The sequence below is a fragment of the Heteronotia binoei genome, chromosome 6, assembly GCF_032191835.1.
Source record: "Heteronotia binoei isolate CCM8104 ecotype False Entrance Well chromosome 6, APGP_CSIRO_Hbin_v1, whole genome shotgun sequence".
Taxonomy (NCBI): Eukaryota; Metazoa; Chordata; class Lepidosauria; order Squamata; family Gekkonidae; genus Heteronotia; species Heteronotia binoei.
Genome location: NC_083228.1, coordinates 49,606,436 through 50,568,761, shown reverse-complemented (window position 1 = coordinate 50,568,761; position 962,326 = coordinate 49,606,436). Strand labels below are relative to the sequence as shown.

General features: G+C 40.7%; 3 protein-coding genes and 1 non-coding gene across 9 annotated transcripts; 2 read left to right on the top strand and 2 right to left on the bottom strand.

The window, feature by feature from the left end:
* Nucleotides 1-25,137: 25,137 nt before the first annotated feature.
* C6H10orf90 (chromosome 6 C10orf90 homolog) lies at nt 25,138-187,754 on the bottom strand. 3 transcript variants are annotated; one of them, XM_060241429.1, is made up of 9 exons: nt 146,835-146,974; nt 127,543-127,637; nt 121,150-122,260; nt 77,511-77,801; nt 67,243-67,439; nt 65,065-65,266; nt 31,405-31,468; nt 29,005-29,104; nt 25,138-26,228 (listed from the first exon to the last, which is right to left on the bottom strand). In XM_060241429.1, exons 1-9 carry the CDS (start codon nt 146,854-146,856, stop codon nt 26,190-26,192), a joined length of 2,121 nt encoding a protein of 706 aa, XP_060097412.1. In that variant the 5' UTR covers nt 146,857-146,974; the 3' UTR covers nt 25,138-26,189. The 3 variants fall into 3 exon arrangements, with proteins under 3 accessions (XP_060097412.1, XP_060097411.1, XP_060097413.1); XM_060241428.1 differs by lacking the exon at nt 146,835-146,974 and adding an exon at nt 187,096-187,754 and having other exon boundaries at nt 25,139-26,228; XM_060241430.1 differs by lacking the exons at nt 77,511-77,801; nt 146,835-146,974 and adding an exon at nt 187,096-187,754 and having other exon boundaries at nt 25,139-26,228.
* Nucleotides 187,755-359,237: 171,483 nt separating this feature from the next.
* Nucleotides 359,238-909,944, top strand: DOCK1 (dedicator of cytokinesis 1). 2 transcript variants are annotated; one of them, XM_060241424.1, is made up of 52 exons: nt 359,238-359,406; nt 421,262-421,345; nt 428,848-428,888; nt 431,099-431,154; nt 433,436-433,532; nt 440,431-440,579; nt 443,517-443,652; nt 445,031-445,188; nt 449,172-449,253; nt 449,415-449,550; nt 451,142-451,214; nt 453,933-454,012; nt 455,670-455,795; nt 457,790-457,914; nt 458,225-458,323; nt 461,247-461,319; nt 463,990-464,093; nt 464,821-465,004; nt 475,165-475,262; nt 477,539-477,628; nt 479,913-480,013; nt 485,066-485,191; nt 487,483-487,591; nt 501,930-502,000; nt 504,674-504,780; nt 519,079-519,206; nt 527,480-527,575; nt 684,317-684,418; nt 695,775-695,869; nt 757,149-757,227; nt 761,635-761,735; nt 773,220-773,278; nt 795,589-795,737; nt 802,681-802,766; nt 802,972-803,128; nt 811,198-811,238; nt 813,444-813,534; nt 822,010-822,129; nt 839,784-839,873; nt 848,690-848,794; nt 852,457-852,598; nt 853,115-853,193; nt 854,413-854,497; nt 855,900-855,986; nt 865,604-865,780; nt 867,830-867,913; nt 873,847-873,984; nt 881,660-881,805; nt 884,752-884,950; nt 895,982-896,132; nt 899,106-899,251; nt 908,787-909,944. In XM_060241424.1, the coding sequence occupies exons 1-52, from the start codon at nt 359,361-359,363 to the stop codon at nt 908,880-908,882; spliced, it is 5,580 nt and encodes a 1,859-aa protein (XP_060097407.1). In that variant the 5' UTR covers nt 359,238-359,360; the 3' UTR covers nt 908,883-909,944. The 2 variants fall into 2 exon arrangements, with proteins under 2 accessions (XP_060097407.1, XP_060097406.1); XM_060241423.1 differs by having other exon boundaries at nt 453,870-454,012.
* Nucleotides 553,673-635,832, bottom strand: INSYN2A (inhibitory synaptic factor 2A). Of its 3 annotated transcripts, XM_060241425.1 has the most exons (6): nt 635,102-635,832; nt 619,471-619,552; nt 606,744-607,944; nt 594,865-594,957; nt 571,047-571,118; nt 553,673-555,067 (listed from the first exon to the last, which is right to left on the bottom strand). In XM_060241425.1, exons 2-6 carry the CDS (start codon nt 619,538-619,540, stop codon nt 554,884-554,886), a joined length of 1,620 nt encoding a protein of 539 aa, XP_060097408.1. In that variant the 5' UTR covers nt 619,541-619,552; nt 635,102-635,832; the 3' UTR covers nt 553,673-554,883. The 3 variants fall into 3 exon arrangements, with proteins under 3 accessions (XP_060097408.1, XP_060097409.1, XP_060097410.1); XM_060241426.1 differs by lacking the exon at nt 619,471-619,552; XM_060241427.1 differs by lacking the exon at nt 594,865-594,957 and having other exon boundaries at nt 635,102-635,829.
* Nucleotides 705,656-705,819, top strand: LOC132574521 (U1 spliceosomal RNA). The gene has a single exon (XR_009555607.1). It is a non-coding gene; the product is annotated as a U1 spliceosomal RNA (small nuclear RNA).
* Nucleotides 909,945-962,326: the final 52,382 nt, after the last annotated feature.

The window sequence follows — 962,326 nt, the reverse complement described above, 5'->3', positions numbered from 1 at the left end:
GTGCTTAATCCTAGCGTTGGTTTGAATTGCATTTTATGCCATTTTTAAAATGTTAAGGGATAAAACGTTGCTTCAGTATCCCTCCCTGAGGATTGTTCTTTAAAATCTCCTTTCAGGTTGTGACAGCTGTCAGGAAAATGAGAAAGATATTACCTTTGTTTCTGACACACAATCACCCATCACTAGAACATATGTAAATGAATGATGTTTACGGTCTTCTTCCTTTATGATGGGGGGAGGGGGGAAATCAGCCTTCCAGAATATGAAAGATTAATTTCTATAACTGCATCTAAAAATCATGTGTGTCTAGATAAGAACACATCCACACACATAATGCTGATAGAAAATCATTGTCTTATTTGTAACTTTCCTGATTTTGAAAGAGTCCAGTAGCACATTGAAGACTAACAAATTTTATTGTAGCATAAGCTTTCAAGAAACACAGGTCTCTTCATCAGATGCAAGAGTGCTGTCAAGATGCATCTCTGAAGAGAGCTGTGTTTCTCAAAAGCATATGCTATAATAAAATTTGTTAGACTTAAAGGTGCTACTGGACTCTTTAATATTTTGTAGCAACAGACTAAAACTACTAACTCCTCGATCTGTGTTTCCTGATTTGTATACCTGATGTGTTGCTAAAACACTTTCAAAAATAATGTCTACATTTTTTTAGAAGTTTCTTCTTTGTAAATAAAATGTCACTATCTTGGATTTTGAAATATTTTACATATATGCTGATCACACTGAAGTCACATTCCTGAGCATTTTGCCAGCACTCTTGCACATGACCAGCTGAGTCAGTACTGCCACATTGCTGCTGCCATCCTACCCAGGCACTGGAGCATCTGATGTACCTTCCCTCCCTCTGGTAAGTTTAAAGACATCTTGGCAAGCCACAGATGTTGCACAGGGCTTGTCCAACTCTTCCAAGATGTTTCTCACGACAAGTTAGCTTAAAGGCTGTCCTGAAGTTTTTTGATATTAAGCATCAGCATACTGGTGTTTCATTGTGTTTCAAGATGAGCTCACCTTTTTGTACAGGCATGGTTTATGCAGTATATTCCAGTTTGAGCAGTAGTTAAGTGCATGGACTGTAATCTGGGAGAACTGGGTTTGATTCCCCACTTCTCCACTTGCAGCTGCTGGGTGACCTTGGGTCAGCCACAGTTCTCACAGAACTTCTCTCAAGAGCAATTCTCTGAGAGCCTCTCTCAGCCCCGCTTACCTCACAGGGTAGGAAGGGAAGGAGATTGTAAACCACTCTGAGACTCTTAAGTGAAGTGTGGGATGTAAATCCAATCTCTTCTACAATGCTTAAATAAATCTTTCCTTCTGCCACCATTGTCGTATCTACTAACAACCTGAATATTTGCAATTGTTGTTGAACTAGTGTGTGGAATATGCAAGTTCTGTTACATCTCAGATGTACATTATGGTGACCCCAGCAATGAGCTTTCAAGGCAAGTGGGGAGTAGAGGTAGTTTGCTGTTGCCTTCCTCTGCAGAGTCTTCCTTCCAAGTACCTTTCACAGCTTCCAAGATCTTGCAGGAGCAGGTTATATGCTGCCCTTTCCCTTGTAGAATAACTAGTATTTCTTAAAATGCAACTTTGGAGATTCTGCATTTCAACATTTCATCTAGTCACCTTCATTTGGCTTCCAGGACTTTGTGGCTGTGTTTCTTAGTATTTGGACTTCTATCCGACGCTAGGAGTCTATCTAGACATCCTGAGATGCCTGTAACCTTTCCACTTGGCAAGAACCATGCAATCATCCCTTTCAAAAATCTGTTTCCCTATTTTTTTTAATTGCCACTTCTACTGAGAAGATTCTTCATGCAAGAAACGAATCCTCAGTGCAAGAGAATATTAATCTAAGGGATTGTCTAAGGAATTAAGGGATTGTCTCCCTCTGTCCCGGTATGATATCCACCTGCTCCAAAATCTTTGTTCTTTGAACATTAGAGGACAAATCAGAATGGGAATCAGACTGCGGTAGGATAGCCATGAAAATCGCCAAACCATCCCAGTTTCCTTAACCTCCAGGTATCTGAGGAAGAGCTTATAGGAACGTTAGAATCTTACTGCATACACTGGCAGATGGATAGTCATGCATGTGACACTGTAGACATACCTGCTGACTTACTAGCCTGTTTTTTGGTCTTTAAGGGTTTTCTTAAGATAAACCATTTGTTTTGACAGTCCAATTAGATGAAGTTTGTTTCTGAGTTTTCTACAGTGGGAGGGAAGTTGGTAGGCCTCCACTTGGAGGCTTACTACTGAAGAGACAGACCTGGAATAAAGTTAGAACGCTGACTTAAATATGGCATGACAAGCAATGATTGCTTTGCTGTGGCTCAAATCAAGTATACGGGATCAAGTTAGACATACCAGTTGAGAAATTTGTCATTTTAAATTATGAGGAAATAACTAGTAGGAAGAAGGCAAACAGTTTGTGTCTGGGGGCACCTTTAACTCCAATAAAGTTTTAATCAAGATATTTTTTTTAGTCTTAAAGATGCTACTGGACTTGAAATTTGTTTTGCTGCTTCAGACCAATGCAGATACTCACCTGAATCTAGCTAGGATATTGTTTGCATTATTAGCTCAAAGAAAGTACAAAAGTACTAGATATTGTGTAACAATAAAGTTAGGTGTATATGCAGGTGAGAATACAATTTTAAACATGCAATGTAAATAAAATATTAAGTTTGCATACTCATAAATAACACTGGCAACAATCAATCATGACACTAGCACCAATCAGTCATACCTTGAACCATATATAGAATGCTAGCAGAATTCTGTTTCAACAAAGTTCTTCATCAGTAAAAATCTTGGAAATCTATGTTCAAGCTTCAAGTTGAGATGGAAACATATAATTTCATGGTTCAAATGACAAGATCACTTCATATGGTACTGTAAACAAAAGTTTTCAGGGACTCTGATACAAGATCAGCAGTTTTGATGCCTTCTGTAGGTGAGTATTTGCTTTTAGTATGCTATACTTGTATAGTTGAAAATAAAGCAGATGGGGAATCATATTTCCAGTGATTGCTTATTCAAAAGAAAAAAAAAACATGCAACTGCCTCTGTAGTTCTCACTGTTCCATGAAGCAGGAAACATAACAAGAGAATGTGTTTATAGAACAATATATTTTATTTATTTACTTAATTTAGTCCACCAAAAGCTTATTTTAAAAACTATTTACAAAGTTTCAGTTATCATTATGTCTTTCAAAAAAGTTGTACTGTGCACATTCTATATATCAACACTAGAATGGGAGCTTTCATCACCTCATCAGACAAGCTGTTCTCCCAGATCTCAGCCACAATAGAGTGTGTTTGGGTATAGGCCACACTTTCATAAGGTCCTCAGATGAACAAGCCCACTCTTTTGTGTTGTGTGTAAATCTCTTAGGACACAATTAACTGGTTTTAACTATAAAACAGAAGTTTACATTAATGATCATCCAAACCTACAAATATATCAAGAAATGTGAACTGGGACAGAAATGGGTGTGGGGTTGTCAAATGGCATACCTGGTTAAATTTGAAGAGAAGATGTAACAATGAATCCATGTCCATTTTTGTATGGATTATAATTGGTGGGGTTTTTCTAGTAGCCTTAAATATGTTGAATGTGGTCGTGAACTATTCAAAATGGCTTGTCTTCACCTATTAAAGAAAGAATAGTATCCCCATCTTTGTAATCATCTCTAAAATGCACTTTCAAGAGGGTGATTACCTAATAGTAATAATGGAAGTTTTCATATTATACCAGCAAATGCAGTAATTTCAGAACAAACTAAATACAGTTCCTTATAAATATATCAACTCTCCTGGATAATAGAAATGGAATTAGTTTTGGTCCTAGTAGTATGGCTGCAAATCACAACCAGGAAAGTGTACCTTAGTGGTGCTCCTTACAGAAAATAATATAAACAAATTAACAAACAATTTCAACAAAACAATGCAGAATGTAACTTTCACAGTGCTCAACAGAGAAAAATGCAGAACAATCTCACTTCAATGTAAGTCAAAACTCAAGTGTTAAAGATGTTGATGAATTTTTTTAAACCGTCATTTATATATTCACTTTTCCTTTAATATGGAATCTTTTTGAATGCCTTAATTGTGTCGAGATGCCAGTAACTGGTGGAAAATCACATGAGGATTACTTAGATTCAATGTTAGTACCATTATTATCTTTTACAAATTGAGAAACTTGCATTTTACAGGAATTGTGTGAAAGTGGATGGTAGAGTGATAATGAATTTGTTTTGTCTGTGAAAGCTCATTAAAAATATGAAATGACCCTTTGTCAAGCAGCAAGGCTTATGAATTCTCTTTGAGCTTTGTACTCAAAATATAATTGTTTCCTATAATACATATATGCGGATTTACAAATTGAGATATTTATGGTGATGAATAAGTAAATGACAATCTACTTTTGAATTTTATTTATATTCAAAATTGTTCAGCTTTATATGGGCATCCAGGGGGCAATAATTTCTTGTCCATAGTTGTAGATGGATCACAATTTCAATGCAGTGTATCAAGAATGTGGCATCCAGTGGAAGTCCCCCTATGACATTTTGAAAAAGTCCATCAGCATTGCATGAGCTTTGCAGTGTCTAAGGCCCAACTGCCAACTAGACTTTTCACAGACATGATCTGGGTATGATTGCCTGACAGGGCCTGGCAACTGGCAGGGGGATTCACCAGCAGCTGGGGTCTTCACCAGCAACATTATGATAGGGAGTGATGTCAGTGCGTCAGAAGGCCAACAAGTCCCCCCCCCCCATTTACTGCCACCCCCACCCACCTGCAGTCGGCATAGTGCCAGTGGGAAAGCACCCTCTGGAGGCAGGGGAATGGCAAGCCCAGTTCTGGGAGCTTCCCACTGGGAACTTAAGTCCTGGGTATGTGTGGGCTCAAATCAGTTCAGAACCATAGCATGCTTTGTGAAGCATTTATGCTTTTTATCTGCACTTCTTCCCCAACCTGATGAAGCTGCACTGGGAAGCCACTACTTGCATGTTGGGAAAACTCACCTATACTGATGGTTACTTTTAAGTTTCCCCAATGGGACAATTAGAAACTCCCTAAGGCAATTTCAGGTAAGGAAAATTGTGCATGAGAAGAGATGTAAGCACCTTCTCTCCACCACTGCAGTTCTAATCTAAACTGAGTCCCTGTACATCTGGGAATTTAGTTCTCAGCATAGAGCTCTTGGTATATATCTGTTCCAAAGTCCTTGTGAATGTGAACTTTATAACCTGTGAATTGGTCCTTACAATTGTGGGCTCTGCAGCCTCATTAGGCATCTAGCTTCTGGCAGTATCTGAAAGGGTTGACCCAATGCAACCATGAGTTTGCTCACTGCTGTTCTTCTGGCACTTGGAACCATTGGCAAATACTTGCTGCTTTCCCCTGCCATTTTATCTGTGCTTCCTGCAGCCTCTAGGTGAATTCTTCAAGTTCACACAATTATACTTTCAAGCAGTTATATTCCATTTGCTGAAATCTCATTTTCTTTTCTGCAACCAAAGTGCCCTATATTTAAGCAATACTATATTAAAATCATGTTTCTAAGTCAACATTTTGAATTTTATTGCTATTGTAAAGCAACCATGCTCATTGAAAGACAGAGAAGGTACATACTGATGTGTGTTTTTTATAAAACCAGAATTCATTTAAATGGAATTTTCTTTTAAAGACGATGATGACTCTTTAAAAGTCAATGTTTAGTTTTATGAAGCAAATCTCCAGGAACTGTTTTCCTGTTTCTGCTGTGTGATTTTTGAAAAGCCTGGTGTTTCGGTAGAAATTAAATTAGCATCTTCTAAACAATAATAGTTTGATTAATAAACTTATAGCCTGATCTTATGCATGCATAGTCAGAAGTGTCCCATTAATTCCAGTAGGACTTAGTCCCAAGTAAGTTTGCAACCTTTGATTTGCTGATGTAATCATTAAAACGGCTGAGTTTCATCCCAAATTGGGTGATACATTTTTTGAAATGACAGCAGAATTTTGGACTTCAGAGGGGAATTCTGCCAAACCATTGTTTCTTATTAGAATGATAAAGCACTGTAAAATTATATTCAAATATAAATAAAAGTGACAGAGCCATCTTGAAGTTATTCATGCATTTATAAAATATGAGATGCTGCAGTTATAATCTTTTGGCAACAGCCTGTCTCAAAATGAGACTCCTTTCTGAAAGAATAAAAGAATTTCATTAAGCAGCATTTATAGGATGCCACCAAGCATAATTCCGATTAGAAAGAACTGGGACATCAAGTGTATATATAAAGTTTATGTGCTCCACAACTTTGTAGTTACTGCCAGGTCTGAAGCTGTGGGGAGCAACATCTTAACTTAGCAGTTCTTTCATTGACCTGATTCTGCCAAGAATTTCACCTGCATATCACCCCTGGATTAGTCCAGTTGCCCACTCTCAGTGTAGTTTCTTCCTCATCCATATCAATTGGGAAGGCTAATGATCCCATTTCAGTTTAAGCAGTTAACATGAATTTGTATTGCTGTAGAGATGCTCTGAATAGTGACCCTTGTATTGCTGTAGAGATGCTCTGAATAGTGACCCTTACTTGCATAACGCCTAAATCCTGTCTTTGCTACAAAGAGCTCAGGGTATCTTATGTGTACTTCTAAGGCAACCTCCAACTAGGAAGCTTACAGGGCCAGAGCTGTTTAGCTCCAGCAGCAGAAGTCCATTGTATGCCTTCAGAGTTCAGAACATTCCCTGGGATAGCTGCAGCTAAATCTGTGTTCCCATGTACCTTTTAAAAATCTCACTTCTCCTCCTGACATCAACATATGTGCTGGGATTCAAAAACAAATATCCATAATTATTTCTACATTTTTACTACCCATGTTTCATAGCATGTTCAGTTACTTAATGCAAGAAAATATGGGGAAATGATCTAATATTTATTATTTTATTAAATCTCCTTCCCACACCATCATTCGTATTTGGATGGTTACAAATTTGGTTTATGTTGACTTTATAGTGAGGGCGTAGGGTAGGTTAGAGCTGAAACAGAATCATGTATAAAAGGCCACCAGTCTATTTCCATTTGACACCATCCTCTCCTTTTTTTTCCTGCAGAAAACTCCAGAGCTTTAAGGCTAGATCTGGTCTTGTTGCTACAGTGATAGACTACAGAATTTTCCTCAACTCTGTAAGGCATAGAAGTCCTGCCTCTTATCCCAGATGTTTGACAACCTGGTTGTGATAACTCTTGGGTGAGGAAAACCCACTCTGCATATGCTTAGAAGCACTCATCTTTTATTATAGATATCTTTCAGGACTATAACTTTATTAGGTGGAATCAAAATGAAAAATAAGCCCCTTTAAGTTCAAGAGACTTCTAAGGAAGCATGAATAGAATTGCTCCCTCTGCACAGTGGATCCTCAGAGCTTTTAAACAGTCTTAAATAGAAACACACAACACTATCTTAAGCAGAGTTACATCCTCTTAAGTGCATTGATCTTAGAAGGTTGTAACTACATAGTGTAGCACTGTTTTGTGCACACTCTTGGTCAAGGAATCACCAGGATGGTGCAGTTTTTCCTCAAGGGATCTAAGCAGTATCACATGGGCATTGGGTTGAAAGCTGTGATGATTCCAAAGGCTTAAGTAGCAGCTGGGCAGACTGAAGCCTGATATTTTAGAACCATCTCCTCTGTTTTGTTCTCAGACTATTCTGCTGCACTGTCCCATCAAACATTCCACTGCCCGCTGCATGACTTTAGAGTAACAAACCAATGCTTGGGCAAACAGAATCATCTTTTATATTATGTGCAGAGGTAAAACACTTTGAAATGTCATTTCCCTTCCTCTCAGCTTGTTATAGGAAGACAATCAATTGTTTTATTCTGCATGATTTGATATCTATATTCATATGTTTATATTCATGCATCCTTTTCAGTCTCTTAAAATGCAAAGGAGACCATCATATTCACACAAACAACCCAAGATTCTCCTGCTTTAGGGAGTAGGGAGAAATTTTAGAAAGCAATTTTACAAAGCATCTGGAATCACAGTAGTGATTCACTAGCAAATATAGAGACAAAGTGGTGGAACATGATAAGGTGTTCAGGTTAGCTCTGCATAGTTCTCCATGGCATCAAACTTTTTAAAGTACAATGAGAGTAAGGCAAACACTTGCCTACCACGAGATATTCCTAAGCTCATCAGCCAGCCTGGTATGCTTTTTCTCTCCCACACCTTCTAATTCTTCTGTGCTTGTCTCCCTCCATTTTCCAATCTCCTTCCTTCTTATCCAGTGTGGTTAAGAGTGGCATACTCTAATCTGAAGAATGGGGTTTGATTCCCCACTCCTCCACATGAAGCCTGCCAGGTGACCTTGAGCCAGTCACAGTTCTCTCAGAGTTCTCTCAGCCCCACCTACCTCATCTACCTCACAAGGTGACTGCTGTGGGGAGAGGAAGAGGAAAACATACTTATGTGTAGAAAACCTTTGCTCATATTATGAACAGAAAGGGTATATGTTGAGTTGGTATTTCCCAAGAATCTATCAAAATAGTAATATGATTATTTTAGAACAGTGTTATGAATCAAATAAATCTTTTCAACTATTCAGGCCAGACAACTTTGTCAACTTTGTTTTACATGACCATAATCTGTGATTAGTCAGATATCTCTCTAGAAAGTTGCAGGGCCTTCAGGAGCTCAATGGAATAGTTAACAGTGGCTGGCCAGAAAACAAAGAATATTAAGTTATGTTGAGTACATGGAAGGATGGAAGGAAAGGCTGAATGGTATGGCCCAATCTCTTCAGATCTCAGAAGCTAAGCAGGGCTGGTATTTTGAAGGGCAATCACCAAGGAAGATTCTGCAGAAGAAGGCAATGGCAAACCACCTGTTTGTCACTTGCCTGGACTGCCCTGTGCTGGGGTCACCATAAGTTGGCTGTGACTTGAGAGCACTTTATACACTTTATACACGCACATGAGGAAGCCCCATTTTGTTAATTCTTTAGACAAGAATCCAAAGCATTGTGCTAGGGAAACAACAGACAGAATCTAAAGATAGCTCTGTGCTTAACCAGAAATTATTTCTTTACAAAATCTATTTGAAAAATCCAGGACAAAACTTAGACTTCAGCAATCAAATCAGAAAGCACATATTTCAGCTCTACTAATAGGCCCAACTCTCTCATGAGTAGTAGAGACTCTTGAAAGTAATCATGATAATGAAAATTCCCATCAAGTACATATAATGTACACTGCTGAAAAATGCAGTAAAACATAACAAGGGCAGTCCCACATTTCATGTACCTTTAACAAACGGCCACTAAGTTTCCATTTCACAGAAAAACTAGGATTTTACATGAGTTTATTTGTTAGTATAAATATTTATCCCTTGATTTTCCTCTTGGGTCAAAGGAATACTAAAACATTATAATACTTAAATGCATTATAATACTTAAAACATTAAAATACTTAAAATTAAATACCTCCTCCTGTTTAAAAGATGTTTACCATTCATACACCCTCAAAAGCCCTGGCAAAAGGCAAACCCTGCAGCACCATCTAAAGATCTCCAACAAGAGGGCTCCTCTTACCTCACCAGGGGTGTGATCACATGAGAGATTTGGCCTAACCTAACCATGCCTCCCCTCTGGAATACACAGCATCACATGCACACATCTGCCTCCCAAGTAGGGTTGCCTAGTCCAATTCAAGAAATATCTGGGGACTTTGGGGGTGAAGCCAGGAGACTTTGGGGGTGGAGCCAGGAGACATTGGGGTGGAACCAGGAACAAGGGTGTGACAAGCCTAATTGAACTCCAAGGGAGTTCTGGCCATCACATTTAAAGGGACAGCACACCTTTTTAAATGCCCTTCTTCCATAGGAAATAATGAAGGATAGGGGCACCTTCTCTTGGGGCTCATAGAATTGGACCCCCTGGTCCAATCATTTTGAAACTTGGGGGGGGTATTTTGGGGAGAGGCACTAGATGCTATACTGAAAATTTGGTGCCTCTATCTCAAAAAACAGCCCCCCCGAGCCCCCAATACCTCCAGATCAATTCCCCATTCTACCCTATGAAAATCGATCTCCACATAGGGAACAATGAAGTGCCAGCAGACATTTCCTCCCTCCCCCCATTTCTGGCGACTCTGAAGCGGGGGATTGGCATCTCTACTCACAAGTTGCTGCCAACTTCTTCAAAGTAACACAGACACACCATCCAAGAGAAAGCCTTTCAATCAGAGACTGAAGCCTCCAGAGGTGGAAAGTCACATGGTGGCTGTGGGGGCGGGACTTCCCCCCGCCGGCCAGCTGACTGGAGGTGGGAAGGAGCCTGGGAAAGTGCAAGAACCTCCGCTGGGGCTTGGGGATTGGCAAGCCTACTCCCAAGTCTTGTCCATCCTTACCTTGTCTTAGAATAGACTGGGACCGGATTAAATAGCTACCGGGTACTTCCCAGTAGCAAATCTCAAAATTGTTTGTAGGGCATGTTTCCTGGCTGTCTGAATTGTGAGCCATGCTCTGCAGATGCCCCACATGCGCACAAGCAGTCTGAATGCTCCTTGTGTACGTGTGCAGCCAGTGCCTCTCCCGGTAGCAGGACAGGGGCTGTGTGAATGCCCAGGCATGCATCAAAGATGCCTGGGCCAGATTTCTTGTGTGATCACACCCCAGGAAATGCATTCCATACTTTATTTACTGTAACATTTAGACCGCATGTTTCCTCATGATTCAAGGCATGGGCAGAAGCTATGAGTTTGCAGTTCAAACATTATGCAGTTCACAATTTTTGCTTTAGTAGCTTTTCAAGAAACTTGACTATCAGTATGCTGATGAACTTAGCTCTGTGTTAAGGTGGAAACATTACACATCTTGTAGCAGATCTCTAGTTCTGTTCCAGTAGTAAATCAGAAAGGTAGCTGGGTGGAAGGATCGGTGGAAAAGTGGGAAAGAGATGCAGGCATCTGGGCAATGTACAGTACTTTGGTGTATTTAAAGTTATAAATATGAACTGCAGACAAATCCTAATGACAGCAGGTCACCTAACAATTTGCAAATTGAATGGGGCTAGATTCCACTTTATTCTGGATCTGCCATTTCTTTTTCCTGGGTGGCAGGCAGCTGCTATGTGACAACTAGTCTTATTTAGGTAGAAAATGTTTCCTAGTTCTTGATTTATATCAGATCCTGCTCATGGTACACTAGGCTACATAAATGAAATGCACTTCAAAAGTTCATAGCATATTCCACAGCAGCATGATAAATAACAATGTCTCCTGCATCTGCTTGGGGACACAATTTCAGTAGCAGAAATATGCCCAAGTAGAAAACTGGTAAGAAATAATCAGCCTTATTTATAGCTTCAGAAGATAGTGTTTGACATAATTCGCAACCCCTAATTAAATTTGTATGCACTCTAATATATGCATTATGTAGTTAAATTTAAGCTATCAACAAAGCTGTATTTTTTTACACAGCAAAAACAACAAAAAGATTAAACATATGTAGTCAGTAGTCATGCAAGTTATGTATATATTTAGCAACAAATTACAGTTAAGTAGGTTATCATTAGTAATTCTTTTTGGCATTCACAGTAACACAATTAGGCATGGACTAATATAGATACAATATATTAAAGTACTGGGTTACTATCATTAGAAATTACTAATTCACTTTTGCTGATATCATTGGATGACACTGATAAATTGAGAATATCCTGGACCATTAAAATTAGTATCTGTTCATTTTTTTCAAAGGTAACTAGAGCCATTGCATTTTTAGCTATTTCAGCTAACCAAAGATACAAGGGACAAAATAATAATCAAATAGGAAAGTTATCTAGGCAGGAAACTACTGTTTCCCTCTCTTTACTTATTCTTGGATATCTGAGGGAATCATTATGTTTCCTTTGAAATGCATTGTGTATTATATCAAAATAACCATATAGGGCTGCAGGAAATACAAAGGTAAAAGTTCATTTAATGTTTTGCCATTCTGTATCAGAGATCTGAAGTGAATTCTAGCTATGAATTCTAGCTATGAATTCACTCTCTGGAGTCATTTATTAGGCTCCATGGAACATCAGACTGAGCAGAGTCTTGCTTATAATTGCCCATTTATTAATATCTGGCTGTTGGAAAATGTTGAAAATATGCATGTGAGGAAATGTCTGGCATTAAAATTCTCTATATAAATGTGTTACACATCCATAGACAGATTGGCAAAAAAGTGTCATTAGCCAATTAGCATTTCTTGTTTCTATTGCGGAAATGGAGCCATTTCTCAGTAATTTATTCCACTTTTTAACCCAAGACCAATTCTATTTAGAACTATTTATGTTGTCATTGGTACAAATAGCACATCTGCACATTTTTTTTCAATATCATTTTGCATCTGGTAGGCAGATGCTGCTGCTCATTATCTGACTCTGTAGGTCACTGAAAATGGATGTTGAGCTATTCTGCCTCCTACAGATTTGGGAAAGTGCCAAACTGACTTGGAGAAAATGAAATGCTTGAATTTGTTATCTGTGCTTTTAAAAAATTCCAGAAACAAGTGGAATTGCCAAATGACATTGATTTTGCAGGAACATTGTTGTTTCTAAATGATGTTCCAAACACTGGATGCTTTTTCAAAAACTAATTGCTGACAATGTTAACATGTAATCTACTATTTCATCCTTCATCCTTGTAAAATCTGCAACCATATGAAGGACTGATCATCTGAGTCCTTTCTACAGTCCCCAGTTTTGGCTGCAGGACAATTTCACAGAAAAGACCACATGACTGGCTCTGTCCATGGGCCAAAATGAGTATTACAGTGTCCACAGAGCCATCCCATGGCCACTGACTCCATTTTTAGAGAATAATTTAGCCATTTAAAAATTGCTGCCAGGGCTGGGTCTCTGAACAATTTTTGAATGTCTAAATTCTTTAAAATGGCACTGGTGGCCATGAGTTGGCCACGGTCTAGGCTGATTCCGCATTTGCCATTTGCCTTCCTTTCGCTCCGGGGTTGTTCCATGCGGGCCTGATTTCCCAATTCTGCACTAGAAGATTTCTCCCAGATTCAATTCCCAATCTGTTCCGTGTGTTTTGATTCCACAGTACTGTTGCTCCCGGAGTTTCCACCATAATCGGAGCAATTTCCCCCTCCCCTCCCTCCTCACTCATTTATGCCCCTCCCTCCTCACTCATCCATGTAGTTACAACGTAACCTTTTTTATTGCGTTACGACATAACACCAGAGGCGTAATACCTGCAAAGTCACGTGTTTTCCTTCCCACCTGCCATTGGTCATTAATCTGCCCCCTGGTCTATTGTCTAAAGCAGGAAGCACACACTTCAGCACACACTTGCTGGAATGCTAAGCACACAGTTTTCAGGAAAAAACTATATAAAAAAAAGGAGCCCGAAGGGGGGGTGGTATCTAAAGTATTTTCCCCAGCACATCAGCAAAGGGCTATAAACATAGCCAAGTTCCCTCTTGAGGAACATGCGGGGGGCAGTGATGGATAAAAGTGGCATCAGCACATCTTAAAATTAGTTCGCGTAACATCGATTTTCATTTTGTGACGTAATGAAACTATTGTAAAAAAAAAAGTGTGATAGCTTGAAGTGCTTTCAGTTTGTGTGTGTGTGGGGGGGGGGGAAATAACGTGAATGATCAAATGTTTTGGCAGATTACTTCCCAGATAATGGAGGGCGCATTACCAAAATCTCGTGGAACACCATAAAGAGTGAGGGCATTTGAAAGTAAGGGATGCATTCGGGCAAAGAAGAGAATCGTGTTGCAGCGTTATGCATTGCAGCGTTGTAACGCAAAACCAGCTTTGCTTAAAAAATTCCTAATTGGATAATGGCGGACAATTTTAAAAGGGAGTAAAAGTAAGAGGGTGTGATGAAATAACTGGGCGGAATCAGGGGCGTGGAGTTATGTGGGTGTGTTCTAATGATGTAACAAGTTTGACAGCGCATTGGCTCGAGTTCTGCACATAAAATTCCGAGCCTCGGAACTGCAGCAAAAAAAAGATCTGGTATTTTTGCCGATCACCCTGATCCGGGGCGGCACCTCTTCGGAGGTGGGTCAAACTGCCACCCCGGGTCAAAATGTGCGGAAACCAACATCTGCCCCGGGGGAAACACAGCATCGGAGCCGGAGCAAAGGCTAATGCGGAATCACCCATAGCTTGGCCCTATGTGATTATGATCTTGGGGTGCGGTCACACTTACATTAAATCCATCAGCAACCCATCTTTAAAGCGCCGTTATTTCGTATGTCAGATAATCCGCCGCATCCTGTTTCCCGATCAGACAGATGCTGTTCCTATGGCATGCCGTGTTGATCCCGTCCCCTGCTCGATCACACAGTGCCCGCCGGAACTTCTTTCAGATGGCGGCAATCTGCATTAGCGCAGGCGCAGTGCTGGGTGCTAACAGGAGGGTTTGCGTGCTGCAGAGGGTGTGTTTCTGCTGAGCGCATGCGCGTTTGCAGTAGAGGGGTTTCCGGCTATTTAAACCTTTTTTTTTTGTTTCCCCCGCTGCTCTATCGATATATCGATATATCGTTGTGTCGAAATGGAATCTGATAGCCTTGTCACATTAGCGTGGTTTCGCTTTGGTGCTTGAGGTGTTTGTGTGTGTGATTTGAGGGGGAGGGGGAGAGAAGAGGCTTTGTTTGTCTTTACCCCCCCCCCCCTGCTCCATCCCGATCCGGTCCATAGGATGTCAACTTGAGGGGTTTTTTTGCCGTCGGGGATTCTGCTTGTCTGGGGGTTTTTTTTAGGTGGAGCATTGGGGATGGCGAATCCTCGAGAAAGCGGGGAGGGAGAGAGTTCTGCGTGCGCCCCGTCCTTTCTCGTGGCGGCGGGGGGGGGGGGGTTAGCTGCTGTTAGCTGCTGCGCTGCTGCGATGGATCCGTTCCTCTCCTTCCCATCCGAGCTCCTTAAAGCCCAATTCTGTCGCCTTACAAATGCAGCAGCGGAGACTAGAGATGTGTTTCTCCGTTTGCACTACTTTTCGGAAAAGATCGCCTCACATACTGGAAATCTCGATGCTCACATATCGAGATTTCGATATATCGCTATTACGCAATAAACTAAAATATTTTTTAAAAAAGGCAGGGCACGCACGTTTCGGAAGGCCCCCCCCCTTATTAAGTTTAGGAATACAGCCGCTAATAAGCAATTTTTTCGAGTTCCTTCCCTCGATGGCGCAGTGATATGCATTTTGTTTGTGGTGGGAAGCTGGAAGCGGGAAGCGCTGCTGCGACTCAGCAACGATTGCCCGTTCAGATGCTCCAGAGCGCTCAGGAAGCGCTCAGGAAGCGTCTTGTTCCGGATTAAATGCAGTAGCAAATTAATCCGCGAGCAAGGCGCATCAGCGTGGAACGGGCACGGGCTAAGCACGCTTCACAGATGTGGATGTGTGAACGTCAGGGTAAAATCCGACATGCTTGCGGGCTCAACTCATGCCCGTAGCGGGGTTTTTTGGACGTCTGACCGCACCCTTTAACTGTTACAGCTGTGTTATGAATCCTTAGAAAAGTGACTCCCACAGCACAGTTGCAACACATAAAGAGTATTTTGGGAATTCTAAAGTCTGTAAACATTTCAACATGTTTGTCAAGTTTTTTTAAAAAAATGATACAAAGCTTCCTTTTAGGTCACTGCTAGTTCTTTGTGATGACAGGACAAATGGCCAAGAATAGCAATGCCCAAATGGCATTAGGAGCCACAGTGTACCTTGGGATCCCTGTTGGATTGGTTCCAAAGCTATCAGTAGTAACAAGTGAGACTCTGTGGTGCAGTGGCAGTGTTGCCCACCTCCAGCTGGCACCTGGAGATCTCCTGCTATTACAATTAATCTCCAGATGGTCAAGATCAGTTCATCTGGAGAAAATGGCTCCTTTGGAGGGTGGACTTTATGGTATTATATCCTGATGAGGTCCCTCCCCTCCCCAAACCCTGCCATTCCCAGGCTCTACCCCTCCCCAAATCTCCAAGTATTTCCCAGCCCAAAGCAGGCAACCCTAAGTGAATATCATGGTGGTTACCTCTGGTTAGGAGGGTGAGTTCATTGATGGGCCTTTCTTGCCCTGAACTCTGCTGTTCTAAAGGACTAGAACCAAATATGCTTCTGGTTTTCTGAAGAAATTAAAAACATTTGCACATGGGAAGAAAAGAACAAGGATTAGGCTTAATAATAATATGCCAAGCTTTAGGACATCTCTCAGTAAGAAGCACACACATATACACATCACTTCTGCTGAACAGCTCTGAGGATTTTTCTGCACACTGCAATGCTTGTCAGCTGTGCAATGGATGCATGGCAATTATGGATACCTATGCTTCATGGTGCAATCATTACTGCATCTGGACTCTGAGCACCAGTATACATACTTTGGTCATTGTATGCTCCATTACCTCTACGACCTTCTGCTGCTGTATTGTTTCAAGAATGCTCACTCCTTTCTAAGTCCATTGACTTTAATGGAATTTAAAGGCTGTAATCCTGCTTAGAAGTGCACTGTTAGTTTCACAGAGGTGGAACTCCCAAAACTTCTAATTGTTACTTCTGAATATTTGTTTAAGAGGAATTGAGAACACAGGTATGTACCCCCTTTACATTATGTAGGAGCAGATGTATATCAATAGCCTCTGAGGACCATAGTCTGCTATTGCATGCAAACATGCTTGCACTAACATTCTCAGCCATTGCACAGAATATTCTACCAATGGAGATTGATATGCCCCTTCCCTTCTTGGCTCTTCAGTGAAATGAGGATGGATGGATGGATGGATGGATGGATGGATGGATGGATGGATGGAGGGAGAGAGAGAGAGAGAGAGAGAGAGAGAGATAATGGAAGGAAGGGAGACAGACAGTTTTGAAATCTTTATGAGTAAGAGTTAACACTATTTTCACCAGTTTTTGCTGCTTGTATAATGTGCTTTTTGTGGCTGCTGCTATTTATTTATTTATACTATATATCCAATTCTGAACATAGCCCCAGAATCCAGATTAAAAAAAAATCTGCACAGTAGGATCATGTACAAGTCTAGGAATCCCCAGGACTGCAAGAAAATATGAAATATTTTTAAAGCCTTGGTTTAAACAAAAATATATCCAAAACAAAAGCCATGTCTGTTTCTTTAAAAAAAAGAATGGCTCTGAAATCTCATTAGATTGTGAGTTCTCAGTGGCTATTTCAGGATTAGGAAATCCTCAACTAGGCAATCCCCAACCAACTAAGGCTTCCAATCCCTTCTTACTGTCAGCCCAGGGAGGATGGCAAGGGTCAGACCCAAAAAGGCAAAATAAAAGGAAAGAAGGGAGAAGAATGGAGCAAAAAAGAGAGAAGAAAAGGAAAAACTGATGAGGGGAACAGAGGGGGAAAGCAGGGCTGGCTGGCTGAATGATTTCAGCCAGGGGGAGAAAAAGATAAGGTAAATTGGTGGGGGAGAAAAGGGGTTTGACAGGATGAAGGAAAACTGATGATAAAGGGTGGGGGGAAAGGTAAGTGGGTACAAGGGAGAAGATGCAAGAGGCACTGTTGGGTGGGGGAAGAGAGAGAGCATGGGAAATTACATTTTCCCCATGAGTCCTTGTGGGCACTCCACTTGTTTATATGTATTATAATTTTAATATTGTTAGTGTTTTATGAAAGATTTTATGACTTGTTTTGTTTGAGAGAAAAAAGGTGGAATATATTATTCACCAATCAAACCATACAACTAGGTTCTGAGTATGGCTGAGTAGAAAAGTGCAGTAGAAAAGTGCATGGCTGAAGAAAAAGGGGGGAGGGGCAGGGCCAGTTCTAGAATGTCTGGCACCCTAGGCAAAACTCACTTCTGGTGACACCCCTCCCCACGTGCTGATAACATCACCAAGTCACATGGAGGGCACCCAATTTGGTGCTCCCAGAAGGCCAGCATCCTAGTTTGCCTAGTGGTAGGGCTGGCCCTGGGAAGGAGAGAAGACTGTAAACAAGAGGAGAGAGAGAAGATTGTGTATTCCTCTCCCACATGTCCCATTCGCTCTTAAAAAGGACCCTACCCCCACTTTCTGTGTTACTGGGAAGAACTGTGTTAAAATACATGGACCTACATCTTATTTGCTCAGCTAGATGCTCACCTATAATTTTGGGATTCTAGATAATACTGGCCTGTCTTTCTGGATGATTGTAGATATTACTGGGATAATAAACAAAACCTTGAAAACTCTAATGTGCTGTATAAATCCTTATTATGCTGGTGGTCATGGCAAGTGTGTGTCTATGGCAAAATTTAAAAGTTATCCCAAATCCTCAATAGGTGAGTATGTTTTTTGGGGGGTGGGTTGCACCTTTCTAGTCTCCTTTTACTTAAATCTGGCATTTATGTCTGCTTTTTTACTGTTTTCTAGATGCTCTACAGCCAAAATGTAATTATGCAAAATCTGCATTTGGCTCCCTAGTTGTCAGCCAATTGCAGGGAAATTGAGAACATCACCAGTGCCTGATGCTACACATACTAAGTAAAGTTTGCTGCTAAGGAAATATCAGGTAGTAGGAAATGAGGACAGAGTTGCCATTTTAGCAACACAGAAACAGGTTTTGAATATAAAGAAAAGCCATGCATCGTATTCTCCATTTACCACAACAGGGGCTCTGATGATTTTGTACATAAAAGGTAAAAAAGTAGTCCCCTGTGCAAGCACCAGTCGTTTCCGACTCTGGGGTGACGTTGCTTTCACATTTTCACAGTAGACTTTTTATGGGGTGCTTTGCCATTGCCTTCCCCAGTCATCTACACTTCCCCCCCAGCAAGCTGGGTACTCATTTTACCGACCTCAGAAGGATGGAAGGCTGAGTCAACCTGAGCCAGCTACCTGAAACCAGCTTCCGCTGGGATCGAACTCAGGTCGTGAGCAAAGAGTTCAGACTGCAGTACTGCAGCTTTACCACTCTGCGCCACGAGATTTATATTGTTAGATACTGTACTGACAAACTCTGTTCCTGTTAGTTCTACTCAGCCATTTCACAGTCTAAGTGGAGATGCATTTATTGCTTGTATTCTGTAATTGGGGATCTTAGAATGAGATTTATGGGTAAAACAAAGGCATTTTTAAAAAACTGGAATATTTTATGAACAATTCCTTGTGTGTACTGGAGTGCAAACAAAAACAGTCTGCAATTGTTTGCTTCAGTATCAAAGTATTTTTGAACCAAGTATTAGTCTCAAAAAAATCTTAAAGATGTACAGGCGTTTGTAGCTTCTCTGAACCACCAGCAACATCCCCCCGCCCCGCCTTATCTTATTTAATTTCTCTAAATAAGAGCAGGGCCAGCCCTACCACTAGGCAAGCTAGGTGACTGCCTAGGGCTCTGGCTTTCTGGGGGCACTGAATTGAGTGCCCCCAATGTGACTCGGTGATGTTATCAGTGCTTGGAGGGGGGGGGGCAGAAGTTAGCCTTGCCTAGGGTGCCAGACGGTCTCGGGTCAGCCCTAAATAAATGTCAAATTCATCATGAAAGATATTATCTTTAAAAAAGGAGAGAGAGAGAAATTAGGTCTGTAACAGGTGTGTGCGTTTCCGTATTGTCAGTACTTTGGCAATGACTTGCCACAGGCTTGCTGCTTGCTATGTTCCAAACTTAATATGTATCTGAAATTGTAATGTATTTTATCCTTACACTTGGAAAATTACAGTGCAGTTCTACACAGAGGTACTGTAGTTTAAGCTCATTGAAATGAACTGACTCGGTCTAGAGTAACTCCGTGTAGGATTGCACTGACATTAAATGGGAGGGGGGGGGATCTGAAGGAAGCAAATAGATGAGCAAACCTTAAATGTCAATAAGTGTTTATGAAATAATTCAAAGTCATTCTCAAATGTTATGCCATTTCAAATGTCAATGGAATGAATTAAGCTTGGTCCTGTGCAATGGGTGGAGGTCACCAGATAGCATGTGTTGTTGTGAAAATGCCCCACAGTGGGGAAGGGAGGAGATGAGCACAGTGCAAGTAACCAAAGCTCAGTTGAGATGGTGCCTTTTAATTGATTTAGAACAATTCCTGACATAAATATTGATATTATCCAACTAGTCCTTTGTGTGCAACTTTGCTTGCTCAGCTAGGAGGCAAACCAAGAAGACTCCCCCCCCCCACACACACACACACATAAAAGCCACTGAACTATGGGCTTGTTCCCACAACAGGTAGGATGAGGCATTGCTTCCTCATCTGACTTGCTGCAGTGCTGTATAGTAACTGGTAGGAGTTAGGGCTGAAATGCCACTGAATACATTGAAACTGAATCCAGTCCAAAACAATATGTAGAATGTTTTGCATGAAGCAACAGCTAAATGTACATTTGTATTTCTTCGTAATCTATCTGGCTTTTGCAATAATAGATAGATTGGATAGGTAAAACTTACATGCAAATATACTCATAGGTATTAATGTAAAATCTGTACATAAGGAGTCACTGTGCACTAGTTCTCATTCTTGTCCTTACAGCCTCAAGGTAAGTAATGAGCTCAGTTTCAAGACTGGTTACACCCTGAAGGGGCCAAGTATCAGACAGTGCAGCCAAGAGTCTGCATTGGATTTCTATATGATTCAGTCCATGATATAAAAAGCAGACTTTGGAGGATGGTGGAAGACAGGAGGGCCTGGCGTGACTTGGTCCATGGGGTCGCAAAGAGTCGACTGTGTGACTGAACAACAAGTCAGGCCGGGCCATGTGCATCATAAAATGTGATCCCAGGTAGTGGAGATGCAAAATTTATAAAGGACACAGGCAAATACAATTAAAGATTTTTTTTAAAAAAAATAAAAATAAAACATGCTTAAAAGATTAGCACTCTTGCAATATTTAACAGATAAATTGATAACTGATACCTCTTGTTCTGAATTATTGTATCAAAATCTGGAGACAATGTCTGTGCTGTCAAACTCTTGAGCTGAAGTGCTGTATAGTATCTGGTAGGAGTTAGGGCTGAAATATCACTGAACAAATTGAAACTGAATTCAGGTGCTGTTCAGGTGTGTATCTGTAAGCTGCAAACCTACTTTTGATTTATTGACATTCATTACAAAACTCTCATAGTCAATGCTTTGAGCCTAAGACCCAGAGGAAAACATGAAATGGCTGGGCATTGCAAACTTTTGTACATAATTTGCTTCATGTGCTGGTCAAGAACATGTGAAGGCACCATGACACAGATTGAAGGCTATGTATTTGATTACAAAACTATACTCTTTCCCAGGGCTTTTTTTGTAGCAGGAACTCTTTGTATATTAGGCTACACACCCTTGATGTAGCCAATCCTTCAAAAGCTTACAGGGCTCTTCTTACAGGGACCAGGGCCGGCCCTGCCACTAAGCAAACTAGCACCAAACTTCCCGGCAGGCCATCTAAAGCCGCCCTCCCCCCAATCACCTGATCAGCGGGTAAAGACTTGCTCAAAGTCAGTGCCACCGAGCCGGCCGACTACAGCGGGGAGGAAAGGGCAAGGGCCACCACCTCCTCACACTTCCTGGATGGGAAGGAAGTGGAAGGAGGGAGCAGCAGCACATGCCCTTTCCTTCCTGCTGCTGCTGGCCAGCCCGATGTTGCTGATCGTGAGTCTTTACCTGCCGGTAGATACTCCAGCTGAGACTGCACTCCCTTAGCTAAGTAGAGCTAACCAAGCCTTTTCTAGTCATTCATATTGCAAGGTTCTTTGACCCAAATTGTGCTTGTTTGAATCCTAACAGTTATTTACCCAAATTTAAGGACACTTCCAAAATGTGCATAGTTCTGTTGAATCCGCATTTCTTATTTTTTTTTTCCTTTCAAATATATGTTTTGCAGTGTCTCTAGAAAATCTCTGCATTTTTACACATTGCTATCCAACTGGCTGCAGAAATGTAAACAAGCTCACAAACCCATTTCAAGTGTAATTATTTCATAATGTACTTTCTGCCTGGAGCAAGAGATTAAAAGGCACAGAGCACGGCAGTGGGGGGCAAGCGGAGCATGGTGGCAGGGAGCCGGAGGGGGCTGGAGGCAGCAGCGGGGGAAAGAGAGAGGCAAACTAGGTGATGGCCTTCCCTTCAGGTCAATCTCAGTGCCGGGGAACCAGCGCTAGAGCACTGCACTCCCCAAAGGGCCATTTAAAGCCACCACCCCCCAGCAATCACCTGATCGGCAGGACTGATAGGATCGCTCTAGGGGCCTGATCCAGCCCTAAGGCTGCATGTTTGACACTCCTAGCTTAAGATCCTGACTAAACTGGTAGCCAAAAGCAGTTCTCGTAAGCATTCAGCCTAGCCAGCACACCCACAGCTCAGGTGACAAGAAGAGCATGAGGCAAGGGGCTACTTAGCGTCATTTTAGGCATATTTAAAACAGCTAATCAATAAATATCTTTATTGCATTAGCAAAATATTGCCATAGCAACCAACCAAATACAACAATAAGATAAAAGGGAACGAAGAGAAAACACAAGGCAGCATCCAGTACCTCATTCCATACTACGATAAGAAATCATACAATCCTAAAGTATCTGGAATAAAATGTCAATAAAAATTTTAAAACCTAAAAATCTATACATTCTAAACTTTTAGAACCTTAACAATCTAAATTTAAAATTTAAAACATCAACAAAATTTACACTACACTAGAAAAGAACTGAGAGTGATAATAGGGAGTGATCAATGAGGCGCGGTCTTCATTTTCTTTTCCATGACGACAGCCGCAAACCTTGCAACTTGAAAAGTAGTGTATTTATCTCTATCAGATAATAAAAAAACCTCGTTTCTCCTGATTTGACTACCCAAGAAGAGACAACAGAATAAAACCCAGAAACCTATTCCGTTCAGAGTTAAAATCAGGGCAATAAAACAGATATTGAGAGCAGGGGAGATACTGGATATGTGAATTGTACAAAAATAGAGTTATCATGCTGATTAAATTTATTTATTCATTTATTTATTAAATTCAATTTTAAACTGCCCTTCCCTGACGAGGCACGGCTCAGGACAGTGTACAACATAGTAATTCACATAGTCTATAATAAAACAACTTAAAACCATAAAAACACAGTAACAAACTAAAAGATGGTGGTGAAATTTCAGTAGTGCCAACCACCTCACAGGGAGTGGGAATGGCAGGGCCAGAAGGCTGCAACCATCGCTGTCATTAACCCCTCTCTCTCCCCATACAAGTAGGGTACCCAGGAAGCACTGTCACAATTATGAGTTATTACCAGTCACTCCACTCTAACTAACTTTTCCTTTTGCTAGTTAAACACTTATGCCACTTATGGCCTTACAGGATCAGTTCCCCAAGCAGCAGTCCCAGCAGAACATATAGATACTGTTCCAATGGAAGTCTCTAATATGGACAGTAAATATTGACTTAGTGGCTACAGTATGTCTGTTTAATGTAAGAGCCACATACAATAAATGTCAGATGTTTGAGAGCTGCAAGATGTTTGAGAGCCGGAAGGAAGGGAAGGGAAGGGAAGGGGAAAAGAGGTAGAAAGAAAGCAACTTTACTTTAACTTTTACTTTAAATGCATTCTCCAAACTGCCAGCTGGCTTGGCTTGGAGAAGTGATTTAAAGAGATAAATGCCTTTTCCAAGCTGGCCAAAGAGGCAGGTGTAAAAGAGACACAGTTTGGCCACCCCTGGTCTAGTGCATGTCACCCTGTGGGAAACCTCAAAAGAGAGGGGAGCTGAGGAAAGTACAAGAGCACCATGTGCAGATATTTGAAATCCATTTACTGTTTGCTACTCCTATGCAACATTACTTATTACTGTCCTTGTATTTCTTTGGACTCTTTGCAGGCACTCCACCAAGGATGGATAGGATAGACAGTGTGTATCTGTGAAGCCCCCAGGTCAAGGGACCACAGTTTCCATTGGAGGGACCATCTTTTCTCCAAGATACTAGAGATGAGGCAACACTCTAGAACTCTGAAGCCAGTACTTTGGTTCCTTTGTATTGGCAACTCCAGGGGCTAACCATTGCCCCGTGGCCTGGCCAGCTCACAGCTCCTCATCTCCACCTGTTTACACCTTACAGCTAGGGCTGCTCTCACCACTTGGGCCCTTCTCCTAGGTCCTTAAGTTCCTGCCCCTGTCCTCTGCACCCTTCCTGCAAGGCTAAATTAAATGTAACCCAACTGCCTGCATCAGGAGTGCAAAGCTCCTCCTGACTAATCTTGGAGTGAGGAATACTGACCTCTGAGGCTTCAGGAGCTGCAGTACCTTCATGTTGTACAAAAGCTCAAGACTGTCTCTCCACAGCCTTCAGCCAGTTTATCACTTTCAGCTGGGGCCTTCTGTCTCTTCACCTGGCCACTCCTAGTTCTTCTTTCCATGCTTCTGCTCACAAGCAAGCCCTTTCTCTCAAGAGGGCCTTTATCCCAGGGGAGATCTTTGCTCCCAAAGGAGCCAGGACTTTTGCCTGCTCCTACCTTCCTTCTGACACCCCACCTGCGTCTCCTCCATGCACAGCCACAAAACTGCTGCCTTCCTTAGACCATGTTCCTTTTCCACTGGTTCTCTCCAAAAGGAATGGAGACCTGGGCTGTGACAGTACTCTGGTTCCTGCTGTTTGTGTCAGTCTTTTCTAAAGAGAGTGGTTTTTTGTGTGTGTGCAGAGGCTATGCTTTCTTTGTTTCCTTCACCTGCTGTATTCTGTGTGCAGGTGGCAACGGATTAACAAGGAGGTGTGCCAGGATTGCTGCGCTATTCAGTTGCTTCCATCTATATCATCATGGGGGTGTTGCCAATATGCCACTCCATGACTGGTTGGATTGCCATGGATTCTATTTCTGCTGGGTAAGCAGAGGATAACAAGTACCAGTAGTACAGCCAAGAGCTTAGGTTTGGGCTGCCTGCTACATTATGAAAGTAATTGTGAAGCAATAATCACTTCATGTTACACAGAAGCAAGAAAAAGCACAGAAATATTTTCTTAATCAGATGTATAGCCACATTACTGTCCTGGCAGAAGGATATGGATTTTGTTATGCTTTGTTACAATGGCTTTGAAATTAACAATATCAAATAAAACTGACAAGATCTGGGACATTTTTCTACTTAGACTTTATTTCTTCCTTGTGTAAAACCAAGTTTTCTGTATTTCAGATGTACAATTTTAAATATTTTTGAAGGAAATATTACAAATGGTTTTAATTACATAATCTTTACACAAGCATTTTTTCTTGGTAGAAACCACTGAGTAGATTGGTGCCACTTTTTAAAAATATGCGTATCTATAAATACATTATGCCATGTGAAGCCAGGCAAAATTACATGGTGCAGCAAAGAACATGTTTCAAAAGCAGAATTACTACCTAGGTTCTAAAGAGTAGTTTTTAACAGGTAACCCTCTTATTTGGTTTACTATATAAACAAAAGTGAGGTCCTTCAGAAGCTAAAATATTGGTCCCTATTGTAATGTGAACCCTTAATTTAAAACTGCAGTTTAAATGATTAGGTGGTATTGTTATTTTAGCTCATTTCTAACCATAACAAAATGATATTCATTTTTCCTTACTTTCAAAACCAGCAAGCTTCAACATGAAGCCATCAGGAATAAATGGGAGTTATGGGTGGAATCCAGAAAATTATGCATGGAGTTCCAGTCAAGGAATGGATTTTTCTTGTCTCTCTCTTCTGGCTGCAGGTTGTGCGCACTCCCAACAAGTAGTTCAAGAGAATCAAGAACCCTCAGAAACAATCTGTGATGAGATATAAAGGGCTACAGCTAGAGCTGAAAATCTGCAGCAATTGTGGGCTACTGTTTTTCAGCAGAAGTGCCACCTGCTTGTGCATGGAATCTTGAATCCAATCCAATATATGTATACTATATACATACATATATATTTGGAGTGAGGGTTAACTTGCACAAATGTGACTCTATTAATAAAAAGCTGTCTGTTAAAGGAAGTAAATGCCTCATTAAAACTGCATAAAACGATTATTCCATAGGTCATGGACCGCTATATTCCACTGATTTTGCACAATCACTTGAACTTTTGTTTTTAAAAATTCAAGCTGTTTCTTTATATACAGGAAACGAAGGAAGTCTCCATATCATGAAGTTCCTGATAAGTCTATATGGCTTTTTAATTAACAAAGCCATTCGAAGTCTAAGAAGCATGGCCTGCCAAGGAATCTTAAATCGTATTTCTTTGAAGAAGCTGGTCCAGTAATTGCTACAAATAAAACAAATTAAACAAGTTTTAATATGTTGCTTTTCTCTGTTGGAAATACAGAATCAGCAGCCATACTGTTTACCCACACTGACTTGAAAGGGAGAAAATACCCCCTTTAAAAATATTATGCACAAACATGTTTATTACTGGACACAACTGTAACTTGCAAGCAAATGTAAGAGGACTCTCTCTCTTCTTTATGGCATACCTGAGGGGGGGGAAAAACTTGTCTTGCATTTGAAGAAATACAGTAAATTATGGTGTAATTCTAAACCTATTTGCAGTTTGATCCTAATAATGTTAATTTAGAAGTAAGTCCTTTGATGTAAGTGAAACCTGCTTCCAAGAAATTCTTCTAAGGATTTCAGCCTTGCTGGCATGCAGTTGCTACAGTAGTCAGCAGAGCTACTTGTGCCACTTCAGTTTTCAGAGGGGAAATCATTTGCACAAGAGCATATGTGAAAAATGAACCTCTGGTGAGACTTTTTAAGGATCCAGCCTTAGTTCTTATCTTCCACATGAAAAAAATGTAGGGTTGCCAGGTGTGACTCACTCAAGAAATATCTAGGGACTTTGGGGGTGGAGCCAGGAGCAAGGTTGTGACAAGCACAACTGAACTGTGAAGGGAGTTCTGGCCATCACATTTAAAGGGACCATGCTCCTTTTAAATGCCTTTCCTCTATTAGAAATAATGGATGATGGGGCACCTTCTATTGGGGCTCATAGAATTGGACTCCCTGGTCCAATCTTTTTGAAATGGGGGGGGGGAGGTTAGAAGAGGCAGCAAATACAATGCTGAAAATTTGGTGCACCTTCTTTAAAAAAGCACCCTCCCCCCTCAAGCCCCACAGGTTGATTATATATATATAATGGAGTGTCCAGCAAACATCCTCCCACTCTGAAGTTGGGGGAGGGCCTCCAAATCAGGGGATCTCCTGCACCCAACTGGGGACTAGATGTGAAAAAGGAGGCAAGGAGACCCCCAAGGTGGTAGATACTCCAGCTGAGACTGCACTCCCTTAGCTAAGTAGAACTAACCAAGCCTTTTCTAGTCATTCATATTGCAAGGTTCTTTGACCCAAATTGTGCTTGTTTGAATCCTAACAGTTATTTACCCAAATTTAAGGACACTTCCAAAATGTGCATAGTTCTGTTGAATCCTCATTTCTTATTTTTTTTTTCCTTTCAAATATATGTTTTGCAGTGTCTCTAGAAAATCTCTGCATTTTTACACATTGCTATCCAACTGGCTGCAGAAATGTAAACAGGCTCACAAACCCATTTCAAGTGTAATTATTTCATAATGTACTTTCTGCCTGGAGCAAGAGATTAAAAGGCACACATGTGGCTGCCATTGAAAGCAGAAGTCTCATGTTGTCTCCTCAGCTCTCTGTGCTAATATCAAGTAACCTTCGCACTACTTCATTGGCTGCCAGGGAGGGAGGGGGAGAGAGAGAGAGACCAAGAAAACTTGCTATGTGGTGAAATTGAGCCATGTGTTTTGTATTACTAGATGCTATGGAGGAGGGGGAAGGTGACAATAGATGTTGGCCTTTGAGTAGCAGCTGTGAATGCACACATATCCACAACATTGCTCTAGACTTAAGCCATCTGCTAAAGGAATTGTCATCCGGAGGACTGGAAGAGAGCGTGAAGGTGGGACAGTGGTGAGTTGGAGTAAATGCAGTGCAAGTAACCGTCCCTTCTTCCTTTGCTTGGCAGAAAGGGAAGGGAAACCTGCCAGCACAATTCCCTCCAGAACTGGACTGTGAACTGTGTTTCCTTTCACTGGTTTCTCAGAGCTTTACTGTATATTACCTTCCAGCATAAAAACCCATGATTAATCTGGGGTTACACCTGTGGGCATCTCCCCTTTCTTGGAATTTTAGCAATCAGAGACAGTGCAACGTTGCCCAAGATACAAAAAAATAAACTTAGATCTGACCCTTAAAATATGGATTTTTAACTTGGCTTGTTTACTGAGTAAGTATGATGGAAATCTGAATGTGGAATGGTATGGTATAGCCCAATCCTGACAGATCTCAAAAGCTAAGAAGATGATATTGGATTTATATCCCGCCCTCCACTCCAAAGAGTCTCAGAGCGGCTCACAATCTCCTTTACCTTCCTCCCCCACAACAGACACCCTGTGAGGTGGGTGGGGCTGGAGAGGGCTCTCACAGCAGCTGCCCTTTCAAGGACAACCTCTGCCAGAGCTATGGCTGACCCAAGGCCATGCTAGCAAGTGCAAGTGGAGGAGTGGGGAATCAAACCTGGTTCTCCCAGATAAGAGTCCGCACACTTAACCACTACACCAAACTGAGCAGATGACCAGGGAAGACAGAGAAGGACAATAGCAAACCACCTCTGCTTCTCCCTTGCTTTGAAAGCCCTTTGCTCTGGTCACCATAAGTCACATTTGACCTGATGCCACGTATATATAATTGAGTTATGACTGCATAACAGGGACATGATGGAATACGAAAAAGTGAAAGGAAATGTAAGAGAACACAACCAATGTTCCCTCTAAGCTGCAGTCTTGTGAGCAAAAATTCTACTTTGTGAGCTACTAGTGTTAAAGTTGTGAGCTACTGCATAAATTATTGTGCTCTGGGACCATTTTTCCTGAGCGAAGACAAAAATGCGTGAGCTGGAGGCTAAAAACCTGTGAGCTGGCTCACACTAACTCAGCTTAGAGGGAACACTGAACACGACCCTGTCGCTCTTCTTGAATGGTAAAGATTTGTGCTACAGCCATTCATCAGAGAATCATTACCTTCTTGAAGACTTCCACCCTCAACCTGTTGCTTTGTAAGATTATCTGTTTCTGTTTTTCTTCTTGTTTCTTCTTCACTTCAGGCAGGTTATTATAAATCCTGGAAGTTTAAAAAAAATCATATTTCATGTATCATTGCAGACCACCAAGCTTAATTGGCTTTTGAAAAGATGAAAACCTCTTCTGGCAGTACATTTTATGGCACATATTTTAATTATGTGAAAATAAATGTTTCTTACATGCCACTTCATAAAAGCGCCGGGCAGGTAAAACCATTTAAAGCAACAATAGCGACACTTACAGATTGAAATGTCTATGATTTCATGAAAAAAATTCTGTTAAGGATTAATGGAATTTTCATTTTTGGGGAAAGTCATATTTCCAGTTTGGAAGTCTCACTGTCACTGAAAATCCAAACTGTTTCTTTCAGCAACTTCACAGTTTACCCTTTCCACATGAAGAATGACAACCATGAAGTCTTGCCTTCTGGGGCCTGAGCTGCTGTTGAAGAGAATGCCAATCTATGCTGGCAACTGGGGTGGCCCAAGGAATTTTGCCATCCCAGATGCCCTCTTCTCATGTCACTCACCACCAGGTTGGCACCAGAAGCAGCACATCTTAGGGTTGCCAGGGTTTTAATGGATGCAGCATCACAAGAAAATTGTGGGTTTTTTTAAATGCAGCCTCATGTACTTTCCAAGAGTTCTAGCTAGTGACAAAGGATAGGTCTAGGAATCACTGGAAAGTCTGTGATAAAACCACAGAACTTCTGGCAATCCCAAGAGCTATCCTTAGTGATAACTAGGGGAAAAAAATCCCAGTAAGTACTGCCTCCACTCCAAGTGGTGGTGGGCAATGGGACCTGGGAACAAGAGATGCCCCACTCTCACTGGAGGCTTGGCAGCTCAAGTGGGTGCTGAATGTACCTTTCCTCCTGAGCTGTCTTTGAAGCAGGCAGGCTCTGAAGGCAGTGCCTCTGAGTCTATCTTGGTGGAGTGGCAATGGGTGATGCAGGCACAATTTCCCCCCATGCTGCCCCTGCCTGCATGTTAATCTTTCCAGAAATAAGAATACAAAAATAAAAAAGGCAGATCATGCACCTGCTTATCAGAATCCCTTATCATTGTGAAACTACTTTGAGAGTGATTTTGCATGACCTTATTGTATAGGCAAAAGAAGTGGAATAATTAAGAAGGTGTTAAAATGAAAAGACAATTGGGTGGAAGTAGGGATGGGCACGAACCAAAAATGGACTGCAGATTGAGGACAAACTGGGCCAGTTCAAACTGGTTCAGGAGAAAGTGCCCCCCATGAACTCTCCACAAACTTCACATGGAGGTTCAGGAGGTCTGAGGAGGGTTCATTCTTTCCCTCCAAGTCTTGGCTTCCCCAGGCATCCTGAGGGAGCCAAAGGGAGGCAGTTTAAACTGCCCCCTCCAAGCCTTAGCTTTCCTAGGTATCCCATGGCCAGCAGAGCCTATGGGGAGACTTCTCTCCGATCTTTCTTTGCTTTCCCAGCTGACCTCCCAGGGTTGGCTGGCTGGAGAAGGGAAGGGGAGAGGTCTCTCCATTGTACCCTGTGGGCTCATAGGGGACAATGGAGAGATTGTGGGCTGGAGAAGGGAGGGATGGCATTTAAGTGGCTTCCCCCCTCCCCCAGCCATGCAGCTGCTACAGGCCAGCTGAAGAAGGGAGCTGCTGCAAGGCTCCCCCTCCGTCCCCCTATCATGCTGCTGCTGTTGAGTGTTCCCAGTTTGCCTGCCACAGCAAGATAGAAGTGAGTTGGATTGGTGGTGGCTCCAACTACCAATATAGTTAGACAGTAAATAAACCAACTGTAACCAGCATGCAAGAGGGGTTTTTTGGTGGGGGAGTTTAACCATGGACCAGTCATATGTCAGAATATGCACAGTGCTTTCCCAAGTATAAGTGAATAGCTGTCAAAGTAAAGTGCAGCACTTGGAACACAAAATCAAGCAACTGCCTACAGTGCCAAAATTCTAGGGTCCCTGCACTGGCATGTCCTAGGGACAGAGACACTGCCAGAACTTTGGAGGAGATGCACAAAGACATCTCAGCAGTTTTCTGTCTGGGTGATACACCTAGCACCAGGTTAAACAACTGAGAGCCTTCCAATCTCCATCAGTAACCTTGGCCATAAACACAGGAGTAAAGGGGAAGAAGTAAACAAATGAAAACAATTAAAATGGGAGGGAGGGCAACACGAAGAGTAAAGTCTTGGTCATTTATTATGCTATGTTATACTGCTTGGCAAATAAAAAACAAGGAGAGAGGAATTTTCATCAGCCAATGGCAGCTTTCCTAGCTCCTCCCCAACAATATGGGAATTCATGGTTAGAAGATAAATTGAGATCAATGCAGAATTCAGATGTGTCTTACCTTTTTGATCGCATATGCATCTCTTTCTCAGATATGAATCTTTCTTTTGGCTTAAACAGGTTATCTAGTAACAGGAAAATAATTAAAATAGCACAGGTGATACTCAACAGAATTAAAAATTCATTTACTTGTTGTATATGAGCTTATACTAATACACCCTTCGACTATCATAGCTAAAATAGCAACCTATGTCTGCCAAGCTACCATTTGTAGATGCAACAGTCCCATCCCACTTCTGTGGAAGTCCAGTGCTTGCTTCTTTTCATGGGCTATTGGTCATGAAATGTTACCTGCTGGAAGGGGGATAATCTACAGCATACAGCAATTAATTCACACAATTCTTCAATGCTCAGCCTTGCACATAACAGTCCAATAAGAGTCTGTACCAGAAGGGTCAAAACCTGCTTGTTAGAGTTGCTTAGACTGGTTCAGTCTGGTCTCCCTTGAGGATGCTGACAGGCTACTTATAGTGCAATACTAAGCAGAACTACTCTAATCAAAGCCCATTTATTTGGTATTGTGTGGAGAAAAAGACCCCTAGTTTCAGAACATTGTAGTCACCCGTTTGGTTGCCAGGGTGCCTGGAGACTCAACTCACACACATCTGCCAGGAGAACTTGGGTTTTGTTTACCAGACTGTAAGGGACTTATGTGAGTACTAACAGCCACAATGTTGCAGCAGCACTCCGTGTCTCTGGAAGAGTGCTGACCAGGAGAACAGATGGGATTCCAGCCACTCCGTGCATGCACCATCTCGGCCGTTGCAGCGGAAGAAGTTGCGCCGCCAGGAACTGTCCGGGCAAGCGGTTTCCAGCCTTGACCATAGAATCCATATGGGAAGGCTAACATCACCAGCAGCTATCTTCCTGCAGTGCCAGACTCCATTACAGCGAAGCGGGAGGCTCACGTAATGAACACATGTCACCTATGCATAAGGCAATCAAGCTTATCTTAGGTGTGGATCCTGTCAGACTGCCTAATCGTTTGTCCAACGGAACCCAAGACAAAGGATGGTGCCAGCAGAGGAATTAAGAAGAGGAAGAACATCTGCACCCTGAGCCAGGTTTCTTTGTATAGATCAGGTGTTACCTTAGGTAGCAATTTGGCCATCTATTGTCACCTTTTAGATAAGTTTTGATAGCTTTTTAATCACCTCCACCCCAATAATTTCACCCATTATTTCCCTTAATGGTCATCCTGGATCTTCCCCCTTTGGCCCATTGTTACCTGGAAGTCCAATCAGGTAACCAGGGCCAGGTCTGCTCATTGGCCAGGTATGGGCATCCAATCAGGTGCCCCCAATAAACTGGCTATTGGCTACCGCATAAGTCCAGCCCTTATGGTCATTGAGGAGTCTCCCCTTTTTCTGAGGTCATGTACCAGCTGACCACCTGTCATCTGCCCCTGTACCTCCCATCCCCTAAGGGCTCAAGGTAGTCCTTATAACCACAGTCCCAACTCCCCACAGGTGTGCATCTAGTAGTATCCCATTCCTGCTGTTTAGATACATCCCCGATTCCTGATCAGTTGAGGGTCCCTTCCCCCTAGTCCTTATTTGTCGCCATTGGAGCCTTCCTTGAAGACTACGATCGGTAATTATCACCTTGTTTGTCCACCCTTATGTTACCTCTATGCATTTCTCTCTATTTTTATTAGGACTGTATGTGTATATGTATTTATTACCTTGTATGTGTGTTCTATATTTTTCTGTAATAAATTCATGATTGTTTTACTTGATTAGTGTCCTTGGTAAATGTAGCAATAATTTCTGGAAGTGGAATCCTGTATAAATAGATTCTAGATCCTTTTTAAGCCAAAGGTGCCCACCTGTCAATTCCCCAACCTCTTTTGAGGGCATTTTGGCTTACATTGTGAAGGCTATCACATAATCTGAATCTTTGCCCATCATGGTTGATGCTGGGGCAACAACTGTGTATGCCTTGCTAAACTAGGGTTGCCAATCTCCAGGTGGGGGCAGGGGATCCCCTGCTTTGGAGGCCATCCCTCCACTTCAGGGTCATCAGAAAGTGGGGGGGGGGATGTTTGCTGGGCATTCCATTATTCTCTATGGAGACTGATTCCCATCAGGTATAATGGAGAATTGATCTGTGGGTATCTGGGGCATTGGAGGGGCTGTTTTTTTGAAGAAGAGGCACCATATTTGCAGCATAGCATCCAATAACTCTCCTGAAAACAAACCCCAAGTTTCAAAAAGATTGGACCAGGCGGTCCAATTCTATGAGCCTTTAAAGGTGCCCCTATCCTTCATTATTTCCAATGGAGGGAAGGCATTTAAAAGGTGTGCGGTTGCTTTAAATGTGATGGCCAGAACTCCCTTTGGAGTTCAGTCATGCTTGTCACAACCTTGCTCCTGACTCCCAATGCCTCCTGGCTCTACCTCCAGAGTCCCCAGATATTTCTTGAATTGGACTTGGCAACCCTATATTAAACACAAAGACAACCCTCATCTGCAAGTTACTTTTAGCAATTACAGGAGGGGAGGGAGTAGGGAGGGGAGTGGAAGCTGGGGGAGGGAAGACAGCAGGAAAGTGGACTATAAATGTCTTCAACTAATAATGAGAGCCCCTTGGCACAGAGTGGTAAAGCTGCAGTACTGCAGTCGAAGCCCTCTGTTCATGACCTGTGTTTGATCCCAGTGAAAGCTGGTTCAGGTAGCAGGCTTGAGGCTGACTCAGCCTTCCATCTTTCTGAGGTCAGTAAAATGAGTACCCAGCTTGCTGGGGGGGGAAGTGTAGATGACGGGGGAAGGCAATGGCAAACCACCCCCTAAAAAGTCTGCCGTGAAAACGTTGTGAAAGCAACATCACCCCAGAGTCGAAAACGACTGGTGCTTGCACGGGGGACCATCTTTACCTTTAATTGGTGGTGAGTGGTTTGTTCAAATATGAAGCAGTCTTGCCTGCTACACCCTCACTATTTTGTACTTTCCAGAGTGCTCAGAGCTTGTTAGAAAAAGGGAAAGATGGGTCAAGCATAAGCCTCAACATCCAGGTGTTCCCACAGATGGTTTGCTGAAATACAGCCACACCTGGCCAGCCTGAAAGGGTTTCTCACTGTCACTGAAAATGGGTCTATCAGTACAAAGTTACACCCCTTTCTCCAATCTTTCATGTCCAAGTTTACATTGTCTCTTAACAGAAATAGCTAGAAGGATTATCATCTCCATCCCACCCATAACAGGAATTTGGGCTATAATGCAGGATGATTATTATATTGTATGTTTCTATCAGAAAGACAGATATGTTTAAAGGGGAGAGAAAGAAATGCCTGTATAAGAGTTCAGCTTATATATTGTAGTAGGGTGGAGAGAGCCCCTGGGGAAGATTGGCTTTGTCACAAAAAATGATGCTATTGTATCAGGGAAGATCCTAATAGACACCTTGAACTGTGGCCATTATTCATTGTTCCATGAATCAACATGGCTATGGATTCAAAACAACGTTCTACATCACTGAAAAGCTAAGAGCACAATGATGTATTTTAGAACATTTTCAGGCTCTGAAGTCACTGAAGAATTTTACTTTGGAATATTCTTAAATCCAGAGAACCATCTCCAAAAATTAACTCTAGGGACTTTAAAAGACAGCCAAGTTGGGGCAAGGAGATAACTGGAATCCACAGGCTCACAGTAATTTGTAACAAATGAAATCTCTTTTTATAACAGTTGTAGGAACTAATTCTATAATGTTCACTTTTAATAAAAGAATATGGGAGACCAGACCACACTATATGCTTCTGACTGTCTGCATCGAAGTTACTTAAAAGCAAGTCTCAGTGTCCCATGAGCTTCCAAGTAAATCATAATAATATGCATGCTTCATCTGAAGCAAGCTCCACTCAGTTTAATAGGGCTTTCTCATGGGTAAATGCATTGTATTGCAGAGATACAATACACTAATGTGCATGCTTGCTTGCTTGAACAGAAAGGGATTTACTTCTAGGCAGGGCTTTTGTTGTAGAAAATGCCCGGCAGGAACTCATTTGCATATTAGGCCACACTCCCTGATGTCACCATTGTTTTACATAGGGCTTTTTTGTAGAAAAAGCTCAGCAGGAACTCATTTGCATGTTAGGCCACACACACACACACACAACACCAAGCCAGCCAGAACTGTGTTCCTGTGCGTTCCTGCTCAAAAAAAGCCCCGCTTCTAGGTTAACATGCATAGGCTCGGCCAGTAGCCTGTGCATGAATAGATGGAAGTAAACTCTATACATATAATGGGGCTTAGCTCCAAGTAACCATACATAGGATTGGGCAGCAAATATTGTTCTAAGCATAATTGTTAGGAAAAATGCCACTGAATTCAGGGGACAAAACTGGATGTAACATCTGCCCCGGGTAACATTCCCATGCGCTCTGGGACCCAAATCAGGGTGACAGCACAGTATCAGGGAAGAATTTTCAGCTTCCTTCTGCTGTTTTCTCAAAATGAAATGGCCTGCACAACAATCCTCCCCCCCCCCTCCATCTTTCCTGTGCCATGCTCCTGAGTCTAATCAGTCCCCAGAGCACTTGGGAACATTAATTCACTGATGTAACATCTAGACATCTGTCTAGAACCCAACTCAACTTGTGGCAGACATCACATCTAGTTGGCCTTCAGTGTAACCTTTTCTAAGTAGATGTGTGCGCTGGGTTGTTTCAAGTTCTGCCCTCCAGGAGACTCAGCTAATCACTTTCATGGGCAGGATTGGAATGCTGAAGAGGGAAAAAAAAGGAGTTTAGCAGTTTAACTGCTGGCCAACTGGCAAAGTTGGGGTTTGTTGGATTTTGGTGAGACAACAGTTACAAGATCTGCTGGAATCTACTTGGAACTTTTGAAGGGTTTGGGGGCTGCTCCAGTAAAAAGAAGTTAAAAAGGGGGAAGCCTATCTGCTCTGTGTTATAACACTTGCGTGCTGTTCCTGTTTTTTAAAAAGTTTTTTAAAAATTAAAAGTCTTTCGGTTCCATGTTATAAATCTGAATCAGTTAAACAAGAAAACTACTTAGTAACTTTATGATTTCTCCTGCCCCAGCTCTCCAGTAATTTTGTTACTGTAATAATGAAAGGGCTAGAGAAAAAACAAAGAAACAACCAAGCCATGCACACCACTGAAATAAACCTGTTAATTAGCTGGTTTTATCAAAGCTACTGTGTGGTTTCTTCAAGTCTATACTCATAAAAAGCCATGTGAATACTGGGAGACAACCTGAGTTTAGGCATTTCCCTCACTGAGGTCTAGAAGACTTAGTGGTTGAAAAACTGTCAATTATGAAAATAAAAGTATAGTTTTTAAAAGTCTGTGGTGTGTGTGAAATTTAAGTCCCTACTTTCTAGGTATGCACAGGGTCAGGCTGATAGGCCATGATTCTACACAGCTTTAAGTTTGATTGAAATCAGTAACACTTATGCCCTGATATTTGTGCTGATCTCGTTATCCTGATCTTCATCACTGGAACTTCCAAACAAATAAATAAAAACAGGGCTTTTTTTTAGAAAAAGTCCAGCAGGAACTCTATTTGCATATTAGGCCACACCCACTGACACCAAGCCAACTGGAACTGTGTTCCTGCTAAAAAGAAAAGCCCTGCATAAAAATGCCCTGGAGTTGTTGTTGGCTTATTGTGACACAACATGACTTTTAAAACTGTGTGTGTGTTTAAGATAGTAACAAGCCAAAGAACTGCTTAGTTTGATACAGACAGGAGATTTGTTGCTCTGAATACAGATCTTCTCTCTGCAGGTTCTGTTCTAAGCTTTTAAAGATGCCACTTGTGTTTCATGGATATTTGTGGAGGCTGTCCCAAGCAACCAATGAATACAGGCATTTAAAGTAGCCACACCTAACAGCTCAGTTACATTCCATTTACAATTTTTCTGAAGGGAAAAAGACTGCTTTTTATGAACAGAACATTTTGCACAAGTTAGCCAGCGCACAACATTTCCCTCTTCATACTGATACGATTTAATAATAAGGAAAAGGAAGTGTTGCAAATCAAACAGTTCTTTAAAAACCTCTTTAACCATATGGAAATTCATGCTGCAAAACTTCAGAAAGTTAAAGTATACAGCATTAACCTTTTCACATTATAAATTGGATGTTTTGCCAGGTGTTTCAGTTCAAATACATTTGCATAGAAACGGGCAAATGGCAAACCAATATCCAAACACTGCAAACCTCCAAAGTATGTTGTCGAGACCCTTCATTCCTAAATGCTTTAGTTAAGTTTTTTTGAAAGAATGCCTGCAATCAAAACATTGTTTTTAATTCTGCTTCATCACTGGGCCATGCTTGTCTATATTCAACACTTTGGAAATAATCTTAAATAGGCCTATTGGGAAGTAAGTCCCATTTTAATTCTTACATCCAAGAAAGCCTAAGATTGTCAGCTGACCAGAAAACAACAATTATCTGACCTGCTTTTAATTTTTAAAGGCTTAACAGTGTCAATGTAATAGTATTATGATTAGTAGAATGCAAATGTTTGGTCCAGTAGTTCATAGATTACCAAGTTGTGCAAACTGAGTAGATAATTTGAGGCAAATCAATAGAAACTAGGGATAGAGTGATGTCTGTATGGCACAGGATTTTTATCTTTTCATTAGGTAGGCAGAACACGAAAATGGCAAAAGTGAAGGGATGGAAGTAACAATGTGAGAAAATGACCTCAAAAACCTACCCCGCCCTTCTTTGGAAAATTAAATAATCTATTTTGAGACAATATACATGGCCCTGTACTTTAAACATATAAGTAAAAGATGCAGTTCTTGTTCTAGCAGTACCTTAATAAGAGATTGATACACTTTTCAAGAAAATAAAATTATTATGAATATGACTGTACAAAGAAGGTTAAACCATGAGTGATTGAACAAGAGGAAATATATCAACTGCTTCTCAAAAGGAAAAAAGAAAGCCGTTACTATTTTGTCAAAAAATGTTATATGAATGTACTATACAAAAATTTGGTACCTCAGTTGGTCCATAGGAAAATCCAAACCCAAAAGTTTTTGTACAGCTTGTTATTAAGACTGACCAAAATAACACAACACAATGTGCAGGCTTTCAAGTTCTCCAGAGCTCTTCATCAGAATGGGAGTTTAAAAGGGCAAGAGGAGAGAAAAAACAGATCTCTTGGGTCAGTATTTTAAAACATGTTCATCATCATGTAAAAAATGCTTCACTGGTTCAATTGGCACATGGTGTGCTATCAGTTTGTACCCTAGGCATGCTGGGATCAATTTGGCTGCCAAAATGCAAAAAGAAGAGGAAGCCATCTAATTGAAAACATAACTGATAGTTGATAAAATATCCCTCTGATGCCAAATGGAATACTCAGGTCCCCTAAAGGGCTGAGAGGAAAGGAAAAATGTGTGTGTGTACTAGTTACAATTCAGGCAACTAAAGGTAAATCCAAATACAGTTCTGATTGTGGTGATGTTAAAAGAGGAATGCATATACAGAATCATATCAGATAAGTGACCATTTGTTCAAAACTGGAAATAAAACTAATGTTAAAAATCAGTGAACACACAAGGAAGATAGTATGATCCACTGAGGACAGAATGGGCATGAACTGAGAAAATTGAGGTTTGTCCCAGTTTGTGAGATCTAACAAACCACAATGAACCTCCCCTGGTTCGCAAACTGGTTTGGTTTGTGAGGTTCATGGATCTTCTCTCCTTTCTGCGGGTGGTGGCTCCTTGAGGGCAGCAGAATGGAAGAAGGGGAAGATCTTGCAAAAACCATTTAAAGAGAATGTTCCACTTAAATGGCTTTTGAAAGTGCATGCTGTGTGAGTGAAGCCCAAATAGGGAGTTCACCACTTCTGGGTGAGCTTGCTGCTTGGACTTCACTCAGTGATGGTGCCCACTAGCAAAAACCATTTAAAATGAATGTTCCCTTTAAATGGCGGCAGCATGACTCATCAAGTCATCAAGAAAGCTTTTAAACGTCTTCCCAGTTCCCTTATGAATTGCACCATGGCAGCGTGGCTTACAAAAACAATTTAAAAGGATAATGCCATCTCCAAACCCTGCCACCAGCACCAAAGTGTTTGCTGACATGAATCACACAAACCCACCTGGGAAGTTCATGGGAGATTTGTGGGGCTCCTGAGAGTAGAATGACATGAAACAAGGTTCATGACTCACAAACTGGGCCCAATTTGTGACAAACTTTGGTTCATGCCCATCCCTAGATAGGAATTATTTGCAAGATAACATTAATAAGATTATCATAAGTAGGGCTCTTTGAACATAAAGTGAAAAAAAAAAAGATCGCTTATATGCTGATAGTTTAAGAAACATTCAGAAAGAGACACAGCAACATGTAAACAGGAAGAAGTCACCATGTTTTATTCAAGTTCTTTAATTCTGTTGAGATTCTTGTTTTTAACAAATACCTCACCCATTAATAGTTTATTTGTGACAATTGGCCAGAGAGGCAAGGAAGCACCACCAAGATCTTTGGGCAGCAGACCAAGATAAATAGCTTATCTTTGTAACATATTTTAACAAATGCTAATGTTGGCCCTGAATAATGGAGATGAATGAGGTGCAAAACACATTAGCTAGTGGGAAACCCACTTAAAGCCACAGGGAAGATGGGTTGAAAAAGAGCAAAATAGGAGGTGGTTGGATTCTTGCCCTCCGTCAAAACTGCTGACACACAGAATGAATATTCATTGTATTTACTTTCTTCAAGAAGAGTTGCAAGTGTTGAAGCAAGACTGGGCATTGCATTTTTTTTTACCTGGAGGCCCCTACTCATCATGTTAATTATGTAGGTGTAGGTCAGGCAATCTGCATGTGCTCTGCCACACTCTTCTTGTTGTTATTTTCCATGTCTTGAGATCTTAGAACTCCAGTTAGAATTGTTAAGCTTTTATCCAGTTTAAGCTCTGCCAACATCATGGCTTGTAACACTGCCTGGTACAGTGATCATTTATTTAAAATATTTGTTAGCCACTATTCTCACTTGAGGAACTCAAGGTGGCTTACAATATAAGTTAAAACATCATTAAAACACAATTTTAAAAGTCACAGATTAAAAAACTTCGATAAGGATTGCCAATAATAAAAACTAAATCAGTCAAAATGCAGTCCTAAATAAACCATGGCAACCACCATGTGCTTTTATTGCATATAATACAACCTGATTCAGATACGCATTAAAACAAGCAGAAGCATAAGTGGCTTATCCTGACTCTTCATTTCTCCTGTATTGTGGGTGACATATATCCTACTATGGATGAGATCATGAACTTTTACTTTAGACCAAATAAGAAGTGTGAGCCACTTATGCCTCATATAGCACAGTCGTGAGGGACATTTGCAAACTGTGAAGACCTGCATAAACAATAAATGACAGTTTAGAAAGGTAAAGGTAGTCCCCTGTGCAAGCACCAGTCGTTTCCAACTCTGGGGTGACGTTACTTTCACAATGTTTTCATGGCAGACTTTTTACAGAGTGGTTTGCCATTGCCTTCCCCAGTCATCTACACTCCCCCCCCACCCAGGAAGCTGGGTACTCATTTTACCGACCTCAGAAGGATGGAAGGCTGAGTCAACCTCGAGCCAGCTACTTGAACCCAGCTTCCACGGGGATTGAACTCAGGTCGTGAGCAGAGTTTAGGATTGCAGTACTGCAGCTTTACCACTTTGCGCCACAGGGATTGAAATGACAGTTAAAACCCTCTAAATCTATCTGGTCCTAAGAGTTCCCCAGCAAACCTAGATCACATATGGTTTTGGCTTTCTGTGGCTGCCAACATCTTGTAGTAAGGAGAGTGTGGTAGTGGAAAACACATGCTCAAATACAGCTATGAAGCACATTGGGTGGCCCCAAGCTATTCTATAAATGAACTTTGAGAATAACAGATCTGAATGTTTATGCTTATACTTTGTTATTGTATCCCATAGTGCAATGTATAACCAAAGACAGAAAAATACTGAATGGTGCCTGAGCATCTGAGCATCAGATTGGCTATTAGTAATGCCTGGACAGACTGGGTGCCTAGATGGACCAAAATACAGAGCAGAAGTGAGTCCCTTCAAGATATGCAGGAAAACCTTTGATATCTTTTTGCTCTTGAAACAATAAATCAGAACCATAAAGACATAAGAAGAAACCTGCTGGATCAGACCAGTACTCCACCTAGTCCAGCATACTGTCTCACACAATGGCCAACCAGTTACTCTGGAAAGCCAACAACAGGGCACAAAGGCCCTCCCTGATGTTGCCTCTTGGCATTGGTATTCAGAGGTTTATTGCCTCTGGATGTGGTGGTTCCCTTTAATCACCATTGCTAGTAGCCACTAATGGATCTATCCTCTATAAGTCTGTCTACTCCCTCTTTAAAGCTGTCTATGCCTGTGGTTATGTGTCCAAGGGCAGCAACCCTGCCCTTGCAGTTGGGAGCAACTGGATGGCCAAAGCGGGCCCCTAATGCTTGGGATGTAACAGGTGCCTCTGAGGCCTGCCCACTGGCTGAAGATGTCATGTGCAGGCCAGGCAAGGAGCCACTTTGGGAGGTGCTGCCTAGTCAGTTGCAGAGCTGGGAAGGCCTGCTGTGTGGCAGGGGGACAGGGCCCTGTGCTGAGTCTGGGAATGGTTGGAGGTTAGGCGGATGTCAGCAACAGCATCTTCTCCGGGGTCAAGTGGGCTGGGCAACCCAGCCTATGAGATGTTGGGAGAAGGCAGAGCATGGGAGAAGGTCCAGTGGAGAAGGCCATTGGTGGAGGATGCCTCAACCCCACACCAGCTCAAAGGGCATTGGATGGATCTGCAGCTACCCCATACTCAGGAACTCCTTTATTAGGTGGGCCCAGGATTGCCAAGGAGGAAGGCCAAGTCTCTCCCACATAGCTAGGGAAGAGGTGTGTTATAGGGGAAAGAGAGAGGTCTGGATGCTGCTAATTTCCCTTCCTCTCTGTGAACTGAAGTGGACTTCTAGGCTTATCACAAAAGGGCCCTGATGGGTACAGAAGCCCTGGATGCTGGCCTAAGGGACACATGCCTGACACCATCACTACATGCTTTGGCAGCAAAATATTAGTTTGGCAGCAACATTTTAATCACTCATTGAGTAAAGTTAAGTATTTCCTTTTGTCTTCCCTGAATCCACTGCCCATCAACTTCATTGCATGCCTTCAAGTTGTAGTATTTTGAGAGAGGGAGGGAAGAATACCCTCAGTCCACTGTCTCTGCCCTATGTATAGTTTTATAAACCTCTATCATGTCCTCGCTTAGCAATTTCTTTTCTGAACTGAAAAATCCCAGACCCTTCAACCTTTCTTCATAGGAAAAGCATAGCAAAACAAATTATCCAGCTGCACATGGATAGCTGGAGAATTCAAATGGCAAGTGATGGGCATTGAAGATTGTAAGCAACTGCAGAACACAGAATGGGATTGTACTCAGCTTCTGTATACACAGAAGACTGGGGAGAAGAGACTGTAAAAATGAGAATGGTCACATCCTAACTTGCACAGATCTTGTACATCCCAGCATTGGTCAGCTAACTGGCACTATAACCATGCTTAGGGGCAGGGGTTTTTTGGTAGAAAAAGCCCAGAAGGAACTCATTTGCCTATTAGGCCATTACCCCTGACATTACCATTGTTTCACACAGGGCTTTTTGGTAGAAAAAGCCCATCAGGAATTCATTTACATATCAGTCCACACCCTTTGACACTAAGCCAGCCGGAACTGCGTTCCTGTGCATTCCTGCTAAAAAAAAAAAGCCCTGCTAAGGGAATAACTGTATTTATTTAACAAATCCATATGACACAGAAAGTACTTTCCAAACAGAACGATTTTCAGCTTCAATAAGCAGGGCTCTATGCAGAGTAAATTTTTTTTAAAAAAATCCATGTGCCACCAGCCTGCATCAACTGTGACACAGCATCACAAGTACTAATTCCTATGAATCTGCTCCACAGTTGATGTTCTGAAATAATAAACCCAGAACCATAAATTATTTTAAGTGCCTGTGTGTGTGTGTGTGTGTGTGCATGCACACATATCAAGTTGCAGCCAATTTATGACAATCCCAGCAAGGGGCTTTCAAGGCAAGTGAAAAGCAGAGGCAGTTTGCCATTGCCTTCCTCTGCAGCGTCTTCCCTGGCCATCTTCCTTCCAAGTACTGACCCTGCTTAGCTTCTGAGATCTGACATGATCATGCCATGCCTTGCCATCTTCCTCCCTGATTTATTAAAAATATCCAACATAAATTCTAAAAAACATGAAGGAACAACCCACAGAGGCATAAAATTGCTGAGGGAATATCTTCCTTAAAGGACTGTGTATGAGAACTATACATGATAGGACAATTAGATCCATGGAGGATAATACAAAACACCTCCCCAGATTTCCCACAAGTAATTTATTGAATACACTAATGGAAACTGTCAATCCAGTTGCTTCTAAGTACACAAGCAAATATGGATTTCAGAAACCCACGGTATGATAAATCCATAACAAGCCAATAGAAACTAACAGGCATCAAGTGCAGGGTTGGATAGCAGCTTTATGAATCCCTATATTGTGGTTTTCAGTAAGGAAACAGACTCCCAGAGGGGAAAATGGAGGTATATTAACATATAAAATAGCACAGACATATGCTCTTGCAAATTAAAAAAAATCTGTAAGTGTTTGTGTACACTAAGATCACAAGGCTGTTCATTATGAGGATTTAAAGTACTATAAACAGCTGGTAGCCCTGTCACTAAAGTAATTACATCACAGTTTTTGAGATTTAAATCCAGTTATTTGAACATTGTTTCTATTCAGTTCATCACAGTAGGATCTCTAATTTGTTCAACATAGTCAACAGCAAAGTAGTCTATCTTAGACTAATTAGCCTGCTTGAAATTAACCATAAAAATTATACAATACAAAGGCTACTAAAAGAGTTTCAGGTTGTTTGCCACTGGAGTGCTCTTATATGATAAAATCTTCTGCTGACTAAACATGCTAATTTTTCTCAAATTACCTTTGGCATCCTCTGAAATCCTCTACACAGACTACAACTAGATTTAGAAAACAGTTTTCTTGTAGAGATGAGAACGTAAACAGGAATTGCACAGATGTTACTTACATGGAAATAGTAGTGGATGTCAATAACCACTCCATATAGAATGGGCCATTAATTACAACATTGGCAAAATCAATAATGCAATTTATCTGCAAGCCAATGATCCTATATTCTTAATAGGTACTTTGTACGTTTATTTATTTAGACCATTTTTATGCTGCCTCTTCAATAATAAAATAAAATAAAAAAACTTCAAAAGGTATAGTTAAAATCCAGCATTTAAAAAGTCCCAGTGCAGCAGCAAACCCCATTCCTCCTGGTAATTGGGGGAAACGGGAAGCTGCGGGGGGGGGGGGGAGGTGCTACATCCCCAAACTCTGTCTCTATGACAAAGGAATCTGACAACCTTACTTCAGATCCTGATGGTCTAGATGTTAAAAAGCATGAGGGACATGACTGAACCCCAAGAGAGCCCACAGCATAAATACCATGGGACCAAGCAGCAGTCCCCACCCACACCTTCTAGAACTGACCAGTCAAGAAAAAGTGGAACCCCTGAAGTATGGTACCTTCTCCTCCCAATTCAGCTAGTCTCTCCAGAAGAATACCATGGTCCATGGTACTGAATACCACAGAGAGATCCAGGAGAATCAACAAGGACTCACTCCCCCACCCTGGCTAATCATTCATCAGGGTGACAAAGGTCATTTTCACCCCAAACCCAGGCTTGAGTCCTGTGTGGAATGGATCTAGATATAATCCATCACCTCCAAGACTGTCTGAAGCTGTGCAGCCAGTAGCTGCTCAAGCACCTTTCTGTTACATAGAGAGGTGCTGTTGTTTTTGTTGCAGAACAACACTAAAACAAGAAATGTGGGTTATGTGGCATAAACAGCTAATTTTGGCACCAGATTGTTAATGATCCCACACCTTGAGCTTTCAATGAAAATAGCCTTTGCCTTCACTCTAGTTTCCGAAGAACCCCTGTAGGGACAATGCCAATGTCCCTTGTAGGGACAATGCCAATGTATATACCCAATAGCTATCAATGGTGCTGAGGACATGCAGCAACATATAATAGAGATAGAAAATAATTATATTGGCAAAGTTGGGTAGTCAATATGTAGCAGTAGGGCCAGCAGCAGTTAATATAGCAGGTTCCAAATAGGTTGCCCTTTGTACAAATACTTTTCTTGGACCTTTAGTTAAATTATTGGTCTTTCTCATGACTGAAGGGTTCAGAATACAATTCATGGGTTATATATACACACAAATACAGTCTTTCAGTCACACAAGCTTCTGATCAGTGTAACAACATGTTTTCATAACAATCTAGTTTTTGAGGATATGATAAAGAAACCAGAACTGCATGGGCAGGAAATAGTGGGGTATACTTTTCTTATTATAAACAAACAATTAGAAAGAATGCATCCTGGAACTACACAGCTCTGTTAAAAGAGAAAGAGATAGAATGCATAGTATAAGCTGGTTTCCATCACATCACAGTGGGCTTCTCTGTTTTCTGAATACTGTTTTTATAGCTATTGTTTGGAAAGACAGTTCCAAGAAACCTGCATACAAACCATACATGGCACCATCCTGTCCTGGTTTTCTCCAAGTTGTGAAAATCAACACAAAGAAGGAGTTGGATGGGGACAAGAAGCAAACTTCTTTACCCTAAGGGGACATGTCCTCTCTCTTGTTTCCAAAATGGTCCTTATTGCCTTGCTGCTCAACTTCAGGGTATCAGGTTTTTTGTTGTTGGGGGGCGGGGGTTACATTAACATGATTCAGCACTACCAACGGGTAGAGTTTCTGCAGCAGAACATTCACTTCCAGGAACACTGTGGAATGGGAATATTCTTTTCTGTTTGGCTTAGTAGGCAGAACAGCAGTGAGATCATTAAACTATTCCCTCACATATCCCAGCTGAGCAGCCACAGCTAATGTAACAACCTGGGGGAAAGTTAGTACACTTTTAAAAGGCAAAGGACACACCTGTTGTTGTGTTAATATCATCCAAATACCAAGTGTATTCACAGACTATTTTGTATCTCAAATTTTAATTTGAAAATATATAAATGGAAGAGAGTAAAATGGAAGAAAGATTAAATGGCCATTTGGAAACACAGAGCTCCCCCTCCACTTTAATGGATGTAGAAAACTCCACACACATCTTTAGAGTTGGCTTAAGCAATGATGCATAAAGAGGTTTCCATATAGGAAGGACTTTTTACACATCGTTGTATTAGTGGAACTAGGGATCAGAACCACTGACAAGACATCTTTCTGCTCTTGTTACCTATGTGTATGTATAAAACTGAACAAAGAAGGTTGTTTATATGTGGACTAGCTGCTTATTAATACACAATGATTTGTCTCTTCCTTCATGATTCAATGCAGATTAAGAATTCCCTGCTACCTTTTCTAAGATCCTTTTCACATATAAATCTGCTTCAGTGATTATGAGAGCTTTTCAGGTTAATTAATCTGAATTAATAACAATATAAACACAGACTTGTGAAACTGCTGTCATAACAGGGCTTTTAAAGTGCAGAAAATCTGCCCTCCCACTCACACTGTGAGAACACAACAACAATTAATATTCAGTAAAAGTGACCTATAATATCAAATGGTGCATAACTGAGAGACTACAAAGTAGTTCCATTTTAAGAAATCTGGAAAAGTATTCTCTTGGAAAAGTTTCTTGAGAGACTTCTAGACACTTAGAAATTGTACAATAATTTTTTTTTGCTTACTGATACTTGTCAAAGTGCCTAAAAGCTCTACCTGGCTCTGCTATTCCCCCGATTAAAAAAGGAGACCCCTGGTAACACCAAAGGGATATGTGTAACAAATGGACAAAGTCCCTGCCCTTTCTGTCAACTACCAATCCCCTTTATTCTTGTTTTCTGTTTGTACAGGACAGCTAACAGCCAATCTGGACCCATGAGCAAAGTGGAAGAGAAACAGAAAAATCTCCTGTGGGCACCACTGGAATTCTGACAGAGTGGTAGACACAGCCACAAAATGGATACCACAGGAGATGGAGCTAACCACAAAACAGGTTGCAGACAGAGGAGCCACAAATACAGAAGAAGCCCAAGTGTAAGCGAGAATCTCTCGGCTTGACTTCGCGAACGAAGATTTAAGAAGGGTGCAGTAGTCCACGTCTGCTGCAGGCTCGCTGGTGGCTGACAAGACCAATGCGGGACAGGCAGATCAGCCACAGTGGCTGCAGGAAAAAGTCTGATTTGGGGTTGATGCTGTAGCAGTGCGATTCTTCCTCAATCTCCTTTTGTCCTCAAGACCAGCTATGCGTGCGTTCTCAAAGGAAGAGACAGCCTGGTGGATGGTGTGCCTCCATGCTTTGCGATCTGAGGCTAGGTCAGACCACTGGTGATGGTTGATGCGACAGGTGCCAAGGGATTTCTTCAAGGCATCCTTGTACCTCTTCTTTGGTGCCCCTCTATTTCGATGGCCGGTGGAAAGTTCACCATACAGAGCAATCTGGGGAAGGCGGTGGTTTTCCATCCTAGAAATATGCCCTGCCCAGCACAGCTGCGTCTTCAACAGCAGCGCTTCGATGCTTGTAACCTCCGCCCTCTTGAGAACTTCAGTGTTGGTCACAAAGTCACTCCAGTGGATGTTGAGGATGGTGCGAAGGCAGCGCTGATGAAAGCGCTCAAGGAGTCGCAGGTGATGACGGTATAAAACCCACGATTCGGAGCCGTAGATGAGGGTTGTCATCACAACCGCTTTGTAAACATTGATCTTTGTGCCTTTTTTCAGGTGCTTGTTGCTCCACACTCTTTTGTGCAGTCGGCCAAATGCACGATTTGCCTTTGCCAGCCTGTTGTCAATCTCCTTGTCGATCTTGGCATCTGAGGAGATGATGCACCCCAGGTAGCTGAACTGCTGGACTGTCTTCAGAACTGATTCACCCACAGTGATGCAGGGAGGGTGATAATCTTCCTGGGGTGCAGGCTGGTGGAGAACTTCTGTCTTCTTCAGACTAACTTCTAGGCCGAATAGCTTGGCAGCCTCTGCAAAGCAGGGCGTCATATGCTGCAGAGCTGATACCGAGTGGGAGACGAATACAGCATCATCAGCAAATAGTAGCTCTCGGATGAGTTTTTCCATTGTCTTGGAGTGGGCCTTTAGTCGCCTCAGGTTGAACAGGCTGCCATCGGTGCGATAGCGGATGTAGACACCATCGTCATCATCTAGATCTACTGCGGCTCTTTGAAGCATCATGCTAAAGAAGATCGTAAAGAGAGTTGGCGCAAGAACGCAGCCTTGCTTTACACCTGTGCCTATTGGGAAGGGCTCCGAGAGGTTGTTGCAGTGTCTAACTTGGCCTCGCTGGTCTTCATGTAGCTGGATGATCATGCTGAGGAACCTTGGGGGACATCCTAAATGTTCCAAGATTTGCCACAGGCCTTTCCTGCTAACGGTATCGAAAGCTTTGGTAAGGTCGACAAAAGTCACATATAGACCCTTGTTCTGTTCCCTGCATTTCTCTTGGAGCTGCCTGAGAACAAATACCATGTCGGTGGTGCTCCTGTTAGCTCTGAAGCCGCACTGGCTCTCTGGGAGGAGTTCTTCTGCAATGGTGGGCACCAGTCTGTTCAGGAGTATTCTGGCAAGGATTTTGCCTGCGATGGAGAGCAGGGTTATCCCCCGGTAGTTGGAGCAGTCTGACTTTTCCCCTTTGTTCTTGTGTAGAGTGATGATGATTGCATCGCGAAAGTCCTGTGGTAGTTTGCCTTGTTCCCAGCAGGTGACAAGTACTTTGTGAAGTGTGCTATGTAGTACTGTGCCCCCATGCTTCCAGATCTCTGATGGGATTCCATCAACTCCCGCTGCCTTGCCACTTTTCAGTTGCTTGATGGCTTTAATAGTCTCTTCTAGGTGGGGATCTCATCCAACTCTGTTTTCACTGGTTGAAGTGGGGTGAGGTGGATTGCTGAATCTTGAACTACGCGGTTGGCACTGAAGAGAGCCTGAAAATACTCCGACCACCAGTTCAGTATGGATGCCTTGTCTGTGAGGAGCACTTGGCCGTCTGCACTACGCAAGGGACTCTGAGCCTGATATGATGGGCCATATACTGCCTTCAGGGCTTCGTAGAACCCTCTTAAATCACCAGTGTCTGCACACAGCTGGGTTCTCTCTGCAAGCTTGGTCCACCACTCGTTCTGAATGTCTCGAAGCTTGTGCTGGAGGTTGCTACATGCAGCACGAAAGATTGCTTTTTTCCCGGGACAGGAGGGCTGAGCAAGATGTGCTTGGTAGGCAGATCTCTTTTTCGCTAGTAATTCTTGGATCTCTTGATTGTTCTCGTCAAACCAGTCCTTGTTTTTCCTTGTGGAGAACCCGAGGACTTCTTCAGAGATCGACAGGATGGTAGTTTTTAGGTGTTCCCAGAGTGCTTCTGGAGAAGGGTCTGTGGGGCAACTGGGGTCCTCAATTCTTGACTGGAGTTTTGCCTGGAAGGCAGCTTTAACTTCGGCTGACTGAAGGCTGCCAACCTGAAGCTTCCTCCGAGGGATACCTCCTCTCCTGGGTGTGGGTTTAAAGTGAAGACGGAGATTGCAGCGTACAAGACGATGATCCGTATGACATTCCGCACTGGGCATTACTCGGGTGTGTAAGACATCTCGAAGGTCTCTCTGGCGCACCAGAATGTAGTCGATAAGGTGCCAGTGCTTGGACCGTGGGTGCATCCAGGTTGTCTTCAGGCTGTTCTTCTGCTGATAGTGTTGGTGATGGTGAGCTGGTGCTCCGTGCAGAATTCTAGCAGGAGGCGGCCGTTATCATTGCAGTTGCCAATGCCGTGTTTGCCAAGTACTCCTTTCCAGGCTTCCGAGTCTTTACCTACTCTGGCATTGAAGTCGCCAAGGATGATCACCTTGTCCTCTGTAGGGATCTTCCGTACGAGGTTGCGTAGATCAGCATAGAACTTGTTCTTTTCTGCAGGATCTGCTTGAAGGGTTGGGGCATACACACTGAAGAGTGTTGCATGCTGCTTGTTTTGAAGTGGGAGGCGCATGGATGCGATCTGAGTGACCTGTTGGCAGGTTTTCGAGTTTGGAGGCAATGGAGTTCCTGACCATGAAGCCAACGCTGGGAATGGGGACTCCTGTTGTACACTGCTAGGTATTATCAGATAGGTCTGAGGCCTCAGAGAGTGAAACTGGAGTGACCTTGTCTCAGAGTGTGGCTTTGAGAGTAATCAGGCTAAAGCAGTACATTGTTCAAAACAGGGTTTGAGCCTCCAGGGAGTGAAACTGGTACTTCCTGTCTGAGGATACTTCTAGGTCCCAGAGCCTGACTTTTGAGAGAAAGGAGGCCAAAGTGAATACTAAAGAGGAGACTGTGTTGTCTCAGAGCCTAGTTTCTGTAGAAAGCTAGCTAAGAACTAGAATTTCCAGGGAGAATCTGGGGAAAGGCCAAAGAGTAACCTCAAAAACAGACGCGTGTCTATGTGTTACTTCCCGTGCAAGCACCAGTTCTTGCCGACTCTGGGGTGATGTTGTAAGCCAAAATGCCCTCAAAAGAGGTTGGGAAATTGACAGGTGGGCACCTTTGGCTTAAAAAGGACCTAGAAACTATGTATACAAGATTCCACTTCCAGAAATTATTGCTAAATTGACCAAGGACACTAATTGTGTAAAACTATTATGATTTTATTACAGAAAAATATAGAACACACACATGCATGATAGTAGACTCATATAACATACATACAGACCTAATAAAAATAGAGAGAAATGCATAGAGGTAACATAAGGGTGGGCAACAGGGTGATAATTACCGATCGTAGTCTTCAAGGAAGGCTCCAATGGCGACAAACGAGGACGGTGGGGAAGGGGACCCTCAACTGGCCAAGAATTGGGGATGTATCTAAACAGCAGGAATGGGGTACTGCTAGATGCACACCTGTGGGGAGTTAGGACTGTGGTTATAAGGACTACCTTGAGCCCTTAGGGGGTAGGAGATACAGGAGCAGATGACAGGTGGTCAGCTGGTACATGACCTCAGAAAAAGGGGAGGCTCCGCAATGACCATAAGGGCTGGACTTATACGGTAGCCAATAGCCAGTTTATTGGGGGCACCTGATTGGATGCCCATACCTGGCCCTGGTTACCTGATTGGACTTCCAGGTAACCATGGACCAAAGGTGGAGGCTCCAGGATGACCATTTAGGGAAAGAATGGGTGAAATTATTGGGGTGGAAGTGATTAAAAGGCTATCAAAACTTATCTAAAAGGTGACAATAGATGGCCAAATTGCTACCTAAGGTAACACCTGATCTATACAAAGAAGCTTGGCTCTGGGTGAAGATGTTCTTCCTCTTCTTCATTCCTCTACTGGCACCATCCTTTGTCTTGGGTTCTGATGGACAAAGGCTTCAGGCAGTCTGACAGGATCCACGCCTAAGATAAGCTTGATTGCCTTATGCATAGGTGAAATCTGTTGAGTACGTGAGCCTCCCGCTTCACTGTCATTGAGTCCGGCACTGCAGAAAGATAGTTGCTGGTGATGTTAGCCTACCAATATGGATTCTATGGCCAAGGCTGGAATCTGCTTGCCTGGACAGTTCCTGGCGGCACAACTTCTTCCGCTGCAATGGCTGAGATGGTGCACGCACGGAGCAGCTGGAAACCCATCTGTCCTTCTGGTTAGCACTCTTCCAGAGATACTGAGTGCTGCTGCAACGTTGTGGTTGTTAGTACTCACATAAGTCCCTTACATTCTGGTAGACAAAACCCACGTTCTCCTGGCAGATGTGTGTGAGTTGAATCTCCAGGCACCCTGGCAACCAAATGTGTGATTACGATGTTCTGAAATTAGGGGTCTTTTTCTCACAATGTCGCATCACAACGTTTTTATGGCAGACTTTTTTACGGGATGGTTTGCCATTGCCTTCCCCAGTCATGTATACTTTCTCCCTAGCAAGCTGGGTACTCATTTTACCGACCTCAGAAAGATGGAAGGCTGAGTCAACCTTGAGCTGGCAACCTGAACCCAGCTTCCGCCGGGATTGAACTCAGGTCATGAGCAGAGCTTAGGACTGCAGTACTGCAGCTTTACCACTCTGTGCCACGGGGCTGCTTCTATGTGTTATACTTGTATATAACTTCAAGCCTCTTTCCTGAACAACCTTATTCCACCCAACAATGTTAATAAAGATTATTAGGTTTTTTTCCTATTCACCTCAAGCCTCATCTGAAATAGCAGCATTTAGAAGCCATGAAGTTCAGTCTGTCAGGTGGGACCTGGGACAGAGACCATACTGGTTAAATTTCACATTATGTTGCCTTTATTCATACATCAATTATAACCCCAACCTTCACAGCATGCTATCTCCATTTTTATTTTGTAGAATCCTCTAGACTATGGCTTTCATATTTTGGGCCCCCAAACAGAGAACAGCTTGAATATACTTGTTGTGAACCTCTGACATGGTCAGGTTTGGAACACTGGAATACTCCTATCTGCATAGCTGTGCCTAGAACATCAGACAGTGGTGGTGGCCAGCAAATGCATTTTTATAATCCCATTTTGTATGAAGGCTGTGACCTTTTTATCTGATCAAGACCTGGCAACCAGTATTCATGGCTGTTGTAATGCATTCTCTATAGAGCTTGGTGACTGTCCAGAAGTTTCATCTCAAGCGGAACTCAATGTTCTGCCTCAAAGAGCATATTATTTCCAGGCACAACTTGCAGAAATTTGTTATCTTCAGCTCCTCATCCTTTGGAAGTTCATATTGAGATAATCTATGACCGACTTCTTTTAAAAAATTTCAATCCTGTGTAGGAAAAATTATGATTTGTGTAAGGACTCCAGGAGACTAAGGGCTGATTCACACTACACGGTCAGAGATGCAATGAATGAATCGTGGCTCTTGTTTTTGTGCATCACAGTTGTTTCAACCTATTATTACTTTTTTCAGATAGGTATCTTTCCATACTTTGTGAGCTAGCTGAGTGAATGATGGTGCAACCAAACAACCCTTCACTGTTGAACAGGTTGCAAAATGGGAATAATAATTGCTTAACCAACAGGGCTGCAGTGATCATTGTAAAGATCAGACCTCTGAAGGAATCTATGTTCCACCTAATTGATACAGTCATTTCTGCCATTATGACACTAGTTAAAAGCTCATAAACCAAATATTATATACAAATTTCTTTGAAGAACTAGATGAATGATGGGAAAGTTTCTCATTAGAGACATTTATCGTTAATAACCATTACAGGAGGGAAACTACAGCTGCTTGAATAATTAATAAATGTATGCAATATTACATTTTTATTATTTACAAAGATAAAAATTTTCTTCCGTAATAGTGCATGAAAGAGGATTAATTTTTTCTTAAGAACACCTTTCTATACTTGCAATTCAAAGGTTTTGAAAGTAATCTAAAAGCAATCAATTTCTTCCTCCACAAATGATGTTTTATGTTGTATTATGTAAAAAGGATATGCGTCTCAGAGGCCTTCCTTTACTAAAAATGAATGTTCTTGATTTGCGTATTGTAAATTCTGGACTCCCCCTTCTCTTTCCATGTTCTGTGGAAGGGCTTTCAAATATTACAAGTAGTAGTTTGAGGATTACTAAATAAGAAGTGATTTTAATAGCTATCCCATGGGACCATAATGTCTGAAATGACATCAGTTAGGCCTTGTAATCACTTTCACAGAGATCTCTTACTGTCATACAATTTATTCCATGTTTACCACAGATTTTATTTTATTTTTTAAAAGGAATGAAGCAATTTAGCAAAACCTGTCATCAGCATAAGCACAGGATGGCTCATCCCATGGAGATTGTCACTATAAGGCAGGGTATATAAATAATAGAAACAAATAAATATTAGGCAGCAGTTTAAAGCAGCCTTCATGAGGCAGCCATATCATGCAGTAGTGGCAAATAGTTGCCTGACTGTTGTTGCTCTTGAGCACATGGATCGAGTCAGCCTTCTATAAGCAGTGGCAAAGATTATACAACAAAGACTCCTGCATTACCGTAACGACTATGGGTTTGGATTTGCATCCCCCCACTCATGTCCCCTTAACAAGTCCAACACATTTATTGTGGCATGTATTTTCATCCACCAAGAGCCCACTTCACCAGATGGGAGAGATTTGGAGTTTGCTATTTTATTTTGGTTTTAACTGAAAATGTTATTCACTATTATTGTAAGCCAACTTGAACCACAAGGAGAGGCAAGCTATAGATGTTGCAGTAAATAAATAAATTAATTAATGCACAATGAAGCCATTAGGTTTTTAAGGCACCATAAAGTTCTGTGCCATTTTAGACATAACAGAATAATATAGCCATAATGAATTTGTCAGGATAGGCTGTATTGCACAGCTTGGGTGGGGGAGAGGGATGGACAGACCTATGTACCATGTAGCAAGAGATAATATTCCCTGTTAAGAAAAAATATTGCAGAAGTGTAGTGTAGCAAAATTAAGGTCCAGTGACACCTTGAAGACTAATAACATTTTATTTAAATATGAACTTTGAGAGTTACAGCTAACTTCTTAATCTAAAAAAATCAGTGGTAATTTTTTTTAATGTAATATTTATTGAATTCATGCCATCACCCTGAGAGTTGTACCTCAACTGGAATTACAAGGAAGGGGGGGGGCTCTCCCAACATCAACCTTGGCTGAATCCAAATGTCAGCAATAACTGATTTGAGATGAAAGATAAAATGTTTAGATTTCCATCCATTTGTAACTGCTGCAGAGGGCACCTTGAAACAATACCCTTTAGGGAGTTCTCCTGCCAAGTTTCATTAGTGAAGAAATGATGATTCGGTGTGTATTCTTTCCCTTCTATACTGAACTAAAGGATAAACAAGGATTTACCAAAGTTACAAAGGAAAGGAAAAGGGGTTTCCTTATTTGCTTGCTGCAAGAAGGTCATTTGTTTTTAGACAAAATTCATTTCTAAGAATTACAGTATACTTCTTCATAAAATATATCTGTTCCTAAACAGCCAGATCCTGTTAAATTTTACAGAAATCTGGATTATTTTCAACATAGGTTGTGTCATTGACAGAGAATTATTCTGCTCACAAAAGGAAACAGGCCATGTAATATGCATGTAGAACTTTGTACCTGCACCAGGGACTGCGGTACTGATGAGCAATCAATTCCTATATTTATCACAGCTGTGGCACTTATAGATCATTGTTCCTCCATGCAACTAAGGGCAACACACTAAGAGTTATTTGAATGAAAACAACAACAACCCTGTGTGGATAGGGTGAAGCATGTGACCAGTCAGTCAGCATCACAGCTGAATGAGGGTTTGAATTTGATCCCTATGAATCCTCCAAACCCAAAAAGTTAGTCACTGAGTAAGTGTACATGCAACTACAGCCTCACTATGTGATCTCTTGAGTACAGAATTAATTAGTTTGCAAAAGAAACATCGGCTTTTTCAGTACTTAAAGCTTTGTCAGCAGAACGAGTCAAGGCAAAATCCTTGTAACATATTTCTTTAATGAGGTATTTTTTCTCTAACTTGGCATAATTTTTTATTTCAGAAATCAAGACCTTTAAAAAAAAACCCCTAAAAGATTAACTAGAGAAATTGTAGCCAAGGTAGTAAATTCTACGCCTGTTTAAAATGCACATAGTATCATGACAAGTACAGATGGGCCTGTCCCCCAAATCAGAATTGGGATTGGGAAAGCCAAAGTATTGCCAAAACTCCTATTCAGTATTTGCCAAAAGTCCTATTCTGAGCTCAATCAGAAAAACTAATTCTCTTCCTCTCCATCCCTAATTTCCTTTCAGCCCTCTGTCATCCTTTCCTTTCATTCATCTCATTAAATGTGTGGCAGTTGGTGATACCACCCCCCCACACACACTTCTTCCTTCACATGCCACTTTTATCGGCTCCTTTTTGCTGCCCTCCATCTGTTTTCCTTGCTGACAGTCAAAAAGAAAAGGGGGTGATGCCCACTCTTATATAAGCTTCATATCCCTCCCTCAAATTCATCACAAAAAAGGCAGCATCATGCTATTCAGGCTCTTCTTTTTGCTTGCTCTGGCAAATCATGCTCCTTTCTCACCACCTCTTTGTGTTGAGGACTCAGGAGCTGTTATATCCATGGTAGAATCATAGGCTTGTATCCTGTTGAATTTTACTATGGATGGTACAATGTCAATCTGCAGAGCACAACTTTTTTACCTTTCTCTCCCACTGTAGATTAATAATGCCCCCTGAAATGCTCCTCCTGGGGGAAGGGGAAGTTAGACAGATGCTGAAGCAGAGGGGAGCTGATGAAAATCACTTCTCTGCCAAGTATCTGTTCAATGAGATCCAATCCATACAGTCCTATTTCATTATTAAATCTGGATTACAAAACTAAAACAGGTACTGATTGAATTAAGCAAAGGACAAATATAAGCACATCAATCAAACCATTTTTAAAAAGCAAAAAAGAAACAATTATTATCGAATCTGATGATGCATCTGATGAAGTGAATTTGGCTCACAAAAGCTTATGCCACAATAAATTTGTTAATCTACAAAAAGCCATAAAACTCCAGATTATTACAAACAGATTTCCAAATAATAATGACTCTATTTTGTTGATTATTTGAAATTGCCTTATAGGTTACACTGGTCTGTCTAGCCCTGACTGGCACCAGCTCACCTATGTTGCAGGAAATGAAAGGTCTTTCCCACTACCTGCTACCTGAGATATTTTAAACAGAGATACCAGGGACTGAACTGGTGACCCTCTGCATGCAAAACAGGTGCTTTATCATGGAGTCATGCCTTCTCCTGATACTATATTTTACAAGTGATAAAGAGCTTAGGTGTACACAATTTTATGCTTAGCTGGGTAGATGTGGATTATAGTACACCATTAGCAGGTATCGCTGTGAAAGGACAATTACTGAAATCCTTTCTACTTAGAAGCAGTGTAAAACAAGTCTGCCTTTGTTCTCCGTTGATATTTAATCTGTGCATAAGGACACAATCTATTGCATATGGCCTGACATGAAAATTCATGGCTTGTAAAAACAACGAAGAACAAAAATGCTGATGATGTCTTTCCTAGAGATTCTGGCACGTTCATGGAAAGACTGATAGGATTATTGATCAAAGAAATCAGGCCTGTTAGGATTTCATATAGATTTAGTGAGTAAAGAAGAAATTAAAAGAATGTGCATTGCAATGTGGAAAGACTGAGATTAAATAGGTAAAAGTTAAATTCATGACAGACATTAATTATTTAGTTAAAGTTTATATTGATCAACTAACAAAAAAGCCAAGGTAAAAATTAACTCAATGGGCAAAATTAAAGCTCTCATGGATGGAGAGAACTGTATGAATGAATAACTGGGCTAATACCTTCTTCTGTGTGTGGAAATGCATAGCAGGGGGAAAGCTTTGTTTTATTTGATCTATAATAAATCATTTTACATTTCTGATTTTTGATACCACCCTTTTATTTTCTGTATCCTTTTAACCATATAATAAAATATATTCAAGAAATAAATCATTTTACAGAAAACAAAAGTCTACCAATAAAAAGGGGCATCTTGCAAAAAATATATATATTTCACCTCTTTCAGACATCATAAAATATGACCATACCACAGTATTGACAGTTCTATGTCAGTGGTGGGAGAGAAAGGATGGTAATCTTTTCTGGTGCATAGAATAGTGGAGTTGGTTCCAGCCAGAGTCGAAAAAACGACTGGTGCTTGCACAGGGGACTACCTTTACCTTTTTATTTCCCTCATTACTACAGGCTGCCCATCCCACAATGCTTTTATCCATATATGTCCCATGTCCTGCAGTATGTACTTTTTGGTAATTATTTTTTTTAACCAGCAGAAAATCTTGTTGGTCCAACTTGTGCTTATCAGTATTATTTAGGCAAAAGAATCTAAGCATATTAAAAAATTTAGAACGAGGACAGGACAAAAGATAACATAATTTGGGGCAGAAGACTGACAATCCGGGACTAATATCAAGAAACATCACATTCAGTCATAGGTTGTTGTTTTTTTTACCACTGAGATTTTAAGATAGTTAATAATTCTAAAAATAGGTTTAGGGAAGGATTAATATAACCAGTCTTTATCATTTCTATAGAGGGGAACCTGAGTGACATAACAAGCAATACAAAACAAGACTTGAGGCCATCCTCTTGCTTGGTTTCAATATTCACAAACAACTGGATTACAAAAGTAGACAGAGGTCAAGTGGTCATGAGAAATTTGACCACTTTGGAGCCAGTACTGCAGCAAATGAAAGCTTATAGTGGCTTTTACTCAGAAATCTGTAATATATTGATAGCCATAAAACCATATGGAGATAAGTATCAAAGGCAAGCAGAGATTTATAGAGCAATATACCTGCTACACTGTAGAAATATATTTCTATGACAGGTCCCATAATTTTAACAAATGTAACATTTAAAAAACTTTTCTTAAAAATTGTCATTCTGGTATTATACACCTGTAACAATTTTTCAAAAAAAAAAAAATTACAGTGCCATGTCGGGGAAATGTTAGATAGCCCAAAGATGCAGGCTCCTTAATATATTTGGTGGCAGTGTAAAATTGTGCAAAACTGTTGAAAGGACATTTTAAAGCTGATCATATAAATTAAGGGAGATGAACTAGAGTTCATAAAAACAGATTTTGTTTACTTAAACATATCTGGTCTAATTATGAACAGAACATCCAAAAACAACTAAGAAATCCCTCTTGTCCTGAGCCTCCTGCCAATCTACAACAAGCTAGAGGAATAATTTTCTCCAAAATGTATTTTAATTTATCAGAAAACCTATATACTAATTTTTTAGAGCCCTGCTTGAGTTAGCACATAAGGCAAAAGCAACACAATAAAATAATAAAACTAGCAGCATAAAAACAAACCATAAGAACAAGCCTGGACATAAGAAAAGGAAGAAAATGTGCCAGTAGCTCAATAATACAGTGCTCAGGCTGTAAGCAGACCATAAAAACAGCTTTAAACAAAAAAAGAAACCCTGAATAAAAGCCTGAGTGAAAAAAGATTTTGGTTTGGTGCCTAATGTTAGTAAAGTCAGTGAAGTGAATCACAAGGGAGAGGACAATCCAAATGTAAGGTGCTGCTGCTGAAAAAGCTTTATCTTTGGTTGCCACCCACCTCACCTCCACTTTCTGACATTCATTTTTTCCCAGCCAGGGTCTGATACCAGGGGGTTCCTATTCTGTGAGAAAAATACTATAAACAACAAAACACAGCCAAATATGACAAGGATAGCGATTAAAACAGTTGGTTTCCCCTTGTTCATGCGCCCCATTTCAGTTAAAAAAAAAAAAAGATCCCACTACCTCCAGCTTGAGGATCATAAGAAAGAAGGGAAAATAGGGTTCCCAGGGATTGCCCAGCCACTGGTATGGAAGAGTTGCCCATGGAGGACAGGGACCTCATCCCACAAAGTACCCATTTTCTCCAGGAGAATCAATATCTGTAGTCTTGTAATTCCAGGGAATCCCCAAGTCCCACCTGGATGCTGGTATTCCTGAGAGAAAGGCACATTCACATGCCAATTCATGTCTTCCTATGTCTGCTTTGCAACTTGTAATTTTAATTGTGTATAGAACAGGATCTTTTAAAATATTATTGTTGAGAGGGATGACTCCTTGAGTTAAAGATGCAGTCCTTCATAATATCCTTCTAAATGGAAAGAAAGGAGAAGTTCGACCAAAAAATGTGTTCTCCTCTGAAACCAATGAAAATAATTTCAGACTGTTTAATTAATGTAACTTAAAAATGACCTCTAAATACAACTGGATCCAGTCATGATATGCTCAGAAACTGTAGGGGAAGTCCCTGGCATCATTGCTAGGCTGAATTTTTTCCTTGCATGCCTTCAAGTATGGAACAAGAATTGTGTTTTTTGAAGAGGTGATCTATTCCACCTAGAGCAGCTGATTTGGGATTCCTAACTTTAGAGAATCAAGGAAGTCATTACACATAGAATGTTTTAGTACAGGGGTGTCAAACTCATTTATTATGAGGGACGGATCTGACATAAAGGAGACCTTGTCGGGCCAGGCTATGTCAGGCCATGTTGGACCGGGCCTTGTGTGTACCTATTTAATATTAGGTAGCAGAGATATAAACTTTATAAAGGACACAAACACAATTAAAAATTTTGTTCTTAAAAAAACTTGAAACATGCTTAAAATATCAGCACTCATTGAAAGGAGCTTTCTTTGTATTTCTCCCATGGGATCCAGGGAACTGGACGAACGAAGCTCTGGCTCTTTCCTTCCTTCCCTAAGGGACTGGGGGGGGGGGAGGAGCTTCAATAAAAGGAAGAGAGGCTTGGCTCAGTAGCTCTGCTGTGCAATTGAGAGAGCCTGGCAAAGCAAGCTCTGCTCCCCCCCCACTTCCTCCCCAAGAGAGGAGCCTCAGCCAATGGAAAAAATAGACGTTTTGCTCTGTAGCTCCTGTGTGATTGAGCAAGCCTTGCAAAACAAACTGTGATGCAGATGGAAGCAAGCTAAAAGGAAGCAGACATGAACCAGTTACTCAGGGGCCAGATAGGAGCCCTCCAGGGGCCTGATTCGGCCCTGGGCCACATGTTTGACACCCCTGTTTTAATATCTATTCAAAAAAAGAGAGAGCCAAGAAATCTTTTTGATCTTCAAAATCCACAAGAATTTAGTCTAGAAGCACCTCACCAAAAACTTGCAACCCAAGAAGGATGATACTTCCAGGTCATTTTTTTATTTCGTATCCTCTAACCACACCCAAAGCAATACATTTCTTCAAGCAATTACATTTGCAGTTAAGATCCTTGCTTTTAATGGAATATCATATTGAGTGTGAAAAGGCAGTTGTGAAATCAAACTTACAAAAAGTTCTGAAGGACTATATCCTGGACATTAAACAGGAGCTGATATGTCCACAAATATGCTACTCTAGCAAAATCACAGACCTAGAGCACAGTGCCCGGAGCATCAGTGTTCTTCTTCAGTTATAATTCTTCCTTCCTTTCATGGGAAAGTTGTGGGGGAGAAAGTGTCATTAGCATATTGGACCCTAGAACTGTGATGGGATGTTGACCTAGAGTACTGCCATAACTTCTGTAAGGTCATTTGGGAGGCTGTAGAACCTACAAGTCACTTGAAGCTGACATATGATTTTTGCAGTCTGTGTTTAATCTTCCGTAAATAGTTGCTGGAATGTTGCTGGAAAGAAAACATGCATTGTCAGCTGTAAGGAACTTTAGAAATCCTCTAGAGAGCTGATGGGCTGAGCAGGACTGAGAGGACACTGGGCCTGAATATCCTGCTAAGGATAGAACTGAAGGGTGTAAGACAGACTTGCCCAGAATTACCTCCAAGAATGCAGGGGAGAAAGTTTGTCCTGAAACTCTAGCAGTGCAAACTTGTGCAAACATAACTAGGAGTAAACTTCAGTGAATATAGTGGGATTGATTCTAAGTAAACCTGCATAGGATTATGTTGTAGATCAGCTTTTACTCCTCACAGTAGGAAAACTTTATAGCTCAAGACTTCAAACCCTCAGGACTTCAAACTTCCTTCCCTGTCTGAGTTTCTGTCTCTTGTCCTGACAGGCAGAGAATCCCTGCTGTGAACCTCAAATCTTGGAGAGATAATCTTCCTCAGGGAAAAAATTGCCCCCCCTCAAGAAAAAAATGGAAAAATGCAACTATCTGTGGCTCTGTTTCCTATAGGCTGGATGGGAAGAATGGGTGTGTTCACACTACACTAAAGTTTTGCAACTGGATTTTTATTGTGTAAGAGCAGCAAAAATCCAATTGCAAAACACATTGTTTAGTGCAGTGTGAACACACCCAATGTATTCCATGAGTGGACTTATTTGTTTCCCACATAAAGCCTCAGTTCCAACTAACAGTTCTGCAGAAGAGACCACCAGAGAGCCTGGCAAGTCATTACTGGATTGGAAGGCAGAACAGGAATCCCTGCTCCTCATGCTTTCTCTTCCTCTTTGCTCTGTAGATGGTTGGACAGTTCTTGACATAAGTCCTTTATTTCCACAAGGCAGGAAATAGAACCAAATAAAGGAGGAAGGTGGCACCATAGAGACTTAGGGTCACACTAAACATTTGGGTTTTCAAAGAGTTGAGGCTGGGTTCCCTGGACCCAGCTTGGTTTTTACATAGCCATACAGCTGCAGGGAATAGCTCTATAAAGGTGAGCTGAAACAGGCTCAAAGCATCACCATGGGGCAGGACACCCCCCCCCCCCAAGCCATTTTCCATGCACTGAAACAGCACTGGGGAATTATTTTCCTGTTTTTGCTGCTTCACGTTCACAGAATGTTGCACACATAACATGGAAGATTTTTGGACCAGCTGTGGGAGAATACATCTAGCTTAATGGACTAGCCAATCTTTAAACTGCTTGTTGATTACTTATTACCCAATTTGTGTAATTTGCATGCTTGTGATTTATCAATTTCAGCATATTTTCCAGTGGTATAGTATATTACTATATTGGCCTTGTAGCTAACCTTTTTCTTTGCTTTGCATTTCTGCATGTGTTTGTCAAAAAAGATCGAATCTAGTTCAACTCAGAGTTCTCTCTCCCTCTCTCTCTCATTCACAACTAAACCTCCCAAACTAAATGATTGTGTTTGTATATACAATGGGCTTTGGATCTCTTGCTTTGGAGTTTGGAGGACACAAATGTGTAGCCCCCTCTGTCCCTTCGTAACACTGTTCCAAAAAAGGGTACTTCTCAGCAGTTTCAGGATGTCTTGCTGAACCTGTGAAAAGCGTCTGATAAGGGAAAATATAGAATGTAATGATTGATGTAGAAATCCATGGCTATTACTATGGTGTGGCCTGTAACAACAGGGCTTGTAACAACAGTGGGTGTCTAGAAATAAAATTTTGCAACAAAAGTGACTCCTGATAAAATATGTATACAGAAGCATTATTGATGCTTAAAAGTAAAAATATATATCTTAATTATAAGCAGAATAGGAGTATTTTGATATCTTTTAAAGTAATGTACGAGGATGAGATTATATGAAGATGATAACTCTTTGCTGTTCTTTAGTGTACTATTTAATGACGTTTTAAAATGCTTTAAAAAGAATTATTGTTCTAACTTGTAACAGTGCAAGGACAACATTCATTCTTAGAGATCAAAGGCTGGATTTAACACAACATTTCACTAACAGCGCAACCTTTCTACAACTCAAGGAGCCTCCCAGTAGTGTAACATACCTCTTCCATTAGAGCAAGACGCCTCACATAGGTGGAAGCAACCATGAATAAGAAGAAAGTTTCACTGCTAGCAGAATGGGAATGGAGGATCCAACCCTGAGCTTTTAGATGTAATTCAGATACAAATCTTCAACAGACAAGAATTTTCACCTTTGACTCCATCACTTTGTATGTATTCTTTATTTTTGTTTTGTTCTAAATAAGGGAACAGTGCACTTTTATTTTTCCCAGAAGTAAAAGGACTTGGGGAAGCTTGCAACTGGAATTCTCACCAGTGGGTAATTGCTCCATTTCCTGTCATAAAGCAAAGGAATACTCTTAAAGTTTAAGGAGGAAAAATAAGGATGAATCTCAGAATTCTGTTGATTCCTGTTGCAGAGAAAAAATTACCTTCTAGTAAACACTGGTTTTGTTTTGCAGCTACAGAAGGCACTTCTGAAGTATACTATAGAATAGCTCTGACATCCTACTTTACCATAGAAGTGGGGTTTTTTTGACACTGTAATGATTTTATACATTTTAGACATCTGTGTTGGTTATTTATTGTTTGAAGATATATGTCAGACAAAGGTATGTATGACAGAGCTTTGGGATTATCTACAAAAGTAGAATTTATTGGTAATTTTTACAAAACACACAGCTAGGTAAAATCTGTCTCTCTTTTGAGTAGTACCAATGGGGAAAAGGAGGGTGGAAAGAGCTAAACTCAGGGCTTTTTTTGTAGCAGGAACTCCTTTGCATATTAGGCTACACCCTCCTGATGTAGCCAATCCTCCAAGAGTTTACAGGGCTCTTACATGGTCTACTAAATGCTCTTGGAGGACTGGCTACATTGGAGGGGGAGGTGTAGCCTAATATGCAAATTAGTTCCTACTACAAAAAAAACCCTGGTTAAACTGATAGCATGGCAAAGGCTTGTGGAGAATATACAGAATGATATAGGAATACACTGGCTTGAATCACACTTACAGTTTCTGCAGACACAAGTATATTTGTTCATTCCTTCCTCCTGCAGCAGCTTAAAATGTCCCCCTCCCCAATTCTGCTCCTGGGAGGTAGGAGTAATAGATCAGAGGTCTCCTGTGTGTGTGTGTGTGTGGGGGGGTCGGTTAAAAGCCCTCCCCCACAATGCAACTGTAGAAATTCAAGCTTGTATGGTAACTTTCAGTGACTATCCACTAGATTACAACAGTACAGGAACTAACAATAATGAAATCTCTCACCCTTCCTCTCCTAAACTGGATAATTTCCACACAAAGCTAACATAAGAATATGGTATATTAGCCATCACTTAGAATTCTTTGACAGCCCTGGTGCAGGTACCGCAGTTGAACTCACCACTGAGAGGATGAGGAACCGTGTACTGCCTCTTCTTGCTTGTAATTGAAGAGGAGGAAAGTTTGCGAGAAAGAGCAGCTCCTTGTTTCTTTCCAGAAGCATCTCCCTGCTGGGCTTTCCTCAGCTGAACCATGTGTTCAAGTTTCTTCAGCCGTTCTTGTGAGCGAGAAATAAAGTGAGGTTTGTGAATTTCCAGAGCTTCCTAAAATAAGTGGAGGAAATAGTTTTGATTTAGGTGATAAATACGAAGGGCATAGTTTACCCCACTGCTCTACCAGGACTGAGTGAAAGGATAGCTTCTCAGGCATTAAGGTAGCATCCACTATGTACAGCAAATACCAGGAACTTTTCTTACAACCTGGATACAGAAAAAAATAGTCCAGCCTACTGAGTTTGTTTTTAGACTGTTATATTGTTTTTAGATTGTTTTATTATATGTATCTGATTTTAACCTTGTATTTTTGACTGTTGTTACCCGCTCAGAGCCCATTTGGGAAAGGGTGGGCTATAAATAAAAAATAATAGATAAATAAATATAAATAAACCTGAAACACTGCTAGAATAAACAAGAGTGGATATTTTATAAAAATCTGAGGGGGGAAAATATGTCTTGTTTTTATAATTATTGGCTCAAATGCATTGTAGAACTTGGGGGTTTTTTTATTTGTCCAAGGATCCACAAAGAGAAACAAGAGGACATAATTAATTGTTTTCTTAGACAGCTCTGGTATTTGGGTTCAGGAAAAGGGATCTATTGTGCTTTACCAGACTAGTTCAGAAAACAGCAAAATCATTTTATCATTATAAAGAGAGAAAGCCAAAAAGCAATATATTCTGTTCATTAAACATTCAGCCATTTTTGCTGTCTTCTCCTGAATGCAGAAATTTTCTGCAGTAGTTTCTTCATTGCCACTATCACAACAGGACTTAGAACTTTAGTGTGTCATGTGTAATATTTAAAAAGAAGAATGAATGTTTTCAATATTAGTTTAGAATAGTTTAATTTCAAAGCAAAGTCCTGTCCCGATTTGGTTCATATATTTATTCAGCTTTTTATTATGCAACAATTCCATAAACTACTCTAGAGATATGCTATCCCTTCCTTCAAGCAATCTCAAGAGCACTTTATAAAAGTGCTTGCCTTCAGCTGTGAAGGACACCTGACAATAATGATGTAAATTATTTCAAGAGTTACAGCACCTAGCAGATCAAAGGCAGTTGAACAAATGGATATCTTTTAATGCAGACATGAACAAAGCAATATCTTAAATTTACTACACTAAGATTATTTCATTCTTTCATAGAAGTTCTTCTGAATAGAGCTGAGCTGTATTAAACCTACAAGCATAACAGTAATTATGTTTGATGCGAAGAATCAAGATGATATTTTGTTTTCAGTTTTGCATTTCTCTTCAGGTGATGTCAACACCATGGTTTTGTCTCCACGTTTTCCAGAATCCATTCAAAACTACAAGGACAAATGGATAATGCTATCTGTTCACTGGAGTAGCACCACTCTCTCTTATGTAGACAGGTTTTCTGATAAAAGTCTCCAAAAGCTGCCCTATTGATACAGAAAATGTTCATTTCCCAATAGTTGGTATCTCATATGTAATAAACTGAGGCAACCTTAGTGTTTTTGGTCAATATACTATCCCATACCACTTCACTGAGCATGCAAAGAAACTGGTACATTAAAAAAATGAGTCTTATGATCCTCTTGGATCTTACAGCAATGCAAACAGCCTCTTAAAATGGGAGAAGGAGTATTTTCCTTAAGAGTTACTACATTTGACACTCAAGAATACCAACCACAATGGTCTAATGTGATCGTATCAACCTCTCCAGTAATTACTAATCTAATATCTGCAGTTATTAGGTTAATAATTTGGTTGGGAAGGTAATATAGGATTGTTAAAGGATGGACAAGAAAGGAGGGCTAACAGGAGCATTCAGAACACCGGATATTGAGATTACAAATTACTCCTATTCTCAACATATTCCCACTAGGGAAGCAAAGTGATTTGGGAACAGTGCCTAATAAATCTAAGTGACTTTGCTATTTTACTGATTTAAAAACAAAAAAGAGGAAATGTGACTTTCTGATTCCAATATATTCCCAGGAAAATAACCATTACAGTATTGAGAGTTAACATAGGAAACATTTTGATATTGTACCCTGAGAGACAGTGGGTTTGAAGGAATGTTCTCAGGCTCAGAGCAGACCTCTGGCTGCTGGAAGGCTTCATGTTTCTCATGACTAACATTTGGTACATGAACTGTGGAGGTTGTTGTTACCTCCCTGACCATCTCTTTCTTCTCACTTGTATTATATCCTTTCAGCTTGTCAGCAGCATCACAGAATTTGTAATCACCTTGAACGAGATAAATATTTATTAATAGGATACTATTTTTTAATATCTTTGGATACAGAGTTTAGCTTATTCAACAAGAGTGTACAGGAATATACCAAGGATTCCTTAAATTGAAGAGGTCAGGTCATGTCAGATATGACTCATGCTTACATGACGCAAGAAACACTTCATGTCAAACAAGATCTCATGATGAAGCTAAATAATCTGACTCCACCATCTGCTGGGGGTCTGCATGTTAAAAACTAAAATTATTGCCTAATGCTTTGCAAGAAAATAAAACATATTGTTCTAGTTGTTAAGAAAAGGTGTCTAATTGTGTTTTCTACAGACAGAAGGCGTTTCTGCCACTAAAAACAAGGGGGACCATTTACATCTATTTCCTCTTATCTTTGTAGACCCCCACAATGCTTCTTATGCTGTTCTCAGAATTTCTGGAGGCATGATTTTATGAACAGAGGTAAGTTCCCTTATGTGAATGCAGGATCCAATCCAACACTTTCACATAGCACTTTTTGAATATCCAAAGTACTTTGTTCACATTACCACAAAAAATCTTACATCAGCTCTGGAATGTAGGGGACATGGGAGAGTCATGATTGTTGGCCCCAATGTGATGATGCAACTTCTGGTATGAATCAGAAGTGATGTCAACATGCTCGTGGGGATGTTCTAGCACATGACCAAATCTTTACAGTTAAACCACAAAAGTTTGGAATGAGTGCTAGAGTGTTGCCCAGGTACAACAATGTCACTTCCAAGTCACACTGGAATTGTACCAAAACGTTTGGGATGACAATTGGGCCCTCCTCCCATTTCACTGGCCAGTTTCCTTTCACTGGTCATCTGACCGGTGCTGGCACATCTCTCACCATAAATTGGAAGGTAGGCCACTATTTTTATTGCAATATAATTGATTCCAAAGTGTAGTTTAAAGAGACTACAGGTATTAAGCAAGTATGGGCTTATTCGGTGCCTAGTTAAGGAACCGTCGAATCATATGAATGCTGCCTTGAGTTCCATGATGAAAATAAAATATTATAAATGACTATGACTTAATGCTAAAAATGATTTGATGAACTCCATCTAGTGAGCTTGAGGAAGAGGTAGCATCTTAACCAAGGACTCAGCTCAAACTCTTAAAGCAGCAAAACCATGTGCACTTATTCAAGAGGAAGCTTCATTGAACACAGGGGGTCTTACTTCTTGGTAAATGTTCTTAGGATTTCACTGCATGATATTATGCTATTTCAGCTTTCATATACTTTGAGGCTATTTAGATTTACTACATTGATCATGGAAAATAAAACAATGTGATTACAAACTAAATTTTCACCAGCCAAATTAAGATTATTTTCTAAATCTTGTAGTAGTTTTTTTTCACCACTACTGTATTGATTAGCATACTCTAAATCTCTTCCTCAAAAATGCAGACCAATTAGTTTGCTTGACATAGCTGCTAAGCTATATAGTAAACACCTGCTGTCTAAACTTGAGGACTGGGTGGTTGAGAATCAAATTATTCACCCTGTCCAAGCAGGTTTCTGGAAAGGATTTAGTACCATTGATCACTGCCAAACACTCCATCAATTGACCCTTTCAGGTGTTCAAGGCCCTTTGAAGACTTTATATGTAGCTTTTGTTGATCTGGCTGCCACCTTCGACTCAATTGATAGGAGCCAATTGTGGTCTAAACTTGCGGATATGAATATTGATAACCGCCTACTATTTCTGCTCCAAGAGCTACATAAGGATACGTATGCCCAAGTCAGAGTTGGAACCTTTGGCTCCCTCACTGACAGAATTCAGATTTGGAAGAGGGTGAAGCAGGGTTGCATGCTGGTCCCCTTATTATTCAACCTCTATATCAGGGGTGGCCAATGGTAGCTCTCCAGATGCTTTTTGCCTACAATTCCCATCAGCCCCAGCCATTGGCCATGTCGTCTGGGGCTGATGGGAGTTGTAGGCAAAAAACATCTGGAGAGCTACCATTGGCCACCCCTGCATATTAATAGCATAGTTGAGAGCTCAATTCACCCCTCCCACTTTGGGCCATCAAAAGATTTCTGTTCTACTTTATGCTGACAATATGGTCCTAATTTCACTTACAAAAATTGGTCCAAAGAGATTATTGCATCAACTAGGGACTTTTTGCAAAGAAGTTCACTCTATCAACTATGACAAGACCAAAGTAATGGTTTTCAGGATTAGCATACTCAATAATCCTATTTTTGTGGCGTTACTATTCTATGAGAAACTAATAATGCTAAAGTATAACTCAATTCATTTAAACCGTAATCCATCTAGTATGTTTTAAAATGTTTTCTTTATGTATAATCATGCTTGATTAATCTTTTATGGTAAATGTTTCTTGCATACGTTATAACCCAAAAGAGGAGTTTCTGTCCAAAATGTGAATGGCTATTTGCAAAAATACAGGATTAATCCAGAATAGCAAATTAAAATCAGAACACCCTTAAGCACCACTTTAACAAGTGTGGCAATAAAGATGGGCTCTCCTGCCAAACAGCATGATTTGCAGCATTAAACATCTGGGAAGAAAGCCTACTTCAGATTGTTTGTATCCAGTGATCAGTTGCAGTAAAGAGAGAACACTTTTTCTCCCATGTCATTCTAGAAATTTGATGCCACTTTCCAGAAAAACAAACCAACAGACAAAAACAAAAAGTTGGTTTCTGCACCTGTTTTACAACCCTCATATTGTTTCCCTTATTTTAGCACATTTGTACTGAGCCAGGAAAATTGTTCCCCCTGAAGTGAGGGTTGACACAAAGGCACTGGGCACTGCAGTGTGCTTTGGTGAGCACTGTCTTCCATATGCAGTGCCATGTCATGGTTGCTTCATGTGCTTATATTCCCACTGTGCATACAGGTCTGTTCCTCTGAGATTTGGGCACTGGAGCTCCCACCTGCATGCAGAGTGTCTGGATTGAAGTAAGGAATATGGATCAGGAACTGCTATTCTAACACAATTCTTTAACCCAGGATGCAGCACAAGGAGATCTAGGGCAAGTTTCAAAGATTAGTGGGGTTTTTTGAAGATACTAGAGTGGGTGAAAATAAGCAATAGCACCCCAATGAGCTCTGGTGGTCAGGATTCACTGAGAAGTGAGGCAGGAAGGGATAAAATACGGACTATAACTGAGAATTGATGGCAACTGTCTGGAAATTAACAGTGCAGTCCTAAACATATTGGTGTCCTAAACCCATATACTTCCATGGGGGGGATACTTTCATTTAGGATTGTACTGCAAAGTGAATGGGCATGGAAACACAGTTATAGCATGCATTTGCATTTATTTATTTATATCCTGCATTTCTGCCCAGTTTGAACTCAAAATGACTTTCAGAACATCTTTCTCCCCACCTCCACTTTCCACAACAAAAACCATGTGAGGTAGGCCAGGCTGAGAGTTTGTGAAACGCCCAAGGTTACCCATAAGTGGGGATTTGAACCTGAGTTGCCCAGGGTCCTAGTATACTGCTGAATCTCCTACACCATACTGGCTCTCAATCTGTGACAATCTTTCTCCAGACCTGATATGTGTGATGATGTCCTCTAAATTATGGAGCTCTAGAAGATGCCAGAAGAGTTAGAGTTGGAATTTAACATTTTGATGCATGTGGGAAAATTCATAAAGGTGGGTTTCCAAGTGGGCTGGTTTTTTCAAAAATAATATTATACAGATATCTCTCAATTGTCTGTGAAGATGAGTTTGACCCATCAACTATCTTGTCAGTCCATACCAAAGAAAATTACAATTCTGTAAAGCAGGGGTGGCCAACAGTAGCTCTCCAGATGTTTTTTTGCCTACAACTCCAATCAGCCCCAGCCAGCATGGCCAATGGCTGGGGCTGATGGGAGTTGTAGGCAAAAAAAACATGGAGAGCTACCGTTGGCCACCCCTGCGGTAAAGGAACCATATTTAAAAATGTGTACCAGAATGTAAAAAAATACAAAACAAAACTGTACAAGGAGGTGCTAAGGAAATTCCATTTGGAAAACTGTATAATCTTATATCTGACTATTAATAAGGCACGTTGTGAGGAGAAATACAATGGGCACTAGAGTGTCATGAATGAGTGTCATGGCCTTGGCAAGGAGGCTGGGGAGGTAAGGGAAAGATAGAGGGAGAAAAGGTATGTTGAAAGGCAGCTGTTGGGAAGGGAAATGCAGAACATGGGGAAATGTGGAGTAGGTTATCAGAGAAGGGGGTAGATTGAGAAGAAGGGACTGGGCAAAAGATATGGTGTAGATTGCTTTCCAACTCCTCCCCCCTCTCTGCAGCCTCTACCTAGGAAAAGTACAGTCTTTCTCTGCAGTGGGGACCAAAGCAGCTTACATCATTCTCCTCTCCCCCTTTTCATCTGCACAACAACCTTGTGAGGCAGGTCTGTAACTGGTCCAAAATCACCCAGTCAGCTTCCACCCAGGGTACAGTGACTCAGACTGTACCATTTTCTCCAGGGGAACTGATCTCTGCCATCTGGGGAGCAGTTGTGGTTCTGAGTGATCTCCAGGCCTCACTTGGAGATTGGCAACAATGTTCCCCAGGAAGAAATGGCTGTCTTAGAGGGTGGAATTTATGGCATTGTACCTGTCTGAGTTCCCACACTTCCTCAAATCCCACCCTCTCCAGGCTCCACCCCTCAAATCTCCAGGAATTTCCCAACCTGGAATTGGCATCCCACTCTCTTTCCCAGCCAACCATCAACCTACCTTTATCTGCCCTGCTTACTTCAGCTTTCAACCTCCTCCCCCTACAGTTCAACAGCTGTCCCTTTGGTGTAAAGTAAATAATCTTATTTTAAATATAAATAAGACGAAGGAAATTATAGTGGATTACAGGAAGAGTAGTTTGGACACCCAGCCGTTGTTTATTGATGGTGTTATGGTAGAACAGGTGACAGAATGGAAGTTTCTGGGAATTACCATGAAACAGGATCTAACATGGGGGGCAAATACTTTAGCTCTAGAGAAAAAGGCCCAGCAACGACTATACTACTTAAGACTCTTAAGATCACTACAACTGTCAGGGAGTCTGCTGGTTGCCTTTTATCGTAGTTCCATTGAGAGCATTTTATCTTATTGCCTCTGCGCGTGGTTTGGGAGCTGCACGGAAGCAGAGAGAAGGGTGCTCCAAAGAGTGACGAGAAGAGCACAAAAGATTTGTGGATGTTCTCTCCCCTCATTGGTGGATCTGTATAATATGGCATGTAAAAGGAAGATACAAATGATCCTAAGGGACCATACACATCTGGGCCATTTGCTTTTTGAGATCTTACCGTCAGGTAGACGATATAGAGTGTTGAAGGCTAGGACAAACAGATTTAAGGACAGTTTCTATCCAAGTGCTGTGGTTAGGTTAAATGCAGGGTTATGAAGGATTATCTGTTTTAGATGTATTTAATGGTTTAAATGGTTTTAATGGTTTTATGAATGTTTAATGGTTTTATGAATGTTTATTTAATGGTTTAAATGGTTTTAATGGTTTTATGAATGTTTATCCGTTTTAGATGTATTTAAATGGTTTTAATGGTTTAAATGGTTTAATGGTTTCAGATGTATTTAAATGGTTTATGAATATGTGTGTTTGATGTGTTGGTATGTTTGTGGAAGAGCACCTCATTTCGTTGCTCTCTTTTTGTTGAGAACAATGACAATAAATTCATCTATCTATCTATCTACCTGCAGCCTTTTTCAAGGAAAAGAACAGTCTTTTCCCCACAGTGGGGACCAAAGCAGCTTACATCATTTTCCTCTCCCCCTTGTGATCCACACAACAACCCTGTGAGGTAGCTTAGGTTGAAAGTATGTGGGTGGTCTGAAATCACCCAGTCAGCTTCCACAGTAGAAACCTGGGCCTAGCAGACCCTGCTCTGAAACACTGACTGACATGTCGCAATGCCTGTCATAGGGAGGTCGCTGCTGAACAGAAAAAACAGCCAGGCCTAGTGAAGTCATGCCAGTCAGGTGGTATTAAATCACCCAGAGGGTGCTGCCAGGCCTAGGGTAGGAAACCTCCAGGTGGAGGCTGAAGATCTCCTGATATCACAACTGAACTCCAGACAACAGTTCTCTTCCCCACTGGAGAAAATAACTGCCTTGGAGGATGGATTCTATGGCATTATATTCAGCTGGGGCCTCTCCCCTCCCCAAAGTCTGGCTTCCATAGACTCTAGCACAAAATCTCCAGGAATATTCCAACCTGGAGCTGGCAATCCTTGTTAGGACTGGCCTCAAGGAGTTCCCCCTCAGAGGACAAAATAGGCCTGGAAAGAGCCTCCCCCCCAATCATTCACCAACAGAACCAAGCTTGGTTGTAGAGCTGCCAGGTTCAACTCAGAAAATACCTGGGGACCTTGGAGGTGGAGCTGGGAGACTTTGGCGATGCAACCAGGAGACTCTCCCATTCACCCCCCTATAAATAAAAATACAACAGCACAGTTCTCCTGGATACAGTTTTCATTTCCTCAACCCCCAGCAGTTGGCTGCATTTCCACTAAATGAAAGTGAACACACACACATAGACTCTCACAAAGCAGCCAACATAAATACAGTTTGCAAGCACACACTTTTGTGATCTCAGTGAGAGAATTTACTCACTGGAACTGATGAATGTAACCATCTACTGTATTTCAGCCAGCTTCTTCAGAGTAACAGGAAAATGAAAGTAAGCAGCCCAGGGGGTGGAGTTTTCCTCCAAACAAGCAGAGGGACTCTGCTCACTTCTCTTCTAATCTTAAACACAAGACTCCATTTTCTCTCTCTCTCTCTCTCCCCCCCTGTACCTAGGATAAAATGTTATTGTTCTGCTGCCAAGGGATTTCATTTTTTTTTATTTATGTCTCCCTAGCTGTTTGGTTTTCCAGAGGAGGACAGGGATGAGTCCTCAGTCTGTGGCTGCTTCCTCCTACCAATCAAGGGCAGGCTTTCTTTCTCTCCTCTCCAAAGCAGTGCCTCAATCCACAGTCAACGGAACACAACAGACGTTGAGTGACGGCTGATGGGCCAATGTTTGATGAAGTGCACACCACAGCCAATGGGATAGCTCCGTTTTGCCAGTACCACTATGCTTTTATTATAGAAAGGATTTTGAATGGGCTCCCTAGAGCAGAGGTGGCCAAGGGTGGCTCTCCAGATGTTTTTTGCCTACAACTCCCATCAGCCCCAGCCAGCATGGCCAATGGCTGAGGCTGATGGGAGTTGTAGGCAAAAAACATCTGGAGAGCTACCCTTGGTCACCCCTGCCCTATAGTACTAATAAAAAACCCAGAATAGGCTAGGTACAGATAGAAGGCATTTTTCTCCAGAGCTGAGAAACCTTCCAGATTTGCAGAAAAAATCAAGAGATTTTCTTTTTTTAAAAAACCCAAAAACTGGGAGAAGAGGTAAAATCACCCAAATGTAGCACTATCTGCACTTGCACAGTCAACAAAAAGTAAAGGAATCTCACTACTAGGGATGTACATCTGGAGAAAAAAACCCAGTCTTTTTTGCTTCACATTTCAGAAAGGGTATAAATCCTATTATTTGATGGTATTCGAGTTCCCTGGTACCATTTTTGGAATCAGGTTGGGGTTTTTCTAGAACTCCAGAATTATTTGGGTTTTGTTATTCCCTATGGGGGGCTTTTATGGATAAGTAGCTTGGAGGGTCAACCAAATGACACTAAAATTGCAGAGGAGCTAGTGCTGCCTGTATGCTAACACCCCTCCCCCCCAAGTTGCAACTGCATTGGACCAAGTGATCCAACTCTACAGGCCCCTGAACATGATGCCCCCAGCCATCCTACTTACAGTAGTGCTGACCGGGAGGGGAAAATGACACTAGAAAAAGGCCCTAAACAGGAGTTGCCATCCCAGACCAGGTGAAACTCATGTCAGTGTACAGCTGCCAGCCCTGGTGAGATTTGCACCAGCAAGAAACTGTCATTCCTAAATTGGGTGAGATTCACACTATCCAGGATCGGCCATGCACAGGTCAGGCAAGATTTGAGCCAGCTACAAGCTGCCTTTCTGTTGCCTTGGAAACCTAATAGGGAAAAATCAGGCCTGGGATCCTTAAAATGCTACCCAGATATTCCCAGCTATTTCCAGAAATATAGGGAACCTGGATCCTGATATTCCGGAGAACCCCAAATACTGTTCTAGATATCTGAATATATCAGTAAGTTATTCTGGGGGTATTTATTCAGACTAGATAGATTTGAGCACACAGCCCTACTCTTGGATTACATAACAACCAAAAATACATTGTTAATGATGGCAGAAGAGTGTGAAGGTGGCTGCCTGTTACATTCAGGGGAAGGAAAGGGGCAGTAAGAGTGAGCTGGAAAAGGGGGGGTGGGATTAAGGAAAGTAGTCGGGCAGGCAAGGAATGTTAAGCAATAATAAACCAAGCAATAATACTTAAGACTGAAGTTCAGAAGTTTAGTTACTGGAATCAACAGTGTGATAACTTAGATAATGCTCCAACAAAGGTTGAATGTGAACTGAGGCCTTAACTACCCTTGCAAGGAGGTGGAGATGCAAGCCCTGCTTTTCAAGGAGCATGTTAGTACTTCTTAAAGGCTTTATGTCAATAAAGGCTGACTTGACTTGACTACTTCTTAAAGGTGGTGGAGGCAAGTATTCTGCAGGTATTAGGGTGGTTCTTGGCTTTGTGAGGACTGAAGAGTCGGGTGGACAGAGATTTCAGCAGGCTTTGCAGTGGGGATCCAGGGATGTATCCCAGGATAAGAGGGCTGGCTCAGCCTCTTGGAGCTCCTCAACCAAAGCTCTTCTTGCACACCCAAGGAGGTGACTCAACTGCCTCCTTCAGGTGCTCAGTCACCTCATTGTTTACATCTTTGGTCTTTTTGCGCGGCAAGGAGGAATCTGTGCTCTGATCCATGACACAAGACAGTGGCCACCACCTTATATCCCTTGGGTTTATACGTTATCATCTTGCCATCATGTAGTTTAACTGGGGTTTTAATATTTTAATTATATTAAAATTATATGAAATTACATAAATCATATGAAATCATTTCTTATATGTTTTGCTGTTACATTGTACCTTGCCCAGAGCCTGCTTGTGGGGAAGGGTGGGATAAAAATGAAATAAAATAAATAGCCAGCTGATGAACAAGTGTTTGGGCAGGGAGGACATCCAGGGAGCTGCAGGCTCCCTTTAAGTTTAACATCACTGGTGCTCAGTGCTTGCTTCCTCAGAAAATCCTCTTTCTTAGTACAAGAGGAGGGAGGGGAGGAAAAGGAGGGGTAAAGAGATGGTAAGAAAGCAGCCCTTTAAACACAGAGAGAAGTGCCTAAGCAAAAGATGTACCCACTGCATCCTACCCATTGTGCAGTTCTTTTTTGTGCTGGGGATGCTCTTCCTTCACTTCACCATGGAGCCATAGTGATCCAACCTACTGGGGAGGAGTTATATGCCTACATGCAGCTTCTCCCCACAACCCCGCAAGTGTTTCTAGTATTTCTAGGGCTGGAACTCACCAAGGCTACAAAGGGTGGATTTTTTTAACCATTACTAAGCGCTACTGAAAGATTTGCCTATATTATAAAAGAACAAAAAAGGGAAATAAACCAGATTCTTTGCTCTTCTGTGAAAAACCAAATAAAGCAAGCAGGGGTGGAGTCAGTAGCCAAAAAAGAAAGTGGTGGTGGTGGTGGTGTGGAATGAAATAATTTCCCTGTGAGCCTCTCATGCAAATAAAGCAGATTAAAAAGCAGTATGTTGTTTCTAAGGATGCTGTATTTCTATTTCTTATTTGGTCTTACAGGTTATGGTCAATATCTACAATGTATGCTATCATTTCAGTGAAACACAGTGCAGTCCTAAACATGTTTACTTACAAGAAAGTTCAATTGAGCTCAATTGGGCTTACTTCTGAGTAAGTGTGCTTAGCACTGCAGCCTCAACCTGTCTCTGAACTTCTTTTCGGCAGCATTTAAAAGCAGACATGTTCCTCATTAAATCTGTTGTACCTTTTAGTTTGATCTCATTTTAACATTCAGAGCTGCACACTAAAAGCTAAGGATGCAGCTTACCTTTTGGAAAATGATAATTCCTGTGGATATCATTCTCATCCAGTGCTGTTTTTAATAAAGCCTTTCCATGACACCCATAATCAGAAACAGATATTTTTGGTTTTAGAAAGCTTTGGGCCTGAATCTCTTTGGACTTCAAAGTGCCTTTGGATGGATATTTGTCTTTCAAAGAACTCCCACCTTCTGCTGTGAGCTCATGCTTGGATGACTGGTCCAGAAAGGAAGAAGGTGCTTCATGATATTTGTCTCTCTTGCACTGTTTTCTGCTGCTTCTCAAGAATGCTTGTGAGTCTATTAAAAATTAAGGAAGGAAAAATCAAAGCAAGACATAGGTAGCAATGTTTAAGATATCCCTTTATACTCAAGTTTCCTTCTGCAGACTTCCTTTTGATGTTATTTGCAGCACTGCTGGTATCATTTTTATTAAAAGTTTTAATTCATTAATATATCCTCACATATTTGAAACGGTGATGCTGTGTCATTGCAACCAGAAAGCAGCACGAGATCATTAGCCTCTTCACTTTCCTGCTCCCTAAACTGCTTTTAATCATGTTATTCTCTTCTCTAACAAGACTACCTGTGATTACATATTAATAGCTTCCTAGCCAGCATATATACCAATGCCTTACTTCCACAGTACAAGATTGTACACTATGCAACTTTAAGAAACCTACTGGGAAAAATAATTGTTAAGAACATAGGACATGCTTCATAAAATGTACACTGTCAGTATAAACCCAAATTTATTTTGTGAACACATTCCAGGGGCTCATTGTAGGTTTTATCCAGGTGTTCAACCACAATTTGCCTTTATCCAGTATTTTCTTGGCAGAAATTTGCCACAAGAAAAAACTTGACTTGTAAAGTTGTCGTCAGGTGTTGGGAAGGTGATTTCCACAGGATGCTAGTGTCACTTGGGAAGAGTTTCCAGACCTTCCGCTTAATCTTCCTGGTTGACACTACCTGGCTTGGAACGAAGCTTATCAGGCAAGAACTAGAACTTGTTCAGCCTTTGATGGCAACCAATCTTCCCTTGCTGGCAACTGACAGGCAGCAGCACCTTTTGAAGACTTCAAAGGCAAATAGTGGATACAGAATTTGGTACAGAACAGGGGTAACCATACTTGCTTAACATAAGAGCCACATAGAATAAATGATAGATATCTGAGAGCTGCAAGGCATGAACATCAGATGTTTGAGCGCCACAAGACATGAATATTGGATGTTTGAGAGCTGGAAAGAAGGCAAATAGATAGGGGAGGGAGGGAGGAGAGAGAGGTGGAAAGAAAGCAACTTTAACTTTAAATGCATTCTCCAAGCTGCTGGCTGACTTGGAGAAGTGATTTAAAGAGAGAAATGCCTTTTCCAAGCTGGCTGACGGGATGGTGGGGGCTTTGAGAGCCAAACGATATGTGGGAAAGAGCCAGATGTGGTTCTCAAGTCACAATTTGGCCACCTCTGGTACAGAATATAATCAAGCAATTCAATTAAAAGGAAAACTCTCAATGGTTATTGCCATGACTGTTAAGAACAAGCATAACTGGGATTCTCAGGAAAAACAGATGCTTAGTTCATGGAACACTGCTGATATATCCACTTCCCATGATTTCCTCAGGAATATATACTTGAAGGGAAACTAGAATCAGATATCCAAGACAAAAGAATGCCATGTCTTTGTATATTCCAGTGTGCCTGCTTCTGCATATTTTAACCAAAGAAGACATCATGCTGCATAGGAGCATGAGGAACACATGATGGCATCTATGACAACTCCAGCTGGATACTTTTGAAGGCCATTTTAATGCGAAGTTCAGTCAGTAGTAGAAACAGGACTGTAGCCAAGTCTACAGATGCTCGAATAGTAATTGTACAATTCATTAACTGTACATTAACGTTAAGCACTACCACTCAAAGTCCTGCATGAAATGGAGTCCCTTTCTAGAATTAATTCCAACATTTCCATGTAATACACTTCTGTACCCACCTAAAGTGCTATCATGTGACTCCCCTCACCCTTCTTCAAAGCCAGGCTTCTCAGTGTGTATCTGTGAAGGATACTGGGAATCAAAAACATATTTGAGGATACTTTTCGAGGGTACACTGGTGGGTTGGTAAACATAACAGCAGATGAATATAATATCTTCCCTAGTAACAACAGCTGTAGCAGTACAGTTCAGGGTTGCAACCTTCATTTATGAAGCTGGATAGGAGCTGTACCAACATAAAAATGGGTATGCTTTTCTGCAGATTTACACATTGCATATCAAAGCCTTATTGCTGTGGATTCCATACTTATGGTTTTAGGTTTCAGAAGCCAGGTTTGAAGCTACAGCAAAAAAGTCAGTTCGTTCTTTTCACATATAGCATTAGTTAATATGTATTGTGGGGTGGGTGTGTGTGGGATTCCACAGGGTTCAACTAGACATTTTTGGTGTGTTATGATCCTAAGGTGTTCACATGTATCCCTATGCCCTGTGCATGGAATCAAAGAGACACAGAACTAGCCAGACTAGAAAAGGAATATTTTGCTAGGTATAAAGTTAGTCTGTACTATGTTACTATACTTGGAAGAGAAAGATCTTCTATGGGTGTGCAAATGGGCTATTTTTCTCTTCCTGCACTGGTTGCTTAAACATTACTGAATTAAAGTAATAGCTCTTCTTGTCAAGAAAATAAACTGCTCTCTTGGAGACAGTAATTTTTAAAAGCCTTTAAGGGGATAGTTATTTGGCCTACATTGAAAAATTTGGCTTTAGCAAAGGTGAACTTGGAAATCAAAGACCTGTCTCAACCTTCCATTATTGGACAAGGTGGCAGAGCTACTCCTGGGATTTCTAGATTATTCATCCAACCATGACCCATTTCAGTATTTATTCCTTCCACCCTAGTCTCTTCTATGAATATTATTCAAGCAAGAGCCACAAGGAGTCAGTGGCCGGTTCAATAATCTCCTTTCTTAACTGGATTAGAGTAGGTCGCCTCTTAATTACAGAAGCAAAGCGGAAATAAAACTTTTTTTAAAAATCCATGGAGAGACTTGGTCTGCTTGGCAATAAGAGTTCTCTCATGCTGTGATTTCTATTAAATTGTAATGGTTTCACAGCAAACTCTTTCTATAAGCAGGGCTAGTTCAAGTTCTCTGGAGCCACTCAGCTGGAGCTTCATTTCATGTAATCATTCACTTCCCCGTCTCCTATGTTAAGGCCAGTTCTATAATTAAGCCTGCAAAATCCACATATCTTTTGCAAGACAACAGCTTTCGACACAGAGAAAGGATCAGTGGAGCACACTGAGAAAATAAGGGTAGCAGAAATATCTGCATGAGAGGATGAGTAGGGTACAGAGTTACAAGTCTGCAAAAATAGGTTAGATTAGGCTAGGTTTATTTGATTTATATTTTGCCTTCCTCAACAAGCACTGGAATCTGATTAATAAAACAATGGTAAATGGAAAGCCAGGACATGCGACTATGTGGGACAAGCAAAATATTTAAAATTTCCTTTCGCTTTCATATGCATTCATTGCCTCTATTATATTCCCACCTATTTTCTTTGCTACTTTTGCAGCATTGTATGATATTTTTGTGGCATTCTAACTTTTATGCCTTTAGGTCACTTATACACAAGAAAAACAGGCTTCAGTGTTACTGTCATTTTTACTACTGATTTTCATTTATTTGATCTGAGGTGACCAGAATTCTGGTCTGAGATGAACAGGAGATGACCAGAATTCTTTACCAAGTGCTACATAACCATAAATGAAAATCTCAGTGTTTGGATCAAATCAGAGTATTCATGAAGTTAGGTAAGATCCCCAAAATATACTCCTAAAATGTGGGGAAAGCATTTATTTAAAAGCTGTTTTCAAAAAGAAAGACATGGCAGAGTGATGTAGATGGACAATCCAAACCTGCTGGTAGAAATGGCAAAATGATAGGGATTGTAACACTGTGCTAGTATAGCAATCAAGTATATCCCAACTTCTGAATTTATTAACTAGTTTAGCAAAAATCAGAAGCAGATAGTAATGGTAAAATGGGTTGCTATGTTGGTTTCCATTTAATGCTCAAGTGGTTCAAATAATAACACCAGGGTCAGCCAGGTCTTTAACCAGACATTTCTGATCTGTGTACTGAAGTTTGTTGCAGTGAACCACTTGAAGATTCTGAGTGGAAGGGAAGTGGATAGCATTGTATTCTTCAGTATGATTCTAGTATTATTTTCTCCAGTATGACTTCACTTCCATAGAATCTGTGGGTTATCCCTGATTTGGCTTCCAGGTTTGGCAAACTATTATCTCCTGGTCTTTTGTCTTTATAAATGCTTTTGCTTTTCTACTTGCCTGCTTCTTATCTGCCTTTTGTTTCTTATTTGCCTTCCTTCTGCCTTTTTTCCCCAGCATTCCTTCCCAAATTCCTTTGGATGGAATCCTTGACATGCCCTAGGACAGGGGTGGCCAATGGTAGCTCTCCAGATGTTTTTTGCCTACAACTCCCATCAGCCCCAGCCAGCATGGGCCACCCCTGCCCTAGGATTAGGGCCAACCTGCTTATGAATTGATTTATATTTTGCCAAATTATATAGAACCACTTTGGTGCTTCTGCCAAGTACATTCTGTGGAACTTGAATCAGCACCCCCTCTTGATTGTGGTTGCAGTTTGGCATGTACCAACACTGTATGTGCACAGCTGCATTTCACTGAAACAATGTTTGAGATGCACTGAACATTACTTCATGGGAACTGAGGACAATCCTCTAAACTGGACATGTTAAATTGGAGCTGCACTGAACATTTCTTCATGGGAACTGAAGACAAGCCTCTAAACTGGAGGTGTTACGAGGGCTGGATCTGACACAAATGTCACTTTATTGGGCTAGGGTATGTGTGCCATAAAATGTAACACAAGTTGCTAGAAATATAAACTTTATAAGGGTGATTTCAGATATCAACTGGCAAAAGCATGTGAAGGACAATAGCAGGCTTGATTGGATTAGGAGTGATATGCAGAGGGTTAGTAGACATGGTGATACCAACGTTGGTAATGAGACAGAAAACCTAGGTCAAAATTGCATCCAGGAGGATGCAAGGAATACATGGACATAAGTCTGACATTACAAACAACAACATCCAGTTGCTGATCTAAGGGTAGTAGTGCTCTCACAAAGGGATTTCAATGGGAGATTAGAGAGACTGCCAAATTGCAGTTGATAATGAAGCTCAAGACAATGCATCTTCCTGGACTGAATTCAGAGCTAGTTTTTCTATCTCATTACCAATGTCTGCTATTATCATTTTGCATCTGAAATCAGTCTACTCTCCAAGATATAAAGACCAATCTAAATGTTCTGTTTGCTAATTAGGGTCTTTTTGAAAGAACATCCAGATAAGAAAAAAGAAATCCATTTAAAAAAAAAATCAGAATAAACCAAAATAATTTCCTTAATGTACATTGTGTTTGTCAGAAGAATCCATCCATCTACCCACCTTCTCACCCACCCACCAAGAAGAAGTGTGCTTGCACACCAAACCAGCTACCAGGAATAAAACGTTGTTGGTCTTAAACTGCCATGATGGAACTCCAAATTTGTTCTCTCTCTCTCTCTTGGCAGAGTGATGGGGGGGGGAGGAGCAAGCCCCAGGGAAGGAAGCGGAAGCTGGCCTACTGGGTCCCATCGGCCCTAATCCCAGTCCTCCTCCAATATTCACTTTGCTCCTTTACAGGAGTAGTTTTGTAGAAAAATAGGTGGTGGAGCTCGTCCAAGGATTGTTATGCAGCTGCACCTACTGTTCAATGTACAAAGTGGGGAGGAGGAGGGGGAACCATCAGAAAGGTTCAGGAGCTGAGCTCCTGCTGAATACGAGGCCTGCTTCTTTATAATCTAATGGTCTCACTGCCTCCTTGTCTGGGAGTACTTTTTATTACTGTTTTATTACTTTTTATTATTGATTCATTATCTCTTAGGCAATGTGTTCCTCAGGGTTTTTAAAAAATTGCTTTATTGTTACATTAGTTTTGCATAAATCTTGCTTTCACCCAGCATTGCATTAACCAAATCAGTGTCAGCAGTTTTACTACAGTAATACTATAGTAGTAAGACTGCTTACACCAGTAAAGACTTGGATTGCTACCTTCAGGATTGGAAATACCTGGAGATTTGAGGGTGGAGCCTGCGAGAGTGGAATTTAGGGAGGGGAAGAGCTTTGGTAGGGTGGAGGAGGATGGCACCTGGTCACAGGAGCAGGCAGCAGGTGCCCCCCTCCCTGTGCATGCTCCGCCACCCCCGGTGCCCCTTCCAGCCACTGCTGCACTCACCCTTGCCACCACCTACCTCTCTACCACCCTCTTCCACCTCACTGTCTTCCTGCCTTCTTCCCCATCCCACTTTTGCAGCTCCTCATTTATTTCCACACTGGAGCCCGTCCCTTCTAGGGATATCCAACTCATTCAGCATGGGTTGGTGTTTGAAGCAGTGCCCTGAAGACCGAGAAGTTTTCTGGGCAAGCATATTCACAACTCCCCCCATTGCTAGCCCCAGCCTAAGCCAGCCAGCAGTTTGGAGAACTGCTGCCAATTGACCTGGGGTTGAGGCCTGGCTGGGGGGGTGGAGGAAGCAGGACACAGGGGACTGGGAGGGCTCTCTCCCCCATGTCTTCTTTCTCTCATCTGTTTGCTTTCTTTCTCTCTCTATTTCTCTGTCTCCCCCTTCCTCTCCCCCATCTGTTTACTCTCCCCTCCCTCCTCTTTTACTAGGAAAGTACTTCTCTCCTCCCTCCCTCATCTATTCTTTCTCTCTGTCTTCCCCTTCCTCCTCCACTTGTTTACCTTCTTTTCAAGTCTCTTCTCTTCTCTTCCTTCCACCCCCACCCCAATGGCATTTGCTTGTTTCCTCAACCAAAAGGAAGGTATCAACTGTTCAAGACCACAATTCAAATTGGGTGGGGAAAGACAGTTTATTTTGCATTATGTTGCCATTCAGAATGTGCACACAATGCTATCAGTAGCCCTGAACAGAAAAAGACAGAATCCTGGATTATCTTCTGCATCCATGTTTGCAAATTTCTTGCTGACATGGTCTGATTGTTTAGAGGAGTGGGGGGCACAAGTAGGTAGCCTTGCCTAGAGCACCAAAAAGCCTGGCACCATCCCTGACTGGGATTTGGAGATAGATTAACAATTCCCAAACCATGTGCAATGAGAGTCTCTGCTGTGACTTGAAAGATTAAGCCACCATGCTGGATGTACTATTCTAATCCCCTAGAGTGAAGCAATGCTTTGTGAAGCATCGACTCCCCCCACCCCCATCACTCTGCCAAGATATAGATGATATCACTCTGATGGAGGAAATACAGATGTACTGGGATTCCCTGATACACTCTGCACTACAGTTAATAGTTGTGAAGAGACTCCCAGGAGCATTACCAGTGTTTTACCGGGAAGGAATGCATGAACTGGGGCTGTCTGGAAGTTGCAAGGAAGATGCTTGGTCAATAGCTGATTAAGAATATTTGAATATGAGAGCCAGTTTTGTGTAGTGGTTAAGTGTGCGGACTCTTATCTGGGAGAACCGGGTTTGATTCCCCACTCCTCAACTTGCACCTGCTGGAATGGCTTTGGGTCAGCCATAGCTTTTGTAGGAGTTGTTCTTGAAAGGGCAGCTGCTGTAAGAGCTCTCTCAGCCCCACCTACCTCACAGGGTGCCTGTTGTGGGGGGGAAGGTAAAGGAGATTGTGACCACTCTGAGATTCAATGTATAGGGTGGGATATAAATCCAATATCATCTTCTTCTTCTATCAGGTCTTTATGAGTGTCTGATGGCCGGAGTGTTCCTGAAAGTGTGCCTCCACTTTTAATCCAGAGAAACCTGTTCCTAAACACCCAAAAGTCTGTGAAACAAAATAGTCTTAACATTTCATCAAGCTATTAATATAAATGTAAGACTATGATGCATTCAAACTTGAAATTTAGTGAGGAAATTTCTACGTTTTCAGTCGTTAGCAGGCAGTATCTCTCCCCCTCCTGTAGGAATTAAATCTAACAGATCCCTAAGGAATTGACCAGGACAGGAGATAGAGTAAACATGCATTCATTGATAGTTACAAAGCGAAGCATCCTGTCCTGTGGCTGTTTAGCCTCCGAGTGGTAATACTAAAGTGGTGACACTTAGAAATATCAGTGGAGTAGACTGTATCATAGCCATAGCAATTTAAACTACTAAGCTCCATATTCTAGTTAGTGCCTTATACTTGGCAAACACAAGAGTAATTTGTGCAGTTGCATTTGGTAAACATCTTCTTTTACTAATCCCGTCTTTCAAAAATGACCAAAATCTGGCCCTTCCCTTCATATGAATACAGCAGAAATAAAGCAAAACAGCTGTCAATTAGTTATGATAAAGAATGCAGATGCAAATAATGTATAGGAAACAAAAAAAAAAAAAACACCCAGAAAGCTGCTCAGGAAGCTGAGATCACAAAGCTTACTTTTCATATTCCAGGAACAATTTCAGTTTATTCTTTGGGGAATAAGGAATGTATCACTCATTAGGACTATCTAGAGTTGTATTTCTAGCTCTCCAAGCAACAAACTGGAAATATATGCAACCCGCAGAGAACAGCTAGAATTGCAATTGGATGGAGATAGGTTTTTGCTATTATCTCAGTTGAAGAAAGGCTTTCATGCTAATGAAAAAAGACATAAAAGTCTAATGCAGCAAGAAACGTATAAGAACAAAACCGCAAAGAGAAAAAGCAGGATGCTAACATTAATAAAATGTTGAGTATACATATGAAAGAAAAACAAAACTTATGAACTGCATGCTACGGAGTTTCTAAGAGCACTCTGATTTTCAAGTTATTTAGAGTTCTTGAACTTTAATTCTAAACATCCTGGGTTGGGTCCAAATATTTCTGAACTGGATCTTTTCCATCTTCTTCATCAGTAGCCATTTGTAAACACTAAGAAAATTTGATGCTGAACCTTCCTGAACTAACACCCTGTGGAATGGGTGACCGACAAGGAATTGGGTAACATCAAATGCCTGCTCTCTTGTCTGAGTAAAGTGAGTCTGGCTCCTATGCTTTCTTCCCTATCTTTCTGCAGCTCTCCACCCAATGATGGATGGCATTTTGTTCAAAAGGGCCTCCTGAGCTTCAGTAGCTTTTGAAATGAAGTTAGATTATTTACACACAAATAGCTTCACTGGAAACTATCAACATGCTGAACTTGGACAAGACAAAAGCGTAACTCAAAAGTATGTTTGAAATATATTCTAATTTAAATTATTAACTAAAATAGAATTCTGATTGTAATCATCACTTAATAGAACAAGACTGGTCTAACATCTGGACTGCTCCTAGTTATACGTCTAGCATATATAACATAAAATACCAATCTATTATATTAATAATGTGATGGTATATACCACTGTCAACTTTGCATCATATTAGACATGAAATTGACCCCTATTGTAACAAACAGTGAAGGTTAATAGGAGACTACATGCATTGCTGCTGGTTGTGCCATTTTATAAAACAATTATGGCTCCAAATATCTCAAGAAATCAAACAAATTGTTGATATAGACTTATCTATGCATCCTGAGATATTTCTCTTAGGATACAGGTCAGATCCCACACACAACAAACAAAAAACTAAAACAGTCCATATTCTCATTTCAGCCTCATGCACAGTCATAGCATCTAGGTGGATAGATAGAGTGGCACAACAAACTATGGGAAAGTTTTATTATGTTAAAAATTTCAGCAAATATTTCTTCTTTATCAGTGTGGCAGGATTTATTTTGGGTTGGCCCTCTTTATGAAATTAACCATACTCTTTATGAAAGTAGCCATAAAGTGACAACAAGGATTCTAAGCTATTCAGCACTGTCATGCATTCATATTGCTAATATCAGGCACTTAGATGGAGAGCCTAAGTAGAAAATCTAGGTCAGCAAGAGAGTAGAAACTAGGGGAAAGCTGAGTCTTCTGAGGACAGGGATCTCCTTATATGGTATGGAGAGGAAGTAAGCAACTGGCCATCAGGATCTGCAGTACTGGAATGCATAACATCAGATCCTATCTGATGAGATGGATTTGAGCCTTTAGAAGCCCTGGACTTTTGAGCAAAGAGGGCTGATGGCATGAGAGGCAGGGACCTCTATGCTGCTCAGCTCAGAAATTAACAAGCCTTTGTTAATTTCAAGTCTGATCTGAATAGAGACAGGAGACTGTCCTTAGGCTGGTCAGGTCATACAAAAGGGACTTGGGACTTAGATTTTAAATGGAAAAATTTAACTAATAGGGTGAAGTCCCTGTTGGGACTTATATTTTTCAGTATGCCCTCTGCTTCATAGAACTATGCTTTCTGCTTGACTGAATTCTAACTGTGTAACTGTTTTGTTTTTCTATCCATAAGCCTTCTGTCTAAAGGAGAAACTGAATTGTACTAATGGTATCTAAACTGTTTTGCTTTTCTATCCATATATTTGAAGCCTTCTGCCTAAAGGAGAAACTTGGAGTCTATTAAACTGTTTTGCTTTTCTAAACTTGGAGTCTAATAAAGTTTATCTATGAGGTGTTAAAACTATTCGTGTGTATTAGCCTTTTGATAACTGCAGGTTGTTTTGGTAACCACAAGTTTTGGTTTTGGGTTTGTGTTGCTGGGGGTACAAAATAATTCCGGCAACAATCAGAGGTTCAAGAGTCAAGACTAATTGCAACTTGGTATCCTATTGTTAATTATCTAATTTTGAAAGAGATTATTCCTAAAAACAAACTGTACCACAAAATGCTATATTTCTGAACTAAAAAGTCTTATTTTAACTTTAATTGAGGATGTCTTACAGTCTAGTATTGGTGAACAGTATTCTTAGTTGTTGTATAATTTCATACCATTTCATTTATTGTTACCTATTTTGATGGATTGCGGATATATTTAATCTATTTTTATTTTATATGATTTTGTTATATCGATTCTGAAATAAAGTTTGAAAAATTAAAAAAAAAAAAGAAATATATCCTAACTACTTTACACAGAAAAAGGCCAACTAAAATGGAAACAATCAACATACAGAGCTAAACCATGGCCTATTGCAGAATTCTTTTTTCCTTTTAAAAATTCTTAAAATAAGCAACCAGACAAAGAATTAGCTCAAAAGCTTGCACACACCTCTGTGAATCTTGGTTGATCCTAATAATTGCATAGCTTACTCACCTTGTTCGTATTTTTTCCTCATAGACTGACCCAGTTGAATCTGTGAGTCATATAATTTTATGGAGCAAGTAATGCCTGTACTCTACTCATACAAAACTATTTTCTGCTGTTCTACTTGGTATTGGGGGGGGGGGGAATCTGCTCTTCAAAATACCTTAAAACAGTGATATTTGCTCAGTGGCCTGAAAGCCACATGTAGCTCTTTGACATGTCCCCACTAAAATTCAGGAAAGTGATTATGGCCAGTAGTGCTTGCATTTCACAAGTACCGGTAATTCCCACCTTGAAACAGCTGCATGTGCCGAAGTATCTGATTGTTATTGTTTTGATGTGCAACCTGTATTCAGGACAAGAGATTATTGTTAGGACAGCATGTGGAGAAACAAAATGGTATCCAGTTGGCAAATGTGGCCAATGAGGATGTTTTTTTTATTTTCCTGTCTCTTCAATCTGTATGCAGAACATATCATAAGGAAAGCTGGATTAGATTTAAATGAAGGTGGAAGATGGAGTAAAAAAAATTGGTGGAAAGAATGTTAACTATTTGATATATGCAGGTGACAACATATTACTGGCAGAAAACAGTGAAGGTTAAAGCAAAAAGTGCCAAAACAGGATTACAACTGAACATCAAGAAGACAAAATTAATGATTACTGGGGAATTACACAGCTACAAGGCTGCCAACGAACAAACTGAAATCGTTCTATATTTTCTATTCCTTGGCTCTATCATCAACCAAAAGGGATTCTGCAACCACAAAATCAGCAGGATAAGACTGGGAAGGCAGTCATGAAGGAGCTAGAAAAGTTTCTTAAGTGTAAGGATGTGTTGCTGGCAACCAAGATCAAGTTAATTCATGCCATGGGAATCCTCTTTCATTTCATGGGTGTGAAATTGGGCAATGAAGAAAGCTGACAGGAAGAAAGTAGATTAAAGAGAGTTTTATAGATACCATCGAACACCAAAAAATACAAACCAGTGGGTTCTAGACCAAATCAAGCCTGAATTCTTCCTAGTAGTTAAAATGACTAAACTGAGGCTATCATACTTTGGTCACAATATGAGAAAACAAGAATCAGTGCAAAATGCCAGGAAAAGTTGAAAGCTGCAGGAAAAGAGGAAGACCCAGCAGGAGATGGATTGATTCCATCAAGGAAACCATGGCCCTGAATTTGCAAGACCTGAGAAAGGCTGTTAACAATAGGATGATTTGGAGGTCTATAGCAGCGCCCGCCTCACGGACTCACTGGATCTCTTTAACTCAGTCTCTTCGGGGTATTTTACTTTGTTATCTGATGAAAATATAATTCACTTCGTAGGGGACCACAGCAGCTTAGTTAGTTTTTCCCCAAAATATAGGCTCTCGAGAACTTTAACTCAAACCACAGATTTATTATAACACAAAGTCTTTAACTTGGGAATATGGGAGATATTTACATGGGCTAACGTTACTCAGTTGTTTCAGGCTTTACAATAACTTTTCCTTTCTTGAGTCTCTCAGCTTCACAGTTCACAGTTTCTATATAACACACTCTCCACCTCTAGCAAGGTCTGGCCTCTTGGGAATGATGTGCCAAGTCTCACCCCTCGACTGGAGCCCTACTCCTAGCCCTTCTGGTGTCTCAGACCCACATCCGCTCCCTCAACCACCTCACTAGATCTTCAGAGTTGTATACAGGTGTCTGTGACTGTACAGGTCTTGACTGACTCACACTTGTTCCACACACAGCCCTCTTAGCTGGTTTTGTTGAGCTTGCAGTCAGCTTTTCTTCTCTTGAAGACTTTCCCGCCACTGTCCCAAGCTCTGTCAAAGAATCAGCTGCCCTCTCAGCCTCTGTCAGGCTCCAACTCTGACAGACTTCTGACAGGCACCAACTCTGTCAGACACCAACTGACTGAATGACTGCCTCAGCAGTTTGCTGTCACTCACAGATTTTCCCTCCCTGAGAGATGCGAGCACTCTGGCCCACACCCTCAGGTCACCTGACGCAGGCCCTGTGCGTCTTCAGTTTCTGCTTAACCCATGGCTTACCGTCACAAGGTCATTAAGTCAGAAGTGATTTGATGGCACTTCACACACACAGGGCTGTACTGCAATGAAATAATAATAATAATAATAAATTTTATTTGCATCCCGCCTCCCCACCCAGGCAGGCTCAGGGCGGCTAACAGCATTTCATAAGATATACAATAATAGATAAAACCGTAAATTTACAATATAAAACATTACATTTAACAACATTAAAAACCAGTTAATACAATTAAAATAACTTGGTCTGACAGTGCCAATGGTGTTTGACGCTAGTTCTGTCAGTTTATACAATCTATACAGTTTACACAGCGGTATAGTCTTTGATTAGAACCGCGTTAGCGGATCCTTAGTTAACAGCTTTCTTCAGCAGTCGAATATGCAAGTTTAAAGAGGGTAGTCTTGCAGGCCCTGCGGAACTGATCAAGGTTCCGCAGGGCCCGCACCTCCTCAGGGAGCTGGTTCCAAAGGGCAGGGGCCGCGATTGAAAAGGCCCGTGCTCTGGTGTTCTGGAGTTTGGAAATAATTCAGAATGCTTTAATATAGGGACCAAAACTGTGGACTAGATACAACAGTGTACTATTTTTCTGTATGTTTAATGTGGTGTGAAATATTTATGCTTTGTTTCAGCTCTTTTTCATATTCCTGCTTGTTTTGAAATTTCTGCTAACCCCTTATTGGATGTCCCTTCCTGTTGATTGTATTGATTTAATCTGCCTTAAATCTCAGTGAGAAAGGCATTTTATAAATAAAATGAACAAAACAAGTACGCTGCAGGTCTCCCCGAGTACCACTGCCTTCATAGGTACCCAGCCACTAGATATCAACTGACATATAGGTTAACACTGATGTGAATTAGAAAAACTGTATTGCATTGGTGTAGTGAGCCACAGTGAATGAATCCTCCTGTCAAAAGAAAAGTATTCTGATTATAATCTCCAAGCTAGTTTGTGCCCTATTTCCTTCCACTCAAGTAGCAGTGTATCCTTGCCCAGTATCATTACTTCTAAATTGCCCATTTATAAATTCACTCCCTTGATAAAATGCAGGGCTTATCTTCTCTATATATAACTCTTCTGTTTTTTCCACTTTCTAGGCCACATTACCTGGTTGATAATTCATGGGTTGCCTTTCTCCATCTTATCTGAGCAGCTGCTCACAGGCTATGAAGCAACTAATTTAAAGCTATCAAGAAGAAGAACAACTGATGGCCAAAATAAGCTCCATGTTTATGGCAGAACTTAACCAGTTAAACAACAAATGATTGAAAGGACATTAAGGCTGCCTGCTGCCTCATAAGAGGCTATGCTGCTTTATGGCTTGAGGAATGAACAACTACAGAACACACATAGAATGATAAAAATGCTGCATTGTGCTTACAGAGAGTAGCAGACATATTTATTCCTTTGCTACGGAAAGCTAGGTGTGTTCATACAAGCATTTTTGTCATTTACTGACTACAACATTAAGGAGTAACTTGCATATGTGAAGGCAAGTTCCCAGGGCACCATTCTCCTTCTAGTATAGAACAGTGGGACTAGCTGGCTGTATCCTCCTGAACTTTCATTCCCCCACCTCAGACCTGTGGATGGCAGCATAGCAAACTCTGTACCTGCACTACCACTGCTCTGAGCAAGCCAGGGCCAAGACCTTCCCTCTGTGCTCCAGAGGATGCCTGCGGCCTAAGGAGCAGTCATGTTGCCAACACACTGCTGTGGCTGGGTCAGGGCCTTCGCTCTCAGGCGCTGGAAGCTGGCTGAAGCAGCAGCTCTGGGCTGCTGTGTGCCACAGCAAGAAGCGGCCCTGCCAACATGGGTGCAGGCTAGGTAGAGTGGTGGCCTTTGGTTGGCCTGCATCTCAGGGTGTGCGCCTTGGGACAGGGCATGAAAGCACTTGGACCAGCCCTACAAATGTGAATGAAACCTCAGTCTACCAATAACAATACAACTTTTCTATGTTGCCTATTGTTAGGTCTTTTCAATGGAAGCATTTTGTATAGTGCGGTGTATTACGAGAGTAGGACTAGTATCTAGCAGGCCCAGATTCATATCCCCATTTGTGCGATGGAAACTCACTGGGTGACCTTGGGCCAACCACACTCTCTCAACCTAATTTACCTCACAGGGATGTTGTAAACATAAACGGAGATGAGGAGAATGATGTAAGCCACTATGGGTCCTCATTGTGGAGAAAAATAACATAAATATCAAGTATTGGGAAACATATGATAAGAAATCAAGTGATTTCATATGCATGTATGACCTGACAGGCGCTAAGATTTTCATTTTGCATACAAAGCAATATAAATTCAATCCTACGTATAATTATATTGCTCTGCTAGTACTAAACTAGCTGGCCACTGTATGATTGAAAAAGAAGTCACAGAACAGGGCCAACAGTAGATAAGACTGGAGTCTACATACTCCTCAGCTGTACAGAAAAATGTCACTTTGTAAATTAACTTTGGAGGGTGGAGAAATCCTAACAAGGACTAAAAATATGGGGGGGAATGGGGAGGGAAGGGGAAATTTTTATTATTTTATTTAGAACATGTATTTACCACCTTTACTTAAAAATGCTCAAGGCAGTTCACAATGCTAGAAAAACACATGTATAAGAATGTCAATAAAATATAAACATTAAGACAATAAAAGTATCAACAATTTTTTTAAAAAGGGCAAGAGTCCAATTTTAAAATGCCTTCTAAAATTTAAAGAAGTATTCAACTAGCATTGAAAGGCATGGAAGAAAGAGTTCAAAAGGCTAGGCAGCTACTAGCAGTTGTGGGGTTCCCATAGCATGACCTTCTTGGATGATCTCAGAGACTGGGCAGCTGGAAATGGTCCTTCAGGAAACTGGGACCCAAACCACTTAGGGCTTTAAAGAGCAAAAACAGCACATTATATTAAGCCCAGAAACAAACTGGGAGCCAAAGTAGTTGTTATATGTTTGTTATGGCAAGCTCCTGTGATTGTTCTAGCTGCTGCATTTCAAATCACATGATGTTTCTGGGCCACCTTCAAAGGCAGCATGCTTTTTATGGTAGATGCCACCAAATCATATGTGACTGCAGACATACACCTTCTCCAACCGAGTCACCTGAGACAAATCTAAGAACATCCTCAGACTGCAGGTTTGTTCCTCCATGAATAAAATTGAAGAGGTGCCCAGTGACAACTGAACAACTAACAAATTTTATTATAGTATAAGTTTTAGTGAATCAGAACTCAGTTAATCAGATGAATGAAATATCTATTCATAAGAGCTATATTTATATTTATAGCAAGAAACAATAAAAAGGGTGTGAATATTCAGAGGTAGAGAAGTAAAATGTCCAAAACTTTAGAAGTCATGGGGAAAACCATGGCTTCCCCCCATTTTTTCTGCCTGAGAAAAAAAAAGAAATATTAGGAAAACTTGAGATATATGCAATACTCATTGTTCTATCAAATCTAAACGAATTTTACTGCTTTAACAACATAAAATTCAACCATTTATATCTTACTTAGAATACTTAATATATAGCATTGAAATGTTTGACATATTTATTAAATTTTAATATTAATTCCTACAGATGGGCATGAAACGGGGAAATGCATTTTGGTTTGTGGCATGTACAGTTCATGAACCATGGACCATCACAAACTTTTTTTGTACCAGATGAACTAGATTGGCTCATGAAGTTCATGACACAATAGAATGCCCTTCCTTGGTGTGCTAGAGACACCAAACCTGCAGGAGATCTCCAGATGACTTTCTGTTATCTGCCCTCCAAGTCTGATGAAGATTGAATTTATGGGGTCCAACTTACTCGCAAGAAGGTGCTTTCTAGGGAAATGACAGGCACAGGTCCAGGAGATTCAGGAGTATATAGAGCAGATCCTGTGCAAGCTAGAGACACCAAACTCACAATGGATCTCTGGCTGATTCTCCTCCATCTGCCCTCCAAGTTTAGTTAAGATTGGGTTTATGGAGTCTGACTTACAGCCCCCCCAAAGGTGCCCCATCCGCCATTGTTTCCAATGGATGAAGGTCAAACCAGAGAATCTCTCAATTGAAACTTGTTACCCAGGGGCTCTGACTACACCCCAATAAGAGATGGGGTCTCTCAGTCTTTCACTCTGAATTGCAAAAAGCAGGCCAAGAGAGAAAAGCCATGATGGAATACAAATACAGCATGCAGACAGTGCGTGGTTCAGTAGAACAGCAGCAGCCCCAGGTTAAGTCCCCCCCCCCACACACACACACAGAACATGTAAAACAATGGATCTTAAGGTTAATGACTTAATCTCTGGCCAGCAAGTGCTGGCTAATCTGTCTCCAATACTTCTTCCTGACACCTTTTTGTGTTACTTTATGTTACTGTGTAGACCTATTTACACAACCCTCTCCTTCCTGCCCCCCTCCACTCAGAGTATCAATGTTAAATTATTGCCAAACACTAAATCATGATGGCTCTTCATGACCTGCTATTAATGGTAATTCACTTCTTTTGTCTTGAACTGGAAATCCATTCAGGAACCCAGGAAAGACCCATCAAATGACTATTAAGAATCATCATAGCTCTGGGAGGGTCTTTACCCCTCCAAATACTATAAAACATGAGCAAACCACACCTCCTTGTTCAGTCTGGGCACATAATCTAAGTAATGGGCCTCAGATGTGGCACAATGGCAGTGCATGTCTCCATCTTTAATTTCTAAATGGATGTCTACACATCTGCAACAGGTAATATCACCCTTTTCAATAATCCCTAAAATTCCCTGTCTCTCATCTCTATTTTCCTAGCTTTTGTGTGTTTTTGTACTTCTTTTGTGCGATTGTATTTTTACATATTTTTCTAAATAAATATTTTAAAAACTATTTTAACTTTGGAGTCTTCCTTCTAATACTTATTATTGAAATAAGATCAGCTCCTAGCTCTACCTAGGTCCACCTCTTGCTAATTCCCCCATCAAAAAGATGAGACCCCAGCAATTTTGCTAACAAACTGAAGGGGAGCATTTTTGCAAGCCCAGATGGACCAGTGCAATGCACCCAGCAGAACCTGTTGCACTGCATGCCCAATAGGACTAAGGTCAAACCACGAAAGTGCTTTTGAGGGAAATGTCAGGCACAGGTTCAAAAATGTACAAAATGGGCCCCCTGCAAGCTACACACACCAAATGTGGACCTCCCCCTACCTTCCACTTTTCTACAATCTATTTAACGTGCTCATGAGGTGGATGCTCTGTTACAAGGTAGACATTATTTCAAGAGGTAGGTGTTAGGTGAGGAAGCAGCCTACCCCCACCCGGCAGAGGGCAAAAAGCAATCATCTCACCAATGAGGTAAGTGATTGCTTCCTGGGTCCTCTACATAGCCCTTCTGGATAGCACCCACAGCACTCTGAATGTAGGGAGCCTTTCTTGAAGGAGCCTCCTGCTCCCCCTCTACTTCTCCCTGTTGAGAGGGAGTGGGCCTCTTCTTCCTTTCATGCTCGACATGAGCAGAGAGAAAGCATGGCTCCAGCAGGCAAGAGGAGTTTCCAATCATGAGGGAATGTGCTCTGCTAGTTCATTTAAGAAGTTCGCTGCCTCTCTCCGTAACTGTGAACAGCCGAGAAAAAAGAGGCTACAGAGCATTCTGATCCCATAGAGCAAAATGAAAAGTCTTTTACTGACAGCTAGCAGTGCTTGTTAATATTTGGAGGGCTCCTATTGGTGTTTCTCAGGCTGGAGAATTCTACATCCCTGTTGCTTTGGAGTTTTGTAATAGTTTAATTGAGTGGAGGCAGCCTGTCTGCAAAATGTAATCCTTCTCAAACACCATGAACTGTCACAAACAGCACCAAAGTTCGTGAAATATTAGTTCTGGGCACCCTTCCACGAACATTGCTTTGTGAACCACAAACTGGCCAAAATTCATGACCAACTTTAGTTTGTGAACCAGTTCATGTCCATCCTTGTTAATCCCTTAGTTTTGGAGAAGCAAAATTGTAAATATACCCAATACTTTAGAGAAACTGCAAGCTGCTGCACACCCTGTGCTATCCTAGTACATGTATCCTAAATTTTGCTGACTGGTTAGAGAGAGCTCAGTTATCACTGAAACTTACTTTTCCTCTGAGGCTTTCATGCAGTTTCTGCCTTACTGCCTTCTGATCCTCCCCCTCCCCCCAGCAAAGTAGAGCAATAAGCAACATGTTATCCAGTCTGTAGGTGTGTTATAGTGGTCTGAGGGAGAGATGAAAAGTCAACCACAAGGTCAACCACAAATCAGGTTCAAAGGACCACAGAAGGCATGTAATAGTTTAAAAGCAATGAAAGCCCCATGTGTTACCCTCATGAAGATTAGGTATCCCTTTACCTGCAGAAATGTCCTCAACCAGGGAGCTGTTACAACACAGGTAGAGGATTAACATAGTAGGGAGAGTACCTTGTGAGATATGATAAGCAGATTCAATAAGGTGGTACAGAGACAAGATAAAAATAAATCTGAATTAATTCTCATCTGTCAAGCTGAGACATTAGAAGTACAAAAGTTCAGGTCCTTGTTCTTTCAAGGAGAACAAAACCTTAACTAGACTAGACTGAATTATTCCCAGATCAGGTTTACCTGTAATGAACAGCAATTATGTCTGGATTAAGTTTCAGTTTATTCATCCCCATCCAAAACATCATTCTCTATAAGAATACTAAATATTATCAAAGAATGAAATATTTGGTCCTATAAAGCTACTGATCAAAATTCTTTCGGCATCTTGAATACTATTTACTCACCCCCCAAAATGAAGAAAGAGAAAGGTTTGTACCATAGACAAAACTCTACACTTTTAACTACGTAATAAAGAATTCAGTAGAAACCTAATAGGGGTGGTTAGGACTCCACTGTTAATTAATATAGGCCTTGGTTGGGATCTTATTAATTCATTATTTTTTTACCTTCAGTAATCTGCAAGAACATCCACAAGAAAGATAATAATGTCTTTAAAGGAAGATTTGTTTTCTTCAATAGCATATTGATTTTCATTATACATTAATATATATTTAAATTTTTTTGTTTTGCTAGTGTTATCTTTATTAGATTCTGACCTTGTCAAACTGCAATATTATTTATTTAGAAACTGAGAAACTGTCTACTCTGCCTTTCTGTTATCAACACACCAGCTAACAGGATAAAAAGAAATAAAACAATATAAAATAAAGCAACTAACAAAAACTTAGTAAGACAATTCAAAGCAATTTATAAAACAACCTCAGAACAGCAAGACATGAAACCATCTAAGTATAATCAACAATAAACTCAAAGTGAAAACCAATGGATCTAGGAATAGAACCACTGAAAGCCTACTAGAACAAGAGATGTGACCAGTTTCCAAAATACCAAAAGTGAGAGGATGAGGTCAGCCTCAAAAATCCAATAAAATAAATAAATGTGGCAAGGGTCCATGCACAACTCATACAGTTACACAGGCCAAAAGTGAACTTGATTGGAATGAAGTGGACCATATTGTGAAAGTATGACATCACTAGCCCCATCAAAGAAATAATTAGATCCTGGCTCATAAATGCCAGAGTTTGGGATGCTGGGGATTTGGCAATTCTTAGGGCTCAAACAGGCAAGATGAAGATCACAATCTCATTTGAGGAATAAATTGTATATATGTATAAAAGGTAAAGGTAGTCCCCTGTGCAAGCACCAGTTGTTTTCGACTCTGTATTTCAGCAAACCATCTGCGGGAACACCTGGATGCTGAGGCTTATGCTTGACCCATCTTTCCCTTTTTCTAACAAGCCCCGAGCACTCTGGAAAGTACAAAATAGTGAGGGTGTAGCAGGCAAGACTGCTTCATATTTGAACAAACCACTCACCACCAATTAAAGGTAAAGATGGTCCTCCGTGCAAGCACCAGTCATTTTCGACTCTGGGGTGATGTTGCTTTCACAACGTTTTCACGTCAGACTTTTTATGGGATGGTTTGCCATTGCTTTCCCCAGTCATCTACACTTTCCCCCCAGCAAGCTGGGTACTCATTTTACTGACCTCGGAAGGATGGAAGGCTGAGTCAACCCTGGAGCTGGCTACCTGAACCAGCTTCCACTGGGATCAAACTCAGGTTGTGAGCAGAGGGCTCTGATTGCAGTACTGCAGCTTTACCACTCTGCACCATGGGGCTCTTGTATATATGTATATAGTTTGTCTTTTGAATCTACAGAGATTCCATCAGGGATTCACTGTTGAAACCTGGATCCCTGCATATTTGTTAGTGTTTTGAAGGGAAAAAATGTCATATGTGCTTCTTGGCAGTTTGCCTAAAAATTTGTCAACCATCTCTTGTGGCACTGGTTGGTGCCAGCTGACCTGCCACTGCCAAGCTGTCTTCTGCTGTCGATCCTGCTACAGTCCGTGTTATCCAAGCCTATCTACACCCCCATCTAGGAGTAACCTGAACCCCAAAATGCCTTAATTTCTATCCAACAATATTTTCTTCTTGTTTGGATTTTTAGCTTGACAAAATTCAACCCTTCACAATCTCCATATATCCATTAAGGGTTTCTCTTTTTGCCCTAGAGTTTGATGGAAAGGAGAAATAGAGTGATGTGTGCCATTCGCATATTGAGAGCACTTTACCCAAAAATCTCTGGAAGACTTCTCCAAATGATTTTGTGCAAATATTTTTAATAATACAGGATACAAAACAGAGCCCAGGAGAATCCTATACTCCAAAGGTTAAGGAGTAATGGTCTCCCAAGGCCACTTTCTGAGACCTGTCTGCCAGGTTAGATCAGACTCATTGTTATCTCTCACTTCCATCCTGGCCAGACAGAGCAGAAGGACATCAAGGCTGATGGTACCAAAAGCTGCTGAGAGATCCAGGGTAACTAACACAGGATGCTTTCAGCAGCTGAACAAAGTTAATCAAGTAGGGCAAGAAAAGCAGTTTCTGTTCCGTAACTTGGTTGGAAACCAGAATGAAAAGGATCTGGATAATCCATAATCTTCCATAAATTCCTAGAATTGAGTTACATCCTGTTGTTGAAATTTATTCAAGTCAACAGAGTCCAATAAGGTTTTGTTTTGTTTTGTAGAAGTCTTATAACCATTTCCTTTAAATCTCAAACACTCTCAAAATGAGAGTTACCTGTGCAACCCACTGAGTAAAACCCTCACAGGCAGATTTAATTAGCCAGGAAAGTCAAAAGGACAATATAGAACATTCACTGTGTCCACATTTACAGACAGCAAATGCTGAAAGTACCCATCTGAATCTAACTAACAAGAAACATCTGGAAGATTTGCTATTTTCTGGAATGGCAGCTTTCCTTGAATAACCCAGTCAAGGAAAAGTTAGCTGTAACATACAGATCTTCATGCAGATGCTGCATGCAACATGTTCATGAACCTGTTAAATGGGGAAAGGAACAGCCCATATCAATTCTTCCATCATCTCAGAGTAAAGCTAGTGTGGAAAATAGTGGGGTATCTCTAGCAGGCACAGCAGGGCAACAAAAACAAACACAATTTGATCCAGGCAAAATGAAACATAACAAAGGGCATACATAAGGCTAAGGAACCAAAGAAAATAGCAAATGAACGGGATGACTACTAGCCTGGGGAAGAAGCAAGACATAGCATAAGTAGAACTGCTTTTGTTAATTTTAAACCAAAGATATATGAATTATATTACATATTGTACAAACTAGGATTTCTATGGGAAAGCAGTCTTACTGGCAGTGAAAACATTATGAATCTCTTAGCTCTAAACAGGTGTTAACTTGTCTGCACACGTAATGCTGATTTATGCCAAGAGTGTGAACCAACAATTTAGCACTGGACAGCTGGTAGAGAGGATGACACAACCATATTATAATGATTCTTTCAGTGTTCTGGTTTTACTGTTTAATCAGGTAAAATGAAGTTAACCCACTGATGAAAAAACAAGGATATTAGATTATCCGGCTGTTAATCTGAAACATCCAAAATGTAATAAATGGGCTGAAACGTGACATTCTATTTTAAAAACAGTTCATTCCAATTGCAAAAACTGTGCTAACAAGTTTTGAGGCACTGAGGCCAGATCCAGATTACCTTCACCACAATGAATTCCATAGAGTTGAGATTTCTTGTTGAGAAACGGGCTGTTTGTGGTGCACTTTTTAATCCTACTCTCTTTAAAGAGCAGGGTGGAAAGTAGGTGGTGCTGCCATCAGGAACATATGGGGCAGGGGATATATGGAAGCAGGAGGAAGGACAACCCATAGGGTTGCCAACTCCAATTCAAGAAATATCTGGGGACTTTTGGGGTGGAGCCAGGAACAAGGGTGTGACAAGCATAATTGAACTCCAAGGGAGTTCTGGCCATCACATTTAAAGGGACAGCACACATTTTAAAATGCCTTCCTTCCATAGAAAATAATGAAGGATAGGGGCAACTTCTTTTGGGGATCATAGAATTGGACCCGCTGGTCCAATCATTCCTAAACTTAGGAAGTATTTTGTGGAGAAGCACTAGATGCTATATGGAAAGTTTGGTGCCTCTACCTCAAACAACAGCCCCTAAAGAAGCCCCTGATACCCGCGGATCAATTCCCCATTATTCCCTATGGGAATCGTTCTTCATAGGGAATAATAGAGTGCCCAGTAGACATTTCTGTACCCCCCTCCCACTTTCTGATGACCCTAAAGTAGGGGGAGGGTCTCCAAACCTGGGGCTTGGCAATCGTCTCTCTCTCTCTCACACACACACACACACACTTACTGGGTCTGGTTCCTCCACAACGACATCTGAAAAGAACAGGGGCTATGCTGCTCTCTCTCTCTCACACACATACTCCCTTAATTGCTCTGAAATGAAAGCAAAACAAATGGAGGGACTGTGCTGCTGACCCTTCCCCGTGAAATACTTCCTGCATCCTGTTCTTATTTAAAGGCACATACACAAACACACACACATTTTGAAACAGGACCTGTTTGCAGGTTTCTAATCCTGCCAGAGATCTAGAGATACGTAGTGCCTGTGGGGCAGGGCTTCCCCCACCGGCCAGCTGACTGGGGTTGGGGGGAAGCCTGTAAAACTGAGGGATTCCCTGCTGGGACCTGGGGATTGGGAAGCCTAACAACCCAAGTGAAGGGAAGGGAACCAATTTATGGTTGTCCTAGAATGGGGTGTCAAACATGCGGCGTGGGGGATAAATCAGGCCCTCAGCCTCCTATCAGACCCCAGAGCTCCTGGCTGTCATCTGCTTCCTTCTCCCTCTCTCTTGCTTCCTTCTGCATAACAGCTTGCTTTGTAAGGCTTGCTCAATCGCACAGGAACTACAGAGCAAAGCCTCTATTTGCTGAGTGTCCTCCCTTGGGGGGGGGAAGATAGCTTGCTTTGCTAGGCTCCCTCAATTGCACAGCAGAGCTACTGAGCCAAGCCCCTCTTTCTTCTATTAGCTGAGGTTCTTCCTACTCCTGACCACCTGGGAAAGAGTCAGAGCTTCCTTTGTCCAGTTCCCTGGATCCCATAGCAGAGATAAAAAGAAAGCACCTTAAAGACCAACAAATGCTAATGTTTTAAGCATACTTTATTTTAAGTTTTTTTAAAAACAAAACCCTCCAAATTTTAATTGTGTTTGTCTCTGTCCTTATAAAGTTTATATCTCTGCTACCTAATCTTAAATAGGTACACACACGGCTTGGCCTGACCTGGCTTGGCCCAACAAGGTCTCATTTATGTCAGATCCGGCCCTCATAACAAATAAGTTCAACACCCCTGTCCTAGAAAATGTATAGAAAGCAGAAACCATAACAATTAGTATTGGATCAATACTCCTTGGTCAGACATATAACAATGAGTGGGGTCAGACCATTAAGATGGAACTCCCTCCCCCATGCATTTATATATTCAAACCATAAGTCCAGAAATATATGATCCAGCAGATGTGTGACTGATGCTGAAAAGAGCAGCTTCACTTCTTCGCCTGTCCTCTCTGTCCCACAACACAAAATGAAGTTACATCATGTGACTTCTCACTAAGAACATATGAACATAAAAGAAGCCATGTTGGATCAGGCCAATGGCCCATCCAGTCCAACACTCTGTGTCACACAGTGGCCAAAAAACCCACGCACTATCAGGAGGTCCATCAGTGGGGCCAGGACGCTAGAAGCCCTCCCACTGTGCCCCCCAAGCACCAAGAATACAGAGCATCACTGCCCCAGACAGAGAGTTCCAACAATACATGGTGGCTAATAGCCACTGATGTACCTCTGCTCCATATGTTTATCCAATCCCCTCTTGAAGCTGTCTATGCTTGCAGCAGCTGCCACCTCCTGGCAGTGAATTCCACATGCTAATCACCCTTTAGGTGAAGAAGTACTTCCTTCTATCAGTTCTAACCTGACTACTCAGCAATTTCATTGAATGTCCACAAGTTCTCGCATTGTGAGAAAGGGAGAAAAGTACTTCTTTTTCTACCTTCTCTATCCCATGCATAATCTTGTAAACTTCTATTATGTCACCTCTCAGTCCACGTTTCTCCAAGCTAAAGAGCCACAAGTGTTTTAACCTTTCTTCATACGGAAAATGTTCCAACCCTTTAATCATTCCAGTTGCCCTTTTCTGCACTTTTTCCAATGCTATAATATCTTTTTTGAGGTGCGGTGACCAGAATTGTACACAGTACTCCAAATGAGGCCACACCATTGATTTATACAGGGGCATTATGACACTGGTCGATTTGTTTTCAATTCCCTTCCTAATAATTCCCAGCACGGCATTGGCCTTTTTTACTGAAGTCACACACTGTCTCGACATTTTCAGTGAGTTATCTACCACAACCCCAAGATCTCTCTCTTGGTCAGTCTCCGCCAATTCACACCCCATCAACTTGTATTTATTGTTAGGATTTTTTACCCCAATGTGCATTACTTTGCACTTAATCTCATTTATTTACTCTGGCAAGATGGAATGCAGAACCCATTTGATCTGTCAGAAGATATTATGTAATGCTTTCATGGCTAGCTCATGTTTCTTTCACTACTGCCACCTCCCTGTTTCTGTGGCTTCTGACTGCCATCCCATGCTGCTACTGTCTTGAGAACTATATTATGCATGTGCATGTACAATTTATTTATTTAGGAAATGTATATTCTGCACTACCCCACGAGAGGGCTCAGGGCAGATTACAATATTATGATAACAGAATTAAAACTAATAAAAGCAGTGCATTAAAACAATTTCCAGCAATTGTCTAACCTGGAGCTGGCAACCTAATCTAAAGACAGCCTCACAGTCAAAGACCGATTTCAGGTTTGTAAGTACACCCACAGCAAAATATTATCTGTGTCATAGTTCACATTTTTCTCTTTCATACTTAATTCTACTTGCATGCATTTACATTCAGTATGGGAATCTAAGCATTAATGAGCTATAGTTACTCATAATAAATCCAAATGGCCACTATATAGGATCCTATGTCTTCATAGGTAACCTGAAATATTTTTTTCATTATTTCCTTTGCCCTTACCAGTAAATTCACAGGATTTTAAATTGTAGGGGTCTGTAAAGCCAGGAGATAAAAGCAAAGCTAAAGAGATTTTCTTGTTCTGTTCATCACAACCTTTAAAGTCCTGGCTAGAAAAGAACACTAACAATTCTGCTCAACTGCTGAAGGGGGGGGGGGGTGAGGAGAGAACATCCCTACTAAATGCATCAATACCACAGTGAGAAACTTTTATGTAAGAATTAATCAGCCCCATACTAATCTATGCATATTCACCAATGTTAAAACTATTTTTTTAAAATCACTGTTTGTTTTGCATACATCACAAAAATCTATATTTTATTGCATTCCTAATATCTCCAAAATTATTTTGAATGTATAACCCAGAGAAGGACAAGCATTCAGATCCTAAATAATAATTCCTGTTTGTTTGTTTTTTTACTTTTCTGAGAATGAACCACATATGCAGCAAATTGGGGCTTTAAACTCCAATCTGGAGGCACAGCCCATCCTCCCCTTATGTGATTATATTACTAACTATATAACCTCAAAAAAGATAAAAGACATGGAACTGGAAACAGAAGAAATATCCAACTAGTCAATGTTTAGATAATTTATATTTATAAAAACATTATTATGAAATTCAAAAAGCCAGCAGAACTATCCAGGTGATATAGTAATTATATTCAAAAAACAATCTTCATTATATAATTAAAAAGTACATGAACAATGTTTTCTTAGTTCTTTTTAAAATGCAATCTGTACAACAATATGTAAAATTTTAAAAATTGTTGTAAGCTCTCATGCTTTCTCTATTCAAATAAAAACAAAACCCCCTAAATTATCCTCATCACCTGCAAAACAATTATTCCCATATCTGGTATAGCTTACCCTGTATTTCCTAGACATCACGTAAGCAACATCTCAGCATCCAGATTTTAATTCTTATCTATAGCAAATCCATGCTTATTTAGGGTAGGACAATGAAGGACAACAGAGAGAGAAGTAAACATTGGCCCTTTCTACACTTCCTGCCTGCTATGGGTTTGACCCGCTCATAATTTTCCTTCAGCTCTTGAATAGTCCAGATTTTCCCTCCCAGTCTTTCTACATTCTCAGCTTGCTCCTCTCTTTCATCTGTTTATGTCATTGGGAGGGGAGATGAACCCCCTGCCTCGTCCTTAGCTCACTTGCTACCTCTCTGTCTCTCACTCACATGCAGCCATGCAGACAAGGCTGGCAGGCACATTCACATGCACCTCCAATCTCCTTTCCCCTCACACCCTAAGCAGAAGAAGGGGTGGAAGTCTTTCTTGCCAGAGTGAGTGTCCAGCAAGTTGTAATCCTATCTGGCTTGAATTTACATCAAACATGCTTTTCAGTACACTTTTTAAAATGAAGCAAACAGCACATGAGAAGTTTTTTTGGGAAAATTTGTGCTGTTGAGAAATTTCTCTTTCCATAGCAGCACACACACACACACACAAGCGCAGCCTTTCCCCCTCATGATGTACTACATATCCCAGCAGACACTGGGTGAGGGGAGGAGATGCATCCTGTAGGGTGAAAAATGGGCACATAATCACTAGAGGTAATGAGAGAAGTTGAGCACTGTGAGGAAACAGTTCTAGTTCAGGAAAGTTTGGAATTTGGCCCAATGCAAATGAAAGGAGCGTGGCAGCAGCACTTTGAGTAAATGTGGGGCAATCAGGGACTAACAGCTGATTGAACCAAAATAGATGTAGGAAAAGGAGGAAAACATGATAGGAAAGGGGGGTGAAAATAGAACAATTTGTGGAAGAGATATTACAATGCAAAGGAAAACAGCAGTGAAAGGGGGGCAAAGCACAGATGTAGAAAGCTTACATTTGGAGCAAAGCTTACAGCATAAAAAGATGCTGATGTCAGTGTAGTCTTCATGAGAATGATGATGAAAGAGTTTGTGATGTCATCCATACATGACCAAAAGATGGCTTTGTGGTCAATACCTAAGTTCTTTTGCTTGGAAATGCTCTACTGAAGTACACATCAAACTTCCTCTGTGTGTCTTTCTTGTCTTAAAAAGATCTTAAGTGTCTAAAATTACCTGTTTTATTTTGAACTAGAAATAGTAACTGGAATAGCAGCACCACAGGTGTGCTGGCAGACACCCACTAGGGTAGAGGCAGCCCTCAGGACTGCACTGCCCATGTAGTAGCAGGAGATGGGAGCTAAAGGTTTGTGAGGATTTAATCAAGAACAGAATCTGGAACCAATTTGATAGAGGCTGTGTTTGTGAATAGTCCTACAGTAAAGGTTTATGGAAGATTTTCTGTAGCTCAGAGGCACTGCCTGATTCATGGAAGCACTCCAATACACAATGGGGAGCCCATGTTTTTACTGAACCAGAGATCCTACAAAAACAGGCCAAGTGAGAACACTCTCTGCTTGGGCCAAAGGCCTGCCAAGGTTCTCCAAAATGGGTTTCTGTCTAAGGTTGCAAGACAGCACCCTCAAGGCTAGTTCCAGTCTCCTTCCTCTCCACGCTGCAATGCAATGTCAATGGGTTCTACCAGGTACAGTTATCTGCTTTTTTATTAGGCTGGCAGCATATGCCTAATCCTCTCGTCTCCAAAACCCACCCAAGCACCTTCTGTGTTACCCTTGTCCAAAATTCATTGCACAAGCCTTTTTCCTTTCTGCCTCTTTCCCCAGAGTGCTGAGATAAAATTAATCTCAAACATTAAGTAAGTAAGTAAGTTTTATTCTTATATCCCGCCCTCCCCCGCCAAAGGCGGGCTCAGGGCGGCTCACAGACATGGCGTGCCATGATTTAGATAAAATACAAAATAAACAATGATTTAAAATACAGTTCAATTACATAAATTAATTAAAATAGATAAGACAGGTGCTATAACTACTATCAATCTCAATTATACATACTGTCATACAATCATTACTGTCAGTTACAGTTATGCATAAAATGGTTAAGGCTACAAAACAATTTAGTCAATTTGGTCTGGTCCTGACTTAAATGCAAGCTGAAAGAGAAAGGTTTTGCAAGCCCTGCGGAACTGATTCAAGTCCCGCAGGGCTCGCACCATCTCTGGAAGTTGGTTCCACCATTGATGGGCCATTGCTGAAAAGGCTTGCTCCCTGGTTGTCTTCAGTCTAGCCTCTCTTGGCCCAGGGATTTGTAAGAGGTTTTGGGAGCTAGATCTCAGTGCTCTTCGGGGAACATATGGGGAGAGGCGGTCCCTAAGGTAGGCAGGTCCTCGGCCATATAGGGCTTTAAAGGTAATAACCAGCACCTTATAGCGAACACGGTAGACGACCAGCAGCCAATGCAGATCCCGCAGCCCAGGCCGTACGTGTTCCCATCTAGGTAGTCCCACCAACAGCCTGGCCACCGCATTCTGCACTACCTGAAGTCTCCGTGTTCGACACAAGGGCAGCCCCATGTAGAGGGCATTGCAGTAGTCTAGTCTTGAGGTGACCGTTGCGTGGATCACAGTTGCTAGGTCGTCGCGTTCCAAGAAACTGCCTCGCCCTCTTGAGATGGAAGAAGGCGGATCTAGCAGTGGCAGCTATCTGGGCCTCCTGTGGCAGTGGCGGCTATCTGGGCCCCCTGTGGCAGTGAAGTGAGATAAATTTATGATGTCCTGTATAGGGCATTAAACTATATAGCTCTTCCTAACACTCGTCAGGAACTGGGAATCCATTCAAAGTACGTAGGAAACCCCATCTCCTGGCTCCATTCTCTGAGCAAACAGAGAACATTACACTTTTGTGTCCAGCACCCGGGAAACATTCAACTCCCCCTCAGCACACAATGCGAATCCCATCAAACTGTTGTTTAAACCACAACACACCCTGTCATACCTTCGGGATACATTTTTGGGTACAAATATGCCAAGCGTTGCCCATGCTCAGTGCATTGTGTGTTCCTGGATCCAACCACACACCCAAGATGCTATCAATCTTGTCCTTCCTCTTATGGATGCCTGCACATCTGGAAAGGTAGTGTCACCCCTGTAACTATTCATCAAAGTCTCTATTTTCCCTCCTAATTTTCCTAGTTCTTGATTGTGTGTATTTTGATTGCTTTAAGCATGATTGTAGTCATACATATTTTTCCAAGTAAACATTTTAAACTATTTGAAATTTGGAGTATTCTTTCTGAAACTAGACCTTGGTATATATTAGGTGAGAGACAACTCCAAATTAGATCTACCTAAGTCTCCCTCTGCTGATTCCCCCCTCCCCTTATAAAAAGAGGAGACCCTAGCATTTCTAGTAACATTTCTGGGCACACAAATGTGGTGATCCCTTAGAATGTAAGCACAGCTCTTTCTCCAAGCCTTCCAAAGAAAGGCAAATGCTGAGATTTTAAAGAACACTCTGTGTTGCAACCCAGAATTTCAGTATTTCCCTCCAGTGCACATGCCTCCAAGTTTCAGATAAAAATTATCCTTCATTTCATTTTTTAAACTCCTAGGAAAGGAAATTCAGGCTTTCTGATGTTTTTACTAGAAAGAAAAAGATACTTTTCAATAACCATGACTCTCTGATTAAATAAGGTTTTTCCATTAGCACTCTCCAGTTCTATATGTGCTTCTCACAGATACATGCCAGGAAAACCTATCTACCCATGCTGTACAAAAAATGATCAGGACTTGGAGATCAGTCACTTTATATCTTCTACAAAAGCAGCAAGATGTGTTCCTAACTGACAGATCTTCAGCTGCCACCTGCTATTAAGCTCCACTATTCAATTGTAAGTCAAACTCCATTTGCAACCTGCAGAACCTACTGTCAAGAAATGTGACAATAAAAATTAAATGGAGAGCACTGGATGAAATGCAATTGTATAAATTCACCACTTATGCATAAATATTTGCATATTCAACAGCTTAATACTTCACACTCTGAATACATATGAAGTAGTTTCTGAAGCTGTTAAACTCTGCATTATTAATTCTAAGGAGTTTCAATCATACTTTTACTAAACAGGTCACTGTTCTGTACTTTACTAACCTCTACACAAGATGCCCTGACCTGGATAGCCGGATGTCATCAGATCCTGGAAGTTAAGCAGGGTCAGCCCTGGCTAGAATTTACATAGGAGACCACTGAGGAATACCAGGGTCGTGACATGGAGGGAGGCAATGGAAAACCACCTCCGAAATTTCTTGCCTTGAAGCCCTGTGGGGTTGCCATAAGTCAGCTGTGACTTGACAGCAAAAATGACAACACATACTGGAGAAAATACCCCAATTACTCCTTAGACAAGACTCAAACCAGAATATTCCAGCATTTCTTTCAATTTCAGTTTCTAATTCAGTGTCCAAATGACTGCGAAGATGAAGTTAGTTTTAAAGGGTTAGGGTTGTTACTATAGATCCTGATGAATTAAAACAGGAATTGAATAACAGACATAATAATCTCTTGCTTGTGAGTTTAGCAAAACGATTTGCTAGTCCAATTCAATATGGCTATTATTGGATCCTTATTCTTCTTAGCCTTAACTCATAAAAGCTGTATCCTAAGTAAGAGAAACTAGCATGCAAATTTACTAGAGAAACCCTGTCCCCATGCACTTATGGTCTTGTTAAGAAACACAGGACATAGTTCCGTTACTGTGAAATCATAAGAAGAGCCCTGTGTATCAGATCCACCTAGTCCAGCATGATGTTGGAGGATCTGGAGGGCCAACACAAGCAATTATTGAATCCAAGCAATTATAGTCAAAGATGTAATGCATCTGAATGTAGAGGTTCTTCCCTTTGGTCATCATGGTTAATAGCCATTGATGAACCTATCAATGTGTATATGATAGTTGCCATCATTTGGTCCACTGGAAATGAATTCCACTATTTTAACTACTCATTTGATAAAGTATTTTTTTGTCCATCTTGAATGTACTACCTGGAAACTTTAAAAAGCACACACAGGTTCTAGTATTATGGGAGAGGGAGAAAAGGGTTTTCCTATCTATCTGCTCCACCCTGGCATAATTTTGTAAAATTATATCCTCTCTTAGTCATCTTTTTTTTCTAACCAAACAACCCCAAAACTCTTTAGCCTTTCCTTACAAGAAAGGTAACCCAAACTCTTAAGCATTTTTCTTGCCCTCTTCTGCACTTTTTTCAATTGTTCAATAACATTATTTGAGATATGGTGATAAGAACTCTATACAGCATTCCAAATAAGGACACAGCATAGATCTGTATTATACAGGGGGATTACAACATTGGCCATTTGCTATTCAGATCCTTTCGTAATAATAATAATAACACTAAATATACATGCTTTACCAATCCTGCACACTGATTAGACATTTGCATCAAGTTATCCACTACAGCTCCAACATCTCTTTCCCTCTGAAACCCAAGTAGTTCAAACTGTCCTCTTCCAGGACGTTTTTGATCTGTGAGGGAAGTATAGTTTTAAACTACCTGAGAATGTTTAATTTGTATGTGTTCTATTGATTAACTTAATCTTTTCTATTGTTTTAAGTGCTCAGCCACCCTTGGGTCTCAGATGGGGCATGTGTGTATCAAAGTATTATTAGATATGAGACAATCAACTTTGTCTGTCCTACCTTGCTCCCTCTTAGAGATTGGCTTTTTTAAACAATCAAAGCTGGGAATCCAGAGAACCTCTTAAACTATTACAACACTATAGTGACATTTCAATATTTTAGGGCTTTAAAAATAAATAAGGGTGCCATGATGCCACCTATGACAGCACCCTCCCTTGAAAATCCTCATTATTTAAGGCACATGCATAAAAAAATAAACTGACTCCACAACTATGAAAATACACAGGGAGGACAAACATGTTGAAGAACCGTGGTTAAACTTGCTTGTGATTCAACTGCCAAAATGCTCCAATGCTTGTGGCTCAACTGACAAAAAAAAGGAAGTCAAGCATTTCATTTCACATTTTATTTGTATCCACCCCTCCCCGCCAAAGCGGCTCAGGGCGGCTAACAACAAGAACTTAATACATACAATGTACAATATATAACATTTCAACTACAATTGATTAAAATCTATTAAAATCCTAAAAACAAAGACATTAGTGTATTGGTGCTATATTCGCTGGCAAGTTTACTTAGCAGTTTAGCAGTTTCAGTCGGTGAATGCCATTTGGAACAAAATGGTCTTGCAGGCCCTGCGGAACTGTTCAAAGTCCCGCAGGGCCCGCATTTCTTCTGGAAGCTGATTCCACAGCTGTGGAGCCATAGCAGAGAAAGCCTGAGTATGGGTGCTCTGGAGTTTTACCTCTTTTGGCCCGGGAATAGTCAGCAGGTTCTTCCCTGCTGACCTCAGTGCTCTCTGGGGTTCGTACGGGGAGAGACGGTCCCTAAGGTAGGCAGGTCCTCGGCCATATAGGGCTTTAAAGGTAATAACCAGCACTTTGTAAAGAATCCGGTATGTAACTGGCAGCCAGTGCAGTTCACGCAGCCCCGGCTGTATGTGCTCCCACTTTGGGAGCCCCAGCAACAGTCTGGCAGCCGCATTCTGCACTAGCTGCAGCTTCCGGGTTCGGCACAGAGGCAGCCCCATGTAGAGGGCATTACAGTAATCTAATCTCGAGGTGATCATTGCATGGATCACTGTTGCCAGGTCCCGACGCTCTAGGAAGGGAGCCAACTGCCTTGCCCGCCTCAAGTGAAAAAAGGCTGACTTGGCAGTGGCTGCTATCTGGGCCTCCATTGATAATGAAGGCTCCAGTAGGACTCCCAGGCTTCTGACTCGGCGCGCCGCTTTCAGTGGCGCCCCGTCAAAGACCAGGAGAGGTATTTCCCCTCCCAGAGCGCCCCGACCCAAGCAAAGGACCTCTGTCTTCGCCGGATTCAGTTTCAGCCCGCTCAGCCTTAACCAGGTTGCCACGGCCTGCAGTGCCAGGTCCAAGTTCTCTGGGGCGCAGCCAGGCCAGCCATCCATTAGTAGATAGAGCTGGGTGTCATCTGCATACTGGTGACACCCAAGCCCATATCTCTTGGCAATCTGGGCAAGGGGGCGCATATAGATGTTAAATAGCATCGGCGAGAGAACTGCTCCCTGAGGCACCCCACAGTGTAGTGTGCATCTTTGGGAGAGCTCACCCCCGATTGCCACCCTTTGTCCCCGATCCTCAAGGAAGGAGGAAAGCCATTGTAAGGCTGACCCCCTAACCCCAACATCGGCAAGGCGGCGGGTCAGCAGCCGATGGTCGACCATGTCAAACACGGCTGACAGGTCTAACAACATCAGCACCGCCACACCGCCTCAATCCAGATGCCACTGGAGGTCATCCACCAAGGCGACCAGCACTGTCTCCGTCCCATGGCCCGGGCGAAAGCCGGACTGGCAAGGGTCTAGGATGGAAGCATCATCAAGAAAACCCTGCAACTGCGACGCCACTGCCATCTCTATAATTTTACCTAAAAACGGTAAATTCGAGACCGGTCGGTAATTTGCCAATTCAGCTGGGTCTGCTGTACTTTTTTCAAGAGGGGGAGGACCAAGGCCTCTTTTAAGGGCATTGGAAAACGCCCCTCCAGGAGGGATCTATTTATGATGTCCTGTAAAGGACATCTAAGCTCCCTCAGGCAAGATTTAATTAGCCAAGAGGGGCATGGGTCTAAATCACAAGTTGTTGGGCGTGCAGAGGAGAGGATTCCGTCGACTTCCTCCAGGCTGAGCGGGTCGAAATGATCCAGGACTAAACCTGAAGACAGGCACGGGGCCTCCAGTTCATATACTGTATCCAATGTGATGGGCAGGTCCTGGCGGAGCGACGTGATTTTGTCTGCAAAAAATTTCGCAAAAGCCTCACAGCCTATTTCCAATTCTCTAACATTTGGCCTGCCCTGGGGCAGTGTGGTTAAATATCCAATTGTTTTGAAGAATTGTGCCGGGTGCGAATTTGCAGACGCAATCTTGGTTGCGAAGTAATCTTTCTTCGCAGCCTTGAGTGCCATCTCATATGACCTCATAAGCGCTCTATAAGATTTTCTCGCCGCTTCGTCATGAGTGCGCCGCCACTGCTTCTCTAGTCGTCTGAGTCCTTTTTTCAGCTGGCATAACTCCAAGGTGTACCATGGAGCCAGCTTTGAATGAGGGTGCAGAGGACGTCGAGGTGCGATCTCGTTGATTGCCCCAGTTAGCCGATCTTGCCAGGCATCAACTAGGGCATCAAGGGAATCGCCAGGGAGCCAGGGGTCCCGAAGAGCCTTCTGGAACCGTTCTGGGTCCATCAGGCTCCGCGGGCAAGCCAAAATAGGCTCTCCGCCCTTACAGGGTTGGTGTGGCATCTCCATACGGGCCTTGAGGGCTAAGTGATCCGACCATGGCACCGCCTCCATTGTGATATCGCTCACCCGAATCCCGGACGCAAAGATCAGGTCTAATGTGTGCCCTGCCTGATGCGTAGGAGTCGTGATAAATTGAGAGAGTCCCAGTGTCACCATGGAAGACACTAGGTCCATTGCCCGACTGGAGGCCGCATCAGCAGCATGGACATTGAAGTCACCCAGGACCACAATGTCCAGCCCGACGCTGCCTCCATCAAGGATGGTAAGGCGCTGGCTGGTGCGTTAGGCGGACGGTACACCAGCCAGATCGCCAACCCCTCTCTGACATCCCACGCTAGGCCGCCACATTCAACGCCATCGATCGTTGGGGCCGGGAGAGCCCGGAAGGAGTAATCCTCCGGTATGAATAATGCCACCACTCCTCCCCGCCCACTAGCCCGTGATTGATGAAAGACCGAGTAACCTGGGGGAGTCATCTGAGAGAGAGCCACTGTCTCCCCCTCTTGTACCCAGGTCTCGGTCACGCAAGCCAGGTCTGTGTCCTGCCGAAGCAGGAAGTCTCTAAGAGTCTCGGTCTTATTATTTATAGACCTGGCATTGCATAACACCAATGATGGGCGTGGGCAAATCCTCCTGGTTCCACTACCTGTCACCGTTGGGATGGGAAGTAGACTGGAAGGGGGCCGAGCCCTGTTTTGTCTCGGTCCCCTTCCCTTACTCCTCTGTCCCCTCCCACTGTCATACCTTCCCCTCCCCAGAAGCACTGGAATCCCCTGGCCGGGCATCCACAGCTGTGTTCCAGTATGATCTTAGATTGTAATAAAATGGCCGTGCCCACCTAACTGGTTGTCTAATTCAGAGCGTAGATAAGTCCCCAGTCCACCCTCCACCCTCGGTTCCCGATTGTCTGACTTGCTACAATTTAGTCAGTTAATTTATCCCAAGACCCCCTAATCTTCCCTCTAATGATTAGTCAAATGATCATCTCTTTAGCACATTAATAAAATAGAGTCCCCCATACAGTCCAAATTAAAGTGCTAATGCAAATAAATAAATAGATCGATCAGTATGCATTTAAATAAATAAATAGATAATACATAGTGCATAATAATCCAATTGCTAATCAGTTCCTAATCAATTAATAATGAATCTAATTAGTGGTCACTAAACAATAAGGGAGCGGGGCTAATAAATCAAGGAAGGAGGGATAGGGCATTGCCCTCAATGCTAATTGGTGGTGTTAAAAAGTTAAAAACTGAGTGCCAAGATGGATAAAAGTCTGCAGTCCCTCACGGTTCTTAAAGTGCAGGTGCAGTATTTAAAGTGCCGGGACAGTTCTTAGGTGCAGGCGTTAGAGTGCAGACCTTAAGTGCGAGGACGATTTTAAATGCAGTCCTCAGATGAAGTTTTTTCAGGGTGGGGGTGGTAGCATATGAAAAAGGTCACAGATGCAAATAATTCAAGCATCTCTGTCGCCTTCCCATCTTTCTTTAGTACTCCTTTTATTCCTTTATCATCCTAAGATCTAACTGCCTCTCTGGTAAGTTTCCTGTTCCAAAGATATTTAAATAAATGCTTATTATTGGTCTTGATGATTTTAGCAATCTGCTCCTCCAATTTTTTCTTCACTTACTTACTTATTAACTTACATTTCTGTTGCCAGACTCTATGCTCTCTTCTATTGTTGTTGTTGTTGTTATTCACTTCATTGGGGTAGATCCTCCGCTTTTTAAAAGAGGCTCTTTTGAATTTTATGGCTTCCTTCACTTGGGCTATCAACCATCCTTTTAGATTTGGCAGTACAGGCATCGTTTTAGATTTGGCAGTACCTTTCCTAATCTGGGGAATGCATTCCATCTCAGCTTCAATTAGTGTGGTTTTAAATAGCTTCCAATCATCTTCTAGGGATTTGACTCTTTTTTCTTTCTTCTTCTTCTTTTGGTTGAATGTGTTGAATGTGTGTGTGTGCGTGTGTCTGCAAACATGCCTGGAAGTCATGGTGACTCTGGCAATCCCTACTGGGGCATGAAGGGCATTCAGAGAAGTGGCTTCATCCTGGTCCTGTTATTCCAAGGTCTCCCATCTAAGTACTTGCCAGGGTTGACCCTGCTTAGCTTCCAAAATCAAGATCTGATATCGGGCTTGCCTGGCCTATCCAGGACACAGCTAGGGATTTGACATTCTTGAGTCTTCCTTATTGCTTCCTTCTAACTAGTCTTCTTCCTTTGGTAATATCCCATCTTTGAAAATAAAAATGGTAGTGTTTCATGGTAGCTTTACACTGACAAGAATGCTGAACTTAATGGTATTGTGGTCACTGGTCACAACTGGTGCAACTATGTCTATATTCTGCACCAGGTCTTGAGCCCTACTCAGAACAAAGTCCAAGACTGCTACTTTTCTATTTGGGTCTGTGACCAACTATTCAAGTACACAATCATTTATGATGTCTAGGAACCTCATTTCTTCAGCATGATTTGAGCACATCTTTACTCAGTCAATGTGAGGGTAGTTGAAGTCACTCAGTATAACAATGTTATCTGTTCAGTCACCTCCCTCATTTCCTTCTCCATTTCATGATAATGTGGTAGTATAGCCCCATTATAAGATAACCTTTAGGGTCTAGTATCTCCATCTATAACGATTCTGTTGGGGACTTCATTTCACTAACTTTTCTATCTTATTTGCCTCTATGTTTTCTTTGTGATATAATGTAACATCTCCCCCAACATGTCCCTTCCTGTCCTGTCTAGAGATTACATACCAGGATAATGATATCCCACTGATTTTCCCCACTGAACCATGCTTTTGAAACACTATATTCAAATTCTCATTTAGTACCAAGTACCCCATGTCTCCATCTGCAACCTACTGAGGCACTGTTTTAGTTCCTGTCTGTAAATCACATTTGCCATTAATCCTACATGTGACTGTTAAAATTTTAGTTATTATTCTCATTGACTCCTGTAACCTGATCACGATACTATACTATGTATGGTTTTGCATTTTTTCAATAAACTTGTAAAAAAATTTTTTTTAAAAAGTACCCCATGTCTCCCATCTTGGCTTAGAGGCTTCTAGCACTGGCATTCAGACACATAAAACATGTTTCCCTCTCCATCAGCTCTTGCCTCTCTTGGTCCTTTCACTGGCCCGCCTTTTGTCATTGAACAGCAGGTTGGACTACATGATCTGCATGGCCCCTTCCAACTCTGTGATTCTATGATTCTACCAATAATAGCCTGAGCATCAAGAAGAAGAATTGCAGATTTATATTCCATCCTCTCTGAATCAGAGACTCAGAGCGGCTTACAATCTCCTTTATCTTCTCCTCTCACAACAGACATCCTGTGAGGTGGGTGGGGCTGAGAGGGCTCTCACAGCAGCTGCCCTTTCAAGAATAACCTCTGCGATAGCTATGGCTAACCCAAAGCCATTCCAGCAGGTGCAAGTGGAGGAGTGGGGAATCAAACCCGTTTCTCCCAGATAAGAGTCCACACACTTAACCACTACATCAAACTGGATCTCATTAGCAACTCTTATTGGCCCAGCTCCCCCAGCAGAAGTGCATTCAAAAGTATTGGATCCAAACCATCTGGAAACCTGTGTGCCTTCTTATAGACATCCTGTGAGGTGGGTGGGGCTGAGAGGGCTCTCACAGCAGCTGCCCTTTTAAGAATAACCTCTGCGATAGCTATGGCTAACCCAAAGCCATTCCAGCAGGTGCAAGTGGAGGAGTGGGGAATCAAACCCGTTTCTCCCAGATAAGAGTCCACACACTTAACCGCTACACCAAACTGGCTCTCATTAGCAACTCTTATTGGCCCAGCTCCCCCAGCAGAAGTGCATTCAAAAGTATTGGATCCAAACCATCTGGAAACCTGTGTGCCTTCTTATAGACATCTCCTTTTAAATTGTTAATATTATATTTAAGTTTCTTCATAAATGTCTTTAAACTCTTCCTCTTTCCTTTCTTCTTATACATAACTAATTATCACCTACCTGTAAGCACATAAGCTTTCATGCTTCATAGATTCCTCGCCCTGAATCTCAATTGTGATAATATATGAAACAACAGTGTTACTTTGGGGACAAATACTCGAACATACTGTATCACAAGGAATGCATTCATCTCTCACAATCAACATCAGTCTGCTGAGCTCTAAGTTATTAAACAGTAGAACCATGCTACATTTTATATGCAATTAGATTAGGTAATCTAATAGATCTTTCCTGTCTTTCAGTCAAAGGTATAACTCAGAACCAATTTTAATGAAGTCTCATAAATATTAACTCATTTCCTATAATCTGTCACTGCTAAATGGCAGACAAGTAATTGAGTACTCATTAATTTTTTTGATCCCAACAAGAAAGACCACGATCTTTTGGGTCATTATTAATTAGTTCTATTTATAACTTTCAGATATGAAAGAATATAATAAGCTTACAAAAAAAGGTACAGATGAAAACCACTCAAGAGACACATCCACATTTCTATAACTTATCAAATGGTCTTACAGTGCACAATGACCATCGGTCCATATAGTCTAATATTGTTTCCCCTCACAGGCAGCAGCTTTTCATTGTCTCTGGTATATATCTTTCTCACTCTTGATACCAAAGTCTTTTTCATTTGTGATGCCAGAACTGAATTTGGAAATATCTGAAGGTAAAGCATATGATCTCCCACTGAGCTACAACCACCCATTGTTCAAAGGATATAACATGCCCACAATAAAAATGAATGTAAACTTCTTACATTTTATAACTGTTTACCATGATTATTCCAAGGTGCAATGAAGTTGCAGGGTTGGATGGTATCAAAGGCAGTCAACTAATTCACCCTCTCATCTCTGATGCAGCAGTAAAGATATGATTACTATGGCACATAATGTAAGAGATCTTGCAGACTTATTTTAAAAATTCAAAAGCAGCTGTACAGAGGGGACCCTGAATGGAATCAGGACAACAGTCCATGGCAATTTCTCCTATGGTTCTCAAGTTTGGGGGGAAGAGAAATATGTATTTTCCACTCTCACAACAGCTTTGTCAGAAAGTCTGACCACTGATCTCCCACACCATATGCAGTCTGTTTTTTAAAGTTCAGTTTCACTGATCTCCCTTTTTGTACATAACTTAAATATATTTACATCTAATTAACAGTTTCCAGCATTAGAAAGCCCACCCCCTGCCACCTCAAAACAGGTGTCCTGACTGGCTCATCAACACTCAGCCCAAACCCCTGGACCTAGAAACCCAAAATTTGGGGAGTGTATTCCTTCCATGATGTCAGCACCCACTAGGAAGAGATTTTTAGAAATTCGACCCCTAAGGGGGTGAAAAGGGGTAAAATTTATTTTCACAAAGAAGTAAAACTTTGCTGTATGCTTGGCAAGCTACTGCCTGCTTGCACATCCGTTTTTCTGACTGGTCAGCTGTGGAGCTCTGTGTTTTGAGGTAAAAATCAGTTAAAGGAAATTGCAGACAGTTGAAGACAGAGGGAGCTCCAGTGATGCTGTTGTGGAACCTCAATCCACCCAAACTTTGCAATGGCTCCAGACTGTAATTGAAGGCATTCTACAGGAATGTCATTGAGGCCACATTGCTCACTGGCAGTGCTTGGGGGAGACAGTGTTCATACCACACATAACACTCATACCACTGGATAACCCCTTCACCTTCAGGAGGCTGCAGTCCCCCCTCAAGGTCTGCTTTGTTATGACCATCAACAAATCCCAGGGGCAGATGGTGAAGGTGGCAGGAATTGACTTCACAGAGGACTACTTCTCACATGGACAGTTCTACGTGGCCTGCTCCACAGTGAGCTCACTCAGCAGCCTGGTGATCCTAGCAACTGTCTAAATTGGCAGAACCAGCGCCAGAACAGTTTTATTGCTGCCAGATACATTTAATGTAACTTAAATTATGTATTTTAACTCAATTAACTGGTTTTTATGTTTAAATTTTTTAATTGTTAAATTTAAAGTTTTACCTATTTATGTTAATGTATGGAATGTTGTTAGCCGCCCTGAGCCGCCTAGGCGGGGAGGGCGGGATACAAATAAAATCTACTACTACTACTACTTAAATACTTAAGTGAAGCATGGCTTTCAAACTAGTCTTTATACAATAGCATGTAAATCCAAAAGTTTCTTTTATTTAAATAGCAAACCATCAAAGTAGAATTATTTTAAGTTCTTTTCTTAAAAACCTTTTTAATTGCACCGAATAGCGCATCTGTGACATGTGAGAAGAAGTCCTGCAGCCATGCAGATTTCTCTTAGTAATGTTTAACATTAGGGGGCTAAAGGGCGCAGCCACTGAGCTCAGCAGTGCAAGTTGGACTGCAGCCAGTATTCATGCTCACAACAGTGTATCAATGTTATTAAAGGAACAACACTTCAAGGCTACTTTCACATACATCCATTTAAAAAGGCATGGTAGCCCAAAACAAGTTGACACTGAGCCCTGTGGAGGATCTGTTAATATGGTACTCTTCATCCTGACTGGACATGACCCAGATTAATTCCAGGTCACTCAGACAAGAACATGACTTTTCTCTTCTCCTGTACATAATGTTTCTTTTCCTTCCTCTAAAATTGCTCACACAAGTCAGTTCATGCTATCTAAATGTCCCCCATACTTTTTATATTCTTTTTCCAGCAGACTGCTCTCTAGAGCCATTGCTGTGCACTGTAAAACATGTAATACATTCCACGCCAGCTAGTTGAAGGTTATAGGGTAAGCTGAAAGCCTCAGGAAGCTATCAGAAGTAATGATGGAACTTCTACAGGTTATCTGTCTTACTTTCCTGTATTACTGGCACAATGTGGACTACTTCATACCAGGCACAGTTTTCTAGGGGTGCAGAGAAGGCCCATTGCCCCATCTTGAGAAACTGAGTACAATTTCATTGTAATGAGAGCCATCCAATGCAATTAACTGTAAACAAAAGGTGGTTAATGTAGAAAAGTAAATATAATTTTAGCTTTTCTCATTAAAAAGATGAGATATGACTCAATGAAGGTTTCTAGCCAGAAAGGCAGGCTTCAGCCTGTGGTTCTGAATATTTTGTGTGGGGAAGGATCCCAGATATCCTGTGGAACCCAGCTTTGAAGGTGGGATCCCTGCACATGCTACCCATCTGCCTGTTCTATCAGCATAGCTCTGCATTTCATCCACACAGATCCTACAACCCTAGTAATAATTTTCTTTCTGGGAGTCAAAAGCAATTGCAGGGGAGACAGGAATCCGGGGGAAATTCAGTATGTTCTGCAGGCATTTGCAGGATATAAACCCTGATAGCTGGACATTTAAATATGCTTATATGGCTATTTCCTATGTTTTATCTTTGGGAAACAAATTATATTCTTTTTCATATACATTTTGCAGCCCCAAAAGTCATTTATTTGTTTGCGCAACATGCAGAAATGCTGTGTGTATGTGTGTGATGTTACTGTACTTGAAAACTGGTTTTAAGTATAAAATGAAATGGACCTAAGATTTACCATATGTTTATTTATTTATTTTACAAAGCCACTTTTTCTAATTACCTGCTAGTACAGTTAAAAGGATGATGGATTTACTCTGGCCTGAATATCTGATCCAACAAGCTTTAGTTTATTTAAGGTACTCACCTTCATCATAAGTCCAGTGAGGAATGAGGGGAGACAATGTAATGTGATTGTCACTTGGATTTTTGTCATTACTCTTTGTTAGCTTTAAGTTACTAAGTCCTTGAGGGCTATCCACAACTGACAAAGCTTCAGATGGAGAGGTATGTTTCCAGAGATATTCAGTCCCCAAAGATTCTGTTTCCAAGGTCTGTTTTCTATCCAAGTAGATCTCCTTTGGATCTGTATTCCAAATTGCTCTGAGTGGAGTCTTGCTATCCTCTGGGAGCTTTGTCTTAAGTACTTCTGTGATTAGTTTCCCATTAGCTAAACCATCTACTCCATCTGGCGTTAAACTGGTAGAACTGCAATTTATATTGAAAGACATTACTGACCTATGCATTTTTTGGTTGTTACTCTGAGTTTGGTTGATAGGCATTGTGAGTGACTTGTCTATGTAATATATTGTATTTGGATTCTGCTGGGGAATATGAAGGTGAACACTTGAAATGAAGGAAGATTGTGCCTTTTCATTATGGTTGCTTTCTGGGGAGACCATTCTGTTCTCTTTGTTTTCAGTGCTAGAAAGCCAATCAGAAGACTCCTTGCGCAGCTGTGTACAAAGTTCAGAAGGCTTCATTTTAGTGGCAGTTTGGTTTTGGGATGCCTGATTGCACAAAGATCTGGAGACCTGATCAAGCCCAGACACAGCTAAAGCAGTAGCTGTGCTCATTAGCAGCTTGCCTCCCTGGCATTGCAAACAAGAAGAGTCAGAAGCATCTGCTTGCGTTGTCTGGTAAGAAGGCGGAACAACTCGTCTAGCAGTGATTGTGATAGAAGTAAAGCCTTTCTTCTGGTTAGGACATTGTTTCTTCTCTTTGGTTTCAGAGTCTGTTCTGAATACACTGTCATCAGAAGATATCTGAACTAATCTTCTGGGAAGCATTATGAATGCTCTATTAATGTTGACTGAGCTATGATTAACCAAAGATTGGTTCATGTGATAAGCATCTGACTGGGTGATTACAGACTGCATAGTGAAAGCAGCCTTATTTTCTTTTGATTTATTCTCATCAATCATCTGTGAAATGACTATAGATGAACTCATTTTCATGTTTTGTGCCAGCAGAACATCCTGCAAAGAAAAGATCCAAATAATTATTAAAGTGCTCCACAGCAATACATTATTAATTATATCTAAGGAGTTTGTGATAACATCTAATAGGCTTATATGAGGCTTTCTGTTACATTTCCACTTCATGTAGTCTCACTTTAGGCCATTTCTAAAAGACGTGTGCATAAAACAAACTCAGAAATGCCTACACGAGCATGATGAATATATGGCCAATTACAAGCACAAATGATACATTCATAAAACTGTTTGAATGATTAATTGATTTTCTCTGTTGGGGTACATGGTCTTGCGTTTGTTTAACAATGTATGTGCCAATAGCAACTGTCAATTTCAGATTATAACCTATGCCACACTGTGCTTCCATGCTGATCTGCTGAAATATTAAAGCGCTTTAAGCACTTACAGCCTCCAAATGCATTGCAAAATGAATTACGTAGGTGGACTGTGATTTTTTGTGAAGTGTTTATGTGGGAGTTGGGTCAGCGCTGTTGCACAAAAGCATCAAGAATGACCAGGGGGGAAATTTTTCTACTCTAGTCTCGCACAAACTGCATGGAAACATTTTTGCAGTCATCTTGGGTGCCATTTATTTCATTCAGACTTTATTGTTTAATGTCCCTTGACTGCCAAAAAAACAGCGAAAGGCATATATCCAGTACTTATTAATGGTGACTATATATGTATATCTTTACTATCAGAATCATCGTCACTCTTGGCATATAGACAGGATTTCTTGCCGACAATTTTCTGGATAAAGCTATAATATACAACATACCGTACAGCCAAATTGTCCAGAACTGAAAAACAAAGATGAGCAATTGGATGTCTGCACGAAAGAGTGTATTTATCAGTGACTGCAGCTATATGTTTTCATATCCCGTCCTCTCTACCCCAATGCTACATTTGAAATGCAGCATAAATCTTGTTTTAAGTCAAGGTCTGAATCAGGAAATATACCTTTATTTAACTGCATAGTCTATACTGAGCGGTGTGATCTTGACTTTCAACTCTGATTTTTCTGTCTAGGCAAATCACCTCACATGTACCTGAGTGCCAATCCCTCTGCCCACAACTTTATATTTATTTTACAGGTTTCATAGTCACCACAAAGCAAACATTATGAAAACCAAGATGGCATCACACAGAGAACTAGTACGCTCTGTAATGGTACTCTCTATAATACTACACTCTGTAAAATGTAATGGCAAACCATTAAATGTACCTGGGGAATTCCAAACTCATGCACAGCAATTTAATTACACTTCTGCTACCATCGTAAACTATGGTTTCTTTGCAAACTAAAGTTCTCAATCATAACCAAATTACAGTCTGAGGTTTGGTCATAATTGAAAACTATGGTTTGCTACCACAGCAGAAGTCTTTAATAGATAGCTCAGTGTGCAAGGAGCAGGAAATGGAAGAGAGTGGATAAGTCCAAGAGTTACCTTTGTTCACAAAGTAGGAAACTTAAGCAGATGAAGTTTCCCCCATAATTCAAAGCCATGACAGAAAAATGCTTTCTCGCTCAATATCTGTATGACATGAAACTGTGAAAGGCACAGAAGAGGGGTCAGGGAAATGTGGCAACTTTACAACATGTATTAGAAGGCTGTAGGGCTATAAGTCGTCAAGATATTCTTCATATAAAAGTAGCTGGTGTTAAAACTGTCATCCTTCTTGTAAAACAGTAAACAATTCTTAGCAATATGTTTTCCCCCTCATTGTTTATTGTTGCTGCCCAAACCAGGCCAGAGTTGATGATATTTTTTTCTGAATTTGTTGGCCATTAAAAAAAAACTTTTGTAGAACACACAATAAATATCCTTATGAGGAAGCTGCATTGCTTTCATCTGCCTTTCAGTGTGGCTGCAAAGACAAAACTGTCTTCTCCATGAGGTGTAACACATATGTGTTGCTACTGGGGGATCACATATCTTTAAAAGTATTTGTGTTCTAAACAGGCAGAATGAACAAAAAGAGAAGCACAAGGTGGATTTCAATGTCATATGTGCAGCAAAGCACCTTGTGGTTTTCTAAAAACTGGATGGCTGTTCAAACTAATTATTAATTTGATCTATTACCAAAGGGTTGGATCTGTTGCATGCATGGAAATTACTGACATTTCTGAATTCATTGCCTTGCACAGTTTCTCTGAAAATACAGAAAAGGAACCAGATATAGCAAAAACTTCATTCAATCTATCTTCATCTTGATGAATAGTGGAGAACCAATAATACAGATTTTTGTTTTATAAATATGCAATTATATATATACTTACACTCATTTGTGTGTGTGTACATACATGTGAGAGAGAGAGAGAATAGTAATGCTCACCCTAAGTAAGAAGAGATTACACTCATTTATATACATTATTTCTTGTATTTCTAACCCACTTCTTTTTTCCAGATCAGGCATAAGTGTGTAAGTCACAGATATTCCAGCTTGTTTAGAGATGGATTTAAATATTACTCTTGGTAGAATAGATACAATTCTTCTGAGGCACTTGGAAAATGGCCTTGGTATTAGAGAAGTAGCATTTAAATGGCTTCAATTTGGTCTTTTTATATAACCTCTGCAGAATTTGGTTGCTTCTGATGTAGAATCTGTGGTATGCACATTTTTGTGTGAAATTCTGCATAAATCCATATTATTACTGATATTGCCGAACATCTGTGTAAGACTGTTGATTGATATCATCCAAAGCTTAAGTGTGGGTTATCATCTGTATGTCGATTGTTAATAGAGGTTCCCACTTTTCTCCTGAGCATCTCAGGACCCATAGTGGGTAAAGACAGGATAAAGTGTAAAATGACCTTAAACTTGAGGTAATATGTGTCAAACAATCCTGATTAGGGATGGGCACAAACTGCATTTTTGCAGTTGGGTTTGGTTTGTGGTTTATGGCTGAACCATGAAGTGATATGCCAGTTTGCGGATCAAACGAATTTGTGAGCTATTTAAAGTTTAAACTGCTGCTTTCTGCTCAGCTTTTCAATGGGAGCAGAAAGAAGAGGTTTCCAAACTGCTGAGTGTCAGGGACCACCACTCAGCTGTTTGATTTAAATGGCTTTGGACCATTTAAACCCTGCTTTCTGCTCCCCATGAAAAGCTGAAAAACACAGGTTTCCAAACAGCTGAGTGGCAAGGACTGCTACTCAGCTATCTGATTTGAATAGCTCCAAGTCATTTAAACCCTGCTTTCTGCTCTCAGGGAAAAGATGCAGGGAGCAGAAAGCAGGGGTTTCCAAACAGCTGAGGAGTAGGGACCACTGCTCAACTGTATGGGCACAAACTGCATTTTTGGTTTGGTTTGTAGTTCATAGCTGAACCATGAATCTATAAGTTGCTTTTCATGAAGAGCAGAAAGAGTAAACCCCTGCTTCCTACTCATCATGAACCACCACAAACTGCATCAAATTCATGGAAATTCGTGGTGGTTCTTCAGTTTGCAAACATTCTTTCACAAAACAGCCAAAATTCCTGATGAACTTTAGTTCATCAGCCAGTTTGTACCTATCCCTACCTATAATCCTTTTCAATCTGGTTTCATTCCTGAGGTTTTGGAGAGAGTTGTCCTGCTTACCAGAGTATGACTTCATTACTAATAGACTCAGTTAAGGTTAGGGATTTTATTGGAGCCAGCACTTCTGCTGGAAAAAAATAGTAAATCAGATGGCAAAAAGTATCATTTTTCTATTTCATACAGCATGGAAATCATCACCTTTTAAAGACTCAATTGACTTAGCCATGTTAATCCATACTATAGTAACCTTGAGAATGGACTTTTGTAACATGCTTTCTACACAGTACTGCTCTTGAAGACTAAGTAGAAACTTCAGTAAGTGCAGAACGCAGCTAGCTATCTTCACCAAAAAACTCTTATCAGGATTTAGAATGTTCATCCTCAACCATTTGACCATGGCTTCTAAATTCTGTCCAGACATGGATATTTATTCAATGTAATGTATAGCTGGGAGTCATCAGGAGTCAGCATTGCATACGGACACCATTGCCAACTGGCCATGACCACCTAATGTATTTTATCAACATCATTCTTACTACTGGCACAGTGGGCACTGCTCACCAATTAACAGTCATGAGCCAGATGATAATAGTGCTGGCTAAAGATGTCTGTTGCTTCTATTACTGCCTTGGGGTGCTTACTGCTTGCAACCTCCTAGTCATTGGTCAATCATCACAGTGGTCATACATCCCCACATGCCTCTTTGGCTGCCACTGATAGTCTGGCCCTTTGCTACCAAAATGACAGTTACTGGTACAGTAAGTAAAATCCATGCAAGTGAAGGGAATGAATAAGAGTTATTTTAGTAAAGTGTCACTTGCCTGTGGTGAATCAAAATTGTCTTGCAGTGAATCAATAAGAGGCAAACTCATTTACCCACTGGCACTGTTGCACTACCCAAGGAATATGCCTTAGTCATTAAAAGACAGGCCTGGAAACATAATCACTCTTATCTCAGCAGTCATTTAAAGCAAAAAGGTGATCGAGAGCTGTGTACATAACTGACATAGAATTGCATCGGAATTGATGACTCTCTGGCATACTAGAATGGGTATTTCCATGCCACATTATCAGTACAATCCTAAGTAGACCTTCTCAGAATTAAGTCCCACTGTGATCAATAAGGCTTATTCCCACATAAGTGTGTGTAGAATTGCCGCCAATGTCAGCTAGGTCCACAGCTCAGTCTTAAAAGGTTTCAATAAAGTTCTTTCACATAGGAGTACTAACAGTTAACTGAATACCAAATTGCTGTACACCTTCTGTGTTTATGTGAAACAATGTAAAGGTAGTGCAATGGCAACTCTAACATATGACACTCTAATGTTGTGATGGGGGTTGGGGGGAGAATCTTACATTTATAGGATTGGCTTTTAATTACTGCATCAAAATAGATCCCAAGAAAGAAGAAGCAGTTTGGAATTGGCAAACTTCAGTCCACAATCTGGAAAATTTGCCAAGCTCATTGGCTTGTAACATTGTACCAATTATGCTTTTTGAGACTGTGTTTTTCCTTCAGCCTTGCATGTGGCTTAGTCTTCCACAGAAATGACAAAATCTATGAATTAATAAATATGCTGCCACCAGAAATGCAACACTTTAGCTGCCACTTTATTTACTCTTTTGCTGAGTAAGTAAAATCTGACTAAATCACAAACAAATGGTGACACACTGAATTCAGATAAATTATCATTTTTTAAAGCTCAGTGTATTCTGCTGACTACTATGGAAGCTCAATGGAATCATATTTTTTTGGTACCTTTGAGAAGCTTGACTCTTTTTCTGCTGCATTATTATACTGAATATTTCTGCATGGTTTCCAAGCATTAATTTTATAAAGATTTTCTCTTCTTCCTAAAGAAAAAAGATGAAAGATAATAAGTAGCTTGCAATCACATGAAAGTATAGTTAAAATGTGAGAAAAAAGTTCAATTCTAGCAAAGGCTTAAGAATGTCCCTAATTAATTAAGATTACCTAGGAGCTATTTATCTGAGAAAACATGAATAACTGAGCTTACAGCCACAGTAGGTAAGATCCTACTGGGAAGCCATCACCACCATTTTGAGGTCTGAAACCAAAGCCCACCCCCTATCATGGGCCAAGAAGAGTTTCTCTTATGGAGTCTCCCTGGATGAACTTTACTTCAAATTTACAGCCTAAACAACAACCATGCTTTGCGCTAGTAATTGAATATATGTAGCTGCCTCAGAATGTTGGTCCACCTTTTTTTCTATTTAAAACATTTTTATTCTGCACACTCATCTCAAACCTTACTTCAAAAATTAAAACACTAAAACCATGACAGAATGAAATCTAGCAGGACAAAAATAGCAGGATATAACTAAGGAAAAAAAGACACCACATAAAAACAATCATGCTATAAAACCAAAACAACAAAATCTAAACATGAAAGCAAGGAAACAGTAATTGCCAACACATAAGCAGAGCTGGTAACACCAGAAACTCAGTAACTTTGGCTCTAAATGAATCACTACAAGAAAAGAGATCCAAAGTAGGGGTGTGCAAAAAAACCCAAAAACGGAATTACACGGATTCAGAAATACACGGGGCCAAAAAGATATGGAATACCGTGTATTTCCTATTACCGTACTCGGAATAGCTGCATATATGGTAGGTGAGTAGCTGTTTTCGAATATACGGCCCCATTATACCCTATGGCCATTGAAATCAATGGCAAAATAGGGTATATTGGAAGCCGCCTGGAGGGGGAGGGGTTTGAGGGAGAGCCCCCAAATTTGCAGGGGACCTTCAAGGGACTCTCCCCTACAAACCCCCCAAGTCCCAAAAAGATTAGGCCAGGGGGTCCCATTCCAGGGGCACCCAAAGAGGGTGCCCCTATCCCACCATTATACCCTATGGGCCATTGAAATCAATGGCAACATAGGGCATAATTAGAGGCTACTGGGGGGCGGGGGGGGGGGTTGAGGGAGAGCCCCCAAAACTGCCAGGAACCCGCAGGAAACTCTCCCCTATAAAGCCCCCAAGTCCCAAAAAGATTGGGCCAGGGTGTCCCTGTATTTGGGCTCCCCAAAAGGCCCATTGCCACCAATGATGGTGAAAGCCCAATTAGCCACTTCCTCCACTATAATTGCTGTGGGGAAAGTGGCTCTGGCCAGAAGGGGGTTTGAGGAAGAGGCCCCAAAACTGCAGGGCAGCTTCAGGGGACTTCCCAGCATGAAACCCTTCTGGCCCCAAAAGACTGCACCCATCAGTGGGCACCCCAAAAGGAACACTGCTCCCAATGGTGAGAAAAAACCAATTAGAGCCACTTCCTCACTGTAATTGTCGTGGGAAAAGTGGCTCTGGGGAGCAGGAGGTTTTGAAGAGAGCCCCCCAAACTGCTGTGCAGCTTCAGGGCACTGTCCCACACAAAACCCACAAGGCCAAAAAAAAAACTGGACTAGGGGGTCCAATTCCTGGGGCACCCAAAGCCAAACCTAACTTCACACCAGATAATTTCAAAGGGACCCAAATGCACTACATCCCTCTATCTACTCTATGAACCCTGCAGGCCTGGAACCAATATAAACCCAGTTGCCAACGTCACTGGCACACAAAACACAATCTGCTCAAGGTCTGCAGCAAACCCAGATGCCAGCTCTCCAGCCCTGCCCCAAACAACACAGGGAGAGCTGGCCAAGCACAACAAGCCTGCTGCTTCTGGGTCTCTCACCCAGGTGCCAGCTCCCCCCCCTCAAAAAAAAACCAGAAGCAGGAAAGGGACAACAGGAGAAGGCCAAAAAACTCAACTGTTAAAAAAAGTGGCCTTTTAAAAAATGAAAATTAGGCCAAATAGCGCCCCCCCCCCCCCAAGAACCAGAAGAGAAAAGGAACAACAGCAGCACAACACAGCAGCAACAAATGAAACACAGAATCCTTTTAAAACAGTAAAAAACTTAACTTTTAACAATACAGGAACTTTATCAACCCCCCAAAAAAACTTTCACTCTAACCGCAAGAAATCCAAGCCACCCAAATCAAGAAAACTAAAAGGACACTGCACTTTTAAAAGTCCTCTCACTAAAGTAAGATATGGGCAAATTGGCAAAGGCGGGAAAGAAAGCAAGAAGCTCCCCTGAAGCTGCAGAAGCTCCTTTCCCACCTTTTCCATTGACTTCCGTATACTTCCGAATATCTATACGGAAATATACGGGGAGCCATATACGGCTCCCGTTTAATGGTCTGAAAATGGAATCGGAAGTATACGGTGCCGTATACTTTCGAATCAAGGGTGATTCTGTGGTCTATGAGGTTCGGCCGAACCAAATGCACACCCCTAATCCAAAGGTGAGGAGGAAAAAAAAAACCCCTCTGTCTCTCTGGAAGTCATTCACTTTCCTTTGAAAATGAAAGCACAGAAAGTACAGACTTTAAAGAAGATCTCAACTGCAAGGCAGGTCCAAATTGGTGAAAGAGACCCTTTAGATAGCCACTTCCAGATTATTTAGAGCTTTGAAGGTAAAGGTAATTCGACCTGTGCCCAGAAGCAAAATGACAGCCAGTTTTCTTTCAGCACCAAGAATATACTTTTCTCTATCATCTACACATAAGAACATAAGAGAAGCATGTTGGATCAGTCCAATGGCAGTCCTACAATCTGTCACACAGTGGCCCAAAAAATTATATATATATATTGGCCACTGTGTGACACAGAGTGTTGGACTGCCATTGGACTGATATATATATATACACACACACACACACTCACACACTGTGGCTAATAGCCACTGATGGAACTCTGCTCAATATTTTTAATCTAACCCCTCCTGAAGCTGGCTATGCTTGTGGCCGCCACCACCTCCTGTAGCAGTGAATTCCGCATGTTAATCACCCTTTGGTTGAAGAACTTCCTTTTATCTGTTTTAACCTGATTGCTCAGCAATTTCATTGAATGTCCACGAGTTCTTGTATTGTGAGAAAGGGAGAAAAGTACTTCTTTCTCTACTTTCTCCATCCCATGCATAATCTTGTAAACCTCTATCATGTCACCCCGCAGTCGACGTTTCTCCAAGCTAAAGAGCCCCAAGCGTTTTAATCTTTCTTCATAGGGAAAGTGTTCCAACCCTTTAATCATTCTAGTTGCCCTTTTCTGGACTTTTTCCAATGCTATAATATCCTTTTTGAGGTGCAGTAACCAGAACTGTACACAGTATTTCAAATGAGACTGCACCATCAATTTATACAGGGGCATTATGATACTGGCTGATTTGTTTTCAATTCCCTTCCTAATAATTCCCAGCATGGCATTGGCCTTTTTTATTGAAATTGCACACTGTCTTGACATTTTCAGTGAGTTATCTACCACGACCCCAAGATCTCTCTCTTGGTCTGTCTCTGCCAGTTCACACCCCATCAACTTGTATTTGTAGCTGGGATTTTTGGCCCCAATGTGCATTACTTTGCACTTGGCCACATTGAACCTCATCTGCCACGATGACACCCTCTCACCCAGCCTCGACAGATCCCTTTGGAGTGCCTCACAATCCTCTGGTTCTCACCACCCGGAACAATTTAGTGTCATCTGCAAACTTGGCCACTTCACTGCTTACTCCCAACTCCAAATCATTTATGAACAAGTTAAAGAGCATGGGACCCAGTACTGAGCCCTGCTGCACCCCACTGTTTACCGTCCTCCACTGCGAAGCTTGCCCATTTATACTCACTCTCTGCTTCCTATTAATTAGCCAGTTTTTGATCCACAAGAGGACCTGTCCTTTTACTCCATGACTCTCGAGATTACTAAGGAACCTTTTATGAGGAACTTTATCAAAAGCTTTCTGGAAGTCAAGATAAACAATGTCTACTGGATCCCCTTTGTCCACATGTTTGTTCACCCCCTCAAAGAACTGTAACTGGTTAGTGAGGCAAGATCTTCCCTTACAGAACCCATGCTGAGTCTTCCTCAATAACTCGTGTTCATCAATGTGCCTACTCATTCTGTCCTTGATAATGGCTTCTACCAACTTTCCTGGTATTGAAGTCAGACTGACTGGCCTGTAATTTCCCGGATCTCCTCTGGAACCCTTTTTAAAGGGTTCTACCTTCCAGTCCTCAGGAATGGAGGCAGATTTCAATGAAAGATTACATATTTTTATCAGGAGATCCACAAGTTCAACTTTAAGTTCTTTCAGAACTCTTGGATGTATGCCATCTGGACCTGGTGACTTATTAGTTTTTAATTTGTCTATCAGTTGTACACCATCCAGCTTGCTGCTGTCTTTTGAATGTACTAAAGCTTACGAATCAGAGCTACTAAGACCCACTGCTAGTCCCAGATATTTCCTTTAAGACCCCCTTTACACAACCCAGAGTCAATTTGAACATTGTATAAAAATAAATCTCATCAACTTCCACAGGTCCCACACTGAAAGGGGCCACAGAACTGCATCCACCTAGTTCTGCCCTCTCAGGGGTCCTATCAACAACAATCTTCCATGGCATCTCCCATTATGTCATAGCAGCATTTTAACAGGGCACTAGGCCATAATGTCTAATGTGATCAGCAGCAGCTCAGAAAGGTCTCAGGTAGTGGCCTTTTCTGTCTTGATACCTGAGACTCTTTTAACTGGATATGCCAGAGAGGGATCTTGGGATCACAGCATGCGAAACAACTGCCTGATCTGAAGCCCTTCCCTAACCTGAACCTTCTTCCAAGTCACACTGGCGTATAACCATGGAAGGTTTTGTCATCGTCGTTGTGTTCCCTGTAATAACAAGCATAGCTCACTTGCTTGAGCCTTTTATCATTTTACTGCTTTTCTTCTACCATAATATTCCTTTCATGCCAGTTATATGCTGAAGAGTACTATTCCTGGTTGTGCCTTGTCCACACATGCAGCAGAGGGGAGGTGGTAGAAAGGACAGAGCCACTTTAGATCTGAATGTTCCGCTATGTAAAAAATCCCAATTCTGAAAATAAGAAACACTACAGTAAGCAAAGGCTAGAGAAGACATTTGTCCTCAGTGTGCTGGGTGATTTTTTAAAACGACAAATATCAAAAGTGGTATGCCTTACCTTTAGTATGAAATAGCAGGGTCCATTCTATCTCCTCAGCGTTTTACCACCTCAAAGAGACCAAGTCTCTCTTCTAAAGAGGATGTGGTTAGAATGAACAGATGAACAGGGCAGGGCTGGCTTTGATGATCATTCAGTTCCTTCAGGTCTTATGACTCTGAATATATATTTTTTTAATTTCTATATTTATAATTTCACCCTCTGCCAGAGCCTGAAACTGGAGAGCCTGAGGGTAAATTGCAAGAAGCAGAAATTTGACTATGATTTATAAACTATTTAGGGAGCATGAAGAGCGTGGGTGTGATTTTAAACATTTTTTTTTAAACCTTCTTCCAAATTCTTGGTCTACAACTCATCAAAATCAACCACAAAATTACACTTGTTTTACAGTACTTGCAGCAAATTGATTTGGTATAACAATAGAGTTGCCAAAGAAGACACATGTCTGGCAAGGGGTGGCACAGAGTCATTGCTCACCCAACCAGGGGCATGGCCAATGGGATAAAAAGGGCACAGCTAAGGTGTAAAATGGCACAACAAACAGAAAATACTCTTTTTAAAGTAAGCTACACAGCTATTGTATGTGCCTACAAGTTCCCCTCCCCCCCCAAAAAAGTGACACACCCATACACAATAACAAGCCAGCATGGATAAACATATCACAGTCTGGATTCTCAGCTTGCCACATGTACAAAGCAAGAACGTAAAATTAATATACCTTAAGCAGGTGAGAATGCTGTAGTTTGAATGTTTACTTACAAAGACACCATATTACAAAGCACTTGCCATTAAGCATTTAGAACACATTCTGGAAAATAATCAGTTTTCATGGATAGGGAACACAGAGTCTCAAACTGAATAAATAATCCCATAGTCAAGAAATCAACTCATGCACGGCAGATCTTAAAGAAAGTGCTGTGTGGCAAAATATCAGAACTCAGCAAGAAGAAGATGATATTGGATTTATATCCCGCCCCCCACTCTGAAGAGTCTCAGAGTGGCTCACAATCTCCTTTACCTTCCTCCCCCACAACAGACGCCCTGTGAGGTGGGTGGGGCTGGAGAGGGCTCTCACAGCAGCTGCCCTTTCAAGGACAACCTCTGCCAGAGCTATGGCTGACCCAAGGCCATTTCAGCAGGTGCAAGTGGAGGAGTGGGGAATCAAACCCGGTTCTCCTAGATAAGAGTTCGCACACTTAACCACTACACCAAACTGGAAGTAGCAAATTACTCAAGAAAGTAAATCAAAACACAGAGCTAGTGAAGTCCTAGCACAGAAAACTCAAAACCCAAGCAGAGCAGATCTTTCATGAAAGTAAGACATGCTGCACGAGTACCAAAACAACATTCAAAACCATGCTGCACAAATACCAAAACAATATTCAAAACTAGGGCTGGGCACAGACTGGGAAATCCTGGTTCTGTTCGTAAATCAAAGCTGAACTTAAGGTTATCAGTCTCCAGGTAGGGTCTGGAGATCTCTCGCTTTTACAACTGATCTCCAGCTGGCAGACATCAGCTCCCCTGAAGAAAATGGCTGCTTTGAAGGGTGGACTCTATGGTACTGGACCATGCTGAGGCCCCTCCACTACCTAAGCCTTGCCCCCTTCCAGATCCACCCCCAAAGTCTCCAGGTATTTTCCAACACAGACCTGGAAACCCTACCCAAACTGGTTCAAATGAAAAACTCTCCCCTGGAGGCCTAGAGCCTCTAAAATTGCAGGGGATCTCCAGCTGACTACTCCATGTGTCCACTAAGTTTGGTGAAGATTGGACTTTGGGGACCAAGTTAGGTACCACCTAAGGGACCCCCAGACAGCGCTTTTCAATGAGAGGTCATGCACTGGCTCAGGAGTGTACAAAATGACCCCTGGATGAGCTAGAGGCATCCACCTTGCAGAGTGCTTCCTGGGGATGTCCCTCCATATGCCCAACAAGTTATATGTATGTTGAATTTGGGAGGTCCAAGCAAGGGGCTCCCAGGTAGGTGCTTTTTGGAGAGATGTTGGGCTAGGGCTCGCACATGCATAATCCAGACCATCCTCCCTTTGACTGAAAATGTATTCATTTGTTAGGACAAACCCACCCCCCACCCACCCCAGGCCCAGGAGCCATGCTTAAGCAGTGGAAGGAGTGGGTGTTAGAGATGCAGAGGAAGGTCGCAACCCCAAGGCAGTGACTATGGAACTATTCGTGCAGAAACCCCAGTTAAAAAGTGGGAGGGGAGGTGGAAGAGCAGCAAGAAAGCCCCAGGCAGTGACTATTGAAAAGGGCAGGCAGCAGAACCCCAGAAAGCGGTGAGGTGGGTGACAGAGATACAGAGGAAGAAGGGAACCCCAAGACAACAACTGTGACACTATTTAGGCAGAAAACCCAGGAGAAAGGGGGAGGGGTATTGGAGGAGAGCAGAAAAGAAGCCCAAAGAAAAAACTATGGAACACTGCAGGCAGCAGAACCCAAGAAACTGGTGGGGTGAGATGGTAGTTAGAGATGCAGAGGAAGGGGTGTGTGTGAAAAGCAGTAACACCCTTTGCAGCAGAGAAATAAACAGAAAAAGAGGGGAAAAGAATTCATAGCATTCACAGGTAGTAATTTCTCTGAGGAAGGCTATAGTTTTGTAGACAAACACACAGCCCTCAGTCTGTGTTATGGTGCCTTCACATGTTCTTGACCAGCACATGAAGCAACTTATGTAAAAAAGCTCACAATGCTCAGCCTTTTATTGTTTTCCCCTGGATCTGTAATGAATGTCAATAACGATGGACTTACAGATACATACCTAAACAATACCTGGACAGCATACTCAAGATTGCTACAGCATAGACATTGCCTCCAGTTTTTGATGCAATACTTCAGAGAAAGAGGTGACAGTTATCAGAGACTGTTGAACAAAATATTGCAGGACTGCTACTGTTTTAAGCACATTTAATTTTAAGTAAAAAAAAATCTTTGTGTTTATCTGTGCCCTTTATAAAGTTTATATATCTGCAACCTGGCATTACATTTCACGACACACATGGCCTGGCTTGATAGGGTTGCCAATCCCCAGCTGGGGGCAGGGGATCCCCCGGTTTGGAGGCCCTCCCCCCCGCTTCAGGGGCGTCAGAAAGCGAGGGGAGGGGAGGGAAATGGCTGCTGGGAACTCTGTTATTCCCTATAGAGATTTACTCCTATAGAAAATCATGGAGAATTGATCCGCAGGTATCTAGGGCTCTGAAGGGGCTGTTTTTTGAGGTAGAGGCACCAAATTTTCAGTACAGCATCTAGTGCCTCTCCCCAAAACATCCCCCAAGTTTTAAAACGATTGGACCAGGGGGTCCAGTTCTATGAGCCCCAAAAAAGGTGCCCCTATTTTTCATTATTTCCTATGGAAGGTGTGCCGTCCCTTTAAATGTGATGGCCAGAACTCCCTTTGGAGTTCAATTATGCTTGTCACAGCCTTGATCTCCTGGCTCCACCCCCAAAGTCTCCAGATATTTCTTAAATTGAACGTGGCAACCCTATGGCTTGACAAAGTCTCATTTATGCCAAATCTGGCCCTCATAACAAATGAATTCAACAAACCAGAGTTAATTACTTAAGAAAATTAGCAAATGAATCCTCCCTCATGCAGGCATTCATACACAAAGATATCTCTCTTTCCCTCTGACCATCTGCTGGATGCTTTTGGAAGGTGATTGCTTCTTAGATTTTTGGCACCCATGACACTGAGTGTTGCCAGGGTGGGAAGACTTCTTGTCAGGACAGTCTCAGCCAATGGGCAACAGGGGCAGCTACCCTAGGCATGCTGGGGGGCGGGGCTGGCCTCCCATGGCCTCAGCCCCCTGACAAAGTGGATAAAGGAGCAAAAGAGCAGGCTCCCTCCACCACCACCAACACCCATCCTGTCCAGAGCTCAAGCCATCTGTTTGCACTGATTGGCATTCATGCCACCCCATCTGGGGTTGGCAGGCCTTGAGTTCAGCAGGGGCTCACAGGAGTGCATCTCCTGAACCTTTCTGAGGGTCCCCCCTCCTCCTCCCCACCTACCCACCTAGGGGGTTGGACTAGATGACCCTGGAGGTCCCTTCCAACTCTATGATTCTATGATACCTACCTTGTCCATTGAATAGTAGATGCAGCTGCATAACAATCCCTGGATGAGTTCCACCATCTAGTTTTCTACAAAATGACCCCTGGGGATTGGGCAGCTTGGCAGCTTGTCCCCACTCCATCCAAGGCTCAGGCAGCTGACTTCTGGTGACAGCTCCCATCTGTTTCTACAACCCTTGCTGGGAGTGGGAGTAGAGGGCCCCGCATAGGGGGTCACAGTGATTCTGGGGCTACATCCTAGACTTTTGTTCAGGACACTAGAATCACTAAGACAGCCCCTCCTGCTTGTGCTATCTACTATCCCATTCATTTGGAGCAACTATACAATCCCAAGTGGCCCAGTTACTGTCAACATAATGCCATGAGTATCTCGCCTAGGGGCCTGTAGCTTATGGATGGGCTTGGTAGCCAGCCTTTGTTTTCCACTACTAGCTATAAAGTCTAGTCGCGACACATTACCTTTAACAATAATATAATTCAACACTTTAATAAATCATATTTCTTCTCTAGCAGAAGTACAAAGAACAAAATAAAAAACCAAACTTCAATCTTATCTAAATTAATGCACACTTGAAGTTGATTTTACATAAAAGCTGTGATTAATTTTTTAAACTTTTTTACAGCAAGCTCAAGTGTTGTACAACATGTACATTTTCTGCTGAAGACGTTTTCTTTCAAAAGGAGGAGGATATTTTCATGCAATCCATAGCTTCTTTATATTTGGGGGTTTGCCAGTTCTACAAAATGCACATACTATATAGTCTTCTACATATTTACTAAGATTAAATTCATATTATTAAATTCATTATTACAAAAATAAATGGAACTGAGAGGTTTCCCTTGAACTGGAGTTCTGTGACACTTAAAGATTAACATATTTTTGCTGGCAGGGTTCATTTTTTCAAATATGGTTTTTACCAACTGGGTTGGGAGGAACAGTTTAGTGGTTTATTACATAATTTGAATCCAGAGGAAAAGTTCAGACATGGGCAGTTACAGATAAAATCTCAGGTAGCATGTCTAGAAATGACCTATAACTGAGACCCACTGCTATAATCAGAGTATATAATTTAGGGCTGTATCAGGGATCCCCAGTCTTTTTGAGCCTATGAGGTCTTCACGAATTTTGAGAACGGAAATGGTGCCACAACAAAATGGCTGCCATGGAGGGCCAGGGCCAAGTAGAAAATGGCTGCTATTGGTACATAGGACAATCACAGAATGTTGGGTAGTTGCAAGACAAGTGTCGTCCTACTACGAATTCAGTCATTTCTGGGTTCTCCTGGTTTCAGTGATGTAAAGGAAAGCCAGGACGGGCTCTTTGCTTTGAGGAAAAAGCAAATGGGTACCAGGAAATTTGTCAGCAAGTGCTAGGGCACCTGCAGTGGCCATGTTGGTGATCACTGGGCTAGATGAACCAAAGATCTGACTAAGCATAACACATCTTTATCTGTTGAAATCATTAGCCCTATCTATGCATAGTTATACAGAAATAAGTCCCATTAAACCTAGTGGGAGTAAATATGCATACGGTTAGACAAGTGCCTCTGGAACTCACTCACTGGCCACTGCATTTGGAACAGCTTTTTAGTCAAAATCAAAAACAAAGAAGAACTGTCTATTCTTATCTGAGCTGCCCTGAGCCTGGTTTGGCAGGGAAGGTGAGATATAAATCTAATTAAACCTAAACTTACCTGCCAAACAGGCCAGAATCAGGTACACAACAATAGTAGGGTTGCCAGGTTTGTGTTGGAAAATACCTGGATACTTTGGGGATAGATTTGGAAAGGGCAGGGTTTGGGGAGGGAGGGGCTTCAGCATGGTACAATATCATAGAGTCTACCTTTCAAAGCAGCCATTTTCTCCAGGGAAGCTGATCTCTGCCAGCTGGCGATCAGTTGTAAAAGCAGGAGATCTCCAGGCCCCACCTGGAGGCTGGCAACCCCACAGCTTTTTGTAGAAAAAGCCCAGCAAGAACTCATTTGCATATTAGGCTACACCTCCTAATGTCACCATTGTTTCACACAAGGCTTTTTGTAGGGAAAAAATTGCAGCAGGGATTTGCATATTAGGCCACACCCCCTGATGTCAAGCCAGCTGGAACAATGTTCCTGCTTTTAAAAAAGCCCTGGGCAACCCTAAACAAATTTCTCTCTCCCTACCCCACCCCCCCCCCCGAAAAAAAATTATCTTTCCTCCATCTTTCTTTCTGGCTGAGGAGACATCAGCAGAAGCTTGTTTTTGAGGAACAGAAAAGCATCCATTGAAAATGAAACTAAAAACTGCCTGCAAGTACTAATATGCAAAGCTCTTAGAAGCACTGCACAGTGAATTCCTTTTGAACAATTTCTGGATTTTCATACAAAGTGCTTCTGGAGTCAGATATGATTACTATTCATACAATCTTCAGTTTCACTCTGTACTAGTAACTAAAAAGACTGTGTATGAGGTCAAATGAAAATATGATGCATTCTACTAAGCAATATTGATGAGATAGGTATGAGAATGAGAGAAAAAGAGATGCCTTAAAGGAACCTGTCAAGAATTTCTGTCCCACTCAGCTTCTGGTGAGTCCTCATGTTTAGTGGTGCACCCATTTGAAAACACAGGCATGCTGGGAGTAGGGATGCCAAGTCCCACTAGCTCTGGGGCCAGCAGGGGAAACAGGGAGGGGATGTGTGTGTGTGGAAATGATATCACATTACAAATCAATACCAAAAGTCAAAACAACACTCTAGAAACTCTATAGGCATGGCACTGGCACATAGTGTGATGTCATGTCTGTTCCTGACTCCAACCCAAAGCTTGTCAAACTTAGAGCCCATTGGGTGCAACGGCCCGCCCAGGGCTTTAATCAGGCCCACAGCTCTTTTCTCACCTCTCCTGCCCTCATCCTTTGAAGCTCTGAATTCCCAGTTCCTTCAGCCTTGTCTTTGCCTGCTTCAGCAGGAAGCTCTTCTGGTCTTGCAAAGCTACAAAGAAAATGTGGAATGAATTTTCCATTAATGTCTCTGTGCCCAGATACACTATCTGGGTGTAGTCTATCTGGGCCCAGAGACCTTAATGGAAAATCCATTCTGCGTTTTCCTTGCAACTTCATCTGTGCTGCAATGTATTTCAATGAAGTGGAGCTCAAGTAGTTCCAACTTCCCAGCTTTCATATGGTCAGCTGAAGCTCTTGCTTGCTGGAGTAGACTTCTTGCAAATAAAGGGTTGATGCTTTGAGCTAGCTTGTGTCTGCTATATGGACCTGAGAACTGGTGCCTAGTCTCTACTCTAACCTGAGAACCCACAGCTAAAGGGAGATATTATACTGAGTAGACTGGGAGGGAAGCTTTCAATGCCCAGCCATTTCATGTTTTCCTAGGCTCAGAGCATTTTATATTGTTAGTTTCTGCTCTGATCCTTGTGCTTTTTCTTGATGTTTTATTTTAAAAATCGCATTGCCAAATCCCAATATTCCCCCACCTTTCCATTTTAAACAAAATACTGCAAGCATTTTAAGCATGTTTGTATTTTAAGTTAAAAAAAAACCTTTGTGTTTGCCTGTATCCTCTATAGAGTTTATATCCCCACTACCTGGCATTACATTTTATGACATGTATAGCCTAGCCCCACAAAGTCCCACTTATGTCAGATCCAGCTAGGCTTGCCAATCCCCAGGTCCCAGCGGAGGTTCTCCCACTCTCCCAGGCTCCTTCCCACTCCCAGTCAGCTGGCCGGTGGGGGGAAGCCCCGCACCCACAGCCACCATGTGCCTTCCAAGGGCTTCAGACTCCACTTGGAAAGGCTTCCTCTTGGGATGGTGTGTCTGTGTCTTTAATGCTGAATGGGGGCGGGGGGAGCAGGCAGAACAACATGGCTGCTTCCAGTGGCAGTAAACATCACCGAGTTTCTTGCATATCAGTAAAGAACTTTTGTTGACAGATTTTTCACAGATGTCTCCTCTACTCCATTCTCAGTGGAAATTATTGGTCTGTAGCTTCCACAGTTTAAAAGTAAACAAACTACAGAGCAGGTGTACTGTGCAAAACATTCTCTGATTTGGCTCTCAATCCCAAACACATGATGAAAAGTACTTCTAGCTTCAAAACACTGATCCATTTGTAGGCAATGGCTACAATCCACCCCAAAATTCTCTTACATGAATTTCAGTGAAATTGATGTGTTCTTGTGAAACTGCACCAAGTTTCCACAAGAGGAAAGCACAGACTCAGTCTACAGATGAGGAAAGTTTCTTCTGCAGACATGCCAAAATATACAAGGTTGGTAGTATATAAAACATTACAGCTGATGAGCAGGTAATCAAGGGCTTATACAAGAGAACTTGTCTATGGACAATACTCTAAACAAGAAGGATAATGGGTTCATGTTATCTCACTTTATAGTGGTCTGTTTTATGGTAAAAAGAAAACTGAAGACCTCAGCACAAGTATCTTCATTCTATGGAGTAACATATTTGCATGTCATTTTTTTTCCCTGTATAACAGTATCTTTTCAGTAGTGCATGCTACAGATGTGTATTTGGATATAACTGAGCCAAATGTATATCTGAAAAATAACTTATTGGCATTTTTTTCGGATATAATCAGGTCTCCTAAATATATCTGAAATTTTTCAGGATACAGAAAAATGGGTCTAGAAAAAACCCAGAAACAAATTGGATCCCTTGGTCCAGTTGACTTGAAATGGGGGGGGGGGGGTTATTTAAAAGACATGCGCCAGCAACTCTCCTGCAGTTTGGGTGCCAGTGCCTTTAAAAGCACCCTCTAGCCCCACCTCCTGAAAGATTTCCCATAGGGAATAATGGAGCCAAAAAATCTCAGAACCTCCCCCCCCCCCCCAGCCTCCAAAAAAACCCCAAACTGGATCAAGATACTATACTAGTATTTGGAACTTGGGAAACCAGGAATACTAACATTTTTTGACTCCAGTATATCCAGGTTTGGAAAAAGCCTTCCATCCCCCCCCCCCCCACACACACACACACCACCCACTGCTACATACCACCAGTGTATGTGCATGCACACACACTAGCTAGGAAGATATTTGATTTATGGACTGTTGTGTAATATGATTTCAGCATTGGCTTCTCAGAAGTTTTGGCAAACCTGTCATCAGATTCTACATAATTGGTGAAAGATATCCTGCTAATTCTGCATTATCTCTTGTGACCTATGATGAAAAAGTCAGACAAACAGTGACCTTATAAAGGGGAGTTTATGACTTTTTGTTTAAAAGGAAGCTGGTGTAACACTGGACTAAACATCTTTATTATGTTATGAGGCAAATGTCAGAGGAACAGCTATGGGTCAATCTTTGTGATAAAATGTGTTTTGCCATAACAATGTGCAACAAACAGCCTCTGTACCGATTTTTCAAGACTAAAAGCAAAGAAACACAGCCCTCCTGGTCTTTCTGCACTGTCTCTGTTGCCCACTGGGCTGTTGCTAGGCAACTTTGGGCTCCCATTCCCTTCCTCCCCTCCCACCTACTCCCAACCAAGAAGGTATCAAGCTTGAAGACTTTCATGCACTGAAAAGACTGTCACTCTGAACAATTTATTCTTGGAAGTGGCAGGTAGCCGATTACAAGCTTCCCAGCAGGGGCCCAGCTGCTTTACTTCTATCAGTCTTGTCTTCAAAAACCTGCTTAGTTGATATCCTAATTGGAACCCTTGAATATATTTTTTCACTTAGACAACTTCACACTCATTGTCAAAACAGCATGCAATAGTAGAAGTCCACATACAAAGAACATGGCAGGCTACATTAAATTGATTTGTGAAAGTTAACCCTACCGCCACTACCACTGCTACTTCTTGTCCCATGTTTGGCCTTGTAGGTTTGCCAGGTCATAACACTACAGTGACTGTAGTAGCTACAACTGACAGAACTTCTCCCTCTTTATACACTGATTGCATCCTACACCACCTTAACTCCTTCTGTCATGAGCCATGACGAGAAGGAGCTGGAAGGGTTAACAGACCTGGAAGAGTTGCCAGCCAGTTCCTCAGCTGAATAAACAGCAGCTGGCCCATCAATCACTCTCCAGGCACCAGTGTCAATCTCCTCCCAGCTCTCCTCCTCCCATCTCAAGAGTTCGAAGCAGGCTCCAGAAAGAACTTTCAGAGCAAAGACATGAGGCACGCCAATGCTTCAGATCTCTCAGCCCTGAGTTCTAGCAGAGTCACTGCCACCCAGGGAGCAGGCTGATTGAGACTCCCATATAGCTCCCACCCAGGACCTGGTAACCTTGTGGAAGCGACGTCTATTCTTTGGCTTGCATCCACGCTCCTTCCTGATCCTGACCTGCTTGATTTCCTCGGCGTCCTGATCTTTTGGCTCTTGGACATTGACTTATGATTCCGGTTTGTGATTCTGCATTGGTGACTTGGCTCCTGCTTGACATCCTGGACTTTGACCTTGGACTGGCTTTGGACTCCTGCCTGCCTGCACCCTGAGAACATGACACCTTCCTTCACTTTCCCTCTTCTTCCACTCTAGGATCGATGCATATCTTTAAGCCAGCTTACTTCCCCTCCTTTCTTCAAAACTTAGAAATTCTTTTAGAGAAAAAGGTATGTGAAGCCTCATAAAAGCCTGAACAGAAACTGAGAAATGGTATGATCAGAACTTTCTTTTTTTTAGGAAAAAGTGCAGCAGGAACTCATTTGAATATTAGGCCACACCCCCTGTTGTTCACACAGCTTTTTGTAGGAAAAGCCCAGCATGCCCCCTAATCGCAAGTCAGCCAGAACTGCATTCCTGTGCGTTCCTGCTCAAAAAATTGAAGAAAAGTCTTTTAAGGAACTTTTAAGAGTATCTCAGTTGCAGGTTACTAGTGCAACATCAATATACATTAGCAACATGCCTGGGCAAATAAGCTTTGAGGCAAGTGGAGAAGACTCTTCAGGGCTAGCACTTCTATTATCAACCCTGGTGGGTTCCAGCAACTACAGAGACATGTGGTTAACAGCAACAAGAACTTTACTGAGTTAAATAAAAAGGGACGCTTCAACTGAGGATGAGAAGTAACAATGGGTTTCAAAAGTAAGTCTTTAACACAGCCTTTTACGCTTGCCAGTTAAGCTGCAGGAATGCCCTCCCAGGTTCCAGCACCTTCTTCCCAAGGCTCTCCTGGAACAGTCAATATAACAAGTTGTTGGAAAGGAAGGTGCTCACCCCTGTCTCAGCCTCTAGATGTTGTGGAAACAGGCTAGATAGGTAGGTAGTCAAATTGAGCCCTCCTTCGTGTCTGCTCTTCTGCCACTATAACCTTTAAAGTGTAGATTGTTTTCTCAGGGAACTTCCTTCCCTCCACTCACACTCTCTCACAATGCTCTTTTTCCTGCACACACCAGGAGGGACAACATTCTGTTCACTCTTGGCACCATGAGGCAGATGGCCCTCTTGCCATCTGCTTCCATCCTTAGCTAGTAAATTAGTAAACTATCCTGTCTCTACACTCCAAAGTGTGCTTCTCAAATAGAGGAGTATTTCTTCAATGTGGCTCTGTGTAGCTCTGTAAGCTGAATGACCTGGTTAAGTGATGCTTCTGCATTTGTAGCTTTATTTAAGCACTCTGCTAACTAGTGGGAACTGGCCTAACTATACCAGTTAATCCCAACATAACTCTCTACCTTCAGTTTCCACAAGTCTTACTGCTGTCCCTGCAGCTCTCAAAGGCCTGTTTCTCCTACAATTTTTCCCACAGACCTTTCATCTCTCCTTTCCCTGCTAAGGTTGGTGGCCTATCAACCAGTAGGAGATGGGAGGAGGTGCATACTTATTGTGGGGGAGATCTTCACCATGACATAATGGCATCACTTCTGGCATGACTCAGAATTACCAGCATCACATCAGAGTGACACTCTAGTATTTGCCCTAAAACTATAAAGGAAACTCCATAGAGTTTTTTGAGCTAGTGCTAGAGTGTCACCCCAGTGCAATGTCAGCACTTCTGGGTAACACTAGAAGTGATGTCATCACACAGTGATGGAAGACCACCTTTCCCACATTTTGCCAGCCTGCTTCCACCTACTGATCAGTTGAGCATTGACAGGCATTGGTAACAATTACCAGGAGTTTGCCCACCATTAGGAGGCCCCCACTAAGCCCATTTCCTTCTCTTTTTCTATGCCCTCTCTCCTCAGGAAAAAGGCAACTATTACTTAGGTCATAGCTGTTTGAGAATGTAATCCCTCAGTAATTCCATTACACTAGACATTGTATTTGTTTTTATTTCTGTTGTTTGTAATTGGAACATATTTCCATCTGTAATATGTTTTTTCAGATCCAGTTTGGATGATCAGTTTTTGGGATTTTACTCCATGATAAATATATCTTTACTGATAAATGTCAGAGAGATGGTAGAAAGGGTTCCAGGTTTTTAGGCAATTAAAATAAACGTTTGGAAATTTAAACAAAATCAGATCATGTAGCATTTTGGAAACTACAGTGAAATGTGGTCAGATATGTGTATTCCATTTACATTGGAAGCAATCAATTAAGACATTAAAGGAAAGAACAATGGATCATCAGAAATAGAGAGATCCATCATAAGAAAGCACTTTGTTAGTCATCAGATCTGAATTTCAGCTGTGTTTGGACAGAAGAAAAGAGACAGAGTAAGGAGAGATCAAAAGGTATGAAACTGACTCCAAGAAAGCGGGCATTCAATCAATACATTCTCAAAAATATTTCTAGCATACAAATTACCTTAAATTGTGGATAAAACTGGGACCATTTCTTCTCTGTCCCTGAAATATGGCATACAAGGTCCCTTTTGTAAAGGTTACAATACTTCTCCCCCCCCCCCCGACCCCAAATCCAAAATGGATGGGAAACAAAGAGGTTACAGCTATGTAAATTTTGAGTTTACCTGTCCAATAAAACTGCCTGTAAAACTTCAGTCTGACATTTCATGGGCATAATCTTTTCCAGGAGGGATACAATTCTCTGGAAGTACATACAGAAAGCCCTGATGGATCAGACCAGCAGTCCAGCTAGTCCAGCAACCTGTCTCACATCTGTGGCCAACCAATTCCTCTGAAGGGCTAACAATTTGATCCAAACTGGATGTGGAAAATTATGCCACAAATGTATTTTTAATTTGAAACCAACAGAAACAAAAAAAAGTAAATTAGATGCAAAAGAAAAAAAGAATGAATACTGAAACAAACCCTCATTTGTATAACTCTACCTGACACAGGTAAAATTGATACTATAAAATGCATGGGGGGAGTGTTTTCAAGCACAATATGGAAGGGGGAGGGTGATATAGATGCTGAACTCTTAGCCCTATTTATATTTTTTACCCAAAATGCCTTCTCTCTAGCCATTTTCTGCTCATGAGCATGACTATTCCCCAAATCAAATCTTGCAAGGAAAAATGGAGAGAAGCAATTTTTTGGGGATGGGGGAGAGAAAAGTGGGGCATATGCTAAATACCCCTTCCTGCTTGCCTTCAGTAGTTTAAATCATGGTCCAAGTCCCTGTTCATAATTTCAGAGATGAGATTCATTGGTCTACTGTTAATTTGTCCACTTTGGCCTTGAGCACTGGCTCAGCTAACAGTGAGAATCTTAAAGTCATGAAGGTTAATCTTCAGGAAAGAATAATTATGTGGATTTTACCACCTCTCATATGTCCAGGACACATGTTGCTATTTTTCCTGCAAAAATAGACTATTTTATTACATTATTACGACCTCCTGCTTTTGTTCCTCTTTGCTAAAATGGTTAAGTTCTTTCAAGAGCAGATCTCATGCCTCACTTCTATAAAGCACCTAAAGAAACAGTATGAATAGTAAGTAATCCTAACAACCTTCAATCTAGAGTCCAAGAGAAATTATTCCCTTCCTACTCTGTCAAACATTTTGAAGATAATGGGCGCTTAATAAATAGAAGAAAAAAGCTCACCTTTGCATATTTCATGGATCATATTTCACTAAAGATTTAGAGACTACACAAGAAAAATAAATGGTACATTCAATGGATGTATTGTCACAGTTAAAGATCTGAGATGTCACCAAGACAATTCAAGTTTTCAGCCTTTCACCCCTGTGGCAGCAGCATATCAGTGAGGGCAAGCTTGTCCTGGAATGTTTAGACTATTATGTTGCCATGACATTGAAGCTAAGATTCCATCTTCAGAACTTATACGATCGCAAAAAACAATAATTTTAGATCCATTTTTAAGTGTCAGGAAACTTTTATAACAGACAATCATTCCTCATCGTTGGGCAATAATTAAAGGGATGCCCACAAACAAATAAGACAGCAGGGGTTTTCATTGGTTTTATAGAATAACTGCTAAATGTTGTCATGTTGTTTTCAGATAACGGTAGCTCATTAATAGTCTAAAAACAAAGCATAAAGAACAAATAAAGAACAAATGCTTTTATTCACAATCAAATCTATATAATTTATTATAAGTAATCATCTAAGCTTTCTTCAAGTGGATAACAGTCCCACTTTTTCTAAACCTGGAATAGAACTTGAACCATTATTTTAAAGTCAACACAAAACCAAAGCACAAGAAACCAACAAAAATTCAGGTTGCCAGTTTAATTTTTTTTTAAAAAAAAAGTTGATGTACTGGTAAGCTCATCGGTCCCTCCTAGAATTAATCAGAAATACATAAAGTCAATATTTGAGAGGCGTTGAAAGGTAATTTTGGGGCACTGATTCATCACTCTCACTCCCCATTCTGGATCTTCACAAAGAAAGAGGCCAGCTTCCCTTAGTGTTGCTGGAGGACATTCTGCCCCTCCCACACCCAGTCCAGTCCTCCTATATGTGATTCCTGTTCTCCAGACTCTCTTCTCGGGGGGGGGGGGGCAGAGAGGGGTGCTTGCCCTGGGCGTCACCGGAGAGGAGGGTGCCAAATTGGGTATGGAGTTCATTATATTCTATGGGCCTATAAGGTAGAATGGGACCATCGGGGCCGCCATTTTTTAATTTACCACCTCCCCCCCCCCCCGCCTCAAAAAACATGTCGATCCAGTCCTGACTCTTCTGCTCATTCCCTGCTGGAGCTGAAGAATGTGCATTGCTCACTATGGAGCCAGAAATCTTCTGGATTCTGGCATTAAACCCAGAGGTAAAGGAAGCGTTTTCACTTAGCTGACAAGTCCCTGCAACTAGTAGAACCTGAGTAGAATCTGGATATAAATAAAGCGATGCAGAGCTAGAAATCAGGTGATGTCTTCATTGTGCGCACACAGCTACACAGAGACATTGGGCGGGGGGTGATTTTTGAATAGATACAGGAGGCCAGATCCATCACAACAGGTACAGGCAGCCAGTCCCTATTTGCTTACATAATGCAAACTGAGGTACTGAAAAAGCAAAGCACAGGAATTAAATTAATATAATGAGCCATGCTTTACAAGTGCATTAATGAAGTAGAATATTCTAAAATAACTGGAGCCACTTGTGGTAGGGGGAAAAAAACAGAAAGAAGGGAGTCCCCAATACTTTATTTTTTAAACGAGAGGTGTCAGACATCATGCCTCGGTGGGGGATGAAACCTTCCTCCTCATTCTCAGTCTGGAAGTAGAGCAAGGATTAGTTGTGGATGTTTAATGATGAGGGAAGGACAACCTGCACCTATTCAGAAATATTCTGTATTTTTATTGTGGTGGAAAGTGCCATCAAGTCACTGCTGATTTATGGCAACCCCTGCTAGTGGTGGGGTTTTCAAAGCGAGGCACGATCAAAGGTGGTTTGCCATTTTCTGCCTCTGCATCACTACCCTGGTACTCCTTGGAGGTCTCACATCCAAATTCTAGCTAGGGCCAACTCTGCTTGGCTTCCAAGATCTGAAGAGACCAAGCTAGCCTGGGCTATCCAGGTTACTTAACTAGTAATGAAAGTGAGAGGTAATATAGTTTGAGTTGTCGAAAAGGGAAATCTACACATTTCAGCTCAGCTGGGAACTCACTGTTGGCTTTCAGCAAACAACCTCAGGGTCTCCCTATTCCATTAGATCAATACTGTAGGATGATGAACGGATTAGTGAGATAAGATAGGTGAAGAACTTTAATATTCTAAAAGTGTTATGTAAATCGTAATATTGCTTAATCAATTTTAGGAGTAAATTCTGGCACTGAGAAAAAGTTCTGGGCTAAATCTTCACAGGGCTAGAGAAATCATTTTCATGTAACAGGAAATGAAGCAACCTTAAATGAGCTCTGCATAGTAACAAATTCATCATATAAAGAAAGCAGAGGCATGTTTCTCTGAGGAAGATGTGTAGTAGATGAGTTTGTTTCTATTCTAAAGAACATCATGAGATCTGTTAATGGGGCTTGTGCAACTTGAAGCAATAGCTGACTGCCTGCAGAGATGATTATAGGATCCACTGTGAAACAGACGAATGAGCTCTGTTCAGCTATCAAAAAGCCAGGAGTTGTAAATCTCTTATTATAGGCACCATTAGAGGACAAGCTCTTATCAGGGGGCTACCAAAAATGTTATTGGTCTAGGTCTCATTTCTAGAAGGCCCTGGGCAGAAAGAAGTATCTCATCGTACTCTACAAAGCCATTATCCTTTATGCCTATTTAGTAAGATGAACAGCACTCTTTATGGAAAGCACCAGCAAAATGTCTGACTACCCAGAACATTTGAGAAAGGTAGCAACTCATTTTTCTATCTCTGTCCTTATGATTTTTTAAGAAAATGTGTTTTGCACAATTCTCACTCATTTTCAACAAATGGACTGGTTTAAACACAGAGAATAGAATTATTTCAGACCAAGGATTAAGGAAAAAATAGGATGTTTGTTCAGCAGTGAAGGTTCTGTTAGATGGCCAGTTTGTGTGCAGGAAGAAGGGCGTGAGGAGTATTAAACCAGTGTGCACTCATTTTCAATCAGAGGAGGAGGAAAGTTGGTTTTTATGCCTGTTTTTCTCTACTGGAAGGCGTCTCAAAGCAGTTTACAATCATCTTCCCTTCCTCTCCCCAGAACAGACACCCAGTAAGGTAGATAGGGATGAGAAAGTTCTGAGACAACCATGACTGACCAAAGGTCCTCCAGCAGGCTTCACATGGAGGAGTGGGGAATCAAATCCAGTTCTTCAGACTAGAGACCACCACATTTAATCATGCTGGCTCTGGAAATTTTTTAAAGATACTTTTTACAACCATGAAAAGGACAAAGGTTTGAAGCAGGAAAAACAGAAGAGTATCAAAGACTGAAGCATCATCAAGGACTCCTAAATAGTTTCCCATTCTTCTCCTCTCTGGTACCTGAGCTGGAGAACCAGATATGAGCCTCATATTGATATGTTTGTTACACAACATAAAACTTATAAAAGATGCCACTGTATCAATTACTTAAGGAATTTATATGCTGCCTCTCCAGAGTCCTGCTCAAGTTAGTTTATAAGTAAAAACAATACCATAAAAACATTAAAAATCATACTATCAATAAAAAATACCAAACACCAATACCAACCACACTGCTAGTATGATATACTTGTGCACATTCAGAAAGACAACCCCCTTTGGAAGACACGTATGAACTTTTTTACACCATTTTCAAAACCATTCAAGGTGTTATGCCTTCCTCAACCTCCACTGAGCACGAATACAAGCCCTGGGCAAACATCCTAGCTGCATGTTTACTCACTGCACAGGGAGGAAAAGCAGGCATGAGCATGCTGCCCACGCACCCACAGTCACTGAGTGGTCTGTACAGGGTGAACGTTGCAGAGGAAATGCCTGCATGCTCACACACCCTCTTTCCATGATCAGCACTGCTCCAAAACCAGAGTTTCTGATCAGAGGAAGAGGGCACAGAGTTACTGTTCCTCAGATCATCAGCTCTCAATAAGATTTAAATTGTGGAGCTACATGATAGAATTCCAATCTAGGTATGTCTTCTGAAAAACGGAGCAAATGACAGGATGTCCATTTATTTTCAAGGCTCCTTTGCAGATATGTTTTGCTTTTAACATGCAATGTGCAGTTATGGATTGGTATGATCATGAAAATCATCTATTCCCCCCCCCCCCCCATTTCACAGCAACAGGTTAGGAAGCACAGATGATCTCCAAGATTAAACAAAGCACAATTGTATAACAGTAAAGTAGACTGTAAGCAGATTTTGTGCTTATCTGCATTTTCAACAAAAGATAACTGGTAATTGCTTTTTTATCACTTGAGCTTTACATTTGAAAGTGGAGAGTACAGCAAAGCTTGATATCAGCTTAAATACTAGGTGCCTAGTTCCTTAACTTTCTATTCTAGTAGAGACAAATCATCAACCAAGCTTATTTTAAAAAAATAGATTCATGAATGACAAAAGAAGCAGCTAAGGATAATGTTTCGATCTCCAGAAATCATGTCTGCAAGAGAAAGTTTGAAATTGTTAGCCATACTGCCCATGTCTGAGCAGGACATCTCATACTAGGCAACAATGCCAGCCTTTCCCAAAAGCAAAATAAAAAAAAAATCACTGTTGCTTAGCAACCAATAAAATTCTCATGACCTTATATGTTTCACACAAACCAAAGAACCCAGAATCAAATGTAAAGAAGTAAAGGACTCAATGCAGAGAGAAAACTAATTTATCCATTTGCCTTCTTGCAGATTTACAATTGTGCAGAAGCTGACATGACGCTGAGGAATTTATGATATATTATATGAAAGTCAGCTCCCAGGTTTGGCTGCAATTTCAGAATTAGTCAGCAAAACTACAGGTGCAATGGACTTGTGGCGTCTTTGTTTTGAATGGAATTGTGACAAAACTAGGATGTCAGCAATTTCTGTCCTGCTGGCTATGGAAGCAGGGTTGCCATCTCCCTGGAGAGGCAGAGGTCCTCCTCTGCTCAGGAGGCCAGGAAAAGATGGTTTGGAAAGTTTTGTCCAAATGCTAGAGCATCCCCACTGCCCCCCCAGCAACATCCAGAAGCAAAGGGATTAATTTATCGCCATTCGCCAATAATGTCATTATGCCACAATACTGCAATAATGCCAATAAAGTCATTATGTCATTATGACTCTGGTGGTCCCCTTGTTAAGCCCCCCCCCCCCACACACACACACACAACTTCAAGGCTGTTTCTGGCAATCCTATGTGGAAGAAATAGCTCCCTCTGTCAGTCCAGTCCTATGTCTCAGAAACATCTATCAAGTTCAGCAGGACTTACTTCCTGATAAATATGTTTAGGATGGCAACTTTAATGAAAGAATGTCACTAGGTGAATGCCAAGGGGGAACATGCTTTGTATATGCTGGTAAAAGCTGTCTGTAAGCCTTTGTTTTGCTTCAGTGCTACTTTCAAGAAACCCACGGCATTTTTGCTTATCCCTAAAAGTTGTTGTGGAACCTAGAGGCTGAAGTAGACATATAAACAAGGCCTACAGATTTGTCCCTTTCACAACTATTCACAGTACAAAATAAGGTCACTCGTATCCACTGAAATACTTCCCTCAGCAAAAGGAATCTTAATAAATAGAAGACTAATTTAAAGATATCTGTGGCGAGGTGGGATTATTCCCCCTCAAGGTAAACTGGCAAAATAGTACTGACAAAATAAGTATAAGAAAATCCTTATAAGGCAACAGACAGTATTTGAAATGTTGACCAAAAATGTATAGCGAATACATGGTCTAGCTATGGCTGAGCAAAGTACTAACTACCATAGCAGCCAATGAAGCTGTGTTAATAAGCCAATAGTGCCTTGAGGCAGCTGCATATTGGTTTTTGACCCATTTCTGCAGAGGCTCGCAGAGCCTTGGGCTGGAATAACTTTATTAATCATGGACACATTCTAGACTTTTGTGAGGCAGGAGGGTCACTTACTGAAGTGCAAAGTTTCTTTTCAAAGTAAAACTGTGTGGAATTAAATACAGAACAGTGCATTTCAAAATAATGATGCTTAGATTCCATTTCATGGACAAATGTCTCAGTGTAAATAAGCATGTAAACTTTTGAATCTACTGTGCTATGTACAGCACTACATCCAATTGCATTTCTGTTCACAGGGATTCTCCATATCAGGATATGAGCATATGACCTGTGTCACGATACACATGAAGAAGTTTGGGTAATTTCCTAGGACTGAAAAAAGTGGTATCCATTTAGCTTGGACAGTTACCTGAGAATCATGATGGTCTCTGTGTGTTCTTATACTCTACAAGTGGGAGACTGGCAAGGATTTGTGGGGGGGGGATCTCATTTACTCCTCCCCCACTATTTCATCTTTCCCTTTTCTGAAAGGCCCCATAGCCTCTCCCCTATTCTGACTTCCTTCTCTCCTTCCCACCAAGCAGCCAACCTACCTTCATCTGTCCTTACATCTTTCAGCTGGGTGGGTTTTTTTCAGTCTGCTACAATGTAACAGCACATGGCCAAAGAAAAAATTAAAAATAGACTAGCTCACTGATGAAATCCAAGCCGGGAAGCCTCCCTTGAGAGCCAATTTGCTGTAGTGGTTAAGTGTGTGGACTCTAAACTGATGTAGTGGTGAAGTGTGTGGACTCTAATCTGGGTTTGATTCTCTAGTCCTCCACATACACCTGCTGAGTGACCTTAAGTCAGTCACAGTTCTCTCCAAGTTGCTTTCTCAAGAGCAGTTCTCTCAGAACTCTCTCAGCCCCACCTACCTCACAGGTGTCTGTTGTGGTGAGAGGAAAGGAAATGAGAAAACAGCAGTATCTCTGAAAGTTTTGTTCATTTTGTATGAGTTGTACATATTCTTGAGGCAAGCCAGCCAAATTTTGCTAATTTGTATGTAACCTCAGGGTTCTTATCATCAAGAAGATTTTTGAGAAATTGCAATTTTTGACGACTGGTGAAAGGTATAGTCGTGGAGAATGGAAGAACTTAGCAGTGAACATTATATGCCTTACAGTGAAATATGACATGCACTAAGGATCTGTTACGTCACCATAAAAAATAAAGCTTTCTTTATTAACTTCCAAAATAATACCAATATTTTTATTTCACAAGGAAGATCTAACTTGACTGTATGTGGACTGATATAATTTGTCACTATGCATATTTTCATACCACATATATCATGGTTTTAGCAGCCATTTTGTTGTAATCTGACCAAGCAGCTACCAAAATGAGTTCACAGCTCTGGCAAAGAGCAAAGGGAATTGGGCTAAAATGATGAGAATGCTAAATGTTGCTGCTAAAGTCAGGCTGTCATTTTCTTGTTGGGGGTCTGAAGAAGAGTGCATATACTCTGAATAAAATTTTGTTAGTCTTAAAGGTGCTACTTGACTCCTGCTTTGTCCTGCTGGGGGCAGTTAGTTTAGCTTAGTTTATTCACGGTCTGAGCCAGCATTTAGAATGAATAAAATCATACAAAGTTAAAACAGCAAAGCCATAAAACCAGAGATAAAATAAAGTAAAATACGATTATATCAAGGCATGACAGATACAGCAAGCAGACTGGTTAAAAATATTTAACCATTTCCTGTCTGAGCTGTTAGTATTTTTCTTATTCTTGAGGCAAGCCAGCCAAATTTGTTAATTTGTATGTAAGCTCAAGGTTCTCATCATCAAGAAGATTCTTGAGGAGTTGCAGTTTTTGACTACAGGTAAAAGGCATAGTTGGGAAAATGGAAGAACTTTGCAGTGAACATTATAAGCCTCACAATCAAATATGACATGCACTAAGGATTCTATGCCATTGCTGCAACAAGAACATAAATGTTCTTCAAACAGCATTTTTTGTATGTCCCCTCCACAACTGCTGAAGTGAGAACATCCCATTTCATAAGAGTGAACGTTCTCCTGTATTCATGGTTTGTTAAGCGTAGGGTTGCCAAGTCCAACCCCAGAAATATCTGGGGACTTTGGGGGTGGAGCCAGGAGACATTGGGGGTGGAGCCAGGAGACACTGGGGTGGAGCTAGGGGGAGGGGGAAACGGCGCCGGGGAGCGTGGTGAGCCACCCCGCAGCTGCCGCCTCTTCTCCGCTTGCCATGGCTGCTCCTCTGAGATGGGCTCAGGCTGAGCCCATCTCGGAGGAGCAGCCACGGCGAGCGGAGAAGAGGCGGCAGCGGCGCGGCGGCCTCTTCTCCGCTCGCCGTGGCTGCTCCTCCGAGATGGGCTCAGCCTGAGCCCATCTTGGAGGAGCAGCCACAGCGAGCAGAGAAGAGGCGACAGCAGCGCGGTGGCCTTGCCCGCTCCGCCTCTGGGGTGGAAGCAGAGGGGGGGGGTGGGGGCGGGGCGGGTGTGTGGCGAGCCGCAAGTCCGGGTCCTAGAAGGGCCCGGATTCACGGCTTGCCATGCTCCTTGCCTGCCTCGCCCTCCCCTTCTCTGGTTTTGCCTGCGCTGCTCTTGGCTGCTCCTCCAAGATGGGCTCCGGCTGGGCCCATCTCGGAGGAGCAGCTGCGGTGGGTGGGGAGGGGGCGGCAGCGGCGCGGCGGCCTCGCCCGCTCCAGGATCGAGCGTCTCGCCATGCTCCCCGGCGCCGTTTCCCCCCTCCCCCCGCTTCCATTTTTGGGGGGAGCGGCGGAAGAGGGTGGAAATCCTGGGGTCCCCTGCCAGGGCGGGAGGGTTGGGAAGCCTAGTTAAGCGGTATAGGTAGGGCATACGGATCACCCTGTTAACTGGTTCTATCAAAATACGCCATTTTGTTGAGCTATTAAGGTCATTTTGTCTAGTAACATCTAGTATTCTCTGTTTCACAATCTCCCTAGTATTGTCATAAGTAAAGGAGCTAAGATATTGTTTTGAAAGGCCTTAATAATGGATTTTATGTAGTTCATTCTCCTCGCCTTATTGAAGATCTGCATGATGATGACTATTGAGCCGTAACCCTTCTGCATGATCACACGGCTACCTGGTAGTGAATTGGGCCACTAACAAAGCAGTATTGTAGATATTCTGATTGGCAGCAGCTCTCAGGTTCTCCAGAATCTTTCATATTACCAGCTCCCTGATTGTTTAACTGGAGATGGCAGGGACTGAATGTAGAACCTTATAGATGCCAAACAAATGCTGTACCACTCAGCCACAGCCCTTCCCTCTGCTTCATATTAATACACTTATTGTAAAATGAATAAATAAGCTATTTAGTAACAGGGGCTAGTGATCACAGGAAGTGAGTTTTCAGTACCTAGTGACTTCAGAAGGATTTAGGAGGCTTTCAGATGAAATACACCTTTTGAGTAAGGACACTTGAGATTTTAGCATCTAGATGCCAATTTTCAAACCTGAAAATTTGAAAAAGGTTACTTTCACAATTTTCATGCTGATTTCAGGTTTCCTTTGGAAACTATAGAGTTACAAAATGTGCTTTGTCTTGGACTTGAAATAAAACTCAAATTTCCTCAAAAAACCTCACTGACAAATTTGTTTGTCTCTCCTGTTCTATTGAATTGATATTCTCTCTGCTGCTACCCTCAGTAGAATCATAAATATATCGTAGAACAGACCTTCACACTGTCTCTCATAACCATACAGTATAGAATATTCTTCCATTCCAAACTTTTGCTTTTTTCTATACCTAGAAATGTACTTTATAAATCTTTGGAACAACTATGTATATCATACAGGTCCTTTAAAACATTAATTTCCAAATCATGACCCACCTCTGTAACAGCATCATCAGACGCCTTATGCCACTGGACAAGTTGCTGATATTCTAGTATTAGAATCATTACAGTGAGTAAGCCTACCTTATAAGATATTTTCAAGAGCAGCATGAATATCCCAAGTAATTGCACATCAATTTTTTTTCATTCAATGTGACATTGAATCCAGAGAGGTATATAATCTTAAGGGTCCTATTCATCCAGCAGGGGTAATGATTTATCATGAACTGTAGTCTTAAGAGTCTGGAATAGAGACATGGTATCCCTATGGATTAGAACAATGAATGTCAATCATATCTTCTTGTAAGAGTTATCTTTTTCAAAATGATTTGCTAAAGGCACTGTCTGTGTTCACTTAGAGACATCTTTTGATGATGTCACATTTGATCCTTCACTCTTCTGTTTCTGTGCCCAATTTTTTATCTGTATAGTCTGACCCTGGGCACATAAACTTACATTTTAAAAGCCATTACAAAAATTGCAAGGCTTTAATTAAACCCTTCTGAAATCATGAAATTCCAGTTGGGGTGGATTCCAACAGTTTAAATGTTCTTTGGGGTTGAGGACAAAACTATTCCTATAACAAATATTATTACTGTGTTCAAGGTCAATTACATGCAACCATGATTTAAAATTTCTATGTCTCACTATATTTTCATTATTCATATTTTAATCACTAATGCATATTTCTGTATAACAGAGGTTTTTATTTGCTTTCTTGTGGTTTTCATTAAAAATAAAAAATGTACATTAAAATATTAACAATGGGTATTTTTTTGCTTTCATCCTTTGCTAGTAGTTTTACTTCCTATCATTTCTACCTCCAAACCACAGCTTCCCTTTTTTCAGTTGGTTGTTAGATGTTAAATGCCTCAGGTTTTTTCCAATACACCATCCAGCATTTCAAATATGATTGGTCTAAGCTGAGTGGTGAAGAGAAGAGGGCAGAATCTTCTCCTGTCTGTAAAACTCCCCTCCTGCTCGAACTAGACAGGGACAGAAGCACTGCAAAAGGGAAAGATCATTTGGTTCTCCCCTTCAAGATGGGCAGAGACAGATGCAATGTTTTAAATCTTTGCACTGCAATAAGGGAGAGCACATTTTCCTCCTTCTCCCAACTGGGCAGGGTCTGATAAAATGTTTTAACGTCTTCATTGCAACAGAGAGAGGAGAAAGAGCTGGTTTCTCTCCCTTTTCTCTGGGACAGGGAAAAGAGAAGGGAAATCCTGTGTAGTTCATTACCCCCATCTCTAAATGTACTACATCTTATTAAGTCAGGGCTGGATAGCAAAAATTTCCAGGATGGGAGGAGATCAGAAGAACCCAATTTCCACTTAATCAGCTGAGAGTCTCCTTCTGATTCCCCACCACCACCACTTTGGGCCAGTCATGGTTCTCTCAGAATTCTCTCAGCCCCACCTACCTCACAAGGTGCTTATTGTGGGGAGAGGAAGGGAAGGTGACTGTAAGCTGCTTTGAGGCTGCTTAGGGTACAGAAAAATGGAGTATAAAAAGCAACTCTTCCTCTTGACTTTCAAAAGTGAATTTGAGGGTGAGCCATTACTCATATTAAATTTTGAAGTGCAGCACCAGAAATGGTGCCTCCTGCCAAATTCTCAACTACCACACTGTAATATTCAGGAACTCTTACCATATGGGGTGCAGCTGTCATACAGTAATCATATAGAAACTAGTCTTGGTTTTCTATCCAGGATGATTTCTGGTGGGAATCTTTATTACATGGTCAAACCAATCAATTCTAAAAGGAAGTGTTACTGTTCAAGACCTCACACAAACCTTTGTCTGACCAGTGTAGTCCTCTTTAGTCTGAGTTGTGGGGCAAATCAGATCCAACTAGCTTTCCTAATTCCAGAAGTGGTACTGAAGGAAAATATATGCCAGAAGAGATTGTTGTAAAGAACTTCACTGCTCAGAAGAGCTGGAAATTAAGCATTGTGTTTTGCTGTGGCAATATTTGTAGCAAATTAAAATCCCACTAAAGTCATCTTGAGTGGATTAACCTGAAGTTCAGGCATTACTTGGATTTTAATTAATCATAATGACTGAGTTCAAATAATGTGACTGGCTTGACAAATACAGAAGAACGGGAAAATTTAAAGCTTGCTGTGTGTTGTCCAGACCTTAATGCATTCTCCTCTTCCTAGTCTTGACAGCACATAATAATGTTATGTAAGGTCACATATTCCTTGGCTAAAGCTATAATAGCAGATACAACTGGAGAGTTAAGGCTGTATCTCAATCATACTGGAATTCCTTTGGTTTTAAAGTTGCATCACCTCAAGTAAACATATGTATTTTTTTCATAAAGGAGTGTTCTATAAAAAATGTGTTTAGAATGTGAGTATGTTTGTGTGATACTCTTACGTGTATACTCTTCCCTCCCACAGTCAAACTGTTTGAGGTACATGAAAAAAAAGGTAAAGGTAGTCCCCTGTGCAAGCACCAGTCATTTTCGACTCTGGGGTGACGTTGCTTCCACATTTTCATGGCAGACCTTTTATGGGGTCGTTTGCCATTGCCTTCCAGAATGAACTGGCAAATCCAGGCTCTTTCTATTCAAAAACAGACAAATACAGCACTGCTTTGTAAACAAATAACTGGTATTAGCTGTGGTGTGAAGTAAGTGGTTTGATGACAGAGTTGGAAGAAAATGTGTGGGGCAGGCAAGCCCCCACCCCGGGATCGGTTCCAATTCACTATGACAACCATCAATCTCTTGCTGTGTATATTCTGAACCACTTCCTGTGCTTTTGGCTACCCAGGCAGGCAACTGAACTTTACTTTGTTTATACTATATCTCCAAGAAGTAATTATGCTGAGGCAGGCTGAAGTGGTGTCTTGAATCTTTTGTAATACCCATGAAATACCTGGACAACTCTTGCTATTCAGTGAACCAGCAGGGAGTGTTAGTAAATTCTAGTATTAAGTCCCATGGGAGTAAATCTGATAAATCAATAGATAGGTATGGTTTCAGCAGCAAAGGCAGTGATCATGGTAGAAACCCTTTGGTTCTTCTTTAAGCATTCAGGCAGCATACCTATAGCAATAACACAGAAGTTTCTTTTTACATGCATTGATTCATACATGTGCATTCAACAAATACACTGGTAGCCTTATTTAAAATACCTTGAAAGCAGGGCAATCAGTGTGAGGTAGGGATTACAGCATCAGACTAGGATCTGGGCGACCCAAGTTCAAATCCTCCACTCTGTCTTGGAAGACCATGGGGTGTCCCTGGGAATCTTTCAGCCAATCCCTTTTAGTCTAACCTACCTCACAGAGTGTTGTGAGGATATAAAATAGAGGAAAGACTAACTATGTTGTAAGCTGTCCTTGTTGGGGAGAAAAGTATGGGATATGAATAAAAATATATATCTAAATAGTACATATTCACATAGGAAACTCATTTTTGCAAAGATGGGTAGAAATAGTTATTCACCTAACTGCTACATAATGTGTCAAGTTATTTCTGATCACATCAGCTACAGCTCAGACATGGCAATAAAAACTCTATGAAATCTTTTTTTTTAAATAGTGTTTTTTCCAAAGTAATACCTGAGGAAAGGAAAGAACAGAACCCTCCAGAGAATAAAAATCAGAAAAGATTTTACATAATTCTGGATTCCCTTCATATCTACAACAGCTAACAACATGGATCCAGGACTCTGTCTGCACCTCTCATCACTCTGATGGCCACCAATCTATACTGCTAGTTCAGATTTAAGAGATTTCAATATTTATATTCATTCCCTTTAGCTATCTCATGTCTGAAAGGCTAATCAACAGTTCATTTTCCCAAACATACACACACTCAAGAAGCCTGACAGTTTTACTTGATGGTTCAGTTCCTGAAGAGCGAACTGAAACACCTTAGATAGATTAGGGCCTGGTTAGCAGCACAGGAGGGACTGGCGTGACTTTGTCCATGGGGTCGCAAAGAGTTAGACTCAACTGTGCGAATGAACAACAACAACAAAGCAGCACATTGTTCTGGCAACCTTGGAATGCAAAAACCAAACTATGTAAGAGGAGGTGTGGGGTCATGTGAAAAGAATTATTCCTATCCACAAGACAACCTTTGGCACTGGTATAGTGAAGGAGAGCCCCTGAATAATTAATTCATACCCCCAATAATAATAATAATTGCTATATTGAATAAGAGCATACTTTGTCTTGACGATGTTTGCTGTAATTTTCCATTAAAGAAGCTGGCCACAGCATAGCTGGTGTGTGTCTGAAGCTGGTTAACTAAGATAAGAGAAACGGCCTCCTAGAGGCAACTTGCTGTGATAGATAAGTAAGGAAACTTAGTCCTGGAAATTTACTGAGAGGTCCGTGAGACGGGACCCTTTGAAATCAGATACGCTTGTGTGCCTGCCTACTTGTTTTCTGTGTGAATAAAACTGTCTGTATGTAGAAGGATTTTAACTCAGTCATTCTGGGGGCCCAGGCCTGACTGATTACTACCTTTTGGTGCCAAAAGTAAACCTCGCTTCATACCAGTAAGTCTGTGCGGACCTTGTTATTTCTCTGCTTCATTTTGATTAATTGCCCGGGAAAATAACGGGGTAGGACATTTCCTTCCCCCTTGGGGTGGCTGCATAACTGTCCGCCTTCCACACTCGTGGCGAGAAGATAAAACTAGGCGCCACGGTCACATTTTGGATCGAGTCCAGCTCTCTCTGCCCTGGTGAAGGAAGGTGTCCGGTTCGCCAACCAAGATCCCATGCCTGGTTGAACCGACATATCCAGGAAATCGGAAGATCTTCAGGATTGTGAGTATGAATTGTCTGGGAATTCTGATTACCTCTCCTTAGGAGAGACGAAGGGTCTGATCACCCCTTAAGCTCTGTCTATTAGGCTCCGCTTTGGAGCTGAAGCACAGAAGCTAGGATCTGGGAAGGTTTCTGTGGTGTGTGTGTGCGTGTGTGAATAAGAGGAGACCCAGCCTCTAAGCGAGAGGTACTTTCTCTTGTGCAGTTCCCAGTAGGATGACCTCACTGGGTCACGAGAGAGAGGAAGTGAAAACTCCCAGGGCTCCCTGGCTGTCCAGACCACTTACTGGCAGCTGCTGTTTTCTGTTTTCCCTAGAAGTGTCTTGTCTAAACGTCTGGTGCCATGGGTGGAAATCAGTCAAAAACCCCGTTAGAGTACATGTATAAAAACTTCAAGGAACATTTCTGTAATGATTATGGAGTCAAATTGACTCCCGGAACTCTGAAAGCGTTATGTCAGAAAGACTGGGTGGCCTTACATGTAGAATGGCCGCCCGAGGATACCTTTGACCAAGGCTTGGTTCACAAAGTTTACAAGAGTGTAGCACAGTCCCCAAGACACACAAGTCAGTTCCCCTACATCAACAGTTGGGCAGCAATGGTGCAGAAGTCTTACTGGTGACCAGAAAAGTTGCAGAGGATGAAGGAAAAATGGGCTCAGAGGGCTGCTGCCAAAGCTACAAGTCAAGTTATGGCTTTGTGTCAGGACGTGTTAACAAAAACAACGACCCCTCCAAAGAAGGAAAAGCCCCCAGTGTTAGATGCCGAACCAGAAGACTCCTTGGCTAGTCCCCCACCATATGTTCCAGTGTATCCACCTCTCCCAGTGTCGCCAGCTGAAGGAGGTGCCAGGGCAGCGGAAGGCAAGGCTGAAGGCAAGAGCCAAGCGCAGATAGTTAAAAGTGCTCCAGAAACCTTTGATGAGGAGAACCAGGAAGTAGGGACGAGTGAGGAAGCCGGGGCTGTAAAAGGGCGAGCAAGATCTCTGCAAACTTTAAATCCAATCCAGCAGCTGTTTACTGAACAATTGTTCCATGCAACAGCCCCCTGATTCTCCATACCTGTGTCTAATAGTCAGAGGTTAGCTGCACGTTTCAGTTCGCCCCTAGGATTTTCCTCTAATACTGAACTCTCTCCCAGTACTGAGCAAACTTCCAGTCCCTCCACAGTCTCCTCCTCCGGGTTTTATATCTGGTACAGAGGACTCTTTGCTGGCTCCCCTCCGAGAAGTCCATGTCCCACAACAGCTCGCCATGGCACTGAAACCCAATACATGTACGTGCCTTTCACTTCAAATGATCTAGTAAATTGGAAGGCTCATATTGTAGCATTTTCTGACAATCCTACTCCAATGACTGATCTGCTAACCAGCATTATGGCCACACATCAGCCCACCTATGCAGACTGTAAACAGCTTTTACTGGCCCTCTTTACAACAGAGGAGAGAAGCTGCATTCTGCATCATGCCTGAAAGTATGTGGAAGGAAAAGTCCCCCCAGAAACTGCAGATAGAGGGGAGTGGATAAAAGCCCATTTTCCTGCAACAGACTCAAAATGGGATCCCAATGGCCGTGAGTCCAAAGAGTGTCCACCAGAATACAGACAGGCAATCTTAGAAGGAATGAAAGAGGCAGGCAAGAAGCCTATTAATACGTCCAAAGTCAGTGAAGTTCTCCCAAAAGTAGATGAGAGCCCTGAAGCTTTTGCTGAGCATCTGATGCATGCATTCTGAATGTATACTCCATTTGAGCCAGAAGCTGCAGAAAACTTGCGCATGGTAAATACAGCTTTCATTGCCCAATCTTATGCTGACAACCGCAAGAAGCTCCAGAAGCAAGATGGCTTTGCAGGCATGAATTTATCCCAATTGCTAGAGATTGCCTAGAAAGTTTATGCCAATTGAGATGTAGACCAGAAATGGAAGGCAAAAAGAAAAATGAAAAAGAAGGCTGATCTGTTGGCAGCAGCTCTGATTGGGCAGTCATCTGTGAGAGGCAGAGGAGCTGTCCAGGGGCAAGGAATGAAAGGTGGGAATCAAAGATCTTCAATGACTAATTTAGACCTAAACCAGTGTGTGTACTGTAAAGAATTTGGGCACTGGAGAGACTCATGCCCTAATCAACCCCCTCCCTCCGCACACAAGAGATCCATAGCGCCCCTAGACAGATGACAGGACTGGAGTTTAGAGGTCGAGGGAGCAGAGGAACCAGAGGGAGAGGCCAGGTCCAGAGTGGCAGATATCAGAGGAACGAAAAAGTGCCTGTGTATGGTCTGGCTGGACTGGAAGGATAGGAAGATTAGGACAGACCGGGCACCAATGGTCCTGGCCCCACAGAGATCCATGGACACGGTTGATATTGGGGGTCACGAGATTCCATTCCTTGTAGATACTGGAGCTTCACGGTCTGTGGTGCCTGTTAAAATTGCTCCTTCAATTCACAAATACATTAATATAATTGGAGCTACAGGGCACAAGCAATCCAGACCACTTCTAGCCAAACGAATTTGCACAGTAGGAGGCCATGTAGTCCACCACAATTTTGTCCATTCACCTGACTGCCCAGTGCCCCTGATGGGAAGAGACCTGCTTTCTAAGTTACGGGCCCAATTGACTTTTGAGTCAGAGAGCCAAATGAACTTTGAGTTGCCTTACATTATCTCAGAAGGCAAATTACAGTATCAAGGTGTACATGTTCTAGAATGCACCCGAGAAGAAAAGTGGCAGCTTTACCAACCAGCTCCTGTAATGGCCATGTCAGAAGCCTGGTTTCAACAATTTCCAGATGTATGGGCAGAGGAAAACCCGCCTGGGTTAGCAGTAAACCATGCACCTATCAAAGTAGAGTTAATCCCAGGAGCCATTCCAGATCGGGAACACCAGTACCCGATTCCCAAGAAGGCAGTAGCTGGTATCCAGAAGCACCTTGACAGGCTCCTCCATTATGGGAGTTTTATTGAATGCTAGTCCTCATGGAACAGTCCCCTTTTGCCAGTTCAGAAGCCGGGCACCGATGATTACAGACAAATACAAGATTTACGCTCTATTCATTCTTGCACACAGACTCTGCATCCTGTTGTTCCAAATCCAGATGTCTTGTTGGGACTTATACCTGCCTCAGCCACTTATTTCTCAGTGGTAGATCTCAAGGATGCGTTCTTTTGTTTAAGATTGGCACCTGAAAGTCAGCCACTGTTTGCCTTCCAATGGGAAGAGAAAGAGACTGGTAGAAAGTTACAATATACATGGACCCGTTTACCCCAGGAGTTCAAAAATTCACCCACCCTTTTTGGCAATGCCTTCAGTAAAGACTTGAGCCGGTTCCCAACTGTGCCAGGAGAAGTTGTGTGCCTCCAATACGTTGATGATCTGCTGATAGGAGCCAAAGACTTACAGTCTTGCCAAGATGCCACTGCTGCCCTGCTAACGCTCCTAACTGAGGCTGGGTATAAAGTGTCTCGGAAGAAAGCTCAGCTATGCCAAGAGACAGTGAAATTTTTAAGTTTCCACATATCCCAGGGCAGACAGCAGCTAGGCAGGGAGCGAAAAGAGACTGTGTGTGATATTCCTGTGCCCACTACTAGGTGCCAGCTGAGAGAATTCTTAGGAGCAGCAGGGTTCTGCAGAATTTGGCTCCCCAATTTTGCTATAACAGCAAAGCCCTTGTATGAAGCCACTAAGGGGGGAGAAAAAGCACCTTTTGAATGGACAGAGGAATGTCAAAATGCTTTTGAAACCTTAAAACGCCAGCTCATGCAGGCTCCGGCTCTGGGACTACCTAATACTGACAAGCTCTTTATTCTGTATGTGCATGAGCAAGAAGGAATAGCTGCAGGTGTCCTAACTCAATTGCTGGGACCCTGGCCCTGACCAGTAGCATACCTGTCTAAACAACTGGACAATGTGGCCAAAGGTTGGCCTTCGTGTATGCATGCCATATCTGTAGTGGCAGAACTTGTGAAGGAAGCCAATAATTCGGCAGTCAGCTTGAAGTGAGAGTGCCTCATTATGTGTAAATGCTTCTTGAGCACAAGGGGAACTATTGGTTCACTAATGCCTGCATGGTCAGATGCCAAGCTCTTATGTGTGAAAATCCCCGTGTGGAAATAGTGACTGTGTCAACTCTGAACCCAGCTTCCCTGTTGCCAACTCCTGGGGAAGAATTAGAACATGACTGCCTGGAAGTTATGGAAGAGGTCTATTCTTCCCGGCCTGATCTAAAAGATACCCCATTCCCAGATCCAGATATTGAATATTTCACTGATGGGAGTAGCTTTATCCAGGATTGGAAGTGCAGAGCAGGATATGGGGTCGTTACTCTAGAAGCAGTGATAGAGGCAGAAGCACTGCTGGTATCAACTTTAGCACAGAAAGCAGAGTTAATTGCCCTCATCAGAGCACTCCAGTTAGCAGAAGGACTGAAAGCTAATATTTACATAGACTCTAAATATGCTTTTATGACATTGCACGCCCATGGAGCCTTGTATAAAGAGAGAGGCTTGAAAGCAGGTCCAGCACTCCGAGATTGATCGGCAAGCCTTGCCCCAGCCACCCCTGGAAGCTGGCTGGTCTACTCATGGCCGAAGCTTTGAGGAAGTCATCTGGAGCAACATAGAGTTAGATATTTTCTTGTATTAGTTATTCTGAATCTCTTGAGCCTCCCTCAATATTCCTTGTGTTGAGTGTGTAACCAAAGAATCATGCATGTGACAAGCACTTTTATTGCTGTGCTCTTTTGCTGTGCTTTTGCTTATGTGTGTAGTTCTCAAACTATAAGATGTTCTAAATGTTGGGAAGGAGAGAGTTCACAATGCATGCTGCGTGTTCAATCTAGGGAAGTGTATGGGGCTTGCATAGAACAAAATACAAAAATAGTTTGTGTAAAACGTGGAGTCATATTATCAGGCAAAAATTGAAATATCCCATTTCAGGAGGGACAATACCCTATAGAGGGAGTCACCGCTGCCCAACTTCACTGTGGGCATGCTGGTCGGTTAATTTAAAATCTTACAAAATTAAAAAGCCTAACCCTAAGTTTAAGGCACCTGTCCAGGAGACTAAGAAAATTCTGTATAGGACTGTGTTTGATGATGCTCAGGATGAGAAATTTGTTATTCCAGAGCCTGGGAGTAATCTTTTTATAGCCCTGGTTGAACAGATAGTCGCCTCCCTAAATATTTCAAATTGTTGGGGTGTGGAGATCCGCTAATGAGTAAAAGATGGCCTTGGATTGGTACGGAGGCTTTGCCTTTAGACTTGGCTCGATGGAATAAACCTAGATCGACGTCAAGGCCAGAAGAGAGAAAAATTTGGGAGTTACAGGCAGTTGTGAATGGAGAATTGTGCATTTCTCGAGCTGTGCTGTGGATGAATGGAAAGCATGTTGGGCATTCTCTGTCCCACCGAACCCTGCTAATTAGCTCCACTAAGGAGAAACCAAAATGGGTAGAAGCGGATGGCACTGTTATAGAGGATTTTCAGCCATGGGAAAATATTAGCAGCATAAATAAATATTCCAATGCTGCTTCAAAGTCCTCTGATCAATGGATGGCTCCTGAAGGGTTATATTGGACCTGTGGTAAAATGGCTTATACTCGCCTGCCCAGGAGATAGCATGGGACTTGCATTATTGGAACAATATGTCCCAGCTTTTTCCTTTTGCCTTCAAATGTTGGTTCAGCTTTAGGAACCCCAGTGTTTGATGATTATGTTAGATCAAAGCATTCTCTGGACATTGGAGGTACACAGTGGGGAAATGAATGGCCCCCACAATGGATCATTGAATATTATGACCCAGCCACGTGGGTGCAGGATGGGTCCTGGGGTTATAGAACACCTGTGTATATGCTTAATCGAATTATTAAATTGCAAGCTGTGGTAGAAATTATAATGAATCAAACAGCCATGGCATTAGAGTTGTTGGCTAGACAGCAGGCCCTGATGCGTGCTGCAATATATCAAAATCGCCTGGCATTGGATTATCTGTTAGCTGAGGAAGGTGGTGTCTGAGGGAAGTTTAATTTTTCAAATTGTTGTTTAAATATTGATGATAGTGGAGAAGTTGTATAGAATATAGCATCTGAAATTTGTAAAATTGCTCATGAACAAGTGCAAAGATGGAAAAATTTGGATGTATCATGGTTTGGGCAAATTATGGGAGATTGGAAACGTATTCTATTCTTAATTGGCATTTCTTTTGGCGGCTTAATGTTATTGCCATGTTTAATTCCTATAATGAGGTCTAGTGTTAATGCTGTGAAGGCATTCACTCCCTTAGGGAAAAATGTTAACGTTATGTATATGTCTCCAGAGGAAAGAAAACAGTACTTTATTAACCTCTTTGAGGATGGTCAGTTTCCTTCAGACTAAATAAATTTTCAGAAGACTGAAAGGGGGGAAATGAAGGAGAGCCCCTGAATAATTAATTAATACCCCCAATAATAATAATTGCTATATTGAATAAGAGCATGCTTTGTCTTAACGATGTCTGCTGTAATTTTCCATTAAAGAAGCTGACCACAGCATAGCGGGTGTGTGTCTGAAGATGGCTAACTAAGATAAGAGAAACGGCCTCCTAGAGGCAACTTGCTGTGATAGATAAGTAAGGAAACTTAGTCATGGAAATTTACTGAGAGGTCCGTGAAGCGGGACCCTTTGAAATCAGATAAGCTTGTGTGCCTGCCTGCTTGTTTTCTGTGTGAACGAAACTATCTAATAATAATAATAATAATAATAAATTTATTTTTATATCCCGCCCTCCCCCGCCAAAGGCGGGCTCAGGGAGGCTTACAGACATGGCATTCCATGATTCAAATAAAACAATATACACAACAATTTAAATATAATCAGTTACATAAATAATTAAATAAAATAGATAAAATAGATAAAATAGGTGCTATAAATACTATAAGTTATGATGTCCACAAGATGGCTATGTAACTACACGTCAGTTTAGCCGGGTTCTATTTCAAAGGCAAGCTGGAAAAGAAATGTTATGCAAGCCCTGCGGAATTGGTTCAGGTCCCGCAGGGCTCGTATCATCTCTGGAAGATGGTTCCACCATCGAGGGGCCATTACGGAGAAGGCTTGCTCCCTGGTAGTCTTCAGTCTAGCCTCTCTTGGCCCAGGGATTGTTAGCAGAAGGATGTAGAAGGATTTTAACTCAGTCATTTTGGGGGCCCAGGCCTGACTGAGTCCTACCTTTTGGTGCCAAAAGTAAATCTTGTTTCATACCAGTAAGTCTGTGCAGACCTCGTTATTTCTCTGCTTCAATAGTTCTTCCTTCTTTTTCACAACACATCTGCAATCCTGCATGACTGAAGCAGCATGGAATAGAGCCATGGAGCATTACAGTCATGCTGCTTCTGTAATGTAACAAGTGACCATAACACTACTTAGAATACTTAAATGACAAACCTTCTGTATAATATTAATAATCACAATATAAAAGGACGCAGAGCAGACACTGAAGCAGTAGCGAGGCGGATCAAGAGAAACTGGTTGGATTATATATTACATAAATGGTTACAAAAACATAATTTAAAAAATCAGTAATACTATCCCTCCCTTCTTCTAGGATTTGAATGAAGGCCAAAAGGAAAATAAGATGCGTAAAGGGGCATCTGCATGAACATTCTCCACTGAAATTTCTATTTCTAAGGCACATTTCAGTAGAATTATTGTGAAATTCATTCTTTTTTGTGAGGAAATAACAATCCACAAAGGTCTACCACACAGATTTTTATATGGCATTGAAATGATCAGAATGTAATTTTACCTTCTTGAAGCATTCCACACATTCCACTTTCATCCTCTCAGCACTTGAAAGAAATAATAGAAGGTGAAGCCAAAGGAAAAAGAGATCAGTTGTGCTATTTCTTTTGAAGCCACAATCAACACTACAGAACTGAGATTCTCATTTCTCATTGTTGTATATTTGTTGTAGGCATTAATAACACAACCAACAAAATGAATTAATAATAAAGACAATTGAATCTGCAGAACTCGCTCGCCTCCTAAGTATGCAGATTTTTTTTAAAGGATCATGAAAAGCATGAGGGACTATGATATCTCTTGATGCCCTTCAGAAAAGGAGTAAAAAGGATCAGACACAAAAAGATCTGAGCTGCTTCCACACCAGGGTAATCTTCTGTAGTAGTCTGGTTGCTGATGCAGTTCTGTGGGATATCAACTGTGCAATGGAGAATCAAGACATCCCAAGGTAATCTGTTTTCCCTCCTTTTTTAATGGTGGCTTCCCTTCACACCCGAGGTGAAGGGGGTGTGAAGGGAAGCCCCCCCAACACATGCATGCTGTATTCTTATATGATCCCCAGGATTCTCCACCTATCCTGGGTTTTTTCATATTATTTTGAGGAGTATGGTAATAGTGCTGCATAGAAATAATGCAAATATATTTTTTAATTTTTTAAAAAATATATATATACACATATTTGCCAACACCTCTGAAGATCCCCTCTCTTCCTCTAAAGGCAGTGAGAGAATTTCTTCTGATCTTTTTTAAAGTACTTGAGTAATGTTAGCTAGGAATAATGCAGTACTTTTGACAACCTATAGCTCTATGGCACAGAGTGTTAAAGCTGCAGTACTGCAGTCCTGAGCTCTGCTCACGACCTGAGTTCAATCCCCAGTGGAAGCTGGGTTTTCAGGTAGCTGGCTCGAGGTTGACTCAGCCTTCCATCCTTCCAAGGTCAGTAAAATGAGTACCCAGCTTGCTGGGGGAAAGTGTAGATGACTGGGGAAGGCAATGGCAAACCACCCTATAAAAAGTCTGCCGTGAAAATGTTGTGAAAGCAACGTCACCCCAGAGTCGGAAACGACTAGTGCTTGTACAGGGGACCTTTCCTTTCCTTTTAACAACCTACTTTAAAACCTCCTATTTGCAGAGACTCCAACAATTCCATTCCCTTTGTCTAAAAGGCAGGTGATTCTCTTTTGTCATGCTAATTATTGCCAGGAACTGGCCTCTTGCAGTCATCTACAAATGAACAAGTCACTGATGAGCTCTTCATCATCCTGCAGTTCCACTGTATCCCCTTCAGACACAAGAAACTGTTCATACTGATATTGTCCTGCCCAAGAAAATGAAGTTTGTTGGGGTTGTTTTAAAGAATAGGCTGCTAACAGGTTGAAGTTATGTAAAAACTTCAACGTTCAGAGTTGGTAAGTGTAACGTGAGGCACACTGGAACAAAAAAATTCCACCTATAATTATAGACTAGTGTGATCTGAACTTGCTGAGAATGAAAGAGAAGACGATCTTGGGTTCATAGTAGATAGTTCAGTGTGCTACAGCAGTGAAAAAGGCAACCTGTGTGTTAGGAAAGGGATTGAAAATAAAATGGCCAATATTATAATGCCTCTTTTTTTAGCTGAGCAAAAGTACAGAAGAGGGCAGCCAAAATCATTAAGGGGTTAAAGCACCTTCTCTATGAGGAAAGGCTGAAGAGTCTGGGACTTTTCAGTCTGGAAAAAAAATATGAATAACAGGGAACATGATATATAGGGTAGAGACAGTTGACAAAGGCTATGGTCAGAGGACAGGGCTGGTGCAATCTGTGGCATATTGGGGGAAACTTTATGGTAAAATTGGCTTCTACCATAGAGTTGCTGCCCAGATACTAGAGTGTCATCCAGAAGCTGCTGGCATAATGACACTACTTCCTGTGCAATGCTGGTGATGAGGCTTAGGCCTTCTCCTTTCTCCTGGCCAGATGATTAACAGCTGTGGGTAGGGCCTGGCAGCAGTGTCCCTGCCTCTGCCAAGGAGTCTGGCAACCCAAACAGAGACTTTTTCAGCAATTCCTTAGAGAAGGATTGTCTGGAACCCTTAGTCAAACTGACTTTTAAATGATAGGCAAGAGAAAGTTAACCAACCTGTTAAGTAATCTTAAACATAAAAATCTTCATAGTTCAGTGTATTTTATATCAGAAAAAGCATTTAGATGGCTGTTATAAAAGGTATGCTTCCCAAGTACAGGATGCTAAAGAACTGGAAAACACTAAAAGATTCTTTGGGCCATACGTTCTACATTATTCAGATATGCAAAAGATCTTCACTTCTTTCCCCTTCCATTTTTGTTAACAAACTGATATGCTGCTGCTTGAATAGAATGGAATATCATATTAGGTGGTGCTGATTACATTACATACCTCATAAATAGCTAGGAGAAGAAGCTGCATAAAACTTCAAATGTTATGGGGGGTGCAAAGAGAAAAAAAAGATTGCAGCTTCTGAAAGTAGAACTCTCGGAGCTTTTACAAGAAATCATTGAAGTACCCTCAATTGTAAAGCCTCTTTAAAAGCATTAGACATTTTCTTCATCCTTTGTAGTAACACAAGAGACAACCAAATGAGCCGTGATTGGCCTGCCTTGCATGTTATTTCCTTTGTCCAAGGAGCACTATGGAGGACAATTCCAGATGGGAAGCTGTGTCACAGCAAAATAAAACAGGAATCTAATGGAACCTTAAAGACAAAACAAAATGTACTCCAGCGTAAGTTTTCAGGAGTTAGAGCTTACTTTGTCAGATGCATGAGCTGTCCATCCGCTAGGCAGACACATTTAGAAAAAGCTGCCAACAGAAAGGCAGTGGAGCTGTGCATGAGAGATGCATATCTCACCCCTTACAGATGTTCGGCTATATCATATAGAGGACAGGGGATGAGAGGAGCATATGAGTCAGTCTTACTAGGCTGCATTTTATTATATAACAAACTGACTTCATCAGGGACTGATCATTAAATTATCAGCTGGAGTAACCCTCACAGGCAGAATCTGAAATAATGCGACAGCTATCCAAAAGAACATAACATTCAGATTAAAACAGTGTCCAGATGAAATGCATGGACTGATACCCTTGCTTAAACAGCCTGAACTGCTTCAAAAAGGGGTGTGTGTGCTGAGGCGCAATGAAATTAGCATCAAGTCAAAATGGTGATTATTTTTCTGTTTCTACTTGAGAAGTGTCTAACATCTCAAAAGATACTTGTCATGCATCATAAATGTGAGCGAGGGAAATTGCAATAGAAATAACTCTTCATCTATACTCAAGTCAATTTCACATTCTAATCTACCATAAAACTGCTATGAAATTACACAATATTTGTGAATGCCTGTAAAGTTGTAAAAGAAGAGATCCATATTTCATCCAGAACTGGTGAAAGGACACCATGATCAGCCTCTAGCTAGGAATAAATCTCCATAACATTATCCCTTACAATACCTGTAACCCAATAGCATAGCAGCTCTCTCTGCAGTATGGCCAAAAGCATATGGGGGTGTGTGGTACATTGTATATCACTCTGTATGGATTTCTTATTTTATATAAGAAACCTTAAAGCAACAAACCTCACTTTTACTAGAATCCATTCATAGCAGCCAGCAGCATTGCTGCTAGGCTGCTGGAACATAATTTGACCCCCTGGAAGGGAAGGGAGGTCTTTTGCAGCCCGTTTGGGCGCACTTGGGAGGGGGCGGGGCTTGGCCATAGTAACGGTTAGACCATCCGCCCCCTAGTTCAGTTCCCCGTTGGAGATCGGCTTGATGGGAGCATGTGCTATCACTCAAGGCCGTTCTCATTCAACCGAGCTCAGGGGAGGGCCGAGGGAGCCTTTTTCTTTGCTCCTGCTCGGGCCCCATTGGTCGGGCTTATCAGCGATTGAATCGCTGATAAGTTGGGTTAGGTGTGGTGCAGCGGAGGCAGCTGTGGAGCTGGGGCCAAAAGGATCGGCAAGAAGATTAGGGCTTCTGCTTCTAGCCTCAACTTTAACATTTATACGGCCAGTTGTATCCCCCCCGAACCCTCCCCCTTCTTCATCTTCATTTCAGCAAAAAAAACCCCCCACCCTTTCCTTGGAAGGAGGGTTTATGTTGGCTTTCCCTTCCTTTAGAGGGAGCAGGTTTTCTTTGTAACTACCCTTGTGCTGGGTGGGAGGGGGTTTGTTTTTCCCCTTTCCATTCCTTCAGGAGAGGGATTGTTTTTTCAGATTACCCTTGTGCTGGGTGTGGCTGCCCTGGGCAGAGTCAGCCATATTTGGTCCACTTTCATCTACTCTTAGATGGCAGCCATATTGCTTCCCTGTCTTTTCCTATGGGACGGTGGCCATTTTAAAGGGCTGTTGGAGGGAAGCCATTTTGTGGGTTGATATAGTGTAGAATTACCATAAGGGGGCAATATCAGCTTTCTGGGGCTGTTCTTCAATAGTGAGCAGCTGTTTCTAAGGTGCAGTTTACAAGGGCTGTTTGGTGTAGTTTTGTGCAGTCTTATTTGCCCTTGATATTTGCTAAGATGTCTGGTAGGAAAGGGATGAGAAGATCCAAGGGCAAGCAGCCTGTGCCAAGGCCCCTAAGGCCCTGCCTAAAAGGCCACCACCGCCTTTATCTTCTTCAGATGAGGAGGGTGAGGACAAAGTTAATGCAGCTATTATGCAAAGGCTGAAGGCGCTGGAGCAAGCATCTGGTATCCCTCCCTTATACAGGTTAGGATCTGGAAAGGTTTCTAAGATGGCACTTCAGGTGGATATTTTAACTCGGTTCTCTATTCTGGAGGGCAGGTCTGCCGGAAACGTCGCAGGAGGAGCCATGGATCTTGCTGGTTCTGACGGAGGATCAGTTCCATCTCCAGGGGCTGCTGGAACTGGATTGGCGCTGGTGCCTACGGGAACTCTGGGTAAGGCTGCTGACATCTCACTGTCTTATACTGGGCTTGTTTGGCCTTGGGGTACATGGGGTCCTGCTGCCCCTACTGCACCTGGCATTGCTGTTGGGAGTTCTGGTGTATCTCCCTCCCCAGGTATGGGTCCTCAGTCAAATTGGGCATGGCCACAAGGTTAGTTTGGCCCCTATGGAAATTGGCCAGCTGAAGGCAGCAGGGGTTTGCAGGCTCCTTTTCGGGGGGGATGAGGCTTTCCTTCTCCCTAAGGGGCGGTCCCTTTTGCTGCCTTACCTTTCGGGGATGTAGCATTACCTTTAGGTGATCGTTCGTTGCCGGCGACAAAAGATAAAATCCTAAAGGGAGAATATGTTGATATCTTCTCCCTCCTGTTCCATGAGTTGAAGGATAAAGAGGATTTGGATAACAAGAAAAAAGAGAAATTGAAGAAGTGTAAAGTGGACCAGACTTGGGTCAATTGGCTGCTGTTTTTTTTTATATATATGCTGGTGTGATTGCACGCGCCCAGCCTTGGCGGGCAGCTGCGCTTATCCAGTATATGGATATCATTTATAAGGGGTACATGATGTTTAGTGGGCTCGCCTGGATTCAATATGATGAAGAATTCAGGATGAGGGCAGCTTTGTACCCTTCCCTTCAATGGGATCGCATTCACCAGCAGCTGTAGCTCCAAATCATGTCTCCTGCGTGACCAAATTTGGGTGACCGCTCAGATAGTGGTCATTTAGTGACCAGGTCAGTGGGAACTTCTTCAGCATCGTCATCCTCTTCCCGCAGTTCTGAGGGGCAGGTGGTTCAACCCCGCCTGCTTTGCTGGGAGTTTGGCTCCCAAGGAGTGTGAAGTAGAAAAGCTTGTCAGTTCAGGTATGAATGCCCCATGTGTGGTGGCTCTCACTCTTTTAGTAACTGCCCCAAAGCCCAACCTCGCAGGAACAAAAAAACAAAAGGTAGAGGAATTACCAGGCTGGAAAAGGGGCCCAGGCCGATAAAGGTGGGACCTCTTGAGCACTGGTTGTTCAGGTATCCGCGAAGGGTTGATACTGTTTACTTGTTAAATGGTTTCAAGTTCGGTTTTCGAATTCCTTTTCAGGGTCTCCGAGTTGCATTCCGGTCCAGGAATCTTAGTTCTGTTAAAGGTTTGGAGCATATAATCAAGGATAAGATTGACAAGGAGTTGTCAGAAGGCTGGATTTTGGGCCTATTTTCTAATCCCCCTGTGTCTAACCTTAGGGTTTCCCCTTTGGGGGTGGTGCCAAAAAAGGCACCTCGTGAATTTCATTTGATTCACCATCTTTCCTTCCCCAAAGAGAAGTCAGTTAATGATGGGATTCCTGAGCATTTATGCCCAGTTAGGTACACCAGCTTTGATCAGGCTGCGGTAAGGGTGCAGAGTTGGCCAAATGTGATATTAAATCGGCGTTTCGCCTTCTACCTGTCCATCTGGCTGATTTTGAGCTTTTAGGATTTTTCTTTGCAGGGCAATTTTACATGGACAGAGCTGCTCCATCTCATGTGCAGCTTTTGAGTGTTTCAGCAAGTTCCTTGAATGGGCTGTTTGTGAGAAAGTTGGTCTGCAGGATGTTGTTCATCATTTGGATGACTACCTCTTTGAGGGTCCTGCAGGGACTGGGCGTTGCACACAGTTGTTGTCTGGCTTCATTGAGCTGGCTGCAGAACTGGGGGTTCCGTTGGTTAAGGAAAAAACAGAAGGTCCAACCCAAAAACTTATCTTTTTGTGGATTGAGCTGGATACCCTGGCGCAGTTGTCCAGAATACCTATCCAAAAAGTGGAAGATTTGAGAAGTAGGATTAATGCCTTCCTTCTTAAGCAAAAGGTCACATTGCTTGAACTCCAGCAGCTGGTTGGGCATCTTAACTTTGCTTGCAAAGTGGCTGCTCCTGGACGGGCTTTTCTTTGTAGGCTATGTGATGCTATGGCAGGCCTGCGCTTGCCTCAGCATAGGATGAGGGTTACCAGCAGCATGCAGGAGAATTTGAGGGTATAGCAGGAATTTTTGGAATTCTTTAATGGAATTTCTTTTTGAAGAGATGACATGAGGCTTGAGGCGGAAGTTCAAGTCATGTCTGATGCTGCTTGGTCTTTAGGTTTATGGGTTTATTTCCACGGACATTGGTGCGCGGACGCTTGGCCAGATTCATGGGTTCAAGCAGGGGTGAACTGAGATCTCACATTTCTTGAGTTCTTTCCCATTCTTGTTGCAGTTTGGCTGCGGGGGAATTACATGTCCAAATGGGGCCCAAAGTGTCAATATTTTATGTGGTCACCATTATTTTCCAGCACTACCTTAACCCTCTTGGGCACAGAGTTCACCAGAGCTTCACAGGTTGCCACTGGAGTCCTCTTCCACTCCTGCATGATGACGTGGATGTTAGAGACCTTGCGCACCTCCACCTTCCGTTTCAGGATGCCCCACAGATGCTCAATAGGGTTTAGGTTTGGAGATATGCTTGGCCAGTGCATCACCTTTACCCTCAGCTTCTTTAGCAAGGTAGGGGTCATTTTGGAGGTGTGTTTGAGGTCCTTATCATGTTGGAATATTGCCCTGCGGCCCAGTCTCCGAAGGGAGGGAATCCTGCTCTGCTTCAGTATGTCACAGTGTATATTGGCATTCATGGTTCCCTCAGTGAACTGTAGCTCCCCAGTGCCAGCAGCACTCATGCAGCCCCAGACCATGACATTCCCACCACCATGCTTGACTGTAAGCAAGACACACTTGTCTTTGTACTCCTCACCTGGTTACCGCCACACATGCTTGACACCATTTGAACCAAATAAGTTTATCTTGGTTTCATCAGACCACAGGATGTGGTTCCAGAAATCCATGTCCTTAGTCTGCTTGCCTGCAGCAAACCATTTGCGGGCTTTCTTGTGCATCATCTTTAGAAGAGACTTCCTTCTGGGACAACAGCCCTGCAGACCAATTTGATGCAGCGTGAGGGGTATGGTCTGAGCACTGACAGGCTGACCCCCCACCCCTTCAACCTCTGTAGCAATGCTGACAGCACTCACACATCTATTTCCCAAAGCCAACCTCTGGATATGATGCTGAGCACGGGCACTCAACTTCTTTGGTCGACCATGGTGAGGCCTGTTCTGAGTGGAACCTGTCCTGTTAAACCGCTGTATGGTCTTGGCCACTGTGCTGCAGCTCAGTTTCAGGGTCTTGGCTATGTGGAACTTCCAGTGACCAGTATGAGGGAGTGATACCTTGTACCTTCACACTTGATACCTCGTACCACTAATGAGTCACATGACACCAGGGAGGGAAAATGGCTACTTGGGCCCCATTTGGACATTATCACTTAGGGGTGTATTCACTTTTGTTGCCAGCAGTTTAGACATTATTGGCTGTCTGTTGCATAATTTTGAGGAGATAGCACATTTACACTGTTATACAAGCTGTAGACTCACTACTTTACATTGTAGCCAAGTGTCATTTCTTCAGTGTTGTCACATGAAAAGATATACTTAAATATTTCCAAAATGTGAGCGGGTGTACTCACTTCTGTGACATACTGCAAATACAAGTGGCCCGTCTTTGAAAATAAGCCCTGGCCCAAAATCTATTAAAACAGAAGTCTACAGCAGTTCCTCTCAAAATATGAATTATATTCAAACTTTGCTAAGTGACTGCTATTTTTAAAATGCTAGATGCATGGAACAGTATTCAGTCAGTACTAAGAAACAACTTAAAATATTACCAGTCTTAAAGCAATAGTCTTGAGTTGTGGATTCAAACCTTGTAGGAACACACAGGACACTGGCACTTTGGGTACTCATGAGATTTTGGCTATGTTTTCTTCTAAGATATGGTAGAAATGGTGGAGCTATACATTAAGCTACTCATGGGGCTGATGTTTAAAAAGTACCCCATGTTAAGTTTCCCCCTCTATACTCCATACATTAAGCTACTCATGGGTCTGATGTTTAAAAAGTACCCCATGTTAAGTTTCCCCCTCCATACTGTATTCTAAATGTGAATATTTCTCCTCTTCTGTTAGCAGCACCGCTGTGGAATGTGGGCAGAAAAAGAGGCAACTTCTATACCAACAGATAGACTGAGGTTTGCTATACATGACAGAGGTCTGGGCTGACTGTTTGACCTCTGCCCTGCCCTCCACCCTGGACACCAGGAAGGACAGGTAAGGCTTCAGCAATGCAAGAAAGGGAGGCAGCCCTCAGTTCAGAGCTATCTCTGGAGAAGGTCCCACTATTTTGGGAGAAAGGCAGACTTACAAATATTTCAAATAAATAACTAACACTGCAGATTTGTGAAGAGGAAACTACTGGTATATGCTGTCTCACATAAAAAGATTCCTGCAAGTAAAAAACAAAAAAAAATCCTAGTGTATTAGCCATAGAATCTTCTGCTAGTAACAGTGCCAAAATTAAGAAAATGGAGGGTGAACGTTTGTACCAAAAGTTTTTAAAAACAAACAAAAAACAAAACTGGTTCTAACTGCAAGTGGCCAGTACAATTAATTTACAACATAACCAGTGTTCCCTCTAAGCTGAGTTAGTGTGAGCTAGCTCACATATTTTTAGCCTGCACCTCACACATTTTTGTCTTAGCTCAGGAAGGATGACCCTAGTGCACAATAATTTATGCAGTAGCTCACAACTTTAATGTCAGCACCTCACAACATTAATACCAGTAGAATTTTTGCTCACAGAAATCTGCATCTTAGAGAAAACACTGAGCATAACATGAATGCATTGTAAAAAAGTAGCCCTGCCTCAGCATTGGGCTGACACTGGACATTAGAATGGCTAGCTAGGCTCTTTTGAATATTGTTTCTCAGGAAGATGCTATAGTTCTTCTCTCTTGCAGCCAGATACACACTGATACAGATAATCCAAATCTTGGTTTAGATTTAGTAATCTCTGCTGATGGAAGGGATTTCTATCAGTGGAGCACAATTTTCTTACCCCCAGAATGACATAGGGAGCCAAAAGCAGGCTGGGAAATTCACAAAAATCATTCCTTCCATTTATGGAAATGTTTTACAGGATCCAACTCTTTTCTCAGGCTATCTCACTGCCTCTGACTTTGACCTAGCTAATTAGATATAAATTATTGAAGTCCACTGCTCACATGGTCGGAACTAAAATGCAGGGCTCTGGGAAAAATTTGAAACATATGACTATAAGAAGATGCCTAATACTAAATCATGCGATTGGTCTCTCCAGCTCAGTATTTACTATGGCTGCTAGTGAATCCCCAGGGGCTTCATCAGTGCCCCCACCTGAAACATTAAGTGATAGGGCAAATACATGAATAGGTACAGATTTTGAGTGAGGTCAGAGGACGTCAAAGGAGGACATGGGTAATTTGTCACTTTGTAAATTCTTAATTACACTATATTTCTCCCAGTTTGCATTTCTAGGACATTTTTAGAGGCTGAAAAATGCACATTCACTAGGAAGTTCCCCCTGATTGTTATTATTTGTTCTCCATGTTTGACATACGTTATTTGCCAACAAAATTTGAATGCAATTGTTCAAATCAAAGCATCTGGATTACAGTGCCTGGTTTTGAAGTGCTACTTCTTGAATAAGAACCATCATCATAGTCCAGTGGTCATTACATTGATAACCAAATATCACATATCAGAAGTCCTGATTCAATCAGTTGCTTTTGTACTAATAATCCAGCTTGATATTTAACAAAATACTTTTTGTGCCAGCTAGAGTGTTTCAAAGTACATTGGGCAAGGCATGCTGAATGAGTTATAAAATAGCAGGTTCCACATGCTTTCAAAAACATTTCAGTGGCCTACCAAAATATAAAAATTGTTTCACAGAGTAATATTATGTGACATAATAGTTTTCTATTTTGTTTCCTCTCTTTTCTTCATATCCATTTATCCTCAACCTACATGGTGATCAAAGCCACTGACTGCCAGTTTTGTACACAACTTAACTGTCAGTTACCTTTTCCCCAGTTACAGGAGACCACAGGACTACCAACTCATGCTGCTTCACCAGGAGAACTTTGTTATCATTGCACACTGGTGTGCACAACCAGATTCTCACTCAGTTGTGGTTTGGAAGCAGCACTGCAGGGAAAGCACTTATGCTTCGAAACTCAGCACTAATAGACTTCTGCCACAGCTGCCAGCCTGGTTCAAAGACAGGCTTAGGAGAAGAAAGAGCCAGAGAAAAGAAATAAACAGAGGGAAGATATGCCAAGAAATTTAAGGCATTGGATGGAAAATAAAGTGTGAGAAGACAACTGAAGGAAATAGGGTTGCCAATCCCCAGGTGGGGGCAGGGGATGCCCTGGTTTGGAGACCCTCCCCCCGCTTCAGGGTCGTGAGAAAGTGGGGGGAGGGGAGAGAAATGACTGCTGGGAACTCTATTATTCCCTATGGAGATTTATTCCCATAGAAAATCATGGAGAATTGATCTGCGGGTATCTGGGGCTCTGGGGGGGGCTGTTTTTTGGGGTAGAGGCACCAAATTTTCAGTTTAGCAGCTAGTGCCTCTCCCCAAAATACCCCCCAAGTTTCAAAAATATTGGACCAGGGGGTCCAATTCTATGAGCCCCAAAAGAAGGTGCCCCTGTCCTTCATTATTTCCTATGGAAGGAAGGAATTGAAAAGTTGTGCCGTCCCTTTAAATGTGATGGCCAGAACTCCCTTTGGAGTTCAACTATGCTTGTCGCAGCCTTGATCTTGGCTCCACCCCTAATGTCTCCTAGCTCCACCCCCAAAGTCCCCAGATATTTCTTGAATTGGACTTGGCAACCCTAGAAGGAAAAGACTAGCAAAGTAGGGATGAGGGACAGACAAATAAGGAAAATATTTCCATTTCCTTTCCTCCAGAGTTTTTTCATGCTTTCTGCCATCACAATAGAAACATGTAATGATATGATAATACCTGTTATTTTTTCTGGAGGTCCCACTAATGCAGGCTTTTGAACTGCTGAGGCTTTTATAGAAGTTAATTATTTGGAGTATGATATCATGAATGAACAATATCATCTTGGATTGAATGGAATCTTATGCTTCCATAAGATGTCATTATTATTTTTCATTTTTGGGTTATTCTCATGTTTTTCTCCACCTCTACTGAACAACAAAACAGGGCTGCATGACTGAATCTCTGTACATTATGCTAAACCCTACCCTACATACAAGTGCCTTAAAAGACTTGAGTGCCACTGTAAGAGGATTCCATGGTGATGAAATTGTGAAAAGCCAGAGTACCAGGAATTTTGCAGTCAACTAAAGATCTTGTGGGTGTGAAATTGCAGGCAATTACATTTGATCACTGTGTCAGACATTGCTACTGAATTTATTCAAATTTGCTGTAGAAATTGTTCCGGAGTACTTCAGAATACCAAGGGCCCTGATTAAAGCAAATTGTGTCTACAATATGCAGTGCTGCAGAAAGAGAATCTAGTCCAACAAGAGTTGTACATGAATTGAAAATGCCAAACATCACAACAACAACACAAATTAACTAAATGAAATGTCTCAGAAAATATTACTTAGGAGTTCCAAAGTCTTCCCAGAACCCAGTTACCAGCAATAGAAGAAAAAGCGGTTGATATGCCATGAAGTCAAAAAGTAAAATTAGTTCCAAAAAAGGTTGATGTAAATGGCAACCTCAATCAAGATGTAGATAAATGTTGCTGCTCAAGATTCAGCTATTTCTGCAGAAGACGGTAATCTGACAAGGTTATCTGCAGATCCCAGAAAAGAAAAATCTCTAAATGAGGAAAGTGATGTCTTTTGTTGACAAACTATCTTATAGGATAGAAGAATATAAACTTTCAGATTTCACAAATGTATCTATCAGAAAGGTAGCCAGATGTTGGCAATGCTGTCTTAGAAGCATATCCTATCAACAACAAGCCCAAGTCATCATACATCCAGCAGAATGAGGTAGGATATTCCTGCGGTAATAGAATTGGGGGATTGCAAGGGATGGAGAACCCAAGTTAAATGTTCTCCTGTGACAAAACTTCCTGCAAAATAAAAACTAGTACATCCAAGAGAAAAATTCTATGTTTGCCATTTGTAAGCTTGCTAGTTTTCCCCTTAAAAAAAATCTAGATGAACTTTGGAAAATGTAGTCCTAACTTGCCATTCTCATTACCACTACATTAGGCTGCATGTGTAGATTATATTTTATAACAGTCTTAACATTCCTTCTGATGTTATGCTTTTGCTAGCCTTGTGTTATAGGCCACTGGTAAAATGCTCATCTTCTTTTCTTATGTTCTAGCTATTCTGACTGGGGTTATTCTGATTCTAAAATAACATATGTTTATTCGCTAGGATGAGCATCAAATCCCCAGCTGCACTCCAGGAGAAAGGTAACACGTATACAGGGCCAGCGCTAGACTGCCTGGTACCCTAGGCAAAGCTAACTTATGACACACACACACCTCACATTAATAATGTCACTGAGTCACATAGGGGGGGCACCCAATTCAGTGCCCCCGGAAGGCCGGCACCCTAGGCAGTCGCCTTGTTTGCCTAGTGGCAGGCACATATAGTGAGATGTGTGATCTAGGAAAGTCAAGGCAGAGATAGTGAAGTGGCTACCAGCTGTCACTTTTTTCTCTAGCAGAAGGTCTTGCTCTCACCCTTGCAGGCAGGGAGAGTCAGAAGTGTCCAACACCAAATGGGGAGGGTGACAGACAACAGGAAGCTTGTGGTTGTTAACTGGAAATATTATTGGTAACTCTGTATTTATGTTTGGTAAATTTCTAGTAAATCCTGCTATAGTTCCCTTTTTTTCTGTAAGGAAGTCCCTAACTATCTATGCTTCCTGCTTCAATAAAGGTTTAATGAAATAAAGGAGGTATTTTATAGCAATCCATAGTGACTGATATCCAGGGGAAAGGCAACTTTTTTGATGATAGACTCCCTCATCCATGTGGCCCATGGTTATGCTACTCAAGTTACTTGAAATAAAAGAGAATGTGGAGTTCATGGGAAACCTTAGCTAGGTTGGGCTCTTGTACAAATTATATCAGAAACAGGATAGTCTGCAACCACCAAAGAACCTCCAGAAATGGATTTCTCAGTAATACTATTGAGAGATCTCTAGTCTGCCTCTTTCCTTGGGGGGGGGGGGGGGGGGTGTGTGTGAAAGAAAATGTCTGGTTTCCACTTCCAGGTGATCTTACTCCCTCCTCCACCTCCTTTCTGTTTTGATGGAGATGTTCTCCAGGACATTCTCAGTGGTCTAGCTCAGGTGCTGAGTCCAATGATGAGCAGATGAAGAGAGTTAGCCAACTCTACATGAATTTTAAAAAGTTTGACAACTAGCCCTCATACCATCTGATCAAGCACTGATCATTGACTGACCAATGTTGACTCCACAAAGGTCCTTAACAGAATTTTTTTTTCTAGGACTCTGGCATCCATCCTGGACGTTGAACAAGCATGGTCAGAAGCATGGTCAGCTTCAGGTATCTGCTGACCAGCAGCACCTACCACAGGCAGGGATAGGAAACTGTGATACCTAGACCACACTGAGGGAAATATCAACAGAAAAATAAACACTAAAATCTCTTTCAACACACTTTAATGCCAGCTATCCAGTGGTCCTGAAAAATCCTGAATATGTTCAGGATTTTTCAGGCTCAGTCATACCAGATAGCTGATAAATAGTTTGATCGCTGGAGAAGGAAATTCCAGTCTTTCTTGATACCATTTTATCGTCCCAAAATTTCATGCAGCTGTGTTTGTTCTTTAAAAAAGCCTCAAAAGCAGGAAAGCCATAATAGCTTCATAAGGACCCCAAAAGCAAGCAAACAGAACATCAAAATGTTCAGTTATGATTCAAATACATTCTGATCAGATATAGTCTCAAAAAAGATAATAAAGATTAGCATTATTTAAAATGGTACTGTATAAAGGTGTGTGTTTGGTTTTTCCAAGCCAGAAAAAAACTGAAAAATACTTTACCAATATTTTTCAGGTATTTTTTCTGCCAGATATCAGCTGGGGTATTTATCCAGCTATCCAGTATGACTGAGCCTGAAAAATCCTGAAAATATTCAGGATTTTTCAGGGCCACTGGATAGCTGGCATCAAAGTGTGTTTAAAGAGACTGCAGTCCCTTTAAACACATTCTGGGTGATGCTGTGGCTTGGAGAAGGCCTTTAGAATTCAGCCACGGCTTGCAAAAGGTATTTAAAAGGGACCACATCCCCTTGGAAACAATGGAGGGTGGGGACACCTTCTTCTATGGCCCACAGAATTGGACCCCCAATCCATTTTTTTAAACTTGGGAGGGGGGGTTGAGGAGAGGCACCAGCAGCTATGCTACAAATTTGGTGCCTCCACCTCAAAAAGCATTGACTATAATGATCTCATAGGGTATAATAGAGCTGAAAAAAAATCAGCAATTCCAAATATTTACCAAATCCAAATACCATACCAGTACTGGGAGTTGAGAATATTGCAGATATCAATATTTTTCAGGTTCGATATACCCAAACCCAAAAACATACCTGGCTGTTGTTGTTTTGCATACCCCTAGTGCTGTATAAAAACAGCATTGACAGTAAGTTTTATATCAGAGGAAAGGGAATAAATGCCAGTCCTGCCACATTAGCAATTCTTCTGCAAACAATATGTGGGCAGGTTAGATCATCCACATACTGACTGTAGACAAATTCATCAAGATCATTCCTATGCATCATTTTAAGTAGGAGAAAGCCATATCCAGCAGGCGCTAAAGGTAGCCTGCCTTTATGAGGATGGAAAATTGCTCATTGCACCTGCCAGAAAGGAATCAAGAGCAAACTCATTATCTTTTGCTAGGACCCAGAGGCATTTCAATAAAACCTCATGATCAGCCCTCTGAAAGGATACTAAAATATCTAATAAAATCAGCATGGATAGTTGACCTCTGCCCATTGCCAGAAGGATAGCATTAAACAAAGATCGGAAAGAATGCAATATCCATAATGCAATTACTATGGAATGAACCTACAGCTGTGCCATCTTCCCTGACAGCCCAACAGTCACAGCATGATTACAGCTCACCAAGCAAGGAAACATGTTGTCCAAGAGTGAAGGAGTCTCTGCAGCGCTGAAAGACCACAGGTCGATTATGATGTCATGATGCAAACAGTTACATGTACATTCTTGGGTATTTTTAAAAAATACCAAATGATTTCCAGAAATTTTTTTTTCTTTCCAAGTTCAGATAACAGTATACCATTTCTTACATTGGCAGGTACCCCAAAGCTTCCCAAGGGACATGCAATTTCAGAGAAAAAGGTATCCATATAATTTCCTTCACTCTAAACCACATGATGTTGCATTGGTACCTTAAAGACTAAAAAAAATGTTACTCTTTCAGATGCCACTGGATTCCTGTCTTGTTTTGCCGCTACAGAGAGCTACTCCTCTGGAATTACCACATGATGTTGACACATTTATCCACATATTGCTACACTATTGGCCAAAGTGGTTCTAATATACCCAGGATATTATTTTCATGCTGCTGGATGAATGGGAAAATGAAGGGATGTAGCATTCCTCTGCAAAGTCTTCTTTGGTGGTCTCCCATCCAAGTACCAGTACCAAGTACTGCTTAGCTTCCAAGATCTGATGAGACTGTGCTATACTATACCATACCATTGACACATTCTCAGATTTCATACTGCTAATCTCCACCCTCATTTCAATGAAGTAAATTTTTAATAGTATGGTGACATGTGACAGAAATCCTACAGAAATCCACTGCAGCATCCTCCCATCCTGTGACCACTTAAGTAACAGTATTGTTTATGATCACCGCAGTAGGTCCCTTCTGAAGCCAGTGACTGAGTTTATATCCTAGGAAGTCTGTGTTATGCCTTACACAGTAAAGGAGGCAGTTTGCCAAAGACCAGTTAAATCTACTCAAGTCTCAAGCTAACTAACAAGCTGCCTCAGACTTCCATGAGTGGGTGCCAGTTTTCTTCCAGTCCCACATCTTTAGACACGAACACAGAACTTGCACCCAAGTTACACAGTAGCACTTTCAGTTATAGTGTCCTGCTTTAACTGATTTTGTATTGCTATTAGCAGCATTTTCAGTCCATACATGTGTTTTTGTAAAAATCATGCTGTCTTTCAACACAAACCAAGAAGGTTTCTATAAATTAGAAACCTGAAGGAAAAGCCAGTAAACTTGAAGCAAGGCATATGCTAATACTGTTTTCACATAAGAAGATTAAGCCTGTTTTGATTTGCCTTCTTGTCTTGGGAGTTATTTATTTCAGTCTTTTTTTTTCTTGTAATGGGATAAAATCTATTTTGCAAGTTGGCATGTGAGTTTCTCCAAATTAATGCAAACCCATTATTTACATTTTGAGATGCTTGTCTTTGCTGCAGCAAGGCATATGGGAAAATGTTAACAATTTCACTGATGTTGACTAACAAATCAAAACTTTCAGGAGTTTTTTATACCCTGACTAATGGAGATAGATGCCTAACACCGCCCTCCCACTGTTTTGTGTCTCACAGACAGAGCATCTGTCTTTTTTGCCATTGGAAAAACAAGATTCATTAATAACGTTGCTTTCAAATGATGTATAGCAGAACATACATCCTAGAAGACAATTGTTCTAGAAAGCAGGATTCAGACTACATAACAAACACTCTAACAAATTCAAAACATGTTTAATGGCATCTTCCTGGCATTATGTATATGTTAAACAGAAAACTGCACAGAAATATCTAAGCACAAAGAAAAATAAAACAAACACCTGGATCATTTCGTTTTCTCTTGTTTACAAGAGTTTCTTGTTATCTACAAGAGTGGATTGAATTTGGTGCAATTTTGGTTTGCGAGAAATTGAATACTGAATCAAAAGTTTCCTTTACTTATCTAGTTAAGCTTCTGTTAGCCTTTGATTGACAAGGGAAAATATTTCGAATGTAAGAATCTGCTATTTCACTTTTATTCCATGGTATTTAATATGAAGGTGCTTTAAGTATTGATCCTTAGTATTTGCTTTTCAAATTGTTCTGTAGACACAAAATCTACCGTGCTACCTGCTGAGTTTTCAAAGGTTCACCAGACACACCACCAGACACAAAACACCGCTCAGCCACTTAGAAACTCAAAATACTGTACAACACTTACCAAGGCCATGCGGTCCCCCCCAGCAGGAGTGGTTAATGATGAAGTAAATTTGAGATATAAAGGACTTCCTTTCCTGGTTCCAGGCTACCAAGGGCTTTGCTCTTAAATCCATCTGGCTGTGTGTGATGCAGAACATGGGTTTTCTTTCCTGAGAAGGCATCTTGTCTCTTGAAGAGTTCTGAATGTTTTCCTACCTTGCCCTCGCTAGGCCGACAGCCACTTGTTGCAATGGTAACAGGGGAAGCCAGGAGCTGCCTTCTTCTCAGTCTGCTGGCATGAATAATTAACTTTTTTTCCACCTCCCCTCATTAGCATTCCATTCAAGCGACACAAATGAAGCAATTCATTTCTTTCTTTTGTCCTCGGAAGCTCACTGGATTAATGAGGGTTATCTACGAAGATAAGGCTTGGGCCTGCTGATTCATTTAGCCTGATTGGTTTGAATCTGTCTCTCTAAATGCAGGGCCCCCATTGCCCGCATATCAATTCTGGCTGCTGCATTTTTCAGCCTTCTGCTGGCAGGAGATCTTATATTCAGCCGGCAAGAATATCTCTCTGGCTGAAGCACATGAATCTTTCATTCTTTCAACTTTAATATTTAAGCTGATTGTGTGCTTTGTTTCTTGGTGCCTTGTGGAGCAAATACAAGGACTGATTAAGCACCTATGAAAGCTTGTTTTACACTTTATGTAACTTGCTTTTGACCTGACAGGTTAGAGATAAGGTATAGGTAAAGGGCACAAACTGTCTGGGTCTTTTGTGCAAACCCAGAGAAATAAACAGAAACTTCCCCAAAAGCTATCTGTGTCTAAATGTATGGCAATGGGCTTGTCAGCTTTGTGCTGCTGGCTTGTCCACAGTGCAGCTGGAAGCACAGCAGATGGTAGTAAACAGGGCAGAGAGAAAGTGCCACACATGTTAGGGGTGGAGCCTTGGAGGATTTGACCAACCATGGGTGGAGCCTGCAAAATTTAGCTGGCTAACAGTAGATTTGGGGCTGAGGTTGCCAACCACCAGGTGAGGCCTGGGAAATCTCCTGGTGTTTCAACTAGGGTTGCCAAGTCCAATTTAAGAAATATCTGGGGACTTTGGGGGTGGAGCTGGGAGACATTGGGGGCGGAGCCAAGAGCAAGGGTGTGACAAGCATAATTGAACTTCAAGGGAGTTCTGGCCATCACATTTAAAGGGACTGCACGAATTTTTAAATGCATTCCTTCCATAGGAAATAATGAAGGATAGGGGCACCTTCTTTTGGGGCTCATAGAATTGGACCCCCTGGTCCAATCTTTTTGAAACTTGGTAGGTATTTTGGGGAGAGGCACTAGATGCTGTACAGAAAATTTGGTGCCTCTATCTCAAAAAACAGCCCCCCCAGAGCCCTCGATACCCGCGGTTCAATTCCCCATCATTCCCTATAGGAATCTTTCATGGAGGTGCATGATGGCTCTGGGGGCGGGGCTTCCCCCGCCGGCCAGCTGGCTGGGGGAGGGGGGAAGCCTGTAAAACTGGGGGGTCCCCCTCTGGGACCTGGGGATTGGGAAGCCTAGTTTCAACTGATCTCCAGATGACAAAGGTTACTTTCCCTGGAGAAAATGATTGCTTTGGAGGGTGATCTCTATGGCTTTCTACCCCACTCAGGTTCACCCTCTCCCAAAAACTTGCCCTCCCCAGGCTTCATGAGTTGGCAACGCCATTCAGAATGGACCTTCGTGGAACAGGACAGGTGCAGCTGACCTGGTCTGGCAAGATATAAGCAAAGGCTGACAAAACCTTGGATTTGCTAGCTTTTCAGAACCAAGAAATTGTTACCTGCCAAATTCATTCTGCTTCTGTTTCATGAGACCAATAAAAAACAGACTAGTTAGCAACTCTTGTCTGTGTCCAAAGACATGCGGAGAAAAGGAATGAAACAGCAAGACTTCCAACATTATGGGTAACAAATAATGTGGGCTTTATTATGATTATTTTACTGGGATATGTTACTTATGCTGTCATTGGTATATGGAACACAGTTTAATCTCATTGTCGCTATATTATTCTGATGACATTTTGGGGGGGAAAGATCAAGTTTGTATTTTAAAATCTTCTTGGGAAAGTGGTAAAAATTAAATTATTTCATTTTTTCCTGTTTTCTTTATGCCACTTTACTTAGAAGGTTGTGTCTACAGGACTTTTTGTTTTTTAATATACTAAACAATCTCTCATAGTTTATTATTGCATCATTCAAATGCAAAAACTGATATATGGCATTAAACGGCAAACTCACCTTTTTTAAAAAATGCAAGTTTTCAGACCCTAAGATGAGTTTTTAAAGTGAGGGGCAATGCCCAACAATCTCAGAAACCAAGCAAAAGGGGCAGGGTTGAGCAGAATTTAGAGAATTAGGGATGTCAAGTCCTACTGGCCACTGGCAGGTATGGGGGCAGGTTGCTAGATCCAGGTTGCGAAACTCCTGGAAATTTGAGGATAGAACCTGGGGAGGACAGGGACCTCAGTGGGGCACAATGCCAAAAAGTCCACTTTCCAAAGCATCCATTTTCTCCAGAGGAACTGATCCCTACAGTCTAGAGATGAGTTGTAATTTGAGTTGTAACTGGGATCCCCAGGACCCAACTGGAGGCTGGAATCCCCCTCCAGAATAAAGGTGATGTACTCTCCTAGTTGACCAGGAAAAGCAAAATTCATTAAGCAGTTTGCTTAATAGCCACAACAGATACAGCTTGCAAAATTCAGATTACCATTATGTAATTTTTTTAAAAAAATACACAGAAATACACATAGCTCTGTACCTCCCAGTGCTCTTCATATGGGGAACAGCCAGATTCCATTAAAGGGCAGAAAGCCCCCTGTAGCTTATCTCGCCAAATGGAAACCATTCTGCAGAAATAATATGTTTGTTTACATCAGAAAAACCACTTCTTTCTCCCACATGTCCACTGTCTAGACATGGATTTGACTAAACCGATCCATGTGTTTATCACTACCCCAGCATTAATAGCATGCAGTGATATTTCTCCTGTGAGGCATACATGAGAATCAAATGTTTTCAGTATGAAACAACGACCTCTTTTAGAGAAAAAAAAAAAGATAAATGTAGTAAGCTATATTGGCATCTGAATGTAGGACAACTATACAGATTCCCTGAAAGACAGATACGTGCATTGCAAGTCCAAATCCCCACTTCAGATCTTCAAAACTATGAGTAAAGTCAGAAACTAGATTCACATATAGGGGTACATCTTATTCACATGCCCCTCCCCCATGCCTGGTGCATCTACCCCATATACAAAAGTAAACCTATTTCTTTTAACGCAGAGATAACACGCCATTGACAAGCAACCCTGGGGTCCTTTTGAACATATGAACATATATGAAGCTGCCTTATACTGAATCAGACCCTTGGTCCATCAAAGTCAGTATTGTCTTCTCAGACTGGCAGTGGCTCTCCAGGGTCTCAAGCTGAGGTTTTTCACACCTATTTGCCTGGACCCTTTTTTGGAGATGCCAGGGATTGAACCTGGGACCTTCTGCTTCCCAAGCAGATGTTCTACCACTGAGCTACCGACCCTCCCCTACCGTCCCTTTTCTGTGGCATATTTTCTTAAGCATATAACCAAATGTTATAATAAACACCAGGGCTTTTTTTCCCATAGAAAAATAAGTGCCAGAACTGTCAAGAAGGAAATGAAGGAGAAACACACAGGTGCCCCTCATGAACTTTTATGCATTTTTTGAGAATTTTGTTTCCACAAAGAGATTCCAGAACGCCATTCCATTATGTTGTCCCAGAAAAGAAAAGAAAAAAAGCCTGGATAAACACCAAGCATGGCAAAAACAGGTCTCTGAGTGGAGTGCATCTCCTCTTGAGATACGTGCATTTTTAAACAACACTATGCAGAAAATCTGCATGTCCCAAAGAAACAAACAGTGTTCCATTAGACCACTTGCTCTAACATTCACAGCTGTATTTCCCCATATTTTGGCAAAGTCGAGTCCTGCTTTATGAATGTCTCTTTTAAACCTCTGGGATTCTGCTCTTTAATCAGGAGACTCATGATTGAACAGGCCATACTCTCAGAGCTAGTCACAATGAACTCCTTGATTGCAGCTGTTGTTGTGAGTCACAACAACAGCAGTCCTGCTCATGAGTCCCATTCAAAGTCTGTCAGGGCTAGTTGCCTTGTGCTGCCAGTACAGGGCTACCCATTTTACAGCCCTTCATGATTGGTTGGTTTGGTTTTAAGCACAATAATTGTGCAGTTGATAGGTTATGATAAGATATAGATTTCTCTGGATATCACAAATTTACAGCATTCAAATTACACCATACGGATTTTTAACCGGAAAAAAAAAATGCAGCCCTTTCTCCAGCATTTACTATGACCACGAATATTATGTAGAATCCAGGGCTGCTAGGAGTGACAGGAAAGCATTTAAGTCTTGCCAGTGTTTGAGTTAAATAATATTGGATAGTGGCTTATATATACTGGATAATATTGGATCATCTGTCCAGGAGAGAAGATGTGTATCATTGTGGAGGAGCCTTACAGAACTAGTCAGGTCTAAAGCTTGATAGAATACAATAGAATATGAGTAGAACCAAAAGACAGAACTTTATAGATCACATAGTCTTTTGAGTCAGGTATTGAAGGCTGGGGGACTCTAGCCTATGATTCTGAAGACCTGTTTAGTCACAGCAAATAGCAACAACAAAGAACAACTTGTTTTCAAAAACATGTTTTTGCCCATCAGAGTATAACCCATGTGACAATCTTAGGCTGTTCCTGTAACAGTCAGACAATAGGGCTGGGTATGTATTCAAAATGACAGAAAGGAGTTATATTTGCTCCTGCACCCATTAATCTTCACAGTAGTCCAGCTTCCTTTGTTTTACCATTGTAAAGTTGAAGCATAGTTGACAATCAGGTTGGCACTTGCCTTTTGTGCATGTGGACATGCTACTGCTTTTTCAGCTTGCTTACAGTCTAAAGAAGTTTAAGATAACAGCAAAAACACAACAGATATAGACGTATTTTTAACAATGGTAATGCAATAAAACTATCCCAATATATTTGGACATAGCCGCCCTTTTTTTAGGGGTATCAGTTACATACAAATTATTACATTTTTTTTCCTTTGAGAAGGGGAAATTATAATAAAAGGGTGTTGAAAAAACTTTAATTCCTTGCTGCTAAAATAAATACTTTTGTACCTTCTGCCAGTTTTCACTGTGTTTTCTTCAGGCAGCACATCCCTTTTTTTATCACATCCAAGTTGTCTACTGCTCTTCCGAGCTAGCCCAAGTCTCCCAGATTTTGTTGTTGATTAGAGACATTGTCCAAGTTCATACATTCCTTAGAAGCCAAGAGCTCATTGTGTGAAAGTGCTGATTGCGTGAAGGTTCTGTTTGGGTTCTTGCCCTGAGAATCTTCTCACTTAGCTCTGATGGATATCTCTTTCCCAAGTCAATCTGACACTTTTCTCTCCAGCTGTAATTCTCATACTGGCCACTGGCCATCTATCTTTAGATCTCAAGCTGGGAACAGATGAGATCTGATGAGAACTTCTCCCCTTATCAGATTTTTCCCATCTACTAAACCTAAACATCTTTCTCGCCAGAATACTTCCCCCCACTCCAATCTTCACATCTAAAATTCACCTCAGATAAACTCTCTTCTACTGACCTAAATTCTAAGGCTCTAAGCTATTTTTCAAGTGCTTCAAACAGAAAAAAGACATGGATTGTTGACATACGGGGACCAATTTTAATTTTTTCTGCAACTGTCTGTTTATGTAAAAGTCCCACATCACATACATAGTTACTTGTTTGGGAGACTAAAGGGCTCAGTTATATCACTTACACCAGAGGTGGCCCAACTATGGCTCGGGAGCCACGTGTGGCTTTTTTACACATATTGTGTGGCTCTAGAAGCTTCCACTACCCCATCAGCCAGCTTGGAGAAGGCATTTGTCTCTTTAAATCACTTATCCAAACCAAGCCAGCCAGCAGCTTGGAGACTGCATTTAAAGTTGCTTTCTTTCTGCCTCTCCCTCCCTCTATTTTTTTGCTTCCTGCCTGCCTGCCTGCCTTACAGCTCTCAAACATCTGACATTCATGCCTTGCGGCTCTCCAACTTCTGAAGTTTATTCTTTGTGACTCTTAGGTTAAACAAGCTTGACCACCCCTGGCTTATACCATGTTATTTCCTCACCAGCTCCTGGTGAACCAAGGGAGCATCTGGTGGCTATTCCAAGTTCTTCTATGTAGAGTAGACAAGACTCAAAGAGTTTATGCTTTGGTCTGAAAACACTGCACTCCTATAGAATTATGGCATTTTATGTTGCTCATACAAAAAACATAATGGGGGAACACAGCAACTCCTAATATGGATTCTTTTAAGAGCTTGAGCTGTTCAGTCAGGGATCAGCGTTCTTGAGTTCAGAACTTGGGGTGGGAAAGAAGTCGGCCTTCTTTCTTCAGAGACTCCATAATCTCCTTTCCCTGTCCCTTGAAATATGCAAGCTTCAAGAAACTGCATGTCCACAATCAGGCTCCTGAGTCGCTGCTCAGGGTTAAAGGCATGATAGCAAACTTCTCTACCAGATGTGAAAGTAAGCCTGTATGAACTGGTACAACAAAAGTGATACTTCTCTTCTGGCAAAGTGACAAAAGTGATACCTCTCCTCTTCTGCTTTGAGCCTCTTGAGATACCCTGGTAAGAAATTTAGTTTCATCCCTGCTCTTTACCAAGAGCTCTGTCATGCTCAGAGTTTTAAAAATCTCATCCTCTCTTTTTCTGTCTACAACCATTGTGGAATATAAATAATTGCAGCCGGTAAAAAAATAAAATTAAATAAAACTCTGGGCTTTAATTTAATCAAAGAGAGTATTTATAAAGCTGTTTGCAACCTCCCAGAAGACTGTGACATAGAAACTGGGCTAAATCAAATTAGCATTCTATATAAAGAGACATGTGCCTGCCTACCACTTAATGATTATGCTCATAAGCCATTTGTACAAAAGAGGATAATAATTTCCTTTTTGTCTTGTTATAGTTCTCCATAATAAATAGGAAAAACATAAATCAAGTCAACATTTATTGTCTGAAAAGATAAGGTACCTGAAATAGACTCCATTTATTAATTTATTTTTTCTCCTGTAAGTCTTTAAATTTAATACAAGCCATTTAATTGTCTAGTAAACATTTCCTTTCTAATTTGTTCACAGCTATGCAGGTAAAAAATGGAATGAATGCCAAACTCTATGAGCATAGAACACAACAGCTTGACTTCAGGGATGGTTCCCCCCCCAATAGATTAATTCTTTGTTATGTTTGAATGACATGGGTGGTTAGTGTTTTGACACTTTACATCTAGAAACATGGTACAGCAGACTTGCTTAATCATAATATATTTATGATAAGGGGGAAATATCTATGATGGTTTTATTTTTCTGTCACTTCTTCAGTCAATGCTATTTTGGTTCTTTTGTCTGTCTGAAGAAGGGGATCACATACATACAGAAAGAGTGTGAACCACAGGTCTGTGAGGTCATATAGGTCATATAACAGCTAGGAAGAAATAAAACTGAGGTCTTGGTATCACCCAAAGTTTGATGGAATGCTCAGAAGTATGCCAGAAGTTACCAATGTACAGCAAAACTCTTATATTAAACAACTTCATTTCACTAATCTGTGACGATAATTTCCTTCTTACTAAAAAAAAGGTAGTATTGTAGATGATGATTGATAGTGAAAGGGAAAAGAATGACAGCCTTTCACTACATTTTCCCCCAGAATTAAACCCAAACAAAAGGTAACCAGGCAAACTAAGCTTGTTATTCCTGTTTAGTCCTTCAATCTGTTAAAAGCATATACCCAGAATTAAATTTTCCAACTAGATTTTAGTATGTGAATTGGCAAAATCTATTTGGAAAGTGCATTGAAAGTGGATTGAAAGTGCATTATTTAGTGTGTGTGCATTATTTAGTGTATTTAGCCTTTGAAAATGCATTATTTAGTGTATTTGCCTTTGTTGGTTTTAAAGGTTCCACTAGACCTAAACCTTGTTCTGCTGCTTCAGACCAATATGGCTACCCACCTGAATCTCAGTGCAGAATAATTCTTTTTTTGTAGCATTACCTCTAGGAAGTATTAACCTGTCCCATACATTCCCAGCATTTGCTTATGGCATTTTAGAAATACACATGAAATTCAATGACCAAAAAATCCACAAAGACAAGATATGCATTAAGGATAATTCAAATGCAAGGCGTAAGAACATAAGAGAACATAAGAGAAGTCATGTTGGATCAGGCCATTGGTCCATCTAGTCCAACACTCTGTGTCACACAGTGGCCAAAAAAACCCCAGGTGCCATCAGAAGGTCCACCACTGGGGCCAGAACACTAGAAGCCCTCCTACTGTTGCCTCTCCTCCAAGCACCAAGAATACAGAGCATCACTGCCCCAGACAGAGTTCCATCAATATGCTGTAGCTAATAGCCACTGATGGACCTCTGCTCCATATGTTTATTCAATTCCCTCTTGAAGCTGTGTATGTAAAACCAAGCCCTTTCTGCCTTTTGTCGCCTGTACAGCAATCTGAACCGCTGTGATCTGGAGCAGTAAATCTCCCATAAACGATTTAGTTGCACTTCACAATTTAGGAATAAAAAATGATTCAACTTTCATTTTTTAGCGAACTTTTACATTTAGTATTCAAATAACAAATAGAAGGTGGGGCTTCTAACAAATCCTATTTTCACAAAAATGTTACGGACACTATGCCACACAGGGCTTGTTTAGCTTCCTGATTTCTGATATTTAAATTCCACTAACTTAATGTCGTCTTTCTGCACTTACTACAGTCAATTTGCTGGATTTGAGTCCAGTAGTACCTTAGAGACCAACAAGATTTTCAGGATATAAGATTTCAAGAGTCAAAGCTCCCTTCATCAGATACTACCTTCACTGAGTTTATTTGCTTTTGAAAGGTAAGATGTACTGTGCCTGAATTCATATAGGTAACTCCAAAAGCTATAACAGTGAATAAATAATATTACTGCTAATAGTCCCAAGAACCTGTAACCCATGAGTGGCACGATTACGGGGCTGCCTTTTGATTGTTCTCATGCTGTTCAATAAAAGTAATTCTGTGCTGATAGCTTAGGCATCCCTAGACACTGTAATAACAGGTAAAGTACATAATTCAACTTTTAAAACCTGTGTACTCACCTCATTTTCAGTCCTTGCTTAAAAATCTCACAGTGCAACTCCAGTTCAGCTCAGGCACAGCTGTGTGTATTTCTACATCCCTTCTGAAAACTCACCATGAACTGAAATGCACCAGAATGAAAGGCCAAAATATATTCAGTTGCAAAAGACCCATCGATCTTTTCATCTTTTCTCTCATCCAGTAACATCAATGCATCATTCAGAAACACACACTTTCATACATGCTAAATAACACACTTTCAATCCACTTTCAGTGCACTGCGCAACTGGGTTTTACTGTGTGAAATGACAAAATCCACTCGCAAACTTTTGAAGTGGATTGAGACCAGGGCCAGCTCGCCCACTAGGCAAACTAAGTGGCTGCCTAGGGGACCTGGAGAGTAGGGGCGCCAAATTGGGCTCCCCACCCCCCCTCCCGGTGTCCCAGGCAAGCACCTAGTTTGCCTGCCTCACCTGCTGGCCGGCTGCTGCCGCCACCCACCCTTCCATTCTCTTCCCTTTGCATCCCCTGTGGCTCTGCACCCCCCTCACCTCCCCCCTTCCCTCCCCACCGTGCCTCCCCCCTCCTCCTCCCTCCCTTTGGACCCTTCCCCACCCCATGTCAATTTCAATCCTGGAACCAGCTCTAGCACCATGTTCTGGCTATCTAAAACCCTCCCTCCCTGGCTGATCACTCAATCACGGGTAAAACCACACAACACCCCCTGCTATTGACTCCTCCCCTCCCCACTTCCTGGATGGGAGAGGAGTCAGCAGCAGTGGGGTTGTGCTTTCAGGACACTGGTCCTGACAGACTGTAAGCACGTCCCAGCCCCACGGCATGGTTTTACCTGCGATTGAGTGATCAGCTAGGGAGGAGGGGGCTTTAGATAGCTGGAACGCAGCACTAGAGCTGGTTCTGGCATTGAAATTGACATGGGGTGGGGAAGGGTCTGAAAGAAGGGAGGTGGAGGAGGCATGGCAGGGGGGGGGAAGGCACGGGGGGTGCAAGCACTTGGGGGGCTCCAGGCAGCGAGTCTGCCTAGGGCGCCATGGGATGTTGAGCCACCCCTGATTGAGACTACATCATTTAGCACATGTAAAAGCACTCTACACTGTTTTTTAAGGACCTGTCATGATCCTAGGCCTAGTATGGCCTACAGGTCTGTGTAGAAGTAGCTACAGGGCCTACATCTCCCAGGATCCCTTCTGTCCCTCTGATTGAGTGGCAGAGAGTTTTGGAGGAAAAACTTGCCCAGAGGGATGGGACCTGGGAGGAAAGCATAAAAAGGCCAAGCTACAGACAGGGTGTGTTCTCTCTGGAGAGGCTGAAGACAGAGTGAGAGTTATTCTCTCTGCAGCTAGGCTAGGCTTCCCAAACCTCCCGCTCTGGCGGGAGACTTCTGGGTTCGCAGCCTCATCTCCCGCTCTTCAAAACTCTGGAAGGAGGGGTGGGGGTGGAGGGGGGGAGAACGTACCTTTAGGCTTCATGTTGTAGAGCTCCTGAGCCGTTTGCAAAATGTCTGCCCCTTTAAGGCCGGGCAGGAAGCAGAAAGGGCTTCTGAGAACGGCCCCTCCCTTTCTTTTGCTTTTGTTTTCACAGGAAGTAGAGTTGTCCGGAGGAAGATCTGGTAAGTGTGTGTGTGTGTGAGAGAGGGAGGGGGCAGGGGATTCCCTAGTTTGGAGGCCCTCCCCCCCTTTAGAAAGTGTGGCAGGGGAGGGAAATGTCTACTAGGCACTCTATTATTCCCTATGGAGAACGATTCCCATAGGGAATAATAGGAAATTGATCCGTGAGAATTGGGGGCTCAGGGGGGGCTATTTTTTGAGGTAGAGGCACCAAATTTTTAGTATAGCATCTAGTGCCTCTCCCCAAAATACCCCCCAAGTTTCAAAATGATTGGACCAGAGGGTCCAATTCTATGAGCCCCAAGATATGGTGCCCCTATCCTTAATTATTTCCTATGGAAGAAAGGCATTTTAAAAGGTGTGCTGTCTCTTTAAATGTGATGGCCAGAACTCCCTTGGAGTTCAATTATGCTTGTCACATCCTTGTTCTTGGCTCCACCCCAATGTCTCCTGGCTCCACCCCCAAAGTCTCCTGGCTCCACCCCCAAAGTCCCCAGGTTTTTCTTTAATTGGACTTGGCAACCCTAAGCTAGGCTACAGCCAGAGAGGGGATCTCTCATCCAAGGAGGATGAGTTAGTTTGAAGTTAGAATAACAGAACATCTAGTTAGTTGTTTCAGGGCTTTTTATTTCTTTGTACCAACCTTTACTGTGTTTACTTTATTCACTGCTGCACTAAAAAGTTTTACAGCCCACTTATTGTTTTTGAGCACTTATAATAAACTGTTGTTATTGTTAAACTGCCTGGGTCCCCACATCTCTTTGGTCACAGTTAAAAGGTACTTGCTAATATGGAAGATAGGGGGGTTGGTGAGTGCTCTGGGCATTCCCATACAGAGCTTTGGAATAGAGTCAGCAGTGAAGATCTGTGTACAAACCATGGATATTAAAAAATGTACAACTGGAAAGCAAATGTATTTCATACACTTCAATGTGATTTGCACAGATAAGGTATCCTAATTGTTCGGTCCCTTGTTTCTGCAGAAAATTTTGTCCCCTCAGAATGTCTGTCATGTTTCCTCAGGGCTAGACTTACTAGGGTGCCAAGTCCAATTCAAGAAATATCTGGGGACTTTGGGGGTAGAGCCAGAAGATTTTGAGGGTGGGGCCATAAGCAAAGTTGTGACAAGCACAGTTGAACTCCAAATGCCTTCCCTATGTTAGAAATCTTTTTTAAACTTGGAGAGCATTTTGAGGAATGTCATCAGATGCTGTGCTGAAATTTGGTGCCTCTACCTCAAAAAAAAAAGAAAAAGCCCCTCCAGAGCCCCAGATACCGCCAGATCAATTCTCCATTATACCCTATAGGAATTGATCTCCATAGGGAATAATAAAGTGCCCAGCAGACATTTCCCTCCCCCTCCCTCGTTTCTGATTACTCTGGAGTTGGGGAGGGCCTGCTTCCACCTGGGGATTGGCATCTCTACTCACAAATTGCTGAACTTCTCACTTCTTCAAAGTAACACAGAGCAACCAAAGGTTCAAGTTTACCTTTCTTATGCAAATGACCTCTGAAAAGATTGTGCAACCAACTGAGGGTCTGGGCTGTTTTCACAGCCATTGGGAGCAGCCATGTTGTTCTGCCTGCTGCCCCCACCCCCATTCAGCCTTAAAGACACCGACATCCCAAGAGGAAGCCTTTCCAAGTGGAGTCTGAAGCCTCCGGAGGTGGAAAGGCACATAGTGGCTGTGGGGGCGGGACTTCCCCTGTCGGCCAGCTGACTGGGAGCAGGAAGGAGACTGAAAAAGCGGGAGAACCCCCACTGGGACCTGGGGATTGGCAAGCCTAAGACTTACAGAGAAAGAAGCATTTCCATAACATATTTCCAGTCCCTTAATACTGATCTCTTATGTCTACTGACTTCCATTTAATGTATATCATTTGTCCATAGCCAAAAGCAGCCTTAGCTCTGCCCTGCAAAGCAACAGCTGATCAAGTGTCTCTCTTACATCTTTCCTTTATTTCAAGTCACTCTTGCCAACTAATGCTTTCAGACAACCTGAAGTCAGCTCAAGGAGCTATCTTCATCTGGTTACAACAAAAGCAGCTAACATGGGCCTATCATATATCACATGAAAGCACTTGATATGTGCCATTTTCTCTTCACCTGCAGTGAATCAGACTGCGCTACCAAGATATCTTGAAGGTATTGGCACTATCAACATTTTGCACTGCAGCTTTGATGGTTTTATCACTTGCTGACAAGCAAGGTAAGCCCCCTTTGAACACTTTATTTTTCATGAAATCAGCTTCAATTCAAATATGCTATTTCTCAGAGTTATGGTTGCCAACTATCCAGAAAAAAATATCCTATCTCTTTGGCAGAAGCTTAAAATGAAGAAATCTTCAGCTTTTCAGGTATTGAAGTTAAATAGCATCACCTGGTAATTGCTGCACATCAAGTGATATTAAAGGGACTGCAAGATGGATCCATTTTGAAAGTTTGCAACCCTGTTTGGAGTTCTGTCTTACAAAATATTCTTGCTTACTGACCTGAAAAACTGCTAAACTGTAATGGAGGGGGAATCCAGGGATTACCAGGGCTCAATTGAAGCTGTTGCTAGGCATGGCAAAACTTCCCAGGGAGTTCAGATGGCTGGAAGGCCTGTTGTAAATTAAAAACTTAAAACAGGTCAATTAGGCTGACTGATAGGATTATGTGCTGAGATCTACAAAAACAAAACAGCAATTTAGAGGATAATGCGTACATGCAATTCCCACTCTTATTGGAAGTTAATTTGAGAATTTCACAACTTTCTTTTCCTAATATTATTTTCATAGTGCCTCTGATGTACATGGAATTTTACAGAGTTAGCAGTCACACAAAATGCCTGCCAGCCTTTTTCTTCTTACTTACTGAAAAGCAGCCAATTTGATCAAAGCAGCAGAGAGGAGTAGAGGAAGAATTAACCCTTTTTCCCCAGGCCATTTTTCTATTCAGCTCCCCCCCCACCCCACCCCCCCACCCCAAAAAGGATGTTGATATATTTTAATTTATAGAAATAAAAGTATGGGTGTCAAGGAGGGTTGGGAACAGAAAACAATCACCCTGACTCCCCACTCCCAACCTGCCCAGTGTGACATCTGTAGACTAAGCAGTAGACAAGTGCACCTTTAAGACCAACTAAGTTTTATTTAGAATGTAAGCTTTTGTATGCTCTTAAGCAGACTTCATCAGACAAAATGGGAATGGCAAGCAGCAATACTTAATATAAGTGGACAGTGTGGAATCATGGGAATGTTTTTAGCAGATTAAAAGAATCACCAACAGGAATCTGTGTTTGTTAGTGTAGGACAAAACAGGGTTAAAAAAAGCATCGGAGAGTGATAAAAAGCAGACTGCTGTCGTAGGTGCAGGTGCCATAAATCTAGGTAACATTCTGGCTTTGTTAGTTTAAATAGAGGACATGGGTTCTCAAGAGATTACAACATCCATACAGTTTGCCATAAAATGGGTTCCCTATTGGTGATTCTTTTAATCTGCTAAAAACATTTGCTTGATTCCACACTGCCCACTTATATTAAGTATTGCTGCTTGCCATTCCCATTTTGTCTGATGAAGTCTGCTTAAGATCGTACGAAAGCTTATATTCTAAATAAAACTTAGTTGGTCTTAAAGGTGCACTTGTCTACTGCTTTGTTCTATTGCTTCAGACCCAAACGGCTGCCTACTGGGATATATCTGTAGGCTGACTGTGACTCATGATATTGAAATAAATGCACTTAGTCTTTAAGATGCAGCTAGATTTTTGCTTTATTTTGATGAAGAAATAGCCATTGTTAAGCAGGCTTTTCTTTCCACAGTGTATACCAAACCCCACAGCTGCATTTCATAATGAGGAAAAAAATACAAGCTGATACAAGTCCATGCAGGTTCATGCAGCTGATACATTAGTTTGACCCTAAATCTGGGGAAAACAGAAGGCAGAGGAAAAAACCAGGGTAAAAGTGGAAGAAGATGCACAGGCTTACATCTACTCAAGCTTAGGCGTCTTTTAGGGGTAAGGGTTCAAAGTCAAAGCTTTACAACTTTGCTGAAAAGATGGGTTGTGTGGATTTCACAGCAATATTGATGCAATATTTTTTCCAAACCGACCGTAGTTTAGTTCCCAAAACACTGAAGGATATATAAGATGGGAACAAAGAGACATAAAAATTACACTTACTTTCCTCATAGAATGAGCTCAATGTTATGGCTATCCCAGGGCTGATACTGAAAATGGCAGCTTCATAGTGAGTAGGGGTGTGCATTCGGTTCGGCCGAATCAAAGAAGCTGCCGAATCACCACTGATTCGGAAGTATACGGCACCGTATACTTCTGAATCCAACTGGGACCCATTACACAGGAGCCGTATACTTCCGAATAGATATTCGGAAGTATACGGAAGTCCATGGAAAAGGTGGGAAGGGAGTTGCTTGCCTCCTTTCCCGCCTTTGGAAGCCTTTTCCTGCTTCTCCCATAGCCTCCCTGGGATCAGGGGGGGAGGAGGGGGGGAGAGGAGCCCCAGCAGCCAATCCAAAGCATGCTTTTGCAAAATGCATTGCAAATGCATGTTTTGCAGGGCTGTTGCGTAGCTGATGGCTGGGCTAATCCCCCAGCCATCAGTAACATTGTTGTTCTTTTGTTCTTTAGTTTACTTGGATATCCAAGTAAACAGTGTTCTCTGGCCAATCACAGAGCAGTGCTATTTTTAGAAGTCTGGAAGCATTTCCAACTTATGGAGGATCCACGCTATGCACATTGCTAGCTGTGCAGGGCCCGGATCAGTCGTGGGTGGGACCCTGCCCACCTGACTCCAAGGGGGATGCGGAACCACCTGCAGAAGCACCACCCGGCGGTTCTTCTTAAGGGGGAGAAGCAGGCTGGTGCTGGGGTGCCCAAGAGGCCAACACCACCCAGCCAGGAGGTCTGTCCCATTGTGACTACCTCCAGAGCTCTCCAGGATGACCTAGGGTCAAGGTGACATAGGATTGAAGGCTTATGGGGGGGGCGGCCTCTCCACCCAACCCCCCCTTCAACTGTTATGGCCCCTCCTTTCCCTGCTGCTTTGGTGGCCCCCACTCTCTTCATTGCCACTTCTCTGGCGGCCCCCAATCTCCCCACTGCTCTGGCTGCCCCTGCCTCATTCTGCAGCACCTCCCCCTCCACTCACCCACCTGGTGATGGCCAACCCCTAGGGTCAAGGCGCCTCCCCTTGGGAAAAGTCACGTCAAGGCTGGTGGTTCTTACACTGCCTTTCCAGTGCGCTCAGCATATTTAGCGCTGACCGCCCGACCGGTGGGTGGGAGGGGGAGGCACCGTGGAGGATGAATGTATTGTTGCTCTGTATTGTTTTAATTGGTGGCCAGTTTGGTGTAGTGGTTAAGTATATGGACTCTTATCTGAGAGAACTGGGTTTGATTCCCCACTCCTCCACTTGCAGCTGCTTGAATGGCCTTGGGTTAGCTATAGCTCTCACAGAGTTGTCCTTGAAAGGGCAGCTTCTGTGAAAGCTCTCTCAGCCCCTCCCCCCTCACAGGGTGTCTGTTGTGGGAGAGGAAGGTAAAGGAGATTGTGAGCCTCTTTGAGATTCAGAGCGGAGAGCGGGATATAACTTCAGTATCATCCATCATCAACTTCTTCTTTACTGAATTTGTTTAAACTGTTTCATTTATTGATACTCTGTTATATGTTGTACACTGCCCTGAGCTCTCCAGGGGAGGTTGGTTTATAAATTGAATAAACCAAAACAATCATTACAGTGTAGCTCATGGTACAAAGTGCTTAAAATTGCTTTAAACATTTCTTTAAAAGGAACTATAGGTAAAACGATGAACTTCGTTGGGAGGGGGACTCTGTAACAATAATAGGCAGGACAGAGATTTTGGGAAGAAGGGAGGAAACTAAGGAGATAAAGAACAATTTTAAATAGGCTGTACTCAGAATCATAGGTCTGTTCAGTGAGACTTATTCCCAGGAATGTTTTTTTTTTAATTTCTTTCTTTTGAAAAAGCAGGGGAAAAGAACAAAGGGGTGGACTTAAAATCCGGCAACATTTTTTTAAAATGAAAACTGAAGTGAAGAAGAGATTGAATTTAAACCCCACCCTTCACTTGGTGTCTTAGAGCGGCTTACAGTCTCCTTTCCCTCCCTTCCCCCCACAATAACAGCATCCTGTGAGGTAGGTGGGGCTGAAAGAACTCTTACAGAAATTGCTCTTGAGAAGAACAGCTCTGAAAGAATTATGACTGACTGGGGAATCAAATCCAGTTCTCCCAGATTAGAGTCTGAGCACTTAACCACTACACCAAACTGGCAACCAAATTGGTGGCAAATCTACACATAAATTTCTATGATTCCAAATATCAAAAAATACATTAGGGTTTGTAGAATCTTTCAGGATCAAGTGCCGTGTTCTACTGGAGAAAGTGCCGTGTTCTGCTGGAGAAAGTTTTCCTTCCAGACGTTTCGTTCTCAGCTGCGGAGAACATCCTCAGTGGCGTTGCAGCCGGAGCAGGCGCTCAGACCTTCTTGGCTGCTGTGCATTGAGTGGGGCCAGGGCTGCTGGAGAGCTGCTATTTGTAGGCTGGAGGGGGTGTGATGAAAGGGCAATTGTTTTGTGGATGTGCCCATTGTTTGGTGGGGCTTCCTGGAAGGGTAGTGATAAGGAAACTGGCTGTTGAATGTGACCATTGTTCTGTGTTAATTGCTGGGAAGGTTGGAAGGTTGCTTCCTGGAGTTGTGTCCTTGCAAACAAGGGTTGATACTTTCAGCCAGTTTACCTCTCCTGAATGGACCTAACCTGGTGAGTACTCTAATATGGGAACCCACACCCAAAGGGGGATATTATACTGGAAAGGCTTTGCCAATCTGAGTAGACTGGTGGGGAGAAGTTTACAATGCCATTTCATTGTTTCCACAGAGTCACAGCCTTGTGCTTTTTCTTGATGTTTTATTTTAAAAATTGCATTGCCAAATTCCACTAGTCCTCTGCCTTTCCAACTGAAACCATTGGAAGGGTTTTAAGCATGTTTGTATTTTAAGTTTTAAAAAATATCTTTAATTGGGTTTGTCTGTGTCCATTATAAAGTTTATATCTCCACTACCAGACATATTTTATGATACTCATGGCCCGGCCTCACAAAGTCCCATTTGTGTTAGATCCAGCTCTCCTGAGTTTGACACCCCTGACCTAGAGCTACTTGATTCAATTCTCTGCTCCTTCCTCAAATCAAAAACTCTTTTGTTTTATGCTGGTGGCATAGCCACAATTTTATATTCAAACCTAGTCTATGAATACGATGCTTATGTACACACAATCTGCATCTCATGTATCAATTACATCACAGCAGAGAGAACTCTTCACTGAGGTCTGGAGGAGGAGGCCATTAGCTGTGTGTTGGCCTAGACAGTTGAAGGAAGCTTCAAAGTAATGGTAATTCTGTAGAGATTTGTATTTTCCTAAACTAAGGAACCTGTCCTATATTTTAACATATGATAGGGCATGTATAGAGAGAGGGACAGAAGAATTGCTTTTTATCCATTTCTTTTTAATCCCTTGCTCAATCTGGTGCTAAAAGTATGCTTGTAAACATTTTCTTTTTAATACATGCTATATAACATTTGATGCTAGAAGCAGTTCTCTACCTCATAGACCTCCACTGTCTTGAACACACTATCTGAAGCTGAGAGTCAGGGGAAGCCAGACAGTTGGCAAACGGTTATTCCTCCAAGGACGCCCAAGGCAATAATCTGTCCCCATGGTGACCAGGTGCTGGGCAGTAGGAGACACTGAGACAAGGCCTCTGAACTTGGAAGGAAAGTTGAGAGTCCTGTTGCTCCCAGTGGGAAATTCCAACAACTATCAGGTGGTGATGGCATGCTACATGAGAGTGGAAGAAAAGCTCCTCCAAGGAGCTGGGATTGGAAACCTCTAGGGCAGGTATGTCCAACAGGTAGATCACGATCTACCAGTAGATCGCGGAGGGGTCAGAGGTAGATCACCAGCCCCACTTGGTCTCATGGTTTGCTGGACAGGTGTTTGGGGTTTTTTTATGATTGTTTAGTGTGGTGGTATTTGATTATTGGTGCCAGTATGATGAATATTTATTTTTACTTTTAGAACAGCATGTGTGGTTTTGGCATCATCCAGAGGTGTTCAGTTCCTGTTGATCTTTAATACTTTGGGACAGTGACAGTTTTGGACCAGATTCAGACAGTGTTAACTTAGCACCTCAGCCACCCCAGTATAATGAAGATGAGTGTTCCAAAGAAGAGCAAAACCATGACATCCTTCAAGGTCAGCAACCTGATCGCAAAGAAATGCAAACCTTTCAATGAAGGAGAATTTGTAAAAGATTGTTTTCTTGAAGCAGCAGACAATCTTTTTGAAGGATTTAAGAATAAGAAAGAGATCATACCTGCTGTTCAAGATATACAATTGTCAAGAAACACCGTCGTGCGGCAAACAGAAAAGATGTGTGGAGACACAACTGAACAATTGTTGGAGGATGTTTCAGTTTGTGTTGCTTTCTCACTCCAACTGGATGAATCTACAGACATAAGAGACATAGCCCAGTTACTAGTCTTTATCCGGATGGTTTTTGAAGACTTCAGTGTTAAAGAAGAACTACTTGGAATGATTTCTTTAAAAGGGAGAATTACCTGTCAGGAAATATTCAGCTCTTTCCATTCTTTTGTGACAAAGTGTAATCTTCCATTGTATAAACTTGTTTCCATCACTACTGATGGAGCAAGAGCAATGACAGATGAAGTTAATGGTTTCATAGGCCTCTGTAGACAGCATGACGACTTTCCAGATTTCCTTTCTTACCATTGCATCATTCACCAGCAAGTTTTAGCAAGCAAGAGACTCAATACAAAGACTGTCATGGACATCACTTCCAAAATTGTAAATTCAGTTTGTGGAAGATCACTTCAAAGACAGCTTTTCAATCCTACTCTTGATGAAGGGGCAGCAGAAACCATTTTGCACACAGATGTAAGGTGGCTAAGTAGGCACAAATTTTTGCAAAGATTTCATGATTTGCTGAATGAAATAAAAGGTTTTTGAAGGAGAGGGGAGATGACAAAGCAGAGTTGAAAGATGAGGAGTGGTTATGTGATCTGGCATTTTTCGCTGACTTTACAGGCGAACTAAGGGATATGAACATTAAACTACAAGGTAAAAACAAATGCATTGGCGAGATGATGAGTACAGTTTCATCCTACGAGAGCATATTTGAGCTAATGATGACTGACCTTGCAAACAACACTTTTGATCATTTTCCTAATACGCAGGAGCATCTGGGACAATATCCAAATTTTGTTTTTCAGAACGAGAAGTATGTGACAGAAATCTGCTCTGTTATCAAGGAATTCGAAAAAAGATTCTGTGACTTCCAAAGAATTAAAAAAAGTTGTGGAGTATTTGTCATACCCATTCAAAGCAGATATGGACATTAAGGAAACTGCAGCTGCTATCAGTAAAAATTACTCATTGAACAAGGCATCTCTTGAAAACGAAATAGTAACCCTTAAAAATGACATTTTTCTCAAGACCTGTGCTGAGCAAGAATCGTTTTGGAAGCTGGTGCCTAGAGACAAATTTCTCAACTTGAGAAGATGCAGTGAAGCTGTACACTCCTGTTTTGGTTCAACTTATTTGTGTGAATCTGCGTTTTCCCATCTGAAAATGACAGAGTACACAGCGTTCCAACATGACAGATGAACATCTCCAGGATTCCCTGAAACTGGCCCTCATGCAATATTCACCCAACTTCAAAAAGCTGGTGGATGAAATGCAGGCTCAGATGTCTCACTACTTAGCAAGAGCGAAGTTTTAAAGATTGCGCAAGATCAGCCTGGATCAATACTTGACCTACATTTAACACAAATTACTCAATGAAAGTTAAATAAAGTTATTAAGATATTTAAAGAAAGTTTTAACAATAAAAATTTAAGAAAAACTGTTCACAGTTCTTTCTGGATCTTCGTCTCTCTGTTTTGTTTTTGCTTATTTTGCTTACCAGTAAATGACAGAAGGTGCATTGTAAATGGTGTGTGTGTGTGTGTGTGTATGTGGGTGTGGGTGTGTGTGGTGGAACCCAACTTTGGTGGGTTAAAATCTAATTCGAAACTAATTTGAAACTTTATTTTCATGGTGGTAGATCACCAGCACTTTTGTCTGGAAAAAATAGATCACGACCTGTTCGAAGTTGGACATGCCTGCTCTGGGAGGCCAGGGTGGAATAGGGCCTGCAGGCCAGAGCAGGCTCATTCTACCACAAGCACCATTCATCATGCTCCAGCAAAAGGGAAGGGGCAGCATTTTGCTCCAGCAAAAGGGAAGGGGCAGCAATAGTTTTCAAGTTAGGTTAGAAATCTTTTTCTGCACCTATTTCTTAAGACCATAAGAAGAACCACACTGGATCAGACCAGTGGACCATTCTGTCTCATACAGTGGCCAACCAGTTCCTTAGGAGGCCCAGCAGGGCATAGAAGCCAAGGCCTCCCCCTGATTTTGCCTCCTGGCCCTGCCATTCAGAGGTTGGTTGCCTTTAAACATGGAGGTTCCCTTTAGTCACAGTGGCTAGTAGCCACTGATTGACCTCTCTTCCATGAACCTGTCTAATCCTGTTTTAAAGCCTGTAGTCATCACTACATTCACAGGCAAAAAATTCTACATTTTAATCACTCTCTGTGCAAAGAAGTGCTTCCTTTTGTTCGTCCTGAACCTAAGTGTTCAGTACTTTACACTAAGATTCATTGGATGTCCTCGAGTTCTAGTATTTTGGGAGAGGGAGAAACTGCACTCTCATTTCTGTAGCCTGTATACCTTTAAAAATGCTGATAGTTGAATAAAGCTTTGTACTTGCTTAAGAGACAGAGACTGTCGAAATTCCTACCTCCAAGTCTTGCCGTGTCTCACATTACCAAGATCGTTCTTCTAGCATTAAACTGGTAAGAGGGGTGAATTCTGGGAGGCTGAGGTGACTACTGAAGGGAAAGGCCCTCCAAAGTTCTAAAAAAAGTTGGGGAGCAGTAAGGGATAATTACAGGAGGCATGCATGTTACAGACATAACAAAACATGAGAATGATGTGTAGACATATGCCACATAAAAAGGAGTCCATCTGGGTTTGTGCATGTTTGCTTACTTTTCTCATCTCACTGTCTCTCGCTTTTCCCTTTCCCATCTCTTTTGTCATTTTTTCCTCCGCCTTGCTGTTCTGTTCCTTTGAGTATCTTTTTGTCATATGTATGGTGATTTGAATGCGGGTGATGAGTGGCTGAATGTATGAAAAAGTTACAAGATTCATGGCACATATCTGGAAGGAACTTGTAGGGAAAGTTGCATTTCTAAGGATAAGCTGAAGGGGAGAGGGGCTAGTAAGGGAAAATACCCATGTAATTATACTGGTTTTATTGTCCTGTTTATATTAAAATTAATAAAACATAAAGGGATGGAAAGAAAGGGCTCATAGCTGTGTTATCTCTACTTTCTCCAGTTATGAAAAGTTCCAGGGCCACAATTACTCATTTGAGTTTTTTAGATGAGAGATTAGAGACTGCTGGAATTTTTGTGACATTTGCTTTGTTAAAAAAATATGCCAGTAGCAGCACAGTTGGAGGCATGGAGGCATTTCTTCAAGACCACAGAACCGCAATCCCACACCAGAACCTCAAAGACTAACATTTATGGCAGGGCATGAGGTTTTGTGAACAGTGACTCATGAAAACTCATAAAGGTAATACCCTGTGCAACCACCAATCGTTTCTGACTCTGGAGTGATATTGCTTTCACAATGTTTTCATGGCAGACTTTTTTACAGGGTGGTTTGCCATTGCCTTCCCCAGTCATTTACACTTTATCCCCAACAAGCTGGGTACTCATTTTACCAACCTCAGAAAGATGGAAGGCTGAGTCAACCATGAGCTGGCTACCTGAACCCAGCTTCCGCCGGGATCGAACTCAGGTCATGAGCAGAGCTTGAATTGCAGTACTGCAGCTTACCACTCTGCACCATGGGGCTCTTCTTCTGAAAGCTCATATCCTGCCACAAATTTTGTTAGTCTTTAAGGTGTTACTGGATTCTACCTCTGTTCTATTGCTACAGACAGACTAACATGGCTACCCATCTTGATCCAGAACCTCAGTAGGGTTGCCAGATCCTACCTTGTTGCTGGCAGGGAAGGGCTTTCCAGAAGTAGGGGGTGGGGTGACACGGATGTATGTGATGTTCTCAGTGTGATGATGTCACACAGAAGTGACATTATCACGTCAAGGAGGTTGCGTGGCAACACTCTGGTATTTTGGGCAAAACTCTATGGTTACCATAGAGTTGTGCCCAAAATACCAGAGCATTGCCACATGACATCCCTGGCATGATGACATTCCACACTGGGTGGTGACCACTGAGGGCAGGCTTCCCCGACTGGCCAGCTGGCTGGTGTCAGACAGGAACCCATGAAATTGGGGGATATCCCACTCCCACCTGGGGGCTGGCAACCCTAAACCTCAGAGAAAGATCCTGCACTAATAAGGAACTTCCCATGAAGCCCACCCCTTCCATACTTAAGGAAGCTGCTTCTTTACATAAATGCACACTTGCCTTTCCCCCCAGCAGGGAGGGGTCACGTTCTATTAAGTATAAATAAGTCTTGTTGCACCTTAAAGATCAGCAAATTTATTGAGGCATAAACTTTTATGAGCATGAAGGTGAAGTGGGTGTGGGCTCATTAAAACCTATGCTGCAATAAATTCACTAACCTTTCAGGTACCACAGGATTCATTATTTTTTCTGCAATAGATTCATGGGGTTATTCCTGTGGAATCTGTCTTCTCCAGACTCTCATTCAAGAGCAGAGCAATCAGGAGACTATCCCCTAACTATTAGTTCCCAGTCAGGAACATTAACATTAGTTTCTTGAAGGTCCAGACTCTAGTCCCTTTAGGACTAACTACAGTGATGTACCCATTTGGCACAGCACTACGTTACAAGATTAAAAGTGGGGTTGACACCTTTTGCCTGCCTAGTCTCAAGTGCAATTAACACCTACCAGAAGAGAAGAACTGACATGAGTTATGCTTTCTCCAGCAGCAGAAGAAAAAAAAAGCTTTACCAGCTGGTTTTATTTTATATTTAGGTACAGAGGCTTTGCCAGAACAGAAGGTAGTAGCCCTTGAAAAACATGTGAATTTGTTCCTGTCTTATAAAGCATCTTTTTTAAAAAAAACTTTGTGTTTGTTTTTTCCTTTAAACATCTGAAGACTGAATCAAAATTACATGTGACTCAAAAGTTGTTCCCTATATTTTAAAGAGTATTTGGACCGAATAACAATATTGAATATTTGCTCAGACTTGTGGGGGTGGTGAGACCACAATTATGCACATCCCTTCCATGTGATCCTGATCCCAGCCAATCACATTAAGCTGGCATTGATTTCAATAACTAACTGTTGCTGGCTTGCTGTGCAACACAGAAACCACAATCCAATGCAGCTTTTTTTATATTGTAGGCAAAAACTTGGTTACATTCATCCTCTGTTGATTTTTGGAAGGCAAAATGGTATTGTTGCCAAATGGTTTGGAAAATATACAAGGAAAAAAAAATGGCTGGTAGCTTTACAAGGTCCCTGTCCATCTCTCTTAGATGCTAGAACAGACAACTGCCTTCTGGCTCTGACTAAGGCTTTTAAAGATTTTAAGTGCTTCAGCGATGGCTTGGTACACAATTATACGCGGATTAGAGAACTGCTAATAGGGGATTTTTGCTCTAATCTTCTTTCAATTGTTAATATTAATTAAAGTGTGCTTTCCCCCTTCATTATGCAATATATGTGAGCAACTTCTTGAAAGCAATACTTTTAATTTACTAGATACCTTGCACTGGCTCTCTCTGGGAGGAAACTACACAGAATTGAAGGAAGCTTTAGCAGAAAAGTCAGGAGATTCAAAAGGACCAAAGATGATCTTCCACCTTGCTATGTACGCCATACAGTTTTTCCCGAACCCTTTACACATAGCAAGAGCCCTGTGGTGCAGAGTGGTAAAGCTGCAGTACTGCAGTCGGAGCCCTATGCTCACAACCTGAGTTCGATCCCAGTGGAAGCTGGTTCAGGTAGCCGGCTCAGGTTGACTCAGCCTTCCATCCTTCCGAGGTCGGTAAAATGAGTACCCAGCTTGCTGGGGGGAAAGTGCAGATGACTGGGAAGGCAATGGCAAACCACCCCGTAAAAAGTCTGCTGTGGAAACATTGTGAAAGCAACGTCACCCCAGAGTGGAAAATGACTGGTGCTTGCACTTTTATCTTTTTTTTTTCTTTCTTTTTAACACATAGCAGTGGGCTAGAAGTACAATCACTTTCCCTGGATGACAACTCCTGACCTCCCATCAACCTTCAGTTTGCTTATAAAGTCAGAAAATGGAGTGAGTTAAAAAAGTATTGGTATGCAATAACTAAATTAGGGACCTTTGACTAATCTTTTTGCCCTGGAATGTACTGTCAAGCAAATAATAGCAGAATTGTTGATTATATTGAGTAGAATTCATTGGTTCCCAGAGAAATACTGTATTTTTGTGAATGGCCCACTGAAGTCTACGACATGTCAGTCTCTTATTTATGCAGGCAGGGACTGCAGTTTAGAGATCCTCATGCACGATACTGGGCTGGATGGATGCTACTGAATGTGAGAACATCCCTTGCTGAATATATACCTGGTACAGTCAGCTTTAATGGGGGTGTGCATTCCCCACAGCACCCCTTGCTCATGTGGAACTCTTTCTAGGGTAGCAGTACAAATGCCAGCATGTTTCTATACTTAAATAAACTTTAATAGGTTAAAGTCAGAGATACTAGCTCACCTGGCTACAAACCCTGCAACTGCAAAATGGCCCCAAGTGAATCCATGGCTGATATTTGTTAGAGTGAGAATGATTTTATAATTATTTTGAAATTAAATTGATTCAAATAATGAGAACATCAGCAGAGGCCATCTTTTAGGGATGCCAGCCTTCAGTCAAGACCTGGGAATCGTCTGGAATTTCAGCTCATCTGCAGACTACAGAGATCAGTTCCCCTCAGGAAAACAGATGCTTTGGAGGGTGGAATCTATGCCATTGTACCCTGCTGATGTTCCTATCCTCATCAAGCGCCATCCCCAGATCCCCAGGGGTTTCCCAACCTGGATCTCACAACTGGTAGCCAGGATGAGCCTGGCAATCCTAGACTTATTCTGGGCAAAATTCAACAATAGACCCATGTAATTTCATCTTCATCCCCCTCCCCATTTATTTATTTATTTATTTAGTAGGCTTATATTTCACCCTTTCCCATATGGGCTCAGGGTGAATCACAACATAAACTGAACAACAATAAAAAACCAACAAGTTAAATTTAAAAACAATACAATAAAATTAGCAAACCAAGAATAGAACAAAATAAATGCATCACAGGCTGAAATGGCACATTTTACAGAATAAAGCAATTTTCAGCCCAAGAAGAAATGATGGTGATAATAAATAAGACAGCACCATAGTGAAACATGATGTCAGAACAAGGCTGTAAAGCATGATGTCACAACAAGGGAGGCCAACTAATGGAATCATTGCTGGAATAGGCTGCCTGCTGCCTTAACCAAAAGCCCAGTGGAATAGCTCCATCTTACAGGCCCTGTGAAATGGTAGTAACTCAGGTAGGGCCTGGATCGCCATAGGGAGCTGATTCCACCAGGCAAGGGCCAGAGCTGAGATAGTCCTGGCCCTGGCTGAGGCAAAACAGACGTCCTTCAGGCCAGGGGTGGTCAGGAGGTGTTGTGTAGCAGACTGCAATGGCCTCCAGGGCATATATGGGGAGAGGCAGTACCTCAAGTATATCGGTCCCAGGCTGTGTAAGGCTTTAAACATCAGTACCAAAACCTTGAAGTGGGTCTGGTATTCAACTGGTAGCCAGTGCAATTGGCGCAGCATCGGCCGGATGCTTGTCTGTAAAGGCAATGCAGTTAACAGCGGTGCTGCCACATTTTGCACCAGCTGGAGTTTCCAGATCAGCCCCAAGGGCAAGCCTGTGTAGAGCAAGTTACAATAATCCAGCCTGGAAGTGACCATTGCATGGATCACTGTAGCTAAGTCCTGGGGGGATAGATAGGGCACCAGCTGTCTGACTTGGCGAAGATGATAAAAGGCAGATCAAGCAACTGCTGTGACCTGGAGCTCCATAGTGAGTATACTAGTATACTTGAGTTTCATTTTTCCTGGCTAACTTTCCCAAATTAGACTATAACATAACTTTATCTAGCTTGATGACATGCACGTATTATTACTGAGAAAACTATTACAGCCAATGAGATCTTGTTAGATCAATTACATGTGGTGTCATTTAAAAAAAATTCACCTATGAGTGAAATAGGTCATTTATGAAGGGCAGATGGACATCTATAAGTAGTTGTTGAATTTTGTTTTATTTTTTGCTATCAGAAAAATGATGACAGACATTGTCAAATTTTTCATTGTATACACTGGGTAATATACCTTTTTTCATTCTCTTTTTTAATTAAACTTTTTTCAAAAAATGATATACAAGAAGTGCTGTCAAATATTCACAAAATCTTAATCCTTTAAATCCCCTTCCCCCAGACAAAAACCTATAACACATCTATACCATTATCCTGAGATCAGATTCAGACAAGCAAAGTTCAAGAAGTAGATACAATATGATCAACATAAAAAGCTGCAAAATAAACTCCCTACATAGAGAATACATACTGAAACATTCAAAAGAGGGTTAGCTTATAGAATGCATGGAATGCACAGGATGAACTAACTTCCCAGAAAAGGAGGGGAAAGGGAGATACAAACAAACAAAAATAAACACAACAAAGACAAAAGGAGATTTTTTACTTTTCCAGCCACCGACCTAGGAGAATGGCTTCAGGCAACAATGGGAATGACTCTCCAGTGATCGTGTTAATTTCATGAACAATGTCTCTCCAGAATTTATTAATTGTGAGACATTTTTTCAGTAAGATATATCATATCACCCCCACTGCTGCCCCAGCACAGGATCTTGGGAAATTGCCCATATTGCCTCATAGGTAAAACTGCTCTGGAACATTATGTATTCATGAGAAGAGGACAGTATTTTAAAGCCCCACTGACCCAGATTGTTGCTTCAATGAAACACACTTTCCTGCTCACTAAATAATACAGATTGCTGTCTTACTGTCTTTCTCAACTGTATGAAAAAGGGTTTTTCAAAAGGAATTTATGCTACAGGGCCCATTCACCACGGATCACAGGGGCCCTCAAACAGATCAATAGTGTTCATTAGTGTATGTTTAGGCTTCATATTTGACTTTCTGTAAGTCAATACATCGCCCTGAGCAGCAATGGGAAGTTTGAACAGTCCAGACACCCATCACTATACCAGAATAAAAATAGTAAACTGATTGATACAATTTAATTGTATTTATTTTAGTTTTGTCATTTTTTAAAAGATATTTAGGGGGGGGGAGAATTTTATTGAGAGCTATAGGATGGGGTTAGAGGGCTACTACCTCCATATTTACTACGTCTAAAAAAGGCAAAGATCTCAAACAGAATCTTAGCTATACTTCCCAATCTGCTTCCCAGAGGAAAGCACAACTGTAATCAGTTTTTTTTTTAAAGTATGTTTGTTATTTTTCTCAATAAGAAGTAAATTGCTGAGTGAACTTCATTATATGTTCATTCTTGATAAAATATAGATTTTACCCTCTGGCAGAGCAAGTAAGCAATACTATTTGCCTTTGAAACAGGTAATATCCGCAATGGTATGATATTTCCTTATCATCTTGTCCTAGCTGAAGTTTATAATCACAAGAGAAAAATCCAGAAAACAACTGTGGGGGAAAAATAAACTACTTTATACCTAATTATTAAATTGCAGATGTAGCAGCTGAACACTGCCTTACTTACACAATAGTGGAAGAGTTGTAAAAATTCATTTTTCACAGGCTGAAAGTCCTATACTTATTTATTTAGGAGTACCTTGTTGGGAGCTAAACATGCCCACAGTCAGTATGTGGCAAATGTGTTGTCCTTTCCTGCACAGGCAATGTTATTTGAAAACCTTGCTTAGGGCAAAAATTTCCATTTGATCAACCTGCTGAGATCCAAGACAGTTCTCAGAGCCTACGGTTGCCAACTGACACAAAAAACAAATCTAGTCTACTCCTCTGAAACTAGGGTTGCCAACCATCTGCAGTTAATTGCCCTGTCCTTCTAACAGAGGTTTAGTGTGCAGAAATGGGAAGTGGAAGGTTTGGCATGGAGATAAATAATATCTCCTAGGAAATAACATCCCATTAAGCCTCTAGTAAGGTCATTTTCTCCCAACCATTAGGCAACTTTACCTGAAATGGTAGCAAAATGGCTAAGTTTGAACATAGAGAAAAGCAGGGGATAAGTATCTAAGCAAATAAACATTGCACATTCAGCAAATGATCCCAACCAGAAAATAAGCCTCACTTATCACACTCACCTTTGTTCACACTCCTGAGAATGCATCAATGCACTCTCAACAGGTGTGGTTTCCTCCCATCTCTAGAGTAATGTAAAAATGAGTCACACTCAGGGAAATTCCTCTTATTTGCAGGTGAGATTCACCATCTCACTCTCAACTCTGCTTTCAAGATAGGACAAGTTTATATAATTATTTATTATATCTGATATGGCTTGAAAAGTCTTATCTCAGAAATCTTCATAACAGCCCTGCAAGGTAGGCCAGTACTTTAATGACACAGATCTATTAGCCTAAGGACCATGAGCTGAATCCCCTGAGATGAAATCACTTCCATCATTTTGTATCATTATCTGGAAAACACTTTTGTAACTGATAGGGTTACCTTAGGATCTGACCGAGCTAGCAAAAATTTCAATACCTACAGGCAAGGTAGTCCAATAACGTTACTATTATCACAGACTGCATATTTGGGTAGGAGCAAGAGCTGAGGCCAAGAGACAGTGGATCTGTTATGCCACCAAGTAAGCATGTGACAGATACAAATTTTTAACTATAGAACCTTATTGTTTCAGAGCTTCATCTCTTAGGAATTGCCTGTGTTGCATTAACTATAGGGAGTTTGTTCTGCCACAGTGTTATACACATGTGATACCAAACATAGAAATAAACATCCAGAGAATCCAGCTTCCATTTTACAAGAACCAATGAAAGCTCTTGGATGGACTCCTACAGCAGTTCATCAACCTAAAATTGTTCAGTGGCTTTAACAGGTACATAGCAAGTAGGTGCTTCCCTGCATAACAGTAGCTGCATATGTGGGGGTGGGGAGGGCACCAGTTGAATTTTTCCTTTGCATGAAGCAGCTCATAGGACAGAAAAGGTAACACTTCAGTTACTACTGTACCATACACAGCCAGGCTCTATGAGAAGCCCAACTATAGCCCATACAACATAATTGCACATCACTGTTATAAAATCCACATTCCATTTTAAAAAGCTGATTTTTTTTTTTTTTTTGCCTTCCTACATAGACAGTGGCACACAGGTATTTTTAATTTAAAAAATGTATTCCTTCTAGTTGACAGATCACTAATATTTTGAGAGACACATTCTCCTTTCCAACCAGCCTTCTCAAGAGCCTGGTGTTCTGCTTGCTCTGAGGGGCTTTTCCTTATTACAAGAATAATTAAAGTTGGATTTATGGAGAGCTTTGCTCTGCTAAATGGAAAAGCGAGAGCTGTGTGAGAGAGGGCACTGTGCAGAAAAGGTGGGTAGGTTTCCAATGACTGATTTTCATACAGTAACATTTGTTGGCTCATGTTGTGCCAAATTAATTGTAGGAGATTCATTATATCTGAAAGAACTTGGTGGCTTGATAGCTGTTGAATAGGCCTATTTCCAGGCAACTAATGGCTGATCAGGGACTTTAACCAAAGAACATTCATGTTCATTGATGACTGGAGATTTCTCCCTTTGGAAGGCAACACCCTTCAACATATGAGGGGAAACAGAGAAGCAGAGAAGAGTAGTTTGGTTTTTGAATGAAGGGAATGAGTTAGGTTTTTGCTGAGGCATTCTTGGCTCTCTTTGGGAACTTGGTAAAAGATTCCTGGTCGTGTACCTTGTTTTGACTGGGGTGTATGCCTCCAGGAGGTTCTGTTTGTATATATGTAAATAATTCAAAAATGCCATAATAGTGCAATCCTAAAAATACTTTCCTGGGACTAAGATCCATTTAATATACCTGAGTAGTACTGTGAGTAGACCTGCTTAGGCTTGCTCACTGAGGTTATGATCCTGAAGACACTTTCCTGGAAATAAGCCCCATTGCATAACATGGGGCTAGGAAGGCTCCCTAAGTCTTCCATGCAGTCTCTGTAATTCAAAAAAGAAAAATACATTTTTTAGCATTTCTTCTGCATTTCTTGCTGTTCAAGGTAGTGATGAGCACCTAACAGTATCAAGAGTAGTAGGCTTTATACCTTGTGTATCTTAGAAGATATGGTCTATTAAGATATGCCTAAAATGAACAGTTCTCAGACCCTAAGTTGTAAATACTGGTTAGGGAAGGGCAAGAACTGGTTCAAACTCATGACAAATTTTGTATGTTCATGCTTCACAAAGCCAAGTTTGTGGCAAGGTGACCAGCATGAACTTTCCACAAACTTTAAAGCTGTTAATGGAGGTTTGTGCAAGTTCATGAGCAAATACATTCCCAGACAGATTGTCTCTGCTCAGTCAAAATGTTTATGAAACTTCAAAGCAACAACTTGGAAGGCATGTAGAGGAGCTTCCAGGGGAGGTCTCCTGTGACTTCGATGTTTCAAGCTTGCACAGGATCTGTACACTCCAGAACCTCCTGAACAGGTGCAGGTTCAGGAGGTTCAGAAGTATATATAGCAAACTTGCAGGGAACATCCCCCAGATGCTCCTCTTCATGCCCTCCAAGTCTGGTGTCTCTAGATTGCACAGGATCTGGTCTATACACTCCTGAACCTGCATCTGTCAGAAGCATATAGATGAGGGTTGAACAAACTTGCTTAATGTAAGAGCCACAAAGAATAAATGTCAGATGTTTGAGAGCTGCAAGACAGGAAGGAAGGAAGCTAGTTAGCTAGCTAGATGGGGTGAGAGGTAAGGGAGAGGTGGAAAGAAAACAACTTTAAATTTAAATGCATTCTCCAAGCTGCTGGCTGGCTTGACTTGGATAAGTGATTTAAAGAGAGAAATACTTTCTCCAAGCCACCCAATGAGGCAATGGGAACTTCAAGAGCCACACAATAGGTGTGAAAGAGCCACATGTGGCTCCCAAGCAACAGTTGGACTGCCCCTCGCATAGATCCTGTGCAAGCGAGAGACACCAAACTTGAAGGGGATCTCCATATGACTCTCCTTCACCTGCCCTCCAAGTTTGGTGTCTCTAGATTCCACAGTACCCATTCTATGCATTCCTGAATATCCTGAACCTGTGCTAGTCAAGTTTGGTGTCTCTAGCATGTGGAGGGAGGCATTCTACCACCTCACAAGCAAAATCAGTTTGTCAGGTGGCTAAAAATTTGTGACAGTCTGTGGTTTGTGGTTTGTGAATGGGGCACATTTTCCGAGTTCATGCCATCCCTACTACTGATATAACTAAGGAGTATTCAGTGACTGAAACAGTAACATCTAGTGGATTTCCTTTTCTGTTCTGACCTCAGGGTTAGGTCCAGATTAAATTGGCAATTTGTGCTAATTGTCCCTCCTTGCTGAGGACCTCTCTCTTGTCATTCCTTGGGATCTCCTGTCCCCACAGAGAAGCATTTCTTGGAGACCAGTGGACTGCAGTTGGAGCATAGAGGCAGAGATGTTCCACTTTGCCACTGGAAAGTATAACCTGGGTCCAATCCAGTGTCTCTCTCAAACGACATTCAACTTTTTTAGAAATAAGTGTCTCCAGACTTATTTGGGTGTATTCATGACTAACAGAGCCTCTGTATTGTGAGTGGCAGATGATGGTGTACCTGCTGTTTTATGAAGGGTATGTTTTCTTTGTCTAGGGAAATGCAAGGAAGTTCTGGTTAGAGAAAAGAGACACCTGTGTCCCTCCAATTACTGAACCTGCTTGGCCAGCTGTCCCCTTTCTGTCACAAAACCATGATGTGTTTGCAATGCTAAAGAAAGAGTTCCTCACTCCTGCCTCAGACACTCTGTGCATTAAACAAAAACGAATTGGCCCGAAAAGTAGAACTTTTACATTTCACATTGATTTTTGCTTCACTTGTATCTAGGGTATAGTTCATTGTGCCACACTCCTGCAAAAATGAGAAAGCATGGGGAAGCAGATGTCAACAATTAATATTTTTGAATTACACTAAAAGACCTCCAGCATTCCTACAAGCAATATCTAGCCTTTCCAACCTTGTGATCCAAGCTGGGATCAAACAAAGCTTCTTTTTTATTTTTGGGCTTCAGTCCTAAACTTATTTACTATGGCGGAAGTCCCTTTTGACTTCAGTGGGATTTACATGCTTAGAAGTATACATGCTTAGGATTACACTGCCAGTGTTGGAACTAGGGATGGGCACAAACTGAATTACAAACCAGGTTCATCATGAATTAGGCCAGTTCATGGTCCACCCATGAACTACCATGGTTTTTGTGGCAGTTCAGTCAGTTTGTGACCACTGGGCAGCACAACTCACCAGTGAGCTTAGAAGGCATTTAAATGATTTCTGAGTTAATGTGTACATCATGCTGCAGTAGCAGTGCAACATGACTGATCTCAGAAGGCATTGAACTGCTATAACATTTAAATGCCTTCTGAGTTTTCTTGTGAGAGCTGTCAGAGCTTCTGTGAGAGGAGCAAAAGGCATTACTGTCCCCTCCCCTACAGTGAAGTTGCCATTTGCACTGGGTTTTTACCAGGGCTTTTTTTTATAGCAGGAACTCCTTTGCATATTAGGCTACACACCCCTGATGTAGCCAATCCTCCAAGAGGTTACAGGGCTCTTAGTACAGGGCTTAGAAGATAGAAGAAGATATTGGATTTATATCCCGCCCTCCACTCCGAAGAGTCTCAGAGCGGCTCACAATCTCCTTTACCTTCCTCCCCCACAACAGACACCCTGTGAGGTAGGTGGGGCTGGAGAGGGCTCTCACAGCAGCTGCCCTTTCAAGGACAACTTCTGCCAGAGCTATGGCTGACCCAAGGCCATGCTAGCAGGTGCAAGTGGAGGAGTGGGGAATCAAACCTGGTTCTCCCAGATAAGAGTCCACGCACTTAACCACTACACCAAACTGGCTCTCCTTACTGTAAACTCCAGAAGGACTGGCTACATCAGGGGTGTGTGGCCTAATATGCAAAGAAGTTCCTGCTACAAAAAAGCCCTGGTTTTTACAGTGGGTGCCACTTCTAGGTGAATTCACCACTTTGAATCCACTCCTGCATGTCCACTTCCAAAATCCTTTAAATGGGTTTTACAAACCCACAAATCTAAATTAGGTTGCAAACCAGGGGAGGTCTGCACCAGGACGAACCTCCATTTTCCCAGTTCATGCTCATCCCTAGTTGGAACTACCAGTATTAGATCAATTTTCTGTATTCTCACACTTGGAGTGTCTCTGCTCTAGGAAATCTGGGGTAAATAATCCTGCAGGAGAGACCCATTACCACAATCCATGGGAACTTCAAAGCTGGAGAGGCTGATGTCAAAATCAGCTAATTTGCTCTCAGAAATAGCTACCATTGATTCAGTGTACAAGACGGGAAGCACTATTCATTTCAAAAACAACCTGTGGCATAGTTAACACAGAAATTTGTTCAGTGCTAATTTCTTTGTCAGATGAAATGTTTGTTAGTATGCATATGGATCATTTTATTCCTGTTGTACTTTTAATCCAGTATTCTAAACCGTGAGCTATTGCATTATTTTATGAATCCATTAAATGGTTAAAAGCGCCCTCCTTTATTCTCTCACTGTTTGATTAGCTCTTCTGTCTCTACTAGCCTATTGGAACCTTACTTTCCTAACCCATGGAAGGTATTTTTATTGCCCAGCCTTGTATGAATCTTTCCATGAAGGGGCTAGTGGCCCTTTCAAGCTGGCAAGTACATTTGACGCACAGGTCTTCCCAACTTCACCAGGCTTGACATTCATAGTCAAGGTTAGGACTTCATCTCCATTTAAAAGCATTTCAGAACATTCGGAGTTTTAGATCATTTTTCACGGAGGCGGGGAAAAACAGTTTTCAGGGGAAACTAATATATTTCCTCTCCCACCCCCACCTTCCCCCTTCTCTTATTCTATTCACTTGTCTTCATCAATCACTGCAATTGTGCCAGTCAACCTCTTCTCATTGTGCCTTCGCCTTTGTTTGTTTGGGGTTTTTTTGTACACCTTTATCTTTCAAGTCCCCTGACCTCTTCTGTCAGATAACGGCTATGTGCAGAATGACCTCATTTCACTGTCGGGCTGACACAAGATCACCTAATCTTGCCTGTCTGCTGTCCAAACACCTGCTGTATGTTTCTTTTCCACTGAATCAGCATTTTGTCTCTCCGGCTTATGTGCCAAGCCCATCTTCCTTTTTGTCTTAAATTCTGCCACTCTTCTTTGTCACTTTCTATACACATCACACTGGCAGCTTTGATACTCCAGGAGGACCTATTTGAAGTTAATATTAATACAAGAATCAGGATTTTGCAAGTGTCTGATTTTGGTCAATATGTAATTATCAAATATATGCAAGCAATTAATTTAAGTACATGAAATAGTACCGATGAATTTAGTTTTCCATTGTCTTTTTTAAAAAACAACTTTTTTGAGTACAGGTGTTAAAAGTAGCAAAGGAAAAGCTTATCAGAGCTTTGTGAGAGTGGAACAAACAAGAAAATCATCTATTTCTATATTTTCTTTAAGTCAAAGTCCTACATTTAAAACATTACAAAATAATAGAACAAAATAGGAGTCAATTGCACCTTTAAGACCAACTTTGTTTTATTCAGAACATAAGCTTTCGTGTGCTCTCTAAGCACACTTCATCAGACAAGGAATCCGGTACAGTGAGCAAAGCCACACATAGCTGGTAGTCAGTGGCTCAGAATGCAAATTGGTACAAATTTAAGATCCAATGACAGTACAGTAAAATTATCTGGTAGGGAGTGGTTTAGAATGCAAAATGGTACAAATTTAAGATTCAATGACAGAATAGTAAAATTAGCTCAATTTGTTAATTTTACTCCTATTTTGTTCTACTACTTCAGACCAACACAACTGACTACTTGGATCTATTACAAAATAGTGACATTGTAAGACTTGAGTTTGGGTCCCTATGAGACTTCCAGGCCAAGCACATCTCCCAGTCTTATTTCTCTAAGGACCTAATGCATACTTTGAACACAAAATTACTTGAGATTTCACTGCAGAATAAGCATGCTGTTGTAAATGGTAGGAAAGTGTTTAAATGGCTTGTTCCCCTCCACACATGCACAATATGAAAGGCTCAACCAGAGAAGAACCAGGCTCTTAACAATGTATTTTCTTGTAGGAAGAGTAACAGTATCTGTGAAACTTCTTCAAAAGCTCCACTAAAATGAACTGATGCCAGACAAGAGCACCACAGGACTGTTGTACATTGTGCACAGCAGCACTAATGCACAGACTTGAATGGGCACTTGCTGGTGAACTGGAGGTTTGAAATGCAGGTGGCGTGGGAAGAGACCTCTGTGCTTTCTAAACAGCATTTTTGGGCAAGAACAAACTAGTAGGGATGGACACAAACTGAGAAAATGTGGTTCAATTAGGTTCACATCATGCCTGGTTCATAAACCATGAACCATCACAAACTTTTAGGCATTAAACAAACCAGTTCAATTTGTGAACAAACCAGTTCAGTAGAATGTACCCTGATGTGTTAGAGTCACAAAACTCACAGGGGATCTCTGGCTGACTCTCCTCTACCTGACCTCCAAGTTTAGTGAGGATTGGATTTGTGGGATCTGAGTTACAATCTTCCAAAGAAGGTGGCCCCATGAAATTACTAGCTGGAGAAATGACAGGTGTAGGTTTAGGAGGTTCCGGAGTGTACACAGGGGTGGAATTCTAGCAGGAGCTCCTTTGCATATTAGGCCACAAATCCCTGATGCAGCCAATCCTCCAAGAATTTACAAGGCTCTTTTTTGTAAGCTCTTGGAGCATTGGCTACATCAGGGCAGTGTGGCCTAATATGCAAAGGAGCTCCTGCTACAAAAAAAAGCCCTGGTAAAAACCCAGTGCAAATGGCAACTTCACAGTAGGGGAGGGGACAGTAATGACTTTTGCTCCCACCCCTGAGTATACAGAACAGATCCTGTGCAAGTTAGAGACAGCAAACTTGCAAAGGACCTCTCCCTGGTGCTCCTCTACATGCCCCCCAAGTTATGTGCAGATTGGACTTACGGAGTCCAAGTTATAGCCCCTCAAAGAAGATGCCCCCAGAAAGTGCTTTTGGGGAAAATGTCAGGTGCAGTTTTAAAGTGCAAGCTACACACACCAAATACACAGGGAATCTGTTGCTTTGGGAAGCTGTTGCTTTGAAGTTTGGTAAACATTTTGATTGAGCAGAGACTGTCTGGATATGTATCCATTCACAAACCACTATGAACAGCTTAAAAGTTCAAGGAAAGTCTGTGCCAGTTGACCTGTCACAAGCTTCAGTTTGCAAACCGTGAGACCTTGGAAACAGTGTCCTCGTCTCTCATAAGAACGCGGTGGCAGAGCAGTTTCAAGGTTTCCTGGAGGATACTTCTACCCTTGATCCCTTCCAGTCCAGCTTCCATCCTGGTCATGGGGTAGAGACTGCTCTGGTCGCCCTCACAGATGACCTTAGAAGGCATCTGGATTGACACGGGTCAGCGCTGCTATTGTTATTAGATCTCTCAGCAGCTTTTGACATGGTCGACTATGACCTCATGACCCACCACCTTGCTGATGTTGGAGTTCAAGGGGTGGCCTTACAGTGGCTTTCCTCCTTTCTCCATGGTCGGGGACAAAGGGTGGCAATTGGTGAGCAGGCCTCTCAGCAGCACCCACTTGAATGTGGTGTGCCGCAGGGAGCTATTCTCTCACCAATGATGTTTAACATCTATATGAGCCCCCTTGCCCAGATTGCCCGAGGTTTTGGGCTGCGTTGTCACCAATATGCAGATGATACCCAGCTCTATCTGCTGATGGACGGCTATTCAGACGTCGCCCCAGACCATCTAACCAGGGCTTTAGAAGCTGTGGCAGGTTGGTGGCAGTTAAGCTGGCTGAAGTTAAATCCAGCTAAGATGGATGTCCTGTACCTGGGTCGGGGGGGGGGGGAGGGATCAGGATTGGGTATCCAACTACCCACCCTAGATGGCACCCCTTTGGTGCCAGCTCAGAAGGTGAGTCTGGGGGTGACTCTGGATGCCTCCCTTTCTATGGAATCTCAGGTCACAACAGTTGCGCGATCCGCCTTTTACCATCTGCGGCAGGCCAAACAGCTGATGCCCTATCTGACATCCCAGGACCTAACAACAGTGATCCATGCAACGGTCACTTCCAGGCTGGACTACTGTAACTCGCTCTATGCAGGCTTGTCCTTGAGGCTGATCTGGAAACTTCAACTGGTGCAAAATGCGGCAGCGCGGCTCCTAACTGGATTACTTATACGGGCAAACAGTCGACTGATGCTGTACGCACTGCATTGGTTACCAGTTGAGTACCGGATCCATTTCAGGGTTTTAGTACTGACAATCAAAGCTTTATGTAGCCTGGGGCCGACATACCTGCAGGACTGCCTCTTCCCATATGAGCCCCAAAGGGCATTGCGATCGGCCAACCAACACCTTTTTGTTATCCCTGGCCCCAGGGACGTCCGCCTTGCCTCCACTAGGGCCAGGGCCTTTTTGGCCCTGGCCCCAACCTGGTGGAATCAGCTCCTGGTGGAGGAATGGGCCCTGCCAGATTTGTTACCCTTCCGCAGGGCCTGTAAGACAGAGCTGTTCTGCCAGGCATTTAGTTGAGGCAGGCAGGCATCCTCTACTCTGTTGCCTATACCATTGGCTGCCCTCCCCCACAGTGTTCTATCATCTGAACCTTTATATCCGGATCACTGAATGATTACACCTAAATTTGCAGTATGTGCCACCTGCCTCTGCTACTTAATGTTGATGTAATGCTGTTGTTTTAATTGTATTTTTTTTGTTTTATTATATGTGACTGGTTTTTATCTGTATGTGATCCGCCCTGAGCCCGTCTGGGAAAGGGCAGAATATAAGTGAACCAAATAAATAAATAAACTGGCCAAAATTCATCACAAACTTTAGTTTGTGAGCTGGTTCATGGCCATCCCCACAGCTGAGGCCAGTTGGGTTTTTAAAAGAAAGGTGAGAAGGGAAAAGAAAAGGGTAGGTGAAGCAGACAGAAGACCTAAGAAACAACATGGGGCAAGAAAAATTGGCTCTTTGAATCCCATCATTAGTCACACCTGATGCAAGCTGGGGGAAAGGAAAATATTATGACCCTTAACTTAGAAGAATATAGCTATCAGCCATTGAAATAGGGCAAAGTCTCAGGTGAGAGATGGAAAAAGCCATTGTGAGGTGAAAAGACCTACAGAAATATTAGAAAGACTCAGGGAAATAATTAGAGGAGCATTCACCTGCATCTAACTATGTTGTTCATTCCATAGTTTTTGTGGTTTAATTTGTTGTTGTTAGCCGCCCTGAGCCCATTAGGGGAGGGTGGGATATAAATTTGATGAAATAAATAAATAAAATAGTTCCTCTGGCTGAGCCCAGTGAGAGTAGTGCTGTTTTAAATTATATGTACAGCTGTTTACTTTCAAGAGTGGGATCCAGAACCATCTGTAGCCTATGAGTACAGTTTTTGAAGAAATACACTATTGGGCATATCAATCATTCTAACTTCAGCCTCTGTTCTAATGGATAATTAATATATCACATAACTGATTTATGAAATTCTCTGAGGTGTAGAGATGGCCATTGGCTTTCAAAAGACAAATGTATAGAGGGTAGGTGTATATCAATAGCTTTCAGCCTTGGAACATGCAGGTCAGAGACAGTATTCCTTTTGCATAGCAGTTGCCAGGGTGATAGGCAATTGCAGGTTAGATCTATTGCCTTTATGTTATGCTAGTGAATTTCCTGGAATCGTTGTGGAAAACAGAATGCCAAAATAGATGGACCTTTGGTCCACTCCAGCTCAGCTGCTCTTCCATTCTTAATGGAAACTAGGTACACTATGGGATAAAGTATTCCCAGTTGCTAAGAAAAAATATACACAAAGACATATGCACAAATGGGGGAAACTTAGAATCGATACAGCCACAGAAAGTTGGAAATATTCTTAATGTTTATTCTGTCTTACAGAACTGTGCTTTCAAAGAGGTTTTCCTTAAAACATTTGAGCAATACAGCAGTATGAACTCTCCCTGGGTTCATATCAGATCCAGTAACATTAGCACTTTGAGTCAATGTTGGTATGTCAACGACTATGAATCTTAGTCTCATCACATCTCTTGAGTCCCTCTGTCATGTGGAGAAAGTTTGTCCTTGTTCTCTACCACTGCTAAGTCAGAAGGGTGAAGAGAACGAACTATTTGTTTATTAAGTTGCTTGCTTGCATAAGTGCTTAAACTGATCACAACATTGTGGCAACTGCTTAGTTTCAGGTCTGTTCATGGGATTTCATTTTCCCTTTAGATCTGCATGTCAAATGCTTCCTTGATTTTTTCTCTTAACCTAAGTGAAAATTACTTCATCTTTATTGCAGTTAAAATAGATCAGGAAGAAGAAACGCCAAGTGATCCTTGAACCAGTGTGCTGAGTTGTTAAATGTGCTTTGTGCCTGGAAGCAAAAACTCTGAATCATTGGGATCAATAGATGTATCTGGAGTCACGCAATGACTGCGAGCTGCAATTGTAGACTGGTACAAGCAATTAATAAAGTTGGTTGATTCTGCAGCCGTTTGAGCAGAAACCCTCTCGTATTCTTGATTTGTTGTATATGAAATATATTAGTGTCTTTAGAAACTGCCGAAACTCGCCTGTTGCTATCTGTTAATACTACCATGGGAAAGCCACTCATCTCTAACAAGAGCTTTAAATGGCTCAGGTACCTTAATCTTGAAGTGGAGAATATGTAAAATGACTTCTTCAGTGTCCAGTCACTCAGATGCATGATCAAGGACATGGTTGCACAATTTACCACAAATGCTACCCACCAGGAATGAATGATGGTTTGCCAACTGTTTCAAAGATTCCCTGTTTTTGTAGTCCTGTGAAAGCAGCAAAACAAGAGTTTCATCAAGCCCTTGACAGATGATGATGATGATGAAGAAGAAGATGATATTGGATTTATATCCCGCCCTCCACTCCGAAGAGTTTCAGAGCGGCTCACAATCTCCTTTACCTTCCTCCCCCACAACAGACACCCTGTGAGGTGGGTGGGGCTGGAGAGGGCTTTCACAGCAGCTGCCCTTTCAAGGACAACCTCTGCCAGGGCTATGGCTGACCCAAGGCCATGCTAGCAGGTGCAAGTGGAGGAGTGGGGAATCAAACCCGGTTCTCCCAGATAAGAGTCCACGCACTTAACCACTACATCAAACTGATGATGATGATAATGAAAATTTGTATTCCACTGTCCCTGAGCCTCTCAGAGTAGATGCCAACAGATTATAAACATTCAATTTACATATATAATTTACAACAACTAAAATAGAACATACAATTAATCAGTCCATAAATACAATAAAATGAATAAAACAACTTCTATAAAATTCAGGATGGCATAAAAACTCAAAGAGAGGGGCAATAAGCAAACACCTGAAAAGGGAAGAAGGAGGAAAGTAAGGAGAGAGGTGAAGGGGGAAGGCCAGAAACTAGCTATAGCCTATTGGCTAGGGGTCCAGTAGTGCCCTCAACCATAGGCCTGGTGGAAAAAATGTCATTTGCAAAATTGTACCAGATCCCACAAGGCCCTGATCTCTCTTGGAAGAGCACTCCACCAGGCCAGTGCCAAGGGTGAAAAGGCCCTGCTCCTGGTCAAGGACAACTGGATGCTCTTTGGCCAGGGAATCACCAGCAGATTTTGGTCACTCAAGCATAACACTCTATGGGGGATGTACCAGGACAGGTGGTCCGGAAGGTATGCTGGTCCTTGACCATTAAGAGCTTTGAAGGTCAGCACCAGAACCTTGAAATTAATCTGGTCCTCAGTCTGGAGCCAGTACAGTGGATAGAACACTAGTTAGTTATGCATTGTCAAGGGTGTTCCTGTCAAGACTCTCTGGGCATTTTCGCACAGAGCTTACCCCGGAGCGACGTTCCTCTTCACCACGCAGCGTCTGCGTGGATTTCGCACTAACTGCTCCGCAGAACCAGGAAGAGCCGCGGCAAGCCGCGGCTTTTGCGTCGCTAACGTGAACTGGTTTTTAGTGGTTTACATTTGCGACGCAAAAGGCTCAGCACTTCGCGGCTCTTCCTGGTTCTGTGGAGCAGTTGGTGCGAAATCCGCACAGACGCTGCGCGGTGAAGAGGGATGTCGCTCCGGGGGTAAGCTCTGTGCGAAAACGCCCTCTGTGTTCTGGATCAGTTGCATTTTCCGGATCAACCTAAAGGGAATTTTATTTGTTTATTTTTATTTATTTATTTGATTTATATCCCGCCCTCCCTGCCGAAGCAGGCTCAGGGTGCCCTACATAAAGTGAGTTACAATAATCTAGCCTGGAGATGACCACTACATGGATTACCTTGGCTAAGTCACAGGGTAACAGATATGGAACCAACTGTTTAACCTGGCAAAGGTGGTAAAACTCCAACTTAACCACCTTTGTGACCTGGGCCTCCATTGAAAGGAAGGCATCTTCCTTTCCCAAAGGCACCATCCTTCCCAAACTCTTCATGGATGGTCCAGCTATTACCATCTATAACTGTGCTCAAGGGAGTAGGTCAACATTGTGCAGGCTTGGTTTACAGAGTATGGATGGAAAGCACACAATGCAGCAACCTTGCTGAAACTAAACAAGTCTAGACCTGGCCACTAACTGGCTTGGAGTCCTCTTGGGAATCCAGTATGAGCCTCCACAATGGATGTGATCTAAAGGCAATTCCATGTTCTTGGCCCTAAGTAGTGGTTTTGTGAGAAATCTGTCTGGCTATCTAAAATTTGGGAGGTTCCATCTGTGCTCTAATTCTAGCAAAATTCTCAATGGCTTACTTGAGCTAAAGATTTTGCTTACAACTAGGGATGGGCATGGACTAGTCCACAGACTAAAATTTGTCAAGGACCATGGGCCAGTTTGTGGTCTGTTTGCCTGGTCCATGCAGTTGCTGTTTTGCTAGACTGCTCATGGAGTGCAATTTTTAATGGCGTTCCCATTGGTCTGTTGGAGAGGTCCATGGGAATTGAGCTCAGGAGGCATTTAAATGCTTTCTCAGCCCATTTCTGGGTCCCCACAGACATCTTGAACTGGTTAGTAAACTGGGAGTGTGGAAATTTGTGGACCTGAATTTTTCCTGGTCCATGTCCATCCTGGTTCACAATATGAACTGATGTGAAAGAGTTAAAGCAACAGGAGACACTTATAAAAATGGCACTGAAAAGTTAAAATGTCACCAACATGAAAACATGTCAGCAATGCAATCTTGCAGTAATGCAGATGTCACAAGAAAACATAATGCATGATTTGTAAAGAGATTTTTCAAAAACGTGGCAGATTTCAGAATGGCAAACTGAATTTTTGCATCAGGATTTGACAATGAGAACTCAACTAATTCAAAGTCTACTTTCCTTCCCTATCCTTTTGGATTCATCAAGCAAGCAGTTTAGAATATATTAACATCTGGGTGCATGAATTAATTAATTGATGTGGTTAATTATGTATGGGTTGTTGTGTACAGAGGAATAAAAAACATAACTGTCCCTTTATTCAGTGCTAATGGTATTATTAAAAAAAATCTGTATTTGTTCCAATCAAGATAAAATACTAAGGATGGGTTTTCCAATGATATTTAATTTCTAAAGAGAGGAACCAAATTTGTTTAGCTTGGGAAGCTTAACCCGCAAATATAAGTAGAATATATGGGGGCTACCTTTAATTATATTGCTTTCATTAGTGTGCAAATTCTAAAGTTTGGGGGGCTTTTTTTTCAGAATGGTATCAGAGGAGCCCTGCTGGATCAGACCAGTGGTCCTTCTAGTTCAATATTCTATTTCATGCAGTGGCCTACCAGTTGCCCTGGAAGGTCAATGAACAGGTCACAGGGCAAAGGACATTCTCTGATGTTGCCTCCCAGCACTGGTATTCAGAGTTCCCTTTAAACATCTTGTCTAGGAGCTACTGAAGAGCCCATTGTTCAAAAACATGCTTAATCCCAGTTTAATGCCATATCTTCTTCGTATATTATAGGGTTGAGGACTAACATCTAAAACAGGTCATAGGACTAAATATTACATTGTAGATTTACGAAAACATCATGATAATTAAAAGAAAAATATGTTATCAATATCCTCAATTATCTCCTGTTGTATTACTTAATTTATTGGCTAATCAACCAAAAGGCAATTAATTGACTGAACTCTTCCTGCTAGCAATTGTGTGTTTATGTTATTTATCTGCTTATTCTGAAGGATAAAAAGTTACAACTCAAATATTTTTATCATTTGTTATGATGAAAAATTGCAGATTTTTTTCCATTCTGCCAATGACTTCATTTCCCCCCTAGGCAACGAGCAAAATAAAAAATAAGGGTTTCTTTTCTGAAAGTTGATACTTACTCTCCTAAGTTTCTTGGTTCAGTTACTTAGGTAGAATTCTATTGATTTTAGTGAGAGTTTTTGCATACCTAATTTTGCATAGGGCTGCAGTACAAAACTCTGATCCTAAACACTTTTATGTGGGGGGGAGAGAGAGTCCAATTTACTTGAGAGAATTACTTCTATATAATACGATAAGGTGTCCACAGGTTTTGCAGTCCTGTTGGATGCTTGGTTGCTCCTCATCTCCAAAAGCAATCACATGAAATGAGGGAGGACAAATCCTTCTCAAAGTGTTAGTTCCAGTCCTTTGCATGCACAAACTAGTTAGAAAATCGTGATGCATTGACTGCCTCTAGATTCATTATCCTACATCACTGGTGTTCCTTGGAAGGATGTCAGAATTCACTATTAGTTTTTCAGTCATTCCTTCCTTCATTAAATATTTAATTATTTACCAGTTTCAAGGAGCTGACAGTTCTGTTTACTTTGCTTCCCCCTGAAGTAATGTAATGATAGCTGAATGTTGATTAGAATCAGTGTGGTAGGCTGTGAAAGTCACTGAACTCTTCCTAAGAATCTTGTGCTCCCCTTGTAACCAACTAACTTCTGCACTTTTTGTCTGCCCCCCCCCCTTTTCTTAATTTCATTGGCTCGACAGGGGTGGATACAACAGACCAATTTTTGCTTGCCATGTACCTGTTAAACACATAAGAACCAAAAGACATTGCATTGATTTTATTTAAAACATGTTTCTCCTACTCTGTAATTAACAGGATGTGCACTGCAACAAAGAAAAACATAAAAACATAAATAAAATCAAAGCAACAAAAAAACCAATCCAATAAGCAGCAGTAGAATAGCCTGGAGCAGTATTAAAATGCCATGGCCCAGTGGCAGAGTATCTACTTGGCATGCGGAAGGTCCTAGATTCAACACTTGCATCTCCAGTTAAAAGAAGCAAGGAGTAAATGATGCAAAAGATCTCTATATAAAATCCTGGAAAGCCACTGCCAGTCTGAGTAGACAATAATGATCTTGATGTAAGATCAATTCATGTGCATGTTCAAGAAGAATTTTTTTATTTACTTAATTACCCCCCATTTTCCTCCCCATTGGCAGAGTGGGGATTGGAAACGAGGGTTTCCGTTTCCTAGTCTGGGACTCCAACCACTGTGCCATATCACATAATATTAAGCAATCATTAAAAGCTAGGGAGAAGAAGCCTATCTTGATCTATAGCTTGGGAGCCATATGTGGCTCTTTCACACATACGGTGTGGCTCTTGAAGCCCCGACCATCCTGTTGGCCAGCTTGAAGAAGGTATTTCTCTCTTTAAATCACTTTTCCAAGCTCAGCCAGCTGGCGGTTTGAAGAATGCACTGAAGTTGCTTTCTTTTCATCTCTCTCTCCCCATCTATTTTCCTTCCTTCTTGAAGCTCTCAATCTGATGTTCATGTCTTGCGGCTCAAATATCTAACATTTGTTTTCTGTGGCTCTTACATTTAAGTAAGTTCGGTCACCCCTGATCTATAGGCTGAGAAAGTAGGAACTAAGCCACCATCTCTGGAGTGTTTTTGGGCACCTCATTGGATCTTTAAACTGCCTTAAGTAAATTAAAGTGGGGTCTGTTCTTGATCAACTCCTTCTATACCACATTTATTGAAATAGGGTTTGGGGGCTTTTTTTTACTAGAAATAAACAAAACCCGACTTCCCCTGAATACAGAGGTGGAGCTCCTGTTTGCATGCAGAAGGATCCCAGATTCAACCCCTGGTATCTCTAGTTAAAAGGGTCACATAGTAGGTGATGTGAAAGATCTCTTATTGAGACCATGAATTGCTTCTGGCAGTCAGAGTTGACAACACTAACCCTGAGAGATCAATTGACTAGCTCAGCAGAAGGCAGTTTCATGTGTTCATCCACATACTGAAACATAAAAACAGATTCAGTCTTAAACCTGCTTCTGTACCTGAAGTTTTACCGCCCTCAGAACTCACTGGCTCGGGATCCTTTATGATTCATTTAGTATTTGGTTGAAATAAGAACACTGCCTCCTCACTTTCAGAGCTGCATATGATGTTAAATGCCTCTGGGGCTGCCTATAACTCATCAGACAATTTAAATGGACATGTTTCAAGACTGCAGCAGCCTCCCTGGCAAATCAAGGAAAGACAATGAAAGAAGGCGTTTGGCTGGAAATCCAGAGCAACATTATTTCGTGTCAGTTGTAGAATGAGGGATCAGCAAGATGCATAAATTTACTCTCCAAGGTTTCTGATCTGAGGCCAAGTCTTGCCTTTAAAACTGGCTCCAGGGCTAAACTCAACAAGGCTTAGTTCAAATTAAACTAAGCGTAGCCCTTAATTCCTGTGTACCCGATCCTACTGTGCTGTCATTTATCCGTTCCACTTACCTTAATAGTCTAGGTTCTGCTGACCACTAGTGCCAATATAATATATTCTGAATGTTAGATCCTTAATATCAATTTGTACAACTTTTGCATATTTATTTATCTGTTTACTCCACCTGTACCTCATATTTTTTCCCCAGTAGGTACCCTAAATTGCTTACATTATCACAAAAGAATGAGCAGAGTGGAGCAGACATGTGGGCCTGCTGCCCCAATCATACATTTAGGGCCTCACCCTTCAAAGTTCGGCACATGACATCCCATTGGGAGTTGGGAGAGTTTGTTTATTTACAATATTTATAGTCTGCCTTTCTCACTGAGACTCAAGGAGGACTACACAGTATAAATCAATGCAATGCACAGGATTTCTTTTAAAAAATAATTAAATTTGACTTTAGACCGCCCTCCCCTCAGGGCGGTATACAATATCATCAAAACAAATTAAAGCCAGTAAAACACAACAGTAATCAAAAGATGGTCTTAAAAATTTTCTTAAAGGTGTCACTGGCCTCACAAGGAGGCAGGGGGTGGGATTGCCAGAAAATGCCTGGTGGAACATCTCTGCCTTACAGGCCTTGCAGAACTGTATGGGACATCCAAGAAGCAATGTAATTGCAGAAATATGAAACCAAGCAGAAATCTGAAATAAAGCTAAAATAAAGCATAAGTGTGAACATGACATGTTAAATAATGCAGACATTTCATAGTAGAATACTACGTCCATGGATATGAACTTATTCATCTACTCCCATATAAACTTACTCATCTACTCCCATATGAATTTACCCATCTACTCTGGTCATCTTCAGAGGCCCTACTTTGGATGCCCCCACCATGTTTTTATTAACTTATTTTTATATACTCTATTTTAAATGTTAGAATGTTTGAACGTTTTGATGTTTGCCATCTTTTGTACTCTATTTGGGTGGAAAGGCCACATAGAAATGTTTTAAATTAAGTAAAAGCAGTAACAGATAGTATATACTGTGCATAGTATTATAGTTCATAGTCTTTTCCCCTATATTCCTGAGTCATTCCATTGTAATAAAGCCCTATTACTTTTGTAAAAATACCTGCCTGAATAATTAAGTTTTGCTTGGTTTTGAAAATGCTAGGAAAGTGAGAGCCTTCCTGACCGCATCTGGCAGGCCATTTCATAGGGTGGGGTCCACACAGGTCCTTTTCATAGGCCATTTCATAGGGTGGGGTCCAAAAGGCCCAGTAGGAACTCATTTGCATATTAGGCCACACCCCCTGATGTCACCATTGTTTAGTGCAGCACTTTTTGTAGAAAAAACCCAGCTGAAGTCATTTGCATATTAAGCCAAACCCCTGAATTCACCATTGTTTTGCACAGGGGCTTTTTTTGTAGAAAAAGCTCAGCATGAACTTATTTGCATATTAGGCCACACACTGCTGACACCGAGCCAGCCAGAACCGCGTTCCTGTGCATTCCTGCTCAAAAAAAAGTCCAGAGAATGCATTTGTACAGGTACTTGTGGATCTTGCCTATTTGAAGGCAGCACCTACAGAAGGCCCTGCTCAGAAGAGCAGAGTTGTTATGACAGAGCATAGGAAGAGATGTGGTCCAGAAGACATATGGATCCAAGGCCATGGAGAGCTTTGTAGATGATAGCCAGTACCTTGAACTGAACCCATTAACTGAAAGGCAGACAATGGAGTGGCTGCCAGATGGACGTATGCTCTTGGTAATAGCTGAGCTGCGACCTTCTACACCAACTGGAGTTTCGAAGCTAACTAGGGCTGCCAAGCCCTAAGCAGGGAATCCCCTACCTGGAAGGTTCCCCTTACATCGCTGGCATGATGATGTCACCCGGAAGTGATGTCATCAAAATGGTGGCGTACATGCGGGTGCCGCTCTAGGAATTTCTGGGAAAACTCTACGGTTTCCCCAGACACTCTAGCCATTTGGGAGGGAAAATACTATGGTACAATAGGTACCATAGAGTTTTTGCCTCCCAAATGGCTAGAGTGCCTGGAAAAACCATAGAGTTTTCCCTGAAATGCCTAGAGCAGCCCCCTGCACGGACACCACCATTTTGATGACGTCACTTCTGGGTGACGTCATTGTGGAGCACCCACGCGAAGGTCCAGCTATAGGAAGCTGGGGACTTGGCAACCCTAAAGCTAACTTTGAGGGGAGGCCTGTGTAGAGGGCATTACAACAGGGAAGGTACTGTGGCTCATTTGTAGAGCATCTGATGGTATGCAGAAGGGCCCAGGTTCACTCCATGGCATTTCCAGTTAAAAGATCTGGCAGTACATTATGCAAAAAAAAAAATCTACCTGAGACCCTGGAGAGCTGCTGCCTATCTGAGGACTTTGATGGTCCAAGGGTATGATTCAGTATAAGGCAGCATCATGTCATGTCTATAGTTTTTATGTTATCATGGCTAAAAGAAGAATTTGTTTTATACCCTGCTTTTCCCTACCCTAAATGAGCCCCGTGGCACAGAGTGTTAAAGCTGCAGTACTGAAGTCCTAAGCTCCGCTCATGACCTGAGTCTGATCCCCGGCGGATGCTGGGTTTTCAGATAGCTGGCTCGAGGTTGACTCAGCCTTCCATCCTTCCGAGGTCAGTAAAATGAGTACCCAGCTTGCTGGGGGGAAAGGGTAGATGACTGGGGAAGGCAATGGCAAACCACCCTGTAAAAAGTCTGCCATGAAAATGTGAAAGCAACATCACCTTAGAGTCAGAAATGACTGGTGCTTGCACAGGGGACCTTTCATTTCATTTCCCTACCCTAAGACGTATCAAAGCTGCTTACAATCACCTTCCTTTCCTCTTCCCAAAATAGGCACCTTGTGAGGTAGGTGGGGCTAAGAGTATTCTGAGAGAACTGTGACTGACCTAAGGTTGGCTAGCAGGTTTCAGGTGGAGGAGTGGGAAATCAATTAGAGATTAAAGTCTACTGCTCTTAATCACTACACCATGCTGGTTCTATAGAATCCAGGTAGTCAGATAGGCCAGGTAAAAGCAGGAGGGCATCATACAAGTTAAAACTAAGTTGAAAGAAAGTGTGCATGCACACATCTTTATTAACTTGCTTTTCTACCAATAATGTTGGATCCAGTATAACCTAAGCTCTTAACCAAATCGACAAAGGTAAGAATCTCTCCCACTGAAATCAACAGGGCTAGATCACGTATCCAGACTGCATTTATATGAACTCACCTTATATAGTCTACTCCTCTTGGCTATTCTTTGCATATTATAGGCTAAGACATAAACTTGTGGATGGACAAAAGTATATATTGTAATGAAAAAATGCCTATGTATGCCTATGGTCTAGTACAGTGCATCTGGAAACCAATCCATATATTACTTTCAGAACATGTGTACTAGCTTGCAAAACAACACATGCACAGCCACTTCCGAAACAAATAACGTACGTGCCTCTCTACACTGTATGGATCTGTCACTCTTCATTGCTTTGAAGCAAGTACTCCCACTTTTCTTTTAGCTGGGGCTTATTATATAACAGTGATCCACATTATTGACCCCAAACTATTTCATAACCATTTACCTATGTGACCCATCTGCCTCACAATCCTAGCATCAAGGCTGAATATCATCTCTCTCTGTTTTTCCATTATCTGCTATCACTTGCACAAGTTTTGTCACATTTTTATACTATACAGGAGATGCAATCACACCATCTGTCAAGATGAATGTGCTTCGTCTAGGCAGCATCATCCATATTCCAGTTGAAGGAAAGCAGAGGCAACAAAGCAACATATTTAGTTCACTGTTTTATATCACATGAGACTCTGATGCAGTTATGCTTGTTTTGGAATAAGCATTCACAAAATGATAATTTTGGCTTATAAGTCCCAGAAATATACAGCATTAGCTCATCAGTGGCTCTTTCCAAGCAGTGCAATATTATTAACATTTCATTTAAGTGAGCAATCAAGCTGTAAATAACAGGAGACTTTTTAATGACTCATGTACTATAATTCCCTTGCTCTCCCTCCTCCCCCCCCAAAAAAATGTTTGAGAGAATGGATCAGCTACTTCTGAAGCTTCACCTCTGCAAGTAAAGATTTTCTTTTTCCTCCCCCACTCTGGCTTTTTTTTCCTTTTTCACATTTTAGCAGCCCTTGTTCAGCCTATGGGGAATGAGTCAGAGTATTTTTATAAAGGTAAAAAGATCAGTTCCGTACAGCTCAATAATAATTGTCTTCCAATGAACTAAAGTCACCTACACCCTTTAATTAAACTCCGGAGGAACTAGGACAAGGGAATCTTTGAAATTTACAAAAGAGTAATTTGAGACCCAGAGAGGATTAAGGCCCTAATACTAAGCATACTTCTTGATTGGCACTTAGAGTTTGCATGGCTGTCTTTAGGTAATAGCTGCTTAGTGAGGCCTATGGAAGAATACTAGTTACCGGGGATGGATACTAGTTACCGGGGATAGTTTTGTGAATGCTTCAGCATCTTCTGGAACTATAGCAAGACTGTGACACTATGCTACATGATCGTATCTTTAAAAATATCAGGAACACCCAGAGGAATAGTCCCTCCCACCAATTCCTATGTTCTTTTCATTCAGTTATGTTCTAGGATGCATCCTTGAAGGGGTCATTTAATAGAAAAAGAGGTGCCAGAGCTCACTAACACAACTCATTTGCATATGCTGCACACCCCTGACATCACCAGAAGGTGTACTAATTTATATCAGTTCAGCATCTACTTTAAAATGCTTCTTGAATAATAATGGTCATAAGAAAACCTTACTCCCATTATACTTTTTAAATTACTTTCTCCTATGTGACCACAGTGGCATGATGAAGATTCCATCTGTCTGCTTTATATATTTTGGTTATTTCCTCATTTTTTGTGGGGAAAAATATTAAAAAGTTTGTCATGTTAGAGTTCAGCAAAATTTTCACAGGGGGTTTGAAGAATGGAGCCCAGAAACAAGTATGGCGGGGGGGGGGGGTAAGAAAGAAAGAGCACAGTAAAATTTAGAGGTTCTGGAGCTCCGCTCCTGTGAGCTCCTGCCCAAAATGAGGCCTGCATGTTTGACAGAATAAAGATAATTGTTCTCCTAAGATCTTAGTGCATTTTCTTGATCCCAGACTCAGGATAAATGTTTGGGGACCTACATGATCGAAGTGGTGTGGATCCTACCCCAACTGTCCCACTGCACAAAGTTTGCAGCCTTCCTCCAGCTGAAGAATGCTTTATCCAACCTCAATACCTCTCCTATTTAGGCTCGAGGAAGGTTTCTTGATGGATGGGAAGTATGTACACCTCTGGTGAATGGGAAGTACATATGTCTCTGGACAATATTATATGGTGCTAGAAGTAAGCTTCTCACCTCATGAAGGCCAATGAGATGTTCCAACATTCATAGGTCCAACTGGAGGTGTTGCAACAATATCACCTGGTTTTGCTGCACTACAGGCTTGATCAGGATCAGGCACTCGTGGCATTTTTAAATGGTCAAGTTCACTTCTGAAATGGCATTTGTGTCCACAGGTTGACCCCATGGACCCTGTAACATCTACTCAGTAGAAGTCAAAGTCTGCAGATTTTGCTGACTGAAACCACCAGCAGCACTGTGCTTAACTGAGAACTTGGAGAAGACAGAAGCAGAAGCTTCAAATCTACCTAGCGGGCACCAAAAGAAATTGACCACATTTAAAACTGCCGTTATGCTCAGTTGTGCTGGAAAGAGAGTTTAGAAATGTATAAGAAAAGAGTGAACATCTATGTGAATCCTGCAAATTAACATGGCTTCTCTTATGTTCTTATTCACAATACAAGAACTCGTGGGCATTCGATGAAATTGCTGAGCAGACAGGTTAAAACAGATAAAAGGAAGTACTTCTTCACCCAAAGGGTAATTAACATGTGGAATTCACTGCCACAGGAGGTGGTGACGGCCACAAGTATAGCCACCTTCAAGAGGGTTTTAGATAAAAATATGGAGCACAGGTCCATCAGTGGCTATTAGCCACAGTGTGTGCGTATATATAAAATTTTTTGCCACTGTGTGACACAGAGTGTTGGACTGGATGGGCTGTTGGCCTGATCCAACATGGCTTCTCTTATGTTCTTTAACTCTTGCAGAAACTCTACAAGCATTCAAAGAGAGTTTTGTGAATCAAGGAAGAACCCAGTTTAAGCCATATAAGTTTCACCACAGAGCAGGAGTAGATAATTTCATCTTTGTGATAAAAGTAAAAAAAGCAACAGATTGTGAATTTGGCACTGTAGAAGGCCTCCCCACTTTGTATGCCTTTTTTCTTCATTGAGTAATTGCCCTGCAATACTCACATTATCCTGCCAGCAACTTGCCTTAGAATCAGCCTTCATTCTCTGAATGAAGATTGAGACCAATTTCTCACTAGCATTGCTCTAACCTCAGGCTTCTGTTTCCCCTGGCCCAAGTAACTGATTTCCCATCAGTTGCTCCATGGGCGCATTTTGACGTGGGGCTCCCTCCAGTTCCCTGTGCAGTTTTGTGATGCTGTCTTTTAAGGATTACGATGCTGTGTGGGGAATTGGAAGGAGCCCCACATCAAAATGTGCCAATGGAGCAACTGGTGGGAAATCAATTGCTTGTACCAGGGGAAACAGAAGTTGTGTGTAGAGGAAGCAACACTAGTGAGAAATTGGTCACAGGCTTTGCCTGTGGAGCTGTAAAGCCCCCTCGCCACACTTCTTCCAGACTAGGACTCTGATAATTGGCAAGTGGGTTGCCCTCCCTAAACCTAATGCCTATCAAACTTACCCTTTCCAGTCTCTTTCAAAAAGGGGAGAAGGGGTGGGAGCTAAGAGAAAGGTACAGTTCTTTGCAACAAGGAAGTTCCATGAACAATTTGTAGGGGGTTAAGCAGAAGATTTGTCCATACAACAAATCAGTTTGCTGGGCAAGCAAGGAATGACCTGCCATGATAGGGTTGCCAAGTCCCCCGCGTTCTCCAGTGGGGGACTTTTGTGCGTGCAATGCAATGAAGTCACCTGGAAGTGACATCATTGCGCCAGTGATGTTGTGTGCAGCCGCTCTAGGCTTTTCCGGGAAAACTCTATGTTTTTCACAGATGCTGTAGCCATTTGGGAGGGAAAAACTTTATAGTACTTATTATACCATAGGGTTTTCCCTCCCAAATAGCTAGAGCATCTGGGAAAATCATAGAGTTTTTCCAGAAACGCCTAGAGCGGCCATGCGACGTTGCTGGCACGATGACGTAACTTCCAGGTGATGTCATCACACCAGCAACATAGGAGGAGGTTCCCCCCACCAGTCCAATGTGGGCCAATGAGTTGGGACCTTGGCAGGAACCCCTGCCTGGACCGGGGGCTTGGCAGCCCTATGCCATGATTACTGAGAAACTAAGTTTTGAACCACTAAGGAAGGTAGAGCTAGTCACATTAGGGTTTTTAACCTCCCTTTGTTTGCTGCTTGCCCCCCATCCGGTCATTCCTTGTACCAAACCCCCCATCCTCAACCCATTTGTATCACAATCCCTCCACATTTCCTTTACATAACTTATGTACTTCTATCTGAGAGAAAGGAATTGGTATAAAGGTTTCTCACCTGTGTGGTGCCAGATTTTAAAAGCATGTTACTATGTTCAGGGGAACCAAAGGACTCAAGATAATATAATAAAGCCACTTTAACAAAGATTGTTAAATCCACTCTATAATGTACTATATAATGGCTTACTTTACTTTACATATTGGATGTAGAAAAACTAAGAATGTGTAAGGGAAATGACCAAACGAATCCGAATCCTGCATTTAAAACTATTCAAGGGGAGCTACATTCCTCAAGATGTTAATGCAATCTGTGCAATATGTTATATAATTACAAAAAAGTAGGCCAGAAATTATATCCACCCTTCTGAGCACTGTGCTGGCCTTTGTCTTTGGGGATTTAGTAAATGGAAAGGGGGCACAAAGCGAACTGTTCTTCCAAAGTCAGAATAATGCAGACTCTGGATTTTACTGGCACTAGAATATTTCTGAAGTTCAAGGATGTCAAAACCATGTTTGGAATTAATGTGAGGTATTATTGGCAGCAGAGCAACTCAAGCCTTCTGGGATTACCTCACAAAAAGAACTGATAGAATGTTTTGTAAGGAAACTTGGATTTTCTCAGATCTGGTATCTATAGCAGGCACTCAAGCATTGTTATAGCATAATCTATGTATACTATTACCTATGCCAAGGGGAATTCTACCTCCTAGGTTGCTTCCATTTGGATGTAAGAGGACTCTAGATGCAAGGCATTGTACTGTTTACTGTATAGAAGTATAGCACAGGTAGATGTAGGGAGGCACTCCTACAGGACAGCAGATTCTCTACTCTACTGCAGATTCACTACCCCAGGAAGCAATAGAGAGAGATCCTGCACCCCCCCCCCCCAGTGCTTCAGTCAACTTACAATTCTGCCTGCTTCTCTCTCACACTCACACACATTCTCTCTTCCAGACTCTAATATTTGAGTTTCTGTTTCTTCACACATGCTCATACATCTACCCCCCCCCCCAATCTGCAGTGATTACCTTCTCCAAGCTCTCACAGGTAACAGTACTATCAGGGGACTATTTTGCTAACAATTTCTGTCTTTTGTGGAATGTTCTGGATCCCAGCAGGTGTATTGTTTTAAATCAAGTGCCTACAAAAGTACACAGAAGAGCAATATCATAGTATCACCAGTCAGTGTTCCTGTTCAGCTACATAGAGCTGTTTATAAAGGAAGTCACCGGTAAAGTTGTGCAGTAGTGGTATAAGTAACCAGCTATCAGCATTAATTTTGCACCATGTGAGTTAATTTATGCATGTGGTCTAAAGAATGCCCAGAATATTAGAGAAATGCTCTCTGGTTAAGATGCAGTTTACAATATTACATTATCAGGCACACAAACAATTTTCGAACTAATCCTACTACTAGTCTTCTGAAGAAAAGAGAAAAGGGTGACCTGGCACCTTAGATACTAACAGCCCAGTCACATATATGTCTACTTGGATTGGAAGCAAGACATAGTGATACCCAGTTCTGAATCTACATATGATTGCACGCAACCTTCGGATCCACTGAACACAAAATGGCTTTCATGTGAAAAAGGTGTTTCAAGATGCAGATGCTTCAAGAAATGTACAGCAGGATTAGATATTATTACAGTCCTTCTTCCACACCACTGAAACTTGCGTACAGGAATATTTTGGGCTATAAAGAAGCAACCCATATGGTTGGTTCCCACTAAACATTGTTGGCTTGCTACATGGGATGGTCACCACATAGGTACAATTTCAAACAGCTATCTTGAGGTAGCTTTTTCATATGAAGAGGCCCTTAGAGTCATATTACCAAGTTGCTGCATGTTTCCCTCAGGGATAGGACCTCACAGGAAGAGAAAGGATAGATTGCCAGATCTCTGCAAGATTCCATATAGAATTCTAACCAAGAGCAAACCTACACATTATGTTCAGTTCTGCAATAATATTTCAAATGTACCTGCTGGGCTGCTTTTTATTTTTTTAGGGTCAATGCAGCACAGGAATTGAGGGTTTTTTTAAAAAAAAACACATCTCTTTTTCTCCTGCCTTTTCCTGCTGAGATATGCTAGCCCTGAACTGTTTTTGCCTCTGCTCAGCAAAAAAACAACAACATAGCTATATGTAAGTTTTCCCTCTGGGAGATGGTCATAAAGGTGGCTTGTGGTGGTTTTTTCTAACAGAAAGATGGCAGGGGAGGAAAGGGTGAAAGAATTCTTTCCTGCACCATTCCTGCACTCAAAAACAAGAAAGAAAGAAAAAAAAGCAACCCCATTGGTTCGTTTGCAAAAGAGTACAATTGCCTTTTTTTTAATGACCACAGAATGTATGTAATATAGCTCTGCCCAAGAGATACTACTGTAAGGATTGCTGAGGGTAGACTGCCATATGTTTTGCATGTTTACCTCTGCTGCTTTATGTATATGTTTTGTTTATTTTTAAAGACCTGTAGTGTTAGGAAGCACAGCAGGAACAGACAGGCCCACAGTTAAGACTAGCATTTGTATGGTACTATGCTGTGCAATTTTAAGCCAACCACTTTACAGGAAATGAAAGTGATATGGCAACAAGAAAGAGCAGATGCCTTTTGCCACAGAGAAAGGTAGGGAAAAGCAAAAAGCCAGCAGAAACACTAGTTCCCAAGGAGACCTATAGTTCTCCAGATTCCAGAAGGTATGAATCCATTTATGGCTTATAACTCTGACACAATTTTAGCAGAGCCTTTCATAGGTAATGGTTTAATTCATCAGAGGCAACTTCAGAGAACTGGTTTTCAGGCAGACATGTTTTACCACCTTATTTACTTTGGAATTTTTGGAAGACATCATCAAACAAGTGCATGAGAAGCAGCAACCATTACATGAAGGAGACGCGATCCAGAGAGAGACAAGAGCACAGAGAAAAAAGAAAAACTTTTAAGGCAAAGCTTAGGCTATTGAATTCTTAAAAATGGTGAACTTATTAAAAACTCTATCTTTAAATGTAAACGGCCTTAACTCCCCACAAAAGAGAAAACGTACATTTCTTAAATTAAAGAAATTAAACCTAGATGTTATATGCTTACAGGAGACTCATCTGAAAAAGAAGGATGAATGGTTATTATTGAATAAAAAACTAGGGAACGCGTTCATAACATCTGAACTACAAAAGAGAAAAAGGGGACTGGTGACATATGTAAGGGGTGATTTACAAGCCAAAATGATTTTTCAGTCGACCGATGCTAGATTCCAAGGGATTGAAATATGTAAAGAATCATTAAAAATGTTGTTGGTAAATATATATGCACCTAATACTAATCAGAGTAAGTTCTATAAAGATCTACATGCAGAAATCAGTACATATAATTATGATCAGATTTGTTTACTAGGTGATTTTAATGCGGTAGCATCCCCAGATCTAGACAGAAGTATTAGAAGCCCAAAAAAGAGTTCTAGGAGATCTGGCAGTAATACCCTACCAGAGGCATTTTTCAGGATGGTAGATGAACATACCTTAGTCGACACTTGGCGAACTCTAAATCCAAATAAAAGGGACTACACGTTTTTCTCTGGGAGGCACAACTCTTGGTCTCGTATTGACATGGTTTGGATGTCGGTAGGATTAATGAAATTAATCGAGGAGATAGAAATTCTCCCCAGTACAGTGGCTGACCATAATCCTATTATGATGGCTATGAAGGATAGTAAGAAAAGATCAGGGTGGAGAATGAACCCTAAGTTGTTGGAGGATAAACAATTTATTAAATACACCAAGGAGGAGATGAATTTATTCTTTCAGTTAAATGCGCAGAAAGAAATTTCTTATAGGATTTTATGGGAGACGAGTAAAGCATATATGAGAGGGTTAGCTATTAGTTATAATGCCTCCAAAAGACGTGAGGAAAGCAGAGCTTTAACAGAATTGACAGACCTAATTAAATGTAAAGAGAAGCAATTAAAAGAGAAACCCACCCTGCAAGAAATTAAGGTTGAAATAAAGATGATACAACATAAGATCCATTTAATATATTTGGAAGAGATGGAGAAAAAGGTGCGGTATGCTAAGCTGCAGTTTTTTGAGAATGCGAATAAGCCAGGTAAATGGTTGGCTTACAAAATAAGGAAAGAACGAGAAAGAAAGTTAATAAAGGTCTTAAAGGACAAAGAAGGGAATCAAAGAGCGTTTGTAGGAGATATGCAGCATATAATTCGGGATTTCTACTCCGATCTATATAGGGGGAGCGAAATTAATGGCGATGTACAAGATATCTATATAAAAAACAAGGTCTTGCAGAAATTAACTGAAGAACAGAAGAACACACTGAATAGCCCGTTCACGATATTGGAAATAGAAGATGCTTGGGCTAAACTAAAGAAAAATAAGGCGGCAGGACCTGATGGCCTCCCTGCGGAGTACTACATTTCCCTGAAAGAAAATATTATAATGCAATTTAAGAACTTAGTAGGGGAGGTCTGGAGGTCATTCAAAATTCCAGACTCCTGGAGAAGTGCGAATGTTGTGCTCATCCTGAAATCTACAAGTAATTTAGATGATATCAGAAATTATCGACCGATATCACTCTTAAATGTTGATTACAAGATATATGTGACAATTATAGCCAGTAGATGTAAGAAGATTTTAAGAACATTAATTCATCCTGACCAGGCGGGTTTCCTCCCAAAGCGATATTTGAGGTCCAACATTAGGACCCTAGCTAAATTCTTGAATATTATGAGCTACATCGGGAAAAACAAATAGTACTTCTTTTTATCGATGCCGAAAAGGCTTTCGACAACTTAAACTGGGAGTTCATGTTTCGGTTATTAAAAGCAATGGACTTTGGAGATGGGTTTGTTAGAAATATACAGGCTCTATATAGTGACCAAGTAGCGAAAATAATTGTAAATGGCACTTTGACGGAGGAAATAAAAATAGGCAAAGGCACGAGACAAGGGTGCCCACTCTCGCCGCTACTTTTCATTTTGGCTTTAGAGGCGTTAAATACCTCTATAAGAAGTAATAGTAAGATACAAGGATTAAAAATTAGAGACGAATCATATAAAGTGTTATCATAAGCTGATGATATGGTTCTGATTTCCCAAAATACGGACTCTGTAGAGGAAATTTTAAAAGAATTGGTTGAATATGGACATGTGGCCGGCCTAAGAGTAAATAAACAAAAATCTAAAATGCTCACTAAAAACATCCCCTTACAAGAGGTTAAACAATTGGAAAGAAGAACTGGTTTTAGCTGTGAATCTAAAGTAAAATATTTGGGGATAGTTATGACAAACAAATGTAGCAATCTATATGATAACAATTTTATACCCCTCCTAAAAGATATAGATTCTCTATTAAAGAAATGGGCTAATTTGAGACTTTCTTTCATGGGTAGAATAGCTCTTGTTAAAATGACCATTCTACCTAAAGTTATGTTTCTGTTTCAAACGATTAATTTTGTGATTAAGAAATCTTTTTTTGTTAAATTAGACCGACTAATAAAAGCGTTTATTTGGCAAGGTAAAAAACCTAGAGTGAAATGGAAAATTCTCAAAGACAGAAAGGAAAATGGCGGTGTAGGATTACCTGATTGGGAAACATATTATGTGGCTTGTGTTATCACCTGGTTGAAAGAATGGATCTCCCTAGAGAATAAGCGAATTTTAGTCTTAGAAGGTTTTGACCTACAGGCAGGTTGGCATGCGAATTTATGGTATATCAGTAAGGGGCAGAAGTATTTTAAGAACCATTTAATTCGTAAATCCATATATGAAGTCTGGTTAAAAATTAGAAGATTGGTTTATAATAAAACACCAAGATGGTTATCCCCTGAGGAAGCTTCAATTCAGCCACAGCTGTGGAATTTTAACAGGAACTCTAGGTATTCGGATTTATTAGACGAAAAAGATAATTTGAGAAGGAAGGAGGATATTGAAGCTAGGGGGTTTAAACTCGATTGGTGGACGCTGTATCAAATTACTGCCAAATATAATAATGACAAACCTAAAGGATTCACTAAAAGTAACTTTGATTTTGACAAACTCTTACTTAAAGAGGAAGACAAAGTTATTAAGAAGGCCTACAACTACCTGATGCAAATTAAAATGGAGGATGAGTCAGTAAAAGAGACAATGATAAAATGGTCTCAAAATCTGCAGAAAAATATAGATTTGGAACAATGGTCCAACTTTTGGAGATTGAACTTTAAGAATATTAAACCAATTAACTATAGAGAAAATGTATTCAAAATGTTTCATAGATGGTACATCACCCCCCTGCAACTATCTAAAATTAATCAATCTATTTCACCCAAATGTTGGAAATGCAGCTTGGTAACAGGTTCATTTTTTCATATTTGGTGGAAATGTAAGGTATCTAAAAGTTTTTGGATAAGAGTATATGAATTACTTAAGGCAATTTTATTAACTGATATTCAATTTAAACCGGAAGTGATGTTGTTATCTCTGGTTAGAAAAGAGGTACCCCCCGTTGATGAACATATGACGGTGTATATTATTACCTTGGCAAGAATAGTCTTTGCTCAATATTGGAGACAAAGGAATTGTCCAGAAATAAATGAGGTGGTTGATAAAAATTTTAATGCTGCGGAAATGGATATCCTCTCGAATATGCTAAAAGGGGAGCCCAAACTAGATGCTTGCAGGAAATGGGATAAATTTTATAAATGGTACGGGGGGGAGGAAAAAAAAATTCTAATCTATTAGATAACAGAGCATAACGCTGCCGAGGTTTTTTTTTTTTGTTATTATTATTGGTTATATAACTTGTTCTTTTTGGGATTATATATTAATAGAGCTATTTCTTGAATTGTGTATTAAAATGTCGGTACTGAGTTATACCACAGATGAATCCTCCATAAGGAGGTATGATATGCCAAATAGTATGTTATGTTATCCGACACATGGAATGTTGTGCTATTGGCTGTAATAGTTTTTTTCATTTTGGAATCAATAAAATATTTATAAAATTAAAAAAAAGGCCTGTATATCTCCATTCCAGATGCACCTCTATTTATTTCTTCTACGTGCTTGCCTACCAGTACTCCTGAATTCTGAGCCGTTTTTATATTTAAATTGATTTTTGGCTTTATATCCCACTTTCCTAAAGCATCTTACATTTAAAAGAAAACACTAACCAATAGAAACAATAATAAAATCTACAAAATACTAATAATCAGGATGTTATTTTATGATTAATAAAATGCAGTCAGTGAAATCTCCCTTTCTTCTTTTCTTCTTCATCAGGCATGCAGAATTTAGCAAAAGAAAATATTGCATAGTACCATGCCGTTTCCCACAATTATTTTCCAAACTGAATAGCAGCTGGGAAGATGAGAGATTTGCAGTGCAATCCTAAACATACTTACACTCTCCTCAGTCTGTAGGGCTTAGAAGGATGTAACTGTGATTAAGATCGCCTGCTGATGCAGCCAGACAGAAGCACAACAAATGGAAAGTATGAGGTGGGAGATGATAGAAAAACAAGGCTGGTTCTGTCTGATAGTAAAATCTGCATAGAAAACTGAAATCAAAGCGATTAGGGAAATTGCTTCAACTAAAAGCTATGATTTACTGAGCTTCATCTGAGAACAAGGCAATCTGCTTGATCAGATTTCTATTGATGTACAGGTTATCAAACTATATAGAAAAGGAGGCAGACAGTGAAGAAGTTGGTAGAGCCAGAGGAAGAGCCAAATCAGCATTTATTTGAGTGTTCCTGACCTCAAAGGTTTGCACAATTTTACGATCAGCTATTTAATCTCTCCCCACCCCCATTATTCAGGAAGTCCCTCCCCCCCATTTATTTCATAATGTAGCTCTGCATGTACAAAAAATTACTGTGCCCAAGTGTTAACTAGTACCCATTCATTGTGATGCTGCATTGGCGCAGCAGCTATTCAGACTGGGTTTACGATTCCCAGTTATAACAAACAGGCATCAGTGGTGCTTTGTGCCAGGACAAGGTGCTGACCCAATGCAAATACAGCAGCATCCACCAATGCTGCTGCACCAGAGATTGCAGCACCTACAGTCATGTATAAATACTACTTAGTGGTCTAGCCCAGCAGGGTAAGATGGAGTGAGAAAAGGGTGAAAGCTCACAGCAAACTAATGCAGAATATTCCACAATGGTCATGACAAATTGATTCCTCTGATTTCAGTAGGATTTAGATACAAAAGATCTAACTACCCATCATGTAGACTGTGTCTTTTCACTTTAGAAAAGCAGTTTGGGGAGGGCGTGCTTGAGACCAGAGACAACTTCTTCATTCCACCTGTCTCTCACACACATATGTGACTCCCCCGCCACACAATGATGGGTCCAAATACAACACAAACCTCCCCTCTGTTCTCAGTTATATCCTCCTAAAGTTGCTTTTTGAAACATTTATTTATTTTGATATTTTATACCCTAGTTTTCTCTCCCATGGTTATTCAAAGCAGCTTCCAGCATTATTCTCCTCTCCTCCATTTTATACTCCAGTTACAGCCTCGTGAGCTAGATTGATTTAAAGTGGCTGGTGCATGTTCACCAAGTGAGCTCTCGTACTTGGATCCCCTAATCACTGTCTTTAAAAAGGTGTAGTTAGTACCAAAATTTCTGTGGTTTGAAGATACAGTCTATTTTGTTTCAAAAAGAGACTGGGTCAGTGAGGATAAATTAAAATTTATATCAAATAACCTAGACTAATCCCTTTATATGAATTAGATCTTAATATTTTTGTTCTCCAATCTTCAAACAACTTTTTTGATCCTTTGACCTGAAAATTCCACCTAAAGTATAAAACCTTTTGGGGTGGGGGTAGGTTATGCTAATAGCTGGTCTAAATCCATCACATGGGTAATTAGTTGCCATTAATTCCCATAAATGAAAGCTCTTCAGAAAATGCTAGGTATACCTACACTATTCAGCCCATGCTACTGCTGTAGGAGTCTTCAAAAAGGCTAAATATGTCCCATGGCTGAAGCAAGTAGTCTGGAAATGACTGCTTGTTTTGCATAAGTATGCATGCACGTGCACACACATGTACACATATAAAACCAGCTCTCAGAGTAGACCCTAATCTGCCACCCCACCTTAAGAAGTCACGAAATGGAAATGCTTCATAAATCAATCACCTCCCTGTCCTGCTGTTGTGCTTCTTCCACATTTATTCTTCCAGGAATTCCTGAACTGAGAAATTTCATTAACCTAATAGCAACACATGAATACGCATAAGAAGGTATGGCCCACACATGCTGGGCACAGATCTCATTAAAAGCAGGAAGCTTGATTTGCAAACAATTTATACCGACACAATCCTGGTTTATTATTAATAGTTATCAGTCTGCTTGCATTACTATAGTTACAAGAGATTAAACTGACATCAGGACTTTGACAATTTGTAAAATAAGGAGACGTTGGTTGCATTCCATACAATGTGCACAGTTAAGATGGAACTGGAATTCCACCACCCTGTGCCACAGATGGCAACCTTGACATGTACTGACCTGGTGAAAAGTTCCTTTTTCAATAGGCTATTTATTTTTGTTCCTATACAGGAAAAAGTGGTTAGTGAAAATATTGCCTATATCCAGATCCTAACCATACTACTGCCATTAATAATATCTCAAGAACTACTGCCAATAGTAATATTTCAACAGCATTTTGAGAATGTAAAGTCCTTCATATGCATCCATCCTAATCACCAAGGCTTTTTTTGTAGCAGGAACTTCTTTGCATATTAGGCCACACATCCTTGATGTAGGCCAATCCTCCAAGAGCTTACAGGACTCTTAGTACAGGGCCTAATGTAAGCTCCAGGAGGACTGGCTACATCAGGGGTGTATGGCCTAATATGCAAAGGAGTTCCTGCCACAGAAAAAACCCTACTACTCACACTGTAAGATAGGTCAACATTAATTATATTAACTAGGTCTATTTTTGTAGAGAAAGCCCAGCAGGAACTTATTTGCACATTAGGCCACACACCCTAATGTCACCATTGTTCCACATAGGACTTTTTGTAGAAAAAGTCCAGCAGGGACTCATTTGCATATTAAACCACACCCCCTGATGCTAAGCCAGCCAGAACCACATTCCTTGCGTTCCTGCTTTTTTAAAAAAGCCCTGATATTAACTACTATGTTTCTGTTATCATTTATTTATAATATACTGAACAAACGTGCAATATAACGCCAGGATTTAAGCAGATTTACACATCTTTTGGTAATACAAATGGTGCCTGGTGTTCAATATTTAGTTCTCACCTGTTCTTTACCATCCTCACAGAGTGGAGGTGGAAAATGCCTATAGATTTACAGAAATGTCTAGTCATCACTGCAGATAGAATGCAAGATGAATGTAGGGATCTACAACCAGGGCTGCCAAGTTCCCTGGCCAGGCGGAGTTTTCCCCACCCCAGAGGTTTCCATCCCGCCAGCCTGCATCAGACCTGTGGGGGGGATCCTGCCCTGATGTCATTGATGTGATGATGTCACTTGCAGTGATTTCATTGCACTGATGATGTCGTGTACCAGCCACTCTAGGAGCTTCCAGGGAAACTCTATAGTTTTTCCAGATGCTCTAGTAATTTGGGAGGTAAAACTCTATGGTATCTAGAGCGGATGGCATGCCGGAGGCTGCAGGAGACTTGGCAACCCTATCTACAACAAAGCTTTTTAGAACTAAAATAGCCACCAGATGAAGTCAAGAAACAGATCAACAAAGCCAGAATGATACCCAGAGAAAGCCTGTTAGAAGACAGGCCCAAAAGAGACAATAACACAACAGCACTAGTGGTCACATACAGACTAGAAAGGGAAATTGCTGAGTTGCAAGTTATTACAACACTCAGAACAAGGGGTTTTTTTCCCTGGAAAATGAGGTACTGGAACTGTCAAGAAGGAAATGAAGGAGAAATGCACAGGTGTCCTCATAAAGTTGTAGATATTTTTTGACAATTTTGTTTCCACAAAGAGGTCCTGGAACTTCATTCTGCCACATTCCCCCAGAAAAAAAACCCTGTTCAGAATAATGGAATCCCCAGAACCTAACATGGATAGATTTCTTATCTCACTACATATGCTAACCTCATTCAGCCCTTACATCTGTATTCTTACCAAGAAGGCATAGTAGATTGAAAATAGTAATGTAATGGACACTAGAATGTAATGTGATTTGGAATGGTCCGTTTGAATGTATTTATCTGGTCTGGGGTGTGAGAAAACGACCCCTAATTTCAGAACATCGTAGTCACCCATTTGGTTGCCAGGGTGCCTGGAGACTCAACTCACACACATCTGACAGGAAAACGTGGATTTTGTCTACCAGACTGTAAGGGACTTATGTGAGTACTAACAGCCACAATGTTGCAGCAGCACTCGGTATCTCGGTGATGCGCGCACCATCTCAGCCATTGCAGCGGAAGAAGTTATGCCGCTAGGAACTGTTTCCAGCCTTGACCATAGAATCCATATTGGTAGGCTAACATCACCAGCAACTATCTTCCTGCAGTGCCAGACTCCATTACAGCGAAGCGGGAGGCTCACGTACTCAACAGCTGTCACTTATGCATAAAGCAATCAAGCTTGTCTTAGGTGTGGATCCTGTCAGACTGCCTAAGCCTTTGTCCAACAGAACCCAAGACAAAGGATGGTGCCAGTAGGAGAGTGAAGAAGAGGAAGAACATCTTCATCTAGAGCCAAGCTTCTTTGTATAGATCGGGTGTTATCTTAGGTAGTAATTTGGCCATCTATTGTCACCTGTAGATAAGTTTTTATAGCTTTTTAATCACTTCCACCCCAATAATTTCACCCATTCTTTCCTTTAATGGTTATCCTGGAGCTTCCCCCTTTGGTCCATTGTTACCTGGAAGTCCAACCAGGTAACCAGGGCCAGGTCTGCTCATTGGCCAGGTATGGGGATCCAATCAGGTGCCCCCAATAAACTGGCCATTGGCTACCGCACAAGTCCAGCCCTTATTGTCATTATGGAACCTCCCCTTTTCTGAGGTCATGTACCAGCTGACCACCTGTCATCCACCCCTGTACCTCCTACCCCCCTAAGGGCTCAAGGTGTCATGGGTGCTGGGGACCCTGCAGAAGAAGCTGAGCCTGCAGAAGAAACTGTGCCCCTGCCACCTGCACCAGTGCCCCTGCCTCCTGCTGGAGAAGATCCAAGCCCCGCTGCCTCGCCCTCTCGAGTGGCTCGTGTGCGTGACCACCTTCGTCAGGACCTCAGGGATCGGAGGAGGGCGGCACGCTCACGAGCAAGACGCTCCCTGAGCCCTGAGTTTTGAAAGGATTCTGGCCCTTCTGGAGTGAGGATGCTTGAGTCTCAGCAGGATCCTGGCTGCCTCTCTGAGCCAGCAATTAGCCCAAATGGGCAACAGACAGCAGAGGGCTATATAGCTGTGGTCTTTGGGAGGAGGCTTTGTGGAAGCAACTAGTCACTTACCTGATGTTCTAGCATCCACTTCGGCTTTTGACTTTGACTTCTGGATCCCCTGACTTCGGCTTCTGAACCTCTGACCTGCGATACCTGGACTGTGATTCGGTTTTGGCGCCTTGGACCCTCTTTGCTCACCGGCTACAGACCTTGGACTGCCCCTGGACTTTGCCCGACCCGGCCTCAGCCTGTGACACAAGGTAGTTCTTATAACCACAGTCCCAACTCTCCACAGGTGTGCATCTAGCAATACCCCATTCCTGCTGTTTAGATACATCCCCAATTCTTGGCCAGTTGAGGGTCCCCTTCCCCCATAGTCCTCGTTTGTTGCCATTGGAGCCTTCCTTGAAGACTACGATCAGTAATTATCACCCTGTTTGTCCATCCTTATGTTACCTCTATGCATTTCTCTCTATTTTTATTAGGACTGTATGTGTGTTGTATGTATCCATTACCTTGTATGTGTGTTCTATAATTTCTGTAATAAATGTGTAATTGTTTTACTTAATTAGTGTCTTTGGTAAATTTAGCAATAATTTCTGGAAGTGGAATCCTGTATACATAGATTCTAGGTCCTTTTAAGCCAAAGTTGCCCACCTGTCAATTCCCCAACCTCTTTTGAGGGCATTTTGGCTTACAGGGGATGGAGGAGATACACACAGCACAGCCCATTACCCCACCTCAATGAAAAAGATGCTGTAAAATTACCTCCACACTTGAGAGGAGACAGATGTGGTGTAACAATAGGGTCTCAGTTAATTACTCTCTGCATTCTACAATCTGCTCATCTATCTCTGAAATATTTATTTCCTTCATTATGTTTCCCCTAGGAATGAAACCCAAACAAATGGTGACCATATAAACCAAGCTTGTTATTGCAGTTTGGTCTTTGTATCTGTTAAACACCGTTTATTATGCTTATGCTAATTTGCTGCTCACCCTCTAACTATATGTATGGACTGGTAACTTCCATTTCAATGTATCTTAGGAAGTGTGCGTGTATCTTAAAGATTATGCCTTGAATAAAACTTTGCTGGTCTTTAAAGTTGCCACTGGACTAGAACTTTGTTGTTCTGTTGATTATGTAGTTCTCATCTTAAACTTAAATCATAGAATCAAAAAATCATAGAGTTGGAAGGGACCCCCAGGGTCATCTAGTCCTTGCACAATGCAGGAAATTCACAAATATCTCCCCCTAAATGAATGCATGAAAACCAGTAAAGGTGTGCTGATTTCAACAGAGCAGCTCTAGGCCAGCTCCTTACAGGCTGCTCTGAGTAAGAGACATGGAAGGAAGTAGTTTATTACTGGTGTCACTGGCCAGCAGAACCATTTCCCCATTGCTCTGTCAGATCTTCCACCTGCAAGACCTTTAATTCTCTCCTCTGCTTGATATTAATGCGGTGAAGAGAATGGGGAACAGGTACGTGAGACCTTAAGTATGTGATGCTGAAGAACTGGAAATTCTGTCCACTAGGTACAAGCAGTAGTCATAGGGATGTAAGAGGAAACAGTCTTGCTGAAACCAGATAGCACTGTCTGTGGCAGGAATATATCTTGGAGGTTTTACTTAATTATTTGATTCTTCTTATCCATCATATTTAGCTCTCTTCTGCTATAATGTTATTGCTAGTTGTTTCTCTAATAATTCTTCATGGATGACTGTCTGGGCAACTTGAACATGACAGTAAATTATTATTACAATGGTATCTCTATGAACATTTGGACAAAAGTTCAAATAAGATGTTCAAGCAAGTATGAAATGGCCATTATTTCTTTTTATTCCACCCCCCTCCCCTGCTTTTCATTTCCTTCTCTTTGGAAAGCTTTTAGTTTGACTTAGAAATTCTAATCTGCCTCATATCTTGCTATTACAATAGCAATGCATTTGGACTGCTTCAAAGAGTGCATTTCATTATTAATAGTTAAAAAGAGAAGTAAATAAATGTTTCAGGAAATATTTTCCCCCACAGACAGAAAGTTATCTTTACCTGAATAAGAAAAGCTTTCTTTTCTTCTCCACAGAGAGTGATCTTTCAGTGATGAGAAAAATCTGTTGCGTATCTATATAAAAACGTCCACAGATCCCCCTTCCTGCCTACCAGCTTGTAGAAACTGTTTGAAATATGATGCTCACTTCTAAAAACCAAATGCTGTCCTAGAGCACTTCAGCACTGGGAAGCTTTCATTCATTAAGAATGACAGGATCAGACCCAAAGAAAGCATTTTGTTGAGAAATAAAATGCATCATGTATTTCTTCTTTTCCCCCTGAGCTAATGCTGCCAGAAAATGAAATTGGTATACTGATTACTTCAAAGGAACGGTGGAGACTAAATAACAAGCCGCGATCAACCAATACATTTAAATACCCTGTAATGGATCTTATTCTATTACAGTCAAGGCAGAACATATTTTAAGCGCTTGGCATTTTTTATAAGGTGTGATGAAGACAGTAACCACATGGAGATCTGTGTAATACTCTGCAGACAGCAGTAACAGAGTGGTGGGACAGTTTATCCCCATCTTTCACTGGATGCAGTTATTATCACAGAAATTACTATTCTGAACTAACCACTAGAGTACCATGGATTGTGGCTGAGGAGAAATTTAAATTAAAGATTAGAAGGAATCCTAGGCAGCAGGACTGGTAAACACTGCTTCCTGCCTGACACCCTAGAGAGCAATTGCCAGAACAAACAACACTGGGTTAAATGAACTAATGTCTTGACTCTGGTGTCTTCCCTTTCACTGTTTTGTTCTAGTTTGAGTGCAATGTGACGTGTCTCCCCTGCCCCATGCACAACATTGTGGTGCATTTGTGCAGTTTCTAGCTTTCTCCCAGGTTTTCTTCAATCCTTCCTAAACCTGCTTTGCTACAATGCTTTTAGAAAAGATCACAGCAAAACCAAGGTGAAAGTTGACAGGAAAGTCCAGATCTTTCTTGGTTTGCCTGCACTGGCACCATTTTCCCAGCCCATTTTCTTGTGGTGTCCATCCCTTATATATCACTGGAGGTGTTTTTTGTTTTGTTTTTTAACCCCAGTGATAGTCATATTGCTATACTATTACGATGCATTATAACTTATTTTAAAAAAAGCCTTCTGGTGGTACAGGAGGAAATGGCTGCAATGAGGGACTGGAGAAGGGACACAGCAGGGAAACCACCATGGGACAGCCCTGTTGCAGTAGCCACAGCAACAATATTACCTCAAAAATCATTGTCATGTGAAAAATACCCTCCTGCAGTACAAGTCACCTCAAATGCAATCCTGAACAGTTAAACTTTTTAAATTTACTGAAATTAATAGTCTTAGAAGGTGTTAACTCTCTTTGGGATCTCACTGTAAATATGTCAGGCTGAGTCTAGGTTATGGTCTCTTAAGCGTAACCTTAGGAATTCTTGGTTATGTTTTGGGGCTTACCTACTCATTTGCCAATGGTCATCTGCTTCTTCTCATGTCTTTGCATGCTGGAATACTGAACTGCCTGAAAAAACTATACCTTTCAGAAAGACTGTCTTTTCTTAAGAGAAAGCCTGAAGTTCCTATCCCAATCTAAATATCTCTCTCTCTTCTTCTTACCCTACCCAAACAGCTATGTTATAGATGATCTTGTTACAAACAATTAAGCTGGCTGTCTTCTAAGAGTCCCTGCATGGCTCTCTTGATTCTTGGCCATATCAGTAGTTCTTGTGGAAGCTCAGCCATGAAAATTTTGTATCCACAAACAAATGAGCAATGATATTGTTGGCAGGCCATTATAGCCTATCATCCTCACTGATTAGTTGTTTCTCTCCTCTTTCCCTTTATTTTCAGGTTTCTCTTCACAGTTGCACAAGTGTGTATAAGAACAATTTCAGATTTTACACCAGTACAAAGAAGAATAAGAAAGAGGGTGAGGTAAGAAATTAGGTAAGATGGTAAACTGTCCTTGGTCAGCGTCACTCAGGACATACTGCACAAGGCACAGCAATAAAAGGACACATTCACAGCTGGTTCCATCCATGAGTAATAGCTGTAATGTCAAACTTCTTGAGCAAAATTTCTGTTTCTGTCTACATACATATTCATATTGTGACTAGAAATAGTGTACATGAAAACCCATTTAAATTACTGGATGTTTTCTATTTATCTGTTTATGCTTCCACTCTACTTTCTATTTCCATTCACATACAAGTTACACTGTTCATATAACATGCTACTCACATAGAGACCAACATATTGATTGGGCTGCATATTCTTTCTGCTGTTGAACCTTCCCCATAAACCAACTTTCATTTGAATATGGATAACCAAAGGCCTAACCAAATGCAGGGGGAAAGCTGACAGGAGATCATGGCCTGTGAGATTCTCCCAAGGCAGGAGTAATTCATGCTCATCATGGGCTGATCCTATGGGGTTGTAAAGCAGACCAGATATGCATAGCATATTTATTTATTTATTTATTTATATTGGGATTTATACCCCGCCCTTCGCACCGAAGTGTCTCAGGGCGGCTTACAACATGATAATTCAAATACTACAATTTAAAACACTTACAAGTAAAATTAAAACCATAAATTAATAAAAGCAAGATAGATAAAAACCGGCGGTCTACAGATGCATTTTGTTCCATCCAAAAGATTTCCTTGTCAGTCAGTATTATAGGCCTGCCGGAAGAGGGCTGTCTTACAGGCCCTGCGGAACTGCCCTAGGTCCCGTATATATGAATACCCCTCCCCTTATTCACTTATTTATTTAGTTATTACTTTAGTTTTCTATCCCGCCCTCTCAACAAGCGGACTCAAGGTGACTAGCAGTCATTAAAACACAATTTAAAAACAATTAAATTTAACAATTCAAATACAACACATTCATGTTGCTACTCAGAGACTTTGGTGCTACTAGCACTTTCACCCTCCTCAATAACTGTAGAGATAACCTATAGGAAACAGACCACAGAAATGGCAAATCCAAGTTCCATAGGAGGTGAATGTACTCCACACAGTATTGCTCCTTGGATCTAGGAGAACTTGGTTTGCACATGCTGATGAATCTATTAAAGGCTTCTTGAAACATGAAAATGGCTTATCCTTACATAACGAACAAATCACAATTGAGTTCTCCTTTCAGAATCCATTCCATTAGCCTGTGTTTCACTACAGTAGTATCACAGACTGTGTCATTGTCCAGTCCATTTATCATTCAAATAAGTCTCATTTGTCTCCCAAAGAAAGGGATTGTTTACATTTTAAACATTACCTCACACAATTTGCTTTCATGCAGTGATATGTGTAAATGTGATGGCATTTACAGTTGAAGTTGCAGTGATCCTGTTGTAAGAAAAAAATTAACATCTGATCAGACATCTGTGTTGCTGGCTCTGCTAGTTCCATAGCTCACAAGCTGTATATGTTGTGAAATCACAATCAGAATGGAATTTGATGTCACCAAACTCCCATGGAAGCAAAACCCTCTAATTTTCACTGTGATTCCTTTTCTGAGTGCCAACTAGTCATGCTTTCATCAGGTTTACATTTTGCCAATCTAAAATAAACAAGTGTGCAAAAAGCATTAGATCTTTCATTTAGATTTTAAGTTGCTTTTTACAATACAGATGATATCCCTTGTTTGGAACGAAATGGCAGAATTATCCCCTTTGTATATGAATAAAGATGCTATGGTTTTTTCACCCATGTAGCTATCCTTATCTTTGTAGCTCTTTATAGAAGGACCATGGCTTTCCTTTTTATTTTAAAACAACAAGAAGACTGCAAAACATAATGCAAATTGCAACCACAATCCAAGCATTATTTCACATATAAACAGACTGTCTCAACTTGTTTTGATGTGCTTAGAGTGAGTACTTTAACAAATGTTGCTTCTAGACTGTGATGAGTTATTACATAATCTGTATTTTCAATGTTTTGCAGACCTCGATAGCTGTTCACCTCAATTTGACACAAAATGTGCTTCCCTTTGAGGTGAAATGAAGTCTTTGCAGCAGATTATTCACTTTCCTGAAGAGCCAAGATGTCTTACACCACTTTAAGTTATTCAAATAGGCTTCATTCTCGTAAAGATCGAAACCCTGAAGCTGAAATTCACCCATCTATATATATAAAGACAAGTCTCCTGACCTACAAATCAAGCCCCAGCCAAAAGCCCTGGACCTAGAAACTTGAAATTTGGGGGGAACATTCCTTTCATGATATAGATAACCACTAAGAAAGGATTTTAAGAAATCCACTCCTAAGGGGGTAAAAAGGAGTAAAATGTGTTTCCCCATAAGGATACAGTTGTGGCTTGGAGGCTGCTGTCTCTTCCTGCACTCACAAAGACAGTTAGAGCAAAAGGTCTGACTGGACATCTCCCCCAACATTCTAAAGCTCACTAGGCTTGCCAGCTTCCTGTGGAGCCTGGCTGCTCTAAGTTACAGTTACAGGAAATGGCTGACAACATTTCATACATCACCCCATCCCCCAAACATTTGGAACACAAGAGGTCATTTGCATATGTGGCCTGATGGGTCCTCACCCACAACATTCTAAACAGTATGCATTTTCTGTTGGGGGTAATTGAATGTGCCCTGAGGTAAAATGCACCTTTTAATCTTCCTCTACAAATTCACTAGAGATTTTACATAAAAGCCAGTATGGAAACTGAGCTTTCAAATGATCAGGAGGAAAAGGTGCATAACCTTTCAAGGGCCTGTTTGGAAGTGAACCTCTCACATGAACATGCCAAAGTGTCCACCACATCACCGCTCCCTCAGGCCAACCCCCCCCCCTTTCACAGCCATCACCTCTTACTGCCCTCAAGAAAACTCCTGACAGTTGTCATTTAAGATACACCAATGCTACAAAGAGGAAGCAATTTAGAGATGCAGCAAAGAAATTACCAAATAATACTTACATTCTGTAGCGAAGCAAGGATATCAGGCTAATATGAAATAACAGCAATCAAGGGCAGCTTTTGTTAGTTTGCCTTCTTACCTTGGCAATAAGCCAAGAGATATATTAATTCTTAAATATTATGCATAATTTGCTAAATGAATAAGTGGGCTGTTAAAAGGTAAACCTCAGAAGGCTTCTAAACAGCCAGAGACTAAGGCTGCATTCATGTACACATTTAGGCTGTATAAGACTCTTAGACCTCAATGAGATTTATACAGCCAAATGGAGTACAGGACTGCAGTCTAAATTCACAGCCATGCATCAGCACACAAAACAAACACTTGGAGTCTTTTATCTTCTCTTTCTTGACAGAATTAGTCCTAATTTCAATAATACATCCGCTGCATCAATGGTGCATGAACAAATCCAAAGCTGTGTAGCAAATACCCATACAAAAACAACACAGTGAGGAAGATATTGTTTTTCATGATTTGTCTAGAATTCTGTCACATAATTAGACAAACCAGATTTCTCTTTTGGTACTTTTCACATCCACCTTCAACAGATACAAATAGACATAAATTGACAATAGCCTGTACCAAACTGAGAGCCAGTTTGGTGAAGTGGTTAAGTGCACAGACTCTTATCTGGAGAATTGGGTTTGATTTTCTACTCTTCCATATGCAACTGCTGGAGTGACCTTGGGTCAGTCATAATTCTTTCAGAGCTGTTCTATTCAAGAGCAGTTCTTGGAGAGCTCTTTCAGCCCCACCTACCTCACAAGGTGTCTGTTGTGGGAAGGGGAAGGGAAAAGAGATTGTAAGCCTCTCTGAGACTCCTTTGGGTAGTGAAGGATGGGAGTACAAATCCAATCTCTTCTTCTTCATCTTCATCTTCTCATAGCAGATCATTCCCATCTAGAAATGGCTCCTTCTCTTTAAACAACAGTCAAGCTGACCCCTAAGGCAAAATAAATGATAGAATGGGCAATGCAAAGTTCACTGTGTTCTTGTGTACTCTTGGAGCTCATGTGCATGCTGGTTGCCTCATCCATTACAATAAATGCAGCAGGTCCACATATGATGTGAATATGTTGCCGCCATTGAAATGAACACAACAACCTTTGAAAAACAATAGGATACACATCAGTACTAGATAGGGGCTACACTTTTCCCTTTTACAACTTCTGTGATCCTTTAAAAGCCATTGTAAAGAAGCTAGGAGCATCATTCCTATAACAACATGTGCTTAAGGTGAAGTAACATTTGTGGGTAAAGACAGGTGATAAGACTTCTTTTTACTGGATGAGTGATTATTTTCTCCCTTGCAAGGCAACAGTCATCATGGTACAATCATGATCTTCTCGAAGACATTTTGATCGAGTGGGTTACTTGACAGCTGCAGTGGAGGAAATAATATGTTCTTGTAATTCAGCTTGGACTCCTGACCCAGAAGAGTTTGCCATCTCCCACCGGCAATGCTTCTTTGCTTTGGGTTATATTTACCTTTGCTTTCTGTAAAATCTTTCAGAAATAGGAATATTTTTTTCTAACATGATAACACGGTTTTTATGAAATAATGCCTTCTCCTTACAGCATTATTTGTTCTCCCTATTAAAGGATTGTTTCAAAGCTGAAGGTATTAAACAGTGATTCAGTGATGAACTATGACTGTTCAATGATAAATTAACAGTGCAAATTAATAAAACTTACTCTTCATTTGTTAAGTAGGTAGTTTAGGCAAAGATATCCATTCCAACAGTAAATTATAAAACATGAAGGGTTCAAATTTTGTAATAATGCTTTCTATGGAAGAAGTTTTTTAAAAAAACAAAAAGTGGGACTGGTCACTCCAACAACCTGCAGCCATGCAGATGGAAAATATGAAAATGTTAGTAGAGACCTGCTGGATCAGCCCAGTGGCCTATCTAGTCCAGCATTCTGTTTTATCTGGTGGCCACAAGGCAAAGAGCCCAAGACCTGCCCTTGATTCAAAGTTTCAAGACTATTATATTTCATTAAGCTGAAATGTTAATAAGGCAGCATAAACGGGTACCTTCAGACAGGGGCAGGACTTTTAAAAAAACATATTATTATTTAGAAATAACTGTTTCTTGTAGCCACTACAGCATGGCCTCTGGGTCCAATTCTGCCCACACAAACCATTTTCATTTATTAAGGGATTGTAAGGCACACTAAGTGAAGCATTTATTTATTTAGCAATAATAAAACATGTTTTCAAAAGTGAATCTTAAGCACTTTCAGAAGAAGTAGGTTCCTTTAGAGACCCCAAAATTCTTAATTCATCTGCTAACTCCCTCCCCCACCCCAACACACACATAATCATGTCAATATCATGCATTCAGCTGGCTGTCACTGGAGTGAAAAGTATTCTTGTCCCTCTTAAAGACCAGACCCCTTCCACAGTGTGCTTACTATTTTGTTATTATAATTAGATAATATGCTGAAGAATCATGATAAAAAAACCTATAATTTGGTGCTGATTAAATTTCTTCCTGATTCTATCTTCTACCCAAACTAAGGTATGGTTCTTGAATTTTATAGTAAAGATAGATATCAGGTCCCAGCAGGGGTTCTCCTGCTTTCCCAGGCTCCTTTCCACCCCCAGTCAGCTGGCCGGCGGGGGGAAGCCCCGCCCCCACAGACACTATGTGACTTTCCACCTCTGGAGGCTTCAGTCTCCAATTGAAAGACTTCCTCTTGGGATGGTGTGTCTGTGTTACTTTGAAGAAGTTGGCAGGAACTTGTGAGTAGCAATCCCAATCCCTCGCTTCAGAGTCGCCAGAAATGGAGGGGGGGGAGGGAAATGTTTGCTGGGCACTTCATTATTCCTTATGTGGAGATCGATTCTCATAGGGTATAATGGGGAATTGATCTGGAGGTATCGGGGTGTTCTGGGGGGGGCTGTTTTTTGAGGTAGAGGCACCAAATTTTTGGTATAGCATCTAGTATATTTCAGTATAGCATCCCTCTCCCCAAAATACCCCTCAAGTTTCAAAATGATTGGACCAAGGGGTCCAATTCTATGAGTCCCAAAAGAAGGCACCCCTACCCTTCATTATTTCCTATGGAAGGAAGGCATTTTAAAAGGTGTGCTGTCCCTTTAAATGTGATGGCCAGAACTCCCTTGGAGTTCAATTATGCTTTTCACACCCTTCCTCCTGGCTCCACCCCAAATATCTCCTGGCTCCACCCCCAAAGTCCCCAGATATTTCTTGAATTGGACTTGGCAACCCTAAGATATCAATATGTAACACAACATACCAAAATCCTGCCTATCACTTTGTTCAGAAGAGGTGAGCAAGCCACATAACAGTCTATCAGATTGCAAAATTTTGCATAATTTAGTGTATATACAACAGAGTGCTGATCCGATTTCATACATGTTTACTCTCAAGAAGATAACTGCCTGCCTGTTTGAATTAGCTGTAAAATACAAATATCGTTCAGACTAATGTGTTTATCTCAGCATTTTAATCTTTAAAATTTCTCTATTCTTGTTGCTTTTTATAATGCTTTTTGGATGTCTACAATAATAGCTTTATTCAAACATGAGAGGAATTACATTACCTAAGAATATTGTACATATTAACACACAGCACTGTTATATATGCTTTGGAACTTCTACATGACTGCTAAAAGCATTAAAAGAATTCATGAAACTTTTAACAACCATGGAAGATAGATGCTGTTTTGTTCTCCTTAAGACCAAACTTCACAGGAAATCTGTGGCTCATCCCATGATTTTTATTTACTAAATATTGCAGGAGAAATTAGGTGGGGGGATACTGACTGGACTGGGGAAGCGGCAGTATAGGAAGTGGTAGAAATTTTTAATCTATGCCTTTCCTGATCTAAGTGCAATACTGTGCAGTGCTACAGACTTCAGTGTCCTTTGAAATCAATGGGCTTAAAAGAGTGTAACTATTTAGGACTACAAATTGCCTGATAATAAACTAGAATTTGTGGAACAAGGAATACTAGCACCTATCTTCCTTCTGACAACAGAGCAAAGAGCTATTTGTAAAGGGCAGCTTTAGAACAAGTAAATGGTGCAGAGAAAAAGATTAAATGCCACCAGCTCGTCCCCACTGTGTGTTTTAAGTTGCTTCTGACTTATCTTATGGCAACCCTATGACTTCCAAAACATCTTATTGTTAACGCCCTTGCTCAGGTTTTGCTAACTGAGGGCTGTGGCTTCCTTGGTTGATTCAATCCATCTCATGTTGAGTCTTCCTCTTTTCCTGCTGTCTTCAACTTTTCCTAGCATTATTGTCTTTTCCAGTGAGTCTTGCCTTCTCATCATGCAACCAAAGTACATTAGCTTTGGTTTAGTCATTTTAGCTTTTTAGTCATTTTAGCTTTTAGGGAGAGTTCAGACTCATTTATTTCTCTTTTTGGCAGTCTATGGCATCTGTAAAACTCTGTTCCAACACCACATTTCAAATGAATCAGCCTTTTTCCTGTCAGCTTTCTTTATTGCCCAACAATAATGGAAAATACCATAGTATAAATTATCTTGGTCACCAGAGAAACATCAAAGTGCACAGTATCTTACAGAGTAAAGCAAGAGAGAGGCTTCTAATTGGAATATATTAAAATATTTTACTACAGATGAACATAGGTTTATCTTTTTCCTGCGTGAAATATAATCACTGGAACAAAGAATTGCCCAAATCAACCGATTCAGACCCTTCCAAATTGTACCTGGATTGTCCATCTCAGGGAAATTCAAGGGAAGGTACAATGGAGCATACACTTCAGGATGCAAGCGGCAAATCACTTCTTTGATGTAAGTATGACTAATAGTTTGTTCCCTTGAGGATCCTTTTTCTTTGCTCCTTCATGGCTGCGCTTCCCAGTGTCTACTTCTGATTTCCTGGTTGCAGTTTCCCTTTGAGTTGAGGATTGAGCCAACTTGGGAGCGGGTTTTCCTGCAGCTGCCTTTAGTTGTAAAAAGTCTGGAGATCAGCCATGGATCTTCTAATATACCTTGCAATTTGTCCATTCATTTAGAGATTTTGGCATCATTGCTGTGCTATCATCTCAGTGAAAACTGAGATGATAAACATGCATCTGTATTGTACCATTTCAGACTTCCATTTTCTTTCAGCTGTATGAGAGTCCACCTACAACTTGAAGTGTTAAAGCCCATTCAACAGGTTTACCATCTTAGCAAGCAATTGGCCTTAGAACAGACCTACATGTTACTGGTACAGGCCCCTGTATCTGTTATCTTTTGGAGAGAAAACTAGCTAGGGGAGATATGTGATTCTAAGCAGACCAATGACTGGGTTGGAAAGAGTTAAATTTCCTCCCTTCTGCCAGTCCTCCGCTCAGTCTGAAGCCACCCACAGCTGCTTTGCCTGATAAATTAGAATCCTCAGGGGAGAGAATAATGAAGTAAGTGTAACATGTCCTTGTACTCTTACAGCATCAACCTAAGCAGTGTTAGGAATCGACTGAAGTCACTGAGCTAAGGATGCTTAGGATGGCACTATTAGTCATACTTACATCAAAGAAGTGATTTGCAGCTTGTGTCCTGAAGTATATGCTCCATTGTACCTTCCCTTGAGTTTGCCTGAGATGAACATTCCAGGTACAACTGGAAGGGTCTGAATCAGTTGATTTGGGCAATCCTTTATTCCAGCAATCATATTTCACACAGGAAAAAAACCTGTCTTCATATGTAGTAAAATATGGAGATTTTAATATCTTCCAATTAGAAGCATCTCTCTTGTTTAATCTGTAAGATACTGTGCACTTTGATCACAAGTTTATTATTTGTTGCTTATAATGTATTATCTGTCCCAAAGGTGGCATGCACTGAACTACAGTAGACTGCAGTTTGATAAAATACAAAAAGGAAAAAAGGGGGGAAAGAGGAAATGCCAACACAAAAAGCAGCAATACCTAGTGATAAATAAAAAATAGCAGTTGTTTGTGCTATTAACTAATTACCAATGACATTGACTATTAAGCATTAACAATGGCAAAATTTGTCTCCCGCAGCTCCTCTTAAAGTAAATGCCACTGATCAATCTGAAGAAGAGATTGGATTTATACCCCACCCTTCACTACCTGAAGGAGCCTCAGAGCAGTATACAATCTCCATCCCCTTTCCCTCTCCACAATAGACACTCTGTGAGGTGAGTGAGACTGAGAGAGCTCTCCAAGAACTGCTCTTGAACAGAACAGTTCTGAGAGTTATGACTGACCTAAGGTCACTCCAGCAGGTGCATGTAGAGGAGTGGGAATAAAACTGGGTTCTCCCAGATAAGAGTCTGCACACTTAACCACTACATCAAACTGACTCCTGAGAGGAAAGGAAGAAAGAAAGAAAGAAAGAAAGAAAGAAAGAAAGAAAGAAAGAAAGAAAGAAAGAAAGAAAGAAAGAAAGAAAGAAAGAAAGAAAGAAAGAAAGAAAGAAAGAGTCTTGATTTCCAACAGAAAGTATATCAACACAGATACAAACAGAAAAATGCACTGCTAGCACTGACCACATTTCCCCTACCAGAAGCATAGACAGATCCAGGAGTACTCATAGAAACACAGAAAGGGAAAGGGTCATCTAGTCCAACCACCTGCACAACACAAGAAATTCACAGCTGCTTCCCATCCCCACATTCCCCCAGTGATCCCTTCCTCTCTCTCTCTCTCTCTCTCTCTCTCTCTCTCTCTCTCTCTCTCTCTCTCTCTCTCTCTCTCTCTCTCTCTCTATATATATATATATATATATATATATATATATATATATATATATATATATATACACACACACACACACACACACACACACACACAAGTATATATATATATCCTCTGGGATCTCTGGCCAATCTGGCTTGGCTGAAAATCCTTACCTGACCCCAAAGTGGCAATTGACATTACCCTGGGCATTTCAGAAAGGGCCACAATAGCTGAACACTTCCTTTCCTGCCCTTCCTCTCATGATCTGCCTAAACTCACAGAATCAGCATTGCTTTCAGATAGCCATCTAACCTCTGCTTAAAAATCTCCAAAGGAGAGCCCTCTACTTCCTGAGGAAGCCTGTTCCACTGAGGAACTACTCTATTTTCCCTTAAATTGTATTCTTCTTGAAGGACCATGTCATTCTGAACAGTCATCTAACACTCTTTGTCATGCCTTAGTTATCATTACTGCCATCTTTTTGAGATTAAGGCTCAGGTTGCTGTTTATTTATTTATTCTATGACTTATATCCCGCCCTTCCCATAAAATGGCTCAGGGCGGCTCACACCAAACGATAAAACAATAAACAAAGTGCAAAATTATTACAATTAAAAAGTAAAAGCATTTAAAAACCTTAAAATCTTAACATTAAAACTATACCGTATATTTCACTAAAGTCTGATAAGCTACATTAATCTAGTCAGGCGTAGGCTAGCCGGAAGAGGCTTGTCTTACAGGCCCTGCGGAACTGAGTAAGATCCCGCAGGGCCCTCACCTCTTCCGGCAGCTGGTTCCACCATGTGGGGGCCATTGTAGAAAAGGCCCTGTCTCTGGTTGTCTTGAGACGGACTTCTTTGGGCCCGGGGATGGTGAGAAGGTTTTGCGTCCCAGACCTCAGTACTCTCTGGGGAACGTGTGGGGAGAGACGGTCCTTCAGGTAGGCAGGTCCCAGGCCATATAGGGCTTTAAAGGTAATGACCAGCACCTTGTACCGGACCCGGTATATTATTGGAAGCCAGTGCAGAGCCCGAAGACCCGGCCGAATGTGCCCCCACCTTGGGAGGCCCAATAACAGCCGGGCCGCGGCATTCTGCACCAGCTGCAATTTCCGGGTCCGGCACAGGGGCAGCCCCATGTAGAGGGCATTGCAGTAGTCCAACCTCGAGGTGACCGTAGCATGGATCACTGTTGCTAGGTTGTCGCGGTCCAGGAAGGGGGCCAACTGCCTTGCCCGCCTAAGATGAAAAAACGCGGACTTGGCAGTGGTTGCTATCTGAGCCTCCATCTTTAGGGACGGCTCCAGTAGCACCCCCAGGCTCTTGACCCTGTCCGCCGCCATCAGCGGCGCACCGTCAAAAGCTGGTTTCTTATCCAGCCCATTAAAACCATCAAACATTGGTTCAAAGCCCCAACAGCTGGCTCTAGATCAGTAGGAAAGGGAGCACTGTTGGGTGTACTACTGATGAGCTTGCATGCCAAATAGATATTCATGCCTGTAGCAGTCCATAGGATAAATTCCATAGAGAGAGGGAACAATTACCTAAAACTACTTTGTGATGACATTCTGTAAGACAGGAATAGAACAACTGCAAAGCAGTGCCTTGAATTGTTAAGCACTGTTAGATGACCTAGCACCATTTGATGGTCGACAGTGTCAAACAGCTAGGAACGAATATGGTTATGCTCCCTATGTCCCTTTGCCAATTGCTGATTTATGTCTTCTGAAACCTGACTGAATTATGTTCTGTAGCTGCACTGGTAGTAGCAGTAGCAACAGTTTACTACTCATGTTATGTTTTCTAACTCTTTTCTTTTTGTTCACCCCCACCCCCTTGCAGGCACAGAAGAGATACTGTTGGGTTATGCTGTACCTGGAAAACTGGTTTCTTCCCATAGCATCCTTTATCATCACATGCTCTGTCACTCTGGTGCTAAAGATTTTGATCCGACATTTCTTAACATCTCATAAGAGATTTTCTTGTCACAGGCACAGATTCAGGGACAGGACATGCTACTATGAATCTTGCTGTTCAGAGGTCTGCTGGCTGAACAGAAGTCTCCTTGTTCTCAATTTTGGATGCTGAAAGCTGCTTTAAAAGCTGCTGCTGCTGAAACTTCTGTTCTCTGAAATATCTCCAACCTGTGAAGTTCTGTGCACTGTTAAATCCAAAACCATGAAAGTGAATATGTAATATAAAAGCCTCAACTGCAGCATTATTAAACAGCTCTAGGAAGCCCCTTCAGATCATGAGGCATTTTCTGTTTCATCTGCTCGCTTGCAGGCTGGCCTCGTTGTACAATAGCTCTCAAGTAACTGAAAATGAATCTCCAGTTTCAAAGATGTTTTATTCCGTGTAACAGCAACGAGTTCTTTTTAATGCCATGCAGTTACCAGATGCTGCAATTTTCCCACCTCAGGCCCTTGAATCCAACTGTAACAGAATCCTGACCAGTCATGTGAAACTACAAACATATTTTTTAAAAAAATAAATAAATAAAATCCGAAATAATTGAGAATGTGGATCGCAGTCCCAGTTGATATTTGCAGCGATGAACAAGCTTAAGGTGACCACAGTGCAATGCTTACTTTAGTGATTCACAGACTCAGAGCACCTGTAAGTGGCACCTTTAAGATCAACAAAGTTTTATTCAAGGGATAAGCTTTTGTGTGCAAGCACACTTCTTCAGATATTATCTGTCTGTCTCTTCTGCTGCTTCAGACCAACATGGCTACCCACCTGAATTTATCCAGAGCATGGGTGAGAGATTCTCCCTGGCAAACCCTGCTTAACCCACATCTCTGCTGCCTAGCTAGAATTTTAGTATGGAGTCATAGAGACAGTGTGAGCTTGAGTAAGTATGGCTGTTCTACTTAGGCCAATGCCCATGGCCCCTGCTACCCTTACCAAAATGCAACCCAGCACCTTGCATCTCATTGGCTACAGCAGTTTGGGACTAGAAAGCTTTTGGGAAAATCTTTCAGCAAAACCCAATACCATAGCCCTTTGTAGAATTTCATACAATCATTTCCTTTATCCCAAAGTGAATTCTGAGACATATAGGAAGGAACGGTTATTTCAGTTTCCTTAAGCAAGAAGCCTTTATTTTTACAGGTTCTTATCCCCCCCCCTCCACCCCCGTGATAAGAGTCCCAGTCTGCTGGTATTTATCAAATAGGTGGACATATAGATAATTTGTTTAAAAAAACAATTTTGCCAAATCCTTCACTTTGATTTGAATTAGATAGTTCATAAAGTCCTTCTACCACATACATTATGTAATTTTGGAAGTTGCTACTTTTACAGCATAAGAAAAATGAATGATAATTCAGTTTTTACAAAGAACTACGCTTACCTTGTGCAAAATGATCAGTTTCTCTCAAATGTGGCTCAGTGGTAGAGCATCTGCTTGGCATGTAGAAGGTCCCAGGTTCAGTCTTTGGAATCTCCAGTTAAAAGATCTGGCAGTAGCTGATGTGAAAGACCTATGCCTAAGACTTTGGAGAGCTGCTGCCAGCCTGAGTAGACAACACTGACTTTGATGGACCAAAGGTCTGATCCAGTATAGGCAGGTTCATGTATTCATGCTGAGGATGTGTTCACCATTGAGAATGAACAGTTTTTCATAGTAGTTTCATGTTTGTACAATTGGCAGCATTCAGCATGGCAGATGTCCATGTTGGCACACACTCTTCATTTGCTAGTTTGGATTCCATATGTCCCAAGGTCATCATGAACAGCTTATAAATAATTAAAAATTGACTCAATTTCCATTGTATGAGTTGCTTTTGCACGTGTGCAATTCATGGCTTTCATCAGTCAGCAGCATTCATCATGAAGGCATAGGCTGAGCTTAATATCCTGAACTAATCTTCTAAAAAACACATTTATGCAATAGTCAAATGTAGACTTACTCACAACTTTAATGCTACTAACTTTACTTTTAAAGACTTTTTTGGGTGCATTTAAAAGAGAAGCAGAATAACATATGTAACAGTATTGTACTATAACTACATATGATTAGATAGGCCTCTAACATAGTAAGTAACTCAATATAACTGTTACATATGGAATATTAGCTATTGTAGATTTTCCGGGCTGTGTGGCCATGGTCTTGGCATTGTGAGAACTGATGTTTTGCCAGCAACTTGACTGGCATCCTCAGAGGTGTAACCCAGAAAACTGGAGTCTTTTTTTATTTCTCTGGGTCAAATTGAGAAGAAGTTGGTAGGCAGGTAATTTATATCTACTCAAGCAGGTGTAGTAGGGCTGAGCCATTACCTTGTGAAAGCTTCCTGGTCTGTGACATGCTAATGGAGAAGCTTACCTGAGCGGGTTCTTTTGTATATGGTTTGGCTATTGAAATTCTAATCTTATCTGCAGTGCTGTTGTAAGCTGTAGGGCATTTTGTGTTTTCAGGACTGGAATTCATGACCTATTCATTTTTAAACTTCCTTCCTTCCTTTTGAAATTTTGTTTATGTTTCTGGATTTCAATGGCTTCTTTGTGTAATCCAGCATGGTAATTGGATGTGTTGTCCAGCATTACAGTGTCTTGTAACACAATCTCAACAGGAAGGAAGAACTCGGCAAGCTCTGCGGAGGGGATGCGTGCTGAGCACCCGGCATGATGATGCCACTGTGACCCCTTAAAGCCAAGAAAAAACGGTGCTTCCTGCCCACAGCGCCTGCCGAACTCAGTGAGTGCTGTGGAAGGGATGCGTGCTGAGCGCCCAGCACCTCTGTATGACATCATGCCATGCGCACAAAAAATCTATGAGGGGAGGCGCATGTTGGGGTTCTGCCTCAGGCAACAGAACCCCACACGCAGGACCTGGTGTGTTTTCTAAGACTCAGCACAGAGTGACAGTCTGAGGTCAGATCTACCAATATAGTGGAAAAGGTTGGGTAGACCTGTTCTCTGAAAGCCAGGTCTACCAATATAATGGAAAGGGGAGGGTAGACCTGGCATTCAGATGCCAGGTCTACCATTATAGTGGAAAGAGGTAGGTACCACCTGTTCTCTGGAGGCCAGGTCTACCCCCATAAAAGACAACATTTTCTGTAATGAAATTTGACTTGATTCTGTTTTTTCTTATAACATTTTAATTATTCTTAAAATATACTTTAAATATAGGTTAAAAGAATTTATTCTGAGCATTCACAGAATGCCTTTCATTTACTGTTGAATAACTGCAATTTCCTGTCTTCCTGTAGACCAGGATGTCAAACATGTGGTCCAGGGGCCAAATCAGGTCCCCAGTCAACTGGCTGTCATCTGCTTCCTTCTCTCTCTCTCTCTCTCTCTTGCTTCTTTCTGCACCTCAGCCTGCTTTGCTAGGCTTGCTCAATTGTACAGGAACTATAGAGCAAAGTCTCTTATTTAATCCATTGGCTGAGGCTCCTCCCTTGGGAAGGAAGGGGGAGAGGGATAGCTTGCCTTGCCAGGCTCTCTCAATCACACAGCAGAGCTACTAACCCAAGCCTCTCTTCCTTCTATTGGCTGAGGCTCCTCCCCCTCCTGATCCCCTGGGGAAAGGAAGGAAAGAGCCAGATCTTCCCATGCCCTGTTCCTTGGATTGCATTGAAGCACCTTTAAGACTAACAAGTGCTAATGTTTTAAGCATGTTTTATTTTAAGCTTTTAAGAAACCTTTGTTTGTCTGTGTCCTTTATAAAGTTTATATCTCTTGCTACCTGGCATTACATTTTATGATACACAGGGCCCAGCCCAACAAGGTCTCATTTATGTCAGATCCAGCCTTCATAACAAATGATTTTATGACCCCTGTAGACAGACATAAGGTGAGGTGAGGTTGCAACCATTTCCTCCTTGGGAAAAAACTGCTTTTTTCCCTTCTCTTGCCAGCTTCCAGACACTTAAGAAATAAAGATGTATTTTTCAAAACAACTTACCAGAACAGGGAAATACAACTGTTTCATTGTTAAAATATATATTTTTATGCTTTGTCATTCACTTTGTTTGCATAAACTTGGGGGGAGAAGCTATTTCCATTCCCATGTTCTTTTCTCCCCTTCTATTTTCCAGTCCCCAGAAGCATCTGTTGTAGTCCATAGCTGATTTCCTCAGTCTAAGTTGCACTGGAGTTGTAGCCAATAATAAATTCATTTAATGTTTAAACTTCTTGAATAAAAGGGCATTTTTTCTGGGGGGGGGGGGGGGGTGAGGATCAAATTTAATTCAAAAGAATTTATTTTACACCAATTTATTTGCTTGTCTTAATAACTAATATAGTTATAAGGGCAGGGGACGTCTGAGTGTATCATCATAACTTGCAGGCTTCAAGTTATGATGATAGGTGAAGTTCTTGGCTCCTACTTTAGTGATCAAATGGGGGAGGATTGGCATATCCCTCAATGGAAGGAGGAAAGGAAAGCACAGCAAAAATAAGAAAGACAGTGGGTTTGCTCCAAATGGAGCCCTTTTATTTGCCTCAAGGGGCTGCTTGTACAAGGAATTGACCCTGAGTTCCAGATTTATTTATTTTAGTATATTTATATTCTGCCCATTCCCTGTAGGGCTCAGGGCAGAGTACAGCATATGATAAAACAATAAAATACAATAAAAACATTTTAAAAACAGACAGCTCAACAGCACTCAGAGAAGTTTACCATATCACATATTGCCCAGCCTGGCCGTCTCACATCATGATATCTCACAGGTCATCATTTTACTTTATTGTGGCTTTTTGGTCTGTTTTTATTTATTTATTTATTTTCTTCATCTATACCCTGCCTTTCTCCCCAATGAGGACCCAAAGGGGCTTAAAGTTGTTCTCCATTTTATCCTCACAAGTTCCATACTTCTCTTCTGCTCCCAACAAGAGGGCACTGCTGTGCAAAAGAGAAACACAGCTCATCGGTTCTGCTGTCAGTCCTCTTTTTTTTTACTGAAGGCCAAGTAAAAATTGAACTTGCTCACCTGCAATGTCATACAAATAAAGGAAAATGCCCAGAAGAAAAAGAAAACCTATCAAACGTTTCCTCTAAGGAAACCAAATTACCAATTCATGAATTCATCATAATCTGTTTTATTGCTGCTTAATGCTTTATTGGATCTGTGCAACCCCCTGCAGATAAACTCAGAAACACTGTGTAACTTACAGTAGAACATTTTTCATGGCTGTAAATGTTAATCTCATTATAAAACAGATTAAGAATTCACAGACGTGAATTTCTGGCATCATGTATCCATGGTTCCTTTTCTTTCTGTAGCATACATCCTTTAAATACCTAAATGCACATCATCTTCTGCATATCTAAGTGCACCACACACGAGGAAAGTCGATTAATTCCTTAGGCACCAGAAGAGAATGATTGGAGCTCATTTATGTTGATTATCTACCAAACAGCTACAATTGCAACAATACAATACAATTGTTTTACGGCAGCATTAAACATGCAGTTCCTGGGAAATTTAGGGCCAGGCTGAACAGACATTATAATGTGCTCATTTTTCACACAAACTTCTTCCTATATATTTGTCTTGGGACTGAGTCATCTTGATTTTAACCACCGCTGACAATAAAAACAGGCAGTTTGCTAAGGTGAGATGATGGTGATGTTGTCATGAGAGAAAAAGCTTGGAGGCTACAATCCTAAGCATGTTTACTTGGTAAATATCTTTCTTTGAACTCAATATAACATGTTTGGGATCAGGATGTTAAGGCACATTACTTTCTGTCTTCCTACAATTCACTTTAGTCAATAATTGCTGAAGGCAGCAGGGGTGGTGGTGTTGACTTCCAATAGAAAATATATGGCAAGGGATATGCAGCATAAGCATGTAAGGTTTAATTCGCAACAGTTCATGGTTATCTCAATGATCCCAAACATGGTACCTCTGGACAACCATGGCATCCATTGATGGGTTTCCTAGAACCCACTTGCTTCTTTCCCAAAATTTCCCCCTGAAAGAACTTTGGTTCTCTGCAAAACTCTGGTCAAGAGCTGCCTATGTGAAGACCCTGACTAGACCTTCTTGGCTGCAAACATACTTTCTCACATATATAGTTGGTGTAGGCTTGCCAATCCTGAGGTCCCAGAGGGGGAATCCCTCAGCTTTGCAGGCTCCAGCTAACCTCCAGCCAGCTGGCAGTGGGGGAAAGCCCCATCTTAACAGCCAGGATGTGCCTTTAGATTTCAGCAGGTTAGCAAACTTCTTATGGTTTTAGAATGTGTGTGTATCTTTAAATTTGAACAGGAAGTGAAAATTGCATTGGGAGGGGCCAGCAGCAGAGCCGTGCATAAGTGAGTGATAGCACAGTCTCATTTTGCTTTTGTTTCAGATGTCTTTTTATTGCAACCAGAGCCAGTAAGAGAGAGAGCGCACAGTCTGTGCTTGTTTTCCATTGTTCCAGATGTTTTTGTATAGGAACCTGTATATGTAGGGTGGCCAGACCGTCCCGGTCTCCCGGGAAAGTCCCGGTTCTGGCCCCCAATTCCCGGCTCCCGGGCTGGCTATACCGGGACCATTAGAGGTCCCGGTTTAGCCAGCCAGAGAGCCGGGGGCCGCGCGTGCGGGCGGGGAAGGCAGCGAGTGAGGGAGGGAGCGTCCCTGCGCGTGCGCAGGGCGATCGTGGCGGGCTCTGCGCATGCACGGGGACGCTCCCTCCCTCCCTCGCCGCCTTCCCCGCCCGCGAGGCCCGGCAGCGGTGGCGGAGGCCGGGCCCCGTGCGCGGGCCTCCAGTGCAGGCGGAGGCTGGGGAGGGCGTCGGAGAGGCCGGTGCTGGTCGCTGGAGGGCCTCCAGCGACCAGCGCCGGCCTCTCCGATGCTTCCTCGGCCTCCGCGACCGCAGCAGGGCCCCGCGCGTGGGCCTCCAGTGCAGGCGGAGGCCAGGGAGGGCGTCGGAGAGGCCAGCGCTGGTCGCTGGAGGCCCTCCAGCGACCAGCGCCGGCCTCTCCGTCGCCTCCCCAGCCTCCGCGACCGCCGCAGGGCCCCGCGCGCGGGGCCCGGCCTCCAGTGACCAGCGCCGGCCTCTCCGACACCCTCCCCGGCCTCCGCCTGCACTGGAGGCCCACGCGCAGGGCCCTGCAACGGTCGCAGAGGCCGAGGAAGCATCGGAGAGGCTGGCGCTGGTCGCTGAAGCAGCTGAAGCAGCCTGTCGGTCACTTCCGGGTTCCTGTCCTGCATCTCGACCTGTGTTATTAGTGACAGGCTGCTTCGGCGTGCCGCTGCGCCGGCCCTCTGGGTCCCACAACGATGGGACCGATGCCACAGGGACGGGCTCGAAACACTCTATAACCCCTCAAAAGAACAGCAGTCTAGCTCGCTTCCCCCGAGCCCTGCCGCCATAAGCCTCAAGGGGGCTCATTTTGCGGCATCTCCCGGCGGGAGGGTGGCACCCGCACGGGACACATATCAAATGAAAGAGGGGGCGCAGGGCTATCAGAAACAGCCGGCGGAGGGAGTCGGGAGACCACCCCACTGGGGGATCCACACCCCGAAAGTGATGAAGGTGGCGCAGATAGAACCAACAGAGCAAACAGGACAAAATAAATAGGCTGCATTATGCAGCACAGTCTCACTGGAATCTCACTGGAATCTGACTGGCTTCTCAGCGTGGAACCCGTTCTCTCTAGTCTTCTCACTTTGAAAAAAGTAAAAAAAGAGTTTTATTTAACTTTATTTCCCCCTTTCCCTCTCTATAAATAATCTTGGTGTTTCCGGCGGTGATATTTGGGGGATTTTTGGGGACGTTACAGGAAGTGCTGTGAAGTCACTTCCTGTTTCCGGCAGTGGCATTTGGGGGAAATGATGTCATTTGGGGGAAATGATGTCACAGGAAGTGATGTCACTTCCTGCTTCCGGCAGGTGGCGCGGGGGAAATGATGCCACAGGAAGTGACGTCACTTCCTGTTTCCGGCGGTGGCATGACATCACCGGAAGTGACGTCACTTCCTGTTTCCGGCAGCGCGCGCGCGCTTCGCACGTGTGCGCCCCACCTTCCCCCCCCCAAAAGGTGTCCCTGGCTGGCCTTCAGACATTATGGCCACCCTATGTATATGGGATGGAGGAAAACTCCACCTCTCTCTCTCTTTTCATTTGCATGTGTTAGTCTGAAGAAGTTGGTGGAAATACAGCAGCTCTTGTGAGTAAAGCCCCAGTTAAAGCACAAAAGTGTGTGCTTGCAAACTCTGTTTATTTTGACTGCTTTGTGAGTGTGTGTTCACTTTCATTTACTGGAATTGCAGCTGCTAGGGGATGAGGAAATGAAGACTATTCAGGAGAATTGCACTGCTGTAGTTTTATTTATTAATTTAGGGAATGAGAAAGTCTCCTGGCTCCACCTCCAAAGTCCCCAAGTATTTTCTGAGTTGGACCTGGCAATCCTAAATTGGTGAGTGACCTTCAAGAAAACTGCTTGCATCTGGGTGAAGCCAGCACTCTACTTTAGCAGGGCTTCTTAATTGGAAGATTGGCCTTGGAGTTGGGGGCGTGGGATCACTATCTGCAGCACAAAGTCACATGTGTCAGTGACTAGGGGAAAAGGTTACATCACCTATTGGACTGTGATTGTCTCTAAGGCTCAGAGTCAGTCAGAGTCCTTTCTACAAGTAAGCCAGCCTTTTGTCTGAGAGTTGGCTGGGTAATCACTCAGCAAGCCACTATGCCAGTAGTCACCCAAACTCAGCTTTGCCTGGAGGAGTCCATCTTGGTTGCTGTTCCTGTGGGCTAAGGCCCTGACTTGTTTCTGAGAGACGGGGCGTTGCTGTTGAACCTGATACCTTCTTGGATTATATTGGCAACTATTGCTACTTGTGTTTAGCTATGCCGGAGATGCTTAGTTTATTATATTCTCCTTCACATGGCATGTTTTTAAAAACATTTTTGCTCGTTAAATAAACAATTATACATATTTTAACCTGGTGTGGAAGATTGTCTCCTACAGCCTCAAAAGCGAAATCCAGAAGTCTTGGGCTGCTCACCCACAGTTTGGAAAACTCACACCGCTCACCCATTTAGTTTGGAAACTCACACTGCAAGCCAACCTTGCAGGGCTGACTTTCTGGAATAATTCCCTGAAAGGCTCAGAAGATTGTCCCTGTACTCTGTAGCTGTTGGGAATAGCCAAAAGGTGACTAGAACTGGTGGCAGGCAGTGCTTAGCCCAGATTGAGAACTTATTCTCTCTCTTTGGGAGTTCAGTAATTTGTTTTGTCTTGCCTTTGAAACAGGGCTTCTGCTTTTCCAGGGTTTGGGGGAGTAGAACTCATGACACCCCCAAAGCCAACCAATCCTGCCTGTCCTCAGTGAAGCAGGAGGAACTTCAGAGAGCATCACCTATAGAGGAACACCCTTTCAGAAATATCTGCTCCCAACATAGGAGTATATTTGGGCTTGGAACTTTCCAACATATTGTTATTGAACCTTTTGGCAGTCAATTTGTGACTGGCTCAACCTCCCACTGCAGTAATTTTGTAGCGGTACACAATCATTCTCAGAATTCCAGATGTGCCCACAAACTCAACGAGGTTGGGGACCTGGCTACCCAATCTAGAATTCTGTTTCCAACTATTGTCCACTAGGGGGCTGCCAACTCATAAAACAGTCCTCTTTTTTAACAGCAGCAGGTCATGGAGAATTTCAGCATGCAACATTTTCCATGTTGTCAACATGAAGCGAGAAAAGGTATACTGAATGATTTCTGCCCGAAGAACATGGTTACCACAGAAGCAGCAGAAAGGAGCTGGACATTGGTGTACTGAGAGGCAGTGCTGAGACAGAGCATCCCAGGTGCGGACTTATTCTCCAGTTGGTAAAGTAGATATCTTCTCCTGGAGATGCGCTGGATAAGGAGGTGCTCAAGCCATCACTCATGCTTCTTCCAATTGCTCTGTCTCTAAGTGGTATTTCCTGCAGAAAAGAGACCATTAGGCTAACATAATGTCATGTAATGTGTATTTCCCCCCCACATGTAGCCTTCATAAAATCATTTGTAAATGTGTCTGTTCTGTACAAGCTGTTTATTTTTAAGGACAGTTTCATTGCCATGACATAAAAGTTTCTAAGCTTAAAAAACAACTGCTCTTATACATTTACCATGCTAATAATTCAAGGATACTAAACTACACATTAAATACACTCGGATTTAGTGACTGAATTATATAAACTATAAAAGTATCTGTTGGTTATGAACAAACATCTTATTTTCCCACGCATTTAGAAAAAGTCATCCTGGAAATGTGGCAGTCCCATCTAACAATGAAGGCTGACTCTGGGGCACCCTTGAACATTGAATCAAAAGGATTTTAAGATCCTTTAACTGGGTGTATCACTCTAGTTTGCAGGAACTAATGGCATCTTTGAATCTGAAATTTAAAGTTTTATGACTTTAAAGAGAAATTTTAAAAGAATCTTCTTTTAGCCATAATACCCATAATACTATACTTCTTTTTCTCTGAAGGCAGAGTATTTAGGGTATGTTTAACTTTGTGGTCAGCAGGGCTTTTTTTGTAGCAGGAACTCCTTTGCATATTAGGACACATACCCCTAATGTAGCCTATCCTCCTGGAGCTTACAGTAGGCCCTATACTAAAGACCCTGTAAGCTCTTGAAGGATTTGGCTACTTCAGGGGTGTGTGGCCTATATGCAAAGGAGTTCCTGCTACAAAAAAAAAAGCCTTGGTGGTCAGGATGGTGGAGAGTAGAATCCAAATACCAAAGGTAACTAGAGGTTCTAATACTTTTTGCCTTTCTTATGTATGTTTTGCTCTTCATAAAGGCTTTTTTTGGGTCTATGTTGCCATTCATCAGGAAAATGGATATTTATTTTTATTTTTTATTTATTTTAGTATATTTCTATTCCGCCCATTCCCCCTAGGGCTCAGGGCGGATTACAATATATGATAAAACAATTAAATACAATTAAAACATTTATAAACAAACAACTCAACAGTGCTCGGAAAATTTTCCATATCATTGCATATTGCCAAGCCTGGCCATCTCACATCATGATAAGATGTTATCCCATAGAGATGGCAGAAATTATTCCATTTTATAGCACAGTTGATAGTGCCGGCAGGGGAGGCCAACTAGATCAAGAAAAGATGCCTGCAGCCTCAACTAAAACCCTGGCAGAACAGTTCCTTTTTACAGGTCCTATGGAAGGCTAATAAGCCAGGTAGGGCCCGGATTGCTGTAAGGAGCTGATTCCGCCAGGTCAGGGCCAGGACTGAAAAAGCCTTGGCTCTAGTTGAGGCAAGGCGGGCATCTCTTGGGGTGGGGATGGCTAACAGACGTTGAGAGGCCAAACGTAACAGCCTCCTGGGCATATATGGGAAGAGACGGTCCCACAAGTATGTTGGTCCCAGGCTGCATAAGGCTTTAAATGTTAAAACAAAAACCTTGAAGTGGATCTGGTACTCAATAGACAGCCAGTGCAGACTGTGGAGCACCGGCTGAATGTCCATCCATAGATATAAATCTGCATCCTTCCCTTCTCAAAATATATAGCCTTTTCTATCACAACCAATTCCTTCCTCAACTTTTGCTTAGTTTCAATGTACTTTTATAAGCTTCTTTCCTCTTTCTGTAAGACTGTACCCTTCCTATTTATTTTCCTCTGTTTGCTCATGTTCTACCTTTTAAAAGTGTATATTAGGAAGGGAATCTTGGAGATTTCTTGCACTACTATTTCCCAGAAGATTACCTTTGTAAGTGTAAAACATGACAAAGTACATATTTATCACATAGGCTGCTTTCAGATGTCACACCAAGCTAGAATTACAGTCCACTTTGCTGTGATGGGCACAAGTACAGCTAGCTCCTCTCCCCATCCCTGTCCCTTTGCGGGAGCAGCAAAAAAAGTGCTCCAGATTTACAAGCAAAGTCAGTTTACCCATGATGTCTAAATGCAGATGCCTGAACAAATTGGAGTCTGGTTATCACTCACAAACTGGCTTTCTATAATTGGGGAGCAGCCTATAAGCAGAACTGCCTGGAATAGGGTTGCCAGGTCCCCTTGCAGTTGTGGTGGGGGAATTTTGGGGGTGTTCTGGGGTGGATGGGATGTTGTGTGCAACATCCCCGACATGATGACATCACCTGTATGTGACATCATTGTATCAGTAGCATTGCTCTGGTTTTTGGACAAAACTCTATGGTTTTTTGCCTTCAAAACCACTGAGAGTGCCCAAAATCCAGAGCATCGCCACATGATGTCCCTGTTTGGGAATGGAGTTTCCCCTGGCCATCTCACTAGCTGGCCTGCAGCAGATCAAAGCCTCCCAAAGTGGGGGGAACCCAACTGGGACCTGGGGGCTGGCAATCCTACCCTGGAAGCAGCAGTTCATTCTGCTTCCTGTCTCCTCCAAACAAGCTCACAAAAATGAATACATCAGGAAAAGGTTACGACTTCCTGAATGAATGCTGCAAACATAGGAGAACTTTGTCAATTAATAAAGTAAAATACACATTCAAATATGTGTTTAACTATTATTTTCAGGCAAGAGACTGGAAAATTTTTCAGCCTCCTGAGACAGTGGTGCCCTGGGGGGGGGGGTCTCCAAAGGAAGTGGGTGATGCAGAGCCAATTTTGTTAATATTTTGCAGTACTTGGAAGCCAATTAGAAACTCTAATTTTTTAAAAAAAAATCACACATTTGACTACTTTCTATACTGTTTAACACACATGGATAATCATGTAATCATTAAAATAACATAAAATGTAAAGAAGAGAAGAAATGACAAATGCCTCCAGGAAATAAAGTGGAGAGGAATAAGCTACTCTGTGTATTCTGCCTTATTTCAAGCAACTTGATTGATAGGAAAAAGTGGGAGTTAGGCAATGCAATACAAATGTGGAACGTGAACCCATTAATCAGATTAAAGAATCAAAGATGCACAGTAGACCCCATGGAGTGAAATAAAGCCCCCATGGGACAAGGACAAGGCAAATCAGATTGGAAACTGGAAAAGGAAATTGTGAATTTATTAAATATTGATGGTTCAAGAAGAGACTCCTGGAAGCACAGCACTGCTGATAGCGCAAGATGGTGGCACTAACAGTCCAGGAAATTTTAGCTTACCAGATAGATTTTGTAAACCCAGGGCGTTTTCGCACAGGGCTTACCCCGGAGCGACGTCCCTCTTCACCGCGCAGCGTCTGCGCGGATTTCGCACCAACTGCTCCGCAGAGCCGCAGCTTTTGCGTTGCAAATGTAAACTGGTTTTTGGCGGTTTACATTTGCGACGCAAAAACCGTGGCACTTCGCGGCTCTTCCTGGTTCTGTGGAGCAGTTGGTGCGAAATCCGCGCAGACACTGCGCGGTGAAGAGAGATGTCGCTCCGGGGTAAGCCCTGTGCGAAAACGCCCCCAGTCACTTAATGTAGTAGAGAGCAGGGCACGTTAATAAGCAGAAGCAAATTGTTGTGGTAAGATTCTGATTAAAAACTAGGATGTCATGGATAGAGACCAGTGAATTTGAAGTAGGGCCAATAAAGAGAAACCATCTGGCACTTCGCGGCTCTTCCTCGTTCTGTGGAGCAGTTGGTGCGAAATCCGCGCAGACACTGCGCGGTGAAGAGAGACGTCGCTCCAGGGTAAGCCCTGTGCGAAAACGCCCCCAGTCACTTAATGTAGTAGAGAGCAGGGCACGTTAATAAGCAGAAGCAAATTGTTGTGGTAAAATTCTGATTAAAAACTAGGATGCCATGGATAGAGACCAGTGAATTTGAAGTAGGGCCAATAAAGAGAAACCATCTGTCAGGTAATTTTTTGTTTGGTTTGATACCTTTTGCCCTCAAAATGCAGTTAAGGTGATTGTCACAAAATACAATAAAATATAACTAAATAAAGTCAATAATCATCTTGAAGTATAGTACACACCAAAGTGTACTATTATTAGGTTTGCACTCTGTACAGTCTCAGAGAATATAAAGGACTCCTTGTTGAGTGGCAAAGGAAAGATGCAAGAGGAATTAGCCACTTGTCAAGCGCAGAGTATTTTGGTGCCAAGGAAATACACATGGCTCTGGCCTGAGGAGAATATTTATTTATTTTTATTTATATTTTAATGACTTGCCCAATCTCTGAATAGATGGGACTCTGAGTGATGTACAATAAAGGTTAAAAACATCAATGTAACATTGTTAAAATCAAAAAACAGTCCTTCCTATATTATAAATAGTCTCAAGATGGAATCTCTAATTTACACTTAAACTCGCTCTGGACCATGTTGCTGTCTTGTGGGCAGGCCAAAGTGAGAGGGATGGGAGAAAAGAGGAGAATACCATCCATGATGAAAGTCATTGCTGACCTCAACCATTGCTGTCCTCTGCATTTCATTAAGTCCTGCAGGGGCCTGGTGGTATTTGGCAGAGAGTTTAATCAGATCGAAGAGTCCCATGGTGCAGAGCATTAAAGCTGTATTACTGCAGTCCTAAGCTCTGCTCACAACCTGAGTTCGATCCCCGGTGGAAGCTGGGGTTTAAGGTAGCCGGCTTGAGGTTGTCTCATCCTTCTATCCTTCCAAGGTCGGTAAAATGAGTACCAAGCTTGCGGGGGGGAAAGTGTAGAAGACAGGGGAAGGCAATGACAAACCACCCCATAAAAGTCTGCCGTGAAAACGTTGTGAAAGCAACGTCACCCCAGAGTCGGAAATGACTTGTGCTTGCACAGGGGACCTTTCCTTTCCTTTTTCCTCCACCAGGTTGGATCCAGGGCTGATAAAGTCCTGGCTCTGGTTGAGAACAGCTGGATATTTGGGGGGCCAGGGATCACCAAGAGGTTGTTTTCAAAACAATCATGCAGCATTCTGGTCTTATCATTTATGAACGAGGTATTCCACAACACTAGTGTTGGAGAGGAATTATTATTATTATTATTTATTATATTTGATTAATGGCCCTATCCTGGCCAGTGTCAGGCTCAGGGCGATGTACAACAGTAAAATCAGTTACATTATATATATGTAACTGATTTTACTGCTGTACATCGCCCTGAGCCTGGCGCTGGCCAGGATAGGGCAATTAATCAAATATAATATAATATAATATAATATAATATAATATAATATAATATAATATAATATAATATAATATAATATAATATAATATAATATAATATATATATAAAATCAATTACATTAAAAATTACAAACCCTGATGGCGTCTTTAAAGTGCTCTTATTCAGTTATTGGATCACATCAGGAATGGGGGGATCCCTCCAAGAAGGGGTGGAGAGGAAAAGGTGCTAGGATGGCAACCATCGCTGTCCTCATGCAAAGGCTTGGCAGAACATCTCTGCCTTACAGGCCCTGCGAAACTGTAAAAGATCTCGCAGGGCCCTGATGTCTTCTGGCAGAGCATTCCACCAAGTTGGGGCCAGGACTGAAAAAGCCCTGGCTTTTGTTGAGGACAGCCGAACCTCTTTCAGGCCAGGGATCACCAGCAGATTTTGGCCACTGGAGCGCAATGCCCTTCCAGGGACATGGTGGAGGAGGTGGTCCCGTAGATACATCAGTCCCAGACCACTCAAGGTCTTAAAGGTCATAACCAAAACCTTGAATCTGACCTGGTACTCAACTGGCAACCAGTGTAGCTGCCGCAGCACAGGTAGAATATGTGCCGTCTGTGGCGTTTTTGACAGGACTCGCGCTGCCGCATTCTGAACCCGTTGGAGTTTCCAGATCAGACTCAAGGGTAGGCCAGCATAGAGCAAGTTACAGTAGTCTAGTCTGGAGGTGACTGTTGCATGGATTACTGTGGCTAGGTCTGAGTGAGATAGGAGGGGAGCCAGCTGCCGGGCTTGACAGAGATGAAAAAATGCCACCTTGGCAATATGTGTGACCTGGGCCTCCATTGAAAGCAAGGTATCCAGTGTCACTCTTAAACTCTTGATGGTAGGCGCTGGTGTTAGTAGCGCCCTATCAAGAGTCGGCAGTCTATGCCCCAGTTCCAACCCTGCTGTCCCCAACCACAGAACCTCCGTCTTTGATGGGTTCAGCTTCAAAACCTGCTTTTCCTTAACCAGCCCACCACGGCCTCCAAACCCTCAGCCAGAGTTGATGGGACTGTAGCCAACCGGTCATCCAACAGCAAATATAGTTGGGTGTCATCTGCGTATTGATGACATCCCAGCCCAAAACTCCGTACCAGCTGGGCAAGGGGGCACTATAGATATTAACATTGGGGAGAGGACTGCCCCTTGTGGAACACCACATAAAAGGAGATATCTAGTGGACACATCCTCACCTTGCGCCACCTTCTGTCCCCGACTGTGCAGAAAGGAGGAAAGCCATTGCAAGGCCGCCTCACGTATTCCCACATCGGCGAGGCAATGAGTCAACAATGCATAGTCAACTGTTTTAAACGCTGCTATAAGATCTAACAATAACAACAGCGCTGACACACCTCGACCCAGCTGCTTACAGAGGTCATCATTAGAGCGACCGGGACAGTTTCAGTCCCATGGCCAGGGTGGAAACCAGAGTGGAATGGGTCTAGTGCCGATGTGTCCTTCAGAAAGTCCTGAAGCTGAAAATTAATATTCCTGAAAATTAATAGTCCTAGTGTTCACATCCAGCATGTCTTGGGATGAAACAAAGGTTGAAAGAACACTGAACATATCTGCATCTCCATCTTCCATTCTAACACCTCCCACTGCCATGCCTCCCTCTGCTGCCAATCACTAGGATCCCTAGCCCAATGCTAGCACCAACTACATCTGCTCGTTCCCTTCTCCACCCCCACCCACTACAGCACCCCACAATACAACAGTTATAAATTCCAACAATCATCAATGGTCCAAATAACATCCAATCCGTATCTAATTAGACAATAATAAAATTAGCTCTCACATGTCAACTTCCCTCCTGCCCAAACCTCCCTTCTTACTTTCCCTCTCTACCACTAAGTAAAAAAAATTAATCTGGACAATTTGCATAAAAATACATGATGGGCAAGAAAAATTCCCTACCACACTTCCTAAATACACCTAATTAACCCCTGAGTTAATTTAGAAATTAAAATATTTAAAGCGACAATTATAAAGTAAGAAGTGCTACTATATGTTAATAGGTAATTTAAGGGCAAATGTGTTCGATGAGAGTGGTAGATGTCTGATGTCTTTGACCTTTCATTAGAGGTCAAAAAGTTCCCCAAGCCAGATAACTCAACAGTAACACCCAGCATGGGCCAAAAGGCCCTAAGAGCTGGGAACCAAAAAAGATCCAAGGCCCATAGCTACCCTGAAACTCATGGGCACACTCAAGTCCCTGGGAAGGCAACTTGATGATCCCCCAAGATCTAAGTCCCTAGGAGGCAGTCCAAGCCACACTGCTGCTGAACAAAGTAATCTGCACAAATAATGTTGTCTGCGAACCTCGAGGCCAAAAGCTTTCTGGAGACAGTCAAGTCCATCCAGTAACATCCCCAAAATTGCATCACATTTCATCACAGCATTCTCCCTACTGTTGAAAAGTGTGTGGTATGGCAGCTAGTTTCATTTATTTTTTATTTTATTTATTTACTTTGGATTTATATGTCACCCACTCCACAAGCCGACGCTGGGTGGCTAACAGTCATTCATTGTTGGTGGCACTGACAGTTTATCAAATAATTTTGGATTCCTGTTTTGTCACAATCTATCAAAGGCTATGAAGTTCTTTTAAAGCCAGAATTGATCCATTTAGATTTATGGTTGGATACTTTAATCCCACAACACTGTGAATCCCTTATTTTTGTTCTGCTTGTTGCTGCTCAAATGGTGATTGCTATGAATTGGAAAAGTCCTGGTCTCAGACCAGTTAGGGGCTAATAATGGTTACCTGCCTGGATTTTTCTGGTCAACAAGGCAGTAGTTTGGTTGACAATCGTATTTAGTAGCACCAGTTTTTATGTACTATAACTCACTGATACACTAGCATTGTAGTGTACTATTCCCTTTCCTTAAAAATCAAAAATTGTACATTAAAAACACAAATTGCTCTTCCCACCCAGGAAGTACCCACTGAGGACTTTGTCAACAATCCAGGAAACAGGAGCCAACCTGAACAGGTTTCTTCAAAAATAAGTCTCCATTTACTCAATGGGGGTTATTCTTAAGAAAGGGATTTTGGGATTGAAGCCAAAGTCATTTTGACCACAGTAATATTTCATGCAGGAAAATTACCTACATCCAAAGGTACAAATGCCATTGCTGGAGGATATTGGCTCAGTTTCTGGGATGATCAATGCAGATGACATGCTAAACCTTAAGCCTCCAAGCATATAACTCTTAATTAAAACAAGAAGACCATCACAAGGTTAACTTAATTCACTTGCTACTTAATAAAGCTCCAGTTCAATTTAATTAATAGTAATACTTCATGTTCATATTGTTTTCCATGATGTATCTGCTTCACATACATTTTCTCGGGGGCATTATCAAGATGCAACCCAGCACTCAGTGTACATTTGTACATAAGTGCCATCAAGCCACAACTGGCTTTTGGCAACCCCCACAAGGGGCTTTCAAAGAAGTGAGAGGCCATTTGCCATTGCCTTCCTCTGCAAAGCTTCCCCTTGTGATCTTCCATCCAAATACCAACCCTGTTTAGTTTCCAGGATCTGATGAGATCAGCTATGCCATGTTGCCTTCCCTCCCCACATTCAGTATAGTACTTTTGTAGTTTCCATTGCAGCAGGAAACAGGTTCTTTAGCCCATTCATGGCCATCGCCAGTCTCATTACTCACTGCCTCCATATACTTTAGCATGCAGGATCCCAAAAACAGATTAGTAGATAAAGGAGAGGACCAAAATGGCTTTACCTCCTAGTGTATTGTGACATTAGCAGCTGGGCAACCTAGTATCTCAATAACCCTTACAAAAATTGCATAAATTACAGAAAGCATTATCTCTGTATAACAGATGGCAGTCAGGGAAGATAGAAACTTGCCTTTAGCCACATGCTGAATTGATTGGCTGGCTAAAATGTTAGCCGAGTGGTGGTATTTGTTGATTTATTTGTAATACTTGTAAATCTCTTTTCTCTCAAAAATGGACCCAAAGAAGCTATCAACCAGAAGAAGAGCATACCTAAAACTACAAAAAGACATTAAATATACAAGAACTGTTACTGAATTATTGCTAGCTGCCCTCAAACGCCTTTCTGATTAACTCTGTTTCACACACAGCTTTCTAAAGGCCTTTCTAACATTCTCTCAAAGAAGCTCTGCCATTGCTTAGGGTCTGAGACAATGCAGTGACTGTTCTTTGCTGAACAGGATGGAGAAAGGAAACTGGAGTGTCCTCATGGATTGGATACCATTCAGTGGAAACATTGGCTCTTAAATAAGGTATTATCATACACATTAATATGCTATATTTCCAAAAATTATTCATGTTTAATGAATGAAAATACCCAGGAAAATTTATTGAATATCTCTACAATATACATAGGAAATACCGTACATCTAATTCTGGACCCAGAGTGTGGATAAAAAAGGGTGTAGGCTTCTTTGGGCCAGGTTTAGGTAGATGTGATTTTTCTAGAATCCTGGGAGAACTCCAAGTTCACAGGGGAAAAAACCCTAAAAGTTCTTTTAAAATGTTTTTGAAACCTCCCCAAACAGAAGAAGCCAGGTCTGCACTTGCACAAATTTGGCAAGTCAAATGAAGGGAGAAATGTAGGGTTGCCAGCCTCCAAGTGGGGTCTGGAGATCTCCTGCTTGTCCATCTGCTCTCTAGCTGGCAGAAAATGGCTGCTTTGAAGGGTGGACTCTATGGCATTGTAGTACTATGCTGAGGTCCCTCCCCCCCCCTCCCCAAACCCCACCCTCTCCCAGCTCCACCCCCAAAGTCTCTAGGTATTTTCCAACACAGACCTGGCAACCGTAAGGAAATGCCAGCTAAGGTCACAGCTTGCATAAAGATGATCTTTTAAAAAACATCTTTTGAGGGGAGAAAGGAGGAGGACATAGAAGAGGAAGGGACAGCAGGGGGAATGAGGTGGAGAGAGAGGAGGGAGAGGCCGTGGCAGCAGCGGTGATTGTAACAACAATGCTTGGATGGAGGCATCCACACCCTGGGCTGCAGGGGCTGAGAGAGGACTGAAGCAGAAAGAGCATCCTGCTTGCCTCTTGCTGGACTATAGCTTGATGATGGGGAGAGGCTCAGAGCATAAAGCACACCAGGGCTGTGATCACACACACTAAATAATGCACTTTCAATGCACTTTCCAACTGGATTTTGCCAGTTCATACAGTAAAATCCAGTTGGAAAGTAGATTGAAAGTGCATCATTTAGTGTGTGTGATCACAGCCCAGAATATCTTTTCAATTTCAGTTTTAACTCTTCCTCCATCTGCTGCTCAGCCAGTTGTATGTCTGGCTGGCAGCAGGGTTAGGTAGAGGGAAAGGCATAGACAGGGAGTGGGGAGAACAGGATTTCCAACAGCCTGAAGAAAAACAAATGTTTTGTTTGACTTTGCCTCAGCCACTTTATTACAGCATGCAGACATCAATCAGAGATGGTTGTTTCCAGAGGCTTATTTAATGAAGCTCTGTGCTCATAGTTCACATGTTGATCTGGCACTGGTCTCCTTTTTCTTTTTAAATTAAATGCAATAAAAGAAGAAATATTATAATTTGATCAGCAAATAGTGTGAGGTAGTATTTCACTTTCTCTCCATGCTGTTTTCCTAAGATAAATCACTCCCCGCCCCATAAAATGCCATGTGCTCTGCCTGTATTATGCCCAAATTCCCTTCCCCACAGAAAAACAGAATTTGGGGGTTGGTTTAGGTTTGGATAATGGCAAGGCTCCCTAGTTCTTCTGCTAATTCTCTGGTCAAATTATAAGCCTTGTCCTGGTTTCATTTGTTAAAAAATGGTTAAATGATAAATCATATCACTGATTTCTTGGCATAATAAGTACCTTGATGTGTTAGGAACATGTTTAATCCTATACAAGAAAATAGTTTAGTTAAACACTCACATTACACTCTTCCAAGAACATTGGGAAATAAAATTTAATTTTGTTCAGCATTTTGAAAGTACAGGGCTTCCTACATACAAAATTAGGGATGTCATCTGAATGTCATTAAATGTTTTATTATAATAATAATATAGACGTAGACAAGATAAAATGTGAGGTTGCCATTTTCATTTATACAAGAGCAAAGGGAAAGTAGAAAGCTATTAATCAGACTAAACAACTTAATGTATAATGGCTTTCATAAATACCTTTGGGATAACAGATCATAAAAATATGGTATATAGATTTACCAATACCTAATAATATATACTTCACTGAGGCAAGGCAGAGAGCCACACATTAGGATCAATGGGCAATTAAAAGCAAGATCAGTGTTTAAAGAGCATTAAATATCCCTGTATCATATTTTCAATGACCAGGCAGAAATGAAGATAAAGAGACTGGCGTGAAAGTGATCCACTATGTTCTCATTAGAGCATCAGGTTTAACGTTCTGCAAAAGGAAAATGAAGCTACAATTCTTCATGCTCTGGATGTAGGAAGATGAAGACATTAGATCAGACAATTCTTTAAGTGCTCAAATCTGTTTTGTTTAATGTATGTATGCACTGCTCCAACACCTACTATATAGAGGGCTGAATAAGGCCTGCTTAATTTGTGGGCCACTAAGCCAAATGCAGACTACCAGCCAGGTACAGTGGTACACTAGGAACTCAAAAGTGCTAGGGAATTCTGTTTGAAATTCTATTTTTTTATCTCAAGCAGTGCGATGGATCACTGGATCAAATAATCATTGAGAGGCATTTAACAGGAAAAAGCAAAAACATATTTATTACTTCAGGGAAAGGGTACTAGGAGGTGAAAATAACAAACACTATAGAACTACATCCTCACACTAGGGGCGTTTTCGCACTCATGTTCAGCCGGCGCGACCCCCCTCTTCACCGCGCAGGATCTGCGCGGATTTAGCACTAAATGCCGCGGAGCAGCCTTTTGCGCCGGAAACTCCCGGCGCAAAAGCCGCTCAAACGTAAACCGCCAAAAAGCAGTTTCCGTTTGCGCGGCTTTTGCGACGGGAGTTTCCGGCTCTTCCGGCTGCTCCGCGGCATTTAGTGCGAAATCTGCGCAGATCCTGCGCGGTGAAGAGGGGGGTCGCGCTGGCTGAACGTGAGTGCGAAAACGCCCTAGAAGATCATGTGCTTAATGGAAGACCACTTCCTCCTCCTTCTTGACCTCTGTGCCTGAACAAAGAAAGTCACCTGACTAACTGACCAAACAAACAAAACAGGTTTTCCCGCTTCTAGACCTTGATTGACAGCAGTCAGTATCTTCTTCCCAGGTCATGCAGACAATAGGGAATCAAGCACAGTGTTAATCCTATAATGACTGGGACTTTAGAACATTGCAAAGGACATACAGAACAGATACATATTTCCAACAAAAAGAACTCTGGTTTATGATTCATGCCAAGCATTTGGGAGGCTATAATACATAGCTGGCAGGTTACATTCAGTTTGAAACCTAGGCTAAATCTCAGTTCCCTGGAAGCTCTAGAATTATCCCCCCAAAAGACCCAGTGTACCAAACCCAGAAGGAAGCCATGAAAATTCATTGATGTGTTTGTTCAGATAATTTTATCTTACCTTTTTGTATAAAACAGCCAAAATGGCTTACCATCCTAAAACAAAAATAAAAAGATGCAAAACAGTAATATAGCACACTAAAACTATAACACAAAATAGGGATGCCAGCCTCCAGGTAGGACCTGGGAACCCCCTGGAATTACAGCACATCTCCAGACTACAGAGATCAGTTCCTCAGGAGAAAATGGATGCTTTGGAGGGTGGACTCTGTGGCATTGTACCCCACCGAGGTCTCTATTCTCCCTAGACTCACCCCCAAATCTCTAGGAGCTTTCCAACCTGGTCCTGGCAGCCCTACCCCCACTAGTGGCCAGGGGAGACCTGGCAGCTCTGGTACAAAACACACAAAAGGCTGGTTTTATGCCATGTCAAGAGCCAACATGTGCTTAAGTATCCTGTTCAACCTAAATCACACCTGCCTTTAGCCACAACTTTACAATCCAGCGACTGGTATCCAGGGTATCAGAAGTGGAGGATGGGAGCAGAGGGAGGGAGGGAGGGAGAAAGAGAATACTCCATACATATATGAAGAGGTAAGGGTAGATATCCAGGGACCTAAATCATAACTGCCCTGACCTGGATAGGCCAGGCCACTCTCATCATATCTCAAAAGCAAAGCAACGTTGGTCCTGAATATTTAGATGGGGCACTACCAAGGATGTCCAGGGTTGTGACACAGAGACAAGCAATGATAAGACACTTCTGAACACTGTTTTGCCTCGAAAACCAGATGGTGTTGCCATAAGTCAGCTGTGATCTGACACACACAAATATTCAGAACTGGCACATCATGGTCTTGGCATATCTCAAAGGAGAGTGCAGAGGCCTTTTTATCATGGAAGAATGTCTCATACTATACTGAGGGTGCCACAACAATGACTCAAAGCAGAGAAATATCCATGAAGGGAATCATTTCTGCTTTGGAAACGTGTTCGTCATGCTCTGTAAGCAATCATAAGAACTCATTATAGAAATTCAAAAATTAACACTTACACAAAAAGTGTAGTTTTCCAAATCAATTCAGAATTTGGAGCACTGTCTTTTTAGTATTATTAGCAGCCCCATGGTGTAGAGTGGTAAAGCAGCAGTACTGCGGTCTGAACTCTCTACTCACGACCTGAGTTCGATTCCGGCGGAAGCTGGATTCAGGTAGCCGGCCCAAGGTTGACTCAGCCTTCCATCCTTCTGAGGTCGGTAAAATGAGTATCCAGCATGCTGGGGGAAAAGTATAAAAGACTGGGGAAGGCAATGGCAAACCACCCCGTAAAAAATCTGCCGTGAAAACGTTGTGAAAGCATATTCACCCTAGAGTTGGAAACGCTTGGTGCTTGCACAGGGGACCTTTCCTTTCCTTTTTTAGTATTTCCCCATTTAAACTGTACATTTGTATTTTGTAAGCCACTTTGAGCCCCTATTGTAGAGAAAAGCAGAGTAAAAATATTTAAATAAGAGCTATTAAAATATTTAAATACACTGTAACCCTAGGCATAGTGTATAAAGCAGAAATATCTATTTTTCAGCTTGAGCATAGAAACAGTTGAATAAATTATTACGCTCCTTTAAAAAAACTATTTCTTAAATTTAATTTATAATTAAAAATATATAAGATAAATTACATTAATGCAAGAGTTTTTTGCACAGCTGCATATCTTTGGAATGGATGCTTTGCAATAACAAATATTTATATTGCAATATGTCAGATGTTCTTAATCTTGGCACAGAATCATCATACATTACTACTACTGCTTGTGAACAACCAAACAGAGACATGAACACCCTAGATATCAGGTGGAGTACCTTTAAGTGCTCTGAACAAAACCTTGCTAGAAATGTGATACAGCCAGTTTTCTTCTCTTTCTTGGCTGCTTGTGCAGGGATAGTTTCTCAAGAGTTCCCATAAACAAAGCCCCCATGTATGTTCTATATGTGCCCAAAATGAGCCCAGAAAGTTGAACCCTCAAGCCATTCACTCTGTCATCTGATCTATCAGTGTTCTAGGCAGGGCTTTTATTTGTAGAAACTAATTTACATATTAGGCCACACCCATGACATCACCATTGTTTTGTGCAGGGTTTTTTTGTAGAAAAGCTCAGCAGGAACTCATTTACATATTAGGTCACACCCCCTTATGCCAAGCAAGCTGGAACTGCATTTCCGTGTGTTCCTGCTCATAAAAAGCCCTGGTCCTAGGTGGTGTTTCTATAGTGCTTCAGAGAGCTGTGATTGGCTACAGGCTTAGTTGACTCCCAATCTGTGCTATGGCTTAGTTGACTCCCAATCTGTGCAATGCAGGAGAGGCAGTTGTTATTTTCTCTATGAATTCTGTGGAGTTTTTTCCAGCATCCTCTCAGTTGTTGTTCTCCCAGCTCAACTCACATTTTACATGTGACTCGGCACTCACCTTAAAAACAGCTGGGGTTGGAAAGGGATTGCCTCTGGCATGTAGTGTGGCAGCAGGAGGGGCTTCAGCATTCCCTCCCATGCACTGTGCACATTTTTGCCAGAAGGAATGGCTGGGCGGATGGCTATTTGTCCCATTCCTGGGCAGACATGTGAAATTGGCAGTGGGACAAACAGCCCTACCCCATTGCCATGTTTGTCTAGCAAAAGCACACGGTATGGAAAGGATGGAAAGCTGAAGCCCCTGCTGCCATACTGCACTCTGGAGCCAACCCCACCCCCCTCCCACACATACTATTTTTAAGGTGAGCATTGAGTCACATGTTTCATGTTTCTTGTGGTAGTCCTTCATTTTACCTTTTTTTACACACACAGCCAGTCCCAAAAATTATGGCCAAATCTAAATGTTTCCCAATATGACTAACTATTGATTTTCTAATTTATTTTAGTTCTAACAACACTGTTAAAGAATTACATTTTAATCCAATGGCACATCCATGCTTAGAAGTTATATTTCCAAAGATCATTGAAGACAAAACATCAGAGACCTGTTTCTAGCTCTGCTGCTGTTCTGTTTGTGGATTAAGAAGGGGAAAGGTGCAACATGTGTATCGTTCAAGAATTATGCAAACACTTTTCATAATGAAACAGAGATGCCTTCAAAAAGCCCCTAATTGAATCTCACACATAATTGCATGTTCACTGAACCTCACGCTCATGTACTGCAGACACACATCTGCAGAACAATTAAATTTTCTTTCCTCAGACATGGGAGAGCCATAGTGATGATACATGGGGCTTACATAAATACAAATGTAAGATCTTCTGTGAAGCAAGAAACAGAACTGCCACATTGCCAGTGTCACGTTCTCAGGGTGCAGGCAGGCAGGAATCCAAAGCCAGTCCAAGGTCAAACTCCAGAAAGTCAAGCAGGAGCCAAGTTGCCAATGCAGAATCACAAACTGGAATCAGAAGTCAATGTCCAAAAGCCAAAAGGTCAGGGTGCCAAGGAAATCAAGCAGGTCAGGATCAGGGATCAGGAAGGAGCATGGATGCAAGCCAGAGAATAGACTTGTTGCTTTCACAAGGTTACCAGGTCCTGGGTGGGAGCTATATGGGAGTCTCAATCAGCCTGCTCCCTGGGTGGCAGTGACTCTGCTAGAACTCAGGGCTGAGAGATCTGAAGCATCGGCGTGCCTCATGTCTTCGCTCTAAAAGTTCTTTCCGGAGCCTGCTTCGAACTCTTGAGATGGGAGGAGGAGAGCTTGGAGGAGATTGATCCGTCAATAGCTGACACTGGTGCCTGGAGAGTGATTGATGGGCCAGCTGCTGTTTGTTCAGCTGAGGAACTGGCTGGCAACTCTTCCAGGTCTGTTAACCCTTCCAGCTCCTCCTCGTCAGGGCTCATGACAGCCAGATGATCTGTACTGTCATACAGGCTCTTTGCCTTCTCTTTGGAGTGCCAAGATCTTTTTGGCTGCCAGCTGTGAAATCCAGTACAGCTGCCCTCCTTTGATTTTATTCCACAGTAGCCAGTTTGTATCCTTCTCCTTTCCACTATTCCTCATATATACACTGTGGTGGGGGGTGAAATTAACTGGAGAGCAAACAGCAGCTATAGTATGTGGCTTTAACATTTATGAATTCCTGAGTAATAATTGCACACAAAAACAATTAACAGTCATCCCCTGTTTCTAGGAATCTTAGGAAAGTATGGGAACTGGTTTTTTGGTGGAAAGTGTGGGAAACTGGCATTTCAGCCACACTATGCAAATTGGCATTGACCATCAGAAGCAACCAAGGTTGTCAACAACCCAGAGGAAAAATGTCTTGCCCCTTTAAGTGAGGCTAAATGTGGAAATGAGCCCTTGAAGTTTTTCACGGCATGGAGGGTAAATAACATAATCTGGTAAATAACATCCCATTATATCTTTGTTAAAGGTTAAGGACACTTTTTTCCTCCAGGCTGTTGGCAACCCTGTGAACAACCATTTCTTGTCTGAATTGCATCTCAAATGAGTCACTCCCATCCAGGCTATTACTGAATCCTAAACAACCATTCAAGGATGAAATTGCCATATCTGAATCAAATGAAATAAAGCTGTGTTATCATCAGCACACTGATGATAACACGCGCCAAAACTTTGGATGATTGGGTCACTAGGGTAGAGAGCTTTAAAAAGAGATTAGAGGACAGATCCATCAATGGCTATGAGATATAGGGAAACAAAAAGGGAAAGACTTCATGTCCTGCTTGTGGCTATTAGGATGATGGAAAAGACAGACACACCCTCAACCAGTCCAGAATTTTTCCTTGTGTTTTTAATGGAGCACCAGAACAGCTCCAAGCCTCAGGGCTTTAAACTAGCCTGAATTCCTTGTCTTTTTAACCAGAAACCTTACCTTCAATCACAGATATTTAGGAAAAGTACTGCAGCACTGAAGAGTCAAGATAGGGAACTTTCTATAAACTCAAAGACATTCTTGATTATTGCTATGTTTCATGTTCCTAAGGTGAGTTTTTACATGTAGGAAATCATTTAGTGGTAAGGCCTTGTGTCTCTGTGGTTTTTAATCATCACTGTAACTAACCTGCTGTTGTTGGCGTGGATTCTTCAGCACGATTAGAGCGACCACGGATTCTTCAGCACAAGCCTACTGCCATCCCCACATGCATAGGGGGGAAAAATGTAAAGTTCATCCCAGGCCAATGTAATTTAAAATGAGTATTGCAGTTGCATTTGTGTACTATGAGTTAGATTTTTAATTAAAATGAAATTAACTATAAAGAACACCAATATGTAAACCCTATAAAGAACATTAATAAATAAATCTTAAAAAGTAATCAAGGCAGGCTTATAATTTTTTCTCCTCTCTTCTCCTATGCTGAAGTGGCTTCCAGTGCCTAGGGTTTCCAAAGCTGACCTGGGAAATTTCTGGAGATTTGCAGACACCCACTGCAGGGTGGGGGTTTGAGGGGGGATTTAATCAGAATCCATGGTATAGAGTTTTCCCTATAAAGCTGTCATTTCCTCCAAAGGAATTAATCTCTGTAGCCTGGAGATCAACTGTAATTCCAGAAGCATTTCAGATTCCACCTGGAGACTGGCAATACTTCCAGTGCGTCTTCTGGTAAATCCAACGAGCACACTTCTGAGTAAATATAATCCTCCCCTTGCACTTTGTTCTGTCATTTTACTCTCTGACATTAAGTAACCCTTTTCTCTTTACCGCTATTAATTAGTGGCCTATGCTTAAACTGCCAATACTAAACCTTACAAAATATAGAATTGCTTTTGGTACTGATTAAGGAGAAGAGAATATTCTAGATATATAAAGGCAAATATAGATTTGCCCCTCTGTATTTCCTTCTCCAAGGGCTGCCTCTTTTGGTAAGATCATTTAGTTGCGTACACTAAGCAGGAAGGGCCTTCATTCCTGGAGACCCAGTTTGGTGTAGTGGTTATGAGCGGTGGATTCTAATCTGGAGAACCAGGTTGGATTTCCCACTACTCCACATGCAGCTTCTGGGTAACCTTGGATCTGTCACAGTTCTCGCAGAGCTGCTCTCTCAAGAGCAGTTCTCGAACAGCTCTTTCAGCCCAATCTACCTCACAGGGTGTTTGTTGTGGGGAGAGCAAGGGAGAGGAGTTTGTAAACAGCTCTGAGACTCCAAGTGAAGGGCAGGGTATAAATGCAATCTCTTTTCCGCTCTTTCTTCTTTCATTTCTGCAGCAAGAAAACAGCAAAGATGGCCACAACAATCTATCCAGGTAGTCAGACAATAATATGGCTGGGGAGCAGGGTCTTTTGGTGGGGCAAGGTCCGTTATCAAAGAGTGGGCCCATTATTGCCAGCACAGAAAGTTTTCTCTGCCTTTTATTCTTGTGGAACAAAATGCTATTTAATCCAAGCTAATCACCATCTGACTGCTGTTCCCTCCTGGCAACTGGCAGGAGATGGGGGGGCCCTTACCTGGAGCAGGAGAGTGGCCCATCTGACGTTGCAGTAATATGGCTACATCACTGCCCATGTGACTTGGAGGTGACATCATGTCAGGCCAATGCTGTGCTATTTGAGCAAAAATTCCATGGTAAATTTGGTTTCTACCAGAGAGTTTTTGCCCAAATACCAGAGTGTTGCCCTGACATCCCGGATCTGATGTCACTTCTGGGTCTCAGGGGCAGTGAAGTAGACATGTTGCTGCATTTGCTGCATGTTGGCTGGGCCTCCTGCATTTTGGGGGTAAGTTGCCTCTGCCAGTCAGCTGATCAGCAGCAGGGTGGTGGGGCCTAATGGTGGTGGGGGTATCTCTACCAGGGGGTTTGGCAACCCTAGTCATGAATAACTAATCAGACTCTGGTACAGTCTAGTTAGGGCATCATGGACACAGCAGGAATATGCCTTGTGGTTCTGCAAGTCCCCTAGTTCCTAAAACCATCCTTCTTCCAAACTCATGGTCCATGGGTTTGCAATTATATATTTGCATAATTCAGTTCAGTTTAGAAATAATGCAAACCCATGGACCATAAGTTTGGAAGACCATTCATTAACTATGGCCATCATACTAACTGTGGGGGTTTTTTAGATAACACAAACCAGGATCTGAAGCCAGTGTGGTGAAACTGGTTTATTAACTGCTATTAGTACATCCACTCAGATGCAGATATTGCCTTGTGAACAATTCTTTATTGAATTTTATATCTTGTTGCCATATCTAGCTGGAGAGGGTTCAAAGCTAGGTTTTAATAGTTTCTACCAAGTGTGGGAGACTGAAATACTGCCTTCCAGAATACAAATGTAAAAAAAAAAACCCCTTAATTGTCCACCTATTTCTGGGCATTAAAAGATAACAGTGACCTCCGGTGGTAAATTATTCTTCATGGATCCATTTAATTAATGCTCCAGTGATAGGATTTGGTCCAGAAACCTCATTTTCCCACTTTTGTTATTGCATTCCTAGGCCAACGTCATTCTTCTATTTTTTTTAATCTGGCAGATAGTTGCATTGCTGGTTTACCTGGCTGGTTTAAACTCTGTGGTGGAGAAAAACACTTTGGTTAAAACTCAAATACTAGCCAGATACTTCTGCTGTGTATGGAAGAGCTATACAATTTCACTGTGAAGAAAAATAAGTCATCTGGTGCACTTAAACCCCCCCCCCCCCCCCAGCTTGATAAATTATACACCATGAAAGATTGTACTGCCATACCATCAAGGGCCCTGGTGACTTAAAAAATATACAAACTTATAAGTAAGAGAATCTGAACAAATAAAGCAATATAAAGGAAAAATCTCAAACAAAGAAAAAAGATGTACAGACTTTACTTTCTTTTTTCAGATGGAGAGAACCATGATGTCCTCTTAAATGAGCTTGGACGTGATGATACAACTCATGCTAAGATTTGGGTAATTAGAGTTGTGTGATTTATTAAACACAGACAAGGTGAATTTACCATTCCAAACGCTGGAAACAATCTACTGGGGATTCCTTCTATCCAGAGAACAGCTGTACATTTTTTCAAGGGGCTAAGAAAATTCATTGACCCCTCTACTTTTAGTGCTGTGTGTATTTTTCCCCATGACTTACAGAAATATAAAAGAATTATGGAAAATAAATGTATGCAGAAGTGATTTTAGAACAGTATTTTTGCTAGTACTGGTTCAGATGCAGGGCTTTTTTTTGTAGCAGAAACTCCTTTGCATATTAGGCCACATTCTCCTGATGTAGCCAAACCTCCAAGAGCTTACAAAGCTCTTAGTACAGGGCCTACTGTAAGCTCTTGGAGGATTGGCTACATCAGGGGTGTGTGGCCTAATATGCAAAGGAGTTCTTGCTACAAAAAAAGCCCTGTTCAGATGGATCCTACCAGCTGTTCCACGGGAAGAAAACTATGCTGGGGATTGTGACAAAACTCCACATGGGATGGAGGCTGCAGTGAGGCAGGGAATCAGGTGCAATCAAGGGAAAATTGGTAGGATTCCAGTCCATCATGCTTGGGTACTTCTAATCAGTTAAGTCACAGCAATTGTGCTGAAGTTGCTTTATTCTTATTGAAGTTATCCAGATCAAAGCACCCTAAATCAAATTCCAGTACTCTGGTTTATTTGCTGTTTGGACTAGACTGGTAGTGTACAATCTCCAAGACAATGAGAACAAACTAGTTTTCAAATACAAATGTTCCAGCTTTACTTGTTGCTGAATTACAACATGAAGACCACTCAATAAACCCTAACAACATAATTTATGACTCCCCTTTTAACTACAACAACACATAGCATCTCCATGTTCCAATAGGGATTCTAGCCCCCCTGGACCAGGTGAGAGAACCCAAAATTAGGGAGGGCTTCCACGCCCATAAATCAGCTGGCCAGCAGGGGAAAATCACACAGCAAAACAACATTTTGGGTCCACTTCCGAAAAAACTGGAAGTGGTTCAAAAATGCACCAGTGCAGCCCTGAAACAGCCATTTGAGTCGTCACTTTTGCTTTGGGACCACTCAAATGGCTGCAAGCCTTCAATGCCCCTGATCACTGAGAAGGCATGCAGCAAATTTAGGCTAGCAACCTTTTTAGCAATCAGTTTTACTCCCCTCCCCTGATTAGAAGTGAGAGGAAAACTGTCCCTGCAATGGCTGGCAGCCATTTGAGCGTTCCCTTTTGCTTCCCCATAGCAAAATGGACCACTCAAATGGCTGCATCTCACTTTCTATTTTTTGGGCCACTTCAGGTCTGAAATGTCATTTGGGGTGGGACATCCCCACCCACAACTCTCAAAGGATATGAAGAGGGGCATTCTCTATAGCAAACCACTGGTTTGAAATGCTCTTGACTTGAGAAATCACCTGAGTCTGAGCCTGGTGCATCTTCTGGAAGCAGTTAGGACATTTTTATTTAAACAGATTTTGATGGCTTGTAACAGGGAGAGAAATGGTAGAATGAGTAGCATGAATCAGTAGCTCTGCTTCTGAGATGGGGTAGATTATACGTCCAAATGAATAAATAAAAATTATTTTGTACAACTGTACGTAAAGCAGTATTCTGCTATCAGGAAATGCCATTTTGGAGCAATATCTCTCCCCACTCCTGAAATTCCCATCTTCCATTTTGAAAAAAGGTAGAAGACCTTTCTTTTGCAGAGACATAAAGGAAGATGTACAAACAGTTTTTGACCATTGCCTGGGAAGGAATGAGGGAAGAGGAAGGAGCTTCAAATGGAGCTGAATCAGTTAACCTCTTCCCTCATTCCTTCCCAGGCAGTGGTCAAAAACTGTTTGTACATCTTCCTTTATGTCTCTGCAAAAGAAAGGTCTTCTACCTTCCTGACCACAGTTATTTGCTTGTGTTTAGGGGTGCACATTTGGCTGAACTGAATAGACTGCCAAATACCCCATGATTTGGAAGTATATGGCGTCATATACTTCTAAATCCAATTAGAAGGCATTATACGAGGAGCCTTATATGGCTTCCCGTATACTTCTGAATCAATATTCAGAAGTATACGGAACTCAATGTAAAAGGCGGGAAAGGAGCTTCTGCAGCTTCAGGGAAGCTGCTTGCCTCCTTTCCTGCCTTTGGAAGCCTTTCCCCGCCTCTCCCATAGCCTCCCTGGGATCAGAGAGGGAGGAGGAGAGGAGCCCCAGCAGCCAATCCAAAGCATTCATTTGCAAAATGCATTGCAAATGCATGCTTTGCAGGGCTGTTGTGTAACTGATGGCTGGGCTAATCCCCCAGCCATCAGCAACATTGGAGAACCTTTTTAAGGAGTCTGCCCGGCTGGACTCCATTCCATTGCTGCTGTGTTGGTGTGAGAGAGAGATTGTGCTGCACTAGCCCTTGGCCTCAGCTGCTGCTTCTCTCTCTCAGCCTTGCCTGACCTGCCTGGAGAAGACATCTAACGTAAGACAGTATTGGGGTTCTTGTTTTTATTTTAGTTAGGATAAAAGTAAAATGACTTTTTAAGACTCAGAGTCCCTTTACTTATCCAGATTTGGGTGGGTGGGTACTTTATTTGAGGTTAGGGTTATGGGGTTCTGCTGGGGGTGGGGGGGTTTGCCAATTTGCTATATCTAACTTTAGTGAGAGGACTTTTAAAAGTGCAGTGTCCTTTTACTTTTCCTGATTTGGGTGGCTTGGATTTCTTGGGGTTAGGGTGAAGGGTTTTTTTGGGGGGAGGGGTTGGTTAAGTTCCTGTATTGTTAAAAGTCAGGTTTTTTACTGTTTTAAAAGGATTCTGTGTTTGATTTGTTGCTGCTTTGTTGTGCTGCTGTTGTTCCTTTTCTCTTCTGGTTCTGGTTCTTTTTTTTTGGGGGGGGGGCTGTTTGGCCTAATTTTTATTGTTAAAAAGTTCAGTTTTTAACAGTTGAGTTTGTTGGCCTTTTCTCAGTTGGATTTGTTTGGATCTGCTGTTGTTGGTTTTGCATCCTGTTCTGTTCTCCTTTTTCCTGGTTCTGTTTTTTTTTGGGAGGGGGGGTTAACTGATTTGGCCTGAGGTTTTTAATTGTTAAAAAGTTCAGTTTTTTAACAGTTGAGCTGCTGATGTTTTTTGCCTACAACTCCCATCAGCCCCAGCCATTGGCCATGCTGGCTGGGGCTGATGGGAGTTGTAGGCAAAAAACATCTAGAGAGCTACCGCTGGCCACCCCTGCCATAGGGTATAAAGGTGGGATAGGGGCACCCTCATTGGGTGCCCCTGGAATGGGAACCCCTGGCTCAATCTTTTTGGGACTTGGGGGGGGGGGGTTCGTAGGGGAGTTCCCTGCACATTTGGGGGCTCTCCCTCATACGCCTTCCCCTCCAGACGGCTTCCAATATACCCTATTTTGCCACTGATTTCAATGGCCCATAGGGTATAATTGGGCCATATATTCGGAAATAGCCGTATATCTCCAGTATATACGGCTATTCCGAATATTTTGGCCCCGTATATTTCTGCATCCGATTAATTCCGATTTTTTTTTTTTTTTGCACATCACTACTTTTATTCTCTCTAATCACCTTTTCTTCCTGGGCCTTTTGTTTCTTTCCCTTTTTGATTCTGCCCTCTTTAATGTCCACTGTGATAACTGAAAAAACTGGGATTTGTAGGGTTGCCAGTCCCCAGGTGGGGGCAGTGGATCCCCTGGTTTGGAGACCCCACTTCAGGGTCATCAGCTGTCCTGAGCCTGCTTCAGTGGGGAGGGCAGGATATAAGCTGAATAAATAATGAAAATAGAAAGTGGGGGGAGGGAAATGTCTGCTGGGCACTCCATTATGCCCTTTGGACACCGATTCCCATAGGTATAATGGAAAATGGATGCACAGGTGTCTGGGGGGGGGCTGATTTTTGAGGCACCAAATTTTCAGCATAGCATCCAGTGCCTCTCCTCCAAATTTCAAAAGGTTTGGACCAGGGGGTCCAATTCTATGAGCCCCCAAATAAAGTGCCCCATCCTTCATTATTTCCAATGGAGGGAAGGCATTTAAAAGGTGTGTGGTCCCTTTACATGTGAACTCCCTTTGGAGTTCAATTGTGCTTGTCATAACCTTGCTCCTGGCTCTACCCTCAATGTCTCCTGGCTCCACCCCCAAAGTTCCCAGATATTTCTTGAATTGGACCTGGCAACCCTAGGGGTTGCCTCTGCCATTTGCAGAAGAAAATTTGCCTTGGGAGTGAGTGGGGCTGTAGTAGGGGGATAAGAGAAAAAAAAGAATGTCTGGTTTGTTATCTTGTTATAATCCATGCAATGGTCACTTCCAGGCTTGGCTACTGTAACTCTCTCTATGCTGGCCTGCCCTTAAGACTGATCTGAAAGCTCCAACTGAACCAGAATGCGGTGGTGTGAGTCCTGACAGAAATGCCAAGGATGGCATATATACAACCTGTGCTACACCAGGTACACTGGGTCCCGGTAAAGTACCAACTCAGGTTCAAGGTCTTGGTGTTAACCTTTAAGGCCTTGAGTGGACTGGGACCTGCATATCTTCAGGTCAGCCTCCTCTGAAAACAACCTCCTGGTTAGGGTTGCCAAGTCCAATTCAAGAAATATCTGGGAACTTTGGGGGTGGAGCCAGGAGACTTTGGGGGTGGAGACAGGAGACACTGGGGGCAGAGCCAGGAACAAGGGTGTGACAAGCATAATTGAACTCCAAGAGAGTTCTGGCCATCACATTTAAAGGGACAGCACACCTTTTTAAATGTCTTCCTTCCATAGGAAATAATGACGGATAGGGCCAGCCTACTCCTGGTGATCCCTGGCCCCAAAAATATCTGGCAGTCCTTGACCAGAGCCAGGGTGTTTTTGGCCCTGGATCCAACCTGGTAGAACTCTCTGCCAAATACCACCAGGGCCCTGTGGGGCTTAATGCAATTCCACTGGGCCTATAGGGTAGCGATATTCCACTAAGGTTTTGGTTGAAGTCAGCAACAATCTCCATCATGGCTGGCACTCTAATCTTTTCTTCAGTCTTCTCACATTGGCCTTCTACTCATCCTGCGCACAAGATGGCAGCATGGTCCAGAGCAGGTTTAAATTGAAATTAAGAATACCATCTGAGAATATTCATAATATAAGAAGGGTTGTTTTAATAATTTTTAAACTTATAATAGTGCTGTTTTTAATTTGCTGTATGTCACCCAGAGGCCCATGTATTTGGGGATGGGTGATTCACAAATCTATAATATAAATAAATAAATAATGATAAACTGCAAACTGTCTTGTGAAAGAATGTGAGGCTCCAATCTTATGCAGAATGTCTTTTACTCACCATTGAGTACTCACACAGTAAAGCTCCTATCCTCCCTTTCTGAATCTGCAACTAAGCTTAAAGGACTAGAAAGTGGTTATGCTCAGAATCACAAGGTTTAAAATACAGAAAGTCAAAGAGCTGAGGAAAAGTCCAGGGAGTCTTAAGCCTTATTACCACTCACTACAGAAAAATATGGTATTTGGGAGAATGTAAATTAATCTGTGTCAAGCAGGGCTTTTTTTGTAGAAGGATCTCATTTGCATATTAGGCCACACATCCTGATGTAACCAATCCTCTTGGAGTTTACAGTAGGCCCGGTAAGCTCTTGGAGGATTGATTACATCAGGGGGGTGGCCTAATATGCAAAGGAGTTAATGCTACAAAAAATGCCCTAGTGTCAAGAATAATCAGTTGTCTGAATACCACGACTACGCTCTTGAGAGGTGCTTCCCAGGTGCTCCTGGCTGTTCAGATGGCTGGGAAAGGCTGCAGGGAAGCGCTTAGGAGATCTGCCACCACTTAGGGAGTGGTAGCTTTTTATGCTGCTCTAGAGAAACTGGTGGACAGGTTGAATATGGGAGCATGATGACTGACAGATGTGCACATCTGAACTTCAATTTTTAATCCATCTGGTGGCTGTCCCTGTGTCGGCTCTAACTCGCCATCTGGACCCAGCCTTAGTTTGGTAAATAGTTCATCTCTTTAAAGTCACAGAATTGTTGACTATGCAGATACCAATGGTACATGCCTAGTGGTGTATGCAACACTACTATTAATGCAATTATTAAATATGACATCATATGACCCCCCATGACATAGCTGGAGCCCAACTATGACATCATCAGGCACTTCCCAATGAGTCCCAAAGTTTAGGATGATGGAGTCTTGGAAACACTAGCCCCCTCCTTCAGGGTACTAATGGCTCTCTCACCATAAAATTTCTGGCTACAGTCTTAGCTATACATGCCCTTGTCTTGAGGGGCACACCATAGATAATTTAGATAGATAGATAGATAATTTTATTTATATCCCGCCCTCCCCGCCGGAGCAGGCTCAGGGCGGCTAACAACATCATTCAATTTCCCTTATACAAAAGACAAGGTTACATTAACATTAAACATTAAAAATTCTGATAAGTTTAAAATCACTTAATTAAGTTGATAAAAGTGCTAATGCTAATTGTGCTTTTATAATGGCGGTAATCATTAGCAATTTCTTTCTTCGTCAGCGAAAGCCAGTCGGAAGAGGAAGGTCTTGCAGGCCCTGCGGAATTGTTCAAGGTCCCGCAGGGCCCGCATTTCCTCTGGAAGTTGGTTCCATAGGTTCGGGGCTGCAGAGGAGAAGGCCCGGTTACGGGTGCATTGCAGCTTCACCTCTTTCGGTCCGGGGGTGGTCAACAAGTTTTTTCCAGCTGACCTCAGTGCTCTCTGGGGTTCGTATGGGGAGAGACGGTCCCTAAGGTAGACAGGTCCTCGACCATATAATCTTTAATGTCATAAGTGGGCATCAGTTATAATCACATTTAGGAGCATTGGGTTTTAAACATATTCTTGCAATGCTACTGTAATGTACTGAGAACTGAGACAGTTGGAAGGCAACATTCTTTATTGTGAGCACATTACAAGAGAGCGAGCACGCGGGCCGGGCCCCGCTTATATACATTTCCCGGAACTGCCCCCTGGATTGACTAGGCCAATCCTGGTCCATCCAAACTTCCCGCCACAGGTCTTGGTGGGCGGGGTGAATGGCGAGCTACATCCGGGGACCTTGGGATCGCCTTCTGTCGGGCCAGCCATGCGGTACACTCTAAAGTCAATACATAACAGCTTCTTTTCCAGGCACTTATTCCAATGGTAAGATGTCTTCAGAAAGAGTAAAGAAAGCTGCAAGCTGGCAGTCCAAATAGGAATTCCACTAGATGAGTATTATGCCTTAAAGTCTCCCTCTGGGCTCAGTAAAATTTTTGCTGCAGGCCTTTATCTGTTGCTGGCCTCTTTCTACACAACAGAAACAAATCTGTCTTAACTTTTGAAGAATGTGTTTCTCTTTTGCTTGTTCAGCATTTTCTACCTTGTAGGGGGTGAAGCAAAGGGGGAATTATAGTGAACTGTATTTTAACAAACCAACTTTACCATATGCTTATGTTTAATTCCAGCTCTTGAGTTATTTTCAGAAACACCAATGAGCCCAAATAAACATAGCCTACAATAATAATTTGCATTTTATGCTTAAGTGTATAGCTAAGGAGAGTCTGAAGAAATTATTTGTTATAGCATTTATTACACTGCATTTTTAATATGTAGTCATAATCACCCTAAATAATACCAAGAGCTTAATTCAGAAGACCCTTGTCTCTCAAAACCTTCAGTTACATCTGTTTCCTAGCAACCTGACATAAACCTGACAAAACCTGGGGTTTTGTTGTTGCTCTTCTGGAGAACATTTATTCTCTTTTAAATTTCTCTTTTAATGCTCATAGAATACATATTATGTTGGGAGCAGAAGTATGCTTTGAACATATGCCTGTTTACCTCCCCCCCCCCCAAGAATGTGATTCAGCATTCTAAAAGAAATGAACTTGTGATCTCATACTTTAATAATCAGAAATTCACTTGTAACAAATAACAGCCAGTTATTGTTTATTGTAGGAGCATATTATCTCGGTTCTAAGGGCTCCAGTATTTGAACTAGAACATAGCTAACCTTAAATTATGGTATTTTTGCATCTGCCCATATCTGCTGATTCTTCTGAAACATACAAAATCTATACAAGCCTATTAACTAGAGCCAGTTTGGTGTAGTGGTTAAGTGTGCAAACTCTTATCTGGGAGAATCGGGTTTGATTCCCCACTCCTCCACTTGCACCTGCTAGCATGGCCTTGAGTCAGCCGTAGCTCTGGCAGAGGTTGTCCTTGAAAGGGCAGCTGCTGTGAGAGCCCTCTCAGCCCCACCCACCTCACAGGGTGTCTGTTGTGGGGGAGGAAGGTAAAGGAGATTGTGAGCCGCTCTGAGACTCTTTGGAGTGGAGGGCGGGATATAAATCCAATATCTTCTTCTTCTTCTTCTTCTTCTTCTAACTGGTCTTACTTGCAAAGCATAGGATGCTATTTGGTTTATGCAGTAGAGTCAGTGGTTTGCACTGCGATGGATAAAGAAGACTTATTGTACTAAGCCACACAAATCAAATTATTTCTACATCCACATGATTCTCAAGAGAGATGAGGGGAAACCCTTGAAAAGGCTTATCTAACTTAATACATGCCCAAAATTTTGGGCCTTGAATTTGAATGTGCAAGTGGAAACGGCAGTTTTAACATGGACAAAATCAAGATAAGAATTTTTTTTTTTTTACAACTGCTTTACAATACATTTCTAGAAACCCTTCAGTATCTCTCAGGGCTATGTTGAACATTAGCTTTCACAGGTATTGCTGATGTGAGCATCACTTACAGCTTTGTTACCTGCTGAATATGTAATTTGCAAATCACAGATGCAGGGATCTTAGTGATGATTAGAGCCTTGCAGAGTTACAATCAGTCCCAAGTTGGGGAAACAAACGTTTGAGTCTCAGCATTTTCATTAATCAAGAGCTCACAAAAATGGGGTTAACATTGTCAGACAAAGCACAAATGGATCTATTCTTGCTCTCCCACATCCTGTTGCAGGGAATGAGAAACATAATCCTAGATCACAGGACGGCAGAACTTGAATATCTTATGTACAATTGTGTAGTGCAAAGAGAAGGAAGGGTCGAAGCAAAGCATGCTATGGTTGTCTTTGAAGAATGCAAACCAGTCAGAAGAAAGATGGCTCCTTTTACAGAGGTCTGATATGCAGAAAGCAATAGGGTACGTTTTTCATGGAATTAAATATTATCCCTACCTGCTAATTGCTACATATCAAACTGCCGTTAAAAGAACAACTAACAAGCTTGGGCAAAAGTTGGTCGCCCTTGGTAATAAGAAACAACCTGACCTACAGAAAGAAATTTCATTTTAGCCTCATATGTGACATCTATACAACTTCACACCAAATTCAAGATTGGACTCATATTTTGTTACCTATTACAATTGCTTTCCATTGTTGCGTTAAAATTGCTATCCATTTTGTGGCTAACACAAGTATTAATGCAATTCATTTTGAAAGCTAATCTCCCAATAAACAAAACCCTAACACTTTTCATTGGAGAGTCCAAAATCTGCTGGTACATCTCATCAATAACAGGCAAATATTCTCATTTCCCTCATAATAAGAGACCAAAAAGAGTGTGAAATCCACCAAACTCCGAGTGTGATAATCTAAATTATTTTTCACTATCTTAAGGGGAGGAAAGAGGAGGGTGAACATTGTGACAGAGTTACAGAAATGAATTTTGTGGTTCTTCCACATGGTTTAAAATTGTTGAGTGATGGTTTACATGTTTTAATGATAACTTCTCTTTCTGCCCAGTCTGCTTTGAGATAATTGAATCGCCATGTTAAGCTAATGGATCCTTGCAACAGCAGTGGATGCATGAAGAGAGCCTATAATCTAATAGCATGGCTACATTAAAAAAAATTAAAAATCATATAATTTTGGAAATGTTCTGCTATTGCTGTACTACGTGCACATTTCAAACTTCCCATTTTACACCATGTCTAGACTATTGGATCTTTACCTTTTAATCCACCTCAGCCCACTAAGTATGAGAAATCATCATTGATTTCTCCCCCCTCCCAAGATGTATGTAAGAAATTGGGACATACAGCTCTCCAGACAAAATATTATTATTTATCTCATATCTAAAGCTGAATCTGGCTTCCAGGAAGATCAACAGACTCAGATGATGGTATCAGGTTCAGAGAGTGCACATTCTTCTATGGACACAAGGGATCCCTCAGGTTTGCAGAAAAATGGGAAAGCAGAGAGAAAGGGGGAGGGAGAGAGGGAGAGAGAGAGATAATTTTTTAAAACTATCTCTCTCTCTCCCCCTCTTCCCCCCCCCCCCCTTTCTCTCTGCTTTCCCATTTTTCTACTCCCAAAGAGAGGAACAGTGTCTATGCAAGTACAGGCAGCATACACTTACCATAAGTGTTAGAGTCAGAGGCATCAGCATTGCAGTCAAAAAGACTGGCTCATGAGTACCCAGCCTACAGGGAGGGACAGGAGGAGGATGGGATTCTCCCAACAAGTAAGTCTTGTGGGTCCTCCATTTGTAAGAATATATTTTGATATATGCATGTAATACAGACCTCAATTATACATCCCATTAAACTCTTGTCTTTGATGGTCATAGCCAACTCCTGAATACCCCCCAGGTGCCTCACCAAGTTCTGAATGCAATGCCAAAATTTATAGATTGTATCCTTGGAGGATAGTGACATGTGACCTTGAATAAGAATAACTCATATAGCTATCTAGCACTTTCATGAATACGTCCTATGATTTAAAACTGAGCATAACTTTCAATTCATGGTAAGGGACCTATAGTGAGAAGTGGCTTAAAGGTAAAGGTAGTCCCCTGTGCAAGCACCAGTCGTTTTCGACTCTGAGGTGAGGTTGCTTTCACAACGTTTTCACGGCAGACTTTTTACAGGGTGGTTTGCCATTGCCTTCCCCAGTCATGGCTTACCAATTGCCAAAATGACAAGAGGGTAGGTGAGGCCCATCAGCTCTTCTAAGACAGTGATCCCCAACCTTTTTGGCACCAGGGACTGGTTTTGTGGAAGACAATTTTCCCACGGACCAGGGGGAGGGGCAGCACAATGGTTCGGGATGATACAACTGTGCACTTTATTTTGGTGTGGTGGTTAAGTGTGCAGACTCTTACCTGGGAGAATCAGGTTTGATTCCCCACTGCTCCACTTGCAGCTGCTGGAATGGCCTTGGGTCAGTCATAGCTATTGCAGGAGTCATCCTTGGGAAAGGGCAGCTTCTGTGAATGCTCTCTCAGCCCCACTTACCTCACAGGGTATCTGTTGTGGTGAAAGAAGATAAAGGAGATTGTGAGTCACTCTGAGATTTGTAGTGGAGGACAGGATATAAATTCAATGTCTTATTATTATTATTACAACGTAATATATAATGAAATAATTATACAACTCACGGCCCGGTTGTGAACAGGCCACAGACTGGTACTGGTCCACGGACTGGGGGTTGGGGACCGCTGTTCTAAGAGATGAGGTGGAAATGATACAATCAGGTTTATTACATCTAGGAATAAGATAATGCAATAGATGTTAAGCTGCAAGTCAAATGAAGGATGACAATTTGTGTCTTGCATGACCCAGGATAAAGAATTGTAAAGTAGGAAAGAGGAGTTGCATGGGTAGCAGATAAGGAAAAATCCCTGAAGTCTCAGATAAGGGAGGCAACCTGTTTGTGGTGTAGATGAAAAGGAGCTCAGCAACCAGTTCTGTTAGGGAATCATAAACCCTGTCATTTTCACAGTACCCTAAGCCGAACTGGAAGAGATGAGAAAAAGCTCACCTCACAAAAAAATGCTAACTGGTGTATTTCATGGACACACACATATTCACACTCAAAATAAGTTGTAGTTGATGAGTGGTTGCAACTACCCAAAGTTAATACAATATTTTATTGGAACTAAGCAATGGTAGCAGAAAGATTTCCACATTTCCCACTGGTTATCTTATTCAAGCAGAAAAGTTCATGAAACTTCTTCTAAAAAAACACTCAATAAGAATAATGACTCTGTGAAACTTTTCTAACTCTCACAGCTACTAGATTAAGCATCTCCTGTGATATGCCCCTTCCATCAGATTGGGACAAATGGATTCTACTTGCACCTCTACCTCAAAAGGATTCTACTTGCCAAGTGAAAGCAAAAGAATATGGGGCGGGTCTTGAGATATTACTTGCTTTTTAAAGGACCACCCTTATACAAACACTCAGTTTTTACTTTGTTCTTCCCTCTTTTGCATGTCTCCAGCCTATTGCATACCCAATCATTTCCTTCTGCATTTCAGTTTATCCCCAAAAGCCCCTGAGATACACAGTTCTCTCACTCCCTTTCCCTTACTTCTCCTTGAATGTGGAGACAGTTATTGCTGCTGATATTGTAGGCATCATGGACCCATCAAAACTTCTGTGAGGTTATTTTATTCTGTATAAGTCTTATAGTTTTCTTTGGAAGTAAACAGGATCCGTCACTCTAACCTAGGGTTTATTTGTTACAAGAGCCAGATTTGTTATTTGTTAATGAGTTTATTTATTATAACAGCCAGATATTACATAAATGGGACTTTATTGGGCTAGGCCATGTTTATCATAAAATGTAATGCCAGGTAGTAGAAATAAAAAGGTACAGACAAACACAATTAAAGATATAGAGCAGTACTAGGCTGATACCTCCTTACTGCCTGCTCTCATGGTCAATTCTCTGAGCCAGCCTAGGACAGGGAAAACATGAAATGGCTGGGCATTGCAGGCTTCCCCCCTCCAGAGACTCAGGTTGAAGTCTTTCTAATAATAAGCCACAGCCTTGTTCTTTCAACTGGAAGTGCCAGGGATAGAAGTTGGGATTCTCTGCATGCTAACAGAGGCTCTTCAACTGATCCATGATATGTATATTACATTTCATTGTAATATTTGTAAATATACAAGCAGAGCTCAGAGAAGGCTTTAAGCTTCTGATCTTTTAGGAGACAGCACATCTTCAGGAGTCAGTTTGTACAGACTCCTTGCCTAAGGTCACAGTTTCTAGCACTGTCCCTAATCTCCATTCCAGTGTTACAACTGTCTGTTTTTTCCATCCCTGCCACCAAGAACTCTGGTTTTGTCACACCAGTTGAACATTCCTTATAGGAAATACTCACAGTAATTAAAAGAACATTAAGGTTATTTAGTTAAGTTCCTGACTGTAGTCCTGTGATATTTACAGGGATTAGACAGCCAAATGCACTGTTTTCTATGATTAGATCAGATCAGATTAGATGTCTGAACACTGAATGCCAGCATCTCATGTCAATTTTGGGCTGAAGTGGTAAACTGAGGAAGCATTCTACCACAAGGTTTTGCTGAATGGATATCCTCTCTCAGCAGAAATAATTGGCAGAATCACCTAATAAACCAAATGACAAGTGAACTTCTCATTAAACCTGTACATTCATTTTCTCCCTGACTAGCATTTTAAAGTAGACTGTTTTTAATATTAGCTAGTATAATTTAAATTTTAAATAAAAAGAGATATAGTTAGTGCAGGACTCTGCAAAAGTGATATTAAGCCTATGGCTGATTTTAAGCTAATTCTTAAATTACATAGAACAATTTGGGTGCCGGTAAGCATAATAGAAAATTACTACATATTCACTTTACAGACAAATAATATGGGTAAATAACTATTTTAGTGCATTAGCAAGATATGTAAGAAACGTGTGCTTTAAGAATGATGATTCCCTGTAGTGCAATCCTAGAGACATTGAAGAACAATATTACTTATGTGGGAAGGACCAAATTAGGTCAATACTAATTTGAGTGGTTACTAGTGAGCTCCCAATTATTGCAGAACTGGGACTAATAACAGGCTCCTGATTTACAGGCCAGCATATTTAAATATTGATTTACAATTGGATGTGTTAAATAATTCATGAGGTTCTCCAATTAAAAAGCTGCCCATTTAAGCCTGGTCTCTTTCAGCTCTTCCATTTTTGATTCACCTCCAGAAAATGTGTCAGAATCGACTGAAGGAGATTCAGGGATGGTTATAGGGTTGCCAACTCTGGCATGGGAAATTCCTGGGGATTTGGGGTGGAGCCTGGGGATGGTAGAATCTGGGGAGGGGAGCGAGCTTAATGGGCATGTGATGCCACAGATTCTGCCCTCCAAAGCAGCCATTTTCTTCAGGGCAACTGATCTTGGTAATCTAGGGTCAGTTCAATTGTAGCAGTAGAGGTTAGCAACCCTGGTATTGTTAAACTAGTTTATACAGATGATTACCCTGGGATCACAATCCCTTTCTATCCTCAACATATGTTAGGCTTCATTTCTCTCCAGGCAGCTATACTCACGTCCAATATCTCACTTCCATATAAAATAATCTGTTAATTTATTGGAAGTACAACTGGAACATTAACGTTTTGTTACGTTTCCTCAACATCTAAGTATTGATCTTTTGTTTTGGTAAGATAAAATACTTTAATAGCCTAATATAATGAAATGTTAAACCAGCTGAAGTGAACTAAGATAGATGAGGGCAGGACTTTTCTCTTGGAGGAGAACTAGTTTAACTCCTAATAACAACTCTGTTTAGGAGCAATAAATCAATACATGATAACAAACAATAAAGCCTGATACAGTCTTAAAGAGCTCCTGAAAGTAAATTAAGCAGTTCTAAATGCAGAAACTCAGGGGAAGAATGTAACAACTAACACAATGGCCATTAGGGGCAGACAATTCCTGAATTCACTGTAGTAGATACTTTTGCTCAATAATAATAAGAGAGTGATACTAAGATGCAAATGGAGAAGTCACTAAACTCTGAGCAGATTACTTGTACCACAGCAGTGCCTTCTGGAATTATTCCAGAACTCAAAAGTTTTCAAGTGTCACTTTTTCCCTATTGATCAGGGTTATGAAAGAAAAGGCATATCACTTCCTGCTCCCCTACAAGGTGGATGTGTGAGTATAGAGCAGATGAAATGACTGACTCAGCAGAATTCAGCTTTGAGCATTGGGGCAAATGACTGCACTCTTAAGGCAGTCATAACCATCTTAGGCAACAGATTTGTATCCTTGCATACTATTAAGAGGGACTGATTCTTATATTTGTATTAATGAATGAGGAAAGGGATTGAAAAAATAAGCCAATTGAACACATGATGTATATTTCTAAGTGTTTCACTAGAAGTAATAATTTTTCATCTTCCACTTTTATTGCGCTTGACAAAAACCATAACAACTACTGATAGAAATTGATATATGTAGACTGTACCTCCCCAAAGTCTTTTCAAGTGTCTAAAATAGCCCCCCTCCAGCCATTAGGATTGGACCCTTGTGATATTTTTAATGGCCCATGTTCATTTGTAAAATGGTGGTATGTTATTGGGTCAGAGCCATGGATACCATAATATCTAGTTGTACCTTAAGAGTCTGTTCCTTGGATATAAAGAAACATAATTTCAGATTCATGCCATAACAGTGTGGACTGGGATGTTAAAATGGCCCAGGAGCAATCGAGCCAGTAGTTCCAGCTATGGGTTTTGGCTCATCCATTGCCTCCTTCCAACTAGGAATGGTGCAGGAGGAAGCCATGAGTGAATTGACACAAACTGTTGTTGCTGAAGAGTTTGAACTGAATGGCTTTTGGGGCATTGACAGAAAGCAAATGAACTCCAGTGGCCTACCAGGGCAGTAGCCCACTGGAAGCTTTCTTGGCATATTAATGCCAAGTATATCCCTGATACCATGCCAGTAAAAACACTAGTAACTAGATTGTGGCTAAAATCCATTACACCTGTTTCAAGATAACATTTTTGTGTGTGCTTAAACTTGATGTGAAATGAGGCATTACGTAATGAAAGCTATTAAATAGTTATGGTCCAACAGTAGTCCTCCAAGCATGAACTTCTGCATGTAGAAATCAATGTGCACAAGCATACTGGCCCCGTCCTCTGTAATTGCTGACTCATGAGCACAGAGTTACATTTAGGAAGTGTATGTGCATTGTTTCCCTCCCTATAATTTGAAACATTTTAAAAAAGAAGTGATCCAAATCAGGGGAAAGGAACCTATGTGCACACTAGGGCTGCCAAGCCCCCGGTCTGGGCGGGGAATCTCCCACCCGGGAGGTTCTCAACCCGCCAGCCCACGCTGGGCCAGCAGGGGAAACCTGCGTCGCTGGCGTAATGACATCACCTGGAAGTGACATCATCAAAATGGCAGCACCCGTGCAGGGCTGCTCTAGGCGTTTCCAGGAAAAACTCTCTGGTACCATAGAGTTTCAACCTCCCAAATGGCTAGAGCATCCAGGGGAAACCATAGTTTTCCTGAGAACGCCTAGAGCAGCCCTGCACAGGTGCCGCCATTTTGATGACATCACTTCCGGGTGACATCATTTTGTTGCACATGCATTGCGCATGTGAATGTCCCCCACTGGGGGATGAAGATGACTTGGCAACCCTAGTGCACACAGTTTGCACATGCATAGATTGTAGACTTGTGAGCTGGTAATTGTGTGTAGGCCAGAGGCAGGAGCGAAAGCTCATGCCTGCTGTCCCTTGACATGTGTTGATTTCAAGGCTTGCCATGTCATGGGTAGAGAACTAGTATACTTCACATGTATGTTCTCTTGCAAACCTGTTTTTAGGACATCACCATTCAACCAGCATGACATTTCTATTCTGACAGGATAGTAGCTGTAAGCCCTGAAGGCCATTTTCTATAAAGAAATTTTCAAAGGGGAGTGTCCCCTGAAGAGCCTTGCACTTGGAAGATCAAAACCTGCTGGTGGTCCCTGGCCTAAAAGATATCCAGCTGTCCTCAACTAGAGCCAGGGCCTTTTCAGCCCTGGCTCTGGCTTGGTGGAACTCTCTACTGGTGACATTTGCTGTGCGGGATCTTGCTCAATACTGCAGGGAATGTAAAACAGAGATGTTCCACCAGGTCTACGGTTGAGGGCAACAATGGCTCACACTGTGGCTCTCATTATGGCTTCCTCCATGACCAGTCCCTGATCTGTCTGAGGAAAGGAGCAAAGGTCAGAAACTGTCCTACTCAGGGCGTTTTTTTTTCTTTAGCAGGAACCCTTTGCATATTAGGCTACACACCTCTGATGTAGCCAATTTGCCTGGAGCTTATAGTAGGCCCTCCAAGAGCTCTGTAAGCTCTTGGAGGATTGGCTACATCAGGGGTGTGTGGCCTAATATGCAAAGGAGTTCCTGCTACAAAAAAGCCCTGGTCCTACTCAAGGCTGAGGTCCAGGAGTCTAGGCAGGGATATGGAATAAACAGCACTATAGCATGGCTTTAAATACCTACTCTTTCAAGAAGGTAGGGATACAGGTCCCTCTCCTCCAGGAGCAAGCTTTTTTGGATTTTTTTTGTTTTGTTTTTGCTGTCAAGTAGCAGCTGACTTACCTCATAGGGTTTTAAAGGCTAGCAACATTCAGAGATGGTTGACCATTGCCTGCCACTGTGTAGCAGCCCTGGACTTCCTTTGATGGTCTCTCATCCAAGTGTTAACTGAGGCTGATCCTGCTTGGCTTTTGAGATCTGATGAGATTGGGCTAACCTGGGCTATCAAGGTCAGGATCAAGCTACTGTGTCCAGTACCGAGTTCTGTAGGGTTGCCAGATCCTACCTTGCTGCTGGCAGGGAGATCCTGACCCTGGCCCTGGAGTCTACTGCGCATAGAAAGTGTGCATGGCACAATGATATCACTGTCATCAAGATGCTGTAGGTCAGGGGCGTCAAACTAATTTGTTAGGTGGGCTGCATCTGACACAAATGGGACTTTGTGGGGCTGGGCCATGTGTGTCATAAAATGTAATGCCAGGTAGGGGAGATATAAACTTTATAAAGGATATAAACACAAATATATTATTTTAACTTAAAATACAAACATGCTTAAAGCTCTTGCAATATTTTGTTTAAAATGGAAAGGTGAAGGAATAGTGGGATTTGGCAATGCAATTTTAAAAATAAAACATCAAGAAAAAGCACAGCAGGAAACTAAAAATATAAAATGCTCTGAGCCTGGGAAAACAATGAAATGGCATTGCAATCTTCTCCTCCCACTCCGGGGGTCTACTCAGATTGGCAATTGCTCTCCAGTGTAATATCCCCCTTTGGCTGTGGGTTCCCACTCACTAGGTCAGGTCCATTCAGCAGAGACAAGCTGACTCAAAGCATCAACCCTTTATTTGTAAGGACACAACTCCAGGAAGCATGAGCTTCAGCTGGTGATAGGAACGCTGAAAGTGAAACTGATCTACACTCCATTGAAACACATTGCAACACAAAGTTGCAAGGAAAAAGTGAAATGCATTTTCCATTAAGGTCTCTAGGTCCTATCTATCTGGACAAAGAGAATGGAAAATCCATTCCACATTTTCCTTGCAGCTTTGCTTCCTGCTGCAACTTGTAAGGCAAGACAGAAAGAGCAGGTAACTGAAAGAGCAGGGAATTTCATCCGCCTCGGAGCTTCAAAGGGTGAGGACAGGAGGGGAAGGAAAGGGAGAAAAGAGCTCCATGGGCCTGATTACAGCCCTGGTGGGCCAGACATTTGACACCTCTGCTCTAGGTTTTGGGCAAACACTCTATGGGATTTTTTTCTTTACTATAAAACCATAGTTTGCCCAAAACGCAGAGCATCAATGCATGATGTTGGTGATGCGATGACATCACTTCCAAGTGATGTCATCATGTCAGGAACATTGTGAGATTACATCCCTGTTTGGGGATGGGGTTTCCCCCATGGCCAGCTTCAGGTCAGTGGATTGGAGCCCCAAAGACCAGGGCATCCCCTGGCCAGACTGGGGATCTGGCAACCCTAGAGTACTGTGTTCAAGCTAGGGTGGTTTAGTGTTTGGAGAGGCTTGAGGGGTCAGTTTGGGAGAGACCTCGGGTGCTGCAGTGGGCTCTGTAGTGGAGGGTTCTGGGTCCAAGTCTGAGTCAGAAGGCACAGCTATATTCCAGGGTAAACAGACTGACTCAGAAACTTAGGGATCTTCCTGAATATTAGAGGTAGCTCCTGGAAGTGTCTCAAATGCCTCCTTCTGGTCACCAGTTGCCTCCTCCTTTAAATGTTTGGCCTCTTTGTTTGATGAGAAGAAGTCCATACTCTGGTATATTGCAGGACAGGAACCTCCTGCCTGTTATATCTGGAGCCCACTCCGGTTGACAGCTCACCTCCCTCTAGCTTCCAGTTATTACTGAAGAGGTGTTTGGAAGAAGGGCAGAAAACAGCAGATATCCATCATGTCTGAATCCAGTTCAACTGCAAATTTCTTTCTAGAGGAACCTTTTTTACTGAATTGTGATGATCTTTTATAGTATCTTTTTTATTCCCATGAGAGCTAATTCTTCGTTGAAAATAGAGATTAAAATAGACCAAACAATCAAATGGGAAATCTGTGGCAGCTGGGAGGCACTGGCCTGAAATCAGTGAAAGAAAAGCCTGTGAGGAAAGTGCAGGCTTTATAACGGAAGTCAGCTCAAGCTGATAGTGTTGCCCACATTGTTATGTATTCCCCTGTCATTTAAGCAAATTTAATAAAATACACTTTCCTAATAGATGGTGCCTAAAGACTCAACAGGTCTATTAGGGATGCTGTGGGGCTGAGATTCTGGGTGAGTTATTGGCTAACTATGGAATCACACTCAGACTTAGCCCTGTCTGTAGGAGTTGATTTCAGTGGGTTTAGACTGGAATCACTGTTTAGGATTCTACTGTAAATAATTAAATGCATTTCTTTTAACCATATAATTTGATACATCTGTGTAGTAGATTTTTTTAAAGTTTTGACAAGGGATGGTGTGCCTTCCAGAAAGTCAGCAAAACAGGAGTAAACAGTATAATTATGCTCAACAAATGATAGTGATTTGCTATATGATCAAACTTTAATGTTGGCGTTTAGTGTGTGTGGTCTCTTGAGACTCGAAGGAATAAAGTCTGCACACAGCTGCTGTTAGACAAACTATATACTCTATTTATTTACAGATATTTACACAGACTAACAAAGTGTTCCACATATACAACCACCATCCATCCACCACACATAGCACTGGGCTACATTACATTTATACAGTTCAGCACAGTTCATTATCCAATCAGCTTAGTGCTGAGTCATTATGCTCTTCCCCCTTACATCATTCTAGCTGATGCAATCTGGAAGACTGCCAGCTGTCAACTGTCAGTTAGATCATCTACTGTCCTGTAAATCATTGCAGCTCTAACTGTGGTCTGATGACTGTATACTCTGACACCCCTCCTCATGTCTCAGACCACCAGCTTCAACATTTCTCTCAGCTTTACTTAAACATTTGCTCCATTCATTCGCTGACTGCCTAAGACCATACAAGGCTCTGTTTATTTTTAGGACAGGCAAATCATTTGCATTAGGGAACCCAGGAATTTGCTGTAGATATAATTCCTCCTTTATGGTGGCATTTAGATATGCGGTTGTAACATCAAAATGATGTACTGCCATGCCACTCACCCCTGCTTTACACAGCGTTGCTTTCAGTGTTTGAATTCTGACAGTAGGTGCAAAGCTTTCATCAAAATCTCTGCCCTCTAGCTGTATAAACCCTCTAGCTACCAGCCTCGCCTTTTTCTGTAAAGACCCATCAGTCAGGTGTTTCAGTTTATACAGCCACTTACAGCCTATGACTGTTTTACCCACTGGTAGAACCGCAGGTGTGAATATATTGTTTTCTTTCAGTGAGTCAAATTCTTTCTGCATTGCATTCAGCCAACCATCCTGTTCCTCACGGTCTAATGCTAGCACTTCTTCATAGTTTTGTGGCTCTTTAGCATACACATAGTTTATAGCTGTACTAAACGCATACCTTTCTGGAGGCACGCCTTTATTGACTCTGCTAGACACTCTTATTTCCTGTTTTGCACTCTCTGAACTCTCAGAGGACTGTGACCTCTGTCTTGCTCCTGCTGAGGATGCTTCTTGCTTTATAGTTACACTCCCCTCCTCACCCTGCTGAGATAGAGGTAACACTGCAGTTGAAGGCATTTCATTTGCATGAACCCTTTGCCAATTTTGATCCTCACAAAACGACGCAGACCTACTAAAGCTTAGCATGTTATGCTCATCTGCAAACCTATAAGATTTCATACCATTCTGGAAGCCCAGAAATAATAATTTCTTAGCTCTGGCTCCACCTTTTCTCCTTTTATTCACCGGTATGTTGACCCAGGCTTTTGTGCCAAAAATTCTCAAGAACTCTAGACTTGGATTTTTGCCATATAACACTTTATAGGGAATCTCATTTATGGCCTGTGTCCACAGTCTGTTTACAACTAAGCATGAGGTTTTTAGTGCCTCACATCAGTATGCGATTTTTAGGTCACTATCCTTGAGCATAGCATGGAGCACAGTTTGAAGTATGCCCTCTTTTCGTTCAGCCACCCCATTTTCAGCTGGTGCTGACACATTGGCAATTCTATGCTCAATCCCCTGTTCACTCAGCCAGGACTTGAACTGATGTCCAATAAATTTCCCACCCATGTCGGTTTGCAAATCACCAATTTTGCAATTCAGGTGCTTTTGCACTCTGTTTGCCCAGTATTTATATGTGGTAAACACCTCAGATTTATTTTTCATAGCATATGCCCATGCAAAACGACTTTTATCATCGGCCAGTATTAAGGCAAACCTATTTTTAGACACGCTAGGGGCCAATAACATCTGCGTGTATTAACTGCAATGGCTTCTCAGAGAGCCTGTTACTCCTTTTTGCTACAGGATAGGCTTTAGACTTAGCCTGTTTGCATATGTTACAATCCAAATATGTATCACAGGGCATAACCTTCTCCCCTGTTAGGATAGCCAAGGTCTTATTTATTGTGTTGAAACTCACATGCCCCAGACGCCTATGCAACAGGTGGATACACCTGTGATGTGGCTTCTTATTCAACACCAACTTTGCTTTTACTGCATTTTGTTCTAGCACATAGACATTCTCCGTTAAATTACTTGTGGCTAACAATTTACGTCTTTTAAATATTTTACATTGTTTATCATCAAAAGACACAGAAAAACCTGCTTTGGCCAAGGCTAACACACTCAGCAGGCTAGTCTCTAAGCTTGGAACACACAGCACATTTTCAAACTTGTGTTCTTGCTCTGGGAAATATACACTCCCTATGCACAGTACCTCAGCCGTCCTGCCATCTGCAAGACTGACAGATTTTAGACTTGCTGGCGCAATGTCTTGGAGTAGTTTCTTCTCACAGCAAAACAGCTGTGTATCTCCCGAGTCCACAATCCACGGAGCATGCTGCAAGTGCAAGTCTGTCTGTCCTCACCAGCGTAGCCTGCTGTCTCTGAGACGACTTCTTCTTGCCTCTTTGCTCCACAAGGCAGTTTCTTCTCAGATGTTTCTCAGACCCGCAGGAAAAACATTTTCTTACTCGTAGAGCTCGCTCCTCCGGCTGCTTCCAGCTGGACGTAACTCCTCTCTTGTCTGATTCTTTCACTTTCCCCGGCCTATCGCTGAGACTAGCGTGGGGAGCTTGCTCTCTACATTCCTTCTGCCACTGGTCCTCTGCCAAGAGCTTCCCGGTCACATAACTCAACGTGATTTTATCAGCATCCTGCACTTCAAAAGCCATGAGCAGCATTTCAAACCGCTCATGGAGAAAGCTTAAGATTATATAGACTTTATCCTCATCAGAAATCACCTTTCCTCTCTCCTCCAGCTTCTGGAAACACACCGACAAGGCATTGAGGTGGTCTCTCACCGACTCTTCTGGCAGCATTCTTTTATGATATAGCTTCCTTGTCAGGCCAATTAGTGAGCCAGCAGTCTGTTGCACGTACATGGCCTTCAGACCTTCCCAGGCTTCCTTTGCCTGCGTCTTTCCCGACACATGCACCAACTGGCCATCTGCAACACTGAGGATTATGGTGGCAAGGGCTTTCTGGTCCCGGACGGTCTCTGCAGGTGTGGGTGCATCGGGAGGATCGGCTATGCATTCCCACAGCCCCTCTCATTTCAGATAGTGTCCCATTCGCACCGCCCACACATTGTAGTTAACACATTGTAGTTAATGGGAGTTAGCTTCTCCACCAGCAACGTAGCTGTAGCCTGAGCCATTCTGCTCCACACCTGGTTATCAGCCTCGCTGGTCTCCTCCTCCGAGCAGCCTTCTCCCTCACTCCTGAGCTTTCCTTTGTCTCCTTCCAATGAACCACCACTACTCAAGGTATATAGGCGCAGTGGAAGTGTGCTGGGCCCATAACCCCGTTGGTGTTTAGTGTGTGGTCTCTTGAGACTCGAAGGAATAAAGTCTGCACACAGCTGCTATTAGACAAACTATATACTCTATTTATTTACAGATATTTACACAGACTAACAAAGTGTTCCACATATACAACCACCATCCATCCACCACACGTAGCACTGGGCTACATTACATTTATACAGTTCAGCACAGGGTTTTAAATTTGAAAAAAAAAAAATTAAAAAAATTATACAGTTCAGCACAGTTCATTATCCAATCAGCTTAGTGCTGAGTCATTATGCTCTTCCCCCTTACATCATTCTAGCTGATGCAATCTGGAAGACTGCCAGCTGTCAACTGTCAGTTAGATCATCTACTGTCCTGTAGATCATTGCAGCTCTAGCTGTGGTCTGATGACTGTATACTCTGACAGTTTGAACATTAAAACAACTAGTTAGTGCAGGAAAAATTATTTATAGGTTAAAAAAAGATGATCAAATAAGTGTAGTTAATTTGAAAGTCCTGGTTGGAACCAAATATTGAAGATTTATACATCATTGGAAATGATAATGAAATTTACTAGATAAATTATATCACTACTATATTATTAATGATTTCATTCTCATCCCAGCAATCAAGCACTATCCTCTGCTGCATATGCTGTAGCTCCTGAAAAATTAATACACTTCTTGAAAAGATTTAAAATAATAATGATCTATGGAATCATTAATAGCAACATATTCTAATAGTTTTGAAATATATTGCTGTCTTTTATGGAAACTGTGTTAGAATCATCCAGTAGAATAGAGTTCTGCAAACATTGGAGCTGATCAATCTGCCTGCTGCACCACCTGGAATTGCTAGCATCTGTGATGTTACTGTCCACAAAGCTGCTCTGACTTTCTGCCTCCCATTGAGCACTGCTTAGAAAGAGAATAACCATATCCCAGCAGCCTCTTGGTATCTTCTAGTACTTGACCCAAAAAACCCTTTGCCTTACATTTCCTAGTTTCCATCCTTTATATCCTTTCTTTATATCCTAATCCTATCCTATGTTTTCTCTTCCTCAGGCATAATCTTTGCATGTCTCCTGCCATAAATTTCCATGCCTAGTATCTCACATTGCTTCATCAGTCTGCCCCTAGACATCGAATTCTTACATGACTTATTTTGTTGCACTCAGAGGAGCTCCAGATTCTTTGGCTTGTTTAGAATGATCTGGGCATCTTCTTCCAAAGAACAGGAATGTCTAATTCTGCTGGGAAACACCAGTTGTTTACATCCCTCAGATACCTATGGGTAGGGAAGCTGGTGGTTTAAGGGCCCTATAAAAGGTGAGCCAGCTACCTTGGGAGTGCCTTAACAGAGCAAACAGCATTTATGATTGGGTTGGCAATGAGTAAATGAATATTCTACAATGTCATTCTCCATCTTCACCTGCCTATCTGTCCACATTCTTCTGAACAGCTTTCCTAACACATGTGGGAAGGGTATAATTAGAAAGCTGACAAAGGCAACATAGGCTGCAGTCACACTAGAGGCTTGGTGTGATCTGGCTGCGCCTCCATTTGCGGTTGCATAAAACGTTGCATCCACATTGAAATGACACTTTCAAGCTGTGGTGCTGGAGAAGAATCTTGAGAGTTCCTTGGACTGCAAGAAGATCAAATCAGTTAGTCCTAAGGGAAACCAACCCTGACTGTTCCCTGGAAGGTCAGATGCTGAAGCTCAAATACTTTGGCCACCAAATAAGGGAGCACTCGCTGGCGAAGATCCTGATGCTGGGAAAGACAGAAAGCAAAAGATGAGATGGCTGGACAGCATCTCTGATGTAACTAACACAAATTTGAGCAGACTTCGGAGGATGGTGGAAGACAGGAGAACCTGGCATGATTGTCCATGGGGTCGCAAAGAGTCGGACTCGACTGTGCGACTGAACAACAACAAAACATTGCGGAAAGCTTTGATCAGACATCCCATCCTGAACCAGCTTCATGGCATGCTCACCCCATGGTCGATCATTCAGATTGTTGCAGCATTCTTTTCTTAGTCTTTCATCCATGTGTATAAGTGTATATCTGAAGTTCCAGCTCCTTTTTGACAGCTACACAATCCCTCTGCCAAGTACTCTGGCCCCTCTCAACCTTCTCCCCTTCACCTCTCTTCCATGGAATACATGGAGTGAGGGATAAAGTGCAGATTTATATGAGAGTAGTCCCATTGACTTCAGTGCATTTATCCTTGTGTCAAGCATGAGAAGCTCTCAGATTCTGACACTGAAACAGTAGAGAGGGGTTTTGGAGGGGAGATTTGTTGCTCAAAAGCAAGTTCCCTGAAGGCTCCTGATCCGAGATGACTACTTGGCCATGATGATTGGCAACACCAGGGGCGATTATGTACTTATGAGAACACTGCTACCTGATTTTTTAAAAAAAGGAAGTGGAAATGGAAAGGAAGGTTCAGAGTTTCCAAATGGCTTGACTTTGCAAGACACAGCTGGAAATACAGAGTGGAAGTGCTTGCATCCGTAAATACCAGACTTTCCCTGGGTGCCTGCTTACTCCACTTTCAAAGCAAGCCAAAGCAGGGTGCTGATGACTGGGCCATGGAAAACAGATGTTGTTGTCTGATCATGGTCTTTAAATCCACAAAGAAGTAATACAACTATATAGGCATGAACTGCTTATGTGACTGCAGCCATAGTGTGTTTTGCTAACTTTATTCTGAGATGGACCCACAATATCTGTTCATGTAATAATATATATAAGGGAATATCACTGTTTTAGGACTCCATCAAGACTTTTGTGGATTCAGCAGACATTACCCTCACCTGAAACCTCTTTCATGTCTAGCAGCCAATAAACAAGACTGACATGCTTAAAAATCAGGGTATGGTTGACTAATTAAGAGATAAGCACTCACACAACTACAGCCCATCTTTATACCCATGTTTCATATGCATCTCTACCATCCAGTGGCTATTTTGATAATCCTAAACACTTGTGATGGATTTCAAGGTTCAGGATATGCTCCCTGGATTAACTAGGGAAACTGAGGAAGAATTAACAGCATTTCATAAAGTTTGCTTGTTGCTTAGAGAATCCAGAGTCATATGTGCGTAAAGGATGCCTGCTCATTGAGACTATCTGTTAGAAAAGGTCATGGATGAAAAGAATCACAGTGTCCGAAAACATCCATAAAAGTGACCATGGACATCTTTATTTTGGTTAAAAGGTTCTATTTAAATTCATTTTATTTATAAATGTTGCTGAATTGATTAGATTCTGTGCATTCTATGTGGATAAATTAGCCATTCCATGGATAATAAACTATGATAGATGTCTTAGCTACCTTGGAACTAATCTAAGATTTTATTAGCTCTCAAATTAAAGACATCCAGAATACCTTAAAGAAGACAGTGAATTTCCTATTTTATTCAGTCCGGTTAAGGGACATGAAGGCATTGATCACTTTACCCAAGTCCACTGGAAATATTATTACCCCTTAATAGATTATTTCTTACTCTGCATGAATTTTTCTTTGCCACAGTGATTAAATAAATGTTTTATGTTTCCTTTTGTGTATTTCATTGTTAAATTATGTTTGAAAAACAAAACAAATGAATGATTTTCTTATGTAGTAATTATGCTCATTTCCTCTCAAAAGAACACAAATACACAATAAATTATATAAAATAAACATCAACAATATTTATTTTTGATAAATTACATGCCCTCTTTGTGCCTTCCACTGGTTCATAACATACACCAACAAGCATGCAATCCAAATAAATCTTCAAGTGACACTGCTTAAGGGTATTTTTTATGAAGCTACCATGTAACTCTGAAGATGGATGCTTTTGATGGAACATTAACACAGATATTTAACCATAACCCCAAAATAGCATATGAAAAGGCAGCCAAAAACTGGGTTTCTGCCAGTAAGATTTTGATGTTTGCAAAGCAATCATCCCTAAATTATGCTTGATTTTACACCCTGCAGGGTTAAACAAAGAAGATAATTAAACAGATCCTTCAAAGCAAAGACCAACTGGTGTGAACGAAGTTGATAGCTACACACATTTTTAATTTCAAAACTGAAACTTCCCACTAAACAGAGATTTTCTCTACTTTCCCTGGCTAGTCTTTAAGCTACTGAAATTATGATGTGCTAATCACGTCAAATTTAATTTGTAACATCAGATTTACCAGCCAATATGGTCTAAAAGAATGTTTGCAAAATCAAGGATGTCCAAGGTAGAGATAAAACTCGCTAATGACTCTCTGTGAGGTTAGAGCTGACTGTATCTATCGTAGGTTTAAAACCAGGCATACAACATCTACTTTATAATGCTTACCTTTCCCTGGTTATGCATGTTAGGATTGCAGACATAATTAAGTAATTAGGAGATTAATAAAAAATGCAGTTGCCAATTAATCACTGGCAGCCAAACTGGAAGGCAAATCACACTCAATGAGGCCACAGGTTGAGGGCAGAGTTGTTTATTTTTGAGGCTGTTTGGGTGTATTATTGTAATTATGGAATGAAAAAGAAAACATCCAATATGACCTTTCCTTCTAATAAAGTGCAGCTGCTATCAATTATTAAACTGTGATCATCGGCTTCCTTCAATACCTCAATAAAGCTGCTATATTGAAGTGATGGTAATAATATGTGATTTTATTTAAATGTAGTTTGATTAATAAATTAAAATAGAGATACAATTCTGCAAGCAATTCTGCAAGCAATACTGAACCTTATACACCTTCATTTTGTCCACATACACATATATACTCCCCTGTAGCTTGGTGCTGGAACCTGATTTCCTCTATATTTTGCATCTTTGCAAACAAGTCTCTGGGCATCACAGGATGAAATGTGGAAAGCCAGTACAGGAAGGAGAACCACACCTGCTTTATTTGGGTTAACTAGACTAGACTAGGCACTCTGGGGTGGACTCTATGGCATTGTACCATGCTGAGGCTCCTCCCCAAACCCGACACTCTCCTCGAACCCCCAAAGTCTCCAGGTATTTTCCAACACAGATCCGGCAACCCTAACAAACATTAATCATTAGTTTTCCAAAATTAGAAGGTAACAGAAAAAATTTAGTCTTTTAAAATAACTGTCAGATAAAAATAATTTTATTGTAACTTAGTTTTTACTATTTTCTATATATTTAAAGAAGAGCCCTGTGGCACAGAGTGATAAAGCTGCAGTACTGCAGTCCAAACTCTGCTTACGATCGGAGTTCAATCCTGGCGGAAGCTGGGTTCAGGTAGCCAGTTCAAGGTTGACTCAGTCTTCCATTCTTCTGAGGTCGGTAAAATGAGTACCCAGCTTGCTGGGGGTAAAGTGTAGATGACTGGGGAAGGCAATGGCAAACCACCCCGTAAAAAGTCTGCCGTGAAAGCGTTGTGATGTGACGTCACCCCAGAGTCAGAAACAACTGGTGCTTGCACAGAGGACTACCTTTACCTTTATATATTTAAAATATTATCTGTCTTCAAGAGAAGAAATTTGTAAGTCTAGGAACAATTTTTTGCAAGTTAAATACTTTACATGTTATTATCTATATTACTATTTAAACTTTACTGCTTACTAATGTTAGTATTTAAAGATATCAATTACTGAGGAGTAATAAACATTCTGAAGAAGGATACAATATGAAAAATAAAAAGTGGAAAGTCTTAACTGATCTTGGCAAAGGTACACATTAATTAAACATTTAAGCCTCTTAGAAGTTCAAAGTGTTCTTTTGAGTTTTGGAAGTAGCATTTGGTGTGAAACTATGCAGTCTGATGTGAATTTTTCTACTTTAAATATGTGTATGATTTATCATATTGCAACAATATTAGTTTAAAACAGAATGCACACATGAAATTACAAATGAGGAAATGAGCCATTTGATCCAGGCTTAAGAACAGGATATTAAGATTAACACATCTAATTCAGATCTACACAGTGCATGTGTTGGAGATATAATTTATTATCTACAGATACATTAAACATTTTTTGGTCATGTTTGCCTATCTGGTTCTTTTGGAATGCTATGGTTCAGTTTGATAATGAAATGTTACATTGCAATAAAACCTTTGAACCCAGAATAATTTTATTTGAGAGGTTATGTTGATTTTTCAGATATGGGGTTAATTTTGAGTTTATTTACTGCAGCTAAAATGCTGATAACAGCCAATTGGAAGAAATCCATAAGCAAATGGTTTAACAAAATCTGGAACATGGCTTTATTGGCAAAATTGACATACTTTCAAAAAATTGTTACTTCCAAAAATGATAAATGTGATAATTTATCAATTTATGTAATAATTTATCAATTTGATAATTTATCAAATAATTTATCAAACCTGCCACAGTTCTGCAGGGCCTATTCAGGCTATTATTCCACAGCACTGACAATCTCACTGAACTATCATAACTAAAACAAGAAACATCAGAATAACTAGAACATCAACACACATCTTGGACTTTTAATAACTATATAATGGAAATGACTATATAATGGAAATGATTTTATTGTATATTTGTTTTTAATATTTGATGAGCCAGTCAGGGGAGGGCAGGATATAAATTTGATTAAATAAATAAACAAACATTGCATATTAGTTATTTTTGATTGAGAAAATCAGAGATAAAATCTAAGAACATAAGAGAAGTCATGTTGGATCAGGCCAATGGTCCATCCAGTCCAACACTCTGTGTCACACAGTGGCCAAAAAATTATACACACACACACACACATATATATACACACACTGTGGCTAATACCAATGATGGACCTCTGCTCCATATTATTATCTAACCCCCTCTTGAAGCTGTCTATTCTTGTAGCTGCCACCACCTCCTGTGGCAGTGAATTCCACATGTTAATCACCCTTTGGGTGAAGAAGTACTTCCTTTTATCCGTTTTAACCTGACTGCTCAGCAATTTCATCGAATGCCCACGAGTTCTTGTATTGTGAGAAAGGGAGAAAAGTACTTCTTTCTCTACTTTCTCCACCCCAAGCATTATCTTGTAAACCTCTATCATGTCACTCCACAGTCAACGTTTCTCCAAGCTAAAGAGTCCCAAGCGTTTTAACCTTTCTTCATAGGGAAAGTGTTCCAACCCTTTAATCATTCTAGTTGCCCTTTTCTGCATTTTTTCCAATGCTATAATATCCTTTTTGAAGTGCGGTGATCAGAATTGCACACAGTATTCCAAATGAGACCATACCATCAATTTATACAGGGGCATTATGATGCTGGCTGATTTGTTTTCAATTCCCTTCCTAATAATTCCCAGCATGGCGTTGGCCTTTTTTATTGCAATTACACACTGTCTCGACATTTTCAGTGAGTTATCTCCCATGACACCAAGATCTCTCTCTTGGTCAGTCTCTGCCAGTTCACACCCCATCAACTTGTATTTGTAGCTGGGATTCTTGGCCCCAATGTGCATTACTTTGCACTTGGCCACATTGAACTTCATCTGCCATGTTGATGCCCACTCACCCAGCCTCAACATATCCCTCTGGAGTTCCTCACAATCCTCTCTGGTTCTCACCATCCTGAACAATTTAGTGTCAACTGCAAATCTGGCCACTTCACTGCTCACTCCCAACTCCAAATCATTTATGAACGAGTTAAAGAGCATGGGACCCAGTACTGAGCCCTGCGGCACACCACTGCTTACCGTCCTCCACTGTGAAGACTGCCCATTTATACTCACCCTCTGCTTCCCATTAATTAGCCAGTTTTTGATCCACAAGAGGACCTGTCCTTTTACTCCATGACTCTCAAGCTTTCTAAGGAGCCTTTGATGAGGAACTTTATCAAAAGCTTTCTGGAAGTCAAGGTAAACAACATCCATTGGGTCTCCTTTGTCCACATGTTTGTTCACCCCCTCAAAGAACTGTAACAGGTTAGTGAGGCAAGATCTTCCCTTACGGAACCCATGCTGAGTCTTCCTCAATAACCCGTGTTCATCAATGTACCTACTCATTCTGTCCTTGATAATGGTTTCTACCAACTTTCCCGGTATTGAAGTCAGACTGACTGGCCTGTAATTTCCCGGATCTCCTCTGGAACCCTTTTTAAAGATGGGGGTGACATTTGCTACCTTCCAGTCCTCAGGAACGGAGGCAGATTTCAATGAAAGATTACATATTTTTGTCAGAAGATCCACAAGTTCAACTTTGAGTTCTTTCAGAAGTCTTGGATGTATGCCATCCGGACCTGGTGACTTATTAGTTTTTAATTCGTCTATCAGTTGTAGGACCTCCTCTCTTGTAACCTCAATCTGACTCAGGTCTTTCAACACCCCTTCTAAAATTAGTGGTTCTGGAGCGGGCAAACACTTCTCGTCTTCTGAAGTGAAGACGGAGGCAAAAAATGCATTCAGCTTCTCAGCCATTTCCCTATCCTCCTTCAGTAATCCTGTTACCCCTTGGTCATCCAAGGGCCCCACTGCCTCCCTGGCTGGTTTCCTGCTTTTAATATATTTGAAGAAATTTTTATTGTTGGTCTTAATGTTTTTTGCTGTATGCTCTTCATAGGCCCTTTTTGCCTGCCTGATCACAGTCTTGCATTTGATTTGCCACAGCCTGTGTTCCCTTTTATTATTTGCCTTTTATAATTTTTTTTGTAATTTAGTAACTTATTTTTATATCTATTGCATTGCTGTGGTGTCTCTGTGTGTATAATTTTTCTGTTAAGAATTATTTTAAGTCCTGCCAATATCTTTTATATCATTAGCCAAAGTTGCAAAATTCTGTTAAATATCATAATTTTTTAAAAAGCTGTGAGAACCAGAGCAACCTGCAGTTATATAGCAACAAACTCTATGCTTGAAATCTGTTAATTATTACTTTTCTAAGAGAAATGATTACTGATTTGAGGCCATCTTGTACCAACCTGTGCAGGGATGATAATTTAATGTTTGTAAAGGTTGTACTTACCTTGTTCACAATACCCATTTCTCTAGCTGATCTAGGGAATTCTGAATGTGGAGGGGACATTATGAAGATTGTAGTAATGCAATCACTGCAATTTTTAAAAAATGTATAACCTGAATAAGAAAAGCCTATTCACATAGGCATATATCCATTGAGACAATATGAATTTATACTACACAAAAATTATACACGAAGGCAATATGTATACAAATCCAACTTTCACTCTAATAGCAAAGTGGGTGGGTTGTGCTCTCCAAGAAGGCCTTTTCTACAAACTGAAGGGACCCACACTGCCTCCAATGATTTTGGGGGAACTATTTTTATCTGAACTATAAACCTTTCCCTCAGTCACCAAGTGTTCTAAAGGTAGCAAGTTTGTTTGTTGCCATGAGGTAAGTTTTGTGGTGAGCGAATAGAATAGATAAATTACTGAGGCAAGAATTGTATATTAACAATTGAGAAGATTTATTTATTTACAAGTTGGTTTCAAAGAACAGATCAGCAGCACAGGTCTTCAAGTAGACAAAGGCGAAACCTCGCAGAGGGATAATTATTTAAATTAGTTATGGTTTCCAAGAGTAGTCTGAATTTGCAGACTTCCGGGGTTGGAAAATAGCGAGCTGAGTTGCTTTCCCTAACGGGAGCAGGCTGACACTTCAGTACAGAGTAGTAAAAGGCAAATTAATGCCTTCAGTCTATATTTCTCAGCTAGAGAATTGCCCAAGATATGCACAGATACTTTGAGGAGACTTACCTTGGCTGAAAGGGAGTCCTGGGCAGGCGGGGGGGGTGCTCCTTTGAGGCTTTGAGGGATCTCCAGAGAGAAGTTACATATTCATCATCTGCAGAAGTTTCCAGAGTCATCAATTTGGCATAAGCTCGACATGATCCAAACCTTCTTTTACAATTTTAAACATCTAATCTACAAAGGACTGGTGTTAATTTGGATAAACTATGGAAAAAAGATACTGATTGCTATCTCTTCATTCCAGGATTAATAAAAGTTAAAGAAAAGAAAAGTAAAAGGTGGGAGTTGGAAATACTGAAAGCCTGAAAAGAGGAGAAGATAAGAGGCTAAATTTGAACTTTGTAAACTTAAAAGACAGTGTTTAAAGAAGAAAGGAATTTATTGTTTAGTCTATCTGTGGTTGAGGAGGCAGCTCCATCATTACAGATCTGCAGCGTTCACAGTCAACACAGGAAATACGTCAGATATCGTGAGATTTCTCTACCAATGAAACAAGATTTGAAGGCAAAAAAAGCAGGAAGTATTGGAGGAAGAAGAAGGAAGTCAACAAAGTAAACAGCCTACTCTAGGATTATAATACCAGAGAGAAACATCGGTGGTCATTGTTGTTGGGAGGACTAAGTTTTAACATAGTTTTTAAAGTGACTGGGACATTATAAATTGGTAGAGTTAACAGAATTGGCAATTAAAAAATTACTACTGTTGGATAGCAGATAAGAAGACTTGAGCTGGTAAAAGGGAAAAAATAATTTTTTTTTAAAGTGAAGCAAAAGTTGCGACTGCCATTTTGGGAGAAATAAAAGCTTTAAACATTAATATCTGAGCCTGGGAGGCTCAGAGGACAGTGAAATTAGGTACATTGGAAAGGGCAAGCTTCACTTTATCAAACCTGATGGTTCAAATTTAATTTGGTGAGATCAAAATTTTTGATCTTTTTTACATGTCAGACCCAAAACAAACTCGTGCTAGGTCTGCTTCAATAGAGAAAATGCAAGCCCAATTAGATGCAATGGAAGCTAGGATAATGAAGGGGGTGAAAGAAATGATAACTGCCTCTAAAAAAGAAATAAGAAAGGATATTGAGGACTCAAAGAAAGAATTAAAAAAAGAAATAGAGAATCTCAGAAATGATACTGTGGTAATAACAAAGAAAGTACAAGAAGTGGAAGAGAGAGTGAAAACACATGACTCCACCTTGTTAAAATTACAAGAAAAAGTGACAATTCATGACTGCAAACTGATGGAAACTCAGATCCGTCTGACAGGTGTACCTGAAGATGAAGAATCAGACCTGAAAGAATACATAATAAAAATAATTGCAGAATTTTTGGAGGAAGATCCTGAAGGGAATAGAAATATGTATGACTATATGTATAGAGTAAATTCACTCTGTGCAAAAAAGAACAATCTGCCAAGAGATGTGGTCATAAGATTTATGACAAAAGAAATGGTGGGAAAGATCATGAATAAAAACTTTGAAAAGTCATTGATAGTGGGAGGCAGTAGAGTAAGAATTATGAAAGAACTGCCAAGACAAGTGCTAACTGATAGAAAGGCATATAAAAAATTGACAGAAAAATTACGTGACAATGGAATGAGGTACAAATGGATAATACCTGAAGGTTTGAGCTTTGAACTTCAAGGGAAAAGGATTACAATCACAAATACACAGGAACTGCGAAGATTTTATGAAGAAAATAAAGAATTTGCATTATAATGGTTACAAATTGATAACTTGGAATCGACTAAATTCACCACAAAAAAGAAAGGCAACATTTCATTGGATAAAAAAACAAAATTGTAATATAGTATGTTTACAAAAAGTGCATATTAGACAAAAGGATTATAAATTTCTGTGGAATAAACAATTGGGACTAGAATTTTTTACATTAGCTGAACAGAAGAAGAGAGGAGTAGTCTTTTATATTAAACAAGAATTAGACCCGAAATTGGTATTTAAAGATAGAGATGGAAGGTATATAACGGTAGAAATTACTTTGAATGCCAAAAAAATGTTGTTGTTGGCACTTTATGCTCCAAATGGTGCTAAAGACATTTTCTTTAAAAATATTACACAATGTCTTGATGAAGTGACCTATGAGCAAATTTTATTGATGGGGGACTTTAACGGAACAATTCAGAACATGATAGATAGATCTGGGAAGAAAAAAAATGATAAAGAAGGGAAATTGCCAAAGTCTTTTTTTGAACTGGTTAAACAGGAGAGTTTGGAAGATATATGGAGGAAGTTTAATCCTGAAGTACGGGACTATACCTTCTTTTCAGCTAGACATAGCTCTTTCTCTAGAACTGACATATTGTGGCGTACTAAAGATATGGGACTTATAACAAAGAAAATAGAGATATTACCTAAAATAGGAGCTGATCATAACCCAATAATGTGGATAACAAAACTGTCGAAAAAGTCAAGAATTTGGAGATTAAATGAAGATTTACTACAAAATAAAGAAATAGTGACCTCTCTAGAAAATGAAACCAAAGCGTACTTCCAAGTGCATGACAGAGAAGATATAGAATTTCAGACGGTATGGGATACCTACAAGGCAGTAATGAGAGGATTACTAATAACATTGAATAATAAAGACAAGAGAGCAAAAGATAAACAGATGCTGGACATTAAGATGAAATTGAGAAAAATGAAATTAAGAAAAAAGAAGGTGAATTAAGGAAAAGGCCAGGGGAAAAGCAAATTATAAGGGAGATTACAATATTGCAAGCACAAATGAGACATCTGTTAAATAAAGAATTGGAATGGAATTTGAAGAAATTAAAACAGAAATCTTTCGAGGGAGCGAATAAACCTGGAAAATATTTGGCTTGGCAATTGAAGAAAAAGAAAGGAAGTAAAATTATTAATAAAATTGTGGCTGATGGAAGAGAGATGGTAGAAAATATTTGGCCTGGCAATTGAAGAAAAAGAGAGAAAGTAAAATTATTAATAAAATTGTGGCTGATGGAAGAGAGATGGTAGATCAAGAAGGAATAAAGAGAGAATTTTTTTATATATTATGCTAAACTATTTATAGGTGTTAAAGTAAAGAAGGAAAAGATGGAAGCGTATTTGCAGAAAATTAAAATAGCACCCTTAACTGATTATATGGAAAAAGTTTTGAATGATCCAATTGAAAAAATAGAAATTGAAGTAGCGATTAATGCAATAAAAATTGGAAAAACACCTGGACCAAATGGATTTACGGCAAAAAATTTTAAAACGTTTAAAGAAGAATTAATACCGAAACTTCAAAAATTAATGAATGTGATAAGAATAAATGGGGAAATACCAAATACATGGAAAGGAGCAGTAATTTCGTTGATTCCAAAGGAAGATAGAGATGTCACTAATGTAAAGAACTACAGATGAATCTCATTATTAAACAATGATTATAAGATATACACAAGAATCTTAGCAGAACGGCTTAAACAATATCTAATAAACTCTATAAAGGAAGACCAAGCAGATTTTCTCCCTAAAAGGCAAATAAGAGACAATATTAGAACTGTTGCAAATATTGTAGTATACTATGAAAGACATCCATAGAAGGAAGTTGCATTATTCTTTGTGGATGCAGAGAAAGCTTTTGATAATTTGAATTGGGACTTTATGTTTGCAGTAATGGAGAAAATAAAGTTGGGGGAAAGCTTTATAAGAATGATAAAAGCAATTTATACTGAACAACGTGCAAGGTTATGTATAAATGCAGATCTTACAGAAGAAATGAAAATCAGCAAAGGTACAAGGCAAGGTTGTCTGCGTTCACCATTGTTGTTTATAATGACTCTTGAAATCTTATTGCTGCAAATACAAGATGATGAAGAAATTGAAGGAACGAGAATTAAAGGATTTTCCTATAAATATAGAGCATTTGCAGATGATATAATGTTTATAAATGAAAATCCTATGCAAGTAACACCTTTGTTGTTAGCCAAAATACAAGATTTTGGAGAATTGGCGGGACTTTATGTCAATAAAGAAAAGTCAAAAATTTTGTGTAAAAATATGCAAGTAAGTAAACAAAAGGAATTGCAGAGATTAACGGGATGTGAAGTTACCCCTAAAGTAACATATTTGAGTGTGGAAATAACAATGAAGAATATTGATCTATTTTAAAACAATTATGAAAGGTTATGGCGTAAAATGGACGAAGATATGATAAAATGGAACAAGTTTAATTTGTCATTGCTTGGTAGAATAGCTGCAGTTAAGATGAACATTTTGCCGAGAACAATGTATTTGTTTCAAACTATTCCAATTGTGAATGTACAGATGGTATATGACTCCTAAAAAGTTGGCAAAGATGAACAATAAGATGCCAGATAGATGTTGGAAATGTAAAAAACATGAAGGTTCTTTCTACTATAAGTGGTGGACTTGTGAAAGAGCGAAAAAGTATTGGCAGATGATTCAACAAGAGATTTCTAAGATCTTGGGATACTAATTTAACAGAGTTGCAGAGACTTTTCTGTTGGGATTACAAATGGAAAAATTTCCAAAAGAAGATAGAACTTTAATCTGATACTTGCTTTCAGCTGCTAGGACATTGTATGCGCAATTGTGGAAGCAATAAAAAATACCAGAGAAATGGGATTGGATTGTAAAAGTTATGACATGGAGTGAAATGGACAAGTTGACAAGAACCTTAAGAGACTATGATTTAGAAGTATTTAAGATGGAGTGGAAAAAGTTCAGAAGATACGTAGAAAAAGAGTGGAAAAATAAAAGGACATTGGACAATTTTTGATAATGACGAAGTATAAGAGGGAGGAGGATATTAATGTTGGTTCTTATTAATTAAGGGTACCTTTAATATTAAGATTTTAAGTACTGTATTTTTCGGACCATAAGACGCACTTCCCCCCCCCAAAAAAAGTGGGGGGGAAAGTGTGTGCGTCTTATGGAGCGAAGGTACCTTCCTCGGGGGGGGGGGGGAGGGCAATCCGTTGCCTCCGCCTCTGATCCCAGCGATTGTTGGAAGAAGCTGGAGCCAGGCAGGCAGGCGGAGGCAGCGGATCGCCCCCCAGGAGGAAGGTGCGTCCTATGGACCGGAGCGCCTTATGGTCCGAAAAATACGGTATATAACACCAGCGGGGGTCAAGTAACGGGGAGAGGGGTGGGTAGAAAGTAATATATGGGATAGATAAAAAAGTAATTATTAATGATGTAAGAAATTGAAATTTATTACCATATGTTACTAATAAAATTGTTTGAAACAACCAAGAGTAGTCTGAATTTAAAAAAAAAATACTTTCAGGCATAAACAAGCTTTTACTAAGTTACTTAGTTTTACTTAGTTGGATCCTCTCACACACAGGATTCCATCCTGTCCTTCTCCAAGAGTCAGACTAAATGGTACCAGAGACAGGCCAACAATTGGATACTCAATTCAATCTCAGAAGAACCAACCCACTCTGTCACACTACCAAGCAGAGTTACCCTCAACTGTCTGTTCTTTTACTGAGCCAGACATGAGCTTTCACTGCTTTTTCCCTGAGGCGGAACCCAACTCCCTCTGCACTCTTTTTGAGGCAGACCTGAACTAAACTCTCACTGTACTTCCCTCCAACATTACATCCTCCTTCTGAAAGGTGGCTGGATGTTGGAGCAGTACTCCTGTAGGCTTGAGTGAATGGTTGTTTTCCTCTTTAGGGCAGCCTACAGTCTGTCACAGGCAGCAGAACAAGATCATCCACGAACAAGAGGGAAGCTTCTTCATGCACACAGGGAAACCTGGATAACTTTGGCTTTCTAAAAGGAGACACCCCTTCTCCACTCACACCGCCTCTCTCTCTCTCTCTCAGGTTTAGGGTTAAAAGTAGGATAGGTCCTTGCACTTGCAATCCTTCACATTACTTTAAAAATATATAGACAGTGGACCTCTGCTCAATATGTTTATCCAATCCACTCTTGAAGCCATCTATGCTTGTAGCTGCCGTCATCTTCTGTGGCAGTGAATTCCATTTGTTAATCACTCCTTGGGTAAAGAAATACTTCCTTTTATGTGTTCTGAGATACACAGCGCTTTTACAAGCTCTGCAACTTTGGGGTTGGATCTGCTCTTGTAAATATCTCTGCTTATATAATGCTCTTGTTGGCATTTGATCTGTAAAATACTAATAGAACAATTTCTGTCCCAGAAACACAAGAACTACCATTTACAGTGCTTATGTTTACAAGCTATATCAAAGCATAAACTACAAGTTTAGAAGCCTTGATGTCTTGTAATATCTTGAACAAGAAAAAAAAAAGATTATTTTCTTTCAGGAACAGTTCTTGTCAGCAGCCCTTTTATAGAAGGGAAATACCTTAATGAGAAAGAACACCCCTCTAATAGTACATTGTAAGGATTAGATGATTGGGGAAAAACAACCCAACACTACTGTTCAGTGTGAAACTATATGACTCTTGAGTGATTTCTAGAATGCAGCTGAGCCCAACAATAGGTTTCTTTAAAAATTAACATATATTCTAATGAACATATATTGTAGCAGTCACTGTACAGAAATTTGCATCCTGATTGGGGAATGACCCCAACCTTATTCACCTATATTAAATTTTTTAAGAATTATAAGACTATTCTTTTACAGTTATCCATGATCAAAAAATGGGGGGGGGGGGAGTATAAAAACAAAAACTTTCATTCCCAAGTATTCTTTTTTGTGTTCAGCATTAAATGTCTTAGGTTTCCACCTAAGTCTTTCATCCATCTTTGATGGAACATCCAATTTGTTAGACCTTTTTTGGGGGGAGGGATTCTTGTCAGGAGTGAAAGTTTTCAAGGGATGTGGAAATGTTAGAGACTCCTTCAGAGATGAAAAGGATGAAGTAATAAAAGTGTTGTGCACAATCTTTGGAAGCGATCAAGAAGGTTTCCCCAACATGTAACCCACTGTGCTATTTTGAAGCAAGTATCAAGGCAAAAACAAGCTATTTTAATTTAGACATGAAAAGTCAAAGTACAGTATTTTGCTAGTAGGCAGCTTATGGCTTTTTGAGGTGAACAATGGGCCACGAAACAGCTTACATCTATTGCTGTGTCATGCATATTCATGAACGCATGCCAAAGAGATATTGCTAAAAAAATGATTTAATTAAAAAGTCAGCTCATGAGAACAGTGCTTTCTTCTCATAACAGTTTGGGGTAAGAATGACCTACTAAAAGATACTGCTTTGCGATGAGAACTTCAGTCAATTTATGCTGTAGCATAAAGAGCTGCCACAGAGAAAAAAGAAAACATGAGAGAAAATGTGCCTGTCAGAAAATAAAAACGGTACAGTCTAACAAATGTTAAGCATGCACAAGTCCCATTGAAATCAGTGGAATTAACGGTCACACATAAATACCTAAATGCTGATTGCTCCCAATATTTTAATGATTTTTTTGTTAAAAATGTGTCTGTTTCTTTAGCCTCCAATTGAGATTAACAGTGCAATCCTATGCAGAGTTACTCCAATCTAAGCCTATTTATTCTATCAAGGCAGCTTGGCGTGGAGTGACTTTGTATAGGATTGTACTGTTGGAATAGCAGCTTCTGTAGACAGAGGATGAGGGGACAGCTAGGCAACCATGTAACATCCCTTCCTTGAAGAACTGATTGAGGGAAACAAGGGTTAAAGACAGGCTAGTACTGTGTGACAATCAGGAAAATTGACAGAGAAGTAGGATCTATCTCATCCTTTCTGCAAGATCAGGGCAACATACATGAGCTTTCCATCCTCCATTTTATCCTTTCAGTAGTGTTCTGAGATAGGTTAAGGTGAGACGGAGCAACTGATTCAAAATCAATTTGAACCCACGTCCTATCAGTCTGATGCTCCACTGCATCAGAGTGGATCTCATGTTCTTCTGAGGCAATTACCTCTCCCTCTCTCTAATTGCAGCTCAGGCATGGATAAATAGTACCAGTCAAGGGTGTTAGAGCTAACTATCCTTCAGACACAACAAAATGACTGAGGATTTGCAAGATAATTTTACAGTGAAGAATTAACACATTAAGTCAGGCAGACTGGAAGGTTAAAACACACCTGGAGGAAGGTATGAGAGTGACCCTTGTACATAGTCAGGTAGTCAGAAACCAGTGGAGTCAGCAGTGTTGGTGACCTAGCAGAACCCTCTCTGCCTGGAAGGAGGCAATGACAACAATGGGCATATCAGCGTTGCTATTTTAAGCCTAAACTGCTATCTTCCTTACACTTCCTATGCTACGTAGTGCATTTTTGCATACTATTAGTGCAATGTGATTGGTGCATATTAAGATTTTCCATAAATGTTTAGTAGGCTGTGTTGCTGTTGTGCTTAAAATGTATATAAGCAAATATCTGTAAGTATTCCTCCACAAGTCCAGACCTGGGAGCAAGCTGGTGGCAGTGAAGGATGTGGTCTTGGCCATTGCCATTGAGTTGGGTCAGGTTGCCTGCAGCACTGGATCCTGTAGGAGGCCAAGAGGAGGTTGAGCTTCCATGGACCCTGTTGAATGGTAGCACCACTGAGATTTGGCTTGCTCCAAGGAAGTGACAAGCGTTGCCATTGTCACTGCTGCTACCTCTCAGGTATAAGACCATACCCCTCACTGCCACTAGCTTGCTCCCAGCCCCCCACAGTTTTCAAGGGCACCAACCCACCATGAATGTTGCTGGTTAAGTTAAGAGCTAGTCTGTCCTTGAAGTAGACAGTAAGCTAGAATCTGCATGCATGCACAGGTTTTAGCAAATGTTTTAAAAGACTTGATAAAAGTGGAGAAAGAGGGTGGGGCAATGGCTCTGTGGAAGGATTTCCTGTAGAGTTTGTACAGAATTACAAGGGACATTGTAGCAACGCTAGTACTCCTTGTAGCTTCTGCTCCAAAAATTTATGCAAAACACCAGTTGATGCACACCTATCCCAAAGGTAGCTGTGACAATGAACCTTTACAAATCCAAAGATATTAGAAAAAAACTGGCTTTGAAGGAAGAAAGCTGTGCTATATTCAAAGTGTTTCTTTGTATTCCAAAACATTTGAAAGTTATGTTTGAGATCCAAAGAAGGATGCAATGAGTTCCACACACTCGAGAGAGCTTTAGATTTGTATTTCTTGAACTGCAATTCCCTTGTCACAAACAAAAAAAAGGCTTTTGAAATTAAGTAGCTGTATTTTTCCCTCATAGGACAAGTGAGGGTATAGTTTTGATTGGGGAAATGGCATGGAGAAAAAGATTTAACCGCTTTCAGTGCCCCACATCTCTCCATTGCTACTGCAAACAAATTCACCACTCAGCAAAGTGACATTGGGAGATGCAGTCAAGGATCTAACTTTTAACCTGGCCCTTAAAATCCATTTTTTGCAAAAAGCAGAAAGCATTATTCTGAGCCAAATTGGCTGTTTCTTAACTACTGAGATATTGTAAACAAATATACAATACACATGCTGTTTTGTCATGACCTTGTCTAAGTAACTAAGCATAAGGTCCATTAAAATGCACATATTCGGTCATCAGACCAGAAAAATAGAAGCTTGCTTAATGTTCTAAATAAGCTACATAGTTCATTTTTGCATGCTATTATTAGTGCTACTCTCTCATAGATTGCTGCCTTGACATGGCGAGAGGGCTTGCACAGTTGGGCAAGTACAAGTAACTACAGAAAGAGTGAAGCGGCTGGGCCAAAGCCAAAAGAACGCTCAGCTGTGGATGTGTCTAATGGTGAAAGGAAAGTCTGATGCTGCAAAGAACAATATTGCATTGGAACATGGAATGTAAGATCTTTGAATCAAGGTAAGCTGGATGTAGTCAAATAAGAGATGGCAAGACTGAACATCGACATCTTGGGAATCAGTGAACTAAAATGGTCGGGAATGGGCGAATTTAACTCAGAGGATCAATACATCTATTATTGTAGGCAAGAATCCCATAGAAGAAATGGTGTGGCCTTCATAGTTTACAAGAGATTGAGAAGACAGTAATGGGATACAATCTCAAAAATGACAGAACAATCTCAGTCCGTATCCAAGGCAAACCATTCAAAATCACAGTAATCCAAATCTATGCCACAACCACGGATGCAGAAGAGGCTGAAGTGGACCAGTTTTATGAAGATCTACAACACTTTCTAGAACTAACACCAAAAAAAGATGTCCTCCTCATCATAGGGGACTAGAATGCCAAAGTAGGAAGTCAAAAAGCAATCAGAACAACAAGTTTGACTTTGTAGAACAAAATGAAGCTGGGCAAAGGCTAATAGAGTTTTGTCAAGATAACGAGCTGGTCATAGCAAACACCCTCTTTCAACAACCTAAAAGGCAACTCTACACATGAACATCACCTGATGAGCAACATGGAAATCAGATTGATTATATACTCTGCAGTCAAAGATGAAGAAGCTCCTTGCAGTCAGCAAAAACAAGACCTGGAGCTGACTGCGGCTCATATAATGAGCTACTCATTGCAATATTCAGGCTTAAACTGAAGAATACCGGGGAAGCCATTAGGCCATTCAGAATCACATCCCTTATGAATATACAGTGGAGGTGAATAATAGGTTTAAGGACCTAGAGTTGATAGACAGAGTGCCTGAAGAACTATGGATGGAGGTTCATTACATTGTACAGAAAGCAGTGATCAGCACCATCCCAAAGAAAAAGAAATTCAAGAAAGCAAAGTGGCTGTCTGGTGAAGCTTTACAAATAGCTGAGGACAGAAGGAAAGCAAAAGGCAAAGGTGAAAAGGAAAGATTCACCCAACTGAATGCAGATTTCCAAAAAACAGCAAGGAGAGTTGAGGCCTTTCTGAAGGAACAATGCAAAGCAATAGAGGAAAATAATAGAATGGGAAGGACAAGGGATCTCTTCAAGAAAACTGGAGAAATCAAGGGGACGTTTCATGCAAAGATGGTCATGGTAAAGGACAAAAACGGTAGGGACCTAACAGAAGCAGAAGAGATTAGGAAGAGGTGACAAGAATACACAGAAGAATTCTACAAGAAGGATCTCAGTGTCCTTGACAACCATGACAGTGAAATCACTGATCTTGAGCCAGACATCCTGGAGTGCGGTCAAGTGAGCCTTAGAAAGCATTACTAACAACAAAGCAAGCAGAGATGACGGTATCCCAATTGAGCTATTCAAAGTCCTAAAAGATGATGCTGTTAAAGTGATGCACACATTATATCAGCAACTTTGGAAAATGCAAAAGTGAGCAAAGGACTGGAAAAGGTCAGTTTATATTCCAATCCCAAAGAAGGGTAATGCCAAGTAATGTTCAAACTATGGCACCATTGCACTCATTTCACATGCCAGCTAGGTCATGTTAAAGATCCTACAAGCTAGGCTTCAGCAGTATGTCTATCAGGAACTACCAGAAGTTCAAGCTGGGTTTCGGAGAGGTAGAGGAACTAGAGAAAAAATTGTCAACATTCGATGGATTATGGAGAAAGCACAGGAGTACCAGAAAAACGGCTATTTCTGCTTCATTGACTACACTAAAGCCTGTGATTGTGTGGATCACAACAAACTGTGGCAAGTTCTTAAAGAGATGGGAGTACCAGACCACCTCACATGTCTCCTGAAAAACCTGTATAAGGGTCAAGAAGCAACTGTCAGAACGGGATATAGAGCAACTGATTGGTTTAGAATAGGAAAAGGAGTTCGACAAGGATGTATATTGTCACCCTGTTTATTTAATTTATACGCAGAGTACGTCATGCGGAATGCCGGCCTGGATGAAGCACAAACTGGAATTAAGATTGCAGGGAAAAACATCAAAAACCTCAGATATGCAGATGATACTACTCTAATGGCAGAAAGTGAGGAGGATCTAAAGAATCTCTTGTTGAGAGTGAAAGAGGAAAGCACAAAAGTAGGCTTGAAACTCAACATCAGAAAAACTAAGATCATGGCATCCGGCCCCATCACTCCTTGGCAAATAGAAGGGGAAGACATGGAAGTCGTGACATACTTCATATTTCTGGAATCCAAGATCACTGCAGATGGTGACTGTAATCATGAAACTAAAAGATCTTTGCTCCTTGGGGGGACAGCTATGGCAAACCTAGGCAGTATAATAAAAAGTAGGGATATCACCCTGCCAACAAAAGTCCATATAGTTAAAGTGATGATATTTCCAGTAGTAATGTATGGCTGTGAGAGTTAGACCATAAGGAAGACTGAGTGAACTGGCAACCTGAGAAGAATAGCATGAGTCTCTGATGGTGGGCAGAGGATGGGAAGGAGGCCCTGAGTACTTTAAGGGAGCCTCAAAACCTGGAACTAGCTCTTCTAACTCTTCTTGTCATATTATTTGGTTTGGCCATTCCTAGGTAACAAATGAGCTTCCTGCCACTTAGGCCTGGTTTCCATATGAAGGAGAATACGGTAGAATAGAAGATACTATTGCAGTGGTGGATTCCAGTTCTGTATTTTAGGGAATAAAACCCTGCATGCAAATAGAAAGTTGGGTAAGCAGGGAGATCCTCACCCTTTTGATTGCTGTAAGAATGTCAGATCTGGGATACCCCAGTCTAAACTTCTACTTCATTATGAAGCTCACTGATACAGCTCACCTTGATGTAGACACTACACCACACTGGTTCTCTGTATGTCACTTCTATATGCTCATTCATACCCATATTTCTTTGTGCACCTTGACTCAACAGTTTAATTTGATCTGCCAGAGAGCAATTACAAGTACTTTTTGTTGTTCATTCAGAAAGTTTGACTAAGTTTGTATGAATAATGATAATGAGTTCTGATAATGAAATACTGTGCCCTCCTCACCATCAAGGTACAATATTCAACACGGATGCTGAATGCCTATGATTTATTAAATGGTGGTTTTTATTATTATATTTCCTGATGTTAATAATAAAGAAGACAATGCATAACTGATTTTTGCTGAGTCCCTAAAGCATATGATTTATACAGATTTCTCTTAAGATGCTATTGAGATGCAGCCTCTTTAAAATCTTGAACCAGAGCTATGTACACAATAAATGATAATGTGTCCATTGGTTTATGAAAAATAGACTGGAAAGTTTAATTATAATTACCATCAGCTGATCTTCTAACTACAGAATGTTAATATTTTTCATTATAGATACAAAACATCTGTGGAACAACTGACATTAAGAAGATCAAACAGGTGAAAGGTTGGGATTGGATTTGGGAAACAAGCTGAAGTTCTTATTTTCAAAGGGGCATATTAGGTAGACTTCTTGGTACAAGGATAAAATCTTGCTTCTGTCTGATGGTTGCTCTTACCCTGTTCATGTAAAGCATCCAACAAGTGTAGTGGGCATGGCACAGAAATGTACCACTGGCACAACCTCCAGGTGGGCCCTAGAGATCTCCCAGAATTACAGCTCATCTCCAAATGACAGACATCAGCTCCCCTGGGAAAAATGGCAGCTTTGAAGGATGGATCTATGACATTATATCCCACAGAGATCCCTTCCTTCCCCAACCTCTGTCCTTCCCAGGGCTCCATTCCAAATCTCCAGGGATTTCTCAACTCTTTCTCAGATATGTGGCTCCTCTGTCAATGAAGATGAAACCAATGCAAGGAGCTAAATTCCTGCCTCCTCATCCTGCCTTACCAAGTTGGTGCCCTTTGTTATTGCAATCTCTTTCAGCACTTTTCTTACAGTCCAGTTTACTTCTGGTTCTGAAGCCTGGATAAAAGAAAATATTGAGAGCAACTGAGTGCAGTGAGAGAAGGTGCAGGATGGGGCAGAGTTTAGCTTCCCATGTATGTATTCTATTATCATAATATAAAGCTCATGTCCTCATTACATATAGACCTCCATTAGTTTAACCTTTGTATGTTATATTCAAGCAAAGTTCCATGAGACAGTGTCATATAAAAATATGAAACTGGATCAGAGCATTGGCTGATTTGACTCAGAACTGACCACTCTTGTCCTTTTTCCGCTATGGATTCTTACCTACTGCTCAAAGAGAAGGCAGTATGAGATCAGCTTTGGACATTCTGCATGCAAAGCAGGTGTTCTGTAAGTAAACTTTATTAACAAGTAGATATTTTATATGCAGAGTGTTGCCTTCATCTGCTAATTTTATAATTCAATTAAAAAGCAATCAGTTTTGTCTGGCATGAGTTCTTCTTTATAAACCCATGTAAAAACACATTAGTTTCCAAATTAAATATAATTTTTGAAGTGTACCACTATTTGCCACTGTTGTCCCTTATATGACTTCATATAACTATGTTTACTCAGAGACAGCATAACGTTTATAAGAATCTGGAATACGGTTTTCCTCCTGTAAGTACAATGCATTTCATAACTACAAAGAGTCAATATAATATTTGTACTGTTGAACATTCTTTGTGTTCTGTACCACCCAGCTTGTTTTGATAAAACTGGAGACAAAGCTGATACCAGTAAAAGCAATCTTATTCTTGTTCTAATGTGTCATTACAGTGAATTTTTACATGGTTTTGAAGTGCAGATGTCTGCATGCCTAACCATGGAAAGAAGTATACTAGTGCGTTTATTCTACCTTTGAGCATTGTGGTAACCCATGTGGGAACAAAAGGTCACAGAACATGGGCAGTTAGTAAAATTGTTCCTGCATTACCCACTGCAAGAGGCCCACCCCCTCATTCAATCTCACCTGTAGCAAGAGAAAGAAGGCTTAGAGCAGGGATCCTCGACCTTTTTGAGGCTGTGGGCACCTTTGGAATTCTGACATAGGGCTGTGGGGACAATCACAAACTGGCTCCCACAGTAGGTGGAACAAGGGTCGCCAAGTCCTCCCTGGCCACTGGCAAGGGATGAGAGATAGAGCTGCCACATCCAGGTTGGGAAACTCATGGAGATTTGGAGATGCAGCCTGAGCATGTGCTTCCCCAAACGTTGCTTCCTGGACTGGTCCAAATCTGGCATGGATTTTGCTTCATGTGCCAGTTCATGCCCATCCCTACCCTACTGGTCAAGGTCCTCCTAAATATATAAAGATGCTGGCCACATTCCAGCAGCTTGGAATTTCATACTCATGCAATCCTCCTGCAAACAATATTAATAAATAGCACAATTTCAGATCTTCCAAATCATCAAGCACCATTCTAAACAAAGTTACATCCTTGCAATTCTGGTTAGGGTGTAATTCTGGTTAAGATAGGATTTCCTCTTCAGAAACTATACAACACTGCAAGTATCCACATGTAGACCACATTACCAGACCGCATTACAGTTTGGTAACAGTGCAGTTAGATATCATCTAGGAATTTGTGTGTGCTCAGGCAAATATCTGAGGGTTGCATTTTACTGGTTAGGCTCATTTAAAAAAATGATCAACTGTGACTCACTCGAGCCATGTCACCTGAGATTTGTGATGCTGTTCATTGTACAGCATGGTTGGTTTAGTGCAATTTAATTCTTATAAGCTGCCTTGCGCCCTACTTCGTAGAAGAGAAGGGGTAAAAATAAATTAAACAGAAAGTATTTAAAACCAATTATTCTTTTGAATATTAGTACTTAAAAATATAAACTTCACTAAATTAAAAGAGGCATCCCCCCCCCCATGTCCCCTTTGCCTTCTAAATGGGAGAAGTGCATCTTCTGAGTTGATGCATCATCTCTAAATAAAACATGCATAATTTTTGCTTCAGAACTGTTCTTACTCATTTGGAAGCTTAATTGATTAATTAATGGACTAAAACTGCTTACACTATAGCTATTTTTCACATAATGGATTGTATTTGTTCATTCAGTTTTTACAGAGAATTTCAATAAAGCCAACGTGGTGCAGCGGTTAGAGACCCTGATGAGAATGTGTGAGACCCAGGTTCTACCATGAGAGTTTGCTGGGTGACTTTGGGCCATTCACTCTCTCTCTCTCTCAGTCTAATTTGTCTCACAAGACTGTTGTGTAGATAAAATGGACAATGATGTTGTAAGATGTTTTGGGTCCCCATTGGAGAGAAAGCAAGTATAAATATCTAAATATGATGTTGGTAATCCAGTGTTCTCCATGTTTTCTATTTGTAAAACCTAATCTGTAACTAGCCTTAAAACCTACAGCGACTCTTAAATCCATCCATTCTTTGATCATGATGCACCCTTCTGTTGGTTTTCAGAAGCTTCTAGCAGTAATACCATGTTTATTCATAAAAGTTCTATAAAAAGTCACTTTCATGCTAAAAACCATATATGTAAGATGTAATCAATTGTGGATTCATGATTCAGCAGTTGAGAATCTAGGATAAACATCCTTGTATCTGACTCATTAGGAGAAGTTAAATAAAGAGCTTCGTAGAAATGATAAGTGCTTTCATGAACTGTGTATTTCTCTGAACAAAAACTGTTAACTTAGTAGGCAAGCCTGTGTGTATGGTATCACAACACGTAGGGTTGTCAATCCCCAGGTGGAAGCAGGGGATTTCCTGGTTTGGAAGTATTCCCCCTGCTTCAGGGTTATCAGAAAGTGGTGTGGTCTTCCACTGAGTAAGCATTAATTAAGTTTTTGTATTCTGCTCACCATACATTTCAAAATAAACTCCTTTATTACTATGTTTCTTTCAATATATTCAGAACTGTGTCCAATTCATTTTAATGGCACTTACAGCCAGGTAACTGGTTTGGATCGCCACAAATAGGCATATCTCTGGTTTCATAGCTTTTGATGCAAAAGAGCTGAACTGCCAATAATTTCTAAAGAAATGATGGGAAGAGAGTTCCTCTGAACGAGGAAGAATTCTTACCAGGAGCAAAGCTGTGATTTCACACACACCCTGTATTATAAAACCCATGGTAATATTAAGCAGAAACAAATTATATGAAATACGATAGAAGAGAGGCAATAAATGTATATTCTGAGTAGTTTTGTTTATTAAGGTAAAATAACTTGATTATACTCCTACATTATGTGACATCTCACTTGTGTTTATTACAAAAATTTTTCATGTAGATTGACAGCACTGTTACAACTCAACCCATTTCAAATATATATTTCTAATCCTGTGGTATGGAACTTCAAATGCTGATGGTGTCAAATAATGTGGGTAGATTTAACGTTGTTCTAGTGAAATGACCTTTTGCTTCATTTAAAGCATTCATACATGGTTTGTAATTCCAAACAACTGAAACAGAGATAGAAAATTTACACACTATAGATGGTCTTGCTTTTTCATGTTTGTATGAATAGAATAAATTATTTTCATTTTATTCTAGTTGCTACTAAATGGATCATATACCTAACACTGTAAAACATATTAATGTATTTCAGAGTTTGAAGGAAAAATATGTTTGGCTTATCAAAGTCACCTAGTATTTTTTCTGACTGTAGATTTCCCCTCCCTCCGTGAAGATTTTTATTCAGTTTCCACAGATGGCACGGAATGCTAAAATGAATTTGTGTACTTGGAATAAATGATTTGTAAAAGGTAAAGGCAGTCCCTGTGCAAGCACCAGTCGTTTCCGACTCTGGGGTGACGTTGCTTTCACAACATTTTCACGGCAGACTTTTTACAGGGTGGGTTGCCATTGCCTTCCCCAGTCATCTACATTCCACCACCTCCCAGCAAACTGGGTACTCATTTTACCGACCTCGGAAGGATGGAAGTCAACCTGAGCCGGCTACCTGAAGCCAGCTTCCGCTGGGATTGAACTCATGTCATGAGCAGAGAGTTCAGACGGCAGTACTGCAGCTTTTCCACTCTGTGCCACAGGGCTCTTAATAGTCATGGTTTAAATGAGGATCTTCTTTCCATAATATGCTTGTCTGAATTTTTGGACCTGGTGGTCTCTCTTTACCTTAGACTTCTCCTTTGCCTCCCATTCCCACATCTTGCTCAGTCAGCCTCTGTGCCCTTCAGTGAGTATAGATTTTCTTGGGATTCTGATTAGGAATCTTGCCTATCCTCTGCCTATTGTCTGAACCCTTCCTTTTCTGCTGTCAATAGCAGTCCCTCGTTCTTTCCATTCAGTTCTGAGTAATGCTAAGGTGGTGATGAAAATGGAGCATCCTTCCCACCCACTGTATTACAAGAATGGTGTTTCACCAACTTCTTCCCTAATACTGTAGAGGTGCATTCACACTGCACTAAATAATGCATTTTGCTATTCTTACATGGTAAAAATCCAGTAGCAAAATGCATTATTTAGTGTAGTGTGAACACACATACTGTCTTTGGTAGCTAGCAAAGCTGACATTGGCTGACTGCATATGGCTATTATCTGTGATGGGTTAAAGTACACTGGTGTTCATTGCCCAATATTTGTATGACTTTATCCATGGCACCTACAGAAATAAAAATGGAAAGGTCTAGCAGGAAAATACAAGTCATTACTGTAGTGATGGATCAAATGTGACGTAGGCTGTCAAGTATGATGAAGGAGGATCAAATGTGACGTAGGCTGTCAAGTATGATGAAGGAGGAAAAAAAGGTCAGGTCTCTTAGGGCCACTTCCAATATTTGCCTTTCTGTACATGAATTCATAATACAAATATGGTAGCTGGAAGATGTACAAGTTTTATAACATGGAGAACTAGAGTGCATGCCTTCATCGTATACTGAAGAAGAGAAGAAACTATTGGATTTATGCTGCACCCTTCATTTGGAGTCTCAGAGTGGCTTACTATCTCTTTTCCTTCACAACAGACATCCTGTGAGGTAGGTGGGGCTGAGAGAGCTCTTCAAGAACTGTGACTGGCCCAAGGTTACCCAGCTGGCTGAATGTAGAGGAGTGCGGGATAAAACCCAGTTCTCCTGATTAGTCCTCTACTCTTAGCCTCTACATTAAATTGGCTTTTGACAAGTCATCTCTCTCTCTCTCTCTCCTTTTTGGTATTTGTGTGTGTGCATACAGCTGGAAGTCATGGCAACTTCTGGTGACTGACACCTACTGGGGGCATGGAGGATATTCAGAGAGGTTGCTGAATAAATCCTGTCCCTGCCTCCAGTCTCTGTTATTCCAAGGAGGTCTCCCATCCAAGTACTTGGCAAAGTTGGCCCTGCTTAGCTTCCAAGATCTGACAAAACCGGGCTTGCCTAGGCTATCCAGGTCAGGGCTCTGGATAAGTCATCTTGAGGCTCAATAGTTAAATGTATATTTGAGACAAGTGCCCTTCTGTTTCCAGATTATAAACACTTTCATTTTGTAGTCTGCCTGCATTTTATGAAAATGGGAAGGAAAGGTATTTATGAGGTGCAACCATCCTATAGAAAAAATAATTATACAAGAGTTCTTCCAAGATCCATCAAAGGCTTGTGAAATCTATAAGCACTTTTCTCACATGTTGCTTCAGCAACCTTTGTGGCTTATCAACACCAGCCATATTACTGAAACCCTTTATTAACTCCCAAATTCCTATTAATGGGATGTAAGCTGTCATTTGTTCAGCTCTAACACTTCCATTTTTCTGAACATTTATGCATATATTTTGGATTTCCCCAGTCAACTGTTACCATGGGAATAACCTTAACACACAGCACAATCCTATGCACACATACTAAAAAGTAAATCCCACTAGGTTCAATGGGTCTTACTCCCAGGTAAGTTCATTTAGAATTGCTTCCATAGTCACAGAAACAAGGGACACTGCATTTTCATTTCACTTATACATAAAAATCAAGGTTATAACAATGAAAGCTGAAGTGGAAGGATGGAAAATATAATGAAATTTCCAACTTCTCCTTGCAGAAAATCTAACATAGAAAGTGTAACATTAACACAAACTTGTTTTGAAATGTATCATAATGGGAATACAATTTTTTTGGTGTTTAGCAGTGATAAATGTCATTCTATTCTTTAATGACTAACAAAATTACCCAGCATAAATTTTCATGAATCAATGTGAGCTCTGTCTCAAAAAAACCTGTGCTGGAATAAATTTGTTTGTCTTTAAAGTGCCAACTGACTTCCATTTTGTTTTGCTGCTACAGGCTATCCATCTAGAATATTTAACACTGTGTTTTGTTTAAGGGGCGGCCCTGTGGCGCAGAGAGGTAAAGCAGCAGTACTGCAGTACTGTGATCTGAACACTCTGCTCACGACCTGAGTTCGATTCCGGCGGAAGCTGGATTCAGGTAGCTGGCCCAAGGTTGATTCAGCCTTCCATCCTTCCAAGGTCGGTAAAATGAGTACCCAGCTTGCTGGGGGGAAAGTGTAAAAGACTGGGGAAGACAATGGCAAACCACCCCGTAAAAAGTCTGCAAGCAACGTCACCTCAGAGTCAGAAACGACTGGTGCTTGCATAGGAGACCTTTCCTTTCCCTTTCCTTTGTTTAAGGAGTCAGGGTTAACACCATGAGGCTACAGTTATATATAGTGAGCAGATCCTTCTAGTACTGCACAGAACCAGTCCATCCAATTGCAGCTTTTATGACCTTTTTATAACTATAAGGATGATAAACAATTGTGCATGTATAGAAGATGATGGAAGAAGTCAAGTGTTAGGCTTGCTGATCAGTTTAGAAAAAGTTGATGTGGTAATATAAAGCTAGTAAATCTCTAGAACGTCCAGGACTGGGAAGGCAGTGATAAACAGCCCTTATATAAGAATTATTTATTTATAGCCTGCCTTCCTTGCTGAAACTTGGGGCAGATTACGCAATGTAAGGGGATGCAACCAAATAGCATGAACTATGGCTCTTCAAATGTAAGAGGATCAGGACCTCAAAAATTAGATACAAGGCAAAGTATTAGACACATGATATAACAAACAGCGCATAGGCTTGCCAGACCGCCCTCCCCCCCGCCAAAAAACCTGGCCTTTGTGCTGATGATGCATCTGTGAGCCGCCCTGAGCCCGCCATCGGCGGGGGAGGGCGGGATATAAAAATAAACTTATCTTATCTTATGATGTAACATCACTTCAAGTGAAAAAACAGAAGCAATGGCAGTTCTCTTTAGGACTTGCTGGACATCTATGGTATGATGTCACTTCTGTGTTTTCCAGGAAATATCCTTCTATCACCAACTGCTCTCCCTGCTCCGCCCCTCAAAGTCCACACACCTCTGGTCACCTTGCTGGCAACACTAGCAGTAGTGAAAAAGTAGAAAACCATGCATTATGACTTGTAGGAATACAGTAAACAGTGGGAATAGACTAAAGTCCTGTAGCTGGAAAAGGTGAAATCAAAACAGTAAGCTTAAAGACGCAAGGTTCAAATAAGGAGTGTTTTTTAGGTGGTGACAATTATGCAGCAAATAGGAAACTAAACAGCATGATATGGCCCTATATATTTACAAAAAAACAAAAGAATAGGTCTGTAGTCTGGGGGAGCTCTTGGATAAGCAGGTGGCAGCTGTGGCCAGGAGTGCCTTTTACCAGCTTTGACTGATTAGCCAGCTGTAGCCTTTCCCAAGCAGAAAAGATCTACTCATTGTAGCAGTTGCCCTGGTTACATCGAGATTAGATTACTGCAGTACACACTACTGGAGCAACCCTTGAGAAGTGTTCAGAAACTTCAACTGTTGGAGAGTGCTGCAGCCAGGATGCTGACTGGAGTTGGTCATAAGGACCAGATCACTTTAGTCTAGGCCCACCGGCTACACTGGCTCCCAGTTTGTTTCTGGGCTCAATTCAAGGTGCTTGTGTTGATCTTCCAAACTCTATATGCCTTGGGACCAATATCCCTGAAGGACCATCGATATCCATTATGAACCTCCACAACCACTATAGTTATCTTCAGAGGCCCTGCTTTGAGTGCTCCCGTCTTCTGAAATTAGGAGGTGGCAACCTGGGAGATCATCTTCCTGGTCTTGGAACTTGCACCCTGGTTGACTTGGTTGCCCCCTTTTGTTGCTGTCATCTGTCAGCAGGTGAACAGTTTTTGTTTTGTTTTGTTTGGCATTCCTTCAATTATTCTTCTTTCCTAATAATGCTTTCACATTTTGCATGTATTGTAACTTTGTTTTATATGTATTTTAATTATTTTAAAAATTATTTTAATGATATGTGTTTTGGAGGGGGTTGATTTTAATGGTTTTAAAACGTATTATCATGAATGTTAGCTTCCTTGGAGGACCTTGTAAGGGCAGAAAGGCGAGATACAAATTCTTCAAATGAATAAATACTACGCTTTTGGGCTATAGGAAAAAGGCAATGGCTGCCAGGTAAGTGTTCAGGTAAATGCAGATCCTTCCTAAATAAATCTCTTAAATACATGAAGATTTCTAAGAAAAACATACCACTGTATTAGGAACAGAAACTTAGTCCTTTTCATCTAGTGATTTAAACATTTGTTTGTTATTTTTTCAAAAACTCAAGGAAGAAAAAAAAAGGAAAGACACGCTTTAGATCAAAGTTCTCATCCTCATCTACAAATAGTCACTTTAGGATTGAAATCACTTAAATATAATAGATGATGAACCATGAGGACTGAGTATGAAAGACTCTGATCATCCAATCCCAAGGCAAAAATGCCTATGAGTACAGTGATTCAGTGTATTACAATGGCTTTTGAATTCAAAGAGGTTAGGTGGAAATCATGTGCATCTCCATCTGTTCTTTTGCAGATATATTACTGTGACCTGAAGTATATGAGTTGTATGATAGTGCCATGGAAGTGTGAATTGGGAAGCCAAGAAAAAGGAAAGCAACAGGAATAGTATAATGAAAATCCCACCCACAGATGTTAAATAGCTTAGCAAAATGAGAGCTCTTTTTGTGACTGTACTCACTGGTACTGAGCACTGGCACCTTTTTTCAGGGTTCTCCCAAGCACTGATTCTTGTATGCCAGCCTGCCCAACTCAGCCAGAGAATGAGGGGACCTTTGGGAACAGCCTAGCAAGGATCCTCAGAGAAAGGGGGGAATAAGTAGAAATTGCCACAACAGTATATTGAGTACTGGCACTTCCTTTTTTAAAACAGCAGCAACAAAAGCACTGCAACAAAAGCACTGAGCATAATGGATTGATCTTGGTTGTGCTTGAATTTTACAAAATTACATTTCACCCCATACTTCCTGCATTTCTGCTTATCCCTTGACACTACTTCTGGTTTATTTTCATACATCTTAAACATTTTCCTAGTGAGAATTTTTGTTCTCTTTATTCAACTTACTTATGTCTCAAATGGCAAAAACTTAAGATATATAAGGGTAGCTTTGCCGCTCTCTCTCTCTCTTAGTTATAGTGATAAATTCCGTAGACAATAAAGCATTTATATCTTTTAAAATTAATATGCCAAATAGTACTATTTTATATGCTGAATTACAAATAAGGCATTTTAAGTTGTCGAGGCAGTAAACAAATTTTAGATTTGATTAGAAAATAAGAATTACTGAATTAGAATATCTCTGGAAAGCCAACTTTTTCTCCTTATGGCTTCAACATGTTATATCTCTGGCTGGAGAGCTACATCTGACAAATACTAAGAACCAGGAGTGGCCAAACTTGTTTAGCATAAGAGCCACATAGAATAAACATCAGAAGTCTGAGAGCTGCAAGACATGAACATAGGATGTTGGAAGGAAGGAAGATGGAGGAGGGAGGAAAAAAGAAAGCAACTTTAATGTTAAATGCATTCTCCAAGTTGCTGGCTGACTTGGCAAAGCGATTTAAAGAGATAAATGCCTTCTCCAAACTTGCAGATGGGGCACTGGTGGTTTTAAAGGCCACACAATATGTGCGAAAGAGGCACATGTGGCTCCCGAGCCACAGTTTGGCCACTCCTGCTAAGAACCCTAAGAACAAGGGAAATTCTATCTAGAACTATAAAAAGCAGAACTTCCCAGAAAGTTATGCATTTCTAGTTGTGAAGCACTCCATCAAGGGTATTTTCTTTGTTGCTCCAGCTCATGCAAAAGAAAGCATTCTTTTCTTCTCCTCTATCCCTCTACTATATTATTTTGCAATGATACGTGGTTTATTTGCCAAGAAAGGCTGATGACTACCATTTGTACAAATTGCAAAGAGAACAGCAGAATCTATTCATTTAGAAAATGTGTATGCTGCCTCTAAAAGAAGCTCATGACTATAAACAAAAACACAATAACAACAAATTCCAATCAAAAGATATCAATAAACCAATCAAATTCTCTAAAAATCCCCACAAAGGATTTGGCTTACCTCAGTTGGGCCAGCCCCATACAGGATGATACTTAGCCCACTTCAGCCAGCCCTGCTCTGGTAAACAGGACAGAGCAGGGTGAAGTTCATAAGCAAAGTGATAGAGAAAGCTTTCCTCTTCTCTCCCACAATACTAGAACTCATAAGCAGTAGATTCAATGTGGACAAAAAGAAGTATTTCTTTACTCAATGAGTAACCAGTGGAATTTACTGCTTGAGGATGTACTAATGGCTACAGGCACAGAAGGCTGTGACATCTGTCACCAGGTCAGATTTGGCCAATCTGTCTGTACATGCACTTGGCCAATCTGTCTGTACATGCATTTGTCCCTTTTCTGTCTCACTGGGCATCCGTCCCTAAGATGCAAACTCCATGGAAAAGAACAACCATCCCAGCTAGAAAGAGTATACTCTCTTCTGCACTTTCTTCCAGCTATGTCATATCCTTCTAAGACCCAAAAGTGTACACAGTATTCCGAAAAGGACTATACAACAGAACTACACAGAGGCATCACAATACTGACCATTTTATTTTCAATTTCTTTCCTAACAATCCCCAACATAAGAGTTTGTTTTGTACACTGCTACTGTACACCAAGTTTACATTTTTATTAAACTTTCCAATAATTAATTAATTTTTAAAAAGCTTTAATGAAGAAACCATGGTTTTTAGTGGCCATGGATGTGATGTTATTGAGTTTTGTTGGACCTCATTAAAAGTGAGGAACATACCTGAGGATCTGAGGATCATTCATGTTTTATGCCACGGCAGTACCACACAGCAGTAGATCTGTAATTTCTGTAGTGCAATCTGTGGCTATATGTGTGATAAGTGATTTGATGGTGACTTTGATGTAACTGAATATAAAAATCCTGAGAATACACAAGGATCTGTGCTTTGGAATGTTTTTGCACTGTAGCAGCATCACAAACAGTAGATCAGTGATTTTGTGATGCATTATACACGATTTGATAAGTGAGTTTGGGGTCACCAAATGTAAAAATCCTGAGGGATCCATGAGTATCTGTGCTTTGGAACCACATTTTTGTGCTACGGCAGCATCTCAAAGCAATTAATCTGTTATTTTTATTTATCTGAGTTAACGAATTGCCCCATCTTGGCCAAAACCAGGCTCTTGGCAATGTACAACAGCAAAATACATTGGCTTAAAAACATTAAAACATTCCAAATAAAATATTACATCTTATGGGCACCCCAATGGATTTTTTTTTTCAGTTCTGTTGTTCCATCATGGTGGGGAGGGGTTAGCCCAAAGGGTTGGGATTGTGCCAGCTTGGCAACCATCACTGCCCTTACTTGAAAGCCTGGCGGAACATCTCCGCCTTACAAGTGGTACAATCTGTGGCCATGGACATGATATGTGATTGGATAGTGGATGTGGGGTGACCAAATATAAAAATCTTGAGGAGCCATGCTTTAAAACTGTTTCTGCACCATGGAAAGGCACGGAACAGTGGATCCATGATTTTTCTGGTGTAATCTGTGGCTGTAGATATGATCAGGATTGGATGGTGAATGCCGGGTGCCCCAATGCAAAAAATCACGAGGCATGCATTGGATCTAAGTTTTTGCACCACTGCAGCACCATGAAATGGTGTTTGCATGATTTTTGTGGTGCTGCCTATTAATTAAGACAATATGACGTCATCTTATTTTGCTTCAATGTTAAATCATATGAATTCATGAGGATTCATTTAAAATTGTCTACGTCCGACCTTCACCCAGTCAGTGTCCTCCCGCTGGAAAGGGTGAGGACTGAGCATGAAGGGCTGGTATAAGGCAATTTGCTTCCTTCCCCACCAATATCACCAGAAGCAGGGGACAAGACCCAAGCAGAAAGAGCGTGGGAAGCGTACTATCTAATTCCTTAAAAAAATAAATAAATCTCTGGCGCCTACTTGTCCTCCTAGGACAGACAGCATGGGCCCAGTTTTGGGAAACGCAGGCCTCCCTTGGCAGTTCATACCTCCTCTCTAGGCCCTGGAGTCACTGTGTGAGTGAGAAGCTTGCATCTCTCCTCAGCCCGTAGCGCGTGCTGCCACTCCGGACTTGGCCGGCAGAAGCGCGAGCTTCCAAACCAACTTTCCGCTGTTCCCTCCGTGCCTGCCGAACCTCGACTCCCACTCTCCGCGCTTCCTATCAGGCATCGAGTGACTGGGAGGACCTTTATGCCCCTAGCTCCGCCTGCAACACATGACTTCTCCGTTGACTGCAAACTTTTTCCTCCTTCTTGTCCCGTAGCGGCTGCTACTAAGGCTGGAAAATGGCGGCTTCTTAAGGCTCGGAGCTGCGCGCATCCCTAGTTTGGCTGTCGCCGGCGTCGCCTGGCAGGCACTGCCTCCCCCTACGCCATGACGCGCTGGGTGCCCACCAAGCGGGAAGAGAAATACGGCGTGGGTGAGCGAACCTTCCTCCTCTCTGTTTCTTCTCTGTTGGCTTCCTCGGGATCCCGCTTGTTGCGCTTTGCTGTGAACTTCCAAGTCTGCTAACTTCCCTGGTTTTAATGTCCCCTTTAAGCCTCGGCCAAAGCGCCTCCTAGTTACTGTTCTGTTCTCTGCCCAACCTCCTCCTCCTCAGGAAATCAGCTCGCGTTGGGTTCATTGTCTCCTTTGGCTGCCCTGTGGGGAAACTAAGACAGGCAAAGTCTGTCTACTAAGGAACAAACCCCAGACTCTGCAGCTGTGGTCATTTAGCAGGAGGAGGATTGCAAAGCGGATTCAAGAAAAGGCCCGCGAGACAGAAGGGTGGGGAGCTGCTGTTGTTTCGCTCCAGTTCATGTTGGAAGGCGCATTTCCTCTTGAAGGAGACGCTCGTGTTTTCCTGCCCCTTGGGCTGTCTCCTCGCGCTGCCCATGCCTTCGTTTCCCGCCCCCATCCCATCTGGAGCTCTGAGGCCCGCTGCCAGTTTTACGCCTTCCTGTTCTCCTTCATTTCTGGGCCCGGCCCCTGGACGTGAGTCGTGATATTATTAGGGCTTTCAGGTCTTAGACTGGCATCTTTCTCTCTCCTGTACAGCCGTTCTGTTGACTTAGATCTTAGACTTGCATCTTTCTCTCTCCTGTACAGCCGTTCTGTTGACTTAGATGTCGTGTTCCCTTTAAAAAGAAAGCATTTTGCATCCTGTAGCCCAGACTTAGATGGCCTAGCTTAGCCTGTTCTCCTTAGATCTAGGAAGCTAAGCAGAATAGGTCCCGGTTAGTATTTTGGTGGAAGACCACTTAGGAATTCCAGGGTCCCTGTGCACCTCTGAAGGTCTCTTACCTTGAAAACTTCATAAGTTGGATGTGCAGGACGCAACTGTCCTACAAAGACTGGAGGATTTCTATATCCTGTGGCCACTTTTTCCTTCTCTAAACCCATTTGGAACGATGTTGCCCAAGCAATATCTTAGTGTTATGTGTGGGTGGTTTAGCTGCAGACTTGTCATTCTGTTAAAGAAATCTTGTCTGACTAGTTGTATGGATTTTAATCAATTTAAATCTGTGTGAATTTGGGAAAAAAATTCTAAAGAAAATAACATTGTAGGATGCATGTGTGCATTACAACAGGTAGCATCTTAGAAAGGGCATTTAGAAGAGGAGGAGAAGAAAGTGGAATGAGTTTAAAAAGCATTCCAGATTAGTAGCTGTGTTGGTCTATTAAAGCAAAAGCAGAGACTTGTAGAACCTAAAAGGCAAATTTGTTACTGTGGCTCTGGCTTGCAAAAGTTTATGTCAAGATAAAGTAATTCGTTTTCAAGTCTGCCACAAGACTGTTCTTCAGCAAGGTGCCTGCCACCCATGGGCTGATATTTTACATCAAAAGTAACTTTTAGAATGGGAAAAAAACCCTTCCTGATTAAAATAGTTGAGCCTGATTAATTGAGCTAGAGAATTTTAATAGATTAACTAAATGTTGCAGATTTAATTCAGATTGGGTGATGGTTGCAAATTGTTTTTTCCTCCCCTTTCCTCCAAATAAAAGATATCTTTCTGTCACTGTTGTTTGCAATATTAGGATTTTTATTAGCACAGAAGCAGAAACGAAATTATATTTTCGAATTCTGTTTTTGTTGAAGGGAAGGAAAGATGATATCTGTGGCTGGTTATGTGCCATACTGAATAGACAAAGTGTAATAGGCAAAGGGGGAGGGGAAGGAGTTGTGTTGTCAAAAGAACATGCGTACAGATACATCCTTCCCAGCAGCATGGGTTTCTCATAGTCTTGAAGTATTCCTAAACTAAAATCTTTACCCATCCAGGAACAAATTTTATGTACCATGCTGTCCCTGGTGCTAAATTTCTTTTATGCCTGTTCTCTCAGGTGCTGTAGGCTTTTTGGTAAAAGAGAAATTGGTTTTAATTGTAACCTTTATCTAGTATTGGTCATTATGATATGTGGAATGTAGTAGCTGTCAGCTGGAGCTGTTAGCCAGGAAGCCTTCCATTCCAATCTTGCTTTAGCATATGTACTTACTAGGAAGACTTGGGTCATTGCTGTTCTCACAGTGTTTGTGTTTCAGCTGCAATAGGGGAATATTAGTACTTATCTGGTTTCGGAGATCTAGGAACAATCTCCTGTTGTCTTTTTTTTTTTTTTAAAGCCATGGGAGGCTGTCAGTTTCAGCAGTGGTACCACAGGAGTTAGAGAGGGTCCCTAGCAGAAAAGCAGCTTCATTCAGCATGACTATAATAACATTTAGGCCAGGGGTGTTGAGCTCATTTGTTATGAGGGCCAGATTTGACATAAATGAGACCTTGTCGGGCCAAGCCATGTGCATCATAAAATGAAATGCCAGGTAGTGGACATGTAAACTATATAAAGGGCACAGACACACAATTAAAGATTTTTTTTTGCTTAAAATAAAACATACTTAAAATATTAGCCGGCTTGCAATATTTTGTTTTACAGTCTCTGATAAATGTCACCTTTTGCCATAAATTATTGCATCAAAAACTGCAGACAATGTCCGTGCTGTACCAGTCTTGAATATGTGCTGTTCAGCTGTGCACATCTGTAAGTTGCAAACCTACTTTTGATTCATTGACATTCATTACAGACATCTCATGGTCAATGCTTTGAGCCTAAGACCCAGAGGAATATGAAGCAGCTGGGCATTGTGAGTTTTTGTACAGAAGTTGCTTCAAGTACTAGTCAAGAACATGTGAAGGCACCATGGCACAGACTGAGGGCTATGTGCTTGTCTACAAAACTATAATTTTCTCCAGAAAAATGACTACAACTCCTCCCCAAAAATCCAACTACTGAACAGAGAGACAGCCATGTACAGTGGTCAGTGTCAGCCTACTATCTGGGAAAATCTAAATTCAAAATCAAAGGAAAATGTGAAAGAAAAAAATAAGGAAAATTCGCTGGGTAAACCTGGGGTGGAACACACTCTCAGCCTAATGCTGATATTTCTCTTCTAAATAGTTCACATACTTCCCTATTGAGAAAGACTGGAGGGCATGAGTACAGTGAAAAAGAGGAGGGGAACTCAGTTACAAGCCCAACAAAACTCTCTCTCTCTCTCTCTGTAGCAAGGCAAAACACTCATACCTTCACTAAAACGTTGCTAGTCTTAAAAGCACTTTTTGTAGCTCTCCTGATGGTGGGGACTGGGCAAAGGAAGCTCTGGCTCTTTCTTTCCTTCCCCAGGGCAGGAAATTTATTAGAAGAAAGAGAGGCTTGTCCCAGTAGCTCTGCAGGGTGATTAATTAAGCCTGGCAAAATTAATCACCCAGCAGAGCTATAGAGCCAAGTTCCCTCATTGGCTGAGGCTGCTCCTCCCTCCTCCTCCCTTTGGGAAAAGGGAGGCGGGATAGGGAAAGGCTGCTTTGCTGCTCTGGCCTGTCAGAGGGAGAAACACAAAATGGCGACCGAAAAAAGCAGTCAAGGAAAATGAATCAGATGACAGCCAGTTGCTGGAGGACCTGATTGGAGCCCTCTTCGGGCCTGATCCGGCCTGTGGGCCACATGTTTGACATGCCTGACTTAGGCTTTCTACCTTGTTGCTGATTTGTGAATTGAATGTTGATAGATAGATAGATAGATACATTTTATTTGTATCCTGCCCTCCCCGACCAAGCGGCTCAGGGTGGCTAACAGCATAAAATTCGATACATACATTGTATAATAAATAACATTTAAAAACAGTTAATTAAATCCATAAAATTCTAAAAACATTAATACATTTAGTGCTATTCCATCAGTAAGTTTAGTTGGCAATTTAGTAGTATCAGCTGGTGAAAGCCATTTGGAACAGAGTGGTTTTGCAGGCCCTGCGGATGTCCCGCAGGGCCCGCATTTCCTCTGGGCCCTAATATTATTATCAATATATTTTATTTTCTGCTGTTCTGTATCTTCCTGGTTGTAGGATAAGAAATAATTATATGCAGGAGTTACATAAAGAATGATATACCACTGTTCAGACTGCAGTTTTGTGCAAAAGACTGGATACACACTACTGTGTAGTTCAAGAAAAATAGTTTTGTAAAGTATACCGATGGCTCTTAGTTTGTAAGCCAATGGAAAAGAGCGTGCTGTGTAGTTAAAATGGTCCTGTAAACCAAACAGGAACATTTTCTTGTCCCTGGCTTGAATTTGCCTTCCTTAACTGGACAGTTTTCCCCCCACTGTTTTATCTTCTTGATTGCAGACCTTTTATGGATCCTAATTATAGGGGTTTCATTTGTTGCACTTGATTTTGGGTATTTTCTAGTCCTGTGTATTCTGGGATTTAGCTAATCAAATTTAGTCTTTTATGAAGGTCAGAAGTCTGATGGCTTATTTTAGGTAGAGATATCACTTTTTATGGCTTGGCTATAGAGAAGCTTTACTAGAATATTCCTCCCCCCCATTATGAGCAATATCTGTGCTAGTTCACATAAGTACAAATTCAATCTGTTTTCCCCTCCTCCCCATGGCAAACCATTTGTGATCCTTCTTGATGAATGGAAAAATCCAAGTGTTACTATATATGTTGTTTTGGAACTGGATTTTAAGTAGTTGGGGACATTCACAAATTAACTAAAAAAATGCAGAGTGGAGTAACAACCTGTAATTTAAAGACAAACTATGTACTTCCTCCTGGTGTGTTGTATGTGGCAAGACTTCACTTAATTCCAGTATATCGTGACAACTAAGATACTTAATTCCTATTTAATAATGGTTAAGAATCCAGTTATGGAGGGGATCATTGCTTTGATAATTTAGATGGTAACATTTGGAGTTAGCGAAAAGATTTCTATGTTTAATCTTGGCATATTGGCTGATGGAAGTAGGAAGGGAATGTGAGCTGACATCTAGGCAGTAATGTTAAGAACAGTTTCCTAGGAGTAATCTCTACTGAACACAGGGGGGTTGACTTCTGGGTAGACCTGCTTATAATGCTCTTTTAAGCAGTCCTGTGTCTGTTGCAGATAAAATCCAGTTCATTCATGTTGTCTGAACTGATCAGAAATGGGAAAGCAGGGGTGTCAAATGTGGGGCCTGAGGGCTGGATCAGACCCGTGAGCAATTCACTGTCATTTGCCTCCTTCTCTTTCTCTTGCTTCTTTCTGCACCACAGCTTGCTTTTCCAGGTTTGCTTAGACGCACAGTAGCTACAGAGGAAAGCCTCTGTTTGGCTGACTGGCACATGAAGCAACTTATGTACAAAAGTTTGCAGTGCCCAGCCATTTCATGTTTTCCCCTGGGTCTTAGGTTCAAAGCATTGATCATGAGATTTCTGTAATGTATGTCAATAAATCAAAAGTAGGTTTGCAACTTACAGATACATCACTGAACAGTCTACTCAAGATGGCTACAGAACAGGCACTGTCTGTAGATTTTGATGCAATAATTCAGAGCAAGAGGTGTCCGTTATCAAAAAGTGTTAAGTAAACAAAATATTGCAAGAGTGCTAATCTTTTAAGCATGTTTTAAGTTTTTTTTAAAAAAATTCTAATTGTGTTTGTGTGTGTCCTTTATAAAGTTTATGTATCCACTACTTGGCATTACATTTTATGACACGCATGGCCCGGCCCAACAAGGTCACATTTATGTCAGATCTGGCCCTCATAACAAATGAATTCGACGCCTCTGCTCTAAAGAGTTTCTGAAAGTGGTAGGGAATTTGATGATGGACCTTGAATATATATGTAAAAGACTCTTATTGCTCTGAGGAGGATGGCCTCTTGATATGGGTGATTCCTGTTAGTTGCTCAGGGGTGCAGGAATAAACTCTTCAACTCCCTGTTTCCTGGTTGGGGATCACCGCAGCCCATTTTGTCTCATTAGGGAGAGCAGAGCTGCTTGGTCTTAGCTCTTTTTTGTCTGCCTTTCCCCTAGAATGATTTCAAACCTAGGGGACAGTTTCCTAACCTCTCCAGCCTGTCCCTCTTTCTCTTTACACCTTCTTTTCACAGCTGCTTTTGGTTCTGCAAACCACTGAGTCTGGCTATGCCATAGAGTTTCTCAACTTTCTCCAGACTGTCCTTCAGTTCCTCAGATCTACCTGAAAGGAAAAATGCCTAAAGACTGCTGCCATCATCAACCACCTTCTGAAGGCACAGGCAGTAGAGCCAGTCTCTTCCTACAAGCATCACTCAGGAGTGTTTACTCCATATTTTACATAATGCCTAAGAGAAATTGGAGAGCCATTCTTAATCCGAGGTATGTGAACAGATATGTGGTCCAGAAACATTTCAGTGTGGAGACACTATAATCTATCATGGAAGCTTTACTCTCCAAAGGCCTTCATGATCTCCATTGACCTCACAGAAGCCTGTTTGCACATTCCCATATTTCCAGGACATCGCAGGTTTCTCCAGTTTGCCTACAATGGCTAGCATTCAAGTTCAGGGCTTGCCCCTTTGGCCTGGCATTGGCTCCTCTGGTTTTTTCTAAGGTCTTCATTGCACTGGTGGCTCTGATCTATCAACAGGAAGTACAACTTTATTTGGATGACATCCTGATCTCTTCAGTTTAGGAATGAGTGTCCTAGGACACCTTCAGAACCATTCAGCTCTTGGAAACCCATAGCTTTCTTAAGAAGATATTGTATTTATATCCCGCCGTATACTCTGAATCTCAGAGTCTCAGAGCGGTCACAATCTCCTTTACCTTCTCCCCCCACAACAGACACCCTGTGAGGTAGGTGGGGCTGAGAGAGCTCTTATAGCAGTTGCCCTTTCAAGGACAACTACAAGAGTTATGGCTGACCCAAGGCCATTCCTGCAGCTGCAAGCTGTTTCTTTGTTCTGAACAAGGAGAAGGGCAGCCTTGACTCATCACAGAGGCTACAACTCCTTGGCTTTATCATAGACATGCACAAGAACATGTTGTTCATCCCAGAAAATAAGACCTTCAGGATATCAAGCTTAGCCAAACAAATGGTCATATCAACTTGAGATTCTGCAAAGAAGCACCAAAACCCTGAGCCTATTGCTGTCTTTGAGCATAGTCTAGTGGATTGATACTAGCAAACTGAGATGGGCCAAACTGCCTCCTGGATCAAATAATGCAACTCTTTATGAACGTGATTCTATCAAGTTGGGGAGCATCGCTACTTGACTACCCTGCCCAAAGCATTGGGATGTCAAAAGAAAAGATGAGGAACATCAATATGTTAGAATTCAGCCTTCTGAAAAGCATGCTCCTGCTTCCAGTTGGGTGTCAGGGGCTGGCATGTGTTTATCAGGACAGACAATATTTCAACCAAAACCCACATCAACAGGGAAGGGGTTTCGAGGTCATCCACCATACACACAGAAGCCCACTTCATCCATTCTTGGGAAGAGAAGCATATTCACTCTATCTCAACAGAGGGTTCCTGAACATCTAGGCAGACTTGCTGAAGAGACAGACTGTCAACAAAAATGAATGGTCAATCAAATGGGAGCTGTTCCTACAAATTGCAACCAGATTTGGGACTCTGAAGGTAGATCTATTTGCCTCAGCATCCAATCATCAGGTACCAAGTTTCTTCTTCAGATACTGTCATCATCCATCAGGAGGGGATGCACTAACCTCTCCATGACTAAGGGCCTTCTGTATTCCTTCCTGCTTTTCCTGGTGATTCCAAAAACTCTACAGAAGATACACCAGGAAAAGATGGAAGTGATCTTTATGGCTTCAGATTAACCACCAGGCCACCGTTCCCATCCTTATTGGAGTCTTAGAAGATCCCAGTTGAGCCTGAACATATTGCAGTAGGGCCTGGTTTTGCACCCAGATCTAGAGTTGGCTCCATTTGATCATGTGGGTCTTGAAAGAAATGGGTTCCTGCATCTAGGCTACATCAGAAGTTGTGGAGACCATCATGGTCTCCAGGAAGGCCTCCATAAGTCACATCTACTACTACCTGGCAGGACCAGGTCTACATGTTTTTTGAGGGGGGGGGGAATTAATAAATGATGCCCCTTTATGGGCCATTCTATATTATAGTCCCATAGAATACAATGGACTTCATACCCAATTTGGCACCCCCCTCCGTTGGCGCCTGGGGCAAGCAACCCCTCTGCGCCCCCCTAGATCTAACCCTGCTATCTGGAAAGCTTTTGGGAGGTGGTGCCAGTGCAAGCACATCAATCCCCCTGGCCTGGCCACCTGTTATTACCTGGGAGCATCTGTCAGAAGTTAAAATGTCCACCCCTTGTCATCAGCTATAGCCATGATCCTACCACAAATAGCTGGCATGCCCTTACCCAGACATCTTTATATTGTTTGCTTCCTCAAAGGAGTCACACAGACCAACCGTCCAGTGATCCACAGATTCCCCTCGTGGAAACTGCACATAGTTCTTTTGACCCTTACAAAATCCTCCATTTGAACCCTTAACAAAGATTTCCCTTAAATGGCTTCACATGAAGACCCTCTTTCACAAGGTTGGTGACTTCTACTAGAAGATTGTTGGAACTGAGAGCCCAGTCAGCCAGGAAAGGCCTATGTGTCTTCCACAAGGAAAATGTGGTGTTTTGGCCAAACGTTACCTTTATTCCAAAAGTGAACTCGGCCTTCCACAGGAGTCAAGAAATTCATCTTCCATCCTTCTGCTGGTGTCCTAGCCACTCCAAGGAGAAAGATTGGCACTCATTAGACCTCTGGAGGGCCCTCAGAATTTATTTCCAACATATGGAGTTCATCAGAAAGACAAACTCTCTTTACATTTCCTTAAAAGCCCCAAATAAAGGGAAGATATCATCCAGATTGGCCATTAGCTATGCTATTCACCAGTGCATCTCCCATGCCTGCAAAGCAAACAACATTCCGGCTCCAGCAGGGGTCACAGCACACTCTGTGAGAAGTACAGCCACTAATGCAGCCTTTAATCATCAAGTGTCAGTAAAGGAAATATGCAAGGTGGCCACATGGTCTTCAATTTCAACATTTATTAGACACTACAAGCTTAACTCCTCCTTGGCTGATGCTGCCTTTGGATGTAGAGTGCTGCAGCATGTAATGGATGATAGGTAATTTCCACTCTTCACTGGGATATTGCCATAGGAAGTCTCTCGTCAAGATGCTTTCCTCCTCAGAGCGACAATGGAACCATGGACACTCACCACAAGAGTTTCTTCTGCTCTGAGGTTTGGAGGGCATCTTGCCCCCCCAGGAGTTCTGAGTCTAATCAAAGCTACATACTCAGGCCATGTTGGGGGTAGGGGAAGATGCTTGCTTGCTCTTCCTTAATCCCACTTTACTGTTCCTCTGGCTAGCAATTGTTTTGTTTCTAGCAGTGGCTCACCTGTTCTGGTTGTTGTTTTTGTTGTTCCTTCCTGATCAAGGGCTCATATTTGAGGGACTCTCATGGCGCAGAGTGTTAAAGCTGCGGTACTGCAGTCCTAAGCTCTGCTCACAACCTGAGTTCAATTCCCAGTGGAAGCTGGGTTTTCAGGTAGCTGGCTCGAGGTTGACTCAACCTTCCATCCTTCCGAGGCTGGTAAACTGAGTACCCAGTTTGCTGGGGGAAAAGCGTAGATGACTGGGGAAGGCAATGGCAAACCACCCCGTAAAAAAAAAAAGTCTGCAGTGAAAATGTTGTGTTAAGCACAGGGGACCTTTCCTTTCCTTTCCTTTCCTTTCCTTTCCTTTCCTTTCCTTTCCTTTCCTTTCCTTTCCTTTCCTTTCCTTTCCTTTCCTTTCCTTTCCTTTCCCCTTCCTTTCCCCTTCCTTTCCTTTCCTTTCCTTTCCTTTCCTTTCCTTTCCTTTCCTTTCCTTTCCTTTCCTTTCCTTTCCTTTCCTTTCCTTTCCTTTCCTTTCCTTTCCTTTCCTTTCCCCTTCCTCCCCTTCCCCTTCCTCCCCTTCCCTCTTCCCATATGTGCCTTGATCTGGGGTGATGCCCACCTGGGAGGCAAGAAGTCTGGTGGGAATCACCCATATCAAGATGCCCTCCTAACTTTAGAGGAGGAGGAGAAACCACCAGGACCTCACAGTCAGTATCCAAGTTTCTGTTCTGCAGAGTTCTAGTGTCTTGTTGATGCAGTTTGGTAGATATCTTTACAGCTTCAAAACATATAAATTGTTTTGAGGGACACTTGTTCAGTCTCACTTGCTGTTTGGAATTTCAGTTCCAGTTTGTTCCTGTGACTGTGAACAGGCAGGAAAATAAGTACTAGCCTAGGTTATGATTTAAAATATGGTTTGGAATTGGGATAATGCCAACTAAATTATTTGGATGCAATAGTACTTTTCCTTGGAAAATGTAGTGATTCAATGAAGGAGGAAACATTGTAGCTTTTGGGCAAATGGCAGTAATAACAACTTGCTTTTTGTGTTCAGACTGTTTGTTCCTAGAAAACAGCAAGCATCTTGCTTGTACCATAGTTCTCTGTTGAAATAATTTGTTGATGTCTTAACATGTTTTATGAGCTACTTTGGAGCTAAGAATTTTTAAAAACCCAGTGAAAGTTTAGCTGCTTAATAGCGGATAAACGTTCCCAATCGTGTCTAAGGGCAAGAGAGTTGAGGGTTCCATTACCCTAATTGTAGGTGTTAACAGTACACAGTTGACTTATGCTGAATATGGAATAGCTGCACTGGACAGTGGCAATTCACTATTTAGTAGTTTATTTTTTTTACTTCATTTATAGTCTTTCTTGTTGATTATACATACAAAGCAATAAGAACAATACATAGAATCATGAACATTATAGAGGCATGCGGCAGTATAGACAGTAAAGCATCATTACAAGCTTTGAGAACAATTTAGTGTTATATTACATATAAAAAAAAGAAATTAAATTATGAAATTAGAGGACAATGGTCAAAAAGCATAATATATTTATTTACTTTTTTTTACGCTGCCTTTTCTCTTGGCTAAAGGTGACTTACAGTAATCATTGAAACAGTACACATTAAAAGCAAAGTCAGAAAAGCAATATTGCTCTCTCCTGATAGCTGCTATTCATAGCTCATCAAAAGTTTGGGCAAACTTCACAGCATCCTTAAGCTGTCCAATTAGGGGGTATTGCTGCCGTCTTCAGGGAAGCCATTCCATAGACTGGGAGCCATGATGGAAAAGACCTGGGGTCTGGTTGATTCCAGACATGCCCCTCAAAGTGTGGGAGCCTTGCAACTGTAGTTGGTGCAAAGGAACATATGGAAGGAGATAGTCCTTCGGGCACATGGACCTAGCTGTGAAGGACTTCATAGGTCATAACCAGCACTTTGGACTTTGTTTGGAAACAAAATGGCCGATAGTGTAGTTTTTTATAGAATACTCCCATCCACTGATCCCTGAGAGTAGTTGGACTGCCACATGCTGGATCAACTGCAGTTTCTAGGTTGTCTTCAAGGGCAGCCCCATGTAGAGCATATTACTGTAATCTGTTTGAGATCAGCATGGCCAGAACAATTGAGTCTATGAAAGGAGTGAGTTTGCAAACCAGATGCAGTTGATGGAAGGCACACTGTCAGTGAGCTAACCTGTTTTTCAAACAGTAGTACTGGGATGGGTGCCTCCAAGCCTGCTCTGAAAAAGCCAACTAGTGAATCTACTTTAAATTCCATAGATATTAATTACAACTTTGTTCACTTTATACAAATGCTGTCCTGGATGTTCAGGTGTAGATAAGACCATCCTGTGTTGATGTGTGCGTGTGGAGGGGATGTCAGTGTGTTTTGAGGTTAGGAGTTGTGTATGTGTAGGGGCTGTGTATGAGTGCATGTGTTTTGAGTGTAGGGGCTCAGTAGTAAATAGCCCCCCATGCATTTTAATGAAGGCAGCATGGCCAGTGACGTCACTTCCGGTATTTTGAACATTACATTTCAGACATCAAGTTGCTTCCCATCCTGGGACTACAGTAACACAGGTGGCTTTGTGTTTAGTATGTTGTGTAAGTTAGTTGTTCTTAGTCCTAAACATGTTAGGCCTCCTCTCCATTCTGCTCTTTGTGACAATGCTTAGTTCTGCATCTCACAATCAAGATCGTTGCAAGTTATAACAGTATGGGTTAATGGAATTTTAATAGTGCGGCATCCTGGGAATAACACATGTATTCAATGGATTCCATGCACATCATGCCGTTTTGCCCCAATGCAGCTGTAGATGTGTCTCATTCTAACCACTTACTTACTGGCACAGTAGCTCTTGGGATGAGTCCAGAAATTATCTTTTTAGTGGAAATAGTTTCAGAGGGTAGCCGACCATGTTGGTCTGCAGTAGGACAGCTAGATTTGTGTCCAGCAGCCCCTTTAAGGCCAACACGATTTTTGGGGTATATGTTTTTGAGAGGAGCCTAGATATTACTGGTGTTGAATCTAAGTGAAAGTGGCATCTCTGTGTTGAAAGCTCTATATATTTCGCATTGGTAAAAAAATTCAGTTTAAAATGGAAAGGGCCACTGTGGGCTGTGGTGAGACTGCTTTGGTGGAAGTTTTAAATGCAAGAGGATGGGACACTACTTTACTGGCTCCTTGCTTTTTATATGATAAATAAGGAAAATGTGGATTAGCTTGCCTTTTGATGTGGGACCATTAGAGTAATAATTAGTGTCAAATAGTCGTCGTCAACGCAGATAAGCTTCCTGCTGTATCATGTACAAGGATACGTCCAAATCCTTCTTTTTGTTTCATTAGAATGGCATGAACTAAAGAGACTGACAAGAAGTCAATGTAATCCGCTAATTTACATGCAAATGGCAACACTGTAGAATCTCATTGTTGTGTAATATATTTTGATGCTGACTAGAATGTAAGGTGAAATGGTTTTTCCTAGACTGTGAAAGCTTAATGATTGGGTATTTCAAAAGAGGATTCTCTGCTGCCACTTCCCCCAGTCTTTTAAGATCTACTTCATATCATAGTATTGGTGAAATTGGAGACCTTTTTACAAGGAAAATCATTCATTTTCTATAGTCTGGGTCATTGCAGCCTCTAAAGAGATCATGTGCATCAGCAGAGCAATCTGAGGACTGGGGAGGGCTTTGGCTCACTTTGCACCCTGCGTCTTGTAGTATGTCTCATGTTTGAAACTTCTGTTATAGCTTTGAAAAACCACCGTGGGTTCTAATGCTGGTGGAAGGTGGGGCATATTTTTTTTAAAATATTGGTACTCCTCCTTTCCTCCTTATACAAATAACAGCAAAGACTAAAAAAAAAATAGCAGTCCATTAACAAAGTAAAAGCAACACAGGATATAAATATCAAACATTTAATTTTAACTTATCATGTGGATTATTTGGTTACTGGATGTCGGATTTAGGAGTCACTGTATGGTACAGTGCTGTATACCTTACATGAACTTATTTCCAAAGTTTCTTTCTTTCTATGCTCTCCCCTAATTCATTACAGCAGCAGTCTAGGCTTTTCTATGCAGAAGTACCGTATTTTTCGCTCCATAAGACGCACCTGAGCATAAGACGCACCTAGTTTTTAGAGCCGTTTGTGTGAATTTAGAGGCATTTGTGTGAATTTTTTGCAGTATTCGCTCCTTAAGACGCACACACTTTTCCCTCCACTTTTTTGGGGGGGAAAAGTGAGTCTTATGGTGCAAAAAATACTGTATATTCCGGCATGCTGCTTGGGCCTGTGGTAAATGCACTTTATACAAAATTATTCCTTGATTCATTATTCTTCCTTCTCCTAGCTGTTTCTGCTTCATGTCTCTGGCTCATGTTCCTTTCCAGTTCCTCTTTGCAACTGGTTTCTACCTTCCTTGCTGCTACTGCTGCTACTTACTTCTCCTTGTTAGTGAATGTTTATTGTGGTTGCATTATTCAAGATAGAATGAGGGAGTGCAGCATTTTGCATAAAGTACAATAAGATTTTCTTAACCCAGTCCTCTTCTTAACCCAGAAAAAACAAACTTACAAACCATAGTTCCACTTACATTTAAGGTTAAGCGCTACTACCAGATTTTTTAGTGTTTAATTATTGGTAGATTTTGGGGGTTTTTGGGTGATTTTATTTTATGCACTCCTTTTGAAATCTGCTCTGAGAACTCTTTGCTGCAGATGGATGAGACAGATATTATCCTTATATATGAACTACCACGTATATTACCAGTCAGCAAACAGCAGTGTCTTCCAATACGAGAGACTTTTCTGCTAGAAGAGCTGTTGCAGAGAGACTCCCTTGTATTTGAGGAATGTGCTGGTGATAGCTTGATGGATTGTAGGCTATAACTCCATTTTGATGTTTGAGAAGTGAAGGATGAAGTAAAAATTATCTAAAACCAGGGCTTTTTTTTTGAGCAGGAACGCACAGGAATGCAGTTCCGGCTAGCTTGGTGTCAGGGGGTGTGGCCTAATATGCAAATGAGTCCCTGTTGCATTTTTCTACAAAGAAGCCCTATATAAAACAATGGTGATGTCAGGGGGTATGGCCTAATATGCAAATGAGCTCCTGGTGGGCTTTTTCTACCAAAAATACCCTGTCTGAAACAAACAGTGGGGCACATTCTTAAAAGAGCTATATGCAGAGGTTCCCAACCTTTTTTGAGGCTGTGGGCACATTTTGAATCCTGACACAGTATGGTGAGATTGGCCATTAAATGGCTGCTGCAGGAGGTAGGGCCAGCCACAAAATGGTTGCTGTAGATTACCTTCAGTCAAACAGTGAAGATCGTTGTGTTGTACTTGCTACTGCTGTAAAAGCAGTGTTTAAAAAAAATCTGTACAGACATCTCGCTCAGATTTGGCTGGTCCAGGCTAGCATGATCTTGTTTAGATCTCAGAAGCTATGCAGGGTCGACCCTTGTTAGTATAATTCCAGGGTTACTATCCAGCGGAAGGCAATGGCAAACAATCTTCGTTAGTCTCTTGCCTTGAAAGTCCCACAGGGTTGCTGCAAATTATAGTGACTATCAATGTTCCTTCTAAGGTCTGCAGTCTTGTGAGCAGACATTTTTTCCTGTGAGCCCAGAATGGTGCTAGCTTTAAAACAGAAGGGTCTAGAGCAGGGGTGTCAAACATGCAGCCTGAGGGCCAAATCAGGCCCCCGGAGGGTTCCAATCATGCATTCGAGCAACTGGCTGTCATCTGCTTCCTTCTCCCTTTCTCTTGCTTCCTTCTGCATGACAGCTTGCTTTGCAAGTCTTGCTCAATCGCACAGGAGCTACAGAGCAAAATCTCTATTTTCTCCATTGGATGAGGCTCCTCCCTTGGCGGGGAGGGAGAGTTTGCTTTGCCAGGCTCCCTCAATCACACCGCAGAATTGCTGAACCAAGCCTCTCTTCCTTCTATTGTCTGAGGCTCCTCCCCCTCCTGGTCCCCTGTGGAAGGAAGGAAAGAGCCAGAGCTTCCTTTACTCAGTTTCCTGGATCCCTTGGCAGAAATACAAACAAAGCACCTTTAAGGCCAACAAGTTCTAATGTTTTAAGCATGTTTTATTTTTAAGTTTTCTTAAAATATATTTGTCTTTGTCTGTGTCTTTTATAAAGTTTATATTTCTGTTACCTAATCTTAAATAGGAACACACATGGCCCGGCCAAACATGATCTGACCCAACGAGGTCTCATTCATGTCAGATCCAGCCCTCATAACAAAAGAGTTTGACACCCCTGGTCTAGAGAATTATAGCATCATCAGAATACCTGATGGAGGGGCCATGGCTCAGTGGTAGAGCATCTGCTTGGTAAGCAGAAGGGTCCCAGGTTCAATCCCTGGTATCTCCAACTAAAAAGGGTCCAGGCACGTAGGCATGAGAAACCTCAGCTTGAGACCCTGGAGAACCGCTGCCATTCTGAGTAGACAATACTGACTTTGATGGACCCAGGGTCTGATTCAGTATAAGGCAGCTTCATATGTTCAATACCTCTTTCATAGCAAGTAGCCAGTAACACCCTGAGGACTAACAAAACTTGTCGCAGGGTATGAGCTTTCGTGAGTCACTGCTCACTTCTGAGAAGATTAGAGGACTTCTGAAGAAGTGACTGAGGAAAGCCCCACCGCCAAGCTATATCCCCTAGGTTCATCGCCAAAACACACACATCCCCTACACCCCAAACACACACACAGCCCCTACATCCCAAAAACACACACACACACCCGCTACACACACAGCTCCACCCAAAACACACACAGCCTCTACACTCAAAACACACACATATCCCCTCCACACAGCCCCTACAACACACACAGAGCCCAGTAGTAAATAGTCCCCATGCATTTTCAATGAAGGGGGCATGGCCAGTGACGTCACTTCCGGTGACATCACCGGAAGCTGTGTCAATCCTTGCATAATTAATGAAGGGGGCGTGGCCAGTGATGTCACTTCCGCTGACGTCACCGGAAATGGCGTCATCAGGGTCATAATCCCAATGACGTCACCCAGGTCATGACCCCACTCCCATGTGACCTAGCCCCCGCCAATCACCATCTATGCCCCACCATGATGTAGCTACCCCGCATATTTAATTAAGCACCTCCTCCAGGAAATGACCTTACTGACTCACACCATGTGATGTAGCCAGGCCAATCAGCGTCTACGTCCACCCCGCTGTGACCTAGCAACCCTACATATTAATTGAGCAGGCCGGAAATCACATGTGTAGCTCCCTCCCCTGCCCCCTTCTCCAGCGCCACCCACTGCAGCGTCATTGAACTTCCGCCTGTGGCACCCCACCCTGGAAATTGGGGGCCGCCACTGAGAAGGCCTGAGTAGGTCTGTGTGACCCCTCTGGGTGTGACACACCCAGTCACCCTTGGCCAATAGCAAATGGGGCTGGGGCCCACCCCCACCAGGTTATTTTAGGAAAGAAGCCATTTGTGCTTGAACACACGTGCGCAGGCTCTTGCTGAGAACGTGGAAACTCCGGCCAGGTCCAAGATATTCACCACACCACCGCCATTGGGGAGGCCTAGCTTCAACAACATTGGCGCTCCTGGCAGGCAGCTGGTATTTGACATCCCTTTTGCATCTACTATGTACTTTGGCGGCGTTGTCCCTATGCGCTGTACTTACTGGGTCTCCAATGAGGCTGTGGAGATGCCTGAGCACTCTGCAACTCCAGAGGTAAATGGCAGAACAGAAAACACGATAATGCCTGCATGGGGAAGCCGGCATGATGTGTGGACGGTGCTTTCCAGCCGCCCTGAAGATGAGATGGACTTGGGAATACCCAACCCGCTGTGGTGTATTCACCGGGACCCTGCTGAGCAGTTTGAAGATGATGACGAAACTCCAGAGGGGGGTGAAAATGAAGAGGTTTTAGACGAATCCACGGAACAAGAGAATGCGGTGTCAAACTCACAGGTAATCAGGTAAAGCAGAGTTTGTGAATGGGTGTATAATGAAGGTGGGTGATGGGCTTTTTCACTGAGCTGTTCCCCTCCACACGCAGCCCCTACAACACACACATACACCCAAAACACAAACATACACATACACAGTGTCCGTACACCCAAAACACATACGCACACACATACAGCCCCTACACCCAAAACACGGATACACACAAAGGTGAAGCTCCCCCCCTGCAGCCTGGTTGGAACCCTCTCTCCCCCCCTCCCCCTCTCTCCCCCTCCCCACTGGAGGCGCTGGTAGTGAGTAGCCTTCCCCCTCCCCCCCATGGTGGCGCTGGCAGTGAGTAGCCCATGAAGAGCTTCGCTTTTAAAAGGGACATGGGGGGAAAGGGAACTATGCTCTCTCCAGACTGCACAGTTCCTTCCTCCCCCCCCCCCATGTTTCTTTAAAAAGCATGTGGCTGCAAGGCTCTTCATGGGCTACTCAGCACCAGTACTATATTTAGAGGAGCATTTGGGAGGGGGAAGGAAACTGTGCGGGCAGGCAGGCAGGCAAAGGGGCTGGGGCTCTACTTTCCCCCTCCTCCTCTTGGACTGAGGCCTCTCCTGCATCCCTGAAGGCAGCGCAGGCAGCGTGCGACCCATTAAGAGCTTCGCTGCCATGTTCTTTTTTCTCCTTGATCTCCCGACTCAGGAGATGGCTCCAGTCAGACCATGCGGTTGCCTTTCTTCCGATATCTCTTTAAGCAGCACAGCCAACAGCCAGGCCCCCCCTTCCTCCAGTGACGCTGACCACTAAGGTTGGTAGCTGGCGAATAGCCGAGCCACCAGGTCAGTTCAGAAGGTGGGCAGAGGGGAAGGAGAGAGAGGCTGTCAGGTGGGTGGTGCCACCAAATACTTGGAGAAGCTGTGCTGGGAGAAAAATCCCTGCGCTGGACTCTGAGAATTTTTGCGCTGGTGCAGTCCAACACACGCTAAAGGGAAGCTTGGTGACTTTGCATGCATACGCAGACAATCAAATCTCCAATGGCCAATCAGAATCTCTGGTGGGCAAAAGCCTCACCAACTTTCTAAAACACTTGGTGGGTACCAAGAAAGGTGCCAACAGGTACCATTGTGCCCACGGGGACCCCTGATTTAGAATATGAACTTTAAATATTTTGTTATTGAAAATGACTCAAATTGAGTTTCTGCCACATTCTAAAACATGGGTTGGTTTTGTAGTAAAAAGTTTCCTGTTTGTTCTTCAGCTTGCAGTGTTATGAAAATTGTTTCTGCTGTCCAGTGATCTTGGAAAGAAATCATTATAAAACCTTTTTTTCACTGAATATAAGTGAATGATGATCACATTCTGAAATATGGCATGTCTGTAATGAATTTTGAGAGTGTGGGAGCTGAAAATAGATGTATTTGTTGCTATGAGGGGGAAAAACGAAATTTGATTCTAAGTGAACATAGACATTATAATTTTCTTACAATTCCCTGTTTAAATCAGGCTCTGAAAACAGACTTAGGACAAACATTTCTTATTCCTTTCTCAGTGATTTTTTCCTCAAGATTGATTGATATATATTTTGACAAATAGCTGCTTCAAGTTTGATGACAAATATTTTGTATGTCTTTATTTAGTAATAAAGATGCTGAATCATCTCTGTGTATGTTAGAAATTTTAACTTACGAAAGGAAACATTTTTTGTAGTGCTATGTAATTCTAAATTTGGAGAGCACAATTAAACACTTTAAGTTTACATTAAACCCTCCAAAAGGTGATGATCTAGCATTTTGCTCAAGTTATATGTAAGAAAATATCAGTAGATAGACTGAAATGCAGCCACCTCAGAAGGCATCTCTTTCCTCAATGACTGGTTTTTAATAATGAACTATTGCAATCCAGTCCTGGGATCTTATTCTGGTATGAAGGAAGCAGCGAATGCTCATGGTCTTTGCTTGTCTCAGTTCTTCTAGAGACTACTAATGTCTGATTTTCTACCCTGAGGTGGTGGTCTGATTTTTTACCCAGAGGTGTAAAATTTCCAGACACATTGAATCTGTGTGGAAAACTTGCTGCCTCTTCTTTTCTCCTAAAAATTAAAACTATTTTTTGTGAAAAAGTGAAATGCATACAATACTTTCTTATCAAGCCTAAACATTTTACTGATTTAACAACATTAACAGCATCATTTATTGTTTAATTAGCATATGAAATTATTTAATTATCATATAAAGTAGAATATTTATGAAATGTAAAGATATAAACTTCAACTTTTACAGACAAAACTGGAACTATACCTATTACTAGAAAAAGAAAGAGTTCTGCTAACTACTGTGCCATATGCTGCCTTAGCGCATATATCTTTGATTTGCCAAGAAGCAGGGAAGAATTAAAGCTAAAAATAGAAAGTGCAAAATTTTAGTAAAGGAAAAGAAAATGTGTTATATAGACATAAATTTGTTCATAAGGCATAAGATATAAAGTTTAACTTCATAACATTGCAAACACATAAATATTGAGTAATATATAATGTACATTGTACATTAATTGTGGTCAAAATTAGTCACATTTAAACAATAGAAGCTTGAAAACAGATTATAATTATTATTTATGCTGTAACGTTAGGGTTCTGGGTCTGAACGACAACCTGGTTGGGGGACTTTATAGGGCATTCTGGGAGCGGGGAGGGAAGAAGCACGTTGGGGATGTCGGGGTTGACACTCTGGTTTTGAGGCATAACTCTGTGGTTGGAAGCTAATTTTACCATAGAGTTTTGCCAAAAAACAGAGCATTACCCTCTCCCCCCGTGTCACCAATGTGCCTGTTCAATATATCACGCAATCAACAGCCATAGCTTCAAAATGAGGTATCAAAGTCCAAAATCTCACAGAGACATAAACTTTGATACCTCATTTTGAAGCTATGGATGTTGCTTGCATGATATATTGAATACTCATTATTTATTGGTTGTGCTACACGGTTGTTTGTCTTGTCTGTATATCTTATCAACTGTGTTTGTCTTTTTTGTACACGAATGTGCCTGTGGTGGTGAAGGCACATCACTTTTGAGTGGTGAAGGCACATCACTTTGGTAAAATGAGTACCCAGATTTCTGGGGGTAAAGTGTAGATGACTGAGGAAGGCAATGGCAAACCACCCCATAAAAAGTCTGCCATGAAAATATGATGCCACATCACCCCGGAGTCAGAAACGACTGGAATGCCTTTACCTTTAAATTGTTCATCAGGAAAATATAAAGAGTTCTGTGTGTACATATATACACCCCAACTCCCCCCAAAATAATAGTTTTATTGTACATTTAAGCATTTATTATAATTCAATGTACTGTTGACAGGGATAATGTAAAAATTGTAAGATCCTATAATAAAGAAAATATTTGTAATATAAAGAAAATATAATGCATGGGATGGAGAAAGTAGAGAAAGAAGTACTTTTCTCCTTTTCTCACAATACAAGAACTCGTGGGCATTCGATGAAATTGCTGAGCAGACAGGTTAAAACAGATAAAAGGAAGTACTTCTTCACCCAAAGGGTGATTAACATGTGGAATTCACTGCCACAGGAGGTGGTGGCGGCCACAAGCATAGCCACCTTCAAGAGGGGTTTAGATAAGAACATGGAGCAGAGGTCCATCAGTGGCTATTAGCCACAGTGTGTGTGTGTGTGTATATAATTTTTTTTTTTTTTGCCACTGTGTGACACAGAGTGTTGGACTGGATGGGCCATTGGCCTGATCTAACATGGCTTCTCTTATGTGCTTATGTGCTTGCTTCAGCAGCACAGATACTAAAATTGGAATGATACAGAGAAGATTTCCTATTTGTAAAATAGGTCCTGTTGGTTTATTTCATGACCCTCTGTTGTAAATATGTTACAATTTCAAATTCAAAAAGCTTAATTTTTAAAAAGTCCTTAGGACCCCCTTCCTGATTATTTCCCTTGGTATTTTTCCCCAGGCCTAGTTAGGCATAACATGATGCCATAAAAGCATAAAAAGAAAGTGCATGCACTGTAGTTGCATGCATCTATAGAATCAGTGTGTATTACAAGATACTAATGTAGTTTTGATTTATAGCCCGTTCTTGACATATGGGTTTAACAGTTGGTTGGACAGAGAGAGAGAGAGAGAGAGAGAGAGAGAGAGAGAGAGAGAGAGAGAGGATTCTTATAATATTGCTAAGTTGTTAGATCATTCGTGTTCCAACCACTAGATATGAAACACAAATATTTGCTAAACTCCCTGATGCCACATATGGCGATGATCCTGATTTCTTCTGTGGTGGGGATAAATTCAGATTTCAGTGTTGGCTTAATATCCCAGAACTGTTTGGCACATCAGCACATTGCTACCAATTATAATGTTGTGATGGCATTGCAGTTTGCACTTATTTTAAATCTATTGAAAGCCTTAACTTAGTGTAAACCCATTTGTAACCGTCTTCTTTTTAATGCATATGCTACCCTTAAGCAGGGACACCAGTTTGTGCTGGAACCATAGAATTCTCTGAATTTATTCATTGATTTTGTAATTTCCACTGCAGTCTTGGGAGTTCAGCAAAGAATAGTCTTTCCTTTTGAACTGTGCACTCCTGTGTGTGACTGTTTCTCTAATCTCTTCTGTCCCCTAAACTTGCTGGTTGTGATATACATCTCAATAACTTATTCCTTGTATCTGTACTGAAAGGTTGTGCTGTCAGTATGATACTACAGTAGGGTATAAATGGCCCTGAAAAGCTGTTTCCCCTCTGCTAAACTAATCTTGCGATGTGGGATTTATAAACCATCCTGAATATCCATTGTATATACCAAAGAAAATTACTGCCTTGGAACAAAAGGCATTGTAATGCAGTTTATAAATATTATCACAGAATCACAGTTGTAAGGGTGACTCAGCCTCATATCCTGCAGTAGTCATGCAGGAATAAAGATGGGCCAGAAATGGTAGTGGTGGGAGAAATGTATTGTTTCTTAAGGTGAATGTTGTCCATAGAATATGCACAAAACATTACTACAAATTGATGGTATTCTTTATTAATGATTTTAAAAAGTGTCAATCAGGGGTGTCAAACATCCAGCCCGGTGGCTGAACCAGGCCTTCAGAGGGCTCCTATCAGGCCCAAGAAGAAGAAGAAGAAGAAGAAGAAGAAGAAGATATTGGATTTATATCCCACCCTCCACTCCGAAGAGTCTCAGAGCGGCTCACAATCTCCTTTACCTTCCTCCCCCACAACAAACACCCTGTGAGGTGGGTGGGGCTGGAGAGGGCTCTCACAGCAGCTGCCCTTTCAAGGACAACCTCTGTGATAACTATGGCTGACCCAAGGCAATGCTAGCAGCTGCAAGTGGAGGAGTGGAGAATCAAACCCGGTTCTCCCAGATAGGAGTCTGCACACTTAACCACTACACCAAACTGGCTCTCCATAACAACTGGCTGTCATCTGCTTCCTTCTCCCCCTCTCTTGCTTCCTTCTGCATTCCTTCCTCCTTCCTTCTGCTTTGTGAGGCTTGCTCAGTTGCACAGGAGCTGCAGAGCAAAACGTTGATTTTCTCCATTGGCTGAGGCTCCTCCCCCTCCTGATCCCCTGGGGAGAGAGAGAAAGAGTCAAAGCTTCCTAGTTCCCTGGATCCTATGGGAGAAATAAAAAGAAGGCACCTTTAAGATCAACCAGTGCTAATGTTTTAAGCATGATTTATTTTAAGTTTTTTTTTTAAAAAAAATCTTTAATTTTATTTGTTTTCTTTAAAAAGTTTATATCTCTGCTGCCTAATCTTAAATAGGTGCACACGTGGCCTGGTCCAACACGACCCACCCTGGCCCAACTAGGTCTCATTTATGTCAGAGCCAGCCCTCATAACAAATAAGTTCGACATACTGTGTTGTGAAGTTTGAGTCCAGTGGCAGTTTGAGTCCAGTGGCACCTTGAAGACCAACAAAGTTTTATTTCAAGGTATAAGCTAACGTGTGCTCGCACACTTTTTCAGATGCAATGAAATGGAAATTATCAGTCCATACATAGAGGGTGAGCAATAGATCAGCACACTGCATTGCAGTATCTGAGGCTCTCTGTGAGGCTCATTGTGAGGATACAGTAAGGAGGCAGGAACTGTGTATGCCACCATGAACTTGTTGAGAGAAGGGTAAGGTAAAAATTTAGATGTTTTCTGTGACACTGAATAGCAAGATTATTATGTTATGTATGGGAGGGAAGAGAAAAGAAGCAGAATTTTTGTCCTTCTGAAGGATGGACTTGAGAAATGGGTTCTGTGCATCAGCAGTGCATTTAGCAGAAGACCGAGTAACTAAGATTAAAGTGAACAGCTCTTGAAAATGAAGTGTAAAATCAAGTGGTACTACTACTGTCATCATTTTGTCCATTGTAACACCAGTGAATAGAAAGTAAATCATATTGTGACTAATCACTTCCTGCTAGTGAAAACAAAGATATGCACTTATTATTGTTTTTAAAGGATACTTTTCTTAAAACGTAAGTCAGAAGTTTTTAACATTCCAGAGCATTTGAGGACAGGAGATTGCAGCCACAACTCCCCTGCTGGAAACTGGTTATGAAGCACAAAATTATATGTGAGTGCAGGTATGTGCAGTTCTGTTCTCCTTGCTCTAGTCTTGACTCTGAGGGACCCATTTCACCTGTTCTCTGTCTTTCTAGAGGCTGGTAAAGATGGAAGTGTTGTCAGTTGCAGCTGAGACACTGGTAGGGCTGCCAGAGCCTCTCCTCCTCGAGGCATGGGTCCTCTGCTAGGCCCCACCACTGCACTGCCAGTCAACTTGTTGGTGGGTTGGTATGTTGGGGGGTATCTCACCTGGAAAAAGAGCAAGGCCCTATTGATGTTGCAGCAACATGTCTACATCACTTCCAACCATTGTTCCTTCTAAGCTGAGTTAGTGTGTTATAGCGTAGTTTTTTAGCTTCTGGCTTATGCATTTTTGTCTTCGCTTAGAAAAAATGGCCTCAGAGCAAACTAATTTATGCAGTAGTCAAATTGCTCGCTCACAACTTTAATGCTGGTAGCTCACAAAGTAGAATTTTTGCTCACAGGACTCAACAGCTTAGCAGGAATATTGCTTCCAGTGTGACCTGGAGGTGACATTGAAAGATGCCCTGGCGTTTGCTTACAAGTGGAGACGGAGTGTGTCATTTGATGGTTAGTACCTGGCATTCTTAAGAGGATGCTGCTAACATGCACTGACTCCCTCATTCTGAGAAGCCATCATGACCACAAAAATGCTACTCTGCTCTGTTAAAGCCATTGTCGCTTAAATGGCATTTTGTGTCTTGAACACTAATAAACTTAAGCATTCTTTCACAGACACATATGAATTTTATGAAGTAAATGGCTTGGCAAACTTGCTTGAATAATCTGGAGTTCTGCAGTCAGCAGGCAACCCACATGTTATGTACCTGGTTTGCTCTGTCTTCCTGCTTGTAACAGATAGTGTGTTTTAATTTATAGAAGGCTAGTACCTCCAGATCCTACTTTGAGGCAAGAAGTTGGACTCATAAGTCAGGTTTTTTGTACAATCAAATAAACAATGCTTTTTGCTTTAACCTGTAAAATAACATGCAGGCATATTTGACAGTCTTATTTCTAAAATAAAGTAAATGGAAATAACATTTTAAATGCAGAGACACTATTGGTTGATTCTTGAATTTTGTGTGTTATTCGTTTCATAGTGGGAGTAGGAAATTCTTGTAATACAGTGATATATTGTGCATAAACCTTAGGGGTGATGGCTTATGATTCACCACTGCCAAGGTTGTTAATTATGCATGTCCACCCCTTCCTTCAGGCCAGCAGCTCTGCATGTTATGCAACATTATCCAACACACTTTCAGAAAGGATTAAACCTGACACATTTGAAATATGAAGAGATTAAGCAATGTTTTTAAATCAGTGTCTGACTAAATTAGCTTCTACTTTAAATGGTTTCTTGATAATTAAATTACTCTTGTGTATATGCATATATATGGATATATACATACATTTTCACTTTAAGAAAGACTGGTACTGAGTCTCAGTACTGACCAGTTACATGCAACATATAGTGGAATCCCTGTTAAATGAGGAGTTTGAAGATATAAGGACTGCCCTATTAGGCTGTCTTCAGACATCATGTTAAACTCTCTCTACTGGCACAGCTCCTAGCCTATAGGCTGTAAGCTAACCACACTGAACTGCATATTTTTCCTTTAAATAATTTTATTTTCTATAATTTATTTAATCATGCATGAATGCTTTAGAGTCTTCTCATGTCTCTTATATTGAAACAAACCCAAAATAAATTTAACTACCAGAACTGTAATAGCTAGATCAAAACCACTGAAGCAAAAATTGGAGCTTACCTGCTACAGGCATCCAGAGGTGGAGAACCCTAAAAATACTGAGAAAATGTGAACAGCTGTTAAGTTTTCCAAAGATTTTATCACCTTCGGAAGCAGGGAAAGATCTGATGTTTAACAATGAATGTTGTAACCTAAAGGAAGTAGACAGTTGTCACCGTGATTTCTTGGAGAGTTGTTACTGCTCTTTGTAAAAACTTGGATGAAGCTCATGCGTAACTAGGTGAGGAAATCCATAGCTACGAAGCTGGATTCAAGTTGGACTATTTCTGGAACTTTGAATTACCACAGAGTTGGATTTGCACTCCCCATGTGGAATGGAAGATTTTTCAGCCTTGGAGAGTTTCAGCCTTTGGGTTAATTGGAAAGACTTTATTATTATATTGGGTTGGTTTCTCCACACCAGTACTGTATGAATGCTTGTTCCTTTTTGAACATTTTTGTACCCAATAATTTTGGCATATCCTTGATGAAATTATTATGCTCCATATGAGAAGGGAGGAATAAAGTGAGTGTGTCAGCAAATGGGGCTTGTACAGATTTAAGCTTATATCCTTTAGTCATAAAACCAAAGCCTTTGTGGCAAATTCCACCATCTTGATGCATTGTAGTCACCGGGATTGTACTGCACCAACTATTGGCTGACACTCTGTCACCACTTCCCATTATCGTTGGGTAGTCTGATCCATTGGGTAGCCTGATCCAACATGGCATCTCTTATGTTCACCCACCCACCGTTAGCCCTGTCAGGCAAGAACCCCATCAGATGGCCACTGACCTTTGAGCAAGACAGTTCTCTACTGACAGATTCTCCTGTGGGTTTACTGTTCAGTACTGCCTCTCCTCAGGGCCCTGTCTGTCTTCCTCCTTCTCATTTTTCTTTCACTCCTTTCTCTTTCTCTTTTTTTCTTACCTCCCCCTTCTGTTATTTCTCTCATTCTTTCTCTGTTTTTGTCTTTTTATTTCATTCTGTCTGTGTGCCTTCCCCGCTTTAATCCACACAAACAGTAGCAGTTAACATCTCTTCAACTGACAAGGAATATTCGTTCACAGCAGGGAGGGGCCACTTCAGAGGGAGTGAAAGGGAGGCTTGCAGTGGCTTTCTTCACAGTGTCAGCTGCTTGATGCTACCAGCCATTTCCTCCAGGGAACCACTGTTGCCAAGCAATGTTCTCGCTAAGCTACAGAGTCCTGTGAGCAAAAATACTACTTGGTGACTTTCTGGTATTAAAGTTGTGAGCTACTAGCATTAAAGTTGTGAGCTACTGCATAAATTATTGTGCTCTGGGGCCATTTTTCCTGAGCTAAGACAAAAATGTGTGAGCTGGAGGCTAAAAATCTGTGAGCTAGCTCACACTAACTCATCTTAGAGGGAACACTGTTGCCAACCTCCAGGTTCTTGGTCCCCCCCCCCAATTGTGAAGAAAGACTGCCTTTTCCCCATGTAGAGGCTGTGGGGTTGCCAGTTCCAGGTTAGGAAATTCTAGATGGCAGAGATCACCTCCCTCCGAGGTGCGTGCGTGTGTTATTAATTAATGCCTTCACTTGGGTGGGTGGGAAGACAGCAAGGTGGGGAAGGCACTCGCTTTTTTCCTATGTAGAAGCTGCAGGGAAGGTGAAGGTGATGGAAACCGGAAGTCGTTGGGGCAGATAAAGAGATCGCTCCACCTGGGGGTTAGTTACCCTATGCCTGGTTGCTTGCTACTGTTCAGCAGCAGCTACCCTATGACAGCCACAGGGGCATAGGACTTCAGAGTGGGATCTGCCAGATCCAGGTTCTTGCTGTGGAAGCTGACTGGGTGATTTTGGACCAGTCACAGACTTCCTGATTAACCTGCCTCACAGGGTTGTTCAGATCACATGGGTGGGAGGAGAATGATGTAAACTGCTTGGTCCTTCCCCCCACTGTGAAGAAAGACTGTAATTTTCCTATGAAGAGACTGCAGAGAGGGGGAAGACAATGGAAACCTGAAGGCAGAGGGGCAGATAAAGGGAAGGAGATAGGTTGCCAACTCCAAGTTAGGCCATTTCTGGAGATTTAACGGGCCTAGAGAGGGTGGGGTTTGAGGAGGGATAAGACCTCAGACAGGTACAATGCCATTTCCTCCTGGGGAACCACTGGAGATTACTCAGATTTAAAGTTCCTCTCTAGATGGCAGAGATCAGCTCCCCTTGAGGTATGTGTGGGAAGTCAGTGCCTTCACTTGGGTGGGTAGGAAGACAGCAAGGGTGGTGGGCACTCACCCAGAGCCTCCTTCTAGAGCCTGTTGTATTTTTTGTTACAATGGGCCTTACTCCTAGTATAGTTATGTCATACAATCTTGACTTGACATGCTGTCCAAATGCAGTCTAAATGTAATAGAGAAATGATTTTTGCAGAAAAACTTCTCAGTTAATTCCCCTGCTCCTCCACTTGTTTGTTCTACAGTTAAAACAATGTCAAAGTGAAGGAATTCTTTTTAGTCATGAGTATTAAATGTTCTGTAATTGAACAGGTGTTTTTATATTAGTGCAGAAATTGTTATTTATCTTCAAACCCAAAGTTGATGAACTTTGATTATTCTACTGTAAAAAATGTCATTGCTGGTTTAGTGAGATCATAATAATATCATAAGAGGTGCCCAGCAGGATCTCACATGAGTCTGAGAGGTAGTTAATGCCTCTTTCAGAGAGGGGGAGGTTGTCTCAGGTTGTGGTGTGACCACTTCTAAAGAAGCTTATCTTGGATCCAGGAGATCTCAGTAACTATCACATGTTCCATACTTGAGATGGTGATTCTTGAGCAAGTTGGTGGCTGGATGTTTTCAGTTTTTCCAATCAGGTTTTAAGCCTGGCAATGAGAATGAAACGGCCTTGCTTGCCATGGTGGATGACCTGCACTAGGAGACAGAGTGCAACTGGAGAGCCAGTTTGGTGTAGTGGTTAAGTGTGCGGACTCTTATCTGGGAGAACCGGGTTTGATTCCCCACTCCTCCACTTGCACCTGCTGGAATGGCCTTGAGTTAGCCATAGCTCTGGCAGAGGTTGTCCTTGAAAGGGCAACTGCTGGGAGAGTCCTCTCCAGCCCCACCCACCTAACAGGGTGTCTGTTGTGGGGGTGGAAGGTAAAGGAGATTGTGAGCCGCTCTGAGACTCTTCGGAGTGGAGGGCGGGATATAAATCCAATATCTTCTAAATATCTTCTTCTGTTGATTCTCCTGGATTCCTCAGTGGTTTTCGATACCATCAATCATGGTATCCTTCTGGACTGCCTTTCTGGGCTGGGATTGAGATGCACTGTGTTGTGGTGTTTGCAGTTTTACCTGAAGGGTAGATTTTAGAAAGTTGTGCTGGTGGGTCTGCTGCTTAGCCCTATTGGTGTCTCATAAGGCTTCATCTTATCCCATTTGCTCTTAACAACTACATGAAACCACTGGGCAAGGTCGTCCGTAGATTTGAGCTAGATTGTGTCACCAATATACATCTGCACTTAGCTCTATTTTGTACTTCAAGGTTGATTTCAAGGAGACTGTAATAACCTTGATTTGGTGCCTGGAGGCTGTTTTGGAGTGGATGCAGTCTAATAAACTGAAGCTTGGATGGGCAACCTGGGAAGAGGGCCTTTTTGGTCTTAGCACCAAAACTCTAGAACTCTCTCCTAGGAAAACTTGTCTGCCCCCTTCTGTTGCCATCTTTTGCTGGTGGGTAAAGTCTTGTTACGTTTGGCAGTTTTAATGTTTTCCTACATGTATTTTAGCTCCAGTTTTGATGATTTTGTTGGTTTTTAAGATCTAATTTTATTATGTATGTTTTAAGTTTGTTTGCTGGCTTTATGGCCCTTATGAGGGTAAAAAGCTGTGGTATAAATTTTGTAAATAAATAAAATGAAAAGGAAACATATTAAGACGAATATACAATTTCTATAAAGCAGAAAAATAAGCAGCTGAGTCCCCCAGTGTATGTGTTGTAGACATTACCCCTAATATCACATTATTTATTAAACAGTGAAGTAGCTTATTAAGATTTGTTGTACTGCCTTCCTGCCCAATCAGAGCCACCAAAGTGGCTAATAGTTAAAGCAAAGCATTGTAAAAACACATGATGAAAAAGAAAATAAAAAGAAAATAAAACTGAAATACCTGTGTAAAAACACATTAAACAGTGATTAAAAACAGAGCAGGAAGCAGGAATCAGATGGAACTCTAGATGAAACAAATAGGAGATAATGAAAGAAAGAGGAAGATTTCCATCTGTTTGGTTCCACGACTGTCTCTCAGATTGCCACCTGTGTAATTTTAGAAAACAGGGCCTCAGAAGGTGACCTTAAAGATTAGGTAGGTTTGTGTGGGAATAGGCAATCCTTCAGGTATGCTGATCCCATACCATATAGGGCTTTAAAGGTCAACACTAGCACTTTGAATTCTGTGAGCCACTGCAGATGCTCAGGACTAGAGTTATATGGTTCTCTGTGACCCACTCCAGTCACCATCCTGGTTGTAGCAGTCTGTCCCAATTGAAGTTTCAAGGGTAGCTCCACCTAGAGCACATCTATATATAGCCAGGGCATTCACCTCAGTGAATCAACTGGTTAGCAGCCCTCCTGGCCACAGCTGCCACCTGTTTATCCAGAGGTAGGCTTGGGTCCATGATCAGCCCTATACTGTGGATCTGCTCCTTCAAGGGGAGTGCAGACCCATCCCGAAAAAGTGACACTTTAAATCCAGGTTGAACCTTTCTCTTGTTAGTATAATTTCCAGCTAAATGAAATGAAGCTTCAGTAGTTGAGAATGCAGATCATACTAAATTATTACTGTTCAGGATGCTGGAAACCCAAGCAGTCTGTGAAGAGTTCCCAAAGGACTTTGTATGCAGAAATGTTGTTTCTTCATCACACTTGCACACTTAATATGGGAGTAGGTTTGTTGTATCACCTGATTTTTAAAAATCATTTCCAGAGTTTTATTTGGGAAGGTAATAAATCGTGGCTACATTCTACATGATTTGGTCCCAACTCCCAAGTGTATGCTTTTTTTTTTTAGACCCACAGTTTGTTGTTGTTCAGTCACACAGTCGAGTACGACTCTCTGTGACCCCATGGACCAAGTCACACAAGGTTCTGCTGTCCTTCACCATCCTCCGGTCTGCTCAGATTTGTGTTAGTTACATCAGTAATGCTGTCCAGCCATCTCATCTTTTGCCCCTCCTCTTCTTTTGCCTTCTGTCTTTCCCAGCATCAGGATCTTCTCCAGTGAGTGCTTCCTCATTTGGTGACCAAAGTATTTGAGCTTCAGCTTCAGCATCATCTTGCAGTCCATGGGACTCTTGAGTACTCTCTTTGAAATGCCACTCCCTGAATATATCTTTTCCTGCCCTCTCTCTGAGTTTTACATTCAGAGATATATTCCACTAATGTTTACTGGTCTAGCATGTATTTGACATGCCTAGGTTGTCATTTGTTTCATTCATGTTCTCTTTTAGGATTAAGGGCACCAATTTCACCATCTTGATTCTGAAGTCTGAATTAGTTTAGGACCCCTTCCCCCCACCTTCTTCTTAGAATTCTTGCTTGTGTCCAGCTTTACCAAGGAATTTTTTTGTTTTTATATGTTTCTTTTGAAAGCTCCCATTGACCTAAATCTTTATATAAGGGTTGAGTCATGCTGAAATAGTTGCTCCACAATTCCTGTTGGCTTTGCTTCACAAAGCCAACAGGAATTTCTCCAAGGCATGCTTGGATTGGGAATCTTTCAAATTTAAATGAAGTGGCAAAATTTCTAACCTACTATAACTGTGTGGGAAGAGATAGGCTCAGGATAACTGAATTCATGAATTAAGTGTTCCTGTAGCACAATTGTTTAGAGAATCAGTCTGAAGCCTCTGATACAATATCTGTAGTCCAGGATGAATTTCAGGCCCTGATTCTCAGGTTATGCTGAAAATTAAAGTAAATACTCATTGAGAAGGTGCTCAGAAGGCAACCTGCATAACAGAATTGTATTTCATTTGAATGTCACTCTCAAATTCTAAGTGTTGTTACTTCTCCAAAATAAATGCATCGCAATATACTTTATGAATATGCACCTTTGTGGCTTTAAGCTGCATAGTGAAAGTGTCTGAGAAAGCCATAGGAAGTGTCTGAGAAAGCAGAGAAGAAAAAGAAAAGAAAGCTAAGAAAGAATACTTTGTAGGTCAAAGAGCCTAAAGTAGAGTTGTAGCCTGCAGGGGAGGCTGTCTCCAGCAGCACTAAATACTGTAAGAGCACCAAAGAGAAGGGGGAGGGAGAGATCTTTAAGGTCTAGAGTTCTATTTATGTTGGATAAAAGGTGATTACAGGAACTGGGAAGATGTTTAGAAATCATTTTCCTTTCTTTTGTCTAATGATAATTCCCCTTTAGTTAGTGAAAGTGAAATCCAGTGGCCTGGTGGAATTGCTATTTTTTCTTTTCATTCACCCTTCCATTGACCAACCCAGGTGGTATACTTTTGTATCTCAGGTAGGTTTGGTTGGGCAAACTGGGGTTATTATTTCAGATGCATGCATGTGGAGTTAAAGGTGAAAAATGTTTAAAATTGTAAATAGGCATGTTAAAATCAGTCTCTGTGATTTCTAAACATAATTGTGTCATTCCTATTTTAGCTGTTACTTTTTGGTGTCTGAAGTTCTCAAATGCATCATGCTCTCAAAGTACATAAGTATTCTGGGTTTCTGTTTGTCTGCACATATTGCTTGCTCTTGTTGCTTTCTGTTTGTAAATTAAACAGTAACCAAATTACTTTGTCTAATATTTTCTAGTCCCTTTGAGGCTTTTTTTTGTTTCAATAACTTAAATAAAAACTATATAACTGAATTTTTTCACTGTGAGCAATTTTGTTTGCTTTCCTTGAGTTGAATACAAAATAATTAAAATTAGTAAGATTAATTAAATAATTACAATTAGTAAGTATTGTGTATCTGTCTTTCAGGATTTGGGATGGTAACATTCAAATATTTTTTTTAAATTGTTTTGCCTTTGGGCTCTTTTAAATACAGTGCCATGGAAATAGAGTAAGCAATAAAAAAATAAAACAGCTTTAACAGGCAAGTCCTACCTAAAATATAAATCCTGAATGCAGGAATCCTTGTGGCTGTAGAAATTATAATGTTGGTAACATCTGAGCTTTATAAGCATATTATCTCTGGAGAAACAATGACAAGAATATGAGAGATTTTACTGTAAATATGTGGTGGTGATCTTATAACCTACCAGGAAATTCTCAGTTCTGATAGGGTTACCAACTTCCACGTGGGCCCTGGAAATTTCCCAGAATTAGAACTCATCTCCAGGTGACAGAGAACAATTTATCTGGAGAAAATGGCTGCTTTGGAAGGTTAACTCTGTGGCATTATACCACTGAGAACTCCCATCCCTCCCCAAACCCCTCTCTCTTCAGGCTCCACCCCCAAGATTTCTAGATATTTCCCAGCCCAGATTTGACAAAGCTATCATTGCAGCATTCTGGGTTGGAGAGGATTAGGTGAGTAATTGCAGTTTCTCTGTGCACCACAAATTATCTTCTGTGGAGGATTCAGTCCCAAAGGAAATACAGGAGCTGTTTTGCTCAATATTTGTTCTGATCTCATTTTGTACTTAAAGGAGCTCAGAATAATATAGTCAGTCTTTCCCCATGCCCTTTATCCTCAGCATAAAGTTGTTAGCAACTAGTAAGGGAGACTTCTGCAGTTGCTACTATAAAAACATTAGTGTGTTGCCTAGGTAGTATTTTTTTTCAGAGTAAGTTGATTTCAATTTCATTTTACTGCAATATCTTCTTTAGGTGGTTTACTTTTACCAAAATCAGGTGATCAGGTACAGAAGTTACAGATGCCTACTGAGGTTCAGAGTATGAGCTTCAATAGCTCCTAGTAAAAAAAGGTAAAGGTAATCCTCTGTGCAAGCACCAGTCATTTCCAACTCTGGGATGATGCCACATCACAAGGTTAGTGCTCATGTTCAAACAACCTAATTCCCCCCCCTGTGGCTTTTGATTGTATCCTGGAAAAATAGAGGCTAATTTCAGTTATAATAATGCAAAAATGACATTAACAAAAAAGAGAAAAACAAAATAACAATTGCTATGCCACAACAGAAAATAAAAGATTGAGGAGAAGAGAGAAGGAGAATGCTTCAGTGGGTTGGGTATAGAACTATTTGTTCATCATTTGTTGATATCTTACTAGTCTGGTGACTAAATATTTTCTCATTGATCAGATGGTCAGCCCTATGCACAGTGTTGACCATTTGACTGGTTAAAACAGGTTTGGTCATGGATTGGTCAAATGTCAAATAACTGTAAGTATTTTTAAAGCATAAATTTTCATTTAGAAGAAAAGAGATAATTTAATCACTAGCAGGATCAATAACTTATACTAGTTATGGAAACACATTAGTTAGCTGTTGCTGTGAACCAACACCATTTAAAAATTTGTAATCAGTTCTTATAACTTTTTCGTGTCATTTAAGATTTCTGCAAATTTCAACTGTTCTGTGAACAATTTTGATTGTATCCTGGAAAAATAGAGGCTAATTTCAGTTATAATAATGCAAAAATGACATTAACAAAAAAGAGAAAAACAAAATAACAATTGCTATGCAAAATAATGTTTCAAAAGCATTTGTTGGTAATTAGGCAACCAACATCCCTCCCCCCTCCTTTTGGTGATACCTGCAGTTTTAGTTGGTAGGAGAAGCTTTGCTATACTATTGTATCTGCCCTGATTGCTGCAGGCTGAAGGTGAAAGCTGCCCTTGCTATAAATAACTGAAGCTGCCATCTACTCATTCTTAGTTTTGCAGAATATTAACATTTGACCACAGTCAGTTGGCAGTATCTGACTGTTCTGTTGCCCACTGCATATAATGAGTGCTGAGTTTTTGCATGTGAAAGCCCTTCTTCATGCCCCACTCTTTTGTGCCATTTTCTCAGCAGAATAAAAGTAATGAAATTCTGGCTGTTTTAATAATAAAGAAGAAAAGGAGATTGGATTTATACCCCGCCCTTCGCTTGGAGTGACTTGCAATCTCCTTTCCCTTTCTCTCCCCACAACAGACAACTAGAGGTAGGTGGGGCTGAGAGAGCTCTTTTGAGAACTGCTCTTGAGAGAGCAGCTCTTTCAAGAACTGTGACTGATCCAAGGTCACTCAGCAGGTGCATGTGGAGGAGTGAGGAAATCAAACCCGGTTCTTCCAGTTTGGAGTCCATGCACTTAACCACTACACCAAACTGGCTCTCAGCCTTTTAATAATAAAGGATTTAATCATAAAGAACTAATAGCCCTTTAATCATAAAGAATTCCATGTACTTTAAAAGCTGGATGGTATGTGGTAACTTTTAGAATATTTCATTAGGCTGAAATCAGTGTATCTAGTTATAAACAAGACCTCATCTTGGATGGAGAGTAGCAAGGAGGTGGTGGGTGTGGCCCCCCTAGATCTCCAACTGTAGAGATTTTTCTGCATCACCCTGTTCTAGAGCTTTCCAGATTTCTTTCCAGCTTTCTTTTGTAGACATGAGAGAAGATAGTTAAAGTTTTAAAAATTAAGTGTGAAAAGATGAAAGTCTGTGAAGAAGTAAAGAAGTTTTGGAAACAAAAGAAAGAATATAATTATGATTGGAATAAGAATTAGGAAAAGTGGTACAGGGATTGGGTGAAATCGGGTAAAGAAAGAAAATAAGACGAAGAGGTTTATTTATTTATTGTTAGTATTCAGTTCGATTTGTAGAAGGTAATAAGCAAAAAACGAAATGTAATTATTTGAGATGTATAAATAAGTTGATATATGCACACTTAATAAAATATTAATACTAAAAAAAAAAGACCTCATCTATGGATACTTAAATTCAGAGATTGGGGCCATAGATAGACAAGACAGATTTTTCTAGAAACCAGAGGAAAATAGATAGACAAGACAGATTTTTCTAGAAACCAGAGGAAAATCGCAGGTTTGCAGAAAATCTGAAATCTAAAAGCAAAATATCAAGGAGTTAATCCAATGATAAAAGAAGCTCCATAAGTTTTAATAAACAAATTTCTAGGCAACCACAACAGTATTTCCAGCATTCAAACCACAGTTCTGTCAGTAAGAGAAGAAGATATTGAATTTATATCACGCCCTGCACTCCGAAGAGTCTCAGAGTGGCTCACAATCTCCTTTACCTTCCTCCCCCACAACAGACACCCTGTGAGGTGGATGGGGCTTGAGAGGGCTCTCCCAGCAGCTGCCCTTTCAAGGACAACCTCTGCCAGAGCTACGGCTGACCCAAGGCCATGCTGGCAGGTGTAAGTGGAGGAGTGGAGAATCAAACCCGATTCTACCAAATAAGAGTCCGCGCACTTAACCACTACACCAAACTGGCTCTCCAGAGGCTGGGGAAGGGACCATGGTCCTTTTCAGGACTCTTTAGGTATGATTTAAGTATCTACAGATGAGACCACATTGAGAATCAGATTTGTAGATGAATTTTGGTTCTGCAGTTTCCTATAGCCATTTCACAGCTTTGTGGACAAAGTACTAAAATTTGTAACTCGGATTGTGTGGTAACTTGCAAAACTCCTAAATTCATGCACATTAATAGAAGTCAGCTGTCGTACTATCTTAAGGCCTCCTTGATCTAGAACTGAGTGAATAGCAGTTGCTTATGGCTATGCTTTGATGCTGCTTTAAAGAAAATCTAAAACAGGTACAACTGGGTAGATAACGCAAGTTTTGATCTACAGTGAGAGCAGCTTGCCAGAGGAATGGAATTTCTGTAGAATGGACTGCATCCCTTTAAATTATACGCAGTGGGAAACATTAAAAATGGTTTCTGAAGGGACAGAATCCTATTATTTCTTGGCCACTGTATCACCAACAAATCTGGCATGGTTATAGAGCAATTTTAATAGCTAATTTAGTTGTCCTTAAATAAAAGGCAGAGAATTTTGAACATTGTACAAAGAGCCATTCTTATTTTCATTCCCTTCTTAGATAAGATGTACAGCACTGATTATAGGTAATGGGTGTCATCTTACATGGTTTTGAAGGTACATGATAGATGTGGCTCACTGAAGGTAAACAGGTTTTGGTAGGACATTCAGTTGCTGATCTAAAAGTAGCAGTTCTTTTACAAAGGAACTTCAAAGGGGGATTAGAAAGAGAGACTACTGAATTGCAACTGATAACAAAACTCAAGACAATGCATGCATCTGGATTGAATCAAGACCTAGGTTTCCTGTCTCATTAGCACTGCTGGTTTCTCCATGCCTACTACCTCTCAGCATATCACACCTAATCCAATCACACCTTCTATTGTAATTTGCCTGCTTATGTCATTTGGCATCTGAAATCACTCCGCATTCCATTATATAGGACAGATGGATTCACATTCTAGCCATGTCTGAAGAAGTGAGCAGTGACTCATGAAAGCCCATACACTACCACAAATTTTGTTAATCTTTACAGTGCAATTGGACTCTTTCTGCTGCTACAGACAGACTCACATGATTACATATCTTGATCTTTATAAAATTGAGAACATGATTTATGTTATGTTTACTGGCAATCTAAAACACTGATTTAAATTGTATAGACATAAAGCACTCTATGCTGGGGGAGTTAAGGGAGGGGACACAAAGAAATAAAGATGCATTTTATTTGTTATGCCATTAAAGGTCTGGATGTACCGGTATGTATTTTATTTATAAAGTAACTGGGCTTGGTAAAACATTGTTGATAAAAAACAATCCAATATCATGTAATGGATGTAGATGTACTTGTGTTAAATATTCGCTTGAGGGGCCTGTGGATCATTACTGCAATTTTTTCTAATGTGACCTTCAGGAGAAGACACAATAAGAAAAATTGACACAAACATTGGTTAAAATGTGGAGTACTACTAATGTACAGACACTTCCTTTAAGTGGACTTTGAAACAGGAAATGTGTCTAAACACTGGGCCAGATGGAAGTAGCTGATGTTGAGTGCATTGAACTTAAAATAGACTGATGAAAGACTGTGTGGCTTAAATATGTACTAAATAGAGAAACAAATAGCAGTCTTCTGTGAGTTTGAAATGAAGGAAAAAATACAGCTCTACCAGGTGACTGTTTTATCCCCTCAAAATGTAATTAAAATGTAGTTAAATTGACTGCAGAATACACATATGTTAAAGAAATGTACCTTGTTTTGCGTTCTCATACTTTTCTTATGCACGCAGCTTTCCTTGAATCACACCTAACTTTTTGCTCATGCATGCTGCTGAACAGGCATTCTTAATGGTACATATTGTACCCCAAAACTCCTGAATTTGGGAGAAGAATGCAAGAAGAATCCCAATCTAAACTTTTAATGTGCTAATTTATTACATACAGGTAGCTTTTTATGTGGGGGTAGTATTCAGAAAGGGGATTCTCCTCCCCTCCATGTGGTATAGAAGTGATTTCTGCAGCTTCTAGAGTATAGTCTATTGCCTTAGACTTGACTTCCATATGCAGAAGTCAGGTGGGTTATCCTGTCAGACTGCAGGTAGGAATTATATTTCTTTAATGCTGTTTTTCATCTCTTTCTTTAACTTACGAGTGTTTTTGTTTTTTCATTTTTGTAAGTTGGTGTTCTTGATGAATTTGTTTACGTTGTTTATATGCAACTGATATGATGGTAGTATTGGAATGTGTATTAGTTTCTGTGGAGAAATGCATTTTATTATGAGGTTTGGGCATTTGGAACTCCTCACTTGTTTTTAAAAGTTGTTTCTTGTTAGCAGAAGATAATGAAGAATGGAGGAATCAAGGGCCAAAATGGAACAGGGCCCACAGGTCAACAGGGACATTGTGCCACAGTTTTTACAGTGGTGATAGGAAATGGTAAATGACTTGAAAAGAGAGGCTTACATGAGAGAGACATGGAAGTCAAACAGACATTTACAGGTTGAATCAGCAGTTATTGGATATTTGGTAGCATTGGTTTGTATCATTCTGCTGTTGTGTTATCCAGGGTGATTTGGCCAGGCTTGATTCCATCTAATATGTAGATCTGCTCCAGGATGGACTACTGATATGTAGACACACTAAGGAATAATAAAGACAATTATGTGGGGGTAAAGGATAGCAGCTTCTCAGAAAATGGTTGTATTGTTGATTAGGCCTCCTGGCCATTCTGTGACTATAACTGGGGGACAGAGCTGGGAATTAGATGAGTTGCAGCTTGAAGTCCTGTTTAGACATAGATTCTATTTGAATCTAAGGTAGAGTTGGGGACCAACCTGAAGAGTCAGCAGACCATTTTTGTTCTAATGTGGATTCATTCAACTTTGGACTGTTTCAAGGCAGGTTGGAGTAAAGTAAACTCATTAGATATTTACATACTGTGGGGTGGGGTGGGCAAGGAAGAGAGACGTGTGTGTTCATTGCAGTGTTTTTTGACTCCTTTACTAAGGAGGATTGGTGGGGGCCTTATCAGATTTTTTTTTAATTCACTCAGAACTCACCAGCCATCTGCTGCAATTGGTGCACTGGAAGAAAACCACTCTTTGGCTTGTATTTGTTTGTGAAAACATGACAACATACATTATAATAACTGCTTAATATAAACACAGTGATAGCCTAGGTATTATACTTACTAAAGAGCTGTTCAGAATAAGCAGAGCTGCAGTCCTTGTGTTTCTTGTTCAGTTGCTAGTCGTTTTGCTATAATTGTGCTGTGCATAGGATTGCAGTGATTCTTTGAATTATACTGTTGTGTCCCCATTATTGTGAGTGGAATGTTAATGAACATAGCAGTTATTTTTTGTCTGCTTGTGTAATCTATGTTTGAGTTGGCTATTTACTTTAGTTAGCTTTGCTACTTGATTTATGAAGAGGCACTGGCATTGTGTTGATTAAAATTTTGAATGGTTTGTGTTTACAGCATAATGTTTGATACACAGGATCAACATTTCATCATTGCTTGGCTTCATAAACCACAAGCAATTACATTGTATGTCCTCTTATTTGCTGATGGATAATTTAGGATGAATTTGATTCATGTTCTCTTAGCAGTTCACACCATTATTATGTCCAACGAGGGAATACAATCTGAAGATTTCAAGGTGTTCTTGTCTATAACTGTATTTTAAGCATATTTAAACTGTGGGTGATCAATTGCATGACCTTTCAGATTGTTCAATTTTTCCTGTTTAATGGAAACAAAATCTAGCATTTTTCTTCATTGATGGATGCATCAAGGTTGATGGAGTTTTGATCTCAAAATAACCCTGTGAGATCTCTACAGTTCTGAATTGATAGATGTGGACCTGTGAAATGGTAAATCCGAGGCTATCAGTAGGTTCATGGAGTTAGATTCAGTGATCTGTGAGTACAAGGATCATGGATCTTTCCAGGCTTCCCCTCCCTGAAGCTTCTGACTATGGGGAATTTGATTAGTCTGTATAAAATTCTTATGGGGAATGAGGTGAAATCTCTTTCATTAGTACACTTCCACTGATAGAAGAGACAGGAATATCCCTTTTGGCTTATTCTTCCTTCATACTACAGTCCCTTTCCTGGCCTGCATGGCTGATTGTCCATATGTGTTCTGTAGAAGACCTGAAGATGCTGATCAGGGTTTTTTTTTTGAGCAGGAATTCAGTTCCATCTGACTTGGCATCAGGGGGTGTGGCCTAATATACAAATGAGTTCCTGTTGGGCTTTTTCTACAAAGGAATATGGATGATAAGAGACATGCTTAGGTGTGTGTTGTATATAATTTTTCAGGGCAGGAAGCCTGAATGATTGTTAAATAGCCACAGTATTTTTTCTGGAAAAGGATACATCCTTTGATGTTAGAAGTGTGAGGTTCCTTGAAGCCAAACAGGTATGCAACAAGCATGCTGATGTTTTGTTGTTGTTGTTTAACAGCAGTTTAGTATCTGCTGTTCATTGTTTCTTGTTTCTTTAATAGGTTTGAGATTGAAGATAGAAGAGGAATTGAACGTTTGTTAACCAATCAGACATTTGTAGATAATGTTTGAAAATAGGTGATTTGTGAGACTCAGCAGGGCAGGTGCTGTTTTATGTTGCTATTGGAAGTAACTATCATTCCTCTTCAAGTGTGTTTTTAGGATTTATTGCAACAGCCATTTTTGGAAGTGCAGGTTTTGGGGATGGCAGAGGTTTTTGGGCTTAACAGTATGCAGTCTTAGATATCAAGTTTACTGGTTAATTGTAGTTACACAGTAACTACAATTTTACTGATGGATCACTGTTATGGGAAACTTCTATTACCTGTTTTTGTTTAGCCGGAATCTTATTCAAATTGCTTAGTTATAGAAGAAGACAGGGCAAGAGAGATGCTTTAAGATCACTATGGTTTATGCAGTACAGTGCAGGTCATTTCTGGGGAGATGCCCATATGCTGTATCTCAAATTGACAGATACACGGAATAGCCTGGCAAAGACACCATCTCTAACTCCTGTGCCTCTGCTTCAGAATTGTTTACTGTTTATAGTTTCCCTGGCTGATCTGAAAGTCTGAAAGAGTATGACAAAATTCTTCCAGAGGTTAAAGTTCCATAGGGGCACGTCTTTTGTTCCTCAACGCACCTGCGCACTCTCTGCTGCGCACACGTGTAATAAGTGAAGAACCAAATGATGCCGCCTGCCAACTTGCACACTCTCACTGCAAAATGAGCCCTAAGCAGCCTGTCACCCAATTAGCTGAGAGGGAACTAAACCCTACATTTTCTTTTTTTGAAGCCATTTTGGCAGCACAGAGACAAAAGGGTTAAAGGACTTGCAAAGCACTCCAAGTTTCGACAGGCAGGAGAACTTTGTGTCTCTTTTAGGGGACGTGGGACAGTGACATCAACCAGTATGGAGCTGCCATGAGCCCCAGCGTTCTTGCGGGCTTGAGAGAGGTGACTTAGCTCCTACCCATGCCCCCCTTACCTGATGCCATATTGGTCGAGTGATGTGAGAAAAAGGATTGGCTAGGTGGGGGGAGGGGAGAAAAAAGGAAATATGAGAGTATTAGTTTAGGGAGGAGAAGAGGGGATGGGCTGGGGGGAGAGAGAAAGAGAAAGGAGGAGAGATTGACTTGGGTGAGAGAGAAAAAGGGAGGATTGGCTTAGAGAGAGAAAGATCAAGAAAGGGAAATTGGCATGAGGGAGGCAGAAAAGATAGGAGGGGATATTGGCTTGGTGGGGGGAGAAGAGAAAGAAAGGGAAATTGGCTTGGAGAGAGAGAAAGAGAAAGAAGAGGGTATTGAGTTGAAGGAGAAAGAAAGTGAGAGAAGGGGGAGGGGGAAAGAAGCAAAGGTAGGAGAATGCTGCCTCCTTGCAAGTTTCTTGTGAGCCCCACTTGGTTTTTTCCTAGTTTTCAGAAGGTACAAAAATTAAGGTACATGTGTTAAAGTAGATGGGGTGCATCAGCTTCTAGTTGTTTCTCAGGTAATCTGGTATATTTGCTATTTTGCTTATAGAAAACTTCATTTATAATGTCTAAACTCCTTAAGTACGTCAAATATTGCAGTACTATTTAGAGTGTTTTATGGTAATATAATCTAAATGTTACCAAGGCACATGTTTCTGGGTGAGGTCTGCTTTCTCCAGGAATGACTGCAACTGGTGAACTAACCTTACCTGATAAAAGGTACTGTAGTTGGCAGAAGGTATTAATCTCTTTTATCAGCCTTACAAAAAAGCATGGAAACTTCTGTAACATAGGACATCTTGTGTTATATAGATATAGATGGCTCTTTTTATAGAAGCAATGGTTTAACCTTGGTATGTCTATTAAATTTTCCTGTTTGCTTATGCTTCCTGTAAATTCAGGAAATAGCTTGGCAAAGCTGGTGAAACCAGTGTGGGTCAAATTTTCAGTAGATTTTATGTAACACATACTATACCATAGTTACCTAGTTATTGAATTTAAGCCAAGTGTTCATGCTCTTCATAGGTGGTGTAGGATTTGTATGAAATATAGACATTATTGCAGTCCTGACTTTCAGTCCTGACTTTTGAATGTGATGGCGTAGAGGGAATTTTGACAAGGTCCATATATACAATTCTTAGATGCTGAACACAGCATCAAGCAGCAGTCCTCAGTCTATGTGTCCAACTGTATGTGGACAATAATTGTGATGGTGAAATGCAATTCTTTAATGCTTCCACTATTAAAACAGCAGGATTATATAAATGCATGACATATCAAGTATGGGTACAGATAACAGATGGGTACGAAACTCTTCACACATTAAGTGTTATATGTAGGTGGGACTCACGAACAAGCCCCTTCAGCACATAATTTTGTGCTGTGACTTACGGAGAAAAGCAGTAGATATGTAAAAAAAAGTTTATGGAAATCCTGATGGAACTGTTGTCATGAGGGCAAGATTAACTTATGACTTCTATCCTTTACTTAGAATCATAGAGTTGGAAGGAACCTCCAGGGTCATCTAGTCCAAACCCCTGCACAATGCAGGAAACTCACAAACACCTCCCCCTAAATTCACAGGATCTTCATTGCTGTCCGATGGCCATCTAGCCTCTGTTTAAAAATCTCCAAGGAAGGAGAGCCCACCACCTCCCGAGGAAGCCTGATCCACTGAGGAATTGCTCTAACGGTCAGGAAATTCTTCCTAATGTTGAGCCGGAAACTCTTTTGATTTAATTTCAACCCGTTGGTTCTGGTCCTACTTTCTGGGGCCACAGAAAACAATTCCACATCATCCTCTATATGACAGCCCTTCAAGTACTTGAAAATAGTGATCATATCACTTCTCAGCCACCTCCTCTGCAGGCAAAACATGACCAGCTCCTTCAACCTTTCCTCATAGGACTTGGTCTCCAGACCCCTTACCATCTTTGTTGCCCTCCTCTGGACCGTTCCAGCTTGCCTATATCCTTCTTAAAAAGTGGTGCCCAAAACTGAACACAGTACTCCAGGTGAGGTCTTACCAGAACAGAGTAAAGCAATACCAAGATCCAATAAGATCCAAACCCTCTTAAAAAAGACATCTGCTGACTCAGCTGAATTGGCAAACTATCGACCGGTGTCAAACTTAGCCTTTTTGGATAAGAACATAGAGTGGGCAGTAGCGGCTCAGTTACAGGGGTTCCTGGGTGACACTTCGGCGTTGGATGTGTTTCAGTCTGGCTTTCACCCAGATCACGGGACGGAGATAGTCCTGGCTGCCCTCATATATGACCTCCTGAGGCATCTGGATCGAGGCAGCCCAGCAGTGCTGTTGTTAGATCTGTCAGCCACTTTTGATACGGTGGACAATCAGCTACTGACTAGCTGCTTTGCTGACTTGGGGATTCGGGGGCCGCCGTACAATGGCTGGCCTCTTTCCTCCTAGGTTGGGGACAAAAGGTGGTGATAGGGGAGGAATCATCCCAGAGACACCCACTTATATGTGGTGTGCTACAAGGGGCGGTTCTATCCCCGATGTTATTTAACATCTATATGTGCCCCCTTGCCCATATTGTCAGGAGGTACGGGCTTGGGTGCCATCAATAAATAGATGACACCCAGCTCTATCTAGTCCGGCTCCACCCCAGATAACTTAAACCTGGCATTACAAGCCGTGACATCCTGGCTCATGCTGAGTCAACTGAAGCTGAATCCGATGAATACGGAGGTTCTCTATCTGAGTCATGGTGGTCCAGGAAGGGAGATTCCTTTGTTGGTCTTTGATGGGGTGCCGTTGATACCAGTCCCTAAGGTCAGGAGCTTGGGAGTGCTTCTGGAGCCCCCTCTGTGTATGGAGGCCCAGCTGGCAGCCACTGCCAAGTCTGCCTTTTTTCATCTGCAGCGGGTATGGCAACTGGCTTCTTTCCTGGAGCAGCGCAACTTAGCAATGGTGATCCATGCTATGGTCACTTCGAGGATAGACTACTGTAATGCCCTCTACATGGGGCTACCATTGACTCTGACACAGAAACTGCAGCTAGTGTAGAACGCTGCAGTGCGGTTGTTAATGGGGCTCCCTCAATGAGAGCACATTCAACCGGTGCTGAAAGAGCTGCACTGGCTGCCTATTGTGTACCGAATCTGCTTCAAAGTGTTGGTATTGACCTTTAAAGCTCTATATCAGGGGTGGCCAACGGTAGCTCTCCAGATGTTTTTTGCCTACAACTTCCATCAGCCCCAGCCATTGGCCATGCTGGCTGGGGCTGATGGGAGTTGTAGGCAAAAAACATCTGGAGAGCTACCGTTGGCCACCCCTGCCCTACATGGCCAAGGACCTGCCTATCTAAGGGACAGCCTTTCCCCATATATACCCCAGAGAGCACTGTGTTCAGGAAATCAACATCTGCTATCCATCCCCGGGGCAAGGGAGGCCAGATTATGCTCTACACGGGCGAGGGCCTTCTCTGTAGCAGCCCCTAATCTATGGAATGCACTTCCAGAGGCCACAAGAGCCTTGCGGAATCTTTCTCAATTCTGCAGGGCCTGTAAAACCAACCTTTTTTGACAGGCCTACAGTAACTAATGCGTTACTGTCTCTGGTATGTCTCTGAACACTACCATCCATCTGTAAGACACCTAATAGAGCAATACAGAGAATTAAGAACTATAATGAAACTGGACCGCCTATGTAAGAAATTTTATAGCACCATTTTTAAGTCTTTAAAGTATAAATTGTTATATATGTTTTGATTTTATAACCATAAGGTATTGTTATTGTGGTATTGTGACTGTGAGCCGCCCAGAGGCCATATGGAGTGGGCGGCATACAAATTTAAGGTAAATAAATAAATAAAACCATCACATCATGTGATGTGGACACTATACTTCTGTTGATACAGTCCAAAATTGCATTTGCCTTTTTAGCCACCACATCACACTGTTGACTCATGTTCAGCATATTATCCACTAAGACCTCTAGATCCTTTTCGCACATACTACTGCTAAGACAAGTCTCCCCCATCCTATAACTATGCATTGGATTTTTCCCACCTAAATGCAAAGCTTTACATTTATCCCTGTTAAAATTCATTTTATTGATTTTAGCCCTGTCCAGATCATCCTGTATCCTGTTTCTGTCTTCTACTGTATTTATAACCCCTCCCAATTTAGTATCATTGACAAATTTAATAAGCATTCCCTCTATTCCTTTATCCAAATCATTGATAAAGATGTTGAACAAAACAGATCCCAGGACAGATCCTTGAGACACTCTACTTGTCACTCCTCTCCAAGAGGATGAGGAACCATTCACAAGCACTCTTTGGTTGTGATCTGTCAACCAGTTACAGATCCACCAACGGTAACAGGATCCATACCACATTTTACCAACCTGTCAACAAGGATCGTATATGGAACCTTATCAAAAGCCTTACTGAAATCAAGATAGACGATGTCTACAGCATTCCTCTAATCCAGCAGGGTAGCCACTTGAGATACAGTGGCTTGGAACTATCTTTTCAGCTAGTGAAAAAGGAAGGAAGGGTCCTCCTTTAATCACCAGAAAAGTCTATGTTGAGATTATGGAACCTAAATGGACATAAGGCATGTGGGATGACAGCTGTATTGAGGAAAGGAGATGGATGGCATTGATTTAAAAAGTTGAATGGATGTAATCTAATGTAACCAGTTCCCCCACAGTTTACTAGTGCCCGTGCCCTAATTTTTATCAATTCCATTTCAGTGCTAGGGTTGCCAATCCCCAGCTGGGGAAAAAAACAACACACTCACTTCAAGTAAAAAATACCCAGTATAATCCACGATAAATTATTTTTTGTAAATTTATAAATAATTCAGTGATACAGATAATAAACCATCCTATGCACGACACAACTACTGTCCAAAGAACAATGCCATTTTTAACGAATGATAAAAGAACCGATCCAATTTCGTTTCAGAAGTATCCTTTCCTGAGTTGGACCTGGCAACCTTTTACTGCAGGTCAGCTATAAATCCAATTGCAGTTGCTTTGAATATACTACTGAATATACTACTATATATATATAAAAAGTCATAACAGAAAAGTGAAGTTGCAGACTAATGCCCAGCTTTTCATAAAGTGTTCTTGTGTCTTCCTATTTTTGATGCAATGTGTCTTCCATCTTACAACTTACTCTCCTCCCAGCTGTTATTCCTTAGTAAAGTATTTTAAAATAAAAGGTGCCATAGTCACAGGTGTTGAAGATCTTGTGGTCAGAAAACAGATGAATGACCTTTTTTGTTTTTTTAAATGAAGACTATTTGCATCTGACTTATAAGATGGCTTTGTAAAACTTAGCTGCCGTTATTACATGCTGGAGTTAAGAGGGTCTGCGTGCACCTAGAGGTCTTGCAAAACATTCTTAGCAAGGGAGTTGGTGCTCTGGTCACATTGCCACATATTTTTTTTATAAACTGCAGACATTAGGTAACTATGCTGCCCCATTGCTGATGGCAACAATTTTTAACTTGAAAAATGAGAACGTAAAGACATGAGGTTTGAATCATTGTGTCAGTATGAACAGGTAACTACTGATTCTGCTGATTTTTTTTGTTTTGTAAATACTCCAAAGAGGTGAATAGTAGGAAATATCATTTCCCATCTTACTTGCTAGTGGATTAAAATTCATGTGCATTATCACCTTCTAAAATCTAAGTGTGTTGGGAATAGAATAACGGTAGGTGACCAGGTGCTCCATTTGACTGTGTAGAATAGCTTGGACAGTATATATAGAGTAACAGTATGCCAGGAAAGGATGGGGAATATACAGATATGGAAAGAAATGCACTTGAAAAGCTTTTATTCTTCTTAATTTCTTTACTTTCTAATTACAGTCCTCTGATGGAAGCTCTTGAGCAAAGTCAAAAAGATACAAGATAAAATACAAAGCAGCAAACATTAAAATACAGCAATGAAAACCCCTATCTCTGATAGCATAAAGAAGCCACATGTGCTAAGAATTTGGCAACAATGCCATCCAAAAAGAGTTTTAACAGGCAGCTGATACATACTAAGGACAAATGTAATCCAGAAGTCTCTGAGTGGTGTCCCATCAATCACAGTGTAAGATGGAGTGATCTGTGGTCTCTGTTACTTCAGATGGACAGCAGCAATAATGGTCAGGATATGAATTTTGGTGTAGGGTCCCCTGAGCTCTGCAGTTGGTAGGACATTCACAGTGTAATCCTAAAGAGAGTTACTCCAGCGTAAGCCTATTCATTTCAATGGACTTAGAACGGAGTAACTCTCCTTAGGATTTGCACTGTCAGTCTGCTCAACTTAAAAGCACCTGTATGGCCAAGAGCTAGTTCATTGTTTTAGGATGTGCATCCTGATTTAGCCAAAGTCCAGGCAAAGTCAAGTGCTGTTAAGTTCTATTGACTTCTTTTCCCTTCCTGTGGGAAAGGAAAGGATGTGCTCATGTTTCTGTCTTGGGAAGCCAATGTGACTGAAAATTTTAGCTGGATCATGCACTCTGTATCTTGAGTTTGAGGAGGGGCAAAAACCATGAAAGATGTATTGAATGACTGACTGATCATAAATTATGTCTTCCTTCCTGCTTTCTTCTAGAATGCGTATTATGTGTATAGCCAAAGGAATCCCTTAAATAAGGAGTGCTGCAAGTGAAAAAGAACTGATTGCCATAGAACAAGGGTGCTATGACGCCCTGATTAAGGCATACAGTAGCTCTTTGTTAGAGTTTGTTTCCAAGCCAAGCTATTTCTGTTGTAGTTGAGAATGCTAAATATGTCATGTGACTTCTTGTTATTGATTTTGCGTAAACAGTTTTACATTTTGATGTTTTCAAACTGCATCTCCCCTTTATCTCACCTTTCATCCTTTGCTGACAGCATCTCAAGTTCAAAATCTGCTTACTTTTCTGAGGGTAAAAAGCCACATGGAAAACAAGCCACATAATTTTTATTCTGCCCTTGGCTGAGAAAATGTTGGTGTTACAAACTGCAGCTGCTAGCAGAAAGTTTTGTTTCTTACAATTGGCTTTAATGAATCAAGAGTTGGGTGTGTGCTTACAGCACTCTTTTGTTCTGCAGGGGTTGTTACGAACCTCCAGGACTTGTAAAACTTCAAGGGTAACTTAAAGTTAGAGTACCTTCTTTTCCTTCCATAAAACAAGGCCCTAGTTGAACTTGTCAGTGCAGAAGACATATATGCATAGGTGGAATGCATTTCTTGACTGTTCAGTGGCACTTATTTTGTTTTGTTACCAGAGTTCTGTATTCTTCTTGTGGTGACTGTGTTAGATGACTGATGTTGCAATAATACAATATAGCTTTACTGTGATGAGCTGTCAGTTGGACCAGAGAGTACACAACTGATGTATACATAAAGATAAGCTTTCTTCAAAGTCCCTCTGCCTGTCTGCCGTAGAAAACGGAGGCTCACTGTTCTGGATGTTTCCCTTTTTCTGCAATAAACTAGTGATGTCTAGCACAGTTGTTCTTACTGAAACGAGCTTTAATGAAGCAATGCAAGCTTGTGAAGTAAGGAAGCAATTATTTGCTTGGGTCTTTGGAGCTTTTCATTGCACATAAGATGTATGCTGTATTTATCTTTTAGTAAAACAGATTACTCCAGCGAGTGAACTGTGGGACATACTTTGTGCACCTGGAAGAAGCTACAGTGATATTAATCATTGTGTAAAGGATGAGTTTGTGTATATGTACATTTTGTGTATGTGTACATATTTTATATTTATATAAAATATTTATGGCTATTATCACAGGAGGAGGATGGCTTTTATCCTACTGTTTGGTCTTTCCCTTAGCTTAAGCCTTTATTTTGTTTGATGTGAATGTTCCATATCAGTTTAAGCGCTGATAAAAGTACTGTCAAAGAAAGCAGAATACATCGCAACCACTACTTATTTTTTCTTTCTTTTTAAAGTTATGCATTTGTTTTGATGTTTGTGACTCTTACCCTATCTAGCCTGATGTTGACCTATCCCATTTTGCTGATTTGAGGCATCATTGACTACTGTTGAATCCTTTTCTAGTGGTCACAACAAGTGCAAACTCATTTAAAGTGTCAATTTGGCAGAGACTGGCTGAGATAAGCCTTTAGCAAGGTGTATCGATTTCTTGTTCCATTCTTGTCACCTATGTCTTGCACCTGCTGTGTTGTCAGCACCATTCAATATGGTATTTTAAAGTTCCTTGCTGGAAGAGCTGGGTTGCTGTTGCTACAGAATTTGTTGCTTAGCCCATCACACTTTGGGCATTCATGTTGGGGACAATCTTTAGGAGCCCCCCCCCCCCCACTATTGTAACACTTGTTTCATTTTATTGTTACTCACAGTCCAGATGATGTGCATCCCAAATGCTTTCCCATTTGTTTTCCCCCAAGTTTGTCATGATTTATTTGGAATCAGTTTTAATGGTAGTGTGAAAATAACTCATTTGGATGACTGTGGTGCGTTTTTTCCTCCAGCCAGGAGATGGGGACTTTACTGATTAGTGATGATCTCATGAAACCTGGCTTCCCTGTAGCCATTACTTGCTCATACTGCTTCACTACTTTCTGATTAAATTTGGACCAGCCTGTCTTGGCTTATGTCCAGCAATTAGCAAGCCTCCCTCTTAGCACTGAATATTTATCACATGCCTAGAAATCTGTTTATAGCTGAATGGCTGATGTTTCTCATGGCTTCTTACAATGACTGCCAATAACAACTATGGGAAGTGAACAGTGGTTGTGGGATGACATTACTTATCAGGTGTTTTGATCGAAGATGTTTCCTGCTTCCTGCGCAACACTGAGTATGCGCTGTTAGTAATTGAAATTGTAGATATTTATTTGTTTAATATTTTCACTATAGTTTTGCATATATTACTTGTTAAAATAAATAAAATGAGGGTTGATCTTAGCTCCAAGTTAAAAAGGTAAAGGTAGTCCCCTGTGCAAACACCAGTCGTTTCCGACTCTGCTTTCGGACATTGCTTTCACGTTTTCATGGCAGACTTTTTATGGGGTGGTTTGCCATTGCCTTCCTCAGTCATGTACACTTTCCCCCCAGCAAGCTGGGTACTCATTTTACCGACCTCGGAAGGATGGAAGGCTGAGTCAACCTGGAGCCGGCTACCTCAACCCAGCTTCCACCAGGATCGAACTCGGGTTGTGAGCAGGGAGCTCAGACTGCAGTACTGCAGCTTTACCACTGTGCACCACGGGGCTCTTCATTACATCATTACTTCAGGGATCCAAGTTACTCAGCACTAAAGCTTTCATGGGGATGGAAAATGCATGAGATCTGCAGGCGATACAAACAAAGTCAGTTGGTGCAGAATATTTTATTTCATTCTATTTCTAAACCCTTCCCCCCTTTAGGACAGGGCTCAGGCCAGTGTTCGTCAAAATAGGCATCCTTTCTTAGCCTGTGTCCCCAAATGCAGTGTCTCCAAGTGAAGGTGTTGGTGTGCCAGAAGACTCAATGGGGAAGGGGCAGGCAAGGATTGTATTTGTATTTGACCAAGTACTGTTGTAGCAAGTCAAGCTCCAGAGTCCCTGCCAGTGTTTCAAGGGGTTGACTTGGCTATAGATTTGGCTGTAGATTTCTGGGAGACAATGGCAGGCATAAGCCATGGACTGCTGGATTCAGCAGTTCTGCTAATGCTTTTGTTGCTTGGATCTGGCCCTGAGTATCACACAAAATGGTCTGGAATGGCATTGTCAGCACACTTACAAAGGATTATCTACCCTTGGTCTGGAATTGTGACAGTAAACACTGCAAGGGGCAGAGTCAGTGATATAGATGTATAGAGATAAACCTTATGTTGAATAACTGCTACCAGTCTCGAATCTGCCTTCCTTTAAAATTCCTGGTCTTCCTTTAAAATTCAGTGTTCTCCATTCTAAGAATTGATTTAGTCTTATGGCTTGTAAAATGTTCTTTTGTCCTCCGTGTGTGTAACAGAATTTGACAACATAGAGTTTCACTGTTTGTATGATTCTTGTTATGATTTCTGTTCCATATTGCAGGCACAATGTAATTATGGGAAAATGGGTTCTCTATTGTTATGTAAAACTAATTCTGTTCTATAACCCTGACAAAGCTTCATCATACCACTTGATCTCCCAGTGAATCAAAAGTGTTATCTCTGCTTGTGCTCCATGTGCCCAGAGAGCAACTTGCAATAGATATCACCTGCAATTTTTCAGTTATCTTTTAAAGCAGAGTATGGACATGCTTTTTCTACCAAAAAAGCCCAGCAGGAACTCATTTGTATATTAGGCCATACCCCCTGATATCACCACTGTTTCACACAAGGATTTTTTGTAGAAAAAGCCTAGCAGGGACTCATTTGCATATTAGGCCTCAGCCCTGATGCCAAGGCAGCTGGAACTGCATTCCTGCTCAAAAAAAGCCCTGGACATGCCATTTGTAAGAAGGTGATTTTTTTTTTTTCCTTTTTAGCTACGGATCTGATTCTGGTACTTTGCTTGTAGACCCCCATGGCTTACATCTACTAGATGTTAAAATAAGTGCGCCACACAGTATGTTGGATGAGATGTAGCTAGAATTCATGTGATCAGTATTCCATTGTCATAGTATCTGCAGCAGGTGAAAAGATTTCCAAAAATGGTATAGAGGAGATTGAAGATGTAATCTTGTGTTATGTGCCTTGCAAAAAGCTTAGCCCTATTACTTACATTCAGTAAAGATTGTAGAACATGTCTGTATATTATAATTATCAGTAGCATTTTGCCTCCTAGCACTAGTATTCAAAGATTTACTGTCTCTGAGTGTGGAAATTCCCCTTTTAGTCACCATGGCTTATAGCCATTGATAGGACCTATGTTTCATGAATCTCCTTTAAAAAGTTTTCTTTGCCTGTGGCCATTAATACATCTTCTGATGGTGAACTTCACATTTTTAATTGCCTGCTGTGTAAAGAAGTATTTCCTTTTGTCCATCCTAAATCTACTGTCCATCAGCTCTACTGCCCAATTGTATGGTATTCCAATTCAGGCTCCACCATAGATTTTTCCAGGAGCATTATAATATTGGCCATTTTATTTTCAGTCCCTTTCCTAATAATCCCCAACATAGAGTTTGCCTTTGTCACTGATGCAGCACACTGGGTTGATGCTTTCGTTGAGCTATTTACTACTACCCCAAGGTCCCTTTCAGTTTCAGCAAGTTCAGACCCCATTAGCCTATAATTGAAGTTGAGATCTTTTTTGGTACCAGTGTGCATCACTTTACACTTACCTACATTGAACTTCATCCACCACATTGTTGCACAGTTTGTGGAGATCCTCTTGGAATTCTTCCTGGTCACCCATGGTTTTCACCATCCTGAATAATTTTGTGTCCTTGGCCACTGCACTACTCTACTCTCTCCTAGTTCCAGATCATTTATTAAATAATCCCAGATCATTTATCAAATCATTTTTTAAACAAATTAAATTATACTGACCCTTGTGGGATCCCACTGCTTACTTCCTTCCATTGTGAGAATGGCCAGTTTATTCCTCCTCTTTGCTTCATCCTTACAACCGTTTTTTAAAAAATATGTAACAGAACCCTTCCTCTTAACTAGTTACTCGAGCTTTCTTTCTGTCACTTGTGTCATCAGTGGATGTTCATAATATGGAATAGAGAGCAGAAGAGAACTCTGATGTGTATTCTAGCTGATTAACATTTTACATACAGATTTAAACCAAAATCTCTTTAATAGTTATCATTAAATGTACTGTATTAATTGTTACAAAGGTTATTAAAATGTAAACAAAATCATTCTTGAAAGTGTGGTGTATGTTTATAGTATACGTAGACATTATTATCTAATGCTGTAGATTATCTCAAGTAAATTTTAATAGTATGTTTTAATAGTAAAACATTTCAGCTCACTGACTGCAAAGGAAAAAAAAGTACAGGATTTTAAAAAACATGTTTCCCCAGATTTCCCAACTTTTCAGCTGAGGATTTTTCACACTATAATTTTGTGAAGAGAAACCTTGACCTAAGAAGCATTCAATTCATTCTAAAAGAGAAAATATTAGTGCTTACTGAAATTTCCCAATTTTCCATTGGAAAAATTGAAAAAAAAAAAGTGATGGGGAAAAAATGAAAGCAAACAGATTTTTCCATTTTTCTTTTCCAGGTTTTCACATCTCTAGCTAAGGTTGTCTACCATAATACAGCTCTAAAGCTTACTTTAATAAAAATAGTTTGCTCTCTAAGCCAGCGGAGTTACTGTCATGCACAGTGTCATCAGTGTGCAACATTCTAGGTTGGATAACATAGGAAACTTTCAAACATCCCATTCTGATTCTATGGCCAACAGGCTAGTGTACATTATCATTGCTTCTTAGAGTGACATTGAAGATTTTTGACTAAGAAATGAATAAAACAAAATTCCTTCCTAGCATTTCAGCTATGTAAATTGCACATTATTAAAACACACATTCCACTTTTGTGCACTAACCTTAAGGTGCCCATGGATATTAGTTGCATTTTCATTTTCTGTATTTTGGTGTAGTCAGGAAATTAAATTTCTATTAATTTCCTTGCTTTTGCATCTCAACCCCACCATTCAATTTAGAATTGCACAATGGCAGTTATATGCATGCATGATAGAAATTGTGTCAATTATAACTGTAAGACATTTTTAAAAACATGTAACACTCTCAACAACCTAACCAAAGCAGACTCTGTGCTAAATGCAACTTTTAGATTATACTTTTGAGTAAGACTTTTAATAGGTATGTTCATAAAACATTTACAGTTAGGCTTCCCAGGGCTTTCATCTCCTGCTGGCAAGCTCTGCTGCCATACCACTGCTCTGAGTGTCAGCAGGAGAAAAATAAAAAAAGAAATAAAAATAAAAACGAATGATGTAACTGCATCATTTCCAGGTAAAACCTGGAGGTGGCAAAGGGTACTGTAGGAATTGAGGAAACTCTGTGATAAAACCTTGTGTACACATATACCCATGTACCTGTGTTGCCAGGCTCAGCAGTATGTTTCTGCAGTATTACATGTATTTTAATATAAACCAGCATTTGTATTCCACATTTTAGTGGCTGTACACACTTCCCTTTTCAAATTCAATCAGCTTTTCTGCTTTGTTCTTTCAGAACCACTTCAAGTAAGAAACTTGCTGAGCTACATGCTTTAGGCCATATCTCTTCACAAGATGGCTTTTTAAAAAAGGCTTAATTAAAATCCCATTGCAAAATACTAGATCAGTGCTCCTAATTCATCAGAGATCAGCACAGAATGTGATTGTCAGTTCCTATTTGATAGCTATTTTGGTTTATGGTATTTAAGAGGTTGGTTCGCCAGATAGCCTGGGTGCTGTAGCGAGTTGTCAGCATCCCTCAGACTTATTAGAATTCTTCTCATAGAGTTGCATACTGAGAGCTGAGTCGCAGTGGAGGCAGAGTTGTGTGTGGCTTTAAGAATGGCCTTTCTGAGTTATGCAGAATGGGTCAACATATCTCTGTGCTGCAGTCTTTGGTATACGTTTACAGCTGCAAAATAGCAGGTTAGGATTTGAACATAAGAGACTCTCTGACAACATAAAATGTGGTCAGTGTGCAGAAAGGATAATTTTTGGATAAATTGATTAAATCAATCTCTGGACTCTAGACTATAGTTTAGGAACTATTTTTGAGTCTCCCAGAGATAGAGTTGGAATTTGTCCTCCCTGCTATGCCAGTCATTGTGATGCATGATTGTAGTAAAAACCACTTAAGTAGGGGAAATATTAATTTCCTTGATTGAATCAGGTGAATTTGTGTTACCTAGGCAGTTGTGATGTCCTAGACATCTCATCCTGTCTTAGACAGTTGAAGGTGCCAGACTGCAATTGCTACTCTAAGTCTGTTCCTTGTACCTAGAGCTATGGTCCAGGATTAATTGTTGGCATAATGGATGGAGTAGGGAGGGTTGATGCTGTCCCCTGGGCCCAGAAGAGCAAGAAGAGCAGATGAGCACATGCTGAGAGAGAGCAGCAGAGTCCAAGCTACTCCTGTGGTGCCTGATGGAAAAGCTTTGAGAGACAGAAGGGAGAGAGGGAAACTCTGTCTCCAGCTTGTGATGTGCATGGTTAGCTCACTGTCTCTCTGTCTGTCTCTCTCTCTCTGTCAATCTCTCTGTGTGTCTGTCTCTCTGTTTCTATGTGTGTGTGTGAGAGAGAGACTGCCTCTCTGTCTCTTTCTCTCTCTCTGTGTGTCTCTCTGTCTCTCTTTGTCTCAGTATTTGTCCCCTTCAGCAAAACAAATGAATGAAAAATAACAGTATATATAAAGTCTGTCCTAAACTGGATAGGGTTTTTTTGTTCTCTTTTTTCTGTGCACAGCATTTTTACTATTTTTTAAAGGAATGATTCCACATTTTCACTGCTGTTGGTTTTTTGAGGAATGATTCCACATAACTATGAAGTACCATCGTTTCTATCTCCTTGTCAAGAATCTTTATCTCACTGAGAGATTGACAGCGCAATCCTAAATCCAGTTGTACCCTTCTAAACCCACTGAAGTAAATAGGCTTAGAAGGGTATAGCACTGCTTAGGATTGTTGTTAATTATTTTTAAAGGACATAGCAAAATGTAGAACCGAAAGCCATGTAATAACTTGTATCAAGACCAAATTTTTGAGTTCTTCAGAGCTCTTTATCAGGCAGGATGTTAAAAAAAAGTGGGGATGGGGAAGAGAGAGGAAATTTAGCTAAAAAGAATCTTCAATTGAACTGGACCCTGATAAAATCTTTTTTCTCACTCTCATTTATTTTTGAACAGCCAGATACAATTCTGGAGACCTTTAAAACTTGCACCCTTTGTTATGCTATTTTGGTTGGTGTTTCTTCGTGGCTTTTGGATTTATGTGCTACAGATTACATTTATAATTGTTAAATTGCCTTTGAGTTGTGATTGAGTGCTGTCTTCTTAGAGTGTCAAATACTGTTGTAGCTGTTTTGTCTGCCTTTTTGGGGATCCAAATACCTGTTTCCCCTTCTGCCTGAATCCAAATGACATGTGAGTACTCCTTTACTAGCCAGTGATGGAAATGGAATGCTGATTATTTAGTTTAGTGCAGGTATTACAGCAAAAAAGGGCCAAATTAATGGCTAAAGGATGAGGAAAGGATAATTGGAAAAGAAGAGGTGCTTGGGAAAAGATTTAAGAGGTAGTTTCACTTGGGCTTAGAAAGAGCAATTAGTATTTTCCCGACCCACTTATCCATATTCTCCAAGTACAGGACTTAACTTGGCGAATTAAGCCATAATTTAAGTGTGCTGTAATTTTGGAAATCATAATCATGCAATCATAATATTGTTCAGTTTTCAAAGGTTCCTCAACCTTACTTTTAATTTTGATGATAACTTGGGTTACCATTAAATCTGCAGTGTTCCTGGTATGAGATCACTATTTGAAACCATAGCCATAAGGCCTTACAAACTATGTTTAATGATGAACATTTCTCCATAATGCTAACCATAGTTATTGCCCAAACTAAAAGCAAATGAAAAGTAGACCAACCTAAAAATTATGTTGGCAGCATTGGTCCTTGGTTTGCCAGACTCCAACGACAGATCAGTTCTCCTGGAGAAAATGGCTTCTTTGGAGGACATTTTAGTGGTATTATATTAGTACGGCTTTCTGCAGCATTATAACCCTACTGGGATCCCTCCCCTTCCCAAACTCTGTCCTCCTTAGGTTTTACCCTAGATTTCCTGACTAAGAGTTGACAGTTCTTATTTTCATTGTTGAGAGGATGATATAGCCTTTATAAAGAAACCTAAATACAATAATGAATTTGTAGCCACAAATGCCAATTGAACATGATTATTAATTTAAAATAATCTGCCTACCTGAGGGACCGTCTCTCCCCACACGTTCCCCAGAGAGTACTGAGGTCTGGGACTCAAAATCTTCTCACCATCCCTGGGCCCAAAGAAGTGCGCCTCAAAACAACTAGAGACAGGGCCTTTTCCACAATGGCCCCTATGTGGTGGAACCAGCTACCGGAGGAGGTGAGGGCCCTGCGGGATCTTACTCAGTTCCGCAGGGCCTGTAAGACGACCCTCTTCCGGTTAGCCTACGCCTGACTGGACAAATGTAGCTTTCTAGATTCCAGATTTTTGTGATTATACTGCATAGTTTTAATGTATAATGTAAAATTTTAAGGTTTTTAGGTTTTAAATGCTTGATTTTAAATGTATTAATTTGTTCCGATTTTATTGTTTTATTGTTTGTTGTAAGCCGCCCTGAGCCACTTGTGGGAAGGGCGGGATATAAGTTACGGAATAAATAAATAAATAAATAAATAAAAATAAAAATTGTAGTGGGAAAGTGGCCCATAAATACGTAAAACACCCATCAAGGTTGGTATGTTTTTAAAATACAACCCATTTGTCTATGTTTAGATACTTGAAATTGTCTTGTGCACTAACATTCTTCCTCTGACACTCAAGGTCTAAACTGGAAGTTTTAATCTTATTTCATGTCTGTTAATATAGTGCTGTTGATCATTTGTTTAAGCATCTTGAACATTTAAAGTTTTGCTTATAATGACTTTTTAAATAACTTTTTATTGCTGAATAGTCAGGTTTTTCAAAATACTGTGCTTTTTGTTAATAGTAGAGGTTTTTTATTTTAATGGGAGTAAGCCAAAAATATTTGTTCTATATGATTTCAGTGTCAGTATAATTGCAGTATACCTAAAGTTTACATGGTACATTTGCTGAAGTATACAGGAAACTAAACCAGTTAGCAATTTTGTGTGAGTGTCTGGGCTTTATGGCATTATTTTAATCTCCCAGGTACGATAAACTCCTTTAATAGCTTTCATATCAGTTCATCTCTTTTCTCTTTTTTCTCTCTGCTCTCGCTCTCTTTCTAGGCATTCTCTCTGTTGCTAATTCCTTTGTTCGGAAGTCTTGAGCTGAAGACTGTATAATGAGGAAGTGAATCAGTTGATACTACTTCTATAGCAATTTAAGGATGCTGTTAAGGAAGACACCATCATTTCAAATTTTAATTCAGAGTTGTTTTTGTGAGTCCATAGAAGAAGGACTGAGTGGTGGGGAAAATGCTGAGGTAGGCTTTAAAGGGACTATGGAAGAAATTGTGAGTATGCTGTCAAAAACTTTCCAGTATTTATTTTATGGGACCTTTCTTTGTTCTGTTTTGGAAAGCTTTTTCTTATTCATGCTTTTAGCTTTCCTTTGGATAGCCTTCACAGTTAGGAAAGTCCCACTGGTGTATATTAGCTGGAACAAAGTTTTTGCAACTCGTTCTGTCTCTGTCAGCTGCTCAGTATTAGACAGTTTATAATTGCAGCATAAATATCCTTCCTCCCAAACTGCATTCATCAGGCTATGTGTGCATACATATTTTGCATCTTAGGGAGAAAGGTTCAGCAGAGATCAGGTGTTGCCACTAATTCTCCTGAATGCATATACTGCCTCTTAGAATTTAGGTTTTAGATCAGAAGAACAAGTAGCTGTGAAGTGCTGCATTTTCTATATCTCATTGGAAATCATGCTAGGGATGGTGACTATTTGAGTATTTGAACTATATCTGTATATCTGAATATCGAGAAGTTTAGGCTAAGGTGAAACTTCTGGACAGGTCTGAGTTGAAGCTATTCACTCTTCTTGGACTGCCAAAACTGTGTCTTTTCCTGTTCACTGGTTCTTCAGCATACTTCTCAAGGTTGTTCATTCTAAATTTCCTTCACTTTTTCACACCTAATTGGCTACATAGTGTTATAGTAGTATTGATGATATAATTTCAGAATGGATAACTTCGCCCATGTGATTTATTAAAGAAGGATGATGAAGCTGGCAGGGAAACAATGGTTCCAAATAGTAAAAGCGGGGTGAGGGGGGGAGGAGGAGGAGGAACATATTGTATTATTTGGCATGAGAAATTTTCACCTACCAAAAGATTCATTAGAATAAGATGCTGAATTTCCTTCATCATTATCCACACTTGATTCCTAGTATAATTTTTAAGGGGGGATGGGTATGTGATGAGACGTATTATATATGATTTCATGATTAGGGTTTTTTTAACCTATATTTTCTCCTCTTTTTGCATGCATACTTCTAAAGTAAAATTTTAGTGGGGAGCTGTACAATACTTATTTGCTTAAACATGTCCTCTTGTTAAAATTTCTTTCTAAGGATATCTGCAGTGGATTATTTACAGATAAATATTCTAGTAGAGAGATAAGATTAGAACAGCATTTATCTGTTCTGAGGGACTTCGCTACAGTGTTGGATATATAAGAAGCTGATGGAATTTATATGCATGGTGATGAGGTTTTTGGAGCATTATTAAACTGCTACTGCACAAAGCAAAGTAAAAGGCCTTTGTGTTTAGAAGACTTAGAAGCCTAAAGATAGAAGATGCCACAATAAGTACATTACTGATCCTGAAAGCATCTAAAGGTCAAGACATTTAATGTCACAATTCATACTTTTCATAACTAGTCTTTCCTAATGAAGGCTTTATTCATACTACTGTACAACCCCTCCCAGTTAAAAGGTATACATTCAATACACATTCTATTGATATGTGTTCTTTAAGATACATGTCTCCCTAGGTAACACCCCCCCCCCCTTATAATGATGAGGATCTTTTAATTATTGCCTAAATAATTTGAATCTGTTATTTATAGACACTGAATGGCAGAGTGACATTTTGTCATGAAATGCCATAATATTTGCACCTATTTCAAACTTGTACTGAGCCTATAGAACTTTTTAACTCACAAACATTTTTATGAGCTCACCTATCCACACAAAACTTATTTTTATCATTTGTGTAAATTTTTAAAAACATTTTTGTTTGTAATTGTCTTGTTGCTTGGAGCAATTCTTCGTTGCCGTGGGCAGCCAAGAAAGAATTAAAAAACGCCACCAAAATGTAAGCTCTTCTTCATGATTTAGGACCTCAGAGCAGTTTAGAATTTACGTATCTTGAAACATGTACCATATGTTTAACCTTTTAATTGACAATACTAATAATATTAGTGTTTAAATAACCAAAGTATTACCACTGAAACATCAGTTACTGTCCAGTACTTTCACTCAAGTGGAAAATGATCTCTTTAAGAACAGAAATTGTTGTTATTGTTGATGATGATATTGGATTTATACCCTGTCCTTCACTCTGAATTTTAGAGTCTCAGAGCGGCTTGCAATCTCCTTTACCTTCCTTCCCCACAACAGACACCCAGTGGGACTGAGAGAGCTCTCACAGAAGCTGCCCTTTCAAGGATAGCTTTGCAAGAGCTATGACTAACCCAAGGCCATTCCAGCAGCTTCAAGTGGAGGAGTGGAGAATCAAACCCGGTTCTCCCATATAAGAGTCCGTGTACTTAACCACTACACCAAACCACTACATCAAACTGTAACATGTGTCTAAATGCCAGGTGATGGTCTGGCTGTCTGTAGTGTCTTTGTAGACAATTAGTTGCTGTCACTTAGAAGGCTTTTGACCCATTGTTCATTGGCCAAGTTTCAGACAGTGGGATTACCTGAAGTAAGGCCTGCTTAACTATGTTAAGGCATGTTGAAAAACATAAAGGAGCAGAACCTGTTTCTGTTAGTGGAACTTTACCATATTTATAAGCCCAGTATAGTTTTATATATTTTTTTCAGATGATGTAAGGTTATTGTTAATGAAACTGCCAACAAAAACTACTTGCAGCATCATAGTCTTAATTTTTGCATGCGGTTTCATTTCCTTTGCAGTTGAGCTGTGCCATCTCAACCTTTCTTTGGGGCAGGGGGCTTTAGTGGCATGGTTCAACTTAATGGTTCCCAACTTCCAGGTGGGACCTGGAGACCTTCTGGAATTACAACTGATCTCCAGTGTACCAAGATCAGTTCCTCTGAAGAAAATGGCCACTTTGGTGCGTGGACTGTATGGCATTACACTCTGCTAAATTCCATTCCCTCCCAAAATCCCAGCCTCCATCGTCTAATATCCAGGAGTTTCCCAACATGTGGTTGGAAAGCTTATCCACACTTTTCATATGGCCATCCCTTCAAATGGCCCTATGTGTCAGATCCTCTTTTGACTTGGATATGCTTGTTATTTGGCAGTGTATTGAAACTCCACGGTAGATTTGGAGGCATAAGGGAAGTTAGGAGAAAATTAAATTTCTCCCTAATGGCCTCAAGTAGGAAGGAGATGGGATTTTTATCATCCACTTGTCAGCAGTTTTGGTGCAACAAATTGCTGACAGCAACTCCTAATTATCTAGTTTGCATCACTGGTGGTAATACTAAAAACCTGATTTTCTTCTCTCTCTTTTTCTCACATGCTAGCTTTCTACAACTATGATGCCAGGGGGCCAGATGAACTGTCTTTACAGATAGGAGACACAGTGCACATATTGGAAACACATGAAGGTGAGTGGTACAAAAGTTGATTTCATATGCATTATTTACATAGTCATTATTGGGAATGACTGTATCTTCCGGTTTAGGCATTGAGTCCTAATTTGAAATCAAATGAAACACTGAAGAATTTGAATTGGCACAAAATTAAGTCAATATTTCAAATGAGAAGAAATGTAGTATCTAATGAACAACCTTTCCAAGATGCATCTCTCTCTTTTTCCTTTGGATTTATATTTGTGTGGCTTAATTTGTATGGATCTCTGGTAGCAATGGCTGAGCTGTTAGAAAGAAGACAGATGTTCCAAGGATACCCTCAGATAGTATACAGGGCCCTTCTTTTAAAAGGTGTTAATCTCCAGTGCTGAAAATATAAATGATATTTATCTTTGAAATTACTTATATGCCTGTGTACGATAGTAGTAAATATGTCTCTGCTTGTTCAATCCTTTTCAAAAACATTTTTTTAAAATTTTCATCCCTTCCATAGTGAGGTTCAAGTTAAGCAGTATTAGTATATTATGACACTTCTTTAGATTTTTATGCCATATTTAACTCTTACCAGTATTGGTTTTGAGCATTTTGTATAAAAATATTTAGCTGTTATTTGTGGCTCCGATGCAACGCAGACATTGTTTGCATTCCCTTATACGTGATCTGTTATCAAGCACTTTTGTGTGCATCCAGACATCAATATTGAGGAGGGCTAAAATGTAAATGGTTGCAGGTGCACAACCTTTGACCCCCCCCCCCCAGTTTTTCCCCAGACTGGAGCATATTCATCAATATGTATGTTTTCTTGCTCTTCCTCTAGCTTTTCTTTCTCTGACCTTTTCAGAACCAAATAAAGGATGCAGTCCCACCGTTTCTACTGACACTTTACAGCCCTAGAAAGGCTACTTGCATAAAATGCATAGCAGGGGGTCTCTATCGCAGTTGATAGCAGGAAGTATGCCCTTCCTTTCTCATTTGTTTGTTAATTTTAAAAGTCAGACACTGTTGCATGCCTCACCACTACAATGACATATGCAAACTTGTGTAGCAGCATAGATTACATTCTGGATCTCTGGCAAGCATATGTAATGAGTAAGTGTCTGTTTGTCTTAGACAGGGATCTTTGTTGGAAGAAAGAAGTGGAAGTAGCTAGTTATTAATTTTAATGTTTTTTCTATTCCCTGTCAACATCAATTGATAGTGTACAGTTGCAGTGAATATATACTAATTTGCTTGTGGTTCAAAGGGGGTAGCCACAACCATTGTTCCCTGTAGGCAGTCACAGCTGTTAACTTTTTTGAATGGTGGGAGAGATTTATCACAGTCTCCTAGTTTTGGCCCCATCTGGCTAGCAGACTGATGGTCAACTGCTCATGATAGACTCCTTTTCTCCTCAAGCTTTTCTTTCCCAGCTCTCCTCCTACCTTGTTTCAGTCACTGCCAGGTACTAAGGTTGGGCCTTTGGTGAAGAGCCCCTGTAAAGGTTTGGTCTCTGGGAGGGCAGGATGTAGGAACTCCATTTCAGTCAGGAGTTTTCTTTGAAATGCCAAAAGCAGCATGTAGGTCAACTTCACTATGCTATTTTCAGTCAAGACAGTTAAACTAGCTGGCAGAGGTATCTAACCTCAGAAGGCTTCTTGTGGTTTTTGACACCACAGTTGTTAAATCATGTAATCACTGACATGTGTCCATTTATGAGGCTGTATTTTATTTAGTAGTTACAATCCTATAAGCTGTTTTGCTTCTCAAGCATTCAAAAATCAAGCAGCTAAACTTTTAGAAAAATAATATGAGGTTAGACTGTGGATTCAAAATTGCCATTCAAACTGGTTAATTGTACTTTGAAGAACCAGGCACTTGAGAACTACATTTTGATGCTCTCTTCAATAAAAATTGTTTCTCAGCTCAGAACACTGAGGCTAATTATTCTCTCTCTCTCTCTCTCTTTTAAAGCAGAAGGATGTTTTGGTTAATAAATTTTAGCAGAACAGTGAATTATGCAGCTTTGTATAACTTCCTGGCATCTTTCACTAATAACAAAAAAATAATTTCAGTTGGTAGTTTGTAATCCAGTGGCGATAATTTTTCTAAATAGCCTTAAAAGCAAAGAACCCTGTGGCGCAGAGTGGTAAAGCTGCAGTACTGCAGTCAAACTCTCTGCTTATGACCTGGGTTCAGGTAGCTGGCTCAAGGTTGACTCAGCCTTCCATCCTTCTGAGGTCGGTTAAATGAGTACCCAGCTTGCTGGGGGGGAAGTGTAGATGACTGGGGAAGGCAATGGCAAACCACCCTGTAAAAAGTCTGCTGTGAAAACGTTGTGATGCGACGTCACCCCAGAGGACTAGCTTTACCTTTTTATTAAAAGCTGCTTTATTGCAGTCTTATTAAAGAAAGATGGAAGAAATATGCTCTTTGGAACCACTGTGACCCATCATACCAATACGTTTGATCTTGGAGACCACTGAGCTCACACTTTATTTCAGGTACAGACTTACTGGAAGGCTGTGAAAAGACATTACAAAGGCCCTTGGTATGCAGAACTGGAATTATAATTGCCTGTCTTTGCAGTTTGTGATTAACAAATTAAACAAGTCATCAAGCATTCTGTATAGTTAGTTTTCCCAAATCCAGGAAGGCAGACCAGTAGATGAACACAGGCTGCTGTAGGGGTTGTCAAAAATATATCATTTCCTTTATTGCTATTTGTATTGTATTGCCCATTCTGGATCGATTTAATTGACTGGATTTGGCTTGATATTCATGGAGACAGTCTTTCCCAACTTTGGCTACTAGATGTTTCTTGCAACTGTGGGTTAGAGCTAGCTTGGGATCATGCTTCAGATTAATAAACTTGTGATCATTATAATTATTGGAAGCTTTTATCCTGTTAATTAGAGGCTCAGAAAATACCAGCTTCTCTGAGGTAATGGATAACAGTTTAAACCATTCAGTATTAAATTAGGCAAGCTTCTTGTTAGGAGGCTCCCAAGTAAATATGTTGAAAATCCATTCACTCTTTTTAACAACAGCTAAATTGGAGAAGGAAGTCTTTTTACATTTAATTCTATCTGCAGTTCTGTTTAATGGAATAGTGGAAACGCAAGAGATCCTTCCCTCAGGTGTATGGCAATAATCTCTTTTACTTGAGGCAGGCAAGCCGTCTGCATTGGTTGTGGTGGGTGGCTGGGGGGAACCTGGTTTAATTGGAAGAAATTAGTGGCATAGATACGTGCTGAAACTGTGTAGTCTTTTACCATCTTTGTTATAACATTTGTCTCTGGCCTCTCCAGAGGATCACGGAGAGAAAGGACCAATATTTACTGAGACTGACATACAGAACAGTTTACAATGCAGGTTTGCTTGCCAATTTTGTGCTGAATTGAGTACAGTTTGTATGTGAGATCCCTCCCAATTTGCTTGGCACAGTACCATCACTGCATGTCAATGACTATTGTGTATGGAATTTTTTTAATTAAACAGTCACACTAAAACAGAATGGACTTGGTAGCAATAAAAGCCCATAGTGCTGATCGCTTTCAGTTGTGTATGGGGAAGGGGGCACAATGAATGAGAAATTACCTCTCTGTTTGCCTGGCATGGCATGCTGCCCCCACAAATGTGAGAAATGTTTTGATGGGCTGAAATAATTATACGACAATAGGGCTGTCAGTGAGGAAAAGCTTTATAGCTAACTGCTGGGATGGGGAGGAGAGGAAAAGATACTTCTGGCTCATTCACATTGAGTGTTTGGGAGAGGGGGCATAAATTCTAATTGTGATAGGCAATGTAAAAAAAAAACAACACACCTGTTAAAATGTATTTAAATACCCACCCAGTATCTTTGCTTTGTCATTTGTTTTTTTCTGGTCTTTTAAACATAATTATTTGCAGTTTCTGTCTTTCTGAGCAGGCATAGCCTGATCAGACACATTGAGTAGCTGCCTTAAACAGCACTTGATTGGTCAACTTGGGATAAATAGGTGGAACATAAGCAGCCTGTTGGATCCAGAAGCTGCATGGGGTCTGAGATTTACCACAGCAATAAGGGAGAGAGAGGTGAGGATCCCATTAAGAAGACCTTGTGTTTTGAATGAAGGAAGCCCTGTTGTTGTCACTGCAAGGTGAAAGGGAAGAGATAGCTAGGTCTTGGAAGTTGCAGTTGAAGTCACACTCACAAGGTGCGATGCAGTGGAAATGAAGGATGGTGGATACAGTTCATTGCCTTCAAAACCACAATCCAAAGGCTAGCATAACTGCTTAGCTTTACCCTCTAAGTGACTGTCAGAATGGTCTCCTGACATTCTTAGTTTCCAGTATTGTTTTCCTTACTCATTGATCATAGACTCTGTGGTGTGTTCTGTATTTTGGTATTGTTTTCCTTGCTTATTGATTTCTATGTCCATGTAACCAGACTATTTTATAGTTTTAATATTGTTAGCTATTAGAGAAAGTTGGTGGGAGCATCGGCCTTAGAACATTACCTCAAGGAATATTGTTATCTGGTATCCAAGGTGATGGACAGGACTGGCACAGGCAGATGCTTCTGCCCATGTAAAACTAATCTTGAACTGAACATAGAGATATTGTAAAAGCTTGGAAATCTTTTTAAATGTATGAAGAACATGAAGTTTTGGTGTGCAACTTAGGACTGTTATATCTGCATATAAATATGTACTCAGTTTTGGTTAAGCAGTTCTGACAAGAATCACCTTGCTAAGTGTTTGCTACTGATCTTTCAATAAAGCTTTTCCTGCATTCATCAGAGAAGCCTCCTTGATTGAATTTGGCAAAATCTCACAGTGGCAGAGGCTGGGTGTCTGTGGTATAAGATCAGTACTCCAGCACTGTTAATTCAACCTCTATAAAAAGTGCTCAGGTTGGTTCTGGTGGAGACTATTAGTATTTTACACTCAAGTATAGCATCTTGAATTTGATTGTGTGTGGAATATAGTTAGGTACAAAAAAGCCACTAAATGTTTACAGAATTAAGAACAAAATTAGGATAGTGGATGTAATGTTGGAATTCGCAGTCACCAAATGAAGGACAGACTTTATTAAAAAATATATCATTCTATGGTAGTGTTGCCAGGTCTGTGTTGGAAAATACTTGGAGACTTTGGGGGTAGATCTGGGAGAGGGCAGGGTTTGGGGAGGGGAGGAGCCTCAGCATGGTATAATGCCATAGAGTCCACCCTTCCAAACAGTCATTTTCTCACCTGAAGGCTGGCCATCCTCTTCTGTGGAATTTACTGCCACTTTGGAGCAGAGGGCCATAGAATAATAGAGGGTTCTAGGTTCAATCCTTGGCACTTCTATGAGAGAGAATTTTTAGTAGCAAGGCTGCGAAAAATCTGTCTGGGGCTCGGGGAACTGCTACCAGTCAGAGTAACCAGCAGCAGGCTAGATGGATGGTGGTCCAGCTGTCATTTCATTTTGTTCAGAGTCCTCTACCTCTTAATACCAAGGCTGAGGAAATCTTAAAGGCTGGGGAAATCAGGTAATGTCAGGCCCTGCTTGTAAATTTTGGGTTGCATCTGGCTGTCCAGTCTTGGAAATGGAAAAGTTATACTAGATAATATGTAGCTTAATATGGTAAATAATTTATGCTCTTGTAAGTTAAGTTGTTGTTGTTCAGTTGCACAGTCGAGTCTGGCTCTTTGCGACCCCATGGACAAAGTCACGCCAGGCCCTCCTGTCTTCCACCATCCTCCGAAGTCTGCTCTGATTCATGTTTGTTACATCAGTAACACTGTCCAGCCATCTCATCTTTTGCCGTCCCCTTCTTCTTTTGCCTTCTGTCTTTCCTAGCATCAAGATCTTCTCCAGGGAGTGCTCCCTTCTCATTTGGTGGTCAAAGTATTTGCGCTTCAGCTTCAGCATCTGACCTTTCAGTGAACAGTCTGTGTTGATTTCCCTTAGGACTGATTTGATCTTCTTGCAGTCCAAGGGACTCTCGAGTCTTCTCCAGCACCACATCTCAAAATCATCTAATCTGCTCGGCCTTCCTTATGGTCCAGCTCTCACAGCCATACATTACTACTGGGAATGCCATCGCTTTGACTATACGAACTTTTGTTGGCAGGGTGATGTCTCTACTTTTTATTATACCACCCAGGTTCGCCATAGCTGTCTTCCCAAGGAACAAACGTCTTTTAATTTCATGGCTACAGTCACCATCTGCTGTGATCTTGGATCACAGAAATGTGAAGTCTCACTACTTCCATGCCTTCTCCTTGTATTTGCCAAGGTGTGATGGGGCCAGATGCCATGATCTTAGTTTTTTTGATGTTGAGTTTCAAGCCTACTTTTGTGTTCTTCTTTTTCACCCTCAACAAGAGGTTCTTTGGGTCCTCCTCACTTTCTGCCATTAGAGTAGCATCATCTGCATATCTGAGGTTGTTGATGTTTTTCCCGGCAATCTTAATTCCATTTTGTACTTCATCCAGGCCAGCATTCCGTATGATATACTCTGCATGTAAATTAAATAAGCAGAGTGACAATATACATCCTTGTTGAACTCCTTTTCCTATTCTAAACCAATCAGTTGTTCCATATCCTGTTCTGACAGTTGCTTCTTGACCCTTATACAGGTTTCTCAGGAGACGTGTGAGGTGGTCTGGTACTCCCATCTCTTTAAGGACTTGCCACAGTTTGTTTTGATCCACGCAATTAAAGTCAATGAAGCAGAAATAGACGTTTTTCTGATACTCTATTTCTGATAGAATTTTATGCTAGTTAAATATTAGTTTTGATCCAATGTAAGTTAAGTACATTGGATCAAAACTAATATTTAACTAGCATAAAATTTATACATTCTATATAACGTATAGAATGTAAAAATGTATACATTCTATATAACGCTGCTCTGTTTAAAACTAGTTTAGCGCATTCTTTGATAAGATATTTGCGATTAAGCTAGAAGAGTAGATAGGTTGAAATGTTTCTAGTTTTTGTGGCTATGTTAGGGATTTATTGGTGGAACCTATTTGTTGTCTACTTAGAAATTCCAAATCTGCTTTTCTTTTGGTGAACTGCTGTAGTCAGTAGGATTGTGCCCAAATAAAGTAGATTAAAGACTTGTGTGTTATTTTTAGGAATCCCAAAATGTCTTCTGAAAAGTCATGACAGGCTTTGAAATTATGTGATACTGTAAAAGCTCCCTTTGGCATGAGTATGTTCTCATGACAGATTATGATTTTATGAAAGGCTCAAAGTAGAAGCTGACTTGTATATAAAATGCTAAACTAGATATGCAGAAATAATTCACTGTTTTAGAAATATTGAATACTTCATTTATGGGCAGCAAAACTGGAGTATTAACTGCACCATGGATTGATATTTTATGAAGTAGGACACCTTTGGCTTTGTTTTTGTGCCAGTGTTTACAACAAGTAGGCCTTTTTGGCAAAGGTTGTATTAACTGTAATAGATCTGTATCTTACAGTGAGATCTGCTTGGTATCTGGACAAGCTACTTTCCAATTTGTTGACAATAGCTTATTAAGAAATTCTGTCTTCTAGGTTGGTACCGAGGCTACACGTTAAGAAAAAAATCTAAAAAAGTAAGTATTCTGTTTCCATAGCAACTGACTGTATTTATGTTTTTGGTATTTTAAGAGATTCTAATATCTGTTGAAAGTTTTTATTGAAAGATAAATTAATTTGAAATACATGTTGAAGTGTCTAAATGCTGATGAAGTTGACTTCCTGTTTTGTTAAAATAATGAATTATAAAATGAAAATGAATCTTGAAAACCAATAAGCACTCTTATGATATTTTCTGCAATTCTCTGGAAAAAAGGACTTGTTGATTAGTCTGTAGACATATCTAAATTTTTATTTGTTTACAGCCATCTAAGATGGGAAAGGTGTAGTTAATGTTTATGGTAACTTTGAATTCTAATTTTAATAGCTATTTAAACAAAGTTTAATATTATCTTCTCTTTCTGAAGAAAAGTGCCTAGCTATTAAAATATGTTGTTGATGAAAAAGAGTTATTTACTGGATCCAATTTAGTCAACTGAATTCAGACCCTTTGGTGTTAATCTCTTGAGGAACAAAGATTCAGCAGTTCTTCATACGGTTGCCAGGTCCCCACGACTCACTGGAGGGAGTAGGGAGTGGAAGGGAGTGTTCTGGGAGTGAGGCAGGGCTCCACCCCAAACAGCAATTTCCTTGTGCGACATCCCCCACGCAATCATATCACATGGAAGTTGGGGACGATCAGGTTGGGGATGTCGCATGGTCACACTCTGGTTCGAGGGCAAAACTTCGTGGAAAAATTGTCTCCAAATAATAGAGTTTTGCCCTCAAATCAGAGCATTGCCATTTGACATTCTCAACATGATGAAGTCACTTTTGTGTGATATTATTGCATCGGGGACATCACTGTTTGCGGATGGGTTTCCCCTCACTGGCCAGCTGGGGAAGCCCCCAAAAGTGGGGGATCTTCTACCCCCGCCTGGGGAATGGAAACCCTAGTTCTTGTGGTGCCTGCATACCAGCTAAACGCATCTGAGTCATTCACACATGGAAGTTATCTGTGATCTTTTCTTATGAGGAACATGTAGATTCTGGTACTCATTTTGTGGTTCTTGTGGATTAGGACCACACTCCAACATATTTTTAAAAAATCATTTTAGGTGGAACGTTAAGTAGGATACTAGTCTGTGGCATACAATATCTCTTTGTGGTTGAATCCCTTATAGGTCATCTGCTTGACAAGATTCAGGCAGGATCCAACATTTATTTGAGGAATTTTGTTTAAAGTAAATTATTTTAATATTTTGTCCTCAGGATAATGGGTCCACAGAGATGAAAGTTACAAAGGAGCATGCTTGAGAAACACAGATTCAAATCTCCCATGGGCATGTGGAACTATTTGCATGGTGTTTTGGCTTTGACCTTGATCTTTCTAGAAATTCAGACACATGCTGGTCATGGTCTGTTAGACTTCGTTTAGACTTTGGGAAGACATTTACTATTTTGATTTGAGTGTTTCCTGGTCTTGGAAATAGGTCATGTTTGTTTAAAATGAGTCTGTTGAATTGACACGCTACCTTAAGGGCATGTCGTCTGTTTTATACCAGCTGGGGGGGATATTTAGGATAATTTTATGATGAAATTTGATACTACCTTCTGTAGAATTTAAGTCCTACTTTTAGTGTGTAATACTGTTTTTAATTATATAAATTAATTTTAACTTTGTATATTTATTGATTGTTGTTACTCACTCTGAGCCTGTTGTGGGAAGGGTGGGTTATAAATTTTAAATAATAAATAACATTGAGGCAGCCATTTCATTTTGTTGTAGCACAGCAGAAAAGGAGTCGTATGGCATCATGAAGATTAATATGGACTCTAGCTACAAAAACTGTTATTGTAATAAATCTGTTAATCTTTAAAGCAGTGGTTCCCTTTTTGGTATGACCCACAAGAACAAATTTACTTGGTATGATAACCCACTTAAAAATAAAAAGACAGCGCATGCCCAAATCAAGAAAACTACAAAAGCCTGAGACTGACTTTCACAGGCTTTATGGCCTGCTTTTGGGACAGGACTTACAGATTAGGAAGATTTGCTTTAAAGTACAAGAAGATTCCTTTTTGTTCTGGGTTAAGTATTTTTGAGTAGAATGAGCTGAATATCATTAGGCAGTTTTTTTAAACATTGGAAGGATGAAAATGTAAATAGCATTTTCAGGAAAAAGAAATCTAAATATGAACTTTTAAAAATGTTATAATAACCTATGGATTCTCCTTCCTGTTAAAGGGCATATTTCCTGCTTCCTATATTCAGCTTAAAGAAGCGATAGTGGAAGGAAAAGGGTAAGTTGGGGGCTATAATGGTTAACAGATTAAAATTACAGTTATCTTTTGCACTTATTAGTTAATAAATATGGATGTAGTAGAACCAGTGCTTAGCATGTTGGCAAATCCAGCTTCCAACTGCTTTGGGACTTGTTGGGTGATCCTAAGCCTCTCACACACACTCAGACTAAACTACCTCACAGAGTCATTGAGATGATAAAATGGAGGGAATTAAAATGATATAAAGCTTTTTGGGTACCCGTTGGGTTGAAAAGTGGTTTATAAAGAGAGTCAGTTTGGTGCAGTGGTTAAGTGCTTGGACTCTTATCTGGAAGAACCGGGTTTAATTCCCCATTCCTCCACTTGTACCTGCTAGAATGGCCCTGGGTCAGCCATAACTTTTGTAGGAGTTGTCCTTGAAAGGGCAGCTGCTGTAAGAGCTCCCTCACCCCCACCTACCTCACAGAGTGTCTGTTATGTGTGTGTGTGGGGGGGAAGGTAAAGGAGATTTTGACTGCTCTGAGACTGAGATTCAGAATATAGGATGAGATATAAATCCAATATCATAATCATCATCATCTTAAGATAAAAAGATAAAATGCTTTTCTGCTTTCAAAGATCAAGGTTGGGCACAGGGTTGAGGCCAGTAGATAGTCCAGATTTATGTAAATCATATTAAACTGACAGCATGAATGCCCACTCACTTAGTCAATATGCTCTGGAATAGTATCCTAACTTTTAGTGTTTGAGAGATTTCAGGAGGTGTCTTTGTGAAGTCAGAATAGTTGATTAGGCTGCTGGGTCTTTGACCTCTTATTTATGCCATTTTGTTAGAAATGTTGGGAAAGGACTTACAGAGAACTGTTCACATGGTAGGCTTCCATAGAAACAGCTTTCCTGAAGGCAAGAGGGACTCATAAAAAGTGATGGTGAGGCAGTTGGGCAATGAGAGAGATGAGTTGGGTACTAGATAGGAAAGGTGGAAGATAGAAAACTAACATTACTTCTTTTAAGTGAGGCCAAAAGATGATAACTGGCATTTGAGTCCTGGATACTTCAGCCAGTTGAAATAGTGATGGCATCTGGTACATATGGATAAATTAAAACATTATGCTCCAATCCAGATATTTTTTGCAAGTACATGAGTACCTAATTTATGAGTGAACAGAGCGGTCCACTCTATTCAGGTGAATGCGGAGAACAAACTTGAGTGGGACGAGTATGGTGTGCACTGTGGTCTGAGGCACAGTATATTTGGAGAGAAGGATGACCTGTTGCTTTTCATGATAACCCATTTAGTAATTATCACCATAAATGCATCTTGACTTTTCCACTTTCAGTTTTTAATAGCATTCTGATAAAGCTACTATGCCATGTTTCCCCCCCTCCCCCCGATACGGCAAAAAATAATGGAGTATGTGATGCTCTCCAGCAAAGATCTTATTACAAAGAGTATTTTTTCCAGATCAAGAATCTTTCATATATATCTTTTCTGCCAGATCTTATATTGCTCTGTAGTGAAGAACAACTCTATTTCAGCTTTTGATGGTATTTTATGTACTCCGTTGTCTTCATTGCTTAACTTACAGATATTTGGGGCTATTTAGGAATTCAGTATGCAGTACCAATTAGCTATGGATCTGAATTAAAAGTTAAACAACTGATTCTTGGGGGTGGGGAATTGTGATCAGATAGAGTGTAAAATGTTCAAAAACTTAGTCAGGTACAGATCTGAATTTTAAAAACCTATTCTGCTCTGTCTGATTTATTTTTATGCCCTTTTAAATATGTAAATTATGAAAAGCGCTAATCATTTGATTACTGCATAATAGCACATTCCTGACTGATTGCAGAGCTCCTTCAGTTAGGGCTGTACTCTTGACATAGTGTGTGGTGTATCAGTTCTGCAATACTCAGGTTATGCATTATTTAAATATAGCAGTTTAAAGCCAGAAACATTAAAGACCTGCAAAACAGTTTCTTGTGTCTTTGAAACTTAGCACTGCTGGGGTTGAGCAATGGAGCAGTCTCCTTTATAGTCACGGGTAATGTTCCATTAGCTTTTTTGCTTGAGAGATGAATGCTGAATAATTATCTCAAAAGAATATATCCATTTTTCAACCTTTTTAACAAATGTTATATAAGGTATCGGTTGTTGAATCTGAGAGTAGAATGAGTTACCTAGAATAATAAAGTATTTTAATACTTGATACTTTATTAATTGATGCACTAGTTAGTTCATAATTTTCTTTTTGTTCAATGAGATGATATCGACTATTCATACCTTCTAAATTTCTAGGCAACATGAAACTGTCATACCTAGTGAACTACCACTCATTCAGGAAGTCACCACAACACTACGGGAATGGTCCACGATATGGCGACAACTCTATGTTGTAAGTAGCTTTTTAAATAGAGATTTTTTTGGGGGGGGTGTTGGTGTTAAGGATGCCTAGAGCTGTGGACACTCCTGATAACCTGTCCCTGCCTGTGAAGGAGCAGCAGAGGCAGCTCAGGCAGTCAGGAAGGAAGGAAGGTGTGATGATTCACCTGGGTACTGCTGATGAAGTGTTACTGATCATCTGGGCTCAGTGAAGCAGAACTCTGCTGCTGGAGTCCAGGAATGAGGCCTCCTCATGACTGTGAGTCCAGCTGGTATCCAGTGGAACTGGCAGCTGGAGGAGGCCCATGGGGAAAAAAGGCAGCATTACTGGGTTCAATCAGAGCACTGGGCAGGACATCCAGAAGGCCATGGCAGCAAGATGAACTCAGCCATTAAGTGGGAAGGGAAGGTTGATAGGAAACCCCCCATCAAATCCAAGCCAGGGGATGTTCCATGGATTGGCAGCCAGGGGATAAGGGAGGCTCCTGGAGAGCTGTAAAAAGGGCATGGGAATGGCTGGGGGTAATGGACCTTCCATTTAAAAGAGGAGCTCTCAAAGGACCAAGGAAGAAATCAGGTGGAGGGCTGCTGTTCTGGCCAGCTAGGACAAGGGAGGATTTGGGTGCATTTTACCCCTCCCTGACCCATTTTGAGGCCAGGGGAGTCTTTGGAGCTCAAGTTGTACCATGGCAGAGAGGTAACAGGAGGAGCAGGCCAACCAGGGCCTCACACTTGGGTGTCTGATCCTTGAAATGTGTACAGTTTGTTATTGTGTTTTTTGTGTGGTCCCACATGAGAACTGTGCAGGCAAGCTATGGAAAGTTCGGAATACACTCGAGTGTCAAGCATTCTTCTCCCTTCTAAATAACTTTTCCTACTTATGTGTAAAGATGGATAGTTGTACTTTTCTACTCCATCCTCTCCATTATGAGAAGAGGAAAAGATAGTAGCACAGAAAACACTTAATTCTGCCTGTGCTTTCTTTCATTCTCACTTTCATTAAGAAAGACTGTTTTAAAAATTGCAGGGTAGATAGAACTCAAATTGACAGCTAGTCCCTCTTTCTTATCAGTTTCACTGAGGAATGTGAAGTTGCTAAGTGCCTGATATTCAAACAATTCACACCCAAGCCTAGAAGAGACAAGATCTCTTGGCTAAAAGTTGCTTTATGGGGAAATACATTGGTAGCTAGTAATGTTTTTAATACCTTAATTGAGGAACTGAAAAAGCTAGCTCAAGGTGGCATACCAGAATAAATCTGATAAGGCGACATGATGGAGCCAGTTGGCTTGTCAACCCAAAACATTATTATCATCATTGTATGACAGTGTGTGTACTATAGCCTGGAGATCCCAGGATTGTCTGGCAGCCAGCAGCTCTAGCTTGTTTGTGGTAAGCTAGGCTTATGTAGGCTGAGACAACTTGGAGAGAACTGTGATGACCCAGGGTCACCCAGCTGGCTTGAAGTGGAAGAGTGGCGAATCGAACCCAGTTCTCCAGATTAGATCCTGGCTCTCTTGCGACATGAAGAGAGGTTCCATGAAAAGAGCAAGGGAAAAACAACTCTTCCACAATACTAAGTTATGCAAAGCACAATCAGCCATACTAGAGAAGGTATTGGGAATATTTCTAGTTACAGGATATGGGAATAATTCTAGTTACTGGTATTTGTACCCATCAGTTGCAGAGGATACAAGATTCTCATCTTTTGCCCCTTCTTTGAAAACTGCATTATTTTATTATTATATGGACAGTGTGTATCCTGTGCTGTCCATAATGTACCCAGGGTGATTTATTCAGTAGTATGAATTTCTCATCTTGTACTGCATGTTCACATCCCATTGGTGAATCCACTCATCTAACACAAGGGGTTGCATGAGCTATTTCCGATGTCCTCAGCTGAGGTGAGTAAATGGAACCCCGTGGCCTTTGTCTTCACTTCCTACAGGTCATTGGTGCTGCCAATCTGGCGCACTATGTAGTTCATCTTCATTGCTTCTGTACAGTCCCACATGGACTGTGCATGCTAGTTCAGCCACAGAGAGGATTTTAACTATATTCTAGAGACTTTTAGCTGCAGAGAGAGCACTCCCTCTTTCCATCTCGAGCTGGCAATTTCCACCCAAACCAGCACATGACTAGGAGAGGGGAGCAGTCTCTTCCCAGTCTTTTCTTTGCTGCCATAAAGAAAGGATGTTCTGACTAGAGCTGTGTTGGTTTTCTAATTTCTTTGATTGAGGTAAAGTCAGAATGGCTTTTTTCAAGAAGTGTGTTGACTGCGGCACAAAAATAGCCCAGTCTGATGACCTCATTTCATGTCAGGTGTCTGGGAGAGGCTCATAACACAGCGGTCTGTGAGGTATGCCAACAATTTACTCCCAAGGCCAGGCACGATAGGGCCTCCTTGCTTAAAACTACCCTATAGCTTTGACATCTGTGCCAGTCAATCCCATCAGGACTGGTGTCTATCTACCTCAGTTGCTTTGACCATACTGTAGTTTCTGTGAGGGTCACCTTAGATACCCTGTTTCTTTCCCCAGTGGACCCAAGGAGAGCAACAACATCTACCTGGGTGGCCTCATCCCTTCCAGTGGGGGATACCCTTGAAACCTGCCAAGTCAGAGAAGTGAGCTTTGAGGCGGGAGGCATCTTCCACTGCCCTCATCTTCTTCAAAACTATTCTTCTCAGACTTTGAGGGATCAGAGACACATGGATCTGACATTGAATCTGAAGATCCATGTGTGTCATCTCCTGATGATGCAGTGGGATTTTGATTGCCATTGTTTCTGACCAAGGACTTAAAGTTCTATGCTGAACAACTCCTGCATATGGCCAAAGCTTTGGTATTGGAAATGGCCTCCACAGATCAGAAGCCATTGGACACAATTTTGAAGGTTCTCTGCTCCAAGAACGTAGGACCAGTGGCCCTCCCAGTGCTTCAAGGACTGTTGGATATAGCAACAGACCTGTGATCCAAAACAGCTTCTATCCCAGTCTTGGCCAAGAAACTGGAAAAGCATTTTTTGATGCACCATCTTCTGCCTAACTCTTTGGTAGAGGAGGTCCACTCCTTCAGGCAAAGGTTGAGCACCCACTTTGGTTAAAGAAGGATGCAAAGTAGATGCTCTGGGAAGAAAAAAATATACCTTGGAAGCTATGGACCTAGAGTAATTAATTTTATGGCTACCATGGGGTGCTACCAGATGTTCCTTTGGGAGAAGCTGGAATAGTTCTTGGGTGCTCTTCCATAGTATCTAAGCTTGGTCTTCCAATGTCACTCCTAGCTCAGCTGTTCTGCGCTGTCTGCAGGTCAAGAGTAGAAGACATGTCCTTTAAGGGGAAGGGGCTCTTCAGTAGCCAGGTGGAGTTGATGCTTGAGAGGATGCACAAGAATAAACTGACAGCCAGATCCTTGGGCATTACATCTGCTTCCTTCCTCCTTGGGAAAGCTGAGGTGATTTCCAAGGCACTCCTTCCAGTATGCAAAGCCTTATTGTTGCCAACTGCACAGCAACAGTACAAGCTGTTTTGTTTATCCTGTTCTCAGCAGCAATCCAGCAAGAAGCAACATGAGAGAAAGCCTCAGTCCAGTCCCAGTGGAAACCAGCCCAATAGAGGAAAATTCCTAGGATGACTAACTGACCTTCTGGTCTTTGGCAACATTTGGCCCAGTTTATCCAAAGCTGGTGTTCTGTTACTAAATATAGTGGGGTTTTATCTATTAGTTGTGGTTATTTCTTGGACTTTGCTTTCCCCCCACCCTTCAACTCTCCAAATGCCTCACCTCCTGAGCCCCCCACCCCTATTGATGGAGGAGAGTGGAAACCCTTATGCATAAAGGGGCAATCAGAGAAACCCCTTACCCAGTAAGAACACAAGGATTTTTGCAAGGTAGAACATCCAGGGTCATCTAGCCCAACAATTCAGGGAATTCACAAATACCTCCCCCTCCCACATCCCCAGTGACTCCTGCTTCATGCTCAGAAACCTCCTGGATCCCTTGCCAAACTGGCCTGGAGAAAAATTGCCGACTGACCTCAAAGTTTCAACCAGCATTTCCCTGGGTGTGTAAGAAAGAACCACAAGAACTAAGACTGATGCAACCCTTCCTGCCCTAATTTGCAGAATCAGCATTACTGTCAGATGGTCATCTAGCCTCTGTTTAAAAATCTCCAAGGAAGGAGGACACATCTTGCTGGAGCCTTTTCCTAGTGATAACTGCCCTTATGAGCAGTTTGAAACCTTGGGAATAGCTGATACTGCACTTGTGTCCTCCACAACAGCATTTTTTAGTAGCAATCACATTAGCATACAGGGTTACTGAGCTAGGGCCCCTACAATGTGATCCCCCATATGTTAAGTCTCATATCAATAAGGAGGCTCTTAGGTGTAGTTTCTTCTTTTTACCAAGGGTGGCCTCCCACTTCCATTTTCCTCAGGACATCATGTTACTGGTGTTCTTTCCAAACCCTGACCTGCCTGTAGAACAAGTATTGTATGCTTTAAATATTAGGAGATGTCTATAATTTTATTTGACACACACCAAAGACTTTTTTTTTTTTTGAATGCAATAAAGAGCTGCCTTGTCTTAGTCTATCTCCAGATGACGGGTCTCAACCATTAGGTTAGCTTATGGGACACTTGGAGCATCTTGCCTGTGGCAGAATGTGCCTGCTCTGGTCTGCAGATCCTGTTTCTACCCTGCCCTCCTGAGACTGTGGAGGCCTTTGCGGTACAGAGAACCACTACCAGCATCAAAAGCCATAAAGTATTTATTAGAAAGAAAATGTTTACAAGCATACTTTTGGCACAGCACTTGAGCAAGCAGTTCCAAAAGAAATAGGTAAAACACAAATCCTCTGTCCCTTTATCTATACCAGGGGTGGCCAACAGTAACTCTCCATATGTTTTTTTTGCCTACAACTCCCATCAGCCCCAGCCATTGGCCATGCTGGCTGGGGCTGATGGGAGTTGTAGGCAAAAAACATCTGTTAGCATTTGAACTGAAGGTGAGTGGAAGTACATCTGAAAAAAGTTTGCACCAATGCCTTCCTCCCATGCCTGTTCTCTGCCCAGAGGGAAAAAAACTTTTAAAATGCACAGTGGAGGCTTTGCTTGTCTTAAACCTCCCAAGAGAAAAACTGCATCTCTTTACATTTCCCATTCCCTCTCAAGGCTTATTTGACCAAGGCAGAGTCTTCTTTGGCTGTTTTCATGAGCAAGGTCTCCATGACGGACATCTGCAGGGCAGCAACCTGATTAAACCCTTCTGCGTTCGTGAAGCACTACACCATAGATGTGGACTCCAGGAAGCAGGCAGCTGTGGAGAGAACAGTATTACAGTCATTATTCTGCAGCCCAGCCTACACTCGCCTCCTTTATAAGTGACATTGCTTACTCTTCCATGTGGGACTGCACAGAAGCTATTAAGGTGAAAACATAGTTGCATTCACCTGTAACTGATGTTCATCTTGTAGCCATCTGTGCAGGTGCACATCCCTCCCTCTTTTCTCTACTGTGGGCTGCTCTGTGTAAGGGCCTGGTCCTTAAGGTTTGTGAAAAGAGGGAGTCTGCTCCCCTCTCCTAATCACATAGCTGCCAGCTCCAGATGGGAGGGGGGACCACTCTCTCAGCAGCTGGAAGTCTCTAGAATCTAATTTAAATTCTCTCTGTGGTTGGTCTATGCACATGCAGTTCCATGTGTGCCTGCACAGAAGACAACTTTACGAACATTGTTTACAGGTAAGTGCAACTTTCTAGAGATTCGTATGTCTATCTTGTTGCTGCATGTTAGAATATTTGAATTAGAGCTAAGACGACTAGTATTCTTAACTTTGATCCTTCTGAATGCCGCATAGTACTTAGAAGATATATTGGACTCTAGCATAGTAAGTATTGCCAACTATTTAAAGCCATAAGAATACCACTGAGGTATTCCTGCTTATCCTCTCTTGTGTATACAGTGAATAGAAATCAAGTGCACCTGAAGATCCAGAAACTGGTCCAGACATTGAACATTTAAACAAAGAAATTCAATATTTTCAGTTGAAATTTTGCTAGTTGTTTCAGTGAATTATATATTTTTTTGGGGGGGGGGGGGGCGGGAAACCTGAGGTTTTGTTAACCTCATCACTTGGCCATTAATGTCTATGCTAGCAAATGTCCGTTTTTCAAAGCAATCATTCATAACTTTTGGAATTGATGTTTATTTCATGTGCTATGCCTTTTCCACTTTTTCCAAGGAAGCTGGAGTGGCATTTTAGCATTGTCCTAGCCTGAAAAAAAGATAAGGTTGGCAGATGTTGACTTCCAAGGCTTTATTAGTAGAGGAGGAAGACCTGGACTTCTTGCATTAGGCTCAGTACTCAAGCCACATCAGCTTTCTGGAAAACATGTCTGTAAACTAAGAACAATAACAGAACTAATGCACATAATATTCTTTTAATGTAACAAGGAGTTTTGTGGCACCTTAAAGACTAATGAATGGGTGATGGCATAATTGTTTGTGAGCCAGAGCCCACTTAGCTAGCTGAATGAAATCTAGCATTCAGTTGGCAGAAAGATGCAAACATGCATGTACTCGGTGGATAAAAATAGAAGAGTGGGGAAAACCTTTATAAAGAGATCCTGAAAAGCCCAGTGTATTATATTACATTGTAGAGCATGATGAAAGAAATATCTAGTTAAAAAAGTAAACAACATACTGCAGGTGCGTGATCCACTCTCAACTGCTAATGTACTGACAAAGACAGGATGTATGTGAAAATTGTACATAAATTTCTAAGGATGTGTGAATACTTTCTTTAGTAAGCTACCAATCTCAGTCCTTGCTGAGTCCAAGAAATATAAAATCTGCATATGAATTCTATTTCAGGGGCTTCTAATATTTGAGTTTTCTCCTCTCTTTCAGCAAGATAACAGAGAAATGTTTCATAATGTGAGACACATGATATATAATCTAATTGAATGGCGATCACAAATCCTTTCTGGAACGTTACCCCAGGATGAGCTGAAGGAACTGAAAAAGAAAGTCACTGCTAAGATTGACTATGGAAACAGGTTTGTGAGCATGGTTTCAAATGCATAGACACCCCCCCCTTTTTTGTTGTTGCTGTTGTTGTTTTGTTTTGCATGTAGGGCACATGAACACCAGAGCTGAATGGTTAGTTAGCTGTTGTATGTTCTGCTTTTATCATGGGAAGCTGGGATACTGAGGACAAAGACCAACTTTGAAAAAGGACACTTTCAGCTGCCCTATAGCTGCAGTGTGCATGCAGCTTCGCTACTGAAATGATAGATGTGCAGACCAGTGAATTGAATATTGGCTTAGGTCTTCATGTTCGCATTTTGTAATGGTTCAGATAGATTGCAGGACTTTCTAATTGCCATGTGTTTGTTTAAATAAATAAAAAAAATATTTATCACCTTACTTAAAATAAATGCCAACCACACATGTAATGTAAAAATAATGTGAGCGCTGCACTCTGTTTGTGTGGTTATGTTTTCTTTATATTCAAAATTAGAAACCGTAATTTACCACTAGTTTTCATGCTGGACTTTCTAGAATGTTACGTTTCTTAGGACAATTGCAGGGATCCCTAGTAGGAAGGCTTGCCTTTTGGCCCTATGGAATTTTTCATTGTAATTCACAGATGCATGAGACTGCAAGTGGCGTTCAATCCAGTGAGTTTCAGCAGGCCTTGGTTGGTTCCTTGCAAGAACTGAGTTTTTTAAACCCTGTTCAGGATCCCCTGCAACTTGTTTGGATCCTATGGCAGGTGTGCAGAAGTTTCTCAGCAACCAAGGGAACAGGAAGATAGTTCCCTCAGGGCTAAAAGGTTGAAAACTACTGTGAAGTTATATTCTGAATAGCCAAAAAGTTCTGATTTTTGCAAGTTTTGCACTCATGGGAAAACGGCAATGCTTCTGCAATGTTTTCCAACCTTTAAATGCCATTTGGTCACATGGCATACTGCCTCCTGTGGAGTCAGCCATATGTGATCTTCGAACAGTTCTTTTCTTTACATTCTTAGTCAACAGAAATGGTTATGAAAAACTTCCTCTGATGCCTCTATGTGCTAGGACATTTTATAGCCCCAGATATAGGCTGCTTTACCTCACACAATTAGCCAGATGTTGTTGGTATTATCTGTTGGCTACTTTATTCTGCCATCTGGCTAAGGAAGTGGTAAAAGGTATTCTGAATAACCTCCAGATGCTCTATGTTCAGACATTATAGTAATGTATTTTTATGCATTATTGTTTTGATGAACTAATTAAATGGTTGAAACATTCTCTGTAGAGCTGGAAAGTGAACTGAGTGTGATCAGGGTAAAATATGTACCATAAAATGTAGTTTTTTGTTGGTGTGGCTGTGTATTTTGTCTTCCTCATAACAAAACAAAAATGGCAGTTTCAGATCCAATATCTGTCGACATAATCATTTATTTGTTATGCCTTTGGAAAATGCCCTATGGACTTCACAAAACAGCTTGCTTCCCTTTTCGTTTTCTGTAAAAATTGCATTTTAGTATTGCTTTGCTGAAACAACTACAAAATATTTATGAAGTCAGATATATGGCTTTTGACTAAGGGTTTTAAAATGCATAGTGCTTTCTGGCCATCGTAGTGGTCCTAGAACTATTTTGTTGAGTGAATCTTCTTACTCATTGACTATATGAAGTGGTAATATTATGAATAGCATGAGACTGAAGGTCAGAGAAAGTCAGTTCTGTATATTTGGCAATGGGCCAATGCTATGATTGAGGGTGAGATCATTATACTTTAGGTTTCTCTTTTTAAATATGCTCAGTTGCGCTTCTTTTTGTGTGTGTGTTGGATAGGGAGTCTGTGGGTTTTAAAAAAACAGTTCAATGAGTGGATGGCTATTTCCTTTTCTGTATTAATCTCTATTGCCACTCTCATCCAGAGGTTCTGTCTTCTGGCATCCCCTATTGCTTTTTGTCCAAGTGAGAAATAAACTTGTTTCCATTGGTAATATAATGGAAGGAAAAGTACAGACACATTTGTGGATTTTCTCTTAGAAGCTTTCAGATGGAAGAATATTTGAAGCACAACTATTGTGCTTCTTCCTTTTATCCCATCCTGTGCTGTCAGTATTTCAAATGCAGTAGCAACAGCATGGTATTGACTCTCAAATTCTCATGTTTGTGAGAAATTATATGGAGACTTTATGTCCCATATTTAATGATTTTTTGAGTATTGGAGACTTTGCATCCTATGTTTCAATTATTGGAAATTGGATATGGATAATCCCATTCATGAAGAAATAGTTTTTGAAATGAGCGCATCAAGTTGACTACTTGTCATGTAGGGATTAACTGACTTTCCATGGCATGGATTTTGGATTATTGGGGCAATTTATGGAACTGTTGTTAATTTGAAACATGGAGAGCACTGCAATTTCTTTCATGTTATGGATCATAGACTATTGACTGTGAACTTATTCTCCATCTATCATCAGTTTGTCATTAAATAATGAACAGAGACTTGTATGTTTTTCTGACTTTATTGATAATAATATTGTTTGCATTTTCACAAATATATATATTATTACACTTTATGTACATTAGTAACTTCGTCATGATAGCTTGTGGGTTTTGTTACTACTACTAGATTCTTTTGTGACTTCTTCTCTTTCATGGTAGTATTTCAAATGTAGCTGCCTCTTTGGATAAATACCATTTACTGTCTTATTGCTGATATAGGGAAGTACTCTGAATCCTTCCTGTACTTGTTTGAATAATTATATTATGCTCTGTGGCTAAACTGGTGCATTCATTAACATCTGCATAGGATCCAGAGAACAAGACCTTAGACAAGTAGATATTCTATGGATCAACACCCCCTCACCCAGGTTACATTTAAAGTGGCTTAAAGGTGTACAGTTAGAAGCAGGGTGACACTCAATTTGATCCCCCCCCCCAATAGATGTTATGTTAATCATTGTCTGGTATTGTGTTTCCTTTTACACAGAATTCTTGATTTGGATCTTGTGGTAAGAGATGAAGATGGCAACATTCTAGATCCAGAACAAACTAGCACCATCAGTCTTTTCAGAGCTCATGAAATAGCCTCTAAGCAAGTGGAGGAAAGACTACTGGAAGAAAAAGTAAGATTTTTGTACTACATATCATGGAATGTTTAAATGGCAGTTAAAATTGGAATTGGCTTGTAAGACAATCTTGGAAATACTTCCTGAGCTGTAATGCTGAGGATGTTAGGATTTTCAAGATTAAATGTTCCAAGGCATGGATTATTTTATGTGTGTTCATTTCCAGAGTCTTGGAAAAAAATATAAATCAGTAGCACTGTGGTATAAATCAGTATATAAATCAGTCAAGGATGATTGCCCCCCTCCTTCTAGAATTTATGTAGAAGATGCAAGTCTACTCATCTGGACCATGTAGGCTTGCCTCAGGGAAACGGACAAGTGGCAATCTACCCCTGTGACCTGTATCTCCTTCTCCTTCTATTTATGTGTCCTCACCCCACACAGTCACAGTGCTGCAGTCCTGTCCTGGCTATATCTTCCAACCTTTAGACCAGTGCTTCCAATTTGCAGGGTCGTGACATCAATACTGGGTCACATTAATAACCAATTCTAGCCCTGCCCCCAGCAAAGCCTGAGCTCTGCTTCCTTCCTTTCCCATCTCTCTGTTGTGCAGAGAAAAGCTAGGCTTGAAAACTAACACAGGCTGCAAAGCCTGAGCTCCATTTTCCTTCCTGCCATCCCCCAACGTCTCTGTGTTGTGCAGAGAAAAGCTAGTCTTGAAGACTGACACAGGCTGCAAAGTCTGAGCTCTGTTTTCCTTGGAGACCTCTATAGAAGATAGAGACAGGCTTTTCTGTCTCCTGGCTCCACTCCCAAAGTCTCCTGGCTGCACCCCCAAATTGTAGTAGGCCACGAAGGAGAAGTGTAAAAATAACCGGGCCACAGGGGGAAAAAGTTTGGGAAACCCTGCTTTAGACTGTGTGCAGCACCATAACGGCTGTGTGCAGCACTATAATGGAAAACTTACACAGCATTTCTCATGCTTCTGCACTTGCAGAAGCGGGTGAGCATCTTTGGATTTAGTTTTTCCTTATGCAGCTCTCTACAGTGAGGGTAAGACAACCCTGCTGTAAGTGGAAGATACCTTTTGGGTCCAACATTACTGAGCAGCTTGCAAGTCTGTTTCGGCTGTAAATGAAAGGCAACTGTTACAGCTTTATATTTGTATTGTGTCCCTCCATCTCCTGACTTGGCTCTAGCTGGATAAATACCAGCTGTAGTGAAGGAGTGATGAAGATGTGAGAGCTGATAAATGACAAGAGAGTAGATCATTAAGTAGTCCTTAATGACTTTGTCCATGGGGTTGCAAAGAGTCGGACTCACTGTGTGACTGAACAACAACAAAAACATCTATATATGCGTGTTTATGACTATAGTCAAATGATTTTGCAATGGAATTATATTCAATGGCTTTTTTCTTACTTTCCTTCTTTAGTCTCAAAAACAGAATCTTGATATTAGTAGACAAGCAAAGTTTGCAGCAACACCTTCATTTGCCTTGTTTGTAAACCTAAAAAATGTTGTCTGTAAAATCGGAGAAGATGCTGAAGTCCTTATGTCTTTGTATGATCCTTTGGAATCCAAATTTATCAGGTCAGTACTTTTATGGATTTTGTTTTCATTGTTAGATACAAAACTCGTGTAATACATAGAGCCCAGGATTATTAATATGAATATATACATTTTAAAACTTTCTTTGAAACAAATGTTGTTTGGAGGGGAGATACTTGTGTAGCTCAGTTTGTTAAACATTGAAGATGTCAAAATGTGTTAGAAAGATTTGAGGGCTTATAATGCACTTCGGTTATGTATCTCCTCTCATTCCCGTATGTATGCACTTTGCAAGAAAGACCACCCTTTCAAATAAATACTTCTTTCTAGTTTGTACATATTTCCTAGTGTAATATTTAAGCCTTCTGTTCTTACATCAGCCTACCAAAACCACATTAAGACCAATTAAATAAGTTCCTGTCTTCAGTCTTGGGTGTTCTGCTAATACTAAACTGTCATTACTTCATTAAGCTTATGGGCTCACAAAAGCTATTGATGCCCATATCTGAGGAAAGTATCTGAAGAAGTGTGCTTGCACATGAAAGGTTATACTTTGATTAAAACTTTATTGGTCTTAAAGGTGCCACAAACGTTCTAATGCCCCATAGATAGTGGTACTGACCCACAAAACAAGCAAGATCTCTCTGTTTCCCCTTTGGTGGTAAATATGACAGAGTTGTATTGTATATTAAAGACTCTGAAAAATATGAATGATATTTAGTCCTCAGTTAGATGTTAAATTTCCTATCCTGCCCTATGTGGAAAACTAATTAAAAACTCTCAGTGGAAAATGGTCAACAACTATGTTCAGTGGATTTCCAAAATAGATAACTAATTTTCTTAGACAATAGAAGCACAAAAGAATATGGTTCTTTTTTCATATATTAATTGTTTAGGTGTTTCTACTGTTACTTAAGGAATGCTTATTTCATTGGGTGCATGCCATAACCAGAACCGAAAACTAGAAAAACTATTGTGCAGTGTCAGGTTCCCAAGCTACTTGCTTTTAAAGAAGGCTAGAGGTGATATTCATGCAACTTATTGCCATTTAAATTAAGGTTCCCCTTCAGCAGCCTTGACTTCTCAGAAGCTTCTTTTAGAACCCAGGTGTCCTGTCCTGGTTTCCAAAATTTTTATTTCTTACATTGCAGTGTTACAGGATTCCCCACAGGTATTTCTTCTGTAGGGCTGTGGTTTAGTATGCAACTTTGCATGTGGACTATGCATTCCCCATCTTTGCTACTTAGCACTAGTGCGTTCAATATGCTGGTTCTGTGCTGCAGTCCTTACAGAAAGCCCCCATTCCAATTTTAAATCTGAGAGATTCTCTGATTTGAACTATGGTCCTGTGCATTACACTACCATTGCTACAGTAGCACTTGTTCTGCTGGGCAACTGTGTTCCTTGCAACCTAGCACCCTCAACACAGTTCACTTGACTTCAGAGATTCTCTAGAGTGGGTGACCAATGGTAGCTCTCCAGATGTTTTTTGCCTACAACTCCCATCAGCCCCAGTCATTGGCCATGCTGGCTGGGGCTGATGGGAGTTGTAGGCAAAAAACATCTGGAGAGCTATGGTTGGCTACCCCTGCTCTAGAGAATCTGACTGTTGCCTGAGGTATGTTTTCCCATCATAGATGGCTTCCCTAGAGTTTAACCCCCTGGTCCAGTCCTTTTAGAAGTTGGATGTTTTGTGGGGGAGAGGCACCAGAAGCAGCATGCAAATTTAATGTTATCCACTCAAACCTCCTCCCCCACAAAGTCGCTTTCCCCATTGCAATTGCTTTCCCCCCCTCATCATAGGGGGAAAGAGCCTCTTTGGGTGCCCTGAGAGTTGACCCCTCTGGTCCAATCTTTTTGAAACTTTGGGATCCTGTGGGGGAAAGGCACCAGAAGCAGCCCTGCAAATTTGGTGCCTCTCACTCATCACCTCCCCCCCCCCGAGTCACTTTACAGTGGGAAAAATGACTTATTTTTTCCCATCATAGGGGGAAAGAGCCCTCTTTGGGTGCCCCTAGAGTTGAACCCCCTGGTCCAGTCCTTTTGAAAGCTGGGAATTCTGTGGGGGAGAGGCACCAGAAGAAGCCCTGCAAATTTGGTGCCTCTCACTCAAACCCCGTCCCCCCCAGGGTCACTTTTCCTACTGTAATTACAGTGTGAAAAGTGACTTGTTTTTTTTTCCCATCATAGGGGACAAGGGCCCTCTTTGGGTGGCCCTAGAATTGGACCCCCTGGAGCCTCTACCTCAAACCCCCTCCTCCCCCTTAGTTGCAATTCATTATACTCTATTTTGCCATTGATTTCAGTAGTCCATAGGGTGTAATGGGTCCATATATTCGGGAATAGCCAAATATCTCCTGAATCCCTATTAGAGATATTCCCCCCCTCTGAATTTTTAAGCCCTGAACAAGCCTGAATTTTACCAATTTTTTTCTTTGCACACCCATAGTTATTAGAACTTTATTGAAAATTCATATGAAATTTTAAAAATGAATGATTTAAATTTTTTATTTATTCTGTACTGCTTGAGGCAACTTACAACAATAAAACAAAACCAAATATAGTAAATCATTCCAGTAAGGCCATAAAGAAATCATGTCAGGTACAGTAGACAATAAAAGAAATCCAAGGCATAGCACCATGTAAAACAGAGCAGTCTTGGGGCTAGAAACAGACCATAAGACATTTAAAAAGAGGGAACTGTTTAGTTTAGGAGTGTCAAACATGCAATCCGGGGGCCGAATCAGGCCCCCCGAGGGCTCCTATCAGGCCCTCAAGCAACTGGCCGTCATCTGCTTCTTTCTTCCTATATCTTGCTTCCTTCTGCATAAAAGCTTGCCAACATGTACTGTGATATACTGAAGCAGAGCATGATCTCCTCCCTTCGGAGACTGGGCCACAGGGCAGTATTCCAACATGATAATGACCCCAAACACACCTCCAAAACGACCACTGCCTTGCTAAAGAAGTTGAGGGTAAAGGTGATGGACTGGCCAAGCATGTTTCCAGACCTAAACCCTATTGAGCATCTGTGGGGCATCCTGAAACGGAAGGTGGAGGTGAGCAAGGTCTCTAATATCCACCAGCTTTGTGACATTGTCATGGAGGAGTGGAAAAGGACTCCAGTGGCAACCTATGAAGCTCTGGTGAGCTGTATGCCCAAGAGGGTTAAGGCAGTGCTGGAAAATAATGGTGGCCACACAAAATATTGACACTTTGGGCCCCATTTGGACATTATCACTTAGAGGTGTACTCTTGTTGCCAGCAGTTTAGACATTAATGGCTGTGTGTTGTGTAATTTTGAAGGGACATCACATTTACACTGTTATACAAGCTGTAGACTCGCTACTTTACATTGTAGCCAAGTGTCATTTCTTCAGTGTTGTCACATGAAAAGATATACTTCAATATTTACAAAATGTGAGAGGGTCTACTCACTTCTGTGACTTACTGTGTATGTGGGAGAGAATCCCTGATGATTTATGTGCCTTGCTATGCTCCTTAACTATTAACACATGTTGCTTGACTATAATTCCTTTTATCTGCTTGCCAAACATTTTTACAAATAGAATCACCTATTTCTACTGTATGGACTTCTGGTGGTAAATGTTAACGTGTGTTTTATTAATTTTTTCTTTTCTGGTAACTATTGGCCAGGTGAACTAACTGTAAATTGGTGTTAGTTTATTGGTTACTGCTAGGATAGGTTTTCAAGAAAGGTTTAAATTAAAAAGTACAGTATTATGCTTGGTTGCATTGCGATATGGAAAATAACATAGTACAACCTGTGCTAAAAAGCCTTAATCCGTCTACCAACTGCTGCTGTTGTGTATAATACATGTACATATGTATCTACGTGTATACATACATACATAAAAGATACTGTTGTCAAAAACTACTTTAGTGAACAGAATATAGATTACCTGTTCAAAGATTACTTTTAACATAATGTAAAGTGACACCTTTTGTTTGCAACACTTTTCTTCTGCAGAAATGCAAGACTTAAATTGTTTTTCTTTTTATAGTGAAAACTATCTGGTCAGATGGTCAAGTTCTGGGCTACCAAAGGACATAGACAGGTTGCACAATCTTCGAGCAGTTTTCACAGTAAGTTTTCTTCTTGTGTTTGCAGTTTCTTTAATGTTTAGTAAGGTGCAGAGGGTAGCATCTGAGGAAGCTGAATGGCAAACAGTAATCTTCTTTTTGTACTCTCAATGGGAATATGAATGTGATTTGTAAAGTAAATTATGAAAACTTTATACTTCTAGGACCTTGGCAGCAAAGACCTGAAAAGAGAGAAAATCAGTTTTGTTTGTCAGATTGTACGAGTAGGCAGAATGGAACAGAGAGACAACAACACAAGAAAGCTAACCTCTGGCCTAAGGCGACCTTTTGGTGTAGCAGGTAATCCATTATCTTTAAGTAGACTGTCCAAATGTGCTGCACATTAGAGCAGCTGTTCAGTGCTGAAGAACTACTGACTTCACATATTTACAGGTATCTGAGGAACAGGTTGCTCAGGATCATGCCATGTCTCTTTCTCACTTTATGTGTTTGCTGTAGGGAAACTTCTGTAGCTCTGAAACTAAATAGTCTACAGAATGACTTCTTATTGTGTTCTCTGTCAGTAATTATAGCCCTGAAAGGTAGAACCACAATAAGCTATAAAATTGTCTAAGTGGCTTGCCATAATGACAGGTGGTATTAATTAGGTGGTATGACTGTAATCTGATGTGATACGGAAGAATCTGAAAGAAATATAGCATCTCTCCAGAATCACTACTTGGGATAGATTTGCATAAATAGCATTTCCACTGTAAGATGACATGTTAATTTTCTTTCCACTTGAAATCCATGTGAAGTCTGGTTTTGTGAATGGGTTCAACACTTGTTCACCTATCCAATTGGCAAGGTCTGTTATCAAGAATTGCTTTGGCAGTAAGGGAATGAGGTAACTACCCTCTTATAAAGTCTCAGTGTGAATCCTGATGTATTGCCATGTCAGACATCCTTCTTTCTCTTTGTACACTGGATTATCTTGAAACATAAGGATCTAGTGTTGCTTGCTTACCTGTCCTCAGGTAGCGAGAAATAGAGTGGAGTCTGTTTTGATTATTCAGTTTCTAGAAGCAGTTAGGGAGATGTGAGTTCTGAAATTAAGTATAGTGAATAGTGCCAGTGTCAACATGGCACTGATTTTTGAGACTTGATGGCTTTTCATGCCTTGGATACTGGCAGTGTTCATAGGAGGAACATTTTTCATTAACTACCCAACCATCCTCTTTGGATATCATTGCAAGACTGGTGCCTAGTGGGTATTCTTGGTTCCGGTGTTTTCATGGTGATTCGTTGATTATCGTTTTCTGCTAATGCTTTTTGGTCTTAAGGTTTGGGCTTTTGTTGCAGCCCTGGAGTTGTGATGTACTGTCATGATGCAGATGTGGCTATTCTAGCTGACAAAATCTATCCCCTTTCAAAGTCATAGTATGCACTGGCTATGTTATCCCATGACTGATGTAGGATTGTTGAATTCAGCACTCTAAATAAAGACTGTTTCAAGCACTGAGTTGGATATTGAAATACCTTTCTGAAGATATTGCTTGCATATCCACTGTTCACTACAACTGAATACTCTTAAATATTTCAGAAAAGAGATTTTGGACATTTTTTCTAATAGATGCTATGTTCTTTAGTCTCACAGTATCTTCTGTGAGATTGTGAATTTATTCCACTGTGGAGTAAGTTATCAATTGTAACATATTCCATTTGGTGACATAGAAATGCATACATCTATATCCATTATAGCTTCAGAAGATTCTGCTCTTTTCACTGATGTGAAAATTGCCTGGTTATCTTTGAACATAAGAATATATTTTGTCACAAAGCATTTCATAATGCCTGTCATGAGGTACAAAGATGTCTTTATTTGTCTTTGTCACCAAGTTTCTTTTAGATGTTGATCTCTTTAATGACATTTCTTTCTTTTTGATTTCAGTAATGGATGTAACTGACATAATTAATGGGAAAGTAGATGATGAGGACAAGCAACACTTCATTCCATTTCAGTCGTAAGTACAAAGAAATGTCATAGGTGACTTTTAGAAATGTATTAAAAAGGACTGTGACTTTCCTAGATTAAAATTTAGTTCAGATGGTTTTGATAGTGGCAACACCAAGAACGTGAAGGAATTAATGTTATGCTAACTTCAAATACCATACCAAATTAGGAATAAATCACTTGTTTTAGAGGCATTTTCTCTTTAGTTTACAGCTAGCTGATTAGGTTAAAAAATCAGTTATAAGAGACAGTTTCAAACTGCCATGCATAATTTCTAGCTATCTTTAATATTTAGTGTTGAGGTTGGGGACATATTGCATGTTTCACAGATGTATACGGTCTGTAATCCAAGTGAATGCAGCTCTTAGTGCCATGTCTGGCTGTGATGCAATGAGTCACAGTTTATGTGGAGTTAGTGGGGTTTTTAAAAACTTTGAACAGCAGATAACTTTGTCATAATCTAATTTTGGAACTCTGCTATGCAGTGACATACTGGGAATGGGAGATCTGGTATTCTTCTCATATATCTTCCCCACTTGGAAGGGCTTCACATTTCAATGGATAGAATTGATCTGTGCTTGTACTTTGTAGAATCTGGCCACATCCCCTGAAATAAATAGGAACCCTTATGTTTATAATAGATCCATATACATGTAAATCTCTGATTTGGGATGCAAGAGTGCATACAAATGAAAAAGGTACCTGTTTATTGGACATGTGTTGTAAAGCCTACAAGATGTCAGAATGCTGATCAGCTAAGGGATACTGAAATGCATTTTGCTCTTTCAAATTAGTTGTCAAGGGCAACAATCAAGCATTTTGTTGGCACAGTATGAGAGATGGTGTTTCCTTTTCTGGGGTTTTCCATAAACTTGTAATTGAATGCTTTTTGGCACTTATTTGGTCTCCAAATAATTTATAATGTGGGCAATAATTATGCATCATGTGGGCGATGCTGAAGCAGTTCAGCTTTGCTTAGTTTGTAAATAGGCAGCATTTTATGCTAATATGTTCTGTTTAGAAGATAAAGATAAAAACAACTTAAGGACAGGCAAATGAAATAAAATTTCATGGAAACCAGGTTTAAACAGTAAGGTGAGAGTGGGATGGACAAGACTATTTTTTAATTTGCTAGATTAATAATTAGTTTGTGAGTTACAGTTTATACGGCTGATGGCTTTAGTTATAAATTCATGCCTTGATAAAAAAAAATTAGGTGATGGATAGGTCTAATATTGTTGGAAACCTCTTGGTTAAAAATGAAAGATGGTGGTTCAGAGTAAGTACAAAAAAGAAGAAAAAAAAGGCTGAACATACAAAAAAGAACTATTGTGACCTAACGTGTTTTGACTCAAATTGGCCTTTTTCAATAGTTAACAATGTATGTACATAAAGGCTCATGATATAGTAGTCAACATCACGCAATATACAAGATGATATAGGACTGAGAAAGGAGTTAAAAATCAAATATCAGCAACGCAAGGCAAAAGGATGTTTGTGAGGCATCATAGAATCTAACCTTGTGTCTTAATCAAATGCATACATGCAGAGTGATGTTTCTTATTGTGTGCCTTTCAGTCTTGAGAGTACAGATGCAGACTACTTATCAGAGCCAGTGTACCATAGATAACGTGCAGTGTTGTCCTCTGCACAGTTACTCTAGTTTAAACCTATGCATATAAATGGGCTTAAATTATAGTAATTGTATATTTCAGTAGATGTGAATAAACATAGGAAGCACATGTTTCTGAGTCATGAATGGAATGCTTACAAATCATTTGCTCTTCTAAATCTAATTTAAAGCAAAATGTACAAATCCATTTTTGAAAGGATGCATAGTAATATGAACCTTGTTTGTCACAGTAAATTAAAATGTTCTTTACAAAAAAGTCTGCATCAGAAATGAGTAACAAGTACACTTAAGATTAATAGCAGTGTCACTGACTTAAGCCTTCTATATATGCAGCATTTTTTCTATATATGCAGCATTTTTTTTTCTTATGTGTTCCATGCTATGATTTTTGTGTACCACTTAGAGTTTCTGTTTTTGTATGTTAGTTCTGGTTGTCAATCAAGTGAATAAAAACATAACCCATCATATGACCTTGGGTGTAAAGTTGGGTTATTAAATGCCAATTTTGTAAATGTGTGTTTCATTTATTACTTTTCTATTTTTATCTTCAGCAGTAGAATTAAAAATATTTTTTACTTTTATGTGCCTCCCCACTCTAAATGACTTCTGTTTCTAGTAGCTTACCCATGTCTCTAAACTTTCATTAAGCTACCACTTAATTCATGTAATAGCAGAAGCAAGTATTTAGCATTTCATGGGAATAATGTATCACATTTGAGTCTTTTTGTTGTTTTGTATGTGACTTCTCATCTTTGCTCTACATGCTTGTAGAAATGGAACTAGAATCTGATACATGTTTGCTCTCAGAATCATAGGTTGGCCTTACTTTTCTTTGTTAGGTTCACATTTTCTTGATTTGATTATCTTCCTGTCTCTGTTGTTCCCTTTCCTATCCTTTGTCTTCTGTTGACTAATGAACACTGTTTGTCAACTATATGATACTCTCTTGTATTTCCTTGTTACTGTGACTTCTGGTTTTCTGTCCCCCACCTTTGTTTCCTTCTGGTGTTGGTTGTCATGTGCATCCTCCAGGCTTGCCTTGGATAACGCCATTCGACACAAGCAGCTGAACATATCATCCCGTTTTTCACCCAGGGTGGCAGGGGAGAATGATTTCCTTCAGACTGTAATAAACAAAGTGATTGCTGCTAAAGAAGTTAACCACAAGGGCCAGGGTAGGTACTTGGCTTCATGTATCTGATTAGCATGGGAAATGCTGTAATAGCTTGGAAGTTAAAACTTTTAGTTCCTCAGGAAACTCCATAAGAACATAAGAGAAGCCTTTATCTAGTCGTGACTCATACTGGGTAATTGGGTTTTGATCATGACCCTTTCCCTTTCTGGGATTTTGATTATTACATTGATACAGTCCTCATTACTACTCCTATTAGACGCATTTACCACTTTTTATGCAACTCGTTCTAACACTTCTATTACTATGGGATGTGTATGTCATATTGTAGATCATTGACTTACACTGCTGTTAGCATTTCAAAAAGTAAAGCAGACTGAAATGTTTTTTGTTTTGTTTCCAGAGATGTCAAAATGCCTGAACACTTTTTTTTTTTTTTTAAAGTGCTGGTATTTCTCCCTGCTCAGTATGTTACTTGGCATGGCTTGTGCTAAATGAACTAACTATACCAGAAAACTAATAAGGTAGATGAATCCCATAGGATCATCTCACTCACTACTCTGAAATAAAGCTCAGTCTACCCATTGCCAAAGCATCCATGGCAGTTTGGCTCATATGATGGGAGAAAATAGTCGCTCACTCATTATCCACTGTTCTGAAAGTCTGTGGTATGTCGTGTTGACTTAAAGTAACAAGGCGAATTGAATTATTATAGCTTATTTAGTAACTTCCACTTAAATGAAGCAATTTAAAATCCCAGTTCTTAAAAGTTGAAAGTAGTTGTATTTTGTATTAGAGCTTACTTTTGTTCCTTGAGCATTTTGAATTCCCACAACCCTGGGATCAGTTGCTTCATGTGCTCTTTTTAAGGTAAGTAACAATGAATTGAGAAGGAAAGCGTTTTTCTTGATCTTTGATATCGGTTTGTAAGGTAGGCACAGAAGGCAGAATAAAGGCGTTGGGCATTTGGAAAATCAAAAGTGGAGGACAAAGCTTTTAAAAAGTAGCAGAGTAGAAGTACTGAGTGGTGTGCATATGTTTCCTAATTGTGAGAAATCCTAGCCTTCATATGTCAGGTAAGTTAATAATGTAGACTGAGGGATGCTGTGTAGACAAATGGCTCTTTGTTTTATTACTCCCTTTATATAACACATATTGTACTGATGCTTAAGGTTCAGCAAAATGCATTTGTAGGCCAGTGTTGAGGAAATGTTAACTGAAGAGCTGTATCTTAAAATAAGGCTCATTTTCACAACAGCGATACTGATGTCATTGAATCTAGAGACTCTCCTACTAACTTGTTTGTATTATACTTGGTTGTTCAAAAACTGGCCTTTTGTTAGATGACATTTATAGTTACAGTGTGTAACAATCCTTGCCTGATTTTGGTTTCTTAAGCACATAATCATATATTTGCCTTGGCATAAAAAAAAATTAGCCTTTCTGTCCTCGCATAGTTCCTATTTTCTTTTGAACAAATGCCTTTTATTTGTTTTATAACTGAAATATTGAAGTGTTTTCCCTGTATGAAATTTGTATGGTTTGGTGGCAGTAATGCTTAGATGTTTCCTTGTTAATACATTTTTCTGTTTATTGTTGTTAAAAAAAATTAAGAACTGTTGGGGTGGATTTGCACTTGAATTCCGTCCCCCCCACCCCAAGAATGTTTCCTAAATAGCATTTTGTATTTATTGCTACAGGTTTATGGGTGACACTGAAACTTCTTCCAGGAGATATTCATCAGATAAGGAAAGAATTTCCTCATCTAGTTGATAGATCCACAGCTGTGGCTCGGAAAATGGGGTTTCCTGAGATTATTATGCCTGGTAAGTCTAATATTCTTAAAAAATTGGAGCTACTACAAATGTCAATGTTTCTTAAATAGTACTTGAATGAAAAGAATAAATTTAATTTGAAGTTTTGGTACTAAATTGTTGTTTGGAGAGATTTGGCTTAAAAATGATATTTTCAATCTACTTTCAGACTTGTATTAATAATGTAGTAGCACTGTTGTAAATGTGATAGACTAACTGTGCACAGATGGTAGAATGTCTCATTCATTTAGTTCAAAGTATGGAATCCTGGTGTGTTTTGACTACTTGGGCTTTTAATATATGATATAAATCAGGGGTGGCCAACAGTAGCTCTCCAGATATTTTTTGTCTACAACTCCCATCAGCCCCAGCCATTGGCCGTGCTGGCTGGGGTTGATAGGAGTTGTAGGCAAAAAACATCTGGAGAGCTACCATTGGCCATCCCTGATATAAATGAAACTCTGAAGCAATAAAGGCAGACTTTAAAAGTGCCTCTGTTGGTTGCATATCCAAATAGGCGATAGAATGCTTACATTACATGCAGATGTGTGAACATTTGTGCACAAAATGCTAACATTTACTAAGTGAAATGCTTACTTTATTATTTAATACATTAATGCAGAGCAATACAAAAGTACAAGGCAAAATACATTCTTAAAGAGCATTTACACCATCCCCATTATATCCTAATAATGGTATTTCAAGAAATCTTTGTAATTAAACATCCTAGGAAAGTAGGCAGTTGTCCCAAATGGTTGGTGAGTAGCACCCAACTAGTCCCACATGACTATTTAGAAGGATTTAGTATTTTCCAGAATTCCAGAACTGCTGGTTTCACTTAGAACACACATTCAACCAGCATTGAGACTATGCCAGAATAACTAAGCTGAATCTTGTGGTCCATCAGTAGAAGGTCCTGTGGTCACTGATATGCCCACCTTTCCTCTTACCAGCCATCAGTCCTTTTTGGCCCAGGAAAAGTTTGTTCCTTGGTCTGCAAGATCATGTGGAGTAAAAATTGCTCAAGTTAGGACTGCAGTGTAGAGGGTGAAAGGGTGAAATTGCTCTATTCTTCCGTCAGCACAACTTATGTAAAGTTGGTAAAGATTGCACCCTACATATATCCTCTGGAAGCCAGTTTGACAGAATAGAAGCAATCAGTGAGTTTCTGAAATTAGTCCTAATTTGTATAATTTAATACATGTCACACGCTTTCTTAAAACTAAAGAATGATGGTCAATCTAAGCAGTGCTAATTGAGCATGTGTTAAGGTGCATAAATTCAAAACTGAAGATTATCATTTGTACAGTAAGATCTTAAACACAAATTCTGTTTATTCACAAATGTATATCTGAATTCATTGGAAAGATGTAAACCTAATATCTATGGAAATTCTCATATATTTCTATTAGGCTATTATTAGGACATTTTGCCCTGACTTGTACTTGAATGATAGACACCCACATACCCCATCTACTGGTGCTGTTTTGGTTTTAATTTAACTGCTGTTATGATTGCTCTTTTATTTAGTACATACCTATAATGGTGATATGATTTAATTGTAACTGAGTACTTTATAAAGTTGATAGATAGTAATGTAATTGAATGTTTGTTGTGAGTTGCCTCAGTGGGAGGGTAGTTAGGTAAAATTGTCTCCCCCAGCTGCTGATGGTAGAGCAAGTGTTAATGGTAAAGGAAGTAGTAAGCAATTTTGCCTAATTTTTCTCCTTATGACAGTCCCATTTGTCTGGTGTATGTTGTATAGGGGATGCCCTCTGCTCCTCTTCATGGAGGATTTCTGGTTGTTCTATCCAGGGACTGATGGAGGAAGAGCATCGTGGGAAAGATACACTTCTGCAATTCTTTTTACAAGTTTTTTCATACAATCTCTTTAATTTGGAGTGGAATTTTTTTTCAAAAATAGTTATTATAAAAAGTATAATTTGCATGTTTTTTTTCCATTTACATCCTGTTTGTGTGAAATTATTAATTGTGCTCTCTCCTAGGTGATGTTCGTAATGATATCTATGTAACATTAGTTCAAGGAGACTTTGACAAAGGAAGCAAAACTACTGCAAAGAATGTAGAGGTTACAGTTTCTGTTTATGATGAAGATGGCAAAAGGCTGGAGGTATTCACTGAGAGAGATTTTTATCTTGCATGTTAACTGGAAAGCTTTTCCTGTATGTTGTCTGAGAGAACAAAATATTGTCTATTGTTTCAAACATCTGAATCTTACATTTTTGAATCAACAGATTTCACTTTTCTTTATGGTAAATATATTTTCTGTTGTGTGAATAGTTGCCATTGTCGCTGGAATTCATTATACCTGATTTGAAACTTTTAAACTTGTGGGTTTTAAAAAGTATTATAGTACCTTTTGGCAACTGAGAAATTGGTTTTAATCAATATGATTTTCTTTGTTTCTATTTTTGTTAAAGAATGTAATCTTCCCGGGTGCTGGAGATGAAGCCCTTTCTGAATATAAGTCTGTCATATATTACCAAGTAAAACAGCCTCGCTGGTTTGAAACTATGAAGGTATGCCTAGCATTAAAGTTTTATTTTTTTTTTTAAAGGAAAGGTGCAGGAGAGAGAGCAAATCATATTGATAGACTTGGTACATTGCTGCCAGAGTAAGCGAGCTATCTGTGCTAGAAAAGCTTTTGAAGGTTGCTAAGGAACAACGCAGATAAAGACACTGAATGCTATATATTTTCCTCTCAGACTTCTGGTCAAGACAACTTTGAAAAGAATGATTCCAACATGTGTCTGGTATACCTCTTGCAATAGAAAGCTGAACAGTATAGAAAATGGTCATATATATATATATAGGTATAAACTATACAAATGCACTTTTAGATTTTTGGGATCTCTCATGCATTGCTATTGAAAGCAGAATCCCGGAAGAACCAAAGTAAATGCTAATTCTTATTGTTATAAATGCATGCTCTTATTATGCATATTAATGACATTCTGGACCCAAAGGAATTATATATATATATATAAAGTTTAAAGTCTGCATTTGGTAAAATTACTGTTTTACAGCATATTTCCAGATGGCATAGTAGTTGAAGAGCTTTGGAGTAGCTGTGAGGAATTCGATAGCTTAGAGAAAGAGAGATGTTACAACATCAGTATTTTGCAGAATGAGTTTCTAGACATAAGGAGTGACAATGGAGAATATATGAAGATGGTTAGAGAAGTTCAGAGGTTTGGCCTTAGTAGGTTGTTTTTACATATGCACAGTGCATCATAAAATTGGAGAGCCGGGTTAAGAATGCGAACAGCTATTTTTGGAATGGAAGTGATGACACCTATGCTTAGTATTGGGAAGGGAAGTGGTGAAAGTCTTTAGAGGTAGAAATGGCAAAAGAAAGGTAGATGTGGAGAAGAAAATTGTGGCACCACCATGTCAACAGAATGAATAGTGATAGACTTAAATTAAAAGTTGTGTCATTAACTTTTGATGGCACCTGTATATTAAGAGTTACATATGAAGCTGCCTTAACTGTTGCTCAAATGTACAGTATATTTTTCTGCTTTTATATTAAAAATAATAAAGAATATATTAAAAAGAATAAAATGTATCTTCCAGTGCAGGAAGTAGACGTAAAATTGAATATTTAATGGTTTTCCATTACTTGGAATTGCATGTGGGCCAGTGAATCTGATTTTAGTCAAGAATTATGTCCAGTCATGATTCAATGATCCTAATTTTTTTCTTCCTTTAAAGAAAAGGCCTATCCTACAGAAGTATTAAAGTCAACGTGTTTGCTTAGTACAAGATACAAATGTCAGAATAATAAGCATGTGGGACCTTGTGAGGTGATCTAACATTTGTACAGAGATGAAAATATTGTAAAATTATTGGGAAGAAAATGAAAAATATGGAAATTTGAGAAGATGAGTATGAAAATTTGGACCAGAACAGATGACATGAAAGAACTGTGAAATGGAGCACTTAAGTTGAATTGACTAGGGGTGTGCATTCAAATCTATCCAAAATGAAAACATGCCCCCAAAAACACTTTATTGGTATTTTTCAGGTATATTTCAGCTTTGCAAATGTATCTGGGTTTTCCTTGAGAAACCAGGAAAAAAATTCCCTAAGAAATCTAGATATATTCAGGAACTTTACTGCTAGATCTGAAAACTTCTGTCAGACTTCTACTGGAGTCCCTTTAAAGTTTAAAGGCTACAGAAGATAGCCCAAGGATCAAGATCAGCTATGCCAGAGGGAGCAGACTGTTCCCATTGTCTTGGCTTGGGGCTGGCTTCTCATGCAGCCTTGTTTAAACTGGACTACAGGAAAAGCCATCCTAGGCAGGATCAGTGTGCTGCCTGGTTTAAACTGTGCTGCAGAAAAAGCTGTCCCAGGCAGAATATATGTGCCTTGGGGGGAGCGATCTCCCTAAGGCATAGAGATCCTGGGTCTGGCTTCTTCTGCAGCACAGTTTAAACTGCTCTGCAGGAGAAGTCAGGGTCTATGTGCCTAGGGGTGTTATCTTCCTGGGTCTGGCTCCTTCTCGGATTTTTCAGAAATTCCAAAATGTTGGGGGTCCACTAGGCCCAAAGAAAAATACTGAATTAAAAAAAAATGGCACACCCCTAGAATTGACAGTTGTGCCATCTCATTGTGGCAATCCTATGTTTAAAAACTTTTTAGAAGCAGCAACAGCCAAAATGCAATATCAATAAAAAAGCAAACCAACAGTAAAAGTGAAAAATAAAATTGTTCCAGTACTGATAAGCCATACTGGTGTTTAGAAGATTAAACAAGTAGCAATATAAACTACAAGTGAAGCATGATTTATGTTGTCCTTGTCTTTGTCCAAACATAGAGATCAGTGGGCCTGTCCAAACCTTTCCCAAAGCCATGGTACCACCTTCACAAAGGGTTTTGCCAGGTGTTCTGGGTCCATTCGGAGTCCCTGAGAGGTTTGGTTCATCATGTGCAGTTAAATTCTGGGTTAATGTGAATTGGGATGGGGGGGGGGGAACTCGGAAAAATAATCATTGATCTGTAGAATTGCCTGTCATTGTTCTTGTTTTTCAAAAAGGTACTTTTTGTGTCCTAGATAGCTTAGTGTGTTTGTTTTAACACTGAAAAAGTAGCCTTACTGATCTTTAAATATATCACAATGTTACATGCTTTTTGCTAACTTAGTCCTCTAGTACAGCAATGTGGTCTTTAAAAAAATCTTAAACGCAGTCCGATGGCTGAGTAGCTATTTACAGGCCTGATCTATGGCTTTATGCCTGTGGTGAGTCAAGGCTACTGCTGCTGACCAGACAGAAAAGATGCTTGTAATTTGGGCTAGAGAACATGCAAAATTTTCTTTCTGTCAAGCTGCTCTGTGTATGCCATATGGCTAATGTAGCAAGCTAGTAAATATGCAAGCTAGTTTATATGCTGGTAGCTTTTTGTGATCTGTGTGTACATTTTGTTTGTTTTGCAAAGGTTGCAATCCCCATTGAGGATGTAAACCGCAGCCACTTGAGGTTTACGTTTCGACACAGGTCATCACAGGACTGTGAGTAATTACATCTCTGTATTTTCCTTATTTACTTGACTCATTTTTTTCTACCTTTACTTCAGAGAGTTCAAGGCAGAATACATAGTTCTCCTCTCATCCATTTTATCCTTACAACCCCCTTGTGAGATAGGTTAGGTTGAGAAGGAGGGACTTGTCAAAGGTCATCCACAAGCTTCCATATCTGAGGAGTTTTGAATCCTGTGTTTTCCCACTCCTGGCTGGTCATGCTAACCACTCTTCCATGCAGGCTTCTCTGCTTTTACTACTCCTGAGTAGCAAAGTCTGTTTTGCAGAATGAATGATGCACAGTAACTGTTCTGTCTTTTGGAGGATTTTTTCTCTGATGTCTCATTTTCCCTTTCTCTTGCCTGCTTTTTGATTTGTGTTCATCCCTTATCACTTCTCCAAGTAAGCTAGTTGCTGGCAATGACTGTACATTGTGGAGGTTGGTAAGTAGTAGTTTTTTTTAAGGAAAAGGTACGGTGACTTGCTCAGAATATCATTTGTGTGAGGTGCTGTGGTCTTTGTTGGTTATGAAGTCCAACTTTTGGGAAAGCTTGCTCCTGACTTATTTATTAGCTATACTGACACTATTAAGGCAATTAGTAGTTTCAAGTTAAAGTCACTGGTAATATTCTTGACATCCTTAGTATCCTGCTTATGTATGTAATTGAGAAGTAGAGCATGCTTCATATGCATGCAATGAGACAGTTGTCTTAACTAACACGATTGAATCTTGTGAAAATCTGCAGTTTGAATGTCATTATAATATCAGCAGAAGAATCAAAGGTTTAATCATGTAAATTTCACTGGATGTATTTAAGAATGTGTAATATTTGACACCTACTCCATAATGGTTAATGCTGGTGTAACTGAAAGCAGCTATTCTGATCTCAAAATTAGCCACATGGATCAAAGCAGTTCTTATTCTAATAACATATTTAACAATTTTGCTAATTAAAACAATGTGTAGCAAATCAGTGTCATATTTATGACTGAGCTCCTAATTGATTCAGTAGGAAACAATCACTTTATGTTGCAGTGGCTCATGGGTGGCCAAAATGTATTAAGCTCTCAGTTACTGTATTCATTCATGGGTAAAAACTCAGGACTGCCACAGTGCTACTTCACAGATGCTTTGAGGTGCTATTGCCTGCCTCTTTCTACTACTTATCTCTGTTTTCCATTTCCTTTTGCCACTCTGAACTTTCACTAGCAAATTTCTTTATTAATAATAATGAGAGAAAAGTAGCTGATTGATTAAAGTGGAGGCATGAACTTTGCACTGCAGCATAGATTATTTTTCAGGCTTTTAATTAAATGCTAATGGGAGAAGATTTTTGTTTGTTCATTTATTTCTTGTAACCACAGTTTCATATTTCTGCAACCATAAAGTATTATTCCTTGGTTAAGGAACAGAAAAGAAATTGTCAAAGTGAGAGTACTAGAAAATTGCACTCTGAAGAAGGCCAAGGCTGATGGTAAAAAAGCTGTTTTGCAGCTTTGCAAACGATTATCCTGCAAAGTTACTTTAAAAACTTAACAGCAGGTATCTTTTGTATTTGGATATTTAAACTCAGAATTTAGTTCTTGAACAGTCTTTCCCATGTATTTATGAAATTCCTTGATGATTATAAGACATAGGCCTTGTTTGTGTGGCCAGTGTTGCTGGTGTATAGTCGTGTGCCTGTTCCATGGCAAAGTAGTTCATAGAAAGAGGTGGGTATACTAAGAAACATGGGGTAACCAAGGACCTACTGGTTGGTGCATTTTACTTTGGAGAGGGAGGACAAAGAAGCTATCCCAGATCATTTGTTAACAGAACCAAAGAAGTCTAAATGCCCTCAACAAGCAAGTTAGGGATGTGGGAATCTTCTTTCAGGTCTGTCTGGCCAGTTCTGTGGTGCTTGTGGAGTTTAATTCCTTGCTGGCAGGTGCAGAGGACTTTCTGTAACCAGTGTCTTACTGGTGCACCCTGCTGTGCAGTAGTATGATTTTTGTATGCATGTGATTCATTCAGGCTGTGCCGAAATGTTGGTGGCATACGCATATGGCTCTCATCACCAGTTTTTAATGAGGGGAGGCTCTTATATGTGATGTGTGCGTAAAGACAGTCAGCTGGATTGTGCCTTAAATTTCTTCAGTATTTACAACATTACACATACTGATGATCCAATAAGTTCTTCTTTAGATTTATTTTTTTACAAAAAAATTACAAAAGTAGATATTTAATGGATTCCACAAAACATTTAAACATATGTCTAATACCATCTTTGATTTTATTCTTTCTTGCTTTTTATGATAATTGACCATATCTCATAATTTCAAAATTTCAGTTGCAAGACACATTCTTTTAGATAAGAGCAGCATAATTATGGGTTCTAGTTAATATCCTGTAAGATCATAAATAATATTTGTAATTTATCCAGTCTTTTTGTCAACAACAGGGCAGGTGCAGAATATACATATAAAATCTGGAGGAACGTCTCCAACAAGTACTAGTAGATCCTGGATATATAAACTACTAGGTGCTAAATACTAATTGTACATAGTTTTTGAAAAAATTGACCTTGTTGGAATGACCCAGTAAGTTCTAAGACTTAACCAAATCCTGGGATATATATATATATATATATATATATTATTGATTGATTTTATTTTTAACAGCTAAAGATAAGTCTGAGAAGATATTTGCTTTGGCCTTCGTTAAATTGATGAGATATGATGGCACCACCCTGCGGGATGGGGAGCATGATCTCATAGTATACAAGGTATTTCTCCTTAATTTGCTGGGAGAGTTGAAATGTACAGGGGAATGTGAAGTAAAAGTATAATTTGTATATATGATCTGCAAAATCAAAGACAGACAAGGAATGTGCATGCCAGACACAAGAATAACAGTTCATTATTGCACATCCTCAGGTGGTGATCCATAATGGTCTGAAGTAGAAAAGTAACATTCATATCCAGTAGCACCTTGAATACCTGCAAGATGTCCAGGGTGTAAGTTTTGAAGTGTCAAAGCTTATACCCTGGAAATCTTGTTGGACTTTAGGGTGCTACTGGATCTGAATCTTGCTGTTATACAGCTGTTTCAGAAATAGGTGCACTGCTTGTTGAACCTGCTGAGATTTCTTGGTTGGAAACATTTGTGGCTTTTGAAAATAATTAAGCCATATTTATCACAGCTTTGTCTTTTTCTTCATTGTTTCCCCTCTCAGTGTCAATAAGAATATTTGTCTGTATTCACATATATACAAATTAATTTTGCTCTGTGACAAGCTCGATCCAATCCTTGAAGTCACTGAAGGAAGAGTGTCTTCAAGCTACCCTCTCTTTAAAAATGGAATAAATGGTTAAGTGTATCTGCTCTTACACACAGTGGACTGGAAAATAAATGCTCTGGGTTGGCTTTGGGAAAATCCATGTTTGTCTCTTAAAAATGTTTTTAGCTTCATGCTTCAGCTTTGTATTTTGTTTGGGGGAAAAACATTGCAGGCAGAGGTGAAGAAGTTAGAAGATTCATCAACGTATTTAAGCTTACCATCCACGAAAATAGAATTGGAAGAAAAAGGTCACTCCACAGCTGGCAAGAGCATGCAGAACCTTGGAAGCTGCACCATCAGTAAAGATTCTTTCCAGATTTCAACTCTAGTTTGTTCAACAAAATTAACGCAAAATGGTGAGAAATATGTTCAGATCCAAGGAAACAGATTTTATTCAGCTTGTATGTAATAATGTCTGCATCTTTTCTGATTTCTGAGACATGTACCATCTCTGTGTGAGAGGGCCTTTTCCCTTCTATTGTATCTCTTTCATTCTCTAAAATACACAGATACTTGCCTTTTTTTGGACAGCAACGGAAGTAGCAGAGAAGCTTTGGTTCTTTTCTCTCAGGCAAACATAGTATGGGAAGCAAAAATCGAACTTTCTATTCTTTCTCCTTCTTCCCCACCCCCAAGACCTTGCCAACAGCTTCTGTCTTGGAATTTGTTGCTTGGAAAAGCATTTGCTAGCCACTGAATTATGAGCTGATGTATTCCACTCTGGGTACTGGGGCCACCCAGAGGTTTCCTGTTCAATTTCCTTAATGAGACGTATACTTAGGAGATATTTTGAGCAAGGCCCATCCCTTATCCCTTTAGAAATCCTATTACTGGTGAACACTAAAAAAGCGAGGCGCTGCCTTAAAGTATGGTGATGACAACTTCATAGGAGCTACGTATGCATTTTAAAAAATTGGATTTTGATTACCTGAACTTATGGAAAGCTTTGTAAGTGATGCTGTGTCATTTGAAAGGACCTCCATGCTCTTTTTGAAAATAGTCAATGAAAGCTTCAGTAAAAAAGGAGAAAATGATAGGAAACTACTCCTGTAATTTTCTTCAGTTCCCCCGGGGAGGAAAGAAGCTTTTCTTTTCTGAATCCCTGTATGACTTAAAGAGACTTCAGAGTTTTATTAACTCCAGGTCTGAAGGAGAAAGTGGAGGAAAAGTGTCATTGTACAGCAAAATGCTTTATACAGTTTGATGTTTCCAGATGTGCATCTTTCCAGAGGTGACCAGTAATATTTAATAGGAATATTTGATAATTTCAGAAGACAGTAAAGCTCCACCAAACACTTAAGAAAAATAATTTGGTTGCTTTTAGCCTCTCAAGGGATTCAAATTTCACAACAATTCTTCCAAAATTGCAGTTGTCAAATTGCTTAAGACTGGGATTTATTTACTTCATTTACACCCCACATCCCGCCCCCCCAGTCATTCTCTTCTCCTGAGAAGAACTGATAAACAATTTTCAATATCAATGACTTAAGACAATCTTATTTTTAGAGTCTGTATACAAACCATCTATATGTGTTTGCCTCTATTTGATTAATCACTCTTGATTAATTATTTATTACTGACAGGGAAAAGAAAAAAAATCTTGCAAAAAAAGTGTGACCTGTACCAAGTCTTGTTCCTTCCTCATGAATGCCTGCCTACTTCTTTGGTATCTTTGTATTTGTCAGAGCATTACAGTGATGTTGCATTCACAATAGCTGCATGTGTTCTTTTCAGTGTACCAAAAGGCACATCAAAATCCCTTTTGCTTACAGTTCTAGGTTACTTTATCTCTTAGCCATGATAGCTAAATTAAAGTACCATTTGAAAGTACCACTTTTAGACAGAACAGCCAGACACAACAGCAGAGAGTTACTGTCTTCATGTTCTATCTGTGAGTTCCTCAAAGGTATCTGCCTGGCTGCTTTTGAAGTAAGAGCTGTAGTAGGACAGTTATGTTCCTATGTTTTAAAGATACAGATTGTCCTTATGCCAAGCAGTTTGCCATTATCAGTCTATAACAAATTCTGCATTCTTTTTTCCCCATTGAGCCTAAGAAAAGGGCAACTAGAATGATTAATGGATTGGAACACTTTCCCTATGAAGAAAGGTTAAAACGCTTGGGGCTCTTTAGCTTGGAGAAATGTCAACTGCAGGGTGTCATGATAGAGGTTTACAAGATTATGCATGGGATAGAGAAGGTAGAGAAAGAAGTACTTTTCTCACAATACAAGAACTCGTGGGCATTCAGTGCTGAGCAGTCAGGTTAGAACTGATGAAAGGAAGTACTTTTTCACCCAAAGAGTGGTTAACATGTGGAATTCACTGCCACAGGAGGTGGTGGTGGCTACAAGCATAGACAGCTTCAAGAGGGGATGGATAAGCACATGCAGCAGAGGTCCATCAGTGGCTATTAGCCACAGCTTATCGTTGGAGCTCTCTGTCTGGGGCAATGATTCTCTGTATTCTTGTGATTGGGAGGGGCACAGTGGAAGGGCTTCTAGCCCCACTGGTAGATGGCACTTGGGGGTTTTTTTGGCCACTGTGTGATACAGAGTGTTGGTCTGGATGGGCCATTGGCATGATCCAACGTGGCTTCTCTTATGTTCTTATGTACATTAATGTGGTGTTAAAAGACTGACAAAGTGGCATCAATTTTCATTTTCTCATCTTCTGCTTATATTTGCATAAAGTACAATATATAAACCTGAAAATCTACACACACATACTGTACCAACTTAAAACACACTAGACCAGCTTAAAACTGTATTTAATCACTTCATTTACAGCTCGCCTTTCTGCCCAGTGGGGACCCAAAGTACAACTTTCTCTGCTCCTCCATTTTAGATTAGGTTGGTTAGACTGAGAATATGTAACTGGTACAAGGTCACCCATACTGGTATTAGGGGGTAGCTTCCTTAATAAGTATATGCTTCACTGTTCTTTTTACTGATTCACCAGCCTTTGGTATCCCAAGGCAGGATGTATGTGCTTATACAGTTATCTTGGAGTCCAGCTAATGTATGCATAGGACACAAAACAGCCTGGCATGAATACAATTCAGGGTTTAATAGAGCCCTATTGCTCACTCCATCTCAGTAGACTTCCCACAAGGATTAATATGTACCCTGACAAGAGGAAAGGCTAAATAATGATGAAGAATTCATAGATAGGTCACTTTCAGTGACAGCTTAGATACTGCAGTTATATACTCAGTGCAGATGGGACATTAAGTTTTCAAGCCCTGAGTCCATTTCTTTATCTGCAGGTGGTATTCTTCTGCAATGCAATTAATGCTCCAGTTTTTTTAAAGAAAACTGCATCGCTTATTTATTTGTTCAGAAAATTTAAATGCCACCTCTCCAGAGACTTACTTGAGGTGACTCACAAAGTAAAACAATGCATTAAAGTAATCAAAAGAGCACAAAATTGCTATTTTAGTGCTTGGCGGGGGCGCATTATGACAAATTGATCAGAAGAAAACTTATTTCTGAGTTGGATAATGAATTATGAAATGGAGGCTGAATCAAGGTGCTCTTGTTTTCTCTAACCAGTGTATAGAATGTGGCTTGGAGCAGGGAGGGAACTGCTATTCAGAGAAGCAAGTACAACTTTATATCCAGCTTTTGTTTGGATTATTGGTTTATTTTTTAATCTTGGATCTCACTCTTGGATTACAAATAGGGCATTCAGCCCTGGATTACAAATTTACACCTTGAAGTTTCTGAAATTTGAAGTTACTTGAAAGACGTTGTGGTGATTGGATTTCAATTAAATCAGCATTGCTAGAGAACTTTTAATAGTGAATTGTTGTTGTAGTGAACTGAATTGTTTTGTCTATTGACTATCTAGTGTGGTTGGCTAAAAAGTTCTGTTTATTATTATTCTTAGCATTGTTTTGGCTACCACAAATTGTTGATAGAAGCTAGAAGGTTGTTTTCTTTTTTAAACTACTTCATAATAAGGGCATCGCTTGGTGGAGATTAGTTATCTGTTATAAACAGAAACAGTGTTTCAAAACAAATGCTGAAGAGGCGTTATTGAACTTGTGGCTGTGAGTGTGCTTACTCTAATAAGAATGAAAAATAAAGCTGGAATTGGTTTCAGAAAAACCGTAAAAAAAAGAAAACAGAGAAGAAAGCCACCATTTCCTTTGCCTAACGCTCCACCTGGGCCAGGGAAATTTATGACCATGCAGGGAGATATGAAAGAAATGCAAAACACCTTAATGACTGCTATAACACAGCTGACTAGTGACATAGACAATATTGGTGAACAGATGGCAGAGATTAACAAGAGCTTTTGGAGAATAGCAGACAGACAGCTGAGCCCAACAAAGCCTTAAAAGTACTAGATAGTCAGGTGACAGAATATCCAAAAGTGGAATATCTGGAAAAAGAACAGAATATACACGATTCTAGACTCTTGCAGCTGGAAGTAGACAGAGCTGCCTATATGTTGAGGTTTCAAAATATACCAGAAGGGAAAAATGAAGATTTACAGAAAATTTTAAGCGAAGCCTTGGCTGAAATTTTACAGGTGACTCAGAAGATGGAAGAAGAGTTTGATCAAGTTAGATGGGTGCCATTGAGTTATACAAGACGAAACAAATTACCTAGTGAAGTTCATTTGAGACTCACAGGAAAGAGAACTAAAGATGACATTTTGAAGCAAGTAAGAGACAGACCTATGATGATAGCTGGAAATATGGTGAAAATTCTAAGAGAGGTACCTTGACCAGTGAGACAAAAGAGGAGAGAATATCAAGCGTTAACAGGCTTTTTGAGAGGAAGAAAAATATCCTACATGTGGCTAATGCCAGAAGGCCTTCTTTTTACCTACCAGGAGAACAGATACAAGATTAACTCAATTTTTAAAGCTCAGAATTTTCTGGATAGAGTGAAGGAAAAAGAAGGCAAGGAAAAGGAGGAGGAGGAGGAAGAAAGCTCTGGTGAAGAAAATCCAAGTGAACCACGGAGATATTGTACAAGACAGCATTCCAAAAAAGATAAGATAATGATAAGTAAAACCCATAATGTCTTCAATAGTTTCAATTAATGTGAATGGACTCAACTCTCCTGCCAAAAGGAGAAAGACTTTTAGATATTTGACAAAAATGGAAATGGACATAATTTCCCTACAAGAAACTCATATTTTAACTAAAGATCAACATTTTTAAAAAATAAAAAACTTGGTAATTTATTTACAGCAACAGACATGAATAAGAAGAAAAAGGGAGTGGCAATATAAATTAAAGATAAATTTAACCCACAATTGCAGTATGCTTCTGAAAATGGAAGAATTCTATTAGAGGAAAGTATAGTGGATAATAAAAAAATTTTACTTGCAAATATCTATGCCCCAAATGATCATCAAGATAAATTTTTTCAAGATTTGCGTCTTAAATTATAAAATTTGGAATGTGTTGAATATTGTTTAGTAGGAGATTTCAATGCAGTTTCTGACAGACAACTGGACAAAAAAATGCACTAACAGATGAAAAGTAAAGGTCTTCAGTTGCCAACAAGTTTTTGGAAATTAGCAGAAGAAATGGATTGGGTTGATGTATGGAGAACAAGATATCCCAACTCCAAAGATTTTACTTACTATTCCTCTAGCCACCAAGCAAGAATCGATATGTGTTGGCTCTCTGCAAGTATTATTAAAGACTTCGTTGACACAGAAATTCAAACAAGAGTTATTTCAGACCATAGCCCTGTAATGATAAAGCTGAAAGGTCCATGGATGAGAAGATCATGGAGGCTAAATATTTCAATTTTGAAAGATAAAGACTTTCTCAAAGAATCTAAGGTGGAAATGGAATCTTTTTTTAAACAGAACATAACACAAGAGGTAAAGATGCAAGTAGTTTGGGACGCCGCTAAAGCTTATTATAGAGGCCTTGCAAATAGATATAATATCAAGAAAAAGAAAGAAAGAACTGAAAATGTTCAAAACTTAATGTCACAAGCTGGAGAAGCTGAAAAGAATCTTAAAAAACAGCCAACAAAATGTGAGTTTCAAAAAAAAATGTGAAAGAAATGCAACACAAATTGAATTTAATTCTTATGAAAGAGATGGAGATTAAATTGAGGTATGCTAAACAAAAATTTTTTGAACATGCCAATAAGCCTGGAAGGTGGTTGGCTTATAGGATGAGAAAAGAAAAGGCCAAAAGAATAATTACGACACAAAGATGAGAACAACAAAGAGAAAACTCAAAAGCAAGAAATATGTCAAATTGTGAAACAGTTCTATAAAAAATTATATAAAGATAAGCAAGTTCATAAAATAGATTTAGAAGAATATATCAACCAAAATCATCACAATAAATTTACAGAAGAGCAACAAAAAACTTTAAATGAACCAATAACAATAAGGGAACTTGGAGATGCAATGGCATCTCAAAAGAATGGTAAAACTCCGGGTCCAGATGGATTACCTGCAGAATTCTACAAAGCTTATGAAGAGTCTTTACTCTTACCATTTAAGTATCTTATTGAAAAGATTCAAGAGGAAGGCCAGTTACCAGTTTCATGGCAAGAAGCTACAATATTGATTCCAAAAGAAATTAATGATTTGAAAGATAATAAAAACTATCATCCAATTTCCTCTTAAATGTGGATTATAAAATTTTTGCTGCAATATTGGCACAACGTTTGTAGAAAGTTCTGCAGTCTATAATGCATTATAATCAAACAGGATTCCTCCCCAGAAGATATTTGAAAGATAATGTTAGAACAGTTTGTAATATCTTGGAATGTTATGAGACTCATCCAGAGAAACAACTGGCTTTAATTTGTTTAGATGCTGAGAGGGCCTTCGATAATGTTCGTTGCACTTTATGCTACAGCAACTGAAAGGCATGGAATGTGGTGAAAACTTCTTGAGAGCAGTAGAAGCAATATATTCTTCACAAAATGCAAGGGTGATAGTGAACGGCAAACTAACAGATGTAATTAACATTCAAAAAGGTACAAGACAAGGCTGTCCATTGTCACCTCTACTTTTTATCATCTCTAGAGGTATTGAATAATCAAATAAGGGAATATACAAGTATAAAGGGAGCTGTGATAAAAGATGAACAATATAAACTCATAGCTTTCGTAGATGACTTAGTCTTTATACTAGAACAACTGATGGACTCAATAGACTGTCTTATAAATAAAATTAAACAATTTGGTTACTGGGCAGGATTAAAGATTAATTACCATAAAACAAAATTTCTGACAAAGAATATGACGATGGAACAAATTCAACCCTTCCAACAATAATCAGGGTTTTTGTATGAAAAAAGAATCAAATATCTAGGTGTTACTATTTCAAATAAGTGTAGCAACGTAAAAATAGATAATTATGATAATACTTAAAGAAATTAAAAAAGATTTGGAAAAATGGCAGAACTTGAACCTTTCTTTAATGGGAAGAATAGCCTTAATAAAGGTGAATATCCTCCCAAGGTTACTATTCCTGTTTCAAACTATTCCAATATTTTTAAATTGTGGATTTTTTCAAGAACTGAACAAGATGGTTGCTAAATATGTTTGGCAAGGCAAAAAACCTAGAATTAAATTAAAGACATTGCAAGATTCTAAATTAAGAGCAGGTATAGGCCTTCCAGACTGGCAATTGTATTATAAAGCTTCTGCGCTTCTGTGAGTAAGAGACTGGATACTGCTGACTGACAAGAGACAATTGCTGTTAGAAGGACATGATCTTACTATGGGGTGGTATGCATATTTATGGTATCAAAGACTTGAAGGCCATTCCTATTTTAAGAATCACTAGTTTCGAAAATCCTTGTACCATACGTGGTTATGGCTAAAGACTAGAATTTATCAAAACATTCCAAGATGGGTTTCTCCAGTAGAAGCATTGACTCATCCAAATCTCCTAAAATCAAATCAGAATTATAGGTATGATGACCTGTTGGGAAAAGATAATCAATTGAAAACCAGAGAAGAGCTGGAAAATATGGATGTTAAAATGAACTGGTGGTTGAGAATGCAAGTTGAATCCTGATATGCCAAATACAAGGCGGTAGGTTTCAATACAGAACAATAGCTATTTGACAAAATTCTTTTGGGTCCATCTCCAAATTATATGCATATCTACTTCAAATGAAGACACAAGACGAAGTTATAAAAGATTGTATGGTCCAATGGGCAAAAAAATTTTGGTCATAATATTACATTAGAAGAATGGGAGAAACTGTGGAAGCTTAACGTTAAATTAACTAGGTCAACAACTTTTAAAGAAAATTTGTATAAGATGTTTTATAGATGGTACATGACCCCACAGAAATTGTGTAAGATTTATACTAATATGTCTAGCAAATGTTGGAAATGCACTAAACAGGTTGGTTCTTTTTACCATAAGTGGTGGACATGTGAGACGGTGAAGGGCTAATGGAAAATGGTGCATAAAATATTACAGAAGATTATGAAGACACAGATTCATTTCAAGCCAGAACTATTTTTATTGAACATATTTCCTGAGGACTATTCCAAAGAAATAAGACATTTGTTGGCACACTTTAACACAGCAGCTAGGATTCTCTTGGTGCAGAGATGGAAATCTCAGGAAATTCCCACGAAAATGGACTTGGTGGGAAAAATTCTGGAAACAGCAGAACTGGACTTTCTATCCCAGCTGTTGGCTGGGAAATCTAAAGAAGAAGCAAGAAAATACTGGATGAAATTTTATGCCTTGTTAGACATTCAAGACTCTTAAGATTCTCTGGTGTGAACTTGTATTTTATATTATAAAATTGCCTTTACTGGAATTGTCAAAACTAATAGATAACTTTAACAAAAGATTTATGCTATAAAATTTTAAAATATGGATGATGTTTAGTTTAGACATAATAATATGGGACGATTTCTGTAAAGAAAGTATTGTACTAAGCTTGTACTTTTTGAAAGTATTTTTATGTAGAACAAGGTCAAAATGTATTGTGCTTTCTACCCCCCCTATTCCCTATCCTCACTCTTTTTGAAACCAATAAAACTTTTGAAAACTGGAGAATGTGGCTTGGAGCAGGGAGGGAACTGCTATTCAGAGAAGCAAGTACAACTTTATATCCAGCTATGAAACAAAAGTTGACTGTATGGATATTTGAGCTGGAAAATTAATGGAATTACTGTTAACTGCTTGATTGATGAAATAGTAGAACATGTTATTTTGTAATGGTATCTGGAGCATGGGATCAGTTGCACAAAACATGGTCAGAGAAAGAGGAATGGGATTGTTGGTTTTGGATGCAGTGGTATAGTGTATTGTTTCTAGTCATTGAGCTTTCTTACATTAAAGGGAACATTTAGATATTTTCTGTTTTGTAATGTCCAGCTCTACAGTGATTTTTATGGAAAGTCAAGGCAGCTGTAATTCCTAAAGTATTTTCAGTATTTAAATTAAGGTATCTGTAATGTCTGCCTAATATACTGTGGTGATGTTTCCTTAATTGGTAGAGAAAAATCGTATTGAGTTAAGACGGCAATTTCTTGCTTTTTGATGTTCAGCTATATTCTTTTTGTCAGCTTTTATGCAGTATGTTAAGGATGGTTTTATGGTTCTCTTTAGTAGCTTTGAGATAGTGCTTTTATATCTCCCATATGTTGATTGATCTGGATGTATGTTGTTTGCATTTGATTTGGCACTGCATATCTGCCAGTAGTTAAGCACATGTTTTACAGAATTCTTTTCCTATTTTCAGTTTATTCAGCTGTTAAACATAGGGCCTTAGGATGCACAGTGAGCTGAAATTCTGTTTTTGTATGATAATGACATTTATTCTGAACAGTTTTTCTGTTTAATATTTGTCTCCCTAATAACTTTCACAGTGTAAATGTTTTGGACTTCATAGTCTGTTAACAATTTGTGAAGTTTGCTATTGACAGATAAGCTGTTCTAGGATTGTATTTACAACAGCCATCTGTCTTTTATCCTAACACAACAATTGAAGTAAAATGCAAATTAAATCGGTTTGTGTCATAAAGTATATTGAACTTTTGAACAGTGGCAGACAAGAAAGCATACAACTTGTAGATAATCATCCGTTCAATTAGCTGCCCTTCTTCCTGATGTAATTTACCTGTTTATAAGTAGCCTGATACATTGCTGCTTCTCTTAGCTTGATCTCATGCTAAAGCTTTGTTATTTGAATAACAAAGTTATGAGTGATGGGCAGATCAAAGGAAGTTCCCATTATTTTTATGAGCTGCTGGCATGGCAGTTTGTCTCTTAATTTGATAGTGTGGCCATACTGCTACAGATGTGGGAATACCATGGTTGAATGCTCTGTTTGCTATGGAAGACACTGTGCCATATGTAGACAGACCATCCTGTATTAATCCCATCACTTTGTGCTGTCTTTCACCTGCCTCTGTGCAATTTGTTATCCATATTTACTGCCTGAACAGATTGGCAGTTGTCTCATTCTCCTACCTCATAGTATCTTGTTGCCTGTACAGCCAACAGTTTCTTCCCTTTTTCATTACTTTTTTTTCTTTGCACTTAGTGGACCTGCTGGGGCTTTTGAAGTGGCGATCCAACACAAGTCTGCTGCAGCAGAATTTGAGGCAACTTATGAAGGTTGATGGAGGTGAAGTTGTTAAGGTAACAAATCCAGTTTCTGGCTAGTGTGGTCTACTGATTTATTGATTTGAAAGCAGATGTACAACACACTATGATACAGAGTTCTAATCTAGTATGATGCTTTTTTAAAACGTGTGCTGTTTGTTTTGAGATGTCTGATACATAGGGATATGCCCATAAAAGTGCTTATAATTTTTTTACTACTTGCAAAACTTTAATTATTAGTTGATAAAGTAGTAAAATACCTTTGTTTCAGAAAGCAAAATGGACTTTTAATAAGCTTCCACCCTTCATCTAATAATTCTTGCTTCAGAAAACTATTTTGTTCGTCTACTTGCTGAGAATTAAAGAAGCAGCTATGTGTTCAGTTATGCACCTACCACCTCAAATTAAACTTAATTACGTGTAACGATGCATAGGATTATTGCCATGCTTTGGCCAAGTAATTGATAATTTGCTATAGTGAATAATGCTAGATAACAGCGTTTGGACAGGTTTATTGGTTGACTCGATCAAATGCTCTTGCACTAAACTGAATCCAATTGTATGCCTACTGATGTAATACAGTGGGAGTGAATGATCTGTGAGAAGCCTTTGTACTTGTTTTGTGTTAAGTCAATTAAATTAATTACTAAAAAAATGTGCTGGACTGGTCATTCTTCACCAGCAAAGGAATATTGTTTTAATTAATTAGAGCTTTATTACATCCCAAAGTCCATATTTATGTAAAGTACTGCATAGAGATCTGCTTTGTGTGCAGTGGATTTCAGAACACTTCACTCACAATTGCCTGTGCTGCAGAATAAGCCATTCCCAATTATGTGTGTAAGGGGACGAAAATGGGAGAACAGTTCTGCATTGCATAGTTGCCATAATTTATTAAAACAGAAAATTACAGAAGGTCTAGTTTGCAGGTAGAAAAGCCTTGTGCACTGGACAGAGTAACTTATTTCTGAGTATGCACAATACAATAATGACACTCAATATAATAATGCCCTAGAAAAGAGATTGTCTTTTGCACATCTAGGTTAATATTTTGATGCTGATGTTGTTTGAATACCACGCTAAGGGACATCAGTGTGGCATCTGTCATTTGCTTTCCTTCCTCCCATCCTTGCTCCATATCCCCTGCATAAACTAATTATCCAATAGAACGAGCATGTGCCAAAATTTGGATGACAGAAATTTATTCTGAATAAATAAATATTCTCCGGTGCTTTCTCTAAGAAATCAAGAGCAGCGCACACATCATATTCTTCCTCACCTTCATCCTTACAACAGCTTTGTGAAGTACGGTATATTGAGAGATGATGACTAGTGCAAAATTATTCAATGAGGTCTATGGCTGATCAGGGATTGTAATCCAGGCTTCTCTAGTAATGTTGCCAGCTACACTATGCTGTCATACTTTACAGGTTACAGAACAAAGTTTGAATCCAGTGGCACCTTTAAGACCAACAACGTTTAATTTTGCTATAAGCTTAAGTGTGCATGCCTTTGTTATACCGTTTCCTCCTAAATGGAGTGAATAAAACTTCAGAAAGTGTTCAGTTGTCAAATTCTTTTTCATCATCGTTGTCATTGTTATCATTGTTGTCATCATCGTCATCGTCATCATCATGCCATCATCCACTTTCTGTCATTGTCTCTTTCCAAAGATTTTACATAAGGATATTTCAGATTTACTTCTGAGAGAGACATGGGTAATGTTGAGACATACACACATCTGATCTTAGAAATGTATTCTACTTAAAATTCAAAGAAGAGAAACTAGAATTTTGTTTTAGGTAATGGTTTGTAGGAACATTTCATTGACTTGGGATTGCTGGGTATCAAGCATCCCAAAATGTAGAAAGCACCATCCAAGCCAGATGTTTCCCTTAAAAAAATGTAACCATTAAGGTTCCACAATTTTGAGAGTTAATGTGATGCAGTGGTTAGAACTTTATACTAGGAGAGCAGACCCAGGTTAGACTCTCACTCAAACATGCAGCTTACTGGGCAGCCTTGGACCAGTCACACTCTTTCAGTCTTAACCTGCATCACAGGGTCGCTGTGCAGATAATGTGGAAGTGAGGAGAAAAATATATACACATCCCCAGCTGCTTGGGTGACTGGTGGGAATATAAGAATATGATAAATAGCTATTTTAATTCTGTGAAATTTGCATAATCTCGCTAGTATTTTCATGTATTTCTCGCAGAGAATTGTGGGCTAAAATAATAGGAATGGAATACTATAGGAAAATTGAATTTGAAGTTTCTTGTTACGATAGTGATTTGGGTGTTTCTTTGCAGTTTCTCCAAGATACCCTTGATGCACTATTTAACATCATGATGGAGAATTCAGAAAGTGAAACTTTTGACACATTGGTGTTTGATGCTTTGGTAATTATATATTTTAATCTACTTATTATGTTTAAATAATTGCTCTTTTAAGTCACTTACATAGAATGGTTAGCTGGCTAAGATATGACACTTGAGACTTATACTGCCTTTCTTTGTGATCCTAGCCTTATTAGATGTGGAAGATCTCTTTTGAAAAACTGGTTTTAGAAATGTTTGTGCCTTTTGGACCTCAAGTACATTGACTTGTTTAGGTGATTAGTAAGAGGAGGGGTATTAGTGATAGTGCTCCAGATACTGGTTTTTGGATGCTAGCACTTTTATTACCATTCAACCAAAAATAGCTATATGAAGTAAACAGTAATATGGCTTGGACAAAGGGAAAAAAAACTTGTTGAGGATGTATCATGTAAATCAAGCATTGGTGGAAACTTTTTATTAAAGGTGAGCTGATCATGTATGGAAGTATAAACAGTACCTCTTCCTCGTGGAGAAGGGGAAGGCAGGTATGAGAATTCTTGTAAATTCCTAGAAGAAAACAATATAAACAGAAATACTGGAGCTGCTACTTCAGCTACAGTTTGGTGCAGAGGAACAAGAATTTGGAAAGTCCTCGAAGCCTCCTTCTGAATACATTATATTTCAATATTTTAAAAACCCAATAAGAATATATGTCATGATTAACCCTTATCAGGGCTTTTTTCTTTTTGTAGAAAAAACCCAGCAGGAACTCATTATCACATTAGGCCACACCCCTGATATCACCATTGTTCCTACAAAAGCCCATCAGGAACTCATTTGCATATTAGACCACACCCCCTGTGCTTTCCTGCTCAAAATAAGCTCAAAATAAGTTTCAGTATCTAGTATTATCAACACAGGACAATCACACTACTTGACATAGGACATAATTCCATTTGGTTGCTCATAACAGTCATTTGTCATGTAAAATTACTTGTGAACAACCTTTTAAAATTAGACTTGGCAAATTGAATGACTTTTTCCACAAGAGAGTGTGTGTGTGCGCGTGCGTTTGTGCAAACTGCTGACTTATAGCAACCCAGCAAGAGGCTTTCAAGGCAAGTGAGAAGCAGAGGTGGTTTGGCTTTGCTCTTCTTTGCAAAACCTTCCTTGGTGATCCCCCTTCTAAGTATGGACCTTGCTTAGCTTCTGATATCTTACAAGATTGTGCTATAACATTCTGCCTTCCCTCTCACAGCAGTAGCCCAGGAACTTCAGAAAATGAAGTCTTCCTTAGAGCACTTATTTAGTTCGAATGTCAGGCATCCTGGAAATCACTTGTCCCACAGTTTAAAAGCTTACTTTGTCATTTGTTCTTCAGTAGACATATACAAAGACGGAGCCCTCCAATATTAGGCCTTAAGCCTTTAGCAGATCAGTAATATGTGGCTCTTAATTGTGCTCTTGAAAGTGTCATGGCAACCTTTTCTAGCTTTCTAAGGAGTATTTCATGCAGCATTTTTGACAGTCATGCCAATATTGGAGATGTTGACTTGGTGAGCATTGTAAGGAATTGTGAGGTATCTTAATTGCGTATGTTTTATTAAAAAGATATATAAGAGTCTAGATAAGGGTTTGGATTCTGCGGTGTGCAGACCCAAGGATTGTGGGTTTTGCTAACCTTCCTCTCCTCCATGGAGCCCTTTCTGAGCCTGCAGAAGTTTTATTTCTGGAGTTCAGGGACTTATGCTGCAGCAGGGAGCAGAAAGAGGGCAAAATTGCTTCTTTCTTTCTCTGCACACACAAGAGACAGAAAAGGCAAGCATGTTCTGTTCCCTCTCCTCACTATACAACTGGTGCAGCTGTTAGGACAAACTTGCCAGTAAACTTCCCAGGAGTTAAAAAGGGCTCCAGTGAGGCAGGGAAAGTGAGGAAGATCTCAGACAATCTGCTTTTTCCATTGGCAGTTTGTGGTGTCCAAGCTTAGGACTGCAGAATGCCTTTACCTTTGTCTCAACAAAGGCATCTGCCAAGGGGTCTACATGAAGATGGTAGAAGATAATGTTCATATTCTGAAATAGGTTGTATATTCCACAAGAAATTTGCAGTGACATCTATCTTCAGTACTGCTGCTCTTAAAACAGACAGATTCATCAGCTGCTTCTTTAGACGTCAGAAGTCCAGCCTGTAAAACTCACAATGTGACTGCATTACTAATTTAACTGCCTGTCAAACTTCTCCTTGGCCATTTTCCCTTTGAATAGAATTTATGCAAATAAGGTTCCTTTTACAGTTTTTTTCACACTGGATTCCTTGTTAAGTACCATATTTTCAAGATGACTGAATGTTCTTTCATATTGGATAGGTATTCATCATTGGATTGATTGCTGACCGGAAATTCCAGCATTTTAATCCTGTTTTGGAAACCTACATTAAGAAACATTTCAGTGCTACATTGGCATACACGTAAGTATAGTGTTTTGACCCAAAAATAATGAGTAAGGAGTATATTTAGAAGTCATTATTGCTATGGCTGTTCTTGTTAGATTTATCTGCTCAAAATGGATTCCAGAACTATTAGATGCAGTATCTTGAAGGCTACTTTTGTATGCCAAGGCTCAATTGAGTTGATCTCGGTAATTGTCTGACAAGGGCTGTTTCTCAGCAGCAGTAAGTACAGGTCCCTTTATAAGCAAGGACCAAGGAGGCTGAAGGAAGAGATGAGAAAACATTATGGTGTTAATGCCAACAAGTCATACCTTCATGAAAAGGCAGTCTTCTGTCCTGCTCCATGATTTAGTTTCCCTTCAGGGATGTTGTTCCATTATTTACTTTCCTTCCACCAAAATATGAGAGCCATTTTTTTGCAGTTAGCCTTGGCCAGCATTTGGTAATAAGAGTAGTGCATTGTTTATTCTCTGATTATTAAATATGTTATGATCCCAAGCCTTGTCCTTAAAATGGGTAGTTTACTGTTTAATATTCTGTAAGATGAAACAGGATTTCTTCTTTTTCATATAGATTATTCTTATTAGAATTTCACACTGAAGATATGAATTAAGGTCTCTTGTGAGATGTGTGCTATTTTAACCTACTGATGCTATCCCAGATTGTCAAAGATAATGTTTGTCTACCGCACTTGGCAAGAAATGGGGCAGGGGGAAGGGCTTTAGTGTGGGAATGTTGTGACTTTGTGACACAGCACATGCCTCACCCTGCAGAAGGTACCGCATTCAGCCTCAGGCATAAGCTAGACTAGGAAACCTAGATTTGAATACCTGCTCTGCCATAGAGGCTAACCTACCTCGTAAGGTATTTGATGTAAGGAAAAATGGAGGAAAGGAGAATAATGTTGTAAGCTATTTGGGGTCCCCACTGAGGAGAAAAATGGGGAATAAATGTCCAGTTAAAGCATCTCATGTAGCAGGTTTTGGGACAGTCTGAGATCCTGGAGAGACACTGCCAGTTAGAGCAGACAGTACTCAGAAATATGAACCAGTGATCTGGCCGCTTTACATGATCCTGTGGTAATATAAATTGTTATTATCCATATTTAACAAAATACATAGTAGGGATATTATTTTTTAACAGAGTACTACAGCTTAGTGTTGTAGAACATTCTTATTTTGTTACCATGTGTGACAGACTGTCAGGGTTTATTGCCTAACAGTGTCTTAGAACCTTTGAGTGTCAGGCTGTTTGAATGGAATTCTGTTGAGAGAGTCTACCAAGGAATGACAGTTGGGAACTGACAGTTAAAGAGGAGACAGGTAAGCAATGACTGAGTGGAGTGGACTGAGAAGGAGGCTAAGAAAGTGAATGGATCAAGGCGGATCCTCACACAAGCCAAGTAAGGGAGATAGCTTCAAGTAAAGAGAAGTGAATCCTGCCCAGTTAAGATGGGAAGTAGTTCTTAAATAAAGGAGTGATCTGTGGTTTGTGTATAAAAAGGATTTTGGAAGCTTGGTTGTATGTTCCTGCTTTCTAACCGTCACATGTTGGTGAAAAACTCAGAAACCTGTGCTTGAATTTAAAGCAGAAACTGGTTGAATTTAAAGCAGAATCTGGTTAAAGCAGAAACTGAAAAGAAAGCCTCTCCCCTCTAAGTTTTAAAGACCTTGTTGAATAGCAGAAACACTTGTCGGCAACAAATTATGTGGTGTTTGTGTGAATACAAAGTTACATCAGTTTTATTATCTCTTCATCTTACACATTCTATACCTGATTCCATCTCACCTGTTCTCCTCCAAGTTAAATAAAACATTTTGTTTATCTTGAATTTTCATGTGCCATTTCAAAAGCAGAATAAAAGAAGGAGATTTTGTCTCTTCCCTTCGTTCTCTGGGCTGGGCCAGCATTTTATTTTTATCTGTCTGTCTGTTGTTCAGCAAGAAAGAAGACAGAAGAGGAAATCTTGCATGTGTGAGTGTGCAAGATTGTTATACCATGTTAAAAACTTGGGTTTTTAAGAAATGCATGCTCTGTCTTAGCATATGAGTAGTTCAGTGCTCCTGAATGTTGTCATAGGTACAGTAGAAGCTGGGCTTGTGGAATAGTTTTCACTGAAACTGTAGTTCTGTTCTTGTAATTTAAAGGAAGTTCTCATTACTTTTCGAGATTTAAAAAAATTTAAATTGTGTGCTAGCTTTAATTAAAACATCCTGAAATAAGCATACATCCCATCCTGATTTGTATACTGCAGTGTGTGAGAAGATTATCTGATTGAAATTCTGTACATGCAAAGAGAGCAACATAAGAAACTTTATATACCTCTAGAACCTCATTTCTGGTTAAAGCAAATGCTAGTATCATGGTTGAGGTATTGCAGTAGTGATAACATTTTTATTTGTCCTTAAATTTAATGTATTTAGATACCTGAAGTGGATGTAAAATAGGTGGGTTATGCATTACTCGTGTTTTGAAGAGCATGGGATATAGTTAAACATAACTTACTACAATGAAAGGCTTTTTTGTTAGTATCCTTATAGCTGCTATAAATGTTTGGCCATAATACTGGATGTATACAGATAAATGGAAACTCAAGCATACATGCAACACTGGCATTTTCTCTGTAACATGCATAGTTGCAATTAGAAAGTACTATTTATTTTTTCATTTTATATATATTTCATTTTATATATATTTCATTTTATATTACCACTCTGCGCCAAGGGGCAGCAGTAACCATTTGGAGTGTGCAAAAAAAGAGAGTATTTTTTGGGTTCAGGTATATCGAGCCAGAAAATACTGGTATTTTGTGATATTTCTGAATCCCAATATCACTATAGCATTGGGATTCTGGAATTTTTCAGAAAACCTGAAAGTTTTTGGCTCCATTATATCCTGTTGGGACCATGTGCCTTCTGAGTTTGGTGTAGTGGTTAAGTGTGCGGACTCTTATCTGGGAGAACCGGGTTTGATTCCCCACTCCTCCACTTGCACCTGCTGGAATGGCCTTGGGTCAGCCATAGCTCTGGCAGAGGTTGACCTTGAAAGGGCAACTGCTGGGAGAGCCCTCTCCAGCCCCACCCACCTCACAGGGTGTTTGTTGTGGGGGAGGAAGGTAAAGGAGATTGTGAGCCGCTCTGAGAGTCTTCGGAGTGGAGGGCGGGATATAAATCCAATATCTTCTTATCTTCTTCTGAGTTCACTCACTGAAGGGCGGGATATAAATCCAATATCTTCTTATCTTCTTCTGAGTTCACTCACTGAGTTATGCTGCCACTGCGGCAGTTGGGCTTCTCCAAGCATGGCGGCATGACTCAGTGAATTCTTCTGAATTCACTAGCTGAATCACACTCATGGTGAAGCTTGGAGGCTGTAGGCATTTAAAGGGACCAAGAGCTCTTTAAATATCTACTGCTTTTTCCAAGCGTGGCATTTGTCACTAGCCGTGTTATGCTGTGTGGATGCGGCTTGGAGGAGACAGTATTTCCTTCTTCAGGCGTGTTGGCAGCAGAACTCAACAATTGAACTCAGAAGGCACTGGACAGGACTTCTTGATGCAGCTGAATGTACCTGAATAGAAGCAGGAACACCCCCCCCCCCAGCTTTTTTTCAGGGTCAACTGTATCAGTAGCTGAATACAGTAGTTGAATACAGTCTCTGATCTATATTCAGCTTAAAATACCTGGAAATATAATAAGGTTTTTTGGGGGTATTTTTTAGATTCAGATGAACTGAATGCATACTCCTTGTAACCATTGCTAAGTTTGTGTATTAAGTATTTTGTCAATATTTAATGTCATCCCTATTAACGCTACACATAGTAAATCTACAAATGGAACAGGGATATAAATCAAATATTAATATTCTCTAATATAATTTGCAATTTAATTTATTTAGGATATTGCAACACTTTTAACCCACTTTTCCCTGGCAAGGAACTGTAAATGAAAGTAAGAGGAGGGGGGGAGTCTTGGCTTTGTAGCTGGCCTGATTAGAGGTCATTTGGACTTTTATTTCCAATTGTTTTTTCTATTATCTATTTTACAAAACTATGGGCAGAATTTTCTCACGTAATAGGTTAGCATCTGTTTTTTTAAAAAGGTTATACACTGAAATGTGATTCATTTTAGTGAAGCAATATTTTATTTTATCAAATTTATATCTTGTCCTCCCCTAATGGGCTTCATGATACATGTTTAAGTAGTTACAGTGCATTCAGTATAGTGGGAAAGATCACACCTCCATAGAAGAATGGGGAAAGCAATCCTCTCCCTTCCTTTATATGTCTGGCTTGTTATAACTGAATTGAATGTAAAGTCTGTACATGGAAATAGGTCATAGTGTTCATGAGGCATTCTACGTATATGGAATTTCTTGGCAGGGATCCAAAGAGTTATTTTAGGGCATTTTAAGAATTTGTACATTCTCAGTTGAATCCCCCCCCCCCAAATTCCTTTCTTTCCTTTTAACAATAGGTATCTCTTTTCATCTGTGCCATAAGACAATGTGCTTTATTTATTTATTTCTCTGATGCCTGAGTTCTGCCTGAGGTGGCTTACAATTAAAAACCACAATATGTTTTAATTTTTTAAAGAAACCAAGCCATTAAACATAAGCATAATAAAAGCTATCTAAAAACAGAAACAGACCATAAAAAGCTTAAAAACCTGGTTAAAAAGATGTGCTTTAGCCTGGCACCTAAAAGAAAGCAAAGTAGGTGCCATGTAAGCTTCACAGGGAAGGGTGTTTCAAAGGTGAAGGGCCACCACAGAAAAGGCTCTGTGTTTAGCTGCTACCTGCTTCACCTCTGAAGGAGGGGGCAGAGAGAGCAGAGCTTGACAGGCACATCTTGTGTGTGTTGGGATTTCCCTTCATTTTAAGTGTCTTATAACAGCCAGCTATTTGAGAAATGCAGGCTTGAGGCTCCTTTTGAGAATGCAGAACTACCTGTCTATTTTCTTTTTATCCCAGCCTTTCTGTTCTGGATTGTATCTATTGTGCATCATGTTTTTATTTCAGAACATGTCATTTATTAGTTTGTCAGTAACCTTAACAAATCTTTCCACACAGAAAACTGACGAAAGTTTTAAGAACCTATGTGGATAATGCTGGTGTCACTGATCAACTATTTAAAGCTATGAAATCTTTGGAATATATCTTCAAATTTATTGTACGGTCGAGAATTTTGTTCAACCAGTATGTATCCTGTTCTTGGTCATACCATATCTTTTAAATGCCTCAGTTTTTGTAACAAAGATTGTTAACAATAGACATTGGGTTGGATCAAGCAGAAGAGTTCACAAAAGGAATTGGTATAGAGTGGATCTTTCCCTCACTTCCCTTCCACCGGTAGCCTGCTCCCTGTCCTGAAAATCCTCTCTGAGGACAGGGAGAACCGCACAAACAAAATGTTATGCTGGATGAGGTGCTGCAACAGTGAGGGGAAATCGGGTCACAGCTTCTCCCTTCCCCCTTCTACTAACAAGCAATATCACAGGAGGAGGAGGAGGAGGCGGTTTACCTCGTTTCTCCCATTCCGTGGTTGCCAGCTCAGGCAGTACCTGGAGATTTTGGAGGTGGAGACTGCAGAGGGTGGGGTTTGGGGAGAAAACGGTTATAATGCCATAGAGTCCACCTTCCAAAGTGACCATTTTCTCCTGGTGAACTGGTCTCTGTTGCTTGGAGATCAGTTGCAATCCCAGGAGATCTCCAGCTCGTAAGTGTGCGATGGCAGCCTTATATGGCAGGGCTTCCTGTTTGGATCAAACAGATAGCCACTTGAGGAAGGAAAGGGAGAGAAAGAACCTCTCCATCCAGAACCCTTCCTCTGAATCCAATGAAATAAACGGTTATTTGGGAGCATACTGAAAGCACTATATTTTTATTACTCTCTAATTAAATGAACAATGTTTTGCATTTCACTGTGTTTTTCTTGCTGGTTAATTATTAATTCATTTTGTGTTACTGTTGACTCTGGAAAGGCAGTATGTCTGAATAACTAGGTGAAGTTCCAAATTTAATGATACTGTATTATCGCATTCTTAAACTCACAGTATTACTTGATAATGGAAATACTTAAGAAATGCTGAAACTGCCATAGAATTGAAACACAAAGAGTAGATAATCTCTTGGCTATAATGAAAATGCTTAGTCAAGGTTATATTCGAATTTAAGGTCAGATTTTAATCTATATTTGGGAATATAGGAGACAGTTATGGTATATATTTTCTGTGCTGTTAGAATTGGGACTAATACTTGTTTTCACAGCAGTTATAATGCACACTTTGCTTTATAACTGATTTTTACGTTATTGATTTTTACCCATAATTTACCAATAATTATTTACCAATAATTTACCCATGGGCAAATTATTTATTTTCTGGAGATTTGAGCATATATTTCCAAAATCAGTAGTGTGTTTTAGAGACCACATTGGTTTGAATTAGTTTTTTAGAAAATTAGTTTATTCAATTAGTTTAATCAATGTTTAATATGTGGCTGTTTTGACAGCAGCATTAATTTGCCCATGCAAGCAATAGAGAACAATGCTGATATTGTTCCAATACAGATAAAATTTGATTTTTTTTTTAGTTTTTGTGATCTCATTCTGTATTCTGGCTTTCAGTATGTATGTGAGTCACCCTGCTTAAAAAGTTTAAAAAATATATTCTGGCACATAAAATATATTCAGGCAGCAATTTATACCATATAAGCTATTCTGGATCTTCATGAGGAAAATGGGGTATAAATGAAGTAAATACCAATCAGAATATCATAAATGTATCTTTTGTGCTTTTGGTTACAATATTTTGGTTAAAGAAACCATTTCCGTGACAAAAATATTCAATACTAGTTCAATGAATTTTTTTTTCTCTCAGAATATTGGTGAAGGAAACAAACAAACAAAAATTTCAGCATAAATTACCAGTGTGTTCCTAATCTTCACAATAAACTTTCCTGTTCTTTAAAACTCTTTGTAAGAGAGGTATTTACATAATGATATAATGACTACATCTAAAAATATTAAAAATATCACTAGATGTTATAATAATAATATAATAATAATTTTTTATTTCTATCCCGCCCTCCCCGCCGAAGCAGGCTCAGGGCGGCTCACAGCATAAAATACACATCACATCAGTTGACATTATAAAAACATGGTTAAAACAGTTATAAATTATTAAAATTAACATAACAATATGGCGTTATAAATATGTTTAATATGCCTCTAAAAGTCATAATACAATATGATCACTTCAGTCAAATGAGCACTGACCATACCAAGTGTTGTGTTGAAATGATGGAGGCATAACTCCTGTCATGTAAAAAGTAATCTTTATGTTTTTACAATTTTTGGATTTCAGTATTCTTGCAGAAGGTAATCAATTAACAAACAAACCCATAAACCCCACACATGGGTTATGTTTTGACTGTCAGTCATCAGAAAATAGTTCATTCTAACTATGTTTATATTGTTTGTTTTTCAGACTTTACGAAAACAAAGGAGAAGCTGACTTTAGGGAGTCTTTACTTCAGCTCTTTAAATCTATCAATGAGATGATGAGTAGTGTGTCTGATCAGACAGTTATAGTTAAGGTATGATTTAATGTTTATTTTCTCACATTGAGGTGCAGTAACATATTTCTAGTGTCCTGTACAAAGTTAGGGAATTGTTTGTTGTAGACATAATGCATTATTAGGTGTAAGAGGAGGACTTTGGGCTTGCATACTTCTTCATCCCTTTGATTATGACCAGAGTAGTAGATATTTCTGTTTTTGCAGCGAACTATAGTTTGTCTAACCTGGCAAACTGTGGGTTTGAGTTTTCTCTTCAAACTGGGATTAAGTTGGAGATTTGAATTTTGATTAGGAAGAGCATAAACCATAGACTGCTGATTTGGATGTAGAATCAAATTATGTTTTGCCACAGAAGTCAAAGAATCTAATTAGATTGTAGCATGTGAGAGGAAAGGAAGGTGGAGTACATAGTGAGTTATGCAGTGGTCTTCTTAAAATAATATAGTGGAAAATCATACATAGCCATATGCATATTTTATAGCTCAATATCAAGTTCAAGTTAGGCCTTATTGGAATAAACATATCAGAACAAATTAGTTAAAAAAGGTAAAATGGAACCATTGTGTACATATACATCTGAGTAAGCATGGACATAAATTGTTTCTTTGAGATCCCTTGGCATACCTTTAAAACAGAGTAAAGAAACTTTGCCACCTTCTCAGTGATGTTAGGTGAAGAATCGTTCAAGTCTATAGACCTTAAGGGCATCAGAACAGTCCATCATGCTAACTAAAACAGAATGTAAATACTTGTGATGAAGATCAGTATACAAATGGCAGTAAAGAAGAATATGACTCAACACATTTTTGTTTACAGAGGCAGTATAGCTCAATATCTTGTAGCAGACCCTGATTCCTGTTGCTTTTGATAGATTAATTATTATATTTAATTTGTGATAGAAATACTGAATTGATTCTCCTATGTGGTCTTGAGACAACTTCCTGAACTGGCAGTTGTACGAGTATATCTTTGCTATGCTGCTCTTTTGCACAATGGGTACATTGGATGTAGTTTATAAAAGACTTCCTTCCCAATAAACAAATAAAAAAGGCAAAACTAGCAAAATCATGCATATCTGTTTGTTATTACTGTTTCTAAAATTGTGTTGGTTTGCATGTGTTTAATCATGTATATTGCTGGTTAGCTCCTTGTCCTCAAGCAATGAGTGGACCTGCTTTTTAACCAGCACAAAGTAGATTTCTGTCAGACATTGGTAGCTGTGCAGCCTTGGACCTAGGCTAGATTAATGCACATTGTACTAGTATGCAACACACTCCTGTGCATGGATATTAAGGTTGTATGCTTTTTAGCTGTGATCTCCAGACCAGTTAGATATAAGAATTTCAAATACTGCCACATCAGTCAAGACCAATGGATGCATGCAGCAAATAATGTAAAAGATTTATTCACTTTGTACACCTCTTTCCTTTACTTAATTGAATTGGCCTTAAAATATGTAGCTGAAGGTCTATAGCAGGGGTGGCCAAACTTGCTTAACTGAAGAGCCACTTGGAATAAATGTAAAATGTTTGAGAGCCGCAAGGGAGGGAGGAAAGCAAGCAAGCAAGGAAAATAGATGGGGGAAGGAGAGGCAGAAAGAAAGCAGCTTTAACTTTTCCAAGTCGACTGATTGGGCAGAGGGAACTTTGAGAGCCACACAATATATGTGAAAGAGCCACATGGGGCTCCTGAGCCACAGTTTAGCCACCCCTAGTCTATAGCATGAGTGAAAACAAATATACGTAATAATGTCTTGTCATTGTGCTATTGGTAGAATAATTTAGCATTTCTCAACTTCTAGTATTTATTTACATTTTTATACTTGGAGGTATTCATTTTTACAGGGAGAATGTAATTATAAATTCTAATTTCTTGGCTTGTTGAAGTTTCACCCCATCCCCCCATCATAGTTTTCACATTGTGGTCTGACCTGGGAGCAATAGATGATTTGTGAAATTACAGTTCTGTTAATTCAAATCAGCCTAGAAAATAGCCTTTTCATACTCTGTTACAGTGCTTAGTCATTTAAATAAATGAGAAATTTGTTTCATATGATAACTCCACCTGTGAACTGTGTCAGTTTCATTAAGAAATAATTAACTTTTCAGTGGTTGATCTTCCTGTCAGAATGTAAGTGATTTCTAGAAAGATATAGAAAAAAATGTCCTATGGTAAACATGTTATCTTCATGTAACAGAAGCCAAAATATGGTGTGGAACTATTTAAATGAATAAACAAACTCTCGATGTTGTGTCCATGTCAAATTAATTATTGCACCTCATGACTAATACTGTAACTTGATTCACACATCCAATCAAATTTCCTGTGTCAGTGGCTGAATGGATGCAAAACTTAATAAGCGCTACAAAGACAGTGGTTTTGATTCAAAGTACCTTGTAGATGACCAGTATATATTTTAATTCACATATGAAATATTTATGAACTGATTTCTCAACTTCTAGTATTTATTTACATTTTTATACTTGGAGGTATTCATTTTTACAGGAAGAATGTATTGTACTAAGAATATGTTGTGATCCACCTTGATCCCCTTTACGGGAAAACGCGGAATATAAGCCTACTAAATAAAGAAATAAATACTGATATCTGTGACTCATATCAAATTGCCTTTTGTAGAGCTAGGTGACCATTCTCTACTCCAGCTGGCAATGATTCTGTCCTCTTTTCCAGCTGTTCTACCTGCTTTCCTTTTAATTGGAGATGGTAGGGTTGAGTCTGGGATCTTGTTAGGCAAAACATGCTGCACTTTTGAGCTGTGGCCCCATCTGTAAGATATGTCCCTTAAACACTTACTTGTAATAACTAAGAACTGAGTTTTCTATCCTGATATTATGACATAAGTTTAATCTAACTGATTACATTTTATCCTACCTTCCTTACAAGCAGCTCATACTTAGATGGTACTAATCTGTTGTTTAGGTCTAGAGGCTGTTGCTTCGATGTAGGTGTAACACTTACCTAGCATTGTGTCCCCATGAGAGCTATCCATGGAGTTTCAAAGGAATGCTAATTTCTGCTAAGAGGTCCAGGAAAACTAAGGAAATATCTTATACTTAAAGTTGGGATTTTTTTGTCAAAAGGATAGAAGAAATTTAATCTGCAGAATGTTTAGCAAATTGGTCACTGATTTCTTAGCAAAGAGACTAGTGGAAATTAGTGTGACCCATCCAGTAGTACTTCTGGATTAATTACAAAGCTGGCCCTTTACAACATGATGGACCAACCTTTTGTGAATGTGTGCTGATTGGTCTTCACTGGTCAACCTTCACTGATGTCAAACCTTTCTTCTTATACATAATGATTGACAGAGTTTAGTCTCTTGCTTTTTAGGTATATACCAGGGGTGGCCAACGGTAGCTCTCCAGATATTTTTTTTTGCCTACAACTCCCATCAGCCCCAGCCATTGGCCATGCTGGCTGGGGCTGATGGGAGTTGTAGGCAAAAAAAAATCTGGAGAGCTACCGTTGGCCACCCCTGGTATATACCAAAAATACTTTTATAAAAGTGTTGCTAACCATTTAGGAACATTTCCAGCACATTGGCCCCATGCTTTTATTCCCAAGGCTAACCACTTACACATATTACTGCCTATATTTTTCTTAATTTTTTTTCTCAAATTAGTACTTTCCCCTATATTCTTGTTTTACATGCTCTCCTTCAGTCTTAGGAGGATAACAGAATCCTTTCATTTCTGTTAACTCGCTCATTCCAGCACAAGTGACATATCTAAGAGTAGTGAGGAGCTAGTCTGATGTGTCCTTTTAGTGGGTAATTATGGAAATCCATGTTGCTGGATAAACTGTCACTTTTGCTATGATGGGAACAGGTTTGTGAACTTTGTACTCCCCTACAAGTGCATTATTAATTCTAATTAAAAATGTTAAGAAGTCAACAAACTGTCTAATTGTTGGTAATTGTTCCTGATGTTGCATTGGTACCTGATGATTGTCGCTTGAAATTAATATCCGTGTACTCTTGTATATTGGCATCTGGGAATATTCTAGGTATTAATGCTGCCACTAATCATGCAGAATCTCATTTCAACTACAGCTTGCAAACAGAGTAAAGGTTACATTCTTGGCTTAGCTTTCATAAGACCTTGTGCTATGTTAATAGGCTTTCTAATTAAACCAATTTATACCCAATTGCCATCCTTTGTTCTTTCAAGCTATATTATATTTTAATAAGATCTGAGGCATTAAATGTAGATTTTTCTGTAATTTTGAATTGGTTTTTTAAAACTGTAGGCCAACTTTTGCTTCATATTAGAATTACTGAAAAACTGGTTAAATTAAGAAAATATTGCAAAAAGTTGCTCTTTATTTTAACCAATATACAAGAATATTCATTACAAAGATCATAGAAATATAAAATATTTAAACCAAGGGGAAATGCCTTAAGCTAACTGTACTCAATATACTCAATGTCTTCTGATAAATCTTTCAGTCCATAATACAGTTACAAGCTTTGTTGCCTGAGGGGATAATGCAGAATTCTGAGTTAATCAGCATTGTCCAAAGGGCAGGCTCCTCCTCCTTAGCTGATATACCACTGCATTTTGGGCCCATGTACCCCACTCTGACCTTTCTAGCAGGCCAGCTTGATGCTTCTGAACATTGCTGCCACCTGACATCATTCTCGGATACCTCTTTCCTCTCTCTGTTTTGAGCCGTCTCTGTTTTGGACACCTGTCCACTTCTTGTTTGTTATGTTGGGTGGCTCTGTGGTGGAAGGGGAAGAGTCCCTCTATGCAGGGGGAGGGCTTTCTCTCCCTTTTAACACATAAAGCTATCTTATACTGAATCTGACTATAATTCAATGCTTTCCCTACTAACTTCCCTCCTCACCCTTTCTCAAGAGGACGGAAAAAAGGGAAAATGAAAATAAAAGCCCCAAAGCCTTAACATGGTAACAACAGAGGCAAAGTCAACAATGGGCATATACAGCTTATCATCTCTCGAGGATAGAAGTTCCTTCCACTCTCAAAGTTGGGAAGCTGGAATCAGCTTTGCCTTGGACACAGTTGCTGTGATTCCACTACAGATAAATGTAGGGCTTAGGAGAGCAGTGCAGGATGCCAAGGCTGAGTGCTGGGATGGCCTAGTTGGGGAGGAAAAGGATCTTTTTTTGGCAGGAAAATACCTCCATCAAAAGAGAGCAGAACAGCACTGGATTGCTGATGGTGTCTGATGCAGAACAGCCTGGTGGGAATTTAGAACTCAGGGTCATCACATTACTTTACTGACCACCACCACCTATTTGTAGCCAGACAGCTCTGTAGAGCAAGGCAAAATTATTAGCATTGCTACTGGCAGGTGTAGCAATAGCATCTTCTAGACAGGAAGAAAGTCTCATGTTCCTTCCTTCTCCTACTCCATGCTCTTTTTTCTTTGAATGGGAAAACACCAAGAGCTTGCACGGAGCCATGTTGCAGCCTGCAAATCAGCATGTCTGTATTTCCATGAAGTCTTAGGCAATAGTCCTCCAAACAGGAATGTGATCACCAAACAGTGGAATCCTGGCTTTACCTGTATGAAAAGCTGCTTTCAAAACTTCTCAAAAGTGGTTTGTCATGAATTATGATAGCTTCTATTGGGGGGGGAAAAACAAATTCAAGGTTCCTTTGCTGTGTGAACTTGATTCTGAAGTTTCTTAAATTCAGGCTTAATTTAACCATTTTTAATGTGATCACAAAATATTATGCAAGGACTCCTTGGTTTAATTTAAAAGCCATTAAAATTAGCATATTTCTAAAAAACCCTAATGCATGTTTAACAGCATTTATGATTTATCTCAAAGAACCACCACTGGTGACAGTGGACTAACATGTTCAGTAATTCTCTGGTAAGTGATAACATACATATGCTGGGAAAGCTGCTGTTAGATGGCTAAAACTTCATACTTTGCCTTTAAAGTGTGTGTGTTCTTGGAAGTGATGGACCATTCTGTGGCATCTTAAAATGGCCTTCCATATATTTCACTAAAGATGCTGCTATGGGACTACATGTGAAAAAAATGTCTATTTATTCATTTTTATTTATAAAATTTATATCCCATTCCTTTCCCCTCAAAAGGTACTCAGGGTGGCTAACAGCATATAAAATAACACATTGATTAAAATCTATCCCCATTAAAATCTATTCACTATCAAGCAAATTTCCAAGTATTATCAGGAATCTGATCATTAGAGTCTGTTTTCTTTTGTAAAAGTTATTTCAAGTTATATGACTGAATAATATTTTGCAACTATTTAACACCTTGGCAATAAAGAACAATTTATCAAACTTTGTTTAGGATCTTAGGAAGTTTCTTACCCTGGAATATGTTTTGTTTCTTAAGTAAAACATGCCGGAACTAAGAACATAAGAACATAAGAGAAGCCATGTTAGATCAGGCCAATGGCCCATCCAGTCCAACATTCTGTGTCACACAGCGGCCAAATATATACACACACACACACACACACACACACACACACACACTCACTGTGGCTAATAGCCACTGATGGACCTCTGCTCCATATTTTTATCTAACCCCCTCTTGAAGGTGGCCATGCTTGTGGCCGCCACCACCTCCTGTGGCAGTGAATTCCACATGTTAATCACCCTTTGGGTGAAGAAGTACTTCCTTTTATCTGTTTTAACCTGTCTGCTCAGCAATTTCATTGAATGCCCACGAGTTCTCGTACTGTGAGAAAGGGAGAAAAGTACTTCTTTCTCTACTTTCTCCATCCCATGCATTATCTTGTAAACCTCTATCATGTCACCCCTCAGTTGACGTTTCTCCAAGCTAAAGAGCCCTAAGCGTTTCAACCTTTCTTCATAAGGAAGGTGTTCCAGCCCTTTAATCATTCTAGTTGCCCTTTTCTGAACTTTCTCCAATGCTATAATATCCTTTTTGAGGTGCGGCGACCAGAACTGCACACAGTACTCCAAATGAGACCGCACCATCGATTTATACAGGGGCATTATGATACTGGCTGATTTGTTTTCAATTCCCTTCCTAATAATTCCCAGCATGGCGTTGGCATTTTTTATTGCAAACGCACACTGCCTTGACATTTTCAGTGAATTATCTACCATGACCCCAAGATCTCTCTCTTGGTCAGTCTCTGCCAGTTCACACCCCATCAACTTGTATTTGTAGCTGGGATTCTTGGCCCCAATGTGCATTACTAGTGTGATAGTTGTCATCTTTAGACCTGGCTGAATTGGCAAATTACCGGCCGGTGTCTAACTTGCCATTTTTAGGCAAGATTATTGAAAGGACTGTGGCGGTGCAGCTTCAGAGTTTTCTGGATGATGCTTCTGTGCTCAACCCACATCAATCCGGTTTTTGTCCAGGTCATGGGACGGAGACAATTCTAGTTGCCCTCACAGATGACCTCCAGAGGCACTTGGATAGAGGTGGCTCGACAGTACTGATGTTGCTAGACCTGTTGGCGGCGTTTGGCACAGTTGGCCATCAGCTACTTACCTGTCACCTCGCCTATGCTGGGATTCAGGGGTTGGCCTTGAAGTGGGTTTTCTCCTTTCCCCAGAGTTGGGAACAGAGGGTGGCGCTAGGAGATGAACTGTCCTGACGACACCCACTTATCTGTGGTGTGCCGCAGGAAGCGGTTCTTTCTCTGATGTTATTCAACATCTACATGTGCCCCCTCGCCCAGATTGCCCAGAGGTATGGGCTGGGTTGTCACCAGTACGCTGATGATACCCAGCTCTATCTGTTGATGGGTGGCCAGTCCAAGTCCACCCCGGAAGATCTGTCCACAGCATTGCAAGCTGTGGCAGGGTGGCTCAGGCTGAGTGGACTGAAATTAAATCTGACGAAGATGGAGGGTCCTGTATCTGAGCCGTCGCGGTTTGGGACCGGAGGTCCACTTACCAACTTTTGATGGAGCGCAGCTCATGCTGGCGCCCAAGGTTAAAAGCTTGGGGATGATCTTGGATTCCTCTCTTAACAGTGGAGGCCCAAGTAGCTGCCACTGCCAAGTCAGCTTTTTACCATCTGCGGATGGCAAGGCAGTTGGTCCCCTTTCTCGAATGCAACAACTTGGCAACAGTGATCCATGCTACGGTCAGCTCAAGACTGGACTACTATAATGCCTTCTACAAGGGGCTGCTCTTGTCTCAAATCCGGTGACTCCAGCTAGTGCAGAATGCTACAGCAAGGCTGTTAATGGGAGTTCCTCTGCGGGAGCACATTCAGCCTGTGCTGAAAGCACTGCACTGGCTACCAATAATGTACCGGATTCGTTTCAAGGTGCTGGTTATTACCTTTAAAGCCCTATATGGTCAGGGTCCTGCATACCTGAGGGACCGCCTTTCCCTGCATATGCCGCAGCGAGCACTTCGGTCCGAGTCTCAAAACCTGTTGTCAGTCCCCAGCATCAGAGAAGTGAGGCTCAAATCAACAAGAGCCAGGGCCTTTCCTTCGCTGCCCCTAGCTGGTGGAACAAGCTGCTAGAAGAAATCAAGGCCCTGCGAGAGCTTTCACAGGTCCTCAGGGCCTGCAAAACGGCACTCTTTCTATAATGATAACATCTGCAGCAGCGGGATTGGCCCATAGAAACATCACCGATGGTCTACCTTTTTTGTTATTGTGATCCTAGGAGCTCTTAGAATGGCTAACCACCATTCAGATCACTGTCTGAAACCTTGATACCAGTATAAGTAGATGTTTTTAGAAATTGTTTTTATGTTTTATGTTTTTATTGTTGTTTTATTTTATTTGGTCACACAGTGTAACTGTGTGACCTCAAATTTGTGAGCTGCCCTGAGCCTGCCTCGGTGGGGAGGGCAGGATATAATTCAAATAAATAAAAAATAAATAAAAATCTATGATTCCTTGGGACATTTTCCCATTTCTCCCAGGGGCCTTCACATTTCCAGTCAAAACAGAATATATTTTCTTGTATCATTTAATTACTATATTTATACTCCACCCTCCTACTGCAGTACCCAGCATGGCTTAAAGTATTTAAGACATTAAAAAATAAAATTGAAAAACTGTATAACTGTGACAGAAAAACTGTATAATTACAACTGTGACAGAAATAGCGTGTGAGTTTCCTCCTGCCCCACTGAGGGCTTTCTGCCCTCTGTCATCTTGTTTGGAGTTAGAAGAAGACATTGGATTTATATTCCGACCTCCACCCTGAATCTCAGAGCAGCTCACAATCTCTTCATCTTCCTCTCCCACAACAGACACCCTGAGGGGTGGGTGGGACTGAGAGGGCTCTCACAGCAGCTGCCCTGCTGTGGCATACTCCTCTGTGGATCTCAGAATGGGAAGAACACCCCAATTAATTGGATGTTTTTCCTGCATCCACTTTATGCCTATCCTGGTGTTCATTAGAAAACTACGCTTAACTCAGTATCTAGTTTGATGTGGACTTCATGTTTTCAAAATAGAACTGAAACGGCATGATCATTCCTCAGATAAGGATAATAAGATTAGATGTTTTCCGAACTAGTAGTTGAAATGACCATTAGCGGATAAAGTAGTTAAAACTAGTGAGTGTGACTGTTTTGGGTGCTAAAGCACAATTAATAGTAAGTTAAAAAAAACTAATCAAGCTTAAAGTAAAATTTCATTGGACTGAACTGGCATTGGGCAGGTATGAGCCATTATTTATTAAAAATCTCTATTAGATATATGCATCTTTGAATATCAGGCACACTATTCTTGCAGAAAGTACTTCTTAAAAACTTTACATTGTAACTCTCTCTACCTTGACTCTGCTCTGGAAACTGCAACTGGTTAAGAATGCAGCAAGCATGGATGTTGATGTTGCCTATGCGAACACGGATCTACTCTGTGCGAGCTACGCTGGCTGCCTGCTTAGTACTGGATCCATTTCAAGGTGCTGGTGCTTACCTGGATCATTACAGCCAGTGGTGGGATTCAGCCGGTTCGCACCGGTTCTGTCGAACCGTTACCTAAGGTCTTATTGGATCGGCAGAACCAGTTGTTGGCCGGCGCCTGGTGTTAATTTTTATCTAGAGCGTGCAGCTTGCAGCAGTAGCTGCTAGGCTGCTTTCGCTCCGTTTGCCTCCCTGGGAGGAGGAGGCGGAGTTTGCTGGTTTGGGCGCGCAAGCTTGGGGGCGGAGCAGAAAGCGCAGAAGCGCCGCTTGGCCCAGCCGGTCCCGCAGCTCCAGCTGCAGTCGGTCGTTCCACGAAGGGTCAGTTTCCAAGCCCAGAGCGGGAGACGCGGCCTCTCCTCCTCCTCGGTTTCGCCTTCCCTCTCCAGCAGCCACGGCCCCTGCTGAGCTCCAGCGCAGGCGACGATGCCGGCGAGTCCCACTCCTTTCTTCGCGCCTGCCCAGCGGTGGGGGTGTGACTTGGCGGCTCTCTCGCCGTCCTGCCCCGCCCTCGCTCCCCCAGGAGGAATCGGCCGCAGAGCGCGGGGGAGGCACAGTGAGCTTTGCAAGGACTTGGCGACGACCGCCCTCCGTGGCTCAAAATGAGAATGTAATTTGCTTTCAAATCTCCCAGAAGAGATCAGAATCCAAGAAGCAAACTGTCTGGCACCCTAGGTACGAAGGAGGGGAAAATAAACTGGGGACACTCAGTACCAGCTTCTTATCACTGAAGTATGTGTGTGTGTGTCGGTGTGTGTTTGGTATAGTGGTTAAGTGAGCTGGTTTGGTGTAGTGGTTAAGTGTGCGGACTCTTATCTGGGAGAACCGGGTTTGATTCCCCACTCCTTCACTTGCACCTGCTGGAATGGCCTTGGGTCAGCCATAGCTCTGGCAGAGGTTGTCCTTGAAAGGGCAGCTGCTGTGAGAGCCCTCTCCAGCCCCACCCACCTCACGGGGTGTCTGTTGTGGGGGAGGAAGGGAAAGGAGATTGTGAGCTGCTCTGAGACTCTGTCCTTGAAAGGGCAGCTGCTGTGAGAGCCGTCTCCAGCCCCATCCACCTCACAGGGTGTCTGTTGTGGGGGAGGAGGGTAAAGGAGATTGTGAGCCACTCTGAGTGGTGTAGAGCCAGTTTGGTGTAGTGGTTAAGTGTGCGGATTCTGATCTGGGAGAACCGGGTTTGATTCCCCACTCCTCCACTTGCACCTGCTAGCATGGCCTTGGGTCAGCTATAGCTCTGGCAGAGGTTGTCCTTGAAAGGGCAGCTGCTGTGAGAGCCCTCTCCAGCCCCACCCACCTCACAGGGTGTCTGTTGTGGGGGGGAGGAAGGTAAAGGAGATTGTGAGCCGCTCTGAGACTCTTTGGAGTGGAGGGCGGGATATAAATCCAATATCATCATCATCTTCTTCTTCTAACACACACACCTATACACACATGCATAATTTTTTAATTTGGAAATTGAAGAGTTTGCCAGGTAGCTTTCCAGTTACCTGGAAAGACTATGAATGAGAACCCATAAACCAGTGTGTACCATATAAGGCCCCCACACTAAGCCCACTTCTATCTGAAGTGGCTGTTCCCCGCTGTGCTTAAGACCCTCTTTACTGTCTCTAATTGGCTATTTTCCCTTCTGCTCAGTCCCCTCCCTTCAAGTGTTGGTTGTTTCTGGCTTTCCATCCAAGTTGACAGGGTACAAAGAGAATTGGCAGGTTCAGGAAAAGGGGACTGTAACATTTTTCTCTTCTCTATGTGATCCCTTTATGACTGATACCTCACTAGCAATTGCTCTGCCCCTGGGCTACTGCTTTCCCCAACATTAAGGGAGCTTGGATTCTTAAAAGCTTATACCTTAAAAAATCTTGTTGGTTTCTAAGGTGCTGCTGGATTCAAATGACTTTTGATAGACAGGGATAAGAAAGGGCATAGCAGTAAATTATGTATTGGGGGATGAGTGTGGGAAGTTCACTAAACAGACAAGCTAGATGCAATGAAGATCTAGGTGGACTTCAGAAAATGGGGCCAACCATTTTCCAAAGGCCATTAACCATAATAGCACCTTGGTGTTCAGAAGAGGAATCCCTCTGATAACCTACTCCTACAGTGCAAAGATGGTTAAGGGTAAATCACACAGCTGATGATGCTCGGATAAAAGCAAAGAAAATTGCAGGTGAGAATGCCAATCAAACAGCAATATGGAAATATCTTCAATAACTGTCAGGTATTGAATATTATAAATCTTTCTTTAAACATAATCTAGTTGTCTTTACCTCTTTTACTGTTCTTATTGCAGTATTTAATGCGTGAATTATTAAACTACCTTTTGGTATATCTTTTGGTATAGTTAAAATGGTCATTAGGACATAGAACCTGTTGTTAATTTATTTGAATCCCACCACTGATTACAGCCCTCTGTGATCAAGAGCCAGCACACTGAGCTCTTCTGCCAGGACTTTTAGTTGAGGCTATGGGTGTCTCCTTCTATTAGGCCTCCTCCTGCCTGTGATTTCAGGGATCTGACTGACCAGCTGGACCAAATTTGGTCAAAACTGTTGAGGCACTAACTTGTTTGATAATTTTAGATGTTTTTAAACTTTAATGTTGTTGTTGTTTTAATGTTGGAATTGTGATGGAACCTGCCCTGAGCCTGCTTGCGGGAAGGGTGGGATATAAAACCAATAAATAAATAAATAAATAAAATCTCCTAGTGTTTATAAAGTTCGTGAATCTAGGTGTGTTCTGATCAGTGTTCCCTCTAAGCTGAGTTAGTGCGAGCTAGCTCACAGATTTTTAGCCTCCAGCTCACACATTTTGTCTTTGCTCAGGAAAGATGACCTCAGAGCACAATAATTTATGCAGTAGCTCACAACTTTAATGCCAGTGGTTCACAAAATAGAATTTTTGCTCACAAGACTCTGCAGCTTAGAGGGAACATTGGTTCTAATGTATTGAAAAAGGCCGTAGTATTGGATTGTTCTGTGTGGAACGCCCTGTTCTTTTTGTAAAGAAAAAACAGCTATATTTATGGGTTGTGTGAATATCTTCTTTATTCTTCACTAACAAAAATCAGCTCAATAGGCATCATCTAGAAAAAAATATGTAAATTAATAATTACCTCATACATTATTCAAGGAAAAGCTTATTTTGTATCATTGATAGCTCTTATCTTATATAAAGATATGCTAATGGATTTAATTAAAATAATTATACTGAATAATGTACCCTGAACTTTACCCTAAAATATACCTTATTACTTACTCTCCATAGTTATATTTTTACTCACAAAGTCTGATGGCTAATGGATAATAAAACTTAGGTCATGATATAGGCACTCAGTGGACTGTAGGCAGGACTGATTTGGCTCTTGTAGCGATCTAATTTCCTGTCAGGGAGATACATAAGCTAAAATAGTTCTAGCTGGGCTCATAAGAAAAATCTAAATATAACCAGCATAAGACCCTCATATACTTGTGAGGGAGGGGTATCTACAATATAACAGGCAGAGGCAAGCTTGCAATCCACAGGCTATTGGCCTGCTCTTGTAACCTTCTGGACAAGGGATGATATTACAAGAGGAAAGGAAGTATTATCAAGGAAACTTTCCACACATTTGTAATATATGTTGTTGATCAGAGAATCAGACCTGCTTGGCAGAACCAGGCTAAATTCTTGGACAGAGCAACAATAAGGCAAATAGATCTGTAATGAATAGATCTGCATTGCTTTCTCTTCATGTATCTTTTTCTTTGTCTAACCATTCATACAATAAACACAAACATTTGGGATCGTGGGACTCTGGACAATTCCTATAGTTTATAGACATATAGGAGGGATCATGATTTGCCATCTATGCTGGACATCTTAGGTTAATTCCTTCTTTCCTTCCCACATGCATTTTGAACATAGTTACTCTTGCACATGATATTTTGGGTGGGTTATCTGTTAGCTTGCAAGGGAAAAATGCTATGTTTTATTTTATACTGAGGTTTTCGTTGCCTTGATAGCTTTTACTCTGGGTATTGATAGTGGTATTAAGAGTTAGAGAAGAGGTATGAGTTTAGGAATGGTTGTAAAAATCCCTTTTGAAGACATAGGGAAGTGGATTGGATGTAGTTTTCAGCAGGGATTTTTTTTGAGAAGGAACGCACAGGAACACAGTTCCGACTGGCTTGGTGTCAGGGGCATGTTGCCTAATATGCAAATGAGTTCTTGCTGGGCTTTTTTTGTAGAAAAAGCCCTGTGTGAAACAATGGTGATTCCAGGGGTGTGGCTTAATATGCAAATGAGCTCCTGCCAGGCTTTTTCTACAAAGAAAGCCCTGGTTTTCAGGCATGAGGAGTAGCATGGCAGAGAGCAGATAAGTGTAAAGAAAGGATGAGCCAAGAGGATTAAATATTGTTACCTTAGATATTGAATTCAATTGTATGTGATTTCAATATATTATCAGACACTACATATATTTTATTTTCAATTCCAGGGAGCTGCACTTAAATATTTGCCTACTATTGTGAATGATGTAAAACTTGTGTTTGATCCAAAAGAACTTAGGTAAGTGTTACCTATATAAAGAAGAGTTTATATGCTTATTATGGTTCTTAGCTTTGCTTCTTACTTTATAATGTTTCATTTTTAAAAATGTGAATAGAGAATGTTTACTATGTGTATTTTATTGCTTCAGGGGGAATCTGGCATCCAAGATTAACTATATTCACTTGTTATATATTATAGATTCTGAAAGCATATAGAATACACATATATCACTTTTAGAGTAGATATTTTTCCCAGACAAATGTTTTTGACCTCAATAGATTATGCAGTGAGATGTCAAAGATTATAAGTGATTGGAACTTCAGAATATGAATAGTAATTCTTATTTTTCATGGTATAATGCATTTAAGTGTCAATATATTTTTCATTACAAATATTCTGATCTTTGATTATTCTCTGAATGGATACCAATATATTGCTGGTATTTCTTTTTAAATAGAATAATGAGAGAATATTTTCCTCCTTTCACTCTGAAAATGTTTAGGAGGTAAATCTAAAACTTATGTTAAAAAGTAAAGAAAAGCATATCAGGGTAATCAAGACTCTTCTCTGATATCTGCTTTAAAAGGTTCCTGTGAAGAATTGGAACAAGCATATGTGGGACAGCTCTTCAAAAACTTTAACCCCCTAGAGGATTTCAATAGTAATAATATCTTTTTGTTGTTTTAATATACTGTATTTTTTGGACCATAAGACGCACTCCCCCCCCCCAAATGGGGGGAAAAGTGTGTGCGTCTTATGGTCCGAAGGTACGTACCTTCCGGGGGGGGATCCGCTGCCTCTTCCTCTGATCCGGCGCTTCCCCCATGCCTGCCTGCCTGGCTCCATCTTCTTCAGGCAAGCGCTGGGATCGCTCCACATGGCCCCACCGCAAACCCAGCGCTGGGATCGGAGGGGGGAGGGAGCGATCCCAGCGCTTGCTTTAAACATCACAGCTGAAGCCAGGCACACAGGCAAGGAGGAAGCACCCTCCCCCTCCACAAACCCAGCGCTTTGCGAGCGCCGGCTGTGGAGAGGGCAGTGTTTTAATCATTGATTGGTTTTAATGTGAATTTAATATGGATTTATTGTTTTATTATTGTGTTGTTCACCTTAAATGTTGTTAGCTGCCCTGAGCCTGCTTCGGCGGGGGAGGGCGGGATACAAATAAAATTTTACATTACATTACATTACATTACAGCGTGCTTCCTCCTTGCCTGTGTGCCTGGCTTCAGCTGTGATGTTTAAAGCAAGCGCTGGGATCGGAGGGCGGAGGGAGCAATCCCAGTGCTTGCTTTAAACATCACAGCTGAAGCTAGGCACACAGGCAAGGAGGAAGCACGCTGCCCCCTCCGCAGCCGGCGCTTGCGAAGCGCTGGGTTTGCGGTGGGGCCACGTGGAGCGATCCCAGCACTTGCCTGAAGAAGATGGAGCCAGGCAGGCAGGCGCAGGGGAAGCGCCAGATCGGAGGCAGAGGCAGCGGATCGCCCCCCAGGAGGAAGGTGCGTCCTATCCTCTGGAGCGCCTTGTGGTGCGAAAAAAATGGTAATTTAAATTAAATATGGGTATGAAATCTCCAATGACTTACATGAAAATTATTTGATTTTGGTATGAGTTAGGAGAAACTTATACCCACCAAAAGGCATCTCCCTTCCCCAGAGTGACCCAAAAACAGTGAGCATTGGGCATGGTCAAAATTATTGAAATTCTTGAACAACAACAAAAAAGTGCCTCAGAGTGAAATTGAGGTTGGTGTCTTTTAACTATAACATGATCCAGTTAGATGGGCACTTAATTTTTAGTAGTATCAAGTAATTTAAGTAATTCAGTGGCCTTTAAGAGACTCACATGAGCCAAACAGTTAAACTTCAGGTTACTTAGGTAATGGTTGGGTATAGTTAGAGGGCTGAGTTGGATAAGGCATGTTAAAAAAATAAAGTCTGGGAACAGAGAGTTCTAATCCTAACTGCTGGGCTTCCGTCTGGCTAAAAGGATATGTTAATGCTGAAACTGGACTCTTTTTGTTAGATCCTTTTCTAGGTAGCTGGCTAGGAAGGAGATGAGGCACATAAAAACAAGGTATTTCCAGGATAAGCTTCACAGTGTAAAAAAAGACTTCACTAAATGTTTGCACAAGTAGGTGTCCTGTTATTTTAGAAGCTGTTCAGGTTTGTTATCCCATCTTAACAATTTTGCTTCTAGGTTTTTAAAGGCATGCTCACATTGTTGCTTAACGCCCCCCACCCCCAGCAAAACCATAGAATTCCAGCAAACCAGAGGGATTATAGAATCTTCTTTGGCTGGGCACCTTGATATTCTACCATTATTTCTTCTCATTTTAGCTAAACATTAAATTTACCTTTCAGCTATGTAAACAAATTTGATATTACAGCAAGGGGTCATATCAGTGCTGCGATTTATGGCACATTCAGTTTCCATACAAAGTGAACTAGATGAGAGCAAAATATTGCCACTGTATTTTGAACAAAGTATTGCAAACTGGAGGAATTCTGAGATATGCAGACAAGGTGCACACATTTATTAATGAGTTTTTAATTATGTTTTTCAAAAATGCCTACATATACTCCTATATATCCTTTAATTCATAGATTTAATACAGATCTCTAGTTCTAGTTCCAAAAAACTGTCTTTTCTGTTCTTTTCCTTTTTATTTCTTCCTTTCTTTTTTACCAGCAAACTATTTACAGATTTTATACTGAACGTTCCAGTGAGCCGTCTCACAATTCAGAAGCTGTACTGCTTGATTGAAATAGTTCACAGTGACCTTTTCACACAGCATGGTAAGGAAAAATCAAAGAATCTTTAAAGAATCATTAAATTGTCACACTATTTGTTATCTGCCAGTCTTTGTCAATGTGAGCTGTGGCTCACTGCAGATAGTATTTGAGTTTGTAGCCAATAAAAATCACTGTGTTACTAGTATAAAAAGGTACATAGCTCTAGGGGAAAAGTAATATAGAATATTGTATTAATTTTGGGAACTCTGGTTTGGAAATGATACTCCTGTCCCCATTATTCAGGATTAATTTCACATGTATACAAATATTTATTTAAACCCTTTAAATCCTGCTTTTAGCACAAAGTACTCCAACAGCTTATAAGATATAAAAGTATTTTATAATAAAATACTTTAAAAAATCTATATACTGCTAGGAATTCAGAAGCTTCATTGTTAGTCTCAGACATGTTGGAACTAGTCGTTTTTTAGACAGAGTACCCTTAAACTCTTTAATAAGTTTTTCTGAAGCTTCTATAGTCTTTCCCCCAATTCTTGAGGGATGTCCATCCGCAATGTGACTGTTCCTAGTGACACCCTGGAATCATTTGTTTTGAGCTGTAAGTAGCCTCTTTCCTTATTGCTTGCTGTTTTATACCTGGCCCTACCCCTATTTCTCCAGAAACTGAAGTATCAAGCAATTGATCTTCTTCGTGGTCTCTGTGCTTCACACTCATGGGATAGAGCGCCTGCGCCGATCCCCGAATCGGTACCTAAAAAGACTGGGATTTCTTCGCGCTCGGCACCATTTACCTAAATAAACGATCTTATGATTTGTAGAAGTTATATGTGCAGTTTTTCCAGTGGTTTTGATCACCCTGGTACTGTAATTATTGAAGGCTGTGTTAAAGTTAAAATGGATTAAGGGCCAGATTGAGACACTTGGGTCTCAAAGCAAAGATTGCTTACCTATAATGTGAATGTAATTCACCTTTCTCACTAGCTGAGTTGGTGAACTGAGTTGGAGAGTGATGCCATGTATTTATTTATTTGATTTTTAAACCACCTTCTCCCATACTTGGGGCTCAGGGCAGTGTACATCTTGTATTATAGTTTCACGTGGCGTGGAAACTGGGACAAGTGCGCTGTGGTTGCAGATTTAATTTAGGATTTGGCAAATGTATATTTTCTCAGTTCTGCTCAGTTGTTGTCATATTGTTTCATTATGTATTGAATTCTGCTCCCGTAGTCTTTTGGCAAGAAAGTAGAATTTTCAGAAGCAGATAATGATTTTTTTTGCAAGGACGAAGCTTATTCCTTTGCGATCTATATATTTTTAAAAATAATAAAACAAATGGCTACCCCCAAAGGTACCACTCGGATGTTGGCAACCGAAATTTCACTGCCTCAGTGACAGCTTAATTGCTTTACATAAAGAGAAAAGAACAATTTGAACTGGGGAAAAAATCAGTGGGAAAGCAGTAGCTGATTTGGATTTTGAACACTACAGAACTAGTTTGAAAACAGTAGAACAAAGTAGGAGTCAAGTAGTACCTTTAAGACCAACAAAGTTTTATTCAGAATGTAAGCTTTTGTATGCATGCATACTTGTTCAGACAAGGGAATGGGGTAGAGTGAGCAGAACTACATATAGCTGGTGGGTTAAGAGTGTAAAGTGATACAAAGTTAGGATCAAATGCCAAAATTAGTTTGAAAGCAGTAAGCATTGGGATGAACATAAGAACATAAGAGAAGCCATGTTGGATCAGGCCAACGGCCCATCAAGTCCAACACTCTGTGTCACACAGTGGCAAAAAAATTTATATACACACATACACTGTGGCTAATAGCCACTGATGGACCTGTGCTCCATATTTTTATCAGAGTTTCAGAAGACATTCCACCCCATTTTTTACTTCAAATGTTTACTTGCAAATGAACATCTAGCTGAAGCCACCTCAGATGGTAGTGGTAATTTTAAAAGATTTCCCTGGAAGTTCATTCAAATGTATTAATTGCCTGAAATAAATACCTGACATGTTATTCATGAGGCCTGTGGGGCTTATATTTATTTATTTATTTGGGATTTATATCCCGCCCTTCCCACGAATGGCTCAGGGCGGCTTCCAACAGTTAATCAAACATAAAATTTAAACAATTTCAAGTATAAAACAGTTAAATATTTAAACAGTTAAAAACATTAAAAACAGAGTAATTCAGTTTCCTGTAAACAGATGGCTGGCCAGTTACCTCAAGTTGTCATCCTAGCTAAATATAGGCTAGGTATAGGCTAGCCGGAAGAGGGTCGTCTTACAGGCCCTGCGGAACTGCGCCAAGTCCCGCAGGGCCCTCACCTCTTCCGGCAGCTGATTCCACCATACGGGGCCCATAACGGAGAAAGCCCTTTCCCTGGTGGCTTTCAGACGGGCTTCTTTTGGCCCGGGGATAGTGAGGAGATTTTGTGTTCCTGACCTCAGTGCTCTCTGGGGAACATGTGGGGAGAGACGGTCCTTCAGGTAGGCAGGTCCCAGGCCATATAGGGCTTTAAAGGTAATAACCAGCACCTTGTACCGGACTCGGTATATCACTGGAAGCCAGTGCAGAGTCCGGAGACCCGGCTGGATGTGTTCGCACTTTGGGAGACCCAATAACAGCCGGGCCGCGGCATTCTGAACCAGCTGCAGTTTCCGGGTCCGAGACAAGGGCAGCCCCATGTAGAGGGCATTGCAGTAGTCCAACCTTGAGGTGACCGTAGCATGGATCACTGTTGCCAGGTCGTCGTGCTCCAGAAAGGGGGCCAGCTGCCTTGCCCGCCTAAGATGAAAAAATGCGGACTTGGCAGCGGCTGCTATCTGAGCCTCCATCTTTAAGGAAGGCTCCAATAGCACCCCCAAGCTCTTGACCCTGTCCGCCGCCGTGAGCGGCGCACCATCAAAAGCCGGCAGGGGGATCCCCCTCCCCGGGCCGCGGCGGCCCAAGCAAAGGACCTCTGTCTTCGTAGGATTTAACTTCAGCCCACTCAGTTATATATGAGTAGATTTTCTGCTGTTCATGGTAGGTGTGAGTTACACAGCTGTATAGAGCAGGAGAGGAGCAATGATTCAGGGGGAGGAAGAAAACAGAGGGCAATGTGCCTTAAATTTTGCAAACATGCATACAGTATGGACCGCTACAAAGTAAGTTGCAATGTGTCCTAGCTTTTACGATCAAATGTGCTGTTCCAGATCTCTAAAAATTGATCTGCGCATTCAGTGTGCAATCTGTAAATTTCCCTGAATGTACAGAGGTGCTCTTACCAGCATTCATCTAAAACATTTAAGCATTTTAATGCAATATTTTCTCTCATCAGACTATAATCAAGTACAAATATTAACCAAATGTAACATTTGAAAATTACACATATCAAATGAAGGAATATAATGGGTCACAGTAAAATATTTGATTTGTAAATATTAAGTCAATGACAGAAAATATGCATATTATTAGTGTGCAAAGTTCTCATATTTATTACATTGAAAGTCCCGTGAACAAGAAATACCTCTAAATGTCAGTTCCAAAGTTAATAATAGGGCATCTCATTCTCCTCTTGCACACAGCCAACTAATGAGTGCCTGAACTACCTTGTTTCCCCGAAAATAAGACACTGTCTTATATTTATTTTTTCTCAAGAAGACACACTAGGGCTTATTTTCAGGGGATGTCTTATTTTTTATTAAGTATAATGCAACAATCTACATTTATTCAAATACAGTTAAGTCATCTTCTTCTGGAACATCGTCATAACTCTCCAGATCCGGAATTCCATCCTGAATTTTTTGCGACTCCATTTCCTTTAGAACCATTGGCCCCAATCTTTCATGTCGAGCAATAGAGCTGTCATTAAATGAGTAGCTCTTATCCATGTAACCTGCTCGGAGTGCATTGGTAACACTGTCAGTGATTTTATTCCACGAATTCTTCACCCAAATCATGACCTCTTGCATGCTAGGCTTCACAAAGTTTCCACGCTGATTTCTTGTCATTCTATTTTCAATGTAGTTGTTAATTTTCATACGCAAATGGTCTTTGAATGGCTTGTTTATTGCAATATCAAGAGTCTGCAGATAGGCAGTCATTCCTGCGGGAATCTATTTTTTTCTCTGCAAGGAAGTTCTTCATTCTTTAGCACGGTGAGTGCTGGCTGAATCCCTGACTAGCAGACCTCTTTGGCCACCTCGCAAAACAAGTGGCAGCATTAAATCAAGCCACTTCCTTATAACTGCTTGTGTGCACCAGGCTTTTTTTGTTTCAAGAACATAAATGCCAGAAATATGTTCAATCTTATCTTTCTTGCCTTTAGTGATGATAAGAGGTGTAGCTTTCTTTCCATCCAGATGGAAAAATGGCCAAAATACAGGTAACACGTGAACTTTCGTGACCGGTGGAGGGAACGTAGATTGAGGAGGCACCCCTCTGTTCAATTGTTGTTTGGGCTCCTTGACCCATAAACACTGCAGTTTCATCCATAGCAATCATGTTGCAAGGTTGGTATTTAGAAAAGTTGATGCCATCAACAAAGGACTTGAATGCAAGTGCTCTTTTAATAACTTCTGCATCTTCCAACTTAAACAGTGTTGTTGATTTTCTTAGAGACAGTTCATATCGCTGAAGGAAGCCATCCAGCCAGTGTTGTGATGCTTTGAATTCTGGGGATATTTCTAACTGTGGTTCCATTGGAAGGGCAAATGCTTGAATGTCAGCCCTGCGCACAACCAAAGCCTTTGCTCTCCTGTCAGCAATCCATTCACAGATTATGTTTTCCAGCTCAGGAAATAAAGGTTGCCGACCTGAACCACACTTGCGTTTCTTAGCATTTCCTCTGTCCACATGTAGAATGAGGTTAACGTATTCTGCCCGCCATTTTCGGACCATTCGGATATCCAACTTCTTCTTCTTCTTCGCAGAAAGCCGTAAGATTCTTGCCCTGGGAGTCCTCGACAATTCCTTTCTTGTACTCAACAGAATAGCTCTTTCTTTTTGCACTCATCTTGTCTAGGGGTACAGATACTCAGGAAAAGCAGAGATAGGCCAGCAAAGCAGATGTGTAAGGACTGAATTATTTTTTTGGAATCCAGCAAGCACTGGGTCCAATCTGCACAGTGGAGCTGGGATGATCTCTCTGGGCTCAGTAGCAGACTACTTGCTGAAGCTTTCCCCCTATCCCCTGGTGTTTGTGGTGGGGGGTGAGAGACGCCCACTGACTATTGTTGGTCGGTGCTGGGGAGCAGCAGCTTTACTGGTGTTTCTGTAGGGTGAGAGAGGCCCACAGACTGTTGCTGGACTGGTGCTGGGTAAAATAGCAGCCACAGCTTTCCTTCTTCCCCCTGGCGACACACAATATGATAAAAAAAGCGGAGCGTCCTGCTCCTCATTTCACTAAGGAGACTTTCACTGTAGAGACCTCCAGTCTCTATGTCTCCGTCTCCACCTGAAGCCTCAGCGTGCATAGGATGGCCGGGACTTGACAGGGGGATCCAACCTTGTTGGTGGGGCTGGTACTAGTGATGCGTGAACTCCTTTCCCCTAGCCGTTCGCGCGTGTGCAATAGGATGCCTGCGACCGCGGTTACCACACGTGCACCCGCGCATGTGCGAACGGCTAGGAGAAAGGAGTGATGTGGTTGCCACTCGTGCATCCGCACAAGTGCGAACGGCTCAGAGAAAGGAGTTGTAGCAGATAAAAGGTATTTCAGTCTTCCTTACCTCTCCGTGCCGAAATGCATGGTGTGGCTATGCAGATATGCTGCATAGCCACGCCCATCACTAGGTCTTATTATCGGGGTAGGGCTTATATTTAACAAATGCATAGAAATACTGCTAGGGCTTATTTTTGGGGTAGGTCTTATTTTCGGGGAAACACGGTAGCAAACTTGGTTTCCCTGAAAACTGGAATTCTGTGTAATGCTTTATTTCCAGTAAGGAATCTGATATGCAGGGAAGCACAAAGTATACTTTGCCAGTTCAGATGTAATTGCAAGTCCATTCATTAGTTTACTATTTACGTAACAACAGCCAATAGCTTGCCACCTGAGTCTTAAAAGTTGAATTTTAGGCTGTCTTTGGGGGAATGTTGATTTTATCAGTTGTAAACAAGGATCTCAGGTTGCCTTCTTCAAAGTGTTACCTTTTAAAAAACCAAACCTCAGCTGATTATTCTTCAGCCTGGATAAAAAGTGGTGTGGATCCCATCCTTATCTTACTACTACTGAGCAAAGTTTATTTAAACATTTATATAAATAAATATTGGAGAAATTTAAAGCCCCTTTGAAGAAACAGCCACTTAAATTGGAGGAAGCTTATTTTCCTTTATGGGATCGCTCTCTGGATAGGTTCCTTTAACCAATATGTTGAGCAGATCCACACAACGTTTTTGCAACGTATCCTTGGAGTGCCAAACTGTAGCTATGCAGCCATGTGTTAAGAGAGAGGACAGCACCTCCTAGTGACTAGAGCCTGGCTGTTGACCTTGAAATTTTGGTTGTGCCTCTATTTTAGAACAAAACCCAATAGCTATGTCCTTTTGTCTTTGCTGGACTCATTTACATCTAACTGGCCAGTCTCAATACTGAGGAAAATACAATCAATTGGTATTTCCCTTGATTCTTTGATCATGTTAGATCAGAGGCTCCCAAACTTATTTGGCCTAACGCCCCCTTTTCAGAAAAAAAGTTATGCAGTGCCCCCTGGAAACCTACCTTCAAGAAGTGGACTAAAAAATGCAGTGACGTATTTGCACACAGGGTAAGCAAAGACGTTTTAAGAAGAAGACACTTTGAAGCTTGAAATTCTAAAATTATTTTATAAAATCATTCATAGTAACATTCCCATACACAGAGAATTTTTGAAATTTCTTTATAATTATTATTCACCTTCCCCTTGTCAGATCCAACTAATGCAATGGGAAGGTGCCCCGCCCAGCCGCTTTCAACCTGAAAGCAGCAGGCAGTGGTAAAATGGGGCGCTCTTTGGAGGCTTCCTTGGAAGCCTCTGACAAATGCAGGCAATGTTTGCCCTGCAAACAAAAATGGCAGCATGGCAGCACCGCCTGGGGCTCTTAGCTTGCCTGCTGGCTGGCGCAATCATGCCACAAGGAAAGGGGGAGTAAGGGGGTGCCCAGCAGTGTCCCCTAGCAGGGTGAGACCCTAGGTGGTCGCATACCCGCCTACTCCCATGTGCTGGCCGTGCAGAAGACACTCTGACCGATTTCGCACTTGTCTTATTCCTCTCTCAAGCTCCTCTTCTCAGCAGGGATTCCCTCCGATTTCACACTATCTGCCCTGGGGCTGCAGCTAGCTTTGGCTTTTTTGCGCTGCAAACAGAAACCTCTAAAACCCAGTTTCTGTTTGTGGTGCAGAAAAGCGGACGCTAGCTGCAACCCCGGGGCAGATAGTGTGAAATTGGAGGGAAGCCCCACTGAGAAGAGGAGCTTGAGAGCGGCGTAAGATGAGTGGGAAATTGGTCTCTGTGTCTGGGGCATTGCGGTTGGCTGAAATTAACAGAAGCAACCACCTGGTGACCAGAGCACTGCAAGAAGACGCTCTGCATAAAACCTTGTGAAGAGCAAGCTACATGTTGAAACTCTTCAGAGAAGTTTGTGTAATTGCCTTAGTGCTTCCACTGTCCTGACTTGAACTGTATTGCTGAGAGAGAAACTGCAAGCAACCTTGAGAAGCTACTAGCTATAGCAAGTATTGGTTAGGATAGACTAGTAAGGTTTTTTTGTTTCTGTCTTTCTTGTTCGTCTGTACACCTCTATTTTTTTATTCTTGTAAATAAACTGTATCCTTATATTTTAATTGGAAGAAGTTCTGGTCATTACTAGTCTAATTGGGTGAATTTGCACTAAGTAGCAGACAAAAAGGAACCCTCTATTTTTGTTAATTGGATTTTTTTCTCTAAATTAGAAATTCTGGACCCCTCACAGAAACGTGATGTTTTGACACCTCCCACCCTCTTCTCTTCTCCCTTTATGCTTCCATTGCCCCCTTATTTTTATTCACCACCCCCCAATTGCATCCAAAGCTATTACCGCCCCCCCTGGATCATTCCAGCGCCCCCAGGGGGCAATATCGCCCACTTTGGGAAACACTGTGTTAGATGTACCTCAGATACTCAGATCACTGAGACAGAGGCTCCTGGATATCAAAATACAAGACTCTTTGTTCTAGTGTTACTGCTCCTCTCTGAAACTTTACATAATGTTGAGTAATGGGCTTACAGTGGCCTATCTTTAACAGCTCACAGTCCCATTGTTACAATGAGCTTTCATGCTTGCATGCTTTGATGCTTTGCCATCAGCAGTTCTTCATAGCAAATCTGCAAATGTCCCTTACCCTGAAAGGTCTTGTCTCTGTAGTAGCAGGAAATCAGAGTCGATTGCCCACATCTTGCTCAGTTGTGAATTTTATCCAGGGGTCATTTTGTAGAAAAATAGGTGGTGGAACTCATTAGCATAACTCATTAGCATATGTGCCCCTCCACCAGCAAAAAGCAAACCCAACTCAAGAAAGGAGAGCCCCAGGCAAGCAAGGCCTGCTTGAGCTGTCTAGAGATCCAGCCAGCCCAAGCAGGCTTCGTTCACCTGGGACTCTCCATGGCCGCTGCCCCACAGTCAAAAGGCCTACAAACCACTTGCCACCCAAAATCAAATAAGAAGTGGAGAAAGGGTTAATGAGGACTGCTGGGGGTGTAGCAAAACCCATGGTGGCTGGCTGGCTGCCCCTCTTCTAATCCAGGGATTGTTATACAGCTGCACCTAATATTCAGTGGACAAGGTAGACAGGGGGGCATCAGAAAAGTTCAGGAGCTGTGCTCCTGTGAGCCCTGCTGAATTCAAGGTCTGATTTTTATCATAAAATATGTGATGTTGTAATTAGACCTCTTTCGTACAACAGACACAGCTATTCATAAGAGAGACATGTCTTTCCTTTTGTTACACCAGTGGTCTCATACTACTTTCTCAGTAGTGAGGTACCTCTTGATTGCTATGAAGATTAGAGAATGGAAGGTTAAAGCTCTGGTGGGTTGACTGTTTTCTGTATATAAGAAAATCTGTGATTTATGTTATTTTTAAAAATATGCCAATAAAGGTATTTACTGACTGAGCATAACCTTGTAAAAATCTCAGAATTAATTGTTTTAAACTATATTTTAAGAATAATTTAAACAAAAGAGAAAACAGAATCAAGTCAAATTTCGTTACAGAAAATGTCATCTATGGAGGTAGACAGGCATATCTAATCTTCCCTTTCCTCTTTTGCTAGACCTGGCCTCTGGAGAACAGGTCTATTCTCCCTTTTCCAATAGATTGCTAGACTTGGCCTCTGGAAAAGAGGTCTACCTATCCTTTTCCACTATAATGGTAGACCTGGCCTCAGACTGTTGTCCTGCATTGAGTCATAGAAAATCTACTAGTACTTGAGGAAGGGGGACTGCTTGCAGTCTACTTTGAGGTTTTTAAAAAAGTAAAATATGACAGATTTACATGTCAAGTATAAAAGAGGTGGAGCAATCATTATCAGAACCCTGCCTAATTGAACAAACAGGAAGTTACTTAAATGTTATCAACCTGCTCAAACTACTTATTTATTTAAATATTTATATCCCACTTTCACCTGTGACTCAAGGCAGCTTACAAATCATACTGAAAAACATAATAGGGGTGTGTAAAAAAAATCGACCTTCCCCTTCCTCTTCCATTATAGCCTGTGGAGACCTTTATGGTCAATGGGCCCCACAGACTATAATGGAGAATTTATCTGGGGCTCTGGAGGGCTTTTTTATGAGGCAGAGGCACCAGATTTGCTGCATAGCTGCTGGTGTCTCTCCTCAACCCTCCTCCTCCCAAGTTTCAGAAAGACTGGACAAGGAGATCCAGTTCTGTGGGCCCTAGAAGAAGGTGCTTCCATATTCCATTGTTTCCAATAGAGAGAAAATGCTTGTGAGCTGGATGCTAAAATCCCTGAGCTGTCAGCTAAAATTGTGTGCATCAGCACTCCCTAGTGTAGCTTGGAGGGAACAATGGTTGTGACTGGCCCAAGATCACCCAACCAGCTTCCATTTCACAAGTGGTGTTTGAATCTGAATTGCCCAGATGCTTGTCCTAGACCTTAGCCCCTACAGTGCCAGGGTGTCAGACTCATTTGTTAGAAGGGCCAGATCTGACATAAATGGGACTTTGTGGGGCCGAGCCATGCATGTCATAAAATGTAATGCCAGATAGTGGAGATACAGAGTTTCTAAAGGACACAGGCAAACACAATTGAAGATATTATTTTTAACTTAAAATACAAACATGCTTAAAAGTCTTGCAATATTTTATTTAAAACAGAAAGATGGAGGAATAGTGGAATTTTGCAATGCAATATTAAAATAAAACATCAAGAAAAAGCACAAGGATCACAGCAGAAAACTAAAAATATAAACTGCTCTCAGCCTGGGGAAACATAAAATGTCAGGGCATTGCAAGCTTCTCCCCCCCCCCCCCATCAAAGACAATAAAGATATTGATTACAGTTTACTCTATTATTCTTTTAGTTATGCATCATTCCATCTGCATTGCAGTGGGTTCCATGTTACCATAAGAACTGGACTCATGGCTCTGTTCCACAAAATCACATGAAAACAAATTATTACTGGAAGATTTCTCTCTCTCTCTTTTTTTTACCTCCATAACTGGATATGGCAGACTCACTGAAGCCTTTTATTGTGCAGGAAAAATACTTTAGAATTAAATAAATTTAATTTAATCCTACTTTAAAGAAATGTTCTTCCATTCCCCCCCTTGGCCTTGTATTGTGTAATTTGTAGCTGGTATAAGACTCTAGTTCTGCTTCTGTTATTTATTGAATAACAATGATGAATGGTCTTTGCTAATAAAAAAAGCATCAGTAGTTTTTTTTTTGATGCTGATACAATTCTACAATAAAATTAGGCTGTGTTTGCCTATTCCATAGGAAGGTTGTCATACTAAATAACATCTTTTGTCTCCTCCACCAACATCCACATTGCCATATGTATTAAATTTGATTAAATTGCTTAAGGTTAGTATTTCCACTGTTACTGAAAAAAAAAATGAAAAATTGCCATGATAATATAGATGGCTTTTGCATGTTTTTGTGGGTTGAGTGGGTGGGTTTGCACAAAATAGTATCGTTGAATTCAGTATTAATGTGTTAGATACTATTAAATATTGGACTCCGTACCACATGAAAAGGTTTGATATGTGTTTCTGGTATACAGTCTAGTTCCTATTGCTGAAATGGTACCATTTCCACTAATTTCCATTAATTTATTTGCTTCATTTATACTGTCTTTCTCCCCAGTGGGAACAGTGGCTTACTTCAGTCAGATCTGGTCTTCCAGATCTTTCATAGTTCACAATACCGATTACAGGTCACTTTGATTCAGTATGAATTTACATTGATAAGGGGAAATGTAAGTTGCAAGTGAGAGTGCATAGGTATCTTTATTATATAATGGTCTCCTCTTTAGTTTTGAGTTTATGTGAATACTACAGTATAATAATTGTTGTTGTTTTTCAGTCGCACAGTTGAGTTCGACTCTTTGTGACCCCAGGCCCTCCTGTCTTCCACCATCCTCCGAAATCTGCTCAAATTCGTGTTTGTTACATCAGTAACACTGTCCAGCCATCCCATCTTTTGCCGTCCCCTTCTTCTTTTGCCTTCTGTCTTTCCTAGCATCAGGATCTTTTCCAGGGAGTGCTCTCTTCTCATTTGGTGGCCAAAGAATTTGAGCTTCAGCATCTGACCTTTCAGGGAACAGTCTGAGTTGATTTCCCTTAGGACTGACTGATTTGATCTTCTTACAGTCCAAGGGACTCTTAAGAGTCTTCTCCAGCACCACAGCTCAAAAGCATCTATTCTTTTGCGCTCAGCTTTCCTTATGGTCCAGCTCTCATAGCCTTACATTACTACTGGGAATACCATTGCTTTGACTATACGGACTTTTGTTGGCAGGGTGATGTCTCTACTTTTTATTATACTGCCCAGGTTCACCATAGCTGTCCTCCCAAGGAGCAAACATCTTTTAATTTCATGGCTACAGTCACTATCTGCAGTGATCTTGGATCCCAGAAATGTGAAGTCTGTCACTACTTCCATGTCTTCCCCTTGTATTTGCCAAGGTGTGATGAGGCCAGATGCCATGATCTTAGTTTTTGATGTTGAGTTTCAAGCCTACTTTTGTGCTCTCCTCCTTCACCCTCAACAAGAGGTTCTTTGGGTCCTCCTCACTTTCTGCCATTAGAATAGTGTCATCTGCATATCTGAGGTTGTTGATGTTTTTCCCGGCAATCTTAATTCCGGCTTGTGCTTCATCGAGGTCAGCATTCCACATGATGAACTCTGCATATAAATTAAATAAGCAGGGTGACAATATACATCCTTGTCGAACTTGTTTCTTATTCTAAACCAATCAGTTGTTCAGTTAAACCGTTCAGTTGTTCCATATCCTCTGAAGTCTGCTCAAATTCGTGTTTGTTACACTAGGGAGTGCTCTCTTCTCATTTGGTGGCCAAAGTATTTGAGCTTCAGCATCTGACTTTCCAGGGAACAGTCTGGGTTGATTTCCCTTAGGACTGACTGATTTGATCTTCTTGCAGTTTGAACATTCCTTGGCATTACTCTTCTTTGGAATTAGACTATAAACTGATTTTTTTTCCAATCTTGTGGCCACTGTTGTGTTTTCCAAATTTGTTGATATAATGTGTGCATCACTTTAACAGCATCATCTTTTAGGACTTTGAATAGCTTAACTGGGATACCATCATCTCCACTCACTTTGTTGTAATACTTTATAATAATTAGTCTACCTTTTTAGGTTTCAAGCATTTCTAAATTTCTTCTCAAGCATGAAATGATAAATAGGGGTTGTGTTTTCTGATTGCTAGAGATTGCTTGCCCGTAAGTGACCGTGGAACATATGCCATTTATATGAGCTCTTGCTGTTTTAATTTTCATTAAAAGTGTTAATTGGTTTAAGTACTCTCTAATGTCAAAGAAATTGTTAATCAGCATTCACTGAGTTTAACATGACCAGCAAAATATCAAATTCCTCCTTTCAGAATATAGTGTTTTAAAAAGGGCTTTAAATGTGGTGATTCAACAACTTACATGGATCTGTGTTTGAGTGAAACACTTTTGCTTTGGCTGATGCTTTTCTGAACATCTGTTTAAAAAAAGATTAATACTTTATTCTAGTAAATGTTCATCTGACATTAATCATTGTGGGTTAGGGCTGGGTAACAGAGGATGAACAGATGTTGAAGTATTGTTCCCTATGATTATAGTCTCATACTTACGAGTTATCTTTGTCCTTTGGGTTGTGAACAAGAGCATAATCCTACAGACAATAGATATTTTTCAAGGTCACTCATTAATCAGTGTTGGAAAATGCACGTGACAATAGTTTGATGCTTTTTAGCATTTACTCTTCTGCACAATTTGCTTATCACTGTGTCCTGATAATGAAAGTAAGAAAAAGGACATACTGCACAAAGTTTTAAATAGCTTATTTTTTTAAAATACATGATATTGACAAAATACTATAGGCAGACAATTCCTGAATTGCTGGCTTTGTTATTGATCTGAATTGTAATGCTTTCCACATAGTTTGACAGTTAAGTGCAGAAAGTGAGCCCCAGATTTGAAAATTTCAAAAAAGGAAGTACTGGATCCAGTGGATTCAGAAAAGGAAGTGCTGGATCCAAAGGAAGTCCACTTGTAGAAATTTCCCACCAGCTCATTGTGCTCCTTGAAACAGTGCTGCCATAAATTTGGTGACCCACCGCTGCCCCGCCTCCCAGGAGCAATGTTGGATTTGATGGTAGTGGAGTCAGCAGTAGGGAGGGGAATGGGAGTCTATAGTGGTAAGGAGGAATTTGTGCCCACCACCACCACCAGCAGAGGACATTCTAGGGTGTTGGAGTCTGAGTAAAGAATTTTAACCATGGCTTTTTATTATAGCTGAATAGATCTGAACAATGGGCCTATGAAGCAATAAAGTGAGTGGTTCAGATTCTGTATTGTTTTACAGCTAGATTCAAGTCCAGTAGCACCTTATTATGGGGGTATAAGGTTTTGAAAGTCAAAGCTCCACTTGTCACATATCTGATGAAGAGAGCTTTGACTCTTGAAAGTTTATACCCTCGAAATCTTATTGGTTAATGGGCTGCTGGACTCAATTCTAGCTGTTGTATTGCAGACCAGCATGGGTATGCTTTGAAACTGTCTTGTTTTATGAATTGTGAGTGTCCCTGTTTTCTTTAAACTATACCTTGATTCCTTGTTTTCTTAAATATGTAGACTGCAGAGAGATTTTACTGCCAATGATGACAGATCAGCTGAAGTATCATCTGGAAAGGCAGGAGGACTTGGAAGCCTGCTGCCAGTTGCTCAGTAACATTCTAGAAGTTCTTTACCGAAAAGATGTGGTAAGAAATCCAATTGTGATGTGAATGTTAATCTTTATCCTGTTAGGTTTATGACAGTAGGAGGCCTTGATGTGGGGCCTCTGGTGATGAGACCTGGAATAGTAACTGTCAGTGCTACTACAGTAGCTGGCAAAGCTGAGTACTGCCAGCCTCTTGAATGCCACTGCTCAAGACGACAGAAGTGCAGCATTGTAGCTATTAGTTTAGTAGCAGTCAGATAATATCAGATAGTACAAGAGTCCACTAGCGTTCTACCTTCTACAAAACTTCCATTTTGGCCTGGTTTTTCAGTTTGAACAATTTATCACTCAGGAGCTGAATTAAGCACCTTTCAGACTTTGTCCCAACTTACCTGTTGAGAGGCTTGCCAAGATCAATGTCTGCTTACATCCCAGTGTCATTAAGTACCTGGTTGATAGTTGCTTGATTTTAGGCTTCTAGCTTTGATAAGCTTACATTCTAAGAGGAATCAAAATGGCACAGCATATATTGCTTTAAAAGAGGATTAGGCAGATTTATGGAGGAATAAGTCTATCAGTGACCTCTGGCCATTGATTAAAGGAAACCTTGACATCCAGATGCAATTACTCTCTCTGTTCTAAAGCTAGGAGTCAGGATTCAGTCTCCTAGCTCTGTGTTTTGACTATGCATCGCAACTGGATAGCTGCTATGGTAAACAGGATGCTGGACAGGTGGACTAGGCTTCCCTAATTCTGAGATCTGATGAGAGCGGGCTAGCTTGAGCTATCCAGGTCAGGGCAGCAATCATCCCTTTTTAAGTTTTTATTAAAATAAGAAAGGATACAATATTATATTAGAAATACAATACTTGGGTTCAAAAATATTTTAGAATAAGCTTAACCCCCATGTACATTTGTTGATGGATATCACTCCACAAAGGAAGACAAAAAAAGAAAATTTGAAATATATTAGGATGTGGGGCGGTATTCAAGATAAAATGTATAATTTTTAAAAACAAAAGATTGAAGATTAAAAGGAGATACTAACATGAATCAATACGAATCCCCCCCCAATAAACCTATCTCAAAGTTAATCAGAAAATTACTTCTGCAAAGCAATAACCTCTTTTGACTTACTTGAGGAACCTCTGTGCCTCCTCAAAGCTTCTATCAAATTCCTATCTTCCAGAACAAGGATGGCCAAACTTGCTTAACATAAGAGCTGTTTGAGATGTTTGAGAGCTGCAAGACATGAACACAGCCAGACTTGCTGTGGCCCACCAGCTCTCAAGATGTTGACCTCACCCCCATCTGATTCATTGTGCAATTATGTATTATTACACATACAGAGAGAGAGGGAGAGAGAGACCATCAAGCAAGAATAAAAGCAGTCTTGAGCTGCTTTGCATAACATCTTATTTATTTCAGTGTTTAACCGATTTAATAGTAATAAACTGGACTACTAGAACTGTGTTTCCTGAATTATTTCTTGAGAGTGAAATATTTTGGTAAGCATTCTTTAGCTTGATCAATTGGAAACAAATGAGAAAGAGAGAAAAAGAGGTGGAAGAAAGAATGAAAGAGAAAGAAATAAAACAGATGCGGAGGGAGGAGGGGGGGAAGAGAGAGAGAGAGAAAGAAAGACAGACAGACATAGAAAGAAAGCAAATAGATGGGGGAGGGAGGGAGGGAGGGAGGGAGGAGGGAGAATTGGAAAGAAAGCACCTTTAACTTCAAATGTGTTCTTCAAGCCCACCCTCCCACCAGTCAGCTTGGCTTGGAGAAGGGATTTAAAGAGACAAATGCTTCCTCTGAGCCAGGCTTAGCGGGCCAGTGCTGCAATGGGGCAGGACTTGCAGTATACATTTAACTTTAGAGGGTGAGGGAGGGGACAAAGAAAAAAAAGAAAAAATGGATGGAGTTGGGAGGGAGAAGTGGAAAGAAAGCAACTTTAAATGTGTTATCCAAGCTGATGGCTGGTTTGGCTTGGAGAAGAGATTTAAAGAGACAAATGCTTTCTCCAAACCAGCCAATGGGGCATGGAGGCTTTAAGAACCACACAACATGTGTGAAACAGCCACATGTGATTCCCAAGCCACAGTTAGTCCACCCGGTTCCAGAAGAACAGTCTCTGTAAACTGCTTAATAAGAGAATGACTAATTCCCCACTCAAATAGTGTTTCTGTTTCATATAAGGAGTTTTCTTTCCACTCCTCGAACAGGTGAGGTTCTGACACTTCTTTGTCAAACTCTCTGTCTCCACCCCAAATCTGTTATTTTAAAAGCCAAAACCCACTTGCTCTGCTACAGACAAGGCTTATCAGACATTTTTCTCTTTAGAGCCTCTCCCTTGGAGTTTTCTTTAAACACTCCTCCCGAGCTCCTACTCCAACTGTTTTTTCATCAATTCCTTCCCACTTGAATTTATTTAAACAGCTTACTGTTCCATCCCACAGTAAGCAGTCTTCACCCAATCAGAATGAACTCCATGTGCTGTCAATCATTTTTTTCAGCTAGCTTACCCTTTCGCAAGCAGCATTGCTTAAAAGACTAAAATTGCTTGCTGTCAGTCACAATTACTAACTGATTTCATAATTGCATTGTATTTCTTTTCTGCCTATAGTCTCAATATACAGTTCCTGATCAGCAGTTCAAGGTCCTCATACCCAGTGGACTTGAGCTCTTATATGCATCCAGAGGGTTTACTAGGTTTTAAGGGCTATTAAAATAGCTTGCTAGGCTTTATTGAACTAGGACACTGCTGATTTAAATTGACTTTTTTGCATTCAAGATATATAAGTTTCCAGTGACACCATTTAACTTGATAATGTTCTTGCATGTTTGGTTAAGAGTGTCGTTGCTTAGTGCTGCCAACTGCTTCATCTGCAGGATTTAATTTTTTTAAAAAGGGAAAGTTGTTTGAGTTGTACCTGGGGCACTAGCAATTATATTACAGTTTCATTCCTGCAGAGAGGAGCAAAGCTGAGGTGCTTCTGGTTAGGAAGGTGGCAGGATACCTACTGAGAAGACAGAGTAAGCAAGCAATGAGTTTGCTGAACAGAGAGACATAGTTTTGAATGTTACCAGAAGTCTGCTTCCCAATGAATACTGGTAGGGGATATTATTGGTTATTACTTGTTTGGGATGGAGGAACAGAATGGGAAGAAAAACTTGGTAGCTGTAATTAAGGAAATTTCTCTTTTCAGTAGAGAGATAAATGTATGAGAGGCAGGACCCTTGTTTTATGTTAAGAACATAGGAAACATAAGAGAAGCCATGTTGGATCAGGCCAACGGCCCATCCAGTGCAACACTCTCTGTCACACAGTGGCCACAAAAACCCAGGTGCTATCAGGAGGTCCATCAGTGGGGTCAGGACACTAGAAGCCTTCCCACTGTTGCTCCCCCCCTCAAGTGCCTAGAATACAGAGCATCACTACCCCAGACAGAGAATTCCATCAGTACCCTGTTGCCTCTGCTGGAAATGTGGTTATCACTTGCTATCAAGCTGGTAGAATGTGTGGTTCAGGAAAAAAGAGTTGGACATATACAGAAGGTAAGATAATCTTTTTCACTGTATAGGAGTACATTGAAAGGGCAGAAGAGCTTCCTGTTAATGTCAACTGCAATGTGAGGAATTTTGGGTTCAAGTTACACATATTTAGGAGGGGCACATCAATCCAGGTATATAGAAAGTGTGTCATGATGGAAAAACAAATTTCAGGGGGAATAGGTGATACTAATGTATCCTGGATCCTGGCCTATCCAAATTCATTTACCACTAGGTAGAATTTCCTTATGTCCATAGTATTTAAGCACTCAAGTTTCACAGTAATCTATTGTGTCCCCCAAACTGTTTAACATCAACATGAAAATACTGAGCGAGGTTATGCAGGACCCACAGCATAGCAGGTGAGGTTCTGCCCCCTGTACTTACTTTATTAAGTGTCAAAATGGCTGCCCCATGGCTATTTTAGCATGTGAAAAGGTGAGGGTAGGGAAACCAGTAGCCACAGCATTTTAAAACCATGTTAAAATGGTGGCAGCATAGTCATGGCAGCCACTAGGAAACCAGCATGTCTAGTTTGGCCCTGAGGTGTTGTTGGGCAATTGCATAGGTGCCTGAGGGCTAAGGAATCAACCTGTCCTGGAGTGTTTTGAACTCCCCCTGAAGGAGCAGGTTTGCAGCTTGGGAGTGCTTCTGGATCCTGGCCTACAGATGGAGGTTCAGGTTTCTTTTGTGTCTTGTAGCACCTTTGCACCAGTTACAGTCCTTCCAAGATTTGGCCATGGTGATTTGTTCTCTGATCACTTATGGGTTAGATTATTGTAATGTGTTTTAAGTGGGAATGCTTTGACACCTGTTTGGAAGCTTCAGTTGGCCAAAAATGTGATGATGATGATACTGGATTTATATCCTGCCCTCCACTCCGAAGAGTCTCAGAGTGGCTCACAATCTTCTGTATCTTCTCCCCCCACAACAGACACCCTGTGAGGTGGGTGGGGGCTGAGAGGGCTCTCACAGCAGCTGCCCTTTCAAGGACCACCTCTGCCAGAGCTATGGCTGACCCAAGGCCATTCCAGCCAGGTGCAAGTGGAGGAGTGGGGAATCAAACCCGGTTCTCCCAGATAAGAGTCCGCACACTTCACCACTACACCGAACTGGCTCCAAAATGTGGAAACTAGGTTATTGTTGGGGGCTGGATTACTGCTATGTGGAAATATTTGCACTGGCTGTCCATCTATTTCCATTCCCAAATGCTAAATGCCTTGGGACCTGGGTGTTTGAAATATTGCTTCCACTCATATTGTCCAGCCTGCTGGTTAAGATCCTCTTTTGATAACTCTGATCTCTGTGCCCCGCCTTCAGAAGTGAGATTGGTATTGACCAGAGATGCAGTGTTTTCAGAAGTGATGCCTTCCCTTTTGAATGCCCTAGTCTATGAGGCTCACCTGGTACCTTTTTTACTTTCTTTCAGGCACCAGGCTAAAACATTCCTTTTTACCTGGGCTTTTAACTGATCTTTGTTTTATGGTCTGCTTCTAGGTTGAGAATAATTTTATTTACATTGTTTTAGGACACTATATGTTATTTTATGTGACATGCCCTGACTTGTCTTATTGGTGTTGGCCTATTTTTTAGTGGCTTGTTTTAACGGCTTTGTTTTATTATCACAGTTGTAAACTGCCTTTAGCAGGTCTCTGGAGAGGTACCATAAGCATTTGCTAAGTAAACAGGTGCTGACTTTTCTAGTCTTCACATATGCATGCAGGTATATGGCTGAGGGCATCTCAACTTAGGGTTCCTTTAAAAGTGATTTGTCTGGCAAAAAATCTTTGGTGCTCAAAAAGTGAAGTCCCCCAGTGTGCTCTATTTGAGCTGGCTTTCAGATGGTTGCTATCAGCTTAGATAAAAGCTCAAGCTGTTCACATGGTCATTTATGTGAGGCTTAATATTATTTTTTAGATCATGTGTATTCTATGGGCACTCTCAGCAGCTTAAACAGTTATAACTAGCAGTTTAGGACAAAGTGAATGGCAGTGAAACAGTTTCTTCTACAAAGAAAATTGGTGTGGTGAGCCAAAATGTCTCCTTTCCCTCTCTAAAGCGCTGTGAAGGAATGAGAGGTGGGGACCATGCTGATAGATGTCACCACCCTCAGGTGGTTCTGCTGCTTCTACTGCTTTGACTGCTGCCTTTCATGAGGATATCAGTAGCTTCAGAATTAAGAAATAGATTTCTTTCTCATACTGACTGTCCAGACAGGTTAAAAATTCCAGATCTGCAGCAAACGACAGTGAAGAGAAGGCATGAGTGCTAATACCCTACAAAAGGAAGACTTGTGTTTGCTTTCCCTGGCATGTAATTTTTTTAAAAAATGTCAATACTGTTCTGTGAGCAGTTGGTTGGTCTTTACCATGGTACTTGAAAGTTTGACTAACAAACAAAATTATTGTGACATAAGCTTTCATGAAGCAGAGGCTTTATTATTAGATGTGAGAAGTATTTCACTCATTTTGGAGACAAATAATACGCTTTAAGAACATAAGAGAAGCCATGTTGGATCAGGCCAGTGGCCCATCCAGTCCAACACTCTGTGTCACACACACACACACACACACAGACACACACACACTCTGTGGCTAATAGCCACTGATGGACCTCTGCTCCATATTTTTATCTAAACCCCTCTTGAAGGTGGCTATGCTTGTGGCCACCACCACCTCCTGTGGCAGTGTTAATCACCACATGTTAATCACCCTTTGTTCTCATCTTTTACTCCTTTGTGTTTTGTGTCTTTGTCTGTTTTAAAAATGAATCCTACAATCATCTGTACCTGCCTGCCTTTTCCCCTATCCTTTAGTGTCATCTGTTCCTGTGACCATCACTATATCCTCTGGAAGCAAATTCCACATTTCAGTCACTCGTTGTCTAAAGCATTTTGTTTTGTAGGTCCTGAAGCTACTGCCCATTGACTTAATTGGATGCCCTCATTCTAGTATTTGTGAGAGGGTGCATTCTCTGCCCCCCCCCTCCGGTTTGGTGTAGTGGTTAAATGTGCAGACTCTTATCTGGGAGAACTGGGTTTGATTTCCCACTCCTTCACATGCACCTGGGTTTGATTCCCCACTGCTTCACATGCACCTGCTGATGTGACCTTGGGTCAGCCACAAGTTCTCTCATATCTGTTCTTCTGAAGAGCAGTTATGGGAGAGCTCTCTCAGTCCCATCTACTTCACAGGGTGTCTGTTGTGGGAGGGGAAGGGAAAGGAGATTGTAAACCACTCTGAGACTCCTTGAGGTAGTGAAGGGTGGGGTATAAATCCAATCTCTTCTTTTTCAAGTGCCGACCTCATTAGCCAATACTTTAAACTGGTATTTTTTGCTCCAGGGTGCATCGTCTTATACTTACCTACATTAAACTTCATTTGCTGTATTGTTGCCCACTCATCCAGTTTGTGGAGATCCTCCTGGACCTCTTCACAGTCATCCTTGGTTTTCACCATCCTGAATAATTTTGTGTTGTCTGCAAATTTGACTACTACACTACTCACTTTCAATTCCAAATCATTTATTAATAAATTAAATATTACTGGCCCAAATACCGATCCTTGTTGCTTAAAATTCCTCCATTGTGAGAACCACCTATTTATTTCGATATGTTTCCTCTTTGCTTTAATTCATAAGAGACTTTTATCCAGTCCTATTATATCCCATGACTGCTAAGTTTACTTGGACGTCCTTGGTGAGTCTTTGGCTCTTCCAGCTGTTGAGAGGTACATAAACCTGTAAGGATTTCATTTGTTTCTAGCTGGTAGTTTTAGCTTTATGTTGAGATCTGAAGACAATTACTTATAGGAGACAGAGCTGGAGAATTGTTTCTTAGTCTTGTTTTGGAATCTGATTTCTTCATGATGACCACTGCATTTTTTGTCAGACTGTTTGACGATAATGCCAGTGCTGTTTCTGTGACTACAAATGATATTACGTTCTGCAAGTCTAAGATTACAGGACAAACTGTCCACAATTTTGGCCTAAGCATGAGGGTGGAACCACTCCATTGTCTGAATGTCCAGCTTGAGGGGAGTCCAGAACTACCGCACTGTAAACTGCTTTTCCAATTCAGATGATTATTTCTTTAAAAAGAGTTCATCCTGTTTTTCAGCAGCATATGGCACTCAATGTGGCTTACAAAAATATGTGAAACATACTTTAAAAATTTAAGATTTTAAAGCTATTAGAGCACTGATGTCTGATGAAGGTAAAGTATAAGTCATTAAAAATAAATGGTAATTGGGACAGAAAAACCTAGACACAGAAGGGGTCTGACCCTTTTCTAATTTCAGCAGGTACCCTCTGTGGACTTAGTCATTATATTGACAATTCAGAAGACTTTTGCGTATGTGGAGAGGAAGTGCTGAATGATTTCCCCACTGTTTTGTTCAGTTGAGCTTTTTAGAAGGGCATAAGATCAATAGCTGGAACAGTTTCTTGCTGGCACTGTTTTCTGCTCAGACCAACAAAAATAGAATTTCTGTTATCCAGTTGCAATGGATATAAACATTACCTTTTTGGTTTTCTTTTCTTTTATTAAAATATTTACGTACTTCTTTCATACAGAAGTGGGCCCAGTATACATTGTTATAGCAGGAGTTTGTATTACAACTTCTTTTCTGTGAGTGTGTGATTAGTTTTTATTTATTTTGAGCCAGGCAAATAAAATATATTTGCTCTGATTTGGTCACAAGCCTTACTACTGGAAGTGACTTACTTACTTTTGTGGTATCCATTGGTTTTATGTCTTGCCTTTAGGGACCAACACAGCGCCATGTGCAGATTATTATGGAGAAACTACTGAGGACAGTAAATAGAACCGTCATCTCAATGGGACGTGATTCAGAACTCATAGTAAGTGCTTCTTGGCAAGAATCTAAAAACATTGTTGCAATTATCCCTCTTAAAAGTGCATAATCCTCTAGAAATCTCTACTAAAGAAAATGGTAAGAAATTTATACAAGGCTCTGAATATATTCTCAAGTAAATCTGCTTATTTTTGTGGGAGCTTCTGCAACATAATCCCATTGGACTGCACCCTAAACTATAAAAGTTAATTCCTGGGCAGCAGGAAAAAAATAGACGTTAAGAAAAGCCATAAACTTGGATCCTATAAGTTCTCTGGATACTAGTCTGTACTGTGGAATGGGTTCTCTCTTCTGTGAAAACTTTTTTTGTGCTAGATCATTTTAATAGGCCTTGTGCAAACAGAAGTTTTAACAGAAGAAGTGCCCTCAAGGGCAGACTATCTAGTATGCATAGAAGTCAAGCTTTCGTGGGTTTTTTTAAAAAAAACATCTACAGTATTGAAGTAGAATTTTTTTTAAAACTATGAATTAGTAGTCCAAGACACATGACTGTTATTTGTAAGAGATTATTTTGTATTACACTTGGTTTGACTTCATGGCTGGTTATTTTCCTTTGAGATGTCTTCTGGCAGATAAACTGTACTAAGCAGTGTGACATCTGATAGTATAGTTATGGGCAATTGTTTTCAGGAATCATACCCAACCTAACCATACAATGTTTGTATGAAAGAAAAGTTTTTCTGAAGGATGTCCTACAGATCCAAATTTGCTTTAATGAATTATGCCTACTAGTATTCACTAATGAAAAGTTCATATATAATTTCATTTCTATCAAAAATTATAGTTGCTTGCTTCTATAAGATGTCTGCTCTCACCTCAGTGGTATTTTACATTATATATTGCTGTCTGCTATTTTGAAGCTCATTTCATTTGTCAAATACACTTGGTGTATACACTAAATTTCAATCTTGATTACTAGACAGGTGATAAAGTTTTTATTAGCTAGAATGTCCATACCTCTCATTGATGTATTTATTGGAAGATACTGAAAGTGACCCTTACTTTAGGAATGTTCATTATTTACATTAAGGCTTCCAACTTTATATTGGTGAATTTTATTTACAGTTGTGGCTTTCTTATAGTTGACAATGATTACTTTAAGTTGAATTATGGTCCTAGGGAATATTTCATTCCCTAAATGCAGTATTTAAGGCATTTACCTCAAGGTTTCATCTAATAAAGGATATTAGGCTATGGAGTTCTTCTTTCCCCAGCTTCTGGGATAGCACCTTCTTCTGCTTCAAAGAGAAGAGCCAACTTGTCATTTCACATGGAAGTGGCACGTTTACAGCTTATCAGATCTATTCTGTCTTTTGATCTGGAAGCATTTTGTGTGTGCGTGGAGCTCTTGTTGCTTTTATGATTTTGCACTTAAAAGTCCTTTTCTTTGTTTCCTTACTTTGCCCCTGTCACACTTCCTTTACTCACTTTCCTGCTTGAAAAAGGATTTAAATGTATGTGAATGCAGTTCTGTATCTGAAGTTCACCAAGTTAACGGTAGACTGCTTGACTGAAATACACTCTTAAGCTTTAATTGTGCTTACTTAATTTTACTTACTGCATTTATACCCTGCTTTTTCCCTATTGGGGGCCCAAAGTGACTTACATTGTTGTCCTTTTCCTACACTTTATTCCCACAGTGACTCTGTGAGGTAGGATAGACTGAAGAAGCATTGACTGACTCAAAGACATGTTGAGACTGAATTTGGCAAATTCATAACTGTTGACGAACATATCTGATTTTCTATATCCATGTATGACCATTTTGAAGTTTTATTTTACCATTAGTAACTGAGAATTCTGTTGGCAGAGTTTCACAGTTTATTTATGTACTGTTCAAAAAAATAGTCAGAGGCATTAAACCTTCTGTATGTTAACATCACTGGTGTCTTCAGAGGAAGCAGTCTTTGTTATTCCTTCTTTACATTAATTTTCCTGTCCTTTGACACTGTAACTTATTGTACCTTTAACTCTTTATGCTATCCCATGATCTCTTGATGCAATGAATTTATCACTCTCTCTAGCAATTTCTTGTGTACAAAATTAAAGTAGAGTCTATTGGAAACTAATTATTTTGTCTAGTTCTGTCTTCACAGTCTGTTCTAACCAGGTCTTCTTTCACTGCTATCTGCTGTGACTTTGTTTCTTACCAGTGTTCACTACAAATCCCATGACATTATGTGTATCTTGAAGATGGATTTATTTTTGTATGATAATATAAATTGTACAGTGTGGCTTAGCTGGTCCAGATGGTGTCCTCAGAAGACCCCTATTGTGTTCTCAGAAGAAGTCACTGTGGTGATTTTGCATAATTTTACTTCACTAGTAAAATTATTTGGATCTCATCTAAATTACGAGTTTGTGCTTAATGCTGTCCTTTCTCAACTCCTTCCAGCCGGGGTTGTGTGAATCAACATTAGCGTTTCTGGTGGATAATCTGTATCTTGAGGTTGATGAGGGCAACACCTTCCTGTTGAGTATGTTGGACCTCTCAGAAGATTATAACAGTAAATACGATGCAGTTGCTGGAACTGGACAGGCATGCCTATTTTAAAATTCATTTTTACTGCATATACAATACAGCCATTTATTGGGGTAGTTAGCACCATGGTAGTTGTCTAGCAGTGTCCCTTTTGTTATTTTTTGCAGATGTTGCATAACTTCTATATAAAGATTTTTGGCTATAGATAGGGTGCCTTCACCCTAAACTGGTTTTGGAAGCCATGAGTCTATGAAGTTAAACTGAATTTGAATTAAGATAAACTGAAGGTGATTCTGGTGGCTATTGGTGGTTGTGTTATACTTGCTTTAAGCAGAGTAGCATGTATTTTTTTGCATCAGGTTCGTAGGCTGCATGTTGTCCTGCATACTTCTGTATATCAGGTAGCAGCAATGCCCCCCAGTTTCTCTTATGAGCTGCATTTAGTGTGCAAGCCCCTCCCCCCTTTTGTAGTCAGGAGAAATTGCTACTGCTTATGTAATCTTGAGAATTATTATGTGGGCCTCACCTTGAAGTTGCAAAATGCTGTAGTTGATCTCTTCAGGAGGTGGGAACACATTAAATCATTTGTTTTTTAAGCACACATATTCTAACTACCTGTGTTCTTTTGGGTCCAAACTGTTGTGCTGGAGCTTACCTTTAAAACCTTCATAGCCTTAGAGTGACAGAATCTGCCTCTCCTTGTATGAATTTTCATACCAAGAAGATCCTGTCATCAGTCACCTTTCCTTATGCTTATTATGTGAAGTGAAATTATCCAGCTGGAAGTAAGGTTTTGTTGCTGTTGCCTTGTGATTTTGGAATGAAATCCATCTGAGGTCAAAATGAGTTGTTTTATTTATTTATTTATTTCATTTGATTTCTAACCCACTCTCTCTGAAACTGGTCAGAATGGGTGACAAAAATTAATAACTGTACAATAAAGCCTTATAAATACAACATGAGATAATAAATAACAATAAAATCAGTAAAACAGTATACAATTTAAGATGCCGTAAAACTCTTACAGAGGGGCAGTATAAACATCTGAAGAAGGGAAGAAAGGGGGGGAAGCAGGGGGAGAAGAGAAGGAGGGGGAGGTCCAAACTTGCTGTATCCTATTGGCTAGGCACCCAATACTGCCCTCAACCATAGGACTGGCAAAACAACTTTGTTTTGCAGGCCCTGCATAACTGTACTAGATCCTAGAGCCTGGGACGAAAAGGCCCTGGTCAAGAAGAGTCAGATGCTCTTTGGGCTGGAGACCACCAGCAAATTTTAATCACGAGCATAACACTCTACAGGGGCATACCAGAAAAGGTGGTCCTGAAAATATGCTAGTCCCTTGCTTTGAAGGTCAGACCAGCACCTTGAACTTGATCTGGTGCTCAGTCTGGAGCCAGTGCAGCAGACAGAGCACTGGTTGGATATGCGCTCTAAAGGGTGTCCCTGTGAGAACATTTGCAGAACATTCTGGACCAGTTGCTTTTTCCAGATCAACCTCAAGGGAAGCTCTGCATAGAGCGAGTTACAGTAATCTAGCCTAGAGGTGATCATTGCATGGCTAGATCAGAGGGTGACAGATTTAACCTGGCTAAGATAGTAGAATGCCAGCTAAATCACCTTTATGACAGGTGTCCCAGTTGTTAATGGCATTCTGTTGGATGGGAATTGGCAACCTCTCCCTCTGCCCCACTGGTCCAGCCACAGGACCTCTGTCTTAGTTGGATTTAGTTTCAGCCTGTTCTGTTTTAACAAACCAAACAACCAATGCCTCCAGCCCCATGGCCAGATGTTCTGAGGCAGCCTCTGGGCAGCTGCTCCTCAATAGATAGAGTTGGATATCATTAGCATACTGGTGACAGCCCAGCCCATAATCCCATGCCAGCTGGGCAAGGGGGTGCATAAAGATATTAAATAGCATTGGGACAGGTTAGTCCTCTGTAGGACTCCACATACCAATGGGTATCGCAGTGAAACCCTCTCCCCTAGCGCCACCCTCTGTCCCCAACCTTGGAGAAAGAAGGCAAACCACTGTAAGGCTGTCCCCTGAATTCCCACATCAGCAAGGTGGTGGTTCAGAAGGTTATGACAGGTTCAGAAGGTTGCCCATGTCAAATGCTGCCAATAAGTCAAGCAGTATCAGCGGTGCTGACTTGCCTCAATCCAGCTGCCTGTGGAGGTCATCTGTGAGTTACTCTTTTGTAGTTTTCTGTAGAGGCTTCAAGTTGTTTTCCGTGGGCTAATGATATAAGAGACTGTTCTTAGTTATTTCTTGGCAGCTAAATTTGTGAAGTTGTGCTGGTTTGCTGTAGAGTTTTATTGTATGATTTTGGGTATTATTTTCTTTAGATGGAAACTGCCTTGACCCTAGGAAATGTTATTTTTATAAACCATTTAATTAAAACCTGTTAATTTAAATGAAATATAGTAGATTTTTTAAAATCCTGTACATTTTGCGGTAGAAGGAATGTCCTGAAGTATTCTGGGAAGATTTAGACAAGCAGATAACATGATTAAATGGTGAATTTTGCTGTGCTTTGTAATTTTATATTCTTATACTTTTATGCAGTATATACCAGTCCTGTTTCACTAAATTATGCCACTGTGATGCAGTCTGAAACCTTAACTTGGTAGATCTTGCCTAGGTTTTTCTTCTGTTCTTTGAAATTCAGTAAATTATATTCGGAAGTTAGCCTTCTCTAGACATTTATAGACAAGTACAGTTGTATTAAAAATACATATTGTGACAAGACTACAGTCTTGAAAGCATTACATTTCAGTGTACTATAATTATGCTGACAGGCCCAAGAATTTTTTGTGAAGCATTTACCATTCAAGATTCAGTGCATTTCTAAAAGAAAGTCATTACAGTCAGCCATTGAAGACTCATTTTTATGATGTCAATGAAGATTCTGAACTGTAACAAAACTTTAGCATGTATCATCTTGTCTTTCATGGATCAGTGTCAATCTGAGATTTATGCATAACTTATTTTCTTGTGGGATGATCAGTGTAATAACATAGAATGTGAATCTGAAACTAAATTGGTGTGATGCAGGATAAAAGGAAAATGGTTATAAAACTGAATGCCATAATTCATAATAATCACAATCAGATTTTTATTTTTAAGTTTCAAGGTACTTGCACACATATTTGTGCATAAACAATAATATCATGAAAATCTAAATGTAAACACTAGAAATGTGTGTATCAGACTTTTTAAATTAAAGCCTTCCAATATGTTGGGAAGATTTGTGACAGTAGTTACATTGTAGAAAAGCATTATGACAGTGATACAGTGTAGTTTGGGAACCACCCATGGCACTTTTGAGCACCATTTAGAAGAAAAAAGAAGAGATTGGAATTATATCCCACTCTTCATTCAGAGTCTCAGAACAGCTTACAGTCTCCTTCCTTCCTCTCCACACAACAGAAACCCTGTGAGGTTGGTGGAGCTGAGACAGCTCTAACAGAAACTGCTCTTGAGAGGAACAGCTCTGTGAGAACTGTGGCTGACCCAAGGTCACTCAGCAGCTGCATGTGGAGGACTGGAGAATCAAACCCTCCCAGATTAGAATCTGTGCACTTAACCACTACACCAAACTGGCTCTCTACCAAACTGGTAAATTACCATTTGTCCCATGTTTCAGGAAAGCGGGCAAGGTTTTTATGTAGTGGGACTTGTGATTGGCAAGTGATTTCCACTTTGAAACAGCTGTTGCCAGAAGAACAGAAAAGTTGTGGGGCTCTTTGAGGCACAGGCCCTTTGCCAGAGATGATAGTAAATGTAGCTGTTTTGGTTGATGATTGACAATTAGAATGTGGCTTTCTGTGATTCATAGAGTGAGTACCACTGGTTAAGTCAACACACAAGGGTTTGAACTTTAAGCTATTTTGTTATGGGTAGTAGTCCTATTAGGAATGGGAATGCTACTGCATCCAAGAAACGAAGAAATAATATTTTGTTTATAATATCAATTATACTTCAGAGCAATGTTTTAAATTTGAAAAATCAAATGATCTGCTGTTTTATTAACTGTGGCTCTGGATTTGTCAGAAGAAGAGTTAAAAAAAAGGACATTAAAATTTAATAATAAAGGTGGTTTTGATTCAAATATGTTGTAAAAATCCCTGAAGCATTTTGAAAACCTTTCTCAGGGGAATATATATATTTCTCAGGGCATATCAGATCAAACTGTGTTTATTTATTTTAACTAATTTGTGTATTTGAACTGTATTTTAAAATTCGTGTTTACATTGTATTGTATTTTATTTAAATCATGGTTTCCATGTCTGTGAGCCGCCCTGAGCCCGCCTTTGGCGGGGGAGGGCGGGATATAAAAATAAATTTGATTTGATTTGATAAGAGAAACATTAAAAATAGTATTATCTCAGAATAAATAACATAATACCTTCAAATAGGGAAAAGCCATTCCCCTTACAGCAAGATTTAACACAGAATAAAACCAATCTGAGTAATAAAAAAACCTTTATGAAAAATGTGCCACTGAAGTACATGGAAATAATCATATAAAAATTACATGTGACAAACCAGCTTAAATTGTTAGTCTTTCAGGTGCTGGTGGAGTCCTGTTTAATTTAACTTTAAAAGGCATATGCAGTTGGTAATACCTTGTGGCTATTAAAAAGTATATCTCTAAAAGAGTAAATCCAGGTTGAAAAAAAAGAGAAAGACAATACATCACATATATCTAGGTAACTGGACAAGGAACAAATATATCTAGGTAGATGGACAAGGAGCAGATAGGATAGCTAAACCAGACACGAAAATTCAAGGATTCATTACCCCCATTAGTCCAGTTTTTGTTGGTAATTCTCAGATACAGTCGTCTTTTTTTTCCAGCAATAACCTGAATAAAACGGTCAGTTTTTATGTAGCGTAAAACATTGTCTCTGGATTTATGATTATTATCAGACTGAGTGGATTGTTCTAAATCAGTGGTATAAGTGATGATTTAAATTGAAAAAGGAAAAAAGGTAGGTTTAAGTAACTTAAATCAATGTTTTGTGCAGTATATATGTGCACATTGTAATGGGTGCCACTGGGATGGTTTGCCCAAGTGCCACCCTCTGACCCCAACCCGGCCCGTAGCCACAGGGGGCCTTGGGGGGCATGGCCTCCCCACCCAACCCCCCTTCTACCTTTATGGCCTTTCCTTTCCCCACAGCTTTGGCGACCCCCGCTCTTTCCGCTGCCACTTTTCTGACGGTCCCCAATCTCCCCGCCACTCTGGCAGCCCCCACTCCCCTCTGTGTGGCGCCTTCCCTTCCCACCCACCCACCCGGTTAAGGGCCGCTTCCCTGATCTCCCCACCACTTTGGCGGCCCCCGCTCTCCTCCGTGCAGCACCTCTCCCTCCCTTCCTCCCACCCACCCAGTGAAGGGCGTCTTCTGGAGCTCTTTCAAGGTGCCCCCCCGGCAATCAGTTGATCAGCGGGAAAAGCCGTGCCCAGGCTTTGTGTTGCACTCAGCAAGTTCAGCACTGGCCGCCCCAGCGCTGAACATGCTGAGAGTGCTGTAAAGCCGGCGTAGGAACTGCTGGCCTCAGCGCAGCTTGGGGCACCTTGAAAGAGCCCCAGGAAACCACACTTCACTGGGTGGGTGGGTGGGAGGAAGGAAGGAAGGAAGGGAGGGAGAGGGAGGTGTTGTGGAGGGGACGAGGGCACCAGAGTGGCAGGGAGATCGGGGGCCTCCAGATGGGGGTCCCCTCCACCCCAAAAAAATTTTCTGTGGTCCTCCCGCTAAAATTTTCTGGCTATGGGCCTGTCCCCAACCCTGATGAAAGGAGAACACCACTGTAAGGCCAGTCCCTTGCCTGGTGGAATGAGCTCCCCTTGGAGATTCAGGTCCTGTGGAACCTACTCCAATTCTGCAGGGCCTGTAAAACAGAGTTGTTTCACCAGTCTGTGGGCATCACCTGTTCTTGGCCTCCCTCCTTTCATTCCATCCCAGTTCTGCGTAGGACCTGCTGGACCTGGACAATAGACCATACTTGTGAGACTGAATCTGTCATGCTTGTGATGCTGAATCTGTCATTTTTAGCTTTCTGTAATTTGGATTTTATATAATTTTAATCTGGTTTTAACTGTTGATTGTCTGTTTCTGTGATGTAACCCGCCCTGAGCCTGTTTTACAGGAAGGGCAGGCCATAAATAGAATAAAATAAATAAGCACTACATGGTTATAGAAATGCCTTCCAGCAAACCACTATTTCAGAAAATTTTATTTAATGCTCATAAGCCCAAATAGGTGTTTTGTTTTGTTTTTGGCAGATACTACTTGGAATCAATGCTAGAAACTACTTCCTGTTTCCAGTGTTCCTTTTTGCTTTCGTTTGCCCTTTTCCTTTGTATTATACAGCTGCTGCCCTGCTCCGTTTGACTTTTCAATTAGGGACAAGGACTGATAGTAGTTTCTGAGCAGGTCAGTATTCTGCATCATATGGAAGGGAACTGCTTGTTCTTTAAATGAGACAATCAATAACGTAAGTGCATAAAATACTGTGTGGTGTGATGACAAATGAAGATGTTTTTCTGACTGTTTTCCAGTGGCCAGGGTTGAGCAGTCTCAACTTCTGGGAAGTAACTCCTCCTATAGGTAGGCAGGTTCACCCATTTCTATGTGATTCCTGCACAGGAGGGATTTCTCTCTCGGATCCCAGTTTTTGGCCCTGCCTCACGGCAGATAGAGGGTGTCAGCTGCACTTCATTGGAGTGCTACAAGTCCTAACTTTTAAAAATTCAATTCCTTTCTGGCTTCCTGAGAAATTGACTTGGGCGTAGGTAGGACTTGGTTCCCCCCTCCCCTTTTTTTTTGAGCCGAGTTCTTCAGTGGCAGAAGTATCAGGGATACATTGGTAGTGGTGAGGAGTCCTCTCTCTGGCTCCTTTGCCTCTTCCAGAATATCCCCAGCTTGCATGCTCTTCAGCCTTTGGGCGAGGAACTTCTCTATCTGCCCCTTTTCAATAGAAGCATTGGCAGCTTTCATACCAGAGCACTCAGGCCCTCCACACAGTTTCTAAGAGGCTTTACTGACTGGATACAGCAAGGCACTGCCTTTGCTGTTCCTGCAGATGCCTGAAGTCCTGAATCCCAGTAAAAGGGTCTTGAACTAGAAACCTCTGGAAGGGTTCTTTCTAAGGTTGCCAAGTCCAATTCAAGAAATATCTGGGAAATTTGGGGGTGGAGCCAGGAGAGATTGGGGTGGAGCCAGAAGCAAGGTTGTGACAAGCATAATTGAACTCCAAAGAAAGTTCTAGCCATCACATTTAAAGGGACTGCATACCTTTTAAATTCCTTCTCTCCATTGGAAATAATGAAGGATTGGGGTACCTTCATTCGAGGCTCATAGAATTGGACCTCCTGGTCCAATTTTTTTGAAACTTGGGGAGTGTTTTGTGGAAAGACACTGGATTCTGTGCTGTAAATTTGGTGCCTCTAACTAAAACAACAACAACAGTCCCCCCAGAGCCCCATAGATCAATTTTCCATTATACCCTATGGGAATCAGTCTCCATAGGGAATAATATCTCCCTCCCCTGCCCTGGCTTTCTGATCCTGAAGTGGGAGCAGAACCTCCAAACTGGAGGAATAACTGCCCTCACCTGGTATTGGCAACGCTAATTCTTTCCCCGTAGTTTAGTTTTTCCTTTTAAAAAGCAGGGCAGGAAATACTGGTGTGCAATACTCCCTCTAAGCTGTGGAGTCTTGTGAGCAAAAATTCTACTTCGTGAGCTACTGGCATTAAAGTTGTGAGCTACTGCATAAAGTAGTTTGCTCTGGGGCCATTTTTCCTGAGCTAACACAAAAATGTGTGAGCTTGAGGCTAAAAAACTAAGCTAGCTCACATGAACTCAGCTTAGAGGGAGCACTGGTGATGTGGGCAGGCCTTTCTGAGTCCCCACCTAAGGACAGTATAGTCTTGAACTTCCTTCCTCCCCTCCCAACTGCACACATGGCTCAAAACTGGAATATGACCTGGCTGGAATCTCTGATTTTGTTCTCGGGAGATAATGCTCCAGCTAACTTCATAACCTGGATTAATGTGGAAATGCAAGGAGAAATTAGGAGTTTTCATTTTCAGAGTTCTGTTTGAAGCTCATGTTTTTGATATATTGCATTCACCAGAGATCTCACAAAGCTATTAAAGCAACTGCCCTTTTGCTCAGCAGAGCCCAGAGGATTTGCAGTTTTGCAGTGCTATTTGGAAACAGCAGAGGAGCTGGGCAATGAAGCTGTCAGTGGGATCTTTCATCCCCTGGGGAGAAGGAGGTACTACCCTGTTTCCCTGAAAATGAGACCTACCCCAAAAATAAGCCCTAGCAGGATTTCTATGCATTTGTTAAATATAAGCCCTACCCCAATAATAAGACCTAGTGATGGGCGTCGCAAAAAATTCAGGATGGAATTCCGGATCTGGAGAGTTATGACAATGTTCCAGAAGATGACTTAACTGTATTTGAATAAATGTAGATTGTTGTATCATACTTAATAAAAAATAAGACATCCCCTGAAAATAAGCCCTAGTGTGTCTTCTTGAGAAAAAACAAATATAAGACAGTGTCATATTTTCGGGGAAACACGGTATGTGTTCAACAGAGCTTCCAGGGGGTGTGCATCATAGGATGGCTGTGCTTTCTGCCCACCAGAATGTGGCCCTGCTTTTCTCCCCTACTCTAGGGTTGAGCAAGGTGGAATTGGTATTGGAATCGGAGTTCTCTGATCCCCTCCCTCAAGAGATGCCAGGGGGTTTACAACAGCGTTTGCAGTCCTTTTATCAAGGGCTGTGGGCGGTAGGCATCATGACAGCCACAAGCACCTGCACTCACCACCTTCCCCCAGAGGTAACCTGTAGCATGAAGTGGCACAGACTAGGTTACAAAAAGAAGCTCTTTCCCTCCAGTAATCACACAAAGATTGGCAATGCTGCCTGCCTATAAGAGGAGTTTCTTCCCAGAATAGATTACAAAGAGAAGCTCCTCCCCTCCAGAAATCACACAAAGATTGGCAATGCTGCCTGCCTATAAGAGGAGTTTCTTCCCAGAAGTTGAAATTACCCCACCTCTGGACCACTGTGAAGGAAGATTCATGTTGAGACAAATGTTATAATGAAAAGCAACCTTTCACAAGAGGGTGATAAGTTCAGCTTAATGTTTACATTAAATTCAGTTTTCATTTTAAACCAGGTTATTTTTAAGAGAGATCCTTTCTGAAGCCAAGAAAAATGTTTTACAAAAGGAGCACCCATTCTCTTCAGAAGAATTTGTGTTCCTTGGTTAATTTTTGAGGTTTCTCAGTGTTTTTCTCACCTATGGCTTCTTGCAAGGACATTTGATGAGGTGTATCACTTTGCCTGGACCAACATGTAGTGAAGTCATTTAATTCATAAATCTTACAAGATTTATAAAACATTTAATTTTACATGCAAGTCCACATTAAGTATGTTTTACACAAGATAAATGCTCTTGTGGAGGCTTCTGGATATTTCTTTGATTTTTTTTGACAAACAATGTCTATTTGAAAATATTCAAAGTATTGCTAATTGCTACAGTTGATGTTTTAGCTTTTTAAAGATGATATCATACTGTATGTTTATTAGAGTTCTGTGGTATATATCTTATATCGTAGAAAAAAATTGTATTATGCGTTTGTTATACCTCTGAAACTAAGTTATAAAATAATTTCTGTAATTTAGATGAGGAGTCTGGTGACACTATATAGATCAATTTGAAATGCCACAGAACGCTTTTCTTTGCTGAAGGTAACTGAAGTAGTTACTCCTTTGAAACCTCAGGCTGAAATTGGGTTTTTGATGTCTGTGAATTTCATCTGAAAATTACCTTACTGGTATATTGACCTTCTGCTGGGAATGCTGTCATGTGAAGGAACTGACATCCTTTGATTCAGTAATTTGGCTCATGTTGCTGGATGTGTGGAATGTAGCTGGAAGAAAGCAGCAACTGCACCACTTATGAAGTTGTGATCAGCTTCAGATGTTGGATGACTCCTCAAATGCATATGCAAATACCTGTCCCTGTAGTTTTTCTACTGCAACTGTAAAAGTCAGTGTGAACTTGTTACAGGGGAAGTGTACAAACAGCTTGTTCTTCCTTTTTGCACAGGTGTCACTTCTGCCCACGAACTGCATAACAGAGTCAAGCACCAGGAGCAAACTGGCCCTTTAATTTTCCAGGATGGCTGTTGCTCTGGAGTGCCGCCGGTCACAGAGCTACAAGGACTGACTGGCTCAGAGCCAGGGCTTTTTTTGTAGCACGAACTCCTCTACATATTAGGCCACACACAACTGATGTAGCCAATCCTCCAAGAGCTTACAGGGGTTTTAGTACAGGGCCTACTGTAAGCTCCAGGAGGATTGGCTACGTCAGGGGCATGTGGCCTAATATGCAAAGGAGTTCTTGCCCTGCAGAGAACCAAGTTGTAGCATTGATGACAATGGCCAGCACTGTAGGATTGCCCAATGGCCAGCACTATAGGAATCACTTGGCTCAGCCTGCCCTAGGGCTGTTTTAATGTTTCAGTCTTTCTGTCAAACACTTTAACTTTACCAAATTATCAACTTCCAGCAGTGTTTCATAAGAAGGCAAGAATTTGAGTACTGCAGTGCCTGCCTTCTGGGAACATCACATCACTGCTGGATCATGAAGAAAGGGGGGTGGTTAAGGTCAGAGGATAAACAAAATAACTCAGCATTATTTATTTATTTAAAACATTTATTAGCAGCCTTTCTGCCTTGCGCAACTCAAGGTTGCTTATAATATAAATAAAATTATTTTTAAAAGCTTTAATAAAAACAATGTGACTAAAACAGCAATTATATTATAAAAACACATAAAAGCTCACAAAACCCCCCCTCCAATTAGTACTGCCAACAAATATCTGTCTAATGAAACACTAAATAAAACTGGCTTCAACTACCTCCTGAAGATCAACAGTGAGGGGGCCAGGCGTACCTCCCTGGGGAGGTTGCTCCATAATTGTGGAATGATCCCCCCCCCCCAAGGCCTTCTCTTGCATGTCCACCAGACAAGCTTCTTTGATTGGTGGGGCAGCTGGGAGGGCGTTCTTCCTGTGATCCTAATTCCTAGGTGGGAAAGTATGGGAGAAGATGGTCCTGGGACCCTGGTCCCAACTATGTAGGGTTTTAAAAGACAAAGCCAACACATTGAATTGAGCTTGGGAGTGGATTAGTGCTATAGTATCAGGATCATATAATCCTGGTAGCTGGCCCTGACCAGCAATCTAGCCTAGGGATGTCAAACATGCGGCCCAAGGGCTGGATTAGTCCCCTAGAGGGCTCTTATCAGGCCTTTGAGCAGCTCACTGTCATCTGCTTCCTTCTCTCTCTCTTTTGCTTCCTTCTGCATCACAGCTTGCTTTGCTAGGCTTGCTCAATTGCACAGGGCTACAGAGCAAAGCCTGTTTTCTCCATTGCCTGACCAGCACATTAAACAACTTATGTACAAAAACTCGCAATGCCCAGCCATTTAATGTTTTCCCTTGGGTCTTAGATTCAAAGCATGGACCATGAGATTTCTGTAATGAATTTCAATAAATCAGAAGTAGGTTTGCAACTTAACAGATACACACCTGAACAGCCTACTCAAGATTGCTACAGCACAGACATTGTCTCCATATTTTGATGCAATAATTAAGAGCAAGAGGCGTCAGTTATCAGAAACTGTTAAATAAAATATTGCAAGAGTGCTAATCTTTTAAGCTTTTTTCTTTTTTAACCCTTTAATTGTGTTTGTCTGTGTCCTTTATAAAGTTTATATCTCTGCTACCTGGCATTACATTTAATGACACACATGGCCCAGCCCCACAAAATCCCTTTTGTGTCAGATAACAAATGAGTTTGACACCCTTGTCCTAGAGGATTCTTAAAGTAGCCCTTCTGGGTGATTTGCCATGTGCCTCAATTACTTGTCCCATCTAATCCCATGTCTCTGCCTGATGCCAAAGTGTCAGTGGAAGTGGGCAGCTGACAAACTTGCCCGGTTCTGTCTTTAAATTAGAAATCATAAATATGCCAATTCCTACTCTGCTAACTACAAATTAGATGTCTTGGCTGTAATGTCTCTGAGGTATAGTGTAATGGGTGACTACCCTTTCCCTCCAATTTTAAGGCTCCACTTTTTCATTTGCATATCACCAGTTATTCTATCCCAGCTGATCATTCAGGTCAGCTAATTTAGCCCCTGGTAATTACTGGTAACACCATTGAAGTCAATACTGATATTGCTCTGCAACGGAAACAGTGGAATCAGTCAGTGAATTGTTAGGAAATTGGGAAGTGGCAGCTAATTATCTACTCCCCCCCCCCAACAAGTGATTTAAAGTGTTCGTTATGCTATTATCTATACTAGGGATTCCTCATATGCTGACATTTGTTTGGCAGCCTGCAGTCAACATACAGCCTTTACTGAGGGAAAGTACTTTCCCTGCAGTGAAGAAGAAAGCAGCTTACATCATTCTCCTCCCCTCCTTTGGTTCTTCACTATAACCCTGCCAGGTAGGATATGCTGAAGTCTGTGACTGGTCTGAAATCACCCAGTCAACTTCCACAGCAAGAACCTGGGTCTGGCAGACCCTACTCTGAAGCATTAACTCCTGTGCCACACTATCTGTCATAGGGTGATGGTGGCTGAACAGTAAGAAGCCTAAAGTAGCCAACCTCCAGGTGGAGCCTGAAGATCTCCTGGTATCACAGCTGAACTCCAGACAAAAGATCTCTCCCCCCCCCTGAAGAAAATAACTGCTTTTGAGGGTGGACTCTATCTATGGCATTATAATCATCTGAGGCCTCTCCCTTTACTGACAGAACCAAGCTTGGTTGCCTAGCAACAGCCACTGCCTAGCAGCTTCCCCAGTCAAATCCTCCTCTGTCCTGGGATGACGCTGAGGGAGGGAGGGAGGGAGAGACAGGAAAGAAGCGGCCACCATGGCCCCTGAGTAAACGTTTCCAGTTGGGCCAGACCTTGTCATCTGGTCACATTACCATCTTTGTTCCCTGTCTCTTTGCCATCTGCTAGCCACCTGCTTTCTCTTCCAAGTGCCACAAAGAGTTTGTAGGCAACAGCAGGCAGGAGAGAGGAATAGACTCAACCAATGGAATGCAATGGAACTTGAGTGGCGGTTGACAGGCCAATGGCTGATGGATATCACAGCCAAGGGGAGAGCCGGAAAGTGCCAGTATGCTTGCACTTTTATATTGGCCATGCTGGCTGGGGCTGATGGGAGTTGTAGGCAAAAAGCATCTGGAGAGCTACCGTTGGCCACTACTGTGCTAGTGTACTCAGAAGAGGGGGGCTGATTCTTTAAACTTCCTCAATGGCACATCGTGCCATTCTTTTTTAAGTTTCAAAGCCTGATGGTCAAGAAAAGTAAATGAGTATAGGATCTCATCACTTAGGAAACTGTTGCTGCCATTAAACATAGTATCTCCAGTCCATTAGATGTTGCTGCAACTAGTACGAAGGACCTTTCCAACCTTTCCATGGGCTTGCTTGATGGTGGAAGCCTGCCAGATGGTCTTGGGCCAATCACAGCTTCTCAGCCTAACATACCATCTGTGCTGTTGTTGTGGGGTTTAAGTGGAAATGTGGAACTATGTGAAAAGCCGCTTTGAGTCCCTTGAACAAGGAAAAAAGTGGGACATATATAATGTAAAAAACAAAAAAATGTTTCTTCAGTTATCTCATGTAACAAACATTTTGCTCAATAGGTTGTGAATTGGATCCTGTGATTCTTCAGCAGAAGGCACTGATGATTGCTGATTACCCCAACTTTCCTATTTTACAGGTAGTCCTTTCCAAATGTTTATTACTGCAATCACAAGATTCATATGGACTAGTAGCCACATAGGTAGGGAGGCTGTAGTTGAAAGGGGGAAAAGGGCAAACTTGCTCCTTCGTGGCTCACAGAGGAGCCGCCTTCCTCCTTCCCACTGTAACATCTTTACTCATGTGGTTTATTACTCTATATGGGTTCTGCAACCTGGGGAATGTACTTTCCTGGAGTTTGGAAGCATTGCTTGGGAAGGGGAAGTTGGGAGTCGGTTTTAGCAATCTGTGCTGGATCCAACCACAGATGATCTGAGCTAGAGATCATTCCAGATTCCCAAGGGAACACATACTCCACTCAAATATATCAATTCCATGGTAAGTATAAAGTATAATTTGGTGTTATAATCTGGTGGCTGCAAAGAGATAGCATGTAATTAAACTTGTATGTTACTATTTCCATTAGCTCATATTTAATATTAACCTCATTAACTATTTATATTTAATATTAGGTTCTGTAGAAAGAGATATGCATAGTTTATAAAAATTACTTTCTATCTATTACTGTCTGTCTGTCTATCTAATCTGTCTAATCATCTATCTAATCTATCTAATGCTTGCACTTTTATCTCCTATATATAAAAGTGCAAGCATATTGGCACTTTCCGGCTCTCCCATTGGCTGTGATGTCCATCAGCCATTGGCCTGTCAACCGCCACTCAAGTTCCATTGCAATCCATTGGTTGAGTCTACTCCTCTCTCCCACCTGCTGTTGCCTACAAACTCTGTGGCATTTGGAAGAGAAAACAGGTGGCTTGGACTGGGGAAGCTGCTAGGCAGTGGCTGTTGCTAGGCAACCAAGCTTGGCTCTGTCAGTAAAGGGAGAGGCCTCAGATGATTTTAATGCCATAGATAGAGTCCACCCTCAAAAGCAGTTATTTTCTTTAGGGGGGGGGGAGAGATCTTTTGTCTGGAGTTCAGTTGTGATACCAGGAGATCTTCAGGCTCCACCTGGAGGTTGGCTACCTTAGGCCTGACTGCTTCTTACTGTTCAGCCGCCATCACCCTGTGACGGACAGTGTAGCACAGGAGTTAATGCTTCAGAGTAGGGTCTGCCAGACCCAGGTTCTTGCTGTGGAAGCTGACTGGGTGATTTCAGACCAGTCACAGACTTCAGCGTATCCTACCTGGCTGCCAGCGTATCCTACCTGGCAGCGTATCCTACCTATCCTTTGTGCAGAACCAAAGGAGGAGAGGAGAATGATGTAAGCTGCTTTCTTCTTCACTGCAGGGAAAGTACTTTCCCTCAGTAAAGGCTGTATGGAGTAGGTAGGAGGTGGAAAGCTGAAGTAAGAGAGGCAGATAAAGGTAAGCTGATGGTTGCCTGAGGATGGGATAGGATTGGGAACATCCTGGATATCTGAGGGGTGGAGCTGGTAGACTTCAGACAGGTAGAATACCATAGACTTCATCTTCCAAACCAGACTTCATCTTCCAAACCAGCGTTTGAAGTCAGATCAGTACCCTTACAGAAAATGGCTGCCTTGAGGCATATGCTTTATGGTATACCGTAGCACAACCATGTCAGGCAAAAAAACCCTAACAGATCACACCACAAGAACACACTGATACTAAATGTTGCATGGCTAAATATGACAGGAAAAGGTGACAATAATTCACTGCAAAAGAATGCTGTGCTTCAGCGTCTGTGTGACCATCGTCATGCCCTGCCTCGCAACCCCCATAATTTTTCTTCTTTATCTCCACTCTGGGCCTCTTTTAGGGCTTTGAGCCACCACAGACACAGGGGCAGACAGACAGACACACATTCGGGTGGGGGGGAGTTGGCATCTGTTTCAGCCGTGGGGTGGGTGGAAAGACAGCAAGGGTGGGTGTGAGTGAATGTCACAGATGGGGGGAGTACTGGAGTCCCATGGGTGCAGGGGTGGTTGAGAGGAAGGGTGGTTGGGGGTGGATAGTAGTTGCAGAGAGGATGGGAATTGGGGCGTGTGTGGAAGATGCTAAGGGTTGGGGGAAGTGAATGCCTTCACTTGGGTTGGTGAGTGGGAAGACAGCAAGGAGGGGCACTTGCCCAGAGCTTCTTTCTAGAGCCCACTGTATTTTTCTTCACAACGAGCCTTATTCCTAGCGTGTGTGTATCCCTCTGAGGCTTGTTATAATTTGCTTTCCCAGCATCAGGGTTTCTGTTAACAGTGCTTATAACTTTATTTATATTTATTATTTCATTCATGCCTTTCTCATATAGACTTAAGGTAGATCTGGGCCCAATTCCAGTCCTGTGACTGCTTAGTAGCAAAAAGAATCTGCTTTGGTTTAAAATTTGTAATCAGGAATTTCATTTCATTTAATTTTTCAATTTCTACCCTGCCCTATCCCACAAGCAGATAATTTAATGCTACAGAGACCTAAGGTTGGTGTGTTCCTCACATCTGGACCTGTTTGTCCTTATAAACAGTGACACAAAAAAATTATGGGCTAGGTATGTACTGTTACGAAGGCTAAATTGAGTGTTCTCTCTTGTTCAAATTCACCTCAGATTGATTAAATCAATGCGGCAAGAGCTTTCATAGGCAGAGATACTGTACATGACTCAAACTGAAATAAATGAGATCGAATCACTAGGGGTGGAGAAGCTCATGTAAATGGGACCAGGCGAACCTCTAGGTTTACAAACTAGTGCTTAATTTATATGACAGTACTTCTGACATAATTACTGTTTACATTGGCTTACAGTACAGTCCTTTGTAGAGTTACTCCAGTCTAAGCTCATTGAAATAATTAGATTTAAACTTGGGTAACTCCATAGTCCTAAGAAGGAAATGAAATGTCCTAAGAGGTTTTCATAGTTGCGGTTCATGTATTAGTATAAAGAGTCAAGTCACATTTTAAAGACTTCAGATAATATTTTCTGTTACCAGTCTAGGCATTACTTCTCCCTGAGGTTACGCCTAAGAAATGAAGTCATATTCTAGTATTTTCACAACTCTGTCCTACCCATAAGCCAGTTATGGGAAATGATGGATGGCCACTGTTTTCATCCACCCACCCTGTTTGAATGCAGAATAATAGCTCTCACTTGAGGACAGAAGGTGATACACTGACATTACATTCAAAGTGCAAACAGTGGAAGGCAAATATGGACTTGCACATCTTTGGAGTGTTAATTCTAATGTCAGAAGCTGTCCTGAATTGACACATGTTTTTCTTGGGAAAGAACATGAAATGATACTGTCTTTATCTTCTTGATATGGTAAAGCTGCATAGAAATGATCATAGGATAAAAGTACTGCATGTTGCATTCACTGTTTTAAAAAGTATACATAATTCAGAGGAAATCTTAAATTATTAACTCTTGTATCTTTAACCTTGCTGCTGTGCAAATGTAGAGGAAAGAAGCTTAATAAAATGGAATTCAAGTATGGGCTGGGTTACTCAACACCAAAAACCTATATCAGATGTCTGTCAGTATATATGTACGTTTTCTTTGAAACCGTAAGACAGTTATGTAAAAGAATAGGATTTTCTGAGAATAGCCTGCAGGCAACACTCGAGCACCTTGAAATCTGTGTGTGGCTCATGACACAAGTTTTTTTTTCTAATGTTCAAATGACATTTTAAATTATTATTGCTAGTGTAGTGAATACCAGATTGACTGTCAGATTGTCAAAATATTTCCAAAGCGCTGGGTGATATTTTTGATGCAGTAAACCCTGCTCACTGATGATATTGTATATTCGATATTAAAGTTTTCCGGATATAATGTTAGGATACCGCAACACTAGGTTCCAAAAATTAGGAATTTTTACAATTCCTTTAGATCCAATTCAATACGTACCTTATTTATAATAGGTTTTCTTTGGGACATCAAGATTTTCCTTTTGGGTGAGTTTGTGTACACAAACATACCCTGTAATTCTTTTCTGATTTTAAAAGGAAACAAGATTTATAAAACTATACTTACCCACATAGCATATAAATACTTTGACATCCTAGTTTTCATTGGAAATCTTCTCACCAATATGTTTGGCAGTTAAATACAAATACTGTATAGATCAGCAGTTTGGATGGAGCACTTGCATTTGTATGAATTTCTTCTAAGATGAGTAAAAATAGTTGCTTATAACTACAAAAAGAATTGGAAGATATAGATCACAGCTTACTTTTCACTGTGTGTCTTCAGATTTAGCTAGAAGACGTTCAATGTAAACTGTGTATGGTCAAATCAAAATTCCAGATACTACTGTATTTTAAACTTGGCTTCATAATTTATGGAAATCTGCCATACTGTTTATTATGGATCATAGTGGGATATAAATTCAAGTCTGTTCACTTCACCAGGTCTTAATTAAGGATCGTACAGTTCCTTCCTCAAGAAAGAGCATAATTCAGTGTCTGCAGTTCTAAATACTACTTCTAATTTATAGGAAAAATTATTTTCACTTGATACAATGTCAGTTCTGTTTTCTTTTTTGAGTTTCTGGATAGCATCTTTAAATGCATGTTGGGTTTTTGTGCAATGTAGACTTTATTGTTTGTAACATATGTCAGGTTGTCTTTGAGACACAGATATGCTTATGAACTCAGTCATAAGAATATATTGACAGCCCTCTGCAAGACAGGAAGCCTTATAAGATTTGCTGTGATATCCTAATTTGCTTTAGTGTCATTTTGATGTTTCACAAGTACTCATTTAGATTTTAATAGTCAAAGCAACATGGTGATACTACTTGTGTTTTAGGACTCATTTACATGGTTATCAGCTGTTATTGCTTAAATGATTATTTCCCGCCTTAACAAGTTATATTAATGCTTCCAAAGGAATAAATCATAGTATCAAAGTTGGCAGAAGTATCACTTAGTCAAACCTTTCTTCAGTAAAACGAAGTTTGAGTCCAGTGGCACCTTAAGGCTAACAAAGTTTTATTCAAGGTATAAGCTTTTTCTGTGCATGCACACTTTTTCACATACTGAACATGTCTTGAATAAAACTGTTGATAGTAAAGGTGCCACTGGACTCAATGTTTTTTCTGCTGCTTTAGACCAACAGGGCTACCCACCTAAATCTTTCTTCAGAAGCTGATCTTATACTAAACCATTCTTGGAAGGATTCCTGCCCAGTCTTTATCTGAAAGGGTCACAGATGTGACAGGACTATCAACTGTACTATTACAGGGAAAGACAGTAGAGAATATATGTCTCCACATGCACAGTACTTTATGAATATTTGACTACAGTCAGTTGTCACTCTGTTTGGCCAGTCACCATAGTTAACTATTCAAGCTTCCCCACAATGGCTAACACAAATGAAAGAATCAAATTTTCATCTTACCTGATAGTACCTGGCTCTGTAGCCTTTCTCTTGCAAGGAACATCCAGTAGAACCTTGGTGACCTTTTTTGATGATAGGTAGATGAACCCAGGCCTGACTGAGTCTAGGGTCCATTCAGCTGAGGCCTCTCTCTGCCTTCCATACAGGGAGCCACATACAGGAAAAGCCATTTGTGGCTTCAAGAGATGAGCTGCACCTCAAATGTGTACTGTAGGATAGGAGTCTGGGACTTCAGATGGCTGCCATAGGAAAACACAATGAGGAATCCAGGAGCAGGCGAGTAAAAGGCTTGATCAAGGAGATAACCTGCTGAAGTGATAACCACTTTTTGTGTCTCCGTGGATGAACCAGTTTGACACTTGGAGAACAAGGATCCCCTTGATGTTTGGATACCCTTAGAGCTTTCTTCTGCATCCTTTCAGTTTGTCAACATATTCTGTTGAATCATTGCATCCAAATATATGTTGTTTATTGCTCAGTAGGACAGCATGATAGCATTAGAGTTTGTTGTCAGCACTTAGTCTACTATTTAAGAGATGTGTGCTCCATTTCAAGGTCAGTTCTTATATTGCCTTTGCAGTGGTGTGGGAATTATCGGCTGAACCCAGTTCCAAACATAGTACTTGACCACATGGAAATTATGACTGTTACAAAGGCAATGTAAGAAATGGTGCTTAATTTATCTGTGTTGCGTGAGGTTGATCAATGTATTATTCTCTGTGGTGCTGGCTGGCTAGGTATTTGGCTGTTTATAGATGCTTATAGAGTCAGAAACTTAAGAACTGGACAGTTCATTGCTTACAGCATTATGCAGTCTTGACATGTTACTAATGTCTTATGTGCAAAAAATTCTGTGATGGTGAATGTGTATATACAGAAATACATAAAAAACATAAAGCAATTTTCTGTAGTTCACAATAATATTTGAATGGATCAACTGGAAACAATGGCTTGAATCTTCCAGAGCATTTCGAGTGTTTCTCATTCTCCTGTCTCTCACTGCAGCCCCAAGTATTTCCTGAAATGTTGGACAAGCATTTTGGGGCACAGCAAGAGATTTCTGGTTTGCTTGAGGGAAAGGTGAAATTTTTAATGGGGGACACAGCCCAGTTTCTTAGTAACTCTATTAAATTAGCTGATAGTTCAGGTGAACTGGTATAGTCCTTCTTTAAACTGCTTTGATTCATTAATAGGCTTCGTCTTTCCTTACTGCATATTAACAGTACCATTCTAAGCAGAGTTGCACCCTGCTAAACCCGCTGACTTTAGCAGATGTTGAAGGATGTAACTGTGCTTAGGATTGCACTGCAAGTCATAGTACATATTATTTAAATTATTATGAATATTATTGTTATTACTTTTGATTTCCCTTGTACTATGAAACTGTTAACCTAATGTAAAATATGCAGTATCCCATGTGTAACTAATGAAAATGGAACATGCAATATCTTTTTTTAAAAAAAACCTTAATAGACTGCATTCAGCTAAATAAACAAGGGAGTATCTTTCCAGGAGCGCACATTAATTTAAACAGCCTGTACTCATACTTTATTGATATGGAAATAATGCTGAGAGATGCTGGAAGCCCACTGATTCATTCTAGCACAGTAGAAGTCTGTGCCATTATGATGCTGTTTAGTGGCAACGATAATTACCAAGTTTACAAATAATATCAACTCAGTGCTATTATGCAGATGTTGTTGCAATAATGCTATCTTAACAAGAAATTTAATTTTTCATGAGCATTTTTAAATTCATCTATTGGATTTTAAAAACTTAATTTAACAAGGAAATGTTGAAGGAAGATAGAGATAGCACAGTCAGTATTGTTTCAGTGGTTGTACAAATTTTCATAAGCAAAAAAAAAAGCGCAAACAATTCATACATTGTTTTTAATTTTAATAGTTTTTGTTTATCCTGACTATAGAAAGTATTTTACAGTGTCTATTTCTTTAAGAAAACAAGTGATATTTACATGTATTGTCTCCCAATAATAATCTCAAAACAAAGATCTATGTTATTGTTGCCTTATGGGAAGTATGCAAACTTAGAAAATATTGTCCCTGTAGTATGAAAATAGCAAGTAATATAAAATTACTGCAGCATTTATTGGTCTGAAATGGAGTCAAAGCATGATATGGTAGTGGGTTTATAAGTAAACCAGTGGTTAGGACCACATGATATTGCTAATGAATTTAGCAGCAAATTAAATAGTATGCCAGATTGGAGAGTGATGATACACTTGCTTTTGGAGGTTCTACCTGTTTTTTTTTAAATATGAGATCTCATTAAAGTGGAACAGTCACCACTTCCAACACATACTGTATTTAGCTACATTTTTTAAAGAATTAACTTTTTCCCTTAAAACCTCTAAACTGTGCCTGAGTGATCCTAAATGTAATACAATATGATACGGTTTAAACACTTGCAAAGAACAGTTTATTACAAGTTACATAGTATGAAACGGGAACACAATATGTAATTTTGAGCAAGAGTATGTACTTTACCTTTTTGAAAAAGAAAATATAAAAAAATTAAAATTTGCAATCCTCTTTAGGGAAAATACTCTATTAGGAGGCTCAATTAAAAGTCTAATTTTTCAGCTTCAAAATGATTCCCAACTTTATATTTGCCAGATAATGGTAGCCTATGTTTTACTTGGCAAGAAGCAAAATACATTTTTGGATTTCTAAGTGAATATTAGCCCATGATAATATGGGCCATTTGTGAAACACATAGATCAAATGCTATGTATCTCAAGAGGGATGTATGCTTAAAATACACATAGCTGATGAATGTCATAGTTTTGGCTCAGTTCCAAAAAGAAACTAAACTTCCTGTGGGCAGCAAACCAGCAGATCCTTTAAAATTGTCCCAGATGTGCATACTGTATTTCAGGGGTGGCCAATGATAGCTCTCCAGATGTTTTTTGCTTACAACTCCCATCAGCCCCAGCCATTGGCCATGCTGGCTGGGACTGATGATAGATGTAGGCAAAAAACATCTGGAGAGCTATCGTTGGCCACCCCTGCTGTATTTTGTTCATTTTTCTCAAGTAGCAATCTCCAAAGTAACAGCCTCTGGATGATTATATGGCTTTCTGTTGGCAGGGCTGGGTGAGGAGAAAGGTCATTGAAGGGGCTGCTAGAGTAAATGTGAGAAACCCCATACATGTCGCGTCCAACGTGTACATTAGATACTCATTTGATTGTGGGTTGGTCTACTGAGCAAGTTCTTTTTTTCTGTTGGAAAAAAATAGCTGGGTTTCTGTTTACTGCCATTGAATAGCAGCTACCTGCATTGGACTGTAACCTATTTTCAGACTAAAGAGAATTTAAAAACAGCTTGAATGGTGGAATCAAGCTTCATTTTCAGTAGACGTAACTGAAGGCTATGCTATGTATGTAGATTTTCCATTTATTCAATTATAACTATAATTGAGTCCATGTTTAAGCAGACATAGGAACTGAGTTGTTCGTGTATGTGAAGTCATTTTCAGTAGCACATATAACAGTTTAATCTAAATAATCATATATAGGAGGATTTGTCTTATTTTCATAAAAATAATATTTAGTGCTCTAACTGGGATTCTAAAATATTTATGGTGGGGGATCTTTTGTAAACAGTTGTTGAATTTTAATTTAAAAACATTATAAAATACTTTATACCCCTATACCACTCTCCCTCCAACTTGAAACAATTGCACTTTCCTTCATGGCATAGAAATGCCTTTCTCATCCTTTAGCTTTCACACACACTCAAGAAAGCAATACTGTTTGCTTATGTACAGTGACTCATAGCCCTCTTGGAGTTTTACTATAAAGGTGTAAGTTTTCATTAAAGCATAAATAGGATGTAGTGTGTGTTAACCATAACTTTGTTAATATACTCATAACAATCTTTATATACTGTATATTTCATAAACTCATTAACAGGCTTTTTTTTAAATGACCAAATTGCTTGCTCTGGGATCCATATAAAATGGATGGCATTCAAATAATGACGTTGGTGTTGAAGTGAGACAAGTATAGTATATCGGGCATTTTGGTGTGGATTCCCCCCCAGTTACATTATTTCTTCATCCGTTCTGCTACTTTCCAGTAGTGGGGAAAAACCACCCTGTTTGATGATTTGAGATGCGATATTCTAGGCTTTGTACCTCCAGCAAACCTATTGAAATATAAAATATAAACAATAACAGAATTTGCAATGCCCAGTTGCGGAGAGGGCGGGATAGAAATTTAAAGTAAATAAAATAAAATAAAAAAAAGATTTTGAAAGAGCTGTTTCAGATTTTTTTCAAGAGAGATTTATAAATAAAGGGGAAAATGCAAAGCACAATCTTGGCAAAGCTGAGTCCTCTCAAAACCCAATGACCTCAGTGAGAGAGTTGAGAACTCCATCCTGTTGCTGTAAGCAAAGCTTTAACAAGTGTTTTACTTTACCTTGCTTGTTACCATAGTTGTTTCTGAGGGCAATCTTTGCATCTTGCTCTTAAAATAGCACGATTTCACAGTATTTCCATTCAAAGTACTGGTCTGCTAATACTGAACTAAATATGTGCACTGGAATGGTTGGATTGGATATCTTTCTCTGATGCACTAAATAAAACTGCCTGGCATTTGTGAACTTTTAAAAAGCACGACACGTTATAAAACTTCTGGCACAGTGTGTCATTAGTGTAGAGTGTTTTTTCAAGATTGAACTACAAAACAGTATTAAATTGTGGCAGCTGCCAATGATCTGTCACTTAATGTTATCTATTTCTTCTCTCTCCCCCCCCCCCCCCAATAAATATGATGCCAGAACACACAATTTTAGCTGTTGGGTACCAACAGATTAAAAATGATATCTAAGAGAGCTTAGTGCCCCTAGCTTTGACCCTGTCAACTTGCAGTGATTAAAGGCATGTCCTGACTTTGGGTGGCTTTTGACTGCTCACCATCTGGAGTGAGCAGTAGGACTAGTGATGGAAGAGGACACTAAATCAAAGGTGCCAGCATTTCACTGAGATGCAGTCACTTGGCTTAATGCTACAGCACATAAAGGCAAGTATACACATAATCACATCTTGAAGATTGTTCATGGTTTCAGACCATTTGAAAATATTGTGCTTTCCTCAGGATATTATGTGCTGAAAATGGCACTACCCAATCCGCAGCATATTTGGAATGCAATGTAACAATGGAGTCCTTTTGGAACAAAAGGCTTGCTCTTTTCCTTTGCAGAAATTCTTTACTGATATGCTAATATAAACTGTACTGATGTGAACAAGATGGCAGTTTGACATTAAAATGTGAATCAAAATGAATGTGGATTTAAGGGATTTGGGGGAGAGTAGTTTTACTTTCATCTTTGCTAACATGAATTTCTATCCTGATTTTATTTTTTTTACATCCCACACTGGTGAATTTTGAATAAAAAGTTGGCAAGGTGTGATTTGAATGCCTTGCTCCTGAAAGTTAGTTCATAGGTACAAAGGCCTTTTTGGTACATATGGTGAGAACAGAATGCTTCCATAACATAGTCAGATTAACACTTGCTGACTGTCTCCTGTTCAAATTACCAAGATCCATTTTTTAAAAATCCACAACTTTTGTTTTCAAAGAAGACCTTAAATTCCATATACTATGGATTTAGTTAAAGAAACCAGAGTTTCCATCTTCCGTGCTTTTTTGATTCAGTTTTGGATTTTTGCTTAGGAGTTGAGGAGTAACTCTCCTGGGAATAAGGCAAAGGTGCAACCTGAGTTTCCTCAATAGGATGAAGTTTTCTCAGAACTGGCTGTAGTTTGTCTTCTTGTTGCTTAAAATCTAATTCCACACTAAATAGTGGAGGGAAAGAGAAAACCATAATCAGTTGCCAAGATAAGGATTTCAGCTAAGTCAGCATTGAAAATGAGAATGAAATGTTTTTAAAGTCTGCATTCCATCAACAGAACACATTGACAGGCAATGTTCTAAAACTTTATTTATTGCACTTGTATCCTGCCCTTCCTCCAAGAGGCTCATGTTAGTGTATATAGTTCACTCCTCCCCCATTCTGTACTCAAAACAATCCTGTGCAGTAGGGAAGGCTTAGAACAGTTGACCCAAATTCCCAGGTAGATTGATAGCATAGGGTGAACTGAACCTCAGTCCACCTTAGCCTATCACTTGATCCACCGTACAACAGTAGAATATGAACTCAACTATAGATAGCTGTAGGTTTGTAGTGGTTACAAAGCAGGTAAAGTATTATCATAGTTATAAGATGCCCTAGTGCTTTGTCTTGCTAGTAACCTGACTGTGCTTGTCCTTGAGTTTTGATTAAGGATTTGTCAGTGCCTCCATGTATGGATCTGTTTTATTCCTAATAGTATGATAGAGATCGGAATAGTCTTTGAAATGCAGGCGTTTAGTCTTCGCCTTAGGAGTTTTCATAAATACAGAGTTATTTATTTAAATGATATCCTAGTTTTGTCCCCATTGGAGACCCAAGCAGCTTACAAAGAAATACAAATATAATTAAGACAAACCGCAACAATAAAATATACACAATGCCTTTAACTCCTGGGCTGGGCTAGCAGCCACTTGGCCAATTTACTGAGGGCTACAGGCTGTCAGCTGTAAGCTAAGAGCCAAGTTATATTATCATCCACAAATACATGCCAAGACCCTGTATGGAGCCTGTGTGTCTGGTTTATTTTTTTGGAATTTGACACAGGATAAATGAATAAACCTTGAGTTACCTGCAGTCATCTCTTTGTTGATTCTTGCTTACCTCTTGAGAATTCCCTTTTCCCAGTGTTTAGAACAGACAAATGAAGCAGTTGCAGCAGCCAAGAGCTAAACAAATGTGTGAATATGCTCTTGCTATAGCTTAAGCAAATCAGCAACCGTTGTAAGATAATGAGGAAATCAGGCCTTCTGCTGCAGGACTGCAATCCTCAAATAACACAGTTTAGGTTTTTATTATTATTATTCATTTGTTTTTAAAAGCATGTTCTAAATGTGACCATCACATTGAAATAACTGACCTCTTTGTTTTTTCCCGTTTCCTTTGCCCCCCCCCAGCAAAATCTTCTTTTATGTAGTAATCTAAACTTGAAGTCTGGCAATTACAAAGCTAAAGCTAGTGAAATTGCTAGAGAACATAATGTCACAAAACAGAACTTCTAGGCATAAAGAGTGCAAGGAAGAAACAAAATCAAATATATTACTCATTTCAAGGTTTAAAATTGCACCACAAAACTGTAAAGTTAAGCTCATAAAATATGCATCCTAAATTGTGAGCAGTATGTGGAGTGGAAAGCCCTGCTGGCTGCCCTGCAGTTAAGGAAAATAAAGATTTCTGGGGGAAAATATAGCTCAGAGATCAACATGTATCTGCAAAATTCATTTCAGATTTAATTTATTTTTAAAAAGGTGAATAATTTTAAGCTGCAGTAAAGGGGTAATTAATAAAGGTATTGTAGAGCAATCTTGGACACCTAAAATATAATCTCAGCAACAAGAAACAATTGTTTATTGCATGATTCTTATGTAACACAAAGTAGGTAATTTATGCAGCAGTTTCCTCGTTTGTATTTGGAACAAAGGAACAAAAACAAGGGCAGAAATGCAAGGTAGTGGTATGTTTAGGTATGGCTCAAGGCCCAGGGTCAATACATAACCCACCCACCCCTCCAATAGTATACAAGAAGATTAATTCTTGTAATGCTAGCATAGTTAATCTGCTGTACGGTGCTTCTTCCATGAGGAAATACAGTTTTGTTATTATAAGCTATACATTTACATGAGACATTATAAAACAAACAAGTTACTGTAGGAATTTATTATTCTGTTGCAAGGTTGCTGTCAAGACTGAATCTGGATATTTAACAATTGTCAATATAGCTGACAAAACAGAAAATCAACAAGATACAACAGTGGTATGTAACACATGCCAACAGTGGCATCCCAGATCATTTTGCTTGGCACCCAGAGCCAGATCTCTGCCTATGCAACCAAGGCACTGGTGCCACTGCTGGGGCCTGTTGTATTCAAGATGGCAACACACATATTTTCTGTGTTACTGCCTTCCAAGCCTGCGCATCCACCAATCCAAGGTGAATCTCTAAGACGCTGGCAGAGCTAGGGTTTACCTTTCTCAAAGAGTGTCTAGTTGAGTACAATCTAGTTCCTCTCTCTCTCCCCTCCCCTTTCTACCTGCACACTAAGATCTTCACAGGTAAAAAATGCATTTGGGGGGCAATTGGACCAAAAAGGTTGCCTACTCCTAAGATGAATGTTTAGAAATACCTCTTCGTTTTTATTCTGTATCCATATATTTACTTCTGGAACTGTGCTATTCCAGGAATTCTAAGGAATGTGTCATTTCCTATAGTTCCTTTTACTCATATGTTTTTGTTTGTTTCCCAGTACTAGATTGAGCCATGATTACACAGCATAATTGTGGCATGAAAATAGAATGTGTTAGGTATACTGAATTGAGTTAACCTCATTCCCTGAACTTCCAATATTTGATTGAGTTCACACAGAAGACAGTCTTCCAAAGGAACATAGGCTATGTTTGGTATCCAAATTGCAATGGTTCTTTTGCTTAATTGTTGGCATTAAAGAAAACCCCTATTTCTGAATACTGATTTAACACAAAGCCAAGAACAGCGGCTTGGATAAACTGGAATTTTCTGTTCACAGAAAGTAATTCCTTCATCTGAGTTCAGCCTCCACTCCAATCTGCAGCTTGAAATGCTGTTCCTGGGGAGGTTGAAGTTAAGAAGAATTCCACTTCAATCCACAGAAATCCTCTGTGAATGACTTTCAAACCAGTGTTTGTGTTCATTTCTGGTCATCCTAAGCTATTTTAGCTCAACCTAGGGCACCTAGGAGACAGAAACAACTAGGTGTTTTTTCTGTGCATGCAGCTGTTTCAAAAGGGTATAATCACTATACCGTTTTAAAATGGCAGGAATGGAAACTGCTGCAGTAAGTGTATGGTCATCCTTTGTATATCTTCTTTGGGATGCCGGGGCAGGCACAAGTGTGCACAGGAGGGCATGAATCCTATGGAAAAGGTCTGTTCCAAATGGTTATGTGAGAATATTCAGGTACCAAATCCAAATCTTCCTCTATGTTTTTTGTTTAAAAAAATGTGAGTGACTGTGTTGGGTCCGTTGTTAGCTTCTAACAACAGAAGTACCATTCACTATCCTATTGCAATGGGCCTCCCTCATATTTTCACAGATGCCACTAGTAGCCCACCACAAGTATAATGGCACCAGCTTACCTTCCCTCAACCTATATATTTCCAAACTTTTCAACATCAAAGTTCTATTCCCAGGTTTACCCTCTGAAATTCCCCCATTTACCAAGATAGTCCTCCTTTCTACATTCATGACAACTTAAATATACCTGTAATGAAAGTTAATTTTTCCCATGAGCTATCACCATCCTTTCTATTCCTGTCTCATCTTGTCAGTAAACTTCACTTCACATATTCCTGACACCCCTTCCCACCAGCACTGCTAAGGCAAAGAGAGTGTTGATGGGACATACTGCAGAGACATATGGTATCAGTCATTCCCGAGTCAGACCCATTCCCTTTTAAGGCATCGCTTCCTAGCCTAGACATAATTCAATAATTTGTGTAAATTGCTGTAAGGGTGCTATATGAGTCCCAAAGAGACTGAGTATGGGCACTTTCACACATACTGAATAATGCACTTCCAATCCAGTTTAAGTGCACTTTGCAACTGGATTTTACTGTGGCAAAATCCACCTGCAAACAATCACCAGTAAGTTTAAAGTGGATTGAAAGTGCTCTGAGTGTTAAAGTTCTATCGCTGAACAACCATGTCATGTTAACATCGTATAAATAGTGGTTAGTGAAGGAGAATAGGCAACAGAAGATGACTGGACATAACATACCACCAGCGTTCAAGTTACTGTTTAGTGTTCATGCATATAGATAGAATGATCTTGGTTGAGATAGTAATTTCATATGTCTTGGCCCAAATAAAAAAAGTCAGTACTTAAACAGTATCATACCAGATATGGTACTACTGAGGGAGTGCTAGAAGAGAAATTCTGATTACAGTGGAGTCCTCATCAGCTATAGAAATGGAGCTGCTGGCTCAATAATCTATCATGGCAATAAATGGCCCATTTTTAATCATCTTTTTAAAGAGAATGGCATTTTAAACTGCCATGCACATTACCTTTACTGACACTTAGTAACAATGTTTAAAATGCTGGATAATCCTATCCATTTTAACGCAGAAATTAAGCATCTGTCTTCCATTGTCATTCTGTCAGTAGCCTTATGCTTTGAATTTTGTAGAAAGCTGGCTACTTTACTTTATCTTCAATGATTCTGTTTGGGTGAGCTGCTTGAATAGAACTAAGCTGTGGGGAATCAAAGCCAGTTCTCCCATATAAAAGTCTGCACACTTAACCACTACACCAAACTGGCTCTCAGAATCACCATACTGGGGAGAATGAATGAAGATGGTACAATCACCCTCTCTCCTTGTGTGGAAAGGATGAGCCCACACAGGCCTTAGGGACAGGAAGGAGAGAAAGAAGAGTGGGAAGAGAAAGGGCACTTGTGACCTGATTCTTGCCATATCTGCTCATGAGTCAGCCTCCTAGGGTTCCTGAGGATTAGCTCCCAAGGCAGTGTGTTTTGCCAAGGGCACCTTTGCACCACACAGAGGACACCAAGACTGCACAGGACTTTCAACAGGTTTTTAGTTGGCTGCTCCCCCTCATTCGGATGTGAATGGCCAGTGTGATCATTTCCCTCACCACCACCTTTTGTGAAAGGAGTGAAAAGGGCTGGAGCTTTAGCCTGGGTTTGTGAATCCATAGAAGCAGAACAGTGTGGGTTTGACCTGACCAGAAAAGGCACTGAGAATGGGGAAAGAAGCAGGGTTAGAGAAATCAGGCAAGAGAAATTACACTGGCTTATGGTTTCCTGTATTATAACTATTGTGCCTCTAAACAGAAGTCACTAGGAAAAAGGCCCATTATGGAGAAAAATACAATGGGCTCTAAAAAAACACGATGGATGTGTGCCCCCCCCCTTGCTGTCTTCCCACCCACCCAAGTGAAGTAATTTACTCCCCCTCACACACACACACCTCAAGAGGACCTGATCTCTGCCATCTGGAGAGCAGTTGTAATTCCGAGTGATCTCCAGCCCTCATCTGGAGATTGGCAGCAGTGGTTCCCTAAGAGGAAATGCCTAATTTGGAGGGTGGAGTCCATGGCACTGTACCTGTCTGAGGTCCCAGCCCTCTTCAAATCCCACTCTCTTCAGGCTCCACCCCTCAAATCTCCAGGAATTTCCCAACCTGGAGTTGACACCTGCTAAGTCACATTGGCTGTCATAGAGAGGCTGCTGCTGAACAGGAGCAAGCAGCCAGGCTTAGTTAATCATGCCAGTCAGATGGCATCAAGTCAACCAGAGGGTGCTGCCAGGCCTAAGGTAGCCAGCCTCCAGACAACAGATCTTTCTCCCCATCCTGGAGAAAATGACCGCTTTGGAGGGTGGATTCTATGGCACTATATTCAGCTGAGGGCTCTCCCTTTACTGCCTAGCAACAGCCTCGCCCAATCCTCTTCTGTCCTGGGGCAAGGCTAAGGGAGGAGGGAGGGAAGGAGTGACAGGAAAGAGGCAGCTGCCATGGCCTCTGAGGAAATGCTTCCCATGGGGCCAAGCCTTGCCACCTAGTCACATTATGGCAGTGACTGCCTGGCTATTTTGGTGGTGTTCAGGGTTTGTGTTTGCTGTGAGGCCATCTGTGTGGGCCGTTGATGGGGCGGCAGAGGTCTGTTGCCAGCAGCGGCCATGGTGCCTTTTGTGAGGCCACAGTAGAGTGGCAGTGCTTTCTGCAGCTGGTTGACAGAGAGGACACAGAGAAGCATCGGGCATCTCTGAGGCAAGAATGTTTTGCCAGTTTGTTCAACATTCCTGGGCCTGCAGTAGATGGGGAACAGGGGAGTCGGCCACTGGGAGGCCAGAGACGCTAACTGGACCATGATAGGCCAGTGGTTTATGCATGGAATGCACCCTTAAGCCAGTGGGTGAGCTCCATTGGCCACCACTATTAGCGAATTATATATATAAATATAAAGAGGGGACCAGTTCTTCAAAAAGCTTGAGGGATTGGTGGAGACAGTAAGGAAAGTACTTACTTTAGAATGGAGAAATGGGGAAGTTCTGAGTACTGTCTAGAAAGGCAGAGACAAACATATCTGGGGGCTGCAATGGATCCTGGCTGAAGTAGGAGAGTTCTCTCCATTTTGAAAACAAGACAAAGAAAAACCTGATTAAATTTTGCCTTCTGGCTTAAAAAATAAGTTTATTTCCCCGGAAAAATGGATGAGAAAGTGCTTCTGCAAGTCTTAAGATCACTCTTGCTTTCCCCAAGCTCTCTGCGCCTTGTCTCCCTGCCCTGTTTCCCTTTTTAGGTTCCCTTCTATAGCTGTGGTGGTGGAAAATGCATCAAATCACAGCTGACTTATGGCAAACCAATTCATTCTGAGATTTAAACAAGGTTATGGTAATCTTCTAAAAAATTTACACAAAAGTCAAATGTAGTCTCAACTCAAGTTCTTTTGGCTCACGAAGTAGAATTTTTTGTGCCACACTCCACAGTTTAGAGGAAACAGTCTAAACAGAAGAATCTTTTGTCAGTAGTAGGTGAACAGGGTACAAAATATATGTATATATCTGACATATGATGTTATTCAGGGGTGAAATTCTAGCAGGAGCTCCTTTGCATATTAGGCCACACATCCTTCATGCAGCCAATCCTCTAAGAGCTTACAAAAAAGAGCCTTGTACGCTCTTGGAGGATTAACTACATCAGTGGATGTGGCCTAATATGCAAAGGAGCTCCTGCTAGAATTCCACCCCTGGTGTTGTTACAAGTCCTGTTTTCATGAGCAACCATTTTTGTTCTTCAGTTCCTTCCAAGCGTCAGGGAGTTGCCTCTGAATAAAGGGACCTCACTCTAGAAGCTGCCTTTGGTGAAGCATAAAATGTGCACACAATCCAGTTTTCTGTTATAATTTCCCTGTAAATCTGCAGATCAGTACATGTATTGGACTTAGATGCAATGACAAAATAAAACTATCAAGAACATTTACATTTTACTATATGAAGGAACTTCTGTTTAAAGATAGCTTTTTTTGGAAAGATTTCTCAGGAGGTGCTTTAAGACTTGCCTTTAGACCAGTCACTTTCTGCTTCCCTGTATTCCTTTTCTTTGCAGGCTAAATGCTCCCTATTTTGTGTGTTGGCTGATGTGTACAACAACCCAATTTTTCAAATAGAACTATCCCCCATTCCATACTGGCAACCACACTTGCACGCTTTAGCCTTTGATATGGGACCCTCATAGGGTTGCCAAGTCCAAATTCAAGAAATATCTGGGGACTTTGGGGGTGGAGCCAGAAGACATTAGGGGTGACCTAATATATCCCTCAGTAAGGATATATTTTAAAGTGATCATCTGGATAAGGCCAAAACCTAGATGCTTTTGAAAAATGTAGGACAAATAATTCTTAAGAGGCACTTTTCCTTAAAAAGCAATCAAAAACTTCCCAAGTTAAGCAGAAGGAACAGAAGCAAATGTGTTCTGGGAAAGAAGGTAGCACTTTATTAAATTTAGCTATATTGTTTGACCAGACACCACACTTTTTATAGTTTTATCTTCTTTAGTTTTTAGAGGTTGTTATCTCTGGGCTGCATTATCTTAGTTGTGCAGGTACTGCTTCAAGAATTACTATGTATGGTTCTGAGTGGTTTAAATTCTGATCCTCAAATCTCTTGAGCCAGTGAAGTACTTTTTTTTGTTTTTGGCCACTGTGTGACACAGAGTGTTGGACTGGATGAGCCATTGGCCTTATCTAACATGGCTTCTCTTATGTTCTTAGTAAATACACTGTTGAGATGTAACTTGGTGATTTCTTATCATTAGTTTTCATCTCACAAGATAGTCTTAACAAACTAAATTTGTTTTTATTTGCTGCTGTGAATGAAAATATTACATTTTATAGATTGCAATAGTTTTCAACTGAGTTCGGAACTGAACATCAGGAGAACCATAATATGGAGGTTTAAATTAAATTATTTAAAACAAAATGCACCTAAAATCTCAGAAGAATTGACAAAAGCCAAAAGATAGACTGGGTTGACTTTCAGTAATATTTCTCTAGAAGCACATTTATATAGTTTGGTTTAATCAGTATGCCACTGTAAGCACTAATCAGTAATATATTTTAGATGTGACATCTCTGAACCTGAAATAAGGCTAAATTGAGTTCATAAAAGCACTTCGAACTTTTTGACTAGTGTGAAGTCTGTTAGGGATGCTTAAGGAAGTTATTTCATTAAAACAATTCATGGTAAGTGCCTAGGATCGGTGTGCAAAATATTAAAGGCTGTTGTTGAACAGGAGTAGAAAGGACATTTCCATTGTGAGATAATCACAAAAGGAAATTTCACAGGTTTTTTGAAATATGCTTGAGACAGGGTAGCTGCATAAAATGCCATTACCTCTCAATAGTAAGTGCATAATAAAGGAGAAATATTTGAGCTCTTGCCTCTATCTTGATTAATGCTAATAATACATAAGTTTTTGTGCGGTATTGATCTCATTCCTTTGGTACATCTGCTTGCAGTTTTATGAAATATAGCTGTTTCTGAATGGAAGACATACTTGATCTGCTAGATTGTGATCTTCACACTAATGGGATAGATTTTCTCTGCTTGAAACATCTGACAGAGTGAAACAAAAGAATCTTTTTTATTACACCCATTTTATTAAAACTTTAGGGGCTTTATCTATTTTTCTTATCACTACATGGAAAAGAATTGTCACTTCAGTTTACTATGAATTTTAATGCTGCCTCATTTTTTTTATGTGGCCTCCCCTCTTCCCTCCCCCCTCCTCAAGGATGAGCTAGCCACCAGTGGGCTTTTGGCCATCTTTAATTATTACTGCAGACACATACTCCCACTTAACTCAGTGCATTTAATAGTATTTTCTTATGAGAAAGAATTACAGACCACTATCGTAGTCTTTTGCAGCCAAAAACTGCTGAAATAAATTGCATGTTTAAGTGCTTGCCTATATGATTCAGTCTTCAGTTGCATCAGTGCATTATTTCTTGGCACATTTCTTGAATTAGAGTGTTTGCTTCTGGACGGAGTTAAATGGATAAAATGGTGGACTTGAGCCAGGGAGAACCTTGGTTCCAATCCACATTCAGTAGCAAACATCACTGTGCCCCAGTGCTTGCTGTGATAATGGGAATATCAGTAAGCTAAAGTAATTTGTATATTTTAAGTGCTCTGCAAAATAATGAATATAAACAATAGGCAGGATCCAAAAAGCTGTGTAGACTTGGTTGAGGGCCTTATGCTATTCACTAGACTTTCTGAGTTCTCTTTATATGATTTTGAAGCACTGGGACAATGACGTTGGAGCGAAACAATTCTAAAGCCTGTGCAGACTGGTAGAATTAGTTCCACTCTGCTATGATTTCTAGATGACGTTGATAACTTTTTTTTATCAGGTGTAATCCCGTCAATCAATTTTTTGTAGAAAAAGAAAAGAAAAGAAAAAAACATTTAAAGGCGGATCTAAAAATTTGTTTTAGGGTCTCTAAGGATTTGAGCACACCCAGGGAGATTTTCATTTTCTTTGAATTGCAAATGCTGTATTACATACTGCATACAGAATGAGCTGCACCTCTGATTTGCTGAAACAAGCAGAGGATATTTTGGTAAATGTAAGTAAAAACCAAGAAAAATATTTTAAATATCTGAAATATTTATTTTCATGCTACAATGGTCTGTAATTTGAAGATGAAGAAATTGGATTTATACCCCACTCTTCACTGTCTGAAGGAGTCGCAGAGTGGCTTACAATCTCCTTTCCCTACACCTCCCCACAACAGACACCCTGTGAGGTCGGTGGAGCTGAGGAAGCGCTAACAGAAACTGCTCTTGAGAGGAACATCTCAGAGAGAACTTGTGACTGACTCAAGGTCACTCCAGCAGTTTGCATTTGGAGGAGTGGGAAATCAAACCTGATTCTCCCAGATAAGAGTCTGCGCACTTAACCACTACATCAAGCTGGCTCATAGAATACAGCTATTATGTCATTCCATGTTAATATTCTAAAAATGTTATCTTGAGGGGGGAAATTAATTACGTTTGATTGTTTCTACATTTCACTTTCTTAGTTTGGTGTAGTGGTTGTGCATGGACTCTTCTCTGGGGGAGCTAGGTTTGATTCCCTGCTCCCCGAAATGAACCTGCTGATGTGACCTTGAGTCAGTCACAAATTCTTACAGAGCTGTTCCTCTCAAGGGAAGTTTCGTTCAGAACTCTCTCAGCTCCAGCTCCCTCACAAAGTATCTGTTGTGGGGAGGGAAAAGGAAAGGAGATTGTAAGCCGCTCTTAGACACCTTTGGGTAATGAAGAGTGGGGTATAAATCGAATTTCTTCCTCTTAGTCTTATTGTACTGGACTTTATAGGATGCAGTTGGGTACTCATGAGGGCAATGAATTTATTGCTCCATGATTATTTTGTGCTACACAACTCTGTTTCAAAGGGTCTCATTATTTAGATGATAATTTCAAGCTCATCCTACTTCTACTCTCTTATGGTCCTGGTTTTTATATGCAACAGTGAAAGCACACTGTAGAGTTCTGGTTCAAAACACAATCTATTTTAAACAGGACAAATTCTGAAAGGAGTTTCTGACTTTCCAGTGGTAGTTGGAGGATTTTTCCTCCATTATTTGACTGCATCCACCACCAAAGTTCTGGTGTTCTATCCTATTTTGCATATCCTTATCAGTCTCCATTCCTTTATTATTGGGTTTCAAATCTTTTCCTCAAACTTTGTGAATATGCTTTCTTCAAAAAGGGGGAAAGGAGAGAGAGAAACAATTGGATTTTGGGAATCAGTGCACCACTTTCTCTACTACCTCTTCCAAGATATAAACCATTCAGTAAGAGAACACGAGAGCACACTTTCCAGCTCCTAACATACCTCAGATTGGTTTGCAGCAGTAATATGAGTGGGAGATGAGAGCTGATGGCTTAGCTCATATATAATGTAAAGCCATGGTTTCAGTGATGGTTAGTTTGTGAAACAAGGATATGGTTCACAGACAATAATTGAAAACCTGGTTTTCCCAGCTTCATTGTTTCCCCTACTTTGCTGAGATCCTGCTGGCATCCCAGCCTGTATTGCAGGGCAGGTGGCATCAGGGAACATCAGGATGGCTGGACTCAGGGCTTTTTTTTGGTAGAAAAAGCCCAGCAGGAACTCATTTGCAAATTAGGCCACATCCCCTGATGCCAAGCCAGCTGAAACTGTGTTCCTGTGCATTCCTGCTAAAAAAAAAAAAAGCTCTGGCTGCATTCCATCACTAAAAACTTCGGTTTAGAGTCAACTAAGTGTGACAGATAAACGAAATTCAAAATGTGGTTTCAGGTCTAGTTTGATGTATCCTAACTAACCCCTTTTAGCAGAACAGCCTGCATCTGGATGGTCTCACTAACCATAGTTTAATTAAATCATGGTTTCATGTGTCATCTGTATTGAGTTGGGGGGGGTAAAGATAAATGTGTAGCAGAGTAGTATATTTGAGCATTATTATGTTGGACACAATGGCTTATTGCCAGGATATTTGGTGTCCCCAAATCCACTGAAAACTCTCTTTTAAAACATAGTATCATTCTCACTTACAGCTTCCTCATATCTTGTACAGTGATTATATGAGTGTTGTAGGAGTTTACTTGAGAACATCTTTGGTAGCCCTGAGATACTTAAAGAGTTTTTTTAGAAAGTAATTATCTTGAGCATGTTTTGTGGAGACTGAATTAAGGGTTAGTCTTAATTTACACGTATTATAGATGAAGTTGTAAAATATTGTTGATAGGGTTGCCAAGTCCAATTCAAGAAATATCTGGGGACTTTGGGGGTGGAGCCAGGAGACTTTGGGGGTGGAGCCAGGAGACATTAGGGGTGGAGCCAAGATCAAGGCTGTGACAAGCATAATTGAACTCCAAAGGGAGTTCTGGCCATCACGTTTAAAGGGATGGCACACCTTTTCAATTCCTTCCTTCCATAGGAAATAATGGATAGGGACACCTTTTGGGGCTCATAGAATTGGGCCCCCTGGTCCAATCTTTTTGAAACTTGGGGGGTATTTTGGGGAGAGACACTAGATGCTATACTAAAAATTTGGTACCTCTACCCCCCAAAACAGCCCCCCCCAGAGCCCCAGATACCTGTGGATCAATTCTCCATGATTTTCTATGGGAATAAATCTCCATAGGGAATAATAGAGTTCCCAGTAGACATTTCCCCCCGCTTTCTGATGACCCTGAAGCGGGGGGAAGGTCTCCAAACTGGGAGATCCCCTGCCCTCACCTGGGGATTGGCAACCCTAATTGTTGAGGATTTTACAACTTTAAATTGTATAGGAAACTGCACCATTGCATGCTCCCCATATATCATTACTTCAGATCACTTTTCTCCTCTCCTCCCTCCAGTGGTCATTATGTATGAACTCATATAGCAACAAATAAACGCACAAAAGAAGAGCTTTTGTTTTTAAGTGGCTTCAAAAGGAAGAAAACCTATTTATCACATCTTGCTATGGTCAGATTCAAAAGCAATCATGCATGAAAAACATTGCAAAAGGAGTCTCAGTTTTTATGCCTTTAGAAGAATCGTATTATAAGGTCACTGCTTAGTCATGTTAAATCTCATACACATTTGAAAAAAAAATACTGGAATGGGGAATAATATGAGGTATCTTGATGTTTGGAATGCTCTCTCTCTCTCTCTCTCTCTCTCCACACACACACATATGTTCTATAGAAATTTTATCTAATTTAGGCCAGTTAGAGCAATAAAAACAATAATGTGCACCATGTCACAACTTATGGTAACTACTCATGGGGTTTCCAAGGCAGGAGGAGTAGATACGGTTTTCCATTGCCTTCCTCTGTGCAGCAGCACTGGACCTCCTTAGTTGTCTCTCATTCAAGTACTAACTATGGCTGACCCTGCATAGGTTTCAAGCTCTGACAAGACTAGGTAGCCAGGGCTATTATTTCTGTGTAAAATATCAACAATTAAGATAATTTTAGTATTATGATAGGTTGTATGAATAAAAGTTGATGGCTCAGGGTACAGTATTGTAAAACTTGTTGGTCATTGATCTTTGATAGTTTTGAGCATGTTCTGGGGCTGCAGGCTACAGATTATGGGCTCTCCACATAGTTAGAGACACCAGACAAATTAAAATAGTCACTGTATAGTTGTAGTTTTCTTCTTTCACTTGCTGAGGTTCAAAGTATGTATTACTTGTAGGCAGGGCTTTTTTTGTAGCAGGAACTCCTTTGCATATTAGGCCACACACCCATGATGTAGGCAATCTTCCAAGACATTACACTAGACCCTGTAAGAAGAGCCCTGTAAGCTCTTGGAGGTTTGGCTACATCAGGGATGTGGCCTAATATGCAAAGGAGTTCCTGTTACAAAAAAACCACCCTGTTTATAGCTATGCATAACGAAAGCCTGACAGCTGTTTTTCCTCTACAAAGCACCTAGGACCATTAACAGCAGAGGGGTATTCAGGATGGTACCCCCTTTTGAATTTGCAATGCTCCCATTTTACCTGCCGCACCAGCCCAAACCACCAGCCCAAAAGGGAGGGAACCTGGAGCAGACAGTGCTGCCTTCCTCCGAAGTATGCTGCCCACTTTTTTTACCTGCCTCAGACATAGGGGGCAGAAGGCTAGGAAATCCTCATCTCATGCACTTGGCCTTCCTTCTTTCTCCAGTCTGCAGGCAGGTGAGGTTGGATGGTGAGGAAGTGGGTGAGCTTGGGCAGCAAGTAGGGAGAGGGAGAGCCACGCTCCGGAGTTTGATGCGGCCTCTTCTCCTGCTCCCTTAGCCATCAGCAGTGAGATGGTAGGTGAGCTCAGGTGGCAAGAAGGGGAGGTAGAGCTGAGAGCTGCCGCTTCTGCTCCAGGGCTACCAGCAGACCCAGCAGCCACCGAGCACCCTAATTTCCGTGTCGACAGAGAAGGATGCAGAGTTAAGGGGTTTAATTCAATTAGCGTTCCCTGGCATCCTCTCCTGAATAAATTTATGGTTTCAGCCCTAAATGCACCCCTTAGGGTTGGGATAATTTACTATGGAGAAGTGTAAGGGAGCAAGGATGGTATGTAAACCATGTCCAGCCTCTTTTCTCCTGAAATTCCTAGTCAGGTCCTCCTTTTCTTAGTGAGTTCTAGATCTGTGCTGTCATAGTAAACATAAGTCTGTAAGCTTGGGGTAAACACTGCGAGGGAGTTTTGGGGGACAGTGATGGATAGGGGAAAGGACTGAATGAACCTCTTCAGATATTATTTACTGTGGAAGGGGTATAAATATCACTATAGTACTGCATTATCTGATGGAGTAGTCTCAGATTGTCTACCTGTGTCCTGATGTCTGCTAATTTTTAATTAAGTTTTTATTGGTTTAAGTCATGTAATACTGAAGAGCACCTCTTAAAATAAACCAATTAAAACTCCTTGTTAGATATATAAGGAGTACAGCAGGTTTGATTTGCTGCTGTTGTCACTTAAATCTTATGTGGAAATGAAACCATTCGGCACTTAAGAGCTTCTGAAGTTAGAGCACCTAATTTCTTTAATGGCAGACATTACGCAGTAGAACAAATGACATGGCATTAGGCTTCCTGCAGTTCAGTGATAGTACACCAATTAATGCTGAATTAATTGTGCTGTGTAATCAGATGGCATATGTAACCTTGTACAAAACAAGGTACGTGGCCTTTTACTAAACATATGACCTGACAGGTCACTGTATTAATACTTCATGCTTATTCTTATATATGTCCATAACATGTCACCCAGAAATATTATTGGCAAGAGTCATTCACTTTTTCACCTTCATAATCTCTCTGTCTCTTCAAAAGTACCATGGTATGTGACTGCTTGACACACTTTTGCTACCATTTGGTCCTATCTTACTTATGCTCCTACTAAGGAAAGAATGGCAAGATTCTTCTTGGAGAAATAACATGAGTTATATTACAAAATAAAAAAAAAATTACAAAAAAAAAAAGAATGACAAGATTCTTGTCTGAAGGGTTGTGGAATTAAAAAGATATATTGTCCATGTCCAGAGCTTTGTATACTTTGTGCTAAAAGAATTCAACTTCTGTATTAAGGCAATCAAATTCTAAATTCAGTAAGGTTTATAAATTATGCATTAATTTTAAAAATTTACATACGTTTATTTTGAAGAGTTTACCATGCTTCTAATAGTTATGAGGACAGTGAAGACTCACCATTAAATACTAGAAATCTTATTAATCTTTGTTCCCTCCAGTTTCTTAAGGTTACTTCACATTTTATATTTTAATGGATAACAGGCTGGATGTTAATTGGTACCTGAGATGACTACCATGCTATTATTTGAAGTAAATATATCTGTTTTTAGTAGGGACAAAAATGTAATATATAAAGCATCTCTGAGATTTAATCAGTGGAATCACATAATACTCATCTGCCTTCCTATCTTACCTATTTTAATTTTGGTATTTTAAATATTTATAAATTGGATTGTATAGTGCCATAAGTATTAATCTCTTGATCTCCTTTGCTTTCTTGCTGAAATAGCAATTTAAAATTGTGACCTGCGTTCAGTCTCCTACTAATAAATAAAATCATGATTTTTCAAAGTTGTAAAAGAATTAACCTACCTATAGATTATACATGCACTGTTCCTGCATGTGTCACAGTTAGATGTGTCTTGACCAGTCCGATATGAAAGCCTACAAAGATAAGAACACGTGATGATTACAAGTTTCTGCTTTCTGCTTGACTAGAAACCAAAACTTTTTTTCCCTTTTCCATTTTATTCTTAAACATGTTTTAACATTTCCCCTCAGGAATATGGAGATGCTGATAAACTTGACAGTTTCAAAGTCTGCAACTAAAATGTTCTAGAATGATCAAGAGTCTGGTATGACCATAGTTTGCAAAAATGCACTGTGTGACATTCTACCTTTTTGGATAATGGCTGCATGGGAGAAAATCTGATTGGCATTCAGAAGGATTCTTAGCAGTGTGTACATAGACAAACATGCTTGCAGCACAGGGGCAGATCCGGGGAAATATGAGGTTTGTACATAACTCCTATTTTTCCATCCAGTGGTTGGTTACAGCACAAAATTTCCACTTGTACTAGAGCCTCCTCCACATGTGGGAACACAGGAAATAGACCACAGTAGTCACCTGCGCTAAGTCAAACATTGCATCTTGTGCAATCAATTTTGGGGTCCTGTAATATACAGCATGGATCTCCAGTGAAGTACTCTTAGTCACTAAGATGCCCACAAAGACTATTCCTTGTGCCCACCAAATGTTTTTATAGAGTGGATGGGGCCAGATGGCTTTTGCCTAGCACATCTTTTGATTGGCCACTGAAGATCTGATTGGCAGTGCAAATTTTTTCAGTATTGCTTTAGCAGCAGCTGCCACTACAGCACAAGTGTCATCACTGCACAACTGACGGGAAGCTGTTTGTATGCAAAAAAAATTTTAAAACAAGGCATCCTGTTAAACAGAGTGTTTGTCCAAAACATTGAAGGTTTACTATTAAGAGTTATACAGATGATGTTTTGTGGCTGGCTCTCCACCCTGCAGCAGTCATTTTGTGGTTATGCCCACCCTCATGTATCAGAATTCCAATGATGCCTGCAGGCTCAAAAAGGCCGTACACCCGTGATAGAGGGAGGGAAGAAATGTGTTGCACAAGTGGAACTGCACCAAGTCTGTTTACGTGTCCACTTGAGCAGTGCTGAATGTTTGTCGAATGCAAGTTACTCATTCTTTAAAGCAGGGGTGGGGAACCTTTTTTCTGCCAAGGACCATATGGATATTTATAACATCATTCGCAGGCCATAAAAAATTATCAACTTAAAAAACAGTGCTCCGTGAGATAGAATGATTCAGGCCAGCAAAATTAATGCAAATAATTGTTTTTCTATTTGAAGTCATGTGGGGAGAGCCTAATCTGGCACACACACTTACACACACACCCTAGGCAAATGCATAGGTCCAGGGCTTTTTTTGTAGAAAAACTCAGTAGCATATTAGACCACATCCCTTAAGATTAGTATATTAGGCCACACACTCATTAGCATATTAGGCCACATCCTCTGGGATAATCAAGTGCAAACTGAACTGTGACAGTAACTTTTCCAGGCCCTGCAGCAATTGTGACTGGCCATCCAGGCCCCAGGGAGGCTGCCGCACAGTACATCTGGGCCCTGTGATCCCTGCCTGACCCTGGGGAGGCTGCTGCGCAGCGCAGTTGGCCCCATGATCCTCGCTGGCCAGCCAGTCCCCAGAGAAACTGCCGCATGGCTCAGTTCAGTCCAGCAATCCCTGAGGGCCACACCAAGTGACCTTGAGGGCCGTATATGGCCCTCAGAATTGAGGTTCCCTACCCCTGCTTTAAAGCATAAGTAATTTTCAGATCAGGGACACAGGATTAGATGATGGATATAGCAGTATGCATTGATGGCCCCATTCTCTTTATGATAGTTATGCTGCCTGTACACCTACCCATGCCCATGGAAAAATTAATCTCTTGGCCAGATGGGATATTGATATCAGGTGTGGTGGCAAAACATCTTTATTTCTGTCAGAAGATGATTACAGTGATGAACATTAAAAATAGGGTGAATAAAATATTGAATATTAACAGTTGTGAAATGATAGCATGACATTTATAAATAAAAATATATGCATATTGAACAGTTACAGAATTCACAAAACTAACAGTTACAATGTCTAAAAAAATTACAAAATGTGGATCAGTTCTCATGTGCCTAACTATAGCATATTAAAATTAATTCCTTCATACTATGGCACATTGAAAAGGCAAAATAATAAGTTATGATTGTCTAATATACTTCAGGTGACTGTCTGGTTTTGGTTAGCATTATATGCAATAACCATGGAAAATGGAGTTTCCCCTTGATTTTATGCCTTATTTCATGAAAGTGATAATGGATAGAGACACTATTAATATTAGTCATTTGCAGGGAAATTTATTAGCCTTCAACAGTGCTTTAAATGTTGAAACTGGTTGCTTGGTTCTTGAGTTATAGCTCAAATTAGTACTGTTAGGAAAAATTGGCTTCAGTCACCTTAATAGCATCATAAATTGCTTAAAATACCGATCAGAATGGGTTATCACATCAAAACACAATACATAGCCATATACCTTCCAGGAAAAACGTGGGAAGTTTTCTCCCTTTAGTTAAAACGTTTACATCCTGCCTTTCCTCTTGTTCAAGATGGCTTACCTGACACCACTATATCAATTTTTGGCTCTTAGTCCAGGAACTAAACAGGGCTATATTAAATTAGGATCTCTGTATAATGTCCCTGCACACAAGCATGTCCTGTATTGGTTTCAGAGTGTGTAAATGGAGAGAAGTGAAGCTACTGGATCACCATGAATGAGGTACGGACTGCTGAAAATGGACTGATTGCACTGATGTAAATGTTTTAATAGTATTTTCCATAAGCCTTTACACACCTGTTGTGGGGCCTAATCTCCATTTCAGTTTGTTGCAAAAGAAACAGAAAATATATTTGCCACTGGAAGTTCCCTGCTTCAGTAGAATCTAATTAGTTCAATGAAAATTCATCCTTTGAAATGGTATATATGTTTAAATGTAACTTTTAAATTACAGCTGTTGGTTCCCCCTCCCCAGCATTTTATGCTTACATTGAAAATGGAATGGAAATCTCAGCCATGCTGGAACTGATCAAGCAAATACAGAGGCATATGGTCTTCATCCACTACACTGTCTATTTCTATAGTACACTTTGCCTTAGGCAGTTTGTTTGCCTCAATCTTTAATTATGTACTGTTGCATTGTTCATTGGATGACTTGTGTTGTATGAGTACATCATTCTTATTCCATAACCTGCTATGAATCTTAGCAAAAAAGGAAAGGAAAGGTCCCCTGTGCAAGCACCAGTCGTTTCTGACTCTGGGGTGACGTTGCTTTCACGTTTTCATGGCAGACATTTTTTCAGGGTGGTTTGCCATTGCCTTCCCAGTCATGTACACTTTCCCCCCAGCAAGCTGGGTACTCATTTTACCGACCTCGGAAGGATGGAAGGCTGAGTCAACCTTGAGCTGCTAAGCTGAAAACCCAGCTTCCACTGGGGATCGAACTCAGGTCATGAGCCGAGCTTAGGACTGCAGGACTGCAATTTTAACACTCTGCACAACGGGGCTCTTAGGAAGAAAGGCAGGCTATAAATACATAAATATACATGTATGTTCTTTAATTCCTATTGGGAGAGTTTTTGTGGGCCAAATTAGAGATGATGGTGTCTTTGTGGTTGCCACCATTTTAATCATTTAAGAATGCTATAGGGGCTCAATCCTGATCAGGCCTGCAGTATATTCAGCTGAGTCAGTCTTGTCCCACCACATGAACCTATCAAGTGCTGAAATGGCCACATGGAAAGGTTTGTAGGGGGAAACTATAGTGCTGTGTGGTCATTTTTAAATTATTTTAAAATAGCAGTGATATGCTAATGGTAGCCACAAGGACACTGTCATATCTATTTTGGTCCCATAGCAATACATTTTAGTAACAGAAAACTCTTGATTACACAATTCATCAGTGCCCAGGAAACTGTGCTGATTATCATATGTGCCAAAAGTATGAAATGTAATTGCTGTGCAAGCTTGTTGATGCAGCCTAGTAGTGATGGTGCTGCTCAGTTATTGGTCAACTTCCACTTTAATGCAGGCTAATTTGCCATTGTATCTGAACCAACAATCTGTCGTTTTTGTTTCCGTTCCAAACCAAGAATGGAGGTCAAGAATAAATTGATTTGTAATCTATACCAGCAAGGCTTGGATATAATGGCGAACTATTGAACTATAATGGAAGTGAAAAATAAAGATGGGACAGGAAATGTGCTAGCAGGGCTTTTGGTCAGATCTCACCTCAAAGCTGCTATTGTACCATAGGTATAGAAGGTTCTCAGAAGTAGTAAATGTTGTTAGTATTTTCCATTGTCAAAATAATTCAGCCCTCAATTTATATTTAATTTTCTCATTTGCAGAATGCCAAGATTCAAAGAACTGTTCAAATATTTCTATTAAGTTTAAGGGGAATTTAAATTTGTCTTTCTCAAAAACCCCTATGGCAGGGGTGGCCAATGGTAGCTCTCCAGATGTTTTTTGCCTACAACTTCCATCAGCCCCAGCCAGCATGGCCAATGGCTGGGGCTGATGGGAGTTGTAGGGAAAAAACATCTGGAGAGCTACCGTTGGCCACCCCTGCCCTATGGCATGGCAGTCTGCTTTTTAAATGAAAAGTAGCTTGTGATATGGCATGAGGGTTAGCTGATTAAAAGAAGCAATATTCTCTTGCACTAGGAGACACTGCATCCTAAATATTATTTATATTTATTTATTTATATTGGGATTTATACCCCGCCCTTCGCACCGAAGTGTTGTTTGGATCCCGCCCTAGTAGTTTAAGAGCTATCTGTTTATCAGTTACTGTTGTGCAAATGTAAATATTCCTAGTGTGTTCTGACATTTTGAAAAAACTACACAACTGCAGTAAGATGAATTGAGAAACGAAATGCAAGCTTGCTGCATCAAGGGACTGAGCAAAATTATTATTATTTATTGATGATATATTTATTTATTATTTATTATTGTGTAGCTGATGCTGCACCACTATCATTGAGGAGATTGGTCAGTTCCTTTAAAAAGGAAGGAGGTAAGCGACATTCTGAGAAAACCAAGAGAAGGTATATATTTAGATGACTATGTATTGAATCTCCTATTCCAAAGAATATTAATGTGTAGTTTATTAGCAATATAGCCAAAGATACTGAGTGGGATCAGTGTAGGAACAGGACTCTCCAATGCATACAAGTTCAGCAATTAATTATTGTAAACATTTAGAAATATTTTTTCTGTCCTCTTTTGTAACTGAACACAGAGTTTATGTATAGCAAGTTTTAAAATACTTATGAACAGGGCTTTTTTGAGCAGGAACACACAGGAATGCAGTTCCGGCTGGCTTGGCATCAGGGGTGTGGCCTAATATGCAAATAAGTTCTGGCTGGACTTTTTCTACAAAGAAGCCTTGTGTGGAACAATGGTGATGTCAGGAGGTATGGCTAATATGCAAATGAGCTCTGCTGGGCTTTTACTACAAAAAAAGCCCCCTGATTATGAACTTCTTCTCCCTCCTATATTGGGTGATAGGGAGAAAATAAAAAAAATCTAGTACAGTTTAGATGTAAATGGCATCTCATGCAAACAACATAGGAACACAGGGTTGTAAATGGGGCGTGTATTTTAAGGACTAGCACCTCTACTAGAAGGATGTTCGTATGTGTAATACACATTCTGAAAACTGACCAAGGTTTGATTTTCTTTGATGGTGATATTCCTGTAAAATTAGCTATATTCTTGCTTGATACTCATGTAACTATGTAGAATGCAGCACAACATATTTGAATGGTCTTGGAAAGAAACTTCAACTATTTTAAAATAGCCATCTTGTTCATCTTGAATAGTGGGTCCAACTCTCTTTCCCTCTTCTTATGTACCTCATTGAAAATTTTCAAGCTTAAGTTTCAATTAAAATGTCAAGGCATTCTCCTAAGAAAAGGCTTCATTGAGTTCATGCAAAAAAAGGGGGTGCTGATGACATTTGGGCCCCAAGTCATGAAGGAGGTTAAAAATTAAAACCAGCACTGCCAGTTGAATTCAGTGGTGAATTGGAAGCCAATGAAATTTCATTTAAAATGTTGTAGTATGATCACAGAATCATATAATCACAGAGTTGGAAGGGACCTCCAGGGTCATCTAGTCCAACCTCCTGCACAATGCAGGAAACTCACAAATACCTCCCCCTAAATTCACAGGATGATGGTAGTGGCTTGTTCCAGCCACTGTTCTGCAGGGCCTGTAAAACAGAGCTGTTCCATCAGGCCTATGGTCGAGGCCCCTGACTGAGGGAAATGACAGCTTCCTTGATGGGCCTCCCTGCTGTCTCCCTTTTTGCCCTTTTCCAGTGCTCATGATTATACCTTTCTCTGAAGAAACTATATGGTATACGGCCACCATCTATGTATTGTGATGAGTTTTAATTTTCAATAACTATTTATGGTTGTTTTTATAATATTTTGTTATTTGCCCTGAGGCTTGCTATAGCAGGGGTGGGTAAGCCAGAAATCAAATGAACATCCAAGACAACCCAATTCTGAAGCAAGGTATGCCTGAAGGTGTTCCGGCACCACTCACTTGATCACCTTGCCTAAATGGGGCAGGCTTAAAGACCTGCAATTATCCACATCATCCACAGCCAATTATGGTATCTTCAGCAAGGGTCCCGACATAGCCTTTTAAGGCTAATGTAAGCTTAGACCAAGGAGGATTTTAGTCTTTAAAGAAGCCTCCCTAACTTTACCTGGTAAGTTTTAATTAGTCAGGAGATTCAAGGATCTATTTTGTATGCAGTAGACTTCATAGCCTCAAGCACTCTGTCCACATTAGTCAAGGCAATCAGTCTAAAATGAAGACAAGCAAGTGCTTCTGACACCCCTGGCACAGGCCCAGCTCAAACTGCCTTCCAGGTGTGGCCTAATCAGAGACTCTCACCTTCTAAAGACATCATAAAAAGAGGTATATAAAGGAAGCAAAAGGCACTGGAAAGCAACTATTTCCATGCTCTCAAAGAGTTTGCTTCATATTGAAATTTAAGCTTTGAGCCACTGTTCTAACTCAAATTCTGTCAGTCACTAAAGAAAAAACACCTGACTCTGGTCCTGAAAGGAAGAACTGAAAAGTCCACCCTTGTCTTCAACAAGCAGAGATCAAGTGAGGCCCCTTTAGTGTAAAACTGCTGACTACAGAAAAGAATGCATCGCTATAACCAAATATATACAGCCCAATACAACTTGGGGCAGTCGCATGGTGACCACAAAGTCCTCGAAGTAGGACAACAAGGCAGAGTCAGCATGAATGTTTAAAGTCTCTCAGAACTAATTTTCGAGAGATCTCCAATACCAATCCTTTGATCAGCTCTGCCAGCTTAGTGAAAGCTCTAATAATCAAACTAGATGGACTTCAAGAAATCTTCTGTGAGGTCAACTGTGAGGTCAGACTGGGTAATCATTGTATCTGTGGCACTGAGCTCCATTTAGCAGCAATGAATAATGAAGGACAGAGAAATCTGCATCACTAGGATGGTTAATTACTGTTGTAAACTCCATGTGGCCCATGTCTGGGCAGTTTATTTAATATAATAGTGATAGTGAATTTGTCTCTGGCTGTCACTTTAGAGCAGAATCTCTTAGAGATACATCCTAAGCAGGTCTACTTAGTATCCTCCTCAATTGCACCATCAGTGTGTGTTATTTTTCTCAAAATCTTCTAATAACTAGCCAGTAACTGAACTAATGCCATTACAACCATTCATAATTGGACTTAAAGGTATAAATACTTGTATCCCATTGAACACCTATTAAATTTACCCCTGCCAAATTAATTTAAATATGAAATACTTTGTTTTCTGGGGTCAGGTAGCTTAATGATTTTAATAGCATAGCTGTTATGCAAATTCTTTTTGACCGGCTTATGCCCTCACAAGTTTGTATCACTTAAAATCCCTAGCTGAATTAGCTCTCAACTGTTCAGTGATTATTCTACTTCATGGACTGTGGCTAATAGCCCTTAGCCAGACTGAGTACAGGGATTAATAACATCCTAGTTATTATGTAAATGAGAACTTCCTTATCCAATCAGATTCTGGTGAATTTCGTAATTGAGTATATTTTGGGGTCAGTAACTCTTTCTATCCTTGAATTGTGGTTTACTTAGTTCTATTTCAGTATATTAACAGTGAACAGAGCAGTTTTTAGTACAGCTGAAACAACCGACATTCTCTGGTTTGCAGTAGGCATACATAGTATTTGAGTAAAAAATACATTCCAGTAAGTGAGAATAATAAGAAATATTACTCATTTAAAAGATTCACCATCATTAAGAAAATTGTAGTAGGAGAACAATAGCTCTTACATCCAAAGTGGCAAATTAGGTTTGCCCCAGAATACAATGTCAGAATATGACCTTGAAGCTGGCTTACATAGTGCTAAATCTTAGGTTGGTTTTATGATGGAGTCATTGAGGAGTATTGCACTGAGGATATAGGTGTATACCAAATAACCCCATTGCTGATATGCATATGCACATCTTCTAAGCATGTTTAATTATGGTATGAGTTTTCTCTGCACTTCCCCTTTGTTATATACAGAATAGTTAGTTACTTAAGATTTGTAGTGATTTTTGCAGACAAACAGTGTGTACTGGAGTTTTGGTTCATAGCTGGATCAGTCAAATAGATGCTATTTAGATTGTCATGTATTCCCAAAGCATGTGATTTTGGAATTATAGGTTATGTAGACAGTAGGCATAGTGAGTTTGAATACAAAAGGATTCTGATAACTGTGTGTATTTAGTCTATTTATAGACTGGGTGCTAGTGTATAGATATATATACACACACACATATACACACACGCACATATATATCTCCCCATATAAGTGTAAAAGAGAAAAGAGAAATTTAAATCAATATCGCTAACTAAACCTGACAGACTTGAATGTACATACTCATGTGTGATGTGTGTAAATTAATTACATTTGCCTGCAGTAACTGAGCATACTGTATATTGATGATTAAACAGAAATTATGAACACACTTTTCAATCCCTCATTCTTCAAAACGAAAGCACAGCTAACAACAGTGATAAACATGTAGAGCACTAAGAGTGGAGCACTAAGAGCACCATGGAAATTGACAAGGGAGAGATGACAAATATAATACTAAGATACTAAGTTTAGTTTTAATATACACAGTTTTATTAGAGTTGAATATTGCTTTGCAAATTGGCATGTTTCCTTTTGAGGTACAGTAACCACTATGGAATGAACTGTGGGTACAGTCTTTCAAACATTGCTGATGTTTAGCCTACTTTTCACTTCACTGGACTTGCATATCCAGTAGCTCTTAGGAGAAAAGTTAAGTAATCCCAAAAACATTTACTACAGCATCTGGAGTGAGCAAAAAAAAAAAAAAATCAGTATTTTTTGGGTTTGAGTATACTGAACCCAAAAAATATTGGTATTTTCCTGTATTCCTGAATCCCAATAGCACTGTGGTTTTGGGATTCAGGAAATAATCGGGAAACCCGAATTAATTTGGCTCCATTATAGATAGCATGTGGGGACCATTCTTCATAGGTTATAATGGAGAATCAATCCATGGGTTTCTGGGGGGTGGTGTTTTTTGAGGAAGAGGCATCAAATTTGCAGCATAGTTGCTGATGCCTCTCCTCAACCCCCCTCCCAAGTTTCAAAAAGATTGGGCTATGTGGGTCGAATTTTATGGGCCCCAGAAGAAGGTGCTCCCATCCTCTATTGTTTCCAATGGAGGGGAGGAAAGGGATGTAGTATTTTCAAATGCCTTCTCCAAGATGTGGCATGACTGCACACTGTGGCAAGTGCACTCCAAAGACACTACAACTTTAAATGCCTTGCTGAGTGTTCACCCCAAAGGCATTTAGGTGGGTAAGTGAACTCTATAGAAGTTTAAATTTTAATGAAGGTATTTAAATGTAATATGTTTTGTGGACATAAGCTATAATGGAGAATTGTTCTGGGGGTATCTGGGGGGGAGGCTGTTTCAAAAAAATCTCTCCCAAGTTTTAGAAACAACGGACCAGGAGGTCCAATTCTATGGTCCCTCAAAAAGGTGACCCCATTCTCCATTGTTTCCAATGGAGGCAAAAAGACATGAAATGGGACACAGTCTCATTAAATGCCTGAGTTCATTCGCCAATAAGGGATTTAAAGAGATCTCTTTAAAGCCGTTTTCTAAGCTGGCCCGCACCGCCACTACACAACTCGGCTTCTCCAAGCTGTGCCCAAATAAAAGTTGAATAATATTGTTTTTTATTCGGGCTCTGCTATATTGGTAGCCAAATGAAATTAAAGAATCTGTATTTGGCTGAATAAATACCTGAAAAATACTAATAAAGGTATACAGAATAAGGGTATTCAGTTTGGTGTTTATTGAACACCCAACCCTAAACAGAATGCACATATTTTGGATGTTCTATGTACTTACAATGAGTTGAGTTTACTATTTGAAACATGTCATCAAAAATGAGCAAATACTGAATGATCAATGTGGAAATCTCCTATGAAAGTTATTTTCCTTTTCTGTAATGATGCTAGGAAGGAGGTATATTGCCCTTTGGAATCCCTTTTCCATTTGTTTGTGTGTGGGGTTAGTGTGCAGATGATGCAAGATGGCTCTTTCTTACATGCCCAAGGAAATGCTGATGGCTACTTTGGGGGTCAGGAAGCAATTATCTCCAGGCTAGTTTGGCCAGGGACCCTGGAGGCCCCTCCCCCTCATCTTCTGGAGCAGGGGTAACTGGAAGAATGGGGCGGGAGGCATTTGTGAATTTCCTGCATTGTGCAGGGGATTGGACTTGCTTATCTTGAAGCTACCTTCAAACTCTGTGATTCTAAGAGAAGATTCTCCATGGTTTCCAGGCCAGATTCTCTGATTAGAATCAGCTGATTAGCCAGCATGGTGAGAATGCTCAATGAGTAACTTAGGGAACCAAATCCATGCTCTGCCATGAAAGCTTGCTGGGCAAGTCACCCACCCAACCTCTCACAGGGTTGCTGCGAGCATAAAATAGAGTAGGGTAGAATGATGTAAGCCGCTTTGGGTTACCAGTAGGGAGAAAGGCAGGGTATAAATGAAGTAAATAAATAAAATGATAATAATAGGGCCTCAACTGAGTTCACAGCAGAACATTTGGTGGTGGTTTCTATGGCAGGTCTGTTTATGCATCCATCATTCCCACAGATAGTAGAAATGTAAACCCTGCAATAAATGCACTGAAATGTCTCTAAAGAAGGGCTGTAAGTTTTTCTTTAGCCTTGCAGGTATCAGTAATGAATCATGTGGGGTCCTTTCATACTCACAGAACTTCCAGAATTAAAGAAATCACTTTTTTCAAACAACAATCCTGCAAACTGCAGGAAAGATAACTCCACCAACCAGCCTTCCTTTTTTTATTTCTTCAAAGAGAAGCCCTGTTTGTTAGCACCATGGATGCTTGCAGTCCCAAATGGATTAGAGACTGCCTCCAAAACCTCATAAAAGCCTGGCAAGGATCAAATACAGATGCTTCCTTGCTGTCTTTCAGTTATCGCCTTCAATTAGTCAGGGTTCCAAGGAATGAGATTGTAACTTCACTGTGGACAGGGGATTCAACCAACCATAACTTGACCAGCCATGAATATATGAAGTTTCTTCACTTTGCCTTTGCAGATCAACACTATCAGTACTGCAAAATACTAAAGAGTCCAGTATGACTAACATATTTTATTGTAGCACAAGGTATAAGGCCTGTTGTGGGAATACAATGGGCTGTAGAAAGAGATCTACCTGACTGTTTTAAGTGGAGATGTTGGGGAGAAAACCTGGAACCTTCTGCATGCCAAGCAGCTGCTCAACCAATGGGCTGTGGCCCCTTCTCCATCTCCATGGTAGAATTTATGACCAGTCATTTTCTGTCAGCCTCTGTGGCCCTGGCTGTGCTCAGATACAGTGGCAGTGGAGCGATGTGCAGAACAGCCATCTCTATTTCCTTGAGGGAGGGAGTGAGGTGGCCCAGAGGAGACCTGTTGGCTGTGGGAGCAGCAGCAGCAATGGGGCCATCTCTGCTGAGTCTGACTGAGGGATCCCTGAGGGAGGGAGAAGTCAGCTGATAAGGACAAGAAATCATGCCCCCTTGCAGCCTGGCCGCCCATGATTGGGGTGGAGGGCTCTGAGGCTCTTGAGAAGGCCTTGTTATAGCAGCAGTGGAACCGATGTCTCCTGCGCCCTATCAGAGGGTATGGGACAGTGGCGAAGATGCTGGCAGCAGTGGACTTGGGAGAACAGGGAGGACCCCTGAGTTAGTGATAGTTCCCTGGCATGTCAGGAGTTGTTTGTATGTGGTGGGAGAGCAGTTGCACCGGGAGTCAGCTCTGTAGGCAGCATCTTGGAAGGGCGGGGGAGCTGTCAGTGGGTTGGCCACCTGAAAGGTGATGGAGTGGGTCAGAGAAGTGGAGGTGTGTGTTCATGGTGTCCCTGAAGTGAGAGGAGCATTTTGGCTGAATGGTGCTGGGTCAGCAGAGGTCAGGGGAGAATAAAGTCAGTCAGTACAAGGCCAGAGGGGGTGATGGACGTGTGATGAGCCAATAGTTGATGCTCCACAGTCCCAACCAATCAAGGGGCTCCATTTTGCCAAGACGAAAGAGGAATTATAATAAAGGATAAGCTTTTGAGAAATACAGCTGCATCTGATGAAAAGAACTATGTTTCTTGAAAGCTTAAGCTACAATAAAATTGGTTAATCTTAAAGGTGCTACTAGACTACTGTTTTACAGCAACAGACTAACACTGCTATCTCCTCTGGATCTGCTCTCAGTACTGGGCTTTATAAGATATCGCTTCTTAGCAAGAGTATTTTTGTAAGGGTTCTGACAGCTTCAGTCCTCTCTGCATCTCCAGGAAATAACAGTTTTTCCATATCTAAAACATATTCTCATCTCCTTGCCTGATGTCCTTCAAGACTTAAGGATGTAAAGATTGCAATTTCAATTTCTTCAGCATGATTTTGTGGAAAAGGAGCACAAAAACCAAAAAACAGATTGTTGAGAAGTGAACATTGGTAACTAGGAGGACAAGGTGAGTTTGTCAGAAGACGAGAAGACTCACATTCTGTTCCTTGGGGATGTGTGTTGATTGATCAGGCTCAGCGCATCCGAGTAGGCCAGGTAGGGTGCCTAGGTGGCCACCTGGCCTACAGAGGTGCTGGGTGCCCCCTCGCACTCTCTTCCCCCTGGTAGCCCCAGCAGCCTATGTGGGAGACTGAGCTGCCAGTGCAGATAAAACTGGCTGGTGGCAAGAGGCGGCGTGGCAGGAAGGGAGCACCATTTCCATCTCTTCCTGTTCACTCCTGGCTCCTCTCTGCTGCACCACCTCATTCTGTTCGCCTGCCTGTGTCAGCAGCCAGAGGAGCTGGGAACAAATGAAGATGAACAGCTGGGAGTGAATAGGAAAAGGGTTGGCAGGCATGCTCCAGCGTGCCAACTAGGGCCCGCCACTGCCACGCTTGGGTGGGGTGGTGGTGGAATGGCATGCAGGACATCAGGGGTGGGGTGGGGCGCCTTGCCTGGCATGCCAGCTGAGTGTCGGCACTCTAGCACCAGCACTGGATTTGATGCTGATGGATCAGCTACTTATGAGAATATTAATTGTGTCCAGCACAGTTTTAAACTTGTCCTGCTGTTGTACAGTTCTTGGATTCTTCATATTTATGTTAGCAGTGATTCTTTCCAGTTCTTTGGGCTCAGTCTGGAAGGATGCCCCCCTCTCGCCCACTGTATGCCAACTGACTTTGCCTGCAGGCAACAGGAGAAATTGTCCTTGAGGTCAGTTGCCTCATAACACTACAAATGGGAATTCACAGGAAAAGGTAATTGGTCTTTCACAGACATGCCATGATAATCTTTCTTGTGGATTAACATGGCTTTACAAGGCAAGAATGGTGTGTGGTGAGGGGAGTACAAAAAATGATGGCATGCGGTCTCAGCCTTTAGCAGCATATTTCTAATGCAGTCACTAAGGATCAATTCATACATTCTTGTCTCTGTAAATTTCATCCAGAGCTCTGAAGAGTGTCTCTCAGGCCCACTTCCACAGCATTTTTTTCTTGATCTTGTTCTTTTCTCATTTAGAGAAAAATGAACAACCTGGTTAGTAGATCCTGCTTCTCTTACTAATATAAAGTTGATGGCTGATCATTTTGAATACTGAACATTCTAAAGGGATCTAGCCTTGCAAGATTCAGCCATTCACTTCTTGGAGGGAGGAGTGGACGGGGAGTCTGTTTCCATTCTCTCTTCAAAGCCACAAAGGCCTGGGTGATGTTTGACAGGGTTTTTGAAAAGCTACCGAAAAGTTGAAGTGAATGAAAATAATTTCTGAGAATATGTATCAAAAGTTGTGGGAACAAAGTATACAGCTACTGACCCTGGATACCCAGCTCTTTATAACTTAAAAAACCACAAATGTTCTACCTGTCTGTAGTAAGTCTGTATTTCTCCATTGCTTTCTGCAAACCATAATCAGAGGGTTGCTGTGACAATTTTAAATAAAAAGACTTATCATTTACTTCCTAAGTGATTTTCTCTTTCAAAGAGTGATCATTAAAGCTTCTCTTTCTACTGCACAGCTTAGGGTCAGTCTAACCCATTTTGTAAAATATCTTCTCTAACTAGCATGTATGAATTCATCACAGCAGGTCACCAGCCGTTCAGTGCTAAGGAACAAAAGTGAGGACTTTTCAAAACTCTTCTATCAAGTTAATTTTATACAGCTGTTCTCTATCTAAATTTCATGCCAGTAGTTCCTGTTCTCAGAAGTGCTGAAATGTTAATTAGTTTGACTGATTTGTTTTAGACTGTCAAAGTTAAAAAGAGATCTTGCATCAAACTACTGAGTGGAATACCCAGTATTGGTTTCTTATGCTTGCATCCTGTCTTTCTTTTAAGGGGTTCAGGAGAACATAATTTAAGTCTTGTAACAAACCTGAGTTAGGTAGGGCTTAGAGACAAGAAATTGGACTGAGGTTGCTACTGAGCTGAACATAAATGTTGTAGCCATTACATGTAGCATGCTCTCATGAGATTTTACTTCAAGTACAGGCAAGCTGCACCTGCCAAACATGATGTCAGAAAATTAAGAGTTAATTCACACATTGTCCCCTGCTTTCACTAATTCATGGCCAGTAGCTTCCTTAAGATCTTCATAGTCTTCATAGTCTTGTTACTTGATGCCCCCTCAAGCCAAAGAAGCCAGCAATTGTAACTGGGACCTTCTGTATGTAAAGCATCCTTTCTATAATAAAAGTATAGTGGTATTGGCAAAATGGATCTCTCCCACTGGTTGTGGTGTGTGCTCCATCAACCATTGGTGCCTCAACTGCCACTCAAGATCTGTTGTGTTCCACTGGCTCAGGACTGAGGCACTGCTTTGCAGAGGAGGGAAAGAAAGCCTGCCCTTGATTGACAGACAGAGAGAGGATGGAATCTGCCACAGAAAGCCTTCACTCAATTGGCACTGCTTCACAGTGGAGATAAAGAAAGTCTTCCCTCGATTGGCTGAGGGAGGGAGGAGCAGAAGAGAAACACCCACAGAAAGCCTTCCCTCAATTGGCTGAGGGCTCTTCACCCTCCCTCTCTGGGAAACTAAACAGCCAGAGAGACAGAGACAAAAAAATTGCATACCTTGGCAGCAAAATAATGCCATATTATTCTAGGTACAGAGAGAGTGAAAAAAGAGATAGAGAATATGGAGTCCTGTGTTTAACATGGAGCTACTGGAGAAACTGCCTTCACTTTCCCCTAAGTGCCTGCTTCTAGCCAACCAAGTACGCTTGCAAGTCCCTAGGTACCAGTGGTCAATCCCCCAGTTTTGCAGGCTCCTCCCTGCCTACCCGAACAGCCATCATGTTTCTTTATATCTTGGCAGGCTTAACAGAAGCCTTCAGCCTGCCTCTGTTTTGGACAGTGTGTGTGTCTTTAAGTACTGTGGTAAATACTTGGATGGGAGACCAAGAGGAATGCTGAATGGATATGGCAAGTTGGCAAAGCCACCTGAGTCTTCCTGGTGGGACTCTACCCTCCAAACCAGCCATTTCCTCCTGGGGTACCATTGTTGCCAATCTCCAGATCCACTCCAAAATCACTCAGAACTACAACTGCTCTCCAGATGGGCAGATAACAGTCCCCCTGAAGAAAATGGCACACTCTTAAGACATTATCCCCGCTGAGGTCACACCCCTGTGACAGCAAGTGTGAGATGGCAGCTGGTACTTCAGAGCAGGGTCTGCCAGACCCAGGTTCTTGCTGTGGAAGCTGACTGGGTGATTTTGGACCAGTCGCAGTCTTTCAGTCTAACCTACCTCACAGGGTTGTTGTGCAGATCAAAAGGGGGGGGATGAGAATGATTTAAGCTGCTTTGGTCCCTGCTGTGGAGAAAGACTGTCTTTTCCCTTGGTACAGCCTGCAGGGAGGGGAGAGGAGATGGAAAGCTGAACTCAGGGGGCCCAATGAAGGAAGACCGATAGTTGGCTGGAAAGGAGATAGGGTTGCCAACTCCAGGTTGGGAAATTCCTGGAGATTTAATGCGGGCAGCCTGAAGAGGGCGGGGGTTGAGTAGCGGTGGGACCTCAGACAGGTACAATGCCTTAGACTCCACCCTCCAAACCAGCCATTTTTCTCCTGGAGAATCATTGTGGCCAATCTCCAAGTGAGGTCTGGAGATCACTGAGAATTACAGCTGCTCGCCAGATGGCAGAGTTCATTTCCCCTGGATAAAATGGCTACTTTATAGGATGGACTTTGTGTCATTATACTATGCTGTGGACACTTGCTGCCTACTTTGGTCCACACTGTGGAGAAAGACTGTAGTTTTGCTAGATAGAGGTTGGAGGGAGGGAGGAGATGGAAAGCTGAAGTCAGATCAGTTCCCCTACAGAAAATGGCCACCTTGAGGTGCATGTGCTGTGGTATACCATAACACAGCCATGCCAGGCCAAAAACCACAAATAGATCACACCACAAACACACACTGATACTAAATGCGGCAAGGCTGAGTATAACAGGAAAAAGTGGCAACAATGCACTGCAAACAAAAGGAATGCTCAGATTCAGCATCTGTGTGACTGTCGTCATGCCCCCCTGTAAACCCCCCTTCCCCATAATGATTCTTCCTTCTCTCCATTCTGTGCCTGTTTCAGGGTTTTGAGCCATCACAGACATGGGACGGACACACACACACAAAGAGGAGTGGGAAGCTGGCATCTGTTTCAGCTGCAGGGTGGGGGGGAAGATAGTGAGGGTGGGGGGCAAGTGGATGCCAAGGGTTGGGGGTTGGTGGGAAGACAGCAAGGTTGGGGAGATGAGTGAAGAGGGCTGGGAGTGGGGAGGAAGACAGCAAGGGTGGAGAGTAAGTGAATGTCATGGTGGGGGAAGTAGTGGAGTGCCAAGAGTGCAGGGGTAGTTGAGAGGAAGAGGTGGTTGGGGGTTTGGTGTATGGTTTTGACCAGAATCTATCGCTAGACTTCTTGAGTAAATACAGAAGAAGCTTTAATGAAGAAGCACGCAGCAAACACCTGTAGCATGTATACACAAGGCCAGACTGATATAGAATGAAATTTACAGTCCAAATATAGATTATAGGTTAACAGTCCATCACCCCTCTTGCCTAATTTTCCTGCTTAAAAGTCTTTGAATTATTTCTCAAGCTGCAGTGTTACTTTCTCCAAGCTTGCATTTCAATTTACAGACATCTTACATTGGTACCTATCTTCTGTTACTAGGGAGATGAGATTACGCCCTTGCTTCCTACAGTGACTTACCCTCCATGGTGGCCTCCCTCGTTACCAATACTATTTTACATAAAACCTTAAAATAATACAAGGAACATGCACAATGGGAGTTAGTGAATACTGATATTCTAATACATGGGTTAGTATGGTCATGAATATATGTGTAGTTATACCTGTATAACTACAAACAATCATACAGTTATGGAGTATACTTTGGATAATTGGCTCTTTATCAGTAATGACAATACTATTAGGAAAATCAGTGGACTCTTTATAACCCACAAGCTTAAAACAAATCCTTGTTAGGGATTTGTGCTTGACAGTGGGCAGTAGTTGAACGGGAGGGGGGGGGGAGATACCAAGGGATGGCACTTGCCCAGAGCCTCTTTCTAGAGCCCATTGTATTTTTCTCCATAACGGGCCTTATCCCTAATACAAAAATAAGTCTCCCTTGCTTGTGTGATGTATGACCCAGGCTATTATTAATATGGTCAATGGCAAGTTCTGTGATTGTAGTGGCACTTTTCCTTATTAGTTTTCATAGGTACTTATCTCAGGATGTCTGAGATCAGGTTTTCCTACTTTTATCATTTCTAAATGGCTTGTGGGTAAAAAGAGATTATATTTTCTTAATTGTACATGAGATAGTTACCTATTTTTGATTATTTCAAGAACGCTATTGAATAGATAAAACTACTGTAATAGAATTAAGAATCCCTTTTGTAGTCTGGAGTTGTGTTCCTAAATTGCCTTGTCATAAGACCTGCGTTATACTGCATTATGTGCTGGCTAGATATTGTGAGATGAGATTAAATGTAACAAGGCTGTAGATTTCAACTGCCAGTCCAAATTTTGTTGTTACGTTCTGTTGTTATTTTATGCAAATTTACTTAGTCCTGATGAATTCATCGGGCTTACTTCCAAGTAAATAAACACAGGATTTCAGTTTTAATCATTTTGGTTGCTTCAGTCATAAAAGACTGACTCTGAAAGGACAAATGTTAAATGTTGTCTGAAAGCGAACATGGAAAACTTGCTGGGAGTACACTGGCATTATAACTGGCATTATACTGTGCATACAGAGGACATGCAAGAACATGTGGGAGGCATCTCATCACTATTTCCTCTTTCCCTTCCCTGAAAGCCCCTACAGCCTCTTTCCTTTTCTTGCTTTCTTTTTTCCTGCACATTCACCAGCCAAACCTACCTTCTTCAGATATAGTAATTATTTATTTACTTTAGACATACCCCAACTTTCTCCCCAGCAGGGAAATTAAAGCAAATTAAATCATTCTCTTCTCTTTCATTTTATCCTCACCACAACCCTGTGCAGTAATTTAGGCTGACTGTGTGTGACTGGTCCAACGTTACCCACTGAGCTTCCATAGCACAGTTGAAATTCAAACCTAATCTAAAACTGTAACCACCACACCACACTGGCTTCTGTGGAGTGGCTCCTGTTGAACTGCAGCAAACTGCAGCAAGCAGATAAGACTTGCAAGTCATGTGGTAGTAAGTTACCTGTGGATGCTTTGGGGCCCGGCCTCAAAGGCCAAGCATCTGTGGAATGGGCTCTGATCTATCCACCTGCTTTTTACTGACAAATCAGGGCTTGAAGGCTAGCAATACTGTTGTGGTGACCTAGCAGTGATCACTAAGAGGGCCTTCAGTTCTTAAAGTTACAGAGGCTGCTTCTGTTATATTGTGGAAGTTAAAATTTCTCCCTTTTATTTCAGTTTTTTTTTTTGCACACCTGAGACATTTTTCAGGTTTATAGAAATATATATATGACTTGTCTGTTCATGTTTAAACATTTATAGATTAGGCTTTGTTAAAAACTGGCTACATTGATCAGAGAATCTTACAAATATCCTTGTTTTGTAAGGTGGAGGGCCAGGTTTGAAAAGCATTAAAACTGAAAACATTTAAAAAACTTAAAACCATTTTTTAAAAATAGAATGCATAGCCTGACTGAATAATTTCTGGCTACTTAATCTGGCTTCTGTTTACTGTGCATGTTGAAATGCTGTTCTAAGTTCTGTTTTCCTCCACTGGAAGTAAGTGGAGAACTTGGAATAACAAAAATAATTTTCCTTTGGGAGCAGATGCAATCTGAATTTACAAGTGCCACTTTAAAAGATTTTTAACCCTTGCCTGCTTTTATCTGCATGTGTGAAAAACATAAAGACATTTCTAAGAGCCTGGTTTTGCACTAGAAAAACTTGATATGTGTATTTACATATCAAGTTTCTCAAGTGCAAAAACAAGGCTCTTCTGAATGCACTGATATTGGTTTTTTAAATAAATCTATGGTCACACAAGAAGGTTAATTTACAATTGCATTTCAATCTTCCCGGATGTTTAATTTCAGTCTTTCTGGGATTTGCATAGTTTTCTAGACCTTTCTTAATCCCCAAATATTTGGTTTCACAAAAGAGATTTCCCCCATGCTCTGCTGGCATATAATTATGGCCGCAATCCTAACACTTTGCTAGGAGTAAGCCATATTGAGTAAAATGGGGTTTACATCTAAGCAGACCTGGTTAGGCTTTCACCCTGCATCGTTCCTCTTTGCAGATAAGTTGCTTGCACAAACTATCTGCACTGTTACGGGATCTTGACTGCTTCTGCTGGTAATAGACTATTTATTTAGAAAATTTTAATGCCACCTGTGCAGAAACTTGGCCAAGAGGTGGCTTAAAAATAATTATTTTAAAAAATCAAAAATTCCTTAAGTGCAGTAGACTGAATTAGTGTTGACATGCATGGTATGAATGTGTGGTATGAAAATAGTATGTACTGGTTCCGGCCTTCACAAAAATTGAATTCAAAATGCAGTAGACTGAATTACAGTGTTGACATGCAGTGATGTGTGGTATGAAAATAGTATGTACTGGTTCCTGCCTTCACAAAATTTGAATTCAAAGGGCTGAGTAGATGATTTCATTCCTTACAGAACTATGATTCTTTAAATCAGAAAGCTGTTAAGATCTGAAAAGGTCACCAAGTCACCTGGGTACAGAATGCTAGTTCTTGCCCTGAGAGTAAAAGAGCCACCAGTTCAGTTCAGTTTCAATGGGTTTTAATTTTTACATATGGTATGGATTGATTTCTTCCTCCCAGCAAAACTAATAATGAAAAGTAGAGTTAAATAAGCTTGAGAAGCATTTTGATTGGAAGACAGGATTTTGTAACCTAAGAATGTATGTTCTTTTTGAAATAACTACAAAATTAAGGAGAACATTGCAGCTGCTACTGTTGCTACCTTGGGCATTATCAGGAAAGGATGAAAAATGTTCATGCTCTAGGAAAGAAATTTATGATGCCAGCAAAAGGGGCAGCACAACTAAAAGAACATTCAAGGAAGTTACTACTGCAGGCAAAAGTCAGCATAGCACAAGCTTGTACAGAATTATTTTTGTCTTGACAAGGAGGAGATGTCCAAATAGATTTGCAGTATTTACTGTAAAACAGTGAATTGTTGCAACCTCCAAGCCATTTTAGCATATTTGCATTCAAGAAAGATCTATAAAAATGCATCTGCAGAGTTACGGCTAGAATACTCGGGGGGGGGGGGAAGGGAGGGATGAAAACAGACTTCAATATGTTAGTGTATGTTCTGTGTCAATAAACTGACCCAACCAAACATAAGGACTTGTGAAAACCATGCTAAAGAAAGCAAAAATAATCTCACCTAGATTACTCAACCGTGTATTATCAGAGTACAGTAGTAGGGTTGCCAAGTCCAATTCAAGAAAAATCTGGGGACTTTGGGGGTGGAGCCAGGAGACATTAGGGGTGGAGCCAAGATCAAGGCTGTGACAAGCATAATTGAACTCCAAAGGGAGTTCTGGCCATCACATTTAAAGGGATGGCACACGTTTTCAATTCCTTCCTTCCATAGGAAATAATGAAGGATAGGGGCACCTTCTTTTGGGGCTCATAGAATTGGACCCCCTGGTCCAATCTTTTTGAAACTTGGGGGGTATTTTGGAGAGATGCACTAGACGCTATACTGAAAATTTGGTGCCTCTACCCCAAAAAACATCCCCTCCAGAGCCCCAGATACCCGTGGACCAATTATCCATGATTTTCTATGGAAATAAATCTCCATAGGGAATAATAGAGTTCCCAGCAGACATTTCCCTCCCCTCCCCCCGCTTTCTGACAACCCTGAAGCAGGGGGAGGCTCTCCAAACCGGGGGATCCCCTGCCCCCACCTGGGGATTGGCAACCCTATACAGTAGTCATCAATAGTTAAATAATATTTTAGTAACTATCGTAAGAATCCTAGTTTTTGTGGTATACATATACATAGCAGTGACAGATTTTTGCTTTTGGATGTTTTCAGCCACTATTTGAAATACTTTTTTTTTCACCTTTAAAAAAAAAAGTTGAATGAAGCCTCCTTCTGAATAATCCACCCTTATGCCTACTAAATGCAGCAAGATTTGTAATTCTCTGTGTGTACGGATTCTAGCTGAAGTGAAGGGAATAGTTTAGCCTAATTTGTTGTACCTAGCATGCCCACAGGTCTCTGCTCAGATGGCACAAAGGTAAGTTTGCTGCCCCTGTGCCAAGCAAGCAACTAGGGAGCAGCAGTGGGAAGTGCACAATCCATGCTCTCTATATAACTGTTTGTATAAGCATCTTCTTAAGTGTATTTGTGCAGTGCATCCAGAACTACATTACATTGTAGAAACTATAATTTCCATGCATAGTATGACGCTCCTTCGTCATCTGAGTTGGGCCCTCTCTTTTCTTATGAATTTCCCTGAAGCATCACACAGATTCCAGTCAGCACATGAAGCCCACAGCCTGTGCTGAGACCAATAGGCCCTGACTAGGCTTCCCAATCCCCAGGTCCCAGTGGGGAATCCCCTAGTTTTACAGGCTTCCCCCTACCCCCAGCCAGCTGGCCAGCGGGGGCAAGCCACTTACCTCTAGATCTCCCGCAGGTTTAGAAACCTGCAAACAGGTCCCCTTTCAAAATGCTTGTGTGTGTGTGCATTTAAAGTTGAGCAGGAAGCAGGAAGTACTTCATGGGGAAGTGTCAATAGCAGAAGCTCTTCAAAGCACAGCCCCTCCGTTTGTTTTGCTTTCGTTGTAGAGCAAGTAAATGGGTGGGTATGAGTTTGTGTGAAAGAGAAAGCAGTGTAGCTAGGGCTGCCAATCCCAAGGTGGGGGCAGGGGATCCCCCGGTTTGGAGGCCCTCCCTCCCCTTCAGGGTCATCAGAAAGCAGGGGGAGGGGAGGGAAATTTCTGCTGGGAACTCTATTATTCTGTATAGAGTATTATTCCCATAGAAATTAATGGAGAATTGTTCCATGAGTATCTGGGGCTCTGGGGGGACTGTGTTTTGAGGTAGAGGCACCAAATTTTCAGTATAGCATCTAGTGCCTCTCCCCAAAATACCCCCCAAGTTTCAAAATGATTTAACTAGGGGGTCCAATTCTATGAGCCCCAAAAGAAGGTGCCCCTGTCCTTCATTATTTCCTATGGAAGGCATTTTAAAAGGTGTGCTGTCCCCTTAAATGTGATGGCCAGAACTCCCTTGAAGTTCAATTATGCTTGTCACACCCTTGTGCCTCGCTCCACCCCCAAAGTCCCCAAATATTTTTGAATTGGTCTTGGCAACCCTAGCCCTGACATATGCATATTATGACACTACTGGATGCCAAGCCCTATAGTCAGGTGACCTTGAATGATGACTCTGGGGGTATATTGGGTAATTCCATGCAGAATTTCCTATAGAATTATGGCTAAATAAACCCCCAAATCTTTGCCACTAAATCATGTTTTCTTAGTTTTCTAAATTATTTCCACAAGGATTGTTTTAATCTTGGGTTTTAATTTTTTGTTTAAAGACAGCCTTACAATATTAGTATAATGCCATTGAAGTTTTTCTTACTACACCTAAACCTTAGTTAAAATAACCTGTAGTTGATTTATAGCAATCCAGTCACACTAATAGTAAAAGACTTACTTTAATGGATCAAGTCTCAACAAATGAGAAGAAGCTTTCATTACATAGTCAAGGTCCGATTTCGACATAAGGTTTTTCCCCATGGAACAATATCTGTGAAAGAATACATGTGAAAAAATTATGTAGGATTCAAAATCCATATGGATTTTGCAGAGGGGGGAAAAACTGGTGAGGAGTGAGCAGCAATCAGATTTTTGCAGCAGACCCACGTAATGTTTTTCACATATATTTCACCATACATTTTTTCTACAGAGGAGAATCACTAGTTTGGATTTGGATAAAAGTACTTGCACCTGATAGGTTTAATTTTAACAGATATAAAATGTTCCTGTAGGAAGAATAAAGATAGAGAGATGTACATGGAGAATTACAAGATGAAGAGAGACTCTATGCGTAGTGCAGAGACATTAAGTTGACTAATGATTTCCTTGCCTTTCTGCAGGACTGAGGTAGATTATTTTAAATGATCTCATCTCAGTGGTAGATATTTGCTTAAATAATCCTTTGGCCCTCAGTGTAGCTCTGGACTGCAGGACAATATTGTCAGGGAGCAGGCCTAAGCTTGAATTGGAGTGTGATACAGGACTAGTATGTTCATGCAATAGGGTTAGCATGCATGATCATTCAGAGTTTTTTTTGTATCAATATAGTTTTACTATCAATAAACTACTTTTAAAACCACAGAACAGTCTGCCTCACTGGATGTGAGATACACCACAACAAAAATTGGATACCAAGTGTCACACGTGTTCCCAGGGGCTTGTTTTGTTTTCATGTTACTGGACAGCATTTTTATCTTTAAATACTCACCCTTTCACCCTAAAGAAAGGAGCATTTATTAATTTAATAAATTAACAGGTTTCAAGAGTAATTTCCCCTTCCTAATTCCAAGAAGGGTTGGTTTTGCTTACAATCAGTAAGAAGGTTAGTGTGTTTTCATGATCTAGAAGACATATATTGGTGGTTCTAGCTTGATTCTAGATGACTGTTTTGAATTAGTCCTTCCTTTTATACAGGATGCAATAGACATCTTGAGTCACTGCTTCCTGTTTGTAAACTTGGAACTCTAATCTGCTATACATTTTGAACAAATAACCATAGTATTCTTTACTTATTCCAAGGGTGGGAAAGGATTTAGTAAAGATTTCATAATTATCCATGGGGTTCTTTTGCCCATTATAAACTTCCTTCAGTTTGTGAAAATTAAATTAAATTTAAATTAATTTCTCAGTGACATATGCAAAGAGTGAACTACTACACAAGAACAATTTTATGCTAGTTACATACAGTGGTCACACACAAAAAGTCGTCTGGAGCGTGTTAATTGCAGTGTTTAATTTTAAAATGGATGCATTTCAAAGTAATTCACATGGGCTAAATAAATAATTGCTGTTGTTGCATAATCAAATTGACATTCCCTTCCCATATGGTATTTTTGTTGGGATTATGTGTTTGTGTTTATTGCTTTGTCTCTTGTGTGAAATGTGGTGATTACAGATTGCTTGCCCTTCACGTGCCTGTCATTTTATTATGTTGTTTAAATCTTTTTTAAAATACTAAGGTGTCTTCTCATACTTGGAGACACAGATGAAATCTTTTTAATGAGCCTTGCATTGAAAAAAAAGGAGTTTTGGTTTCTTCAGATTTTTTTAAAAAAATATTAGGTATGGGACTTTCTAAGATGGGTTGTTTATATGAACCACTACTAATAATCAACTTTTGTATTTCCTGTGATCACAAATATATTTTCGCAGATCCTCTTTCCAGTATTCTTTGAAATTTATAGAGTCATTCAAATAGTACCTAGAAGTGAGAGAGAGGGATATCAATGTGTTCTGAATGCTGCTGGGTTTGAGGGTTTGGGAAATCCTGTTTCCTGATTATAGTCTATGTTAAAGAGGTGCAACACCCCCCCCCCCCCCCGCTCCATCTACTTGATGTTGAATAGAACTGCTCTCCCTTCTGCATTTCTTCTGCAGTGTGTTTTCAACATCATCTAGTATGGTAGTTTATTACCATTCACCATTGAAGATGGAGAACTGAAGTTCCAAAAAGTAAACAGATACCCAGAGAGTGATTTCACTAATGTTAGCAATGCTGACACCAGTACAGACAAACTCAGCATCGTTTAAGGCCTCCAGCGGATTTGTAAAAAGAAGTCCGCTAAGCACTAATCTTCCAGTCTCATTAAAGCACTTATGAACTGTAACTGGGAAAGTATCAGTTATTAGGTTTGCTGTGTTTGGTTGTTTAAAAAAGATATTAAGTAGCACAAACATTTGTTAATAATTGAAGGCTAGAGTAGTCATACTAGGCTTGTAAACTACAAAATTGCTTGCTTTTGTAATTTAAAAGAAAGTTTTTTTTTCATTCTTTGACAACCACAAAACCATTTTCTTTTTTTCTTTTTTTTTACAACTACATGAACGTATAAAACCAATCAATCTGACAGTATAGCATTGTATGAGGATAGGGAAGCCGTTTTTATTCTGCCTTGTATGATGATGAAGAAATAGGAGTGAAGAAGTTTACACATTATAGAACATTTTATAAAAACTATGTGTGTGCCTTCAGCACAATAGATTAATTTTTTGTTTGGCTAACACTGCAGTCTGCCAAAAAGCAAACATGCATAGTATTGATTTGCAAACTCTTTTGTATGTCACTGCTCCTCTAAGTGCGGCATATGTTTTTGTGCCTTTTGCCTATAATTAGGGTTGTCTGGCTTGGTTTGGTCTGGCAACTAGTAGGAGACTGAGAAGGGTGAGGAAATAAGGGAGTAACCATTGACAACTGTGTGTAATCCTTCCAGGAAAAGCCTGGAACTGATATCACACCTCTAGGAAACTCTGTGGTAAAACCATAGAGTTTTCCGTGATTCCTAGAGAGGACTGATATTACTTATGGGTTTTCCATGGAAATGAAGTTACACCATCTGCCCAATGGGCATTTATTTATTTTTTCTCCTGCTGCCACTCTGAACAGTGGTGGGAAACAAGAGGCAGAGGCAGGGGAACTGGCAACCTTACCTGTAAGAAAGTGGAATATCCTTAAAAGGATGCCAGTGTTGAAAGAATACTTTGCTAGCTTTTAAACAATATTTAACTATAAGGAAATGTAATTACAATGGATCTATATTGAATGCCAACTGTACTTGCATTTATATTACTGTCTGATGCTGGGTGCTAGAATGGCACGACATAAAATGGATGATCACTTATTACTTGGTAAAGGCAGTGAATATGTCTCAACCTAGATACCCTGCAGGGAAGGAGAATGGGTAACAGTAGTACAGCTGTTTAATAATGATATGAGCAGTTCAATGGAAGTTGCTGTGTCTCAGCATGTTGTTAGGAGAGAGGATGAAGTTACCATGAGTTCCTGATTTCTTGAGTGTTGGTGAGAAAGGCAGAGAAAAGTAAATAAATAATATATATATATATATGTTTCCTGACTTATCAGGAAGGGCTGTTAGTATATGGAATATATTGTATAAAAAAAGCATCTTGGCTTGTTCCTTTCATAAGCAGTAGCAGTTGATTCTAGATAGAGGCTAAAATAGTGAAATATCTAGCTTATAATATCTAGATCAGAGGTGTCAAACTCATTTGTCACAAGGGCCAGATCTTACATAAATGTCACTTTGTTGGGCCAGGCCATGCATGCCATAAAATGTAACACGATGTACCAGAGATATAAACATTATAAAGGTAATTTCAGATGTCAAATGACAATAGTAGGTGAATGACAATAGAAGGCTTGATTATATTAGGTTGATATGCAGAGGTGTAGTAGATGTGGAGATACCAGCGTTGGTAATAAGACAGGAAACCTAGGTCTCAATTGCATCCAGGAGGATTCAAAGAATAAATGGACATGTCTGACATTAGATACCACAACATTCAGTTGCTGATGTAAGAGTACCAGTGGTCTTACAAAGGAATTTCAAAGGGATATTAGAAAGAGAGACTGCTGACTTGCAGTTGATAATGAAGGTCAAGACAATGCATTCTCCAGGGCTGAATTAAGAGCTAGTTTTCCTGTCTCATTATCAATGTGCACTATTATAATTTGGCATCTGAAATCACTCCACTCTCAAGATATAAGGACCAATCCAAGTATTCTAATTCCTAATTAGTGCCTTTTTGAAAGAAAATAAATCCAGATAGAAACAGATATCTCCACTCTTCTTTTTTCAAAAAAACAACTTTACAGAATAAGCCCAAATAATTTCTTCAATGTAAATTGTGCTTATCAGAAGAATCCATCCAACCCCTCCCTCCCTCCCTTCTTCCCTCCCTCCCTCCCTCCCTCCAAAGAAGTGTGCTTGCGCACAAAAGCTGATACCTGGAAATCAAAGGGAAAAAATGTTGGTCTTAAAGCTGCTGTGGGGCTTCAACAACTTTGTTCTCTTTCTCTGTTTCTGCTCTCCCTCCCTTCCTCCCCTCAAAAAGAGGAGCAACTTAAAGAAGGAAGCAGAAGTGTGTGTGTCAGAGAGAGAGAGGGTGTGTTTGTGTATGTGTGTGGGGGGGAGTGTTTGAGAAAGAGAGGAGGGAGGCAAAAGGAAATCAGGAAGCAAAAAAGAAACAGGAAGCAAAGAGCCACCGAGGGAGCTATGAAAAAAACAAGCTGCAATTCAGGTGCAGCAACAGTCCAGGAAAGGGAAGCAGGAGAAGGAAGTTGCTCAGGCAACAGATTTGAGCCCTACGTGGGCTAGATCTGCCCCACAAGCCACATATTTGACATCCCTGAACTAGATGGTTGTTTGATACTGCTGTTTTACATTACATAGCCTTTGGAAACTTGGCTATGTAAGATAGGAAGCCAGAAGGAGTCCTGAGGCAGGTGTGACTGAATAACCTACAAACTGATGAAATTGTTTTCGCCCATATCTCATGACAAAATAAGAGCCTGAATTTAAAATTTACTATTACAAAGTCCTTATCGGGCTGTCTGATGTTTCACTTGCTAGCACCAGCTGACTCTTTCATGTAGAGCATTGTTCATTAATAGTATGAGTGACAGTATGAAAATAAAACAAGATCAACTGCCCACAGGCTAGACAATGCTAGGTGCCAGGTTGCCATGGGACTTAGAAATTTCATTGGGATGCCTAACAGTTTTGACAGTGATTTTATTGTGATGTCTCTCAGCAATTTGTGGTACAAGTACAAAGTTAATTCATTATTTTTCATCAAAATATCTTCTATTAAATAATGTGCTTAAATTTTAATTAATTTGATTCAGTGATGAAGTATGAATTCATTCCTCAAGTAGTGGTTTTCTGTACTGGTGGCATATTTAATGGGGTTTTTAAAAGCAGTAGCAATTTAATGAGAAACTGGGGGAAAGATGTTAGATTAGCATTAGACGATAGCTTTTTTGTTATTATTCCTATATTTATATAATGCTACATTTTCATCATAGAATTGATTGATAAAACTGTGAAAAGAGGGTAGGATCAAGTTTTGTGGTAGCAATAACAGAAAAACGTGGTCATTAAAATACAAAATCCGGGAGGCTTAAAATCAATCTAGTTCATAAATTTTTGAGCTAGCTCCTAAGATCCAAATAAAATCTGCTGAAATCAGCCCAGACTCACATGGTTTAAGATCCTTTAGTATCCTAATATGCTTTGTTAACATAAATTTAAACATCACATTTGTTAGTTAGTTTTTCTCTTTAATGCACACGTCTAATCATTTTCCTTGAGTCATGCAAATGTTTGTGTGGGAACAAGTACCATTTTAAAATTACAATAACTATGTAACTTCCTATTTAAAATTTATAAATTGTCTTTTTGTCCCTTTATTGGCTAGTGTGGATATTCATACATTGATTGTTCTGATCCACCTGGGAATCTCTGTCCTCTTTACATTAACATGAATCCAGTCTTATGTATAAAAGTGTTTCCCAGACCTAAGCTATTTTTCTATACTTGCTTTGTCTTCTCCCTACCCAGCCCCAACTACCCATTTCACAGCCAAGTGTGAAGAAATAATTGCACATAGTTGCATACATGCCCCTAAAGTATCTGTGAATTTGATACTAGTTCAACACTGCTATTAGAACAGGGACTATAACAGGACAGCTCCCCCAGAAGATGGGAAATATCCCACAGTTTAAAAACCACATAGAGACCAGCTTCAGATCTTCATGAACATCCCTAGTCCCAAATCAGGTTGTGATGGTGACTCTCATAAATCCACAGTGGATTGCTGATGACTTCTGTCAGACATTATTGAACCTAAGTGGGGAAGTATCAACTTGCCAAAGTAGTCTCTCCTTTCTTAGAACTTTATCCTCGCAATTTAAACACATGTGTTTTAACAACATGTATGGCAATGAAAGAGGGGAGAAAAGAAATGGTAAGATACATCAATGCAAAGTCGTGAGTAGAAAACTGTACATGTTTCAAAAGCACATTCCAGCTGTATTGGCACAGGCATTGTATGCTGGTTTTCAGCATGGTTCTTATCACTACAGTTGCCCCCAGCATAGAAACATTCACACTTGACAGTGATAAATACTGTGTTAATCCAAATACCGTTAATTTTACTTAATGTTATAATCAGTCCTGGCTGTTTTTACTCCCATCTTTTACATCAATGTAGAGTGCTAGTGGGAGCCCTAAGACTTTAATTACCACTTTGTTTGGAAAAAGGTCTCCCCTGTTGGATTATATTGTTGCATTTACCACCTTGTATTCCTACATTAATAGCTAAAATGAATCAGGCCTTTGGTGTCTACTTTCTTTAAAAAAAAAAAAAAGTCTGCACAACACTCCAGAATGTGCATTTTTTCTTTTGGAAATTACACTGTAGAATAAGCACTATACAGACTAATATATAATCTTCTAATGATAATTCAGAAATCTTTTTATTTTAGGGTTCTTTTAAAAGCAGCTATCCAAGTTCTGCTGATAACATCTTTCTCTTTATATGGTATGGATGATGTGGTGTGTCCAGCACACATAAAATGTTCTATTTTTGTTCTGAGGGTCACATTATATTGGTGGTTTTCAAGTTTTATTTTAGGATACTTTGGAGTTTGTCAATAGCTTCTCATGGGTCCTCAATGAGATCTAGTAGGCAGCCTTCTTTTAAAGATAGCTAGTCCATTTTCTCCAGCAACATGCCTGAAATATCATGGATATATTATCTGGGGTCCCCAACCCCTGGGCCGTGGACCGGTACCAGTCCGTGGCCTGTTAGCAACCGGGCCATGGAGTGAGGCAGAGACCTGCACCTACTCCTAAAGACCCCCAATGGGGGAGAGCAGGGACAGAGTGTGGGCATGGGGGCAGCCTTGGATAGCAAAACCCCCAGCATTCCCACCCTCACTGGTCTATGAAAAAATTGTCTTCCACTAAACTGGTCCCTGGTGCCAAAAAGGTTGGAGGCCAATGTTCGAGATCATTTGCTTATTATCACATAAGGCAATGATGCAACTAGCAGACTTTGCTCGTGACCTGTAAACCCAAACAGTATGCTTCAAACTGTTTAAGACTGGGACTCCTTCCTTCTCAGTCTCTATTTGATTCAGATGCAATGCCAAAACTATGGTTCAGTGCTGTGTGAAAAGCTTTGTTCTCACATATTTTTCCCGCTCCCTCATTTAGTAGCTCTGTTTTCACCACTAACCATAGTTTGCCATTATTAACATAGTGGCAAATGCAGAGCAAGTTAAGGGGGAAGAGGATATGCATAAACATGGTGCTCACTCACACAGTGCCAACCCATTATTCAGTATTACATCTGGACAGGGCTTTTTTTTCTGGAAAAAGAGGCGCTGAAACTCTTAAAAGGGAAATGAAGGAGAAGCATATGGGTGTCCCATGAAGTTTTAAACATTTTCTTTCTTCTTCTTCTTTTTTTTTTTGGAGAACTTTGTTTCCACAAAATGGTTCTGGAACTCCATTCTATTTCATTTCCCCCAGAGGAAAAAAGGGAAAAGTGCCTCTTTGTTCTGAGTGTACATATTCACTGCAGACATGCTAGTTTTCCTCCTTGGGACTTCAAGAGCTGTAATTAGTGCATGTCCATGTGTGTGTGAGAAAGATATCAAGAGAATTCCTAGTATTTCTACCAAAATGCAATTTCTAAGCTTAAGGTGGTATGAGGAAGGTTAGGGAGAAGCCATGTCAGTTAAAGCAGTCTAAAATAGGGATGGGCGCAAACCGGTTCAGCATGAACATGACCCATTTCACAGCCCCTGAACCAATGTTTGGGGAGGTTCTTTCCCCAAACATTTACTGGACTTTTGTCTGGTTCAGGTGCACAGGCCATTTAACAGCTGAGCAGTGCTGGGTCCACAGCTGACCTGTTAGGTTTAAATGGTTGCAAACCATTTCACCAATTGGTTTTGATCCTTTCCCCCACTTCCAAGTAGTGAGAAGCAAAATGGACAGGTGAAATGACTGCCATCTATTTCATCCTAGCAGCTGACAGGTGCATCTGCCCCACTGTTATGCTGAAATGGCTGTCAGCCAGTTAAACCTAACAGTGGAGTGGGTCTGCCCATCAGCTGTTAGATTTAGATGACTTTGAAGCAGGGGAAGCAAAATAGACAGATTAAATGGCTGCCAACCATTTAACCCTTCCCAGATTATTCAGGATTTTTTTGGCTTGGCTCAGGGACTGCCCCCAGCCAAACTGGAATTTTTAGGTCTGCCCATCCCTAGACTAGAATTAGGATACATGTGTACTGTAGTCATCAGTGTTCCCTTCCTATGATCTATCTATGGTGTCATGATTTACTAGCTGAAAGTCAGTGCTCTTAATTATATACAATGCTCTGAAGAAATTTCTAGGACTTCTGTGGCAAACACTCAAGGATTTCATGACAAATGAGTCAGTATAGCTTGGGTTTCCACAGGACAAGAAAGTCTGAAAACCAATGGAGCATATAAAAATGCTACATATAATGTTTGTTCAGCTGTTAGATCAGATTTTGCAAAAACCACTTGGGTGACCTAAGAGCTTTTAACTCAAGTGCATAGGGGAAGACAGTCAAGCCAAGTCCTTTAATGACATCAGGGGCAGATAGCAAATGCACTCTGACAGTTTTTACCCTTTACAAAATGGTTTATGCAAGTGCAATAACTATGAGGGGGCAATGTGACTGAAGTAGAACCTCTGTGATTGTCAATAATTTGCACACTGACAAATAGCATAAATCCATGCCAATTTAATCCTAGCTAAATTTAAGGGTCCTTGTGATTTGCAGAAAATCTACCATCACTGTCAGTCTAGCTTGAAATGTGCCGGTCTTTAGAGTAACCACAAATGGAAAAGATGTGCATTTGTTCTCTGGAAAGCTTGTTTTGACAGATCATTGTTTGCATAATGTATTATAGTTTAATCTGATAAGATCCAAAATCAGAGATTCATTTGTGTTCTGTATTATCTATCTGCACTTCAAACTGAAGCCAGAAAAGCACTTTTTGAATAAATAATTCTCTAGAAACTACATTTAAGTGATTCTTAAATTCTCTGTTCTTGATAATGACCAAAAAGAGTCTTCTGAGCAACCAGATTTCAAGAAAATTTCTCCTAATGCATATTACAAATAAAAGATAGTTTTAGTAAACTTGATAGGCTTAGCATTACCATTTAAAAATACAAATTGTTCTACTAGATTCACCTAGGACATGAGGTGACCTAGCAGCTGAAAATTAAGAATGGTTTTTGAAAAATTTTGCAACCTGACCTGAGTCCCAGGCAGGCTTGTCCATTAAATGAATATGTGATGTCAGGCTTGGGCCAACCACAGTCTTGATAAAATGTTAGAGTTCAGTAGCACCTTAAAGACTAACAAAATTTATGTTAGGGTATGAGTTTTCATGAGTCACTGCTCTTTTCTTCAGGTACAGCTAGATTGTGAATCCATCTGTCCTTATATCTTGGAGAGGGGCACATTTTCAGATGCTGAATGTAAATGGCATGCATGACTGGATTAGGTGTGATATGCATAGGGCTAGTAGGTGCAGAGAACTCAGCATTGGTAATGAGACAGAAAACCTATGTCTCGATTCAGTCCAGGAGGATTCAGTTTTTTGAGCTTTATTACCAGCTGCAATTCAGCAGTCTTGCTTTCTAATCCCCCTGTCTAATTCCTTTGTACGAGAACTGCTATTCTTAGTTGTCAACTGAATGTCCTGAAAGGTTAAAATGTTCTTGCACTTTGAATGTTGAGGTTTCTAATGTCAGACTTATGCCCAAAACAAAGTCCAGTGGACCCTTCAGATACCATTTCACTGTATCTGAAGAAGTGTACACGAACACGAAAGCTTATACTCAGAATTAATCTTTGTTGGTCTTTAAGGTGCAACTGGACTCAAACTTTGTTCTGCTGCTTCAGACTAACATGGCTACCCACCTGAATCTAGGCTTCTGTCCATTTAATCTTTGTCATGAAGACTGGCTTGTTTGTCCAATATAGCGGGTGGGAGAGCACTGTTGACACGTGATGGCATACATCATGTTAGAGGATGAACATGAGATGGTATGGCTGATGTTGCTGGGGCAACCCATGGTGTTGCTAGGAACTATATGAAAGCAAAGTTGGCATCTTGATTTGTTGCAAGCCTTGGTACCAATGTTACTGTTAAATAATTTATCATTGCAGGTGAGAAGTTGTTTTAGGTTACCAGGCTGTCTGCATATCACTTCTAATCCAATCATACCTGCTGTTGTCATTTGGCATCTGAAATAACTCCATTCTTCAAGATAGAAGGACAGTTGGATTCACATTCTAAAATATGGATCTGAAGAAGTGAGCAGCTCATACCCTGCCATGGTTTTTTTACTCTTTAAGATGCTACTGGACTCTTGTTCTTTTCTACTGCTGCAGACAGAGTAACACAGCTACCCATCTTGATAAAATGTTGACACATTTATTCAAGAGAACACCTTGCTTCTGTGCTGTAAAGTGATCTTATGCTTACTGTGTTTCCTATTCACTTGCTTATTTATCAGGAGCCACGAGCAACCTATGTGGATATTGCTAAATTTAGGTAATTATAAAGAATAAATGGAAGGAAGAATGTTTTCCTGAATGGGAGAAACTAGGGCTGTGCAAAGCATTTAGGAAGTATAGAGATGTTTGAAATCTACAATCATAAATTTTAAAATTGTGTGTGCCAGAATGCAACCATTGAATTAACTAGCAGATAAAGACAATATATATTTAGGTGAAGGAAGAGAATGCATATGAGATGCCAAAAGCACAAAAGTTACAATTATCAGATAAAGACTTAATTAGCTGAGTCTGAATAAATAACTAAGCTTGTACAAATAGATCTGAGTAATACTTTTGTAGTAAATAGTTAAACAAAAGAAGGCACACATTAATGCATGTTTAAAATACTCTGTAGGCATTCCGGTTCTGTCAAATAAAACTGCTATATATTTAGGACAATTTCAGATTTTGTTGAATGTTTTCCTGTTGCCTACAGTACTAAATTTGCTAAACAATACCTTTTGGAAGAAATTATGTTGGTATCAAAGGCATGCTTATTTACAAACACAATTGTACTAAAACATAAACTGTTTTATATGCATTTGAAACAAATGAAATAGACTGAAGGTCATTTTGCAGCATTCGTACATTAGTGTCAAGCTAGACACTGAATTATGTATTGCAGGTATAGTGAATCAGGTATAACTGTTTCATGAAAATAAAGCAATTCAGCAAGATAATAGATATGCAGTTATGTCTACTTTTATAGCAGTTCTAACACGTTTGGAGCAAAAATCTGAGGATGCATAAAATATAATTGAAACAGTAAAAGGCTAAGTAGAATTCTGTTCGGCTGTAAACAATTTTAGCAAATGAGATGATCATGCATATTAAGGAAGATTGTAAAAACAGCTTACCCTTCTCTGTGAGCTTCTCCTTTTTCCAGCTCTTGAATAACACCCAACAAGACCTTTATGGTTTCCTGACTTGAGCTGATCAAGTTCTCCATCATCTGTAGCTGTGCTTTCAAGTCTACCACTTCTGTGTGAGGCACGATTTGTTGACATCCTTCACTCACAGCGACTGCTGTCTGACAAGGCTGATTTCCTTCCATAGGTGAAACATGTATCTGAAGGGTCTGTTCATTACATTCAGTCGACTGGCACTGTGCCTGCGTCGAACAGGCCTGAGCTGCACTTACGGCTTGTGATTGCAGGCCATTAAGATGCACTGTTCTTTTTTTGTCCTCCTTAGCTGGGCACAGAGACCATTCATTCCCTGCTGCAGAATTTTGCAGGTCAGTCTGTGAGGTGTGTGAACTGGATTCAGGCAAGTAGACAGAAGCTACTTCGGTCTTGAACACTTTTCCATGGGTGGCTGGATGAGCTTCCTCGTTCCCCAACGGCCCTGTGTGGTGTTTTGCTTTGTCATGCAGCTGGTAATCAGGCTCTTCTGAAACAGAAGCTGCTGAGTTTTGAAGAGAAGGAGGTTCTTTAGTACAGCTGTGCAAATCAGTGCTTCTACATGTCTCTGAACAATTGTCACTAGAAGGCTGCTCTATTGCATTCATCCGTTCATTAGTATGGGAAATAAACTCCGCTGTCACAAATCCAGTGACTTTCTTGCTACACTGAGCAGCCTCCCCTGAGATTCTGCTGTCTTTATCTTTAACATCTATTAGGAATCCATTGTTTTGACTGGGAAAAGTGTCAACAGAAGCTATGCTTTTGATGATATTCCCCTTTTTCCGGTCCAAAGGGAATGTCTGGTAACACTTTTTAAGTTCAGGTGAAGTCTGAACTCCTGTACTCTTAGTAACATTAGGGATTGATCTCCGGGCAGGCACTGTCATATATTTCCGGTAAGCTGCTCTGTAAGTGATGGGCTTTGCTTCCTTTTTGTCTGTCTGCTGTAATGTAGAAAGCTGCTTGTCCCGCTGTTCGTTCTGGGCCTCACAGATGTCTTTGAATCTCACCTGTAGGGCTTTGTTCCTTTTCTTGATCTGCCGATTGGAATCCAGTGCATATTTCATCTCTAAGGCAAGCGATGTCGCTGGATCAACTTCACTTTCAGAGGCTGTAAGCAAGCATTTGCTGGGGTCCTTACTCATCATGGTTCCTGTATTCAAAAACAGTTTTTAGGAAGAGTTTTACACTATAAATTTTCATGCTTAATTTAAATGTCCTGATTTTTTTTAAAAAAAAGGTTTTAGGTCTCCTATCTGCTGGAGAAAAAAAATTCCCCAGATATCCCACCCCCCTCTTTCTGTATTATACTGTCTTATTCTTTTCATTTTTGTTGAACTGGTATATTCTAATTAGGAATGCTGGTTAGCTAGAATTAAATGTGTTATTTTGGATGTGGATGAACAGTGGAGAGAGTTGGTAATACGAGGTATCACCACCATCTTCTTTTCCCATCTTTTAGGGTGTCCTCAATGCTTTATTTACATTATCATAGGAATCCATACAATACCTCTGTCAGGTCTGCATTACTACCTCCATAAAGAGAGCCAGTGGGAACAGCATTTAACTTGGAATGGTAAGGTGCCTACTCAGGCATGCATTGTAGGGGGATCTTGGACTAGTCACCAAGTTGAAGTCTAACTTACCTCACAAGTGGATGCAAAAGGGATCAATGGATAGTCATTTCTGTGATATTTAAATGTATTGGACAGTCTGTACTGGAGCCTCCCATAAGTGCACTGCAACTGTTAATCAGGTTGGCTGTGTTTTCCACTAATACTATAGAAATAATACTAATTTGCCTACAGAGAAAGAGGTTAGTGAGATAGCAGCTATGAACACAAGCTGCAAAAATTATGAAGAGAATGTTATAGACATCTAAAACTTAACTAGTCAAAGGGGCGAGTGCATATTGCAGAGATTGTCATTAAGTAATGCTGAATTTCTGTAATTTAACACTTTCTTGCAGGAACATTTTACCATTCAATTTCCCTAGTGGTCCCTCATTTATTAGGATCAGAATTTAGTTGGCTAGACTGAATTTTTAATGATTTCATAATTAAGCTCTGAAGAGATTACAGAGAACACCTTAGTATAAAATATAAATATTCTATTATACGTAAAATACAACTATTCTAATATAAGCAGATGTGAATGGGTGACCAGTAATTTTTATAGTAGAAGTGCAGCTGTGTGGGGACTCTTATTCCGTATATTGGGGGAGGGATGTTGCTATGCTTGAGCCAGTTATTGGAACTTCAGTCCCCACCCCCCACCCCCAAATGACTTGGAAGTGTGCATCCTTGTTAACTGCTTTCCATGGCAATGGTGCCACTGGAATTTCTTTGAATACCAAAGAACCAGTGTAGTAGAAGAAAATGATTACTTTGTTGTATCCAGTTTTTGTAGCAAAACCTTATTTTTGTGTGTGTCAGATATAAAAAACCCTCTTAATTAAAATAGAAAAAACATGGAGCTTAGTTCTGTGTACTTAATATTCCTAGTGTGTTCAATTATTAAAAGTAGCTAAGATGATGCAGGTGGCTGCTCAGTTCCCTTCAGGGAATACTCTGAGGGTCACACCTTCGATTATTATGCTGCCTCACAGCTGTTTTATACACATGGCAAAGTTTATTTGGTTGCTGAGGTAAGAAAATAAAGCTAATTTTTAGAGGAACTGTGTCAGCTTGTATGAGGAGAGTAGTCTGTTACGTGTGATTTCTTGTCCATTACTTACAGTGTTTGAGCTGACTGAAAAGGGGGGAGGGGGAAGCTGAAAATTATTTTTTTAAAAACCCTAGATCTTTCTGATTTCATTAACACTGTTCAATTTGACATAATTGGATCAACTTGTTTTTAGTTTTTTTTTCAACTTCCCAGAGAAAAAGGACATTACAAAAAACAGATCAGTCAGCCTCTTGGCAGGAAGCATGAATCCTCAAGCTAGCTTTTGCAGTTGTTTCTCATAGTGGTCACCACTTTGGCCCTGGTTGTATTTTATCTGACCCTAAACTGAACTTCACAGACAAACACTTTAAAAACACAGTCCCTCTCCCAAAGCCAGCCTTAGGGGAAAGACAGTATCATCTGTGTTGCAGTTCACTTTGGAAATGCTATCTGAGATGTAATGCCATATGGAATATAGCCTGCCTTTTTTCTAAGATAGGACTGGGGAACAGTAGGCACTGGTTCTAGTCCACTTTGACTTAACCAACTCTGCAGCTGCTGGTGTTGCCACTTCTTCTTTCCTTATCCTTTACAGTTCCAGCACCTATGCTGCTGAGCATGTAGACCTCTGCCTCCTCCTTTCCAACATCTCTCAATGCACAAGCTGTTGTCACCACTGCTCATTACACCAGTCATTTCAGTTAGGAAGGGTGGTTGTGTCATAAGTTGTATTTTGTTTATTAAGCCCAGTGCTGAGAGATGCAGGGAAGAGAAGCTCATGTGGGAATGTATTCCTATCTCAAAGTGGGAAGGAAGGAGGGAAGACACTCCCGAAAAGAGGCTATGAAGGGATTGGGGTGGCAACATAGAGCATGGGAAGGGGACAACTGACAGTCTTCTCTGTTGTATAAAATGAGCATCCCTTTCTTGTAAATTTTCTTCTGTTTCAGCCAAGCAGTAGGATAGGAAAACACAGAGGGTACAACTCACCAGCTATGAAACAAGAATGGAGGACACTTAAACTCCCCCCCCCACCAGAATATTAGTTATTTGGGGAGGGGGGAGAAGTAATTTTTGTTATGCCTGTTTAAGCCAAACCAACTGGTGCTTGCTTACAGCCTTGTAAAGTTTATCCAGCATTTTATTTGCCTTGAAGAGAAAATGTGCCTTGGATCCTAGTCCACGGACCAAGAAAATAAACTCAAGATTTAGGGTTCACAAGCTTAATTTTTTTTTAGTTGATATGAAAGTGGTGTTGATATCCAAGTTGCCTTCCAAAGACACAAATTCAGGTTTTCATTTGTTTTAGCAAGTGGATGTGTTCTATGGTGAATTAGTAAATATCTACTTGTTGTGAGCACTAATTCCCATAAACTATAAGATGAAGGATATGGAGGGCAGCTTTTTACAAAATGATTTCTCCTCCCAAATAAACAGTTCAGTATATCCAACCTGAACAGATTTCTTCTTACAGAGCCTATTGTGGTCTCCCCTGTCCATGTTAAAGGAAACTTTTGGAAACAGAGCAAATATGTAGTAGGTATGAAACTGTCTTATAGTGGATCATACCATTGGTCTAACAAGGTCTTTGACTGATAGCGTCTGTCCAGAGTGTCAAGTACAGTTCTTTCACACCTCATACTACCTGATAGACTTCAAACTGAATCGAAGACCTTCTACATGCAAAGATATCCTGGCAGTAAGCCACAGTTATTCCCAATTGCGTTTCTTTCCACTCCTAGAACATGATGGCCAGATACAACCAATGACTCCCTTCTGCTACTTGTACTAGCAGAAAAAGATTGTTCACTTAGTGAGAAAGAGTAATTGGGTCCATCCCTTTGTTCTTAACAGTTTTAAGACTTCAGTATCAACCCAATATTCAGGGAATGATGCAGGTTTGATGCAGTTTTTAGAAGTGGGACTCTAGTAAGAAACTGCTTATTTAGAAATTATTGTCTCATGTTCTTACTATGGCTTTGACTGGCTTAGGTAATCTAAAGGCTGTTTCTCGTTATCTCTAATATTATCTTTATCTAATGGTTTTCTAAATCTAATGTGACTGTGGCTGTATTCAGGAAATACTTTTGAGGGTGAATTCTTAGTGTCTAAGAGTCTTGCCCCTTCATTTATTTTTTGTACATAGGATCTCTCACAACCTGTGATCTTTTCTGCCCTTAGTACAGAGACAAATTGTGTGGCTGTAAATATTTTGTATATAAATTAAAATAATACAGCATCAGAATATCCACATATTTTGGCGGGAGAGAACAAAGGGACAAACGCAAGAGCTGGAGAATTGTTACACATTGATCAGTGAGGGAACTAACCAGAAATGTAACGTTACCTTTTTAATTCTATAAAATAGGTAATATGCACACACACAGAGAGTTTCATAGCAGATCATGACCACTCCTGATGTCACAAATAAAGTGAAAACCCAGCAAAAATTAATTTTCAGCATCAGAGATATATAGCAAAAAAAGTTTTGTAGTAAATTACTGACTTACTGACTGTAACTTATTTTCTGTTACCATGATGAACCATAAAACACAGTGACCTTACTGTATTTTTTTTCCTGTGAAACTCTTTTATCACATTTATTGAAACTATTTTTAAAATGTTTTAACTTTTTTCTGCCTTAAATGACAACTGCAGTAATCAACTATTGTACTCCAATTGTCTCAATTGAGAATAGTAATTCAGAAATGATTTCAGAAAAAAATTGTCCACCTCCCCACTCCCTGCAAATCTACACACCCAACACAAAAACGGTTGTGGTCAGTAGCCCACATACCAAACCTTTCAAGATGATACCAACTCAGTTTGCATGTAGCAGAGAATGTAGAAGCTGTTTTTCACTATGCACTGGATCTAATCATGTGCCATTGTAAAGGACAGGGAGTATCTAGGGAGGAATGCTTTAGGAAGGGTTGTTCACAGCAGCATCTTGTAAGTCCAGATCACTTGGCAGCAACTGAAAATTGACTCAACGTATAAATGGGTTTTACATATTTAGTACCACCTGTGACAGTGACTAAAGGAGCAGTTGAAATGACCTTTTAGCCAAATAAGGTGTTTTAAGTACAATCTTACAAGTTGAAAAAAAAATAGCACCGAAGCTTCATGCTCTGAAAAATATGTTAAAATAAATTAAATTTGGGACTTCTTCAGGTAGGTTTTTTTTTAAATACATGCAGAAAATAGCATGTGATATGACACCAGAGGGGGGGGGGAACTATAATCTGTTTGCACTCAATATGAGCCCCCTCTCCCAATAAAACCTGGGTGTATAGTGTGTTATATTTCCTCATTCATTCCATAGAGACTAATCGTCCATTGCCTTTCTATTTATAATTTTTTAAAAGTAGAACTAGGAAGGGGCAAAGGTAGCAGGGCACAAATGATCCTAGTCCTTGAAAAATATGTTAAATAAGTGTGTACTGGCTTCTGGCTTCAAGTATCAGGCGCCAGAAGTCAAGCAAGGCAGAGTTGTTCAGTCCAGGGTCAGAGGTCCAGAACTCAGTCATGGCAGAGTCAGTGGCTTAGCATCTGCTGTACTCGTTGTGCTGAAACCTAGCAGCCTCTCTTGGTTGGTTTATATAGCCCCATGACTAAGGGTCATGCTTTCAGCCAGCTGCTCAGAAGTAATCCTGCAACTGCTCATCTTTGTAATTAGCAAGAAGCTGGTGTCAGGCCAGGAGGCATGCAGTTTGCTGTCTTGTCTGCAGCTCTGTTCTTAGCCTCTGACTGCAACACTATAAGGATGTGGCTGATACTGCTGGTCTGGGAATGGCCTACCGATGTTCACCTGCCAAATCATAGGGGGGTTATGGGAGGCATGGCAGCAAACACTTCAGGTGGTAGGATTGTGGTTAGGGGGCTGCTCCTCAAGGGCTGGAGAAGCTAACTCTTGGTTTTCAAAGAATGGCATGTGCCAGCTTGTTCTTGAAATCGGGGGTATTAGTAATTGTGAAATTAAACTGGGAGAAAAACAGGGACAGCTGAATTTGTTCTGGTTCAGTTAGCAGGCTGTTTGCAGGAGTTTGAGGTTATGATGGTTTAATCAGATGGTTTTAATGTAATAATATATATAAGTGAACTGTAATGTGTAATTTGTTATGTAACCAGTGTGCTTTTATTATTGCATTATTGTAATGTTTGTATTTTATGTTATGCTATGTGAGCTGCCCTGAGCCTGCTTCGGCGGGGAGGACGGGATACAAATTAAATATTATTACTATGATGATGATGATGATAGACCATGCAAGTTGAGCCAGGTGTTGGGCACCTTCCAGATGGTGCCACCAGACTTCAAAAGCTGAATTTATAACCAGTAGTTCCTCCTCCCAGATGCTGTAGTTTTTCTCATTAGCATTTTGCCATGAATAGTAGGCACAAGGTTGTAGTTGTCCAGTGGGGGGGGGGGCGTTCATGCTGATATAGCATGGTACCTATGGTGATACTGGAGACATCTGTCTCAACCATGAATGGTAGGCTTGGGTCTGGGTAACATAGCAGTGACTTTGTTGCAAACTGGGTCTTCAACTCCTGGAAAGGCTTTACTGAACAGTGGAAAGGTTCTTGAGGCCATAGCAACTTGGTGAGGGACATAGCTAGGGAGGCAAATTCCAGGATTAACTGTCAATAGTAGTTGGCAAAGCCCAGGAATCATTGAATGTTCTTCAGATTCTGAAGTGCCTGCCACCCAGGACAGCGCAGCCTCCACCTTCAGGGGTTTCATCTTTATGTCTTACGGGAGGATGAGGTGTCCCAGGAATTCCATGGCATCCAGACTGAACACACATTTTTCTAGCTTGGCACACAAGCCATGTTGCTGGAGGCACTGCAAAGCAGCCTGCATGTGTTCAGTTGGGTCCTGAATGAAGATCAAAATGTTGTCAAGGTAGATTATGACAAAGCAGTCTAGCAAGTCCCAGAAGATGTTACTCATAAAATGCTGGAATATGGTTAGGGCATTACACAGGTAAAACAACATGACCAAATACTCACATTGCACATACCGGCTACTGAACTGGATGCATTCTTCCATTTGTCCCTGGAATGTAAGTGCACCAAGTTGTAAGCACTTTGTGTACCTCCAGTTCCTACTTTGTGTACCTCCAGTTCCTCCTCAACTGGTCCAGAAGATCTGGTGTCAGTGATAGTAGATAGCTGTCAGTGACACTAGTAGATAGTGGTTCCTGATGGTGATTCGATTGAGTGCCCGGTAGTCATTACATAGGCATAATTCCCCTACAGTTTCTTTTTTACAAACAAGACAGGCCAAGGTTGGGGATGTAGATGGACAAATGATACTCTTCTGCAGATTCTTGGCTAAAAACTCCTGAAGGGCCTCCAATTTGGGTGCCAACAAGAGAGTAGGCAAGAGAGCATCAGGTATCAGGTTGATGATGTGCTCATACAGCCAATGCAGGAGCAACTGATCCATTCTTTTCTCCTGAAGACATCCTGATAGTCCACATATTTTGCTGACAGCTGACAGATCTGGGCTGGCAGTAACTCCAGAAAGCACAGGAAGAGCTTCAGGATGACAAGGGTCTCATAAGTACAGATCCTGCTTGTGCCACTTGACCATTAGATCATGCATCTCCAACCAGGATATCCTTAGTACTATTGGAAAGTGGGCATCATGGTGATGTCAAAACACAACTGTTCTCAATGTTTCTGTATGGGCAAAACCAGAGGTTGAGTTTCCTGAGTGACAGGACCTGAATGTGGAAGCTGACTGTCTATGGCTTCTACCAGGATAGGTGTCCTTTTAGCACATATAGGAACCTGGTGTTGCTTGGCAAAACTGGCATCCATATAAGAAAGAGATACTCCGGGGTCTATCATTGTGTACACCAACAACCAGCGCCCTCTGGTAGCTGAAGCTTCACTGGTATTAGGAGATGTTGGGGGCCGCTATCAGGAGTGCTTTGGTGCTCTGCCGTGTGCCCAAAAAGGCAAGTACACTTGAGGCCAGGGATTTTATATTGGCAGTTGAGTCTTGTTCCTCTGGCTAGTTGGTGTAATAATTTGTACCTTCAGCCATGATCCCTGTTGGAGAAGGGAAATGGATGGAATCTGTAACCAATTGTGGGCATCCCAGTTGTAGGCATACTTCCTTACAGGCCTGCTTCCAGCTATTCAGATGACTATCAAAGCACAGGCAGAGCAAAATCAGAGCTTGGAGGTCTACTAGACACTCAGTTCAGACCAGCTTGTCCAGCATTTCCTCTGACAACTCCTCCAAATACTGGTCCATGCCAGCAGCTGGAATTCGGTGGTGTAGTGTGTCACATTACCCCCTCCCAACACCAAATACACTGGTTGGCCATCTCAATCTTTAGAGGGTCTGCAAAGGCAAACTTCATATGTGCCACAAAATCAACAAAATTACTTAGCAATGGAGACTTCATAACCATTTGGCAGCCTTCCCCTTTAAAAGGGTTATTATGAAACAGACCTTTGCCTTATCAATGAGGATATCCCTTGTCTGTCCATGTATAGCTTGCACTGTGTCAAGACTGTAAGGAATTTTTTTTGGCCTCCCTTGAACTTCTTTGGAGTTCTGGCATCTCACTTGGCATTTCCCAGGAGAAGGGGTAGCAGTGACCATGGTAGCAGAATCCTTTGCCTCTGTTAAAGCCCAGCCAAAGCATTTGGAGGGCCTGGTTCTGAGCAGCCAGGTCTGCCAGGGAGAAAACTGCAGCTTTCATGCTGCTGCTAATTTTGGGAGGACACAAATTGTACTGGCTTGCAGGCTCTTGAGTATTGGTGCCAGAAGTCGGGCAAGGCTGGTTCGGTCAGTCCAGAGTCAGGGGTCCAGAAGTCAAGCAAGGCAGAATCAATTAGCCCAAGGTCAAGGGTCCAGAAGTCAGGCAAGGCAGAGTCAGTGGCTCATTGTGTCCACTCCTAACCACCTTTCTTGGCTGATTTTTATAGCCCCATGACTAAGGGTCATGCTTTCAGCCAGCTGCTCAGAAGCAATCCTGTAACTACTCATTTTTGTTATCTGTAAGCAGCTGCCATTGGGCCAGGAAGCATGCAGTTTGCCATCTTGTTTTCAGCTTCTATCTGTGGTGCTCTAAGGGTGCAGGAGGTACTGGTGGGCTTTGAATGGCCAACTAAGGTTCATTTGCTGAATCAGGGCTGGAGAGTGTCAGTGGTTCTGCACCAGCTCTTAGCGGTGAATCCTGACAAGCCTGCAGCTCATTTTCCTGTTGGTCACCTTCTGTTAACTCAAGGCTGACTTAAGTGCAGCTCCTCTTCGCCTGAGGAGTCCTCATTATTGTTGACCCTGACTAACTCAAATTTTTGCTAAAAATGTTTTAAAATATCTATGACCTCTAAATACTTTACAGCCCAACTGGCAAAAGGAGTGTTAAGAAATCGAACAAGGAAACTGGTGATTTTGACTAAAGTGGTTGTCTGAGCCATTACTATATGTGTATATTCAAATATGTTCAAGTTTTTTTTGTTTTTATTGAATGTACTGTATAATCTTGCTTGACTTAGACCTCCCAATTGTATTCTAAGGGTTCAGACTGAGATACAACATATTCTTAGCCCATTTTCTTCTCAACAAAAAAAAAAAAGTATGAGAAGTTATGCTGAGAGATAGGCCCTTATGTCCCAGGTCATCAGGTATTCAGGATTCCATTAATAACAGTGATACTAAGAAATCAGTTTCCCTACTGAGTCATTTAGGTCTGTTGTTGCCAAGGTCAAAAGATGCTAGGTACCCCTAGGTATTTCTCAGAGTTGCTGCTAAAAAGAAATGTAACATTGTCCTGAGCGGCTTCGAGGGATAATAGGATACAATTTCAGGAATGGAATGGGAAAACATTCCCATACACATAGTGAACTAAATAAAGTTGAAGTCCAGTAGCACCTTTAAGACCAGCAAGGTTTTATTCAGAATGTAAGCTTTCATGTGCATGCACACTTCATCAGACAATGAAATGGGGTACAGAGAGCAGAGTTATATATAGCTGGTGGGCAGTGATTAAGCATGCAAAATAGTTATTTATTTATTTATTTTAGTATATTTCTATTCTGCCCATTCCCTGTAGGGCTCAGGGCGGAGTACAACATATGATAAAACAATAAAAATACAATAAAAACATTCTATAAACAAACACAACAGCACTCAGATTACCATGTCATCACATATTGCCCAGCCTAGCTGTTTCACATCATGGCAGTTTTTATGCCATTTCCTAGCACAGATGACAGTGCTGGGCGGGGAGGCCAACCAGATCAAGAATAGATGCCCACAGCCTCAGCTTAAAGCCTGGTGGAACAACTTTCTCCAGTAGAACACGGCACTTTCTCCAGTAGAACACGGCACTTGAGCCCGAAATATTCTACAAACCCTGGTGGAACAGATCCGTTTTACAGGTCCGGAAGGCTAGTAAGTCAGGTAGGGCCTGGATCTCAATAGGGAGCTGATTCCACCAGATCGGGGCCAGGACTGAAAAAGCCCTGGCTCTAGTTGAGGCAAGGCAGGCATCTCTTGGGCCGGGGACGGCCAACAGATGTTGGTAGGCCGAACGTAACAACCTCCTGGGCATATATGGAAGTTAACAAATTCAGTTAACAAACTGAAAGAACAACCAGTTTGGATACCATTTGTTGTGTTGGAAAACAGCAAAGTCAATAAACAATGTCAGAATTGAAGAGTGATGGTGAGAGAGTGTGTCACAGGCACTAAATGCAGTGTGTTAATTGCTGTGCATGCACATGAAACCTTACATTCTGCATAAAAATTTATTGGTCTTAAAGGTGCTACTGGACTCCAACTTCGTTCTATTGCTTCAGATCAACACAGTTGCCTACCTGGATCTAATTATTAGATTATTCATGATACCACAAGTTATGTGCTGTTTCCTTGTGACTGAGTTGGTTCTAGATAGGATGGTGGCTTTTGGTAGTCTTGCTTGCATCCCATTCTTGTTATATCTAGGATTTTTTTTTTAAAAAAACTTATGCTCTGTGTAGTCACACACTATTGAAAATAACAAGTGCAATACAAAATACTGAAAACTAAGCAGTTCAGTTGCTATGGGAAGTAGATAGTTCATCCCTTGTGTTCTTTGACAGAAACTCCTTTTTGTACATTTCTTTCTGGTAAATTTAAAGTGGGAAAATTGTAGAGCAAGCTATGTTAACATCAACCTATTATTGTTAAGTATCAAGGTAAAAGAACCACAAATGTTAAAAGAACCACAAAGTGGCCACTATGCAATTAACAGTCAATCATCAAACAAGTAAATACTTTTTAATCCTGTTTGAATTAATTGGGAATTAAATATGCTTAACTTTGCACTCTATGCAAGACTTGCATGTTACTTTATTTGTGAATATATTGTAAATCTTGGATGACTATATACAAAAAAACAATCTACTAGTAAAAAATTAGCAAGTAGGTTGAAAATGAAAATGTTCCAGATTGGTATGAATTCACTGTGGCTCAAGTTTGGAATCTTTTTTCCCCCCATGCTAGGTATTTTGCCGTGGAATATATGAGGTAAGGAGACAGGGAGAGAGAGTCCTCTTTAGTGGGTTTATCGCTGTGTGAAGTAGCCACACATTTTGCAATGGAAGAGTTCCATTGGTGTTGATTCAGGCCGCTTTGAACCTGGATACATTTCACTTCAAGATAGGCACACACCGTTCTGGAAGAACATTTGAGAGAGGTTTGTGCTGATAAGGCAAAGTCTTCCATAGACCGATAAAGACATTATGTCTTCAACTTTGTATATCATTTTAACATGTGGCTTGTAACTAGTGGAGTGTCACAGATTTGCTATGTATTGCTAATAATGATCTACTGATTTTGTTATCCAATCTATATGGATTTGTAACGTTAACACTTTTTAATGCTAAACTGATTCTTCCCCAGTATTTTAACTTTTGGAATCTTTAACAAATCACATCTTTTTTTTTTTAAGTCATGTTTGCAACAACTATTAAGGAGGAGTTGGTGGAGGCTCTTGCTTACCTTCATCACTGAGAGATTGTGAGGCTGGAGATGAAAGATTCCACATCTCATTATCAGTCCCTTTAGCCATCTTGCCACTTGCCTAAAATTAACACATGGTATGTTACTGACAGGCTATATGTTGGGAGGGGGGACTTTAAATCCTTTGTATTCCAAGTCAAAATTCACCAGTGGGACAACACTGAACCTCCCTTGAATGAAGCAAAGGTGATGTCATTGTTGTACGATGCTTCAGACACTGCAGTGTTATTTGCCCTTTCTATGGGTGCATTCACACTACAGTAAATAATGCATTTTGCAACTGGATTTTTACTGTGAAAGAATAGCAGAAATCCACTTGCAAAACACATTACTTAGTGTAGTATGAACTCACTTTATGACATTTTCTTCCTTGAGCATCTGAATTAACAAGAAATGTGAATTTTAAAAATAAAGATTTCTATAACCATGTACAACTTGATTATTGTAATTCCATACAAAAGCTATAAATTAGTACTACATGAATAAATCCAAGATGGTAGCTAAGATCATTAAGCTGTATTCTGTAAATGTTTGTTATAATTTAAAAATGAAAATAACATCTGTATTAAACTAGCCTTTAACAAGCTGTATTAAAAAACAACATGTAATTAGAATTGAAATCACTATTTAGGAGAAGAAAGTAAGAGTGCTGTCAGTTTACTCAATCACGTCATAGTTCTGAAATGTCATATATCACATTTATCTTCAACTCATAACATGTAGTTTGTAAACTGGTAATTAATTATATGTTGCTGTTTAGAGACACTTTTTTAAAACCATGTTTATGAATGGCAGACTTTGGAGTTGGATAAAAGAGGTATCAAGAAATATAAAATGTTTCCCTAAGCACAGAAGACTTTATGAGATATATTCTTGATATGTGTTTCATCTTTATTTGAAACGGCATTTTATTTTGTACTTAAATAAGTAACTAAATTATAGTCAACTTTTATGTAAGAAGGTTTGTATTCTGTTTTTTGTTTTGTTTTTTGCTAAGGGAAAAAAACTGAAGGACCATCTGACAAGGATCCATATGTTAATCGTCTTCTGTTTTCAGTAGGTAAAGGGACAACCCATTGAAGGGCTGATAGATTTTCAAGTGGAACCTGCTGTGTAACAGCTGGTTTACTTAGTAAAACAGACTGGCTTGCTTACACATCACCTAAAATTCACAGTGCGTAATAAAACTGGCTATGTTTCACATGGTTATCTGACAGACTCTCCCAACCACTCTTTGTAAACAATTACAGATCAAAAGTGAGTTGATCTAGTTTAATTTTAAAATTCTTTAAGACACAAAGGCTGAAAAACAACATAACAACTGAGCTCAGTGTTTTCTATGCTAACAGTGAGAATGGCCCATACCCATTCCAAGCTAAAAGGTAACAGAGAGATGTTCTCCACACCAAAATCTATAAACACAAGAGCTGAATTGAGTGAAGGTATAATTTAGAGCAGGGGTGGCCAAACTGTGGCTTGGGAACCACATGTGGCTCTTTCATGCACACTGTGTGGCTCTTGAAGCCCTTACCACCCCACTGGCTGGCTTGGAGAAGGCATTTCTTTCTTTAAATTGCCTCTCCAGGCCAAGCCAGCAAGCAGCTTGGAGAATGCATTTTAAGTTGCTTTCTTTCTTCCTCCTCATATATTTTCCTTCCTTCAGGTCTTAAGCTCTGATGTTCATGTCTTGCGGCTCTCAAACACCTCACATTTATTCTATGTTGCCCTTACATTAAGTAAGTTTGGCCATCCCTGATCTAGAGCCTGAAGTACAGCAAATATTCCACTTGAACAATACTGGAAGGCTAGACTCCTAATATTTACATCATTCTTATCCAATGAAGAGGGGCTTTGTATTGCCTACCAATTGAAGGGACAGATGGTGTCAGAACTATTATAAGTAGTTGCAACACTACTTACTATTATGTGCCACAGAAAGTTCCTGATAGACCGCTTTGCTAACTTCGAAGTTTAAACCAAAAAGTTACCAGTAGAATCTTTAAAATATTTAGTCCCTCAATCCAATAACTATGTGACTGCATGGGGCCATTTATTCCAATCTGGAGCATATCAGGTTTATAAAGCAGATTAGAGAAATAATTTTCCAATAATATGAGGCAGAAGTGTCAAATTTACTTGTTACAAGGGCGGGGTCTGACAAAAAAGTTAGTTTATAAGGCTGGGTCACATCTGCCATAAAATATAATGCCAAGTACCAGAGATATAACACAGGCAAACCTAATTAACAGTATTTTTTACTTAAAATACAAACAAAAGGAATTGATTCCTAGTAATGAAAGCAATTTATTTACTGGGGAATCCACAAAAGCCCCAATAAATGTATTTAATCAGTGCAAGGCTAGGGCTTTTTTCGGGGATACCATACCCACCCCATAGCCATTTCCTTTCCTTTCTTGACAGCTTTGATTACATACACCTTTACTGTGTGCATCTGTGCACCTGCTCCCACCTTGAGCAGCCTTCTGCCTTCCTGTCTTGCACTAGTTGCTCGTGGGATGGATAAGAGCTCTGGATGGGCCCCCAGGTCTTTGCAAATCACTACTGGACATTATTGTTTCTTGTAAATGTCCTGTTCATTTCTGTTGGTGCAATACACAGTCTTTGAAAGAGGGAGAGAATCACTCTGATTTTTACGATACTTGTCAGTCCTAAAATCATTACAACTTTAATTAATGTTAATTAATGCTGTTTGAAAACACGTTTTAGAAGTAAATAATTGTGGCAGGAAAGACATAAGATTAGGAATCAGACTTCTGAAATAAAAAGTGAACCAAGATAAATCACTAATGGCAAGAGAAAAGTCTGGCAGAGCTGGTCATGAGCAAAAGAGGCAAAGGCTAGCAGGATGAATGAAGCAGAGTGCCTTACATTTTACGCAAAAACCAGTGCATTGGTATGTCTGGTAGCAAATAGTTAAATGTATAGTTTCATATGCCAAGATTGATCTGCTGTACATGGAGGCCTATTTGATGAGATAAATATGGACCAAAGAAGTTCATTAACATCAGAACAAATTGTTCACACATTATTGTGTGCCACTGACCATTGTTCATTAGTGTGGCTGTTTTAATGGACCACAAATGCAGAGAGGCCCCTTCTGTTTTTTTTTTTTTTTAAGATGATGCATGTCTACGGAGTGAACATTTAGAATCATACATAGAGTTTAACATCTATATTTACTTTGTAGTTAAAAATTTAGAATAAAGTATCAGCCCTGAACTGTTTTTATTTTGTGGACTTCCAATCCAATTGGACTCCCCCTGTGCTCATACTGAACATTGTGCCCTTTTATATCACCCCCAATATGCCAAGTTGTGTTGCTCCAAAGAGGAGAGCTACTTTCCATTATATTCAACTTCGTCCAGTCTCCATGGAAACTAGAAGGCCAGAGATTATACATAGTACAATTAGGCAGGGGGTTGAGGGGTTGGCCATTTGTTAGGATTCAAACAGTCTATAATGCTGTCTTCAAATTACAGTTTATCACATGGAAAAGGAGAAATGGGTGTGGTTTCAGAGACTTTGAAAATGTATAAATCTTAGGAATTAAAAAGGTTTGAAAGGACAAGTAGCATTTAGAAAAACTGAAAGAGATACCATGAACAAGTCCTTGATAAACCTGCTTTATCTGTACTGATATCAGATTATGAAGATCACCACAGGGTAACTCCTTGGAATTCTGACCCCCTCCCCCATTTCCCCTGAGTAGTGTACTTATTCAGATCCGCTGTGTATTTTCTCAAAACCTACAGGAGCATGAATGCAAGCTGCTTAACTAAATTCATAGTATCAAGATCACACAGAAGTGATATCACCTTAAATATTGTGCAAAACCACTCTCATAGACAAGGACAACAATATCAATGACCCAAGGTTTTTTTTGTTTTGTTTTGTTTTAAAAGGAAAATACTGTTATGCAATTGTAAACTTTATGGAGGTTTCGTGTAATCAGTTTTACATACAATTCAGATGGAATCAGTGGATCATGTTTCAGCTTTCATTTAGACCAGGGATGTCAAACATGTGGCCTTGAGGGCCAAATCAGGCTGCCGGAGGGCTCCCATAAGGCCCTTGAGCAACTGGCTCTTGTCTGCTTCCTTCTCCCTCACACTTGCTTCCTTCTGCATAATAGCTTGCCTTGCAAGGCTTGCTCAATCACACAGGAGCTACAGAGCAAAACCTCAATTTTCTACATTGGTTGAGGCTCCTCCCATTCCTGGTCCCCTGGAAAGGGAGGAAAAGAGCCAGAGCTTCCTAGTTCCCTGGATCCCATGGAAGAAATTCAAAGAATGACCTTTAAGACCAACAAGTTCTAATGTTTTAAGCATGTTTTAAGAGGGTTTTTTTTAATTTAGCCATGTTTGTCTGTGTCCTTTAAAAAGTTTATATCTCTGCTACCTAATCTTAAATAGGTACACACATGGCCCAGCCCAACATGGCCCTGGCCCAACAAGGTTTCATTTATGTCAGATCTGGCCTCATAACAAATGAGTTCGACACCCCTGAATTTTAGACACCATGCTTGCCATTTTATTTCAAAACATTTATAGGTGTAATGGCTAAATAAGACTTAAGTCTTAACCATGGATAACTTGTCTTTGCCCAGTCATTTGGTTACCTAAAGTATAAATATTTTAATGTTAATATCTTAACAGAAGGGCATGAATCTCTGTAGTTCAGTAATTCAAATGATGAAGAATCAGTTTTGGTCACATGGATGATTACTTCTGTTGAGAACTAAAGAGGAAGGATGTGACCCTGTTAGTTCTGCTGGATCTCCCAGCAGCCTTCAGTACTATTGAGCTTCATTTCAGTACTGGAACACAGAGGCTTCCATGTTAGAGTGGTTTGAGTCCTATTGGGAGAGGGGGGGTCAGTCTCAGAATATAAGTTTTAGGGGATTCATGCTCTGCCTCATGGCTGTTGGCCGGTGCCACTAGGTTCCATCTTATCCCCCATATTAATATTTACATAAAGCTACTGAAAGGTTGGAAAAGAAGGGTAGAGCTGAGTATCATCTGCATATCAGTGACACCGCAACTTATACCTTTTTATTACTTTCCCCAGTTATATAGGTATTATATGCATTATATAATCAAACAGATCTTAAATAGCAGGGTGGGTTAGGTTGGAACCCTGCAGAACTTCACAGGCCAATGTATATCTATAATGTATATCTATTTCAGTACTATCATTACAATACATATTGACTGAACAGGATGCCAGTGAATTTAGTAATGTTCAATACAATAAATGATTGTCTAGATTTGAGCTAGTTTTCAAACCTTCAGGCTAGTTTGATTTCATTGAGCTTACTTTAACAGTGTTATCTCCATCAGTTGCTTATCCAAACTTTAGACTACTGTGAAATATTTTAATTAATCCCAGACGTTCAGTGAGATTGCATGTTACTCAAAAAGCACTGTAATATTCTAGGTAAGTGTCTAAGGAAAAGGCTGTGGCTTATTGGTAGTTCATCTGCTTTGCATTTAGAAAGTTCATTCCCTGGCATCTCCAGTTAAATAGATCAGGTAGTAGGTGATGGGAAAGGCATCAGTTGAAACCCATTGTCAGAATAGATAATGCTGACCTTGACAGACCCCACATAAGGCAGCTTCATATGTTCATAAAGATTATTTATTGTTATTATTATTTATCATATTGCAGAGTTACACACAGGAAGTACATAATATAAAATAGGTTTTTGCAACAGATATGCAAACCGAGTGGACAATCCCTCTAAATACTAATATCTAGATTTTCAATCCACTCAATGGCAACTGGGGAGGGTTCAAACAGCTCAGTCACATAAAGATATGTTTAGAATTGGGCTCATATACATCCAGTTCTGGATCAAATCTTGTTGGTATCACTGTAGAATTAATTGTTAAGTGTTTCTATTTCAGTAGGGGGGGCATTTTGTGCTATTTCCATTCCAGCTTTTGGCAGATTGCTAAAGGCTTTCCTTTTTAAAATTAGACAAAATCTATGATAAGTTGCTAGTGCAGGCTTTTACATGGTTGAACTGCAAATTGTTCTGATGCTGAAATGTGCTGTCAAAAGTGTTTAATGTCAGACTTGTTTTCTTGTGTCCATTTTTGCAAGTAATGTATCTTTGTAACATGTTATTTCCTGTGTCAGAAACTAATACTTCTCTGATTACATTACAGTCCTATGCATACTTACCTGAAGGTAATGCCCAGTGAAAATAGTGGGAATTGCCTCAGAGTAAATATGCATAGGATGAACCTAGTTTTAAAAGCTTGCTGAACTGCCAGATGTATATTTAATTGTTGCATTTTTACTGTGAACTTTAAATGATGAGGAAAACAATACTTTCTTTGGAATTTCTTGCTGAAATAATTTATTAAAGATGTTTAATAATATTCTCAATAATATTGCAATACTGTGGAGTGGTTTTAACCAGCAATAAGAATAATATATAAAACAAAAGAAAAAAAATTACCTCAAGGGCTAACTTTCCATAAAACTAAAAGATCAACCATGAGAGAGACACAACTGACTAAGGGGGAGGAGATCAACAAAAAGTTGTGTGAACATCCCACCCCCCATCCGAAATGTCTGTTTGAATACTTTGCTGTGATCTGCTACTGGTTTGGGTGCCCTTTAGATGTTCTTTTAGCCACCTGGAGCACCACTTATCCCTGAACAGCTCCTGCTCAGCTGGGAAAAAACAACAACAAACTTCTGAGTAATCTACCTGTGTGGATTGAACCTGACTGTGCAAGTCTTTCCTATGAAATCAGCATTGCTTCAAGCAGGTATTGATTTCTTGGGATAGATCTACAAGCCAGCCCAAATGGTTTGGGTGATTTAAATATTCTTCCAGCCTTATGGGGGCTTCCTGTGTATAACCAGGTTTCATATGGCTGGAAGAATACCTAAAGTGTTTGACAGTGTGAGTATGCTTTCTAGAAGAACGCCTGGAGGGTTCCACAAACATCTCTCTGGATCAGAGTTTTATATGGTAATTACACATAATAATGAATTCATACTCATTCTTTTTTTTTTTTTGCCTGTTTGTTTTCCCCCAGTCTTGTATTTATTACAATGGGATCTCCACTTATGTCAGTTAATATCTGTGGTTCTAAAAACACTATGTAAATATATTATGCTCAAGCTGTTGTTGAATTTCTAGGTTTGCAATTTTACCGCAGAGAACAAAAATAGTTTCTAACATAAAACTGAGCATTGGGAAATGGCAGTTTTCTGGAAATCAGGGTCATAGAACAAGTACTGCAGACTTGCTATGGGAAACTTAGAAAACAGAAGGGTCTGATGGGATTTCCGTAGGTTAGAGGATGAAATCTTACACAACACAACTATTTTATTATTACTTTTATATTTTGCCCTTCCTCTGAGGAGCAGAAGTAGGTTATGTACTGTGAGATGGTGAATTGCTGACTTCAAGGCTGTTTTGAACCCAAATTTCACAGATCTGCTCAGCACTCTTGCCACTCTTCTTATGGTTCCATTTTGTTCTTTAGCTCAACAAGTCTGCTTCAAGGATTGTTTGCTTTTATATCCTATTTATGAGCTTTCAAAATGAATGCTGGATCTTTGGTCTGATCCATTTGGATGGTTCCTGTATTTTGAGTAACAGAACTTAAGTTTTAGCATGTTTATAAAATGTGAGCTTTGTTGACAAAAGTCTACCTACTCAAAGGGAAACCTCAGGATCTCCATAGTGCATCTAACTGAAAGGCTGGGACATATAAATATAAAAGACACGCAGTACTACTAGCTATTAATAGTCAAGCCTAATAAACTATATAAAAAAGATTCCTGAGGGGAAAAAAGTAACTTTGTTCACTAAAATGTTGTTTTAAAGAGAGTCTGTGATGCTGTGAAGAGAATCTTGGTTGCAGTATCACTAAGTTTCACCTTAATGAAATTTAGTAGCTGAGAGACAGCCGCAGAGTGCATTTTCTGTGAGCATTGTTTTGCAAACTTGTAAATATATATGGAATAATCAAAAAGGCATTATCAGCAAACCTAAAATAAACAGAAGAATATGTAATTAGCTATTGAGTTATTTAAAATTTGTCAGAGAATCAGAGTCCCCACTTGCTCCCGGATAACTGGAGTCATCTGATTGTGAATAGCTAAACCATAACCTATATATCTATATATTTTCCTTTTATGCCAAGCTGATGTTCTCTGACAAGAGTGCAGTAACATATACATTTGGTGGTTTGTGCTGGGCATTTATATTAACTGGTGCTTGGAAGTGGAACAGGAGGTGGGTTAGTAGAGTTAGAAGAGAAAATATGATGCAGTGTAATCAGGTCCCAAAAAAGGTTTTCTGTCCCCTTAAGCATTTGAGCAGTAAATCAGTAGGTGTATTGTTTTCTTCTCACAGCATCACTGTGATTAGGAAATCTATGTATCTGGAACAAATCAAAGCCCCTTTAAGGTGAAGAGACATCCTAAACTTTACTTTGTATGTGAATAGATAAAGACATCTGGGAAAATCACAGCTCACACATGTGTGTGTGAGTGAGTGAGAGAGAGAGAGAGAAGAAAACTGAGAACCAGTTAAGAAGATATTGCATTTATATCCCGCCCTTCAGTTTGAAGATCAGAGTGGCTTACAATTTCCTTTATCTTCCTTGCCCACAACAGACACTCTGAGATAGGTGGGGCTGAGAGAGCTCTCACAGAAGCTGCCCTTTCAAGGACAGCTCTGCAAGAGCTATGGCTGGCTCAAGGCCATTCCAGCAGCTGCACGTGGAAGAGTGGGGAATCAAACCCGGTTCTCCCAGATAAGAGTCCGCGAACTTAACCACTACACCAAACTGGGGCTTTGTAGTGACGTAGTAATTTGAATCTCCACTTATGCCAAGGGAGCTCATTGGATGAATCCCCACACATGTAATGGATGCTTGCTGAGTGATTTTGGGCCAGCCATACTCTCAGTCTAACCTGCCTCACAGGGTTGTTGTGAGGATAAAATGGAGGCGAGAACAATGTAAGCCACTTTTGGCCACACTGGGGAGAAAGATGGGATACAAATAAATTAAATAAAAATAAATAAAACACTGTAGTACACACCTTTATTTTTTATTAAAAACTTTAGAAATGCCTACTGTTGAGGAACTGACATCATGGCATACAAAGCACCTTCTAAACACCCTTCAACCATATTTTACCTTATTTTTCTACTTGTGCCCTCTTCTACCTAATACATAGTAAGCACTTAGAGAATTTTTAAAAACAAAAAGAAAAGCAAATAAAGATTAGGAGAAACATAGCCTCAAACCCAAACAAAAAGTTTGATGTGACAGAAAAAATAGCAAAGAAACATTTTGAATAGCGCTAAGTATTAAAAGAATGATTTTAACACAAATACTGAACTGGTTTATCCAATATAAGTTCATAACATGCCCCATTATTAGCAAGTTCAAGGCAAGATACAGAACTGAAATCAATCTCTGGATACTCAGGTGTAGCTTAGTTGTGCTTTTTCTCTTTCCCTTCCCTTTTGTTTAACTATAGATTGAAAACTTTGGAATAAGGAACTATAACTTAGATGTATGGCACTATATAACTTTATTGTGCCAATATTATTATATTAAAAGCAAATAAAATTCTTATGCTAGGGCTTGTGAACCAATTTGTGAAATGATAAACGGAAACAGTGTTTGGAAGAGCTCTTCAGAACAATGCAGCATTTGCTACGGCTGTTTAACACTAGCAGTTGGAAACTGCTGCTGGAAGTGGATGCTCTTTCTACTTGGAGAAGCAAAGTATAAACTGTTGGAAAGAGAGATGATTTACATGTTATGTATGACTTGATCTATGACTCTTTAATCTGCATCAGGAGAATTGTTCTTAGAATATTTGTTATGCCACACCCTGTATTGTGGTTGCAGATTGTAAAAATAATAATCTATAATGCGTCTGAAGTTTACAAAAACCTCACATTATAAATGTAGCAAAATAGGAATGAGGGTTTTCAGAAAACACTGAGTAGCACCATGTATGCATCGTTTTATCAGTTTCCATAGAATTCTGTTCTGTGGCATTGGAATATGAGTATACATTTATGACGTATGTTCTCCATTTACAGTTTTGGGGTAAGTTCATACATCACCTGGTGATTGCAAATAGAAGTGCAAATATTAATATATGAAAGGGTCACCACAGAAAGTTTTCATAAAGCTTTACATTACTTTCAACACTGGCCATTTAATAGAGGCATTTTACATATCCAATTGCAAATCACTGAGACAACCCAATCATTAAGTCATTATAATGAGACATCAAGTAGTGCACATGCATACGTGAATCAGCCATTTCTGAAGTACTTAACTGATGTAAACAGTGCCTCTCTATTTAATAAAGAATCGTCCAGTAAAAGAATTTGGATGTATTCCAGTCCATGTCTATTGGTGATGTAGTCCCATATGGTAGAATAGAGGATTTTAGTAAATGGAAATTGGAACCAGCTGCATTGATGTTGTTGGTTGATCAGTAATACTGACATGAAAGGAAAAAACACATTCTCATTTCTAAAACTGAGATAATGTACCAGGAAGATATTATGCACAAGTATGGTCACAAAATGAATATTTTACTGTTCTTTTGCCTTCATATCTTTGTGTATCTAAAAATCTGTTCAGTTTTAAAGCAACTGATTACTTTTTGTGCTATAGTATTATTACTTTTTGAAAGCTGTAAATTTGCCCAGTAGATAGGCTTCACAGTACTGATGCTGCACAAAAAAAGCATCTGATCATGTTCTTTACAATTAATAATTGATTTAAAGGATTCAAAGTATGTAAATTTGAATATTGGATTACTTGTAACCTGGCATGTTGTCATTTATTACTGTGCTTATTTTATTTGAAACTCCATATCACTGCTTATGTTGTACAGAAGGGCCTGTGGAATGACAACTACTCCATCAAATGGATTTGTACTTATATCCCACTTTTCTCCCCACTGAGAACTTAAAGCAGCTTAAAATACTGTTCTCCCTTCCTCCATTTTCTTACAACACCCCAGTGAGATCAATTAAGCTGCAAGTGTTACTGAACCAAAGTCACACAGCAAGCTTTCATGGCAGAGTAGGGATTCGAATCCTGGTCTCCCACATCATCTATGCCACTGCTTTAAAGTCCTCATCATTACCATGCAAGTCACAACATGGGGGGGGGGGGGGGGTTGCAGTCTGGGATCTAAATAGCTACTTTAGGCACATCCTAGGATTTAGGATTGGCAATTATTGCTATAGCTAATCTCAACACCTTTCTACAGTACCTGATTAGGGTGTGGTCTGCCTAAAATAACATGTGCAGTGAGCAAGTGTGGTCTGCTGTTATACTGTGAACTCTTTGAAGTTTACTGTTCCTTAGGGAGGCACCTATTTGGACTAACAAATTATTGGAATTGCTCTGTGATTTCACAGCTCAGTAACTTTGTGAGACTAAATGCTTACATTTTTAAGTACAGATTTTTTGTGTCAAGTAATTACACTTCAGTGGCTTCCTCTATTGGGTTGGTTGTAACTAAGGGCAATTATCTTAACATAATTTTCTGATGAAGTGCCCCTTTTTAAGATGACTTGTTGCTTTCTAGTTGGCTTTGAATTTTTAAGCAACAGGGCAGTTGCCTGTGGTATTATAAGGTGGAAGAGTTTAGTGGGGATTTTCTTCTCCTCCATCCTTAAACAGCTTGAAATGGGGAATAAATAATGGTAATGGGAAAAACTGAAGGAAAATCTTGTAAAATAAATAATTTTAAAATAGAGTTTTAAAACAAGGAAGAGCACAATAAGTTTGTACTACTGCAAGTCTCTTACACCCCAGATGACAAGGCAAGTAGCAGGAGTGACGTCAGCATGGGTACTGTGTTTCACTGGATTAAGAATTCACTAGATTATTGAAAACTATACTGCAGATAGGGAAAAACCTTAAGTATTTGATGCAGAAGTGCAGTCTGGGAGTCAGCTAAGCCTATTGCTCCTGAAAGATGGTGGCAAGACTTTGGTAAAACAAAAACCTCAATTTGCTGCTTATGTGCCTGAGGTTCCTCCATCTTCTGATGAGTGTTTATAAAGACAGATACACTGTCAAAGAACAAACCAGTGTTATGAGCTGAAACCAGTGTTATGAGCTGAGGGGCTTCACTAAAATCCATATCTCAAAATGAATGTCCGGAATAAGCTATTGATATTGCAGATCCAGATTCTCATTAATTGTTTTTGTAATCCACCTTCAGTCTCAGTGAGAAGGCAGGCTATAAATAAAGTTAAGAATTAGTATTTACTGAGATGCAGCAGATACACATACAATAATAAAAGGAACTACCTGCCGTTACCAAGACTAGGTATGATGCTGCAATAATGTTGAACTGGTCAGCCATATTATAAAATGTAACTCAGTATCCAATTCTGTTGCTACTACTTAATTACAGGGATTTTCTATGTCTTTTGTTTCTTATCTCTCAAGAAAAAGGGTTTGTTTTCATATTTCACAATGCTGAGGTTGACTTACAGGGTTGAATCCAAGATAATGTTCTAATGGATCTTTTCTGCTTCTTTCTTTCTGCTAACCCACTGAATTTCATGAAAATGCTGTTCTTGTGGGTCAGGAACTTGAGAAACAGTTTGGGATAGGAAGTGGGCCTGTAAGAGAAGGGTGACTGACAAAAATTATACCTTTATAGGAGCAGAAAATTATGTTTGGATCCAACCCATGGTTTCTGAGTGCAGGTTGTAAAACTTTTTGTACAGAATTTGTGGTTTATATTTTCCACATTTTTACTTTTTGCCACTGACTAGCAAAAACATAGATGTATTAAGGAACATTCTAGTGAAGCAGTGTGTAGTCCTATCTCTAAAAGAGGCTATATTTGTAATTGCATTTATAATAAAGTGATTTTTTTTAATCTCATAAATATTTGGAACAATTTTAACACTCAAATATGTATTCTTAAATAAGTGGAGTAACTTTAAGTGTTATGCATATTTGGTTTCTTTCACACTTTCTGTTGTCCTGAGGGCACAGGGGTGAGAGTAGAAAAAAGCTAAAGATTTTTTGCATGACTTCCACATTCTTGAAAATGTTACCTAATGACCACACATCATCACTTTGCTGACATGTTCTGCTACAGGTAGCTTAGGCCTGATTACAAACAGAATGTTACCAAATGTTGTACTCATTGATAGACCAGCTAACTTGCAAAATGCAAAAGTGAGTCTGCAGGAGAGGTTGCATATTAGCTTAATGAACAGACCTGTGCACTGAATATTGAGCAGTTTAAATGCCCCCCCAATTAGTAAATACTGGTATCTTTATTAATGTAAATTTCCTTTTCCAACTGGATATTTGTCTGCATAGCTTGTATCAAAGGGCTATCTACTTCCTGAAAGGGTTATTATAACTCCAGAACATTTAATATTAAGGAGTATCTTCAAATCATTTTAATCAGGGCTACACAGAGCCACAGAAAAGCACATTTCTTTATTTTATTTGTACTGCAAGGTGTTCCTAGGTTAGATCAGTTAAATTCTAATACTGGAACACATAAATGTATGATGAACTGTATTTTTAAAAAGTAAGTAAATAATGTACCAGCAGTAATCCTAAAACATTTGCAAGATGCCATATTATTACTGATGTCATCAGTTTAGCAATGATTCCCAAAATGCCTAATAGTTCATTTATACATAAATACTTGCTTAAATTTATTTGTGCTGCTTTTATACAGTGCAGAATTTACACTAGAAGGACACCAAGCTTCATTTCCAAGTTGGGAGGGTAAAAAAAAATGATGGGAAAAGAAAATATACAGAGATAATATGCTTTACAGTGCAGGCCAAAGCAGAGCTACGTTCTTCTAAGTCCACTGAAGTCAATGAGCTTACATGTCCGTAACACTGTTTAGGATTGCACTGTGAGAATCTTATTTCATTTCATGATTACCATTTTTACCAGAACATTTGCGACCATGTTAGTCAGCTTGGTTAAAATACACAGTGTGTGTGTGCAATACGTGGATTGGTCATGTCATGTGATTTCTGCTGGCAGCCGTTCAGCCAGCATCTTGATTTTAACCTTGATATGCACAGAATCCAAGGCACAGAATATAAAGTATCTTTGCTGGAATGAAAAATCACAAGGAACGGATGGCACACGTACCCCACTGCTTTGTCTGCTTTGCTAATGTTTTAGCATTATTTTATCACAATATGCCCCTGTCTTTCTGAAGGGAGAATGCGTCCTTCCAAACTTCCTAATGCTAGTTCCTAAGGAGTTAAATACTTTCAACCAGCCTTACATAGGATTCAAGCTGTTCAGACAGGCAAGGTCGAATTTAAAGTGCCTTATTCCCTAGTCTAGTTTTTGGAGTGTTGGAGTACAAGGAGAGGAGGGTTGCAAGTCCTTTGGGGAGAGACCCTCTGGAGAGGCAGGTGCACAAATGTAACATTTAGTTCCCCTTTTCCTGGTTGCAAAGAATGGGCAAGAGCTGATCGTTCATCTCCACCACCCAGTCCTGGCTAGCAAACTGCAATCCTTGTTGCCCTGTGACATTACTGGCCCTGGCTTTTGCGTTTTTATTTAGTAGAGAGCTTGAGGTCACAGGAGATGATTTTTATTCGAGTACTAAAGACGCAAGGCGGAAAATCCCCCCTCCCCTCCCCAGCATGAGGCAGCAGGATCCAACTCCCAACGAGATGGTCTCGGTGACTTTGGAGGTGCGCTATTACCCTTTTGTCTTGTTCTCCTGATACAGCTGAATGGGACTTCCGATTTTAAACGTGTTAAACAGGGGCAGAGCAGAGTCAGGTTAGCACTAAACTAGAATAACCCATTCATTTTCAAGGCAGCAGCACCATCCCCCCCCCGCCCTCTTCAACACCTTTAAGCCCCTAACAAGCGCCAGGTAGATACATATACATGAAAGGGGGGGGGGGGTTGAAATATTCCACTGCACTGCAAGTTACTGGCAAGGAAATCTGCTTGTAGTATTCTCTATTACCCTGCAACCGAGGTAGATCTAATGATGATCTCTGGGGGTGGGTGGGAATAACAGTCTTTAGAACAACCGTGTCAATAACCTGGAGTAGTTAGTTGCCAAAAAACATTCGAGGGGTGGAGGGGGGGGGACCAGGACCAGCAGCGACACCGGAGCACTTCAGCAGTTCCCCCTAACTAGTAGCGAGTGACCCGTGCAAGCTGGATGGTATTTTTCTAGAACGCCGAAATGCTAACATGTGGAGTGGTCTTTTCCCAGGCTCCCTCCTACGCTTGCCTCTCCCCCCACCCTCTCGTCTGCCGTGAAAGTTATAAGATGCAATTGCGTTTCCAGGCAGCCACGTACTATTGCATAACGCGACCCCCCCCCCCCCCTTTAAAAAATTTACGCTTCTCATATTTGCTCACACTTTCTGCCCGTGAAGTTTTAATTAGGCAGCCATGGTAACTCACTGCTCGGAGGAAGCCTCTTCCAGCGAGAGATGCGGAGGCTCCCGAAGCGCTGGCTGATCCCCCTCTGGAATTTAGGGGCTGCCTGGGCAGATTTCGCACAAATCTGGGCTGATGTGCAGGGCGATGCTTACCTTACTACGCTTCCTTACAAATAAGTAAAGGTCTGTGCAGTTCCTTTGCGATGATGCATCTCTCCCAGCTCACTTCTGCAAGCTTGCAGAGCAACAATCCACTCTTGTAAGAGCATCTGCTGCAAGATAACACCAAAGGGGATTTTTTGGGGGGGGGGGGGGGGAGGGAATTGCTTCCCGGAGACTTGGTCACCCACGACCACCACGGACTGCCTCCTCTTCCTTCCTTCTCGTCGTTAGATTTCGCAGTGAAATATTAATTCAGCCGTGACTGGAGGGCAGTTGTTAGAGCAGTAGCGGCCACGCAGTCCTGCAAATGTCCTCATTTACTGCAGCTGCCTTCAGTGAGATCTCCGATCCGATCCGATCCGATAAAGCGGGGAGGGAGGGCGGGGAGAGAAGAAGAGGCTGTTATGGGGCGGAAGCCGAAGAAGGGGGTGGCGGGAGTCCTTTCAGCAGCAGCCGTTCCAAACCCGGATTCCAGACCTGTTCACTTTGAAGCATTCTCTGTAGTCGTCCTGGCTTGCAGGCAGAGGGTTCGGGCAAGCGCGGTTGCCTCCTACTTTTGGAAATGCATGAGGGAAAAGGAGCGTGTGCTGTTTTGCTGGCGCTTGGTGTGTGTGTGTGTGAGCGCGCGTGCGTGCGTGTGTGTATGTATCTCGCTGGAGAAGAGACGGAACTGGCGCCGGCTCTCCGCTAGGGAGAGTTCTTGGGTTCCTTCGGATGCAGGCGGGCTGTGCCCGGGAACTTGTTGAGTTTAGTGTGCAGCTCGTCAAATAATGGGCGCTCGGAAAGCGGCGGGGGATGGGGCGAGGAGGGAGGGTAGAGAAAACCCGGGCCGACACAGACAGGCGGAGTCGCGTGCTAGCTGCTTCATCACCTCAGAAGGTGTGCGCGGGGCGGGGGCAAGAGACGCTTGAGGCTTCTTTGCGCGGTGGTGTCAACTTTTCTCGTTACGACGATTTAAGCGCTGACTCTGGCGCCGTGTCAGCCCTGAGTTCTGTGTACTGGTCCAGAATGCGAGAGGAGTACCGTCGATTTATCAGAGCTTTAAAATATATATGACCCGTAGTCTGCAAAGGGGCATATGGTTTTGGTAGGAATGTGGGGATTGGCAGCTGCTTGGTTCACACTTTCTGACCTGTAAGGCACCTCCCCCTAAGTGCAGTTACGGGAGGGGGGGAGGTATGCATGTTGGTGGCAGTACATTCTCACAGTGCATTTAGAAACTACAGAGTGACCATAGTGCCCTGATAGAGCATCTGCTTTGCACACGGAAGAGCCCAGTTTTCATCTCAAATCAAAAAGATCAGGGGGTAGGTGATGTGAAAGACATCAACCTGGAACTTAGAGAGCTGCTGCCAGTCAGAGTAGGCAATGCTAACCTACAGTAACAGTCTGGACACCATAAAAAGGAACTTCATGTGTCCATGGGTACAGTAGAATAGTCACAATTTTTCTGCTGCTTTTTGCTTCTCCATGGAGGTGCTTTTGGTTTAAGTTTGGTTAAAATCACCAAGAAAAATGATTTATAAATTTGGTTTCCTTTTTTCCCTTCTTACTTCATGCATTTCCATTAAAAGAAAAATACTAATTTTCTCCCGTAGCAATTTAAAGTATTTTAATTTTGGGATGGATTTCTCACCACAGTTGCACTTCTTTGGCAGAATACTTAGAGGAGAGGCTCTGAAACTTTGTCCTTTTAGGGCATTGTCAACTTTCGGGCATTGTCAACTACACATTACTTTCTTTTTTGTATTTTTAATATGTTTTTGTGTGTCTGCACTTGGAAGTCATGGCGATCTCTAGTGACTGACCCCTACTGGGGGCCTGGAGGATATTCAGAGAGGTGGCTGAATAAAGTCTGTCTGTCCTCCCAACTGCTGGTATTTCAGGGAGGTCTCCCATCCAAGTACTTGCCAGAGTCGACCCTGCTGAGCTTCCAAGATCTGACAGGATTGGGCTTTCTTGGGCTAGTCAGGTCTGGGCATCACCCACACATTACTGAAGAGCATCCCAAAAGTGACAGCTATTTACTACATAGTTTCCTTTTTGTAAACCAAAACCACCAGGGGTATCAGAAACTGATTTTACACAGGGATGACTTTTTATCTCATATGAACATACGAAGCTGCCTTATACTGAATCAGACCCTCGGTCCATCAAAGTCAGTATTGTCTACTCAGACTGGCAGCAGCTCTCCAGGGTCTCAAGCTGAAGTTTTTCATGCCTATTTGCCTGGTCTCTTTTTAGTTGGAGATTCTGGGGATTGAACCTGGGATCTTCTGCTTATCAAGCAGATGCTCTACCACTGAGCCACTGTCCCTTCCCCAGCCCATAATACACTATTCCAGGGAAACATTTTTAAGTGCTTCAGAGAGAGATAGCTCCTCCTGATGACTCCTCATGATATACTTCAGAGAGAAGGAGGGAGATGTTTTTGGGTGTACAGAAATCCTGAAGATTGAAAAACAAACCATTATTGTCAATGCACTAATTTTATGAAAATAACTTCTTTGAGTACTGTGAAACCCAATGAGTTGTTACTGCCAAAAAAAAAATCTGCTTGGGGACATTTTTAACCTCAAGACAGAGCAGAATTTGGCTTGGTGTATGAATATAAGTTTGTAAGATTTTTTCCAGAGGTTTGCTGGAGGTAAACATATTTGGTTTCTAGTAAATGAAATCTTTATTCTACCTAAGAACGTAATTCAAACTCTTTGAATTTGGGCCTACATGCCCTTTGTCCTGTACTGTTTTATCTATTTAGAGATAATGGTCAATTCATGAAATTAATGGATTTCTGTTTGGCTGTTTGTACTTACTGAAGGAAGGAGCCACAATCCAGTACTATGCGTAGACATCCAGAGTTGTAGGATAAGTTTCCTGAGTTCTTCCAAAGCACATTTTTTAGGAATTAGCAGGCAAAGTAATATTTTTCTATGAGATGTGAAATAAAAGCCTCTGCTGCTTTGTTAATAGTCATAAATATTTATAATTTCTTCAATAAAATATATGCCCTTTTGGATCATAGGAAGGTGGCTTACAAAAACACATGAAATAAATCTAAAACATAAAAACCAACATTTAAAATCACAGCTCACAACTGCTAGTAAACTTAACCAAATTCAGTCCTAAAGCTGATTTCACCTGCTTCCTAAAGATCAAAAGTGATGGGCAGGCAGACCTATCTGGGGAGGTTGTTAAGTAATCTTGGAGCTGCCACTGAAAAGGCCTTCTTGTGTGTACCCACCAAACAAGCATCTTTGATGAGACAGACAGCCTCTCTCTATGATCATAATTCTCAGGAGGGTGATACTTAAAACCATTGCAGTAGACTACTATCCTATTTCCTGCCTGAGTTCTCCTGAGCTGTTTCATTATACTGCAATTCTAATCCCTTAATAAAAATGTCCTGAACATTTCTGTATTGTACATTCTGTAAACTGATAGTAGCGACTCAGAGGCTTTGTGATCTCCTTAGGTAGGCTGTTTCACAAGGTTCCTGTTGGTGTGCATTGATTTTATTATTGTTTCTGTTTACTGTGTTAGTTTTATTGAGCATGGCATGCCATGGAATCATCACCTGTTTCCATGCTTGTGTTTGGGCAGCTGGGAGGTGCTTGTATCAATCAAAAGCTCTACTGGTTCTGGTGGCATCCACTGTTTGTGGGGCGAGGGAGGAGGTTATGGCAACCCCATCAGAACCTTTCTGATCTTTTCAAAGAGTAATCTTCCCACAGTTTCCCCTTTCAGTTTCCCATTGCCTCTGCCTTCTTTCTCCATGTCCTATTCTCAGTCTGTTACCATCCTTGATCTGTTTGCTTCTGGGCTCTCTATCAGGGGTGTGCAAAAGAAAAAAAAATTCGGAAAAATTCGGATTTGGGGCTAAAAAATATGGGAGGCCGTATATCTTCTAACAGTAGATTCGGCGGCCAAATCTGATTCGGGAGATAAATGGCTATTCCCGAGTATATGGCCCCATTATACTCTATGGGGCATTGAAATCAATGGCAAAATAGGGTATAATTAAGTGCAGCTGGGGGGCAGGGGGTTTGAGATAGAGGCTCCAAATTTTCTGGGAAGCTTCTGGGGATTCTCCTACAGAACCCCCAAGTTTCAAAAACTATGCAGCAGAGATGGGGCATGAACTTCCTGCATGTCAAACATCTGCCCACTGAACCACAACCCCACAGAAGAAATACCTGTGTGGAATCCTTCAGCACTCCACTTGTTGTTTGTCACTGAAACTGGGGCACTTGGGTTTTAAAAGAAGCTGATGAAAAAATAAGGCGACTCAAGGAGAACCTTGACTGAAATGGCAAGTGGCATGCAAATATCACCTCTAGTCTTATTTTAAAAGCAAGTAACTTGGAAACCTGTCACTGCACTGTACTTATTCTGTGTTCTGGCATGGCACACATCTGAAGAAAGAAGCATCCCTATCTATGATAACAAAGCTGAGAGACCAGTCACTGCAAAAATACTTGAGACCCAAGAACCCCCAGGACTTTATAGAGATATCGGCTTCCTATCTCAGTAGGCATAGTAATTAATAACTAAGTTGTTTAGTCCTCAGCTTTTCACAGAAAACAGATTATGTTGTTCTTCAAGGTGCCACTGCAATCAAACTGTTCTCAGGCATGTTATTAACTGGATAAGTATCTGTTCTGAATCCAAAATTGCAGCTTTTTTTTGCTCTTGTTTAATATGTTTATCCACTTCTAACTTCAATTACTACTCTGTCATTTTGGCATCTAGATTCTAATGGTGCTTCCTGGCAACATATACCCCTCTCCCCCCCCCCCCCGCAATATGAAATATGAGGGGACACCCTTTTCATTGAATCTCATGGAGTTTTGGTAGGGGCACCCTCTTTGGATGCCCACAGAATTGTACCCCTTTGTCGAATCTTTTTGAAACTTGGGGGTTCTGTAGGAGAGAGTCCCCTAAAGCCTCCCAGAAAATTTGGAGCCTCTACCTCAAACCCCCTGCCCCCCAGCCGCACTTAATTATACCCTGTTTTGCCATTTATTTCAATGTCCCATAGAGTATTATTGTGCCAAATGGCTGAAGAATTTCGGCAGCAGTTCGTGATTCCAGTATACGGCTCCCGAATCAGAGAATCTGATTCGGCCCTATACTGCTTTAAAACAGCCAGATCAGCTGTTTTTTGTGGGTCTATTCTGTTCGGCTGATCCGAATGCACACTGTCACGGGCTGGGGCCAGGCCAGGCAAAGTCCAGGGGCAGTCCAAGGTCTGTAGCTGGGTAGCAAGGAGGGTCCAAAGCGCCAAAACCAAATCACCATCCAGGTATCGTAGGTCAGAGGTTCAGAAGCCGAAGTCAGGGGGTCCAGAAGTCAATGCCATAGTCAGGGGGTCCAGAAGCCGAAGTGGATGCTAGAACGTCAGGTAAGTGACTAGTTGCTTCCACAAAGCCTCCTCCCAAAGCCCACAGTTATATGGCCCTCTGCTGTCTGTTGCTCATTTGGGCTAATTGCTAGCTCAGAAGGCAGCCAGGATCCTGCTGAGACTCAAGCATCCTCACTCCTAGAAGGGCCAGAATCCTTTTAAAACTCAGGGAGCGTCTTGCTTGTGAACGTGCCGCCCTCCTTCAATCCCTGAGGTCCTGACGAAGGCGGTCACGCACACAAGCCACCCGAGAGGGCGAGGCAGGGGGGCTTGACTCTTCTCCAGCAGGAGGCAGGGGCACTGGTGCAGGTGGCAGGGGCACAGTTTCTTCCACAGGCTCGGCTTCTTCCGCAGGGTCCCCAGCACCCATGACACTCACCCCTACTCTCTGTCCCTTATTTTCTGTACCACTCAAAATCTCATGCTTGTTCTTCAAAATCTCTTCCAGCTTCCTGTTATTAGATGTTTTGCTCTTAGACAAAGTGATAACAGTCCTGTTTCCATTCTGGAATGTAAACTGCTTTTCTGAGCAACTGAATGTTTTTTGCCACCACATTATCTTAGGCAACCAGTGTTGAAGGCTCTAACCACCTGTGTGCTTCTCCAGAAGACTCTGTAATTTTTCTGTCGTGTGGAGTGTGCCTTGAATTGCTAGTAGTTTGCAAGTTGATAATGGACATATGGATATCATTTCTGTTATGTCTTTTGTTTTTTATTTATTTTGAAGACACAAATGTGATGCTGAAAGCAGGAAAAACATTTATCTGTTACTTCAGATATTTCCATTTCAGATGTCTTAGATTTGAAAACCTCTTTGTTCTTTATATAGGTTGAGGGATTGTTTACATAATAAAGATTCTCAACAAATGCAAAGTACAGCACAATTCAAATCATTATGCAGTCTGTATAGTTACGAAATAAATGAGGATCTAAAGATCTTGGAAACCGTGATATATAGTACCCTAAATGGCTGCATTTTGCTCATATTTGAACAACCATTTAGCCTGTCACCATTACAAATGATTTGTACCTTTTACAGTCCTGTTCTGCATTTCAGAATGGTTTTGACCATCTGAATAATAATAAATCTTTTTTCTCATTTGTTCTGAAAGAACAAATGTAAAATTATTTTCATAAAGTTATTTGTAGAGATTGTGGTAAGATGGCATGTTATGACTAGTGCCTATTTATACTTAGAATTTGTTTTTCCTCCATTATGGAGTGGTATCATGCTTTTGGCCCCACATTGTGATAGCAGATGTTGAGAGGTCATGGTCCTGTAATTAATATTCTAGATTGCAAAGTAAGCATTAAGGGGCATCACCATTGGGTGCCCTTTTCTGAATGCCTTTGGATGAGTATGTGATGAAGGTATTTTTATAGATTGTGAAATTTTCTGCTGCAGAACACTAGGCTTACCGCTTCATTTCTGGTCTCCTAGAAGTTGAGTAAAACTGTCCCTCCCCTGGGGGTTGGGGGGATTTTGAGGTTTTTATCTCTTGAACTATTGGTTTTAACTCTGTTCTGGCCATTCTGCTGACAAATTACAAATTAGGGTTTTGCTGGTGGTGGTTTGATTTACTATCTTGTATGTCTGATGTTTATGTTGGGTTTATGGTAATGTGTTGTCTTTTTTTAATCTTGTGGTGAATCACTTTGTCTATTGTTTTAGTACCAGAAAGGCAGGAAACTTTCTAAAATGAATGAAGGACATACATAAAAGAATACTGGATACATGCAGCATTGCACAAGCAACCTCTTCTGCACCACCATTTAGGGTTGCCAATCCCTAGTTGGTGTCAGAGGATCCCCTGGTTTGAAAGCCTTCTCCCTGCTTCAGGGTTAGCACAAAGTGGGGGGAGGGGGGAATGTCTGCTGGGCACTTCATTATACTCTATAGACTAGAGACTGGTCCCCATAGGGTATAATGGAGAATCAATATGTGGGTATCTGGAGCTCTGGGGTGTCCTGTTTTTTTGAAGAGGCACCAAAGTTTCAGCATAGCATCTGTTTTCTGTTATCAGAATCAAATTAGGTTTTTCATTATATGAAGTGTAGTTGCTAAAAGAGTGAAGTGTAAATGGGAAATCATCCATTCAAATCTCACATCAGCCATCAACTCATCATTGGTTGGCTGCAGACAAATAGCACTATCCTTGCATCAGTCCCCAAGTATTATCTCTAGATATTATTGGCCTACCCTAGAGGACTGCTATATGGATTGCTGGGATATATGAAGCGCTTTGTATAACAAAATCACTATACAGGCACAGATTATTATTGTTGCTGCTGTTTTTGCTATTACATGAACCATTTGTTTTTCTTGTACTGTACCTCAGAATGGCAGGACTGTATTTAATTATACCAGTGCTGTTCTCCTGATACCAAAGACTGAAAGGAATAAAGTGAGAATAGAGGAAGACATGCATGAGATGTTATGTCTAACCCAGGGGTGTCGAACTAATTGGTTATGAGGGCCAGATCTGACATAAATGAGACCTTGTTGGGCCGGGCCATGTTGGGCTGGGCCAAGTGTGTACCTATTTAAGATTAAGTAGCAGAAATATAAACTTTATAAAGGACACAAATACAATTAAATATATATATTTTTAAAAACTTAAAACCTGCTTAAAATGTTAGCACTCATTTGTCTTAAAGGTGGTTTCTTTGTATTTCTCACATGGGATCCAGGTAACTGGGCAAAGGAAGCTGTGGCTCTTTCCTTCCTTCCTCAGGGAACTGGGGGGGGGGAGCCTCAGCCAATAGAAGGAAGAGAGGCTTGGCTCAGTAGCTCTATTGTGTGATTGAGAGAGCCTGGAAAAACAAGATCTGCCTCCTTCCCCTTCCTTCCCAAGGGAGGAGCCTCAGCCAATGGAGAAAATAGAATATTTGCTCTGTAGCTCCTGTGCAAGCCTTGCAGTTATGCAGAAGGAAACAGGATACAGGGAGAAAGAAGCAGATGACAGCCAGTTGCTCAGGGGACTGATAGGAGCTCTCCAGGGGCCTGATTCAGCCCCCAGACTGCATGTTTGACACCCCTGGTCTAATCTCTGTCCCATCTGGAGAAATGTGACTGACAAGGCTTTTCTGTGTGGTTCCACTTTGACTTTGTTGAGTAAACTAGTCAGAAGGCATTTAAAGAGACCATCTCCTTAAATGCCTTCTTCGTTCACTTGCCAGGTTGTGCCACTGCAGCAGTCTGTTCAAATGCCTTCGCCAAACCAAGTTGGTGAGTGAACTCAGAAGGCATTTAAAGAGGCCACAATCTCTTTAAATGCCTTCTTATAGCTTTGTCTGAATAAAAGCTGAATAATATCAGCTTTTATTTGGGTTCAGCTGTATTTTTTTTGCTTAACTCCCCCCCCAGCCCCAAAAATACCAGTAAGGTATTAAAAAAAAAAAAACAGGTAAACTGAATGCACACCCCTACTAGCCAGTATGAATATATCTTGCCTACTACACAAGAACTGAAGAAGGGCCTGATCCAATGATTCAGAGATTTCCTTTATCCAAATGGCAGCCTCATAAAAATTACTTTTGCATTAAAAACTACAATGGCCATCAGAACATACTGGCCACTTCTTGAATAATAAAACCTAAGAGAAGAGCATTGGAGTTTGTATTAGCAGTTTCAGTTGCTACTCTGATATGTTGTTTCCAATGAAGGTTACAACTAAAAACTACACCCAGATATTTAAAATGAGACACCTTTTCTATTTTCCCACCCTTAACAGTCCATATTTTCTGTTTAAAGCAGGGTTTGTTTGATTTTTCATAATTAACTGTTAACCCCTCTTGTGTAGAATAGTCAATAAAAGCACCCACTTATCTTGCACAGGCCCACTTCTGATCTTGATAGCAACACTGTGTCGTTTGCATAAAGTAGTAGTAGCTGAGGGTTTGCTTCCAAGTCCAATTTAAAGTTTTGGTTATGACTTTCGAAGCCCTTCATGGTCTAGGACCTATGTATGTAAAGGGCTGTCTCCCATATATCCCTGTGTGCTAACTGTAGTCCTCAAGCTTCTACCTACCAATCTTAAGGTAGCCCGTCTATCATAACCAAAGCCGATGCCTTTTCCTGCTTTATGGAACAAGCTCTCTAAGGAGATGAGATGTTTGCAGCCTTCAGAAATGTTTAAGAGATACTGCAGGGCCTTTTATTTTCTAGGTTTTTAAAAAATGGAATACAACTGCACGAAGAGGAGTTATTTGGGGGTTTTAATTTGTATTTAAATTTAATTTTTTTAAAAAAAAAAATGATTTGTAAGCTGCCTTGAGTCACAATGAAAGCCAAGATACAAATATTTTGATTAATCTTTTAGTAATAATTCTCCTGTTGCAGTGCCAAATCTGACCATCCTGATTGGTTGGGTCTCAGTGGGACTGTACAATATCAGCCTTTGGCCTGTCAAACTATCAATCAAGAGTACTTGTGTCCCAGTGGTTCAGTCTTTTCCTCTCTCCCGTCTGAGTGGCTGTTGCTAGCCAGGAAAGCTGATTCTCTCAGTGAAATGCAACCAAACTTAGTTCTGGCAGTTATTGGCTCTCTCTACTCTCCCATTGGCTGAACCGCCAGTCACACTGATTCACACAGCAGAGAAAGAAACCCTGACCTGAATTGGCTGAGGGAGGAAGAGGGAGACAGCCAGAGAAAGGCTTCCTTTAAATGACTGAGGACTCCTCTGGAAACGGGGGGGGGGGGGGGAATGGTGTCCTGTGGCAACAGACCAGATACAGAGAGAGAGATTGAAGTCTTGTGCAGTCAGAGGGACAGATAAAGGGAAGGAGATAGGGTTGCCAACTCCCAGTGAGGAAATTCCTAGAGATCTTCTTCGTGGTCTCTGTGCAGTCACACACGTGGGTCTTGCCGCAGGCAACGGATCCATTCCTCGGAGCTCCAATAGCTCGTTTATAACGTCTTTTGGCGCGCTTTCCTCCCGCTCTGGGGAGCAGGCAGCGACCGCGCATGCCTGGAGCGGGGGGGGAGCGCCCCTTCCACTCAGTTTCTTTCCTACCGCCGCCCGGACAACACCTCCCTCGCTGCGTTCCTCCTTAGCTCGTCTGTTACTTCATCCGCTTTCTTTCCTCCTTCACTGGTATCGTATTTCTATCTCTTATATCTTCTCTTTCGTCCCAAAACAACAACAACAACAAAAAAAAAACCCGTTCTGCGCTTTCTTTCCCCTTTTCTCCCTTCCCCCCCCTCCCTTGTCCGGGGCGCATGGAAGGGAAAGTTACCTTCAAAAAGTGCACGCGCTGTGGGACCAAAATCCCTACTACAGACGGCCACAGCCACTGCCTTTTTTGCTTGGGGGAATCTCACCGAGTCGACTCCTGCCCTCATTGTGCAAATTTCAGAAAGCAGGCCCGAAAAAACCGCGCGGCAAGGCTCCGGAGTTTCCTGATCGAGTTGTCCTTAAGGGCTATGCCCACATCGGGCTCGCCGCCTCCCCAACAACAAGCGGGAGATTCGGCTTCTACGGACGTGTCTCTCGCTAAACAGAAACACAAGTCCGATAAAAAATCTTCGAAGCACGCCGAGACCGGCCATAAGGCTTCGAAGAAATCGCGCCACCTGGAACCCACGGGTCCGGCGCACAAAAAGTCTCGTCATCCCGGATCGGCCGATTCGGGTCCGAGGAAACTCCACGCGCACTTGGCTCCCAAGAAGCCTCAGCCTCCAATTTCGACATCGACCTCCATGGATCCTGTGACTCCAACTCAGCCTGCTCTTCCGCTTGAGTTGACGACTCCGTCGGACGTCATCACCGACATGCCCCAACTGACGCCTCACACATCTACAGCAGTTGAGGTCATACCGGTCCACTCTCGTTCGCCCTCGGTGCACAGCGTGGTCCCGACCGACTTCCTTGAACCCGATCTTACTAGTGAGTCTACCCAGACCTACCTGAAACCCCCGCTTCGAATCGGATCCTTCCGCGATATCGGGATTTCTCCCCTGTATAAGGACCTCCGAGACGTCGGGATTTCTCCCCTGTACAAGGACTCGGCCGTTCAGGCCTCAAACAAGGGGCGCTCTCGCTCACCCTCACGTCGACTACGATCCCGGTCACCGCTCAAGGCTCGCTCCAGATCACCGCGCCGGCGCCGAGACTCCGACTCCTCTGATTATTATCGGGACTATTATGCCCCCAGATACGACCGGCACCACTCTCGCTTTCATCGTCCTTCTCGTTCTCCTTCTCTTGAGGGCTCAGGTTATTCCCCGTACCAATACGAGGACTCTCCTAGACCCCGTGATCGACTCCGTGACTTTTCTCGACGACTCCGCGATTCTCCACGCCGTGATTACTCCCGGGATCGGACCCGAGAGCCACGCCCCCGCGGCTTCGACCATGACCTCTCTTCTCCACCCCGTGACCAAGATCGGACCCGTGAACATGCCTATCCTTGGGATCGGATCCGAGAGCCGGACTACTCTCGCTATTCCCCTCGACTCCGCGAAAGGCTTCGGGAATCTGTTCGTCACTCTGATCGACAGCGACCCCGGGACCACTACCAGACAGAGGACGCTAGACCGCGCACTCCATCAGCCTCGGCCGCGATTGCTCCTCCGGTCTCCACTCCTACAGACCAACCTGCTCAGACGATGAAATCTCAACCTGTTCCTTCGGACCCGATCCGACCCCCGCACTCTCCCTCGGGTGAGGATTCCCACTCCGACCCGGAATCGTCAGCATCCTCAGACTCCGAGGACCGTCCTGACTCGGTAGCCTCGGATTCGGTACCACAGCCCCGACTATCTCCATCTGATGCGTCCAAGGCCTATCTCCACCTAATTACAACCATGGCCGAAGCCCTCAACATTACTCTTCCGTCGGACTCACCTAAGGTCTCTGACCTTGTACACGACCTCGTGCAAACGGACTTTCCACCGGGCTCGCTTCTTCCCATGCTCCCGGTACACCTCGAAGGCCTCCGCGAAACCTGGGACAAACCTGCCTCGGTTCCACCTACCGCGAAACGCTTTGACTCTCTCTACAGAGTTCACGCTCCTGAGGCTAAATTTCTTGCTTCTCATCCGGCGCCCAACTCCATTATCGTGCACTCAGCCACTAAGGCTAAACCATCCAGACATCCGACACCTCCTGACCGTGAAGGCAGGAAATTGGACACCCTGGCAAGAAAAATTTTCGGCCTTGCCTCTACAAATTCTAAACTAAACAATTATTTAGCCTACTTTTCAGCCTATGTCTACAACTTGGCTAACCAATTTACGCCTCTTATTTCCGCCCTTCCTGAACCCTCCCAAAGAACGGCCTCCGGCTTGGTATCAGAGCTATCTAGAGTGTCCAAGCAACAGATCAACACCATACGCCATGCTGTTTCTTGCTCGTCCAGGGTTTTTGCATCCTCTGTTGCCTTACGACGCCACGCCTGGCTGAGGTCCACAAATCTACAACCGGACATTAAACAAAAAATAGAAGACCTTCCCTTCGATGGCCTCGGCCTTTTCCATGCTTCTACTGACGAAGTCTTAGCCTCGGTGGATGATGGCCGCAAACGTGCCAAGCGCTTGGGAGTTTCCCAACCGTTTTCCCAGCGTCCCAACCGTGCAAAGCCCTGGAGACCATCATTTCAAAGACGCCAAGGGTCACCTAAGCGTACCGACTTCTGGAAGAGGAAGACTGGCCAGCAGAAACCGCAGTTTCAACAAAGACCGCGGTCACAACAGGCCAAAAAACCCTCCCTTCCTTCTAAACAGTCTCTTTGACTCCCCCGTACCGTTCTTCAACACACGTCTGTCACCGTTCCTTCCGACTTGGAACTCGATAACAACCGACTCCTGGGTGCTGACCATCGTGCGTCTAGGTTACGCAATCGAGTTCATTTCTCCACCTCGCCACCACTATTTCACAGCTACCCCCCCCTCTCCCCTCCTCCGTCAGGAGATCCTGGACTTGCTCCACAAGGAAGCCATAGAGCCCGTTCCCCCCCTCCATCGGGGGACAGGCTTCTATTCAAGATACTTCCTTGTTCCCAAGAGGGATGGAGGAAGGCGTCCCATTCTAGATCTAAGGAAGCTCAACAAGCACATCGCATACAGGAAGTTCAGAATGATCTCCCTGCAGTCCATTCTGCCTCTTATCCCCAGGAATTCCTGGATGGCTTCCCTAGACCTTCAGGACGCTTACTTCCATGTGACAATCCGCCCTCAACATCGGAAGTATCTACGATTTGCCATGGGCCGGGACCACTACCAATATGTGTCCCTACCTTTCGGCCTCTCCACTGCGCCCCGCGTGTTCACCAAGTGCATGGCGGTTGTGGCAGCTGCACTTCGCACTCGGAACATTCCAGTCTTCCCGTACATCGACGACTGGCTCCTGGTGGCCCCGACACAACAGCAACTGGAGCACAACCTCGACACAGCTCTCACTCTTCTGAGCTCCCTGGGTCTCCGCGTGAATACATCAAAGTCGCACCTCACACCTACCCAGGACCTCAAGTTTATAGGCGCCCTTCTCCGCAGCTCACTGCATCGAGCTTTTCTCCCAGAGGATCGGGCATGCACTATTATTGCCCTAGCCAAGGCAGTTCAACAGCAACCCCGTCAGTCTGCGTTCACAATCCAACGCCTGCTGGGCCTTATGGCTGCAACGACATCTGTCCTTCGATTTGCCAGACTGCGAATGCGACAACTGCAGATCTGGTTTGTTCGAGCCTACAACCCTCAAACGCAACCGCAAGCTGCTCTGCTCACTATCCCACAGAGAGCGCTTCTATCTCTCACGTGGTGGACTGTGCCCAACAATCTACTAGAGGGCAAGCCGTTTCTACCGACTTCCCCTACGACCACTATAACAACAGATGCCTCCAAGTGGGGATGGGGAGCCCACCTAGAGGACAAAACTGTCAGAGGGCTTTGGACGACCACCGAGAGACTCATGCACATAAACTGCTTAGAACTGATCGCGGTGCACAGAGCTCTTCAATCATTTCTCCCATTAATAAAGGGCCAGCATGTCCAGATCTCTACGGACAACATGGCGACTGTTTATTATATAAACAAGCAAGGGGGCACCAGATCCCTCCGTCTCTGTCGTATAGCCGTACTGCTCTGGGAATGGTGTGTCACACACAACATTTTTATGACTGCCATTCATCTCCCCGGTGTGGAGAATACCTTGGCCGATTCCCTCAGCAGGTTTCGGATAGACGACCACGAATGGTCCATCACTCCGACCTACCTTCGCAGCATCTTCCGCTGCTTCGGAACACCCGAGGTGGACGCCTTTGCATCCAGGAACAATGCCAAGTGTCCTCAGTTTTATTGCAGGAGGGGCAACGACGCCTTTCTGCACGATTGGACAGGTCCCCTTCACTACTTCTTTCCACCGACCCCCCTTCTGACACGTGTGTTGGTGAAAATAACTCGGGATGGCACAGACTGCATCCTCATTGCGCCATGGTGGCCTCGGCAACCGTGGTTCACGAGGCTGCTTCAACTGTCACGCCACACTTACTGCCGGCTTCCTCCTGCGGGCGACCTCCTCTCTCAAGCCAACGGTCAGGTTCTTCATCACAACCCTCGGGTCCTGGCCCTGACCGCCTGGAGAATACGGCCACCTTCCTCTCTACAGAAGTAGCCAATGTCATCCTCAACGCAAGAAAGCCTTCCACCAGACTTTCTTATCAGCGTAAATGGAAGCGCTTCTGTTCCTTTGCAACATCTTCTCAGCTGCAGCCGGAAACGGCTCCACTTCCCCTAATTCTGGACTACCTACTTTCCCTACAGAAATCCGGACTCTGTTATTCCTCTGTGAAGGTTCACCTTTCTGCGGTTTCTGCTTTCCACAAGCCGATCGATGGCAAGACTGTGTTCTCCCATCCCTTATCAAAGTCCTTTCTCAAGGGCTTGTTGCACCTCAACCCACCGGTTAAACCATTTGTTCCGACATGGAGTTTATCGTTGGTCCTTTCCTGCTTGATGAAAGCCCCTTTTGAGCCTATGGCTACCATAGACCTCAATCTCCTTTCCTGGAAGACAGCATTACTCGTAGCCCTCACCTCGGGCAAACGGGCAAGTGACTTATGCGCTTTCCGCTACGATCCTCCCTACACCATTTTCCACAAGGACAAAGTTGTTTTGCGACCGGACCCTGCGTTCCTGCCTAAGGTTGTCTCCCAGTTCCACTTATCAACCTCAACTTCTCTACCAACGTTCTTCTCCAACCCATCCGACCAGGGACAACGAGCCCTGCATTCCTTGGACGTTAGAAGGGCGTTATCCTTCTACCTTGATCGTACACAACCTTTCCGTAAGGACCCTAATCTGTTTGTGGCCTACGGAAACCCCCACAGGGGTCTTAAAATTTCTACCCAACGTCTGTCAAAGTGGGTAGTCAGTGCCATCAGGTTGTGCTACGAACTGGCTAAACAGCCTTTGCCCGACGGCCTTAAGGGCCACTCTACTAGAGCGGTCTCCACGTCTTCGGCCTTTCTACAAGGCGTGTCTCTAGAGGACATTTGTGCGGCTGCATCCTGGTCCTCTCCATCCACGTTCGTCTCCCATTATGCGATGGACGTTCGTGCGAGACGTGACGCCTCCTTCGGCCAAGCGGTCCTCAGATCCATCTTCCTCTGAAGCCAGGGGTGAGTGCATCCGCTTCCATCTTTACACTGCAGACCACGTCACATGATGGTTGATTGCGTGATTGCATGTGATTTGATTTTTCCTGTGACTAACCTTTTTCTTTACCAGCACCCTCCTCCAGTCCATCCAGCTGGCTAGTCACCCATGTGTGGGACTGCACAGAGACCACGAAGAAGATAAACAGGTTGCTTACCTGTAACTGATGATCTTCGAGTGGTCATCTGTGCAGTCACACACGCCCACCCAGCCTTCCCCGCTGCTGGCCTCCTGTGATTCTTCCGTAAACTTACAGTGTCATTGCCGGCGGCGGCTGGAAGAAACTGAGTGGAAGGGGCGCTCTCCCCCCGCTCCAGGCATGCGCGGTCGCTGCCTGCTCCCCAGAGCGGGAGGAAAGCGCGCCAAAAGACGTTATAAACGAGCTATTGGAGCTCCGAGGAATGGATCCGTTGCCTGCGGCAAGACCCACGTGTGTGACTGCACAGATGACCACTCGAAGATCATCAGTTACAGGTAAGCAACCTGTTTATTTAAGGCGTGAGGCCTGGAGAGGGTGGGACTTGAGGAAGGGTGGGACTTCAGACAGATACAATGCCATTTTCCCCTGGAGAACCACTGTTGCCAATTTCCAGGTGAGCAGGTAGAAAGCGCTAAAGCATCCACAATAAACCAGCCTCAAGAATAAATAATTTCTATTCATGTACAAAACATAGAAACCTTGTGCAATAATTATTACAAAGGTGCAATGATATCACATCCAAGTCCTGTAAGTTAAAGTTCTCAATGAAAGTTCTTGTTTTTGTAGAGGAGGGTCTGGAATGCGATAAGACAAGCTGTGAAGACAGAGACCAACGCTCCAGTTCTTCTCTGGAAGTAACCAGTGTAGATCATTACGACAGCAAGGCACATTGACGCAACAGGGATATGCCTATGGCCCTGTTTCACACGTGGCTTCTACAAGCTTCAGTATCTTTTATAATAATATACAAGGCAATAGTTCAATCCTTTCTGCAAAGTAGCAACGGCGCAGTAACAGAAAGGATTGAACTATTGCCATGTATAATGTTATAAAAGATACTGAAGCTTGTAGAAGCCACGTGTGAAACAGGGCCATAGGCGCATCCCTGTTGCGTCAATGTGCCTTGCTGTCGTAATAATTTACACCGGTTACTTCTAGAGAAGAATTGGAGCGTTGGTCTCTGTCTTCACGGCTTGTCTTATCGCATTCCGGACCCTTCTCTACAAAAACAACTACTTTAATTGTGAACTTTAACTTATTGGACTCAGATGTGACATCATTGCAGCTTTATAATAATTATTGCACAAGGTTTCTATGTTTTGTACATGAATAGAAATTATTTATTCTTGAGGCTGGCTTATCGTGGATGCTTTAGTGCTTTCTACCTGCTTCATTTTCCACATTACTCTTTTTGGGTTGCTCCAATCTCCAGGTGAGGGCTGGAGATCACTCAGAATTACAACTGCTCTCCAGATGGCAGAGATCAATACCCCTTGAGGTGGGGAGGGAGTGAATGTCTTCATTTGGGTGGGTGGGAAGATAGCAAGGGTAAGGGGGCAGTCGCACAAAGACTCTTTCTAGAGCCTGTTGTTTTTCTTCAAAATGGCCCTTATTCCTAGTGAACAAATACAATGCAAAGTAAATTCGAGCCCTGCTAGTTTCAAAATGATTTGAGAACACCTTAATTTTTCTGGTCAATGTCCAATAAATGTATTCAGTTTGCTGTCCTACTAATCATTCCCCTTGTTCTCAGCACAAATCTAATATTATTTATTCATTTATGATTTACTGTATTTATAACTGGCCACAGCATGTTTCTAGAGGAATAGTTTTTAAAAGGAGTGGGTGGATATTGCTTAACCATTCTCTGTTGTTTTAAGAACAAATCTAATAAAACTATCCCAGTTTATTTCTTTTTTGCTCAAGCCCTCTGAGTGGCAATGGGTTTATAACATGGGAATTTGAAACAGCTATATCTTCCCCACAAACTTGTCTTTATATTTTCTGTGCATTTTAATTGACTAAAAACTATTATTCCATTTTTCAGGAACAATGGAGTGTAAGTTTGTCTAGCTTCCCCCAATTGTATAACCATTCAAGAATATTATCAATTTTGATAAGGAGTGCCAAACCCTTTATATATTCTAAGGATAATGTAGTGAGAGGACATAAAGGTGGTGATAATTTTTGGAATACAAATTTGTTTATACAATGGCATGTGGGTAGAGTGTTAAAGTAATATTTATATTTCCTAAGTATTTGTATTTTGACTACCCTGCCCCTGAAAAGCTAGGGGGCTGGCTGTTTTGATTAAAAAAACTATTGGCTATAAAATTCTTTTTGTTGTTTTGATTAGTTATTTGTTGGCTGGTTATAGAAGAAGGGATATTAGCTGTCATATGAAATGCAACATTTATTTTTATGTATTTATGGATTCAAAACATTTTTATGTTGCCATTCCATCCAATTAGGGTCCACAAGGTGATGACATTAAAACAGTTAAATATTAAAATGCAGTTAAAATTATAAAATTGAGTTTAAAAATACATGGCACTAGAAGGAGGACCAATACTGTTCTTGGGGTATGCCAGATGAAACAAAATGGTCTGATGCTGCCTCCGGGCTCTGGATTTCAGAGGTTTAGTGTATCTGATGTGGAGGTTCCCCTCAGTCACCATGGCTAGTAGCCACTGATAGACATATCCTCCATGACTCTGTCTAATCCCCTTTTAAAGCTGTTTATTCCTGTGGCTGTGACTACATCAGCTGGCAGCAGATTCCACAATTTAATCACTCTCTGTTTAAAGTAGTATTTCCTTTTTGTCCATCCTGAACCTACAGCCTGTCAGCTTCATTTGATGCCCTCAAGTTCTAGTATTATGGGAGACTTTGCCGACTCTCTTCACCTCATGCATAATTTTATAAACAGAGGTAGCCAAACTTGCTTAATTTAAGAGCCACATAGAATAAACATCAAATGTTCCAGAGCCACAAGACAGGAAGGAAGGAAGGCAGGCAGGCAGGCAAATAGATGGGGGAAGGAGGGAGAGGTGGAAAGAAAGCAAACTTAACTTTAAATGCATTCTCCAAACCACTGGCTTGGTTTGGAGAAGTGATTTAAAGAAACAAATGTGTTTTCTATGGTGGCTGATGGGGTGGTGGGGTCTTTGAGAGCCACACAACATGTGTGAAAGAGCCACATGTGGCTTCTAAGCCACAGTTTGGCCACCCCTGTTAAAACCTCTATAATGCCCCCCTTGGTCATCTTTTATTTTTACCCTGAAAAGTCCCAGACTCTTCAACCTTTCTTCCTAGGGAAGTGTTAAGCCAATTGCCCTAAAAATATGGTTTTGGGGGATTTAGAGTGGTGGGCAATCAGCCTTTCAGCGATATCTAAAAACCTGTTTATACAGAAGGCATCTGCTTTGAGAGTTACCCTCCCAGTAACGAGGCAAGATGGTCTAATAGTCAATGGGGTGTTTTATTTAAGAAATAAGGGCAAACATATAAGGGAGTAAAATCATACAACATACATACAGGCCTAAGAAAACAGATATGAAATTGATAGAGGGGTAACACAAGGGTAAAAACATAGACAGGGTATATGAGCTGATCCTGGTGGCTTAGGGTCCAGTCACAACTAGAAGATATAGACATGCACTGCAATGTGCCATGCCTGATGCTCCTTACTTAGAGTAGGGAGGGAGGAACAATCTGGTTATATATTACTCGGGCATAGAGAGAGAGAGTAAGCATGGCTTTCTCTCTGGTTATATTATTTTTGGAAAGGAAAAGGTCCTCCCAAAAAGGGGCTGGCTTGTTGGTGGGCAGTATCTAGTCTATTCTGGGTGCCTAATTGGATGCCCACCTCCAGCTAATGAGCAGGCCTGACTCTGGTCACTTGAATGGATCTCCAGGTAACAATGGGACAGGGGGAGGCTCCAAAGTGGCAGTTTGGGCAAGGCATGGGTGGAAGCATTAAAACAAACTATACAAACTTATCTAAATGTGACAATAGAGGGCCAAATTAGTACCTAAGGTGACATTCGATCTATACAAAGAACTCTGGCTCTGGGTGAAGCTGGTCTTCCTCTTCTGGCTAGCACTGTCCATTGTCTAAATTTCCGTTTGACAAAGACTTGGGCGGTGTGGCAGGACCTACTCCTAAGATGAGCTTGATTGCCTTATATAGATGTAACAGCTGTTGAGTACGTGAGCCTCTCGCTTCTTTGTCATGGAGTCTGGCAGTGCAGGAAGATGGTCGCTGATAATGTTAGCCTACCAACATGGCTTTCATGGTCAAGGCTGGAAACCGCTTGCCCAGACAGTTCCTGGCGACGTGACTTCTTCCACTGCAACGGCTGAGATGGTGCATGCACGGAGCGGCTGGAAACCCATCTGTACTTCTGGCTAGCACTCTTCCAGAGACACAGAGTGCTGTTGTAACGCTGAGGCTGTTAGTATTCACATAAGTCTCTTATAAAATGGTAGATAAAACCCACGTTTCACAGCAGATGTGTGTGAGTTGAATCTCCATGCACTCTGGCAACCAAATGGGTGATTACGTATATAACTGAAATTAGGGGTCTCTTGCTCACAGAAGGTGTTCCAACCCTGTAATCAATTTTTTTGCCCTTTTCTGTATTTTTCCAGCTTTGCAAAATGTCGTTTTTGAGATACAGTGACCAGAACGCTACACAGTATTCCAAATGAGGCCACACCATACACGGTATTCCATAATATTTCAAACGAGGCCACACCACTATACAGGGGCATTACAATATCAGTTGTTTTATTATCAGTTTCTTTCCTAATAATCACTAACATGGTTTGCTGTTATCACTGTTGCAGCACTGTGAGTTGACACTTTCATTGAGCTATGCACTACAACCCCAAGATCTTTTTCCTTCTCAATCTCAGCTGGTTATGACCACATTAACCTATATCTGAAGACTGGATTTTTTTCTCTCATTGTTCATCATCTTATACTTACCAGTGTTATATTTCATTTGCCACATTGTTACCCACTCATCCATTTTGTGGAGATCCTCTTGGAGCTTTTCACAGTCAGCCCTGATTTTCACCATCTTGAAAAATTTTGTGTCACCTGCAAACTTGTGACACTACACACCCTTAGTTCTAGATCATTTACTAATAAATTAAAGAGTACCGACCCCAATACTGATCCTTGTGGATCCCCACTGCTTACTTTTTGCATTGTGAGAACTGTCCATTTATTCTTTACTTCCTGTCATTTAATCAGTTTTTAATTAATTAATAAGAGAACCCATTGTCTTATCTTATGATTGTTAAGTTTACTCAGAAGTCTTTGGTTAGGTAGCTTGTCAAAAGCTTTTTCAAAGTGTATAATGTCTGCCAGGTCACAGTTGTCTACATGGTTGTTTACTTTCTCAAACAACTCCAAAAGGTTGGTGAATCAGGACTTCCCTTTGCAGAAGCCATGCTGATTTTCCCTCAGCCATCTATCTTTCTATGTTATTTGAATATTATTTGGGCACTGGAGTTTTTGGGGGTACTGATTTCTGCGTGATTTGAGGCATGGGTCTTACTGCCTGTTGTGCCATTCAATGTTTTATTGTTTTTATCATTTGATGGGTTTTATGTTATAGGATGGCCTGAGCCTACTCTTGGGTAAGGGTGGGGTATAAATTAAATATGTGCCTAACAATTCTGTCTTTGATTTCTACTAATTTGCCTGGGACAGATGTTAGGCTGACTGACCTGTAATTTCCTTATTTCCCTCTGAATCTCTTTTTAAAAATTAGTGTCACGTTTGCTATTCTCCAGTTTTCTGGTACAGTGGCTGAATTTGGTGACAGATTACATATATGGGTTAGTAGATCAATCAAGATGGATCTTGATTTATATTTATGGATGATTTTCAGTGTATAAACTTTTTTCTATATGTTCATGCTTGCATTATGTGGGATATATCTGGTGACAAAAGCATGCCTCTTATTTTTTTTCCCATACTAATAGTAGTTTTCTTCAGAGTTCTCAGATTAGCCTCCCCCCCTTTTAGTTGCAAGGCAGCAAAGATGAAAGTTGTTTTCACTCCCTTTCAGATACTCTGTGGGGTACAAATGAAAGACATAATAGAATTTACCCATAAACCTTTCGATAAACTCCAGAAATTGCTGCCATATGGTCTACTGCAAGAATTGGAGATAGTTGAACGATTTGTGATTCTTCCAAGGAACACATCTTGTCCAGATGCTAATATATTTCTCTTAATTTCAACATCAGTTGAACAATAGTGCATTTCCATGTCTTCGCATCTAATGTGTATTGTAAGCAAAGTTGTTTTCCTTTTCAGTACCTGGACCTCTCTATTTTTGCTAAAAGCATTGTATTCTAAGCATTAAGTGTGTTACAAAAAATATCTTATATTTAAAGCTCTGTAGATGTTTTTTTAAACTTTCCACTTTAGCATTCACAAAACTGAGTGCTTTTATTCACAGTTTTGTTTCTTGTGCTAGAACATCTAATCTGTTTCCCCCTCTTATTTTGTTGCAAATGCTTTATTTTCCTCCATCCATAGGTTTTAAATCTGTCAACACAGTACCTTGTTTTTCCTCACAGATGCAAAATTGTAAGCCGGGAGTGATTATGAATGAATTTCAGAGAATTGTATCTACATGAAAGATGATACGTATTCTTGCTCTTAAAGTGAATTCTGTGGGGTGCATTTAAAGAGAACTACCTGCTCTACTCTGAGGTAGAAGTTAGCACCCACTCTAATTCCATATTCATTGAGGAGCCAGGACCCTGGGGCTTCTCTGATTGTTTTTAGTAACGATCTACTCTGTACATGCTTCTGTTTTCTAATTTGTTTAGTGAGAGTTCTCCCCGCTCCCCGCAGTAGAAGCTCTAAAAGGAGAAGAGGGGGCCAGGTGAGGTTCATAGTGGAAGTTCCAGGCAGGGAGGTCAAGAGGAGGAAGCATGTGGAGCAGGACTGAGTAGAGGAGCCAGGAAGAACCCACAGTACACAGTAGGAACACCTCAAAATTCAAAGCTGAGACTATTTGAGGGTGTTGGGGCAGCATTTGGTATAGGAGCAGCAGATAAATAACAGGAACAAAACATGATTTTCCTGGTCTCAGTGAGAGGAGGGGAATTTAAGTGAGATCAGAGGATCTTTTGAGATTTATCAAAATTGTGACCAATGGAGTTGCCCCAGCATGAGAACATTTCCAAACAAGGGTGATTCATTTATTATTTAATTCATTTATATCCCACCTTTCTTCCCAATGGGGAACTTAAGGCAGCTTACATCAGTCTTTTCTCCCCACAAGAATCTTGTGACGTAGGTTAGGCTGAGAGAATGTGACTGGCCAAAGGTCACCCCATGAGTTTCCATGGCATGAGTGGGAATTCAAACCCAAGTCTCCCTGGTACTACTCTAACATTCTTAAACAGTACATTACACTGGCTTATTTCTAGGTGTGGGACGGGGTTATTGCAGGTGGTCTTCATGACATCATTGGGAATGAGGTATTGCTAGTTGGTGCAAATAAACCATATGACTTTATTAATTAAAGAGTGATGTCACTAGGGGCAGGGAGGGAGAGAACAAATGCAAGATTTGTTCTAGTTCATTTCAGACCTATCGTATCATGCAGTGTGGTTTAGATCACAACTCATGTTGAACAAGGAGTCTGTAATTTCATTTGTTTAATAAGAGTCATTATCACCTGTTAGTTTTTATAAGTAACCATGAAGTATTACATTAAAAGAAATTAAAAACCAAATTATATAGAAGTCAAAGTGAATTAACAAAGTACTTTTCATAATGTGGTATGAATTTTTTGATGAGATTTGCTGACTCTTTTTAAAATTCAGTTTGTAGGAGTCTCCATGGTACAGTTTGGTTTTTATTTCAGTGTTATGAAAACAAAAGGCATCCTTTTTATGTTTGACAGAAAACTTCAGGGAAAAGGCCCAACTGCAAATCAGCAACAATCCCTAAAGAAAACCAGAAATTAGCTCAAAATGAGCAACAGCTCTTTATTAGAGACCCCCCCCCCAAGCTGTATTTGAAAATGATAGATGAAAAAAAGCAAGAATCATTTTTCATATGTTGTCTAATTAGATGCTGATTGCATTAAAGCAAGCAATGCAAGTTGATTAAAACCATTGCTGGGTTGATTTTGGTTGTGAAATTCTATAGTTAATTACTAGAATGTGATAACAATGTACCCTAGAAGCTACTGGAAAATACAATGTATGCTGCTGTCTTAAAATGGCTTTATGCTTTTAGACAACCTGAATTATAGGCATAATTTTCCATTTCTACTTTAAAATTTAATCCTTTTGACATATTTCCTCCTACAGAGAAATGCGGCAAGTAAGAGAGGTCACTCTTCAAAGGCCACAAAATACATGGAGAAACTTCAGAACACAGTAGAGGAGTTGTTCACATAGTCTTTGTAATCTTTGTAATTATTTACCTGAATATTTCCATTTGGAAATTTAATTGTTGAAAAAGTAAGAAGTATCTCAGACATTTTCTTCCACTGTTGAAACCCTTCAGGGAATTTAGTTTTAAAAATCCAATACCTGTAACCATTGTGCTTATATATTTTTGTTGCTAGCACACGAAGGATAGCGATTAGCAATTTTTGCTCTTTAAAACATTTTTTACAATAGAGTATTGTAGTTCTACATCAAAGGAATGGACATTCATTTTAGGGAATCACAGTTGCCAGAATGGTTTGTTACTTTTTAAACAGAAAAAAACGCTGCATGGATGGAAAAAATGATCAAGAGAAAGATTGTATGATATACAGGTCAAATGTTTTGTCAGCAGTTTTTGCTGAGCTTAAAGACCCACAGGATCTAAATTTATCACTAGTTATAAATGGCATGGCTGTAGGATTCCCTTGAATGTTTAGAATAGCATACTGTCAGAATATAATGGAGTAACGAGAGAACTCTGTGGGTTTTTTTTAATCTCCCCCCGCCCAGCCCCAAGTTTGAAAGCTGGAGAGCACAAACTATAGTTAATGGGCAAATACATAGGCCAACAGAATATGATTCGACAAGGAAATACCATGCATCATTTATATTCTATTCCCTATACACTGAGACTTTTAAAGGAGGTTCCTTTGCTTCTGAGACATGATCTGTTATAGAACTCTCACCCTGGAGGTTTGCCTATTTCTTTCCTAATTTTAGAAGACAAGAAGACTTTTCATTTTAGATAGCATACAGTGTTTTAATCTGGAAATTTGCTGGTTTTAGTCTGTGCTTCTTATGATGTTTTATTGTTAGCATATTTATCTTTTAGTAATAATTCTCCTGTTGTGGTGGCAAATCTGACCATCCTGATTGGTTGGGGCTCAGTGGGACTTTGGGGTACCAGCCTTTGGCCCATCAAACTATCAAAAGAGTACTTGCATGCTACTGGTTGAGCCCACTTTTCTCTCCCGCCCAAGTGACTGTTTGGCTAGCCAGCAAAGCTGATTCTGTCAATAAAATGCAACCAGCCTTAGTTCTGGCAGTTATTGTGGGAACACTATTGTCCCATCATGCATGGGTCATTGTCTCTGGCCTCCCATTGACTGACTTCCATGCCCCTGCCTACTGCAGGCCCAGGAATGTTAAACACATTGCCAAAAGCAGACTTACCTTAGAGACAGCCGCATCTCCAACTCTTCTCTGTCCTATCTGTCAACTGGCCTCAGAAAGGGCTGCAGAGCTACTGCAACCTCCCAGCACACACAGCCTCCAAAGGCCACAGAAATAGCTAGGGAGGCTGGACCCTACTGGGAATGTTTCCTTAGAGCCCATGGCCTCCCCCTTAGAAGTGCTAGCCAAAGGCCCTTGCTAGGCAACCCAGCCTGCTTTTGTTAGGAAAGGGAGAGACCTCAGGGGAATAGAATGCCATACAGTCCACCCTCCAAATCAGTTATTTTCTCCAGAATGGAGAGAGAGATCTGTTTGGAATCCAGATGGCAGAGATCAGCTCCCCTTGAAAGGGGAGTGAATGCCTTCACTTAGGTGGGTGGGAAGACAGCAAAGGTGGGGGGGCACTCACCAGGAGACCTTTAGTGATACCTTTCCAGGTGAGTGGGAAATCCCTGGATATTCTGTGGTGGAGTTTGAGGAGGGTATAGGAGTTAGGGAGTGAGGCCTGCCAGACACAGGTTCTTGCTGTGGAAGTTGACTGGGTGATTTCAGATCAGTCACACACTTTAAGCCTAACCTGCCTCACTAGGTTGTTATTCAGATCAAAATGGGGAGAGGAGAATGATGAAAGCTGCTTTGGTTCCCCCCCCACACACTGTGGAGATAGACTGTCCTTTGCCTGTGTAGAGGCTGTAGGGAGGGAGAAGGCAATGGAAAGCTGAAGTCAGAGGGGCAAATAAAGGGAAGGCGATTGGGTTGCCAACTCCAGGTGAGGAAATTCCTGGAGATTTAAGGGGTGGGGCCTGGAAACGGTGGGGTTGAGGAGGGATGGGACATCAGACAGGTACAATGCCATTTCCTCCTAGGGAACCACTGTTGCCAATCTCCAGGTGAGGGCTAGAGATCACTCAGAATTACAACTGCTCTCCAGATGGCAGAAATCAGCTCCCCTTGAGGGGTGTGTGTGGGGGGGAGTGAATTCCTTCACTTGGGTGGGTGGGAAGATGGCAAGAATGGGGGTCACTCACCCAGAGCCTCCTTCTAGAGCCTGTTCTATTTTTCTTCACAACGGGCCTTACTCCTAGTATTACATAAATGATAGTGATGGTGGATCCAAATCATGGGATTGGATCCCAGAGGTGCTTTTCACTGATGGAAGAAGGACCCTTTGGATCCAGTTTGCTGTTTCTCACACTTTTTGTGTTTAAATTCTGTTGTTGTAGAGCAGCATTTAAGTAAAATATTTGTTCATGTGCTTATTTCAAATATTTATACATCCACCTTTAAATCCCTAGATGGGTAACAGCAACAAAATTTTTTGATAAAATAACAGATAATTTTTTTATTCCTTATTCCTACATTGACAGTGTATTCTATAGTCTTTGCACAGACTGCCCTCAAAGCTCTGCATAATAACACTGAATTGCAGCCTCCCTATATAGTCAAAAGGACAATAACTTCCCTGACATCTTCTGGGATGCTGTTCCAGAGGCATGGAGCTGCCACTGGAAAAAAAAAAAAAAGCTTTGCTTTGTAGACTATTTAATGTATTATCTAGATTGTTGTAAGATTTAGGATACATTGCATACAAAACATGCTATCCAGGCAAAATAAAAGGTACGGAATTGGCATTATTTATTACATTTGTATCCCACATTTTCTCCGAGGACATCAGAGAGTTCTTTAAAGTCCTGAAGTAGTGTAGTAAATTGGGCTGAGACAGCAAATTGGCCAAAGCCACCCAGTGAGTAACTGCAGCTAAGGAGAGATTTGAATATTTAACCATTACACCACACTAGCAGCCACTCAGAATAAGGCCAAGTTGAAAGTTCTTGCATTCTAGTTACTTATTATTGTATTTTTTATCTTATGTTTGAAAATGTTTAAACTGCTTTGAGCTTAGAAAAATCAGTGTGCAAACGTGAAGCATATAGTTCTTCACTATTCAAGTGAATATGTGATTGTATCTGTTAATTTTTAACCACTCTCCTATGGATACTGTGGCACCCAAACAGTGGTATGGTATTAGTATATCTTTTTTAGAAAATTAATATTTTTAAATGTATACCTCTTCGTTTGCTGGGGCATCATTTGTGTGGAAAAACTCACCTCTTTATTAGGTGGTACAATCTCACTCAATCAAGCCTCACTGTCACCATCCCTATCCTGGTATGAAGCTTGCTGTATGACCTTGGGCCTGTCTACATTCTCAGCCTAACTCAAGAGGCAGCCAAACCTGCATTACACAAGAGCCACACAGAATAAATGTCAGATGCTTGAGAGCCACAAGACAGGAAGGAAAGAAGGAAGGACGACTAATAGATAAGAACATAAGAGAAGCCATGTTGGATCAGGCCAATGGCCCATCCAATCCAAAACTGTGTCACACAGTGGCCAAAAAAACCCCAAGTGCCATTAAGAGGTCCACCAGCAGGGCTAGACGCCCTTCCACTGTGCTGCCACCACCCCGCCCCCCCAGCACAGGAATACAGAGCATCACTGCCCCAAACAGAGAGTTCCAACAATAAGCTGTGGCAAATTGCCACTGATGGACCTCCGTTCCATATGCTTATCCATTCCCCTCTTGAAGATGGGGAGGAGAGGAGAGGTGGAAATAAAGCAATTTTAACTTTAAATGCATTCTCCAAGCCACTGACGGCTTGGCTTGGCAAAGTGATTTGAAGAGAGAAAGGCCTTCTTCAGGGCAGTGGGGGCTTCAAGAGGCACACAATATATGTGAAAGAGCCCCATGTGGTTCCTAAGCTGCAGTTTGGCCACTCCTGGCCTAACTTATCTTCAAAGGTTATTGTAAAGTTGAAATGGAGAACAGTGCATGCAGGGCCTGTTCCAGATACTGGGGTACCCTGGAGAGAGTACTTAGGGCCCTCCCCCCTCCTCTGGCCACCACTAGCTCCCCTTCCAACCTGTGTTCCTGTGCATCTTCATCTAGGGTTGCCAAGTCCAATCAAGAAACATTTGGGGACTTTGGGGGTGGAGCCAGGGAACTTTGGGGTGGAGCCAGGAGACATCAGGGGTGGAGCCAAGATCAAGGCTGTGACAAGCATAATTGAACTCCAAAGGGAGTTCTGGCCATCACATTTAAAGGGATGGCACACCTTTTCAATTCCTTCCTTCCAAAGGAAATAATGAAGGATAGGGGCACCTTCTTTTGGGGTTCATAGAATTGGACCCTCTGGTCCAATCATTTTGAAACTTGGGGGGTATTTTGGGGAGAGGCACTAGATGCTATACTGAAAATTTGGTGACTCTACCTCAAAAAACACCCCCTCCCAGATACCTGCAGATCAATTCTCCATTATTTTCTATGGGAATAAATCTCCATAGGGAATAATAGAGTTCGCAGCAGACATTTCCCTCCCCTCCCCCTGCTTTCTGACAACCCTGAAGCAGGGGGAGGGCCTCCAAACCGGGGGATCCCCTGCCCCCACTTGGGGATTGGCAACCCTATCTTCATCCCACCTTCTTGTGAATCCTCTCATTGCTTGCACACACAGCTACCTGTACTATTCACACACCCTTTCCCTAACAATGCTGGGCAGTGCGTGTGGATGACAAGAAGCATGGATGGCAGAATGCTTGCAAGCCGGTGGCATAAGGGCATGCAGATCAGCAGTAGGGAACCCTGCCAGAAGCCTTAGGCTTCAGCAGGGACCCTATCCAGAGGTATGCTGATGTGGACCTTGAATACACATTACCCTAAAATCCTTGTAGAAGAGGTTGATTAAAAATGTATTAGCTAAATTTACCAGTATAAAATCTGCAATTACCTCCAAATAACAATACACTATTTCCTGAGAAAGGAACTTCAAAATTTTTTGTTCCATTTTATCTCTCAACAATACATGTATATGCACAGGCAAGCAAATCAAGCATTAAACCAGATTGCAGGAAAGTTCCATAAAATTCTTTTCAAAGCGTGTGGAAAACTTACAGATGGCTCTGTGGAAGTGTGTGATGTGAATGTGAGAGAGGGAATTCTTGCAAAGCTTTTGGATTATTATTTATTTTTATTTAAATTTAATTAATCACCCCATCCTGGCCAATGCCAGGCTCTGGGCAATGTACAACACAAGAATAAAATACCTACATTGAAATCAGTAAAACCAGTTACACTAAAAAGAAATTATAAACCCTGATGGTGTCTAATATAAAGTGCTATCATTCAGTTTCCAGTCATAACATCGGGGGTGGGGAGAAGAAGAAGAAGGTTTGGTGGAACATCTCTTCCTTTATAGGCCCTGTGGACAAGTCTCTGTAAACCAAAGTCCCGGATGATATGTCATCCATACAGCTGCAAGCAATGCTTTAAGAAGCATTTTATGATGCTGGGAAAATCTACTAGAAGCATCACTGGGAAGTAATGCAGCAGGGAACATTTTATGGTCTTCTCTCTTCTCTCTGTGTGTGTGCCAGCCAACCAATATCTCTTCATACTTTGTCCCATTTGGATGATTTCACAGTATGTTTACAAATGTTGTGTGTTGCAAACTCTTTCCAGTACTGGCATACTGAGTCATCTCCTCCTGTATTTTTCTGTAGGATCCCTTTAGGATTGACTGTCATAACTTATTTATATAGTACCTTTCATGTTTAAAGCATTTCTGATAGGTGTAGCAGTATATATTTTACTCATACTATTGCAAGTTGATGTAATGGTGTTCATGATTTCAGGTGGGAAACTTAGAGTAGGGAACATAAGAACTTGCCTAGGGCAACATGATAAATGGCTCTTTTAGACTTAGAATGTAGGAGTTCTAGGCTTAGTTGTTTACTTAGATCAGTGTTTTGTAACTTCTGTTTTTATTTTTGTGCCCCCCTTTTAAATGAAAAAGTACTTCGAGTTTCCCTGCTGCTAAATAAGATCATCGGGACACTGATTTAACAAAGCCCTGAAACAATGCTGGAAGTATATTGATCCCATTAGCTGTAGTAGGGGAACTCCAGAAAGTTGCTTTCATAATTCTTTTGTATCAATATAAAATACACAAACAATATGCTGATATAGAAACATCATTATGTGAAACTGGTAGCTGCTTGCCTTAAACAGCGGATAGTCCTATTTTATGCTGTTGCTTATCCCAATGGAAAATGTTTTGGAAAATGCACCTGGGATAAAGAGAAGCTTCCTTTTGTGTAGTAAATGTGACCACTGGATAGCAAGACATGGTTTATAATATATATTGAAAAGAGCTGAGCTCTGGGCACAGTAAGGGGTTATGAACAGGCTCCTGGCCAGGCACAAACATGGCAAGATTGTGCATCAAATGCTCAAGGTTTTCAGTTGTGCAATTATTTCCTGCTTCTTGTTTTCCAGGCTCTATGAATCAGAATGAGTAAACAACAAACTGTCACCTAGCAAACTTTACCTGGAACTTGGTTGTGATAATTGTCTCCTAGGGGAGTAGTGGCATGCCAGATCTTTCCCATCCCGTCCCAACTTTTGACAACTGAAAAAAAAAATCCACCCTTTATATTTTGTATCCTGCCTTTTAAACCTCAAACAGACATTCTTCTTGCAGGTTCTATGATAGACCAGCTTTGGGCTACAAAGAGTAATTTCTTTCTTGTGATTCTTGGCATATACAATACTTACCCTTTGGTGTTCCATGTGTCCAACTGAACCACATAAAATGGGCAAACAATTTTAAATGAGACATCAGGTGTATGGAATACCATGATTAAAGTAAGAGGTGCACATCATTTTGCATAATTTTGTCTATGGCATTCAGAGCCAAACAACTGGAACTAAAATGAAGAGCTTTAATTGTGCTGCAAAATAAACACTTCAGAAAACAACAGTAATGGAAGTAGCATGTAGGAGTGTGCAACGGGGGGGGGGGATAATTTCCCCCCAGATTCAGGTCTGTTGGACTGGAAAAACATTGTTATTTCCTGATATTTCCACATCCCAATATCAGTATAGTACTCGGATTTGGTAAATATTTGGGAAACCCAAATTTATTCAGCTTCAGTATACCTTATGGGGACCATCTCTATAGGGTATAATGGTCAATCCATCCAGGAGTATCTGTTTCTCTTCAACCTTCCCCTCCCAAGTTTCAAGAAGATTTGACCTGGGGGTCCAGTTCTGTGAGACCAGAAAGAAGGTGTCCTCCATCCGCTATTGTTTCCATTGGAAGAAAAAAGAGAGCACATTCCCTTTAAATGGCTTTTGTAAGCCATGCTGCATGCAAATCAAGTCCAAAGCAACAAGTTCACACAGAATGTGGGTGAACTCGGTTTTTGGAGTTGACTCACACACAGTGCAGCTTGCATTCCATTGTAGGGAGCTGCAAGAGGAGTCCACCAGCCATTAGGTATAGCTGAGCCCAAATAAAAGCATATTTTTTTCCAGCTTTTATTTGGGCTCAGCTTTATGAGTAGCTGAATCAGATTCGGGTATTTATTAGGCTCGTTTTATACTGAGTGTCCTCTTAGTAGCCTATGTATTATGGAAAAGTACTTTTGAACAATGTGCATATTCATCCCCCCTCAGTACACATTATTCTGTTTTATTTAGCAAAAATAAAGGTTTAATTTAATGTAAAACGCATTTCCATATCGATAGTCATTTCTTTCTGTTGCTTGTACTTTCACTACAGAAGTCCATGCTCTTCAACTGTCTGGTGCAGAGTTGTGAAGTTATAGATGTTGAGACTTCTGGAAGCAAAATATACAAACAGTTTTAGATATAGTTTTTGGCTTACAGGCTTAGAGAAATGCTAATTACAAATTAAAATTGGTAATTTATTGCAATCCATTTATCTTTGCAAACAGTCAGAGAACTGTTTTTGAAATACAAGTGATTAAAAATCAGTATGAAAGGAATTGTTTAAAATTAACTATAAATGTTGTGCAAAAGTTACACTACTATGAAATATTCAAATCCTAGTGGCTTTGCTATGTTGTGTATCTAAAGCAAATATCCCAGAAGACAGAGATGACTTTGCTGTCATAGATATGTGGCTTATAAAAATAAAATACCTTTGCAAATCTGTAATAGTGGTTTATGAACAAGCAGTTTGGTTTTATGTCTCTGAAATCTAGCTTTAAAAATGTAGTGAAGCTGCAGAAGTTTCCTTTTTTGCTATATATTCACAAGTATGTAAACTTTTAAGTAAATATAAAATAAATGAATGATATTTAGTCATATTCAAGCAGGAGACCTGTGAATACTTAAAAGGGTGGAGAAATTCCATTCCTTCACTGGCTTCTGCTTCTTTCCCCTTTCAGTTTGCCATTTCTTCTTTCCAGTATCACTTTCTGATGCATTTGCTATCTCTACTCCTTTTTCGATCATTGCTTTCTTCTACCCCAGAGCTGCTGCCATTGCTACACTCTGTGGCATTGTTTACTGAGGTTGCCAGTGAATCCCCAAAAGTGGTGGCTGAGAGATCTCACATACTCTGGGTTTTTTCGTTTAACTTGGGGGAGGGGGGGTTGCTTAATCCCCCTCACCATGTTTTTCTTTACAGATTCTTCTGGCTCATCTACCCTATTGTTACTAGGGGATAGGCATGAATTGGCTCACAAACTAAAGTTTATGATCAATTTTGGCCAGTTTGTGGGTCACAGAGTAAAGTTTGTGGCAGGTCAACTGGCACAAACTTTCTGTGAACTCTCAAGTTGTTTGTGGAGGTTCATACAGGTTCATGAGCAGATAGATTTCCCGACAGACTGTCTCCACTGAATCTAAATGTTTACAGAACTTCAAAGTGGAGCTACAGAGCAGGTGGAACTTGTAGGGCATGTAGAGGAGCATCCAGGGGAGGTCCCTTGACTCTAGCCCACACAGGAACTGTTTGCAGGGGGGCTCCCCTGGATGTTCCTCTACATGCCCTCCAAGTTTGGTGTCTCTAACTTGATCTGTGCTATACATTCCTGAACCTGTGCCTATCAAAATCCACCTATCAAAATGATGGTCATTCCCTCAGAAAGCACTTCCCGGAGGCACCTTATTTGAGGGCTGTAACTCAGACCCTATAAATCCAATCCTCACCAAACATGGAGGGGGGCAGATGGAGGATCCATTCTTTAGGTCTGTCCCAGCATTTCTTGCATTGCTACAGAGGATGTTAGGCAGGCCTCTTAAATGAAAGCTGGAGATCCCCTGTGAATTTTGTGTCTCGGGAGCAGAAATCATTTTCTCCCAAATACAATAAATACGAATGATCCCCTCCTTCCCATTTTCCATTTTTTTTCCTTTCTCTTTTCAGCCAGGACTTTAAAAAGGGACAAAATTGCTAGGATACCTGAGGCCCTGTTGCTTCTGTCTTTGAAGAATTGCATTTGCACTCTTCTGAGACTTTTCTACAAGAAAGGGGATTTTTAAAGTCAGGCTGTCTGAAAAGCTGGAGGGAAAATGAAAGTCAGGCCCTCCTCACCTGCAGTACAACATTAATATTTTTAATACCCCAGGCCTTGGTGCAGGGCCTCAACAGGCCTCTTTTCTTGTCATGTCTGAACAAAGCATTCTATAGGTCACAATGGGAAAACCTATGTAAAAGAAATTCTGGGGTTCCAGCTTGTATACCAGCATAGAGTAGTGGTTAAAAGCAGTGGACTCTAATCTGGAGAGTCAGGTTTGATTCTCCACTCCTCCACATGAAGCCAGCTGGGTGATCTTACTTTAGATTTATATACTGACTCCACGAGCAACTAACAGTCTGGGCAACTAACAGTCATAATAAAACAGTGTAAGTACAATTATAAAAGAATAAGACACATATAAACAATTTTAAAATGACATTATTAGGTGCTATAAAAAGATTGCATAACAAAGGCAACTTCTCCATATCTCAGTTTTCTGTTCCTTGTATTACTCTATTAGTGGAATTGCAGATGATACTGTTCAGCGACAACTGATCTTGGGTCAGTCACAGTTCTCTCAGAATGCTCTCAGCCTCACCCACCTCACAGAATGTCTGTTGTGGGGAGAGGAAGGGAAGACGACTGTAAGCTACTGAGACTCATTCAGGTAGTAAAAATCAGGGTATCAAAACCAACTATTCTTTTTCAGGGTTTCAGTGGCAAGTTTATAGTCCTCTAGAGCAATAGGAAGACTGTAAAGTTTTGCCCAAGTTCAATCATGAGGCTCCTTAGGCTGGTTCAAAAGAAGCTTTAATGATGATGCTTGAAGCAAACATGAATGGCATGCATTCACAAGACCAGGTCTTGCTGGACTGAATTGGCAAATCCCTAGCAAAGGTTACAATGTAATGGCTCCCTTTTTCCTGTGCCTGTGCACTAAGCTCCAAGTGAAGAGGAAAAGGGGAAGGGTTCTCTATCCAATCTTAAACAGTCCTGACTATCCTGACATTCCCTCCCCGGACAGACGCGTTCAGAAAGGCCTCGGGATGATGGCCGGACTTCACGAGACTCCTTCCTTGCTTTCTAGCCAGGCTCAGTCCTTTTGCAAGGTTGCTGGCCCTCTAGGTGCGACTGGAGAGTCTGCGCTGAATGATAGAGCAGGAGCAGCCCAACCCACAATATAGAAATGCTCGCTAGAGCCGTTCACACAGATCACAATCACTCATTCATTCACACAACAGCCTAGCTAGCAAGACTTCCTGGATGGTGACATCCCACTTCTGGCTGTGTGAAGACACACGTGTCGACTCGCATGCGTTCACACAGTCAGGGTTGCCCGCATTCGCCACCAATATCTGTAAGCCAAAATGCCCTCAAAACAAGGTTGGGGAATTGTCAGGTGGGCACCTGGCTCACTCAGGATCTTTTTACCTGTGTATACAGGATTACCACGTCCAGAAAAGTAATGCTTAAAATATTAGGGACTCTAATTAAGTAAAAACAATTAAAATTTATTAAGAAAAATATAGGCTTCCATACAAGATACAATATTCATAAATCATTCATACAGTCCTAGGATGGATGGATGGATGGATGGATGGATGGATGGATGGATGGATTGGGAGAGAGAGAGAGGAACACATAGGTAGACAAACAGGGGGATATTTACCGATCGTAGTCTTCAAGGAAGGCTCCAACGGCGACGAGCGAGGAAGTGGGAGAAGGGACCCGGAACTGATCAGGAATCGGGGATGGATCTATGCAGCGGAATTGGGATACTGATAGAAGCACACCTGTGGGTAGCTAGTCCACAGATTATAAGGACTCTCTTGAGCCCTTAGGGGATGGGTGGTACGAGGGAGGAGGAAGGTGGTCAGCTGATGCATGACCTCACGAAAAGGGGAGGTTTCGCAGTGACCATAAGGGCTGGACTACTGCGACAACCAATAGAAAGTTCATTGGTGGCACCTAATTGGGTGCTTGCTCTTGACCAATGGACTGGCCTGGATCCTGGATACCTGAGTGAACTTTCAGGTTGAAATGGACCAGGGGGAGGCTCCAAGATGACAGTTGGGAAGAAGAATAGAGAGAATACTTGGGTGGGGAGATACTTAGGACTATTAGACTTATCAAAAAGGGTGACAATAGAGAGTCAAATCATGGCCTAGGTAACACCCAGTTTGTACAAAGGAACTTGGCTCTGGCTGAAGATGGTCTTCCTCTTCTGACTTCTCCTTGGCACTAGTCTTTGTCTGGAATTTCGTCAAACAAAGAAAGTGGCAGTTGGACAATTAACCACTCCTGGGGTGGGTAGGTTGCTTGCAGGCACAGGTGACATCTGGTGTGTATGTGAGCCGTCCACTTCGCTGGAATGGAGTCAAGCCTGGTAGGAAGATGGCTGCGTGTGGTGTTAGCCCTCCATGGTGGATTCCATGGTCAGAACTTCAAAACCATTCGCCTGGATAGCTCCTGGCGGTGCAGTCTTTTCCGCTCCCTGGTGGGCACTCTTGTACTGGTCTAGAGTGCCTTTGTAGCGTTATGGCTGCTAGTACTGCATGTCCCTGTTGCTCCTGGATAGGTTTACCCACACTCTCTGGCCAGATGTGTGTGAGTCACTTTTCCAGGTGCTCTGGCAACCACACTGGTGATCACGATGTTCTGTAAGGGGTTTTTCCCTCACAACTAGTTTGAGGAAACCCAAGAAATCAGGATCAAACATCCTTCCAGTGGGATTCAACAAAAAATAGCTTTGGTCTCATGGTGCATCACCTGGAAATGTCAGGACATTTTTTGATCAGGCTCAATGCACTACCTGAGAATTTAGACTAATTGGATGTTAGTCTTAACAGTTTTAGCATCTTAAAAGCATTGTACCAGTAGGATATGTGATTCAAAATAGTTAACTTTTGTAAAATGGTAAAAGGGCCATGTTGCATCTACCTAATCCAAAGATTTGACACATTGGGCCTGTTCAGATACACAGTTTAAACAGTTGTCTCTGCTGTTTCCTATCAGATTAAAAGTGGCTGATCAGACAGCAACATCTGCCACCTGGTAGTCAATCATTGCCACCCCCCCTCCCCCCAATCCTTCTCCAAACCGGATTATTTTGTTACCTGCTCCTTTGCGGTGTTTTTTTAGTTGTCCGGTTTCACCTCATAGTTTTCTCAGTCTGGATAGTTCTGCTACGATATTGACCAACTTCCAGATGTCTGAAGGCTGTCCCAGAGCAAAAGGAGCCTCAGACATCCTGTTTACAGTCACCATTTTTTTTACTACTTAGTGAAATGTGCATAACTACATAACTTCATAATGTTTTCTGACCCATGTGCATATGCACACAATGTGTTTTTGTGCATGATGTGCTTATGTGCACAACAGTGGGGAAAACAAAAACAAAAAAAAGAACTGCATGGTGCTGTCGTATGGATGGCAGAAGATGGTTTCACCGCGGAGTGATTTGAATTGCAGTATGGCAATCTGATCAATAATATCCGGAACAAAGATATTTGGAACAGAACCGGGTCAGTTTAACACAGACTCAACATGCTGTGTGAACAGGGCCATTGTGGATTTTTGCTTGTTAGCAGTCTTAACCACAGAACCCATGAGCTGATTAAGGGAAATATGCTCCTTTCCATCCTGTGCAGTTCTGTTGATGGGAAAACATTGCTTTTACGCGCCAGTGGACAAAAAAAAAAGGAAAAGTACTCATATTGTGCCTGCCTATTTTTCTCCTTTGGAAGCTTAAAGTGGTCTGGAGGAACAGGTATTTCCAATTGGTGACCTAGTCCAGATCTCTTCTGCAACTGCATTTGAGAATTAAATTACATCTTTGGAATCATGGAATTCTAACTCCTCATATATAGTTTGGTCCCCAGAGAATCTTAAGGAAAACAAATACAGGTGCCATTTCAAAGTGGAAATGATTTTTTCCCCCTTTATGACTGTGTCAGGTATCAAAATCTGCCATGTGCTAGACTTAAAAGGTAAATGTTATGTTCTTATCTTTCATAAAGCTAACTTTGCAGTTCTCTAGAACTCTCTGAAGTTTGTTTGAAGTGTCTCGTTTTAAAGTTCTGACATTTCTTCGACAGGAAAAGATACATAGATTTGTTAGTGAGAACTCTACTAGTTAAACCAGTACCAGGGCAACTTCAGAGAGCATAATATTATGTTGTCTCAGGCTTCAGTTCTTAATTGGTTACAAAATGTACAAACACATTTTAAAAAGACTGCCAATAGTACCAAATATTTGTCAATACAAAATACAACATGAAACAAAAAGCAGGGGAATGATGGATGCTTGTTTTTGCTAAAATGCTTCTGGATATTTTAGAAGGGGTCTGGTTTTAACTTTATATTATTGATTGTTGTTACCTGCTCAAAGCCCATTCGGGAAAGGGCGGGCTATAAATCAAATATAATAAATAAATGTGAAAAAATATTAGGCATCACATGGACCAATGCAAAGCTCGGCATAAGAGAAGCTTTAAGTTTATAGTAAGAATTGACAAACCTTTTTGCCATCAAAGCAATTGATTCATGCCATCCTAGAGGTCTGTCCTAACATTTCTTGCATTGCTACAGAGGATGTTAGGCAGGCCTCTTAAATGAAATATGGACATAATGCAGCTCAGGACTCAGAGTTGTACTCAGTTCTCTCTTGGACATACCAGATGTCTAGAAGTCTGTCACAGATTGTGGGGAGTTTCATGGGCACCACCAAAAGTATTACAGTTTAACTGCAGTTTAACTGTATTTACATCCAAAGAAATTGATAAAGGGGTTGAAGTCTTTCAAATAAGATACAAGCTTAACAAGAAATATTTCAGAAATTGAAGCAGGTAGCTACAGATTTTATTTTTAATTTTTAATTGTTCTCTTTTTATGACTCTTATGGGATTGGCTAGATAACCAATGAGACCTAATTCAAATTTATTACTCTGAGCATCTTCCGCTTTCAAACATGGTTTATTTTCTGCGGTTTTAATCATTTTTATTTACAACTACTACTCTTTGGTAGTTATTTTTTGTGAACTCATGCCATTTTAAGGCTTGTATCTTTCTTAATTTGAAATCTGATCTGCTTTTGTTGCACTGACAATATCAGAAACTTGTTGAAGGCATAGAGCTGCTATAATAACTTAAGTAATAGCAAGATTTTATTCTGTAAAAGCTGACAACTGGATCAGTTTGTGGAAGCTTTAACAGGGGTGCCAAACAAGTGGTCCGAGGGAAAAATCAGGCCCCTGGAGTGCTCCTATTAAGCCTCCAAGCAACTGGCTGTCATCTACTTACTTCTCCCTCTCTCTTGCTTCCATCTGCATCACGGCTTGCTTTGCCAAGCTTGCTCAATTGCACAGGGTCTTTCAATTGCACAGCAGAGCTACTAAAAAAAGCCTCTCTTCCTTCTATTGGCTGAGGCTCCCCCCGCAGTCCCCTGGGGAAGGAAGGAAAGAGCCACAGCTTTGTTTGCCCAGTTCCCTGGATCGCACAGGAGAGATACAAAGAAAGCACCTTTAAGACCAATGAGTGTTGGTGTTTTAAGCATGTTTTATTTTAAGTTTTTAAATCTTTAATTGCTTTTGTGGCCTTTATAAAGTTTATATCTCTGCTATCTGTCATTACATTTTATGATGCTCATAAGCTTGGCCCAACAAGGTCACATTTATGTTGGATCCGGCCCTTAACAAATCAGTTTGACACCCTTGCTTTTAACTAGTTGCACATTAGATGAGTTAAACTTTGGTTGGAGAAGGTGGTATTGGGAGCTGTAAATACTCTCGCACTTATTCTTGTACTGTTGATTACCAATAATTAGCAGTCTTCAGATATATTGACTTACTGTTCTGGACAATCCAGTATATTGTGGAGACTGTTATTTCTCAGTGGTTCTCAAAATTGTCTTACATAAAACATTTATTTTTTTTATTTTATAATGTGTGTGTGTGTCAATATAAATAGTTGACATACCTTCCTACCTTTGCTGTCTTAAAGAGTCAGTCCTTGTTTTGATGCTGATTAGATCCTCTTCAGCTTTTATTCTGTTGCTTGCTTCTGAAATGAAGTATGTCATGACTCAAGTTTGCCTAAAAGCCATCACTACTGGCATGGAAACACATTCCCTTCATTTTAGAGTACCATTTTAGAAAAGTTTCTCTGTGCAATCTCAGGGACAATTTCCTGGTTATACTTTTGTCATGTTCTCAGACTATTCTTGGCATTAAAAATTGATGTGGGAACAGAGGCCTGGTGATACTTGGACCAGATTAAGCCCCAAAGATAGCTGGTTAGGTTGTTCGTTGAAAACATTAGATCTGTCATGATTTTTGATTTATGTTTAAAGCAGCCTATCAGCTCTTCAGCAATAGCAAGTAAGGTTTTCAAATGTTTATCTTCCATTGGTTTCTAATGCTTAATTGGATCCCTAGGATACTGCTCCCCTCCTTAATATAGCATGTCACTTCAGGCAGAACAAAGAAAAATCTAATTTTCTGAAAAATCAATTTCAATTTTACACTAGGGGTAATTGCAAAGCTGTGTTTTTATTAGTACAACAAAGGTCAACATATGGGTCTTATGGGTTCTCCATACAGTTAGTCTTTATCCATCCCAAAGAAGCACTGAGAAGATTTAAACCTTTTACAAATTAATACAAATGTACTATATTAAGTATTCGGTGATCAGTGCAATTGATCTGTAATACCAGGCTACAACTAATAAATAGTCTACGTAATTTCTCTTATAATTAATAATGTATCCCTGAAGCTTGCCTAGTAGAGGAGCTTTTAAAAAAATTCCTTCACCTGAGATAGCTGAAGTTTTAAGATTGCCCTAAATTGTATTCTGTGATGTACTGTGCCTTCAACCAGATCTTAATAGAAGCAAGAGTAATTCAGTCTTAATAAGTTTGCTGTGGTGGGAGAGAGGATCAATATCCTAGCCCATTTTTTAAAAGACCGTTGACTTCTGTCCATAAAGGATTCTATTACAACCTGAATTATACAGTTTATTTGAAATGGATTTTTGGATAGAGTGCAGTTCCAATATATAAATTACAAAGTCTACCTCTCTTCATATAGCTTCCTTTGCAGGAACTGAAAATAGTAGCAATTATATTAAGTGAGATCCATAGATCATTGTTGTTCTACAAAGATTACATTTAGCTTTCCAAACTATGTTCGTAAGTTTAAATCTGTATTAACACTGAAACATTGCCAATAAGAAAAGATGTACAGTTCAAAGGCAGTTATTTGGGCTATTGTCTGTGATTTTTGTGTGTAAAGTATGTCAAGTAAAACATTCTGGCAATTTTGGATACAGGACCTATACAAGTTGGTAGATATACGAAATATATCTACAAATGTAGCACAGATGCTCACTCAGCTACGCAGTACTGTTGGACTTTTCCAGACTTCTAAAACATTTTTTTTTATTATGCCTTAGATAACATAGCTAATGAACATGCTTCACAGTAAGTAAAGCAAAATACAATGGAAGCATAGTAAGTGATACTGTAATCATTTAAATAGCTCCATTAAGGAGGTGGGAGGAGTAACAGTAGAGATCTTCCAGGATAGGTTATGTTTTCTTTTAATATATGACATTATACAAGCAACTGAAGCATCTATTGAGTTTTTGTATTCTTTGCGCATTGCTTGTTTTCAACAGAAATTTCCCATTAAATCTTTCCTCATATGTGAGAAATGTCCATCTGTCCTTTGAAAAAGGAATAAAACTATTAAAACAATTTTCTTCCATGAAAGCCTGTGGCGTATAAATAAGGTTTGCGTAATTTAACTTTTTTTTCCTTTGGCCTTCAAAATAAAGAATTCTTTCCCTAAGCAGCATACTGCCCAGCTTAAGAATTAAACAAAACAAAAACCAAAGCTCACATATATGTTTGCCATCTGCTGAGCCCAAGACTGTAGCACAGAAGGTCTGGGGGACAAAACCAGATCTATCAATAAAGAGGAAGAAGAAGAGAAGTTAGCAGCTTGGGTACAGGGAAAATTTAACACTGTATCCAATTGGTACCATGTTTTTATGCTTTAAATGTTTGCCACATCTCTGTATATTGTGGCAACAGCAGATAATTTTGTATTTTGAGTTTTTAAAATGTCAGTTCTTTAGAAGAGATCTTTAGGATTAGTTTAATGGTGAAGAAACACAAAAGGAATAGGAAGGAGTTTCAATTGAAGATGGGATTGAAATTGTGTACTTTTTATCTATAGATCAATTTCTCAAAAGTCCCTTCTGTCTGTGGATACTTATTTATTCAAACAGAGGGCATACTCTCCCCCAGCAGGTTTTGCTACAGACTCACAGAATTCTGTGGGTCTGCAGAAAAGTCCAAGAAGTTTTTTAAAAAAAACCTTAGAGAGGGTTGAATCCCCCCCCCCCAATACCTTTTGATACCTTTTCAAATGGCTGCTGCAGGAATCTACTCCAGGCCCCACCACATCGACCGTGAGAGATTGACTGGCTGATAGCCAGAGAGACAGAGACGAGGCAGCAAAAGCAGAACTGGAGCTGGGATTGGATAGGATTTCTCCAGTATGAATGGCTAAATATCGGGGAATATTTTAAAAGGACATCAGAGCTTCTCACCACCACCTCTTTTGCTATGTGCTCCACTTCCTCTTAAAACTTTCTTGTGGGGAGAGGTTTCTGACTGCTTCTCCCCCTCCACCAGCTCAAGAAAGACTGACTGGCTAACAGTGAGAGACACCCAGAGACAGAGAGAAATAATGGGTGGGGGAACAGGGGAGGAACCAAAAGCAGAACTGGAGTTGAGATTGGGTAGGATTCCTCACTGTTATATGCCCATCTCCAATGCCCCCCCCCCATAGTATGAATGGTTAAATATCAGGGGGAAGCTTTAAAAGGACATCTGAGCCTGCAGCTGCAAAGCCTTGCAAGCAAGACAGAAGGATGATTCTCACCCCAGTCGCTATAACTGCAGCCTATTTAAAAAAATTCTCTCCAGCTTTTAACTGCTTCTCCCCACCCCAAGAGCCTGGCAGCCGCTTTTCCCTTTATAAGTGTTATAAGAAGTTATAAGTTATAAAAGGACAGCTGAGGCATCATTAATGCATGGGTAGGCACAGTGACTGAGAGGTGGAGTGCAGTTGGAGAGGAAGCGAGAATTCCTTCAACCAGTGTCAGTACGTTCTATATCATATTTCTATTTTTATTTCAAAAATCTGGATTCAATCCCAATGTAAAGATAGAGTTCAGCTATGATATAGAATAAGAAATAATACAGCAGATTAAATCACTGTGTTGGGTCTTCATTTTGGCATCCTTTGGATTAATTTCAGATTGCAGATGGTTACAGGCAGGGCTTTTTTTCTGCAGGAGCCCACAAGAGCAGAGCTTCGCCTGGGCTGGCTAGGGCTTTGGCTGATCCAACCCCCCGCCATGTGGCAGCCATGTGCTCCCAGGCTAGTTGGTGTAAATGAGCTCCTGCTGAGCTTTTTCTACAAAAAAAAAAAGCACTGGTTCCACTCAGTCCTTTTGAAAGTAGGACTTCTTGGACCTTGTTGGACCTCATTGGGGTCTTACAATGATTCTATTGTAATCAGAAAACTGAATGCATGCTTCCTAATTGTAATCCTTCCTCCTTGTACAATGCAGTAATCAGACTGTAATATTGATAATTATTATATGGATATAATGTAATATTGATAATTATTATACTTAGCCTCCGTATTTGAATACTGGAAACCCCACACAGTCAAAGCAGTATGGTTTGCTATGCACATTTCTACTGGAAAAGGTAATGAAAGTTGCAAAGAAAAGCTCTTCCTGTGGTTTTCAAGTGGACCTGGGTGAGCAAGGTTTTGCCCATATTTTAGGTAGCTCACTTAGAGCATTTGATACCCAGATTCCCACACTTGTAGTTCTGGAGATAGGAGAGAGAATATGCAAACAGTATTTTGCCCAGTAGTTCAACAAGATACCCCCTCCCTTCACAGTTGTAGTCAATAATGTCATTTTGGTAATTAATATTAAAGAAAAACAGCAAGAATTTATTGCATATTTTTGTCAATTGCATATGCTAGTGAATGAATGCAACACAAGCAGTATTTCTACAATCCTCCTTACCAGCTATAGCAAACAACAACAACAAAATCATCATTATTAAATTTGCTAGAAACTTAGCTGAATTAAACATAGAACAGCATGTGGTGTGACTAACTCTCCTCTACATTTGCAATGCCTTCAAAAAGTTTATCCCCAAAAGAGTTATTGTAGTGGTAAGGAAAATGCATCTGCACATACTCAGAAGAGCCATTTACTTTATTGTGACTTTGCATATTCTGAGATTTGTTTGGGGGAAGGGAAAGGAATGTGGCTCATTTAAAATTCCATATTAGAACAGTTTGCAACTGTTTTCTTTTTACACAGCCCAGCTCCAAACATTAATTTTGCAGGATGCAAACATAATATGCTGCATGCTCACAAATACACTGAAGTGTTTTTAACTGAGTGTGGGTATTAAAGAGATGAGGAGTTATATAGAATGTCAAGTGCAGCCACTCAAGGCACAGCTGTCTAAGCAGTGCAGTAGAAGCTGAATAGAAATCACCTAGGAAATGCAACATCAGAAAGTGGCCTTCTCACACCTCTGCATTTCTCACATCGTCTGATCACCCTACTTGGGTCAGTGGCTTTTGGTACAGGGCAAGCTAGAGAGGACCTGCCGAACCCTGGTTTGTGCAGCTTCTAACGATGCTGTTCCATCCCTGGCCCCTTTTTTCCCTATCTCTTGCCTTTGATGATAATGTATCTAAAATCTTTTCCTTATCTGGCTCTTTTGTGTCATCCTTTTATTCCTGCTCTAGTTTTGCTACCACCGCTGTCTCTCCCTCTTCCTGCCCTCCTTCACCTGTGTATATTTGCACACTCTGACACTTTAGCTCTCCTATTTTGCATGAACAATTGCTTTTCTAACATTCTGGATTATAGTAGCATAACCTGTCAGTTCACAATCACAGGCATAACATAATATAGATATTCGGTTACTGCAGATGGTGGTGGAAGGGTAAAATATAAAGCGGAAACATTAGCAAATAGCAAAGCTGACAGGCAATCCTTATCCATTGTCATTTTGGATTCAGCTTCTAGCTGTTTGGGTCTACAAGCTATGAGGACATACAATTTTTTCTTTTGATTAAAGGTAAATAATACATGTCTATTGGGAGCAGTTGGGAGCAAAACAAGGTATTCCTACTCACATTTAAATGTCCACATTAAGTTTGGAGTAGATACAAAACCATATAATTTCAGATCTGCAAAATCAGATACATTAGGATCTAGCCATCTGCGGTCTCCCTCCCAGCAAGTTTTGCTGTGTTCTCATATAAAGAAAGAAAGCAGGACAAGTGGGAGAGGTCAGTTTTTCTTAACATGAACAAATTAGCAAGATGAGAATGACAATCATTCCACTGCTTCATTTTTTGATGGTGCTTGCCAGGAGCTAACAAAAATAGCTGGTAGGAAATAAACAATGTGTTTGATTTGCTGACTGGATTGAAGGATATGACATCTATAGCCCTTCTTCCATATGCCTTCTTTCTTCACTGGTGCATTGTCTTTTGCTTTCAGCTTAAGGCTGCAATCCTTTGGGCTGTCATGTGTGAGTAAGCCTCATTGAACTTATGGGATATGTTTCTGAGTAAACATGCATGAATTGTTAATATTGAAAATTAGAATAAATCTGAAGAAAAGCACCAAAATATTCATAGTGCCAAAATGTAATGTAAAAATTCCTGAAAAGTTTAAGCAGTATGTAAAGAGAAGATCTGCATTATTAAGTTTGAGTGAATACAAACCTGATTAACTATGAGTTGAAACCTGAGATATTGTCAAGGAAGAATGCACAAAGACTATTCCTATAGTCAAAAGAAATGAAAGGCCTTGATGGATGACTGATGAAACTCTTAAAATTGCTACAGATAGACAAGAAGCAGCAGTAAAAGGTGACAGAAATAGAATCAGAAGTGTAAATGCATGTGACTGCAATGTAGATATAAAGGGAACTATTATAGTAACTATTATATAGAAATAGAACAGCAAAAAACCAAAACAAAACCAAGAGATCCTATTCCACAAGATCCAAGAAATCAAAGGGAAACTTAAAGCACACTTAGGCATACTGAAAGATCAACATGAACAGGACAAAAAGGTCAACATTAACTGAACAGATCATAAGATGAGCCCTGCTGGATCAGACAAGTGGTCCATCTAGTCCAGCACCCTTTCCCAGACAGTAGCCAACCAGTTCCTCTGGAGGGCCAATAACAGTGCATTCAGGCTAAGACCTTCCACTGATGTTGCCTCCTGGCTCTGGGATTCAGAGGTTTAATGCCTCTGAACATGGATGTTTCCTTCAGTCACCATGGCTAGTAGCCACTGATAGAGCTACCCTCTTTAAATCTATCCAATCCCCTTTGAAAACTGTTTATTCCTATTGCCATCACTACATCCTCCGTCAGCAGATTCCACATTTTATTCACTCTGTACAAGGACATAAGAAAAACAAAATAAAGAAAAGATCGGAAAGGATGACAAATCCCTTCGAGAAGGATTTGTTTGAAGAAGGACCTGCAGTTTTATAAAGTGAAGTGAAAACTGCAACTGAAAACAATTGGGAGAAACAAATCACTAGATGGGATATCAGTAGAGCTCTTTCAAACCACAAAAACTGTGTCCATCAAAATCTTAACAAGTATATGGAAAACAAAATGGTGGTCCACAGACTGAAAGCCCTCAGTCTACATTCCAATTTCAACGCGGCAGAACGCGGCGGCCAGGCTGTTGTTGGGACTCCCGAAAGGGGAACATATACGGCCGGGGCTACGTGGACTGCACTGGCTGCCGATTATATACCGTGTCCAGTACAAAGTGTTGGTCATTACCTTTAAAGCCTTATATGGCCGAGGACCCGCCTACCTGAGGGACCGTCTTTCCCCATACGAACCCCAGAGAGCACTGAGGTCAGCCGGGAAAAATCTAATGGCTATCCCTGGGCCGAAAGAGATTAAACATCAAAATATCAGAGCACGGGCCTTTTCAACCGCGGCCCCTGCCCTATGGAACCAACTCCCTGAGGAGGTGTGGGCCCTGCGGAACCTTGACCAGTTCCGCAGGGCCTGCAAGACCACCCTTTTTAAACTTGCTTACCCAGACTGCTGAAGAAGGCTGTTAATAAGGATCCGCCAATGCGGCTTAAAGATCTAGACCGCTGTATATAAACTGGCAGAACTAGCGTCAAACATCATCAGCACTGTCAGACTAAACTATTTAATTGTATAGACTGGTTTTTAATGTTGTTAAATAATGTTTTATATTGTTAAATTTAAAGGTTTTATTATACTGTATGTTATTGAGAAATGCTGTTAGCCGCCCTGAGCCTGCCGAGGCGGGGAGGGCGGGATACAAATAAAATTTATTATTATTATTATTATTATTAAAAAAAGAGACATCAAAGACTGCAGCAACTATCTGACAATCACATTAATTTATCATAGTGATGTTCAAAATCTTGCAAAAAAACCTGTTACCATACATGGAGTGAGAAACTAGATTCAGAAAAAGAAGAGGCACAATTGATCATAATGCATCAGACTCTGGCATTGGGCTGGAGTCTAAGACTGTCTCCTTCCCCAGGGTACCTCTAGTAGGACTTGCCCTTGGGAAAGTTATAACCATTTCTCCAGTTGCTTGCCTTTGTTCTGTATATTTTGAGTGTTTCTAAAGAACAATCTCCTGTTTTAAATGGCAGTATATAGAAAGGACTAACCTCTTCATATGTCTGACTCTTACCATGCTAATTAATAAGGTTTTTTAGTTATGTAATAATCTCTGTTAGCAATGATTCATCTTCTTTATTTGCTTATCAGCATAATCATGGTAATGCCCAGAGACAAACACTGCTCAATTACAAAGAGAGGATTAGGATCTCTTGATAAAAGCTGAAAGTATTGAGGATATGAAAGAAAAGTTTTGAGTTTACACATATTATTCTTAAATAATTAGCTGTTAGTAAAGGAAAAGAGTCACAAATATGCATGGGAGATAAGTCCATTTAAGTATCTTTCTACAGTGTAGATTCCTCTTGAGAATTCATGTTTAAATCCATGTGGTCTCTGTGTTCCATTCATATATATAGTCAGCACAATCTTTTCCTGCAGGCCTCAGATTAATGTCTCTTGGTTGTTGCCCTTCTTCATCATAATTTAAATTGCTAAACAAACAGAATGAGGCTAGCATATGCATATGATCAAAGCTATTAGCCAGGAACAGAAATAAATGTAGATAAGTTAGTCATTAAGGCCGCAGTTTTGCAAAGGACAACTATGGTTCCAACATCTTAGGAAAAATAATTAAACAGCTACACAGTTGTGAAGTAAAAAAATTAAGAGATGCTAAACTTGGAAATACATTTTGTCAGACTGAAGGATATCTGACATAAACAACAAAATTATATTTTGATGCCTATGGCTATTAAAATATAACGATTGGAATGTAAACAAGGAAAAGAACTAGAGATTCTTACTATATTTTGGAATTGATGTATTTGGTATGCATGCTGTTCTACTGGTAGTATTATCTGTAAAATATCCCTCCCCCCCACACACAAATACACAAGGAAGCTGCATATAAACGTGTTATGGAAAGCAACAGTTTTCAAAGGATGTTTCTTATTATGTTATAAGAATACGTTTGCCCTTTCAACATATATTTCTTATTACAAAGATGTACTTATTCGTATTGCAGTTTGAAGGTATTTTTCAGGACAAGTTTTTATCCAGTTTATCATAAATTGGAACAAAATAAACCTGCTTTTGGATTTTAGAGGGGTTGAATAGAAAGAAAGGGTAAATTGCAAAGTAACATCCTGTTTTTATACAATGAAACAATGGAGCAAAGCTTGATGATGAAATGTTAGGAAAGCCATAAAAAACAAAAACAAAGTAGTGCTTAAAATCATGCAGTTGTAGTAGATATTTTCAAAATACAAGCTGTTATATTGTCCAAGCATGGGAGAATAGCAGTCTAGTCTGAAGTATTCTAGTTTATTTTGTTCTTGCAGAAATGCCTGAAAAAATAATTGAAGTACTAAATGTGTGCTTTTTTTGATGACTACAAATATTTTTTTTCTTTTGTTTGCAGGGGAATTTTGTTGCAAGCATGACAGCTATTTTAAGACAAATGGAAGATTATCATTATGCTCACTTAATCAAGACTTTTGGGAAGATGAGATCGGATGTTGTTGTAAGTTCAGCTTGAAACACTTTTTTGCCTTTTCAGTGCTCATTGCTTGTGTTCTTGCTGGTATTTGATAAAGGAAGTTACAAAGCTGGAAAACTTTATTATATGAGCCACATGACCTGGCATAAAAATCGATGATGCATTGTTGTTCACCTTCTGAGCCAAGAGCAAAGATTGTATCATTGCCTTTATATTAAATGACGAAGCAACTGATCCTCAAGGAAAGTCAAAATTTGGAAACACAGCTTAAGCTATTGGAGTAGGGGAGGAGCAATTGATTTCTTATATATGAAACTTATACCCACACTGAAACTAGCCTACAGTTCTGGGCAATTGGCAAATAACACTATTGCAGTATTGGTTCAAAGTCCCTAAAAAAATTGTTACCTAAATCTTTCTTGAATGCTTGCCAGATTCCTCAACAGCATTTATTTTCTTTGGATATGTATAATTTATTTCTATAGCCACTATTTTATCCAGTGTTACTTCACGAGCTGAGTTTTAAAGATATGTTTGATTATTGATACTCGTAATAAGACAAACTCCTCAAGGTTCTTTCTAATCTTTGAGTGTATGATACAGCTTAATTAGAGCATTGTAGAAGGGAATTTATAGCTAAGTAGATATCTCTCTAATGACCTGGAACTATCATTGCCATATGGCAAAATGCATGCTGCAAAGTAGCAACCAAACTTGTTGGCTCAGATCCATTAATTAGAAGATGACCTGAAGTCTGATCAACTGTGTTAGATTACAGACTCTGTTACCTGGGGGAGTTAGGGTCTATGGTATTGCATTTTAAACAGTTTGAGAGAGAGAGCTGAATCTTCTCACTATATATTGTAGAGAAGAAGGACAGAATTAAGAATCCTCAATTTATGGCAAATGCAGTTCTTATATATTTTTTAGTTTCATTCATTTGTTGCTTGGGAATGTAAACAAGAGATGAATAAATAGCCATTTCCTAGATATACTCATAGTCATCTCAGTTTAGGTTTAATAAAATACAGTAACCCAGGGGTTCCCAACCTTTGTGAGCCCATGGCCACCTTTGGAATTCTGACACAGGACAGTGGGGACAGTCACAAAATGGCTGTCTCAGGAGGGACAGCCGGCCACAAAATGTGAGGAAGTGAAATTATATATACCTAAAATAGTAACTTTTCAGTATTTCAGACAGAAGCTTAATTTAACAGGATACTTATTAATCTTCACAGCCAATTGACCTACTGGGGAAATACCTCACAAAACCCCCTCTAAGACCCCATTGGCTGGGAGGCAGGTGCAGAGGAAAATCCACAAATGCTCCCATGATGTTCTACTGCTGCAGACAAGGCTATTTTGCTATGCTGAAGCCACAGTGTAGTGGCTCCACCCATACTCTCCAGCTGTTTCTCCCATGCATCAATTGCTTGTGGGTCGCATAAAAGCTCTGGATGGGCTAGTTCTGACCCCCAGGCCTTATGTTTGACACACCCAGTCTGTTCACTATTCAAGATTTCTGAATAAGACGTACTGCGCAGTCCTAAAGCTTGTATGTAAATTGCTTAAGATGCTTCTTGCTAGCATAATATAGAGATTTGCTGGCACTATGCAGAATAGCACTTTGTTGATGTTGCACCCATATAAGCCTTGTACAGGCATGGGAATTATACAGACCCCACTTGATGCTAAACTCATCAGTCTTCAGTGTTTGGTTCTCACCAGGAGGAAACAAACATCATCCTCTGCACGAATGGGGGTGGGGCAAGTTTCTCCTTTTCACATCTACAGTGCACTTGCTATGTTCCCAGCGACTTGGAGTTGACTCTTTGGGGCTTCTTTTCTCTGCTGAGAAAGCATTATAGGATACTGACTAACTATGGAGCTACTGCATTATGACTGTGTCCCAGAAGAAAGACTGAGCTGGTCATCCTACACAGAAAGCACAATAATTCAAATTTATCCTGTGAGAGAAAAATATTTAACTGATATAAGTCTAGGATCCAAATTGCACTTTTGATGTTTACAGAGGTTTCTTTATGGCATCTTTCTCCTTTTCTCCAGGGTACCAATATTATCTTAGCTTCAAAATCCTGTTACTTTCCCTCTTGTAGTTATTGTGATGATTCTTGGAAGCTGTCTCATTGCTATTGTGTCTACTGATTCAATAAAGTAGCAATAGGGCTTCCACATGGTGGTTACCCTTGTTTTCTCTGCCCCAAATCCCCATGGTCATGATCCCCCTCCTGCATCATTGGGGGCTTTTAAAATATATGTACTTTCCACAAAAAATGACTTCAAATCATCTTATAAACAAGTATTTAAATAATACAAACTCAACAGAAAACAAAGGCTGTGGCAGCCCAGTTAAACAGTAGTTAAATGATAACAGCACCACCATATTAAATGCTAACCCAACCCTACCACTGAACCCTAGCTCTAACCCTATCCTGAACCTGAATCCTAACCCTAATTTGAATCGTAACAGTATCTCTACTCCTAATTCAAATCCTAACCTAAAAGCTAAAGCTAACTCTAAATCCTACCCTAACCTGGAGTTGAGCCAGAACCCTAACCTGAACCCCAGTGCTAGCCCTAACTGAAATCCCTCCCTCAATCCTTAATGCAACCCTAAAACCAACCCTAATATGAACCCGGACCTTTACTCTAACCCTATCCCTAATCCTAATTTGAACCCTAACCCTAACCCTAAACCTAACTCAAACCCAAACTCTAAACCTTACCCTAAACCCTACTCTAATTCAAACTTGAACCAGAATGTTAACCTGAACCCCAACACTAACCCAAACCCTAATCTAACCCTAACTAGAATCCAAAGCATAAACCCAACCCGATTTATAAGCACAACTCAAGCCCTAACCCTACCTTGAACAAGAACCCTAACCCTAAAGCGAACACTACCCCTAAATGTACCCTTACTCCTAATCTAACCCTAACTGGAACTCTAACCTGGACCCTCACTCTAGTTTAAATCTGAACCCTACCCTTAAACATAGCTGTATCCCTACACCTAAACCAAAACACTAACCCCAACCCTAATCCAAACCTAAACCCAAACTTTAATCTAAACCCAGACTTTAATCTGAATGATAACCCTAATTTGAACCTTAACCTAACACTAGTTTCACCCAAACCCTAACACCGCTAACTTGAACCCCAGTGCTAACCAGAACCCTAACTTTATCTCAATCCTGAACCCTAAGCCCAACCCTACCCTAATCCAAACTTGAAACAGAACCCTAATCATAACTTGAATCCTATCCCTAAAAGTATCCCTGCCTCTAATCTAACCCCAACCAGAACTGGAACCCAAATCATAAATTCAGATCCAAACCTGTACTTGACCCCTGACTTGAATCTAAATCCTATCCTTATATCCAAACCCTAACCAGAGCTGTAACCTGAAACCTAACCCAAACTTTAACTCTACCCTTTAACCCTTTTTCTAACCCTACCTTAACCCAAATACTAATCCTAACCCCAATGCTAATCCTAACCCTACTCCTAAACTTCCCCCTAACTCAAACTCTAACCTGAACACTGAACCCAAACCCTACTCCTAACCCAAACCCAAACCCTAACTCTACTCATACCTCTTTCTTTTCTACATAATTTTCACTTGTTCCTATTTTGAGTAATAATTTCATTGCAGTAATTGAGCCTATGTGCAGCATTTATACTTGATCATTAAAGAAGGTCAATAGGCCAAAACGTATTTGCTTTAGGGTTGTATAAGGGTCCTAATTGTTCTTATGAAATTCTTATTGAGGCTATATTTGGGTTTATACCTCTTTTTAAATTAATTTGTAATTCCTGGCCCAAAATGTGTCCTGCTGTCCTCAACCAGAACCAGGACTTTTTCAGTCCTGCTGTGACCTGGTGGAATGCTCTGCTGGTCGAGATCTGAGCCCTGCAGAATTTGATGCAGTTTCACAGGGCCTGCAATGTAGAGCTTTTCTGCCAGGCCTGTGGTTGAGGACAGTGATGGTGTCTATTCTAAATTGGCCTTCCTCCCTTTCCTTTCTCTTTTCCTTTTCCCTTCTCCCATATTTTGTATAATTTGTAATATTTATATTGTGTATTGTTTTTAACATTGGGTCCCGTAATTTGTATCCATTTAACCTTCTGGTTTTTAATTCATTTTTTGGGTTATGTTTTTTGCCCCCTCATTCTTTTCCTATTAATCTGCAGTAAATCATTTACAATTTCTCAATCCTGTTTTTGTCACTGATACAAATTGAGATTGACTGCGATTTGGTGTGGGCAGTAGTGCTTCATTACCTTCATCCCCTCATTTTAGGCATATTTTACAGCCCAATCTTAAGCTTTTTTGTTCTAAAATAAACTCTCCAGAGTTTGGTGGGATGTGTCTTGGTGATAATATGTAGGATTTACAGCCTTAGTTGTTACTGAAATATATTCCATTGTACATGAGTTTATAATGAATTTTCTATTCTTACAGAGTTTTGTAGAATCTTATTCAGGCAGGGTCATGCTTATAATTCTATTGCTGAAACTTTAATTGCCTATTTTGTCCATTTAAGTATTACTTTAGAACTCTGATGCAGTGACCTGGATACCATTGGGAAATGTGGTGAATTACTTTTATTGCTGCTTTATGATATAAAGCAATTGATCTTTGACTTCATTCGATCTCCTCTTTGTTTTGACTTGGGGAAAAATATTTTACCTTGAATTTCGACTTGTTTAAGCAGAACATGCTGTCTTCTAGAGCCCTGCTTACTTTACTGAAGTACATGCTTGCAAGAAAAGTCAGTTTGGGTCCTGCACAGGATCTAAATATGTGTGTAAATCAGCAGACATATTGTCAGATTATTGGCCCATCTGGTCCAATACTATATCTCTTTATAACTCTACTACGGATAAGGCTCATTGTGAAAAAAAATACAGTGGACTCTAGAAAGAGGCTTTGGGTGAGTGCCCCCCCAACCTTGCAATCTTCCCACCCATCCAAATGAAGGCATTCACTCCCCCCACACACACACTCCTCAGGGGGAGCTGATCTCTGCCATCTGGAGAGCAGTTGTAATTCTGAATGATCTCCAGCCCTCACCTGGAGATTGGCAACATCGGTTCCCCAGGAGGAAATTACATTGTACCCATCTGAGGTCCCACCCTTTTTCAAACCCCACCCTCTTCAGACCCCACCCCTTAAATCTCCAGGAATTCCCTCATCCAGAGTTAGTAATCCTATCTCCTTCCCTTTATCTGCCCCTCTGACTTCAGCTTTTAATAGCCTTCCCCCTCTCTGCAGCCTATGCATAGGCAAAGGACAGTCTTTCTCCACAGAGGGAGGGGAACCAAAGCAACTTACATCATTCTCCCCCCCCCCCTTGATTTGCACAACAGACCTATGAGGAAGGCTAGGCTGAACGTGTGTGACTGGTCCAAAATCACCCAGTCAGCACTGGTCCTGCTGGGCTTGCAAACCCTCCCCTTCCTTTGCTTGGAGTGTGATTCTGTGCTTCACATCAGTCCTGTTAAGCTGGCATGCCAAAATGGCACTGGGTTCTGCTGAACGAATGTAGTAAAAGGAATGACAAGATTGCCCATTGAAAACAATAGGAGAGGCCTGAAAGCCCATTGGAGATAATGGGAGCCAAGAATGCCAAATGACTTGCATGGGCTCCATTTAAATACATCACAGCACAAAATAGTTGCAATGAAAATACAGAGTGAACTGTAAATTAATGTCTCTGGGCCCTGACAAACTGCTGGAATAACAGGTCCCAGAATGGAATGATGAACCCCCACCCCACCCCCAAATAGAATTAGTGCTCTGGAACTGGAATGACAGCCCTTCCAAGTGGAACAATCACCCTTGGTGATTCCCCCCAACTTCCTACCCCGCTGTCCTAATACCACTCATCCTCCAAATACTTTTTCCTCTCAACTACCCCTGCACCCTTGGCATGCCACTACCCCCCCCCCCCCACCATGACATTCAATTACCCACACCCTTGCTATCTTCCCACCCACCCAAGTAAAGGCATTCGCTCCCTTCCCACTTCAAGGGGAGCTGATCTCTGCCATCTGGAGAGCAGTTTTAATTTTGAGTGATCTCCAGCCCTCACTTGGAGATTGGCAGCAGTGATTCCTCAGGAAGAAGTGGCTTTGTACCTGTTTGAGGTCCCACCCCTCCTCAAACTCCACCCTCCAGGAATTTCCTCAACTGCAGTTGGGAGCCCTATTTCTTTCCCTTTCTCTGCCCCTCTGACTTCAGCTTTCCCTTGCCTTTTCCTTCCCTGCAGCCTCTACCATAGGAAAAGGACAGTCTTTCTCCACAGTGTGTGTGTGTGTGGGGGGAACAAAGCAGATTACATCATTCTTCTCTCCCCGCCTTTAATCTGCACAATAACCTTTTGAGGCAGGTTAGGTTGGAAGTCTGTGACTGGTCCAAAAGCACCCAGTCATCTTCCCAGGGCCGGCACATGGGAGTTGGCAAAGTAGGCAGCTGCCTGCGGCACCACTTCACTGCAGAGGCAGGGGCAGGCACTTCCTCCCCTCTCGTACCGACCCAAACCTGGCTCATCTGTCCCTTGCTGGGTGGCGGCAGGAATGACTTTGGCTGCTCTTGAGGGGGAGGGAAGTGGCCTCCAGTGCTTTGGCATCAGCCCCTCCCAAACACAGCTTGGCCTCTTGCTGGGCAGTGGCAGGAGTGACTTTGGGCTGCTCTGGGGGGGGGGGGTGGCCTCTGGGGCCCAGGCCTCCGTCCCTCCTGAACACGGCTTGGCCCATCCATTGCCATCCCTCTTCCTCTTCAGATGGAGCCGGGAAGAGGCTGCCGTCTTCCCGGCTTCCTTTGAAAAGGAGCGAGCCAGGCTGAGTGCTTGTGCGAAGCGCATGTGGCGAAAGGGAAGAGTCCTCAGCCAATCAAGGAAAGCCGTTCTCTGGCTGTCTCCCTCCTCCTCCCTCCCTCAGCCAATCGAAGGAAGGTTTTCTTTCTCTTCTCTGTGAATCAGTGCAACAGACAACTCAGGAGAGTAGAGAAAGCCAATAACTGCCAGAGTTAAAGTTGTTTGCCTTTCACTGACAGAACCAGCTTTGCTGGGTAGCAACAGCCACTTGGGCAAGAGAGAGGAGCAGACTCAACTAGTGGCTTGCAAGCACTCTTGATTGATAGTTTGACAGGCCAAAGTTTGCTGCAGTGCAATCCGGTCCCAACCAATATTCCAAGACAAAGAGGGGTTTATTATAAAGGATACAGTTTGGGGCCAGCATACCTTAAGGACTGCCTTCTCCCCGAGAACCTAACCATCCACTCCGAGTCATCTTTGGATGCCCTGCTTTGGGTGCCTCCACTATCTGATGCTAGATGGATGGCAACCTAAGAAGAGCCTTTCACTGTCGTGGTACCAAAACTTTGGAGCTCCCCAGGGAAATTCATCTGTCTCTACGGCAGTCTTCCTCCAGTGTGTGAATACTTTTTTTGTTTTCTTTTGCATACTCCCTGTAATTCTTATTGGCCCACCTCCCTTGTTGTGTTATGTTTGTAAGTCTATATGTTTTTATTGAATAGTTTTAATATTTTATATATACTGTATATACATATTTTATATATAGCTTGTTTTAAATGCTGTTTTAATGTTTTAATGTTTTCCCTTTTGGATGGAAAGGCAGTATAGAAATGCTTTAAAATAAATAAATGATATAAATAAATATTCTAGCTGGCAGCAGCTTTTCAGTGTTCTGGTAAGCAGTCTTTACTAGCCATGGTACACAAACCTATTTTAACTGAAAATGCTAGGGATGAAACCACTTACACTGTACTGTGGTGCCTCTCCAAACTACAAAGGGCAGTTCCTATGTTCTTGTAACTGTGTGGATGTTCCTGATAATTGCTCAGTGTTCCACATGACTGCAAACATTTTTTTAAAAAATTATCTTCCCATGAGGATTAGCTGGATCATGAAACTTTGCCCATGCTGGTCCTCAGAAAGATATGATTTTTAAAAAAATCATCTAATACACTTTGGAGTGCATTTGGAAATGTTCCTGTGGTTTACTGGAACACTGACTACGTGTAACTGATTTGAGTGGCAACTGCAGCACTGCAGACACCTATGAATCAGTCTTGATAGATTTAAAAACAGAAGTAGGTTGATGATTCATTAAGGGAGATTCTTTTATCACAGAATACTATTTTGTATTCATTCGTCTTCCTTCCTAGTCATGTATAAACTTGTTATATATTTAAAAATCTTGTAAATTGTAAAAACCTCATGATTCATGGTTCATGAAATATTTGAGACCCTGTTGGAAAGAGCAAGGAATGTTTTCTTTTCCGTTATACAAAATTATAAGGAAGAATGGCAAGGAATAAGGTGGAGAAGGCACTAGTTTAGTACTTGCTGGGTTGCTTTCTCAATGTTTTACTGCTGAAAGCCTAGTATGGGCATGAAGTTTCAGTTAAAAAGTTAAAGGGAAGGAATAGATTGCCTTAAAATATAACTTCACCTCCGTTTACTTTTGCTTTCCCGCTGTTGTAAGTATTGCATTAAGATTTGTCAGTAGTTTGCATTTTACCATTTTTGTTATTGCATTTGGTGGGCTGAGTTGAGCATTTGTGGGATGTGTCAATATAGATAGATATATCTTAACCACAAGTTAAGCTGGGTTTCACATCGTAACAACACCATCAACTTGGCTAAGTGTTCAGCTGCTCAAATTAAACAGTTTTTCTTTGCAAGGGGCAACCAATTAGTTCCAGCAGCTATTAAAGTATTCAAAGCCAAAACGCTTGCCCAAATCCTCTATGGTATCCCTATATGGATCTCAGCTTTTACCAGGAAAGTGGAGGGCATTCAAGCCTCATTCTTTAGACAAATTCTTGGTTTGCCAAAATGTGTGTCCTACTTTGCTCTCTGCTCTGAAGTGGGTCAGTCTTTGGTGGAGACAAAAGCCTGGATTGCAGTGTTTAAATTCTGGCTCAAAATTCATTTTAGAACAGATCCCAACAGCCTTCTTGATTGTATGAAAAGAGACCCATATATTTCGTCCTGGACAGCAGTGCTTCTGTCTAAACTCAATCAATTGGGGTTAGAGGTAGATGATTTTTCTACCTCTGAAGAGTCATATATCTTCAGATGTATTAAACTGAGACTGTGGGAATTGGAGGAAACGAAATTACGGCCAACTCTCCCTTATACTTGCTCTCCAGCTTCCTTAGGTCTTTATGCTTTTTGTGGCAAAATGCCCAATTATCTATCAGACCTAACCACTCCAAGTCATCGCAGGGCATTTATGTTGGCCAGACTAAACGCGTTTCCCTCCAAAGTTTTACAAGGGAGATATCAGCGAGTCCCTTTAGCCGACAGACTTTGCTCCTGTGGAGCGAATACCCCTGACTCAATCCAGCATATATTGCTTGATTGTTCTTTTTACCATAACCTCCGTAAAGATTTATTTGGCAAGCTTTCTTTTTCTCCAGATTTGTCTATTCTGCCACCCTGTTATTATTTATTGAGTGATACTGAGGGGGTGGTTAGTGAGGCTGTGGCAAAATTTCTGGCTGACATCCTTAAATTTAATTCTGACCATGTTTGAATGTATCTGTAAGCTCGGTTTTATTTTGATTTTATCTCCAATGTTTAAATTTTTATATTCTGTGTATTTTTATCTGAATCTATTATGCCATTAAAGGTTTGGTATGGTATGGTATGGATAGATATATCTGAATCAGTATTTTACGACAGATTGAAGCATGCAAAGGACCTCAACAAAAAACGCTTGATGTGATTCTCCCTGCCTGGTGGAAAGGAACAGAGTCACCAGGACCAAGGGGTAGAAAGGACCAAGGGGTAAATTTCCCATTGTCTTAAAACAGCTTAGTTTACCGGGGGGGGGGGGGAGGAATTAATTTTATTCCTGGCATATTCTTGTATTTTTTTCTTAAAAGCAAAAAGGATGGGAAGAGAGAAACTGAAATATACCAGAGTAGTAGCCCCCTGACCTCTCATTTTTTCTACCCCCACTAGTTGTTTCAGGAAGCACAAGGGAAGGGAGAGAGGTGACTCAGTTGGCATTTGGGAGGTGCAGACAATAATATTCAGGGGGCAGGGGGCATCCCACAAGCGACCACTTAAAAAAATAAGTAAACATTTTGTAGAAGTCCGATTGAAATAGAAAACATTTTTCTGATTTATAGTGGGAAAACTGGAGCATAATTTATTCATTTTAAACATAGAATCAAATTCAATGTATAATCTATTCCTCTGCTGGCCTATCTTCAAACAATATGAAAATCTATCTGCCAGCTTTTTAGTAAACTTTGTGAAAACCCAGCAACTGAAGCATGCAGTACAACTAATAAAGTATGAAGTAGAATCCACTTTAAGAGAGTGTGGCTCGGCTGCTATAAAATATTCAGAGCTGATTCTACAGGCCCAATTCTGACCCTGCTCACATGGGCATAAATCCTACTGAAGTCTCAATTATTAAGTTATGAAGCAAGATCTGCAAGGAAACCAGTCATTTTATGCAAAAGGAAAAAATGCACGTAAAGGAAAAGGAGGCTGTACTCAGCAAAATATTAGGGCTGATAAGGATTTTTTCTTTTTATTTCAATGACCAGTAATCAAGTTTGAGTACATAATATAAGGACACATTCACTGAGCTTGTTAATTATGTTCTTGTAATGAAAATGTGTCTATTATATAATGCTAACAACGCACATAAACCACATAAATTTTAAATTTGCAAGGTCACTCTATTCATGTCAAAATACTGTTGTTCACTACTAGAATGATCCCGCCTTAAGACATATTATGTGAGATCATTGTATTTGGCTCCTGCACAGTAACCACTCCTTGAATTTAATGATTAGACTGGAAAATTAGTGTCTTTTCTTCAGGCTGTTAAAACATTTTAGCCAGCTTTAATCAATAATCTTTTGGTTCAGAAAGTCCTGGAAGTTGCAGCATAACTTTAAATACTTTAACAAAAAGTCACAGATTAAAAAAAATGCTACTGTTTTGCTGCAATTTCACACTATGTGGCATTCATTTTGAATATTATCTTTATTAGATTGTTATGAATCCAAATTTTCAGTGGCTTTATTTTTTTTCCTTATCGTATACTCCATCTATCAATAATAATGAATTAGTTGATTTCAATATGATGCTGTTTTGTTATAATCAGTCTGTAGGATACAAAATGTCAGAAGTCATTAGATACATACTATTGGATGTGTTTCATTAGATAATGGAAGTTTTGATTTAGTTGTCCAGCAAGAGCCCCAGTGTGAATCTGATCAAGAATTTTTTCTCACACAGCTGGTATTATTTAATCTCTAAAATATTGGCTATTTTAATAGATACTTTCCTTTTTATTTTAGGACTTCTTGATGGAGACGTTTATTATGTTCAAAAATCTAATTGGGAAGAATGTGTATCCTTCAGACTGGGTTATAATGAACATGATGCAGAATAAGTAAGTACAGAGGAAAAGCATTGAACTGCCACTTGGATAAATATTTTGTTGGTTTATTTGGAAACTCTCTCTTGAATGCGAGTATGTACCTATATACAGACTATAATAAACTATATTTTTTCATCTATGCTGCAGACAGGTATTTAAAGAATTGAGTGCAGCAATGGTAGAATACTATACCAACTGGAGCAACAACTGCTGGTCTTCAAAAGTCAAGCAATAATTCAAGGAAGCATTAGGGTTATAAAAAGACTCTTGGATATAGATCATAGCAGTTTTAAAACACTGTAGGGTAGAGTATACTATAGAACCATGGGAGAGGCTTCCTAACATAGGTGAGGAGCATTCTCTGATAAAACCACAGGTCTAAATATATTCTATGTAAAGCTGAATAGTGCGGAAGATCTTTTGGGTGAAGAGTACAGGAGAAATTTGCTGAAAGATAGTTAATTTAGTTTAGAAATTGGAAGTGATGATACTCGTGCACGCACAGTGGCATGGAAACAGTCAATGCTATTTTGTGTAGCCCCTCTTAAGTTCCTTAAGTTCTTCAGAGTTCTTTCCAGTCTTCCTAATCATTCTTTGGGACAGTGGTATGTACAAAGCAAGCATTGGATGCAGGTGTAAGGGGCTTTCATTTAATTTGTTAGAACTGTGACCTGAAATCACTTATGCAGAAGTCAGCTTATGAATACACAATTTCCTCGGCATTTTTACATCTGCCATAGAGTTCAACTATGCCAAACTCTTTGAATTGTATGTCTTGGCAGAGAAGATGCAGAAGCTTCTCACAAATTACTTTTTATTATAATAGTAGAACTTAATTAAACTGAAAGTTGACATCTTTGAATTGTACATTCCCTATAGGCAGGCACCTTCTTGTGATACTGTTACCTTAAAAATGATTTATTCAGAAAATTAGCCTGTATATTTAGTAAATGAAGGTTTGATTAGAATCTTGCCTGCAGTAGTACATGGTAGAGTAGTCTTTTCATGTGAAGTGGCCCTTAAATCCCATTGAAATTTATGAGGTTTATTTGCATGTAAGCATTCACAGGATTGTGATCTTCAGAATTTAATGTGTGTATTATTTAATGTTATTTATAAACCTGTCTGCTTTGGCTCTTTCAGTGCAGTTATAAATGCAAATAACTATAGAAGTTTTCACAGCATTTTCAGTTCTTACCATACAATAGTTTATAAGCATGTTTTCTGCTCATAGTGCTCTGCCTGTTTTAAGGAAGACTTTGTGCATTCCTTATGAAGAGATGAGTGGAATTTTCAATTTAAAATAATAAGCACAACTTAAATCTCTGGAGATTGAATGCAGCGCTTCAGGCAGAGATGGGCATGCTACATTTCCTGTTCCAGGATTATGTTTTCATGACTCTTTTGACAAGGGTGTGATTCCCAAGAGAACTGTCTTTCAGTGTTATCAAAAGCAGCTCAGAGGCTGGACTACATAGGAGAATCTTGTCAGTCTCCTGTTATGTTCATGTAGAGAACTTGCTGATGAGTAATACAAGATGTTTCTTTCCCCCAAAGGCCATTAACAATAAATCCTAATACCTACAGAAGGCATCACCTTCTCTAGAAAGGGAAATTAGTTACATTTTCCACAGGAGGCAGTGTCACATACTTTGACTTTAATATGCATCTTCCATCACTGTGAATGCATTTGGGTGAGAAAGAGACCATTTAGGAATGAATTGTTTACACTTGTTGATTGGTGTTTCAGAAATTAGTTTTACTGTTACACTGGACTGGAACCAGGTGTTCTGGTTAAATAAAACTGAGTGAAATATTTCTCAACATTTTAAACCTGGTACAGATGACACTCACAGCCACTGCTTGGGTGAGGGGAAAGCAGGCAGGAGCTCACTAGCCCCACCCCCTGCCTTTGTGCAGTTGCTTGGCTGTCTGCCCATTGTTACTGTGTGAAGGAAGCGGTCATACGCTTTAATCAGCAGTGTTTTGAAAGAAGTGTTGCTGATCACAGGGAGAAGGTTGCATACATGTCCACTTCCTCTGTGGGGTCACGTTCTGCAGACAACCAGACAGTGGCAAGGGGTGGTGGGGTCAGCACGTGCACATCCACTCTCTCGTTAAAAGTAATATAAGTTTATATGTGCAGCTTAACTTAGATGAAAGATCTGGTGGACAAATATCTTGAGCCTTGAATTAAAATTTTGGTACAGTATTGTACAGCTTTATTACATATGTTTTCTCAGAATTTAACAAGTGCTGTCAGTGTTCTTAGACCACCAGTTGAGAAACAGAAGCACAACCACATTATCAAGCACAGACTTGACAATGTGATTTTTAAAATATATCTAATGGAAATCTGTTGACAGCAGAGTCTAAACAAAATAATGCATCTACCCAGTAATTGTTGTCTTTTGCACCTTTTGCAGCCTGGTTAATGAGGATGCTATATATAAAATCATTTCATTCAGTGATAGCTGAAATCTTTTCCTGCACTTTGCCATTCCTTTCATTTAAAATATAATTTAGAACTGAATGAGCTTTGTCATGACTGAAGGAAGTGGAGGTGCAATATAAATTATTTAGTATAGCATACAATGCTCTGTTATCATTTTTGCTTATGATTCCATTGGCATATAAGCATTTTTTTTTAAAAAATTAAAACTAGAATAAATCCTGTTTTTAATATACAGTCCTGGTACCCAAGAATTAGCTGGTAAGTAAAATGCAAACTGTATAACATGCATAGAATTTTTGTTTAGTTATTTCATTCTACAATTTCTACATGTTTGGGCTTTTCAGATTCTTCAAGCATTGTATCTTTTTACTCCATGTTGAATAAACATTTCTTTTTATATCTGTAATACTGCTTGAATTTTTTTTAAAAAAAAATTCTGTATTTTTTGTCCCTTAGGACTCTATGCTTTTTCATATTATTTTCAATGACACATTTTGTCATGCTGCTTTTCCACCTACAATAGACAAACTTCAACTAATATTGCACGTGGGAGAAAAGTTGTTCTCGATTTTCTGTTCTGCAAAAAGTAATGTGAATTAATACTCAGCTTTCTGTGCACATGACTTCTCTCTCCACAATGCTCGTAAAATCTAATTAACATCAGCTGACTTAAACAATTTATTCATCAAGGATTTACTTTATGGGATGTAATTGATTTCCACTAGATTTTTGTCACTGGCTGATTGCTACCAATATGCACAAGAAATGTTTATTTGGTGGTTGACTGAATAAAGCAAAACATTTATCATCATGATTAAAAGGGGCAGTCTCTGCCAATATACTCTTGGATGAAGTCCTCTACATAATTGTCCAGAACATTTTGTCTTTATCCACTGTGCACTCCTAACTTTCCTGTTTGCATTTTCCCACCTTGTAGGCTGTGTTTTCCTTGGTAGTATGTCAGAGAGCCAGTCAAGGATTTTGCAGCTCCAACTGCAGCTCTATTCATTGTCACTGCTCTCTAATTTCTTTACAGTAATAACTGGAGGGTTTTTTAAAAATTATTTTTATTTTAACAAATTTGTAACCTGCCCTTTAGGACAATTGGGGTCTAAGGCTGGGAACAAAGTTACAAATAAAACAATTGCAAACAAAACCAACAGTGCTGGTTTATAAAACAACAATAAAACAAAATACAGGTATTCAAAAAGCTCTCACTTTTTTTAAGAGTTAAGTTTTACAGCCTCCCTTTGAAATGCCATGGGGGGGGGGTCTTCCTCAGCTCTGAGGAAATTGTTCCATAAAACAGGGCAACTTCCACAAAAAAAAAAAAACAAACCTTGTAAATGAGAGTCAGCTGATTATTAGGAACATAGCCCAAGTTTCAATGTTGAATATAATTCTCTTCTCCCAAGATAAAATCTGACTTTCTCATTAATTTCCTGCTATAATGTGGTGAAATATTGCAAATCAGTGCTGAAATCTTGTAAACATAACAGTTCAGGTTATAACATTTAAAGTTATGCCACTTTTTTTTGAAAGATAATTATTTTCAAATTGTGTAAATACAAGTATACAAGGGGACAAAGGCACAACAGCTTGGTATCTTGAGGCCTCTCTGGCAAATGAATAGTGTATCCAAGCTGTTGGAGAACTATGTGGCCCAGAGAACACTGTCAGAATAAAAAAGTAACCATATTTATTGAAAAGAGAAAGTCTATATGTACACCTTTAACCCAGCACCAGATCAGCAAAACAAACAAAAGAATTTTGGAACAAACATATGCTCTAGTTAGATATTGTGAGCAGAGTAGGCATAACAAATCTTAGAAAGTTTGGTATGTAACTGTTTATATCAATGGAGAGGTCTGCAGCATACCAACAGGCTGCCTGATCTGCTCTTCTCGAGAGCCCAGCACTCTCCCCCTCTCCGTCTCTCCGAGAGCCAGTTTGGTGTAGTGGTTAAGTGTGCAGACTCTTATCTGGTAGAACTGGGTTTGATTCCCCACTCCTCCACTTGCACCTGCTGAAATGGCCTTGGGTCAGCCATAGCTCTGGCAGAGGTTGTCCTTGAAAGGGCAGCTGCTGTGAGAATCCTCTCAGCCCCACCCACCTCACAGGGTGTCTGTTGTGGGGGAGGAAGATAGAGGAGATTGTGAGCCGCTCTGAGTGGAAGGCGGGATATAAATCCAATATCTTCTATCGTCTTCATTTGGGAAAGATCTCCAAAGTCCCACCCAGGAACTGGTCACCTTTTCCCTAGAGCAGGGGTGGCCAATGGTAGCTCTTCAGATGTTTTTTTGCCTACAACTCGCATCAGCCCCAGCCATTGGCCATGCTGGCTGGGGCTGATGGGAGTTGTAGGGGAAAAGCATCTGGAGAGCTACCGTTGGCCACCCCTGCTCTAGAGCACTCTGGGAAGAAAAGTTCCAAAGCATGTCTGAAACTTCCTGCTTTTGTCCTGCCTCTCTAGCTCTATGGTTAAAAAGGGGAGAGAGGAGAGAAAACAGTCCTGCTGCCCTTATGAGCTGTAAGCTGACTCCCTCCCACAGGATAAAACAGCTCTCTTTTAAAAGTGAGTTCCAGTAAGGAACACATTTCGTCACATTCACCAGTGGGCAATCACACTGTCTAGCTCCAGTCCTCATCTCAACTACATTAGCACATTCCTAATTTCCATATTATTTTATTTTTAGTTTGGTAAATTCCCCATGTCCTCAAAGCCAAATGGTTGTGACTACATGCACACATACAATACCATGTGGTACATATAAAATGTCACAGTACAAATACAACTGTATGTCACAGTACAAATACAACTGTTCAGTGTGACATCATCAGGCCGCACATAATTAATCTCAAGGTTTAAGATAATGGGAATTAGAAACCTTGGCCTCTCTCTCATTCTGTTCTAATGCCCCTTCCATGCAAATTTTAAAATGGCCCTACTCCAATATACTTCCATTTTTAAAAATATGGTGGGTAGTATCCTACTTTGGGATGAGAAAAGTTCTTTCGAACTAAAGGAGCCTTCCTCAAACTTAAGTGGCTGTTCCACTGGGGGAGGCTCTTTAGGCTTTAGTGGAGTGATGAGGCTAGTGATTTTCCTTCCCTTGGTATATTCCATCAATAGCTAATACTATTTAGTAACATTCCAGGAAGAACTATCATTTTAATTAGAACAATTCTGTCAAAGCAATATATTTGTTCCTGCATTCTCTCTCAAGTTTCAGCTTTTTTTTTTCTAATAAAGGCTCAACATTTATCAGATATTTCTCAGTTTTAAATTGCTTGAAGAGGTTAAAACCTATATACAGCATTCTGCAACAGAAACAATCAGTTGAAAATAGGGTTACCCTGGTTTTTGGGCAAAAACTCTATGGTAAAAGCTGTTTTTACTGTAGAGTTTTTGCTGAAGTACCAGACTGTCTAACCGATGTTGCAGTAAAATGCTGTCCCTTCCTGTGCAATACCAGGGACATGGCCTGGGCATTTTTCTTTCTCCTGTTAAGCCCTGCCCCATCCCCTGCCGGTTGCCAGGAGGGTCTGGCAACCCTAGTTGGAAATAAAAGTTCTGAAATCATAAATTAAAAAATGAAAACACTAAGGACAAATATGCATACTCTCTCCTCCAATAGTGTTCTAAGAACTTTCCTCAGTAACCTATATCAAGCAAGTTGTTGAACAAAAGAGATATTGCATAAGAATATTATCCAGTTATGTAATTCCCAAAGTTTAAAATATTACAGTGGTACCCAACACACAAAATGTGCTCTGATTTAGCTTGCATTGGAACTACCTGCCAGTCAGCCTTTATCTTTTTTATAGCCATATGGGGCTCTATGTAGAAAAAAGAGAAGCCTAAGTCAAACATATACAATATGGTGGAGAACCCGAGAGATTTGTCTGTTGCCAGCTGGCTTTTGTGTTGTTTGTCAATAGGCATGCTTAGCTTCAAGGATCTTTTGTTGTTTTGCTGAAAGGTTCTCTGAAGTCTTTACTAGATGAAATTAGGTTTGTTCAAATTTATATTAAATTTTTTAAAAAAGAATCACTTGCATCTAATTAAGTCAAAAAACATCAAGCAGAATCAAGGAGCCTGAAATGGCAGCAATCTGATAAAGATGCCACAATATTTATGAAATTTTCTTTCACAAGGTTCTAGTACTGACAATCAAATGTTTCACCGAAACCTGTATTTCTCATGTGCTCTGAACTCTTATTTTTGTATTGCAGGGTGGTGTATTATTCTTAGAAGTACTCAGTGTACAGATTGCATTTATGGTAAAGTGTGTATTAGGGATGAAGCTTAGAGCACCTTCTCTTTATATTTTACAACCTAGGCCACGCAGTTCTCTCCTAGTCTCATTGGATTGAATCCAGACCTCAGGAGTAGGTTTGGGGGACATGGAAAGTAGGAAAAAGTGGGCAAAATGCTCTGAGTATAACAAAGTTTAGAGTTATCTGGATCCAATCTTCTGTATTAATCATAATCATAGAATCATAGAATTGGAAGGGATCTCTAGGGTCATCTAGTCCAACCCCCAGCACAATGCAGAAAACTCACAAACACTTCCCCCTAAATTCACAGGATCTTCATTGCTGTCAGATGGCCATCTAGCCTCTGTTTTAAAACCTCCAAGGAAGGAGAGCCCAGCACCTCCCAAGGAAGCCTGTTCCACTGAGGAATCACTCTAACAGTCAGGAAGCTCTTCCTAATGTTGAGCCGGAAACTCGATTTAATTTCAACCCATTGGTTCTGGTCCTACCTTCCAGGGCCACAGAAAACAATTTCACACTATCCTCTATATGACAGCCCTTCAAGTACTTGAAGATGGTGATCATATCACCTCTCAGCCGCCTCCTCTCCAGGCTAAACATCCCCAGCTCCTTCAACCTTTCCTCATAGGACTTGGTCTCCAGACCCCTCACCATCTTCGTCGCCTATGCTATTTGTTGTGTTGGTTTTCACTGTGTCTCCTCATTGAGTGTACTTTTTTGCTTTTATTTTAGTTGTTTAAAACTGTCAGTAAAATATAAGGTCTGTTGCTGTCACATCTACATCTGTCTAGTAGTTGTATCAGTTCAGAACAGAGTCAACCATGTGTGTCTGTATGCCATGCAGGAACAGTGTCATAATCTATTCACTGTTGAAAAATTAAGCCACTCATTTGTCATAGTTTATAGTACTATACTTATCTAGATTTCTGTCCCTTAGTGTGCAATTTTTGTTGATGAATGAGTCAAAGCAAGATTACAATAGCTTTTAATATGATTAAGTGTTTGTAGACTAGTAAACGGTTGCCATACAATATATATTACATATTATTCCCTTTGTGAATGAAAAATAAATCCTCTGAAATTGGTGAAATGCATTTTTGAAACAGGTCTAAATTCATGTCCATTTTTTTCTTTTTAGTATTCTGTTTTGTTGCTCATAACTAACTTTCTCCCCTCTCTGTTCTTATTGAGTTAGCTAAGGTAGACAGAGCCTTGATTGACTGCGGACTGACTAGTTCAAATCAATCACAGAATACTGATTTTGGAACAATCTTAATCATAGTTTTCATACTTTTAGTTCAGCTACAGAGATCTGGAATTTCATTAAACTTCCAGATTTTATTTGGGAAGTCATATACTGGAAGCTACTTTACTGAAGGTCAACAATCATACAAATTACAAAGATAAGGGATATAAAAACAGCATTAAACATGTTTACAATTAACAATGTAATCCTACACTGTTAGTCTGGTCTAAGCAATTTATTTCAGTTGACAGACTTTGGCAACTCTAGTGCAAGTGTAGTAAATTTAGAGCATATACTTGAGATGCAAAATAAATAGTGATGTTTCTTACTAAAATAGTGTGATATATATTTAATTTTTCTATTAGAGTGTTTGTTGGGAATACAGGCAAATTGCAATATCAGTACTAACCTTGTTACATCTATGTGACACTATTATTAGGGTGATTTCATACTTTTAGTTCAGCTACAGAGATCTGTAGTTTCATTAATATTATCAACAGTTAATTCCTCCCTGGCATTCATAATATAGTTAAATACAAATCTGGTAAGAAGAGCATTTCTTTTCAGTTTTGAGAGTCATACCAGAGTCAGTGTCAGTTGTCAGTGATTAGCTTAAGTTTGATCTAGGTAAACTGATGGGAAGTATTATTAAAGATAAAATTGTCAAGCATGAAGGAGGACAAGCCCTGCTGAATAAAAGCCCACATGGCCTGTGCAAATGTAAATCCTCACTAACCTTTTAGAGCTCTTTGAAAGTGTTAACATGTGGACAGGAATAAGCCAATAGGCATTTTTTATTTCCAGAAGCCTTTTGACAAAGTCCCTCCCCAAACCCTCCTGAGCAAACTTCAGAGTCATAGAATAAGAAGACAAGTCCTGCTTTGGATTGGAAATTGGCTAAAAAACAGGGAACAGAGAGTAGGAATAAATTATCAGTCCTTTCAGTGGAGGGATGTGAGCAGCTGGGTCTATCAGGGATCTGTATTGGGATTGGGACTGGTGCTTTTTCACTTGTTCATAAATGGTCAGGTTTGCAGATGACACCAAATTATTTATGATGGTTGAGACAAAAATCTGATTGTGAAGAGCTCCAAAAGGATCTCTTGAGACGGGGGGGATTAGTCATTAAAATTAAAAATGAGATTCCGTGTGAGCAAGTGTAAAGTGATGAATATTTGGGCAAATAATTCCAATTTCACATATACACTGATGGGATCTGAATGGGCAGTAAATAGACCAAGAAAGGGACTTTTGGCTGGTAGACCCAGTGTGTGTCTACTGTAAAAAAGGCAAATTCTATGCTGGGCATAATTAGAAGAGGACTAGAGAATAAAACTGTCGCTATCATACTAACCTTACACAAATCTATGGTGGGACCATACCTGGAGTAGACATGCTCAGGATTTTTGCCTTAGTCTACCAAGATCAGTAATGTCTTTTGTGACTGGTAGCAGCTCTCCAGGCTTTCAGAATTTATTTAATTAATTAATTAATTTATACCTCGCCCTCCCCTCCAAAGGCAGGCTCAGGGCAGCTCACAGATTAAGTCTATCTATTTAGACTTAATGACAGAATGAGCCTATCTAACTAGTACTGCTTATATGGCTGTTGTCTTAAGCAGACACTAGAATCAAAAATTATTTTTTTTAACTTACTCAATATTATTTCTCTTGTACTTCATATTGCACCTATGCATTTTGCTGCTTAGAGGGTGACACGATCATTTGTATCCACCTGCAGCTATGACACCTAGGCTTGCTCAGCAATTCCATAGTTTTAAGTAAAGGGGTGACCAAATTAGCCCTCAAATCATTCAATTTTTTCCTGGCTTGAGAGACACGTTGATCATGAAAGGGTTTTTCCCAGGTTGAGGCTCATCCATTTCTCTCTGGGCGTGTTGACCCCTGCAATTTCCCCAAATGTGAGAAACTTGACTGCATAATTCGCAGTAGTGGGAGATTGTGTTTGCACTTTCTCTGGTAATTTTGAAAGCCAGTTTGGTATAGTGGTTAAGTGTGCGGACTCTTATCTGGGAGAACCATGTTTGATTTCCCACTCCTCCATTTGCAGTTGCTGGAATGGCCTTGGGTCAGTCATAGCTCTCTCAGAGCTATCCTTGAAAGGGCAGCTTCTGTGAGAGCTCTCTCAGCCCCACCTACTTCACAGGGTGTCTGTTGTGTGGGAGGAAGGTAAAGGAGATTGTTAGCCACTCTGAGACTCTGATATTCAAAGTGAAGGACAGGATATAAATCCAATTTCTTCTTCAATATAGGGCACTCCATAATCATATGTTCAATAATTTCAAGCATCATATGAGCATCTGCATGTTCTATTAGGGTATGACACTTTAAAATTTTCTTGTAAAAAAATACTCTTATTATATCTGCCCTCCAAAACTGCTGAGGGAACAGCGTTCATTCTTGCCAATGTTAAAGTTCTTTGATTTGCGACTGTCAATGGATAAAAATATTTTGGCAGTTACATCAGAAGGACAATTCCCAAATGGAGTGATGAACGTGCCCTGCACACCCTAAAAGATTGCTTGTAACCAATGTTCCTTCTAAGCTAAGGGGTCTTGTGAACAAAAATTCTACTTTGTGAGCTACTGGCATTAAAGTTGTGAGCTACTGCATAAATTAGTTTGTTCTATGGCCATTTTTTCTTAGCTAAGGCAAAAATGTGTGAGCTGGAGGCTGAAAAATTGTAAGTTAGCTCACACTAACTCAGCTTAGCAGGAACACGGCTTGTAACACCCAACTTCCTTACATTGAGGCTGAGTCCAGAGTTTCACATCACTTGTTCCTTTTTAACTGGAGGTGCCAGTAATTGAACTGGGGACATTTTACAGGTGAAACAGATGATCTGCCACTGAGCCACACTTTCCCAATACAGGATCAGTTATTTTGTAGGGTCAAAATAGACCAGTAGATTTGAAGATTTTAGTAGCATCTTAGAAAAGCTTCTTCTTGCCTCTGCCCCCAGTGCCAGACAATTTCTGTCCTCAAAAGGAAATGTAAGCATTCCAATAGTGCTGAGGGATTCAAAAGAAATCAATGATAATAATTCAAATAGGCTTGGAGTTCTGTTGTATTTTGTGGTGCTAGGGCCTTTTCAATAGCCATAACTTCATCAGCCAGAGGCTGCATCCCTTCTTTGTAGATTTTATATCCCAAGCACTATACTTCAAGCTTCATGAAAAAAATTCTGTTTTAAGTGCAAGCCACATTCCTCTAATCTCTGAAGTACTCACTCAAGTGTCCAAAAGTGTTATCACCTTTACCGGTGATAAGGATATAGTAAGTCCTGACCACTACCCCAGGAATCTCCTTCAATCCATGTTCCATAGCTCTCTGAAATATGTCAGGGGCTGAAGAAACACCATAGGGGTAGTTGGTTGTATTGGGACAAAACTTTATGAGTACTTTTTGTGGCATATTTCCTTTAATCCTCTTCCAGTTCCATCTGTTGGTAAGCTTGGTACATGTGTAGACAACTCACTTCCCAGACTGCCCAAGTGCATGCTAATGGTAGGGTTTGGTGGTGCCAGGGCTTTGTGGATTTCCCACTGTGTAGAAAGGAAAATAGCGCTGTTAGGTACTACATGTTTGTATGTAGAATATATTCTCTTCTGAACTGGCTGGACAGTCCCTCGACCTTTTCAAGACCTTTTGCAGATGGTTGTATCTGTCATGTTAACATTTTAAACAGAACACAGAAATTATGTTTTTAGATCTTATTTTCCAAACTCTTAGGCACATGTCACAGAGAAAAAAATACCTTGACAGAAGGCTCCTTTCAGTAGTGAATGGAATTAGACAGCATGAGCAAAAAGCTCACATTCTAGAATTTTATCAGTGACAGTTGAGATTGAGGTGTTTTCTGCTTGACATTGCTATTCTATTGATAATGACATCGCACAAGTATTTAGGGACTTGGTATTCTACCAGCACATGGGCTATAATGGATCTTTTTTTAAAGCCATCTATTTCCTAGAACTTTGAGTTATCATAGGAAGCCTATCAGTGATAACTCTGCGTCAATGAAATTGAATTTGCCGGAGGTCCCATTATAGAGATGAGATTCTAAAGCAGATTTAACTACCATTTTTTCCTTATAGGCTTTTTAAGTTTCCAGATTAATTACCTTAAATGCATAATAGGATGAGATTTCTGCAAATGTGGTGTACGTTATGTGTCATGTTAGATTAGGGAATATGGAGTTGGTGGGATTGAAAAGCTTTCTTTTTAAAGGAACTCAGAAAAGCTATGAGACAATGGTTCATCTGATTCGTTCTTTCTTTTTAGTATTATTCAATTACTAAACCTTTTGTGTCATTCTGTTTTTTAAAATACCTAGTATTTCAGTAATACAGCGGTTACCTTCCTGTGGGGCTGCACTTCTTTACTTAGCCTAAGGATGACTGCAATTAATCCTGCAGCTATTAGTTTATCATTTGCTCAGTGTGTCCTCAATATTTTTGGCACTCAGGCCCAGTGCTAGGGGTGCCTGTGACCCTAGGCTGGACTGCAATACTCCACCCCCCTGGTTATCTTAGTGTGCAAGAAGCACAGACGCTGGTGACATCACAATGATGTCACTGTCACCCCACCCCCTGACTTTGCTGAGGACTCCTGAGCCTCAGGAGACTCCAGCAAAGTCTGGAAGGGAAGCAGGCTCTGCCCGCCCTCCAGTGGAGGAGGGCCCTCAGTGCCATTTGCAGTGCCGTTTGCAAATACCCCCTCTCAACCTTCCCGCACCTCTTTCCTCCGCCTGAATCTTGGGCAGGGGAAAGAGCCGGTGCGGGACCTCCTCTTCACTCTCAGTCTGTCCTGCAGGGAAGCCAGCCTGAGAGTGAAGCCGAGCCACCTCCTTCCTCTGCCCGAATCGCGGGCAGGGGAAAGAGCCGGTTACGGGGCGTTCTCTTCACTCTCGGGCTGCCTTTCCTGCAGGGAGGCAGCTGGAGAGTAAAGCCAAGCCTCTTTCCTCCTCCTGAGTCTCGGGCGGGGGAAAGAGTTGGTGCAGGGGCTCATCCTCACTCTCGGGCTGTTTTCTCTGACAGCCTCTTTCTGAACTGCCTCTTTCCAAACTGCCTCTTTCCTCCGCCCGAATTTTGGGTAGGGGAAAGAGGCAGAGCTGTGTCAGCTGGCATGTGAGGAGGGGGTGCCTTGCAGTGTCCTGTAGGCCATGCAGTGCCCAAGGCAGCCACCTACATGGCCTACTCCCACACGCAGGGCCTGTTGGCACTTGAGTGGCTTCTGCATTATGCTTAGTTGCAATGCGAGGAGAAAGCAGCAGCAGAAAAAAGGAGTTTCAAGGAAGATACTTTTATGGTTGGAAGGAAGGATATGAAAAATATGATTACCGTAACTCAGTTTGTGCCCTATTTTAAAAATTTAGAATCTCATGGTCAAAGGAACCTGTACTTACTCTTGCATATTAATTGAAAATAGGTTTAATTGTATTTTTGATGCTAGTTATCTTACAGCAGTCATTTTCATGCTTTTTATCTTCAGGGAGTTTGTTGTTGTTGTGAAGGAAAAGTTGTATATGTTGTAGAGAATTCTTGTGCATGTGCTGGAATGTGTTATCAGTTTATGTGAAGACCAGGACTATTGGACATTATCTGGAAGAACTGTGATTATAACCTAAACATGCCAAAGCACTCCTATATCAATGCATTTTCATCAAAGATAAGTAAAAGGGCACCCCTTGTTTTTCCAGGAAGCTTGTCTGACCAGTGAACTTCTGCCAAGCCAGGAAGCCCCAGGGCCTTCCAGAACAGTTTCAAAATTCACACAAGATTGTGTTAGTTGCTGGTTTTATTGGAGAGTGAAATTAAATAAGTAATGATTGAATGTAACTTTTAAAGAATTATTAGGTTAAAAACAGATGAATAAAAATATGTTTAGCTGGGAGAACAATTCGCTAGCACTTTTATGTTTCCAAAATCTGAAAAAGCCAAGGGAAAGCAATAACTTTAATATACCGGCTACCAGAAACAATCTGTTCAAAGCTCTTCTAATTTTAAACATATCCTATGTAACATTAGGATTATACAGAAATTATAGAATTCAGGTATTATTTAGTGCAGTGAATGTGCCATGCAGATGATATATTTTGTGACTCATCACTGGAGGGTTCAACAGTCAAGTTACCCTGCTGGACACATTCTTCAGTACTCTTGACTAAATTGTTAACCCTTGGTCTTCCAAAATGTAATAAGTAAATTAGGTGTGAGATCAAATTCTGTTTTATTTACCAATTACCTGAAAATGTGGGTATGGAGGGTCATTAAAAAACCTCTAAGAAATTATATCTTTGTGACTTGTTACTTTATATGCTATGAGGATACGTGGTATTTTAGAACACTGTATATTCTATATAAGTATATAGTATGCAACGGTAATTTCATGCAGGGTTATTGATTAATGCAAGTATGACCAGTAAAGTAAGGTTGGTATGCCACTGTAATGACAGTATTTTTATTCTTCACTAAAGTAGTGTCCTGGCATTTATCACAAATTTATTACAACTTCCTAAATGGCAGTTGCAGGAGGAACCAGGACACAAGGACTTGCTGATCTATTCTAAATACTTATTAATAACTAAATCTGGAAAAGACAACAAAGTGCAGTTCAAAAAGTCCACATAACAGGGCCATGTGCAGATGAATGGATTTGTTTTTTCTACAAAAATTACAGGAAAATGTGATGTCAGAAGAAAATGTAGATTAAGTTTAAATGTTCTTGTGATGTTAAACCATAGGATCTAGGCTCCTGTTTTTGAGGTTACCTGGGTAACCCAACAAACATTGTCAGAGTTGGCAGGGGAGATAGGGTTGCCAAGTTCAATTCAAGAAATATCTGGGAACTTTGGGGGTGGAGCCAGGAGACTTTGGGAGTGGAGCCAGGAGACATTGGAGACGGTGCCAGGAGCAAGCATAATTGAACTCCAAGGGAGTTCTGGCCATCACATTTAAAGGGACAGCACACCTTTTTAAATGCCTTCCTTCCATAGGAAATAATGGATAGGGGCACCTTCTTTTGGGGCTCATAGAATTGGACCCCCTGGTCCAATTGTTTTGAAACTTGGGGGTATTTTGGGGAGAGGAACTAGATGCTATACTGAAAATTTGGTGCATCTACCTCAAAAAACAGCCCCCCCAGAGCCCCTGATACCTCCAGATTAATCCCCCCCCCCGTTTCTGCCGACTCTGAAGCGAGGGATTTGCGTCTCTACTCACGAGTTGCTGCCAACTTCTTCAAAGTAACAAAGACACACCATCCCAAGAGGAAGCCTTTCAATCGGAGACTGAAGCCTCCAGAGGTGGAAAGTCACGTGGTGTCTGTGGGGGCTGGGAGCGGGAAGGAGCCTGGGAAAGCTGGAGAACCCCCGCTGGGACCTGGGGATTGGCAAGCCTAAGGGGAGAAGACCACTAACATTGGTGCAGTGGTTGGGAGGGGGAAAAGAAGCTGAGCAGGAAAGAAGGTGGATACTTGGAGGATGAAAAGGAATATACTGTTTGGCCCATACATGCACGAGAGGTATGTGCAGCTGGAGCAAATGAATACACAGTGGAGGGTGAACAAAGACGAACTTGAATAAATTAGTGCATGAGTGACCAAACTGTGGCTAGGGAGCTGTTACATGTGGCTCTTTCAGACATATTGTGTGGCTCCTGAAGGTCAAGGAGAAACTTAATGCAGGCTTACTCTCAAGTAAGCATGCTTAGCATTGGGACCTCAGTCAGCCTCTAAGCACTGACCCATAGGTAAGTGATTATTTCTTCTGTGTGTGAAACAGGAAAGGAGGGGAAAATAGGCAGGCTTGCAAACTCTTCTCCACTACAGAAGTCATCCAGAGACCTAGAGTGGGGAAAGAGAGCACAAGAGAGCAGGGGGCAAACCTTCCCTGATTGTCTTTTGGCATGTCAGGGCCAGGGGAGGGGGGGAGAAAAGGGAGCTCTGGGAGAGGAGGAGGCACCAGAGGGGGGCTCGCTGGCTTGCTGGGATACACCTGGGTGAGGTGGCACTTCAGCGTACCCACAGTCCAGTCCAGGAAGCAGCTGATGATCTTGTTGGTGTATTTCTGGTTGGGTGCCCTGATGAGCATAATGAGCGGCTCCATCGGGGCAGGAGGCGGTGGCAAAAAGTGATGTGAGGAGGAGGCTTAGCAGCAACAGGCAGGAAACAAGCGGCGTCAAAGGGCAGACAAGACCCGGTTGCCCATCTTCATCCACTGGAAGCTGCTGCCTCAGTGGCAGACAGAGGAGGCTGGCTTGGCAGCATCACACACCAGGGCTGCACAACAAGGGTCCCAAGCTGGCCCTCTAGGGATCCTCACCACCCCGGGAGCAAGTGGTAAACTGCAGCCCCAGCCTCAAAGCAAGTATAAAATGAAAACCAGAAGAACAACTAACCGCCAGAACCGGTTGTGACTTTTTTGAGTGAGGGGCACCAGGGGGCACTGTGAGGCATCAGCAGTGCTCATCCTGAAACTGAGCCTGTGCAAGCAGAAAGGGGGGACATGGAAGGAGAGGAATATTATGCTTAGTATTTTTAAACTTCTTATAGCTAAAACCATTCAGGTTTCGGGTCCTGGCTGGGAAACACCTGGAGATTTTGGGAGTGAAGCATAAGGAGGGTGGGGTTTGGGGAGGAGAGGGACCTCAGTGGGATATAATGCCATACAGTTCATCTTCCAAAGTGGCCATTATCTGTAGGTGAATTGATCTGTCTCCTTGAGATTAGTTGTAATCCCAGGAAATCTCCAGCCACCCCCCCCCCCCCCGCGGTTAGCAACCCTAAAAACTATTTATTTTTCTGAATTAAAATTAGTGGCATATTTCACTATTCCATGCTAAAAGTGCTTTACTTCTAGAGATTGTAAGTATATTTCAGTATCTGATTCTGCTCTATCGTTCTCAGTTATGGAATGAAAGCATGAGATTGCATGCCAGGATGGCCCATTAGCTTGAGGACCTGGCCTCAGCCTGGTGGAATGAGGTCCTCCTAGAAATCAGGGCCTGCAGAATCTTCTGCAGTTCCACAGGGCATGCAAGACAGAGCTCTTCTGCCAGGCTTCTGAGTGAGGCCATGGATATCATTTATACACTAGGCCCCTCTTGTCATATGACTACTTCTCTGAAATGAGTATTATTTATGCAGATTCAGTCCCTCAAAAGTTGAAGCCAATTTATTGGGACAACTCTGAGCTACTGGATCATTTGGAATGTAACTGTAAAAAGTAAGAAGGATTCCTTTAAGTGGTCGAAAGCTAGTCCAAGTGAGATTAATAAAAGGGAATACAGGCTGTGGCAAATCAAATGCAAGATTGTGATCAGGCAAGCAATAAGGGACTATGAGGAGCATATTGCAAAAAACATAAAGACCAACAATAAAAATTTCTTCAAATATATTAGAAGCAGGAAACCAGCCAGGGAGGCAGTGGGGCCCTTGGATGACCAAAGGGTAAAAGGATTTCTGAAGGAGGATAGGGAAATGGCTGAGAAGCTGAATGCATTTTTTTGCCTCCGTCTTCACTGTGGAAGATGAGAAATGTTTGCCCACTCCAGAACAACTAATTTTAAAGGGGTGTTGAAAGATCTGAGTCAGATTGAGGTGACAAGGGAGGAGGTCCTACAATTGATAGACAAATTAAAAACTAATAAGTCACCAGGTCCGGATGGCATACATCCAAGAGTTCTGAAAGAACTCAAAGGTGAATTTGTGGTTCTCCTGACAAAAATATGTAATCTTTAATTGAAATTTGCCTCCGTTCCCGAGGACTGGAAGGTAGCAGATGTCACCCCCATCTTTAAAAAGGGTTCCAGAGGAGATCCAGGAAATTACAGGCCAGTCAGTCTGACTTCAATACCAGGAAAGTTGGTAGAAACCCTTATCAAGGACAGAATGAGTAGGCACATTGATGAACACAAGTTATTGAGGAACCGTCAGCATGACTCAGCATGGGTTCTGTAAGGGAAGATCTTGCCTCACTAACTGTTACAGTTCTTTGAGGGGGTAAACAAACATGTGGACAAAGGGAACACGATAGATGTTGTTTACCTTGACTTCCAGAAAGTTTTTGATAAAGTTCCTCATCAAAGGCTCCTTAGTAAACTCGAGAGTCATGGAGTAAAAGGACAAGTCCTCTTGTGGATCAAAAACTGACTAATTAATAGGAAACAGAGAGTGAGTATAAATGGGCAATCTTCGCAGTGGAAGACGGTAAGCAGTGGGGTGCCGAAGGGCTCAGTACTGGGTCCCATGCTCTTTTACTTGTTCATAAATGATTTGGAGTTGAGAGTAAGCAGTGAAGTGGCCAAATTTGCAGATGACACGTTTGCAGATGATCAGGGTGGTGAGAACCAGAGAGGATTGTGAGGAACTGCAAAGGGATCTGTTGAGGCTGGGTGAATGGACATCAACGTGGCAGATGAGGTTCAATGTGGCCAAGTGCAAAGTAATGCACATTGGGGCCAAGAATCCCAGTTACAAATACAAGTTGATGGGGTGTGAACTGGCAGAGACTGACCAAGAAAGAGATCTTGGGGTCGTGGTAGATAACTCACTGAAAATGTCAAGACAGTGTGCGATTGCAATAAAAAAGGCCAACACCATGCTGGGAATGATTAGGAAAGGAATTGAAAACAAATCGGCCAGTATCATAATGCCCCTGTATAAATTGATGGTGTGGTCTCATTTGGAATACTGTATACAATTCTGGTCACTGCACTTCAAAAAGGATATTATACCATTGGAAAAAATGCAGAAAAGGGCAACTAGAATGATTAAAGATTTGGAACACTTTCCCTATGAAGAAAGGTTAAAACGCTTGGGGCTCTTTAACTTGGAGAAACGTCAACTGCGGGGTGACATGATAGAGATTTATAAGATTATGCATGGGATGGAGAAAGTAGAGAAAGAAGTACTTTTCTCCCTTTCTCATAATACAAGAACTCGTGGGCATTCAATGAAATTGCTGAGCAATCAGGTTAGAATGGATAAAAGGAAGTACTTCTTACCCAAAGAGTGATAAACGTGGAATTCACTGCCACAGGACATGGCGGCTACAAGCATAGCCAGCTTCAAGAGGGGATTGGATAAAAATATGGGGCAGAGGTCCATCAGTGGCTATTAGCCACAGCATATTGTTGGAACTGTCTGGGGCAGTGATGCTCTGTATTCGTGGTGCTTTTTTTGGGGGGGGGGTAAAGCGGAAGGGCTTCTAGCCCCACTTGTGAACCTCCGGATGGCACTTGGTTTTTTTTTTTTTTACCACTATGTGACACCAAGTGTTGGACTGGATGGGCCATTGGCCTGATCCAACATGGCTTCTCTTATGTTCTTAACTAGTGTCTGGATGCCATTGTTTTATTGTAGAGTAATGATTTTAAATTATGATAGTTCTAAACACATGTCAATATATCTTTTAGTGTTTTGTGTTTATGTTGTAACCCGCTCTGAGTCTGCTCGTGGGAAAAACAGGCTAGAAATCAATTGAATCAAGTCAACTTAAAATTAAGTGCTTTGCAGAAGGGAAGAGCAGTTGCTTTTACAGTAGGACCTGGGAACTCACGGGAAAAAGGTACACACAGTATATAACCCCTAGTCAATGCAATTACCTCATTTCCATCTTAATCCCTGTAATGCATAAAACTGTTAACCAGAGGTTGGAACCTTGACTTCCATGTGATGTGTCCCTCTTGAGTGAGACTTCCATCTGAAGAAAGACTCCCCCTTAAAAGAAGGGAGCTGTTAATTGCATGTTATGCATCTGTACTTGATCTCTAGGGTGTTATCCCTGTAAGTTTTCTCCCGTCCACCGTGAGATTCCTTTTAAAAAATTCTTAGCTGTGCTTTGATATCTTTGTCTCATAATGCTAGCAGCAGTATGCTTCCAGATGAATTGGGAGAGAAGCCTTCCCCAAGAATATCCAATTATGATGCCCTGTGATATTTTATTCATAGGCTATTGCTTAATTGTACAGTGTTTGCCATTCAAATACCTAACACTTGTGCTCAGCCAGGTGCTCTGCCTAGGCTCTGTTTTGTGAAACTGTCTTGAAAGGTTGTCATTGTTTTGCTATAGCATCTACACTGGAGAAATGCAAATATTGTTGGAAGAAGGAAGGAAGATTTTTCAAACTGTTTCTAGTGAGAACAGTTAATTGTAAGAAAATACTTTCAGGAATACTGTTTTTTTAAAAATGTCCTCATTGGAAAGCTGTGTATTTCATATCTGTAATATACCCAATGACTTGTGGTGATTCAGTCAACAGAAATAAAATTAATTCTGAAATTTTGAACTTTTGATACATTGTCTACTGTAGGCACTGAAAGTAATCCATAAGAATTTTAAATCATATGGTGACCATAATTTCCACCAAAAGGCACAAAGTCTTAAATTTGATAGCCCTGGAAGAAACTCAATAGGATTGGATATAATTGATTTTTCAGTATGTTGTAGCAGGAAGCTGTTGTTAATATTGAGTTCACAATGAGTTCACATGTTTAGTGTACTGTATATATAGTGCTTGGAAGGTTAGGAAAATGCTGGTAGATATTGTGTTACCCAATATCCTAAATTTTAAGAAATTGGAGGTAGATGTGGAGATATTTTCAGCTGAGGGACTGAAGAAATGTTTCAAACATCCTTTTTTTGGACTCAGTTTTTTTTTCTCTTTGTTTGTTTTTACTGCCCATGGCTTGTTGTTTCGTTCTTTGGTGAAGGAATCACACATTTCCAAGGAGCTGGATGTGGACTGACTGGTCATATGACTTGGGTTGGCCAAGTCTCTGTGCTTTCCGCAAAACTAGGCTGAATTCCTTTGAAACATGTCAGGTTTTGCTAGAGCTTGTTCTTTATTTAAAACAAGCCATTGAACTGGCCTTAGTCACATTTCAAGTGTTGCTATTTTTCACTCTGTCATAGCAAGTGTCAGGAGCAAGAATGTGTTGATGTGTTTGTTACTTAGAAAAGCCACAGTGTGTGAACTAAGTAATTAAAGAGAAGCAAAAGTGTTAAATTAAAATAGGACTGCTTCAAAAAGTTTATCATGAGTTGCTTGTAATATAGCAACTATTTCTGAACAGTGGCTGCATTTTTATTAGGTTTTTTTCCATGGCAGTTTCACTCATATAGGTACTGTAATTGTACCAATTCTTCAAAAAATATGACCATTGGATGCTACAGAGAGGAGACTTAGCAGATAGAGCTAAATGTAGGTGTGATGGAAGGAAGTTTGGCTCTTTCTGTTATCCCTTTAAAATATCTTCACTCCTGATAATTTTCCTTCATAATAGATTTTTATAGATAGATAATGAAAATAAATACATGCTTTTAAAAAAAGGCTTTGATCCTATGAACAAATTCTGTGGGCGCTGGATAACCTCTGCCATGGAGTGCACTGCCTCTCGTGCAAGGGCTTCCATTTGCACATAGGCTCATTTGAAAGAGAAAGCATGCTACTTTGGAGAGGTCATCTAGTGCACAAGGACTGTGACACCAAGGTTAGTAAATATAGCTCCTACAAGATCTGTTAGGGGGGACCCTGCACCACCCTCTTTAATTCCATTCCTCCTTCCAGTGGCTCCCTCAGCTCTTGCGCTCTCTTTCCCCACTATAGGTCTCCAGGCAGCCTCTTGGTAGAAGAGAAGAGCTTGCAAGCTTGTCTATTTCCCCCTCCTTCCCTGCTTCACACATGGCAGAAACAGTTGCCTACCTATGAATCAGTGCTCAGAGGCTCACTGAGGTCCCAATGCTAACCATGCTTGAGAGAAAGCCTGAGCTGAGTTCCTCCTTGACCTACGGAAACCACACAATATGTCTGAAAAAACCACATGTGGCTCCTGGGCTGCTGTTTGACCACCCTTTCTTTATCCCCTTTTCTTTTCCACAGAACATATAGATTTTAGCATGGTTTTCACTGTGTGGAACAGGGGGAAAGTGCACGTTTAGCTATCCCAGTCCCATTTCTTTCCAAGATTCCAGCCCACAATGGCCAGATAGGATAGAGCCTTGCTGTATTCTCTTGGATGAATTAAATTGGTTTGTCTGTAGGCCTGCCAATCCTCAGGTTCCAGTGGAGGTGCCCCCGCTTTTACAGGCTCCTTCCTGCCCCCCTCCCCAGTCAGCTGGCTGGCAGGGGAAACTCCACCCCCATAGCTACCATGTGCCTTCAACCCTTGGAAGGCTTAGAAAACTTGTGAAGGGCTTCGGTTTTTTTTGGGGGGGGGTGTTGTTTTTTTTAAAAAGGCGTGTGTTCCTTTAAAACTTTGGAGCTAGGCTGAATGGGGGCGAGGTGAGCCTGCAGAACAACATGACTGTTGGGAGGAAGTTTCCTCCATTTGTTTTACAGACCCTCCAGAACTCATTTGCACAGTAAAATAGAGCTTCTGGTTTCCTTGTGTTAGGCTGATGAACTGGGTTGAGTGTACAGCATTCAACAACTCACATGGTTAGTAAAGTGTGTTTTCAAACTGTATTTAATTTGGCTGTTCTGTGTGTGTGTGTGTGTGTGTGTGTGTGTGTGTGAGAGAGAGAGAGAGAGAGAGAGAGAGAGAAAGCGCTGACAGAATGAAGACTGTATTCAGGTGAACTGCACTGCTATATTTTTATTTATTTATTTTGGGGGGTGGGAAAGTCTCCTGGCTCCACCCCCAAAGTCCCCAGGTATTTTATGAGTTAGACTTGGCAACTCTATTTGTCTGAGAAAGCAGAAGCAGCATGATAAAAGGGAATTTTCTGGATTTTAGGTTGCCATATCAACTTACCGGGTCAGTGGGGTGGTGTCTCCTGACATCCTTCCAGGAGACTGGAGGTGATGTTGGGCATTTTCAGGCCTACTTCTGGTTTCTGGCTTACTTCCAGTTGCGGGTGATACTCTGGTTTTGGGGCAAAATTCCATGGTAAATTCAGCTTCAAACCATAGAGTTTATCCTAAAAATACAGAGAGTCACCCCCATGCCCACCACTAAAAGTGGGCCTGAAACCAGAAGTAGGCCTGAAAAGGTCACTTGGGTGTAGGATCTCCCCCAAGAGCCTATGAAAGTGAGGGTCCCCTACTTCTACCAGGAGGCTGGCAACCCTATTTAGAACTCTCCTATTTTTAATTCTGATGATCAGAATTGTTTTCCTCTTAAGACTAAACAAGTCTTCAGATGGTCTTATCTAGCCTCCAGAACTGTTTTGTTTTGTTCTGCTTTGCTTTCTGGGAACCCAGCTTGAACAAGCATTCTTTGTAATTCAGATATTCATGTAGCTGCATTTTGAACACTAGCTGGTCCTATTTAGTTGCTCTCCAACTTTAGCAAGAAAGTATATTACAAATGAAATCAGATCTATTTTTGTATGTTCCAAAAGTAAACAAAAACCAAAAAAGTCACTTTTTAAATAAAAGAATAGTAAACATTTGAATTTCCCGTGCAGATGCAGTGTATTGTTTCTTTCCTCCCCCACTCGGGATTGAAAATTAATGTTAGAATTAAATGCACAGCGAGACTTTCCATGCCCAGTCTTTAAAAGTTGAAGTAATTTTGTTCCTTGATACTTAAATCTATGAGGCTATTAAGAAAGTGGATGGAAAATTATATCCAAAAGAAAATGAACTGCAAGATTGCCTCCTCTCGGGGCAAATCAGTGTTAATCTTCCATAGCTATAGTACTTTGGCTAACTGCCATTTTGACTGCTTTTTGCTGATCACAAGGAGTGAAAATGACTAGGAAACACCAAAGGCAAAGGTGTTAGTGTTTCACATTTGTATGCACCAAGAATATGACCAGCAAACATAAGGAAATGAGTTTTGGGGTAATGGTGCTAAAGAAAAAAAAGGTTTTAAACTTGCTTTATGTCTCCTGGATTTGAGGGCAGAAAGAAAAATCACTCATGTTGTGTGAGGAATGCCAGTTCTGACACACATATTGGTGAGTAGGGCCACAATCCCAAAGTGTGAGATGGGCTTACCTACCTTAGGAAACACAAATGAAATCCTTCCATGGCAGTTCCACCAACTATTTTTGTGCTTGTGCTAAACTATGAACTAGAGTGTCGTTGAGCTTCTACATGCTCTGTAGAAGCAGAATATAAGCAGCATAGGGGAACATGTTTCTCTTCCTGCATCCCTGAGTTCTTCTTACTTGTGATGGTGATTGAAACTAGTAAAATACTTAAAAAAAAATCCTTGACTTGAGGACTTAATATAAGTGCTCATGTGCTTGGATCCAGACAAATTGATAATTAGTGATTTTATTTTGGGGGCTACTCAGTCTTGAATATTCATTAATGCGGGGAAAGAAGTGTTTTGCAAGCGACTGAAGGGAAGAAGGTAGAAACATCTTACTAGAAGCATCTGAATAAGATCTGGGCTGAGTTTTTCTCCTCTATGGTGAATATTTTGGGGGGCATGGAGAAACAATTGAAGGACTCCTTGCCCTTTGCTTATAGCCTGTGATTCACAGCCTGAGACATGAAATGGGCCAGTGGATCCAGGATCTGCCCAGGATGCAGAGTATTCTTATTTGCAGTGGTAAAGTTGTGTACTGCAGTCGAAAGTCTCTGCTCACGATCTGAGTTTGATCCCAGTGGAAGCTGGGTTCAGGTAACCGGCTCAAGGTTGACTCAGCCTTCCATCCTTCTGAGGGCAGTAAAATGGGTACTCAGCTTGCTGGGGAAAAAGTGTAGATGACTTGGGAAGGCAATGGCAAACCACCCCATAAAAAGTATACTGTGAAACATTGTGATGCAACATCACCCCAGAGTTGGAAACGACTGGTGCTTGGACAAGGGACTACCTTTACCTTTTTAAAATTATTATTATTAAATACTTTGCTTTGGGTTTCCATTGGGGAGAAAAGTGGGTAAAAGTATAGAATAACTAAAGTACTTTAGTCAGTAAATAAATCAGGCACCACAGTCTGCCATATAGAGCTGTCAGCCTGCAGATTTCCTACTACTATACTGCACTGGAGGGTGGACTCGATGCCATTATAGTTTGACAAGATCCCCCCCCCCCCCCAAATCCTACTCTCCCCAGGCTCCACCCCCTAACTCTCCAAGTGTTTCCTAACTCAGAGCTGGCAACCCTATTGCCATATGACAGGGGTGGCCAACGGTAGCTCTCCAGATGTTTTTTGCCTACAACTCCCATCAGCCCCAGTCAGCATGACCAATGGCTGGGGCTGATGGGAGTTGTAGACAAAAAAACATCTGGAGAGCTACCGTTGGCCATCCCTGCCATATGATATACTAATTCCAAGCCATAGCACTCTATTAGAGGACTGCTACTGTCTCTATAATGGTATTATCTATTTGTGTATCCTGTAAACTCACATATAGTAGCATTGCCATGAGACTGCTTAATGTTGTTCAGCATGGCCTGGAGACAGGGCAGGGTCTTCTAATGACTAGAGCTTGGCTCTGAGTCTTGACACTTAAATTTTAGTTACACCTCCATTCCAGGCAGGACCTAGTAGTTACATCTTCCTGATGCTGTCGGATCCTTTTTTATCTAACTGGTTCCATTTAATCTTGAGGAAAATACAGTCAATCTGTGTACCTCTGGGCTCACTTTTTACGTTAGATGAAATTCAAGTATTTAGATCCCTGAAACAGAGTGTGGTGCCCAGGAGTCACCTCCCAGCCACCTCCCAGCTCCCTGTGAAGAGGCCAGCCTAAGAACTTACTTCCAGGGCACTTATGTCTAATAAGGGGAGGCCAAGCTCTTCCACCTTCCCCCAGGTTGCTGCCACCAGACTGGTTTGGTTTACAGGCCCAATCCACCATGGACTTCCCTAAGAAATGGACTGTCTCCAGCTAACCAAAAGCTGTTTAAGGCAATCACCTTCTTTTAAGTAGGGCTGATAGGCACTGGTACCTTGCAAGCCACTGATGCACACACAAAAAAAGTTTAAAGAAAGTTTTATTTTAACAGTGCAGGTAATCCCCCAACATAGTGTAATAAAAATAACAAAACTTAAAGCTAACTAGTACCTCAACCCTTAGGTTGATTGTAGAAAGCTAAAACGTTCCAGAGTCCCTCAAGCACTCCGTCCTGGGATGGTCCAACCACGTCCACGAGGGTTCCAAAGTATTCTGGCTGACCCTCAGGTCATTGCCATTTTTTGCCTCCGCAAGTTGTCAGAAGGCACAGACTAAGATAAAAACTCTCTTTTTTAATCCCACCGGCCTCTAACTTGGCCCTCAGGGACTGATACCCTGCAGCTGGTGGCTCCACCCTGTGGTTTACACAGAAGGGAAGGAATCCTGTGAAACTTAAGTCATGTTAAAACTTACCCTTGGCACTACACAGAGATTCCTTGACACTGAGAAACAAACCCTCTGGTCTTTTGCAGGTAAAGCTTGTTCCCCTCTGCAGTTTACTATGACATTGAGACAGGGGCTTTCAGCTGCCTATTTTACACAGTTTACAGCTCTGCAGCTATATCATGCTTTTATGTTTGCTTGATTTAATGTCTTTCCACCAGTGGTTCACTATGGAAGATTCGTGAATTTGCTTTACCGCTAAAGAATCTGGAATCAATTGTTCATATTTTGCTTTGATGTAAATGTTATGTCCAAATATAGGATGTTCTAATAATTATCCCTGTTTTGTGTAACAGGCATAGTTTCCCAGAAGTAAGCCTTGTTTCCCTTCTTCTATCAGATCAGTGTTCCAATATTACCCTCTCAGTAGCAAGGTCTCTTCTGATTGCTTTGAGAATCAGAATATAATAGTAAAGTTCTGGAGAGATTATCAGTTTTTTTATTGTACTGTGTATATTTTAATATTGGCTTTGTTTGATTTTAATGTATGCCAATAAAAGTATTGGCTGACTGACTGACTGACTGACTGACTGACTGAATGAATGACTGTTCAGCATGGAAACATAGTGACCTGTGACCTACAATGCAAATCTAAACAGAGTGATACCATTCTATGTCCATTGTCTTCAGTGGACTTAAAAGGTGTAATTCTTCTGTTAGCCACTAATTCCTGAACATCTCTTGGGATAGGACCAGCTTGCTAACAGATGATATGGTGTGGAGTTTGGTTTTATTGCAGCCGTTTTTGTGCTTCAATGTGTTTCAATGGAGCTCATGCAAGTCAATTGGCGATCTTGTCTCCCATCATATCCAATGAGCAATCCAACCTCTCCCATTGCTTCCTATGGGCAATCTTGTCATTCGTTTTGGTACGTCCCCCGTGACTCTGCTTTTCTCTACCGCAGAACTACTTTCTCTGCACGATCGCAACGTGTGCAGAAATAACCCATCAAATTATACACGATTATTCTCAGTTTTAGGACTGGATTAAAAGACCACTCAGGTGCTTGGTTTACCAGGCAGCTGACAGAGTTTTCAATCTCACGTCTGCTCACGCATCGATATTACTTCTGGTTGAGGTTTGGGCAGGGACCACTTCTGCTCTTACAATGACCCAGTAACGGAGGAGCGTTCAAACATGCAAAGTTCGCTCTTGAGTCGCCAGGAATGCTCTTGGTCTGGATTTAAAGCACTATTAAAAAACTCCGGGTCCAAGTTGAGGCAGTGCGGGACCCGGATGAGTCACCCACCATTCCCAGATGTTTGGAGGCCCACATAAAATCCAACATGCATCCATGCCCATGTTAGGATTTTCTGCATGTCTGACCCTGGCCAAATAGCAGTATTCAGAGCTACTGCAGTCTCAGCCCATTGAAACCAGTGGGCTTAAACTGTAGTAACTCTGCATGGGATTTCACTGTAAATTTCATCCAGTGAAACTGAGTGAGTTTTGGAAACATTTTCACTTCTTAACCTATGTCATTGGATTGCAAAACTTTACACAAGCTAGAAAGTTCTGATTAGGGAATGTAGCTGCAATGGTGACATTGCAGTGGAAAACCAGAGTACAGTGCATTCAGTATTGTAAGAGCCAGTATGGTGCAGTGGCTTGAGTGCTGGACTAGCATCTGACAAATATTGGATCATATCCTCACCCTGCCATGAAGGTTGTTTGATAATCATGACCAGATCACTCTGTCTGTCTGACAGCATTGTTGTGCAAATAAAATTAGAAAGAGATAGCCTGATACATCCTTCTGAGCACTTAGGAGGATAAGCAGGATACAAATTATAGGTAGATAGGAGTTGCTTGTTTGTGTGTGTGCACCTACTAAAACTACTTGAAAATAATTTTTCAGCTCCATCTGATCAGAACAGTGATGAGGGAGGGGTTGTTTTTTGTTAGCAACTCCACTGGATATTAAATCCTAAAACTGAAACTTGTGAAGAGTGAGAAGGGCTTATCCAGCCACTAAGGGAAGGTGGCCATATCCACTCTGTTAGAGAAATGCATGATATCTGTTACCAGATTCCTTGTTGATAGCTACCTTCTTAATTGCTTCCTTCATTTATTCTGGTTATGTTGCCGTTCAATCTGAGAGACAGGTAATCATTATAAGAAGAATCAACAAAGCTGATAGGACCCATCTGATTCAAAAGACAGCCTAGACAAGCATTCACATTCTCTTGAGTAATGACTTTTCTGCATTGTTTCCTAATAAATCAGAAATAAACTATGGCACATCTTCTATGTTGTGTCATGTCTGCTCTTCTTTTCTGGCCAGCCAAAAAGGCTATAAAGCAAAGGAAAACTAAACATGTAGAGTTCACTTTCATTCTCCAAAAGTATTGACTTTGAGTTGGTGCTTATGCCATTTGAACTGGGTAGCTCATTACAAATCTCTCCATTGCAGCTGAAGCGATTTTGCTGTCAAAAACATGAAGTGTGTCATTATTGAGTGAATCTGGTGGGGAAATTGGCTGATTAAGATGGGAAAAGCTTCAAATACTTTCTGTCTGGAGTAGCCGGCAGTAACAGGAATTGGAAATTTTCCTTTTCACTGATCTACAAATCTACACATTTGCTAAATGCTCTGCTTAGTGTGACAATTATTGTGTAAAAATAAATAAGCCTTTAAAAAAATTAGCATGCTGCTTATAAATCTGGGAAGAAGACTGAGGTCCTGAACCAGCTTCTAATGAAACACAGAAGACCTACATGGGGGGTGGGGTGGGGAGAGTTAAATAACCCACTGTGTACATAGGTGTTCTCATTTGCATCTTTGGGTGGGAGATACTGTATTGCATTGCTTTTACGTAGGCTTCTTCTGATTCATTAAGTCACTGAGGTGGTCGTACATGTGGTGGTAAGCACCTCAGTTTTCACATAGGGAGCTGTTTGGTTAATTCTGTCCCCATATGAAAATGTACCAGTTGTGAGATTGAGCTCATAGACTATCCCAGGGTTCCAAGCTCCAGGTTGGGAAATACCTGGAGATTATATCGGTGGAGTTTGAGGAGGAGAGGGTTTGGGGAGGGGAGGGACTTCAATGGGGTATAATAACATAGAGTCCACCTTCCAAAGTGGCCATTTTCTGCAGGTGAACTGATCTCTGTCACCTGGAGATCACTTGTAATCCCAGATCTCCAGTTGGAGGTTGGTAACTGTAAATTATCCACATCACTGTGGTGGATTTATTCTGTGATACAGAGCACTAAGGCAAGGGGAGTGTACTTTCAAACAAGCGAATCCCAATGTGAAAACTTACACCTTTCTAAGCCTATTGGACTCCCTACATTTACAAGGGTGTAATTCTGTTTAAGATTGCACAGTGAATCATCTTTTAAGACATCCCTTTGAGAGGGACTGTTACCTACATATTTTGACAGTTAAATTGGCAGGATGCTCCAGTTTAGAAATCAGAGTGGTTTGGAGTATGACTGAAACAATGACTTGGGCATTATGTGATATGGAATTTGGTTCAGAAACAAAGAAGAAGACTGCAGATTTATACCCCACCCTTCTCTCTGAATCAGAGACTCAGAGTGGGTTACAATCTCCTATATCTTCTCCCCCCACAACAGACACCCTGTGAGGTGGGTGGGGCTGAGAGGGCTCTCACAGCAGCTGCCCTTTCGAGGACAACTCGCTAATTGAGAAAAAATGGCAGGGAGTAGAAGTTGCAGACCTCCAAATGTCTGCATTTGAAGGTCTTTGTAAAATATAACTGCATATTCACCCATAGTTATCAAGCAGTTCTGTACATGTGCAAAGTAGAGGGTTTTGTGCATGTGCAAAGTAGAGGGTTTTTTAAAAAAAACGAAGGGCAGTGTGTCCCTCTCTGGTGCAAATTTTGTGCATGTGCAAAGTAGAGGGTTTTTTTAAAAAAACAAAGGGCAGTGTGTCCCTCTCTGGTGCAAATTGTTCTGAAGAGATTAGAGCTGTGCGAAGCTTGGCGTCAGATCACAGTGTGTCAGACTCTGCATCCGTGCCAGGCAATGCAGACAAAGAAGACTTTTGACTGGGATAAAAAGACTCCTATTTCCTTTCCTACTCAGGTCTGATGAAGGGAGCTTTGAACTCTTGAAAGCTTACACCACTAAAATCTTGTTAGTCTCAAAGGTGCAACTGAAAATCCCAGTAATAGTAATACATACACAGCAAAACTGTGTGTTTGTAGTAAATCCTTAGCCATAAGGGCTGTTGGCTCTATGCGTGCCCACAAAGAACTCCTGAACTCTTTCTGAAGGATCACATTATTTGGATTATATAAGACTGGAAAGAAGAAGCTGTGTTTTCTTCCCAGTAGGATCACAAAGAAACAGTTAAGAATTGTAGATAACCTGTTAGTCTGTGAAGTGTGATTATTGGAGAGAGCCTGGACAATAATAAAGGGTTTTCATAATTCCGAGATATGTTGTATATTAGATATAATAAAAGGAATGGAAAAAAACCCCTAAAGGGCAAATTTTGATCAATATAAAATTTCTCTACTAGAGTATTGCATAAAGTATTAGTATCTTTATTTTAGAAACCAAAATGTGTTCTGTCCTTCTGGCCATACTTTTATTTTTAGTCATTAACAAATGTTTCTACATTTTAGGAACTGAAAGATGAAAACCACCAGCCACGCACATGCCAGAATACAGTTTAAAAATTAGTGGTACTTTTGAGCTCGCTGCAAATTGCCAAAGGGGGTGGGGCTTCTACCACTGGAACACTATGATTCTCTGGGGAGATTTATCAGGCTTTAGAAGAAATATTGATCTGCTTATAGGAATGAAGAGCAAAGTCTGAAAAAAAGGGCTCCAGCTGAGACTCCTTAATTACCCAACGTTTCAGGGATTTAGCCTCTTTCTCAAGACCTCCATGGGGGAAAGTTGAGTCTCAGAGAGTTGAGGGGGGACATGTATTTACCACAGGGCCAATAACTAGTCTTCTCCATTCCTAGGCTTCCCAGTATCTTCTTTCAGTCTTATTATTTTTTTATCACAGTGGGAAACAAGTACAGGCATATTAAATCTCTTTGAAACAACATAGGGAAATTCTGTACTGGAGAATTAGCTTAAAGAGGCTTGAGGTCTCTTAAAGATATTCCTCTAAACTCTGTCTCTACTCTGGCAATGGCTCTTAGGCTGCATCCCCTGAGGCTGAGCCTTGAGCGATATGGCAGCCCTGTATTGTTAAGATCTTGAATATTCAAAAGCAGCCATATTTCTTTTCAGATATTTTCATTCCATTTGTGTGCCTCCTGTTGTTAAATTGTTTTCCTCACATTCTTTTTTTAAAAAAAATATTTATGAGCAGGAAAATATTTCTGTTAGTAAAACACAGTTGTCCTTATGTTAAATGTATCTGTTTAACACTTTAGTTGTTTATGCAGACCTTTGGACAAAACATAACTGTGACCAAAAACAACATCTCTTCACTGCATACTAGCGACTGACTTTGCTATTGCAAAACTTTAGATGGGCCTAAAGCAGTCAAGCTGTACAGTTGCTTGTACTAGAGTGCAAACAGTTGTTTAACTGTGCATCTTTTAAAAAACCCATATTCTCTAGCCATGTTTTTTTAAATGATGCATTATGATGTTACCCATGCTCATAATTACCTGGTTTGAATTTTTCCATTTCATGGAGTTCAGATGTAATGCAAATCAAACATTTTTTGCCATTGAATTTCTCTAGCTTAGGAACAAAACATTAAGCATTTGGTATGACTAAGCATGATTGAACTCCAAAGGGAGTTCTGGCAATCACATTTAAAGGGACCTCACACCTTTTAAATGCTTTACCTCCATTTGGAAATAATGAAGGATAGGGGTGCCTTCTTTTGGGGCTCAGAGAATTGGACCCCCCTGGTCCAATCTTTTTGAAACTTGGAGGGTGTTTTGAGGAGAGGTGCTGGATACTATGCTGCAAATGTAATGCCTCTACCTCAAAATACAGCGCCCCCCCCAAGCCCCAGATACACTCGGATCAGTTCTTTATTATACCCTATAGGAATCTGTTTCCATATAATGCAGTGCCCAGCAGACAATTCCCTCCACTTCCTACTTTCTTGATAACCCTACTTTCTTGATAAGCAGGGGGTAAACCTCCAAACCAGGGGATCTACTGCTCCCAACTGAGGATTGGCAACCCTATGGCTGGCTTGTTTTGTGTACAAGAAGTCTGTAAGAAGGATCAGCTTTAATTCAACAACAAAGTAAATTGCACGAAATTTGTACATGTATCTTTGCTAGGGAGAAAGTGTTAACAAAATGGCTGTGTTTTGGCTCAGCATTGCACAGTACTAGCCACAAGCTAATGGGCAAACTATTGACAGTTTTCCTGTTAATATATGGAACATTAACATGCATGACAGTAGTTTGCAATTAGCACATTTTCCCAAACACTGTGAATTGAGTTCACCAGATGGTGTTTTGCATAGTGATGAATGCCGATCAGACTACTTCTTTGTAGAGTTGAATTAAATGTGTATCAGATACAATAATGCATGCATGGTGGGATGTGTGAGGTTAGATAAGACAATCCTCACTTTCTCTACTGTCTTTACAACACACATTTCTCAAAGCACTCTGTCAGGCCATACTTTCCTTGTCCTCTACACTCAACACTCAAGTACTTTGGGCATCGGTCTCTGTAAATATTTATTTTTTAGGCCTCAGATGCCTTCATTCCATGAAACTTCTGCCATGTACTACATGTATAAAGGCTGTGTTGGTCTGTGCATCTTTTTCATCTGTTCAGTCATATTGTGAGAAATTGTAAGCCATTCATGAGCAGTACATACCACATGTTGGAGAGAATCTAGGGTTGCCAAGTCCTCTCCAAGCTCCAGCGGGGGACATTCGCATGCGTGTGACGAAATGACATCACCTGGAAGTGACATCATCAAAACTCTACTTGTTTTGTTTTCTTATTTCTGTTCTTAGAGTGATATTACATTTGGGGGACTGTTTCCTAGATAAAAGATCACTGGTTTCTTAGTCTCACTTAATTATCTTTTCATCCTAGTCAGGTTTCTGGCAGTACCTCTTACACTGTTTATCAAAGTGACTGAAGGTGGTTCAGGAGGACTATGTTGACAAATGCATTCACTTGCAGGCAAACAAAATTATTACCAAAGATTATTTTAGTAGTGTGTTTACTATCAGGTGTGCTCTTTTAGCAGTGTTTCAGACCCCCCCAACCAAGCACTGCCTTAGTAGACTGCCTGCAAAGACATTTACATAGAAAACCACTGTTTTTTTGTGCCCTTCCATAAGCAAGCACGCCTGTCATAGTTTAGAGGTACAAAGAATTCTTATTCTGTGGCAGAGTGAAATAGCATGCATTATAACCAATGAGCCAAACCAAAATAAATAGAAATCAAGTATAAATGGCTGAAGAGTTATTAGGATGCAAACCAATAGTGACAGAACAGAGCCCACTGAGTGAAGATATTTTCAACAAGCAAATCACCATTGTGATTTTCAGTTTTGAAGTATCCCATTTACAAAGCCATTATTGCATATTTTGCTGTGATTACAAACGTACACAGAACGACAAGCAAACAATACTGCTCCTTGCCCCAATATTATTGAAAGCAGGTATTTTTCTTACCTCATCCAATCAACCCATTTTATCCTTTTTTAAAGATCATTTCTAAGACAACTGACACTATGAAATGGAGCTGTGTATGCCATTATAAATGTCCATATGATTTACTTCATGCATTTTAAAAATGAAATATTAAGGATGTCACTTTTACATTTTAGAGGAGAAAACTCTAAGAATAAAAACACAAGGCAATCTATCAGTTGGTCTGAAGAACAGATGCATGAAAAAAGCAAACTTTAAAGCCCCAGTGAGGTCAGGGTGACTGTGACCTTGGAATGGGCATACAGCAGTATAGCAAAAGAGAGCATGGTGAAATCTCTGACTGATTTCCCACTCATCTTGTCTCAATCTCATTGCTCCTTTTCCCTGCAGGACTGCTGCTGGATTTCGCACAAGCTGCCCCAAGCCGGTGAGTTGCCCTGCCCCTTTTCAAGTTCCCTCCGCAGCAGACAGAAACCAGTTTTCAGAGGATCCTGCCTGCTGTGGAGGGAATTTGAAGAGAGGGGGAGCAACTCACTGGTCTGGGGCAGTTTGTGCGAAATCCAGCCACAGCCCCGTGGAGAAGAGAGTGAGAGCGGCATAAGTTTTGTGGGAACATGGTCTCTGTTTGACAACTAAAGCGTAGCTAACTGGTGACTACTAGATTAAAAAGTGAGTTCTCTGACTTGTTTTCTTATGTTAAACACTACTTTAAATGTCAGTGAGCTATCTTTATAGCAGGAATAAATGGGAAACTATTCATATGTGTTTAGCTATCAATTTTTAAAAAGCAGACTTCTAGCATATTCTTGGCTTCTAGACTGCTGATTTTAAATGCATTGAACAAAAGATGCTCTGGATTAAGGAAACAGATTACAATTGCATGATTCTGACTGCTGGGTGTTTGCATAAAGGGCTCAGTTCACACTTGAAGGCTATCTGTGTGAGGAAGGGGAGAGACTCCTTCACTAAAGCTTTTGCAGAGCTATACAAGGCTGAGTGTGTGAAGCAGGGTTGGGAGCCTTCTAGTTAGACTTCATGAGTTGTGATGCATTTGCAGTTTACTGTTAAGATGGATTTAAATAAAATATTCACTGCATCTAGAACTTGGCATTAAAAGTTACCTCTGTGTCTATAAAATCAGTTCAGTTTGTGTTCTTCATTGATTACATTTCTGTCAACCCGGGTGCAGTTTAACTTTAATATTTGAAAGGATCAACTGTTACAATGCTATACTATTCTTTCTGGAAACACAGCAAATATAACTTTTGTGTAAGATAACCTTTTAAAATACTCCACTATACAGTTATAGAAATGGGTCGTGTGTGTAGTGCTGTCAAGTCACAGCTGACTTATGGCAACCCCAGCAATGCAAGTGATCAGCAGACCTGGTTTGCCATTGTCTTCCTCTGCAGAGCTTTCCTTGGTGGTCTACCATCCAAGTATCAACCCTGCTTAGCTTTTGAGATCTGAAGAGACTGAGCTATACCATACCGCCTTCCATCCAGAAATGGGCTAGGCAGTAATTAATATTTTATATACTGTGATACTTTGATAAAATGTTGGCAGCCTTATTTGTCATAATCTCCAAGCTTGCCAGCAGAAAGTTATGCACATTAATTCCTTTAATTTGTTCCCTATTGATTCTGAAGTGTGGATAATTCTAGTGTAAAATATGGTTCATGTAGCTTTCACTTTTTCACAGATTAAGTAACTGGTGCATGGAAAAAAAATCAGTTCATGTTTAAAAATCTGTGTCCTCTTAGAATATGGATGAGACATTTTATACATATTATACATATCTCTCTTGGAAGATTCCAGTCTTTGGAGAACTTCTCCTTTCTTGCTTCACCAGCACTTAATTACTATTTGTAAAGGGAAGCACAGAGTTTTGAAGACATTTTATAATAGGTCCTTATGCTTGTTTTAAACTGCATTCATTCACAAGCACCACCTAGAGGCTATACTTCATATTAGTTTAATAATTAAGCAAATACTCCACTCTGAACAGATACTAAAGAAGTTCAGGATCTGACCATTTAACTGCAGTTCACATTGATGACAGAAAGGATGCTGTTTATGTGGTTCCTAATTTATAGTGGGCATGCTTACTTGGGAATTTTGCTAATTGCAATATCCACATTATATGCAGACTATTGAATTACTATTGCAGCACTGGGGCATTTTGATCCAGCAAGTAATTTCTATTTAATAATTTTATGTAGCACTTTCAAGCATATTCCTTTGAGTGGTATATTGGAAAGGGACCTCAACAGGGTATAAGGCCATAGAATACAGTTTCTAAAGTAATCAGTTTTTCCCCAGGTGAACTGAGGTCTGTTGTATCTGTTATAATTTTAAGAGATCTTCTGGCCCCACCTGGAGGTTACCAAATAGACAAGCCTCCATGTACACCAAGGTCTAAACACCAAAAACAACTTGTTTTATCAAAATATTATAATAAAGCCTCAAAATCACTATACAGCAAATCAAAGTCCAATGTCTTTCTGAAATACACCAAACAAATCCAGCTTGGAGCAGGTAATCCAAATGTGCATAATCCAACAGGTAAGTCTTTTAATATGTGAACAAATCACTTTTATACTTCTGTAAAGAGGATATCTTCAGTTCCAACATATATAACCAAGTATTATATTTCCATCTTGGTTCCAGATAGCAGTTAACAAGCAAACACAAAACATGTAGTCTCTTTTTGCTTTGTGCTTTATTTAGGCTGAATGATAATAAATATTTTATAAATCATGTAACCAGTCCACAACATACTAGGCTACGAAGCATTAATAACTAGTATAGGATGTTCCAGGTGCAGATGATTACAACAATTCAGGGATATTCACATATAAGGCTAACTGTCAAACACCATAAAACTTACAGACAGCATGACAAATCCCATTCATTATTCAATCATGGCTCTGAGAGCCAGTTTGGTGTAGTGGATAGGGGCGCGGACTCTTATCTGGGAGAAGCGGGTTTGATTCCCCACTCCTCCACTTGCATCTGCTGAGATGGCCTTGGGTCAGCCATAGCTTTCATAGAAGCTGTCCTTGAAAGGGCAGCTGCTATAAAAGCATTCTCAGCACCACCTACCTCACAGGGTGCTTGTTGTGTGTGTGGGGGGGGAAGGTAGAGGAGAATGTGACCGCTCTGAGACTGAGATTCAGAGTATAGGGCGGGATGTAAATCCAAAATCATCATCTTCTTCTTCTTAGTTTGAAAATCCAATGCATTTTCTGTTGGAACAGGGCAGATGATCCCATAAACAGCCCTAGATAGATAGATAGATAGATAGATAGATAGATAGATAGATAGATAGATAGATAGATAGATAGATAGATAGATAAATTTATTGTCATTGTTCTCAAAAAAGAAAATGAGAGCAACGAAATGAGGTGCTCTTCCACAAACATACCAACACATCAACACCCCCCCAACAAGGACATATACATAGACCGTTTAAATGCATCTAAAAACAAATAACCATTCATAACCCTGCATTTAGCCTAACCACGGCACTTGGATAGAAGCTGCCCTTGAATCTATTTGTCTTAGCCTTCAACACTCTATATCGCCTACCTGACGGTAAGATCTCAAATAGCAAGTGGCCCGGATGTGAAGGGTCCCTTAAGATCATTTGTATCTTCCTTTTACATCCCATATTATACAGATCCACCAATGAGGGGAGAGAACGTCCACAAATCTTCTGTGCTCTTACCATCACTCTTCGGAGCACCCTTCTCTCTGCTTCCGTGCAGCTCCCAAACCACACGCAGAGGCAATAAGATAAAATGCTCTCAATGGAACTATGATAAAAGGCAACCAGCAGACTCCTTGACAGTTGTTGTGATCTTAAGAGTTTTAAATAGTATAGTCGTTGCTGGGCCTTTTTGTAGAACAGGTTGTGTGGCCATTTAATGTTATTTTATAGCCTGTTGGAGGATGAATCTACTCAATGTGCAGACAAAAATTACAGGCTAAACACGAGTCACATTTAACATTTCCATTTATTCTGTCTTGCTTCCATGTTCTGTTCATTAATATCTATTCTAATCAGAATACCCCCTATATTTTTAGCCTTCCTAAATCCAATTCTAGGGAGATGTGTATGACAAGATGCATTAAAATGGATAAAGAAAAACAGTGGTCAGGAGTGAAAAAATGTTTATCAGACTTTTATAGACTTTTGTTATTTTAAAGTTTGTGTCCTCGTTTTGTTTGATGTTAATAATGCAAATCCAGACTGTTACGGCACTGGAATAATCTGGGACATGCAGAGGGGAATGGCCGTGGTAAAGCTCTTGCTTTGCATGCTGAAGGTCCCAAAATCACTCCCTGAAAGGATTTCAGGTAGTGTGTGTTGGAATATACCTTTCTTTGCCTAAGATACCTGGTAGCTTTCGCCTATCAAAGCAGACATAATTGACCTAGATGGATCAATGCCTTTACTTGATAAAAAGTAGACTCATGTGTTGATCAGTGATCAGTGGTGTCTTGAATGTGGCTTCTGACCATCAACTCAGAAAGCATTTTTTTCAGGATTTTAAACTGGCCTTTGCAGGGGCACAAATTGCCTGGCTTCTAAAATTGATGCCTAGTACTAGGATGTATTCAGCTGAATGTTTTGATTCAAATGCTAAAAGTTGTCAAAACTATATCAGAAGCTACAGAAAATACTATTGGGTTAATTAAACTGTGTGATATTTATATTTCTGTGTATGCACATATTTAAAAGTATATTAACAGTTCTCATGCTTATTTGCCCTGATAGTGTTGTACATATGGGGTTTCTGCACCTAGCTACAATGAATACTTTGTAAGCTGTGATTTTTTCCCACTCCATTAAACATGGGAAATCCTTTGCTATTGAGGAAATTCCATATCTGTAACAGAAATACCATCTATAAGAGAACGCTAACACATTATAATAGAGTTGCTAGTCCACAGTTGGGGGCATGGGATCCCCTGGTTTGGAGGCCATTTGGAATTAAGGGGTCTGCCTCTAAGAACAAGCAGAAAGTCTCTGCTTCCCTTTCCAGCCCATGGTGGACTCTGCATTTTTTGGAACTGTTAAACCCATGGTATCTGGTTTTAAATAACAGATTTCTAAAAATGTTACAAAGAGGCCATCACAAATAATATATATTGTATACAGTGTAAAATTGCTCTTTGCATACTTTACTATATAATTTCTACTGCCTGTCACTTCAGAAGTTGCCCATATAGTGTTCCAAGAATTTGGAATTAGTGCACAGTCTTCTGAAGAAAAATGCATAACATCTAGAAATTTCTACATACAATTTTTTTCCCTGGCCTATGATTATCCTAAAACGTTTAGTTGACCTTATGATACAAAGTTTGTGGTTATTATCTTCTCAGAGTTCTAAAACAACAACACACATCTTAACATTTAGCTAGATGTATTACAAGCTGTAAGGATCACAAGCTGTAAGAAACCATAGATAAATGGTTTCTGGCTGGCTTGGTGTCAAGGGGTTTAGCCTAATATGCAAATAAGTTCCTGCTGGGCTTTTTCTACAAAAAACCCCTCTGAAATATATTTGTGTTCTGTTTTCAAGACAAATTATGGTTACTAAACAATGATGCCATCATGAGGTGTGGCCTGCCCTAAACAATAATGACATCATGAGGTGTGGCTTAATATGCAAATAAGTTGCTGCTGGCTTTTTCTACAAAAAACCCCCTCTGAAATATATTTGTGTTCTGTTTTCAAGACAAATTATGGTCACTATGACCAAAGAATCTGTGGAGATAGAGGAGGGCTGAATGTAAGACTCCATAATACGTTTCCTACACTTGAAGTCTGTCATGTCTGAACTGTGCCTCTGTCTCAACATGTAGCTCTTTGGAATTTCAGTGTGGTGTAGTGGTTAAGAGTGGCACACTCTAATCTGGAGCACCAGGTTTCTTTCCTCACTCCTCCACATGAAGCCTTTTGGGTGACCTTGGGCCATGCATAGTTCTCTCAGAACTCTGTCAGCCCCACCTACCTCACAAGGCACCTGTTGTGGGGAGAGGAAGGGAAGGTGTTTATAAGCTGCTTTGAGACTCCTTAGGGTATGGAAAAGCAGAGTATAAAAACCAACTTCTTTTTTATACCTCTCCAGAGAAAAGAAAATATCACTGTTGTGCTAAGAAAACCTAGCCCCTTTTATTTTTCATTGCCGTACAGTTTTTTAGATTCTAGCATGACAAATGTGGGGGGGGGGTTTCCTCTCCATCAAGGGATTAGGGGCTCAGTATGAAAGAACAGACATTTTCTCAGTAAGATGGGAACAAGCTCTTTAAAGCCTGATGTCTCCAGACTGTAACTCTGAATTAAGCTCAAGAGATTGCACAGTCTGCACAGATTTATGGAACTGTGCTGTATTTGCTTGTAAATGCAAACTATAGCTTTCTAATAGTTTGCAAGTACATAGTCATGACCAATGGCTGTTATCTGCTAATCAGAAGAGGAACAGTGCCATACTTTCACCAAACTGAACTGATAAACCAGCATGTACCTATAGTTTCAATCTTCTTGGGGGAAATGGAATACCACAAATACCTTCCAGTTTCCTCTAGTGTAAAATAATTTTCTATGGCAACTTTTGATGCTTTCACACATTACATGACATGCAAACAGACGTTCTTCCATACATAGGAGAAATCCCTGTAGTTTGCTCATGGAAAACATTTTCTTCTGTTACTGTCAGTGTAATAACCAACTTTCCAACAGGCCAGGAGAAAAATGCCCTGTCCCTTTAATAGATGTTTAATATCTGGAAACAGGCAGTTCATGATATGGAGGTTAAATAGCATCACTGGGTAAATAACTAGGATTGCCATGCTCAGGCGAGAAAATTCCTGAAGATTTGGAGGGAAGAGTCTAGGAAAGGCAGGATTTATTTTATCTATTTTTATTTGTATTCCGCCCTCCCTGTGAACAGGCTCATGGTGGCTTGGGAAAGGAAGGATCTCAGCAGGGTATAATGCTGTAGAATCCATCCTCCTAAGCATTCATTTTCTCCAGGGGAACTGATATTTGTCATCTGAAGACTTGGAGGTTTGCAACCCTGTAAATAACAGTTCAGTAAGTCTCAGTGAAATGGACGGGATGTTTTTTCTCCAACCAATGGGCAACTATATAAATAAATACCACAGCATGGTTTGTACTGGTTAGCACCTAAAATCCAAGTTTGACAGAGCTTTGTTTGTGCAGTACTTAGAAGTAACCAAAGCCATTTTGAATGCAAAAGATCTCTTTTATATGACTGTCATAATTATAAAATAGCATGAAGACTGATTGTTGCTGAACCATTTTGATTTTAGCAAAGTAGTTTGTTCCCTCTTCCTAACTTTAAAACATGTAGGCAACATGCCATCATTAGTAAATTACACCGGAAGATCTGAGACAATTGCATTTAATGCTTGGGCTGTAATAACATTGTTCCAGATTAGCAGGAATGCATAGATGCCAAGTAAATAATCCTGTTTTGCTGCTAGTTTATAATGGGTTTGTTGATGGGAAACCACTTTTCTATCTGTTTGCATCACTGTAATTTGATAACCCATTTGTATTACTTAAGCGGCATATTTTGGAAATGTTGTCACAGCAAAGCAATTTGTAACAAGCGCTACGTAGAAGCTACTCCCATAAAAGTGTTTTCTAAATTGCTTTGCTTGCAGCTACAGAGGTTGCCATAAAGAATGATTCCTTGTATTGGATTTTCAAACCCACAGGAGTGGCCACAGAGCAGAAAGAGAGACAACTTTATGATTTAAGACTGTGTAATACCCCAGTAGTGAAAAAGAATGATATAAACTTCAATAGGCATGCATAACATTGCAATCTCCTAACGCCCCAAACAAGGCGGCTGATTTATCACCTGTTAGACTTTATTTCAAAGGGAAATACAGTGAATCACAGAAAATGAAAGGAAATTAAAAATAAGGATTATATAGTCAAATTTCTTTCCCTTTTCTGGCCAATTCAGTATTTGTGACTTTATAATCTTTGAGTAGTAGTTATAATTGGATTTAGTGTTGCTACCTATACTACACAATTTGACAGGTTTACAAAGGATGATATAAAATTATATCTGTTCCAGCCAGATGGAATACTGTGATGTGATGGCTCTATGCATTTAGGATCTGCAGCACATGAAAATATCATTCACTTTATCACAATAAATGTCAGGCCATATCCGTTTTGTTGCCTGATATGAATATTTGTGTTACAGAAAAGACTAGTTGCTAATGCAAAAGACAGCTCACAAGCTGTTGTGCTCTGCTTAAGAATCATCATATAGATTTTTCATCCAGGAATATATATTTTGTGCCTTCAACTTTATGCTGAGAGAAGACAGTACTAATTGTTTAAAAAATTCTATAGAAGCTGGGTTTGAAAAGAGGCTTAGAAAACATGATAATTATTTTATCAGATTGCTGTAGTATCTTTTGGAAATACTTATCCTCTGGGCTTTTCCCCCTGGGGGAACGCAGTGGAACGGAGTTCCAGAACCTCTTTGTGGAAACAAAATTCTCAAAAAAATGTTTTAAAAGTTCATGAGGAGCACCATGTGTTACTCCTTCATTTCCCTCTTGAGAGTTCTATCACCTCTTTCTCCAAGAAAAAAAGCCCCTTTTCTCCCGTTTATATGACTGTGTTCATGCAGAATTCAAGTTCTGCTTCAGCCTAAGCCAGATCATTGCTGCTGTGTGCCCTCTCTCAATTGCTACCAAGGGTCTCAGGCAGACTAGAGATGCTGGGCCTTAGCAAGAACCTACATTTTGTAAGATAGATGTTTAAGTCATATTGGAAAATATTACCACTGAGGTCCTGGAATCTTTGATAAGGCCATACATAGGTGAAACAATGTTCTAAAGCTGGCTGGTATCGTAAAGAGGATTAGAAAATAGAGGACTGGGAGATAGAGTATGCAGTGGCTGAATTTACATTGTGGAACAGTGTTGAGAAAGAAGACTAAGTCAGATATTTAATGAATCATGCAAGTTAAGGAATGTGACATGATTTGGCATGATCTCAAAATGTATACTGCGATTGGTCACCTACCTTATGTTTTAAAGGGAGTTCCAGTCTTCTCTTAAGGAATTATTACTGCTCTATAGCAGGTACGTCCAACAGGTAGATCGCGATCTACCAGTAGATTGCGGAGGGGTCAGAGGTAGTTCACCAGCCCCACTTGATCTCATGGTTTGCTGGACTGGTGTTTGGGAGTTTTTTTGATGATTGTTTGGTGTGGTGGTATTTGATTATTGTTGCCAGTATGATGAATTCTTATTTTTACTTTTAGAACTGCATGTGTGGTTTTGGCATCATACAAAGGTCTTCAGTTTCTGTTGATCTTTAATAATTTGGGACAGTGACAGTTTTGGACCAGATTCACCCAGTGTTAACTTAGCACCCCAGCCACCCCAGTATAATGAAGATGAGTGTTCCAAAGAAGAGCAAAACCTACCACTTTCGTGATGAATGGGAAATGGACTACTTCTTCATCATGATGAAAGATAAGTGTTGTTGTCTACTTTGTAATGCTGCTGTATCCTTGCCCAAAAAAGGTAATCTGGAGCATCATTATAAGGCTCTGCATAGCAATAAGTTTGATGCTGATTTTTCACCCAAAAGTGAAATTCGTAAACTGAAGCTCAAAGAACTTAAATCTAAATTGGCTGCATAGCAACAGTTGATGGAGACGCCAAGGTCACATTCAGTCAATGCAACCATGACATCCTTCAAGGTCAGCAACCTGATCGCAAAGAAATGCAAACCTTTCAATGAATGAGAATTTGTAAAAGATTGCTTTCTTGAAGCAGCAGACAATCTTTTTGAAGAATTTAAGAATAAGAAAGAGATCATAGCTGCTGTTTAAGATGTACAGTTGTCAAGAAACACTGTCGTGCGGCGAATAGAAAAGATGTGTGGAGACACAACTGAACAATTGTTGGAGGATGTTTCGGTTTGTGTTGCTTTCTCACTCCAACTGGATGAATCTACAGACATGAGATTACTAGTCTATATCCTGATGGTTTTGAAGACTTCAGTGTTAAAGAAGAACTACTTGGAATGATTTTTTTAAAAGGGAGAACTACCGGTCAGGAAGTATTCAGCTCTTTGCATTCTTTTGTGACAAAGTGTAATCTTCCATTGCATAAACTTGTTTCCATCACTACTGATGGAGCAAGAGCAATGACAGGTGAGGTTAATGGTTTCATAGGCCTCTGTAGACAGCATGACGACTTTCCAGATTTCCTTTCTTACCACTGCATCATTCACCAGCAAGTTTTGGCAAGCAAGAGACTCAATACAAAGATTGTCATGGACATCACTTTCAAAATTGTAAATTCAGTTCGTGGAAGATCACTTCAAAGATGGCTTTTCAATCTTACTCTTGATGAAGGGGCAGCGGAAATCATTTTGCACACAGATGTAAGGTGGCTAAGTAGGCACAAATTTCTGCAAAGATTTCATGATTTGCTGAATGAAATAAGATGGTTTTTGAAGGAGACAGGAGATGACAAAGCAGCGCTGGAAGATGAGAAGTGGTTATGTGATCTGGCATTTCTCGCTGACTTTACAGGCGAACTAAGTGATATGAACATTGAACTACAAGGTAAAAACAAATACATTGGCGAGATGATGAGTACAGTTTCATCCTACATGAGCAAATTTGAGTTAATGATGACTGACCTTGCAAACAACACTTTTGATCATTTTCCTAAATCGCAGGACCATCTGGGACAATATCCAAATTTTGTTTTTCAGAACGAGAAGTATGTGACAGAAATCTGCTCTGTTATCCAGGAATTCGAAAAAAGATTCTGTGACTTCCAAAGAATTGAAGAAGTTGTGGAGTACTTGTCATACCAATTCAAAGCAGATATGGACATTAAGAAAACTGCAGCTGCTATCAGTAAAAATTACACATTGAACAAGGCATCTCTTGAAAACGAAATAGTAACCCTTAAAAATAATGTTTTCCGCAAGACTCATGCTGAGCAAGAATCGTTTTGGAAGCTAGTGCCTAGAGACAAATTTGCCGATTTGAGAAGATGCAGTGAAGCTGTACACTACTGTTTTGGTTCAACCTTATTTGTGTGAATCTGTGGTTTCCCATCTGAAAATGACAAAGAGTACACAGCGTTCCAACATGACAGATGAACATCTCCAGGATTCCCTGAAACTGGCCCTCACGCAATATTCACCCAACTTCAAAAAGCTGGTGGATGAAATGCAGGCTCAGACATCTCACTAATTAGCAAGAGCGACGTTTTAAAGATTGCGCAAAATCAGCCTGGATCAATACTCGACCTACATTTAACACAAATTACTCAATAAAAATTAAATAAAGTTATTAAGACAGTTAAAGAAAGTTATAACAATAAAAATTTAAGAAAAACTGTTCACAGTTCTTTCTGGTTCTTCGTCTCTCTGTTTTGTTTTTGCTTATTTTGCTTACCAGTAAATATGAACATATGAAGCTGCCTTATCCTGAATCAGACCCTCAGTCCATCAAAGTCAGTATTGTCTACTCAGACTCTCCAGGGTCTGAAGCTGAGGTATGTCACACCTATTTGCCTGGACCCTTTTTAGTTGGAGATGCCGGGGACTGAACCTGGGACCTTTTGCTTACTAAGCAGATGCTCTACCACTGAACCACCGTCCCTCCCAAATGACAGAAGGTGCATTGTAAATGGGGGAGGGGGGGCAGTGGAACTCAACTTTGGTGGGTTAAAATCTAATTCGAAACTAATTGAAACTTAATTTTCATGGTGGTAGATCACCAGCACTTTTGTCCGGAAAAAATAGATCACGACCTGTTCGAAGTTGGACATGCCTGCTTTATACGATTTTTTTTTTTTTTGCGACTTTGCAGTTGTACTTTTGAGACTGTTCTATGTTACTGAAGATTTATAACATTAGCTACTGTGCACTTTAAGACAGACTGTTCTATGTTATTGAAGATTTACAACATCAACTACTGTGTACTTTAAGACTCTATGAACTTAACCATCGATGAACTGAAATTAATAACACTTTAAATTCCATGTATTTGGTATCTTTATGAATGTTATGGAGTAAGAACCTCTAGAAATATTATTTTGTTACTTATACCATGGTTGTTTTCCTGCTTTGGCTTTCACAGCCCCCAAGAAAGACCACAGGCAGTCATCCCTCTCTCTCTCTCCTGCAAGTTTTAAAGTGTCCTCTAGCTGATCTGCGGAACCACATGCTCCCATGGGTCAGCTGGAGGGGCTCTTTAATTCTTGCAGGAGGACAGGGAAGGGGGTGGCCACCAATCACATGCCTGAACTCCAGTGGCAAATTCACCACTTGTAGTGTGAAGGGTGCCAGCTTCCAATGTAATGACATTACCTCTGTGTGACATCATCACTTTGAGGATGTCCTGCCCCCTCCAGGAATGCTCCCCAAATTCCCCAGTTGGGGAAGAAGAAGGCCCTGGCAACCCTACAGGCAGACACAGTACTTTATTGCATTAAAAAAAATTATTTCAGGCATTTGTATATCCAGAACACAATACAAACAAAATGAAACAGTCTCCCAGCCAGCCAGCAAACTACCCACCCCTACTCGACTAAAATGGTTGGAACACAGTAGTAGTTAAGACAGCAATCTTAAAAAAAAAAAAAAAAGCCACCCAGGGAAGAAGAAAACCTACAACATTAATGAAAAACTGCTGTAACAAACTCTTGGCCTAGTATTGAAATATGTGCAAGACGGGACGGTATTACAAAGCAACCACTTAAAAGACCCCAGCACAGCTGAAGGTGAAGGAACACCAAGAAGGCCCTGATATTTTAGAAAGTTTCTGTGCTGCATCTTGAGAGAACTGTGGCCTGAGATGCTCAACACAATTCCTATGTGGGAACAAAGTCCTTTATTTGAAATTCTTTCCATTAATGGAGGGTGCCAAGGATGAAGATGGGAACCTTCTGCACCTGACACCTAAACAGATCAAAAGTGTGTGTGTGTTCAAGCATGGAAACAAATACACATCTCTAGTCATCATCACCACAGAGTAGGCAGGATAATGTACTCCTATCCCTGTTCGATCACATTCACTTTGAATTTTCCTCATAGATATATGATCATGAAATGCATTATAGCATATTAATTACACATAAACATAGGAAATATGTTGTCTGTATGTATAAGACATAGAGGGTTTATCATTATCTAATGCCACTGTTGGGGATGGGAGTCATAGGGAAGGATTCTTGTACTCCTACATTCCCTAACAGCCATAGATTGGCTTGCATGAAAATTTCATGCTACACATTTTAAGTGAATAAAAACTCATCTCCAAAAGCATTCCATTAATTCAAATCAGAAAATATTTCATTGGAGGGTTTTTTAAAAAAAATGCTACCAACATGTCCCAAATGTTATGATGAAAAAAGTCTGGGGGTGGGGGTGCTTCCACCAAGATGTGTCTGTTTCTTTTCAGGCCTTCATATATCTAAGGAAGGACACACTGAAGCTGCATGCTTAAAAAATTAAGCAACTTTGCATATCCTGATTCCACCTGCCTTTCCCTTGCGTTCCTAGTTTTCAGTCCTAAGTTAGAATGTATCCTGTAGAAATTAAGAAGGTCAAGTCCTTGGTTTGAGAGCCTGTTTGCTTAAACTGGGTTCTATGAGCACCTGGTGTTTTCTATTCTCAGTAAGCTGACATGACTGTTTTGATGTAAGAACTCCCAAATGTCTTGAGGTTATCATAGTGATGGCTTCTATTTATAGGGTTGCTTTACAATGCAAAGGGCAACATATGTAAATCATTGTTCTACAAAAAGTAGACCAGTTAGTATCAGAAAATAGTTTTGAAGAAATTCCTGCATACTCTTTTTTTTTCCTTACCAAAATCAGCAGAACAAAAATACAGATGAGGAATATATTTAAGAGAATGGTTTTCTTTGGGGTTTTTTTCTAGGTGCATGACTAGAGCACCATATGTTGTAGCTATTCTGATCTTGTCTGACATAACCAGAACATGAATGTTACAGAAGGAAAAAAGGAGGCATGGCAATGCAAGGTGAATTTGGGGAGGGACAGTGGCTCAGTAGTAGAGCATCTGCTTGGTAAGCAGAAGGTCCCAGGTTCAATCCCTGGCATCTCCAAAAAAGGGTCCAGGCAAATAGGTGTGAAAAACCTCAGCTTGAGACCCTGGAGAGCTGCTGCCAGTCTGAGTAGACAATACTGACTTTGATGGACCAGGGGTCTGATTCAATATAAGGCAGCTTCATATGTCCATATGCCATTCATGGAACTGGTTCAGTTACCTTTAATTAACACAGAAGCATTCAAATTTTGCCATAGTAGCATCGCTCAAATTTATCTAAGCACTGAGTTGAAGACCATATTTTCCAGGGATTGAAGCAGGTCTTTCAAGTGACCCCTCCCCCCCCCATATACTTCCTTTGTCCCGGGTTCCTGAAGTCAGATCTGAAGACTGTGCTCATCATGCTAAGGGATAAAGATCAGTTCACGCATGTGTCAAAAGTCCCCAACAGTTCAATGATCAACGACACTCCATTGCAAGAATAGCTGTTTATTGATAGGTCAGAGCAAGGTGGTCCTTGCGAAAACTAGCTATGGTGGGCAAATGCCCTCTACTTATAGATCAAGGTTAAACTGTTATACATTCAATCCTAAGGCACAAAGATGACAGTCCCTCCCCCAGTAGTTCTTTCCCAGGCCCCTTGCAGGTGTGAACATATTCAGGCAGAGACAACCTTGGCCATCCCCGAGACTAGGCAGAGAAATGCTTCATTCGTTACACAGAGATAGGAGCGGTGCAAAGCAGAGACAGTGGAAAGCGAAAGTCCTTCCAGACTAATGGCAAGAGCCTCTCTTGACAACATGCATATATTATTTTCATAGATGCCCAGACACAGGACTTGTTTTCTGGAAATGCCTCATATATTCCTGAGCAATGTGCTATGTTGCTTGGCCCCAATTTATTTATTTATTTGGTACAATTTTTATCCCATATTTCCTCTGAAGAGCTCAGGGCACAGCATACATAATTGTTGCTTCCATCATTTTACCCACAAAACAACCCTGTGATGTAAGTTAGGCTGAGAGAAAGTAATTGGTCCAAGGTCATCCAGTGACCTTCATGGCACAGTGGGGATTTGAATGTGAATTTCCCGGTAACTAGTCCAATTGCTGCACCAAACTGGCTCCCAAATAAAACAGTAGTTCAAACCAAACAAAAATGTAAGTAGGCCCAATAATACTGTTATTCAGATTTATTTAAAAATGATTAACTATTAAGAAACGTACAAAATAGGGCCAATATCTGGTTTTAATCTAATAGAAATAAATACAGCTGGCCAGTGGGGGTAACCCTGCCCACAAACAGCCATCCCCACATGTCATCAGTGACTCATTGATGTCACTTCCAGAAGTGTCATCATTGTGTCAATGATGTTAAAGGCAATGCTCTACTTTTTTGGGCAAAACTCTGTGGTTTGTAGCTGTTTTTGCCCTGACATCTCTAATGCAATAGCATCAGTTCCAGAAGTGACATCAGTGTGTTGCCATCGTCAGTGTGTTGGCAATGCCCCTGCCCACCCCTGGAATGCCCCCCAATATCCCTCACCAGCAGGTAGAAGACACCTGGTAAAATTATGTGGAAGTGACTGCATACAAAACCTTGGGATAAGGCAAGTTCCATATGGGTCTGAGAAGATGAAGAGCAGGGTTTTATACCCCACTTTTCTCTTCCTCATGGAGTCTCAAAGCAGCAGGTTACAATCTCCCCTTCCTCTTCCCACAATAGGCACCTTGCAAGGTAGGTGGGGCTGAGAGACTTTTGAGAGAATTGAGATTGGCCCAATGTCACCCAGCAAGCTTCCTGTGGAGCAGGAGTGGGAAATCAAACTCAGTTCTCCAGATAAGAGTCCACTATTAGCCACTACACTACATTGTGTCTCTGACTGAAAAGTGATTTCAGTAAGGGTGGAACAGTGCATAGTGTTAAATTTGATCATAAGAACATAAGAGAAGCCATGCTGGATCAGGCCAATGGCTCATCCAGTCCAACACTCTTTGTCACACAGTGGCCAAAAACCCAGGTACCATCAAGAGGTCCATCAGTGGGGCCAGGACACCAGAAGCTATCCCACTGTTCCCCTCCCCCCCATATATGGTCATATGAAAGTAGCTTTAAACACCATAGATCCCAGATATATGACAGAAGGCAACAACTACACTACAATGAACTCTAAAAGTTCCAGTAAATTGTGGTGCTTCAGTATGGATATCACACAAAATATGTAAAGCTTCTGCCCATCTAGTCAGAGGTTGCTTATCCTGCTGAAATGCTTTCAGATTACATGCCCTCAGCAAGGTCTGACGGGTTCCTTATCAATGTGCACAAAGCAGTTTATTGATAAAGGCATGCAAATAGTCAAATAATGAACACAATATACCAAGTACTACAGCAGCTTTTCATTCTCTGCTCTTTTTTAACAGGGCTTGTAGAGGAGATCCTAGTCAAATAAAGGAAGGTTACTCTGCTGCAGATTATTTCATTTTAGTTCTAAAACATCAATAGAACACCTCAGTAGCAGCGAACAACCAACTTTCTTGCTTAGGTACAGATGAAATCCTATATATTTAATAATTTCATAAGTGATATTGAGGAGAAAATGTTGGCATATGTTGGTGGTATAGCATCTGGCCCTTTCCTTCCATATTCTACCCCTACTTTGTAACTTTGCTGTCCAGGATCACTTTAACCTCTCCCTCCTCTTACTTTCTAAAGAAGACATTATGTCTCACTTTAAAATGTGACAGCTATTGTGCAACTCAAATGGAAGATTACCTAAGGCGTCAGTAAGGTTTTTCTCTTTCCTGGCATTAGTGATCCATTTACAGCAATGTCTGCAACACAAGTACTCGCAGACCAACAAAGCAGAACCGATTTCACAGCTGTATTACTGTTTTCCATTATGCTGCTGTTGACAGGCAAGGGACATTGTTTTTATACTTCTCTTTCTAACGATTTCTCCTCTGGTTTATATGTTACAAAACATTTATCTCTTTGAGCGTTGAGTCTTTGGTAAATATTGGTGCCTAATCAAGAACAAAACAAGCAATGGGATCAGAGGCTGAAAACTGAAATCTCTTCCGCTAATGTTTTTCTTCAGAAATTGGTAATCATATATCATAAGTAATTTTACCTATTGAATTAGGGAGAAAGATGCGGCCTTTGAGGGGGACGTGGGCTGCTGTAGAAGTATAGCTAATTTATGACATTAACACAAGAAATGTAAATCTGGGTGTTGTTTTGATACCAGTGGCGTGCAACAAAGAGTTGTTTTGAAAAAGTATCCCCACATTAGTGTTTTGTGATGGATATTTCAGAAACTTTAATACTTTATAATAAGGCACTATAGTTTTTTTATTTTATGACTGCAAATAAAAGATGTTACAGAGATGACATTGTAACTAATTGCAGTAGACAGTAAAAATGCAAAAATTTAGCTGAAGCATGCATTTGAAGAAGCCTTATATGCAGTGAACTATGGGTATCTCTGATAACTTTTAATATACAAGCTACACAACTGTCAGCAGAAAGCAAGAAATTCCCTTGATAGGCTTTGTAAAGTACTTGAATCATAGCATTTTTTTCAGGTCCAGTGAAGGATTTTGCCTGCTTTTTAAAAAAAAATTGCTTTCAGTGCATAGTTTTTCATTTATTTTTAGTTCAAAAATTCTTCCCCATTGATTTTACTATTATTGGCAATTAACATTGTATCACAAAGCAGGATGCTCATTCAAATCATTTTCAGGCAAGAAGTTGACAGCATCTTTTATCATATGTGGTGGTTGTATAAAAAGACACAAAAAATGGCAAGAAATACATGCTGAAATCTAGAAAATTTTAAAAAATTAAATAAATCATGAAAGCCAAGAATAACTGGGGAGGAAAGATAAAAGTCATTGACATGATATACGTATATTATTATTCTCTCTGATAGACAATGTTTTGAAAATAGAGGAAAGAGGGGGATAATATTTTTATAATGTTTATTTCATTATATTATTTGTTGTTTAATTCTATTTTAAAATATTGCTTAAAATTATTAATGTGCCTATTGATGTTACATGGGGCAGTTTATAATTTATGTTATACTAATTATTACGGAATTATTATTATTATCTAGGAATAAGGCCTATTGTGGAGAATACAACGAGCTCTAGAAAGCTTGCCCCCCACCCATCCAAATGAAGGCATTCACTCCCTGCACCCTTGGTGTCCTCCCACCCAACCCCAACTTCCCACCCCCAACCTCTTCCTCTCAGCTACCACCACATCCTTGGCAGGCCACTACTCCTTGCTGTCTTCCCACCCACCCACCAACCCTTGGCCTTCACTCACCCTCCCACCCTTGCTGTCTTCCTCCCAACCCTTGGCATTCACTCACACCCTCCATCCTTGCTGTCTTCCTACCCACCCCACAGCTGAAATAGATCCTGGCTCCTTCCCCACCGCACATGTGTGTCCCCATGTCTGTGGTGGCTCAGAGCCCTGAAAGAGGCCCAGAATGGAGATAAGGAAGAATAAGTATGGGGTGTGGGGGTGTATGACTACAGTCACATAGATGCTGAAGGTCAGCATTCCTTTTGTTTGCAGTGCATTGTTGCCGTCTGACAAATTCAGCCTTGTGGCGTTTAGCATCAGCATAAACTTGTGGTGTGATTTGTTTTTTTTTGCCTGGCATGGTAGTGTTATGGTATACCATAGAGCATGCACCACAAGGCAGCCATTTTCTGTAGGGGAATTGATCTGACTTCAGCCTTCCATCTCCTCCCCCCTCCCTGCAACCTCTACCTAGGAAAAGTACAGTCTTTTCTCTCCTCCTGGAGAAAATAACTGCTTTGGACAGTAGACTTTATGGCATTTTATTATGCTGAGGCCTTTTACTGACAGAACCAAGTTTGGTTGCATAACAACAGCTACTGCCTAGCAACTTCTCCAGTGAGCCACTCCTGCTCTGTCCTGGGGCGAGGCTGAAAGGAGGGAGAGAGGGAGTGACAAGAAAGAGGCAGCCACCATGGCTTTGGCCTCTATGACCTAGTTGCATTACCTGTCTCTGCTGTCTTCCTCTGCCACTGCCTACTTTCTATTCCAAATGCCACAGAAAGTGGGTAGGTGACAGCAAGCAGGAAAGAGGAGTGGACTCAGCCAAAGTAACACAACAGAACTTGAGTGGCAGTTGATGGGCCAATGGCTGATGGAACGCACACCACAGCCAATGGGCAAGTCAGAAAGTGCCCATATGCTTGGGTTTTATATATATAATATAGGATAAATGCTTGGTAAGGAACTAACTAAAACTTGAATTGTGGCTATTATGCTATATAGCATTATTATATAACTCTTATTTTTTATTTTCTAATATCTATATCTATATATATTTAAAAAGAACTAAAAGTCCTTTCAGTTTTAATCCAGTTGTGTGCTTAATAATAGGGCTTCCAGCACTATATCTCCCCCCCCCCCCCTATTTAGGGTTGCCTCATCATAGGGTTTTGAAGATATGACATAATCAGAAGCAGTTTGCTATTGTTGTCTTCTATTCAGTGCTAACTACAGTTAGCTAAAGTATCACTGCCATTGTCTAATAGATTCTTCTGCCAGTGTCACCATGCACTACGGCTGCTGCCTAGTAGTTACCTTTCAAGAATACCTCAACTGCCATTGCAACAATTCCAAGTAGAATTCAAGATGTAGATGTGGGGAAAAAATTAACTTCAGCAAGCCATGAAAGATTGCACACCTGCTGTGAACATGCAGAAAGCAGATCGTTGCAGCATTTATAAAGCTAAAGACATGATTAACCGCAGGGGGTAATTTTTTATTCCTAATCAGTAGTCTCAATGACAAACTATGAACTTAGAATTTATAAATACAAACAGAGAACAAACGATAGTTTGGTCTCTCATTCTTCGCCCTGTAGCCCTATATACTCTCTGAAAAACCCCTTAGGATTAAAGTGCTATGCAGCATGTGTGTGGAGGAGTTACAGCCAGAAGGGGAAATCATTAGAACTTGTACAACTAATGCATGGCTTCGGTTCATTTCCTTCTCCTGGCAGCAGGTGCCAATATAGCATTCCACATAATTCTTGAGAGCTCTTATCCTTCAGGAACAGTTTTGGGAGCTGTAGTATTACAAAGAGATCACCAAAGTCCCTGCTATGAAGTCACTCAGTTTGTGGTCCAAGAAGATCCTGCATCTTTCCCAATAGCCATCTTGATTGAAGGCTTTCTTCTTGCTCTGTAGAACACATTTGTCTTTGTTATCTTAAAACTAACACATTTATTATTATTATTATTATTATTAACACATACACACTTAAGTTTCTACCTTGTTTGCAGTTTTCACATCTGGTTTTTTAATATTACGTAAATTACAAAATTAGTGCATTATGAAATACATGTAAACAAACTTATATTCTTCTGTCCTGGAGTTGGCCATAACATTTGGAGAATACAGAATCCACTCTTGCAGAGGTGATCAACAATATTTTGCAAACCAAAGCATTTGTAGTTCCCCTTCCCCATGCTATCTGTTTATATCGCACTGTTCTCCCAGTGGAGAATTATAGCATCATGTTCTGACCCTTCTCCATTTTATCCTCACAATAATATATCTGAGGTAGATTAGGCTGTGGGAGAGTGTCTGACTCAAAGTTGCCCCAGCAGGCTTCCATGTCAGAATGGATATTCCAGCCTGGGTCTCCAGGATCCTAGAGCAAAGATGTCTTTCATCACAATGGTCACTGCTGAGGAAGATCTTCAAGGAATTCCCACCCTACAGCAAAGATGGAAAGAAATGGGAATAGATCTTTGGTATATACAGAAAACTGTGAGAATAAAAGGGGTTCTAAAGTCTTCATGAGAGATTACAGGCAGTATCCATTGCAGCTGTTGCTATCCTAAAGGGGTGAGCCATGAATGCTGCCCAGCCTTGCTGCAGAGTGACACAAAAAGTATTAGCCAGTCAACCACTGTCATGAATCATCAAAGTGGCAGGAGAGTCAGAGCAGCTAGACCATGTAGGCCCTGATCCAGAACAGGCAAGATTACCCAATTCAATGTTGCTCTTCTGCCCAGTTTGACCTATTTTTTAAATACTGCCATATCACCAGGCTACTGATTTTGCCTACTAACTACAATGCCCTGTCCAATGTGTGAGAGTTGAAGCTTGTTACAAATTCATCACCCTCAGGGCACAGAGTGGTAAAGCTGCAGTACTGCAGTCTGAGCTCTCTACTCACGACCTGAGTTCGATCCCAGCAGAAGCTGGGTTCAGGTAGCCGGCTCAAGGTTGACTTGGCCTTCCATCCTTCCAAGGTCGGTAAAATGAGTACCCAGCTTGCTGGGGGGAAATTGTAGATGACTGGGGAAGGCAATGGCAAACCACCCTATAAAAAAGTCTGCCATGAAAGCATCAGGATGTGACGTCACCCCAAAGTCGGAAACAACTGGTGCTTGCACATGGAACTACCTTTACCTTCATGATGTAGACAGCCACTAAGAAAGGATTTTAAGAAATCCACCTCCTAAGGGGGTAAAAAGGAGTGAAATGTGTTTCCGCATAAGGATACAGTTGTCACTTGGAGGCTGCTGTCTCTTCCCACACTCATAAAGACAGTTAGAGCAAAAGGTCATTTGCATAACCTGCCTGACTGGACATCTCCCCCAACATTCTAAAGCTCACTAGGCTTGCCAGTCTTCCTGTGGGGCCTGGCTGGTCTGAGTTACAGTTACAGGAAACTGCTGACGACATTCCACACCTCATCCCCTTCCCCACCCCCAGTTGGAACACAGGGGTCATTTGCATATGCGGCCTGGTGGGTCCTCACCTACGACTTTCTAAACAATATGCATTTCCTATTGGGAGTCATTGAATGTGCCCTGAGGTAAAATGAACCTCCCAGTCTTCTTCTAAAAATTCACTAGGAATTTTGCATAAAAGGCAGTATGGAAACTGAGCTTTCAAATTATCAGGGGGAAACCTTTTGAGGGCCTGTTTGGAAGTGAACCTCTCACATGAACATGTCAAAGGGTCCAACACACCCCACTGCTCCCTCAGGCCAACTCCCACACACAGTTCTCACAGCCATCACCTTTTACTGCCCTCAAGAAAATTCCTGGCAGACATTATATAAGATAGACCAATGCTATAAGGAGGAAGCAACTTAGAGATGCAGCAAAGAAATTTGCAAATAGTACTTCTATACTGTAGTGAAGCACGGGTATCAAGCTAGTAAAATATATAGGGTTCCCAATCCCCCCGCTTTAGCGGGAGACTTCTGGGTTCCCAGCTTAATCTCCCGGTCTTCAAAAATTGAGAAGCGGGGGGGGGGGGGTGGAGGGGGGGAGAACATACCTATAGAGCTCCTGTTGTAGAGCTCCTGAGCAGTTTGTAAAATCCCTGTCCCTTTAAGGCTGGGCAGGAAGGAGGAAACAGGAAGGGCTTCGGAGAACGGCCCCTCCCTTCTTTGCTTTCGTTTTCTCAGCAGGCACAGTTCTCCGGAAGAAGACCAAGTAAGTATTTGTGTGTGTGTGAGAGAGGGAGGGGGATTCCCTGGTATGGAGGCCCTCCCTCCCTTTAGAAAGTGTGGGGAGGGGGGAGGGAAATGTCTACTGGGCACTCTATTATTCCCTATGGAGAATGATTCCCATAGGGAATAATAGGGAATTGATCCGTGGGTATTGGGGGCCCTGGGGGGGGCTATTTTTTGAGGTAGAGGCACCAGATTTTTAGTATAGCATCTAGTGCCTCTCCCCAAAATACCCCCCAAGTTTCAAAACGATTGGACCAGAGGGTCCAATTCTATGAGCCCCAAAAGATGGTGCCCCTATCCTTAATTATTTCCTATGGAAGAAAGGCATTTGAAAAGGTGTGCTGCCCCTTTAAATGTGATGGCCAGAACTCCCTTGGAGTTCAATTATGCTTGTCACACCCTTGTTCCTGGCTCCACCCCCAGTGTCTCCTGGCTCCACCCCCAAAGTCTCCTGGCTCCGCCCCCAAAGTCCCCAGATTTTTCTTTAATTGGACTTGGCAACCCTAAAAATATAAAATCTGGGTTTAAAGAGAACCCTAAATTGTAAAATGCCTACACTGTGCAGTTTTGGGTTTGAACCTCTTATGGCTGTATCATTTCATGCATCATCCTGCATTCCCTGTTCTGTATTTTGTTTCAAGAAGTTGGATAACCAATATGAGAAAAGTTCAAGAGCTAGTTTATTCATACTTGGTAACTACGATCATCAAGATACTGGTTTTAAAACTGCCCTATAAATCTTAGGTAGAAAGGCTAGGGAAGACTTACGGTACATCCTGAAATCTGGAAGACCTGTTACCAGTCCTTACATATGAAATTAAGCACATGTATAATGAGGCAGTTTGCAAATGCTATTCTCAAATTGCCATCTTGATTAATCTTTGCTGAGCCTGCCCTAAAGCTTGAGGGGGAGAGGGGTGTTGGATCATTAATGAATGAAATAATGAGAACCAGACTGAACCAATGGTATTTTTGCTAAACAAAAGTTTTCTATAATATAGAGAAATTATCATAACATCTAAAGTATTATGTGCTAAATGGTGGGAGGAAACTGATCATTAATGATTAATTAAAGGATTGGACTATACACTGGTGGCAAAAATAACTATTTGAAGGTACTAAAGGAAAAAAGACAGAATATGTAAGCTTTCAATTTTAATTGGTATGTGTTAATTTTGAAAGACAGCATTATTGATTGGTGTGGCTAAGTAACATTATAGTAGCTACTGGATTTAAAAAGAAAATGAAACATTAAATATAAAAGTATGTGAAAGCTCTTTTAGATTAAACCAAAGATCTATCTAAGGTAGTATCTCATTTCCACTAGTAGTCAACCAAGTGTTGACTGGAAACTCACAATCAAGGCACAATTTCCCTCTTTGCCATTCCCCTTGCTAAGCAGTTAGTATTCAGAGGTATGTTGTCCCTGAATATAGAGTTGAGGATTATTAGCTACAATAACTATTTACTATGCGTTTATTGTCCTGACCTGGATAATGAAGCTAGCCCAGTGTCATAAAATCTTGGAAGCTAAGCAGGTTCAGTCCTAGCTAGTATTTGAATGGAAGGAGACCCCCAAAGAATACCAGGGTTGTGACATGAAGGCAGGCAGTGACAAACCACCTCTGAGCATCTCTTGCCTTAAAAACGCTACAGTGTCATATATCAGCTATGACTTGATGGCAAATAAATATATTTTATTAAAATATATTTTAGAAAATCATTTATGCCAGTGGCCATAGACACATCTTGTGCCAGTGACTTACATTATATGAGAAACACTTTACTTTGCTGGCTATGAATTAGGTGACTTCAAGTTCTAGCATTGTATAAGAGAAAGAAAAATGTCTGCTTTCTTTACACTGGGCATAAATTTGTGTGTAATATGCTATGCTCTTAGTTTAGCTTAATTAATATTTTGATAGCATATATGCCTGATTTGCCTGACTTCTTAACTTGCTCTGTGATACTATGGCATTGACACTACAACATTATTTACTGAGAGACTGTCACGAACTCTGCCTTTTATGCAGACCCATAGCCATAAAATTTTAGGTGGGGAGGTCCAGAGGATAATTTTTTTAGGTGGGGCTATGGGTTTGGCTGCTTCTTCTCTCCAGCAGCCAGCCCAGCCCCAGCAGCAGGATCTACCAAACAGAGAAGGAGCTTCCCTTTCCCCCTCCCCCCTCTCGACTGTTAAGCTGAAGGAGAAAGATTGTCGATCATGGAACAGTGACGGCTGAGATGGCACCTTCTCCCCCACCATATGCCCCGCCAATTCTTTCCTCACCTCAGTCAGTCAACTAGTCAGCCACCCTCCCTCGTCCCCCCTCTCCATACTCTCACCAGTCTTTTTCTCTTGCTTCCTCATCAGTGCCGGGCACCAATAGACATAGGAGAGCTTGAACAGAAAAAGGGTTGCCGGCAGCAAGCACCGAGGAATCTGCCAGGGCCTCTGAGGGTTCTGCGGCCACCGCATGGCCTGACTCTGCTCCCTCCTCACCAACTCTGATGTGATCTGACTGAGGGGAATTGGCTGAGGCAGCAATGGTGGCTCCAGCTCCTCCTCCTCCTGCTGCTGGGGCCTTGTTCAGCACTGCTACCACTGCCACTTCCTTTTTCTTGGGTCCTGTAGCTGACCCTTCTGCCACATGAAGGGCCCATACGCATAGAAGGGGGATTTAAATAGAGTGGCCTGCCACCATAGCTATGGGCCTGCTTTTATGTGCTTTCAGGTCCTTCTGACTTATGGTGATCCTATGTATTAATGACCTCCAAAAAGTCCTATCTTTAACAGCCTCCTGCAGACTGAAGACTGAAGGCCACGGCTTCCTTGATTGATTCAATCCATCTCATGTTGAGTCTTCCTCTTTTCCTATTCCCTCTGCCTTTAACTTTTCCTAGGATATATTGTCTTTTCCAATGAGTCTTGTCTTCCTATCATGTGACCAAAGGAAATACCCTCAGTAGTCATTTTAGCTATAAGGCTTGATTTGTGGAGGTCTGTTTGGCTCTCTATCTATAATCTACCTACCTACCTAATCTGTGAATAGCTTGTAGTTAGTTAACGTTAACCAGTTAAGGTAAACAGTAATAGCAAGGTGGCTCAGTCGTTAAACTTGGTAAAAGTCAGCATCATATGTTGAGAGCCGGTTTGGTGTAGTGGTTAAGTGTGTGGACTCTTATCTGGGAGAACCGGGTTTGATTCCCCACTCCTCCACTTGCACCTGCTGGAATGGCCTTGGGTCAGCCATAGCTCTGGCAGAGGTTGTCCTTGAAAGGGCAGCTGTTGTGAGAGCCCTCTCCAGCCCCACCCACCTCACAGGGTGACTGTTGTGGGGGAGGAAGGTAAAGGAGATTGTGAGCCGCTCTGAGACTCTTTGGAGTGGAGGGCGGGATATAAATCCAATATCTTCTTCTTCTTCTTCTTCTTGATATATTTGTGATTAGATTGCTTATTAGACAAAGTCATGTAGGATGGTGTGTGACACCCCTTCTTCACATGCAGAGTTCCTATCACTGTCCAGAACGTCTCTTCTTCAGGTTATGGGCAATACATAGGTCAGGATATCCCACTCTTGTTGTCTCTTAAAATCTACCATCTCACCCGTCAGGTCCTCTCTCTCACTATCAGAACAAATTTACAGTTTTCAGGCTGCTTGAAGCAGCTCTTCTAAACTCTTCCACTCAGTCGGAGAAACCATTTTGCACAACAGTTCCTAAGCTGTCACCTCTCTCTTGCTGCTAACTCCCTAGCTGCCATTTTTCAACTGCAGTTTTTAAATCTCCTTCTCTCAACATTCCATCCACTCTCATTGGTTGCTCTTGGAGAGAGGCAGAGCTTGACTCTTTTGTAAAAGAGCTGTCAAAATTCCATATGTCTTCAATTTCTAATCTTCCTTTTATTGCTCACTGTTGAAATGTACTACGAGTAATTAAGTTTATTATCTGTGTCCTAATGTGAGCTCTTCTTTGCACAGATTACTACTGTGTAAAAAAAGAGGTCATTTAGAAAGAGTCCTGGAGTCTGCCCTTTATTACTGTAGTGCTTTCAAAGATAATGGTCCAGACCTACAGTTTCTGCAGTCTATTCAAAGGACATGTCAGTTTACCAAGGCATTAGCTGACATGCTAATAACTCCAATTAAACAATTTGCCTCTGAGACACTTGCCGCCAGAGCAAAGATTTGGCCACTAAAGTTTATATTTTACTGTTGCTGAAATAAGAATATAGAATTTTCTCTATAATACATATTTGAAGATTCTTATATTTATACCAAATATAATCAGTATCTTCCCTTTTTAATTAGCTAATACATACCTTAAAATGTTATATAAATTATAAGTTTTATTCCGTTGTTCATCAGCTGCTGATTTTATTGTATTGAAATACATAGCTTAAAATTAAACCATTCATATTAGTACATATAGTTTTATAAAACAAATAATTTTTGTTTCTCAGTAAATGGAATTGTTAATGATCTTTTGATAGTCTTATGGTACTATTTAAAATAAATGATTTCATCCAGAGAACTGGTTCTGCCGCTGTTATTCTGCATATGCTAATTTTCTTGATTAATTTTGAGAACATCTGCATATAATTCCTACATGTTTAATGATAGTGAAATCACACTGCTTTTCAAATCACTGCAGTAGATTTTACTTTCTAGACAGTCTGGGATTTATATCTAATTGAGATGCCAAACTTTCAAAGTCTAAGTGTGTAATTACGTAATTTTCTCTTGATCTTTCAGAGTCTTCCTGCGAGCAATTAATCAGTATGCAGATATGCTAAACAAAAAATTTCTTGATCAAGCCAACTTTGAGCTACAGGTAAGCAGTGTGAATATTGTTTTCATTGCTCTTTGCTGATTTATTTGCTGATTTATTTATAGAGCCCTATAACTTTGTATCTCTTACCTTTGTTATTTTTAATTGGTTACTTTCAGGTTGGTAGCCCAATTCATTTTAATTGGTTACTTTTTAGATGGTCTTAAGCATCAGAAGAAAGTGTGAATCCAGTGTCACCTTTAAGACTAACAAGATTGTATTCAAAGAATAAGCTTTTTGTAGAAGCACACTTCTTCGTTGCTTGCACATGAAAGCTTATACCTTGAATAACATTTTTGTCGGTCTTAAAAGTGCCACTGGAGTCAAACTTTAATTAGGGATGCCAACCTGGGGTCAGTTGTAAAAGCCAGCCTCCCACTTTTACAACTGACCCCAGCTGGCAGCTCCCCTGGAGGAAATGGCTGCTTTGAAGGGTGGACTTTATGGCATTGTATCATACTGAGACCCCTCCCCTCCCCAAAGCACGCCCTCTCCCAGATCCACCCCTAAAGTCTCCAGGTGTTTTCCAACACCAACCTGGCAACCTTTGTTTAATTGGTTACTGAATTTGCCACTCAAGCTTTCAGTAGTTTGCCAGCATGACTAAGTGCTGTTGGATTTAGAGAAAATCAGAATCTGGGGCTCACTAATAGCCCCCTTAAATACTAATTAGCCCCCTTAAAAAAACTGGCACTGCTCACCTAAGCTTTAAGGAGCTGTTTCGTTTACCCTGTGGTCTAGTCAAAATTGAATGGGTGTAAGGAATAGGCGGGAAAAGTCTAGAGCAGGGGTGGCCAACGGTAACTCTACAGATGTTTTTTTGCCTACAACTCCCATCAGCCCCAGCCATTGGCTATGCTGCCTGAGGCTGATTGGAGTTGTAGGCAAAAAGACATCTGGAGAGCTACCGTTGGCCACCCCTGGTCTAGAAGGTATGTCACAAACACAGGGCAACATTTTTACTCACAAGTAGAGGGAGTCTCTAGAGTCTTAGCAGTTAAGGACTTACATCTTGTTCTTCATGGCTTGGGCAAAAATTAACAAGTTTCACTGGCATCTTCCTTGCGTTTATCTATTGTTTCCATGCATACATATATACTAGCATGCATACATGAGCACAGAATCTGTAAGAAAGAAATGGAGATGAACTGCATTAGAGGCAAAAATTATTCATTGTTTCAGGACTGGTTTCTCTCCCTTCCATCATGCTATTATTGTCAGTTTAGGTTGTTTTGATCTTGTTTTGCTCAAAATCATGTAAGTCCTGCCTCCTGTGCAGCAATGCAAACGCAGATGGAGAAAAAGGCAAAGACAAATCTACAGACAGCAGGAATGGGTCTCTTGAGTTTTTCTCTGTTAGAACAGTGTGAGAATCAAAAAGTATCAGCTGTTCACTTAGGCCTACTAGAGTAAGGATGTTTCCTTGGCTGTTGGGATAAGGGTCTGAATTGTGCATTTCTTCCCTTTTGTTTGAGCCTGGTGATTCTTCACAAGCTAAATTCCTTCACTTGCCATCCTTCAAGTCATTGTGAGTTGTTTTTCTGAAACACTGGGAAATAATAAGCCTGCTTGGAAGCTGGGAGCAGTTTTTTTAGGTGGTGATTTCTCCTCTGGGCATGAGGAGAGCCTTGGTTCCCATCCTGGAGACATGAAATTATCATTCATGGGCAAAGGCAAGGAGAGGATCAATCAGAAATTTTGAGAAGTTGTATCTGAGGTAGAACTAATGAGTGAGACTTTGGTGACCAGTATCATTCCTTTATTCACATGAAGTGCTTTTCAAGATACAATCTACAAGAATAACTCAATGTGATACTCATCAATTCTATTGTGAATGGAGAAATCTGGTTGCTTGAATTTATCATAAATATTGCTGTGATGTGTACCTCTTTATCATAGATCTTTAGTCACTTGCTGAGTTTGAATGCAGCTCTAGTAAGTGATGCAAATTATTTATAACTGGATCTTAAAACATTAAAAGCATTCATTAAAAAAGCAAATTATAGTTGAATAACACTTTTTGCCCTTGATTCTGATTTTATTCAAATCCTACAGCACTTAGTCATGCTAGCAACCTGAGAGCTTGAGTATTTTAATTAATTTGCATACAAATTTATCTTTAGTCTCAATCAAGCAAAAATAGGATCACTTCCTGTTTACTTGACACGGCCGGCATGTTCAGAAACCTCTCTGCTATGTTTCACTGAAACTAAATTATATGGCTGCGCTTCATATCTTTTACATTGGGTGCATTTGTTAGAGTTCTGTAGAACCATAAAGAGCAGCCTTTCATGCATGTTACTCAGCCAACTACTGAGAAATTTTCTTTGGGCAATTTTCCTAGATTGTATAGGCAAAATAAATAGACCTGTGTGAAGTTCTCACTCCTTTTTGCTTGAATCATCACAAAATCTTTGGCTTCAATATGGGCAAGCTTGTTTAGTGAGAACTGTGTGTGATGCTGCAGTATGAAAAATTCCTAACAAGAATGAAAAGAGTTTGGTGTCTTCTTATTTATAGTATGTCACAGAAGTGAGTACACCCCCTCACATTTTGTAAATATTGAAGTATATCTTTTCATGTGACAACACTGAAGAAATGACACTTGGCTACAATGTAAAGTAGTGAGTCTACAGCTTGTATAACAGTGTAAATGTGCTGTCCCCTCAAAATTACACAACACACAGCCATTAATATCTAAACTGCTGGCAACAAAAGTGAGTACACCCCTAAGTGATAACGTCCAAATGGGGCCCAAGTAGCCATTTTCCCTCCCTTGTGTCATGTGACTCGTTAGTGGTACAAGGTATCAGGTGTGAGGGGGGAGCAGGTTATCACTCTCACTCCCTCATACTGGTCACTGGAAGTTCCACATGGCACCTCATGGCAATGAACTCACTGAGGATCTGAAAAAAATGCTCTACATAAAGATGGCCTAGGCTATAAGAAGATTGCCGAGATTCTGAAACTGAGCTGCAGCATGGTGGCCAAGACCATACAGCGGTTTAACAGGACAGATTCCACTCAGAACAGGCCTCGCCATGGTCGACCAAAGAAGTTGAGTGCCCATGCTCAGCGCCATATCCAGAGGTCGGCTTTGGGAAATAGACGTATGAGTGCTGCCAGCATTGCTACAGAGGTTGAAGGGGTGGGGGGTCAGCCTGTCAGTGCTCAGACCATACGACGCACGCTGCATCAAATTGGTCTGCAGGGCTGTCATCCCAGAAGGAAGCCTCTTCTAAAGATGATGCCCAAGAAAGCCCACAAACGGTTTGCTGCAGACAAGCAGACTAAGGACATGGATTTCTGGAACCTTGTCCTGTGGTCTGATGAGACCAAGATAAACTTATTTGGTTCAGATGGTGTCAAGTGTGTGTTGCGGCAACCAGGTGAGGAGTACAAAGACAAGTGTGTCTTGCCTACAGTCAAGCATGGTGGTGGGAATGTCATGGTCTGGGGCTGCATGAGTGCTGCCAGCACTGGGGAGCTACAGTTCATTGAGGGAACAATGAATGCCAATATGTACTGTGACATACTGAAGCAGAGCATGATCCCCTCCCTTCAGAGACTGGGCCGCAGGGCAGTATTCCAACATGATAACAACCCCCAATACGCCTCCAAAACAACCACTGCCTTGCTAAAGAAGCTGAGGGTAAAGGTGATGGACTGGCCAAGCATGTCTCCAGACCTAAACCCTATTGAGCGTCTGTGGGGCATCCTGAAACAGAAAGTGGAGATGCGCAAGATCTCTAACATCCACCAGCTATGTGACTTCGTCATGGAGGAGTGAAAGAGGACTCCAGTGGCAACCTGTGAAGCTCTGGTGAACTCTATGCCCAAGAGGGTTAAGGCAGTGCTGGAAAATAATGGTGGCCACACAAAATATCGACACTTGGGGCCCAATTTGGACATTATCACTTAGGGGTGTACTCACTTTTGTTGCCAGCAGTTTAGACATTAATGGCTTTGTGTTGCATAATTTTGAGGGACAGCACATTTATACTGTTATACAAGCTGTAGACTCACTATTTACATTGTAGCCAAGCGTCATTTCTTCAGTGTTGTTACATGAAAAGATATACGTACTTCAATATTTACAAATGTGAGGGGGTATACTCACTTCTGTGACATACTGTATATATTATATTTTCCAGGGCTTTTTTTTGTAGCAGGAACTCCTTTGCACATTAGGGCACACACCCCTGATGTAGCCAATCCTCCTAGAACTTACAGTAGGCCCTGAACTAAGAGCCCTGTAAGCTCTTGGAGGATTGGCTACATTAGGGGTGTGTGGCCTAATTGCAAAGGAGTTCCTGCTTCAAAAAAAGCCCTGATATTTTCAGAAGTATGTTAAGATATCACCAACATTTAATATTGGCTAATAATTCTTGTGCTGTTTGTGACTTGCAGCTTTGGAACAACTATTTCCACCTTGCTGTTGCTTTTCTTACACAAGAATCACTACAACTTGAGAACTTTTCAAGTGCCAAAAGATGCAAAATTCTTAACAAGTAAGTTGCGTTCTAAGTATAAAATCATGAACAAGACCTTGAGAGATGATTAACATAATATTATTTTAGCTGCTATAGAAAATTCAAGATCTATTGAGATGCAATCATAGTATGATGAAAGGTTAGTTTGGAAACCATGAATTGAGTATTTACCATATTCTTTTGACTTTACTCGAGATCCAAAATTATAGGATGAGGAAAATGTTTATCTGACAATATATTCATGGAATCAAAGCAATTTGGAATTAAAGTATTAGAAGATTCTACGTTTAAAGCCACTTTAGGTTTGCGCTTATTCTAATCTCATTACATGAGTGTTGCATTACGGTCTTAATTCTTAAAGGCCTTTGTAACTAATCTTCCTAACTGCTGTGGTTTTGTGATGTCTATAAAGAATTATTTATTGTATAGGCAAAAAGTTTCACCAGTTCTTGATTAAAAGGGATTTGCTCACCGGCTTTGGATAGGGAATTTTTGCATTTTATTCTAAATTGCATAGAATATAAAATCTGTCCAGAGAATATTATTATTTATAATACCTATGTGTGGCCTTTCCACCCAATTCAGGGTCCTCAAGGCTGTGAATATTCATTTCAAAAATGTAAAAACATTTAAAATAGACACACACATTTAAATTTTTGAAACAAAGAAATAAAAGCAATATAAACACAATATAAATGCATAAAAACACACAAACGAGGGCTAATAAAAGTTACTGTTGGAATGCCAAATGAATCAAAGTCTTTACCCACTGGTAGAAGATAATAATAGAGCAATTATCAGAAACATCCACATAGTTGCAAGAACATAGGAGGAAAGGAAAGGTCCCCTGTGCAAGCACCAGTCGTTTCTGACTCTAGGGTGATGTTGCTTTCACAACGTTTTCACGGCAGACTTTTTACGGGGTGGTTTACCATTGCATTCCCCAGTCATGTACACTTCCCCCCCAACAACCTGGGTACTCATTTTTCCAACCTCGGAAGGATGGAAGACTGAGTCAACCTTGAGCCAGCTACCTGAAAACCCAGCTTCCCCCAGGGATCGAGCTCAGGTCGTGAGCATAGCTTAGGACTGCAGTACTGCGTCTTTAACACTCTGCACCACGGGGCTCTTACAAGAACATAGGACCTGGCCTTTATAGTTTGGAGAGGTACCACAGTGAAGTAGAATAACACAAGCCTTACATACAGGAGCCTCCCAGGTTTAATACCTGCCATTTTCAATTAAAATGAGTCTCTGTAGCATGATTAATAAAGACCTTTTAACAAAGAGAGTGAAAAGTTGATGCCAGCTAGAATATTTATTTATTGTATTTATTTTATTTGAAACATTTCTGTGTTTCTTTCCCACCCAAGTAGAGTCCCCAAAGGGGTGAAAATCAAAACACTGAAACACTGAAAACACTAAAGAAGCATTGCAAATAAGGTATATATAAAATTATGTTCAAAATTATATATATATAAAATATATTCAACCTGGATTCAGAAGAGGAAGAGGCACTAGAGATCATGTTGCACATTTATGTTGTTTATTGGCGCATACAAGCACTTTAAGAGATACGCATATACATCTTGAGGTGCCCACTGCTTCCACACTTATTAATCTGTATAGCACATGATACACGCACATGATCCAGGTATATATTTATTTATAATCTTTTGTAGCCCAGCATTCACTAATGTTCCCAGAATGGGTAACAGTCATTCTTATAAAAAGCGACATATGTAAAAGTCGTATTTCGAACTTCCAATTTATTGGGAGCAATTCATGTTTTCTGGTGCCTGTGCTTGTTTTGTACCTATAGAGGCATCTTGTTGAAATATTATTGTTGTGAGTTGCTTACTATTGTTATAATTCTCAGGTTTATTTGTTCATTTTCTTAAATTCAATTGCTATCCTACCCTCCTCATACAGCAGGCTCAGGGTGGATTTGCAACATTCTTAAAACAGACAAAAATAAAATATAATACAGTCCTTAAAATCTATCAATTACTAAAACAATACTAATACATAGAACATTAAGTGGCATCAGCTGCACAATTTAATGAGTCAAAAAAGACTGGCTATGTGTAGCTGTGGATGCAGCAGGACAAGGTAAGTGAGTGGGCGAGGAGAGCAGCTATGATGGACTTAAGCAAAGTAGCTAAAGCAGGGTAAGGGAGGCCATTGTAGATAAGTTAGCATCAGCCCATCCATAGGCCTGGCAGAACATCTCCATTCTACAGGTCCTGTGGAACTGCCTTAAATCCTGCAGGGTCTGGATCTCACTAGGGAGAGTGTTCTGCAGGGCCAGCAGCCCCGTGGCTCAGAGTGATAAAACAGCATTATTGCAGTACTGTGGTCTGAACTCTCTGCTCACGACCTGAGTTTGATTCCGGTGGAAGCTGGATTCAGGTAGCCGGCCCAAGGTTGACTCAGCCTTCCATCCTTCTGAGGTCGGTAAAATGAGTACCCAGCTTGCTGTGGGAAAAGTGTAAAAGACTGGGGAAGGCAATGGCAAACCACCCCGTAAAAAAGTCTGTCGTGAAAACGTTGTGAAAGCAACGTCACCCCAGAGTCGGAAACGACTGGTGCTTGCACAGGGGACCTTTCCTTTCCTTCTGCAGGGTCAACACCAGAGCCAAAAAGGCTCTGGCTCTGATTGAGGCTAAGTGTGCATCTTTTGGGCTGGGGCTCACAAGTAGATGTTGGTTAGAAGAGCGCAAGGCCCTTTGGTAGATATATTGGGAGAGACAGTCCCAAAACTACATCCCAGACTGCCTAGGGATTTAAATGTTAAAACCTGATCTTTATCTGGAATTCAGCTGAGAGCTAGTTCAGCTGGCATAGCACCAGATGTACATGTGCTGTCAGTGGTGTCCCTATAAGGACATGCACCTCTGCATTCTGGATGAGCTGCATTCTGGGCCAGCTCTCTTTTCAGGGTCTTGGAAGTAAGGTTGCCAGTGTGAGCAAAAATGGGGCTGGAGCAACATTGTAATGTCACTTCTGACTGCACCTGGCAATGGCATCATGATGCTTTAGGACTCAGGGGACTTTAGGACTCATTTGTTATGAGGGCTAGATCTGACATAAATGAGACCCTGTCAGGCAGGGCCATGTGTGTCATAGAATGTAATGCCAGGTAGTGAAGATATAAACTTTATAAAGGACACAAACACAATTAAAGGTTTTTTGTTTTGTTTTTTTTTAAACTTTAAAACATGCTTAAAAGATTAGCACTCTTGCAATATTTTGTTTATTTAACAGTTTCTGATAGCTGACACTTCTTGCATCAAAATCTGGACACAATGTCTGTACTCAGTTTTGAGAATACTGTTCAGGTGTGTGTCTGCAAGTTGCAAACCAACTTTTGATTTGACAGTCATTACAGAGATCTCATGGTCAATGCTTTGAGCCTAAGATCCAGGGTGAAACATTAAATGGCTGGGCATTGTGAGCTTTTGTACATAAACTGCTTCATGTGCTGGTCAGCCAATGGAGAGAACAGAGGCTTTGCTTTGTAGCTCCTGTGCGATTGAGCAAGCCTGGCAAAGAGAGCTGTGATGCAGAAGGAAGCAGAGAGAGGAGGAAGCAGAGGACAGCCATTTGCTTGGGGGCCTGCTAGGAGTCCTCCAGGGGCCTGATCCAATCCTTGACGCCCCTGATCTGGGATATGCCTGTTTCAGACTGCTGTCATAATTTGAGTGATCCACCACACATACAGCCTTTCTACATGGGAGCTCACTGTTTACCAGACAGCAGTATAGACTGACCGTGAGGTTAAAGATTTGAAATTAAAAGGCACAGCATCTATAAGGGCTGGTGATGCCTGATGAGCACATCATCAAGAGACAGGCACTCTACAGCATGCAGAAGTTAGGCTTGTGATAAGATTTGTTATAACAGGCTGAAAGCTAAGCTTCTGAGGAAGGGTAGGAGGCCTCTGTAGACTTCTTGTATTTCACACATTCAGTAATAATTAAGATAAACGGCCTGCATCATGGGACACAATTGCATATTAAAATTAGCTAAATTGTCGAGCTCTGTGATAAGTTTCACTAAATTATTATTTCTCACATAATCGGTTATACTGTAGGCAATGAACTGAGAAAGTAAATTGTTTGGAAACCAATAATGTCATGTGGGTGAAGTGCAAGATTATATTTACTTGTGGAAGAAATATCTTTTCTCTCCCACTGGGATGAAAATGATCACTTTATCCAATACCAAAAGTTCTCCTTAGGTTTTAATTAGCCTTTTAACTATTTTTACTGATTCCTTTTGTGTGTGTTAAACATCAGCAGTTTTTTTTAAAAAAAATAACTCATCTTCATATCCAGAAGAAAAGCTGCCAATACTAGTTTTTCTAATGCTTGTGAATACATTTCTAATGCTTGTGAAATTACATGGAACCAGGGTTCCCTCTTATTTGCAGAGTCCTGTGAGCAAAAATTCTACTTTGTGAGCTATTGGCATTAAAGTTGTGAGCTACTGCATAAATTAGTGTGCTTTGGGGTCATCCTTCCTGAGCTAAGACAAAAATGTGTGAATTGAGGCTAAAAATCTTTGAGCTAGCTCATGATAACTCAGCTTAGAGGGAACACTGCATGGAACAAATATGGAAGATCTACAAGCAGTCCTAAGCAACTCCCAATTCATTTATTAACAAAAAGGATTTATTTATTTTATGCCTCAAAGACTGTGCTCTAGTCTTCAGTAGCTCAGTGCTGGCTAATGCTTACCAGGCTTTTGGGGTAAGAATAATTTGTTGATCTAATGCTGATATTCTCTCTACTGTGAGCCCTACAACTTGCGATCTTGACCCATGCCCCTCCTGGCTAATTAAATCTTTCCAGAGGGAGTTTAGATATCCTGTACGGGATATCATAAATAGATCCCTCTTAGAAGGGCAATTTCCAACATCCTTGAAAGAGGCTATGGTTCGCCCTCTCTTGAAAAAAAGTACAGCAGATCCAGCCGAATTGGCAAATTACCGACCGGTCTCGAACTTACCATTCTTAGGTAAAGTTATTGAGAGGGCACTGGCGTTACAGTTGCAGAGTTTTCTGGACAACACTTCCACCTTAGATTCCCACCAGTCCGGCTTTCGTCCGGGTCATGGGACGGAGACAGTGCTGGTTGCTTGGGAGATGACCTCCAGCAGCATCTGGATCGAGGCAGCGTGGCAGTGCTGATGTTGTTAGATCTGTCGGCTGCGTTCGACACGATCGACCATCAGCTACTGACCCGGCAGCTCGCCAACACAGGTATTAGGGGGTCGGCCTTACAGTGGCTTTCCTCCTTCCTTGACGGACGGGGACAAAGGGTGGCAATTGGGGGAGAGCTGTCCTGGAGGCACTCATTAGTGTGTGGGGTGCCACAAGGTGCAGTTCTCTCTCCGATGTTATTTAACATCTACATGCGCCCCCTTGCCCAGCTTGCTCGGAGGTTTGAGCTTGGGTGCCACCAATATGCAGATGACACCCAGCTCTATCTACTAATGGACAGCCGGCCTGACTGCGTCCCGGAAAACCTGGACCTAGCATTGCAGACTAAGGCAGGTTGGCTCAGGCTGAGTGGGTTGAAGTTGAATCCAACAAAGACAGAGGTCCTTTGCTTGGGCCGCGGTGCCCTGGGAAGGGAAATTCCTCTCCCGGTTTTTGACGGTGTGCCGCTGAAAGCGGCCCATAGGGTCAAGAGCTTGGGGGTTCTTCTGGAGCCTTCATTATCAATGGAGGCACAGATAGCAGCCACTGCCAAGTCCGCGTTTTTTCATGTCCGACGGGCGAAGCAGTTGGCCCCCTTCCTTGGGCGCCGGGACCTAGCAATGGTAATCCATGCAACGGTCACCTCGAGACTGGACTACTGTAACGCCCTCTTCATGGGGCTGCCCTTGTGCCGAACCCGGCGGCTGCAGCTAGTGCAGAATGCGGTGGCTAGGCTGTTGTTGGGACTCCCAAGATGGGAGCACATACGGCTGGGGCTGCGCGGACTGCACTGGCTGCCAGTGGTGTACCGAGTTCATTACAAAGTGCTGGTTATTACCTTTAAAGCCCTGTATGGCCGAGAACCTGCCTACTTGAGGGACCGTCTCTCCCCATACGAACACCAGAGAGCACTGACGTCAGCTGGAAAGAACCAGCTGAATATCCCTGGGCCAAGGGAGGCCAGATTGAAGACTACTCGGGATTGGGCCTTCTCCATTGCAACTCCACTATTGTGGAACCAACTCCCGGAGGCGGTGCGGGCCCTGCGGTGACTAGACCAATTCAGCAGGGCCTGCAAGACCTACCTCTTCAAAATAGCCTTCACTTAATACCGAGCCAAGAAAGATTCACTGGATATGTTTTAGCCACTGAATTTTATAGAAGATCTGAGTCATAGCACCATAACGTTAATTTTAATACAAGTTGATTTAATGGTTTAATGATGGTTTTATATAATTGTAATTATTGTGAATTATGGTTTTATTGCACATTGTATTTATATGTTGTGAGCCGCCCTGAGCCTGCCTCGGCGGGGAGCGCGGAATATAAATAAAAGGTATTATTATTATTATTATTAAGTGAAACAGTGGTTTAGTTTTCTGAGCTAGATCCTATTTCTAGGCATGTAGCAAGGCCAGCTAACTCAGTCACCCTCAGTGGAGAAAAGCTGAAGATACACTGAAAGAGACTTAACTATGGATGCTTTGACTTTAAGATTCAGCTACAGTTAACAAACACATTTTATGGTTAAGAAGCTATGGCTGTTAACAAACACCTAATTCCTGATTAGCCATGATTTAAGCATTGAGACATAACTCACAGTCGCATAGGGCTACTGTGAAGAAACAAGCTAATTCACATTCTCCCCCCACTTCCGTGATATCAAGGTATTTCATTTATATCCCACCTTCCTCTTCAGTGTGGACCCAAAGCAAATTGCATTATTCTCTTCTCCATTTTATCCTTACAACAACCCTGTGACATAGGTTAGGCTGAATGTCTGTGACTGGCCCCAAGGTCACTCATCAAGCTTCCATAGCAGAATGAGGATGTGTACTGGATTTCCTAGACCCTAGTCCACACCACTACACCACTGCTGACTATAGACCTATATGAAACATGTAAATAATCAGGTGGTTTACAGATTCAAGACTACAAATAATGCTATGGCATCTTAACAAATTTATTGTCATAAACTTTTGTAAGGCAAAACCCAGTTCGTCAAATGAATTTTATTCCATACCTATCTTGTGTGAGGAAGTTATTAGCAAATCTCTTGGCAATTGAGATGCTTAATCCTTCAATGAAAGCAGCATTTGTCCTGCTATTCTCTGATGTCCCAGAATCCTTTACAGTTTGGGATATAGAACTGAGTCTTGGAGGATGGATGGATAGATAGGTAGATAGGTAGATAGATAGATAGATAGATAGATAGATAGATAGATAGATAGATAGATAGATAGATAGATAGATAGATAGATAGATAGATAGATAGATAGATACCCTGTGGTTTAGGTAAAGGAAATGGAAATATGATAATTAAAAAACACAAGTCATTCTTGACTATTGACCTGATTTTTTGGACATTGAGCAAAGTGAAGCTTCTCTAATTAGCATGATTGAATTAGGTATAGTCCTGCTTCCCTTTATTGTTCTGTTTTTGTTTTGTTTTGTTTGTCTTTGATGTTCAAAAGCCTATTCAGTACCCTGATGCAAAACAGTGAGAAGGTGTTCCCAGCTTCAAGACTGGAAGGAAGTCTCAAAATAGGCAGAAGGGGAAGGGGCCCAAGACCAATTGTCCCTAGCATTTTCAGGCACAGTCCTTCTTGTCATATGTGGGAAAGGGAGGAGAGTAAATGTAGTGGCCTGTTCCAGTATAACAGCAAATAATGGGTTTGAGCAAGCCTGGAAGATCTTCAGGCTCACAATTATATGTGTTGTGTGGCCAGATAAATATTTCCAAATTTACAGCAAACTGTAATTTGTTGGTACACTTTATCTAGTGAACTATAGTTTACATTTTCTCCATAAACTCAGATCCCAAACAATGGTTTAATGAGTCATAGCTACCCATTTAGAATGTAATGGCAAACTAGGTTTCCGACAAACCTGTGTAAGCCAAATTGCCCTCAATGTGAGGTAGGGGAATTAGAGTGGTGGGCAACTATGGCTCAGTGGGATTCAGAACCTATGTATACAAGAGATGACCTCCGGAATTTCCTTCTAAATAATGAGTAGATGTTTGGTAAAATATAATGGATTTTCTTAGAAAATCAGTCAGGCATACGAGGGAATAAATTCATTTGACACTCATACAGACCTAGGAATATTAGAAGGAAATTGATAGGGGTAACATGAAGGGAAAACACAGACAAGGTGATACTTTACCTATCGTAGTCTTCAGTTGAAGCTCCAATAGCGACGAAAAAGAGAAGGGGGAGCAAGACACAGCCAGCATATCTTACTATTGGGGACCCGAAACTGATCAGGTTTTGGGGGTGAATCTATACAGCAGGGTAGGAATACTGTCAGATGCACACCTGAGGAGCCCTGGGTCAGACATCTTAAGGACTACCATGTACCATCAGGGGGGTGAGGTCAGATGACCTGTGACAGAGGGGTCAGGTGAGCTATGTCACTGGGACACATGGTATGTGACCTCAGAAAAGGGGAGGCTCTACGGTGACATTTGGAAAGAAACAGGAATTAATGGGCTTAACATAACTGAACAAAGTTATCTAATGTGACAATATAGGACTGGTTATCTAAAGTGACACCCAACCTACACAATGGCATTGGTCTCCGGGTCTGGCTTGGTCCTTGTTATTGACTCATCTTGGCTGGCACAGTCTTTTGTGTGATGTTCAGCTTAGAATGGCTGGCAGCAGGGCCTTTTTTGTAGAAAAAAACCAGCAGAAGCTCATTTGCATATTAGGCCACACCCCTTGCTGCCAAGCCAGCCAGAACTGCGTCCCTGTGCGTTCCTGCTCAAAAAAACCCTAGCTGGCAGGATGCATACAGAGATAAGCTTGATTGCCTTATGGAAGTGTCCAAGTTACACATTGAGTACGTGGGGCTCTTGCTTCGCTCTCATGGTGTCTCAAAGATGCAGGAAGATGATCGCAGATGCTGTTAGCCCTTGTAATGGCTTCCGTCAGGAGAACTGAAAAACCGCATAGCTGGACAGCTGATGGCAACCGCGCAATCTCTTGTTCTGCAGAGCCAGGGATTTGTGCATGATAGTGGACTGGGAGTCCTTCTTTCTGGTTTGGGGCCTGTCTGTGGGGGCATTGCCTTGGTGACTGAGGTCCAAACAGCTCACATAGGCCTGGCAGGAAGCTGCCAGTTTGGCCTATGCCCAAGTGTAGATGTGTGTGAGAACTAGAAGTCCAGGCATCCTGACTGTTAGACCAGAAAACACGATGTCCATATAGAATGGAGAGGGGGCTTTGGTTCACACCTTGAAATGTGTAATTATTGGGCTGCATATGAAAGGGGGCAGGGAAAGAGTTGTCAACCTGAAAATCTCCCAGTGGCAAACTGTTACATCTGGACTAAGCCAGTCTATGTCCAGTGGGGGGTTCTTGTTCCCTATTCTTGATTTAAGAAATTTAATTTCTCTGAATTAGTTGAAATAAGTTTTTTAAACAATAGTTTGGCATTGTACTACCATTTTCTGTCCTCATTTTAAAAAAATTATCACACTTTTACTGTTCAGGATTAGGTTTTCCTAAGGTATATGCATGCATCCAGGGTTTTTTTCTTCATTTGCCAGTGCCAGCTCTAGAATAGATTTATCTTCTATTTATGTCTCAGTTTTCTGCAACCTTTCAGGATGTTTTACGTTTAGCTGTCTTGGAATATCCCAAAAGGCTGTGTGGTAGCTCAAATTCCACATAACTGCTAATTCATTTAATTTGGATGTCCTTGATACCTGCTGGATATGGTGTTTCTTGGTTCATTTTCTAGGGCAGTCAATGTATGCAAAAAATATTCATAAAAAAATATTCCTAAAGCTGCGCAGTTTGTTTTCTCCAGCTATTAGAGTCTAAGAAATGGATAATACTCTCATTAATCTACACAGCCACCCCCTCACTCCCAAGGGACAGTTATGTAATATGAAGATAAGGCAAAGTGAAATTCCCATAGGTGAAACGTTTACAGAAAAAGCTGCACAGAGCAGAGTGCCTTTTTTCCTCCAAGCAAAGAAAGAAATGCTGATATTAGACTGGGGATTGTCATGTTTAACTTTTGTTTTTGACTTGTTTTTATTTTTGAAATTATCCTTTTGTATGTTTTTCAGAATGCCATTTAACCTTCTGCATGCTCTTTACCTATTAAATGTTTGAGAATTCTTGGAGAACAGGTGAGGTGCTAGAAGATTGGAGGAGGTCAAATGTTATCCCCATCTTCAAGAAGGGGGGAAAGGAGGATCTGGGTAACTACCAATCTGCCAGCTTGACGTTTTAGAACAAATCATCAAACAGTCAGTCCTTGAGCATTTAGAAAGAATGGTTGTGATTACTAAAAGCCAGCATGGGTTTCTAAAGAAAGTCATGTCAGACTAACCATATCTCTTTTTTTAAGGGAAGTTACTACCTTGCTGGATCAGGAAATGCTGCAGGCATCGTTTTTCTTGATTACAATAAGGTTTTTGATAAGGTTCTACATAATATTCTTGTTGACAAGTTGGTAAAATATAGTTTGGATCCTATTACTGTTAGGTGGATCTGTTAACAGATTGGCAGATGGCACCCAAAGACTGCTTGTTAACCGAGAGGAATGACAAGTGGAATGCCTCAGGGATCTGTGCTGGGATCTGTTTTGTTTAATATCTTTATAAATTATTTGGATGAACATGAGTCAGCAGTGTGATGCGGTGGCAAAAAAGGCAAATGCAGTTTTTGACTGTTTCAACAGAAGTATTGTGTCCAAACAAAGTATGATGGTATCATTTTACTCTGCTCTGGTTCCACCTCACCTAGAATATTGTGTTTAGTTTTGACTACTACAATTTAAGAAGGATATAGAGAAGGTGGGACAGATCCAGAGGAAGGAAATGAAAATGGTGAGCATTTCTTTCCTTACTTGGAGAAAAAAAGGTGCTCTGCTCTGTACATTGCTTGGAGGAAAAAAGGTGCTCTGCTCTATACATCTAGCCCAACCTCCTACACAATGTGTAGGAGGTTGGGCTCTGTCTCTCTCTCCCTCCCCCTTCCAACTCTGTGATTCTATTCTTCTTCTTACATGCCCAGCATTTCCTTGGGCATGTAAGAAGGAGCCACAAGAACTAAGCACTGATGCAACCCTTCCTGCCCTTCTTCTCATGACCTAAGGATGGTTCTGTAATTCTGAATGACTCAAGTCTCTAAGGTACATTAGGATCCCAAATAATGCCATACCATTTAGTCCTCACTGTTGTTGTTTAATTTTCTAATAGAAATTTGATTATGGTAGCAGTTGAAGATAGAAATATTACACAAAACTTGTTGCTGAAAAAAATTGTTCTTCCTAGGTATGGAGATATGAGGAGACAAATCGGCTTTGAGATCCGAGACATGTGGTATAATTTGGGTAAGTAGAAGTCCCAATATGTGACCCTGTATTAGTTGACAATCTTACTTATATATGTTCAGTAATACATTCCCAACATTGTCTGAATCATTGTAGTGTTTATCTTCCATTTATACAATTTTTTTCAAAGCATCAGAGCATCATATACATTAAGGGTATTACAGTTTTTATTCAGAGTGAATTCTTATATTACAAATACTCCACAAAAGCCAATGGCTGGCATCAACACATAAAATCATCACATGATACTTGTTTTGGCAAGTCCATGAGAATCCCCAGTAGCTTTCTTAACATAAGGCTTGGCTCTTCTTTAAATTGTTCTGTGAATGCAATGGTCATCATCATCATCATTATTAGATCAATTTTTATGTCAGTTTAACAGAAGCATCTTGTATGTTTTACAGTATAGGATGGAAGATGCTTTGTTAAGGAAACTGGTTGATGTTCCATATTAGGTAGCTTCATTTGTAAAGTTTGATTATGTTGTCTTGTCAGTCCAATGTAGAAGAAGATGATACTGGATTTATATCCTGCCCTATACTCTAAATCTCAGAGTGGTCACAATCTCCTTTACCCCCCCCCCCCCAACAGACACCCTGTGAGGTAAGTAGGGCTGAGAGAGCTCTTACAGCATTTGCCCTTTCAAGGACAACTTCTATGAAAGCTATGGTTGACCCAAGGCCATTCCAGCAGGTGCAAATGGAGGAGTGGGGAATCAAACCTGGTTATCCCAGATAAGAGTCCACGCACTTAACCACTACACCAAACTGTTGTAATTTGTGCATATACAATTTCAATTGTTTTCGTTGCTGTTCTAAAAATATGATACTTTTTCACGCAGTTTCTTTGAGATATCTTAAGTAATAATCAACAAACACTTGGCAAGATTAGCACCAAGTTTCTCTTAAACACACAAAACTCTTCCATTCCCAGTGACTTTATTAGGAACAACTTCTTAATGCCCACTAAGGACGGGCACAAACTGAATTACAAATCAGGATTCATCACAAACCAGGCCAGTTTGTGGTTTGCGAACCATGGTTTTTGTGACAGTTCATTCAGTTGGTGGCATCTCCAGAGTCATGCTGCCTTGGCACACCTCCATGAGTGAAGGCATGCCGCTTGCTGTGGCACAACTCAGGAGGGAGGGGGAGGAATTTAAAAATCCCTCCTTCCCTCTCCAGAGTCACGCAGCCTTGGCAGCAAACCTCCACAAATGAAGGGAGGGCAAATTGCTTTCACTTCATTTCTGGTAGTATGCTGCTGCTGTGGCACGACTTGGGAAGGGAGAGGAAAGCATTAAAAATACCTCTTTCCCTCTCTGGAGTCACTCTGCCTTGGCAGCATGCCTCCACAACTGAATGGAAGGCAAATTGCCTTCCCTTCACTCCTCAAGGCATTCTACTGCTGTGGTGCAACTCAGGGAGTAAAGGGGGAGGCATTTAAAAATCCCTCTCCTTCGCACTTCAGAGCCACCTCGGAAGCATGCTTCCACTGTATTGCTACCTGGGGAGGGAAGGGAAGGCATTTAAAAATCTCACTCCTTCCCTCTCTGGAGTCACACCACCTTGGCGGCCAGCCACAAGTAAAGGGAAGACAAGTTGCCTTTTGATTATTATTAGCCAAAATAATATTATAATAAGATACTTGAAACTCAGATATGTCTTCTGATAATATGTTTATGCTGAGAGAGATACTCTACTTGAACTTTGGAGTAATATGGTAAAGAAAATAAGGACACAAATATCTTTTGGAGAAGAGTTGTTGCTATGGAAGACTTCAGTGCATTAGCATCTAGAGAGCAGACTGAAATACATCTTGATACACAACAGATAGACATTTTTGTTATCTAGCCTTCAAAAAGCTAACCAAACTCATTCCTTCTAGCCCAAGTTTTACTGAAATCTATCTTTAACTATTCTGCCATCAATGCTGATTACTGATAATGACACATTCACCACCTGCTGAGCTTAATTCCATTGTTTGGAACTAAGGCCACTTGGTTATGTGTTTTGAGGCATTCACAAGACTGGCTTGGCCCAAACAAAGCCATTAATTTAAAAAATTTAACAAGAATTTACTTCAGCTGACAAAAGTTATTTATCTCTTGGCATCATGTGCTTAGCTTTAGTTGTATTGTCATTCCAGTTCTAATCGCAAATAGGCAGCTGGCCAAAAGGTTCAGGGGTTCTTCACCTGCCATTATATGAACAGTGTTTGAGAAGAAAAAATGAATTGCTGGCTGCTTCTGTTGAGAACAACTGTGGAAGGCAGAGGACACTGTTGGCAGGTGCTGTAATGCTACACTGGTTCAGTGATCTAAGGGGGTATTTGCTCCATTTTCTTGGCATAGCTGCTGTTTTGAAGTCTTGCCCCAGTCCACCTTAGATCACCTTGAATTCCTTCATGTTCTCTTGCTTGCTTATTTCTGAAGAGAAAGGGAAAGGTGTGGGATGGGAAAAGAAACAAGGGAAACAGAGGGAGCGGGGGACAGAAGCAGGCACTACTACTATGGTCTTTGGTTTGCACAGTTCTGTCTTATCTCTCATGGGTTTTAATATATACACTAAGCCACTAGGAGATGTTTGTGAGAGATGCTCTCAGTATTCGGATGGCAACCAGCTCTACCTCTCTTTCTACTCATTGTTTTGGACTATTTAAATAATAGAATAGTTTATGGTGAACAAGCTCCAGCTTGATCCAAAGAAGTCAGACATTTTTATCTGTCATAAAATACATAGATGATTGTGATACATAGGTAGTGTTTCATGGGGTTGGACTGCCACTGAGAAGTTCACAGCTGTGGTATCTGCTTTGATCTCATGTGGATCTTGACCCAGGAGTTTCTTTTAGCAGACTAAAGTGCAGAAATCAGATCTGGCCACAATTACTCATGCCCTGAGTACTTACTTCAAGACTAGACTGTTGTACCATATGCTAAATGGCACTGCCTGTGAAAATATCTTATAAACTTTAAATGGTCTAAATCAGGGGTGGCCAATGGTAGCTCTCCAGAAGTTTTTTTTTGCCTACAACTCCCATCAGCCCCAGCCAGCATGGCCAATGGCTTGGGCTGATGGGAGTTGTAGGTAAAAAACATCTGGGGAGCTATCATTGGCCACCCCTGGTCTAAATGAACCTGACTGTTTTTTTTGCCATGGACAGGTGGTTTTGCATGTGTGGTTCTACATTTTCATTTGCTTCCATTTCCATTTCTTGGATCACTTTGAAGGGCTGCTTTTAAGCCTTAAAGATCCTCAGGACCAGTTCCTGTGGCATAAAACTGACTAAATGTTGACATCAATTGGAAAAGCTCTGTGTCCTCCATCATCTGACATCTGCTTGTTTACAAGGGACAATTCCTTCTCTGTTGCTGCCCCAAGTATGTAGAACTTCCTTCACTTTAAGGCTTGAATACATCTTCTTTGTTAGTCTTCTAGAACATTGTCAAGATCCTGCTGTTCAAGTGCATTTTTAATTTAAGCTAAGTAAATTGTATTCTATGTGTTTATCTTCAATTTGCTGTTCCTGTAAAAACTTTTACAAATTTTTTTTTCTATGTGATTAGATGCATTTTAAGTAATTTGATAATACCAATTTGGCCATCTCTCAGGTCTGAAAAATACCTGTATCTAAAGGGACTGTGTTAGACAAATACCTGTGTCCAGGGCTTTCTTTGCAGAAAAAGCCCAGCAGGAACTCATTTGCATATTAGGCCACACCCCCTGGTATCACCATTGTTTCGTGTAGGGTTTTTTGTAGAAAAAACTCAGCAGGACCTCATTTGCATATTAGGCCACACCCCCTGGCACCAAGCCAGCCAGAACTGCTTTCCTGTGAGTTCCTGCTCAAAAAAAGTCCTGCCTGTGTCTAAAGGGACAGTGACAAAGTGCATTTTAAAAGCTTCAAAGATCTTTGTAAACAGATAAAAGACTGTGAAGGGTTAATTCTTCACAGAGCCAGAGAGCCTTAAGTGACAGACTGTTCCAAGAGATCTAATTGGTTAGCATCAGCTAAGCAGAGAAAGACTTCTGAACTGGATGCTGAGCAGAATTCAGTCTGACTTTCCCCCAGCTGAGTAGAGCACTGACAGTTTCGGAATTCAGCCCTGTCTGAGAGGAGTTTAACATGGACAGAAGGGGGTGGAGACAAGGATGAATGGGTAGTTAGACAGAGATTCCCATTTGAGTCAAAGAAAGGGACAGAGATCTAGTGAGAGAAAGAATTTCCATACCCAGTTAAAACAGAGAGATAGCTCTGAATGGAGGGATCCCTGGTCTGGTGTGGTTAGAAACTGCCTTTGGAGACCTTAAGAATCAGTTAAAAACTCAAGGCAAGTACTGGTGTTTCAAGAGAAGGGGTTTGGGTACTGGAAAGAGTGTACCAGCCTTCTAGAAACTTAAAGAGTCAGTGAATGCTCAAAGAAAGTGTACTGGAGTGTTTGGAAAACACCAGAACAAAAGCCTTGCAGCATAAAATTTTTAAGTAACTGCGAATAGCTTAAGAAGTTCTTATTAGCCTGAAATCTGAGAACTAAAATCTGTTCATGTATTGGTTTTACCTCAGAATATTCAACCCTTGATTTCATCTGACCTTTCCCCTCTATGCTAAATAAAGTATGTCATTATTTTTGAATTTCAGAACTCTTCAAGTACTATTTATTGTTTAACTTAAAGAGGACTCCCAATGCTTCCCTCAGGTTCCTGAGCTGAGCCAAAATATACTGTGAGATGGTGGGATAGCAAGAGTTCTTCAGCAAAGAAGAAAATACATTACTAGGGTAGCTCAGTCAGTAAAGGGAAAGAAAAATTGAAGGATAATCTTGCATTTGAGGGAGGGAAGTGGACAGGGCCATTATAGGGACCATCCGAACAAATTTCCACCTGCTAATTTAACCTTTCATATGCTAGGCAGCAATTACCGTTTTACCATTAGCATTTGAATTTTTTATCCAGACATACGTAATTTAGCCTTCAAATGTTTTTTTATCCAGACATACGTAATTTAGCCTTCAAATGTTTTTATAAGGGGCGGGGGTGGGGGGGTGGGCTCCCTCTGGGTATCCTACCCCCCCAGGGAAAGTGTATGCGCAATACATAGTCTCTCCTCTCCCGGTGTAGTGAATGCCGCGTGGTCACTGTCTGGCTATGCCTGGCAGATGGTCACTGCAATGGCCTCTCCTGCATTACTGCATCCGTAGCAACACCTTCTCGCTGGTCCCCCCCCCGTTTTTCACAGAGTTTGCTACGTCATGGTGCGACCGAATTGTCCGGCGGTATAACCGGATGGGCAGGCTGGGCCCACCAACCTTGCCAGCCTAAGAGAAGGAAAACTCTAACGTCAAACCCGGGCAGATAGAGCTCGTTAATGTAACACCTACCACCTGGAGGACTCGCTGCCGGCGTCCCGGCTTACTGGGCCATGGCAGATGACCCCCAGGTGAAAGGGTGGAGCCAGTACCGCGCACACTGGGCTTCACCTAAAAAATTCCTCTGCGCAGGCCTGAAGGGCATATCCACATACACAACCCACAACCCACAACGCATCAAGTCCTGCAGCGATGGGCAAGGGGCGAAACGGCAGGTGGAAGGTGCCACTGGAAGCCGCAGTCCCGATCCTGCATGTAGGCGGTTCAGGGTATTGGTCGCCTGATGCTAACCCGGAGACGAAAGCATTTTTCGGCGGCACCCTGAACGACTAAGCAGCCTTATCTAGGGACAGCACTGCTTGCTCCACACGGAGAGGGGCCTAGAAAAGGTGGCCTAAACAAAGCTCGTCTCCTCCACCCCAGTTGGCTAGCCGCGGTCAACGGGCATCCTTACTTGCGGTCAAAAAATAACAACAAAGAAAAGGCATGCACCTGCCTCACAAAGTGTGCAAAGACTAAAGCTTGCGTGTTGAACATCAGAACCATGCTTGACACAGTAGACAGTGGTCGCCCTGAACGACGCTCTGCTCTAGTTGCCCACGAACTTCTCAGGTTGAATATCGACATAGCAGCTCTCAGTGAGGTCCGTTTCCCTGAGGAAGGTAGTCTTCAAGAACACGGTGCTGGCTATACCCTCTACTGGTCAGGTAAGTCAAAGGCTGAGAGCCGCCTTTCTGGCGTTGGCTTCATGGTCAGGAACTCCATTGCCTCCAAACTCGAAAACCTGCCAACAGGTCACTCAGATCACATCATGTCCATGCACCTCCCACTTCAAAACAAGCAGCATGCAACACTCTTCAGTGTGTATGCCCCAACCCTTCAAGCAGATCCTGCAGAAAAGAACAAGTTCTATGCTGATCTACACAACCTCGTACGGAAGACCCCTACAGAGGACAAGGTGATCATCCTTGGCGACTTCAATGCCAGAGTAGGTAAAGACTCGGAAGCCTGGAAAGGAGTACTTGGCAAACACGGCATTGGCAACTGCAATGACAACGGGCGCCTCCTGCTAGAATTCTGCATGGAGCACCAGCTCACCATCACCAACACTATCTTCCAGCAGAAGAACAGTCTGAAGACAACCTGGATGCACCCACGGTCCAAGCACTGGCACCTTATCGACTACATTCTGGTGCGCCAGAGAGACCTTCAAGATGTCTTACACACCCGAGTAATGCCCAGTGCAGAATGTCATACGGATCATCGTCTTGTACGCAGCAATCTCCGTCTTCACTTTAAACCCACACCCAGGAGAGGAGGTATCCCTCGGAGGAAGTTTCAGGTTGGCAGTCTCCAGTCAGCCGAAGTTAAAGCTGCCTTCCAGGCAAAACTCCAGTCAAGAATTGAGGACCCCAGTTGCCCCACAGACCCTTCTCCAGAAGCACTCTGGGAACACCTAAAAACTACCGTCCTGCAGATCTCTGAAGAAGTCCTCGGGTTCTCCACAAGGAAGAACAAGGACTGGTTTGATGAGAACAATCAAGAGATCCAAGATTTACTGGCGAAAAAGAGATCTGCCTACCAAGCACATCTTGCTCAGCCCTCCTGTCCTGGGAAAAAAGCAACCTTTCGCGCTGCATGTAGCAACCTCCAGTGCAAGCTTCGAGACATTCAGAACGAGTGGTGGACCAAGCTTGCTGAGAGAACCCAGCTGTGTGCAGACACTGGTGATTTAAGAGGGTTCTACGAAGCCCTGAAGGCAGTATATGGTCCATCATATCAGACTCAGAGTCCCTTGCGTAGTGCAGACGGCCAAGTGCTCCTCACAGACAAGGCATCCATATTGAACCGGTGGTCGGAGTATTTTCAGGTTCTCTTCAGTGCCAACCGCGTAGTTCAAGATTCAGCAATTCACCTCACCCCACTTCAACCAGTGAAAACAGAGTTGGATGAGATCCCCACTCTAGAAGAGACTGTTAAAGCCATCAAGCAACTGAAAAGTGGCAAGGCAGCAGGAGTTGATGGAATTCCACCAGAGATCTGGAAGCATGGGGGCACAGTACTACATAGCTCACTTCACAAAGTACTTGTCACCTGCTGGGAACAACGCAAATTACCACAGGACTTTCGCGATGCAATCATCATCACCCTATACAAGAACAAAGGGGAAAAGTCAGACTGCTCCAACTACCGGGGGATAACCCTGCTCTCCATCGCAGGCAAAATCCTTGCCAGAATACTCCTGAACAGACTGGTGCCCGCCATTGCAGAAGAACTCCTCCCAGAGAGCCAGTGCGGCTTCAGAGCTAACAGGAGCACCACCGACATGGTATTTGTTCTCAGGCAGCTCCAAGAGAAATGCAGGGAACAGAACAAGGCTCTGTATGTGACTTTTGTCGACCTTACCAAAGCTTTCGATACCGTTAGCAGGAAAGGCCTGTGGCAAATCTTGGAACGTTTAGGATGTCCCCCAAGGTTCCTCAGCATGATCATCCAGCTACACGAAGACCAGCGAGGCCAAGTCAGACACTGCAACGACCTCTCGGAGACCTTCCCAATAGGCACAGGTGTAAAGCAAGGCTGCGTTCTCGCGCCAACTCTCTTTACGATCTTCTTTAGCATGATGCTTCAAAGAGCCGCAGTAGATCTAGATGATGACGATGGTGTCTACATCCGCTATCGCACCGATGGCAGCCTGTTCAACCTGAGGCGACTAAAGGCCCACTCCAAGACAATGGAAAAACTCATCCGAGAGCTACTGTTTGCTGATGATGCTGCACTCGTCTCCCACTCGGTATCAGCTCTGCAGCATATGACGTCCTGCTTTGCAGAGGCTGCCAAGCTATTCGGCCTAGAAGTTAGTCTGAAGAAGACAGAAGTTCTCCACCAGCCTGCACCCCAGGAAGATTATCACCCTCCCTGCATCACTGTGGGTGAATCAATTCTGAAGACAGTCCAGCAGTTCAGCTACCTGGGGTGCATCATCTCCTCAGATGCTAAGATTGACAAGGAGATTGACAACAGGCTGGCAAAGGCAAACCGTGCCTTTGGCCGACTGCACAAAAGAGTGTGGAGCAACAAGCATCTGAAAAAAGGCACAAAGATCAATGTTTACAAAGCGGTTGTGATGACAACCCTCATCTACGGCTCTGAATCGTGGGTTTTATACCGTCATCACCTGCGACTCCTTGAGCGCTTTCATCAGCGCTGCCTTCGCACCATCCTCAACATCCACTGGAGTGACTTTGTGACCAACACTGAAGTACTCAAGCGGGCGGAGGTTACCAGCATCGAGGCACTGCTATTGAAGACACAGCTGCGCTGGGCAGGGCATATTTCTAGGATGGAAAACCACCGCCTTCCCAAGATTGCTCTGTATGGCGAACTCTCCACCGGTCATCGAAATAGAGGTGCACCAAATAAGAGGTACAAGGACTCCTTGAAGAAATCCCTTGGCACCTGTCGCATCAACCATCACCAGTGGTCTGACCTAGCCTCAGATCGCAAAGCATGGAGGCACACCATCCACCAGGCTGTCTCTTCTTTTGAGAACGCACGCATAGCTGGTCTTGAGGACAAAAGGAGATTGAGGAAGAATCGCACTGCTACAGCACCAACCCTAAATCAGACTTTTCCCTGCAGCCACTGTGGCCGGACCTGCCTGTCCCGCATTGGTCTTGTCAGCCACCAGCGAGCCTGCAGCAGACGTGGACTATTGCACCCTTCTTAAATCTTCGTTCGCGAAGCCAAGCCGAGAGAGTTTTTATAAATGCTGTGCTACATCATTTTCTTCGGCAAATTTCCATTAGTCAATTAATTTTTGTAAATTGAGTATATTATAGCTCTTCATAACTAATCAAAGGTATTTAACAGTGCAATCCTGCATGGAGTTACTCCAGTTTAAGCCCTTTGAAATCAATGAGCTTAGACTGGAGTTGCTTTGTATAATATTACACTGTAAGTGTCGTTGGTCATCTTAATTTCTTAAGTGTTTCCATGTGCCATTGCATACTATACCAGCAAAAGTGAAATATATATATGAACCTGTGTAATACAGGAATAGGTGACGCCCAGATTTTTTCATTAAACCACATCCCAGTGGTTAGCCATTCTGCTAATTCCAGAAATAGAAGTTAAAATCAAAAGGTGAAATTTTTGCTGTTTCAGTAAGAAACCACCCTCCCTTACTTAATCATAATCTACCAGAATTTAGATTGTATGCTGTTACTACTGTCAAATTTAATACTGTGGAAGTTACATGTATTAAAGATGTTCTAACACTGATTTTATTTTCTGTGTTTATTTATTGCTTTTCAATATGTGTTCTCAACTTTTTTTGCATTCAGAGGTTTAAAAATTACTTATTTCATTTATACCCTGCCTTTCTCCCCAGTGGGGACTCAAAGTCATTCTCCTTTCCTCCATTTTATTAGCACAACAACCTTGTCAAGTACTTTATCTTGAAAGTGTGTGTGACTGGTCCAAGGTTGTCAGCAGCATCCATGGCATTGTGGGAATGTGAATATGGTTCACCTAGATACTAGTCCAGAACTCATAACCACTATATCGCACTGGCTCTCAATTGACTTTCATAATGTTTTTACAAATCAACCTTTGTGTTTTAACCATCTTAAAATAGCATTGGTTATGCATGAAGCTTGATCCGAGTGTGGTGAGGAACATCTGTCTGCTGCCTTCTCTCCCTCTGAAGCTTAATCCAAGCACGTTAGAGGAATGCTGGGTTTCTGCTTTCTGTCCTTCTGATGGCCTCCATATTATCATATCTTACCTTATTCATTCTCTAATTCCAGATTCAGCAAATGAGATTATAATTTTCTTATTCTTATCATCAAACAACTTTATCACACTGTAGTCTTGCATGTAATGGAGGCAGACCAATTTTACATGTCAGAGTCAAATTCCTACCATTTGGCTAGAAAGTGTTATATTGTGGCTTGAGGTATCTTTGCTATTGTTCCTAGCACTTTTTTGAAACCCATCCTTTCCTTTGTACGTAATGGTACCAGTCCATACAAGATGTATGCTTAACACTGGGTAGTTAGCAAGTGGCCATAGACTCTCTTACTTGCATCATGATTTAGCTAAACTGTTGAAACCATGGTGTCAGTTAATGCTTCCTTCTTATTTACGTTGGTTATCGGAACATACAAGAGATTTTCAGAAGAAAAGCAACTTGTGTTTTAAGAATTACAGCAGAGCTTTTGACTGTGTGGATCATAGAAAGTTAACATTGGTTTTAAAAAAATTGGGTGTCCATATCTTATAGTTGTACTCTGGACAAGAAGGTACTGTTAGGACAGAATATGGAGAAACAGAATGGTTTCCAGTTGGCAAAAGGTGTTAGACAAGGATGTACTTTATCTCCCTATCTGTTCAATCTGTATGCAGAACATATCATAAAGAAAAGCTGGTTTAGAAATAGGTGAAGGTGGAGTGAGAATTGGTGAAAGGTAAGTTAACAGTGCAGATGACATCACATTACTGGCTGAAAACAGTGAAGATTTGAAATGACTACTGCTGGCGGTTAAAGCAGAAAGTGCCAAAGCAAGAGAAAAAAGTAATGACTGAACATCAAGAGAGAGAAAAAGTAATGACTGAACATCAAGAGAAAAAAGTAATGACTAACAAGGAATTACACCTCCTTAAGGTTGACAATGGAGAAATTAATTTTTTTTTAAAGATTTTAAATTCTGTGTCCCATCATCAGCCAAAAGGAAGACTGCAACCAAGCAGAAAGAAATTGAGATTGGGAAGGGCAGACATGAGGGAGCTAGAAAAGATCCTTAAGGGTAAGGATACGTTACTGGCAACAATTCATACCATAGCAAACCATGTATGGGTGTGAAAGTTGGACAATGAAGAAAGCAGCCACTTTCACATAATTATTCCCTTCTTGCTGCCAGTGATCTAGTTGATTCTGTGTGGGACAGATTAATCTCTCAGCTAATACTTTTTCTTTTTGCCATTCTCACACTGCTCATTCATGTTTAGAAAAGACTGATTTGCCGGAACAACATGTATTCTGTATGCTTCCATTTGCTTATTTAGCCTGACATTTTCCTCACATCATCTTACTGATTCACTGAGTAAATCATTGCTTTACTCCCACAAGGCACTTTGTTTCCAGTATCATTCCCTGATGAAATGTGCCTTTTGTACATTTGGCATTTCTGCAAAATATCCCTTCTGTTATCCAAAACTATTTCCCCCCCCTTCAAGAATTTGTAACGCTGTTTTGTATTTTCCTCCCAGGAATCTGTAATGCTTTTTTGTGATTCAGTAGTTTCTTTAGAAGGCTATAAGGAGTCCCCCCCCTTTGACCTAGCAATGTTAGGGCCTTAGTAAAATCACCATACTTGAATTCTTCTGTCACCCATAAATTCATGACATCCATATGGAATCTTCCTACTTGTTCATGTTGCATCTTATTAACATATTTATTTATTGTGATTTATATCCCATCCTACCCCACAAGTGGGTCCAAATCACAACCATTACTTTATGTTCCAACCCTCAAAAACCTTTGGTTGTTCTCCTGGAGAAAACGATGACTTCAGAGGGCAGACTTCATCATATACCAAATATTCTAGGTGAAATTTCTCTTCAGATTTCCCCTCCTCCATAGGCACTGCCCCCAAATCTCTAGGAACTTCCCAGGCAGGAGTTGACAAGCCTAGAAAAGACTGAGCAAGCTCAGACTAGTGATCTATACTTATTATCTTTGGTTGATGGAGTTACAAAACCCAGTTCTCTCTCAGTGCAATTCCAGAATCTTGAAGATTTTTTTTATTTTACTTATGATAAAATAACCAGCAAGTATGTGCCATATAAATCGCTATTGACGTTGAACGCTGCTCTGCACTCTGTGGACATAGTCAAGATAGGAGATAAATAATTTATGTAAAAGTGGGCCATTCTTGAAGAAATGTAAAATTCAGAGAGAGCAGCCTGTGAGCAGTGGCATATTATTGCAAGACCTATGAGTGCTAAATTTGCTCCCAAGCCTGCCACATTTTTTTTTTAATGCACATGGGGAAAATGTGAGTGTGAAATCACCTGTTTTATTAGACTGTGCTTTGAGTACTAGACATCTGAAAAGAAGGTACACTTGCTTATTGTTTACTTATCTTTCTTGATAAACCATTGTCTTAAATGTTGGGGCCTGTATTGTGGCATCATGATGTATATATCATATAACAACTCAAGGTTCTTTACATATATCAGTTTGATTTATTACTAGGGTAATGTGAATTGAAAATGTGTCCTTGATCAGTTGTAGTTTATTTTCTTTTGGAGCTCTTCTTGAATAATAATATCTGGAAAAATTACTGTACCTTTTAAAATAATATTCTCCAAGCCAGTAGTGCTTAACTATCCCAAAGAGATAGGAAAATACTGTAGAGCATTGATATTTGGAATGAAGAGACCCCAAATGTACAGGAGTTGAAAAAACACAGTTATATAGAAAAGGATTTCACTTTAATCCACAAATTAAGGCTGCTATCCTGTATGCAGTTAACAAATACACAGGCACATTGATTTGCACAGATAATTAATTGAAGAATTATAGCCTGTGAATTTTAATAACTGTGTCTTTTATTTGCGTGGGAAGACCAGAGCATACTAATAACTCCAGCTTCTGCAGCATTTCTAGCAGGTTGATAGTGAAAACTGTATAATGATAACATGGGCACCAAGAAAAATAGCAATAAGCTTAATATATGAGCAAGAGCTCTCTGTTTATGGTCCTACACACAAGTCTGAGTACTTTGTTCCTATGGAAAGCAAGAGTGGTTATGCATGTATAATCATGCAGAATTATAGTGGCCAATAGCGAGCACACATGGAGCTTGGTTTTAACCACTGAAAAATTCTTGTGTCTGGCTATGAAATCAAATAATATTTTAAACCCTTAAAATAGCTTGAAATAAAATGTAATGGTTTAGGCTTTAGGTGCCCAACTAGCTTTGCACTAAAACCTGGTTTGTTTGTTTTTAGTTCTGTTTTGATTTACCTATTGTACAGTAGTTGTTTTTATTAAAAATGTGTAAGCCTAGCTTGAAAAGGTTTAGTGCACTAGCTTCAACACTGTGTAGAAAATTGATTAACCCTTCTCCATTTTTAATGCTGCTGAGTTGAAAATGCAGTAGATAAACACCTTAAGTTTCCTTTGACAAAATGATTCATAACTGTTCTGATATTCCGATTGTCCTGTGAAGGGGGACCCCTGAATAATTAATGAATACCCCTATAATAATAAATGAAAATATGTTTTTGCCTTCAAAAAGGGTGTCTGATGCAATGTGTTAGAAGCAGACAGCCTTCAGTGGGTGCGGATTCACAGATGTGTATTGGATAACAGACAGGCCTCTCTGAGAAGCTTCTTGCTAAAGCTGATAATGCAGGGGGACAAGAGGAATGGAAAAATACAAGAAGGTGGGGCATGTTGAGTAGATAAGCCTGGGAGGCTTGCCTGCTTGTTTTGGGTGTGAATAAAAACGGTCTGAATGAGAATGATTTTAACTTATGGCCAGCTAAGTTCTGCCTTGATATCAAAGTAAATTCGTTTCATACCAGCAATGTGTGCGGACACCGTTATTTCTCTGCTTCACCTGCTCATTCAGTGATTTTTTTTTGGATTGATGTCAGAAATGCCTGTACTGTGTTGTTTCCAAGTTTCCACTACTTAATAACTGAGCCCAGTTTGTTATTGAGGTGGTGTGTGTGGTCTCATTTGATGATACAGAGATCAGGGGGAAATTATGTTCTACTAACTTGCAGGTTTTGCTTTTGAGGACTGGTGATATGCCTATGGCACCTGGTAGGCAGTTAGAGCTCTCTAATGTAGATTTTCCCAATTTTAGAGTGAGCATCAGAGGAGTCATAATGAAAAATATGTGGGCACTATGTTTTTATATCTTAGGCTCACCAAATACCATCCTTCTTTTGTTTTGAGTCTATTCTTGTGTTTCCTGAACATCATGAATACTATTTCTGTACCATTTATTGCCATTCTGTTCTCACAACATTTGAACTAGATCAATGATGTAGGATAAGAGATTTTTACTTCCCATGTCAGCCTTGCCTTTTCCTTGAGGCAGGGACAGCTGGTATAGGAAGCGACTGAATTACCTGAATTTCATCGAATGCCCACGAGTTCTTGTATTGTGAGAAAGGGAGGAAGAAGTACTTTTCTCCCTTTCTCACAATACAAGAACTCATGGGCATTCGATGAAATTGCTGAGCAGACAGGTTAAAACGGATAAAAGGAAGTACTTCTTCCCCCAAAGGGTGATTAACATGTGGAATTCACTGCCACAGGAGGTGGTGGCGGCCACAAGCTTAGCCACCTTCAAGAGGGGTTTAGATAAAAATATGGAGCAGAGGTCCATCAGTGGCTATTAGCCACAGTGTGTGTGTGTGTGTGTGTGTGTGTGTGTATATATATATATATATATATATATATATATATATATATATTAGAAAAATTTTTACCACTGTGTGACACAGAGTGTTGGACTGGATGGGCCATTGGCCTGATCTAACATGGCTTCTCTTATGTTCTTACCTGCCTTTCCCTATAAGATCCTCTGAAAGGTGTTTCTGTGTGACAGCCATACTACTCAGAAATGGACTCTAAATTTCTCTTTATTAATGAGCTAGAGCCAGGGGTCATTTTGTAGAAAAATAGGTGGTGGGGCTTATTAGCATAACTCATTAGCATATGCCACCCTGCCTCCCAGCTGAAAGCAACCTGATGCAAGAAAAGAGAGCCCCGGGCAAGCAAGGCCTGCACTTCTGTGAGCTCCTTCTGAATCTGAGGTGTTGAAGAGTGCATCCATTATATCTCCTGGTCATGCCAACTGAGTTCAGAAAAGGGTGTGAGAATTAATTAATTACCATATGGCAGTGTATGTAGTATTGCCAGGACATCCTAAGATTGTCTGGCAGCCAGAAGTTCTAGCTCTTTTAGCATTATGCACCACTGGGTGGTAAGCTAGACTTATTTTTAAGGCAAGATATGTTTCAGAGGTAGTTTACCATTGCCTGTCACAACTCTGGTATTCCTTGGAGGTTGCCCACCCAAATATTAGCCAGGGCCAACTCCGCTTGGCTTCTGAGATCTGACGAGATCAGGCTAGCTTGGGCTATCCAGGTCAGGGCATGCTGTAAGAAGAACTTGAGACACTGTCATTTCTTAGCGGATTAAGAATCTGTTGGGTATATTTGATATCAATAACCTGCAAAACTTATTTGTGGATCTCTGCGTTTGACATTCAGAACAAAGAGGCTGCTGACTCTGCAGTTCTTGAGTAAGGTTTTTTTTAATTCCTCTCAACACACACCCCTGGTGTTGCAGAAAAAATACTGAGGAAAGCTCCCTTTAAACATTGTAGCTGAAAATTAACTAAATGGCCTTCAAGTGGCAGAGTAGGAATGAATTGCAGTGTGCTTGTCCATGTTTTAATACTGTGTAATTGCTTTTGCTTTTTTCCCTCTCCTTCCCACGAAACACTATTGTATTGCACTCAAAGAAAGGCTCTTCTTTCTTCATTGATTTAATATTTCTATTGATTAAGACAGCCAAGGAAGAACTACTGTAAGGATACTGTCCACAAATGGCAGCAATGACTGAATAACTTACAGTGCATTTCCTTTGATTAACGCATGTAAAAGGTTCTAATTCTGACATGAATCGAAAATGCACAAGGAGCATAGGGAACGCTCATGGACCTTATGGTTATTATCAAGCTGAGATATTCTCATTTTCATTTCTCATTCGAAAGACATTTCTCACATTGCCCATCCCTACAACACTAATTCCTTCTTGACAGTAGGGCTTCACCTTGCACATGCTACTTTCTTGCCTTCACCATGTCAGGTTCCCTGACAATTGAGTCAGGATGTCAAATGGTTATGCTGTATTGGGGGTATTCACTCATTCAGTCAGTTTCATTCCTTGTATTATCTTGCATTGCATACCAGTATATCTGTACTAAGTAGGCATTTTTCATATTGCTCAAACGTGTATCTAATTGAGCATATGTTGACATTTTGCTTGCTGTAACTTTCTCAAAATGCGCAGGAGGGAAAACATTGCCAGTGAAACTCTGATCTGGTAGCCATGGCAGCATCTGAGTTTGACCAGACGATCTGGAGCATCCAACAAAGACTCTCTATGCTGTGTTCTTAACCCTGGGAACCTGACAGGGACTGGCTTTCATTTGTGCACCTTTTTGCTTGGTATATTATTGGTTCTGTTTGTAAGTTACTTTATTCTCGGCAATGGCCTTGTGGCATGAAGGTCCATTGCTCTGTATTGATCCTGAATAAACTACTGACTATATGTGCTGAATTGACTGGCACCAATTTCTCACTAGGCTTGTTCTGGTCCTGGGGCCCTTTCCCCCCCAGCGCTTCTGTCCGATTTCACACAAGTTGCCATGGGGCTGCGACTTGCCCTGCCTCTTAGCTGCAGCAGCAATCAAATAAATCAAAACCACTCCGTGAAAAATATATTTACAAAATGTGATTCATACAAGAAAAGAAGTGCCTTTCAGCAACCTCATCATTTTACGTACCGCATGTGCATATATAATTTGAATGTATTTATTATTTTCAGTCAATCGGCTCAAGGTGCTTTATTGCGCATTTCTTTCCACGTACACATTGTACCATTCTGTACGTTTGTACTTGGTTTTATGTTTTTGTTTGATGGGGTTTCTCTTTTTTTGCTTTGTAGTCCGGTGACAATTGTGCTCAGTGTCTAGCTACTATAGTATCTACTTATAATTAATGGGCATCCTATGTTGTAAGCTAGGATTGCTAACTCTTTAAATCAAGGGTGTCAAACATGCAGCCTGGGGGCTGAATCAGGCCCCCGGAGGGCTCTTATCAGGCTTGCACTCAACTGGATGTCATCTGCTTCCTTCTCCCTCTCTCTTGCTTCCTTCTGTATAACAGCTTACTTTGCAAAGGCTTGCTGAATCACATAGGAGCTACAGAGCAAAACCTCTATTTTCTCCATAGGCTGAGGCTCCTCTCTTGGGGAGGAAGGAGAGGAAGCAGAGCTTGCTTTGCCAGGCTCTCTCAATCACACAGCAGAGCTACTGAGCCAGCCAAGCCTCTCTTCCTTCTATTGTCCGAGGCTCCTCCCCCTCCTGGTCCCCTTGCCCAGTTCCTTGGGTCCTATGGGAGAAATACAAAGAAAGCACCTTTAAGACCAATGTTTGTGTGTGTGTGTGTATAATTGTGTTTGTCTGTGTCCTTTATAAAGTGTATATCTCTGCTACCTAATCTTAAATAGGAACACACATGGCCCATTCCGACAAGGCTTCATTTATGTCAGATCCATCCCTCATAACAGATGAATTCGACAACCCTGCTTTAAAACTGTAAAGTTAAGTGAGATCCAAGGGTGAAGCCTTCATGTTCTTGAGGCAGAAACTATAGGAAATGGTGCATTCATCTCATCTGAACAATTTACACTGGTGCTTACCATTCACTACCACCAGTTAGTATTCTCCATATATATAATCTCAAAAGATCCTGACACAAATTAGACTGTAACAGTTCCATAATGAGAAAGCAGGGAATATATTTTTTGTATATTGACTCAATAAAAGATCACAAACTTTTGTTACAGAAAACATTTATGTGTTTTAAAGATGGGAAGCACTGAAGCTGTCTGGTCCCATGAATGAAGAATAAATTCATTGCAGAGAACTTAAAGCACTTGTAGAGCAGATCATTCAAGAAAATGAGCCAAGCTGGCAGATGTCCCACACACGCAATCAGCCATTGTTTGTTGCCTCATATGGTCTCTGAGCCAGTTTGGCATAGTGGTTAAGTGTGCGGACTCTTATCTGGGAGAACCGGGTTTGATTCCCCACTCCTCCACATGCACCTGCTGGAATGGCCTTGGGTTAGTCATAGCTCTGGCAGAGGTTGTCCTTGAAAGGGCAGCTGCTGTGAGAGCCCTCTCAGCTCACCCACCTCACAGGGTGTCTGTTGTGGGGGGAGAAGATATAGGAGATTGTAAGCTGCTCTGAGTCTCTGGTTCAGAGAGAAGGGCGGGGTATAAATCTGCAGTCTTCTTCTTCTTCTCTGGCTATTCTGCTGATGGGTTGGCTATTCACTCAAGCTCACAACCTCTGCATTTCTGTTGTGTATGACCAGCCTAGATGCTGGCTGGAGCCAGCCAGCAGTGTTACTGCTGGTACTTAAGCTGAGCTGTGATTACCTTTACCTTCTCTGACAACTGGGGAAGAAGCCACAAAGCTAGATATTTACGTGCCTCATCTGCTTATCTGTCTACCATATTAGCAGCATTGTGCTGGTTCTCCTAGGATCAGGCATGTAGATATCATCGTTATCCAACCGTAACATGTGGCTTTGCACAAATACAGTTGGTGTAGTGGTTAAGAGTACAGACTGTAATCTGAGAGAACAAGGTTTGATTCCCCACTCCTTTACATGCAGCTGCTGGTGTGACCTTGGGTTAGTCACAAGTTCTCTCAGAGCTGTTCTCTCAAGAGCAGTTCTCAGAAGAGCTCCCTCAGCTGCACCTACCTCACAGGATGTCTGTTGCAGGTAGGGGAAGGGAAAGAAGACTGTAAACTGCTCTTAGACTCCAAGTGAAGGGTGGTGTATAAATCCTATCTCCTCCTCCTCCTCTTCTTCTCCCCACCTCCATTGGTTTCAAGAACAAGAGAAGCAATACTGGTGTTAAAACTGATTTCTGCAATTGACAGCTAACTCTGTAATGCTTTCAAAGACAATGTTTTAGTTACTACAACTCAACTACAACTCAGATAATGTTTTAGTTACTACAACTCTGTAGTACTGCCACACCTAAAAACGAGTCAGGTGTAAGTCAGCATTCATTGTTCAGTGAGTATTCTGATATTCAGAATTTAGAGGCGAAGAATGAATATTTGTTACTCTACAGTATTATGCTAGAATGTTATGATGAGATTGAGAATTTCTTATGAGTTTATTTAGAATATGTATGTATGTAGTATCTGGATGTGTCCAAACAAGGCTTTTTTTGTAGAAAAAGCCTAACAGGAACTCATTTGCATATTAGGCCACACAACCTGACGCTAAGCCAGCCAGAACTGTGTTCCTGTGCATTCCTGCTCAAAAAAAGCCTTGTGTCCAAGAATATGTGGTTTGTAATCCTGAATTAGCAGCCAGCCCCCTGTTATTCGAAGAATGTTTCTTATTGTCATTGTTTCTATCTTTGCAAATAATTGTGTACTTGGAACTTCATTTTCTATGCATGGAGAGTGATACTTTTTTTTCATGTTTGTAATCAACATTCTTGATAATTAAATATCTTAAGTGATATCTACTGTTGCCCTGGCTTAGATGCAGCTTCATATCTTGAGGCTCTCTTAATGACAAAAACATAATGAGCTTGTGATAGAAAAAATACAGAGAACATTTTGTTAACACCAAAAGTAGTTGTCCAGCGTATCTCTCTCTTGTGTCTCATGTTATGTAAATGTTGTGAGGTTTTCTGGCTGTGCACATGAGCATATTATCTGATTTAAAAAGTGAGGTAAACACTATTTCTCTTTAAAACAAATTTAGTTTTAGCCCAGTCTGAGTACTCTGATAACTGTTTCTCTTTAAACACTAGTAACTTAAACCATTAGGAAAGTAAGTGTACACTTCGGTCATAGTGCCAAAGACTTCAGTTGAATCCAGTTAAGAAAATAGATTATCTTTATTCTGTGATCCATTGGCTTGGAGAAGGGACAAAAGATCTGAGGGAAAAGGAAGTATTTCTACAAGCACAGGAAGATTTGTCAACCTGTTACAAATTTTACTTTAAAAGAGCAGTGATACTCAGTGGCTTGGGAGCCACACTTGGCTCTTTTACATGCCACCTGTAGCTCTTTTGAACAGCACTTCCCAGTATAATACCTGCCGCATGTTCCAGGAAAAAGGGCATTGTTTTTGCCCAGTAGAGCCTGTGGGTGACAGGTGGTTCCCACCTCAAAACAACTGCTGGCAGAGGAACTAAAGGACAGGTAAGCCCTCCCCAAACTGTCACCCTTATGCCATGGATGCAAGTAAAGGGCCCATCCTCTCCCACAGGAGACCTCTTGGTATCCTTTGTTGGTGTGGCAGAAGAAAATGGCTGAAAAAGGAATGGTGCAATGTCGCTTATAGTGACTATCCCTTCAGTGTCATCACATTGCCAATGTGATACTTTAGGGTTTGAACAAAATGCTATGGTTTTACCATAGAGTTTTTTTTGAATTCTGGGAGTTTTCATTGGCAATGTGCTGTCACTTTTCAGTATTCACTGAAAGGTACAGTACAGTGTCAACATTTATCCCCATATCCACCCCCTCCATCCCCCCCATTCTACAATTCCCCCTTCTCTGCATCCTTTGTACTTTCATCCCAGCGCTAACACAGCTGCTAGAATGAAAGCAAGGTAGCTACAGCAGAGTGACAGTGATTTTACTTCCATTTCTTCACAGCCAGCTTGCTCCCCTCTGTGCCTTGGCATTCTCTCACCTCAACTATTGTGCTTCATGCTGAGGAGAGAGTGAGAAGGCAGGAAGAAAGTCTAAGGTTCAGCAATGATGGAGAAAGACCATCCCTGTATGCTCAGAGGTACCTAGGTAATGAATAAGGGTATAGTTGCACATATAATATTAATAGTTATCTACATGTATGTTGAAGGGGGTGGCATACAGGAGTCATGTGGCCCTTTTGGTTGATGATAAATGTGAATATTGCCACATTCTGTGAGCCTTGGAGCAAGTAAGCACTGCCTTAGAAGATTTATTTTATTTTGCTTCATTCATATCCAAAGTGCCTCACATTGTTACCTTCTCCATTTTCTTCTCACAACTCTGTAAGGTAGATTAGGCTGAGAGTATGTGGCTAGCCCAAAGTCATCTAACAAGAGTGGAATTTTTACCTGACATACCCCAGATCCTAGTTTGACATCACATTGACTCTGAAGGAAAAAGCAATAGAATCAATAATTATTGAGTCTAAGGACAATGTAATACATCTTTTTCATTTCATGATAATTGTCAGTAGATATTTAAATTTGGTGAAGTGCTGTCTGAATTTTGAAATAAAGGATACTGGGTCAGCATCTGGTGAATGTAACTGGGGGTTGGGAAGATGGAGTTTGAGGACAAAGAAATCTCAGGTGGTCTGCTTTTTGGCTTTTAAAAATATCAGCAGGTATCTTCTTGTCCTGCGTAAATAGTTATGTTTACACAAAGCCCCACAGTGGTTAAAATCTAAGTGGCACCCCACTTGTGAGTCCTGCTTCCTAATTTTATATGTGTTTGGGGCAGGCTGTGTTTTTCCAGTGGTATGGAAAATACAGTGTGCATCCAGACATCACAAACAGTGCTCTGTTCATGACTGGCACAATCTCAGTCTGCTGCCAGGCTTGTGTGCTCCCTCCTGCCTCTCCTTGCATGCAGAGCATGATTAAAGTTGTCTTGGCCTCAGAAGGCTTCAATCAAACTCCAGTTTATCATGACACCCAAATGTAGGTGCCTGGGCAAATTATTTTGTTCTGTTTTGTTTCTTCACCCATAAGCCAGGATTCTAACCAAACTTCAGTTTGCTCAGATACTTGCCTTTGGACGTCACAGCAAATTGGAGATTAATTTAAGGTTCCTGAAACCAAGAAGCCTTCAGATACTCTTTGGGTACAATGGGAGGAGGAAGGGAGCATAGACACATAATAATAAGCCAAGATTGTGTCTGTTTCAATGTCTCAGTTTGGCTACATTCTCTATATGCTTGCAGACCCTCTCTGTTGTTTCTTCCAGGGCATTCAAAGCAAATGCATGTGATCTAACCAGATGAACCCTGGCTCTGATTTTAGCCGCTTTCCCGTGAATTCAGATGTTCTCTTTTGCCCTTGCAGGCCAACATAAGATCAAATTCATTCCTGAGATGGTGGGGCCCATGTTAGAAATGACACTGATCCCTGAAACTGAACTTAGAAAAGCTACTATTCCAATCTTCTTTGATATGATGCAGTGTGAGTTTCATTCTACCCGGAGCTTCCAGATGGTAAGAAAAATTTAATTTTAAAATATAAACATTGTTTCCACAGTTTCCTTGAGATTGACATTTTCAGTACCAGTCAGGTTTGCTCAATTTGTGCCCCACATGGTGACCCATAGGAACTACACTACACTACACCACACACACACACTCATTTTGATGCCTGCCTACACAGCATAACAGAAACGAGCATTTGAATGGTGTGCCCCAAGTTGTGACAGCCAAGGGTAAATATCCATTTGTCCCACAGCATAGCATAAATGAACATGGATAATTCACATTTATACCACAGCTGGATCTTTAAAATATAATAAGTTGAATGATGGTACCTGTGACTCTTTGGTAGGTAAACTGTTGGATACATTATGGTCTGTCTGAAACAATTAACCTCCTATGTTCCATATATACCTTAGTATTTACTTTGCTGTGTCTAGAAAGGTTGAAAGTTATACTTTGAATGAAAAGTTTCTTGTACTGAATGTTTTGTGAGACTGTTGCAGCAGCAATGTTCTGCACCAAATTTAAAGGAGGGTTAAATCTAAGGGCAGATGCAAACTGAGACTCACAACACATTGTCTGATTTTTGGCACATGTAACATCACAAGCCATGTAAAGTTGTGTTAGCACAGAACATCTGCATATAGCCTTAATCACGTGACTCCTCCCAGTATGCTTAAACCCAAGAATACCATGCACGAACTACCTTGCCGTGTAAAACTGTCTAGCCCAGGATTTTGTTTTCAAGATTGATCAGCAAGCAGAACCGGATCTACATGTTTTTTGAGTGGGAGCAAAATTTAAAAATGGCACCCACTTATGGGCCATTCTACCTTATGGTCCCATAGAATACAATGGACTCCATACCCAATTTGGCGCCCCACCCTCCGCTGGTGCTCAGGGCAAGCACTCCCCTCTGCCACCCCCACATCCGGCCCTGTCAGCAAGTTGTCCCTACAGGCTCACATGTAAACATCCTTTCCCTGTGGTTCTTCCCCAGCATCTGGAACCCAGAGGTACATTGCCTCTGTACACATAATTTTTATTTCAGCCATCATGGCAAACAGCTATGAATTAACCTAATTATTTTGAAGCCACCTAAGATAGTTGCTATCACTGCACATTGTGATAATGAATTCCATCAAATGAAAATGTCTTTTGTGAAAAATTACTTTCTTATACCTGCTTCCCAGCACTAAGTGGGGAAAGTTTTCTTATGAATTAGCAACTGTATAAATTTGCAATATCTAACATCCTCCTGTTTATCCATCTTGTGTCATATAAAAAAAATGTGGCATGTTTCTAAAGGCCAAAAAATAGGGGGGAAATTGTACAGGCAGTAAAACAAACAAATGAATAATACACATGATTGCTAACACCATACTACTGATGCAAATAAAGCACCCCTAGGTAGAGTTCTGTTATGAAAAGCAGGTAATTTAGTTGGGACTGCCAGCAAAAAGGAACAAAGAATCTTTTTTTATTGAATTCTTGAGGTTGACAGTAAATTGTAATATCAATGAGGCAACAGTCTCTCTTATCTGGTTGGCAGTGAGTGTTTTAACTTTTGTTTTTCCCAGAATCTGAAAATTTATAATTGCTACTTACAATGCAGAACATGGTTCCCGTAAGCATCATAAAAAAATTAGAAGCCCTAATTAACTGAGCACTCAAATCTCAAGTCATGTTGGGTGGCATGTGGATACTGGTGTGCAAAAGTGTGCTGAACAGCAAGAAACTTTTACTTCTTTTGGGAGGTGCAAGCCAGCTGGAGTAGAATGATCATTTAAATCTGGCTTTTAACAGTACCTAACATCCCACTGTCCTCAGTGAATGTCTTGCACAATTAATGGACTTTGATGAATGTGACAGACTTAAAGGAATTTAGAGATGTTAACATCATACCTTCTGCTGAAGAGGTGTTAACACGAATTTCTAATAAGGATCTCAGCTCAGTGTCTTCCTTCTGGCCTTTGTAGCAAAGGATAAGTATAGCTCTGCCATGTGGACTGTGACAAATGCACTGCTCTATTATAACTATGATTATTGAGTGACACACAAACAATTCCATTTGTATGCTTTTGAATAGCTTCTGATTGAGATGTTTCATTTGGAAAATGAATTGGAAATCATTGGCAAAGAGAAATATTTTACCCCCCCACTAGATTTGCAGCTCTCAAAAGCAACACTGTTTGTGATGCATCTTGTTACATCAAAACATAAGGATTTTTTAAAAAGCCATGCTGCAATAATGTCTAACCATGATGGAACCAATTATGGATCTGCCACTAGCGATAAGATGTAGAAAAGGAAAGCAAATTGTAGAACAGCAGTCTCATACCTATTTATTTTTATTTCACAGCTGAGTTTTACTTAATATTCTGGCATGTTATTTTACATATTTAGAGCTAACCTGTTTAGTATTATGCAATTCATCTTTATGCTCTTCTAAAAAAATCAAGAAACCGAGGTGTTACAGCTGGGGGGTGCTCTTACTAGTCAGCCCAGCTCTGTCATGTATTAAGGTTCATGTGTTAACTTTAAATGCAGTCTCCAAGCTGCCAGCTGGCTTGGCTTGTAAAAGGGATTTAGAAGAAGAAGAAGAAGATATTGGATTTATATCCCACCCTCCACTCCGAAGAGTCTCAGAGCGGCTCACAATCTCCTTTACCTTCCTCTTCCACAACAGACACCCTGTGAGGTGGGTGGGGCTGGAGAGGACTCTCACAGCAGCTGCCCTTTCAAGGACAACCTCTGCCAGAGCTATGGCTGACCCAAGGCCATGCTAGCAGGTGCAAGTGGAGGAGTGGGGAATCAAACCCGGTTCTCCCAGATAAGAGTCTGCGCACTTAACCACTACACCAAACTGGCTCTCCAAATGTCTTTCCATGCTGGGCAACGGGGGTGTGGGGGCTTCAGAAGCCACACAATATGTGTAAAAGATCCACATGTGGCTCCTGAGCTGCAGTTTGGTCACCCTTGAACTAGCCCATAATGCCTTTCTGCTTACTAGACAATGTTCTCAGTGCTTACAGTCTCAGTTCTCAGAATTCCCAGCAGCAGTAAATTCTTCTTAGCATGTTCAGAAATATTTAAGAGTATCCAGGCCATACAAATGAAGCCATGTACTGTTGAAGTCCTTTCTTGCTGCTGCTTATGTGGTTATAATGGAAATTTTGCAAAATGGAAGACTGCATAGTGGTGGAGAGTGCTGGCACCAAAGCAGAGTGTTACAAGGTGGGACCAAATTTTGGAACAGCTTGGGCTCAGCTTATAATGGCTCATTTTCCAAACCGGGAGACTTTTTTGGGGGGAATCCAAATTTTCATACCATTAGCAGACAGTAAAAACTCTTGCTAGTATCATTCATTATTGTTAGCTAATTTAAGTTCACCACTATCTTTTCTGGTCTATACCAAGCTAGCAAACAAATCATGTAAAGAGAGCAGGAGGTTTATCTGGCAAAGTAGCACCCCCATCATAGAATCCTTTGGTGTTTCCTCCATTCGGAAGTAGTGCAATTGGCAACCTCTGATCTGTTTCCCATATAGTAACAACAGTCGGTTCATGCTGGCAGATCAGATTTTCGATTATAATCACAAAACCATAAGCAGTTAATATGTACATTTTAAGAAGATACCACGTTTACTTCATTTGGTCTTGCAAAGGAAACCAATATGGCTGTAGCATCCTTAAGCAGAATTTCATGCAATTTGCATTTAGTTTTCACATGACTGGCAGATTTGAGTGTCATCAGAATGTCAAACGTCTTTTATGACAAATAAATCCCATCTCCATATACTGTGTAAATAATCAGCCAGGGAATAATTTCTCTGGTATGTGTCACAGGCAGCAGTCCTGGGTTTTGTATCTCATTAAAGGATCTGTGAAGATTTGTGGCTTTCTTGTTTACAGTATTCCTTTTAAATTACCGCTTGGCATGCCCTTGCACTACAGGCTGCTCCTCTCAGATTGCACTGCAAGGGGTGGCTTGGATTATCCATCCTCCTCCTCTAATTTTAATTTCCTTTCTACAACAAGCACATACATTATACTTATGAATTGCATTGCCTCATTGGGGGCACAGAAGGCCAAACAATATTTTTGAAGTTGCATTTTAATCTGTTTTTATGCCTTTTTCAGTTTGTACTATCTTTCCAGAGTTAACTTTCTAAAACAGCAAAAGCATAAATTATTGTATGGGGCACACAAAGGTCATAAGCAAATGTACAATCATTTGGTAGCCTTGTGGCAGTCTTTATATTTTGCAAAGGAAAATATCAGTTGATGTTGATATCTTCTGGTTGAAGGGTTATAAAGCTGGAACTCCCTTAGGTAGACATATAGCCACAGGTAGTAGTGGCACGGTTTGCCACTCTCGTCCATAGCATTCTGTGCCACTATCCTAGCTCTATTCTCTTCATCCATCCCCAATATTTCTCTGCTTTCCAGTTTTTTTGGCAACCCCAGTAACAGCCTAAAGAAAATGTGCAAGTGTGTTTAATCTATATTGGCATATTCAGGGCACTGAATTTTGGGATCCATACTGAAGAAAGAGTAAGAAGCAGAAGGTAGGGTTAGGTAGTATAGATGAAGAGGCAGGGTTGTGCAAACTTCACTTAGATTTCACTGTGATTTTTCACCATCATATTGACTATCATCTTGCAGGTATACTTATAAATGTCACATAAAGTGCCAAGTTGACAACCACCATTTGTAGATTTTGGAAAGAGTTTCTACAGAGTATATGAAGGTGTCAAGAGACTGCATTGTGGTTAAAAAATGGATATGTGGAATTGCTGGAACAATGACTTCAGTACTGTTCATTTGCTCACAAATGACATGTGAATACATTCCATTTGGATGACTATGACTTGCTGGGTATATGACTGAATTCTTCCAGTGAAGTTAAGGACGTGATATAACATGTTGTGACTTTATCTTTATTTTGTTAGTGTTCTATCCCCATTTCACTTACCAATCGTTTAAACTGTATGGGTGAATTTTGGCAGTTGCAAGTTTTTCTGGCCTCCAAAGATTTAATTCTCATCAAGGAATGACAACCAGGATCTGAAAAGAATACTCTTGCATGGTGGAATGCCTGTGCTTCATGAGTAGAATGTCACTAGAATATATACTAGAGTTAAATCTTTTTTTGTAAGTGTTCTCTGCTGAATAGTTGCTGAAATGTATATGTTTTATTATCATGTATTTATTGTCCCTCATAGTAGGAGTGCATATGTTTGCCATATAATTTCATTGCTTGTACTATCTGTAGCATTGCATTTGTAAATTGTTGATTGTGTTGTCATCCCTTTATACCACCCCGGTGCTGTAAAAGAAGCGTTAACATCTTTTCAGCTTTGACTGTATGCTCATGTAGAGTCTCCTTTGCATTGCCAGAGTACTCTTAAGCAATATCAATTTAAATGATTCCTGCCTCTGATGTATATACTGTCTCAATGACAAGTGAGCCCCAAATGTCTAATAATTTTGAATTATGTACATCAGATATATTTGCATAATTTATTATGACATGAACATTTCATGCTTTATTAGAATTTAAAGGGCTTTTCCAGCAGGGGGACTGGTGGTCAAAAGAAAGGCGGGGTTAGAGGCGCAGGGTGAAAACTGTGGGTTGTTATTATATGTAAGAAAAGGGACATGGTGGGCATGGAAGGGCACTGGAAGCTACAGGGACTAATGAATTTCTCCATTTAGATCAGCAGCAGCATGTACATCTCCTGAGGCATCTTGACCTTTGGTAGACATTTCTTTCATGCTTTTAAGGTTTTCCTTTGCATATATACATTTTTAAAGCTGAAACAAGTTGTTTGCAGCTTCTTTATTACCATGCCTGCTTTCTTATGATCAAAGTCATAGATATCCTAATTAAAATTCCCCAGATGTATAAAGATGCAGGTTTACTTTTTCTAATTCATTCTTATAACAGAAGGATAATATTTATTTTCTTAAATTCTGACCAAGGAGGGAGACTGACAAATGGAATCTTCCATCTAGTCTCACAGTGAACGCAAGCAAGTACAATTGTCAGTAATACTTCAAAGGCCTTCTGAGAGGAGTGTTATTAATAGATAACGCAGAAGGAAATCTGACTGGTAGAGATTTGGCCAATTACCTTGTTTGTTTAGTATCGAATATATCAAACTGTCACAAAAGGAGGAGGGTGTCTTCAATTTTTTTTTTTTAACTTTGCAACTGCTCGTCAAGAGTGTCTCTGTGTGTGTCTGTGTCTGTGTTTGTGCTAGAAAGAATATGTCATCGATAACTCATGGCTTCAGTTACTTGTCATCATGGTGACGCCACCACTCAATTTCAAATGCTTCAGCTAGAGAAAAAAACATTTTTTCATCGTTGTGATCATGTTACACCCCTCTCTTTAAGTCCCATTATTAGCTCTTTTCTGCTTCAGCTTCCAAATGACTTTGAAGCTATCTATTAGATGTGTTCTGAGGTGAGCCAACTTAGCCAATCCAAATAGATGTTAGCATGCTCATCCAGCTGAATGATGCAATTGGCAGAACAGCCTAAGGTGTTATATATCATCAGTAATGGGGCTTTCAGATGGCTTGCATTTGTTGCTATTATAATAATTGCAAAGGACATTGTGTGCTCTGCTCTGAATGTTACTCTCCACCTTTTATTCCTGTAATCAGCCATCTTATTTAGATGTTTAAAAAAGAAATTGCCTAAGCTTCGTTTAACAACATAGCCAAATATTTCCTAAATTGGAAGATCTTTATAGGGTATAGCAGATCATTATGCTTAGCTTCATGTCAGAGATCTTATACCATTAAAAGTCAATCAAGCTTAAAAACAATGGTTAACCATCTCATTTTGAGCTTCAGTGAGTCTATGACCCATTGATTTGTACAGTAATAAAATGAAATATTTTTTCTGTGTTGATTTATATCTTTTTGTTTAATTATAGTTTGAAAATGAGATCATCACAAAGTTGGATCATGAAGTGGAAGGAGGCCGAGGAGATGAACAGTATAAAGTGTTGTTTGAAAAAATGTAAGTGTTGTTGAGCAGTGGGATTTGTGCTGAAACAGTTGAGAGAGTTAGCAGCTATGCAATAATATACTTTGCAGCCTAGCAATAATTAAAATATGTTAATGATTGAAATATTTAAAATTACACCTAGGTTGAGGGCTTGCTTCGAAGTGTGATTAACAAGTTTTTGTTGTTTTTGGATTTTTTTTTGTAACTATTTTTTCAGTCTCCTGGAGCATTGCAGAAAACATAAGTATCTTGCCAAAACTGGTGAAACTTTTGTTAAACTTGTGGTTCGACTGATGGAGAGACTTCTAGATTACAGAACTATTATGCATGATGAAAACAAAGAGAATCGCATGAGCTGTACTGTCAATGTGTTGGTGAGTAAGAGGAAGTATGGAAGGGGCTACATTTAGAATGGATGGAGAATGTTTAAATGTAATCAGTAAGATCCTGCTGAAAAACACAGATGTTACAGTTTTGATTATGTTGTTAGAAAATAAGAACAACATAATTTAAAGAGTAGAGTCATAAAATTAGAGGCACAGAATTTAAATAGGTAAAATAGAAATGTTGTCTTTATCCTGCTGTAGAGAAAATGCTCATAAATTAATAATTATTTGTAGGGTTTTTTATCTTCTCTTAACTTTGAAGGACTATGGCCGTATATATTTTATCATCTGTATTCCCTATGCAGAAGAATGCCATACGGTGTATCTATCTATAACCAACTTTTTTGAGATTGTCTCATTTCATTCTTCCACACAATATCCAGATCTAATTTCATTTTCCTGATAATGAACTAGAGCAGTGGCCCCTAACCTTTTTGGCACCAGGGACCGGTTTTGTGGAAGACAGTTTTTCCACAGACCAGTGGGAGTGGGGGTGCTGGAGTTTTTGCTGCCCCAGGCTGTCCGCATGCCCACACTCTGTTCCTGCCCCCCCCCCATGGGGATCTTTAAATAAGGAGCAGACAAAGGTCTCTGCCTCACTCCACAGCCCAGCTGCTAACAAGCCACGGACCAGTACCGGTCCATGGTCTGGGTGTTGGGGATCCCTGAACTAGAGGATGATATGCTCAAAACTGTATAATTAATTTATTGATTATTTGATATTTTGAATCCTCACTAGTTTACATGGTTTGAATCCTCACTAGTTTACATGATGGGACAACTTCAGAAATTGTGAAAGTATGTAAGGTTGGCTTGTTTTTATATCATAAATGTTTTATAGCTTCTACGCCTATTCCTTAATCCACCTGGATTAGGTCTGTTCCTGGAATTTGAATAAATTCAGGTTATCATTTAAAACATAGAGAACTATCAATTACACAGGAGACAGTTTCTTTGCTGAACTTTATAGTTGTTAAATATCCAACATCATTACAATGTTAAAGCTGACTTTTTTTTGTAGTAGGCATTCCTTTGCGAATTAGACCACACACCCCTGATGTAGCCAATCCTCCAGGAGTTTACAGGGCTCTTAGTACAGGGCCTACTGTAAGATCCGGGAGAATTGGCTACATCAGAGGGGGTGTAGCCTAATATGCAAAGGAGTCCTTGCTACAAAAAAAAGCCCTGGTGAAAGTGCACTTTAACTCTTGCAGTATGAATATATGAAGCCACCTTATACTGAATCAGACCTTTGGTCCATCAAAGTCAGTATTGTCTACTCAGACTGACAGCAGCTCTTCAGGGTCTCAAGCTGAGGTTTTTCATGCCTACCTGCCTGGACCCTTTTTAGTTGGAGATGCCGGGGATTGAACCTGGGACCTTCTGCTTACCAAGCAGATGCTCTACCACTGAGCCACCGTCTCTCCCCAATTAGAGAATTACTGCAAGGTTTCTGGTAAATTATGCAATTTCAGCTTCTGGCAAACAGCTCAGCTGTTTTAAGCATGGTGATTGCATTATTAAAATATTGTTCTTAAATACTAATCCTTTTTGTTTTTAATTTTTTGTTCTAATCTCCTCATCAATGTGATACTTTTATAAGAGCTAGGCATTGTACTCTGCCTTTGATATATTTGGTTCTCTATTTTTGACAAAACCAACCTCCTCATGATGTGACTGAATGTTCTTACATTATTTTGACTATTAAAAAGCAGCTACTGGTGAGGGTGGGCTGTTAAAGATTAAGAATGTGGCCCTGAGAAGGGGAGATGCACCATTTCTTTAGTTAGTAAAGGGACAAGGCAGACTGATAAATTTACTTGTGTTTCAGTACAGTTCTAAAGAAAAAAAATTCCATATTGAATAATATATTCCAAGTATGTATAAACTGATAAAATAAGTAATCTCTTATTTTAGCCCAAAGTGTACAGCCTACTGGCTATAAATGGTAGCTCACCAGAGGCTCAGTAAACTACCTACTTTTTATTGGGATGAGTTTGCCAAGCATCTGGCAAATTACAGCCAATTGCTAGAAGATATTGGATTTATATCCCGCCCTATACTCTGAATCTCAGAGTCGCAGAGCAGTCACAATCTCCTTTATCTCCTCCCCCACAACAGACACCCTGTGAGGTAGGTGGGGCTAAGAGAGCTCTTACAGCAGCTGCCGTTTCAAGGACAACTCCTAAAAAGGCTATGGCTGACCCAAGGCAATTCCAGCAGGTGCAAGTGAAGAGTAGGGAATCAAACCCGGTTCTCTCAGATAAGAGCCTACACACTTAACCACTACACCAAACTGGCTAGTGAGCAATACCCAGTTTGATGAGTTCCAAATTATTAATAGGACACACAGAATTTGCTTAATATACTACATAAATAGTAGATGCTAGTAGTAGATACGTAGAATGCAGGAAGTGGAGACCTTGACTCAACTGTGGGTCCCATTTGTGGTCCTGCATGATGGGGAGAGCCACAAGGGGCAGTGGGCGGCCATGACGGCCATGTCCTGCAAGGCAAGATGGGCTGTGTGGGCAGCTTGGGGGCCAGTCAGCTGCAATGGCAGGAAAACCTGGCCTTCCCCCTCTCAGATGGGCCTGTGATGGGGCTTGAACTGGACCCAGCTTATGGAGATCTCCTTAAGAGATCTTGGGGTGAGGACTTTCAAGTGGCATGCCCAGCTCGGAGGTTGCCAATGAGTTACTACCCTCATGTTCAGGTGACAAGGGAGACCACTTAGTGGTGATTGTCCTTGTGGAATCCAACAACCTGTATTCCTATAGTTCTCACCACTCCAACAAGTGGGCTGGGTGAGATGTGGTACATCAACTAGCAGGTGGGTCAGTCAATGCCAGGATTGTGTGGACCTATGGCCAAGGCTTCTTAAAGCTATAATCAATAGAACTTGTGGCCATTTTATTCCACATTTTATTCCAAAACATTGTGTTTCATTGTATTATTGGCAGGTTGTTGTCTTCGCTTCCCTCTCCCCTTCTCTAGGTGCTGGGATTGCAAGGAAATATGCAATGAATCTTGGTATTCAGGAAAATCGAGTAATTGAATTTAAACTGGGTTTTTACAATATATGTTGCATGCTTGTAACTTTAATACTCTGATCTTGAAGCATGCAACAGATGGTATGAAATGATTGGTTTTGCATAATCGCTTAATAGGTAAATGCTTCGCTTAATAGGCTGAACTATTATTTCAAAAAAGAACATTCGCATCAGAGTTTACAGATCTTGGCTTTTAAAGCAATATTTTTTTCTAATCTTGGCATGGGAGAAAATTCTTGGAAGTTGCCCCTGATACGTGATCTGTAGAATAACACCTATTTGCTTTTAGAAGAGGCAGCCTGCTGTTCTGAGCAGAATTAGAATGACAAGATCTTGCTTCTTGGAAGCTGACAAGAAATGAAAACAACAACCCAGAACTAGGAACACTTCCATTGTTTTTGAAAAGATATAAAATAAATTAGTGTAGTTTATCAAACTGGAAAAGTTTAGGAAGTTTATTTTAGTTGCTGTTCTCTATAACTTGTGTTGGCTTTGTTTGCTTTTTTTTTCTAATTCCCACATTCTCATTCCTCAAGTGTATTAATCTGTTTACAGTATAGCTTTTGTTGTTATAATCCATCTAAGTTCAAATGTGTGAAAAAGAAAATCTGATAATAAAATGTAATTTCAGTAAAATAGTCTATTTTTTAAAGGCAGCAGTGTATTGTAGCACATAAAGAGTATGAGCTTTTGAAGATTACAGCCTACTTCATCAGATGCAGGAAAGAACCCGGGAATCAGGTTGCCAGCGCTGGGAGTTTGAGTTTTTGTAGATTACAGCCTGCTTCATCAGTTGAAGGAAAGGACCCAGGAATCGAGTTTAGGCTTCCCAACCCTCCCGCCCTGGCGGGGGACCCCAGGGTTTCCACCCTCTTCCCCCGCTCCCCAAAAAAACGGAAACGGGAGGAGCGGGGGGAACGGCACCAGGGAGCATGGCGAGCCGCCCGATCCTGGGCGCCGTGCCGCTGCCGCCCCCTCCCCACCCACCGCAGCTGCTCCTCTGAGATGGGCCCAGGTTGAGCCCATCTCATAGGAGTAGGCAAAACCAGAGAAGGGGAGGGTGAGGCAGGCCAGGAGCATGGCGAGCCGCGAATCCGGGCCCTTCTAGGACCCGGACTTGCGGCTCGCCATGCCCCCGGACTGCCTCCACCCCTCCTCCGCTTCCACCCCAGAGGCGGAGCGGGCGAGGCCGCCGCACCGCTGCCGCCTCTTCTCCGCTCGCCGTGGCTGCTCCTCTGAGATGGGCTCAGGCTGAGCCCATCTCGGAGGAGCAGCCACGGCGAGCGGAGAAGAGGCGGCAGCTGCGGGGCGGCTCGCCATGCTCCCCGGCGCCGTTTCCCCCCCTAGCTCCACCCCAGTGTCTCCTGGCTCCACCCCCAAAGTCCCCAGATATTTCTGGGGTTGGACTTGGCAACCCTAATCGAGTTGCCTGCTCTGGGTTGTGAAATACTTAGAAATTTTGGGACTGGAGTCTAGGTAAGGCAGGGTTTGGGGGGGAGTGGAGGGACCTCAACAGGTATAATGTTGTATAGTCCACATACCAAAGCAACTATTTTCTATGGGGGTACTGATCTTGGTCATCTCGAAATCACTTGTCATAGCGGGAGATCTTTAGGTGTCACAACCTTTTTTTAGATAGAGGTTGCAGGGAGGGGAGGAGGACAGGGAAAGCTGACGTCAGATCTGTTCCCCTATGGAAAATTGGTACCTTGAGGTGCATACTCTATAGTATACCATAACACAACCATGCAAGGCCGAAAAAAACAGATCACACCACAAGCACACTCTGATGCTAAATGCTACAAGCCAAATACAAGAGGAAAAGGCAGCAACAGTGCACTGCAGACAAAAGGAATGCTGAGCTTCAGTGTCTGCATGATCATCGTCATGCTATGATGCCACAGCAAATTGACCCTGAGTGCCCAAGGCCAGGGCACTCGCCCAGAGCCTCTTTCTAGAGCCTATTGTGTTTATTATCACAACTGGCCTTATTCTTAATAGTATGATGGTTGTTCCCAATAATACTGATTGAACATTATAAGATTGCATGCCAGGGCCCCACTGACATTATTCTATAGTACTAGAAGACATGCCTTTTGATTAGATATTCATCTGTATAACGTTTATGTCTTTGTAGGCACAGATAAAGGGAGACACCTAGTTAATTGGATGTATCTCTTGCATTTATGTTTTTAAGCAATACTTTCTCCTTGTTGTATAAAAGCCAACATACGTAGGTTGTAACTTATAACCAGGGCTTTTTCTTGAGCAGGAATGCACAGAAACACAGTCCCAGCTGTTTTGGTGTCAGGAGGTGTGGGCTAATAGGCAAATGAGTTCCTGCTGAGCTTTTCTATCAAAAAGCCCTGTGCAAAACAATGGTGATGTTATGGGTGTGGCCTACAAGGCAAATGAGTTCCTTCTGGACTTTTTCTACCAAAACCCTGATTGTAACTATGAACTACATCATATTGAATTTGTTTGCCATTAAGGTACCAAATGACTTGGTCATTTTTGGTGCAATAAAGTAATTTGACTCCTTTACTGGAGTTTATCTCTTGTTGTTACAATATAGCTACAATCAAAATTCACCTCTTAAGTTACATGATACCTTAAAATAGAGACACAGATGTAGAAATAATGACATAAGAGACATGTCATGCAAGCTATTTACTGTCATTTAAAAAACAATACTAGTAAAAGAAATCCCAATATTTATTCAAAACTTTCTCAAAGGCTTCTCTGAAATTTGAGGTAGCCAGAACCCTAGTGATTTAATTCTTTATTTCTAATCGTATGCCTTTTACTATCCTTATCATTATACCTCAGTAGCACAACGTGGTTTAAATCATCTTTGCCTTCTGAATTATTTCCAGGCAAATATTTCCACACATATTATTGGTGACAATGTGCAGCACATACAAAGGCACAAAAGGGCAGTTTCTGGCTCTGCATCAAGCCTAAATTTTCTATCAGCGGACACAAACTTTCCTTCTCCTCCTTCCCCCTGCAGCTCACTTATCTCCACAAAATCTGAGGAGATTGAGGAAAGAAATTAGGAGGGGTTGCAGCAAAGGGGGGGGGGGTAATCAGTGGAAATCACAGTTCAATTCAATCACCATACATTTAAAGAAATATGGTAAATCAAATGGAAAGGATTCATGGAGCACAAAGTAACAGAGTCTTTTCTGCTGAGAGAGAAAATTGGCAAGGGTCTAGAAAATGAGTGAATAAATGCAGTGGCCTGAATTCCCTGGGAAGCTAAAGAGTTTGTGGAAGAGAGATTCATTAGAAATGACATCATCAGGAGTGTGACAGGGTCTTAACTTCAAAATCATTTTTCCCTAAAATTTTGGATAATATTTTATATTGCCAAGCCAATTCTTAATCATTAAGTATCAGCACTTAATGATACATACTGTTTGAAAAGTGCTTAGCTTTACCCCAAAGCATGGCAGATTCCTCCTTCTCCTCACTGCTGCTGTTGTTGTTGTTATTGTTGTTAGTCACAGTCAGATATTTGACTGGTAGATGGTGTTCTGAATTCAAGATCTAGCCGAGTTCTTTGGAATTCCAAATGTATCTTTGCAGGATTCTTGCTGTTCCAAGCAACACTGCCTTCTTTCTAGAGCTGAGCTGGTGTTGTTTGCTTAATGCCCAGAATTCCAAGTTTTCTTGGGACTTCTATACACTGATCCAAGGGCTCCAGTGATAACTGGCATGATGGTAACCTTCTCACAGAATTGCTTTTACTCTGTTCATAGGTCTTGGTACTTGTGATCTTCTCCTGCTCTTTTTTTTTTTCTATTCTGATGTCTTCTGGGATCACATTGTCAATATTTGAAACCCTGTTTCTCATTTTCTGCAATTGTGCTGTGAGGGGTGTAATACTCTCAGTGTTTGTTTGTAATCCGAAGTGCCAAAGAACCTCTGTTTCATTATTCTCCATGATCTTGTCTGGTTTGTGCTCCCATGATTTCTGGCTGTTGGTAAGCTATACTTCTTGCTAAGATTCTAGTGCAACATATCTGTAACTCTGTCGTGATGTCCTTTGTAGACCTAGCTGAAATATGTATGTATTTATTTGGATGTTTTTAACCCACTTTTTTCCATTCAGAGCAGACTCAAAGTGGCCTATGATGTCAAAACCCCCAAACCACATAAAAAACCAACAACTGTACCCAAAAAAAAAGTTTGACACAAGTTACCAAGCAACAAATTTACTACCATCTACAAACTAATCCACAGGGTGGAAAGGGGTGTGTGCAGAGTGGGCAGTAATGTCCCTAACCCTTGATGGCAGCAGTCAGAATGTAGAATTAGATCAGGAGCTACATCAGATTTCTATTTTGGTTGGTTCTTCCAGAGATCAAGTGCCATAGTTAAGCAATGCAATTTTGTGTTAATCATTTATATAAACCTATGTTCACTTTTATAGATATCTATTCGTTGCTAAGATCTTTTATGATCTTTTAAAGTGTCTTCTTGGTGATATTTTATGTAGTGTTCTATTCAGTTTGACTTAAGACTGAAAGGATTAGTCAAATTCTTGCTGTATGATGATGAGGAATGTGAAATATCATAGTGGAGAAATAAACTCTAATTATTTGTGAATCAGTTCTGTAATAATGCAGAGTGCTCCCTGTTATTTTTTTCTCTCACAACAGTCCTGTTAAGTAGCTAAGCATTCTAATGCTTAAGAAATGATTAGATTTCAAGAATGGATGGTTTATTGCTAATACTACATTGATATCCAAAATTATATTGTATATAGTATAAAGTTTAGAGTAGACAAAGGAAACTTAATCATGTATGGCTTGCAAATGCCTTGGGCTTGCAGATGCTGAGTCTTTGCAGCAAAGACATGAATCATGGTGTGTCATAGTTAAAAGAAAGTATGACTTCCTTCGCCAGAAGCGAGTTTTATGTTTGAGACTAATGTTACATAGTTATGTTATATTAATCTGGCTCAGGTTCTCTAAAGGTATGTATTTTTTGTTTCAGAATTTCTACAAAGAAATTGAAAGAGAAGAAATGTACATAAGGTTTGTAATACACTCTTTGTTAATGATTATCTGGGGGTAGTTAAGTTGATGCACCAATGCAATATAATTACCACTTTTGGCATGGAAGCTTGCAGGGTGACCTGTCACAAACTCTCTGCCTGGCCTACTCACGCTTTTGTTGTTGTGAGAGAATTGGGAGGGGGGAGAGAATGTCCTAAGATGGTTTGAGTCTCATGGAGAGAAAAGTAGAATATAAATAAATGCAGAAATGAATGAAAGGAATGCACTTCATTGGAGAAGGTAATGAGATTAATTAAATGCATTCTTTCTTCCAAATGCCCACTGCACTATTTGTAAATGAAAGGAATGCACTTCATTGGAGAAGGTAATGAGATTAATTAAGATAGTGGGACCAAAGATAGTGGGACCAAAGTTAAAACTCTTGTTTTTTTAAGCAAAACGCTAGGGTCAATAAATTAACTTACTCTTTAGAATATATGAATGAATACGTATTTCATATATAGTCTGTTTTAGAAGAAGCAGGTGTCCAGTATGCTGGTTATGAAGAAGCCAGTGTATTTTAGTGAATACTTCTCGTTGTACTGGGACAGAATTAATCAAAAGAACAAAGAACTATTAAGAATAGTAATTTTAAAACCTGCTAGCATCACACCATATTATCTTCTAAATAGTGCTTAGCAACAATGATTTAATTTAACCTTATTAAATGTGCTGGGAAAATCCTAACAAAAAGTCAAGTGGAGTCAACCAGCTGTTTTTTCTTGTTCCTGTCTATGATGTTTACTAGCACTATGCTGTTGGTTCAGTGTAGTTTCTGAAGCCTAATAGAGAACTGGAGCAATCTGAGGTTATAGATATTCTCTCGATACAAGGTTTATTGTGCCTACCTGTAGCTAAAGTATATAAAATACAGGGAGCCTTCCTGTCATGCAAATGTGTGTTCCCATGAGTATTTGTCAGAAGACAGTATTATTAGGTACCTGAACAATGAAGGGGAGTATAAAAGGCATGGAAAGATGAACCCTGCTTTTGAAAAACAAAGGGCTGAGTGGTCCATCAAGGTCAATTAAGACCATATATATTATCAGGGGTCATTTTGTAGAAAAAAAGGTGCAGGAGTTCAGCAGCATATCTCATTTGCATATGCCCCGGTATCTTGTGCAGCGGGGAGAGATGCACACCCTGGCTGGAGATTCAGGAGCTGCACTCCTGTGAGCTCCTGCTGAATTCATGCCTTATATGGAAAAGGGAAGAAAAGGTCCCCTGTGCAAGCACCAGCTGTTTCCGACTCTGGGGTGACGTTGCTTTCACAACGTTTTCACGGCAGACTTTTTACGGGGTGGTTTGCCATTGCCTTCCCCAGTCATCTACACTTTCCCCCCAGCAAGCTAGGTACTCATTTTACCGACCTCAGAAGGATGGAAGACTGAGTCAACCTCAAGCCGGCTACCTGAAAACCCAGCTTTCGCCAGGGATCGAACTCAGGTCGTGAGCAGAGCTTAGGACTGCAGTATTGCAGCTTTAACACTCTGTGGCACAGGGCTTGCATATCATGCTTAATTTCAAGACAAATAGATTCACCTTTATATGTAGACAATTTCTTTTGAATTGTAGGACTCATACTAATGAGGACTATGCAGTTTGCATCTGCTCCGACTTTCATCCATTGTTAGTGCATAGATTCAAGGATTAAACCCTGACATTTTAAACAGATGCTGGAGCTGACACACCTTAAATTCTGCATACACATAAATAACTATCTACTGGTGCAAGGATTCAAGGGTTTTATTAGGCAGGCTAGGCTGACAAGATGACCAACCCACAGTGACCCTGTGACCTTCACAGCTGACCATTATTGAACCATGCTGGCTTCTCTGGTTTATCTAGAGAGCACAATCTCTTAACAAAACAAAATGAGAATTGACATTTAATAGTGCCTTTTCCCCAAGAAAAATAATACCAGCATTGTAATTTATTGTTGTTGCTGCTTGTCCCCTTTTAGAAAGATAGTTTTACAGGTTGAAGTTATGACCTTGCAAAACAAGCCAGTATATTATTGTTTGTTATATCCAAAATACTGATTGGATGACATGAAATCCAAGCTTTATAAAACACCTATTCCAAGAATATTTTACTGCATGCGCAGAAGAATCCAATTATGAGGGTGTTCAACCAAGATTGTTTTGTGGCATCATAAGAATGAGTTTTATTGTATTATCATAGGTATTTGTACAAGCTTTGTGACCTGCACAAAGAATGTGATAACTACACCGAAGCTGCCTTCACATTACTTCTGCATGCAAAGCTTCTTAAGGTACAATACATACAATATGCTTTGAGCATTTTCTGTGGTAAGCTTCAAGTGGGTTTCTCAATGTAAAACACACACATGTAAAATACATTGTTGTTGAATTATTATGTAAAATGAAAGGTGGAGGTGTGAAGATATCAAGCCAATAAAAAAAGGGAAAAGGAGGGAGGTAACTTCTTTCTGGTAGCTGGTAGGCATGGCACTAGATTAATTTTGTCTAGGTTTGACCAGTAAACTCACTCCAATATGTATAAAAACAAATAAAACTTTATTTACCAAAGAGGAAAAGACAAACAACACTTAAGTAAGGATAAAAGGTATACAGTTCAGCAACAAATGCAGACAAACAAAAAACCTAACTGGCTTGACTACTCACTACTGTTCCTATCAGCCATATAGCTCTGACATCTCAGCAGGCATTCCAGATGAACAGAGTCTCCAGCAGTATAACAGCAAGGTGTTCTCACTGTCACTGAAGCAGTTCTCACTGTCTCTCTGTACTTAAAGTTCTTCAACTTCCTAAAATATTCTACATGGGCATTCTTATGCTAGCCATGCTGTCAGCCCATTAATGATCTGACCAATTAGAAAGTTGTTTGACTAATTAGGAAACTGTTACTAGGGTGGATCCCTAGATTGTGAGCTGTCAACCACTTTAGAGAAGCTGACATACACTTTAGATGATAGTTCATAGCTGCTGTTAGTTACTTGCTTCAGATGACAGTTCACATGTGCTTTGATTGCTTTGATCAGCTTAAGCAACAGTCTTGATAACACACTAACATAGAGGTAATCATTTTTACAAACATGAAGTAAGCACTTCTATTGTCAAGGAACTTAACACTTAGGCGAAAACTCTCCTAAAGGAGACCTGTATCTTGACAGGTGGTGTGGAATCATTGCAAAGTTTAAAGATGAATCTAGAGACTTCTGCTCAAATGAAACATCTAGTTTTAAAAGCAGTTAAGAAAATTCATTTAAATTAGCAAAATTGCTACCTGAGGACACATTGACATATTGTGTTGAGTGACTGGGTCATCCACTAGCAATAGGACATCCCATTTGGATTGGTGAAGAAACTTTTTATCAGCTACCAATGCTGATAAGACAGAAAGCAAGTGTTTCCACTGAATTTTGCCTAAAACAAAAAAAATATGGTGATTTGAGAAGTGTCTGAGAGAAATACTTGAGAAATTTCAAAGAAGGAAGAGTTATAAAACTGTTTCTTAAGGAGACCCAATATATGTAGATTTGACCTACTTGAGTAAGGGATTCTTGCTGCTGAACAAGAACTCAAAAGTATGTTGGGAGGTTCTAACTACGCTTATCGTCCCATTCTATAAATTAAATATAAACCAGCCTCTTCTCCAATTTACCACATAATTCAGAAAGCACAATACCTTATTTATCTAAAGAAGTGTGCTTGCACATGAAAGTTCAAACCTTGAATAAAATTTTGTTGGTCTTAAAGATACTACTGGAGTCTAACTTTAATACCTTCTTGTGTCAGTGATAAAATTAATATTGATTTTAGCCAAGCTGCACTAAAGCAGAGGCAGTTTCTGGTTAAGCCTCCAGGTGGATATCTGCAGTGTAAATAAGTCACATTATATGAATAAATAATTTTCAGAATATCCTTTTTGTTTCCAACTTGCACTAGATGTTTTGGTGTTCCTAGTGTAGCAATTACATTGCACTTTAATATTTAGGATGAATAACAGGAACTGAAATGGACTGAACATTGTAATTTGTTTTAAAGATTTCCCAGAATTGCTTTCCTCCAGTAAATAATGTTTGGATTCATTAGCAAATACTTGTGATCTCTGGCTATCGCTTTAAGCATTTTGCATGTGCCCAACCAGAAAATTAGCTTGCAGTACATGATTTCTTTCCCCACTAAGCCTTTGATGGAATTTTCCCAACCATTTTTTTCAAAGCAAGGATTACTTTTTGTCATGTTGCCTTGTGAAATGCATGCAGGTCTCAGAAAAGCCCATATGGGGTCATCTAATTCCTAGCACCTAAGATTATTATGGATGTCCACAGCAAAATACTTCAAAATATCACCTCAGGCTGTAGTGTTATAACATCTTATTTATGTAATAACCAGTAAACTCCAAGCTGGTATGTGTGCGTGCACCTGGAAGTCATGGTGACTACTGACCCCTGCTGGGGGCCTGAATAAAGTCTCCTCCCCTCCCACTGACTGCTGGTATTTCAAGGAGGTCTCCCATCCAAGTTCTTGCCAGAGTCAACCCTGCTTAGCTTCTGAGATCTGATGAGATTGGGTTATCCAAGTCAGGGCCAAACTGGTAAATATTAGAGTTGGTAACAACATGTTATCTAATTCAAGTTATCAATCAACTACATGTGTACATCATTAGAGGGATTGTATATTGCTTAAATATCTCTACTTAAGAGATGAAACAGCTTAATAAATGAGCAGTATGTTCAGTTTTGTATTTTGTGGCATAGCATCATATTAGCTGGCTTGGAAATTAGCTAACACCCCTAGGACAGCTCCCAAAAGCCCATGGGCTTTTTAAAAAGGCTGTGTACTATAGGATAGCAGTAACTATAATGTTTCTTTTATGTCTCTTCAAAATGCTCAGTTTCCTTTCCAAAAGCTCCAAATGCAACTGAACACAAATCCTTCTTGAGCAGAGAACGTGCACACTTATTTGAGTACCCTTGAATTCTTCCTTCCTTGCATTATTTGAAAAAAAAAGTATGAAAAGTAAGAAACCTGAAGAAAAAGAAGGGGGGGACCTTAAAATCCAGTAACTAATTTTAAAAAGAAGAGGAAAAAGAGGGGGCAATACATATAGAATGGAAATAAAACTATAATAATGGTGGAGGCAGTTGTACACATAAGCTTTTATTACAGGTTTCCAAATATCTAAAAGTATGTCAGTATACCAGGGGTGGCCAACGGTAGCTCTCCAGATGTTTTTTGGCTACAACTCCCATCAGCCCCAGCCAGCATGGCCAATGGCTGGAGCTGATGGGAGTTGTAGGCAAAAAACCATCTGGAGAGCTACCGTTGGCCACCCCTGCGGTATACAGTAATCATCATGCATTCAAATACAGGTAAAGTTGTAAGGTCCTTGATCCATTGGTTTACAGGAAGTGGGCATTTATCTCTTTGATGTTGTAATGCAACTAGGGGTGCACACTTGTATATACCCAGCTGAATAAATACTCAAAAAATACCTTATTGGTGTTTTGTGGGTATTTATTCATCCGAATACAGACTAGATAGTCTGATTCAGCTACTGAAATAGCCACAGCTGAATAAAAGCCAATATTATTAGGCTTTTATTTGGGTGCATGCCATGGCAGGATGACTCAGTGAGTGAATCTGAGGCATTTAAACCTTAAGTCTACTCCCCAAATCATGCCACGAAGGAACAGGTGGTCCATTTTCATTGACCATCTGCTAGCCTCCAAGAGACAGGCAGATAATTTAAAAGTACTACATAAAGGTAAAGGTAGTCTCCTGTGCAAGCACCAGTCATTTTCACAGCAGACTTTTTACGGGGTAGTTTGCCATTGCCTTCCCCAGTCATTTACACTTTTCCCCCCAACAAGCTGGGTACTCATTTTACCAACCTCAGAAGGATGGAAGGCTGAGTCAGCCTTGAGCCGGCTACTTGAACCAGCTTTCGCTGGGGCTGAATTCAGGTCGTGAGCAGAGGGCTGCGACTGCAGTACTGCAGCTTTTTCCACTCTGCGCCACGGGGCTCTTGTAAAAGTACATAAGCATCCTCAAAAATCAACAAATATTAGAATACAGATATAACCCCAAGACATCAGGGCCCTGCAGGACCTGCCACAGTTCCGCAGGGCCTGTAAGACCAAATTATTTAAACTTGCTTTTAACAGTTGAAGGGAGGTAGCTATTACTCCACAATACCAACAATCCCACTGAATTGTATACTGATCAGGAACATCAGAGAAATTAGAAATGTACATCTTGATTTTAGGACTGTAAATTGTATGAATGATTTTATTATGTATCTTGCTTTTAATGTTTATGTGGCTTAATTTGTTGTTGTTAGCCGCCCTGAGCCTATTAGGCAAGGGCGGGCTATAAATTTGATTAAATAAATAAAAATCAATAACTTCATGAAAAAAACAAATTACTGGACATCACAAAAGTATATGCTTAAGGGAAGGACCCTGTGAATTACAGTGGAAACTATTAGACACTTTGTTCAGTCCTTTACTAAAGAGTTTAATTCTGGGTATAAGCTTTTGTGTGCATGTATTTATTCTTCAAAAGTGTGCATGCACGGAAAAGTTTATACCCAAAATGAAACTTTGTTGGCCATAAAGGTGCCACTGGACACTTTTGCTCTGCTGCTTCAGATCAACATGGCGACCCACCTGAATAAGTTTTGCTGAATAAGTTGCAATTTAAGATCCATAGAGAAAGCAGACATAAACTTTAAGGCTGCATCCCATAGCTTTGGCAAGGTAGGATAATCAACAGCACTTTATTCATTCATGAGATTCTACATTCATATTTAGTAATTGACATCAAATATTTATAAACAAATATTGTGAATTTTATTTTCTGCATTGGAATTGTAAATATTGCCTTTTAACACAGGTAGGCAAATCATGATTAGACCTCAGCTGAGAAAATGAAAAACTCACCATCATCATACTCTATCATTAATCCAAAGTAAAAATTCCCCAGTCCCTGTCTCTCCAAGTGCTCCATAAAAATATTTCTTCACAATTTTTAGGTCTGAATTGGCCCATAATGTTAATTCAGAATGTGAAAATGGATCAAATTGATATTGTCATTGACATTGTCATTGATCTCTAGCTGCAGAAATTGCTGGAGGTATAGCATTCACTCTTGCATGAGTAGTCCACTTAGAGAAGGGCACTGACAAGAAGCTAACAGAAGAGCCCAAGATGGATAGTCCAATGAGAGCAGCAATCACAATAATTAGTACAATTTAACAAATATATCTGGCGATATAAACCAAGATCAGGGAAACCAAATCCTGAATTCTAACACTATATACTACATGCACTTACTGTTACAAGATAGTAGTGGCAAAAACTCCTTTTGAAAATACAAGAAAACAAGTCATAAGGTATGTCTGTGTTTTACTGTTCAGAAATCAGACTCCTTGGGAAGGCAGAATAACAAACTACAGAAAACACAACAATCCTTAGCAAAGCTGGAAATGAAAATGGATGATGTTGCCCAGTAGTTGGAAGGGCTTCTGCTGTATATCCTTGAACAAAGTTCAGCATCTCTCCTTGTTTCAAACAGCTGGATGACATATATTTGACCACTTTCATCCTCCTATTCCAGAAATATAATTTGAACGACTTTCATTTTGATTTTTCAACGTCTAAAAATTAGCTAGTCATGCTTGCAGTGTAGAAACAACCTTTGACAGTGTGTGAATATGCTAGAGAATGCTGAATTACACTGTTTCAAACGCATCATTATTTCTTGATGGTAGTGAAAGTGATTTCCTGCTTAGGATAATGTTGCATGAAATGTGCCTGCATATAATTCATGTTAAAAGTGGATCTGTGATTCAATAACCACTAATTAATTTTGATGATAATAGTGGAAAATATTTAGGAGAAAACTTAGTGTATAAAGAAACAGTACAGCACAAAAGGGGGTGACACATTAATAAATGGCAGGCACATCTGTTAAATATAAGGGTAGGAAAGGTGTAGAGAATGTTTGTAAGACCTGTGCAAAGACTTAACATGTTTATGTACTCATCTTTCCCTTAAAATTGATTGGTGTGACTTTATATAAGAAAGAAAATGTCAGCGACATTCAACTGACACTTAAAGGATAAAGATGTCAGTGAAGAGCGTTTATTAAAAGTGTGTGAGGTTTTATTGTTCATTAGAGTTATATCATTCAGTGAAGATCTGCAACATAATTCTGTGCATTTTTTTAAACTTAAAAGTAAGCCCCATTAAATTCAGTGAGATTTATTCTTGGATAAAAAGCACTAGGTTTTAGCATCAGAAGATTGAAATCCTACATATATTAAAAGTCTAATCAGACAAGATATGGGAAGAACTGTAAACAGGTTTGAAGTACCATTTTAATTGCTAAATATCAGTCGTGGAGATACCAGTTGGATCTGAACTTTTGCATAGACAAGGAGTTATTTACCTTCATATGGTCTCCTGGAGCTGCTGTCTGGAAATATACAGTGTGTTGCCAAATTGCTTGTGTATTTCAGTCTATGAAATAAATGCAAGCTCACTGGGGACCATTTGATATGTGAAAAATGGGAGGAAGAGTTAGCACCCCCGCTCTCCATGCTACAGCATGGTCCACATGGGCAGGCTGCAGCTGCCCTGATTAATCCACAAATCTTCTAGCATCATGGCCTGTAAAAATCCAGCATTCCTGTGGAAGGTGAGCTACCTAAGAGATGTTTGAAATGGGATGGTAGACTGTTCATTTTTAGAATAAAGTTAATAAATATTTATTTGTATTTCCATGGCCTTTAGCTACAAATGTGAATTTACAAACCAGTTATGGTAAGCAGTTTATTTTCTCAGTTACTTCTGCCAGAGAAACTGAAGACTAGCAGATGAAAATATTTCTGTTTCCCCAGTTTTTTAGGGCTATTGTGTTGTATTTTTGGTTGATTAATTGCTACTTTTAAGTAATTTTTAATCTCCTTTTATCCACTGTATGTTTGGTTTTCTAATTACCTTAATTCTTATATTGAACATTATTTTATCAGTGCACTGTTTCAAGTGCCTTATGACTATATGTGTTGGTATAAAAATACATACGGCGGGGTGGGGGTTCAGGACTCTCCAGTGCTGTTTTGTTTTTATGACAGGACTCACCAAGGCAAGGCCTGCAGCAAACTTGTTACCATGTGACTTGCATGACTTATCTGGGCCTAGCTGCTTGCTAATGCTCAACATCAGGAAAGGTCCCCTGCACAAGCACCAGTCGTTTCCAACTCTGGGGTGACATTCACAATGTTTTCTCGGCATACTTTTTGCCATTGCCATTGCCTTCCCCAGTCTTTTACACTTTCCCCCCAGCAAGCTGGGTACTCATTTTACCAACCTCGGAAGGATAGAAGGCTGAGTCAACCTTAGGCTGGCTACCTGAATCCAGCTTCCCCTGGAATCGAACTCAGAGAGTTCAAACCACAGTACTGCTGCTTTACCACTCTGCGCCATGGGGCCGCTGCTCAACATCAGCCACCCTATGAAATCCAGCATGGAATAGTGGTTAGCATTTCAGAGTAGGATCTGGAAAATCTAGGTCTAAATCACCAAAATGTCATGGAAGCTCACTGGGTGACCTTGAGCTACTTACACAGAGTTGTTGTGAAGATAAAATGTAGCGCAGGAGAAGGATGTAAGCTGTTTTCGGTCCCCATTATGGAGAAAGGTGGAGTATAAATCTAATAGTGCATATAACTGAAAATGGAAGGGCGGATAAAATGTAGGTTGGTTGGTAGGTTGTAAGGAGAAAAGGAAGCAGGGAAAGGTGAGGATATGGGAATTACCAAGAGGAAGGGAAAAAGAAAATGTGGGAAAGGGAAATGAGGTGCCCTCCACAAGTGCTTGCGGGTTCACCACTGTTCAACTGGGCCTCGCAACTGGGCCATAGTTTTCCCAGGTAGAGGCTGCCTGGAGGAGGGAAAGAAGGATAGCTGAAGACAGTGGAGCCGATTAAGGCAGGTTGGTTGTTGGGTAGGAAGAAGAAAAGGGGAAAAGATGTGTGGAGGTTTTCAGGGAAGGGAAAGAGAAAATAATGGAGGAAGGGGAAAGGAGATTTCCCCACCACAAGTCCTTGCAGATCCTCTGCTTGTACAAGTCTGAATTTGTTAATGACAGTCAGATGTGGGGGGGTTTTCTGTTAATGGAATGTATTGTTTCCTTACTGTGTCTTTAAAAGTCTTTTCAACTTTACAACAGTGGCAGCTATCATCACATCTTTGAGGTTATTAGTACAAGACAAATCAGTGGTGGACATCTTTTATAATTTCAGCTTTGACTTTGTCTTTTTCTGTATTGTCCCACAGTGTATTTGACTCTTTTCCTTCTTTTCACGAGGGTTGCATTTATTCATATCAGTGTAACTCAGTGCTCCCTCACAATACAAAGCTGACTGCTTTGAAAGACAAAGCTTGTGTCTGAAAGACAGTGCGAGATCACTTTTATTGAAAGGGAAAACAGGCTTCATTAGCTTTTCATTTATATTGTGCTGCAATAGGTGAACTGCTATCCAGCCAGTGTTCTCCTTAGCAACCTGAATAGTCTAAGTATAAAACTAGTTTCTGCAAATGCAGGTAATAGCTCTAAGACATGATGTCAGCCCTGATGTCATTTTTTTTAAAAAAAATCCCATGTGTTTGTTTAAAGTAGGACAAAGTTACAGGTACATTAATCACCTTCATCCCTTTCATCCCCCCCCCCCCCCACTGTTTGCATTTAATTTAGTGGTCTGAAGAGCCATGTGCTGCACATCTTACTCAGCGGGATGGATACCAGGCAGCAACACAAGGACAACTGAAAGATCAGCTCTATCAAGAAATTATCCATTATTTTGACAAGGGCAAGGTAATAAGAAACCACATTCCATTGCTTTTCCACGCAAAGTCACCAGCTAAAAACAGAAAGACAGAATTTATCAAATGACCTTCCTTGAGCCTCCAAGTAGTGATTTGGGAAGTTTGATATGAATAGCTTGCAGGCTAGTGCTTCAAGATGATGATACTAACAGCAGAACATTTATAACTGCTGGAAAAATCCAAAAGGTCATATATAAACATACAGTTTCCCAGTTCAGGGTGGGGGGAGGGAGACAGGTCATCTTATTCTGAAGGGATTTATTGATAAGCTGTTTAAACCATTTTTTAAAAATGTGGAGAGTGGTCAGTCAAGGGGGAGATCACATCACCAATAAGCAGGCCTATTGCCATGGTTTTCAGCACCCTAGACCGCAGACCCCTGCACCCCAACTTCCTGCCCTGCCCTCACGTAGGAACTTACCCTAGTGTGCACCTGGGGGAGAGGGCTGGGGTCAGCGAGGGTGAGCACAGCAGTGGGCCTGAGCCGAGGGCACCCCTACCCTAAGAGTGCTGGGAGGGGAAGTGCACCTGCTGCCATGCCACCCCTGTTGGGAAGGGCTGGGCAGCTGCTGTGACTCCTTCTCACCCACCCAGGTCAGGGTGTTTATAATTTCCCCTCTACTTCTTCCCCTCCCCCCTCTCCCAGGGAATCAGTGATATAGTTACATTCCATCTGGTCAATCATTTGAATTGTATGTTTTGATTTTAATTGCTTTTAACCTGCTTCTCTGTGTTGTAATCTTCTCTGAGCTCCTTGATTGTGGGAAGAGTGGAATATAAATCAAATAAATAAATAGGAATACACACGTGTCATGTAAAACTTGGTATGAGACAGGCTGAAAGAAAAAAGAGATCTGAACAGTGGGTTTTTTAAAAAAAATTAAAAAAAAAAATAAAAACTGGCTGCTTCACCTTAAACCACAGTTTCTACACTATATTTGGCAGTACATCTGTTTTCCAACACCTTCAGCTGTGGAGGGGTGCTTCAATACCAGATTATTTTAAACACTGACATACACTTCTGCTGCATGGCAATAATGAGCTGTTTATGAACAGCAGGCAAAATACCTGTTTACAATGCTTCAACCTGTGCAGGCTTTACAGAGTACAGAATTCACAGTTTGCAAAAAGACTATTTTGTAGAGCAGTCTGCTCTTGATTTTAACACCAGTTGTGTATAGTATTCTAGTCAAAATGGAAAAAGAGAAATAAATGTCTGCTTGTTTAAGAACTGCTGAATATCTGCTTTGTCTCTAGTTGTTTGGAAAGATCAGCAAAATCTGTACTATTCTTAACTGTATTGTCAGCATTCAAGGAACACATTTTAGCACTTTCCCTATTGTTTACAAAGGCACTTGGGCTTTCTGACTGAAATTTATGTTCTCAAATGTCCTCCCTCTGTTTCTTTGGGGAAAAGAGTGAAAGTAAGCTCTGTATCTAGGAGAATTTGCAGTAATGCTTCCCAATCTTATTTATCAAAATCCTAAAGAAAGGACATCTGTGTTCGGAGAAGTCAGGCTTTAGTAGGCTTTCTGTTGCCTGCCCACAGTGGGTAAACACCTGCCTTCTGTGCTGATCCCCTACTCTTGGAAAATTGAGTAGCAAGAGACAAATGGTTAGAAAATGGTCTCCTTGGTGACACTCTAGAAATTTCCCTATAGAGACCAGGAGAAATTCCCAGAGAGTCACTTTGAAGTGACATTATATTCTCCAAATTTCACCCTCTTGGCACCACCCTTAAAATCACCCAGCATTGCTGAGGTAGTGTTTGCAATCCTGGTTGTTAGGTTTGCCAGCACAACAATAATGTTCCACTTCTACAGAAGGGGACATGTATATTTTCTAAATTAAATTAAATAAATCACCTATCAATCAATCAATCAACATTTTATTTATATCCCGCCCTCCCCGCCGAAGCAGGCTCAGGGCGGCTAACAACATCAAATACAGTAAATTATATAATAAATATTTAAAAACAGTAGCCAATTTTAAACAGTCTAATTTAAAATTTCTAAAATTAACATTCTGGTGCTATTTTAGCATGATGGTGAAAATCGCTTAGGTGAGTCCCTCTGTCATTTTAATCGGTGAAGGCCATCCCAAAAAGGATGGTCTTGCAGGCCCTGCGAAACTGTTCAAAGTCCCGCAGGGCCCGCACCTAGATAATACAGGCCATGGGATCGCCACTGCTTGACCTCTTTTATGCCAGTTTTCTATACCAATACAGTGATCAGAAGTTAAAATTTAGAATATGTGAGACAGGAGAAGGAACTATCCTTTTGTTTCCATGTGCAGAACTCCCCCTTCCTTTCCTAGGCCTGCGCTACTGCATCAGCTTCAGGCCTACATTCAGAGCCAATTCAGTTTTCAGCACTAATAGGCAGAGGGAGCTGGCATCTTTCTACATTCTGTTAGGCTGTTCGATCATTTTCCTGCAGCACACTGGAAGTCTGCATGCAAGGAGGGCAGCAGAACAGACTGGGAAGCATTAGAAAGCACTTTATGAGAAGGGGGCTGTATTTGGTCACTGCCTCAAATCCTGGGTGCTGAACTGTATTCTCCATTGTAATGGATTCAGTTCTCTTTGTGCGCTGTATTTTCTGAATACTGCAAAGAATGCTGTTGAGAGGAAGGGAAGAAAAAAGTAGATACCACTACAGAAGTGGTAAAAAATTATTTAATTAAGGAGGTGTTGGAAACTTGAGATTTGGCTCATTTATAATGTGGTTTAAAGATTATAAAACACTTTAGCTTCTAGATAAGTTCATGAAATGACTTGCAGTATTAGAAGGTTTTTGTTTGTTTTTAATGCTCTCAAAGAGCAATGATGTACTTAATTATGCTTCAGAATGAAAACCTGATAGTATATCAGTCTTTATATTTACACTTGCTGAATGGTTGTGACTGATTTACTCCCATCACCACTTTTATTATGCTGACATAATTTTTTTCCTAAAGCAAAAAAATCCCTTCAGTCAGCCACCATTGTGCCTTCCTGAAATCTATGTTGTCTTTTTCTCCATCCTCTCACTGATAATATTGTAATATGTTCCTTCTTTTTCCTGACTTTAACAGGTCTTATAAGAGGGGTGGCCAAAGGTAGCTTTCCAGATGTTTTTTTTGCCTACAACTCCCATCAGCCCCAGCCAGCATGGCCAATGGCTGGGGCTAATGGGAGTTGTAGGCAAAAAACATCTGGAGAGCTACCGTTGACCACCCCTATCTTATAAGCTTTTATCATACTTTTGAAATGGATGACACATCGATGTTCAGGCATCAACAAGTGCATTTGATGTGTAAGAGCCAGATACAATAGGAGCATCAAGAATGCAGTCTTTATTGATCAGCAAAAAATTATAGTAATTTTCCCAGTAGTTTTATAATTCCTGCAGCTCTTTCTGGCAAGCAATGCTGCCCCAGTTTGCTTTCCTTTTGCTTAAATACACAATTCTGTACTATGCTACAAGGATTTTGCTTGAATATTTATTTAGCAGATTTCTATGCCACCTCTTTAGAGTTCCGCTCAAGACAGTTTATAATTAAAATAATAAACAGTAAACCATTCAAACAAGCCCAGGGGCACAGAAACAGAACAAAACTGTCCAAAAAACAGACCTCAGAACTGACCATAAAATAGCTGGAAAGATAAACCTCTAATGAAAAGCTTAGGTAAAATATATACTTTAACCTCATGCCAAAAAGATAGTAAAGTAGGTTCAAGGTGGAGGCTATTCCAAAGATGAGGAGCTAGTATTTCTGCATGGGCAACATTGGACAGGTATCCTGTCTGGATGAAATTGAATTGATCACCACAGAACCTGGCCTTCAGATTTACATCTGGAGATTAGGAATTTTGTGTTGGTAATGGATTGTTGCAATGCCATCACGAAAATATCATGAATATAGTATTTATTTTTATTGTAATGGTTGTTGTATATGCTCCTTAATAATTGTAATTGTGGTTTTAATTGGTCTTAATGTATTAATTATGCGTATTGGCCTTGTTCACCACCCTGAACCTGCTTCAGTGGGGAGGGCAGGATATAAATAGAACCCAAATAGATGAATAAATATTATTTTTACTACTACTACTTCTGTGCCACATGTACACCTCAATTGGATCCCCAAGGTGATGAACATCAAAATATTAAAACATCAAGACATTAAAACAGCATTTTAACATAAAACTATATTATAAAGTATTTAAACAATTCAATATGAGTCAATAATAGTTATGACAATCAAAACAAAATGTAGAACAAAGTTTGAGTCTAGTGGCAACTTTAAGACCAACCAAGTTTTATTCGAGTTATAAGCTTCCATGTGCATGCACACTCCTTCAGATACAGTGTGCATGCACATGAAAACTTATACCTTGAATAAAATTTTGTTGGTCTAAAAGGTGCACTGGACTCAAATTTTGCTCTTTTGCTTCAGACCAACATGGCTACCCACTTGAAAACAAAACAAAAAAAAAGTCTTTGTCTTCTGGAAGAAAACAATTATAGAGTGAGACAGATGAATCTACCTGGTAAGGGAGTTCCAGATTTTTGGTGCCACAACTGAGAATGCCCTATCTCAAGTTGCCACCTATGTCGACTCAGCCAGCGGGGACATCTGAAGGAAGTCCTCCAAAGAAGACCAGAATGGCTGAGTAGGTTCATATGAAATTCGATGGTCCTTAAAGTATGCTGACCCCAAGCCATGTATGGCTTTGAAGGTCATTCAGGAGCTTGAATTGAGTCCAGCAGCAAATTGGGAGCCAGTGTGGATGGAACAAGACTAGAGTGATATGGTCCCCATCACGCTCTCCAGTAAACATTCTTACCACAACATTCGGTACCAACTAACTTCCAGACAGTTTTCAATGGAAGCCCCACATAGAGTAATCTAATCTAGGTGTTCCCAGAGTGTGCACCACAGTGACCAGATCTTTCCTGACAGGCATGGCTGCAGCTGGTGAAAGGCGCCCAAGCCACTGCTGCCACCTGTTTATCCAGTGGGGAGCCCGAGATCTAGAAGGTCTCTGGTTGCTACCCACTTCACCTCTGAAGGTAGAGGCACAGATAACAGGGCTTGAAAGGTAAATCTTAACTGCTGGGCTGGACAGAACTGGCAAGAGGAGCCAGTTCTTCTTCTAATCTCACCCCAAGCCTTCTGAAGCCTTAAAGGTTATTACTGACACTTTGAATTGTTTTCTGGAAAACAGATCTTTCAGCACTTAATAGAACAATGTACATTGAACTACACAGCTGACTTCCATAAATTAAAAATATTGATCTTACAGCTGAAGAAGACTTGAATTTCTGATTTAGAACAGGTGAAAATAATACCTGATCTGGATTAACAGAATAGGAATCATTTGAATAGACACATTTATTCTTATTTTAGCAGAAAGTAAAATGTATTTTCTCCATATTCATGATATAATAACTGTTCTATCAGCCTATTGGTTTTGAACACATATTCATGTATTGTTTTGAATATGTTTAAATTATAGTTCAGAGGGGTTTCGATATATGGTGGGTTATAAATTTAAGTGTGCAATTTAGCACAGAATGAAGCTAAAGGTTAGGTTATCGTAAATGAGAAAAGAGAAGCAAAGGTCAGAGTACAGGGGATACTACATCATGCATTAACACAAGTTAAGGCTACAATTCTGGACATAGTGCTGGACCTTTGAGGAGAGATAGTATTGTATGTTAAAATTGCTGTAACATTATTCCTTCAATATGTACTTAATGATTTATTTATTTATTTATTGCAGTTGAATTCCCTTTGCTTTTGAAGTCCAGATTCAAGGGGGCAAACTAGAGATGCTTGTTTTTAAAGTATTGGATCTAAGTAACCTAAACCCATTGAGTGTTCCACTCAGGCACGCAGCAGCTGTGGGGAATGGCATTTTAAAAATAAAGACCCATTTGGCCTTGGAACATCACTACTGGGAGAGTCAGAGCTCCTGCCTCCCTTCTCCAAGCCATTTTCCCATACCAAGAGTTCTGGAAAGGAGTTACTTCCCCATTTTTGCTGCTCCAAGTGGAATATTAGGAGGGGAGCAACTAAAAATAGCATAGCAAAAACTGAAGAAAATTAGCAATGTACATGAGACTGGTTGTAAAATGCTTGGCCAGGGTTATGATGGGTAATATCAGTCTTCTGATGAAATTCAGACAGAGAGTGCTGGGTTTTGTGCTGTTAACACATCAAATAATTTTTAAAATTACACATTAGACAGACAGAAGAAAGATTTATTTAGTTATTGCTGAGGAAAGAGAACAGAGGAATAGTAAGAAAATATAAATGATTTCAGTTCCTAGTTTTTTAAGGTCAAAGTTGCCCTGACCTAGATAGCCTGGAATAGCTTGTCTCATCAGATCTTGAAAGCTAAGGAAGGTTGGCCCTGGTTAGTATTTGGATGGGATACCATCAAGGAAGTCCAGGGTCACTGCAGAGAGGCTGGCAGTGGCAAACTATCTCCAAATGTCTCTTGCCTTGAAAAACCTGGGGGGTCACCATAAGTCACCTGCAACTTGATTGCAAAAAAACAAAACAAAACCCATTTTGTTTGGGAGTCTTTTATTCAGGTATGGATAGCATGAGAAAAGCAGAATACATCCCAGTCTTTGAAAACTCTGAGTGTGTTTTTCCATTCCTGTTGATTAGAACACTACAGGGATTTTCTAATCAACAATTGAAGTACATCTTGTACTTCACTGGAATAACAAGTAATTACAGGTATACTGTAACAGAATAATTTGTCCATCTATATTAACATTATTATTTCCAATTACTCCATAAACAATTCTGGCACAAAATGTTAAAAGAAATTTCTTTCACTTTATTTGTATATAATTGAAGTGGCTGCCTTCCAGCTCTGGTTGCTCACACTGAAGGAGGGGAAGGGACTTTCAAGAACACAGTGCAGAAAGGACAATACTAGCTGAAACCAAAAAATATTGAATATTAGTGAGCTACTAAGAGGTGGCCAGATTCCAGCTCAGCAGCAGTGCCAGTGGTCCATTCCTGAAGGGGAAGCTTTACAGGCCAATGATCAAGCACATCCTCCTGCAGTGAGACCATGAGAAGCCCCCTAAACAAAAAGCAGCTGGGGGGGGGGTGTAAAATGAGAGAACAATCCCAATCCCCCTCCTCCACAGCAAAAAAAAAAATAAAAATGAATCAGCAATGCAGAGGAGACACCCAGAGAAAAGCAAAGCTCCCTGGCCCCTGACTGAGCAAGCATTTCCCCCCTCCATGCCCACCAAAACTCTTCAAGTTCATCATTTGTCTCCACTTTTCCTTAAATTTTACTGACCATGAGATCAACCCCCTCAAAGACAAGAGTTAAACTGCTGTGGCCAGAATGCTTACATCAATGTACTTCAGCTTTAGTTGAAGTACATGTCCACCCCCTCTATACCCACCAAAGCTCTTCAAGTTCATCATTTGTCTCCACTTTTCCTTTCCAACTCCAACCAAACACCAACAGAGAACACATGCTCTCTACCTGGGCATATATAGCATTTGAATCCCATTGCAATGAATGGGAGCTCTGTTATTTGCAAGCAGCAGTGTCTGTCAAGTTTTGGAGAGTCCCTATTGGTATTTCCAAGGCTGTTAATATTACCTCCACCATTGCCTAGCAGTTCCACACAGGATTTTCTGGGATGATTTCCATTTACTCAACCATGCAGAGCCACACTGAAGTTTGGTGAATGCTCGATTAGCATGTGCTCTACTGAACATTACTTCCCAATCATCTCCCTATGTGCCAAAAATTCAGGACCAGTTTTGGCACATAAGCTGGTTTGTGCCCATCCCTAGTGGCTGACCCTGGTGTTAACCCTGTAAAGGCATAGGCCTCTGTCAAAAAGAATGGAGGCAGCAGCACAAAAAAGAGAACAGCAGCCCCCCATCACCTCATGCAATTTCTCCAAATCATGTATAATTCCCCTGTCCAACTTCCCTCCCTTAAAGGCAAGATTTTCCCTCCATTTTTCTTTCCCTGTCTGATTGAGTTGCCCTAGTGAAGTGTTTTCTTCTTTCCTGAAGCTGTCCCATTCTGTCCAAGTATATTTTTGTTGTTAGCTCAGCCAAGAACCTGAGGGAAGGAATAGAGGTTTGCTTTAACTTAAACAACTTAAATGACACTTGAGGAGTTTTGACATTCAAAAATAACAAAAATATTTTATTTAACATAGAAGGGATAGGTCAGATAAAATCAAGGGCTGGCATTTCTGAGGTAAAACCAGTACATGCACAAACTTTAGTTCTTATATTTCAGGCTAATGAACATTTCTTAAGCGATTCAGTTACCTAAATTTTTTTTGTTGAGAGGCTGTTGTTCCAATGTTTTCCAAACACTCCAGTACACTTTTTGTGAGTATTTATTGACTTCCTAGTTCTCTTTCTCGTATGCTCTTTCTGGTACCTAAACCCCTTCCTTTGAAACACCAGTACTTGTGTTGAGTTTAACTGACTCTTAAGGTCTCCAAAGGCAGTTTCTAAGCACACCAGGCCAGGGATCTCTTCATTCTTCAGAGCTATCACACTGTTTTGACTGGGAAGGGAAATTCATTCTCTCACTAGAAGACCTTTGACCCAAATGGGAGTCTCCATCTAACTACTCGCTTGTCTTTACCAACTTTCCGCAGTTCTCTTGTCTGTGTTAAACTGCTGTCAGTCAGGGCTGAATTCTGAAACTATCAGTACTTGACTCTTCTCGGCTAGGGCTGAAATCTGCTCAGCACTCAATTCAGAAGGCTTTCTCTTCTCAACTGATGCTAACCAATCAGATCTCTTGGAACAGCCTGTCACTCAAGGCTCTCTGGCTCTGTGAAGAATTAACCCTTCACAGTCCTTTATCTGTTTACACAACACTTCTAGCTTTTAGCAGTGTAGTCCAGTACACCATGCCTGAACCACACTAGTTACTATCCTATGGAAACAGGGCAGGTGATAGGTGCCTGGCAAATGGTGTTGGGAGTGCTTCTCACTGTTCGTGGAGCTGGGGGCAATAGAGGTGGAAGCTCATACCAGGCCACAAGATGTGCTCCTGCTCATCCCTGTCCCAAGTAAGAGCTACTAGCTGCTCAGAGTGCCCAGTAGCTTCTACCTTAGCCGCCATGAAGTTCTCCAAGCACTGCTGACCCAAAGCATCCCTCCATTTGCTTCCAGTCTTCAGCCGCTTCCTCTCAATGGCCACCCACATGGAAGAGAAGGTGTGAAACATACAGGGTGCAGGCCACACACCTGGAGGCTGGGCAGTGGTCCCATGTCCCTAGCATCCCCAGGAACCACACCACCAGCAGCATCTGGGGATGCCCTACAGCCAGGTTACCATTCTTTCACAGCTCCCAGCCCCATCTGAGGATGTGAAGTCTGTCTTCTATGACACCATGTCCATAGTTGATCATGCCAGGGAGTCCCCCAGTGCCCAAGATCTTCCTCACTAACAATCATGGACTTCCAAGGTCCCATGCAACAGGAAATGTCATGCCATGTGAGCTCATCAGCACCCTGCAGCACTCTAATGGCACTTGCCTGGAGTACATCCACCTGGACAGGACAGCCATCCAAGCCCAATGCAAGGAACTAGCCCTGCAGGACCAGGCTCTTGCTCTCAAAGCCATCTTCTTGTAGAAGGTGCTGCTGTCCATATGAAGCTGCCTTCTACTGAATCAGACCCCCCTCGGTCCATCAAAGTCAGTATTGTCTACTCAGACTGGCAGCGGCTCTCCAGAGTCTCCAGCTGAGGTTTTTCACATCTATTTGCCTGGACCCTTTTAGTTGGAGATGCTGGGGATAGAACCTGGGACCTTCTGCTTACCAAGCAGATGCTCTACCACTGAGCCACCATCCCTCCCCTTTGATTCATTACAACTGACTAATTCTAGGCAGTGATGTTTGAGGTACTGGAGAATGTTCCAATCATACTTCTGTTCTTATGTTCATACATGAACATGAAACAGGATATAATCTGCATGTGCATGTGCTGGATTCTGGAAGTTGTGGGTGGTGTAAAAATACAAGGTATGTATTTGTACAGAGAGGCTACAATCCCAGGCTGAAGCATGAATCAAGTTTGGAGTTTCTTCTCAAATGCAAGACTTGTTTTTTAGACCCTAAGGAGTCTATAGATCTTCTTCGTGGTCTGTGTGCTTCACACTCATGGGATAGAGCGCCTGCGCCGATCCCCGAATTGGTATCTGAAAAGCCCGGGATTTTTCTGCGTTCTGCGCCAATGGGCATGCGCAGGCGTCCCAGTACACATGCTCACCGGTGCCAGCGCGAGGATCCTGCCAGTTCCTTTGTGACCGCTACGCGGAGAGGTTTACCTTTCGTGTCACCGGTCGGTAAGATATCGGTTTTTTGCCTTTATTCGTTGTATATAGCCCGTTTGTTGTTTTCTTAGAGTAGATAGTTTAGAAGATAAGAGCCTGAAGACCTCCAGGAACCTCGGTGTGCAGGCCACCTCCAGGGCTCCCAAGGCGAAGCAGTGGCACAAATCATGGGCCAAGAAGCCTTATCAAAAGTTCTCACCCGAACAGCAATGGCAACCTCGCTCCACCCAGCCTGACAGACCATCGTACTCATGCAACAACAGGAACCACTATGGTTCACTGGCAAATCCAAGGGTGCTCGCCTTCAAAAGCAGGGCCTTTGACTTTCTCATGGCACGCGTCATCGTCCTTACTGGTTCAACATCTATCCGCCTCCGCCCTTTCCTACCTGCCTGGGAGTTGATCTCTACAGACAGGTGGGCTCTGTCCATCATAGAAGAGGGCTACAAAATAGAGTTTGCTCAGATTCCGAACCAATCCATGGTGATCACCACTCCCCCTTCCCCACCTCTGCTGGCAGAGGTGAACAACCTCCTACAGAAACAAGCCATAGAAAGAGTTCCAACGGAGGCCAGGATGGGAGGTTTTTACTCTCGCTACTTCCTGGTCCCCAAGAGGGACGGGGGTTTAAGACCTATTATGGATCTTCGGAATCTGAACAAATTTATTCTGTACCAGAAGTTCAGAATGTCCACGCTGCAAACAATCCTGCCCCTCATCAATCAAGGGGACTGGATGGCGACCCTGGACCTCAAGGATGCCTGCTTCCACATCAGCATCCGGCGTTCAGGCGTTTCCTCCGGTTTGCAGTGGGTTCCCAACACTTCCAGTTCAAAGCCCTTCTGTTCGGCCTGTCCACTGCACCTCGGGTGTTTACGAAGATGATGAGCGTTGTGGCTGCCCATCTCCATCTCCAGGGAGTTGTCGTTTTTCCATACATCGACCACTGGCTCCTTGTGGCGAAGTCGAGGGAAAGTTTGTCAACGCACATTGCCATCACTCTACGTCTTCTCGACACCTTGGGGTTGCAGGTCAATTTGGAGAAATCTCACCTTACTCCATCAAGGACAGTGCAGTTCATAGGGGCTTTGCTGGATACAAACCAGCATTGTGCATACCTGCCTCCGCTGAGAGCGAGGGACATTATCGGTCTGGTACGACTGCTACAGAGGTGAAAGTGGGGCACAGCGCAGCAGCTTCAGCGGATGCTGGGGCTGATGGCGGCGACGACAAGCGTGCTACTTTTCGCGAAACTGAGGATGAGAGGCCTACAGTTGTGGTTTCTTTGCCAGTTTCGCCCACTCAGAGACTCACCTCGAAAGAGGTTCGTCATCCCATCTGGGACTCTTCAGACACTACAGTGGTGGGAGTCAGAGAACAACATCTGTCAGGGAGCTCCCTTCCACCTCCCGACTCCTACTGTGACTATCACAACAGATGCTTCCTTGTGGGTTTGGGGGGCCCACATGGAAGACCTGTGTGTGGGGGGCCAGTGGCCGCCAAAACTGACTCAGTTCCATATAAACCACCTAGAACTGCTGGCGGTTCACTTTGCCCTACGCTCTTTCCGCCCCTTAGTGGCAGGGAAGACTGTAGAGCTACTTACGGACAATACCACTGCCCTGTGCTACATCAATAGGCAGGGAGGGACAGTGTCTCGTCGGCTCTGCGCATTGGCAATGGATCTCTGGTTGGAGTGTCTCTAATACGACATCTTTGTGAAGGCGGCACATCATCCGGGGGTCCTCAACATACAGGTAGACTCCCTCAGCTAGGGTGGGGCTTCCCCACACGAGTGGGAACTGCAGTGGTGCTTTCTGAAGCCTGTATTCCAGCTTTGAGGGGTACCCACAGCTGGATGTCTTCGCCACGGCCGAGAACAAGAAATGTCCCATGTTCTGTTCCAGAGGGGGAGCGGATCCAGCCTCTCTGGGAGACGGGCTCCTGCTTCCTTGGGAGGGCCGGTCCCTCTACATGTTCCCGCCTCTGCCATTGTTGACAAAGGTGGTTGACAAAATAGCAAGCGAGAGGCCGTGCTGCATCCTGGTGGCTCCCTGGTGGCCTCGCCAGAACTGGTTTTCGATCCTGCTTCAACTGTCGGGGGGGGGGATCTTCTACCAGTTCCCGGCAGAGCCAGACCTTCTGTCAGCTCAGGGTGTCACGAGCTGGGGCCAGGCCAGGCGAAGTCCAGGGGCAGTCCAAGGTCTATAACCGGTGAGCAAGAGTGTCCAAGGTGCCAAAGCCAAATCGTTGTCCAGGTATCGTAGGTCAGAGGTTCAGAAGCCGTAGTCAGGGGGTCCAGAAGTCAAGCCAAGGTCAGGAGGTCCAAAGTCAAAAGCCGAAGTGGATGCTAGGACGCCAGGTAGATGACTAGTTGCTTCCACAAAGCCTCCTCCCAAAGCCTACAGCTATATAGCCCTCTGCTGGCTGTTGCCCATTTGGGCTAATTGCTGGCTCAGAGAGGCAGCCAGGATCCTGTTGCAACTCAAGCATCCTTGCTCTTAGAAGGGCCAGAATCCTCTCAAAACTCAGGGCTCAGGGAGCGTCTTGCTTGTGAGCGTGCCGCCCTCCTCCGATCCCTGAGGTCCTGACGGAGGCGGTCACGCACACGCGCCACCCGAGAGGGCGAGGCAGGGGGGCTGGGATCTTCTCCAGCAGGAGGCAGGGGCACTGGTGCAGGTGGCAGGGGCACAGTTTCTGCTGCAGGCTCAACTTCCTCTACAGGGTCCCCAGCACCCATGACACAGGGCGGCCACATACTCCATCACAATGTGCCCCACCTGAAGCTGGCAGCGTGGCTCATCGATCCTTGGAGTTCTCTGACAGGGTCCAGCAAGTCCTTATGAACTGTAGGAAGCCTTCCATCTGTGCTTCCTATGACAGGAAGTGGCGGAAATTCACTCAGTTCATCGTTGACCCTTCAGTCTCACCTAGTAGGGTGGGGCTGTCGGTAATTTTTGATTTTTTGTTATCCTTAGTGGATGCTGGTCTTGTTTTTTCCCCCATTAAGGTGTATTTGGCAGCAATATCTGCTTTTCATAACCCAGTGGAGGGGTATTCTGTTTTTGCGCACCCTCATTCCAAAAAGTTTTTGAGGGGTTTGTTTAGGCTGCATCCACCATCAAGATCACCCCCGCAGTTGTGGGACTTAACCTTAGTGCTGGACAAACTAACTCGTCACCCCTTTGAACCGATGGCCACGTGCTCTTTGCAGCTCCTATCATGGAAAACTGCAATTTTATTTGCTATCACATCAGCACGTCGTGTAGGGGAGCTCACGGCGATGCATTGTGATTATCCCTACCTTGTTTTTCGGGAGGCTGGTGTTTCTTTAGCTCCGGACATTACTTTTCTTCCTAAGGTGGTCTCCCAGTTCCACCTCAACTTAGAGGTCTGGTTGCCCACTTTTTTCCCTACACCTTCCTCGGATGAGGAATGTAGATTGCACGCTTTGGACATAAAGCGTGCTCTGTTGTTTTATTTGAACCATTCAAAGATTTTTCGTAAAGACAAGCAGCTTTTTGTTTCATATGCTGCCCCCAAGTTAGGTTCCAGGATTTCATCTCAGAGACTCTCAAAATGGCTCACTGAGACTATTAAACTCTGCTATTTGTTGGCAAAGAAGCCGTTACCTGGGCCTATTTGTGGACACTCCACAAGAGCGATGGCTATGTCAGTGGCGTTCCTGAAAGGTGTGTCCCTGACTGATGTCTGCAAGGCTGCCACCTGGTCTTCTCCGCATGCCGTCATGAAGCAGTATGCGCTGGACGTGCATGCTCAGCAGAGGACTCGGTTGGGAACTGCGGTGCTGCAAGCTGTTTCTTCCGGTTGACCGTCTTCCCGCCTCCAGGTATGTCTTGCTTGCTAGTCTCCCATGAGTGTGAAGCACAGAGACCATGAAGAAGATAGACAGGTTGCTTACCTGTAACTGTAGATCTTCGAGTGGTCATCTGTGCATTCACACTACCTGCCCTCCTTCCCCACTGCTGACGGTCTCCCTCCAGTAGGGGCTTCCAGCGGTCAGGAAGGAACTGGCGTGATCCCCGTGCTGGCGCTGGTAAGCATGCATACTGGGATGCCTGCGCATGCCCATTGCCGCCGAGCGCGGAAAAATCCCGGGCTTTTCAGATACCGATTCGGGGATTGGCGCAGGCTCTCTATCCCATGAGTGTGAATGCACAGATAACCACTCGAAGATCTACAGTTACAGGTAAGCAACCTGTCTTTTTTCAACCAATATTTTTGTTCTGGAACATAATATATCCACCTAATATTACACTAGGTGGAGTTTCAATGTCAGTGAAACAGGCACTTTTTACTGCTATGAAACCTTTTAGAAGTATTTGAAATGAAATTCTCCATTTCATTTTTAAGAGTTGAACTGATATAATCTTTAATAATGCCTCCTAACCAGATTTATATCCATCTATCTTTTTAAGACTTCAGTGAACTGAAGTGCATCAATGTAAATTATAATCACTAAGTAAGTAAACCACTTAGGATGTCAGTGTAAACTATAATCATCTTTATTTTATACCCCAGTGCTCAAAATGGTTTACATAGTTCTCCTTTCCTCTACTTTATCCTCTTGGAATCCTCTGAGGTAGGTTAGGCTGAAAATGTGTGAATGGCCCCAAGATTATCTAGCAAGATTCTATGGCAGAATCAGGATCCAAACCTGGTCTCCCAGATTGTACTGCAACACTAATACCTCATAGTCTTTCCTGTTAAAAAAGACCACCTTTTCAGAATCAGAACCTTTTCTGTAAAAGAAGTTTGTTGAGGCCTTGTGTACTTCATACAGATTTCTCATGCTTTTGGCAAAAAGGACATTTTTCACTGTTGTCTCGCTAGTCTGTTTCACTAAATCAGGTGGTGTTTTTCCGCTTGTGTTAAAAAGATACCTCAGACAAAATACTACCTACAGGTGCTTTCTGCTCACTACAGCTTATTTCTCTACATAACTTGCTATGTCCTGGACAAAGCTGGGAAAAATTCCAAACCAGGAAATCTGGAAGGCGCAGATTATTCAGATTGTAGGGCATTATTCAAGAATATTTATAGCTTTCGGTTATCAGAGGCTCTTGTGACAATCCACCAGCACTTTCTCAAATCTATTGTGGTAATCACAGGAAACTTTTCCAGAGTTTTTACAGGACTTCATTGAGTACCTTTGTTGTTTACAGATTGATAGAATAATCTTAGCAATGCTAGATTTGTATTAATTAATTGATTAAACATGAGCCCTGCAACTCCTCAGAGGAGGGATTTACATATAATCCTGATTTGCATTTAATAATTGGAGATCCCCCCATCTAGACACAGAATTTTTTAAATGATAATTTGGGATTGCACAATGATGCAATTCATATGTGTAGTATTTGCTGTTACAATACACCTGTGCATTTTCCTTGCATGTGTTAATGTGCATTGTTGCTTAGAGTCACATTCCATTACATAAATTGGACTTATTAAAAATCAGCTGATCAAATAGGAAACTAATTTGTAAGCATTCACCTCTTTTTTATTTAAAAAAGGAGGATAGAATCATGCAAACTTGTGCAAATTTGGCCTTCCTGTGATCAAGTGCCAGGGGATTTCCATATTCAAAGGCAGCAGACCTTTAAATGCTGATGTTATGGGATAGTACCAAGGGAGAACCTGCCCTTTATGCCCAGTTTATTGGCCTTCCATGACAACTGGTTGGTAGATGTGTGAAAGAGAATGCTGGACCAGATCAGACTATTGGTCTGATCCAGCAAGCCTCATTTTAAGTATCTTTGTGCTTTGTTTGACACAAAAGGCCTGGAACACAGTTGTGCATGAAAGAGACAAATAGCTTGCTGTGTATGGGAATTGTGTTTTTGAACTCATGTTGTTTTCTTTGTACCATTTAAAGTTTGTTTGTACCATTTTCATTACAGCTAACTAAAACTGCAGGGTTAGAGATATAGATTCACCACCTGTGGCCTTAACAGGATTGATACATCCTTTCAAACTCCGCTGGAATGCAGATTTTTTTTTTAGATTATGAGGGATTACTATATTAAGCCTTTATTCAACCAGTCGTTCCCCCATATTCCAGAAACCCTGGCTCTCTTGCTCAGCGATAAGGATTTTAATATTACTCTAGCAACTGCGAAATTTGTCTCAATCTTTTTAGCCCTTGCATTTAAAAAAGAAAAGATATAAGTGTCTTCTGTTGCTCAAGATATGTGAATCAATTAGTTTCTAAGGGTATAGAGGATCAGAAAGGATCAGAAGGATACACCACTGCAATCTTTAAAATGTGTAAAAACAGTAGTTACATGGTAACCACACAGTTGAGGAGAATCGCCTGTGGCTGCTGGCACTCTGGAAAGATTAGACTATTGTACCATATTATTTAGATTATACTTAGGTACTGTTTTTCTATGTGTGTGTGTTTCTAGTGTGTGGAATTAAGGTATCATATAAACATTCTCCTTTGGAGTTGAGATCATATGTACATCCTTTGTCCTCTAATGATCTCGCATCTTACCATCACCTTCATTTCAGATACATCTTATTTTGAATGTTTCTAAGTAGCCTCCTTAGCCTTACTATTTTGGAAATTCGTTTAAGGAAAAGAGTGAAAGTATTAAATAAATACCTGCCTGGTTTGATTCCTGTTTGATTTTATTTTTGTTTCTCCGCTGGCAAAAACCAACCTTCCTTCCTTCCTTCCTTCCTTCCTTCCTTCCTTCCTTCCTTCCTTCCTTCCTTCCTTCCTTCCTTCCTTCCTTCCTTCCTTCCTTCCTTCCTTCCTTTTTATTCTCATTCAAAAAACATTTTTTTCATCATTGTTTTTGTATTTGTTTTGGGCAAAGGTGTGTAAATGATGTAGAATTATGTGTACACATAAGAAACAAAGATTTATTAACAGCTGCAATGAAGAAGAAGCAAGCTGAATGTGCAAAATAAAAACAAAATTGGAGTAGTCATGCCAGCTCCTCCTTACCTAAAAAGATGGTCCGTTGTAGATTATTGTTATTGTAAGAGATTACCAAAGCAGTTTTCTATTCTTAAAATTTCTTGGAATAAATTTTACATTTATGAAACCAGTAGCTAACTTTTAAAGTTCTGGAGGAGCTATAAATAAAAAAATAAAATGTGAGAAGGCCTGTTATATAAAATTTGCTTTGCTGCAATATACACACAATTATTTTCTGTTAATTTGCACTATAAATATATTTCTAGAGTTGATGATTATTTTAAAAAATAAATACTTGTTATACTGAAATGTAACTGTTTGACCAAAGTTCAGTTGTATTTCTAACAGATGTGGGAAGAAGCCATTGCCTTGGGCAAAGAACTTGCTGAACAGTATGAAAATGAAATGTTTGATTATGAACAACTCAGTGAACTGCTGGTAGGTTCCTTTTCAGTTCACCGTAAATTAGCATACAGTTTCTTTTCTTTCTTTCTTTTTGCATTTCCATTTTTTAAATTTTCATATAGGGTTTGTTTTCTAACTTGAATCAGCAGGAAATATGTGGGCCCTATTGGAAAATTGTTGGCTGCTGATTGATTAATTAGAGCTTAAAAAAGAAGTGTGTGTTGTGGTAACAATAATCAGTAAGCTTTTTTTATCCTCAAGAAAAATGGTTTTTAAAGTGATTCCAAAGTGCAACCATTTACCGGGAGCTACTGGCATTGCTAACTACATGTCATCTTCAATATCTAATTCTCAACATGGCCTCAGCTATGCATACTTAAATCTGGAGACTGGAGCCATGAAAAGACAAGACCAATCTTTCTAGAAACATGAGAAAATCTGAAAACTATACAAAATACACTAGAGGGTCAAGTAATAATAGAAACAGCATCTGTAGATTTCAGAAACAAATGTTCACAGTGGCTCTTGCTAGGCATTATTGCTAGCCTTCAGGCCTTGATTGCTGTCAGTAAATGGCGAGGCAAAGGGAGCAACTGTTTCCAGGGTGGTGGCGACTGCTGCTGCTGCTGCTGCTCCTCCTCCTCCTCCTTGTTTTTGTGGGATGATTTGGAACCAGGTCTGGCAGTAACCACCTTGTAGGAGACACAGAGGAAGAGATACAATTATATAAAATGAAATAAACGGCTTTGAGTCCCTGAGGGTAGGTTGGTTGGGGAATAAGAATCACAGAAGGAAGCAGGGAATTGGGAAATGCCATAGATGTGTTTATGGGAGGGAAACAGGAAATATTGGGGAACTGGAGAGTAGATGCCTCCAATAAGTCCTTGTGAGTCCCCCACTTGTCAGTACACATTTCCAATTCTGTATCCATTTTCTGCCCTTTTTCTTAATAAAATGACCCCAAATATCCCAGACAATTGTTTTATTTCTTCTTCTGCTGTATACTCTTTGTAGAGGTGAATCTCTCAAACCTATTGCTCACAGATTGGGTAACAGCCTTTCTCACAGATAAGAGTGCTCATTCTGCTCTATAGTGTGTGAAGACTTGTTAGCTAATTACAATTAATTAATTTGGTGGCATATGACAAAGAGTCAAGAACTTCTTATAGAGTGTTTATGAAGGTCTATGAGAAGGCAGTGAAGTCTGCTAAGGAAGATTTTTACTATCTTCAGAGGTTAGACAGCTAGCACCCTACCTGTCCTCCCAGGATTTAGCTAAAGCAATCTATGTGATGGTCACTTCCAGATTGGACTATTGTAACTTGCTCTATGCAGGCTTGCCCTTGAGGCTGACCTGGAAACTCCAGCTGGTAACTGCATTGCCTTTACGGGTAAGCATCCAGCCAGTCGTGCACCAGTTGCGCTGGCTACCAATAGAGTACCAGATCTGCTTCAAGGTTCTGGTCTTGACATTTATAGCCTTACGCAGCCTGGGACCAACATCCCTGCAGGACTGCCTCTCCCCATATGCGCCCCAGAGATTGCTGCATTCTGCTTCACAGCATCTTCTGACTGCCCCTAGCCTGAAGGATGTTCGACTTGCCTCAACCAGGGCCAGGGCCTTTTCGGCCTTGGTCTCGGCCTGGTGGAATTAGCTCCTGTGGAGATCCAAGCCCTACCTTATTTGATGCATTTCATAGGGCCTGAAAGACGGAGCTATTCTGCCGGGCCTTTGGTTGAGGCACCGGGCATTCTTATTTCCATCTGCTTGGCCTTCCTTGCCTGTCATGATGCTATATTATTTTATCTTAATCTATTATTCCACCTCTGAGCCCACTGCTTTACTGATATATAGAATGCATCCAATGGAAACCATTGCCTGTGACTTATATGCTATTTGTTTTATTGTATTTTATGGTTTTAGCTTGTAGTTTTTAATTGTTTTAACTTTTATTGTTATCCGTCCTAAGCCTGCTCGTGGGAAAGGGTGGAATACAAATGAACAAAAATAAATAAAATAAAATACATAAATCAACTCTAGTGAAAGGAGCAGAGGGACCATTTAATTTCTAAGGCATCTCACAATCTCATTGCCTGTGACAAGGAGCAATTTTACTGGTGCTTCTCAAGCCCTTTGTGCTCCTTCAGATATGATTACTTTCTCTTTGTTACTGGGTCCAGGCTAAGGGTTTTGCTCTGAGTATGGTCCTATATGCATCCTGAATATAATGCCACAAAACTGTCTGACTTGCTTTCTTACAGTGAGGACTAAAGGCACTGGCTTCCTCCAAGCCTCATATAGTACTCCGGCTTTTTCATTTTTCTTATCTTAAAAAACAGCCTTCATGTAATGTAGAACATGATTGAACAGAGGCTAGTGCCGTCCATTTAAAGCAAGAACTTTTTTTCCCCCTTTGTGTAAATGGTATTTCAGGCAGGAAAAGGACACTCTCTAAACTGCTTTGCCTTTAGTCTTAGGTCTTTTCTAATACTGTTTGTGTATTTGAACTGTTCTTTAACTGAAAAATGAATAAATGTTGCTCCCCATGACTGGATGCAAGTTCAGTTTCTTTCTTATCATTTTCTTTGCAACCCAGTAACACTTGCCTTGCAACTTGAGAGCATATTTTATAATAATTGCAGAAATATTTGCCAGCTGAAGAAGCTAATAAGAGTGAATGCAATTCATATTTGTATTAAAGAATTCTGCAGTTTTATTGGTGGCTTATGTCTGTTTTCAGAAGCAGCATATAGATAGCTGTAAATTGTTTTTGCTGAACAACTGAGATACTAAAAAAAATTGCAGCATATGTCCTTGCATATATCCTTTTAGCACTCTGGACAAGTAACAAGTAATTGCAGTCAGACTTATACCCAGAATCAGACAGGTAACAGGGAAATGAACTGCTGAAATACTCCTTGGTTATCATACACATAGCATACTGTTTACAATGTATATATTTGTTATGGAGAAGTGCCATATTTGATATTTTAAGTGGCTGCAAACCATCACTGTTCATGATGGAGCAGAAACCATGGTTTGTGGCAGGTTTGAAAACTATGGTTCATTGTGAAGTGTGGCTTGCCAAATGAGAAGCCCTTTTCAGCTGGTTATGATTTTGACATTTATACCTTGCTTACATAATCTCAGTATATGCATTTACTATTTTGTGTAAGGACAGCAATGTTAATTTTTTTTCCAGCTTCCATATGCATGACCACATACCTTCAAAAATCTAGGTTTCTGATATTGTGTACCAAAGCTAGAAACTAGACATTTCTGCATTCATAAAAAAGTGAACATGCATATTGAACTTGTACATAGTGCATTTTTCCAATACACAACATAGGAGTGCCGAAACTGTAACAAATGAAAAAAGTTAGATATGTGGCCATTTGTATGTCTCCCATCACCATAGAAATCAGAATGCTGAGATGAGAGAATAGAAAACAAAATTAGACAATTAGCTTTAAAACATGCTTTTTGATTTACATTTTTGAAGTTCAAATGCTGATCTTGGTTTTAAGCTATAAGTGCAAACCCAGGGTTTAGCATGATGTCTGCAATGAGCCAAAGTTAATTGGCAGCAGCATTGCTTTAAGTCTTCTTCAAATAGCTAACATTTTCTTTGCATAAAGCATGAACATAGGGCCGGGTCCTTCTATGCACAGACCTGAAGCTTCCTAAAAGCAATTTCCACAAACAATATACTGTAGCATCATTTAAATCACTTAAATTGTTTTCAGTGAGCTGAACATACATGGAAATGCCACACACAGTTTATTTTCCCATCAGGATTACACACACATATCAATATATATAGTAAAACGTCTACATTCTTGAACCAGTTTCTAGAATAGTCCATGTTGTTTAAACCTGTGTTAGCTTCATTGTACTTGATAAAGATGACCAGATTTATTTTTAGACTGTGTGTGATTGACTGGTATATACCCATTTTAGGCAAACATTGGTAACACAAACTGAATGAGGTCACAGATTCAATATTTGGCAGGCCTGCTAAGGTTTAACCTATGTACAACAAATATTTGAATCCAATAGATTGATAAATAGTTTGTGAAAGGTTCTATGCTGTCCAGCTCACAGATAGTCTGAGACTTCATTATAGAACCAGAGCCCCCATGAATGTGTTGAGATATGCAATAAAATACACTTTTGTTCCCTAGATCATTACATGAAAAACAGTTTCCCTAATTTAGGGATAAAAGAGAAACAAGTTAGTTGCCATTGGTGCCTTTGCTTCCTTACTTATGAAGTGATGCTGTAATAAAAGGAAGATACAAATGATCTTAAGGGACCCTTCACATCCGGGCCACTTGCTATTTGAGATCTTACGTCAGGCAGGCGATATAGAGTGTTGTAGGCTAAGACAAATAGATTCAAGGGCAGCTTCTACCCAAGTGCCATGGTTAGGTTAAATGCAGGGTTATGAATTGTTATTTGTTTTCAGATGCATTTAAATGGTCTATGTATATGTCCTTTTTGGGGGGGTGTTGATGTGTTGGTATGTTTGTGGAAGAGCACCTCATTTCGTTGCTCTCATTTTCTTTTTTGAGAACAATGACAATAAATTTATCTATCTATCTATCTATCTATCTATCTATCTATCTATCTATCTATCTATCTATCTATCTATCTATCTATCTATCTATCTATAACTAGTAGGGGTGGACATGAATGCTGTAAAAATTCTGCTTCAGTTCAAGGTTCAGGGTGGCCCCTGAGCCAAACCACAAACCAAGCCAAAAAGTACCAAACTGGCCAGTTTGGTTACCCCTTTTTAGCAGTCGTAGTGAGATGCAGCCAGGAGAAATGCAGGGATCACCGTTTATTTGTTTGTTTATTACTTCACATTTCTATCCCGCCCTTCCCAGATGGGCTCAGGGCAGGTTACATCAGAATAAAACAAATTACATAATTTCTAAAACAACTAACTCAAACATAAAACCAAACAAACCAATTGACTAATTAAAATTCAGATGGCAACCATATCATTAACCCCTCCGTTTCACTTCCTCCAGCTTCAACACAGGAGGAAGTGAAACTTGCAGCCATTTCAGCTGACCAGCAGGGCAAATCCACTTGTCAATTGTTAGGCTGAAATGTCTGTCAGCCACTTAAACCTAACAAGTCAGCTGCGGACCTGCACTGTTCAGCTGTTAGCCTAAAATGGCCCCAACAGCCAAACCTGACAAAGGATGGTAAATGGTCAAGGATGGTGCCCAAGCAGCCCAATTTTATGCTGACATTTGGCTTGTAAGCTGGTTTGTGCCCACCTCTAAATTCTAGTACATTGTTTTAACACATCAATTACTCCCTGAAGTACCAAGTATTAATCTGTCATTTCATTATATCTATGAGTTAGTGCTTAGGATACAGCATTATTAGTGGAGAAGTAGAATTCCAAATCATTATCACACCCAGGGCTTTTTTGGTAGAAAAAGCTCAGCAGGAACACTTTTGCATATAAAGCCACACCCCCTGATGCCAAGCCAGCCAGAACTGCATTCCTGTGCATTCGTGCTCAAAAAAAGCCCTGACATTTATTTCTTCTTTCATAAAAATATAAGAGTACTAAGCTGGCCCAAACTAATAGTAGATTCATTCCTGTATCCTGTTTCACACAGTGGACAAATATATGCTTTCTCAGGAGTTACAAGCAGAACATGAAGGCCAGCTTCCTCCCCTGCTGTTGCTCCCCAAAACTGGTATTCAAAGGGTTACTGCCTTCGGACATAGAGATTCCATTTAATCATTGTGGTTAAAAGCTATTGATTAACCCAATCCTCTATAAATATCTTCAGTCCTCTTTAATGCTGCACTGGTAGCCATCAATACATCATGTAGCAGTAAATGCCACAGGTTAATTATTTTTTGAGTGAAGAAACAGAGGAGAAGCCACAGCTCAGTGCTTGGTATGCAGATCCCAGGTTCAGTTCCTGGCATCACCATTTTGAAGGATCAGGTAAGAAGGTGATGTGAAAGACATCTTGCTTGGATCCCTGAGAACCAATGCCAGTCTGAGTAGACAATACTAACCTTGGTAGAACAATAGTCTGATTCACTGTTAGGCAGCTTCATGTGTCCAAGCACTTCCTTGTGTCTGTCCTGTATCTATGATCTATCAACACTATTGGACTCCCCTGAGTTTTAGTATCATGAGAAAGTGAGATAAGGTTATCTCTCTGATTACATAATTTTATAAGCCTCTGTCATGTCCCCTCTTTACTTAGGTTTTTTTGTAAACTGCGAAGCCCTGAAGTCCTTAGCATTTCTTTAAACATTGAATTTCATTTTTCAAGTTGCTCTCCTGTCATTTAGTTTGAAGAAATTCTCTTGGAGCTTTCCCTAATTTGTTTTGGTTCCACAATCCTGAATCATTAGATGCGATCTTAAAACCTCACCACTTCAATGCTTACTTCTAATTCCAGATCATCTATAAACCAATGAAACAACAGTGGTTCCAGTCAGTGTTCCTTCTAAGCTGAGTTAGTGTGAGCTAGTTCAGTTTTTTTTAGCTTCTGGCTCACCCGTTTTTATTTTAGTTCAGAAAAAATGGCACCAGAGCAACTAATTTATGCAGTAGCTCACAACTTTAATGCCATTATCTCACAAAGTAGAATTTTTGCTCACAAGACTCCATTTCTTAGAGGGAGTATTAGTTCCAGTACATCAGTGTGAAAACCCACTTATTTCTTCTCTTAATTACGGTTTCTAATCCAGGAGACAATCCATCCTCTTATTTCATGACTGAGAATGCTGGGGAACCTTTGCTGTAAGACTAGTCAAAAGCTTCTTTGTATGTGTGTGCAGGTTTTTGTGTGTGTGAGAGAGAGATCTGCAGAAATCATGTTCTGCCTTTAATAACCATCATTATATATTTTATTGTAATAGACATCACTAGATGGCAATTTCATGAATCTCCTGTTACATTTGTAACTTTCCAACCCAATTTTAATGAAAAGTTGCATTTCTTAAAACAATACCACAGTTCACATTCAAATTCCCTGCCTCCAGCCCTCTACCCTGTTATTGATTAGCTGGCCAGTGGGGAACTTACCTGGAGAACGAGGAAAGCCCAGGCAATATTGCTGATGTTGTACAGGAAGTGATGTCATCGCACCAGCAACATCTAGGGGATGCTGGTTTGAACAAAAACTCTTGGTGGAAGACATTTTTACAGTAGAGGTTTTGCCCTAATACTAGAGCTGTGCAGCAGCATTGGCTTGAGTGGCTTGTCACTCAAGAGAGTTTCTGTCCGGACATAAATCACTGGATGAAGCATGCCTGAATGTACTGGGGAAATTCAGTGAATCCACAGAAAAAGCTAGAATAGTTTCTCTTGTGAAACACAACTGGAAAAGCATTCATTCCATAAACCTATTAAAAATAACTAAAATCCAGCCTAGAGCATAAAAACAGCAGCAAAATTATCCTTGCAAAACAGTCTTCAAGCTGGAAGCTGACAGTTAGCCAACCACTTAGTTAGAAGCCTAGGTAAAAAGAAATGTTTTGACCTGGTTCCTGAAAGAGAGCATGGCAGGTTTCAGGCAAGCATCAAGGGCACTTCACAGATGAGGTGCCACCGCTGGAAACAGTCCCTGGTCACCACCAACTCACCTCTAAAGGCAGAAAGGTACAGAAATCAGAGCTTGCAAGCAGAATCATAGCTAGTAGGTAATACACATAATTTCACTATTAGAGTTTAAGCAATATGTTTAGACACTGTCTAAGGTTATCTATAATTCCAAGCTGTGCCCCCTATGTACGGATGCTTATTTCCACAGATATGGGGCATATGGAGAGCAAAGAGATTTTTCTGCACACTTGGGGTACTCCCCAGATGTACACAAAAATCTGAAAATTAAAAAAAAATAATGTGAGTGTTTAAACCTCTCAAAATTAGTGTTCTCTGTGCAAGCTTGGGCACAGCCGCTGTACTCTTCTGACGGGGAGACAGTGGCACTTGGCTAATAAATGTCCTGGCCCAATCAAGATGTATACTGTGATTAACAGTTTGCCTGTCCTCTGTGTTTATTTTGATTTGTGCCTATTGAATATGCATCCATTCTGCCTGATAGGATAAGTTCCTTGACTGTTCCCTTACTGTTGTGTATAGGATACACAAAACTATGGACATTTTCTTTCATTATTTAGCAGCAACCATTTCTCTTAAGGCTTCAGGAAATGCTTTCATGAAAGTACGATGCTTAGCAAACAAACCTCCTTGGGATGGCTTTGAAACATTTTAGATACAGTCAATAAAAAGGAAATATATTTTAAGACGCTGATACATGGAGGTTGAAACATACAGGCTGAGTTTTACTGAACACAAGATCAACCATGATGTTTTTGTGAAAACGTTTTGAAGCTTTAGAAGAAATCTGAATTTATATTAAGCACTCAGCACAGATTCTGTCTCCCCCACCCCATGCACACATGCGTAAGCTGTGCTGCTGCTTTGATTTGGAATCTTGAATATGGTTATGTCTTTTTGAATTCTCTGTTTGGAGTTAGCTTATTTAAGCACTGTTTGCAAAATAAAAATAATTTATTTTAGTAATTTAGGCCCATTTATGATTGCACTGAATTTCTGTTATGTAAGGTATTGTGAATAACAACTGAAATTTGGTTTCTGGGGGAAAATATATACAGTCTGTCAAATTTCGGATTGGTACATATGCTAACATCTTGCAAAAACAAAATGAAATTCATCAAATACTTTGATATTTGCAGATGTAATTACTGAGAAATGATACATGTTAACAGGAAAGTGATAACTTCTCCAGTTAGAGGAAACTTTTAAAAGTTACTTTTTTTTCTTGCACAGAAAAAGCAAGCACAGTTTTATGAAAATATTGTGAAAGTAATCAGACCCAAACCAGATTACTTTGCTGTTGGATACTATGGACAAGGATTTCCTACATTTCTGCGGGTAAAAGCTATTTTCATTATTTGATGAGTAACTGATAGATGGCTACATTTGAAAATGCCATGCTTCTGAAAAGGGCTTTGACTGCAATAAATTGATGAGAGCCAATGCATTTTAAAGTACTTATACAGATGCTTTGAATGAACCTGAGTACTTTAAATCCATTCTTGGCTCCATTCTTTTATTTATAAGAAACTCTCTTTACATTTAATTTGTATTAATAAATCATATATATTCCAAATAATTGAAACAAGTAAATACAAAGTATTGATTTTGCAGATCTAGTACTAATTAAATGTAGGCCTTAGTAAAAGTTGTTTATAAAGACAGGGGTCCTGGGAGAGCTCTGCATTGTGACAAGATGTCAAAGAAATGGATGTAAGTGCCATTGAAGAATAGCTTTTGCTGGGGTCTACCATGGATTGGTGACACAGAGCTAGTCCTGATTTGTCAGTATTTGTCAGTATCACATTCTCTTAAGTGGAGCGGAGTCTGACAGGTATGCTTCCTAAGCTGCTAAATATAAGGAAAAGTCTAATTACTGCAGCACCTGGCACCTTTAGCAGAGCAAGGCAATGAGATTCTGCCTAAAAATCCCTGAAAAACGTTTCAGCCAAAAACTAGATTAAAATCTGTGAAACTTCCTGGCTAGCATTACAAAAGCAGCATTCAGACCAGTCATTTTGTTACATGCACTCTATAATACAGTTCATAATATTCTCTGTGGGCAGAATTATCTGCTACTGAGTTAGAGTTTCTCTGTGGAGAATAATTAGGAATCACAAGAGAGGTGACAGAGCTGTTCTGAATATTTGACTTAAATGTCTGTGAGTTGTTTCATTCCAGATTCCAAACAAATCACATATTCAAGATTTGGGCGCATAGTAAAATACACAATTTCCTAATTTGTGGTCTGTATAATTTGTCTAGACAAAGCAAAGCAACTGCACAGTCCTTAGTAAAGCTGATACTGAAAACTCATCATTGATAGCTTTCTATTACTTTGTTGCTTATTTTTAATTGACATCAGAAATTGTTTACAAGTTAAATATTAAATATTAAACTCGCTTGCATATCAATGTAAATAGTTTCCTAGCTGGATTCTTAAATTTATCACTTCTTCTCAATTACATTATTTTCAAACATATTTTGTTGCCAACTCCAGCTTGGGAAACCCCTGGTGATTTAGGTGCTGTAACTGGGGAGGGTAGAGTGTGGGGTGGGAACATTTCAATAGGGATATACTTGCTTTGGCACCTCCCAAATTAAGACACAAAAAACTGATCATGGGTTCAGCTAGTTTATTTATTTAACTGTATTCAACTTAAATAAATGGCTGGTCTATAATACTGCTTATTTCAATAAACTGATGATTTTTTTGGGGGGAGGGTACTAAGCATCTATGCTGTCCGCCTTTTGGACTTGATTGGCATTTCTACCAACCTTGCTTATCACCACCTGCATATCCATAGTGCAAAGAGGTGCCCATCTTCATCCCTCCCCCCTGATGTGCTGCAAGGCTACCACCAGGTTCAAAAGATGCCACTCAGCACTAAGGGCACTCCTTAGCAATAGCTGTTCAATTCATGCTTTCTATCATGCAGATATCTCAGGGTGCTTGCTAATTAATGGCCTGATACAATGACTGAACAACATCACTTTAAACGAGATTCCATCGGGATTTGTAATCTATTTTTAATGTAACTGATTTTATTGATATTAATGTATGTATTCTATTTTAATGTTGTACATTGCCCAGAGCCTGGCACTAGCTGGGATGGGGCGATTAATCAAGTAATAATAATAATAATAATAATCCCTACCTATACAAAACAACCCTCCCTATTCCTGCCAACTAGTTGTGGCCTAAGCAGTTATGGAAACTAGGCCTATTTAATGGGATAAATCTATCCCAAATGAAACAGCATGGAATATGTAAAAAGAAAGCGCCTGGTAAAACCGATTTTCGGGACCCCACCAAAATTCTTGCTGGTCCCTATATAGTGATGAGCTAATCTTGTGCTGCCCCTAGGGAGGGTGGGTAGGTCAGCCACAGCAAGAAGACTGAAGGTGAGAGAGATCAGCAGGGCAAAATAGCCCACTGCCGTCATCTGATTGACTGACCCATTTTTTTCACAGCCGATGGAGCCTTTTGCTTCATTCAAAACAAGCATGATTTTCTGTGAGCCTTACTTCTACAGAGTCCACACTCCAAAGCTGCCATTTGCTCCAGGAGAACTGTTTTTGCAGTCTGGAGATCATTTCTAATTCCGGGAGAATTCCAGACCCAACCTGGTGATTAGCAACTCTAGAAATATCTGATACATAGCTAACCAGCCACACTGAATTTAAAGAGGGCAAGATGTTAGTGTCAAAACAATTTTTTCCCTTTCCAAAAAGATTTTGAAATGTTGAATCATTTTGAAACAAAGTGATAATTTCTCAGATCATAAGATGAGGTAAAATCATGTTATTATATCACATTGCATGAAAATGTGTTTCTTTTTTTCTATTTACTAATGCTAACATACTAAGATTTTGATTCTTAGTTCTCAAAGCACAACATCAAATTCCAAACAACTCCAATTTTTATCCCTTACTAAATATGCCAGCTAAATACTTTAAATGCACATAGTGCACCCTAACAAGTTTAGAAAGGTAAAGAAATTACCTTGTACAGAAGTCAGGGTGTTGGTAATTCTAGACCAGTAATTGGAGAACTATAAATGAAAATAAATAAAATAAACTTGATGGCATTTCACACACACATGGTTTCACGCCCTGTTAGTTGGTATTATTTTAAATTGAGAAGAATCTCTTAAAAAAAAACTTCAGATGGCAGTGATCAAACCTGAGATTGAAGGCAAATCATGTACTGTATTACTAGGTAAAGGTAGTCCCCTGTGCAAGCACCAGTCGTTTTCAACTCTGGGGTGATGTTGCTTTCACAACGTTTTCACGGCAGACTTTTTACAGGGTAGTTTGCCATTGCCTTCCCCAGTCATCTACACTTTCCCCCCAGCAAGCTTGGTACTCGTTTTACTGACCTCGGAAGGATAGAAGACTGAGTCAACCTGGAGCCGGCTACCTGAACCAGTTTCCACTGGGATCGAATTCAGGTCGTGAGCAGAGGCCTCCGACTGCAGTACTTGCAGCTTTACCACTCTATGCTACGGGGTTCTTCTGTATTACTGTATTACTAGGTTACTTTAAACAGCCTATCATGTCACAACATTAAAAGCAAGCCACTTATAATTTTACAGTTTTATATTTAAGCATGAGAAAGGTAAACACATCTTCTCTGCCCACCTCTGTCTAGCTAACAATTGCCAGAATCTCGCCTTAGAAACTTGACAGGGGTAAGAGCTTCACTGGCTTCATTGGGGAGCTGCTTTTCTCAAATTATGTGGAATGACACCCACTTCCACCCATTTTTAAGCAGCTCCCACACCACAGATGAAACTTATCAATGGGGTCAGATTCACTGATTAAAAGTTACAAGTTCTTCAGATCCCTGACAAATAAATTATGGCAGGCGAATGCCTGCAAAATTGTCACTTCAGAAATTAGAAGCAATGTGTGCCAGATGATCTTTTCTGTTGTGTATTTGTTTATTGGTTTGGGATCTGTGATTCACACAAATTTCAATGTATATTTGTTTACAGAACAAAGTTTTTATTTATCGAGGAAAAGAGTATGAGCGTCGTGAAGACTTTGAAGCGAGGTTGTTAACCCAGTTTCCAAATGCTGAAAAAATGAAGACAACATCTCCTCCCAGCGAAGACATTAAAAATTCTCCTGGACAGTGTATCCTTTAAAAACAACATAAAGATGTAACTGATACACTTCTTTGATAACATACAAGCTTTCCCCTTTCTTCCGTATTTTTATATATATTCTGATGCGTGTGTATTTCAGTTGATGTATATTTACTAGCTAAATTTATATCCTACCTTAGTACATAGTACATAGGGTTCCAGGAGACCACTCATTCTGACTTTGACCGGAACAAAACCTGCATCAGCAAAATTGATACATGGTATGTTTTTACAGGGCTTTTTTTTAGCAGGAATGCATAGGAATGCAGTTCCAGCAGGCTTGGTGTCAGGAGGTGTGGCTTAATATGCAAATCAATTTCTGCTGGACTTTTTCTACAAAAAAGCCCTGTGTGAAACAATGGTGATATCAGGGGGTGTGGCCTTATCTGCAAATGAGTTCCTACTGGGCTTTTTCTATTAAAAAGCTATGTTTTTAGTCCTTAAACTAGGACTATTTCTCTGATGGTTCAGTGTATATCTTACAGTTCTTAATCCTAAAATTCAGATATTCAGTGCTTCACTGTAAAGCCAAAACTTGATTTACCAGCAAAGTTTCACAAGCCAGTATCAGAACAAATTTTAAGGTATGATTGTTTTACTTTTAAACCTTCCACAGTTAAATTTGCTTTGTTGCATTACCGGGACTATTTCCACAGTGCGGAGGAGAGTAAAACAAAGCACAAAGAACTTGGGTTCTGATGAAACATTGCTTGATTAAAAGTTGTGCTCACCATTACTTTTTTCTGTCCCTCTCTCCTTCTTCATATCCAGTAGCCTACTGCACATCATCTGCTTTTGACTGTTCCAAAACAGGATGAAACAATTTCACACAATTCTCCTTCCTCACTTCAGCCTACCTTGCTGTGCTTCTTTTGCCCCCAGCCCTCAAAGAAGATTTTTGAAATGCACAAAGAGTTGCTGGGGAAGGGGGAAGGAAAGTTAGAGCAGTTGCTTCTGCAAGTGTATATTCTGCTGAATCCAAGCCGTTAATTTCTTTTTTTTATTTTTTTTTCCAAGCCGTTAATTTCTGAAAGGGATTCATTATATCTGAGAACCTTGTTTGTTTTATTTCCAGAAGTTGTACAAAACAGTTCACCAAAAATATATACGGATTTATTAGTCTCTTAACTTAATCTTTGATTTATATAGGTATGATCTCTTTTGCTGGTTTTGCAAAGCCAAACTCTTTCCACCTGAAGTGGAACACCTTTATTGTGTGGGAAAATAAAGATATGGAAATGCCCTATTGGCAGTCAGATGGAAATCTTTCTTGCTAGATAATCTTTCTTGGTGGACCATTGTTGGTATATGTTTCCTGGTTATTGTAAACAGTCTGTGAGGCAATCAGCAATAAGTTATCTTGCTGTGTTGGATGTTGGGTTTTTAAAAATTAAATTTATTTGAAATTTGAATTTCATTATGGTATTTGTCGTGCTCCTGAAACATAATAGTTAGTACTAGAACCAACTAATGTAACTGTCCAGGCAGATCAAGATAATTTTGTGGGTTTACAATTTTTTTTTTTGCAAGGCATTTTTAAATCCTATATTGTTTGCCTCCAATCTCTTAAATCAAAGTTAGATTAATCTTTCAGTCAATTTGGATCAGTGTAAACATAAGAGTCACTTTAAATTACTCTACAGCTCTCATAACAGGGAGAGCTGTTCTTGAGATATGTCTGGTAATTTAAGAGTCAGTGTAGTGGCTTGACAGATATATTTATCTTAATTATTATAATGCTTATTCATATAATAATAAGAAAATATGTATTCATATGTATATTTCTTTTTTTTTTCCTTCTAGTTTCTACAGGGTGAATGAGGTTCAGCGATTTGAATATTCACGACCAATTAGAAAAGGAGAGAAAAACCCTGATAATGAATTTGCGGTAATTAATTTTTATATTTGTGCAATATAAAACAATGGTTATCAGAAATACACTACTTAGTTTCAATACCTGTTCTTTTTAAATTAGTCAATATAAAATAATTTTATACAGGGTATTATGAGTACCAAAAACTTGGTTCATTCAACTGGGGCAGGTGTTGTTCCTAAGTTGTTAAATACTTAGATTGCCATCCTGTGTATTAGACCATGAATGGTGCTTAGAGTGGCCCTGTTAGTCACTTAGGCTGGAATACTAAGGAATATTTCCTGGATAACATGACTTCTGTGTCAAGCTGATCAGGATTGCTCTTATAGTATGAGAAAAATGAAGCTGCAAGTCTTGATGATATTTCAGGTCAACTAAAGCTGAAGTACATTGATGTAAGCATTCTGGCCACAGCGGTTTAACTCTTGTCTTTGAGGGGGTTGATCTCATGGTCAGTAAAATTTAAGCTTTATGATTTTACTTACATACATCAGTGTAAATTAATATGAGCTTTCCTTTTCTTTTATGAACTCTACAAAGCCCTGGGCTTTCAAAAGTTGCTTTTCTAAGAGCAGATTTTATTAAAAGCATTTTCCTGCAGCCTATGTGCGCAGATATTAATACCATATTGTAGCAGATATAGGACAGTGTGCTTTCTTAATCAGCATATTCTTTGTTTTCTTTTTAGTGTTATCAGGATAGCAGAAACAGTTGACAAGGAACAAATAAATCTAAATCCTAAGAGGAAGGGCCCTTGAAGGGATTGCCAAGGAAATCCGCAACACAGTTTGCCTACTGTGATGTATATAGGAATTGTGAAAATGTAATCCAATAACCAGCTTCCATGTTAGAACATTAAAGTCTGATGTATTATAAGTCTTTGATGTATATGGCAGAATCACAGCAGTACTGTGATAGGTCACATTAAATAAAACTACATGGTTATTTCCCCAGAGAAATTAATAGTATTTGCTCACTCTTTTATGTTCACTGCCTGATCCACTCACATTGATAGAACAAGTGCAACTGAATATAATGTCTTAATATTGCTTGTTTGCCATTAAACATCAAATCCATGTTATGGGGAGAACAGCAAAGGGAGTTTATTTATACTCTCTTTTACCTGTCTTCCAAATTGTAGCCCTGTGCTCTTGAAGCTCATGAGGCTTGCAGAAACAATTTATAAGGTAATCTATACCCAAATAGCATATGTTCAGGTCCTTGACTATATATTAATGAGCTCACTACAAAGTATTATACACAAGAATTTGTAAGGCACAGGACAGTCTTTTTGATTTTATAAAAAAAAATCTAGTATATGACTAAGATTTTTGTGATAATAGAATTATATATTATTAGGCTGAAGACTATCAATCTACTAATATTCTACTTCAAACTGTTTATCTTAAATTTGCAGAATATGTGGATTGAGAGAACCATTTATGTGACGGGATATAAATTACCTGGGATTTTAAGATGGTTTGAAGTCAAATCAGTTTTTATGGTAAGATCAGTTCAGATGGTATTTACGAAGACTGCTTACTGACAAGGTTGCTATTTTTTTTTAAAGTCTCTGATATGTTTCTTGATGCCTATATTTCATGTTGTTGGCTGTCCAACTTAAAATAATTTGTTTTCCTGCAGGAAACTTGAAAATTTTGTATTTGCCTATTCACTACATTGTGGTTCATTACAGTATTTGATTGTTAATTTCTTAGTGACTTTCTATAGCAGTTCCTGCTTCATTTGAACAGTTCAGCTAAATGATCTTCCAGTACTTTTTGGTTTGCTATGTGGCTTGCACAAGCCTTATCTTTAGACTTGCCAATCTCTAAGCCAGTCTTTTTGTAGAAGAAGCCCAGCAGACATCATTTACATATTATGCCACACACCCTGACACCAAGCCAGCTGGAACTGTGTTCCTGAGCGTCCCTGCTCAAAAAATGCCCTGCCAAGTAGTAGCTGGAGATCTGGGATTACAAGTAATTTCTAGGTGACAAAGATCAGTTCATCCAGAGAAAATGGCCAATTTGGAAATTGGACTCTGTGGCTCCTCTCCTCTATGACTCCTCTCCCCAAACCCTGCCCTGCTCTGACCAGGTATTTCCCAACCCAGAACTGGCAATCCTACTCTCTTCCTAAGGATTCATGTTGTATTGCACTGAGGAAATGTATATATTTTAAAAAAATAGTGTGTCATAGGCAGGACTTTAAAAAAATTACTGCCAAGCTGTTAGATGTCACAGCAAACAGCCACTAAATCATAATTTTAATTTTAGATTAATTCAATTTTTGAGAAGTACTACTCAGTTGGCATCCTTTATAAGACAGCAGGAACTTTAAAATAGAAATTATATTCAGAATGTATTTGCATAACGCTTAAACATGTTAATGGTTTTAATGACTTTTGTAAAAATTGCAGTTTTATGTGCTTAGAGCATTCATGGATTTCCTCCCTCCTCTTCTATCATTTTTATGAGAAAATTTACAAATGAAAATTAATTATTTTGAGAATATATAAATTGTTCTGTTTCAAAGTTACATTAATTAGATTTTTTAAAAAATAAGATGGGTTTTTAAGAATAATGGAATGTATCGTTGCTTTCAGGTTGATAATAAATTGAATGAACAAAGTCTTTGACTGTGTATTGTATAAAATATAACAAAATGCCCACAGTTATTGACCAATGAAACATGTGTAATGAATTTTCCCTTTTCAGTATCCAAATAATAATGATACCACACTTCATTATATTGTCTCCAGTCCTATCAGATCATTAAAAAATGTCTTCATGTTATGAATTAAGAATGTAGGTTCGTATAGGCATGTAGTTTCCTGCATGGAACTGTTAAGCGCAACACATAGCATCAAATAATGCGAAAATGCTCCAAAAAGTATTTTTACATAAGCCTATTGTAAGCAAGGGTTAAGGAACATACTATCACCACCCAATAGAATAATGCATGAGGAGAGAAAAGATAACTTTTGACCTACTGTGCACAATATATTTGGTACAAAAGCTGGATTAGCTGTTCCTGAATAATCTTATCAGATGAAAGCTAGCAGCAAAATTGACTGTTCCTAGATGTATGTAATTCTAAGTTTAATTCCTGATACAAATACTGAGAGTTTTGTAAAAATCAAATGAAATAAGTCATCTTTAAACTTGTATTGCAAGGGATAGAAGTGGAACTGGAGGTATGAAGAGCTATAACCTATAATTGTTGTATGCAGGTTATGACAAATATTTTATTTTTAAATTTAAAATTCTAATAGTTCCAGTCTGAAAGCAGCCACCTATCTTCATTGTGGCTAGATGGAGGGATAAAGCATTAGTTATATGACTACTGTGTATGTTGGCTCTGGAATACAGAGTATTACAGCAGAAATGTATTATTTGCTATGATTAGTATGAGTAAAAACAGATACTGCTGGCTCATATTGTAGATAAACTTGATAATGACCCTTGTTATCCTGAAACTCTGGTTTGCAGAAATGTGTCATTTAAGTAACCCAGAATTACCCTATGAAGCTTCAGTTCTATTTATAATGTCTATGTTAATATTTTAAAGAATTTATTATTTCTTTATTTACAACATTTATATTCCACCTTTCTGTCTGATCAACATCTACAAGGCAACTAACAATTAAAACAACACTATCAAATACATGTGTACTGCAGATGGTGACTGTAGCCATGAAATTAAAAGACATTCTCCTTTGGAGGACAGCTGTGGTGAACCTGGGCAGTATAATAAAAAGTGGAGACATCAACCCTGCCAACAAAGGTCCGTATAGTTAAAGTGATGGTATTCCCAGTAGTAATGTATGGCTGTGAGAGCTGGACCATAAGGAAGGCCGAGTGCAGAAGAATAGATGCTTTTGAGCTGTGGTGCTGGAGAAGAATCTTGAGAGTCCCTTGGGCTTCAAGAAGATCAAATCAGTCAGTCCTAAGGGAAATCAACCCAGACTGTTCCCTGGAAGGTCAGATGCTGAAGCTGAAGCTCAAATACTTTGGCCACCAAATGAGAAAGGAGCACTCACTGGAGAAGATCCTGATGCTGGGAAAGACGGAAGGCAAAAGAAGAAGGGGACGGCAAAAGATGAGATGTCTGGACAGCATTACTGATGTAACAAACATGAAGTTGAGCAGACTTCGGAGGATGTTGGAAGACAGGAGGGCCTGGTGTGACTTTGTCCATGCGGTCGCAAAGAGTCGGACTTGACTGTGTGACTGAACAACAACAATCAAATACATCATAAAACCAATTTAAACCAAGCTAAAATACATATATAAAACAGAGGACAGAACTCGCTGGCAGAAGGATCAAATGTATATCCTTGGGAAGGGACAACGACTGAGAAGGACCTATCTTGGGTTGCCACCCATCTAGCCACACAAAGTGGGGGCACCCAAAGCAGAAGTTCCAAGGATGTGGATTTCATTCACAGCAGTTAGTTCTAACAGCGCCAAATGTATTTGTTTAATTTCTGGTACTGTGATTAAACAAAGCCTTTCTTTTGGAAGGAAACGATTTATTTATTTATTTATTATTTTCTGTTTATAACCTGCCCTTCCCACAACTGGCTTAGGGCAGGTAACAACAGTCAAATATACAAAGTTAAAATTAATTCATATAACTAAAAACAGTATTACATACTAGAAGAAGGACTTTAAATACTACAGATGGTGGTATCAAATTTCATCTACTCATAAAATTCTCCTAAATGTCCCCCAGCTGGTATAAAACGGATGACATGCCCTTAAGGTAGCAGGTCAATTCAACAAGGTCATTTCAGAAGGACCATTGCAGCAGGGAAGAAGAAGATACTGAATTTATATCCCACCCTCCACTTTGAACTTCAAAGTCTCAGAGCGGCTCACAATCTCCTTTATCATCTTCCCCCACAACAGACACCCTGTGATGTGGGTGAAGCTGAGAGGGCTCTCACAGCAGCTGCTGTTTCAAGGACAACTTCTGCCAGAGTTATGGCTGACCCAAGGCCATTCCAGCAGGTCCAAATGGAGGAGCGGGGATTCAAACCCGGTTCTCCCAGATAAGAGTCCACACACTTAACCACTACACCAAACTGGCTCCCACATAATGAAGAAGCACCAGCCACTTCAGCCAAAAGCCTGATGAAACAGCTCTTTCTTACAGGCCTGTGGAACTGCAACAGTCCCTGCAGACAGAAAACACCCAGGCCCTGGTTGAGGCTAGGTGGACTTCTTTCAGACCAGGGAATACCAGCACGTGTTGATCTATGGAGCATAAGGCTCTCTGGGCGGGTATATGGGAAGAGGCAGTCTTGCAGATATGCTGATCCCAGGCCGTTCAGGATATGAAGGTCAAAACCAGCTTTGTTATTTTGCACCATCCTGGTCTGTTATTGCTCCTTTTGGTTGTGGGGAGGAGGAAGTGTTGACATATTCAGTATATCTTTTGGGTAAAGAGAAGAGAGAATTCTGGAAAACCAGAGGAGCTAATGGAAGAATCTCCTGGGCAAAAATGTGGTCACAAGATAGATAAAGAATAATTGGACTATAATCTCCATGTATTATTACTTAGTTAGGATCAGCAGGATCCAGTAAGCTGAGAGCAATATGAAACTTCATAAATGGTATGGAGTTTAACAGAAGATCTGAGTTATGGGAACAGGATATTTAGTAAGCACTTTTCAGAACCAAGGCAAAAATGCAAGTGTGACAATGATGATCATCAGTCAAAAGGTCTAACAGATCTATGTACTTCAGAAGGCAGTGATTCCTTCCTTTGTATCAGATTACTAACCATACAGATTGATAGATACAACTTGGTTTTAGAACTCCCTGCTTGATATACTCTATGACCCTGATGGTTGTTCTTTTAATGACCTGTTGTAGATCTCTGGATCAGTGAACTAATCTCACCTTTAAAAAAAAAAAAAAGCACACATTCTACATGTCCTAGGCCTCAATTTGTATAGGTCTTCCTTGGAACCAGATACATAAGAAGCAAGAGAGTTAATTAGAGTTATGACATAAAATAACGTTAATGTAATTGTACAATTTAATGAGACTGAGAAGATGGAGGAGAAAGAGAACCAAGAATAAGATAGTACTTGGAAGGAGACATTGCCAAATTATCACAAGATTCTGTATAATTGAAACCAACAGAAAAAAATAAAGGAAGAACTCTGGGTGATATGTCTCCTGTGTGGGCTGAGGCTTCTATCTCTCCAAAAGGAGAAGAGTGATCACTGTTTAATTGAGCATGTTAACATAAATGTATGCTAATCTAAAATTCCCTGTTGCCTAGCATTGAGTCTCACATGACATATTACTTCCAAATGACAAAAAAATGTGATCAGGCAACTATTTATGCAATAAGTTTCTTGTTAGCACATTAGAGGGTAACTGCATTTCTACAATATGGTCTTGTATATTTTCAGATTCATGTAAATTGATAGGACAATGTACCAAAACATATTCTGTAATACCCATTCACCTGAAGGGATGAAAAAAATTAACAGCATGGACAGAATTTTGGCATAATGTGCAGTTAATATGCCAATCTCCAAATGATAGAGAAGGTGTGAGGATTTCACATACTGAGTACATTTTGTGGAAGACATGCAAGTGGCCAGACAATAAGGAAATACTGTGTTCATCTTCCTAAACACAAGATATTTTTTTTCTAGCTCAGAAACTCCAAAGAGGGTGTGCCCTACCCTTTTTTAGAGCCGACGCATGTGTAGGACACCTGCCAAGTGCTCCACTGGCAGGTGCCCCCTTTCCTCAGTTCCTTTTTCACTACTAGAAGGATAGAAAGCTATCTAGCATGCTCCATCGATTTTCTTCGTCACTGTTAGGGTTGCCAGGTCTGACTCAAGAACTATCTGTGGACTTTGGGGGTGGATCTAGGAACAAGGTTGTGTCAAACATGATTGAACTCCAAAGGGAGTTCTGGCCATCACATTTAAAGGGACCACATGCCTTTTAAATGCTTCCCCTCAATTGGAAATACTGGAAAATAGGGGCACCTTCTTTTGGGGCTCATAGAATTGGACCCCCTGGTCCAACCTTTTTGAAACTTGGGAGAGAGGGTGTTTTGAGGAGAGGCACCGGATGCTATGCTGAAAATTTGGTGCCTCTACCTCAAAAAACAGTTTTCCCAGAGCCCCAGATACAATTAAAAAAGTCAGAGAATTTGAAACAATGTTTTAAATAATATTTTAAAACAAAGACCACTGAAGGCAAACTTGACCTAGAGGTATTCTTGCATAGAATAAGAAGAAGGTCTTCCCAGGGAGAGGCAGAGATGCTATGCTACAAATGTGATACCTCTACCTCAAAAAACAGCACACACAAACCGAGCCCCAGATATCCAGTGTTGATTCTCCATGATACGCTGTGGAAATCAGTCTCCATAAGGTATAATTGAGTGTCCAGCAGACATTCTCCCCCCCTTTTCTGATAATCCTGGGGGAAGGGCTTCCAAACTGAGGGATCCCCTGCCCTCAACTTCTGTAAGCCTGACTGAGCTTTTTTTGCCGGCTATAGAATTGTGGAGACCTTTTGGTACCTTGGAAACTAAATAGAATTGAGCACCAGATTAATTTCTGGGTTTCTTAGTAAATCTCAAACCTGAAGAAATGGATGTATGAAACAGGAATTACAATCCTGTTGCAATCTACAATTTTGGGGATTTGAAGATATATTTGTTCTACTGTGAACCATACCTGTGTGAGACATTTCTATGAGACATCTGATTTATTAAAGAATTTAATATAGAATATGGACCATACAGCCTAGTAATTTGGATCACATATACCTCCAGAGATTTTTGGTTTGCCCAACTGGGGATTGGCAACATAGGGCTGCCAAACTCCCGCCAGGGTGGGGGGCCCCCAGCCCACCGGCACAGAGCAGGCCTCTGGGGGGATTTTCGCCCCTAAACAGCCTCATTGCTGCATGATGCTCCCAGCGAGATGACATCACTTCTGGGTGATGTTATCATGCAGCGCGCACATAGCATGTGTGAGAAAACAGTCCCCCACCGGAGTGACGGAGGAACTTGCAACCCATTGGCAACCCCCAGTCACTGTGGATAAAAGAAGACTCCTTTTTGTCCATTGAGGACTCATTTTGCACTCCTTTGGGAGTCTATTTCATGGAAGGCAAGCTCCACTGTCCAGGCTCTCCCTGTTTGTTGTGCTTGTGTTCCCTCATTGTGGCATCTAAGGCACTATTTTAAAAATGTGCAAAATATGGAACAAAGATGAAGCTCAGTGACAAGCATGAACTCTGCCTTCTGTGCCTAGGAGAGGCCCATAACATTGGAGTTTGTTCAGTTTGCCAACACTTTACCTCAAAGACTTGGTTGGACACAGTCTCTAGGCTGAAAGCTGCACTGTGGGAGAAAGTTTTGACCTCCTTGGTTCTTTCCAAGGTGACTCCGAGCTTGAGCCTTACTATCTCAGGTCTGCTTTCCTCTGACTACTGAACCCTGTTCTGGCCCCCATTGGACCGTTTAGTTCCTTTGGGCCCTACTATCAGGATAGCTCCAATTCCTTCAAAAAGAGTCCCAATTGGGCTCCCAGGGTTTCCATTCAAGATTTTTTCTGGTGGATAAAAAAGATGGTAGGTGTAGACCCCTACTGGATCTCAGAAAACGAAACAAATTCTTTAAAATTTCAAAGTTCAGAATGGTGCCACTTTCTACTGTGTTCAAATTTGTTGCCCCAGGTGTGTGGTTAGTAGTCAGTAATTTAAAGGACACCTATTTTCATATTTCAATCCACCCTGTGTATTTAAAGTTACACAGGGCTCTGACATGATAGATAGATAGATAGATAGATAGATAGATAGATAGATAGATAGATAGATAGATAGATAGATAGATAGATAGATAGATAGATAGATAGATAGATAGATAGATAGATAGATAGATGATAGATAATTTTATTTGTATCCCGCCCTCCCCGCCGGAGCAGGCTCAGGGCGGCTAACAACATCATACAAATTTCAATTATACAAAGAAAGCAAAAAACACAAAATTACATTTAAGCATTAAAATTCTGATTAGGTTTAAAAATTAGTTAATTAAGTTAATAAAAGTGCTAATACTGTTCTTTTAGGATGGCGGTTATCATTAGCAATTTCTTTCTTCGTCAGCGAAAGCCAGTCGGAATGTTCCAGTACACATCCTTCCCATTCAGTCTTGCTACTGCGCTGAGAATATTCACCAAGTGTATAGCTGTAATGGTGGCACACCTGTGCATACAGAGTTGCTCTATTTTTATGTACCTGTACAATTGGCGTATTGTGCCCCCCCAGTTGTGACCTATTGAACGACCATGTTCACCACACCATTTCCACCTGTAGCAGGTTAGGCCTAATGGTCAGTGAGAAAAATTTCAACTTGAACCCTCTCAGTGGGTACAATCATTAGTACCTCCCTCGATGCTAACACAGGGGAGATGTTTTTGCCTATGGACAGGGCTAAAAGCATTAATGCAATGGTGTTATTCTGCATTGGACTATTGGTAGCCAGTGAAGGCAGTTCAACAGCTGTTAGAGCTTATGTCCTCAACCACTGCAGTGATCCTGTTAGCAAGACTGCACATGCAGAGCTTGCAAATCATGTTTGTTAAGAAGTATGATGAGCCTAATGAACATCCCCCAAGACACTGTTTTTTGATACCTAGGTCTCTGCAGTTGTGGCTAGATGACACTAACTTGTTCTCAGGGATCCAATTTTATCTCCTGTGAAGCAGGCTAGATTAAGAAAGTGACTGGAACAAGGCCACTGAATTGCATGGATTTGTAGCTACCTGGTATTGGGTTTTTACCCATTTTTAAACTCTTTATACCCCTCATTGTTCATGTTCAAACTAGATGTAGCCAGTTCAGAAGTGAGGAGAAACTATTAAATGGTTAAGTTCGCACTGGTTGACAAATATAACAGAATTGTTTCCCATGTTACTTTGCATTCCAAAATAATACATAAAGCACACTTTTAAAAATGGTAATTAAAGCAGGTTAGATGTAATCAGAGTGCAGGTGTAGGAGGGACGATTAGAAAGATTTGATTATAAGTGCCTCTCAGAAACGTGTTAAGCTACTGATAGCTAGATAGAAGTGTTCTTATGTAAAGGTTATGCAAATTACTGTAATCAAATACAGACTTGCATTTGTAACACATTCCAATTAACCCCTTAATTTTCCTGTTCTGCCACTGCATTTGTTTCAAAGAAGCTCTGGTGTGATCTAGTGAGACTTATGGGCTCATGTAAGTGCTTTTGACAAAGAGAACCACCCATGGCAAGCTACTTTTGAACTCTCCTGAGCTTCAAAACCAACCTGTCACATGACACAAGAGGCCTTAAAAGAAAAATAATGCTAAGCAACTCTGTTGTGGATGTGGAAGCAGAAAATGACGTTTTCTGGATGAGATTTAATGATAATGAAAAGCCTTCCAAATTACTGTCATGTTAATATGGGGCTCTTTCTGCTTCAGATTTGCTGAGTCCATAGAATAGAAATCTGCCAAACTAGACTATTCTTGTTAGTCCTATGGATGGTATTAGACCCTTATAAATTTCAAACTTTCAGAAGTGTCAACTTTTATATAATCGGGAAGAACCATATTTCCTGTGAATGAGTGGGCAAATATAGGCATTGGATTTGGAAGATCTCATAGGAAGAGTTGGAGATCCTAAAAGAAGGTAGACTTGAATTGGGGGCTGATTTCAGAGGGGCTGAGGGTTCAGTTGGGTGATGTCACATCTATATCTTAAATCATCATCATCCCAGACCCTTTGGGTTACATATATTTAAACTGGGGTGTGGGGAAGAATGTCCTGTATACATCTATATGCAAATGTAGAGAAAATATTTATTTGTAGGTAGGCTTACAGTGTGTGATTTATATTTGTTGAAAGAATAATTGTAAATAGACCAGACGAAAGTGATATGAGTATTTGTGCTTGCTTGCACATGTGAAAATAAAATTACACTGACATTTTTCTACTTCAGATCTGCTATTTTCAGTTGATAGGTCTGATGAGCATTAAACCAATAGGGGAACTATGATTATCTGTTTTTAATTGTGTACATATTCATGCTGTTACTGCAGGTTGAAATCAGCCCACTTGAAAATGCAATAGAAACTATGCAGTTAACAAATGATAAAATCAACAATATGGTTCAACAACATTTAAATGATCCAAATCTACCAATTAATCCTCTGTCTATGCTACTAAATGGTATTGTGGATCCTGCAGTTATGGGTGGCTTCACCAACTATGAAAAGGTATGCTGGTTAGTCTTCTCTCTGAGTATGAATGATCACATTAGTGCCTTAAAGGTGGAAAACATAGCACTGGTAAATACTGACAGATTGTCTAATTATGCAACCATAATTAGTGCTTAAAATGTGTTTAAAACGTTTAGTTTTTAAAAACCAATATTGTTTTAAAAATATTGATTTTCAACAGAATATTCCCTTTTAGAAGTTAGATTTTGAATCATTAATCTACCTATTTGTGAAAATGTGTCTATAATATTTTTCAGCTGGGGAGGACAAAGCCAGCCCTCTTACAATCACTGAACCAAGAGCCTGTAGGAAAACTCAAGTGCTGCAGTCACTGGGGCTTTGGTTTTGATCTGTTCTTCAAGCTTTCTGTTGTTCCTTTTTTAATACCATAGAGCATACTTCTTACTTCTGAGTTGTCTGTTCATTTGGACCAAGGATTATCAAATGTGCTATTGGTTATACTTTGGAAGAGTTGGATGGTTGTTGGATGGTTGCCACTTGGGGGGATCAAAAATGACAGTGGAGCTTCAAAAATAATGTCCTTATTTTATTGTTTGATACAACCCATGTTAATGTGCTCAAAATCAGTAAGTGCTTTCTTATAAATTTCCAGGAAAGGGAGAAATGTCAAAATCATGTTGCATCCAATTGATAGCTAAGTAGAATGGATTCCTGAAGGTGCTCTACCATTAGCTTTCCTAGTCTTAAATATATACAGTTAGCCCTGCTTGGTGGAGAAGGGAGTAGGATATAATTTGCATAAAATAAAATAAACATTATCCTTTTAACTATGCTACTGTACTCATGATTGGTAACAGCTGGCCATACAAAAAATACAAAAAAAAAATAGAGTAGTTTACAGAAATTAATAATTAGTAGAAGGAAAAAATGACTTTTTTAACACTGTGTATAGTTCTCTTCATAAATTCATTGCAACAGAATATTGATTTGAGCCTCACAGAAGACTTCCACAGACAGAAGAGATCTGTGTCCACTGAATGCAATTTTCTTTCCTGCTGCCCCCTGCAACCTGACATGCCCTTGAAATTCCATTCATGGCAAACAGGAGACCTCCAATAACAGCATGAAGGACAAGTTGAAGAAATGCAGTTGGGGCAGGACACCAACGAAAGTCACCTCCCCTTCAGTCCACAGATATCCTTTGTTATCTCCAAGCTACTGAGATGACTATGAGTACATGGGGCTTCAGGAGTTATTTGATACTGGAAGTCTCCCATCAGCAACTAACAATGTTAACTAAAAGCACAACCAACGAATCTGTTATTGGCCTTGAAACCAGTCAGTGCCCATGTGCCAGTGTTCTTTTTTCTTACTGAGGTGATGTGTTGGAGGACTGACTTCTATAGTACAGACACTTTGACTACAGTTAGATCTTTAGAAGCCTACGCAGGTGCGGTGACTTCACTATGTACATCCACTGTAGAATTTTTCACAGACTCAAAATCATTCAAGCCAAGCAGTCAGATTTACCATGATGATCACTGAATGGTGACAACTAGTATTGGTTCTCTAATGCAAGATATAAATATAAAAACAAAACAAAACACCATTATGTTCCTTAGTAGTCTTTGCCTTTAACACTAATTGCTGTGCAAATTGGTGTTGTGAATGGTTGCTTGAACATATGAAGCTGCCTTATACTGAATCAGACCTTTGGTCCATCAAAGTCAGTATTGTCTTCTCAGACTGGCAGCAGTTCTCCAGGGTCTCAAGTTGAGGTTTTTCACACCTATTTGCCTGGACCCTTTTTTGGAGATGCCAGGGATTGAACCTGGGACCTTCTGCTTCCCAAGCAGATGCTCTACCACTGAGCCACCGTCCCTCCCCTAACTATACTTGCTATACATATTCTGTAGGAGACATCTGATGAGGTGGAATATTTTTATTGGACCTTGTTGAAGTGACTGTGTCACATTTAATGATAGGAAGGTTGCACATAAGATCCAAATTGATCATACTGTAATCTTACTGTGATACCTATTCCCATTCTGTAAAATAACTGAGGTGCTTCATTGTTTTCCTTAGGCTTTTTTTACTGAGAAGTACATCCATGACCATCCAGAGGATCATGAAAAGATTGAAAAACTAAAGGACCTAATAGCATGGCAGGTAAATCAAATTGTCAAGGAACCAACTGGCATTCAAAGGCAGCTTGCTGTCAGTTCTGACAAAATTCAGCCATCAAAATATTCTCTGTAGTGTATATATTTTTGAATGCTTTGAAACAGAAGTTCAAATTCATTCTTGTGTGCCTGACATAGTTTGTCATTTTATATTCCCAAACGTGACTAACATTATTAGTCCATGATTTCATCTTGTGCTGTACAGGTTCACAATTTAAAGAAGTCGTAACACTAGAACTTCCAGCTGATGAACTATCATAGAGCCCCCCTGAGCCGCCTCGGTGGGGAGGGCGGGATATAAATCGAATAAAATGAAAAAAAAATGAAATAGTACAGCTTAATCTGTTGTCACATTTTCTCATGTCTGGGAGTGATTTTTGCTTACAGTAATAGAACACATGGATGCATGTATTAATATTTATCTGCAAATAGCCATACTTTAATACTTTAGTAAGGATGTATCAGAACCAAGATGAACATTTCATTGTTACTATTCGTTATTTCATGCCAAGCATTTGCTATGTAGGTTAGGTTCTACATTGAAAAAAGATAGAAAGAAAAACAGGAATTAGAACATGATAAATGAGTGGCAATGGGATTGATGTAGGGTGACATTAAAGCCATTTAGGCAAGCTATTGCTAGAAAAAAACTAAGTGGCTTTTTAAAATAAGTAGATGTTTTCAGCTGTCTTGGTTCAAATGCAAAATGCATAAAGCTCTTAAAGTCTCTATTCTCCCCCTTAAAGAGTGTTGCTGGATAAGGGGAAAAATAGACACTTTAAGAGGAATTGTTGCTTAGAGTTTACTTGTTGTATTGCCTCTTGATTTTATGGCCGCTGGCCTACTTCAACTCAACAACACCTTCATCTTTTTTGCCTGCAAGAAAATGCACCATGCACAGTCTTGAGAAAATCTTTACATTGGGATCTCAAAAATATGCCTCAAATCTACTTTCTCTCTCTTTTTTATATTGTAACTTCAGTTCTGCTGAAGAGTTGTCAAAAGTGTGTATATGTCCTTCAGTTATCCTAATGAAAGCTATTATGTAGATTGTGTTATTGAAGATCAATATTGAAGATCTAGCTTTAGGTGTAGCTAGAAGTTAGTAATTAGAAGCAGGACTAAATAACAAAGCAAAATGGTGGATGGTAAAAAGTAAGGAATGTCAGTGAATATATATTACACAGAACAAAGTCTGAGTCCAGTGATACCTTTAAGACCAACACTGAATATATGTTACATAGCTTAATAGCATCAGCAAGAGAAAAGACAGAGAAAGGAATATTGTTTTTAATTTAAGTCTAGAAGGAAGCCAGAAAGGATATGGTAATAGATTAAGAAGTAATACATTGGGATAGAAACTCACATTAGATCTTGATAATCTTGTACAAAAAGACAGCAGACTAACTGGAGACAAAAGGGTTGGTGGGACGATGGGGACTTTGAACAAGCAAGGATTTACAGTGCAGTATTATGCAGAGTGACTCCAGTTTAAATCACACAGTCACTCTGGTTTCTCCACAAGAAGCATTCCTGGTATCCTGGAGGATGCAGACATATGGATAAATAACATGTGATGTAGCCTTGATTACAGTCTCTGCTGACAGGCAGAAATTCATGGAGCACAGCAGTACATTTTTTTCAACCCACACACTTGCATAAACGGCTACTGAAAAGCAGAGGCTGTAAAACTAGGTGTGGTGGATCAACTAGTGCCTGCTTCATGTGCCAGTAACCCTGGGGCTACATGGGTCACCCCATGTCGAGAGATTGGTAAGTATCTGAACTGCACTGGGGGGGGGGGTGCGGAGGATGGAAATAGCCCACCAGCGTATCTACATAGATGGTAAACTCTACATTTTACCATGTAAGAATAAGAATATAACATTTGTGATACTAAAGTCAACAGAATGCACAGCAGTAAAAGTCATGTGTCATTCAACTCAGCAGTACATGTAAAGGTGAAGGTTCTGGGAAAGGTTTCCTCTTTCACTGCTCATTTTAAAAAATCATGAAGGGAAATTGTTGTAACGAGAAAGATAAAACAGTGTCATCGAGATGGTAGCTTTAATGCCATTTTTAAGATCTTAGATGCGGAGGATGGAAATAGTCCACCAGCTTATCTACATAGATGGTAAACTCTACATTTTACCATGTAAGAATAAGAATATAACATTTGTGATACTAAAGTCAACAGGCTGTAGTGAATGCACAGCAGTAAAAGTCATGTGTCATTCAACTCAGCAGTACATGTAAAGGTGAAGGTTCTGGGAAAGGTTTCCTCTTTCACTGCTCATTTTAAAAAATCATGAAGGGAAATTGTTGTAACGAGAAAGATAAAACAGTGTCATCGAGATGGTAGCTTTAATGCCATTTTTAAGATCTTCGATGACCTGTATCTTTTTTTTTTAATGTAGATCTGAAGTACGGTAGTGTTTGGGAATTATGGTCAGATACCAAATATACTGAGTTGGGGGGAAACTAGAAAGCTAATTCTAGTATTTTTTGCAACGTTATATGCAAATAATGTGTGTTTGGCCTCAGGATAATTTTTTTATATATTTCACAGATGTGACTGAATGCTTTTGTAAAGAAAGTGCTACTACATCCATGTTGCTTTATATTCAGTTCTGTCCTTATTATAAGAAGAATAATTTAAATTTCCAGAGGATTCTTATTTTAGAGGCTGAAGAAAGGATACAATATTCAGTAATTCTCTGCGGACTGCAAAAGCATTGCTGAACAAAAACTATTGTGGTCTCCTGAAATTCTATTGATTTTTCTTTCCTGTAAGCTTTTACAACAGATTGGATTTTAGGAATTTCCAGTCCTTCAGAGAAAAATAATTTGCTCCCAGGAGAGTAACTTAATGTCAGCACTGTGTCATTGTACCGAATAACTGTATTAAAAGTGAATTCTAATGGTGCTCATGGACACACTATTAACCCCTAAGAGAATTAAATTGCTAGCAAAACGTATATGTTATTGCAAGGTTGCATAACTTTATAGTATGCATGGTTTTATTTTAATATAGTTGCACATCATTTCGACATCTCCTGTGTATTTCCTGTTTGTTTACTTAAAATCTAAGGTAACTAAATCAGATTAATAGAAACAATACTTTTGTCTGAAGCAGCTGCAACTGAAAGCAGACACAATAATGATTTTTATAATACTAAAGGAGAATGTCCAGAATTCAACCTTTCTGAAAATCATTTCATATTCCGAAAGGCCAAAAGTGTATTTTGTTTCAAAGAGAAATGTGCCAAAGAAAACAGGATTAGATAACCCAGTTTATCTTCAGGTCCTGAATGAGATAGTTAAATTATAGTGCTAGAATATTATTTTTGTATATACTATAGTTTGAATTGTGCCATAATACAGATGTTTTTGGTTATGAATTTTTAAAAATACTAGATAATTTTCTGACTTAATGAAAATACAAAGGAATGCCTCCTAAGAGATTACCAGAGCACATTCCTTCCAACAATACAAATGCTTGCCTGAAAAAAGCCATTTTAATTTTCAGTGCAAGATATGGGGCTTTCACCAAAGAGATGCAAGGATCAACAACAACCCTTCATTCATAAAGTTTTTAGTTTAATTCCAGAATTTTGGGTTGTGGATTGACATTATTCTTTTTTACTCTTTATTTTTTTTTTATTTTGGTAAATTTATATTCCACCCTTTCCCAGATGGCTCAGGGCAGATTACATCCAGGTAAAACCAGTCAAATACAATAAAACCAATAAAAGTACAATTAAAACAGCAACATAACACAGTACTGTATAACAAAGGTAGGCGGGCTCATAGTGCAAGTTGGAATATAATCAGTGGCCCAGATATAATAGTTCAGATGACAGATCACTGTGGGGCAGGATAGCCAATGGTATAGGCAATAAGGAAAAGTGGAAATTGGAGGGTCTGCAAAGAGAATGGCTATACTTATGTTATTGAACTCAAACTGACTATCATACAGCTGGTTGGTCATCTTCATTGGCCAAATCCCAGTGCAGTTAATATATGCTATGTTGTCCTGTGCCCAGGACTGGAGTGTTGGTCAGCTGCAGGGTTGCCAGATACCCCTGGACACCAGCAAGGGATGGGGTGGGGGTGGGGGATTGGATTGACAGCCCCAGGTTGGGAAGATCCTGGAAATGTGGGGATGAAGTTTAGGGAGGACAAGTACCTCAGTGGGGTACAGTGCCATAGAATCCACCTTCCAAGGTATATATTTTATGTGGGGGAACTGATCCGGAGGTGAGCTGTAATTCCAGGGGATCCCTAGGTCCCACCTGGAGGCTGGCATCTCTAGATACATTGCCTAGAAAGGACAACTTCAGTGTCAGTTTATAATTTACCAAGTGATGTTATATAATTAGGACTTTTGTGTTTTTTGTATATTTTTGTATTTTTATGTGCATGTGAGTGTGTATGTGTACCTGGAAGTCTTAGTGATCTCTGTTGACTAACCTTTACTGGATATTCAGAAAGGTGGCTGAATAAAGCCTCCGGGATCTGGAATTCCAAGGAGCTTACCCATCCAAGTACTTGTCAAAGTCAACCCTACTTACCTTCCGAGATATGATGAGATCAGGATTTCCTGGGCTATCCAGATCAGGGCTGGTAATGAGGACTTTTTGTGATTAAAGGAGTTGAGCTTCATTAGATGTCATCAACACAGCAAGAAAGTAGCAATTGTAATGTTTATTTTTTAATGCCAAGGACAAATCCATATGGGTTATAAATAACTGTGTCTACAGCTGAGAAGTGTTGTGTTCCTTCCATCTTTTCCTTTTGCAGTGCCAAGAGAATCAGCAGCTGTGCGCTGCTAAATGTCAACAAAATGTATTTTGTTTGGGGCTTCATCTTGACAAGATTCCTTGATTTTGTTCAATTGCTGTTCAACTGTATACTTATTATCTTTCACACTTTTAAAATCTGCTTATTGAGATGGATGTTTATGATGCTAGAAAAAAATCTGTTTTTGATCAGTATTATGATTTAATTATGAACTATTAAGAAGCAGCCTCTTAGCTTGATTGCTGCGAAGAATATAAAACCCAGAAATCATATTGGTTGAAAGAGACTTCCCACCCCACCCTTTATTAAGTTTGAGGAATCTAAGAAGAGGATAGTAGCCCTGGGGGTGAAATAGCTCTCTTAAAATATTGTAAAGGTCAGCTGCACCTCCACACTAATTGTATAATTTTAACATGGCATAGTTATTTTGTGACAGCAGCCTTGCACATAAATGATCACTTTTAATTATAAAGCAGAATTAATTTTACCCTCTTTATTCCTTATCTCTACCAGTAAACCCCTTAAAAACCAAAACCTGATTAGAAAATGTGGATTTGGTAGTTAGCATGTAAGTCTCTACATTTACTTAACAGATACTGATGTGTACAAATTCCAGTAGAGGTTTTCTCCTCCTGTGTGGTACAAAAGGTCATAAATACCATTTGTTAACCAAAGGCAGGCTTTGTTTCTTTGCTATTTATTCTCTTGAAATCTGTTGAGGTTGACATTAATAGTCTACCTCAAGAGTCAACATTTATCACCATGCTAATTCAGCTCATAGGATGCCTGGATATTCTTTTCAGAACAGTGTAGATGGAATATGTATTCATCCTGATTAATTTAGTTGTGTATCTCAAAATGGCTCAATTTTTTTTTTAACCTAACAACTTAACCTGCAGTAATTTTGAGATTTACTGGAATAACAATACCAACAACTGTGGCCCAAAGTCAGGCACAGTTTTAGTCCTACTCTAAGAACCACTAGAGAAGGACAATGCATGTGCATTTGAAATTATTCCAGGAAGTGTTTTGCTTACAGTTTAGGTGACAGCCCCTTTTCCTTCTTCTGACTGAAAATCAAAGCATTTATGATTAAAAGATGATGATCTGTTTCAGATTCCATTCCTGACTGAAGGTATCCGAATTCACGGGGAGAAAGTAACAGAAGCACTTAGACCATTTCATGAGAGAATGGAAGCCTGTTTCAAGCAACTGAAAGAAAAAGTTGAAAAGCAATATGGGGTCAGGAGTCTGGTAAGTAGTTTTCTAGATGTGTCATTTCTTAAAAAATTTTACTTCTAAAGTGCATGGCAATAAAAACAATTATTTTATTCCTAGTTAATGTTGCATTATTAATGAGGGCCCATGGACTGGGAAGTTAAATTAATACCAGAGCAAAGCAGGCTGAGTGGCCCCTGTGTCCTTTAGAGCAGTGGCACACTGGGAATTTTCTCTTTTCAGTTAAATGGTCAGTTCAGCCCTGAGACTCAGAAGCAGGCTTGGTCTTGAAAGTGAGTAGCCTGTCAAACCCAACTCCAGTACAGTACAGCAAGCAAGTCAGACAAGTAAAACTCCATGTGGAAAATTGCTGTTCAAAAACAGCAGCTTTAGATTGGTTCACACGCGCTTGGCCTTAATTGCTCATTTGATAAATTCCAAATGAGTAGCCATGTTAGTCTGTTACAGCCAAACCAATAAAAAGTCCTGTGGTACCCTAAAGACTAAGCAGTTTATTGTTGCATAAATGTTCATGAACAAAAGCACACTTTGTCAGATGCATGAAGGGGTTTCCTCTGCTGTCAGGTGTTTATACTGGTATTGTAGCAGGAAAGACCCCTGCAGTAGGCAATTGACGGGTGGTTCAGTGACAGATGAGGGCTGAGGCAGGATCAGGAAAACAGCTTTTTTACTGAAATAACATGCACATGGATATGACCCATATGGCTCATGCCAGAAGAAATGAGTCTGACACTGATTAAAGGAAGAACACAAGGTTTTATAATGCTTTAAGTTATACATTAGCAGACTCAACTAAACTGGAAACATGTCAAGACACAGGTGGGACACAATTGGTCCCTTTAGGTACTTTCCATACATGGCATTACATGGCAGCATTATTTGCAGTCACAAGGCAAGCTAAACCACAGCTTTCCGGTTCAGTAAACAGCATCTTTGAGATTCTCCAGGAATCTTCTCCCGGGGTGCAATACATATATTCCTGTTCCATCAAGCTGCATGTTGTAACATCAGTTTGCTAGCTAGCTAACCACAGTCTCATTTTCTGGGTTTCTTTGGGATTTTCCAAGCAAGGCCAACAGTCATATTTCACACTACTGCAGTAGCTTCTACAATGCCCTCCAAGAAACCCTATCTGTCTCTCTTGACCTAATCAGTTTGATCTCAATCTTTTACCAATCAATAGTCAATTTTATTTTGATCCTTAATTAACACCTGCCACAGTATGAAGGAAAGAGTAGACCCAAAAGGCAAGAAAATGTGAATGACAGCAGTAGATCTGCCATTTGTCTTCTGTGAAGCCAAAAGTGTACAAGATAAGTGTTTGTGTGTGTGTGTGGTGGGGGGGAGATATTCACAGCAGCAGTCATTAGTGCTAAATTGGCATACTAGGCATAATATGTCAGTGTTCGGTATGCAATGAGGCAGTTTATCCAATGGAATGGGATTTTCATTTGCAAAAGGAGGTAGCAGGGAAGAAAATTGTGGGGGTTCAATGGGCTGCAGAAGGACAGACAGGGTAGCAGGAAACTCCTGCTCTGTGAAATCTACTAATGATTAGCTATAGGCAGAGAATATTGGGATTTCAAGATGGGCTCTTTCTTTCTTTCTAAGAATTTTTTAAAAAAACTTTTCTGAAAATCAACAGAAAAGCAATTATTCAAAGTGATTTTCATATATATGTCTTGTTTAAAGAAAGAAAGGGAAAAAATCCTGAAGTGATACTAAACGCTCTCATCAGCAAAATACAACAAAATACAGAGCATTGGGAAAAGTGCAGAAAAGGGCAACTAGAATGATTACAGGCTTGGAACACTTTCTTTATGAAGAAAGGTTAAAACGCTTGGGGCTCTTTAGCTTGGAGAAATGTCGACTGCGGGGTGACATGATAGAGGTTTACAAGATAATGCATGGGATGGAGAAGGTAGAGAAAGAAGTACTATTCTCCCTTTCTCACAATACAAGAACTCGTGGGCATTCAATGAAATTGCTAAGCAGTCGGGTTAGAATGGATAAAAGGAGGTACTTCTTCACCTCCTGTGGAATTCACTGCCACAGGAGGTGGTGGCGGCTACAGGCACAGCCAGCTTCAAGAGGGGGTTAGATAAAAATATGGAGCAGAGATCCATCAGTGGCTATTAGCCACAGTGTGTGTGTGTGTGTGTGTATAAATTATTGGCCACTGTGTGATACAGAGTGTTGGACTGGTTGGGCCGTTGGCCTGATCCAACATGGCTTCTCTTCTGTTCTTATATTCTTATGTTCAGAGAACAACAAAAATTGCTATTAGATGGGCCAACAATGGTAAACAATAAACTACCTGAAGGCCCTTACACAGTTCAGCCTTGCCATGTTTTCTGAACAAAGGTGGGGCTATCACAGAGAGGCCAAGTTCGAGCAGAAACAGTTCTCACCATCCTTGGCATAGTGAGTTCCAGCAGCATTTTCTCAAAAGTTCGTACCAGAAAAGGCAGTCCAACAAAGATGTGGGTCCCAGGCCATAAGCACTTTAAATATTTTTAAAGCACCTTAAATTGAACTTGGAAACAAACTGGAAGCCACTTTACATATTCAAGCTCTCAGTAATAAGACTGATTTTATCAGCTCCCATCAACAGCTGAGTAGTTCCATTCAACACTTACTGAAGCTTCTGAGCAGTCTTCAAGGATGACCTACATAAAGCATGATATGGTAATCTAGAATCGCAGAGAGTAGCTTGGATCAAACAGATGAGCTCAGCTGTATCGACTAGGGGATGCAGTTTCTAAACCAAATGAGAAGAGATTCCTAGTACAATAACCAACCCTGCATCTCCATCTCTAAGGGCAAGAGAATACCCCTAGACTCTTAACCAAATCTACCAAAGTCATGGGTACATCATCTAATAATTGTAAAGTCACCTGTTTCCGAACAAAAAGTATTTCCTACCTGCATCACCTTCTCTTGCTTGGATTTAGCCTTTAGCCACTTTGCCATAGCATCCTGGAAGCACTCTGGACCAAAAACCTGTAGGACCATTCACTATATAAGGTGGGACTTGGGCCATCCTGGCTTTGGTTTGGATCAAGATAAAAAAATTGAATCTCATTGGCTGGTTTAAAATTAACTGCTGTCAAACTTTGGCAGGAAAATGTTGGGAAACTAGCTTTATTAGACTATTGTGAACCAAATCTGCACAAGCTCCAAGAGCCTTGTTGAGACAACATGATTAACATACTTTAATCAGGTTGCAGTGAACCAGATCTTCATTGACACAAAAGTTTGGGTGAGTAGAGATAGTTCCTGCATCATGATGAAGCATAAATTATTGACTTGAGTGCCCTTGATTGGCTTAAAAAAATGAAAAAGAGGAACTGAGCATTAGTTAATGAAATACTAATAGCAACTTCCTTGGATTGGGCAGACACTTCTGAGGTAGGTTTTCACATATACCAATGTTGAAAAGTATTTTATTATTGAGAGTGATATTACCCAGTGCTGGAGGAGACTGCAGTTTCCAGTGCCAGCACACCTTTCTGCTTCTTCCCTGGGATTTTCCAATGTCATGACTGTACCCTCTCCAAGTTTCAGATCCCCTTTGCATTTATGCTGTAAAAGGGGGTGCCTATTAAAATAACCAAGTCCAAAATAAGAGGATCTCAGCTGGAGAAGAGGGTGGCACCCCCACAAGTTCTATACCTTTATTTCTCTATATATTTTGTTGCACAGGAAAGACTAAAACTATTTTACAATAAATTTACTCTTTCATCTGAATTCAAGATAATTTCATTTACTAATACATTCTAGTTCAGCAGTTTCATACTGGAACTTCCCTTTGAAGTATTTTTGTAGAAATATGATTAGTTTGAGGTTAGCAGAAAAGCTTCTTGAATTGAAATGTCCCAGGAGATGTTTCAGTGGCCCAGGAGAGCATCAGTCTAGTATATAATAATGTCTTTTAATTATTATTTTTGCATCAACCATATTACCCTCAGATATAGCCAATAAGATCATTAGCTAGTTCTGCATACTGGCTTCACTGTTTGCTTTAAAATATAGGTTGTATGCAATTTAAACTTTTTATATGAGATGAAATCCTCAAGTGATATTTGATAGCTTTTGAAGCAGCCACCCTTTGAAGTCAGGGGGACATGTCAAGGAATATTATAGTATCTTTCTTGCTAAGCTAGGCTCAAGCACTGAAGTTGTTTTAATCTTAAAAAATCAGGATTATGCAACTGCAAGTAGTCAGTCACATGTTGCTATTAAGTATGGTCCTGATTCTGACCATTCTTACTAAGCCTCTTGTTAACACAGCCTATGAAATATTTGCAGTTTGTAAAGGTCACCTCCAAATCCACATTAGCACAACATCTCGCAAATGTTATTAACAAATAAGAAAGTATAGAAATAGGGTTGTCATGCATGCCAGACATGGCCTATCAACTAACAGGAGTTGGGGAAGGTGAAAACTTACGTCTTTGGGAGTTATCTGTGCGACTGAACAGCAACACATTGTCCCCACCATGATGATGCAATTTCTGATACAATCTGGAAGTTGCACTAGGAGTGACACTTTATCCTGAGCGTCGCCCCCACACAATGACATCATTTACAGGTTGCACCAGAGGTTCTGTCATCACATCATTGACAATGATTGTGCCCCCAACATTTTGTCAGCTGCTTTGTTCCCACCACCCAGCTGGGCAGTGGTGGGCAACAGCATCTGAAGACAGAAGATCTCCCACCTTAAGTGGGAACATGGTAAGCCTCTATAAAAAAAACTAGGCACCAGCAAACATCAGTGGGGAAGGCATTCCTCCTGAGTGCCAGCACTGAAAAATTTACAAGCTGTCTTACTTTGTAAGATGGGGGAAGGCTTGACATGCTGACCTTAACTGGTATTAAATTTGTTCAGTAAGAAGAATGGGAAAGGAGAATAAAGGTGATCCCCAGTTTTTAAACTGCAGTCTTTAAGGAGCGGTGCTGGTTTTCTGTAGGGCCTACTTGGATAGCTTTTAGTGTTGATACTGTGCTTTGGGTGTTAACAGTCAGCCGGAACATCTGTCAGTATGTTGTGTAGAACTACTGTGCATTTTAGGTAAAATAATAACTAATTAAAAAAACATGGAAGCATTTAGGCATAATTTATTCCTCCTTTCTCAGTTTACTTTGAAAAAATTTGCATGCATTCAGAAATCCTTCAGACATTTATAACTGTAAATCTTGTGTGTATTAAACTCAGTGTTGTTCTCTCTGTTTTGTCATAGTGACATATGTTGTGTATTTGGTCCCACACAGAGCAGATTTTTCAAGCTTTATTAACTACACAAATCATGTGTTAACCCTGAAGCTAAGCAAAATAATGAAGACCCACTGTCATTTCAAAGATTCGTTATCAGTAGCTTTGTAAAACTTGTGTCCAAACAAGCAATTAGAAATTGCTTAAGTAGCAATAATGTTCCCGCCACTGATAAAAATATATGTATGCAATTGGAAGATTGTATTCCTTATAACTATGTTCTAAAAAGCACACTGCACCAGCTACTATTTTATAATGATACTTATGGGAATTGTAGAAACATACCCATGCTACATTCACCAGATTTAGATTAATTCTCTGCTTTGCAGAATTTAGTTTTCGTTCTTTCTCAAAAACTTGCATATTGCTTAGAGTATCATAGAGCTGCTGTGACTGGTGTTGACAGATATAGGCCATAATGTTTGAATGATGCTACATCATGTCTAAAGATCTTTTGTTCCAAGAAGAGTTTGCATCAGTAATAGGGGGATGAGACATACAAACAGGCCAGTTTGACACTACTACCTTTGGAGTACAGAAAGCTCCACTGGGTTTAAGTCCTTGTGGACATGCATGAAAAAGGACTTCTACACAGGGTGTGTATACTCTACTATTAGCATTTCTGCTATGGTGAATTCTCAAGAAAAATACCATTACAGTCATGGAAATCTTGCCAGCCACATATATAGGGAAGAAGAAGAGTTGAATTTATACCGCACCCTTCACTCGGAGTCTCAGAGCAGCTTACAATCTCCTCACAGCAGACACCCTGTGAGGTAGGTAGAGCTGAGAGAGCTCTGAGAGCACTGCTCTCAAGAGAACATCTCTGAGAGAACTGTGACTGACCCAAGATCACCCAGCTGGCTGCAAACCCAGTTCTCCAGATTAGAGTCTGTCGCTCTTAACCACTACACCAAACTGGCTATCCAGGTTACAACTCCCTTTCAATCAAATGTCTGGAAGTCTGAGAACTGCCTTGTGTACTACTGAGGCATGTGTACTCTTGTTATTATGTGTGAACTTTGCTTTAGAGAAATGTGGTATGTTGGGAGTAAGTCAGCCCACTATGCTTGTCAGGTGTCCCAAAGCCTAGGCTGCTAGATATACCCTTGTAATTATACTTTTATGATAAAGCGTAAAATCCATGGCAAAATTTAATTTCTGAAAAGTCTAAAAGAAAAGAGTTCTTTGAAGAAAAATATAAACCACTTGACTTTTACAATCTATTTTTATATTTATGCTAAAATAAGCACATATATAAAACTGAGAGAAACCAACTTTGTAACTTGCTGCTACAGTATACAGTACAATATTGCTCCCATACTGTATACGTTATCATTGTTGGTCTTTAAGGTGCTATTGACTCAAATGTAGTTGTTCTACTGCAGACCTGAGGCTGCCCTCTGAAATGCAGTTATCAGATACAAATGGTTAAGTGCTGGACATGTGTGGGCAACTTTTTTAGCTTCAGAAGCCCACACCACTCTTCAGGCAGTGGCCACGAATTGAAAAGGTCAGCTTCCAAATAAAATCCTCTGGAGAGTTGGCATATAAATTTTCTAAATAAATAAATACTATATACAAAATCCAAAAGAGAATTGTGTTCCTAAAAATTAGAATCTTATTTTGTTAAACTTAAAATCATTTTTGGTGGGGCCACGAGTGACAAAATTTTGGACATAATTGCTCTAGAAAAGAATGCATTCCCCGTGAGAAGGTAGATTGACATAAATTTTGTTTACATGTCATTTGTTTCAGTAGCACATATTAATGTTGTATACAGGAATTGACTGGCAAGCTTACGCCCAGATGTTATCCTCCCACTATGGCTCTGATCTACAGCTAAGACCTGTCAGAATTGATGGAATTTTATCATTTCTGTCTGACTTACGCTGCACCAGCCTCCTAGAAGCTGACAGGGTGAAAAAATCTACCTGTGATCAAACAGCATGGGATTCCTGGTTTTGCTGGAAGAGTTCAATTATTTTATGCATATATTAGTTGTTAATAGCTAACAAACCTTGAATAAAAATTCAAAACTATAAACTCTTGCATTTAAACTATCATATAAAATATATTTGTCCAGTCCAAATGTTTCTCTGTGAAACTACCTTTTGTACAATATTTGTGTTTCAGCAACATTTTTATTTGAAATATATAGATTACATAAGTAATATAAATATGCATGAGAGAGAGAGAGATTGCTGTGGCCTCAATGAATGGAAATGTGATTTGAAATACCTCTCTTTACAAAAGGCTATAAGAGAACATATTCTTTTGCTAAGGAATATGAATGACACCTAAATAACGGTAGATTTTTATGTGGACTCAAAGTCATCATAGGCAACATTTGACAGTTGCATCTTCAATGTGTTCTGTAAACAGTAAAATTATATTTTCTCTGTTTTGTAGCCCTCCACTGTGGATGATAGACGAGGCAGTCGTCCAAGATCTATGGTTAGATCATTCACAATGCCTTCTTCCTCAAGGCCACTGTCTATTGCATCAGTTTCCTCAATTTCATCTGACAGCACACCTTCTAGACCTGGCTCTGATGGGTAGGTGGGCAGACCTCAGGTTCCACAACATGATTGGAAGGCTACACCATGCAGCAGTCTTGCTGAAGCTAAGTAGGTCTGGGGGGGCAAGATGAGTTCTAGCAGTGCTGCCAGCATTTCAGGGTCTCCCCTTGGGCCCTTTAAGCAAAAAGCTAGCTTTGCATGCCAAGTAGGCAAAAGAGTCTTGTATGGTGCTGTTCATTGTACATGTCAAGGAGCTTGCCTGCTCCTGCTTTCATGTCTTGCTGGTACCCAGAATTTCCCTTTTGTTCATATTTGGGATAAGCAATAAGATATTACTATACATATGTACATGCATACACAAAAAATTAAAATGTGTGGCTTTGGGAGATTTTCTTGTCCTGTATGTCAAAATTGCACATGGATTCTTGTATCTAGGTGGTGGCACTTTAAATCCTTAGCCTTGGGACTTTTACTAATTTGTCACCCTTGTTTCTTTATTAAATGTATCAAAATTAAGGATTCATTGAAGCCAGTTAATGATTTTCACCTCAGGTTTCAAACTTATTAAGACACTCATTCCTGAATCCATGCAGTTCTTGACTGGAGCTAGTTACGATGTTAATTTTAAATGAATGCTTCGTAACTCTTACCTTTCTAACTTTTGCAGGCAGAGATCTAGGCCTTCAATGTTGATTGCTGCTCCATAGAGCTAGTTTTTTAACAGTCTTTTCCTAAGCTGACTTTACATTGTTTCAAGCCCATTGATTTCAGTGGACTTAGAAGGGTATAATTCTGCTTCATATGGCAATGTAAGAGGCTCTAAGAAATCGTATGTCTGGAAAGCAGGCTGTGAAGTAAAAACTAAACTCACGTAGCCCATTAGCAGTATTTGGACAATGTGATGTTCTGTATGTATCACAACAACAGATGGATAAAATAATATAGGGCTATAGAAGCTCGCAAGGTGACCTTGGGCCAATCATTTGCTCTCAGCCTAATCAACCTCACAGGACTGTTGTGAGAATAAAATGGAGAGGAGAATAATGTGAATTGCTTTCAGCCCCTATTGGTGAGAAAGGTAGGGTAGAAATGAATTAAATAGATAACAGAGAAATGATTTCCATCTCTGAAAATTGTGAGTATTAAGTATGATGATTTCGGTCCTGTAAGAACTAGTGACAAATTGCTGGAGAAGTGTTTAACTTAATGTATCCCATGAAATACAGCTGAATTAGCCTGGATGCCATTGTTTTATTACAGATTAGATTTAAGGTAGTTTAAGGTGGTTTAAATGTGAATTTTATTGTTTATGATTTTGTTTATCACCATGTTGCAACTCGCCCTGAGCCCACCTTGTGAGAAGGGTGGGCTAGAAATTAAATTAATATTAAATAAATCAAAAGACACATTGCCGCTGTTGTTGGCAAAGAGAGGAATGGAGGTTGGTGAAGGTGTACCTCGTTTACCTGTACATGCGTGGCTTCTCCTTGGGATCCAAGCGGACAAGCCAGTGTTCCAGTGAGGGCCAAAATCTGGGAGAGGTCAGCCACAAAGTATGGACTTTGCTTTCTCTGTCGTGTATTCCCCCTAAGTACTTGCACAGCAGTGCTAGGTGCCGTCTGTTTTTTGCCTGCCTCTGAGGTGCATGTGGACTCGCTCTAAGTCCTCACAGCAGGGAGCTGTCAGACAGCATTCTGTACTGCTGACCCTACCTCTGGAGTTGTGAAGTGACCTCCTGGAATTGTTTGTAGGGCAGGGGGGCTGTGATTGGGTGCTGAGGAGGGATAGGGACAGCATGCGGGGGGGGGGGGGTGCTGATTTGGTGCATACTTGGTTGGTATCCCGAGTTGTTTGAGTTCCTGTGAGTGTGGCTGCAACTGTGTAGAGGGAAGTGAATTAGGAGTTACCATAGCCATCAATAGACTGTGCCAGCATTTTTGCCAGTGCAATTTTACACCTCATGGGAGGGGAGGTTCCCATGCTGAAAACACTTTGAGAGCCACCTAACTAGTGTCCCATCCCATGGAACATCCACATTTAAGCCCGTGTAGGGGTTCCCTGTATCAGTCCACCAGCATGTGGCTGTGGTGCAGGTGTGCTAGTGCAAGTGCATAGTACAACTCTACTTGTGTCCTGCACCAGCATAAATGCCCCTTACATTGGCATAACTTAGAGTTATACCACCATGGTGATCAGCCACCTCTCTGTGCTGATTTCATCCCCCATCAAGATTGCACTGTAAATATAAGTGTGTAGAAGAACTGTGAAGTTGTGGCTTTAAGTTTGTGGGAGAATACTGATCATATATGTCTCTGCTATCTCTGCCACATAATATGTACATATATTTACAATTACAGTCTTTTTAATAGTTTTACTAATGTTTTCATTAGTATTTCTAAACATATCCAACTTTCATCTAGATTTCTACTATAATAATACTTAGTATTCTGGTAGCACTTGATATGAAATGATAACAGTAGTCCTTACAACAGTCCTGTAAAGTGGGCCATTATTAATATCCCCATAGTTCAGATAGTAGATTGAGACTAGGGCCACATAGGGAGTTTGTGGAGATTTCAACCAATGATCTCCTGGATCACAGCTCTCTCTCTCTTAGCTGCTAAGCTACACACTCACTATAATGCTTTACAAACTATCAGTATATCAAAGAAGACAAACAGATGGTTCTTCAGTCAGAGTGTTTTTTGAACTTTAATCATTAACAGACATAAGGAATTAGTATTGTAATAAATCTGCCACATTTAGGAATTGCCAATGGCTGTTCCATAATAGACTCATAAGCAGACTTTAGCAAAAGACAGCCGGACACTGTTTGGCTGTTCCTTTTCCCCATCATTGTATTATTGAGTTTGCTAGGCTTATAAAGGGATGATGTACTAAATTATGCTGCAGTTACAAAATGTAAATGGCATGTTTGACATTAATATATTAGTCATCATTGTAAATATGAATGTCTTTCAGGTTTGTGCTTGAGCCCCTTCTGCCAAAGAAAATGCATTCTAGATCACAAGATAAGTTGGACAAGGATGACCCAGATAAAGATAAGAAGGAGAAGAAAAAAGAAAAGAGAAACAGCAAGCACCAAGAAATATTCGAAAAAGAATTTAAATCAACAGATATTTCTTTGCAGCAGTCTGAAGCAGTGATACTTTCAGAAACGGTAATGATAACTGAGCCATACTTAGTTGTGAGCAAGAGCTTTTGTGCACCTGAACTGAATGGATAGTCACAATAGTTGTATTGTGCTTGATATACCGTATTTTTCGCACCATAAGGCGCTCCGGACAATAGGACACACCTTCCTCCTGGGGGGCGATCCGCTGCCTCCGATCCCGGCGCTTCCTCCGTGCCTGCCTGCCTGGCTCCAGCTCTGACGCTTACAGCAAGCGCCAGGATCGCTCCCTCTGCCCTCCGATTCCGGCGCTTGCTGTAAGCATCAGAGCTAAGGCCAGGCAGGCAGGCACGGAGGAAGCACCCGCCCCCTCCGCAAACCCAGCGCTTTGCGAGCGCTGGATGTGGAGGGGGCAGCGTGCTTCCTCCGTGCCTTTCTGCCTGGCTTCAGCTCTGATGCTTACAGCAAGTGCCGGGATCGGAGGGCAGAGGGAGCGATCCTGGCGCTTGCTGTAAGCGTCAGAGCTGAAGCCAGGCAGGCAGGCACGGAGGAAGCACGCTGCCCTCTCCACAGCCGGCGCTCACAAAGCGCTGGGTTTGCGGAGGGGGCGGGTGCTTCCTCCGTGCCTGCCTGCCTGGCTTCAGCTCTGATGCTTACAGCAAGTGCCGGGATCGGAGGGCAGAGGGAGCGATCCTGCCGCTTGCTGTAAGCATCAGAGCTGAAGCCAGGCAGGCAGAGAGGAAGCACGCTGCCCTCTCCACAGCCGGCACTCGCAAAGCGCTGGGTTTGCGGAGGGGGCGGGTGCTTCCTCCGTGCCTTTCTGCCTGGCTTCAGCTCTGATGCTTACAGCAAGCGCCAGGATCGGAGGGCAGAGGGAGCGATCCTGGCGCTTGCTGTAAGCGTCAGAGCTGAAGCCAGACAGGCAGGCACGGAGGAAGCGCCGGGTTCGGAGGCAGCGGATCGCCCCCCCCCCCCCGGAAGGTAGGTACCGGTACCTTCACTCCATAAGACGCACACACTTTTCCCCCCACTTTTTTTGGGGGGGGTGCATCTTATGGTGCGAAAAATACGGTGATACTGCAGCATTCGCATAGGAATTTACATGGGAGCATTTCAGGAATCCCAGCACGTATATGTTGTGGCATATATGAGTGGTAACTCATTGTTGTGGTCAAATAAGCAGTTGATCGGCCAGTTGTCTGTATCAGCATATTCAAATAGAAAAGATAATTTCACCACATGTTAGGTGGAAGAGCTCAAACTGCTCACATGTACACAGTGAAGCATATGTGTACCTTTACTTTATTTTGCACAAGTGTTTTACTCAGGACCCTTTGCACCTTTCAAGTCTACCAGAACAGTGGAACTCTTGACCCAGCCTTAAGTGAAAATTGGATGTTATACATAGTTAGCAGAAAACAGAGCACAGTCAACTGTTTCTTCCAGTGCAGTTATTGCTGATTTATAGGATCAGGCTGACCATATATATATGAAATGAACACATTAGACAACAAAGGACAACAACAACAACAATTAAATTTTATTTGTATCCCGCCCTCCCCGCCGGAGCAGGACAAGTTTTATTAAGCCCAGAGTTTTTCTGGAAGATTACAAAGTGTCTTTAAGCAATTTTTGTGGACATTTTTCCTTATCTGTGGTCTCAAACAATCTTTTCTAAACCCTAGTCTTGATCAAGCTAGGTCTAATTTGCAATTGATTTATTTATCACTAACATGGTTTGTTTTGAATATTACTTATAATCTGTCTCATTGCTGCAATGATAATGTGAACAGAGCCTGAGAACCAACGACTTGCCCAAGACACTCAGCTAGTACTGCTGCCTTATCTGGGAGGTGTTCTAGGCAAACCTCCTGCAACCGTTGCTGTCAAGTGATGTGTCTGTTGCCATTTTAGTTATTTCCATACATGCAGTTCAAAATTCTGGAGATGGCACCCCTCTAAAATGGTCACCCTGTCTGTTTGCTTCAGTCATCAAAATTTTCTGTCAGAAAATGGCATTGTAGGCACTGGTTAAGATTTAAACAAATTTTGGTTTATTTAAACACACAGGCAGGGAAGGGAATAGATACAGGTTTTGGATTATGTAGGCAGAAATTTGAATATGAACACAGAACTGCATTTGAGGTTGCTGGCTTCACCAGAGACGGTTTTAGATATAAAGCTGTTTGGCTTTCCCTACAGGTATTACAGATGTTAAATGTTTTTGTCTTAGAAGTTACTTAATCTAGATGTCCTGTTACTCTTCACGCATTATAATCACACAGTCTTGAGTGTAGTCTGCTTTTTCCCTTTGTTAATCTTAACTAAGGCATGTGTTTCTTTGTTTTTCACACAGAGACAGTTTAACTAGTTGGGAACAATCTCTGACCAGAGCCTCTTCTAGGTTTAGTCACACCACTCTAGCTCTGAACCAGTCTCTGCTTCAGTTATAGGCTCTCCTCACATTAGAGAGACTCTCAAAAGCAACCACTCTCTGATCCGTACACTCTCCCAACTGCTCCCACTCTCTTCCAAACTGCCTAATTTTCCATCTCCTTTTGACAGCAGAATTTCTCCCAATCAGAGTGAGTTCCATTAGCTGTCCATTATGCCAGCCAACTCCTTTTCATCCAAGTAGCATTGCTTCCAATCCTGCAGCTGCCTGCTGTCTATCACATGCACAAGCGATTTGTCTGTTGCCATTTTGGTTATTTCCATACATGCAGTTCAAAATTCGTTGTTTTGGTTATTTCTGTCACATGCACAAGTGCTATATCTGTGAGGATTTGAACCTGGGTACTTTATGCTACCTTCATATTGGCTCCATGGCTATCCTAAGGCTGATTCACTTTTCCATGTTCTTCCTTCCACAAGGAAGAACATGCACCTATTTGTTTAATGTAAATTCATTGGCAGTTTGTATCTGTGGTCATTAATCTGTGATTGTACACTCATTTATGCAAGTCATTGCTATATGTTAGTCAATGTGATGGGCAGTCATGTGCAAACCAGCTCTTTTTTATTCAAATAAATATCACATCATAGCTTTTATATGGGTGAATGCATGGTTAAAATGTAAACATCTATTAATAACCAAATTTTAAAACCTTGCTTCAATCCATATGGAGAATTTTGTGGCTGATACCTTGAGAGATTTTTCTTCCCAAGTAGGAGATTCTGCTTCAGAGGGAAGTTTCAGTGGGCACAGGAGGTAGTCTAGTAATCTCATACCTTCACATTTACAACCCTGCATAAGAAGAAACTTACTTTTTAAATCAAACTCTTGACTGGTGACTAGACTTCATTCTGTAACTGTTGGACACTGTAACAGAAGAGATTTTGCCTAAAATGGAAATGGGGTTTTTATTTAGACTAACTGAATATGCCATAGGCACACAAGTCCCATCAGTTCACTGCTAAACGTCTGCTTGATCCACAGAGCTAGGAGGTCATGTGTCAAATTCCCTTTCTAACTTAAATCTTGCTTGGAAACCTTCAAATGCATAACTATTGGGCATGTGATTCACCTCACTACAGGAGATTCTCAGATTAGAATTACTTTTTTTGCATACTGCTCTGCATGGGCTACTGGACTGCACGGAGTTGAAATTTGATGCTAACCAAGAACAAAAAATGGACAGTGTGATTCAACAATACCCTCTTGACAAATACCAATAATCTACTTGCCAATCATTTCAGAACCTTAGATGTTCATATATAGATACTGTAAGAATACTTCTTTTTCTCCAAGCCTTTCCCTACACAAACCTTTGATCACAATAAGAAACCATGAAGACTTTCAGGTATAATATTTATATGTGAAAAGGAATTTCCAGTTTAAGAACAAATTTCACATTTCACTGTTTGCAAACGATTTCACAAGCTATACAACGGCCAGGTTAACTTTTAATTGCTTTGAAGTTAAAAAATGGCATATTTATTCTGACATACAGCAGAATGAAAATGCTTCAAAAAGGTTAATTAATCAAACTGCTTTTATAGATATTTCCTAATGTCTTTAGGAACTACAGTGATAGAATTTCAAGGAGCTCAAGACTAAAGCGTAATTTTAAATGATCTAATTTGGAAGAACTTCTTTTGTAAATGATCTGTTCCTTTCAACAAATAATTTACAAAAGATTTTCTTCTTCCAAGAAGAAATATGCTGCACCATATTTCTTATAATATTATGGTTTTGAATCAGGGACATTACTATTATTGTAGTTACTTTGGGATGTATGATGCCAAACATCTCCAGCAACATCTTTGCATACCAACTCCCTGTACAATTCTCCAGCTTGAAAAATCTTAGGCATCTGAGCATGACATAACCAGAATGTCCAGTTCTTTGGGAGAATGCCTGCTGTGTGAAAAGGCAAGCTGCAGCATTAGGGTTGCCAAGTCTTACCTGGCTGCCGGTGGGGGACCATAGAGGTTTTTTACCCAAATGCTAGAGCATCCCCTGTGCAATGTGCCCAGTGCAATGACATCACTTCTGGGTGACATCATTGTGTCAGGTGATGATGGAGCTCTTCAGGGTGGGGCTTTGCCCACCAGCCATCTCCATGCCAGCAAGTTGGAGGCCTCAAAATATGAAACTCTTACCAGGGGTGAGGGAATGGGAACCCTATGCAACATTCTATTTGTGAAACTACATATCTCTTTGCTTTGCTTTTTTTTCTACCAGAAATGCCAATAAGATATTGGTGGCATGTCTGTCTGTCTACTCATCTGTCTACCTGCACTTTGGGGGGGGGGGGGGTGTTACTCTTATCTTGCCCTTTCTCTAGGAAGTTCAGGGCAGTGTTCATGGCTCTCTCTTCTTCCTTTTATCTTCACAACAACCCTATTAGGCTGAGATTGTGTAACTAGTCCAAGGTCAACTGGCAAGTTTCAAGGAAGAGTGGAATTTTCAGTCCATGTCTTCTGTATCCTAGATCAATGGTCTAACCTCTATGCTACAACGGATCTTATGTTTCTAAATGGGGATGTCTACCGCTAGGCCTCTTTCTCCAGTTTCCTTCTCCAGCGGACGATGCTTAATAGATTAATCCTCATCAATATATTTTTCTGAACCCTTTTTAAGTAAGGATACAAAGCTTCATTAATGTATTTTAAATTGTTATAGAATAATTCTGTTATTAAAAACACATGTTAATGAAGTTTTTCTAGCTATGCACTTGGTAAATTACCATACTAATTTAAATGGGTGATCAAAAAATAAAGACACTGTACATTCTATAAAGAGAAAATTGATCCTAATTAAATGGTTCTTGTATGCTTTTGATCTGCTTCACAAAGATAATTAAAATACTTCAGTATTTTACTATTATCAGTAATGGTTCTTTAGATCCCATTTGTCTTTTTCTAAGTAGCAGAAAATTTCCTTGATACCTCTTGTATTTAATCTGTTCATTCCAGAGCATTTTGTTCAGACAAACTCTGGTGCTGAGTATTTAACAGAACACTCAGACGTGTATGTCAGACATCAGAATAATAGGCTGCATGTTTTATTGATTTAATGACAAGCACCATTAATGGGTGCTGATTTTGTTTTGATCACACTTAAAAAGTTATATTTTTATTCTAGATAGTTCCTTAGACTCATATAACTGGGCAAAGTGTTCTCTGCAGAGAAATAATAATTAACCCGAATACCCCTGAATCGTATACAATCAGTCAAAAAAAAAAAATGAACATTGAACCAAAAAGCAGCTTTACAATAAGTAGAGTGGAGAGTGTTTCATAACTTTTTATGCCCAAGAAACGAATGGATTCAGTCACCATTTTTCAGCCCAATCTACCTCACAGGTTGTTGCAAGGATAAAATGGGATGGCATTCACATATGCTCCTTTAAATTGCTTTATGGAAGAGCGATTTAAAAGACTCAGCATACCAGTGATTTTATAAAAGAGATCACCATTAGGACTGTGACTCAGTAACAGAGCATCAGTATACAGAAGGTCCTAGGTTCAGTCCCCATCATCTCCAGTAGAAAAGATTCGATAGTCAGTGATACAAAAAAAACTCCAACTGAGACCCAGGAGAGATGCTGCTTGTCAGAGTAAACAGGAATAACTTCAATAGACCAGTGGTTTGATTCTGTGTAAGGCAATTCCGTGTATTTCTTGTGTGCTTCATGGGTTTCACTATAGGCTTGCAAGTCTGAATTTTTAGCATTACCAGCAGTATGCTGAGACATCTCTGCCATTAAACAGATGCATCCATTTATGTTGGTAAACTGAGTTGAATTGGGCTGATACATGGTCTTCTTTTTCTCTGATGTGTTCAAAAGGTCTAAGATAAAACATCCTGCATTCCTAACAGGCAAGGGAGAACAGCCAGATATTAGAAATAGTATGGTACAAAACAATAGCGGCTTTCTTTATTAAGGGAGAAAATGGATTTGTAACATTGTATAATTCCCAATGGGCAGTACTCTTTAGTTAGCTGTTAATAGTAATGATATATAGTGGTAGCTCACCATTTAGAACATCCCAAATCTACGAGTCAGCTGATACCATACTTCTGTTTAAATAATTAAAAGGCCAGCCTTCATACTTCTGAGGAAAGAACAAGATTTGAATGCTTTCACATTTGCTGTTCTAATGTTAAGAAGATATTGGATATAAATCCAATACATCCAATATCATCTTAACATTACAACAGCAAATATAAAAGCATTCAAATCTTGTCCTTTCCTCAGTAGTATGCTTGCTTATTTACATCTGAGTGGTTTACTCATTCCTGTTCATTTCTTGATGACTTGAATATGTGGATGAAGCATCACCGCTTTAGCACCACTTTCATATCATTTTGAATAATCAAAGATACAATATTCTTCACTGGAATCAATTCATATATTTAGTTGGTAGTCATCAAATATTTTTCTTGAGGCAATGCAGATTGAGTTCTCTGTAGCCCCCTCTTGCACCTTTGATAGAGCCCTCCTCCTCTGATCCCTAAGCTGCTTGCTTCTATGCCTGAACTAAATAAAGACCAACTGAAGTCGACTGCTGAACTGAATGCAGAAAGATTGATAATGTTTTTGAGCCCAATTGCTGTTGCAATATTCCTAGGTTTTACTTTTTTTCTGGAAATAAAATAAGATTTTATCCTTTGGATTAAGACCTGTATTAGCATCAATTTCTTGCAATTTCTTTATGAAGCAGACAAAGGGAGGCTTAACAGTTTCACAAAGAGACATAGTAAACAAAATGTTTCCCTCATTTTCTCCTTTCCTGTGGGACAAGATTATATTACTCTTTATGTAACCTCCACAGTAGATTGCAAATTAATAACTACATTGGATGGCTGCATGTAGGGACCATCAATATCATTGGATCATAAGTAGCCTGTTGTTGTGATCTATATTCCACTTCAGCTCATAGCAAAACTCTTGTTGGCTTTGGTCTAGGTATATTGCACCTTAAGGCTGCATGCAGATACACATATATACACATATATACTGGGTCTACAATAAACTCTGGTTTTGAGACTAGATTTTAGAGAGGGGGCTAAATTTGGTTAAGCCATGTGCCTGCACTCATATATCATGGAACAATACTTTTAAACTAAGTTTCCTTCATTGCACTCTGTGCATGGGTGAGCACATGAAGTTGACTTATAGTAAATCAGATTATTGGTCCATCAGTATCTGTATTATCTACTAGCAGCTCTCTGAAATCTCAGGTGGAGATCTTTCACATAACCTACCACCTGATCATTTTAACTGGAGATGCCAAGGAATGAACCTGCAACATTCTGCGTGCCAGGCAAATGCTCTACCACTGAGCCATAGCCCATGGGTGAAATGAATGCAAAACAAACAGAGGGACTGTGCTCTCTTCCTCTCTCACATGCTCACCAGGAAGAGCCATGGCTCTGCCTGCTCTCTCCCAGTTGCATAGTTTTAGACTCACTGAGATTTAAAGTCACATACACATTCCAAAACACAAGCAATTTGCAAGCTTCTAAAGATCAAAAGGCACACCATGGTTGTTAGGGTACGGCTTCCCCTCTGCCAGCCAGCTTGCTGGTGGTGGGGAAAAGCCTGCAAAATAGGGGGATCCCCTGCCCAGACCTGGGGGCTGACATGCATACCAGACATTCAAGCTGCATCCTAGAAAAAGGCTAGCTTCACAACTCTATTTTGTTGAAAACAAGCCAGACTAGCCCATGGAAATTGACAGTGCAATCCCATTCAGTGTCAAAGCCCATAGATCTCAGTTAACTGGAGTAGCTGTGCATAGAATTGCAGTGTTACAGATCTACTTATGTGAAAGGCAAAATGCACTTTCAAGGAAATAGATTACTGGTTTCACTCTGATGGGAAGGGCATCTCAGAAGGGATGGGTCCTACTGTTCAATAAAGGAAAAAGATCTTAACTTCAACTTCTTGTCTCTTCCAGAGAGGCTCAGCTAGCCTGCCTTAGAAAGGAGCACAAGCTTACGGAATACCTCTAGTTAACTAGCTTTGCTCTTTCATTTATCCCTTTTCCCTCTCTGTTTTAGTCCAGTTTTCAGCCCTCTCTTTACCTTTCTTTTCAGACCTCTAGGAGTCTATCAACACCTATGATTTGTGAAGCTACATGGATAACATATAGCCACTATTATAGGAGGAAAAATTAATCCAATAGGAACATAAGAACATAAGAGAAGCCATGTTAGATCAGGCCAATGGCCCATCCAGTCCAACACTCTGCGTCACACAGTGGCCAGAAAATTTATACACACACACACATATACACACACACACACACACACATATATACACACTGTGGCCACTGATGGACCTCTGCTCCATATTTTTATCTAACCCCCTCTTGAAACTGGCTGTGCTTGTAGCCGCCACCACCTCCTGTGGCAGTGAATTCCACGTTAATCACCCTTTGGGTGAAGAAGTACCTTCTTTTATCCGTTCTAACCCGACTGCTCAGCAATTTCATCGAATGCCCATGAGTTCTTGTATTGTGAGAAAGGGAGAAAAGTACTTCTTTCTCTACCTTCTCCATCCCATGCATAATCTTGTAAACCTCTATCATATCACCCCGCAGTCGATGTTTCTCCAAGCTAAAGAGCCCCAAGCATTTTAACCTTTCTTCATAGGGAAAGTGTTCCAAACCTTTAATCATTCTAGTTGCCCTTTTCTGCACTTTGCTTTTACACACAGGTTTGGAGCAGATCAGGAGCCTCATGGCACAGAGTGGTAAAGCTGCAGTAATGCAGTTCGAGCTCTCTGCTCATGACCTGGGTTCGATCCCAGTGGAAGCTGGGTGCAGGTAGCCGGCTCGAGGTTGACTCAGCCTCCCATTCTTCCAAGGTCGGTAAAATGAATTCCCCAGCTTGCTGGGGGGGCGGGGTGTAGATGACTGGGGAAAGCAATGGCAAATCACCCCGTTAAATAGTCTGCTGTGAAAACATCGTGATGCAACGTCACCCCAGAGTCAGAAACTACTGGTGCTTGCACAGGAGACTACCTTTACCTTTTACTTGGAGCAGAAGCTGAGGATCAGTCCAATAACACCCCCACTGCTGTTTTGGTGTGAGGAAATGGTTGGGAGGAAGGGCAGGAGCCTTTCTTTGCACTGCAGCAGTTTCTGAGCCTGTTTGAGCTCTCCTTTAAGAGTCATTCCTCACAGCTGCTGTGAAAGTACTTTGGCCCTCAGAGCAGTGTCACTTTCCCAACTCAGTCTCCTAGGTAATTCACATTTCCATCATGCTCATTCCATATAACACTATCAAGCAGTTGGAGATCTCATTGCAATTCCTGATGATCAGTGGTTTTTTTTCCTGAAAACAGTAACTTCAATGAGTAGGGCATAGAGGTATTTCTAGCCAGAAGGGGACTTTTTATAAGAAGTCTCACGTCCATCAATTGCAGGAAGTCAGTCTCCCCTCTCCCCCCCCCCCCCCCCCGCTCTTCTGTCCTATATCCAATCATACTAGGGGCAAATCTTGACATACTCTGGATCTCCCTAGGGCACTAAGGATTTATGCCAAGATAACAGAACCAATTAGGAGATCCAGATACCAGTTCCTTTCATCCACCAATCCTGAATTATGATTTCACTGTTGCTTTTGTTGTTATATATGTTCTATTTTCTCCTGCTTACTCAATTAAAATTGTAATCTAAGCAGCTTTGGAACATTCTGAACTGAGAAACTGTGACACCCCCCACACACATACACACACACCAGAGGAGGCAGGAAGTGAAAGTTAATATCTGACTCTTTGACCAAATGGTATGAGCCAGACATAATTCTCTACACTTCAGAGTAGAAGGAACTCCCATAGTTACGTTATTTCTGGAAGTCATAAGACTTCTATCTATGTAGTGCATCCTTTCTGCTGCAGAACATCACCTCAGACCTACCAATATTGGTAATATGAAAGGCAAGAGAGAACTAAGTATGTTCCATTTATCCCTTGGATACTGTTTTTTTGGTACTGGGAATTATTTCAATATTTATGAGATTTTTTAAAATCCTTTTAAGAACAAACTATAGGTCAGGACTTTAAGAACAAACCAATATTGATGGTTTTGGTAGTAATTAGATTTGTGCTGGTGGTATTTACTTCCATTAAAATGGTTTAATAACCTATGATTTGAATGAGAGAAATCAATGTGTGTTTATTGGAAATAAAAATAGAATTGTTTAAAAACAAGATTCATACTATTTGTCTTTTTATTCTTCTGTGGTTCATAACAGAAAATAACTGATATTAAAAATAACTGTCGTGTTATTGCAGAAAACTAGAAAAGAAACTTCAAAATACTTTAAAAATTAACTGCAAGTTCCAGGACACAAAATAATGCTTAGGAAAGGACAAGCCAAGGATATTTGTTTGAACATCACTGCATTGAAACGAAAACTTTTTTTTCTTATCGCTGTGTTGTTACATTGTACATCTAGGAACACATTTATCACAAGGTCAACAGCTCAATAAGAAATGTTTCCTCCATAATGCATCTGGCTACATTGCAAGAGCAAGTGATATATCCTCATGCTAACTGCTCTTTGTGTGTAAGGTAGACTTCAAATTGGTCCAACTGTTTCTTTTCAATGCAATGCAGATCAGTCCTCTGAGACCACAAAGACCAAAGAGCCAAGTGATTAATGTCATGGGAAGTGAAAAACGTTTTTCTGTTTCACCATCACCACCTTCTCAGCCCACCCCTCCACCAATAACTCCAAGGACCAAGCTTTCTTTCAGTCTGCAGTCCAGTAAGTCTCTTTATAAAACTGTGATTCTGGTATCTTGCCCAACTAAATTGCAATCACCGTGTGTAATGCTTTGTGCCCAGTTGAGTAATTAACTTAGCAAGAGACTTTTCCACAGTGTGTTTTTCTGAGTAAGCTGTTCCATTGGAGTTGTTCCTTACATTGTAAGTTGTTCCTTAGAAACTCAAATGAAGGATCCAGCTTATTTTGTACATTAGTCCCTATAGTAGCTATTGTACAGCGCTTTATACAAGGCTAAGCAGAAGTCTTCACGAAAAGTATGTTGAATGAAATAATTTCATAAGTAAATGAATTAATGTATGTGATCTCTGTTTTTAAAGTAGATTGTTACTGCCTTAAAGTTGCAGACTAATACAAAATAATGAGCCCAAACAAATGTGCATAAATAGTGGCAGTAAACAGCCTTACAAATCAATCAGTGGTTGCTATTAGGGGCATTTTAACAGGGGGATTATCTGAATTTAGGGCACCTGAACGGTAGCTTGGCCTGAAGTGGTGTTTTGTTTTGTGTCCCCCAATAAATATATGGCAAATGGGGCACATGAATCCACTGCAATTTCCTGTTTACTACATGTGCACATTGGACAAATTAGCCCTAATCTTGGCAACATGGAACTATCCTGTCCTATCAATCATATAATCCGTATCTCTAGTAGTGCTGGGCGGCCCCCATCTGCATATAGCTGAATCCGTGGATTGGGGCCACACCAACACTAAACAGGTTCTCCTGCAAGGTGGGAGGTGGGATCCCAGGTCTGCTGAAAAATCTGAAATCACAAAAATAATACATATGGGACAGGTTAAGTTTTCCCTCTCCCAAATAAAACATGTGGAACTGATGCAAAGGATGCCAGGAATCTCTCTGAATGTAACCCAGGTGACAGACACTGGGAGGCCCTCCAGTCAGAATCCTTCTCCATGGAATTGTTCTATAAAGTAATCTCATCAGGGCTTTTTTTGTAGAAAAAGCCCAGGAGGAACTCATTTGCATATTAGGCCACACCCCCTGACACTAAGCCAGCCGGAACTGCGTTCCTGTGTGTTCCTGCCCAAAAGCCCTGCTTCTCATCAGGGTAAGCTTTTTGCTTCTTTAGGGTGTATCTTCTTGAGATCTTAACATATCCTATGACCGCAGGGATCACTTAATTTCTTTCTATTCATACTATGTGGCAGAAAATAAGAACAGATCGATTGACAGGTGACAGTGAACTATCCATGTTTAAATGTTAATTCTATTTGTTGAGGCTCAGAACACTTTTTCATAGCCTAGGTAATCTTGCTATGAGATATTTTTGAGAAAACAAGCACAAAATATGATAGGTGACTTGTGTATCAAGCATTTCTTCACAAAACAGTTTGTCACAAGTTCAATCCCTAACCTGGCAGAATTTTTGACTTTTTTGAATTAAAAAAGCTTACAGGCATTCTCAGTTACCTTTTTAAACGAAGCAATATAATTTATGTTTGTGACTACCCAAATAGGATGGGTATCTAAAAATACCAGCCCTATGACAGAATGTGTTTTGAGCCATATTGAGACATCTTATTTTGCACTGTTTAGAAAAATATTGTTTTATGTTTTTCTCCCTAAATAGATTATTTATTCAAATAACTACTGACTTCTAACTTAATATAATTATAGTAATTTTCAAACTTTTCATTAAAAATATGTGGCTAATTATAAAATTAATTTCTGCACTGAAGTAATTGAAAGGCTTTATGTGGAAGAGTAAATAAAGTTATGTTCTATTATATTGTGATATATCTTAGAAAATAAACTTTTAACGTCATTGGATTTTCAGTATTGACTAAGGTGGAATGAGCTACAATATTTGGAATGAGTGGTGAATATTAAGTAGACATATCACAATAGACCCAATCTGGCACAACTTTCTTATTAGGAATGCTTGGGGACAGGAGAGATTGCTGATAGCAAGTATTACTTTTAATGCTGCAAGTTAAATATCTTGGTCGAGGAATTTCTTTTTGATATCTAGTTATCCCCAGTCTCTTTGAGCATCATTTAGGTCTAATGGAGGAGGATTAGTTGTTTCCCCCTCCTCCCCCACAAATGCAGGGTGTCTGACCATGTGGTATGCTACTCTTGTTTGCAATTTATTGTTGAATGTAGTATCCAAGATGTGGTCTTTAAAATTTGCAGTGAATTGTTGTTGTGCATGCAGATGTTGTTGTTGTTCAGTCACACATTCAAGTCTGACTTCATGGACAAAGTCTGTGCAGTCATATACCTGGGCTGAAAATGTGCCTCCGTTAACATGCACATTTCAAAATAAAGGCCATCTAATGCATCATTTTAAATAATAGCATTTGAAAATGCATTACTTAATGGAAACAAAAAAAAATCTGTCACCACTTGTCCATTGTTGATTTGCTAAAACACAGTCTCTAGAACAAATTTTGAGTCCAGTGAATCTAGGTCCAACACAGCAGAAAAGGTTATGGAAGGGGTTGGTGAAGGGGATCTTCCCTGCTTGCCCTTCCCTAGCAGCCCTGAAAAGATTACTATTGCTAGGTTCTCATAAACAAAATGCTCCACTACACTTGGCCTTCTGTTCTTCCACTGTTGGAGAGCTTGGTCCACTATAGATTTTGGTCTGCCAATGAAGAGGCATGCCATTTTGTTACTTCATTATACTAACTGGTGCACCTTTGTTGTCTTTGAGTCCCCTGATCCTCTGCAAAAGAGGATGCAGATAGCCAAGGTATATAAAGGAGAAAAGATCCACTCCTTGAACTCCTTTATCCATCTGTTCCAACTCTGTCACTCTTTTGAGTCCATCAGATGTTACTTTATAAGGCCGCTTATTTTTCAGGCAGCAAATTACTGTTGGATTCACCTGTTTATTCATTTCAATATTAGAACATGAAAATTGTTATGAATTTGAAGATTGTCTTAAATTACCCTATTGTTATAAAATATGTATTTGTTTTCAGGTCTAGAACTTAATGGTATGAATAGTTTGGAAATGACAGACATTCCTCCTCCATTGCCTGTGAAAGGCGGTGTAGCAGACTATGGATGTCTCACAGAGAGCCAGGAATCTGTTAGCCCTGCCACATCCCCACCTGTACCACAGAGGGTAAGTTTTGCATCTAGATGGCAAAGTACCTTATTCTTTTAGTAATATATAATATATTATAGCTTTGTTCAGCTGTTGCTTTTGCATGATGTCCAAAGAGAAAAAGGGATAGAGTCATGTCAGAGACCAACATCTACTGGTCCAAGTACCATTTCTGCCATGCCATTCCTTCCATTTATCCTTTGGACTAGCAAATAGGAAGTCAGTTGGACTAGCAAATAGGAAGTCAGGAGAGCCAGTTTGGTGTAGTGGTTAAGTGTGCGAACTCTTATCTGGGAGAACTGGGTTTGATTCCCCACTCCTCCACTTGCACCTGCTAGCATGGCCTTGGGTCAGCCATAGCTCTGGCAGAGGTTGTCCTTGAAAGGGCAGCTGCTGTGAGAGCCCTCTCCAGCCCCACCCACCTCACAGGGTGGGGGAGGAAGGTAAAGGAGATTGTGAGTCGCTCTGAGACTCTTCGGAGTGGAGGGCGGGATATAAATCCAATAGCTTCAATATCTTCTTTGGTACTCCTCAGTAGCTCCTCAGTCTTTGATTGCTGATCTCTTGTACTGTTACACTACAGAATTTTTCTTAGAGCATGAAGGAATGGTGAACTCATTCAAAATGACTTGTATGTGGACACAAATTCATTGTGTAGTGAAAGCTATATATAAAACAAAGTATTGTTAGACAGGCTGATGGAGGCTGTTAAAAAGACAGAGGAGAGTCCCAGCAGCAACTTAGATTTTATGTTTTCCCAATCTTATTTCAGCAGAGGAAATAAAGTACTTTTCAGACAACTCTAATGCATGAGTTTTGTTTTCCAGGCATTCTCTCATAGTTTCCTGTGAGGCAAGCAATTTTGCTACTCTGCATAACAGAGCACTGAAATATTTGAGCAAAATTTGGTTACTGAGCATTAGAAAGTGTTGCTTAGGTTAATCTGTTTCTGACATGGTACTAAGCGATTCATATATATTTGATTCTTTCCCATTAGAAGTTAAGACTTATGCAGGGAAGTAGAAATCTTTTAATGTCAGGTGAATTTTATGTTTGGACTTGAAGAAAATAAAAAGACAGACATTGAAGACAGTAAATACTGATATGCTGAAAAACTTGAGCAAAGATTGTTCTTACTGCTCCAAACATTTTGGCCAAGGGTTTGAATGCCTTGGATCTGTGGTTAAAGCAGAGCCAACTGAAAGTAAATCCAGTGAAGATGGAGGTCCTGTACCTGGGTTACGGGATGACTGGGCCAGGGATCCAGCTCCCAACACTGGACGGAGTACTGCTAATACCTGAGCCAATGGTAAAGAGATTGGGTGTGTTCCTGGATGCCTCACTTTCTGTGGAGGTTCAGGTCACAGCAGTTGTAAGATCTGCATTTTTCTGTCTACAGCAGATCAAGCAACTGGTCCCTTACTTTTCCCTTTCACATCCAGGTTGGGTTACTGGACCTCACTCTATGCAGGGCTTCTCTTGAGACGTCTCCAGAAACTGCAGCTGGTCCAAAATGTCCTTATGGGGACACCCTTGAAAGTATACATTCATACGGGTCTTCAACAGCTACATTGGCTCCCAATTAAATTCTGGATCAAGTCCAAAGTCTTGGTTCTTGCATTTAAAGCTGTTCTGCCCAGCTTTGCTATGCCCGGTAGCACTACAGTCCATCATAGTTGCTTACTCACCCACCCACTTCTCCTCTTTCTGTTTAGACCTGAAATTGGAACCTCATCCTGTTCAGTAGATTATTTGCTGGTGCCTCTTAAGGATTTATGTATCCAAATTGTTTTTAATTGTTTTATGACTGTATTCTGTTTAAATTTTGGTATGGTTTTAAGAATGTTATGACCTGCCCTTAGCCTGCTTGCAGGGGAGGGTGGGATAAAAGTAAAAATAAATAATACTTACGATAATATGCAGAACTGGATAGACCTCTTGTCAGAATACAGCCTTATGCTGCTGTCAGCTTTATAATTAAACATAATGGAACAGAGTACTTTCACAAAACTGTGCAGAAAAAAATGGCCATACCCTTTTAAAGAATAACTAGTCTATTTCCAAGCATAGTTCAAAGTGCTTGTTCTTAAATTAAGGCCCTAAACTGCTTGGGACTCAGATGCTGGAAGAACTGTCTGTTTCCATACTGTTCAGCATGACAGTTAGGATCCTTTTCCCAAGCTCTGTTCTCCTACAGAGGTAAAGTGGGTGGCAGCCAGAGATAGGGCTTTTTCAGTGGTGGTTCCTTACCATTAGCCCTTTCCCTTAAGGGATGCTTAGTACCTGCTTTACTGACCTTTAGGAACCAGACAAAAACGTTACTGAGGAATTCCACCTTTTTAAAAACCTGTGTTTATGGTCTGCTTCTAAACTGAGGGCCATTTCATGGATAAAATCTTAGGCTGCAGTGCTGATATTGGTGCTATTTTTATGTCCGTATTTTATCTACATTGTTTAATGGCTTGTTATGCTGATGAATTACATTATTTTTTATGATTTAGGTTTTTAATTTTTCTTAATGTTGTTGAGAGTGTAAAAGAGATGAAGGGAAAACCATGTACACTGTCTTGAGTTCTTTGGAGAAAGAGTGGAATAGAAACATGATTGATACAGTATTGCAGTTGCAGGTTGCAATTGCCTCTTATTGTATATGAATTTTATTTTAGCCACTCTTGAACAAAGTGGAGAAACATAGTTTTTTCTTGATAAGTTCCTCATGATTATTTTTAGATGGTTATTTAGATTATTATTTTTAGATGGTTCCTCATGATTATTTTTAGATGAAGAATTAATTGTGATATATGCACAAACATACTCAGTTTATATAAAGTTGAATAGGAAACTTTGTTTGGTGAAAGGTTTTCTTAATAGCATATCTGAACATAAAATAGGATACTAGGTTTTCTTGCAAAGATCAATTACATTAAGGAATTCCACAAGGCTTTCTTTGCTTTTTTACGGGCTCATACATATCATTGCATACAAAATCAACTGCATGCCTAGCATACGAAATCAAGAAGAGAAACTAAAGAAAACAGACAATGGAGCATTTAAATTTATACTATTGGCTCTAACACTTACTAAGCACGCAAATAATGGCTTGATTTCCATCATTTCAGCAGTAGATACAATGCTTGATGATGAATGTTTCATAGAGAGGAAGCAATGCATAATAAGTGAACAAATGCTGGCAAGAATAGCATATTATAGCTTCCCATATTTTTACCCCCATTCTGATGCTTTACTGATCAGTGTGTAAAAGAAATTTGCTCATAGCTAGCTTTAGAGGATTTGCATCTATATACAATACACTGGTAGAACCTGTTGCATGTACCCATGCATTATCCACTCATTTGGTATTCCATGAATACATCCCCAGATTCACATGTGTGCCATAAAAAGGATTCAGTATGTAAAAGTAACAGCTAATTATGGAAAGCTAAATAAGTGCTCAGTTAGTGATTAAGAAATCTGTTCAACTTCAGTAATATTCTGGAAGTGAATTTTTCAATGTGTAGCTCTGCTTTTCTTTAAATCATAGTTTATTTTGAGGGAGAGAAATCTTTAATGTCTTTGAATTTCAGATTTTCCCTCAACTGTACACTGTGTTCTCTTCTTTCAGGACCATGAAGAGAAACAAGATATTTTTAAGTGCAATTGCTTTTTTTAATACAGAAGGAAAGCAAACAAGAGCAATTTGGTATTTGAAATGGAAGGGACAGATTGCTTATATGTTGCAGATGTGCCTTTTACATAAGATTCCCATTTCCCCTGAGGTACACGTGATTTAGGGAAATCTGCCTAGAATAGCGTTTAATTTGAACTGGCAGGCTCTATCATTATTTCAGAGAGAAAGCAATCTCTTAGAACCTGAAGAGCGCCGTCAAAACAGCTGAAACACAAACACAGACATTTAATTAATGTAAAGGTGAGCTGAAATCATTGTATTTCAGCCTTATTGTAAAAGGAAGTGCTTTCGGTGCAGATAGTATTGTTATTGAGAGTCTAATAGTCATTTTACCAATATAATTTTGAAGAATAGAAAGAAACCAGATATACCATTAACATACTTAGAAAAAATAAAATACTAAAACATAATTTCAAAGTCCTGTTCCTAGTGTATGTCACTTCTCACCTCCAATTCCAGGGGTACAAACAAACAAACAAGATGGTAGATGGTTAGCTAGAATGTTTTGGTATGCTTTTGCCTCCCAACTACAATGTAGATGCAAAAACATTTATACTCCTTCTTTCCACTCAGTGTGCACAAGGTAGGTTCAAATACAGAATGATGTACCCATGCAATGCAGCTTTATGTTGAAATTGGAACCAAGCTCCCTACAAATATCTGAAGAGGCAATGTAGAAACATATTAATCAAAATAAATACATAATGCATTGCCTGGGCCCTGAACACTGCCCTCTTCCTACCGTGTACACATATTGTTCAGTCATCTTCCAGAAAACAAACGACAGATTGAAGTAGATCCTCGACTCTGCATTTTTGTATTGTAATGCATACAGGATTGTGATGATATGCAGCTAGATCTGTGAGCATTTGCATTGATCTTTCAAATGACCTTGATACTTGCTTGATTACCTGCAGCAATATGTACTCACAGTTCAGCTGTGTATAAGTTGTGTAGATGCTAATATAGTAGAATGCAGGGATAGTACCAGTTAAGCGTCAGTTGTATCTGAAAAAGATTTTTTTCTTTTCCAGACTGCTTCTCCTCCTCCAACAAATGTATTTTCTGTCTGTCTTACATAAGCACCCATTTCCTAAGCACTATGGAATTATTCCTTTGCTAAAACAGTTTGCTTTTGCCCTTAAAAAGTAAATCTTAGTAACGATGTTGTACTTTTTCTTTATTTTCTGACTCTTCATTCAATAAACTGGCCAAGGACAAATATTGAACACTTGAGCTGAGCTTATTCTGATCTAGATGATGAATAGAATACATAATGAAATGTTAGTACAGTGGGCGCAAACCAGAAAGCTGGGGGTTTCTTTCTCAGTATAGTATCATAGTGGTTATTGTTATTGTTTACAAGTAGCATTCTTGTAACAGAATGACTGGGCTGCTGTGATTCGAAAGTGTTTCACTAATGTCTTCTTGAAGCATGAACAGAGGTCATGGCCTGCAATTTACCATGGCTTCAGTGTATACACAGCTGTTTACATAATTTGGGAGTATTTCATGCATTTTAGTGCTACAGAATGATTTGAATGTCCATGGGACACTCCTAACTAGGGATGTGCAATTGAAAAAAAAATCAGTATTTTTCAGATTTGGATTTTAGGAATAGGTTCCATACTGGTATAACAGATTAGTTGGATTTGGGTTTAGGTTGTTTTCCGTTGTTCCAGGAGGGGGGCTCTTTCTGAGTTGGTGAAGTGGCAAATAACACCAACATTGCAGGGGACCTAGTCCTGCCTGTCACTAAAAATACCCAAAGGTTCAAGCAAATTGAATTACAGGATTCACTTTTATGGGCCCCTAAACAAGGTGCCCCTAGCCTTCGTACTTGTCTCTGTTGTTTCCTGTTGGGGGAATTCCATGCTTTCTCCAGGGCAAAAGAACCAATAGCCAAACACACAACAGAAACAATTAGACAAAAGCCTTCAAATGCAAACAGAACCAACATCAAACCAGAGAATCCCAGCAGGCCATTATGGCAGGCCATTGTAGTAAACCTAACACAACCAACATTCAACCATAAAACTGAAGCTAAACCAACTTAAGTAAGGGGTACTATTACAAGCCCAACATAGAAGCCAAGCAGAACCCATGGCCAATGTATCAACCTGTACAAAATCAATCTCAAGCCAGAGAGGCTAAACCAAATCAACCTGGCAAGCCAAACCTGGCAAGATATTGACACAGAAACAAAGCACAAACTAGCATCACTCCCCCAAGGAAGACCTTAGACATGAGAGAGAGGGGTTTGATGCTTCCCCATTGTCCTTTCTCTGAAGTCTTCAGCCTATACTATCAGCGGCTCATAGGAGGAGCTGCAGCTGCCTTCCTACTGTCTGCATCACAATAGAACAGTCGTGTAGCATGCATGAACATCATTTGAAGTGCTTTTTTTTGTTTCTGTTTGTTTTAACTGAAATACTCATCTATTTTCCTAATATCTCTTGTTCCAGTGATATTTGGTTTTTCTTTTCTATATGAGAGTGACAGGAACAATGTTTTTGCATCACATTTATTCATTTTCTGCACAGAATTGTGCCAAAGTTATTGAATCCCACCAAGCTCTATCATACCACACAGCAACTAGGGGTCAGTTGAAGTTATTTTGTAGTTTTTTTTTTTAAGAACCCAGTGTATTTTATATAGTGCCAATCAAATTGGATAATTTCGTTGTTGTTCCTTTCTACTTCTTAGTTTTAAGTTTTTATTATGAGTATTTTTTCTTATTTTCCTTTACAGACTAAGAGGATGCAGGCACAAGCATGTGCTCACTTCACTCACTCTCAAAGTCCAGGGTTAGTTAGTTGAAGAGCAGCAAGTTGCCCTTAAGGAAGACCAGTTGCTCAACCCTCCAGGGGAGCAGATGTGAGCAGTGCCAGCTGACAGTACTGCCCATGTGAGAAAAAACATGTCAATTCTACATGCTCATTTGAGGGCACAAGATGAGCCTTTGAGCCATAGGAGAGAAGGCTGGCTAGACTGTCTCTTCCCTGGCCCAGTAGCTCAGCAGATTAGTGGCATATGGCTCATAGGGCAAATATAAATAGTCCCTCACTATTGCATTCACTGAAGCCTGGCTCATGTGCCTCAGATGTCCTTCCGCTGGTTCCAACCGCTGCCTGGATGACCATGGCCATCACCATGGAAAGGAGGCTGAGAAGGGCTGTCAAGAGGAGGACAACGGAGCTGATTTGCCCCTTCTGTTAGTCTGCAAATAATGCAATCAATGAGATAGTTGGTCCTTCCAGTGTGTGAGCTGGCCAGCACACTTGGCAAGGCTGCCCTCAATGCATGGGTCACACATGGTTACCAATATGTAGACAATGTGTGGAATTAACACTAGCACCAAACTGTTTTAATATGTTTTAATTGTTGATATTGTTTAATGTTTTAATGGTTAAAGTTCAGTATTGTAAATGTTTTATTAATGTGAGCTGCCCTGAGCCTGCTTCGGCAGGGAGGGCGGGATATAAATCCGATAAAATAAAATAAATAAATAGACCTTCTATTTGGTGAAAGGTTCCAGGCTCAGTGCACCTGTGTACAAACTGGGAAGGATGCCTATGTGCCTGAGTCCAGAAAGATGGTCATCTTTCCCAGAAGCATTCAGATCAATGGAATTTCATGTTATAGGATTGCCTTGACAAACAATGGCACATTAGTAAACACCATTAAGGTCTTAACATCTCCACTGTCTGGAGGGAGTAAGCAATTCCTTACTGCTGAGTGGTCTCTCCTCTTGCACAATGGTTGCTTCCACAGTCTCTTTGTCCAGAGCGCTCTTCTACTCCATCGGATGCTCAGGCATGATGCAGATGGAGTTCCAGAGAGTGCTGATGTGGTTGATCAGGCAGTATGCAACAGATGGATAGTCTTTACACTGCATGAGAATTGATTTGTGATATTCTGGCAAGTCTGGAACAGATTATGGAACTCACAGGTGAGGTCACAGCATCCAATCTAGGATTCTATGCAGAATCCAAACCCAGGACATCCTTCTTCAGTAGATACAAGACATGGGCCACTCAGTAAATGCACTTCAGGCTCACAACCTCAGCTGCTGCCCTAATATTTGCACCACCATAAGTCACCAAGTAGCCCATGGAGACATCCCTGCCTACTCATACCACTAACTTCTAAACGGTGGCAGATGTGTACCTAATCTGGCTGCCATGTGTACCTAATCTAGTATTTCATCATGAAGCAAAGCCCGGCAATAGCTTGCTGGACAGACCCTCTTACCCAGTTTAGTGCTGGGTGGCCCACCCCCACCAAGAACATTGTTGGGTGGCCAAATATGTGCAGTCAGCAAGATGTGCATGTGACAGCTGTGCCTTTATATGGTCCATAACAGCCCTGAACAAGGAGGGCACCATGTTCCTGCTCCATGTAAGCAGAGATCGGGTACCAGGTTTAACCATCTTGGGGGAGCTTGCAGAGCCCAGCTTACTCGACAGTAGAAAACAGCTGCCTGCCTAGAGCAATCATCTCATGAATGAGGGAAGTGACTGCCCTGCACATTCCTACTCCCAACACTGAAGAGAATGGAGGCATTCCTTCTTTTAGTAATCTGAAGTACATACCTGAACTACTAAATGGAAATGAGGGCATTGATCACAGTGCATTTTCACAAACAATTCTATAAACGTTTGTGCCTTGGGATAGGAATGGAAGCATCAGAATGACAATTCAGATTACAGAAGTAGATACAGCAATATTTCCCTTGTCTCAAATGTCTCAAATATTTTCTGCTATTCTATGACAGCAGCACACAAACAGAACAAACACTGTGTGAGAGTATATATTGTAATCACTAAAGCTGTTTAGCATGGCTAACATTTGTATAACCTTCTGGTTAGAAGCAAAGCTGTTAACAATCTGACAAAATTATTGAATGGATTTGTGTGAAGGCGAATACCATCTGAAAAGGGAAATGTGCAAAGGGATGAAAGAAAAAACATCAAAAGTGGGGGGAAGGCAGTAAGGAGATATTAAGATGTTGGGCTGTTAAAAGGAAAAGGAGAGTTTATGTTCTCTTGATGGGGTAAGATGGCATGAAAGATGATATCATCTCTGCTGGATATAACACTGCAGTATTACTTCAGTCCTATAGCAAAGAAGTAACGTTGGTTGCATACTTAATGATGCTGTTGGAAATCACCCTGAAAGTCATGTGTGAGCAATTCTGCAGTGGCTTGACATTATCCTTACAATATGGATTTTTGTCACTGGCCATATAGCTTGATCTTTATGGGAGTCAGTAATTTACTTCATATCTAATCTGAGCTCTTGCCTGTCATTAATTTGATTAAGCAAACTACCAGCTCTTGTAATTTCCTAGAATTCAAAGCGATATGTTGCTCAGCAGCTAAATATTTTCGCATAAAGAATCTTATGTTTAATGCATATATAGTGGCAAATTATAAAATAATTAATTCAACCTTTTTTTGTGTGTGGCAAGAAGACCTTTCCAAAAGAACAGGAACCCGTTATAAAAGTCAGGGAGAGAATGCATTTCTGCATTAGTCTCTCAACTCTGTTGTGCTTAAGGCTATGATAGTTAATACATACCAATAAAGTCAGTAGTACACCTGCTTATAACACACTTTTCTGAAACACTGAATTAGTTAATAAATCCTGAGAAACCAGTTAGTGTCAGTATTAAACACTAAACTTAGTTAAGAGCCAGCAGCAAAGCTCTGATCATAAGATCCACGTTAGAGTGGGGCTAAATGAATGTCCACTTCTCTTCTTATGTGTCACAACAGTGTTTTAGGAAATGATATCTGAATTGAGCAGCTGGTGTGAAGTTGGTTCCTCACTAAGATGCTTTCTTCCATGTTTGCTTTCTAGCAACTGCCACCACCATTACCAAGCAAAACACCACCTCCTCCTCCTCCAAAGACTACTCGGAAGCAAACCTCTGTGGATTCTGGGATTGTCCAATGACTCGAGAAAGAATACCTCCAAAGACTAAGCTGTAAAATTTATTTTTTCCTAAAGATGTACACTGTGTTTACACCATTCAACACCTGCAGCATCTAACATATAGTGCAATAGTTCACACTTCCAGAGTGATAGCATTTCCAAGTATGGTTGCAGGATTATGGATACCTCCCCTCCCCCACTCCAACTTTCCAAAATAGAAGTTATGTTGTTAATTGGCAACATATTATTTACCTTTTAAAAATTTTTTAAAATGGTTCCCTTGGCTTCTAGAAGCTTAGACTATTTATAGTTAAGGAGTAGCATCATGGAGGATCAAAGAATAGGCCACTCCTCCGCTGTATTGGCACAAATAAGCCTTATGAAATAAATTGACTGAATGCCAGGAGTTCAGTTTTAGTATCATGATTTTGTAATTTTTGGTGTCAAGGAATTAGTAAAATAAAAAAATTTGTGAAGATATCTATAATTGCTCTGGGCTGCCATTAATGCTGGCCTTTCTTTGGTTGATTGCTCTTTAAAGTTGAATTATAACTGAATGTGATCCAGCCAACAGTTGAAACTGGGTTTTGCTTGTATTTTAGCATATTTTAGGCTCCTAAGCAGGCATTAATTTGTGAGGAATGCTAATACAGATGTACTGATCATCCTAAAGTAATAAATAAAATAGGAATGGGGAAACCATTTTGGAACAAAAATACAAATTTATGTGAAGTTGATTACAGTTGTGTCATTCTGTACAGACATTTTGTATATATGGTAGGCCTTAACAATGTTTTTAATTTCATTGTGCCTGCTTTTAAAGTAATAATGGTGTGATGTAACTATAAATGTGTTACATCAACCTTTTACATTTTGATAACTGCTGAAAATGTATAAATGGTTAACTTTTATGCTATTTCCACTAATAGAATTCTGCAAATATCGAGTAATTATGAGGAAAACCAGAAAACTAATTTTTTTTAAAAATGTCACTGTACTTTTTTTTTACCATCAACAGATTTTGTAACTTTAACAATAGATATTTCACTGACTCCAGAAATTAAAAAGAAATATTTTAAAATACTCCTGTCTCTAAGAAAATGAAGTTGGTTCCTCATTATTAGAAAATGTTGTTAATTCATTGTGGTTTGGGCTTCATCTGTCACATATCTTTATAATTGAAAACACAATGGTTTATGTTAAACATAATGTAATACCATGGTTTATTTGACTTTGTGAAACCAGGAATTGGTTCACACATAAATATTGAATTCAGTGTCTTCATTCTTTCCTCACCGATACCTGGCTGGTTTCCTTCACTGCAGTGAGGGCTGTGCCAGGAAACAAGCCAGGATACCTTAGTTAAACACAGGTATCTATGTTTGTATATCACACAAACCCATTGTTCAAAGCTATTATTAATAAACCAACTATGCTGTGCCACAACAACTTTGCTCATGCCAGCAGGCATTTCTGCAGGTGCCAACTTGCAAATAGGAAAAATCAATAGCTGCCCATACCCATACTCTTTCCATTGTGGCTCCCATCTTGTGGAATGGCCTGCCTGATGAGATCAGGAAGACACCACTCTCCTGGCTTTCCACAAACTACGTAAAACTGAACTATTCAAGAGTGCTTTTCTGCACTGTGCAAAATGGTTCACAAACTTTCTTGGAACAAAGTTAAAATCCAATGTCACCTTTAAGACCAACAAAGTTTTATTCAGGGTGTAAGTTTTCATGTACATGCACACTTCTTCATACAATGAAATGGAATACAGTGAACAGTGCTACATAGAGGCAGTGGTCAGTGCATTAGCATGCAAAATAGTGGACATGTTTTAAACAGATTAAAAGAATGACAAGTTTGGTTTCTGGTTATTATCTGCATTGGTTCAATTGCGGGGGGTGGGGGGAGGGACAGCAAAGGCAATAAACATGTCAGAATTGTAGAATGATGGTGAGAGTCAGTCATAAGCTTACTTATTTGTAAAGAGTAATAAATGTAGAATCTGTTATCGTGGTGCATGTCCTCTCAAGCATGGGTCAAATTATCAACATCTTTCTTTTAGAGGTGTTTCTGCCCTCCTAATTTCATTCTAACATGTAGTAGCATTATAAACATTCTAATACACTAATACAAAAATACATCAGAATACAGTGGATGTATAACTATTTGGTGAAAATGGGTTTAGCATATGTTGTAATAAGATTTTTTAAAAAAACCTTGTTGAGTCCTGAGAGGAGTTTGTTCCAAGAGTTTTAATAACCTGCAATTCAGCAATTTCCTTTTCCATTCTGTTCTTGAAGTACCTTTGCAATAAAACAGCTACATTGAAGTCATCCATTGAATGTTCTAGAACTTGTCATTCTTATAATCTGTTAAAAACATTTTCTCTATTTTGCATGCTAACTCACTGTCCACTATCTGCATGTAGCAGTGTTCACTGTATTTTGATGAAGTGTGCATGCACACAAAAGCTTACACCTAAATAAAACTTTGTTGGTCTTAAAGGTGCCATTGGACTCTAACTTTGTTCTGTCCAACACAGCTACCCAGTTGGATCAAACTTCCTTGGGTAAATGATTGGGACTGTGGTCTACACTGTTGTATATAATTTATTGCAAGCAGGATCCTACTATGTAATTTAGGTGCTGCTTAATTTGTCAGGTTAATATTTTCCAGGGTCAAGGTTTTCCAAGGGCTCCAGGAAAATTGTCAATTTTGGGGGCACCTGGGAAGGGAATCTTGCTTAGGGGAGATCCCCCCCCCCCGTCATTAACCCTCAGAGGCTATCCTCTGCATAAGGGATTCTGCTAGGCCTTCCAGCAGAATTAGACATCGTTCACCCTCCAATTCTGGCTTGCGGGGGAGGAGCGTAGGGATTCTTCTCTCCCTCTCTCTCAAAGAGATGTAGGACTCCTAAGTCCTTTGATGGGCCATGATTCTGAGAAATCTTCCTCTTCAAAGGAAGAGGGAGAGCTATTGGACAAAGAAGATCTGTTAATAACTACTATGCAGACTTGTCTTTTCCTGCAGGAAGTTTTCTGTAAGCTTCATAATTTCCTTTGCAACTTGGAAATCTCTTATAGCAAGAAGAAAATCGACCTGACCAGACCTGCTAGCTGAGCCAGAGCTTTTCCTCAGCCTCCCCCTCCTCTCCATTCTATTCCCCTCCATTTTTATGCCTGCCATTTTCAAATTTTTATTAAGAAGAAGAATTGCAGATTTATACCCCACCCTTCTCTTTGAATCAGAGACTCAGAGCAGCTTACAATCTCCTTTATCTTCTCCTCCCACAACAGACACCCTGTGAGGTGGGGCTGAGAGGGCTCTCACAGCAGCTACCCTTTCAAGAACAACCTCTGCCAGAGCTATGGTTAACTCGAGGCCATTCCAGCAGGTGCAAGTGGAGGAATTGGGGAATCAAACCCCAGTTTAGATATAAAGTGAAAAGGTAATGTAAGGATACAGAAGCAAAAAATAAAGAGGGAAGGGACAAGACAAAAGACAAAAAAGCAGCAAATATATCAGTTACATTTCTACAACAGAAAAAAATACCAATATCTCTGAGTTTTAACGTTATATAACCATTAAGTTCTACAGTCTTATTATATCATTATATACATTTTACTATTCTATTACTTATGATATAAATCTAAGCTATTCATCTTTGGTGCATACAAATAAGAAAAGCAAAGAGACCAACCACTAAACATAATTAACTGGTTAATTTTGATAATATTAAAAATAAGAACTAACTAGATAATTTTAAAAATATTAAAAATAAGCAGAGAAGATGAATATAAATTCTTTATCCTTAATACTAACAATTGCTTCCAGCAGAGGAAAAAGGAAAAACAAAACCAAAAACACCATACTTTATTTCAATATAAACAGCTTTCAGAGTTAAAAAAGAAAAAATCAGGAGCAGATCTTTAAAATTATAAAATACCTGTGTTGTCTACCTTGTTATATATTGACCCAAATCAATTGTTCATCTAGGTTGAATGTTTAAAATTCTTTAGAAGCTTTTGGAGATTATATCTCCTACTTTCATATTACTCTAAGGAGAACAATTTTGATAAGCAGTAACAACCTCATCTCCCATACTTATTTATTTTTGCCTAAGGAAAGGATCATACAGTCTCTATAGCCCACTCTCTAATAAATCACTCTATTTGACTTTAAAAATATAGGTTCCATAGATGAAAGTAACAAATGAAAGAGAAACATCCAGATTCTAAAGATCTCACTTGCCATTTCAAAGTCACATGTCAGTTCTTTTTTATTAATTCAATGTTAACGGGATTCACAAAAAAAAGAAAGAAAGAAAAGAAACAGTTTATAATTCCTTCTTAAAAGCCTTCCAAGATTTGATTTTCTTGATGAAATCTGCCTCTTCTTCCCTTGGCACCTTCATCCATTCTACTGAAAATGATAAGTCCCACACACCGTCACTTCCTCCTGTAGAAACTTTAATCGGTCTTGATTTCCTCCTCTTCTTTGTAACTGCATATGTTGTATCCATTTTGATTTCTTTCAGCATGTTTCCCAACGGATCTTTATCCACTCCTCCCAACTCAGCAGACATCACTGAGATCTCTTTACCACTTTGCTCATGTAGATTTTCAATTTCGCTGTATTTCAAAATAAAAATTTCCACCCGCTTTTGTATCAACTCTGCTAACAAACCGATTTCTTGCTTTAAGGAGATTATAGTAATCGTAACATCTTTTTTATCAGCCACTTCAGTTTGCAATGCCATCTTCTCCACAGTATAACTCAGTCTGATAATCTAGGTTAGCAAGTAGCTCAAAAGTCCCCATTAGTCTATGCTTCCAAATCTCCTCCAGCCATGTGCTTTTCTCCTACATTCCGATTATAATCGTTTCAGTCCCGATAAACATCAAATACATTTTTCTTGACGAAATATCCAATTTTTATTCAGACCTTATTATAATAAGGTGATGTTCTCATTATAGCTTGTTTAATTATAAACCAAATCAGCTTGAATATCCTCAATTCAGTTCAGATTATTGAAAATTCTTAAATTTGTTCTTTGTCTTTTTGAAGCCTCCCTTGCGGGGAAGAGGGGGGAATATCCTCCTCTTCCCCCTTTTTTTGAAGCCACAGTTGCTGTTATGGTAGAAAATCCATTAGTCGGTAGTATTAAAGAGTAGACTTACTCTTCAGGTGTCTTCAGGCCATAGGAATAGAAACCCTAAGCTGCACATGGCCAGACCAACTGCTTTTTGCTAGTTCAAAGTGATTCAGAGGATTGTAGCTCTAAGAGAATCATAGCTCTAAGAGCAGAAGTGGTTTTGGTAGCCCTGTTCTGGCCACATCCTCCAAGGAACCGTGGTGCCTCCCAATTGGGAAGGATCCTTCCTGCATCCTCAGCCTGAGATGCTAAGCTTCACAGCCTGGAGGCTGAGGGGTTTCAATCCAAAGAGACAGGTTATTGAGATAAGGTTATAGACACCCTACTAGTCTCAAGGAGAAGGTGGAAGAAGAAGAGGAGGAGAAGATTGGATCTATAGCACACCCCTCACTTGGAGGCTCAGAGCAGCTTACAATCTTCTTCCCTTCCTCTCCCCACAGTGGACACCCTGTGAAATAGGTGGGGCTGAGAGAGCTCTGAGAGTATTGCTCTTGACAGAACAGCTCTGAGAGAAACTATGACTGACTCAAGGTCACCCAACAGGTGCATGTGAAGGAGTAGGGAATCAAACCCAGTTCTTCCAGATTAGAGTCTGCACACTTAACCACTACACCAAACTGGAAGGGTTCAGCTAACTACATTTATAACATATGTGACAAGTTGTTCAGTCCTGGTGCTCAGAGAAAGGCTTTGGCCCATGCTCAGTTAAGGGGGTTTGGGTGAGGGCTTGAACACCAGTACCCTGAAAAGGCAGGCGGCTGCCAGTTCAGTTATAAAGGGCACAAAAGAAGGGTCAGGGTTTTTTTCCTGTTAGGGAGATTCCTTAGGGGAACATCTGTTAAATATACCTCCATCTTACTGGTTTCCTTTCTGGAACCTTAATATGGTGTTTAAAGCCCTCTCAGTCTCTGTTTGAACCCATGACTATCTGTCCACTCACGGAGCTCATTTTCCTGGTGAGCATCACCTCAGCTTCACAGCACATCATGTCAGCTTCATGTCCTTTCCATGGATAAGGAGCTGTGCATTTTTACAATGACAGTGTAATGCTAAGTCCTGATCTAGCCTTTGTCCCAAAGGTTAACTCTACCTTTCATAGGTAGAGGAACTGATCCTTCTTTGCTCTGCTCTAATCCTAAACATCCTCAGAAAAGCGAATTGCATTGCTTTGATGTTAGGAGACACTAGGCTTCTAATTAATTAAAGGTATTTCACAAATGAGATACCCTGTTTGTGTCCTTCAGGAAAGTCTCCTTGGGAAATAAAATTTCAATTTACACCATTAGCAGGTAGATCAGGCTTTGTATCCTTCTGTCATATAAAGCCCCAGGGGTCTGGATCCCCTGATGCAATTATTTCAATAACAAAATATGCGCAGGATTCACTGGGAGGGGAGTGAGCCATTGCCCAGTGGTAAAGTATATACTTTCCTTACAAAAGGTCCAGATTAAATCCTTGCATTAACAGTGAAAGTGTCTAAGACAGAGACAAAGGTATTTCTATAGAGAGCCACTGCCACACAAAGTATAGAGTACTGAGTTAGATGGACCAGTGGTCTGACTCTGGGAGCCTGACATGTTCGTATGAAGTTATTCCATCTTCTTTTTTTCACTGAGAAGAGACAACACAATTACCTTATGGGATTTATCACCTCAAGGTATAATTCTGGCCACTGCTTTAGAATTTTTAAAAATTGATTGGATAAATCGGTGCCTGTTGGCCAAAAAGTCTGAATAGACAGTTTCCACAGGTAGCATACTTCTGAGTACCCAGTGCTGGAGATGGTAACAGGGGAAGCTGTCCACAATTCTGCCATCTGTTTTACCTTCTCAGAGGTTCTTGCTAGCCACCTTTGGAAACAGAGTGTTATAGAAATGTTAAATTTCAGCAAAACCAAAACTTGGGTTCTTTTTTTTAAGAAGGCAGTTTTATAGTTCTCTCCCAGCACCTAGAATTACGTGATCAACACATTCTGTGTTATTCTGTAGTTCCACTATATCCCCACCCCCACCCCCAAGCTTTCATTGTACTGAACTGTGGTGTAATCTGAATTAGAAAACAAATCATTTTTCACTTCTTACCAGATTCTACCAGGATATAAATTATCCTGCATACAGAAGATACACAAAGAGATCTCTCGCAATAGCATGCATAACAAAAGAGACTCCAAACAGAATGATTTTTTTTAATATCAACTTTCAGCATTAGTATACCACATTTTATCTGCAAGGTCCAGTAGCCCTGACATTTCAATTTCCTTTCATTCCAGTTTTTTATATATATATATATATATATATTTGTGAGTTTAAACTAAATTTCGAGCTTACAATTGCCATTTCTCTGGTGATACAGGGGAGTAGAGCTTTGGGAATAAATAGCCTTTCATAAATGGAAGCTACAATAATAGACTAGCTATTCTGCTTGCGATAGCATTGATGGTGGGTTTTAACTTTTCCCCAGTTTTGCAAAAAGCTCACAGGAATGAAAACCTCAACAGGTAGACTCAAATAATTGCTTTAAATGAGATTGCCCACTAAGAGGAAAAATCGTTTTTACTGAAGCAACTTTTCTTATTAGTTCCAAAATGAAATATAACTTTATTCTAATATGCATTTCTTACTGTGCTCAGCACATGAACTATGCTGATAGTGTGAGCTTTAGACTGATATGCCAGAGCCTGTGGCTTGTACTAGCCCTTATGCACCTGTGGTGGCTCAGATAATCATATTTCTGTTAAGGGTAATATTAAGAATGGCTCACAGGATTATCAAAAGTTGATATTTGGCTCAAATACATGGTATTTAAGGCCTTGTTTGGCACTTGTTTGGCCCATTTTCTGATATAGCTACTTGGATGATGTGTGGTTTTCCAGTAATGGAAGGTATGGAAGGTGGCAAAGGTAAAAATGAGAAACAATATAAACAATGCTAAAGTGAATCTGTAACAAAATGCAAGATTTAAGTATGCATGTCTGGGATTTTTTTTTATTGTGTGAATGTACTGCATACTACGGCTTCATAAACAGAGTTGACATTTATATGAACTTAGATAACACATGAAGCTGCCTTATACTGAATCAGGCCATTGATCCAGTAAGGTCAGTATTGTCCTTCCAGACTGGCAGCAGCTCCGCAGGATCTCCAACAAAGGTCTTTCACGTTACCTAAAACCTGGTCCTTTTAACTGGAGATGCCAGGATTTGAACTTGGGACCTTCTGTATGCCAAGCATATGCTCTATCACTAAGCCACAGCCATTCTTTCTTCTGACAACCCCCCCCCCCCCAAAAAAAAAACCCAGCAGTTTCCATAACAGGCTTTCTTATATCCACAAGCTCACAGTAGTGATCATGGAACCCAGATTCCAGTTTCATACAGACAGAGGTCTTTTTCATGCCCAGTGATTGTCCCCACATGTGAACACCCTAGTAGATTGCACATATTGTCTGCTGTTAGAAGACAAGCTGGATATGTCTGGTTGTTCTTATTGCAGAAAACATCACTTTTCTTTCTATATTGTCTATTTACTGGTGCAGTCAGACATTTGTACAGTACTTATTGTCTAAGTGCCTCTTGAGTTCCTTGTGAAATCATTGAAAACTAAACACATGCTCCATTTCTGTAATCTTTTCCTTTTCTGACAAGTGATGATGAAATGTAACAACTAGTGAATGCATGAATAACCTGCAATGCCTTCATCTTCTCACCAAGATTCTTGGCAATACCATAAACCATCATATATCTGCAGTTTCTTTCTTGTATCAAAGCTTACCCACACATCTTAGGAATCTGCAGGTAGAACAAACTGGTGAGGACTATGACAACAGAACTAAGAGACCTGATTAGAATTCCTAAGGAAATGTCAGTGCCTGCAGCATCTCATGTGGGAAACATTATTGTGGAGTCTGCTTCTTCATGGGTGCACAAAGCAATATTACTTGTGTCAAATACACAAATATTAGAAAGCATAAGCTATTCCTAAGCGCTGATCAGGAGCTTCCCATCCCTGTAAGAAAAATGACCAGTCTTGTTTTGACCGGCTATCAAGAAGAAGCAATACTTACTGGTCAGTAGTCATGCTAAGGGATTTGCTTCATGTCTTTTGTTTAGTGTATCTTTGGGATGCTGGTTATTACCTTTAAATCCCTATATGGTCAAGGGACTGCCTACCTGAGGGACCGTCTCTCCCCATACGAACCCCAGAAAGCACTGAGGTCAGCGGGAAAGAACCAGCTGAATATCCCTGAGCTGAGGGAGGCCAAATTGAAGAACACAAGGGAACGGGCCTTCTCTATTGCAGCTCCACACCTATGGAATCAACTTCGGGACGAAGTGTGGGCCCTGTGGAGTCTTGACCAATTCCGCAGGGCCTGCAAGACTACTCTTTTTAAGATGGCCTTCGCTGAATGCTGAGCAAATGATAGATTCGCTGCTGTTGTATTCCGCCATCAATTTATTAAAAACCTGTAATTTAGCACCATAACTGTTAATTTTTAATTGGAATGTCAATTTAAATGATGGTTTTATAATGTAGTATTTGTTGAATTATATGATTTTATTGTATTGAACTAATATGTTGTGAGCCGCCCTGAGCCTGCTTCAGCGGGGAGGGTGGGATATAAATAAAAAGTATTATTATTATTATTATTATTATCATCATCATGTTCCACATGATGTCAGTTTGTCTGTTGGAACTTGACTCAGTATTTCAAGAAAACCAACAGCACATTTCTGAAATGTTTAAGCACATCAGTGTTGAGTTTTATGATCAAGGCAGAACATCCTGTGGCTACTGCTTCAATGTAAGGTTGATTCTGCAAAACAAAACATGCTGTACTGTGTCAGATTTTGCATTAACACTAAGTTCTCCAAGTGGCAGCCAAAGATGCAGAAGCTTCCTCATCCTGGAAGAAGTCTTTGAGATCTTCTAGACAGGGCTGACAAATGATGAACAATCATCTTTTAACAGCACTCTGTTCTATCTGTTTGAAAGCAGTACCTTTTGATTTTCCCCAATATTGTAAAACCATTCTTTCTTAGATGTATTTGTGGTTTCATTTAGCTGGTTAAGAAGTCTTGTTTACCAAAGCTTCTTGAATTGTGCTTGTCAAAAATCAATGTACTTTTGATTATCTTTGCAATGGGTTGGATCCAATAACTGTTAAATGAAGTGGGTTGCAATGGGTTGGATCCTGTTAAATGAAGTGTCTTCCACTGCTAAGAGTCCACATTAGAAGTTAAACTGTGAGTCTTTCAGTGTCTTAGAGAAAGAGGTTACCTAACTTCCAAAATTAATTAGGGCCAATTTGCACTTTACAGAGTGCATCAATTGGGTCTGTTATGTGACTCATGGGTTCTCAGTTCCCACACATATGGTGTCCAATTCAGATTGCCTCTATGGCACAAGTGAGAAAGGGCTTCTGCTTTCTCCCTTTACTGCTCAAATCTGACGATCCAGGAGGAACTATGGAGAAAAGTACAGTAAAGACTCTATGGTCAACCAGGTTCCTCTACAAAAGATGATTAGGGTGTTTAAATTCACTGAGGTTCCGAGATATATCAGGTCCAGAAATTAACTCATATGTCAGCACTTACTTCTTTGAAATGAAGTATATATTACTAAGAGTACCCAGTCTGAAAAACCTATTATGTTTTATATACAATTGAAGCAATGTCATTTATAATTCTATCTCTGTGTTCCTTTTATGGAAGGCTGGCCTTGAGACCTGCACATTTGTTGAATTTAGCAAGGCACCTGATACAATAAACTGCATCGCTTGCCACCCAATCACTATTGGGTGTCTGCTTTGCAAGAACTCCAGAGTCCTGAAATTTGTCATAACTTTTCTTGCTTGATAGCTAAAACTGACCATCAGTGTCTTTGTCAATTTACTTTTGGGAGTTGTGCCATGGCAAAACACTTGAGTTCTTTATTTCTGATAGAGCCTAATGACTGTCTAGCTTTTGCAGGGCTTGCTATACACATACACATACCTATCTGTTCTATGTTCTTGTGATGTATACGATTCCTGCTGTTGATGAGCTCTACCTTTTATTTATGCCATGATACAAATGTAATGCTACATTTGCTTTGGTTCCTGGACTAGAATTAAGTCTACTGGCAAAGCCAAGACCCAAGCATAATTTCTCTGGGTCCTGACACAAACATGTAACATACAAATGCACAGTGCTCCTATGTAGTTAGTGAGCCATACAAAAAAGAAATTTCTGGCATCTCTCAAAGGATGCCTGTAAGATCAGACCTTAAGCTTATTGACTGAGAATCCTTTTTAAATTTTGTAATATCTGATGACGCACTTTGGTGAGCTGAAAAGCTTGCACAGTTTTTTGTGCAAATTTCATTCACTCTAATAAAATGCATTAAAGGGATTCTGTTCTTGTTCTTATATGGCTGTACGACTTTTTCTATTTTATTTCTGAATGGATATAAGTAGGTTATATTATGGCAATGGTAATTGTAGCCCAGCCTGGGCCCTCTTTCATCCCATAGTCCAATGCTTGGACCCTAAGCAAAGCATCATTTATGGAGTCCCAACATATGCTGCATGCATAGCTGCCTCCAGATCATTCCATTTTAATCTTGGTGAGCTTTCTAATGCTTTGCTTCTTTTATCCCGCCAAATCAAACACACACAATTGGAATTCTGTTATCAACGCATGGTCGATCTGTAATATGATCAACAAGTTTTTGTGGTTCGGGAAAAGTGTCCATGAAAGTCATGCTGATTTAAACCATGCACTTAATTGCAAAGCACGAATTAATGAATGTAATTTTTACCATATAGTAGTATCCTTCGGTGTGCAAACATTTCTGCCTAAATAGTGTGTGGTATATTTTATCAACAGTTTTCATCTGGAATTGGCCATTTGCCAACCTGTTATCAGCAATCGAAACTGTATTTAAACCAAATTCCGATAACATTTACTGGTCACATACTCACCTCTAGCCTTAATATATATGAGGCAGTCACCTGGAGTGTTTCTAAAACCCACAACTAAATAATTAGAGGAAATGCTTCCAGATCAATTTCATTTATATTTTATTATGTTTTCACTCAGCTATACCATTTATGTACATGCATGTTTAACCAAAAGTTTTTAAATGTGCACATTACCCTTGACTACTTTCAGTAGTCAATTTGCACAAATTTTGGAAGCAACATACTAAAGACAAAAGTTAATTTCAAGCCAGTATGAAACTTTAATACATTCTTGTTAAACGCTACCCTTAATCCAAGCATCCATTTTGGAAACTACACCACTTGCAAACAAGGCCAAATTAGATTTGATTCTTCCTCCCTATTATGATCATCATGATAAGCATATATTGATTCAAATTCCTCTTTGTACTTCAAAGTACAAAGCCTTGATAGATTATGCAGTATAGCCTGTGGAGAGTCAGGTACAGCAAACATCCCTGATATAACTTACTTCCTTTAGCCAAGTAGAAACCAAATTAGAGAAACCAAAATCTGAGAAACCAAATTAGCAGTGGTCTCCTTCAATGTGCAAAAATTAATTAGGATGGTTGAAATTACAATCAACTGAAATAAGGTGGAGGAACATTTAGGTGTGCATGGACCACATATGTTTCCAGCATAAGCAAGCAACATGCCAGGATTTTGAGCATCTGTCTGGTAAATGAGCAGTTGTCTGGAATAGGCAACTAGTTATTCAGGGAGAAACTATGGTTGCCAGCCTCCCTTGCAGCCTGGGGTTTTCCCAGAATTACAAGTGATTTCCTGCCCCACTCAGGTTAAAGATCAGGTCCTTGGAAGAAATGACTTCAGAATGTCGATTCTATGGCATTAGAGCTCCCTGCCCTACCCAAACTCTGCCTGCCTGATCACCACTTCCCAGTTTCCAGGAATGGCCCAAGATGGAGTTGGTAACTCTGGGAGCCACAACAATGCTCACGGCTTGGAAGCCCAAGCTGTGAAACTTGAAGTGAATGACATAGCCAATGTAACATGATCAATCACTGATATGTTTCATGACTTTTACCCTACCCCAAAAAATATCTTTGCCATCTGGACCATAAATTTCCAGTTTTGAAGCATACGTTCCTAGAAGGTAATGTTTAAGAATAACATAGAATATGTTAAATGGCTGCAATGTGCTATTTGCACAGTAGGTGATAGGTAGTATTTGCCACATTAGTTTCCACAGATAAAAATGCATGTACAGTCAGGACTAAGCTAACACAGTATTTATCATCAGGAACATCACCGCCCTTTAAATTATGGAACGACTTAGACAACTGGAACTGGTTTTAGATATTGTTGTTTTAAATTACTGTATAATTTAAATGCTGTTTTAAACTTATCATATATTGTATAATTTTATTGAATTTGTTGTTAGCCGCCCTGAGCCTGCCTAGGCGGGGAGGGCGGGATATAAATAAAATTTATTATTATTATTATTATTATTATTATTATTATTATTATTATTATTATTATTATTATTATTATTATTATTATTATTATTATTATTATTATTATTATTATGAGATCAAGGTCTGAAGACTGCATTGTGACATCTATAAGGATGGTGATGCTAGTATGGTCAAAAACAAACCATCTGGCAACATGAGCTGAAGTGAACACAGAGATAAGGATCAGGCATTTGCTTGCAGGAAGGACTGTGTCACCTTGCCTAGATGGTGCAGGCTGCCTCTATCTGGTCAGACTGCAGAAGCTAAGCAGGGTCAGCCATAGTTTGTATTTGGGTGGGAGATGACCAGGGCCACTACACAGGGGCAGGCAATGGCAAACCACTTCTGAACATCTTTTGCACTGAAAACCTTACAGAGTCACCATAAGTCAGCTGTAACTTGATGACACTTTCTGCCACCAGAATTGTGTACATCTTTTGTACGTGATGGAATTTGCATACACAAAATTTGAAATCTACTAAGAATAGGGGATCTATCGTTAAAAAAAAAATCTGTTTAAAACCGTTGAGAGAGGTATGCCAACCCATAATATTATTGCATCTTGAAATTCCAAAATACTCCCAAGAATTTTGCATGATTTTTTTTTAATTAACCCACCACTTTCTCCTATGTGGCCACAGTGGCATGAGGAAGATTTCCGTCTGTCTGCTTTATATATTTGGGTTGTTTTCCCATTTTTTTGTGGGGAGAAATATTAGAAAGTTTGTCAAATCTTATAGAATTCAGCAGAATTCTCACATGGGGTTTGAACAATGGACACCAGAAGCAAGTATTTGAGAGGGGGAGTAAAGAAAGAAAGAAAGAGCCAGGGCTGTCTTAACGCATGGGACTGATGGGCACTTGCCCATGGGCCCCACGAGCATAGAGGCCCCATACTAATCTGTGTATGATGCAATACTAATAACCATTTACATTTTTATTCCTGTGAGTAGTTGTCGTAGGGGCCTAGTGCACTTCTTTGCCCAGGGCCCACAATGCTGTTAAGATGGCCCTGGAAAGAGCACAATAAAATTTAGAAGTTCCGGAGTTCTGCTCCTGTGAGCTGCTGCCCAAAATGAGGCCTGATAGCAACCAAAAGGTTTTAGATTTACAGCCCTGGCCAAGTAGCATTGCTCAGGTAAGTCACCACTGGAAGAGCTCAGTGGGGATTCATTTCTTAAAGGTACAGGTGTTTCTACTATGCTGGGGTGGGGGAGTTTAGATTCCGCCCCCCCTGTAAACCTGTGACTTCCCTCAGGTTTGTAGAAAAATGCCCTGTTCCAGTCCCTGGCTTCACTGTGGACTTTTTGATCCATACTCTATGGCCCTATTCAGAATTAAGGTTATTATAATGGTATTTCACCAGTATCTGGCAGGCAACCAAGGCACTGTAGACAGCATGGCAAATAGTTTGCCAAATCTCTCAAAGCTTCTGACTTCATAATGATCTATGCTAATATAACTTCTGGTTAACAGAGTTTGCCACTATTTACTCTTCTATAGATAGCTGGACCACCATGGAAACAAGCTTTTGGAAGTGTTTCTGAAGTTTTTTTGGTTTTCTGCTAGCAATAAATGCTTGGAAATGCTGAATATAGCTGAAGGGAGTAGGGTCTGATGCACCCCTACTGTAAAAATGAGAGGAATGGAAGTTTTCTCTTGCCTTTCTTAGCCTTTTTTTTTTTTAAAGTTACTGCATTTGGTCTGCCTGAACAGTTTGGGGGATTGTGGGACATGTAATTATTTTGTTTCCCTTGCATTTTACAATTTTGAAAGCAGTTTATTTCCTTGATGACTATTTTTAGTACTGTAATCACAACTTAATTTGAGTTTTTCCTTTCGCTCACTGCTTCAAACAATGACAGATCATAGCAGCAATAGTGTAGAAATCAGTAAATTGAACAACTAAATCTCCCCCTATTTAGTCAAGAAATGCAGTGCTTGTGGGAATTAATGGGGAACCCAAAGGCATTCTGAAGCATTGCACATGCATTGCTGCATTGAAGCAAAATTGTACATATTAATTTGAAACCATTTTGTAATGATTGTGAATTTATTCAAATGTTTCAAAATGTAGCATAATTTATAACAGTTTAAACTTAAAAGCACCCACATTCAACAATATGAAAGCATAAGGGGAAACCAGCAAACATTTTGATCATCTAAGAAGTCAAAGTACATAGGAGCTGAAGCATAACAGCTTCTTTTCAAAACATTCTGGTTAGATGTCACACATTCAGTCTAGCACCTTTGCTATGCACTTTACCTAAGCAATATCTATATTCCAGGGCCAAGAAGGGTTTGTTGACAAGATCTATATAATATCATGTTATGAACTGTGAATCTCATACCATGGTACATGGCTTTGATAAGAACATTGATTTGACATTGTGAATATCTTGGAAGTTCAGTAGTGCAACTCGTCTTAGGATCAGGCCCAACACTCATATCCAAGATGCTGGCACCAGCACATTTCCTCATAGTGCCACCGAAGGCTCAGGTTTTGTAATGTTGGGCTGGTGACATTACTTTCAAAGCAATTGGAAGTAAACACTCTCACCTGGAGGTCAGGTTTCAAAAAATGGTACTGGGAAACTGCTGCACAGCCCCTTGGCCTTTGGCCTATGGGTTCCTATGTTATATCTATATGCAACCACAAGGTAGGGTCATAATATGGTCATATGCAGTGACAAATATTTACAATAGCCAATACGCAGATAATACTCAGCTCTGTCTCATACTTGCAGCTGATCCCATGGAGACTGTAGAAACCTTGAGCCTGCACCTGGAGGAATTTTGGAGTGGATGCAGACTAATAAACTGAAGCTTAATCCCAACAAGATAGAAGTGCTACTTGTAAGTAGGAAGTCTGACCCAGGATTTAAGTTGTCATTCATCTGAATGGGGTTGCACTCTCCTTGAAGGAAGAGGTCCATAGTCGGAGCATGCTCTTCAATACAGATCTACTGCTGGATAAACATGTGGCAGCTGTGGTCAGAATTGCCTTTTACCAGCTTTGATTGGTTAACCAGCTGCAGCATTTCCTGGACAGAAAAGGTGTGGCAACTGAGGGTCATACTCTGGTCACACCCAGACAGGGCTTTTTTTCTGGAAAAAGAGGTGCCAGAATCTCAAGAGGGAAATGAAGGAGAAACACATGGGTGCCCCTCAGGAACGTTTAAACATGTTTTCAGAATTTTATTTCCATTAAGAGGTTCCAGAACTGTGTTCCCCAGAAAAAAAAGCCCTGCATGTAGATCAGATTACTGCATTGTGCTCTATGTGAAGCTGCCCTTTAAAAATGTTCAGAAACTTCAATTGGTACAGAATCTTACAACTAGGATATTGGCTAGAGTTGTTTGTAGGGACCATGTTACTTCAGTCTTGGCCTATCAACACTGAATCCTAATTGTTGGTGCTGATTTTGCCCATCAAAGCCCTAAATTGTGTTGGGTCCGGCATACCTGAAGGACCATCTACTCTCTTATAAATCCAGTTTACCACTATGGTAATATTTGGAGGCCCTGGGGGCCCTGTTTCAGCTGTCCTCTCTTGCTGAGATTAGGTGGGTGGCAACCTAATCAACCTTGCTGAGATTAGGTGAGAGGGTCCTCTCAGTTGTAGTATCAAAGCTCTGACAGGGAGACTGATCTGTTTCCTTCTGTTGCCATCTTCTGCCAGCTGGCAAAGACTTTGTGTGTTTGTGTGTGTTTGGCATTCCTTCAGTGATGCCTCCCCCCTGACCAATGTTTTAATTGCTGTTTTTATGTTTTTGTGCACATTTTAGCTCTGTTTTAATGCTGTTTTGGGAGGGGTTGATTGTAATGGTTTTTAAAAGTAATTTTATAATATATGTCTAGTTACCTTGGTAGCCCTTCTGAGAGCAGAAAGGCAGGATTAAATTTGTAAATAAATAAATGTGCTATCCTACGCAGAGTACATCCTTTGAACTACATTGATGTCAACAAATTTAAAGGATGTGACTCTGCTTAAGGTGATGCTGTGCAAGTGCAAAATTAATAATCTGGTCAATATATTCTCAAGGGAGACTTAAAATATGCAGAAGTGTTGGGGGGAGTTTCTGCTGTGTGTAAGGCTGGCCTCCTTTCACTCTCCTTCAATATGACATTGAGAGACCCAATTTGGTGTAATGGGTAATGCAAAGATTCTTATTTGGGAGAACCGGGTTTGATTCCCCACTCCTCTACATGCACCTGCTGGAGTGATCTTGGGTCAGTCACAGTTCTTGAAAGAGCTGCTGTCTCAAGAGAAGTCCTTGAAAGAGCTCTTTCAGCCGCACGTATCTCACAGGGTGTCTATTGTGGGAAGGGGAAGGGAAAGGAGATTGTAAACCGCTCTGAGATTCCTTCAGGTAGGTATAAATCTAAGCTGCTGCTACTACTACTACTACTACTACTTCCTCTTCTGATTTTCTCAGCTCTTGATAGCAATTATCAAATTGTTGAGGTGGGGATGGCCAAGAGAATTTAGATTATATCCCCTTCCTCCCCAAAAAGTAGTGCCACTGGAGATGATAGTGTTGATTATGTGTTCAGTGGTGGTTTTACTTGATAGAGCACTTTTCAAGCATCTAAACTGAGTGCAAGTTTTTGTTTCGCAACCAGCAAAAGAGGCCAGATCCAGAAAGACGACCTGTATAGCATGCTGCAGGGAGGTGATTAAGCATATGTGGAGATTTTAAAACCATGAAACATCAAGTTCTGCTGTTGCCACTTCCACTGAGAAGCATTATGTGCTAAAAAGAGCATGAAGCTAACATGCATGTGACGTTTTAGAACAGTTATTTATTAAATTTTCCATGTATTTTATTATGAAGCAGTGGTTTGCACTGTCATTTCTCTTCTGTTGATATACATGTCCTGAGGGCACTGCTAGTAGCATGTAAATAGAGATCTAAAGGTCAGATTTTTCATAAAATAACTTCATAATTCTTCCAACAGAGGAAAGTGGGATTTGCAATGGATTTTTGAGGCCATTAAACAGTTGGTCTCTCTAGAACTTAAATTCTGGCTCTCTTAAGGACATGGAGTAACTTTGCAGTAGCAAAACTTTTTAAAAGCAGTAGTGATAAACCACCTTCAAGCCACAGATTACAAAAAGAGGAAAATTCTCAATAGCTGTTTCAGAGGAAGAAATATAGAAGAGAGATACTAGTTCTGTGGTTTAAACTATAGAGAAATTTGCAAGCCTGATATTTATGATATAGCCATTCTAAAAGGACTGTGTTCTTGGGTAATTATAGCAAAACATATTTAATATATGTTTCTCCCTTTTTCCCCACTCCCCATTTTTCCCTTCTGTATCCCACTGAAAACTTAAAATAAAAATTTAAATGATAAAAAGGACTGTTTTAAGGGAATAGTAGAATTCCAATTGTAAACTCTTTGCAAGAGTTCTTATTTTTGTAAATATAATTTTAATTTCTTGTGCTTTATCATGAATAGGAGCTTTTAAACAATGTGACAAATTAGTACCATTTTTTAAAAAGAATACGTAGTCCTAACATTTTCCCAACCTAGGCCTCCAATAAAAGATTGGTATTGTAATGAAAAATAATAATACCCTTTATCCCCAAATTATTAGTGCAATTAATGATGTGGCTTTGACCATTGCAGAATATATGTGTGTGGCCTTCAAAAACAGCAAGTAAGAAATGAAACCATTTTAGTGGGTTATACAGTTTTGAACAAATACTGAAAAACTTTCAACTTTCAAAACCTTTGCCCTTCATGGATATACCCCAAATGCTCATTTTTCTGCACACCCAATGAAATGATAGCAGAAATGGAAAGAACACTTCCTGATTATGAGCAGAATTATAAATTAGAAGGGAACCAAAAGAATTAAAATACCCATCATCTACAACACATTGTCTATCTGTATAATTACATATTTATAGTTTACTGGTTGTTGAGGCCAAACTGTATAAGATAATTATCTCTAAAAATGGAGTGTGCTTTGTTTTGTATGAAAGCTCTATTTCCCACATATTATGGCTCCCCAGATCTAATACTGAAGGAAGATCCTGAAACTATCATTGATCTTGAGAATACCCAACAAGAATGTGCTACAAGTTCTTTGTATTTTATCCGTGCCTTTCCTCTCAAGACTTTGACTATCTACAGTATCTTCTGTAGTTTAGAACATCCTAGCATCAATGCAGAGCCTTCCCCAATTTATGAGTCCCGATTGACCCAACTGAACATTCCCTCTACAAGAACTTTCAAGTATGTGGTACACAGTAGTCCAGTTTGCAAAGATGATGGAGGAGGAAATGTCAGGAAAGTTTTTCCTTGGCTCACCTGACTATCTTCAGGACCTCAGCTGCATGCAGCTTGTGTGTTTTGACTTCCAGATATATCCATTTTATTCCACAGGTTTTCATGATCAGACATGCAGTTTCAGTTCTTAGTTTCCTCAGCTGTGACCATTGCCTGCCAAAGATCCTTTTGGATTACTCTTATAGGGCCCCGTGAATGGAACCACCCCCCCTACTCTCCTACCTACAAATATGCAGATGATTTCCTGCATATTTTTCCTGAATTTTGAAACAGATCTATTACCTTCTCAGGCTTTGCACCCACTGTCCAACTAGCTATGCAAGCCTGCTGAAGACTACTTCACTGCTACTACCAAATAACATGTTGTTCCTATTGTTACAGCACAGCTCACTGTAAATGTATCCTTCAAATAACAGCCATCTCTTCAGCATAAGGAAATTGCAATTCCATTAGGAAGCATAATAGCTTTTGCAGTTCTACAGATATGATATTTCTGCTATAGGAGATTGTGAGTGTTTTTTGAACACAACACGCACACACATATACACACCCAAAGAACTAGAATTCTTTGTAGAATCACTAACTTTCTTCTGGCTCATATTATTTCACAGTTTAAAATTGGTGGGAATTGTAAGACTGATTCCAAATGATGGCATTTTCATTTTATTTTCACGTCAGGACTGCTCTGCACATCACATTTTTTAAAAAAACATTTTAATATACCTGGAGTTCTTTGATGAGTTCTTCCCATATATGTTCTAATTTCTAACTACTGAACTCCCTTGAAGAACTTGGCCAAATAACACAGATATTTGTAGTAGGTGATGTAAGTTTAGTAACAATCCCCCCAGGTCAAAACACAAATTTCCTCAACTAAGAAGTTAGGCTATTAGCAACATAGAATGGCAGCCAAGAAAATTTTGAAAAAGCAACATGGAGCCTTCCCCCGTTTATTTTTGCCTGATATTATAGGCAAGTGGGTTTTATTTTAGGTGGTCACAAAAGATCCATAGAAAAAGGCAATAATTTTGAGTCACTTCCCCTCCTCCTTCTTGGCTGAAAAGCCAGCATGAGATTGAGGGAGGATAGCCAAAGACTGCTCACAAAAGACGTCATATCTCTGTACGAAATTTACCTATATAACTTGGCTGCATAACCTGATTTAGGAATACCAGTATTATAACATAACACAGAGCAAGACAGGCTAGCCAAAACATAGCTTGTACCTGGAGTCAGTAAATGATAGCTGGAGGCAGATTGGCTCAGTCAGATGCAGTCCAACAGAGGATTATCTTTTTTATAACTTAATCTGTCTCATCGTAAGCCAAAATGCCCTCAAAACGAGGTTGGGGAATTGTCAGGTGGGCACCTGGCTCACTCAGGATCTTTTACCTGTGTATACAAGATTAACCGTCCAGAAAGTAATGCTTAAAAATATAGGGACTCTAATTAAGTAAAAACAGTCAAAATTTATTAAGAAAAATATAGGCTTCCATACAGGATAAAATGCTCATACAATCACACATACAGTCCTAAGAAACCTAGATAGAGAGATAGGGGAACACATGGGTAGACAAACAGGGCGATATTTACCTATCGTAGTCTTCAAGGAAGGCTCCAATGGTGACAAGCGAGGAAGTGGGAGAAGGACCCGAAACTGATCAGGAATCGGGGATGGATCTATGCAGTGGAAGTTGGGATACTGCTAGAAGCACACCTGTGGTAGCTAGTCCACAGATTATAAGGACTCTCTTGAGTCCTTAGGGGATGGGAGGTATGAGGGAGGAGGAAGGTGGTCAGCTGGAGCGTGACCTCACGAAAAGGGCAGGTTTTGCAGTGACCATAAGGGCTGGACTACTGCGACAACCAATAGAAAGTTCATTGGTGGCACCTAATTGGGTGCTTGCTCTTGACCAATGAACTTGCCTGGATCCTGGATACCTGAGTGAACTTTTCAGGTTGAAATGGACCAGGGGGAGGCTCCAAAGTGACAGTTGGGGAGAATAATAGAAAGATTACTTGGGTGGGGAGATGCTTAAGACTATTGGACTTATCTGAAAGGGTGACAATAGAGAGCCAAATCATGGCCTAGGTAACACCCAGTTTGTACAAAGGAACTTGGCTCTGGCTGAAGATAGTCTTCCTCTTCTTCTGTCTTCTTCTGGGCACCAGTCTTTGTCTAGAGTTCCGTTAAACAAAGAAAGTGGCGGTTGGACAATTAACCACTCCTGGGGTGGGTAGGTTGCTTGTAGGCCAAAGGTGACATCTGGTGTGTATGTGAGCCTGGAATGGAGTCAAGCCTGGTAGGAAGATGTCTGCGTGGTGTTAGCCCTCCACAGTGGATTCCATGGTGAGAACTTCATAACCGTTCGCCTGGATAGCTCCTGGCGGCGCAGTTTCCTTCACTCCAATGCTGGGATGGACATCATACGGAACGATGGGAAGCCTTCCGTTCTCCTGGTGGGCACTCTTGTACCGGTCTAGAGTGCTTTTGTAGCGATAAGGCTGCTTGTACTACATAAGTCCCTTTTGCCCTTGGATAGGTGTACCCACACTCTCTGGTCAGACATGTGTGAGTCACTTCTCCAGGTGCTCTGGCAACCAAGCTGGTAATCACGATGTTCTATAAGGGGGCTTTTTCTCACATCCTTAACTTTTTACAGCACACATGGCCTTTTTTGAGCAGTAACACACAGGAAAATAGTTCCAGCTGGTTTGGCATTAGAAGGTGTGGCCTAATATGCAAATAAGTCTCTGCTGGGCTTTTTCTACAAAAAAGCTCGTGTGAAACAATGGTGATGTCAGGGGGTGTGGTCTAATATGCAAATGAGTTTGTGCCAGGCCTTTTCTATTAAAAAGAGCCCAGAGCACACACAATGTAGTATATGCACAAAAGTCTGTAAATGAGAATTGTCATTCTCTAGGTGAGGCGTGCACCTGATCTCCAGACTAGAGAGATCAGATTTGCCGTCGAAAATGGCAGCTTTGGCAGGTAGAATCTATGGCAACACATTCCTGCTGAGTTCCCTTCCCTCCCCAAACTCTACCCTCTCAGGAACTACCTCCAAATCTCTAGAAAATTCCCAAGCCAGAGGTGGCAGTTCTATCTATATTCAATATGTATACAGTGAAGCCAGGGATCACCATAGTTCCTTGCTGCATTACCCACAGAAATACAAAAATACAAAATATTGTGCACAAACAAACACTCTTGACTGGTGTATACAAAGTTCTATTATCATGAAATGAACAACCTACAACAGTGGGCATACATTCATACCGTATAAATAGAAAACAAACAACAGTCTCAAAACAATATTCCAAGGAGGACCCCACACAGTCACTGAGTTTTCCAAAATGAGTACTAAGACTCAATAATAAAGTTCCACAGGAGTCCCTCCGTTGTTTGTTGACTTCTGAAGGACAAATTCTAGCCTTCACGCAAACCCCGGCTTTGATTACGTTCCGCTGCTCTTGCTGCTTCCTCGTAAGTCAACTGAAACCTCCAGCCAAGTTCTTTCTCAAACGCCCATTTTGGTATCTTAATTTGCGGCAATATGCATAGAACCAAGTTTGGACTATGACCATCAACTCCACACTGGGTGAAAATCATTGAGGGGAAAAAAAGATTAAATAAAGAGGGAGTTAAAATGAAGCCCAGTTTAATTCCTTTATTTGTTAGAATTTAGGAGATTAATTGACCAACTATGGAGCATTTAACCTGACAGATTGTAAAAGTATGCAATTTCCTGATGAGCGAAAGCAATCTCTTACCAATATTCATTTTGTTTAATTTGTCCCAAAGCAAATTTCTGTCTATAGAGTCAAAAGCTTCTTTAAGATGTAGGAAAGCAGTATATAATTTAAGATTAGCTTTCCTAGTGCATTTATTCACCAGATGGGATAAGATAGTACAGCAATCCAACATGGTTTCCCCCTGGTAAAAGCCCACTTGCTTCTGCTCTAAAATTTGCTGTTGTGACATCCAGATAATGAATTTGGATAATAAGTGCTTGGTGTACAGCTTCCCAATTATGGAAAGGAGGCATTAAGCTGGTCTTCTCAACCATTGTAAAAAGGGCAGCAGGTAGGGGTGCTCACCAATCTGGATCTGAGTTTAAAACTTCAGGAGATATCACATCCAGTCCAGGAGCTTTCCCCACTTTTAATTGGGCAATTAATTCCTTTATTTCATCAGGTGCCACAGGCAGCTAATCAGGTAAGTCATTCAAAGAGAGCTCAAGTGGTTCTATTATGCTGGTACATTCCTCATGAAATAAGGCTGAAAAATATTGAACCCAGATGTGGGGAGGAGCAAAGGACATGGTGGGGGCTGCCATGTGGAATACTCCTGAAACTGTGGCCCAAAATTGTTTTGAACTATTTAAAGTTGTGGCTTGAAATAGTTGCTCCCAATGGCCATTAATGTGATCATTTCTCTTCTTTTTAATAAGTTGCTGAAACTGGTTTTTGGGATTAAATTTTTTTGATGAAATGATTGCAACCTTAAGCTCCTGGTAGTGACTATAAGTATCAAGTAATGAATTGTTAAAGTTTCTACATTTCTCACCAAACTACAGATTTGGATTATTTTTCCCTGTTTGTTCCGGACTTCTGATTTTTGACATAGTGAATCAATCATGCAGGATATTAATAATCCATAGGTTTTGAGAATTTCTAGTGGATCACCATCACAACGCATTAGGGAGCTATACTCTGAAAAAATACTCTGGTTCTCTTCAGATTGCATAGATCTTTTGCCTATACTCTGAAAAGGATCTAGTTTTAAGTAATTGTTGAATTTTTGACTGTAATACTGAATCCCCATAGATTCTTGATTTTTTTTTTTTAAAAACACCCAACTCCTTGTCCAGAACCAGAGCAGAAGAGAGCAGGTCTAGAGGGGAACCAGCTCTAAGAGTTAGGGTTAAAGGGAAATGATCGCCACTAATATAGTTATCTACAGAAAAGTCTGCCACAAGGACACAAAATGAAAAAGGCACTAAAATAAAATCAATTACACTGCAACCTCTTGCTGATGAAAAAGTAAAATCACATGAATTGTGGGAATCAGTTAAACCATGCAGCCAGATTCTATTGAAATGAGCACAGAATTTAGCAAATATCTGCAAAATTTAAATGATTATCCTTGGACTATCTCATAAGGAAGAAAACAGGAGGGAGTGAATCATCTTGATCAAGTTCTGATGTCTTAAAAGAAAACTGAATGATCACTACCCACCCTCACATTAAAATTGCCTGCTATGATTATTTCTACAAATGGGAATTTCTTTTCCATACTCTCCATAAGAGCCATTAAATGGTTCCAATGATGGAGGAGGGTTAAATTGTTTAAGCAGGAAGGTACATATACATTTATTATAATTAAGATAAATTTATCCAGAACAAGTTTAATGGCTTGTGACATAGTTGGCATGCCAATAGAGTAATCAGCTCCGATTTAAATTGTAAAGCAAAGAGGATGGATAGCCTAGTCTGATAAACAATGCCAGGATTGACTGTAAAGGCAGAGAGGGAATGAAATTTAAATCCATCCACATATATCTGTGATTGGGACCATATTTCCTGGGAAAGTACAATGTCAGAACCTTTAATATATTATTTTTTTAAAAAAATCAACATCCCTAGACTTGCTCTTCCAACCCACTATATTCCAAGACGTGATTTTAATGGGGGTGGGGGGAGAGAATTTAAGAGTTAATCAACTACAGTAAGTTGTTCTAAGGAGTTGTTACTATCTATATAATATAAATTTTATATGAACACAGTAGTTGTCAACACCCATTGGTTTGTCCTTTGATCCTTGTGAGAGAATTGACCATTCTTATTTTTCACACCAATCTGGAACAGAGTCATCCATCAATGAAAAGTGCTAGTGAACAACAGCTTGTGTTAACATCGCCACTGATGATCTAGGTTCATGTGGAGTTGTGATAATTGGTTACTCCAATAGCAAAGGGGTTTTTGACTGAGATGGTTCTGAAATATTTTATGTAAGCTTACTCTGACAGCATTCAATCTACTGGTGACCATTATTTGTTCAACATTTAATAAATCCATAAAGAAATCCAACACCTCTTTTTTTAAAAGGGCCTTGTCTGAATGAAGGTCCTTATTGAGATATCGACTGATTTAACATACATTGGCTGGGATTCTTCAATAAATTTTTAGAGGTAGAAGTAGGTTCAATCCTGAGCATTGAGAAGATCTTTTAAGATTTTTGTCAGCTTGGTTGAACATGTTGCCTTTATTGTTCTATTGTTTTTTTGCACTTTTTGTAAATCACCCTGAGGGGCTAAGTATAAATATTATCAGAATGAAAACAAAATGGCTGCAGCTATTTCATGGCTTACGGCCAGACCTTTTAAATCCTTTATATTTGCAATTGAAAGCCTTTCACTGTTTTATGGATTGTTCATATTTCAATGATGAGTATAATAAGAAGGATATTAGAGAGCCAGTTTGGTGTAGTGGTTAAATGCATGGACTCTTATCTGGGAGAACCTTGTTTGATTCCCCACTCCTCCACTTGCACCTGCTGGAATGGCCTTGGGTTAGCCATAGCTCTTGCAGAGGTTGTCCTTGAAGGTGCAGTGCTGTGAGAACCCTCTCAGCTCCACCCACCTCACAGGATGTCTGTTGTGGGGGCAGAAGATATAGGCGATTGTAAGCCACTCTGAGTCTCTGATTCAGCAATCTGCAATTCTTCTTCTATATATTATGAATGGTGTCTCTTATTATTTTGAGTTACATCTTATAAAAAAAATTCTCACAAATAACTAGTATATCTTCAAATAAATGATGACTGTCAATTTGACTCTCTTTCCGAGAGTCCTTGCTCTCTGCACTGGTCTAGAGAAAAGACAAGCAATGCATAATCCTGATTCTTGTGTGAAGAAGAATGCCAGCATCCAGTTTTACCCATTACAGTAAGACCTCAACTAAATATTCAACTTATCACATGATGTTTCTGCTTCCATGTTACATATTTATTCATTTACAAAGTTCACCACATGAATCTAGTATATTGAGTCATGTGCTTAATACCTCAGGAATCAACTTTAAGAATGATTTGACATGATCTTTTTGGCACAAGACATTTGAACATTTGTACTATACAATGAGGAATGAGGCTTCCAGTAATGTCATGTATCTGACATAGGGATGTCAGGTCACCAGCTGGCATCCTCAGGAGCTCTCAGGGTAGAGTGATGGGCAGAAATTATGGGTGGTGACACATGACATCACACCCACCCAAAAATCCAGATGTGGCTTCAGAATGTTGGGTAACACTGGCCATCTTGCTCTGCAATGATCATCACACATGGCAAGTACTCATGCTGTATCTATCACCAACCAGGAAAGCCGTAAGTTTACCCTAGACTATAATAATCATGGAGTGTTCAGGGACAGACAGAGTGCCATACAACACACTGATGTCACATCTGGGGTTTCAGGTAAATGTGATATCATGTATTTTCAAATATCATTTCCAGCACAAGGTTGTTATCCTGCCACTTGGAGGAGCAAGGAAAGGAGAGAAGGTCCAACCATCAAGAGGCCTACAAGTGGGCCACTGGCATCCCCAATCTGATTCCAAACTGTCTGAAAGAATGGAGACAGTCTTTCCTTCTTTATGTCTACCATTCACCTTCAAAGAACTAGCTTTGGATACATCTTCTACAATTTCCATTAGAAAATTAGCAAAGACTCATAGGATAGGAGGAACCCTCCAGAGCTCTGAATGGGGGAAGGAGAACACATCACAATGGAAAAACAAAAACAAAACCTATGACCCATACAATGCAGATTGTCATTTGCAGTAATCATCACACATGGCAAGTACTCCTGCCACATTTTGTCACCAACCAGGAAAGTGATGAGTATAATTTTTAGACTAAACCTAAGACTATAACAACTGCTAGCTATTAGTGAATGTTTCTGAATAAGCATTTTCTGGAGGAAAACAGTACAAATGTTTTAAAGCAAATAAATAAAAACTTATTTTCCAAGTTTGTATTTAATAATTAAATCATATGCTATGCTACTCCTTATCATTCTGTGGTTTCAATTAGATTCTTGTTTTGTCCTGCTGGTACACTGAATGGCTGGACTGTCCATCATTAGTTAGAGCAAAAGGTGGCAGCTACATTGTCTGGATTTGAGTTCATCTCAATTTACAAGCCTTCAGATTTTTTAAATCAAGAATGTTTTATCCAGAAGGTGGCAAAGAGTGGTAAGCTTAGGGCTGCCAATCCCCAGGTGGGATCCAAAAATACAACAATACAAACTATTGTGCACAAACAAACACTCTTAACTGGTGTATATAAAGTTCTATTATAATGAAATGAACAGCCTACAACAGTGGGCATACATTCATACAGTATAAATAGAAAACAACAGTCTCAAAACAATATACCAAGGAGGACCCCACACAGTCACTGAGTTTTCCAAAATGAGTACACAGACTCAAAAATAATGTTCCACGGGAGTCCCTCCATTGTTTGTTGACTTCTGAAGGACAAATTCTAGCCTTCACGCAAACCCCGGATTTGATTGCGTTCCGCTGCTCCTGCAGCTTCCTCGTAAGTCAACTGTAAACAACAAAAGTGACCGATAAAAACTACCCTAAAACAAAGTAATCTTAACAAAAACATACAGAAATAGTTGGTAAAACAACCTGAAAACTCCAGCCAAGTTCTTTCTCAAACGCCCATTTTGATATCTTAATTTGCGGCTTGGGCTATCAGAGCCCACGGCTTTTTTTTTAAAGGGACGGACACAGCTGTTGTTACTCAACCATTTAAAGGAGACCACACCACAATCTACCAACATACCCAAGAAACAAAATACATTATATATAACAAGAGAAATCATTGTGTTGATTTAGGCCAGAGGGTTCAATGGTATTTAAACGATGTATCCACCGTGCCTCTTTTTGTAACATGGTCCTTTGTAAATCACCACCTCTACTTACACAAATATCACCAACTTTCTGAATCACAAAAAATTTTAAGGCTTCTAAGTTATGATCAGTCTCAGTAAAATGTTGCAGGAGAGGAACACCAGGAACTTGATGGCGAACCCTTGAGATGTGTTCCAAAACACGTGTCTTAATCGCCCTGCGGGAACATCCTATATACATTTTAGAGCAATCTCCACAGACCAGGGCATAGATAACTCCTTTGGAGTCACAATTAGTGAAACCTGTCAATTTAATAGTTGTTTGGGATCTAGGATCCACATACTCTTTTATTTGTAGAGAGTACTTGCATGCTTTGCAACCCTTGCAACGGAAATGACCAGGGGGCAATCTAGAAGATGTCTGTGCAGTATTCAAATCCGTATGTACCAGATAGTCCCTTAGATTCCGAGATCTACGGAAACCAATTATAGGTGGGGAGGCACATCCTGCAATGCTGGAAACAATACTCCAATGGCGCAAAATGATGTTTTTAATAGCTAATGCCTTCGGAGTATATTGTAATGAACAAAATAATCTTTGATTTTCCCTAGCCTCTCCATTCTGTTTGTTCATACGCTGAAGCATAAGGGAACGTTCTTGTTTGGCAGCCCTCGTCTCCGCCCCTTTGATGACTGTTTCCGGATAACCACGTTCCTTAAACTGCACTGTCAGTTGATTACATGCTTTTTTAAACTCAGTGACTGAGGTGCTATTAAGTTTCATGCGTAAGAATTGCCCATAGGGTATATTATTCCGCAAAACGGGAGGATGGAAAGAATCATAATGTAGATACCCATTCTTAGCCACCGCCTTTCTATGATTCTTAATAGCTAGAGTATTATTAGCGGTGCGATACACCACAGTGTCCAAAAACACAATGGTGTCAGAATCTCTATTAAACGAAAACTTAATGCTAGGGTGACGAGAGTCCATCCATTCAACTAAACTCTCCAATCTTTCTGCATGTTTCATCACCAAAAAGATGTCGTCCACAAACCTGACAAAAAACAATATATCTTCAAAGAACGGGTTAATGTCGCTGTTACAATAAAAATCATTTTCCAGCCCAGCCATAAACAAACAGGCAATAGATGGCGCCAGAGCGCTGCCCATCGCAACCCCTTTACGTTGTAGAAAAAAATCTTGGTCAAAACGAAAATAGTTATTTTCAATAATCAGGTCCACTAGCTCCAACAAGTGGGGGCAGGGGATTCCCTGGGTTGGAGGCCCTCCCCCCGCTTCAGGGTCATCAGAAAGCGGGGGGAGGGGAGGGAAATGTCTGCTGGGAACTCTGTTATTCCCTATGGAGATTTATCCCCATAGAAAATAATGGAGAATTGATCCGCGGGTATCTGGAGTTCTGGGGGGGGCTGTTTTGAGGTAGAGGTACCAAATTTTCAGTTCAGCATCTAGTGCCTCTCCCCAAAATATCACCCAAGTTTCAAAACGATTGGACCAGGGGGTTCAATTCTATGAGCCCCAAAAGAAGGTGCCCCTATCCTTCATTATTTCCTATGGAAGGAAGGCATTGAAAAGGTGTGCCGTCCCTTTAAATGTGATGGCCAGAACTCCCTTTGGAGTTCAATTATGCTTGTCACAGTCTTGATCTTGGCTCCACCCCCAAAGTCTCCTGGCTCCACCCCCAAAGTCTCCTGGCTCCACCCCCAAAGTCCCCAGATATTTCTTAAATTGGACTTGGCAACCTTAGGTAAGCTGCAGTACTGCAGTCCAAGCTCTGCTCACAACCTGAGTTTGATCCCAGTGGAAGCTGGGTTCAAGTAGCCGGCTCAAGGTTGACTCAGCCTTCGATCCTTCTGGGGTTGGTAAAATGAGTACTCAGCTTGCTGGGGCGAAAGTCTAGATGACTGGGGAAGGCAATGGCAAACCACACTGTAAAAGTTTGCCATGAAATCGTCATGATGTGACATCATCCCAGAGTTAAAAACGACTGGTGCTTGCACAGGGGACTACCTTTACCTTTTTAACATGATTATGCCTTATTTTCCCAGCCTTCTGAAGGATTAGAACCCTGAAAATCTGTCTGAAGCAGAGTTCCTGACCCCTTCCTTTGACATGGTGTTCAGAATCACAAGTGATAATAGCTTGCTTTTTGGCGAACAGGAGTTGAAGATGCCTCCACAGATAAGAAATAGCAGATTCTCTGACCCGATTGTCCATCTGGATATTGAACTGCATTTTGCAAAAGGGATTTTACCTCTTCTACTCTTACTGCGCGTAGGCTGTTATTTGGAAAAGAGCTTCAGTACAAATATTGGCTTACTTTTCGTTCAGGAAAGGTATGTTCCCAGAGCAGTGTGACCTCAAGTTGGCAGGTAACTGACAGGAGGGCACTGATCTTTAATGGGAATAATGCAGCCTTGCTGGGCCTCATCGGGGATTCTGACAGGGTTATCTAACACATAATTATGTAACTTCAGCAGGAATGTTTTCTTTTCTGTAGGCCATTGTAGTACCAGAAAGAAACAATTTCACTGCTTAGAACTTGTTTTTTCAGCAGTGCTCTTTGTTTCTGGCTGACAACAGACATTAGACGATGGTACAACATAATTGGAAGTGAGCAGTGACCACAAAAAGATCTGTGTGGGAGGGAATTTCTTTCTTTAAAATCCTGTTTGCAAGGAGGATGCTTCTCTGTGTCTCTGCAATGCCTTGCCTCATCCAACAATCCAGTGCTATACAGCTGAATTCATAGAAACTTGGCAAAACTGTGCAACTGGAACATTTGCCTAGAAATGGGACATAGAACTCCATACTGCTGTAACTTCTTTTTCTCCCTTCAATGCTTTGTGGACAATACCATAGCTCAGGTTTACCCCTGGAGATTGGGATGAAGGGCAATAGGCCCCTGGGGTCTTACCATAAACTTCTCCAAATACAGTGATGCTACAGAATTTATCCTGGTCTCAATGGTAAAGACCATAGAGAATAGGGTAAATTCTGGGTGTAGGCTGTCTCTCCTAGTCTTTATGGTAAAGACCATAGAGAGTTGGAGAGGCAGTCTAGAGCATCACCAGAAGTGACCTCACATATTCCCCAGACTCTGCTTTCAAAATCTCGTGGCATTTACTGAGGCAGTGTTGGGAACCCTAGCCTTAATGTATTTAAAATGGGTGCTTATATGTGGTAAGGGTGTATTGTGATTAGTTTAATATCTTTTGTGTGAAATTTGTATTGAAGTAACAAAAACTTTAAATAGAACAATTTTCTAATTCCCTACACCCTTATGTGTATCATACTTTCTAATGGAAGAATAAAAAGCCTAAAGTTTAAGGGCTTTTCTGATCTCATTTATTCCTTGGCTAACTCTTGAAGTAGTGGCCTTTCTTCCATATAGTTCTCCCCCTATTCTTGGTGTCATTCTCAACACAACTCTCTGTTTTCCTTCAGAGAAAACTGAAGAACTAGTCATGCTTTAAAACAGAAGCAACTAAAGCTTCCTAAAAGGGCACCCAATACATTTACATTTATAGACAGTTCATCTGTTTAATGGCTGTGCCATTGGTCACCACAGTCTAACGGAACTGGCTTGATGAACTAATTGGTTTGTAGTGTATATGTTCAAAGTAGTTCTCATACTAATTTCTATCATGTTCCAATTAAGCTCTTTTCGATGTATTTATTACCCAAAGAAGAATATCTCTCTTAACCAATAAATAAATAAGTTAGGAGGTATTTGAAAGAACCCACAAAACATAGCCTGAAGGAAAATCTAATCCTGCCTTGGCTTTTGAACTCAAACTCTTTTAAACCTGGGCTATTTAAATTGTTTGCAAGGGGTTCATTAAGAGATATTGTTTTAATAGCTGAAGACATAGATTTGCCCAGCGTCTATGCTGTAAAAGTAATAAATCAATATGCTGCATAGTGTTTTACTTCTGAGATAAGGACAACTGAAAAGTCAGAACTAAACAGCAACCTATAAAGTGGCAATTTACCTGTAGTTGAATACTGCTTGTTCCTCCTTCCTTTCATTTTAAAAGAAAATGACGGAGCACAGGAAAGCACCTTCAGGCAAGAACAAAGCTGGCGGAGAACAAAACAGAACACATGCTAGCACTGTGGTTTTGGGAAAATTATGTGCACGCATTCCGCCTCTTGCAGTAAACTACTGTGACAGCAGCATTCCTAAAAGAACAACAAAAAAGGTACTTAACAAAATGCCCCAGAGCACATGCTCATGCAGCCATCCTTGATGACCATCTCAGATATCTCCAGGCTGAGAAAAAAAAAATTCTAATCATGGTGTTATTTATTGTGGACCATCGCTGAACCAGATTCCTTACAAGGTCCTAATTAAAAAGGTCAAAAAAGCCAATTCTAATTTTTCTCATACTCTCTCACACTCACACACAGAGAGAGCTGTTTCTGTGGTGGATTATTGTTGCATGAAGTTCCACTTCTTAAATTTGTACTGTTGTAACAAAACAAATGCTATGGCATTTGAGGTTCACAGTTTTAACGGGATTTAAGGGCAGCTCCATTAATCTCTGCTGCAAGACTAGCAGTGCCAGATTTGGACTGATGAGGCACAAAGCAGCCTTTTGTAGAGTTCTCCAGGTACTGCTTTTTATTCCTAAATACAACCTCTCTTCTGGGTTCCCATTCTGCCACACTAGTAAAAGAGGAATCATGAAATTCTCTGATAGGCTCTTCTGAATCACTGTAGAGGAAAAAAAGAACATGCTGGGTTAAAACCAAGGTGGGTGGGTAGATGGATGAATAGCTTGTTGGAAAAGGAAAAAGAACTGTCTTATGACAGTGAAATCAATTTTCTGACCTTGAAGGCTCACAGTGGACTAAACAAGTAATAAGAACATCGTCGTCGTCGTCATCATCATCATCTGTTTCTTTATATTCTGCCCATTCCCCATAGGGGCTCAGAGTGGAGCACAACATGAATAATAAAATCACAATAAAATCAACATAACAATAAAACAGCATAACAGTAAAAACCAATTACAATATTCAGTCCAACAGAATAGTTCAGCAGGACCAGATGGCATAACAATACGATACAGCAAAACAGCGCAGTAGGATAGTACAGTAGGGGAGGCCAACCTAGTGAATAGATGCTCGCCGCCTCACCCAAAAACCTGGCGGAACAGCTCCATTTTATAGGCCCTATGAAAGGCTAGCAAGCCAGGTAGGGCTTGGATCTCCATAGGTAGCTGATTCCACCAGGTTGGGGCCAGGACTGAGAAAGACCTGGCCCTGGTAGAGGCAAGACAGGTATCTCTTGGGACGGAGACAGTCAGAAGATCTTGGGAGACCGAACAAAGCGACCTCCGGGGCATATACGGGAAGAGATAGTCCCAAAGATATGTTGGTCCCAGGCCATGTAAGGCTTTAAAAGTCAGAACTAACACCCTGAAGTGAATCTGGTACTCTATAGGCAGCCAGTGCAGGTTGCGGAGCACCGGTCACATGCTCACCCATACAGGTGATGCAGTCAGCAGGTGAGCAGCCGCATTCTGCACTTGCTGCAGTTTCCAGATCAGCTTCAAGGGCAAGCCAGTGTAGATTGAGTTGCAGTAATCTAGTCTGGAAGTGACTATTGCATGCGTCACCATAGTCAGGTCTTGGGGAGGGGGGAGATATGGTGGTAGCTGCCTGATCTGCCGTAGATGGAAGAAGGCAGACCCAGCAGCCGCCATGACCTGGGGCTCCATAGAAAGTGAGGCATCCAGCATCACTCCAAGACTCTTCACCTGCTGGGTCGGCACTAACACAGTGTCGTCCAAGGTTGGGAGCTGGGTGCACAAACCCACCCCTCCTCGATTCAGGCACAGGACCTCCATCTTAGTTGGATTTAACTTCAGTTGGCTCTGCTGCAACCATCCCGCTACAGCCTCTAATGCCTCGGACAGATGTTCAGGGGCAGAAGATGGTCTGCCATCCATCAACAGATAGAGCTGGGTGTCATCAGCATACTGGTGACAACCCAGTCCAAAACCTTTGGCAATCTGGGCAAGGGGGCGCATATAGATGCTGAGAAGTGCCCTGCTGGATCAGACTAGTGGTCCACCTAGTCAAGCAATCTGTTTCATACAGTGGCCAGCCAGTTTCCTTGAGGGACCAACAAACAGCACAGAGAGCAAAGCCCTCCCCTGATGTTGCCTCCTAGCTCTGAGTTTCAGAAGTTTGCTGCCTCTGAAATGGAGGGTCCCTTTACTCGTCATGCCTAATAACCATCCATAGATCTATTCTACATGATCAATCTAACCTCATATTTAAAGCTATATGTGCTAGTGGCCATCACTGCAACTACAGGCATTGAATTCAGGCTGGTGTCAGCATACTCTGAGGTGGAGCAGATGCAGAGGCCCAGGACCCCTCTCCCCAGCTGCCTCATTTCCCCTGCTTCCCACCACCCACACTCTGCACTGTCCAGTACTGCTGTTGTGGAAGCATGTACAGGAGGTGAATGATAGTGATACTTCCAGCAACAATGCTCCCAAATGCACACAATGCCCAATACAGTTAAGGAAGAGTTTATGAACATAGAGAGGGCTGGCAAATGAACAAGGGGGTGGGGTGGGGAAGGATGTATGCATAGGTAATAGGGAAGGAGAACATGGGCAGGTTGGCAGGGAGGTACAAGAGGGAGGCATAGTGGGGAGTAGAGGAGGAAAGAGATCCTCCAGACACGGTCTGCCCAGGGCCACCAAAACCTGGAAGCAGCTCTGAGTGAATTTCACAGTTTAATGACTCACTGACTAAATAACTATTTCCTTGTGTCTGTCATGAAGCTAACACCCATCAACTTCATTGGGTGACTCCAAGTTCAAGCATTACAGGAGAGGAAGGAAAAAAAGTCTATTAGCTTTCTCCATGAATAATTTTATAAACTTCTATCATGTCTCCCCTTAGTTGTCCCTTTTTTAAACTGAAAAGTCCCAGAGACTTCAGCCCTTTCCTCATAGTAAAGGTGATCCAACCTCTTTATCATTGATTGCCCTCTTCTATATTACCTCCAGCTCTGTAATTTTTTTTTTTTTTAGATATGGTAAACAGAACTGCATGCAGTATTGCAAATGAATCCGCACCGTAGATTTATTGGCCATTTTATTTTCAATCCCTTTGTAATAATCCCTAGTACAGAGGTTGCCTTTTTCACTGCTGCAACATATTGGGTTGACATTTTCATTGAGCTCTTCACTGTGACACCAAGGTCTCTATCCATTTTGGGTTTTCATGAGGCATGAAAACATGCTATTTGAACTACTGTGTGAAAGCAGCATGTGAAACAGCATTGGGTTGAACAGGTTCTACTCATCTCGAACAGCCTATACAGTATAATGTCTATAGTGCTGGAGCTGGGAAAAGGAGACCAAAGTTCAAATCTCTTTGTTATGAAGCTTACAGGGTGAGCTTGGGACAGTCATTTTTGTCCAGCCTAAATAACCTTACAGGACTGTTGAAATGATTAAATGGAAGAGAACAGAACCATGCACATTATTTAATTAATTAATTTATTACATTGGTGTCCTGCCCTCCCCTGACAGGCTCATTACCCTGAGCTGTTGGAGGCAGGGCTTTTTCTTGAGCAGGATCACACAGGAATGCAGTTCCTGCTGGCTTGGCATCAGGGTGTGTGGCCTAATATGCAAATGAGTTCCTACAAAAAAAACCCCTATGTGAAACAATGGTGATGTCAGGGGGTGCGGTCCAATATGTAAATTAGATTCTGCTGGGCTTTTTCTAAAAAAAAAAGTCCTGGTTGGAGGCAGACCTCATTTTGGCAGGAGCTCACATGAGTGGAGCTCCAGAACCTCTAAATTTTATTGTGCTTTTTCATACCCCCCCCCCCAAAAAAAACTTGCTTCCAAGCTCCATTGTTCAAATCCCCTGTGAGAATTTTGCTGAACTATAAGATGTGACAAACTTTCTAATATTTTCCCCCACAACAAATGGGAAAATAACCAAAACATATAAAGCAAACAGATGGGAATTTTCATCATGCCTGGAGAAAGTAATTTAAAAAGTGTGATGGGAGTGAGGTTTTGTTATGACTATTATAATTCAAGAAGCATTTTAAGGTAGATGCTGAGTTGATATAATTTAGTACACTTTCCAGTGATGTCAGATGTTTGGCATATGCAAATGAGTTGTGCAAATGAGTTCCGGCACCTCTTTTTCTATGAAATGACCCCTGGTTGGAGGAATGTAGAATTGAAAATAGAATTCTGTGGAAGAAGCTCGAGTGTAAAAGAAGCATTGTGCAGGCAGACAGATGTGATATGGTTACTGTCTATATCAGTACCACCAACCCTGTAGTTCCAGTGGACATTTCAAAAATACTCTGATGGGTGGCCTTCTACATCAAATTATGTTGATAGAATTTTAGTTTCCTTGTCAGTGGTCTCCTTGTCAGGAGGTGAGTACAAAGGGAAGATCTTCTCCTTCAGACATTACTTGTCTTTATTCAGGTTTAAAAGCCCATAAATCACTCACCAAGAACAGCATTTAAGAATTAAAATCAACAGCAAATAAAAAATTAGCCACATCAACTATGCAAGTTAGAGAAGACACTCAGAAACAGTCTTAATTTATGCCTATCAGAAGTGGCTGAATATTTTAACAACCATTTTGCTAGAAATTTCTCCCTCACAACACTATGTTTATGACAATAAATAAAGATGTACAATGAATCAACCATTGACAAGGATCAATCACAAAAATGCTGTTCTGAGGGAATCCCGACAAAACACCCCTTAAATAGCGTGTTACAGTGTGCAAGCATAAACGACTGTTTTAATTTAGGTATCATTATCATGCAAAGATACAATGGAAATTCAAATTCAGCTAAGTATTTGATTCCCAGATAGACTGGGGAGCATTTCCGTCTGGCATCTTGAAGTAATAGGTTCCAGTCTTTTTTTTTTTTTTAAGCTTCTTAATAATTAACACTTTCTCCTTCTCTACCAAAGAGGTCGAAGACCTCAAAGGAATCAGTTGTGCAATTTTGAAATCTACAGTGTTATTCCACTGAGACCAGAAACACTCTTGAGCTGGCAATCTCAAACTAGGTGGAAGGTTCTCAGCATTAAGTTGCTTCTATGTAAATTGATTATGACTTTCCAAATCAGAGTAGACATTTTTGGAAAACCCAGTTCCGAGTATACAACCCTTCAGACACTAAATACCTCCCAAACATATTGAACAGTAGGAAGAGGTGCAGACTCAGCACAAACTACAGAGACAATTCTTGGGAAAATGTACTATAGTTACATGCTAGCTCAGTGTAATTACTACCACCACCCAGGGACTTTAAGAATGTTTTTAATATTATTGTTATTATTAAATCAGGCATTAAAAATGGAAGAACAAAGAGAGTGTCTGTATTCTAAAATAAAAATATGGAAATCTAGTATGAAAAATCAAAGCTTGTGTATCAAAGATATACTTTTTTTGTTTAAGGTTCATAAAAGGAAATTGTTCAGGTTAGTTTTATAAGAAGTAAAAAAATAGGTAACAAGGAAAACAGCAGCTGTGAGAATGTTCTGATCAAAGAGGTCCCTGGCTGAAATCTTCCTTTCGCCACTAACATAAGCAAATTGTTTTCTTCCCCGCCCCCACTTCACAATCTATATTATAATGATAGTCAATAGGGGTCTACCTTAAAAGGGTGATAGAAGCATTACAAGGTGATAGGGTATGTAAAGCTCTTTGAGCACTGCAAGTGCTATGACAATCCTAAATATTGCCACTTCTGTAATTGCAGTTATTTTTTATACACATGCACTAGACTATATATTTAGGTGTCCTGCTAATAGAATACAGCTGGGAGCAGTAGATTCGATGTGGGTGTGAAACTGTAAAAGCAGAATTCTCATTGCACACCTATCATGGGGAAGATAAAGCTGGGATAAAAGCTGGGTAAAGCTGGGATACATGTTGCTTAATGGACATATTACTTTATTGTTTAATACACAAAACATATCCAAACTGTACAAGATGTAGATTCTCACTGGCATCGTACCAAAGAAAAGGGACAACGGAAATGAATGTTCCCATCCATGGATTTCTAAATCTCCCTATGTTGGGTTGTTAGTTATTCATTTTTTCCCCCTTACTAACAAACATAAGAGACGTGAAGCAATGGTCACCATTTAAGAACATAAGAGAAACCATGTTGGATCAGGCCAATGGCCCATCCAGTCCAACACTCTGTGTCACACAGTGGTCAAAAAAAATTTATAAATATACATTCTCATTGCACACCTATCATGGGGAAGATAAAGCTGGAATATATATATATATATTATAAATAAAAAAAATTGGCCACTGTGTGACACAGAGTGTTGGACTGGATGGGCCATTGGCCTGATCCAACATGGCTTCTCTTATGTTCTTAAATGGTGACCATTGCTTCACGTCTCTTATGTTTGTTAGTAAGGGGGGGGGGGGAATGAATAACTAACAACCCAACATAGGGAGGTTTAGAAATCCATGGATGGGAACATTCATTTCCGTTGTCCCTTTTCTTTGGTACGATGCCAGTGAGAATCTACATCTTATACAGTTTGGATATGTTTTGTTTATTAAACAATAAAGTAATATGTCCATTAAGCAATGTATCCCAGCTTTACAACAAAAAAATATACCAAATAAGGGTACACCTGCTTGTTGAGCCCTGTTGCAGTTTCTGGAGATGCACCAGCACATAAATGGGCAACATCAGGGTCATACTGGGGGAGGAGCAGAGCTTAGCATTCAAAGTCTCTCTCATCCTAGCCACACACACATATCCCCTACAGTGCTGGCATAACATGACACTAGTGACAACCCTGTCACCTTAAAAATCCTCACAGAAGACATGGGCCATGACAGAAAGCTCCCGTCCCATCCCATCATGCTCCTAAAAGGCAATACAAGTTAAGATACTGAGTAAATGTGCAGCTAGGCTTCCCAATCCCCAGGACCCAGCAGGGGATTCCCCTGGTTTTACAGGCTCCCCGCCCCCCAGCCAGCTGGCCAGTGGGGAAGCTCCGCCCCCACAGCCACCATGTACTAGATCTCAGGCAAGTTTAGAAACCTGCAAACAGGTCCCGTTTCAAAATGCCTCTGTGTGTATGTCTTTAAAGTTGAGCAGGAGGCAGGAACAGGAAGTACTTCATGGAGAAGGGTCAGTAGCAGAAGCTCTTCAGAGGCAGCCCCTCTGTATGTTTTGCTTTCATTTTAGATCAAGTAAGTGGTTGGGTGTGAGTGTGTGTGAGAGACTGAGCAAGTACCTAGGGCTGCCAATCCCCAGGTGGGGGCAGCGGATCCCTCGGTTTGGAGGCCCTCCTCTCCTCAGGGTCGTCAGAAAGTGGGGGGGGGGGGTTGAGGGGAAGGAAATTTCTGCTGGGAATTCTATTATTCCATATGGAGTATTATTCCCATAGGAAACAATGGAGAATCGATCTGTGGATATCTGGGGCTCTGGGGGGGGCTGTTTTTTAAGGCAAAGGCACTGAATTTTCAGTATAGTATCCAGTGTCTCTCCCCCGAATATCCCCAAGTTTCAAAAAGATTAGACCACGGGGTCCAATTCTATGAGCCCCAAAAGAATGTTCTTCTATCCTTCATTATTTCCTATGGAAGGAATGCATTTAAAAAGGTGTGCTGTCCCTTTAAATGTGATGGCCAGAATTCCTTTGAAGTTCAATTATGCTTGTCACACCCATGCTCCTGACTCCACCTCCAATGTCTCCTGGTTCCATCCCCAAAGTCCCCAGATATTACTTGAATTGGACTTGGCAACCTTATGTGCAGCGAATCCAAGCTCTCATAAGCAATACCACCCCCCCCCCCAACAATAGTTCAGGTGAAATGGCACACAACATGGGGCTATATCTCTCTGACAGTCTGGGCACATCTATAACACACCATGGGGAGCCTTTATTGATGGGAACTGTAAAGAAAGGGCACTTTGTAGAAACCACCAAGGGCAATAACAGGCATTGTTATGGCATATTGGCAATACTGCTGTGCTCATATCCTTCACAGATACTCCACCTCAGGGAACAAACAAAGCCTTCACTTCTCCAACTGGGAATATACACAGGTAAGGAAGAAATATACACAGGTAAGGAAGAAAGGGGTTCCTGATGTACCCAGCTGCACATGGAGTTAAAGGACTTTCCCCAAGTGTGTGAGATGTGAATTCTACTCTGGCCTCTTCCTTCTGTTTGCTGCCTGGCAAAAGATTGGTGCTCAATAGCCCTACCCCAAGTTCTGAACCCATGTGCAAAAGAGGTCTTGATTGTTCTGTCCTGGTTATCTCTGCCAAGTGAGCTGCAGAAACATGTGGAAAAACTGGTTGCAGTAGCCATATTTCTTTTCTAGTATGTGCATCAGTCAAAAGGGAACACAGTTGCAGGAGAGGAATTGAACCTGCTTCTGCAGAGCAACTTTGCTTATGTTCATTCCAGGCCTTCTCCTGATTATACCATGGTCTACCTTATAGTGGGAGGAGGGGCATTACATTCCTTCCTTTGCTGAATCCTGCATGAGGATGGTTGCAAGTTATTGTCAGGGTCACGTGTGGCCTTCTCCATTCACTTCTTGGTTGCTTCCCTCTCTGCCTGTCCTAGGGATATTTTCTGCATTGATAGATGTTGGTGTGATTACTATGGACTCTCATGCAACTATGATGTTCCATGCCCAGTCACATGGGAGGACATCACAATGGGAATTATATCAACATGTCTCATGAAATGATTTTATATACATCAGCCTCAGTAGTTGCTTATGGGCAGTTGGTACAACCACCAAAATCCTGCAGAAGTACTACCATATTAACTAGCACAGAATTTCCTCATATCAAATTATCTCTGTAACTCTACAGCATAATACTGCTATTAATTGTACATAATTCTTTGTATTTTCTGAGCAGGCATTGTGAGCAAACAACAATTATAACAATATTTTTTAAAAATATGCTGCTTTTATCATAGGAAACAAGCCCTCTAAAAAGCCAGACTCCCGGAGTAATTGGTATAAGGCCTGAACAAAGCATTTTACAAGGAATATTACAGAACATAATGCAAATAAATGAGTGGAGATTTTTGCACACATGAAGCTCAGTATGTACATTTAATATGTGCTGTCATAGTGGAAATGGCATAATATTCAAAGTACTGAGATGATCTGCTAGGTGAAGTGGCCCCTTTATCTTTGGATAACCAATTAATTCTGGGAATGAGGTAACTATGGATAAGAGTCTCATGTGTCTTCCTCCTAATTTGTATTATGAAGATACTGGCTGGTATTTGAAGACTGCTGCATGAAAAACACTTTCAGCACATCAAAACAGGGTACAAATACTAAAATTAGTATGAAAAGACCTTATTAAACAGTTTTGCCTATCCAAGAAGGAGAGGTTCCCCCTTCTGGAGAGAGGCTGTCTCAGTGGTCTAACATCCACTTGGCACCAATGTTCCCTCTAAGCTGCAGAGTCTTGTGAGCAAAAATTCTACTTTGTGAGCTACTGGTATTAAAGTTGTGAGCTTAGGCTTCCCAAACCTCCCGCTCTGGCGGGAGACTTCTGGGTTCCCAGCTTCATCTCCCGCTCTCCAAAAATTGGGAAGTGGGGGGTGGGGGGGTGGAGGGGGGGAGAACATACCTGTAGGCTTCATGCTGTTAGCTCCTGAGCAGTTTGTAAAATGCCTGCTCCTTTAACGCTGGGCAGGAAGGAGGAAACAGGAAGGGCTTCGCTTCGGAGAACGGCCCCTCCCTTTCTTTGCTTTAGTTTTCACAGCAGGCAGAGGGAAGAAGACCTGGTAAGTATTTGTGTGTGTGAGAGAGGGAGGGGGGATTCCCTGGTATGGAGGCCCTTCCCTCCCTTTAGAAAGCGTGGGGGGGGGAGGGAAATGTCTACTAGGCACTCTATTATTCCCTATGGAGAACAATTCCCATAGGGAATAATAGGGAATTGATCCGTGGGTATTGGGGGCTCTGGGGGGGGGCAATTTTTTGAGGTAGAGGCACCAGATTTTTAGTATAGCATCTAATGCCTCTCCCCAAAATACCCCCCAAGTTTCAAAACGATTGGACCAGAGGGTCCAATTATATGAGCCCCAAAAGACAGTGCCCCTATCCTTAATTATTTCCTATGGAAGAAAGGCATTTAAAAAGGTGAGCTGTCCCTTTAAATGTGATGGCCAGAACTCCCTTGGAGTTCAATTATGCTTGTCACATCCTTGTTCCTGGCTCCACCCCCAATGTCTCCTGGCCCCACCCCCAAAGTCTCCTGGCTCCGCCCCCAAAGTCCCCAGATTTTTCTTTAATTGGACTTGGCAACCCTATGTGAGCTATTGGCCTTATAGTTGTGAGCTACTGTGTAATTTATTGTGTTCTGGGGTCATTTTTCCTGAGCTAAGACAAAAATGTGTGAGCTGGAGGCCAAAAATCTGTGAGCTAGCTCATGCTAACTCAGCTTAGAGGGAACACTGCTTGGCACACTTAAATTCTTCGGTTCAATCCCTAGCATTTCCAGTCAAGGATCAGGACATGGGTGATGTGAAGACCACAGCTTGTGATACTGAAGAGTTGCTGCCAGTCTGAGTAGACAGTACTGACTTTGATGGACCAATGGTCTGATTCAGCTTCTCAAACAATTTCCATTGCCACAGTCAGACTATTCTTAAAAAAAAAAATCTGAGGAGAATTTCAATGTAATTTATTATGTGCATTGGAGGCTTGCTATATTATGCAAACAGAAACAGCCCAAAACCAGGGTACATGCTAACTCTTTGATGTGTCTCCCAGTACTTTTTTGGATCTTAGCCATAGTGACAGGTGTGGTGATGTAGCACCAGTGTGCTGAGATCCACATGGAATCCGGATGCTGTACCACGGAGCTACAACTCCTCCCTAAGGGCAGGCTTAACAGCAAATACATGCATACACACACAAAAAATTCAAACTGAGCAAACCACCTTAACCAGCATTTTTCAAGGAAAAACCATACTTCAAGGGAGGAAAAAACACCAGCCTACCAGAAGGCTGAGAAGTACTCCTGTGACTCCATAATATAAAACAAGGCCTTAAACATTCCCCCCCCCCCCGCCAGAACTCTGTAACAGACACAGGAATCCTGATGCCCTTCTTTATCGGCTTTTCTGAAACCAAGGGGGAAATACTTGTGTACTGATGCTTTGGTAGGAGTACAATGCTAACTTAGTTTAAAAATTCAGAGCTGAAAGTGGATCAATTTTGCAATTTCTCTTTTAACTTTCGACTTGTCAGACACCATTATTCTCAATTCAATCTGACATTTCTAGGTTAAAAAGACATCAATTACCTTTTGAAATTACCCTCTCTCTGCTATAGGATTAGCTGAATTTCTGCTGACATTGTAAATTCATTGTGTATCATAGATTTATGGAGGGGAAAATTCCAGCAATGTATATCACATCTGTCAAATGGATTCAGCCATAGTTAGGTCACTTGTATTTATTGTTAAGATATTGTATTCATTAGCAAAACCAAATGCAAGATTGTAGTTAATATTTTATGTTTTGTGCAATGATGAGATTACACTATTATATATTGATTCTGCAAATGATGATTTTATCTACCTATGAGAAGTGCTTGGTAGTCACAAAATAGCCAAGCTGAGAATATCTCTCAGTGACTGGTTTAATTCCTAGATCGATGTTGTATCTTGCACTTTCATTTTTCCTTTTCTTATTTATAAAGTCAGTAAGCAGGGCTTTTTTGTAGCAGGAACTCATTTGCATATTAGGACACACCCCTCTGATGTAGCCAATCCTCCTGGAGCTTATAGTAGGCCCTGTACTAAGAGCCTAGTAAGCTCTTGGACTGGCTACATGGGATGTGTGGCCTAATATAATTACTATAATGAAAAGAGAAGATTTCATAATTTTATTTATAACTTAAGAAATGCGAGCAACCCTGGAAGGACAATATGGCTGACCCATATCCTTATTGCCTTGCTTTGAAATTCAGTGACAGTCATAGTGCCCAAGGGGGACAAAATAATCAGTTTGCAATTCACCAATACATTTACTTTTAGCACCTTGTAATTGAGGCAGCTTTGTCCTCTATGGAGAAGTGGCTGTTTCTAGTCACAAAGGATAAATGAATCAAAGTCCCTAATACCTGAAGAGAATGTCACCTAATCTGTAGAGAGTCTGTGGCTCAGTAGTATAGCACATGCTCTGCATGTAGAGTTCCAGGTTTAATTCCTTGTATACAATAGCCAGTTAAAAGGCCTTCAGGTAGCTAGAAAGGCACTTCTTTGCCAGAGATCCTGGACAGCAGCTGCCAGTCAAAGTAGACAGTATTGAGCTACATGGACTAGTGGTCTGACTCAATATTGAGTTTATATATATGTAGAAGAAACTTCAAAGAAAACACAATACAAACTTTCATGTTAGCTGGTTGTGGTCAATTATTTTAGAGCATATATTTAAATTGCAGATTCTAACTGCTAAAATTACAAGACATATGATTGTATGCTACCCTATCATCCTTTCCATAATAAAAACCCTGTGGTGAGGTCAAATTCAGGTCTCCCATTGGTTTAGGGGTGCACTCCATAAATCATTGGCCCATCATACGTCAGTCACCAGCTCTGGGCTCCTATTGGCTGACTTCCCTGTCCCCCACCCACTGCTGGACCCAAGACAGATGAGGACTGGGCCACTGGGGAAGCTACTAGGCAGTAGCTGTTGCTAAAACACAACCAAACTTGTGTTTTAGCAACACAAATTTTAGCAACAAGAATTTCTTTTGGGGGGGAAGGGGGATGAGCTTTTGAGAGTCAAAGCCCCCTTCATTACATACAGGTAGGAATGGAGATCCATGAGAACATAAGAGAAGCCATGTTGGATCAGGCCAATGGCCCATCTAGCCCAATGTTCTGTGTCACACAGTGGCCAAAACCCAGATGCCATCAGGAGGTCCACCAGCAGGGCCAGACCTTCACAAGCCTTCCCACTGTTGCTTCCCAAACACCAAGAATACAGAGCATCACTGCCCCAGACATAGTGTTCCATCTATATGTTGTGGCTAATAGCGATTGATGGACCTCTGTTACATATGTTTATCCAGACCCCTCTCAAAGCTGTGTATGCTTGTAGCTGTCACCACTATGTGAACATAAGATCCATGAGTCCTTATAACCTTGTTTGAGGGGTGTTGCAAAGAAAGGAGGCAGAATGTAGAGGTACTATGAGAAATGTAATTAGCTTGATTAAAGCAAATGATAAATTATTAGAAACATACAATTAGCACCATATCAGGTACCCAAAGAGCTTCATTGCTGAGTGGAATTTGATACCCAATCTCCCAGAAGGTAGACTGACAGTCTACCAACTATACTACACTGGCTCTTTCAATCAGAAAGTTCTATTTTTTTTTTCACCATTGTAGTGGTTGTTTAGCACATGGGATTCATCACTTGATGATGCAGTTATCACATGATGACAAATATATCTGAGGGATCTTATACTGAGTCCTATATATTAAACATGGTTTACTTCTGAGGAAAGCAGCCCCATGGCACAGAGTGGTAAAGCTGCAGTACTGCAGTCCTAAGCTCTGCTTACGACCTGAGTTCGATCCCGGCAGAAGCTGGGTTCAGGTTGCTGGCTCATGGTTGACTCAGCCTTCCATCCTTCTGAGGTTGGTAAAATGAGTACCTAGCTTGCTGGCGGGAGAGTGTAGATGACTGGGGAAGGCAATGGCAAACCACCCCGTTAAAAAGTCTGCCGTGAAAACGTCCTGATGTGACATCACCCCAGAGTCGAAAATGACTGGTGCTTGCACCTTTACCTTTTTACCTTTACTTCTGAGGAAGTGTGGAAAAGTTAACAAGTGCAGCAATTTACAGTAAAGTCCTATGCGGATATATTCCATCTAAACATAGACTTGTACTGCTATGTCGTTTTTATAGGGGAGTGATGACCAGGGCTGGCCCTAGACTGTCTGGCATCCTAGGCAAGACTAATTTCTGGTGCCCCCCCACCCGCCACTGATAACCAATTTTCAAAAGCAGATTAATTGTGGGAAAATGAAAAGCCCAATTTGGTGCACCCAGAAGGGCAGCACCCTGGGCAATCTCCTAGTTTGCCTGGTGGCAGGGCTGGCCCTGAAGACTCTGGGACTGGTCCAACTGCAACTGGTTTCCAGGCAGCGTTTCCCAAAAGTTGGAAACAGATATGAGAAAACTTCTTTGGCCTTAGGCAATTCTGGTAGTAAGGTGTTCCTGTCAATGTCCTCCTCGTAGTCCTGCTGATTATGAGTTTGCCAACGTACTACTCTGTTTATGCTGTTTCAAGTCATTACACTCTGTGGCTGCTCAGTGTTGAATAGATCATTATGAATGAGCTGTACACCCTGAATCATTTGACCTTGTTATTCCTGCATGGCTTCTGAGTTTATCATTCAAGAGAGACAATTATGTTTCAACACATTCTTGTAACTTCACCTTAATATTGCTTCAGAAAAACAATGGATCCTTTCAATTCCACTTGTGAATGTGAAGCACTTTCTGCTATTTTTCTTTATTTTTAGGAGCTTGTACCTAAACATTTGTCAAATAATTTTCAAATATTCTTCTCACTAATTTTTATGCACATATTTTATAATTATAGTGAAGGAGGAGGGTTTGTCCAGTATAATGGAGTGGTTAAGAGTGGTGGACTGTAATCTGGAGAACCCAGTTTGATTCCCCATTCCTCCACATGAAATCTGCCAGGTGACCTTGGGCCAGCCACAGTTCTTTCTAAACTCTCTCAGCCCCACCTGCCCCACAACATGCCTGTTCCTGGGAGGAGAAGGGAATGTGATTGTAAGCCAGTTTGAGGCTCCTTAAGGTAGAGGCAAAACCAAACATGGCAGAATCAAAAAGTCATTCTAATGTGGCAATCACAACTACTTTTTGTTTAATATTACTACTGCCAATAACTGACCATTCCTCTGTAAGTGATTCAGTTGTTCCTAATTATTTGGAGAGAGCATTCTAAGTAGCTTTGTTGAAGCACACATCAAAGCTCAAAAGAGGTAACCACTTCCAGTTTGAAAGGGAAGGGCAGAAATTTGTGTAGGAAAAACAGTTTGAATCTGAAACAGAACAAACTGACTACTGTGAATTATCTGAAGCCACTTGGAGTGCAGGGTGTTTTTTGGGGTGTGTGGGGTGGGAAATGGATATGTATTGAATTTGCTGTGCTGCAGGAGTACAGCTTTGACCCTGCTTGTACTCTACTCATATATTTGTAAAAGAAGCAAATGTTACAGAAATGCCATAAGGCTCTACTGGCCTGTCTTCCAAAAGGAACCAATCTAGCCAACTGCTGTTCCTGGAACTTCTCACTGCTCAGAGAACTAACAATATTAACAAATTTATTTTCTCTTTAAACTATTATAAGACAAATGTGCCATGTCAAGGCCTGATGTGTTTCCTGATGCGTGTAATGGCCTCTAAATAAGTAATTCAATTAATACATTTTACAGCATTGCCGATCACTGACTATTCTGTAGAATCTCATTATCCATACCTGTTATTGTCTGAACTGAATGTGTATCACCTATGTCAGATACAACACTTTTAACTCTATGAAAACTGTATTCTTATTTGTCTAAACATCTATTTTGGTCAATGTTTTCCCATATCAAATAATGTTCCATTCACTAAGTCTAAAACATCATTGTGACTGTATTCATAATTCTTTACCTTCTGAGGGGGGAAAGATATCAAAACACTGCTAACATATGCATCTGAAGAATATGAAAAACTTTTAGGATTGGGAAGAAATGGATAATCTAAGCAGAAAAAAAGATATCCAAATGCAAGTGGCTTTTACCTCCAGGGTTCAAAATAACTTAGATATGAAACTGCAGAACTATTACCTCCTGAGACTCAATTTGGTGTAGCTGTTTCAGTGTTGGGCTAGAATTCCTAAACTCTGATTTTAAATTTTGGGTTTTCGTTTTCTTATGTAATCCATTTAATACATTTGTGTCTGTGGCTCAGTGATAGAGCATCTACTTGGCATGCAGAAAGTCCTAAGGTCAATCACCGGTATCTCCCATTGAAGGACCTGGCAGTAGGTGATGTGAAAGACCTCTGCCTGAGACCTTGGAGAACGCTGCCAGTCGGAGCTGCCAATACTGGCCTTGATGGACTGACTGTATGATCCAGTATAAGGTAGGTTTATGTGTTCATGTGTGCTTAGTAAGCCCCACTGAATACAGGAGTTACTTCTGGTTTACATACATAGGATTGCTCTCCGGGTTTCTAATATTGTAAGCTGCCTTGAGGTATGTAAGGACGAAAATCAGCTAAGAAATGCTTTAAATAATAAATAAATTATAGGAGACTCAGGCTTGAATCCTCACTTTACCATGGAAACTTACTTAATACTCTGGGGCCAGTCACACACAGTCTAGCCTACCTCACAATGTTGTTGTTTATTTATTTTATTTATGGGATTTCTATCCTGCCCATCCCACCAAAGAAGGCGCAAGGTGAGTTGATAGGCTAAAATGGAGGGCAGGAGAATTATGTAAGCTGCTTTGTATTCCCGTTGGGGAGAAAGGTAGGGTATAAATGAAGTATATAAAACAAAATAATAAAATAAATATAGATATAGATATCTAACTTTGATGTCATGGCAGACACCAGGTTCAAGCATAACATATGATGGCACTGTAGGAGACACATGCCAAGAGGATACATTCAATATAGAACTGAAGACAACATATAACAGCTTCCTGCTTTTAATTACAGTTTCAAAACTAGTTAATGTATTGTGATAAGGAAATGCAGGATACCTGATTTAGCACACAAGATACATGGGCTCCAGATTTCCTGGGAATGAAGCAATAAAGAAGAAAAAGAAGGAGATATTGGATTTATATCCCGCCCTCCACTTTGAATCTCAGAATCTCAGAGCAGCTCACAATCTCCTTTACCTTCCTCCCCCACAACAGACACCATGTGAGGTGGGTGGGGCTGAGAGGACTCTCACAGCAGCTGCCCTTTCAAGGACAACCTCTGCCAGAGCTATGGCTGATCGAAGGCCATTGCAGCAAGTGCAAGTGGAGGAGTGGGGAATCAAACCCAGTTCTCCCAGATAAGAGTCCTCAAACTTAACCACTACACCAAACTGCCTCTCCATGGATTTTAGTGTGAAAGATTATTTTTCTTTATAGAAACAAATAGACAGTATGGTGAACACCAGTCATCTGCCTGCCAAAAGGAAGCAAGTTATTTTGTTAGGATATCCTGAATTAGGGCCATAGAAATGAGGACATGCACCTTATTATGATTGGGAACTCAAACGCAATTCCATGATAGGTCAGAGAAAAATCCTCCCAAAGGATTCAATACCCACTGTGAAAGGTGTGCAGGCCAAGGGCTCTAAAATAGGGAGAAACTCAGAGGAGTCTGTGTCTTTGTCAAAGTTCCAGCTTCATGTGCACTCATTCCTCTGAATGGAATGCCAAGTGATTTGTGTGGTCTAGTTAACTTCTTAGGTTTGTTTTCTGTTGGATAGTAGCTGTAACAGGCTAATGTTCTGATATGAGTTTCCTATGCTTTTGTGATCCTAGAAAACGTACGGTAGTAAATAATATTTCTCCTTCTAAATATGTCCAAAAGTTCTTACCTAAGTAGTACCATTTAAACATGCAAATACTCCATAATTCGACGGGCTAGGGGGTTAGCAGGCAGGGGAAGGGGGAAGTTGCTTAGCATCTAGGGCTCACATGTAAAACACTGCTCCCTCACAGTAGAGTATAACACTCATCTTGTCTGGCTCCATGCGGGACAAGACTTACCTTGCCTGGGTGGGAGAAGACTGTCCTTGCCTCAGCTGGCCCATCTGCACATGGGACAGAATTCTCATCTTTTCCAGGTCAGCCCTGTTGTGTGACAAGGCTTCACTCTCCTGGCCCTATGCAGGATGACACTCAGCCTTGAACTTGCTGGCCACAGAGCAGTCCTCAACACCGGTCCACTCTTTTTCCTTTGGAGGCATTGCCCAAGAGGTGGGCAGCCATGGTGGGAGTGTGTCCCTTTTCCCAGACTCTTTTGATTTCCCAGTCTGCCCTGGAATACAGGAAGACAAGGGAAGAGCGGCCCTTCTTTATGGGACAGGAAAAAAGGGTCTGCAAAGGGAGGGTAAGATTATAAATAACCACTGAACATAAGCAACAGGGGGCTTAGTCCACTTTCTCTTGGCCTTTTAAAACCTTGATTCCATCTTGTCTCCAAAAGGCAGCATGACCACATGTTGCTGAAATCAGAAAGAGAAACCCCAAAACAAATAAGGCAATGGATGATTCTTAAATATTTCGAGTTCATAATTAAATGAACTATCCTTATGTTACCATTGTTCGGGATATATAAGATTCAGGAATTGTTTATATCATTTTTCCTTTGATCTTTGTTCAGTCTGTTGAGTTTGCAGAAGATGCATATGCCTTTTATTTTCCTAATATATTTCCTTTCATTTCTAATGTGGTTAGTCAGGTCTCTGTAACCCACACTAAAGCACCTTGTTCGATCCATACAAGCCCTAAAGAGAATAGGAGAGAATTAACCGTACTCTCTTAGAGCCTTCAACCAGGCATGTTACTTTGCTCAGCTACCAGGGATAAAAGTGGGTGGGGAGACACAACCACCAAATGGAGCCTTCCAAAATGCAAGGCAGCAGAAGGAACCCACACTCAAGTCTGCGGGCTGAGAATTCTGTTGAACTGGCCGCAGCAATACTGAAAGAAATCAAGGGGGAACTGGCAGGGCAGGAGACTCAGGAAAGCCATGTAACTTCCTCAAGCCTGAACGGGCAGAAACAAATGCTTGCAAGGCCATTTTCCCCCACAGCTATCCTCTGCCTTGCTTAATCATTCTATCAGGAGCCAGTCTGGACATCACCACACTCAGATTGTGATTATTATTTATCAGATTTACCTCCCACTCTCTCTCCCCTGAACAGGACTCAGGGTGGCTAAGGACATATAAAATATACCCAATTAAAACAATACAGAAGATACAATAAATAAAATTTAAAAATATAAAATGATTTTAAAATCTATCCCGATTAAAATCTGTCCAAATATTTGCTGTTTATCAGTTCCAGCACAAGCTGAAGAGTATTTTCATCCAAACTGTGAATGTTACTCACTTTGTTCTTCCTCCTGTTTTGACCATAGGCACAAATAATTCTTAATACACCCCCCCCCCCAGTACTTTCCTCGACTGGAACTTCATTTGATTAGTGGTATGCTCTGCTTGTGCCACCCTTCACATCTATTAGTGCCACTTGTTCCGTGTATTAATGAGTTCTGAAACCTGTTGAATAGTGCTTGATTCATATTTTATGCTTGCAGTTCCTCTGATGTGCATCCATGGTGAAGTTTTCATTTAAGGCTTTCCACAGATAAATAACATCTGCTTTATCATATGACCCAGCTCTTTATCAATTTTCCATGTTCCAGAGTTGTGTTCCAAAAGCTTGCATCTTACATGAGATCCTGTCAGAAGGAACAGTCCATCACTGCCTTTCCGCAAATCAAAATAAACGATTATGTATGCGCTGTCATTATCATGATCTTAAAGCCTCTTAAGGAATTCAAGGCCATTAACTAATTTTTTCCATGCTAGCCATGCCCTTCTGGAGTTTTAGTATACATGAGCTGTTCTCATTTTGCTTTCTGAGTAGTGTTTGCATTGTTTTCAATATCACAGCCCAGCAAGGCTGGGGCCTACAAAAATCTTTTTGCAATAATTTTGAACACAGTTAGTAAATATGCATCTGTAATCTCTCATTTATGTGCTGACAAAAACGCCACCTGCATAGCTTTCCTTGGTATCATTCAGCGGCAGCAGTGGAATCCATGGAGGAGCTGTCTGTTAATTTCAAAGAGAGGAATATCTTGCCCCTGTCTTGCCAGCAGCAACATTAACTACTCCCAGAGATTATACTGCCGTTGCATAGCACTACAGCTGCATGCACTGCCTTTTGAACCTGACCAGCTCACAGCATGTATTTTATGTATACTACCATAAAAGCATGTGCTTTTAGGAGTGGAGGATTTGTGCCATATCAAGGCAACTGCCAGAACATTATCAAAGAGGTTTTGGTTTCTTTGTATAGCTTGATTTATACACACTTGGCATGAGTTTTATACTACTGCTGCATAGTTGTCGGAACATGCCTGGCGGGGGTGGTATGGTTTTTTAAAAAACACCTATGAAATGGGGTGGGGGTTATTCCCTAGTGGTTTTTTTTGGGGGGGGGGGCGGGGGATCACCAAATCTCAATATATGTACATTTGACATTTGGTCTCCAGTGTACATGCTGTCATAATGAAGTGATATTTCCTCTTAGGAAGATATTTGCAGGGTGTTTATTATGCATTTATTTAAAACTATCCTATGCATTGTTCCCCCTAAACTGAGTTAGCATGAGCTAGTTCACAGATTTTTAGCTTCCAGATCACACATTTTTGTCTTAGGAAGGATGACCCCAGAGCACAAGAATCTGTGCAGTAGCTCACAACTTTAATGCCAGCAG

What these genes read in the sequence shown, in the direction of transcription:
- C6H10orf90 (XM_060241428.1), bottom strand. Translation starts at nt 187,255, where the DNA reads ATGCCTTCTCAGGAAAGAAAACCCATGTTCTGCATCACACACAGCCAG. An exon ending in GAATTATCATTTTCCAAAAG is followed by an intron (nt 67,440 to 77,510) that starts GTAAGCTGCATC and finishes ATCTCGTTCAAG; the next exon opens with GTGATTACAAATTCTGTGAT. An exon ending in GGGTGGAAGTCTTCAAGAAG is followed by an intron (nt 26,229 to 29,004) that starts GTAATGATTCTC and finishes TTTTATTTGTAG; the next exon opens with CAATTACTGGACCAGCTTCT.
- DOCK1 (XM_060241423.1), top strand. Translation starts at nt 359,361, where the DNA reads ATGACGCGCTGGGTGCCCACCAAGCGGGAAGAGAAATACGGCGTGG. An exon ending in TTGGAATCCAAATTTATCAG is followed by an intron (nt 445,189 to 449,171) that starts GTCAGTACTTTT and finishes TTCTTTTTATAG; the next exon opens with TGAAAACTATCTGGTCAGAT. An exon ending in CACTTCATTCCATTTCAGTC is followed by an intron (nt 451,215 to 453,869) that starts GTAAGTACAAAG and finishes TGCATCCTCCAG; the next exon opens with GCTTGCCTTGGATAACGCCA.
- INSYN2A (XM_060241425.1), bottom strand. Translation starts at nt 619,540, where the DNA reads ATGGCTAAAGGGACTGATAATGAGATGTGGAATCTTTCATCTCCAGCC. An exon ending in GGAGAAGCTCACAGAGAAGG is followed by an intron (nt 594,958 to 606,743) that starts GTAAGCTGTTTT and finishes ATTCTTTCACAG; the next exon opens with ATATTGTTCCATGGGGAAAA. An exon ending in AGTGCATGTATAATCTATAG is followed by an intron (nt 555,068 to 571,046) that starts GTAGGTTAATTC and finishes TCCACTATTTAG; the next exon opens with TGTGGAATTAGATTTTAAGC.